The sequence below is a fragment of the Rhodnius prolixus genome, unplaced genomic scaffold (assembly GCF_049639745.1).
Source record: "Rhodnius prolixus isolate KJV_2025 unplaced genomic scaffold, Rpr scaffold_8, whole genome shotgun sequence".
Lineage (NCBI taxonomy): Eukaryota > Metazoa > Arthropoda > Insecta > Hemiptera > Reduviidae > Rhodnius > Rhodnius prolixus.
This window is the reverse complement of record NW_027411593.1, coordinates 1,811,944-2,864,419: the sequence shown is the minus strand read 5'-3', so window position 1 is coordinate 2,864,419 and position 1,052,476 is coordinate 1,811,944. Positions and strand designations below refer to the sequence as shown.

The 1,052,476-nt window shown below is 34.6% G+C and overlaps 8 protein-coding genes and 2 long non-coding RNA genes across 31 annotated transcripts; 4 read left to right on the top strand and 6 right to left on the bottom strand.

Annotated features, from left to right (window-relative positions):
• Positions 1-7,470: 7,470 nt before the first annotated feature.
• LOC141450687 (uncharacterized) lies at positions 7,471-99,253 on the bottom strand. 12 transcript variants are annotated; one of them, XM_074121347.1, is made up of 9 exons: positions 95,329-97,580; positions 52,281-52,900; positions 12,558-12,826; positions 11,673-11,871; positions 10,945-11,093; positions 10,455-10,667; positions 10,039-10,083; positions 9,609-9,693; positions 7,471-8,445 (listed from the first exon to the last, which is right to left on the bottom strand). In XM_074121347.1, the coding sequence occupies exons 2-9, from the start codon at positions 52,876-52,878 to the stop codon at positions 8,303-8,305; spliced, it is 1,701 nt and encodes a 566-aa protein (XP_073977448.1). In that variant the 5' UTR covers positions 52,879-52,900; positions 95,329-97,580; the 3' UTR covers positions 7,471-8,302. The 12 variants fall into 12 exon arrangements, with proteins under 12 accessions (XP_073977448.1, XP_073977449.1, XP_073977444.1 ...); XM_074121348.1 differs by lacking the exon at positions 95,329-97,580 and adding an exon at positions 79,393-79,592; XM_074121343.1 differs by lacking the exons at positions 52,281-52,900; positions 95,329-97,580 and adding exons at positions 31,398-31,757; positions 34,776-35,886.
• Positions 99,254-183,635: 84,382 nt separating this feature from the next.
• inaE (inactivation no afterpotential E) lies at positions 183,636-309,025 on the bottom strand. 3 transcript variants are annotated; one of them, XM_074121333.1, is made up of 15 exons: positions 308,384-309,025; positions 203,523-203,734; positions 201,550-201,651; positions 199,841-200,018; positions 199,668-199,752; positions 199,131-199,265; positions 198,463-198,665; positions 197,750-197,960; positions 197,000-197,077; positions 196,671-196,897; positions 196,287-196,428; positions 195,968-196,206; positions 194,952-194,975; positions 194,656-194,788; positions 183,636-189,143 (listed from the first exon to the last, which is right to left on the bottom strand). In XM_074121333.1, the coding sequence occupies exons 1-15, from the start codon at positions 308,476-308,478 to the stop codon at positions 187,887-187,889; spliced, it is 3,321 nt and encodes a 1,106-aa protein (XP_073977434.1). In that variant the 5' UTR covers positions 308,479-309,025; the 3' UTR covers positions 183,636-187,886. The 3 variants fall into 3 exon arrangements, with proteins under 3 accessions (XP_073977434.1, XP_073977437.1, XP_073977436.1); XM_074121336.1 differs by lacking the exon at positions 308,384-309,025 and adding an exon at positions 208,948-209,115; XM_074121335.1 differs by lacking the exon at positions 194,952-194,975 and having other exon boundaries at positions 308,384-309,024.
• An 866-nt stretch (positions 309,026-309,891) lies between these two features.
• Positions 309,892-801,210, bottom strand: Fas3 (fasciclin 3). Of its 6 annotated transcripts, XM_074121337.1 has the most exons (12): positions 800,772-801,210; positions 350,560-350,639; positions 349,720-349,954; positions 348,831-348,962; positions 348,477-348,671; positions 347,850-348,046; positions 346,856-346,997; positions 344,207-344,233; positions 334,323-334,436; positions 315,735-315,765; positions 314,695-314,839; positions 309,892-314,020 (listed from the first exon to the last, which is right to left on the bottom strand). In XM_074121337.1, the coding sequence occupies exons 1-12, from the start codon at positions 800,818-800,820 to the stop codon at positions 313,835-313,837; spliced, it is 1,533 nt and encodes a 510-aa protein (XP_073977438.1). In that variant the 5' UTR covers positions 800,821-801,210; the 3' UTR covers positions 309,892-313,834. The 6 variants fall into 6 exon arrangements, with proteins under 6 accessions (XP_073977438.1, XP_073977439.1, XP_073977440.1 ...); XM_074121338.1 differs by lacking the exon at positions 344,207-344,233 and having other exon boundaries at positions 800,772-801,208; XM_074121339.1 differs by lacking the exons at positions 309,892-314,020; positions 314,695-314,839; positions 315,735-315,765 and adding exons at positions 321,720-322,082; positions 327,991-328,029.
• LOC141450684 (uncharacterized) lies at positions 550,987-562,067 on the top strand. The gene is made up of 3 exons (XR_012456227.1): positions 550,987-551,028; positions 551,673-551,933; positions 561,879-562,067. It is a non-coding gene; the product is annotated as an uncharacterized lncRNA (long non-coding RNA).
• A 30,763-nt stretch (positions 801,211-831,973) lies between the features above and the next one.
• LOC141450683 (uncharacterized) lies at positions 831,974-842,500 on the bottom strand. The gene is made up of 3 exons (XM_074121332.1): positions 842,359-842,500; positions 833,084-840,856; positions 831,974-832,246 (listed from the first exon to the last, which is right to left on the bottom strand). Exon 2 carries the CDS (start codon positions 840,775-840,777, stop codon positions 834,010-834,012), a length of 6,768 nt encoding a protein of 2,255 aa, XP_073977433.1. The 5' UTR covers positions 840,778-840,856; positions 842,359-842,500; the 3' UTR covers positions 831,974-832,246; positions 833,084-834,009.
• A 9,830-nt stretch (positions 842,501-852,330) lies between these two features.
• Positions 852,331-853,116, bottom strand: LOC141451505 (uncharacterized). The gene is made up of 4 exons (XR_012456871.1): positions 853,030-853,116; positions 852,842-852,932; positions 852,521-852,589; positions 852,331-852,407 (listed from the first exon to the last, which is right to left on the bottom strand). It is a non-coding gene; the product is annotated as an uncharacterized lncRNA (long non-coding RNA).
• Positions 853,117-926,134: 73,018 nt separating this feature from the next.
• On the top strand, positions 926,135-943,211 carry LOC141450682 (uncharacterized). Of its 3 annotated transcripts, none has more exons than XM_074121331.1 (6): positions 926,135-926,309; positions 930,642-930,820; positions 932,053-932,199; positions 933,447-933,546; positions 934,113-935,661; positions 936,099-943,211. In XM_074121331.1, the coding sequence occupies exons 2-6, from the start codon at positions 930,650-930,652 to the stop codon at positions 936,757-936,759; spliced, it is 2,628 nt and encodes an 875-aa protein (XP_073977432.1). In that variant the 5' UTR covers positions 926,135-926,309; positions 930,642-930,649; the 3' UTR covers positions 936,760-943,211. The 3 variants fall into 3 exon arrangements, with proteins under 3 accessions (XP_073977432.1, XP_073977431.1, XP_073977430.1); XM_074121330.1 differs by lacking the exon at positions 926,135-926,309 and adding an exon at positions 927,876-928,054; XM_074121329.1 differs by lacking the exon at positions 926,135-926,309 and adding an exon at positions 928,721-928,879.
• A 6,356-nt stretch (positions 943,212-949,567) lies between these two features.
• On the top strand, positions 949,568-1,029,795 carry LOC141450681 (protein tolkin-like). The gene is made up of 19 exons (XM_074121328.1): positions 949,568-949,860; positions 994,719-994,968; positions 1,010,423-1,010,580; positions 1,011,890-1,012,013; positions 1,017,489-1,017,667; positions 1,018,240-1,018,346; positions 1,021,551-1,021,677; positions 1,023,149-1,023,373; positions 1,023,533-1,023,655; positions 1,023,986-1,024,134; positions 1,025,471-1,025,666; positions 1,026,324-1,026,446; positions 1,026,564-1,026,724; positions 1,026,810-1,026,818; positions 1,027,179-1,027,365; positions 1,027,469-1,027,722; positions 1,027,807-1,028,020; positions 1,028,803-1,029,053; positions 1,029,505-1,029,795. Exons 1-19 carry the CDS (start codon positions 949,716-949,718, stop codon positions 1,029,643-1,029,645), a joined length of 3,123 nt encoding a protein of 1,040 aa, XP_073977429.1. The 5' UTR covers positions 949,568-949,715; the 3' UTR covers positions 1,029,646-1,029,795.
• A 3,819-nt stretch (positions 1,029,796-1,033,614) lies between these two features.
• Positions 1,033,615-1,038,110, top strand: LOC141450679 (arrestin domain-containing protein 3-like). The gene is made up of 8 exons (XM_074121324.1): positions 1,033,615-1,033,960; positions 1,034,080-1,034,235; positions 1,034,444-1,034,543; positions 1,034,788-1,034,896; positions 1,035,704-1,035,886; positions 1,036,001-1,036,189; positions 1,036,504-1,036,951; positions 1,037,497-1,038,110. Exons 1-8 carry the CDS (start codon positions 1,033,846-1,033,848, stop codon positions 1,037,529-1,037,531), a joined length of 1,335 nt encoding a protein of 444 aa, XP_073977425.1. The 5' UTR covers positions 1,033,615-1,033,845; the 3' UTR covers positions 1,037,532-1,038,110.
• A 4,381-nt stretch (positions 1,038,111-1,042,491) lies between these two features.
• Pex12 (peroxisomal biogenesis factor 12) lies at positions 1,042,492-1,049,139 on the bottom strand. 2 transcript variants are annotated; one of them, XM_074121327.1, is made up of 3 exons: positions 1,049,070-1,049,139; positions 1,044,133-1,044,183; positions 1,042,492-1,044,056 (listed from the first exon to the last, which is right to left on the bottom strand). In XM_074121327.1, exon 3 carries the CDS (start codon positions 1,044,051-1,044,053, stop codon positions 1,043,079-1,043,081), a length of 975 nt encoding a protein of 324 aa, XP_073977428.1. In that variant the 5' UTR covers positions 1,044,054-1,044,056; positions 1,044,133-1,044,183; positions 1,049,070-1,049,139; the 3' UTR covers positions 1,042,492-1,043,078. The 2 variants fall into 2 exon arrangements, with proteins under 2 accessions (XP_073977428.1, XP_073977426.1); XM_074121325.1 differs by lacking the exon at positions 1,049,070-1,049,139 and adding an exon at positions 1,044,254-1,044,470.
• Between the last annotated feature and the right edge of the window lie 3,337 nt (positions 1,049,140-1,052,476).

The window sequence follows — 1,052,476 nt, the reverse complement described above, 5'->3', positions numbered from 1 at the left end:
AAAATAAACCAGCAAATAAAAAGAATTAAAAAAATAAAAGTGTATATACAAAAAACAAAAATCTTGGAGGTTAAATAATTGTGATATAGAAATTTAAGGCTTGTAGTTTTTTTGTACTAATATTTGATAGTATTAAGTTCTTTTTATTTACTTTTATTGTTTATTATTATTTCTTAGTTGTCACTTATAGTTTTGGTGTAAAATTATAATTACAGACTGTAGAGGAATTTAATAGTTTTGTATTTTGCCATATCGCATAACTTAATTCATTAAGGGTTCTTTCAAAATTAAATATTTTCTCACATTGCTTTTGGGGGTTCTGTTTTTTTTTGTAGTTTATAAAACTTATGGCCAAAAGTAGTTTTAGGTAATAATTTTTTTGTAAAGAAAATTATTATAGTTTTTATATTTGTAAAGATCTGGTATTTTTCATTTGAACATGTTCTAGATTTATTTGTTTTACAATTAATTCAACAAAATCACTTAGAAAAGAAGAAAGTGTACAATTTTTTGAAGTCTAAGGGGAATACTTTGATGATGTAGATGCAACAACCACTAACAGTTCGTGGTATACCGTGTTCTCCCAGGCAGTATTGCTCAGATATTGGGGCACTGAACAACTTAGCTTCGGGCGCCAATGTGTTCAAATCTTTAAGTGCCTTCAAATAAAATAAAAAAAAATTATATAATAATTTTTGAAAACCAGATCTTATGAAATTTCAAATAACTTTTTTTTTTTTTCAAAGATCGCAAATTTGAAAAGTGAACAAATGAATTATTTTTAATAAAAAAAAAAAATAAGAATTTTATCGAGATTATCTTTTTCTAATTAATTACGCCACTACATCTTTTAATTGTAATTTTATTTTATACAAATTGTATATATTTGAAAGGGCATATAATAGTAATTGGTATTTAATTATCCTCTTTAATAATAACTATCCAGGTACCATTTATTAGTAAGATAAACATTATACAACAAACAAAATATTTAATAATAAGTATCTTTAATCAAAACTGATATTTTTAATAAATTCTTATTGTGTACATAGACTTAAGCTAAAAAAAAAACATTTATCGTAACCAACAACAAAACGAATATTATTAGTATTATTACACTCTGTAGAACGATGTTTTTCAATTTATTATTGAATCGATATTTCATTTACCTTATCCTGGATATTTATTTTGTTTGTAAATAAAAATATTCTTTAATTTATTAAACAATTTGATTTTTTTTTTTTTTTCACCAGATTCCAAAGTTTTAAGAACAAATATGAAGCTGGAAGGAAACTACTTAGGAGTGTAAATAGAATATTTCTGTTGGTATACTAAAAATAAGTCTATAGTAACAGTGTTCCTACAGATTCGGTAATATTCATTGAACTTTGTGCAACTCCTTTTGGGAACTGAAGCAATCTATGTAAGAATAACGTCTTCGAAAAATTAATTCGTTAGTTTCTGCTTAAAAAAAAAAGAAAACCTGTGGCTGCGTCATGGACCCGGCCGTGTGTTGTACGTGAATACGTTTACGTAACGGGTTATATTTTTTATATAAAATATTTTTATTTATGTATTTAGGATGAAATCAAGGAAACAATTACTGTGTTACAATATAACTTTATTAATTATAGGTCTGTGATATGAAAAGTACGACACAAATGGCATACATACATCGAAATTTCTGGTAAACGTTAAATCAATATAGGTATTACCTAACGTTGTTGGAGAAGTTTCAATATAAGACAAATTGAACTCGCTGAGCATGAAGTCGGGCAATTAGCGGTTTTGTGAGACATCAACATTAAAGTCTCCAACTATCATAATTGGTGTAGTAAGATCAGGCTCGTAATCGGGTATAATTCTAGAGATGATTTTGGAATATTTTAACAACAATCGTAACATAAAGAGTTTAATTTCTGCTAACGCTGTACCCGGATGGATATACACACACACCCGAGTACGAATTTTGAAGATGCCATTGGCCTTTTTCGTTTACTAAACAGACATCACCAGCTTTTGCGTCTTTCATTTCCAAATAAATTTCCGAAATGTCAATGATAACTCTATTACAATCAGTGAAGCTATTGATGTTGCGATATATGGCGACTCCACCGGCTTTGCGACTTTTACCATTCGATTGTTCTTGAGAAGCCCTTTCCAACCGTATACGATCTCTGTATTTGGTTTTAGCTTTTCGACGCGTAAAGCCCGACATTATATATTTTTGATATTTTTTTTTCTAACGCCTTTATTTTATTCAATGTCACTATTTTACGCTAATGTTTTATACACAATCGATAGATTGAGACGACAGCTAACGATTAAAAATTAAACGAACATCGTAGCTTCTCCGAGTCAAAAGTTATACTAATTGCAAATCTCGATACGCAGCAAAATTATCTCAAAATGGCTATGCTTCCCCCTCCACCGTGCGCGATGCGTCACAGTCCTCGCTTACCGTAATGAATTCTTTGATCCTTTAGCTATCCAGTGGTCTAATTTAATTTTGGATGTAGGCAGATTCGAAACTATAATGCCAAACTGTATCCCCCAAATTTGTTATCATTAGATTTTTTGGATTGCCACCATATGATTCAAATTTAAAGACGCATTCACGTCAAAAAACAATCTCATGAACAATTCATTCATTTTAAATAAAATGAATTAAAACAACACCTAATTAAATCAGTAATTTATTAAGAACAGCTAAAAAGTGAATGCCAGTACTGCATTCTTGTTTTATCTAGCGGCAATATCTTGAACAACTATTCATTTTCTAAAACGCCACTAGACAGCATTACCATGCAGTTCCTATTCAAAATAAAGCAAGACATGAATGAAAGAACTTAGATCTTGAAAGTAGAAACCAACGTTGTTCTAATCCACTTGATATGAATATTTTTTTTTATCTTAAAAAAATCAACTCTACTTTAAGAGCCAAAAAGTCTTGGCAAAAGTATAGGTAAGTATAAATAAATTGTAAATTTAATAAAATATTTCAGAAACACATTTGCTACATTTAATTAATTTTTAGTTAATTTCATTTCTTTATGAATGTAAAAAAATTTAGGAACCTAGAGATGTTGTCTAAAGTAAAAAAAGACATTTGAACAAAGGTTCCATTTCCAATTAGTTACTAAATCAAAAAATCAGTATTAACACGTCTAGGATGTCTTTTATCTGGTTGTTGCCATAATGTCGACTTTTTTGGTAAGTGGTTTCAATCACTTATTATATCTATAATCTCTACAAAATCCACATACTGTAGAACAGTCGCGATTTAAACACTTACCATTACCCAGTTTTTTTAAAAAATTAGAAGTCTAATTTAGTAATCTGCATTCTGAAGGGATATATGATCTTTTTAAAATCAAAGACTGATTGATATGTAGCAAGACACGCAACTTCAGATGTTGCAACAAATATGGTAACAACATAATGGTGTCCCAGCTCATATAACTGTTGAAATATAGTGGACAGCAAATAGAACAAGATATTGTTGTTGCCAATGAAATTCGCATCAATAATGTGATGATGATATGTCCTTATGAAATTTGGGGAGTCAATGTTTAACTTTCCCCTGAAGATAAATTGACTGAGCCAAAAGCTGCAGATTACAAGTGATAAGAAAAATAATAATAGTATACTGTCGAATGTAAGGAGTCCTATTCACAGATAATTATGGTTTAACTCAATAAAATGGAATAATTATTAGGTGTATACTGTATAAAAACACAAACTGAAAGTAGTTACCTACCTTAAAATATTATTTTTACTTCCTCAAGTAACACTGCAGATGCTGCGTCTGCAATAAATAAGGCACTCAGAAAACAAATTAATTATCATATATTGCAAAACTTCTACAGCAGCATTGAACCAAAATCACTCATTGTGGTGTCCATCTCATCTTTTCACAGTCGCTTGTAAGTAGATTCGATACTACATCTATCCAATTGAGTGTTGTTCACTTTTAGGCTGATTTCATGTTTTCATCATGGTAATTAATTCGTTTAATTGCTAATTAAGTTAATGTGAATCACAAAATCTTTGAAGGGATAGCAAACTACTCTACCACTTCACTTTAACTTATGCATTCCCGGAAATCTTAACTGAAGAACGAACTATCATATCAGTCTGGGGGCACTGTCTCTATTTGTGGAAGTTCCAAGAGAAGGAGGGTGTCTATCCTTCTTACAATACTCAACCTTTTAAATTAGGACCAATGCTGGAAAATCTGGTAAGGCATGTACAGGACACTAGAGTGATCATAACTGGCTTATCGGCTCCATCTTTCTACCTAAAATTCCCCTAGAAAGCTTTGACAAGGGGATCCACACATTTAGAACACAGAGTAGCGTTTGTTCGGTGTAGCAAAAAATGGGTAGTTTTCAGGTACATCTCTAAGATCCTCTTGTTAGAAGTTTTCTTCACAAAATTTATGATAGGATGAACTGGCTCTAAGATAATGGTTACTCTAACTTCCAGCTTCTGCTTATCCTCTCCGACTATCCCTAGAGTACTGGAAAAAGTTGGTTGTTTTCATCACTGGGGGAGCGGGAAGTTGCAGCAAGGTCTTAGCTAGTTCGCACTAGTGGGAAATCTACCTGAAGATCGCAATGTAGACCTCTCAGGGGCGAAAAAAACCCTTAATAATGGTATGCGAGAGTTAGGGACGTTCATTCTACTGAGATAGCCCCCACTTCTTGTGAAGTATCCTAACCAGAAAACGTATCATGATTGTAACTGAAACGTAATATAAACTTGAAGCACTTCCTGCGTTTTTTTTTTTTATTTCAATTTTTACTCACTTCAATCACCAATCATTTCCCAAAATTAGGTTTTCGAACTCAAAACTCAAAGAACGCGTATTTCTAGCGTGAAAATTCTTTTTTTAAAAATTTATTAGTTAAGTTACACCAGCGCTAGATGCACTATTAGTAACAATGACAATAACTAACTACTACAAACTCACTGTTGAGGGGAGAAGTTACCCAGTGATAACACTCCCTAAGTCGACTCCCAGGATTAGCTACTCTCTTCAGAAGAAAGAAAATCGCGAGGCCACTGACGTTTTAATCGTCTGGGAGGATGATCTGGATGGTGATGAGATGATAAATGGCGGACAAGAGGATTGGAATGAGAGTGCAAGTTCTGATGAAAACTTTTGTAGCAAGTTCGAGCAACCTGGACCTAGAAACGGAATTTCCAAGTCTGTGTGTATGGTTAGATTTGAAACGTAAAATGTAGCGTTAACGATAGTGCGGAGAATTTTAGACTCAAGAGGTTGAATTCGTTGAAGATTAGAGCGTTTCGTTGAACCCCATAGTTCAATACCGTACGTCCAGGCGGGTTTTAGTATAGAATTGTAAATCAGTGGTTTGTTATTTAGTGAAAGATTTGATCGTTGGTCTAGTAGTCAATTTTTAATTTAAATCAAATTTTCTATTCTAATAACTTTTTTATCTAGGACTTGGATTGAACCTGGAACTTCATTCGTAAATGCCATTAGGAGTAAATTCAAAATGGAAACATTAATAAGATACAAGGGTCGTTTGAAAAGTCCGTGCAAAGTCAGAGAGATAGCACCACTGGCGCGTATCGAGGTTATGTTTAGTTAGTAGCATCTCTTGGAAGAACACACACCAAGTTTCAGCCAGATCGGTCTATTTCTTTGTGTTTGGCATTCGTTTGAATCGAGGAAGTCGAGTGATTTTCAAAAAATGGACGAAAAAGAATTTCGTGTGTTGATTAAACACTACTTTATGAAAGGCAAAACGCCTGAGGAGACTAAAGAGAAGCTTGATAAACATTATGGTGACTCTGCACCTTCGATTAGGACAGTTTATAAGTGGTTTCAAAATTTTCGGAGTGGCCATATGGGCACAAGTGACGCTGAACGTTCTGGACGCCCTGTTGAGGTTACTACTCCAGAAATCATTGATAAAATCCATTATATGTTGATGGATGACAGAAGAGTGAAGGTGCGTGAGATTGCTAGTGCTGTGGGCATCTCGAATGAACGGGTACATAATATTTTGCATCAACATTTGGACATGACAAAGATGAGTGCCGCGATCGCTCACGCTTGACCAAAAAACGAAATCGTGTGAAGTGTTGCAAGGACGGTTTGCAGCTGTTCCAGAAGAATTCGCAGGACTTTAAGCGTCGTTTCGTCACTGTGAATGAAACATGGGATACATCCACTACACTCCTGAGACCAAAGAACAATCTAAACAATGGGTTACCAAAGGGGGGAATCTGCGCCAAAAAAAAAAAAAAAGGCGAAGAGCGTTCCTTCGGCCGGAAAGATTATGGCGACTGTCTTTTTGGGATTCGCAAGGAATAATCCTCCTCATCGACTATCTGGAAAAGGGTAAAACTATTACAGGTGGCATATTATTCATCGTTATTGGACCGTTTGAAAACCGAGCTGCAAGAAAAAACGCCCACGATTGGCCCCACAAACCATCACGACAACGCACCAGCTCACACCTCAGCAGTTGTGGTCGCAAAATTAATGGGAAATAGGGTTCCCAACTCGTTTCACATCCCCCTCCCCCCCACTATTCTCCAGACTTGGCTCCCTCGGAACAACTATTTGTTCCCCAATATGAAGAAATGGCTGGAGGGGGAAAAAGATTTTATTCAAACGAGGAGGTGATTGCAGAAACGAATGGCTATTTTTTTCAGACTTGGGACAAATCCTATTATTCGGAAGGGATCAACAAACTAGAGCAGCGTTGGACGAAGTGTAATAAGCCTAAAAGGAGACTATGTTGAAAAATAAAAAAAAGGTTTACCCCAAAAAATTAAGTAGTTTCTATTTTTGCACGGACTTTTCAAACGACCCTCGTAAGTTTCTACTCAAGTAAGTGGAAGAAAAGAAAAAAATGGGTAAAAATTTTTCAAAAAGAAAAAGCAATTCTCTTTTTTAAATATAAATTATACATAGTATATTATCGATTTTTGTTTTTCATCTTTCTTTTAAGGCCAAAAATTCAAAAATTAATGAAATTTCTAAAAGTGTATCTAACTATTTAAAAAGAACGTTTGTGTTTTTTTAATTTTCATTAAAAATAAAAATAAAAAAGAATATAATACAATCTCAATTAAAAAAATTACTGATATTGCCATTCCGATATTTGTTTGGACTAAAAATAATAATAAATAATATACAAGTTGAATAATAATTAATAAAATTAAAATCCTGAGAAAGTGTAGAACTAAAAATAAAAATAATAATACTTAAAAACTATGAACAATTTTAATTTCTTACAAATCAAAAAATGTCTCCTTTGGTCTTTTCAATACTTTTCATTATTATTTTTATTTTACTTTTTTAATTAATTTATTATTTTTAAACAAATAAAATATAATTACGTGTTTTTAAAAAAAAAGAATGCCATAATCATAATAATAATCGTAATACTAAGGGTTTTTTTTAATTAAGTATCACATATTCACAGATTTTATTTTTTTTCCTTGATATTTCTTTTTATTAAAAATTGTTTTTTTTTAAATACCAATTTCCACAATTTATGTACATCATAGTGAATTACACAAATAATTAATTTATTTATTTAATTTTTTCTTCTTGGAATGGGCTTTATTAAAATTTGTTAATGAATCTATTTAATTTTATATTACAATAGTATTTTTTTTTTTTATAATTCGTTTATATTTGTTCTCTTACTATTTATATCTATATTTCTGCGTCTCTCTCTCTCTTAATTTGCATTCATGCAAAAAAATATATGTATTTATATTTTTTGAATTATTTAAATGCATTTTTAATTATTATTAGTACAAAAAAAAAAAAAAAGAAAGAAAAAGAACAAAAATAAGATTGAGAAAAACGCATTTTCATAAATTAGAAGCCCCTACCAGTCTCATAAATTTCAATTTAAAATAATATTATTAATCGTTATAATAATAAAACGAAACAAAAAAATCCATAATTAACACACTTGGAGATCAAATAAAATTAAAAAACATATAATTAAAAAATTAATTAATAAATATTAGGAGATATAGTGGCACGGATGGTATCGGCACTTGTTCGATTAAATATTTTTTTTTTCAACATTATTATATTTAAAGTAAAAAAAAAAAAATGATTACTTTAAAAATTTAAAAAAAAAAAAAACAGAAAAATCTAAAACTTAAAAAATTAAAATTTATAAGTGTAAAGCAAAAATAAAATAATTTTGCTCAATTTTTTTTTTTTAGCGTTTTAAGTTTTCTGTTCTCTTTGTTGTGTTTTCTTCTTTCTAATAGCACTCAACACTTTTGCTTTGTTTTATGCATCTGAAACATCGTCTCCAGGATCATGTTTCTGTTCTACTAACGATGCTGCATCATCGCTTTGATTACTGTGCGTAGATAGACGATCTTGATCTTCTTCATCGCTGAGTCCATTCTGCGGTTTGCCCAATGATCTGCCTGTAAACAAAAAATAATAATATTAAAAAAAATAAAAAACCACCACATAAATTTGAGCCTGCCCAGAGACTGGGTAAGATTGTAACACTAAGGCTGTGATAAAACATTTTATGTTAAAAGAAAAGACAAAAAAATTAGTATAACACTTTACTAAGAAAATGTATTACTAACTGGGAAAAGTTCCATTTTTCAGAGGGGATAGATAAGCTTTTATGGGCGCCTATTAAAATAAACCTCACTATAAACCGAAGCTGAATTTAACTCTTGTCACACAACTCACAGCACCTAAAATGGAATTTCACTTCCCAAAACATTATGTCGCAGGTATCTCCAACTTTAGCAACCAGTCTAAAGCAAACTTTCATATGGAGCTCACAAACTGAAAGCAGATTATTGTAAATATTAAGATGGTAAGCACTCCTTCACTGGCAGAGGAAACAAAACTTGTTCTGCATTTTTGGGGTCAAAATGTAAACAAAAGGAATGACGGTTAAAGTTAATACTATTGCGGAAGTGCTCGATGTATGGGAAGGTAGAAAAAGATGTGGGAAGAAGGGAAGAATTGTTGATTTTGACTTGAAACAGGAAGATACCAGCAGTGCTGATGAATTACTACTAAGAGAGGTCCTCCTAATAGGACGTTTCTGAGCGCAATCAGAACAGAATTAAAGCTGCAGTAGAACGCACTTCCAGTTGGTTGAGTAAAACGTAAGTAAAGTAAAGTAATCGCCTATTTTGTTCAGGCTGGCTTTACGTCAACTACCGAACTAGGTGTCAAGGCGAAGGCCTCTAGCAAACATTTCTTAAATTTAAATTTCTTTTAATAAAATCCAAGGCCTAAGACCGGGTATTGAACCCAGTACCACAATACATATTAGCTTTGCAGGTCTCGCCTCTTAACCGCTCGGCTACTGTGGCGCCTACCAGGTAGTTGAAAGATTGCCATAATTAGATTAGAATCGGATTAGAGACCCAAGACAGATCTTGGGCAGAAATTTTTGGTACTTTCTCACACTGTTCGGAAAATAGTAATCATCGGGATAAATTTTCTAAAAAGTGGTTTTTACTAGAAATAACCATTTTGGGCCACAAAAAAAAGTGTTAACAAGGTTTAAAAGCATTTTTTTTAAATGATCTTATTAAAAAATGATTGAAAAACTTACCAGAGTAATGTGACCGGTCGTAATTTGATGCCTGATAACTACTAGATGCGTTCGATAAGTCGTGTCCATTGTTCGAGCCAGTTTCCTGCAAAGTTACATATATTAAACAAATAGTATTAATAATAATAATATAGGGAAGGGATTAGCAATGCGGTTAGCGTACTGGACTCCCACGCGGAGGTCCCGGGTTTGAATCCAGCTGCTAAGAAGGGAAAATCTAAGGAGATTTTCTCTTCCAAGAAGCTTCTTACAGTTCACTGACCGGTGATGGACAGTGTTGTCTGTAACGAGAGAACAATGTCCGGAGGCCGGCAGTGCACTGAAAAAAGCTCCGGGCGCCAATAACCTTAGATGTTGACGCACCTTAAATCATAAAAAAAAAAAAATAATAATAATAATAATATTATTTGAAGAAATATGGTTTACTTACCATGCTATCCTTGCCGAGGTCCAGAGGTTCTTCCTTGATCAGTGCCTGCAAAAGGAAAAGAGCAAGTTTTCAAGAATTGTAATGGTGAAAACTGAAAAAGAGTATAACTTGCTGAAATGAAGCTCAAACGGAGTAGGTATCCCGTTAAGAGACCTTAATGGTCGAATATAGAAGCAGTTTTCATACTTATTTTAAGCAAATCACACCTCTTTTTTAAATCATCGATTTTAAAAAAATAAAAGATTAGGAAAATCATCCAGAACTAATCCAAGTTTTCAGGGTGAAGCATCACACATTTCAAAGCTTTCATCATACATGCTTTGCTTTATCGCTTAGAAACTCTACGGCAGTGCATAAACACGTACGTTTTTCCTCAACAAAATGATTAAAATTTTCTATACTTCTAAAATTCTTACCAATGGTGGAGTCGATTCTCTTTCCTTTTTAATTTTAACTGGAGGATGATAGGAGGAGCTTGTTGATTCCTTACGATTTGGACTGGAAGTAGGAAGTTGTGCTGCTATTCCGCTACTACTAGCACCTCCAGTCGAAGATAACGAAGGACTGGTCGAATGTTGGACGATTGGGTGCATCATTGGCATCTGCTTGGCTGATTGTGGTGGCTGTGGCTGTTGAACACAATATGAATGAAAATAACCTCTATTGCATAAGGATACATAATGTTGCAGTTTTCTAAAAAAAGAAAACATTTGGCAGAAGATGACTCAGATGGCTGGCTCCAGTGTAAAATGATTAATTTGATAGAAGATTATATTTAATGTTAGTGTAGGTGAGGCCTAACACCGTAAAGTCAGCAAATGAGGTCATCTTCTTGCAATAATTTAATTCTGTCCTCAATCAAAATTAGCACAACAGAAACCAAGAATTAAGAAAAAGAAAACTTACGGGCTGTCTAGATGGGTATGCCATTGGGTTTGTTGATTTCCGTTTACGAACTCTTTTATGGGACTGACTCATCGGAACCTCATCGCTGTCTTGTATAGGCATGTAATCACTTTCATCTTGTTGAGATGATTGGCTAGGGCCCGTTAAACCTTCAACATAAAATTTAAAAAAATCGTAGAACATAAATATCATATCTTCAGTTCCAGAAGATTATCCCATAGAATTAGTAGAAGAATAACGAAGAAAATTGGTGGCTAGTAAGGATGCAAATCAGATCTAAGTGTTTGGTTAGCGGTCGGGATAAGGAATGATAGTTTTTTTAAAGTTTAAATCTGGATTTTGCAGAAGTTGCTTGCAGCTTCATTCGCCGTTTGAACTTCTTTCACTAAATTTACAGCAATCACTAAATCCTAATCACCTTTCATTTAGTGATTGCAGTGAAACAAATGTTAAGAATTACACAAAAACCTAACCTAACACAAGGACCTTACTGCCACTTTTGGGTTTCACCATTTGATGGCATTTAGAATAATGGCAACAAGAAATTACAATTCTACAAGCGTGGATAATGGGAAAAAGACATTTTGGGAAGTCTTAAATAGAAAACCCTTATACAACTGTCCTACCGGACAGTTTTAAAAAAAACCATGAAAACCGAGAGAAGGAAAAACTTTTCCAACAAACGAGAACACTCAGAAATATTGTAAAGATAAAAAAGAAAAAATTACCTTTAATTTGTAAAGCTTCAGCTGCGGCCAATAACGAAGGAAGTTTCTCCTGTGCTACGTTCACTTCACCAGAGTACATGAATTCTACCAACGCTTGTACTTCCCAAAATTTGAGATCTCTCATGAAGACTATAGGATGTTGGCAAGGATTCTGACTTAATAATTCTTCAAAATAGGATGAACATGCAGACAGCATTACCTAAAAAAAAAAAAAAAAAAAATACATGAAAATTAAGATATACTGCTTAGCAAATGAGGATTATATGCATTGATTGCACTAAATCATTGAGAGAGATTGATTATTGCAATTTTTGTAAAATTATGTTGTTTTTTTTTATTATGTTCATAAGTTATTATGAAAAAAAGAAGAGCTCTATGGATGTCTATTGAACACAGCATCTCCAGAAGGCGGAACAATCCTGAAGGACTCTTTAAGTTCACCTCAGTGGAGGAGAGATGATCTGGCCTTCATAGTTTGATCCTTTAAGCTCACACCACTCTTAAGGCCTGAGAAGAAGTGCGCTACCCAGTCAACATAACAGACCCAGAGGTCGCGCTGGTGTAGGCTTTGCTTGACCAGAATGAGTCTTAGTGAACTTAGTATTTTTCTTATTCTTGAACAGTGTGATTAATTTTAAAAATAAATCTAGATTTACCAACAGTACTGAGCTCTCTTACTCCGGCAAGTCTCTAATTTGAAACCAATATAGCCTGAGAAGTGGGTCTCATAGTTTAAATCTGTCTATTCCATCTCCAATTCCCTTCTCTTCAATTTTTAATTTCTCAAGAAAATTCTTTGGTAAAGGCAACAGCAGAAAACCCAGAAATTCCCGATATTGGATAAGAAATTCTAAAAAAAAAAAAAAAAAAAAAAATAGAACTTACCTTGTGACATTTAATAGACCTTCCTTCACAGGCTAGTGTGACGTCTACGAACTGTTCATTATTGAGCAAAGTTGGGAATGTAGCTTGCATATTTGAATAATAAGAATTCCATCTTAGACAGACTTCCGGAGGTGGTGGCGGTACGGACGACGATGAAGGAGATGCTGTGGGTAAAGTGGTCGGCAAGGTACTAGACAGTGGGACCACTGATGAGAGCTTCTTCGGAGCGATGGGCACTGATCCCGGTGAACTGGGACTACCGCCGGGTACTGGAATTAGAGAAAGAAAGAAACATTAAAATTCGAAGGAAACTTCACTTTTCTTATCACACACATCATTAATGCCAACTAAACTGAGGATCACCGACATGACACATTTTTTGAAAAAGATAAATATACGAGTATATATATCGATAAATATATATATATATATATATCCAGCTTCGGGTAAGGAATAGTTATTTCTGGCTTATCAACGTCATAATATCGATACAACTTCTTATCAAAGGATAAATATTTGAGCAGATAAGACTGGCATTTTGAGTGCGCTGCAATCAGTCTACGCCGCTCAGGATCACCACATTTATCATTGCAAGCATTGCTTTATACAGAATACCAAACTGATTAATACCTTCTGATGTAATCACTGGACTACTCTTGGTAAAACGCAAGATGGACCAACACAGAAATATCTAGTAAAACAACAAAAGTTCTTTTGGAAGGTAGAGACATTACCAATATAGATCTAAATTCCCTTTACATTCAGTTAGGAGAGTGTGGTGAAGATTTAATTTAATAATAAATAATTCTAAACTGATGTTTGAAACTGCTGATCAGAGCATTCAAACCGGCACGCTAAAGGAAGCACGATCGTGAGCAATGCTTAAACCATGCAAATCAAAATTTGACAGTATCTTCTTTGAAAACAATGATTTCTTTAATAGCTATTTACAAACACAAACTATGAATTAATAACCTTCTCCAAAAGAAGGTTACTCTTTAAACATTTACTTATAAGATCACTAGAGGATGGCCCTGACATTGAAGACAGCGCTAATTCTTGTAACTGATGTACATCCTCTTCATCCTCCTCTTCTTCTTCGGTGATAATCTGAGCTAATTTCACCTTCATCCTGGCCTGCCGTCTTGGAGAAAATGTTTTAATAGTTTTAGCATAACCAAGGAAGATCAACTCCGTAGCGTCTAGCTCCAGACTTCTGTGTACGTTCTCATTGTATCTTTGGAACAATGTGTCTTCCATCGGTTGCACATCCAACAGTTTATATCTATCCTCTTGTTGTCGTTGTTTTTTTGGTTTACAAACTATTGGCAGGAAATCGATTTCTTGTTCGATAACTGATGACACTGATTGTAGCTGGCCATAACAATGCCGTTCCTGTTCTTGTGAATCAAACGTTGGCGCTAGTGATTCGTTAAAATCGTTACTAGCGCCGAAAACATTACTACTAGTATCGTTATCGATGTCGATGATTTCTGGTTCGTTTGTCGTTATATAGGAATATGAGAGATATGGTTTGAAATATTCCATATGGGTGGCCCATTGCCAATGTTTGTAGCTTTTCTTAACATTTGGTCCAGCGTATGGAGAAACACTTTTTAAATGCTTGCCGTAAGTGTCTCTTAAATTTCTCCATTTATTTTTTAATATGTCACCTAAAACAAAAAGAAAGAGACCATGAAGAAGACGTAAATTAGTTAGATTTTGTTTACAAGTTCAATTTAGGACAAAGATATCTTGTCGGAGCATCTTTCTACTGGAGTATTTTTAACCGAAGTGAGGCAAGTAAAAGGATAGGTTCAACTAAGATTCATAGAGAAGATGTTTGGTCAGTGAGCTCGAAACTGCTCTACGACTTGAGTTCTTCAATCTGATGCGTTGTTATTTCAAAAGATTTTTGGTCATGCCATCCACGGCATTGTCAACAACAAACAGTTGAGGGAAACTCCATCTTTAACTCCTCAGCAATCTTAGCCACTCCTAACGCTGAACAAAACTGTTAATGAACGAACGGAAATGGTATGAATACGTTGAAAACTAAAATTAGTGGGAATCAGAGCTTCAGTTTCCAAACTTCCACATTAGCAAGTTCGGTGCATTACAGGATCAGGTTGCGCCACGAGGATCTCATAACTGCTAATTAATTTTAGGGGGGCCACAGACTGCCCGCACTTCTAAATTTCAATTATGAATGAGAAAATCAGGCGACTGTCCAGGCCAGTTTCTTTGCCAATATAATGAAAAATTCTCGTCAATACAAAACTATTTTTAGACTATATTGCTTAAATAGAAAGCTAAAGGCTAGTTAGTGTTCAGATTGTTATTGGCGTTCTAAAAGTAAGCTTGAGAGAAATTTATGGTGACGTCATTCAATCTATGACACATGGAGGGTTGGGGCAAACGCCCAAACCACAGGGGAGACCTTTTTGTTATTATTGCATCATTAAATTGGGGATCTTTAGGATTTGCCTTTCTGTACTGACAGTTCCCAGAAGACAGCTATTTGAGCTACCACTACCGCCTCTAACGGACCCCGTTGGAAGGAGATACTCAGAACTAGATCACATATCCGAGGGTTCTGGAAGCCCGTAATCCAATCATGGACACTGCAGTGTTCCTTTTACTTGCCTATACTCATTCCTTGCTAATTACAGTGATATTGGGTTTTTCCTAAAATAGCTTCACACCCGCATCTTCCTCAATTCTGGACAGGGAGTACAAATAACAGGGAGAGCTTAGAATGAGACCGATAAAATAGGATTTCTTGTTGTTTTAAAGACTTTGCTCACTTAAGCATACGTACTTCCTGATGTGAACAATTTCTAGCACTAGAAATGAAACAATCGCCGGAAACTGGAACATAATATATTCTTTGCGCGCACCTCTAGGGAAACCACCTACAGGAAGTTTACCGATTGAAATCTCTCCACCGGAAATACTACTTTTTATTGAATTGACTTTTTTTTTTTAGTATTTTGGAGGAAGCGAGATTTTCTAAAAATCTCGTTCGAAACACACAATGTTCTGTGCCACCATCTTTGTTGAAACAGGTTTCGAGAGCAGGGGTCGTCGTAGAGGAAGAAAAATTGCCTTCATTGGTGGTTTCCAAGACAGTACCGAGTGGGTAAGAGCTGACAGAATTTCCTTATAACTTAATAAATTCCAGTCAGTGATGATTTATTCAAAAACTACCTGAAATAATACAATAGCGGGGATAAGAAGCTCTGAGAACAAAATAAAGAGGGAAGAACAATGGTTAAAAAGGAAAAACCTACCAAACTTGTTCCCAGGCCAGCCTTACCACATGTTCCCTTTGGCTTTAAATCATTCACAATAACTTCACACAAAAAAAAAAAATTTAATGTGAAAACTTGAAATGACCTTTGCCATTTTACAATTCAATAACTATAACTGCATTTGCAAGAAATTTTCTTGCAAATTATCCCACAATTGCAATTTCAGCACATCTATTTTTCGCATTACATTATTAAGGTGGTAAACCTGTAAAATGCAGAGAAATGTGGAAAAAAATACTGAAAATGTATTTACTTTATCAGGAAATTTATGGTACTGAATCATATTTCATTCTTTTTAATCTTTTATAAATACAGTGGAGTCTCGGTTATCCGCCATGACCGGGACCGGACACGTGACGGATAGTCGAATAGACGGATAATGGAGAAAAACAGGAAAATTTCCAGATTCTTTTGTTTAACGTGTATAAAACTTTTGTATTAACTGGTATACATATTTTATACGTTTATACGCTTAAGCCTTAAAGGTCAGCTATCTTTCATTATTCAATTCATTCTATTGGGTATTAAAATTAATGAATACAATGTCTGCGACATCTAATCGGTTTTGTGGGCGGTTTTGTTTGTGGTTGTTCTTTTTAAGAAAAAAAACCCACAAACTGTCGAATGATGGACACCAGTATGTACCTAAAAGACAAAGGGAAACATCTCAAAAGAAAATATTCACACTCTGCGTTGAACGGGGTTGTGACCGTCACTAATCTTAAATTAGAGCCAAAATTAGACAAAAGGACTCTCTTTTTTTTAAGGCTAAAGGACTCTTTAAAATTTCTGTTCACTTAAAATAAATTTTTAAAAAGTTTTCTTTTTAAAAATTTTTAAATACTGAAGACAGTGACGGTTAATTGGAATAGACGGATAAAAGGGTGACGGATAACCGAGACTCCACTGTATTACGAAAGTGAATTATTGAAAAAAAATACAAAAAACGCTTTTTAGAGAAAGGTTTTGGTAAATGTTAAAAATGAAAAAGGATGCGATTTATCAATCACGCAACCGGAAATCGTTGGAACGGTTTAGCGACAGTGGAACATTTGTAAAAATCACTGTTTTGAATCAGGAAAGCTCTTAAAAAGGGGCAAAAATGCCGCTTTCTATAAGAAACTAGTTGCTGCCAATTCAAATTTAAAAAGGTTGATAGATTTCTGGTAAGGTTTTAGTTCCTCATACTAAATATAGATGGCTAGATTGGTGGTGGGGATGGAGTTGTTGTTGCCAGCAGGCGGGGCTGCCGAGTCTTGTGAATGTGCTGGCTGGTTGTTATTGTGCATCAGTCAGCTCCGACACAAACAGTTCCCACCACGTCCACAATGCAATGCAGCAACAGATTGCCGGAGATGTGTAACGCCAATTACAAGGGGAGGCCCCCCTTAAAACTGTTCATGTGCCTTCAAAAAGTTTACGGCAAAATTCATTGGTAGATATCTTGGCGGAAACTTTAGTTTAATTCTTTTTTCTTTTTTACTTTTACCGGAAACATTCCCCTTCCCCCCAAAAACACATTTACGGTCAACTGAAAATTCAGAATTACCAAAATCTGCAAATTGTGATTGGTGAGCTATGTGATGATAACGCAAAACGTTCAAAAAAATGGCACGAGAAAAATCTTAACATTGAGCCTCACCAAGGAAACCCACTGTAATCTATTTTCTAGGAATAGATTTAATAGACCTAAAGGTATTTACGTGTTAATATTCTATGTTTAAATTATGAACTAATATTAGTTGACATTTACGTTAAAACAAAACGTTTAAAAAAGGAATTTCCGGTTGGTAAATTATGACCACTAACTTCCTATCATGATCAATTGATGTAGGAATCGCCCTAAAAATAAAATCTTATTAAAATGATAAAATTCACACGTGAACTGAGAGATTACCAAACTTTTAAAGAGAAATTTACAGTGGAACTATATAGAAAAATCAAAAACAGCTTTTACAATTCAGTCAAGAGGTTCGACTTTGAGTAAAACTCGACATATAGGGGCGCCCCCCCCCGTTGGCGGTACCTAAACTTAATTTCAAATTTTCAACTTAAGATAAACTTGTATTTCTTGTAAAAAGAAAATCTAAAATCTGTTGCTCTACTAAGGAGGAGGAGTTGAGTTTAAGATTTTCATTTCCACACCCAAACTCCACTTAAAAGAAAATAATTTCGAACAATACTGTTAGTTCTACATGTGTTAACCGTGTATACAAAAATTTAAAGAATGTTGAAACGAACTATTTCTTGTGTAAAACTTTATAAAATGATATATGAAAAAGTAAAAATAAGTCAATTCAAGGAAAATGGCATTTCCGGTTGGGGAATTTTGAACCGCTAACTTCCTGTCGCGTCCTGGGTGGGGAGAGTGAAGTTCTGAGTATCATGTTAACACTTGAAATACTCCAAATTCAAGTTAACTCCTTTTAAACAAGATATCCTGATCAAAAATTACAACTCATGCACAAACAATAAATGAACAATTTGGTACTTACCGCTAATACGTAATTCTCTGCCTAATGTTTCCCATATTTTGTCTTTTTTTCTAATGTTCTTATAATCAGGGCTGCGAGAATCATACAATATTCTATGGTGTTTAATTTTCTTAATTAATAATTCAGTTAAATTCGCTGAAGACATCACACACAATTTGTTCGCACAATAAAACTAAAAATAAAAACTTTAAAAACCTGTAAAGATACGCCACAAACTAAAAAAGGTTTTGTATTAATAACATGAGAAGTTATATAAAATGAAAGACACACTGCTGCTATCGTAGCGCTGTTCAAGGCTCAAGTGTTGGCTGCGAAACACAAAATTAAACGCAATCTTTCCCGCAGTGACGCATGCGCGATGCCCCCATCACTATGTGTGGGCATTGAACAATTCACCATAATGTTAGGAGAGTAGATTACGTCCGCCGTCACACGGACCAGGTCCCGCATCGTTTACTACATAATACAATTCTCCAATTTCTCAACGCTCTGTTCTCTTACTTGCAAACTTACTTCTTTAATAAAAACGCGCAAAACCTTTCTGGTGAATATATTTTAAATTTAAGCATTATTATTATTAAATTTAAGATACACACAACAAAAAAAAAATAGTTATATAATCCTGGTGTGAACACGCAATAATCCTTTATTTCCTACGACTTACACGATTCTAAATCGTAAATTGTCTGAATCAGACTTCGATGTTGTCGTTCGTCACGCTTATTGTGAAGAACAACCCGGAACGTGGTTCATCCAGGTTACTTTTCCCGCCTAAAAACAATCGAACCAGTTGTAAACGCTCTTCTTTTTTCCTGCTTTCGGCGCATGTTCCGGAATAGCTGGACAAACATTGCTTTTCTTCCCCAATTTGGTAAAAAAAACTTCTTCCCAAGTCTATCGCGTCTGCTGCTCCACACTTCAATTTGGACGTGTTTTTTTAAAACGACTGCCCATATCCGGGAATAATCTGCGTCGGTTTCTGGCTGGCTCTCCACTCTGCCTGCGCATGCCTGCATTTTTTATATCACACGTTGTTTTCTAAGATATATACATCCATTCACCGACTTTATAGATTCAACTTGGGTTTGAGAAGTTAAAAGAAAATCGCCGGAAGTGTTTACGAGAATTTAGAACAGAAAATACTACTTCCGGCAGCAGATTTCCTTCAAGCGAAGAGTTACAGCCATAGTGCTAGTTAATATTTACCCAGAAATAATACTGAATGTGGTATTGAAACAGCTTTTATAGAGAGAGCCTCAAAAAATATCTTACGAAAAAAAAATTACGTCATCAAAATGTAACTAACGAGAGTCAGAAGTTAAAAAAGAAAATTTTTCAAGCCGTTTATGTTGAACATTTGAAAACGAAACTGAAAAAAAAAATCGATTCATTAAAGCGACACCACTGATCGATGTCCTACAGGTTCGATTTCTTAAGACTTCCCAAACACACAAACTCAAGATTATTTCCAAAATTCCCCTAAATCTGTTGCTTAAAATAAAATTACTAAGAAGAACAAAATTAATAGAAATTTTGTAGTAACAGCTTTTGCAACGAAAAAAATTAAGTGATTTTGTTCAGAACTATAATAAACTATATTTTCTCGTATCCAGAGAGTTCAAAATTTAAAAATTTTTTGAGAAAAGCCAAACTATACGAGTTATTAAAGATAATGAAATAAACTTAATCATTTTAAAAAACTACAAAGTGAAAATATAACCTTTCATATTGTTTCAGCGTGAGGTTATTCTATTGTTACACCTATTCTAGGGCATTATTTATTTATTTATTTATTTGTTAACTTGTGTAAATTAAGACACAAAAACTGTCAAATTAAGAAAGGGGGAAAATCCAAAAAATGAAAACCTATTAAACAAAAATAATACATCCGATTCGTTAAACTTGAATTGTGTAAATAAAATAAATAACTTTGTCTGATTCAAGAGAACCCTTCTATAATTAAAACATAATTTTGCAAATTTGTAAAAATAAGATGGGCGAGTAAATCAAGAAAGTGATTGGTCTGAACGTCCATATATGTATGGTGAAAAGTAGGTCGAGAACAAAAGACTACAAAAATTACGACCTCTATTGTTATTATCAGCGAGGAACCATTACTACAGTGAAATATGGAACAATAGAATTCAGAAGTTAATCCCCGGGCACTTTTCTCAACACCGACATTTTGGGAAGTTACCGATATTATGGTAGCAAAAATGAGAAATAAGACAAACTTTTCAATTAGGCTTAAGCAGCTGATGATGCACACCTTTACGGGCAAAAGACACCTGCCTTTAAGACATCCTCTCTATGTTTATGGAGTCAAGCCAAACTACTCTGCATTGCCAAAATTCTAAACGTTTATCTGATTTTTATAAAATTTAAACATCAATTTTACACGAGTGTTTTTTTTTTTTAGAAATTGATGAATGTATACGCGTTTGTTTTTCACAAATACTCAACAGAGATTATCGGAAAACTAAAAAAATTAGATATTTTAGATTAGGTACCATCCAGGGGGGAAAAACACAAAACATTTTGCTGAGATCAGCTTCCCCGTAAAGTATGCTCTACTGAATCGATTTTTTATGTATCTTAAATGGTTTTACTGCAAAGGAAGTGTGAATCACTGCACAGATATCCTAGGTTTAAGATAACTTCGGGTTTCCAGAACTCATGTTTTGCATTGTGTTTTTAAGTCTTTAGAGCGGTTCAGAGAGTTTGCCCCATTTTTCTGGAAATTTATTTACTTTATGAATTTGAAGAAAACTGAACTTTGGAAAGGAAAAGTCGTGTTAACTCCCGATTGTTCAAAAATTTTCTTTTATTCAATTCAGAAAAGGTATAGGGGCTCTATTTACCGCACCTAACTTGTACCAAAATCAATAAGTTTGGGTCTGTAACACAAACATAACCTTACCAGAACACGATTAATCATTTTGCTGCCAATTTTTGTATAATATGGAAAAAAATATCCATAGAATTTATGGTGAAAATAAAATCATTTTTCCTTTCATATAAGTGAAGCTCTCAAGATAAAACAATGAACTGCATTAAATTTTGCCAATCCAGTGAATTCAAGGCAACGTAATAGTGTAGTGAGCTTCAAATTTCAGCCGCTAAACAGTTCGGAGCGCCACAGAGCCCAGTTAATATAACCCCACCCCGAACCAATCAAATTCCCTACAATGTGTGGGTGTGTGGATAGGATCAAATTTTTGCTAACCAACATCTTTACTTCATTTGCACCTTTTCTTAAATAGTTAACCAAAAAAGTGTGAATGAAAAAACCGCGATTCTTGGTTAATTTAACAGAATAATTTACATACCCTGCAGATAACATTCTAGAAAACTTCTCTTCCCTGGAATTTTCCTTCTTTTCACTCGGATTTTTCTCCTCTTATCGGGGATTTTTTTACATTTTCTAGCTGGCAGTTTTCTAGCCTTTGAAGGCTTTGATTTTGGCAAAGTTGGGAAAATTTGTGGAATTGCGCCAGGTCTTAGTTTCCATTTTGCTCTTTGTATAATCACTCGTTCGCCTTCAATTATAAATTCATCAGATTTTATTATGGAATCATCAGAGAAATGCACATGACATACTCTACATTTACGTGTCAATGGGAAATCTGTTCGTGCGATAGCTTTTACCCACATTAAGAATTCATGTTCATCTTGTGGTGGAGAAAAGAAATGCTTATCAGGTTTTCCACCATAACCAGATTTACAGCCTGGCACGTAACACGTTGGCATTTCCGGCAGTGCCAATAGAACGCGCCTAAAATTTAAAACACAATTTGTTGATTATACACATTAGTAATCGGAACCAATGTTTACTGTTTACATAACCTAAATACGAACAACCACAAGATTGAAACTACCATGTGTTTTCCCTACTCTTTTATTTCACTACACCGTGGCAGACAAAGGTACTAACAGCGCTGTCATCAGTTTCACAAAAAAAAAGCATTCCCCGTTTACGTGGAGGTACAGTACCTTTAAAAATAATTGAAGCAATATTTTTAGCTGTGATTGTCGTTCCGTAAATAAGTAAAATTAAATATCCTTACAATAGTTTGAATTACATTAATATGGATGATCACAACTGAGTTATTGTTGAATATAAAAAACTATTTCGATTCTAAAGCCATTTCTAATAGTAATATAAATGCAGGTTAGGTGAAGTGATAACAATACGTTTTGTAAACATAAACGGATGCAGGACAATTCGGAACTGGATAGATAGTCGAACTAACAAAGGTGTAATTGTGAGTGAAATTGGTGCCACTTTGTGGATTTTGTCTAAACACTTTGGGCGTACATAAAAGTTTTCTAAAAATAAATAAATAAAAAGATCTATCAAAGGCCCTTCTCGGAGAGTAAGAGTGGTGTGGAGCGGTAGTTAAAACTTAGCCTTAAAATTGCTAGATTGGTGTAAAGTATCCAGGAATTTGAAATATGGTTAGGGGCAACCACTATTTGATGGTAACTTTTAATTTTAATGCTCGTGGCACGCGTGATTATCGTATCCCTAACTGGTTTTAGAATTTCATCCATCATTAGAGGTGAATTTGTTCTTTTTGGTGTACAGATTTTAACATTTTTTCCTCCTAGCACTACACTTGAAGACTAATCACGTTGAAATCGGGTGAAACGTTGAAATACGATTTTGAACGTTCACCAGAAATACCCGTTTAGAAGTCGAAAAAATGGTTTTACAAATTTATTTGTTGTTGGAATGTAGGTGTATCCAACTTTACTCAAAAGCAAAAGAAATTGGTGAAAGTTCAACCTTTTTAGCGAAAATTGAGGTTCTATAGAAATCGACCAACTGCTTCATTGTAAAGTTATATTTCAGGGTAATATACGGTTTTATAAACTAGAATGTTGGTGAGAATGAATATGAATCAGATATTGTGTTAAAACGTTGATAATAGAAGCGAGAGACAGTCGTGTGAGTGGACGAGAAAATATAACTGATATCAAGTAAACAAACACACAGCCAGCTAAACGTAAGTAAGACAACCGAGGAAGGTTACAATACTGTTGCTAGCTTCAAGTACAAAACAGGATGTTAACATAAACTTTCGTAATTAAATCAGTTAAAAAATATGTACTATAAAAAACTAACCTCTTCTGAATCCATGTCTATACTGACATTTCGGACAGCCGGAAATATAAGTCATGACAATTTCAGTGGAAACATTACCATAATTTGCTTTTACAATGTTCAACACTTTTTCACGGCCACCGTGATTAGTACTCAAGTGAGCCCAATGTATTATACTAAATAGTTCATCACTTCGTGCATAATATTTCACCGTCTTATTTGGGCCAACAGTGCCTGGTACGACTAAAACTTTCTGCCCGTTCGTATCGTCCATGATATCGTAACGTTTTAAGCGTCGATACTCGGTCGGCGTTTTACCGGTGACTTTGGCTTTGGCTTGGATTACTTCGGCCAATATAGTTTCATACCTAGCAGGTGGTAAAATGATATTGTTTTGGCGTTTATCGTTAATCATTTTAGCTATGGCTGTTTCAAATTTTTGTCTCATTTGTTCCAATGGGTCATCATCCATTTTATTTATAGAAAAAAAATAGTAAGTTAAATTCAATTGAAAAGGGCCCCCAATTTTTTACGATTTAATCTCACACGAGACAGTTAGTCATTATCACAAATACACTTAACACTAAAAAAACAATTACAACAATATTTTTTTTGACCAATAAAAATTTACCATCCTACCAAAATATTACGTTGTTTTTTAGTAATTTTGTAAATAACTAAAAAGTACAGTAAACTGCAGAAGCGGGAGTAAAGGATTGCGCAGTAACCTTGTGCGCATATTACCACATTGCCTGGGCAACTAACCACTTGGGTGAATGTGAACATTGACCGGGAGGGGAAGGCATATTCTCAGTTCAAGGTCTTTTTGATCGAATAACTGGTTATTGTAATGGGAAACTATGTAACATTGATTGATTGAAATTTATAAAACGTCGAAAATTGTATTGAGAACATGACTTCCTCTTAAATATCGTTTTACTTAGTGTTAGTTTCTTCAAATATATTTTTTACATAAATTGTTCTTTATTATTAAAATTAAAATTCATAATTCTTTAATTTAAACTTAAATAAATTGTAAAATAGTACATTAAGGGAAGCAACCAACTCGAATGCCGCTATAAATATACACGGATGTAACCAGTACAAAAGGTTACAAAACCAAGAAAACTCATTTAAAGATTATATACTTCATGACCCCTTCATACACCCCCTCTTACACCTTACGGACAATTAGAATTGTGAAGCCATAAATTCTATTATCCCTCAATTGTGACGCGAATGGCCAACGACCGTCAAACAGATCAACGTCAATGACCCTAAAAACCATTAACGTCATTGCCCGCAAAACTTTCTAAAATATGTTGAAAGTAAACCTGAAAATCGATTGTTTACCCAAACGATCAGTGTAGGCAACATTGCTTCAGTAAATTTCCCAGATTGGCTTTTATAGCAGGCCTAGTTTGACTAGGAATATCCCGCCCCACTCCTATTCCACTGTTGGCTAGTTCGTGCATGCACCTCGATAAATTACCAGCGTGGTACCCGGCTATCTTAATACATTATTGAATACTTGTTTCGTATACCATAAATATTCTATTATTTCTAATTGCAATGCAACCAGAGAATTCTGACCAAATTAATTTTGAAATATGTCTAGTATAAACTCACACGACTTTCTCTCGACAGGTTCTCGAAAATATGGAAATCCACTGAGTCAACAACTTCCGGTTACAGAATCTCCTTCAACATCGCAATTTTGGCAACTCATTTAATCCTAATTATATAAAATATGAATGTTAGATACACCCTTCGATTTAGGCCGAAACGGTTCTCTAGACGGAAGTTTACCACTCCCCCCCTTAGAAGTGCCTTTTCCGGGAGAAATATTCCAAACAATAAATAATAGATCTAGGTGCTTCTAATTTAAATACTTCCGGTTAAGGACTTTAACTAGGAACTCAGAATTTTAGTAACACATTTTACTCTAATATTTAATTAATATAATTAAGTACTGTGTTGCTAAAATTCTGAGTTCGTAAATATAACTGGTAGGAAGGGGAAGAGATTATCCAATTGTGGTTAGCGTATTGGATTTTCACGCCGAAATCCCGGGTTTGAATTCTTGAATTCTCGACTGTTGGCTCTTAGATTTCCTCTTTCTAGGGGAGCTTCTTACAGCTCACTGTCTGTTGATGGGCAGTGTTGTCTGTAACGAGAGAACACTGTCCAGTGACCGTTAGTGCACTGGAAAAAATATCTCAAGGTGTAACAGGTAAGCAGTTATATAGACAGAAATCAGAAATAAATCACGAGGGAAGATAGTAAAATACTTTTAACTACAAGATCGTTTTTATTTAAAAAATCAGACAAATGAAATTCATAGGAATTACGTAAAAAGCAGTGCTGAATAATCTAAAGAGCAAGGGCTAACAGGAAGTTAAAGTGGCATTGACGTCATACCGAGCTCTGGCCAAAGTCGATTTGATCCCCACAGAACCTATCGATTTTCTCCTTCCCCCTTGCCGCCAAACTGTCCCTAAATACCACGTGGCCTAGATCTTGCCCAACATCTGATAGTGTGTGTAAAGGGCCTTTACTGTGAAGCTTTATTTTTTTTCTGTGTTCTACAATGGTGACTGTTTATGGTGTTGTAAAACCTAATTCGAACTCTTTTGCTATTAGACATCGCCGTCTGGGGTTAGCGATGGACGGACTTTGAAGACCCCTTGAACCACGGACCAATAAAGTAGATCTAGTTTCCAGTTTATTCGCACCGGAAACAGGGGTACGAGAACACGTACTTCCGGAGGGAAAATGACGCAATAGCGAGTAACGAGTAAACAATACCTGTGAACACACGGAACTTATTCGTAGTTCTGTTATTGCAATTTGATAGTTGAATTTTCATCCACCGTTCAGTTGGCAATAGTGTAATTTACTCTGCCCCTCCCCCCACATAGAATCAACATTTGCTAATTCTGCAAAAAATAAATAATGCTGAGTATGAAGAAGTGTAGGGACGTCTGTAAACAGAAGGTCAATTATTTCGACTCTTTGTGTCAGAGTTAAGTTTCTTGTGAGAAAGACGCCAATTCTATTGTTGGGTTTTCTTACCTGGGACAGGGGTCCTTTCACCTCTCCGTGCCTCCACAATAGGGATTTCTCAACTAATGTGCAGGTTCATAGAAATTACCAAATATACCCTTCATGAACTTGTAGTGGGCATAGAAGTACCTTAATTATGATATACATCTAAATCCTGGAGAAGCTAACGAACCATAATTCTTGGTGAATTGTCAGGTTGTAGTTCACACTGTTTGACGTATCTCGGTTAGACTTAACTTCAAACTGAACTTCTATCCACTCGGATAAGAAAGGCCTGAATGAATTAAATCCTTCGAGTTCCCACCGAGAAGTAGACTTCCTGTCAAAGAAGCTCTTTAGTCCAGGGCCGGGACCTTGCTATACGCGGGCCTAGGCAGCGCCCAAAGTTTCGGCATCCAGCGCCCACAAAGATGGAGAAATATTTTTGGTTGCGTGAATGGCAGCAATATTGTAACCTCCTGGTGTGACCATTACACCCATTTTTGAAATCAAATTACTCTGGAGGAAGATGTAATGAGGAAATCCCTTCAAAATGGATAAGAATTAGAATTCCAGTCAAACGTTCAGGATTGAAAGGAGATTGGTGGACTAGTACTTTAAGAAAATCAGTAAGGGACACGTGTACCTAAGGTTGTATCCCCGTCAGTTTTGCTTACGAGGGGTTAGGGTAGGATTTGGTTAAGGGTTACTGCAGGGTAATAAACGGTATCACAATTAATATCCACCTTAAAGTTCCGTCCGATCGGGAGTTGTAGGAAATGTAAAAGCTAAATCCTTGAGGATGGTAACCAGTTTCCACCGGAAGTATTCGTTTAAGAAGTGGCCTGAGTCCAAAAAAGAGGATTTTACAATCTAATCCCTTTCTCCCTGTGTGATCGGCATATTTATTTGGGTGGGCTTTCCTCTAAAGCGAAATGAACGGACTTGATCGTCTAATAAACCTAATAAGGACTGAATATGTAACAATAATACAAACTTGACGGAAGCTGGGTGCTCGGCGCGCTCTCTTAAGAGACCGTCAATAACCTTAAGGTTGGACTGTTCCGGTCTGAGAGTGTCGGGTCATGTGAGTATTTCCGGTACTATGGAATTAGGTAAAAGAAATGAACACGTTAAAAAGAAAAACAGATTCAAAACAGACTTACACTTCCCGTCTGGAAAGCTTTGAGACTCCTCAAGAATAACCTGGCCTTCTTGAAGAAGTTCATTCACGGTTATCGGTTTAGGCACAGCTGAATTAACAACCTTTTTAGTAGTTTTTCTAGTACATCCTGCACATTGGCTGATGAACGACCTTATCACAGACATGGGGATGTTACTGTACAGTTCTGCAATCTGCTTATATGTCTTCTTCTCACCTTTGTGTCCATAAAATTCATGCAAATCTTTCACAATTTGAAGCACATCAGTTTTGGTGGCTATAAGCTTATCGTCCTTGATTCGACCCACTTTGTTAACACCGGCCAGATTAATCAATTTAAAGTTGCTCTTAATGTAATAATACCGGCGATTTTTTTGGTACGTAGTATCGTTAGGATTCACTAATAATGTTTCCAAGACTTGCGATTCTTTTTCCTCTGTCCACAACGCTTCGCAGTTCTCAATTTCGCGTTCAATTTCTTCCATTTTTTTTACTTTATAAGTTTATTAGATCAGAACAAAAATAAACATTCATTAGAGAAATCTTTAAGCAAACACATACCGACAACACAACACGCTAAAGCACTACTGCGCATGTGTACAACAGTTGCAACACTCTAACTTTAGAGTGTGCTAGCAGCGTCAGTTGGATAGCAGTGGCTAAATTCATGAATTAGGCAACATCACTGATACGGCTTACAAATTATCTGTGTATGAATGTAAGCTCATCACAATATTACTGGTTAAGGAATTTCCTTTAAACTAGATATTTTAACAAATTAATGTGAATCACTTCAAATTCATGACCGTACATTATACTAAAAAAATGAAAAGGAATTTTTTTAAGGAAAATGTCCACCCTCCTCCCACCCAACTAGAACGATCTTTTTTTCAAAATTTGCTGGATATATTTTTTAATAAAATATTTAGATCAACATGGTCCAACGAAAGTACAGAGCTTAAGTGAAACAAAAAAACACTCAAACAAGTGAAAAATACAGCTGGTACAGTAGTACTTCCGGTAGAGACCGTAAGCTGTTGGTCCCAAACTTTCAGCTTTCTACGAATTTCCGTTTTGAGATACACAGGCACTTCCTCCAAAAAAAAAAAAAAAAAAATATTTCAAATTCAGGGGGCCACAAAACGAATTCATTTCCGGTGTGAATTCACTTTTTGTAAATTTGACTTGACCGCAGCACTTCCGCTAACAAAGTTCAAAGAGAGAAAGCAAAAAAAAGGTTAGTAAAAAAAATAATAATAATAATGCGTAAAACTTACCCAATAAATCACGACCTATAATACCACCTGTGTAAACATTTTTACGTTGTTCCATCAACATTGTTAAACGATGTTTATTGCGTAAATGTCGCTGGAGATTGGTCGTTGAACCTTTATAAGAAATTAATATCGGACAATATTTACATTTTGCACGATCTCTGTCGAACGTGGTAAAATAATCCCAAACTTTACTACGTTTACGATATGAAGTCATAATTATTAAATATAAAAAGTTAATAAGAATAAAAATAAAAAAAGACACAGAGAAAAAAATAAATATAAATAAAAAATTGTACAAAACACGACTTAGTGTGTACGAACCTATGGAATGAACTGAACTGCTCTTGCTTTGTACGGAACAGTTGGAATCACTTTACCGTTAGGAAAGATTCATTTAGCCATGGAAGAATTCTTTTGTTAACAGTCGCTATATAATAAAGCTGTATACTTTCAACAGCAAACTATAAAATAATGGAATAGCGTTTACGTTTATTTTAAAGTTTTGGTTTACTGTTTTTAGGCTAAAAATTATAAAAATAATAAATAATAAGAGAAAATAAATGAGAACCATATCGCTGAAATGTTACAAAAAAAAAAGAAAAAGTTTCGATTCATTTGATGAATCGATTCCTCTCTTGGTTGTCATTTATTCTCTCCACAGTAATTCCCCCTACTCAATGTTCTGTAAAAGGGGGCCCCATAGCTCTTTTGTTAGAAGAGAATTGAGAGACTAAAATTAAACCGTAAAGAGAGGAGAATAAATGTGAAGAGTAATTGTATACTGCAGTTGTTTTTAGAGTAGGGGTCACTTAGTACCTGCAGCAGTCGCCAGAGAGCATGCGCACTGTTGGGGCAGACATGTTGGATACAAACTTTTGTACCAGCGTACATTATCGCTTGGTTACTAGTTAGTAATTTTTATAAGTAGAGTGGCTATAAAATTTACTTTTGCTTAGAAACATTGTTGAGTAAATTAAATTTTTTACAGAAATTAGATGTTTTTTAAAGTCCCGTAAGTTTGACACAAAGTGATTTCTAAAATGTTTCCTGTGTAGGTTAATTAATTGTATGTGAACAGCATACCTGTCAATAACTACAAGACAAAATCTAAGGATATTGCTTAATTCACAATAAGTTTGAGTAAATCTACCTGAGATCTAACCGTAAGTTGCCTATCAAAAATCCCTACAACCTAATGTTCTGTTGCCCTAAAAATTTATTTATATAACTTATTCTCAGCATTAAATAAAAATTAAAAAGTTAATAAACAAACCTAATCTCATACAGAATGTTTTGAATCCCCCTGAGCTTATCCCAGCCTAACTAATAAACAAAAATTCCTCTATCACCCCTAACTGTTTAAAACGAAAATTCCTTCCGCGATTTTCTTGATAATTTTTAAAACCAACTCATAGCAATCATGTAAGATCTAATACTTATTCGACCCGGAAAATTCACTTCCCTCTTAACTTTTCATTTCATTGTAATATTGAGAACTGTATAATGTTAATAAAGAATAAACATATTTCTAAAATTTGAAGTTTGTTGAAAATTTATTATTTAGAACCTGGTACAACATGCACTTTCTGAACGTAAAACTGCCAAAAGTGTCCCTAAAGATCTCGTTGATTTTAAAGCAATTCCCCAGCTTCATTTGTTTTCGTAAAATTGTTTTAACTATACACTTTCGATTTCAAATTATCGAGTGTTTTTTTTTACTGTTACGTTTTGCAATTGTTTAGAAAACGCCTTTTTTTGCACAAAATAGAATAATTTTCTGTTCAGACTAGTCTCACCCATTAAATATGAAACCAACTTAAAAAAAACTAATTCGGGAAAAATATTTTGAAAATAAAAGCTAAAAATAAAAAATTCTTAGAGTAACCTTAATCGAATTTTCTAGGAATAATATTTCAAATAAAGTTGTAAATCTTCATGAGCGTAATGTGGGTACTAAGTTATTGTAAAAGGGAAATCGTTGCAGCTTATTTCCGGGTATATTACGAGTAAATATGTACCAAAAAATATTGAATTTAAAATCATTTGTCGGTCGATCATATGTTTACGTTCTATGAACACACCTTTTTTAATGAAATCTTTTTTAAACAAACTGAGCGAGCATTTTTAGTACATTTTCAAGAATGCTCAGAGTGAGGCAAGAATTGGGAGTTTCGGCTTATTCTGTTATAAATTTTGGCTTTATAAAACTAATAATGTGTTGCATCTATTGCAGCAGGTTGTCTAAATTGCTTCGGTCCATCTCTCATCTACGTTTTACTATCAATATAACAATTTAAAGTAAACGCGGAAGTAGTTGTCGAGATAAAAGCAAAGAACTGTGAAATTTCGTGTTAGTATATAGGTATTTCAGGTGGATTAAGTTTGATCAACAGTTTTAGAACAGTGCATAAAATATTTGACAATAAATACTAGAAATTACCATGACAGATGTGCCTCCGGAACTGGGAAGTACCCAGCGATCTACTCTTATAATTGAATACCATCAAACAGGCAGAACATGCTATCAAGTTCTTCAAGAAGATCTTCCTCTTGTGATCATGGACGCGTATATATCCAAATTTCTGCCAAACGCTGCTACAAATCTTGTGTCCATCTCGGCCATTGCTACGTAATAAAAGCTCTACAGAGGCTACGCCTGCTCGCAGTAGCTGGCTAGCTTCTTCTTTGATCAAAGCCACTAAGGTTAGATCACTGGGTTCAAATCTCTCATAAAGAGGTCTTAACATAGACATCCTCCTTTTGCTGATTCGTTCTCTTCCGGTTAAAGATAACTTCCAACCTTTGAGGGAACCAACAACAGTGTTTACGAGTGTTTTCTAAATTGTCATTTTAGTCATTCTTTAAAATTAGCCTCATTGCTGCATGGATTTTTTGTGAAATAGATTCAAGAACTACTACTAGATAAGAACTAACTCTTGCTGGCTGAAGCAGGAATTACTGCGATCGTGCTAACTGAATTCTCTTCTGGGTTCCTCTTTTATCAATAATAACATCTTTGTCCAATTAATTTGAAAAGTGAGTTCAACCCACCCACCCCCTTCTTAAGAACTCCCCTTATAGTTTCTTGGTTACAAGTACGTCACTTGTCAAAGTGGCCACAATTAATGTGTGCTTGCACAGACATGTTTGTGAGGGTATCTTTCAGTGGGTCTCACTTGAGGTAAATGAAATTTGGATAAATCGTGTTTTTGAGACATGTGGGTCCAAAGCAAACCCAGATCGTGTACAGGTGATCTCTGGGATAGCTCAATTTAAAAAAAAAAAAAAATAATCTTTTTATTATACAATACAGTGGTACCTCGGTTCTCGGCCACAATTCGTTCCAGAAGTGCGGTCGAGAACCGAAACAATTTATCCCATAAGAAATAATGTAAACTATGTCAGTTTATTTCGTTTCTAAGCCCCAGAAATATGTATACCGTTTTACTGGCCTAATTTTTTGTATTTTATGTAAAAACATGTATCTAAACAAGAAATAAGATCTAAAAGTGTACAAATATAAAGACAACTCGGGTGTTCGAGTTCCAAATGTTTGTTCGGATTTCAGGACAATATTTTCTCGAATTTCTAGGGTCGAATACCGATTTGTTCGAAAGTGAAGTCGTTCGAAAACCGAGGTACCACTGTACTTCCTGTTCATCTAGATAAACAAGACGAGGAATTCACATTTCCGGTCAAGCGAGTACCAGAAACCAAGTATTGAATCCCAATTCATGATAGGTCTTTAGAGGCGTTCTTAAGACTAATTCCTAACTAAACCTACCTAAAGTTAAGTTCTAGATGTTTGCTATTAGTGCATCAAGTTTGTTGGAATCAATTTTTTCTAAGGTACTAATAATGAGAACTCAAAATGTGGACTTAACACACACACTCAGACCTTACAGAATAAAAATACATACACAGTACCCATTTGATTCAAAAACTTCCATGAAGGTGCTGACTCTAAAACCAAGAATCCAAATAACATTACGGTGAGTTGCTATAAATGGTATGTAAATTTTGATGTAATTTGACTACAGTGTTTTCTAAGGGACACTTATAAAATTCAACTGCAAGTCATTTAAATTTAGGATTATCAATACAGGTAAATGGTATTTCAAGTAAAGAAGATTTTAAAGGTAACACTCTGAACTGCCATAGAATGAATTTCCTAGAGGTAGAGATAAAAAAATCAGTATAGTGGTGGCATTCCGTAAGTAAATATCAAATTTAAGCTATCTATATTGTGAACACCCATCTCTGTAAAACCTTTTAGGCAGGAGGTATTTGGGTTTCCAGAAACGAAAATTAGAAAAGAAAATTGCAAATTTTCCATACTTCTAACGAGGGGTAATGATGACTTTTAGAGGCAGTTACTAGGAAAACTTTACGATTAACTTACTTCCTGTGGAGGATTTAGAACACGATCGCAATATTTCCTCTAAGCATTTGAAGTTTAGGAATTTTTTATAATGTTTAATATTAGTTGTTGTCTGGAAAATCAATAAGAAATGAGGCAAACAACGAGAAATAATTCTATATTGTTATTACAAACAAAAATAACTGATAAGAAAATAATATTTACCAAATGGTCACTCATCTAATTGCATAAAAATAGTTTAAAAAACAAACATATACCGTTTTATCACATTTAATTCAAGTAAAAAACAAACACAATCATAGTATCCCAAATTAAGTAGAGTTTACTCTAATATAACCTGCACTCTGGCCAAGGAAATGGGTAGTACTGAAAGCCGACACAGGAGGGTTACACTAGCTATGACGCGCAACATGGCCGACCTAGCCTGAATCTATATTCAACAATTTTGTACCTCCACTTGTCTGTCGGGTTTGCTGACTGGGCCAAAAACGTTAGCATTGTTGTTGGGAAATTTTCTTTACGTACACATTACAGTTATAAATTTATTCAAAATGTTATTTAATTTTTATTATTTTAATATTCATTGAAAACGTTCTACTTTTAGTTAACACCGGAACACGTACTGACGTCCTTTGAACAAGATAAGTGTTTGGTCATCATCTGAACTGCTTATATCGTAACTCAAAATGAAATAGAATCAGAGAAAAAGATTTTGAAGTTTTTCTATAAAACAAAAAAAATGCTACAACCTGTAACTTTCATTTATTACGTTTTCCTGGGGTACTTGATTTAAGTGCCCATTTGAGGGTAAGTAGGAGGCCTAACTTCTGAAATTCTACTTCAGCATACTTTGCTTAATACGTAAAATTCATATTTTGAGAATAAGTTTAAGAGAAGTGCTAAATTTATTCGAATCACTAATTTACGATAAAAATATTTGAAAGCTGATACTAAGTTTGGGTTCCACTAAAGGAATTCAAAACGGCTATTTAAGGAAGGCATAACTTTGCTCTTAAAGAACCCCTCTTAAATGTTTCCTGCAAATACATATAAGTTAAGTCAATGAACGAAGAAAGCGGTGAACGAATCTTAAAGACCGAGTCATTTTGTCAACCACTATTTCCTAGCATTGCTGGTTATACAGATCGCGCATCTGTACAACGGTTAATTCAAACTTATTCGAGAATATTTTTAGGCAAGAAGAGAACCTTAATATAACCTGACGTAAGGTTAAAAAAGGGTGGTTTTATAAATTGCATAATAATAGCACAAATGGTAGTGGCCAGTAAAATCAGCGACTCAAGGCCAAATTGCTTAATCCCTTCCTTTTATTGTCGCTCTATTACCTCCTCCTCCTATTCAGCAGATCATGCGCAAAGGGATTCAGTGTAGAAAAAAATCGCAAAATTTAACAACGGCTGAACCATTGTTTCTTACCTAGTAAATTTGAGGATGATTCTTCTGCATGTCTATGGTTCATCCAGGCTTCATCAAGATAGATGATACGACGTGGATTATTCTCTTGCTTAAGCTTTTCAATTTTTCCGGAAATCCGGTCTTCTTCTTGTAAAGTATCTTGACTTTCCGTCCAGAAATCACTATCATCACTTTCCTTCTTGACTTCCACGAACTCGAATCCTGTCTTACAGGAAGTCTGCTTTTCCATTAGAAAATCACTATCGTCATTCATTTTTCTGAACGGTAATCCCAGTTTACTTAATATTCTTCTTAACGATGAAACGCTACCATTAAATTGAATTCTTTCTTTCAAGACATTTCTGAGTTTTTCATTGCTAGGGTAATCACCTTTATCATAAAATTCTTGTACTGTACGTTGAATTATATATTTTTCAAAATCACTTACTTCCGTCACTGGCTTTTCACGGTTAATATTTTCACGTGGAGAAGAAAAGATGGGGCTTTCACTATCCGGATTGGTAACCACACTTGCGGCAGCTTCTTTACAAATTCGCTGCAGAGTACGCATTGAAATGCCACAAACTTGTGCGGTGATTTTCTGCGCATCTCTAAAATAGATGCTAACTTTTTCCTCACAGTTTTCAAGTGATTTGAAAAATCGATAAACATCGTAAATAATTTGTTTAGACTGTTTTGTAACATCGCACTTACTTTTAACCATTTTTTTTTTTTTTTAAATACATTTACACTTTTCTTTATAAATGTATGAGAACTTGGTGGCTAGCATAAATACAACTGGGATTCCGTGATGTCACGTGAGGTACAGTCAAGGTAAAAGCCATGAGTGGGGGAATCCGAAACAAGCCGACAGTGCGGCCTTGACCCGCCAATTGTATTGGCTACTGCCATAGCAACCAACTATCTGAGAGAGAGAGAGAATGTGTAGGTTAAATTGTAAAGGTTATGATATCAGCTGCAGCTAAGTGCTGAGGGATTGCTTTACCTTCTATCCCCTCTTTTCTATAAATCTAAACATAGAGATTATAGCAGTCTTCAAGCCGAACCGTTCATATAAGTGATTCAATTCACCAAAAATCAACTCCCTAGAAAGGATCTCTTACAATGATTAGTTCGACGACTCACTTAACACTACTTAAATAAATTGAATCCCTCTCCATTGAGGATTCGGCGGAAGTCGAGCGAGTATTGCGCCCAGTTTTCTAAGTATTTAGAGTCACACACACACAAAAAAAAAAAGATTCATCAACTTCGCTCAGTCATGCGACGTGGACAGGATAAATAAACACATTCTGAAAACAAATTAATCCGGGACAATGACGTACTGCGGAAAGTTCCATTATTGAAGCAAATCGAGGAAGGGGCTGTGACATGGACCAGTGAAAATTAGCGGAATAGGCAGGGGGTGGGGTTTCAAGAGAGGTGGGCCATGTTTTAATAGTCACACGCAAACGTTCCGCTCTGACGATCCGTTTGAACGTGTGTACGAGTACTTCCGCTTTGTGCGTCGTTTTAACAAAAGACAATACTAGACGTACATATGTACAACAAAGTTCTACAATTCAAAAAAACTGGTGCGAACACTTATCAGTATAGTTGTCACTCATTTATGGGATAACTCATAAATTTTTCATTTCCTCTTTGCTGTACAAGTTAAGAGGAAGTATTTTGATTGGGTCAAATTTTGGATTTCAAGTTGACACCGGAAATATCTCTTTTGGGGCCCCAAAAGTGGTCGGATTTTTCTTATTAATAGTACCTCAAAAAGTGGGCGTACATTAAAGTCAAACTTCCAAGAAAATTTAATTACCTAAGTCAGAAAGAAATCACGTGAGTCTCCAAATCAGATTTTCCAAACTACGTCACAGTGAACTCTCACCAATCCCCCGCATCTCCCCCCAAAAAAAAGCTTGGGAGAAAATCGATGATGTCATTGTATAAAATCGAATTTCCGGTTAAGCTTGGCATTTTTTTAATTATTATTTTTTGCGACGAAATAACGGCTACACACATTTGTGGTTTTTGCGCTGTTCATCTAAGTTGAATTAGAATAGGTAAAAAAGTGCTACAGTTACGGGGCATTATCTATTTTCCCTGAATAAGAGTGTACCTGTACAGTTTTTTACTTCTCCTTGACCGAAAATTTAATATAGATATTTTTTTTGCCTCTACTCTGAATTAATGTTATTAAAAGCACGCTAGCCATTTAGAAAGTTTCGCTGTAATTCAGTCCGAACTGTTCTTATAGCGCACCATCTTATTTTGTCTGTCATCACCAAATTTATAATCACAGAGAACGTGTCTATAGAACAGGAAGCCATTGTTATCGTAAATAATAACGGAAATAAAACAAAAAAAAATGTATTAATTGCAAAAGTACACCTAGTAAACGTAGTGTTGTAATAACTTCAACGGAAGTACCCGAGGTTTCTTTTTGAAGACCTGAGCATGTGTGAGTGTTGTGACAGAGTGACGCCAAATAAACTGGACAGTCCGAATTTATGGTTTTACGTAACACACAACTGACAGCTTTTTGGCGTGATCAGTTAACGGAAAAATAAACGTTCTTGAGATTTCCTGTTAAACTTTGCGCAGCTCCTAACTGCACACTTGTAGATTTACCACACTGCAACACTTCCCGGAAAATGTATATAAGGTCGATTTCCTTTAAATACAATGTGCAGTCTCAGCACCTGTTTAATATTATTTTTACAGGACTTCTGGTCAGTTGTTACTAATTTGAAGAAAAATCACCTTTTCCTAAATGGGAAAATATAATTTTTGGGGAAAACTTGAAATCGACATCCTGTTCGATAACAGGACATGATCTCACGAAAAGCAGGAATCAGTTGAAAACAGTTTAAATAGAAAGAAAACATCTCTATAAAGGAAGAGGAATAAGTATTAAAATATATTCCGAAACTGGGACAGCAGGGCTTCTAAACACGGAACATACGCCAGCCTTAACAATTCCATTGCATTTTTTTTTGTCAGGAACAATGTAATCTGTGACACATCACAAGCGCATCGTGTGGTAGTGCCCTCAAACTAGCCTGTACAGCTGCACCGAAACACACCAATGGCGGGCCGTCTTGGCAAAGCGTCATTCAGGCGACGACTGCACCAACCTTTTAGGCCTTATATAATAAGCATTAGGTTAATTTCTGCTCTCCCAGCTGTTCACCATAAAGCAGTTTCAAAGGCCCGGGGACTTACTTCAACAAAATTTAAATAATTCCAGTTTGAAAGCAGTGAGTGAGTAATGCTTACACGATGCTTTTAGAAAGTTCTCTAGTCTTAAAGTAAATCTAAAAGAAAATGTACAAAATAAAGAAAAAGAAAATTTTCAGCAAACACCTTACTTTAGCAAACATTTAGCAGCATATAAGAGCAAGAGGAGGGAAACATCACCAAGTGCCCACTAATGGAATTCCCCCGGTACACATTTCATTAAGTGATACATCCGGTTTAGGAATTTTGATTGAAATCAGGGTTTTTTTTTTTTTTTGAGAAGGAAAAGTAACTTTTTGGGAAAAACAGTTCCTATAAAGTGGCATTTCCAATTTAGAAAGTTAATATTCCTTGAAAACTTAGAATGTTCTACGAATTTTTTCGATTTAAAGTCGTTTTTAGAGTAGTTAGTGTAGTGACATCGAAAATCAGCACACCTTTCAATACTAAAGTTTGTTTCTTAATACAAGGTCCCCGGATCTACCCTGGCAAATAAATAGAAATACAGTGGTACCTCGGGTTTTCGAACGACTTCGACTTTCGAATAAATCAGTGTTCGACCCTAGAAATTCGAGAAAATATTGTCCTTGAAATCCGAACAAACATTTGGAACTCGAACACCACCGAGATGAGCCGAGTTGTTTTTATATTTGTACACTTTTAGATCTTATTTCTTGCTTAGATACATGTATTTTACATTAAATATAAAAAATTAGGCCAGTAAAACGGTATACATATTTCTGGGGCTTAGAAACGAAATAAACTACATAGTTTACAATAGGATGAAAAAATAAATGCCATTTCAGTCGAGTAAAATTTATTTTGCCGAGCTTTCGACCTAGGGACTGAGTGTGTCAGTCCATGAACAGTAAAGGCAGAAGACACACCAACCTTGGAATGTAAAAATATTACTTTGTAAAACTAGTCCTGAAGATGACTCCTAGTCCCCAGGTCGAAAGCTCGGCAAAATAAATTTTACTCGACTGAAATGGCATTTATTTTTTCATCCTATTGGAATTATGAATCAGTCACCAAAAAGAATGAACAACAATTACATTCGGTTCTCGACCAAATTGATTCTCGACCGCACTGCCGGAACGAATTGTGGTCGAGAACCGTGGTACATAAAAATAAAAACGTTTAAATTCACTTACCGGATTCATTAGATTTATATTCATTGGTAACATACTGATAACAACCATAACCTTCTTCATACTGTTGATAACCTCCTCCTCCGCTATACTCATCATCGTATTCATCGCCATATTCTTGTTTATAATCTTTATAGGAGGTTGTTGTTGTTGTTGTTGTCGTTGATTCCTCATCATTCTTTTGTGGATATCTTCCTAAAGAGCTCATGATGATTTGTCGCCGTAATAAATTACTTTCAATTGGTAAATGATTATGATCAAAACGTGATTCCATTACAGTATTATCAGTGTTAGTCTTTACAAAAGCTTTACAACCACGTTTTGTACATTTCCAACGTTTTAAACCACCGACTAATAGTTTGTGAAAAGAGAATTTGTAACGATCGATAATTAGAATTTTTTTACCTTTTTCCGAAAGTGATTCCATAATATGAAAATAAAAGAAAAAAAATAAAGAAGCTGTTTAGAAAGAGAATTAATAGTTATTTTAAACTAAAGCTTCACATGTACACTAACAACGCACGCACTACTCCGGCCGATCTGTGGGAGCCAACTGAATGCTAGGTATTTCCCACTAAAGAACACTACCACAATGCTTTCCCCCTCCATTGGACTGCGGGTATTGAACGTGGGAGCCAACGCTCTAGGGAGCCATCACAGTGCACAAGTACATTCCTCGCCACAAAAGGTCATTTACACTTAACTACAACCGACAAAAACCTTTTTTTTTACTTAACAACCTTTTATCTACCAGTTGTACTATTTGTCTAAACAAAAACATGGCAGCTGTTTTGGTCTGTCCGTAAAATACATGATTTTATTATAATTGTATTTTCTCTTACAATAGTAAGTAAGAGGGGATGGTTAGCCATTCCTCTTAAGTGTCAATTCAGGGTAATATACAAACGGAACTCGAGACCTGCGAAGCTAATATGTATTGTGGTACTGGGTTCGATTCCCCGGTCTTAGGCCTTGGATTTTATTTAATGGTTAATAAAAGAAAATTACAGTAAAGTATGTTTGTTAGTCTCCTCCGTCCACGACACCTAATTGGATTTAGTTGGACATAAAGCCCCGCCTGAAAAAATAGGCGATTACTTTACTTTTTTTACTTTTAGTCTTAGTTGTGTGTAGACTATTTTCTTCAGATCCTCTGAATCTATTAATTATGTATGGAAAAATACCTAGACATTGCACTTTAGGGAGAAACTTAGCTATCCCAGCCCACACTCAAGAGTTCCATCCATCGAATATAGGCGTTTACTTTACTTTATACGAACGGAACGTCCTTTTTACAAATTATTTTTATTACTTTTGAAAATCTTCCATCAGTATTGGCAAAGACATTATTAGGAAAAAGGCAAGTTACAAGGCTACCTTGAACAATTTTCCAAAACACGATTCCATCGAGAACAGTTCCTTAAAGTCCCTTGAGTACGAGTTAAGTGTTTTACAAAAAAACGTTTCAAAGAAAAGAAGGCGGAAAGATGAAACTTAATACATCCGTTCAGTTTCAACAGAGGCCTCGACGAGTAAGAACATTAACTCCGACCGTTAGAAACTAGTTCACTGAACGGATTATTCTCACTATTTTCTCAGATTTTTCTCGATATTTTTCTTCTTAAATTAGATATTTTATGTATCATAAAAGTGGAGACCATTTATTACTCTTAACTACGAGAATTAGGATTCGTGGACGCAGCCAGATTAGCTAACATAAATTTACGTAGATTTCTCTCTTTTAATCACCTTAATAGAATAAATAGAATTCATAACTCATACCGGAAATCGAACCCAGCACGCATTTGCTTAATCGCTTTTATAAATTATGCGTGAAATTTAACCGTTTTTAGCCAATGATAATACTGGAACTAAATAACAACGTCTTCTCGACATTACAGAATAATTTTATCATTATCTCATAATTAAACAAAAATTATATCGAGAGAAAAAAAAATAGTAAATGCAAAATTAAAAGAATCTAAAGTTTCTATTTTATTAATTATAATTAATTTTATTAACGAAAATAATAAAACTAAATGAGAAATAATCTGCATAAATTTAAAAAATATTACATTCAATTATTATTGAATTAATATTCGCATTCACAGCGTAATATTTAATTACGCTTCCAGAAATAGCGTGCTAAAATGTTGTTTGCCCAGTTGTATAGGGAAAAAAATTAATTCTATTATTCAATTTAGATACGCTGTTTCGAGAGAAAATTATTCAAATTACGAGAAATAACTGATTTCTTGAACTATATATATGATAATTTTGGTTTTGAGATTTTGTGCGATAAACTAATTAAATTAATGAGGCTTAAAAATTTCCTTTAATTTAAATACTCACAGTCGTAAGTAATTATTTTCTGCAGATTTTTCGACTAACTTCGATTGTTTTATTCACGAATCGATACATGTGATCGATTGCATTATGAGATGTGGTTCCAGTGATGTTACCTTGATACTTGCTCATAGGGCAAGTACGTAATAATGACTGAATTAGTTCCGGATGTAAGTACAGTAAAAGCTCCTTATTCGCGCTTCCTTCATTCGCGTTTTCACTATTCGCGGATTAAAAAAATGCGACCCAATTCCTATATTCGCGGATATTCGCGGAAGTACACTATGATAATAAAAGGATTCCAATAGGTATCCAACCCAATATCCTTTGTAAATGCCGTCAAATGGACTAATAAAAAAAGTGAAATAGATCTTATTACAACTTTGCCTAAAGTATGTTGTTAATTGATATCGCCGAGGACTTTGACATAAGCCGCCTTCAGCGCGATCGGTGTTTTTCAGAATGTAAACGCACAGAATGAAAGCAACCTTATTACTCGATGAATAAAGTATATTTTTAAATGTTGCTGTTCCGTTCTATAGTAAAAGCCGCTTTGCGTGTTTTATTGTTTCGTCTTTCACATTCGTTACAAAAATTGTGATCAACACGTCTCTACCGCTCTTTTTCTAATTTATGTCAACTAAAAATAATGAGAAACGAGTTTCGACACGAAAAAAATCTGTTACCGCTAAAAGTGAAAATAGAAATGCTTGATCATTTACGCCTTGGAGAGTCATTTGCATCCATATCACGCTCATTCAATGTCAACGAATCAACTGTACGATCGATAAAAAAATCCGAAGATAAAATAAGATCATCTGTAGCTTCAACTTCACTGTCAGCGAAAATTGTTCGTGATCCAGCAATAGAAAAAATGGAAGTGGCGTTGCCATTATGGGATCGAAGATCGCAATCAAAAAAGGGTGCCCCTGAGTGGTCCAATGGTCCGGGAGAAGGCAAAGTATCTTTACGCTCATTTTAAAGAACCTGATGGTAGTTGTAGTGGCAAGTTCAAACTTTGACTGCAAACAAAAGCTTTTAAAAACTGCCAAGCAAGAGGAAATTACAAAATTCTTCAAACCATTGCCTAAGCCTTAAGATAATTAATCAAAATGTTCAAAAACTTCAATTAAATTGATTTTTTTATATATTAGGTTTTTTTTATTTTGTCAGCTAGGAACGTATCCCCTATAATCCCATATAAATTACCATTCCGTATTCACGGTTTCTGTATTCGCGGCATATTTATGGAACATATACCCCGCGAATACAGAGCTTTTACTGTAGTTAGTTTTTAGGGCACAGTTTAAATGGAAATGATACGACTACTGCGAGGTACTGGTGATTATCCATAAAAAAACCAAATAATTGATATAAGAATCTTCACTGATAAGTACGATAACAAAACTCTAAAAAAACACAAGCTAATATCCAGTTGGGGGTGGGTCTCTTGAGATTGTCGGTGGCATAAGAAGACGCTTTTGACCCATGTTTGCTCAGTGGTTAAGAATTGTTAAAGTCTTTTCTTGAATCCATTGACCTTCGATGGACTGTTGGTAACACAAAAGAGCTAATGATTAAGCAAGGATGTGGGTCAAGCATACATCATTTTGGTGGACTCGATGAGCACAGCTTAGTGATAAAATTTAGAGCAAGCTTAAAACTTTAAATTCAGAGTAAGCTTAAAACTTTAAATTTAGAGTTAGCTTAAAACTTCTTGTGTTAGTTTTTTTTTTTTTTAAACTAAGCCAGTTTAAAACTAAGAATGAAAACTTTTTAAGTAAACAAATTAAAAATTACAACGCCCAGTGATTAACAAGTTGAACATAGTAAGGAAAGAAGTGATAAGGTTTAGGTGGGACCTGTACTGCGGTAAGAGTGGGGCTAGAACCCACTCTTCTAATTATTAATAAGATCGAAGCTCTCGCAGCAGAGAAGGGGAAATGTCCATATTACGTAAGGTTGTCTGCAGTATTGGTGGTACTACAATAAATGAACGTGTAAAGAAAATAAATAGTTCAAATCACTCACAGAAAGATAAATGCAACTTTTAAAAACAGTGTAAATAGGGCAGCGTAAAAGTGAAGTAATTGATTTGGTTTGGATAACTGAAGGGACAACTTGAAACAAAAACATCAGCTGTTTAAGGTGACCACAATTTTGTTTTTAGAGAAAATAAACAAATAAGGATTTTTAAAAAGAAATAACAAAAGAGTACTGACATTCTCCCAATAATTTATTTTCTATAAAGCCGACAAAGCCAATCTACTTGTGAACACTAAAAACGCCCTAAACATGTAAAAGATGCTAAAAGTTTTCTTAAGTTGAAATATGAATGGTTTAAAAATATTGAGAAATTTTTTTAATGAGGAAGGTTACAAGTAAGGTTAAGATAAACATCAGTTTGTTAAGATTCATTATGAATTATTCACTGCGACTGCATTTTGGACTTATTTGGAGATATTTTGGGTTAATGTTACAGTTTATTTATTTTTTGTTTTAAGTTTATTGAATTGAAACTTTCGACTGTTTATGGGCAAAATTTTGTTGTTTCATTCAAAGAGGATTTTGTTTATATGTTATTATTTGAAAATGCAAACAATTACCAGTTTAGTCAGCGTAACATTGTGCAAAATGTTTACATATTTGCACAACTCTTTTGCACGAATAATCCCTATGTAAACAAAAATAAATTAAACCCACTTTAGTAATCTTATATGGTGCCCGTGATTATCAAGAGACTATGAAAGGGTAAAGGTGAGTGAGTGGCTATCGAAGGGAAGCTCTCTTATTAACGGTTCTGATGGCTAAGAAGACTGGACAGGCTTGTGTGACTGGTCAACGGTATACCACCAGAAAGGAGACAAAAGGAAGAGAGAGAGAACTGACTCACGAGAAACTCAAAACAACTATTTCCGGTAAAAAAAAAAGTCAATTTGAAAAAATTTGACAGTTAAAAAAAAGTAAGTGATAAAATTAAAAAAAAAAAAATGTTTGCCATACTCACTTAAAAAACGACGTGTAGTTACAATAGGTCGACGAAAACTCTGTTGTTGTAAACAATGTTTATTACGTAAATGACGCTGTAGATTTGTCGTCGAACCTTTATAAGAAATCAAAATTGGACAAAATTTACATTTTACACGATCTCTGTCAAATGTTGTAAAATAATCCCAAACTTTACTACGTTTACGATAGGGTCGCATAACTTCCACAATTGTTTCTTTATTTTTTTTTATTCAATTTTAATAGTTTTAACTTTCCCTGTTAGATATTCAATTTGAATAAAAAAGAAAATTAACAATTGTAAAGTAGACGAAAATTAAGAACGACTTGCATGCTACGAACTTGTGTGGTGAACTGAAATCTAATGCAGCTCTGTACTAAAAAAGAGTCGAAGAATCATTTAGGAAGAAAACGACTCATTCTTTGGTAGAGGTTAGAACATTTATAGTTAACATTATTATAGTTTTCATGTTTCAACTTTTTCATTAAACTTTTCCTACTAATAGCTTTAAATAAAAAATATTAGTTGAGGTAATATAGTACTTAGTTTGTTGTAAGCAATCAGTAAAAAAAAAAAGAATCATAAAAAACTTATTTCTACAAAACAAGGAATCTAAAGAGAATCAAGTCTGGTTAGAAAACGGCGAATCGATTCCTTTAACATCTGTTCCTACATACTCGCTCTCTATTGGTGGATTAGTCAACCAAGAGAGTGAATATGAATTGGAGTATCGAAGTAGTTGGCGGAGCTGCCGACAGTGGCGCTGTGACTTGAACTAGCTGAACTCTAAACTCATGGAGGGGGGAGTTTAGTTCTAATAAAATCCACTAGAGAGCATGTAATGACAGTTTTATGTTCTCAGCGTAAAGGTTTTACTTAGCTATACATACATCTTTAATGAAACATTAGAAAATATAACCTTTTGTTTCTGACTGTTCCGTTCTCATCTATTTTCACAGGAAGTGAACATGTTTTGAAATTACCTTCAGAACAATTACAGTTTTGCTGCCAGTAAAATAATAAATGTTTTGCTATTTCCAATTTGAAGATCACCAGTTAACCGATTTACAGTGAATATACAGAGTATTAAGGAAGGAATTTCCTTTTTAAAAACCCTACTGAATTGCTTTACTTAAAGTTGAACTGACTACTTTTATAAATAAACATTTGTCCAGTAAAAAGCAATGAATCAGTCTGTGCCAAAGTATTCAAGTAATTATGAGCGTGCCTGCCTGTTGAGACCTGTAGGGCTAAAAACCATTCCAGTTCTCTTTACCTGCAGCCCTACCTAGATATTACCTTCGGGTATTCCTGCATTTATTTGGGACAAGTAGGCCTGTAAAAAAAACTGTAGATCTCAAGGCTAAATCCTTTTAAACTTGCGTAGAATGTTGGTTGACGAGTGACGTAAAAAGAAAGCTGGTGTAAAAGATGATCCTTGGGATTTGAGGAAATTATGGTATAATGAAGCGGATCTCACCATTAATTTTGGGGATTTTTCTAATCATTTTGGATGCGGAGATTGTAACGCTTGGCAGAATCCCTCTAATCTTATCAACAATGAGTTCTTTTTTTATCAGTTGCAAGGGATTACCCTAGATCCCTAGAACTTCGAAATCCAGTTCTGAGCTGCATCATTTCTGAGATGATGATAAACGATTTATCTACTGTTTGAGCCGAAGGGTTAATTCAATCATTTTTGCTCGGCACCATTCTTCTGTAAAACGTTCCTGTAGAGTATGACGGTCTAAGTTAGATGTTAGCTGAATACAGTAGGTAAAAGCGTAGGAAACTAGAATACCGCCTTGCAGGATTCCAACAGGTCATTATGAAATGAAGACACACGGAAACACCAGAACTCATTTTTAGTTAAGTAACAGAATGGAGAATTTACACCTCTTCCACCAGTGTGAGAAATTAAACATGTCCGCTAGAGCCATAGAATTGACAATAGAGTGATGGAAATAGTTTTAGACTAAATTGAAGGTTCCAAACTATGAGCCCATAATTGGAGGGGGGATACAGAAAGAAGCATGTGAAAGATTCAGGTGTGTTTCGCTATATCCTGTGGAATTATAAACAACACCTGGTTTCCGTTCTACACTCGGCCATATGCAACTTGTAGTAACGGTCGCGTTAGATATCGGATTTTGAGAGGTTACCATTCGTAAAAATAATTTACTAATTAATATTCAAATCATGTTGAACGTTTTCTTAATTTTGAAATGAAAAAATTGTGCTGGACGTTCAGTCCTAATGAATAATTTAGAATGCTCAGGTGATACTGTACAGCTCACTTCCGGTCGCTTCATTTTGTTTTGAAACTCGTAATTTTTGCAATTCGTTCCCATTGAAGTACCCTTAATCGAACTTTTCGACAAATATGTTTCTTGTAAAACTTATCGATAAGTAAAGTAAAAAAAAAAATAATAAAGTAATCGCCTACTTTTTCAGGCGGGGTTAACGTCCAATTACAGGTGTCGTGTACGGAGTGGCAGAAGCTCATACATTACTATAAACAATTTTCTTCTAACAAATAAAAAGTAGTCTAATGCGGGATTCGAACTGGTGATCTCCAACACACAAAGCCACTCTCTTGACCACTAGACCAACGCTCGCTCCAACTTCACCGTAGATGGATCTTTATTTATTTATTTTTTTTTAGTTGAGATTTTTTTGTTTCTCTTATCCTAGATTTTATTAAATTTTCAGTGTCAAAGTTCGCCGGAAATATCTTTTTTGGTAGGTCCACTGTTTTTTAGAACTACATATGTGCTGCAGATTGGGTGTGTGGTTACGTCATCTCAGAAATGAAAAAAACGCAGGAAACTCAAACGATTGAATTTAATGTTGAAATTTCGCGTAATATTCCCCAACCGGAAGTCGCATTTATCAGAGAGGATTCACTCCTTTTGTCTCGAAATTGGTGCCGACGATTTTCTCTAAATTTCGCATCTACATTACACACACACACACACACACTTAGATCTCTATTTTTTTTTTTTGTAGGAAAATTGGTGAAGGTGAAGTGCCATTCGGGGGAAGGGGAGGAGCCAGGCTCCCCATTTCCACAGAATCGACATCCAAAATTTTGTGGACCAAAAAGTGGGAACATGAACAAAACGGTCAAGCTGGAAATCACAGGCGCTTCACTGGGAATTCACGCCCTCTACTTGAATCACGTCAGCGTACAATAAACTGTACCGAACGTGGGTCACGTACTGGAAACTGTCCTTCCAATCACAGAGGGAGATCTCATAGTATGTAGTTATTAACTTTCAAATGTTTCTCACAAAATATTCATTTGTAAATCATTCATTTCCAGTAATCTTGACTCATGACTTAATGGCAATCAAGGAAATAACGTTCAATATAAGAACAGGTTTAAACATGTCTTCTAAATAGACAAACACGATATCCCGTCCTACGACTGTGCATAGCAAGTCCATTAATCACTTCAACATATTTATCTTCTATGGCCAGAAATACAGCTAATTTCCTTTACTGCCAATCTATTCAATTAAAATGAATTTAGTAAAATTATTATTAATTACATTTTTCTAAAGATGACGTATTATTTAAAGAATTGAAATATTTCCCACAATTAGCTAATCCACAAATAAGAATGAACAAAATGAGCAACGACTTGTTGCTCTCGCCAATCACAAATACTATCTTACATATTATTCAAATTCATTTATTTAAAAACATATTCTATTGGTTCAAATATCATTCAAGATTGTAGAACAGTACACTCGACTAGAATGAAACATCAGAGTAAATCAGATCTACACACTCCCTCTAATCGAGCTGTCTTCAAGTACTGAACTTCCAAAAATGAAATTTAATAAAATTTAGAGAAAATAATATGAACCAATTTCGAGAAAAAACATTACTTCCGGTTTGGTAGATTTTGGCCGCTAAATTATGGTCAATCTCATGGGGCTTCCCAAGCTTCCTGCTATTTTTACATTTCGAGCTAGCGTCTTCACTTACACACAGAGACACAATTTTTTTTTGTAAAAACCCATTTTTGGAGGGGGGGGGTCAGAGAACCTAAATAAAAAAAGTTATTTCCGGTAATTTACGTTATCTAGGAAACAAGTTGTGAGTGTACAAATACCCAAAAACTACGACAAAATTTATTGAGAATAAGCCATGCTTCCGCTCAAAACGTATTTTCGAAAAATTTGGAATTTGCGTTACTACTACTCATTGTGTAGACAATGAAATTGCGCATTGAACTTTGGCGAAGAGCTTAACATCACCCCTTCTCCACCAGGTCACCCTAAAGATGAGGGAAATGAAGCTACTTGTGGTAGTACGAGCTTCCGTGTATTGGGGGCCCTTCCGGTGACTCTTGCTGGGTATCTTGGCGACACCGATCAGGCAAGTTATTTATACGATTTGCCGTATTTGAGTTGTGCTGCTCACTCACTAACACTGTTTCGAACTCAATATGGGCATTTCCGGTGAGACTCGAAATCGGAAATGGGTAGGATAGTGAGAGTATTTCTTTTACGCCACACTCACGTAAACAGATCATTTATTCTGAATTCAGGGGTCCCTTGAGACGCATACTTCCGCTGAAAATCCCAAATCTTAAGAATAATGGGGTGGTAGACGTAATCGGCAAAGCCTAAGTCAGATTAAACTGTTAGGAAGATCTCCGTTAAAGTGGCAAGTCTTGTCTAAGGACAGCTAACAGACGAACTGACAAAGTAGGAATGTGTGGACTAGTGGCCGAGAAAGAGGACTGATAAAGCCGACACGGAGGGCGTGGTGCGGCCTTGGCCTAGATCCGCCGGATGAAGTCCACGGTCAAGGGTTCAACATACCTTCCAGGCTCTCTCCCACCGCCCCCCACCTCCACACCCGTCGTCTCCACTTTCCCTTTTTATTTTATACATATATATATATATATACACTCGGCACTCTGATCTTATCTGTCCTCTATACATAACCTTTTAGTTACCTTACTCTCCTTGGTTCGTCACAACGAATCAGAATCACGCGGAGAACACTTTTTACAATATGGAAAACTATTACCATTTTTTCTTACTGCATGAGGAATTACTGAATAAATGATCAACTTCTGATATCTACGTAGTTTTTCACCGGAAATCAAATTAGCGGCTTTAAGATAACGACCTAGTTCTGGCTCTTAAAGCGGAATAATCACAGTAAGCTCAGTCTTTATACTTGGTTCAATCCCAAGGTTTGAGACTTTGCGGCAACCTTACGCTACCGGAAGTACCACCTTACTTCCTCCTCCTCATTGAGATTTTCGTAAAAAAATCAGCTCCAACTGATTTCATTTAAACTTGCGAATAGCACTTCTTGGTTCTAGAACTTCTAGTTAAAACTTAAGAGGCAAAAAAGTATCCATTAGTGTGCTTGATTTTTCCTGATTATAGTGGTTAGTGTATTGGGTCCCTATTGTGCCAGTGAAAGTGCATGGAGTACTGCGCTAGGAACCCGTCGGATTGCAACACCCAGGAAGCTGAGGACAACAGCGGCCCCCTGCGGGATTATATATATTTGTATCTTAATAATTATATATATTTTATTTAAGATATTTATATAATTATATATTATCTACTATGAAAATAAATAAGTTGTGTGAAATATTTATTATAACTTAAATGATTTTATAATTAAATGAATTTTTGTTCTAAATTCCCCTAGGAATGTGTGGCAAGATAGCCGCTGAAGGCTCCCATTATCCCCAAAATAGTAAAAGGTTCCCACATTAAAAAAATAAATAAATATCCCTTTCTCCTTCTTATTTTTTTACAATTAGGACAAAAAAATCTAACCGAACTAAAGTAACCATATTTATTTAAGAAAGCGAAATGGTGAGGTATACGAATCGATGAATGGACGCTGTTATATCGGGATCATATTTCCCCTATTTATTGAGAGGCCCACATTGTGCATATGGTCGCTTTTATGAGCCAGCAGATGTTATTTAAATTGTAAGGCTAGCGTTTCACATGAATATCACCAAGTATTTACTCATTATTATTTAAATTTTATTTTAAAATATATTATAGCAACTTTTAGAAAGGAAATAAGAATCTGTGGGTGATTCGATTCACACGATTCCCTCATACCAAAAAATATATGTAAATAAATAAAACGGTTTAGAATTTGTCCTAAAAAGATATGAGTGAGTCGATTCACACGATTCCCTCATACCAAAAAATATATGTAAATAAATAAAACGGTTTAGAATTTGTCCTAAAAAGATATGGGTGAGTCGATTCACACGATTCCCTCATACCAAAAAATATATGTAAATAAATAAAACGGTTTAGAATTTGTCCTAAAAAGATATGAGTGAGTCGATTCACACGATTCCCTCATACCAAAAAATATATGTAAATAAATAAAACGGTTTAGAATTTGTCCTAAAAAGATATGGGTGAGTCGATTCACACGATTCCCTCATACCAAAAAATATATGTAAATAAATAAAACGGTTTAGAATTTGTCCTAAAAAGATATGAGTGAGTCGATTCACACGATTCCCTCATACCAAAAAATATATGTAAATAAATAAAACGGTTTAGAATTTGTCCTAAAAAGATATGGGTGAGTCGATTCACACGATTCCCTCATACCAAAAAATATAAGTAAAATAAACAAAAAGGTTTAGAATTTGTCCTAGGAATGTGTTGTAAGGATAATAACCTATTATCCCCTATAACCTATTTATAACCTATTTATTAAAAAAAAAAAAAAAAAAAAAAAAAAAATTGACTTCAATATTATAAACGTTAAGTGTAAAGAACAATAGTGTAGCTTAGTTGTTTTATCTAGGTTGGCTGCGATCAAATTATGACTCATCAATTTCTTGACAGCAAAAGTAATTTTTTTGAAATCATTTTTCGAGATACATTCTTAGGATAGATGAGAGAGAGAGAGAGAGAGAAAAAAAGGCTCCCCTCTACAGAACTAATTTCGCTGCTTTTGTATGATTTGATTCCCAATCTATACGTAAATCGTTTAAACAGAATAAAGCGTACTTGATGAGATTACAAGTTAAATAAAAGAAAAAAAACTTTTATCACAGCTGCAGATCTTCACCCAAAAAAAAAATATTTCAGCGCAGGAAGTACGTCATAATTACCCCCTCCCAAAATGCAAACTCAGATGAAAATTTGACACTATTGTGAAACGTTTAGGTAAATAATTGATCATGATTAATGTGAGCTCTTTCTAATAGAAGAATGAGCAAGCGAGTGATGACGAAATTCAACTTGAATATTATAAAAATAAGTTGATTAAATAAAAATAAAAAAAACAAGGGTATCAGAGTGCACCACCTCCTGGAGAGGAACATCTGTTCCATCCATGATGGTCCTATATTTAGTAGGGAATCTAATACAACATTTAATGTATCCTACATGGGGATGGGGATCCAGCTCCATCTAGTGACCAATATTGTTACTCTAACCAAACAATTCTTATAAAACTTTTATCCAATAAGTATAAAAATCGATTAACGGCAAAAACAGTTTGAAGCGATTAATACTATCGATTCTCAGTTAATATAAGTTTTTCGATCCCCCTGAGTCCCCAAAGAAAAGTGTATTTTCATAATATTAATTAGTATTGGCTCTGAATCGATGTCGAGAAAAGAGTAAATTAATGGTGAACAAGAAATTTTTAAAACAATGCTTTGCAATATACTAATAATTCTTTTTTTACAGTTACAATTCTTACATTTTGAAGACGTTAATCAGAGAGAGGTTAATCACTTACCTAGCAGCTGTTCCAGCAAGGAGTTCGCCTGCTGTTGTCCAGCTCCTTCTCTGGAAGTGAGTATCTCCAGGACGGCTCTAGATGTTGGATCACGTCCAGGTTTACTAGTATTCTTTGCTTCCCATTTAAGATAAGTCCATTTTTTCCGCACATCACTTTCAGATCTGTGTATACCCTCCACTGAGGACACTTGTTGCGCTACCTCGTGCCACGCTCTAGCCCAGCCAATGCCACCGGCCACGCCAAATAATACTGTATCCTTACGATTGGCCACGGCCGCCAAAAGTGCTTCTACTTCGCGTGAAGTGAAATTCGTTTTTCTCTGTTTCATTGTGGACGAATTAGAGCTACCGGTGACGGCCGGCGATTGGCCACCTCCGCCTCCACCTCCTCCGCCACCGCCTCCGCCGCCACCTCCACCTCCACCGGTCGGTGTAGTCCCATTTCCGGAGGCTCCAATATTGGCAGATCCTGTCGTCACACCACTGCTTCCGTTGCCACCTGTAGCCGCGGCGTTTGCGTTGTGCCACATCATCTTGTTAAAGTTATGTGATGCTGCCGCGATCTGCAGGAAAGTAAGGTCGGGCACACATTCCATTTCGCTCCGAGCAACAGTTTTTCTAACATGGAAGAACAGAAAAATAAATTATAAAATCTATAATCATATCTTTAGAAAATAGGGGAATAAAAATATCAACAATTAGCGGGTTGAGAGAGTAGCAACTTTGCAGAGAATGTCAATCAACGCTGAGTCATCTCATGAAGGTCATGCTAAACTTGATTGAGTGATAACAAAAGGACGAAGAAGATGCAAAACGTCTGCTAATGACGTTCAATGTTTAAATAAAATCTGGAGTGTACACTCTCAAGACTATTATCTCACAAAGGTTCTAAACTCACAAATTTTATTAAAACAAAATAATTTCATTTTAAAATTTTACAAATATTACACTGAAACGTTACAGGAAACCTACCCGACAGTGACGTGTGCAATGCGAAGTTAGCGGAAAATACTGGGAGCCATTTTCAGAAAGAGGAGTAATGATGTACTTCCGATTAAGAAAAATGTTTCCCGGATCGAATTTTCCGGAAAGAGCTGAACATATACACAAATCGTTGGAGCCGTGGGAAAATCGAAAAATAATGTTCATCGAAGTACTTCCGGTAGACCGATGTGAACCAACCAATTGTAATAGGGTTCTGTAATGGCGGTACCTATGTAAGAAATCGACAAATTTTATCTTTCTGCGAGTTTTCGTTCATGAGTTATTCACACAGCAGAGATCGAGATGAAAAAAAAAAATTGTAAAAACTACTTTTTCGTCTTAAAGGAGAAATCGGGTATTTCCGGTGAAATCTCAAAATAGAAAATCTTCAAAATTAGAACTAGAAAAGAGTGAGATAAGATAAAAACTGAAGAAAATTTTATTAATTATAAAATGTGTTTATATTCACATCAAACTATGTTTAACTCAGGCAGGATCCACTATCAAATCCAGGTGCACCTAGTGTAAGGATGCTGTGAATCAAAGAGAAGTACATTACAAATTGAGCCAGCTGATTTACTTAGACATTGTATCAAACAGGCACCCTGGAACATCTAACAGCAAACTGTTGAAATAATTTTTTGCCTACAAACTCCAGGTAAAGGGGAAAAAAATGGAGTTTCTTTTTTTATCTAACAAATATTTGAGAATTCTTTTGTTACCTGGAAAATTAATATTAGCAGGAACGTCATCAGGAAGATATGTGATCTTCCTTCAAGACGGAGGGTGGAGGCAAAAAAAAAAAGGAAGATAGAATGCCTCTGAAGGTACAAAAAAGGTTATAATTTCTCGCTAAGATATTTTTACTTCAGGTAACTTTCGGACTGCCTAAGGGCTGCAAGATGTTCGACTACAAAAAAAAAAAATCGAACTGCAAATAAAAACAGAACATTCTTGGTGTGAACCGGCTCACATTATATTCCTCTTAATTCATTTCAAATAAATTGCCTATTTTTTCGGCCCGGGCTTTACGTCCAACTACCAATTAGGTGTCGTGGACGGAGGCGACTAGCAAACATACTTTACTATAAATTTCTCACATTAACCATTAAATAAAATCCAAGGCCTAGAGACAGGGAATCGAACCCACTAAACCAACAACACATCTTTGCTTTGCGGGTCTAGTATCTTAACCGCTCGGCTATCGTGGCCGCCTGATTCATATCAAATATTTTTATTATTCATATCTAATTTTTAAAGTACCCACCATTTTCGAAATAATGGTTAGATTATATTTACCTCAAAAAGGGGAAAAGATTTGCAGCAAACTGGAGACTTCAGGAGGACCCCCTGTGACGTGGGAGAAGAATTAAATGTTGCTTTAAAGGGAACCTTGAGTAATTCTGAAATGAACTAATTGTAAATAATCATAATAATAATACAGGGAAGGGATTAGCTGAGGTTAGCATACTGGACTCCCACGCGGAGGTCCCGGGTTCGAATCCAGCTGCTGACCCTTAGATTTTCTCTTCCTAGGAGCTTCTTACAGCTCACTGTCCGGTGATGGACAGTGTTGTCTGTAACGAGAGAACACTGTCCGGAGGCCGGCAGTGCACTGAAAAAAGCTCCGGGCGCCAATGACCTTAGATGTTGACGCGCCTTAAATCATAAAAAAAAAAAAAATAATAATACGTAATAATAATTACGTAAACTTCGATAAGAGAAACTCGGGGTGAGTGTTCAGATCAAATCTTTCTTTTTTTGGATTGCCAAAAGCAATGACGTGCTACAATATTTTCTTCGTGACCACTTCTCAGTCACAAAACTCTGGAATTGGAAATAGCCACAGACACAAAATTGCCGAGGCTAAATTACTAATGTCTTGGTGTACGTATATACGTACAATTCTACTATCTTTCTCAGTCACTAGTTTGGAGAAATGTGTATTGTTTCACGGATCGACATGAAGGAGAAGAAGGTGGAAGAGGTAGACAGAAACAAAAGATAAAGGGAGATAATGGATCTCCGCTAGAATGGTGAAAAATATTCAGGTATATGGTGCGAGCGATAGACAAACGGAAAAAGGAGAAGATGTATAAAGAATTATGTAGAATTATTAAAGGAGAGAGATGGACGAAGTTTGTGTGGCAGGGGGGCGAGGGTCGTTAGAAAAAGTAATAATAGGTTCTGGAATAAGCGTAATGGCTCTGAAACTCAACAGACCAAAACTTTTTTTTTTGGGGACTTGGAGAAAACTTAGCTATCGGGGAGGGGAGCGGCCCAAGGAGGGGCGAGCAGGGGGCGGAAATTGATCTGCCTCCCACTACTCAAGTCGCTCTCCTGCACAGCTGCATTTGGAAATAAAAAATATTTTTATAAAAACCCCGCTCGCGCTGGAAGTACTGGATAGCCTCATCACTCAGGGCTCTCCTATGGCCCTCACAAGTGGTGGGGGTAAGGACCAAAGTAATAACTCCTGTGCAAAGAGGCTAAACACAACAAAGGAACATCGTGCACGCACTTCCGGTCTCTACTCTTTTTCAAAGAGGAAGTAAGAGAACGAAGGGAAAGGAAAAAGACAACTACGTCATTCTTTTTTAATTTTTTCACTCTCTCTCTCTTCCCCTGCGCTGTTTGTAATTTTGTGTTTTTTATCTCGGGGTAATTTCTGCCGCTTGGGCTTAAAAAAATGGGGGGGAGATCTTCATGGACCATTGCTCTGGGGGAATTTGTAATTTTTTACTTCATTCATTTTGGGGCGACTTTTTTTAAGTCTGCGAGCCAAATTTGCTTGCCAAAGTAACCTTACACACATTCCACGGCAAATTCAATGTGTTCTTCCTCTTCACCCCTCTTTCGGAAAATGTTGCAATCGTGCAAAACGTTTTTTGATATCGAGGCATCAAAAAAAAAAAGTACGATTCGAATTCGGCTTTTTCCCCTTTAAAGGTTGAGAAAGGAAGCCGATTATTATTTTCAACCGGAAGTATCTGTTTTCAGTATGCCCTTTCAAGTCTGAAGAGGAAGTCTACGCCCACCAATAATCATTCGGCAAAAACGCGTTGCCCCGGAAGAAAAGTTTCGTAATAGAAGTTGTAGACCACCAAAAGTTAAAGCCATTTTAGAGAAATACTTTTAAATCCGGTGTAGTGGAAGTTCCGGTCCACTGGCAGGTGCCCCCCTCCCCCGTAATAGGTCACAATCCAAATATTAGGTTTCAGCTGTCCAAGAATCATAAAACACACACCACAAAAAGTAAAACTACATTTTTTGGGGGCCCCCAAAATGGTTATTTCCTGTAAAAATTTTGATACACGTAAATTTGACGTCAATATGCTTGCCTTGTCTAGATAGAGATAGCAGTAAACTAGCCGTGTGTCATACATCAAGTTGAGTTATTGAACGAATCAAAGTGGGGATAACAGCCGCCCTACCATTCTCCTCTTGATGAGGAGACTTGATGACTCTACCGAGAAAATCATTTACTATGGTGAATTTTTTCCAAGGCTTATCTTGACCATTTCCACCCCCCCACCCCATCGGCCGGCAAATAATTGTAATGGAAAAATCTATTCACCTAGCTTTTCTTTTTCTACAAAAAGAAAATAAAAAAAAATATGGAATTAAAATGTTAAATTAATGTTGACAAAGCGAATTATATATTTTTTATGCAGATTTGGAAAAAAATACATTAGTGCAAACACATAAAACTGGGAGGTCAATGATTGGATGTATGAACCTAACTGAGGACGTTTAGTAACGTGTAGGACGTCGACAGTATTTTGATGGAAAACCAAAGGCAACGTACTGGAATGTAATTTTTTTTGACGATTCATTCGTATTGTCCCACCTCACTGTTTTTTAAGGGAGATGTCCCAAAGAATTGAAAGGAGAGGTAAAAAGTTAAAGGCCTACCATTGGAAGGTAACGACGAATTGGATGTCATCTCCGAAATGCGATTCTGGAAGATGTGCAAATTATCTACATTGACTCAAAAAGCATTTTCCAATCCTGTGAATTCCTTTCAGATTTGGGAATAAGAAGGAATCAGAAGGGGGCCATATAGGACAAATACTTCAATAATTCGCGCTTAAAATCCCAAAGTCAGCTTACTGCGCTGTTGAAAGATGTTTTTTTTTTACTTTTGCTCACATCCCAGTAGCAATGGAGCATCAGGAAAGGACAGGATCCCTACTGGGCGTCTAAAATATGCTCTAGGAGGACCCATGGAGGCAAATGTTCCACCTATTTTGGCATTTAGTTGCAGAAACTTATGTCCAAGGACGGTCACAAGCCGTGTTCTGCACAAAATCTTTGCACAAGCTTCCTGGATACGATTTACAAAGTACTGTCAATTCTTCTGATGGAGAAGAGTGAATAATTGGCCGTAGAGTTTTGAGACAAAATACGTACACGTCCAAGATGGATGACATGTTTGCCTTGAGAATGCCGAGAAATGTTATCAATTCGTGACGTACCTCTTCACCATCATTGAATAGTCCTGAAGCAAACGTGGAAAACCGGATGGAATTATAACGTTAGATGCTCCCAGTTGAGATTACCCAAATTGAACGAAAATGGTCTTAGAGAATTTACAAGGCTGTGTGAAAATAGCTGGCCCGATATAAAAAAAAAGCTGCCAAATTTTCAATGCAGATTTTTCACCAGTAACTTCCGTTTACGGGGTCTCCTGGGTCCAAAGAAGTGCTTCTTATTTAAAACTGGATTTCCCCTAAACTTCATATTTACCTTCCATGTTCGTAGATCTAAAACTTTTATTGGAATAATTATTCTTGGGGGACTTCGTTTTTGGGGGCAGTTCTAGGGATGGATAGGGGTAGACTTGCCTCTAGAGACATTTCACTGTAATTGTAAGTGTACAATTTGTTTTGAAATTCCTGGTTTGATAGAAAATTTATGGGCTAGAATCTGGATTAATGCAATAGGAGAAGGTCGGCTGAGTGTTCACAAAAGATTTAATTTTCCAGGCAATCCAGACAACTTTTCCAGTATAAATCCACCCAGAAGCTGGACCAAAATCTCGCCAGTTACTGTTACTGTAAACGTGTGAACAATAATAAACACAATCTCTTTTGCATCCCAGTAAACGGTAGCCATGCCCTATCCGCTAGGTTAAATCGACTTCATCTTTTTTTTTTTTTTAGGGCCCACTTCCTTCCGTTATCGTTTTTGGCGGGAACAGTAAAGTCATATGTTAAAAACAAACAAATATTTCCGGCAAAATTCGTTTTTACAACGGGTCATGGACAGCATGTTGACGCAAGCTTCTTCCCAGTCAGTTTCACGATGTTTGACGTAGCGTTCATCTCTTGAAATGCCCACGATGTCAGCCATCTGATATCTCTCCTTAGTGGTTGCTGAATTTGGATCATCCTAGAAACCATCTGGGCACATTTTCTATACAAAGAAATGGAGAAGAAAAAAGATAGATAGGGCAAAGGACTGTTTGAAGAAGAGGACGTGGTTCTGGCTGGGCTAATCAGAATGGAAGAAAATAGTGGGAGCCAAGGAAGGAATTCTGCTGGCAGCTGAAGGTGTGCATATTTTTGGGAAGATCGACACGCGCAATGGGCGGAGTCGATGGAGTAGCCCCCTATGACATCTTGTAGCCCATTACTGCTTCAAGCAACCCAAGAGAGCGGTGGATTAGACGCCTTGACGAAGCCAACACTACACAGTTAATAGTTTTGAGGATTTTAAGTAGATAGTGGAAGAAGGAATACGCTGAAGGCAAAGTCAACAAACTGAAGAGGTCGGCACTTTATTGGCTCCGTCCAATCTCGCCCAATCCCTAAAGTCAAGGTTCTCTTCTATTTGGAAAATAATTAGCGATGTGTATTTTTTTTCCATCGATATTGCTTAATCATGAATATGTAGAGAAATAGTTTTTATAAATAGCTGATAAATAGCAAATATCAGCAAATCTAGATTAAATATTTTCACAATTAGTTAATGAGTTTTCTCACGTAAACACTTCCAAATAGGTTTTCTTCACTGTTCTTACTGCCTCAGACTGAAAGTATTACGATCACATCAAACTTCCAGGGTTTTGACAGGAAATATCCCCCATCTTTGACACCTCTTGATCAAGCAACTAGCACTCACACGACTTTTTCTTCTCTTGTCAAAGTTCAAACCTTTGATAATATTTATCCCTTTAGAAACCCCGCCAAAAGTACTTTTAGTAGAATTTTTGAGGGAAAAATTGTTTTTAGTTGTAAAGTTATGTGTTTACAAATAGTTTTTTTTTTTTTTACTTTTAAAGAAGATTTAACTTTATAAAGTTTATGTCAAAGAAGCCGACGACCAAATATTCTATCTATTCAACAAGACGGTTACTTAGGGTACGTTCACAACGGAGCTGTGAGCATAGATGATAGCGGAGATGATAGCAGTGATGCTTCAGCGCTTATAGAATAACCTAGTACATTCTTATGTGAGCGTGCACAACGAAGCTGCGACTAGTGACTCATACTCGCTGCTATAAACGAGCATAGATGATAGAATTGAATTTTTCATTTTTCTGCTAGCTGAACTCCAGTATCGGAGCTTCAAAATGGACGTCGAAAAATTGCTGTCTTTACTCATTATTTTTGGTTATTATTTTATCATTTACTTTTAAACAATATTTTGTTTTTTAAATCGTGCTTACATTTATTTTCATGTGTATTTATTTGTTTTTTTTTTCCAATAAAACCATTACTTACCTAAGAGTAATCACTAGTTTTTCTTCTATGGTTATAGGATTTCCATGACAATTTTTCCAAAGTTTTCTTAATTTTGACCTTATTTTTTCTAAAATATAGTCGAATGTGGGTGGACCCATCCTCACATATTCAAAAAAACGATCCGGATAATTTCTAAGTTCCTTATATAAATAGTGAAATTCGCCCAAAGTACTTCGTTTTTTATTTATGGTATGTACATGATATTTTCTAAAGCGTTTTTTCTTTAAAATATACCATTTCATGGCTGCTGAACATAAAAACTCTTCTTCACTTCTCGGGCATGTTGCATGTATCACAGCTTCGTTGTGCACACTAATCAGCGATTATATTTTACTCTATCAGTTATCATCTCTGCTATCATCTATACTCACAGCTCCGTTGTAAACGTACCCTACCTAAGCTGTGAGTATAGATGATATCAGAGATGATAACTGATAGAGTAAAATATAATCGCTGATTAGTGTGCACAACGGAGCTGTGATACATGCAACATGTCCGAGAAGTGAAGAAGAGTTTTTATGTTCAGCAGCAACAAAAAGGTAAATTTTAAAGAAAAAACGCTTTAGAAAATATCATGTACATACCATAAATAAAAAACGAAGTACTTTGGGCGAATTTCACTATTTATATAAGGAACTTAGAAATTATCCGGATCGTTTTTTTGAATATGTGAGGATGGGTCCACCCACATTCGACTATATTTTAGAAAAAATAAGGTCAAAATTAAGAAAACTTTGGAAGAATTGTCATGGAAATCCTATAACCATAGAAGAAAAACTAGTGATTACTCTTAGGTAAGTAATGATTTTATTGGAAAAAAAAACAAATAAATACACATGAAAATAAATGTAAGCACGATTTAAAAAAACAAAATATTGTTTAAAAGTAATTAATAAAATAATAACTAACAATAATGAGTAATGACAGCACTAATTAATTTTTCGACGTCCATTTTGAAGCTCCGATACTGGAGTTCAGCTAGCAGAAAAATGAAAAATTCAATTCTATCATCTATGCTCGTTTATAGCAGCGCGTATGAGTCACTAGTCGAAGCTTCGTTGTGCATGCTCACATAAGAAGGTACTAGGTTATTGTAAAAGCGCTGATGCATCACTGCTATCATCTCCGCTATCATCTATGCTCACCGCTCCGTTGTGAACGTACCCTTAGGGACAGCGGATTCCCTTCAAATTTAAACATTCATTCCTCCTACTTTTGATGTTTATTAATACTTGACGAGTGACCAGACCCACTAATGGCGGTTTAGAGGGAAACCTAACCTACCTCTTTCACCAAGAAATATCCTTTTAAAACTAATTTTCCCCCTGGAGCAAGGGTAACCTAATTTAGGGCAACCGTAAATCACGTTAGAAAAATAAACAAAAAATAATACACAGACATTTACAAGAATAAATCGTATAGAAACATTTGTGATAACCTGAATCCTTTAACTGATTCAAAAAAAATTAGATTCAGCTCTTTCGATGGATCGATTTTTGTGACCCCCTCCACCCAAAAAAACCAATAGGAATATGGTCGAAACAAATCGAAAATATCAAATATGAAATATCTGTGATATTCAGTGTTATGGTGATCATAAATTTCACAGATCCACTTTTTCGTACTCTGGTTACCTTAGATAGACCATTTCCGGTAGAAACAAAGCTAAATTCAGTAACGTGTTACTTTCAATTGAAGAATTTTGAGCCAAATCGAGAGTCCATTAAAAAAAATAAAATGAATAAATAAATAATAATAATAGTAATAATAAGAAGAAAAAGAATAAGAATAAGGGAACGGAATAACTATGAGGTTATTCCCACGCGGAGGTCCCGGGTTCGAATCCAGCTGCTGATCTCTTAAGACGTTCTCTACCTAGGAGCTTTTTACAGCTCACTGTCCGGTTATGGACAGTGTTGTCTGTAACGAGAGAACACTGTTCGGAGGCCGGCAGTGCACTGAAAAAAGCTCCGGGCGCCAATAACCTTAGATGTTGACGCGCCTTAAATCATTAAAAAAAAAAAAAAAAAAAAAAAAATAATAGCAGGGAAGGGATTAACTATGCGGTTAGCATACTGGACTCCCACGCGGAGGTCCCGGGTTCGAATCCAGCTGCTGACCCTTAGATTTTCTCTTCCTAGGAGCTTCTTACAGCTCACTGCCCGGTGATGGACAGTGTTGTCTGTAACGAGAGAACACTGTTCGGAGGCCGGCAGTGCACTGAAAAAAGCTCCGGGCGCCAATAACCTTAGATGTCGACGCGCCTTAAATCATTAAAAAAAAAAAATAAGAATAATAATAGCAGGGAAGGGATTAACTATGCGGTTAGCGTACTGGACTCCCACGCGGAGGTCCCGGGTTCGAATCCAGCTGCTGATCTCTTAAGACTTTCTCTTCCTAGGAGCTTCTTACAGCTCACTGTCCCCGGTGATGGACAGTGTTGTCGGTAACGAGAGAACTACTGCCCGAAGGTCGGCAGTGCATTGAAAAAAAGCACCAGGCGCTAATAACCTTAGATGTTGATGCGCCTTAAATTATTAAAAATAATAAATACGAATCCGGAAACCTCAAAATGATATCTCCTGTGAAAACTCCAATAGAAAATTTTGGAAAGCTCTCAATGCTTTTCCTTTCAAGTAAAAGAAAAATTCCAAATGCTGTTTTATTTTATTTATATTTTAGAATTAGTAGCACGATTCCAAAATATGAGTAATATCTGTTTACTTAAGTAAATTAGTTGTACGCCATTCAGTACGTATTATTCATTCGTGTACTTATGACTAAATCGAATTTAAATAAAAATAGAATATGAGGCATAATTTCGATAGTTCTACGTTGTTCGTCATCAAGCAACGGGAAAAGAAAACGTTTGCTAAAGGAAATTTAAAAAAAAAAAGATTTTTTCCAATTAGTAAAAACTCAATTAGAAAATTTTATCAGGATTACATTGCTTTTCTATCGTTAAGAGTTATTAAAGAAATTTAGCATAAATAAAAACATAAAAGCAACAAATTTCAAGAACTCTTGGGAAACAGAGAAAAAAACTCCAAGGATTAATAAATAATTGCTTTCAACGAATTAATATGTTATTAAATTAAATGGATTATTGTTTAGATAGCAACTAGTTGCTAGATTTGAGGGCAAAAATATCGAAAAAAATAAAAATAAATCAAGGTTCTAACAAACGATTAGTTCGTGAGTCAGTCAGCTAGTGTAGCGCGATAGGGAAACAATAGTGAAGTCCAAATCTTTGCACCAAACTAATTACCTCTGAGGATGGATGTAAATCCGAAAACCAGTCAGATATACAATAAATATGCGTGCTAAAAGAAAAAAAAAAATTACAATTTTACGCAGTAATAAAAAAAAAAGACGTCATTATGTCAGGTTAAACCGGACCTTACTCCTACCCCCCCTCCCAAAAAAAAACAATATTAGAAATAAATGGTTCAAAGTTTAAACTTGCTGCGGATATTCATGTTCCAGATATTCTGCGGATATTCTGTTTACTATACTTCCTCCAGATGCTGGGCAACTACAGCCTAAGTATGAAATGAAAACTATGTCCGGTTGCGTATTATGTAAATCTGAGACTGTATGATAAATATGAATGTCTGAAAAAGAGATGCTATCTAGTGGAAAACTCAGTTACAAGTTCAGTTCTCTGGTTCACCGGGGATATTCCTTGAAGGAAGATGATCGCGGGGCGGAGGGCCAGAGTCTCCTAGGTAGGTTGTAAGTGAGAAAAGGGAATGAACAGGTTGGGATGATAGAGTCAAGGATTTTTTTTTGGGTAGTGCTTTTTAATCAATTTTTTTTTTTTTGAAAAGTAAGAAAAACAAGTTTGGGGCGCTGGAAATTTCTTTGAGTACCAATTATTAGTACACTATTGTATCTTGATCATTAGTACAGGATAGTATCCTGATCATTAGTACAGGATTGTATCCTGATCATTAGTACAGGATTGTATCCTGATCATTATTAGTACAGTATTGTATCCTGATCATTAGTTCAGTATTGTATCCTGATCATTATTAGTGCAGTATTGTATCCTGATCATTAGTTCAGGATTGTATCCTGATCATTATTAGTACAGTATTGTATCCCGATCATTAGAACAGGATTGTATCCTGATAATTAGTACAGGATTCTTTCCTGATCATTAGTTCAGTATTGTATCCTGATCATTAGTACAGTATTGTATCCTGATCATTAGTATAGGATTGTATCCTGATCATTAGTACAGAATTGCATCCTGATCATTAGTACAGGATTGTATCCTGATCATTAGTACAGAATTGCATCCTGATCATTAGTACAGGATTGAACAGGATAGCTTGGTTGAACCCCAAACCTCAAATCTAAAGAGGTAGTTTTTAGTAAATATTTTTCCAATGAACTGTGTAAAATAAAGTGAAATTTAGTAAATTTTCTTTAGCTCCACACCAGTCTAAATAGGCAGTTTTCTTTTCCATATAATTTGCACGGCTCGTAACGGTCCATCGCTAAACACTACCAAAGAGTTGATAACATACATGAAATGGACAAAGCAAGCGTTACCACCATACCCAGTCTATCTATGGCTGTCGCACTCTATGGCAATAATATTGGAACGTACATGGAGTGCGGCAGACTCTATTCGCTCAATTAAGTCAGCTAAGGAAAGGAACCAGGAATAACGGTGTCCATAATATCAGTAAATAGCCCCATGTAAGGTACGTATTTGAGAGTTTAGCTAGAACACAATGTGCCGTTAAATGCTATATAGATCGGCATAGTGCTGGTGGACTATAAAAGAATGACATGCAACTATGTGTGGCTATCCAATAAATTGTCCCGTTTATTCAACCAATGAAAATAGGCTCACGTATAGATTTGCCAACTACGAGTATATTAATTTATACTCGGCAAAGTTATGATCGCTTTTCGGGAATCTTGGACGCATTTATTACTTATAGATCCACAGAAGATATCCTAAAGTTAAGATGAGAAATTTTCTTTTGAGCCATAATATTTTTAACGTAAAAATTTGCTGTAAGGACTCACACGACTAAACTATAAATCTCTCTAAATTATACGTTTTCAAATTCCGCATTTGAATACATATTTAACTATTAGTTACTATCACTATCTAGTTTGGGAAGGGTTAGCGCACTGGCCTTTTTACGACTTTGAGTCATGGTATACGAGGTGTGGCTATTAAATAACGAGACTGATGCTGCTACAGAAAAACTATGCATGCGCTAAATCTTAACGACCGGCAGCTGTGCAACGTAAAGCCTTCTCTCTTTCGATTGCAGCGTCTTACGTGTTTGTAGAGAAATCTGTCTGTCGTTTGTGTAAAGAGGTGTTAGTTTCGTTTTGCCGAAAACATGGATACTACACATGTAGTAGAGCAACGAATTGTCGTGAAATTTCTCATCAAAACTTGATAAAATCGCTACTGAAACTTATCTTTTATTAAAAGAAGTTTATGGTGATGAATGTTAATCACGTGCGCGGGATTTTTGAGTGGTTTAAGCGTTTGCAAGATGGCCGAGAAGACGTCCGGAGATGATGACCACCCGGGTCGCCCTTCCACGTCCAAAAATGGATGAAAATATCAATTATAATTAATCAACATTACTACCGGTGAGGTGCTTGCTCAACTCTGGTGAAAGAGTAAGGAAAAATACGACCCGATTTGTGGAAGAACAAGTCACGGGGTTCTCCATCAAGACAACGGCGCCGGCTCAACACTGCATTGTCTGTCGCAAGACGTTTCTAGCCAAGTACAACATCCCAGTTTTAGGCTATCCCCCTTATTCACCTGACCTGGCCCCATGTGACATTAGATCTGTTCCCGGAAAATCAAATCTGCATTAAAAGGAACACGATTTCAGTCCGTTGAAGCTGTGAAAGAAAAAGCGGCACGCATCATGCAGGAGCTCACAGAAAAAGACTTCCAGCACTGTTTCGAATAATGGTAAATTCGCATGGAGCGTTATAGGGATAGGGGAGGGGTGTATACTGAAGGTGATAATAACTAAATATGTATAAATTTAAAATAAAATGTTTTACAGCAATAGACTCGTTATTTAATAGCCACACCTCGTAGTTATGGTAACTACTTCTTCGTACTGCATTTCAGGTGAAAACTGAGCACGATTACCATACTTCTCTTCCTTGCTAAAAGAAAAGTAATAAGAGAATTTAAAATTGAATGCAAAAGAAAAAAAAAGACAAAGAGATAAACTTGGCGTATAACATTGGGGGCCAATGGAATAGACAGATGGCGGAGAGAGGCGGCCAACCACATTACCTCACGTACCTCTGATTTGAGACGGCCTGGAGAGTACAATGGAGTATGAACTAGGCCTAAACACTAGCCAACTATCAAACGCTTCTCCATATATTTTTTTTTATTTTTTATTATCAAGAGAGTAGAAAATATATAATTTATATCTCTGGGCAACTGACGTGAGAACATTTCAATAACTAGTTCGCATTAAAGTCTAATGGAATCCAAGTAGACTCACACGACTTTGCTTCATCTGGACAATCATATATGGCCATTTCAAATATTTAGTTCCATTCAAATGTAAGGGGTAATACTTCCGGTTCCCTAGATTTCCTTGGAAAGCGGAAATACCATTTTTTTTTAAATTATTATTAAAGGGGTTCTCCACAACTCGTAGTTCCCTTCAGCCATCGCGAGTAAATGCCTTCTTCCAAGCGACACGATCCTCTGCCTGTTCTTTTGTCAGACCATATCCCACCTGGTCCCTCCACCCACTTCTGGGGTCATCCTCTCTTCCACCGGGCCATCCACCTCGCTTTGTCCATCACCACCTTAGAGGCAATCTCCTCTCTGGACCCGTCCTCCTTACATGTCCTTTACCATGTGAGTGCCCTTAGTCTCTCTCTCTCTCTAATCTCCAGGACGTTTCTCGCCACTCACATCCTTTCCCTGATATCAACATTCCCCAACTTTGTCCCGCGCCTCGAACATCCTGTAGAACTCTTCCAAAAGTCCATTTCTACTGCTAGGGGGTCTCTCGGGCTGTCTTCTGTTCAAGAACCTGCGTTTCTGCGGCATACAATAGGATACTTAGGATAATCGATGTAAAGATCAGCCTCTTGGTTCTGAGTACCTAATTTCCTCTCCATAGCACTGGGTTCAATAGTCCTGATTTCCCTGATTCTCCTCTCTACTTCCTGCTGGGAGGAATCATCCTTTGCTACTATTGACCCAAGGTATTCAAAATGATCCACTCTTTTAATGCGTCTACCTTCTATTTCTAAGGTAACCTGCATTCCAAGTGTATAGGTGCTCCGTCTTATCAAAATTTACACCCAGTTCCCATTCAGCATAACTCCTCCATCAACTTCCTCAGCATATGGCACGCATCATGGAAATACCATTTTACAGACTCCTCCCCAAAAAAATAGCTGAATATTTCTGTTATCTTTCCACACGATACTCGCTAATTTCCATGGACACCTAGGCAATAACTTGCTATACTGTCACAACGCCCAGAAGGATGCATCTTAATTCATTGGAAAACGAAGACGTAAATGCAAGGAGTCATCCTGTAAAATAATACCAGAAAGAAAATATTTCCCTTTTTATAATGGTTTACCCCATATTTGAAAAGTATGTTTTATCTAAAGGTGAAAAGCTACATCGTTAAGGATGCTGCCTCTCTACACTGAATACTTCTTTCAACAAAGGCCTAACTTAGAAGAAGAATTATTTCTAGGGCCAGCCAGAAATACTTCTTGCCCGTTTTCTTATTATTACTTCACAATTTTTTGTAATTTGTTACGGATTTTTTTTTTTTTTATTTGATTTTATACTTTTTTTCTGACCATTTTTTTTTTTAATATTCCTTTTTGAAATCCTAACCTAACTAACCCCTTCTTACAAGCCCAGGCCTGACTTCATAATATATATAACTCAAGATGGCCGTTGAAGTATTGAAGAAGAAGAAGATAGACTCCACTCTTTCTTTCTAATAAATGCACTCATACACTCCACACACTCTACAACAAATACACACCAACACAGCTGATCTTTTTCAAAAGAGATGAACCTTTATTATAACCTCGCTCTAAAAGAGCTTTTTTATTATTTTATTTTCTTTAAAAGAATTTCAACGTCCTTTCACGGAGAAATATGTTCTTTGTGACGCGCCATAGACGTTCTCTGGGAACTTCAATAAGAAAGGTTTTGGAAAAACAGTTTAATAACAATAATAGGAAAAAAAATAAAACTTCAATTTATTTATTGTATTACTTTTTTTTTTGAGGAGGAGAGGCCAAAGTAGGCCTGAGAAAGGTAGTGTCTCAGGAAACTACTTCCGGCCTACCACCGTTCTCGAATTGCTGTCTCCCAGCAAAAATTTTTAATTATAAATACACCTTAAAATGCCATATATATATACGAGGGTCGTTTGAAAAGTCCGTGCAAAAATAAAAACTACTAATTTTTTGGGGGTAAACCTTTTTTATTTTTCAACATAGTCTCCTTTTAGGCTTATACACTTCGTCCAACGCTGCTCTAGTTTGTTGATCCCTTCCGAATAATAGGATTTGTCCAAGTCTGAAAAATAGCCATTCGTTTCTGCAATCACCTCCTCGTTTGAATAAAATCTTTTTCCCGCCAGCCATTTCTTCATATTGGGGAACAAAAATAGTAGTCCGAGGGAGCCAAGAGCTGGAGAATAGGGGGGGATGTGAAACGAGTTGGAACCCTATTTCCATTAATTTTGCGACCACAACTGCTGAGGTGTGAGCTGGTGCGTTGTCGTGATGGAAAAGGACTTTTTTGTGGGGCCAATCGTGGGCGTTTTTCTTGCAGCTCGGTTTTCAAACGGTCCAATAACGATGAATAATATGCACCTGTAATAGTTTTACCTTTTTCCAGATAGTCGATGAGGATTATTCCTTGCGAATCCCAAAAGACAGTCGCCATAATCTTTCCGGCCGAAGGAACGGTCTTCGCCTTTTTTTTTGGCGCAGATTCCCCCTTGGTAACCCATTGTTTAGATTGTTCTTTGGTCTCAGTAGTGTAGTGATGTATCCATGTTTCATCCACAGTGACGAAACGACGCTTAAAGTCCTGCGGATTCTTCTGGAACAGCTGCAAACCGTCCTTGCAACATTTCACACGATTTCGTTTTTGGTCAAGCGTGAGCAATCGCGGCACCCATCTTGAGGATAGCTTTGTCATGTCCAAATGTTGATGCAAAATATTATGTACCCGTTCATTCGAGATGCCCACAGCACTAGCAATCTTACGCACCTTCACTCTTCTGTCATCCATCACCATATCATGGATTTTATAAATGATTTCTGGAGTAGTAACCTCAACAGGGCGTCCAGAACGTTCAGCGTCACTTGTGCCCATATGGCCACTCCGAAAATTTTGAAACCACTTATAAACTGTTCTAGTCGAAGGTGCAGAGTCACCGTAATGTTTATCAAGCTTCTCTTTAGTCTCCTGAGGCGTTTTGCCTTTTATAAAGTAGTGTTTAATCAACACATGAAATTCTTTTTCGTCCATTTTTTGAAAATCACTCGACTTCCTCGATTCAAACGAATGCCAAACACAAAGAAATAGACCGATCTGGCTGAAACCTCGATACGCGCCAGTAGTGCTATCTCTCTGACTTTGCACGGACTTTTCAAACGACCCTCGTACATAGTATTCACCTTAAAGAAGAAAACTCTCCCTCCTCTCTCCTTCCACAATACTTCTATACCAATTTCTAACCAAGTACGATATCTCGGACTACATCTTGACAAACGACTAACATGGAACCCTCACATGAGACTCAAACGAACTGACCTCAATCTGAGGTATAAAATGATGAAAAGACTACTCGTCAAACGATCAAAGCTGACCCTGACGAACAAACGATCACTTTATACCGCTCTACTTGCCCCAATATGTACGTACGGAATACAACTTTACGGAAGTGCCAAAAAAATCGAACATCAACCGACTTCAGACCTTACAATCAAAAATTCTAAGAACCATAGTTAACGCTCCCTTCTACGTCTCCAATCATACTATACACTCTGATCTCAATATTCCTCTCGTTTCTGAAATAGCCCAAACTCGATACACAAAACTCCATTCAAATCTACACAGTCACTACAACCCTCTGATCCCACAACATGTCTACCACAACACTTCCTTCTAATCCTCAACGCAGATGGCCACGCGACCATCTCAACACAACGCCGACCTCCTAGGATGGTTGCTGTGTAAGCTTGCCAATCTGGCGAACTAACGGCTTCCATCACTCCAATCACGCCCTTGGCGCACATGCATGTGGATATACATATACGTGCATGTGTATTTGTGCCATCTCTTATGTGCATGAGTGCATCACTTTTGCTTGTTGTACTGCATACAGTTGCAAAATAAATAAACAAATAAAAAAAATGCCAAAAACGATTTTTTTTCCCACCAAATAAATACTTTTTGATACAAATACTTACTGTTACTGCAACCTATTTGGTCATACGGCATCCGAAGTATGGAGATCGACTAAAAACGTTCCAACTCTCTCTACGCCTCCAGACTTTACAGTCCAAAAAATACTTCGAAAACTTCTTAACGCTCCCTTCTATGTATCTAACCTCACTATCCATAAGGAGCCTTCAAAATCCCTTTTTCATTACAGATCTTGCTAACACTCGTTTCTCTCAAATTTCATTCCTCTCTACAGCAGCTCATCCTAACCCTCTCATAGAACATCTATCTTCCTCCCACATTACCAGGTAATCCTCTAAGGAGATTGAAGAGAAGATGGCCTCTCGTGATCTACTCCTTATCGTGAGAGCAGTATAGCAAGAGCACGTTACAAGGGTGAGACCACTGGGTGCCTTCTCCACTCGTGATTTTCACGTATTTTATGCTATCAGGTACCACACTTGCTTGTTACAACAATCGTTGCAGTAGTAAATTCCAATAAAAGATCAGGAAAAAAAAGAATTCGAAGCTTACAAAAAAATTAAATTAATTTTCCAAAATGAAATCACAGGAAACGTGAAAAAGAAAAATCCATTGCGTAATTTATGGTACTTCCGGTAGTTTTAACCTTGGTTTTCTCTTTAAAGACAAGGTCCATCATTGGACAGTGAGCTGTAAGAAGCTCCTAGGGGCGAGAAAATCTAAGGCTAGCAGCAGGATTCGAACCAGGCATTTCCGCTAATCCATTCACTCTTTTTATTGGTTAAAAACTAAAAAAGTTATGTGCTTCCGGCCCCGTGTAAAAATCAAGTCCCGCCTGAACCAATGGGCGATTATTTTACTAATTTCTAATCAAACAACTTATACTGTACTTATAGTGAGCGCCAAAATAGTACTTTACGTTTCGATCGTACAGCATTCTGATCATCATCTAGTTCGTTCGAGTTATCCATGTTCCAAAGATCCTTTTTCATAGAGGTCCCCAAAAATCTGTATTTACTATGAAACATCCGTTTCCATTGTATTCAGGAGCTTAACTTTAATTTAGACGTATGAAAGTGTTCGGCTACAGACTGAAGTAGGGCCAGACGTACTGGGTCTGAGAGTCAAAAAGGCAGCTATTATAATTGTGAAGAGCGATCGGACCGCCAGTGAGTATGCCCAGGAAGTGAGCTGGCCCCCCACCAAATCGCCTTACTTCCGGCTCATTTCCCTTCTCCTCCGGCTGCCTTAGTCATATTCCATTATCCTCTCGCTGGCTTGCCATCCAGAAGCCCCTCTCAAAATATCACTGACGCTCTTATCGATCTGTCCTCTTGTTTCGCTCATGACTTGTATACTTTCTCTTTATTCCTCTCTCTCCTCCCTCACAAGTATTCTCTACCTTTTAATTCTGGGCATTCAGTTTGACTGTTCGAACACTCACAGGATTTCCGTTTATACCCACCAATAGTCTTAATTGCGTCTAAACTATTTTCTTCAGATCCTCTGAATCTATTAATTATGTATGGAAAAATACCTAGTCATGGCTCTTTAGGCTACCCCAGCCAACTCTTAGGAGTTCCATCCATTGAAGTCAGAAAAAAATGCTTCAATTAAAAGTTACAGAATGCACGTAAATTAAAGAGGTGTCCGAATTTAGGGAAAAGCGTAGAAGTCATTTGAGAGGAAAACTCGAAATCAAAAATAACAATAAATAATAAAACTAAGCACGTGTTGATACGCGTCTGACTCGAACTGACAAAAATGACTCGACTCTTCTTTACGAATGCGTGTAGCAAAGCGTATTATTATTATTGGGACAAGTTTTAACATGCGCGGATTTATACTGATAACCGTTACGTAATAAGAATAACTATTATGCTTAATTGATAGGAAAAAATATTATGTATAAGTGGTAATAAAATAAAAGTACTAATACAAATTTAATAATAAATCGAAAAATATAAAATAAGCTTTCAGAATATATTATGAAAAAAAAATGGAATATTTTTCTACATTATTTTAATAAAATTTAAATTAATATTATATTAGTTAATAAAATTTATTAATTAAATATTTAATTATATTAGCAGTTCATTAATAATTACAATGAACTTCAAAATGAACAATTCTTTAAAAAAATTTATTCAATTAAGTTCTTTCTAGACGTTTAGTCAGAAGATAGTAGATATTAACATCAGACACCATGCGTGAATAGCAATAAAACTGTCATCGTATTTTATAACTTTCAAGACATTAAATGTTCAAGAACACTTTGAACTATTTAATGCACAAGCGGCAGTCTTGCAAGTAATGAGCAAAAGAAAAATTGCTCAGCTAAAGAAGCTACGCTACTTGAACAATCACAAGTAAACAAGTATTGAAGTGCAACAAATATTTGGAATTCCATCCGTTTCCGGGTGATAAATAAAAAAGAAATACTGAGCTCCTGTCACACTGTGCGCCTAGAGTAGAAGTGCATTTCCGGCTGATCGATTTTTTTCGGACCAAAACCCTTATGGGCACGTCCACAGAGGAAATTATCTTTTTATTACGAGTTATAATCGATAAAAAATTACATAGACTCTCCACACAATCTGTTCGGGTAATTTTTAAAAACTGATCGATCGGACTTAAAACATGTAACTTTTGGTGAGAAATCGATGCCGGAGATTTAGTCTCGATAGCAGAAGTAATTGATCTAGAGTAACCACTCACGAGGCCTACTTTAACTGAAACAAATAATGTTCAAACTAGGAATTTCCATATTTAATTCGGACTTAGTAAAAACTACACTTGACGCCAAAGCGCCCTTTTTTACGAGCAGTTTCCTGAACTGCTACAAAAACAATTTATTTTTTATAAAATTAAAGTTATAGAGCTATTTAATTGTAAAAACGGAGTATTTATTTTTGAGAAAAATCTCAGAGAAGAGAAAAATACTTTCAATACACACTTCCGGCGCTTTCCCGATGGAGTTTTCTCCAAACTAGAAATCTCAATGATATTACATTGATTTAGGTCATGTGTTAAGAAGTAGGTAGGTACATTACACTTAAGTGGGAAACCATCATTCATCCCTCTAAAGTGCCTTTCTGGATCAATTTCTGAAATAAACATTGATGATTAATGGAATACACAAACTTTGAAGAGTAACCAGCAAAGTAACCTCCAAAAAAAAATAGTAAAAAATGCATTCGCTGATAATGTTACGAAATATTGAATATAAAGACATTTAAATATTCTAAGTATGCCACTTAGAATAACAGGTTGTGCTCTTTAGGTGAATATATGAATGGAGTTACGACAAGAAACGGAAGGTTGGGAATCCCATGAAAGCTGGTAACTTCCTCCTGGCAGCCCCGCCTAGTCCTCACCAGTCTCTTATCTTTCATCCTTCTTTCCAGCAACTTTTACTTTCCTTGTGTTTCTCCCCGCTTCTAGTTACTATAGGAGCTCACTATGAGCTCCTAGCTAGATTAAATATAGTCTAATGGCCTTGAAGTTGACACACTTTTGGTGATAACATTCTAAAACATTATGAAGCTATTCCAAACCTGTTTTTAGTTCCTCTGGATTCGAATGATAAAAAATTATGCAATTTAATCTTCATGACCCTTACAATTTGGCAAAGCAGTTAACTGCAATATTGCACGTATTCATTACAATAAAAATGGACCGCATGAAGGCGGCGTGACGTAATAGCCTGTAACGGCCCACTTAACCTTCAACTTAACAATTCCTAAGTAATAGACAGGCCTAACAACTTCATCATGTTTCAATGTTCATCTTCAAATGAAACCGTTCGGGCTACTGCTTTGCAAAATTAAAGAAAAACTAAAAAAGCCGGTACAATACTAACTCAAAATTTAGGTTAAATATTTTATTTTACTATTAACTTAGTAAATTCCATACGAAGATTTAAATACTTAGTTAAATTTCCTTTTTTATCCTTGCATTTTTAAGCAATAAATATTAAATTCTAAGGAATAATTTCGTTAAAAAAAAAATACGTCGGTTTCATCCTTCGATCCAATAGGATACACCCTTTTCGTGAGCAACCCAATATCCACACCGTCCTGTGAATCCCATTGGTTCTTGGGCCTTGTCCAGTCCCACTTCCAACTTTTCCTACATCATAATCTCTTAATTCATAATTCCTGTCGAATTTCTCTCGTAGGAAGAAGCGATGATGGCCAAAGCGACCACCTGGTCGAACAATAAACAGTTAGTTTGAATTAATCGACATGATGGTCCATCGTTGGATTTTGTTAGATCGATAGATTTTTTCGAGTGATTATGTTTTATTATTATTAAGCCGCATTTATGAACAATTATCATATTTGTGGGTTAAGCTACCGTAATGCGTAGTTGCGAATAAAGGAACAAAAAATAGGATTCAGAGGTTATTCCAAGATCGTATTTTTTCGCATCCAAGATGAAAAAATGACAAAATGCCTCACGTTCTTATTTTACACTGGAGAAACGATCTAGTAAAAAATAACAAAAATGACCAACTATAGCTCCTGATACAATTAAAATAAATATTTACAGGCTCAGGATTCCAAAACGAGCTCCTAATTGTTTTGAAAAAAAAAAATAAATAAATAAAAATAATTGAACTTGTCACTCAAGATACAATAAGTGTAAAAATTTCAGAATTCTATCCTGATACATCCTGATTTTGATTTCAGTGTACTGCTTGCTTTCATCCTGATAACGATTAGGTTAATAATGTCCTGAAAGCTTTTTGTTCCGAATATTCACAGAACATGTGAAATAAACCATTATAAAAATTGTTCAACACTTTGTCAAAACAGTTTTATTTTAAACAATAATCTATTTTAGAAAGGGAAAAACTATTACTAACATATCTTGTCCTTAACAGCAAAAAAAAAACTATAATTTTCGACCAGCCCTAATGTATATATTTTTTTGCTCTCAGTTCTACCCTGTTTCACATTAAGGGAAGCAGGTGTAAACTGATGTTTGTGTTCCAGGTAAGGCATCTGCAGCCTCCCAATAATAAACTCCAGGGTTTTCATCTCTTATGATAATTGTAAAATGTGTAGGCAATTTTTTGTATTCCAACATATTTTTTTTTATAAGTCAATAATTATATGTTTGAAAATTGCTATATAAATATATGGTAAGCTGACTTTTTAATGTTTATTATTTCTCATATTTTTCTAACATAGATTGTGTTTAAATGCGATGAGGTATTTTCCAAAAAAACATTATTTCTCATGATTCAATAATTATAGTTCCCGTTACATATGTATGTTGCTCACTTTCAGCTGGCCTGAATTAGGGACAGTCTGTAACAAAAGCAAGAAAATCTATTTTGATACGAATTGTCGTTTCCGGTTCAAGGGTTTCGGAAAAAGGAAAACAAAAATCTAAAAATTTTCCAGTCGGTTTACTTCATCAGTTTATGCAAATTTAAGGAAAATGATTTGGAACCAGATTTTAGAATTTTTGAGTAGGTATATGAACTTTTCAAGGTTTAGTAAACGTTCATTGGGTTGCATCGATTTTCTTTAGACTTGGTAATTTTTAAAATGCAATGGCATCATATTTTGAAATCGCAGTAAATATTAAAAATTTTTTCGCCAGTTTGAAAATCGTTTATAAAGCATAAGATGAAACCCGCCGTGAGGAGACAGCGTTACATTAAAGAGAAATCTCATGACGCATCGAAAGCAGCGAGACATTTGTAACATTCAAAATATCATCGCTTTTATCTAGAGTACTATTTATACTAATTGCAGCCGCTCATCAACTCATCTATGTCAAAACGGTTCTAAGACATGAATGAGTCAATAAAATCATCACATCCGTCGTTATTTTAGAAAATAACTAATTCAATAATGATAGACTTCCCATCGCCTCCGAGGATTAATATAATTTCAGGGTAATTATACTTCTCGTAATCAGCACGTAAGAGGGATAAGATCGCGGCCCTGTGAATCCTTTACTTTCTCCTGCTCGTTGCAAGAGGAAGTACTGCAATCGCGTCAAAGCTTTGAGATTTTTCTGAATCCAAACTCCTGGTCATTTTAGGAAATTCGCCTGTGCAAGTGCCTAAGTTGCTGGAGGTTGTGAGTGGACTGATTGCCCAGCGACTAACAATGGCCTCCGAAACTCCACACAGGCACACAATATTTGCAGTTGTTTCTTGAGGTTGAAGAAAAGAGGTTCTTCAACCTCAAGATTGTCAGGCCAGTGGAAACTAATTTTTTTTGACAAGTTTTTCTGCAAGAGACAGCAAATATTTTGAAGACCTTTCAGATTTCTTCAATGAAAAGCTTAAAGCTGTAGAAATAGAAACTTACAAAATTTGATATCGTTTCTTAGAGACCTTCCCACTGAAATCACTTGGATCATTTCAAATTAAAATAGGTTCTCACATGGTTATAAGCTAGAATTCATTGCATAAAATTTTATTTAATTTTTCAAACATTCTCCAGGGAGAATTTAAGAATTCCTTGAGGAGGAAAAATTATTATGATGGCGTTAAAGTTGTGGGAAAATAGGGTTTTCACTAGATATACATGTTTCGAGCTTTTCTAGACTCGAAAACAATATTATCACAGAGCAAAACAATTGAAATGGCTGTGGTTTTTCATATTTACACTTCCTGTACTAAGGATACTTTTAAAGAGCCACGTCAGAAAATTATATAATAATCAAAAAAGGGTTCTGCACCCTTCCGGCTTACAGAATATTATTTCCAAATTACGAAGAATAAAAGAAAGGGAAAAAAGACAATATCCGGTGAAAAATAGGTAACGAAAAGTTGCAAAAGGACGACGTGAAGTAAAGAAAATCGAAATTAGTTGAGAATAACTTTGAGGGTGTAGTATTTGTTTTATTTAGAATTTAGACACGGCAAACTACTGAAAGACGACCTACCAACGCTATGAAGAGATTTGCCAGCGGCTCAAGCAGCGCAGTCTGCCACCTACTGGCTAGCAAACCTTGAAGTGAATTCCCATGGAAAGGTGACGCTACAATTTACCAATAAAACAGGACAGTTTTCCTTCCTATTTTTAGCTTTCCCAAGACCAGCCAACGTCTTTTTTTTTTATTATTATTATTCACTTCTATTTTACACACATTTTAGATCATGACAAATTTCCTTAAAAAATCATATTTTAAAGCGTAAATTCAATTGAAGGGCAGTTTGTGACACAAAGATAAACTGGCGTGTCCTTCATGAATAAATGTAAAAATTGAAGGAAATTATCAAATTATCTTCACTAGACATTTTGTTCCAAATAATGGTACAAGGTGATTGTGAATGGTCGCTTTCTGAACGTACTTAAGCATTTTAAGGCAAAATAATAACTTTGAACAAAATTTCCGAAGTCTAAAACGACTAAATGATAAAGGAGCAGCCGATAGAAGTCTGAGAATCCATACTAAGACAGTTAACCTAAATATTACAAACGTTCACTACACAACAAAATGATTTTAATTAAAGAAAACGTATTGTTACAGCTGCCTCAAGAAGTGACTAAATTCAAAACTACAGGCAGACTAACCTAACATACGTCATGTTCAATTAAATTGAACGTTTTTTTTTGTAATTATAGAAAAACGGTCGCACACTAAATAATGATGAAAAACTCACCAAAAATTCAAAACTCATAAAAAAAAAAATCCCTAAAACTAAAAAATATACTCAGTAAATGAGCACTTCCGGAAAGCTGATTATATCAGAAAACTTATTTTCAGGTCACATAGTCATACCTAAACCAAATTATTAAATTAAAACAGTTAACTTTTTCCGTTTTCGAATTATAGTGAAAATATACTTCCAGAAAGACCGTTTTCCCATGCGAAATTAAAACTAGAGTTTTTTTTGATAAACATTAAAAAGCTGAATGAAACAAATACTTTCACACTTTCGAGAACTAAAATAAAAACTGTTTTCTAAAGGAAAGGTTAAGGTAGTCCTGACAAAGGAAACAGACAGTAGCGCTCATTGTGGCGATGAAGAGAAAGTTGAGCGCCAGATTATTTTCAACAGTTTAAACTACTGAATGCATTTCAAATACTAATTATGAATAATTAATCAAGATAAAGTAATGAAAAGCTTTAAATGATACATGTATGCATGTATAAAAAACATTAAAATAATAAAATAATTAGTCATTTCTGTCTTATATATCTAAACAATGGACTGGGAATGAATCCCAGTTTAATCGCAACTTACATTTTAATGATGAATCATAGAAATAAATATTCAAACTTTATAAATGGGGATTTGAATAAAGAGAATACTTTTTTTATTTGAAATAACATCCCAAATTATCGTTTTATTTTACTTTCAAAATACAGTTCCATTCAACTGATTTAATTTATACGTATGATATAACATATGTATACACAAGCACCTTTTTAAAAACAACTAAAATCACGAACCATCCAAAACGACAACTCTTCCATTAACACATCGAGCCAAAAACATATCCGTAACCTAGCAACCTTAGGTAAACAAACTCCTTTAAACAATACAGTACTACTTAAATCAAAAGAACGTCTTCATCTGGTACAACTTTATAAGAACTACGTAACTCAAACGGATTTCTTACTAACATCATTTGGTGGTACTTTTCCGTTAGCCGGGCGCAAGCGAAAAACAGTATTGGGTAAAACTGTTTTCTTTACAATTCATTAATATTTGTTTATAGTTGAACTTGTTTTGCTTACTATTAATTAATATTTGTTTATAGTTGAACGTTTTCGACTTTTTTCCGTTGACTTGGCTCGCGTTTGGTTCACAATTGGCGACATTTGCGCCCGGCTAACGGAAAAGTACCCATCATTTCTTCTACCCCTTCTTCTCCTATTCTAATTATAAATAATTAATAAATTAAAAAAAAAAATAAACATAAAATTGCATTTTTTAAATCAAATCCTACCTAGCTTGAAGTTGAACATTTCAGAGATTTTGTAGTACCTTAACAGAACATCAGCCATACGCATAACTTGATTTAATCTAATTTACTAAAAATAGCACCTTAACATTTAATAATTTTGAATTTTATGCACTAAAAATAATTTAGCTACAATTAATTTAAACTATTTTTCACTTTTAAAAACGTTTTAACAAATTGAAAACAAAAGTTAACTTAGTACTGTTGAGTAGGGTAAACATGGACACGTAACTGGCCACAGCTGATCATTATAGACGTTCTAGAACGTACAAGAAACAGTGACACCAACTTAAATAATTAAGTTATTAAATAGGACTGGTAAGGTACAGTTTAGGTTGGTAGCACAATTTCACTGAATTTTTTTCAGGCGGGGCTTACAGTCCAACTGATTAGGTGTCATGGACGGGTGATTATATGAATATGTATTTATTTAAAAGATAATTATTGTCAAATAATCGTTATAATATTGTTGGTTTTGTAATTTAATTTGACATTAATTCTGCCTGCATAACGCAAACGATATAACCTATACACTGTTTAAAACCTACCAAGTAGTTACCCCTCAAAAGTTAAATTCTACTTCTCCCAGCCTGGCAGTACCATTAATAATTACAAATAAAAAGAAATTCCAGTTATGCAACCTGTACTGAAGTAAATAATCCATTTTATGGACCTCTGAGTTTGAGAAAAAAACAGGTTTAAACAAATTGTTCTGAGTGCATCTTTTTTGTTTTGTTTAAGGACAACAAATATTTCCTATTTTGTAAATTATAGCTTTTCAAAAATCGTCTCTTAATCTTAAAAAAAAAAAAATCCTAAATTAACAAATTATAACCCCACGTTACTAAAACAACAGCTCGACTACTACCAGCAAGGTGACAAATGTTTCCTTTTCAATATTAAAATAACCAAACAAAATTGATATGACTTATTCAGATGAGTGATGCTTGATATTATGACGTGTACCAATGTGAATTACAGCCTGAGGACATGAATTAAACATATGATCTTATTATAACAGTATCATCATATTATATGGAAAGTTTGATTAATCATATGTTACCGCTTATATTAAACAGAAATGACGTGGGAAACGAATTTTTACTTTTTCTAACACCAATTTAATGGGGAAGTACGGCGATCAGAGCCAATTTAAGTTTTTAAGTAAATTATTGTTAGTGATTTCTGTAAAACCTCTCTTGTATCTTTTTTCACGGAATTCCAGTGATTTCAAACTATTTGTGTTGAAACATACTAGTTCTACCTTCTCGCTCTGTAAAATTTAAAAAAACCGTGTAATGCTTTGCTATCTTATCCCCCACGATTAGCAAACCATTTGACGCGAATATGACAAGTAAATAATAAAAACTCAAGATTTACATCTAATCCTGGATTATATTAGGGAATGGAAACATTGACATGATCACAGCCTCCTAGAAGAAGAGTATTAAAAGGACTTTTCTCTAGCTAAAAAGGAATCTCCAATATAAGAGATCACGCTTTAAAGAGAATGATAGTGCTAGCTTTCACACTATAACGTGCCAGCAAGGACAGCGTTACAAGGCTGAAGTCGATTGGCGACTAAAAACAGCTGATCATGAGGAAAATTTGAAAATCTAATTATTTTTCCTTCTGCACTCATGGAAAAAACCAAACTGTAACAGCGTAGAAATATAATATTGAGATGTAGATCTGTTGAGTGGGCGTGGTAATCAGTAATTTTAAAAACTTTTACCCATTTTTATTGGCTCTAAATCTTTGGGAGGGGAATCGATTTTTGTAAACTGGCTCTTCCGCTTTGGTTATTCTAGATTCCACGTCGAATTTCATCTTTTTGCGATTTTTTTTAAATGATTATGATTGTTGTGTAGCTCTCACATTATAGACATATTTAATATGTAATAGAGAATTTCGTCTAAACTCCTAAATCTAAAAATACACCACACAGCCATTGTGAATTATAATGACTCATGGCTGTACTTCCCTCCAAATAATTTTAATAGATTCTTATGACGTAATGTGTACAGATATCTACTCGAGGATGAAAATAAAAGAAAATTCATTTGAATTTTCATAATTCAATTTGATGATTTTTTTTTTAAAAAAAAACGCTATTTCTAAACGAAACGGATAAATCAATAGACTATTTTTGATCAGAAAGACAAGCATCAGTTGGGAAATTCAAGGAAGTTGGTATTAGAGCTTTCCCGGTGGAAAGTTCCTCCTGAATTAATTAATTTAAAAAAAGATTGGGAAGGGGTAGAAGGGTGCGGCTCTTGGAATCAGCTTTTAATGAGCAATTTATCTGATTCAAACGTTGGAAAAATCAATTATAGACTCTAATTAGATAAAAGATGAAATTGGTTCAAATGACATGCACTTTAACCTTTCAACTAGCTCTGTTTTTTTTTAAATTTCTGTCACAAAAAAATTTAAAATCTGCGCGACTAATTTTTTGCGATTGAAACGCAACCTTGGGTTAAAGAACCTGCACGACAATAGGGAGACTTCCTGCACAGTGTGTAGCACAAACTGGGCCCTCTGCCCCCAAAAAATAAACAGGAAAACATGGGACACAGTTATAGCGGTGGGCTGTTGATGTCATCCACTTTTTTGAAATCCTAAGGAACCTTGAAATTCAGAGAGGCACTATCGATTTACTTCTCTAGACCGAAAATTACGCCATCAATAGCCCCGGCATTAGTCAATAATTAATGTCGAGCGATTCTTTTGCATGACCAACGATCGCCCATATGTTTCACAAATCATAGTCCAAAAAAAAAATTTTTTGAACGAGTTGGAGAACTTAAGCTAAGAGATTGGCCCAACAAATTATAACCTTTTCAAGCATCTGGATAACTGCTCCTTCACTCCTGAGATCCAGGCTAAAGCGGGTATTCGTTGAATCTCTTAAATCCTGGGGATCTTTTATCATATTTTGGCTTCTTGTATTTGCGAGTAACAAAGTTGTAAAGTAGGCCCCTCCCATAAAATCTTTTCTTCCATAAGAAGTAAGACAACACGAGGGTGGTGTGCTCAATACCAGTTTTTATTAAATCGTTTTAGATCATTGCAAGCGAGATAAAATAAAATTATCTAATAGTAATAAAATTAATTAGAAAAGTAAAATATGTCATTAAAATAGTCGAGTAAGGTTGTCAGCGATGCCGTAGACATTCGACCAATTTGACAAATCATTATTCACCCAGTCCCTGTTAGGCTATCTGTAATTAGTTTGGTCCATAAATTGAATCTTGCAGCTTCATTCTGGAATGCTGGCAGCAATTTGCTGTATTTCTCGCTTTTGTCATTATTGTAAACAGTTCTCACGACTTATTCTTATAGTTTCAAACGAATTAATTTTAACCAAAAACCTGATGTGAACTCTGCCCCAACACTCCTTGTGGGTTCGAACCTACAAATATTCTTCAGACTGGGAATCTGTAACCCACATTAACTCTCACCAACATTACACTGAAATGTACCCTTACAGAGAAGCCTAACCCAACCACTACGATGTTTTACAAAATTGCCTCCTAGGAGTTCATTTCCGGGAAGTGAACTATTCATGGAATAAAGGAGAGGGTATTTCCGGTGGAGGAATTTGCTGTAAAGTCGTTCCTTAATAACACATCCAGCCCTCCGTAACAATACCCCCAGGAATGGGGGGGCCGGATATTAAAAAAAAAGAAAGTCCCTTCAGAGGAAATCTGGTGTGACAGATTTTTAATTAGAATTTTCAACGATTACATCAATGACAAAAATATTGTACGCGTTTTCTGACAAAATCTGAAATTTTCTATCGTAATCTGTAATTCCCCATTTTACAACACATTTATTTATATGAATCATACGTAAAAATTTTATCCTCATAAATTTTAGATTTCTTAGAAGGCTTTTTTAATTCAAGTGACGAATTTCACCAACCCATTCAATGTTCTACAAAGTATTCTAAGAATTTGTGATTTGTAATTGATTCAGTTTGTCTGATTTAGGTCACGTAAGTACTTTTTAGTCAATTGTTTTATTCATGTTTTTTGACGCGCGAATCTATTTCCGGTTTCAATAGAAACTTGTTCAAAAAATTTCCATCCTACCAAAAAAAAAAAATATATATTCAACTCCACGTAAAGCTGAATATGAATTCAGGAAATTTCCACAAGAACTACAATTTGAAAACTGGTTTTCGTAAAATCTGAAAGCACGTCGAATTCCTCGGCAGAATTTTAAGACAGTAAACTGACTTTTCCTCTAGAAGACAAAGTGAACTCCGGTAAATTGAGACACGAAGATGATGATTGTACAGAACAAACTGCTCCTCCAACAAAGTGGTTGTATCAGGCCCGTTGTTACTCTACGCCTGGAGCCCCCCTGACCTGTGGTAGTACCCTCCAGAATGCCTCAGACTTGTGATTGATTCTGCTTGTGACGTTCTAGAATCGAATCCTTCCATGAGATAGACTCCATATTCCCAGCACACTCCCGATTGTCCCACCTCTCTGCTGAAACTCCTCTACACTCTATAGATTCTCATCCCTCTCTGCCGCGAAGTAGCCACCCTCCTATCATTCTGCCATTTCCCTCCAGACACCAAAAAAAAAAGGAAAAAATATCCCCATAAATATTCCCTTTTTTTCCCAGCTTATAATCTCCCAGTTCTATCCTTAAAAAAAACCTTAACAATGTAAAGTGGTTATACTCGTAATATTAGAATGTTAAAACTTCGTTCTTGATGCATGATATGAGTACATTTTAAAATAAAGTTTATTTGCATTGAAACGGTAAGCCTTATTGGAGAGTAAGCCTTATTGAAGGGTAAGCCCTACTTAACGCTCTCTTAAACCTGGAAACCCCTCTTCCCTTCCCTGGATAAATGTACCAAATTATCTGATTCAAGCTTTAAATTAAATATTTTATTCGTTAAAAAAACACAAAATTTTTAACAATTTAAAGAAGTATTTTAAAATAAGGTTTCAAGATTGGCGAGGAATCGGTCAAATAAAAAACAACGCGTCTTTTTGCCAACGTTTCGACAAATATATTGTCTTCTTCAGGGCGTGGCTATGTGGGTTGGTTGAGTTACCGATTCCTCGCCAATCTTGAATCCTTAGTTTAATAATTTACTGTCACGAAGCCTGTATATTCGTATTTTAAAATATTTTAAACATATATGCCCAACACCATTCTATTTTTTGACGTAACCAACAGAAATCTTCAATTCCCAAGAAGCTTCTGATGAAGAACACCAATGCAATTCGAAACGAAGTCTTTCTCTGGCCATTGCCGAGAACATCCTGCCTGTTCATTTTACGCGCCCACAGAAGTTATTGGCGCTCGGAGCCTTTTTACAGTGTATGGCCGGCCTCCAAACAGTGTTCTCTCGTTAGATCAGGACAGTGAGCTGGAAGAAGAGAGAAATTCTAGGGGATAGCCGCTGGATTTAAACTCGGGATATCGACGTGAGAATCCCTGTACGCTAATCACTAAGCTAATCTCTTCCCTAACCTCGCGTTTTTTTTAAATAAACGTTCTGTACCAAAGTATAAAGGAAATTGGTGAAGCCCTTCACGACAAAAATTGCAAAACAAGAATTGAAAATCAACTGCAAGATTGCTTGCTAAGGGGGATACGAGAGAAAATGATATATATATATTTTTTTTTTTTTTCAATTATTATTTTATAAAAATAATATAGTATTTTATTTCAGACGGAAACAATATTATAGGACAAGTGGGTTGGACGGAAAACGACGCTCTACATTGGGCATTCTCCCATGACGCGACCGTGATTCCGTACAAAGATAACTTGGGAGGGAAATTAGCAAAATAGAAAATACATCGTAATAACAAAAACGAAAAATAGTGTAAAAAAAAACTAGAACAATGTGCGTCTTCCTGCATCAATAAAATAAGAAAAAAAAAGCCCCAGAATGACCAACCTAAAATTACTAAACAAAAATTATCGTACGTATTATATTAATGGTTGAGTTAATATTTGGCCTGCATGGAGCGCTGTGTAACTCCCGCTCCTTGGTTCAACGGAATATTGCTCACGAGTATGGCCCATGATTCACGCCGCGGTCTGTTCCCCCGCGCCTTTCTTACATTTCTTCACTAACACAATCACAAATATTACATATATTTAAACACGCATACATAAACATTTAGATTTATAAAAAAAAGAAATAAAAAAAAAATACCTTCTTTTTTTACAAACACGTTCCCGGAATGGGGCTATGTTCTTATTGGTCTGGTATTTCCTTTAAATTACACTCTAGAGATATAATTTGAGTTGGCCTTGAAAAAGCTTTCACTTGTCAGATCCGTAGCGCCTGCTCGAAAAGTCATCTTCACTACTAATGTTAACATTCGACAGCTCCAATAATGTTGCACTATTATTGATTCTTCTCTAAATTCTCGTGCATATCTTTGTTAATTTATATAAAATAACATTAGTGCACGTAGTTTAACGGAAGACGCATATCTCCAAAAAAAATTTCACTAATATATATATTATTATTATTACTCATCGACGTAATATCAAACTTAAACTTTTCGTATCTTTTTTTGTTTTCGAGTTACGGGATGCACACACACACACATAAAAGGTTTTCGAACTCATTGGACCCGAATTCGGACGTTTTCGGCGAAAAATCCAAACCAATAATCTGCACTATTCCAATACTCTGTCTATCGAAGTGTTAGTGAAATTAAAAATATTTTTAAAACGCATTTTTGGCTCCGAATTCTGTAAAAACGGAAGTTACCAATTTTCAGAAGCGTATTTTCCATTCTTTTAATGGCGCAAACAATTTTCTTTCTGTGTTTAGACCCACAGTCATTCCTCTAATGTGCCACGACATTGTAAAATGTTTCATATATTTAACGATTGGATAGGATATACGTTCCATAAAAGTATATGGTGTAGGTAATCAATTCTTTTAAGAGACAGAAATTTATAAAATTTGTTTTCCACCCAGAAATTACTTTTTCCATTGTGGAAATATTTACGCGGTTTTATTGAATCTATTTTCCCTTAAAAAAAAATTATTTACTGTTGAATATTAGAATGATTATTGGTGTGTCTATTTAGGGCATGACGTAATGTTGCACATATTACATCTGAAGCTGCAATTCTGGAGGAAATATTGTTGGGCGGCAAAAAAATATTGCATTTTTCGATCACAAAAAACCGAGTAATCACATCCTGACCAAAGTAGAGTTCAATTACGCCCCTCTGGTAGTGTCTTCGTCTACTCGAAGCATCTGGTGCTATAGTATTCACATGCATTTTATTTTACTAAGAATAGGAATATGATTTTTAATTTTTTTTAAAGATGCAATTTTTACTAAGTGATTAGTTGTAAACTAATAATGTAGATCAGCGTTTCCCAACCTTTTTTTGGTTTACGTACCACTTGGTAGTACATCATGCTAAATTGTACCACTTCGTAAAAATGATTGTATTTCGGGAAATTTGTTATTCCGAGTCTGTTATTTTATTATTATCACCTTTATTTGTATAGAGATACAAAAAGTATCTGTTACAAAGGAGTTCCAAGTTCATCTTCACTTCATAAACTTTGTAAAGTGTAAATCTTAGTTTTAATACTTTTTTAAATTAGATTTAATGTTGCTTGGATAGAGCTTACTCATTACTATCCAGCCTCTTTAAGCAGATTTTTACATAGTTATCATTTAAGCTCTGTCACATGATAATTCTGTTAAATTTTCTTTATCTTTTATTGATAATGATGTAGCTTTTCCTAAATTTGTCTTTATAGAAAGGGGCTTTGAAATCCGATTACTATTTGTGTTTTCGGGTTTTGGAAAATACTCCATGAAAGACAATTTTAATACTGTTAAATGTGCTATTATATTTTCTCGTATATCTTGAGACAGAATAACCTTATTACTTGTTCATATTAACAACTTTACTGTATAATATTAAAGTAATTAATTAATATTAAAATAATTTTTATGTATTATAGACAAAAAAAAGGTTTTTAAGATATTTTTATGATTTATTTATTTATTTATATTTTATGTCCGCCATTATTGATTATTTTTCGCGTACCACTAACCAGCAACTCGCGTACCACCACAGGTTGGGACACGCTGATGTAGATGAAGGACTTATCTGCTATAAAATTGAATTTTCTTTAAGGAGCGTCTGCATCTAAGCACATTGGCGCCGGAAGTCTTTTTCTATCGTGGGACATTAAACTTTAAGGAGGCGGTAAGAGACAATCTCTGGGGACACAGCTGGACTGTATCCGGGATCTCCGCAAGGGAATGCGTTAACCACTGAGCTGAAGAGTTATCTGATACTAATCATTCGGTAAATATAAATCTCCATCATGTAACTCAAAAAAAAAAAAACACTCAGGGCTCATTTTACCTTTACTACGTCAAGTAGGGAACTATGCCAAAATTTTTGAAATTGAAATTCACCAAAATTATCCATTTTTGAGATCTTCGAATTTCAAAAACACAAATGATTTTTTGGAAAGCTTAATGTCCTGTGGTTTACAATAGCTCTGATGCAACAACATGCAGGAAGCTCAGAGACATTTTGGGTTTATCATTCTCCCAGGGCACCTAACTCAGGAACGAACTAGATCCAGCTGAGTAATCACTTTTTACTGAATTCTCTTATTAATTTCTTGAGATTTCCTTACCATCAGCTCCTGCGATTTTCTTTAAAATCTGGCTTACTAAAATTGGACATGCGTGGAAATCCTATCAATGGCGCTTTTCTGGGAGAGACATGAGTTGACTCTGCCCCCCCCCCAAAAAAAGTACCATTTCAATGCAATGGTCCAATCGCGTATAATATTAAGAGGAATTTGAAAAACAAATTAGTATATCGGAAGTAATACTTCGCAGAAAGTTTTTTAAGATTTTTCCGGAAAATGGCGATACCTCACACACACACCTCTCTGTAACTTTTAATCATCATGTAACTGTTAGAAAATATTTTTAGGGTTCTTTAGAGTTATGGATGATGATTACAGGTATCCGTCTAAGGCAGGGGTCGGCAACCCGCGGCTCTTTTAGCCAAATTTTGTGGCTCTTCAGCCTGCCCCAAAATAAATTGTATAATTCAATTTTATTGAAATAAATGGAAATTTCATTTATTAAAGTAAAGATATTTTCTCAAAAAGAATTTTAAATGTGATAGGTTTGAAATTGAATAGAATTATATTAAAATACAGTACGTAATATTGTATAGGACTGCCGCCATTTTCATTCAAACACTGGTTTAGTTACTATTTATTTGTTTATTTACTTTGCAATATGTGAAAATAAATATATATAAAACAATTAAATGTTATTGAATATCATATAATAATAATTTATGAATACAAATGATCTGCAGAGTTGTTTACACTCTATCATCCTTGCGGCTCTTGGTAAGATTTATTAAAATTATTTAAGGAGAAATGGCTCTCTACTTAAAATAGGTTGCCGACCCCTGGGTCTAAGGTACCGTATTATGGAGGATTTCACAAATACTATAAGAATTAAAAAAATTTCCAAACTTAGGAGTTTAAAGCTGCTGGTCAACTTTTAAGGTTTACAGTAAGAACAACGCGTCGTGCTATTATTGTTCACGCTAGCTTCTCTTGTGACGTCATTTATGCTCATACTTCCGCTTAAATAAAAAAACAAAAGCACCCAGCTGGGTGACAATGCCCGCACGTATTCCCCGCTAAAATACAAAAATTCCCGAAAGTATAACAATACAGGCTACTTGATAATGATCGTCTGACAAAGCAAAATTATCTGTACAAGAAAGTGAACAAATATAAATAAAGTAAGTGATCAAATATTTATACACATTTATAAATAGATCATTCCACTATAAACAGCGATGAATTTAATCAAAACAATTGGAGTTTTGTTTAATTTATTATTTACACAAAAACACTTCTCAAGTGAATTTTACACAACATTAATTTTTTTTTTCTTACTAATTATTGTTAAATAAGTTTGTCCAAATACTAACAATAAACAATTAGTTCTTGGAATTTCTGTGTTAATTGGGTAAATTTATGTGAAAAAAAAAAATAATATTTTGTGTGTTTAGATCAAGGTTGTTCCAATGACAAATATTGTATTTTTTTTTAAATCTATAAGAGAAGAGAAAATTAAAAAAATTTCTCACCATTTTTTATAAGACGTCAAAATAAGTTTTTTGGAAAATATTGTGAATCCACTAATGGACACACACAATAAGTTTTATAAAAAGAAAAAAACACAAACTAAGCAAAATTTTCCTTTGTAGCGGTGCCGCTATCATTTATTTTCTGACAGAATTTTGGATAAAAAAAAAAAATTATATCTCTTCAATAAGCAATTTTGGGGGGGTTTTCCTATCTGGTTTTGTAAGTCATAATGTTTGTTCGTCCGTAACTTTGGCATAATTTGAAAATAAAATTTTAAAAAACGCAAAAATTTCTAATTTTTTTTTTGTATTTTAGGTTTTTCTTGATGGGATCTAGCAATATGCTTTTAGGGGGGGAAAAAAATGCTAAAACCGGAAGTGCCCCTTTAAAAAAATGGGATTTTTTTTTTTTTTTGCTATTTCCTTTAAACTTGTTATACCAATACTAATTGTTTATAAACGATTTTTTTTCTCCGTCTTTGCCTAAAAATACAACCACCTCATCGCAAAATTTATCAAGCTTGATTATAAAATTGAAGCAGTTGTAGATCAACTGAAGCAGTTCTAGGACTAACTGAAGCAGTTCTAGGACTAACTGAAACAGTTCTAGACCAATTGAAGCAGTTTCAGACCAACTGAAGCAGTTCTAGACCAATTTAAGCAGTTCTAGGACTAACTGAAGCAGTTCTAGACCAATTGAAGCAGTTCTAGACCAACTGAAGCAGTTCTAGACCAATTTAAGCAGTTCTAGACCAACTGAAGCAGTTCTAGGACTAACTGAAGCAGTTCTAGTCCAATTGAAGCAGTTCTAGACCAACTGAAGCAGTTCTAGGACTAACTGAAGCAGTTCTAGTCCAATTGAAGCAGTTCTAGACTAACTGAAGCAGTTCTAGTCCAATTGAAGAAGTTCTAGACCAACTGAAGCAGTTCTAGGACTAACTGAAGCAGTTCTAGTCCAACTGAAGCAGTTCTAGACCAACTGAAGCAGTTCTAGACCAACTGAAGCAGTTCTAGACCAACTGAAGCAGTTCTAGACCAATTTAAGCAGTTCTAGACCAACTGAAGCAATTCTAGTCCAATTGAAGCAGTTCTAGACCAACTGAAGCAGTTCTAGACCAATTTAAGCAGTTCTAGTCCAATTGAAGCAGTTCTAGACCAATTTAAGCAGTTCTAGACCAACTGAAGCAGTTCTAGACCAATTTAAGCAGTTCTAGACCAACTGAAGCAATTCTAGTCCAATTGAAGCAGTTCTAGACCAACTGAAGCAGTTCTAGACCAATTTAAGCAGTTCTAGACCAACTGAAGCAATTCTAGTCCAATTGAAGCAGTTCTAGACCAACTGAAGCAGTTCTAGACCAATTTAAGCAGTTCTAGTCCAATTGAAGCAGTTCTAGACCAATTTAAGCAGTTCTAGACCAATTTAAGCAGTTCTAGGACTAACTGAAGCAGTTCTAGACCAACTGAAGCAGTTCTAGACCAATTTAAGCAGTTCTAGTCCAATTGAAGCAGTTCTAGACCAACTGAAGCAGTTCTAGACCAATTTAAGCAGTTCTAGACCAACTGAAGCAATTCTAGTCCAATTGAAGCAGTTCTAGACCAACTGAAGCAATTCTACTCCAATTGAAGCAGTTCTAGACCAACTGAAGCAGTTCTAGACCAATTTAAGCAGTTCTAGACCAATTATTTCTATTTATTTTTTTTCTTCCTAATATTCATTGTACTGTCATTAATTGTACTCCAACGTTTACTAGTAATATTGCATGCTTTTTTAAGTCTAAAAAAATAGAGAAGAAAAGAAGATCTGGATTTTTTTTTTTTTTTAAGAACAAAAAAGTACCAAGAAAATCACATTTTATAAAAAAATTATTTTGAAGTGAATAAAAAAGCATAATTATTAAACGAAACAGTGGGGAATCTAAGAATTCCTTGTAAGAAAATAGAATTTAAAGAATAACGTAGTTCTAGAAAATAATTCCTGCAATAAAAAAAGAAAAGAACTCTCAAGGTTGAATAAATTTGTTTGAATGGAAAAAAATTGAAAATTTAAGGCTTGAAACAATTTATGGGAATATTTTTTTCCTCACAATTTTTATATTGTAGCTATATATACATTATTTTAATAGCATTATTTTTTTGATATGAGTTTTTTGTAATGCGCTATGCGAGTATCAAGTAAAACAGATAATGTTTTACTCATTTATTTAGAAATAAATGACTGTAGAACGTGAATAATGGGTATGCTGGTGATGACCAGTAGGTCGCGCGGTCTACGGTGCCTCAGCCGTCTACGAGGATTGGATGGAAGTATGCTGCCAGAGGATTCGGTTGTTGGAGACAAGTGGTTGTGGGGATTTAGAAACTAAAGGAATGCTGAGATCTTTATGATTGAAGTTTACTAAGGAGTGAGGCGTCACGATAGCCGACCTGTTAGAAGTGGAGACAGGAGGCCTACAAAGCTTAAGATGTCTTGTGGTACTGGGTTCTACTGGGCCTTAAATTTTAATCAATGGTTCATAAAAGGAATTAGCAATAAAGTAGTTTTGCTAGTCGCCTCCGTCCAAAACACCTAATGGACTTAAAAGAGTGCTTGGAAAAAAATTGGGCATTACTTTACTTTAGTAAGGTGCGTATTCGATACGGCAGAGGATTTTAGACTGTAGAGTTTGTATTCGTGTTCGTGTATCGTATCCGGTTCAAGATGGGCCAGAATATAATCGTCTCTTATTCTGTAACTTTAGTTTTAAATGTTTGTTATATGTCGCTTTTCGCTTGAATCTCTCATTAAGTTCAATAAGTCTGGTACGGAGGTTCTTGTCTACGTAAAGCAATATCTAACGCAACATGGTCGGTTGGTTGAATAGAGGACAACTGTTCATGAACTTGGATGCAAGGATCTGTTGTTTCAGTCTAAAGACGATGTACTTAGATATGTCTGAGTTAATTTTGACTTGCCCATTGCTGTAACCAAGGTTCTAGCAAAAGGAGATGAGATAATGGAGAGCGTGCAGCGAATGCTCAGTTTGTGTGGGGGGAATCGGGAATGAGCGGTACTTCCGGTTTGAAGGATTTTTAAAGGCTAAGAGTCCTGCAGGAGTACCCAAGTGGAATAACAAGATTATTGACCATTGACATTGAAGATCGCGAAGGTCTAGGAGGATTAACTACAAAGGACCTGGAAGATAAGTTCTGGAGCTACTGAGCTCCTAGACTGACTTTCTATAAAACATGTACGAAGTGAACACTCACCGGACTTCCTCCTAACCTAATTGTTACCATTTCCTCTACATCTTCCAAACTAACAATTTTACACTCACTACTGAATTGGGGCTATTTAGTTGCCCTAAATAGCCCCAGCAAGAAGTTAACACTTCCCCTAAAGACGCCAACGGTAAATTCAAAGGTAACTTTCACAAGTTGGGATCCATTCTCCAACAATAATCGAAAATAATTATCTCAGTAAAATCGATTCAAATAAAAGCGTTTGTTTATTACACAAACAAATTTCGATCAAAATGTCATAAATAATGAAAGCCATTTTCGAGAGGAAAAATTAAAAAACTCTGAAACTAATTTTGTAATAAGACCCTTCCGGGAAACTGATTTTCATTAAATTTTAGATATAGTGCTTTCAATATTTCTAGGTGATTACGTATCTGGAAAAATCTAAATTTCTCTCCGGAGGAATGAATGCCTAAAGAGTTGGTTCCCTGAAAGCCTCCTATTAGCCAGGAAAACGCTCAGGAAAATGCGAACTATTTAGTTGGGAAAACAGAAAAACAACGTTTAAAGAAAATTGTTTCCCAAATTCCCCTCTCCCCCAAAATTTATATATTGAAAATTAACAAAATCATTTCAGTAAAATTAGGGACTTTCGGTTCAACGATTTGGGTTCTAAAAATTTGGTATCTAAAAGGAAGAAACAATGTTGCCAATTTCATTCAAAAAATTTTATTTTATGCGCCAATCTTTCGACCCAGGACTAAGTCATCTTCAGGGCTGTCATTCTCAGGAACAGATTGAAATGTACATTGATTTGGTATAAATTTTAAAAAATTGTATTTCAAGTGACAACAGTATTCCAAGTTCGGGCTATCCGCAAATTTCCGGTCTTTGAGATATTATTCTGTTTAAATAACACGCACTACATCCGGTAAAAACTTGTATTTCCGGTGGAAACTGAATAGAATTCTGGAAAGCAATACTTACTCTTTAAAGGGGAAGTAAAAGGATTCGAGGTACTTCTTATCGCGAGGAATTCTAAGGTCTGCGTGAATAGTTTGTCCGGAGATTCTGATTGCAGCTTTAACTAAGGAAGCGGAGATATTGCAAGGATAGCAGTCTCAGGAGGTTTGAAGGTTCGGTTGGACCCTACAGTTCCTTGCTATAGTCCCTGGTGGACTTTAAAATTATTTTCATAATACGAGTAGATTAACAATATAAAAATCTTTTGCCGTACAGGTGCAATTTAGTTCTGATGCAATAATCATCTTTTACGTGGCCGAAAGCTCTGTACCTCTTTTATCACCGTATATCCCAAAATAGAACTACCTGGACTAGCAGCAGAGGGTGAGTTCTGATTAGTGGGAGGCGAAGGTAATGATCAGGATTTCGCCTCGTCCAATTCATGGATCATTTATCCAGAAAATAAAAAATTAAAAGAAGAAGACGAAAAAGACATTCAAATTAAAATTTTACTTCCGGTGGAGTGATTTTTCACCGAAACTATCGTTTTTCCGCTTCCTGCTCATAATCAGCAGGAGAGATAAATTCCCTAGACACTCACACGACATATAAAGCTTTCTTTAAACTAGGAATGTTTAATATTAATTAAAATCTCGATCTTTTTTTTGTCACCACGATCTCCGGTGATAAGCAATTTCGGATTATCCTTTGTTTTTTAGCCCATATTTCCGGCCGGATATGTCCAAGTTCAAAAACTATAACAGATGGAAAGCTGAACTTTTGTTAGTTGTAGGCATCTTAACCATTGAGTCCAACAGTGATAGGTTGCAATGCCAGACTGTTTGCCCTGAAGCAGATCGCTAATCTCTGCAGAATCGTTAGCAGGAGAAAAAAAGTCAAAAAATTAACTTTATTTACGACAGATCCTCAGTGAATCTAAATTAATAACGGTATTCCATTGACAATTATTACAAAAAAATTTTTAGCACTGAGCACCCGACAACAGCGTTTCGCTTCATCTTAAACCTCGGAACAGTAAGAGTAACGTATTCGTGCAAATTTCAGATTTTTTCCCCAATTTTTAAACCGGAAATTAACCGAAAATGAGCGAAAATTAAATTTGTTAGTAGGTTAAGGATGATGCACTATTTTCATGACTGAAGGTGTCACTTCAATGTATAAAGGACGGTCTCATCACTTGAATAGCATAAAAATGATTCAAATCTTTAATTAACATGATAAATTCCAAGCAAATCAGTTACTCGGAAGTGGGCCATTTTTTTAAAAAATTAATAACATTTTTAAAGTGATTCAAAAGAGGTTTTTCTCGCAGATAAGCTTATCTCATAAAATATACTGGTTTTGTGTTCTGGGGGAATCACATGTTAATTTTTGAAAGTAAAAGTTCCATTTTTGGAGTAAAAGTATTCTTAATGCATCATCAGGTAGCTTCTTGAAGCTACCCTTTGATGATCAAAATTATCCAAAATCAATGAAATAAAAAATAAATGAAGTTGCTATCTCTCAAAACCGCACTTTTTAATATAAATAAATAAATAGTATATTTACCTTCAATAAAGAATCAAAAAATAAATTCCCTTATCAGATGAGGTGGTGGTGAAGCTGCTGCGTCCGCAATTTCGTGGCCGCAAAAATTGGAAGTCTTCAAAGAAGTCCCAAAAAATGTATATATTTTCGCACTTTTTATTAACTGTTTTTATTTGCAAAACTTTTTTAACCGATAATTCATAAAATAATTAAAATTATAATAAATAATTAATTTGAATGAAGTCATTAAGATAATAATAAATAATTTGAAATAATAAAAATAAATGCAACACCAATAATAGAAATAAAAAAAAAAAAATTAAAAAAAATTTAAACACACGTAGCTTTTGAACCAGCGACTTTACTCCTTTGCACTGTACAGTAGTATTACTGGTTTTCTGTGACGTTGACAGAAGGAAGGAAGTATAATAATGAATTAACCCGGTGTGTTTTTTGTCGCTGTGTATGTGTGCGTCCGAAGTGTAGTAGTGGGTGGGTACACTCAACTCACATGGTCTGGGGCTAGCGCACGATAATACAGCTGGCTGTGGATTGTACCAGTGTGTTGTTTGGCGGGTAGACTATTTTTTTTTTTTTTTTTTTTTTTCCTTTCTTTCGTTCTTTTTAAGCGGGAGATCGGGAGTAGGGGAAGTTTAGGGAAAAAAAGAGGCGCGCAGGCCAAGGTTTGTTTACAAACAGCGCGCTCACTCTGGTGTGGACAACCAGAAAGATTGGGTCTCAGGTGGCCCCTGCGTGTGTTGTGTTGAAAGTGAATTTGTTTTGTTTTTAAAATGGTGTTTAGGGTCAATGTAATTTTTGTTTTAAATAATTATTTACGAAAATTAAAATATTGTAATAATGTAATACTTTATTTTTTACAAAAAAGCAATAAAACATTACACATGTATCATTTTACAAAACACTATGACGTTAGCCAAAAAAAAAAAAAAACAAATCTTGCGAGCTCTTTACTGGGATTTCATAAAATGAAGGAAGAACATCACTTAGGCTTCCAAATAACTACGGATGACTCACCACAAACAAGATCCTTACACACTATGATCCACCACCGACGCTTTTAAGCTTTCCCCCACTACTTTTACACAAAAATTATTATATTATTTTTTTCTTTTTTTACAACCACGTTTCTCTCTCATCAGTCTGTTGGTGGAAATTTCTCTTTCTCTTAAAGAGGGGACCCTCTTCACAATATTCTCGCATCTACTCACACCAGTTTTAATTTTAATTTTTTTTTTTTTTTTTTTTTTTTTATCCATTTTAACAGATGAATGTAGCGAGTGTGCTTGTGTTAGTGTAAAGAAAGAGGGGAATTATTAAGTCTAAGGTAGAGGGGGAAGAGAGCAGGCTAGAGTTTAAGAGGCGCATGCGCGATATTAAAGTCAGAGAAGCCTACTCGAGGAGGGGAAACTTTATTCTCTTTTTTTTTTTTATTTCTCTCCGGCGCTCTCTCTGTCCCTCTCTCTTACTACAACAACCAACTTTGTTCGCCTCGTCTATTCTCGGTGGGTCGTTGGCTCTACTCATTCTCTTCCTCCTCCTCTACTTAGACCAGTCCATCCCTTCTCTAAAGACTCTTATTTGGTGCTGGACTGGCTATATAAAAAAAAAAGGTGGAAGGGAGAGAATAAAAATGAAATAAGAGTGGGGGGGCCGAGAGACTACGCTACGTTGCCACATCAAACTAATATCGTTATTACTGCCAATAAAAATGGGGGTGTTTCTCTTCTCATTTCTCTTCGAGGGCCCCTCTCTCTCTCTCGCTCTCCAAAAACTTTATGGGGATCCAACACACAAAAAGAAAAATTGGGGAGAAAAACCTTTCAGAGAGGAGCATCGACTGCGCTCAAGGTTTCCCTAACTGCATTAAAAAAGAAAGTAAATATGGGTACGCCTGTATTAATGTTACCAGCTCTCTCTTACAACGCTGGCAAGATCAAGTACTGCGCACTCGTCTGCATTACCAAACTTCCAGGCTACCAACTTCCGCCTCCAAAACTGGGAAGATTGTTTGCGCTATTTTAAAAAAATGATTTCCAACCAAAGAAAAATTAATGTAAGGGTAGTTTCCGGTCCGAGATGCTAACTTGATCTGACAGAGAAAACGATCGAACCACCCCTACCTAAATCAGCCAACAGGAAGTGCCAATGTATTGAGCCAATTTCCGGCCAGTTTCCATCACGCAAATGGTACCCTCGATTATCTTCTAACCTGATCAAAGAAATCTTATATTAAACCTTTATTTCGTCGAATTTGCCCCCCCCCCAAATGAGCACTTTTAGGGAAGAGCAGGCATTCCTGGTACTTGTTAACTCAGTGCGCTGTACCACCTTATCGGAGTTCTTAAAGGAAGTTGAGTACTTCCTTGCAATGTACGGTTGTGACACTTGTAACAAAATTTATGACTCGAACCAAAATACCAAGTTGAAAGAATAACAGACCTCAGGAAGTGTGCCTGCACAGAATGTCTTAGTAGAGCTTAAATTCTCTAGGCATTTGTCCGAACTGTTTACCGGAATATAGACGCACATTAATGCCAACGTTTCGGAAATATAATTGCAATTTTTAGTAAAAACATATGATGAACAAATAAATTCCAAATTTAGAAAAAACCTTCCCATTACCTAAGCTCTGAAGGAAATATTTGGTGATTACATAGTCTTTTTCCAAGGGTATACAGCGCAACGAAGCCAAGGGCCATTCGACTAACCGCAGACCTTAGATGCAAAGTGGGAAGTTTTTGCGTCTCATATGTCAGCATGGTGCACCTTTTAGGCCCTGGGTAAACTGAGTAGCCGCGAGATTGCTACTGAGTCGCAATGGTGCGCAGTGACTGGCCATCAGTTTCAGGACAATGGTGTTGTCAATAAGCTGGGAACAGTTCGACGGCCTCCTAGAAAAGTAGAGGACTTCCACTTGTTTCTTCCTTATTCTGTCCTATTTTGGTACTAGTCCTTCATTCTGTTAACCCAGAAGTCTTCCTTTACTTTGCCCAGGAACCTATCCAGGGTCGCGTAGTCTATCCATTCGCAGCTGAACTGCCAGTCTTCTTTGATTGCAAGCGTGTTTGCTTCTCCACGAAGCGATCTACTCACAGGTGTAAACATCTAAACCGAAAATCCTACGAACTCTTCTCTCTCAAGAACCCAACTATTACTGATTAGCTTATGCCAGGACGGTGTGGCTACATTGAACCGCGGAAGGCAGAATTCGTAGTGTGGGAGAAAAAGCAATAAGAAGTTCTATTTCTTCTTAAAATAATAATTGTATCCGAATATTCGCCAAATATGATGCGGATGTTGTTCTAAGATAGAACCTGACCTATAGGCCTAGATAACCCTAAACTTACCCTGGGAAGAACCCAGTTCTGGAGTCTCCGATTAGTGCAGTGTACTGGACAGACTATATAGCAGGCTTCCCTTTCTAAATGCCTAACTCAGAGAACCCATGGGCGGACAGAGCGTTTGAGGAAAGCCTTCGAGCGACCGCAAATGCTGAAGCGAAATAATTTTATTTTCTTTAAAAAAAAGGTGCTACTTACGCACATCTTCCGGGTCCATATTGCTCACAGAAATGTATTCTTCCTCGTCACTAGTTTTCTTCTTCTTCTTCTTGACTTTGTGAACTCTGTGAGCAGACTTCCGCCGGACAGTAGCCGGATCTAAGTCGCGTTTGCATTGATGTTCAGTACCGCGAAATATCGTATTATCCTGTGTAATTAATCGCCCTTTACATTTGTGACTTTTCTCTTGCAGACAAACCCACGAGACCCGACCATCTTTGCTTACACGATATTTGCGGTAAATATATCCATCGTATATTGCACGAAGTTTTCCATTCGATGTTTCGATGATTTCCATGTTTCCTCTCTCTATTTGAAAACACGAAATGAATTTTTTTGTAGTTTCGGTTAAAAAAAAAATAAAAACACCTTAAGAAAACCGCTTTTACCCATTAATATGTTATACGGACAACCGTAAAATCAGTACTGAACGCTTTGGTGTGCATGATACTTGGAGTAGGGGTAAACGAGTCGGTCTGGTTGCGGTCCCAAGGTTGCGGTCATATCGATCTTTTTATACAATGTTCAGTCTATACACTGTTGCCGGTTTGTGCACCTACACAAGGCAAACTTCTACACGATTTTGAAGGAGAAAATGACAATTAAATATTTTATTCAATTTTTTTCTTGCACAATTTTAAGAATTAAATTGTATTCAAAACACGTATCATCTCGTACTGCTTAACCATTTGTATGTATTTATTTTTACAAAATCCTTAAAATTGCAAGCAATTCTTTTAATTACGTAAGAGAAAGTATTTCGATTGTGAAAAATTTTGTTTTGATTTTTTCACCGGAAGTATGACGTATGAACAAAAGTCGGAAACTCTGGCGGAAGCTCGCACTTCCTGTTCTACAATTTCCGAGCTTCTCACCGTTAATTTTTCTTCCAGCTCCAAAATTACACACTAACTTTGATCCTCGCCCACATTGTACAGTTTTGGGGGAAATCCCGTAAAGAACAAAGGATACACTGTCCCCTCTCAACCTCATACCTGCCCAAAAAAAAGAACAGGTTCTCTTAGAAAACGTATCTAAAAATAACCAAAAGGAAGTTTGGAAAAGAAAAATCTGTTCAATTTCGAGGTATTTCCGGTTCACCGAAGTGTACTTCAAAATTTGGGGCTTTAAACCATTTTAACCCTTCTTAATAGTGCGACCATACACTGCAAATGGAACTCCAATCTCACCTAACTCGCTCCGGAAGTGCCCTTCTCAAATAGGATTTTTTAAATGAATTTTTTGAGCTGTTCCATAAGTGCAATAACTAGGCCAAGCTCAAAGTGCTGAGTAGGGGGCCACATTCCCGCGGGAATCTCCCCCCCCCAAAAAAAAGGAAGCACTTCCTGTAAAGTGCTACTTCCGGTGGAGTTATTTTGACCGCTAAGTTATAAGTGCATTCTGTGGCAGTATCCACATGAAATATGAAGTTTAAACTTGCTGCCGGTTTTTCTAGTTTGAGCTGTGGAGTGTGACTACATGCTCGAAGTTTTCTAATTTTTCCTTTCCCGCCCCGGAGGACTTCCGCTTTAAGATGAAAATGAGGTATCCAAAATGTGACTTGATCACAATACTTGCTAAGTGGAAGTAAAGGAGTTTTTCAGCTTGTCTGACGCGCGTGTCTTTGAAGATAATCTTTCAAGAATGGAAACTCCCAGAAGATTGGACTTGATATTTCCTTTAGAAACGGAAGTCGATTTTTGATATGAAGCCTTTTGGCCAGAATCCATTAACCGGAAGTAGACTGAAACGATTTTCCAGTTTTTCAAAAAATACTCGTTAGATTTCCTTTAAACTTAATAAACTGAAAATACACAGGAAAATCTAGCGCTTTCTATCAGGGAAATTAATATTTTTAGTGTTCACAAGGGAAATTAGTAACAAAAACCAAGAACCTAGGCCCTGGCGTTCGTTTAAAATATCTTAATAACACGGTATTTTCCCTATCGTCCGGTTTACAATAAAAGCTGACATTAAAAAAAATTAATAATAAAAACATTCTCCAATAATAAATGTTGATCGTTTTTAATAGTTATTGGAATATTTCTCCATAATATTGGAAACAGCCACCACGCAATGTCCACCGTAGATTTTATTGAATTCAGTGTGGTTTACCTGGAGATTTATTATCGGAGCACAATCTTGAATTTTTATTCATTCAATTTCCGGTTTCCGGTTGTTTTTTTTTTATTATTATTTTGAAATAACTCCATGAATTCCTAATACCAAAGTTTGGGCTTTAATAAAAGGATACACATATTTGTTTGTTTTTTGTAAGTGATTAATATTTTGAATTCCGGTATTTTTCGGCTATTTCGTAACTTTGGCATGAAAATGCAAATACTTCCGGTTTGTTAACAAAAAAAAAATAATAGTTTGTAAGATCACACCACTTCCAGTTCCTGAAGGGAAAGCGTCCAAAAAAGCTCGCCCCCCACCACAAATGTAATTTAAAAAAAAAAAATTTATATTTTACGCAAAAACAGAAACTGAAATTATGACGTAACGTCTAAAATTCATTCCAAACTTGTTAACCACTTATTAAGTTGTTAAAAAAGAACTTGAGATATTATAACAATAGAAGAGATTGTTTATTTAATGAAAAAACACACTTTTTATCTATTTTGTGGATGATAACATATTTTTGGGATCGTTGCCAATTATAAATAAAGTAAAAAAATAATTAAAACTTCAATATTTAGTCATGAATAATATCTAAATTATATTCTGTGAAAAACATAGACAAAAAATATGTTTTTCACACTATGAATAATTTTTATCTGAAATGATGCCCATCGTCAGTTAAAAAAAAAAAAAATTTACGTCAGTTCGACGCCATTTTTGTTGTCACAACGAGAAAATCACTGGGTTACGCTACTAATTCGCTGATCGGAAACCGGATGCGTCCAAGAATCTGCAACGAACGCAATAGTTACTCTTTTTTATTAATATGATTAACAAGAAACTATTAATAGCAATGCTAATGAGACGTGTTATTGAAACATTACGCGAGAGAGATACGGATCTAGAAGAAGGCGGTGAAGTGTAGGAACCTTCCCGTTCATAGGTACAAATAACAGTGAAGGAGGTTGCAGGTTTTTATATTCAGTTTTATAATAATAATATAGAAGGCTTATGCGCTCTAAAATGCAAACCGCTCCTTTCGGTGCCGGTACTAATGAAAAGGGAGTTACGCAGCGGGTGCCCTCTCTTTGGCTTTGTGGTGTGTGACTCATTGTGAGTTACTACTTTAAAAATAAATACTACAATCGATTATAATTAATAAATCAATACGATAACTTCTATTATAAAAACAAAATTTCCCTTTTTATTCGTGCTGCAAAAAAAAGAATAAGGGAAATATTGGTCGGGTGTAGTGGTAATCAATTCCTGGGATTATAAAAAAGTATTTTGGCCCTTTTCTGTGCTGTGAACACTCACACGACCTTTTCTTACTCAAATTTTTTGAGGTTCTAAACTTACACATCTTTCAGGCTGAGAGAGGTAGCGAGATCATTTTCTACAAAACTTCATTCTAAAAAAAAAAAAATCCAGAAATACCTCTTACTAATGTAAGAAGAAGAGAAATTTTCCTCTACAAATGAAAACTTCCTCGACCGTTTTTCTTACTACGTCGAAAATGGTTCTTAGGGAAAATTTTGTGGTTTTTTGACTTGAGTAATTATTCAAAGCGTTTTTCCGACTGAAATATATTCTCAATTCCATGCAATTTTGGGCATTTTTCTTTGATGAGTTTAAACTAGGACAAACTGCTGAAAAATTAATGGTGTTAGTGAAAGCACTATGTCCAGGGGTCGGCAACCCGCGACTTGCGAGCCGCACGCGGCTCTTTTATCCAAATTTTGTACCTCTTCTGCCTGCTCTAAAATAAATTGTATATTTCAATTTTATTGAAACAAATGAAAATTTCATTTATTAAAGTCAAGATATTTTTTCAAAAAGACTTTTAAATGTGATTGGTTTGAAATTGAATAGAATTATATTAAAATACAGTACGTAATATATAGGACTGCCGCCATTTTCATTCAAATATAGGTTTAGTTATTATTTATTCGTTTATTTACTTTGCAATATGTGAAAATAAGTATATAAAATTGTCAAAGTTGGGTGTTTTTCAACGTTACGCTTTTTCGTGCAGTTTTTGACGATCAACCCCTTATACAACTGTCCTACCGGAAACAGTTTTAAAACATTTAAATGTTATTGAATATCATAAAATAATTATTTGTGAATACAAATGATCTAGAGATGGTTTTTTACACTATCATCCTTGCGGCTCTTGGTAAGATTTATTAAAATTATTTAAGGAGAAATGGCTCTCTACTTAAAATAGGTTGCCGGCTCCTGCACTATGTTGGTCCCAGAAATTTCATTCTGGAGATTTCGGCCTTGCGTACCAGTCGATCTACGGTAATTGAAGATAAAGCTGTAAGTACGTCGTAGAAGCTAACCCACTTCAAACGGAGATTTAAAGCTCTTTGAAAAGGATGATGAAAAATGGGTACTATGAAATTGCACTATGAGGTCAGCTGTTGCATAACAGAAACGACCCATTTTTGAATGGAATCGTGGCAGTGATGGAAAATCAACCATTACGTCAATAGGAGACCAAGAATTCATCCATTGAGTACTCCTCAAAGGCTCAGAATCCTTGAGCAGTCGTGTGAGAGTCACACTAGTCTTTCAAGTTTTTTTTTTTTTTTTTTTTTTGCGCATCAACAGCTGTGGTTATTAGCGCCCGGAGCTTTTTCCAGTGCACTGCCGGCCTCCGGACAGTGTTCTCTCGTTACAGACAACACTGTCCATCACCGGACAGTGAGCTGTAAGAAGCTCCTAGGAAGAGAAAATCTAAGGGTCAGCTGCTGGATTCGAACCCGGGACCTCCGCGTGGGAGTCCAGCATGCTAACCTCATAGCTAATCCCTTCCTTCTTTCAAGAGTTATTATCCTATAGGATTGACTCAGGAACTTATATTCAAGAATTAATTTAGTTATTTTATCCGTTAGACAAGTGAAAAACCCAAGTATTTGGATGGGAAAACAAAAGTACCGTGTAATGGAGGGAGAAAGTAGAGGGGCCACGGAGCACTCAGGTGAGGAACAATGGGGCGGCAGTGAGACAGCAGGTGTTTCTGGCCGACCTCCCCTTCTACTACGTAATTTCCGGTTCGCAGTTTTTTGTTTATGGTTTAGATAAATAAGTAAAATTTTCAATTAATTTTTTTTTCCGGTTAAACATGTCCCAATTTTTTGTTTTAACGTTTTAATCATTAAGATGATTTCGAAAAATCCAGCTTCAACGTGATGAAGCCTTAAAAATTTAGTTTGTTTTTTGGGGGGCGTGTGTCAGGAAATTTTTAAATAATATTTATATAGATTTTTTTTTGCCTTCTTTTTGGCATTGGCTTTCGCCATACAGCCAGCATCGTCTATGTATACAGCCAGCATCGTCTAGGTGTTTATCACTAGAATATCTCTCACTCTCCATTCTTACTTATAAATACATTCGCTTCACACATTCATCCCTCTACTATACACAACTATTTACATACAAACTTACAACTAATGGATGGATCAGTACTCTATATTTCTGCCATCCTTATACATAGCTTAACCTGAATTAAAATCACGTAATCCTTCTCTAATCATTTTCTTCCATTCATTCTAATCGGCTATAACTTTTAAATACATTCATATTTCATTGCTAGCTCTGCCTATAGACTTAAGCACATATATGTTGGTGGAGAATATTATGTCTTCGTAGCGAAATGGTGCTTCTATATACCTGAATATGTCGTCAAACATTCGTTTCCTTTCTACCACATAACGTGGACATATCATTATTATATGTTTGAAATCCTCCTCCTCATTGCAATCTACATTGCAATTTATATAGATCATTTTTTTTTAAATAATAATTATTATTTTAATTTAAGAATCGACAATAGCGGCACCCGGAGATTCAGCACCCTGCTGATCCATCAGCGAACAGCGAGCGGTAAGAAGCTCCCAGCTAAAGATATCTGTAATGATGAATATGATGTGAATATACACAATAAATTAAAACTGTCCGGTAGGACAGTTGTATAAGGGTTGATCATCAAAAACTGCACGAAAAAGCGTAACGTTGAAAAACACCCAACTTTGACAATTTTTTTCTCTTTTTCTATAAAAGATAAAATTCCCACATTTTCTATATAATATAGGGCGAATCCTACTTTATAACTGTATTATTTTTTGCAACAACCCAAACAATAGATTTTTAATTGCAGATCATACACCATACAATAAATTTATATTGTATTTTTTCATACATTTATACAGCGAAACAATTTGTAAAAGCTAAGTTTTCCAAAGTGTGATACAAAAATAAAGTAATTTGTTACGAATTCTTAATAATATTAAAAAAAAAACTATTTTATAAATGAAATATGGTTGATGACGGTGTAGAAGATGCCGGCCGAAACGTTTCTAGTAAAAGAGAATGAAGATATAAAACTATTATCTGAGACTGATTTAGTAGAAGTAATGGGATATTCCAAACTACGTGTGATAATTTAAAATTTAATCTTAAGAGGTTATGCAGTACAGGTACTCGTTTACAGGAAATAACTCGATCCATTTCCAAGAAAATTGGTCGAAAATCACTTCCAGAACAAGTAGATTGATGGATTTCCACCAAAACTTTAGAAACATGAAAAGCGTGCCCTAAAATTGGCAAAGGTTTTTCCAAAAAATGGTTTTCTTTCACCTCTTTCAGATAATTGTTACACAGCTGTTATAAAACTTGCTTGAAAAATTTATTTCTAGTAAAACTAAAATTTTAATAACAATTTTTCTTACCTGCAGCAGTCCTGCTGGAGGTGGAAGGCATCTCTACCCAGCATCAATTCTTAACATATCATTAGCTACAGAAATTATACCGTTGGCCAGGTCCCTACTCACCCCGCACTCAACAAAATATCACAACCTTCGGACACATTTCCTTCTTTACCTGGACTTGAAATATTTTACAAAGTTTAGGTAACATTATTACCTGGGACACACACACACCTGTATTTCCTCTAGTCACACAAAACAGAATAATAGCACCAAGAAGATTTGACTGGAATAATGGGGGGAAAAAAATATAGTTATTAATTTTATCCCAAATTTTGGGAATCTGTGGCAATATTTCACATGATTTTATTTCCAAATTTAAGTTTAGATGCACACGATTCTTTTTCTTTTTTTTTTTTTAAATCACATTTTTTGACCAAGGAGATCTTTAGAACTCAAAAATCGATAATCTGAGCAATGGCCACAGCTTTTCCTTGCTAAGATTAAGAGAAATACGAGTACTTGCGAATTATTCATTTATTACCAACAATACGCAGTTAGTAAAACCATAAATTGTACTAAAATGTAACCACACAGGTTCAAAACCGGGATGGCTGCAAAAAAAATTTTTTAATTAAAAAAATAACGGCTGAACTTACCGTCCAACTACTTGCCGTGGTCGGAGGTAGAAGCACATACACTATTAACACTTTTTACAACAAATAAAGTAGTAGCTTCACGCAGAATTCGAACTGGGAATATCCCACACTGCATGTATGTATCAGGAAGAACAGAAACAGCCTTATTCCAGGATCACAGTATTGCCATGGAATGTAGAAGTTTGAAATCTTTGCCGCAAATTAAGACCAGCAAAGATCCCCACAGCAAAGTATCAAGACTGTCTGGACATTGCAAAGATCCAGAGGCTTTATCCCACAAGTATTACTTGGGTATGGAGTCCAATAAACCACTTTGAATGCCTGTGGCTTTATGAAAGACTTGTAAAAAAAAACAACACTTTTTTTGGAGTTTAGGACATTAAACAGCAAGTTCGTTTAAGTGAGAAACTCAAAAATCTCTACAATTTGGACAAGAGAATGTAAGTTTTAGATAAGTTTTATTAAAAAATACTAATAATAAATCATGAATAGTAACCTTCATAGTAATGTCAAAATAAGGCATATATTGTTCAAAAATTGAGACTACAAAATACTATTACACTAAAGCGTGACTGATTTCTCATTCGGGCCTCTCCCCCACTGGGCGAATAATTCACGTCGTCTATCAGATGAATTGTATTTACACTCGCATATGTGCGTAACATAATGACAATTCAAAACGATCTACACGGAGAGTTGCAATTGTCCTCAGTGAACAATATAACCTTACAATAAAGAAACCTGTAACAAAGCTGTCCTTAGAATTCTAAAAAGATGTAGATAGTATAAATCCGTAAGTATTATCTATCACGTATGTACAATAAGTAAATATGAGAATAGGATTTAGCTTTGAATATTTCACAATCATTGAGCTATACTATAAAAATTGAGCTAAAAAAAAACATTCTAATCAAAATCATCGGAAACACCTAGCAAAAGTTAAATAATTTGCAAATTATAAAAAATGAAACTAAAACAATATTATTAAAGTAAGAAGGTTTAAATTAAATATACTATTAGAATATACTAGTCTATAATTAGACGAAATTCCATAGAGTTCTGTGCATTACAAAGCGAAATATTTTGAGTTTAAATTTGAGGGTTATGAATTTCAACACGCTATATCTACAATTCTACTGTACCAAAAACGATATAATTTCTGTCAATTGTAGAAAATATACAAGTCTAATATTGAACGAAATTCCATAGAGTTCTGTGCATTACAAAGCAAAATATTTGGAGTTTAATTTTGAGGGTTATGAAATGTCATCGAATTTCAACACGCTATATCTCCAATTCTACTGTAGCGAAAACGATGATATTTCGCTCAATCGTAGAGAATATACCAGTCTATAATTGGACGAAATTCCATAGAGTTCTGTGCATTACAAAGCGAAATATTTTGAGTTTAATTTTGAGGGTTATGAATTTCAACACGCTATATCTACAATTCTACTGTACCAAAGACGATACAATTTCTCTCAATTGTAGAGAATATACAAGTCTAATATTGTACGAAATTCCATAGAGTTCTGTGCATTACAAAGCAAAATATTTGGAGTTTAAATTTGAGGGTTATGAAATGTCATCGAATTTCAACACGCTATATCTCCAATTCTACTGTAGCGAAAACGATAATATTTCTCTCAATTGTAGAGAATATACTAGTCTATAATTGGACGAAATTCCATTGAGTTCTGTGCATTAAAAAGCAAAATATTTGGAGTTTAAATTTGAGGGTTATGAAATGTCATCGAATTTCAACACACTATATCTCCAATTCTACTGTAGCGAAAACGATAATATTTCTCTCAATTGTAGAGAATATACCAGTCTATAATTGGACGAAATTCCATAGAGTTCTGTGCATTACAAAGCAAAATATTTGGGGTTTAAATGTGAGGGTTATAAAATGTCATTGAATTTCAACACGCTGTATCTCCAATTCTACTGTACCGAAAACGATAAAATTTCTCTCAATTGTAGAGAATATACTATTCTATAATTGTGCGAAATTCCATAGAGTTCTGTGCATTACAAAGCTAAATATTTGGAGTTTAAATTTGAGGGTTATAAAATGTGATCGAATTTCAACACACTATATCTCCAATTCTACAGTAGCGAAAACGATATAATTTTTCTCAACTGTAAAGAATATACTAGTCTATAAATGAACGAAATTCCATAGATTTCTGTGCATTACAAAGCGAAATATTTGGAGTTTAAATTTAAGGGTTATGAAATGTCATCGGATTTCAACACGCTATATCTCCAATTCTACCGTTGCAAAAACGATGATATTTCGCTCAATTGTAGAGAATATAAAATTCTATAATTGAACGAAATTCCATAGAGTTCTGTGCATTAGAAAGCGAAATATTTGGAGTTTAATTTTGAGGGTTAAGAAATGTCATCGAATTTCAACACGCTATATCTCCAATTCTACTGTAGCGAAAACGATAATATTTCTCTCAATTGTAGAGAATATACCAGTCTATAATTGGACGAAATTCCATAGAGTTCTGTGCATTACAAAGCGAAATATTTTGAGTTTAAATTTGAGGGTTATGAATTTCAACACGCTATATCTACAATTCTACTGTACCAAAAACGATATAATTTCTGTCAATTGTAGAAAATATACAAGTCTAATATTGAACGAAATTCCATAGAGTTCTGTGCATTACAAAGCAAAATATTTGGAGTTTAATTTTGAGGGTTATGAAATGTCATCGAATTTCAACACGCTATATCTCCAATTCTACTGTAGCGATAACGATGATATTTCGCTCAATTGTAGAGAATATACAAGTTGATAATTGTACAAAATTCCATAGAGTTCTGTGCATTACAAAGCGAAATATTTGGAGTTTAAATTTGAGGGTTATGAATTTCAACACGCTATATCTACAATTCTACTGTACCAAAAACGATATAATTTCTGTCAATTGTAGAGAATATACAAGTCTAATATTGAACGAAATTCCATAGAGTTCTGTGCATTACAAAGCAAAATATTTGGAGTTTAATTTTGAGGGTTATGAAATGTCATCGAATTTCAACACGCTATATCTCCAATTCTACTGCAGCGAAAACGATAATATTTCTCTCAATTGTAGAGAATATACCAGTCTATAATTGGACGAAATTCCATAGAGTTCTGTGCATTACAAAGCGAAATATTTTGAGTTTAATTTTGAGGGTTAAGAATTTCAACACGCTATATCTACAATTCTACTGTACCAAAAACGATACAATTTCTCTCAATTGTAGAGAATATACAAGTCTAATATTGTTCGAAATTCCATAGAGTTCTGTGCATTACAAAGCAAAATATTTGGAGTTTAAATTTGAGGGTTATGAAATGTCATTGAATTTCAACACGCTATATCTCCAATTTTACTGTAGCGAAAACGATAATATTTCTCTCAATTGTAGAGAATATACTAGTCTATAATTGGACGAAATTCCATTGAGTTCTGTGCATTAAAAAGCAAAATATTTGGAGTTTAAATTTGAGGGTTATGAAATGTCATCGAATTTCAACACACTATATCTCCAATTCTACTGTAGCGAAAACGATAATATTTCTCTCAATTGTAGAGAATATACCAGTCTATAATTGGACGAAATTCCATAGAGTTCTGTGCATTACAAAGCAAAATATTTGGGGTTTAAATTTGAGGGTTATAAAATGTCATTGAATTTCAACACGCTGTATCTCCAATTCTACTGTACCGAAAACGATAAAATTTCTCTCAATTGTAGAGAATATACTATTCTATAATTGTGCGAAATTCCATAGAGTTCTGTGCATTACAAAGCTAAATATTTGGAGTTTAAATTTGAGGGTTATAAAATGTGATCGAATTTCAACACACTATATCTCCAATTCTACAGTAGCGAAAACGATATAATTTTTCTCAACTGTAAAGAATATACTAGTCTATAAATGAACGAAATTCCATAGAGTTCTGTGCATTACAAAGCGAAATATTTTGAGTTTAAATTTGAGGGTTATGAATTTCAACACGCTATATCTACAATTCTACTGTACCAAAAACGATATAATTTCTGTCAATTGTAGAAAATATACAAGTCTAATATTGAACGAAATTCCATAGAGTTCTGTGCATTACAAAGCAAAATATTTGGAGTTTAATTTTGAGGGTTATGAAATGTCATCGAATTTCAACACGCTATAACTCCAATTCTACTGTAGCGAAAACGATGATATTTCGCTCAATCGTAGAGAATATACCAGTCTATAATTGGACGAAATTCCATAGAGTTCTGTGCATTACAAAGCGAAATATTTTGAGTTTAATTTTGAGGGTTATGAATTTCAACACGCTATATCTACAATTCTACTGTACCAAAAACGATACAATTTCTCTCAATTGTAGAGAATATACAAGTCTAATATTGTACGAAATTCCATAGAGTTCTGTGCATTACAAAGCAAAATATTTGGAGTTTAAATTTGAGGGTTATGAAATGTCATCGAATTTCAACACGCTATATCTCCAATTCTACTGTAGCGAAAACGATAATATTTCTCTCAATTGTAGAGAATATACTAGTCTATAATTGGACGAAATTCCATTGAGTTCTGTGCATTACAAAGCAAAATATTTGGAGTTTAAATTTGAGGGTTATGAAATGTCATCGAATTTCAACACGCTATATCTCCAATTCTACCGTTGCAAAAACGATGATATTTCGCTCAATTGTAGAGAATATACAATTCTATAATTGAACGAAATTCCATAGAGTTCTGTGCATTAGAAAGCGAAATATTTGGAGTTTAAATTTGAAGGTTATGAAATGTCATCGAATTTCAACACTCTATATCTCCAATTCTACTGTAGTAAAAACTATGATATTTCGCTCAATAGTAAAGAATATACAAGTCTATAATTGAACGAAATTCCATAGAGTTCTCTGCATTACAAAGCGAAATATTTGGAGTTTAATTTTGAGGGTTATGAAATGTCATCGAATTTCAACACGCTATATCTCCAATTCTACTGTACCAAAAACGATACAATTTCTCTCAATTGTAGAGAATATGCAAGTCTAATATTGTTCGAAATTCCATAGAGTTCTGTGCATTACAAAGCAAAATATTTGGAGTTTAAATTTGAGGGTTATGAAATGTCATCGAATTTCAACACGCTATATCTCCAATTTTACTGTAGCGAAAACGATAATATTTCTCTCAATTGTAGAGAATATACTAGTCTATAATTGGAAGAAATTCCATAGAGTTCTGTGCATTACAAAGCGAAATATTTGGAGTTTAAATTTGAGGGTTATAAAATGTCATCGAATTTCAACACGCTATATCTCCAATTCTACTGTAGCGAAAACGATAATATTTCTCTCAATTGTAGAGAATATACCAGTCTATAATTGGACGAAATTCCACAGAGTTCTCTGCATTACAAAGCGAAATATTTGGAGTTTAATTTTGAGGGTTATGAATTTCAACACGCTATATCTACAATTCTACTGTACCAAAAACGATATCATTTCTCTCAATTGTAGAGAATATACAAGTCTAATATTGAACGAAATTCCATAGAGTTCTGTGCATTACAAAGCAAAATATTTGGAGTTTAAATTTGAGGGTTATGAAATGTCATCGAATTTCAACACGCTATATCTCCAATTCTACTGTAGCGAAAACGATAATATTTCTCTCAATTGTAGAGAATATACCAGTCTATAATTGGACGAAATTCCATAGAGTTCTGTGCATTACAAAGCGAAATATTTTGAGTTTAATTTTGAGGGTTATGAATTTCAACACGCTATATCTACAATTCTACTGTACCAAAAACGATATAATTTCTCTCAATTGTAGAGAATATACTATTCTATAATTGAACGAAATTCCATAGAGTTCTGTGCATTTCAAAGCGAAATATTAGGAGTTTAAATTTGAGCGTTATGAAATGTCATTGAATTTCAACACGCTGTATCTCCAATTCTACTGTACCGAAAACGATAAAATTTCTCTCAATTGTAGAGAATATACTATTCTATAATTGTGCGAAATTCCATAGAGTTCTGTGCATTACAAAGCTAAATATTTGGAGTTTAAATTTGAGGGTTATAAAATGTGATCGAATTTCAACACACTATATCTCCAATTCTACAGTAGCGAAAACGATATAATTTTTCTCAACTGTAAAGAATATACTAGTCTATAAATGAACGAAATTCCATAGATTTCTGTGCATTACAAAGCGAAATATTTGGAGTTTAAATTTAAGGGTTATGAAATGTCATCGGATTTCAACACGCTATATCTCCAATTCTACCGTTGCAAAAACGATGATATTTCGCTCAATTGTAGAGAATATAAAATTCTATAATTGAACGAAATTCCATAGAGTTCTGTGCATTAGAAAGCGAAATATTTGGAGTTTAATTTTGAGGGTTAAGAAATGTCATCGAATTTCAACACGCTATATCTCCAATTCTACTGTAGCGAAAACGATAATATTTCTCTCAATTGTAGAGAATATACCAGTCTATAATTGGACGAAATTCCATAGAGTTCTGTGCATTACAAAGCGAAATATTTTGAGTTTAAATTTGAGGGTTATGAATTTCAACACGCTATATCTACAATTCTACTGTACCAAAAACGATATAATTTCTGTCAATTGTAGAAAATATACAAGTCTAATATTGAACGAAATTCCATAGAGTTCTGTGCATTACAAAGCAAAATATTTGGAGTTTAATTTTGAGGGTTATGAAATGTCATCGAATTTCAACACGCTATATCTCCAATTCTACTGTAGCGATAACGATGATATTTCGCTCAATTGTAGAGAATATACAAGTTGATAATTGTACAAAATTCCATAGAGTTCTGTGCATTACAAAGCGAAATATTTGGAGTTTAAATTTGAGGGTTATGAATTTCAACACGCTATATCTACAATTCTACTGTACCAAAAACGATATAATTTCTGTCAATTGTAGAGAATATACAAGTCTAATATTGAACGAAATTCCATAGAGTTCTGTGCATTACAAAGCAAAATATTTGGAGTTTAATTTTGAGGGTTATGAAATGTCATCGAATTTCAACACGCTATATCTCCAATTCTACTGTAGCGAAAACGATAATATTTCTCTCAATTGTAGAGAATATACCAGTCTATAATTGGACGAAATTCCATAGAGTTCTGTGCATTACAAAGCGAAATATTTTGAGTTTAATTTTGAGGGTTATGAATTTCAACACGCTATATCTACAATTCTACTGTACCAAAAACGATACAATTTCTCTCAATTGTAGAGAATATACAAGTCTAATATTGTTCGAAATTCCATAGAGTTCTGTGCATTACAAAGCAAAATATTTGGAGTTTAAATTTGAGGGTTATGAAATGTCATTGAATTTCAACACGCTATATCTCCAATTTTACTGTAGCGAAAACGATAATATTTCTCTCAATTGTAGAGAATATACTAGTCTATAATTGGACGAAATTCCATTGAGTTCTGTGCATTAAAAAGCAAAATATTTGGAGTTTAAATTTGAGGGTTATGAAATGTCATCGAATTTCAACACACTATATCTCCAATTCTACTGTAGCGAAAACGATAATATTTCTCTCAATTGTAGAGAATATACCAGTCTATAATTGGACGAAATTCCATAGAGTTCTGTGCATTACAAAGCAAAATATTTGGGGTTTAAATTTGAGGGTTATAAAATGTCATTGAATTTCAACACGCTGTATCTCCAATTCTACTGTACCGAAAACGATAAAATTTCTCTCAATTGTAGAGAATATACTATTCTATAATTGTGCGAAATTCCATAGAGTTCTGTGCATTACAAAGCTAAATATTTGGAGTTTAAATTTGAGGGTTATAAAATGTGATCGAATTTCAACACACTATATCTCCAATTCTACAGTAGCGAAAACGATATAATTTTTCTCAACTGTAAAGAATATACTAGTCTATAAATGAACGAAATTCCATAGAGTTCTGTGCATTACAAAGCGAAATATTTTGAGTTTAAATTTGAGGGTTATGAATTTCAACACGCTATATCTACAATTCTACTGTACCAAAAACGATATAATTTCTGTCAATTGTAGAAAATATACAAGTCTAATATTGAACGAAATTCCATAGAGTTCTGTGCATTACAAAGCAAAATATTTGGAGTTTAATTTTGAGGGTTATGAAATGTCATCGAATTTCAACACGCTATAACTCCAATTCTACTGTAGCGAAAACGATGATATTTCGCTCAATCGTAGAGAATATACCAGTCTATAATTGGACGAAATTCCATAGAGTTCTGTGCATTACAAAGCGAAATATTTTGAGTTTAATTTTGAGGGTTATGAATTTCAACACGCTATATCTACAATTCTACTGTACCAAAAACGATACAATTTCTCTCAATTGTAGAGAATATACAAGTCTAATATTGTACGAAATTCCATAGAGTTCTGTGCATTACAAAGCAAAATATTTGGAGTTTAAATTTGAGGGTTATGAAATGTCATCGAATTTCAACACGCTATATCTCCAATTCTACTGTAGCGAAAACGATAATATTTCTCTCAATTGTAGAGAATATACTAGTCTATAATTGGACGAAATTCCATTGAGTTCTGTGCATTACAAAGCAAAATATTTGGAGTTTAAATTTGAGGGTTATGAAATGTCATCGAATTTCAACACGCTATATCTCCAATTCTACCGTTGCAAAAACGATGATATTTCGCTCAATTGTAGAGAATATACAATTCTATAATTGAACGAAATTCCATAGAGTTCTGTGCATTAGAAAGCGAAATATTTGGAGTTTAAATTTGAAGGTTATGAAATGTCATCGAATTTCAACACTCTATATCTCCAATTCTACTGTAGTAAAAACTATGATATTTCGCTCAATAGTAAAGAATATACAAGTCTATAATTGAACGAAATTCCATAGAGTTCTCTGCATTACAAAGCGAAATATTTGGAGTTTAATTTTGAGGGTTATGAAATGTCATCGAATTTCAACACGCTATATCTCCAATTCTACTGTACCAAAAACGATACAATTTCTCTCAATTGTAGAGAATATACAAGTCTAATATTGTTCGAAATTCCATAGAGTTCTGTGCATTACAAAGCAAAATATTTGGAGTTTAAATTTGAGGGTTATGAAATGTCATCGAATTTCAACACGCTATATCTCCAATTCTACTGTAGCGAAAACGATAATATTTCTCTCAATTGTAGAGAATATACTAGTCTATAATTGGAAGAAATTCCATAGAGTTCTGTGCATTACAAAGCGAAATATTTGGAGTTTAAATTTGAGGGTTATAAAATGTCATCGAATTTCAACACGCTATATCTCCAATTCTACTGTAGCGAAAACGATAATATTTCTCACAATTGTAGAGAATATACCAGTCTATAATTGGACGAAATTCCACAGAGTTCTCTGCATTACAAAGCGAAACATTTTGAGTTTAATTTTGAGGGTTATGAATTTCAACACGCTATATCTACAATTCTACTGTACCAAAAACGATATCATTTCTCTCAATTGTAGAGAATATACAAGTCTAATATTGAACGAAATTCCATAGAGTTCTGTGCATTACAAAGCAAAATATTTGGAGTTTAAATTTGAGGGTTATGAAATGTCATCGAATTTCAACACGCTATATCTCCAATTCTACTGTAGCGAAAACGATAATATTTCTCTCAATTGTAGAGAATATACCAGTCTATAATTGGACGAAATTCCATAGAGTTCTGTGCATTACAAAGCGAAATATTTTGAGTTTAATTTTGAGGGTTATGAATTTCAACACGCTATATCTACAATTCTACTGTACCAAAAACGATATAATTTCTCTCAATTGTAGAGAATATACTATTCTATAATTGAACGAAATTCCATAGAGTTCTGTGCATTTCAAAGCGAAATATTAGGAGTTTAAATTTAAGGGTTATGAAATGTCATCGAATTTCAACACGCTATATCTCTAATTCTACCGTTGCAAAAACGATGATATTTCGCTCAATTGTAGAGAATATACAAGTTGATAATTGTACGAAATTCCATAGAGTTCTGTGCATTAGAAAGCGAAATATTTGGAGTTTAAATTTGAGCGTTATGAAATGTCATCGAATTTTAACATGCTATATCTCCAATTCTACTGCAGCGAAAACGATGATATTTCTCTCAATTGTAGAGAATATACTAGTCTATAATTGAACGTAATTCTATAGAGTTCTGTGCATTACATAGCGAAATATTTGGAGTTTAAATTTGAGGGTTATGAAATGTCATCGAATTTCAACACGCTATATCTCCAATCCTACTGTCGCGCAAATGATGTAATATCTCTCAATTGTAGGGAATATACTATTCTATAATTGTGCGAAATTCCATAGAGTTCTGTGCATTACAAAGCGAAATATTTTGAGTTTAAATTTGAGGGTTATGAATTTCAACACGCTATATCTACAATTCTACTGCACCAAAAACGATATAATTTCTGTCAATTGTAGAGAATATACAAGTCTAATATTGAACGAAATTCCATAGAGTTCTGTGCATTACAAAGCAAAATATTTGGAGTTTAATTTTGAGGGTTATGAAATGTCATCGAATTTCAACACGCTATATCTCCAATTCTACTGTAGCGAAAACGATGATATTTCGCTCAATCGTAGAGAATATACCAGTCTATAATTGGACGAAATTCCATAGAGTCCTGTGCATTACAAAGCGAAATATTTTGAGTTTAAATTTGAGGGTTATGAATTTCAACACGCTATATCTACAATTCTACTGTACCAAAAACGATATAATTTCTCTCAATTGTAGAGAATATACAAGTTTAATATTGAACGAAATTCCATAGAGTTCTGTGCATTACAAAGCTAAATATTTGGAGTTTAAATTTGAGGGTTATGAAATGTCATTGAATTTCAACACGCTATATCTCCAATTCTACTGCAGCGAAAACGATGATATTTCTCTCAATTGTAGAGAATATACTAGTCTATAATTGAACGAATTTCTATAGAGTTCTGTGCATTACAAAGCTAAATATTTGGAGTTTAAATTTGAGGGTTATGAAATGTCATCGAATTTCAACACGCTATATCTCCAATTCTACTGTAGCGAAAACGATGATATTTCTCTCAATTGTAGAGAAATATACTAGTCTATAATGTCATCGAATTTCAACACGCTGCATCTCCAATTCTACTGTACCGAAAACGATAAAATTTCTCTCAATTGTAGAGAATATACTAGTCTATAATTGAACGAAATTCCATAGAGTTCTGTGCATTACAAACCGAAATATTTGGAGTTTAAATTTGAAGGTTATCAAATGTCATCCTTTTTCAACACTCTATATCTCCAATTCTACTGTAGTAAAAACTATGATATTTTTCTGAATTGTAGAGAAGGTATTAGTCTAGAATTGAACGAAATTCCATAGAGGTCGGTGCATTACAAAGCGAAATATTTTGAGTTTAATTTTGAGTGTTATGAATTTCAACACGCTATATCTACAATTCTACTGTACCAAAAACGATATAATTTCTCTCAATTGTAGAGAATACATTATTCTATAATTGAACGAAATTCCATAGTGTTCTGTGCATTACAAAGCGAAATATTTGGAGTTTAAATTTGAGGGTTATGAATTTCAACACGCTATATCTACAATTCTACTGTACCAAAAACGATATAATTTCTCTCAATTGTAGAGAATATACAAGTCTAATATTGAACGAAATTCCATAGAGTTCTGTGCATTACAAAGCAAAATATTTGGAGTTTAAATTTGAGGGTTATAAAATGTCATCGAATTTCAACACGCTATATCTCCAATTCTACTGTAGCGAAAACGATGATATTTCTCTCAATTGTGGAGAAATATACTAGTCTATAATGTCATCGAATTTCAACACGCTGCATCTCCAATTCTACTGTACCGAAAACGATAAAATTTCTCTCAATTGTAGAGAATATACTAGTCTATAATTGAACGAAATTCCATAGAGTTCTGTGCATTACAAACCGAAATATTTGGAGTTTAAATTTGAAGGTTATGAAATGTCATCCTTTTTCAACACTCTATATCTCCAATTCTACTGTAGTAAAAGCTATGATATTTTTCTTAATTGTAGAGAAGGTATTAGTCTATAATTGAACGAAATTCCATAGAGGTCGGTGCATTACAAAGCGAAATATTTGGAGTTTTAATTTGTTTGTTATGAAATGTCATTGAATTTCAACACGCTATATTTCCAATTCTATTGTAGCGAAAACGGTAATATTTCTCTCACTCGTTGAGATCTTAGTTTGAAGAAAATGAATAAGTATGGTTATTTGGGTATATAGGAATAGAAAGTTTTGTAGGTGTGCTCTCTTTTTCTTAAAATTTGATCAATTTAGAATTTGGTACAAGATTAGGATAAATAAGTATTATCTGCCTAGGACAAGAGAACAATGGAAGATATAGACCTCTGGAAAGATACAAATGTTAGTAGAAGATGCCGAGAGTTGCCTCCAGAGAGAATGTAAGTCATTACAGGAAATCGTGCACTATTTACTTCCATTACGACCGCTCATTATACTAAATTGGATTCCATACTGATGATGGCCGTCCACAGTAATAATGGAATTTCGGATGGCCAGCCTCTTGAATAGGTGGAAGAAGGAGGAGAGAACAAATTTCTGACAATGAAAGAAAAAAAGGGATTCTTCCATTTTGTCTTATTTCTGTGTTCCTTCCTCCTCCAGGTACGGTGAAGAAATTGAAATTCCAAAGATTTATTGGTTCAACTATTAAGAAAGAAGTGAATTGGTAAATTTAGTCTGTGGAAAACATGGGCCAATCGCAATTTACGAATAGCAATCAAGTCGAACACTAATGATGCACAGGAAGGGAATGGATTAGATGAATGGTTAGCGAATACTGGTTTCCATTTCAAAGGTCACGGGTTCGAACCCCGCTTCTGGCCCCTTAACTTTTTTTTCCTAGGAGCTTCTTACAGCTCACTGTCCGGAGGCTGGCACTGCGCTGAAAAAAAAGCCTTGGCTCGTCAATGACTGCGTCAAAATTTCAAATTAACAGGAATTATTCACTTTGAGGCTCCTGCGTTCGGAATACTAGTTTTTAGAAAATTCTCCTTCTACAGTTAGTAGTTCGTGTGTGAAGAAAATATTTTAAAGAGAAAAAAAATCACAGGAAGTTGAAACTTCTTACATTTCCTGTGGCGAGACTCGATCGTAACTTCGCCAATGAAGTTCCTTCAACGGAAAGTGCAACTTTACAGAATGGATTTCCACTTTTCCACTTGTAAATGATTTTCTTTAAATTTTGAACATTTTACATGATGGCTAGTTACAATAACAATAACATATAAACAAAAATCTTAGAAGCTAGAAATATCTATGCCTAGAAATGGCACTTACGTTCGGCCAGGATTCTTCAAACATGGAATGTTTTACTGCACATTCCATGTTCATGAATTCATGTTCAAGTATCAAATTTGAATTTTCCAACAGATCGATTGACATACACACTCTTATCGGATTGAGTAAAACCTCTAAACATGCAGTTTACTGGGTAAAAACTGAAGATGAAAATAAGCGCTATTGATCAACACGTGTGCGGGCCGCCTAAAATGAACTTGCAACGGTTCCAACCTAATTTAAACGACCTTATTTATTTGAACTTGATGTATAGTTAGATAAGTTTATTTTTTGATTAACTGGTAAGACCATTTAAATATATTTCTACTATTTAAAGTACATAATTTAATTACATATATCCCACCAACTTATATAAATCCAATTTAGAGAACATGCTAATTCAATATCTATATTTATTTCGTCATGTTTAATTTTTCTTTTTATTTATATTATTTTAAGAGGATATTAGTTTATGTTTATTCAAGTTTATGAGAGTTGATCGTCAAAAAGACGTTGAAGTGACGTTGAAAAACACAAACATTGACAATTTTTTCTTTTTTATGTAATAGATAAAATTTCCATAAATTTTAAAATATAGGGTACATCCTCGTTTACAAGAATAATTTTTTTGCAATAACGTAGATTTAATAGATTTCAAGAAAAATGATCATAAACGACATTTTCAAAAATTGTTCTTCTTCTTGTAAAAAAAATTCCTATTTGAAATAGAATTGGCTAATACTTTCGTTTATCCAATGTAATAGAAAGTAGAAAAATGAAAAAATACAGATATTCCATTTTATTACGTGTAAAAGGGGGCGTGGTGTAGCGTACATGTAGGTAGGCGTGGTTTAATAAATAGTTCTCACTTCTGATTAGCTCTTCAACCAACCTACTTTTCACAACCTCTATTCTTTACTGGGATTGGCCAATTCTTTATTGTTAATTATTTCTACGAAAAATATAACTTTAATTTTTTTTACTAATTTTTCCTCCGTAGGTATTTGATGAAGAATCTAATTATGCAATAAAAAAAATTTCTCAATAAAAACAAAAACTAAAAGATTTTTCTTGCTTATTGCCTTGTTTTCTATACTAATAATGTAAGGGTAAAGAGAAAATTGGAAATAATGGGTATTTCCTTGGGAAGTAGATAAAAGAAAATTGTGGGTCATGTTTCACCTATAGTTACTCACCATTTTGTTTGTTTCTTTGCATATGGCTGTTACTTGAGTTAAGATTTTTAAAGATACCTTCTCAAGTCAAGTAAGGTAAATGGTGTGCTACTCTGAACTGGACAAATATTTTGTAGATGAAAATGGCCCAGCAGTATTAATGAAATGTTGGGTACTTTCTGATTTATGTACCTTTTGTCATTTAATCAACCCTTGTACTTAACTTTTTGAAACTGTAAGTTTTTTGTTAAGTTGAGATACAAACTTAATTTTGAAAAATGACATAAAATGTTTTTCTATCAATAGCCACTGCTAAACACTTTCTGTCAGTGCATCCAATAACCTTTATCCATAAATTTCCCTAAAGGAATAATTTAAGTGATCTCTTGGATTTTGTTCATCAACTTATACCAGCTAATCCTAGGATTATAGTGAAAGAAAATAGAAGATGATCACACAATCAAAGATGCTAATCATTTATCGGGGGGAAACGGAGCAGACATAAACAAGTTCCAGCATTGATTTTTTGCTCCTCAAACTGCAGGCAGACTTTTCTTGTGCACACAGGAGGAAACAGTTTTTTCAAAGTTATATTTTGAAAATAGCTTTCCTTGAAAATAATTGGCGAGAATTAAAGATGGGGGGAAAAAATTGTTGTTCTTAGAAAATTTTATAATAAATTATTCAATTTATTTAGACGACCAGACTAGGGCAACAAGCAACACTTGAAAATAAACAGCTGCAACGCCCCCCACGCCCACTTAAAATATTGTCAACGTATAAAATACGTAAAAAAACTTTGTAAATCTAATTAGTCATATTCCAGAGAATATTATAAATAAAGGATTACGTCATTGGGTGGACTGAGTAAAGAGCGAGAGAGTACTATTGGACACGTGCTGTTAGGATGTCTTTGTCTATAGCCAGTTAGAACCCTACCACATAGTCTTCCAGTAGCTGGGGACGTCCGTTCGGCTGTGAAAACATTAATTAGGGAGCCTCCCCAGCCAGTCCATGGGATTATGTTTCCTTCAATGTCCACAACACTGACTAATTTGTTTGGCCAGAATTTGATCACTGGAAAGAAATATAAAGAGTTTCAACTTTTTCGATTTTTTTGCTTTTCATTCTTATTCCAAGATGTTTTATTAATTTAAAATATAATTCTACAGTAATTTAGGGCGTTTGTTTAAAATAAAATGGTAGCTAATTAAAAGTATATTCATCCACAAGTTTTAGTACATTTCATTAACTTTTTATTGTTTTATCAGGTTATAAAAGTTTTTTTCCAGCGCACTGTCCGTCTCCAGACAGTGTTCTCGCGTTACAAACAAGTAGACAGTGAGTCTGTAAGAAGCTCCAAGGAAGAAAAAAAATCTAATAGCCAAGCTGCTGGATTCGAACCCGTGACCTACATGATGAAAACCAGTATTCGCTAACCACTCAGCTAAGATATCTTCCCTCGTTTCTATTGTTAAATTTCTGTTGTTTTTTTTGTTGTTCATCTAATCAAAATTTATCAGTCAGAATTGTTTTTTGTTTTTAAACGTTGTTAGAAATCGTTCGCTATTTTAAACTACATTAAATAATAATATTTTTTTTATGGTGGGAGAAGGTTCCTTTTGTGCAGTAAATAATTCAAAATATTGTATTATTAATGCACAATAAAGATAAAAAGCTTGTCGCGAGAGTCGTTATTTTAAAAGAAAATCACAAAAACTTCCAAATAAATTCCATTACTTCTAGTTGGTTGAATTCGTCTAAAAGCTTATTGTCAAGGTGCAAATTATGGTAGTGCCAAATTGAATGTGATACAGATCTGGTTAAGAATAAGCATACTATTTTAGGAACATTAAAAAAAATCATTGTCTCAGTTTGTATATTGATAGAGGTGTATTAATTCTTCTTTTAGATCCGTTTTCAGAAAAATTAGCACATTAGGTTTAGGTGAAAATTATACAACTTACAGAAACTCAATTCACAAAATTAGAACAATAGCACAGATCAGGTTAGCCGGCAATAATAATTTGTATATCTATCATAAAGGAAATAAATATCATCTGGATCATTTAAATTTATGTACAATCTGTAATGTGAAGAAAGAAGAAGATTTAAATCATTTCTATTTGTATTGTCCGATTCACAGCTCACTCAGAAAACATTACATTGATAAATATACAGATGGTACCAATGGTGGACTGGCTGAACTTCTTACAATGGATAATTTGGCGAAAGTTAATGATTTGTAGTATTTCACTATCGGAGCTTTTAAGTTGCGTTCATTTATTACTAATGAATAGCTCATATTATTGTAATGAACAGATTGCTTTTAACTGAATTTAATGTATAAATGTGTTGAATTTCATTTTTTATATATTCATCTCTCTTAGCCAGTAGTATTTATTTTTAGTTATTTAATGTTTGTTAAAGTTTATTCACTGATGGACAAAATTAACGCACCACCCTTATTTTTTTTTATGATTTCCAGTTTGTGCAAATTTTGGACTTTCAAAATATTGTTGGCTGAAAAAATAAGCCATTTGTTACTACGGCCATCAGGAGAATTTAGGCCTACTCTCACCTCATCTGTAAAGAGAACTCTCTTCCAGTAGTCTAAAGTCCAATTCACATGTTCACGTGCAAACTGAAGCCTGGTCATTTTGTGAACTGTGGTAAGGAGTGGGCCACGAGTAGGATGTCTGGCTCTAAGGTTACTTTCATTAAGTCTTCTTCTAACAGTCCTACTGGAGATGGAAACATTTCGGACCTGCCTTATGAGACTTTTTATCTCATTTCTCGTTATGCTCCTGTTTCGTAAAGCCAGTTGCCGGATGTACCTATCGTCTCTCTCTCTGCTGTACATCTCTTCTTGAATGACCTCTTGTCTCCCTAAGGGTACGTTCACCACGGAGCGGTGAGCATAGATGATAGCAGTGATGCATCAGCGCTTAAAGAAAAACATAATACATTCAAATGTGAGCGTGCACAACGAAGCTGCGACTAGTGCCTCATACGTGCTGCTATAAACGAGCATAGATGATAGAATTGAATTTTTCATTTTTCTAGCTAGCTGAACTCCAGTATCGGAGCTTCAAAATGGACGTCGAAAAATTATTTAGTGCTCTCTTTACTCATTATTTTTGGTTATTATTTTATTATTTACTTTTAAACAATATTTTGTTTTTTAAATCGTGCTTACATTTATTTTCATGTGTATTTATTTGTTTTTTCTCAATAAAACCATTACTAACCTAAGAGTAATCACTAGTTTTTCCTCTATGGTTATAGGATTTCCATGACAATTTTTCCAATGTTTTCTTAATTTTGACCTTATTTTTTCTAAAATATCGTTGAATGTGGGTGGACCCATCTTCACATATTCAAAAAAACGATCCGGATAATTTCTAAGTTCCTTATATAAATAGTGAAATTCGCCCAAAGTACTTCGTTTTTTATTTATGGGATGTACATGATATTTTCTAAAGCGTTTTTACTTTAAAATGTACCATTTCGTTGCTGGTGAACATAAAAACTCTTCTTCACTACTCGGACATGTTGCATGTATCACAGCTTCGTTGTGCACACTAATCAGCGATTATATTTTACTCTATCAGTTATCATCTCTGCTATCATCTATACTCACAGCTCCGTTGTAAACGTACCCTAAATCGCTTTAGACAAGTGATGTACGTCCAAAACCAAAGCGGAAAATACATTATTTAATTTTAACTAAACAAGAACTGAGTGGTGCGCTAATTTTGTCCGTAACAGTATATTTCTGTTTACTTCAATTTATACAACAGGTAGTTATTTCTGTATATTTTTGTTTTTTTCTTGTATCGAAAAGTTTAAATTGATTTACAACTATTTTTGTTTATTAAAAGAATATCAAACGCAAACTCCTTGCAAAAAGGGTCATTGTAACCTTAAATGCAATAAATATATTATTATTAAATTGGTGGCCCCTAAATTAGATATCCACAGATTGGCGCACCCGCAAATAGACCGACCATATCTTTCGGACTGTTTCGGGGAACTCCAAACAAATATTTTTTCAATGACAACTTGAAATAGCAAAATTTGACATAATTTTTTCCTCTTAGACATCAACTGATGTGTCTATCTGAAATAAAAATAGATATCTGGGTCGTCCTTATCAAACTTTAAACTATTATTTTATTTAATAATATTAGTCAGGGAAATGCTCCAATAAAATATACTTCCGGAATGAACTGTTCTAAAAGGAAATGAGGCACAAAATAATAATAATACTTTTACATCCGGTCTTTGAATGAGAATTATTAAAAAAAATAAATTATAATTATATCTTAAGAATTGTATAGAAATTATTTTTTTCCCCATTTATTAAATTATTCATAATGTAATAAAAAGATGCATAATTAAAATGCATTTTAGTATTAAACAAACAAGAAATTTTTAATTTAATATTAATTAGAAGTACTTCCTAATTATATTTAATTTCAGTTCTAAGTTTGCATTTTTAGCCCAGCTAAATATATGTAATTAATCTATGGCTAGTTGCATATTTAATAAATTAAATTTTAATTCTATGTGAACCGCAGTTTCTCCTCGCATTACTTCTCAGATCAAAAAATAAAAGAAAAGTATCTCTAATTTGACAGACATTGTTACACTAGAATACATAATGTATTAATAAAATACATATACACCTTTCTTACTATGTACACAATCATTACTTAGGTAAATCATTGCGCCATGTTAATGTAAATAGTAATAAAAAAAATATCCTAGCGTGAAAAGGTATTTTTTGTTTGTAATTAATTTAAATAATTCCATAGTTTTTTAACCGTTTTATTAAACAGCGATTTGAGCGCACTCTACGCCCAATGTTGCAAAAATTAGCTCAAATAGCCTGACTAATAGATAGCGTTGTTACTTACTACAAATAAGAAAAGTGTTACGACAAGATCAAATTTACTTTTTCCTGTTTTAACAGCAAATATAAGTTTTACGATTAATTTTCCGAGAAACATTTTTGGTAGGGAATCGTCGCCCATTTGGGGGCAGAACCCAAGTCCTAACAATTTAGATTTCTCTAAAAAAATCAAACTATAAGATCTAATAATTTAAAATTAAGATTGAGTCCATATTAGTTCACTTCTCCCATTTCTTTGATATCGCTCGTTTCAGATGAGTGGCCACAAAACTATTCACTCATAACGAAAGAAAATAGGTTCATTATTTAAAAGAAAAACAAAAATAATAATCAAAAAATCATTTTTACATAGATCGAGAGCCTGGGAAATTCTAGCCGGGAAATGGACCGAAATTTTCCATACCAACACTGATAAATTATACGAAGAAAAAAAAGAAAGAAAATAAGTAAATATATACTTTGGTGGAAAAAAATAATTTACAAAAAAGTAAAACATTCAGTTCAACCAACTTTCACCGTAATGGACTTTTTAATACGCGAAAAATGAATGATATAGATTGCGGTGGTCCAAAGGACCGAGCTGTTGATCTGTGAGCAGAATGAGGGGCAATAGTTCGAACTCTAGCTCATCAGGCTGAAACTGTTGGCTGCACTGTTAAGGACATCTACGTCATACTAGGGGGTCCTGTGCGAAATGTGGAGGCTCCTTCCCGAGTCATAATAGTAACCCCGTATGTCCCGGTTAAAAGACCTTATACTGGTTACCAATTCTTATTAGGGCTTCTAAAACGCCCTACACTATCCTGAAGCTGACTTTATAGGATTTCACGGTCTGGTTATCTGGAAGCATGTGGAATTAGTTAACCCTCTTCTTGAACCTCGGCAGCACAAAGGTAATAGGGTAAAGTCGGGTGAGATGGCCAACAGCCGAAATTTAACCGAAATGTCGTCCGACGGCGCTGCGTGACCTCTCAAGTGATGAACATTCATGTCTGACTGCAGTGAGCTTAAGTTGGTCTGCGACAAAGCGTTATTAAATTAACTCAGAGAATAAAAACATTATCGTCTCAACAAAAAATTTTATGATAGTTACATGTTGTGTGCTGCAGCGAATGCATTTGTCGAAATGTTAGTGTCGTTTTCTACATATTAGGTAAGTACAGTAAACATTAATGAATCCTAACCTCTAAAACTGTCAAAAAGTATGCGTTGAGTTATGTTTATCATGTTGGCCATCTCTCTCTAGCATTCGGGACAGATGGCCATACCAACAGTAGGGATAGATGGCCAATTATTTTTACTTTTTTATTTTTATTTTTGAATATATTGGTTTCGAGACCGTAAATTACTAAATTAAGGATTTGGAATTGGCGAGGAATCGGCCAAATAAAAACAAGAACTCGTCTTTTTCTCCAACGTTTCGACAAATATATTCCCTTCTTCAGGGCCTGGATATTACAAATACAAACAATTTAGAGAATGTGTAATATAGAAAATCAGTTAACAATATTAACAATTAACAAAAACGTTAAACACAAAACATCGGAAAAACCAAACTTCTGTGGCGGTATCTGTGTGTATTGTTTTATAGTGTTCCATTTTTTTGGGCAATTATGTTGACTACTAATTCTGTATCTATATAAGGGTTCGTATGAGGTTTCCAAAAATAATAATAAAGTAAGCCTAGCCCTTACCAAAAATTTGCAGGCACCCTCCAAATAAAATGGTGGCCATCTCACCCTACTTTAGCCTAATTCTTCTGCAAGACTAGCCAGCCTAGGTTTAATAATAATAATAATAATAATAAACTTTATTGCTTATAAGGGAATTCCTTGTAGCAAGGAGTAGGGTACAATTTCAAATAACATATAACATAATTTGTTTAAAAACAAAATACAAAATTAATTGAACTCAAATTAGTTATACAAAGCCAATTAAATATCACCAGACGAAACTAGATTGAACATAATTCTAATATTTTAAATAATAATACAAATACTTTAATTAAATAATATTTAAATCAAATATTTCAATGTTTTAAATTTAGTAGCAATTCAATAAACCCAAAATAACCTGTAGTCAATTAAGAGGTACAGTGAAAAATAGTCTGCCTCAGTCAACCCCCAAACGGAAAATCTAGCCAGAGGGCAGCTCCCAAAGTCAAAAGACACTCCACAACAGCGGCGCCAAGAAAGCAAGATCGTTCGCACCCAACGAATAACCAAAAATTAAAGTAATAAAAAATATGGAACATAAAAATAACTTCATTCGTCGAGCGCGAAGGACCTCAGCCTCATGACGCCCGCAATGTAACAGAAGATGTCATTCAACTTCCGAAGACTGTCCACCTGCAAGACATCAATTAGTGTATTACAATCAACTTCGCCTTGGATGTATTTGGATAGGTAATGGCTCCTGACAGGTGCATAAATAGGGCATTTCAAGAGGATGTGTTCTAACGTCTCCAGCTCATGTAGGTTGCAGACAGTGCACAATAATGTGGCATCGATGAAGTAAGAATGACCATTTATATAAAAATGTATTCTCTCAGTCCCGCTTAGTCGTAACTGCAAGATCACCCTAATTTTTTGAATGGGGCCATTTAATTTAAGATAATATTCCCCGGCACCCAGGTTACTAACGTGTCTGAAGACCGGGTTAAAATTAGAATTACACACTTTCTCAATGTCACTTGAGATGCTATTCGCAGCCCATCGCTCTACCAAAGCCTCCGACTCGGCATGAGATACTTTCTGTCTCTCCCAGACATCATCCGCTCCTATTCTACTAAACATGAAGTGTAATTGTGTAACCCAATTAAAGTCCACCTTATTATCTTTTAACGACTCCATATCTTTCAGTTTTAGGTACGCCTTCTTTGGCAGACGTTCAGAGTCCATATCAAGCAATTTTTTCCACCAAGCAAGCGCTCTCTTGAATATTGAAGTACTCAGCGAGTGCATCCCAAATTCCACTCTAAGGTAGTGGTTAGGAGTATTGCGAGGGAGATAAAACAGATTTTTTAAAAACTGAGTTAAAATAATTTCTAGTTTGTCAAGATAGCGAAGGGCCCAAATTTCAGCTGCATAGAAGAGGGTAGCTGACACCATAGTTTGAAAAAGTCGATAAATTGTATCCCAGCCTAGGTTTACCAATATTGCAAATACCTTGGTTGAGCCCCATGCTCCGGAGGCTTTACAGGAGTAACCTAAGGTAAGAATGTGAAAGCCCATTATATCTTCAACTAATCGTAAGAGATTTTTCCACTCTAAGCTAAGTTTGTTCAGCCGATAGAGGTAGCATCCCAAAGAGCTGCATTCCCTTAGTGATGAATTCGCACAATAGACTTTATAAAAAATGATTTTCTCACCAACCTCCTCAAGAATGAAAGTAGAAGTAAAAAATGTAAGGTTCAAAAAACTTTTATAAAATTGTTTCCTTTTTATAAATGTTAACATTACTAAACTGAAGAGGCCATTGGCTAGCCGGTTACAGGAATAGAAACATATCTGTAGTCTAGCCACCAATTGAGAATGGTGGAAATTTCTACGAATCATCATATAGATAGAGGAAGTAGAGAAGATTTGTGTCTGGCTGCGTGTCTTTGTAGTGGTAAACAGAAAGAGAAAGAAGGTGATAAACATGAAGGTGTGTCCAGTTTGTGCGTGCATGATGTCTGGCTGAGGAGGAGTCAGCGAAGAACTAACTGTAGGAAGAGTATCTGTGAATGAAGAAGAGTGGTCGAGAAAGCAAAGTAACAGAATGTTAATCAGAGAGAGAGACTTCGAAGCTATAACTAGCGTCTGTCAACTTTGCCTAGTGAACGTAGACAGGAAGTGACTATTCTGTATTCTAAGCGACTAGTCTTAAAAAACAGACAGTAAAAGAATAAACATTATTGATTTTTTTAAAAAAATATTATTATTCCTACAAGAACTAGGGAAAAAAAATATGTCTAATATCGCTGAAAAATACTACGAACTCCTGTGTCCTGTCTACTGCTGAGAGAAAGCAGTCTGGGTGGGTTCCTTGATGTCACTCAGGCGTTTGATCGGGCATCCTCAACAGAGGATCCTTACTCTTCCCTTGTTTCATCAACCACAAATCCATTCTGAAGATCCGCTGGTTCTTAATCCGTTCAAGCTGTTCCCTATCCAGAGTACAGTTTCATTAGAGGCGTTCTTGCAGATATGCCGATATGCAGAAAAAGCGGATACGCTTTACACACCGCAGATATCCCGTCAGAAACAAACATCAATCCCAATACAGATGATATCCGTGTTCAAATCACCCGATTGAGACCCTGTCACGGCAGTTCCCGCGTTCACCAAACGTGGCTCACAAGGTAGTGTAGAGAAATAAACGCCGGTCGTAAATGCCAGACGTGTTCTTCGAAAGATAACCAAAACCACGATTAAATAAACACTAAGTCCAATGATGAAGGAATAATGTGCTTTGTTTGCCAGGAATACCCGCAGGAACATCAGGATTCCTGAGGATGTGAAGAAATTGATCCATAGAAAATCTAATATATGTATGTCATTCTAAAATCTATGCAAATCCATCGGCCAGTTTTTAAACTTAAAATTCTGGCAATTTTTAAAGATTTTTAAAATTTTTTATGACAATCGTACATCATACTACTGCCTGTCTGTTCTTGTTATTACTGGTAAATCCATTGATAAAATTTTAATTGCGGTTTACCGATATAATATGAAATTTCAAGAACCATAAAATTCAATCAAAGCAATCAAATACTTCCAAGCATTCGAAAATACTCACCAAATCACTAGGGTAGCACACGTACCTGCAACAATACAAAAAGTAAAATTAGCTGAGATAACTACCTTCCAATACCGCAGGAAAACTGAGAACATTTTTAGGGATACTGTAGGGTTATTGTGAACAACTATCTCAGAAAATGTATGAACGTTTTCCAATAATATACTGTAAAACAGTGTGATTGACAAGATTAAATGGCTTAACTGCCCCTGCATCTCAGTAGCAACATGATACCATCTGTTTCCTGCATTCTAAATAATGGATATAAGTTTAGATTAGTTTCTGTCGGGGGTTGACCAATCAGCCAGTGCCACCGTGACTTAGGGGTCTCGATAGGTACACCACTCCAGTCCTGTCTGTTTGATTAGTACAGAGTTTTGGTGAGGAAGTTCCTTCTTAGAGTGTTCCTTCCCCAAACTGGCGAACTGTTGCCCACATCCAATCCTCCTTCCCAATAGAGAAAACCTAGATTTTGCGACTCCTCTGGAACCTACATTGTCACCCCAAGAAAAGGTTATTTTATTTTAAGGTAGTTTCGTTTACGAAGGTAAACAAAAATTAACAGTTCTAATTTTTACCAATTTTAATGAAATATACTTTTAAGTTTTATGTACGAGGGTCGTTTGAAAAGTCCGTGCAAAGTCAGAGAGATAGCACCACTGGCGCGTATCGAGGTTATGTTTAGTTATCTCTTGGAAGAACACACACCAAGTTTCAGCCAGATCGGTCTATTTCTTTGTGTTTGGCATTCGTTTGAATCGAGGAAGTCGAGTGATTTTCAAAAAATGGACGAAAAAGAATTTCGTGTGTTGATTAAACACTACATTATGAAAGGCAAAACGCCTCAGGAGAATAAAGATAAGCTTGATAAACATTATGGTGACTCTGCACCTTCGATTAGAACAGTTTATAAGTGGTTTCAAAATTTTCGGATTGGCCATATGGGCACAAGTGATGCTGAACGTTCTGGACGCCCTGTTGAGGTTACTACTCCAGAAATCATTGATAAAATCCATGATATGGTGATGGATGACAGAAGAGTGAAGGTGCGTGAGATTGCTAGTGCTGTGGGCATCTCGAATGAACGGGTACATAAAATTTTGCATCAACATTTGGACATGACAAAGCTATCCGCAAGATGGGTGCCGCGATTGCTCACGCTTGACCAAAAACGAAATCGTGTGAAGTGTTGCAAGGACGGCTTGCAGCTGTTCCAGAAGAATCCGCAGGACTTTAAGCGTCGTTTCGTCACTGTGGATGAAACATGGATACATCACTACACTACTGAGACCAAAGAACAATCTAAACAATGGGTTACCAAGGGGGAATCTGCGCCAAAAAAGGCGAAGACCGTTCCTTCGGCCGGAAAGATTATGGCGACTGTCTTTTGGGATTCGCAAGGAATAATCCTCATCGACTATCTGGAAAAGGGTAAAACTATTACAGGTGCATATTATTCATCGTAATTGGACCGTTTGAAAACCGAGCTGCAAGAAAAACGCCCACGATTGGCCCACAAAAAAAGTCCTTTTCCATCACGACAACGCACCAGCTCACACCTCAGCAGTAGTGGTCGCAAAATTAATGGAAATAGGGTTCCAACTCGTTTCACATCCCCCCTATTCTCCAGACTTGGCTCCCTCGGACTACTATTTGTTCCCCAATATGAAGAAATGGCTGGCGGGAAAAAGATTTTATTCAAACGAGGAGGTGATTGCGGAAACGAATGGCTATTGTTCAGACTTGGACAAATCCTATTATTCGAAAGGGATGAACAAACTAGAGCAGCGTTGGACGAAGTGTATTAGCCTAAAAGGAGACTATGTTGAAAAATAAAAAAGGTTTACCCCAAAAAATTAAGTAGTTTTTATTTTTGCACGGACTTTTCAAACGACCCTCGTATTTATTTATTTATTTGCGTAACATATTCGCCACCATTAATTCGAAATATATTTAATTTAGCATAATTTTTATGCTCAAAGAACATAACAATCAATGCCTGTGGGAATTACGTGTTTCTTTTTTTTTCAACTTGCATTTCTAATTTTTATTACAGCCTTTATTTAAACTGATTAAATATACATAAAGATGGCCAATTTACGCGTGGAAATAAAATACAAAGTTACTTTAAATAATAATAAATAGAAGTATTTTAATAAGGGCCATTGTCCTGATTAAAAACACTAAATAATTCAGTTTTAATTACATATTTGATTTAAACCCTATTAAAAATTACCATTTTTTGTTTTATATAGTAATAATTTTATGTTAATTTCTTATTAATTTTCAAGGAAGAATATCTAATGTATAATTATCGTTGAACTTTCCCGGACTTCTCCTTAAGAAGTAACCTAAGAGGTCCTCTGAGTCCAAAATAGTTGTTCTTAAAGTAGCTCAAATGCTCCTAATACAGGCATCCAGGAAACTAACTTTTGGAGAAATAAATAACTTCCTGTTCAAAGCGTAAAAGAACCCAGATATCCTTTCCAGAGTGCTATCTTATCACTAATATCATCCTTAAGGAGAACCGAACGAATTGCTAGAAATTCCTGCTTTAAAGTAAAAATTCCCCAATTGAAATTACTAATTCATTGAATGCACTTACGAGGGTCGTTTGAAAAGTCCGTGCAAAAATAAGAACTACTTAATTTTTTGGGGTAAACCTTTTTTATTTTTCAACATAGTCTCCTTTTAGGCTTATACACTTCGTCCAACGCTGCTCTAGTTTGTTGATCCCTTCCGAATAATAGGATTTGTCCAAGTCTGAAAAATAGCCATTCGTTTCTGCAATCACCTCCTCGTTTGAATAAAATCTTTTTCCCGCCAGCCATTTCTTCATATTGGGGAACAAATAGTAGTCCGAGGGAGCCAAGTCTGGAGAATAGAGGGGGGGGATGTGAAACGAGTTGGAACCCTATTTCCATTAATTTTGCGACCACAACTGCTGAGGCGTGAGCTGGTGCGTTGTCGTGATGGAAAAGGACTTTTTTTGTGGGCCAATCGTGGGCGTTTTTCTTGCAGCTCGGTTTTCAAACGGTCCAATAACGATGAATAATATGCACCTGTAATAGTTTTACCCTTTTCCAGATAGTCGATGAGGATTATTCCTTGCGAATCCCAAAAGACAGTCGCCATAATCTTTCCGGCCGAAGGAACGGTCTTCGCCTTTTTTGGCGCAGATTCCCCCTTGGTAACCCATTATTTAGATTGTTCTTTGGTCTCAGGAGTGTAGTGATGTATCCATGTTTCATCCACAGTGACGAAACGACGCTTAAAGTCCTGCGGATTCTTCTGGAACAGCTGCAAACCGTCCTTGCAACACTTCACACGATTTCGTTTTTGGTCAAGCGTGAGCAATCGCGGCACCCATCTTGCGGATAGCTTTGTCATGTCCAAATGTTCATGCAAAATATTATGTACCCGTTCATTCGAGATGCCCACAGCACTAGCAATCTCACGCACCTTCACTCTTCTGTCATCCATCACCATATCATGGATTTTATCAATGTTTCTGGAGTAATAACCTCAACAGGGCGTCCAGAACGTTCAGCGTCACTTGTGCCCATATGGCCACTCCGAAAATTTTGAAATCACTTATAAACTGTTCTAATCGAAGGTGCAGAGTCACCATAATGTTTATCAAGCTTCTCTTTAGTCTCCTGAGGCGTTTTGCCTTTCATAAAGTAGTGTTTAATCAACACAAGAAATTCTTTTTCGTCCATTTTTTGAAAATCACTCGACTTCCTCGATTCAAACGAATGCCAAACACAAAGAAACAGACCGATCTGGCTGAAACTTAGTGTGTGTTCTTCCAAGAGATGCTACTAACTAAACATAACCTCGATACGCGCCAGTAGTGCTATCTCTTTGACTTTGCACGGACTTTTCAAACGACCCTCGTATCATTACTCTAAAATTTTTCTTGAAAAACGCATTCCCCACAAACTTTCTGCTTAACAGCTTTTTCTCTTCACCTGGTTCTTCAAAAAGCAAGTTATATTACCATCTTTGCTGGTTTATTAGATCGGATGATGTTGGAATTAGCATAAGAGTAGTGTACGACATGCTTGCATAAGGAAAGCAACTAGTCGGTAAAGAGAAAATACAATTACTGTTCATTATTTTTGGTGACTGAATCATAGTTTCAATAGGATGAAAAATTAATGCCAGTTTCAGTCATGATATATTTTTGATTATATCGAGCTTTCGACCCTAGGGACTAGGTCCATCTTCAGGGCTAATTTACAATATACTGTTTTTACAATCATTAGAGAGTTGGTGTGTCCTTCTGCCTTGTCTGTTCATGGACTGTTAAATCTCTAATAATGTAAAACAGTATATTGTAAATTAGCCCTGAAGATGACCCTAGTCCCTAGTCCAGAAAGCTCGGCATAATAAAGTTTATAATGACTGAATGTTGCATTAATTTTTTTCATCCTATAGAAAATACAATGATAGAGAAAAATGATTTTGATTGCTTGTAAAGGGAGAACCCAGATGGAACAAATACAGTGTCTTGAGAGAAATGGTTAAAACCACTGTTGTCAAGAAAAGCACCCAGTTTGGTAAGAAGAAAATGCAGTCTCCTGCGGGAGGTGGTCATACACTAGTATCAAAGTGTGGTATCAAACAAAAACGAAACATTGAAACCAACTGTTCCATAGTGTAATTTACGATTTTACAAACTGTATAACTTTTGTAAGAGTTGAGTAGGATTTAAAAAAAAAATGCAAGGTTTGAAGAAAAAGTACAAGTTGGTGACCTGATGGCGATGGTAGGAGAAGTGCTCATGAACATTTTACGTATTAATAAGTTTGTATTTATTACAAAATAAATTGTAATAAATTTAAGTCCATTTTAATATGGTTTTAATATGGTTAATATTTTAATATTATTATCATTTCTAAATTTAGTGCATTCTACAGAGTACATTAATAATTACAAATCATTTAGAGATACTATTTTTCATAACTTGCACAACTTAGCTTTTCTCCTGGATGTTTGCGTAACTCCAGATTGTTACAACAGGAAATAGACTAAAGAAATTGTTTGCATACAATAGAAAAGAAATTTATTATTTTCCCAGAACCATTAGGAAGATAAAGCTTGTGATACGATTTCCTGGTTAAATGGCACCATTTTCCAAAATCCCACTCTAAAAAAAAAAATAAAAAGATTGTAAATAATGTTGAAATTATAATTACGACTCCAATGATTTTAGTAGGAATTAAAATAGTTATTAAACTCAGTTCTTACTACTTCACAAAGAAATTGTAACTCATAAATATTACTCAGAATCCCAATAATTAATTCTAACAATAATTATAAATTGGTAAAACCATTACTTTATCCAGATATCTTACAGGGAAGATCCCAATCCGGGATCTCTATGCCAACCACTTCCTGAAAACTGTACCAAAACTCAGGGAACCATAAGAGTGAGATTTGGTTAAAACTAGGCGCCACGGAGCCGAGCGGTTAAGAGACTAGACCCGCAAAGCTAAGATGTATTGTTGGTTCAGTGGATTCGATTCCCCCTGGTCTAGGCCTTGGAGTCTATTTAATGGTTAATAAAAGAAATTTACAGTAAAGTAAGTTTGCTAGTCGCCTCCGTCCACAAATTGGTAGTTGGACGTTTCAGCCCGTCTGAAAAATTAGGCAATTACTTTACTTTACAGTACTTTTACTTTGGTTAAAACTTCTTTACATGACCACAATATTCCCGCCTTTTAGAGTGATTTTTTTAAAAAATTATTAAAACTGTCCGTTAGGACAGTTGTGTGATTTGATCGTCAAAAACTGCACGCAACAGCTGTAACGTTGAAAAATTACCCAACTTTGACAATTTTTTTTCTCTTTTTTTATAAAAGTTAAAATCCCCGAATTTTTCTTAGAATATAGGGCATATCCCCGTTTACAAGAGTATATTTTTTTTTTTCGGAGCCACTTAGATTTGTTAGATTTCTAGGAAAAAGTGGCCAATTTGTGTACCTTTTGTCGTTTAATCAACCCTTATACTCAAACATTTTAAACTGTAAGTTTTTGTTAAGGAGATTATTTAGTAATTTACAATCTGTATATAAATATTTACAATACGTAAATATGATTTATGGAGATATAAATTGTGCGTGAAGAGCAGGAGGAGAGAAACTAACTACTCAATGGTGGCGGCACATTATAAATATCGATGAAGATGATCAATTTCAGATTTGAAGAAGGTCCCGAACCCACTTAGTCGGCGTGCTGGTTTCTCAGGAATGACAGCTCAAAGATGGATTTAGAGCAAGTAGATACAGCATTATGGAGCTTGTGATAATCTGTACGAATCATGAAGAGTCCAGGGCAAAAAAATATAATTTTAGAAACAAGCAAAATTAGAAATGGAAATGCAAATACAAAAACTGTTCCATGTCTTTGACAAACTTTGAATAGGAACTGTAAGCTTGGCTTGAATTTTCCTTTACTGCGTTATTATTGTTATTGTTACCCGGGATAAAACGATGCACGGCGTCCAACAGAAACAATTGTGCCACCTCATTCCGATAGATCGCAGTGCCTTCTCTCAGTATAGAGTCAAGATAAAAGTAAACTTGTGGGTTCTCACCCATTTAAGTTCACCCATCTTCGATTCCTTTGATTCCCAAACCGCAAAGCCGATCATCTAGCCTCTCTTTTCTCATTTTCATGACGAATGAATCCAGAATAATTTATCGTCCATACAAATGGATCTAATCGACATGATGCATTAATATTGTGAATAAATTCTTTTAATTTCCTGTTTCACTGGAATTGAAAGCGGAAGTTGAATACGTAAAAAAACAGAAGTACCAACTATTGTTCGAGATATTTCCCCTCATTTCGGCTATAGTTAATGAAATAAACCACAGAAACATCTGTTCAAAGAACAAAGAGCTGTAAAAGCAAAGGTCATTAACTTCGAATTTTTTTATTTTTATTTTTATAAATAATTATTTTCAAGTATTTTTTTTTTTTTTTTTGGTCTAGCTTGTAGCATGTCTGATATTCTAAGTAACGATGCCATTATGATATTTATTTTCCCCTGCTTAAGTAGAAGATTTATGGCAACCAAGCTGCTGCGAATACTGACTGAAAGTTTCTAAGAGATAAAAAGTCTTTATGAACTTAAAATCTAATTGGATTAATTAATAATACATAATGCTGTAGGTGTAACATATAACAGTAACAACATTTTGCCAAGTCCAATGGGACCCCGTCAGCAGTCCCAAGTGATGAAACAACTTTCCAGACACTAGGGAAGTCTTAGGAGGAAAGCTGGGAGCCGATAGTGAGCATGAGGCTTCTTCTAGGTAGGGTACATTTCCCTTTAGAACCTGATAACCACCCAGGCTATCCATTCACATCGTGCCCCCAACGACTAAAAGTTTTCTAAAGAGAACCAAACTCTCCCGTAAAGTTCTAGTAAAAGAGTGGAGCGGAGGTCCCATCTAGGAAGATGGATACATAAGAGATCGAGGATATTACCACCATCCCGGCTATAGAACAGCCCTATCAGTTGGCCTGCTCCTGGAAGAGACGTTAGAGATCGCATTTTGACCTACATATCATTGTTAGCAACGCCATCTCTGAGCACAGCGAAGAACAATTCAAGCCCTAGGTATTGCCCTGCTGCTGTTCAGCCCTTTAACTTCGTGTTTGTTCAATTTCAGCACCCCAGGTTGGCTAGAAACAATCCCATTTTCGTTTTAATCTCTCTAACTGTGCATGCTGTGACCTGTATCCCCTGATCTCTTCATAAATTGTTTGTTTATTCCGTTTAACACGAATCCTTTTTTTAGGATAAAAATTGTGAATTTTAAAAAGTCAAAAATGAGGCGAAATAGTGAAACTAGATTGTGCCATGAATGTAGTTATAATTTCCTTCTTAATATTTTCGCCTCTTTACTAATATTTCCAAAGAATTATTAGAGATAATAGTAGTATTAAATGTAAAAATGTATAATGTATTTATGATGTAAATATGATCCAACTATTTCTTCAGGACATGACGTAAATTCTTGGGTGTTTCCTTTATATTTTATTTTTAAAAGTTATTGAAGGTTTCCTTAGAATTAAGATGTATTCTTTGACAAGCGATTCATTGAAAGCCCCCTAAGCAAAAGTCTCAAATAATAATTAATTCAGAATTTTGTTCTATAATTTGTTGTATTCTATAAATTTTTACTTTTTCTGTATCCCACTTCTAGGCGAATTCTATTTCAAGAAAAAAGAGACTGTCCTGTAAGCGTACTCTACATAATTTCCATTGAACCAACCCTTTAGTAAGTAAGCGAAAGTATTGCGATTGAGTCAGACTTTCGATTTTGGGAAAATATATGATTTGAAGTCCTCAAGAGTCTTCTAAAATATGGTTTATACAAATTGTGTATCCATAGGTTACTAAAAAAGTGAAATATTACTCGCAGTTTAAGTTCACTAACATATTTCTCTTAGTTACCACCACGGGATGCTAAAATAAGATTTTGGTCAGGAACTACAAGTTTGCGAAATAGTTTTTTAATTTTTTTTTTCCGGAAACAGCACTGCGACTTCCTTTACACTTTGTGGACTAATTTATACAAAGTAAAGTAATCGCCTATTTTTGCCGACAGTGCTTAACATCCAACAACCAATTAGTTGGCGGGGCCGAGGGGTGGAAGCACAAACTATACTATTAACAAGTGGCTACCCGCGGGATTCGAACTGGGGATCTCTACCACCCACATCACGCCTCAAAACCACTATACCAACACCCACCCTCCATTTAGATCTATATCTTTCATTTGGAACATTTTACCCGAAAGAGGCTCTTCTCAAAACAAAAAGGTCTGGGTAGATTGCTAGTAAAGTGCCATGTTGTTTCTTGTTTGGTCATGTTGAAGAAGGTTATATAGTGGGTGGCTAAAGTCAAGATTGGAGTCAGCTGTTCTCGGGCAGATGGACTTCTCTGTAAGGTTAATTCAGTGTAAAGTATGATACTACAAACTGTGCGATGTAAAAAAAAAAATGTAAAGTAATTGCCTATTTTTTCAGGCGGGGCTTAACGTCCAACTAACAATTAGGTGTCGGTGGACGGAGGCGACTAGCAAACATACTTTACTGTAAATTTCTTTTATTAACCTCATTAAATAAAAAATCCAAGGCCTAGGACACCGGGAATCGAACCCACTAAACCAACAATACATCTCAGCTTTGCGGGTCTAGTATCTTAACCGCTCGGCTACAGTGGTGCCTAACTGTGCAGTGTTGTTAGTAATTAAATATTCTGGAGTCTGGAGTGAGTATGCCAGTATCAACCTTAAGGTGAGATGTAAGAAAAGGTCGTGTGAGTGTCCACATTTTTAATTTGAGTTCCAGTTAGTCATTCTTCTAAGCTTTCTTTTTTTTCTTTTTTTTTAATAAAAAATCGATGTTAAGTGATGGATGTACAAAAGGTTTTTCGATTTTTAGCTATAATCTTCCTATTTGACATGCAACAATGATCTCGTATTGTATCAGAATGAGTTCTGTACACTGGATATCCTCGTACAACAAACTGAAGAAGAGGGACTCCCCCTTGGACGGCAGTTGATGGCGGGGGAGAGGTTAGTTAAAAAGATATTTTCCGTGCTTGGCGCTGTACCCCAATGCCCTTGCATATACTAAAAGTATTTTCTAGGTCCTTTGTTCGAGAAATCCAATTCCAGCAATAACAACCATGACCAACTCCACTGACAGGCTTGACCGATGAAGTTTCAAAGAAGCTCCCCCTCCCCGCTCCTCCTGCTCCAGAGCTCAGCTTCCACTACCACCACCACAAGGCTGTGTACACTGTGTCTAACATTATCTACCTGCCTCCTGCTCTGGACCACAGTCTTCTAGTCCCCTGCACTTCTTATTCAATCTGATTGCATTTGACTAAAACTCCATCAAGTTGCCACGCACACATACTCACTATATACGCACACAGACACACGCATAATTTTTTTTTTATTAATTTTTTCCCCCCTACCTCGTTCCATTTTGTTTTGATGAAAGACATTCTTCTATCAAGTAGCTTGTATTGTGGTCTCATTTGATATACTATGCTGACGTTAGGACCTTCATCTTTTAGTCAAAAAGATTGTGACGTGAACACTCGCATGACTTTTTCTTACAAGCTATTCGCCACGCTTTCTCAAATATCGTATGAGAAAACATAGATTTATTTCTTTCCTCCTCTGAAGGGCCCCCCCAATCAAAATCCTAGAAATATTATTCAAATGAAAGTGACAGAACTTCTCTCAAGGTTTACGAAGTCTTTTTAAAAAAGTAGTTGCTACCATTTTCAATACTATTCAAACTAATATTCTAAACTTACGTTTACAAAGTTACTTTGTACAAAAAACTTTGCAGCGAGCCTGGATAATAGGAATTCCATAAAGCATTCCAATCTTTACTGAATCCATATCCTTACAATCCCGAAATCCTTCGAAAGATCACCTCATTAAAGTAATCGCCTACTTCTTCAGGCGGGGCTTAACGTCCAACACCAATTAGGTGTCGGTGGACGGAGGCGACTAGCAAACATACTTTACTGTAAATTTCTCATATAAACCATTGGGAATATAGACTAGTACCGCAATACATCTTAGCTGTACAGGTCTAGCCTATAACCGCTCGGCTATTATGGCGATTAGCTAACTATACTTTACTGTAAATTTCTCATATTAACCATTAAATAAAATCCAAGGCCTAGACACCGGGAATCGAACCCAGTTCCACACAATGCTCCTCATTATGTTCCCAATAAAACCCTGCTAACTATTCCCTTTCGTATGCACAATTCATTATCATAAATCCTCTTGTGCAACAACAGCTTTCAAGTCTAACACCCCCGTTAGACGACTGAAACGGCCAGTTGTTTCAAGATCATGAAGTGGTACCACTGGGTATCTTCTTCCACATGAAAAATGAAAATGGAATTTTTCCTCAAACTAGCGAGAGTTTTCTTCTGACTAAACAATGTCCTAACTAAACAAAAAACTTGGAATTTTCTGTCAGGCGTCGTTCATTTTCTAAAATCCACTATTCCAAACTCCGGAGGCCCGGAAACGGATATTTAATCCGGATGAAAGCTTTGATTTGACTGATCGCAATACAGTCAAGAGAAAGTGGAATATTGAAGAAAGAGATTTTTTTTTTAATTTTTTTGTTTTTACCTTAAAAAAACGTTGTACTGTCGGCTTTTTCTTTATCAAAGTCTCTTTGAAAAACATCATTTTCGCCGCCACCCTGGCAGTTCATCCTTCCTCTTTGAGATCACACTATTCAACTGAACAATTGCAAACATTTTTTTTTCCTTTGCGGTATTCCACTCGTATCAAAGACTCTTCTTGCTTGTCAGGGTGCCTGCATTTTATTAAATCATTTTAAAATTATTTTATTAATATTAATTATAATGATAATTTATTGCAAAAGTGCCGCTATAAAATATACGCTTCCATAAAAGTTGCATTTAATTTAAATTTAAATTTATTCACCAAGCATTTTGAAGCATTTATTCTATGCGCTCATTCACGATTATAATATTAATGAATAAGTGTAAAAAAACAGTCCGATAAAACTTAAATATGGAACTTTTATGGTAATCGTTGTTTTTGTACATAATCGCTGTTCATATTTCGAAAAGAAAAAACGCTCGACATTAGCTCTAACTATTATTATTTAGTTTCATAATTATTAATTACTTTCTTTTAATTAAGGAAAAGGGAACTGTTGGCATCTATCGAATTTTTTATATTGGGTTTCCATTGGGGAAATTTCTGTTTTTAAGTCCCTGTAGGTTTGAGAAAATGGCTGGTTTTCATGACGCAAGCTCGTAAACTAAAACTTACCAGAAGCTTAAGCTTCCCAAAACGAAGTAGCCTTTTACAGGGGTGCTTTTTTTCTTTAATTTCTGCAACCATTATCCTTAAGGTACGTTACACTCATGAAGACCTTCAAAAGCTCGATTAAGAGTAGTGAGGGGAAGGTGAGCTGTTATGCCCTAAAGTTGCCTTTATGGGCTGTTAATGAAGAATAAATGGGCGGCTGAAATTACTATTTTAAAGGAAAAGCCGAAGTACATCTTTATGGATTTTTTTTCCCTTTTTAAAATTATTTGAAAAATTATTGCTAGGGATTTCCAGTGAACGCTACATATTGTAGATCGGTCTACAACGCTTTTCTTCAATCGTTTTTCTTGGAAAATTCGTTTTAGGGCAGTTCTCGTGGAAAGGGACTTGGCTTCCCAAACACGGTTAACTCCAGTGTAATGTACCAACTGATAGTAGCAATTAAGCAAGCCCTTAAATTCAGAGTTTGATAGTTATTAGGCGTTAGAACCTTGTGTAGTAAGAGATTTTCCCGAAGTTGGTTTCATTGATTTTCTTTAAACTTTTGGGCCAAGTACTTAATTTTCCTTACAGGTGACTTCATTCTGCGGAAGTTCTTCGGCAGGGCTGAAGTAAAGTTCTTTCTAAAGGGCTACTGAAATGTGAAACCAAAACTTCGAGTAGGGAGAGTACTCCGGAAATGCGTCTGTACAGAACGAACGGCTTTTTAGTGCAATCTGCCCTTTTTCTAGGTCTCCAAATGGTTTCATTTACAGCGGATAAACCAGACCTATGACTGGCTTCAAAGATTTCCTCTTCGTATTGATTCTAGTGGGGTCCAGGGAAGCTGTGACATTACGCTTCCTAAAGAAAATTTAAGAGAAAGCCGCGTGTTTGTTCGCTCTGGATTTTTTTAGCTTTGTTTTTTAGAGTTCTAAAGAGTACGTTGACTTTTCAATAAAAAAAAAGGAAAATGCAAAAGAGTACTGACTTCCTGCGGAAAGCAGTTATTAATTTCAAATTCCACATTAATAATTAAAATAAAACAATAATCTTTTACTTTAAATTATCTTCACATCGTAGTGAAATAAAATACAGAACAGTTTTCTAAATATGTAACAACAAAGCTTTGGGGGCACTTATTTACTTTTGTTTTATACATTATTTACATAAATTAACTTCAATTCTTGCAAAATATATCATTATTTACTTTTATAGAGAGCGTTGTGTTTCGCTTATTAATTTTTTTTAAACTGATTTAAGGAGAGATTGTTAAATTGTTTAATGTAAACATTGGATACATTTTCTTAAAAATTGTCCTTGAAAAAAAAAAACATTTGATCATCTCATAATGACGTGTGCTCTTCCAGCAGGCTGGGAGTTTAGAGTTGGTAACTTCTCTGAAGTATATGGTGTAATAAGAGTGTTATACTCGTAATAGAAATAATAAAATATGGATAAGGGCGCCACAGTAGCCGAGTGGTAAAAGGCAATGACCCGCAAAGCTAAGATGTATTGCTGGTTTAGTGGGTTCGATTCCCGGGGTCTAAACCTTGAATTTTATTTAATAGTTAATAAAAGAAATTTACAGTAAAGTATGTTTGCTAGTCGCCTCCGTCCACGACACCTAATTGGTAGTTTTGGACGTAAAGCCTGCCTGAAAAATAGACATAAGTTTTCCACATGCTTTGGAAAATTTACTCATACCGTTGATTATGTACTTTAGGTTTAAAATTCCTAGTTTGGAAGGAAATTACTCAAACGGAAGCACAATGTAGTTGATTTCTTTTTTAGTTCCTCTCGGTAACAGCTCCCAGGAGTTACTGTTGGCATTTACATTACACACACTTAGATCTGTAACGTTTTCTTCCATCAGTTTTCTCGAAAAACTCGTTTGGGATAGGTTTCCCTGTTAGGTGGAATTCCAGGATAATGTGCGGTGTTATAATGTATAATGTTATTAAAGATAAAATATTATTTAAATATTACGAAGTTGATGAAAATCTGTAAGTTAGAAGTTTGAGAAAATTTGAAAGAGAAAATCATGCATTTTCACAACTTTTCACCTTATTAACTGACTTTAGTTAAAACAGTTTTTTTCAATTCAACCATTTAAATTTAAAACCATTTGATCCCAAAAATCTAAATATTTGGGAGGCTACATTTTTTCTGAAACTAGTCATGATCCTAATTGCCCTTAATTATAGAAATCCTCTTTTTTGGCGAGGGGGTCGCCATTGCTCGTTAGTAAGGAGTGCGCTGCGGGGAACTCTGATTGATAACTGACCATATCATTGTCTTCCCAGGCACTTTCCTGAGCAAAAGTAGGTAATTGAACCGGACTTAAAATTAAAAATAAAAAAAATGGAAGAATAAAAAGAATTGGAACGTCAATTTACATTTCCGCCGTTTCTATTCTTTACGGTGCTGTTTATAGTCTCTCAACCAATCTTCTTTCTTTACCGCTTTGTCTTTTAAGACGATTATTAAAAGCATAAATTGGAAAATATTTATTGTAACTGGACAATATTTTAAGTTTTAAAGAGGCAGGTGTTGGTGTAGTGGTTTGTAAGTGGAAGATTCCCAGTTCAGAATCCCGCGTTTTGCTACTTTTTATTTTGAGATTGTGGTCTACCACAGTCCCGACTATGGGACAAATCTTCCTTCTTCTAGGAGCAGTTGTGTGGGGGGCACCTAAGATCGGATTCTGCTCCCTTACCTAACTTATTTTCACAGGTCTTCTATTTGAAACTTTTTAGTCTTTCCCAAAAAATAAATAATATTTGAATAAAATCACAATATGAATGGAGTAAAAACGGAGAATCGAACTATAAGTCAGGACAAGTGGTTGTCTTTGAATTACTAATAATTGTATTATTCATACTACGTTATTCATCGTCTTTATAAAACTGACTAATACTAATATTACTGTTATTGTTATTACACACACACTAAGACTGACACAGACAAACAAACTCAAACATAAACATTAAACAATATAACCAAGGATTGTGTGTGATTCATACTTCCGGTGTGTATGTGTGCGATAAACTACGGGAAAACATAATCGTTGTGGCGATTGTCTGTTTTAGTGGAGGGGGGGCCATAACTGAGAGTGAATATCAAGCATTGAAATCGTCTGAAACCGTGGGTTTGTCTCTGGAAGGGATCCCTGGAAGAGAGACGTTTCTGGCTAAAGGGTGGGTGAAGTAAGAAAATTTGATTTCCTAAATCGAAGTAAGACAAAATCCATGAGAATTTTTGGTTTTCTTGGAATCCTCAGGGGATAATGGGATGGACCTTTCCTTCTGGTGAAGCCTCAATCTTGATCTTGTAGATCAAATGTCACGGATTAACTAGGAAGTGCTATTTATTTCGCAGAGATGACCTTTGCCTTGGCCAGCAAGGGTCACATGACTCGACCTAGTCTCGACTAGGGAAGTGCTGCGGAAAGAGAGAAGCGGCTATCTGGGAATGGCCAGCTTCCTGATATGTATATACTCTCCCTTGCATCCCTCCAGATGTTCTAAGGATGACTCGCTTTGCCAATCTTCAGTAGAATGGAGATCGAGGATTACCTCGAATCCCTGCAATAGAATAGTTCCCCCATAATGTCTCTGTTTGCTTGCTCCTAGGAGCAGTTATCGGAAGGAACTACGTGCAGGTAAAGATCAAATTCTCCCTTACTGTTAATGTAAGGTAAAGTAATCTCCTATTTTTTTAGGCAGGGTCCAACTACCAATTAGGTCGTGGACGGAGGCGACTAGCAAACATACATTACTGTAAATTTATTTTTTCTGCAACCATGTAGGAATGTTCTCATTACTCAATTAAAATCAGCTGTGTAATGCCCAACTTTACCTCACTAGTGGGGAAAAATTCCCATTAGTGTCACTTTCCTCACTAGTGAGTGGAAAAACTTTATTGTGCTTCCTTGTTATAAGAAGTTTTGTTATTAAATATTTTCTGTAAAACTTTAATAAGCTTATTTAACGTAACTAAATAATTAAAAAACGAATATTAAAAATAAAATAAAAATTGAAAGGAATATAGAAATAGAAATAATACTTTAATAAATAATTAGATATTTTTAATTATAACAGTTAAAAAGGTTATAGTGTTACCTTATAGAAATTTAAAATGGATTCTTGCGATTCCTGTTTAGTTTTTTTTTTTTTTAGTTAATAACCCTAATGGTTGCAGAAAAAATATAATATTTAACTCGAGTGTAAAGTATTTTCCTCACACTCGGCAATTTGCACTTGCACTCGCCTCGCTTCGCTCGCTCGTGCGTGCAAACCCTGTCTCGTGTGAGGAAAAGTACTACTTTCCACACTTGTTAAATAAATAACTATTAATAACCATTAAATAAAATCCAAGGCCTAGAGGCCGGGAATCGAACCCAGTACCACAATGCATATTTGCTTCGCAGGTCTGTTAAAGTTAATTGTATTTTCAGTCAAATTCTGTGTTCCTAAACAGTTAAGGTCAGAAGCGGAGTCACCAATTTGAAATTTAAAATTTGACACGATATTTCTTACCATCAACTCTAAAAGGAAATAAAAATTCTTTCTATTTAAACAAAATTTAGATTAAAAAGAAAGTCTAGCCGGAAGTGAGAGAATATTAAAGCAAATTTTTACATTGTTCCCCTCTCCCCCCTCAGTGCATCATAATAGCTATAATAAGGTCAGCCCAGTTAGGTTAGTTTTAGTGTAATCTATAAATATGATTGGTGGAGAATGGACCAGTGGTGGGGGATACGCTATTGTTTCCATTTATTTATAATATGCGTGTTATAGTGATGGGAACTATTTTAGTGTTTTGTAGTGAAAATCTAGAAAGAGAGTTCAACCTGTGGCTGGTCACTGGCGCATGAAAAATTGACGAGGAGTCATACTACGTATTTCCTCGGCCCACTACTACCACACAGGCCGCCCCCTCCACTAACCACGAAACAAAAAACTAAATACCTGAACAATCCAAAGATGTTATCTTCAAATTTATTTTATACTAATATACTCACTCACTCCACAATTTATGCTTGAAATCTTTGACTTTCTGCTGTTTTGTTCTCTTTGTTTATATTTCCTTTTGTTCCTCTGCTAGTTATACAATGTTTAATGCCTCATTTTACAAACTGTTTCTATGTTTTTTGTTCACTTTTTATTATTTATCTAGAATAAACATTTTGTTTGTTTTTTTGTTCCCTACTAAAAACAAACACCCATTGCTTTACTTCCGGTAGCTTGGAGTTCGACACTGAGTGTCTCCATGCTGACTTAAACTGATGCAGCAAAGCTCTCCACAGAGTGTCTCACAATGCGTGAGTTCAGCCCCAAACTTTCTTAGAACGCAGCTGGGGAAACCTCTTCTATAACTTAGTCAGACTGCGATTTCAGTATGCTTATTTTGTAATCATGGAGAGAGGCACCACGGTAGCCGAGCGGTTAAGAGACTAGACCCGCAATGCTAAGATGTATTGTTGGTTTAGTGGGTTCGATTCACGGTCTCTAGGCCTTGGATTTTATTTAATGGTTAATATGAGAAATTTATAGTAAAGTATGTTAGGCGGTTATAGGCTAGACCCGCAATGCTAAGATGTATTGTTGGTTTAGTGGGTTCGATTCACGGTCTCTAGGCCTTGGATTTTATTTAATGGTTAATAAAAGAAAACAGTAAAGTATGTTAGGCAGTGATAGGCTAGACCCGCAATGCTAAGATGTATTGTTGGTTTAGTGGGTTCGATTCCCGGTCTCTAGGTCTATGTATTTTATTTAATGGTTAATAAAAGAAATTTACAGTAAAGTATGTGTGTTAGTCGCCTCCGTCCACGACTCCTAATTGAGTAGTTGGACGTAAAGGCTCGCCTGGAAAAAAATAGGCAATACTTTACTTCTAGTTTCTACTAATGGAGAGGCCAAAAGAGATGATAATAAGCGGAAAAAAAAGTAAAGGCGCAAAATCCTCGGATTTTATAAAAAGGTGAAGTTATCCAGATCTGTTCAATAAGAGGCCCCTCTTCTTCAAACGAGATGAACTTGAATAGACGTAGAACCTCTCTTTGATGAACCCATTTGTTGTCTACAAATCTTATACGTAATTCTCCAATATAGAATTGGGCGTTAGTTTAGTGTAGATCTGATTCTTTGGCAGTTGTCCACAAGGTTTGTTTTATGGAGAAAAACGAAATTCAAAGATTTCTTTTCCTTTTAAATGATTGGCTAAATTATTGTTTACAGACCAATTAATTAAGAGACAATAAATTAAAATCAAATTATTATTGTGTAAAATAACCAAAGTATACTAGGAATAAATATTCCGAAACCGTAGCACGCTCTGGTGGATGGGCGTAAAACAAGCTTCCTTATTTAATTGTGGAAGTAGATTAGACATGTAAAAAGGAGATGGGAAGCAAGGTAAGCGATATAACGTGTTGATTTTGCATGTTTATATAGAATCGTTACGGCTACCTTAATCGCCGGCTACAGGCGTACTTCTATCTTAATCGTGGTTGAGTAAATCTTGTTACACATCGGAACAAGACTAGGGGGGGGATGAAATTTTGTAGGATTTTTTTTTGTCCCTCCAATGAGAAAATGAACAGATAATTGTAATGTAATGTACAGTGTATGTGTCGGACAGTTCAAAGGTGACACTGTGGCTTACCAGAGGAAATTGACCTTACTCTCCTCCTCAAGTGAGGAAATGCAAACTCCCAACACGCAAACCACTTTTCTCCTGAATCTCTAATTTTTCCTAAGCCTTTTTTTTTCTCTCTCTCAAAACTTGAATATTTCAAGGGAAAAAACCTCGAAAACTTCAAATTTTTCTATGGCCATAATCTTGAATCTTGAATGATTTTCACGACTTATCTAAGTTAGTAGTTAGTAGTTAGTGGAAAGTAAATAATAGAAGAAAGCTTACTTTTAAATTTGGGAAATCCATCTGTCGTAGTAAATGACCTTGAAATTTTTTCCAGAATCTAATTATTGTTTACAAACACACACACTCACATAATTATCTTTGAAATAAATTTAATTCAATAATAAATGAAAAATTCGATGAATAAAATAAATAAATAATACAGGAAAATACAAGATTATTTATTTTTATTTATTTTCCTTTCCCACACCAATTTAAGCGACGATAGGAATTATGGTTTAGTAAATGAAAATTATTCCATGAAATTCAAATTATCATTGGCTATTGCTATTTCCGGGGGACTTCCCCCCTCAAGGATGGCGCACTATTTCCATGGAAACCACAAACCTTTTATTTATTTAGATATATTTGGTGAATCGGTGGGAGGGGGGAAGACCAATTACAATTTCTAAGTAATGTGATAAAATTTTAAATAATCGATGGATTGTATTTAAACAAAAAAACAAGATCGATATTAATTTTAGGTTTTTTGTTTTTTTTTAATTTATTTAGTAATTTACAATCTGTATAAATATATAAAATAAGTAAATAGGATGTAAAAAAGATGAACTGGTGCGGGAAGAGCAGGAGGAGAGAAGCTACCCAGCGGTAGCACTCTCTGTAGGAGAGAGGCGAATGTGAAGAGGAGAAAATGTGTAGGAGAGAGGAGAGATTTAGTTCTTCAGACTGTAAGGAAGTCGCGGGGCCACTGGCGATTTAGTCGGCGAGTAGGATTGTTAGGGACGTCAGAGGAGACGAGAGACTGTACAAGAGGATTTGTGCAAGTAGAGAGAGCAGTATGGTATTTTTGGATATTTAGTCTTAGCGTGTTGGTCTATGAAGGGGATGTTGAGGTCGTTGAGGAAGAGTGAGGTTAGTCCACTGTAGAAAGGAGCGTCCAGCTATCTGTCGGGAGGAGTTTTGACTGAAATGTCTTGTACTGTCCGTATGTTTTGTAGGTTTGGCTGAACCTCACAGCTCTAGTCCTGTAAGTCCACCGTAGGTTTGAGGATAGTACTGTATAGTAATCGTTTGAGTTCAATGGGCAATTTGGGAGCGTCTTCCAAGAAGTCTCTTGTAAAGAAGTTTTGCACGTTTCGTCCATTGCTTGTCTTTTAAGTCTAGTGTGTGAGTTCCACGTGAGTCGTTTGTTCTATGTAGAGCCCAATGTAGCGCGATTAGATCTGTGTACAAGAAAGAGGATTGCTGTTGAAGAGGAAAGGTGGACAGTAGAGCCCCGCCGGAGAGATTAATTTTTTTTGCTATAATTTGGGTTGATAAGGGAGTTTTTCTTTTGAAAACGGGATCAACACAAATCGCGACAATCATTTCTAGTCATTTCCTCTTCTGAATGCAGTTTCACCAGAAATACTCTGTTACATGATCGCTATTCTTACCAATATGAATATATTGGTTTCGTGACCGTAAATTGTTAAACTTAGGATGGATAAGATTTGCGAGGAATCGGTCAAATAAAACAACTCGTCTTTTTGCCAAAACGTTTCGACAAATATATTGTCTTCTTTAGGGCGTGGCTCTGCGGGTTGGTTGAGTTACAGAAACTGAGTACAGAAACAGTTGTCGAAACGTTGGCAAAGAGACGAGTTGTTTTATTTGACCGATTCCTCGCAAATCTTATCCATCCTAAGCTATTCTTACCTAAATAAATTCATGAACTTAATATTTTGTTAACATTTGATGCGATCTTATTTCCAGTTTAGAATTGCCTAATAAAACAAAATTTTTTCTTTTAAATTAAAGATTCTAGCTAACAATAATCGAGCGAAACGGAACAACAGATGTGTTTGTTCAACCCTAATAATCACTCTTTATAATTTTCGAGTTCCCCCTCCCCTAACTTCTCCCTATCACAAACACACACACAGACACAGACAAACACACAGAGGACCGTTTCATAAATATGGCTACTGTGGCTTGCCAGTCTACAAAAATTAATGAAATGCATTCACTATAATTTCCAAAGAAAAGTGGGGACTTAATGGCTTCTTTTGTTTTAATGAAATATTGGCTTGGTAGCTATTGTTTATGAATTAGTTAATTTCCCCTACTTCCCCCCCTATTGGAGAAAATATTACAATCGTGCAACTTGGTGAGACTTTTCTGTTATCTGAGTGTGTAATCAATAAACCAATTAAAAAAAGTCGTGGAATCATTCAAATAATTACTGAAGCCAAGACCGAGAAAAGGAGTGTCATATATTCACAGAGTTTCCAGTCATGGAAATGGAGTATTTGAGAAAAAGACAGCTGGACAGACTCAAGGTGTCCAGTGAGGAATCAGTTCTGGGCTAGGAGTGATTCCTCTCTAGGAACTTATTAAAGGAGACCATGTACAGAGAATGAGCGATTTCTGGAATTCTAAAAGAGAGAGAGAGAGCGAGAGAGGTGAGAGATTGCTCAGCCAAGAAGTGACCAGCTAATCCTCCAGTAAGAAAAAGAAGAAGATTTTTAGATTAGATTAATAGATTTTTATTTACTAGATGAAAAAAAATACATATGTACATTTGAGTGCCAGTACGAATACTATAACCTCCAGCATAATAATTACATAAATTGTACAAAATATAAAACATAAAAGTAAATAAAGAGGCAAAAACCTCAGCTGATAGGAAAGTTCTACCTCAGGGAGTCCTTAACTCTCCTGTGCCTGTGCCCTATGTCCACACTATAGTCACCTATTTGACTGCATAGGTGAGGTTGTGACTTGATTCACACTTACTGAAAAAAAAGCCAGTAGCGAGGTACTTGATGTAGTGTTCTATATAGTCCATGTTGGTGTTGGGAGTGTAAGTCTATAATATGGTCTGTAGCGAGCGGAAGTTGTCACCAGTCTGAGGAATTTATTTTGTATGATCTGCAGCGAGGCGCGATATTGGATCGACATGTCCAGACTCCAGGAGGGACAAGCATAAAGTATCGTGGGCCTAACCACTATCTTGTACAGCAGGAGTTTATTTTCTGGGGACAGTTTAGAGTCCCTGCAGAACAGCGGGAATAGTGCCCGAATGGCTGCTTTACCTTTATTTACTCTGTCCCTTATGTGAGGGGTAAAGGTCAGCCCACGATCCAGTATTACTCCAAGATACCTGATAGTGGTAGCCCAAGGCACACAATCCGTCCCCCGAAGTGGGATATGTCGATACAAGATCGGCCTGCGTTTAGTAAGAAGAAGATTGACATTGCACCATGGAATTTATAACATAATCAAGGAACTCTGTTGGCCAGGATAAATGGGAATGATGGAAACTTTGTGATTGAAACTGATGGCATCCTTTAGTGAAGGAAGGAACACGCTCATGGTTCACCAACCATCCCATAAAACTCCAAAGAGATTACTAGAGAGTTAGATGAACATCCATCCAACCAATGGGAAGCTAGATACTTACTTGCATTGATTGGGGATACTCCCAAAATCATGGTAGGTCGAGGCTAGTTACTCCTGGCACCCCCCTGACACCATCATTCCTGTACAAACTATCGTTTGGCACGAGTCGAATGACTTCTTAGACCTTCCTCCATTTTGGTTCTACTTCTAGGTTACTTTAGCCCCAAAAAACAATCTAGTAGGGAGACAATAATTTTTGAACCCATTCTAACTTCTATTTTTCTACTTTTTTTTTAAATTCAAAAGGGGATTATCGTATTTTCTTGTCTTGTAAATAAGAGGCGCATTAACATCTTCCCAATATTAGTATTATGTACCGCTGAAGCGAGTACCCTTCAATGAACCTTGATATTGTAAGTTTGTTTGTATTTGACAGCACAGACAAGATCAATGACATTGTGTATTATGTGTTGGGTTCATTGAAGTTAAGATCTTTTATTATGAATGAATAATTAGTCAATATAAAAGTTTGCGGGTAATTAGTTAAGTTTTTCAAATGATGTGTCTAGAGGATGTCTTTTTTATAAATTGTGCTGCACTATTGGTTGTTTTTTATAGGTGTAATTTCACTATTTTTTCGTAATGTATATTATATTTTTACTATATTTTGTGAAGTCCCAAATCTCTTGTAAAACTGCTAGTTGTAACAAGTAACAAATAAATAATAAATAATTAACATCTTCGGTGCTCGGAGCCCACTCAATGCACTGGCAACAGATAGCACAGTCCATCAATAGGCTCTTCAAGACGATGTACTAATTCATTCGGCACTTCCTGCGTATAAATTATTACACTTTAAACCAAATTAGGCCTAATTTTTAATAAAATTTTCCTCTCCCTTAGCTTTTTTTTTTTGCCCCTAGGAGCTGCTTAAGCTCGTTTTAAGCCCGCTGATAAATAGGTTGTCTGAAACGATAGAGCGATGATAAAATGGATAGGCTGTCTGAAACGATAGAGCTATGATAAAATGGATAGGTTGTCTTAAACGATAGAGCGATGATAAAATGGATAGGTTGTCTGAAACGATTGATCGATGACAAATGGATAGGCTGTCTGAAACGATAGAGCGATGACAAAATGGTTAGATTGTCTGAAACGATAGAGCGATGATAAAATAGATAGGTTGTCTGAAACGATTGATCGATGACGATTGGATAGGCTGTCTGAAACGATAGATCGATGACAAATGGATAGGTTGTCTGAAACGATCTTAGGGAGAACAAAAATCGAACGGTACCCATCTGAAAGATAATTCGGGACTTCCGAATCCAATCTACTAGTTAATTCTAGGTTCCAGCTGATTCCTGGGCAATCCTACCATTTCTAACGGGAAATGAAGAGTAGCGTTTATAACGATTCCGAGTTTCGAAAGAAAATTTAATTGCGTACGTTGTGAAAGAGCTAGTTTTGGAGGGAGGGGAGTTAGATGAGAGTTTTTTATTTTTGGCGGCGGCGGGAGTAAACAACAAAAATAAAAATTATTTAAAAAAAACCCGTTTAATTTTCACTGGACAGTATATTATATATCAGACACAATGTGTGAGATAATAATTTCATAGAATGACTTCCGCACAATTTCTGCTTAGAGCGGGGCGGCCAGTTGGTTCCCAAACTCTAAAGGAAATACCACATTCCCGTCCAATTGTCTCTAATAGGAGCTATAATTTCAAATACTAAAGCGCTTCTTTCTTTTTTTAAATTAGACTCATAATTTTCAGCATGATGGTCTAATAAAAACTTATTGATGTGAATACAATGATGGAGAAAAAATATCATTATTTCCATGTTAGAGTTTTTTTTTTTTAACTCATATTTCTATTATGATTATTGATTAATCATGTACAAACTAATCATTAACAATCATGCACAACTAAACAAATTTAAAGAATCAATAAGTATTTGTGAATGAATGAGTGATCAATTTAAATTTATTGATTCCTTGCTGGGTTTTCTATTCATTGGCTTCCTCTAAATCCGCTAACGATGGCTTTCGTCGTTAAGTCTGGCCAATCACTAACAGTAAGCGATGAACTAATTCATTCGGCACTTCCTGCGTATGAATTATTACACTTTTTAAATTTTAAAACTAATTAAACAATTTTTAATAAAAGTTTCCTCTCCCTTAGCTTTTTTTTTTGCCCCTAGGTGCTTCTTAAGCTCATTTTAAGCCCGTTGATGGATAGGCTGTCTGAAACGATAGAGCGATGATAAAATGGATAGGTTGTCTGAAACGATAGAGCGATGATAAAATGGACAGATTGTCTGAAACGATAGAGCGATGACAAATGGATAGGTTGTCTGAAACGATAGAGCGATGACAAATGGATAAGTAGTCTGAAACGATAGAGCGATGACAAATGGATAAGTAGTCTCAAACGATAGTAAAATAAAGTAATCGCCTATTATACTTTACTATAAATTTCTTTTATTAACCATTAAATAAAATCCAAGGCCTAAGACCGGGAATCGGACCCAGTACCACAATACATATTAGCTTTGCAGGTCGAAACGATAGAGCGATGACAAATGGATAGGTTGTCTGAAACGATAGAGCGATGTCAAATGGATAGGTTGTCTGAAACGATAGAGCGATGACAAATGGATAGGTTGTCTGAAACGATAGAGCGATGACAGATGGATAGGTTGTCTGAAGCGACAGAGCGATGACAAATGGTTAGGTTGTCTGAAACGATAGAGCGATGACAAATAGATAGGTTGTCTGAAACGATAGAGCGATGACAAATGGATAGGTTGTCTGAAACGATAGAGCGATGACAAATGGATAGGTTGTCTGAAACGATAGAGCGATGACAAATGGATAGGTTGTCTGAAACGATAGAGCGATGACAAATGGTTAGGTTGTCTGAAACGATAGAGCGATGATAAATGGATAGGTTGTCTGAAACGATAGAACGATGATAAAGAAAGAATCCTCAATTTGATCGTTTTGAAGCCACTTTTCTCTGACATTAATCCTTCACTGAAACCACATGCATTACCAGTACATTGTATGGTTCTATCATGTATAAGCGCTTCTATTGTTTAGGCCAACTTCTGAGTTGGTAAAGTGTAAATTAACTGGAAATCCAAGTTTTTTGGTATACATTCTAAATTTCATGAAAATTCAATAAAATAAATTGCGGTGCGATAAAGTTATGTGAGTTAGTTCACAGCAGATTGTTTATATTTCACAAACAGCGCTCCTTTGATGAGGGCCGGTCGGACTTGGCCTGAGAATGTTCGAGGTACATTGTAAACTGATACGCAATAAGCAGATCTTCTACAACTACTAGAGTAGCCATTTTGCATGCTTGTGCGTTAAGCCTTGACGAAGTCCCCTAAGTCCCCCTTACTTGAAGAGAAAGTTATGTACGACCACTTTCAGCCAAGATTTTTTCCCCCTTCTAAGTTTTAATGAACTTCATTTGACTGAGTGATGGGGAGATACGCCATTACTTCCGTCTAGAAAGTATTGATTTGAGGTTATTCTAGAATTTAAACTTTCAACGTTTTTTTTCTCATTTCCTTTGCGAGTTATTGAATAATCTTTTACCATTTTCTCGTTCGTTTTGCGACGCCCTCAGTAAGAAATTGAAAGAAGTTTAAACTTTAAATATCGATTAGATCTTGCCAAAGAACTGGATCGCCAATTATCGATCTAAATCTGTCAACCGGCAGTACCATTTTACAGGCTATATTTTTCTTTTCACTTTTTGAGAGTATCCCAAAAATGGCTCCAACAAATTTTGTTAGACTAGGCATATTTATTGTACATGGGAAGGTATTGTTTGATACGTTATCCTCGATTCTGTTAGGGCAGCCTTAAAGGCCTAAGCCACCGCGACCCAAAGGATCTATTGTAGCTCTAGGTTATCCTAGAAACATTCTATTAAGGGCACATCTGGGTGGGAAGAGTGGGTAGACGACCATGTAAAGTTCATCATGTCCAAATCTGAGGTTATTGGCACCCGGAGCTTTTTCCAGTGCCTAGTGTTCTGTAGTTACAGTCAACAACGCTGTCAATCACAGAACAGTGAGCTGAAAGAAGCTCCTAAGAGAGAGAAAAATCTAAGGGCCTAGCAGCTGGGATTCGAACCTGTGATCTCTGCGTTGGAATCCAGTATTCGCTAACCACTCAGCTAAACCGTTCATGTCACTGTAGACTGTTTGAGTAAATACATATGAGGGGTTTACTATATTTTGGATTGTAAGGACTAAATACAATTGGGGTTGAATCTTTTGCTTGCAACCCCACAGTTCGATGCTGTAAATTCAGATCGATTTGATCGATGATGCATAAAGTGGAGGTTAGTTTTGTAATAAGAATCGAGATCTGTTCCTTGCAAAGATGATTTTGATAGATTATGAAGGTTATGTTCAAGAATTCAGGGTCGATTATATTGAATTGTATTAAAACATTCAAATCTTCCGCACCTACGAGTTAATCAATAATCTTTTGACCATCCGAATATTTGATTTCAATTAAAATATTGTTTTAAATCGGAGACCTGCGAAGCTAATATGTATTGTGGTACTGGGTTCGATTCCCGGTCTTAGGCCTTGGATTTTATTTAATGTTTAATATGAGAACTTTGTAGTAAAGTATGTTTTGCTCGTCGCCTCTGTCCACGACACCTAATTGGTAGTTGGACGTTAAGCCACGCCTGAAAAAATAGGCGATTACTTTACTTTACTATTGTTTTAAATCTGCCACTTCAATCTTATCAAGGAGTTTGTATCATACGGTCATTACCTTGCCCTTCCACCATTCTTGGAAAGACCTTTTTACTTCATGATTGATACCTGACACAGTCCCCAGACGGAGTCATTGAAATTCTGGGATAATTACTTTAGTCAGTAGACCTCCCGTGGCCTACAAGGTCATGTAATCATCTAACACAATAGTCTAAGAAGTATTTCCGGTTGGTAGCGATATTATGGTTAACAGATTATTTATTTTATAGCTTTTATTTATTTTCTTATAAAAATATAGAATTTTGAAAGTTATCTATTTATCAGCTGGACATATCGTAAGTTATTATCGAGAATATCTACTGATATTTACACCACAATCTGCTCTACCGTGAACTACATTTGTCTACAGAACAATTTGAATATTTTGTACGCTTGTGTGTACAACAGGGTTGAATACGTTGCTTGAATTACGAGTCAATTGTAAATTCCACAACCGGAAGTAGTACTTTCCTGAACGGATTACTTCCTTCCTTGAGATTGCATTAAATCCAGCTTCAACTAAACAGCTTTAAACTTTTAAAATTTTAAAACAATGAGATTGATGGGACTCTTGGGAGAGAGGCTGGTGGTTCTTCTTCCCTCTAAAGTGCCTTTTCAGTATAACGTACGGCTACCGGAAATGAGGTTTTTACGTTTCTGTGATTTATTTGAGTTGTGTGCTAAGCAAAAGTCGTGAGTGCAGATTTTCTTTTGTCTTAAAGAAGCGGAAGGAAGTGAAAAGATATACACATATATATATATATATATATATATATATATATATGTATATAAAAAACTGTAGTCTAGATTGAGCGTTGTAGCCACGCGGTTTTTTCTTCTTTTTTAAGAAACAAAGATTCACGCATACAGTAAAAGTGGTCTTCTTTGGAGGCGGCAAGAGAAGTTGGGTGGATGTGGCTGAAGGGGCGGTTAATGAGAGTAAAAAAAAAAAAAAAACGGAGAGAGACAGAAAGAGAGGAAGAATATTTCGGAGGGTAAAAATCAATAGAGGGATGGCTAGGCTGAAAGAACTGACGACGAGTCCAGGGGCTGTCGAGCTTCGAGGGCGGCGGATCAGCCCCGGAAGGACGAAAGCGGCATAAAAGACGATATCTGGTATCGGATAATAATAATAAAAAAAAGAAAGAAGTAAAATGGCAGGGAAAATTCATTCTCTCTTGTGCTTTCTGAGTGCCTATAGCTCGTGCTTTCAAGAGGGGGGGGTTCTCCTGCCTGGAAGAAGCAGGATGAAGAGTTAGTGTAGCAGGAGTGGAATACATTGTGGAGTAGAGAGAGAGAGAGAGAGAGAGAGAGAGAGAGAGAGAAAAAGAGAATAGAGCGGGCGGGAGTAAAAAAAAAAAATGGAAGGGCGCAATGGGTTCACCCTAATCCGAGATGTGATTCGCTCAAAAAATATTGAATTTGGCCGTCGGCTTTGCGCAAGATTATCTAATAAATGTGTGCGCTTGTTGTAGTAGTCAAAAAGTAGAGCAGGAAGTGGCAGGGGGGGCCGCTCCGGCTCAGGGGAACGGAGAGGAGAAGTTCAACTCTCGCACCAAATACGGGGCGGGGTGGAGGTTAGGAAATTTTTTGGAGGGGCGATTCGGGGGGGAATTTTTAGCTCTCAGTAATAGGGTGGGGATAGAGGAATCGGCCATCAGAGTGGAGGAGAGAGAAAGTACCAGGAACTCGTAACCAGGGGGGGTAAAAAAAGAACCCTGGGTAGGCAGGGTATAAAATTTGATGCCGAAATAAAACTTAACTTCAAGCCGGGAAAGGGTGTACGGGAATAACAGCGTACTGGGGGGCCCCGGAAGGGGGAGCTTTTATCCAACACAAGAGACACCCCTCACGGCGGAGGCGGCGGCCACCAGGAGATCCTCTCTGGAGGTGGTAGTTAAAGACGCGCGGGGGCCTGGCTCGATAAAATATTCTCCACTAGACCATTCTCTTTCATAACTGTTCGCCACCCCCCAAACTCTCGCCCGCAAAAAAAAAATTCTCTCCGGGACCAACCTCCTTTTTTTATTTTTTTTAACTCCCCCCCTTCCCAACTCAAGTTCAACGATCACAAAAAACTTTTACTAGCCGGATAGAAAGCGAACAGGAAACAAGAAAAGCGTCGAGATTTTTTGGGACAATTTTTTTTACAACGTTACATTCTGGGGAATAAATGAAAATGAAAATGATAAAACGTGGGGGGAGGGGGTTACTGGTACCTTAATTAAATTCAACCATTAAATAGGGAAACCACTAAAAGTTTAACTTCAAAATAAATCTGGCTAAATTAGAAAAAAGCGCCAGAGTAGGTTCTGGGTTAAAATGGGAAGAAAAACAAACAAAATATCCCATAGTAAACAGGGACATTCAGGAATGGAGGATTGAAGATTAGATCTCGCGACGGGGGGATTGGCCATAAAGCCAACTGTTGTAGCATCACCTCACCGACTCCTGTTGGGTTGCTTAGTCTTAAGGGGCTTCAACAAGCTCTCCTCTGCAATGTTTCATCAGCCTGCAATGACCAATCAAATAAACCCTACCAACCATATTGAAAAAAAAAAAACATCGACTAACCGAACCCATGTACTTAAACCAGCCGAGTCTTAGGAGGGCTTGTGGTCTGATGGACCAAGTGGATACGATCAGACTTCATTGATTTGGTTATCTTACTTGTCTGTAACAATAGCACCCCACAGTTGCTGTCCTTAAATCACCTAATGGATTATCAAGCACGATTATTATGGAGCAGTACTTTATAATAAAAGCAATGAGCGCAATAGGCGCCACGGTAGCCGAGCGATAAAGATACTAGACCCGCAATACTAAGATGTATGGTTGGTTAGTGGGTTCGATTCTCGGTCTCTAGGCCTTGGATTTTATTTAATGTTTAATAAAATAAATTTACAGTAAAGTATGTTAGGCGGTAAGAGACTAGACCCGCAAGCTAAGATGTATTGTTGTTTAGTGGGTTCGATTCCCGGTCTTAGGCCTTGGATTTTATTTAATGGTTAATATGAGAAATTTATAGTAAAGTAGGTTTGCTAGTCGCCTCCGTCCAAGACACCTAATTGGTAGTTGGACGTAAAGCCCGCCTGAAAAAATAGGCGATTACTTTATTTTTACTTTTTTTTTATGAAAGCAATGGCAAGCCGAGGAATGCTTGATAGTTCTTGCAGAAATGACTTTCATTAACATGAAGTACGAGGAGTGAAAGTACAAAGTATAGTTTCCATATCTTTCAATGTTTCTTGTGGCTTAAGACTAACAGATCCAGATTCAAACTCTGGTTAGATCGGACAATGGAAACGCAATTAAAACCATCCCGAATATCTAACCTATCATCTTCCTCTACCGATTTAACAGGAATTTGAACTAAGTTCAAAGCAACTTTGACCACAATTACATTGTTTAAAACATTTTATTGTTGTAAGCAAATATCCAGGAATCAAGATTAAGGCATTGGTGGTTTGAGTATGATATTTAAAAAAAAAATCCTTGGTCACAGTTGAGATAGATTATTCGACCTAAGATCAAGTGATAAGAGGCGAGCCAGGGGGAGCGGAAATGGAAATGGAAAAACTGGACTAAGAAGTATCCTCACCTGAACCCAAGACTACGGTTTCAAAGATCCTGAAGGAATTTGCCTGGTTAAAGTATTCGGTACTAGTTCACTGACAGCTAAGATCCCAACTTTGTAAGTGCATCCTCAGGTATCCCCAATTGGGCTGCTGAGTCCAATGTCTTAATTATTCCTGTTCTGCAGTACCTGAGTATTGCTCAATTTGCTCGGTAAGTTGATCTTTGTAATTTTTATTCATAATTTATTGATCATTAGTGCGGGGGGAGGGGAAATCAATGAAAGTAAAAATATATATATAAATTTATCAAATGTAGTAGATTAAACGGAATTGGATAATGTAATCACCATTCACCCACCTGTGTTTAATAGGGAACTTGAGGTAGGTGATAACACGTTACCAGGTTATCTAATCTTCATTCAATGAAGTGATGTAGCCACAAACTACACGGGCTTATCTCCGCCCAGACTGTTAGTTCATTTAAAAAAAAAAAAAAAATTATCGCTCTACTAATTATAATGAATATTTGATTGCAATTAATCGATAGGAATAACAGTCAGATATTACCTTTTCAATTCGTTTGTGTTTGTGTGTGTGAGTGTGTTTTTGTTTTTATCATAATCATCTGTTTTGCTTTCTTTTACTTCCGTTAAGGAAAAAAAGTATAGCTACCGAATTAAATTTTCAAAATTTTTTGTTTTTGTTTTTTTTTTTAATCGATAGTACACCATGTTTCGAGATATATCGATGGCGGAAATAAGAGTTAAGCAAATGGTCTCAGTGTGCACGAGTATTGGAAGATTAAAATCTCAAATTCAAAATGTTTCTTTGGTACCTTCTTCATATTGACCAAGATATTGGCCGAAAGCTGTCCAATTCGGAAGTGCGAATTTATTCTAGTGATTTATTAGTTCTTATAAATTATTATTATTTAAATGATTTAAGGCGCGTCAACATCTAAGGTTATTGGCGCCAGGAGCTTTTTTTTTTTCAGTGCACTGCCGGCCTCCTTCACCGGACAGTGAGCTGCAAGAAGCTCCTATGAAGAGAAAATCTAAGGGTCAGCAGCTGGATTCGAACCCGGGACCTCCGCCGCGTGGGAATCCAATACGCTATGGTTGTTATTATTATTGTTGGGCGCATCAACAGCCAAGGTTATTAGCGCCTCTAATATCTGTTCCTTCTCGAACACACCTGCCCACTACTTGGGAATGGCAGATTTCCCACTAACCTATGCGCATCCGACGTTGAACCTTGACCAACAAGGTTGAGGTTAGACTGAGCAGCATCCCCCTAGAGTACTCTAGGATAGTTCCGGGAGAGAGTTGAAGGAGCCTCTCCGTAAGGAAATTGCTTCTCCTTGCAGTAAACTCATCTCTTCCCTAAAAATTCCTAAAGAAAGCTCCCAAAGTGGGCTTCTAAGTCTGGAAACGTTCCCCCTCTTACAACAGAAACAGCCCAGGCTCTCCAGGAAACGTTGTTCTTCAACCAATACTACGGTGACTTCATAAAACTGTCCAGAATCACTTTAAAGCGCATGTAAGGAAGTTCTGAATCAATGTGGGAATCAGAACTTCTCAGAGACATATTTAATATTCAAGAAAAATATATAAAAAAAAAAAAACGTCCCATAATTCATTGGACAGCTGACAGTTCCCATAGTGCAAGGAGCCTTCTCTACTCGGAAACTAATTGAAAAACAAACAAACTTGAGTAGGACTAGTTTAAGAAGTGGTTTAATTTCTTTGTGATTAGATTAAAATGCATCCCGTGCACCTGCTAACAGGTATCGATTGATTGATTATATGGTGCACTTAGACACTTGTTGATTATAAATTAGTTATCTAATGATTAACTGATTCACCATTAAGCCAATGATTCTACAATTTACAAAAACCACCCAAAGATTTATTTTTATTAAAAAAAAGAATCACTTCCAATAGACTCCAGTTCTTCCAATTTGAAATTTGGACATTCACAGAAAATTAGAATCGTACAATATTCTAAAAGTTTTCCTGAACAATTCCATTCTTTAGAGCAGCTGAATTAATTATGGCAAAATTTTGCAGTTGCAATCTATAATCAAATAAATTATTATAGTTCATTATTTTTGGTGACTGAATCATAGTTTCAATAGAATGAAAAATCAACCATCCCATCAAATCATACTACGAAAAAACCAGTCCAATCAACAAACCTACAATCAAGAACAACAAACCTACAAACACAAAACGACACCAACCTATCCATAGAACCTAAAAAAAAATATGCCTCACTACCATATGTACAACCACTCACAAACAAACATTACTACAGAACTCGACAAATACAACAGTTATTACAAAAAAACACCAATAACTACAAAAAGACAATTTTTTTCGAATCTAAAAGACCGACTGAAAAAGACAAATAATCAAATCTTATATACGAAATTGAATGTAAAGACTGTCACAAAAAATATATAGGCGAAACATCACAGAACTTAAATCAAAAAGACTGTACCAACACTCTTACGACACAAAACTAAATAAGAACACCACAGCACTTTCCTTACATAGCACACAGAAAATCATCTCACTTTCGATCTTTCCCAAACACACAAAGATACTTAAATCAGAAACCAACACACAAAAAAGGGAAAGTGCTAGAAATGATATACATATCTAACATAAGACAGAAAACAGTCTACAATTTCAAAACTGACAACAACAATTTAAACAACCTAGCGGACCAGGAAAGAGGCTATTGCTGAGAAACTTATATTGCATTTTTTTTAAAATTATTTAAAGTGCACTTTTAACATTTTCTCATTCTGCACATCAGATTTAGGTTATAATTAACCTTTAAGGTTATGATCAGTTCGTCAAAACATTCTGCACTTCTGTGAGATTTGATAAAAATGGTAGATAGCTTTTTTTGTAAGCCAAACGCCTCTAGTTTTAAACTTTTTTTTCCTTAAAAATAAAATTGTAAATCACCTTAAAAGCAATGTATTTGTTACATAAATATTCACTGTGATAGAAGTAAATAAATAATATATTTACTTTTGAGTAAAATACTTAGATAAATATAGTTACACCTACATAGATTATTATATAAAAACCTAAAATGCATATTTAGGGTGGAAAAATAAATGATTATCTTATCAAATAACAAATATTAAATCAACCAGAATCGAATTAGTCTCTCTCCATTATTGATAGCAACATCTGTTTCGATAAAAATCGATAAAACGCTTCTTTTTTTTTATTACTAAAAATAATTTTAAATTTTTTGTACACTAAAAGGAAACCTAATTAAACTATTTTTTTTTATTGATTTTTATTGTTTTTAACAAATTAGTAGGAAAAGTGTAATGGGAGCTTGCTATTTGTAATGAGGGAAGTGCGTAAGAAAATTTTCGGCATCTCAAATAAGTGGAAAATCCATACTGCTTTGGCACTTTCTTTGGAAATTTGGAACTTTGGAACAACATGTTTAATCCTGTTTAATATTATTATTGTTATGGATCAGCCATTACTTTAAAGTGGCAATTTTAATGGAATCCTTGCCCTCCTCTCTTCCTGATGGTATCCCCAGGTCAGGGGGTCGGCAACCTATTTCAAGTACTAGAGAGCCATTTCTTCTTAAATAATTTTAATAAATCTTACCAAGAGCCGCGAGAATGATAGAGTAAACAAACTCTGTAGATGCATTTGTGGTCACAAATTATTGTTTTATGATACTCAATAACATTTAAATGTTTTATATATTTATTTTCACATATTGCAAAGTAAATAAACAAATAAATAATAACTAAACCTGTGTTTGAATGAAAATGGCGGCAGTCCTATATATTACGTACTGTATTTTAATATAATTCTATTCAATTTCTAACCAAATCTCAATTTAAAATTCTTTTTGAAAAAATATCTTTAATAAATGAAATTTTCATTTGTTTCAATAAAATTGAAATATACAATTTATTTTAGGGAGGCTGAAGAGCCACAAAATTTGGATAAAAGAGCCGCGGGTTGCCGATTCCTGACCTAGTCGGTGACTTCCATTGCCAAATCTTAAGATTCTAGAACCGTGAGCTCAATCGAGACATTGGGACAAGTCCTTATAGCAGCATCCAAGTTGGCTGCTCCAAAGAGAAGTGCCATTTTATGGACTCGTTCTTGCAATTTCTTTGAGATTCTTCCAAAAACGCCCACTACGGTTTTCAGTAAAATTTAGTACTTATTGCGCATAAGTAGTAATGCCAACAGTTGAGGCACACTTTTTTGGGGGGGCGAACGGGTTGGTTGGGCCCTACTTGGAAGTGTCATTTCAGTAAAAGTTTGGATTTATCATTTATTAAGTAGGTATTTATAAGAAAAAATATAGAACCACCAAAAATTACAAATTTTAGGAAAACTAGCTGACCAGAAATATAATGTATAATTTTGAGGTAACTACGTTAAGTTTTATTATGGAACAAAGTATTGAAGATCATAGAAAATTTAGTGACTTAATCTAAGCGGTAATAGAAAAGTCACGGACTATTTTTTGTCGGCAGTTGACAAGAAAGAAAGAACCGCTATTCTAAGTGAATTGAGACGGTTTAGCAATAGAAAGAGAGCATATTAAATAAAATATTCAAAAAGTTTAATGCCCGCGTATGAAGTACCGTTCCAATTACATTCTTTCCCGCTCAAAAAGGAAAACATCAGCTAATTTGATGGACAAAAACATCAGTATGTGTGAAAATAAGACAGAATTATTATTTTTTTTTTTTGTTTATTCTAATCAAGAATTGTCCATGGTGTAATCTAAGTAGTTTTGGTCGGCCAAAACAATGCCATTAAACCATAATTATTTAATTCGATGGTACTACAAAATTTCAGGTAGAACAAATAATAATAGTAACTATAAAAGTATAATTTCTAGTAAAAAATGAGTTTTTAAACTGCGCGTGCGAACAATTTCTATTGTAGTCGGATTACAGAAAAGTGGTTAATAAATTCGTTCTAAAATATTTTGGAGAACAATTGTACTCTCTTCGGCCCTTTCTCTGAATTCAAATCGACTCTGAAGTAAATCAACATTCCGGCTTAAAACACTCGAAAAGTTGTTAGAAATAGTTTTTTAATTTTTATTAGTTTCTAGACTCGAAAAGACAAGAAACTAACCAACGCTACAAAACTTCTCGCCAGACTACTTGAGACAAACGTTCGAAACTTAACCTACATAACAAAAGACCTCTTATATCTAGCTGTTACTGCTACCTATTTGGTCATACGGCATCCGAAGTATGGTGGGGATCGACTAAGCGTTCCAACTCACTACGCCTCCAGACTTTACAGTCCAAAAAATGCTTCGAAAACTTCTATATATCTAACCTCACTATCCATAATGATCCTTCAGAATCCCTTTCATTACAGGTTCTTGCTAACACTCGTTTCTTAAAATTTCATTCCTCTCTACTCATCCTAACCCTCTCATAGAACACCTATATTCCTCCCACATTACCAGATAATCCTCTAAGGAGATTGAAGAGAAGATGGCCTCCCTCATAAGAGCAGTATAGTATACAGGGGGAACCAGTAAGTATTGTCCATAGGCCTACTGTGTGTAGGTTCTTAACGCTTCGTTCTATGTATCCATAATGACCTCACAAAATCCCTTTCATTACAGATCTTGCTAACACTCGTTTTCTCAAATTTCATTCCTCTCTACAGCAGCTCATCCTAACCCTCTCATAGAACACCTATCTTCCTCCCACATTACCAGGTAATCCTCTAAGGAGATTGAAGAGAAGATAACCCTCGTGATCTTCTCTTATCGTGAGAGCAAAGCACGTTACTGGAGTGACACCACTGGGTGCCTTCTCCACTCATGATTTTCTTCTATTTCTTTTCTCTTTTACCATATTTGCTTGTTGCAACTCCTGTTGCAGTGGTAAATTGCAATAAAAGATTAAAAAATCGTGATCTTCTCTTATCGTGAGAGCAAAGCACGTTACTGGAGTGACACCACTGGGTGCCTTCTCCACTCATGATTTTCTTCTATTTCTTTTCTCTTTCACCATATTTGCTTGTTGCAACTCCTGTTGCAGTGGTAAATTGCAATAAAAGATTAAAAAATCGTGATCTTCTCTTATCGTGAGAGCAAAGCACGTTACTGGAGTGACACCACTGGGTGCCTTCTCCACTCATGATTTTCTTCTATTTCTTTTCTCTTTCACCATATTTGCTTGTTGCAACTCCTGTTGCAGTGGTAAATTGCAATAAAAGATTAAAAAATCGTGATCTTCTCTTATCGTGAGAGCAAAGCACGTTACTGGAGTGGCAGCACTGGGTGCCTTCTCCACTCATGATTTTCTTCTATTTCTTTTCTCTTTCACCATATTTGCTTGTTGCAACTCCTGTTGCAGTGGTAAATTGCAATAAAAGATTAAACAAAAAAATTGTATCACCTAAATTTTATTCCAGTTATCACTGAATGTAAATGGGCCATTGATGATTAATATTTAATCGATAACAGTAAAAACTAATCGCACACAATGCGAATAAAATTAGCGTTTTTACTATTTTTAATTAAACCAAATTTATATACATATTATCGCCTATTTATTATTGATTAATAGTTTTTTTTAAAAAAAGTTAAACGACTCATTTTTGTACTATAAATATATCAGGGCTTTTCCTGTTTTTTTTATCTGCATTTATTAATTTTTATCAATTTTGGAGATAAAAAATTGAGTTATCGATGTTTTTCTCGCTCTTTGCGAGAGGAAAAAATTGCAACAATTCCATATTTTCGTAATTGAATTTAGAGCGGAATTTATACACTTTGATATCCTCATAAGTAGTGGATAAAATGGTGGTAGTAGGTGTTTACAAAAAATATAGCAGAAACTAAATCTAATAATACGTAGATATTTCCTTACCGGAAGTTCTCAGAAATTGCTTAATCGATTTTCTAGCAACTTTATTCATTTGAAAGATTTTTTTCTAGGACTTCTTTTCACTTAAGATGGCCTCTTTGTTAAAAGGTAGCGTAGGCTCTTTTCTAAAGTAGCATTTGATTTTAATGTAAAGGCCTCCTTTGTTGAACTTAAATGTCTTGCTAAATTTTTCAACTTTGAAATTCTCACTTAACTGAATAAAGTTTTTCATTTTTTCACAAGTTTATATGGGAAAATTCTTCGATCAAAAAAATTTTTTGTTGAATCCTTACGAAGAACCAATTAGGGATTTTAATCGTTACATTTAGTTTGCGTAACATTTTGTATGTATACAAAATTGTATGTATGTTTACAAAATGTACTACTTAAGGAGTATCAAAGGTAAGAATTGATTAGATTAGATTCTAGCCTTAAAGACCTACGCCACTGCGACCAACATGGATCCATTGTGGCTCCCACCACTCTAGGAGCTCGCTCTCCTGGAATCTGGAGAGCAGCTCCTGGGTAAAGCTCCTCAGGCCTTGGTTTTTTTTTCCTCACCGAAAAGTAACTAAGAAGATTCAAATTACATACGTTTGAATGTTTCCGACTGTCCCAAAATGAGTTCCCTTGAGGTGATTTTTGCAACTTTGGGAAGAGAAAAAAAGTCACAAGGACCCAAAAGTCAGGCGAATAAGGAGGCTGGAGGAGCCACAGGAATGTTTTTACTGGTTTTTCGTTTATTGAAATTGCAAGGATGGCCGAAGTCGAAGATCAAATGCATGCTGATTTGTTTTCTTCGATATCCACGGGGAATCGTCCACAAAGAGTTTCTACCTCAAGATTCAAACGTACCATCAACACTTTTACCGAGAGGTTCTTGAAAAAAACTTCGAAAAAGGGTCATTCGTGTGAGACCAAACATCAAGAACATCAAGTGGGTGTTGTGCATCATGATAATGCTCCTTGTCACACAGCAATTTCAATAAACCAGAGTTTTTGGCCAGTAAAAACATTCCTGTGGCTCCTCCAGCCTCCTTATTCACCTGACTTGAGTTCTTGTGACTTTTTTCTCTTCCCGAAGTTGCAAAAATCACCTCAAGGGAACTCATTTTGGGACAGTCGAAAACATTCAAACGGCTGTAACCAGACCAGCTGAAGGCTATTCCAGTATCGGGGCTCGAGCACTAGCTATGAGGAGAGGAAGAAACGTCTCCAGCGCTGTGTGGCTTCAGAAGGAAGTTATTTTGAAGGTGACAATATAGAATTGTAATTCTTTTTGAATAAAAAAATCAGTCTCATTACTTAATTTTTCAGATCTCGTAGAAAGTAATGCTGGCTGCATCCTGTCGAACCTTGCAGTATTTCAGTTTCGATTCTCTAATTTTTTTTTGCAGAACTGGATGTAATATCATTAACTAAACCAGATCACTGATCCAGCTGCTAGAAGAAATCATCTCTCTGCTCTAAATGAAGTAATCCATTTTACCAAGATTTATATACTGTTTAATGATCCAGATCATAATGAACTGTGGATGTTAAAAGTGTAGTTATTACACATACTGTATGTAATAACTGTGTTGCATTTAACGTATGTAATTAGTAGAGCCTTTAATTTTCGATAATTGAAGAAAGCTATTGCATAAAATATTACATTTCCATCTTTCTTTTTATTAACGAATTGTTATTACAAATTCTTATTCTATTAACGTTTTCACTTCCGTTCGATTACTAGGTAGCCTTAAGGAAATCTGGTATTATATTTAATTTTTATAATATTACGTATGTTATGAATGTAGTGATTTGGGGGGGGGGGGGAAACAGCGTTGTCGCGGCTATCCCAGCTTAAACTAAAAAAAAACAAAAACAACGTATACAGGATGTAAGCGGAAATGATGTATTACAAGTGAATATTGACGTAATCAATAATTTTTTTTAAAGGAAAATATTTTCCATTAATTTGAAAGACTAATGACAAAGAAACGAAGGCCTTGATTACAATTAACACGAACCGACAGACAAACTGTCTCATTTCTAGTTACACACAGTACTGGGAATCATTAAATAAACAGTTCATGTTAGATAAATAATTGAAAATGCACTTACGTACATACTGATTACAAATTGTTTGTTTTATCTTTCAGATTATTGAACATAAATTAATCATAAGAAATGCTAATTTCTTTTATAAAAAAAATTTTATTACAATTTTCAGTTATTAAAAATTAAAACTTCGGTGTACGTATTTTGAGTCATTTTTAATTTCGGTTATCTTCGAAAAGAAATTTTTCTTTGTCAAACTGTTGCTCTTAGAACAAAGACAAATTTCTTTATTGCAATTATTGAAGAGAGTTATCTATTTTATTTTGATGTTTGACGCAGGTTTTAAGTAGTTTGTGATGGTTAATGAGTTCACGTGTAAAGCAAATGTTGGCAGTCATGTTTTCAACCGGAAATATATTCTTTGCGAAGTCGCTGAGAGCGGAAACTAACAGAAAGCTCCAGAAGATTTAAGTTTGAGCACCCTCAATACGAGGGTCGTTTGAAAAGTCCGTGCAAAGTCAGAGAGATAGCACCACTGGCGCGTATCGAGGTTATGTTTAGTTAGTAGCATCTCTTGGAAGAACACACACCAAGTTTCAGCCAGATCGGTCTATTTCTTTGTGTCTGGCATTCGTTTGAATCGAGGAAGTCGAGTGATTTTCCAAAAAATGGACGAAAAAGAATTTCGTGTGTTGATTAAACACTACTTTATGAAAGGCAAAACGCCTCAGGAGACTAAAGAGAAGCTTGATAAACATTATGGTGACTCTGCACCTTCGATTAGAACAGTTTATAAGTGGTTTCAAAATTTTCAGAGTGGCCATATGGGCACAAGTGACGCTGAACGTTCTGGACGCCCTGTTGAGGTTACTACTCCAGAAATCATTGATAAAATCAATGATATGGTGATGGATGACAGAAGAGTGAAAGTGCGTGAGATTGCTAGTGCTGTGGGCATCTCGAATGAACGGGTACATAATATTTTGCATCAACATTTGTACATGACAAAGCTATCCGCAAGATGGGTGCCGCGATTGCTCACGTTTGACCAAAAACGAAATCGTGTGAAGCGTTGCAAGGACGGTTTGCAGCTGTTCCAGAAGAATCCGCAGGACTTTAAGCGTCGTTTCGTCACTGTGGATGAAACATGGATACATCACTACACTCCTGAGACCAAAGAACAATCTAAACAATGGGTTACCAAGGGGGAAATCTGCGCCAAAAAAGGCGAAGACCGTTCCTTCGGCCGGAAAGATTATGGCGACTGTCTTTTGGGATTCGCAAGGAATAATCCTCATCGACTATCTGGAAAAGGGTAAAACTATTACAGGTGCATATTATTCATCGTTATTGGACCGTTTGAAAACCGAGCTGCAAGAAAAACGCCCACGATTGGCCTCACAAAAAAAGTCCTTTTCCATCACGACAACGCACCAGCTCACACCTCAGCAGTTGTGGTCGCAAAATTAATGGAAATAGGGTTCCAACTCGTTTCACATCCCCCCCTATTCTCCAGACTTGGCTCCCTCGGACTACTATTTGTTTCCCAATATGAAGAAATGGCTGGAGGGGAAAAAGATTTTATTCAAACGAGGAGGTGATTGCAGAAACGAATGGCTATTTTTCAGACTTGGACAAATCCTATTATTCGGAAGGGATCAACAAACTAGAGCAGCGTTGGACGAAGTGTATAAGCCTAAAAGGAGACTATGTTGAAAAATAAAAAAGGTTTACCCCAAAAAATTAAGTAGTTTTTATTTTTGCACGGACTTTTCAAACGACCCTCGTATGTACCTGACTTGGCCAAGAAAATATCTCAAACGGAAATACTACTTTTGATTCGAAAATGGCGCTCACGATTTTCTCCAAATTTGGTATTCTTATTGTGCGTAACCTTCTGAAACATTTTCTTGGAAAAAAATAAATAAAGTGATTAAGGACACTTCTGAGCTAGTAGTTAGTATTGGTTTTCTTCTGAAGTGTTCACTTCTGAGTAATGTAGAAACTTGAATATGTAATCAACACTCAAAATACGATAAAAATTGGTACACCGGAAGTGACAGTTCTCTTAGTTCATGTTCGTAATTATTAGCGATTACTTTCGGGAATGGTACTTTTGGAGTGACATAATACTACGCAATACTAATTGAAGGCTCCAGAAAATAGAATTAAACTGCGATTAGAGGAAGTCGTGAGAGTGTTTACAAATCAGATTTTTTTTCTAAATTTTTCTTTTTGAAAGAAATTACTTTTCTAATTTGTTTCCGCTGTTGTTTCTCATTTTCCTGTTTAATATGACGGCATTAATTAGAGACATAATCAAGTCAGCCGTTGGAACATATGTTAGTCATGGTTCAGTTAGCTCTTACTTCTGCACAATACTATTTCACTACATTTTAGGTTAGGTTCGTGTGTATTTATTTCAGACAGAATGCGTAATGTTTGTGTTTGTTTGAAATATCAAACAGTTTTATATCTCTTTTTATTGATCAATTTTTTTTCCCGTAAAATAGTTTGGTTATTAAGGCAGGGGCTGTTTATGGCATGTTGGCATGGCCACCTCCTCACACGACCAGGTGCTCCACCACCTGGCTGCCCTTATTGAATGATTTATACGTGTGCCACTCGCATATAGTATATACTTTAACAACACAATGCTTTTGTAATTATATGTAATGTGGTGTAGTGTAATTACTTTAATGATTGTGGGTGGGTTGGTTGTAAATTTTTGGAATTTATAGTTTATTTTAGCAACATTCGTATCACTATTTGTTTAATACGATTGCTGTAATTCACAATTTTCTAGGAACTTGGTATTTTTACTATAAATTTGGAAGGAAGATTTCGCGTATTTCAGAGGGGGTCACTTTAAAATCACTATGAACCAAAGTTCATTAATTCTAATCGAATCAATTACCATTAGTACCAGCACATCTTTGTCAGCATGCCACTTTGTCGATGTATCCCATCCTGTGAACATTGTGTCCTCAGATTTCAAGGGGTTCATTGAATACCGTTTTTGCCATTGTGAAGATACTGTCAGAGAGAATGTTACTAAGATCTGTACAAAAATCTTATTGCCATCATAGTTTACTATTCCCGCAGGTTAATTTTTTATTTTTAGTTTAAGGCGCTTAAACATCTGAGGTTATTGTGCAGTTTTATACAGGTCTTTGTACTCTCGTTACAGACAACACTGTCCATAACAAGATGCTAGGAACAGAAAAAACAAGGGCCAAGCAGCCTGGGATTCGAGCCTGTGACCTTCGCGTTGGAATCCAGTATTCACTAACCACTCGGCTAATCTGTTTCCTTAAAAAACAAGTAAATATTTCTTTCAGTAAACCACATCTTAAAACTTGTATAACTTTCCTAACCTAACCTAAATATCACCTTTTGACCATGCGCAGAGTAGTTTAACAATTCATCTGATGTTGGAATAGTTCAAGAGAGTTGCAATTATGTCTGCATTGATATACGAGGGTCGTTTGAAAAGTCCGTGCAAAAATAAAAACTACTTAATTTTTTGGGGTAAACCTTTTTTATTTTTCAACATAGTCTCCTTTTAGGCTTATACACTTCGTCCAACGCTGCTCTAGTTTGATGATCCCTTCCGAATAATAGAATTTGTCCAAGTCTGAAAAATAGCCATTCGTTTCTGCAATCACCTCCTCGTTTGAATAAAATCTTTTTCCCCTCCAGCCATTTCTTCATATTGGGGAACAAATAGTAGTCCGAGGGAGCCAAGTCTGGAGAATAGGGGGGATGTGAAACGAGTTGGAACCCTATTTCCATTAATTTTGCGACCACAACTGCTGAGGTGTGAGCTGGTGCGTTGTCGTGATGGAAAAGGACTTTTTTTGTGGGGCCAATCGTGGGCGTTTTTCTTGCAGCTCGGTTTTCAAACGGTCCAATAACGATGAATAATATGCACCTGTAATAGTTTTACTCTTTTCCAGATAGTCGATGAGGATTATTCCTTGCGAATCCCAAAAGACAGTCGCCATAATCTTTCCGGCCGAAGGAACGGTCTTCGCCTTTTTTTGGCGCAGATTCCCCCTTGGTAACCCATTGTTTAGATTGTTCTTTGGTCTCAGGAGTGTTGTGATGTATCCATGTTTCATCCACAGTGACGAAACGACGCTTAAAGTCCTTCTGGAACAGCTGCAAACCGTCCTTGCAATACTTCACACGATTTCGTTTTTGGTCAAACGAGAGCAATCGCGGCACCCATCTTGCGGATAGCTTTGTCATGTACAAATGTTGATGCAAAATATTATGTACCCGTTCATTCGAGATGCCCACAGCACTAGCAATCTCACGCACTTTCACTCTTCTGTCATCCATCACCATATCATGGATTTTATCAATGATTTCTGGAGTAGTAACCTGAACAGGGCGTCCAGAACGTTCAGCGTCACTTGTGCCCATATGGCCACTACGAAAATTTTGAAACCACTGATAAACTGTTCTAATCGAAGTTGCAGAGTCCACCATAATGTTTATCAAGCTTCTCTTTAGTCTCCTGAGGCGTTTTACCTTTCATAAAGTAGTGTTTAATCAACACACGAAATTCTTTTTCGTCCATTTTTTGAAAATCACTCGACTTCCTCGATTCAAACGAATGCCAAACACAAAGAAATAGACCGATCTGGCTGAAACTTGGTGTGTGTTCTTCCAAGAGATGCTTCTAACTAAACATAACCTCGATACGCGCCAGTGGTGCTATCTCTCTGACTTTGCACGGACTTTTCAAACGACCCTCGTATGATTGCAGGGGTATCGGTAACCACTTTTACTCGTCTCTTCTATTTTATTTCCTTATTTTCGTTTTTTACATCGCCTTAATTATCGACTAGTCTGGCCATCTTCAAAGGCTAGTACCAAGTTTTAAATAAGATATTATTTCTTTTAATATTTTACAGTGAAATAATTGTAATATTAACGTTAAAAATACATTTTTATCTTGAATTAGTTTTTTTAAAATTTCCCTTCTAGATAGTTCGTTTTACATAGTTACATGTTCTATTGTCCTCGTGTCTTTATTGCCCAATTTGTTGTAGTCAATTATACTTACCTGTAAATATTTTTATAACAAAGACTAAAATATTTATGGATAAGAGTATAACTGACTAAAAATACTAGAAGAAATTGGAAAATAAAAAGACAAGGTCAATAGTACATGTGACTATGTAAAACGAACTGTCATTAAGAAGGTTCAAAATAAAAAATGGCAACAAAAAAATAATATGATTCTAAAAGATAATGAGATAAAAAGATACAACTATAATTTCTCTGTAAAAAGTTATGCTAATGGCCAGAAAAATTATATTGTTAACATTATTACACTGTAAAAACAAAATTAAGTAATAATGTCCTAATTTTAAACTTTGTTATTAGCCTATAAAAGATGGCCGAAACTTAAAGGCTATAGAAAGAGAAAATATCTAAGAAAGCTGAAAAAACTTATACAAACCTTTCTTGAAATTAATAAAAACCAAATTTCTTTAATTTTGGAACTCAATCTAAAAGTTCCCATTAACATCTGTCCCCACCAGTCTTCTGAACCATAAAGATACAATCGACCAGATGCTAATCGAACATCATGGTGAAAGCGATACATTTAATGTTATGTCTATATGCCTTTATATGATATAATACGTAATAAAAAAAATTTACCCCCAACAAGTAATTATAACGAAAAATAAAGTTCAATTTTATTAATAATACCAAAAGATAAATATCTAGTTAGGGAAATTAAAATAAATTAAAAAAAAATGTATTTAAATTTAACAGCTGTTAATTTAACGAGAACCTAACAGCTGACTTTGTACACATGTCTGAATGTTTTTCATTTCCGCTTAACATTTCAAACTATTGCAACTGAAAATGGAGGGTAAATACAACAGAGGCTATTCTATGTGCACTGTGTCTATTTGAATTCTATTTTGGGCGAAATTATTTAGTACCAATTTTGCTGATGTAAACTAATTCCGCAACATTCACAACTTTAAAATGATCGTTGAAAGTTTGGTTAGCTACGTATGTATGTTTTGGTATAAAGTAGTAGTGAGTAATACAAGTGGAAATTTACTAAACCAAAGTTAATAATCAAGCTCTAATGATGGAAGAAAGTACGAACAGGCAGATAAGGTTAGCGATATTTAAAATAACCCTCTTTCGAATAGAATAATTATTAATCTACCCAGAGACTAAAGTTTCTAAAAAAAGTCGACGTTCAGCGCTGCTGTGTGCACTCAAAATGTTCGTCAGGCTTCGTTCAATGAAAGTAAATTATAATTACGGGGAACTTAACCAAACGAAGAAGAAGAAGAAGAATAGTGAGACGAACAAACATGAAGTGAAAATACCAAGTTTACAGAAAGGAACTTTACTATCTGTAAAGGGAAAATTATGCCCCCATATTTTTCATCTAAATCTTTGGAGAATACACATGATCTATGAAATTCTTAGATTCTAAAATACATGACTTCCTCCTGCTGGAGACGTTTCTTTGAATCTAATTGTCCTCTAATGGATTTCGAACTGGGATCGCTTTTCCTCGGTAATTTTATCTCTCTATTTTTTTCTGTTATTGTTATTGACAATAGCGGCGCCTCTAGGGCAGTTATCTGCCACAGCGCATGTGTAACAGTTTGATGCAGCTTAAATCAGCTTCCTTTTCCTGTTGACAACGTCTGTTCGCATCCGATTTTCCCCAATTTGCACCTTCTTGTGTATAGAAAAGAAGTACAGTGCAACATTCAATCTACAAAGGTATTTTCCTGTCCTGGCGCACACAATTAGAATGAGAAAATTGCCACACATGATGGTGTGACGTTAATCTATTTTCACTTAAAAAAGATGGAAAATACAAGAAAGAAAGTTCGGTGAAAGTTTCCCTTGTGACATCATATTAACTAAACATGTGAAATTATCTTTTTTTCGGAACGTTGTTGACGTTCCAGAATGAAATAGAGATTTTTTACTTGAACAATAAAAAAAAAAGATAAGAAAATAATGTCTAAAAATTAGTTAATTTTTTTTTTTATTCTCTTTTATACTAATGGAAACTTTTTTGTTAAACTTAGACTTTTTATTGAATGGTTAGACGCATTCTTCACAAATAATGGTGGGAAAAAACTTATACTAAAGCAAGGTTCTCGGCCTTGCTAAAAGATGGCGATGTTACCAATGGAATATTGTTTTTATAATGTATACTGGATAACAATAACGTACCTCAATGGCCGGCCAACTTAATCTCCGTCAACTAGTGTTCTCACTTCGGCGGCTTTTTAAAGTGGATGGGTCACGTGTATTTCGTGAAGATAATCGGAATGTAAAAGGTGAGCTAACCCCGCAAGAATATCAGAAGAAATAATAAGATACCAGTTTACATCGTTTGATCCAGGTTTAACGTTTAACGATTTTGGGTTACGCCGACCATACTCTTCACAGATTGACAGACCAAGCACTCATTTATTGGTAAAAACCATTTTTTTTTTGGCGGGTTGAAGATTAAACTATGAAATAGAAGGATAGAACCAATGCCACAGCAGAGGTTTCTGTGGCCCGGTGGTGTAGCTTACCTCCGTAAAATTTGATCTAAAAAACAGATCTAAAAAAAGTTGCTGCGAAATCTAAATCTCATTACAATTCTTAAGGTACAAACTTTTTTCCCCAAACTGGGAATTTTGATAATAAATTTAATTATAACTAACAGTAGCCACTTTGTAAAACTGTAAACAGCGCTGAAATGATGATTTTAAGAAGATAGCGACAAACATCCTTTAAAGTGGAACTTCCGTTTGAAGGCTTCCCTCCGCTAACTCACTGTCAGGCCCCATGAGATTGCTCACACGAAGCATTAAGTCTCAGCTGACTGCTACTTTTTGCTTTTGAATGAACTCCAAAAGGCGCACTCTGTAGCCCTTTAGCACTATAGACCCTTTTTCGGGCGTCAATGGCCCTTTAAAGGATGAATTCCCGCTGAAAACGCGATTATCAGAAAATATGACGCGATCCCCAAACACTTGTTAGAAAAAGGGAAAAAAAACATGCCGGAGCGCATTCTAGTGAACGTCGCTGTAGAGAAGTAATTTCATTGTGGCACACAGAACCCACCAGATAGCATCAGCAACTTCAATTTACACACAATTGTGATCTCCACAATTTTTACCCATTAACGTAATTTAGAGAGTTGTTGTTTGCAGTTTGCATTTAATTTACGAACACATGTACACCACTTGGTTGTACCGTACTAACGAACAAACAACTGCAATTATTTCTTGTTAGAAAAGTGAATGGGACAAGGTACACATCATGTACGATGAAGGAAACATTGCAACTAGACTGTTCTACCATTATAATCTAGATAAGAAATGTTGAACGGGCATTAATATTAAACGAATAATGCCATCAACTTGTATTCTGATGCAATATAGATAGCATTGTTAACCTTAAAATCATAACTAAAGCATAAATAAAGATAACGTTGGGCTAAATGGCATAAAATATTATTACTGTTTTGTAACAACGAAATCTGGTGTAAACACTAGTATGACTTCCTCTTAACTAACACAGAATACCCCCGTTAGTTATCCAATTTTTTCGGGAATCTGGATTTTTTGGGCCCAATTTCAGTCACCAAAATCTTCCGTTTAATAATGAATTGGATATACATCTGTGGGGATACGTACTCTGTTCATTCTCAGTTCCAATCGACGTTGAAATTTCTGTTAGGAGGTTCTTGAAGACTTACAATGTAAGGGAATTACTGCATTCTCCTTAGCCATACCAAGGGCCGCCACTAGATAAACATCTTAGTTTTTAAAGACCTGGGAAGATTGCTTTGTTGTTGGGCAGAATAAGAGGTTACTTCTTGCATTTGGATGATTCTAAACAAACTATGATGGCACACTAACAATGACAATAACAAAAAAAAAAAAAGGACTTACCAGTTCTAATGATGATCTCATCAATGACGCCTCTGGCATGTCTGGCTCGAACTTTAGCCTTGGCTTCCTTTACAGCGTTCAAATCTGGTAAATGGTTATGGTTGATGGTCATCACTGGAGGATCGTCTGCGTAAGTGGTCGTGATACTTCCTTTACAGTTCAACATCCTCTCCACACATCGCCATCTGATCCCTTTACCGCAACATTTATGTTTAGTGTACATATAGTTGTTGTACAGTACCTTAACATGACCCTTATTTGACGGGATGAACTCCATTCTAGGCTTAGAAGTTTCAGGTACTCCACGTACTGCTGAAATCAAATCAATTTTGTTAGGAGTCTACTAAATTGATTACTGAGAGCTAGAAAAATGTCCAGTCTTGATTGAATTTATTTTACAATTAACAGTGACAAATTTATTTATTTGTATCTGGGGATTTAAATCAAATCTAAATTTTACTTTAATAATGTTGATGCAGACATTTAAGAGATACATTAGTGATTCTCCCAGCTGAAACTGCAAATGCCATCACGTGCCAGACTACCGTGCTTCTTCAGTTAATGTTCTTCCTAAACTCTTCCTCTCGTCTGGACACCGAAGTGACTGCCAGGCCGACAGCCTACTCGTTTCCTTTCTCTCTTGCTCGGATCCAAGTCTTTAGAAAAGTTAATAATAATAATAATAATAAAGGAGACAGGATTCACTAAGCGGTTAGTCCTGTGGGTGCTGGGTTTGCATCCTGCTGGCTGCCTTAATTTTTTGTTCACCCCAAGGAGCTTCTACAGGAAGGCGGAAATGCACTAACAAGACCCCAAGTTCCAGTGAACTTAGGTCTCATAACACAACAAATAAAAACTAAAAACATCAGCAGCCCTTCCTGATCAGTACAACATGAATATAACCTTGCTGAAAGGGAACATTACCTGTTTGGCAGTCGTTAATAATTACAGGAATAGTTAGTGTCCTGTTCTTATAATAATAAGTAAGGATACGAAGTAATAAGTTATACTTACGTTTACTGAAACTTATCTCGGAAGATCAGCAGACCGTCTGCAAGTTAAACGTTTTGGACAAACTCATTTGATCTTAAAACTAGACACGGAACTCGAACTAATAACACTGTTAAATAATTTTTCAACTGCGGTCTGTTTGGCCGCAGAAAACGCGCTCAAGGCTGGACGTGGCCAAACACTTTCAACCCCTCAAATAAGCGAACAGCAAAACTTCACCTTCCTCCAAACACCCAATCTGGGTCCCCTCGCCAACAGGGGCTGGGGTGGGGACCTTATTTATCTTTAGGGTCCCCCTACGAGTTTGGGACCCCCGACATCGATCCAAGCCAACCCTCTGCTGGCTCTCTTACAAGCCCCGTCTAAAAAAAACCAGTAAGGGAGGATGATTTTCCTCTCCTTCATATTATAACCAAACAGAGAAGGGTGCTGCTGCACCATCCCATTTCTCCGCCTTTATATAAGGGTTGACCTCGTCGTCCTCATTGAATAGAAACAAATCTCCAGTGCATACTCACACGACTTTCTCTTACTTGGTCTCCACTTTCTTCACCTTGCGAATTTTCAGATCAATTTAATTTCTCTCTAAAATTATTCAGCCGTAAAATCATGCACTGAAATGGCCCTTTTGACGTATACCCTTCCCTAAAAGTATCCTTCATTGAATTTTTAAAATAAAACGTCAAAAAAGTGAAAATTTCATATAGTAAGTATATTGATCGCTAATGTTACAAGCGGATATTTCCTATGAGATACTTCTTATATACCAAAACACATACCATAACGTTGAAACCACCTCTTGTTTTAACTTAGAGAGCCTGGACATTTCCAGTGAAATCTTTTTCTTTTTTTTTTTTGCCTTTTTTTTGGCATTGGCTTCCGCCATACAGCCAGCATCGTCTAGGTGCTTATCACTAGAATATCGCTCACTCTCCATTCTTACTTATAAATACATTCGCTACACACATTCATCCCTCTAGTATATACAACTATTTACATACAAACTCACAACTAATGGATGGATCAGTACTCTATATTCCTGCCATCATTATAGCTTAACCGAAATTAAAATCACTGTAATCCTTCTCTAATCATTTTCTTCCATTCATTCTAATCGGCTATAATTTTTAAATACACTCATATTTCTTTGCTAGCTCTGCTATAGACTTAAGCACATATATGTTGGTGGAGAATATTATGTCTTCATAGCAATGGTGCATCTAAATACGAGGGTCGTTTGAAAAGTCCGTGCAAAGTCAGAGAGATAGCACTACTGGCGCGTATCGAGGTTATGTTTAGTTAGTAGCATCTCTTGGAAGAACACACACCAAGTTTCAGCCAGATCGGTCTATTTCTTTGTGTTTGGCATTCGTTTGAATCGAGGAAGTAGAGTGATTTTCAAAAAATGGACGAAAAAGAATTTCGTGTGTTGATTAAACACTACTTTATGAAAGGCAAAACGCCTCAGGAGACTAAAGAGAAGCTTGATAAACATTCTGGTGACTCTGCACCTTCGATTAGAACAGTTTATAAGTGGTTTCAAAATTTTCGGAGTGGCCATATGGGCACAAGTGACGCTGAACGTTCTGGACGCCCTGTTGAGGTTACTACTCCAGAAATCATTGATAGAATCCATGATATGTTGATGGATGACAGAAGAGTGAAGGTGCGTGAGATTGCTAGTGCTGTGGGCATCTCGAATGAACGGGTACATAATATTTTGCATCAACATTTGGACATGACAAAGCTATCCGCAAGATGGGTGCCGCGATTGCTCACGCTTGACCAAAAACGATATCGTGTGAAGTGTTGCAAGGACGGTTTGCAGCTGTTCCAGAAGAATCCGTAGGACTTTAAGCGTCGTTTCGTCACTGTGGATGAAACATGGATACATCACTACACTCCTGAGACCAAAGAACAATCTAAACAATGGGTTACCAAAGGGGGAAATCTGCGCCAAAAAAGGCGAAGACCGTTCCTTCGGCCGGAAAGATTATGGCGACTGTCTTTTGGGATTCGCAAGGAATAATCCTCATCGACTATCTGGACAAGGGTAAAACTATTACAGGTGCATATTATTAATCGTTAATGGACCGTTTGAAAAACCGAGCTGCAAGAAAAACGCCCACGATTGGCCCCACAAACCATCACGACAACGCACCAGCTCACACCTCAGCAGTTGTGGTCGCAAAATTAATGGAAATAGGGTTCCCAACTCGTTTCACATCGCCCCTATTCTCCAGACTTGGCTCCCTCGGACTACTATTTTTGTTCCCCAATATGAAGATAATGGCTGGCGGGGAAAAAGGTTTTTATTCAAACGAGGAGGTGATTGCAGAAACGAATGGCTATTTTTTGAGACTTGGACAAATCCTATTATTCGGAAGGGATCAACAAACTAGAGCAGCGTTGGACGAAGTGTAATAAGCCTAAAAGGAGACTATGTTGAAAAATAAAAAAAAGGTTTACCCCCAAAAAATTAAGTAGTTTTTATTTTTGCACGGACTTTTCAAACGACCCTCGTACATGTATATGTCGTCAAACATTCTTAGGAAAGGTTGACTTTTAGGTTATTGAAGTCATTCTAAAGTTCAATATTTATTTATTTAATTTATCACAGAAAGTAGTAGTGTATTTCGTAAACCATAATATAAAAAAAACAGAGAAATAAATAATAAATAATTTACAAAGAGGAACAGATTAAACATAATAATAATAATAATAATAAAAACTTACGTGGAAACTTGTGATATAAAACGTAACTGCCTATCAGATTGTTTTGTTTATAAAATTACAAAAATTAATCTATAATGAGATCTGTATCATTTATTTTATTTTTTATTCCTTTATTTTATAAAGCAAAAATGAAGTAGTAGCATAAATTAATGTTTTAAAAATAATTTAAAAAGAAGAAGAATTGTAAAAAGTAAAAAAAGAATGTGCATTATATTAGAGAAATTGTTTTTATTATTTTATTCTTAGAATCCAAGATTCCAAAATTCTGGAACGGAGGTTAAATTTCTTTGGTGTTTTCTGAATTATCATTTCATTTATTTATATAATATTAATTGTTGGTAAAATGTTTTGTTAAATATAATTTAGAATATTATATTTTAAATTCTTAAAAACAGAATAAACAAATACTTTCAATTCTCTTTTTATAAAAAGGAGAAATAAACAAAGAGAAATTTAAAGAATTGAAAAAACAAAAAAATTAGAACATTGGCATGAATGGTACATTGCATTCTTTTATTTTCACGCTTTTCTAAAAATTTCTTTTTCAACACATTTGGCATTTTATAATTGCACAAAAATGCCAGAACTATCTGCCATTTGTTCCAGCTATCACAGCGTCTATAAATTTTTTTTTTCAAAAATTAAAATAAATTAAAAAAAAGAATAAACACTTTTTATAAACAAAATTTTGAAGATTTTTTATAAATAATAAGTGTATTTACAAGGTTGATATCATAATTAAGATTTTTTTAATTTCTTTTTTTTTGTTCAGCATTGATCAACAAATAACTGAGACAGTTTAGTTTTTTTTTTTCAAATTAATATTACAGAATGGAAATTATGTAGTAATTACCGACTAGATTAATTGGAATAGTGTGGAATTGGCTGAAAGAAAGAAAGACAAACTTTTACTTTACCATCATAAGAAAGCTGTATTTTTGGAAACTTAATAAAGACGCACCAAGCAGATCAAAGTGAAGGAATTAAGTGGGATACAGTGGAACACTCCTGGACTTGAATGGGCTTGTTGGTCCGTTTTTGAAAGTGGAAACTCCGCATCATAGATGTCAATTTATATTAGATTAGGGTAGGCTGGATATATTTTGAGGCTAGAGCAAGGCCAGATACCAAGGAGAGAGAGAGAGAGAGTTCTAAAACAAGGAATAGAAGATCTGGATGGCGCTAGATGGATCAGAGAAGAAAAGCGAGCGCTGGAAAGATCTCTCCTCCAAGAGGGATCCTTGTTTGGTTTAATGCTTCTAATATTTGCCGACACACTATGGGTGCGTTCCACTAAGCGACCACAACGACCACGCTCACGACCGTGATTTTGCCCGTCCCACTTGCTTGCGAGCGTTGCGATCGAAAACCCAAGTGGAACGGACTATGGGGCGTTTTAACCGTTCATGTAAACATTACATATGGCGGCCTCGAAAATAAGTTAGAAGCTTGAAGAGGTTATTTTTTAATTTTAACCCCGTTTATAAGCAGTTATAATAAACTTTATTAATTATTGGTAAAGTTGACTTATATTAAAAGAATATATATCATTCAATTTTTTATATTACATTTTAGTGGAGTATATATAAAATTTACGTTTAAATAAAATTAAAATGTCTTTTGTGGCAACAGTTGGATATTTATTAATAATGCTTTAGAAAGTTCTTTATCTAGTTCCGATTAGAGTGGAATGTAATTTTACAAAATCGCAATGATAAAAAGCGAAAACTTAGGCCACCTATTATTAGCTATCAGAGTAATTGATCTTTATTCAGATGAAGAATTTAAAAGTTATTTCAGGTAAATGATTTTGTGTTATTCAGTGATTTAGTGTGTAAAGGGATAAGTATTTATTTATTTATTTATTTATTTTTTGTAGACTTTCGAGAAACACATTCAATTATTTACATGAAATAATACTTTCATTTAAATGAGATAATTTTTTCGGTCGCCATATTTTGTTTTAAAAATTGCGCCATATTTCTGAACGCCCACTTCGACCCAGCTCTATAGATGGGGCGTTGTGGGCTTCGCGTGAGCGAAAATAGTGACGTCATTAGTGACGTTTTCGCCACGACCACAACGACCGCGGTCGCCAAGTGGAACGCCTGTAGGTATGTTTTGGTCGTTGTGGTCGCTTAGTGGAACGCACCCTATAAGATTAAGAAGAGGTTTTAAAAAAGGTAACCAAATGTTTGAGAAGAAAATAACCATCCTAGAAATATTTTGAGATGTCCTAGGTAAACAGTCTTGGGAAGGAATAGAGGTGTTCAACTAGAGGACATCCAAGGGCCGGGTATATTAGACCTCTATTCGTTGCAGAAAAAACATACATCAATAAAAGAAAAAAAAAAAATCCGAGATAAGTAAAAGTAAGGATTTTGTGTACAGGGATTCCATGTGCAGAATATATCGCATGGAAGTTTCCTTTAAAAAGTACACACACTTGAATAGAATCTATAGCGAAGGGTGTCAAATGATCTCATCGGGAAGCTGAAGTGGAAATTAATGGCAGAATGGGCATTGTGAGCTGATGATGCCTCAGGGCTCCAGAATATGTTGAGAGGGCAATGGGGAGATTGTTAGTTTCCAGGGAATGGTTAACCCTAACTGTCGGATCTCTAAATACTAGAGAACTTTTGGCATGGTTGTATCATTAGCATGGGTGTCTCAGAGTATAATACCAAAAGAAGTCAATCCTGAATGCTAGAATTACTGACGAATGATTAAAAAGATACTTCCCTTTACAAGAAGTCACTCTATCAACGACCGGCTGATGTATTGCATACAAATTCATCATTGATTTTGAAAACCCAATTCATCACAATTGAATTAGCTCTTTCATTTCACGGATTCAATCAGTAAAGATTTCCAATTTCCAACTTACAAAATATGAATTTAAAAAAAAACACAGGCAACAAAGTGGGAAAACTTGCCTTTCTATACAAAATTGTACCGCTTAAAACGTAAACAAAAACAGTTTAAAAAATAAACTAATATTCTAGCCTTTATTGATCGCCAAAATAATAAGTTAAACATGGAAGGTATTGATTACGATATACAATTGAAAACTGTTTTAAGTTGATTCCCCATTTTACATAAACTTCTTTTATGCATTTAAAGGCATTCTTTTGTTTTCAACTTCATGAATTTATACATATTTTATACATCTTTTTTTAAAAATTATTATATATTTATCTTATTTATAAATATATATAAATAGTAATCAGGCAGTGTACTAAATTTAATAATAATGTACAAAAATTATTTAAGTACAACTTCTCCAATAGACAAAAATAAAATTCTTAAAAAAAAAAAATATTAAAGAAAATAATATTAGTAAATTAAATTAATTTTTAATTTATTAATTAATTAAAAATTAATAAATTTTTTAAATTAATTTTATTGGAATTTTATTCATTTTTGGCTGCAATTTTGATTAATTTAAAAATTAGTTAATATAAAAGAACAGATTTAGGGAACGCTTGGTATCCAGTAAATGTCTGTTCAAAGAAACTTTCATTGATGCTCTACATTTTGACAGTCGGACAGCTTCTCACCGAAGCTCATGAAGGGCTTTAATGACCCTAAACGGAGCGGAATCATAAAAGCTTTTTTAGAAACACTTCCCTCCGGGTATTCACAAACAATTCTGTCTTCATAGGCCCTTCAAAGAGACATTATCATCCCAGCGAGTATCTCGGCCCAGCGGAAATTTGATACTCATACGTGATTCATAGGGTCGTCTACAGTAATATAGGTTTTGCGAACCCTCCAATAGATTCTAGCTTAACCCAATCCAAGGTCTCATGCGACCTATCCGAAGGCTGGACTGGGTCGAGATTGGCAGCATACAAGGCACCTGGACAAAAGCAGGCTTAGAAGGGCGATGTGAATTTTTTCACAAAGTTGCCGGTGCTGGAGATTGTACGCTCTCCTCGATGATTTAAGCACCATTGTTTTGCTACTCCCAATCTGTTGGCATCCCTCTATCTCTAGAGCTGAATAAGGTGTGGAATTTTGGGTTGGGGAAATTTTTATCTCTAACTACCAGATATATTCTTCCAGGAGAGGCATTGAGGGAGAAGTACCTGGTTCCAGTGAGTGGTTATCATCCATAACTGCCAGCTCCCAGCTCCCCTGGCATTTCTCTAAAAAACCTGGGTGATCACCAGAGCTTGAAGGGTGAATATCCATTCAACTTCTTAATTTGGATGCAATCTATAGAATCGCCTGGTGTGCGTGCCCTGTCACCAGGGAGAGTTCACCTAGTTACCAGCTCCAGAGAGACTTACTGCCGACTACCTTCCCTTCCCTTCGAGAATTTAGAGAAAATGGATGGTCACTCTTCGCTTTTGACTTGATGCCTGCGGGAGTCACAATTGTTTTGACGCAGAGAATCCCAGAAATGAAAAAAACTCAATTAACTCAAGCTTTTCTTTTTAGAATAGAAATTTTAAAGAGTTGATAAATATTTATACTAGATTTTGGAAATTTTCTAATGGAATAACTTATAAATTAAAAAACAAACAATTAAATTTAAATTAATTCAAAACATTTAAAGCCATTTACAAATTTTTTAACTTTTATCTTTTCAGATCATCTATTTAAACAAATCGGTTTCATTACAAAAATCAGTTCTTCAGAAGATGCTGTACTATTATTCTTTTTCTTCTGTTATCTTATGGAATGCTGAATATGGAATAAGTTCTTTTACTTGTCTGAAATTATCCTCAATTTTTTATAATAAGAAATCGCCATTTGAAAAGCAAAAATACGCGAAGAATGTAATTGAAATTAAAATACTGTTTAACTTTTGTTTGTTCACTGCCTTAGATATCTAAATAGTTTATTAAATAGATTTCACTTAGTGATTTCCTGCTTTTCCTTTCTCTTATGCAAACTATGTTCGTATTTTGTACAATAAATATTTTGAAAACTTTTTACTAAACCGGAAGATGACTGTCCAAATTAAGAAAACTAGACACTACTCTCACCGTGACTCACATGCAGTATTGGGTACATGTACTTATTACTGTTCGTAGTCAGAGTTCCCGCAGGGTTTACCAGGTCACCCATGTCGTTGGGATCACTAATGTCTATTTCAACCTCAGTCAGCCTAGCTCCGGAACCGGTTCTTGATAGACTCGTCAGTCTGGCACTTGAACCAGTCCTAGAAAGACTAATGTTCAATGATCTTTCAATATCTTCCAGCAGACTATCTCCGCCTAATGAAGATTCAGATCTAAGGCCGGACAACATCTCTTCTGGACTGCGATGGATTTCAGCATTAACAGTTACTGAATCCGAGGATATGGTGCCCGGTACATCATGTGTAGAATCTTCACCAGAATGAAAACTAGTGGAACTAACACTATCGTTGTTTAAATCTTCTGGGTTTCCAGTGACCAACGGCCGGCCGAGTATCTCGGCCAAACGTTGATCAGTTAACAGATGTAGACTACTTAATAGCGGCGAAGATTCATTTGAGGTTAAAGAATCATCAACTTTAGGCGGTGAATTTGGTTCAGTCAAAGTTTGACTTTCTAGTTTTTGATCTACTATATCACTGGTATCAGTTGGTAATGGTTCATTTTCTGTTAAACTTTTCTCATCTTCTTTCGTACGTTTTCTCCTAAAGATTCTCGATAGTAGGTTATTCTTTGGATTCGATTCTGAGCAATATTCTTCCGAAGGCAAAGAGATATCTGTTATATCGTTTAACGTTTCGTCGAATCGAACGCTAAGACTTTCTTTAATGTTTGCGTGGCCACTTTTCTTCGCTTTTCTTCTCAAACGGCCAGAATCCGGTGTCTTCGAATGGCCAAATATCATAGAACTTGCCCTGGAACTGATGCTAGAGACCTCAGAGAATGATTCAGGCGTGGCTAACGGCGCAAGGCCAAACCAATCATCGTGTATTTGATCTGAAGAGCCGTTTTCATCGGATCGTCTCTCTTGAGACGGCGGAGAAGGTACCAGGGAGACGAACTCCCAGGGTAGATGGTTGGAATCATTGACAGCACTGTTTGCCGTTGCAGCTCCATTCGAGTCGGCAATACTGTGCGATGTAAAGCTGGTCTCTAAGCAGAGCCTATGTGGTGCCGGCGGAGGCGTGGTGCTGGTACTGGAACCTGCCAACAGTTTGCAGTGTTCCATCTCCGAGGGAGCCGCTGAACTGTTGTTGTTGTTGTTGATCATTCTTTGGGGCTTAGCAGGACCCAAACTTGTTATAACCTAGACAAAACATGCGCAAAATTATTACTAAAATTGAATTTGCTAAGACAAAATTAATATCAAGATTTAACTATCTTAAATTAGCCCAGCACTCCGTAATCTGATCGTTCTTCTGTCACCCAAGTCAATAATCTTGAAGAGGCACTAAACTCTTCCACCGTCTTCTCGTTTCCTTCGAATATCCTGAACAGAATCTGCCCCTAACTCAAGCAGACAGACAGGGAATGTATGCATTCTTTTTCTCACAAACATACACTCTATTATGGGAAGTTATCTTCCTTACTGATAGGATGAAAAAATAATTGCCATTTCAGTCGAGTAAAATTTATTTTGCCGACCTTTCGACCTAGGGACTAGGTCCATCTTCAGGGCTAGTTTAGAAAGTAATATTTTAACATTACAGGGTTGGTGTGCCTTTTGTCTTGTCTGTTCATGGACTGGAGTAGAGTTCATAGACTGGAGCAGTCCATGAACAGACAAAGACAGAAGACACACCAACCCTGTAATGTAAAAATATTACTTTCTAAACTAGCCCTGAAGATGGTCCTAATCCCTAGGTCGAAAGCTCGGCAAAATAAATTTTACTCGACTGAAATGGCAATTATTTTTTCAACCTATTGAAACTATGAATCAGTCACCAAAAAGAATGCACAACAATTCCTTACTGATAAGAAAAAACTCTTTGAATAGAATTAGTGGGAATCTTAACCACATTCCCAGAACGGCCTTCAATGTTTCTTTTAGGGATAAGGTTGCTAATAAAGGTTATGGATCTCAATGGATGTAAAAAAAAAAAAAAAAGGCTGAAAATTAAATAAAATCAAATTCAAAGGAAATAAAAGACCAAATACATTTCCATAAAACAGATATTGAATAAAACGTTATTGTTGCGTACCCTGATGGCAATTAGTCGAAATTTTTAAATTTATACATTCCAGATTTGTTTTTTCTCGAATATGTTTTTAGCATTTCTTAAAGGTCGGTAAAAACTCAAAAACAATTATTTTTATAGTGGAGTACTTTATAAGGTCTGACATTTTTGGCTAAATAAGAAAGAAAAATAAGAAACAGTGAAATAAAAGATCTCAGTCTACCAAAGAATTACTAGCGCTACTAGTGACGGAAAACCAAAGTATCTTGTTCTTCTACAGCTTGATAAAGGATAGATTTTTTGTTTTTTGTAAATGTGCACAAAAAATAAGAACAAGAAACATGTGTGCATGCAGAGAACATGAATAATTACATGCAGGAAGGTTACGTAAAAAGAAATAACAATTATTGTATTTAAATCATATTTGTTTACTTACTACTTAGAATACGATGAGGCATTGATTCAAATGGTATACAATTACTATCTAATTCTGCATCTTTTAAATTTTTTTTTTCCCAAAAAATTAAAAATAAATATTGGTGGATGGTAGTACACATTATTTAACGCAAAGAAAATAAATTATTTTAATCTATTTGGTAACATTTTTGATTGTTTTTCTTTTATCATTTCATTTAGTTCAATACCTGATATCTGTGTATCCATTTTCAACAGGCCTTTGTGAAGAATCAGAGTCAAGCCTTTTGACCAATATTTTGTTTGTTTTTTGTTGCGCATTGTGGTGGTGCATTACCTGATTAAAGAGAGAACATCGCAAAAAAAGAAAAAAAATAATAAAAAATTTATATACCAAAAAAGCTGAGAGTTATAATTTAAAAAAAATCAAAACAAAACAGCACTTAAACACTAAATACATTCTACTTATTAGCTTCAGAAAATAGAAGTGCTTTAGCGTACTTTGAAATTAGATTAAATTATTTTTTTAAATAAGTCCTGTAACAATGAAGTGCTCTAGTATGAAATGTTCCAGTTGTCCCGGTAAAATTTTTAATAACTTTTTTATCTTAAGCTATAAAGGTTTTTGTCTCGAACATTCCTTTATCTGATTGCTGAAGTCTGGTTTATGTAAGGAGAATTGTGGGAAAGTAGCTAATGTTGATGATGACCCAGATCGGTGGAGCTTATCCAGATGTAGGAGGTGGTTAAAAAAGGTTGAAGCAAAAAAAAACCGGTGGATGGACATCACACAAAGAACAATATTCTCAATGAGAAATTGAAGATTGCAAAACGACTTCATTTGGTAAAATGAATCCAGTATCTTGGATTAATGGTTAATGAAGACGATAAACATGTTTGATGGGATAAGAAATGGACAACCAGCAATTCATTTAAAGGCTCTGGGGAATAGACAGAAATAACCACGGTTCTCTGAAATTAAGAGATCCAAGCTAATTTGTCATGGAGAGGTAGATTATTACCTCTCACAATTCCTTACTGGCCACGGGTACTTCGCAGGATTCCTTAAAAAAAAAAAAAATAGGGAAAAGGCCGTCTGGGGCGTGTATTTACGGGGACTCGGACTCGGATGACGCCCTGCACACCTTTTTTTGTGTGTACACAATGGGTACAAGAAAGAAGAAGCTTGCAGGAAGTCACCGGTCCTATAGCTCCGGACAGCTTCGTCGGACGGATGCTGGAAGATAAGGAAGTTTGGGCAAAAGGTATCTTCCATTGTTAAAAAAAATATTAATAAGGAAAAAGAAGGACCTCCAATTATTGTAGGTAAGGTGGAAGGTTAAAAAAAAAAGAAGGAAAGCCAAGTATACGAGGCGCCATGCCGATGTAATGCTGTTTGGCGGTTCCGGGATGGATATTTACGCCTGAAGGGGAGGGTTTTTTTTAGTGGGTTGAGCCTCACACACCCGAAAGATTGTCGGAAGGTGCCGTTGGCATTTTTCCCCCCTCGAAGAAAGAAAAAAAAAAAGAAAAAAAGCTCTACTGGGAAGTTGTAGTTCAGGAAAAGACTGAAGCCAGGTCAAAGATAACCACACTTTTCGCCTCCTTGTTTAGCTAAAAAGTTAGGGTGTGACATCAAAGTAGAAAATTAAGCTCTTTATTTCAAGCTATTTCAAGTTTTTATGACATTTTGTTTACAATCAAATCGCAAAAAGCTTGCTTTATTGTTCTTACACTCTGTTGAGGGGGGGGGGCCGCAAAATCTAAATTAACGGTGTAAATGGCTACAATTTTTTTAAGACTCCTAATATTTACTTTTACTAAAGCAAGAGAGAGACCATTTTAAAGCTTCAGGTCATAAATCCTAAATTCATCTAATCCATTAAGAAAATAAAATAACTGATAGCTCATGCGTTTGTTTTTTGTAAGAAAAATATCTGAATTGAAAGAAAATTCTAACATCATGCAAAGATTCCATTAAAAGCTTACGTGCACATCAGAAAATTTTATTATCAATACTTAATGTGTTTTTTTCTTTGTATAAATAAGATGTAAGCCATATTATTGGAAATTCATGGAAAAAGAAAAGAAAAAAGAAAAGGGAAAACTTATTTTTATGCAAATATGAAGCACATTATTACGGAATTTCAAATTTTGTAAATTCTCCTTTTCGCTTAGAAAGAAGGATATCTAGAGGAAGCTTAGCGGTAAAAACGTGAACTATAAAACTAGAAAATCTAGGAACACTTTTAAGGTTGTCTTTTTATAGATTAATAAACGCATTGAAATCTCTGTGTGTGATAACTACAGAATCTACGCTGAGTTGAAAGCGAGGAAAGAGAGGCGTGTCTGGAATCGAAGAGGCTGACTAGAATTCCATTTAAAATGTTCCTTAATTTTTTTGGGGGAGGAACCCATTTTTTTTACTAGGCATTCCGAGTAAATTGAACTAAAGCGGTTTATTAGTTACAATCTAATTCTTTTAAAAGGAAAACTAAGTAGAATTAAGTCTCAGTATGGAATCATTTTGAAATAAATACGAGGGTCGTTTGAAAAGTCCGTGCAAAAATAAAAACTACTTAATTTTTTGGGGTAAACCTTTTTTATTTTTCAACATAGTCTCCTTTTAGGCTTATACACTTCGTCCAACGCTGCTCTAGTTTTTTGATCCCTTCCGAATGATAGGATTTGTCCAAGTCTGAAAAATAGTCATTCGTTTCTGCAATCACCTCCTCGTTTGAATAAAATCTTTTTCCCGCCAGCCATTTCTTCATATTGGGGAACAAATAGTAGTCCGAGGGAGCCAAGTCTGGAGAATAGGGGAAATGTGAAACGAGTTGGAACCCTATTTCCATTAATTTTGCGACCACAACTGCTGAGGTGTGAGCTGGTGCGTTGTCGTGATGGAAAAGGACTTTTTTGTGGGCCAATCGTGGGCGTTTTTCTTGCAGCTCGGTTTTCAAACGGTCCAATAACGATGAATAATATGCACCTTTAATAGTTTTACCCTTTTCCAGATAGTCGATGAGGATTATTCCTTGCGAATCCCAAAAGACAGTCGCCATAATCTTTCCGGCCGAAGGAACGGTCTTCGCCTATTTTGGCGCAGATTCCCCCTTGGTAACCCATTGTTTAGATTGTTCTTTGGTCTCAGGAGTGTAGTGATGTATCCATGTTTCATCCACAGTGACAAAACGACGCTTAAAGTCCTGCGGATTCTTCTGGAACAGCTGCAAACCGTCCTTGCAACACTTCACACGATTTCGTTTTTGGTCAAGTGTGAGCAATCGCGGCACCCATCTTGCGGATAGCTTTGTCATGTCCAAATGTTGATGCAAAATATTATGTACCCGTTCATTCGAGATGCCCACAGCACTAGCAATCTCACGCACCTTCACTCTTCTGTCATCCATCACCATATCATGGATTTTATCAATGATTTCTGGAGTAGTAACCTCAACAGGGCGCCCAGAACGTTCAGCGTCACTTGTGCCCATATGGCCACTACGAAAATTTTGAAACCACTTATAAACTGTTCTAATCGAAGGTGCAGAGGCACCATAATGTTTATCAAGCTTCTCTTTAGTCTCCTGAGGCGTTTTGCCTTTCATAAAGTAGTGTTTAATCAACACACGAAATTCTTTTTCGTCCATTTTTTGAAAATCACTCGACTTCCTCGATTCAAACGAATGCCAAACACAAAGTAATAGACCGATCTGGCTGAAACTTGATGTGTCCAAGAGATGCTACTAACTAAACATAACCTCGATACGCGCCAGTGGTGCTATCTCTCTGACTTTGCACGGACTTTTCAAACGACCCTCGTATAGTCTGGAAAGCGAAACATTATTTCCTTTGGGCAGAGTTAATCCTCTTGAAGCGATTCCGTGTTGTCTTGCGCAGGGATTCGCTTCAGTACTGACGGTATTGAAAAGTACATAGGATTCAGATTTGCAAGAGCCATCTACTTTCTCATGGGGTGAATTCTTTCTTAGTATTGATTCATTAAAGTTTCGGTTCAAAATCTTGAAATATATTTCATTCTTCATTTCTTTTGGGAAGAAGAATGCCAACAATTAGAATAATAAAACACAAAGAAAAGAGCTTTTTTTAAAAAAAACCTAATCAACATGGAATAATTTCCTTCCATGGTACCGGTGGAATATTCAGTTGCTTGTGAATTTTTTAAAATTTAGTTTCAATATAAATAAAAATTAAGCAATATACCTTGTTAAGTGCTTCTAGAACTTTGTCGGGCATATGATCTTGAATCATCACAGGCGAAATAAGTACTTCATCAAAATCAGTATTGTTGGCCCAGATTGCTTGATAAACAGGATCATGTTTTTTAAGTACTTGCCTGCAAAATTAAAAAAAAAAAAAAAGACGGATTATGACATCTGAAACAATAACTTCAAGGAACATTGTTGGCAACAGTTAGATTGCCGGTTCTCTTCACCTTTGAGTGCAGAAGGAAACCTCAATTTTGAGGAGTAGTGTTATTGAGCTCAAAAATAACTTACCTCCACTTCTTTTCATATTTTTGCCTATAATGTTATTGCAAGACATGTAAAAATATGGATTAGATTAATGATAGTGATAAGTAAAACCATTTCAAAATTTTCTATTCATCGAGCTCTTTTCCAAGGTGGATACTACTATCGATCTCTACTACTTCTGTTATGTAATAGTCAATTAAATCCCCGGAGTTAGAAGCAAAAAATTTATTAATATTTTATTTTAAATAAAAATGAATACAAGAAAATAGGACAAGTTGTTCAATAAAATTCCACCATTTCCTAGGTGAGGGGTCGGCAACCCGCGGCTCGCGAGCCGCAGCGGCTCTTTTATCCAAATTTTGTGGCTCTTCAGCCTGTCCAAAATAAATTGTATATTTCAATTTTATTGAAACAAATGAAAATTTCATTTATTGAAGTAAAGATATTTTTTCAAATAGAATTTTAAATGTGATTGGTTTGAAATTGAATAGAATTATATTAAAATACAGTACGTAATTATATAGGACTGCCGCCATTTTCATTCAAATACAGGTTTATTTATTTGTTTATTTACTTTGCAATATGTGAAAATAAGTGTATAAAACATTTAAATGTTATTTAATATCATAAAATAATAATTTGGGAATACAAATGATCTACAGTTTTATACACTATCATCCTTGCGGCTCTTGGTAAGATTTATCAAAATTATTTAAGGAGAAATGGCTACTTAAAATAGGTTGCCGACCCCTGTCCTAGGTTTATTTGAATATAGCTGCCAATTCATTAACCCACGGCTAATTCTCAAAGGTTCCCGAAAAAATGACCAGGAATTCAAAAATACATCCCATAAAGCGGACTGATTCACTTTTACGTACCTATTCCTTGAAGAGTATTTTAAATTTTCATCCCGACATATACGACTTTTCGCTTTCACTACTAATTATTAATTCTTTTTTAATTAAAAACCGATTATAAAAAAAACATATCAGACATATTTAAAGAGAATTTCAATCATTGAACAATCTAGTTCTACTAACTCAGTCTTGGACGGATGATGTCTAACTACGTGGATGATACTGCCTGGCGGGTAGAGAGGTTGATGCAGTGTCAACGATATGGTATTGTCATGTGGGTGTACGGCTGATGCTGCGGCTCTTGCTGATTTTTTCTCCATTTGGTAGGCTTGCATTGTTGCACAATCTGCTTTCAGTTCGACAGCGGATGTTGGCATTGGCGCACAACCACAGCATAAAACGCTGCATGTTATAGTTTTCCACTGGAATAATGCATTTCAGTTATGTAATGTTTATATAATTAAATGTTTTTTTTAGATAGATTTAAAAGGTTAGCTTTTACCTTTGGATCTCGGCTTCTTTTGATAGCATTAATTAGATCGGCCCTCAAGGATTCCATCTGATGTAATCCTATCCTGGGCACTACGTCCTTACCAAGGACAACAGATGTGATGAAACTTTTCGTGTATTGTACAGCGGGCATGCTAGCGAGGGGAGGGAACAAAATATATTAATTCCAAGAAATATCATTTTCTCTTAAAGTATCACATTAATGGATTAGATTTTTCATTTTTGGATTACTGAATGAAGTTATGCAAAGTTGCAATTGAAGAAGTACTGTAATTGCCCTGATTGCCGGAGTAAGTTTCCCAGAAATGCGTAACGCTAGCCAAGAAGTAGCTAGATAACTTTAAAAACTTCACTGACTTCAAAATCCTCACCGTACCTTAACAATCCACCTGGTGGTGAGTAAGCGAAACACTGAAGATCTGGATAGGTTTGTCTCAAAAGGATTGCTAGTATGGAAGCGGTTCCAGCTCCCAGAGAATGTCCTACCAGCACTAGACCGAACTGTTCGTCAGGTTTCTGTTTGGCCGCCAGCTGAAAAGCTTCACCCAGGATGTTCTCTTCTTCTAGTTTATCTCGTATGTATACTGCAGCGTGGACCATACCCTGTCCAGAAAACCAGGATATGATGGAAAAATGCAATTTTCATTTTTTTAAAAAAAGGTATTTAAACAACAGACAACTTTGAGGGAAATTTAAAGCTTTTACCTTGTGGCCAAGCCAATCTTCTTTAGGAGGATTTAAAGGTAACGTTTCACTTTCTGCATTTAAATCTGTGATTACATCCTGCAAAGAAAGAAATAGATTAATAAGTTTTCCAAAATACGTAACTTTTTCTTCAGTCAGAGAGCAAACTTGATTTTTTTTTAAATTAAACTTAAGTTGCATCCAAAATATTTAAGCTGTCGAAACTGCTCTACAATAAGGCATGTTTCAGTCAAAATGTTCCAAGCAAATTGGTTCTCTCCTCAACGGTTGCATGTGTAGTAGCTGTAAAAATCGAAATTTAATCCTCTCTAATTAAATTGCATTCTATTTATTCTCTTAACGAAAGAATTTCAATGCAATTTGAATGTATAATGTTTATTGAATACCGACAATTCTATATCTCTTCTCAAAAGATATCAACTGATAATTTGCATTAGGAGACAATCCACAGCGAACATCAGTATCGATGAATAGAATAACATCAGCCACCAATTCTTAACGTCTGATTGCTCAGTCATTTCCAAGTATGCTAATATTTATGTAGCTAGAAGTTGGTTCTCTCCACTTTGAACGCGTAACCTTGTTTCCGTTACAGTAAAGCAACTGTCCAATAAATGGCCAGAACCCATAAGTCCAAACCAGGTTTCAAATACTAAATTTGCATGTATTTCAATAACACGAGACTGCTACTCCATTGTTAATGGATCCTTTTGTCCTTAATTTCTAAACATCACCCTCACATAAGCTCACCTTCATTGATAAAGTACCCCGAATGCTGACAACCACTTTGCTTCTTGTAAAATCCACTGCAACAAAGAATGGTGTTTCCGCCACGTCAACATGATATGTTGCATAGACTATGCTCGCCTGGCCTTTGCTTAGCATGCCTTTCAATGCAGCATAGTTACATCCGCAACAGTTATCACCGTTTACATTCGGATTACTGCGACACAACAGGCAACTGTAAAGGAAATAAATTAACGTTCACTAAATGTATCTGGAAATGTAAGAAACTTTACAGGAAATAATGTACGTTCTTAAAAAAAATGTATCTCTTTTCAATTTGATTACGATTCAATTTTCATTTTACATTTATATTAATCACATTAATTAAATTTCATAAAAAGTGAGAGCCTGATAAATGGAGGCCAGTTTTCCTCGATTAGGCTTAATATTTGTCATAAATCGAGAATTCCCTAGATCTTCGAATGTAACATTAGTACTTGTTATTTTTGTTGATTCATTTCAATTAGTATTAAAAATGACGTATTAGTTCAGGTTGGGAACCACTGAATTACAGCCGTTTACTATAATTGGTTGTAATCAAAACAATCTAGACCCTAGTATGTACTCTATCAGAATGTACTCGGATGCCTTGCAAAGACTGCAGTGTGGCTATAATATACACTTCAATTGCAATTGAATTTTATCACATTATTATAGTTTTTAAATGAAAAGTTTACCTGAAATTAGGACAGAGTTTACAAACACTAGTTACTGGTTCGGTCATGATAAAAATTGGCCATCCATAAGCGGCCAAAGCGAATCTCATGAAGTGGATGACCGCTTGGAAGTGTTGATAGTGCTGGACATCGCCCAGTGGTAGAAACTTCGTCCTAGGAGTGACCGGCACACCACTTAGGTACTCGTATGTGTCGTTCTTACGCTGGAAAGAGGTTTAAATTTAAATTTGAAATTTATTTATTTACATAATAGTACAAGAGATGTTTCAGGCCAACTGCCTAAGCACACTAAACCAAAATAAATCCTAGAAGATGCAACTTTATTTAAATTAAAGAAAAATATGATATCCTATGGATGTTGGTTCACATAAAACGGTAATGAGATGTACAAACTTTGGCACGGACAGGTTCAGGTGTTGGAAGGGAATTCCTGTAATCCTTTGTCCTGAATTGGGGGAAGATTCTTTCAGTATATCTAGAGAGGGTATTGAAGGAAACAGGTGAGTTAACACCAGGCTGGGGTTGCTGCAGTAAGAGGGTTTCTCCTGCCACCAGAGCGCATGATAACAGGTCGCCAAATGCCCCATTAAAAGAAAACAACCTTATTTTCCTGTTACTTTCTAGAACTAATTATTTTCTAGAAAACATATTTCCCGAATAAGTTTTACCTGATTTACGTTTGCTTCTCTTTCTATTTTCTGGAATTTCCTCAGCAACACCAATCCAGCGACTACATCTGAAGGTACCACGTCTAAATCTCTAAAGAAATCTGAGAGTAATCTAGCTATATCTGTGAAGGAATTCTGTAACAAATAAAATAGAAACATATTATCAATAAATCGAGAAGTTATTGTTATTAACAAGGATTGTTGCATTTCCTTTTTATATAAAAATTTATTGTCTGAATAATGGGCCAGAAATCTCGTTTTCATTTCCTCTTCTTTAAGTTTCTTTTTTGCTTCATAGAACCTGTTCTGCCTCTTAAGTCTTCAATTGCAGTTCCTGGCCTTGCTTAATACTAGATTCAGTTTTTAGAAGAACTTACACGATTTTGACGTTGTCTAGTATCAGAGATTAAAAATAAAAAGAATAATAATCACTAAAGAGGCAGTCTTTTTTAGAAAAGCACAAAAGCGGGAAAACTACACAATTTCACAGACATAAACAAACAACCTCGCGGATAACCATGTAGTTGCTATACTAACCTTACTACGATCGCTATTTCGTATACAGCAGAACAAAAGACGACATCTATGGTCCCAACTGTCTTGGTAAGCCCGGAGTACTTTTCTGCATTCAAAATAACAATTATAGTTTGAATACAAATAACTATATAATGTACAACTCCACGAGAAATTATCAACTGAAAGATAATAACCTCTGTCTCCAGTTTCGTGCACGATTACCAGAACGCTTATATTGGAATCTGGATTCTGACTCTCTCATTGATCGTTGATATTTCTTCATTTTCACCCAGGATCTTCCTGCAGCATCGAATACACACCAGACGGTGAACATCACAGTGAGTACAACCACCCAATTGCAGATCACCATTCCTAAATAAAATAATGAACATAAAATCAGTAAATATATGTATGTACATACTTGTAATAATTACAATTGTCAAAGTTTTCTAAGTCCGAAATAGTGGTTTTTGATAAAAAAAAAAAAAAGGCCTATTAGGGTGTGTTTGTGTTTTAACCATTTCTTCGAGGATCTGGGAGTCCCTGCGTGCCTCCTAGTTACTTCTCAAAGGTTCAGCTACTTCTACAGTGATTGTTTTCCTCGATTCCCCCCTCGCAGAACAGAACTACTTTTTATCACACGCATGGGTAACTCACAAATCGTATATTTCAGATGGGAACTAAAAAAAATGTATAAAATGAAGTAATTTATGCATAATAAATAGAGAGTAATACTTCATTTACAATCCAAAATTGTTTCATAGTTCTGCGAGACTATAGCCATAATGGGAAAAACCAGGATTTAAGTCTTTATCGTAGATCAAGTTAAATTTGGCGAATGGCAACCAATTTTCCCCTTCAAACGAAACGAATATTTATGTAAATTATGCTAACTTCATTCATGGGCACAGAATGCACAGCTTGGTTCGATTGGGAGCTGAATGATTGTAACAAGGAATACAATTCGGATGGGAACAAATATCCATAACTAATGGACATAACAGAAGTGAGTCACACTCAAGTTACAGTGCTCCAGGAGAAAGCACCATCCCCCTTGTAGATCTTTTGTTAATCCTGCACGTTCAGCCAGTCACAGAGGGGTTTGCTGGTCTATCTAGCGCATGCAATATTTAATCAGTTGTAACCTTTCGGAATGTGCAGCTCTCCCCTTACACTGTTTCTAAAGTGATATTTATTTGAATGGCTCCTTCTGATAACATTCCGGTTTATATGTAAATACACATCCAAGGAGGGTAGCCAATGGAGATTAGGTAAGAATTATATGTTTGCTGAACAATTTTATGTTTTATTGGAAATGAATTTAAATATTTATTTACTCGTATTTCCATTTTGTTTACAAGCATAGTAACAACAGTTTATTGGTTGAATTAGTCTACTACTACATCCACATATAAGTTAGGGTAAAGTCCCTGTAATAAGCTGCTTAAATTTGGTGAAGAATTATGTATAAATGTTTGAAGGAAATTTCTGAGTTTCCTTGAGAGAAGCAGGAAGTCGTGAGAGTGTTCACAACCAAATTTAATTTTGGAGGGGGATAAATATCCCCCCCAAAATATTGATTATTAACGAAGTTTTCAAATAAATATTACAATAAACTAAAATTCAGAACTACTTCTGTATAGTTGAATTAAATGCCGATAGATGGCCAACAAGTCTGTTCCACTACAGAGAAATTTTTAATAAAGCGCTACATTACAGCATCCGAGGTAATCTTGCTGAGAAATGGACAAAATATGTAGCAGATATTTACTACAGCATGAGTGCGTATAATTTGCAGCGGAAATTTGAATTTAAATGAAGTATTTCATGCACGCTATAAAAAGTAAGATTAAGCAACAATTTCAGAGTAATTACTTAATTAGTGTTAACAAAAGTAGATTACCAAGTATTGCTTCTTTAACTCCTTCAACAGGACAGGTTTTATAATTGACCACCAACCAGAAAACAGCGAACGAAAGCCACGCTGTCTCCACCAGCATCACGCCTAAAACATTGTACATGGATATCAAGTAAAATGCAGATAGTTTCATTGCTGAAACAAAATTTTAATTTGAATTTAGCAACTATCTACTTCACCCACCTTTCGTCTGAGACTGTACACAAAAATCAAACAAATTTCTGGCCGGAAAAACCCATTGTTTAAGTTTAAGGAAAGACGGTTCCTGTTTATATCAGTTAATCAATAGACGTACCCTGAGAATAGCTACAAATCCGGTGCGGATGGACACAGTGCCTTTCTCTTACTACTTATTTCTAATAAGGAATCGGCGCGGGTGTTGGTGCGAGTGGTCACGAACGTGTGAGAAACCCCGGGGGTTCGAATCTCGCGTATAGCTACAAAATTTTGGAGAAATTGATTCTATAAAAATGATCCTACTGATTTTACACCAAAACTTGATTGTATGGTACTCTCTGGTTGTTGGGCGACCGAAGCGAAATCTTAAATTTCAACTTTCCACAAGTTTTAGTTTTTGAATTAAGATGGACTCACATACAGATCTGCAAGCTGATGCGCGCACACATGGACCAATTTGAAATAATCACAAGTAGACAATCTTTCATTTTATAGACTACTACTTCATTCCTTTGAAGGCCCTACAGGAAAAAAAACACGAAATACTTATAAAGGTGCTGGCCCCCCGGCCTAGAATTTGTCTTTTGGTGTTAATAGCGCATTATTGCCCAGTTGGCAGAACTGGAGAAGAGGAAGGAGTGGGGGCTCCAGCTTGTGCCTGGGAGTTCGAGCCAGTTGCCCGGGGGCTTCTCATGAGGAAAGCGCCCTTTGGGCTACTCAACGGAACTGCAGTTGGTGTCACCTTGTATGTCAGTTGCCGCCAACTCCAGCCATGATCAAGATGTCTTCCTGCTACACCGGCGTGTAGGTCCCCTGTCCTGTGTCTCCTTAAAGACCTTAATATAATTATTTAATGGCCATTAATGTCGCGAAGTCTATTTCTATTGTGTCAAGGTGTGAATTAATGTTGTAATAGCGAAGGAACATAAATTGTAATAAGAAGCCAAGCACGTGCTGATTGTAATTGTATGTCTCGTATGGTACCAAATTGTAAGTCTTTTTAATATACCTATATTTTGCATGGTCTAAACCACATTATGTGTGTTTTTGTAACATACAGCTGAATTATTTAAAAATATAAGACCATATTCTATCCAATCTCTGTTAGTATTCTGAGTGTTGTGGCGTCCCCCACCCTTCCAAACCTTATTATTAATTAGTGGTAATTCTCATTTTCCCAATTGCTCTCCCAAATTCTTTCCTTTTAATATCTTTTTATTTCTCTAATTGCCCCCCCCTTCCAATATTTTTCAGGTGCCATCAGAGCGTACTGACGACAACTCTACACAACCTGAATGTTAGGTTACAGTCTCGGAAAGTTTAGCGTCACTTTGGAGTGTTTACATTTACATAGTTCGTTAGAGTGTTTTCATAGAGTTCAGTGACGGTACATATAAACTAGTAATTTAATTATTCTTTACAGGTATTATATTGTTCTAATTATTTATGTATTATATTATATTTATTTGTAATGTTTTGTAGTACTTTATATATAAAATTGTATTCTCTTTACAGAATAATAAAATCTGTTTCAAAAACCGTCTTACATACTGCTGAACGTAAATTTGATATTTTATTAGACAGCCTTAACTGGACATAATTTTTTTTATCAGTATTTCCATTTTATTGATTATTTTTTTCAGTTTTTTGGTTTAATTCAATTTGGTTAGTTCAGGAACCTTAATACCGGATATATTTGGTGAAATGTATTTTTTATACAGCTTTATGGTTCGTATAATTGACTTATTTATTTATTCGTGATTTTATTACAAAATACTTACACAATCTGATGTAAATAATATATTTAACATGTCTCCTTGGTTCAGTGTCTAAAATACCGCCTCTCATGGCGGCCACAGACAGGACTACATCCAGCACCATGGAGGCGAGCAGTATGGCCGAATAGCAGACACAGTATTCCCAGAGTAAGGTAGCACATCGTTCCGTCGGCGAGAAGTCTCCTACAGAGAGCACTGTCACCAGGACTACAAACCTGAGAACACAAAATATATATTTCATTATTAGATAGTTTTCTAAGGGATCCACAGTACAAGATTCTCAAAATCGAAAATCTTCACGTGTTTAGAGTATCTTCTCTTAACTGCAGTAAAGTAACAGACTGTAAAAAATTGATCTAAAAAAAGCCCTCCCGATTGGCCGACTTTGGCCAATAGCTTATTGATATCAAATGAGAGCTTCTGCGTCTACTTTGTTCAAATTTGAGTCATGCTGACCAAGTTCCTTGCATACAGACCAGTACAGAGTTATTCATACAAATACTAATTTGAATTTATGTATTGTATTTTAATCTTGCCACAGCACATTCTTCTTTTGTCTGAATAACAAAAGATAACAACAGGTGGTGGCAAATCCGACAGACAAATTAATTATAATATTATTTGGGAAATTTACAAACAAGATAAAGAGGGTGAGAGAATGAAAATGAAGAACGATGAAAATTACAGATAACCTATATAGGAATGACAATGGACATGTCTGTACAGGCACCATCATCCATCCACCCCCACCACCACCAATGGTGGCCGCCATTGTGCACCCTTTATCTTAATGAATTATCTTGAATAAACAATACATGTGCTAAAAGGAATTCACTCACTATCTCCGCCATTACTTTTACATGCCCTAGTGTTGGTTGTTTCAGCATCTGACCAAACTCATAAAACTATTATAACTATTTTTAATCGTTACTATCTTTTTTTTTTGAACTCTGAACTTAGTTTTTATATTCAGTTAGAATCTGTTAGGCGGGTCGTCTACGTGAAGGTTAAATTGTGGCACTTTTGTTGTAAGTTTTTTTGTTAAATTGTGACGAGTTCTAATTTTGAGTTTTCAAAACAGCTGACTAAATTGGAGCTTAAATATTGACATGAATGTGGAAATGTGAGAAATTGCAGACATGCTGTTAGTGTTCCCTGCACTGATAGATATTAATGCTGCTGTCCCAATGACAGATTAATGGAGACAAATTTATGCACATTTTGGGCAAGTATCAGATTAGCATGTTTAAGATACATCCCACTGAATGTGGGCATTAATGGACCATTCTCTTGGCTGGAAGCATTATGCCAATATTTGGGTATTTAGAACCGCTACATGAAAGTGAAACTACATTAGCTGTAATTATTAATAGAATGGCTTTGCGCGAAGTGATAAACTGGGCGGATGTGGGCTTCTCTCCTCTTAAGAACTTCCAAGGCTAACTTTGAGTGCCCATCAGGGTCCCAACGAGGAAGTACTGTGGATTGGACTATTTGTAGAGCCTGACAGATTCTCATATCAATCAATGGATGTAGCAGTTATCACGCACACAGTTATCAGCTGTCTACCATAAAGCCGTGAGTTGTGCACGCCTAACTTTAGGAGGCCATCATCCACAAACTGGTTTGTGCATGCAAGGCCACAATTATCTGGTGGAAAACAGAAGTGATAAAGCGGATATCTTATCGCAAGTGCAGAGAGACCTGGAAACTGTCACTTGAAAGGAGATCGGGCAAGTTACCAGACAATTCGTAGCCAACAAATCAGATTCAATCCAGACCAAAAAACTGCTCGTAGATTGGTGGCCATCTTAACCCGGATATCATTATGACGACATTATAGTGTGTGTGTGTGTGTGTGAGACAGAGATGCTGGTAATAAAATCAGGCGCGGAAATGAAGATTTCCAGTCGGCATTGTTGCCCATTTGGTAATCAATTCTGCAGTGAGCACGTTTTATGCTGTCGATCGACTGCCAGACAGAGGTGCAAAACTCACCTGACCATGCAGCGAGCGCCAGACTGGCAGCCATGTGTGCGTGATTCCCGGGCACGGCCTCCATGATAAGAGCAATAAATTACAGGAGGAGAACCCACAACTATAGCTGTTTGCATTGATTTCAGCTTTACTCTTTAAATCGCCTGACGACCTTGCATTAATGTTACCCTCACTAAATTGTTTTATATTCAATAGAAAATTTATTCCAAATATTTAAAATTGAAAATTTCAAATTTTTTCTCTTTATCAGGCTGATGCTGGGTAAGAGGAACTATTTGCGATGTGCTGAATTTTGGATTTCCGGGTTTTTAGCGGAAATATCCCCATTTTAAGGCTTCTTAGGGCCAAAATGCTCTCTCTGACGCTAATTTAAATCTTATATCAACGTTTAGTAGCCACCCTACCGCTCTCCACAAATCAGCCAACCGGAAATACTACTTAAAACAATCGATTTTTTTTTCCAGTTTTTCGAGATTGTCTTCAAAATAGCTGTTAGGTTTTGGTTAACTTATTGCGCATAACTAATTCCGCAAATTATATTCTAAAACTTTTTTTCCGGAAAAATTTGGTCTAGGAATTCCGGAAAAGGGGTCGGCCTTTTAAAATATCACATCCAGTTGTAAAGTTTGAAATTATTTAATCCGTTAAATATTAATAAATAATAAAATACGTGACCAAAATTCTAGTTATCCTGAAATTTCAATTTCGCTTCTTCCCGACAATGGCAGTTTTGGGAAAGGGGATTGAATAGACTCCCGCTAAAGTATCATTTTGGAGATATATATGGTCCTATCACTCACATAATATGAATTAGAGATTGATTGTAATTGTTCTGAGTTCTGAGCTGAAGAAAATTACTCTTCCCGGAAGGACCACTTAAATTTCCGGAAGCTACTCCTTTCATATTCTTTGACTTCCTGTTATATACTTACATCTTCCTCATAAACTCAACAGTTTTAGGGGCAGCTCCTAGGAAAAGGATAAAAAAATGTTTGAAAAATCACAGTGTGAACGTTGCTATTTCAAGAAAAAGTCATGCGAGTGTTCAAGTCAGGTTTTTCTCTTACAATTGTAAGAGAAACTACTTCCTACGGTAAGCTTTTAAATAAAAAAAAAAATAGTTCTCATAGTTAAGTGAGACCTACAGCAGTAGGAATGCGTTCATAGTATTAAACTTAAAATGAACTATTCTAAATCGATAATTTAAGAGGCTAGAAGTTCAAAGGGCTGTAATACTGCCGAGTTTAATCAAGGAATAGAAGAGCTGTAACACTTAACCAGATCAAACAGGAACTCAGGACCCTAAGCCCCCTTTAAAAAGGTCCGTGAAGTTTTCCTTTTTCTTTGATAGCACCAACTTTATAAATAGATCTCATTTCTAATTTTAAGGGCATAAAGTTATGGCCGCTTTCTGTTTCGTATAATTTCACATTAACTCTTTCAAAAAAGAAAAAAAACGTCCGCAGACCGGAAGTTGCACTCAAAAGAAGCTCCGGGGCGCGAATAACTTCAGATGTTGACGAGCGCGTCATCATAAAAATCATAGATCATAAAAAAAGACAAGTTTTTTCTAGTTTCCTTTCAACGCAATGTGCAGATTTTCTATTTTTGTATTTCCACAGAATTTTCTCGTACCCATAATTCTCATCAGGGGACTTTAAAACGCGCACTTCCGGATATTAACTCTACAACGGAAATTCGATAGGATTCCCCCACTCTTCTTCTACCTTACTTTCGAGTTCTTAGGGTTTGGATACAATTTTGGTAAGATAGTTGACTTCAATGTTTATCTATTTATTTATTTTACAAAAAAATGTACGCATTAATGACCAATAGTAGAATACATTAGGGGTGCGTTCCACTAAGCGCTCACAACGATCAATTACACTTTCAGCCGTTCCAAATGACGACCGCAGTCCTAGTGGTCGTGGCGAAAACGTCACTAACGACGTCATTATTTTCGCTCACGCGAAGCTCACAACGCCCCATCTTAAGAGCTGGGTCGAAGTGGGCGTTCAGAAATTTGGCGCCGTATTTTTAAAAGAAAAGATGGCGACCGAAAAAATTATATCAGGTAAATGAAAGTATTATCTCATGTAAATAATTGAATGTGTTTCTCGAAAGTCTAAAAAAAATAATAAAATGAAAAATTACTTAACCCTTTACAGACTAAATCACTGAATAACGATCAATTACACTTTGATAGTTAATAATACGTGGCCTAAGTTTTCGCTTTTCACTATTGCGATTTTGTGAAATTGCATTCCACTCTTCATCGGAACTAGACGAAGAACTTTCTAAAGCATTATTACGTTGCATTAATAAATATCCTACTGTTGCCACAAAAGACATTTTAATTTTATTTAAACGTAAATTTTATAAATACTCCACTAAAATGTAATATAAAAATTGAATTATACATATATGTATATGTAAATATTTTTAATATAAGTCAACTTTACTAATAATTAATAAAGTTTATTGTAACTGCTTATAAAAGGGATTAAAATTAAAAAAATAACCTCTTCAAGCTCCTGACTTATCGAAGTCGAAGATCAAATGCAAGCTGATTTGTTTTCTTCGATATCCACGGAATCGTCCACAAAGAGTTTCTACCTCAAGGTCAAACAGGTCAATCAACACTTTTACCGAGAGTTTATTAAAAAGTAAATTAAAGTAAAACTTCGAAAAAGGGTCATTCGTGTGAGACCAAACATCAAGAACAAGTGGGTGTTGCATCACGATAATGCTCCTTGTCACACAGCAATTTCAATAAACCAGAGTTTTTGGCCAGTAAAAACATTCCTGTGGCTCCTCAGCCTCACTTATTCGCCTGACTTGAGTCCTTATGACTTTTTTTCTCTTCCCGAAGTTGCAAAAATCACCTCAAGAGAACTCATTTTGGGACAGCCGAAAACATTCAAACGGCTGTAACCGACCAGCTGAAGTGCTATTCCAGTATCGGAGTTCGAGCACTGCTATGAGGAGTGGAAGAAACGTCTCCAGCGCTGTGTGGCTTCAGGAGGAAGTTATTTTGAAGGTGACAATAAAGAATTGTAATTCTTTTTGAATAAAAAAAAATCAGTCTCATTACTTAATTTACAGACCTTTTATTTTCGAGGTCGCCAGTTGTAATGTTTACATGAACGGTTAAAACGCCCCGATAGTCCATTCCACTTGAGTTTTCGATTGTAACGTTCGCAAGCAAGTGGAACGGGCAAAACCGCGGTCGTTGTGAACGCTTAGTCGAACGCACCCTAAAGTGAATCTGTCATTATGAAAGCGCGACGTCACACCATTCATGAAGTCAGTATTTACTTTAATAAATCCAATTCACCAATCATCTTCTTCACCCTACATTATGAAGCAAAAATTATGGAATAGATAAATAAATTATTTCTACAGCTGGGGGGTAGGTTTTTCAACTGACCTGTAACAATATCGATCTTGAACATCAGTTATGCTGTCATAATAATATTTCACAACACTCTGCATTATAAATATTTTAATTTGTAAAGTCACTCAAACTTTTAAATGTTAAATTACCTAATTTGTCTTTCGAGTCAAAAATTATTTATATATGGAATTTATTTCATTTTCATATTCATTTGTTTGATTATATTTGGGTTCAGCTGTTGGGTTTAATTAATTACAGTTGGCCAAACTGTTTTTTCCCTAATTAGGCAAATAATAATTAAAATAACTGTTTGTTTTTTCTTTAAAACTCCTCCTGATGCAATTAACGTCACTCATCACCCCCTGCAACGCTTCCCAGATATTCTGAAGATATTTTTTACTCCTTTAAATTAGAAGTAACAAAAGACTCTCCAGGAAAGTCTGCAGGAGGAGGAGGAGGAGGAAGAAACGAAACTGAAAGTTCTGGATAACTAGTCCCTAATGGGCCAGCAGTGCAGCTTTCTCCGTAATCCAGATATTGGGTTGCAACTCCCCTGAAGAATTTAAGAAGGTAGCAAGATTCTAGGATGGGGCCCCCCCTCCAACAATCCAGATAACCACGCAGGTTCTCTTGGGAATTCCTTAGTGATGCGTGGGAGCCGCCAATTAAGGGGAAATCCATTCGCTTGGGGGGGGAAACTCCTTCTAACCAATAAGGATAAAGATTGATGAACGTTATTAAATAGTAATGTCTTATTCAATTTTCTGTCTAATAATAAATTTTTATTATTTTTTTACTACAAAATAGAAACCATTAAGAAGATCAAAAAGCATTGAAAAAATACTCTGGACTTCTCTTCTTTGGCCACGCTAGAAGCAGCCATTCACTTCCTGCGGGACCCTATTCTTCCTTCTGCTTCTAGTCCCAGCAGGAAGAATCCATTCCGTTGCCAACATAGACCACATCTTTGCACTACTTTTGATTTGATGGACGATGAGTAAGACGTCCCGAGTAAAGCCACTACCAATACGTACACATATCCGGAACGGGAATAGCAGGCTATAAATAGGGACGCTAATATAACAACAATGAACAGCAATAGTAGATCTCTAGTAGTTCACCTTGAGGGCAGCTAGCCAAACTACCCAATTAGACTATACCAGTTTTAGCACGTTCCTAAAAACGGAACCTAATACGTCACCTTAGCCTATTAGAACAATCCAGAAGCTGGCTTCCATTAAATCTTTTTTTTTGTCCCGATTACGTTTTCTTTGTTAATAAAACTGTTCGTGGGGATAGCTTATGTGGGGTACTTCCTTCCGCTTTGTTAACTGTAGGGTTTTATTATTATTATTTTTAATGATTTAAGGCGAGTCAACATTTAAGGTTATAGGCACCCGGAGCTTTTTCCAGTGCACTGCCGGCCTCCGGTCAGTGGTTCTCTCGTTACAGACAACACTGTCCATCACCGGACAGTGAGCTGTAAGAAGCTCCTAGGAAGAGAAAATCTAAGGGCCAGCAGCTGTATTCGAACCCGGGACCTCCGCGTGGGAATCCAATACGCTAACCTATTATTATTATTATTCAAAGCCGCGAGGTACTTAATACAAAGTTTAAGCTTTCCACGACCTTTCGTTTTCTTTTTATATTCACACGTACTCCATAAGCTTAATGAATTTCCTGCCAAAACTCAATTCCAGAAATTCGACACGATCAACCATGTTTCCTGTAAACAGGAATTTGTGGAAGTGAAAGTGTTTAGTTTTAGATTAAGAATAGACGAGAGAAGAGAGACAGAGCTAGTAACGAAGTAGGGAGACAGGATGATACTACCTCCTAGTTGGAGTTGGGCCAACAGCCGCTGGACACAGACAACAAACGGAAGTACACTAGACTGCACAAAAAATTTATTCTCACTCATAAGCTTATCAAGATCTCGGGGAGACGGTGCTGAGAGAGAGAGCATTGTTCGCTAAATTAGATGCAAGGAAATGAGGAAGCTGGCTCCAGAGCTTGTAATGTCCCGACTTTGCCGGATGTTTTATTAAAAAGAAAATATAATTGGCTACTTTATTTTGACCTTGAGATCATAAGTTCCTTAAACTGTCTGGCTGTTACGTGATGAGGTGGCTCATCTATCACGTAATCTACACCTATTTTTTTTCGGTTTCGAACCACCTAAGATGTTGGGTATACATCACGCGTTACTGCTAGTGACGTAATAATGACCCTTATCCTTTAGGGACAGTATCTTTAGTCACCATCGCAGCCATATTTATTTTGTGCGCATACTGAACGTTTGCTGAAAAAAAGTTCGACATTATGACTGTAACAATAGTAACTCACAGGAAGTCTTGTGAGAGGGCGCTCTTTTATTAGATTTTATTTCAATTCCATTAAAAGATGGCCTTGACAGTTATTTCAGTTTGCGTATTATTGACAATAAAATACGCTACAATAAATACTTGGTTTATTAACAATTGATGATCAATTTGTACCAATGAAAGAGTGTTTTTTTTATCATCTTTCTAATTGCATTCAAAAAAATTCTATTGATTTAAAATTTACAATTTGATCTAAAAATTAACTTCCTTCTTGAAAATTTTTACATGTTTAAGCGAGCGAAATGACAGTTCAGGGAAAAGCTTAGAGTTTCCTCTCACTGGAAAATGTTTCAAATAAAAGTACACCTACTTATCGATAACTATACCAAGCAGCTGTTTTCGATACGATCTTGAAGAACAAAAATCGATAAATAATCGATAAAAATTTGTAACTCTTATAATCGATAAATCGATAAATAATCGATAACTCTAATCGATAAATCGATGCTATAAAGCGGCTTCCCCGGTTAGCTGAATTTGTACAAAAGCTCTGATGGGTGACCCTTAAAGCAAATATCGAATTCGTTTTTGAGTTATGCTGAAACATACACACAAATTAAATTGTATTTTTTGGGGGGGATGGGACTTAGTGATACTCAAAACGGGTACTTCCGGGAAAAATTGAATTTCGAGTACCGTAAATGATCGAAATGCTTCTTACATCCGTAAGAGAAAGTAAAAAGAATATAGATGAAATCATCGACTAATGTTTATTTCTGGTCAAGAATCTGTCGTATCCAGCAAATAGTTTTGAATATGTAGAATTTTGGCTAAATTATTTGACATTATACATGGCTTGAAAACGCTTTAAATTAAGTTAACATTTACATGAGGTACAAGATAAATTCTCTGTCTCTCTCTCCAGTCAACTTGCAGGATAAACATATACTCGTAAGTGTTTTTCTGCCGCTCCAACAGTAGAAAGGGCATTCATCATCTTGGAAGATAGAATGTCAACTTGGTTTGAAGGAGACGAGCGGTTTAGTACTTCGAAGGAAAGAAGATATCTAGATGGTATAAAGAGGGCAGGCACGCACACTTTCATCTGAGAGAATCAGACAATTTTTTAGGTTGAAAGAAGAGGGCAGGAATAAGAAAATAGAACGAGAGCTAGAGAGAGAAAGAGATTTTGGAGATAAGCCGCCATCTTTGCTGATCATACGCACATGTTCAAACATGCGCCTGAACACCCTTCAGGATATCAACAGCTCCAACTCACACTCTTGTCAGTCCGCAACAAAATAAAGACAAGAAAATAAAGGATAAGCAAGAGAAAAACAGTGAGAGAAACAAGATCTTTCTTTCTCATCCAAATCGCCTACATCGATCTCTGGCGGGAATGGAAATAGCTCCTGCTTCTAACTACATCTACTCACTCTTAAATCTCTCCAGAGTTGATAGACTAAACTAAATTTACTAAGAAAATATATTTAAATAAAATACCAAGATATAAACCGTCTTCCACGACGCCCACATCCTTCGGCACTTTTCGCAGCTACCCGATTTGCTCATCAAGACTTAATATTGATCAAAATTGAGAAATGTCGTCAAAATTGGAATTCTAGCTACAAATTGCAACCCTCTTTTAAGTGGCAGCATCACTCTTAAGACACTTTTAGAGAGACGCATCCCCAATCCTATTTCCTAGAAGTGCCCTAAGTTGAAATTTTCTCAAAAAGATAAATTTTGGAGGAAATCTAAAAGTAGTAAATCCCGTCTGTAAAGTATCACTTCCGGTTTAAGGATTTGCTAGTGCTGAATGTTAAGCATCATGGCGGCTCAGTACCAAAACAATACAAAATGGTGCAAAATTTCACACAAGAGCTCCTCCATCAAGTATGTTATATCGACCAAAACTCTTGTAATTGCACGCATCCTGTTACCGTCTGCCCGTAAACTTTTCATTATTAAACCTGTTTGCCTGAAGATTGCCTTTCCGTCTTCGTGCTTCTTTCTTCCAGTCCCTAATTTTCCAAATTTTCTATCAAATTTCCAAATTGCTTCACAACGGCTGCTCTTAAATTTGAACCCAAGTAAAAAGTGTTGGTGGATTTCAGACAAAAATGTCTACTTCTTCCTCCTCATATCCCAGATGGTCCTCTACCTCCACATATCCCAGATGGTCCTCTACCTCCTCATATCCCAGATGGTCCTCTACCTCCTCATATCCCAGATGGTCCTCTACCTCCGCATATCCCAGATGGTCCTCTACCTCCGCATATCCCAGATGGTCCTCTACCTCCTCATATCCCAGATGGTCCTCTACCTCCTCATATCCCAGATGGTCCTCTACCTCCTCATATCCCAGATGGTCCTCTACCTCCTCATATCCCAGATGGTCCTCTACCTCCTCATATCCCAGATGGTCCTCTACCTCCTCATATCCCAGATGGTCCTCTACCTCCGCATATCCCAGATGGTCCTCTACCTCCTCATATCCCAGATGGTCCTCTACCTCCTCATATCCCAGATGGTCCTCTACCTCCGCATATCCCAGATGGTCCTCTACCTCCTCATATCCCAGATGGTCCTCTACCTCCGCATATCCCAGATGGTCCTCTACCTCCGCATATCCCAGATACACAGAAAGCTGGAAAGCATTTTTTTTTTTTTTTTTAATGAGTTAAGGTCACCCGGAAAGGTAAGGTTTCACCGGAAATATTGGTCTTGAGTTTCTCGGGTCCGGCAAAGGTTTTTTTTAAAAAAATATGGTCCGTGCGTTTGCCAATGCCGGAAGTTGAACTTTTATACCTCCACATGATCTAAATAACCCCCCCCCCCCACTTTAGGGACTTTCCATTTTTTTTTGGTTGAGGATTTTACGGAAGTAGCTTGAACAGACTTTCCTTGAACTTGGTGTTACTATTCTACTCCTGATGATTAGCGTTTATTTGAAACGATTTTCAAGGAACTTCTGGGATAGAGAGGCGGCAACTCATTCCTCTTAAGTGCCAGTCCCGTACAATGTACAGTTCTGTGTCTAGTAGACAACTTTATAGCCGGAAATACCTTTTCACTGAATGAATTTTGTTCACTTTCCTTGAGATTTTGTCGTCAATACCTTGATATGATTTCTTAGAAGGACTTTTCCTGGGCAAAATTGGTTTTATCCCCCACCCCCTGAGGTACAAGTTGAAATAAGTTCCCCTCTTCGAGAACTGGAATAAGAGGAATTCATTTGAGTGGAGTTTTTTTTCTGGAATCTAATCTCTCCCCAACTTGTGCGTTAAAGATATTTATTTAAAATGAGACGTTAAGGTAAATTTCTTAGACAAATATAAATTACTTCTTAAATAAATGAAAATAAATCTTGTTACATAAAACATGAAAAACCTTCCATGTTTAAAAAATATAAATTAATAAAAAAAAGTAAAAACAGATAAAAGTCAGATTACTTTTTTTAAAAAAACATCTCTAAAAGTTTTAATAAAACGGTTATGGAGGATGAGGCAGAAGTTTTAGATTAGAGCGGCGGGAATAAAGAGGAACGGGCAATATCGTAAATTGGTGTGCGTGATAACAGCGGGATGTAAGAGTGGTAGAAGAAGAAGAAGGCCGGAGCAGTCTAGTGCACCGAGCCAACCTTGGAACTATGCAGATTGTTACGATTGTCGTGACATGTATTTATTAAAGCAAGACAGCCCCGTCCAGTTTGCTCCCGGGGAGCTGCCATAGCATGGGCTCCCCTCGGCTGTCTTCCTCTTGCACTCCTTATGTCCTTGACCTGATCCTCTCAAATATTCCTCCAACCATTCTTCCCGGCTTCCACCTTTCTTATTCTTCTTGCAGTTTTACGTTAATTACCTTCATTTTAAGCAAAGCAATCATGGAATTAGAGAATTTATCTCGGAGTTAAATTTTGTTTTTCCACGTTTTAAATATTTATTAAGTATTTTAAAGTGTTGTCGCTAAACACTTCATTAATGCGTTTTAAATGTCTAATTAACTCTTTAAAGTATAATTACTTCCATCCTTTATCAACTAGCATTTTCTGACAGGACTCTAACGAAGAAAAATGAAGAAAATTCACTAAAACTCGTAACGATTACAAAAAAAGTTGCAAATCAACACTTGTGCAACAAGAATAGAAAGTTTAAAAAAATAGTCCAGGCGTCACGGTGGACGAGACGTTTCCGGTCTAGGTCTTGGATTTTATTTAATTGTTAAAAAAAAGAATTTTACAGTAAAGTATAGTTAGCTAATCGCCACGATGGCCGAGCGGTTTTAGGCTAGACCCGCACAGCTAAGATGTATTGCGGTACTAGTCTACATTCCTAATGGTTTATATGAGGAACTCACAGTAAAGTACAGTTAGCTAATCGCCACGATAGCCGAGCGGTTATAGGCTAGACCAGCACAGCTAAGGTGTATTGCGGTACTAGTCTATATTCCCAATGGTTTATATGAGAAATTCACAGTAAAGTACAGTTAGCTAATCGCCACGATAGCCGAGCGGTTATAGGCTAGACCAGCACAGCTAAGGTGTATTGCGGTACTAGTCTATATTCCCAATGGTTTATATGAGAAATTCACAGTAAAGTATAGTTAGCTAATCGCCTCCGTCCACGACACCTAATTTGGTAGTTGGACGTAAAGTGCCTGAAAAAATAGGCAATTACTTTCTTTCACTTTTTACATACAATCCTTTATGATATGTAGGACACAAAACGGGACATGATATTTAAATTGTCCTTTTAGAGAAAATTAAACAGAATAACAGCAATACGCAACTGTGCTAGGTAACATAAAAAAAAAATGAACACCATCTTGTGTTCTAAATTAAATCTTTGCCTAAAAGAAAGTTAGAGATGCGCCCTGTGTGCAAGTTGCTTTTGCAAAATGTGTTCAACTTTATAAAAGTTTATCTCAGAGATATGGAGCTTTTTTCTCGTTTAACCCACAGCAGCCATAGCTTTTTCCTAGTATTTGTCAAAAAAAAAAAAGATGGCAGCCATGTACTTATTTACTTTTCATTTCCATGTTTACCTTCTTGTGCGGCTGTGTACCTTATTATCCTGGTTCCGGGAACAGGACTAAATTGCTACAGTGAAAAGCCACTAGATATTACTGTCATACATACGTAAATTCACTTTTTTTACATTCATCAACATGAAATAAGATTTAGGAAAAATTTAATTTTCTTTCCCTTTCAAAGGGATAAATTTATGAAAAAGGGAAAGTATTTCTTCAATCAGGGATGATTCTCAAGAGAGGGAGAAAAATCGGCTGTTCATTCACATTAGAAGTTTCTCTAAAGTAATGCTTATTTTTTCAGGCGGGCTTTACGTCCAACTACCAAATTAGGTGTCGTGGACGGAGGCGTCTAGCTAGCATACTTTACTGTAAAATTTCTCATATTTAATCATTAAATAAAATTTAAGGCCAAGAGACCGGGAATCGATCCCACTAACCAACAATACATCTTAGCTTTGCGGGTCTAGTATCTTAACCACTCGGCTACCGTGGCACCTAGAAGTTTCACTATATAATATATATTTTTTAATATTGATTTGTTTACTTTCTCTTACTCTAGTAAGAGAATGAATTGCAAACGTGCTGATTTTTTATTTTGAATTTTTACCGGAAATACTGAAAATTTGACACGCCCACAATACTTTCCCTTACCTAGTACAGTTAGAGAAAATAGAAAATATTGAATTAATGAAGAAGATTATAAACTGACAGACAAATATGGAGGAGCGACTAATTCATCACGGTGAGAACAGCGACTGGCAGATTAGTGGAATGCTCGGCTGGAACTAAGAACAAGAATTATAGCTAAAGAACAGATGGGGTCCCTTTGTGTCAAGTTCTCGAAGAGTGAATCCTCTTAATGCACTGAAGGACACATACCAACCCGTTCTTAATGTCTATCCAGGATTTACGAAGCTAATTCAAGCTATTTGTGTCAGGCAATACCTAGTGACGAAATATACATTTGTATAATATATACATATTTTATGTAAGCAAGATTTATGTAGCTCATTTATTTGGTGTCAAGTACACCAGAGAAATAAGTTTAGCAAATCAAGAACACAAGGAGATTCTGGGTTCGAATCCAGCTGCTGGATCTTAGATTTTTCTCTTCCTAGGAGCTTCTTACAGTTCACTGAGCGGCGATACGGAGTGTTGCACAGAGAACACAGTCCGGAGGCCGAAAATGAACTGGAAAAAGTTAGGGGCGCCAATAACTTCAGATGTTGACACGTCTTAAATTAATAATAATTATAATTATTAATTAATAGCGGTTGAGTAGAAAAAACAATGGCACATTCTTAAAAACAGTTAATTTGCTAAAAATAATTTGCAAATCCAACCCAACACGCTATTAATAAATTTATCATCCAGGGAAAACGTTTTGAAAAGATCTCATGTCATAACTTGCAAAATACACCAAGCTGGATTAAAAAAGTAAAGTAATTGCCTATTTTTTCAGGCGGGGCTTTACGTCCAAGTACAAATTAGGTGTCGTGGTCGGAGGCGACTAGCAAACATACTTTACTGTAAATTTCTTGTATTAATCATTAAATAAAATCCAAGGCCTAAGACCGGGAATCGAACCCACTAAACCAACAATACATCTTAGCATTGCGGGTCTAGCCTATAATCGCCTAACGTACTCTACTATAAATTTCTTGTATTAATCATTAAATAAAATCCAAGGCCTACGACCGGGAATCGAACCCAGTACCACAATCAAGCTGGACTAAACTTCTATTAAATTCAGTGTTTTTGTCAGAGTAGGCAACGGAATAATGAGAACGGTTCCACATTGTATTTCCTGTTCCTCGTAGGAAAATAGGGAAATGCTTCCAGGTACGCCAAAATGTTTCGTAGACGACATCCTGGCTTCAGAGACACCCAACCGTTTTGTTCACTTAGAGGCAGCTTGCAAATACACGTTGATCGAGAACAAAAACTCCTTCATCCGCCTTGATGAAGTTCCGTTGACGATAAACCATTTAAAACGAAGAATTTTTACGACGCTACAAATTTTAAAAAAAGACCCACCATAATGAAGAATGTTCTACAGAATTAATTGACCCAATGATATAACAAAACAAAATTTGCATTGATGACAACGCCATCTCGGGGCAATGTCCAAAACTTGTCTCTATGCCCTGGTGTGCTTAACGTGAGTGAAGTTTAAATGAAAATCATCAACAACAAAATACCTACCATCAACAACTTTAGTCCCAACAGATATTGACAGCTGAAATAATGTATGGTGAAATTGGATTGTGTTAGATTCAGCAAGGGCCGATCGTGTGTGTAAACAAAAACAGCAATCAACGTAGATCTAAATTAATTTCATTCTTTGAAGGAAAATTGGGAGAGAGGATAAATGAATTTGTTCTGACATTTAGAGAATTGCTGGTGTAGTACAGATAAAAGCTCTAGTAATAAGATGGGAACAATACTAGAGAGATTTGTGCTGAAGTTAAATTACGAGGAAAGATGAAAGCGTTTTATAAAAGAGCTTAGAGAGCAGATTGTCATTGCTCGGATATGGCGTCATATTTAGAGCAATTTATTTCCTGTAGTTTTGAATTCCTCTATTTGCTGGTTAGGCAGAAGAAAGCAAGTGATTCAGTGAAAGTTTCGAAACTAGATTCTAACCTGGAAAGATGGAATTCGAGTACTCAGAGCAAGGGTATATTTGTCCGTAAGTCTGAGAGTGGTGGGTTTGTATGTGATCCTTCTCTAAAACTAAACTTCCTCGTTTAGTTCCAAGAACGCGGAGAGTCTCAAAGAATTAGGCGCCTAAGACCGGATGTCTGAATCGGCCATGATCTGGCCTCAGATCCACTGATGGGCACCATCCAACCAAGTCTTGTTTTATTCATACGCTTATTTCTTACAATAATTTAGCTCACGTTTAAACAGAAAAATGACAAAACCACTTCCTCCAAATTAATACTGGAAAATAAAAGAAAAAAGCCTAGTCCTAATCAGGTAGGTACTTTTGTACTTCTCTAGAAATAAGTTGAATTGAACTGAGCTCATAAATGTAACTTGATAATCTACTTTGTAGATTAGCGGGAATAAAGTAATGCCCTGTGCTAGGAACCCCACTTTATATCTACTTTCATTTCGCAAATAAGTAGATTTCTAAACCCGTAAACGTGTGGTAAAGGCGCTATCCTACATTACTTAGGAGCAATATTAAGCACGTGGTCTAAGTGACATAATTGCCTTTTCTTTCTTTTTTTTTGAGAAGGACGATAACGCGATTTGAAAATTTCTAACGATAATTTTTGTTTGCGCGATTGGGCATTAGAAAACAAAAAATGTGTGCACACATGCGCACATCTTTTTATTTCTGAAATTCTCCAGATTTCAACTTTTATAAGGGTTCTATTTAATCGTTCCTAACAATTTATAATTCGTAAACCCTTACACTACACTGAAATGGTACATTAGAGGGATGGAAGCCTATCCCTTTGCTCCTTTAATGAGTGTACGGAATTTAAAGAAAACTATAGGTACCACTTCAAGAAAATCTTACAAAAGTGATAAATCCCTTCTGTAAAGTGCTACTTCCGGTTTGACTTCCGGCTAACTTTTTTGTCAGCGTCCCGAAGTGGTAACCAGCCAATCAAATATCACACCCACCCACTATTTCCTAAAAACCTTCAGAACAGGTACTTCCGGTGAAAAATTCGTTGTCTAAAAATCTCAACTTGATCGCCGTACTTCCTGTTTACCTAGTAAGAGAGAGTAAATATATGTGGCAGTGCATAAACTGTTGAAGAGAAGTAATGTGAACACAGTGAACCTAAACAAACTTAACTGCCTCAAACGGGAGAAAACCATGAACATTACGGAAGAATGTCTCTTAAGGGCGTCTGAGAGCCATTAGTAGAGGAAGAAAGGTTCATCACCAAGAAAGTCTCCTTGGTTTACCCCTTTCTGTTTCTTCCCACTTCCCAGTTCAATCAGTAGCTTAATGGCAGTTAACCCACAAACTTAGCAGCAATTGTTTAGAAAAACAATTTGTGTTCCAGAAAGAAGTGAGGCTAAATATTCCTTATTATTTCTCTGGATTTCTTATTCACTTACATCTAATTAACGGAGACAATTTCATTTACGTAAAATGTTCGTTATTGGGTTTTCTCAGGATATAAATGTTTTTAAATACCAAGAAATGACTGTGATTGGCTTTTAATCCCAACTTTTGGATACAATTTATTTAACAGCTCATTGGATTTGATTTGATCTAAAATCAGCAAATCAGGGTCCTTACCTTATTTTTAAAAAAGGTATCTTAATAATGATAATAATAATAATAATAATAATAATAATAATAGTAAGTAGGGAAGGGATTAGCTATGAGGTTAGCATACTGGACTCCCACGCGGAGGTCCCGGGTTCGAATCCAGCAGCTGACCCTTAGATTTTCTCTTCCTAGGAGCTTCTTACAGCTCACTGTCCGGTGATGGACAGTGTTGTCTGTAACGAGAGAACACTGTCCGGAGGCCGGCAGTGCACTGGAAAAAGCTCCGGGCGCTAATAACCTTGGATGTTGACGCGCCTTAAATCATACAAAAAAAAAATAATAATAATAGTAATAATAATACGAGTAAATAATTAGTCTTTTTGTTATACTTATAAAACAATCAACATCCTTTCTGCAACTTTGTCAACATCCAATATCCACTTTTAGCAGTTGCAGAAAGAAAAAAACTTACAAAATAAAATCTAAATATGTAATTAAAACCATTTACTAGTCTGAGCAATGTAAAAGATTTTAAGGAACGCAGCCACTTCTATTTGAAGTGGGCGTGGTCAATTTGAGTGGGCATGGCTGGGCTAACAATTTGTAGCATCTGATTGGCCTACCACTCCGCCCATATTTTATATCTTCAATATTTCATTGTGATTGGCTAATTGTCTGTTACTAATTATTTTCATGAAAAATATCATTTATATATTTTTTTTCACATAACATAGATAATCGTTGCATTATTAAGTTATGCAATAAAAATATCATCATCAAATAACAATTGTTCAGGCGTAATACTTAGTTCCTGTTTCGCACTATAATATTAGTGAAAGTGTAAAATTGTAATATCTTAGTTAATTTAGTTACACTTAAAATCAGAGTTGGGCAAAAATTTAATCAATTAAAATATAATTGAATTAAACCGAAATTTAATTTTAATCATGATTACAATTAAAAAATTTAATCCGCCAAAATTAGTTGATTAAAATTAAATTTACTTTTAATTTAATCGGAATTTAATCAATTAAAATTTTTAATCATAACTAAAAATTAGGATTAAAATTAAAATTAAATAATCATAATTTTAATTGATTGAATTAAATTCCAGATTTAGTTTTAATCACTTTGGACGATTAAATTTTTTAATTTAATCAAAATTTGAGAGATTAAATTTTTAAAACCAAACATTGCCAATGGTTAAACCAGAATCGGACCAATGCATCTTTATTCCGCCTAGCTGGTGCTTCTTCTCTATCAATATTATCACCTTTCCTAAACTTGGCACCTTCATTCTACCATTCTGGTGTCTCATCTATACCATGTTGGTGACTCTCAAGACTTACATAGGACCACCTTACACTCACATTTAACCATGTTTACCACTCACTAGACTTAGATAGGACCACCTTACACTCACATTTAACCATGTTGGCGACTCACTAAACTTAGATAGGACCACCTTACTCTCACATTTAACCATGTTTACCACTCACTAGACTTAGATAGGACCACTTTACACTCACATTTAACCATGTTTACCACTCATAAACTTAGATAGGACCACCTTACTCTTACATTTAACCAAGTTTACCACTCACTATACTTAGATAGGACAACCTTACACTCACATTTAACCTAGTTGGCGACTCAATAGACTTATGAACAGGGTGACCAGAGTTATGTGTTCCACCCAATTTTTTTTAAACGGCGGGAAATTTCAAAAAAATAGAAAACACGTATTTAATCAAATCTAGTTTTTTTCAGTAAATGACCCATTATTTAAACCCCAATTTCCCCAGATACAGTATCTAAGTTTTTTTCAAATGGAACAAACCAGATCTAGACAGGCTAGAGCTATTCGATATTCCAGATCTTCGATTGAAGCCAAGGGATTAAGGTTACTGTACACTTTATTTTTTAGATAACCCCTCTGAAAATAGTCTATTGGGGTTAAATCCGTAGTTCGAGGTCAAAATCGAGCTCTTCTTGAACCGGATGATAACTGGAGATGAAAAGTAGATTACCTACGAAAACATCGTAAGGTAAAGGACATATTGTGAACCCGGAAAACCTAGCCCTTCCACCTGTAAACCTAATTTCACTATGAATAAGAGAATGTTGTGTATATAGTGGGACATTCGAGGACCTACACATTATGAGCTTTTAAAACCGAACGAAAAGCTACATGTAGTATTGTTAGCAAATGCATAATTTAAAAACAGCAGTCCAAGAAAAAGGCCGGCGATGTTCAATAGGAAGAACATCATACTGCATCATGATAATGCCAGGCCAAATGATGCTTTAAAGACTCGCCTAAAAATTGCAGAACAAGGCTAGAAAATTCTGTCGCATCCACCATATTCCCCGAACTTAACACCCTCCGACTATCACTTGTTTTTGTCCTTACAAAATTTCTTAAAGGGCGAAACATTTAAAAATAAAGTAGATATCAAACAAGTACTGGTTCAATTTCTCGCATCAAAAAATAATACATTTTTCAAAAATGAAATACATAAATTGCGCTCACGCTGGCGGGATATCATTAATAATAATGGCAATTATATTATTTAACAAAGTTTATTGGAAAGGAAAAATTGTATTTTGTTTTATACCAAAAACGGACAAAAATTTCCGGTAGACCGTATATAAGTCTAGTGAGTCAACAACATGGTTAAATGTTAGTACAGGGTGGTCCTATCTAACTCTAGAGAGTGGTAAACATGGTTAAATGTTGGAGTAAGGTAGTCCTATATACGTTTTGAGCAGTGGTTCTTAACCGGTGTTCCGCGAATAAGGTCCAAGTGTTCCGCGAAATTTCAATTTTAAATGTATTGAAATTCAGAAACTTAGGAAAGATACGAAAACAAAAAATTGTTCTTTTTTTTTAATTTGAATTTAATTTTAAGTTCTTGCTAAATACCGAATTTCAAATTAATTAATGTTAGTGTTCCCGAGAAAAATATATACGATATAATTGTGTTCCGCATCTATTAAAAGGTTAAGAACCACTGATATAAAGGGTTGAAAATTTTTTGGGTCATGAAATTCTGCAAAATTATGGCCGTTCTATATCTCCCACTGTGAATCACGTATTGGTATGAAATTTTTTTCCCTTATACACTTTGTTTTTCTCAATTATAAACTATAGTTATTTCGTGCACAGATCTATAAATGTAGAAGATATAAAGGGTTGAAAATGTTTTGGGTCATGAAATTCTGTAAAATTATGGCCGTTCTTTATCTCCTACTGTGAACTACGTATTGATATGGAATTTTGTTCTCATGTACACTTTGTTTTTCTCAATTTTAAACTATAGTTATTTTGTGCACAGATCTAAAAAGGTAGAAGATATAAAGAGTTGAAAATTTTATGGGTCATGAAATTCTGTAAAATTATGGCCGTTCTATATCTCCCACTGTGAACCACGTATTGGTATGGAATTTTGTTCTCATGTACACTTTGTTTTTCTCAATTTTAAACTATAGTTATTTTGTGCACAGATCTAAAAAGGTAGAAGATATAAAGAGTTGAAAATTTTATGGGTCATGAAATTCTGTAAAATTATGGCCGTTCTATATCTCCCACTGTGAACCACGTATTGGTATGGAATTTTTTTCTCTTATACACTTTGTTTTTCTCAATTATAAACTATAGTTATTTCGTGCACAGATCTATAAATGTAGAAGATATAAAGGGTTGAAAATGTTTTGGGTCATGAAATTCTGTAAAATTATGGCCGTTCTTTATCTCCTACTGTGAACTACGTATTGATATGGAATTTTGTTCTCATGTACACTTTGTTTTTCTCAATTTTAAACTATAGTTATTTTGTGCACAGATCTAAAAAGGTAGAAGATATAAAGAGTTGAAAATTTTTTGGGTCATGAAATTCTGCAAAATTATGGCCGTTCTATATCTCCCACTGTGAACCACGTATTGGTATGGAATTTTTTTCTCTTATACACTTTGTTTTTCTCAATTATAAACTATAGTTATTTCGTGCACAGATCTATAAATGTAGAAGATATAAAGAATTGAAAATGTTTTGGGTCATGAAATTCTGTAAAATTATGGCCGTTCCATATCTCCCACTGTGAACTACGTATTGGTATGGAATTTTTTTCTCTTATACACTTTGTTTTTGTCAATTATAAACTATAGTTATTTTGTGCACAGATCTATAAATGTAGAAGATATAAAGCGTTGAAAATTTTTTGGGTCATGAAATTCTGTAAAATTATGGCCGTTACATATCTCCCACTGTGAACCACGTATTGGTATGGAATTTTTTTCTCTTATACACTTTGTTTTTCTCAATTATAAACTATAGTTATTTCGTGCACAGATCTATAAATGTAAAAGATATAAAAGGCTGAAAAAATTTGGGTCATGAAATTCTGTTAAATTATGGCCATTCTATATCTCCCACTGTGAACCACGTATTGGTATGGAATTTTTTTCTCTTATACACATTGTTTTTCTCAATTATAAACTATAGTTATTTCGTGCACAGATCTATAAATGTTTTGGGTCATGAAATTCTGTAAAATTATGGCCGTTCTTTATCTCCTACTGTGAACTACGTATTGATATGGAATTTTGTTCTCATGTACACTTTGTTTTTCTCAATTTTAAACTATAGTTATTTTGTGAACAGATCTAAAAAGGTAGAAGATATAAAGAGTTGAAAATTTTATGGGTCATGAAATTCTGGAAAATTATGGCCGTTCTATATCTCCCACTATGAATCACGTATTGGTATGGAATTTTTTTCACTTATACACTTTGTTTTTCTCAATTATAAACTATAGTTATTTCGTGCACAGATCTATAAATGTTTTGGGTCATGAAATTCTGCAAAATTATGGCCTTTCTATATCTCCCACTGTGAATCACGTATTGGTATGGAATTTTTTTCTCTTATACACTTTGTTTTTCTCAATTATAAACTATAGTTATTTCGTGCACAGATCTATAAATGTAGAAGATATAAAGGGTTGAAAATGTTTTGGGTCATGAAATTCTGTAAAATTATGGCCGTTCTTTATCTCCTACTGTGAACTACGTATTGATATGGAATTTTGTTCTCATGTACACTTTGTTTTTCTCAATTTTAAACTATAGTTATTTTGTGCACAGATCTATAAATGTAGAAGATATAAAGGGTTGAAAATTTTTTGGGTCATGAAATTCTGTAAAATTGTGGCCGTTCTATATCTCCCACTGTGAATCACGTATTGGTATGGAATTTTTTTCACTTATACACTTTGTTTTTGTCAATTATAAACTATAGTTATTTTGTGCACAGATCTAAAAAATGTAGAAGATATAAACGGCTGAAAATTTTTTGGGTCATGAAATTCTGTAAAATTATGGCCGTTCTATATCTCCCACTGTGAATCACGTATTGGTATGGAATTTTTTTCACTTATACACTTTGTTTTTCTCAATTATAAACTATAGTTATTTCGTGCAGAGATCAATAAATGTAGAAGATATAAAAGGTTGAATACGTTTTGGGTCATGAAATTCTGCAAAATTATGGCCGTTCTATATCTCCCACTGTGAACCACGTATTGGTATGGAATTTTTTTCTCTTATACACTTTGTTTTTCTCAATTATAAACTATAGTTATTTCGTGCACAGATCTATAAATGTAGAAGATATAAAGGGTTGAAAATGTTTTGGGTCATGAAATTCTGTAAAATTATGGCCGTTCTTTATCTCCTACTGTGAACTACGTATTGATATGGAATTTTGTTCTCATGTACACTTTGTTTTTCTCAATTTTAAACTATAGTTATTTTGTGCACAGATCTAAAAAGGTAGAAGATATAAAGAGTTGAAAATTTTATGGGTCATGAAATTCTGTAAAATTATGGCCGTTCTATATCTCCCACTATGAATCACGTATTGGTATGGAATTTTTTTCACTTATACACTTTGTTTTTGTCAATTATAAACTATAGTTATTTTGTGCACAGATCTATAAATGTAGAAGATATAAAGCGTTGAAAATTTTTTGGGTCATGAAATTCTGTAAAATTATGGCCGTTCCATATCTCCCACTGTGAACCACGTATTGATATGGAATTTTTTTCTCTTATACACTTTGTTTTTCTCAATTATAAACTATAGTTATTTCGTGCACAGATCTATAAATGTAAAAGATATAAAAGGCTGAAAAAGTTTTGGGTCATGAAATTCTGTTAAATTATGGCCATTCTATATCTCCCACTGTGAACCACGTATTGGTATGGAATTTTTTTCTCTTATACACATTGTTTTTCTTAATTATAAACTATAGTTATTTCGTGCACAGATCTATAAATGTAGAAGATATAAAGGGTTGAAAATTTTTTGGGTCATGAAATTCTGTAAAATTGTGGCCGTTCTATATCTCCCACTGTGAATCACGTATTAGTATGGAATTTTTTTCTCTTATACACTTTGTTTTTCTCAATTATAAACTATAGTTATTTCGTGCACAGATCTATAAATGTTTTGGGTCATGAAATTCTTCAAAATTATGGCCGTTCCATATCTCCCACTGTGAACCACGTATTGGTATGGAATTTTTTTCTCTTATACACTTTGTTTTTCTCAATTATAAACTATAGTTATTTCGTGCACAGATCTATAAATGTTTTGGGTCATGAAATTCTGTAAAATTATGGCCGTTCTTTATCTCCTACTGTGAACTACGTATTGATATGGAATTTTGTTCTCATGTACACTTTGTTTTTCTCAATTTTAAACTATAGTTATTTTGTGCACAGATCTAAAAAGGTAGAAGATATAAAGAGTTGAAAATTTTATGGGTCATGAAATTCTGTAAAATTATGGCCGTTCTATATCTCCCACTGGGAACCACGAATTGGTATGGAATTTTGTTCTCTTATGCACTTTGTTTTTCTCAATTAAAAACTATAGTTATTTTGTGCACAGATCTATAAATGTAGAAGATATAAAGGGTTGAACATTTTTTGGGTCATGAAATTCTGTAAAATTATGGCCGTTCTATATCTCCCACTGTGAACCACGAATTGATATGGAATTTAGTTCTCTTGTACTCTTTGTTTTTCTCAATTATAAACTATAGTTATTTCGTGCACAGATCTATAAATGTTTTGGGTCATGAAATTCTGCAAAATTATAGCCGTTCTTTATCTCCTACTGTGAACTACGTATTGATATGGAATTTTGTTCTCATGTACACTTTGTTTTTCTCAATTTTAAACTATAGTTATTTTGTGCACAGATCTATAAATGTAGAAGATATAAAGGGTTGAAAATTTTTTGGGTCATGAAATTCTGTAAAATTGTGGCCGTTCTATATCTCCCACTGTGAATCACGTATTGGTATAGAATTTTTCTCTCTTATACACTTTGTTTTTCTCAATTATAAACTATAGTTATTTCGTGCACAGATCTATAAATGTAAAAGATATAAAAGGCTGAAAATGTTTTGGGTCATGAAATTCTGTAAAATTATGGCCGTTCCATATCTCCCACTGTAAATCACGTTATGGTATGGAATTTTTTTCCCTCATACACTTTGTTTTTCTCAATTATAAACTATAGTTATTTCGTGCACAGATCTATAAATGTAGAAGATGTAAAATGTTGAAAATGTTTTGGGTGACGAAATTCTGTAAAATTATGGCCGTTCTTTATCTCCTACTGTGAACCACGTATTGATATGGAATTTTGTTCTCATGTACACTTTGTTTTTCTCAATTTTAAACTATAGTTATTTTGTGCACAGATCTAAAAAGGTAGAAGATATAAAGAGTTTAAAATTTTATGGGTCATGAAATTCTGTAAAATTATGGCCGTTCTTTATCTCCCACTGTGAACCACGTATTGGTATGGAATTTTTATCTCTTATACACTTTGTTTTTCTCAATTATAAACTATAGTTATTTTGTGCAAAGAACTATAAATGTAGAAGATATTAAGGGTTGAAAATTTTTTGGGTCATGGAATTCTGTAAAATTATGGCCTTTCTATATCTCCCACTGTGAATCACGTATTGGTATGGAATTTTTTTCTCTTATACACTTTGTTTTTCTCAATTATAAACTATAGTTATTTTGTGCAAAGAACTATAAATGTAGAAGATATTAAGGGTTGAAAATTTTTTGGGTCATGGAATTCAGTAAAATTATGGCCTTTCTATATCTCCCACTGTGAATCACGTATTGGTATGGAATTTTTTTCTCTTATACACTTTGTTTTTCTCAATTATAAACTATAGTTATTTTGTGCAAAGAACTATAAATGTAGAAGATATTAAGGGTTGAAAATTTTTTGGGTCATGGAATTCTGTAAAATTATGGCCTTTCTATATCTCCCACTGTGAATCACGTATTGGTATGGAATTTTTTTCTCTTATACACTTTGTTTTTCTCAATTATAAACTATAGTTATTTTGTGCAAAGAACTATAAATGTAGAAGATATTAAGGGTTGAAAATTTATTGGGTCATGGAATTCTGTAAAATTATGGCCTTTCTATATCTCCCACTGTGAATCACGTATTGGTATGGAATTTTTTTCTCTTATACACTTTGTTTTTCTCAATTATAAACTATAGTTATTTCGTGCACAGATCAATAAATGTAGAAGATATAAAAGGTTGAAAACGTTTTGGGTCATGAAATTCTGTAAAACCATGGCCATTCCATATCTCCCACTGTGTACCACGTATTGGTATGGAATTTTTTTCTCTTATAAACTTTGTTTTTCTCAATTATAAACTATAGTTATTTTGTGCACAGATCTACAAATGTAGAAGATATAAAGGGTTGAAAATTTTTTGGGTCATGAAATTCTGTAAAATTATGGCCTTTCTATATCTCCCACTGTGAATCACGTATTGGTATGGAATTTTTTTCCCTCATACACTTTGTTTTTCTCAATTATGAACTATAGTTATTTCGTGCACAGATCTATAAATGTAGAAGATATAAAAGGTTGAAAACGTTTTGGGTCATGAAATTCTGCAAAATTATGGCCGTTCTATATCTCCCACTGTGAACCACGTATTGGTATGGAATTTTTTTCTCTTATACACTTTGTTTTTCTCAATTATAAACTATAGTTATTTTGTGCACAGATCTATAAATGTAGAAGATATAAAGGGTTGAAAATTTTTTGGGTCATGAAATTCTGTAAAATTATGGCCGTTCCATATCTCCCACTGTGAACCACGTATTGATATGGAATTTTTTTCTCTTATACACTTTGTTTTTCTCAATTATAAACTATAGTTATTTCGTGCACAGATCTATAAATGTAAAAGATATAAAAGGCTGAAAAAGTTTTGGGTCATGAAATTCTGTTAAATTATGGCCATTCTATATCTCCCACTGTGAACCACGTATTGGTATGGAATTTTTTTCTCTTATACACATTGTTTTTCTTAATTATAAACTATAGTTATTTCGTGCACAGATCTATAAATGTAGAAGATATAAAGGGTTGAAAATTTTTTGGGTCATGAAATTCTGTAAAATTGTGGCCGTTCTATTTCTCCCACTGTGAATCACGTATTAGTATGGAATTTTTTTCTCTTATACACTTTGTTTTTCTCAATTATAAACTATAGTTATTTCGTGCACAGATCTATAAATGTTTTGGGTAATGAAATTCTTCAAAATTATGGCCGTTCCATATCTCCCACTGTGAACCACGTATTGGTATGGAATTTTTTTCTCTTATACACTTTGTTTTTCTCAATTATAAACTATAGTTATTTCGTGCACAGATCTATAAATGTAAAAGATATAAAAGGCTGAAAATGTTTTGGGTCATGAAATTCTGTAAAATTATGGCCGTTCCATATCTCCCACTGTAAATCACGTAATGGTATGGAATTTTTTTCCCTCATACACTTTGTTTTTCTCAATTATAAACTATAGTTATTTCGTGCACAGATCTATAAATGTAGAAGATGTAAAATGTTGAAAATGTTTTGGGTGACGAAATTCTGTAAAATTATGGCCGTTCTTTATCTCCTACTGTGAACCACGTATTGATATGGAATTTTGTTCTCATGTACACTTTGTTTTTCTCAATTTTAAGCTATAGTTATTTTGTGCACAGATCTAAAAAGGTAGAAGATATAAAGAGTTTAAAATTTTATGGGTCATGAAATTCTGTAAAATTATGGCCGTTCTTTATCTCCCACTGTGAACCACGTATTGGTATGGAATTTTTATCTCTTATACACTTTGTTTTTCTCAATTATAAACTATAGTTATTTTGTGCAAAGAACTATAAATGTAGAAGATATTAAGGGTTGAAAATTTTTTGGGTCATGGAATTCTGTAAAATTATGGCCTTTCTATATCTCCCACTGTGAATCACGTATTGGTATGGAATTTTTTTCTCTTATACACTTTGTTTTTCTCAATTATAAACTATAGTTATTTTGTGCAAAGAACTATAAATGTAGAAGATATTAAGGGTTGAAAATTTTTTGGGTCATGGAATTCTGTAAAATTATGGCCTTTCTATATCTCCCACTGTGAATCACGTATTGGTATGGAATTTTTTTCTCTTATACACTTTGTTTTTCTCAATTATAAACTATAGTTATTTTGTGCAAAGAACTATAAATGTAGAAGATATTAAGGGTTGAAAATTTTTTGGGTCATGGAATTCTGTAAAATTATGGCCTTTCTATATCTCCCACTGTGAATCACGTATTGGTATGGAATTTTTTTCTCTTATACACTTTGTTTTTCTCAATTATAAACTATAGTTATTTTGTGCAAAGAACTATAAATGTAGAAGATATTAAGGGTTGAAAATTTTTTGGGTCATGGAATTCTGTAAAATTATGGCCTTTCTATATCTCCCACTGTGAATCACGTATTGGTATGGAATTTTTTTCTCTTATACACTTTGTTTTTCTCAATTATAAACTATAGTTATTTCGTGCACAGATCAATAAATGTAGAAGATATAAAAGGTTGAAAACGTTTTGGGTCATGAAATTCTGTAAAATTATGGCCATTCCATATCTCCCACTGTGTACCACGTATTGGTATGGAATTTTTTTCTCTTATAAACTTTGTTTTTCTCAATTATAAACTATAGTTATTTTGTGCACAGATCTACAAATGTAGAAGATATAAAGGGTTGAAAATTTTTTGGGTCATGAAATTCTGTAAAATTATGGCCTTTCTATATCTCCCACTGTGAATCACGTATTGGTATGGAATTTTTTTCCCTCATACACTTTGTTTTTCTCAATTATGAACTATAGTTATTTCGTGCACAGATCTATAAATGTAGAAGATATAAAAGGTTGAAAACGTTTTGGGTCATGAAATTCTGCAAAATTATGGCCGTTCTATATCTCCCACTGTGAACCACGTATTGGTATGGAATTTTTTTCTCTTATACACTTTGTTTTTCTCAATTATAAACTATAGTTATTTCGTGCACAGATCTATAAATGTAGAAGATATAAAGGGTTGAAAATGTTTTGGGTCATGAAATTCTGTAAAATTATGGCCGTTCTTTATCTCCTACTGTGAACTACGTATTGATATGGAATTTTGTTCTCATGTACACTTTGTTTTTCTCAATTTTAAACTATAGTTATTTTGTGCACAGATCTAAAAAGGTAGAAGATATAAAGAGTTGAAAATTTTATGGGTCATGAAATTCTGTAAAATTATGGCCGTTCTATATCTCCCACTGTGAACCACGTATTGATATGGAATTTTTTTCTCTTATACACTTTGTTTTTCTCAATTATAAACTATAGTTATTTCGTGCACAGATCTATAAATGTTTTGGGTCATGAAATTCTTCAAAATTATGGCCGTTCCATATCTCCCACTGTGAACCACGTATTGGTATGGAATTTTGTTCTCTTGTACACTTTGTTTTTCTCAATTATAAACTATAGTTATTTCGTGCACAGATCTATAAATGTTTTGGGTCATGAAATTCTGCAAAATTATGGCCGTTCCATATCTCCCACTGTGAACCACGAATTGATATGGAATTTAGTTCTCTTGTACTCTTTGTTTTTCTCAATTATAAACTATAGTTATTTCGTGCACAGATCTATAAATGTTTTGGGTCATGAAATTCTGCAAAATTGTGGCCGTTCTATATCTCCCACTGTGAACCACGAATTGATATGGAATTTAGTTCTCTTGTACTCTTTGTTTTTCTCAATTATAAACTATAGTTATTTCGTGCACAGATCTATAAATGTTTTGGGTCATGAAATTCTGCAAAATTGTGGCCGTTCTATATCTCCCACTGTGAACCACGAATTGATATGGAATTTAGTTCTCTTGTACTCTTTGTTTTTCTCAATTATAAACTATAGTTATTTCGTGCACAGATCTATAAATGTTTTGGGTCATGAAATTCTGCAAAATTATGGCCGTTCCATATCTCCCACTGTGAACCACGTAATGGTATGGAATTTTTTTCTCTTATACACTTTGTTTTTCTCAATTATAAACTATAGTTATTTCGTGCACTGATCTATAAATGTAGAAGATATAAAGGGTTGAAAATGTTTTGGGTCATGAAATTCTGTAAAATTATGGCCGTTCTTTATCTCCTACTGTGAACTACGTATTGATATGGAATTTTGTTCTCATGTACACTTTGTTTTTCTCAATTTTAAACTATAGTTATTTTGTGCACAGATCTATAAATGTAGAAGATATAAAGGGTTGAAAATTTTTTGGGTCATGAAATTCTGTAAAATTGTGGCCGTTCTATATCTCCCACTGTGAATCACGTATTGGTATAGAATTTTTCTCTCTTATACACTTTGTTTTTCTCAATTATAAACTATAGTTATTTCGTGCACAGATCTATAAATGTAAAAGATATAAAAGGCTGAAAATGTTTTGGGTCATGAAATTCTGTAAAATTATGGCCGTTCCATATCTCCCACTGTGAATCACGTATTGGTATGGAATTTTTTTCTCTTATACACTTTGTTTTTCTCAATTATAAACTATAGTTATTTCGTGCACAGATCAATAAATGTAGAAGATATAAAAGGTTGAAAACGTTTTGGGTCATGAAATTCTGTAAAATTATGGCCATTCCATATCTCCCACTGTGTACCACGTATTGGTATGGAATTTTTTTCTCTTATAAACTTTGTTTTTCTCAATTATAAACTATAGTTATTTTGTGCACAGATCTATAAATGTAGAAGATATAAAGGGTTGAAAATTTTTTGGGTCATGAAATTCTGTAAAATTATGGCCTTTCTATATCTCATACTGTGAATCACGTATTGGTATGGAATTTTTTTCTCTTATACACTTTGTTTTCTCAATTATAAACTATAGTTATTTCGTGCACAGATCGAGTTATTTCGTGCAAAGATCTATAAATGTAGAAGATATAAAGGGTTGAAAATTTTTTGGGTCATGAAATTCTGTAAAATTATGGCCGTTCCATATCTCCCACTGTGAACTACGTATTGGTATGGAATTTTTTTCTCTTATACACTTTCTTTTTCTCAATTATAAACTATAGTTATTTTGTGTTCAGATCTATAAATGTAGATGATATAAAGGGTTGTTAATTTTTTGGGTCATGAAATTCTGTAAAATTATGGCCTTTCTATATCTCCCACTGTGAATCACGTATTGGTATGGAATTTATTTCTCTTATACACTTTGTTTTTCTCAATTATAAACTATAGTTATTTTGTGCACTGATCTATAAATGTAGAAGATATAAAGGGTTGAAAATTTTTTGGGTCATGAAATTCTGTAAAATTATGGCCTTTCTATACCTCCCACTGTGAACCTCGTATTGATATGGAATTTAGTTCTCATGTATATTTTGTTTTTCTCAATTATAAACTATAGTTATTTTGTGCACTGATCTATAAATGTAGAAGATATAAAGGGTTGAAAATTTTTTGGGTCATGAAATTCTGTAAAATAATGGCCGTTCTTTATCTCCTACTGTGAACCACGTATTGATATGGAATTTTGTTCTCTTGTACACTTTGTTTTTGTCAATTATAAACTATAGTTATTTTGTCCACAGATCTATAAATGTAGAAGATATAATGGGTTGAAAATTTTTTGGGTCATGAAATTCTGTAAATATATAGCCGTTTTATATCTCCCACTGTGAACGACGTATTGGTATGGAATTTTTTTCTCTTATACACATTGTTTTTCTCAATTATAAACTATAGTTATTTCGTGCACAGATCTATAAATGTAGAAGATATAACGGGTTGAAAATTTTTTGGGTCATGAAATTCTGTTAAATTATGGCCATTCTATATCTCCCACTGTGAACCACGTATTGGTATGGAATTTTTTTCTCTTATACACATTGTTTTTCTTAATTATAAACTATAGTTATTTTGTGCACAGATCTATAAATGTAGAAGATATAAAGGGTTGAAAATTTTTTGGGTCATGAAATTCTGTAAAATTGTGGCCGTTCTATTTCTCCCACTGTGAATCACGTATTAGTATGGAATTTTTTTCACTTATACACTTTGTTTTTCTCAATTATAAACTATAGTTATTTCGTGCACAGATCTATAAATGTTTTGGGTCATGAAATTCTTCAAAATTATGGCCGTTCCATATCTCCCACTGTGAACCACGTATTGGTATGGAATTTTTTTCTCTTATACACTTTGTTTTTCTCAATTATAAACTATAGTTATTTCGTGCACAGATCTATAAATGTAAAAGATATAAAAGGCTGAAAATGTTTTGGGTCATGAAATTCTGTAAAATTATGGCCGTTCCATATCTCCCACTGTAAATCACGTAATGGTATGGAATTTTTTTCCCTCATACACTTTGTTTTTCTCAATTATAAACTATAGTTATTTCGTGCACAGATCTATAAATGTAGAAGATGTAAAATGTTGAAAATGTTTTGGGTGACGAAATTCTGTAAAATTATGGCCGTTCTTTATCTCCTACTGTGAACCACGTATTGATATGGAATTTTGTTCTCATGTACACTTTGTTTTTCTCAATTTTAAGCTATAGTTATTTTGTGCACAGATCTAAAAAGGTAGAAGATATAAAGAGTTTAAAATTTTATGGGTCATGAAATTCTGTAAAATTATGGCCGTTCTTTATCTCCCACTGTGAACCACGTATTGGTATGGAATTTTTATCTCTTATACACTTTGTTTTTCTCAATTATAAACTATAGTTATTTTGTGCAAAGAACTATAAATGTAGAAGATATTAAGGGTTGAAAATTTTTTGGGTCATGGAATTCTGTAAAATTATGGCCTTTCTATATCTCCCACTGTGAATCACGTATTGGTATGGAATTTTTTTCTCTTATAAGCAGTGGTTCTTAACCGGTGTTCCGCGAATATGGTCCAAGTGTTCCGCGAAATTTTAATTTTGAATGTATTGAAATTTAGAAACTTAGGTTAGATAAGAAAACAAAAAATTGTTCCTTTTTTTTTAATTTGAATTTAATTTTAAATTCTTGCTAAATAGTGAATTTCAAATTATTTGTTAGTGTTCCGCGAGGAAAATATATACATATAATCGTGTTCCGCGTCTATGAAAAGGTTAAGTACCACTGGTCTAGAGACTCGTGAAGAAGTCCAAGTCTACAAAAATTAACCGAAATGTATTTATTGAAGACGCTTAGAAAAAGGGCCTCGCCAAAACGTGGTTCGAACCATTGGTTGAAAAGCTATAAAAGTGGATGATTAAATTAGTTTGATTAACGATTGAAATTGAACTAATTCGGTGATTAAAATTAAAGTTCAATTTAATCCTCAGATTTAATCATAATTTTTTTAGTTTGATTAAATTAGTTTGATTAACGAATTAATCTGAAATTTAATTGATTAAATAATTGTTATATGATTAAAATTTCGATTAAATTCTGATTAAAATTAAAAATAAATTTAATCAATTAAATGTAGAATTTATTTATTTTTTTAATCAGTGCCCAACTCTGCTTAAAATCAAATCGGGCATTTTGTTAATTTTTTTCGTTTGATTACTAATTACTGAAATAAAACGGGCCCTAAAACCTTCCAAAAAACAGCTGTTAATAAGGTAGTAAAGTAAAGTAATTGCCTACTTTTTGAGGCGGGACTTAACGTCCAATTACCAATTAGGTGTCGTGGACGGAGGCGACTAGCAAATATACTTTACTGTAAATTTCTTTTATTAACCATTTAAGAAAATCCAAGGCCTACAGACCAGGGAATCGAACCTATTAAACCAACAATACATCTTAGCATTGCGGGTCTAGTATCTTAACCGTTCGGCTACCGTGGCGCCCCCAGTTAATAACTTATTATGGCCCAAAATACTTGTGAGTTTTATACTCGTACTTTAAAATGGTACTTTCTCCAGCCATTCTAATTTCTTCATGGAGCTGGAGCAGTGTTTTAAGTCCATTTAAATCTCGTGTTGAAATATTAAGTTGAAGTCGTAGAAGAGTTCATATTAGAGTTTGGGGTTTTTAATCGCCATAATTGCATTGAAGGAAGTTAAGGTTTACACACCCGAACATGAAGGTTAGTTATGTACCAAACATATAGGCATAAATATTAATACAGGAAATAACTAAACTAGCTACAAGAAAAGGGGGCCCTTTTGACTCAGAGTGCGGACAGCAAGGTTTCCGTTTTGTAGCATCAGTGCTTTCATTACAAACACCGAACTTAATAGCAGCCCTTCAAGGGCTTTTCATAGTCTTCAACCTTTTTCAATTTATTCAAGCTTTCAACTAGTATCCTTCGCTCCTGTTTTTTTTATCCAGCTTATTCAACGCTTATCTCTGGAACAATCCTTCCAACTTGAAAGAGCTTTTTTTTTCTTTTCAAACCGCCTTAAGTTTACTTTTAGAAGGAGACAAAAAAGGGAAGCAATAATTACTCTGGAAAAAAATAAAAAAACTATATTTCTCTCCAGCAATTCTCCAGTTCATTCAAATTTTTTCATAAATTTTCTAGATCTTGCTGGATTAAAAAAAAATATATAAATACATTCTCGTTAATATTATGTAGCTGGACACGATAGTGTATTTCTCAGAAGAAGTACTTTAGGCAAAAACCGTAACGACATGTAAAAGTGCCATCAGAGGGGGCTGACGACAACGCCACAGCCTGAATGTTAGGTTATAGTCTAGGAAGGTTTAGCGTCATTTGAGAGTGTTTACGTTACAGTTTTTCCTAGTGTTTAACGACGGTGAAATATAACTAGTAATTTAACTATTCTTTACAGGTATTTTATTGTTTTAATTATTTATGTATGTATGTATTAATGTTTTGTATTAATTTATTTATAAAATTATATTCTTTACAGAATAATAAAATCTGTTTCGAAAACCGTCTTACACACATCTTCCCTTTTATAGGACCTTAAACTTTATAAATCTCTACTGCAAGCTTAAGGAAAAACCTAGGAAAATTAATTTTCTAGAAAATATAGGGGGAAATTGTAAAATTGAATTAGTAAAATAATATTTTCGGTATGACCAATTTACCGCCGCGTCATTTTATGACATCTTAAGGCGAACCGACACATAGATGCCCCTAAGCGAAAACCAGTTTTTAAATCTATATTTCCGGGAAAAAGTTAAAAACTGAAAAATCTATCGATAACCCCCACACATTATCACACAATTTACCACGATTAAGATAAAGTAAAATTAGATTAAACCACTAGTAGAGAAAAGACAAATCAAAAGGAAACGATGTAGAAGTTACAAAAGCTGGTTAGCTGAACCGGAAGCAAATTGGGATAATGTGGGTTGGTGAACAGGATATAAGGGTCCGTGTGTGGGCGTGTGTACGTAGGATTGGCGGTAGTTGAGGTGAACTCATGGAAAACAGTAGCGAGCTGGCAGCCACGCAAGGCGTAGCTCGCACATATATATATAAAAAAGGGTTCCAATTCCTATAATGGACTTCCAAGATAGAAACGGAAGGAGGGCGCTTCTAAAGGGAGATTTTCTATACCCCTTTCCTGTATAATATTGATTTTATAATAAAAAAGGGGGATCCGCCTCTTACATTAAATACAAAACTTACCTCTTCTTCTTGTTGAAAGATATACATTGCCAATGCTTGCTCGATCTACAACTCGGAACGAAACAACAGCGAATAAGGGGATAAGGGAAGGAGGCATGTTCTGAGGGAGGTACCAAAGTTCAATGACTCACGGGAGAGTAGCACGGCTGAAGCTCCGAGCTAAGAAAGCTCTGCCCTCACGCTCCCGTTTGTGCCATTAGCTTAATTATTAATTGGAACATTTTTTTTTTTTTTCACTAAGCAAGGAAGATTTTCGTTTTTTTTTTTAGAGTTACGGTGGACACTCCTAGACACAATGCCGAAACTATCGTACCATCAGGAAGGCCTGAAAACGGATGTTTCCGGTGAAAAGCGGAAGTCTGCGCGCTTGCGATAATTAGGGAAAGCACAATAAAGCTTTGTATTAAAGTGGCTTGAAAGCAATGTGTAGCAACATCTGTAGGACTAATGGTGTACAGCATGACTTGAGCATAAATCAGAGACACGTGACTGAGCTTTTCCAATCTTTATTGGAAATATTAAAACTTTTTTCTTTATAATAATAAAAAATAAATTGAAGTAAAATAAATGTATGACTAGAGCAATTAGCGATAATATGCAAGGCGATTAAACGTTAGCAAGAAACCACTTGAATCAGAAAGTAAACACCAATGAACTGCTACATCAAAGGAGATGCGGTTACCTTGACTACAGACACATCTCTTGATTAATGGAGGGACTTGTCACTTTGTTTGCTAAATATCTTCTGTGTACTCATTGTTATTTTAATTAATACCTTCAATTAGCCTAATGCTCATACATACTGCACAGAAGGGCGTAAAGGGCTAAAACACGTACGTGATCATTGCCAAATAATCGCTTGTAAAGTACCTTAATTAGGCTAAATATTATTATTTTTTTTTTTTAATACAGAGGCGCGTCAACACCCGGAGTACATTTTTCAGATAGTGATTTCTCGTTACAGACAACCCCTGGTCTTCTATCCAGGATTTACGCAAGGGAATACTACGTTTACATTGCTAATTCCTTCCCAGAATAAATGAAAGTAATTGCCTATTTTTTCAGGCAGGCTTTATATCCAACTACCAATTAGGTGTTGTGGACGGAGGCGATTAGCTAACTATACTTTACTGTAAATTTCTCATATAAACCATTGGGAATATAGACTAGTACCGCAATACATCTTAGCTGTGCTGGTCTAGCCTATAACCGCTCGGCTATCGTGGCGATTAGCTAACTATACTTTACTATAAATTTCTCATATAAACCATTGGGAATATAGACTAGTACCGCAATACATCTTAGCTGTGCTGGTCTAGCCTATAACCGCTCGGCTACCGTGGCGATTAGCAAACATACTTTTACTTTAAATTCCTTTCAATAACCATTAAATAAAATCCAAGAGTTAGACTGGGAATCTCACCCAGTACCAAAATACATCCTAGCTAGGCGGGCCCGCCTCTATCGCCCCTTCCTGAATAAAATTACCATTATTATCCTCTCTTGTCCTTAAAAGTGGAAGATTAACCATTTCGGGTAATCGAAAATACCAAAATCCCAAGTTGGCACCGGAAGTGCGCCTAGAAAATAGCTTTTCGAGTTTTTTTAAACAATATGTAGTAGGAGAAGGGTTTTTTTACTTGAAATTGGTATTTATAGTCTCATCATTTTACTTTTTGTTTAGAAATTTACTATGGAAATAATGACGTCACATTTCTTTCACAAGAACCATTTCCTAGCACGTATAATATTTGAGCTAACTTTTTTTTCTTTTTCTCTTTTAGTACAAATCAAAAAAATTTAATTACACCCAAATTGTGGTAAGCAAAAAATGATGTGATTGACGGAAAATATTATTATAACGGTAATAAATTTCACAATGTGAAAATGATGACGTCAGGAAAATTGTAGCTGACATAGAGTTTGTAAAATCAATGTTTTTTAATTGCTCTAATTGAGTTAATTGTTCAACGGCCCTCAATCTTAATTAACCAGTGGGCTAACTTTTAACAAGCGCTCTGATAAAATCACAAAAGATAAATGCTCGCTATTAACTAATAATAAAAGAGAAAAGAATTAGAACACCACCATCGTGTTATGAGCGGAAGAACTGATCTGATTTATAGCATGTCCAAGTAGAATGAATAGTGAAGGAACTTAGCCGAAGGAAATATTGATGTGGGACGCTAATGGATGTGGAGGAAATGTAGAGCAAGATGGACACGGGTAGACGGTCTCTGGTCAAGGAACGGAAGTGAGTGGCATAATGGCGCCCCAGGAATTGTGGAGGTCAACTAAGTGGGGGTAGACGGTTAGTCTTTCTCTTCTTTCTCAACATGGAAGAGAAATCATCCAGAGTGGACACTCACACGACTTCCTCTTAGCCCAGTTTACGTAATTAGATTTTCCCGGAACTTACACTTTTCACTTAAAAGTACGTGACTTCATTACTGCTGTAAACGTTCACTTTAAAGGTAGCATTTTTTTAAAGGAAAAATCGCTGAAGTAAAGCGAAGTTATTGCCTATTTTTTTCAGGCAGACTTTACAACCAAATTAGGTGCAGTGGACGCATTGGGAATACAGACTAGTACCGCAATACATCTTAGCAGTGCTGGTCTAGCCTATAACCGCTCGGCAATCGTGGCGTCTAATCAATAATCTTCAGCGAACTATATTTCCGGCCAGCCAAGTATCTCCCAATTTAGAATCTAGATTAGTCCTTAAATTAGGCTAAAACGGCACTTTAAAGGTAAGCCTTAATTCTCGTCGCCCCCCAAAAAAGCCCTTAATTGAATCATGCCCTTGAAGTGTAAATAAAAGTTATAGAACTACGCTGTGTACGTAAAGTTTAAAGAGAATCAAAAGAATTGTTTTAGTGGAAATATTTGTAAATGTTAGAGAAGTCCTGAAATTGTCTCACTTATTTCACCAAAGTCAGTTTAATTACATTTCAAACTCTATAAAATTATTACGAGCAGGAATTCCGCTGGAGATCGCTCCATAACCAGGCGTACTCAAGAATAATTACAATTAAAAAAAGGACTTCCGTTAAGACTAAGTATTATTACCATCTGCAGCATCCATACTGCATTCTTTGTAGTAGATTATTAATTTAATGACCTCATTTAGTGCATTCATTGCATTCAATCTAGAGCCATTGTTCATCTGTTACTAGAGTTTATTAAAAATTTAATTGAAGAGTTTAGACACGATGACTGTCGCATGTACTTCCGTTCAGAAGTTTTATTTCCAAAATTTTGGTGACTCAGCAGCTAGGATAGTACAGCCATGTGTTCCAGCATGAATACGGACGTAAGACTGAACAGTCCCTGGAAGTCAGGCTGGGATGCAAACAAGATTGAGGCTTTGTAGTCCATGAACTACAGGTGTTGTTTAAACTCAATTACAACACGGGCCAATCGGTGCTACAGGCAAGATTCACGCGGGCCACATCATATTTACAAATCTTGTTAACATTATATTCTGAAGTGAGGATTCAGGAATATGGATAGAATAATTAAAACATTATATAATTGTATTTATAAAACGAAAATTATTCTTTTTTACTCCGAAACTCGGCCAGCGATTTCCCTCGTACCAAGTTTTGCTATATCTGGATTCAAAGACTGAGAACATAAGGGTACATTTTGGGGAATTCCTGCAACTTTTTGCCTTTTAAAACCAAATCATTCTGGAATTTCATTTACAGTGGCAGCTATATCGCTTTCAAACGTCGCCGGAACTGAGTCAGCGTGTTTATACACGCCCGCAGGCCTCCAGGTAAGGCATTGGGCCACGTGTATACTCAGTCTTTAGTAGCTAAAGGGAGGGAATTGTGTGTACAACATTGCCTCGACTCCCCTAAGCGCTATTTCCTTCATAGCCATTCTTTCTATTTTCATTTCATTTCAGAACAAAGTGGGCCACCAAAAAAATTACCTCGGGGGGCCACAGAGTTTGACAACTCTGATGTACAAGAATTAACTTGAAAGGTTTCTGTGGATGAGAAATACGAGGTGTGTTCAAAAAGTAACGGGAATTTTTAAATTTCGCGGGTTTGGAGAGTCTGATTGTAAAATTTTTTTTTTTATTATGTTGGTACACATGCCCCTGAAGTACGATAAAATTTTCAGTAATATTCATTGTTTACTTCTTAAGTGGCAGCCGTTAAGGTTAGACGTGTTTTTCGAGCTTGGCGATTTTTGTTTGTTAAAAAAAATGGATCAAAGAATTTGTATTAAATTTTGCGTAAAAAATGAAATAAAGTGTAATAAAGTGTGTGAAATGTTAATAAAGGCATATGGTGAGTCTGCTATGAGTAAAACAAGGATTTACGAGTGGTATAAGCGTTTCCAAGATGGCCGCGAAAACGTTGAAGATGACGAACGACCTGGACGTCCAAGCACATCAACAACCGATGAAAACGTGAAAAAAGTGAAAGAAATGGTTATGAACGATCGCCGAATCACAATCAGAGAAGTCGCTGATGATGTTGCCATATCAATTGGCTCATGCCATGAAATTTTTTCGGATGTTTTGGGTATGAAACGTGTGGCAGCAAAATTTGTTCCAAAATTGTTGAATTTCGAACAAAAACAGCGGAGAATGGAAGTTGCTCAAGAGTCACTCAATGAAGTCGACAACGATGCGGATCTACTGAAACGTGTTATAACAGGTGACGAAACATGGGTTTACGGATATGATGTCGAAACTAAGGCTCAATCGTCCCAGTGGAGGCATTCTGGATCGCCAAGACCGAAAAAGGCTCGACAAGTGCGGTCGAATGTGAAGGTTATGCTCACTGTGTTCTTCGATTTTAATGGCATAGTGCATCATGAATTCTTGCCACAAGGTCAAACAATCAATAAGGAGTACTACCTACAAGTTCAACGCCGTTTGCGTGAAGCAATCCGAAAAAAACGCCCGGATTTGTGGCAAAACAATTCATGGATTTTGCACCACGATAATGCACCTGCTCACACTTCATTGCTTGTTCGTGAATTTTTGGCCAAAAACAAAACTTTAACGATGCCTCAGCCTCCATATTCGCCAGACATGGCTCCATGTGACTTTTTTCTATTTCCAAACATAAAGAGAACATTAAAAGGCCGTCGTTTTACAAGCGTAGATGACATTAAAAGCGAATCGCTGAAAGAGCTGAAAGCTATCACAAAGATCGAGTTTCAGAAGTGTTTCGAGGATTGGAAAAAGCGCTGGCACAAGTGTATTGTATGCGAAGGGGACTACTTTGAAGGCGACAATATTAATGTAGATGAATAAATAAATATTTTTTTCAAAAAACGAAAATTCCCGTTACTTTTTGAACACACCTCGTACACTAAATTACACTTAAACGGCCTGGGGTCTTTAAAACTATGTAAGGAATTGCCTTGAAAAGACTATTTCTTCGGCCGTACAGTACAATGCAGACCGGAAATGAAAAAGTTTTTCCTTCAGTGATTGATCGGATTGGCCTAAAAAGTTGAACTATCTGTTCTTATTTTCTTATTTTATACGTGTTAAAGGTACTTCAAGCTTAATCTAATTAAGTAAATGATTGGAATCGTCTAAGAATAAAAGGAATTAGGGATTTTCCAGAACATCATCACCGAAAATTTTTAAAATGAAGAAAAATATCCATTTTTCCGATGGGGGAAAAATCATAATATTTTGAATTCTGAGCTTTGGTATATAGAAATAAGTAAGTATATATAGTAGATCAAAGTGGATTTAAAATTCTAGTTTTTTCTTGGTGTGATTTTAAATCGGTTTGGAGATCTAGACAAAGTCGAAGTTGTTCTTAGACTTCCGGAGGTAGAAGAACTATAGACTACACAATCCTCAAACAGATTTTAACACTTTATCGAGGGGACGTCAAGAAGTCTATTTCCGGTAAAAATAAAACTTAAAAATAGTAAAAAAAAATTTTTTTACGTACTTACTTCCGCTCAATTACAAATAATTGAAAAGAATAGCTTTACAAATTACAACGCTGAATTACACAATTTCTACAGACTGTGTGTAATAGTTTAAATATTAACAAACAAATAAGTTTGCCGTCGTACGTTGGATACACACTGGCATACTTTTACGTCCGGCAGTTCCAGTCGGCCAGTCTCTGGAGACTGACAGTTTGTCGGCAAACTGAAGTGCTACCTGGTGGCACTCAAGGGAAATTGCTTTTCTTAACAAAATTAAAACAAAAATTTTGCAACTTAATAAACTAGGGGTTTTTACATAACTAGGTAAGCAAATGATAATTATACAATATACATATTTATATTTATTTAATAGAAAACCTAAAATTCTAGGTAATGAAACTTTCAATCAATCGACTTCCATCAAATTTCATATTTGAGGTTCCATATTTGATTGTTAATATCGAAATAAAATGATATGGTACAGTTTACTGAAACAACACTTTATTGTTTAATGATTTAAGGCGCGTCAATATCTAAGGTCTTTGGCGCCCGGAGCTTTTTTCAGTGCACTGTCGGCCTCCGGAGAGTGTTCTCTCGTTACAGACAACACTGTACATCACCGGGGACAGTTAGCTGTAAGAAGCTCCTAGGAAGAGAAAATCTAAGAGGTCAGCAGCTGGATTCGAACCTGGGACCTCCGCGTGGGAGATACGCTAACCGCACATAGCTAATCCCTTCCCTAACAACACTTCATTAAGAAGCCGAATCAACTCCCAGGGAATCTCGAAACCACGGGTTTTAAGTTCAAATCCAAAATCTACCCGATTACAGAACTTACTTCTCACGAGGAATAAGGAGTCTGTACTACTAGTTGAAGAACTCTGTAATGAGAGTTGAAATACACTTCCGTTTTGGTTTTAGAAGGTTTTACTACCGTCGTATTCAATCACTTCCGGTCCCTAATACAGATTTAGCTACAATCGAATCTTCCCTTCTTTCAAATTTTTCTTTGTTTCTGAAAGCTTTTTTCTCTTCTGCCTTAGATTCATTGCTAATCTTGATGGTAGATTGTCAAAAGAAGTACTAGATCATTTTGGCCATTACGGCCACGGACATTTTGTCCTTTTTACTCGTAGTTATGGCTGTAGACAACTAAAACTCGAGAACTTTTACACCTTTAACGAGTTCTGTTATTGATTTATCGTGATTGTCGCTTTGAATCTCTCCCGCCAAATCACTAAATTAGATTAATACAAACACACATACACAAAACCGGTCCTCGCTTGATTCTATTGTGTTAATACGACGTAAAGTTACCTACTTAGTAATTCTAATTTTAGTTTTTCAAGTTTTTAGTTAAATCAAGTAGATATTAATATAAAGTCCCCAACTTCAGCTAATTAGCAATTTGTTCAATGCTTAATTACTTAATTTAAAAGTTTCGACCACTGTTTTTTTTTTACTTCCTAAATTAAACGGAAACGAGTTTTTTTTTGTGTGTAAGCAATATAAAATTTATCTGTTTGTTACTCTGTACCGTGTTTTAATGTTTGAAAATACTTTTTTAAACTCAAATTTTTGGGCGCCAAACACTCACAAGTCATTGCTCACGAGCAATTTACGTCATTCATTTCATTTCTTTGAAACTAATTTAGGGCGAAGAGAAACAAAAAAGGGCTCAGAAGAATCCCAAAACTCCTTCAATAAAGTGGCACTTCCGTTCGATCAAAGAGACAAAGTAGAGGAAGCGGAAATATTCGTCGTAATTCAGAAGGCCACAAAAGTGAAAAATCTTAACTTTGAGAAAAGTTCATAAATTTTCTGTCTGAAGAAAAACAAAACAGAAATTCAAAATGAACAAATAAAGATCTGTGAACATTGCTCACCACAACTCTAACGTTCCAATCCAGTGAATATGGTAGTTTATTTTACTCACACTAACGTGAAGATTAATCCACAAAAAGCGAGACTGACGAACATAACCGGAAGTTGTCGTCTCACCTTCTTAAGCAACCGTAAAGTGCTTTAGAAACTTTGTTCATTAGAAAACAGAGGTAAGTAAAGTTAGCCACAAGATTAATGTCTTTCAGCATCCTTTTCACACTAGTGACGTGTAGAGAGAGGGTGGGTGGTTCTACCAATGATAATGGTGCCCATGGAAACTGCAACGTGAAATTTCGAAACTATTTATTTTGCGGTGAAGGGGGATGTTCACTGTCTTAGAGGGAAGAAAGTAGGCAAATTAGCATTTTAAAGAATCATTTTAGGCAGAATTTTTACTTCCGCTTTCCGTTCTGGATCTATAAGCTGCACCAGATCCACGGTAGCTCTTCCTTTAGCTCTAGACATGGTGTACACATCAAAGGCTATCTACTTATAGATTCATATTCAGAACAGCTAGATCTTGACAGACACATTGTGCTTGCAGAATACGAGGGGCACTATTTATACTTTGAGCCTAATAATAAAAAAACAGTAATTTGTCATTGAAAATGACTTTATTGTTTTTCAAAATATTCTCCTTTATGATCTATAAACTTCTGCATGCGTTCGAACCACTTGTCAAAGCATTTTTTCCATTCCGCTTGAGACACCTCCAAAACATGGTTTTTGAGAGCATCAACGGCTTCCTCTGCCGACGAAAATCGTTGTCCACGTAATTTATTCTTGACGTTTTCGGAAACAAAAAGAAGTAATTTGATGCCAAATCAAGACTGTACGGCGGATGACCCATTAATTCGATTTTTTGAGTGCTCAAATAGTCGGAAAGTTAGACGAGATGTGTGCCAGCTGGCATTGTCTTGATGAAGAATGATCCGACGGCACTTGTAAAGTTTTCCTTATTTCATCGAAGACTTCCGGCAAACAAATGGTTGCGTACCATTCAGAATTGACCGTTCTACGTTCCTCTAAAGGCACTGTTGCCACATGACCAGTTTTTCCGAAAAAAACATGCGGCCATTTGTTTCGAAGTGCTTCGAGCGCGAACAACTTTGGTTGGATTTGGTTCATCTTGAAACACCCACACAGTCGACTGCTGTTTAGTTTCCGGTTCAAACGCATATATCCATGATTCGTCCACCTGTTACAATCTTATACACGTCTTTTAAAGCACCGCCATTGTATTTCTTAAGCATTTGTTAGCACCAATCGACACGAGCATCTTTTTGAGATTTTGTCAGATTACGGTGGGATCCAACGAGAACAAACCTTTTTTCACGGCTAAATGATCATGCAATATTTTATATGTATATGCTGGTGGAACTATTGGCTAAGGTTGCCTCAATCTCATAGTATTTCACATGACGAGCTTGCATTATTAGTTTTTGCACAGCATCAATGTTTTCTGACAACACTCGGTGTTGCCAAGGCTCAAAATATAAGTAGTGCCCCTCGTATCTGTTAACGATCAATGATATCTCCAAGCTCTATGCCAAGCGCGATTATTGCAATACCTCCTCTTAGAAGAGTAAGAGAAGGGGGAAAAATCCTATTTTTTGGAAGTATGGTTGGAGGAAAAGATGGCTACTACAGCCTCCAGCTGGAAAAATGTTTAACTGAGAAGCCATTTTGAAAAGAAAAAATGAAAACTCTATTTAGAAAAGTGCTACTTCCGGTTGAAGGAGTTGTTTGATCGCTCAACTTTCAGCTTCCTGCTATTTGTCGATTACAGATTCCGATCTCCAACCATGGACCATTTTCAAAATAGCCTTTTTTTCCCCAGAAACAATTCCATTTTAAAAAAAGTTAACCCTATCGTAATTCTACTTTTTACTACGTACGAGTATAAGACCAATCGCATCTATAAACTTGCATCCAAAACAAAAATAAAGTACAATTTCAAAATAAAGAAAAGCAAATTAGAACAGAATTTAAAACTATATTTATTTTCTGTCATTATAAATAGCCAGGTTTTCTTTCTAAATTGTTAACTGTAAACATTTTAGAAAAAATAAACACAAGCGTTCTCACAATAAATCAGGGGAAAAATCAAACAAATACTTTAAAAAAAATATTATTTTTAAACAATTTAAGGTGAACTCAAACAATAAACAAACTTGTTTGTACAGAACAACAAACAATGCTCACGCGAATGAACAAACAAAATTTCATGATCACTGCTGTGTTTTCTTTTGGAGAACTCTTGTACAGATTGTAAAAATGTATTCTTTATAACTTGTCTCCACTATTAATTGCTGTTTTATTTTTCTTTATTCATTAGTTTCCGGTTTCTATTAATAAATAATGATTGTATTGGTTTAGAATTTTCATTTTAAAGCTTTCGATAAAAATAGAGTAAAATATTTCTAAACTTGTTCTCTAAAAAGCGCAATTCTTGCAAACAGTTAACTGTAATTGAAGAGCTTGGTGCAATAGTTATTTATTTAACAAGTGTGGAAAGTAGTACTTTTCCTCACGCGAGGCAGGGTTTGCAAGTGCAAATTGCCGAGTGTGAGGAAAATACTTTACACTCGAGTTAAATATTATATTTTTTCTGCAACCATTTATTAACTAATAAAATTAAAAATTTCATTTTTACAGCCTACAAAAAGTAATTTATTTATTATAAACATTTATTGTTATATTACAATTATTTTTTTTTTTTTTTTTTTTTTTTTTTTTTTTTTTTTTTTTTTTTTTTTTTTTTTTTTGGCGCATCGACTGCTGAGGTCATTAGCGCCCCTAATCATTTTTATCTTCTCTCATCTTTTATCCACTCGAGCTGGGTCGGCACGCGTCACCTTCGGGCTTCCACATACTGCACCTTGCTGAGCAAGGTAGGGTGGAGCCCAGGTATATTGGAGTATATATCCCACTCATCCCCTCTTGTCCATCGATCCAGTCGACGAGGGGGAGAGTGGAACATATTCGTGCCTTCCCCTATTTACATTAACTTAAGATATTAACGCAAGACCAAAAGTGTTTTATTACCGAATATAAATAAACCTAATCTACCATAAGGAGGCTATTTCCTTAGAACTATGATAATGTGCAGTACTTTTAACAAATTTTCCTGCACATTCTAAAATAAACTTAGTCTAAAATTAACCTAGAGGGGTTGAAATACTTTTATAAAATTTCTTTCAACCCCGTACTGTGATCTATCCTAAACATTCATACAACATTCTTACTAATAAATACATTCACGCTGATAAATACATTCACGCTTAAAATACATTCACGCCAATAAATACATTCACGCCAATAAATACATTCACGCCAATAAATACATTCACGCTAATAAATACATTCACGCCAATAAATACATTCACGCTAATAAATACATTCACGCCAATAAATACATTCACACCACATTTCACACAAGGGGAAAGTACTCGATATTCCTTTCCCCTTTAAAAGAACTAAACTATAAACTAACCTAAATGCTAACCTAAATTTTACAATATAAATTAATATGTCTTAAATATGTAAATAGCCTCCTTATGTAAGGAGAACCCTCTTCAAGAATAGCGCACTTGTCATGTGGCAGGCCTGCTCTTTCTCTTTGGCTACGCAGTGCCTGACACCCTTCCAACACGTGCGACACTGTCAGCCTTTCTCGACATCGGGGGCACCTCGGCCTTCTTTCGGCAATGAGGAGGTACCCATGTGTCACACGTGTATGTCCAATCCTTAGCCTTGTCAAAATCACAGATTCGTGCCGCGGGTAGTTCTCGACTGTAGCGTTCCAAACACGTGGTTTAATTTCTTTTAATTTTTCGTTTGTGCGATCCCACTGCCCTTGCCATTTATTTCTTATTAGAAGTTTCATATATACTTTTAGGTCAGTGGGACGCACAGGGATGACTTCATCAGTAGTTGTAGAGGCGGCACGTTTGGCCGCCTCGTCCGCTTGTTCATTACCGGACACACCAATGTGGCCCGGGACCCAAGCGAACGTCACCCTTTGTCCACGTGAACGCAATTCAGATAAATAATAAAATATTCTGGAGACCAATGGGTCCGTCGAGAACTTATCCCGGAGAGCCATGACTGCACTTAGTGAGTCGGTTAACACCAACGCTTTATTATAATTTTTGTTTTTTATGAGCGTTATGGCCTGGCTAATAGCAAACAACTCGGCCGTGTACACCGATGCATAATGAGGGAGTGTCCAACTAAGGGTAACTCCCTCTGTGTACACAGCGCTACCCACACCGTTGCCCATCTTCGACCCGTCCGTAAAGACAGGTCGGAAGTCATAGTGAAAATTCATAATTTCTAATAATTTTTGTCTATAGACAACGGGGGGAGTTTCTTCTTTTTTGTGGATTGCCAGGTCCATGCGGACTTTTGCAGAGGGCAATAGCCAGGGAGGGTCAGGAGCAAAACCCCAATTCATAACTTCTCCCAACTCGATGCCCTCCGCTGCTAAAATTTCCTTTGCCCGGACCCCGAGGGGCCTCGTCCGCGTGCGTTGGTGTCGAAATTCCATATCATGTGGGCTCTCAAATATGGCGGGGTACAAGGTATGAGACCGTTTCCCCCATATTCCGGCTGCGTAGGCCAGGGTGAGTTGTTCTCTCCTGAGCTGGGGTGGCAACATCCCTGACTCTACGTAGAGGCTTTGTAACGGACTGGTTCGGAAGGCGCCTGTAAATAATCTAATTCCTTCATTATAAATTCTATCTAGTAGTTTCAGGCGTGACTTGCGCGCAGAGCTATAAACTGGGGCTCCATATTCTAATTTTGAACGGGTGAGTGTAATGAAAATTCGTTTTAAAATTTCCCGCTCCGTCCCCCACTTATAGCTTCCCAAAAATTTTATTATGTCGAGGGTTCTCCTTGATTTTTTGCTAGTGTAGTCGATGTGATCCTGCCAGGATAACTTAGTATCGAAAATGAGGCCCAGGAAACGAACGTTGGGTTTGTACTGAATGGGTGTGCCTCCTAAGTATAACGTTGGAGCATTATGCTCATGTCTTAGTCGACAAAAGTGTAGGCACACCGTTTTAGTTCTAGAGAACTTAAACCCGTTTCTATTGGCCTCATCAGCCACTCTATCTATCGCCTGTTGTAGGAGTACATTAACCTCGGCTAAGTCCTTGCCTGCTAAATAAATGGCGAGGTCATCAACATACAATGATATTTTTAGGGGATCTCCTACAACTTCGGCTAAACAGTTGACCGCTATCGTGAAGAGTGTAACACTTAGAACCGATCCCTGTGGTATTCCGTTTTCCAGATGGTACTGGTCTGAGAGTACTGACCCCAGACGAACTCGAAACCTTCGTGATTCCAAAAACCCACGAAGGAATTTTGGTAATTTCCCTCGCAGACCCCATTCGTGACACTTCCGCAGAATCGCATACCTCCACGTTGTATCATAAGCCTTCTCGAGGTCAAAAAACACGGCCAGCACGTGCTCTCTACGCATAAATGCATTTTGCACATAGGCCTCTAGGTGGCTCACTTGATCCAACGTGGAACGATGTCTGCGAAATCCCGCTTGATGCTGGCTATAAAGCCCTCTAGTTTCTAATACATATACTAATCTATAATTGATTATAGATTCGAGGACCTTACTCAAGCAAGTGGTCAATGAAATGGGTCTGTAACTGGAGGGATCGCTGGGATCTTTTCCTTCTTTAGGGATCGGTATGACAATTGCTTCCCGCCAACCATCAGGATATTGGCCGGTCTCCCATATGGTGTTGTATAACCGGAGGAGGCCTTCTTTTGCAGTTGCATTCAAATTTCGGATCATTGCATATGGGATTCCGTCCACACCTGGAGCGGAATCTCTACATTTCTTTAGAGTATTTTCTAATTCATGTATGGTTAGCGGTTCATTGTAAGCTTCGCTGATAGCGGTTTCAAAATCGAGTGGCTGTTGCTCCACGTTACCTTTTCGCCGGAGGAATTCTGCCGAGTAATTTTGTGAGCTGGAAACTTCAGCAAAGTAACCAGCCAAGGATTCGGCTACCTCTCGCGGCTCGGTAACGACGACATCATTGACTTTTAATATTGGTACCGACGGGGTTTTTCGTCCGCCAGAGAGGGTTTTTATTTTACTCCACACCTCCTTCAAAGTCGTTGACGTGGAAATTTTCGACACGTAGGAGGTGAGACTTGCCTTTTTTGATTCATTGATTATACGCCTCTCTCTGGCTCTCAGTCTTTTAAAGTTTATTAGATTTTCATCCGTCGGATACCTCTTGAATCTATTTAAGGCCTGCTTTGTAGCTGCTATGGCGCTTTTACATTCTGGGGTCCACCATGGGACGGGGGTTCGTGGGACTCTCCCGCCAGCTCTCGGAATGGAACCACCAGATGCCTCCTCCAGGGCCTTGACAAACAGCTCGCTATCCAGAGTGGTATTTCCTGTAGAGGGTGGTATTACCACTCTGGCGGCATAAGCAGGCCAATTCGCCTTGTTGATGTCGTATCTCCGTGGAGTTACAAAGTCGGATCTGGAGATGGAGCTCGATACTAGGATTGGGAAGTGGTCACTATTATACAAATGGTCTAGTGTGGTCCATTCTAGACGTACTGCTATGGTGGGAGTTGCAACACTCAGGTCAATCGCACTAAAGCCTCCCGAGTGTGCATTGAAGCGTGTTGCTTCACCACTATTGAGGAGCATCAAGTTGCTATTATCTATAATCTCCTCAAGAGCTCTGCCTCGAGCATCAGTCCCAGCTGACCCCCACCAGGTGTTGTGACAGTTGAAGTCCCCCATCAACAACACCGGCGCAGGGAGCTGCGAGAGCAGATTTTCCAGATCACTTCTACGCCAATAGATGTCTGGCAGGTATATGCTAGCTAACGTGATCTGTAGTGGTGTAGCTAGACGCACGGCAACAGCTTGTATATTAGTTTGTAGGTTGAGACGCCTGCTAGGGATATTATCCCGTACACAGACGACTACACCACCGTGCGCCCTCCCACCTGGGGCAGGTTGTACCTCATGACTGTATATTTTGTACCCAGGTATGTGAATGATATGACCTGGGCGTATCTTCGTTTCCTGGAGGCACAACCCAAAAGGACGATATTCCGCCACCATTCGGCGTAGTCCTTCTTTATTACTTGTATAGCCCCGCATGTTCCATTGTATAATTGACTCAAACATGATTTTTTCCCAATATTAAACCTGGCAGGATCTTTTTAATATCTAATGCATTTAAAATATTGAATAAAGGTAACCTACTATTCATTATGTTATAAAATAAACTCAGTGTATGGAAATAGCTGCTAAAATACATGGATGCTGTGATTTGGTTTAACTCTACAATACATTTACTCAGTGGCACACTTATCCTTGGGCTTGCCTTTAGGCCAACCCTTTTTTCTTCGTCTGGGAGGATTGTCAGAGGCATTTCCCCCCTCCGATTCTGATGCTTCAATGTCCGTCCCCATAAGAAGCCACTGCTTCCTGGGGGAGCGAACATTGGATTTGGAGGACGTTTGTCCTTCCATTAATGATTTTCTCCCCCTAGTCCTAGTAGGGTAGGGGGGTGACAGAATCGTCTTTACTTTCCGCCTCAGGGAGCGTTTAGGTGGACTGACCACTTTCCACTCCCCTTTGGAGGCGGTTACATTTTGAGGTGGGTTTAACGCCACCTTTATGGCGCCCCCACTAGTAGTGGGAGCAGTTGGTAGTAGCCCTGAGGCTACTGTCTCCCCCTGAGGGGAGTTTAGTTTTGATGGTGGGGCGGAACCCACCTTTGGGACTACTCCCCTTAAAGCAGGGGAGGTGGTTAATGGTGGGATTTCTCCCACTTTTACAATTGTCCCCTTTAAGGCAGGGGAGGGGCCTTTTATTAAGTGCCCTTGAATTTGGGCGGAGCTTGTTAAGTGTGCCACTGGTACGGGTGTCCTCAACTTTTCTGCGAAGGATATTGCACTTGAAGCATAAGCATTACTTTCTACTATTGCCCTCGCCTCATGGTAGGGCAACTGCTGCAGTGTCTTTACTTTTTGGATTTCTTTTTCCTTTATTAATGTGGGACACCCAGAGGATCTGGCAGAGTGTTCCCCACCACAGTTTACACAGCTTATTGGGGGTGTGCACTCACCATCATGCATGGGCTTTCCGCATGTGCACACCGCTTCTGGAGCTTTGCAACGCATTGAGGTGTGCCCGAATCTTTGACACTTGTAACATCTCATTGGAGATGGTATGTACGGGCGCACCTTCAGTTTATAGAATGCTGCATTTATTGACTGTGGCGGTTTAGGTCGATCGAAGGTGAGAACAAGAGAAGCGGTGTCCACTAAGGACCCATCTTGCCTTCTCTTAATCCTCCTCACCTCTACTACTCCTTCATCTGCCAAACCCTCTTTTATATCTTCTATTGTGCTATTTAAAAAGTCCCTGCAAGTAATTACGCCCTGTGAACTATTTAACCGTTTGTGGGGACCAGCTTCAAGTTCAGCATCCATGTACTTTTGCAATTTTAAGATTGCTTCTGCTTGTATACGGTTCTCAGCTTCTATACAGATAGAGCCATCACTGAGTTTTTTTACACTTTTGGTCTTGCCTACAATACTCTTTATAAATTTATTTAACTTAAACGAACACTCGTTTACAAAGGTACCCTCCTTCTTTTTAACTACGAAGAATCTTCCCCAGTTGTCCTCTTCGAGATCTATGAATTTATAACTTACCTGACTCTTGTTTTCCTGCTTGTTGCCGCCCTTGGCTTTCTTCCTTGGCGGGGAAGAGGGGCCAAATGGTTGCAGAGTGAACTGCAAACCTGATGTCGTAGGTCCTGTAGAAATGTCCATGTCCTCGCCATGTCGTTGCCTAGTTTGAACGGTCGTTTGGGGTTTAGTAGGTTGGGGAGTGAGGGAAATAATAGGAGGTTGTGGGTTCGGAATTAGGATAGGTAAAGGGAGAGGGTTATGTGGGGAGGGAGTGGGATTGGAGGTTTGGATAGGGAAAATGGGTGGGCTGAGCCCTAGGGGGTTGATTTGATTAGCCATAGTAATCAAAAGGGATTCATCAAGGTTCGTGGGCCCGCCTCCACGGACGCTCAAATGGACCCGGTTACTGTCCGGGTGGACCATCAAACCTTGATATAGTCAGGTGCCACGGAAGACAACGTTCCGGTACCAGGTACCGACCCGTGCCCCCGTGACCCCCTTCCTACCCCTAGGAACCTGTCTGAGACAGGGTTCCCTAGCCGATTTCCTGAAGTAGGGGTATCCTCCAGGTGGAGCTCTCGGGTGAAGCCGAGGCCAAAGACATGTGTTGGGATAAGAAGCCCGCAGGTCAACGTCTCCCTCAATGCCCAGGATCCTCTTTTCCACCCTAGCCCCAAAGCCTCGCCACGGCACGCGAGGGAGAGATATTTATACTCTGACTCTCGACGAGTGCGTGTCCTTGTTCGTGCAGTGTGTGTAGTCGTCTGTATAGTGTGAGTGTTATGGTGTGAGTGAGGTGTGTGGTGGGGAGCTCGAGTTTACCTGTGGGTTCGCTAAACCCAAGTAGCTGCACACAGCAACTACCTCTGCAGGTCCTAAGTGTAGTGTGTGAGTGTTAAGGAGTGTCAGTGTGTGTGTTGAAGTGTTGTTAGACTGGGATACCCGCAGGGACGCCAAGCTCCCTGAAGAAGTGGCTAGTCCACTTCCCCCTACGGGGTATTACAATTATTTACAATACTTACGTATTTACATTACTTATTACATTTTCTGCTGTTTCTTTTATTGATGGAGGAGTGTTTTCTAAACAGGCATCACTAGAATCCATTTTAAATTTCTATAAGGTAACACTATAACCTTTTTAACTGTTATAATTAAAAATATCTAATTATTTATTAAAGTATTATTTTTATTTCTATATTCCTTTCAATTTTTATTTTATTTTTTAATATTCGTTTTTTAATTATTTAGTTACGTTAAATAAGCTTATTAAAGTTTTACAGAAAATATTTAATAACAAAACTTACATCAAGGAAGCACAATAAAGTTTTTCCACTCACTAGTGAGGAAAGTGACACTAATGGGAATTTTTCCCCACTAGTGAGGTAAAGTTAGGCATTACACAGCTGATTTTAATTGAGTAATGAGAACATTCCTACATGGTTGCAGAAAAACTCTTTTTTTTTTTTTGCACCAAAATCATAATTTTCAGTAAAACTTGAGTACATATTAAGTACTTTTAGTCAACAGATTTCTAGTTTTTGAGCTTTTAAGTGGCATTTTGTGTCCTGTAGAAATGAATATTAGATATATGATTATGCCTGTCAAAAAGAAAAATAATAATATCTACCTAATATAAACATTAAATAAACCTAATATAAAATTTATTTTCTGCAACCATGTAGGAATGTTCTCATTAGTCAATTAAAATCAGCTGTGTAATGCCCAACTTCCCACACTAGTGGGGAAAGATTCCCATTAGTGTCACTTTCCGCACAAGTGAGTGGAAAAACTTTATTGTGCTTCCTTCATATAAGAAGTTTTGTTATTAAATATTTTCTGTAAAACTTTAATAAGCTTATTTAACGTAACTAAATAATTAAAAAACGAATATTAAAAAATAAAATAAAAATTGAAAGGAATATAGAAATAGAAAAAATACTTTAATAAATAATTAGATATTTACAAACAAAGTTAAGAACAAAAAATTAGGGCCCTACCCCGATTAATTTCAGTAAAGTGATTACGTAACAGAAATTCTAGCAGCTATTTCCGCTGCTCTCATAGAGCAAAAAGATAAACCTTGTAAGGAAGCTGTGCGCCTACTATTGCTCGCAGGAAGTGGCTCTATCTAGGTGTCAAAAAGTATAAAAGTAGTTTACAGTAGTTTTCTGTTGAATACACTTTCAATCGATTCCAATCGATTAGGCATGTTCTCTTTTTGTGTTGGGTCTTTTATATTTCGATTCAAGCACCTACTGACCTGTTTTTTGTGAACAATATTATCGTCTACTGTGGAATAAATCGAATTTTCGTGGGGAAAAAAGGTTGTTAATCAACATCAATACAATAAGCATACAATAGTTTAAGGAAAATAATTTCAATAATGTATAAGGATATCTTATAAAAGTGAAAAATCGATTAAATTAGTTGAATCAATCGAGAGATTTCGGTTTTTAAGTTTCCCTAGTGGGAAACCAATCGAAATACAACATATAGTACCATTTCCTGTTTTAGTTGTACGCACAAAGAGACGATATACTAAGAAAAATCACTTTTTCAGACTTAGCTGATCTTAAAACAGATGATTGCAGTCGAAACTTGGAAAACTTAAATTTAATCTTATCGTAATATTTTCCTTACTTACCAAGGGATTTTTTTTTTAATCTAAATAAATTAGTTAAAAGGAAAATTGGCGGTTACAGTGAGAGAAGGTCGTGTGAGTGGCCAATGAGTTATTCTGATCACACACACACCAGGACGCGAAGGAAATTAACAATCGATAAGTGTCGATATGTTCTAATCGAGGTGGTACAGAGTAATGAAGAGAATTATTAATCAAAAAAAGAGAGGTGGTTTAAGAGTTTGATTAAAGCTAAATATATTGGCCGTTCATCAGGGCTTAGCGAAGGCGGCTGCTTGGTCCGTTTTAGTATAGAAGGTGAAAGGGCAATAAAGGTGTTCACCAGAGGTGTTCAAACTAATATATATATATATATATGTGCAGCCCTAAAGGGGCGAGAAAGGTGAACAACCCGGTCTAGTCGATAAAGAAGATGAAACCCTACCGGCCCTAATACACAAGTAAACCAGATTAGTAACTTGCCGCCCCCGCAGGGCACAGAATCCTCTTGCGGTCCTGCCTCCAGAACTACAAACAGCTCTTCCACCTCCTTCACTGAGTAAAAATATACAACAAACCTTTTAATGATACTAGCGCTGTACACCGCCATCTTTAACTCCAGATAGATGAACAAAAAGGTTCAGTTACTGAATTCTTCCTAGCTAAGTAATACCGTACATCAGACTGAAACGGCACATTAATGGAACCGATGCCAACCCACCATTAGAACTGCCCGAAAGGTTGATTTTCAAGAAAAATTTGTTACAAAAGCTTAAAGGTATTGGCTCTTCCGGAATTCCAGAGATTGATTAAATTCTCCTTAATATCCATGGGGATACACAATAAAATGAATTTCGAACTCTACCTCTACCTTACTCTACTAGAATAAGGCGCCACGGAAGCCGAGCGGTTAGAGGCGAGACCTGTAAAGCTAATATGCATTGTGGTACTGGGTTCGATTCCCGGTCTTGGCCTTGGATTTTATTTAATGGTTAATATGAGAACTTTGTAGTAAAGTATGTTTGGGCAGTTATAGGCTAGACTCGCAAAGCTAAGATGTATTGTTGGTTTAGTGGGTTCGATTCCCGGTCTTAGGCCTTCGATTTTATTTAATGGTTAATAAAAGACATTTACAGTAAAGTATGTAAGCTAGTCGCCTCCGTCCATGACACCTAATTCGGGTAGTTGGACGTAAAGCTGGCCTGAAAAAATAGGCAATTACTTTACTTTTTTTTTTTTACTCTTCGATCTGTTGATCGAATTTTCCTTGAAAATCACAATAAACGGGGGGAAAAGTGCCACTTCCGGTGGCGAGGTTTCCTACGCTAAATTATCGAGTGGTGCTTTATTAGAACTCCTTGGAGACAGTAATTCTTAGTTTCCTGCGTTTTGTTCGGTTTTTAGATATACATACACAATAGACACACATTATATCGACCATTTTTAAGACCTCATTTTACCGTTCTCAGGGTTCTTCTGAGTATTAATGTAATAGGATCTGCAAGGAGGATGATAGAGATCTAAACACTGAGCTGAATAAATGAATTGTGGTAATTTAGGACGTTCGTAGTGAATGGAGCTTTAGATGCTAATGGAATAGGGTGGTGTTTCGTGCAAGAGTTTCGCTGTAATGTCGCTTTTCTCCCAAATTCTCCAGCCTCCTTGTTGGCTAGCCTGACCGAAGCTTGCCTATGGTAGGGATAAATATGCCCCTCTAGCCTCTAGCAGTTACCCCTACTACCATAAACTTGGATCCCCCTCCTAATTTTACCTTTAAAAGCTTCGCTCTTCATAATCACACACTAACCTCCTTCCGAAGATCATTTGTCCCGAACTCCTGGAATCTCAAATCATTTACTTTTTTGTTTTGTGTGTGTGAAATGTTCACACTGGAACATCTGGGCAAGATGGTGGTGATTACTGTCAAAGGATAACTAATCCTGCAACCTGAGCTAAGCTATTGAAGGACCCAGTAATTCTGGATCGTCCGTTGTTGAAAATGTCATCCTATCTACACACAATCGTCTCGCCAAACTTTCCATCATTGAATCACAAATTACCACAGGAGTCCTCCCACACTGAAAATCCTATTGGACTGAATGTAAAGGCACCTGGCCCTTTATTTACTTAGCTATTCCATAGGGATTGACCAAGGGACCCAGCTTCCACCTCGCGCCCTCGAGTTGTTTAACAATTCAATAGACTCGTCTGATGATTCTATACAAATTGATTCAGCATGAATAATGGGGTATTGCGTTTGTAATAAATGTGATTAGGCTATTTAGGGATGGCTATTCCCGATAGAGCTGTAATTTTAAGGTGTATCTTAGCGTGGGTATTTTAACTGGGTAGACTTAGAGAACTTCTAATAGAATCAGTTAAGTGGAAAAATCGGCCTTTTGAAGAAGTATCACTTTACTGAAATGATTTCGGTATTTTTTTTGCGATTATCGCGGAAGCGGCTTAATCGCTTTTCTTTAATTATCGATATTCATCGATATCTACAATCGATAAATTGAAGTTTACTCTTGCAAAAACTTTGGATGACCTTAATAAATAAATTGAAATTTTACATAAATAACAAAATATAAAGACAGCTGAGTTTGCAAGAAAATTAAAACAGCCAATGGTAACAAGATCGGCTACCGGAAGTAGAATTAAATAGTAATTGAATTACGTAATAGTACTTTGGAGGAGCTGCGCCACAATAAACTCCACTTGAGTATTAATGATCCAATTAGAATCATTGTATAAACAATGCAGTAGAATTAGAGACTTTTATTTTCGCTAGTGGAGAGTACTCGTCTAGGGGGCCAACATTACTTTCTCTCACCATAAACCGGAAGGAAGTACTGTAATCGGTTAGATAAGATCGATAATAACGAGCTTTTTCGGTAAATTCAAAGTTGTAAGTTATCCCTGAAAACAATGTCAGAGGGCTTGATTTTTGGGTAAGTCTCTATCCATAATCAGTTGTGGGACAACCTCATACGACCCTAATCAAGTATACTTCGCACTTTGGGCTTCCAGACTTTGTACTAATTACTGATTAATGTTAAGTTTGACTTCAATTGAATGGACATTTTTAGAACTATCAGTTTTTTTAAAGCGATAATTTTTAAATTCCCAGTAAAGTTAAGCGGACGATAGAACTGCTCACTTCCGGTAATGACCCCCCTCTCCAATCATCCTCAAAAAGCTGTGACACGGATTTCCTGGAAAACTTATTAATTAAATAAAAGCTACACAAAATTTTTGTGGTAAACAATTGTGGGTCAAAAAGGGCAGACGAAATTCATTCAGTAAATTGGGCACTTCCAGGAAGTGGAATTCTCTCAAAACCAGGAATTTGATCAATAAATTGAACTTCCTAAATAAATAAACAAGACCGTACATTATACTTGAAGAGCTATTTTAGTTGGGGTGTGGTGGGGGGTAATTTTTCAGAAAAATGTTCATCAGATCTTTTCTCCATGAAAAGTAAGAACATCCGGCATGATTTTCATCGTTTCATAAAAAAAAAAAAAAAAAAATATTTTATGACAGAGAAAAAAAATATATTGGGTCGCCCGTGGAAACTTTTTTGTTTTAAGTAAATTTTTTGTCAAACGTTACAAAAAAAAAAATGTTATAAAATGGCCGCTTTCTCGAAAACGATTTTTTCAAACGTTACAAAAAAACAAATGTTATAAAATGGCCGCTTTCTCGAAAACGATTTTTTCAAACGTTACAAAAAAAAATGTTATAAAATGGCCGCTTTTTCTGTCCTTTTTTTTTGTTCAGTTCATTTCGATGAGCAGGATACGCTCCTGGAGGAGGAGCGACACACATTCTAATCTACTCTCTGTGCATAAATCATCTTTAGATGAGAGACATTTTCCTCTAAAAGATTTAAATTACTTTTTATTTTAGTTAAGCCTGTACGCACATACGAACATACGTTTAAATTCAGTAGATCAATATGTGCGTAAGAGGCACAAATGGCTGTTAGTCGAAAAAAAAGAGTACGAACTTCCGGTATATTGGGAGTAAATGTATAAAAGCGAAGTTTAAATTGGGTAGTTAAGCTGTGTACTGCGGCAGGTGGAAGATCTGCAACTGGCAGCCTTGTCAGCTTCGATTTACACCAAACTCTAATCAGGTGAGGGTCTATTCCCCTCTCACCCGCTCCACGCGCCCTTCACACCCTTACACATATACGCACACACAGCTCGTCACGTATCACATATTTATAAAAAAAAAATTGAGCTCCCTGTAACAACTGTTTTGTATTCAGCTGATGGTAACATGGTGAAATTAAATGTGAGGTTAACGATTGTTATTTTGTGAGTCGCGATATGCAAAATAATTTTTGGGCAAAAATATCTTCAGCCTCAAGAAACAATTCTGAAACGTTTGAGTTACGTGAAGCTCAAGAATGCTTGACTTTTTACCATATTATCGAAATCCTCTCAAGTCTTTCCTAACTAATCACCTATTCTGGATCTACGAGTATTTCAGTTCCTCTAGACGCAGGGGTCGACAAACCTTTTTTTTTGATCATGGACCCCCCCTATATAATTTTTCGAAATCTCCATCGACACCCCCATAAAAGTAATTTTCAGTTAATTAAAAATAAAACTATCTATTAGAAATTAGGTACTGTGTTTGTACATTTATTTTTATTAAACATTTATTAAAGTAATTTTACATTGTGTAACAATAGTTTTATGAAAAATATCTTAATATTGAAATTTAAATATTGTAAAGTTTCACTAAAACTAGTGAATGCCACTAGTTAGGGTTCGTAAAGAATAATACTCGCTAAACTTGTAACCAAACTGATTTATTAGCACAGTAACATTATTAACATTTACTAGCAACTATAGCTATTCCCAACATTTACTATTCCCTACAGTCACAACAGTTTACTGTTACACAATTACTACATACATACACAACAAAAACTGTTCAACGATTGACTATTGGTCCGCACTGCACTGAATTGCACTAGACTCGACTGCACTAGCAAAAACTCATCTCAACTCAACTGCTTACCAACTGCTTACACACTCAGTAACTGACTAACCCGCTTACTGCTAACTCCGAAGAACACTGACTGACTGGGGCCGCTCAGTTGGTTTTTTATACAGTAGTGGAACATTCTAGAGTTAGCCAGAAACTTACAGAACAATCTAGGCCTTTCTGTCTGGCCCAGGTCAAGTCTGGACTTTTGTTAGCCCTTTCTCAGCGGCCCCTCAACGAATTATAGGCTCCATCGCCTCCCAAAAGACGGCGCCAAGGTCACTTCGTTACAATACCTTAATATTTATTAAATAATAAGTAAAGTAACTACAGTATTGCTTCTTAATTAATGAGATAGGTGTGCCTGGTGTTTCTTTGTAAGGTTCGCTATATTGGGTTCGAAATTGTTTTTCCTTCGAACCCCTGGCTCAGATTGACCCCTATTTTTTGTTTTTTATCCTTGCAGTGTCCTAGCTCTCCTTCTTTACTCCCTCTTATTGCAGACAGCCCCATCCATCCAGGAAAAATAAAAATAAACCATTTCACTTACGCATGATAGTTTTGAATTCTGATCTGTCCTCGCTTCCGGTCCCTGATTACCATAAGACCCACATGAATTCTTATGGAAGACTAGCATACAATCACTTCCCAAGAAAATGAATACATTTCGCTCAGAAAATGAATCTACAAACAGGATGCATGTCATATCCTACGTGTTCACGAAGAATTTATCGTCATTGTAGCTTCCGCCGCTACAATGGACATGTTGGCCAAGTTGCGTGAGAAATTATGAAGTAGGTTAACGTTGTTTACCATATTTTGCGTTGTGTACATACTCGTACTTTAAGCCATACAAAAAAAAACAACGTCAAACTAATTATAAGCCTTCCTGCTTTTTTTTAAATATTTAGTTTTTGTTCCGTTTTAAATGAGCAATCATTAAAAAGAGATACAACGATTCAAACACAGAAGCGAAAAGAGAGAAAGAGAAAAGATTACTACGTGAATCAATATGATGCTGATAAAATACAAGTTACGTGGGGAAAAATTTTCAGCACGCGATCTACCCATTTAGTTTAAGCGGAGGGATGGGAGAAACCAGGTAGAACTGCTGAAAAATTGTTGCTGCTTTTTTTCTACGGTGGGTTTTTCAAAGTAATGACGTGAGATGGGTTCTGTTGGAAAGCTGAAAAGAGGGAGTAAAGCATCCTTAGGTTGGGTTGGAGTGGGGAGTGTTTAACTAAACGCCCCCGCGATTGGCAGCAGTAAAACCCAATTTAAATCAGAATCTCTAAGCAAGCTTTGAGTGGTTCAAGCTTCATCATCAACCTCAATCAATATCTAATTATTATATCAGAGTTTATAATAGAGCAGGTTTGGAAAATTAGTTTATCCAAATATATAATATAATTACTGTACGAATTGTTCGCGAAGTGGAACTGGTTGTCGTGGTAACCATTGGAGATGAACTTGTTTTCACATTGTTCTGTTGTATAGAGGCACTAAATATATACCCAACACAAAGCCCACGTGTATGCCTCATTTGGCACGTGTGCACTTCACAGTGAGGTACTTCCTTTTACTGCCTAGTAAAGGTTAAAAAATAACAGTGCAACATATCGATTTATGTGGTACATCGATTTTGAGATTTCATTGGAAATTTACTTGATTTAAATTGGCCCGAAGAAGTCACACAAACACTTTTTTTTTTCGTTATTAATTTGCAATCTTAGCGCTTAAATGACGATCCTGGCCGTTGGAGGAGTAGATTTAGACAATCTTTTGATTTGGCTGTCGCTAAACTAGAAGACACTTCTTCCTACAGCTTGAATTTCCGCCTGGAAGTTGTTGGAAGATTCACTTTAAAGGCTTCGAAGTCCTTGGACAGTACATCTCCAACCCTAAACCCTTTATTCTTCTTTAATGAGTGTTCCTTGGGGAGTTCTCACCCTTGAAAGAAATACGAAGCGGACATGACAATCCTGGCTATCCTTCTATATGATCTTCTTGGTGTGCGTAATACGGGGGAAAAACTTTTTGATTACCCTAAGATGGATATCGGCTGTGATTTATCGCGATGATTTTGGTAAGTAACAACAACGGCCACTACCAACAAAAAAAGAGTAGTTGTTTAGTTCTTCAAGTTACCTCGAACAAACTAAAAGATAAAAGAAAATAAGATGTAAGAAACGAAGCGAATGTAATAAACATGACGTATCTTTTTTATCAACTGACGTAATAAACTTAGTTTCAACAAGTTTAAACTTTACTAGAGTTAAGAACAGGAGAGGGACACTTCTTTTAGAAGTTTATTCAAACACAAATACATTTAAAGAAGCAGAGCAATAAAAAGGAGAGCGCAGGAAACCAAATCACACTTTCTAGAAAAGTAGAAGAAAACAACTAAGTAAAACTTGCAAGTAAAAGAAGAGTCGATAGGTAATGGCGAGACTTAAATAGTATTTCGAGTAACTGAATAAGATGTTATTTATATACACGATTTTTTTTAAAGAAAATATAAAAAAGAAAAGTCCTTAATTTATATTTGTACATTCAGTGCACCAAGCAGAAAACTGTAGAAGCGTCTAAAAAGAAAATTCTCTATTAACTAGAAAATTCGTCCAGCAGTCTTCAGAGAAGTAGATCAGTCTAGAGTGGGGAGAATTTTAAGACAGTTTCTTTGTCTAAATTCCTTCCTCTTACTTAAAGGTGTCAGCTGAAGGGATAAGGGCTAAAGGAGGAGCATGTCATGACATGAAAGTGACGTTAGTCCGCCTCCATACGCTGCAGTCAATCAGCTACAAGTCCACCTCCATACGCTGCAGTCAATCAGCTACAAGTAAGTGAAATTCATAATTTAATATATTTTCTTAAATAACTAATAGGTTTAAATACATTATTAATTGAAGCCAGGTATTCATTTCATCTTACAGTCGAAAAAATTCTATATGCAATCGACTTTAAAAAGTGTGCATACTTCCGGTTGAAAACAAGACATCGAAAAACTTGGATCGCGGAAATTTCTTGTAACTAATGATAAGAAAAATTAGCCACAAAAACCTGTACCAACCAACAAGATTTGTTTATGGCCTGCTTCAGGTAAATGGGATAATTAGTTACTGTTCATTATTTTTACAATATTAGAGTCCATGAACAGACAAGACAGAAGACACACCAACTCTCTAATGATGTAAAACAGTATATTGTAAATTAGCCCTGAAGATGACCTACTCCCTGGGTCGAAAGCTTGGCAGAATAAAGTTTATAATGACTGAAACTGGCATTTATTTTTTTCATCCTATTGCGACAATTAGTGTTATCGTGGCTTTTAGCTCTAGATGTAGATATAGAAGCGGTTGTATGTTCAGAAGAACCTCCATGGCTGCGTTCAGCGACTAAGGCAAGGAAGCCTTAGAACGACACATGCTGCCCGCTCCGACCGGTGAGATCCTGTAAGTAAATCCTGGAGGGTTCACACTAAACTTTTGTTCCACAGCCTTTTATTTAAATATTTTACAAAGTTCTTGGCCGACTACCACTGTTGCCAACATTGTAAAAAGGTTTTTTTAGGAAACGAAAAAAAAAATTAGTCAAGGCAAGAACGTCATATACTGACAGCTTCCTCCGGCGAGATCTTCGTCTACTGGACCATCATCTGCAGAACTTAATTGTTACAGATCTACAAATCCATCTTGAGGATTAATATTAAACTTTTCCCTAGTAGCCTTTTAAATCTCTTCAAAGTTCTTGGCCGACTAACACTGTTGCCAACATTGTAATAAGGAAGTAACTCAAGAAATCAAACCAGAGGGAGAACGGAAACTAAAATAAGGGCATAAAAATGCACGCAGAAAAGAGGGAAGCAAGATAAATGGAGGGATGAAATAATGATAAAATGAAGAGGGCATCTCGTACTAATAGTTGTAGACAAGGCGAACCTCACCCGCAGCCGCCACCGCCACTTGTACAATTGTTGTGAATGTAGAGAGGATGTGGAAAGAAGATGATGAAGGAGTATTCTGGGTTGAATAGACTCACGGGTTGAGCTAGCAGCTGCGAGAAGGCGGCGAGAGCCAAACGTTCACTCGGCGGGTCCAGAGAGCCCTATCGATCACGGCGGCAGAGTGTGAGCAAGGTCCGTCGTCAAGGCAACGCTAAACCAAGCCAGCGACAACAACAAGCGGAATTAGGCAATATCAACCGCGCCTTCACAGTTTCCGGTTCCCCAGTTCTTTTTTCTTTTTTGGAATTTATTTTCTTCATAATCTGGTAATTCTTCATCAAGAAGCTTTTATCCAATTTTCTTTCCAAAGCGTACATATTTTTACAAATTTTATATTACATTGGAAAAAAAGTGCAGTGCACTTTGTAGAAGTACGAAGACAGGTAAGTGCATTTTTGTACTGATCCTGACAGCTTCCTCCGGCGAGCTCTTCGCTTCTGGACTATCATCTGCAGGACTTAATTGTTACAGATCTACAAATCCATCTTGAGAGTTAATATTAAACTTTCCCCTCGTAGCCTTTTAAATCTCTTCAAAGTTCTTGGCCGACTAACACTGTTGCCAACCTTGTAATAAGGAAGTAAGATCAATTGTTTTGTAAGACTCGTCCTTTAAAGTAAAGTAAAGTAATCGCCTATTTTTTCAGGCGGGCTTAACTCCAACTACCACAAATTAGGTGTCGTGGACGGAGGCGACTAGCAAACATTCTTTACTGTGAATTTCTTTTATTAACCATTAAATAAAATCCAAGGCCTAAAGACCGGGAATCGAACCCAGTACCACAATGCATATTAGCTTTGCAGGTCTCGCCTCTAACCGCTCGGCTACCGTGGCGCCTTTAAAGTAACCGACCTCTAACCGACTCGTCCTTTAAAGGAAATCCATAAGTTATTCTCTAGAGAACTGAGGAAGTTAAAAGTCTTCAGACTGTTGATCTCAATAAATCTCAAAAGAGTAAACGGAAGTGAAAGAAAGTAAATAGAACACATTAGCTTTTAGAAGGAGAAGGGGGTGACATTAAAGTCACTACTCTAGAACTGTAAAGGAAATGCACATCGACTACTCCGGTAATAATGACCCACAGGGTTTACTGAAGAGAACTCCCCTCTCTTCAACTTCTTAAGAGTAGTATTAATACTATACTTAGGGTCTTTTTGAAAGTCTTCTCTGAAGACGCATTTCCCTACTGGAAGCACCCTTAACCTTTTAACGAAGAGGTTTGGGGGTTATTTATTGTGTTGTTCGAAGTTTCAATCAACTTGGTGACCTCTTGATCTTTATTGTGAATGAAACCAATGTTATGGTTTTTTGAGGTAATAGAGAAAACTGAGAAACAATAAGGAAAATTCGCTTTTCAAGGTCTGTGATTTTCTTTTAAACCCAGTATATTAGCAACCATTAAGGCGCCACGATAGCCGAGCGGTTAAGAGACTAGACCCGCAAAGCTAAGATGTATTGCTAGTTTAGTGGGTTCGATTCCCGGTCTCTAAGCCTTGGATTTTATTTAATGGTTAATAAAAGAAATTTACAGTAAAGTATGTTTGCTAGTCGCCTCCGTCCTCGACACCTAATTGGTAGTTGGACGTAAAACCCGCCTGGAAAAATAGGCGATTACTTTACTTTATTAGCAAAATAACAGATACGTTTAGAAGGATGCCTAGATCATCCAACCCAAAATACCTCCTGGAAAAGCCCTAAAGGAAAATGGAAGGGCGGGTAATAAGTATATGAATTTCAGAAAAATGAATTGAAATGAAAGTATATTATGAAAAAATAATCATAATTTATAGGGAAGGGATTCTAGCTGAGAGATTAGCGATTACTGGATTCCAACGCGGAGATCACGGGTTCGAATCCAGCTGCTGGCCATCTCTTTAGATAACAATTTTTAAACGGTTAAATCGACGTGGTATCATTGTAAACATCATACGAAGCAGTTATGGCATTTTTTAGTAACCACTGTTTGGTGAATTACTGTGGTTTCCATTGATACAGTATAAAAATATTACAAATATTTGCCGCAAAATGGCGGTCCTAACTTTATGCAGAAAAGTATCCAGCTGTTAGTATTAGAGGTACAGGTTTATTGTAGCATCAGTATATGCAGTAAGCGGTACCAACGGCAGCCGAAGATCGATTGCGTTTAATGGTTCGATTCTAGGTCGTCTTTAAAATTTTATTCAGTGGTTAAAATGAGAAATTTTGTAGTAAAGTTGGCTTATCGCTTAACTAGGTAAGTTGGACAGGATGTAAAGCCCGTCTGGAAAAAGTAGCCATTACTATTACACTGCAAGCAACAAAATTAACTAATTGAGATTTAAAGATGTCCGCGTATAATCTAGTTAATTTGATTAATGAGTTAATTTCTCACCCACGCCGCGTTAATTACGTACAATATATCAACAGGAAATATGTTTGATACATCAGTATGGCCAACTATGCTGCAACAACTGTAAGCAGTGTGTGCTAATTGGAGTCAATTCAACGCATAATCTTCAATAGAGATTATAATAAATTAGTCTAAATTAACATAAACTGGACCAGCTGTCACACGTGATTATAATACGTTCCTAAACATGTGTGGCTGGCCATCACGTGACAATCACACGTTAAAATTCATTGACTGTCATAATTTTGGATCAGGAGGGGGGACATATATACAGGGTGAACCAGTAAGTATTGTCCATAGGCCTACAGTGTGTAGTACACCTAAAGTGGAGTTCAATGACGTATTGGCCAACTACGTATTTTCCTCTGTTCTTGAGTGACGTCGCTTTAATTTTTTTCTAAATTTATTACTTTTTTCCAATAAAAATGTTATTACTCAGAAAGTTTTAGTCCGAATTCGATTCTGGATGACACGGTTAGAAAGACAGATAAATTTTCTAAAAATTGATACCATTTCGAAGCATAAATTATTCTCCAAACAGCCTCAATCTTCCTCCTGGATACTGGAAAAATAAAAGTAATAGAAAATTTTTGAAGAAAACTCATTAGGCCCTTATGTGATCATTATCAGACCTGGGTGCTGGCACTTTTTATAAAAGTTTCCTTGTCTAATGGGGTTTCCAAACGGTATATCATTTTCCAGGATTCCTTTCATCTTCGTGTGAGAAATTACGTTTGTTTTTACAAGAAAACGTGTTCACGAGAGCACTCAACAGTGTTAGTTTATCAAGTTATTTAATTCATTGAAAACTCTTTTAGATGGGACCAGTAGTCAATTTTTAAAGTAGATTGTCTTAAAATAAGGAAGTCAAAGGTTACAAATTGCACTTTAAACTTTTATTTCTGCTCTCACCTGAAATATTTGAGAAAATGTTAGGAAATATTTTAAAAAAAATTAAAGTGACGTCACTCAAGAACAGTGGGAAAATATGAAGTTGGCCAATACGTCATTGAACTCCACTTTAGATGTACTACACACGGTAGGCCTATGGACATTACTTACTGGTTCACCCTGTATACACCTGTGATTGATTCACTGTGAAGCGCTCAAAAAAAAAAAAGAAACCATCATTCACAAGAAAATAGTTTTCTGTTAAACATTTAGTTGGCTTCGAATAGTCTATAAATAGAAAATTGAAAACTGAAAACACTTTGTGGAGAAAAAGCTGAAAATAGCTGCAATAGATGACGCACTTCCAGGATATTGAATTACGAAAGCGAGCTTCCGTTTTTGGTATACTCTGTTACCATCTAGTTTTACACGTTAAACATTTTTTTTTTTGTCTTTTCCGAGTTTAGGGGACCTCAAAATATGCCACTTCCGGTGGGAGCACAGTTTACAATAGATACTATCACACAATATTTATTTCTAACTGATTTATTAAAATTATTCCCGCGCTGATCCCCTGGAACAGGACAGCCAGGAGAAGGAAAAATAAATCCCACAGGAAAAATTATTTTCCCTAATTCTACTACTCTTTCCATTACCCTTTTTTTTTTGTTACTGTGTTTTTCTAGTTTTATTTTAATTTTTAAAAGTATACGTATTTCCGGATGAATAAATATTCAACATTCTTTATAAACCTTCATTAAGCTTTTCTATCGAGTACACACTGACACACACACACATGAGAGAAGGGATTTCCGCTGAACGATGAGAGAGTTTATCCATTCATGAGCTTGTGGGACACGCCCACACGTGTCTTCTAAAATATTTTCCCCAAAAGAAACTTTATCTTTTGGTTTTTAGCTTGGGAAATTTTCAAATTGTTTTTTCCAGTGTGAAATACACTTTTTTTTCTCTGGTGGGTGGGGTGTTTGTTCTCATATATATATATATATATATAAGATTAAATTTTCCATTTTTCGCAAATACATATAGCTAGTATATTAAAGGATAGTGGGCAAGGGAACGGATTAGCTGAGTGGTTAGCGAATACTGGATTCCAACGCGAAGGTCACAGGTTCGAATCCAGCTGTTTAGCCCTTAGTTTTTTTCTTCCTAGAGGCTGCTTGCAGTTCACTGTCTGGTGATGGACAATGATGTCTATAATGAGAGAAAACTTGTACGGAGGCCGGCAGTAAATTGGAAAAAGCTCTGGGCGCCAATAATAATAATAATAATAAAAAGGGAAGGGATTAGCTATGCGGTTAGCGTACTGGACTCCCCCGCGGATGTCCCGGGTACGAATTCAGCTGCTGACCCTTAGATTTTCTTTTCCTAGGAGCTTCTTACAGCTCCGCACTGTCCGGTGATGGAGAGAACACTGTACAGAAGCCGGCAGTGCACTGAAAAAAGCTCCGGGCGCCAATAACCTTAGATGTTGACGCGCCTTAAATCATTAAAAAAATAATAATGATAAAAGAGCAGTGAACATGGGGTACAAAAATGCGTCAGAGCTTTTAAAGATGGCCGCCTGAATGGTTCATGATGTCGATCGAAATGGTCGACTTTCAGCCATTACTGAAGATTTAGTGCATAAAGTTGACGAAAAAAATGAATAAGAACAGACGCTATACCCAGTGATTACCAACTTTTTCTGCATTTGAAGATGCACTTGAGTGGTCTGCACGACGACGACGATGATGAGGTCAAAAATGACCATGTTTTGCAATGGTTGTCAAATCAGGCGGAAAACTTCTGTGAGAATGGGATCCAAAAGCTGGTTCTAACGATACGATAAGTGCCTTATTGGTGGCAATTTGTAGAAAAGTAGATTAAGTTAACAGGCTTTCATGTAAACATAAAATTGTTAAGAAAAGTATACTTGTTTCCCTCTTTTCTCTCAAAACGGTACCTTCTTAGAAATCACGTCTCAAATTTATGCGATTAAAGAATTACCTCAATTCCAAGATGGGGGGAAAAAAATATTGTAGCTTTCCCAGAAATGCAATTTTCCCTTTTCACCTGTTTACCACGATTTTCCTCGTAATCGTTAAATGATTGCTAACCACTTTTTTTTATCATGTTTATTTATTTACCTTACACACACTTTCTAAGTAAAATTATAAACACTATTCGCATATAAAATCCGATTAAAATGGCTTCCAATAATAGAACAGCTGAAAAGTACGTCTTCTTGAATGCATTCAAAGGGCTTCCAATAATCCAATAGCAATAATTCTCTTATAAGCTTAGAGGTAACTGCGTAATTTTATCGTACATGTACGCATCATTCACAATAATGGTACCGGAAACGATCATTTGTGCAAATAACCGATCTAAGAATAAATAAAAGAGAGGTTAAAAAGGAATTCAAACTCTCCGGAAGTTCAAGGTATAAAGGGTGATCGTCGATAAATGCAGGAAAAGCGTACCATGGGGGGGGGGAAAAAACCAACTTTAACAATTTCTTTTTCTTTTTCTATATATTACAAAATTTTCTTTAAATTATAGGGCCAATCCCCCCTCTATAACTGTAAATCTCTGTGCAACAACACAGATTATAAGCAAAAAAGTTGCTAAAAATGAGCAAAAAGTAGCATTTTCAAAAATTGTTACTGTTCTTGTTTCTATTATTTTTTATTTGTAAACAACGTAGTGTAAACGCGTGAAATGAATCCGATGAGAACAAGAGATCATTGAATTCGGGAATTTAATGATGTGCATTTTGAAATTCTCGATACTGATACATTATGTTTAAGCCCAAGAAAAGCAGGCCAAACAATTACTTACTAACAACTCAGCAAAACATAAACCGATTTTGACCAAATTTGGCACGATAAAAGCCATAGAGCGAAACGTGAAAGCACGATCCTGCTCTTAAACGTACTAAAAGAAATAATTATCAATGTTCAAAATTATCAATGCATGACCAGATTTTCAAGAATAAAGATGATTTAATTTAAAATTATATATAGATCTACTAATAATAATAATTCAAATATAGAGGTTAAAGTAAGAAAGTTTTCAAACACATACAAATACCAAAACATTAAATAGTTATTAAAATCTCTTTAACAAAAACTTACAGTTTAAAAAGTTAAGTATAAGGGTTGATTAAACGCCAAAAGGTACACAAATCAGCAAGTACCCAACATTTCATCAATACTTCATTGATATTATTTTAAGTAATTTTACTACATTAATTTTCATTAATATTTTTTTGAATTTATTAGATGTTTCACAGACCCTTATGCTGGCCATTTTAATCTACAAAATATTTGTTCAAGTAGAACACCATTTAACTTAGATTGACTGTAATATCTAATCAACAAACTATTAATCACAGGTTAAAAAGAAAAACTTTATTAAAAAAAATAAAAAAAAATATGAGGCTAGAAAATTCAAAAACTTTTTTAAAAAAATGCTTACACCAACATTCATCAATGATTTCATTTATTTATTTTTATTTTTAAATAAAAATCGTCGGTTTAAGTTCATTCTTCGATTAAAGGAATTGTTACTTTATGTAGTAGTCAAACGTTTATAATAATAGGTAATAATTAATCTGGCTTTATAGAAAATAATATAGTTTTCTTCAATTACATTCTCAATCTAGGTATTCTTCCCACAGTATTATATATTTGGAATATAAGATAAATAAGATATGCATATTTTTATGACAGCTAACATAATTATTCCAGTATTTTACTATAAGTAAAATTAGAGGGACTACATTAAATTACAATTGAGAAATGAATAATTATTGTTGAATAATTTACTTGATATTACCTACGCGTTATTTGTGCTCACAAATACTTCGGAAAGACGAATTCTAGACTGAAATATTGTTTTAAATCCGTGATTCAAATTTAAATAGTAGCCGACTCTACCTTAGTCTTTTTCTGCTTTAACGTGCATGTACATACTCATACATACATGTGACTACTCAGAATAAAGAGCATAATAAAGATAAATCAGAAGAATAATTTGGAATAAAGCTAAAATAAAGTACCTATTTAATTATGAAGATATAATATACATTTTATCATAATTATAACAAAAAAATAAAATATTATGAATGAACAAAGGGAAGGGATTAGCTATGCGGTTAGCGTATTGGATTCCCACGTGGAGGTTCCGGGTTCGAATCCAGCTGCAGACCCTTAGATTTCCTCTTTCTAAGAGCTTCTTACAGCTCACTGTCCGGGTGATGGACAGTGTTGTCTGTAACGAGAGAACACTGTCCGGAGGCCGGCAGTGCACTGAAAAAAGCTCCGGGCGCCAATAACCTTAGATGTTGAAGTGACTTAAATCATAAAAAAAAAGAAAATGAATGAACTGGCCAGCATAAGGGTCTGTGAAACATCTAATAAATTCAAAAAAATATTAATGAAAATTAATGTAGTAAAATTACTTAAAATAATATCAATGAAGTATTGATGAAATGTTGGGTACTTGCTGATTTGTGTACCTTTTGGCGTTTAATCAACCCTTATACTTAACTTTTTAAACTGTAAGTTTTTGTTAAAGAGATTTTTGTACCTTTTGGATAGATTTTCCTTTTGTATGTTTTGCAAAGTTACATATCTGCTTTACAGATTTTTTTAAAATTGGGAATAATAAATTTTAATTTTATCATTACAACCTGAAAAGGTGTTAAGTCGGAGTTTCTACCACTGGTGAGATCTTTTTAAAGAATGATTATAGTTGCGGTCCCCCAAACCATCCTCAATAACAATTTTTTTGAGAAAGCGTTTTGAATAAAATAGGAAGGTACTTTGTACGTAAATAGCAAAATTAAACTGCGATTTCAGACCTTCCTTTTAAGAGGAGTAAGAAAAATAAACGGGCGATTACAGTACTTCTTCCTAAAAGGCAAAGAGGCAAAGATTTTGAATCGAACGACAATTCATTGATGTAAATCGGTTCACTCATTGATAATTTTAACGATTGCAGTACTTCCTCTTAGTAGGTGTAAGAGCATGATGGCACTTCACAGCAACGTAGAGGAGCTTTAACCACTTCTTCTTGCTAAATTTTATCAAAATCGGACTAAGCGTTATAGAAATATTGGTAAACATAGTTTTAGAAAGGGCCTAACTTGGGTGGGGCAAACTCCCCTCCTTATGAGGCACAGCGTCGAGACTTTAAAAGTGCAAATCTGTACAAAATTTCGATTCGAATGATACTTCATTCATGAAAATCGGTTCACGTTTCGATAATTTGAAACGATTGCTATACTTCCCCTTAACAAGTGTAAGAGCAGATCGTCGCTTTAATGTTACGTAGGGGAGCCCTAACCCTGTCATCCTACCAAATTTTATCAAAATCGGGCTAAGATTTACAGAGTAATTAATGATAATAGTTTTGGAGGGGGCCTTACATAAAGGGGGCTAACTCCTCTCCCTTTCCATGTACAGCGTCGAGACCCCCAAAAGGCACATCTACATAACATTCCGACTCGAATGATACCTCATTCATGAAAATCGGTTCACGCGTTTAGGCGCTACGTTGTTTACAAAAAAGGTAACAACAACAACAAGAAGAAGAAGAAGAAGAACAAGAACAAGAACAAGAACAAGAACAATTTTTGTAAATGCCATTTTTGCACATTTTCGGCAACTTTTTTCTTAAAATCTATCAGATCTAGGTTGTTGCAAAAAAATTACTGATATAAAGGAGGATTTGCCCTATATTATAAAGAAAATTTGGGAATTTTATCTTTTATAGAAAAAGAGAAAAAAATTGTCAAAGTTGGGTGTTTTTCAACGTTACGCTTTTTCGTGCAGTTTTTGATGATCAACCCTTATACAACTGTCCTACCGGACAGTTTTAATAACAAAGGTTAAATTTGAGAGGTTTTGCCACTAGCTGAAATTTCGAACCAGTTTTTCTCCCTTTCTACCGCACAGATTTTAATGAATTTTATACCAAATTATAGAGAATACACAGCTCTATAACAGACATAAATCGCATTGTTTCAATAGCAAAAGTTATTGAAATATAGAATGTTAAATTTTGGTGGTTTTGCAACTAGTTGAAATTTCAAACCTGTTTTTCTCCCTTTCTACTGCACAGATTTTAATGAGTTTTATACTAAATTGTAGAGAATACACAGCTCTATAACTGACATAAATCGCATTGTTTTAGTAGCAATAGTTAATGAGATACAGAAGGTTAAATTTTGCTGGTTTTACAACTAGTTGAGATTTCAAACCCTTTTTTCTCCCTCTCTACTGTAATGATTATAATGAGTTTTACACCAAATTGTAGAGAATACACAGCTCTATAACTGACATATATCGCATTGTTTTAATAGCAATAGTTAATGAGATACAGAAGGTTAAATTTTAGTGGTTTTGCAACAAGTTGAATTTTCAAACCTGTTTTTCTCCCTTTCTACTGTACAGATATTATTGATTTTTATACCAAATTGTAGAGAATACATAACTCTATAACTGACATAAGTCGCATTGTTTTAATAGCAATAGTTAATGAGATATAGGAGGTTAAATTTTGGAGCTTTCTGCCAATTGTTGAAATTTTAAACCTGTTTTTCTCCCTTTCTACTGTACAGATATTATTGATTTTTATACCAAATTGTAGAGAATACATAACTCTATAACTGACATAAGTCGCATTGTTTTAATAGCAATAGTTAATGAGATATAGAAGGTTAAATTTTGGTGCTTTTTGCCACTTGTTGAAATTTCAAACCTGTTTTTCTCCCTTTCTACTGTACAGATTTTATTAATTTTTATACCAAATAGTAGAGAATACATAACTCTATAACTGACATGAGTCGCATTGTTTTAATAGCAATAGTTAATGAGATATAGAAGGTTAAATTTTAGTGCTTTTTGCCACTTGTTGAAATTTCAAACCTGTTTTTCTCCCTTTCTACTGTACAGATATTATTGATTTTTATACCAAATTGTAGAGAATACATAACTCTATAACTGACATAAGTCGCATTGTTTTAATAGCAATAGTTAATGAGATATAGAAGATTAAATTTTGGTGCTTTTTGCCACTTGTTGAAATTTCAAACCTGTTTTTCTATCTTTCTACTGTACAGATTTTATTGATTTTTATACCAAATTGTAGAGAATACGTAGCTCTATAACTGACAAAAATCGCATTGTTTTAGTAGAAATAGTTACCGAAATATAGAAGGTTAAATTTTGGTGATTTTGCAACTAGTTGAAATTTCAAACCTGTTTTTCTCACTTTCTACCGTACAGATTTTAATGAGTTTTATACCAAATTGGTATAAAATATATAGCTTTATGTCAGTTATAGAGCTATGTATAGAATACATAGCTCTATAACTGACATAAATCGCATTGTTTTAATAGCAATAGTTAACGAGATATAGAAGGTTAAATTTTGGTGATTTTGCAACTAGTTGAAATTTCAAATCTGTTTTTCTCTCTTTCTACCGTACAGATTTTAATGAGTTTTATACCAAATTGTAGAGAATACATAGCTCTATAACTGACATAAATCGCATTGTTTTAATAGGAATAGTTAACGAGATATAGAAGGTTAAATTTTGGTGATTTTGCAACTAGTTGAAATTTCAAACCTGTTTTTCTCCCTTTCTACCGCACAGATTTTATTGAGTTTTATACCAAATTGTAGAGAATACATAGCTCTATAACTGACATAAATCGCATTGTTTTAATAGCAATAGTTAACGAGATATAGAAGGTTAAATTTTGGTGATTTTGCAACTAGTTGAAATTTCAAACCTGTTTTTCTCTCTTTCTACCGTACAGATGTTAGTGAGTTTTATACCAAATTGTAGAGAATACATAGCGCTATAACTGACATAAGTCGCATTGTTTTAGTAGCAATAGTTAACGAGATATAGAAGGTTAAATTTTGGTGCTTTTTGCCACTTGTTGAAATTTCAAACCTGTTTTTCTCCCTTTCTACTGTACAGATATTATTGATTTTTATACCAAATTGTAGAGAATACACAACTCTATAACTGACATAAGTCGCATTGTTTTAGTAGCAATAGTTACCGAGATATAGAAGGTTAAATTTTGGTGATTTTGCAACTAGTTGAAATTTCAAACCTGTTTTTCTCTCTTTCTACCGTACAGATTTTAATGAGTTTAATACCAAATTGTAGAGAATACATAGCTCTATAACTGACATAAATCGCATTGTTTCAATAGCAATAGTTAACGAGATAAAGAAGGTTAAATTTTGGTGATTTCGCAACTAGTTGAAATTTCAAACCTGTTTTTCTCTTTTTCTACCGTATAGATTTTAATGAGTTTTATACCAAATATTAGAGAATACATAGATCTATAACTGACATAAATCGCATTGTTTTAATAGGAATAGTTAACGAGATATAGAAGGTTAAATTTTGGTGATTTTGCAACTAGTTGATATTTCAAATCTGTTTTTCTCTCTTTCTACCGTACAGATTTTAATGAGTTTTATACCAAATTGTAGAGAATACATAGCTCTATAACTGACATAAATCGCATTGTTTCAATAGCAATAGTTAACGAGATATAGAAGGTTAAATTTTGGTGATTTTGCAACTAGTTGAAATTTCAAACCTGTTTTTCTCCCTTTCTTCCGCACAGATTTTATTGAGTTTTATAACAAATTGTAGAGAATACATAGCTCTATAACTGACATAAATCGCATTGTTTTAATAGCAATAGTTAACGAGATATAGAAGGTTAAATTTTGGTGATTTTGCAACTAGTTGAAATTTCAAACCTGTTTTTCTCTTTTTCTACCGTACAGATTTTAGTGAGTTTTATACCAAATTGTAGAGAATACATAGCGCTATAACTGACATAAGTCGCATTGTTTTAGTAGCAATAGTTAACGAGATATAGAAGGTTAAATTTTGGTGATTTTGCAACTAGTTGAAATTTCAAACCTGTTTTTCTCTCTTTCTACCGTACAGATTTTAATGACTTTTATACCAAATTGTAGAGAATACATAACTCTATAACTGACATAAGTCGCATTGTTTTAATAGCAATAGTTAACCAGATATAGAAGGTTAAATTTTGGTGATTTTGCAACTAGTTGAAATTTCAAACCTGTTTTTCTCTCTTACTACCGTACAGATGTTAGTGAGTTTTATACCAAATTGTAGAGAATACATAGCGCTATAACTGACATAAGTCGCATTGTTTTAGTAGCAATAGTTAACGAGATATAGAAGGTTAAATTTTGGTGCTTTTTGCCACTTGTTGAAATTTCAAACCTGTTTTTCTCCCTTTCTACTGTACAGATATTATTGATTTTTATACCAAATTGTAGAGAATACATAACTCTATAACTGACATAAATCGCATTGTTTTAATAGCAATAGTTAACGAGATATAGAAGGTTAAATTTTGGTGATTTTGCAACTAGTTGAAATTTCAAACCTGTTTTTCTCCCTTTCTACCGTACAGATTTTAATGAGTTTTATACCAAATTGTAGAGAATACACAGCTCTATAACAGACATAAATCGCATTGTTTCAATAGCAAAAGTTATTGAAATATAGAATGTTAAATTTTGGTGGTTTTGCAACTAGTTGAAATTTCAAACCTGTTTTTCTCCCTTTCTACTGCACAGATTTTAATGAGTTTTATACTAAATTGTAGAGAATACACAGCTCTATAACTGACATAAATCGCATTGTTTTAGTAGCAATAGTTAATGAGATACAGAAGGTTAAATTTTGCTGGTTTTACAACTAGTTGAGATTTCAAACCCTTTTTTCTCCCTCTCTACTGTAATGATTATAATGAGTTTTACACCAAATTGTAGAGAATACACAGCTCTATAACTGACATATATCGCATTGTTTTAATAGCAATAGTTAATGAGATACAGAAGGTTAAATTTTAGTGGTTTTGCAACAAGTTGAATTTTCAAACCTGTTTTTCTCCCTTTCTACTGTACAGATATTATTGATTTTTATACCAAATTGTAGAGAATACATAACTCTATAACTGACATAAGTCGCATTGTTTTAATAGCAATAGTTAATGAGATATAGGAGGTTAAATTTTGGAGCTTTCTGCCAATTGTTGAAATTTTAAACCTGTTTTTCTCCCTTTCTACTGTACAGATATTATTGATTTTTATACCAAATTGTAGAGAATACATAACTCTATAACTGACATAAGTCGCATTGTTTTAATAGCAATAGTTAATGAGATATAGAAGGTTAAATTTTGGTGCTTTTTGCCACTTGTTGAAATTTCAAACCTGTTTTTCTCCCTTTCTACTGTACAGATTTTATTAATTTTTATACCAAATAGTAGAGAATACATAACTCTATAACTGACATGAGTCGCATTGTTTTAATAGCAATAGTTAATGAGATATAGAAGGTTAAATTTTAGTGCTTTTTGCCACTTGTTGAAATTTCAAACCTGTTTTTCTCCCTTTCTACTGTACAGATATTATTGATTTTTATACCAAATTGTAGAGAATACATAACTCTATAACTGACATAAGTCGCATTGTTTTAATAGCAATAGTTAATGAGATATAGAAGATTAAATTTTGGTGCTTTTTGCCACTTGTTGAAATTTCAAACCTGTTTTTCTATCTTTCTACTGTACAGATTTTATTGATTTTTATACCAAATTGTAGAGAATACGTAGCTCTATAACTGACAAAAATCGCATTGTTTTAGTAGAAATAGTTACCGAAATATAGAAGGTTAAATTTTGGTGATTTTGCAACTAGTTGAAATTTCAAACCTGTTTTTCTCACTTTCTACCGTACAGATTTTAATGAGTTTTATACCAAATTGGTATAAAATATATAGCTTTATGTCAGTTATAGAGCTATGTATAGAATACATAGCTCTATAACTGACATAAATCGCATTGTTTTAATAGCAATAGTTAACGAGATATAGAAGGTTAAATTTTGGTGATTTTGCAACTAGTTGAAATTTCAAATCTGTTTTTCTCTCTTTCTACCGTACAGATTTTAATGAGTTTTATACCAAATTGTAGAGAATACATAGCTCTATAACTGACATAAATCGCATTGTTTTAATAGGAATAGTTAACGAGATATAGAAGGTTAAATTTTGGTGATTTTGCAACTAGTTGAAATTTCAAACCTGTTTTTCTCCCTTTCTACCGCACAGATTTTATTGAGTTTTATACCAAATTGTAGAGAATACATAGCTCTATAACTGACATAAATCGCATTGTTTTAATAGCAATAGTTAACGAGATATAGAAAGTTAAATTTTGGTGATTTTGCAACTAGTTGAAATTTCAAACCTGTTTTTCTCTCTTTCTACCGTACAGATGTTAGTGAGTTTTATACCAAATTGTAGAGAATACATAGCGCTATAACTGACATAAGTCGCATTGTTTTAGTAGCAATAGTTAACGAGATATAGAAGGTTAAATTTTGGTGCTTTTTGCCACTTGTTGAAATTTCAAACCTGTTTTTCTCCCTTTCTACTGTACAGATATTATTGATTTTTATACCAAATTGTAGAGAATACACAACTCTATAACTGACATAAGTCGCATTGTTTTAGTAGCAATAGTTACCGAGATATAGAAGGTTAAATTTTGGTGATTTTGCAACTAGTTGAAATTTCAAACCTGTTTTTCTCTCTTTCTACCGTACAGATTTTAATGAGTTTAATACCAAATTGTAGAGAATACATAGCTCTATAACTGACATAAATCGCATTGTTTCAATAGCAATAGTTAACGAGATAAAGAAGGTTAAATTTTGGTGATTTCGCAACTAGTTGAAATTTCAAACCTGTTTTTCTCTTTTTCTACCGTATAGATTTTAATGAGTTTTATACCAAATATTAGAGAATACATAGATCTATAACTGACATAAATCGCATTGTTTTAATAGGAATAGTTAACGAGATATAGAAGGTTAAATTTTGGTGATTTTGCAACTAGTTGATATTTCAAATCTGTTTTTCTCTCTTTCTACCGTACAGATTTTAATGAGTTTTATACCAAATTGTAGAGAATACATAGCTCTATAACTGACATAAATCGCATTGTTTCAATAGCAATAGTTAACGAGATATAGAAGGTTAAATTTTGGTGATTTTGCAACTAGTTGAAATTTCAAACCTGTTTTTCTCCCTTTCTTCCGCACAGATTTTATTGAGTTTTATACCAAATTGTAGAGAATACATAGCTCTATAACTGACATAAATCGCATTGTTTTAATAGCAATAGTTAACGAGATATAGAAGGTTAAATTTTGGTGATTTTGCAACTAGTTGAAATTTCAAACCTGTTTTTCTCTTTTTCTACCGTACAGATTTTAGTGAGTTTTATACCAAATTGTAGAGAATACATAGCGCTATAACTGACATAAGTCGCATTGTTTTAGTAGCAATAGTTAACGAGATATAGAAGGTTAAATTTTGGTGATTTTGCAACTAGTTGAAATTTCAAACCTGTTTTTCTCTCTTTCTACCGTACAGATTTTAATGAGTTTTATACCAAATTGTAGAGAATACATAGCTCTATAACTGACATAAGTCGCATTGTTTTAATAGCAATAGTTAACCAGATATAGAAGGTTAAATTTTGGTGATTTCGCAACTAGTTGAAATTTCAAACCTGTTTTTCTCTCTTACTACCGTACAGATTTTAATGAGTTTTATACCAAATTGTAGAGAATACATAGCTCTATAACTGACATAAATCGCATTGTTTCAATAGCAATAGTTAACGAGATATAGAAGGTTAAATTTTGGTGATTTTGCAACTAGTTGAAATTTCAAACTTGTTTTTCTCTCTTTCTACAGTACAGATTTTAATGAGTTTTATACCAAATTGTAGAGAATACATAGCTCTATAACTGACATAAATCGCATTGTTTTAATAGGAATAGTTAACGAGATATAGAAGGTTAAATTTTGGTGATTTTGCAACTAGTTGAAATTTCAAACCTGTTTTTCTCCCATTCTACCGCACAGATTTTCTTGAGTTTTATACCAAATTGTAGAGAATACATAGCTCTATAACTGACATAAATCGCATTGTTTTAATAGCAATAGTTAACGAGATATAGAAGGTTAAATTTTGGTGATTTTGCAACTAGTTGAAATTTCAAACCTGTTTTTCTCTCTTTCTACCGTACAGATGTTAGTGAGTTTTATACCAAATTGTAGAGAATACATAGCGCTATAACTGACATAAGTCGCATTGTTTTAGTAGCAATAGTTAACGAGATATAGAAGGTTAAATTTTGGTGCTTTTTGCCACTTGTTGAAATTTCAAACCTGTTTTTCTCCCTTTCTACTGTACAGATATTATTGATTTTTATACCAAATTGTAGAGAATACATAACTCTATAACTGACATAAATCGCATTGTTTTAATAGCAATAGTTAACGAGATATAGAAGGTTAAATTTTGGTGATTTTGCAACTAGTTGAAATTTCAAACCTGTTTTTCTCCCTTTCTACCGTACAGATTTTAATGAGTTTTATACCAAATTGTAGAGAATACACAGCTCTATAACAGACATAAATCGCATTGTTTCAATAGCAAAAGTTATTGAAATATAGAATGTTAAATTTTGGTGGTTTTGCAACTAGTTGAAATTTCAAACCAGTTTTTCTCCCTTTCTACTGCACAGATTTTAATGAGTTTTATACTAAATTGTAGAGAATACACAGCTCTATAACTGACATAAATCGCATTGTTTTAGTAGCAATAGTTAATGAGATACAGAAGGTTAAATTTTGCTGGTTTTACAACTAGTTGAGATTTCAAACCCTTTTTTCTCCCTCTCTACTGTAATGATTATAATGAGTTTTACACCAAATTGTAGAGAATACACAGCTCTATAACTGACATATATCGCATTGTTTTAATAGCAATAGTTAATGAGATACAGAAGGTTAAATTTTAGTGGTTTTGCAACAAGTTGAATTTTCAAACCTGTTTTTCTCCCTTTCTACCGTACAGATATTATTGATTTTTATACCAAATTGTAGAGAATACATAACTCTATAACTGACATAAGTCGCATTGTTTTAATAGCAATAGTTAATGAGATATAGAAGGTTAAATTTTGGTGCTTTTTGCCACTTGTTGAAATTTCAAACCTGTTTTTCTCCCTTTCTACTGTACAGATTTTATTAATTTTTATACCAAATAGTAGAGAATACATAACTCTATAACTGACATGAGTCGCATTGTTTTAATAGCAATAGTTAATGAGATATAGAAGGTTAAATTTTAGTGTTTTTTGCCACTTGTTGAAATTTCAAACCTGTTTTTCTCCCTTTCTACTGTACAGATATTATTGATTTTTATACCAAATTGTAGAGAATACATAACTCTATAACTGACATAAGTCGCATTGTTTTAATAGCAATAGTTAATGAGATATAGAAGATTAAATTTTGGTGCTTTTTGCCACTTGTTGAAATTTCAAACCTGTTTTTCTATCTTTCTACTGTACAGATTTTATTGATTTTTATACCAAATTGTAGAGAATACGTAGCTCTATAACTGACAAAAATCGCATTGTTTTAGTAGAAATAGTTACCGAAATATAGAAGGTTAAATTTTGGTGATTTTGCAACTAGTTGAAATTTCAAACCTGTTTTTCTCTCTTTCTACCGTACAGATTTTAATGAGTTTAATACCAAATTGTAGAGAATACATAGCTCTATAACTGACATAAATCGCATTGTTTCAATAGCAATAGTTAACGAGATAAAGAAGGTTAAATTTTGGTGATTTCGCAACTAGTTGAAATTTCAAACCTGTTTTTCTCTTTTTCTACCGTATAGATTTTAATGAGTTTTATACCAAATATTAGAGAATACATAGATCTATAACTGACATAAATCGCATTGTTTTAATAGGAATAGTTAACGAGATATAGAAGGTTAAATTTTGGTGATTTTGCAACTAGTTGATATTTCAAATCTGTTTTTCTCTCTTTCTACCGTACAGATTTTAATGAGTTTTATACCAAATTGTAGAGAATACATAGCTCTATAACTGACATAAATCGCATTGTTTCAATAGCAATAGTTAACGAGATATAGAAGGTTAAATTTTGATGATTTTGCAACTAGTTGAAATTTCAAACTTGTTTTTCTCTCTTTCTACCGTACAGATTTTAATGAGTTTTATACCAAATTGTAGAGAATACATAGCTCTATAACTGACATAAATCGCATTATTTTAATAGGAATAGTTAACGAGATATAGAAGGTTAAATTTTGGTGATTTTGCAACTAGTTGAAATTTCAAACCTGTTTTTCTCCCTTTCTTCCGCACAGATTTTATTGAGTTTTATACCAAATTGTAGAGAATACATAGCTCTATAACTGACATAAATCGCATTGTTTTAATAGCAATAGTTAACGAGATATAGAAGGTTAAATTTTGGTGATTTTGCAACTAGTTGAAATTTCAAACCTGTTTTTCTCTGTTTCTACCGTACAGATTTTAGTGAGTTTTATACCAAATTGTAGAGAATACATAGCGCTATAACTGACATAAGTCGCATTGTTTTAGTAGCAATAGTTAACGAGATATAGAAGGTTAAATTTTGGTGATTTTGCAACTAGTTGAAATTTCAAACCTGTTTTTCTCTCTTTCTACCGTACAGATTTTAATGACTTTTATACCAAATTGTAGAGAATACATAACTCTATAACTGACATAAGTCGCATTGTTTTAATAGCAATAGTTAACCAGATATAGAAGGTTAAATTTTGGTGATTTTGCAACTAGTTGAAATTTCAAACCTGTTTTTCTCTCTTACTACCGTACAGATTTTAATGAGTTTTATACCAAATTGTAGAGAATACATAGCTCTATAACTGACATAAATCGCATTGTTTCAATAGCAATAGTTAACGAGATATAGAAGGTTAAATTTTGGTGATTTTGCAACTAGTTGAAATTTCAAACTTGTTTTTCTCTCTTTCTACAGTACAGATTTTAATGAGTTTTATACCAAATTGTAGAGAATACATAGCTCTATAACTGACATAAATCGCATTGTTTTAATAGGAATAGTTAACGAGATATAGAAGGTTAAATTTTGGTGATTTTGCAACTAGTTGAAATTTCAAACCTGTTTTTCTCCCTTTCTACCGCACAGATTTTATTGAGTTTTATACCAAATTGTAGAGAATACATAGCTCTATAACTGACATAAATCGCATTGTTTTAGTAGCAATAGTTAACGAGATATAGAAGGTTAAATTTTGGTGATTTTGCAACTAGTTGAAATTTCAAACCTGTTTTTCTCTCTTTCTACCGTACAGATTTTAATGAGTTTTATACCAAATTGTAGAGAATACATAGCTCTATAACTGACATAAATTGCATTGTTTCAATAGCAATAGTTAACCAGATATAGAAGGTTAAATTTTGGTGATTTTGCAACTAGTTGAAATTTCAAACCTGTTTTTCTCTCTTTCTACCGTACAGATTTTAATGAGTTTTATACCAAATTGTAGAGAATACATAGCTCTATAACTGACATATATCGCATTGTTTTAATAGCAATAGTTAATGAGATACAGAAGGTTAAATTTTAGTGGTTTTGCAACTAGTTGAAATTTCAAACCTGTTTTTCTCCCTTTCTACTGTACAGATTTTATTGATTTTTATACCAAATTGTAGAGAATACATAACTCTATAACCGAGAGAAATCGCATTGTTTTAATAGCAATAGTTAATGAGGTATTGAAGGTCCAAGAATATTTATGTTTTTTTTATGTTTTTGGGACAGTATTTTGTTTGCTCATGTATGTTATGATGTTATATTGAGGATACTTTTTGGTTTTTGTTTGTTTGTGATAAAATAAACAATAAAAACACGTGAATTCAGTGAAGTGTTATACTATCGTTTGGCTGGTGGAACGTAAACGATTGAACTTTAAATTTTCAGAATGTTTTTTATTTTATTGGTGGGGTTCACCCCACACATACAAATCATTGTCTAAAAGAGCAGTTTTTCGTCCCTTGAAACGTTGTCACAGAGAAATCGATATCTGGGATTTGAATTGACTGAAATAATTTTCCTAAGCAATATTAAGCGAAAAGTATAAATACAAATAATTTAACCAAATCATTTATTTGTCGATAGATGAAAGAGGCGATCCAAATAAAGTCAATTAAACAAAACTGTTTATTTATTAAATCAAGAACTTAAACGATGAATTGAGTGTATTACAAGCTTCATTTGCTAAAAGAAAACATCTAGATAGCAACTACTACAGTATCAGTGTGTTTGAACGTATGGTAGATAAAGTGCCAATTTACCTAATCGATATCACTTAAAAACTCATTTCGATTCAAAAAACGGTTCGATTAAACTTGTATCGGAAAAGAGGTAAAGTCCAAATTACATGATAAATTACACAAGTGTATGTCACCTGAGTTAGAAATACCTGAATATTTTAAGAGAAAATTTTTCGTTAAAGGTAAGTTATAGCTTGCTATTTCTTTTATTTTAAGCAGTGTAAGTTAAGTAATTAATTCGTAGTATACGTAACAATATTTACTCAGGTAATGATTAGTGAGAAAACTAATTTTTGGAAACTAACAAGGTTACCACAATTAATTAGAATTACATAGAATGATATGTAGAATAATTGGGTCACTTTAAAGGTATTTCAGGAAAAAAATAGTTAGCATAGCCTATTTCACTGAAATGGTTTACCACAAAGGGAAGCTGAACTGGCCACGCTTTGGGCTTCCCGTGATTCTGCAGCTATCCCAGTTTTCATCATGCCGCATACTAATTTTCTTATACTCATCACAATTCTCCGTAAATCTCCGTCAAAGAAAACATCTAGATAACAACTACAGTATTAGTGTGTTAGGACGTACGTATGTAGATAAGGTGCCAATTTACCTAATCGATATCACTTAAAAACTTATTTCGATTCAGCCCTCTTCAAGTAGTCAAAAATCATCAATCATTCTGAATCAATCCATCTGATAAATTAAACGCAATTCATGGCCTATTTATAGCCGCGATAACAACGAATGGATTCGCAACTATGGCCATAGAGGTCTGTCCACCTTTTATATCCTAAAATCCTGGCGGTTCAGGCAATGAGGTTTCCAAAATTTAACATATTGAAGTTAATGCTTCTTCAATTCACGTTTAACACAATGTCTCCCAGTTTCTTTCGGACTAGATTAACGTTTAGAACGTTTATTATCATTAGAATTGCACCAACAAGAAGTAAGAAACGAGTATTGATGGCTCGGACAGTTTTGAATCACGTGACTGTTAAGAAGCATCAATTAATCAAATTCTTGGCCAAAAAAACTTGGTGTAAAGTGTATGCTTTCTCAAGAAACGTACAGAATCTGCCAGTAAAGAAGAACATAGGTTTCAAGCGCACCAAGGTCTTCGAGGAAGGAAAGGCCAAAAGAAGACAGAAGGTGGAATTGAAAGTAACAGGAATGAGCAGTGCTAAGGATGGTAACAGATGGAGTTCGGGTTACCAGGGAACATGGAGACCTATTCTGCAAGGATTAGATTTAGGGTGTTCAGAAGATTTCAGGGAAATATCTGGAGGGGTTGAAAGGTCGAAGTAAGAAGAGAAAATTCGACTAAGATATTGTTACAATAAACTTGTTGCAAAGAAAAGCATGCTACGTGGAGTTTCACTCATCAGACAATTTTTCCAGCTTCCATGTAAAGAGCAGAACTAGCTGGAGTAGCGGTTATTGATTTGTTGTGTACGAAGAAGCTAGCTGGTTTGGTAACAAACATACTGCCTTGTTTGTGTCATCCGCGGGACAGTCACACCCATGTTGTTGCCCTAGATATCCTTCCGGAGAATCAAAATCCTATTCTTTCGACTTTATTGCTTTCGTTAACAGACGAGTAAATGGAATGACTTAAAAAAAAGTCATTCAGTCACAAAGGACTAGTCTTCACATTAATAATTAACACTAACTATAACAATACTCTGCTGTGAAGACTCCCACGACTTCCTCTAACTAATATTCCCAAAGTTCTAACTCATTAACATCCTTTAAACTCGGGAGTATTTGTCCTACGTAATATTAATTCCCACCAACATTACATTAAAATTTACCCTTATAGAGAGTAGCCTAGCCAGGGGTCGGCAACCCGCGGCTCGCGAGCCGCATGCGGCTCTTTTATCCGAAGTGTATGGCTCTTCAGCCTGTCCAAAATAAATTGTATATTTCAATTTTATTGAAACAAATGAAAATTTCATTTATTAAAGTAAAGATATTTTTTCAAAAAGAATTTCAAATGTGATAGGTTTGAAATTGAATAGAATTATATTAAAATACAGTACGAAATATTGTATATGACTGCCGCCATTTTCATTCAAACACAGGTTTAGTTATTATTTATTTGTTTATTTACTTTGCAATATGTGAAAATAAATATATAAAACATTTAAATGTTATTGCGAATACAAATGATCTACAAAGTTTGTTTACACTATCATCCTTGCGGCTCTTGGTAAGATTTATTAAAATTATTTTAGGAGAAATGGCTCGCTACTTAAAATAGGTTGCCGACCCCTGGCCTAGCCCAACCATCAGGAAGTTTAAAGAATAGCATAGGAGCCATTTCCGGGAAGTGAACTATCCATGGAATAAAGGGCTACTTCCGGCTAAGGAATTTCCTTCAAAGTCGATTTTAAAAAGACCCTGGACCCTCCTTAAACCCTGTGAAGTACCATTGCCGTAGTTTTCGTTATGTCTTAACCTACTGAATAATGCTAATCAGAATCAAAACTGCAACTAAATTTCCAAATATGAAAGAAAATCTACTAATCTAAAGTAACCATTTAATCGCTGATTTCATCCAATCATGGCGCACGTTTTGTATCGCTGACCGATTTAGCAATTGCAATTCATCATCACAGTTTGATTAAGAAATTATTCAACAAGTTGTGATACAAGTTGGAAACAGTAGTGTAGTACGCGATCTCTACATCAAACAGATTAATCTACCCACTGATGTTGGATGGAAGTTCGAAACCGATCAGGGATACAATAAACGTGCATGCTACGACAGGTTAAAGGTCAAAGATATTATCCAGCACTGCCAGACTTTACCAGATCTTCAACATTTGATGAAGTTCAGAGTAAGTTAAATCAACTACATTAACTTGATGAATCAATCTCTGATTTGATTAAATTAAAAACTGCCTTCTTTTAGAACTAATAGATCGGTTAGCAAAGACAGATGAAATAAAAATAATCAATGCGACAAGTACTTTTAGTAGATTTAAGAAAAAGGTACTTTACGACTAGCCACTGATCAGACATCTTGGCAATATCTTATTTTACAATGTGCTTTCTATTTACTGTATTTAATAGGTTCCAGGACCTAAAAAGGGAATCGAATACTGGAATTACAGTATCTTAGCCTGGGCTCTGAACGCTCTATCCATCAATAAAGATGAATTATAAAGGGAAAAAAACAACATTATTTTAATTAAAAGTTAAAAAAGAATCAAAATATATGAATATTTTAAAATAATCGATTTTTATAAGGGAACAATATTAAACATTAACTCAACAATGATCGCTGCAAAAGAATTCCACCTGAACAATCGATAAACTGTTGTTGTTGCTTACATCGAATTGTTACGTAAAATTTTCTGCGAACGTTTCAGTGATCTTTTTTTTACTGCATCAATTTAACTGAAATAAACAATAATAAATCTTTACGGCAATATTTTCACACCTCGTCAGAACAATAGTTTAAATAAACAAGTATAATTTGTTAACATACATTTTTATTGTTTGAATATTCAAATATAAAAATTTCCAAATCAAAATATACGATGTTCTGAATATAATTTTGGAGGGGAGGGGAGTGAATTCCATTTCTGGCTAAGGGCTGCCAACACCTCTACATCAGAATATCGTATATTCTTCATAAATATGCATGAACGCGGATTTAACTTTTTTTTTTTTTTTGCGGCAACCATTTTGAAATATTTAAAACTTTTGAAAAAAGATATGAGAGACAGCTGTGTGTGGTAAATATGCTGCAACATAGGTTGATTCAGTTTTCACTTGTAATGTTCTACAGGAGCTCTGTTCGGCAAAGCAGGAGCTTGCATTGCTGTTCTCCTTGTCCATTGCTCATGTTTGCCTGGGATTTCATTTTTCCATAAGCTTACTGATTGCACAATTCCAGTTCTAAGTTTATTTGGGGGGAAAAAAAATCCAGCAAAAATTAGAAATCGAGCCTGGGCGAACGGGAAAGGTCAGCCTTCCCTTCTTAAGCTATAATTTCTATAATAATCCTGAGCCTTGTTTCCTTTAAAGGACTTGTACCAGGAATAGATTAGATTTGACTAGGGCGGCCTCAAGGCCTACGCCACTGCGAACCCTTTAGATCTATTGTGGCTCCCCTCATTCTAAAGCTCACCCTCCAGACCTGTCCTTTTATTCAGACTCTTAATTCTGGAGAGCGACTCTGGGGTAAAGCTCCTCAGGCCTTGGTTTTTCCTCCCCGAGGAGTAACATCCTTAGCCGTTTGCTCCTCTTCCTGACAGAACCTACAAAGGCTATCATGCGATGCATATGTTTTCTGAGCCTGCAATGGGGCCAGTGAATAGGCCTACAATCATCCTTACAGCCCCTCGCGGCCTTGACGGATTAATTCTGCAGTCAGCCTCGGCGAATAGCCTTCTAATAAACTCCTTCGCCTGTCTCTGCCCAATGGTGGCAAGCCACCACTCCTGAGACCTACTCTGCACCCATAAGTCTTAACACACTTCAGAACCCCAAAACAGGGCTCCAGGCCAACGAAGTGTCCCGCAGAGCCTTTCCGGGCCAATAAATCTGCCGCTTCGTTACCCCTTAATGTCCTGAATGACCAGGTACCCAAACCAGAAAGACCTTATTCTGGTCACTAATTTCCTTCAGAGCACCCAGACAGTCCTAAACCAGCCTTGAGTTGACCTGGTAGGAACTAAACAGCTCATAGAACAGCCTGACTATCCGAGAAAATTACGACCTTAGAATTAATAATTCCTCGCCCGCTAATCTCGGTAGCACAGAACCTAATTGCAGCTAGCTCAGCCTGAAAAACTGTAGCTAGTTTTCCTAGGCTTACCGAAAAGCTACATTTCGGCTTCACCCCGTACACTCCCGCTCCCACACCCTCCTCCGTCTTTTGGAGTCATCAGTGTACCACATCGAATCTCCCACCACTGGGGGGGGGGGGGGGTCCACGTCTCCAAGCCTCCCGGTCTCCAATACAGACTTTGAAAGGCTTGTCGAAGTTATATTTGGAAGTCAAAAAATCCGAAGGCAGGCCCAGAATAGGGTTGGCCTCCAGCTCCTCGTATAACTCTTGATACGCTCCTCCATGCCTGACGGTAATAGGAGCTTGTCCTTTTATAAGCCTAATGACAACGGCCCTTGCAACGTCCTGAATATATGTATATGTGCAATGGGGGCATGTACTCAGAAATAACACTCTTCTGAATGGATTTTCAGGGATTATCTTTTTTACAGCATTCTGAAGGGCAGATGAGGAACGCTCAGGGGGATACAATTACCGGGCTACTGGATGGATAAAATCCAAGATATTCTCCAGCACTGGGAGAGTACCATAACCATATTCATCCACTAACAAATATTTTTGAAGGTCATAATTTTACAAAGTAAGTAGTTAAAAAGTTATTTTAGCAACAGATGGCCCAGGTGATCTAGAAGAGATCTCTCATTTCCATTCAGGCGGAGTAATTTCCATTTCTGTCGGGTCTATATCCAGAGTTTCTTTATTCTACCACTGGTATCCTACACTACTGGTATTAACAGACCGACTTCTGGAAGGAGGAATACCTTTCTAGTGGTCCCTTAGCACGAAATTTCCCCATTAACAGCCTTATCATTTTTTCCTTGATTCGCTCTAGATTTATTTTGTTATTTTTTTCTGCCCCTTTCGTGTGCACCCTGCTTTATTTATAAAAATAAATTCTTTCTTTCTTCCTTTATTTAATTATTTAGCCTTGGATTAATTACGTCATACCTTTATTTCATTTTATTTTTTTACAACCAATCACTTTTCTATTACCACAGATGTGGGTCACAAATTACGTGACATATTTCGCAAAATATTTTTATTAGCGATTCACACCTTAAGATACCAAACAATAAGATCGACCTATTTGAATTATATTTTTATATAAAAAAAAAGTTTTAACTCTTAAATATTTTTAGAGCATTCTATTGGCTGATTAGATCCCCTCCCTTACTGGAACAGGAAGTTCAAAACAGAGTACGGTTTGAATTTTGAATATTCAACTTTAATTTTGAATATTTAGTCTTAATTATTTTGCTAGGATTGTTCTACTTTTAGGGCATTTCTCGGGGCTAGGATTCCCTGTAAGTTACATTTCACTGTAGTTTCCGGTTAAATAACTGTATAGTGTATAGAGTTCGAACAATATTAATGTGCTTGAACTTTGGGAATGGTAGCCAGCGGAAGTCTTTTAGGTGTTCACATTTGGATTTCCTGTTTTTTTATTTTGGTAATTAAATAATTAGGGTTCAACCAAACGCTCAAATCTGCAAAGGATCCAGAGTCCTTGCAGTCTAAAATACTTCACTCTACAGGGTGAACCAGTAAGTATTGTCCATAGGCCTACTGTGTGTTGTACATCTAAAGTGGAGTTCAATGACGTATTCGGCCGACTACATATTTTCCACTGTTCTTGAGTGACGTCACTTTAATTTTTTTTTTTCTAAAATCATTACTTTTTTTCCAATAAAAATGTTATTACTCAAAAAGTTTTAGTCCGAGTTCGATTCTTGTTGACACGGTTAGAAAGACAGAGAAATTTCCTAAAAATTGATACCATTTCGAAGCATAAGTTATTCTCCAAACAGCCTCAATCTTCCTCCTGAATACTGGGAAAATGAAAGTAATAGAAATTTTTGAAGAAAACTCATTAGGCCCTTATGTGATCATTATCAGACCTAGATGCTGGCACTTTTTAGTAAAAGTTCCCTTGTCTAATGTGGGCTTTCAAACGGTATATCATTTTCCAGGATTCCTTTCATCTTCGTGTGAGAAATTACGTTTGTTTTACAAGAAAACGTGTTTACGAGCACTCAACAGTATTAGTTTATCAAGTTGTTTAATTCATTGAAAACTCTTTTTGGATGGACCAGTAGTCAATTTTTAGATAGTAGATTGTCTTAAAATAAGGAAGTCAAAGGTTACAAATTGCACTTTGAAAGAAAAAAAAAAAAATTACTTCTGATCTCTCTGAAATATTTGAGAAAATGTTAAGGAAATATTTTAAACAAGTACTATTTTTATAAACAAAAATTCATAAGTACTTACTCCAAATTACAATTTCACACACAACTACCTGTTGGAAAAGAAAAGGATGTGAATAAACCTTCTTTTTTTTTTAAGTGCAATTTGAAAATTCCATCTTAATCTTCAATCACATCACAATCCACTTGTACAACATCTACCTTCCAGAACATTTCCAAGACAACACTTCTAGACGTCTTAAAAGATAGGTAGCCTCGCGATCTCTTCTCTGATGAAGAGAGTCAGTAGAATGTAGCATGTTATTGGAGTGTTACCGCTGGGTAACTTCTCCACTCTGATATGTGTGATATGTTGCTTATTGTTAGCCTTGTTGCTTATAACGCAAAATGCGTTGATTGTAACTAAATAAATGATTAAAAAAAAGAAAAATAAAATAAAATAATTAATTTTCTTATAATTGAAGCAGTACAAGGTGAAAATAAGCCCCGGAAACTGAGGAAATACCCCGACCCAATAACCTCACAGGTAGACGGTTTTACCTTACGAAAAACCATAATTGAAATGCTGATGAAATTTTGCATAGAAGAAATCACAGTTGGGAAATGCTATGCACTCAGAAGGGTGGCAGGAAGCAGTGGAGGAATAGAGAGGAAAGAGGAGTCAGCCTAGATCTTGAGGGGCAGAAGAGGGTGGATATGTTGAGGCAAGGAGAGCAGAGGGTTGATTCTGCAGGAAGTTCTGGAAGAGCAGCTCCAGGGCTGCAGTACGTATTACTGGAATTAACTTAGACTCGGCTACAATTTTCTCTCCGTGATCTTAGATTTGATTAGAAGAGCTAAAACCCCTAACAGGAATTATATTCTGAATTGTAGAGGATTCTATTTCAGGCTTAATTTACTGTTTCAGAATGAACAGCGAACATCTGTTCTAAAATACGTATATTTATTACCTATTGATTGTAGGTAGGGTTTGGGGGTGCTGTGACGACACGCTTCCTTTAACAGAACCTCTTTCATTATTTAGCGGAAGTTATCGAACGTGTATAATACGGAAGTCATCTTTTTAGTACTAACTCCATGTTTCATGAAAATTTAATTTACCAGATTTTTTTCCTTTCTCTTACTTGTACTACGTCAGCGGAAGTATTTATATTGCGTCAAATTTTCGATGTCGAGTATTCTCCGGAAGTATCAATTTGGATGTCTCTTGAGGCTAAATACATTTGTCTGAACATATATAAATAATAAATATATATGAGTAGATGTATTTTTGTAGTTATGTGTTTATACTCGTATCTATCTAGGGAGAGTAATGTCAACATAATTCGAACAAAAAATCGAAGTACTAATTCGATATCAAGTTTAGGTACTAGATATCGATAGCTACTATCGGAACTCGACAATAAGCATTTAGAAAAAATTAGCCACCCGAAAGAACCACTATAATTAATCGATATTCCGTTTTTTTTTATGAGTTTCTAGAAAACAGTTACGAAGATTTTCTTAAAACTCGGTACTCTTATTAGGAAAACGTAATTGTACAATTTTTTTTTTTCAATTAGAAACAAGTTTCCTGAGAAAAATTCTGGACAATTCTGGAGTGGTTGGGACTTTTCTCTAAAGTGCTATTCCAAAGAAATGAAAGGGTTTATCACCTATTAAGGAATAAGTAAGTCAATTTTAAATGTATAGAATATAAAAATATCTTGCCAAGGCGCCACGGTAGCCGAGCGGTTAAGAGACTAGACCCGCAAAGCTAATATGTATTGCTGGTTAGTGGGTTCGATTCCTGGTCTCAAGACCTTGGATTTTTATTTAATGGTTAATATAAGAAATTTATAGTCAAGTACGAGTTTGTATACGTATGTTTGCTAGTCGCCTTCGTCCACGACACCTAATTTGGTAGTTGGACGTTACACCTGAAAAAAATAGGCAATTACTTTACTTTACTAAAAATATCTAGCCTAAATTCCAAATGTGAATAAAATCAGCCAACCTTCATAAAATGGACCTTTTCCCCAGGGAACTCAGTAGCCCAGTTTTTGATGCATTCAATCTTCTAAAAAGTAACATTCACAACGTTGTTCCTGGTGACCTTATGACTCATGGAACCTTGTTGACCACCCCATTTTTACATAATATCGATTTCTTCACTGAGCCTACCATTTTATTTTAATCGCTATTTTATAGTATATCGATCGGGCCACAAGCTTATCATTAGTGAAAAATTATCGCTAGTTATCATTAATGCCGCTCGTTTTATCTATTTATCAAAGAGCAATTGTGAGTTTAGTAATGTACCTAGTTTTAGTAAAATTTATGTTAAATCGTATGAATTTATCGGTAGGAATTATCACACTAAATTGCCTAAATAATGTCTACGAAAGATTCAAGATTTGCTGATAAGTCATTTAAAGAAAAAACGCTAAATGCGTATGTGTTAGTAAATATGGTGAAGGATGGCTCTTGAACAAAAACGTTGCTATCTGGGAAATTTTGTTTAATATTAAATTGGTAACAGCGCGGCATTATCGTTAGCCAATCGACAATTTGATCTACCTAAAAGTTTCTTTACTTAAAGTAAGAAATATACGGTGGTTAGTTCGATGAAATGGATACACAAAGTGGGGACGTCGTGTCGATATAACGACGCCGAGATATAACGTTTTTTGTTCTAGCCGGTTATAATCGCTGGTGGTTTTTAGTTAATTCAGTTCATTGATCGATTCAATTGCCAAGATGGTAAGGCGAAAATAAGCTTTTCTAACAATCAGCACCTCCCGGAAGTACCACATCACTGAAATTTATTGACTTCCTTTAAATTTTTGGAATTTCCGCAACATTTAATTGAAGCATTTTATTTAGGACGAAGTACTTTAGGGTGCAATGACTTTTCACTTAAGTGCCATTTCAGTGTTTTGTGACCCACCTGGGTCGAGTGTGAATGAGAGTATTTATGATCACGAATGTCTAACCAAAATTTCCTAATTGGAAGTATATCAGGTGACCGGAAGTGTGACTGTATAGAACAACAGTTTCGAGTTTTATTTGACCTTTAGAGACATGATCTACGCTTTAGGCCCATCACCGTAATCTGAAACTTTTTTTTTCCGATATACCAAAGTTGGACAGATGAAGTACTGCAGCATCACTCAGCTGAAGCATTTTACTGCAGTAAACACTTGTTAGATTTAAGCCACGTTTTTAGACAAAATTTTAAGTTTCAAGAAAATCTAATGACGTAAACTGAGGAAAGCTAAAATCATGGAGGGTTTCCCAATTCAAACAACTAGCTGATTACTCCTTGCTGCCTCACAGATTCTCCAAGCTCGAATTTCCAGCGAAATTTCAAGTACTTCCTGATTTTCCTTGATAAGAGAAAGTTATAAATATTTGAATTCTCCCAAAATAAGACTAACCACACTGGTTCCGTTGCCAAGAGACGATAAAAAACACAGTTTCCAATCTCTAATCTTATCTTGAGAATGACTTTCAATTAGTTGCTGATCACATCAACTATTATCAACATAACTATTTCCTAATGATTCATCTTAAACAGATAGTTGCTCCCATTTAATTAAAATCTCTTCTCCATCTTGCTCTCAACGCTGCAGTCCACTTTTAGTTGTATAGTTGCAACAATTCCAGCATCAATGTCGTTACATCAAGCCAGCAATCATAGCGTAAATCAGCAATCTACAAACTTCATTTTTTAAATCGTAGAACACGTCAATAAATTACGAAACCCTAACTACTTACACAGAGTGTTCAGCATAAGACTATATAGTTCTTAAATTAATTAATTATTAAATTACACGTTTGCAAAAAATGGTACTGGATTTGATGTTTCTGATCAATTATATCCTTACGGTAGGTGAATTCCTTTCTCAATGCCGACGTTGTTTTGACCCCTATTTTTTGCAATTAATAAGCAATTTCTGCATCAATTTTTAAAATAACCACTATTCATCGAACATCTTTCAAAAGGTGTTTGTATGTAGATGTTTTTTATGAGTAGTGCACGGTTTAAACTCATATAATATTTTTGAGAAAAATGATGCCAAAGTTTTTGGGAAAAAATTAGAAACTTGCTATTCCTTATGTTTGGGCCACCAAATGAAATACTTGATATAATTATTTTGGAATCCAAATTAGCTTATTTATAAGGAAATTTAACCTTCTTTCTAATGAGCTTATTGAAATTGCTCTAGCTTTAGTAGTTTGAGAAATATAGACAAATGTTTGCTAAAAAGTAGTAATACTTTGAAAAAAACATAAAATTAAAAATATCTATAAGACGGAGCCGAATCGAGCCATAGTTTATATAGAATTTCTTTTTGCAGATAATGCCCAGAATCACCTCCCGAAGTATCGGTAGTCTTTTGCTGAACACCCTGTATACAGGAAAGTCTTCCATAAACCCGGACAGTGGACTATTCAGCGATAGTATATGAAAAATTTAAGTAGAATTTTGAGTAAAATGGGCATAACTCATTTCCAAAACAAATATTTGAACCCATCGAAATACTTGTATTACTAGTATATTTCACAGCTTCAGCAAGAAATTAGCATTTTCATTGGAGATATTCTGTGCAGAACTATATATACTATATATAGTTATCTACATAACACGCGATTAACGCTCTTTATTTCGTCTTTAAGGAACTACAAATTATTTACTTCCGGTAAAAAAATGTAATTCCAAAAATTATTCTCGATCACAGTACTTCCTCTTACGTAGGAGAAAGTAAATATATAAATATATGTATATTTAAATAAATTAAGGGGGTCTTATATTTAAACAATTAAAAATTAGTGGGTCAACCTATCTCGCCAGAAGTTCTGATAACATTTTACACAACTGACCGCATTTGTTACCATAAATAATCAGTAATTAAAAATTAAGTATAACCAAACTTAAAAGTTTTAGATATTTGTATTAATTAATTATAATTACCTTCTTTTATGGAATATATTGAAGAGAGGAAAAAGATAGGGATGATTTAGGGATAAATAGTTAATCATTTATCATTTTCTAGGATAAGAGCATGATGATGATGCTGGCACAGACGGGCTGCCCGTTTTCCCAGCCTCTCGCTCATTTGATAAATGATTCCCGTCACTTTAGAACAATCCAATTCTAAAAGCTCTGTAGAACAATTATCTACTCAATTCCCATCTATAAATACTTAATATAGAACTATTTTTCAAGTCAATGACTCTATTATCTATTTATAGCTAAATACACTCTAAATTCTTTTGTGAATACAACTATACAGTTTCTCTAAAACTATACCACTTTTTTTAAAAAAAGCTAATCTTTCTTCCGGTAATAATGACGGAAATATCAGCTAGATCTGTAGAGCAGGAAGCAGGATACTGAAGAATGAAATATAGGCACCAATGTTTGTCTCAAGATGAGAAAATCGAACCCACTAAACCAGCAATACATCTTAGCATTGCGGGTCTAGCCTAAAACTGCCCAAACATACTTTACTGTAAATTTCTTGTATTAATCATTAAATAAAATCCAAGGCCTAGGAACAGGGGAATCAAACCTACTAAACCAACAATACATCTTAGCATTGCGGGTCTAGCCTAAAACTGCCCAAACATACTTAACTGTAAATTTCTTGTATTAATCATTAAATAAAATCCAAGGCCTAGGAACAGGGGAATCAAACCTACTAAACCAACAATACATCTTAGCATTGCGGGTCTAGCCTAAAACTGCCCAAACATACTTAACTGTAAATTTCTTGTATTAATCATTAAATAAAATCCAAGGCCTAGGAACAGGGGAATCAAACCTACTAAACCAACAATACATCTTAGCATTGCGGGTCTAGCCTAAAACTGCCCAAACATACTTAACTGTAAATTTCTTGTATTAATCATTAAATAAAATCCAAGGCCTAGACACTGGGGAATCGAACCCACTAAACCAGCAATACATCTTAGCATTGCGGGTCTAGTCTCTTAACCGCTCGGCTATCGTGGCGCCGTGAAGGTTTGGGCTGAATAGTTTTACTTCCTTTGGTACATCCTGATTCTAAATTAAATTAGATTTGTGCAGCCATTGTGATTTCTAGATTAAGAGATGAGAAGGCCACCTTGAATGAACTTATCTAAATTAGATAAAACTAGAATACATAAATAAATCTTAGGGCTAAACGAGTGGTTGGTTAGTTAGGATACGGCAAGGAGAGCTTTCCATTGAAAAACTATGTTAAAGTTAGTAAATGGGTATATAAAAGTAAAGGTTAGGTTGCCGTTGATATCTACCAATGAGAAGAACTAGACAATATCGTCCTACAATATTCTAAAAGGTTACTAGGGCAGAGTCCATTAAGGAGAGTGTAATAGAACAAGGTGGGCATTATTAAGCAATGAGGCGAACCGCCCTTATGGGCCACACCGTAACTTCATATTTGGAACTTTACTTACAAATAAAATTCCAGTTAGTACTTTAAAGGTAATGAGACCGTACATTATACTTAAATGGCCCTTAAGTAGGAACTATTTGTTCCCCCCCACCCACTTTCAGAAGTGCCCTAGTAATAGATTTATATGTTTGCAATCACTTTACTAAGTGCCCTTGGCGAGAAAATCTTCAAATACTGGCAAACCTATCTTGCAAGTTAATCCCAAAATTGATTTGTAAAACAATTTTAAATGAAGGGCGAGGGTTGGTCTAGTGGTCAAGAGCGTGGCTTTGTGTGAGAAAGATCGCCGGTTCGAATCCCGCGTATGACTACTTTTTATTTGTTAGAAAAAATTGTTTAGAGTAAAGCATAAGCTTGCGCCCCCGTCCGCGATATCTAATTGGTTGTTGGACGTTAAGCCTCGCCTGAAAAAATAGGCGATACTTTACTTCACAATTTTACGTGTGGTAGGATAGGACAATATATAGCAATGGCTCTTTTAGAGGAAAGCCTACCAATTCCTTTCTGAGAAGTTTCTTTAATTGAATTTTCCTGAAAATCAAAGTTATAGATCAACAAATATCCTGTACAAGTTAAAAGAAAATCGCTGGAACCGTTTTAGGGAAAACTCGAAACAGATTTTCAACAAAATCTGCAGCTTCCTTTGGATGGACCAAAGCGTAAGATCAAATTTGAGGTTCCTGCAATTTATCGTTCTCCATTTTTCCGTAAAACTCAAATCCGGATGAAAAATCAACTTTGAAAATCTGTTCGATAATAATACTTCCTTTCTTAAGAGAGAGAGAGATTCCAGGAAGTGCAAACGTCTATATTATTACAAACTATAAATAAAAATCTAAAATATCTGGTCAATTTATTTTAAAGTGTTGTTTCACAACAGCTGTTAAAAACAATCACAAAAAAATAATCAATATATTTTAGCAACTTGGCAAATTTGATGCTCTTCAGATTGACTGCCAATCTCAAAACAGGTTCTTTAGACAAGTAAACAAATAAAGAAATATAAACAGTCTTAAATTACAAAAAAAGTGATAATAAAAATAACTAAATTATAGACTATATAGTTATTGATAGTTTAATTCCTGGAGATGGGGAACACATTACATTGTTGGCTACACTTCAAATCAGTTTTAAGGATGATAAGTTTACGTTTAGAGATGTGTGTTTACGGAAATGTATTATCGATCGGCTACGTAATCGATCGACCATCTAATTTTTTTAAATGTTTGCCGGAAATAATGGTGGAATGAAAAAGGATATGGAGCCACAAATATAGCGTCGATTACCTTACCTGGGGTAGGCCGCGTCTCGGATTTTCTAACTGTTATTCCCGAAAACTTCTACAAAGGAACTCCTTTAAATAACCGGTATTAATTTCTCTTATTATGGCATGGCGATCATCTCAAATTTTCTAAGTAAAGTAAAGTTAAGCCTATTTCTTCAGGCCGACTTTACGACCAACTACCAATTAGGTGTCGTGGACGGGGGCGACTAGCAAACATACTTTACTATAGTTTCTCATATTAACCAATAAATAAAATCTAAGACCTAGACTGGGGGAATCGAACCCCCTAAACCAACAATACATCTTAGCTTTGCGGGTCTAGCCTAGAACCACCTAACATACTTTACTGTAAATTTCTTTTATTAACCATTAAATAAAATCCAAGGCCTAAAGACCGGGAATCGAACCTACTAACCAACAATACATCTTAGCATTGCGGGTCTAGTATCTTAACCGCTCGGCTATCGTGGCGCCTTCAAATTTTCTATTTCCATTCTTCATTGGAAAAAAAAGTGGAGTCAAGCGAAATTGTCTTTTTCTGGGTGAGGAAAAACTTTAGCTCAAAAAGGAACAGGAAATATTGAACAGGAAAATTTCCAATTTGGCTCCACCAGGTGGACCGTAACTTAGCACTCAAAATCTCGGCTCTGCCGGAAGTAGCGCTCTTCCTGATTGGCTCCCACCATTTCCTTTGCTTGTCCAATATACTCACGATGAATAATAACATTTATTTGACACATGTTACCAGGAAAATAGATTAAATTCTTCAGGAAAATATAGTGTATGTTAGCTTCTCTCTAAAGTACTATTTCGATACTTTGTACTAAGTCCTGTTTCTTTGTACATTATCAAGGAGAGTGCTGCTGAAAACCGGAAGTCTCTCGCTCTTCTGGAAATGGATTTTTCCACTTTAGTGAGACTGTTTCTTGAAAACAGCTTCTACAATTTTCTCTGAACTGTCTAAGTACTACATTTCTTGTAGATCTGTAATTTTCATTTGAGTAATTTTTCAAAGGAAAATTCATTTTTGGGAAACCTGAAAAGTTAAGAATTTTGTTTAAAGGTTTCCAGTTAACCTTGAAAATAGTGAGAGCTCAACATCTGACGGAAATGGACGCCCAGAATTTTCCCACAGTCTGCACGGACAGTGTCTTCTTGTTACTGACCGCATTTCCCGTCATCGAACACTGGAGTTGTAGCGGAAAACTCAACACTCAAGAATAATGAAGTCTTTTCGATCCTTCAAGACATCAATAAAACTTTGAAACTCCTTTTCTCTAGACGACGTCCTCTTAAACAGCTAGAGGGTGAATTACCTTGTCACCAGAATGAGGTAAAGGTTGGCATGAATGTTTACAAAAAATAAATACGGGCACTGAATGATTAATAGATCTAGCTGGCACTTGGACAACTCAGTATAATAGAGAATGTCGTAAGCTTTCGCCTAGATATTGTCAAGAATACGGGCTCCTACATCACTTACTGAACTCTGCCCATGGGCAATCGCAAGAGCCAAGGTGTTTAAACAGAAATGTGGAGTTCCTACCTCCAATCACTTTTTCACAAATTACCTCCTTTTAAATGCTTTACTGAAATAGTCGCGAAATTAAAATCACATTTTTTTTTTTTTTTTAAATTTCAGCTTATTTGTTTACGTAAGTCTAAAAATAATGTTTATCGTAAAACAGGCGCAAGACTTCTCCTACAATAATTTTCAAGGTTCAAACTTACATTGGCATCCATGTTTATGGTATCCCTGATAAAGTCCGGTTCAGGGGTAGAATAATCAGTTTGGTGTTGAAATTTCGACTTCACTCATGTTTCCGTCCAGCCAACTACACATGACTGAGTGAGAGACATGAGATACATCATATCATACGTCACAGTTACACGAAGGTAACATCATATACTGTGTAACCTCCCTCACACAATCAACAAGTATAATGTGAGACGAAAACATAAGGTGAAGTTGAAATCTCTACCTTCAAACTAATTATTCTACCTCTCTGATGATGGTTGAAAGTCTGAAAGAAGAAGAAAAAAAAATCGTTCAGAGATACGATAAACATGCGTGCTACGGCGGGGTATATCTTTCTTGAGAACCTACGTTATTCTAAAAAATCTCAATACAGAATCAAATCTTTATTCTTCCCATCGAAAAATTTGTCAAAAAAGGAATTTAAAGAAAATCACCATTTTGAGGAAATCTCGAGGAAAGTGAAAAAATCCATTCAATAATATGGATGCTGTGAAATGATTTAGGAGATCTTGATTGGTACGTCTGGTGATGAAACCCAATCACAATGTTAACTGACATATTTTTTTTAAACCAATAATTGAACCCCAAAAAACACCATTTTCTAAAATAAAAACCTAGCAACCTCAACAGTGGATTATACTCTTTATAAAAAAAAAGAAGAAGTTTTTCGTGGTCTACTACATTTTCCTGCAGTCCTATAATAATGGAAAAGTAAAAAAGAAAAAGGTGGAAATAAAGGTAGACAATAAAGTCGGTGGAAAGTGCAGCTTTTCTTTCTTTCTTTCTCTTTGGCTCATAAAATAAATTCTACTTACAAACAGAAGGCTCCAGGAAAGGCATTCTAATGTCCCTTGTGGTCTATTCAGCCCTTCTGAGAGCGGGCTTCCCCCGCCAGATAAGCGGTTTACCGTCACAAAGAGCGGTCTCAAGTATTCACCAAGAGGAGCAACGCTATTCTCCCATCCCTTCCTTTATTATCACTTCCTGTCTCGTATAAGGCATAAACTTTATATTAGATTTCATCATAATTAATATATATATATTATGTATTCATGTAAAAGTTAATTTCCTTCCGCTCTCAATCAATATTATATCCACTTTTTCTCTTTTTTTTTTTAGAAATTTTTAACTTTTTCTAATACCAAGTAATGCGATCGAGTCCAAAGGCGCCACAATAGCCGAGCGGTTAAGAGACTAGACCCGCAATGCTAAGATGTATTGTTGGTTTAGTGGGTTCGATTCCCCGGTCTCTAAGCCTTGGATTTTATTTAATGGTTAATATGAGAAATTTACAGTAAAGTATGTTAGGCGGTTATAGGCTAGACCCGCAATGCTAAGATGTATTGTTGGTTTGGTGGGTTCGATTCCCGGTCTCTAGGCCTTGGATTTTATTTAATGGTTAATAAAAGAAATTTACAGTAAAGTACAGTTCGCTAGTCGCCTCCGTCCACGATACCTAATTTGGTAGTTGGACGTAAAGCCCGCCTGAAAAAAATAGGCAAATAATTTACTTTACTTACTTTGACGATCGAGTCCAATTCCTAGACCTGGCTTTCTACTGAAACTGAAATTTTGAAGGTCTTCCGAGTCAATAAAAGTGTTTTCTAGTGCATAACTGCAACTCTTGAGTATGTGCTACTATTATGGTTTTGTTGTCTCTTTAAACTCTTAAGTTTGGATCTAAATCCGTTAACCGTACGTTAGTTTGACTTTACTGTTGCGAATTTCTGTTTATAATGGCTCCTATGAGTTATTTTCAGTATGACGTAGTCTAAGAAAGAAAAATAAAGGAATGATCGCCAATCACTAGTGACGTAACGCGCTATTAAAATTCTTCAACCCATTTCCAGACACTGGAAATAAAACATTTCCCACACGATTTCAATCTCAAGACGTTTTGCTCCCTTTAATTTGACTTAGAAACACAATCTAGGAAAAACTCTTAGAGGGTTAACTCCAAATTAGTAAATTCACAAATACTAATATTCTAATACACTGTACAACTAATATAATGTAAGAACCATCTTTATTTTTGGTGTTTTCGATAAAAAAAAATATTAAAAGTATTTTTCATAGAAATAATTAATATTGAAGAATTGACCAATCACAGTTGGCGTATTACAAGTGTGAAATGGAGGCGGTCTCCATATGGTCAATAGAAAGCCGTGATTTTTAGGTAGTGACACATCCAATCAAATAGGCCACGCCCCAACCAATAAAAATTTAGAGCAGCTAGAAAACAAAATGGTAGTGATTTACATTCATTTTTCTTATTGGTAGTATTATATTTTCCCCACACTGTGGGACGTTAGATCATTATAAATGAAGTTAAACATATTTCAACATTGATTAAAAAATTATGATTCTTGTATTGTTCTGGGGTTCCATAGAATCATTTAGGTATTAGGTTGGAAGGTGATATTGAAGATGATCTTTTATAGTAAGAATTTAACTGCATGACAAAAAAAAGGAAGAAATGTCCTGTGAGTGTTCAAATCAGATGTTCATTTCAATCCTGTTGTCGTTCTTTCTTCGAAACTTAGAAGTACGTCTTGATTAAATTTGAAATTAGAGCACCCGACGCAATTTTATTGGGTGAATGCTTGTCGGGCAAAAAGACAATAGTAACCTTGTAGGTGGATTAAGTTTGTGCTCATTAATATATGTGCTTATCGATTCACTTTAGAGATCAAAGCGGACGAACACTTTGAAGAGACGACACGCTTCAATGACAATCAGCTGGCAAACTCTGGACAGAGTATTCCAATGTTTACCACATGAATTGCCGGCAAACATCCAAGGCAATCAGGTGACTTCCGTTCGCTGGTATTTTGTTTATTTAACTTTCGTTAAAAATAAAGGAAAAAAGATCTAAGGAAGTCCATAAAATATGGTTGGGAAGCAAGACTCTTTACCTAAGCACAAACTTTCCGGAACTTCATTTGAAAATGGTACTCTAATGATGACATCATAATAACCACGTTCAGTATTACCCCACCACAACCCTCGCAAAAAAAAAGTCCTTAGTTAAGTGGCACACAATAACGGTACAGCTTTAGCTTTACATTTTCCACGTTGAGGCAGAAGAAAGTTTCGCACTATGCAGATACAATGGGAAAAGCCTTGATGGGAGAGTGGCTTTTCAAGTTCCGACGTATTCTTTCCAACGTGAAAATAGAAAATCAATTTCATGAAAGAAAATCAAAATTTAAAATACACCCAACAATTCTGCTGACGCAACCGCTCACTTGATTTTTCCCTTTAACGCTTTTAAATTTCCGTCTTAGTATCAATTTTTCTTCTTAATATTGTCTATGACGTCATCGCTCCTCCAGAAGTTTTTTTTTTTGAGTTAGGCTAACCAAATCTCTTAACAGACAGAAGCGCGCACAAGGAACTGTAAAATCTTGGGTTGGCGAAAATAAAATCCTATTTCTAATGAAAATGTTGATTTTTCTCTTATTTTCAGGTACAGGAAGTATTGAGCTTATGTTTTTAAATTTTCCATACCAACTTTTCACCGGAAATATCCGATTTAAGCGTCCGCCGAGTCCGGGAAGAAATGGTGTTCAGAAAAAAAACTATGAAAATGACTGAACACATCACAAATATCACAAAAACTAAAAAAAATTGCAGGATGGTATAACTTCACATTTTGATTGGGTCACACCCTAGAAGCCGACTGTGACTCTACGATCAAACTCCCTAGACCGGAAGTACCATTTAGAGATTTTGAGACATTCTCGAAAACGACTCCCACCGTTTTACCACTAACTTGAAACATTTACTCAGGAAAATTCAATTAAAAGGGTATCTCTGGGAGAGGAATGGTGATTAGACATCCCTCTAATGTACCATTTAGGTATAAAGTACAGCCCTGTACTTATTATGCAACAAAAGACGGATAAATGTGTTGCTAATTTCTGAGTTTGAAGTAATTTCCAACCAGTGTGGCCATTTTACAGAACGGTTTATTCAATTTTCTGAGATATTGTGCACTAAAAGTTTATTTCGGTGTAATGTGCAGTTTTATAATATAGGTAATGTTAATAACAATTAGATATGTTCTAAAATAAGAAATTTGAAACCTCTGAAAACTTAGAACTTATCGAGAATTGCAGAAACTAAAAGAGTCGTGTGAGGTGGTCACCTCCAGATTATTTTTATCCAATTGAAATTTTATTTAAAATAAATAATTGCTGATTCCAAGTTTTTTTTTTTGAAGCAGATTAAATACAAACAAGAATTATGCTGACGGTGGTGGCACACTATAAGCACGGCATAACCAAACAAAACCTCTGGTGGAGTTTGCTCCAAAGAAAACTGGGTTACCATAATCACAACAAAGCCAACTAACATGGGGATCCAATTATGGTAACCAGTGGGTATAATACGAGTAATGGGTTTTGAAAAGTAATTGAATTAATTTTGATTTAACTGGGTATTGAATCAAAAAAACTACAAAACAAGTAGGTATGTCCAACAACAACACAATTAAATAATTAATTACTAAATAAAATTTTTTAAAAAATCCCACTGACCATGAAAGATGAATAATGAAAAGGAATACTCCAGGAACGACAAGGTCATCGCTCCCGACACTCCAGCGTCTCCTGAAAGCTACTAGACCAGGCATCTTCCAAAATGCTTTTCTTGAGATTCAACCAGTTGCTATAATTTTTCTTCTTGTACTTTTCTTTTTTTTTTTAAAGCACACTTACAAAAACTTGCAACAGAGGCACATAAACAACTTCTCCACGGACAGCTGTAATTCTTCTTATAATCATCGTTTTCAAGTTCTCCTCAGAATAATCTGACATAATCACTGAGATTTAACTAAACAAATAAAACAGCCGCGATCTTGGATTAATGCTTATCAACTAATCAAACTATCAAAACACTTGAAGCTTTTTAGAGTAGTTTTGCTTTTATTTAATTCTTATAAAATTCTTTTTTACTTTTATTTTATCGAAATATGATACTGATCTCTTCTTTTTTTAAAAAAATAAGTCTTTATATAGAAGCCCTATTAATGATGGCGTAACACGATAAAGATAAAAACTAACTAAAAATAAAAGAACCTGATAAAAAAAAATATAACAATACTTCCAAAGAAGGCAAAACGCCAACTGCCCCTCACTTTTAAGTGATCAACCGAAAGACCGGTTGGATACTGAAGCTAAACCATTACAACCAGGCAAGGTTTTACCATTAAGAACCGAACATCTCCGAAGATTTACGGAGTACAACAACAGTACATGTTGCCCTACCTTTTGGCAGCTTTAGGAATTTAAATTCAAAGACTCTTTCTACTGTTATCTTAGAAGTTTTTTTCAGTGTTACTTTTGTTGACAATCGGTGGGAAACTCTTTTGCACAAGACTACTCCTTACTGCAACTGTGTAATATTTTTCTGCAAACTGTGCTATTTTTCTAAGTGTAATTCTGCTTCATTCCCCAGGTTCATCCACATTAAAAACGGATTCATGAGAAACCTTGTCCATCCCCTGGATACCCTTCGGTTTAAAATCCATTTTCATGGGGCCATCCCCCGAGATCTGCGACAAAAGTGAAAGGAGGGCCTCCTTTTATGTCAACCTTCACTTATTTTTAAGAAACTTTGTATAATAGTTTGAGAGATTGTTTTATAAAAGTGAATTTAAGCGTGCATTGACTCCTGAGCGTAAATATTACTTGAGCTCTTTTGCTTTCTTTCCATTAGATAGAGGTATCCTGGATGGAATTTTAATGTTTCGAATGGTTCGGCATTTCATCTTCGGAGGTATTATTTATTGTTATTTTTATTATTGTTTAAAGTGAAGGAACCCTAAAAATATTGACCCAGATTACAAATGGAAATCTTTCAACATAAACCACAGTATTGCTATATAAGAAATCATTTTATTTACAACTTTAAGAAAAATAAAAATACAGTTACAACCTTTATAAATCAATCTTGAACATAAAATTAATATAGCAAAAATATACAAATATATAAAACAATAAGAGAGTTTAAAGATGAGACAAAAAAAAGTAAGTATTCTAGCCAATTATATTAACAAAGAAAATAATTCTCTTTTCAAAGAGATTGTTCTTTTATAAAAATAGTATTTATTTGTACTTTCAAAATTCGTAAACTGTTCTTAGAATAACATTGTTCTATTTGACCAATATAAAAATAAAACTTGTTACACAGTAATGCTGGAAACTAATCAAGCAAAGTCACTTTGCACATGCCGTTTGGTGGTTGCTTTTTTTAAGATTTTAGAATTTTAAAAAGAATAATAAAAAAGAGGTTTAATTAAATTAAATTAACTGTAAGTAAGTAAGTAAGTAAAGTAAGAAGAACAAAAGCGACTTACAGGTTAACACATTTAAGAAAGTTCGAGAGAAAACCCAGACGGGTCAGGAACGAAACATTCGATTGCCACTAACGAAAGATTGAAATGAAATGCTACAAAAAAGTTCTGACTGGTCGAAAAGAGAGGAAATATTCATCGAGTGAAAGAAAAGTGAGGATAGAAGTAGAACATAAAAGAAAGAGAGTCTTCACATCGCTAGGTCCTAAATTATGATGATGCAAAAGTCAAAGTGAAAGAGCTAACTGAAATCGTAAGGGAATTAATTATTCATCCTTTCGCAGCTGGAGCAAACTGAAACTCCGATTAGTCCAATCGTTTGAAATGTCGAGATAGAATGTCCGTATGGCTAGAAATTGCAACTTCAAAAAAGGATTTGTACTTTCTTGGATTGACAGGCTACGCTGAAGGCCAGTATATTCTAGGACAGGGATGGCGAACCTTTTTTTGAGACATGGGTCAAATTTTGTTCACTTTTTTTTTAGTACTAGCTCTTGGGTCACTAATGCCCATTTGCATAAGAGTTAAGTTTAAAAATTTTAAACTGAATATTTTCAAAACTAAACATCTTGAAAATTCAGTTGGCTTAACGGGTAAAACGGGACGAAACAAGTGCAGTGGAAGTCTCTTTTTTTACAAACATAACTGAACAAAACCTGAACAAAAGTGTGTTTTATCTGAAGAAAAATCTAAATATGGTGTTATTAGCTTTGGGTTATCGATTTTTTTAACAAACAAAATATGAGTAAAATTATACATTTTATTTGATATTTTGTAAACACTTTTGCTTTATTTCAAATACTACAAAAGCATTTGTCATTATTTGCGTTTTAGAACTGAAATGATCAAACTAAAGGTTATAGATAGCATTTAAATTGCTTTTTTGTCAATGCGTGATTGAAAAAAAAATACAGATAGAATATAAATTATCCACACAATTAGAAAATCTAAATCAACCCGCTTAAACCAACAAATGGTTGCCTAGCAATTGTGGGTCAGTGTCTGACCCGCGGGTCATAGGTTCGCCATCAATGTTCTAGGGTATTCATCACCAAGTTAATGCTATTGATGTTACAGGAGACTGGAAGAAAGTTTTCTACAGAAAAAGTACATAAATTCTAGTCTGGGTAACGAGGCATTAGGATATACATATCTAAATGTTTTATTGCAGACAGAAGATGGACTCAGGATGAGCCTAAGATGGACCATTTTAGTTAAACATACAATCCTGGCGTTTATTACATTCTAAAAAAGAGATAAATCTTTAGCTAAAATTCCAAACTGAAGAAAATTCCAGGAGAATCACTTTATTGAATGAATTTTACACTTTTTTTTTTGAGACTCTGCGAACTATGGCTCCCAACAACGGTTTTCTCTAAATCTTTGTTTTGAGGTTAATTACACATAGATATACGTACATATAACTTTTATCTCTACCATTTTATTCAAGGATAATTCTTTTAAGGGGTTATAGGCAGTCAGAGGCGCCAAAAAAGTCATTTTTTCAAATTTTTTTTGGGGGAAAATGTGTTTATTTTTTTATTCGGGAACTTTTGCGTCATATCAGTCCATGTTTAAAGAACTTATTGTAATTTTTTCGTTACAAAATAATAATAACTGTACTAATGGCGAATATTTTAATGCAACACGTCAAAAAAATGCAACCCTCTCGTGGACATATCTTGAGACTGGGTCATCTGAAATCAAAATTTCGAAAAGATTTCGTTAGTAGATGGACTTTATCTCGTACTTGACCGATGGATTTAGAAAAAAAAATGAATTTTTAAATTTTTGGGACAACTTTAAAGTTTGATTCACGATTTTCACTAAAAAAATTGACCATTTTATGTTTGTAAAACAAGTTCTATTCATTGAAAAAAAAAAAATCCTTCGTCCAAGTACGATTTTAATATGTGTAAAAGAAATACGTAAAATTTCAAAAAGATCGGTGCAGTAGATTCTGAGATATCGGGTCCACCGACTTTGAAAACGTAGTTTTGAGAAAAACGCGTTTAAAGTTTTCAGCGGTTAAAGGTTTGCCTGGGTAATCTTTTTTTCAACTTACACAGTGTCATCGATTCCAGGCCCATAAAATAAGTTCTCCATATCTTCCAAAATGTCCAAGTTTTCCGATTTCTGCTGTCTGCGTAGGATTCTTGCCTCCCGCTTAGCAAGTTGAGCTCTGTGCTCAGCGATGGTAATTCGAACGGTCGGGGCTTGTAAACACTTTCACTCTTACAATTTTGCTCGGATCGACTTGAAATTTTAGGACAACATTCCTGAGATACTATACTTTAATATAAATTTTTTTTTTTAAAAAAAAATCGATTTTTTTCAGATTTCTGACTGCCTATAACCCCTTAAAGGCATTTCTTTGTGGGATTGGCGGGGGGGGGACTTTGCTTTTCTCTAAAGTATCTTTTCAGTGTAATGTACGGTTTTACAAAGTGCACATTGTCAACCAAAAAGCGAATATGTTTTCATAGTTTGAAAAAAAAATATACCAGTAAGAACCATGGGCACTTACTAAAGTAAGAGAAAATCATGTAAGTAAACACGCTGCAATTTTTCTATTTACTTTGTAACATTTTTCTTTTACTTCATTTTCTTTTTCTTATTATTTTAAAATTGAATAAAAATATGTATCTTAAAAAATAAATCAAATTTTTAAATTGAACATTTAAGAGAGTATCCAATTGTAAAGAAAATGACTTCACTAAGTAGCCCCTCTTATATATTTATTTACATTTTAAAGAAAATATTTTACAGAAACTAAATCTTAATGATTTAAAATGCAAAAATAAATTTGAAAGTAAATAATATCAAACGATTACATGAAATGAACCACTAATGGAACTTTAATTTTACTTTATTTTTTTTGAAGAAAAATTATATTTAAATCTATAAATTTAAGCAGAATTTAAAACAATAATATCACATATTATATCATAATAATTCAATTAGTTTAAATTATTTATTGTTACTAATCATAAAATATACCTTCATCTTCTTATAATTAATTAAGTATATTTTAAAAAAAATGTTAAGTTATACTTTTGTTATATTTATTTTGTTCAGTAAGAGTTCATGTTTTTTTTTTTCCTATTAACACAAAGAGATCTAGACTCTTACGAGAAATTAATAGTATTTATAAAGAAACTAATTTCGAAGCTAGTTTTTCAATTAAAAAAAATGAAATTCTTTTATGTAACTATAAATAAGAATTTTTAAATTATATATAAAACATTTATTTACTTTAAATGATAATTGTAATTAGGTATATTAACCTGATTAAATGTTAACTAAAAGAAACATCCTTATAATAATAAAATTGATTTTTGTAATAATTTGATGCAGTTTATACGATATTCATTAATATTTTGTAAAGTTTTTATATTTAAGTAAATTTCAATTCATCTGATTCAATGGCCATAAGCAGTTTCAATCTTCAATCTGAAAATTGAAATAGGGGAGGTGTTTGCTCTGGGACATCAAGAAATAAAGTCAATAAATGGAACCGCATCAGATGGACCAAAATAAAAATAAAATGAAACTGAACCTAATCTCTGGGAAGCGTGAGAATTACACACAAGCCCCTACTTGGTGATTATTAAAAAAAAAAAAAAAATTCAAATTATTTGTTATTATTCTGTGTATGTATAATTTCCGCATATTCTGTTTTATCATCTTCCGGTCTGACCAATACACCTCTGGTTGGTGCCGGATGTTGTTGTAGATCTAATTCAGCGTACACTACACCTTCATCATTTTTGGAATTTTCAATTTTGGCTGGTTCTTCAGTTTGTGCAGCACCCACGTTCTGTAACAGGTAAATGATGTAAGTTGATTTAAAAGGAAAAAGTAATAGTTTTATTTTGTGGCAGTTGCAGCCGGCAGATAGTGCATATTTCCAAGTAGTTGGGCCAATAAATGCGTAACTCAATCTATCTTGAGATTTACTGCTCTGACAATAATTAAGAGGTTTTCCTAATGAGATAAACTACCCTCTTAAGATAAGTTTTTAATTTTTAGTGCATCTTTACTGCCATTCCGAGGCGCCACGGTAGCCGAGCGGTTAGAGGCGACACCTGCGAAGCTAATATGCATTGTGGTACTGGGTTCGATTCCCGGATTTTATTTAATGGTTAATAAAAAGAAATTTACAGTAAAGTATGTTTGCTATTCGCCTCCGTCCGCGACACCTAATTGGTAGTTGGACGTTAAGCCCCGTCTGAAAAAATAGGCAATTACTTTTTACTTTACTTACTGCCATACCGAGGGAGATAAATATTTATTCCATCCCTTCTAAGACCTTGTTTGCTATGGTTCATGACATGTTTCATGTTTTGTCTGCTCCATTGCAAAGTATATTGTTCACCCTAATTTGTGGAGTTACTGTTTGCAGTCTCTTGCATAACTGCAGTAGGCTAATTAGGGGAAGGAAAAACAATGATGGAAAAATTACAACATGCATATCACAATTAACATTCTTACCTTTTCATCCAATACAGTCACATCTTTAATCTCTTCCTCATCGGCTCCAACTTTATCACTTTTCTTCTTGAAAACTTTGGTAAACGTCATCTTGGCTTTAGGTCCAGGTGTTGGATGGTGATGTTCAGCTGATTCGGTGTCACTCCTTTAAAAAATAAGTTTTTTTGTTTTTTTTAAAGTAAGAAGCCATTTTGAGTGTGGGGCACTTAGAGCTCCGACTACGCGACAATAGTACAGCTGTTCATACCATGTCAGGCTCCATTTTGGAGAAATGATCAGGAAAGATTGAAGTCGACCATTCAATCAATCATCTTACTCGTTTACTACTTGCGAGTTATTTCATAATTCTTTCATCAAGGAAACTGAAGCGATCTTCAAAATCTAATTCTGTGGCTTGGTGCAAGAAGTGCCAATGTACAAAAAAAAAGATTACGAGTGTACGTCCTCTTTGGTTTACCTGGAGGGGGAGAAATATTGATGCTAAATTTTGACATTGGCACTAGTAAGTTTTAGTAACTCAGTTACTACTTTGAAATTGACTTCGGCACTCCTTGCTAGAAATATTCTTGCATGGTTAATATATCAAAACAGATTTTTTACTCATTTTTACCAAAAATCTGACATTGGCACTTCTTGCACCAAGTCACAGAATTAACAGATTCCCTTCTGGATGCTCATTTAATGTTCAATTTTTTTATTTGTGGCCCTCAAACTCATCAAATTTTCAAAAAAAAGCAGTAAAATTGTAACCAGTTTTTGCGTGAAGTTCATTTTTTCTTCTTTTTTTCTTTAGCGGAATTGCTAAATATTCTGAATGAAGTCTAGTTTCGTGACAAGCATGAAACAATCAACTTCTAAGCCAATATTTCATTTTACGTGGGAATCAGCACTTGATCACACTGAAAAAAATATACTTTTCTTCTGGGAGATATACGAATAGGTGTAAAGCCCAATCCCAGCACTAGGACAGACTTATAGACTTATTACTAAATTATACACTAATTACCAAATTAGGACTAAAATCTTAATTAAAAACTTACGTTTCTGGTACCAAGCGAGGTCTAGCTTTGCCTAGAAAGAAAGAGAGAAAATAAAATAAATTATATAAATATACTCTCTCAAGAAATTCAAATAAATAAAACAAATCTTTACAGTAAATTATGAATAATTTATTTGCAACATGCTATTACACCTTATTTTTAACAATGATCTTTTTCAAATAACGAGTTGACAAAAAATAAAGGAACAAAAGAGAGATTAAAAACAAAATTATCCAAATTAAAGCTTACAAAATACATAATAAAAAAAAAAACTACATTTATTTATAATATTTTTGTATACATTGTATTACTGGAGGTTTAAAAAAAAAAAAACGAATAAAAAAGCAGAAAATATGAATTTGACACATATAATACAAAAATTTATACTTTAAATTATGATTTTTTTTTGTAATTATTTTTTATATTTTTATATTTATTTTTTTTTTGGTTTGCTTTGTTTTAAACTTAAATTAGAAAAATAAAAAATTTAATACTCTATTCAAATGTGCAGAAAGCCTTTCTTTTGTAATAAGTAAAGAAATTTTAATTATAAATGTAAATTTTTAGAGCTTTAAAACTGATTTGAAAACGTTCTTTAAAAATTAGTTCAAAATCTAGAGGGCCAGTTTCATGGAACTGAAAAAGAAACATGCAGTTAACCTTAAAGGTTAACATCACTTTTATATTTTTAGGGAAAAAAAGGGTTTTGGATCCTCAAGGAAAATGTTTTGAAACAGAAAATACGATGAAGAAGGCAGAACGACAATCAAACTTGGTTAATCTTGTCGCTTTCAAATTTTCATCCATCTTCAGTGATTTGACAACAATCAACGACGATTGATGAAACTCTGTTAACCAAGAAGAAAGCATGATAGTAGTATTGCTCAGCAAACTGGGAATCATCCCAGTAAAAAGACTGAATGTCAAGAGGAGGAATTCTCCAGCAAAGAAGATTAACCATAATCCACACCATTTCCTCCAAGATGATCATAGTTTGAAAAAAAAAAAAAAATGTACCAGTAATAACCTTGAAAATTACTATAAGGAAAAAGTTGTGTGAATACGACTCGCTGGATTTTTCTAATTTAACATTTTACACAGCCTATCTTCAAACAAATCTTCAAGATAAAAGGGAATCCCTATATTCAAAAAATATTAAAGGAACTAAGATCAGATAATTTTTTTCCTCTCTAACGAAACCTGGCCTTAGATTTGCTTCTGTTTTCAAATTTAAATTTAAGGATTTTTTAAAAAAATAAACGCACCAATAACTGGTAATAAATAAATAGAATGAATTTATATGGAATAAAATAATAATCGTTAAAATTAGAAATATTTCAATATTAAAATTTGTCATTTATTTATTATTTCCAAATTGAATTAATTCATTTTTTAATTTTTTTATTTATTTAGTTAATTCTATTAAAATTTAGATAAACATAACTTATTCTTTAACGTTTTTCTTTATTATTTATTTGTGTTTTTTTTTTTGCAGAAAAATATAACTGACGCCTTTATTTTTATTTACTTATTTCTCCCAATTCAATTTTATTAATTTATTTTTTTCATTCAGAAGGAGAAATTGTGAAGAAGAAGGAATTGGCAAAAAGTGCCAAATAAATTTTTTAATAAGGCGATAAGCTTTTTTTGTCTTTCAATATTTTTTCTTAAAAAACTCTGAGAAATACCAACTTATTTTATTTAAATATTTTTATTTTACACATTTAAAATTTAATCTAAGCAAAAATTAAGCATTCACAATCGTTTAACGTGAGCCTGAACTTGTATTTATCAATTATTTATTAAATTAATTTAGTCAATTTGATGTCATTTATTTTTCATAGTGTAATTTATTTATATTAAAAAATACATACATTTTTTTTTTTAATTTTCATAAATAAAAATTTATTCCAAAAATAAATCGGGAATAAAATAAATACATCAAATTGACTATAATTTATCTTTACTTTTAACTTTATTATTACATTTACAAAATATTTAAAAAAAAAACTTATGTAAGCTTTATAAATATATTTATATATATAAGATTCATTTTTCCTAATTAAAAAAAAAAGCTTATAAAATAAGAAAGAAATTAGCTAATAGTTAAGAAAAGGTGCTATTTACAGAAATTAAGATATAAAAAGAAACACACAATGAGATTTTGTATATTTATACGCCTGAGATTTGTTTGAAAAAGTTTGGACTTTTATCTTTTTTTATATCAGGTGTGCAAGATTGTATACAGTTATTGTAAAATTATTTGTTTAAACAAAAAAGGCAGATGAATTCTTTAGATCGAAAGGAGTTTCTTCAAAACTGCACTAATGTTTCCAGAGATAAACTTTCTAAAATCTATACGCAGCAAAAGACGATATACATCCAGGAATAGCTAAATTTTTGTATGAATCTTATTTGGATCTTACAGAATTAGCCCGTCTATAGAAACCAAGTCTTTAGTCTACAGTTTATGTGGTCAGATCAAATGAAGAATGGCTAGCCATATAAGAAAGCAACAAGATGAATGAACAAGAAAGCAATAAAAAATGATCGAACAAGAAAGCAACAATTCGGAAGAACAAGAAAGAAATAAGATGAATGTGACACGAACCCTGTGTTGAAAAGGTGTCTCTCCGTCAACCACCGATCTACCCAGGTGATAGACACAAAATCATCTTATCTTAGCCAGGCACCTAACATTTATCGGTTGCTGACAAAAAAAAAAAAAATTGTTCCAGATCATCCAAATGAATAAGGTGAGTATGAAAGTATTCTCGGATGATTCTCTAATCAGTTAATTAACCTAGCATACCATGTTATTATGATTCCAAACTTCCATTATTTACTGGTAACAGCACATTATGTGTAACTAGCCACTAAAACAAAGTTTAGCAAACCTTTATTAACCACAATAATCTGAACTAAAATTCAATACGTGAAAACTGTTATCCAAGGGCTAACCTTACCAAAATCTTTTACACAGATACAGGCAATTATTTTTACACAAATATCGATTATCGATTTTCTTAATAAAATTAAAAAAAAAAAAGCAAAACAATTTATGATTGTCAACAGAGGGTTTTTGTTTTATAATTTTGTTTTTAACAAGCACTTTTATTACAAAATATTAATCATTCTAATAAACTAGCAAGTAATTATTAGAAAACCAAAACAGTTCAGACTATAGTCAGCAGAGTTTGAGCAATAACTGTATACAACCTGATCGATAAATATCTAGATAAATCAAAGTAAAAAAGTATTAAGACAAAAACAATTCCACATTCAATCGATAAAAACATTGAAATTACATCAAAATTTCTTTTTATTTGTTTTCTTTTCGGGGGATTTTTAAGGAATGATTAAAACATTTATTTAATTTACATCTTATCATACTTTAATTTTTCACATTTCATTACAAATATTTTTTTTATTGGAATGATTAAATTTTGTTTCCACTTAATTCAATTAAGTACCATTAAGCTAAAATGGGTGGAGGGGGGGAAATTAAATAAAATCTTTCTTTGGTCATTTCGGATAAAATGTATATCAGAAGTGACTATGAAACAAAATTATACAATTTTACGACCGAATTCGGCAGTGGCATTATTCCTTCAGAAAAAAAAAATCACATTTCTGTATTCTTTATTCATTAAAAGGAAAAATAAAATTTAAATAAATCACACAAATCATTCATTCATTCAAAATTCAAACAAATTTTATCATCATGTTCACACTAAAGTAAGGATTTTTATTTCTCTGATTATGTATTTATTTATTTTCATTTTAAAATACACTTTAGAAAACACCCTCAACATATATTTATTTTTCTAATTTAAATAAACACTTCTTAAAGATGGACGAAAGAAAAAAAACAAAAATTGGATTACTTAAAATTAAGTATGCAATTACAGATATAAAAATAAAATGCAATATAAATAAATGTTCTTTCTTTTAAAAAAAATAAAAATTCATTAAAAATAAGTAATTAAAACTAATTGGAATGCCCTAATTATACAATTTGGAATGTAAGGTTGGAAAAAAAAAAATACAAAACAATAAAAGACATCTCAAAAGTTTTACAAAAATCTAAATTACCGTTCAGTTTTTTTTTTATCAGACATTCAAATTTTCAAAGAAGTTTTTCTTGCAGCAATGAGCAAATGATTGGAAAAGAATTTTCATTGTTACTCTGTAACGTTCAGGCAATATTTCTTTTATCGGAAACTCTTTTATGGTAATGGAAAGCTGTTGCAAGGAAGGTCTCTAGGATGTTATTTGTTCTGTGGTGAGAGTCGTTAAGTGTTGTTTTATGGTTAGATTATTTAACAATTATTACGAAAATTGTTAATAATCTAGAATAATTGGAATATGCTTTATCGATGGTTATTTTTGTAATAATTATTGTTTGTAATGGTTCTTTTCATTTACTTGGACTATTTAACCATGGTTTATAGAAAGAAGGTTGGCAGAAACACAGTGGTAATGGCGGCCAAATCGGAAGAAAACTCTGCGGACTCCCAGGTGGGCTTGAACCCATATTTGCGAGAGTTCTTCATCAAAAGCGCTGTAAAATGGTTCACTTGGAAGTGTACACTCTTTTTTTTTAGGAAGGAGCTACGAGTGACTTAAGCTAGATTATCTGTCCTAGAATGACAAAGATGGGATGATATTCGTATAGCTCTTACCAGCTCCCAGGATGGAGTCCTTCCAGATTAACAAATACATCTTACGACTTACTCAGCTGAGCGGTCAGGTTTAAAGAGAAACTTTGGTTTTGGATTGCTCATTGAAGAGCTTTTTTTTTTTGGCTTTACCCAGAAGTTGTTGTCCCGCAGTTGCAGCGAGCATTGATGCTGCTCTTAATGGAATTGCAACAGAAAAAGGAAACTGGACTCAAAGCTATCTACTTGGTAGAATTAAGTTAGAGAGAGATTACCTGCCCCCCCCCCCAGAGAGGAGGAAACAGGTATTTACAGAGCTGTCCTGTACCTGTCCAAGATGAACGCTTAGCTATGAAACCACTTTGTGGCCGATGCAAAGCTGGAAAAATCTCCACTTTTCCAATCCCTTAAAGGGTGAAAGCTTGCCTTAAAATAAGTTTGTGACCGGATTGAAGCCTCACATACTTCACTGTACTCTCTTTTAAGTAGATGAAAAATTTCAGTAATCCTCTAACTCTTACAGGAAACAAAAATAAATAATTGTTCTCATTGCTCAAGAAAACTTTCCCCATAAAAAAAAAATTATATTGAAATTTACAAAATCTAATATTGTAATATTTTTTCCTTTTCCCTTTTCTTAATATTTTTATATTTTACAGGTCAAATATTTTATTTATTTATTTACATGAGTTCATGCATAAATTTTCTTTTCACAATACATTAATCTGTTAACCAAGAAATTGGAATGTTATGGGATGAGTTCACACACATATGGATTATTATTAAATAGCATTTAAATATTAAATTGTCTAAATTATTTGGTCAATAAAACAAAGATTGGCCAGAATAGTACTAAGAAAAACGGATAGATAGCGCAGGACTACACTATTCAAGGACAATTTGTTAAGGAAATTTTATTGCCTTTTTATGGTTACTTTAAAAACATCTCGCCAACTATTTAGAATTAATTTTAAGAATTTAATTTAGAACTTAGTTAACAGAATAAATTTATTTCAGTTCCCCAAAGATTTTTTTGTTAGTTAAAAGACTTATTTCTGAAATTTTTTTTAATATTTAAAGAAAGCTTAAGTTTATTATATCGTTTTAAAATAACTTAATTTTTATTTAGTTTATTGTAATTAGTAAATAATTAAACACATAAACAAAAATATGTCTTCTTTGGGATGTTTTCTATGGTAGGTTCTCCAACAGGTTTATATTTATAAAGAAACTAATTTCAGTTATTCTCCCCCAATTTTATTCTGTAAAGAATAAACGTAATATATTATAATTATTATTTCTTTTCTTTTTTCCTTTTTCTTTAGTTATAATAAACATTCAATTTACTTTGTTATTGTTCCATATTATTCTATATGGTTCAGGGAGAATAATTAGAAATTAGGTCATACAATTGATGTTTTACAATATTCTGGTTTGTGAATATTATTGTTTATAATATTATTTCGAGTCTTCACAGTAATTGTGTTTTTATGGTTGTTGTTATGGTAATTATAATGGATTATTGGTTAGACTGGTGTATGTTCCTTGGGTTTCTTTAAATCTGGATCATGATCGGTAATGTATTCTGTGCTGTTATTATGGATGGCCGGGTTTACGTTGCCGCCTCCGTTGTCGTTTGGTTGAGTTTTCTCCGGATCTTCTACATCATCCGCGCTCACCACACCTCCTAAAAAATTTGGGAAAGAAAAAGAATGTTTTTTTTGTTTTTGTATTTTGTTTTTGTTTTGTCTAAATAGTTTGATTTTTTTTGTTTTTAAAAACCAAAAAAAATGGGACTAAAATTATACGTAGAATACAGTGATGGGTCTGGAGGAGAGGTTGACGATTTCTTCTTGGGCTCCTAGGATGGTTGCAGGCGTCATGGTTACCCAAAGATTTCAAGACACAGATTTAAAATTATGATGGAATAAGTTTAAAAATTTGGACTTTTAAAACTGATGGTTGGAAAATGGAAAAGATCTCGGGGTGATTAATCGCACTCGACTTTTCCTTTTACTCAAACTCCGAACCTTTGAGTCATACCTAAATTCTGATCACTATGGAAAGAATTTAGCTGCCTCTCTATCACTTATTCAAATTTTCAAGGAAAAATCTTCCGGCCTAATCTCTAGCCAAAGACCTGAAATTTCCTTAACAGTACACTTATTATAAGACTACTCTTGGATCAAATCTGCTCACAGATATACATACCTACAAAAATAATCGATCAAGGTACAGAATAAGAGAAAATAAATAAAATTTAATCCAGATTTAACTCTTTAAACAATGATTTTAAGAATATTGGTGTAATCCATCTTTTACTGGACAAAACTGTAGCTGTATGCTACCTAGCGGAAATCTCTTGAACTTGAAAGCAGAGAATTCAAGATTCTAAGATACTTTTTGTTTTTCTTATTTTACTGTTATCGGTTTAACTTCCAAAAAATATAAAAAGACTTAATACGAATAAACATATTTCTTAATCAAATTAAATTAATAAATTCTAGCTCTATACTGTGAAATATAGTATAATCCAGCGTTTCCCAAACTTTTTTGACCGCGGCCCGGTACGAGATTTTAAATGTTTTCGCGCCCCACCTTATAAAAAAAATATTTATTTACAAAACAAATCTTATTTTTTTAATAAAAATCAAAATTCAAGTTATTTGTTTGTTTATTTCGTACACAAAAATTGCAAAATAATTTATATAACAAAAACATAAGTAATTAAAGACAATCCATTATCTTCATTTAAAACTTAAAGTAAATAAAGTAAATTTTGTTTAACATATTTTGACCTTAGTGCGAAGGATGATGTTGTTTTCCATCACACAGTAATTTCAAATTAGGACTTAATGGTGTTAATTTTATTCTCAAATTAGGTTCGACATCCAATCTGTTTCGATACTTATTTTTTAAGTACACCAAGGCTGAGAACGCAGTTTCACTCGTATAAGTGGTGACAAAAGGCACTAAAAATTGTATCGCTTTTTCGCTTACGCTTACCTTTTGACAGCGCAACCAAAAATTAACTAGTGGTACAGTTTCAAACACTTTTTTAAGATCGGTGTCGCATGAAATTTCAATTAAATTATCAACTTCTTGTTCACTAAGATTAAGCATTTCTTCCTTTTCAATATCGACAGAAGGCACTGGAATGACGAATCGAAATCAGCCAATCAGAGCATCCGAATTTAAACGGTCCGGTAGGAAACGGTGGTAAAAGGGTTGCGCCACCTGCAGTACTTGAAAAAAGTTTCGAAAAATATTAAACTTAGTGCAAAATATTTTAAATATTTTGTGTTTTTACAATTTTTGTCCACGACCCAGCTGAATTTTTTTGCGACCCGGTGCCGGGTCGCGACCCACACTTTGGGAAACGCTGGTATAATCTATTAAGTTGAAACTTATCTATTACAAAGATTGAAATGTTTCTAGTTCGTCGAGAACAGATAAAAGAGCAACGGCTTGATCTAAATCTATAATTAGTATAACCCTCTTCCTTCGTGAAACCTCCGTGAAACAAAACTGAGCAAAGTTGAAGAATGCTTTCAAGAACAAAAGCAGGGCCTCCTACATGTCTAAATGTATCCCCTTATGTATATAATTAATTTTTGCAGAGTTAAGGGGAAGTACTGATAATAAAGGAAGTTGTAAATCTTCATTTCAAAATAGTTTCCGGTCCAAAAAAACGATCATATCAAACATTAATTGTTGCTTTCAATTTACCAAAATAATAAACAATAAAAAAAACCTTTATATAAAAGGGCAAATCGTTTTGAAATAAAAAGGAACAAACCAAAACACTAACCTAAATTGGATATAAGGAATAATGAAGTAAGAAAATGACCTATTAATTTGTTTAATGGGACTGACAGAATTAATAATATATTTAAGACCGGAGGCTGCAATAAAGCAAGGAAAGCAATTTAATTGGGACTTAATGGCCCTGAATAATCCACGCGGTCTTTTATTATCCTTCTTTCTGAAATCTAATAACACAAGTTTTATTCCATTTGATAAATAGTTTTGTTCGTTAGAGAATGTGAGAATTATCATTATCAAATAGTTTGTTCTAAAAGGCTGTTGTTCTCTCTGGTTTATCAAAAAACCAGAATGGGAAAACTAAAGCTGAATTTACCACCTGTTGGAGCTGTGAATTTTATCACTTAAAAAAAAATAATGGAGAAGTGCCGTAATGGGATGAAAGTAGGGATATACAGAGGGGAGTAACTTAGGGGAGTGCACAACAACAAGCCCCGCTTCCTAAACTGCTTAAAATTCTTTCTAATAAAAGTGATGGTAACGGCGCACAATCCCAAATTTAATAAATATCTTTAGGGCCAATTGCGAAAACCTTTTTTTTTTTTTAAAGATCATCTTGAACCAAACTCCTGCACCAACTGTGGACAAAAAGTACGCTACCTTGGACTGTACCTTGAAGCAAACGGTTGGCATGGAATCCCCCCATACTAGACTGGAAAAGACAAGAAACTAGCCCAAAACTTCTCGCCAGACTACTCTTGACAAACGTTCGAAACTTAACCTACATATCAAAGACTCTTATATCTAGCTGTTACTGCGACCTATTTGGTCATACGGCATCGAAGTATGGGGGATCGACTAAGCGTTCCAACTCTCTCTACGCCTCCCCAGACATTACATTCAAAAATACTTCAGAAAACTTCTTAACGCTCCGTTCTATTGTATCTAACCTCACTATCCATAATGATCCTTCAAAAATCCCTTTCATTACAGATCTTGCTAACACTCGTTTTCTCAAATTCATTATTCCTCTACAGCAGCTCATCCTAACCCTCTCATAGAACACCTCTCTACCAGGTAATCCTCTCTAAGGAGATTGAAGAGAAGATGGCCCCGCGATCTTCTCTTATCGTGAGAGCAAAGCACGTTACTGGAGTGGCACCACTGGGTGCCTTCTCCACTCATGATTTTCTTCTATTTCTTTTCTCTTTCACCATATTTGCTTGTAGCAACAACTATTGCAGTGGTAAATTACAATAAAAGATTTTTAAAAAAAGAAAAATAAACTACTGTGAAAAGTCGGTGAACAGATTTGATTCAGAGTTGAAATTTTCCAGCAGCCCTTAATATTACTTGATTACTTTATAGATGTTAAAAAATATAAAAATTTTACTTTAAAAAAAAAGAAAAGTAAAGAAAACAAAATTCTCGATGTAAATTGCGGCGAGGGAAAGTTGAGTGGAAGTAGCAGTTTTTCATTTAGTTTTTCTTCCAGGAAAATTGGTTTAAAAAGGGCTCCATAAAGGGAAGCTGTCACTTTAGGTTTATTGCCACTTCAATGCCTTCAGTACCTTCAACTTCTCTTATAGATCTTATTCTATGTAACGTTTTCTTATAACAGGAAAATATGTGTTGCGAAAAAAAAAATTCTAGTTTGTTTATAAATAGTCGGAAGTTAAACAGTGTAACAAACAATTAAAAGTAAAGAGTTCCCAGTATTTATTTATTTATTATTTAAAGGGATCAGCTCCCCATGTTCGTCAATAGATGTCGTGATGATCGCAAAGCCCCAAAACGGGTCTGTTTATATTTATACTATCTATAGTACGTATTTACAGTCATTCAAACATGGCGGTCAGCAAATTCTAAACAAACTCGATTGACAAAGAAAGAGAGATATGTATAAACTTTGACCTTTTCCTTCTTTTATTACTAACTAATCGGGCAAGAAGTATTATACATACATTTTTGTGAGAATCGTTTGTCAGCAAATTGTATAAATAGACTTCAATAATAAAAAAAAAATATTCATCCAGCAAAATTGTTGTGATAAAAAATTAAATAAAGAATACAAACTGCAGAAAAGGTGCAGCAGAATTATTATAAATGCAATTTGGTGTAGGGGGGGAGAGGAAAACAGACAGCGGAAGTGAAAAGCATTTCCTCATGAAAACGGAAAGTATTCTAGTCATTTATTTGCAATTAATTGGTAGAACAATTCGCTGTAGATGATTTCAGAGGCACAGAGAGAGCATATCAGTCGCTTTAATCCCCAGGAACACGTTAATCTCAAACTGGGATTACCCACATTTCCTTGGGTAACTCAATTTTCCTCCATTTAACATGCCCTAATCTTAGTCAACCACTGTCACTACGACAGCTTTAATCAGGGAACTCCTGTAATTGGTTGGAGTCTCAAAGCGGAAATTATAATCAAAAGTAGAAGAACAAGATATGCGAAATGGATGTAGTAGACACATTCCACTGCACCAAGAAGAACGACATTCCAAATACAACATTTTCACAGAAAGACAATTAAGGAAACTCTTAACATAAAAAATATTCGAAACCCCAACAGAACTAGGGAACTTTTACATCTTGCAACAAGGTTTTTCAGAATGTCCAAGGTGATGATGATGCTCCACTATTCCTCCATGACCTTGAGATCGATCAGGAGGAGTCTCCTCGCTTTACCGCTTTGAGTTCGATCAGGAGTACAGGAAATGGTCGGACAGACAAGAGGCTACTTACTCCTAGTCTAGCTTAGTGGAACACTCCTTGATTATGGAACATTCAACGAGCAAGTCGCCTAAAAGCAAAACAGGTAATTCATGGCTAGAACATTGAACATGCTTCTGACGATCGCTTCTGAGTTTTACTTCGTTGGTAGTCGTAGAACATATCTTTGATTTCATCCATTACTGCGAACCTACATTTTCAGTGGTATAAGATAAGTTACTGGGATGGTTGAGTTCTTATAACCAAATGGTAGAGGGGGAAAATTAACTTAAATCATAGAACTTACAGCTGATAGCAAGAAAAAGCGGCCTAACTTTAAATAAACTCACACCGATCCTTACCGAAACATTTCTTAATAGTTTTTCTTTTTCTTTCTAAGACATCCAACAAAAAGTGTATTCAAAATATTATCTAGAAATTTTAATTTAATTTGAAAACAAAGAAGATTAAAGCGACTTGGCTGGAAAATTTGTAAACATAATAAAGTAATTTACAAGAAATGTAGAAAAATAAATATATGACGTGTAAACACATGCAAAGGGGGGGAAAAAATATTGTGCAAAAAGCCAAAGAAATAAACAAAGCATGCAATTTACAATTAGGATGCCTAAAATTTCGGATGTATAATTAAAATTAAAAGCTATTATAAATTAATGAAATTAATAAAGTACCTATTTATTTAATTAATATTTATTAATTATGTGCCTACTTAAGAATGGTTTAATTAATTTTGTATTTATTCTAATTAAATATTTTTCTGATTGTAGGTGCTTATTTAGCGTCAAAACTTTTAGCAAAAACAATTACGTATGAAATACTAGTGCGTTCAAAAAAAAAAAACTCATTAATTGTGTACAAATGAAAGCGATTTTATTTAAAAAATAATTAAATGAATCCTAAAATTAATTAATTAAATTAATTAAAACAAAATAAAAAAATTAAAAAATAATATGGCGGTGTTTAATGGCGGCAACAATACACAAATTGTGCACTCTGAATGGTTTTAATGAAAAAAACCCATTAAAAAAACAAAAAAAAAATCCAAACAAATTTTTTAAAAAAAAGACAAAAATGATAATTTTTTGATATACCTGCGACACAGGTGTATTTCGTGTTACACCTACTGTTTGCTATTGAGCAGAAAACATTATTGATTAGAATAACAAACATTTTTTTGGTTTATTTTATAAATTTGTATTATCAACAAAAATAAAAATTCAAATAAATAAACTAAAGCAAATAATAAAATTCAAATAAATAAACTAAAGCAAATAATAAAATTCAAATAAATAAACTAAAATTGAAAATATAGTTAAATAAAGAAAAAGCCACTTTTATTTTGAAACGATTTATTTTTTCAGGTGATGATAGATTTAGTAGTGGATGAACCCAATTGTAAGTGTCCCAAAATCTGAACTGCGGACAGCAAGCAGGGAATTATGAAGTAAGAGAGAGAATGGCAAGCAAACCAAATAGAGGAGCTCCATTTTATTTTACAAGAAGTAAAAACCTGCTGAAGATGGAAGGAAAAGCGGTAAGAATGGTACCAGCACGATCTATTGGCTTTTTGATGCACTATTAGATTAGATTAGACTAGGGCGGCCTCAGGGCCTACGCCACTGCGACCCCTTTGGGTCTATTGTGGCTCCCCTAACTTTAAAGCTCACCCTCCAGACCTGTCCTTTTAATTAGACTCTTAATGCTGGAGAGCGACTCTTGGGTAAAGCTCACAGGCCTTGGTTTTTCCTCCCCGAGAAGTAACATCCTTAGCCACACGAGCCCCTCACACTGACACAACACATGTAGTGCCGTTTCCTCCTCTTCCTGACAGAACCTACAGAGGCTATCATCTGCCAGGCCCATGCGATGCATGTGTTTTCTGAGTCTGCAGTGGTCAGTTAATAGGCCTACAATCATTCTGATAGCCCCACCGCCTTGACGGATTAATTCTGCAGTCAGCCTCGGCGAATAGCCTTTAATAAACTCCTTCGCCTGTCTCTGCCCAGTGGTGGCTTGCCATCATTGGAAATCTTTCGATAATGAGAACAAAAGTTATTGGAGAGGTGGAACCATCTGAGATGAATTTGTCATCCTTTCTTAGTAATAACACACCAGAAATTTATTCCCTATCTTGCAGAATTGTCGAAACTTAAGTTTTTGCATGGAAAACAAACATCCTGTTGCACGGCCTCGCAAGGGAGTTTGAAAATTCAAGTAGTTCCGGGTTACGTACAAATGTCGATTCCAAAGTTTTCGATCATGGATGCAATCAGAGGATAGAAACTGAGAAACTGATGTTGCACTTGCAGAAATCAGCAACTAAACTTACGGTTACAAAAACTTGCTAGAGCTTACGATTGTAAGAGTGACATTTGATAACCTTGAAATTTAATTTAACCTTGTTAAATACTATGTATTTATATATAACCCTAATTTCCTTTTTCTTTTACTAGGCCAAATCATGTCGAATTTTCTACATCTAATTTCCACCAGATTTTGAGGTCCTTTGAGTCCTTGAAAGTGGTCTGTGTGTGTGTGTGTATTTGGAAACCCTAAGCATTGCGGGAAACCGGAAATTCTTTTTAGATTGGACTATAACCAGGTGGTTGCAAGTTAGCGATCTGCCAGCAACCTAGCGACATATAAATCTCTTGGGGAAATTTTGCCCAAGGAAGAATTTTGGATTAAAGGGATTCTTGGGAGAACGTGTGTGGGGGTATTCTTCCCTCTAAAGTACCATTTCAGTATAATGTACGACTCGGCGTATTTTATAGTATAAAAAAAGGGAGGCTAAATGTTTTGATCAAATTCTGAAGTAGGAAATACCAAAAAGTATCTCAGATTTTTTCAATTTTCTGAGATTTTATTTTATTTTTTTTGGGGGGGGGCGGAAATGCCTTCTTAATTGAATAATTGTATGAGAATATTCGTTTTGGGGCATTTTGAGGTGGTACTATGAAGATGGTCGTGTGAGTGGTTCACTGCACAGTTTAGTTTCTTGTAAACAATTTCAGAAGGTTGGATTGAGAGGGGGGCGCAACAAACACGTGCAGACAGACGGCTAGAGTTACACCTGGGCGTTCCCTCGCTCGTAAAATACTGTCCACAAAGTTGGACGCCGTAGTCTGTGCTCACATTAATTAATTTATTTTTGGAATTGCGAGAACAAAGTAAATACAAAGAACAAACAAAAAGAACAAAAAATAAAATAACGTCTCACTACTGAAAATGGAGATAAAAAATTATTTATTCGAGGTTGTCACAAAAAAAAAAAAAAAATCCATGAATAATTCATTAAGAGTTGAAGGTGGATAAATACAATAGATGGATTCACTGGCCGGATGAATGGATATCCCAGGGATAATAATGGATGGTAATAAATTCACTGGAATCAATTATTTATTTTGAACCTAATTAACGACCAAAAAGGTAAATAAAAGAGAGGTCAATATAAAACGGTTTCACAGACAGATCTGGTCGAATATTCAGTGACGTATTAAACACCTTCCGGCATAATTCGTTCATTAGGTCATCAATGAAAGAGAGGCTATTTGTCAAACACTTAATAGTCTATTTTCTCATTTTCTCAAAATTAAGAGAAAACCCAATCCAAATGAAGGAGACGGACGTTTCATCGATTTTAAAGAAACTTGGTGTCCCATCAATGCTATGAATGTTTCTTCCCATGGTGGTGAAAATGATTCGGAAGTATGAGGAAAACTTTTTTTTTCCCCGAAGCCATTGGGAAAAACTAAGAAAGTGATTCGGGGTCCTAACTGCATCTAAAGGGGGCGAGTAGTAGGAAGTTGTACGTTCTGGGCCACTTTTCAAAAACTAAGTCCAAATCATTTATTATGGTTGTACGTTCTAGGCCACTTTTCAAAAACTAAGTCCAGCCATTCCATCTGTTTAGCATCGACTTGGATCCGTTGTTTGATGCGTTGGATCCGGGACTGTTCTATAAAACCGGAACTGGAATAACTTTTCCGCTGCATCGATGTATCGACGACCAAAGACAAGGGCAGGATCATGAGGTAATGCAGATTATGCAGGTTACTGAGGAAATGCAAACAAAATACTGCCGGCTGAGAAGAGACTAGGTCTTAGCTTATTTCATTATTTCAAGTTTAATGTTTGATTAAAGATGACAAAACGCTATAGAACTCCAGCATCCTCTGTCTTCAAGTTGAAACGGCCCCGACAATGAGCAATAAGCGGCTTTGGGTGGCTTGCTCACGAGCACTGGGTCCGCTAATGAGATGTAAGCTATTCCGAAGGAGTTACAATAGAACTTGACCGTCGCACCGATCGGCTCAATTCTCTTCCGGTACGATTTACCATTTTATAGTCGCACTTCCGCTAGATGGGTTTCGACCTTAACCTTACAAGCTCAAGTCACAGTACTAAGAGAAACAATCGTGTGCACCTTTCACATTTTGGTTTAAGATGTTCAATTAAATATTTATTCTGAGCGAAATAAAAAATAAATACAAGGTTCAAACAAATCGATTCTTCTGTCATCGAATTTCAATAGAAAAACAATATTAAAAACATGGCTGTGCAGACGGGACGGGGGTGTATGGCAATCTCAGCTGAGTGGACAGTTTCCCGCCTGCGATGAAGAAAAAGTCCTAGATGTAACCAACCTCTCCGACACAAAGTAAATATGGAGAAAAGTCAAGTTTTTCCTTAAATAAATAAAAAAGTCATGAAAGTGAATTGAATGAATGATGAAAGAGGAAAAACTAAACGAAAGAAATACAGGGTTACGAAAGGGAAATTAATTATAAATGAGATGCTGCTTGATTTGAAGAAGGGTTCCCTCTCAAGTTGTGGGCACTAACAGGCCCGTAACACTTGAAAAAGTCCGGATTCTGAAGCTCATAGATTCCTCAGGGTTTTCCTTTAAAGATCTTTTCCCGGTAAAACGTTTTAAAAAGGTATGAAAAGCGTTTAGGTGGTCAAAGCCGTTGATGGAAATAGCGAAAAACTGAAAACCCATTAATCTGTTCCTCCGCTTTTCAATTTTACTGACATGCGCACACTGACGACACACCTAATTTTGTAAAAAAAAACCTTTTTCATCTTATATTTCCTGTGAAAACACGAAAAAGGAAATTTGCACGAATCCTCTCTTTCTGGCGGGGAAAGTGAAAGTAGAAAGAACTCCCCTAGGATGTCCTTGCCCTATTCCTAGAGGGCGGCCGATATACAGTTGACTGGATCGTACAGTCTTCATCGCAGAAGTATGGTAACACACAACTCAAGACACGTCAGATTGCTGGATGGTCTGGTCCCGGCAATCTAGATCTGGTCAACAGAGTTTATTGTCTTCTATCATCAACAGATCAAAGCCTCTTACCTATGACCTACAAAATTGTAAGAGCTGAAAAATTCATTTAGAAGGGGATATAAGGTAGTGATACAACCAGCTGCCCGCCGTCTAGTGTGGGATAAGAAGTAGAATCGCCTAGCCAGGAACAGCAGCGAAGAAGACAAGACTGCACCATCGCGTCTAACCACCCACTCGAAGACACTATCGTCCGTCTTCCACTATTCATGTTTAACTTATAGTAATAATTTAGTCTTCAATTTAGTTCGCCCGGTATTTGTAATAATGCATCAGAATATGGTCTAATGACGTTAGCTTTACAAGCGTAGTTAATCATCCCTTTTCTAAGGTTAATAACCTTAACACAATCATTTCCGCTCAATACAGAGGAAATCCACCCCAGAAACAACGCCATTCAATAGAATCAATCCAATCCAAAATTACGGTTGTATAAACTCTACTATGGCAACCAAAAATTAAGAAATTACCAAGAACTGGTGACAAAACTTAAAAAAAAACTGTACCTCCTTAACATTGCAAAGATGTGACGCCATTAGAGTAACAATATGACAACTTCTCGTAGTAACGAGAACAGTTAAATAACCAGTAAAAGTTGATTAAAGACGGCCTAACACTCGAAATGATTTTGTGGTGGAGGCTGTAAGAAAAATAAATATTAAATATTCCCTAAAATAACAGAACCTCTCGTGATTTGGTTATCTTTTAAGAGTATTATTATATTACTGGAGAAGAAGAAAGAATCAGGAACTACAGCATCTATTCCAGGAAGCAGAGATCGTAAAGGTAATTAGACTTTGGCAGGCCATGTGGCAAGGATGTCTGATTTGGAAAACACTCAAAACGGCTTCTGCAAGAAGATGTACATAGGATCAGGAGAGTGGGGCTGACCTAAATTGAGAGAATGATGGGGTAGGCGTGGATGTCAGAGACCTGCTAGGTGTGAGGTGAGTTGGAAGGATGCCGCAATGGATAGGGAGGACTGGCGGAAGCGGATTGAGGAGGCCAAGGCTGTAGCGCCAATAGTAGTAGTAGTAATAAGAGTATTATTATATTAATAATAATAAAAGTCCTATTATTTTAAAAGAACTAGTGACTCAGCAAATTACTACATTAAAATACTATCTAAATATAGTTTTAAACTATTTACAAGAATGATAAAAACTAAGAGAAGATTTGCATTCAAAAGGGAAAGCAAAGAAATATAGTAACTACAGATGATAACAAACTACAACAAAACTTTAATACTGTTCGTTTTAAATTTAATAATAATAATATTTATTTATAGAAGTGCATATGGGGAGCAAGATTCAAATGTAAACAAACAAAGGAGATACAATAAAATTAAATGTAAAAGATAAAACTGAAAAATAAAAGAAAACTATTCTAGCACTAGACTATCTTTTAAGGGAGCAGAAAATGTTTGCCATTTTGTAACATAGGGTTTTCTAAAAAATCTTTATTATATTTATAATAAATAAAAAAGAAGAGGTATGTAATTATTTAAATAAAAAATTTAAAATGAAACATTCAGAATTCTAAAATCTTTTTTAAAAAATGCTTTTTATTTATTTATTTTTTTTTCTGGGTATCTAAACTTGCCTTTTTAGTCTCTTTGGGTAGTTGTGGTGCCTTTGTTGCCTGATGCAATAAAACAACATACAATATATTAATTTATTTTCAAAGAAAAAAAATAATAAATTGTAATAATAAATAAAAAAATAAATAAAAAGAACCCTGTTACTAATGGCGAAATAAAATAAAAATAAATAAATTAAAAGGCAGGCTTTAAGGATAAAAGGACATCACCAAAGAAGACAATTTTTACAAAAATAAATAAATAAATATAAAAACAAATATCACACCAAATTTTAACCACTTATTAAGTAGTAAAAAAAATACTTAAAGTACCAATAATAAATCAAAAATAAAATCAATAGCATGCACAAAATTATATTTATAAAAATCAATAACTTATTTATTTATTGATTTCAGATAATTTATTCTTTTTATAAAAAGATAATTTTAATGAGATAATTTATTATAATTTTAATTTAAATCAAAAGTACTAACCTGCAAAACACCATCGTCCTTTGGCTCTTGCAAAAACCAGTATCGACGTTATGATCAATATGAGTAGTATGGCCACGACAATACCAACTATCGTGCCTGCACCTAATTCCAACACTGAAAATATACAATATAAGTTATAGTTAATAAATCCATTACTGGTATGCGTAAGTTAGCATTTTTGAAACCAAACTACTTGGTAAGTGTTTCAGTATATAATGAAAAAAAAAAAAAAAAACGAACTTTTAAAAGTGGATTTAATATCTTTTAGATATTAATCTAATCTGATGTAAAGATCTACAGGGGGCCACCACCACTGATACAGCTCATCCTCACCAAAAGTCTGGAAGTAGAGCAGGACTTTCTTGGAATATGGTATAGTTGGACAACGGGGAAAATGATAGCAAAAGATTACAGACGCCACGGTAGCCGAGTGGTTGTAGAGGTGAGGCACGCAAAACTATAAGAAGTAGCAATAGGTTCGATTCCCCGGTCCTAGGTCTTGGATGGCTTTTTAATGTTAAATATGAGAATTTATAAGATTTATATGTTTTCTAGTCGCCACCATCCTCGACACCTAATTTCATAGTTGGACTTATAAACAGTATTTTACTTTACAAAATCAGCTGGGACATTACCCAGTTGTTATCTCTGGAAACAGCTTAGTGCTAGTGGCTTTTATTTGTAAACCCAAAAGCATGGTAGATTGCAATGAAGCAATAAAAATATTCACTACAAAAATTAAGGTAATTTTTAACTCAACTGTTTCATTCTTTATGAAAAAATAGTGAAAAAATTCTAGAGTATTTTTTTGATAAGAATTGGAGGCCTAAAAAGTCATAATGGAAGTGGTATGTGGGCGTGTAGCTGAGCGTGGTTTACTCCCACCTACCTACGATTCTATTGGCCAGTATACACGCCCACTAGACCCTTGTTCGTCCCGCCATTAGGATTTTCAAAGTCATTTTTGTCTACTAAAACAACAGTTTAGAATTTTTTCACTATTTTTTCCTCCGTAGGTATTTCATAAAGACACAGTTTATGTAATAAAAATTTACACTACAAAAATTAATTAAATTTTTAACTTAACTGTTTTATTCAGGCCAAATTCTTCAACCAAACCATAATTAGGCAGATCATAATTAAAATATAACATATTCTACAATCATTCTTAAACCGTAGTTGGTGGTGAACCGTAATATAAATCCTCAAAATGAATTATTCTTTTTTTTGCATAATTTCATTCTTTATGAAATACCTATGGAGGAAAAAATAGTGAAAAAATTCTAGAGTATTTTTTTGATAAGAATTGGAGGCCTAAAATGTCATAATGGAAGTGGTATGTGGGCGTGTAGCTGAGCGTGGTTTACTCCCACCTACCTACGATTCTATTGGCCAGTATACACGCCCACTAGACCCTTGTTCGTTCCGCCATTAGGATTTTCAAAGTTATTTTTGTCTACTAAAACAACAGTTTAGAATTTTTTCACTATTTTTTCCTCTGTAGGTATTTCATAAAGAATCAGTTTATGTAATAAAAATTTACACTACAAAAATTAATTAAATTTTTAACTTAACTGTTTTATTCAGGCCAAATTCTTCAACCAAACCATAATTAGGCAGATCATAATTAAAATATAACATATTCTACAATCATTCTTAAACCGTAGTTGGTGGTGAACCGTAATATAAATCCTCAAAATGAATTATTCTTTTTTTTGCATAATTTCATTCTTTATGAAATACCTATGGAGGAAAAAATAGTGAAAAAATTCTAGAGTATTTTTTTGATAAGAATTGGAGGCCTAAAATGTCATAATGGAAGTGGTATGTGGGCGTGTAGCTGAGCGTGGTTTACTCCCACCTACCTACGATTCTATTGGCCAGTATACACGCCCACTAGACCCTTGTTCGTTCCGCCATTAGGATTTTCAAAGTTATTTTTGTCTACTAAAACAACAGTTTAGAATTTTTTCACTATTTTTTCCTCTGTAGGTATTTCATAAAGAATCAGTTTATGTAATAAAAATTTACACTACAAAAATTAATTAAATTTTTAACTTAACTGTTTTATTCAGGCCAAATTCTTCAACCAAACCATAATTAGGCAGATCATAATTAAAATATAACATATTCTACAATCATTCTTAAACCGTAGTTGGTGGTGAACCGTAATATAAATCCTCAAAATGAATTATTCTTTTTTTTGCATAATTTCATTCTTTATGAAATACCTATGGAGGAAAAAATAGTGAAAAAATTCTAGAGTATTTTTTTGATAAGAATTGGAGGCCTAAAATGTCATAATGGAAGTGGTATGTGGGCGTGTAGCTGAGCGTGGTTTACTCCCACCTACCTACGATTCTATTGGCCAGTATACACGCCCACTAGACCCTTGTTCGTTCCGCCATTAGGATTTTCAAAGTTATTTTTGTCTACTAAAACAACAGTTTAGAATTTTTTCACTATTTTTTCCTCTGTAGGTATTTCATAAAGAATCAGTTTATGTAATAAAAATTTACACTACAAAAATTAATTAAATTTTTAACTTAACTGTTTTATTCAGGCCAAATTCTTCAACCAAACCATAATTAGGCAGATCATAATTAAAATATAACATATTCTACAATCATTCTTAAACCGTAGTTGGTGGTGAACCGTAATATAGGGTGAAGGGACCAGTAATTGACTGCTTAAGAAAAAATTCGAGTTTAAGATAGAATAACTTCCGTTATTTTGGCTCCAGGTGTAGGTTGTAAAATTGTACCGCTCCAGTAGGATGTATTTTATTTTATTAATATTTTAAAAGCAGTAAATTCGATCTTTATGTCAACCAAAAATAATTTTTTTTGAAAATATGTCAATGACCCAGTAATTGACATACCGAATTTTCGGTGGAACCAGTGTTTGACATGGGGTGGGACCAGTAATTGACATACAAATATATTCATGAAACGACATAAGGTATGCATTCAAAATCACTTTTAAATCTAAATAAATCACTTAAATCACCTAAATCAATTGGATTTATAACAAAAATCGGTCTTATTCATAATTAATTACAATCAGTTTTTAAATAGGCAAACCTAAATAATCTAATATTTTTTCAACGTTACTCTTTTTTATGCAGTTTTTGACGATCAACCCTTACACAACTGTCCTACCGGACAGTTTTAATTAAGTCCAATCCAAGACAGGTAATTTGAAGAACAGCCCTTTCTTTCAATAGTACCAAGCAGATATTAGCTAACATACTTGTTAGATCGTACACAATGTCTGTCGGCTCGCTTTTATCTCTTTCTCTCAACCCTTCCGCTCTCTTATCCTTTCAAGTTTCCGCTAAATATTTTGTTACTTAAACCTTTTTTTTTGGGAACTTTTTTGGTTCTCACTTTACCAAACTCTACTTCCGATTAGACTATGTGGTCACATCCTTGTTTTATTCATTCCGCCTATAACGCTGCTACCGATCGCAACTACGCGACTTTGTGTTCGAGTTGTTGGTGCTTTCTAGTGAACCAAATTTCTCCTACGCTTCCCTTCTTTTGGAGCGCTTCGCTAATATTTTCCACAATCTGTGCTGCCAGTGTCATTTGCTTCGAAACCAAACTATCTGAATGTAATCCATTCTTACTTTCTGCATCTATTCAGTATTTTATTGTTTATTATTACTGAGTTACCTCTTGGGCACATGTATATTATACATTGTGTGCACGTTCATCGCGTCCCGCCACAGGTTGTAAGCATTCGCACTTATAACAGTAATAAATAAATGAAACGTCAATGAAAAAAAAACTAGATTAAAAAATATATATCTGTTATTGACTCTTTAACTTGGAAAGGATAGGTATTAAAATACACATGCCTACAAATAAACCACTGATATTCACATAACTAGGTAACCAATTGACAAAAATATGTGTTACTAAAATAGGCACACCATAAAAGAAAAAATGAATGAAAAAACAAAACATTCTTTCGGAATACATAGGAAATGAACATCATAATATATCTTACGTAATTGATAATTAGCCACTTGAAATCACAAGCCATTTGAAAACCTCACAAATCAACGGTTTTATTAAATTGGTAACGTTCTCCATAAAGTAGTACAGGGCGATCCAACCTTCATGTCTTTGGGGATTAAAAATGGTTTTCATACCGATTTCATTTTTTTTTAATACAGTTTAGCCTATTTAGCCTATGGGATGCTATATATTCGTCTTCGGTCAACATGTCTGTCAATTAGTAAGTACAATAGATCTTACAATCTTTTTTATGTTATTATTGTGTAACATCACAAAGTCACCAACTCTCCACGTACTCGTATGTTTGATTTCGCACCTGGTACTTCTCTTGAGGGAGCTTCATTTTTCCTCTGGCCGTTTCCTTTGATGGAATTCTATGGTTTAGCCATTTCCTCGCTTTCTTCTTTGTCATGTGGCTAGGACCCAAAACTGAGGGAGAATGAGAGATTTTCCAACTCCGATAAGTGGGCGTCGTTTTTATTAGTCACGTAGGCCTCGTGAAGCTGTTCGGCGATCACGATTATTCCAGTTTGTTGTTCATACATTGTTGTTCTCTACAGAATAATCATTCTGCATGCCCTCTTGAAATAAGGCGTACATTTGCTAATTCATTAATTTAAACATATTTTGTTGGAAGTTTTACTATTTATTTTGCCGATTTTTATCAATGATTTTATTTTACAATGATTGAATTTTTAATTATAATAAAATTTATCAACCTATCTTACCATTTTCCCAGGAAGTCAATCACTGGTCTCAAACAAAAAAGCTGTAGAACTAGTAATTGACATGTATGTCAATTACTGGGCAGATTGCCGTTTCAAGGACCAGTGATTGACAGCCCCATTTTAAACCTCAATGCTTCTTATAATTAAGAAAAAAACTACATAAATGAAATCTACAAGTAATACTAATTATAACAGAACATTGATAACCACACGAATATATGAACTAATAAACGAAAAATAAGAAAAAAGGAAAATTATTTTCTTATCAATCCTCCTTAGCAACGGCTTGTTTTTTACCTTGATTTTGAACTTTTAACACAAATAACTTTCCACTGATACCAAGGAACCTTCCAATAATTAATATTTTTCTGGAACTGCTGCCCAAAGGCTTCTCAATAACGAAATTGAAAGAATCACCACTGAAAACGGCTCATATCCCTTATAATACAAGTTTATTTCTGGTATGTCAATTACTGGTGCCCAGTCAATTACTGGTCCCTTCACCCTAAATCCTCAAAATGAATTATTCTTTTTTTTGCATAATTTCATTCTTTATGAAATACCTATGGAGGAAAAAATAGTGAAAAAATTCTAGAGTATTTTTTTGATAAGAATTGGAGGCCTAAAATGTCATAATGGAAGTGGTATGTGGGCGTGTAGCTGAGCGTGGTTTACTCCCACCTACCTACGATTCTATTGGCCAGTATACACGCCCACTAGACCCTTGTTCGTTCCGCCATTAGGATTTTCAAAGTTATTTTTGTCTACTAAAACAACAGTTTAGAATTTTTTCACTATTTTTTCCTCTGTAGGTATTTCATAAAGAATCAGTTTATGTAATAAAAATTTACACTACAAAAATTAATTAAATTTTTAACTTAACTGTTTTATTCAGGCCAAATTCTTCAACCAAACCATAATTAGGCAGATCATAATTAAAATATAACATATTCTACAATCATTCTTAAACCGTAGTTGGTGGTGAGCAGTAATATAAATCCTCAAAATAAATTATTCTTTTTTTTGCATAATTTCATTCTTTATGAAATACCTATGGAGGAAAAAATAGTGAAAAAATTCTAGAGTATTTTTTTGATAAGAATTGGAGGCCTAAAAAGTCATAATGGAAGTGGTATGTGGGCGTGTAGCTGAGCGTGGTTTACTCCCACCTACCTACGATTCTATTGGCCAGTATACACGCCCACTAGACCCTTGTTCGTTCCGCCATTAGGATTTTTAATGCCATTTTTGTCTACTAAAACAACAGTTTAGAATTTTTTCACTATTTTTTCCTCCGTAGGTATTTCATAAAGACACAGTTTATGTAATAAAAATTTACACTACAAAAATTAATTAAATTTTTAACTTAACTGTTTTATTCAGGCCAAATTCTTCAACCAAACCATAATTAGGCAGATCATAATTAAAATATAACATATTCTACAATCATTCTTAAACCGTAGTTGGTGGTGAGCAGTAATATAAATCCTCAAAATAAATTATTCTTTTTTTTGCATAATTTCATTCTTTATGAAATACCTATGGAGGAAAAAATAGTGAAAAAATTCTAGAGTATTTTTTTGATAAGAATTGGAGGCCTAAAATGTCATAATGGAAGTGGTATGTGGGCGTGTAGCTGAGCGTGGTTTACTCCCACCTACCTACGATTCTATTGGCCAGTATACACGCCCACTAGACCCTTGTTCGTTCCGCCATTAGGATTTTCAAAGTTATTTTTGTCTACTAAAACAACAGTTTAGAATTTTTTCACTATTTTTTCCTCTGTAGGTATTTCATAAAGAATCAGTTTATGTAATAAAAATTTACACTACAAAAATTAATTAAATTTTTAACTTAACTGTTTTATTCAGGCCAAATTCTTCAACCAAACCATAATTAGGCAGATCATAATTAAAATATAACATATTCTACAATCATTCTTAAACCGTAGTTGGTGGTGAGCAGTAATATAAATCCTCAAAATAAATTATTCTTTTTTTTGCATAATTTCATTCTTTATGAAATACCTATGGAGGAAAAAATAGTGAAAAAATTCTAGAGTATTTTTTTGATAAGAATTGGAGGCCTAAAAAGTCATAATGGAAGTGGTATGTGGGCGTGTAGCTGAGCGTGGTTTACTCCCACCTACCTACGATTCTATTGGCCAGTATACACGCCCACTAGACCCTTGTTCGTTCCGCCATTAGGATTTTTAATGCCATTTTTGTCTACTAAAACAACAGTTTAGAATTTTTTCACTATTTTTTCCTCCGTAGGTATTTCATAAAGACACAGTTTATGTAATAAAAATTTACACTACAAAAATTAATTAAATTTTTAACTTAACTGTTTTATTCAGGCCAAATTCTTCAACCAAACCATAATTAGGCAGATCATAATTAAAATATAACATATTCTACAATCATTCTTAAACCGTAGTTGGTGGTGAACCGTAATATAAATCCTCAAAATGAATTATTCTTTTTTTTGCATAATTTCATTCTTTATGAAATACCTATGGAGGAAAAAATAGTGAAAAAATTCTAGAGTATTTTTTTGATAAGAATTGGAGGCCTAAAATGTCATAATGGAAGTGGTATGTGGGCGTGTAGCTGAGCGTGGTTTACTCCCACCTACCTACGATTCTATTGGCCAGTATACACGCCCACTAGACCCTTGTTCGTTCCACCATTAGGATTTTTAATGCCATTTTTTTTCTACATAAACAAAAGTTTAGAATTTTTTCACTATTTTTTCATCTGTAGGTATTTCATAAAGAATCAGTTTATGCAATAAAAATTTACACTACACACTCACTAATTTGGCTCATCATAATTAAAATATAACATATTCTACAATCATTCATAAATTTCCAAAATAATTCATTTTTGTTTTTGATGACCTACGGTCTAGGTCATCTTAAGGGCTAAATTACAATGTAATATTTTACATTATTAATGGGTTGGTGTGTTGTCTGTCTTGTCTGTTTATGGACAAGAATATTTATCCCAGATTTAATTTATTGTGCAAAGGTAAACATGCAAATCTTTCTCATTAAAAATAATTGAATGATTTCAATATGAAACATATTTTATGGTTTTCTAGTTTTACAATAAACGTTTATTTGTTAGAATTTAAAATTAAATTTACATTTCCCCGCGATCTACTCTCCTCATAAGAGCTGTATAGTACGATATATAATAAATTCACGATAATGAAGTGGCACTACTGGCTGCCTTCTCCGATCCATATTCCTGATACTCGTATTAATATCACATTCGCTTGTTGCAACTATTGTTGCAGATGCGAATTTTAATAAAAGGTTTTTAAACAAAAATTACATCTATGTTTTTTATTTTTAAAAAGTGGTGATATTGATTTGATGTTTTAATTGCTTTCATAATTTAAAATCCTAAAATTAATATACGGTTTTTCATTTTTACAAACTTCAATTTTTTTTTGGTTTAAAAAAATCGAGGATAAATTTAGCGTTGTTACAGCCTGATCTTTTCATATATAAGCTTTTATATATAAGCTACAATCAAATCCAAATATGACCTTAAATCGATTTATAGCCTAATCATTAGGTGTTAGGATATAAAGAGGTCGACAAGAAATTTTTACTTTAAAAAGTGGGGTCGCGGTTGAGAAAAGTTTACGAAGCACTGAACTAAGTGATTAGTGCGGTAGATTCCTACAGGGATGGAGCCAAGGATACTTCCCAGTAGCTTCTATCCCTGCTATGGCTTCCAGCGCCCTTAATATAATTATACATTGTCTATATTACTTAAACTAAATATTTATTTTTATAAAATCTTAAATAGTTAGTAATTTCAAAGAAGTTATTTATAATTTATTTAGCATAAGAGAAAAAAAAAACAATAATTTATATTCAAATTTATGGATAATGATGCTGACTGGTGACGGCATGCGAATCTGTGATTTGCGTGAGAGAACGGCAGACATTTCTATTAAACACACATGAAGAAAGAAAACTCCAAACGTCATGGTGGAAAACTTTTTAAATAAAAGCTTTCCATCAAAAACAGAAATATATGTATGTGATTTTCATTTATACGTTCGCTGAATATATTGTGTAGATTATTTTCAGCAAAACCCATTTATTTCACAAAAATAAACGATCCAATTTCAACATTTATTAAATTTATGTATCCAGGGTGTAAGTACTAGATTGAAATGGCTCTACGAAGGGGGGGAAGGGTTCCACACCTGAAAGGCTGGTGGAAAAATCATATTCTACCTTCAGATTTTTTTACCATTTTCGAAAAGTTAAAGCTTCATTACTTTTTTTTTTGTATCCATAAAAATGGTCTGAAGTCATGGAAGCAATGAAATGTAATTATTCCTTCTAACATCTAAAACAGATTAACAAAGACACCATAACATTTTCTAAACGGAAACCACATTAAAAAATGGTGATCCAATTTCTCAGGAGTTATTTCCATTCAAGGAGTTCTTTTCCGCTAAATTTTTGAAAATCAATAAAAAAAAAATAGAAACACCAGGGGGATGCTGATCAACTTGAAGCCCATAGGTAAGAGAATCACAAGATGGACGATGGTGGATCTTGATATGATACTGACTCGACAGATTTCACCTACGGTCCAGAAACCTGGACAACTAGAAAGCTGACAAAAGAAGCTCCTTTTTCCTGGCTTTTTTTTTTAAAGGAAACTATTTACTCACTATTTCATAAGGCCCCGCACAGGGCAGGTAAATATCGAGAATCTGTACACACTGCCTATATGTGGAAATGGATTCGGTAAGGTTAATTAAGCTGGGACAGTTGGGATGGGTGGAGCCAAGAATGGAAGAGAAGACAGCCGAACGGGTGTTGAAAGAGGCCGAAGTCAAGATGCGCCAATAATGTGGACACTGATGTACGAGACCTACTTGGAACTACAAACTGGATGGATGAACGCTGCACAGATGTCTGAAGGATGTACATTGAGCAGTCCTGGTACATCCAGTGGGTTTTTGCGCCAGTTAATTCAGGTGAAATTTTCAAATTTATTGCAACAGTAATTTTTCACAATTTTCAGAACAATAAATTTAATTTCAACTAGCATCGAGCTAATCTACATGTTAAAGAAAGATGGCTGACACTTACTGAACTTAATCATACGCTCCATGAGAACTAGAAACAGAATTAATTAACTGGGTTAATTAAAATTATAGATCTTCAGATAGACCTAAATTTGTCTAAAAACACAAAAACACAGTTCTTGCAAACATGGAACAAGGCAAATACAAGGCAAATTAAAAATTAACTAAATAAGAAAGAAGACATGAAATAGAAAATGGTAATTCTAAAAGAATCAAAAATACAGATTAGAGAAACTTTTAGAATATTCACCGTGCATCACCCTGTCCAAAATGTAGAGAGGGATCTGAAGGATTTTGGCACGGAAAGTGGGACGCTAGTTCAGTAATCTAAGGGGATTTCTGAAAACGTTGAGGTAGTCAGACAGGTTGGCCTAATTAGGCGTTTATCCTCCATCATTATTGTAGCTATGTTAGCGGGGTCTCTGGACTTGATTTCTAGCAGTAACTGGCTTCACAGCATTGACATTCATGGCTAAGCTCAGGGGGGGGGGGGGTCGGCAATCTAAAAATCTCCGATGAATGTTTGTATAAATACGGATAATATGATGATACTGTTGTTCATTCTTTTTGGTGACTGATTCATAGTTTCAATGGGATTGAAAAAATAACTGCCATTTCAGTCTAGAAAAATTTATTTTGCCGAGCTTTCGACCTAGGGACTATGAAGATGCCCCTGGGCTATGATAGGTCCCCTGAAGATGACCTAGTCTCTAGGTCGAAAGCTCGGCAAAATAAATTTTTCTAGACTGAAATGGCAGTTTTTTTTTTTTCATTCCCATTGAATGATGATACTATATTCCCCACGAACTTGTCTTAGACTCTGGGGTTAAGGAGACAACTTCACGTGGTGGGTCTCACATCGGATCCATGCTGCAGTGTTCCTGAGAAAGGGAAGGAAACTCAGGACAGATTTAGATCTTTGCTCGCTTGTGTAGACTGAACGTGGCTTTGGTCCACATAGGGATGTTTGTCCTAGACTCGGTCTGTGGTTTTTGTTTTGGTGTGTTTTAAAGTGCCCAAAGGGACTTCCTCCATTCCACAAGGAAATAATAACATGACTGCAAAGTATGGGATGGTACTGAAATATCATGGGAGGTAGATTGATCTGCAACACGTTTCCATCACGATTTAACACTTCAATACTTAAAAAAAATGTTTCCAGGATGGCTCACAAGGAAGGTTACGTCAGCAAATGTAAACGTAATAACCTGCTGCCGAATAATAATAATAATAAAATTGAACCAAACTAACAAAATCTAAGGTAATTCTACTGCATTAATTCGTCGCGTGACACAACTTTTGTCACGATTCATTATGGCGTAGCGAACTAATTTATGGCACGTTAAACGCTCGATATAACACGTAATCGTTGTTTTTTTTTGCCGCTATATTCCTTGAAATTTATATCTTATTTTAGTCAGAACGATTAAAGCTGATGTGACGGGCGAACAATAAAACCAACAATGTGAACTTTTAAGAGATAAGCGTTGAAGAAACATTAAATGCAAAGCCAATGTTGGAAACAGTTTCAAAGAAGCGGGTCATGCAATCTAGTGAGCGAGAGAGTAACTATGACAGATAAGTTCAGGATCTTGCTAGAATATATGCAGAATAATATAAATAATAAAGAAATTAAATAAAATAGAAAGCAATGATGAAGGGAGACTGCTGCCGGTACTGTCAAATTTATGACTTAAAGTGTTTTTAAAGAGATCTTGCTTGTCTATCTAGAGTGGATTTTATTTATAATTTTTAATGAAGAAAAAATAAAGTTTTTTATTATTTAAACTGTTCCCAATTACCTAGTTGATTTAAGGGAGATCTTGCGATAAGAAATGGCGGATGCAAAAGGAGATTTATTTATTAATAAAGGATTAATTATACATTATTTATTAATAAAGGAAAGAATTCATTTATTAATTTAGGCTTCGGCATGTCTTTCGTAATTTGTCTCTCTTTTCGAGCTGACTTCCTCTGACCGATAACTATAGTGGAGGATATACCCTCTGTTGGCATCGGGAAAGTTTTAATACCAAACTGCCGACTGCCCGCCCTTTCTCTGGCTTCCTTTGAAGATGGGCATTCTTCAGAATATCGTGAAGGGCATTAGGCATAACGAGTGATCATCCAGATTGCCGGTTCCCATCGCACTTTATGGAATTCCCCCTAGTGAGCGTAATTCCTAAGGCTCAATAGCCTGCATTATGTTAACACTGCACCAGAAGACTGTCTTTATCTCAGTCTTCTGGAGGACAGGGAAATAAGCATAGATTCGCCTCGAATAAGAAAATTCTTTTTATTTTTTTTAACTGACTAAAGTTGGTAATTACTTTTGCGGCAGCTCCCGAAACAGTGTTGAATAAGAAGCGTTTAAATATTAGTTAATTGTTCTCAATAAGCACGTATTTTTTTAAATTCCCAATTTTCTCGCTAATTTGTACCCTTTTTCCTTACATTAAAGTTTGAGATCAATTTAATATTTAAAAAAAAAAACCTACTATAGCGATAATGTAAGATGGCTATTCCTGCAAGAATGTCAACCCACTCGACATAAGCAGCCTTGCTTTTAAATTATAAGCGTACAAGCAGAGCAATAGAATGCTTCTTATTTGCAATGCACATGTTTCAAATTTAATCTAAACCTGCTACTTACTCCTTGGTTCTGGATTTGTAGAAATGGCCACCTTGTAGGTTTGCTCACCGTAGGTATTGGTTGCTGTCAACACATACTCCCTTTCCACGTCTTCTTTTTCTAAAGGATTTATTATCAGCACTGATTCCCAATAGCCGGAGCCCTGAAACAACATTCTCTTTAAAATTTAGTCAAGTTCTATTCAAGACGGAGAGTGATGATTGTAAGGTAAGGCGAAGAATGAGGCTGCGTGATATTTGGATTAGCAGAGGAACTTTTAGGTACAAAAGATGTAATTCCATAGATTTTTAGAAAGCCTACATTGTAAGATAGAAGGAACTATAGTCTGGTATACTGCTCCTTTATTACAAACAGATCGATTTTTTGATTTTACTTGGTCAATATCGATATATCTATTTCTATACACAAATGAATCAAGTCATATTACAGCCATAACTGAATATTTTAAATTTATTTTTAGGAATTCTATTATTTGTATCAAGGAAACTATGTGAAATTAGGCCCTACTGGTGATTGAAACAGACTTTGAAAAAGAAAAACATTAATGATGCGTTGGGAAACCTCTTCTGAGCCATGAAGATACACTTAGGTGTTTTCATCTGCATGACACAGGTCGTTTCTTCAGAAGAAGATAAACGGATTTTTCTGCGGGTACTTGCTGCGGATACTGTAGGGGAAAGTCTACTCCTTAGCAAAGAGTTAAGGGGAAATTTTGTTTCTTCGATGGAGGACTTGCTGAAGAGATTTTAACCATGAATTCTCTCTTCAAGAAGTGTGTCTAAAAGTGGCACTACTTTCAATGAGACAGTTCGAAACCTCCGCATAGTCTTTCCTCGGGCGGAGACCTGGAGAGAAAATCATTTTGATCACAAGTTACGATTTTCCATACGGTTTTGAGACTGTAGAATTAGTCCCTAATACTGTTTGCTCATGATGTAAATGAAGGCAATTCAGTCATAACGTCAGAACATGTTGAGTAAAACGTCACACTTACCTTAAGTTGATTTTCAGCAGCTCGAAGCACCTTGAAACGCCCACTTTCGTCCGTCTCGCCTTCATGTATCCTCAAGTCACCGACCATCCAAGTCAACGAAGGCTTTGGAAAAGCGATCACTGTCACAGTGACTTTTCCTTCCTCACCTTCGACCAAGCCAAAATGTTCCAGTGGTTCCGGCGATGGTTTTGGCCCGACTGTTTTGGCAAAGATTAAGAATTAAGTTCTAACGTCAAAAAAAAAAGAAAAAAAAAGTGTCCCTATGATGTAATTACGTTAAATCGAAAGAGGGAGAATATTTTGAAAAGTACATTTCCGACCGCCTTTGTGACATTGCTGTAACAAGTTAAAATCAAAAGTACGTCTTAAGGATTTAGACGCTAGAATGTAATCCGAGCCAGTATCGGATATCATGAAAAGCGTCTCCACAATGAACTTTTTGTTTAGTGATTTGCTTTTCAACGATGAAATTTGCCTGGACCCGGGTGGCTTTTCAGAAGTTTAGAAACAGTTTTTTGGATTCCAATCCACTTGCGCCTTGTTTCAAGTGAGAGAAGTGTTTTGAAACCACATTAATGGTCATTACTCGCCGGAACTAAACGAATAAAAACGAATATAGGTACTCACAAAAGACAGCCAGCTGCCTTATAGTAGTGTCTTCCTTACTAGACAGCAACATGTGTCCGGCCACACACTTTAACGCCTTATTATTGTCAGACGCTCTCAGCTTCCTGGTCAGGGTCTGTTTTATGGTGTACAGAGAGTCTTTGGGCGACACTTCTTCAGATGGTGAAGACAAACCGTCCGTTATCTTTGATTCTCCTACAACAATTATTTTCAATCTTTAAAAGTTACTTTCCATAGTTTTCAACATTAAAAATCATACAAAGCAATGCCAACCATTATTTATTCTTACTGCCAATGTATGCAGATATAATGGTCCTTGTATTGAAGAATTTTTAACAGAAAAAATGAACTTACCGATGTACCAAGTAATATTGGCAACTGGACGTCCATTTCTGATGGTACAAGTGGCGGCGACTTGCTCATTCTCCAGGTAGGCCGTTCCTTTCTGCGGCTTGGAAATCGACAATTCAGGTGAACTGGGTTTTCCTAAATTTAAATCAGGTATAAACAATAGGAAATTGCGTTTTCGTGTAAGAATGGTAACGAATTTTTATATGTCTTCATGTTTTTTTTTTTAATTTATTCAAATATTTGCAATACAAATTTCTTCTTAAAATTTAATTCTTAGAGACTTTTTAGTTAAACAACAAATCAGTTATTATGTCGTTTCTAACCTTCGTTTCGTCCGATAATTGTTCGTAAAAAAGTAATGACACTGGCAACGCAACGGATGTTAATAAAGTAGAATTTGGGCTAAGTATTGAAACTCAGGTAAGGGGCTCAAAAATTCTCTACCAGAGGAAGGCCTGAATCCAACGATCCGACTTCAAAAGAGACCATAAAAACCTAGTACCTACAATTGTAATACCTATTCCTAAATAATGGACTGGCAAACAATTTATGAAGCTTGAATAAGAAGGCAGAATTTATAGGCTAACTCACATAAAAAAAGGTTAGATATTAAATTATTCTGATCGTTTGAAATTTTGAAATGAACAGACCACCTTAAATAGAATCGCGTGAATTTGGAGCTTCATCAACAAAGCTTGTGGCACAGGTTGGATGCTTTTATTTCTTTCAGTACACAAACCAACAAATACTTAATAAGAAAAAAGGCCTTTAATAAAGGTGCAGTGTTAGTTTTTAAGAAACTTACTTTGACTATCTGCGCGATGTTTTCACAACAGCGAATGACTAGACTGTGAAAGTTTTAAGAGATCTATATTACTAGTATTGTACTCACTGGCGACAATCAACGTCATGTTCTGCTTAGAAGTGAGCGACTCTCCTCGCGGGGTCACCGTACAAGTGATCAGACCATTGTGCTTGTTCTGCACGACCATCTCCATACCGCAGAACCCACGCTCCAAACCTTCTCCAAAATACTTTATTCCCATGTAGGCCGGTTTTGACGGACTCAAGCTTAACGTCGGCTCACTTGGTATATCAAAATAACATGTTTCTAATGGTTCAGCCACCTGTTTAATAAAACAAAGTAACACACATACATTGCATCATCACTATTTTGTAAAGGTTATAAACTGGTTATGATTAAGGTTATGATTTTGCAAGGACTTTGTAACCAAGTAGAATATCAGATTACTTATTAAACTTAATTCAGAGTTATTAATAACAATTGCAAAATAAATAAACAAAATTTAGAATACCAGCCGTTACAAAACACTCTTTTCGTTTAAAAAATTTTAACACAGCCCTTTAGAGCTGGCTCATTGGTTAGATTCAGTCATTTAGTCATTTCTCTCAATCAGTGTTTTCCATTGTTTTTTCACAGTTAAACCCTGATACAATTCCTGATTACAACAAATTTATAAAATGATGTTCAAGTTATAAGGATTATTGGTATTTTGAGCTCAACAGATCTTCCGATATTTAGAGCTGGGCTCGGCTCTCCAAGGCTCATCAAAAGAACAATGAAAGCTCCATTATGAAAGAAGGATGTTTAAGAATTTTCAATCCTCATCAGATAACCCAACAGGTTAACCTTACTTCACGAAGACATTATTTAGAATAAGAAGCAGTGAATAAACAAATAGAACTTCATATCAGATTTAAGTTAATTTACCCGGCAAAGTGCTGTTATTTTCTCTCCTTCCTTTGCGATCTGCAACTGTGGCTGTACTGATACGCTCACTTCAGCATCGCCTGCAACAGAAAGTTAGAAGAATGTTTGAACAAACTATAATCCATATAAGTAAACAGAATTTTACAACAAAAAAGAATTGTGCATATATCAAATATCTATATCGTTGAAAATGCGGTTGTCCGCAGTGATGGATAATATTTAGCAGAGTATGGGAAGAATAGCTGTCTTCTATTAAGTGCACCACGTTCTCAAAATTAAGTATCTACATATATGTATAATATTTATTTGTTTATATATGTATATAGGTTATAACCTATTACAAAGAAGTTGTTTTTTGTTTTTGTTTTTTATGCATATAAAAGTTCCCAAAATAACTAAAAAACAATACTACAATAGAAATAAAACTAGCACTTCAATCACTGATGTACAAAACTACGGAAATGAAAGAACAAAATAATTATAACAATAATAAAAACAAAACTGGAATAAAGATTGAAAACCATCATAGTTACTCGTATCAACTGAACTTCCTGTACTATTCATTTAATAAAAATGATCAGAGCTTTAAAACATTTTTTAAATACTTAAAGACTCTATAGATATTATTCAGATCAAAATTATTCGCTATTCCTTCCATTTCCTTATTTACCTCTTGATTGTTGACATTTAAATCTTGCCTGAAAACATCATACACGGGGCATTCTAGAAACAATAGAGCTACTTATGTATGTATATTCTCATGTTTTTCATCGTTACAAAGGGTACAAATTTTTTTTAGAGTCAATTCTATATGTAAATTTTATTAAAATGAGAACCTGCTATTCTAAATTTTCTAATATAAATCTAACTGCTTGAAATAAAAATTGGTTGTATGGGATTGGCTTATTTGATGATTTAAATAAGAAGAGCGCTTAGTAAAAGTAACGAAATTAGAACCCATCATATGTTCGAAATCAGAGCTGATTAAATGCTTTTTCTATTTTTCTAATATCAAGTTAATGGATGATTTTTTCTTTTAAGTATGATATTTATCAAAATTCATTTGGAAACTTTTTCCATGAAGACTGATTTTATAGAAGGAGGTTACATCTAAAGTATCATTTTTTTTTGTGAATTCTACAGGTTTTATATCTTCATTTATCGGTACTGCTAATTAAATATGATACTAAAGTTCTATGATTGCGGGATAATTCATGGAATAATGTCCCGTAAAACTAGGAATTTTTTTGTTTTGTTTTATTTCTTTGGCATTGGCTTCCGCCATACAGCCAGCATCGTCTAGATGCTTATCACTAGAATATCACTCACTCTCCATTCTTACTTATAAATACATTCGCTTCATACATTCATCCCTCTACTATATACAACTATTTACATACAAACTTACAACTAATGGTTGGATCAGTACTCTATATTCCTGCCTTCCTTATAGCTTAACCGAAATTAAAATCACCGTAATCTTTCTCTAATCATTTTCTTCCATTCATTCTAATCGGCTATAACTTCTAAATACACTCATATTTCTTTGCTAGCTCTGCTATAGACTTAAGCACATAGATGTTGGTGGAGAATACTATATCTTCGTAGCGAAATAGTGCATCTAAATACCTGTATAAGTCGTCAAACATTCGTTTCCTTTCTACCACATAACGTGGACATATCCATTATTATATGTTTGAAATCCTCCTCCTCATTGCAATCTACGCAAAGAGGAGAGGGAGGACCTTTTGTTGATCCTGTGAAGATACGATCCGCACACCGCGTGGTTCGCTCTCACTCTGCTTATTGTCGTAACAACCCATTTATTAGTGACAGTTCCCTTAAACCATGGTTGTCTAGGTAACTGATCTACACCTAGTTTTATAGAATCTTCCTTTATTACCATTACTGTAATCTGTCTGGCCATTTTTGTAGTGCTGCTTTTGCAAGTATACACTTGATATCGGTTGTGGTAATTTATAGTTAGCCATTTCCCTTCTAGGAAAATTGGCAATAACTAAACATTGTAGGAACGCTTACGAATTTATTTATTTTTTTAAAATAAGTTTGAAAGTTGTAAGTAAAGGAACAATTAGTTTGACTGTGGAAGTTCATGTAATGCACGTGTCTGCTCATGCTGTGTACTGCAAGGATCATGCAGTGGCCCATCTCCCCACTCTTCTCACATGATTATGACGAAAGTGACACATGTTTCAGTTAACACATACTGTAGTCATGCATTACGCCTTTTTTATTTTACACTAACACGGTTTCCACGTGTGGGCGTTGTGTTTTTGTGTGTTTCTAAGCGAGCAAAGAACTCCTTTTATAAATTTCACGGCCTGTTGAAGTTTACTCACTTGAATAGTTCCGGTTTGCCGCACTGGACACGCAGACCACTTCCTAAGACCCAACCAGGGCTTCAACATACGCACATGCACGTACGCACGAACATCTCTCCCACCTTATTTACGACCCATCCCCCAAACTCTTTAATATAGTTTACTTCAATCACTAACACAAACACAACCATTATATTTATTACTTTACCTCTCTCTACGTGACGTCACACGGCCTTACCACGTTCACCGCAGATAAATGACTAGGCCTTACTATCACCAGCAGCAGCAAGTTAAAGCGCGCGGTCCGCCAACTCATTCAGTCTTCTTCCTTCCGGAAGCCGCTGCCACCACCACCACCATCACACAGGAGTAATTCTCATTTTCTGACTACAGCCAAGGGGTTTAATGTACTCCAAGGGCTTGTTTTAAATGATGTGGCAAGCAGCCCTGGAGCACCCCCACTTAATGGCTGTATTACATGGTCTCCTTTTTAAAAAAGGGACCCAACTTCAAATGAAGGTTTTTTCTCCCGCCCTTCCTGGCTTCTTCTCTCTTTCACAACCCTTGTAGCCCTTCCTTGAACATTTTCTCTGCTAGTTATTACTTTCACTTGAGGCTCTTCTTAATTACTAACAACACTCACGAGTTTTTCCTCTCTATTTTTCTTCTAAAACCGAGAGATCCTGGTATATTTTTAATGTGCATTAAATTAAAACCAAACTGCAGTTCACTTTTAATTACTTTATATTCTGAATGCTCACATCATTTAAATGACCACCACCATACCTACACTAATGACGTCTTTCTCTTCTTGAAAGCATTTTCACAATAACCAAATAATTTGGTGTGTATACACTCGCATGACTTTCTCACAGTCAGAATTTTCTTCCTACAATTTTCCAGAACGCCCCCCCAAATCCATTTTGTGAAATTATGGATGTAGACTTCTTTTTTTTTTTTTGAATCTTTTATTGGAATTTACTACTGCAAAAGGTTGTTGCAACAAGCAAGTGTGGTACCTGATAGCAAAAAATACGTGAAAATCACGAGTGGAGAAGGCACCCAGTGGTGTCTCCCTTGTAACGTGCTCTTGCTATACTGCTCTCACGATAAGGAGTAGATCACGAGGCCATCTTCTCTTCAATCTCCTTAGAGGATTACCTGGTAATGTGGTGGAAGATAGGTGTTCAATGAGAGGGTTAGGATGAGCTGCTGTAGAGAGGAATGAAATTTGAGAAAACGAGCGATAGCAAGATCTTTAATGAAATGGATTTTGAAGGATCATCATGGATATTGAGGTTAGATACAATAGAGCGGAGCGTTAAGAAGTTTTCGAAGTATTTTTGGACTGTATAATGTCTGGAGGCGTAGTGAGTTGGAACGCTTTGTCGATCCCCCATACTATGGATGCCGTATGACCAAATGGGTCGCAGTAACAGTAGATATAAGAGTCTTTTGTTATGTAGGTTAAGTTTCGAACGTTTGTCAAGTAGTCTGGCGAGAAGTTTTGTAGCGTTGGTTAGTTTCTTGTCTTTTCAGTCTAGTATGGGGATTCCATGTCAATCGTTTGTTTAGGTGCAGTCCAAGGTAGCGTACTTTGAGGCAGGTTGCAATAGTGTCCTTATCTCGAAGCACCTATGAGGTGTTGCTGGTGGAAACCTGATGATCTGATGTCTAATTTTTTGTGCCATCCAAGGATACAATCCTTTAGCTTCTGTAAGATTTTAGAAAGTAATGGGGGATAAGAAGATCTGGCGGAAGGAAGTTAAATGTTGTTGTTATTGTGATCAAAATGAATGTCTTTAAAACACGTTGCAACTAGAAGCTTTGTAAGATTACATCAAAGACGAATATAATATTATGAAGTTTTGCACTGGTTTCCGGAAGATAAAATAGGTGCCATTACACAGGAAGTTAGCTAGTATCGGAGAACATTTATTCTATTGGCTGTGGCATTTGTTATCTCTTTTGCACTCACTAACTCTCATCCTCTAAAAGTATATTTATATAGAAGCAGCTGACCAGCCAGATACTACGTGATAAAGGAAGCAGAGAGGAAATGTGATAGTCTGTGAGAGACAAAACAGCAGGTTAGCCAACTGTTGTTATTAAAAGAAGAGATTGCTTCACCTACTTCTAAATATATCCAAACAGACCTGATATTATATCCTCTTGAACAACTCTCCTAGCTGACAGTTTTAATTGCATTTTTATTACTGCAATGAAGGTGACACTAATTGAACAAAATAAAAATCTTTTGTGGACACTCACATGACATTCTCTACGCACCCCCCCGTAGTTTAGTAAATTAAATTTTGTATATACTTGGAATTTGTACGTTTGAACAAATAGAGCACTGCAATGGTATGTGCGTTAACATTAAAGGAAACTTCTACGAACTGTTCGCTAAAAACCGAAATAGCACTTCATGTTAGCCAGTGTCCTTCAAATTTGGATTTTTTGGTTGCATATTTAATTCTTATAAATATTTAACAGTTGTTGAGAGTACTTTAAACGGAAATGGAACATTAGAGGAACGTACAATCACCCCCTGTGTAGAGAGAAGTACACTAGAAGGGGATTACGAGAAGAAAATGCTTCAAATAAGTAATGCGTAATAAAAATACCAAGTCAGAAGAAAAATAGTAGCAGCCATTTTGAAGAAAATCCCGGGAAACTGGAAAATCGATACAGTTAAGTGGCACTTCCGCATGGCTGGTAGTCAAATACCTAAACCGGATATAAAATTAAAACTTTCGGGGAGTTTTTCTTTTCGGAAACGGTGCACACACCTAACCGTTCACACTAATTCGTGAAAACCACTATTTTCTTTTTGGAACTCATGAGATACCACAAAACGGTTATTTCCGGTGAAAAACTTGATACAGGAAATTCGCCACGATCACTCCCCCTTACCTAGAACTGAATGGAAAACAACAATAACATGCAGCAACAAAAACAAATCAGCATGTAACCTGTTTTCGAGGAGTTGCCAACATAACTCGTGGGGGGGAAAAAATTACTGAATGGGAAATTTTTGTTTTAAAGTTAACAACTGCCCAAACTGATTGTATTTACTACATACACAAAAAAATGAATATATCTTTCTAAAAAAAAATGTTGTGTATTGTCGGCGGGGGTCAAGAAGCGTTTGCACAGATCGACAAAATGATGGTATAATTTACTGGGAATAATTTATTTTTCCATTTGTATAGAAATGACACGGCTGACAGATCTGGTGAATGGCTGAAATAAAATTGAAAACCTACTACAAGGCTGAACTGAATGGCTGCTACAGGGGAGCTCTCTACAGGGCGATTCTAACACTTTCTTGTTATTCCCTCTTAAGAAAGAAATTTCTTGTATAGGTCGTACACAGTTGGGGATATGTGTTAAAGGGGGGCCCCCGACCCTTTTGTACGATAAAATGGTTTTTACAAATTATACCCGGAAGTAGGGCTTTTTTTTTTCTTTTTTTTAAAAAAAATTATATTATGATTTAAGACGCGTCAACATCTGAGCTTATTGGCACTGCCTACCTACGGACAGGGTTCTCTCGTTAATAACAACACTGTCCATCACCGGAGCTGTAAGAAACTGCCTAGGAAGAGCCAGCAACTGGATTCAAACCCGGGACCTCCGCGACCGGGAATCCAATACGCTAACCGCAGAGCTAATCCCTTCCCTGCAGTAGGGTTTTTTTTTGGTGGAAAAATGGGGCCACCCCATTAAGTATGGCCCTCACTTTCTAAGATTTGGTGGAACAAAGGAGATAGCGCCTCCTTCATGACTCATGACGGATTGTGCGAGATTCTTTGCAGGTTCAAGGGGGTAGGTTAATGGCCGTAGGGCTTGGAAAGAATTTCCTTTCTTTCCTTTAAAGGTTATAATATTCGAGCCGCGGGTCGGACACTGACCCGCGCAAGCTTTTTCACTGACCCACAATTGCTAGGCAACCATTTGTTTGTTTACGCGGGTTGATTTAGATTTTTCCTAATTGTGGTGGATAATTTATATTCTATCTGTATTTTTTTCAATCACGCGTTGACACAAAAGCAATTTAAATGCTATCTATAAACCTTTAGTTTGATCATTACAGTTCTAAAAACGCAAATGACGACAAATGCTTTTGTAGTATTTGAAATAAAGCAAAAGTGTTTACAAAATATGTCAAATAAAATGTATAATTTTACTCATATTTTGTTGGTTAAAAAAATCGACAAACCAAAGCAAATAACCATATTTAGATTTTTCTTCAGATAAAACACACTTTTGTTCAGGTTTGGTTCAGTTATGTTTTGTAAAAAAGAGACTTCCATAGCCACTTGTTTCGTCCTCGTTTTACCCAGTTAAGCCAACTGAATTTTAAAGATTTTTAGTTTTGAAAATATTCAGTTTAAAATTTTTAAACTTAACTCTTGTGCAAATGGGCATTAGTGTGACCCAAGAGCTAGTACTAAAAAAAAAAAAAAATGAACAAAATTTGACCCACGTCTCAAAAATGTTCGCCACCCCTGCCCTAAGGCATAGGACCTAGGGCCACGTACTCAATAGCAAACCCACTCATCCTAATCTTGCATTCAGCGTTCACAATGACCGTCTCATCAGTCTTTTTACTGCCCCTTCTCTTAGATTCTACAAAGACAGGCACAGGAACTTGTCCCTTTTAAGGGACACACAGTGTGAACATTCCTCAAGGTTAAGGTTCATTTTGTTTTTTGGACTGAAGGGAATGGATTATTATCTTTTTAAATTTTTCTAGTATTTAAGGGGCGCCAACAACTGAGGTAGTTGGCGCCCGAAGCTTTTGTCAGTGCACTACCGGCCTCCGGACAGTGGTTCTCTCGTTTTACAGACAACACTGTCCATCACCGGACAGTGAGCTGTAAGAAGTTTCTAGGAAAAGAAAAATCTAAGGGCCAGCAGCTGGATTCGAACCCGTGACGTCCCTCCTAACCACTCAGCTAATCTCTTCCCTTATTATTATTATTTATAATACGTACAGTAAAACTCAAATCGAGTATTTCCGGTGGACCATCAATTTCAAAAACCTGACACAATCAAAATTTTCCCGCTTATCTCCATAGTAACTGTATGTAATTAAATGTTTGCCCTACCACAGCACAGAATCTAAAGTAAATATATACAAACAAAATAGATTATAAAATAAATAAAGAAATGTAAGAAACAAATAAATATTTAATTTATTTTGAGTAAATAAATTGAGAAGCTTAATGGAGGGCAAATAAGGCAAATAAACTTCATGTGTTTGTAAATGGAACCGAGTATATCAGAACGAAATTTTATATGTATATATGTATATTTAAAACATTATTCGAGAGTTTTACTTGAGTTATATTTCGACGGGCGAACACTCCATTTGCATAATTACCAATTTGGAGAAACAAACTACAGACACCAGCACGCTCTACCGCCGGAAAAGCCGTTCGTAATCTCTACGTCACACCGTGTTTACTTTAATTTGTACAAACTTTGTAATGTATCAGATTTTTTGGGTTTTGTTTTGTTTTTTTTCCATTTTCTCTTTTTTGTAATCTTTTTTTCTTTATAATCGCAATACTTACATGACCTTCTCCCAGCCTTTCTCTAATTTATTTTAATTTTTCATAGTGATGAAAATAAATTTTATCACAATTCAGAATCTGTAATTAAAGATAGTTGATTTCAACGTTATAATAAAAAGTAATGATGAAGAATGCGTGACCTTTTCAGCTTCCTTACAGAAAGAGTAAAAGTGATACCTTCTAATTAGCTTAGAGAAGTGAAAGGCCCGGTAGGGGTCAGTCCAAGTACAAGAACTACATAGAAAGTTATCATTTGTCTGTGGAGAGGGTAAACAACTATAACCACTCTAGGTCCTTTAGCTACCACTATAGAACAACTACAGCTTCTGCAGTTTAGGGCAGAAGAAATCGGTGGGAATATCAAGAGTTTTGAAGAAACCAGAAAGAATCGAATAAAAAAACTGGAACTGCTTCAACTTCCAACCTGCTATTCCCACCAAAGATCCAAAAGTTAACCTCTTCACTGAGACGTCACAAGATGGACGGGTGTTTCTTCCTCCGTTTTTACAAACTCTGCAGAGAACCCAGAATTTGTTTAGAGATGAGACCAACTTTAACAACAATGTCCAGAGGAGTGAACCTCCACGGGTACACCACCAGCATCTCCCTCTGACCTCTCTGGATGCTTGCTCTTCAATCTTGCCCTTGAGATTTGGGCGGCATAGTTACATTATTCTTCAGTAAAATTGGATAAAGAGCATTGGACGAGAACAAGCATTCGAAACCAACGAGTGAAACCTGGTGGCAATATCAAGAGACAACTCATCACCTCTTCAGTATACCTCTTCATAGCTCGTATGGCTGCTAAGGATGTTCGCTTCTCGGGGAGGAAAAACCAAGGACTGTGAGTTTTACCCAAGAGTCGCTCTCCAAAATGAAGAGTCTGATTAAAAGGACAGGTCTGGAGGGTGAGCTTTAGAGTGAGGGGAGCCACAATAGATCCAAAGTGGTCGCAGTGGTGTAGGCCTAGAGGCCGCCCTAGTCTAATCTAATACCTGGGTAAATGCGGTCTCGAAACATCCATGAAGAGAAATTGGATTTCTAAGTGTCTATATTCAATTCTACCCGCTTTTGCCCCGCCCGATGTCAACTGGGCAATAGTTAAGATCAAAGCATCTGCCGTGATTGGGAAGCCATTTTGTTCTTCCATCATCAGTGATTTGAACGACATGTGCAGTACAGTTAGTAATGAGTTTTAACAGTAATTTGAATAGCACACAGCTTAATAAGCTCTGAAAAATCCTCATTCAGAGCTTTCTGAGAGTGAATTTGGTCTCAGCCTCTTTGGTAACATTTAATATTACCCAGACCTGCGTGGATAAAAGAAGAACAAAAACAGGAAGTGAGCAAGCAAACAAAAGAAAGAAGATGCTTGTTTAATTTCCGGTGATATTCACACAGAAGTTCCCCCTCCCCGGGGTATGCAATGCTTTCTTTAACTCGCTTTATTCCGCTTATACATTTTCCAAAAAATACATTACTTCCGGTCGGTGCTTTTTAACAAACAAAAAAAAGACGTATTTTAACGTATATGTTCTCTTACTAAACTGTTTATTTTCCTCCGCGTATCGAAATGGGAAAATAATGTGACGTCAGAATTGGGCTTTCACCAGACAGAAAAAAATGACTTCATTAAAGTTTTCTCTGAACTTGGAAAAAACTATGATATTCCCCCATTATTCAGTTAAGATATTGAAGCGTCAGAGGAACTAGACGTTGTTGGAGCAGACTCAGCTGGGACTGGATAGCTGATGGAGCAGACTCAGCTGGGACTTCTATTTCCTTAACAAACCCACGCCTTCCTCTACTCCAGAGAATATTTATGGTTCCGCAAGTAGTTTTTACAACAAAGTATCTCCTTACTTCCCCTTGGCAAGATTCGCTCTGTTTTAGTGTAAGATTGTCTGAGAGGAGAGTTGGTTAGCGTGGTGCCCGTGTTCTTTCATCTTATAAGAGGAAAAAGGCACATATATGTGTAAGTGGGCTTCGCTTTTCCTTTTTCCTTATGTCCACAAGTGAAGGTACACAGCAAAGTTTACGAACAGTGGAAAGCACATCATAACATATACCTCCGTGGTGACCACTTCCAGCTAAACTTTATACTACTACTTCCACAAAAGTTTTCCCTTTTTTTTACATTAAACTTTTTTCCTTACAAAAGCTCTCCTTTTGAAGAGAAAAAGCTCTCTCTCTCTTTCCCAAACTTTACTGGAAAAAAGTTTGAAGTCACACAAATTACTTTGTTAATGTTTGCTTTTTTCTTATGTTCACAACAGATCTCTAGAATTATGAAATGTAAATGTTTCAACCATTTGGCAGTGTAGCCGCATACAGATGGAGTTGCAGAGGTTCTTAGCTACTTGACAACCAAGCTTCTTCTAGGAGAAAGTCGTGGGATCACGTTGGTCACTATTACATTTCCATAATCATCTGCTACAAAACATTTTTCGCCACAAAATTTAACAGGTGCATTCCAAAATCATGATTTTGCATCAGACTGAGACTCAATTACAGAGAAATTCGCACCTATCCACGTATCCTCGGGAGAGGGAGCTTTACCGCAAGAGTCGCCCTCCAGAATTAAGAGTCTGATTAAACGGACGGGCCTAGAGGGCAAGCTTTAGAGTGGTGGGAGCCACAATAGATTCCAAAGGGGTGTCGCAGTGGTCTTAGGCCTTGGGGCGGCCGCCCTAGTCGAATCTAAATCTAATCCTCATCTCTAGTAACCATCTGTGACCACTAGCTAGGTCAACCTCTCGGTTTTAATTTAAATGGAACTCTCATTGTAATAAATAATTACAAGGACTTGATTTAAGTGAAGTATAATTACCTACCTTAGAGCGGAAGAAGACTTGAAAAATGGTAAACAAAAAAACAGGAAGATATTAATGAAATAAATTAAAAAATAACCAAGAAAGAAGATAGAATGTTGATAAAAGTAAAGTTGAGCAAAATAAACGACTTAAAACTTCCAGCGACAAAAAGAGACTTTTTGTAATAGTGATCCCTTCTGTTTTTAAATTAACTCAGGAGTACTTTTGTCCTTTGATCTTTTTTTTTTACAATTTGTGCGTTGAGACTAGATGAGTTGGGAAATGGGAAACATGAGAAGAAAGGAGGTCGATAAAGAGAATGGGAGAAGTGAGAGGGGGCAGATTATGTGACACTATTCACCCAATTATTACTGACCAAAGTTTTGAGCTATCTCTTTTTTGCAAAGGAGCTGAAATTTTCTAAGATAGGGCAAGATGAAAAGTTCATGGACTTGACCACTGAAGTCACTGTTATCAATGAAATTCTGTTTTTGTCCAAAGTCTTAAAGTATACAAGGATTTCTTCTTTTTTTTAAAAAAAGTAGACACTTTGTATTTCGTTGAAATAGATAAACTGTAAGGGATATCGTGCCGACAAAGAATTCTTCATTTTTGATGGTTCAACGACAACAGGTTTTTTTTTAAAGATTTAGATGGAGAGTCTGTGTGCTTCTTCGATTGGACGGCATTAAACATGGTCCACATAAAAAAAGAGGTGTCCATAATGATGGAAAACTTAAACAGGAGCAAGCTCCGAACTTGGAAGATCTGCCATTAAAGGTTTATCAAAATGGTGGGACACCTTACATTTAAAAATGAATATATGTAGGTAAATTTAAAATTATTTTTGATATATAGCTGTGGCAACACTGATAAGTGTTTGAAGAGAGGGGATGATAGTTTTTGATGGGGTGAGTAGTCTTTGCGTGAACAGCTGGTGCTTTATGTTGTTTATGTATTTTTAAGTGAATAAACCTAACCTAACTTTAACTTGTGTTTGATTCAACCATTTAAGAAAAAGTAATAAAACTTTAAACTTTTCTCTTTCACGTAAACAAATAAATTGTAAATAAAAAATGGATAAGTAAATAAATTAGTAAAATAATTAAATAAAATAACGTATTAATAATGCGAAATTACTGTGCGTGCACAAACTGATAGATTCAAAAAAATAAATCCCAACAGATTTTCGATCATGATTTTGAGGAATAAAAAAAACGTGGGCCCAGAATTGAAACATCAATCAAAGCAACAGGTGGAAAGCTCGTGGCTCTGACAAAGCTTGTGGTGGCCAGTGGTTTCTGGGATGCACAAGTGGTTCTTTTCATTGATTAGTATTGCAATATGGTGAGTGTGTTTTATACTAAAGCAAAGCTTTTTAGACTAACCAGTTCACAGAACACGCTAGAAGAGCCAGTGATTACTAAAGAAAATTGTAAAAACTTTTGGAGAATCTGATTTCAGTTCATTCCATTTCAGCAGCTCTGATGCTTTGCAATGTGATTATAATTGAATATTCGAAGGTTTATAAAATTCTGCTGGAAAAATATTTTCATAAAAATTCATTTAGGGTACTTTTTGGATGGGAAATGGGAAAAGATAGATTTTAGTTTCCTCAATTTTCTTTTTAACTTTGAAGCCCACTATTACTCTATGTACTTGTATTTAACACTATTCCGGAAAACTTTGCTCAATTGGGTTTAACTGAAGGGTTTTTAATATTGAGAACAACCTTTAATAACCTTATAAATAACCTAACCTAACTGTAAACGCGTGAGGCTTACACCCAGATGCAGAGAGGGGAAGATGACGTAAACGTAATTTAAATCGATACGTGCTCAGGGGGGGGATAAATAAATACAAAGAAAATATTTAGTAATGAAAATGGTCAAGAAAACACTTACCTTTAACGCACCGGAAGCGAGCGCACACAGTATCCGCCAGGCGGTGAAGGATCTCTAATTAAGCGGTAGAAGAGAATAGGAACTATTAAAGAGCTTAGGTAAACAAGTGTGTAAAGATGTGTGTGTGTGTAATGTGTAGCTGAGCTCCTAGAAGCGTAAGAAATATTGGGGTTCAAGCCCAAAGAGGCGTATTAGAATTGGAAGTGAGGTAAGCGGAAGAGGGAAGGGTAATAGTGCACCAAGTGCACTAGATGCGGATGAAGCGAAGTGCTAGATATCAGCGGAAGTGACTCTTAGCAGGCTGAGATGAAGTAAGAAGTACACCAGCAGGCAGGCAGACTCGAGTGACGTAGGGCCGGAAGCCGCCGATGATGAAGTGTTGCGGAAGTATGAAAAGCTGTACTTGAAGCGGTGGTCCAGCGGACGCGTACTATATCTGATGCAGAGCAGGGCCAGACGTCGACTCGTTATGAAGCGGTATGGAATTGAGGAGCACTAACTTGTTTGCACAGAGTCAGCGGCGTACTGAACTACAGCAGACGGAAAAACCCCACGGGTAAGAGAGGATAGAGAAGGGGAAGGTTGAAACCATGGGAACTGAGAAATAAACAAAACCACAAAATAGCAGAAAAATAAGATATTGGCGGCGACAACAAAGGAAAAGATTAACGAAAAATAGCGCGTACTACGAAAATTGGAATAAGGAGAGAGGGAGAGAAATAGAAAAAGGCGAGATGGAGAACTGTCAAACGGTACCGCCAAGAAAGGATGGTACGCGGCTTAACACTAACCTTAAAATTACCTTAATAACCTTATAAATAACCTAAACTAATAACCTTATAAATAACCTAATAAATATTTATTTTAATTACTCTTTTGTTGTAATTAGTCTATTGTACGTATCTGTCCCATTGTAATTACCAAAATTCCCGTGTAAGTCCCGCTATATCTGAATATATACGAGTATATCTGCTTCTCCAGTTCTGGCTCTTAGTTTTCTGTAACTCAACCAACCCGCATAGCCACGTAAGTTTTCAATAATTGTAAAGAATTTCTTGTATTTTACTGTTTATTTTTTGTATTACTGATTTTCTATGTTACTGACTCTGTAAATTTGTTTTGTATTTGTAATATCCAGGCCCCCTGAAGAAGACAATATATCTGTCGAAACGTTGGCAAAAAAGACGAGTTTGTTTTTTATTTGACCGATTCCTCGCCAATCTTGAATCCTAAACTTATAAATAACCTTAAAATTACCTTAATAACCTTAAAATTACCCTTGATACGATTAGACTAATTTTGTAATTGGGTTCAAACCAAAAAACGTTTTAGTTACGGTGCATTCATTTAAAAAAAAAGAACCATTAGTTAAATTCACTTTTTCAAAACAGTATTTCAAGTGAATAATCGAAATCTAGCCCAGATTCGAGCCCTTCCTCTGAGGAAAGTAGAAAATAAACATGGCAAAATTTTGTAGTTACAAAAAAAACGAGAGAATCGTGTGGTCGATTTTATCTCCACTAAAATGTTAACGAAGAGAGAGAGAGGGAGTGTGTGTGAGAGAGAGAATTCATATAAGTTTAAAATTAATGCAAATTTTATGCGATATTATTATACTAACAAAACAATCTTTTGTATTAAATTAAAAATTACAACTTAGGAGATAAACTTTGTCTCTAAAATAAAGTAGGGGCTTTAAAATAAAAAATAAAAAAAGAAAAGTTAAGGGAAACCTGAAGTTTGACGGCTAAACAATCAGAAGCTAATTTCCCTTCACTGCTTCAAGTAAGGGATGAAAAACAAAGGGGAAAAACCTGCACATTTAATGGAAATTTATAGCCTTGACTTATTTTTGTAAAAAAAAAAAAAAAATATGATAAAAAGTATTATGCAAACAAAATAAACCATGAGAATGTTATAAATAACAAAAACATCTGGTGCAACCAACTCACAAGACTTATTACGTAATTTATCTTTCAGGAAACTTGGAATTTTTTACTAAAATAATTGATGACGTCAATACCATAAAACGAAATGGATCAATGGAAATGGTTTTGGGTGCGTTCCACTAAGCGTTCACAACGACCGCGGTTTTGGCCGCGTTCCACTTGCTTGCGAACGTTACAATCGAAAACCCAAGTGGAATGGGGACTATGGGGCGTTTTAATCGTTCATGTAAACATTACAAATGGCGACCTCGAAAATAAGTCAGAAGCTTGAAGAGGTTGTTTTTTTAATTTTAACCCCGTTTATATGCAGTTACAATAAACTTTATTAATTATTGGTAAAGTTGACTTGTATTAAAAATATATATATAATTCAATATTTTATATTACATTTTAATGGAGTATTTATAAAATTTACGTTTAAATAAAATTAAAATGTCTTTTGTGGCAACAATTGGATATTTATTAATAATGCTTTAGAAAGTTCTTTATCTAGTTCCGACGAAGAGTGGAATGCAATTTCACAAAATCGCAATGATGAAAAGCGAAAACTTAGGCCACGTATTATTAACTATCAAAGTGTAATTGATCGTTATTCAGTGATTTAGTATGTAAAGGGATAAGTAATTTTTCATTTTATTATTATTTTTTGCAGACTTTCGAGAAACAAATTCTATTATTTACATGAGATAATACTTTCATTTACTACATGATATAATTTTTTTCGGTCGCCATCTTTCCTTTTAAAAATAAGGCGCCAAATTTCTGAACGCCCACTTCGACCCAGCACCTTAAGGTGGGGGGCGTTGCGGGCTTCGCGTGAGCGAAAATAGTGACGTCATTAGTGACGTTTTCGCCACGACCAATATGATCACGGTCGTCAATTGGAACGGCTGAAGGTACATTTTGATCGTTGTGAGCGCTTAGTGGAGCGTACCCTTAGTAGAGTGGCGTGTGCCAGACAGGTGGAGAACCTAAATCCAGGCTTTTTTACGTCACAAGATGGCGACTGCATTCAAGTAAAAAGCTCAGTTACGATCCCCCCAAAAAAACTTTTTTAAATGTTAAGTTCAAACAAGACAGAATGTTAATGACGTAAAATTAAGAAAAAAAAAAAAGAAATAAATAAGTGATATCATTCTCCAGGCACAGCTTCTTCAAAGAACTGCCTCAATTAAACATTTAATGACAATTGGCAACTGCCCACACTGAGCATGTAGGCACATGTTCAAATATTCCGACACCCACTAAGTGGATCTTCTAACCAAGCATCTGCTGAACAAGCCACTTCCGTCACTTAATATTCTTAGTATTTATTTTATTTTTCTTTTACTTTAGAATAACTTTTTTTGCCTTCACCTGAAGAATGCCCCGTTATGTTGAAAAGAATGCGCGTAGATTTTTTTGTCAGTTCCAGAATCTCATCTACAAGCCAAGCTACTTGGTGAGAGTTAATGAGTTATAGTTCTTGAAAAGAAACTTTAATATCTGCTTGGAAATATCGGGAGCCTGGTACTTCCAGAGGAAGGACTAGAAGGTACATTGTTTAGGGTCTGGACGACGTAGGTCCTTTTGCTTTGGGCTGCACAATCGCACCTCTTAGACTGCATGCAAGCAGTAAGTTGCAGGTGAGCTCTAAAAGCCCATTTCCACGAATAAGGGGAGCCAATGGGCTTCTTTCCCTTTTTCCACTCCCCAATTCCAAGGTTACAGAATCATTTAAAGTTACCCTTAATCTTATTATTACCATCAACATTATCAACAATTACTACATGACCAAAAAACATAAATTTTAAGGTTTATACGCCTCTCCCTGCCTCCCTTCCTTCCTGGCACACAGATAAACAGGGAATTTATAGCCACAGCTCTTGAGGAAAAGCAAGGCAAGGACCACATGCATGTGGGTAATCTTCTTCCTCAGTAGCTTCACTAACTCCACACTGGTTCTTCCACTTCTACAGCCCTGGAATAAAACTCTTTAGGAGCCATAAAGGTGGCTTAATACCCAATATGGGGGCCCCCAAACTTTTATACCATGTTAGTAAAGACCGACATCATATGTTGAGGGGTTTATGTTATTAGGCCTTTGGGTTTTTAATAGTTCTTAAAGTAAGTTTCTCAAGTCTTGTTATTTATTTTTTGTTCTTTTCTACTTTTACAGGAACTTGATACTTTCTACTCAGCAGGAAGGAAGTGTGACGGATCTTTTTATACGTTGGTTCCAAAAAGGTTATTTTTAGGTCTGATGATAGCAGCTGAACCAGATTTTGCCTGTTTGAACTTGCTGCAATTTTTGGTGTGCACACTCCACAGACTTACGCACATAAACACGCTATTTTTGTAAAAGAAAAAAACCTTTTCTTATTTTTTTTTTGCGGTGGGGGGAGTTTCAAAACTCCTATTTCCGGTAGAAACTCGTAATCGACATTTTGTCATGATTTAAAGACTTCCTCTAACCTAGAAAATCATAAATTATTTGTATTGTTCAAATTCGCAGAGTTCATTCATTGCCAAGCTTTCTGATATTGAATGAAACAATATCGCAAGTTCAGACCATTAAATGATCTCTCATTCAAAGACCATTGAATCAATCTGCCAGGATTACCTTAGTTTATTAAGTTACATTAATTTAAACATCTCCAGGTGATGTGAGAATCAATTAATAGAAATTATGGAGCATTTCTAATTAGAATGTCCTCTAAAGACAATTGAATAATTTATAAGAGACCGTTCTGGTTAGTACATAAATGATTCAATTTAATGATACAGTAATAGAGACGATGTTATAAAGTTATTCTGGTTGGAACAATGCCCCTTATTGATGGGCATTTACTGGATCAGATAAGCCATCATGTTTTATCCAGAAGCACCGTTATAGCTGCATGTTGGGGGATATAATAACCCAGTCAGTACTTTCCTAGCTGAATAGTCTAGATCTAAATCTAGACTATTCTCAACAGCTAGAGAAACGATAACGAGGAGGACTAACTACCTTAGTCTGCACTCGAACTAAGGAATTGAAATCGTCACTAGACTTTACTATAACTACAGCACGCTAGGGAGGTTATCAAAACCTTCGCTGAACTACCGAGGCGCCTCAAAATGCTGTAGTTTGTTGTGTACGTCATAAACGGAAGACAATAACTTAACGTAAATTTAGTTGTTTCTAATTACTGTTACGAATAATTGGGAGACAATCTAAGCTACCACTGGAACATAAAAGACTAATATACAACAGCATATTCAAACCGATCTGGACTTACGGACTTGAACTGAGGGGGTTCAACCAAACTTTCCAATTTACAATAGATCCAGTCCTTCCAATCAAAAATTCTCCGACAGATTACGAATTCTCCATTTTATCTCTCTAACTCCACCCTCCAAAACGACTTCTAAATCTCATACGTAACTGACGAATCTAAATCTAAATATAGAAAATTCTTTGACTCTCTCTTCCATTCTGTACCAATCCTCTTGTTCATAAGTCTTGCCTCCAAAACGATTCCAGATCGTCCTCCACGACTATTGAAACGCTGTTGGCCTCGTGACCAGCTCCAGTGATGTAAGAAACTCCAGCGAGAGTGTTGCCGCAGCTTCTTCTCTCCTCAAGCTGATCTAGTCATGAAATCTTCTTTTATCATATTCACTGATTACATTTCATTCTTTTTGTAGATTGTGAATAGCAAATAAATAAAAAAAAGGAAAAGAAAAGTTGTTTCTAATATAAACCAACCTTACAGATGATATAGCCATCTTAATTACAGCTTCCTGATAAAGTACCCTAATCTTTGATTTTACAAGTATCTTTAACCCGTTTTTGGATTTCCATCCATTTATCAGAGGCAAAAAAAAAAATCTGTTTGGTGAAGTGATTTCGACTTCATTAAAGTTCCCCCGTCTGTGCACTACACTTACTGACAGTACTAAGAAGGTTACACAGTGTTTATAACCTTCATATAGCTGTGACGTGTCCAAGCAACCTCCCTCATTCTTTCATCAAGGGTAATTGTTAGCCAGAAACATTGATGAAGTGGAAATCTCTAGATTATATCGATTAATCTACCTCTGATAATTGATGACAATCCAAGAACCGATCAGGGCTACAACAAACATGTGCACCACGGCCGAATAAAATCAAAGCTGTTATCCAGCTTTTCATCTCTAACCTCATTTTCTCTGCCCAGGAGCTGTTAGATGACTTTTCCAAAAAAGTCGACTGTAATTGAGGGACTTTAATGTTATAAAATTATTGCTGAGCCATTGTTACCCAACTTCAAAAGCTATAAAGTTGAATATTATTAATGATTATTACTTTAATCTCAACAATGAGCTTTAGGATTGTTTTTTTAAAATAAAGATTCCTAGTTTTAAAATCCTTCATCTCAATTCTATTTTCCTGTGACTTACAGATTAACTATAATGAACATCAAAACATTTTTTCCTTTATCTATCTCTCTCAGCTGGAAAATGGAAATTAGAAATGCGTTATTGCAGAACATGGCGGTATTGAAAAGAGAATAGTAGAAAAGAAAATTATAAATCTTGGAAATTGGAAATGGTTTGGAAGAGAAATGTGCTGAATGAATGCTGAAAGGGATGAAAATAAGTAAGTAGAGAAAAAAGGAAGAAGAAGGGAGTTTAGGGTGAAGACGGAAGTAATCTAGGAAGGAAGTTGGAAGAGCAATATGTCTGACTAAACGCACACATTGGAGTTTAAGGAAGCCGCCATTCTGGTAGGGGGAGGTATTACTCGAGATCCTTAAGTATGGTAAGAGCTGCTTGTTCGGCTGAATTTAATGCCAACACACACATTATTTTAAATAATAATCAGCTGACTTCTTCATAATGGAGAAAACTACCCAGCATTACCTACCCAGTCTCATATAATATGGGGAATTACTTTTAATAGAGCACCAACCGTTTTATGTATCTCTTTAAACTAGATAAATGGACCGTTTTATAACGATATGGAGGGGGACGAGGGAACCAAATTATAATGCTCATACTTGAAGCCAACTGAACAAAATTCGCACATTCCTGAGACTCGACTTCTGCTGAGAACGCTCAGACGACTTCCTCAGATTGCTACCCTCGAGTTTGATGACGGACTTATTGGTACTTTTTTGGTAATATCAATTTTTATGACCTTAGGATGACCTTAAAATGAGACGATCGCAATTAGCTAGCAGAAGCAAGTAGAACTTGCACAGGATTCCACTCGTCCCTGCCCAAAGCTCGGAGTCTCCCATCTTATGACTCCCAAATGCCAGAAGGCTGGGGCCACAGCAGCCATTTGCCCCCAATTTATAAGAAAGGAGATAAGCTGGAATTTGTATAGGTATTGCCCTATTGGGATCTGTCTATAACAGTGATGGCGAACCTATGACCCGCGCAAGATTTTTCACTGACCCACAATTGCTAGGCAACCATTTGTTTGTTTACGCGGGTTGATTTAGATTTTCTAATTGTGGTGGATAATTTATATTCTATCTGTATTTTTCTTTTCCTTTAGTTTGATCATTACAATTCTAAAACGCAAATGACGACAAATGCTTTTGTAGTATTTGAAATAAAGCAAAAGTGTTTACAAAACATCAAATAAAATGTATAATTTTACTCATATTTTGTTGGTTAAAAAAAAAATCGACAACCCAAAGCAAATAACCCATATTTAGATTTTTCTTCAGATGAAACACACTCTTTTGTAAGGTTTTGTTCAGTTATGTTTGTAAAAAAGAGACTTCCATAGCACTTGTTTCGCCCCGTTTTACCCAGTTAAGCCAACTGAATTTTAAAGATGTTTAGTTTTGAAATTATTCAGTTTAAAATTTTTAAACTTAACTTTTGTGCAAATGGGCATTAGTGACCCAAGAGCTAGTACTAAAAAAAAAGTGAACAAAATTTGACCCATGTCTCAAAAAGGTTCACCATCCCTGGTCTATAAGGTACTAACAATACTGCTGAATCGTAGACTATCATTATGGTCTGAGGATATATTTGAGGCGAATATCAATGTGGTTTCCGGAGTAATCGATCAACGATTGATTATATTTTCTCCTTGAGGCAAACCCTAAAAAAAAACGTATGAATATGATTATAGATCTACATCATCTCTTCATAGATATTAAGCAGGCATACGACTCGGTCGATAGGAATGAACTAATGAAAGTTCTGGTTAATCTGGGGCATTCCTAAAAAGTTAGTACGACTCCGTAAGGATGACGCTAAATAGTAGTAAGTGGAAAGTTAAGATACAAGGGAGTCTGTCTGAAAAGTTCGCCTAAGACAAGGAGATCTACTGTCACCTATACTTTTCAATCTTGTATTGGAGACTGCGGTAAGAGCCATTCGTACCAATCCGAATGGTACGATTCTACAAATAGATTGACACAATATTTAGCCTACGCGGATGATGTTGTGATCACAGCAAGGAGTAAAGCGGCATTAGCAGGAGATCCTTTCAGGAATTTGAAAGAGTAGCCCTAAAAACTGGGACTTAATTTCGAAAAAAACTTTGTACATGAAGTCATCTAGATCCCCATTAAATAGGGAGAATATCCAACTGGGAGATTATTCCTTTAGAACAGCAACTCATTTCAAATATAAAGTAAAGTAATCGCCTATTTTTTCAGGTGGGGCTTAACTTCCAACTACCAATTAAGTGTCGTGGACGGAGGCGACTAGCAAACATACTTTACTGTAAACTTCTTTTATTAACCATTAAATAAAATCCAAGGCCTAAGACCGGGAATCGAACACAGTACCACAATATACATATTAGCTTCGCAGGTCTCGCCTCTAACCGCTCGGCTACCGTGGCGCCAAATATTTGGGGACCATTTTGACTGAAAAAAAAATGAAATAGAAGATGATATAAAGGCTAGAATTTCTGCAGGAAATAAGATGTTATTTCTCCCTACGGAAAATCATCTTGTCCAAAATGATGCCACGAAAAGCTAAATTGCTAGTTTACAAGACCATTAATTCGACCCTTTAGTTACCTATGGCTGTGAAGCATGGGTATTCACCAAGGATAATGAGCGTCTTCTAAATACTTATTTGGGAAAGAAAGATTTTTAAGAAGCAAGTAGAAATCCATGAAACAGCCTCGCTCTCTTCAGAATCGCCTGTGGGACTGATCAAGAAGTGGGTGGCAACTTAGGGGAGTAACTTAAAGAAAAAATTAGGTCGTGATGTCGTAAAAGTGAGTTTGTAATTCCCCCGAATTCCAAAGGAGTTATAATAAGTCTTTAAGCCTAAACCTCCTCGCCATCTTATTAAAAAAGAGTTTCTTTAAAATGGATAAAACGAAAAAATAAATAAAAAAATTAAGCAGCGATCCCGGAATATAAAATAAAATTACAAGTTGGGAAAATTTTATTAAATTAAAAATAATAATAAAGAAAATGAATGCTAAAAGAAAATGGAGGAACAAGGAGAACAGAACAGAGTGATAAACAGTTTTATTAAATTTTGTTTTATTAAAAAAATTCTTAGGGTAGGGGGAGGGGAGAGGCTTGCCAGGAGACGGGTAAGACCTCATGCTGGGACAGTCTCTCTTTATTATATGGGGAAGAATATCTCTTCTCGAAGGATGCTGCCAACTGTTGGGTAAAACATGTGCACTCAATATGTTAACACGTGTTTTGCTGGTTGTATTAGAGATTTATCTATGTGGAATATCCATCGGTGATTCTTTCATCGGGTTCTTTTTTCTTTGAAGATCGGGGAGTGCCAGGTAATCTTTTAGGGATATGTGGGAAGGGGGGAGAGCGTCTCCCCCGCTGAACCAGTGAACAGACTGGACATGGGAGACTATCTCAATAGAAGGAGCATCTAAAGTCCACTGTCAAGGTGCTACTCACGCGGGAACACTTCCCCCTAGATAAGTAGCTTCTCCCAGTTATACCTCAACAGATGTGATTTCACAGCTTCTCGGAGCAGTTTGTCTAGTTGGATAGTTGGCAATGCTGTCACAAAACAGTTCAGCACCACAAACGGCACGCAGTTCTTGCATGCGTTTATTATGAAGAATTTGTAATTTACTCATTCTCTAAATTGTTTGTATTTGTAATATCCAGGCCCTGAAGAAGGCAATATATTTGTCGAAACGTTGGCGAAAAAGACGAGTTCTTGTTTTTATTTGACCGATTCCACGCCAATTCAAAATCCTTAATTTAGTAATTTACGGTCTCGAAACCAATATATTCAAAAAAATAAAAATAAAAAAAGTAAAAATAATTGGCCATCTATCCCTACTGTTTGATGGCCATCTGTCCTGAATGCTAGAGGGAGAGATGGCCAACATGATAAACATAACTCAACGCGTACTTTTTGACAGTTTCAGAAGTTAGGATTCATTAATGTATACTGTACTTACCTAATATGTAGAAAACAACACTAAAATTTCAACACATACATTCGCTGCAGCACGCAGTACGTAACTATCATAAAATTTTTTGTTGAGACGATAATGTTTTTATTCTCTGAGTTAATTAATAACGCTTTGACGCAGACCAAAATAAGCTCACTGTAGTCAGACATGAAGGTTCATCACTTGAGAGGTCACGCAGCGCCGTCGGACGACATTTCGGTTAAATTTAGGCTGTTGGCCATCTCTCCCGATAGGCCATCTTACCCGACTTTACCCTACTAATAATAAGAGCGCTAATGACCATAGACGTCAATGCGACGGAAATAAGTAAACGTCAACAGCATCAAAAATTCCAAATGAAAAACCAACTTCCGTTCGTTCTCATTGGTTGATAAAACAATTGCAAAGGAAAATTTACATTTGTCTTCTGCATTTAAATTGCTTCTAACATCTAAATTATACTTGTAAATCTCCATTTCGACTTTTACTCTCCCTCCTCGCCCTCACCCTCTCCCAAAACACACGCTTTGAACTTCCCTATTACTTTTGGGATAAAAAAAAGGGAAAAATCGTCCATCTTTATTTTAATTTATTTTTCTTACTTTGTGGAACAAATTAGTTACTTTAATACCTCTTCTTCTTCCTCGTTCCTTGTTGCCAAGGTTAAAACAGCTTCCAAAGAGCTTTTCGCTTTTTTATCAGTGCTCACTTGCTTGGAAAATTTAAGCTCTCTACTAAAGTAAAATGTTCCTTCATCTCCTTCTCCTGGATCAATTAACATTAAAAGGGATTCCAGAAATTCCACGTTCGAAAATCAACTTACTAGAAGGAGGGTTGATTTTCATCCAAAAACCTGAATCAATGTCTCAAAATCTGGCAAGAACACTAAACACGAGTTTTTTTTTTTTTTGTATACACCTTAAGAAAAAAGGATCGATCCATTTTCTTTCTTAGATGCGAATTTTCCGGAAGGCCATGTTTGAATTTCAACCTTCAATTAAATTCCTTCTAATTACACTCAGCATTTTAAAATTGTAACCAAAATACAATACACACTTTACAAAGAACAACTTAGTTATAGTTTAACTTAGTTTTAGGCTTAGTTGAAGTAACAAACTACTTAAAAAAATTGTGAAAATATCTGGAATTCCAAGTAGCACTGGAAATATAGAAAGATGAAATTTACAGTTTTTTATAAAAACCCTCAATTTTTCACCACTTGTTTTATTTCATCACTTTGCAGATTTATTGGCCAGGGAGGGCTCTGCGGGACACTTAGTTATCCCGGAGCCCTATTTTGCGGTCTTCAAGTGTCTTAAGACTGCGGCCATTAAACTATGGGTTACAGACCATAGGTCTCAGGAGTGGTGGCTTGCCACCAAAGGGCAGAGACAGGCGAAGGAGTTCATCACGGGCTGTTCGCCAAGGCTGACTGCAGAATTATTCCGTCAAGGTCGCGTGGGGCTATAAGAATAATTGTAGGCCTATTAACTGGGCCACTGCAGGCTCAGGAAACACTTGCATCGCATAGGTTCTGTCAGAAAGAGAAGGAGGAAATGGCACTGCACGTGTTGTGTCAGTGTGATGGGCTTGTCTTGGCTAAGGATGTTACTTCACGGGGAGGGAAAACCAAGGACTGAGGAGCCGCTCTCCAGAATTAAGAGCCTGATTAAACGGACGGGGTCTGGAGGGTGAGCTTTAGAGTGAGGGGAGCCACAATAGATCCATAATAGTAGTGGCGTAGGCCTCGGGCTGCCCCATTATAATTTTATCTTATCTTATCACTTGTAACTCGAATCGCAAGACTCCAAATTCAATGAAATTTTGCTCAAATGAAGACTAAAACTTACTTAAAAAATTGACGAAAATCTCAACGCTAATATTATACGAAATTTAGAAGGCTGAAATTTACAGGAAGTTAATTTTTTTTTGCGCATTAACAGCTGAGGTTATTAGCGCCCGGAGCTTTTTCCAGTGCACTGCCGGCCTCCGGACAGTGTTCTCTCGTTACAGACAACACTGTCCATCACCGGACAGAGAGCTGTAAGAAGCTCCTAGGAAGAGAAAATCTAAGGGTCAGCTGCTAGATTCGAACCCGGGACCTCCGCGTGGGAGTCCAGTATGCTAACCTCATAGCTAATCCCTTCCCTACAGGAAGTTAATGTTTGATGTTTTGTCTAAAAACAACCAGCGGTTTTGTGTCGAAGAGGTTAGATAGAGTGCTACGCATCCGAAATATACTTTTTTTTGTAAGACGTATGTGTTGCATTGTGGGTTTCTAAAATCAAATTTGACGTAAATTCCTCAACCGGAAGTCCTCTTTACTTAATTAATTATTCATTAACTCGAAACATCATTTTCGGGCAACTTGGTCAAAGAGAAAAAAATAACCTTCTCTGAAAGGTTATGCTTCAGCGCATTTTACGGTTGTTACAAACTGTATAATGTTGGTAAGACTGAAACATGACTAAAAACTTCCGAGTTTGAGGAAAATTTATGAGTTATAATGTGTATACGTATTAAAACTGTCCGGTAGGACAGTTGTATAAGGATTGATCGTCAAAAAGTGTACGAAAAAGCGTAACGTTAAAAAACACCCAACTTTGACAATTTTTTTCTCTTTTTCTATAAAAGATAAAATTCCCAAATTTTCTTTAAAATATAGGGCAAACCCTCCTTTATAACTGTAATTTTTTTGCAACCCCCCAGACCTAATAGATTTTGAGAAAAAAGTCGCCGAAAATGAGCAAAAACGGCATTTTCAGAAATTGTTGTTGTTCTTGTTCTTCTTCTTCTTCTTCTTCTTCTTCTTCTTCTTCTTGTTACCTTTTTTGTAAACTACGTAGCGCCTAAACGCAAGAACCGATTTTCATGAATGAGGTGACATTCGATTCGGAATTTTATGTAGATGTGCCTTTTGGGGGTCTCGACGCTGTACACCGAATTAGAGAGGAGTTAGCCCCCTGTATGTAAGGCCCCCTTCAAAATTATTATTACTAATTACTCTGTAAATCTTAGCCCGATTTTGATAAAATTTGGTAGGATGATAGAGTTAGGGCTCCCCTACGTAACATTAAAGCGGCGATCTGTTCTTACACTAGTTAAGGGGAAGTATAGCAATCGTTTCAAATTATCGACAAGTGAACTGATTTTCATGAATGAAGTGTCATTCGAATCGAAATTTTGTACAGATTTGCACTTTAAAAGTCTCGTCGCTACGCCTTATATGGAGGGGAGTTTGCCCCACCCAAGTAAGGCCGTTTCTAAAACTATTATTACCAATATTTCTATAACGCTTTGTCCCATTTTGATAAAATTTAGCAAGAAGAAGTGGTTAAAGCTCCTCTACGTGGCTGTGAAGTGCTATCATGCTCTTGTACCTACTAAGAGGAAGTACTGCAATCGTTAAAATTATCAATGAGTGAACCGATTTACATCAATGAATTGTCGTTCGATTCAAAATCTTTGCCTCTTCGCCTTTTAGGGAGAAGTACTGTAATCGCAGTTTATTTTTCTTACTCCTCTTAAAGGGAAGTACTGAAATCGCAGTTTAATTTTGCTATTTACGTACAAATTACCTTCTTATTTTATTCAAAACGCTTTCTCAAAAAAATTGTTATTGAGGATGGTTTGGGGGACCGCAACTATAATCATTCTTTAAAAAGATCTCACCAGTGGTAGTAACTCCGACTCTACACCTTTTCAGGTTATAATGATAAAATTAAAATTTATTATTCCCAATTTTAAAAAATCTGTAAAGCAGATATGTAACTTTGCAAAACATACAAAAGGAAAATCTATCCAAAAGGTACAAAAATCTCTTTAACAAAAACTTACAGTTTAAAAAGTTAAGTATAAGGGTTGATTAAACGCCAAAAGCTACACAAATCAGCAAGTACCCAACATTTCATTAATACTTCATTAATATTTAAGTAATTCTACTGCATTAATTTTCATTAATATTTTTTTGAATTTATTAGATGTCACAGACCCTTATGCTGGCCAGTTCATTCATTTTCTTTTTCTTTTTTTTATGATTTAAGTCGCTTCAACATCTAAGGTTATTGGCGCCCGGAGCTTTTTTCAGTGCACTGCCGGCCTCCGGACAGTGTTCTCTCGTTACAGACAACACTGTCCATCACCCGGACAGTGAGCTGTAAGAAGCTCTTAGAAAGAGAAAATCTAAGGGTCAGCAGCTGGATTCGAACCCGGAACCTCCACGTGGGAATCCAATATGCTAACCGCATAGCTAATCCCTTCCCTTTGTTCATTCATAATATTTTATTTTTTTGTTATGATAAAATGTACATTATATTTTCGTAATTAAATAGGTACTTTATTTTAGCTTTATTCCAAATTATTCTTCTGATTTATCTTTATTATGCTCTTTATTCTGAATAGTCACATATATCGTATGTATGTACATGCACGTTAAAGTAAAAAAAGACAAAGGCAGAGTCGGCTTCTATTTAAATTTGAATCACGGATTTAAAACAATATTTCAGTCTAGAATTCGTCTTTCCGAAGTATTTGTGAGCACAAATAACGCGTAGGTAATATCAAGTAAATTATTCAACAATAATTATTCATTTCTCAATTGTAATTTAATGTAGTCCCTCTAATTTTACTTATAGTAAAATACTGGAATAATTATGTTAGCTGTCATAAAAATATGCATATCTTATTTATCTTATATTCCAAATATATAATACTGTGGGAAGACCTAGATTGAGAATGTAATTGAAGAAAACTATATTATTTTCTATAAAGCCAGATAATTGTTACCTATTATTATAAACGTTTGACTACTACATAAAGTAACAATTACTTTAATCGAAGAATGAACTTAAACCGACGATTTTTATTTAAAAATAAATAAATAAATAAATGAAATCATTGATGAATGTTGGTGTAAGCATTTTTTTAAAAAAGTTTTTGAATTTTCTAGCCTCATATTTTTTTTTTATATTTTCAATAAAGTTTTTCTTTTTAACCTGTGATTAATAGTTTGTTGATTAGATATTACAGTCAATCTAAGTTAAATGGTGTTCTACTTGAACAAATATTTTGTAGATTAAAATGGCCAGCATAAGGGTCTGTGACATCTAATAAATTCAAAAAAATATTAATGAAAATTAATGCAGTAGAATTACTTAAATATTAATGAAGTATTAATGAAATGTTGGGTACTTGCTGATTTGTGTACTAATAATAGAGGAAGCGATGAGAGTAGCCATATCAGATTTTTTATACACGAGTTTAGCAATTGAACAAAAAACGGAGCAACTGCACTCTGTATTAAATTCCCTTAACTAAACGTAATGGTTGCCTTTATGGGCGACATTCTGTCACTAGTGATTAAAAGTATAAATGGGTCACGGAAAAAAAATAAAATAAAATAACTCGTTTATATACAACCTTTTCAGCAACATAAATTTCTAATGTTTGGCATGATTTAGGAACAAAAAAGTTGATATCAATAAGTCCATTATCACTAATGGATCTGATACTAATTGATATCGTTTGGACCCAGTATTATCCACTTAAAATATTGAGAGTTCGCCGTAAAATTTAAAATATGTGAATGTGTTTTAGCAGAATTAAATCAACGGTTTATGAAATCAATTTTAAAAAAACCAAATCAGCATTAGGTGGATAGTGATTAGGTGATTGCTAGCTGGTAGTCAGATCGCCCTGGTGAAGCCAAATCTAAGATATAAAGATTCAGCATCCCGCAATTTTTTTAAATTTTTTAGAACTTTTTTTTCACAAGCACCACACACACACACGGAATAAGGTAAAATAATCGCCTATTTTTTCAGGCAGCCTTTAAGTCCAACTACCAAATTAGGTGTCGTGGACGGAGGCGACTAGCAAACATACTTTACAATAAATTCTTTTTATTAACCATTAAATAAAATCCAAGGCCTAAGACCGGGAATCGAACCCACTAAACCAACAATACATCTTAGCATTGCGGGTCTAGTATCTTAACCGCTCGGCCTTTACAAACACGGAATATTTCTTTTACAATAAACTATTTTGACCTTAGGGAATTTAGAAAAGGAAATTTTTCACTGAAAATTTAGCACTTTTCACCATACTTTTCTTCACTGCAGAAGTGAAAGTGAAAACTGGAAAAAAAAATCGATTAAGTAAAGTATCATCATTTCTGGTATGCTGATTTTATCGATAAACGCCTAACATGTTCCGGTCCTATATTATTACACGCAATCAAAATATCCCTTTTCCAACAAAAGAAAGTTGCATTGTTGCTAAATTCCAGCCGGAAATCAGTGACTGGTTTGGCTTTGAATATCCATGAACATGCAAGGACATGCAATGTTCATAAAATATAACCTCTATTCTATTAAATATTATTTTCTATTTTATAGTTTTATTTACCCTAGCATTTTATATATTTCTGATTTACGACCAATTCGATCTGTGACAGCTGGGTAAATACCGTGACGTGGTACGACCCCCTCTAACAGCAATAAATTTATTGTTTTTACTTTTAACCATTTCTTTAATCTGTTTTATTTTTCCACGTCACGTGTTCTAATTTACAATATTTTTTCAAATTTTCTTATTCTCCGTAAAAAGAAAGATAGCATTGCATCAATCGTGTCCATTTCCGGTCTTGAGTTTAAAACGGAAATGTACGTCTGTTTGTAGTTGGTATAATTAAATAAATAAATAATCCTAAACTGAGGAAATCCGGCTAACCGATATCCGGAATAAATCGTTTCCATTAAATTTGTAAGTGTGAATGTAATATTTCTGAAATTCTGATGTAACGCAGCTTGAGATGTTACCTGGACACATTTACTGAACCACTTTGTGCTTAAAGGTAGTTTTCCGGCAGGAAGTCAGTATTAATAAAAAAAAAAAAGTTGCTAATTTGACTTGAAATCAATGCTGTAACAGTTCGCTTTTTATTTCAACCGAAGTTTCTTAATTATTAGCAACTTTTAAGCAATTATTATAGAAACTTCTTTTTTCGGTCCATTTAAGGGCTAGCGGAACTTAAAAACTGTACTTCACTGAACTTCCGTTAAAGTTAGAATGTTTGATTTAGATCGTCACTCCGATGTTTAATCGATATCAAAATTACAACACAGTAGATAAAGAAGGCAATTCAATGTTTCAATATTGATAGAACGACTGTTCCTTAAGGTCCCATTTGCCAACCCATGAGGGCCCTGGAGGCTGACTGGGAGATACAAGGGGCTTGCTGTATTTGTAAAGGAAGGATTGGAAAGGGCTAGTTGAAGATATCGCCACAAGGCAGGATCCGGAAATAGTACCTTCTCCCTTCTTTCCTGGTCGCACTAGGGCTAGCCTAGTTCTGTGGAGCGGTTGAAGAGGATTGTAAAACTGTCTAAGATAGCAAGAAGAGTGATAGCCTTTCATGATATCGAATCTCCAAGATTGATCTTGACTCGTCGGGAAACGGGGAAGTGAAGGATAGTTGCTGAGTTAGCCGGGGCCTCACAGACACCATTATCCTATTCTCTCCTAATTTTCATTTCTCTGGTTCTCCGTAACAGGAAGTAACAATCGCGGAGATTCCCAATTTTAGGTTTTCACCGGAAATATTAATTCTGAGGCTGACTACGGAAAAGTGGATGTCACCAATTGGTCTGTATTTGTTGCGTCCGTGTAAATAAATGTGTATAAGTTTGAAACATCGTGAAAGAATTCACAACGGATGTGACGTAAAGCCTTATCAGCTATATAATTGGTAGGATAGGTTAATTAGTAACATTCAGTACGGAAGGTGAGAGTATGGACTAGCCACTTCTAGCCAGGAACCTTACCGTTCCTGTGTTTATCCCAATCAACACGTAGGGTCTGCAGAGATAGTTAATATGTCCCACTATTTGGGTTTTACGAACCCACAGGAAGAGAAGAACTAAAGCTCCCACTTATATCAACCACATTCACGTAAATCTTCACATTCGAAAAGTTAGATTAGACTAGGATTCAACTAGGGCGGCCTCCAGGCCTACGCCATTGCGACCCCCTTTGGATCTATTGTGGCTCGCCTTCCACACCCGTCCGTTTAATCAGACTCTTTAATTCTGGAGAGCGGCTCCTCAGGCCTTGGTTTTTTTCCTCCCCGAGGAGTAACATTCTTAGCCAGACAAGCCCCTTACATACGTGCAGTGCCGTTTCCTCCTTTTCCTAACAGAACCCCTACAAAGGCTATCATCTGCGATGCAAGTGTTTTCTGAGCCTGCAGTGGCTCAGTTAATAGGCCTACAATCATCCTTATAGCCCCAAGCAGCCTTGCGACGGATTAATTCTGCAGTCTTAGCCTTGGCGAATAGCCTGGGATAAACTCCTTCGCCTGTCTCTGCCCAGTGGTGGCAAGCCACCACTCTTGAGACCTACTCTGCACCCATACGTTAACTTAATATACTTGGAAACCCCGAAACAGGGCTACGGGCCAACAAAGTGTCCCGAAGAGCCTTCTTTCGAAAAGTTATATGACCCCCAATTGGGGCTATGCCTCTTTCACCGATACTATTTATATTTTTACTTAAAACTAAAATTTTAATTGATAATACGTAGTTTTGAAGATACATTTAGTAAGTTACAAGTTTCAGAATTGTATTATTTTTTTATCCTACTTCTTTCCAGCAAAAAGAAATAATATTGAATCAGCTACACATATCGTGAGTTGCCATATTGAGCTGAACGAGACGGGGCTGTTTTGGGGATGAGTACAGATAAGAATACATGGGAATATACGAACAAACATACTAACTCTAACCTATACCACTCTCTCTGGGCTTTGTTGTTTGCTAGTTGCTTAGCAACCGAACTTGTAAACATTGTTACTTATACTGAACGATATGTTTGTATAAAGGAAATGGCTAGACTCTGTATTATAATACTCTTTAAGGGGTTTTTGGGCGATCAGAGTGGATGTATAATATATACCTATATTCTATATAATGTACATGCTAGATATATATATATATCGTATATAAGGCCGCTGATATTAATCTACACGAACGGCCAGTTGGTGTCGCGACTGGACACATTTTGCTGTTAGACTTGAATAATACTGAACTGGCTTGAATAATACTAATCTCGATAAATATATTCTATGCATGAAATATAAGCCCACGCCACTAATATAGATAGATCGGACACCATTATGAAGGCTTAATTATTAATTTCTATTAAGGCAAAAAGTTTTTATCTTACAAATTACTTAATTAATTAAAAATAATTTTAAAAAAGTGGGAGAAAAGATCTCACGATAAGCCCAATGATTTATTAATTCAAATTTAATTTTAATTCTACTCTCTAGATAAAGCTGAAACTTACATTTAAATTGAGCCTCAGCAGAGACGTCTAACTGTAACATAGCGATTAAATTCCTAAAAAATTTGATTCTGTGAAAAGGTTTGGTTGGCTTCCCACTAAAGTGAAATTTAAGCGTAATGTAATTGGTCAAATTTTGTAGCTGGAACTTGCGAGCTTTTGACGAAAATTCCACAAACCGGAACTACCATTTTCCTAATTGGACTTCACACTCTTCTTAAGTTTTTTTAAAAATAGTTAACATGATCCCCCCCCTCCACCGAAAAACTATCGCATCCTGAGAGGGGGGGGAGAACTTCGATGTCGAAAAAATGTGTAAGGACTTCGAAAAATTGAGATAAGTGGAGTCCGAGATTGATTTTTGGTTACTTTAGTTACAACATATTCTGTGTTGAGAACATAAAACAGGGCATAGTTATGGTTAGGTTATAGTTAGGTTATCAACAGCTTTCAAAGTGTGTTTAAAATTAAAAAAAAAAAAAAAACATTGGTGCCATTTTCTACAAAAAGGATAATAATCTATAAATGAATTTTGATAGTTTAAAACTGTTAATTAGCTATAATGGTTGTTTATACAGTACAACTAGCCGCCATTGCCCTCCGATAGAAGTGGGCGTGGTCGCCATCAAAACTACCAGCTGGTGATTGGCCAATCTAACCGCCCATATTTGACACCTCTACCTCTGCATCCTGATTGGTTGATTATTCAACATTAATTATTTCATAGTAAAATTTAGTTTAGAATTTTTTTATTAATTCCCCCCCCCCGTAGGTATTTGATATAATATCTAATTATGCAATAAAATTTCTACAAGAAAATATCTGCTCTAAAGTAATCATATTTCTTTGCTTAATGACGCTATCTAGCTAAAGGGTGGAAAAATGAGATAAATTTGTCTGAATTAAGGGGAAAATAAAGGAAAACCTCTCATCTGCTGAGATATGGCTCAGGAAAAGATAGTCCGCCATGTTGTAATATTAATATATGGTGGATTACCTTTAAATGAAACTGGGTTTCGAAATATTATTGAATAAACATGTAATTGAAGAGGTAATTCAATGGTGGATAACATCCAAACCAAGTAATAATAATCTAATGAGACAGTAGCCCAGTGGGGAAACAGATATCTAACCAGAGACCTTGGATTCTGATCTCCTGAGATCCCAAGCAGTCAGAATGGTCACCTCACAGAACTCTTTAAAAAAAATGGTTCTGGTAAAAGCTACCTTGTGTGGAGATTTCTTTAAAATCCATTAAAACCAAGAAATCCAAAGAGGAATCAAAAAAGATGCCAGTGAAACACACAACGTCTCCTCCTATCAAAACAGCATTTCGATCGTATCTAAAACCAATGAACGCAACGGACATACACGCATGATGTAGTCGTCTACCTACTAAATCCGGTGAAATCTTTATTTGGAACGAGTTTTTGCTAGGAAGAGAAAGACTTCTTGACTCTTCTTAGTAAATCTTTGGTTAGCGATATCAGATCCGGAAAATGAAGCGGCCGGCTGCAAAGGCCGTTGGTTGCGAACAGCTGTTAAGAATTGTGTGGATTGACTAGGGGCACTTCAGAATTTCCATCACCTCCATTATCCAATCATGAACAAAGATGACATCATAACAGAAGAATTATGGAAGTGATTGTTCATTTATAATTGGGAGCCTACTGGCAATGAAGAGATGCCGCTTGATTATTCTACAGCCTCCAAGTCTAATAGCAGCAGCGCTTCTGCAATTGGACAAGGCTTCATTTCATTTCCTGTCAAGAAATGACTAATGATATTTCCTCCTTCGTCATCCCCCTTTGCCAAACAAAAGCAACGCTTTGTCTCAATATTTAGTGAAAATGAATGTAATCAGTGACGAAATAATCAAAACGGAAACTGCTTCCACAAATTGATGAATTTTTACTCTCTGCTACTATTTGTAGTCTGCAGAAATTAGATTTTGAGATGCTACCGGAAGTATACGCTTCAAAACAAAACTTGGTCTGTGAGTTTGTGTTGTCAGTCTGAGGACAGCATAAATAGATAAACAGGAAACCCAGATTATCCAACTAAACAGACAGCCTGCGTACTGTAGAGCCCAATAGAGGAGGTTTCTGCTCTGTTTAGGTGGGGGTGTATAAGCTTTAGGGAATGTTTAACCTGATCTGTCGGCTTCCTGATTCTAGCGCTTCCTGAGAAAGCCTGGCTTGGGTGTACGGATGTATATACTCATTTCAATTTTCAATTCTTTAATTTGGGACGCACATCCTCCTTCAAAAGTCTAGTACTACAACTTAAAATCAAGGAATCTTGAATGTGTTTCTGGGATTTAGTTTTGAATTAAAGAGCTCGACCGGAAGTACCAATGTGACGTAAGATTTCAAAGCTATGTACAGTTTCACGTTTTAAAAAATAGAACTTTTGAGTAAACTATAAAAGATAGAATCTTGGGAATAGCAGTAAGAGATAGTCATGCGAGTGTTCAGAGCTGGAAGTGTAAAGGTTCTCCAGGCTGGACTCCAGCTGCGCAATTACAATGTTCGTGATTATAATACCCGGTTTATGTAGTGGAATCGCTATAGCAAATTTACGTTCAACAACCCGTTTAATAATGCAAATCCATTTCTCTACAGGACGATGGACCAATTGAAAACAATGGAACCATTTTTTAATTAATATATTCCAGTATATTAAATGTCCCCCCCCACTCCCAAAGCTGGAGGGGACAATACGTTGCACGCACTACACATACGAACATACACGGTGACAAATTAATGAGGTCCCCGGCTACATTTACCGCCCACATTAAAAACTTCCCGCATTTTATGTTAATCATAAATTCATAATTTACGTGCGCAAAAACACCCGCCCGTTTTTCGCATTCAGTTCATTACCATATTGATTTTCTTGTCAACTAAATACAATAACAAACTAGATCATGCAAATATTTTATTATTTATTTAAATTAGAATAATGTGAAGCCGTTGATTCATTTATAAAATTAATTGTAATATTTTAGATGTTAAATTAGAATAGAGAGAATTATAAAAATCCATCGATAATTTTGCCATAATAATAATAATAATATGTTAGGCGCCACGGTAAGCCGAGCGGTTAAGAGACTAGACCCGCAATGCTAAGATGTATTGTTGGTTTAGTGGGTTCAATTCCCGGTCCCTAGGCCTTGGATTTTATTTAATGGTTAATAAAAGAAATTTACAGTAAAGTATGTTAGGCGGTTATAGGCTAGACCCGCAATGCTAAGATGTATTGTTGGTTAGTGGGTTCAATTCCCGGTCTAGGCCTTGGATTTTATTTAATGGTTAATTTAAGAAATTTATAGTAAAGTATGTTGGGCGGTTATAGGCTAGACCTGCAAAGCTAAGATTTATTGTTGGTTAGTGGGTTCAATTCCCGGTCTAGGCCTTGGATTTTATTTAATGGTTAATTTGAGAAATTTACAGTAAAGTATGTTTGCTAGTTGCCTCCGTCCACGGCACCTAATTTAGTTATTAGACGTAAAGCTCGCTTGAAAAAAAATAGGCTTTACTTTATCCAGCGCTGTGGTCCTAACCACATTTTCGCCGGAAATAAGATATTCTAATAAAATGAACAGGAAGAAGAAAATGCAACCTCCTGAAGGAGAACAGATTGTAAGATAGAAAGTTAAATAAATAAATAAAAAAGCAAAACAACAAACTGTGCAAAGACAAGATGTCGCATTACATTATTGCAGCGAAAGGACGTCCAAGCTTGCCATTCCCTTTTAGCTGCTGTTTTCCTAGACAGCCGGGGAGAATTCAGTCAATAGATGAAGAAAGAAGGGCGTACCTTATTTTATTTTTATTTTCTTCTATATGCGCATCACTGAACAGATTGGGTCAGACAGAAGGTATGTGTCCAGCTGAGACAAAAAAAAGTCGACTGAAACGATTCGCGGCACTGGCGGAATGTCAATTGGATTCAAGGCTGTAAATGTGAGCAAGCAAAACAAATAGCTGGACTGTATTGGCTAAGAGAATGCTGGAAATAGTTTCCTCTGACATGGTCTTGGGCGTTAACTCCAGCTGCTGCACTCACACGACTTCCTCTTCGCTTCAAATTTACTTTAAGCGTTCCTTAAATGGTATTTGGGCAATGGTATCCTGGAACCAAAGCAAGTAGTCAAACTCTGAACAAGATTTTCGTACCCAAATTTTGGTTATTCTACAGTTTTTTTTTATTTAAAAAAAAATAGAACAGGATATGCGCGAATTGCCACTTATTTTAATCGCGATCTCTTCTCGATGAAATGAGAAACTACCTCCCGGTGCGCTAAGCTCGGCAAATAAGTGCCGAAGGAGCTGTCAGAAGGAGCTGTTTTTAATGAGGGGGGGAAAAAATGAATGAATATGAAATATAATGCAAACAGAAAACATCTTATCCTCCACACAGAGGCGATTCGGAATGATTTATCGATTTATTGATCGATTGTGGCCACTGTATCCATTAATAGAGTGAATTATTGTAGAGATGTAGCCAGCTATCCACTCTAGAGAGGGAGAACTAGTGGGGGATACTGACATTCCCCATCGTTAAAGGAGAGACTTTAGAGTTACGGTCAACAGTATACGAGACCACTTACGAGTAGTGAGCGTGCGTAGTTCGCGATGAACGTCACCAAATGCTATACGTCACTCTCCTATTGCTTAATCCATTATTACATCCACATCGGTTAAATCCACAAGGTTAAAGAATTAATGTGTTAAGTAAAAGTAGAAAGTGCCAGTAAAGCGGCACTTCTGTGCCAAAAGTTTAAGCACCAATTCTAAATATAATATTTGAGCTTTCTTTGATTTTAAATTTGAAAAATCCCTTTTTTTACGAACCCAGGAAGCCTAAACAAAGTTGTTGCCAGCGAGAACTCTAAATCTGTACGATTGGCAATACCTCTTCCCTTACAAGGAAGATTACAAAAATAATCAAAACGTTAGCATCAAAACAAATTATTAACTTTTGACTAAGTGTTTAGAGAATTTCCAAATTCGAAGGCTATTATTTAGACTTCACATTTAGATGACTATTATATAGCCTAAAGATTAATATATAGCAATAAATGGCTAAAATGGTTATAGCCAATCAAATGTATTTTTCACCAAACAAAAATATCTCCACGAAGAGAAAGAATATAATAATAAAGTGAGAGAGAGAATTAAAGCTGGCCAAGGGAAAACAAACAAAAGGAACCTGGACTATCGGCCTGGCTGGGCAAGTAATGTGGGAGAGACAAAGTGGAATTCAGGGCAAACAATAAGAACTGCTAAATAAGGATGTGACTCAGACTGAAGCGTGAAACAAAAAGACTGTCCAGGCAATTTCAAATAATATTGTCTTTTATTGTTATTATTAAAGGCAATGAGGAAATATTTTTAAGAAACAAAATTTTAAATTGTTGGTTTCAATTTAGGTTAATTGAAATTATTTATCTAAAAATATTTTATGCTAATTCAATTTAAATATATCAGCTGGACGAAGATGACATTGTTAATAATAATAATAATCCCTTTGCGGCTTCAGGGGGTAGAATAGGGTCTCCAGTGCCTTCCGCTTGGCGTAAGAGTAGCCTAAAGGGGCAACTGTCCGTTAACCTAAACAACCCTTTAGCTCCTTTCCTTTCCTGGCTTCCCAATCTCATCCATCCCCTTCTCTTACCCTGCTCACAGCATGGCATGGAGAGAAGATTAAGGAGTAGAATTGGTAAGGACATAGTCTTGGGGATCATCAGGATATGCCTGGAGCCAAAGATCGTGTAAGTGATGGCATACTGAGCAGGCGAGTTGGTACAACCGAAAAGGTAAGCAGGTCATCACCATCTCCTGAACCTTCAACTCTAGCCTGACATAGGAGAAGAGATACTTCTCTGCTACCAGACCTTAATAAGAGGAGTCGTGTAAGGATTCTTGCCAGATTTTTCCGATGAATGAATTTCAAAGAAACAGTCTGCGGTGAAAATGTTTCACTTATTCCAAGTAAGTAGTAGTAATTGTCTATTTTTTCAGGCGGGCTTACCGTCCAGCTACTGAATTAGGTGCCGTGGACGCAGGCGACTAGCAAACATACTTTATTGAAAATTTCTTGTATTAACCATTAAAAAAAAAATCCAAAGCCTAGACCGGGAGTCGAATCTACTAACCAACAATACAGATTAGCATTGCGGGTCTAGTCTCTTAACCGCCTAACATACTTTACTGTAAATTTCTCATATTAAACATTAAATAAAAAATCCAAGGCTTAGACCACGGGAATCGAACCCACTAAACCAACAATACATCTTAGCATTGCGGGTCTAGCCTATAACCGCCAAACATACTTTACTGTAAATTTCTCATATTAAACTTTAAATAATAAATCCAAGGCCTAAGGCCGGGGAGAATCGAACCCACTAAACCAACAATACATCTTAGCATTGCGGGTATAGCCTATAACCGCCTAACATACTTTACTGTAAATTTCTTTTATTAACCATTAATTAAAAAATCCAAGGCCTAAGACCGGGGAATCGAACCCACTAAACCAGCAATACATGTAAGCATTGCGGGTCTAGCCTCTTAACCGCTCGGCTACCGTGGCGCCTCACTTATTCCAAGTATTTTGTTCTATAACAATATCCTAGCGCCATATCCAGTCAGCCTTCTGTTCAGAGTCATTCGCTAACTTGAGAATGAGCAATAAAATCGTCGCGAGTCATCTATACAGAATAGTAGCTGTTCATTATTTTTGGTGACTGATTCATAGTTTCAATAGGTTGAAAAAAATAAATGCCAGTTTTCAGTCTGTGGACAGACCGATCACACTCAGTCCATGAACAGACAAGACAAAAGACACACCAACCCTGTAATGTAAAAATATTACTTTGTAAACTAGCCCTGAAGATGACCTAGTCCCTTGGTCGAGAAAGCTCGGCAGTATAACTGTATCACGTCTGAAAACTGGCATTTATTTTTTCACCCAATTTATACAGAATAGGTTTTCCTTGAAAAGCCGAAAAAAGGAAACTTCACGCTAGATCAAAATGGCCACCTACGTTGCTGCGCATGCGTAGCAAAAAATAAATTTTCAAAGCAGCGCCATCTTTGCGGACGGCCGAGTCAAAAACTATTCACCTTGCCCTAATTTGCGTAAGCAATTTTATCTCTTACAGTTACTGGAGGAAGTGAAGGTAATGTAAGTGTTTGCGAAGTTTCGATACCTGCGGTTAACGCTGTCGGGATAGACCCAGTTACCCACTGTGAGCTCATGGAATGATGTGTATTCATTATGAATGCAAGCTGGAAAGCAATACCCACATCAACTGGCGGGTACAGCCCTATTTACAATAATATACTATACAAAACAACCCTCATCATGTCGGCCCAGTGAATGTGAATTCCTGCTTCTTTCTACAAGTACCTTCCCGTCGAAAATGACCTACATACCGCAACACAAATATAAACACACAAAAACTCCAAAACATACAAACGTTGTAGAATTTTAAATTAGGCCACCACAAAAGTAGCGAGGTTACAAGAGCGCAACGGAAAAAACAACACATATATACATATATGAACGGCCGTAGAGGGTTGCCTGCTGCCGTAGAACAGGCTAGCCACACACACACACACACACATCTAACCCAGAACGTACCCACCACCAAACCTACACAACTAACCGCTCCTCCACACCGGCTCCCCTTGGATGATGCTACCATGTATGGGTCTGCGTTTCCATCCTACACCCACTCGTTATTATGCATTCAAAATACAAAGATATAGTGTACGTCTGGAGGAGGTTGGCTGGGCTGTTGCACAGGTATGGTGGGTTAATAAGGGCTTGTGTGTTAGGGGAAGCCGCATCGTACTGGCTGCCGACATTCAATAGAGTCGGTAAGACTTGGGTTTACAATAAAGGAGGCTGTGGGTTACATTCGTGTGTGGACCCACAGACCATAACAATACCCAAAAGTTCCCCATTCTGTCTCTTACATACTTTTTGTATTTCTTTATCTCTCCCTACACATATATATATACTTATATATGTACATAAAACCATTTACTCAATATAGGAAAGAGTTTTCTAATAATAATAATATCAACATGACCGTAAATATATACTGAATATTGATATCCAATGGAAAACCGATCGTTTAAAATACAATATTTTATAAAAATCGATGGATGATGACCAGGAGCGAGTCTTTAATCTAATAAAGACTATCAATATAAATAGAAAATACGATGTGGTCATTCCGCAACTTTCATTTCCCGCAATTTACATAAAAAAATTAAAAATCCGTAAAGTGTCACTTCCGCTAGACCGATTTTCTTCGAATTCGGAATTTAACTTCCGTAAAAAAATTTCTATTATACTATACAGGAAATTAAGTCCGTACACGTCACTGAATTGACATTTTGTTCAATCCTCTCTACATTAGAGTTTCGATTATTTAGTTACAAATAATCGATGTACTTCTAAGTCGCGTTAAATCATTCGGAAAAATAGTTTAAAACTTTCTCATTAATAAATACCCTTTAATAAGATGTTGTATTTATTGAAAATTGAATGTTGTAGTTGCTTTTGTATAAAACTCAGGGAAAATTAAAAAAAAAAAAATTTGAGACTTACTATGTATGTAATTAAAAGAATATCGACAATTTTTTGGATTACGTTAAGTATTAAAAAGTGCAAAGAAAGAACACTTTAGAGACGAAAAAAATAAATGACAGAAAAGCAACGTAAGCAGAATAATGAAGAAGATTAACAGCAAAAACTGTTTTATCCTCGTCAAGCGGACAGACTTTGCAGCATTTGGAAGAAAATAATGTTACAACAGTGACATTACCAGTAACAGGATGGAAATTATAGCCTCAGCCTTCAACTTCGCAACATAGGCTTAGTACCAACTATCCTGGATTACGGACGAAGATTTATTAATCACAGCACATGGTCAAGTTGATTCAATTAGTTACAGATCAGGCTAGAATTACTGAAACTGAATATAAAGTAAAGAAATCGCCTATTTTTGTCTGGCGAGGCTTAACGTCCAACTACCAAATTAGGGTGTCGTGGACGGTGGAGCGGAAGCTCATACTTTGCTATAAACAATTTTTTTCTAGAAAATAAAAAGTAGTCATACGCGGGATTCGAACCGGCGATCACCCACACACAAAGCCATTCTCTTGACCACTAGACCAACACCCGTCCCGTGAACTGAATAATATAATCATACGTATAATAGAGTGCAGGAACAACAGCAGCCAACTAATTGTAAATAGCAGCAGAGTACAAACTCTAGTATGGAGGAAACAGTTCACTTGTACCAACCTCCATATCAGCAACTGATGACGGCACTCAATGTCGAAAAGTGTTTGGCTCATACAAGATAACCGAGGTTGCACTTGGTTGTATATACCTGTAAAACCAATGCTACCATCAATATCCGGGTAGGGCTCGCAAAGCCCCTTCCAAACGGAAGTTCAGTTCTGGATCAGCCATTGACGAAAAAGGTGTACAAAAGCAGGAGCTCAGTATCTTATTCACAACCTAATCCCTAATATCCAAGTTTTTTCCCGCTGTCGGCTATTTTCCCTTTCATCATCTGGTCCTAATTGATGTTTAATTGTTGGCCCTACTTTATATTCTGATAAGCTCCTGCCAGCAGTAATTCTATTCTTGGTTATCTTTTTCTTTTTTTCTAAATTTTTTACGTAGTCTTTAAGCAATTTTTTCCCTGGCAAATAAGACGTAATGGGCAAATATTTTCACTGGACTGAGAAAAAAAAAAGCGGCAGGAAAATGGGTTTCACATAGACCTCTGGACCATAAATCTTTTGTTGTAGCCATTCTGAATAGAAATGGGTTCTAGGCAGAGTAGCGGAGAGAAGAGGATGACATGCTGCGTTCTTTCAACATCCCCTTAATAGAGCTCTATTTTGATTAAGGTATAGAAGCTTTTCTACAGGTTTTTCCTTATAAATTTCCCACAGTTTTCCTGATTTTCTTAATGAACGTTGAAGCATAATTATAGGAATTCATTTCATTACATTCCAACTATCTTAATGAACCTCCAGTCTGGTGTAGAAACCTCCCCCCTTCCACAGCCCCCTCAATTTAGCTAACAAAGTTTTCTCATTGAATTTTCACCGCATTTTCTTCTTTTTTTTTTGGTAACTTTTAATTAATGGAGGTGGTGCTTAACCACCAATTAGATTAAATTAAAAAACATGGGGCGGGTCTTGTACTACAGGTGAAGGTAATGATGGCCACTAGAGAAGGACAGTAGTAAGGGGGCGTGACGACAGCATATAAGGGCTGGAATATTGCGACAGTGTACACTCTAAATGGTAGTTCTTCACGGCAGAGCCCCATTCAGTGCTACCTAATAAGATCTAGTATGGCTGCCTGATAAGTCATTAGTGATGGTGCAGAAATATAGGCACTGGTTAAAATGTTGTATGTGTAAGCCTGAGTATGTCCATGTGTGTGTGTGTGTGGTGGTGAGCTCGAGTTTGCCCGTGGGTTCGCTAAACCCAAATCAGCTGCACCAATCAACTACCCCTTCAGGACCCAATATTCGCCTAATACAATCAATATTTACCTTACCCTTTGGTTCGTGTTGTCAGGCTGGGATACCTACAGGGACGCCTAGATCCCTGAAGAAGTGATTGGTCCACTTTCCCCCTACTACTACTAACCACTAAAATCAAAGTTGCGACGGGTAGTTACGTCACAGGAGAGGGAACAGAAAAAAAAAATTCACCATTTTTTTTGCAAGGAAGACACTCAAAAACCCAATTTTTAGATGCCGGGGATATAAAATTCCCAAAAAAGACTCAAAATATTGGCTATGAAATAATGAAAATAATAAATCAGATGAAAATAATTCAATAAATAAGCTCTTAACTGACATCACATGATTCTAGCGTATCCCAAAACCATATATAGATGGCATTGCATACATACATCTGACAAAAATCAGGAGCTACCATTAACCTGACTTCCTCTTTATGCAATTTACGTAATAATATTTACGTAATTGAAACTTGGATTTTGTAGGAGGAAATCGCCGGAAGCTACAAACATGATAAAAGTAGCACTTCCGTCCAACTGGTTTTTTAAAAATTTGAATTCACTTATTGATTAATTACTTACATAAGGAATTCCTACCGATATTTTTGTTGTTATGAGGTCACAGAAATCAACTTAGGTAACACTCTTAAGACAGCTAAGTTCCAGCTGTTGATCTTCATGGATGCATCAAGAAGCAAAATCAAGGTTAAAGAAGAGCACCCGACTTAACCACCTGTAAGCCTGGGCAAGGATGCAACAGTAGTTCCTGATTGAATGAGTAGGTCTAGGTGATATTGCTAAAGAGATAGCACCTATATTATAAAGTCGAGGATAAAGAAAACAAGAAGACTTCCCCATGGTTCTTTAATTACAAGGAGTCATTAAACTATTAACTTAGATGAATATGGACGGGAAGGTGCAGAAAGGGTGGGCCGCTTAATGACGTAGTCAGGACGCCATGTTGGCTAACAAGTCTTAACTTGTTTGTATAATAGCCCTAATTAGCATTACACTTTACTATAACAGCTCTAACTACAAACAACTAACTTATTTCAAATAACTTGGGATATTTTAGTTGTAATGTTGTGTCCTAAGGCCACCTTCTACGTGCTCAACAACATCCCACTAAAGAGCTCCTTAAGGAGAGTGAAAATGAAAACAGGAATAAGGAAAAAAGTTTTTTTTTCTTTCTCCCCTTTTATCTTATACAATTTAATAAGGTTCCCTGTTCGTTGGGTTTCTCTTAAAATACCTGTATCACAGGAACAGATACTTCTCTCTCAGTAGAGTCTTCAGTTTCCAGAGTTTTTCTTTTATTCTTCCCTTTCTATTACACTTTTGCCTTCCCTAATACTAAGTTACGGATCTTATAATGTCCGAAACTCCTTTCTTTTTTCTTTAGGGGATCATTGTTTCGGATTGTGCTCAAAGAAAATTTTCTTTTCCGTTGTCGATGTAGAAGCGATTTCATCATCCACTTGCATAATTTCAACCGCCCCAGCTGTAGATGTACTGACACCGTCGTTACTCAGTCTTTTACGTTCCCGGCCCAGCTTGACTCGGTCATATGGTGTTTTATTATTACCATTCGATAGTTCTTGAGAAGCCCTTTCCAACCGTATACGATCTCTGTATTTGGTTTTGGCTTTTCGACGCGTATAGGCCGACATTATATATTTTTGATAATATTTTTTTACTCTAACATCTTATTATATTCACTGTCACTATTTTCACTAATGTTTTATATACAATCGATAGATTGTGACGACAGCTGACGATTAAAACTTAAACGAACATCGTAGCTTCTCCGAGTCAAATGTTATACTAATTGCAAAACTCGATCCGCAGCAAAATTATCTCAAAATGGCGGCGCTTCCCCCTCCACCGCGCGCGATGCGTCACAGTCCTCGCTTATCGTAATGAATTCTTTGATCCTTTAGCTATCCAGTGGTCTAATTTAATTTTGGATATAGACGATAGATTCGAAACTATAACGCCAAACTGTATCCCCCGATTTTGTTATCATTAGATTTTTTGGTTTGCCTCCATATGATAGCAAATTTAAAGACATTCACGTCAAAAGAGCCGGATATAAGCAATTAGTTTACCAAATCCAATAATAATAAAAGTAAAAATGCAGAAACTGTAAAAACCAATTTTTTCTAGCTCAGGGGAGACCCCCCGCAAAGCAGTTATTTCCGGCGGAAAGTCTGCAACATATTCTCTTACAACAATAAATAATCGATTTAATACAATGGTTCACCCAGTTAACGAGATATTTCCGGACCGATAATATCCCGCTCCATGTGCTCACAAGAGGTAGCTTCTTCCCAGTTTGTCCTGCACGATCATCCGTCCGGCGAAAACCACTCACTCATTAAAACAGGAATCACAGTGAAGGGGAAGAAAAAGTAAATAAAAGATAAATTACGAAAAATTAGAGGCAAAAATTAAATATGTATTTATTTTTTAAAAAAATAGACCATTTCATGTAACATAAAACATGGTCCCTAATTAAAAAATGTTGCCGTGTTTTCATTAGGACGTAATTAAAGAAAAATATTCAAGCTTTTGATCAGCTGTTTTGGAGAGTTAATAAAAACAGGAGACATTAATGAATCCAATTGGAAGTTGGACGTTAAGCCCCGCCTGAAAAAAATAGGCGATTACTTTACCTTTACTTTACATTAATGAATCATCATAATTATTTCATAAATTATATAAAATGAAAGAAGATAATAAGATCTGTTGGGTATTATAGCGGGTAACATTCCAACTCTCAGACCTGGATAGTCGATAGTTCAAGAAGTAGAAAGGAAAAATGAGCAAAAGGTAGATCTCTCTCTCGATCTAAGCACCAGAAAAAGTGGAGGAGTCGCAAAAACGCTTATCTCAGCCTACAATGGTGTTATCACTTCAAGCAAACGACATCAGCCATAACCCCCTCGTTGCCACAGCTTCATAAGCTGATATCCTAATCGTAATGTCCAACTTGATCCATGGAATATAGGTGAAGGCTACGTTGAAAAAGGATTACCTGGAATGACGTGGCATATAGAAATTCATGATTTTCCCGCGTATTTCCCATTCAGAACTATGAGAAAATTGAATAGGATAAAAAGAATAATTGCCATTTCAGTCGTGATACATTTATTATGCCGCGAGCTTTCGACCTAGGGACTAGGTCATCATCTTCAGGGCTAGTTTACAAAGTAATGTTTTTACATTACAGGGATGGTGTGTCTTCTGTCTTGTGTCTGTTCATGGACCTAGAAGATGACCTTGTCCCTAGGTCGAAAGCTCGGCAGAATATCAATGTATCACGACTGAAATGGCAATTATTTTTTCATCCTTTTGAAACTATGAATCAGTCACTAAAATGAATGAACAACAATTACGAGAAAATTGAAGTTACTCTAGGCAATCGTGGAAAAGCGGAAAAATCTTTCTCAATCTACAAGTTTAAATCTTTAAACTACAAGTTTAAAGAGGTTAGCGCAAGCCCGGTGTACCCTGGCAGCAGGCATCATCACTGGAACAATCTTTTATGAATTTATATCAGCTTTTAGTGATGACCGTAAAATATTTATATTTAAGATTCAATTAGGCAGGAATCGGTCCAGAACAAACTGGCTCGTTTTCTCGCTAATTGAATCTTTAATATAAATCTTTATTTTGGAAACGCCGTTTCCTTGGCAAGTTCTCACCTAACAGGAGATTCTAGTCTAGCACTCCTAGTACGACATATCATTGCGAATTAAACACTTTGGTCATAACAGTTTTGGTCTTGCGACCGGTTGTTAATTGATGATTTTTGGGAAATATTGAGGTGCGGTCAATAAAAAAATTCACAAACACAAATTTTGTTTCTTCATAGCAACGTTTCGGTAAATATATTGCCTTCATCAGGGTAGGTATTGGTAACCTAACCTAACCTAACCTAACCTAACCTAACCTAACCTAACCTAACCTAAACTAACCTAACCTAACATAACCTTACCTAACCTAACCTAACCTAACCTAACCTAACCTTACCAAGAGGATCGTTTACCCGAGTTTAATGTTAAGCTACATCATCATAACAGTTATCATCGTCAACAACAGTTATGATGATGTAGCTTAACATTAAACTCGGGTAAACGATCCTCTTGTATGGTTAGGTTAGGTTAGGTTAGGTAAGGTTAGGTTAGGTAAGGTTAGGTTAGGTTAGGTTAGGTTAGGTTAGGTTAGGTTACCAATACCTACCCTGAAGAAGGCAATATATTTACCGAAACGTTGATATGAAGAATGAAATGTTTTTATGAAATTTTTGACTGCACTTCAATATTCCCTAAAATCACTGGTCCATAACGTCTAGCCCAGATTCTTTTAATCTTACAATTGTATTAGTTAGTTCCCGCTAGTTCAGTTATCTCTCATTTTAATTTAGTGTTAATCCCAGCCCAAGAAAACAATTAAATATTCAAATCTATCTTTATTTTTATTAGCCTTAAGCTCTTTTAGCCCTTTCTATTCGCTTAATACCCATACTTTACCGTTCAGAAAAAACTCCTTCGTGGAAACAACTACCAACACACCATTCCTTCACACAGTGAAACAAGAGGACTTGTCTAATTTTGATGTCATCTACTTTTTAATAAAAAATTCTAAAAGAAAAAGTGAAAGGAAACAATATTAAATTACACGTAATTTTGTTAGCGGAAGTCATGTGTATTTTCACAACAGGATATTGTATAAGTTATTTGACAAGAACTCGTAAATAAGAGAATCGGACAACCAATGAAAAAAGTTTTTTAACGGAAGAAAAAAAGAAAAACAATGTAAGGTGGAATTTCCTGTTTGTCCAACTAGTGGAGTCACTTTTTAATACTTTATACCGTGTTCGGGCACCAATACGATACCCCTTTCTGCCAAACCCTTAAGTGAAACTTTGGTGACAAATTGGCACTTTGAATATTTTCCATCAACTTAAACTTTGGTGGCCATGAAGGGAAGGATGGGTGGTAAAAAGTATTAATACTTCCCTTTTTTAATAATAAAAAAAAAAACGCTTGCGAAGGTTTGAAAGGAGTACGATATTACTTTTGACCGAAGGGAAATTATAGCCGGCCAATATTCCCTGCAACCCTGTGCGTCACCTGTAACAATGTCTCTGCAACGCTTTTCAGACGACGGCCGCCCTTTATAGTGTTGACAAACGACCGTAGAAGGTTTGTGGACGGGATATTAAAGGAGCAGGGTGATGCTGACATACCTAAAACTTGGGAGACAACTTGGTTCTAAGTAAAGACCTGTATCCCCTTCCCACCACTTCTCCAAACCAATGATCCCCCTTCTTCCGGGCTGTAAGTTTATGCGCTCGTTCCACTTCCTGGTCCAGTAATAGAGGTGAGAGAAAAAAAAAAGAACATCTGGCGTTTTACCCGAACGTTTTAGGCTCCTAAAGCTTGTGACCCTTAATGTAGCGGTGGAAAAGTTTAGGCTGGGGATGGTATTTACGGTCAATGCTTGCTGCCCCGTATTGCCGCCACTGATGACTTGGTAATTCGCTTGGCTAAGCATAAAGTGCTTCCTCTGCTCGTTCACTCTTCAATCTTCAAACCATTTTCTTATCGGAAAAACTCTACAGGGATTTTCTTTCCTTTTATTAAGACTTTCCTTTTTTTATATTTTATGCACTGCACGTTGAAAGCATTTTCCTAAACATATTGGGGGCACTCCTTTAACTTCTATTCTAAATTCTACTGAAGATTAGAAAGTCGTTAGTTTTCCGCTATGAAGGTCAACTCTAAAGTTTGCTAATAATAAGCAAAAGCAACGAGGTCGTGTCGATTTTTGTTTTTTAAATAAGCTTTTCTACTGTTACTGCGACCTATTTGGTCATACGGCATTCGAAGTATGGGGGGATCGACTAAGCGTTCCAACTCAACGCCTCCAGACATTACAGTCAAAAATACTTCGAAAACTTCTTAACGCTCCGTTCTATGTATCCATAATGACCTCAAAATCCCTTTCATTACAGATCTTGCTAAAACTCGTTTTCTCAAATTTCATTCCTCTCTACAGCAGCTCATCCTAACCCTCTCATAGAACACCTATCTTCCACCACCATTACCAGGTAATCCTCCAAGGAGATTGAAGAGAAGATGGCCTCGTGATCTACTCCTTATCTTGAGAGTAAAGCCCGTTACTGGAGTGGCACCACTGGGTGCCTTCTCCACGTATTTTTTTATCAGGTACCACATTTGCTTGTTGCAACTCCTGTTGCAGTTGTAAATTATAATAAAAGGTTAAAAAAGAAGAAGAAAAAAATAAGCTTTTGCCGATTCCCAGAAGTAAGCGCAGGTCTACCTAAGTTTAAAGTGCCATTATAACTCTAAGCTCTTGCCGCCTTGATTAAGAGTCCTCCTGATAAACTCCTTCTCATGTCTTTGCTTAGTGAGTGATTCCAACCAGTCGACTGATCGAACAATTGTCTTCGACAATTTTTTAAACAAGATTTGTGTTGATTTGGTCAAGCAAGCTGAACGTAATTTCGGAATCTGTGATGGAAACAGAAGGAAATACTCGTATCTTCTACCAACTCAGTAAGAAAACTGGACCAGCCACTTCTTCACGGATTCTGGTCTCTGACCCATCTTCAAACTGACATCAAACTACACCGCACGAACCGATGACATCAAAGTGCCATGAAGCTTTCTTTCTGGAATTATAGAGGACTCACAAACTAACTCACTTTGTGTTGAAAAGTTTCTAGATTTAAAGACTTTCATTAAATGTTTTCAATTTTGTTTCGAAACATCTCAAACATTTCAAAAACACCTTCAACAGGACAACTGTTCATCGCAGTTACGAGAAAGCAGTAGTTGTCTAAAGTTAGATTACTACGTAAATGGTTTTCCTTCCAAAAATCTTTTATAACCGAGGGGGGCGTGGCGCAGCTAAATTAAAGAAGATAGCCCAGATAATATACTGAAATGGGGGTCCAAAGCCTTAGTTCAGGAACATTCATGCTAATTGGATCTTTATACTCCGATCAGATAAGATCCTTTTGTCTTGAAGATAATTGCAAAGCAGGTTGTGAACAGCCCCATTCTTGGGGCTACCAACGCTAAGTTCAAAGAAACTGCCCCAATTAGTAATTAGCTTTAATTCACTAATGGAAGAAGCATGAACATTGTACTTTGGTTTTGTTCATTTTTGTTATTTAGTTTAAAACCGTTTAGCAAAAAATGGGGCCAAAAATGATTTGTATTTTTCATTTTATATTTTTATTTTGACGAGAAACTGCAATTGTTCACTTCCGCTAGCTGATTGTAAACGGAAGTACTCAACGATAGCGTTTAATTCATATTGTTTGCGATTTCCTTGAACTTGTTAATACTAGCACGAATTCTTTCTATAATATCAAGGGAAATCATTGAGTTAAAAACAAATTTTAATAGAAAATTCCGGAAATGGACACTGCTGAATGGATTCCTCCGATTTTAGCCATTAATTTAGAAAAAAAAAATTAAATTCTGTACAATTATAGTTATATTCAAGTACATTAAACATTTTCCTAAACTCCAATTAAGCAACAACCTTAAATGGGAAACAGACGAAACTCCTCTACAGACAACCTGCAGCCACCAAAGATTCTAAAGCTATCGTCCTGATACCTGTAAATAATACGTCATACGATGAAGACGTGTTTCCTGCAGCGTATCTTAAACTTATACAAAAAAAAAGGATAGCGTTTGAACTTGCCCAATGTGGACAATGTGGAAGCAACTTCTTTAGCGTAAGTTTTAATCGTAGTTGAATTTACTGAAATTACGCACTATAAAAATTACTCAAATTTCAATACAACCAAATCCAATTGAATATCTGTCTTAATATGTATATATATAGGTTTCGTGACCGTAAGTTGTCAAACTTAGGAGCGAGGAATCGGTCAAATAAAACAACTCGTCTCTTTGCCAAACTGATATTACAAATACAAAACAATTTACAGAGTCAGTTACATAGAAAAACAGTAATACAAAAATAAACAGTAAAATACAATAAATTCTTTATAATTATTGAAACTTACGTCGCTATGAGGGTTGGTTGAGTTACAGAAACTAAGATCTGTAATCTGTCTTAATTCTAATTTAAGCAGATTTAAGTTGGCGTAAGTTTAATTGTACTAAGTTCTACGACATGGAAGTAGTATTTATTTAATAAATATATATATTGTTTAGTGCTAAGAATAAAGTACAGCTACAATTGAAAAATTTCTTTTGTTACTGAATTGCTTTCAAGTGTTTATGTGAATATCAGTATTAAAAACGGAAGTATTAGTCACATGACGGAGCAGGTGGGACAAAGAGATAGCCTCTTTCCGGTTCGCGCGATGGAAGTCTGCAATAAAAGGAACAGAGCAAAGTGAACGTAACCAACACACTTACAAACTGGCCGTTACAATGAACACAACAGGTGGTACCAAACTGCCTTGCGTTATGAACCTCCCCTACGCTAGCCGTTATGTCCGGCTTGACAACTAACGCCTACTACTCTCTATAGCACTAATAAGGGTGCAACTAGAAATAATGACCAATATAATGGTCTTGAGTAAAGTGTGTTTATTGGAACCAGCTCTGTTTTCATTTAATGGCGGAATTCTTTCTTTTTTTTATTATTACTTTTCACTTCCAGTTGTAACCGGAAGTTATGAGCTGATGGTTTTAGTTTTATTAGAATTTTTTTTTTTTCTTTCCGCCGGAAACGCAATCAATGAGATCACCAAAAGCTTTTCCTACTTTCTCAGACTCCTTTTAAAGATTGCTCTGCGTTCGTGTCAAATTTTCAATCTTTCCCCCCCCTCCCAACAGTGTGCGGAATTAAAATCAAGACAATGACGTGTCGAACGCAGGGCAAAAACAACCAAAAGTTTACAATAGTCGTAATAGTCACTGTGCAAGCGACTTTTTCTGCAATCTCTCTGGTGGGGGGGGGGCTTACAGATTACCAGAGCATTCTGTGCTCATTCAAAAAATCTTGCCCCGCTTCACGTTATTCATTGCTCTAATTACCTAGGGAAGAGCAAGAGCTTTGCTCAAGGAAGAAAAGAGCTTTTTGAATTCTGTGCAAAATGAAATCATGCTCGTACTGAGGTAAAAACAGCATTCAACTAGGGGTTGAGAGCTTCTATTTGTGTCAGGTAATTCCCCAATCTCTAATGCGGAGACCAAACATGTACCAACCACTTATCATTTGGCTGGCTCCCTCCACCTCCCTCTGTATAAAATACTTGGCAGTTCTATTGGTAAGATAAAGGAAACATCCCACCAAATAATATTCTTATTGTATTTTTATTAAAATTTCGAGTTTTTTTGTAGTTAATATGGCAATTTTATATTTTTCACAACGAGTATACACGTCGAACGCACCGTAATAGAGATTTGGCTAGAAGTGTATACACGTCATACACGCTTAACTGGTTAAGTGCTCCTCCAGCAGTGACTTAATGAATTGATGCAGTGATTGCAATACTTCCTCATTCGCGAATAAGAGGAAATGAAACAATCTGAAATAAATATTTAATGAAGATTACTTGCTTATTCTGTAGAGAATTAAAGTCAAAAAGTTGACTAATCAAAACATTTTTCAACAAAAGCGCGGCAATAAATGGAAAAAATTGATTAAATTAATTAAAGACCCGCCAAACTTCTTGATGACAGAACTCAGCTTCTAGTTTACAGATGTAAGACAGACGGACACTTTGAAAACTTTTTAGTTCACTTACTTGTAAAATGGTCAAACACACCTTGGAGCAATGTGGCACGTAAGAAAATTTTCTTTCTTTCAAAAAAAACTTACCTGTAAGAAAATAGAAAAACAAAATTAATGCTTTTTTACTTTAGGAATTATTTTAAATACAAATAAAAATTTAAAATCAACTCAGTTTTTCAGGCTGGGCTTACGTCCAACTACCAAATTAGGTGTCGTGGACGGAGGGGACTAGCGTAACATACTTTACTGTAAATTTCTCATATTAACTATTAAATAAAATCCAACGCCAAGACCGGGAATTGAACCCACTAAACCAACAATACTTCTTAGCTTTGCGGGTCTAGTCTCTTACCGCCTAACATACTTTACTGTAAATTTCTTTTATTAAACCATTAAATAAAATCCAACGCCAAGACCGGGAAATGAACCCACTAAACCAACAATACTTCTTAGCTTTGCGGGTCTAGTCTCTTACCGCCTAACATACTTTACTGTAAATTTCTTTTATTAACCATTAAATAAAATCCAAGGCCTAGACCAGGGGGATCGAACCCACTAAACCAACAAATACTTCTTAGCATTGCGAGTCTAGTCTCTTAACCGCTCGGCTATCGTGGCGCTTAAAACAACTCTGTTAAATTAATTTTAATTACATTTTTTGTAACCGACCACGCTAGCGGTTACGGAGCCGAGGGCTTTCAATAAAACAGTACTTCTATAGCAGTTGGTTTATTTACATTAGTTACCAAATAATACTTAAACTTACAAGTTAATCATTCACCAACACACTGCCCTAACCGACAAACCGACAAACAGACACACACTCATCCACACCGCGGCCTAACTAACCTACGTACTTTTACTTAACTAATAATATATACTAACAAATAGATTTAATAACTAATACGGCTAATCGCTTTATTTACATAACATAAATTCAATGCTAACTAAAGACCAAACTCTAAATATAGTACAATACTTAATTAATAACTACAATAACGAATACTGAAATACGCGAAAAGTCCAAATCACTCGCCAGTCCTCCACCACCACACAGAACTCACCCACCGCAGCCGATATCGCCTCCTCAAGCCGGATGCCAGTGCGGGACTTCCTCTTTCTATCTCTCTTAACCTTTTATCTTTTTAGAGCGTCTAGGGACAAATAGACATGTGCACGTCTCTCTGGCCTAGGCCTTTCTGACCAGCACCTCGTTGTCCCCACTCTCTCGCCATATGCATGTGCCCCCACTACTCCTCTATTTGCTACATATAACCATTACATCACTCCTCCCTTACAGAGAAGTGGAACAATTAGGTTCCACTTAGCAAATTTTCCTCCGCTGACCAGGACGTCACCATTTTGCGGGTGTTCTTGGCATGGTCTTCTTTGGTATTCCGTGCCATTCCGACGTCCAACCTCCTGTGTAGTCGTGTTGATGTTCCCTGACCGCTGAGGGCCTAAGTTAGGTTACCCGCTGAGCTGTTATTAGTATCGATGAACATCTATTCTTTCTTCCATTCCAATTCCTCCGGACACAGCTGTGGTGTAGGATTGGGTCGTACGAATTGAGCATTTTTTCCAGAAAACTTCGAAAATTTCCTCACTGATAAGATAATAACAAAAAAATAATGGATTCTCCTTTATAACAATTACATAACTTTATCCTTGATTTACTTATTACGAAATTGCCTATTTAAATATTTAGCATAGAACTTATTACTATAATTATAAAAGGAACATAATAATACTTGTTTTATTTTAGATAAAACTAAAAAAATGAAACTGATTTATTTTTCCCAAGTCAAAAGTAGAGTTGCTTAAGCTATGTTGTCGGTTAAGGTAGCGTTAAACCAAAATTAGAGGGTGGCGCTCCCTGGGTGTTAGATTTTATCTACGACGGCGAGGCCGCGTGTTGACCCCCGAATTTGGCGAACCCCTTCGCGGGTATTCTCCTGTACCCCGAAGTTCATAAGGTGACCGAAACCTTGGCGAACAGGCGGTGGTCTCCCCAGGATCAGGCCTCCAAGTGCTATCCCTACAACCCTCCTCCTCCTCCGAGGAGTCCTGCAGTTCTTCAACCCCCAGTGGCTCGTCGCCAGTTGTCTGAGGAGCTTCAGCGTATGTTTGGGACTGGCTTCTAAATCTTATTTGTTCTGCGGTCGGCCCGTCATTCCCGTCTTCTTCGCTACTCGTCATCGAATGGTCCGCACCATTCGTAAATGGCTCCCATACTTTTGCACTTTCTGCAGAAGAGTCTTCGTCTCCTTCCCTACCAAAGGCTTCTTTGAGCCGATTGGCATGAACCACCGCAAATCCCCCTTTGCTCAGGGATAGTTGATAATTCCACGGAGAAGTCCGGGCCACCACTGTATGCGGACCGGTCCAGGGCCTTCGAAATTTCCGGGCGTGCCCGGGTGGAACCGTTGACTCGCGCATGTACACGCGTTGGCCCACCGCAAATTCTCGCTCTTTCTTCCCTCGGTTGTAAGAAGCTGTCCATTTCCCACGTGCCTTTATAGCTGCCTCCCGCGCCCCCTGATGTGCCTCCGTCAATTTCAGCTGCAATGCCTGGACATATTCTTCCACCCCGGAAGGCACGCTAGCTAGCGAGAGCGAGCAACTCAACGGAAGTTGCCATTCCTTGCCATACAAAAGGAAATGAGGACTGTAGCCCGTGGACGCATGTGTAGTCGATCGGTACGCCATTAGAGCAAAAGGGATCCATGCGTCCCAATCCCGACCATCCCTACGCACAAAAAATGATATGTGATCCACCACTGTCCTGTGGAATCGTTCGATCATCCCATTGCACTGAGGATGGTAGGCTGTAGTCTGAATCTTGTCAATACAGAGGAGTTTGCAGGTGGCTTTGAATAACTCTGAGGTAAAATTTGCTCCTCGATCGGTGAGCAGCCGCTTCGGAGCGCCATGCCTAAGCACTATCTCCTTCACAAATGCCTGTGCCATTTCCTCGGCCGTCAGCGTCCTCATCGGCACGGCCTCGGCATATCTTGTAAAATTGTCGATGAAAGTCAGGAGATACTTGAAGCCATTTCTACTGGTTGGGAATGGTCCTACGACATCTAGGGACACTTGTTCGAATGCCTCCACCGCTTCATACGACTGTCCCAGCGGTATTTCTAACCCATTTGGGGTCTTCCGTTCATTGCAGAGTCGACACTCCTTAACGTACACCTCTACATCTTTGTCCAGGCCAGGCCAGTAAAACCATTTCTTGGTTCGAGCGGTTGTTCGTTCGGCTCCCGGATGGCCTGACCAGGGTGTGTCGTGGCACATGTAAAGGACATGGGACCGAAGTGATACCGGTACCATTATTCTCCACTTTTCACAATCTGTATGTCCCGCGGACCAATACCATAGCCCATTCGGTCCTTTATTCACTTTCGCCTGACTACCACGCGAAACCTCGGTGCACCACTCATCTTGTTCCTGTTCCTGCAAGAATTTTTTTTCGCTTGGAAATTTGGATTTGGCCTCAATTCTACCGACTGCTCGACTGAGGGCATCTGCATTTAAGTGCTTATTTCCTGGTCGATGAATGACTTCATAGTCATACTCCATCAACCTTAGGGACCACTTAGTCAAACGCGCCGAAGGGTCTTTGATTCGGAGCATCCACTGCAGGGCCGCATGATCGGTTACCAGAGTAAACCGTCTCCCCAACAAATAACACCTAAATTGTGCGGTAGCCCAGACAACAGCTAGAACTTCCCTCTCCGTAGCTGAATAGTTTTGCTCAGCTTTATTTAGCTGGCGACTTGCATAGGCTATTGGTCTTTCTGCGCCATTGTGCCTCTGAGCCAAAACTGCCCCTAACGCCACACTAGAAGCATCTGTTGCAAGTATGAAGGGCTTTGTAAAGTCCGGATATACCAAAACCATTTCTGAGCATAACGTATCCCGAAGAACTTCAAAGGCTTTCTGCTGCTCTATTCCCCACCGAAACGTGACTCCCTTTCTTAACAAAGATGTCAAGGGCTTCGCTAGGTCCGAAAAGCTGGCAATAAAACGGCGGTAGTATCCCGCCAGCCCCAGGAATCCCTTAACCTCTTTACAATTACCAGGAATTTTATATCCTCTCATAGCCTCTACCTTCTCAGGATCAGGCTTTACGCCGGATGCTGTAACTAAATGCCCCAGATACTTTACTTCAGGCTGTGCGAAATGACATTTTTCCAACCGAAGTTTCAAGTTGGCACCCCGCAAGCGTTCCAGGACCTTTCTCATTCGGGAACAATGCTCCTCCAGACTAGCCGAGAAGATGATAATATCGTCCAGGTAAATGAAACATTCCTCCCCAATCATGTGGGCGAGCAATTGATCCATTAACCTTTGGAACGTCCCAGGTGCATTCATCAATCCAAACGCCATTTTTTGGTATTCATAATGCCCCCCAATGGTAGAAAACGCTGTTTTTTCCCGGTCCTCTGCGCGAACAGGAATCTGATGGTATCCACAAGCAAGATCCAAGGTTGTAAAATACTTACTATTCCCTAACGCTTCCAGTGTTTCTGAGATTAATGGCAACGGGTAAGCATCGGGCTTGGTTATCTTATTTAGTCCCCGGAAATCCGTGCAAAACCTATATTGCACGCTCCCATCCGTTGTTTTCTTCGGGACTAGGATGACCGGCGCCGACCAAGGGCTGCTTGAGGGAGCAATTACGCCCTTATTCAACATCTGATTTATATGTTCCGCCATAATTCCCCGTTGATGGAAGGGGACCCGATAGGGAGACTTGGTGACTGGTCCGCCTTGGGTTTCAATGCGATGGAAAACTGGTAAGCGACACCCCTCGCTATCAGGCTCCTCAAACAGCAAGCTATATTCTTCAAGTACCCCCTTCACCTTCTCCTGCTCCATCGGTGATAAGTGCCCGAGTCGCTGGAGAAGTTCTCTACTTATATCCCGTTTCCCCGGTTCTTCATCTTTCTCCGTACCCGTTAGCATCACCCTTTTGTCCAGTGAAGCTCCCGGAGAACCTGGCGATTCCCATTTGCTTAACGTACCTAAAATTTGCCCCTTATTTATCCTGACTTTTCCCCCCGTTAAATTAACTACTCTCACCCACACCTTCCTGTCTACCGGTCGATCCAGACTTCTGGCCACTCTTATCCCACTCTGAGGTAACTCCTCGGGTTCAATTAACACGTCTCCCTCTGTATGGCGGGGAATTTTCCCTTCAATTATTCGTTCCACATACGGATCGATGGTCTCTTGGTGCCCTGCTTTGACAGCGTAGTTCTTTGGACACCCTTCCCGAACATTTTCTCCCTTAGTGGATGCGATGTGCGTAGGGTGCTCATTTAGAGCGTTTACTAACTGCCTTTCATCGCTGTGCAAGTCTCTATTTCTCACAAGGACCTGACCTCCTGCTGCGTCCAATACTACCCCTGCCTTAGCCATTAAATCCCATCCCAATATACCATCCCCTCTGGAGGCAATGGATGCAATCAGAAACATATGTCGCATAACTTTCCCCTTTAATTGGCACTCTACTTCCTGTTCCCCTTGAACAGGCACCGATGAGCCAGTTACGCTCGTCGCTCGGACGCTAGCTGGTTTCACATGAACTCCAGGAATGGCTTTCTTTAGGATAGAGATTTCCGAACCACTATCTAGCAGTAGTTCTCTCTTTTGCCCCTCTACTTCCAGCGTTATCGTTAACCCAAGAGGTACTCTAGATCCGCCAATATGGGGAATTAGGCAGGGGGCCCCAACTAACTCGTGCTCGGCGGTGGGGCTTACACCGAGCTCTTCCCTTTTGGGGAAAACTCGTTAGATGTTTGGGTATTTAAATATTTCCCACCCGCTCGCGCTTCCTTGGCGCGAAATGTACAATTGCGAGCGAAATGTTTTGGGTCGCCGCAAACAAAACAAAACCCCCCTTTTGATGCTCCTGCTAGAGGTGTTTCGCCACATTGCTTGCGTTCTTGGCTTCTTTCTCTCCTGCCTTCTCTTCCCCTCCGTTGAACACATTCACGTGCAAAATGTCCGTATTGGTTGCATCGAAAGCACTTAGTCTGGCGCCCCTTTTCCCATTGCGGTAGCGTTGCTGCGGCTACTTGTAGAGTTGTCTGCTCGTTAATGCCCCTAACTTCACGAACGGAAGACCCTTGACTCTGATATAATTCTACTCTTGCAGCTCTATTAACGGCCTCTTGAAATTTGCTCGGTGGGTTATAATGCAGCTGTGCTGCTGCTTCCCCCCTCAGACCTTTCATAAAGGCGGCTAGAATTAGACTATCCACTTGTTCTTTCTCCCATTTAATCGAACCGTCCTGCTGACCTCGTGACACCGTGCGTTCTCCTAATCTTTGCACTCTGTCTGCAAATTCTAGCGCACTCTCCCCTTGACGCTGTTCTACTAAATTTAGTTCTAATAGTCGTTGTGCAGGAGAAGATCGTTCACCAAAACGCTCTCTAAGAACGTTTTTATACATCTCAAAAGTAGTAGTGACTTCCCGGAGCTCCGGATGAGCTGAAATGGAGGCTGCAGCAGAACCCGTTAGTTTGAGACGGCACACGAGTTTAAGGTCAGCTTCGGACCAACCACCACTTTGTGCCACCGCCTCTAAATCTCCTAAAAATTCTTCCACCGGTACTTCATTATCATTACCTCCCCAAGGCCTAATCATGCTTTGTAAGCTAAGGTCCCTTTTTATTTTTGATGTGGCGTCCCCATCAGTAGAACGCTGCAGTAATGTCCGGGCTTGTTCTAATTCTCGCCGAGTATCTTCTAGTTCTGCTTTTAAATTTTGCAGTTCTTTTGCCATCTTTAATCGTTAGAAATTTCAATCTCGATAATTTGTTTATTTTAGGTAATTTTTTTTTTCTACATATATCTATATATATTTCAAGTTCCACTGAACTCGTCTTGCCAAGAGAATTCCAACGATATGTAACACTCTATGGTCCGACCAATAGGCACGATTTTTATTGCAAAAAAACCCGACCGAAAGAAAAAAAAAAATTTTCCTAATTTCCCGAGTTACCAATTAGACTTCTGAGCCCAGAAAAACTCTTAAATTTTGTAAAAAAGGTCGCGTTCGCGAGATACCGCACGAACGTAATTTTAAGTGGCGCCTACTGGGAGAATACGCTCCACACTAGGCCCCCACTCCTGACACCAGTTGTAACCGACCACGCTAGCGGTTACGGAGCCGAGGGCTTTCAATAAAACAGTACTTCTATAGCAGTTGGTTTATTTACATTAGTTACCAAATAATACTTAAACTTACAAGTTAATCATTCACCAACACACTGCCCTAACCGACAAACCGACAAACAGACACACACTCATCCACACCGCGGCCTAACTAACCTACGTACTTTTACTTAACTAATAATATATACTAACAAATAGATTTAATAACTAATACGGCTAATCGCTTTATTTACATAACATAAATTCAATGCTAACTAAAGACCAAACTCTAAATATAGTACAATACTTAATTAATAACTACAATAACGAATACTGAAATACGCGAAAAGTCCAAATCACTCGCCAGTCCTCCACCACCACACAGAACTCACCCACCGCAGCCGATATCGCCTCCTCAAGCCGGATGCCAGTGCGGGACTTCCTCTTTCTATCTCTCTTAACCTTTTATCTTTTTAGAGCGTCTAGGGACAAATATACATGTGCACGTCTCTCTGGCCTAGGCCTTTCTGACCAGCACCTCGTTGTCCCCACTCTCTCGCCATATGCATGTGCCCCCACTACTCCTCTATTTGCTACATATAACCATTACATTTTTATTTCTATATTAGGGCTTTCCGGCATGTTCCATGTCCGCTTCCGCTTCAAAACAGCAAAACTAACAAACAATACTTCTAAGTATCATTATTGTAATAATAATAATAATAATAGAACATTATAGATATAATGACAAAAAACTCCGCATACATTTGAAAGTCACATGATATGTAGATCTGCTACAAAATTTTTCGCAGTGATTGTTTTGCTAAAATCGAGTATGAAGAATCGATGTAACGAAAGTACCTCTTTACTCAAATAGATAGTTCATCGGAAATGGATTGTTCACTCGGAAATGGATTGCTCAATCGGAAATGGCTCCTAGGCTTTGTGGTATGTAGATTACGCACACGTAGATTTATAGCTTTTATGGCATCCTAAGAGAAGTATTTATTTTAGAGCTGTACTCGAGGAAGGATTGGGGTAGGCTCCCTCCACTGTAAGCGTAATTTTAGGTTACTAACTTGTTGCTAAGAATTAGAAATGTCTCAAATGTTCGGAAATTCAAGATATTTTGTAAGTTGTGATCTTTAGAAAAGTAGTATGAGAGATTTCGCGTGAGTTTTCCCGCAAGAAAGGGAAAAAAAGGAAAATGAGTTGTAGACCAATTTCTCAAATTTCCTGAATAAGTTGCAATAAGTGCATAATAGTCCATACTCAGTTTATTGGTTGCATGTTTTGGTTAGTGTAAATATTAAATTTAACAGAATTATGTCAGATATCAGATTTACATGGTCCATACAGCAGCAATGTAATATAAATTGATTGTGCTTGGTGAATATTCTACCAGCGCTGAGAGAGAGCGCTGATTTATGGTACGATTTGTTACTATAAATAGGACAGAACTAGGGTGTTATCAAGTATCATCTGATCAACAATTTGCATTGAGCTTCAGAGTCAAACATTTTAGCCCAAATTTGCTGGAAATTTGTGGTAAATAATTCTAAAACCGTCGCGTTTTGTCAGAGTTTTATTTGAACTAAAACGCGAATAATAACAGCTGTTAGATGTTATCATGATTTAAATAATCACCGAGGAATAATTATGCTGTCAAAGATTCCATAAATCTACGATCAAAGCCAGCCAAAAGCAACGTCTTGAATGGTCGATTTCATAACTTTGTACGGTCTTATCTCTTACATACTTTTTTCTGGAGGGTTAAATTAGTTCGTGGGAAATTCCACGTTTTGAAGAAAAGTCCTCAGCCTTGACCACTTTTTAAGGAATGGATTTTCCGCTTTTCTTTGAGATTCTTTGATTTTTTATTTCGCTGCAGATTTTTCCTCTCCTTTTTTCCCTGCATTCCAATTCTTCTCACCTAACTTTTCTCTTTCTTCACTAGATAAGAAGGTTAAAATATATAATAAATTTATACTTCTGTATTTATTTTATGTATACATTTATAGTAATAAATATTTATTCATTCATTCATTGATTTTTCATTCCATAAATCTGTAACGTTTATTTGGAAGATCCTTTCCAGGAAAATCAGTATTACAGGACTTCCAGGAGAAGTCCAGGTGGGCCGCGTGCTCTTAACCCAACTGGTGGCATAATACTTCTTTATTCATACATGCTTTAAACTCGGGACCCTGGGAAGGTTGGAGAGGGATAAGCTTCCCTCCCTAAAGAGCCATTACCGGCTAAATGCACGTAGAATAAGAGCAGCGGGAATCGAATATCTTTTAGAGAAAAATTAAAAAGTATTAACTTTATAAAAATATTGCAAAAAGCGGCCATCTGGTCTATCGATAAAATGCGTAACCCAAAACGGCTGACTAAGTGACCCCCAGACGTAGCCCCACCAAATTCACGTAGCAAGTACAGTGGATACTCGGTTATCCGTCATGACCGGGACCGGACACGTGACGGATAGTCGAATAGACGGATAATGGAGAAAAACAGGAAAATTTCCAGATTCTTTTGTTTAACGTGTATAAAACTTTTGTATTAACTGGTATACATATTTTATACGTTTATACGCTTAAGCCTTAAAGGTCAGCTATCTTTCATTATTCAATTCATTCTATTGGGTATTAAAATTAATGAATACAATGTCTGCGACATCTAATCGGTTTTGTGGGCGGTTTTGTTTGTGGTTGATCTTTTCAGGAAAAAAACCCACAAACTGTCGAATGATGGACACGAGTATGTACCTAAAAGGCAAAGGAAAAAATCCCAAAAGAAAATATTCACACTCTGCGTTGAACGGGGGGTTGTGACCGTCAATAATCTTAAATTAAAATTTAAAGAAATAAAGTTTTCTTTTTAAAATAATTTTTTAGGTTTTATTTTAATTTTTAAATACTGAGGAGAGTGGCGGTTAACTGGAATAGACGGATAAAAGGGTGACGGATAACCGAGACTCCACTGTATCCTCCAGACTATAGAACTAACTTAAAAAAAACTCTCTAAAACTTGTTTCTGCTAGCTTTTCGTACTGCTATAGTCAACAGAAATGTCAAAGAGAAACACCAGCTTAAAGAGAGAAAGAGAGTAGATACTTCCCTCCTTTATGAAAATACAGAGGAAGTAAAAAAAGCGGAAGTAAAATTAGAATGTATTGCCGCAACTTCTCTGGCGGGAATAAAAGTTCTTGGAGAAGATGTATATATCCTACTATTTCATTCCACATATTTTTATAATAATGAAACTCAAAAAGTGGAGAATAAAATATGCGAAGGAAAAAAAACAAAAAAACAAATCCTTGGAGGACTAATTATCCCGGGAGGGACTGGGACTGGCAGACAGTATTTGCGGGACTCCCGCGCTACTCTGATCAAATCCCTGGCCACGCTTCACTCTTCCCAGAGCAAAAAAAAAAAAAATAAAAGGATATTCCCAGCTGTTCATTAAATGAAACAAATTCCTGTTTTGTTAAAAAAGCGCAGGTGTACATCCGCTACAGGAACATCTGCAGCTATACCTTTTTAGATTATAAAGAAATGTATTATTTAATAATTTATAGATGAATTTTAAGTTCAATTAAATTTTTTTGGATCAATTTTTTTAAATCACTGCAGATTCTAAAATCTACCTTTATATTATTTTACTAGGTAAGGGAAGTATTGAAATCATGTCAAATTTTCGATGACGTAATTTTTACCGGAAGTGTACGCTTTGAGGCCCCCTGAGAACCAAAAAAAGAGGTTTCTAGAAAATGTTCTGAGTGTGAGTATAATATTCCAAAAACTGAAAATTGCCGGAAGCGGAAACGTGATATTTACACTGTGCCTTACTAGGTGACCTGACTGCAGCCTACGATATTTACTTCCTCTGTCTTTTCATAAAGGAGGGAAGTATCTACTCTCTCTCTTTAAGCTGGTGTTTCTCTTTGACATTTCTAAACCGGAAGTACCGCTCTTCTAATTTACTTTTTTTTTTGCGTGAGAATTTCGTGAAAATGGCCCCAAAGATTTTCTTTGAAATGAAATACTTGAACTTTGACCTCTTTCCGGCGCTTGAGTTGGGTTATCCATCCAGCGCCAGAAAAAGTTTTGCAGGCTTCCTTGAGGAAGATAACGTACTCCTTGTTTGGGCGAATTCACTGCCTTTTCTTGTTCACCTCAATGGCTAAAGAACCATGTAAAACTGCTCGCCAACCTTGGGCTTTCAAGAAAACAGTATACTCCTTGGATAGAAGCAATTTCCTTTCCTCTAATCGCCATGACGGCGTAGTCTGCAGCGGCTATTTCCAGGACTAAGTTCGAACAGAAGGGGTTTAGGGTTGCGAGTATGAGTTTTAGCTAGAATTTATCCGCTGCCTGCCCTTAAAAACAGTAGATTGCCCACTATCAGCGGGGTCAACCCCAGTGACCTTCTCCCACTCTTATAAAGGGAAAGTGTTCAGTGTAGTTGAGTTTTCATTGGAATACAGAAAGATCGCAGAACTTCCGCTACCAGCTGGACCAGCGGAAAGAGTGTGAATTGGCACATTAAGATCATCATCTTGGACAGGGAATAAAAAAAAGAAAAACGCTGATCATGAAGGCTGTAAATAACCACATCAAACAGGAATCCAGCAAAAAGTAGAACGAAGCTGTGGGGAGTGGGGAATAATATGATATCGTAGATTAGACGGAATGAGATGTGGGAACACTGAAGTAGGTCAGCTTACTGCAGATCTCATATCTATGTCCACCGCGGAACTGATTTAGTTTCATCACTGTCCTCATGGTTGTCAGAAAGTAAGAAACAGCTGTTATGTTAAATAATATGTCCAGGGAACAGACAGACAGACATATCTTCTTCAGGCACCGCACAAAACAGGATGTCTGATGGATTTTCTTGCACTTTACCTGAGAACGTGAGTTTTTACAGTTCAACAAATTTGAGTACACATTGAACCCTCAACGGAAATGGTGGTTCCTGGGTCCCTGAGTGAGGGGGGGTGGAAATCAGAATTTTCCTGATCAGGGTTGATTACCACGGAAAGCGGTAAACCATGTGGCATCTCTCTAATGTACCATTTCACTAAATTATACACCGGAATTACCACTATTTAGTCGGTTGCTAAAATTATCAAGTTTAAGGGAAAGCGATTCACCGGAAGTAAGAACTTCCCTTATCAATGGTGCGAGAAAGTGTTGGTAACACTGCAGATCTTCCTAGCAATCCTAGTGAGTTCATTGGTTTAAAAGGTCTCTCCATCACTAATTTCATTTAATCTTGTTTTTTTTAGGGAACTGAATCCTTCAACTTAAAAGAAAACTACTAAAACTCTGTTTGTTGGGGCATCAAGTAAAGTTGGTCTGATTATTTTCATCCATCTTGGTAATATCAGTTTCCGGTTACCACAAACAGATCCCAAATACTCGTACCATCTTTCACTTTCCCAGCAATATTTATTAGAGAGCAGAAATGAACTAAGCTCTACAAAATAACTACTGAGCAACAAAAAAGAAATATTTAAAATTTAATATTTAATTCAAGCGACTTCGTAAGGAAAATAAAAAAAAAAGGGAAACTTAATTAAAAATGCCACTTTTAAATAATTAATAGAAGCTAAATCTAATAATTACAGTTCGTTAAATCTGTTTAAAAATTTAGACATAATTTCTCAGTTCGTCAATTTTAATATCCAGGGCCAAAGTTGAGGTTTAATTTTAATTTAGGTTTCATCTGTAAACCAAAGCAGGAAAGGTCCACCTCTCCTCTTTGCGTAGATTGCAATGAGGAGGAGGATTTCAAACATATAATAATGATATGTCCACGTTATGTGGTAGAAAGGAAACGAATGTTTGACGACTTATACAGGTAATTTAGATGCACTATTTCGCTACGTCTTCGTATATATCTTTATAGTATTCTCCACCAACATCTATGTGCTTAAATCTGTAGCAGAGCTAGCAAAGAAATATGTATGTATTTAAAAGTTATAGCCGAATAGAATGAATGAAAGAAAATGATTAGAGAAGGATTACGGTGATTTTAATTCAGGTTAAGCTATAAGGATGGCAGGAATATATAGAGTACTGATCCAACCATTAGTTGTAAGTTTGTATGTAAATAGTTGTAGATAGTAGAGGGATGAATGTGTGAAGCGAATTTATTTATAAGTAAGAATGGAGAGAGTGATATTCTAGTGATGAGCACCTAGACGATGCTGGCTGTGTACATAACCGATGCTGGCTGTAAAAGTAAAGTAATGCCTATTTTTTCAGGCGGGGCTTAACGTCCAACTACCAAATTAGGAGTCGTGGACGGAGGCGACTAGCAAACATACTTTACGATAAATTTCTTTTATTAACCATTAAATAAAATCCAAGGCCTAAGACCGGGAATCGAACCCAGTACCACAATACATATTAGCTTCGCAGGTCTCGCCTCTAACCGCTCGGATACCGTGGCGCCCCGATGATGGCGGTATGGCGAAAGCCAATGTCAAAAAAAACAGGATATTGTATTCTTCAACCGAATGGATCTAATAAGGCCCCTTTAGTGTCAGGTGAGACCCAGCTCTTCCCGGTAGATCACTCTTCTCAGGTTCTCTATGGAATTTCACGGAAGAGCGCCGAGAATTAGAGGATAGCGGTGAGCAGTTAAGGGTGATCTTCTTGTCCAATCAACGCTATCCAGAAGGTTCTAAGAATGGTCCCCTTAAATTAAAGCAACTTCTCCAAGGGGTGAGAGAGGAACCGGAAGCCAAAAGAGCCATTCCTTGTGGTCCTGTCTAACCATCCTCCGCATTCGCATTGATAATGGTCCAGATTGGGACATCCTGAATATGCTCATGATACAGGACTCAGTAGCGAAGTGCTGGGGGTCTTACATTTGTACTCTTTTCTTAGGGAACAACCTTACACCCTACGGCCCTTCTGGGAACAAGGCCAGAGAGAGGAAGACAGTAAACTATGAGCCAGAACGCCACAAAGCCCGTCATTACGTCATTCCTGGGCACGCCCCATAACTTTCACTCTATTTTAGGAATGAACAAATTCCATTATAGCGCGAGTTCACAAGTCTTTTCCTGTAGGGAAACGGAAGGAGAAAAAAATCAGTACCTGGCGACCATCTAGTATTTATAGGCTACACACATTGTGCACCATGTAGCACTAAATAACGTATGCACAAAGTGCCAATGGACATAAACATGGAGGATAGCTGGAGAATTCAGAAAAAGGGCTCCATGTATAAAAGGGTCAAAGTTTGCTTCAATAACTTGCCCTATTTTTTCTTATTCTATTTTCTTTCCAAACCTTTTCTGCTTACGAATACCCTGCTTCTGGCTTGTATTTATATCTTACATTCCAGCTTCCACCCTTCTATCCTTCGACTTAAGAGCTCCTCATTCCAGCGCATCCATTTCTTTCTTTTAGAACTGCTTCTGCCACTTTGACAGATGTTACATTAAATAAGATTAGAAACTAGTGTGAACTCATGTTTATTGTGAAATTCTATTAGTTTAAGAAAAGCTGAACTTTGTAAGTAAAAGGCACCTTTTCGTATTTCACTTTTTTCCTGCTTAAACTCATCTTAAATTCATGGATAAACACTTAAGTACTTCTAAAATTTTCAAAAAATCTTTTTCGTCCATAAAACTTTAATTCAAAACATTTCCCCAAAAGTTTGGCGACTTCTGGGAGTGGGAAATCTGTAGATTTTCCTCTATGACCTATGACCTTTACACTAAATTGATTTTTCCACTTTTCTCAGGTTGTTTTCCGAAAGAAAAATGCCTTCCCACGACTTTTCTCTTCACTTCTGAAATGAAAGTAATTGGCTATTTTTTCAGGCAGGCTTTACGTCCAAGTACCAAGTCGTGGACAAAGGCGACTAGCAAACATACTTTACTGTAAATTTCTCATATTAACCATTAAATAAAATCCAAGGCCTAAGATCGGGGAATCGAATCCACTAAACCAACAATACATCTTAGCATTGCGAGTCTAGTATCTTAACCTCTCGGCTACTGTGGCGCCTCACTTCTGGTGTAATAAACCTTGGATTTGAATATTTTTTTAGAGCATTCTGAGGATGAATTTAGAGATCTCTGCTGCAATGGCTTAAATGTACAGCATCTACAATTCACGTTAGTTTGCATAACAATCAGATTCTTCTATATTTTAAAGAATGTAATCGGAAAAGGTGGCACGATTACGAAACTCCCTCTTCTGCGCAGTAGGAGGAAACCATGTAGTATCTTTACGCAAATTTGGAATCAATTAGTGTATCTTTTGGAAGGACTGAAGTACTATTAATGAGGAAGAACGAGGAGATACACGTGTCACACGTGCGATGTTCACGTATAAAGGGATTACAGCTTTTTACAAAATGAGCCTTAAAATGGAAATGAGGCATGAAGGGAAAGACTTGCCTTCATTCAGGGTGGAGAACAAAGGAGAAATCCAGTTGACCAAAGGGCTTTAACCCTGCACCAACCCAGTCAGCCCTCGGGTCTGCTTTAATCCTTCTTTGACAAAGTATCTTCCCGAATTGGGGCCTCGTTCACAATCAATACCCACAGCAAAATCAATTTGACTAATTGATCTGAAGAACTACCTGCTTTAAGGACTTACTCATCAAATTGGATTTCAACGCCAGCTCATCAACATTATGACGAGAGACAGAGAGAGAGAGAACCACTCCAGTTGGTTGCGCATTGTACTGGAAAACTCCAGGATCTAATTCCTAAAGAAGCGAGGATTTAACCGTAATAAAACCTAACATAACCTGTACAAGAATATAAATTAGTGAAACCATCTTCAAGGGGGAAACTAAGTCAGTGGTTACAATGTAAAGACATTAAAGCGTTCCTGAATGATCTTCATTCTTGCTGCTATAAATTCTTCTTCAAATTAATCAGTATAATGGAAATATACACGCATGCGCACTAAACATATGTTATACACACACCAAACCATATGTTGGATGGAATGTGCTAAACTAGACTCTAGAATGTAAACACATTCACAGAGTCTAAAGAATTACAGCCATTATATTGTTAGCAAACAATTAAGTAATTGCCTGCAACTTTAAATCATAATATAACTAACGTGAATTCCCCCACATTCACTTACAATATTAAAATTCTGGAAGTAGTTACTTACATTAACTCAGAAATTTACATTAAATTTTATTTTAATTAACATCTCACATCGTGAAACTGCTTATTTCACTTAAATAACTGAAAATTAATAAAAACTAGTTCAATATTTCTAGGGTTGTGTGTTTGTCATTTTAAGTTTCTAAAACATCACATGTACAGAAAAACATACAGGACCCTTAAATACATAATACATTTTCATTAACATTATTTTGTTATATTTCAAACACATTTTACGTTTATTATCATTAACACAGATAAAAACCATGTAATTTCTCTCACTCAGTCGGCGCCACGGTAGCCGAGCGGTTAAGATGCTAGACCCGCAATACTAAGATGTATTGTTGGTTTAGTGGGTTCGATTCCCGGTGTCCTAGGCCTTGGATTTTATTTAATGGTTAATATGAGAAATTTACAGTAAAGTATGTTTGCTAGTCGTCTCTGTCCACGACACCTAATTGGTAGTTGGACGTTAAGCCCTGCCTGAAAAAAATAGACAATTACTTTACTTTTTTCACTCACTCAGTAATCGAGTTTTCTGCATGAATCAACCACTAATGATGGATGAAAATTCGAAACCGATCATAAAACAAAAAAACCCTTCCTGCTACAACTGATAAAATGAACTATATTAATTAGCTCTGCGGACCCAATCATATTTTCAACGTTGAACGTTCTTTAATAATATAAGATTGATTGGTACAATTATCGTGAAATGGAGCTATAAAGAGGGAACCGTAGCCATTTCTTCCTCAAAACAGCCTAATCTGAAGTAGAAAAAGAATTTCTATTAAGATTTCTTCAGAAAATCAGGAAGTGGGACCCGGTAATTGAGAATAACCGTGCCCTGATACCAAGACAGCTCCTCCATTCAATGTCTATCAAAGGAATTCAAGCCGGCAAGGTGGTGATCAACTTGAAAAGAGTTCTGATACTTCTGGAATCTTAGAAATGACAATCTTTGACCAAAAAGTGACACTACAAAACACCATGGTATACCGGTTGCCAAAACTCTGGCTTATACTAAGTACCGCGAACAGCCACACGCTTGAACCAAGTCTACGTTCAACTTTCGGGGCTACATTACTTTAGAAAGAGTTAAAAATGAACTTCTGATCAAACACAAACTACAAAGTGGGTAACTAGGAGTCGCTAGCGACAAGACGATAGGATATATATATATTGCTGAAAATGAGGAGTCAGCATTGGTTAATCAACAAAGAAATATTTCGTTTGAATAGAGAAATCTAATAAATCCAGATATTTACCCAGCGAGGGAGGATCAGGGAATCTAGAGAGAGAGGAAGGAATAATCTGTTTGGCGTGTCAGACAGAGATGAAAAGTATATCTTCTGTGAAATTTGCCTCTCTCTTATCTCTTTCCGTTTCTGCGAAGAACGCTGTATCCAGGAGGAAAAGAGAGAGAAAAAAAACAAAGGTAAAATAATCCAATTTCTTTTCCAGCAAAAAAACAGGACGACTGGAACTGGAGCTGGAGGAAAGAGATGTTGACATAGGGAAAGGAACAAGCAGCAGAGGGAAATGTACACAACACCTTATCTGGCTGAAAGGTACCTCCCTCCCAGCCTCCAAGTCTTCTATCATGCCCTTCTCAGACCCTTCTCCTTTCTTTTCGACCAATACTAACATTCTCTTAGAGGACCCTGTAGGATAGGCATTAGGCCAGCTTATTGCTCTTTTAAAGTGAGATAAAAGAAACTATAAAGGGAAGGGATTAGATGAGTGGTTAGCGCATAAAAGGGAGATCTCGGGTTCGAAACCTACTGATGGCCCTTAGATTTCCTCTAGGAGCTTCTTGCAGCTCACTGACTGGTGATGGAGTACTATCTAGAGGCCGGCAGTGCGCTGGAAAAAAGCTCCGGGCGCCAATGACATCAGAGTTGTTGACGTGCCGGAAATTACATACACATAAAACTATAAATTAGCCAGTAATAAACGAGACCTGCAAAGCTAATATGCATTGTGGTACTGGGTTCGATTCCCCGGTGTCTAGGCCTTGGATTTTATTTAATGGTTAATAAAAGAAATTTAGAGTAAAGTATAGTTTGCTAGTCGCCTCCATCCACGACACCTAATTTGTGGTAGTTGGACGTAAAGACCGCCTGTGAGAAAATAGGCATTACTTTACTTTTTACTTTAGCCAGTAATAATGCCCAACAAATACAATTAATCAACGAGATCTGTTGTGTCCAAGAAGCCAAAAGCTGAAGACCATCCACAACCCTCTGCCACAACCCTCTGCCACAACCGCCCTGAAGAAGCTTTGAACACAAAGGAAAAGGCCTCTAAGATTCTTGAATTGTAGAAGAAGGTTCTAAAACTTTAACCCGATTTTCGATTAAGCCAATTTGTAATAATCGATTTTTCTCGAATTTAATAGATTTAAATTTGTCACCATAATAAATATGATGTGTTTTTCTGTAAGCAGATAGAATATATCGTAAATAATATTCCACTGGAGATGTTTTTCCCTATCACGTAAATTTTTTTAAAAAAATGTTCACATTAAAAAACAATTGTAAAGATTACTTTTATCATTAATAAATAAAGCTGGGAAAAGCTCTGCGCTTCAAGCTTCGCTTTCATAAATATTTTAACAGAATAAAGTTGGTACAAAACTTTTTGGACTATAAATTGAAATGGTTTTTGTTTTTTAATTTTTTTTTTTTTGCTTTTTATCCCTAATCTGCTTAGGGAGCCCAATATTTTTTTGTTTTAATTAAATACAAAAGAATTTCTGTAAAATTTTTCATTTTTGAAAAGTTATATTTCATCAAATTTTATTTGTACATGACAGCACAGTTAACGGAAGTGAATGAATGAAGGAATGATGTATATTTATAAAATATATGAAAATACATAAACAGAAAAGTAATACTTATTACAAAATGAAATCCAACTACAAATAAATTCAATTATAAACAATGTAAAACAATTAAATAAATAAAAGTAAACTATTCAAAAATAACTTTTCAAATAAAATAAGATTTCGCATCTTAGACAATGGCTCGCAGGCCGTCTGTCGAGTAGTGCCATTTAAGTTTAAAAATATAAGTTTGAAAGTGGATGATATATGTAACTTATAACCTTTATTTAGATATTTACAACTGCACAGAAATCAATGCAACAAGCAAAACAGATGGTCGATAATAGAGTGTGCTGATAGGCTAGGCCGACAAGCACACATTGACATGACTGACATGAACGACGGCCATCCAGCGATAGCAGTCGTAATATGCAATAATACGTAGCAGGAGAATCACGACTGTCACACTAGACAGCCGACGCTACATTCGCAGATGGTCGCGAGGCCACCGACGCCTCAACCGTCGTGGAGGATTAGTTGGGAGGGTGGAGGTTGAGAGGGCTTGGACTAAAGGATTCATGTGAGAGGATAGTTGGGAAATGGATTTGGCGAGGACAGAGACGAAGGGAATTTTAAGGTCATTGTGGATAGTATGGTTAGTGACGTAGAAAGGAGCATTGACAAGGGTACGAAGGATTTTGGATTTTGAAGGGATTGGATACGATGAAGGTTCGAGTGTTTGGCTGTCCCGTACAGTTCTATTCCATACGAGTATGTCCATATAGGGGCTAGTAATGTGTAGTACAGCTGTCTTTTGTTACGTAGCGTCAGTTTTGAACGTTTTAGTAATTTTTTTAATATTTTATATCTGTTATTTAACTCAGTTCGTTTTAGTCGAGTATGAGGATTCCAGGTTAGTCGCTTGTCGAGGTGAAGTCCAAGGTAACGTACTTTTGTAACGGTAGGAAGAGCAATATGGTCGAAATATATGGAAGGGAGGGTTTTCCGGTTTAGTGTGAAGATTATATGTTTGGATTTTTGTTGATTTACCTTAATTCTCCACTTTCGCAGCCAGGGTTCTAGGATATTAATATGGGATTGAAGATGGCGAGTTGCCATGACAGTATCATTGTCAGACGATAAAATGGCCGTGTCGTCAGCGAAGGTAAAGGTAGCAGTATTTGGATGCAGTGGAAGGTCAGCAGTGTAAATTGTATAGAGGAGGGGTGCGAGAATATGTAAACTAAAAGAGTAATAATGTGCACAACAAACGATGAGGGGCTAAACAATACAATAATAATAATATAATTGCGTATTATTAATTTATTTTCATTTTTATTTGTATATTAATTATTATAATTAAATTCAGGGCATAACATTTTCCTATAACGATATGCGTCGCGGACAAATTTATATAAATTATATAAGCTATTGACATCATTATTTCCATTTAATGTATCAACATATTCCTGCCACTCCAATCTCTTTTTCCCAAAAAAAACCGTAACCTGAACTCATTAAGTGCAGGGCATACTGATATAAAATGGTAGGTATCCTCGTTCACATTCATGTTACAGAGGGAGCACATGAAGGTTCTGTCTCTTTTCCAAGGTTGGTAATTTAATTCTAATACTCTGGAAAATAGTCTGGATCAGATGGAAATTATTAGTGTCGTTAATATACCTGTTACCACTTTCCACATTTAAACATTTATTCTGTTGGTGGAATTCGCTGTTTATAACTTTCTCCTGTAATATTGTTGCCTGTTGTTCACATAATTTGCCAATAAAATCCTTCAACCATCTCAAATGCCGGTCCATTAGAAGTGAAACAGATATTTCCAAATTATATTTTCCTGCTTGTACCAATAAAGCTTTATACCAGGACAACTTGTTAACGGGAGTGTGTCCTAATAAAAAAAAAAAAGAGGACTTAAACCACCCACAACTTTATTGCTTAAAAGCTCCATGTTTTAAAGATTTTTGGGCCCAGAAGAATGGGTGAAAAATCACTACCTGTGAGTATAAAAGAAACCGGTTATACTGGGTTTGGGAGAACCCAACTGCTAGTACATGAAAACGTAAACCATCTCTGGTTTATCCTGAATAAGTACGGTTTCTAGTTGGCGCATTAAGCAGGTATATTGGAGAGGTTCTGCTTAGGAAATGAAAGCAGAGGGTAGCTTTCAAGCGCAGCAGCAGAAGAACAGGTTTATAATCCTTCAGATTTCAATCGTAGAAAGGTTTGTACAAGTTTTAAACAGGAAAGTGTAGGAATGGATATTACCCGGGTGAATTGTAGAGAAGGCGCGGCCACCAGGAGGAGGTTCAGGGGTTGAAGTTCAATGAAGCAAGAACAAGAAGTGGTGCAAAGTAAGCGGCAAGTAGAATTAATGGAGGTCGTGTCATTAAACTGGGATTTGGAATGGCAATTCCCTTTCCTAGGAGACTAAGTGGGGGACTTGCCACCACATACAAAGCTTGGGGGAATATGTCACACAAAGCGCGCTATAGACTTCTAGGGTACTAATTACTTCGTCCCATTACGACTCATTTTCTGATAACACTTGTACAAAGATGTCCTCACTGTAGATATTCGAAATTACCGGAATTAACCCTGATGTCTCACATCAATAACCAGAAAAAATAATGGCGTGAACAATTTTCAAGGATCAAACTATTTCTTTGTCAAAACCAAATTTTTTGAAACATTTACGCCTTACTAACTATCACCGGGCCCTAATCGGATTTCACAGGGCCTTAATCGAATCTCACAACGCTCTAATCGGATCTCACAGGGCCCTAATGGAATCTCACAATGCTCTAATCGGATCTCGCAGGACCCTAATGGAATCTCACAATGCTCTAATCGGATCCCACAGGGCCCTAATCGAATCTCAAGGCCCTAATCGAATCTCAGAATGTTCTAATCGAATCTCACAGGGCCCTAATCGAATCTCACAATGCTCTAATCAGATCTCACAGGGCCCTAAATAGAATTATTTTGCGAAAATATTTCAAATACCAGTCGCGTTATTTGCAATCATGTTACGAGGGTGCCAGAAGTTTACAGAATTTTTTTGGAACGATTTTCTAGGAAATCATAAAAACGGAAATTATCAGTGTGAACTTCCGGCTGATACACTTATTGTTCCTTCTCAAACTGGGCTACTCAAACGCGAAATATTACGAGTCTGGAACATTCTGCAATATTTTCAAAACTAGTCCCCCACCCACCAATGAGCATTTCCGGGTCTGCTGATTCTCTTTAAATTTTGGAGATAAAGTCCCTAATTTGACTTCTTTTAATATTATATATGTGGTATGTCAGTACAATTAACAGTAATGGCACATTAGAGGTAAGTCTAAGTGCCCAACCTCCCTAAAAGTACCTTTAATCGAATTTTCCTTGAAGAATTGTGTTAATTAAAAGTAATCGATCCGCAACTAAGATCGACATCTAGTTTAGGGAAAATACTGGAAAAACAATAGAAAATTGTTTCAGTAAGGTGTTACTTCCAACTTGAGCTAGGTTCATCAAACTCTTATTGTGGTAACCCTCTTCGGGGTAACTAGACCAAAATTTAAACTTATTACGATTCTCGTTTTTTCACTTCCGGTATGATACATACGCACACGTAAACACAAAATTACAAGAAAAATTTGTAAAATTTAATTTTCCAGGACAAAACGGATATTTCCCAAAAATGAAAACCTACGCGATCGCAATACTTCCTTTTGATAAATATTGATAAAAAAAAAGGCATTAAATTTAGGAGAACAAAGGAGGGGGGGAAGCAATTGTTTGGAAATGAGAAAGAAAAAGAAGTACCATTATACAGGAAAATTGGACGAGCAGCAAGAGTTAGTGATGAAAAGTTAGAATTAGTTATCCAAAAAGACTGTAGGAAAACTGGTACAAGTGACAAGTTTGTTTTTGGAGGAGGAGGAGGGGCGGACAAGAAAAAGGAAAAACCTTTGACGTATTGACAAACGACTTTGGGGACTACTTAGATCGGGAAATTGGAAAGCGACTGGCGGAGCATGAAAATAGAAACGAATCGACCAAATGCTTGGGGAAACCAAAAAGGAAAAACACAAACTACAAATGGAAGATTCTCTTGCACTTATTTGTAAATTTACTTTATTCCTTTTTTTGCTATCCTTCATGAAAAGAACAGTCAATTACTGGGAGACGTTTTCTTGGCGTTCAACTTAAATGTAAAACTCATTTGGTGTGGAATCAGTAGTTTTTTATCTGTTCCTTCTCCGGGTCTCAAGTTTTAAGAATTGAGTTTTCCACGTGGTTTCTATTAAAAAACAAAACAGAACAAAACAAAAAATGGACAGAAAGCTCAAATTGATTAGAAAACCAAGCTTTTACAAGAATAACTAGCTTCCTGTACCAATGCAGAACTGCACCAATCAATTTTAGCGATCGGAGGTGAGAATCACTTAACGATTCTCTCTAACGGCAGTTTTCCTAATTAAATTCGCTCGACTGTTTCAGCTTTACACAGTTCATAGAAAATTATGGAAGACATTGTCAGGAAAATCTCACAAAAAGGAGAAATATTATTTATATTCAATCTTGAAACATTTAACCATCCAAGTGATGGGGACCGTAAATTGCACTGAAATGGCACGTTAGAGAGAATCAGTAGAGAACTAGTTACTCCTGTTGAAACGTACGAAGTCAACAGAAAATCGTAGGAACCAATTTCATAAAAGTCTCAAACAGAGGGGAAAATCGAATCCTATTGAGTGACACTTCCTGATAGGTGTTAGCACCTAAAACGGATATATATTTTGAAAGAAGTTTGTAAAGTACACCAAAAACGGAGTTTCATCTGTAAAAAATCGGAATCGAAAAGTTGAACATGATTTCAATTAAAGTAATGCCTAGTAAAGACGTGCTTTACTTCTCCAACTACCCATCAAGTTTGATGGATGGAGGCGACTAGCAAACATACTGTACTATAAATTTCTTATATTAACAATTAAATAAAATCCAAGGCCTAGACCGGAGTAACGAACCCACTAAACCAACAATACATCTTAGCATTGCGGGTCTAGCCTAAAACTGCCCAAACATTTTTTAATATAAATTTCTTTTATTAACGATTAAATAAAATCTAAGGCCTAAAGACCGGGAATCGAACCCACTAACCAACAATACATCTAAGCTTTGCGGGTCTAGTATCTTAACCGCTCGGCTATGGTGGCGACCTATGATTACAATTATTTCTTTTAACTAACTAGTTAACTTGATAAGAGGGAGTGTTTCCTCTGCAGTGTTTCTCCTGGGCAACATTTTCTGATTAAAACTGGGTCGATATTGATGGTAGTGGCTTAAAAATAGAGAGAGAAAAAAAAAAAAAACGTCGCAGAGTGTTTAGGTGTCATCCTTGAAGTATCACCAAGAAGGGAAGTAATGAAAGAAAAGCGACCACCGCCGTCTAGATCATTTATCCTCCACCATTTCCGTATTAATTTTCATTTAGAAATTTGCTAACTGGAAAATACTAAATTGGACGTATTCACCCAGAGTGTGGTGAAATGTGGAAATGAAAAGCTCCGCCCTACACGAACACACATGGCTTTTTTCTGCTTTTTTTCTTATTAAAATTTTCTAAAGCATCAAAAGCTTTTACCCTAATGAAAATCCAGCTTAGATACCATGGGCCTCACTTGAACCATACTATCGCTTACACTGTGAAAAAGTTTTGGTAGTGGAAAGAGGGGTCGGCCATTCTTTCAACATGATGTGCCTCAGAGATCCCACCGGAACAATGAGATGGTACCATTTAGACAGAGATAGAGTGATAGGGTTTAAATTAATTTGGGGGGAAAATCTGCTTTGAAGACTCACACGACTTATTCCCAAAGTTCTGGACTCATTAATTATTCTTCAAAACTCAGAAAATTGTGAGCCATACTTAAAATATTACCACAACTATTCACTTTGTAAAAAATTTGGGCTACCTCAGCCCCTTCCCCTCCTCCAAAAAAACTCCCGTAAAATCAAATCTTTCCAGGAATGCAAAGCTTTCAAAACAGTCATAGCAGCCATTTTCAAGGACTTTTCGAAACAACCACAATTAAGTCGAGACGTTCTATATTTATATTCACAATAACTTATGCACCATAAGTACGCGAAGTTTACAGGAGATATATTTATTTATTTATTAAACACTGTTTCGATACAAATATGTAAGTGGGATTCGAACCCATATTTACATTTGCAAACATACTTATGAAAGTTCCAAATCATAGTACAAAATTAAAATTAACTAAAAACCATTCTCATAACCAAAAATTAAAATAACTTTCCTGTAAATAAATTAAAAAGAAATAATACTTGGGAAGGGATTAGCTATGCGGTTAGCGTACTGGACTCCCACGCGGAGGTCCCGGGTTCGAATCCAGCTGCTGACCCTTAGATTTTCTCTTCCTAGGAGGATGGACAGGGTTGTCTGAAACGTGAGAACACTGTCCGGAGGCCAGCAGTGCACTGAAAAAAGCTCCGGGCGCCAATAACCTTAAAACCAATAACCGGTTTCGGCACTGAGTGAAACTCCACGAACAGTTAGCAGTGTTTGAGCTGTTTCAGAAGCAGTTGATGTACGATTTCTTAGAGTGTGAATTCTGATAAATCGGTCATCAAGTGCTTCTGTGGCTCTTGGTCGACCCGAACCTTGTCTGCGAGTGCAGAGGCCTGTCTCCTGGTAACAATGGATGGCTCTACGGACGGTGGTCTCAGGCAACCCTAACGTTCGAGCTGCGTACCGCTGACTCTGTCCATCCACAACTAATGCAATAATACGGGCCACTTGCTCTGCTGTAATTCAGAGTTTGCAATGCTTTCAGCTTGAAAAAAGTCGAAACGCAACTAAAGAGGCCAATAAATTTATTTACTGTTGAGGTAAAGTTCATGTTGTTGTTTACACAAAAAGACCGAAGGGGATTAAACGAGGAATTGCTTCTCTATTTACGTGAAACTTAGGACCTTGATTCGATTAATTGTTCCCTGACAGTTTATGAAAATAATTAAAACTAATAATCTTTCCCCAAAATGTGATAAAACAAAAAATAAACGCTTTTTTCAAAGTGCGCCACTTTTTTTGTGGAGTAGTTTATTTTTGAGCGAATTAAAAAAATATGAACCAACTAAAAACAACCCATTACCAAACGGAAATATCCGTAGTATTTCACTCCGATACTTCCGGTGGAAGTTCAAAGTAGGAAATCTACACGATTGCCAACTGCTACAAGTTACGCGCAGAAAAAAACGAAATGAGCAGAACTCACACCTTCATTAATTCACCTGTCTTTATTAAAATGAAACTAAATCTCCCAATTTAAAGCAGGAATGCCTTTATTATGAAATTTAATTTCCCAACAAATTTAAGGAATTCCTTCTTTATAACTGGGAGTAAATCCAATTGGAATTTATATAAATATTCTTAAAATGTTAAATTAAATTAGGCACGCTGAGTGTGACTGCTGTTACACTTCGCTGCCGGATATTACATTTCTGTTTTCTTGTTTGGTAGGTGGGGGGAGCGCCCGCCTTTTTTTTTTTAATTCTTCCAAGAACAGCCTTATTAATAATCCTATTGGGCCAACATTACGAATTTTTTAGTAGACTGAATTCTATTGGTTAATTAAACAGTTCTTTTATTCCTTCACTCACAGCTGATTAAGGAACGTGAAATATTTGTTTGTTTAACAAATTTTGTTTGCTAGTAATTTCAATGTTGATTTAAATTATTATTTGTGGGGAGAATTGGACTTACACTGAAATCTTGGTGTTCTTGCGTGTATCCCAGCCTAACAACACAAACTACACTCACAATGAATGTTCCAGCACTTACAAAATACCCACAGACTAAACTCACCACGAAGAACACCCACTCAGGAACCCTTAATCCTAAGAAGGGCTCGCGGCCCTTTGTTTTTCGTCAATTATTTAAAAACTCAATTATCCTTTAAACTTCATCCAATAACTAAAATCCACTAATACTGCGCACTCCAAATTTGGACTTCAAACATTGCTACCATTTTAGGAAGGAATCTACTTCCAATCCTTCTCAAGGAAGTAAATGTTCCTAGGGGAAGTTGTAGATATGTGTGTCTGTAATAATCACTCTACACCAGGGGTCGCCAAACTTTTTACACAAGGGGCCAGTTCAGTGTCCCTCAGACCGTTGGAAAGCCAGAGTATAAAAAAAAAACTATTTTAAAGTAAAAAAAGAAACAAAACGGGAACAAATAGAAGATTTAAAATAAAGAACAAGTAAATTTAAATCACCAAACTGCCCAGTATTGCTGTGGGAATTATGGACCTGCTTTTGGCTAATGAGATGGTCCAATGTCCCCGGTTTAGGTATAGTGCTTTGCCTTTCTTCCTACTTCTGCTGTTCATCGGAAGTAGTACTGTACATGAGCGACGCAGCGCTTTGCGGCACCGCCACATATAGTGCTGCTCCTCTCACTGACCACCTAGTGAAAGAGATGCCCTTTCCGGAAGTGCGGCGAGGGCCGGATAAATGTTCTCAGGGGGCCGCATGCGGTCCGTAGTTTGGGAGACCCCTGCTCCTACACAATTTAGATAAAATCAGAGGAACCGTTTGCGTGAAAATCTTAAAATCAGGGCAATTCCATTGGGTAAAGTAACCCCAATTTCCGGTCGGCCGATTTACCTCAAATTTAGAAATTCAGTCCCATATTTGATAACTGATTATTATCCAAAACCGATTTGGGATATAGAAAACATGCGTGTTTTGACAGATAAATTCAACGACTTGTTATAAGTTGGTGTTTTAGGGATTTCCAACCTTTTCTGGGAGAAATTCTATTCCGGTCCAGGAAGTTATGGATCCCAAGGAAGACGTATGCCGAAATTTGGACGATACAGCGGTGTAGGTGTCTTATTTACTCATTAAGCGTTTCTGTTAATCCGCATAACATTATGTAATACGTTCCAGTCTATAAATAGAACAACATGATGCGTGATTGTTGCATTTCTACATTGTGCAATGACATTGCAGCTTGCATATAATTTACCCTAACAAGAAGTGAATGATATCTTGAAATGTTACCAGGTATGTTTTTTCTTTACAAGTGTAATAATGAAGTCAATTAAAGATTTATTAGAAATTCCCTAAATTAAAAGAAATTTACATAAATACTTGAGAGCATTCAACGTCTATTTTAGTTCTCTTCCTTTTTTTCCAAGTATGCATAGAGACGAGCAGTCAGAGAATGCAAAGTAAAAAATAGAGTAAAAAGAAATCAAGGTAAAAATTAGAGAAAGAAGCAAAATGAATTAAATATGCAAAATAAAGGAGAAGGGCACATCCTGAGGGATTAAAAATTTAAGCAGTCTGTGCTTAAATAGTGAAAACTTCCGCAGTCGTGGTGGTGAATCTGCTACAGTTCAACCCCACACCCCACCACGCAAAGTTTGCATCTTGGAAATTTCAAGTTTTAAAGTTGAAGGCCATGTTGAATACGTTTACCAGTACAGGAAAACTGGGCGGTTTTCCTGTTGGGAGTTTTCTTCCTTTTTTCTTTTTTAGGACAAAACATGGGAGAAGCGGGACAACTTTTAAGGCAAAGGATGTTAACAATAGAAAAAGTACGACTAGTATGTCCGTGTGCAGCAGGAGCGACTAGTGTTCACAAGCCTGTCTTGTCTTAAGTGAACTCCCTGGTCTTTCCTTAGCTGAATGAAATGGGAAGAAAGGTGAAAGGATGTAGAAGCTAAAAGCGAAGGAAAGAGGATATAAATATGGGAGAACACAGGAACTCTAACTGGGAGAACACAAGCCAAACTGGGGCAAACAACCAACGGTGGTAGGATACAAAAGCTAAAGTTTTTGAAACAGGATTAATAATTAATTCCATAGCCAAACCTAAGAACTGGGACAAGAACTTGAATATGTCTCTTCTAATAATATATATTTATGGATAAATTCAGACGTAAAAAGACCAGTAAATGGCTCAAAATATAAATAATGAGAATCATAACTAAAATTTAGATGGATCATGACAATTATGCTATAATAAACCGAGTCATCACTAATATTACAATAAATGAGACAAGATAAAAATGTTGAATTAAAACTGTCCAGTAGAATTTTTCTCACATGTCCCAAGAAACGATAGAATTCCAAAATTTTCTTTTAAATATAGGGCAAATCTACCATGATAATTGTTAAAGTTCTGTTGAACAGCCCAGATAGAAAAAATTTCAAAAATAAAGTTGCCGAAAATGAGCAAAAACAGCATATTCAGAAACGGTTTTGTTCATGCTGCATTTACCTTTTTTGTAAAGAATGTAGCAGCGCTTCATTCCCTTCAAAACCTTTTTTTTTTTCTCCCTTCCTACTGTACAGATTTTAATGAATTTTACACCAAATTGTAGAGAATACTTTGCCCTATAACAGACATTAATGGCATTGTCTTAGTGGCAATAGTTAACGAGATTTGAAATATAAGCAAAATCTATCAACTAGTTTACAAGATATTTGATGTTAAAGTTTACACTCTGTAAAAAGAAAGCCAAAATGTAACTCTAACTATCTTGTTGCCTGCACGACAGATTTCTACGAAATATTATACAAATATAGACAAAAGTTGTCTCCATATACAGATAAAAAAATAAGCAAAATCTATCGAGTAGTTATCCAAATATTTGAAGATAAAGATTTCAATGTTTCAAAAGAAAAGAAAATTTAACTCTAAAGATTCCATTTCCCGCACGACAGATTTCTACAAAATTTTATGTAAATACGGACAAAAGTTGTCTCCAAATACAGATAAAACATAAACCAAACCTATCGAGTAGTTTACGAGATATTTGATGTTAAATATTTCACTATATCAAAAGAAAAGAAAACTGTGTAAATTTTAGTGAAAATCTATCGAGCAGAAAACGAGATATTTAGGGTTAAAGTTTGTTTCTGTTCTCCAAAAAGTGAAACATTTAACTTCAAATATCTCAAAAACTACTCAATAGATTTTATTTATATATTACCTATATATAGAGACTACTATTGTCTACAATTATGTAAATTTTAGTAAAAATCTATCGAGCAGAAAACGAGATATTTAGGGTTAAAGTTTGTTTCTGTTCTCCAAAAAGTGAAACATTTAACTTCAAATATCTCAAAAACTACTCAATAGATTTTATTTATATATTACCTGTATATAGAGACTACTATTTTTTACAATTATGTAAATTTTAGTAAAAATCTATCGAGCAGAAAACGAGATATTTAGGGTTAAAGTTTGTTTCTGTTCTCCAAAAAGTGAAACATTTAACTTCAAATATCTCAAAAACTACTCAATAGATTTTATTTATATATTACCTGTATATAGAGACTACTATTGTTTACAATTATGTAAATTTTAGTAAAAATCTATCGAGCAGAAAACGAGATATTTAGGGTTAAAGTTTGTTTCTGTTCTCCAAAAAGTGAAACATTTAACTTCAAATATCTCAAAAACTACTCGATAGATTTTATTTATATTTTACCTGAATATAGAGTCTACTATTGTGTATAACTGTATAAATTTTAATAAAAATCTGTCGAGCAGAAAACGAGATATTTAGGGTTAAAGTTTGTTTCTGTTTTACAAAAAGTGAAACATTTAACTTTAAATATCTCGAAAACTACTCGATAGTTTTAATCTTACTACGTTATTTAATTTAAACTATTACTTTTGATTACTTAAAATCATATACTTTCTATTTCATTAAATGAAAACGTTTTAATAGATCGCTAAGTTGTAGGAAATATTGAGCGAATTTCTTCTGCTAGAACTGTTGAGAAGGTTATCCCAGAGAAGGTTATGATGGCATTTCACACCAGTTTTTCGTGATGTGATAGAAAAAACTGTTTTGGGCTAAGAAAATGGGTTTTTAATGTTAGGGACATTTCAGTTAAGCTAAAATGAAAAATCTAATCTATTTTGGCCGTAGTTTGAAACAACAAAAATCCGTTATAAAATGTACGACATTAGAATAACCCCTTGGTAAAGTTCGTGGGCGGAAACAACAAAGAGCGGAAGCGAGAGAGAGAAGGAGATTAAAGGAAACAAAGTTAGGTTTTTGAAATTGAGAAAGTTTTTTCATGAAATGATATTTTTTAAAGTGTGGGGGTGAGGAGGAAGTCCGGTCTCGTCCAATAATGGGAGCAGACGGTTACTCTACTTTGTTTTTTAATGTAAAACCCGCCATTGCTCAATTTATAGATGAATATTGCAGGGAATGACCAGTTCTTCTGCATTTATGAGTGGTTTCTCACAGCTCAAAAAGAAGCATTATATTCGTACCGGATTTTTTTTTTTAAATCGACCTTTGGCCAGAATATCCGGTTTTTACAGTCGAAAGAAAGAAAAGAACAAGATTCTTAGAAACTTCTCTTAATTTAAAAGTAAAATTCTCAAAGTATCTAGGGATGGTTTTGGGAAGGAAACAGAGATTAGAAGGTGGAATGGAGCCTGAAGAAATCCCGTATAGAATGATGGCTTCTTAGGCCTGCAAGTGCAAATAGCTGGAGGAATCCTGATGTTGGTGACGATGCTGAGGGCAATCTGAGGACGAACGGCATGGGATGCTGGAGAAGAGAAGCGAATGATCGATCGAGAAGTGGGGTAAGAGATAATCAAACAGCCCAGCTTCTAATTGGACCTTGTTTCTGTAGAACATGAAGAAGATGTAAAGGGCAAAATCAATGTTGAAAGTCAAGTATATGAAAAAAAGAAGTAATAACTTCAAACAATACAAGGGCAGTCCCTCACCCATTTTCACAAAGGGAAACAGAAAATAAACAGAAAAGTGGAAAGTAGAATGAAAAGAAATAATAATAAGCATAAATTTAACCACTAAACATGATGACGTCATTAAATGGCAATCGTAAGAAGGGCGAAGAAGGAATGCCCAAACAATATTGCCGAACAATGAATGGAAACAGGGAAAAGAAGAAGCTTCCAGCTGGGTAACAATGGGATTCCTTATAAAATCCACTGGACTCTGAATGAATCCCAAGATCTATACACAGAAGAGTAAACCCAACAAGGGCACAAAGTATGGCCCTCCCTCCCTTCCACACCCTGGGTTTACCACACTTCCCAAATCTTCAAGCATTCAGGTTACCTCTCTAAACAAGGTTATAGCACTAGAATATATATTTCCCCATTCTTGGATCTCTCACAGCATAAATTGCAAGTAGGAAAGTAAAGCGACAATAGCAGACTAAGCACATGGAGTACCCCCACCTCACCTCACACTAGAGAATTTTTTTTTTAAGAGTTCCCGCACCCGCCCTTGCGCGCGCGTGCTAAGAGATATGAGCGGGAGAATTTAGGGTCACCACCACTACTTACCCATGCGACTGTTAAGCCACCGCCTTTCTGATATATTATCTGCTTCTCTGCCTCCATTTCCCCACCCGCCATTCGCTCGTTTTTTCCGCTTTATAGCCGTGCTAACTTCTTATTAAAAAGTCACTTCCGTGCTGCTTTAAAGAAAGAAAAAAAAAATTACACATAACTAGGAAATGATTGTGATAAAAGAGGGTCCCAACTCTTTATCAAATTATCAACTTTATTTTCAAGCAATCGATCTTTTTTTTTTGCTATTACCGTGGATGAGCAATGTTTTTTGATTAACTGATAATCGATGTTCACTAAAGATCAGAATTCCATTTTATTCGTGTGATCCATCGTCTATTTATCGATCCATAGATCAGCCATCCCGCCGCTAGATTGCAGATGATCCTCCCCTACACCTTGGCCAGGGATCGGCAACCCGCGGCTCTTTTATCCAAATTTTGTACCTCTTCAGCCTGTCCAAAATTTATTGTATATTTCAATTTTTTATTGAAACAAATGAAAATTTCATTTATTAAAGTAAAGATATTACCACCTAAATGTGTCTATGCATATCTCTATTCCGTAAGTAAGTTAAATATTAAGTGGCCTTAATTTTAATTATGATTTTTTATATAAAACTTCGTTTACTATTTAAGAACATTTTGTTTCTTTATATTTTATTTTTTGCCACTGTGGTGTGATTATCAAGCCTTATTTTTATTTATTTATTTATTTTTATCTTTGTTTCTTTTGTTGTTTCTGTTTTTCTTTGTTTTGTTGTATTTATTTAATTGTTCATTATAAGCTTTCATCATGTAGAAGGGTAAAAATAAGTAGGGACAACTCTCAGACGGTTCTTGGACCATGAGTATTTGTCTGTTACGAATTAAATAAACAAATATGTAATTCTGTAAAAGTTCGAATAAAGACACTTTACTATTATTATTATTATTATTAAAGTAAAGATATTTTATCAAAAAGAATTTAAATTGTGATAGGTTTGAAATTGAATAGAATTATATTAAAATACAGTACGTAATATTGTATAGGACTGCCGCCATTTTCATTCAAACACAGGTTTAGCTATTATTTGTATTTGTTTATTTACTTTGCAATATGTGAAAATAAATATATAAAACATTTAAATGTTATTGAATATCATAAAATAATAATTTGTGAACACAAATGATCTACAGAGTTGTTTATACTATCATCCTTGCGGCTCTTGGTAAGATTTATTAAAATTATTTAAGGAGAAATGGTTCCCTACTTAAAATAGGTTGCCGACCCCCTGACCTAGGCTCAACAGAAGAGATGCTGCAGTTCAAGGAGCATAGACGATAATAACACTCCTAATTATTGGCTTTTTTTTTTTATTGTCTTCACTGTTCATTGGATGATATTAATCTTATGTTATTTCTTTATTTTCTTGATGTTACATCATGTGAAGTTATTTTTATAACTGTTATTCCAAATATTTTTTAATAAAGTTTGCTCTCGTTCTTGTTATTCTTTATGTTTGTTATTTTCATTTTTAAAATTTAATTTCCCTCTCCCAATATGAAAATTTTCAAAGAAATTCCCTGTCAAATAGCAAATAACAAAATACCTTTAACGCTAATTAGCTCATTTTAATATAAATTATAATAAATATAAAGTAATCTTTGATCTTTAAAGATAATATAACATTAATCAACTAAAGGATGTCACAATATTGTTATTTGGGAGCAAATAATCAAAAAACTACTAAAAAGGATGTAAGGTGAGAAAACAGAGTATGGAAAATGCAAATAATGTTGGAAAAACATCAGAATTATTGAGTTGACCTCATCATAGGTTCAGGTTAAGCTATCTGCCCACAAAGAGCGCGCTCCTATGATGTACTGATTGTAAAACATGAGGTAAATTATTCATCATCATTCCACTACATGATTGGATAATAATAACAGGAGATAAGCCTGGATATTTTCTATTGAAAAGCATACTCCTCCTGCCTTTCCTTGGTAAAGTAAAAATTTTCTACGGAAAATTCATTCATTCAATAAGGTGTAATGATCGATTTCCAATCACCACCGTATGGTGGCGTCCTTGGTTCGTGTCTATACATCGAATCTCGGAAATTTTTGTACGATTTCTTGGAGGTTTTTTTTTTTTTTTAGAGTTTACGACTGACCAATGAACACATTCCTGACGATACACACACACACACACACACACACACACAAATTTGTAAAAAACACTTTTTTGGGGGGACTCCGAGGACCCAAGCAACGGATACTTCCGTTACGAAAATCTGCACGATTACAAAAATACCTTCTCTTAATAGCAGGAAGTTTGAAAACACAGTTTTATTTAAATTTTATTACCTAGGGCGGCCTCTCTAGCTACCATAAACGTTTACAACCCCACTCTCGGTTAGATAACTAAATACTGGCAGATTTCTTTTTAAGAGAATAATCTTATGATTTATGAGTGATTAAAAAATATTATGTGCCCTTAATTGTAGGCTTCCAAGATACGGAAGTATCACCCGCAATTACAGGTTTAAATTTTTTTTTTTTTTTATGATATTGTAAAACATTAACTGATAAGTTACTTAAAGAAATGATAAGCGATAATGATGGTAATTATCCGCTTCAAGGATAGAAACCAACAAAACAAGACGTTATTTGTTTGCGTGACAGACTTTTTTTTGGTTTCAATTGTGTTCAAAAGATTTCGAAATCTTTGAAGATTCAAAAGTACTAGCGTCTCCCGCAAGCTCAAACCCAGCTAAGTTCAACATTCTTCTTCTGGATATACTTAAGATGAAATCCTTGATTCTCGTTAAACATTTAAGATCTTAAACTTTGTTTTTATCAGTCGAAGCCACGCATGTTAGCGGTAATCTTAACCGTTTTTGGAGTTACAGTGATCATCAGCAGTTTATTGTAACCAAAATTTTCTGGATCAAATCTTAACACAGTCTAAAAGAAGCTCCTTGCAAATATTTGTTACACCACCTTTATCTGACAAAGTTCATCCCATGTTTTTCTAACAGTGTTCCTAAATCCTTTATAACGATTCTGACCAACAAAAAAAAGTTTTTTCTAAAAACGATTTTTTTACTGTCTCAGAGGTAGGCGCCACGATAGCCGAGCGGTTAAAGAGACTAGACCCGCATTGCTAAGATGTATTGCTGGTTTAGTGGGTTCGATTCCCGGTCTCTTAGGCCTTGTATTTTATTTAATGGTTAATATGAGAAATTTACAGTAAAGTATGTTTGCTAGTCGTCTCTGTCCACGACCCCTAATTTGGTAGTTAGACGTTAAGCCCCGCCTGAAAAAATAGGCAATTACTTTACTGTCTCAGAGCTCTCAATACGGATATTTATAGTGAAAAAAACCCAATTAGAAAACTCGGCATGATCGCTTTTCTTCTTACCTAGTTTGAGAACTAAGTATGAATTGTCTTCAAATAGATCTGTAACGTTTTCCCAAGAAAATAGGTTTAGGGAACTTCTGCTGAAGGTGAAAGCATGATTTTTCTCGGAATTGTTATTTCTGTGGAAAAGTCCAATTTAACAAAATGCCTACTTCTAAAGGATCTTACAGTAGTAATATTATAAACATAAAATAAGTAAAAGAAAATATGAGTCAAATTTTAAAGAAACAAAGTCACAAATTAGAATTCTTTAAACCAAGCAGACGAGAATAAATTTAAATGTCAAATCGGTTGTTTTTCACGATTTAAAGAGAGAGAGAGAAAGTGAGGAGTTGGAGGGGGAAAGATGAAGAAAATTTATGAGAAAGCGGTAAGTTACTTTCATTTCCCTACAGTCCTGTTTGAATCACGCTCTGTTTCCACTTCCGGCGGTCTTCTTTTATTACATAATTAAATTATGAGAGAAAGAAGCTTAGAGGAGAAGTTACGAGAAGATGAAGGAGAAGAGATTCCTTTCCAGGAGAAAATTTATTTTTCCACCTTCCTCCAGGATTGGAGGGAGGGATAGGTTATCCTTTATTCCTAAACACAACACTCTAGCTCCCGTTGATACATACAGGATTTAGACGTAGCCTTATTCTTTATCCTCTACGGGCGATATGATTACACTAAGGAAATGCTGTAATCATTTTTTAAACCAGCTGCTGTTTCCTACATTATTTTCTCTCTTTCCGCTAAGGGAAGTAGAACATTGTAAACATGTGCGGATGACACAAATTATTTTACACTGTAAGACGTCAGTAGTTGAAGATTGGTGTCAATGGACACAGTGTCTATTTTCTTTTCATTCAATATCTCAAAACCAATGATAACTAGCGGAAATAGATAAGCACGTAAACTAGGTTTAATTCGTGAAGTCTATGATAACAGTCGAAGTCTTAGCATTTCCGGATGGCTTATTTTTGAATAAAACTTATTTCCGTTTTTGAGTTGGATGCTAACACACACACAAAAATGACTAGGATTTATCTGCAAGAAGAGTGTACATTAGTGTTAGTCTCTTGTCGGCACCTTTGATCCTTCCCTCTCACTTCTCCCTGTTTCTCTCTCTTTCTCATTTCTCCCGTTCTCGCATTACGCGTTATCTCGCGTTATGACGTTTCTTTTCTTTTCTAAATGCTCTATTAATCTTCTCATTGCTATTATATATATCATCTATATATTTTCTTTGCCTTATTTACTATTATAATCGATGCTCTCGGGCTCATATCGCTTTGGAATTTGCGTTTGCGTCATCTTTCACCCCTCGTTTCAGGGTGTATACCTTACGCGCTTACTGTTAGTAAATACTTGGTCTAGAGCGGCGGAAGTACATGTGAGGTGTGACTATTAAATAACGAGACTATTGCTGTAAAACATTTTATTTTAAATTTATACATAATTTAGTTACTGTCACCTTCTATATATACCCCTCCCCTAACCCTACAACGCTCCAAGCGAATTTACCATTGTTCGAAACAGTGCTGAAAGTCTTTTTCTGTGAGCTCCTGCATGACGCGTGCTGCTTTTTCTTTCACCGCTTCAACGAACTGAAATCGTGTTCCTTTTAAGGCAGATTTGACTTTAGAGAACAGATAAAAGTCAGATGGGGTCAGGTCAGGCGAATAAGGCGGATGGTCTAAAACTGGGATGTTGTACTTGGCCTAGAAACGTCGTCTTGACAGACAATGCAGTGTGAGCCGGCGCCGGTTGTCTTGATGGAGAGAACCCGTGACTTGTTCATCCACAAATCGGGTCGTTTCTTCCTTACTCTTTCACCAGAGTTGAGCAAGCACCTCACCGGTAGTAATGTTGATTAATTATAATCGATATTTTCATCCGTTTTAGACGTGGAAGGGCGACCCGGGCGGTCATCATCTCGGACGTCTTCTTGGCCGTCTTGGAAACGCTTGAACCACTCAAACAATTTTGCGCACGTGGCGAACATTCATCGCCATAAACTTCTTTTAATAAAAGATAAGTTTCAGTAGCGGTTTTATCAAGTTTTGATGTGAAATTTCACGACAATTCGTTGCTCTACTACATGTGTAGTATCATGTTTTTAGGCAAAACGAAACTAACACACAAACGACGATTCCGGTCGCAGACAGATTTCTCTACAAACACGTGAGATGCTGCAATCGAAAGAGAAGGCTTTACGCTGCACAGCTGTCGGTCTTTAAGATTTGGCGCATGCATAAGTTCTTCTGTAGCAGCATCAGTCTCGTTATTTAATAGCCACACCTCGTACAAGATCTGTGGCTGGGAAACGAAGCCGTAGTATTTCCATTCTACAAAGAAGCAGCACCATAAATCAGCATCACACAGTTAAATTTCTTTTAAATAAAACTTGAGTTACGAACTATCAAAGTTATATGAATAAAAGAGTCCCATTACTATACCAGGATCACAAAATACATGGAGTCTCTTTTAAAGGAAAACTCCCCCCATCCCTCTGTGTAAAGGATGTAGTTCTTAAAACAAGAGTAATGAAGCGGAAGTTATGATGAGCTGAGATCCCTTTCTTCAGCGTCTTTTCCCAAAGTTCTAGAATATTGCTTACAACATCCTCTTCTCTGTAGCTTATACATAAAACATTTCATGTCGCAAGTAAACCAATAGAGGTGAAAATATTTCATTGCCAGTCGGATCGAAACTGTAAGCACTTTCATTCTTTGCAGGAGCAAAGGAGGAATATATTGGAAGGAAAATCGCTAGGTGCGTGTATTAAAGGAAATCAACCGTGAAAATTGACACGAATTTCATTTTCTCTACAATCTTCAGTTTAATATTATATTCCAATAAATTTTACTGTTTAACTATTTAGAGATTAGTGTCTAAATTTTTATTTTTTGGTTCAGCCATAAGTCACTAAGATTTGAGGTCCTCTGAAGTCGAAAAGATCTGCCCTCTAAATATATGAACCTTCCCCTGTTACAGTAATTACAATCTTTATATCACTTCTTCTTCTTCTTTCATGGCGCTACAGCCCAGCGATGTGGGTCTTGGCCTCCTCAATATGCTTCCGCCAGTCGTCCCTATCTTTAGCAACCGCCATCCAGTTACGAACTCGAAGAAGGATGCTCTTGGCATCTTGCCACCGTAACCTGGGCCTTACAATTCTTCTGGTTTCCTGTATGGTGTCTTGCGGTAGAAGTTTAGAGGGAATTTCGTCAGCATCCATTCTCGCTATATGGCCAGCCCATCTCAATTTGCTCAACTTGATCCAATTTACTATCGGGAGCAAATATTGGAGAGTAAATGTATGTGCCCAATTCTAAAGTTGAGAAGAACTAATTTTGTGCAACCCAAGTGTAATTATTGCCACAAAATGATTTTATATATATATATATAAAAGTAATTATAAATCTTTTTCTTTCATTTCTATTTTCTTCTTTAGTTTTTCTCCTATAGAAAAGAAAATGGAAAGTTAGTTTAGATAGTGTGGCGACGCCATCTGGATTTACTTTCAGCAAACTAAACCAATCGAGTGAAGGGTCTATCTGCGAGAAGAAGAAGTAAATCTCTTTTCCACAATTAGTGGATCAGCGGTTGGAAGATTCAATCAACGGCAATCTACAGTTAGCACCACCATTGCGGCTTTAGATTAAAAGCTAGTATTACAGTGTGAGTAAGAAGCCCCACGGCCTGGCACAACAATCAATGCTCTCTACTCGTCATCTCAAGAGTGTAATGATGCTCTCTCGCATCTCTCACAATAATTGCTATTCAGCCAGAAGAGAAGGAAAGAGATTATATTTCCCAAGGAAATATTCACGACGCAGAGAATTCAACAGGGGAGTGAATTTAATTGTGATTAAAATAGAGACACTTCATCATCGCCAGAGCAAAATGAAATTAGAGCAAACAATCGCGAGATTTTCCTGTTATTTTCCTGTAAATTTACGTAAAGAAATATCCTTGAAATTCTTTTCTGTATAAAAAAGAAAAAAAGAAAAAACAAATTCTGGAAACCACGCCTACTTTTTCCAGGCGGGGCTTAACGTCCAACTTGGGCTATGGCAGAAATCAGATTACCCTGGTTACTGGCTTATTCACGGGGCACGGAAGGTTCAGAAAGCACCTGCACAAGGTGAGGGCTTATTAGCTCGGAACCATTGTGTGCAGGCTGTGTCAGGAAGAGGAGGAAACGGCCTCATACTTGTTGTTCGAGTGTGTTGCAATCGAGAGACTGCGCTACAGATATCTTTGGAACTTTGAGACCAAAGGAGATAGTAGCGCAAAAAGAACTAGTAGGGAAAGCCCTCAAACTTTTTAGAAGGGGAGGTTTCATCTATTATACTCAAAAAGGGGAAGGCACAATAAGCCTCTTGTGGCTGCGGTGCCGTGGGGCGCGTAGGTCCCGTCCCACCATTCCAAAATCTAAAATACACCCTCTGATGGTAGATGAAGGTCCGAAACAGGTAAAGGATACTATAAACATGCAACGACACATACAATCAAAGAGATTATACAGAGTACTTAATACGAGTAATTTGTGGCAGTTATTACAACTATCGCAGGCAAAAAATGTAAATATTTTATGTTTGTTCATTAGTTTTACGTTTATTTATTTGTTATTGAAATGGTATGTCCAGGAAATGAGGGTTACTTTGGGTTCTTCCCCTTAAATACCATTTAAGTATAATGTACGGTCTTGTTTTATTTATTTTTTTAAAGGAAGCGGAGTGAATTTATTGCTAATATTACCAACTTCCAATTAGGTGTCTTGGACAGGGGACGGAAGCTCATACTTTACTATAAAAAAAATTTTCTAACAAATAAATAAGTAGTCATATGCCGGGGGATTCGAACTGGCGATCTCCCACTTATAAAGCCACGCTCTTGACCACTATAACCAACATCCGCCCCAAATTTATACCAATAAAGTGGCAACTATGATCAGCCGGATTTTCAACCAACTTTTTCTTTATTTTCAATTTATTTAGTAATTTGTAGTGCAGGTATTAAATTGGTGCGTGAAAAACAAGAGGGGAAAAGCAGTTACACTCTGTACCGGATATCGATGACCATGATGATCTTCAATCCTCAAGGAAGTCCCGGGGGGGCCACTGGCACAGGAATGACAGGTCAGTGATGAAAACTGTGCTGGACTGGACTGGATTTAGAGCAAGAAGAAACAGCATTACGGAAAGAACCCAGCAGTTACACTCTGTACCGGATATCGATGACCATGATGATCTTCAATCCTCAAGGAAGTCCCGGGGGGGCCACTGGCACAGGAATGACAGGTCAGTGATGAAAACTGTACTGGACTGGACTGGATTTAGAGCAAGAAGATACAGCATTACGGAAAGAACCCAGCAGTTACACTCTGTACCGGATATCGATGACCATGATGATCTTCAGTCCTCAAGGAAGCCCCGGGGGGCCACTGGCACAGGAATGACAGGTCAGTGATGAAAACTGTACTGTACTGGACTGGATTTAGAGCAAGAAGATACAGCATTACGGAAAGAACCCAGCAGTTACACTCTGTACCGGATATCGATGACCATGATGATCTTCAATCCTCAAGGAAGTCCCGGGGGGGCCACTGGCACAGGAATGACAGGTCAGTGATGAAAACTGTGCTGGACTGGACTGGATTTAGAGCAAGAAGAAACAGCATTACGGAAAGAACCCAGCAGTTACACTCTGTACCGGATATCGATGACCATGATGATCTTCAATCCTCAAGGAAGTCCCGGGGGGGCCACTGGCACAGGAATGACAGGTCAGTGATGAAAACTGTACTGGACTGGACTGGATTTAGAGCAAGAAGAAACAGCATTACGGAAAGAACCCAGCAGTTACACTCTGTACCGGATATCGATGACCATGATGATCTTCAGTCCTCAAGGAAGCCCCGGGAGGCCACTGGCACAGGAATGACAGCTCACTGATGAGATCTGGACTGGACTGAACTGGATTCAGAGGAAGTAGGTACAGTATTATGGAGCTTGTGATAATCTGAATTGCGAAGTACGAATGGGATGTTGAGGTCGTTGAGGAAGATTGAGGTTAGTCACCGTAGAAAGGAGAGTCAACTATCGTGGCGGCAGTAGTTTTGATTAGAATGTCTGGAGTATCCGTAAGTTTGTATGTCTTCAAAATATGTTCATTTACGTAATGAATACTGACTAGTTCTTTTAGTGTTCATATTGTTTACTAGCTACTGCAAATGTTTAAAAACATTAAAAATAAAAAATGAAAATTTCAATTGCAAACGCAATGTAAACAGTTGCAAACTGAAAAGTTATTTTTACTAAAAATTAATATTAAAATATACATTCTGGGAAAAAAAAATTTTTGTTTTCAATGCTACGTCTTTTTCATTTTCCAAAGAAGGAACTCCAGGAGAAGAGAAGAAGAAGAAAAGAAGGGGGGAGAAAGGAGAACAGTGAAAGAAAGCGGAATTGCGGGCCAGGAAGAGGCTGCCGAACAAGAAGCCAGAGTGGCTGTTTATGCAATGAACAAAGCGTAAAAAGAAAGAGAGAAATGCTAAGAAGGTTTCGCGTAGTAATATTGTCTGAACGAGATTGTAACTGAACGAGGAGAGTCCTGGAGAGGCTGCCTCACTTGATCCAGCGAGAGGAGGTTGCTGGACTCGCGGGGAATGGAGAGCAGGAGGTTTCTACAAGATTTTTTTATTCATGTATGTAAAGTTATATCGACATTTTGATAAACTCTCGGCTGAGGAGAAGTGCGGCAGGTTTGTTACTTTAAACAACCGTCTGCCGGCTGCTGCGAGATAATCCATCTCACACCCACGCACCACTACTAACATCCCCCTCCGCCACACACCGCTTTTCCACCAATAATGTATTCACATTTTATTTTATTTGCTTCTTTACTGCCTACGTGAAAATAAAAGAAAATTTGTACAAAAATGTTCGTGTCAAAATTCCTCTCAGCCTCCACCTGCACAATTTTCCCGTTAAAAGGAAAAATCACTGCACTCCCGATGAACTCATAAACTTCAAATCTGAAATTTCACTTAACACACTTAATTTCCAATGATATTATAAATACTTTAAGGCGCCACGGTAGCCGAGCGGTTAAGACACTAGACCCACAAAGCTAATATGTATTGCTGGTTTAGTAGGTTCGATTCCCGGTCTTAGGCCTTGGATTTTATTTAATGGTTAATAAAAGAAATTTACAGTAAAGTATGTTTGCTAGTCGCCTCCGTCCACGACACCTAATTTGGTAGTTGGACGTAAAGCTCGTTTTTAATAGGCAATTACTTTACTTTAACTTTAGAGGGAAACTTAAAAACCCCACTTCTTCCCCAACCCAGAAGTGCCTCTTAAGAAACGATTTCCTAAGATGTAGTCATTTTTCCACTAGGCAGGCTTTGTTCTAATCCTGATTGTGGCGAGTCCTAAGTACACCTAAGTATGTGTGTGAACGCTATAGTACAAAAAAGAAGACTATCAAAAAATTTTAACTTTATATTTCGATTGAGCTATTTCACGAGACCTTTCAGACAGGAAGTAAGCCATTAAGCAGTTAGCGATTTATTAATTTTAGAACACACTTTTCCGTTTAAGTAGTAGTACTACGTTTTGAAACAATAATGGAACAATTTGAATAGTTAAATTTCTGTAAAAGGGAGGGAGACTTCCATCTGAATAGGTAACTTCAGTTTAAGTGCGGTCTTTCACTTTAGAAAGTTTAACTGGGCAACTACAATACTTCAGTTTGAAGGTTAAAATTTTTTCTACCGGAAATAGCATTTCACTCAATAAAACAAAAAAGTTCCGATGAAATTGCAGAAAGCTTAAGCTTGATGTACATTTCCGGTTTTGATTCCAAATCCTTGCAAATTTGAGTGCTCTAGTATCCAGTGTCCGTTACACCCACCAAAGACGACTTTAATTGAAGCAGATTTTTTTCCCCTCCAGCCTTTCCAGGAGAGCCTAGAAAGTTGCCATATATCCTGACCAGAATCCTGGAATAAATAGAAATCCCCAATTCCCTCTTTTTTCCAGGATGTGCACGTTTATATCCCCTTTTTTTTGTATAAAAAAAAATCTTAATTACATTTTTACTGGCAGGGAGAGAATCATGCGTAGGAGTTAACATCAGATGCTTTTGGGTTATCCAATCAATACGAACAAAAGGAACATCTGTAAATTACATTTTGTATAACATACTTTTTGTTACTGACATTCAAATTATTTCAGACAATAGGTAAGTGTTATCGGATATAATTTTTTATTTTATTTTTTATTAACCACCCAATAAGAAATACTGTATGTAACATTGCGGTGTGTCTGTGAGAACTGGATTGGAGGGGTAGATACTGTAATTGAAATTGGAATATAAAGCCGACCGCAGTACGCAATAATATCTCTCAATAAAATCGCTCGGTAGCACAGCAACCAATAAATGAATATGGAATTGAAGTGGGTGGAGAAACCTCAGCTGACAGAAAGATGGTTGGCTAGATGGAAATAAAAGTGGGAAAAATGTATTTACCAATTCATATTTGGAAATTATATATTTATTTAAATTTTCCATTACACGCACCCTTTTCTTTTTATATTGTAGGTAAATTTAAATGTATTTGGTATAGTAGTGGCAACACTGTTGAGGGTGTGTGAGAGGGGATGATTGTTTGGGTTGGTAAGTGTGTTTATGTAGCAAGTGACGCACCTTATGTTAGGTTATGTTGCTTTATGTTAGCGTTTATGTATTATGTTATGTGCTAAGTGAATAAACCAAACTTATGTTTAATTCAACCCTTTAAGAAAAGTATTTAAACGTAAAAATTTTGTTTTTACTCTCATTTTTATAATATATTGTTTAAAATATTTTGTTAACATTTTCTCAAATATTTCAGTGAGATCAGAAGTAAATTTTAAAGTGCAATTTGTAACCCTTGACTTCCTTATTTCAAGACAATCTACTTTAAAAATTGACTACTGGCCGATCTAAAAGAATTTTCAATCACTTAAACAACTTGATAACTAACCTCTTGAGTGCTCGTAAACACGTTTTCTTGCAAAGCAAACGTAATTTCTCATAAAAGAATCCTGGAAAATGATACACCGCGTTAGAAAGCCCATTAAACAAGGAAACTTTTATAGAAAAGTGGCCAGCACCTAGGTCTGATAATGATCTCCATAAGGGCCTAATGAGTTTTCTTCAAAAATTTTCGATTACTTTTATTTTTCCATTATCCAGAAGGAAGATTGAGGCTCTTTGGAAAATAACTTATGCTTCAAAATGGTGTCAATTTTTAGAAAATTTCTCTGTCTTTCTAACCGTGTCATCAGAATCAGAATTCGGACTAAAAACTTTCTGAGTAATAACATTTTTATTGGAAAAAAGTAATGATTTTAGAAAAAAAAAATTAAAGTGACGTCACTGAAGAACAGGGGAAAATATGAAGTTGGCCAATACGTCATTGAAGTCCACTTTAAATGCTCTACACACAGTAGGCCTATGGACTGTCGACTCCTTTCGACCTACCCCCTCCCATAAAAGTAATTTTCAGTTAATTAAAATAAAACTATCTGCTAGTACATTTTATGATTTTAAACATTTATTAATGTAATTCTAAATTGTGTAACAAAAATTTTATGAAAAATATATTAACGTTGACATTTAAATACCTTAATATTTATTAAATAATAAGTAAAGTAACTACAGTATTGCTTCTTAATTAATGAGATGGGTGTGCATGGTGTTTCTTTGCAAGGTTCACTATATTAGGTTCGAAATTGTTTTTCCTTTGACCCCCCCCCCGGCTCAGATCGACTTCTACTTTTGTTAAATATATTTAACAAAAGTATTTTAGTATTTAATAGTATTTTAATGAGCAATCAAAAATTGACTAATCAAAATTGAGAATGGAAAGTGTAAAAAAATGTAGGCGGTTGAAGGGCCAATAGGACTGGCCCCACCAGTTTAGCTGGCCACGCCCCATTAAACAGGCCACACCTATTCCAATAAACTCGTCACTGGACGTTCCACCCCAAAAATGGCGATCTATATTTTATTTTTCTTTTATAACTTTTTTTTTCTTTAAATTATTTTTTCTTTGGCAGGAAGTTTATCAAGAGTGATCTATTGTTGTTACATTATTTTTTATTCTGGGGGCCTATATAGGCCACTTTGACGACCTCTGGTCTAGAGCAAGGTAAGTTATAAGCTAAAAATCTTGTCCATGTCCTGTTAACGAATTGACTTGAAAACAAAACTCAAAGACATACCTTAATCATCTTGCCGTTCAAGAGAGTATCTATAAATAATCATGCGGAGCAAGGTAATTTCTGCTACTTACATACCTGCGAACGAAACAAAAACAAAATAAATACATACGAACAAACAAACATGGCTTATAATTATTATAGTTATAAGTAAAAGGAGGATAAGCCCTACGCTACCCAGACGCCTAAACCCACGCTTAGGCAATGACAGGTTGAACCTCTGAATGCGGGAGATGATAAGTTAGTTTTCACCAATGAATACGCTAGGACCTAAATAATTGTACCAATCAGATCTTTCGGTATCGTATTTCTAGGTTCACGGTTCACGTTAGATTGAAGAGGAAGTGTGGCTTAATGAACGAAAACAAGTCAACCGGAAACCCAATTTTGCTAAGAGGTTTCTCGAGTTTTTTGTGAATCGTAATTCGCTCCAACGATTTCCTGAAAATATTTAATATACACTCATTAAAGACATCTAAAGATCTACAAAAAATTTTATTCCGAACATTGTTCCCAGTAATATCATCCTCCTTAAGACAGTTCTGGAGAATCAGCTTCCATTAAAGTGTGTGTGGGCGGACACATTTCCGGTTCAGTCATTAAAGGAATTACATTTATCTGGAGTAAATCGGCTTAGCAGAAGTAACGCTTTTTCCTAAAGAATTTTCGCACTTTTAGCCGATTTTCACGTAAAAACTCCAAATCTAAAAAAATAAAATAAAAGATCATTGGATTAATTGTGATACGGGAAAGAGTCGACAAGTGAAAGTGACTTTATGATCGATCAATGTTAGGAGAACTTAATGAATACCGGCTACAGCCTACCCACATGAAGTAAATAGGTTATGAAATGGGTGTCACGTTGCCTTGATGAGGATTGAGTGACGTGGACGTCGCTTAAAACTAAATTGAGGTACAAGATGGTGAGGTTCATGAGCTTTAAATCCGCAAAAGTGTGACGCCATTAAAGAGTTATCCCGCCTATTATTGGCGGAATACAGTTATCCCGCGCGCGGTACATACCTGCACGCACATGTTTTGAATAACTGTAAAAAAAAAAATTACGTAATTCAAACACAAAACTATAATTAGTCACAGTAATCAAGAAATTAGCAATAATATCGTTAAGAAAGAAGAGTTAGACAGAGTGGACGAAGTATTTCTTTCAACAAATGAAAATGACAGCAAAGGTGTCTGTTTGTCTGCTGAAGTAACTACAAGGTGCAGGTAACTATCGTGTGAACCGTCCAAAGAATAGAATTACATTGGTGGGATCCAATTAGGCTCTAGAAAGGAAGACAACTGAACTGATGAGGGTAAAAAGAAGTATAAAGTTCTTTCGTTCATTTATTCTCTGGAAGAGGCAAAACGAAAACCCGGGATTATCCCTCACATGGCTTCCCATGATCCCCAATTTTGGTTTATAAATTTTCTTAAAAACAGAATTTGGCAGCCCCAGGACTCTTCATTGGTAAACGTCCAACCTGGGGAATCCACCAGACTTAAACGGCAAATACTGAACAGGGATTCCAACTTCTCTATAGACTTCTTGGCATACGATCGAAACTTACGCTAAACAACCAACGACTTAGCTACACAATGAGATAGTGAATCTCCAGTCTGGACATGCTAAATGGAACTTTAGGGCCAAAGCCAAAGCTTCCTATATCTACAAAATCCAATCCTTTCGATGAAAATTGCTAACGCTCCTTTTTTTTTTTTTTTTTTTTGTTTTCTTTTTTTGGCATTGGCTTCCGCCATACAGCCAGCATCGTCTAGGTGCTTATCACTAGAATATCACTTACTCTCCATTCTTACCTACAAATACATTCGCTTCACACATTCATCATTCTACTATATACCGCTATTTACATAAACTACTGCTAATGGATGGAGCAGCACTCTGTGCTCCTGCCATCCTTCTCGCTTAACCAAAATTAAAATCACGTAATCCTTCTCTAAGCATTTTGTTCCATTCATTCTAATTCGGCTATAGCTTCTAAATACATTCATATTTCATTGCTAGCTCTGCTATCGACTTAAGCACATAACTGTTGGTGGAGAATATAATGTCTTCGTAGCGAAATGGTGCATCTAAATACCTGTATATATCGTCAAACATTCGTTTCCTTTCTACCACATAACGTGGACATATTATTATATGTTTGAAATCCTTCTCCTCATTGCAATCCACGCAAAGAGGAGAGAGGACCTTTTGTTGATCCTGTGTAGATACGATCCGCACACCGCGTGGTTCGCTCTCAGCCTGCTTATTGTCGTAACAACCCATTTATTAGTGACAGTTCCCTTAAACCATGGTTGTCTAGGTAACTGATCTGCCATAGTTTTATAGAATCTACCTTTATCACCATTATTGTAATCTGTCTGCCATTTTTGTAGTGCTGCTTTTTTGCAATTATACCCTTGATATCGGTGTGTGGTAATTTATAATTAGCCATTTCCCCACTATTGGTGGCTTCCTTTGCAAGTGTATCAACAATTTCATTCTCTTTTATACCACAATGACCTCTTACCCACAAAAAATTAATGCAGACTCCCTTCTCTTTAAAAATGGCAATAGTTTCTACAATCTCTGCGATAATGTGATTCATTCCTGCAGACTGGTTGTGTATATGTGATAATTTACACAACGCACTCTGGCTGTCACTAATAATGGTATATTTTTCCTCCGACAACGAATAAATATATTTTAAAACCGTTAAAATAGCAATTAGCTCCGCTGTATAGATGGACGCCTCATCTTCTAATTTAATTATCGTAAAATAGTTCCGAACCGGATCATACACAGCACTTCCGACTTTATTATTGATTTTGGACCCATCTGTAAATAAACGATATGAGCCCGGATAATGGGAAGAAATGTAATCTTCGAAGGCCGCAGTTCTCATCTTTTCCGGTACCTTTATCAAGTCGAAGGAAGTGTTAACACTTAATTCGCTCAATAAATGTTCGTATTTTAAGTTGTACACATCTACTCCTTACTTTGATTCTAAATCCACATTACGCCGATGTTTCAGTACCAATGATTTCCGATGTTACTGATGCTGCAAATATTTATGAATATACAACAAAACTCTGGTGGGAAACTTGCTCGAATTTCTCTAACCAATTCAATTTATTACGCAATGAAAGTTTTTGAAACTTGAATTTAAAAAAGAGCTTGAATCTTGAATTTCTTTTGTATAAAAAAAGCAATATCCATATCAATGATGAAAATGAAAATTTTTGAAGTTTAAATTTGCTTACGTATTGAATTCCTGGGTAATGAGTCCGTACATTACACTGAATCAACACCTTAGACAAAAAGTTGAACCTTTTCAAAAATCCTCGGAACTTCACTAATGAAACATGCTCTAAAAGTTTTAGATCTACATAGAAGCACAACCAAATTCGCTTCACTTCCGGTTAGTCTGCGTCTCTTCAAAAGTTGGCACACCTGTACACTCATGTTGGCATCAAGTCGAAGTAACATATTCTGCATTAAGTTCAATTTTTGAACTTTGAGTTACGTAAAAAATCCATTTCTTTTTTGGCATTGTAAAATGGGGATTTCCGGTGTAAAATCGAAACGGAACACTAAACGATAAAAGAAGAGTAAATAGTAGGATTTCCTTTCCTGTTTACACCATTTTGGGAAACCATTCAGGTTGTACAAATATTAGGGTATTAGCATGATGTTAGGCGCCATTTGCTAGCAAGTGACAAGGAGGCTTGTCAATACGCGTTGGGTAATTTAAGACCATGTAGTTCCTTCCTGTGCTAGGTTCCCCATTCTTTCTACTCCAGCTGACTTCATCAATCCCGCTCCTCCTTGCTCCCTCAATCCTCTACTACACACTCACACTCACTCACACACAAGCCCCAATCTCCAAAGAAAGATTTTGCCTTATCTTTCCTTATCTATCTTCACAACGTTACATCAATCTCTTTGGATTACCACTTTTCATTTCACTAGGTCAATTTATTAGCCAATTCTTCAGACAGTGAGAGTGTGAATTGGGTTACTCGCCGGTACTTTATCAGTGTCCCCCCCATAGTTAACAATTTACAACTCTGTAACTTATAGCTAGAAAGTTTTTTTAATGGACTTTAACAGAGAATCTGATGCTTCATCTTTGCACGACATTCCCTCAAGTTCTTTTTCACAGTGGTAACCGTCTAACGCTGGGTTCTAGGAAAATTCATACACCTGAGGACTTACTGGGTGCTGGGAAAGAACATACGTTCTCCAATCCTAGGATTTCTGGGATACTGGAACTGGAAGGGATGCTGTAGGGACTCACCTACTACTGTTAGCAAACACAGCAGATCTTAAAATTCTGAGAACTTTAGAGCAGGATCAAAGTTTGAGCCAAAATTTATTTACGGGATGTGCAAGGATCCGCCCTCTTTGGTATTAAGAATAAGTTGATTGGTTGGTATTGAGAAGGTACCAGTATACGAAACCCATGAAGAAGTTTCTATTCCTATCATTTTCAAGTTGAAAGTTCACGCAAGAGATGGGCACCATTTAACCTTAAAAACAGGAGGAATTGTTCTTCCTAAAAGCTTGGTTTTCATCCAAACGCTGAACCCAAGGATGGTAAAAATCTAAAAAGATTCCATTAAACGAACTCAACGACCGTGAAGCCATAGCGAGACAAAGCCTTTTAAAACGCCTTTTATGGGGCTTGAAGCTGTATTTCTAAAGGTACGCGATTTCTTCAGGAAAAGAGAGAGAGAGAGGAGAGAGAGAGAGAATTAAAGGAAGTCTGCAGAGGTACGGCTCTGGACGTCGCTCCCTGACTTGCTACTGGGCTTGCCTAGAGCTGTGTAAACATAAATTCCACAAACTTACAGGTTTCTTCACGAGAGGCATTGTCGCCTAAAGAAGCTAAAACTGTAACAAGATGACATTTGCAGATTGTGTGGGGATGTTAGAGGAAACTGCAATACACCTTTTATTAAACGTTGGGTTCTAGGAAAATTCAGACACCTGAGGACTTACTGGGTGCTGGAAAAGAACATATCTTCTCCCATTCTGGGATTTCTGGGATACTGGAACTGGAAGGGGAGGCTGTAGGGACTCACCTACTACTGTTAGCAGACACAGCAGATCTTAATAGTAACACAAAACCTTCAAAATTCTCAGAGATGGTATTTGAGGATATCTCAAAACACCCCTTCCTGCTAAGCCTCCGAAAACAGTTGTTACGTAGAACAAAAGCCTGATGTCCATACTTGAGAGACTGCTAATCCTCCGTCTCCTTTAACCAGTACCAAGAGGAGATGGTAAGCACTCCTAATGACCTCCTAAGAGGGCTTTACGGCTTTTCCACATCCTGACTTCCTCTTTGTTTCTTCTCCTTTTCCAGTTTTCCCTATCCTTCCCTGACTACTTTCTCCTAGCTCTAAGTTTCTCGCTCCTCTTTCTTCTCCGCACATCTTACCGTATCTCTTAATGGACATCGCTAAAAGTGCTTTTTAACATGTTAACTGCTTACCTTCAATTGCCAATTAGAAGTACGTGTAATTGTTCAGAATAATCTTAAGTGTACATATTTTCATATAATATATTTCATACCCATGTATTTTAGTCTGTTTGCAATTAGTATGGAGTTGTCCCAGTAAATAATAATTCTCACAGAACAAAATTTTGTTTTGGAAGTTTAATAGAATCAGTGGAAGGAAAGTTGGGCATGCGCGTACGCACGCCCTACCAAGGGCTTTACATCAAGCCCTTTACCTACTAAATATTTACATGGGAGTTTTGTTTAAATTCAACCCTCCCCCTCCACCACCCCCCGAGCCGGCTCTTATTTCCATTTACCAAGTCGGACATTTCAATTAGAAACTAAGTCTTTAAGAACTGAATATATTTATTAATAATATTTTAAGTCTGGAAGAAATAATACATTTCTGTCAAATTAATTTAAATAAATGGGTAAGTTTTAAAACTTTCGTATAATCCTAAATTAGAAAATAATTTTCCTTTAATATGGGAATGTTTCATGATAAAAGACTTGGGTTAGCTTAGGTTAGGTTAGGTTGGGTTAGGTTAGGTTAGGTTGGGTTGGGTTAGGTTAACCTAGGTTAGGTTAGGTTAGGTTAGGTTAGGTTAGGTTGGGTTAGGTTGGATTAGGTTAGGATAGGTTAGGTTGGGTTAGGTTGGATTAGGTTAGGTTAGGTTTGGTTAGGCCTGGCTACTGGGAACTATAACTATCGCCTGATTCTGGTATTTTCTGTCAAGTAATACTGAATTTATATTCCTATTGCTTGCATTTCCGTCAGGAAGATGACTGGTTACGAGTACCTGACCTAATCACTCCATGTGTGGACCCCTTCGGGATTCATTCTTCTGCGGGGTTCTTGACATAGCTACATCTCCTGAATCAATCAATTAATTTACTTACCAATTAATTTGATGACTCGTATTTTATTAAGATCCAAATTCCAAAGAAAACCAAATTTACCAGAAGTTTGCCAGCTTTTATTATTATTATTTTTTTTTTCAAAAAAAAAAAATACATCAACATCTCCAAGAGTGTAGGTGAAAAAGTTAAAATCGAAGGTAGAACCAAAAACCCTAAATCAATAAAAGATAACTGGTAGAAAATAGAGTTCGCTAAAGATCATGTCTGAAGATAAACTTATAAATAGATTTAGGGGAGATAAAAATCAATTGATTTATGGCTGAAAGATATCCTAGGGAGGAGTGAGAGGAGGGGATAAAGGACGATCTTCTCTCTCCCTACTCCCGATAAACTGACAGTTTTAATTTAATATCATCTTCCTTAGACTTTATAAAAATAAATAAAGAAGGGCCTGGTTGTCTTTTGTCTTTAAAATCAACAAAAGTCTTTCTTTAAATAAAACATTTTTTGTGTTGCAGAAATACGTAATGGAGAAATTTAATTCTGTCTGGATTTGAGAATTTTACAGCTTCACGGGAATCGGGTTAAAAATTTTAAAGATTCAGGGAATCAGTTTAAAATATTGTTGAAAGACCTGAGCCAAATGAGTCCCTTTTTGAAGCCTCATTCCCAGCTTCCGCCTAATGACTTCCGGTCAGAAGAAATTAAGATCGTGTACCGGAAATGCATTTTTTCAAATTTTTCTTTCTTGGCTTAGGGGTTTTTCATCATTAGAGTTTTGGTAAAGAGAATTTTTACTTCAACTAGGTAACCAACACGATGATGGCGCCTGATTCATTGATTAATCAACCTGTGATGAAATTTCTAGACTGGAAAATAAATAGGAAAAACTTGCGTGCTACGACTGATAAAATTAGTGACATCCGGCACTATGGACCTGGCCAATTTTCCATCAAGTCAATTAATTAATTAGTTTGATGACTTTAATAACCAAAAAAGAAAAGCTGTTCAAAGAAATAAAATAAAGAGTTCAGTAAATAAACACATTAGCATAATTAAAACAGAGTTTTCTGAAAAGTAGAGCAGTGTTGAAGCATTAACAGAAAATTGGCTTGGAAAGCTCGGGGAAAAATTACGAGAGTTTTCCATTAGTTCTTAATCATTTTTTTTTTTTTTGTTTAATACGTAATTATGCATGTTTGTATGTGCATGATTATTTGCCCAGTGTAAATGCAGCATGTACTTGGAGTTAGCGAATGAAATAAACGTGTTCGAGATGTTGGCGCGTAAATAGAAGGAATGTGAGGTTTCAACCACGCCGCCCTTTTACACTAAAAAGGACCAAAAGTGGTATGCCTACTGTTGCATGCAAAGTTAGCTAGTGGGTGCTGCATGAACTACATGGATATGAATGTGCATTGTATGTATAATAAATACATCTAGCTATGATATATATTTTGTATGGAAATTATAGGCAGCCTAGTTTTGAGGTTAAATAGAAATTGCATGTTTATGTGTGAGCATAGTTTATGCTACATAGAACATGTAACTATATTGCACCATGCACACGGTTTAGTGTACATCTCCTTCCTTACAGACAACATAGATCACCATGTTTATCTCTGTCTGTCAGTTCATATTTCCTGTTTAAAAAAGTTATACTTGATACTCACGCGTGAATCATTGAAGGCATTCACTGTAATGACGCTGCTCTTTCAGCTGTTGCAATCTTACTGGAGGAAGGTTATTATGTTTTTACTTAATTAATCAATCTTACACTTGTGAATGTGTGAAAGAAGATTGTACATCATGCATACATCATGCACGCAAGCACACTGACGCTATTCATCTTTCAATGCTCATATAACTGAACATTAAAATGTGCAGTTGAGCATAATGGTAACCGTCTCTCGGCTACAGCATCACAAATAACTCAATTCTAAACTGTTCCACTTAAAACTCTTCTAAACACAAATCGTAATTTGATTATTCTTTAAATACCTACGGTGAAAAAATTAATTTAAAAAAACATCTAAAACGTATTATTCTTTAAAATAATCAGCAATAAATAATTGACTAATCACAATGAAGGTCTAAAATAAAGGAGGTACATTTGGGCCAATCCAAATAAAGAAAAGTTTAGTAGCCCACGCCCACATCAAGAAACACCACGCCCACATGTAGAAAACCTTCAAGGTTTCAATGATTTTCTTTAAACTCTACATAATAATGGCCCAAATATAGTTCTAACATTTGACTATGGAAATTTCTTAGTCAAGTAAATCAACTATGAGTACAATTGAATATAAAAAATTTTTTAAAAAAGTAAAAAAATTAATTTAGTAAAGTTGAACTTCCGGTTGCGATGTTTTTTGTATCGCTAAGATACAGGTTGTTTCCGCTTCCTGTGATTTCCAGTTTTTGTGATTTTTCCGCTCATAGTCAGACAGACATACACTCAAGACTATTTTCGAACTCAGAAGGACCTTAAAAACGATGCCAACTTGCTTTCAAAATAATTTATCAAGACCTCAAAAACTTTACTTATCAGTAGTTTGGTAAGAGATAAGAAAAAAATATTGAAGCAATATAGGCGCCACGATAGCCGAGCGGTTAAGAGACTAGACCCGCAAAGCTAAAATGTATTGTTGGTTTAGTGGGTTCGATTCCCCGGTTTTAGGACTTGGATTTTATTTAATGGTTAATAAAAGAAATTTACAGTAAAGTATGTTTGTTAGTCGACTTCATCCACGACACCTACTTGGTAGTTGGACGTTAAGCCCCGCATGAAAAAATTGGCGATTACTTTACTTTACTTTTTTTACTTATTCAAACAATAAGGGTTGGGGGAATGTTGTAAAATTGACATCGATCCTAAAAAAACAGAGTCTGACTCGATTGTAAGTAGGCTAGGGATAGTCAGAAGTGCGTTATCTTTGACAATCCAAAGTTCACACCTGTGTAAATTATTTTCACATGCAAATCTCTCCAGAGAGGCTGCTTTAATTCTGCTAATATTTAATGTATATCCATCCATCATTCTAAAACACTTGATGCTGGGAAAGTTTCAGTCATTAATTACTTTTACAGTTAATGTTCTTCTATCAAACAGTCAAAGTGACTAAAATAGAGATCATCAAGAGATTATCTTTGTGTTACCCGCTAACTGATTAAATGTAGAGCAAAGAGACAAGGTGAAATTGTGGAACTTTTAGAAAGTAACAGAGAGAGAGATGCTGTGCAGCTTTCCATTTCCATTTATGTCATCTTTACAACTTTTTTTTTCAAAAAAAAGAGTGAATGTTTATGTTTGTCAGTTTGTCTATGAACTTTGTGGTCAGTAACGCAGCTGAAAAACGAGATATTACAGGAAATAGTGTCTAAACCTTGGATTTTATTTAATGATTAATATGAGAAATTTACAGTAAAGTATGTTTGTTAGTCGCCTCCGTCCGCGACACCTAATTGGAAAAAATAGGCAATTACTTTACTTTTTACTTTTTTACAGGAAGTACGAACAGTAATTAGCCTCCACCATCGGGCCGGAATTAGCCAACCGAAAGTTCCTCTATTTTCCAGTTGTTTTTGTTTGGAGATTTTCTATAAAAGCGTTTCTACGTTTAAGATATTTTCCGAAAAAAGATACTGAAAAGAGAAAAAAAAGAAAAGAAAACCATTCAATGAATTGATACTTCCGATGCGATTCCCCCCCCCCCAAGCCCCTTGGCTGGTACCAAGGATGATATAGTACAATGAAATATCTACTACAACCGCAATGAAATTCCCTGGGAAAAACGGTTTTCCATAAAAGTTGTCGATGAGTGAATGCAATTGAAGCACAAAGTTCAAAGAAAATCGCTGGAGCTACGTGGGTCGTTTGAAAAGTCCGTGCAAAGTCAGAGAGATAGCACCAAGCGTATCGAGGTTATGTTTAGTTAGTAGCATCTCTTGGAAGAACACACACCAAGTTTCAGCCAGATCGGTCTATTTCTTTGTGTTTGGCATTCGTTTGAATCGAGGAAGTCGAGTGATTTTCAAAAAATGGACGAAAAAGAATTTCGTGTGTTGATTAAACACTATTTTATGAAAGGCAAAACGCCTCAGGAGACTAAAGAGAAGCTTGATAAACATTATAATGACTCTGCACCTTCTATTAGAACAGTTTATAAGTGGTTTCAAAATTTTCGGAGTGGCCATATGGGCACAAGTGACGCTGAACGTGTTCTGGACGCCCTGTTGAGGTTACTACTCCAGAAATCATTGATAAAATCCATGACATGGTGATGGATGACAGAAGAGTGAAGGTGCGTGAGATTGCTAGTGCTGTGGGCATCTCGAATGAACGGGTACATAATATTTTGCATCAACATTTGGACATGACAAAGCTATCCGCAAGATGGGTGCCGCGATTGCTCACGCTTGACCAAAAACGAAATCGTGTGAAGTGTTGCAAGGACGGTTTGCAGTTGTTCCAGAAGAATCCGCAGGACTTTAAGCGTCGTTTCGTCACTGTGGATGAAACATGAATACATCACTACACTCCTGAGACCAAAGAACAATCTAAACAATGGGTTACCAAGGGGGGAATCTGCGCCAAAAAAAGGCGAAGACCGTTCCTTCGGCCGGAAATATTATGGCGACTGTCTTTTGGGATTCGCAAGGAATAATCCTCATCGACTATCTGGAAAAGGGTAAAACTATTACAGGTGCATATTATTCATCGTTATTGGACCGTTTGAAAACCGAGCTGCAAGAAAAACGCCCACGATTGGCCCACAAAAAAGTCCTTTTCCATCACGACAACGCACCAGCTCACACCTCAGCAGTTGTGGTCGCAAAATTAATGGAAATAGGGTTCCAACTAGTTTCACATCCCCCCTATTCTCCAGACTTGGCTCCCTCGGACTACTATTTGTTCCCCAATATGAAGAAATGGCTGGCGGGAAAAAGATTTTATTCAAACGAGGAGGTGATTGCAGAAACGAATGGCTATTTTTCAGACTTGGACAAATCCTATTATTCGGAAGAGATCAACAAACTAGAGCAGCGTTGGACGGAGTGTATAAGCCTAAAAGGAGACTATGTTGAAAAATAAAAAAGGTTTACCCCAAAAAATTAAGTAATTTTTATTTTTGCACGGACTTTTCAAACGACCCTCGTATTTCCGAGAAAATTTCAAAATAACCGGAAAAACAGATTTAACTAGCACTTCCGGCAGGCCGGCTTTGAAAACCTCATTGTTGCATCCGCTGTTAGTAACTAATAGGAAAATGGAAAATTAAATTTAAATTTTCTACGAATATTTTTTTGCAATAAATTTTCTGGGTACACCGGATGTCGATCAGACCAACCATTCGACGACAGAACAACTTGTAAAACCATTCACTTTTTCCCAAATCCATGGAACCTCAATTATTTACAGTGAAAACTCCAAAATTTGATAATCTGCACATTTTTTCTTTTAGTAAGAAGTAGTTGAAGATGTTTCTAATTTGTAAAATCTCTTTAAAGAGGAGACATCTACTAATGGCCACAGGAGATGAATGTGATTTCTAGAGAAGTGAAACTGGGTCATCTTCCAGTGAATGCTTCAATCAACAGAAGATATAACCTCATCGATATAAAATGGATAGAAATATGGGGATGGGGGAAAAAAATAAAAATAAATAAAAGAAGTGAATTCTCTTAAATAAAAGATGAACTCTAAAAAGTATTTTGGAGTGTAACAAAGTCCATCCAATCGATGAGAGCTTTTAACAGATGAAGGTTGGAATATTACAGTTTAAAGGAGTTCAGCGTACATCTCTTGGCAAGTTGCTACCTGAGTTCTACTGGGGGGATTCCTTCAACTCCCGAGGGAGGTGCCCCACATAGCCTCACTTACTTAATGTTTTCTACATTTCCAACAAAAAACTAAAAAAGAGATAAGTATCATCACGTGGTTAGAAGATGTTCAGCAACTTGCTGGGTAACTACTAAAAAGCATCGCTTTTAAAGCTCAGCAAAAGCTCAAGATCGCTGTGAAGTGCCCTGTCATGCTTGATAAGCACCGCTAAGGGCTTAAGGAAATCTGGTGTGATCACTCAGACGACTTCCTCCTACTCTCAAAGCTCTAACTTCCGGTTTCTCCACACTCCAAACGTTTAAGCTACAATTATCTATTATTCACTTTAGAAGGAATCTAACAATTCTCCCACTCAGCAGTATTTTGTGGGGCAGTGTGAGTGTGATAACGAAATATTGTCAACTCATAAATAAATCGTAAATGTCGGATGTTATATGGACCTCTTTTGGAAGAGGTTCTTTTAAAAAAATCTGCTCACCGGAAACACAACTAATATACTTCTCAATACAAATTCAGAGTCAAATTTAATTCCGTAACTTGCGGTAAGAGAAAGAGAATGAGTGAGTAATAACGTATTTTATTTTTGGCATGTCATTTACTCCTGAAATTTTTGGCATGTCATTTACTCCTGAAATTTTTGGCAAGTCATTTACTCCATCTGGAATTTTTGGCACGTCTTTCAACTCCTTTTGGAATTTTTGGCATGCCATTTACTCCTTTTGAAATTTTTGGCATGCCATTTACTCCATCTGGAATTTTTTGGCACGTCTTTCAACTCCTTTTGGAATTTTTGGCATGCCATTTACTCCTTTTGAAATTTTTGGCATGCCATTTACTCCATCTGGAATTTTTGGCACGTCTTTCAACTCCTTTTGGAATTTTTGGCATGTCATTTACTCCTTTTGAAATTTTTGGCATGCCATTTACTCCATCTGGAATTTTTTGGCACGTCTTTCAACTCCTTTTGGAATTTTTGGCATGCCATTTACTCCTTCTGGATTATTTTTTTTTTTTAAACGCCTCTCACATCATCTCATTTCTATTTCTCTCACCACACTAAGTAGAGCCTCAAATAATGATGATTTCATTCACGTTTACAGTTCATCCACAACGACACACCAAAGCTTTGGCGCTGCCAAAGACAACCTCCTCCATGAAGCTATCCCTCCTTCCATTCACGTTGTTTACACCAATTAATTTGAGCACTAGTCTAGAAATTAATTATACGTTAGTCACATCATTTCTACATTCCATCCTCTTTGTGGACAAAGTTGTGCGACGGAATGGCTGGCTGGCTGGCGTTCCCCAGACATTTCAATAACCATAGCGATTAGGTCAGGTTAGGGAAGACATAAAAGAGATTTGCTTGCTTACCCAAACAATTCCATTGGGATAACTGTTGTATGTGACTCAAATTTACAGTGGAAGACTAAACACTGATTATAGGGAAGAAGGGAGAAAGACGATCAAAGTGAGTTCTCTGCAGTTGAGCTGGGGCTAAAGGAACTTCAGCATTGAGGGTAAGTGCCTTTGGTGCTGATCATTACTTGTCTATTTCCTCTGTCTATGTCTGCTGTTCCGTTCAACTTGATCGTTATTCTGAATTATTACTCTTAGAAGATAATATCAAACATTGACCCGTTTTGGTGAAGTTAACTGGTCTTCTCAACGATTACTGATTCAAACTACCCCATAACTGCCTTATTATAGTCTCGAATGCTTTTGGTATACTTTAAGTTAATGTTTCATTCGAAGAAGTAAATTCTGAATTTTTAATCAAAGAATACTCTTATACCTGTAAGTTCTTTTGTGGGGGCCAAAAAAGTGCCGACAATCAAAACTACATACGAGTAGAAAAGGAAGTGTCGGGATGGATGAATTAAATGAATCTAATATGGCGGAAAGAAAAACATCTTATCCACAAAACTGAGCCGATTCGGAACGTTTTATCGAATTTTACTGATCGATTGCGCCTACTTAATTCAATATTTGCTGTAAATTATGAATGATCAATACTGCAAAGAAAAAGCAACAACTAACAAGATGTCCATTCATACAACTTCAAGAGTCTAGTTCAGAAATGTATTCGCTCTTCGCCTAAAATATATCTAGAACAAAATATCACATACCTAGTCAGGAAATGAATAAGAAAACTCCGGAAAATAATCAAACTTCAACAGTGCCATCTACACGTAAACGACAAAAGCCGGAAAGAGGTTAGAATTTGGAGAAGAGAAAATCTAAAGGCCTCAATGAAGACGCTGAATTTCCCTCGAGCCATTTCCCACCAAATTTTCCATTTCCTTGTAAAGAAAACTTTCAATTTAATTTTGTGACCATAAAGAAATTATTTTAATTAAAAGTAACGTAATTTTGTGAGATAAAGCGGAGCTTTGGTCCATATATAGATATACTTTTGCATTTGCATCTCTTTCTGTAGGTGAATCCCCGGGTTAGAATAAGGTAGTGGGCCACCTTGTAAGCTGACACTAGGGATAATCATGGATTCTGAAAAGGAGACTTCCAAGAGTAGGAGATCTTATGATAAGGAAGGGAGAGAACAGGAACGTAATGTTAGAGGGAGATAAACTGTGTGAAGAGGTATCTAGACTGTAAAAGAGATAAGGTAAGCACTAGGAGGTTAGTGGAGGCCGGGTAAAGTGGAAGATCACAGCATGACTTCGGAGTGAACCTTGCCGAACTTCCGGCCGCACTCAGCCATCTGGGATAGAAGAGAGTCATTCTCCTCGCCATACACGGTCTCTTGGTGGAAGGGAATTCACCGCTAAGGCCTTGGGGGAGGTCTTAGGAGAAGACGGGCCGGAGGGATTTTGTTCAATCGACCGTTCACATAGTATGTGTGCTACACTGTTCCCATTATGGAGGATGTCGCCTGTACGTGAACTTCACCACGGGTGAGTGTGTCTGTAACAGGTATGTGGGTGCCTGATATCTGAACTATCCCTCTGGGGGTTAAAACCGGGTTTCCACTAAAATCTAGTATTGCGCAGAGTATCCAGGCATTGCCAAACCTTCCTCCTTTACAGTTCCTTCGCTTCCTAACGTCGAGGAATACTGGTCCCTTCATCATCTCGAACCGTGAATGAGAGAAAACCATCGAAAATATTTCTGTGACGGAAATGGTCTTTCGCGAACCTGAGGAAGTGGGTAACCTCAGTCTTTTTTTTGGGAAGGACTGATCCCTACGCTGTCCAAACTCCTCTGGAACCATAAAAGCAATAAATCAATTTGCGCAGGCTGTGGGAGCTCCCCAATGAGACTGTGCGGCACTTTGTAGAGGTATGTCCAGTTTATTCTAAATAAAACTAGATAGGTTCCTCATCTTCGGGAGGTTAAATGTCTCCCTACCGGAGATTGTAGCATCTGGTAATCTTTACCAGAACTTTCTAGGTTTATTCCAGTGCACTGGGCGATTTGAGTCGCCATGCGCCTTAGTGTCCTGTTGCTACTTTATAGTTTATTGTATTGACAACTGGCAAACTTTAGCCGGATTTTTGGTCTTGAAGCCCCGGTGTCTCTCATAAGATGAGTGGTGGGGCGGGGAACAGTGGCCATTTTGGATTGCCTGCGTTCCTTCCCCTTTTTGGTGGAGCCGCCCTTTTAATACAATCTACAATCTCTACGTAATGTGTATACGAGAGTTAACAGAAATCCCGGAACCGAATTTCGAATCCCGAAAATCTCAAAAACGTGAACAATCTGGAAATAGCGGCTTACTTCCGGTTTTGGAATTTCAGCAACATTTTTAACCCTAAAAAAGTACCCAAGACATAGCACCGTACATTGTTACACAAATGGCACTTTAACTACACTCTTGTTCGAACTCACGTTTTCTCAGAACGGCTACTTCCGGTGATATCGCGAACTCTGAACTCTGTTTGTTACTAAGGTAGGGAATCAATGGTTCGCTAGAGAGAAGATTAATCTAGGTATTTAATATTTATTATTTAATGTTTATTTTGGCGTAGCTTAAAAATACTTATGGTGTAACTTTTTACAGAAGTGGGAACCGGATAAGACTTTAAATGTTAACCTCAAATAAGACTCTAAACATCGTAATCCTCAGATTTAAGGGCGGAAACCAAATCTCTAGAAATTACGGAAGTCCGTCAGCTAAAAAAGGGTTTAATTCAACAGAACATTACATTAACTAAATGGTTAGAAACCAACAACTTATTCTGAATTCAATGGGTCCATAATAACAGTTTTACGGACATTTTCTATTTCTTAAAAATTAATGTTAAAAAAAGAAAATATAATCTGGTGTTTTAGGGAAAACTCACACGACTTTGAGTGATTTCAGCGTTTCCAAAAAAGGAAATGTGGAAAAACTGGTGGAATTTATAGTATGTCGTGAGAGTGTATAGTGGATAATTTTGGTAGCAATCAATTGTTGCATAAACCGGAAACTGTATTTACAGAGTAAATTGTAGCAATGATATTTGCTGAGTAAGTAAAGGGAGTAAAATATTCACCAAGGTGAAGCTGACAATGAATCAGATGAATCAGAAACATAATTAGCTGTACGATATGCGTCATCTGGTGTAAAAATAGGTCATTTGAAACTTTCTAAATGAGTAATCAATGTGATCATCATTTACAAGTTAATAAAAAAACAAAATATTCAGATTTATAATAAATAATAATTTTAAAAGGGTGGGGGCCTTAATTTTACGTAGGGTGTAAACAAGCCTTCTAAACTAGGCACAATTCGAATCGAATGACAACTTCTTTCATGAAAAATGCAACCAAAACTAGATGCGCTGGATATAATTTTGACAGTTCGAAGGTAAAAGGTTAAGAACATGTATTACCTTGTCATCAAATGTTTAGAGATTAGGAAAAAAAAAAAAATTGAAACAGTTGTAATTCAGAAATTAAACAGATAAACAAGAATAACTTTAAGTTGAAATTTTCCGTCTTACAAAATAAATAAATAAGTAATAATAATTAGTATATTAAATAATACAATAGTGCTAACTGTACAAAAGGTCAAAGTTCATATATATTTCTAAGAAGTCATTGTTTTATTTGTTTATATTTTGTTCTCTTGCCAATGTTCTGTTACACTTATTGTTTGTATGTTTTTGCCATTAAAAGAAAAGAAGAATATATATATATATATATATATATATATATATATATTTATATTTACATATATATATATTTTTTTATTTTATTTTATTTCTTACTGTGTTTTTTGTTCATTGACGAAAATTACTATTATCTTTAGGTTTACACAAAAAGCTGTGCGTTAACTATGTTGAACTGTTTGCTGTAAAATTTAATATTTTTGGAAGCAATAAAATTTGATTTGATTTAATTTCATTCTTGTAAAAAAATCGATTCAAGTGTCGATAATTTGTATCGACTGCAATACTTCCTCATAGGGTGCGTTCCACTAAGCGCTTACAACGATCAAAATAATATCTTCAGCCGTTCCACATGATGACCACGGTCCATAGTGGCGGTCGTGCCGAAAACGTCACTAATGACGTCATTATTTTCTGCTCACGCGAAGCTCACAACCTTTAAGAGCTGGGTCGAAGTGGGCGTTCAGAAATTTGGCGCCATATTTTTAAAAGCAAACATGGCGACGGAAAAAAAAATTATATCAGGTAAATGAAAGTATTATCTCATGTGAATAATTGAATGTGTTTCTCGAAAGTCTAAAAAAAAATAATAAAATGAAAAATTACTTATCCCTTTACATACTAAATCACTGAATAACGACCAATTACACTTTGATAGTTGAATAATACGTGACTGACTTTTCACTATTGCGATTTTGTAAAATTGCATTCCACTCTTCGTCGGAACTAGATAAAGAACTTTCTAAAGCATTATTACGTTGCATTAATAAATATCCTACTGTTGCCACAAAAGACATTTTAATTTTTGTTTAAACGTATTAAAACTGTCCGGTAGGACAGTTGTATAAGGGTTGATCGTCAAAAACTGCACGAAAAAGCGTAACGTTGAAAAACACCCAACTTTGACAATTTTATTCTCTTTTTCTATAAAAGATAAAATTCCCAAATTTTCTTTAAATTATAGGGCAAACCCTCCTTTATCACTGTATTTGTTTTGTAACGACCCAGATTTAATAGGTTTCGAGAAAAAAGTTGCCGAAAATGAGCAAAAACGGCTTTTTCAAAAAATGTTCTTGTTCTTGTTCTTGTTCTTCTTGTTCTTCTTCTTCTTGTTACCTTTTTTGTAAACAACGTAGCGCCTAAACGCGTGAACCGATTTTTATGAATGAGGTGTCATTCGATTCGGAATTTTATGTAGATGTGCCTTTTGGGGGTCTCGATCCTATACATGGAATGGGAGAGGAGTTAGCCCCCTTTATGTAAGGCCCCCTCCAAAATTATTATTACTAATTACTCTGTAAATCTTGGCCCGATTTTGATAAAATTTGGTAGGATGATAGGGTTAGGGCTCCCCTACGCAACATTAAAGCGGCGATCAGCTCTTACACTTGTTAAGGGGAAGTATAGCAATCGTTTCAAATTATCGACACGTGAACCGACCGAAGTGTCATTCGAATCGAAATTTTGTACAGATTTGCACTTTAAAAGTCTCGACGCCGTGCCTCATAAGGAGGGGAGTTCGCCCCACCCAAATAAGGCCCTTTCTAAAACTATTATTACCAATATTTCTATAACGCTTAGTACGATTTTGATAAAATTCAGCTCGAATAAGTGGTTAAAGCTCCTCTACGTTGCTGATGCTCTTTCACCTACTAAGAGGAAGTACTGCAATCGTTTAAATTATCAATGAGTGAACCGATTTAAATCAATGAATTGTCGTTCGATTAAAAAATCTTTGCCTCTTTGCCTTTTAGGGAGAAGTACTGCAATCGTAGTTTATTTTTCTTACTCCTCTTAAAAGGAAGTACTGAAATCGCAGTTTAATTTTGCTATTTACGTACAAATACCTTCCTATGTTATTCAAAACGCTTTTTCAAAAACATTGTTATTGGGGATGGTTTGGGGGACCGCAACTATAATCATTCTTTAAAAAGATCTCTCCAGTGGTAGTTACGGTTCCGACTTAACACCTTATCAGGTTATAATTATAGAATTGCTTATTCCAAATTTTAAAAAAATCTGTAAAGCAGATATGTAACTTTGTAAAATAGACAAAAAGGAAAATCTATCCAAAAGGTACAAAAATCTCCTTAACAAAAACTTACAGTTTAAAAAGTTAAGTATAAGGGTTGATTAAACGCCAAAAGGTACACAAATCAGCGAGTATCCAACATTTCATTAATACTTCATTAATATTTAAATAATTCTACTGCATTAATTTTCATTAATAAGTTATTTTTTAGAATTTATTAGATGTCACAGACCCTTATGCTGGCCACTTCATTTATAATATTTTTTTGTTATAATTATGATAAATCACATATATGTACATGCATGTTAAAGTAGAAAAAGACAAAGTTAGAGTAGGCTACTGTTTAAATTTGAATCACGGAGGATTTAAAACAATATTTCAGTCTTGAATTCGTCTTACCGAAATATTCGAGAGCACAAATAACACACAGTTATAACAAGTAGATTATTAAACATTCATTTCTCGATTGTAATTTAATTTAGTCCCCCTAATTTTACTTATAGTAAAATACTGGAATAATTAGCTGTCCTAAAAATATGCATATCTTATTCACTTTATTACATATATACAACATTGTGGGATGAATACCTACATTGAGAATGTAATTGAAGAAAACTATGTTACTTGCGATAAAGCCAGATAATTATTACCTATTATTATAAACGTTTGACTACTTCATAAAATAACAATTACTTTAATCGAAGAATGAACTTAAACCGACGATTTTTGAAAATCATTGATGTATGTTGGTGAAGTTTCTTTTAAAAGAAAGTTTTGAATTTTTTAGCCTCATAATTTTTTTTTATTTTTTGTAACGTTTTTCTTTTTAACCTGTAATTAATAGTTTCATTATTATAGATAACTAGATATTACAGTCAATCTACAGTGCTACTTGAACATATATTTTGTAGACGAAAATGGCCAGTATAAGGGTCTGTGACATCTAATAAATTCTAAAAAATAACTTATTAATGAAAATTAATGCAGTAGAATTATTTAAATATTAATGAAGTATTAATGAAATGTTGGATACTCGCTGATTTGTGTACCTTTTGGCGTTTAATCAACCCTTATACTTAACTTTTTAAACTGTAAGTTTTTGTTAAGGAGATATAAATACTCCACTAAAATGTAATATAAAAAATTGAATTATATATATATTTTTAATATAAGTCAACTTTACCAATAATTAATAAAGTTTATTGTAACTGCTTTTAAACGGGGTTAAAATTAAAAAATAACCACTTAAAGCTTCTGACTTATTTTCGAGGTCGCCATTTGTAATGTTTACATGAACGGTTAAAACGCCCCATAGTCCCCATTTCACTTGAGTTTTTGATTGTAACGGTCGCAAGTGCAAGTGGAACGGGCAAAACCGCGGTCGTTGTGAACGCTTAGTGGAACGCACCCTTAGTAGATATGAGACTAGAGTGATGACGTAGCAGAGCTCTATTCCCTTCATCCTCTTAAATTTTGTTCAAAATCAGGCTGAGATTGTTTACAGAGTTATTTCCTTTAAATCTAAATTTAAAGGAAGAACTTTTCCTTCATTTTATAATCCATTAAAGCGACAGTGAACATGAAACCATCAAAAAATGATCGATGACTTTTGAAATAAATGATTGATCGATGCTTTCATCGATTGGCTGCCAAAAAAAAAAGCAAGAAAAAAAGCTATGCTGAAATCCAAACATTTCTAAACTCTTAAACGAATTTAAAAAAAAAAATAATCAGCACCACATGATACCTCTACTTCCTGTTTTCAACTCACACGACTTCCTTAATGTAGTTTGCGTAATTATATTTTCTCGAAATCTTTTTTGTTTCCGAGTAAAAAGAGAGTTAAAAAAATCAATGTCCAACAATTTCACTGAGATAAAAATCATGGTTAAAGAAAGCGTGAATGGGTAGGGATTAGTTCAGTGGTTAGGATTCCCACGAGGAGATTCGAGCTTTAGAATCCCTGTGGGAACGTCTCACAGCACACTGACCAGCGTTGGACAGTGTTCTCTCGAGATAACCTCCCCAAAAAAAATGATATATTGTTAAATTAAAGAGATTTCCCTAACTTAAACGAGTTTGAAAATCTGTCGGCGGAGGAAATGTGTAACGCTTTGATTCAAAATATTAAACAGGCGGCTGATAACTTAAATCTGGTGAAAACAAAAACAAGCTATAATAAAGGGTTCCAGAAAAATCGGTATAATAAAGTGTGGTTTAATTCAGAATGTCAAAAGGCTAAACTGCGAATGAAACGGTCACTAAAATTATTCAAAAAAAATAAATTTGATAACAACGTTAAATCGGCATTTTTGCAAAATAAAAGGGAATTTAAGTTGATAATCGCAGAAACAAAAAAAAAATATTATTATGATCTGAATTTAAAATTACTAAATACAAATAATAGTAAAGAATTCTGGACTGTAGTATCGAAACATAAATATTCAAACAGGGCAAATAATAATAAAATAGAACTGAGTGATTGGAATAAATACTTTCGGAGTTTGTACCCAGATAAACATATAGCCGATTTCAGGGTTTTGGATGTAACACACCCATTTTTCGATGTACATTCCAGTAAAAATGAAATAATAAATGGTTTGAAACAATTTAAAGACAAAAAAACGCCTGGCCCGGACGGGATACCTATAGAATTCTTAAAGAATTTGCCGTTACACTGTATAATTTTTATTAGGAATTTGTTTAATAAAATTTTAGATACCGAGAAAATCCCTGAAACGTGGGGTAATAGTTATAGAATTCAATTATTTAAAAAGGGAGACCCTGAAAACCCAGAAAATTATAGAGGAATTACACTAATGAACAATCTGACTAAATTATTTACACGAGCTCTAAGTAATCGATTGGTCGATTGGTTAGAATACGGAAATCCGCTCACACAGACTCAAAATGGTTTTCGAAGGGGAAGGAGTTGTAGGGATAGCATTTTTTCTTTGTCGTCATTAATTTGTATTAATCTGAGGCATAAAAAGAGAAAATTATATTGTACGTTCGTCGACTTTGAGAAGGCTTTCGATTCGCTAGAAAGAAATATTCTGTGGCGAAAACTATATAATTACGGCGTCAGTAGAAAATTTATTCAAATTCTGGTTAGTCTTTATAATAATATGCACACTAAGATTAGAAGGGAAAACGAATTCAGTGAGTCATTCTTTATAAGTAAAGGAGTTTTACAAGGCGACACAATATCACCGTATTTATTCTCGATATTTATCAGCGATCTCGAGGTCTTTTTCGGAGAAAACGGATGTGCAGGCGTTAATATCGATAACAAGAATAGTATCTCAGTCTTATTTTATGCTGACGATATTGTGCTTCTATCAGATACGCCTATAGAGGCTCAAAGAAAAATTAACGTACTAACAAAGTATTGTGTAATTAACTCACTTAAAGTTAATATTAAAAAAACCAAAATGATAATTTTTCAGAAAAAAGGAAGAAAAAAAGATGAGCAATTTATTTATGACAAGAATGCTAAAATAGAAATTGTGAAGTCCTTCTCTTATCTGGGTGTTAAATTCAGTAATTCGGGGGTATTTCTAAATGCATGTAAAATGGCGTCTAACAAATGTTTAGCCGCGATTGCATCTGTCAGACAAATTTTAATAAGCACAAAATGCACTTCTTGGGAAGCTAAGATGCTCTTATATAATAACATTGTAAAAAACAACCTACTTTATGGTAGTGAAATTTGGGCGCTTAGATATTTTGATTGTATAGAACAAACGCAAGTAAAATTCCTTAAACAGCTGTTAGGTGTTCCTTTAACAACCCCAGGGTATATGCTGCGTACAGAGTGTAATGTATTGAAACTAAGTGCTAGTGTACTTAAGAGAGCTATCGACTGGTGGTGTACTTTGTTATCAATGCCTAATTATAGAATAGAAAAGCAATGTTATAGCAGATTGGTGGAGTTAGACTCATCTGTTAATAACGATGTAAATTATAATTGGGTCAGCCAAATTAAGCATATTCTTGGTGATTTGGGATGTGAGTGGTTGTGGATGGAACAGTGCCCACAAACAGTTAAACAATTCAGGCAGCAATTAATAGAAAAGTTTAATGAAACAATCAGGCAAGATGATCGGGATAGGGTTCAAACTTCCTCCTATAACGGAACATTTAAAAATATTAAATTAAACATTAATAGGCCCAGTGACTATTTGCTTTTCAACGGTGTACCATTTGTAAAAATTTCACTAATTTGTCAATTAAGAATGATTAACGAAAAAAGAATTAGTTTATATTATAACCATAATGACACTGTTGGAACGCAGACGATATTTGTATAATATGTAATACACTGGAGGAAGAGAGTTTAGGACACTTTCTGTTCAATTGTCCGCTTTATAGCGCTCTAAGGAAGCTGTATGTTGACAAATATACACAGAATGGCGATAAAAGTGTTCAACTTACACACCTACTCACAATTAAAAATGCCCAACAGGTAAACGACATTTTCAGTTACTGTTCAGCTGCACTTAAGTTAAGAGCTTTTATTTTCAACGAGTAATATTACGAATTATTATCAAAAAAACGAAAAAAAAAAAAAAAAAAAATTTGGTTTGTTTATTTCAATATATAGTTTTATTTTTATACCTAATAAAAAGAAGAGATTGTTTTCATTTTTATTCTTTATATTTTTTTGTATACTTATTATGTCTCGTTTATTCAGATTGATCAAGTGTAATTGTACGTGCAACTCCCACTGTATACCGAATGGTTGTAACAGTTGTATATAAATAAATAAATAAAATAAAAAATTAAAGAGATTTAATCCGGTTAAAAAAATCTATTCCGAAAGCTTATTTCCAGTGCTTATGGGAGAGATGCTTTAGCTAGATGTAACAGCTTATTTCTAACGGAAATAGCGAATGGGGTAAACTGGCCTTGATTATGACTCTATCTTAACCAATTCTACGAATAGCGGAAGGCTGCAATTTCTCATGAAAATTCTACAGGAAGTCTAATTAATTATTAACAACTGTAAGCTACCCCAGTAATTGCCATCATTTTTTCCACCCATTCGAAATCATTTACTACTTAAGTCCGTGTAAATTAAGGTAAATGTTACAAGCCTGCATTTCTGGCCTTCTTGGGTGGTGCACTTTATAAAACAGGACTGCTTTGTAATTTAGGGATATTTTCCAGATCTGCGTAGTCATCCAGGCGTTTCTTTACCTCTCCTTAGGCCCCAAATTGTAGATAACCAACCTGAAAGCTATACTAGATTCTGTACAAGCCTCAGTTGATTCTACAGTTTACATTATCTACGAGCTGTGGGCATAGATGGGAGAGAAAAGTCACGCACACAATCTATTTCAATTAAGGCCATTGACCTAGAGTAACCAGTCTGACATTTTCACAATAAACCCTGTGTACAGTGTGTGTGTATGATACTAAAACTGGCTGGCTATGTTCTGTTTGTATGTTATACCAGTATCACAACTTTAATAATGTTCCCACCAACTTTCACCGGAGCGGGCAAGCAGGATCCTTGCGGGCAAACTGTCACCCCCAGCAGGTCATCATTTCACCAAAAGGCCGTTATGGTTTTGTAGCACCACATTCTATAAATCTAAGTTTTACTATGAAACTATCTTTACCCATTATTAGATAGTTTTTACTTTATTTATATCGTATTTTAATTTAGATTTCCTTTTCAGTTATACGTAGAGGAAGTGGGTATTAGAATAAATACCTTGCCGATTTATAGTTTCGAGCTTCAGAGTACCGATGTCCAAATTAGAGACTAAGGAACGCAAATCAAAATCGATCAAATCGGAAGTACTAATTTACGATACGAATGACTGTTTAAAAAACTTCAACAATTATTGCATAAAGTAAAGTAATCGCCTATTTTTTGAGGTGGTGCTCAACGTCCAACTACCAAATTAGGTGTCGTGGACGGAGGCGACTAGCAAACATACTTTACTGTAAATTTCTTTTATTAACTAATAAATAAAATCCAAGGCCTAAAGACCGGGAATCGAACCCACTAAACCAACAATACATCTAAGCTTTGCGGGTCTAGTATCTTAACCGTTCGGCTACCGTGGCGCCCAATTATTGCATAAATGTACAACTATTATTTGGCAGAGGGGAGGGACCAAATACCCCCTGTACATTCATGAAGAGTGCGAAGTGTAACTATAACTGTGTGTGTGGTGGTGATGAGCTCAAGTTTGCCTGTGGGTACGCTAAACCCAAATAGTTGCACACATCAACTATCTCTGCAAACCTAATATTTTGCCCTACAGCAGAGCTGGCATCAGCACTGAGTCTAGCCTGGGTTTTTAGTCTGGACCCCTCCCCTACGTGGAGACGTCAAGTTCCCGGAAGATGAGGATAATCGAGTTTCCTTTCCTTTCCGTGGGATCCGACAATATCTACGAGGCTTTTCTTTATAATCCTAATTCATGTTGCTATCTTGTCTGTACGCATTATATTAAAGCTCCTAAGAAGAGAAAAGCTAAAGGCAGCCAGCTGGACAGGTAGCTGCGATCTCCGCGCGGAAGTAACTCCACTAACCCTCTTAGCTGATCCCTTTCCTATCATCAGCTGATAATGTGAAAGAAAACAGCTTTTGCAGACAATCGATTGAACGGAAGTACCGAAACCAGTGATATCTTATTCTTTTCCGACTTTTTTTAAAATAATGGTTCCGGTTAGTTTGTAGAAAATTTTGGATACCTCTTGAATCTAGATTCTAAGATAATTAGATGGTTTTATCCACAGACAAATTGGAGACCAATTTCTTCTTTAAATCTTTACGTTTATGAAAAAAGTATATGAAATGTATGAAAAGGGGTATCGAAAAACAGGTGTACTCTGATGAAGGGCATCAATGGAAACCGAAACGTGGAAGTACCGAAAAGAAACTGGTCTTTGAAAAAGTTTGATAAAAAAAAAAAAAAATAGGGATTTTTGTTTTACCCTTAGTTAGTTGAGGGGCAACACTGTTTTTTTTTTTAATCAAAATTGACTCGCGCATTAATTAATGCTATCCTAGTTTAAAAAAAAAAACAGTGTTGCCCCTCAACTAACTATGGGTAAAACAAAAATCCCTATTTTTTTTTTTATCAAAATTGACTCGCGCATTAATTAATGCTATCCTAGTTTAAAAAAAAAAACAGTGTTGCCCCTCAACTAACTAAGGGTAAAACAAAAATCCCTATTTTTTTTTTTATCAAAATTGACTCGCGCATTAATTAATGCTACCCTAGTTTTAAAAAAAAAAAACAGTGTTGCCCCTCAACTAACTAAGGGTAAAACAAAAATCCCTATTTTTTTTTTTTTATCAAAATTGACTTGCGCATTAATTAATGCTATCCTAGTTTGTTTGCTAGAGTTATGAAAACCTGGAAGTAGACACGACTTTCCAATTTGTTCCCCCTCAGCTTCTTTGAGGTTGGTGGAGCATGGGTTGAAATTCATATTGTAAATTGCAGCCATTTGTAAGGAATAGAATGGAGGTTGTACAAGGGTATGAGGAGCAGGGTAACGAGCCAGATAAGAGACCAGCCAAGGGCTAAAGTGCCTTGCAGGCTCTGTGACAAGATGAAGAAGGCAGGATGCTGTACAATAGAGAGAGAGAGAGAGAGAGAGATGAGATTCATTTAGAACTAAGCCTAGGCTACCTCTACAGGATAATGCGGAAAGCCAAAACACTATCCCTGATCCTTCTCCACTCTGGCGTACCGCATCCACAATAGTCCTGTTAGCATTCGGGGAAGGGGATACTCTCCCAGCGCCTGCTTTCCCTGCGGGTCCTCAGGACTAAGTCTAAACCACATTCTACTGTAATGCTGTTTAGCGGCAGGAGAAATTTCCTGAAGAAATGGACAATCATCTTAATGGAAGACCTCCTTGCTGCCGCACTTACAATCCGTTCGCTAGACACAAAGCACTCTGTCTTTTGTCTGTAAATTGTAACGAATTCCCGAGAAAATTATTCAAATAGTAGTTACAGTAAGTACTATATACGCACGAAAGCTACGTTAGAATAAAAGAATCTATTTTGCTCTTAACTATGTTGTGAGAAAACCCGTGGACAAAGTGGAAGATAACTTCAGTAAAGCCACATATCCGGCTGACGAAACATTGTAATGGCGGAAGTATGATTCTTTTGAGAGATTCTGTTTTGGAACTATTCTACGCATAAACACACAAAACAACACTTAGAAACATTGTTCTTTGATAATTTCAACTACTTTTAGCGAGCATTTCTAATTGTTTCCCGTCTCACACTATACTTACTGGCTCCAGTCGTGAGAGACAACACAGTTACAGCCGAATCCTCTACACTAAGACGATGAATCTACCTCTGGTAATGAATAAAAATTCGAAAACAGCCTGACCAATCACAGCGATCTAAGCTCATTTTCAATAACTTTTCTTCCTTAGTCTTCCATTTTCCAGATGGAAATTCCCATTTGAATTTTTTAACACGTTCAGAACCCTTTCATTTGACCAACAATAAGACTGAGTATTCACTTCCATAAAGTTCGCTCATCAAAGTTCCGATTCCCTCTTCTCTCCCTCTCCAGTCCGAACTCCCACAAGAATCCTTCCAAAACTATTTGTTAAGAATCCCCTCCCCCTCCCGCCATAGGGATCACCTTGTCTGCTGAAGCCTTTCCCCTGCTAGTAAACCCAGCAGCATTTCTATGGCAAGACCATCTCTTTAGTAGGATTCCCTCCTGTGAACTATCGAATTCCAATTTAGTTGTTAGTCAGGACATTGGCTGGCTTCATCTGATAGCATTGCCCACTATTTCTATTTAACGCTTAACTATTTCTGTGTAAAAAAAGTTCCTTGTTCTGAAGTCCAGGAGTAACTGATGGTTTCTATTTAATTTCTCTTTTTTTATAGTAAGAACATCTATTTTTTCAGGCGGGGCTTAACGTCCATCTACCAATTAGGTGTCATGGACGGGGGTGGGGGGTGGAAGCCCATACTTGACTATAAACAATTTTTTCCTAACAAATAAAAAGTAGCCGTACGTGGGATTCGATCTGGCGATCTCAAACACATAAAGCCACGCTCTTGACCACTAGACCAACACTTGCGTACATCTTTTTTATTTATTTTAACCCTTTCCCGTAAGAAAATAAATGAATCTTCTTCTTCACAGAGCCTTTTAAATTATTGATAGAATTGCCAATTTAAAGAAAAGCTATTTTAACCGGAAGTACGACCTTGAAGAACTGGTTTCCTTATTATTTTTTTTTGCTATTATTTTCCTGAACAAATTATTTTCACGTAATAGATAGAACCTGCAAGAAAGACTTCCGCCGAATTTGATGATGACGCAGTTAGTTTGGAAGGTAGTGCTAACTACCGGTTTACTTATCAGCTAGTAATTTACGACAGACCCAATCGATACTAGAGATTACTATCAGTTGTGCAGTAAAATTCAGTACTAGTATAACATTTAATCGATTAGAAGATACAATTAGAATTGTTATAATTGGAGTAGAAGGAAGTCGTGCCAGTTCCCTTCTGATTCCCTTCTGTTATTTTTAGAAAAACTAAAAGTATGTAGGGCTAACATGTGTAAATATTCCTAGTTTATGAATAATGCAAGCAGAACTGTAAGGATATAAAAACACTGTAAAGTCGTCTGATAATTTTGTCCTGTACAGGAACTAGGGAGTCACAACACATCCTGAATCCCAGGTAGTTTTTTTTTTGGCTATTTTTACAGTTAATTCATCAACAATTCACTTCACAAACTACTAGTAGACAATATCTTACCCACAAACTATTTGTGAAGAGTGTCGTTGGTCTTCTACATACAAAATGTTGTCACAATGTTGACCTTATTTTATATAAACGCACTTAACTGTTAAAAGTCAAGTAAAAAAATCGTATTGTCAGTTGAAATCGTGTTCCCCTTTAAACTGTTAAATGTTGTGGTTGAGAAACACAAAAAAAATCTGCCTTAGAAATGAAAATTTCTTAGAATTTGGGAGGGGGGGAAATGGCGAAAAACTGGAAAAAAAATGGTTCATTTAAGTCGCATTTCCGGTTGGATTCCACTGTTCCAAAGCTGAATACCAAGTAGCGGTAATTACCAGAGGGTTACCTTAGTTCAACTGCAAAACAGTAATTAGTTTATTTAAGTTTTAAAAAACATTCTGACTTTAAAATCCATCCAATACAATCAATTATCCTACTAAATAATCCCGTTCAAGCTGCAAATCATTTCTTCCGCTTAATCCTACCTGAGCTTAATCATCGATTAATCCATTTCCAGTTAAGCTTTCTTGCACTTCCAATGATCCATCTCTGTCTTGAGTTCTTTCTACCTTCCCCTTTCTGAAAATCTTTTACGGGAAATCTTCCAGGTTTCCATATCTCTTAAGAAATAGATTACTTTTCAATTAAATCCTGCGTGATTTTCTTTCCTGACTAGTCAGTTCCTTTCTTTTATTCTTCCAGCAATCAATTTTCACTTAATCTTCAGACCTTACATTTTTTTTTAGTGATCCTAGAGCTTGAAGGACAAATCTCATGGAGGTGCTTGGTCATCCTTGGACTCGTAATTTCTGTCTTAATGGTGGGGGCTAAATGTATTCTACTTCTTATTGCCTACACGCTATCTAGATCCTGGCATCTAGCGACAAGGAAGGCATACGTATTGAGTAAAACTGAATATTAACCCCCCCCCATCAGTTGAGGCCGTGGGAACACAGATAGCGGTCTGTCGCGGCGGTCTGCCGGATATGGGGACGTCACACAGGACGCGATTCTTTTGTTAGAGCGGTCCACAGTTTGGCAGCTTTCTTCTTGAGAAGTAGTAGTGCGTTTTCTTGTTCTTTGTTTTAATTTTTATATATTGAGTATGAGCTCGGACGAAGAACAACTCCTTCTGCTATTAGCTTTGCCAAGCAAAAAGAAGAAAAGACAAAGTTGGGTGCATAAGAAGATAGAACAATTAGGGGAATACCACCGCTTATGTATTGGACTGGAGTCACATGAAGATAGGTTCTTCTAGTATTTTCGTATGTCGCGAGAATGAAATAAAAAATGAGTATTCAAGTTTCTTAAGATTGGAATCTTTATTTCGTACTTACTAGGTGGCTCTGGCGGTCACGTTGAAATCTTGTAATTTTAGTACTACCAGATCGCTTGTCGTCGCGACAAAGACTAACCGCCGCGTGCTGTTTGACAGAGATGATGCAACATTGTGTAATACACCTAGACCGCCTCGGTCGGAGATCGTTGCCCGCCGCGACAGACCGCTTTCTGTGTGCCCAACGCCTGAGAGTTGGTTGTAGGTATTCAGGACTATAATAGCCTGAATTCCTTCATTGCTATCACACTAAATAACAATCCTGCATCCCTGAAGATTCCGTCTTGGAAATCTCCTTGGGTAAGCTCAAGGTAAGCTTCAATTAAATTTGGGAATACGGGGAATTTCAGAGCAACATTGAACTCCTTATTTAATTCTTCATTTTAAACAAATATAATTTAAATTTCGCCTAATCTCCCCCTCCACACCAATTTAAGAAGCTCTGAAGTAGTTTATTAAAGAGAATTCAGAGAACAATAGAGAGAGCTTTTAATAACCAAAGTTGGTAAAGTATATTAAGGAAATGGTTACATTTTATCACCCGGTTTATTATGTATGTTGCGAATGTAGGAAATCTTACAGAAATGTAATATTACAGTTGAGATGCGAAGTAATTCCCAGTGTAATGTGGACCGTAATGGAGAGCAGCGAGAAGATAGAGGAGGTGGGGCGAGGATTCTGCACGCTCACTTTATGCAAACTAATGGTCTACTCTAAATGTGTTCTGCTCTGCGTTTCATTTCCTTAGGGTTTTTCTTTGGTTTCATTTTGGCTAATTTTTCCAATTACTTTTAGAATATCGGAACCCCTAAAAAATATGCAACGCTCCCAAAAATTAATTTCATACAACAAAATTGATCGCCACAAAGTTTGCACAACCTTGGGATAGGGGTAGAATCAAATCGTAGGGTGCACAAGCAGATTGGCTATCAGGGTACGAAGAGAACGGACTAGATTAAAGGGCGGGAGTGCCCTCAGGCATCAGCATCTCTACTTGTTGATCTCTTTTAGCGGGGGTTCACCGGAGTTAGTGACGATCGTCTTCGCAACATCACTGTTCCGATCTTAAAAGCGCAATACAGTGGACTCAATACTTAGGCGCCACGGTAGCCGAGCGGTTAAAAGACTAGACCCGCAATGCTAAGATGTATTGTTGGTTTAGTAGGTTCGATTCCCGGTCTTTAGGCCTTGGATCTTATTTAATGGTTAATAAAAGAAATTTGCAGTAAAGTATGTTAGGCGGTTAAAGGCTAGACCCGCAATGCTATGATGTATTGTTGGTTAGTAGGTTCAATTCCTCTGGTCTAGGCCTTGGTTTTATTTAATGGTTAATATGAGAAATAGTAAAGTATGTTTGCTAGTCGCCTCCGTCCACGACACCTAATTGGTAGCTGGACGTTAAGCCCCGTCTGAAAAAATAGGCGATTACATCACTTTACTTTACTTTTACAGTGACTGTAACTTAATCAAAGACTGGGATACAGAGACCATCTTGCTCCATTCTCTCTCTCTCATTGCAAAGGGTCTCAGAGTTGGGTAACTGCTCCCTGAAGACCAGGATCTAGTCCAGTTTAGTTAAACATACTGCTTTCCGGTTTCCATTCAATGCTTACGTCATTCCCCCAATATGTAGAAACTTTTTCCCTGCCTCATATCCTGTAGAAGAATCAAGATTTTAGTCTAGAGCAGTGGTTCTTAACCTATTCATAGACGCGGAACACAATTATATGTATATATTTTTCTCGCGGAACACTAAAATTAAATAATTTGAAATTCGGTATTTAGCAAGAACTTAAAATTAAATTCAAATTAAAAAAAAAGGAACAATTTTTTATTTTCGTATCTTACCTAAGTTTCTTAATTTCAATACATTTAAAATTGAAATTTCGCGGAACACTTGGACCATATTCGCGGAACACCGGTTAAGAACCACTGCTTTATATCTTATAAAATTATAGATCTGTGCCAAATATAACTATAGTTTATAATTGAGAAAAACAAAGTGTACAAGAGAACAAAATTTCATACGAATACGTGGTTCACAGTGGGAGATATAGAACGGCCATAATTTTACAGAATTTCATGACCCAAAAAATTTTCAACCCTTTATATCTTCTACCTTTTTAGATCTGTGCACAAAATAACTATAGTTTATAATTAAGGAAAACAATATGTACAAGAGAAAAAAATTTCATACGAATACCTGGTTCACAGTGGGAGATATAAAACAGCCATAATTTTACAGAATTTCATGACCCAAAAAATTTTCAACCCTTCATATCTTCTACATTTATAGATCTGTGCACAAAATAACTATAGTTTATAATTGAGAAAAACAAAGTGTACAAGCGAACAAAATTTCATACGAATACGTGGTTCACAGTGGGAGATTTAGAACGGCCATAATTTTACAGAATTTCATGACCCAAAAAATTTTCAACCCTTCATATCTTCTACATTTATAGATCTGTTCACAAAATAACTATAGTTTATAATTGAGAAAAACAAAGTGTACAAGCGAACAAAATTTCATACGAATACGTGGTTCACAGTGGGAGATATAGAACGGCCATAATTTTACAAAATTTCATGACCCAAAAAACTTTCAACCCTTCATATCTTCTACATTTATAGATCTGTGCACAAAATAACTATAGTTTATAATTGAGAAAAACAAAGTGTACAAGCGAACAAAATTTCATACGAATACGTGGTTCACAGTGGGAGATATAGAACGGCCATAATTTTACAGAATTTCATGACCCAAAAAATTTTCAACCCTTTATATCTTCTACATTTATAGACTGTGCACAAAATAACTATAGTTTATACTTGAGAAAAACAAAGTGTATAAGAGAAAAAATTCCATACCAATACGTGGTTCACGGGGGGAGATATAGAACGGCCATAATTTTACAGAATTTCATGACCCAAAAAATTTTCAACCCTTCATATCTTCTACATTTATAGATCTGTGCACAAAATAACTATAGTTTATAATTAAGAAAAACAAAGTGTACAAGCGAACAAAATTTCATACGAATACGTGGTTCAGGGTGGGAGATATAGAACGGCCATAATTTTACAGAATTTCATGACCCAAAAAATTTTCAACCCTTTATATCTTCTACCTTTTTAGATCTGTGCACAAAATAACTATAGTTTATAATTAAGGAAAACAATATGTACAAGAGAAAAAAATTTCATACGAATACCTGGTTCACAGTGGGAGATATAGAACGGCCATAATTTTACAGAATTTGATGACCCAAAAAATTTTCAACCCTTCATATCTTCTACATTTATAGATCTGGGCACAAAATAACTGTAGTTTATAATTGAGAAAAACAAAGTGTACAAGCGAACAAAATTTCATACGAATACGTGGTTCACAGTGGGAGATATAGAACGGCCATAATTTTACACAATTTCATGACCCAAAAATTTTTCAACCCTTCATATCTTCTACATTTATAGATCTGTGCACAAAATAACTATAGTTTATAATTGAGAAAAACAAAGTGTAGAAGCGAACAAAATTTCATACGAATACCTGGTTCACAGTGGGAGATATAGAACGGCCATAATATTACACAATTTCATGACCCAAAAAATTTTCAACCCTTTATATCTTCTACATTTATAGATCTGTGCACAAAATAACTATAGTTTATAATTGAGAAAAACAAAGTGTACAAGCGAACAAAATTTCATACGAATACGTGGTTCACAGTGGGAGATATAGAACGGCCATAATTTTACAGAATTTCATGACCCAAAAAACTTTCAACCCTTCATATCTTCTACATTTATAGATCTGTGCACAAAATAACTATAGTTTATAATTGAGAAAAACAAAGTGTATAAGAGAAAAAATTCCATACCAATACGTGGTTCACGGTGGGAGATATAGAACGGCCATAATTTTACAGAATTTCATGACCCAAAAAATTTTCAACCCTTCATATCTTCTACATTTATAGATCTGAGCACAAAATAACTATAGTTTATAATTGAGAAAAACAAAGTGTACAAGCGAACAAAATTTCATACGAATACGTGGTTCACAGTGGGAGATATAGAACGGCCATAATTTTACACAATTTCATGACCCAAAAATTTTTCAACCCTTCATATCTTCTACATTTATAGATCTGTGCACAAAATAACTATAGTTTATAATTGAGAAAAACAAAGTGTACAAGCGAACAAAATTTCATACGAATACGTGGTTCACAGTGGGAGATATAGAACGGCCATAATTTTACAGAATTTCATGACCCAAAAAATTTTCAACCCTTCATATCTTCTACATTTATAGATCTGTTCACAAAATAACTATAGTTTATAATTGAGAAAAACAAAGTGTACAAGCGAACAAAATTTCATACGAATACGTGGTTCACAGTGGGAGATATAGAACGGCCATAATTTTACACAATTTCATGACCCAAAAAACTTTCAACCCTTCATATCTTCTACATTTATAGATCTGTGCACAAAATAACTATAGTTTATAATTGAGAAAAACAAAGTGTATAAGAGAAAAAATTCCATACCAATACGTGGTTCACGGTGGGAGATATAGAACGGCCATAATTTTACAGAATTTCATGACCCAAAAAATTTTCAACCCTTTATATCTTCTACATTTATAGATCTGTGCACAAAATAACTATAGTATATAATTGAGAAAAACAAAGTGTACAAGCGAACAAAATTTCATACGAATACGTGGTTCACAGTGGGAGATATAGAACGGCCATAATTTTACAGAATTTCATGACCCAAAAAATTTTCAACCCTTTATATCTTCTACATTTATAGATCTGTGCACAAAATAACTATAGTATATAATTGAGAAAAACAAAGTGTACAAGCGAACAAAATTTCATACGAATACGTGGTTCACAGTGGGAGATTTAGAACGGCCATAATTTTACAGAATTCTATGACCCAAAAAATTTTCAACCCTTCATATCTTCTAGATTTATAGATCTGTGCACAAAATAACTATAGTTTATAATTGAGAAAAACAAAGTGTACAAGCGAAAAAAATTTCATACGAATACGTGGTTAAGAGTGGGAGGTATAGAACAGCCATAATTTTACAGAATTTCATGACCCAAAAAATTTTCAACCCTTCATATCTTCTACATTTATAGATCTGTGCACAAAATAACTATAGTTTATAATTGAGAAAAACAAAGTGTACAAGCGAACAAAATTTCATACGAATACGTGGTTCACAGTGGGAGATATAGAACGGCCATAATTTTACAGAATTTCATGACCCAAAAAATTTTCAACTCTTCATATCTTCTACATTTATAGATCTGTGCACAAAATAACTATATTTATAATTGAGAAAAACAAAGTGTACAAGCGAACAAAATTTCATACGAATACGTGGTTCACAGTGGGAGATATAGAACGGCCATTATTTTACAGAATTTCATGACCCAAAAAATTTTCTACCCTTCATATCTTCTACATTTATAGATCTGTGCACAAAATAACTATAGTTTATAATTGAGAAAAACAATGTGTAGGAGCGAACAAAATTTTATACGAATACGTGGTTCACAGTGGGAGATATAGAACGGCCATAATTTTACAGAATTTCATGACCCAAAAAATTTTCAACCCTTCATATCTTCTACATTTATAGATCTGTGCACAAAATAACTATAGTTTATAATTGAGAAAAACAAAGTGTACAAGCGAACAAAATTTCATACGAATACGTGGTTCACAGTGGGAGATATAGAACGGCCATAATTTTACAGAATTTCATGACCCAAAAAATTTTCTACCCTTCATATCTTCTACATTTATAGATCTGTGCCAAATATAACTATAGTTTATAATTGAGAAAAACAAAGTGTACAAGAGAACAAAATTTCATACGAATACGTGGTTCAGGGTGGGAGATATAGAACGGCCATAATTTTACAGAATTTCATGACCCAAAAAATTGTCAACCCTTCATATCTTCTACATTTATAGATCTGTGCACAAAATAACTATAGTTTATAATTGAGAAAAACAAAGTGTACATGCGAACAAAATTTCATACGAATACGTGGTTCACAGTGGGAGATATAGAACGGCCATAATTTTACTGAATTTCATGACCCAAAAAATTTTCAACCCTTTATATCTTCTACCTTTTTAGATCTGTGCACAAAATAACTATAGTTTATAATTAAGGAATACAATATGTACAAGAGAAAAAAATTTCATACGAATACCTGGTTCACAGTGGGAGATATAGAACGGCCATAATTTTTCAGAATTTCATGACCCAAAAAATTTTCAACCCTTCATATCTTCTACATTTATAGATCTGTTCACAAAATAACTATAGTTTATAATTGAGAAAAACAAAGTGTACAAGCGAACAAAATTTCATACGAATACGTGGTTCACAGTGGGAGATATAGAACGGCCATAATTTTACTGAATTTCATGACCCAAAAAATTTTTAACCCTTCATATCTTCTACATTTATAGATCTTTGCACAAAATAACTATAGCTTATAATTGAGAAAAACAAAGTGTACAAGCGAACAAAATTTCATACGAATACGTGGTTCACAGTGGGAGATATAGAACGGCCATAGTTTTACAGAATTCTATGACCCAAAAAATTTTCAACCCTTCATATCTTCTACATTTATAGATCTGTGCACAAAATAACTATAGTTTATAATTGAGAAAAACAAAGTGTACAAGCGAACAAAATTTCATACGAATACGTGGTTCACAGTGGGAGATATAGAACGGCCATAATTTTACAGATTTTCATGACCCAAAAAGTTTTCAACCCTTCATATCTTCTACATTTATAGATCTGAAGGAGAGGAAGGAAAAGGAAATTTATCTTTCTCTGAAGGTGTAAGCTGTTAATATACGTCACGAGCATCCGCCTGATTTAGCTCTATTTAGAGTGGTGACTTCTCTGATCACTGCAGACCCAGCTCCGAAAGATGATTCACCAAATATAACTGGATTTGTGTACGATGTTCACTAAGAACGAAAAATGCGGTCTGGTTTGGTTACACACGAGGTCAAGAAGAGGAAGTGGTTCTTAACCTTTTCATAGACACGGAACACAAATATATGTATATATTTTTCTCGCGGAACACTAACATTAAATAATTTGAAATTCGGTATTTAGCTAGAACCTAAAATTAAATTCAAATTAATAAGAAAAAGAACAATTTTTTGTTTTCGTATCTTTCCTAAGTTTCTAAATTTCAATACATTTAAAATTGAAATTTCGCGGAACACTGGGACCATATTCGCGGAACAAGAAAATTTGTACCCCCAATGGAGATATGAACGGGGGGCTTTAAGATATTGACCGCACCCAGTTCCAATCAATTCTTGGTAAATCTTTTCTTGTTTTACGTATATTGTCAAAGTTGGTCCCAGCTTTGGACACAAACTCTACTTTAAACTCTTAGCTTTTTATTTGATCATTACATTTCAAAATAAAATAAATTAGAGTAATAAAACAAGGGAAAGGATAATAAGTTATAAATAGAATATTATTATTCCTGAAAAGTAAGGAGAGAAGCTTTAAAAGCCTGGAAGTTGAAATACTAAGTTCCTCTTGTTCATCTTGGCTACTAAGCCCTGATGATGGGAAACAATTAGAACTTTGTTTTAAAGCTCAAAAAAAAAAAAAGGACAGAGAAAAAGAGAAGGGAATAAAAATGAAATCCAAACTGGAGGAGAATGATTGAAGTTTGTAAAGTTGGTCGCCAGTGTTTAAATAGACGGAAATAAGGTCGGCTTGTCAAATGAAAAATAAAGTACGGAAAGGAACAGACTTGAGACTTGTTCAGAGCAGCTTTATTTCCCCTCCTCTGCTCGCAAGCCTCTCTCCCCCTCTCTCTCACTCTAAGCACATTTTATTTGTGGGGGGCCATTTTCTTTGACAGCTCTGACACTTCATCTCGACGAAAGACCTCTGTCCAGGTCGTCTTACGTATAAGTGTAATAATGCTATTATAAACTGTACATCTCTCTCACTCACACACTGGTTTTGTAAAGGAGAACAATCACAATAGCAAGGAGTAGATCTTCAATTACAAGTAACGAAGAAGGACGTAGGGGAGGAAGCATGAGGCGGAGAAGAAGAATGACGTGGGAGCTAGAATGACGTAGGGAGGAAGAATAACGTGGGGACAAAGAATTACGTGGGGAGCTAGAATGACGTAGGGAGGAAGAATAACGTGGGGAGCAAGAATGACGTAGGGAGGAAGAATGACGTGGGGACGAAGAATGACCTAGGGAGGAAGAATGACATGGGGACGAAGAATGACGTAGGGAGGAAGAATGACGTAGGGAGGAAGAATAACGTGGGGAGCAAGAATGACCTAGGGAGGAAGAATGACGTGGGGACGAAGAATGACCTGGGGAGAAAGAATGACGTGGGGACGAAGAATAACGTAGGGAGGAAGAATGACGTAGGGAGGAAGAATAACGTGGGGAGCAAGAATGACCTAGGGAGGAAGAATGACGTGGGGAGGAAGAATGACGTTGGGACGAAGAATGACCTGGGGAGAAAGAATGACGTGGGGACGAAGAATGACCTAGGGAGGAAGAATGACGTGGGGAGCTAGAATGACGTAGGGCGGAAGATGATGTGGGGAGCTAGATTGACGTAGGGCTGAAGATGATGTGGGGAGCTAGAATGACGTGGGGACGAAGAATGACCTGGGGAGGAAGAATGACGTGGGGACGAAGAATGACCTAGGGAGGAAGAATGACGTGGGGAGCAAGAATGACGTAGGGAGGAAGGATGATGTGGGGAGCTAGATTGACGTAGGGCTGAAGATGATGTGGGGAGCTAGAATGACGTGGGGACGAAGAATGACCTGGGGAGGAAGAATGACGTGGGGACGAAGAATGACCTAGGGAGGAAGAATGACGTGGGGAGCAAGAATGACGTAGGGAGGAAGGATGACGTGGGGACGAAGAATGACCTAGGGAGGAAGAATAACGTGGGGACGAAGAATGACCTAAGAAGGAAGAATGACGTAGGGAGCTAGAATGGCGTGGGGAGCAAGAATGACGTGGAGAGCAAGAATGGCGACTGGGTGCAACCTCACCAGTCTATGCCTGGCATTCCTGAATGATACTGACGTGCCGACTGTTCAGAAGCAAGATTCGTTCTCATCTTAGCCTACCCACGAAGGTGTCCCTTGAAAAAAAAACAAGTACCCGTAAAAGTTATTCAATAAGATTCAAGATTCTTTGAAGCAAGCTTCACAAAAGAAGTAGGATTCAAGCTCAGTATAAAACTATGAGCATTCACTGAACGTTTTAAGTTTCACGCTCAAAAATCACAGATGAACACCCAAATCAAGCATGAAAATAGTGCAGACAAAAAAAGAGACTATTTAAGTTGAAGAGTTTTTTAACCAGGTCAGGTCAACATCCTCTTCTCAAGAACTGAACTTCCAACGAGATTTCTTGGACACACTTCATAGTTAAGTGATTTTTAATTCTAAAAAAACAACGATCTAGAACAATCGATTAGTACGCACTATTGATTATCAACCAAATTAAGTTTAGTTCCTTTATAAACATCAGCGTACTCTGAAGCGATGTTTATGTCGAGAAAAAAAAATTATAAAATTAACTCTTTCTTGAAAACTATTGAGAATCAGGAACACAATATAAATGAACATTTTGGTGTAGTTCGATGTGAAGATTATATTTAAATATATGCAGTTGGAGGGGGACAAAAATGGAGCTGTAATCGAGAAAAAACAAAAGTTACTAAAAATGTATTCAGCATAGCATTTCCGGTCGGCTGAAAATATCAGGTTCCGGTCTGGCTCCTAAACTAAGAAGCACACCCGTAATTTCTGCGTATTTCCGCTTTCGAGTCACGCTGACCACAGACAGACAAGAAAATGTACTTCCTGTACAAGATTAAATCCAAAAAATCGGTACGAAAATGATTCCTATTTTTCCTTACTAAAAGGAAAGTGGAAAAAAAGAGAGAAATATTCTGTTTCTAGAGGCAATTTAATGTGTGGAAAATTCTCATCTAATTCAGCAGCTTTGCGAGATCTCTTCAGCCTGGAAACCTAAACCTCACTCTGTCCAAGTGAATCTCCAGCCCTTCCACAAAATAATCTCTGCAGATCCTATTGAGTGAGCAGCCATGCCACTCAGTTTTAAAGGATGGTATTAATCTATAATCGATATCTCAGGGCAATTATTTTTTTTTTTATGATAGTATCTATGTATAATATTTTTTGCTTTAATTGGAATAAATGTAGATTTTAATTAAGGCTAATCTAAATAATATGACTGATATTCATTAGATTTTCCATTTCCCAGATCAATTTTTCACGAAAAATTAAAAAAAAGGAATTCAATTAAAGGGAAATCTTCATCCAGCTGGTTAGATTGAGGATTATACTGGAAAATAGGAAAATAATATCCCTTGAAAAACAAAAAAAAAACCTGTGCCGATTTCCTTTCTTTTGGGAAATTTCTATGTTATTTTTCATTATAATCTGTTCAGATTTCTACCGGAAGTACTGGTTTTGCAAGGCGCCACGGTAGCCGAGACTATAACCTCTCGGTAAAATTAATAAAAACTAGTTCAATATTTCTAGGATTGTATGTTCGTCAGTAAGTGTACATAACATTACGGTTATAAAACATCGCATGTACAGAAAAACATACAGGACCCTTAAATACGTACATAATACATTTTCATTAACATTATTTTGTTATATTTCAAACACATTTTACGTTTATTATCAATAACACAGATAAAAACCATGTAATTTCACTCACTCAGTCGGCGCCAGGATAGCCGAGCGGTTAAGATACTAGACCCGCAAAGCTAAGATGTATTGTTGGTTAGTGGGTTCGATTCCCCCAGTCTAGGCCTTAGATTTTATTTAATAGTTAATAAAGTATAGTTAGCTAATCGCCTCCGCCCACGACACTTAATTTGGTAGTTGGACATAAAGCCCGCCTGAAAAAATAGGCAATTACTTTACTTTCTTCACTTTTACTGGTTTTACAGCATAATCGCATAAAGATTAAACTTTATATTTCGAATAGATGCTGCCAAATAAACTCTTGGGCGAAATCAGTCTACCCGCAATGATCGAAACACGACTCCAACGAATTTCTTAAAACTTTGCATGTTTATTGCGTACACGTTGATGTACAACTTTTATTTCTAACCTTTTTCTCCGAGGAAAATGTTTTTTAAGGGCCGTCCCAGGGATCCGGTGAGTTAAACTTGCCGCTAGAATTACGAATCTCTCACCATAAAAAAAGGGTAATATATTTCAATAAAATAAAAATGGAGCATGCAGTGATTTATGGTTGGAAAAGCAAGCAAGATAGAGGAAGCAGGTTGAATTATGTGGAATGGATGGACCACATTTTGAAAGGAGAGGTTCTAAGACAGAAATATGTTTCTACCACTAAAGCTGGAGATGTATCCTCATTCTGGAGTAACGTGGCCGCTGTAATCTATGGGGAACACCTTTTTGCAACTACACTTAGCTAAATTACCTCCATCTTCCAGGAGAGTGTAACTTTTAAATCACATAGGAGGAGATTCTGCGGGCAGAGCAAGTCAGGAACTCCCTTTAATGGTCATCAATAAAATGTTATTTCTCTTTTATTTTCAGTAAAAACTTCTGAATAGAAGCCTTTAAGCGTTAAAACCGAAGTACAAGGTGCTTAGTATCAAAATACTAAGAAGAACCGTTAGTAAAGTAACAGAAAGTAGTAACAATTTTAGCTCAGGGGGGGGGGGGAAATTGCAATTTAATTTCTAATTAAAGCAGGTATCTAAGTCGTGAATTGAAAGTATATATTTCCGGTATTAGAGCTGGCAATACGTAACTAGTACATGTTGGCATCACTGCAGATGATGGCCTTACTAAATGTTACAACACTTACACTTCTCGCGATTCTGATATCTTAAGAATCCTTCGGTTTTTCGCAGGATACCTTAAAATCGAAAGAAAGCACCCAAAATTAATTCAACAACGAGGATCTTCCGCCACAACCGATTTCCTACCAAATTTAGAATTTTAGTAAACATATTTAATCCCAAATAATAGTATACTAGGAAATGTGATCGCACATTACACTTTAGAGGGAGCTAATGCTCGGCTTTGCCTCAGGTAGTATTGGAAAAATAATTATAGTTCTACACGTGAACATTCGTTGGAGTTGTATTCGAGACAATCCTGTAAAATCCAGGTGGGAAACTATGGACAGCCACATCATAAACTACAGGATGAAACTAAAATGAAGAACCTAGAACAAAGCAGATGGGGAACAAAATTAGAACGGTCAAGAATGCTGATTTATTTAAGCATTTTGTTCTATTTTGAGACCCTCAAATATGAATATTCGTAAACGAACAATACATATTATAAAAGATAATAAAATTATAGGATGGTTGGTACCAAAAAATACTACCCAAAAAAAGTGCACTGACCAATGGGAATAATTAGTGATTGCAGCAGCATTGTTTATAAGTGCGTTATTTACTGGCGCACAGGTGGTAACGAATGCAATCAATTAAAAGCGGTGTATACATGCATGCGTGCATGCACAGGGGACCTACTACATTATGTATGCTTTTATTAGAAGCATGAATAAACAGTAAAAGGAAGCATTAGGAAACCCGGATGTAGCCAGCCAACCCACCACCCCGCACCCATAGTAGAATGAAGGTGGATGTAGTTTGGAACAAGTTTTGAACGATATGGAAAATATCTTTATAGATAATGAAGCCCCTGGGTAGAAGGGGCCGCCTATACCATACCAGTACCAGTGTCTGGCTTTTAGCAAAACTTCATTATCGTAGGATAATACGTGGCGTGTTTTTTAAAAGTAAGGTACCAGTTTTGAAATTTGGCCGCGCTGCAGTGCTGCGGTCGGCATTTGGCGCATGCGCGCTGTGTACCTATATCAGGTTAGAAAGAAACTAGACGCTGTTATGGAAACATTCAACCGCGTTTAAGTGAATTTGTGAGTATTTTAAATTGCTTCAGCCGACTTAAGGGCTTAAACGCTTAAGTTGTGAAAGCGGCTTAAATTCATCGTGAGATCAGTGAAGTTTACAGTGAAAACATTATCGTACATGCGCTTATAAATCAGAACTGGTGAAGCAATGGTTTAAAATTCACTCCAATTATTTGGACGTCATCGATTTAAAGTAATTTTCAATTTAAAAGAGATTAACTTAAAGAGAAGCTTAATAGGGCTCCACCGGAAGGACCAGATTCTCAGGAGAAGAAAATCTACTGCGACCACTCACACGACTTCCTCTCAAACTTCTAACTCACAAATTTACTCCTAACTCAGATTATTTGAGTAATATTTAGAATCCTTACATACATTATCGAGTTTTATTTACTTACTTGTTATATAAGAAAATTTAAACCAAAGGTTGGTAAACAAAAAATAATAATAAACACGAACACATGCTATCTAGGCGGCCATGCAAAAAAAAGAGAATAATTATTCTTTTCCTTTCTCTGCTTTTTTTTAAACAAATATATTTCATGAATCTGACAGAGTAAAAATATCAGATAATATTACCAAACTCGATCTAGGTCAAACTGGAGAGGGGGCCCCTTTTTTTTATATTGTATATTGTTTTCCAAACTTTACCAATTTTTTTATTTAATCTTGATAAATTAAATCGACGGCGCCCTCCCAATCTTCAGCATTTTTTCTTCTTTTTGGTCTGGCCATAATCCTTTGCTAACATAATTAAATCCGATGGGAGATAATGATTGGTTGTGATATTTAATAAAGCCACGCCTTGAACCCCCCCCCAAAAGTAAATGTTTTTTTAAATTAAAATCCTATTTAATTATAAAAAAAAAAATACAGTGGCTGTGTCATGGACACGGCCGTGTGTTTTACGTGAATACGTTTACGTAACATTTTTTTACATAAAATATTTTTATTTATGTATTTAGGATGAAATCAGCGGTAAGTGTTTTTCTGGATTGTTGACAAACGACGTAATGAAACGCGCACTAGCTGCTGTCCAATGTGTCTTCATAATCGACGATCAAACACAATCTATGCCTATACAGTACATCGTCGATGTAGAAGCGATTTCATCATCCACTTGCATAATTTCAACCGCCCCAGCTGCAGATGTAACTGGACACCGTCGTTGATCCGCTCGGCCGCATTCATTCTTTTACGTTCCTAGGCACAGCTTGACTCGGTCATATGGTGTTTTATTATTACCATTCGATAGTTCTTGAGAAGCCCTTTCCAACCGTATACGATCTCTGTATTTGGTTTTGGCTTTTCGACGCGTATAGGCTGACATTATATATTTTTTTTATTCTAACACCTTATTATATTCACTGTCACCATTTTACACTAATGTTTTATATGCAATCGATAGATTGTGACGACAGCTGACGATTAAAACTTAAACGAACATCGTAGCTTCTCCGAATCAAAAGTTATACTAATTGCAAATCTCGTTATGCAGCAAAATGATCTTAAAATGGCGGCGCTTAACCCTCCACCACGCGCGATGCGTCACAGTCCTTGCTTATCGTAATTGAATTCTTTGATCCTTTAGCTATCCAGTGGTCTAATTTAATTTTAGATGTTGACGATAGATTCAAAACTATAATGGCAAACTGTATCCCCCCCGATTTTGTTATCATTAGTTTTCTTTGGACTGCCTCCATATGATAGCAAATTTAAAGACGTATTCACGTCAAAATATGAATACATCTGATGGGGCACACTCACATGACCTTTTGGTTTCTCTTTCTAGTGTAAGAAAAAAGGAGGGTATTTGTGAAGTTGTTGCGCCTTGAATTCAAAAAGAAAAAGATGGTATTAATCCCAATTGTATTGAATTTCGTGGAAAGCTTGAGCCTAAACCAGTGAAAGGGGGGCGTGGTCTGATTAATAGAGAGCCAAAAATGAGTCCTACTGCTACAAACTACTGAACAGCTGGCCGACCACAACAAACAATCCACATCATTATACTGCCGGCAGTCTACTGGCCGCCAAGCGTTCATTAGCCTCTCTTTCTCCCCCTACAGGGAATCTGGCCACGCTACTGACACAAACTTCTTCTTTTTTTTTATAACTTTCGAAAGAATTGAATTATTGATTTTTTTTTTGTATATTTCTCAAAACTTGAAAATGAAATACCTTCACAGAAACAGGGAGAGAATGAAATCAAAATTAATTCCCGAAGCAAAGCGGGGAATTAAAAACAATCCGCGAGGACCCTTCCCAACCAGGGGACCAAAACATTTTGTTGACAATAAAGGAAATACAAATATTAATTTTTAACAAATCGGCCGATAGCAATAAAGAAAAACCGTTTTTTATTAAACATGAAAAACAGTTGATAACCATTCTTACATTTTATAGCGGCCATTAAACTTGCAGCCAGAGGGGTGGTGGAGGTATATTGAAATTACAAAAACAGTCGTAAAACATTAGTTACGGGTTAAAAATAGATAAAAGAATATGGCTAAAACTAGGTTTATGTATGAAGAGTCAATAAAATAATAGAAAATACCATATTGTCCACCATGATAGCATAATAATCCGCATAATCTGACATAAACATAAGAAAAATAAGGTAAAAACAGTTTAGTCGCAATAACTCGAAGAACACATTCACTGACGCTAATAGTTTGCCCAGTTCTGTGTTCTAGTTTTGCATCAATAAACTGGTACTAACTTAGTCACACCTCACGGTTTTTTTTATTATTATAAGAATTTTTATTACCCCATAAATATTTTTTTTAATTAAATAATTTTAATTCTTGGGGCTTAAGAGGCAATTTCCTGTCACGTGTTTATTGCTTTAGCGATAATAAAGAGCGAAAATCAATTATGACAAGAAAACTCAATTTAGGATCTAGAAAGTCAAGCAGTTTATAATATTGCCGATCTAATCGACAAGGCCTACTCAACAGGTGTAAAGCTGAGACGTGGCGGATATAGTGGGCAATGGAGACAGTGGACCATTAGCGTGGTTATTTTTTGACGTGAATACGTCTTTAAATTTGCAATTCAAAAAACCTAATGAAACCAAAATCGAGGGGATACAGTTTTGAATCTATCGTCTACATCCAAAATTAAATTAGACCACTGGGATAGCTAAAGGATCAAAGAATTCAATTACGATAAGCAAGGACTGTGACGCATCGCGCGCGGTGGAGGGGGAAGCGACGCCATTTTGAGATCATTTTGCTGCGTATCGAGATTTGCAATTAGTATAACTTTTTGACTTGGAGAAGCTACGATGTTTGTTTAAGTTTTAATCGTCAGCTGTCGTCACAATCTATCGATTTTATATAAAACATTAGTGTAAAATAGTGACAGTGAATAAAATAAGGTGTTAGAATAAAAAAAATATTATCAAAAATATATAATGTCGGCCTATATGCGTCGAAAAGCCAAAACCAAATACAGAGATCGTATACGGTTAGAAAGGGCTTCTTCTCAAGAACAATCGGATGGTAATAATAAATCACCGTATGACCGAGTCAAGATGTGCCGGGAACGTAAAAGAATGAATGCGGCCGAGCGGATCAACGATGGTGTCCAGTTACATCTGCAGCTGGGGCGGTTGAAATTATGCAAGTGGATGATGAAATCGCTTCTACATCGACAACGGACTGTATAGGCATAGATTGTGTTCGATTATCGATTTGTTTCCTTGATTTCATCCTAAATGCATAAATAAAAATATTTTATATAAAAAATATTACCCGTTACGTAAACGTATTCACGTACAACACACGACCGTGTCCATGACACAACCACAGTAACTTTGTAATAAGTTTTTAAACATCTACTAAAGAACATCTCTGGAACAGCGGATACCACAAAAATAACATTTATCTATTTCTTGTCAGAGATACACAGACGCAAACTTAGCCAAATCGATTGTTCTCCACTTATAAAGCTTCAGTTGAAAACCCCACTGGCTATGGCGAAGAAATTAAAATCAGAATTCTTTTTAAAATAAAGAAAGTAGTTTTTATGAGAGAGAAAAACCCAATGATTTTAGCGCTCAAAAAATTATTAGGGCACCCAAGTTCACTATTATTACACCGGAAACTGTGTAATAATCATTTTCTCGTTCGGGCAAGCGAAAAACGCTCATTTCCGGTGACGTAAAGTAAATATAGAACATTGTGAAACAACCGCCGGCGGACTTTCTTTTCAGACCAAAAACGAAAGTAGAAATAAAAAGATTAGAATGAAAGGACATTAATGTCTAGGGTTTGTCCTAAAACCCTGTTGCTGATCACCAACAAATATTAGGGAATGGTCTGACCCAGTTTGATAATGAGGAAGAAGAACCATGGATATAAAGGTAACAATAAGGGCGAAGAGATACCGGGAAATCCTAGGATGGGGAATTTATTTTTTTTGTGTGTGTCTAGCAGTGGATAAAACAGAATCCCTTGTCTCCAGGAAGAATGAAAAGGATACACCAGATTCCTTGAGCGCAGACTAACAAGGTGTACAGTAGGGTAATAAAAGGGACGTGGTTTCTCTCTTCAGCTACTTGAAGAGTAACAGTGGCTGAAGAGGGTAATTGTCCGTGTTGTACCGCCAGACAAAATGGTGTCCCTCTATCCAGCTGGCCAATAGCCTGCTACTCTTGTTCATATATCTTCACTTCCCCCACACCATCTCTCTTTACATCATACCTTTCCTCTTCAAGACACACTCACAGCATCCACACACTCTGCAGCTTCTTCAGCCACAAACTACTAGCACAATCTTTACAGCTTACTTCCTCCTTCACCCGCAGGGCAAAACGGTTTCCTGCCCAACTATCTACAGTATTCCACTGGAATTATTCCTTTGTTTCTTACGTCTATTTCCTTCCATTTCCTCACAGAAGGATACATAAAAACTGGTTAATATTACACGTAAACTTATCAAAACAAAGCAAGAAAAGGATTTGGAGTAAATATAAGGAAGTTAATGGACCAGAGAATGTGCATGCCAAAAGGAGGAAGGATGGGAAAAGAAGGAAACAGGTTCAAGTACTGGAGAAAACTGCTGGAAGAAAAGGGGCGTGGCATTCTGGAAGCGGGAACGAGTAAATGCTTTTTGACTGGCCAGTGTTCGGTTCGTTCGCCGATCCAGGGCAAGCTTTCTTGCAACATCATGACAGAGATCTTAGCGTCCATTGAAAACGAAAATTTAACGGATACCGGCCACAGAACTTCCGCCTTCTTTTATTTACTACGAAAAATCTGCTAATAATCTATTTTTATGAAATTTACACGTTATTTCCAAACAATATCCTGCATCTTCGAGTTTATTCATCGGAGCACGTTCACAGTATTCCTGGACCGGTTTCCATCAATAAGAGATTAACTAGGTGGTAGTGATCTCGACTACACTTATTTCCGTCTCGCACGGACTGTTGCTGACTACACTTTCAACAATTTAGGCGCCACGGTAGCCGAGAGGGTTAAGAGACTAGACCCGCAATGCTAAGATGTATTGTTGGTTTAGTGGGTTCAATTTCCGGTCTCTAAGCCTTGGATTTTATTTAAAGGTTAATAAAAGAAATTTACAGTAAAGTATGTTAGGCGGTTATAGGCTAGACCCGCAAAGCTAAGATGTATTGTTGGTTTAGTGGGTTCAATTTCCGGTCTCTAAGCCTTGGATTTTATTTAATGGTTAATAAAAGAAATTTACAGTAAAGTATGTTAGGCGGTTATAGGCTAGACCCGCAAAGCTAAGATGTATTGTTGGTTTAGTGGGTTCGATTCCCGGTCTCTAGGCCTTGGATTTTATTTAATGGTTAATATGAGAAATTTATAGTACGAGTAAAGTAAGTTTGCTAGTCGCCTCCGTCCACGACACCTAACTGGTAGTTGGACGTTAAGCCCCGCTGGAAAAAAATGGGCATTACTTTACTTTATTTTCAACAATTTCCTGCATCTCAAGAAATTGGAAAAAAAAAGGAGCGTTTAAATTTTTCTTTGCTAAATTGCAATTAGACAAGGAAATCCTGCACAGCACAGCATCTCCCAAAGTGTCTTCAAGATCTTTACTTTAAGACTAGTCATTTTTTTCGGAGAAGTACGCTTGCAGAAGGTTGTTTTTTTTGTTTTTTTTAAATTAAAGATTCATTGCGTACAGCCTCCGCACTTTATGGTTTACTGCATGATACTTTGCAAGACATCCAGTTCCAGACACTGGGTAGAAACTAATTAGGGATGGTAAATTGTCTTTGGTGGGGGTGAGTGGAGGAACACCGAAAGCGTGAAATTCCTGTCATAAGACAGACATATCCCATTACAGCTTTCTAGGTCTCCTGGAGATTTGTGTCCCATTACACGAGTAACCCATTAAATGGGTCTGGAGCCTGGGAGGATCGATGTATATCAGGATGTTATTACATTGTCTTTGTTATATCATAGGTATCGGCCATAATACTACCAGATTAGTACGAGTACTAAAAGCCTACAAACCAAGTAATCTGTAATTACTTGCCGCCATATTACGCTCCTAATTAAACGATTTACATTATTATTTGTATTAATGTTTATCGACTGTTTTGAAAGCGCTACTTAAAATAACTCCAACTAAACGATTTTATCGATTTTTTGTTTTTAGGACAAAACACAAAATCTGCTACAATCACTCACACGACTTGGTTTCCGCTATTCTCAAGGTTTGAACTCATTAATGTTCTTTAATTTCCGGAATAATTGACCCATATTTAATTCTCACCAACAATTACACTTTGTATAACCGATCATTACTTTACAGAGAAGCCTCCACCAACCAACAAGAAGTTTACAGAATAGCCTTTGGAGCCATTTCCGGGAAAGTGTAGTGTCCATCGAATAAAGAGGTACTTCCGGTTGCAGAACTAACTCTCCTTAACAGTATAAAAGGTGACAGGATCGTATTCTATAGGAAAATAGCATTTTAGTGGGGAGTAAAGGTTAAAGGAATACAAAAATGAACATTCAGGAAGAAAGAAAACACACTTCCTGTTATGCGTTTTTTCTCAAATTCCGTAAATTAGTTACCTGTGCAATGCAAAGCAGTTAATTGCATTAAAAAATCCCTAAATAGTTAACTGCATAAGAATATTTAAACTACAACAAAGAGCGCTAATTTATAACGGTTGTTGAATGGAATAGAGTTATCCGAAATGCATTTAGTGAGCTGGAATGAAGGAGCCTTAGCTATGAGGAAGTGAGCCAGTTAACTAGTTTAATGCGCCCATCAGCTCTGTAGGTCTGTCAGTAATATATGAGATCAATACAGCCTCCATTATACATGGTGACAGTTGTATTTAGCAGCGCTCTATGCTCCTATGAGAGAGATGGTAAATAGATCTTATGATATGGGACTTGTCTCCCAACTAAATTGCAACTAGCAATGCATGCTACAATAATATCAAGTTTATGATTTAGATCATTATGAAATTTCCAGTCTGTAGTTTAATCAGATAACTTAATTAAAGTGATTTAATTAGGATTAGTACTTTTTAAGATGAGATGTTCTCCGACAGTGAGGATTATTGAGTCCCCATGGGGTGCAGGTGATGCTATTCACAATGCAGCATCACCAGGTATGTAGGAACTCACTCAGACTCCCCAGGGATGTTCTAGGAAGAAAGGGAACAATGACCTCTACGCGTATCCTTTAGGTTCTTTAGATGGCACACTAAGTTGGGAGTGATGTGACCGCTCCAATCCTGGCCAACATCCAGGCGCTCCAAGGAAGTCCCGTGAAGGAAGCTAATCGATTAGATTGCCCCCAAAATTAGGCATTTAGGGAGTGTTGAAGTGGAGGTTATAAGCACCCAGAACTCTGCTAACCATCCAGATTATCCAGGGAAGTGGCTGGAAATAAGGGATGGTACCCAGCTAAATCACACCTTTGGTGCTTCGTGCAACCACCAAAAAACAAAGATTGAGGGTGTTCTGCGAAGGTTAACCACCATTTTTCATACCACATGGTACTACCCAAAATTAGGTAGTTTTCTAAGTACAGTATTCTTTGTTCCAATCCTGATAACCTCCTGGGCTCTCTAAGAAGGTGCACGACATCGAAGGTCCTTTGCACCTGAAATATACCGGAAAATAGACACTTTACTCGTATTACTTGATTTACTTTAACATCTAATCTTGTCGAAACTAACCTATTGGTTGCCCTAACTCTTTCCTTCTAACCTAACTAACTAATGTTGGGGTGGAGTACTCGATATTCCTCGCACCCCATAGCGATCTAACCTAAATTTTAAAGTCACCTATTTGCATAAAATTTATATACACACTCATACACTCATCCTAATAAATACATTCATCCTGATAAATCTACATATACATTGTTATATTGAATTAAAAACCTTAATTTCTTTAAGGAATTGTAGAGTGTTTTGTACGCTGTTTTCATTGTCTCGTTCAATACTTCTTCCAGTTGTGAGGGAATGTTGAAACTTTTGCCTAGCTCTGGAATACTTGGAACATTCAAGCAGGATGTGGCGTACAGTTAAAGGAACGATACACCCAGAGAGCAAATAGGTGGTTTCTTCTCTTCTGAAGATATGAACCATGGGTATAATAACGTGTGGCCAATCCTCATCCTGGCTAACACAACCTCCTCACGGCGAGTGTTTCGGACATGATGTTAACCATTCCATTGGTGTGGACTTAAAACTGAAACTCTCCTAAACATCATACTATGGATACATATTCTTCCCCACTAAACAGGACTTCTGCAGAAGTCAAATGTTCTTCTAACTAAGCCTAAAGGTTGAATCTATCTAATAGGCAAATGTTTTGCCCCTTAATTTGAAGAGAATAAGATGGAACAAAAAGGAGAGGAAACTTAAGTAGATTAGTCATGAAATGTTAATTCATTTACAGGACCCATAAGATTGAGGCTAGGGAAGACACATAAATCATCCGACCCTGCTCAAAAAAAAAAGAACTCGAGTTAAGGTTAATCACCTCGATGAATCGTCATTGAACAAGAAATAAAATTAAGAATCCCCCCTCTCCGCCCCCCAAAAAATCAATTGTTTTACGAAATGCCAATTGAATTAAAAGTGCGCTGCCATTTTGTTTATTTACAACTCAAGGGGGACCCTCTACTTGTCATGCGCGATACGCAAGAACATAAAAAAAACATTTTTATTAATTTCATTTTGCATGGCAATAATGTACATTTACGCACGTACACCTGTTAGAGGTATGAATGATGGGTTTTGTCCTGTTCCATCAATATTAATTAATCTTTGAATTAATTAAAATTCTAGTGTTTTTTTTTGGTTAAAGGTAATTATTTAATCAAATTTCCCAGGTGTTTAAAATTAGATGGAGTTTCCATGAAATTAATAAGGGATTCTCAAGGAGACAGGTATGGGAGTGGCTAGAACTTAAGGAGGGATACAGGAGGGAACGAGGCCCTACCAACTGTTTTCTAAAACGGGGATCTCGTCCCTGGTGTGAGAATCTGAAAGATTTATAACATACCCATTTCCACACGATAGGACCATTCGCGGACCTATTAATTCAGAATAAATTACGTAATTAATAGCTGGATATGGCTGTCAAGGAATTTGGTTTAGAGGTTAACAGCGGAAAAAACCAAGTATATGGTCAATACGAGGAAAAGAAGAATATTCCGGAACCTATGGGTGGGGGAATACTCTTTTGAAGGGGTGAAAGAATTTAAATACTTGGGGGCAGTTTTAACCTCTAGTGACAGTGTTAGGGGAGATCTGTGTGAGAGAATCGCAGCCGGTAATAGATGTCTCTGGGCACTGCAGCCTGGTTTTTAAAAGGAAATGCTTGTCCCGACATATAAAGATAAGAATATACCAGACTATACCTGCGTCCAATAGTTACCTAGGGTTTGGAAGCATGGGTATTAACCAAAGCGAACAAACAAAGGTTGTGCAGGTGGGAACGAAAAAGTATTAAGAAGGATTTTCGGACCTATTAGGAGCAGGATGGCTATAGAATCAGGAAGAATCGAGAAGTCGTTGAACTGTTCGGTGAGCCAAATATAGGTAGCCACAGTAAAGTCTGGTAGACTAAGATGGCTGAGACATTTGCACCGAATGGAGGAGACGAGAGAGGTCCCAGGAAAGCACTGTTTGGACACCCTGGTAGAAAAAGGCCGAGGGGTAGGCCAAGGTACAGGACGATTTGGTCAGCAGAGATGGGAGAACGTCGGCAAGAGACAGAGATAGGTGGAGAGCTGTTGTGGCTCGGGTACTTCATGGTCCGTTATAGCCCTTGAGTAAGAGTAGTGTAAAAAGGAGGCTTCTGGCTCAGTAAACATGGCGGACTATGATGAAGTAGTGTGGGCGGGTGCAGTTTATCCTCGTTTTTACAAATTTTAAAGCAACTTTTCAAACGGAAGTCCATTTTACTGATAATAGAAGTTTGAGGAAGTCTTAATTTTAGAAATAGCACTTCAACGACAGCGTGGCTGAGAGAGGTACTCTACATTATTTACTCGGTCAATCGTTATGTGTATGTACACAACGGTGAATGTTCACATTTCTGTGCCACAGATCGATCTGAGTTAGGGAACAGGTTTCAACTTGCAAAATTAATTCTAGCGGAACAGTAAATGATTATTAGTAATGGACTTTTGTGTTCTTTTCCAGAGTTTTCCCCAAATTCTTATATTTCTCACACCTTCTTCTTTTTTGGGCCAGCAAAATTGTGATTGTTAACGTTTGTGTGTAAACATAGTGTTACAAACAAAGCAAACCAAAATTTTCCAATCAGAAGCAAACAAGAAAAGTCATTTTGTTTGCACAAGCCTCTCTCTCTGTTTTAGGTGGAGGAAAAACATTGATCTTGCACCGTAGCCTGATAAACTGGGGAAATCAAGTGGACTATAAATTTTAGCCGAGCATAAATGCAAAATTTAATGGCCAAAGGAGATATTTTACCATAAAAAGCGGGTACTCGTTTTACAAAGAGTAATAAATAACTATTTCTACCCCCACCCACCCACCCCCCACCGCAACTAGATTGCCATTAAAATTACAGCAATGAACTCTCAAGTTACCGTGGAAACCGAATAGCAACCAACTATAGCAATTAATAACAAAGGAACTTCAACATTGATCACGTTCTACAAGCTCGTTATTTGCGCCACTTCGGTAAATAAAGAACAGTTTTTCCTGTCAAGTCAAATTTTCGTAATTGAGTTTTCATCATGAAAAAACACACAAACACACTTTATGAAAACTTATTTACTTTAAACATACAACTTGGAAAATAAAATGAAGTTAGGTTGGAGCAACGGTTTCAACGCAGTGAATTTGATTTCAGGTAAGCAATAGTGTATTTCAGGTGTGGATTCCAGTGTAGGTAGTGTGTGATGTAAAAATAAGTTAAACCGAATTATTCTGATGATGGATTAAAGTGCGAAGCCGGTCAGAGATACAATAAACATGCCGTGCTACGATTGATGTAAACAAAAGGTTACAACTTGTACTTGAAAACCAGCTGACCAATGTGTAAAGTCAATAAAAGAAAAAGAAAAAGGACAAAATGGTACCTTAAATCAGCTGATTTTATTCAATTCGAAGTTTCATTAGAGAGGTGATCCTTATTTAACAGGTTGATAAGTTCATACATTACACAGACTTGGGAACTTTAGAGCAAAGCACACCCCCTTTATTCGCTTTTCCCTCACAGAAAACTGTTTCAGAGAAAAGAAAACTTGTAGACCGTCATACGCGAATAAGACCAAGTTAAAAGAAAATCATTGATCGAGAAAATGGTAAACCTTTTTCCAATAAAAAAAAAAAATGTGAATTATTCTGCAGTCAGCCTCGGCGAATAGCCTTTAATAAACTCCTTCGCCTGTTTCTGACCAGTGGTAGCAAGCCACCACTCCTGAGATCTACTCTGCACCCATAAGTTAATGGTCGCAGTCTTAACACACTTCGGAACCCCAAAACAGGGCTCCAGGCCAATGAAGTGTCCCGTAGAGCCTTCCCGAGCCAATAAATCTGCCGCTTCGTTTCCCTTATGTCCTGAATGACCAGGTGCCCAAACCAGAAAGACCTTATTTTGGTCACTAATTTCCTTTAGGGCACCAAGACAGTCCCAAACCAGCCTGGTAGGAACTAATAGCTCGTAGAGCAGCCTGGCTGTCCGAGAAAATTACGACCTTAGAATTAATAATTCCTCGCCCGCTAATCTCGGCAGCAAAGAACCTAATTGCAGCTAGCTCAGCCTGAAAAACTATAGCTAGTTTTCCTAGGCTAACCGAAAACCTACATTTCGGCTTCGCCCCGTACACTCCCGTTCCCACGCCCTCCTCCATCTTGGAGCCATCCGTGTACCTCCTCTTCGACTAGTGAGGTAGGAGAAATGGCGCAAGAACAGGATGAACACCGTGTTGTTGAAATGGATATTCTTACCACACTCTAGTGTGGAAATCCAGTTTCCAATGCCAATACAGGACTTAATTGAAGGATGTCCATGGTCCCCGAAGTACCACCAGCCATGGGAGAAACACACTCTATACTCTCCCCTAGATCCGCGCCTGGTATTTTGATCACCGGGAGATCCTGAGCCCTTTTAATTTGAGGGAGAAAGCCTGTCGTAAGCAAGTAGTCAGTCTGGTCGGAGATGTGATAGGTTCGAAGGACTTAAGCTCATCTACTTCATTGCTCCTGCGATTTGTTCCAATTGACCTCTCGGAGCCGTAATTAACCAACTACATTCTGCAATACGATTCATTGACAGTTTTACCTTGATTTAAAATGAAATTGAATATTTTATTTATCCCTTGTGACTCCAATTCTACCCGATTATTAATCATGCATTCCGCATCCGAGCGCATTTACTTATTTAGCTTCAATGTTAACAAATTAATAATATTAACAATATAAATAATTAGTGAATCAAATAAATATTTGTAATTTTTAATGACTATTTCGGAGAAAGAGTGTATTATTTGAATTTCATTGACGAAGATTGGGCAGCTAAATATTCGCTAATTAAAACCACACGATACCATATACATACCATATACCATATACCATATATGCCATATACCATTTACATATTGGTATCTTAATTAAATTTCTATGTTTTAGCAAACTAATTTCAATGGAAATGTGCACAAGTACCAGCAATTTCATTTATAATACTACTTACATATAAATTGTAAATTCGATATTCAGATAGACGCTTCCCCTCCTCCTCATCAACCCCATTCACACTAAATTTAACGGATTTTGTTTTTACTAATAAAATTCCAAAAATTTTATTAGTAAATTTTTGCGCAAATGTGCGCAGACTATTTTGGATTAACTTTTTTTTTTTTAAGCATAAAGATTATGAACTAAGCTCTGCAGGAGAGCTTTGCAGATATGGCATAAAAACAATTGAAAAATAGTTATTTTATTGCACAAGTGAGAGGGAAAAAGACTTCTATAAAATAATGGCTGCAATAAAAGAAATTATGGTTTGTTTTTTTTTCCTCATTTAGTCGATAATGTAGTTCGATCTATGATTAATGATACTTAGGTAATGTATTTCGATTACTTAGGTAATTTATTTCGATTTCTGAACTCTATTTTCCTAAATTATAGGTGCAATAACGTAGTCAACGAATCTTTAAAATGAACTTTACTCGTGCTTTCGAATTTGTGCTTAATTCAAATTCTGTTTTTTAGTTACACTTCGTAAGAAAAAAAAAAGAAGAACGATATTTCAGTGATACCAACTTAAAATGTGCGAAACACTATTCAGTGAAGTGGGCACTTCCGGTTTGTTTTTTTGGTCCAAAGACTCTCATTTACTCACCTGAGGTCGCCTAAACTAAATATCAAATTTGGTCTTTCAGTAAATTTTCTTAGTTTCTGAATTATACTGACCAATTCAGACACCGGAAATAGACCAAATTGTAACAAAAAATAAAATAAAAAACACTTTCCGGTCTAGGGCGCTTCATAACGGTTATTTCCGGAGAAACGCTAGATTGGTAAACTGCCCAAACTTACCCAAGTTATCTCAACTAAGTAAGTAAAGTAAAGTACGAGTAATTGTGTATTTTTTCAGGCGGGCTTTAAGTCCAACTACCAAATTAGGTAGACGTGGACGAAGGCGACTAGCAAACATACTTTACTGTAAATTTCTCATATTAACTATTAAATAAAATCCAAGGCCTAAAGACCGGGAATCGAACCCACTAACCAACAATACATCTTAGCATTGCGGGTCTAGTCTCTTACCGCCTAACTATACTTCACTGTAAATTTCTTTTATTAACTATTAAATAAAATCCAAGGCCTCTAGACACGGAATCGAACCTACTAAACCAACAATACATCTTAGCATTGCGGGTCTAACCCCTTAACCGCTCGGCCTTTCTCAACTAAATAAAATAAACTTTATTGCAAAAAACTATTCCAAATCTAAATTATTTTAATCAGAGAGTTTTTTAAATATTTAATTTAATTACAAGTTTCGTGTTGTTATTTGAATAAATCATGAATCCCATTTCGCTCAACACTTCTTAACAAAGTTCTATGTACTTCTGGTAACTTTATTGGTGGTAAAGCTTTATAGCTTTACAAATTCATAAATCTTTTTGGGGGAGCTTTCCTTTTCTTTGTATTGTATCGCCCAAACTTTTTACGCTTAGAGTAAAGAAAAGCTTACTTCCCGGAAACGGAACTGTCTTAGTAATAACAATTAAATCCTGTGTTGCTACTCACACGACTATCTCTTGATTTTTGCCCAACTTGCTATGAGTTTGGGGGGATAAAAGAAACAATCTTTTAGTAACCTTTATATCCTTGTTATACCGGTTAATTAATAAGGTTACTGCATTTCATTGGATCGGAAAGAAAATCATAGCTGCCGTTTTCCAAAAAAAAAAAACAACAACTCGAAACAATGAAAAATCTAGTTAGTAATGTGTTACTTCCGTTTCACCACTTCCGGCCAATAATTAAAACTTCGTAAGCAAAAAAAAAAAAGTTGCCAAACTACGTAAAGTGTAGTAAAGTTGCCCTGGTTAAATAAAGAAATAAGGGACACGCCCTCTGCTTCCGTCTGAGGAAGTACGAGAAATGATTACTGGCAACCAATAAATTAATAAGAAAATATTTAATTAAGTAAAACGGATCTTAGCTAAGATTAAAGGGCCTACAAAGATGAGTGATGCTGTTAGACAGTTCGCTTCGTCGCTTAAACGTCAAGCCTACTGAGGAGTAACTCTATTACAGGGTAACCTAATAGCGGCGATCTATCTATCGCCTGAAATACTGCGGGGGGGGTTGATGAAATTCACCTCCCTTACATTCAAAATCAGCTTACCAGAGCTGCTAAAAGCAGCCTCCACTGTCTGCTGTCTAAATGGCATTAACTAAATTTCAAACTACATCATCATAAAATTTATAACCATATTAACAACAATAAAGTTGTTAATTAAGCGTACGGTATTGATTTCGTCATAGTTATTAGCTACTTTTTACTTCCTCCGTACCATTCAAGGCCACAGGAACTGATGTCACGCAGATAGTTGAATTTAACAAGCTAACTTGAAAAATAATTCTTTTTTTGTCACCAAACCGTAAATAACTTGAGAAAACTTACGCAATGCCAATAATCCCTCCTACGATCAACAAGAGAAGGTGAAAGAGAGAGAGAGAGAGAGAGAAACCACTGAGACGTAAGGAAGCTTTCAAGTGGGACTTGGTAAAAGGGATTGGGAAGGGCTGTGTACGACTCCTACGCGCTGCAATGGAATTGATTATGTGTAGGACGACATCGGAAAGCTGGGCGAACAGATTTGATTGAGGAGGCTCTTGCAGGAGCTGTGGAGGGAGAGAAAGAAACAGAGCGCCATTTCTAAGCGGAAGTATGTCTTGTGAAAGTGCAGATTCCTGTAACATTCAGGAAAAAAATCGAATTCTGAAAAAGAAAAATAAAAGAAAACATTTAGATTGCCATATTTCCTATTTACGCGAAAAGAAAAGCTTACAAAGTGAAATCTTTATGGATTATTCGCATCACCACAGGTGGGAGAACCAAGTTAAAGAATTACAGTCACGAAATTCCATGTCTTTATTAGATAGAGTCCTTTCCCTACATATAATATAGGGGGAACACAGTATTATGCAAAGCAATGGCATACGAGGTTATTACCTCATATTAGAGGGCGTAAGTATTCGCGCTTAAAGTAAAGAAATGATGGGGTGAGGAGTGAACCTCACACTCGCAACTTCCTTTTTATCGCAGATTATGGTAATTGAATTTCTTAAAACTTAGTATTCTTACTGAAAAGCAGTTCACTTTAATAATATAAATGTTCTGTTGAAAGTAGCCAATTTTCTTTTTTGAAAAATCGCTCAAATTTTTTAAAAAAACTATTCAGATGGTATTTCCAGGCACATAATTCTCTTCAAAATTTGGAATTTTTGTTATATACTCGTATTTAGTTGGCAATACTGAAGTAGCTTTACAAGAAAGTGGAAGTCCATTCTCTGCCTAATCAATTAGACACAGAATAATTTATTAATAATAGGAGGCGCCACGATAGCCGAGCGATTAAGATACTAGACCCGCAATGCTAAGATGTATTGTTGGTTTAGTGGGTTCGATTCCCCGGTCTTTACACCTTGGATTTAATGGTTAATATGAGAAATTTACAGTAAAGTATGTTAGGCGGTAAGAGACTAGACCCGCAATGCTAATATGTATTGTTGGTTAGTGGGTTCGATTCCCGGTCTAGACCTTGTATTTTATTTAATGGTTAATATGAGAAATTTACAGTAAAGTATGTTAGGCGGTAAGAGACTAGACCCGCAATGCTAATATGTATTGTTGGTTAGTGGGTTCGATTCCCGGTCTAGACCTTGTATTTTATTTAATGAGGTTAATAAAAGAAATTTACAGTAAAGTATGTTTGCTAGTCGCCTTCGACCACGACACCTAGTAAATGGTAGTTGGACGTAAAGCCTCGCCTGAAAAAAATAGGCGATTACTTTACCTTTTTTTTTACTTTTAATTAATTAATAACATTAGAGAGCGTAAAAGTATTTTTTTGAGAAAAAATATTTTTTTAGTAAAACCAAAAAGTGCGAGGTACAGAATATAAAAGACACGTTAAGATCTACAAGTATTAACCAAAAAACTTTTCAATATTTTTAGCGTCTTGGTTTTCTTATTTTCGACTTCCTCTCCTCTCCATTGGAAAGATTGAAACCGGATGTTTCTTTGGATTTACCGGGTTACCAGTACTTTGCAAACAGTGGTAGTTCAAAATACTGATTTCAAGTAACAGATTTGCGGATACTTTATTTTTATATTAATAAGAAACCAAAAATATGTAATTATCTCTGGTTAATGGAATTAATTAAACAAAAACAACAAAATGTAAACCAATATTGGTTAACAACAATTAGTTATTAGCTAACCATGCCTAGGCTAACCTTAATATTTAGTATGGAAGGGAATCAATAGGTGATCAGGAATATGGTTACGCCACCGCACACACACCTGATGATTACGCTATGCATAATGATTAAAACACGTAATATCCTGGTTATCGGACAGCGCCAGCTGGTCTCATCCGGTGCAGCTCGAATTTCCGTACAAAATCAGGTCGAGAAGTTTTTTTTTTTAAGACGTTAATTTCTTATGTCAGATAAGGGGAAGTAAATAATTTTATAATAAGTTGAATTTGACTAGCTGAAAGGTAACCAGTGATGTAGCCATCAGAGACCGCGAAGGTTATCTAAAGACAGTTACTCCTTCTGGAAAATTCCTTGGGAAAATGATCCAAATAAAAGTTATAGTTTTGTGCGTCTGTTGTAAGAACGCTAAGTTAGAAAAACAAAGAAGTATCAATTTTTAGAAACTATGTAAAGTGGCACTTCCGGCTTGCTAATTTTGTCTTACTAACCGGATGCCATGGGCCGCCACCGATTTGAAAAATCAAATTTGAACGATTGATAATAATTTGATAAAAGAAAACCACTGTTTCGAAACTACCTCAAACCGGATGCACCTATCTGAGGAAAAAGGTAAATCGAAAAAAAAAAAACTACAGAGATTGTGGACACACAATTCCATGGCCTTATCAAGATAAATGATAGAACGGTAAGGCTTCGCTTTACTATGGATAAAGTTCTGACGTCATGTTACCTTTCTCCATGGTTAACGAAGCGTAAGGTTTTGTATTTCCATGCAAATAGAAACTGTGGACAACACTCTAAACAAAATCCATTGAAGTGAACAGATCCCCCCCCTCCGCTGATCCCTTACATTGATTCAGGTCAAAGAGCAATGCTGCAGTTAACTGGCAGTATGGGATATTTACATTTCATTTGTTATTGAATGTAACTCACCAAGAGAAGAAGACTACGTAGTATTGGAGAGATTAAATTAATGAGCATAATGAGCTGGAGCACCGCAAGTATTACCTCTCCTGGGCTGTAATTGCGGTTTAAAGCTAAGAAATTTAGGTTCCGTGGAAAACCCAATTTTCATCGACGTTCTCTTTTCATCATCATTCACCAGCGGAAGCATCATTTATCACCGCTTTAGTTCGCGCGGGAGAAGGCAATTTCAAGGCGCCACTCTGGGAGAGTGACATTACATCTGGAAGAAACGGCAGTCCCCCCCACACACCAGTTCGTTCAACGAAGTAACACATTTCAGCTCTTCGCCAAACAGCACTGCAGAGAGTATCCGGTCTCTGCTAACCACATTAGTTAGTTTTTAAAAATGATCTTATCTTTATAAAAACTATAGAATTAGCTCTGTAACTGTTAGCCTCAGTTGTAAGGAAGATGTACTTACGAAGTTGAAGTTGAACAGTCTTTCAGCTTAAAGATCTCATCTGAACTTACCTGAAACAAAGAGATTCAATATTCAATAATTTATATTAGTAGAATTAAGAGGATGAACTAGCTCTGGGTGCTTTGCAGAATCTTGGTGTTCAGGCCCTGAATTCGAAACCATCTGGCTGCTCAGGATCTCCCGCACTTCAAATTAAACAACAAAATATGGGCATTCCTACGACGTTTTCTCAGTAATTTTCAAGTTTCGAACTCACCAATTACGTCTTTCCTTTTTTTATTAACCCACACTTTGATCCTCTCAATATATGAAATGACGCTTTACAAGGAAGTGTCACTCTCTCAGTCCCCCAAAAGCCACGACTAGTAAAGTAAGTAAAGTAAAGTAATCGCCTATTTTTTCAGGCGGGGCTTAACGTCCAACTACCAATTAGGTGTCGTGGACGGAACCAACTAGCAAACATACTTTACTATAAATTTCTTTTATTAACCTTTAAATAAAATGCAAGGCCTAGAGACCGGGAATCGAACCCGCTAACCAACAATGCATCTTAGCTTTGCGGGTCTAGTATCTTAACCGCTCGGCTATCGTGGCGCCTAAAAACCACGACTAAATTAAACTTATATATTAAAAAAAAAAAAAAGAAGACAGTTCCTCTACTTAGTTCTTTCTACTTTAGTTACGCACTGCTTTCGGTTAATCTTTAATTGGTAGACCTATGGAAAACTCTAGAATGACCCTTAAAAGAGGAATGTCTTAGGACGACCATCTTCTCTTGAAGGTTCTCCTTAATTATTCCCCGTCCCCAAAGAACAGCCATGATGTAGAGGCGTGTAGGGAGTGCTGATGCTGACAGAAGATGTAATTACCAAGTCTCACAACACTCACAATATTTCCTAACAATAAAATCAGATAACTTATTATTTCCTTCCTTTCTCAGATCATTTCCCAACTAGATAACAAACTTAAATGAATGGATTTCTCTATTTTGTTAAAATTTTCCTGTGTTCTTCACAAAAATTACGTAATGAAATTACCAAAAGTATTCATTGTTTAAAAAAAATGTCACAAGTCAATTTTAGTTGTTTGTCTTTTATTATTAATTACAGTTGAATAGTTTTTGTTACTTAATTCACATTTAAAGTAACTGAGGCCCCAAAATCATCCTATGGATGGACAGTGTTCTCTGTTAAAATCTATACGGCAAAGAATAGCCTAGCTTTGGTTTTACCAGACTGCAGGACTGTGGCATGTGTGCCTAAACTCTAGTACTCTGGCATGTACTTCCAGACTCCAGGACTGCGGCCTGTGTTTCCAGACTCCAAGACTGTGTGGCGTGCGCTTCCCAGACTCCAAAACTGTGGCCAGTGTTTCCAGATTCCTGGAATTTGTGTTTCCAGACTCCAGGGCTGTGGTGTGTGCTTCCCAGACTCCAGGACTGTGTCTTGGGCAGTTGTGAAAAAAAGAATCGGCCTCATTCTTCCTCGGCCAAAAACGATCGGTGGAAAATACGGATGATTTCCAAAAAAATAACTCGTTTTCCTACTGGCCTACATATCATAGACCTTCATCTCCATCACATTGATTTTTCATCTGCTTCTCGCTGAGCTACACAATCCTGTCAACTTTATGGTCGTCTGAATCCTGAGGCCAACAAATATTAGAGAAAAATAACGTAGAATGCAACTGTGGAAATTGCATTACATAAAGACCGGTGATGATGTCAAAACAGCTGTTATTTAGTTTCTATTGAAATCTTACTTATTTCTTTGATTGGCAGCCATACAAAATTCGTAATCTCTGATTACAATCAAGTTAACAGCGTTGATAATTAACATTTTTATTTTTTTAAGCGTTAACATTAGCGACCGGAAATCAATGAGTTTCGTTTTTGTTATCATTACGCAATTAGTGAGAAGCCAAACAAATAAATGCTACTGTAATTATTATTCGATTATTCACCAGTTACTTAATGGTCAATATTCTGTATTGTTAGTTAATTATATTGTTATGCTGAAATTTTGTTCTCTTATTCCTTTTTTCCAATATTGTTTTATTGGGTTTAATTGGAAAAGCTAATAAACAGGAAATCTTTTTCTTTAACGCTCTTTTTTTGGGGGCTTTCATTTTCACCGGAAGTATAACTGAACCGTGTTTAGAAAAGTGCATGAAAGAGTGAATAAATATATCTCGAAAAAATTACGGAGGTATGCTTCACTCTCTAAGGTGTCATTTGAGTACAATGTACGGTTTTACAAAGTAAATTATTTTGACATTTACGAGTACTGTAAAATGTAATCTAAATTCTTAGAATCAACGATCTGCAATGGAATAAAAGATAATGTATTAATTATAATGCAATTGAAATCAAAAGAAATTGAAGGCTAATGCCACTATTAGAGATCAGAAATCAGGCCGGAAACTGACCAGGTCCTATAATATGACTTAAGAAAGTTTTTTAAATTCTTCTCTACAGGAACTTATCTACACATCATTAAGATCGTCCTCGTTAGATTCACTATCAAAGGAAATCTTATTTTGTAAAGTAGAAATAGGGAACCACAAATAAATGGAAATATGCATTATAATAATTCCAAGAGAATGAATGTTATCTAGATTTATTTTTGCAATATTGTGGTTTACAATAGAAATGGAACCAAGGACAGTAGCCGGATATCCGCAAGGTATGCCATGATTCATAGTAATGAATCTACTACTACTACTGTTACTAAGACGTAGTATTCATTTTCTTCATTTTGTTAGCAAGTTTGTGTGACTTCTTAATTTCTTTTAACGGCCTTTGACTGATTAAAATGAAATTATCCAAATGATTAATGATTCAAATCATGGGGGGTAAAAAACAACAGTCGTGAACACTCATACGTCTTTTAGGTACTTGTAATTTATGTAGGTAAATTTAAAATTATTTTTGATATATAGCCGTGGCAACACTGATAAGGGTGTGTAGAGAGGGGATGATAGTTTTTGTTGGGGTGAGTAGTCTTTATGTAACAGCTGGTGCTTTATGTTAGTGTTTATGTATTTTTAAGTGAATAAACCTAACCTAACTTTAACTTGTGTTTTAATTCAACCATTTAAGAAAAAGTAATAAATCGATTATTTTTGTTGTTTTTGTTTTTTCTTATTTTTACATTTACAATTTTTTTTTTCGTATTCTTCAAGCAATAATACACCTTTATTTATAATAATAATAAGAGTTGAGATAGTAGTCACATTCTGTCCACTGAAGGAAGCGGCCATTTTGACTTCGCCTCGCTCTGAACTTATACAAACATCGATTTAGCGGAAGTATGGTCTCACTGAATAAATCGATTTATTCTTAATTCTAAATTTCATAATCGATTGCGTTAAGAGACAGTCCAGTAAATAATTAAATTAATAAATTCGATTAATGACAATTAAGAAGCTGAGAAATAATCTAGCAACAACAAAATACAAATAAACGGGCATAAAATGCGGGCTGCTGGATATCTTATTTGGGGGTAACATTCAACCAGGAATAGCCCCCGGCGTTGGCGGAGCTACATATTGCACATCCAGAATCTCTACTAATACCTTTTACCCCCAGCGCTGGAACCATAATACAGACTCTAGATTTATAAAGGCCATTTCTATGGCACCATTAAATCTATATTAATTTAAAATTGATTAAACGAGTTCCCAGGGATTAAAGTTTCGATATCCCTGGAGGATTAAGGAGGGGATTTATTTATTTCTCTTCAATGGCCACAACTAATCCTTAACCTTGGGGTCATTCGTTTAACCCAATAATTTAGCTTCTGGGATCTAATGCAATGTTCGACTAAAAAAAATCGTGGCCATCTTCTTCTTTCATTTTCTCTCTATTAACGCGATCCTCAGACTCTTGTATCTACTGCGACCTATTTGGTCATACGGCATCCGAAGTATGGGGGATCGACTAAGCGTTCCAACTCACTACGCCTCCAGAGATTATACAGTCCAAAAATACTTCGAAAACTTCTTAACTCTCCATTCTATTGTATCTAACCTCACTATCCAAAATGATCCTTCAAAATCCCTTTCATTACAGATCTTGCGCGTTTTCTCAAATTTCATTCCTCTCTACAGCAGCTCATCCTAACTCTCTCATAGAACACCTATCTTCCTCCCACATTACCAGGTAATCCTCTAAGGAGATTGAAGAGAAATGGCCTCGTGATCTACTCCTTATTGTGAGAGCAGTATAGCAAGAGGACGTTACTAGAGTGACACCACTGGGTGCCTTCTCTACTCGTGATTTTCACGTAGTCTTTTCATCAGGTACCATATTTGCTTGTTGCAACAATCGTTTATAAAATCTTCATATTTCCCGAAATCCCCTTAAAATTAATTTTTTTAAGGAAATGTTTGAGGGAAAAAAACTACAAGATAGTCAAGTTTAGGGCAAAGTGGAAGGCTTCCTCCATAAAAGGAATTTTGCCCACAAAAGACGAACTTTCGGTGTAATTTCCCTTCAATTTGGTGTTTTCCATTTATGTTTGCCTTAGCTTTAGTAGCGCTCTGCTGGAAAATTGATTTTCTTGGGAAGAAGTAACAGCTAACAGTGACATTTCCTCATGCACAAAGTTTTGAAAGAAAATTAACAGAAAATCGAGAAAACATGAAAGACGCAAGAGGTTGGATAATACGAGATTTAAAAGGTGAAAATCTTGCTTTAATCAGGTAGAGTGTTTAGTTGCTTTAAATTTCTGCAAAAGGCGGAAATGAATGGAAAAAAAGAGAGAAAACTTTTTTCTTTTTTTTTTTTTTAAAAAAAAACACTGCATACTTACGTATTCACCGGATGTGGTCGTAAAATTAGCGGAAGCAATGTGTAGCTAGAGCTAGATGCGCCCCAATTGGTGAAATTGTGGGTACGCGGGCGCTTTGTTTGCCTGTGCTAACAAGCTACCAGAGGGAGAAGGAGGTATTCTGATGGTTATACCCGCACACGGGCGCAGCCTAGTGGCCTTTCCCATTAACATTCATTATCCCAGTTACCTCATTCCCCTTAATCCTTCTTCCCTTTAAACGTTTTTCTTTCTATCTCATTCTGAGTTTTCCCAATTAATGTGCTTATGAGGAAAACAAGGTGGTGAAGGTGAAAAAAACCGCTCTCACACCGGAAGTTAGTGTAAATGAGCAGGATGTAGCATGCTTGTTAAATATAAGGGATGTTAACATTATGCTAACAAACAGCCGCCACGCGGTCGGTGGTGCAACGCTTCCTTCCGCTATAGTTGGAGAAAAAAACGGTGAGAAATACTCTGTAAAATATGATCATCCTCTAGCAGCGCTTATTAAAATGTTCATTGACAAGTTTAATGTTTTACACAAAAAGAAAATTCATCACAAAACGTGAAAATTCATCACAAAACGTGAAAATTCATCACAAAACGTGAAAATTCATCACTAAACAAGTTTTGGGTCTTTTTTTTTAAAGATCAAACGAAAATCTGCTCAAATTTGAAGTAAATCAAATAATCTTCGGCACATTTCTTTACGTTAAACTCTTCATTACAGAGCAATCATCGGGATGCTCAGATGGACCACTTAGTAGGGCAACAGGTACAGATTGTAGGCGTTTAGTGAAGCTCAGCCATGTCCAATCACTGTCCAAGATAGATTCCTGTAGTCGCATAGAATCCTCTTCCACTCATAAGTTAAGGGAATGTTGCAGTTAAGAAACGAATGTCCAAGAACGATTCCTATAGTCGCACCAGAATCCTCTTCCACTCATAAGTTAAGGGAATGTTGCAGTTAAGAAACGGATGTCCAAGAACGATTCCTATAGTCGCACCAGAATCCTCTTCCACTCATAAGTTAAGGGAATGTTGCAGTTAAGAAACGAATGTCCAAGAACGATTCCTATAGTCGCACCAGAATCCTCTTCCACTCATAAGTTAAGGGAATGTTGCAGTTAAGAAACGAATGTCCAAGAACGATTCCTATAGTTGCACCAGAATCATCTTCCACTCATAAGTTAAGGGAATGATGCAGTTATGAAGGAATCCTCCCCAAAGTGGTAATATTTACCGATCGATATGGCCAATCGCTCAAAACCTCTTCACAAAAGCGATAAGGTTGATTAATTGTGTGAACTCCAGAACAATTTGAGATAGGTCAGTGCCATTGATTTGGATATCCAAAATCAATAGGGATTTATTTACGCTGTTTTGGGGTGAATTGTGAAGTTCGACTGAAGAGAAAAGTTTTAAATAAAGTAAAGTAATAAGAAGTCCTCTTTGAAGACGATAAGGAAATACCCTGGGGCTGGAACACAACGTCCGGATCCATATCTATTACCGAACACAAAGAAATCTGAATATCTTCTTAAAAGCTCGTTAGCAAGTTATTTTCATTATTCCACTTGGAGCTTTCTACAGAAGAGTTCTATTAGCCTTCCTTTACTTAAGCCTCCCTTTAAGCAGAGGAAAGCTCTACATCCGAAGAAGAGTCGAATTATCATGGTGGCTTTCTAATAAGGTCCAACTGGTATGTGATTATCTCACAGGGTGATTTTGTAGACGAACAGTATGACCTGTGATTTTTGTGTACGAACAGTATGACCAGTGATTTTGTGTACGAACAGTATGACCTGTGATTTTTGTGTACGAACAGTATGACCTGTGATTTTGTGTACGAACAGTATGTCCTGTGTTTTTTGTATACGAACAGAATGATCTGTGATTTTTGTGTACGAACAATATGACCTGTGATTTAACCGCATTCAAATCTTACGTTACTTTTAGAGAAAATTTTTGGGAAACAGTTTTATGAATATCTCAAAATAAAAAATTGATTGAAGAATTCAGAGAATGTACGTAAATGAATAACTATTACTTCCGTTTGAGGAATTTTAATCGCTAAGAGAGTTGGGGACTCATGATAGAACTTAGCGAAAACTCAAATCGTCCATTAACGGAAAAAAGTATAGAAATTTTTATATTATATTTTATAATTTAAATCGAATTTAATGCTAACATCCAAATCCCTTTTTAAAAAGTCGATTTAATCGAATCCAAATTGTCTTGGAAAGCAGCATTTCCAAAGGAAGAAGGTAAATTCGAAAAAAAACTGTACAAAAGCAACACTTCCTCTTTTAATGGGCGCACCAATCTTTTGAACGAATTGAATCTATTATCGAATCTACTGAAAATTTTAGTAAAACGAGAATTAGGTCACTTAATAACAACTAGCTATCTTGTGAAAAGAATCGAATGCAGTAATCGATCGATCGAATATAATTTGCAAGCTACCGGTGTCCTATTTCTAAACGAGAAGTACGTGCTTCAAGTAGCCTTGCGCTCTATCTAGGAGAATCTAGCTTAAATACAATCGTCTCCTAAAAAAACATTCAGAATGGAGATAAAAATTTAGAAAAGAACTACTAAGATGAAGAACAAAAAGAATGGAATAAATTCCCCAAAGTTTGTGGATAGAGTGGTGGAGGAAATCGATGAAACATCGATCGAGTTCATGATCACCAATGGCGATACTCATGTTGTCCATTATAACAGCAAGAAACCTTGAACTCCAACTTGTAATTTGGACTTCCTTTCAGAGATCCTGGTTGTAAAAAATAAGGGGAGGTTATAATGGTTTCAGCTTCCTGTGTGTTTTTTTGGGAAGAGTTCAGTTAGAGTTTGAACCCAAACAATTTGTGAAAATGAACGCAAAATTTTCCTTACCTAAATTGAAAAAAAGGAAAATAAGACCACAGAATTTATAAATATATAAATACTGTATATAATCCAATTTAAACAGATGATACAACTTACAATATTAATGATATTGATAATAATTATATTAATGGTAACAATTCCACCATTAGTAACAATATGGGGGCACGCCTACATAATTATTTATGTGCCATTCATAAATGTCAATTTAAATTATTGTTAAATAGCAGCAATTCTGTGGAGAACGTGCTTTACATTGCTCTAGAGCATCTATATTTAGTAGCACTAGCTCGCCTCTTTCTATCAGTTCGTACTCATTAAAAATAGTTGAGAGCAACAGGTCGTTTATAGAGCTATGACGTAGTTAAAAGAATTGTGTTTGGAACAAAAAAATGTGCGTATGGTTTTCCAGAATTGAATTAATCGAGTTAAGAAGTTGAGAAATAATTTTTGTTAAAAAATTCTGTTTATATCTGTTGAATAAGACGCAATCATGTTCTGAAATAATCAAAAGATATCGTCTCTGGGTTACAAGAATCATTTTGTCAGCAATTTTACAACCTTTAAAACCTTGAGGTTTGCCGCAATAACTTGGAAGTTAGATACGAGGTGTGGCTGCTACAAAAGAACTAAACTTGCGCCAAATCTTAACGGCCGACAGCTGTGCAGCGTAAAGCCTTCTCTTTCGATTGCAGCGTCTCATGTGTTTGTAAAGAAATCTGTCTGACCGGAATCGTCGTTTGTGTAAGAGGTGTTAGTTTCGTTTTGTCGAAAACATGGATACTACACATGTAGTAGAGCTACGAATTGTCGTGAAATTCACATCAAAACTTGATAAAACCGCTACTGAAACTTATCTTTTATTAAAATGAATGTTTATCACGTGCGCAAGTTTTTTGAGTGGTTCAAGCGTTTCCAAGATGGCCGCCGAGAAGACGTCGGAGATGATGACGGCCCGGGTCGCCCTTCCACGTCCAAAACGGATGAAAATATCGTTTATAATTAATCAACATTACTACCGGCGAGGTGCTTGCTCAACTCTGGTGAAAGAGTAAGGAAAAAAAAAACGACCCGATTTGTGGAAGTCATGGGTTCTCCATCAAGACAACGCGCCGGCTAAACAGTGCATTGTCTGTCAAGACGACGTTTCTAGCCAAGTGTACAAGGCTATCCACCTTATTCGCCTGACCTGGCCCCATGTGACTTTAGATCTGTTCCCCAAAGTCAAATCAACATTAAAAAGGAACACGATTTCAGTCCGTTGAAGCTGTGAAAGAAAAAGCAGCACGCGTCATGCAGGAGCTCAGACAGAAAAAGACTTCCAGCACTGTTTCGAACAATGGTAAATTCGCGTGGAGCTGTTGTAGGGATAGGGGAGGGGTGTTTATTGAAGGTGGTAATAACTAAATATGTATAAATTTAAAATAAAATGTTTTACAGCAATAGTCTCGTTATTTAATAGCCACATCTCGTTTGTTCAAAACCATGTTCAATTCGTGCGGGCGCGTTTTTCCGGAGATATTGACTCACCACCGGAAATCGGAAGAATACTGCCCCCCTTACGAAGTAGTGGACGGAAATGTTTTTTTTTTGTAAATTTAGCAAATACCCATTTTATCAAATTAAAAAACCCAGGAATAAATCCATGTAGCGAAGTTTATCCTTTGAACACGTAACGAAATTCATCCAGGAGAGGAGGAGGGGGCGGAAATAAAATAATCACATTACTCGGGGACAAAGAGATCCATACTGGCGGGCAGAGGAGATGGTAGGAGTGAAGTCGTTCGGCTGCCGAAGGTCATTGGCCCGCAGGAGTAGGGCCTTCCAAGGTCACAAGCTATTCAGATCATCAACCTTGTCCAAATAATTTTATCTTTTATGTACTATTTGTTAATATACATCTCTATTAAGAACTTTATCGATCAATTTCAATTTTTTCCATACTTATTATTAAAAATTTCCAATCCTAGTCACAGAATCTTGATTCCTAAAGAAATACGGTTGGAACAACACCAAGTTTGGAGAAAATAATTGTTGCCGTTGTGTGGGGTAAACTGCGAAGAATGGTAAACTTCCGGTTTACCCATTTCAACTTAAACTTATTCTGACATCCTCTGATTTCGAAATATCAAATTTAAACTTCCTATTATATTTTGAGATACAATGGACAAACGCACAAAGTTAAACATTTGTGCTTACTCACGGAACCAACCTTTAAACGCGGATATATCCGGTGAATCTTGAAAAAAAAAAAAAACGGAAGTCTGCCCGATTACAATATCTTCTCTTACTTAGTAAGAGTAAAAGAAAGTGAAAGATTGGTGTTTGTCTGTCTGTATCCAGCAGCATCACTCAAAACCGAAAAAAAACCTTGGAAAGCTCAAATTTGATACTTTATTTAGGTTCCCAAATAGGGAACATTATCGATTAGATTTAGGTCAAAATCGATCAATCGGAAGTAAGTAATACGTTGCGGAATCGATTTGGATTGATTTTTTTTTTTTTTAATTCTAGAACTTTCTTGGAACCCCCACACTAGACTTAAAAGAACAGAACTAAATAGACGGCTATCGACTACTTAAAAGACTCTTAGACGATAGATCAAAACTCTCTCTGGACAACAAAAGATTGATTTATACTTCTATTTTAAAATCCATCTGGGCTTAAGGAATACAGCTGTAGGGTTCAACCAAACGTTCCAATCTCCAAAGGATTCAATCTCCTTCAATCCAAAATACTTCGAACTATCGTAAACGCTCCATTTTATGTCTCCAACCTGACTATACACACTGACCTTAACATTCCTTTTATCATCCAAGTTGCTAAAACACGACACAGAGAACTCCATTTCATCCTGCAATCTCATATAAATCCTCTAGCTCAAAATCTTTCTTCTAGAACTCTTCCTGACAACCCGACAAGACGTCTTAAAAGACAGTGTGGCTTCGTGATCTCCTCTCCAGTGAAGAGAGTAACTATCTAATATCTACCACTGCGGTAACTTCTCCACTCGTTACTTATCATTTGTTACTCGGTTATCGCTGTTATTTATAGCGCTAACGCGCTGATTGTAGCATAAATAAAAGTAAAACAAATAAAACAATTCTGGAAAGAACTAATAGCGTTCTCTCTAAACTTTCGCGCATGCTCGTTACCCAAAATTATTACTGTCTATAACTTTTAAATGGTAAACTTCATTTCAGGAAAATTTGGACGAGGGAGAGGGAGGAAGACATTCAATTTCAGTGTGACGTAAAACCTCTTCTTGTAAGTGAAATTCCAAATTGGGAAGATTTTTTTTTTTGTGAAAATTGTTCCAATGATTTTTGGATTACACTTTGTAATCATGAAAATTGTTTCCAGGAAACGTGATTTACGTGATCATCACTTGAAGGGGCAAAGTTCTTGATTACGTGAGAAGCTTGGCCACTAAGTTCCAATGTATCGTGATATTTCGTGTTTCGTGTTCATTGGAACAAAATTCAAACCAGATAGTGTTCACTGGAAGACATAATTTCCCAAAATTCTAATACGATCACAATACTTCTTGATGCCAGTAGTAAGAGAATATGAGAGAAGGAATTTTTGTTTTTGTTAAACGTTATTTCAGATAATGGGTTTTTTACAATAATCATTTAAACATTCCTCGAGTTAAGCACGTTCAGGGTCCGGTAATAAGAGAGCAGCTTTCATTTATAAAGCTTCCCTTTAGAATACAAGCTGAACTTGCACTTTAGACAAGCACTTAGTTCTTTCTGCCTCTCCGTCCACCATTAAAAAGCTTCCATATTAAGTTACAAGGCAACCATCCTGTTAGCCTTTACTAATTTAAAAATTATTTCTAAAATTTACGCTTTACTTCCGGTCGAACACGATTGTCGTCCAAATATTTACAATATTTTGAAACCGCATAACTGCGAATCTCACCAACCAAAACCTGGCTTCCGTTTTACTTTCTCTCTTTCTGCATAAGGAAAAGTATTACGAACATGAAAAAGAAAATTTTTTTTAAATTCATTTTTCGCCAGATATCCGTTCTGAGATCCTCCGAGTTTGAAAACTCGCCGGAAGTTGACATTTTTTATTTTGATTATCACCAGAGTAGAAAATCATCGAACCGGAAATGGCTAGTTTACACAATGAATAAAGTATACTAACTTAAAACCTATTTTCTTATTTTCAACTTTTCCCCCGGGAAAATATTGATAGGGGGAATGAGTTAGGGGGGTGGGTAGGTTTTCCTTTAAAGTACCATTTAGGTATAATGTACGCTCTTACATATTATAAAGGAAGGAAAAATGTGCAGTCAGATTTCCCAGTTTGGAGAACACTTCACTCCGGCAAATTCCACTTTAAGGAAGTGAATTTTCCATTTTCCTTAGATTGTTTAGTGAAAATGCCTTCTATGATTGCTTTAGACTTTGCACGTACATACACACACACATTCGTTTTAAGCTTCCTTGAGTGAGGTAATTGTCTTCCATAATCCCTCGCCCTCTGATTTCCAGGGGATTTCATCTCAGAAGTTTACTCTCTCTATTTTTAATCCCAAAGATTCATTTAATAATCCAGGGATAAACATTCCAAATAAGAGGCTTATTTAATAGTTATTTATAATATAATAATAGTTATTTAATTTGAAATAATATTGTTATTTGTTTGTTGTATTTAATGTAATGTATCGCACACAGATTTATACCCAGTTTTGTTCAGAGAGCTTATTCTGTGCTAATTAAAATGCATGGATAAATTTTACGACATCCTCAAGAGATATTGTTCCAGAACAAAATAAGCAAGTCTCTCCCTGAGTACTGAGACTGTAAGCCTCTGTACTGCGCATACTACCTATGTGGGTGTGTGGTGGTGAGCTCGAGTTTGCCTCTGTGGGTTTGCTAAACTCTAATACCCTACAGCAGACCCTGTACTAGTTGGGTCCAATACCTCGGGTAGAGGCAGTGAAGAAGTGCTTGTTTGCGGTGTCAGTCGAGAATAATGGTAGTATCTTCCCGGAAGTGGCTAGCCCATTTCCCTGGAGGAAGGGTAATTCTAAGCTATTCTAATTACTTTTCTCTCTTTATTTTTTTTAATTTTTCTTTTTAACATTTTTTAAGGAAAAATTGGAAGTATGGTTTGGGAGTAATGATTACGAGCGGTGACCACTAAGAGCCAGAATTCTGGTTGGAGAACCGTTTTGTTTATTGGAACAATGTTAATGGTAAACTTTAAGCCATATTAGCTTCTAGTACACATCCTACATCAGCTTCATACCAATTACAGACACACTTACATAAAAAATAGAATCATGGGCAAAGAAGTGGCGGATTAAAATGAACCCACAGAAATGCCAGCTTGCCACGTTTACTCTCCGGCGGGGCTCCTGTCCACCTGTCCTCTTCAACAGCAATCCTCTTCCTTGTACAGATCTGGTGCTAGCTACCTTGGGCTCTACATAGAACAAACGACACACGTGGAACCCACATACTAGACCTTAAAAGACAAGCAATGATGAAACGTGCGAAACTGCTTCACAGACTTCTTGGACGACGCTCCAAATTACCCATTGAACTCAAACGATTAATATACAGTACTATTCTCAAAACTATGTGGACATACAGGACTAGAGCTGTGGGGTTCAGACAAACCTACAAAACATACAGACAGGACAGGACATTTCAATCAAAACTACTGCCGACAGATAGCTGACGCTTCTTTCTACGGTGACTAACCACACTCTTCACAACGACCTCAACATTCCCTTCATAGACCAACTCGCCAAGACTAAATATCAAAAATTCCATACTGCTCTCTCCACTTGTTCAAATCCTCTTGTACAGTCTCTCGCCTCCTCTGACATTCCTGACAATCCTCCTCGCCGACTGAATCGCCAGTGGCCCCGCGACTTCCTCGCAGTCTGAAGGCCTAAAAATCATATCCTGTAGAAAGTGCTACCACTGGACAGTTTCTTTCCTACTGCCTTTCACGCCTCCATACTTCAATCTCCCTATTTACTTGTTGTACAGATCTTAAACTATCTGAAGAAAAAAGGAACATTTCTTTTATTTGGAATACTTCCTGAAGAAAATTAGAAGACTTCCGCTCGGTATTCAACAGATAATAATCGGGGTTTGCTAGTACTACAACTTTCCACCTTAGATATGTCAATATAATATTGTTATTCTGGGATACCTTCAGGGACGCCAAGGTCACTGTAAGATTTTGATAATTTTACGTAGGTACAGTATTTGTGGGTGATCGAGTCACAACGTTTGGCCCAATATGTGTGCATTAATTTCCATTGAAAATACATAAATTCAAAAGGGAACATTGTATTAAGGTTGGACAAAATTATTATATAATTTAGAGGGAGAGAATTTTGGCGGTGAACTCGCCCAAGTCTGTGTGTGAGACGAGTGTTGCCCAGTGTGTGTGTAGACTGGGCGAGCTCCGGGTAAATGAGGAGGAAACACAGCCCTGGGCACTAGCTCATCCTTTGTACTGGTAGCACAGTTCACTCTCATCCCAGGTTTTGGGGACTGGGAATATGGCACTATCCCACCACACACATATACACCAACAAATTGTGACCAACTGTCCCAACAGGGATTAGAACTTGCCACAAACGGGAAATTAATTGCACATTCTGCTCTTCGCAGCATCACCATTAGTGGACCCTTCTACCACTACGTAAGCGAGGAGCCATAACTTTACTTCGCAGCCCATTCCAACCCCCCCGCTGATTCCCGCTAAACACTCTAACCTCCTCCCACCAGCTTGGCATTCCACTCTATATTAATATGTTATTACTGTATTTAATTATTTATTAAAGTTATGTGACCTTTAAATAAATAAATAAATAATCTGGTGTGAACCGTTCACACAACTTCCTCTTCCTGCGAGTGACGTAACGAAAAGCGAAGGAAATTCAGTAGAATGGTACTTCCGTTCCGACGTTTTTGCGTCAAATTTGGAATTTTACTTAAATATAAAATTGTAAATATAAATAATATAAATAAAAAATATTTTTAATATGATGTAAATAAGATGAACTGGAGCGGGAAGAGCAGGAGGAGAGAAGCTCCAGCGTTTAGTTCTTCAGGCTGCGAGGAAGTCGCGGGGCCACTGGCGATTCAGTCGTCAAGGAGTATTGTTAGGGATGTCAGAGGAGGCGAGAGACTGTCTAAGAAGATTTGAGCAAGTAGAGAGAGCAGTATGGAATTTTTGGATATTTAGTCTTGGCGAGTTGGTCTATGAAGGGAATGTTTAGGTCGCTGTGAAGGGTGAGGTTAGTCAACGTAGAAATGGAGCGTCAGCTATCTGTCGGCAGTAGTTTTGACTGAAATGTCTTGAACTGTCCGTATGTTTTGTAGGTTTTACTGAACCCCACAGCTCTAGTCCTGTATGTCCTCACATAGGTTTGAGAATAGTGTTTTATATTAAACGTTTGAGTTCAATGGGCAATTTAGAGCGTCGTCCAAGAAGTCTGTGAAGCAGTTTCGCACGTTTCATCATTGCTTGTCTTTTACGAGTAAGTCTAGTGTGTGATAAATAAAAAATAAAAAATTGTAAGTGCTCCCTATTAAGTCACTAACCTTATCCTTCACAAAGACCTAAATATCCCCCTTTGTCACTGAAACAATCCACTCACGATTCCTCAATTCCCAACAACAGCCTATCTCCTGCCATCCCAATTCAACAGCTCAACAGCTCTTTTCTCAACATCCCACATCCTGATAATCCCCCAACGACGTCTAAAAAAACGTTAGCCTCGTGATCTCCTAACCTAGACTTTTCCAGCAACTAAAATTCCCCGAGAGTGTCCATCACTGGCTGATTTCTCTCTTCCTGTGTCCGTACAGGTTGCGGTGTGCCTCGGCTATGCCGAACAGCTTTCGCATCATGTATTGGTATTCACACTCTCCCGGGTGTGAATGTATTTTGATAAAGTTAGCAAATAAATAAATTTAAATATAGACAGCAGAACCTGGATTAACCGGGCTATACCCACCCCGGAAAACTGAAATCCCGATTAAACCGAATACACAGTATTACATAGTACATTTGTATCTATGAATGTACATATGAATATAAGTATGTATGTATTATACGGGTGCATAAGTAGACTCATCAGTAAGATGCCTATATGAAAATTCAGTAGTTTTTGTCCCAGAGATCAACTCCAATCCCAAGAAATTCAGTACTAATTGCACCATATTTTGGGTTTTTACATACATACATAATGACCCTTCAAGAAAATCAGGTCATAAAAGAGTTGCTGCCAATTATGTTACATCGGAAGACAACAAAAATTTTCATGTCGCCACCGAAAATTAACTTTTGTTTCGGCGCCGATCTGAGATGTTCTTATGATGACTCAACATGATCCTGGTTAATCTGAATCCCGGTTAATCGAGGTTGTACTGTATATATAAAATTGCTATCAATTTAATAAAGTTAAAGGAGTCCCTGTTTTTCATTTAAACGACACTTAAGACTTAAACCTATCTCTCCTCCAAAACTCTATCCTGTGCGTTCCTGGAAAATTTTTCGCAAACAAAAATTTCTGGATCTAGGCAACATGTGCAAAACGAACGAATGAGAAAACTCCAGCCCCCCCCCAAAAAAAATATTGGGAAAACTAAAATTAAAATGATCTAATTTTTCCTGAAGCTTAGGAGCATTGTTTCGAAACATCAAATTTGAACTTAGCAATTCTCCGATTTTTGTAGTTATGCTGGCTGACTACAAACTAACAAACAAAATACAAGGCTCAGATATTTGTAATTAAAATACAAAATTGAAAATAAATTCGATAGCAATATATTCGATAGTTACCAATAGTGTTGGAGATTGTAAATACATTCCGATTAATTTAAATTCAACTGAATCAAAATTAATTAAAATATTGAAATAATTTTCAATAGAAAATTCACAAATCATTAATAATTTAATCAAGGTATAATAAATAATATCTACGCAGGTATATTATCATTTAAACAAACAGATTTCATTTTGAATTCAGACACAAAATATGGGATAGAATGAAATTAAGATTTATTGGAAGATGAATATTGGATATTAGAATATGTAAATAAAGGATTTAGTCACGTTCAATAGGGTATATAAGGGTTTGAAGAGAGATGAGCAGCTATAAAGGGCAGAAGGTTTTAAAGAAGATGAGGAATGAGGGAGAGGTAGTGACCCTAAAAATCGCGTACGGGTCACACTATTCTACCCTCTCTGCCCTAGATACTAATCGCGATGATACTAATTGCCAAAACGCTGGGTGCAAATCTACTGTTGTAAAGCTGTGTCAAAAAAGAAAAATCCCGCGGGTGTGATGTCTAGAGAGATAAGCGCTCTCTAGAATAAGAGAGAGACGGATTTCACAGTCTAATGCCTCTCCCAGTGGTTGCTTGGTAACAGATCTCCCGCATCCCAAGGGATTATCTAATGTTTCAAGGTGTAAGTGGATAACCAATTGTTGTCATAAAAAAAAAAAAATCGATGACCTAAAACAAACAAAAAAAGGGATATGAAGGGATAATCAAGTTTTATGATTTCAACAAAAAATCTATCCTCTAAATGTCCCTTGATTTCCATTTTCCACTATTTGGCGGGGGGGGGGGGAAGATTCTGGTGGGGAAGTGAAAGAGGATTATAGCGGAAAATAAAAAGGGATTAGTAACGATTTCCCTCCCTCTTTTGGAACTCGAGGGCGCTGTGAAAAGCTCATGGCATTCATTTCTGCGGGTTTTCGGAAAACACTTTTCCCAACGGTTTTTCCTTTTAAATGAATGACACACCTAAAGAGGAAAATAGACAACTCCAGCTTTCATCGCCTCTCAATTGGCCTCAAAACGTTTTCGTGGCACAAATTTCTTGGGAATAGATTTAAATCATGGTAAATTTAAGGCTATTCACGGAGGCTTACCGCAGAATTAATCCGTCAAGGCCGTGGATAATTGTAGGCCTATTAACTGGCCACTGCAGGCTCAGAAAACACATGCATCGCATGTGTTGTGTCAGTGTGAGAGGCTTGTATGGCTAAGGATGTTTCTTCTCAGGGAGGAAAAACCAAGGCCTGAGCGCTTTACCCAGGAGCCACTCTCCAGAATTAAAAGTCAGTTTAAGCGGACGGGTCTGGAGGGCGAACTCTAAAGCCGGGGAGCTGCAATAGATCCAAAGGGGTCGCGGTGGCTTAGGCCTTGAGGCCACCCTAATTTAATCTAATCTAATCTAATGGTGGATGTTCCAATAATTTGTACATCGTATCCATTTAAGGACTGGAGCATTGTTCCTGATGAAAAAGCTAGTATTTTCTTCGGTGATCCAGGGCCCCCCCACAGGAATTTCGTTCATTCCGTCCAACAGAGAGGCGTGCCTATGATTGTTTTCCTATTTTTGGCAGGTTAATCAATAAACAGCATTCTTTTCAGGCAGAATAGATCGCGTTGGCCTTTTCCGGTACAAACCCATCGACTTCCATCTACTTTAAAAAAAAAAAACTGTTTCAGGCCCTCGGCTTATCCACAGGAAAAGAAAATCAGTTAAATAAGACCCAAACTTTTTTGCGAAATTCATTTTATTTTTGTCAGAACTTAACAAAACCAGCCTCAATCGTGCACAGAAACATTCTCATATTTAATTAGATGAAATTTACCAAACTCCAGTATCGTTTTTGTCAACCACCTTCTAGTTTTGGTTCAACCTTCACCGTCTTCAAGAAAATGGACCACCTTTTAAATTCAACCATCCGTTTCTTCAATGAGCACACCTCCAACTTTTAGATGAATTTCCGGTGGCGATAAAAATCGTCAAATAAATGCAACACGATAACCACAAAAAGCTTTATAAACGTAAGCTAATCAACGGATTGGGTTTATATAAAAATAAACTACTAAAACTTCATCAGATTTTACGCGGTTATAGTGGAGAAGCATTTCCGCCAATAAGTGTAGTCGTTTTATGGGATAAAATGATGAATCCTGGGTAGAGAGTTAGACTTATTACTTAATACGATTATGTAGGATTTATAGTACGTATAGGATTATGTAGCTTTTAGAAGAATGAGTGAGATATTTATTAAAATCCGCAAATCTGATGAGTTTCTTGTTCGAGATCGTACAGGTTATATAACCACGTATAAGGTAACTATTAGAAGCAATAATGGTAACCAAACCAAATACAAAATCTGGGCTTCTTGGGCGGCGCAGGTTTCGAGATCTTCTGTTACACTCACACACACGCATGCGCAAAAAACAAGAGAGATTTTCAGGTCTTCCGCTAAAATATTTTTTTTTTTATCCAGTATTTACTGGAGAACTCAATTTCGTCAATTTAAAACGCTCGAATGCATTCTATCTTCTCATTCAAATTACAAAAAAATAAACATTTTACATCATGGATATCAAATTTAAAATTAAATTGAATAAAATTGTATATATGCTCCAAATTGTTCAGGTAAGCTCGAGTGAATGATGACGAAAGAGGTGTAAATTTAATTAACCTGTATTGTTTATTCAGACAAGAGATAAAGGTGAAGTAAGTTCACCATTGGGGCTAAAATTTGACACCTTTAATCGGACTTATTTCGCCGCAAATTAGTTAATTGCTTCTTCTAGATTATATATATGCTAGCTAACTAACTTTAATTACATTTAGTGCTTTATAATTTGTCTGTAAATTCATAGCCGTTGATCTGGAAAAGGGACTCCTTGAGTTGTCTGTAAAAAGATACAAGTAAAAGCTCAACTTTTCGTTAAAATAAACATAAAAAAATTCAATTGAACATGATTATCACAAAAAAGTTCGAAAGAAAAAGTCCGATTGGCACGGGACAGCTGGTAAATCTTCGGATACGAGCTCCAAGGAGTTGCTGACAGTGGAAAACATAAAACCAACCCTGCACATGGCTGTCAAGTTCCCAAAAAGACGTAGCAACTTGTCTGCGAGCTAAAAGACGATAAAGTGGAAAAAAACAAAAGCCTACAACAACGAACTGTCAAATACAAGTTGCAGGATTTCCGGTAAATTAACCAGTTAAGCGTGTATACACGTCAAACCAAATTTCTGTTACGGTGCGTTCGACTTGTATACTCGTTTTGAAAAAATATAAAATTGCCATTAACTACAAAAAAACTCGAAATTTTAATAAAAATACAATAAGAATATTATTTGGTGGGATGTTTCCTTTATCTTACCAATAGAACTGCCAAGTATTTTATACAGAGGGGGATGGTGGTAGTCAGCCAAATGACAAGTGGTTGGTACATGTTTGGTCTGCGCATTAGAGATTGGGGAATTACCTCACACAAATAGAAGCTCTTAACCCTAGACCAGGGGTCGGTAACCTGCGGCTCTTTTATCCAAATTTTGTGGCTCTTCAGCCTGTCCAAAATATATTATATATTATAATTTTATTGAAACAGATGAAAATTTCATTTATTAAAGTAAAGATGCTTTTTCAAAAAGAATTTTAAATGCGATAGGTTTGAAATTTGAATAGAATTATATTAAAATACAGTACGTAATATATAGGACTGCCGCCATTTTCATTCAAATAAAGGTTTAGTTATTATTTATTCGTTTATTTACTTTGCAATATGTGAAAATAAATATATATGAAACATTTAAATGTTATTAAATATCATAAAATAATAATTTGCGAATACAAATGATCTACTAGAGCTTTTTACACTATCATCCTTGCGGCTCTTGGTAAGATTTATTAAAATTATTTAAGAAGAAATGGTTCTCTACTTGAAATAGGTTGCCGACCCCTGAGCTAGTGGAATGCCCGTTTTTACCTTAGATAGAGGTTCAGACCTCAGTCTCAGAGCATGACTTCATTTTGCACAGCATTCAAAAAAGCTCTTTTCTTCCTCCTTGTAAAAGCTCTTGCGCGTCCCCTAGTTAACTAGGAGCAATGCATACGTGAAGCGGTGCAAGATTTTTGGAATGAGCACAGAATACTCCTATGTAATCTCAAGCCCCAGAGAGAGAGATTGCAGAAAAAGTCGCTTGCAGTGACTACTATGAGGTTGTTTTGCCCTGCGTTCGATGAGTATACACGTGTCATTGTCTGATTTTAATTCCGCACACTGTGGGGGGGGGGGTTAAAACTAAATTCCGCGCTCAACTGGTTAAGGATCCGGATTCATGAAAGAGGATGAAATTTGCGGAAATGGGCTGTAGAGCTTTTCTTCATGGCAAAAGCGTCGAAAGCACAAAAGCTCACCAGTCTATATAACCCACACAAACCGCTCTTAACAGACGGAAGTACCCCGGCTCAAAACCCCTTTTCCAGCATGGAGAGGGGGGAAAATTCTTTCTTTCCGCCCAAAATTAATCTCAATTTACTCGCAACACAGCAGATGGAAAGTCATATTTCATTAATTTTCTTAATAATTGCTAACATTAATATCAAAGCATCAGAGATATATTTTTTTTTTTATCTTTTTTTCCTTTTAAGAAGAAAAACGATCTCTACTTCCGTCTTTTTAAGAGGGTTCCATTTTTCTTGTTTATTGACAACGGACTTGCTGTTTGTTCATGATTTGCTCTGGAAAATTAACGTCCTTGACAACAACTTCTGCTAACAAAGTGGAAGTTAGACAAAACAAAAGAAAAGTGTATGACAATAGAAAAAGTCGGACATTTTTCCGCCAGAAAATTGTTAGAAAAGGTGACATGGGCTAGAACGGCCATAGGGAAAACTTCTAGGAATACAAATATGCGTCAGAATATAAAGGTGGGACCCAAGCGATAACTCAATAACGGGTTCAGTTATAAAGAGGAGGGGGGCGACTGTGTTATCGAACACCGAGGAGACTTTTATTGATTTACAACCCCATCTCACAGCCCACCCAAGGTGTGATGTTTGTCGTCCAGTCGGTTCTGTCCAGCCATCCTAACCATTTACACAGAGAGAGAGATCGGAAATGTACAAGTTGGAGGCGAAAACTGACAACTTTACCCCTCAAGTGCAATGTTTACTATATTCTAATTTAGGGATTTCCTCGCAGATGAATGATTACTTCAAGCTGGTGACGTCTTACAGCAAGATACGTCAAGATTTAGGTGGAAATTTGATTTTGGCCAGCTCGTACTTCTGGTTCAACAACAAACGAAACCGGAAGATCCCCAAATCCCTTTATACTACGATTTTTGTTTACAAAAAATTAATTATTAAAATAAACATTATTTGATAAACAGTGGACAATGAATTTGAATAATTTTTTTGAGATACACTTCTACGTTATTTATTAATTCGCTTTTTTGTTCAATTTCCTAACATGAAATCACAAAAGGCCCAAAGGCTTACAAGTTGGTTAGGGCTGCTCTGTGCTGTATCAATATTTGTATAACAGATTGAAAATACAAGGATTAAAGTCCAACTTTACAAAACCCTGTCTGTCTGCGCTTAACCCGCATCATCCAATCACCTTGCATCAAGCTGTACATGTATTTACATGCTATGGAATGGAACACATCAAAAATCACTTGATCATGAAGGCATTTGTATTTTAATTTAATGTTGAAATAAGAGAATTTTTCAATTTCCTCTTATTTCATGTTTTCTCTGAATTATTTTTTATTTGATTTATTTATTTATTTTTAGATTCCCTCACAAAATGGCTCCTATGATTTCATCTAAACTTTATTTAGTGAATACAAATACATGAATGAACTTATATTTGAAACGTTTATCACGGGGAAAAGTAGGAGAGGGTAAATTCCCTTTAGACTACCATATTGTTCTACAATTGATAGTCCTGTCTCGTGTTTACTGTTTAAATTGAGTTCAGAGAATATTCCTTCAACTGGAAGTAAAAAAATTCCCCCTATTGAGGGAATTTTAGGAAGACGTTAGGTTAGGCTTTCCTGTAAGGTTGTGCAATTCAGTGTAAAGTATGGCTTTACAATGTAATTACTGTTCATTCAGGCACCACGGTAGCCGAGCGGTTAAGAGACTAGACCCGCAATGCTAAGATGTATTGTTGGTTTAGTGGGTTCGATTCCTGGTCTTTGACGTTGAATTTTATTTAATGGTTAATAAAAGAAATTTATAGTAAAGTATAGTTAGTTAATCACCTCCGTCCACGACACCTAATTTGGTAGTTGGACGTAAAGTCGGCCTGAAAAAATAGGCATTACTTTACTTTACTTACTGTTCATTATTTTTGGTAACCGATTCATGGCTAATTTACAATGTACTGTTTTACATCATTAAAGTCCATGAACAGACAAGACAGAAGACACACCAATCCTTTGATGATGGTAAAATATTACATTATCAATTAACCCTGAAGATGACCTAGTCTCTAGGTCGAAAACTCGGCATAATTAAAAGAAATATATCAAGACAGAAACTGGCATTAATTTTTCATCCTATTGAAACAGTGTAATATTGGTGAGAATTAATATGGCTCTAATATTCCGGAAATTGGATAATATTAATGAGTTCGAACTTTGAGAATAGTAGTAGGAGGAGGTCGTGTGAATAAAAGTATCGATTTCAAATAGAACGGCATCTTCCGTTTCAATCGATTATTGCTAGAATAATTGCAGACAGACAGACAACTATGACAACGTATGTTGTTGAGTGTGTACAGCAGATATGTGGCCCAGATTTCTGTTGTCATGGTTGTTGGGTAGGGAAACGTGTCAATATGTGCAACATTCATACACATAGTCGTCCGGAGAGAGCTCAAAACCAAAGATTCCCTACAATGAGGGAAACAAATCAAATTACAGGACCCGGATTGCACTACTCATACAAGAAGTGAACAAAAGATTTGGTGGCCTGTAACACATATCGACATTTCTCCAATTCCAATTGACGTTCTTCGTCCGTTTTTATTTTGTTTATATCCTGCCAAAGTTCTCGAAGAGTGTGAGGAAACGTGACTTCATGGAGACACTTTTTCTCCAGCAACTAATTGACGTCAAAATCTGGATTCCAAGCTCTCGTTACAGTTTAACACCTGCAGACATCTTGTTTTCCTCCAATAACAATCAACACTTTTTACCAAGCAGCAATAGTTGCTAATTATAATATTACTAATATTCACTAACTACAAATTTGAGTTACTTTCACTCAATTAGTAAGAAATAGTACCGGAAATTGAGTAGAAATACACCGAAATGTAGAGAATAGTTTGCTCTATAACTGACATAAATTGCGATGTTCTATTCATTGCAGTTATCGAGATATAGAAGGTTAAATTTTGAGAGTTTTCGTTTTCATCCAAATTTCAAACCTTTATATCTCTCTTTCTATTGTTTAGATTCTAATGATCTTACTGCCGAAATGTAGAGAATAGATCGCACTATAACTGACATAAATTGCGATTCATTGTAGTAATTGAGATACAGAAGGTTATATTTTGAAAGGTTTCGTTATCATCCAAATTTCAAACCTTTATATCTCTCTTTCTATTGTTTAGATTCTAATAATCTTACTACCGAAATGTAGAGAATAGTTTGCTCTATAACTGACATAAATTGCGATGTTCAATTCATTGCAGTTATCGAGATATAGAAGGTTAAATTTTGAGAGTTTTCGTATTCATCCAAATTTCAAACCTTTATATCTCTCTTTCTATTGTTTAGATTCTAATGATCTTACTACCGGAATGTAGAGAATAGTTTGCTCTATGACTGACATAAATTGCAATGTTCTATTTATTGTAGTTATTGAGATAGAGAAGGTTATATTTTGAAGGGTTTCGTTTTCATCCAAATTTCAAAGCTTTATATCTCTCTTTCTATTGTTTAGATTTTAATGATCTTACTACCGAAATGTAGAGAATAGTTTGCTCTATAACTGACATAAATTGCAATGTTCTATTTATTGTAGTTATTGAGATAGAGAAGGTTATATTTTGAAGGGTTTCGTTTTCATCCAAATTTCAAAGCTTTATATCTCTCTTTCTATTGTTTAGATTCTAATGATCTTACTACCGGAATGTAGAGAATAGTTTGCTCTATGACTGACATAAATTGCAATGTTCTATTTATTGTAGTTATTGAGATAGAGAAGGTTATATTTTGAAGGGTTTCGTTTTCATCCAAATTTCAAAGCTTTATATCTCTCTTTCTATTGTTTAGATTTTAATGATCTTACTACCGAAATGTAGAGAATAGTTTGCTCTATACCCTTATCAAACTCAGGGCACCTACACTCCGGTATTTCTAGTAAAAAACCATGGTTTTGAAAACCAAGCATTATTCTTAACAAATAAAAGAATAAATAATAAAGAGTAGCAGCAAACTTGACCTAAGTTATGCACATAATAATAATAGGGCATTATTATTTCGACCCTTTGCATGACAAGTAACGCTGTGTTCATTGCTCGAGGTTACTTTTTTCTTTACTGGAAAAGGGAAAACTGGTACTTTGCTGCTTGTTTCATGCAGAATAACAAGTACTCGCTGCTTGGTGGTACTACTTATGGTCTGCCGGATTGTACGATACACAAAGTCTGTTTTATATAATAATACTCGTGTATCATAGCTTGTAGTGTAGTGGTGATGCGGCGTGTCTCCATATACTACCAAGAAATAATCCTCCTCTGTACGGAGTTTGTATAATGCTGGGATGTATATTTGCAAGTCGGCTTTCAGGCGAAAAGTGTAACAAAGCGACAAAAAAGTTCCATTTCTCTGTCACTCTCTCTCTCTCTCTCTCTCACTCCCCCATGTTGTTTGCTTCCTGCACTATACTCTGACGATGGAGCAACAAGTGTCTGCGCCGCTGCTTTGTAGAAATGTGTAACAAACAGAACTTAAACTGGGCGCCGAAAGTCTTCCAAATTCCACTTACTGAATCTATTTAACATTAACACATGAGTAACAAATTGGTCCTAATTCAACCTCTTTTGCCCACAAAAGCTGTTCCTTAATAAAAACAACGAGTCCACCCAGTACAAGTAAAGTCCTAGGACCAATGTCTAGAAGTGGAACTTCAGCCTACAACTCAAGAATGTCAACTGCTAAAATAAAGCCTGAACATCGCCTCCGTATGGATGTACATATATGATATAATTAAAGTCCCTGTGGGTGGGTCCAAAGATCGGAGAACCTAGACAAACCCGTCACTTTTTTAGTCGAAAACGATCCAAGGAATACCAAGGATTCCAAGGAATATCAAGGATTCCAAGGAATATCGAGGATTCCAAGGAATATCAAGGATTCCAAGGAATATCGAGGATTCCAAGGAATACCAAGGATTCCAAGGAATACCAAGGATACCAAGGATTCCAAGGAATATCAAGGATTCCAAGGAGTACCAAGGATTCTGAGAAATACCAAGGATTCTAAGGAATACCAAGGATTCCAAGGAATTCCATTCCAGGTTAATAATTTAAATTTACAAACCAAAAAGCTTATGTCTCTCTAATCCCTTTCTAAAAAGAAACACTTGAACATCTATTTCTGTGAAAGGGGATATAAATGAAAAGGAAATAGGAGTTAGTAAATTTTGAGTAGAACAAGGTGTCCATGAGGAAAATTTACGAGTAGCCAAGTTTTGAAGTTGTAAGTTCTTGAGGGAGGGGGGAAAAAAAGTTAGTCCACCAAGATTTAGGTAACACGGGTGGAGACGGCTCTGGAAGATCGAGTGAGATGGAGAGTTTGGTAGTTAATTCTGGCGGCTGTACAGAAGTGAAGGAGTTGTGCGTGTGTGAAGAAAGAAGTTACAAAGAACTAGGGAAGAGGTGGCCCCTTCGGTAAGGCCTATCAAAACTTCTAACCCACGTTCCGTTTGTGGTCCAAGTAAACTGTTACCAGTAATGTGATATTAAGTGAGGTAGTAATTTATTTTTCCAACCTTACTTTTAAGTAAAAGAAAACAACTTTTTCCTTTTTTTTGTTTTTCTATTTTCAATTTTTCACTCAAGAGAAACTATTTGTGGCCAGAGTAAAATTTACGATATTTCAATCATAGACAAAACGAAAATGATAATGAGTTTTTATTAAATGATAAATCTTAATTTACAAAAAAAAAAATTGAGTTAGGTCAATCAAAACTGTTATGCGAACCCCCACGATATTCTGGTATCCCGATCAACAGAAGATAGCTTAGTATCAATGGCAGTGGTTGGAAATATCAGTTCTTCTCTTCAGGAGACCTAGAAAAGGATCATTAAACTGTAAGAGAGGATGATAAATATCTTTTTATGGATTAAATATTATTACAGAACTTAGGCGCCACGATAGCCGAGCGGTTATAGACTAGACCCGCAAAGCTAAGATGTATTGCGGTACTAGTATAAGCCTTGGATTTTATTTAATGGTTAATAAAAGAAATTTACAGTAGTAAAGTATGTTAGGCGGCTGTAGGGTAGACCCGCATTGCTAAGATGTATTGTTGGTTAGTGGGTTCGATTCCCGGTCTTAGGCCTTGGATTTTATTTAATGGTTAATAAAAGAAATTTACAGTAAAGTAAGTTAGGCGGTTATAGGCTAGACCAGCAAAGCTAATATGTATTGTTGGTTAGTGGGTTCGATTCCCGGTCTTAGGTCTTGGATTTTATTTAATGGTTAATAAAAGAAATTTATAGTAAAGTATGTTTGCTAATCGCCTCCGTCCACGACACCTAATTGGTAGTTGGACGTTACGCCCCGCCTGAAAAAATAGGCGGTTACTTTACTTTACTTACTTACTTTTGCTGCAGAACTAAAATAATGATTTTATTTAAAGAAAAGTTTTGTAAATTGGTTTGGAAAATAGTTATTGACTTCATGAAACGGGACGTTTCAGTATTGTAGTTAGGAAAATGGAAAATAGAAAGTAAATAACCATAAATAATGCTAATCACAAAGTTTCAGCCGCTTTCCATTCTGTGTGGAAACTTTATTTAATAAAGGATATTTAAGAGTTTATAATACAGGAAACACCAGCAAAAACAGAATATAGATTATTATAGGTTGAGGACACAGATGTTCCAGATGTAATAGGAGGAGTTAGCTTCCAGCTAATAATTGCTACGGCCAATACGGACTCAACTAAAGTACCAAGGAAAACCAACGGGAGTAGCGGCGGAACTAAACAACAACTTCCTTTAATACAGCAACAGAAAAGTAATTAAGATCAAGAAGGATGCTGTAAAAGGAGGTCTTGCAAACTTGCTGGTCCAAGGAAGTGAGTGCAGAAGAAAATGTTTGTTGTGGGTGGGGGGGCGGCGAGATGAGGTAAAGTGGGTCCCCCTGCATTAGGGCGCTAACTCTACCTAGTTTTCCGAACACTAAACACAAACAATCCCCCAAACCGCCTCCACACAAAGAAGAAACAAACTGTCCCGCCTCCAAACTCTGTTGACAAAAGAGGAAAGTTGCAAAAAAAACTTCAATTAAGTGAAGTTCTTTCTTCACTCAATGATACCAAGTTTAAATAAAAAAAAAGGAAAACAAAAGAAAAGCAAGAGTTTTCTTAAAGTAGTATTCACTAGAATAAATGGTTAATAGGAATCGATGGATATCGTATCCCTAGACATTAGGCGGACGAATATCTAGTAAGCGTCCCACGTTTTTTATTTATTTTGTAGATACTATGTGGAAATAGAAGAGTAGCAATGTTGGTAAGTACTTTGACTTATGAAGAATAGGAAAAAGAATAGTGGTGAAACCGCCAAAAAGCGAAATAGCGGCAGCTGACATATTCTGAAGAGAAAAGCAGAAGGAAAAAAAAAGAGGCATTTTTGGCAAGCAGTAAATAAAAGGAAACCTCCATTAATGGTGGGGTAACGGACTCCAGACGAGAGAGAGCCTTTCTAGAGTATACACTCTGCCAAAAAATTAGGGGAAGTGGTGGTGATAAGGAGGATGCAGAGGGTCCCCGGGCCAGGAGACCGTATGGTGGATATACCACTTCAAGGCGACGTACGGAAGAGAAACGAGAAATGAAAAATGATGCTGGCCAATGTTTTGATGGGTGTAGGGGTTTTTTCCCCCTTCCGCTGTGTTTTGTGGCCACAAGAAGAAGGCGAAGACCTTTATACCACTATATTCCCCACTGGCACCGTCACAGGGGAGTTCCGGCAAGGGGGAAGTGGGTATAAATCATTCAGGCTAGATTCCATCTAACGTAACCCGGTCCATGATCCTGTTTGACCTATTAGGCGAGCTAGTCATTCCCAAGACTAAGTCTCTAGTTCCGGTAGGAACATTTTGAAACTCTAAACTTTATTATAACCGGTCCAATTAAGGGAATACAGCTTAAGATGCTGTGATCTGAGACGCAATGATTGGTCACTAGTCTCCTTTAGCGATAATTACAACAGGTACTAACCTGGTGTGAATCTTCCTAAAAACACTACATCATCACTGATACGGTACATCAGGTAGTGGACTAGAGATGTGCCTTTAACCCCCCACCGCTCAATGGTTACTTCCGATGGCAACTGGACATTGCAAAAGAAAAAATTTTGTAACTTAGCAAGGTGAAAAGTAAGAATACATTTAAAAGAAAAATTAAGTATCTACCAGGTAAATAATAACCGCGTTTAAAGTCTTTAAATAATTCAAGAGAAAAGATAAGCGAAGTGTTTAAATAATTTAGGGCCCAGTAAATCATGATAACGGAAGTCACTGCCGGGCTGATAGGCAAGAAGTAATAAATTGACCCTCGTTCACATGGATATATATATATATGAACTTTACACTTTATACAAACCAAAGTAAAAGTCTGGGAGGTGAAAACTGCAAGGGCTTTCCCTTATCGCGTTTTAAGTCCTTAAATTTTTCTACCAACTTAGTAATTTACTAAAAATATAGTTCATTTCATTCTTATACAGTTCCCTTAAAATAGAAAACATACTGATGAAGGAAGTTGCCCTTAAACTTTACTAGATTAAGAGTTCCTGAGAGCAAATCGCAGACTGAATAGGACTAAAGTACAAACTTTATGTCCAAGTACAAATGAATCCCTTTTAGGTAACTATCGGGAAAAATCACGGAAAACTTGAAGAAAAAAAAAGGGTGTTATCGAGCGTCGCATTTCCAGCACTTTTGGCAACACATAACTATTATTATGTAGGCGTTTGGTGCTACGGTAGCCGAGTGGTTAAGATACTAGACCCGCAATGCTAAGATGTATAACAATACCAACAGGTTTAGTGGGTTCGATTCCTCCTGGTCTAGGCCTTGGATTTTATTTAATAGTTAATATGAGAAATTTACAGTAAAGTGTGTTAGGCGGTTATAGGCTAGACCCGCAATGCTAAGATGTATTGTTGGTTTAGTAGGTTCGATTCCCGGTCTTAGGCCTTGGATTTTATTTAATGGTTAATAAATGAAATTTACAGTAAAGTATGCTTGCTAGTCGCCTCCGTCCACGACACCTAAATGATAGTTGGACGTAAAGCCCCGCCTGAAAAAATAGGCAATTACTTTACTTATCTAGGTGTTACACAATACTGTAAACCACAATAGATCCAAAGTGGTCGCAGTGGCGTAGACATTGAGCTGCCTCCCTACTAGAATCTTACAGAATACTGTAATGGCCACCCTTTTGAAGTGAAGTTGCTTTTAATTCGCCCCTTTCCAAAGAAACAAACTTAAAGTTAAGTTTCCAAGAAGTATGTTTCTGTCTGGAGAAGCTTCAAAGTCTGGGTCTCGTGGCGCCTAAAGCAAATACAGGGTGTTTAAAGTTGTTACTCCAGCCCCTAGTTTGGTGCGATGCTGAACACATGTACTCACAGACACACATAAACAGGCTAATTTGTTTCATTTCAGTCTAATTTTCGAAACTAGGTATTTCCGGTTGAACCCTAAACTAGAAACTCCGCATAATTACAATACTTCCTCTTTAGCAAGTTAAGGAGGGAAGTAATAAATTAATTTCATTTGGTCAATAAGATGTAATTAAGACTTGATGAAGTTAGCCACTTCAGTTCGAAACTTACATCACTCCTTACGTCCACTAATTTGTTCTCTGTAATATTCCAAAACCACTTGTCTGACAAGTAAATTATGATATCCAGAGACTTGAAGTTCAACCAGGTACCAAAATTTCCCTCATGCTTCTGGGGGAAAGTTAACTCGGTTTCCTGCTGCAGGTAATCTGCCCACAGGAGCATGAGCCAGCCCACAGGAGATCACCATTAAAAGTTTGGACCATAGTGTGCGTCTCTAGAGTAAAAGGAAAACTGTGCTCGAAACTTTCTTGATCGTACAGCAACCGCAACAATTCAATTTGATATGAACCCCCGGCACCGCGGAAGAAGGTGTATTGCGGCGCCTACTTGGAACTTTACAAGATCGCCTCCTTAAGTCAAACTTCTTCAAGCAGTTGAATTGAACTCATTGACAGCTTCTGCGCTTTATTTCTGTCGCCTTAGGAAAATTGAAAACGATTTGACTTTTGTAGATTTTCACTTTTTTGTTTTCCCTTCTTTTTGGGTAATTCCGGTTTTCCAAGGTGTATTGCAGCCTCTACTGATGTCAAGAACGTCCCGGAGAAAAGCTTTTCCAATTCAAAAAACCTTAGGATTCACCTTCAATGTCTAGTAACTTCATAGGTTCCTAAATCTAATCTGGATAATAGCGATGCAAACAGAATCAGCAGTGCAATCTCGTTCTAGTCCTAACTTCATCTGAGGCCCAAAATTGCGAATAACCGCCATTTATTGTTTATTCTGACCGAGGCACGCTTCAGTTCTGTTCTGGTATATTTTCTTGACTAACAAAGACAAAAACTTTGCCTACTCCATACCAGAGCGATGGCTCCAGTGGTTAGCACTGAGGAATTACTCTTCCCTCTGCAACACCTACTGAAAAAAAAAACATTCCATCTCATTTTCTTTCACCCAGCATATTCTAGATGCCTAGATCATTGAGTTTGCCAAGACCTCCTGGTATTAATAATGCAGGAAATTCAGTGCATTGATGGCAGCCTCGAAAGACACACTTGAGGTAGGAGGTATGACCTTATATTCTTTGTAGAGGTGTGTCCACTTTATTCTAAAAACTAGATTTCTCGTCTTGCAGGAGATTAAATGGTTCCCAATCCGGCGATTGTGGCATCTGGTAATCTTTACCAGAACTTTCTAGGTTTATTCCAGGGGCCGATTAAGTCGCCATGCTCCCTAGTGTCCTGTCACTACTTTATCAGTTTATTGTACTGCTATCCGGAAACTCTTAGGCGGATCTATTGGTCTTGAAGCCCCGGTATCTCTGATGAGATGATGTGTGGGCGGGGAACAATGGGAACCATTTTGGATTGCCTACGTTCCATCTCCCTTTTTGGTGGAACCACCCTTCTAATACAATCTACAATGATCTTATGTATGACGAATCTTATTTCCAAAACTTCTTTTTATCCCTGACTGCCTTTCGATTTCATGAAATCTGCGCAATCAAGACTTATCACTAGAAAGGTAAACCAATGTGAACTCGGTGGTCGTAAAAAAGATGATTCTTTACAAGAAGTTAATTTGAAAGGAAACAGTAAATCGGAAGTGCCATTTGATAGGATAAATCGATTTTTTTCGATTTTTCAAGTTACAAAAAAAAAAAAATTCATCACGTACATTAAGTTTAGAAAGATTCGAGCGAGAATTCGCTCTAGATTTCTCTGAAAGGAGAAAGTTAAGGTTTATTAACGCTTCAAAATTCGTCCACGTGTGATAAACATTATGTCGCCACGTGTTTGAACAGAACAGTAAATAATAAATAAAAAAACAGTAACTAAGTAATGGTTACAATTTAAAAATAAAAAAGACTGACAACAAAAAGTCTTAAATAAACATAACCTAAACATAAACAAACACATTTACAATAATTATACACATTAGAATTATAGTAACGGCAACCTCATTTGTTTTTATTTGAAACGTAATGGCGCCATAAAAAAAAAAATAATCTAAATACTAACACAATTTACGTCATCAAATTTACTGTTTAATTCAGAATTTGTTTTCTGCAAAATAGATGGGCATCCCACGTAATACATAAGTATGCACCAATATTTTTATTAATATGACGTCATAGCTCCTCCAGAACCTCCGCTATACTCGTATTATCTGAGAAATTATCTGAAATCCTATAACTCTATTGAATCCTTTCTAAAGTAAAGTAATTGCCTCTTTTTTCAGGCAGCTTTAAAGTACAACTACGAAGGTCGTTTGAAAAGTCCGTGCAAAGTCAGAGAGATAGCACTACTGGCGCGGATCGAGGTTATGTTTAGTTAGTAGCATCTCTTGGAAGAATACACACCAAGTTTCAGCCAGATCGGTCTATTTCTTTGTGTTTGGCATTCGTTTGAATCGAGGAAGTCGAGTGATTTTCAAAAAATGGACGAAAAAGAATTTCGTGTGTTGATTAAACACTACGTTATGAAAGGCAAAACGCCTCAGGAGACTAAAGAGAAGCTTGATAAACATTATGGTGACTCTGCACCTTCGATTAGAACAGTTTAAAATTTTCGGAGTGGCCATATGGGCACAAGTGACGCTGAACGTTCTGGACGCCCTGTTGAGGTTACTACTCCAGAAATCATTGATAAAATCCATGATATGGTGATGGATGACAGAAAAGTGAAGGTGCGTGAGATTGCTAGTGCTGTGGGCATCTCGAATGAACGGGTACATAATATTTTGCATCAACATTTGGGACATGACAAAGCTATCCGCAAGATGGGTGCCGCGATTGCTCACGCTTGACCAAAAACGAAATCGTATGAAGTGTTGCAAAGACGGTCTGCAGCTGTTCCAGAAGAATCCACAGGACTTTAAGCGTCGTTTCGTCACTGTGGATGAAACATGGATACATCACTACACTCCTGAGACCAAAGAACAATCTAAACAATGGGTTACCAAGGGGGAATCTGCGCCAAAAAAAAGGCGAAGACCGTTCCTTTGGCCGGAAAGATTATGGCGACTGTCTTTTGGGATTCGCAAGGAATAATCCTCATCGACTATCTGGCAAAGGGTAAAACTATTACAGGTGCATATTATTCATCGTTATTGGACCGTTTGAAAACCGAGCTGCAAGAAAAACGCCCACGATTGGCCCACAAAAAAGTCCTTTTCCATCACTACAACGCACCAGCTCACACCTCAGCAGTTGTGGTCGCAAAATTAATGGAAATATGGTTCCAACTCGTTTCACATCCCCCCTATTCTCCAGACTTGGCTCCCTCGGACTACTATTTGTTCCCCAATATGAAGAAATGGCTGGCGGGAAAAAGATTTTATTCAAACGAGGAGGTGATTGCAGAAACGAATGGTTATTTTTCAGACTTGGACAAATCCTATTATTCGGAAGGGATCAACAAACTAGAGCAGCGTTGGACGAAGTGTATAAGCCTAAAAGGAGACTATGTTGAAAAATAAAAAAGGTTTACCCCAAAAAATTAAGTAGTTTTTATTTTTGCACGGTCTTTTCAAACGACCCTCGTACTTCATTTATCTGGAGAGAATTTCTTGGCTTATCTAGGATTTTATTTACATCCCTTTGTAGCTATTGGGATCCACTTTTTGGGATTTATTCCTTCTATACTCTTCATTCTGGATTATTATTTGGCACATTTTATTTTTTTGATTAAAAATAACACCAAAAATAGCCATTTATTTAGAATTCAGTTTACTTTATAAAACGTTTTGAGTCTGTGATATTCAAGACTATTGTTCATCGTTTTTTGGAGTTAATAGTGTAACGTTAATCGTGAGTTAATAGTACAAAGTTAATCGTGTTGAGTTAATTGTAAAAAGTCGTGTGAGTGTTCATTGCTGACGTTTTTCTCTTCCATTTATTTAACTTATTTTTCTGCAGTTGATTTATTTTCAATTTCACTCAGTAAGAGATAATTTTATTGGCAGAATAATTAATGCGATTCAGTTACCGAATGGTGTTACCATAGTTGCCAGTTACTGTTATTGTGTTTACATAAACTGTTACCTTACCCCCGCCTCGTGTACAGTTTACAGGCCCGAGGGTAATGAACTTGTACCGAGAACTGTATCGAATGGTGACGAGTTCTCTCTCAGTTATAACGGATTATTCTACTGTAAACTTAGAAAGAAGAACAAAAAAAAGACATTCTATGGTATGAATCACAAATACGGACTCATTTTCATTATTGTGAATTAGTAAACTACAATATCGTTCCCTGTCCTGAGTAATTAGACTGTTTTGATTGGTTCAAACAACTTTCTCTAAAGAGCGAGGGAAGGGGCAGTTACATACAATTTATCCCCAGACTCCAATACAATCATAATAGATCTTACTCTGATTCAAAAAACTTATTATGCAGGCCAGATCAGAATTACAAACCTCACCCTCCCAGATGCTCTGTGTGCAGCCCTTTTTGCAATCTAAAAGAAACCCGAAGACATTTTGTGCACTTTGTCGGGAGTATGCACGATACTAGCCCCTCTTGCAGGGGAAAAAATTGTGCTCTCAGTAGATGAAATTTGGTAAATATCTTTGATGGTAAGTACCTAAAAGGTGCCCTACATTTTAGAAGATTGTTGCTCGTAGAGTTTACATGATCAACTTCCGTCTTCACCTCCTTATAGGAATAAATTTGTTTTCATTCTATTTCTTTTTTACCTTTTGTTAATTTCTATTTGTACATTTGTTTGTAATTAAACATATGTTAGCAACTCGGCAGACAGTTCAAGCTGTTAAGTGCCACAGATTTATGTTTAATATTTCTGCATAATGTATTCTTTTTCTGAATAAATGCGCTACTATCATCATTATTATTAATATTATTACAACTTTTTCCGTCACAAAAAAACACCCCCCTTATATACTTTAAAGGGAAGGCGCCACGGTAGCCGAGCGGTTAAGAGACTAGACCCGCAATGCAAAGATATATTGTTGGTTTAGTGGGTTCGATTCCCCTGGTCTCTCTAAGGCTTTAGGTTTTATTTAATGGTTAATATGAGAAATTTTCTTGTAAAGTATAGTTAGCTAATCGCCTCCGTCACCTAAGGTACGAGCGTCGTTTGAAAAGTCCGTGCAAAAATAAAAACTACTTAATTTTTTGGGGTAAACCTTTTTTATTTTTCAACATAGTCTCCTTTTAGGCTTATACACTTCGTCCAACGCTGCTCTAGTTTGTTGATCCCTTCCGAATAATAGGATTTGTCCAAGTCTGAAAAATAGCCATTCGTTTCTGCAATCACCTCCTCGTTTGAATAAAATCTTTTTCCCGCCAGCCATTTCTTCATATTGGGGAACAAATAGTAGTCCGAGGGAGCCAAGTCTGGAGAATAGGGGGGATGTGAAACGAGTTGGAACCCTATTTCCATTAATTTTGCGACCACAACTGCTGAGGTGTGAGCTGGTGCGTTGTCGTGATGGAAAAGGACTTTTTTGTGGGCCAATCGTGGGCGTTTTTCTTGCAGCTCGGTTTTCAAACGGTCCAATAACGATGAATAATATGCACCTGTAATAGTTTTACCCTTTGCCAGATAGTCGATGAGGATTATTCCTTGCGAATCCCAAAAGACAGTTGCCATAACCTTTCCGGCCAAAGGAACGGTCTTCGCCTTTTTTGGCGCAGATTCCCCCTTGGTAACCCATTGTTTAGATTGTTCTTTGGTCTCAGGAGTGTAGTGATGTATCCATGTTTCATCCACAGTGACGAAACGACGCTTAAAGTCCTGCGTCGTTCTTCTGGAACAGCTGCAAACCGTCCTTGCAACACTTCACACGATTTCGTTTTTGGTCAAGCGTGAGCAATCGCGGCACCCATCTTGCGGATAGCTTTGTCATGTCCAAATGTTGATGCAAAATATTATGTACCCGTTCATTCGAGATGCCCACAGCACTAGTAATCTCACGCACCTTCACTCTTCTGTCATCCATCACCATATCATGGATTTTATCAATGATTTCTGGAGTAGTAACCTCAACAGGGCGTCCAGAACGTTCAGCGTCACTTGTGCCTATATGGCCACTCCGAAAATTTTGAAACCACTTATAAACTGTTCTAATCGAAGGTGCAGAGTCACCATAATGTTTATCAAGCTTCTCTTTAGTCTCCTGAGGCGTTTTGCCTTTCATAAAGTAGTGTTTAATCAACACACGAAATTCTTTTTCGTCCTTTTTTTTTGAAAATCACTCGACTTCCTCGATTCAAACGAATGCCAAACACAAAGAAATAGACCGATCTGGCTGAAACTTGGTGTGTGTTCTTCCAAGAGATGCTACTAACTAAACATAACCTCGATACGCGCCAGTGGTGCTATCTCTCTGACTTTTCAAACGACCCTCGTATTTATCAACAATGTATTTAAATAAAATTTATTATATTTTCTTTTTAGTGCCGGCTATACAGTTTTCACTGCAAATATTATAGTTTCATCCAAACTTTATTGTTGTTAGTAACAGGGAAATATGTCCCGGTAATTTGGGGAGTTTTTGAAGATGAGCTGGATCTGCAGAAGGAGAAGACCACATGTGAATGAATGACCATCCCAGAATCCTCTTTATTCCCCGTAGTTTAAGAGGAAGAATTCCATTGAATCCAAGAATTTTTTCGTAGTCAAATGACTTCTAGCAGGAGATTTAATTACATCCGGTAAAAAAAAGAATTAAGAATCAAATGATTCGTTCTTTTTGCCTTTTTTTTTTCTCTCTTAACGCCATTCTCTTCCGTTTCCTCCCTTACGCCAGTAAATACTTTTCATTGGAAATCAGCTAATTTGAAAAGGAACAGTTCAGACTGGGGGGAAGATAATTAGCTCCCAATTTGAACTCCCTTCAATGTACAGGAAAGGACTCTTCTTTAATTTTCTTCAGTTTCCTTTCTTCAGAAGTTCGCCTTCAGGGCACCTTGTCTAGACCAGCCTGCAAGATGCCTGCCCTTTTTCCTTCCATCCCACATCTTTTCTAAAAGAGCACATTCCCCCAACAAAATTTGGAGAAGGAGGTCTAGAAAAGTGGCCGACTTTTAATTGGGTTACAAGACACTGGCAGTGCGAGAGGAGACAGTACTCTGCCGAACTCAGCTACTGATGAAGAAAGTAAAACACCCTTACTAGGGACAACTCCACCACCCCTTAGCACCTTCAACTAATTTATAAGGTAAGCTTAACACGAGCACACGGAGCCATGCAAAATTCAAGCACTCTTAAAGGATGGCCACCTGAGCCCTTTTTAAAGGTAATATCGACTTTGCTTGGGCAGTGGCTCCTCTCCCCCCACCACCCGCCTAGCCCTAGAAGACTATCAGCCAGCCCTACTCCTCTCATGCTGACTACAAAAGGAGGAACAGCATGCTCTTTTGCATGCTGTTCCTTTGTAAGTGACGTTACAACCTTACCATTCCACTCGAAGCTCTTCTACTTTCAAGTTAATTAGGTTTTTACCAACGTGCTTAAATAACTAAGCACCATTTTAACTAGGGCCATTCCCTATTTTCACAACTTCTTTCAAAGTCATGATTAAAAGAAAGGAACAGGAAGCCTTGGAGAGGGAAGAATAAAATAAAATAGAAAATGAACGCAAATAAGGTCTTTTAAAAGGTATAGGTATCTATTTATTGTAAATTTAACATTTGTCCCCATTTCATAAATAGAAAGATACAGGAGCGTAGACAAGGTCTTCTTGATCCTAGGGGAGATAGAGATTTCTTACACGCGAACTACAACCGATAGAATCAAAGATATTAGCTATACATTGTACATCGAGCATTTTCCAAGCCAGATGTTTCTTTGGCAGTTCTTAGAGGAGAGGTGGGATTAAGCGTCCCTCAAAATCGTAATGTACGGTCTCACTATCAGTACAATACTAACAGGAACTCAAAATGTAAGTGAAATTCCAAAACTAAAAAAGGAAATCGGTTGGGCGGAAGTACCATTTTACCCAATAAATAATTGCAAAAGATTTGATTCCATAAATTACGGCGGAAGTAAGCATCTGTGAGTTCGCATCAAACTTTTTCCGGTTTAAATTAGTTTTAGGTAGTTCTAGAGAAATCCATTATTTTTGAACAATTTTTTTTGTCATACAATCGACTCTCGATAATTCGAATTTTTCGATCATTCAAACTCTACTAGCTGTTAACTTCGGTAAATCGAAAAAATGCAGTGTATTTCGTGTACGCTCGATAACTAGAAATCCTTTTCCCTTAACAACAGGGGGAGAGAAGGCTCTATAATTCGAAAGAGGCCGCTTCAAACCTCTTTATGATTCTGATTTTCCCTAGTAATGTTTACTTCTCATTTTCCGCTTATTGATCATTTCCTGCGAAATGTTTCCCTCCTTTCAGCCCGGTTTAACTTTCCAATTCTCTATCTTAGTTTGTCACGAAGGGGAAGTACGTCTCCCTTACTGTGTCCGACAACAAAAAAATGGTTCGAAAAAAAGAAAGATATCGCCAAAACTTTCAATATTCCACCATCAACGCTTTCTACAATTCTAAGTCACTGACTAAGTCAAGCCACATTGTAACAAAAAACTGTTCTTCATTTTTTTAATTAGGTACATATGTATATTATTATTTATTGGAATGTTATATTACATATGTAATTTTTTTGTTCTTTTTTGTCGTTTTCATTATTTTTACTTTTTTACTTGAGGCTATATATGTCTAAAACTTAGGTAAGCTCATACGTATTTTCAATATATATACATATTTTATATACATAATAAAAACTCTTAATAATTCGAATTTTTTTCCCCCTCTTGATAATTCGAAGTTTCGATAATTCGAATTGTTCTTGTAATCCCTTGGATTTCGATTTATCGAGAGTCGACTGTACTAAGAACTCTTGATTTCACAGAACATGCTGTATTTTAAATATTTTTCATGTAAAACATCAAAAAACTATATATATATATACCTAACTGGTTATTTACCTTAATGTAAATTTGATTTTGCAAGGCATTATCTACAGTAATTTACATAATAATGAAATGGAACATGTGTTGAAATTGATTACGCAAGCCAAGTAGAGATGGAAATAAGCACTTGCGGCGTAAAAATCCAGCAAAATGTCAACAGTTTGGCGGCGAATAATTTAGTTTCAAAGAAGTTACTGTTCATTGAATTTAAACGTGAAAGCTTAACAAAACTCTCAGCATTACAATAAGTTTTCTTTTTGTTGATATAACACTATTATTATTGCTTGACTGCACTGGATGGAGGAACAACTGACTGGATGAACGCGTCTATCCGTCTCACCAGGATAGTTTTCTTCTTCCATTCTAGGAGCTTTCCATTTTCATCCCCTTTTTTTCCAAAGATTGCCTCACAAGATTTGCTTGAAGAATTTTTTAGTTAAATCAGACTAAATCAGTTTGCTGGAAAAAGAGGTGAACAATGATGGCCCTAAAAGAAAACTCTTCAGAATGAAGAAGGAAATTTGGACTGTAAATTTTCAAGGAAAACCTGATTGTATGAACACTTGAAATCCAGTAAAAACTAAATGTGCTTTAATCGTCTCTCGACAGCAATGAGGATAACGAAGAGGTGCTATGCCAGGGATGGCGAACATTTTTGAGACGTGGGTCAAATTTTGTTCATTTTTTTTTTTTTTAGTACTAGCTCTTGGGTCACTAATGCCCATTTGCACATGAGTTAAGTTTAAAAATTTTTAAACTGAATATTTTCAAAACTAAACATCTTTAAAATGGCTTAATGGGTATAACGGGACGAAACAAGTGGCTATGGAAGTCTCTTTTTTACAAAACATAACTGATCAAAACCTGAACAAAAGTGTGTTTTATCTGAAGAAAAATCTATATATGGTTATTTGCTTTGGGTTGTCGATTTTTTTAACAAACAAAATATGAGTAAAATTATACATTTTATTTGATATTTTGTAAACACTTTTGCTTTATTTCAAATACTACAAAAGCATTTGTCATCATTTGCGTTTTAGAACTGTAATGATCAAACTAAAGGTTATAGATAGCATTTAAAAAGGCTTTTGGGTCAATGCGTGATTGAAAAAAATACAGATAGAGTATAAATTATCCACCACAATTAGAAAATCTAAATCAAACCGCGTAAACAAACAAATGGTTGCCTAGCAATTGTGGGTCATAGGTTCGCCATCACTGTGCTACGCTATCATGCGAATCGTTTGAGATGGACCAAGATTCCTCGGATGGACCATCGTAGGTCAAATCTTCCCCATTGATATCTACAGACCAAAATTTCTAGAATCACATTGCCTAGTACTTTTGCCCCCGTAAATGCATTTTTATTTTGTTTTGAGCCCTTTCAGCAGCCCTTTTTCCCTAGTTTAAACCCAGAAAAAATAATAATCGTCCCTAACCGCTTCCCGAAAAAAGCGGAAATGGTTGGGAAAAATGTTAAGGCAAAGAAAGAAGCAATGACGTGTACTTGAAAAGCATTTGCTATAAAATAGCAACCAAGTGGTATTAAGTAAATATTTCATTCTGAAAAAAATGGTTTAAAAGCAGTTTTTGGACACTCACCTTAATTCCAGCCCAAAGTCGGGTTATTTACTCGCTCTCAGTAGTACACTTCAAATACATAAATAAATTCCAGCGAAAAACCGGAAAATCTTTTATAAAAATGTATAATACTACAGAACCCAATAAGCGATGAACAATTCACGCTTGATAGCATTATTTGTCTGATGAAATATTAAAAAGGAAATATAAAGAGCGCAAAAGGGAAAAAGAATCCAGCCTGCTGTAATAAGAGAAGACTCCAGGACCCGAGGGCAAGTAGGGGACACTGAACACCAACTTTCCTGGCATTATGGGATGACAATCCAGTCTCGCAAGTCCACAGACAGACTAGGAAACTATTCAGATGTTAAATGGAGTGGAAACTAATATTCTACGTCATCCTTAGATTTGTCCAGAACTACCATTCAGGAGTAATTTAATTTTCTTAAGTACTTTTCTTTTTGGTTGGAGCATTATTATTGTTATTGTAATTGGAAAACTTCACGTACCATAACTGTGCGCTTTTCCGAGCGCCGGTAGTAACCTCATGGTAAGGGAGACGTAACTTTTGGTTGTGCAGGAAGTCAGGTAATCAGGAAGTCTATCACATTTTTAACAATAAAAAATTATTAGAACAGAAAATGGTTTTCTGTTAACGATTAACTGGCCAACAATTGACTTAAATATTCACATTGGTAACATGTGATATTGGGCGACTTTCTAAACTGCAATCTGCACGAGATGCTGCAGTTGTCTCTTCAAACTTACGAGGGTCGTTTGAAAAGTCCGTGCAAAGTCAGAGAGATAGCACTACTGGCGCGTATCGATGTTATGTTTAGTTAGTAGCATCTCTTGGAAGAACACACACCAAGTTTCAGCCAGATCGGTCTATTTCTTTGTGTTTGGCATTCGTTTGAATCGATGAAGTCGAGTGATTTTCAAAAAATGGACGAAAAAGAATTTCGTGTGTTGATTAAACACTACTTTATGAAAGGCAAAACGCCTCAGGAGACTAAAGAGAAGCTTGATAAACATTATGGTGACTCTGCACCTTCGATTAGAACAGTTTATAAGTGGTTTCAAAATTTTCGGAGTGGCCATATGGGCACAAGTGACGCTGAACGTTCTGGACGCCCTGTTGAGGTTACTACTCCAGAAATCATTGATAAAATCCATGTTATGGTGATGGATGACAGAAGAGTGAAGGTGCGTGAGATTGCTAGTGCTGTGGGCATCTCGAATGAACGGGTACATAATATTTTGCATCAACATTTGGACCATGACAAAGCTATCCGCAAGATGGGTGCCGCGATTGCTCACGCTTGACCAAAAACGAAATCGTGTGAAGTGTTGCAAGGACGGTTTGCAGCTGTTCCAGAAGAATCCGCAGGACTTTAAGCGTCGTTTCGTCACTGTAGATGAAACATGGATACATCACTACACTCCTGAGACCAAAGAACAATCTAAACAATGGATTACCAAGGAGGAATCTGCGCCAAAAAAGGCGAAGACCGTTCCTTCGGCCGGGAAGATTATGGCGACTGTCTTTTGGGATTCGCAAGGAATAATCCTCATCGACTATCTGGAAAAGGGTAAAACTATTACAAGTGCATATCATTCATCGTTATTGGACTGTTTGAAAACCGAGCTGCAAGAAAAACGCCCACGATTGGCCCACAAAAAAGTCCTTTTCCAACACGACAACGCACCAGCTCACACTTCAGCAGTTGTGGTCGCAAAATTAATGGAAATAGGGTTCCAACTCGTTTCACATCCCCCCTATTCTCCAGACTTGGCTCCCTCGGACTACTATTTGTTCCCCAATATGAAGAAATGGCTGGCGGGAAAAAGATTTTATTCAAACGAGGAGGCGATTGCAGAAACGAATGGCTATTTTTCAGACTTGGACAAATCCTATTATTCGGAAGGGATCAACAAACTAGAGCAGCGTTGGACGAAGTGTATAAGCCTAAAAGGAGACTATGTTGAAAAATAAAAAAGGTTTACCCCAAAAAATTAAGTAGTTTTTATTTTTGCACGGACTTTTCAAACGACCCTCGTACCTTAGGTGACGTGGAAGGACACATTCAGTGAAAGGACACTTCTGCTCAAACGACTGGTCTCAAATGTGGAATTCTATTTAAACTGTACATTATACTTTCGAGTACGCGAAGTTCAGAGTTCAAAAGAAGCTAACTCCTACCTCTTTCCCCCAGAGAGAGGCCATGAGAGGGGGGGTCTTCCTGGGTGGGGGGGAATTTGTAGAATTAACACGTGTCCGCACTGAGAGCTCACCCAAGTTGTCTAAAAACGAAAAAGTCTTTGGAACTGCTTTACAGCAGCTGTGTTTATTCCTACTTCCTTAACATTTCCATCACTTCCGGTCACTTTCCTATTCCTTGACTCCTCCCTGAACACATTCAGTGAAATCTTTACTACCGATTGGCCGATTTTTTTACATACAACTTCATTGTGGCATCCTCTTTGGTGGTGCTCAAACGAAGTATGTTTTCATTTCAGCGAATTTGAGTGTTAGAGTTGCTGTGACAAACATCGCACAAATTTGTAAAAACTATTCTTTCTCTTTTTTTTGCCATTCAGTGCACTTTAAAACGGAAATTGGCACTACTACAATATTATTAAATGAAAACGTATTCTTGATTGAGCAGGATTGCAGACATTTTACTACAAGCCGGAAATGTGGAATTGAAATGGATTTGAAGGTTGTTGTTTCTTGGTGAGCAGCGTCATCACCTTACCGGGCAGCACCTTACCTCATGAGTTGGGCTATAGATTTTCATATAAACCTCTAAAATAGAGCCTACTGCTTCCCATTGGTATGTTACGTACGCATTCCCCCCACACACAATTCTGGGTCAAATAGGTGCCCCCTTCAGACTGCAATAATTCTTCATTTATATGTTGATCCAATCTTCGGGACTGAAAATCACACAGTCCCTTCCGGTGTTCTCTGTGAGATCGTGTCTTAATGTTTAGTTTTTGCCTGAAATACGGCGGTTTCTCACTTCCTTTTAGTTCAATATATCGTATATGTGCTAGAAGAGTTGACTGGATCTTCCCAGTCGAAATGTTAACTAATCAAAATCATTTACCATACTATCGTGAACTCTCTAACGAAACAGCTGTTAGATCGGCGGCTATCTATATTTCGTTCTCTCAAGTATCATTTTAAAGAAGTGCAAAAATCATGTGACCCGAGAAAATGTTTCATTTAAAAAGTAATTGAAAGTGTAATGAAAAAGGCTACAGGAAGTTTGAAGAAAATCGATGGAGGCCACTTTCGACCAAAAAAAAAATTCAAGTGCTCACACATTTCGGATCGTCTGATTTTAACCATAACCGGAAGTGGCGCGATAATCGTGCCAAAACTAAATAACAAGTTTTCGTTTTTGAGAAAATTCTGTTCACACACACCCACACAGAAAGAAAACTGAAGATTTTCTCCAGTGGAAATCTCATTTTGAAATGTGTAACGAACGCAATGTATTTTCTTTACCTCGTGAAAGAGAGTAAATTGGAAACGCTGCGGCCATTGTAATGAGTTTCCTAGCTCCAAATCGCGTAATACCAGAAATACTAACTTCTATCTAAGAGAGGAACTGATTGCACTCAGAGTGGTCGTCACTAATGATAAAAAAAAATGTGACGTCATGGAGGAGAACTGGAGGAGTGAACTTGCTCCTTAAAACTGTGCTCCAGCTTCCTCAGTTAACCTTCTTTTTATCTAAAACTTTGAATTTATGCAAGAGTTACTCTTTTTTTTATCTAATGATCCTTAATTCTATGTCGGCCTGGCGGAAGTTGGCCGCCTCTTGAAGTTCTAATTAAAATTACACCGTCTCCACCGTCAGGTAGTCTCCTCTTCACTAGGCCCAGCAATAAACTTCCTTTATCCAATTAAGGGAAGTCAGCGACACACACACACACACACACACACAAAGGTTGAGCCGAGATCTGTGCTTAAAATTGAGTTTTGTTTTAGAGTTCAAAAGTGGAAAGGTGTTAGAATCGTGTTTGAACTCGAAAAGTTGGCTATTTACAATTAGTCTACGACCAGCGACAAGGTTTTTGATACAAATAGTCATTCAGATGTATCCCTTTACTGGACAGTCTACAGTTTTCAACAGGCATAATTGGTTGCTTAAATAAAACCATCCGACAGTGTCTGGAGAAGCAGAACCCGTAGCCAGGGATTGCTACTTCTTTTGTCAACCATTCCCAGGTACAAGATTCCTCTTCAAGGGTAATTTCTTGCTCCTCCACTACCTGATATCTTCCCAACTTACTTGTGAACAGCCCTTACCAGTCAGTTAATCAAGGAAGACTACCTACAGTCAAGAGAGGGCACACAGTAACTAGAAAGCCTCCATTCTCAACTCAGTGCCAACCACAGATAAGAAACCGTTGATTGGAGTAGGACAACTTATCTGATAAACGTCCTCCCCAGATGTTATACGTGGCTAGAGCCTTTGACCATCTCCCAAACCCGAAGGTGAATAGAGGTGATGCAATTGCCGATTAGCTAAATTCCGGCTTTGGAACAAGTTCTCATTCCTTCCGTTTTTGGTCCACTGCTATAAGGAGCACTTGCCCAGAGGGGTATCAAGCAGAGGTAAGAGATATGATTGATGCCCCCAAGCCTAGTACTTTTATGGTAAACTTCTTTTTTTATGAATGAAAGTTCGTTTTGGGCCCTTCTGAGGGTTTATTGGGACTAAACATTCCTCGTAAAGGAGTTAAGGCGAACCTTTTTGAGCTCGGCGAGTCAAAATTTTTGAAAAACCCTAACTTTTTAATATTTGCAATCACATTAGAAAAAAAATTAAATGACCCCACTTTATGATCATTGATCTGAGGAAAGTTTGCCAGATCCATTATTCACAATAAATACCTCAATATACTCCACTTTAATCGCTGTATTATTTAAAATTATATAATACATTTTCATCTCCCTAAAATGCGTGTTTCCCTAAAATGATTTCGCTTGTCACCCTAAAATGAGTTCGTAATCACCTCTGATTATGGACTTACTAAGTGTTTAGTAAAAGTATAAAATTATAGGTTTCAAATTATACAGAGTTCGAAGAATGTTTCAGAAAATTCGAGACTAAAAATAAATAGAATGTTGACGCCATATTTTTTTTTTTTAAAGGCTAACAGTTGGCAGCACTGTTTGCTTTCAAAGTTAGAAAGAGTTGCTGTTAAAGTACAATCTCTTTTTAAAAGTTATTAGATAATGTTTTTAAACACGAAGTTTCTGCACAAAGAACTCTTACATAATCGCAAAATAAATCGAAAATACTTAAAAATAAAAGTCAAAATAAACTATAAAAAATAATAACTAATAATAATTGTCAACAACAATAAAGGCAGCTGTTATTGTAGTAGTTATATCTCTCACCGCAGATAAAGTATTAACTTCCTTTCAAGAATACCTACAAGTAGTAGTGCACAGCCTGGGGGACGGACAGTTAAGCGGATAACTTCCGTAAATTCACTTTTTTATTATCTAGATAACAGTTGGCTTGGAGTTGGCGCAATGGTCGACAGAATTGGCGGGGATTATCTCATTAAATCCTGTTTCCATTTCCGCTTTCTCTTATGTTTTCCGTTACTGTTTTTTTTTTTAAATGTTTGCTGTCCTGGAATGAGGATTATTTTTTAAAAAATTTTTTTGTATCAGCTGTTGTAAATTTTGTGAAAAACAAACTGAAAATTTGTGTTATTATCCGGAGGTAGTTTATATTTTTTCCAAATTTCCGGAGTTTTCCACGGTTTAGCCTTTTTTTTTTCTATCCAAGCCGATTTTCGAACTGTTCTTCGATTAGATTAGTATAAGCCTAAACAGGCTTATTGAGTGAGGCAAGCAAGTATCAGCCTGAGATTTTCTCTCCAGTCATTTTGTGGGATGTTCTCAGATTCCGTGGTGGCAAAAAAAAAAAAGCACGAGAATATCGCAAACTAAGGATTTGCTTCGTGGTAATGAAGACCCTTGAAGAAACTAAGTTATAATTTTGGCTACGTAAGTTAGTCCAGCTGATCAGATAGAACCGTTTTAGTCTTTCCCATTCTTTTTTTTAAAGCGCAAAAAACTTCCGTTTCAAATAATAGAACAGAAAATGTGCGTATCCTTTAATAACTAGCAACATGACGTATAAATGTTTACGTCACTACAATTAAGTGATTCTTTTCTAGCGCGCTGGTGAATCCTGGTAATAAAACAGTCGCAGTAATTAAATAACAGGACAAGCTTAGCTCCATTCTCCGCGTCCCTCGTCTCCCTTCCCTTGAGCTTCGTTAACTAGAATTTATGCAGCTCCATTATAATGGTGACTGTGTTCTGAGGATGGAGCATCCGTAAAGGGAGTTTCCCTCTACCGAAAATCACCTAATCCAATCCAAAACCAATCAACCAAGAACACGCTAGATGTATAACTTCTATCTGACTCAGTTTCCCAGGTAAGTAGCAATGGTGGAGGGGGATACGAGATAAAGTCGGGTGGGACTTCAGCTGTATTCAACAGGGTTTTTCTTCTTCGACTTCTTACTCATCTTTTGCGTCTTCTCCAAAGCTTTCCAAAAGGACTGCTGATTTTCGGGGGATATGAGGGACTAGCCCGTAGTACCTTAGCGTAGTGGTGGGGCTGTGCCCTTTAGGTCTTTTTTGCTGCCTTTAAAGTTTTTCTGGAAGGATCGCTTCCAAGGCTGTGATACTAATTGTGCCCTTAAGGGTGTACTGTTCTGGTGAGTTGTGCATGGTGTAGCTATGGTAACCCTTGGGGTCGTTACTCCCCAAGTGCCTTCAATGCAACAGAGACACTCCATTTTTCCAAACTATATATTGTTGGACAAGAATTAAATACAGTCTGAAAATTGCCCTTGTTTGAGTCAGATTAAGTCTTGCGAGTGGTTACAAAAGATTTGTTAATTAAATGACGCACAAAAGAGAAGCTAAATTGTTCCGTTTCAAAATAATGGATACTCTGATATATATATAAGAACACAAAGCTTTTAAATAGATAGTTTAAGCTCTTTTTAATCACAAAAGGACTTACGACAATAATGGAGCAGTAAAATCCACCACCACCACCGAGACGACGGTTACTCCCTCCTTTTTGTTTTATGATGACGTATAAATGCCTTTTCCGGCATTGCGTCACCCATTCCCCCAAACAGACAGAAACAATAGAATATCGCCGTTCCACTCTCTCTCTCTCTCTCTCTCTCTCCAAAATGGCTACGGTAAAGCAAACTTTAACATTAAATCGCGGTGTCACTTTGCATTATTCCAACCTAATGTAGCCTCCAACCAATTCACTGGTGAATGTATTGTAGTTTCAAAATTCTGAATATTTAAAGATTAGTAATGGATTTTAAGAAGGGAACTTTTGCAGAGTTATGATATTTTACACAGAAAAGGTTATACTCTTAAAGATTGGCACCACTGTAATTGTTTAACCAGTAATTCATTCCTAAATCTCAGAATATAAAATTTTATTAAGCAATTAAACTTTGATTACTTTCCCTGGAAGTATTGCGATCGAGTCTAATTTAACGATATCGACTTTTCACCGGGAAATATACGTTTTGATTTCCTCCATGAGTACGAGAAAATAATTTTTAAAAAACTGTACGTGTTTGTTTTTAACATTTTATTTGAAGTGGGTGTCGTCAGCACATCCGGTTGCAACGTAGCGATCATATACCACTTGACTGAAGTTTTCTTTCCCAGATTTTCCGGAAAATCGCTTCATAAATTCTCTTTAAACTTTATAATTACATAAATTTTATCTGTAAAATTAGGCGAGGGAAATTCGTTTTAGGTTTCCGGGAAGGTTCCTTCTGGAGTCTAAGTTGGAAGCTTGGGTATTGCGGGAAGAGAAAAACATGGGGGTTGTGCCATGTTTTCCGGATTGATGACACCTTTATAACGAATTGGGGAACATAATTAGCGCACTTCACAACATTATGAGCATTTCAATCCGCAAATGAACTGGAAAAAAAAGATCCAGTATCGTCTAGGGTTAGTGGTTTTTTTAAAAGAAGAATTGCTACGAAGAACAACAGTGTTGGATCTGCGCCAAACCAATAGTCCTGTAGGACTTGTGCTTCACTGGGAGCGGGAGGAACACTCACATTTCGTAAAACTGACAGGACTACAATACTTTCTTGATTTTAGGGAAACTGTGACATTAGCCAGGAAACCTTGTGCCATATTGATCGCGTAAGGTAGGCCATGAATAATAACCCAGTTCCAGATTGTTTATCCCGTTTGAGGCCAAAAAAATATTCAGTTTTATTCAATTATTAGATTTTAATATCACCTCTATTTTAGGAAAAAAAGAACCTTATACTTCTCTTATCAGAAGTAACAGGATCAATCAGATCTCCGGTTTTGAATATACACCAGAAATAGTCGTCTTCAGGCTCACTGAACATTGAAAAAATCTCTAGTAATTGCAGTAATTAAATGACAGAAAATTTAATTGTCTTAATATTGTATGGATAATGAAAAAAAACTATAACGAAGTGACTTTGGCGCCATCTCTTGGTAGGAGATGGAACCTCTGGTTCGTTAGGGAACCACTAGGAAGAGCTAGCATAAGCCAGAAATCTAGACTTGACCAGGGACAGACAGAAATGCCTTAGATTAGACTGTAAGCTTCTAGCAGATTCCTAGGCATTCTAGAACTGTATAAAATCCAAGAGAACGGCTCCAGTAGACAGTATTTGTGAATTTATGAAATAAGTGTTTAAAGATGAACCGTTGTGACTTCAGTAAATTAGTTCAGTAAATAGTTGTGTTGTTAGTTAGATGTTATTTACTGTGCTGTGTAATAAATCAGTTTTGTTACAAGTTTAGCGTGTTTTATCATTTACGAACCTATTTATTAACTAGTGGCAGTCACTAATTGTAGTTTGTAATTCTCAAATTACAAAGGAGAAAATTTTACAATACATTACAGGAATGTAACTAATACTACTTTTTAAATTTGTTTGTAAAGTTTTGAGAATACGATATTTGACCCTATCATCGTGGGTACACCAGCTCAGATCAGGGCTACGACTTCCTCTTAGATGGTTCTTAAAGTGGATGGTCCTATAAGGAAACAGAAGGACGGCAAGTCCGCCGAGAAGTTGTGGATACTGGCAGAAATGGAGGTTTTCTCTTGGTCGGTAAATCGATGACTAAGTAAGGAAAAAAGACTAAAGTATGTTTAGATGAAAAAATAAATTTCTAATAAAAATAATAATGATTTCTAGTAATTGCCAAGACACTCCTCACTCCTCCTAGCATGTGTCACGATTGAGATGAATAATACAGCTTCCACGTCACTGTTTGAGTAGTTTTGCTATTTTTAGCACTACTAATGGAAGATAAATAGAAGAATCATTTTTTGTTTTAGAAGTTTTGTTACAATGAGAGAAGGCTGAAAAATTTTACAGCTGATTACAGAAAGTGGTATAATCAGCTGTAACATTTTCACCGGAAATATAGTCTTGAAGACTCCAGAGTTCGTAAAACTGGTCAATTACGACTTGTGTGGGTTCTTCTACTACGTAAATTACAGTAAGAAAAAGAAAAGTTAATGTTTCACGCTGGACACCTGTAATTATTTCTAAGAAAATCGTTTTTCAGCATCATCTTCCCTCTGATTACAGCTGACCCTGCTGGTCTGGTGGGTGCCAACTAATATTTAGCTTCAAGGAACGAAATTTTCCATGTTTCAAGGAAATGAAAGTCACAATTAACACCAAGTCCTGGGAGTGTTCAAATCGAATTCTTTTATCCCTAATTGTAAACACATTGACTGGACCAAGTCTATTTTTAGTTAAAGCTAGATCTAAGCCACGTGTTTATCTTATATTAATAAGTATTTAGGAGTTAATAGAGACTTCCGGTCACAACTAGATTAGCCTTGTTAGGCTTGTTAATTTTAGTGTGTATCATCATCAGGGGCCTCAAGAGAGCAATGAAAAAAAAAAATAATAATAAGAACAGTCACTTAATTTTTCTCTTAATTAAATTTTCTTGGATGATAGAGTGAGGGCAATGACCTTAATCATCATTGAATTGAAGAAAGATAGGTCACAGCATCCCCAGAGCTCTACAAGAGTCAATGTACCAGAACCCTTAGGAAAACTTTTTTTTTTAACAAAAAACAGGTTAAAAACATTTGGTTGAATGGCTCTTCAGGTGAGCAGATGATCTGGCTAACAATGACGGTGTTCCCAAAATTTGACTCTATCGTAATGCTTCCGCTAATCTAAGAAGCAATAGTTTCTTGGATTGTTTCCTCATGTACTGAGGAGTAAAGTAAAAGTACTCCTAAAGTAAATGCCTATTTTTTCAGGCGGGCTTCCAACTACCAAATTAGGTGCCGTGGACGGAGGCGATTAGCTAACTATACTTTACTGTAAATTTCTTTTATTAACCATTAAATAAAATCCAAGGCTTAGAGACCGGGAATCGAACCTACTAAACCAACAATACATCTTAGCTTTGCGGGCCTAGTCTATAAACCGCCTAACCTACTTTACTGTAAATTTCTTTTATTAACCATTAGATAAATTCCAAGGCCTAAAGACCGGGAATCGAACCTACTAACCAACAATACAAATTAGCTTTGCAGGTCTTGTCTCTTAACCGCTCGGCTATCGTGACACATTGCTTCCATTGCTGCTGGTCATCCAAAATAACTTAAAAGGGTTTGCGGGCGCATTGATTGAAACTTAGCTTGAAGAGCAGTTCAGCCAACTATTTAGCATAGTACACAGAAACTTCCGGCGAGAGCCTATGTAATATTCATCATCGCCTACTGGACCAATTTTCTAAGCCGTTTACCTTTCCCTTTTACCAAAACTTCCATCAACTATTTGAGAATCCAAGGACTACTGTGAATTCGATTAAGTGTTGACAAACTTATATAGCCTGATTTCCCAAACTTGTTCGGAACAAGAATTGTCGTCAATTCATTGATCCCACTTCAAAAAGAAAACAAGCGGAAACACTTCCACCCTTTTACTCGCAACTATAGTGCTCGAGATTTAAACTTGAATCTCATTTGAAACTACGGTGTTCCAAACATATTTATTTCTTGCTTACAGTATCAGGTTGGTAAAACTGAGCTCTACACTTTTTTTTTTGTTTTTTAATCTTTTATTGGAATTTACCACGGCAACAGGTTGTTGCAACAAGCCAATGAGGTACCTGATAAAAAGAAATACGTGAAAATCTAGAGTGGAGAAGACACCTAGTGGCGACACTCCAGTAACGTGCTCTTGCTATACTGCTCTAACAATAAGGAGTAGATCACGAGGACATCTTCTCTTCAATCTCCTTAGAGGATTACCTGGTAATGTGGGAGGAAGATAGGTGTTCTATGAGAGAGTTAGGATGAGCTGCTGTAGAGAGGAATGAAATTTGAGAAAACGAGTGTTAGCAAGATCTGTAATGAAAGGTTTTTGAGGTCATTATGGATAGGAGCTCTACGCTTAAATGACAATTTTCACAAATCTCACCTCAGAATGCTCTAAATTTCTTTAAAAAAATTATTCAAATAGAAATTACTGATCAATATTACAAATCAATACAATAGAAATTTTATAAAAGCCTCTAGGTTAATTTTTTAGACTAAGTTTATTTTAGAATGTGCAGGAAAATTTGTTAAAAGTACTGCACATTACCATAGTTCTAAGGAAAATAGCCTCCTTATGGTAGGTTAGGTTTAGTACTTAGTTATATTCGATAATAATAACACTTTTGGTCTTGCTTCGATATCTTTGGTTTGTGTAGATAGGGGAAGGCACAAATATGTTCCACTCTCCCCCTCGTCGACTGGTTCGATGAGATAAGAGGGGATGAGTGGGATATATACTCAAACATACCTGGGCTCCACCCTACCTTGCTGGGCAAGGTGCCGTATGTGGAAGCCCGAAGGAACCGCGTGCCGACCCAGCTCGAGTGGCTAAAAGAAGAGAGAAGGTTAAAATGATGAGGAGCGCTAATGACCTCAGCAGTCGATGCGCCAAAAAAAAAAAAAAAAATAAGGTTTTCTATTTGGCCAACTCGTGGCCCTAAGGTTCTAAGCCCTTAGGGCACCCATCTCGAATAGTAAATCATTTCAGTAATTTGACACGTACGATTGAACAAATATGAGTATATACAAAATTTAAGACGTGGAATTCAACTTATTGAATCCCAATTACTATTACCCAGATAATGAGATCGTACATTATACTTAATGGCCCCTTCAGAACCAAAGCTGGACCCAAGTTTCCCCTCCAACTTGAAAAAAAGAAGAAAAATCGATCCGAAGTTTCCTTTTATTGCTCCCTTTAATGGAAAATTAACAACAACTACATTTTAAACAAAACTTTAAAAGAAAAACAGAAACTTTGGACAGGGCATAATTTCAAAGTTTTAATCACTCGTTAAGTTTTTTAACTTCCTTCCTGTAAAACTATTTAATAGAAATACTTTTTTTTTATTCTACTTCTATGGCGAACGTTTTCATTATGGATGAGATAGTTTTAGAAAACTGTTTTTCTTTTCATTGTTCAACGGTTAAGGTTTAATTACTGTTTAATCAATTTAATGGAAATCATTTTTCCTCGTTTTCTTTAAACAATGTAACAACTTTTCCAACTTTTCCAAGACTCATGTTGTTCCACAAAACTTTTATTTGAAACATTTTTATAGGAAAATTTTGATTTTAACATTTTCTCTGGATAATTCTAAAAGCGGAAGTTCACATTAATGGACAAGCTTTGTCGATTTTCCAAAAATTTTCACGAAAATTACGCCAAAGGTATTTTCTGGACTCTTTATATACAGGTTACAAACACGTAGGTATAGTTCAATAATTTTTATATGAATATTTTTTCAGGTAAAAACTCCTTTTAAGGAAATTTGAAGTCAGGGTTCTCAATTCGAAGTGACTTCCGGTTTTACAATTTGGACGATGTTAGCAAGGATTAAATATGAAACTTCCTTAAATTCAAGTTCTTACGAAATGGTGAAAAATTCAGCTTTCATATAAGGCGTCGTTTCCGTACGATTCTCTACAGTTCTAACTAATACCAACACAATATTGTACGCGTAATCAAAAATTCAGTGTTGTGGGAGGGGGGCGAAATGAACAGTCCACCGGAAGCTAGACAGCTCAAAAACTTGCCTTTTTTTCTGTCGACCTTTCTGGGAAGATTCTAACCAGTCACTTAGCAGCTTAATGATAAGCCTATCTCTTAGTGCATCTTTTATTTAAGGGGATTGTTAATTCCACAGAGATTTCGGGGAAGCTATCATGTCTCACTATTTTCAACACACTACGAGGGTCGTTTGAAAAGTCCGTGCAAAGTCAGAGAGATAGCACCACTGGCGCGTATCGAGGTTATGTTTAGTTAGTAGCATCTCTTGGAAGAACACACACCAAGTTTCAGCCAGATCGGTCTATTTCTTTGTGTTTGGCATTCGTTTGAATCGAGGAAGTCGAGTGATTTTCAAAAAATGGACGAAAAAGAATTTCGTGTGTTGTTGATTAAACACTACTTTATGAAAGGCAAAACGCCTCAGGAGACTAAAGTGAAGCTTGATAAACATTATGGTGACTCTGCACCTTCGATTAGAACAGTTTATAAGTGGTTTCAAAATTTTCGGAGTGGCCATATGGGCACAAGTGACGCTGAACGTGTTCTGGACGCCCTGTTGAGGTTACTACTCCAGAAATCATTGATAAAATCCATGATATGGTGATGGATGACAGAAGAGTGAAGGTGCGTGAGATTGCTAGAGCTGTGGGCATCTCGAATGAACGGGTACATAATATTTTGCATCAACATTTGGACCATGACAAAGCTATCCGCAAGATGGGTGCCGCGATTGCTCACGCTTGACCAAAAACGAAATCGTGTGAAGTGTTGCAAGGACGGTTTGCAGCTGTTCCAGAAGAATCCGCAGGACTTTAAGCGTCGTTTCGTCACTGTGGATGAAACATGGATATATCACTACACTCCTGAGACCAAAGAACAATCTAAACAATGGGTTACCAAGGGGGAATCTGCGCCAAAAAAGGCGAAGACCGTTCCTTCGGCCGGAAAGATTATGGCGACTGTCTTTTGGGATTCGCAAGAAATAATCCTCATCGACTATCTGGAAAAAGGTAAAACTATTACAGGTGCATATTATTCATCGTTATTTGACCGTTTGAAAACCGAGCTGCAAGAAAAACGCCCACGATTGGCCCACAAAAAAGTCCTTTTCCATCATGACAACGCACCAGCTCACACCTCAGCAGTTGTGCTCGCAAAATTAATGGAAATAGGGTTCCAACTCGTTTCACATCCCCTCTATTCACCAGACTTGGCTCCCTCGGACTACTATTTGTTCCCCAATATGAAGAAATGGCTGGCGGGAAAAAGATTTTATTCAAACGAGGAGGTGATTGCAGAAACGAATGGCTATTTTTCAGACTTGGACAAATCCTATTATTCGGAAGGGATCAACAAACTAGAGCAGCGTTGGACGAAGTGTATAAGCCTAAAAGGAGACTATGTTGAAAAATAAAAAAGGTCTACCCCAAAAAATTTAGTTTTTATTTTTGCACGGACTTTTCAAACGACCCTCGTATTGTTGCGGTGAAGATAGACGTTGTGCCAACCAGTAGTAGTGTACAAATTTACCAGTTTCAAGTACAATTTAATCATGTAAACTACGTAATTAGGAAAAGCGGAAGTGGTCAGAACAGATTACAAAGTAATAGAAATAAAACATTCAAATGTTGATTTGTTTCAGTATAAATTATCTGATTCAATTTAGATGTAATTCTAATTATTAATTTACACGGTAACCTGTTGAGGTTTTTTTTTAATTTTAGGGCTAAATTTAATAAATGGAAAAAGTAATTAAATTTACTTGAAACTTAATTAAGCATAATTACATTTAAAATTACATGTGAAACTAAAATCAAATAAGAACCATCTGTCTGTGTGTAAATGAAGAACACTTTTTTTAAATTAATTAATTCTTTTAAAAACTATTAATTAATTATTTTAATAAAGAAATTAATTTATTTATTTTAAAAAGTATCGATTAAAATAAATTAAATTTAGGTCAAATGTACTTATAACTCTTTGTAAAATCTATATAATTCTTCAAATAATATTTCATATTGGAATGAGTGAATAAAAGGGTTGTCTAGAAGGGATAGAGCTTTAAGGGGCTGGATAAAAAACATCGAATCCCTTGGGTTATCATTAATTGATTTTTGGTATACCTTGGAAATTAACTTGGAAGAACAAAACTCTTTAAATTGGCATTTCCAAAAAGGAATTATATCTACTTAATGAACCCCTTCAAATTTCATAAGTGGGAAAATGAAAATTTAGAAGAGGGAAGAATAATTACCTCTACCCCCCCCCTCCCACAAAGTGCCCTTTCTCAGAAAATAGTTTAAGTTTAAGTTATAAATTCACGAACATTTTTATTTTGACCGGAACTTTAAGAGAGAGGTCTCTTGGTAGCTGGAAGTTTTTAAATCTGAACATTTAGCGTCTTCCTAGACCTAGGTAACTGCTACAAGGTGTTTAGGGCCTAGGACAGATCGTAGCCATAATCCTTCTTCTAGAAGGCGCCACGATAGCCGAGCAGGTTAAGAGGCAAGATCTGCAAAGCTAATATGCATTGTAGTGCTGGGTTCAATTCCCGGTCTTGGTCTTGGATTTTATTTAATGGTTAAATGAGAAATAGTAAAGTACGTTTGCTAGCCGCCTCCGTCCACGACACCTAGTAAATGGTAGTTGTACGTTAAGTCCCGCCTGAAAAAATAGGCGATTACTTTACTTCACATTACTCCTTATTCTAGGATAGATCGTAGCCACAAAGCTTCTAGAACAGATCGTAGGCCACAAACCTTCTTCTAGGACAGATCGTAGCCACAAACCTTCTTCTAGGGCAAATCGTAGCCAAAAACCTTCTTCTAGGATAGATCGTAGCCAAAAACCTTCTTCTAGGGCAAATCGTAGCCACAAACTTTCTTCTAGGATAGATCGTAGCCAAAAACCTTCTTCTAGGACAGATCGTGGGCCACAAACCTTCTTCTAGGGCAAATCGTAGCCACAAACCTTCTTCTAGGGCAAATCGTAGCCACAAACCTTCTTCTAGGATAGATCGTAGCCAAAAACCTCCTTCTAGGGCAAATCGTAGGCCACAAACCTCCTTCTAGGACAGATCGTAGGCCACAAACCTTCTTCTAGGACAGATCGTAGCCCACAAACCTTCTTCTAGCACAGATCGTAGGCCACAAACCTTCTTCTAGAACAGATCGTAGCCACAAACCTTCTTCTAGGACCGATCGTAGTCCATAAACTTTCTTCTAGGACCGATCGTAGGCCACAAACTTTCTTCTAGGGCAGATCGTAGGCCACAAAACTTCTTCTAGGACAGATCGTAGGCCACAAACCTTCTTCTAGGACAGATCGTAGCCACAGACCTTCTTCTAGAACAGCGTTTCCGAGCCGCCATTTTGCCCGGTGAAAACTCAAAACTGAATATCTCCATGATCGCAAAACATTCTTTGTTTTTCCATTTTTATTGGCCGGAAATGAAAGGGAAAAAAACATAAACGAAAAGCTATTTTATGGCTATTGACATAAAATCACTGTGAAAGTGAATTAATTAATAAATTAATAACCTCGGCAATGAATGAATCAGTATTCATTCTAAAATTGAACAGCTTTTGATTATATGTCAACACGCTTTATGTACCCCAATCGCCACTTCAAAGCCATAATAAATTAATTCATTAGGCGATTGGCCGGCAATAATTAGTAAATGAAATATGGACTGTTCCTGTCCAAATATTCTCTCAACTTAATATCACAAAACGAGCGGATATTTACAATTCACCCCTCCATACGTTAAGAAAGGAGAGGGGATATTAGAACAATAAATTATGACGTTTAATTACCCCTTCCTAATTAATGTATTAATTTCGTTAAAATTTACCTCCAGTAATAATAATTTGATTACACGAATTTGAATTTTGGGGCAACTTAATTGAATAATATCCAGAGCTCTCAGTTTTGGGTTAGATTAAGTTTTGTGAAGGAAGTGAACTAGCAAAAGCTAATTCTTGAGGCGTCATTAACCTTTGGCGTCAAAATGAAGCTGTCCCAGCTTAACAGCAACACTGAATGCTTAACTCTCTTGAGGAGGTTAATGTGCGTAACTGCAGCAATTTAACGAATACTGGAATAAATATAAAGAAATAATACTTTATTGTACCAAGAGGGTGATAGGTTTAGCAGAGTATATTAATTTAACAGTCATCATTACCCTTAGTAAATTACCTACACGTAAAGTATCCAATTTTAACTTCCGGTAATATTCAAATTTTCAATTATGTGGTTAAAATGTTTGCTTACTTAGTGAGTCCTCAAAATTTTCCCGATTTGCAACAGTTCCTCTTACAAGGAGTGAGGGAAAGTAGAAATCTTCCATCATTTAATGATACAAAACAGTTTTTCAAGAAAATAGATGGAAAAGCGGAAAAAAAGGAAATAGGCCAAGACTTCTGTGATATGTGGCGTGTTTTTAAGTTAAAAGCCGTTTTGAAAAAAAAGAAAAACAAGTATACTTTTCTTAACAATTTTATGTTTGCATGAAGGCCTTACTCTATTTTTCTACATAATTAGAGCACTAATATTAAGGCATTTATCGTTTCGTACAACCATTTTACGTGCTCATATCGTATCTGTACATGAATTTTAAATACTCACAAACAAAAACGTAAAAACGGTCGAATGTTTCCCTAATAGCGTCTGGTTTCTAACTGACAGATGTAGGTACACAGCACGCATGCGCCCAATGCCGACCGCAGCACTGCAGCGGCCAAATTTCAAAACGGTACTTACTTTAAAAAAAAAAACACGCCTCCTATATACTACTTTAAGGTGAGGACGCCACGATAGCCGAGCGGTTAAGAGACTAGACCCGCAAAACTGAGATGTATTGTTGGTTTAGTAGGTTCGATTCCCGGTCTCTAGATCTTTGTTTTTAACTTAAATGGTTAATATAAGAAATTTATAGTAAAATATGTTTGCTAGTCGCCTCCGTTGGACGTAAAGCCCGCCTGAAAAAATAGGCATTACTTTAAACGAGTACTTAAGGTGGAAATTTCAAATAGATATTATGAAAGGTACTAATTAAAAGTAATAGTGATAAAGTAGAGTAGTTAGTCATGAAGAGGTGTAAGGGCAGTACGCCAGGTGTCAAGGTGATGTTACCTGGATCTCAGAAAATAATTAATCAAGAAGTCAGGCCAAGCAGGAGACTTCTCTAATGAGTTTAGTTGTATCAAGTTACTCAGTGAAGGCGTTTCTGAGCTACAGATTTCCCAATCATCCAGCCAAATTGATGCACATCATCAGTAACTATATTATTCAAATTAGGTAATTAAGCTCTCGTTAGGGGGGAAGAGGAGGAGGAGAGGCAGCTTCTATTTAGTATTTATGAAGTTTTTTAGGATACTCTAAAAAGGTGTAGCTATAGGAGTATTCTCCTATAGTCCTAGAAAAATGGCGATCAATAGTTTGGTAATAGAGTTCGTCTCTGCACTCTTTTCCAAAAGTGGCTTCAAGATGGATACATCGACCTAGACAGGAGATGACCATATGAAGATCTGATTAGGTTGGAGTCTAGTAGGGCAGATTCTGCACTTCCACAGATACTACAGCCACCAAAATCTTAGTATCTTGAGAGAACAATTAGAGCCAAGTTATCCGAGACATTAAGAATCAAAGATGCACGCACAGACTCCAGGGAACTTCGCACAAAATAAAAATAAATAAATAAAAAGTTGTTCTTAAAAATTACATTATCCCAACGTTGTGAGCGTATGAAAATTGGAAAGCCCTAGATACTACATGAGGGAAAAATACTTGTATTATTTTCCATCTAGAAGTGTGCCCAAGAAAAGTAAGATGTAAGGGAAAAAGAGACAATTTTCTCGGTCCAGTGAGAGTTGGAAGCTGCGACAACGTGAGGGGCTGGAAGGAGAAAGAAAAAGGTTTACGAACTTTATTTCAAAGTTTGGACATGTCCTCTTTCTTGAACTTATCAACAGATAAACTTCTATCACAAGTTCCGGGCGATCCGGCTTATATATACCGTCAAGAAGAGATTGGAGGCGGAGTTACACATACAACTAACTGAAAAAGAATATTAGTAAGTCGTAAGAACTGGATGATACTGTACGGTGAGAGGGGAAAGAAATGTTTAGTGGAGTCTTCTAAGAAGAAAATCTTTATCAACTACGTTCCGTGCCTGGGCTTACTGGACCACGATATGGACACAAGTTCAGTGTGCGTGGTGTAAGAACATCTGCCAAGACTCGCAAGACTTGCTCTTACGAAATTAGAAACTTACAATTTGTACTTCCTGCCCAGCAATACCGTCCTACAGGCTTCCTCTCAGGTTCGTGATCTAGGGCTCTACCTAGACAGCCGTCTAACCTGGAACCTTCCACACATGACTTAGAAGACAAGAACTAAACAGACGTTACGGACTACTTAAGGAGACGCCTTGGACCGAAATCCTCCATGATCGTACAAAACAAACTTACAGCCAATTACGACCAATATGGACATACGGAGCAGAATTTTGGGGCTCCACCAAATCATCCAATCAATCCAATCTTTTCAGTCCAAAGTCCACCGCCGAATCCTTAACTACATCTCCAATCGTACCCACCATCACGAACTCAACATTCCCAAGGTAGATGAGTTAATCCACACCCGGGATTCCTAAATTTCCCCAGAAAACTCTCTGATCAAATTCCCAAATCACCCTGGCTCAATCACAATAACCACATCATCGTCCCATCCTGACAATCCTCTACGTCGCTTAAAACACTTCGTTGGCCGCCGTGACCTTGTTGCTTTCCAACCACCAACAAGTTCCTAGAGAGTTCCAGCACTGGCTGGTTTCCTCTCATCAGGTCATCCCGGTTGGGGCGCTGAGCTCTTTGACAAAATCATGTGTTCATGTAAAAAAAAATTGTACTTATTCAGTAATAGTTTAAGAAAATCAAATATCTTCAATGTGTATATTTGGCTCGTGCAAAAGGACGCATTTATTAAGCTATACATAGATTTGTTAATCTAAGTACAATGCTAGGAAAGCAGCTGGGAAGTTAGCTGTGGTAGGAGCTCCAAGTTCTGTTAAACTTCTATTTACTCCGGACTATACAATAGCTGAGATTCTATTTTTTCTTATACCATCTCATATGTATGTAAAAGTTGGGAGTAGCTACGGTGGCTCGTATTACACAATTCTCTTCTATGTAAGGCTCTGACAGTTGACATTTCCTACATCCAACCAGCTTATATAAAGCTCCTGTTTAGTAGAGCAGCGCTTTAGGACAAGGCAGGGGGGGGGGTGCCTGGGTGTAACCCAAGCAGTTCTATACAACTAAAAAGTTAGAAGAGCTACACTTTCATGATAACAGCAGGAGGTCTCTGCTCCGGGTCTCTTGTTATTCCCTTTTCTTTTGCTACATATTACCAATTTTTTTGGTTACGCCCCCTTCCCCTCAGAAAAGTGCTTTATTCAATTGTATACAAAAGGCAATAATGTTAATAATGTAAAGTGTCGTAGGCGAAGCTCTATTGACAATTGTAACGCTTATTAAAATTATAACAGAGGGTACTTCACAAAACAGCATGGCCCCCCCTACTACAATAAAATATTACCCCCTCCACCCCACTTTAGGCACCCTTATCCCTTCAGCCACACTTTAAGGGCCCTTAATCGTGGCCCTACTTTAAAAAAAAACACACACACACTAAAACCTAGTAACTTACTGTATGACTAATAGATTTATATTAATGCGACTAAAACACCATAATATAACCTCCCCTTGCCCCCTTCCGCCGCGGCTTCAGCCCTTCTTATATCCCACTTTATGGTTTAAGGGGCTAGGGAAAGGGCAGCCGCTACCCCAGCCCTGGTAGTGTGAATCTGTTCACAGTAGGGCGACTTCCACGCTTATCTATAATCCCAATACGCTCCATTAATATTACTGGCACGACTGCCGTGATCCAACAGTTCCAGATGACTTCCAAAATAAACAATTAAGAGCCCATGGCGCTGCTGTCCTGACATTTCCTATTTATTAGTGCACTACCACACGAGAGAGCCTGTTCCGTCCATGTTTGCCTCTCATAATTCAATTTGATTTGTAGGATTTCATTTAATTCCCCCTCCCCCTCCGCCCCACCAATATCTGTCTCCTTTTTAATGGTTTCAAACAATGCTCTGATTTCTTCCCCCACTCCAAGTACTGTACATGTGCGAGCATAGTTTCAAATCATATTGCTTTTAATTTTTTCATTAATGAAATGTAAGAAACTATTATTTAAAAAAAAAACCTTTAAAATGCCCATTATTCCTCTTAGAAATGGCACTTTAGAGGCATGCCAATGAGTTCGGAAAGTGCACACAGATTTGTGAAATACTTACCATTATTATCTAAATTTTTTTGAAAATTTATAACACATTGTCGGCATTTAAAAAAAATCTGAAACAAGATCTGAAGATGGTTTAAACGTAACCGGAAGTGAAAAGAATAATTCAGAGAAATGCCCGATCATTTCTTTCGCCCAGAATAAATGTACTTAGTATGAAGGAAATACCAGGAAGTCAAGAAATAATAGTTAATTTCCTTATCTAGTCAGAGGAAGTGAAATGAAACATAAGCTATTTACGACGAAAAATCCGGCGGCCGGAAATGATATCATACGACTTACTTTTTTAAATTCATACTTGTAGCATGATACTTGTAATGTAATACGTGAATATCTTCAAGAGAACTAGATTGGAGCAAGAAGTCCTGAATTCCAAGAATAGTGGGACTTAGAATGTGTCAATTTTGTATCTCACTTTCAAACTGGTTAGCGAGCAGGGCACGCCTCTTGAAAAAACGGGACTGCTCCCAGAATCCGTAGCAACTTTTACAACAAAAAAATCAAATAATGAAAGATTTTTGAGATAATGTCAAGCAATTAAATGTTTTTTTTAAAAATTTATTAGCTGTGATACGAGCTCGCACATTCACCTGGATGCTCCCTGGAAAAAAAAATCTTATTCGAGAAGGTCTAGATTACGAACGGAAGTGATTCGTTATTTGTATAGGGCTTATTTCAATTATCGATCTAAATGCGCATTTGGGTTTTGAAAAATAGTTTATTTCTACAATTTTCCGTTTGTAAGTTAGTCTGACCACAACAAATATATGAATATACTCACAAATTTCTAAAAATCAAGTTATCGCACATGATGTAAGCTGAAAAAAAGCGTACTTCCGTAACGTAATTTAGAGCCAAAAAAAAACTCTAATACGCTTTTAACAAAATACGAGCGTAGTATTGTGAAGTAGGGAAAGGGAACAAAAGTAGGAATCCCAGGGGAGTTCATATTCGGGGGAAGGGAGTTTATCCCCGCCTTCAAGCTTATTTGTCTTGGTCCTACCTGAGAGCTAAGGCAAACATCTAGGGACCCGTATATTACAACTTACAAGACCATTCCCGCACGAAGTACGCATGCTAACCAACCCCAGTCTCTACGCACCTAACATACGGCGAACATCCTTAATTTCTCTCCATATATATGAAAATATACAATATTTATGATTAATTAGTTTTTTTTGACAATTATTAATGGCCAAATGTTTAAAAAAGATCGTTAAGAACTACAAAATTAATTTAATAAAAATACCACTTCCGCACAATCCTTTAACGATTTCCTTTACGATTTTAAAGTTAACGACTCTTCAGAGAAGAGGTTCTTAATCTTGCTCTGGTCATGTCTCTCCCCTATGATTGCTGATTTTTCGGAGAATACACTGTAATCGATCAGATTTTCGATTTTGTGATTTCATCGGAAGTACGATCCAATTTCAGGTCCTTTCCGTCCGAGGAAAAAAAGGGGGTTTTCACAAATCGATATGTGTTAACTCGATAAACTAATTATCGCATAAAGATTTGATATTTCGTTTAGATGCTAACAAAAAAAAAGTGCAAAAATAAGGTTTCAATTTAAAATCGATCAACCCTGAAATATCTATTAACAGAATTTTTATCGATAAACGGCTCCTATGATTATTTTTTTAAGTCTTGAGAAGGATTTTTCTGGATAAAAGATATTTAAAATATAACTTCCAGATTTACTTAAGAACAAACGATATTTAAAGAAAATCTATTTTTTCCAAAAGCTGCAAATACCAGATCCCATTTTGGTACTGAAACGAAATATCAAAAAATCTCATCTATCTGCGACTTGGTGACTTTGGAAAAATTTTTGAAAACACTTTCCTCACTGAGGTGACTTCAAAAACTGCAGATCATAAAACTATCTCTTGATAATTTGGTAATAGTTTTTCCTTATCTAGCCAGAGGAAGTGAAATGAAACATAAGCCATTTACGACGTAAAATCCGGCGGCCGGAAATGATATCATACGGCTTACTTTTAAAATTCATATTTGTAGCATGATATTTGAAATGTAATACGTGAATATCTGGTTAAGAGTACGACAGAACTAGATTGGAACACGGGGCAAGGAGTCCTGAATTCCAAGAATAGTAGGACTTAAATTGTGTCGTTTCTTAATTTACATCTATCATCTGACCTGATTCAGTGGATTCATGGTAAGTAGTTTGTCTTCTACTAATCCATCTGTTGACATATATATGAGATGCTGCCATAAATGGACGACAAACTATACACGTAATCTCCAAAACCAAACCCGATTGGAATGGATAACAATATTCATGATTTTTCTTTTGTGCTGGAAATCGAATTATAATTGGACAAAGAGGCTTTTCCAGGAATATCAGAGGCCGTATTTAATTTTTCCTCTCTCATTTAAATCGGAAAATAAGCGATAACAAGATTCCTGGAATTATTATATCCCAGGATCCACGAGGAAAACTGGGTATTAGGCGATCCCAATGGAGAGTTTTCCTCGAACAAAAGCGGCCATTTTATCATTTTTTGTTTTTTGAAAAGCTCCCCCTTTCCTTAAAACTTTGTAAGCTCACTGCACACCTGTTGAACTACAACGTTTATTTGAAACACAGAAATATATTACTCCAGCTTCTCTCTAAACTGTCATTTAATGAAAGGGCTCATTTCCTGTTTAATTTTAATACGAAACAAATAGGTAAGTAAAATTCCTAATTTGAAGTAATACCACTGAGCGGAAGTGCCACGTCACGAACAAATTTAAAGACTTTTTCTTTTTAGCGATGTTTTCGCATAAATTTTAAATTTAAACAAAGAAAATTCATTACGTAAATTCTAGCTGTAAAAGAAAATTCGTATGAATATTTAGTGTTTTAGTTTATTCTAAAGATTAAAATGTTTTATGTGGAAAAAAGAAAAACCAGAAAATAAAAGATTAGTAGAAGGAAAAGTTAGTATATTTTAATTTAGCTGGAAGCTGAGGAGATAATCCGAAAGGGAAAACATCTAACTTTTATGATCTTGAGGAAAAATCATTAATTACTTACCTGAGGTGAGGTAACTTCTTGCAAGGATTAAATCAAAACTTTAACTCTTCTGGGTCCAGAAGGTGCTACACCCTAGTGGGGGCGTCACGCAAGAACTATCGCTTCGATTTATTCTCTAGGGTGCTAAGGAAATCTGACGTGGACACTCTCACGACTCGGTTTACCGCATTTCATCATTACGAGGTGTGGCTATTAAATAAGGAGACTGATGCTGCTACAGAAGAACTATGCATGCGCCAAATCTTAACGACCGACAGTTGTGCAGCGTAAAGCCTTCTCTTTTGATTGTAGCGTCTCACGTGTTTGTAGAGAAATCTGACTGACCGGAACTGTCGCTTGTGTAAGAGGTGTTAGTTTCGTTTTGCCGAAAACATGATACTAAACAAGTAGTAGAGCAACGAAATGTCGTTAAATTTCACATAAAAAACTTGGTAAAACCGCTACTGAAACTTATCTGTTATTAAAAGAAGTTTATGGCGATGAATGTTAATCACGTGCGCGAGTTTTTGAGTGGTTCAAGCGTTTCCAAGATGGCCGAGAAGACGTCGGAGATGATGACCGCCAAAACGGATGAAAATATCGATTATAATTAATCAACATTACTACCGGTGAGGTGCTTGCTCAACTCCGGTGAAAGTGTAACGAAAAAACGACCCGATTTGTGGAAGAACAAGTCACGGGGTTCTCCATCAAGACAACGCGCCGGCTCACACTGCATTGTCTGTCAAGACGACGTTTCTAGCCAAGTGTACAAGGGCTATCCGCCTTATTCGCCTGACCTGGTAGCCCCATGTGACATTTATCTGTTCCCCAAAGACAAATCTGCATTAAAAGTAACATTTCAGTCCTTTGAAGCTGTGAAAGAAAAAGCGGCACGCGTCATGCAGGAGCTCAGACAGAAAAAGACTTCCAGCACTGTTTTGAACAATGGTAAATTTTGCATGGAGCGTTGTAGGGATAGGGGAGGGGTTTATATTGAAGGTGATAACAACCAAATATGTATAAATGTAAAATTAAATATTTTACAGCAATAGTCTCGTTATTTAATAGCCACACCTCGTATATAGTACATGTTCATCTTAATAGAAGGATGCTGCCAAACCAAAGAGATAGGTAGGGCCTAACTTCAAGATAAATAGCAAGTGAAAATGCCCCAAAAGGAGAAAGCACGAAGTAGTCTGCAGTGCTGCGGAACTAGAGTCGCATTTTCAGTGATTGATTTACCACACTTTGGGAAAAGGGACTTCAATTAAGGACTTCTTTTTACAATTTCCAGGAAACATGTTGCAAGCAATAAAGCTCTAATAGGGAAGTGTTGAGCTGAAAGTTTAGCTTAGTGAGTACTCTCGGAGACGCTGAGTTCGAATCCAGCTGCTGGCCCTTAGAGCTCAGTGCCTGGTGACGGTGATATCTAAGATGAGCGAACAGGATCCGGAGGCGGGAAGTTTAATGGAAAAAGCACCGGATGCCTCAACTTCAAGTCTTCAAATAAAATAAAAAAATCAAAGATAGACCCGCGTGCTTCACAGCAAACTATGGTGCAACTAAAAATACCTTTTTGCAACTAATTACCCCCACCCAATTTTGAAATTAAATTACGACAAATTAATTGCTGGAGGGGTTAAAAAATGATCTACTAAAAAATCAGCATCAATTAATTAAAAAAACAATTATTCATGAAATATTCTAGTGAATGGCTCTAAAATCATTGTTCATTATAATTCATTCAATGAATGAAAAGGAAGCTGATAGCACATGAACAACGCTGATAAGCTTCTGAAGACGTGCTTAGATGACGTAATCGAAGACAATGATTCTGTAGAATTACCTAGGGGAGTCATAAAACAAATTGTACGCCATTAACTTCATCTTTTGTGTGGTTTTCATTTTCTATTTAGAAATATTTGCGCTAGTTGAGTTTTAAAAATAGAGATCAGCTTTTGATGAGATAATATTTTGTTTTGTATTTTGAAAACGGAAATGAAATTAACCATCTTTGTGACGACGTCTTTTAAATCTACTACTAAAAATTCAAGTCGATTAAAATGCAGATTATTATTTGAATTCTTGGATATTTTTTTTTGTTTCTCAAACCGGATGTTCTGATCTGGGGCCAGCTTCCCGGACACCCATTCTGCCTGGACCGAACTCAAGGGAATCTCACCCACGAGGCCGTTCCTTTTTTTGCACTATCAAGATGTCGTCTTTCTTGTATGATTTCTCAAATAGTCCACAAACTGTTTAGTAAACGGAGATCAAATGTTTTTCCCAAGATCTTCCTGTTCCACAATGGAAACAGCCCTTTTGTCCCTGCAAACGGGTAGTACCTTGTCTCACTAGTATATAAGGAACAACTAAACCTTATTATGGTTTTATTAATCTAGTCTAAAAAACCGATAAGTATCTGTTACCAGCAACTATTCGCTTAAACTGTTTCCTCTTACGTATTCCTTCATTCTTCACTTCCGTTTCCAAGTATTTACAGCTTTCCTGCACTCCAACTGGGGTTCTGCGCAGGTTCCCAGCTTACAGCTCTCTGCAGTCTGAAGAAGCTAACGGAAATTATCTGTGCAGGAATCGGAATCAAGAAGAAGAAGAAGAAAAAAAAAAAACAGCCCGGAAGTATGCGTCAGCGCCGAACTTGCTTGAGTCAAGAGTTCCGTTCTTCTGCCTCTTTCAAGGATTACTGATTCCCAGCCGGAAAAGGGCAAAAAAATTCCTTCAGTAATAGTGGAAGCTCTATAAGTTTCGCTTAGCCGAGGCTAACTGGTCAAATCTTGTGAAAACCAAATGCTTATGTTACACTCGGAAAATTAGCCACTAACTACTAAATAAATTTAAAAACAAAATTACTACTAACTCATGTAGAAAACTTCGGAAAACTCCAGAGAAAACTCTTACCTGAAACAAAGAAAATTCACAAATTAAATCTGGATAACTTTTATAAGGCGTAGTAGCAGTATGCACATATTTAAGAACTCATTTCTGGAAACTCCGCACTTCCGGCCGGGTATTTCCGCTGAAAACTCTTAAGTACAAAATCTGCGAGTAGAGAAAATAGAAAAAAAAATTCCCCCCCTGAAATTTTCTCACGAGTAAAACTGATGTTACTGAAAAGGAAGTACATCCTCACGAGTATTTACTTATTCTAATAACAATACTGTTCCTACTTAAAATTTGACAAAACTATGGTCTAGTGTAAATTACCTACTGTTAATTAGATTTTTAACCAAAATTTCGTTAGAAATACGAGGTTAAAATGAAGTGATAAGAGAGACTGGAGCGGCAAGTTAGATTGTAAAGGCGAGCAGGGAAGTGAAGGGAGATAAAAGGGCCAAAAGCAAGGGAAGTGGGGCGATAGGGCGCCGAACCAAATCAACGGATTCCACCCCCATCCAGGACGCTTCCCTAATTAACTGGCTGTGCAAAGCTGGAGCAATGCCCTTTACCTCAAAATTCCCGCATTGCCTTGATTCTCTCCCACTTCCCGCAACTAAATCTTACCCCAGCGCTTCTTCAATGTGGCTTCATTCACCAAAATAGGGCCGCTGCATTCAATGGTTTTTCGGTGGCGGAAGTAGAGTTTGTCTTTAGTTCCAGTCTTTATCAATGGTCCAGGGTTTAAGCAAATTAACTGGCTTATCGCCACAACCAAGTCACAACCGTGCGGGCTGTGAGGGTGCTGCTGGTCGTTGTGATTACAGAGTAATGAAGAATCAGTGGAGGGAAAACCGAGTCAAAGAAGAGAGAAAATTCACTTCCGCTTTTCTTCTCCAAGAGAGAGAGAGAAAACTTTATATTTCTTTTGATCAGAATTCAATTCTCTCTTTTTCTTTTTCCATTCCTTTTTAAGAAAAACTGACAGAAGAACATCTGTTGCTTAAGATAAAGCGCAGAAGTTAAATGTATTTTTCTTTATTACATTTGTCTTACTACTGATAAGAGGAAGTATTGAGATCGTGACGAACCTTCTGTAATGAAGTACATACTTGGTATTCTCTATCCGGCTATTTTGGATCGTACATATCTGTTATCGTGGACATGTCATGAGACCACAGAATGCCCCACCAATTTGGAAAATCTCACACAGAAATTGGGGAAATCGTTTGTACACATGGGGAAAACTGTTTTAGGAAATGACGAGTGAATTTCTTCCATCAAACTTCCTTCAAGAGAGAGAGAGATTATCAATGGATCTTTCAGTACGCATGTTTATTGTATCCCTGTATCCGGTTTTGGACATTCATCCTGACTTCCGTCAGGGGTAGGTTAATCAGTTTGGTGCAGAGATTCAGACTTCACTTCCGTTTCCGTCTCGAACTACGAATCGTAAAATATTTTGTAAAAATAATGAAATGAAAATTAACTTAACTAACTTAATTTGGTAGCTGGACGTAAAGGCTGCCAGTAAAAGTAAGCATTTGTTCAGATGAGAGAGAGAGAGAGATGTTGGTTGTAGACGTTGATGGATAAATAACACTTTTATTATCGGTATAAGACTTTGTATATTTATATGACTGACTGCCAAGGACTCTATACTTTACACTACAAGAACAGAACAGACTGACTGACGTGGCTAAACGCTGTGTACAACTGAAGTGTAAGACTTTGAACAGAATTACAGAATCTCCGAATCTCCGAATTGAATATGTATCTCACTGAATTGAATATAATAATTGAATATGTATTTTTGAATCTGAATATGATTATGATCTTTGACTTTCCTCTTGTTCTTATATACCTTCGCCGAGCCTCCCTTCTCTGTGTGCCAAGGGGGCTCTCTCCCTCTGGCTAGAGTGGATGAGTGGTGGGGTTTCACTACCCCTACGCTAGAGTGGATGAGTTGTGGGGGGTTCACTACCCCTACACATTACTTTACTTAGGGCACTTCAAGACGGGGAAGCCCGAGAACACCCCTTCCTCTTCAGGAAAAATTTCCAAACTTTTCTTTAAGAAAATTTTTATAATGGTAAATTTTACTCACAATAAATGTAATTCAGCGATAAATCAAGAAAAACAAGTTGAACATCTGTTTTTCTATTCGGCCGGCAGAAAAACCTCCTCGATGGTACCAAGAAGATTAGTTTTGGACTGAATCCAAACTAACTTCCGTTATAATTGAACTGCCTAGGATGCCCAGTCGTACTAAAGAAATTGAATTAAGATCTGTCTCAGTTATTGGTGATAATTTCATTATTTTGTAGAAAAATATTCTTTTCTTTTTTCACTATCTCATACTTGCAGTAAGAAGAGAATTTAGGAAAGTTTCAACCGGAAATCAGTGATTTATGGCTCCGCCCCCGGAACATGGACAGTGTCACCCAACTTCCTCTTACTTAGGCCACCATACTTTATGTTCGAACTTCAAATTTCCGCTGCAATATCAGCGTCCTGAAACCCACTTTCCTAAAAATTTGTTACATACAAATGTAAGGTACGAGAAGTTAAGTGAAAAATCAAAGAAAAGCCACATTCAAGAAAATCGAGAAAAATGAAAAGTTCAATGAGTAAATAGCGACAATTCAGAGTGAGCAGTTTCCTGGCAATTTTAGAGAAGCATTTAATAATATATAAGTAGTAGGATTGTACTTTGTACTGAAATGGTGTACTTTCGACGGAAGTCTATACTCGCAAAATATCCCAGAAGGGCTTGCCAAGTATCCCAGAAGGACTCTCAACAGATTTTCTTAGAAAACTGTTTCTAATAAACGTTAAAGAAAACACGAGTACAATGGAGTTTCCTCATGAAAACTCTCAGGAGGTTATTAACTAGCCAAAATTTCCACACCGGAAATGGCAGTTCACTGAAGGGAGTTTTCCTTCCCTTTTTTTTTTTTTAAAGGGTTTTCCCTCAAAATGGTTGCCGCCATTTTCTTACCCGCTACACTCCTCTGACTAAGTCTACAACTTCTAGTTGAAAATAGTTCTCGTTACTAATGGGCAATTCTTCTGGGTTGAGAAAGATAGAGCCATACCTCTAAAGTACCATTACATGGTTTTGTACGGTCCTATCACTTGAACATAATACTGAGAATATGTTTTCCTTGAATTTCCATTCAATTCTTCACTCGGGAGTTCTCAGAGGTTAGTCTTTTCATGACGACTTGACATTTTTTTATTTGGAAGTAATAATAATAATAATGTGTATATTTTCAATTCACAATAAACGTAATGAAGAAAAATTACAATATATAACACAAATGCATGGACTTGGTCCATCAGCGGAGAAGCACGTAACTAAAATTCCAATTTGATACAAAAAAAACAAAAAATAAAATAAAACAAAAATACATAAAATTTAAGAGAAGAAACTAAAAATTAAACTGTTCTATCATAAACTTCCTGTATCTACCTGCGCATATACAATACATATTAAGCTGTGCCCAGTCCTTACCATTCAAATACTCTAAAAATTGGGGTTCACCTAATTGTTTTGTCCCAAAACATTTAATTCTGAACTCCCTTAAAACAGGACAAACGGCAATGTAGTGGTAGACATCTTCCACTTGACCCAGATTGCACAAACTGCATAAATGCTCTTGCTCACTTCTCCCAATTCTAAAATTCAGTCCTAAGAGCTGACCTCTTACCTTAAAAACATTTTTCATTAAAATAAAATTGTTATCATCTGCTATATAAGGATTTTGTAAACTCAATGACTTTGAATTTTTGAATTTGAAAATGTTTATTTACAATTTAAATTTTTTTATACAAATATATATAAAAGGAGGTTTCAGGCTGCATGCCTATATCCTCTCCACAACATATCAACATTTACATTGGGTACAAGTCCAACTTAATGCTAAGGCAAAAAATTAAAAAAAAAACCTTACTACATAAGATTAATTAAAGCAAGATATGCTTTAGCCTTTTGTGTTTGTATTTTCTATAATTAAGAGAACTTAAGTTATAGTCCATAATACTTTTTATATGCGGGTAGGGACTATGTGTACAGGAAGTTACAAAGTTTTCCGTAGCGTTGTAGATAAATGTGGACACGCTGGCAACATCAAGTGCTGCATGCATGTAATCTATGGGTGTCCACCGGGGATATGACCCAACTAACCTTAAGCATTTGTTTTGGACTCTTTGTAACTTCCCGAAATTGGTGCAACAAGTATTGGACCACACAGGGGCTGCATATAGTAGTACGGAGCGGATATAGAGATAGTAGATAAGTTTTTTATTAAGAAAATCTAAGTTAGAGTTGCGGTTCAAAAGAGGAAAGAGACTGCACATAATTCCTACCGCTTTATCGCACACTGAGTTTATGTGTTTGGTGAAAGTTAATTTGGAGTCTAACACCAACCCGAGGTATTTAACTTCCTTGCTCCACGGAAGGGAGTCGCCATTAATTTGGACAAATCTATTCACAGCCGGTCTGCGGCGTGTAAACAAAGTAATTTGTGTCTTGGCATGGTTTGGCCTTATTTTCCATTTTACAAAGTATTTGAAACATTTTTCAAGGGCGATCGATAATTGTCTGGCTATTGTGTCAACTCTGAAGGAAGAAATAAAGAAGGCAGTATCATCAGCAAATAGGGAGCAACTGGATTTGAGTTTCAGCTTGGTGACGTCATTAATAAAAATGTTGAAAAGTGTAGGCCCCAGGACTGAGCCTTGGGGAACACCAGCTTTAATTAACCTCACACCTGAAACTGTGGTACCGAGTGCAACGCTGAATTTTCTTTTAGTTAAATAGCTTTGAACAAAGTAAATTAAATATCTCGGAAAGCCATTCTCAATTAATTTAAAGATAAGGCCATTGTGCCAAACACAATCAAAGGCTTTTTCCACATCAATCAAAGCCATTCCCGTATGCTTGTTCAGATTAAAGTTGTGCTCTACCAAGTCTGTTACTCTGGCTAACTGGGCAGTAGTCGAATGCCTTGGACGGAAACCAAACTGGCAGGATGATAATAGGCTATTACTGTCAATGAATGAAGTGAAACTCAATGACAAATCCTTATATATATTATGATAAACTGCATTTAAATTCATGTTTAATTTTATCTAATAAATTAACTATATTAGTTGAATTACTATAATTTACCTCACAATCATATTTTTTGCATAAATTTATAAAATTCTCGTGCCAAAACAGTTTTTTATTAATGATTTCTTGAGCAAGTAACTTGGTCAACCTGGAATTATCTAATGACAATACTTTATGAATATAGTTGATATGCAGAGATAAAGTAAAGATATATAACGGACTAGCCCCTGTTTCCAAATATATTATATAGTCCGGCGAATTTCGTGGAAGAGAGAATATTTTTTTGATGAAAAAGGTGAATACTCTTTCAATAGAAACAAACCGCCTAAAACCCCAAACTTGCGCAGCATAACAAATAACTGCTCTTGAAACAGCGTTGAAAACTTCCAATTTCGCTGATATGGGGACACCATAATTTTTCAATAAGCTGCTATAGGTCGAATTTATTCCAAATTTAGCAGTAGATACTTTTTCTAAGAAATGCTGTCTAAAAGAAAGCCTTGGCGACACTCGAATCCCCAGATACTTATAGTCATTTACTATTTCTAGATTTTCTCCAAGATATGACCAATGTTCATTTCGCGCTAACCTCCCACCATTTCTGAAAACCATTATTTTCGACTTGGTAAGGTTCACTGATAAATTCCAGCAATCACAATACCGAGACAAATTATTTAACATTCTTTGAAGTATGGAGGGGTGATCAGCCATTATAACAATATCATCGGCGTATAATAAACATCTAATATTTATACCCGCAATACGAATGCCACCTTCTAGGGCCTCATGTATATCATTTATATATAACGAGAACAACAGTGGTGATAACAAGCATCCCTGTATTTGGAAGTAAATTTGTTTTACGGCAGTTCTAAAGAAATTGTAGAATACAGTCAGACATCCTTCTAAAAAGTGTCATTTCCGTATGCTGGATGCGATTACAATTTTTATCATTGCTAGCATAGGAAATAACTATGATTACAAGTATTCAGAATCTGAGTTTTTTAGATTACTAGTATTGCTAATAATGAAGACCCCAAATCAAGTATTAGCAGAAACTTGACGACTTCAGAATTTTGATATTTGATAGAGTTCTGTAACCCGTAGATTGTGATGAAGATGAAAACCAAACAGAATATAATTTTAACTGTAATAACTCTGAAAATAAGAGATACTTTGTTGGAATAGATTTTCAAGATATACTAATTATTTATAATTTTTCACCCACACTCCATTCCATTTTCTTTAATTAAAGTTAGAACAGTTTCCAGAATCAGCTTGAGCTGATTTCATAACAACTGAGATTGCAGGAAAATTAAGCTCTTTTAATTACAGCTGACAACTGTTACATCTGTCTGATGAAAGATGAAAGCATCGCTTATTCCCTAAAGAGCTTTCCCCTTAAAATGCCAAATATAAATTTCCAGCTTTTCCAAGGCAAGATGGGCGACAAAAGGAAAAAGTGAAAAATAAAACATTATGCGAGGAATTGCTAAAGAAGCTTTCGAAGAAGTTTACAACGTACTGTGGAAGAGAATATACCTTCTTTGTGAGATATTGATGGTGAAGTCTGTCAGTCAACTGGAAGTAGACTAACTGCCTGGCCTACCTGGAGCTTCCTGGAGAAGCTGGGTCGATACTAATTGTTGGCAAGAACACAAAACACTCCTGGAGAGGCCTTCTTACAAATATTCAGTAGTTATCTCCTAGTAACTCCCACTTCTCCATCTAAAGACTGTCCCAGAAAACCTCAGCTAGTTGTTTCATCGCCTGGAATTTCCGCACTAAAAGTGGTAAGAACTGATTAGGTGATTGGTGATTACCAATAGAAGGTCGCTGAGCAGAGTACCCGCTATTTTCTCAGAAGAAGGTTTCTTAGTTTAAGCAACGATTTTCCTTTCAAATTGGTAGGAAGAAGTTAAGCTCTTCTCTGAGGTGAACTCTTCAGCACAAATTGTACAATCCTTAACCTGTTGTAGAACATCAGTGAAACCCTCAAAGAACACAAGGGAAATGAAGCGGCAGATTTATTGGCCAGGGAAGGCTCTGCGGGACACTTCGTTGACCCGGAGCCCTATTTTGGGGACTCCAAGTATGTTAAGCCTGCAGCCATTAAACTATGGGTGTAGAGAAGGTCTCAGGAGTGGTAGCTGCAATCTGGGGATCACCTTGAGATAGACAAGGTCTTGTTTTTAAGTACCAATTTACACGTCATTGTTCATGAAGTATGCTGCCAGTATATAGAAGAGAAATCTGTTGCAGAAAGCAATGATGGTAAGGTGCAAGGTTAACTAAAAGGAAGCTGCGGGGCGGGAACAAAAATATCCGCCCAGAGATGGCCTTGACTTGTGACTGGATGTAGAACTCACTGTTGTGTCAGGGTGGCATGAAGGACGATGCCATGATATATTAATATTAAGTGTTTCAACAGGTCAAGGAAATGAACATCTAACATTTTATTCATAGAATATAAATTATGAATCATTGAACACTTCGGCTGAAAGAGTATCTCATTCAATCACAATACGAACCCAGGAAGGGTCGCAAGCAGCAAGCAGTCTGATGATCGTGGCAGACACAAAATCATCTTACGAACAGCACTTCAAATTCAACGAACTGATAGGCATTTAAGCTGCAGTACTGCCCATTTCCGGAATCAAAACAGTCATGAATCCAAGATACTCGCTAACAACAGTTTCCGATAAAGGGTAGCGTGGCGACTAATTCTTGCCAATCTATCTTCAGATCACGATACTCCCTTATTAGCAGAAACTTAGACCAGAAGAATAACTTGTCCTTTCTGGAAGAAAAACATACTGGCGACCTTCAACCACCAATTTTGCAGATGAAGACATAAGAATTTAAAGACTTTATAGCACAGCAGACTATATCCGATCTGATGCACTTCCTTTTTGAAGTCAAATTCCGTATCCGGTCACATCCGAAACTCACACACACACAAATTATAGACGTCAGAGTTGAATTCCGTAAGGACTTGGCCAATTGCTCTACGTTTCTATAAATACCAGAGTTCCGGTCCACTTACACGTACCAAACGCTACTCAAAACGAGTATTTCCGGTAAGAACTTTAAAAAAAGAAAATCGTTGAACACTTCCGCTTTAGGAGGAAGTAAAAAAAAAAAAAACGCAGGAAGCCTCCATCTTGAAGTAATAATTGCCAGCAGAGAGTTTTTCCGTCTTTTGGGAGCTCTTTCAAGCTCAGTCGGATTAGCTCTCAATCTACACCCCTGCCAATGGAATCCTTGCAAAAGTTTTGTTCAGATACTATAGGATGTTTCTACTTTTTTACGGCTGTTAATCCTTATCCATCCACCAGAAGTAAGCCAGCTGCCAATCCTGTATTTCCTGTATTGATTGCTCCTTAACTCCTACGCAATTTTCGTGTTTTACTTTCAAGGTTATTTATTTATTATTTTTCTTTAATTTACCGGCCGTGCTCTTTTTTACAGCTTCTTTAAAAATCAATCTCGCTTACAAAACCAAGGAATTCGAGAATTTGGTGGATGAGTCTGGGGGGGTAATTTAAGCGATCAGCATAATTAAAAAAAAAGAAATAGGCAAATCGCAAAAAGTTTAAGATGGATAAACTAAACTTAAGCACAAAGTAAGCCAACCGGAAGTGACTGCTGAAATGATTTATCAGTTTTTTTTGGCGCCTCTAGCGGAAATGCTATGATTTTTGTTAAATTCTATCTTTATCTCTCTCTGGCAGGATTCTCAGAGTGGGGTGGATGAATTTATTCTGCTCTACTCTAAAGTATTGTTTCAGTACATTGTACGCTCTTAATGGTAGTATAAGAATAGAAAGGGTTTATTTACTAATTTAAGAAGATTTTTGCTGAGGTTTCTCTCCCTTCATAGACAGTCGCCAAGGGGATGTATTTGATATAACGTTCGTTAGCCCTTCTATCACTGGTTTTTAAACATTTTCTCAGGAAATATAGATTTAGTAAGGTTATGTGATGACGCACTTCCTTCCACACTTCCTCTTAATTATTATTTAATTATTTTTTAATTTTTTAATAATTTAAGGCTCGTCAACATCTAAGGTTATTGGCGCCCTGAGCTTTTTTCAGTGCACTGCCGGCCACCGGACAGCGTTCTCTCGTTACACTGTCCATCATCGGACAGTATGAGCTGTAAGAAGCTCCTAGGAAGAGAAAATCTAAGAGAAAAATCGAACCCAGGATCTCCGCGTGGGAATCCAATACGCTGACCGCATAGCTTCTCCTTTTTAAGTATTATTTATTTATATTATATATACTTAATGTGCAACATCATTTTAAAAGTCAGTTACTCTCCAGGTCGACTAAGATAAGGCTTTATAAGATCCTTATCCGACCCGTCTTAACATACGCCTCAAAGTGCTGAGTGAAACCACCAAAAATGACGAGCTTGTTCTTCTCCTTAGGTTCGAAAGAAAAAAATTCTTCGAAGGCTCTATGGAGCCATTTTAGATGGCGAAGAAACATGGAGACGGAGAAATAACACGCAGAACTAAGGAGTTTGTATAGGGACGTCACACGTGGTGAGTGTTAGTGAAGCTTGGACGTTTCTGCAGGACACGTAGGCGCAGAATGAATCCTGGAGGAAATATCACACAAGATAATTAATGAAAATATATATAGCAGTGGGCAGACCGAGGTCGCGATGGAGGTGATGGTGTTTCGAAGGTGATGCAAGAACTCTCCTTGGTGTCCGAAACTGGATGGTGGTGGCAGCATTGGACCGGGAAAACTGGCAAACTTTGATAGAGGAGGCCAAGATTCGCGGAAGCGAGTTGTAGCGCCAGTTAAGAAGAAGATATATTTAATGCATCTTTGTTTATTACAGGAAATCAATATCTAAATAAAAAATGCATTTACGAATAGACAACCAAGATCAAAGAACGTTTGATGGAGTCGCAAAATAAATAAAATCTTCAGTTTGAAGAACTAAAAGTAATAGATAAAATACTAAGTATAAAATAACCAACTTAAAATTCTTTTTAAAATAAAGTAATGCAGAATAAATGGTGTAATCAATTGAAACAATTCTGAAAAGTATATTTTTCCAAACATAATCCATAAAAGAAAGCACTAAAAATAATACTAATAGAAAAAGGAATAACAAAAGCATTAGAATAACAATAGAAAAACAAACAATCGATAGCAAGGACTGATCAAATAAAGGAAATAAAATTGTAATTCTCTTTTAATTACAGAGAGCGCGTTTAATATTGAAATCAATTAAATTTTAATATAAATGCTAAATTCCGAGAATATTCAATCATTAAAAATGCTATTAGAGAAAATCGATTTGTTTTCTCACCGGATTTTCCTATTCATCAAATTGATTCATCTCCAAAATTGATTTCAAGGCTAATTCCCCGAGATAGGGAACGCCAGTCAGTGCGTTCCTTATTCGAAACTGGTGCGCAAATAATACTGAATAAATACGCGTATTAAATGGCTAAATATATAAAGACTGAGATCACAATTAATGGGATGGTTGTTATATAGTTCTTACTAATCATCAGTACATAGAGATATTGGTCTGGAGATATTGACGGAGCGTTTCTATTTCTTCTCACGCTATCAAGGTCAACCTGATCGAGTTGGCCAGTGAAACTGATAATTATATATGATCGAAGGTAGAGTAAGGTATGCATTGTTACATATATTTATTACATCAAATTACTATGGACCATCAAAAACAGAGAGTGAGAGACAGTATTTTCGTGATTTGAGACTTGAGTCTGGGTTCGAAATTTCCTGGAGCTAATGGTAATCAAATTATCGTAGTCTTACTAATATCGAAGTCTTAATTTTCATGATATCTAATTGAAAGCAGCATTAAAATACATAAAATGATCTCTCTGATATGACACGATCACTGAATCTTAGTACAGTAAGACAAAGATGGCCGACATGGTGGCAAGACACAGCATCCGGTTATGATGTTAGGTGACTCTAGAAGGAGCGTAAGAGCCCCAAGGTTGGTGGTGTGTACCAAACTTGACCCACAACAACTCGTTTTGATTTAATAAACACTTTACATCCTAAATGTTAATCCTCACATGGCATTTTGACACTGGCTGAAAAAGCTGTGCCTACAACTTGAACGACTCCTGCAGGAGTTTGTGGAAAGGCAAAGTTAGACTACAGGATTTTCATTGGAAGTTTTACTAGACTGGTCGGACACCCAATAAGCTAATACCATCACTCGTATTCTGAGATTTCCATGATCTTAATATCATAATGTTGGGGAAGCTGCTGAAAGTGTGGGAGGTCCACATCCGGCACCCGGAGAGGTGCGTCCGTGCAATACAACCCAGCAGGGGAACGACTTCCGGGCTAGTATTTGTAGAATTTCTTATTATAAACAGGATTCTGTGAGGTTGCACCATTTCGGTGCCTCAGAAAACCTAATATTTTATTCAAATCTAAAAAAATCGGTTATTTAAGAGGCAATAGTTATTCAGGATGGGCTATGTCGAGTAACGATGTATTTTTCCTATGAAATGTTCCGCACGGAAGTGAGATTCTATTCAGTAAATCACTTCCTGAGAGTTTATTTCCTATTTATAGAACTCTGGAAAAAAATAAATGTCGAATTGGCAAAAAAATGGATGTCTAGGCACATTTAAAGACAAGAGGTTCATGAAAAACTTCTATAATGTTGCGGAAAATTGGTTTTCTAGTGAACTTGATTCTTCTTTGAGTACTTGACAAAAATCAAGACTGCATCATCAAGATCGCTTGCTTATATGTTGGGATATAAATACACAACATTGTTATTGATGCATTACAAATGGTAATAACAAAGCTAAACAATGCAAGGAAATATGAGATGCAATATCCATGACGCACAATAACAATTATGTGACAAAGATGTGCTACAAGAGCGTAGAATGCGCACAGAGTCAATTTACTCCACAAGAAATGACCTTTCTATTGTTCTAATTAATTGCCCTAATTGCCGGCCGACTGGTGTCGCACCCGAGAATCAATATGACCCAAATTAGGCGCTGCCATCTATAATTGAAATGGGCGTTAATTAAGGCAAAGAACTTCTTCTTTCTATGCTCTCTGTTCCTGTTTCAACACGACAGGAAGCAATCGATTGACTACCTGATGTGAAGCCATGGGTATTTTGATTTTGTTTCCATGGTGAAACATGCTGACGAGAACATAACTATAGCATATCCTGTCTTGCCAATCAACTTGCCATCCCAACAAATCACTCCTTCACAGATAACTCATATGAAAATTGTTAGGAATGATGGGGGGGGGGAAATTGACAATAGATTTAAAACAGGAATTACTCACAAAAAATCGTCACAGACGATCCAAGCGTACTAGCGTCCATTGTCCAATCAATCAATACTTCTGAAACCCCTAAGCGATGGTGGAAATTTTTTAAATGGCGAGGTTTCCAGATTATGTTCCATGAAAACGGATTAAAATCATTGGGTGAGAAAAAACAAAAGAAAAAGAAAATAGCCTTCCTTTCGCCAGGAACAAAAAAGAAAGTTCAAAAATCGATTTAGTAAAACGATTAATCTGCTTTTTATCGATTCGGACTAAAACCATATCACGAAGTGTCTAGGGAATGTCTAGCACCATTTTTTAAGATACGCGGACTAAATTTAGACAATGCCAGCTCAGAGACCAACCAAAGGAAACAGTAAAATAAATTGTTTCCGGTAATAAAACGGAACTTACTTCCTACATTGAGAAGTAAGCGAACAAAAAAATAAAATTACAAAAAGCCCCCCCAAAAAAAATTAAAAGCCTCCCTTTTGGAAAATATGAAAGAAACAATGCACATAAAAAGTAAAACCATAAAAGGGAAGTTCGTAAAAAGGAAAAATTCCAGGAATACAGGAAAAGATAAAAAAATAAAAGGGATAATAATCAAAAGAATGATGCGTTAGAGGTTCTAAATTTTATGAGCTCAGAGCTCTCTACATAATGTAGGGTAGTTTAGATTTAGAAAATGGTCCAAACGACCAGAAACTGGAAATCGTTATGTGAGTTATAGATAGACAATAAATATAGAATACAAAAGCGATAAAAACTACGGAAATTGGGCGAAGAGGGAAGTGAATAGCTGTAATTTCTCCATCAATGAACGACCGCAACAGAAATGGTCTCCAACTAGTCCATCTACATAAATGAGAGTGACAACCTAAGAACATTGCTGGGAACCATGAACCAATAAGCTCTCATATTTTATTCAATTCACACGCAATACGAAGTAGAGCTATATATACAAAGAGCAAAACAAAAAAACGATAGAATGTAGCGCAAATTTAGTCTAAAAGCAAATGCAATAAAAATACAGGCTAAAGTGGTGATTAGATAGGACCAAGCTGACTCTAAACAAACTGGGAACAAATGGTTTCCTAAGCCCACAACTAGAGCGCATCACTGTAGGGTGGATGAGCTCCCCCTTCATTATGAAAAGGCTGAATGTTAAATGAGGTTGAACTGAATTGTTGTTATCAACTGTAGCAGCAAGATAGAAGTTCGGTACAGCAAACAGTGAAGCTGCGATCTCTTATATCCCCTCTAAATCCTCTTTAAAAAAAAAGAAAAAAAATTGTCAATTTAAAATTTGCGCCAGAAATAGCCAGCTTTTCAAGAAGAAAACAAATCACTGTATGTATTTGGGGAAAAATTATAATTAACCGGAAATAGAATTTTTCATGAAAACTTCGATTAAGGGCATTTCCCTGGGAAAACCCTCAGGACGCAGTTTCCACGTTATGTACGCTTCTTAAAAACCTATTTACTAATCAATAATGTTTCTATGTGTGGCTAAAACGAGTTTTAATTAATAATAATCTTCTATAATAATAAATAAAATAAAATAAATAATAAAAAAAAAAATCTTCTATTGATTTTTCACGAAAAGTACTTCATTTGACTTTCACGGAAATTTTGGTAGAAAAAAATCGTTTAAAGGCATTAAATGGTGGGAAGAATCAAAAAGTTTAAAATTGTAGTTTGAAACAAAAATAAAAAAGTATAAGACAAGAATTTGGTCTCGCTCAAAAAAAAAACGTATTTATTGTCAAGGTCACAGAACTATACATACTCGTAGATTACAATTTATAACAATTTGAAGTCACTGACAATGAACAATATCGATATCTCTAAAAACTATAAATCGCCTTACTTATTAAGTTATTTCTGAATTATTTAACGATGTTTAAGATTCATTCGTAACAAAATTCCTGTGTTATGAATGACTCACTGTAATTGAATTACATTGTATATAAACACTATAGGGTACACACGATTATCTGCAATGTATAATTCCCATCCATTGATATAGTGAGCAGATAGAAAGAAAGACCTTTTACAGCGTAGAAGATTAAATGTTGCGTCAGTAAAATGCTAAACTCATTACAAGCAACTTTATTGCTCCGTGTGCGAAAACAAATGCAACTCTTCACGCACCATTAAAACCTTTCTATTTTAACTTTCTAACTTGCCCCCACACTGGTTTAAAAACAACTTAAGAAAAGCTAACTCTAAAACAAAGATTGAAAAAACAAACTAAAAATTACACCAACATAAAGTTAAAAAGTGTTTTTGTTTAACGTAGTACATAAGTTTTGTAACCACCATTTAGGTTCCGTTACTAGGCAAGGGCAACGGTTGGTTGTCATGGTGACTAATCAACAAAACAGAGTAAGGTCGGTGAATAAAATATGGAGATAGAATCGCAGTAATTGGGGCTAACTATTAAGGCGAATGCAGAGCATTCTGTCTGCACACCTAGTAACTACAACAGTGAAGACGATGTTTTCTCTTTCTTTATGAAGTTCTCTGTGAAGAAACAAATGCTGCAAACACGATGTAAACATATTAATTAGATAAACATTGTTTTTTAAAGTTTACTTCAACCATTTTCTGGGAAAGATTTGTTCTAGAGCAGTTCTCAGGGAGATGTTTGGGGGGAGCTTCCCTGTAGGAGTGACGGTAAATAAATTAGGCAAATATTAAGTAATTAACGAACTGAGTTCGAAATTTAAGAATATTAGTAAGGGAAATTGGTATGCTTACTCCAAATTGTTTATTTTGCTCCTGGATTTACTGGAAAAGACAATAAATCACTGTGTAAGAGAGTTCAGCCAATCTGATGGTAAAGAAAGGAGAAAGGACTACTGTTGAAGGTAGAAGAACCAATGAAACTGTAGATGTAGCATTGATGGGATGCAAGAAAGACTTAAACCGCTATTGAGAGTAGAAGCCAGCTGGGTGGGACTTCACTAAGCAGATAAAGGCCAGCTGTGGGTAAATGCAAAGAATTATTCAAAGAGAATACTATATCAAAGAGACCATTCTTCACGATGTCGACCAGCTTGCGGTTTGGGAGGGCCCTGACTACCATATAACCACTGCAAAGCTCTTGATGGTCTCACAAGTCTTGTCTTCTTCCTACAATCTAAGACTATTTCTTCTTTCCCATCAATTCCAGTAACGGTTTTCTTTAGTCTGTTCGTCTTAAATTGATTTAATGTTAAACGTGATTTCTATTTTATTTTTCATTAAATAGAAAATATAAACCTAGAGAGCAAAACTTGTAGACGTTATAAGTTAGGCCAAAATGGGATGTTTCAAATCCCTTTCATTAAGTCGCGATTAGGGAAGTATTTCAAAAAAGATCGATAGGCATTCATTTAGCCTAGAATTACCACGTGTAGTCGATCTTAAGTAAAAAAGTTCCTCTTTATAGAATCGATTGCTCACTGCCTCTAAAATGGTTCCACGTTTTATTGCTTCGCGTATACATAACATGTACACAGTTTACTATTACTTGTTCATTTTTACGGAAAGATTCGTTTTGGAGCACTTCTCAAGATAGAGTAGCTTCCTTAATAAGGTTACTTATCAACCTAATGTACGATCACCAACTTTATAAAGATGGTATGAATTAAAATGGCTCAAATGTTCAGAATTTGTGGAAATCCATGAGTTCGAACCTTCAGAAAGTCATGTGAGTGGTCACAGCAGTTATTCCGTACAGACGCGTCTCAAGAAGTACCCAGAATCCTGAATAAAACACACCTCGGAATATAAGCTCAGGAATAAACATCGATTCAATATAATCAATAAAATTAATCGAATCAATAAAAACATCGATTAAGACTGAAAACTAATTTTTGATATTTCCGTTTTTTCTTCTGATAATTGGGATTATCGCAAATGTGTGAGTAAATAGTGTGTAAAATATAAAAATTCAATTATATATGAAACAAAAAACAAAAAAAAGCCTATCAGAACAGCATTAGGCGAGGAGGATGGCCGTGATACGAAGTTGAAACCAACCATTACAGGCATGTTAATCCATGAAATAGGTGACCAATGAAATCCGCGATATTTCTGCCACACGGGGACGTGATTTAGCATGAAAATACATGCATCTCCTTCATAACCTCTACAGGGGGCTGGGCGGCTCTGACAGTATGTGGTGTTTTTTTTTTTTGGCGCTTTTTGCTTTGTTCATGCATTTATTCCGATGTGTCAGGTTTCCAGCGCTTCAGTATCACTTTTTTGCACATATCGAACTTGTTTTTTTTTGGGAGGCTGAATCTCTGGGCTTTAGACAGCTTTACCCATCCTTATTTCCAACATATCCATCAAGTAGAATGAACTCTAATGACTTTTTTTTTTTTAGTCACCTCGCAAATCAAACCTTTCCTACATTTAGTAGAATTCAAAAAAGAAATTTAAATTTAAAGACATTCTTGACATACTTTAATTTACGATTACCTTTAATTCACTTACAGCGCCTGAAGGGACTTTAAAAAACAGTTCAGTTCAGCTTTACAACGCTTGCGTCAGAAAAAGTGGTTCATACAAAAAAACAAGTAAAAAATAGTTCTTTTACCTGTAAAACTGAAATGGAAATAGTTTTAAAACTAACAATAAAGCTCACTAAAAAAAAAGGCACAGCAGATTAATTAAGCCAAAGTTAAAATGGTAATTGAAGCGTACTAATTAAATGTTGAACAAGTATGCAAGGTTGGTTGGTTGGTGATGGTGTTGTAAATTATATTTGTTTGTTGAATAGTGAATACTGTGGGTAATACTGCAAACTACAGCAGTAGTTTAATTTAGTTACAGTTAGTTCTGCTCGGCTCTTGGTAATTATTTACGTACGTATGACGGAAATAGTATGGTTTGAAAATGATTGCGAACAATTTAACAGGGATTTCCGGTTTTTAAAAAAAGTTTTTAATCTCCATTGGAAAAAAAAACTGGAGTAATCACAGACGATTTTCTCTCAAAGTTCCAACTCACCATTTCGCTTTCAACTCCGGAAAAATTCAATAATCTTCAGTTCTCGCCCATTATGTAGTTGGTAACCGTACATTATTAAGCAACAATATGCCACAAGATAGCCCTACAGATAATCGCTACTCAAGAACTAGCCCTAAAACGAATTTCAAGAGAGTAGGCGGACTGTAGCAGATGACGTAGTGACACCGTAAGCCACTCCCTCACCAATATAAGCACAGTTATCCAGCACAAAAAATGGTGCTCTTCAACTTACATTCAATGATCTAGATTGTACTTTCTTTTACTTCAGGAAGGTATTTCGTTAACTATTTTGTTTCTGCATTACATTAGAAGTATGAAACCGTAAATATAATGTTGAAAAGAAGTTTATTTTTGACAATTTTAAGATGTCAATTTTTATGGCATTATTCAATACTTTATCAAATACCTATGGGGGAAAAATTAGTAAAAAAAATTTAAACAGTGTTTTTCCTAGAAATAATTCACAAAAACAGTTGGCTAATCTCATTGGCGAATGGGATGTGTAAGTAGGCGGGTTATAACTGATGACGTAGTGACAGCATGAGCCACTCCCTCACCAATAAAAGCACAGTTATCCAGCACAAAAAATGGTGCTCTTTCACTTACATTCAATGATCTAGATTGTACTTTCTTTTACTTCAGGAAGGTATTTCGTTAAATATTTTGTTTCTGCAGTACATTAGAAGTATGAAACCGTAAATATAATGCTGAAAACATGTTTATTTATTATATTTTTACGATATCAATTTTTATGGCTTTATTCGATACTTTATCAAATACCTATGGGGGAAAAATTAGTAAAAAAAATTTAAACAGTGTTTTTCCTAGAAATAATTGACAAAAACAGTTGGCTAATCTCATTGGCGAATGGGAAGTGTAAGTAGGCGGGTTATAACTGATGACGTAGGGACAGCATGAGCCACTCCCTCACCAATAAAAGCACAGTTATCCAGCACAAAAAATGGTGCTGTTCAACTTACATTCAATGATCTAGATTGTACTTTCTTTTACTTCAGGAAGGTATTTCGTTAACTATTTTGTTTCTGCATTACATTAGAAGTATGAAACCGTAAATATAATGTTGAAAACATGTTTATTTTTGATATTTTTACGATATCAATTTTTATGGCATTATTCAATACTTTATCAAATACCTATTGGGGAAAAATTAGTAAAAAAAATTTAAACAGTGTTTTTCCTAGAAATAATTCACAAAAACAGTTGGCTAATCTCATTGGCGAATGGGAAGTGTAAGTAGGCGGGTTATAACTGATGACGTAGGGACAGCATGAGCCACTCCCTCACCAATAAAAGCACAGTTATCCAGCACAAAAAATGGTGCTGTTCAACTTACATTCAATGATCTAGATTGTACTTTCTTTTACTTCAGGAAGGTATTTCGTTAACTATTTTGTTTCTGCATTACATTAGAAGTATGAAACCGTAAATATAATGTTGAAAACATGTTTATTTTTGATATTTTTACGATATCAATTTTTATGGCATTATTCAATACTTTATCAAATACCTATGGGGGAAAAATTAGTAAAAAAAATTTAAACAGTGTTTTTCCTAGAAATAATTCACAAAAACAGTTGGCTAATCTCATTGGCGAATGGGATGTGTAAGTAGGCGGGTTATAACTGATGACGTAGGGACAGCATGAGCCACTCCCTCACCAATAAAAGCACAGTTATCCAACACAAAAAATGGTGCTCTTCCACTTACATTCAATGATCTAGATTGTACTTTCTTTTACTTCAGGAAGGTATTTCGTTAAATATTTTGTTTCTGCAGTACATTAGAAGTATGAAACAGTAAATATAATGTTGAAAAGAAGTTTATTTTTGACATTTTTAAGATATCAATTTTTATGGCTTTATTCGATACTTTATCAAATACCTATGGGGGAAAAATTAGTAAAAAAAATTTAAACAGTGTTTTTCCTAGAAATAATTCACAAAAACAGTTGGCTAATCTCATTGGCGAATGGGATGTGTAAGTAGGCGGGTTATAACTGATGACGTAGGGACAGCATGAGCCACTCCCTCACCAATAAAAGCACAGTTATCCAACACAAAAAATGGTGCTCTTTCACTTACATTCAATGATCTAGATTGTACTTTCTTTTACTTCAGGAAGGTATTTCGTTAAATATTTTGATTCTGCAGTACATTAGAAGTATGAAACAGTAAATATAATGTTGAAAACATGTTTATTTTTTATATTTTTACGATATCAATTTTTATGGCTTTATTCGATACTTTATCAAATACCTATGGAGGAAAAATTAGTAAAAAAAATTTAAACAGTGTTTTTCCTAGAAATAATTCACAAAAACAGTTGGCTAATCTCATTGGCGAATGGGATGTGTAAGTAGGCGGGTTATAACTGATGACGTAGGGACAGCATGAGCCACTCCCTCACCAATAAAAGCACAGTTATCCAGCACAAAAAAATGGTGCTCTTTCACTTACATTCAATGATCTAGATTGTACTTTCTTTTACTTCAGGAAGGTATTTCGTTAAATATTTTGTTTCTGCAGTACATTAGAAGTATGAAACCGTAAATATAATGTTGAAAACATGTTTATTTTTTATATTTTTACGATATCAATTTTTATGGCTTTATTCGATACTTCATCAAATACCTATGGGGGAAAAATTAGTAAAAAAAATTTAAACAGTGTTTTTCCTAGAAATAATTCACAAAAACAGTTGGCTAATCTCATTGGCGAATGGGATGTGTAAGTAGGCGGGTTATAACTGATGACGTAGGGACAGCATGAGCCACTCCCTCACCAATAAAAGCACAGTTATCCAGCACAAAAAATGGTTCTCTTCAACTTACATTCAATGATCTGGATTTTACTTTCTTTTAGTTCAGGAAGGTATTTCGTTAACTATTTTGTTTCTGCAGTACATTAGAAGTATGAAACCGTAAATATAATGTTGAAAAGAAGTTTATTTTTGACATTTTTAAGATATCAATTTTTATGGCTTTATTCGATACTTTATCAAATACCTATGGGGGAAAAATTAGTAAAAAAAATTTAAACAGTGTTTTTCCTAGAAATAATTCACAAAAAAAGTTGGCTAATCTCATTGGCGAATGGGATGTATAAGTAGGCGGGTTATAACTGATGACGTAGGGACAGCATGAGCCACTCCCTCACCAATAAAAGCACAGTTATCCAGCACAAAAAAATGGTGCTCTTTCACTTACATTCAATGATCTAGATTGTACTTTCTTTTACTTCAGGAAGGTATTTCGTTAAATATTTTGTTTCTGCATTACATTAGAAGTATGAAACCGTAAATATAATGTTGAAAAGAAGTTTATTTTTGACATTTTTAAGATATCAATTTTTATGGCATTATTCAATACTTTATCAAATACCTATGGGGGAAATATTAGTAAAAAAAATTTAAACAGTGTTTTTCCTAGAAATAATTGACAAAAACAGTTGGCTAATCTCATTGGCGAATGGGAAGTGTAAGTAGGCGGGTTATAACTGATGACGTAGGGACAGCATGAGCCACTCCCTCACCAATAAAAGCACAGTTATCCAGCACAAAAAATGGTGCTGTTCAACTTACATTCAATGATCTAGATTGTACTTTCTTTTACTTCAGGAAGGTATTTCGTTAACTATTTTGTTTCTGCATTACATTAGAAGTATGAAACCGTAAATATAATGTTGAAAACATGTTTATTTTTGATATTTTTACGATATCAATTTTTATGGCATTATTCAATACTTTATCAAATACCTATGGGGGAAAAATTAGTAAAAAAAATTTAAACAGTGTTTTTCCTAGAAATAATTCACAAAAACAGTTGGCTAATCTCATTGGCGAATGGGATGTGTAAGTAGGCGGGTTATAACTGATGACGTAGGGACAGCATGAGCCACTCCCTCACCAATAAAAGCACAGTTATCCAACACAAAAAATGGTGCTCTTCCACTTACATTCAATGATCTAGATTGTACTTTCTTTTACTTCAGGAAGGTATTTCGTTAAATATTTTGTTTCTGCAGTACATTAGAAGTATGAAACAGTAAATATAATGTTGAAAAGAAGTTTATTTTTGACATTTTTAAGATATCAATTTTTATGGCTTTATTCGATACTTTATCAAATACCTATGGGGGAAAAATTAGTAAAAAAAATTTAAACAGTGTTTTTCCTAGAAATAATTCACAAAAACAGTTGGCTAATCTCATTGGCGAATGGGATGTGTAAGTAGGCGGGTTATAACTGATGACGTAGGGACAGCATGAGCCACTCCCTCACCAATAAAAGCACAGTTATCCAACACAAAAAATGGTGCTCTTTCACTTACATTCAATGATCTAGATTGTACTTTCTTTTACTTCAGGAAGGTATTTCGTTAAATATTTTGTTTCTGCAGTACATTAGAAGTATGAAACAGTAAAAATAATGTTGAAAACATGTTTATTTTTTATGTTTTTACGATATCAATTTTTATGGCTTTATTCGATACTTTATCAAATACCTATGGTGGAAAAATTAGTAAAAAAAATTTAAACAGTGTTTTTCCTAGAAATAATTCACAAAAACAGTTGGCTAATCTCATTGGCGAATGGGATGTGTAAGTAGGCGGGTTATAACTGATGACGTAGAGACAGCATGAGCCACTCCCTCACCAATAAAAGCACAGTTATCCAGCACAAAAAAATGGTGCTCTTTCACTTACATTCAATGATCTAGATTGTACTTTCTTTTACTTCAGGTAGGTATTTCGTTAAATATTTTGTTTCTGCAGTACATTAGAAGTATGAAACAGTAAATATAATGTTGAAAACATGTTTATTTTTGACATTTTTAAGATATCAATTTTTATGGCTTTATTCGACACTTTATCAAATACCTATGGGGGAAAAATTAGTAAAAAAAATTTAAACAGTGTTTTTCCTAGAAATAATTCACAAAAACAGTTGGCTAATCTCATTGGCGAATGGGATGTGTAAGTAGGCGGGTTATAACTGATGACGTAGTGACAGCATGAGCCACTCCCTCACCAATAAAAGCACAGTTATCCAGCACAAAAAATGGTGCTCTTCCACTTACATTCAATGATCTGGATTTTACTTTCTTTTACTTCAGGAAGGTATTTCGTTAAATATTTTGTTTCTGCATTACATTAGAAGTATGGAACCGCAAATATAATGTTGAAAAGAAGTTTATTTTTGACATTTTTAAGATATCAATTTTTATGGCATTATTCAATACTTTATCAAATACCTATGGGGGAAAAATTAGTAAAAAAAATTTAAACAGTGTTTTTCCTAGAAATAATTCACAAAAACAGTTGGCTAATCTCATTGGCGAATGGGATGTGTAAGTAGGCGGGTTATAACTGATGACGTAGTGACACCGTAAGCCACTCCCTCACCAATAAAAGCACAGTTAACCAGTACAAAAAATTGAGCTCTTCAACTTACATTCAATGATCTGGATTTTACTTTCTTTTACTTCAGGAAGGTATTTCGTTAAATATTTTGTTTCTGCATTACATTAGAAGTATGGAACCGTAAATATAATGTTGAAAAGAAGTTTATTTTTGACATTTTTAAGATATCAATTTTTATGGCATTATTCAATACTTTATCAAATACCTATGGGGGGAAAATTAGTAAAAAAAATTTAAACAGTGTTTTTCCTAGAAATAATTCACAAAAACAGTTGGCTAATCGCATTGGCGAATAGGATGTGTAAGTAGGCGGGTTATAACTGATGACGTAGTGACACCGTAAGCCACTCCCTCACCAATAAAAGCACAGTTAACCAGTACAAAAAATGGAGCTCTTCAACTTACATTCAATGATCTGGATTTTACTTTCTTTTACTTCAGGAAGTTATTTCATTAACAATTTTGTTTCTGCTGTACATTAGAAGTATGAAACCGTAAATATAATGTTGAAAACATGTTTATTTTTTATATTTTTACGATATCAATTTTTATGGCTTTATTCGATACTTTATCAAATACCTATGGGGGAAAAATTAGTAAAAAAAATTTAAACAGTGTTTTTCCTAGAAATAATTCACAAAAACAGTTGGCTAATCTCATTGGCGAATGGGATGTGTAAGTAGGCGGGTTATAACTGATGACGTAGTGACACCGTAAGCCACTCCCTCACCAATAAAAGCACAGTTATCCAGTACAAAAAATGGTGCTCTTCAACTTACATTCAATGATCTGGATTTTACTTTCTTTTACTTCAGGAATGTATTTCGTTAAATATTTTGTTTCTGCTGTACATTAGAAGTATGAAACCGTAAATATAATGTTGAAAACATGTTTATTTTTGATATTTTTAAGATATCAATTTTTATGGCTTTATTCAATACTTTATCAAATACCTATTGGGGAAAAATTAGTAAAAAAAATTTAAACAGTGTTTTTCCTAGAAATAATTCACAAAAACAGTTGGCTAATCTCATTGGCGAATGGGATGTGTAAGTAGGCGGGTTATAACTGATGACGTAGGGACAGCATGAGCCACTCCCTCACCAATAAAAGCACAGTTATCCAGCACAAAAAAATGGTGCTCTTTCACTTACATTCAATGATCTAGATTGTACTTTCTTTTACTTCAGGAAGGTATTTCGTTAACAATTTTGTTTCTGCTGTACATTAGAAGTATGAATCCGTAAATATAATGTTGAAAACATGTTTATTTTTTATATTTTTACGATATCAATTTTTATGGCTTTATTCGATACTTTATCAAATACCTATGGGGGAAAAATTAGTAAAAAAAATTTAAACAGTGTTTTTCCTAGAAATAATTCACAAAAACAGTTGGCTAATCTCATTGGCGAATGGGATGTGTATGTAGGCGGGTTATAACTGATGACGTAGGGACAGCATGAGCCACTCCCTCACCAATAAAAGCACAGTTATCCAGCACAAAAAATGGTTCTCTTCAACTTACATTCAAGTATCGTGATTTTACTTTCTTTTACTTCAGGAAGGTATTTCGTTAAATATTTTGTTTCTGCTGTACATTAGAAGTATGAAACCGTAAATATAATGTTGAAAATATGTTTATTTTTTATATTTTTACGATATCAATTTTTATGGCTTTATTCGATACTTTATCAAATACCTATGGGGGAAAAATTAGTAAAAAAAATTTTAATAGTATTTTTCAGTATAGCAGAATCGCCCCCTCGTGTCGATATAACACCATCAGGGATGTATAGAGATTTCTCGATAGGCAATTTGATGGGCGTGTTATATCGACTCAGAAGAGCGATTCAGTAGCCACCTCTCTCACAGGACTTGACACCTACGGACTATTTCCTTTGGGGACACCTGAAAAACAAGGTGATTATTCATAACTTTTTTCTTTCTTTTCTTATTTCTGCTTATCTAAAAGCATTTCTAAATCTAGGTGTATCAGAATCAAGCCGGGATTGCATCTGTGGATGAACTAAAGTAGAGAATAATAGATGCCTGTAACTCGGTTAAAGCCGAATCTATTTCTTTGGCAGTAAGGGACAATTGGTAGGAATGAGCATGTCTATGCATCTCTAATGGTGGAGGCCATTTCGAGCATGATCTGTAATGTTAAGGAGGAGTAAAATTTATAATAAAATAGTACTTTTCTTCTTATTCAATCAAAAAACCGTATAACAATATCATTTTGAAATTTCTTATAAGAATCATGTTTTCATTCATAACTTGTAAAATATCGCTCACAGAAAAAAAGTAGTAAATTTTTATGTAAATTTTTCTTAAAAAAATAGTGGAATCTATTTCTTAAATAAAAACCACACCTCCCTATTTGAAAGAATGAAGTTGGTGCCTGTATCTCGCTTCTGGAAGCACAAAAAAAAATTACAAATTAAATTTGGATTTGTAACAAAAAACTAAGAGGGCACATATTTTTTAGTTTTTTTCTAGCTACCTTAGTTTCCGAGAAAAAGTCGTTATCCATATAGCTTGGGACACCCTGTATATTGAAAGTGTGAAGAAAATAATCGATTGAAAATTCTAATTGGAGAAAGATCACGTGGCTTTACACCAGGATGTTAGTTTATGTGATGGTACAATTCATAATTTACAGTAGCAGAACTAGCAGGAGCTCTATAGTTCTAAGAGTACTGTACTAAGAGTTAAGTCAGCAAATAATATAACAAAGGAAACAGAAATCAGTGAGCTCCTAATAAGTATCTCACTACCAGGAGCAGAAACTTGTATTTTCATTCCTTTTGTTTACTTTCCATGCTTTTTTTTTTTCTTCTTTATAAAGCCGATAAAGGAAAGAGCTTTAAGATACAGTAAAGGACATTTCTTGCCCGGAAAGGAAGTAAAAAAAAAAAAGGGTCCACTACTTGGTGAACACCAAACATTACTTCAGTTGGCAGCACTGGAGGATTGACGAGATACTTTCTTTTTTTTTTTTTTTTAGCGGATATATAGTTGTGCATTTCACTTCACCCAACTAAGCTCAGAATGCTCTGAAGAATACTGCCTTTTTTATTTTTTTTATTTGAATGCCATAATATTTATTTTATTTTTTATACATCACTTCGTTTTATCCCCTAACGCAGCGGAATGCAGTAAAAAGGGTTCCGATGGTAATATAGCGTTTTCATATATCGCCTAACACATAAAATATTTCCTCCCTTATGTCGCCGTTTACGTTTTCTGTCAGCTGTTATTCCATGTCGATCAAACGCTGGTCATTTTAATCCCCTTAGCACTCTCATTTTCTTTAGTTGGTTCTTTAGTTAGTAGGTTTTTGGTAAATTTTATTAAATGCTTACGCCTTTACTAACAAAATACTTAGGAGTGTATTTCTGTATGTGAACTGATTATGTCAAGAACAAAATTTATTGATAGGGCACAAAGCTGAGGACCCCCGCTGAATAGAGGATGATTTTCCCGAACCAATCTGACGGTGTGGTATCATGTAGATGACGGAAAATCCCAGGTCTATATTAGCAGAACATTAGCCAGGAAAAGGATGTATTTTCCGGTAAAGTTAAATAAACTTAGTTTCAGTGAAAACTGGCCATGTGAAAGTTACATCCTCCTTGTTTCCGATTTAAGTAAAGCGCACCTCTACGTTTTCTCACTTCCGTTCAAATGATGCCACTTTATGAGAGGGATAATTTTGGGCCAGTACTGTCGCTTTCTATTGTTCACTGCTTTCTAGATTTATGAACGTATCTCGTGGAAGCGGTGTGGGTGTGTTTTGTGCTTGACAGAGATGGAGAGAGGGGAAACTATAGCCCATCCTGCAGGATAAACAAAGTGACGCTCGGGAATATTCCCAACTCAATACTCTCTGACTGTAGACATCTTCTCTCTTCCTTTGGATGTAAATCATGACCAAAACACCAAACCAACTGTCCGCTGTATGGTCGCTATGATGCAGCAGGCAGTCCATCTTTCGCCTGCCTGTGTAGGCTCCAATATCCTGCAGAGCTCTCCCTGCCAAGCCAATCTATTTTCTCCCACTTGCTGGCTAACTTACCCCCAAGAAAACTGTTCCTCCCACAAACATTGACAATACCCTGTAAGATCACGTTTCAAACATTGTAATCTGCTAATTCAGTAAACATTCTTCTCTAATCGACATTATAAGCACGATGTTGGCCGACTTTAACCTCTGCAAGGAGACATTATTACCACCATTTACAAAATATCATTGATTTACAAATTATTAATTTCCACAAAGAATATATATTATACAACTTCTTTTACAATACAGGACTCCCACGACTTTGTCTTTCTGCTTTTCACAAAGTTTTATTTCAACTCTGAATGTTTACTTAATATCTGATTCAACATTTGTTTGTTACAAGCAAAAAGAAAATTCAGCAGGACGATGTATAAAGAAGGGTTTGGAAAAACCTCAGACCAAACTTTAGTTCAGCCCTTTGCCGAACAACAGACACAAGGAAGAAGGGTCTAAAGCGGAAGTACTCGCCCAAAGATGGGCACAGTGATTAATAACTTTTGGATTTTCCTTTTCTAAGACGACAAGAGATTAATCGGATCTTAAAACGCATTAACCTCGAATAGAGGAACTAGAAATTTGGTTACGTAAGCTCCGGAATTTAAACAAAAAATAAAAATAAATAGGTTTTTAACTGAAAGCATCAGTTTCCTTTTTATACTAATGCGTGTTTATTATTACGTCACCATGAAGGGTATTTTAAAAAAAAAGTTGGCCGCAATCCAAACAATGTGATGTCATATAAATTTTCTTTTTTATTAGTTTTCCTCACGCAAAAGACCAACTTCCGCCATTCTCATATTTTGTCGAGGTTTTTTTTTCCTTTTTTTCCCCTTCCGGAACTTTGTTTTAAAGCGCCTAAAGTTTCGTTAAAAATAAAAATAAAATGAAACAATTTGAAGATTAACTTACTTTAGACGGCAGAAAACTTAGAGACCAAATGTATCTCCCTGTTTTCAACTCCTCATTTTGATTTTGAGTTACGGTGGTATACAAAGCTCGGAATCGTGGACGTTGAGGCATGCAGACGAATCGAAATTAAAACCGCTGGGAAAGATAGGTATTGGAGGGCGGTCTATGGAACAGTGTGCCAAGATGCGAGTCTGGAGATGCCGGGAAAAAAACGCGGAGTTAAGAGAGTTGTACGGGGAAGAGGATTTAGTAGTCCGTCGTCAAGCAGGGAAGGTTGTGCGTTGGGTGGGGAGGATGTGCAGAGGATGGAGCGTGGAGAGAGAGCACCACGAAGAGCGCTGGAGGGTCACCCTGGAGGCAGTAGACCAAGGGGCGGAGACCTAGGCTGCGTTGGATGTGTGATGTGGAAGAAGATCTCTCCGGGAACTGAATGTGAGAGTGGAGAAGGAAGGCTTTGGATAGAGGGGTTTGGGAACAGGCGGAGGCCAAGGTCCTACACGGGCCTTAGTGCCTCAGTTGAGTTGAGAGAGTGGCATACAAAGGAACACGTAACTTTATAAAAAAAAATAAAAAACACATTTTTTTAGGGACTCAGAGTAGCTGAAAATGGTCATTTCCGGTCAAATCATCAAATCGAAAATCTGTATTCTTACAATACCTCCTTTTACCAGAGAGTTAAAACAATAATAAAATTCATACCATTCCTTGTCTAATAAAAAATAAACATAAAAGGAAGTTGTTCCCTAGACAAAATGCATTAATCCGGTCAAACAACGCACAGGAACAATAGAACTCCTTTAAAAAAGTATTCAAGGTTAACAAGGTCATCCGATTATAAATATAAAAAAAAAAATTGCATTACCTCATCTTCCGACGATTGGCAATAAATAATACGAGAGGAGAGAACCAATGTAATCGCAATTCTAAAAATAAAAAATTTCTATTTATTTCAAGTGAAAAATGGACGAAAGATCACCATTATTCAATAAATAATGAACTAGACCATTCAAGTGTGAATATTACAAGTCGAACTAAATTGACAGTCGAACAATGGGACTGACTGGAGAAAATTTAAAACCTAGAATAATCATAATACTGGGTATATTTACCATATTGGGTTCTAACTTTTGTTATTATTTTTGGAACCTAACATTCTGACGTACACTCTGAAAAGAGATAAAACTGCCATCATCTCTATTTTTATTATATTTACTGTAATTAAAATCGCTAAATAGTTAACACATTTGCTTGTTGCAACAATCGTTGCAGTTGTCAATTTTAATAAAAGATTAAAAAAATAAATAATCCTATTTGTGAAGAGCTTTACTTCCGTCTATAGCAGCGGTTCTCAACCTGTGGGACACCACCCCGGCGGGGGTCGAACGACCAAAACACAGGCGTCGCCTAAAGCCATTGGAAAATACATATTTCCGATGGCTTTAGCCGCTGAGAAGCCGCGCTACCGTCCGCAGCAGCGCTATTCAGCTGGGACGCACGCCGTTATGGACGTTAATGTGATTTATTGGAATTAGTAATAAATATTTCTCAATATATAATTAAATATGGTTTTTGTGATTAATAACTATGTTTAAATTACGAGTGTCGTTTGAAAAGTCCGTGCAAAAATAAAAACTACTTAATTTTTTGGGGTAAACCTTTTTTATTTTTCAACATAGTCTCCTTTTAGGCTTATACACTTCGTCCAACGCTGCTCTAGTTTGTTGATCCCTTCCGAATGATAGGATTTGTCCAAGTCTGAAAAATAGCCATTCGTTTCTGCAATCACCTCCTCGTTTGAATAAAATCTTTTTCCCGCCAGCCATTTCTTTATATTGGGGAACAAATAGTAGTCCGAGGGAGCCTAGTCTGGAGAATAGGGGGGATGTGAAACGAGTTGGAACCCTATTGCCATTAATTTTGCGACCACAACTGCTGAGGTGAGAGCTGGTCGTAATGGAAAAGGACTTTTTTGTGGGCCAATCGTGGGCGTTTTTCTTGCAGCTCGGTTTTCAAACGGTCCAATAACGATGAATAATATGCACCTATAATAGTTTTACCCTTTTCCAGATAGTCGATGAGGATTATTCCTTGCGAATCCCAAAAGACAGTCGCCATAATCTTTCCGGCCGAAGGAACGGTCTTCGCCTTTTTTTTGGCGCAGATTCCCCCTTGGTAACCCATTGTTTAGATTGTTCTTTGGTCTCAGGAGTGTAGTGATGTATCCATGTTTCATCCACAGTGACGAAACGACGCTTAAAGTCCTGCGGATTCTTCTGGAACAGCTGCAAACCGTCCTTGCAACACTTCACACGATTTCGTTTTTGGTCAAGCGTGAGCAATCGCGGCACCCATCTTGCGGATAGCTTTGTCATGTCCAAATGTTGATGCAAAATATTATGTACCCGTTCATTCGAGATGCCCACAGTACTAGCAATCTCACGCACCTTCACTCTTCTGTCATCCATCACCATATCATGGATTTTATCAATGATTTCTGGAGTAGTAACCTCAACAGGGCGTCCAGAACGTTCAGCGTCACTTGTGCCCATATGGCCACTCCGAAAATTTTGAAACCACTTATAAACTGTTCTAATCGAAGGTGCAGAGTCACCATAATGTTTATCAAGCTTCTCTTTAGTCTCCTGAGGCGTTTTGCCTTTCATAAAGTAGTGTTTAATCAACAACACACGAAATTCTTTTTCGTCCATTTTTTGAAAATCACTCGACTTCCTCGATTCAAACGAATGCCAAACACAAAGAAATAGACCGATCTGGCTGAAACCTGGTGTGTGTTCTCCCAAGAGATGCTACTAACTAAACATAACCTCGATACGCGCCAGTAGTGCTATCTCTCTGACTTGGCACGGACTTTTCAAACGACCCTCGTATGTTTGATTTGTAGCAATGAGAATACATAATTCATATCCGGTATCTATCAGATCTGGGTCGTTGCAAAAAATTGAAGTCATAAAGGAGGATTTACCCTATATTTTAAAGAAAATTTGGGAATTTTATCTTTTATAGAAAAAGAGAAAAAAATTGTCAAAGTTGGGTGTTTTTCTATGTTACAGCTTTTTCGTGCAGTTTTTGACGATCATCCCTTATACAACTGTCCTACCGGAACAGTTTTAATTTACATTCCGAATCATAACTGTAGCAAAATTATAGTATTATGAAGTAGCGAACAAAATTATTTTTTGGTTTGGGGGGGTCACCGCAACATGAGGAACTGTATTGCGGGGTCACGGCATTAGAAAGGTTGAGAACCACTGGTCTATAGATAGATTTCCTCTCTGTTTTGGCGACACAGAACGTAGAAGGATGTTACAAAACTGTAATTACAGAAAAGTTATTTTATAGGAAAACCCAATGAATTCATTTCCTCTATAAATCAAATACAACTGTATACGTATTGAACTTGCCCAATATGAAAACCTCTCTTTGTTACAGGGCAGATAAGGCTGTTTTTCTTTACCTGATTAAAACTTTTCCACTCCATATCAAAACCCTAAAAAACATTTCTTTCTACTGAAACAAAGCATATAATAGAGTTCTTTCAGATCTCTTCTTCAAGCTCCTGAAGAACAATGCGTGGCAACCGTCCGTAGAATTCATAGTCAAAGCTGTAGTCAAAAAACAAGAGGGGGTAATAACAATTCTATAGTCCGATTATAGGGGTATGAAACCCTTGGGGAAAACAAAAGAAAATATCGGACAATAGTGGTGGGTATAATGCTAGCAATGGTGTGTGTATTTGATTTAGATAGGTAGCGGAGGGGTTTAAATGTTTGTCCATCCGTTCTGTCTATTATTTAGAGTATTGCTGGCAAAGCTTCAAGAGGGAGGCCGACTGGGGAAACTGCTGCGAAAACTCCAGTGTAACTGTGGCTTCAGAAGAAAAGTGGATCAAATATCTGGAAGGAAAATAATGCAACGAAAGAAATTCAGTCTGAAAATTCCTGAAACTTCTTTTTTCCGCCCGAACTACTAGATCTAGACACTGACCTCCATGTTGATGACCTTACACAAGTCTACACTCAGTGATGGTCCAGGAGCAGATGTTTGGCCAAACTCCAAATAATTCATTAGGCCCCCCAGTTCTTCCTTACTGGGCCATTGGAGTTTTTCACTTTATAGCCAGGTTAAGGGAGGCGGGAAGCTTGCACGATCTCTCTGCTGCTAATAGACTACGTAACCGGAAACGAACCAAAATGAATTAACTACCGGTCGACTTTCCTTTACTACAATTCTTACGATTGAAGAAGAAAAATTCAGAATTTTAACAAAATATTGAAACATCCTTGAGCACATGCCCTACACCCAGAATGGAGGTGATGCCCTCCTTGATGTATGAAGAGAGTCATGCTCAGAAACTCTAGGCAGGGCTAGCTAGCTCCTGGCTATAGAACTGTCACTGAGTCGAAATGAGTGAATATAACTTTTTAGGAAGTTATACTTCGATAACCTGGACGAAGCCAAGCAGTGGATCCACTAGTTCCGGTGTAAATATTTGCGTTTGAGAATCCATTAAAGAAATGGAGATGGGATGTTTGGTCCAAAGAGATAAAGTTATCCCACTTAATATACCAGGCATGTCTGGCGTGATGTGGATTGAGGATGCCTCTCACAGAGGAGGAGACTAGCTCCTTTAAGAGGGGAGCCTGCCCAGCTAAGTCCCAGAGCGAGCTCTCTAGACTGACGGCAGGAAAAGAACTGATTGGCCAATTACAACCGCAAATGTTCTGAGTGTTTCCACGGTATGAGTAAAAAAAGAGGCTGAGGATTGCTCACGTTATCATCTGAGAGTGACGAACTGTAAAGATGTTCTCAGAAAATGCTGATGATGCGTGAGCAGCTGGGAAAGCACTGAATGCCTTGCTCTGCAGTTTGGCCAAAATTTTGTTAGCAGAAACATTCCACGGATGGCTCGTTCCATCCACTCTCTATCTCATCAAGCTCGAGGATTAACACCATGCCAGCTGTGAGACAAGTTCCCAATGGAATTTAGGGATGCTACTAAAATTCCGAGTTTGTGGAAATTCTAAATAAAGGTTCAAAATTTTGGTTTTTTTCCTGTTAAATGTAAAACAAAAACTAATCCCTGCTGTCTGCACTTTGAAACCACTTCCGTTCACGGAAATAACTGAAGAAATATGGGCCCAACTTCGTGGATGAGATCAGAAGAATCAGCCTGATGTAAACCAGGAAATCAGTGTCCCAGAAGACAAAAATTCCAACTTTGAGAATAATCCCCAGAAATATTAAAACAATTTGATCTCTATAACAGAAGTTCATTTTACGACACGGTCTGGTTTTGCTCCGAAGTTCCAGCTGCAAATATAATTTCTAGGAAAAAGTTTACAATTTCCAGGACTGCCAGGTGGGAGAGGTTTTGTAAGTCAGTGGAAATGAAAGTATCCTTCAACTTGGTTTTCCTTGTCTAAATCATACTTCCTACAGCTGTAACAGCTCAACTTCATAACTTTTCTTTAAGTTTCACTAATTCAAAGTTTTTCGCCAAATTTCTATCCCATGTAAGTAGCTGTGTACGTGTAGCTTTATCCCTGGTATTTGTTAATTTAATTACATCCTGTCTGGAAGTACGTAGGGAGTATTAATTTTTTTAGATGGTTTTTCAGGGATGGTAAAACTTAAAAATCATTTAAAATGAGATACTTTAACATAATTTCCATCAGAAAATCCATTTTACGGCAGAGCTGGAAAAGTGGTAGAGGTTGGGGTTTTCCGGTGTTTGGAAAAATTCTCTTAGCCTCAATTTCGAATTTACTGAAGTTTTCACCCATTCATTGTCCCGACGATTTGCTCGAAATTAGTTGTAAACATCTTTAACGCTTGAGCGAGCTTGAAGGCTGGAATTTTCGTCCAAAAAAAAAACTTTACGAAGAAAAGCTCCTGAAAATGAGACGACTCTAATGTGCCATTTCAGTGAACTGTACTGTTTAACTAATGATTCGAGATTGGCGAGGAATCGGTCAAATAAAAAACAAATACGTTTTTTTCCGAACGTTTCGACAAATACATTGTCTTCTTCAGGGATATTACAAATACATTTAACAATTTACAGAGTCAGTAACATAGAAAATCAGTAGAAATCAGTAATACAAAAATACAATAAATTCTTTATAATTATTGAAATAATTCAATCTTGAGTCCTTAGTTTAACAATTTACGGTCAGGAAACCTATATGTTCGTTCATAGTTGTACTGTTTAACTTCCTTTACAACAGTAGCATAAATTAAGTAGGTAAGTAGCTTGGGCTTAATTACGAAACTACTTCAACTTATTTATTTACTTTTCTTACCCATCATGATAGGAAGTACTGTTCTTGCCGATTTTGATTATGGGTATTGGCAGGAAGATGTACATTTTTAGTACCGCTGGACATCGCAAATTGTTCAAATTGATGAAATCGTTCAACCGGAAGTGACTTCTTGTTTAAATGATTGACAACAATTTGTAACAACTTCGTAAACTCAAAAAATACGTATGGAAAATCTGTTGGTTTCCTGTGAAACAGGAAGTGGCAAAGCTTTTTTTCCTCTAATAAGCCATTTTAATGTAATATGTGGTTATATAACTTTTATAATATTGACGGGACTAAAAATCCCATGTTTGAGGAAAATGACAAGAGCAGAAGTTCATTTTTTCCGGAAGAGTTCACACAGTTAAGAAAACTTCTCAACCGGAAATAGCACCTTAAATAGAACTTTTCCCAGAATTTTATGAGATTTTTTTTTTCTTTAAATTAAATTGGGATATACAGAACGTCTTGTACGATATGCTGCAAACATGTAAACTTAACAAGTTTTACGTGGATAATTTCCCTAGGAAGACTAGTCTGGAGGCGTTCCTGGGATTTTTCACTTAAGTGTCACTTCAGTGTAACATACAGGTTTTGCGGCCCAGCATAATGTTATTAAAACTTGAGAATGTATCTTGAGATTCTGGAAAATGTGAATTAGAATCTAGAAAATTGTAAAGGAAAAACTTGATCTCATCTTTTTTTTTAATTGTACCCCAAAAAAGGATAAATTCATGACGTAATACCCAGCCAATCAGAACCATATTTGTAATTAAGGGAAATAATTAAGATGCTCATTGGTTTTAATTTAAATATAAATAAATTAAGATATTCATGACCAATTTCCTCTACCTATATCACTCAACCAGCGCAAATAGATGCAAACGGTTTAAACACACGGAGAAAATGCAATTTTCCAGCCATAAATTACCAGTAGTGCCAACTGTTTACTGACCACCTGTGGTCTCGATTACGGATGATTTTGCATTAAACGTTGCCGTTTGACGTGGCATACCTCCAATGAATAGCCAATTAACTAAAGTTCATAATCTGTTTAGGGGGTAGTTTTGATCAACAAATCCACCAGAGGTCCATGGCACGGTGAGGAAGTTGGATTTAAGGACTTTCGTAACACATTTCCGTAAGAACATTCTTAGAATTATCTTAAATTAATTAAATTCTTATTAATAATATTATTTAAGAAGAGTAGCAAGCAAATTTGAAATGGAGATATTATGATTTTTGTAGGATGAAAATGGCAAAAAGCGGATGAGGAACGGATTTCCTTCAGGGTGCACTAACGGACCAAGGGGAGTTTCGATCCAGATTATAGATTGACCAAAATGGTCTACATTGTTCTAGGCAACATCTACTCTATCCATTAGTTGTAGGGTTTATGTAAATAGTTGTATATAGTAGAGGGATGAATGTGCGAAGCGAATATATTTATAAGTAAGAATGGAGAGTGAGTGATATTCTAGTGATAAGCACCTAGACGACGCTGGCTGTATACATAGACGAAGCTGGCTGTACACGTAGACGATGCTGGCTGTACACGTAGACGATGCTGGCTATATGGCGAAAGCTAATGCCAAAAAAAAGGCAAAAAGAAACATCTACTCTAGGGTTGTTCGCGTTCAACTTATGGTGGAATACCCTCAAGCTTTGATCAAAGATTTTAAGATAAAACTGAGCAACCAAAAAGTTGCGCAACATCTTCTATTTTACGAAAAAAAAAAAAGGTCTGTGTGGGGCTATCTTCGAGGTTCACAAAGTGTGCTAATTAAAATCTGTAGCCCCATATGTTTCACAGTCCCTTTTCTGCAGCACTTAATTGGACAAGGGAACTTGGACTAAGTGCATCATCTTAGATACGTATTATGGGCCTGGCAGATGATAGCCTCTGTAGGTTCTGTCAGGAAGAGGAGGAGGAAACGGCACTGCAGGTGTTGTGTCAGCGTGAGGGTATTGTATGGCTAAGGATGTTACTTCTCGGGGAGGAAAAACTAAGGCCATGGGAGCTTTACCCCAAGAGTCGCTCCCTACAGAATTAAGAGTCTTGGTTAAACGGACGGGTCTGGAGGGTGAGCTTTAGAGTGAGGGGAGCCACAATAGATCTAAAGGGGTCGCAGTGGCGTAGGCCTTGAGGCCGCCCTAATTTAATCTATTCTATTTTAGATAAATATTCCTTGTCCGCAATCCTAGGGTTGTTCCTGTTAAACCCGAGGTGATCCGTAAAGCTGAGGATGTAATTTCCTTTTTAGTTATTCAGTTATTCTCTCTTGTGTTTTCCGCGTTCTTTTCTCCAGAAGCTACGAAGTCTGCCCCCAATGTACGGAGGGAGCTAAGGCAGACGTTGAAGAAAAACTTTAGCCTCAGGTGAAAGTGGAGTTCTTGTTTAGAACTGATTATTTATTAGTTTAGTTCTGGGTAAAATATGTTACGAAACAAAAAAGTTGAGAAGTATGATGAAGAGGAAACAAAGTAGAGTCATCTCTAGCGCCTTAAACTTCACCGTGTAACTCAAAGTTCAGTCATAAAGACTTAACAAGAAGTAAAAAAGAGGTAAAAGAAATATAATAAGCACTAAAAAATGAAAAAAAAGTACAAAATATTTTGTCAAAGTATGGAGAAGCGTCTCACGGAAAGAAATGTATCTGTCGTCATGTGTAATACATTTGTCAACAATAATTTACTCTTTGTGTATTTGACTTTGTATGTGTTCATCTGAGTTTTTGGTGTATTTACTCATTATTATACTGTAAGACAGTTTCTTTTTTTGTGTGTCGCATTGTGTGTGTAAAGAATGTAGCATAAAGAGCGGCAAAGATAGGACGGAATAAAAAGCTACAAAAGAAAAGCATCATAACAACTTTTGTGCAAAAAAGAATATGCATAATATAAAGAAATAAAGTAAAACATGATAATTTCTTTATGGTGTAACAAATAAGAATAGCAACAATATAACGGTTGATCATTAAATTATTTTGAACAATTTAACAATTTGTTAGGAGCGGGTAGGACTCTCTCCGCCTCTACTTTCTCCCACCAATTCCAGGTGTTTCCAGAAGGGTTAGCGAGGACTTCTGCGAAGAGGTCAGGTTTCTAGTCTGCTACCTTAACTTTAGGCCAACGTCGAATCTATTGAGCACTAAGCAATGGACACGCTTCAGCAATTGACCTCGCGGAGGTTTCGTAGGTTGGAGAAGGAGCAGTTAATGTGTCCATTTCATTCTCGTGGTCAAAGCAATGGGTGGGCACAACTCTTAGCGTGCTCAGAGCGAAATGGCCGGCTGGTCTTGGGTGCCCGAACCAGCTGAGTGCCCATGCCTACTTTATCTGTTCTTATGCCTTATTTTGTTTCTTTTAGCACACGATGGGCTCAGTGAATATGTGAGACAAAGAGGAAGAGGAAACGCTCTTCTTCTAACTGGCCTGTTTGGATTTCAACCACCATTTGCTTAAAAATGCCTGCACCAACCTAAAACTGGAGTTTTCATGCCCAAGATTATAAAAAATAAAGACTTTGTTCAGTCGAACTCATCTTTTCGCGGCGCCCCTTCTTTTAAATTTCCCGCGTTTTGGTTCCCGCCAAACTTCTGTAGCCTCGCATCTTGTAGCCTTCATTGTGTTTTCACTTCTCTTCTTTCCTGGCTACCAGTGCACCTCATTCATCGGCAAGAAGAAGGAGCAACAACCGCCTTCCTGTATCCTTTACATTATACTTCTCTTCAGCATCAGTTTTTTTCCATCTTCAACTGCAGGGTTATCTCGGTGTCTTTAAGGCCCTGGCCCTTCAGGCTTTGACCCCACTTGGTGTCCAACCTTGTCGAGGTGGTGGGGCTTACGCACCTCTAAGGACACTAGAGGTTAACCCTCTCTAAAACTCTCGCGTTTTCCCCTTCTGGGTGTAGGCGTCTTCGCGCGCCTACATAATGGGGACAGAGTACGACTGTTAAGCACCACTGACCGGGTCGTCTTCCTTGAAATACAAGTTACTTCCCCTGAAAGAAATAAAGATAGCGAAATAGATGCGAAGAAAGAGCAAGAGAAGTATTCAATCAACCGCGCGACCTGAGATGAAGCGCCGGAAGTACATCCGACCCGGAGGACCAGAAGCGGAAAACGCCAGAGTTTTAGAGAGGGTTAATCTCTAGTGCCCCTTAGTGCGTAAGCCCCACCACCTCGACAAAGTTGGACAGCAAGTGGGGTCAAAGCCTGAAGGGCCAGGGCCATAAAGAGGGCACAAACAAAAGATACCGAGATAACCCTGCAGTTGAAGATGGAAAAAAACTGATGCTGAAGAGAAGTATAATGTAAAGGATACAGGAAGACAGTTGTTGCTCCTTCTTCTTGCCCTTTGAACAAGATGCACTGTAGCCTGGAAAGAAGAGAAATGAAAACACCATGAAGGTTACAAGATGCAAGGCTACAGAAGTTTGGCGGGAACCAAAACGCGGTAAAAGCATGGTGCGAAAATTTAAAAGAAGGGGGCGCCGCGAAAAGATGAGTTCGACTAAACAGACTTAAAACTAGATTTTTTAAGTCCGCATGCGCACTCAGCCCGGATATGGGTCAAGATATGTGGGCGTACTTACTACAATTTAGTTACTTAGTTCGATTCGCCTGTAGCAACGGGCTAATGGACTTGGCCTGCTCCCTCAGGGGTAGCTGGAATACCCATGCAAGACTATCAGAGATTGCTTTCAGCTGGATTGATGTTCCAGAGCACTCCCACCATCCCAGATTAGAATCCTATTCTAACAATTATCGCCCAACATTTTAGGATGGGGGAAATGGTCGTTTAAGAAAGACATATTTTATTGTAAGGTAGGAAAAATTTTTCCCTAAGTAGTTAATTCTAAAAGTTTTTCCTCATGATTAAATTATAAGAGTTGGAAAAACAAAAAAACAAAATTGATGTTTTTCATTTTGTTTTCATTAACGTGAAAATGAAAATTCAGAATTAAATTTACCTTTAGGGAAAATGAAAAAGGAAACGAAAAGAAATTAAATAAGAAAACCCCAGGTGTAAGTGAAATGTATTTATTTATTAATATTAAAGGTGAACAGACATTTTATTTTTCCTTTTTCTTTTTTTTAAACTTTGGGAAATTAGAAATGAAAATACTAAAAGAAAAATTAAATTGAATAATTCAGAAGTTTGTCACCAGGTTTTTGTACGTTATGAGAAAGAAAATTCGATAAAAGTTTAAGGTCGTTGTTGCATAACGATAAGGTCAACAGAGGAAGGTTACAAATTCATTTGCGCCTTATGAAAACAACATTTCACAAAAGTGGAATTTATCGTCGGCTTGAAATCGATTTGTTTTTTTTGTTTTTTTTTGGTTACATCCTCTCACTCCTAGTGGCGCTGCCATCGTAGAAATAATCGACATATTGTATACTGACCACAACAATAAAATGTCCTTTACGGGAATTTTATAAACAGTACCACCCAAGTTTTAGGGGGAAATTGAATAATTTTTCCAAACATTTTCTCCATTTGTAAACAGGAAACTCACATGGCTAAAACAAAAGCTGTAATCAAATCATGGTTGCCAACCTACTGAGATAAATGTGGTTGGTACAGCTATTTGAAAGTTTAACTGGGACAGTTATTGTCAACAGTATATCACTTACAAGATTCACTAAGGACAAAATATACTTGAGCGCTTAACTAGGGGCCCGATTTAGTGACCTAGCGATCTTTTCAGCGCAACTAAGTACTTAACTGTAATTAAATAATACGGTGTGATTTCGTCTCCTTTAACAAATTTTTGGGTTCTTTTGTAAAGATTAGATTATTCTAGAAAATTTAAATAGCCGAATCTAAATTAAGACAAAGATAGAATTCACTTCTCTTTGCAAAACAGTGCGAAACTAAATTTCATTTGTATAGTCAAATTGAGTTCTTTTTACAAGTAAGATAGTTTGGCCAAAGAGAGAGAGATTTGATTTGATTAAATGGGGAACTATTGTTCCGTAAACCTCTTTCTGATTGGATCCTGGTTAAGGATGTTCAAACCACAATTTGGTATTGGAATTCCTATACAACTCCAGGCTATTTTCCCCCTTTTAAGTCAAAGAAATGAAAACAAACTAACTAAGTTTACAATTACTTGTGCTTGTGTACGTTGTAGGTAATAAATTAAAACTTGGAACTTTTAGTCTAAATCCTATTTGTCCTGTTATTCCATGGAATATAGTAAATTGAATCTGGAATTATTATTATTATTATGGAATTTATTTAAGTAATTATTGAACCAATATAATAAGAATTAATTTATTTCAGAGCAGACTAAAACCCAAAAAAAATTGATGCACAATTTTTGACCAAGGAAAATGTACGATTTCCTATTTTCTTGAGAATCATCCAGGAGTCCGGGAAAAGTGATTCTGTGTTTGTGTCTCCAAAACTAAAACATCACAGGAAGTTGTGATGACCCGAATTTTAGCGGAATTAGCGGCCAAAAATCCCTCTACAGTTTATACGTAATCATTTGCGGAAGTTGTTATATACAGGGTGACCAGAGTTATAGGCTCCACCCACATTTTTTTTTAACGGCGGGAAATTTCGAAAAAATAAAAAACACGTATTTAATCATTTTTAGTCTAGTTTATTTTCAGTGATTGACCCATTTTTTTAATCCCCTGTATCTCGAGATACAGCATCCAACTTTTGTTTTTCAAATGGAACGTTATATTTTTTGTTGCACATTTTTATAGTATTTGAGCTCCTAAAAAAAACAAAAAAAATTTTTGAAATTGGTTAGGTTTTTCAAAAGTTATGGTAATTTAAACTATGTAAAACAAATTTCCGTTTATTGTCAAAATTACGTTATTTTTTTTAAAGAATCTGTTCCAACTGGGCACAATCAACGGAGAGGCAAGCCAAAACTCTGGGATTCCCACGCTTTGCTTGTAGCAGCAGTTATGGTGGCGAAGTCAAGATCTAGCCAGGCAAGAGTTATTCGACGTTCAGGTTGTTTTTTCTACAAACGTTTGGTGTGGAGTTTTAGGAAATCAACTAATCGGCCCATACTCCTACAGAGAGAACTTAACTGGTGAAAGGTATCTAACTTTTTTTTAAGAGACATTTTGCCAGTTCTGCTTGAAGATGTTCATCTACAACGTCGGCTAGATATGTATTTTCAACAAGATGGTTGCCCGGCACATAATGCGAGAGTGGTTCGAGGTTACCTGGACAGAAATTTCCATGAAAAGTACTTAGGGACTCATTGTCCCATCCAATGGCCACCTCGATCTCCGGACTTAACCCAAATGGACTATTTTTTGTGGGGATACCTAAAAAATAAAGTGTACAGTATCCTTAATCCCGTGGCTTCAATCGATGATCTGAAACGTCGAATAACTCTAGTCTGCCTAGATCTTGACTTCGCTACCATAAGCGCTGCTACAAACAGAGCGTGGGAGTCCAGAGTTTTGGCTTGCCTATCCGTTGATTGTGCCCAGTTTGAACAGATTCTTTAAAAAAAATAACGTAATTTTGACAGTAAACTGAAATTTGTTTTTCATATTTTAAATTACCATAACTTTTGAAAAACCTAACCGATTTCAAAATTTTTTTTTGTTTTCTTTAGGAGCTCAAATACTACAAAAATATGCAACAAAAAATATAACGTTCCATTTGAAAAACAAAAGTTGGATGCTGTATCTCGAGATACAGAGGTTTAAAAAACATGGGTCAATCATTGAAAATAAACTAGACTAAAAATGATTAAATACGTGTTTTTTATTTTTTCGAAATTTCCCGCCGTTTAAAAGAAAAGTGGGTGGAGCATATAACTCTGGTCACCCTGTATAATATAAGTTTCAGTAGGTAAAAATTTCAGATAGCTCAGCGAAACGAGTCTGAGAACGGCGTGATAATAAATTCATGAACATCTGTACAGACAGACGGAAAGAGAACTCTAAAAATGGCCTCCAACGAAACCCTATTATTATTTCGAACACGCTCCATCAGGCCCTCTTTGTCTCTCTCGCTTGTTTTCCGATCATTCCATCTCTTTTTCTACCTTATATTTGATTCTCCAAAATGAAGGACCTAACCTGCATCCATACCCCCCCCCCCACCAAATCCATGGATTTGCCCTTGATCTCTTTATTTCTTACTGTACTAAGTAAGAGTACCTTACAGTTTTTCGATTTTTTTTTTTTGATGTTCAAAAATATCGAATCGAAATAATCGAAAAATCGTTCTAAACCTTTACACATTCTGACAAAGTAATATTTCGCAAACTGCTCAATTCAAGGGAACGATAAAAATGACAGTAACAGAGTTCAGAAAAGTACCTAAAAATACAACAACGAAACGAACTAATCAATCATTGTAATAATTATTGAACCACGAATAATGGGAACTCCAAGGGACGATGAGTGTGGCATTAAAATTCAACCAAGTGATCAATCTCATTAAATATGAACACTTTATCGATTGATGCCATCGATACTCAACTGAATTTTTTTTTAGAGGAATTTCGCTGTAACATCGTCTAAATACAACGATATTTATTAATGATTGATTTGTAAATTATGTATTAATTAGTTTTTCAGATGTCTAGATGAAAAATAGAAAATAGAGAATGCACCATATCCTTAAAGTTGGAAAAGTCCTTCCCTTTCTGTATCCAGTACACTTCACTGAATCCTAGCAGCAGCTTGCGTAAACCCTAACGTCTTAGCTTTCTCCCAATTTTTAGGTTTTCAGGTACCAGGTTTTCCCGGTCTAAAGCACTAGGGATTTCCACCTTTAAGGGGTGTTGTGTTTGTAGGATCTCCTAAAAGCCTTGCAGGAGATTTAATGGATTCCAAAAATTTAGCCTATCTGGGATCTTGAACTTCCCGCCACGAGCTGTAACGTCAGCTTTCATTTCATTCTCATAAACGTACTTATTTAAAATATTGAAATCAATTAATCCAAAAAGGAAGAAACAATGTTGCCAATTTCCGTTGTAATTTGGTAGATTGCAATGAGAAGGAGGATTTCAAACATATAATAATGATATGTCCACGTTATGCAGTAGAAAGGAAACGGATGTTTGACGACTTATACAGGTATTTAGATGCACCATTTCGCTACGAAGACATAATATTCTCCACCAACATCTGTGTGCTTAAAAATCTGTAGCAGAGCTAGCAAAGAAATATGAGTGTATTTAAAAGTTATAACCGATTAGAGTGAATGGAAGAAAATGATTAGAGAAGGATTACGGTGATTTTAATTTCGGTTAAGCTATAATGATGGCAGGAATATAGAGTCCTGATCCATCCGTTAGTTGTAAGGTTTATGTAAATAGTTGTATATAGTAGAGGGATGAATGTGTGAAGCGAATGTATTTATAAGTGAGAATGGAGAGTGTGTGATATTCTAGTGATAAGCACCTAGACGATGCTGACTGTATGGCGGAAGCCAATGCCAAAAAAATCCAAAAAAAAAATCCTGTACTATTTTTTATTAATTATTTTTCGCCAACCTTTCGCTCTAGCGACTAGGTCATCTTCAGAGGTTAGGTTAGTTGGTATTTTTAACATCTAAGGTTGGTATGCATGTCTACTTTCCTGACTCAAAGTTCGTGAACAGTTAGAACAGAACACACAATGACCTTTGATGTTAAAAAATATTATAATAATTCTTAATAAGCTGAAGCTCTGAAGATGACCTAGAAAGGTCAAAGGTCGAAAGATTGGCAAAAAATAATACAAAATTATAACAGAAATTGGCAATAACCATTCTTCCTTTTTTTAAATGATTGAATCAGACACCAAAAACGATTGTACTTATTCTATATACTTAGTATGAATTCCAAGTTTCAAAAACTCTTAATGCCACATCTAAATTGTTGTTAAAAAAAGAGAGGCATTCTCGTGCTTTCATTAAATTATAAGTTTTATATTAAAGAAATCAAGAGATTAAAACTTTAAAAAAAATGTTCCAATATTTGGTGAAAGTGAGTCAATTTTGGAAATTACAATTTAAAAAGAAGGGGGGAGATTTCTAAGTTTAAAGTATTTACTATTACTGAATCTGTGTCAAGTTAATTCTGTATCTTTTTTTTTTTTAAATTTTTACATATTTTTTCTAATATTCTAAGTAGGTCAAAGTATCGATCTGTTAGAGAAAAGAAAGTTAGTCTGTAAAGGGAATTTTTCTCCTTTTAATCACCACTTATTTTAAGATCAAAATCGCCATAGTACTACTTAGAGGTTAACTTGATGTAATGGTTCAATGGTTTATTTCTTTGATTGTATTTAGGAGTCCTTCTTTGTTTAAAGAAATATGTTAACAATTAATAGAATGCCTGAATAAGGTGCCACGATAGGCGAGTGGTTAAGATACTAGACCCGCAATGCTAAGGTGTATTGTTGGTTAATGGGTTCGATTCCCGGTCTCTAGGCTTTGAATTTTATTTAGTGGTTAATAAAAGAAATTTAAAGTAAAGTATGTTAGGCGGTTATAGGCTAGACCCGCAAAGCTTAGTTGTATTGTTGGTTTAGTGGGTTCGATTCCCGTTGTCTAGGCCTTGGATTCTATTTAATGGTTAATAAAAGAAATTTACAGTAAAGTATGTTTGCTAGTCGCCTCCAACCACGCTACCTAATTGTAAAGCCCACCAGAAAAAATAGGCAATTAACAAACTTTACTTTACTTTAGAACAGTGGTTCTTAACCTTTTCATAGACGCGGAACAAAATTATATCGTATATATTTTTCTCGCGGAACACATTAAATAATTTGAAATTCGGTATTTAGCAAGAACATAAAATTAAATTCAATTTAAAAAAAAAGAACAATTTTTTGTTTTCGTATCTTTCCTAAGTTTCTAAATTTCAATAGATTTAAAATTGAAATTTCAAGGAGCACTCGGACCATATTCGCGGAACACCGGTTAAGAACCACTGCTATATATCTTCTAAAATTATAGATCTGTGCACAAAGGAACTACAGTTTATAATTGAGAAAAACAAAGTGTACAAGAGAAAAAATATCCATACAAATACGTGGTTCACAGTGGGAGATATAGAACGGCCATAATTTTACAGAATTTCATGACCCAAAAAAATTTCAACTCTTTATATCTTCTACATTTCCAGATCTGTGCACAAAATAACTATAGTTTATAATTGAGAAAAACAAAGTGTACAAGAGAACAAATATCCATACCAATACGTGGTTCACAGTGGGAGATATAGAACGGCCATAATTTTACAAAATTTCATGACCCAAAAAAATTTCAACTCTTTATATCTTCTACATTTATAGATCTGTGCACAAAATAACTATAGTTTGTAATTGAGAAAAACAAAGTGTATAAGAGAACAAAATTCCCTACCAATACGTGGTACACGGTGGGAGATATAGAACGGCCATAATTTTACAGAACTTCATGACCCAAAAAATTTTCAACCCTTTATATCTTCTACATTTATAGATCTGTGCGCAAAATAACTATAGTTTATAATTGAGAAAAACAAAATGTATACAAAATTCCCTACCAATACGTGGTTCATAGTGGGAGGTATAGAACGGCCATAATTTTACAGAATTTCATGACCCAAAAAATTTTCAACCCTTTATATCTTCTACATTTATTGATCTGTGCACAAAATAACTATAGTTTATAATTGCGAAAAACAAAATGTTTAAGAGAACAAAATTCCCTACCAATACGTGGTTCACAGTAGGAGGTATACAACGGCCATAATTTTACAGAATTTCATGACCCAAAAAATTTTCAACCCTTTATATCATCTACATTCATAGATCTGTGCACAAAATAACTATAGTTTATAATTAAGGAAAACAATGTGTACAAGAGAACAAAATTTCATACGAATACGTGGCTCACAGTGGGAGATATAGAACGGCCATAATTTTACAGAATTTCATGACCCAAAAAAGTTTCAACCCTTTATATCTTCTACATTTATAGATCTGTGCACAAAATAACTATAGTTTATAATTAAGGAAAAGAAAATGTATAAGAGAACAAAATTCCCTACCAATACGTGGTTCACAATGGGAGGTATAGAACGACCATAATTTTACAGAATTTCATGACCCAAAAAATTGTCAACCCTTTATATCTTCTACATTCATAGATCTGTGCACAAAATAACTATAGTTTATAATTGAGAAAAATAAAATGTATAAGAGAACAAAATTTCATACGAATACGTGGCTCACAGTGGGAGATATAGAACGGCCATAATTTTACAGAATTTCATGACCCAAAAAAGTTTCAACCCTTTATATCTTCTACATTTATAGATCTGTGCACAAAATAACTATAGTTTATAATTAAGGAAAAGAAAATGTATAAGAGAACAAAATTCCCTACCAATACGTGGTTCACAATGGGAGGTATAGAACGACCATAATTTTACAGAATTTCATGACCCAAAAAATTGTCAACCCTTTATATCTTCTACATTCATAGATCTGTGCACAAAATAACTATAGTTTATAATTGAGAAAAATAAAATGTATAAGAGAACAAAATTCCTCATCAATACGTGGTTCACAGTGGCAGGTATAGAACGGCCATAATTTTACAGAATTTCATGACCCAAAAAATTTTCAACCCTTTATATCTTCTACATTTATAGATCTGTGCACAAAATAACTATAGTTTATAATTAAGGAAAACAATGTGTACATGAGAACAAAATTTCATACGAATACGTGGCTCACAGTGGGAGGTATAGAACGGGCATAATTTTACAGAATTTCGTGACCCAAAAATTTTTCAACCCTTTATATCTTCTACATTTATAGATCTGTGCACAAAATAACTATAGTTTATAATTAAGGAAAACAAAATGTATAAGAGAACAAAATTCTCTACCAATGCGTGGTTCACAGTGGGAGATATAGAACGGCCATAATTTTAGAGAATTTCATGACCCAAAAAATTTTCAACCCTTTATATCTTCTACATTTATAGATCTGTGCAAAAAATAACTATAGTTTATAATTGAGAAAAACAAAATGTATAAGAGAACAAAATTCCCTACCAATACGTGCTTCACAGTGGGAGGTATGGAACGGCCATAATTTTACAGAACTTCATGACCCAAAAAATTTTCAAGCCTTTATATCTTCTACATTTATAGATCTGTGCACAAAATAACTATAGTTTATAATTGAGAAAAACAAAATGTATAAGAGAACAAAATTTAATATCAATACGTGGCTCACCGTGAGAGGTATAGAACGGCCATAAGTTTACAGAATTTCATGACCCAAAAAATTTTAAACCCTTTATATCTTCTACATTTATAGATCTGTGCACAAAATAACTATAGTTTATAATTAAGGAAAACAATGTGTACAAGAGAACTAAATTCCCTACCAATACGTGGTTCACAGTGGGAGGTATAGAACGGCCATAATTTTACAGAATTTCATGACCCAAAAAATTTTCAACCCTTTATATCTTCTACATTTATAGATCTGTGCAAAAAATAACTATAGTTTATAATTGACAAAAACAAAATGTATAAGAGAACAAAATTCCCTAACAATACGTGGTTTACAGTGGGAGATATAGAACGGCCATAATTTTACAGAATTTCATGACCCAAAAAATTTTCAACCCTTTATATCTTCTACATTTATAGATCTGTGCAAAAAATAACTGTAGTTTATAATTGAGAAAAACAAAATGTATAAGAGAAGAAAATTCCATATCAATACGTGATTCACAGTGGGAGATATAGAACGGCCATAATTTTACAGAATTTCATGACCCAAAAAATTTTCAACCCTTTATATCTTCTACATTTATAGATCTGTGCACAAAATAACTATAGTTTATAATTAAGGAAAACAAAATGTATAAGAGAACAAAATTCCCTACCAATACGTGGTTCACAGTGGGAGGTATAGAACGGCCATAATTTTACAGAATTTCATGACCCAAAAAATTTTCAACCCTTTATATCTTCTACATTTATAGATCTGTGCACAAAATAACTATAGTTTATAATTAAGGAAAACAAAATGTATAAGAGAACAAAATTCCCTACCAATGCGTGGTTCACAGTGGGAGATATAGAACGGCCATAATTTTACAGAATTTCATGACCCAAAAAATTTTCAACCATTTATATCTTCTACATTTATAGATCTGTGCACAAAATAACTATAGTTTATAATTGAGAAAAACAAAGTGTATAAGTGAACAAAATTCCATATCAATACGTGGTTCACAGTGGGAGGTATAGAACGGCCATAGTTTTACAGAATTTCATGACCCAAAAAATTTTCAACCCTTTATATCTTCTACATTTATAGATCTGTGCACAAAATAACTATAGTTTATAATTGAGAAAAACAAAATGTATAAGAGAACAAAATTTCATATCTATACGTGGTTCACAGTGGGAGGTATAGAACGGCCATAATTTTACAGTATTTCCTGACCCAAAAAATTTTCAACCCTTTATATCTTCTACATTTATAGATCTGTGCAAAAAATAACTATAGTTTATAATTAAGGAAAACAATGTGTACAAGAGAACAAAATTCCATATCAATACGTGGTTCACAGTGGGAGGTATAGAACGGCCATAATTTTGTAGAATTTCATGACCCAAAAAATTTTCAAACCTTTATATCTTCTACATTTATAGATCTGTGCACAAAATAACTATAGTTTATAATTACGGAAAACAATGTGTACAAGAGAACAAAATTTCATACGAATACGTGGCTCACAGTGGGAGATATATAACGGCCATAATTTTAAAGAATTTCATGACCCAAAAAATTTTCAACCCTTTATATCTTCTACATTTATAGATCTGTGCACAAAATAACTATAGTCTATAATTGAGAAAAACTAAATGTATAAGAGAACAAAATTCCATATCAATATGTTGTTCACAGTGGGAGGTATAGAACGGCCATAATTTTACAGAATTTCATGACCCAAAAAATTTTCAACCCTTTATATCTTCTACATTTATAGATCTGTGCACAAAATAACTATAGTTTATAATTGAGAAAAACAAAATGTATAAGAGAATAAAATTCCCTATCAATACGTGGTTCACAGTGGGAGATATAGAACGGCCATAATTTTACAGAATTTCATGACCCAAAAAATTTTCAACCCTTTATATCTACTACATTTATAGATCTGTGCACAAAATAACTATAGTTTATAATTACGGAAAACAATGTGTACAAGAGAACAAAATTTCATACGAATACGTGGCTCACAGTGGGAGATATATAACGGCCATAATTTTAAAGAATTTCATGACCCAAAAAATTTTCAACCCTTTATATCTTCTACATTTATAGATCTGTGCACAAAATAACTATAGTTTATAATTAAGGAAAAGAAAATGTATAAGAGAACAAAATTCCCTACCAATACGTGGTTCACAATGGGAGGTATAGAACGACCATAATTTTACAGAATTTCATGACCCAAAAAATTGTCAACCCTTTATATCTTCTACATTCATAGATCTGTGCACAAAATAACTATAGTTTATAATTGAGAAAAATAAAATGTATAAGAGAACAAAATTCCTCATCAATACGTGGTTCACAGTGGCAGGTATAGAACGGCCATAATTTTACAGAATTTCATGACCCAAAAAATTTTCAACCCTTTATATCTTCTACATTTATAGATCTGTGCACAAAATAACTATAGTTTATAATTAAGGAAAACAATGTGTACATGAGAACAAAATTTCATACGAATACGTGGCTCACAGTGGGAGGTATAGAACGGGCATAATTTTACAGAATTTCATGACCCAAAAATTTTTCAACCCTTTATATCTTCTACATTTATAGATCTGTGCACAAAATAACTATAGTTTATAATTAAGGAAAACAAAATGTATAAGAGAACAAAATTCTCTACCAATGCGTGGTTCACAGTGGGAGATATAGAACGGCCATAATTTTAGAGAATTTCATGACCCAAAAAATTTTCAACCCTTTATATCTTCTACATTTATAGATCTGTGCAAAAAATAACTATAGTTTATAATTGAGAAAAACAAAATGTATAAGAGAACAAAATTCCCTACCAATACGTGCTTCACAGTGGGAGGTATAGAACGGCCATAATTTTACAGAACTTCATGCCCCAAAAAATTTTCAAGCCTTTATATCTTCTACATTTATAGATCTGTGCACAAAATAACTATAGTTTATAATTGAGAAAAACAAAATGTATAAGAGAACAAAATTTAATATCAATACGTGGTTCACCGTGAGAGGTATAGAACGGCCATAATTTTACAGAATTTCATGACCCAAAAAATTTTAAACCCTTTATATCTTCTACATTTATAGATCTGTGCACAAAATAACTATAGTTTATAATTGAGAAAAACAAAATGTATAAGAGAAGAAAATTCCATATCAATACGTGATTCACAGTGGGAGATATAGAACGGCCATAATTTTACAGAATTTCATGACCCAAAAAATTTTCAACCCTTTATATCTTCTACATTTATAGATCTGTGCACAAAACAACTATAGTTTATAATTAAGGAAAACAAAATGTATAAGAGAACAAAATTCCCTACCAATACGTGGTTCACAGTGGGAGGTATAGAACGGCCATAGTTTTACAGAATTTCATGACCCAAAAAATTTTCAACCCTTTATATCTTCTACATTTATAGATCTGTGCACAAAATAACTATAGTTTATAATTAAGGAAAACCAAATGTATAAGAGAACAAAATTCCCTACCAATGCGTGGTTCACAGTGGGAGATATAGAACGGCCATAATTTTACAGAATTTCATGACCCAAAAAATTTTCAACCATTTATATCTTCTACATTTATAGATCTGTGCACAAAATAACTATAGTTTATAATTGAGAAAAACAAAGTGTATAAGAGAACAAAATTCCATATCAATACGTGGTTCACAGTGGGAGGTATAGAACGGCCATAATTTTACAGAATTTCATGACCCAAAAAATTTTCAACCCTTTATATCTTCTACATTTATAGATCTGTGCACAAAATAACTATAGTTTATAATTGAGAAAAACAAAATGTATAAGAGAACAAAATTTCATATCTATACGTGGTTCACAGTGGGAGGTATAGAACGTCCATAATTTTACAGAATTTCATGACCCAAAAAATTTTCAACCCTTTATATCTTCTACATTTATAGATCTGTGCAAAAAATAACTATAGTTTATAATTAAGGAAAACAATGTGTACAAGAGAACAAAATTCCATATCAATACGTGGTTCACAGTGGGAGGTATAGAACGGCCATAATTTTGTAGAATTTCATGACCCAAAAAATTTTCAAACCTTCATATCTTCTACATTTATAGATCTGTGCACAAAATAACTATAGTTTATAATTACGGAAAACAATGTGTACAAGAGAACAAAATTTCATACGAATACGTGGCTCACAGTGGGAGATATATAACGGCCATAATTTTAAAGAATTTCATGACCCAAAAAATTTTCAACCCTTTATATCTTCTACATTTATAGATCTGTGCACAAAATAACTATAGTCTATAATTGAGAAAAACTAAATGTATAAGAGAACAAAATTCCATATCAATATGTTGTTCACAGTGGGAGGTATAGAACGGCCATAATTTTACAGAATTTCATGACCCAAAAAATTTTCAACCCTTTATATCTTCTACATTCATAGATCTGTGCAATAAATAACTATAGTTTATAATTGAGAAAAACAAATTGTATAAGAGAACAAAATTCCCTACCAATACGTGGTTCACAGTGGGAGGTATAGAACGGCCATAATTTTACAGAATTTCATGACCCAAAAAATTTTCAACCCTTTATATCTTCTACATTTATAGATCTGTGCACAAAATAACTATAGTTTATAATTGAGAAAAACAAAATGTATAAGAGAATAAAATTCCCTATCAATACGTGGTTCACAGTGGGAGATATAGAACGGCCATAATTTTACAGAATTTCATGACCCAAAAAATTTTCAACCCTTTATATCTACTACATTTATAGATCTGTGCACAAAATAACTATAGTTTATAATTACGGAAAACAATGTGTACAAGAGAACAAAATTTCATACGAATACGTGGCTCACAGTGGGAGATATATAACGGCCATAATTTTAAAGAATTTCATGACCCAAAAAATTTTCAACCCTTTATATCTTCTACATTTATAGATCTGTGCACAAAATAACTATAGTTTATAATTAAGGAAAACAATGTGTACAAGAGAACTAAATTCCCTACCAATACGTGGTTCACAGTGGGAGGTATAGAACGGCCATAATTTTACAGAATTTCATGACCCAAAAAATTTTCAACCCTTTATATCTTCTACATTTATAGATCTGTGCAAAAAATAACTATAGTTTATAATTGACAAAAACAAAATGTATAAGAGAACAAAATTCCATATCAATACGTGGTTTACAGTGGGAGATATAGAACGGCCATAATTTTACAGAATTTCATGACCCAAAAAATTTTCAACCCTTTATATCTTCTACATTTATAGATCTGTGCACAAAATAACTATAGTTTATAATTAAGGAAAACAATGTGTACAAGAGAACAAAATTTCATACGAATACGTGGTTCTCAGTGGGAGATATAGAACGGCCATAATTTTACAGAATTTCATGACCCAAAAAATTTTCAACCCTTTATATCTTCTACATTTATAGATCTGTGCACAAAATAACCATAGTTTATAATTGAGAAAAAGAAAGTGTATAAAAGAACAAAATTCCATATCAATACGTGGTTCATAGTGGGAGATATAGAACGGCCACAATTTTACAGAATTTCATGACCCAAAAAATTTTCAACCCTTTATATCTTCTACTTTTTTAGATCTGTGCACAAAATAACTATAGTTTATAATTGAGAAAAACAAATTGTATAAGAGAACAAAATTCCCTACCAATACGTGGTTCACAGTGGGAGGTATAGAACGGCCATAATTTTACAGAATTTCATGACCCAAAAAATTTTCAACCCTTTATATCTTCTACATTTATAGATCTGTGCACAAAATAACTATAGTTTATAATTGAGAAAAACAAAATGTATAAGAGAATAAAATTCCCTATCAATACGTGGTTCACAGTGGGAGATATAGAACGGCCATAATTTTACAGAATTTCATGACCCAAAAAATTTTCAACCCTTTATATCTACTTCATTTATAGATCTGTGCACAAAATAACTATAGTTTATAATTACGGAAAACAATGTGTACAAGAGAACAAAATTTCATACGAATACGTGGCTCACAGTGGGAGATATATAACGGCCATAATTTTAAAGAATTTCATGACCCAAAAAATTTTCAACCCTTTATATCTTCTACATTTATAGATCTGTGCACAAAATAACTATAGTTTATAATTAAGGAAAACAATGTGTACAAGAGAACTAAATTCCCTACCAATACGTGGTTCACAGTGGGAGGTATAGATCGGCCATAATTTTACAGAATTTCATGACCCAAAAAATTTTCAACCCTTTATATCTTCTACATTTATAGATCTGTGCAAAAAATAACTATAGTTTATAATTGACAAAAACAAAATGTATAAGAGAACAAAATTCCATATCAATACGTGGTTTACAGTGGGAGATATAGAACGGCCATAATTTTACAGAATTTCATGACCCAAAAAATTTTCAACCCTTTAATCTTCTACATTTATAGATCTGTGCACAAAATAACTATAGTTTATAATGAAGGAAAACAATGTGTACAAGAGAACAAAATTTCATACGAATACGTGGTTCTCAGTGGGAGATATAGAACGGCCATAATGTTACAGAATTTCATGACCCAAAAAATTTTCAACCCTTTATATCTACTACATTTATAGATCTGTGCACAAAATACTATAGTTTATAATTACGGAAAACAATGTGTACAAGAGAACAAAATTTCATACGAATACGTGGCTCACAGTGGGAGATATATAACGGCCATAATTTTAAAGAATTTCATGACCCAAAAAATTTTCAACCCTTTATATCTTCTACATTTATAGATCTGTGCACAAAATAACTATAGTTTATAATTAAGGAAAACAATGTGTACAAGAGAACTAAATTCCCTACCAATACGTGGTTCACAGTGGGAGGTATAGAACGGCCATAATTTTACAGAATTTCATGACCCAAAAAATTTTCAACCCTTTATATCTTCTACATTTATAGATCTGTGCAAAAAATAACTATAGTTTATAATTGACAAAAACAAAATGTATAAGAGAACAAAATTCCATATCAATACGTGGTTTACAGTGGGAGATATAGAACGGCCATAATTTTACAGAATTTCATGACCCAAAAAATTTTCAACCCTTTATACCTTCTACATTTATAGATCTGTGCACAAAATAACTATAGTTTATAATTAAGGAAAACAATGTGTACAAGAGAACAAAATTTCATACGAATACGTGGTTCTCAGTGGGAGATATAGAACGGCCATAATTTTACAGAATTTCATGACCCAAAAAATTTTCAACCCTTTATATCTTCTACATTTATAGATCTGTGCACAAAATAACTATAGTTTATAATTGAGAAAAAGAAAGTGTATAAAAGAACAAAATTCCATATCAATACGTGGTTCATAGTGGGAGATATAGAACGGCCACAATTTTACAGAATTTCATGACCCAAAAAATTTTCAACCCTTTATATCTTCTACTTTTTTAGATCTGTGCACAAAATAACTATAGTTTATAATTGAGAAAAACAAATTGTATAAGAGAACAAAATTCCCTACCAATACGTGGTTCACAGTGGGAGGTATAGAACGGCCATAATTTTACAGAATTTCATGACCCAAAAAATTTTCAACCCTTTATATCTTCTACATTTATAGATCTGTGCACAAAATAACTATAGTTTATAATTGAGAAAAACAAAATGTATAAGAGAATAAAATTCCCTATCAATACGTGGTTCACAGTGGGAGATATAGAACGGCCATAATTTTACAGAATTTCATGACCCAAAAAATTTTCAACCCTTTATATCTACTTCATTTATAGATCTGTGCACAAAATAACTATAGTTTATAATTACGGAAAACAATGTGTACAAGAGAACAAAATTTCATACGAATACGTGGCTCACAGTGGGAGATATATAACGGCCATAATTTTAAAGAATTTCATGACCCAAAAAATTTTCAACCCTTTATATCTTCTACATTTATAGATCTGTGCACAAAATAACTATAGTTTATAATTAAGGAAAACAATGTGTACAAGAGAACTAAATTCCCTACCAATACGTGGTTCACAGTGGGAGGTATAGAACGGCCATAATTTTACAGAATTTCATGACCCAAAAAATTTTCAACCCTTTATATCTTCTACATTTATAGATCTGTGCAAAAAATAACTATAGTTTATAATTGACAAAAACAAAATGTATAAGAGAACAAAATTCCATATCAATACGTGGTTTACAGTGGGAGATATAGAACGGCCATAATTTTACAGAATTTCATGACCCAAAAAATTTTCAACCCTTTAATCTTCTACATTTATAGATCTGTGCACAAAATAACTATAGTTTATAATGAAGGAAAACAATGTGTACAAGAGAACAAAATTTCATACGAATACGTGGTTCTCAGTGGGAGATATAGAACGGCCATAATGTTACAGAATTTCATGACCCAAAAAATTTTCAACCCTTTATATCTTCTACATTTATAGATCTGTGCACAAAATAACTATAGTTTATAATTAAGGAAAACAATGTGTACAAGAGAACAAAATTTCATACGAATACGTGGTTCTCAGTGGGAGATATAGAACGGCCATAATTTTACAGAATTTCATGACCCAAAAAATTTTCAACCCTTTATATCTTCTACATTTATAGATCTGTGCACAAAATAACTATAGTTTATAATTGAGAAAAAGAAAGTGTATAAAAGAACAAAATTCCATATCAATACGTGGTTCATAGTGGGAGATATAGAACGGCCACAATTTTACAGAATTTCATGACCCAAAAAATTTTCAACCCTTTATATCTTCTACATTTATAGATCTGTGCAAAAAATAACTATAGTTTATAATTGACAAAAACAAAATGTATAAGAGAACAAAATTCCATATCAATACGTGGTTTACAGTGGGAGATATAGAACGGCCATAATTTTACAGAATTTCATGACCCAAAAAATTTTCAACCCTTTATATCTTCTACATTTATAGATCTGTGCACAAAATAACTATAGTTTATAATTAAGGAAAACAATGTGTACAAGAGAACAAAATTTCATACGAATACGTGGTTCTCAGTGGGAGATATAGAACGGCCATAATTTTACAGAATTTCATGACCCAAAAAATTTTCAACCCTTTATATCTTCTACATTTATAGATCGGTGCACAAAATAACTATAGTTTATAATTGAGAAAAAGAAAGTGTATAAAAGAACAAAATTCCATATCAATACGTGGTTCATAGTGGGAGATATAGAACGGCCACAATTTTACAGAATTTCATGACCCAAAAAATTTTCAACCCTTTATATCTTCTACTTTTTTAGATCTGTGCACAAAATAACTATAGTTTATAATTGAGAAAAACAACTTCTTGAGTATGATTGCCCAATCAGTTTAACTGCAAAAAAGTGCAATGACATAATGTGCTGATATTTATTCGAGGACGAGAAATATTTATTTAAAATTTAATTCTGAAAGAGAATATTCACAATTTTTGTACGACAAAATCGTGCAAGCGTTTTTTTGTAAACTCAAAAGACCTTAAACATGGAAATAATAATTGATAAAGAAAAAAACAAAGACTGTGTTAGGGGACTACTCGCAGCGTACCGAGTGTGCATAATACAGTATAAACCCAGAAATCTGTAATTCACTTCCGCTTTACGCTCAGCTGAGTCCACTAATTATACATTTCCGCCCCCACCCCCACCCCACCCATAGGCTCCCTGATATATTTATATGAATTTCCCCCGTCTCTCATTCTCACACCGGCAAACAACGGTACAAGCAATGGGAGGAGAATGTGTGGGGCTATGGGGCTACTTGGGGAGCGGAGGGGGCGCAGCCAGCCGCTTCGGACCGTTGAACAGGAAACCGTATGGGTGAGACTAACTTCATATATTCCCTAGGCCACTCTCGCTGAACTGTCAGCCGATGTACATTCTAGATGTATATCACTGCGCTCCTTAAAAGAAAGAGGGAGCCACCATTCCAGGTACAGCCCTTAAAAACGAATTTCCCTTCAAAAAGAATGGTTACGAGTATAGTTATACATCTATCCCTGTGCAATACGTAAGAAGTCTACAGGAATTCCTAGCAGCCATTCCATTTTGAAAAAAAATCCATTTGATTGTGGGATTCCTTCAATTTCGATGATTTAGTAACAAATTTAATCCTTCTGGATAGTACTTAAACGCCAGGATCATACATTTGTGACCGCTTGGAAGAACGAAATCAAAATTTAAAGTTTCTCAAATTTCTTATCTTCGATATATTTTTAGGTTCAAGCAAGTATAAATCACCAAAGGATTCAATCTCTTCAATCTAAAATACTTCGAACTATAAGTAAACGCTCCATTTTATGTTTCAAAACCTGGACTATACACTCTGTGACCTTAACATTCCTTTTCTGTCGCACAAGTCGCTGAAAACAAGATACAGAAAACTCTACTTCAGCCTGCAATCTCATATAAATCCTCTAGCTCAAAATCTTTCTTCAAGGACTCTTCCTGATAACCCGGACAAGAAGCCTTAAGAGACAGTCTGGCCTCGTGATCTCCTCTCTAGTGAAGAGAGTGGACTAACAGTCTAAATGTCATATAAATCCTCTAGCTCAAAAATCTTTCTTCAAGAACTCTTCCTGATAACTCGGACAAGAAGCCTTAAGAGACAGTGGGCATTGGAATCTCCTCTCCAGTAAAGAGAGTGGGACTAACAGTCTAATGTTTTGGGAGTGTCACCACTGCGGTAACTTCTCCAATCTTTATCGTTGTTACTAACGCGCTGATTGTTTGCACAAATAAACACAAAACAAAAATCGATATATTTTTAACCCATAGAATCACGCGATAATGTTTCTAAAAAACAAATTTTTGTTCAGAGACTCAAGGGATATCAAAACAACAAAAATCGATTTCAAAAATTATTGATCAAAGTCTGAAGGGAACAATATGAAAATGATAATAATGATGATATTTACGTATAAATTTAACATATTATCGACTAAAAAATTATCTGTTGCGAGAGTGTCACTTATGAATGAATGTATTAGTGAAGTTCAACCGAGAGATAAGCGGGAACAAAAGGACCGCCCCTATGAGATGAAATCGTGTTCGCTAATACAAAAATTCTATCAGCCATATCAGGGGACACATGTATGTACAGAGCACAGATAGATATATCCGTCCAAACGTATCCGTTTTAGATTTACCATTAAATCATTATATACAATCACTATTTACTCTAAACCAACAAACGCCCCCCCCCCCAGTTTTAGACAAATAAATTCGTAGCCAAATATTTATTTTTGTGGCTGGTATTTGTTTGGCAGTAATTAAATCCTGGAAAAGAACGTCCAGAGTTTTATAGATTCCCTAGTTACCCTAAATGTCTAGATTCACTTACCTTGCCATCAGGCAAACGGCAACTAACCCAAAAAAACAGGAAATGAAGTTTGAGCTCTCTGCTAGTTCTCCTGTTTATGAGAGATATATGCACTTCCGTACAAACGGACAAACCAATAAATAAAGAAACCTAAAAAGGTTCGTTAGTTTATCCGTAGTAGGACGCATATTTATTGTATTGTCTGACCGATTTGGAATATTCATCCATCACCAGAATAATAAGTTTGGTGAAGATATTTCGCCGTATCAGCAGGTGTAGCAGCGATTAAAAACACCCTCTAAGCACCAGCACAAAGATAGGGCTTATTAGCTTCAGAACCGTTATGCAGACTGTTGACCAGGAAGTGGAGGATGAAACGGCCTCTCACCTGTTATTCGATTGCCTTGTAATCGAGCGGTTGCGCTATGAAATCTTGGAATCTTTGAGACCAAAGGAGATTGTAGCGCAGAAGTAACTAGTAGGGAAAGCCCTCAACCTTTTTAGTAGGGGAGGTTTCTTCTATTAAAGGTAAGGCACAATAAGCCTCTTGTGGCTGCGGTGCCGTGGGGCATGAGTTTCGTCCCATCATTCCAAAATCTAAAACACACCCTCTGATGGTAGATGAAGGTCCGAAACAGGTTAAGGATACTATAAACATTCAACTACACATAAAATCAAAGAGATTACACAGAGTAACTACTATAACTATACTCGTAACAACTAACGCAGGCAAAAAAATGTAAATATTTTATGTTTGTTCATTAGTTTTACGTTTATTTATTTGTTATTGAAATGGTATGTCCAGGAAATGAGGGTTACTTTGGGTTCTTCCCCCTTAAATACCATTTAAGTATAATGTACGGTCCTGTTTTATTTATTTATTTTAAAGGAAGCGGAGTGAATTTATTGCTAATATTACGACGATTTAGAAGGCTGTTCAACAAACCGGAAGCCCGAAAGATATACTTCCGCTTTTCTCCAAGATTTTCATGGAAATAACTCCTTACAATTAATTGGCACTAAACTTTGTGCATACATTTAGATTATTAACATGTATTTGAATAATTTTCTCAGAGAAAATTTTTTGTAGCGGAAAAATTTGAATAAAATTTGGAGTTTGGAGAAAATGTAAAAAAAAGTGGTGGGTGGGGGTAGAACCTTGAGAATTTGTAATTAGAGGAAGTCATGTGAGTGGTAACACAAGGCTGCTTTATTCGCCTTCAAGGGGCGAGACTTAATTGCATGAATCTGGCACGTTTGCTGCTTAAACGCCCTTTAAAAGTACTTCTAGGGAATTGACAATTTGGAGACAGCTACTTCGGGCTCGTGTTACCGGGAAGATGTTACCAGCAACTCAAGCGAATATCTCTGATAACGTTACAAAGATTCTTTTCTATTTTTTTTTTTCCATTCTACGGTAGAAAGGAGGAGGGTTCCATATCGTACACTGTTCAAGATCTAGATACTAGCAGCTTGTTTCCGGTTCTAGTATTATCTACGTGTGTGAAAATGCATACTTCACAGTTCCGTGGTGCAACCATCACCATACTCCTCTGTTCTGTTAGATCGTTTGAATGGGCGAAGCAGATAGCCCTAACGAAGCACATGGTAAAGCCCTCATCTAAGCAGTTTTCTCCCCTGACTGACAATCGATGAAAGACGAGCTAGTAAATATGATATTCATACGATTATCGCTTATCGTTCAATGCAGAGAAAGGGCGAAACAAGTTTTACATTTCAATGGTGTTCCATAAATCATTTTCAGCTCTTAGCTCCAGTTAAAGGAAGTATTGTTATCATATAAGAGCATATATATTGTAAACTAATACTTAAATTCGATATTTTAACTTGTAACTACACTTTTTACAACTTAAATATTCAAGTACTTCGACAAGTTACTGAATAAGTTATATAATACTAATCAATCCCTTCATCCTTTGACAAATCCTTCCTAATACACGCTACCTCCCTCTGGAACTCCTTATTATCATCTGTCCATCATGCTCCTACCCTTTCCATCTTTTCATCTCTTCTGTTCAATTATCTCCTTTCTATCCAGCTTCCTCCGAAATAATAATTGAATTTCATTTATTTCCCTTAATTTTTGTAAATGCTTGCCTATTTTTTGTATATAAAAATCTAAAATACAGGCCAAACCAATAGGGCCCCCAAACTGTACTTTTATTTTTTTAATGATTTAAGGCGCGTCAACATCTAAGGTTACTGGCGCCCGGAGATTTTTTCAGTACACTGCCGTCCTCCGGACAGTGTTCTCTCGTTACACACAACACTGTCCATCACCGGACCTTGAGCTGTAAGAAGCTCCTAGGAAAAGAAAATCTAAGGGTCAGCAGCTGGATTCGAACCCGGGACCTCCGCGTGGAGTCCAGTACGCTAACCGCATAGCTAATCCCTTCTCTTTTGTACTTATTATTAGGGGATAATAGTCCCAGGATAATAAATTTATTTTTATTCATTCATTCATTCATTCAATTATTTTATAGATTATAACAGCTATCATTAAATTTTATTTTCATTATAAATTATACTTTTACTATTATTACAGAGGATGTATTCCTCTGTAAAACAAAAACGGAGAATCACAGGAAGTTCAAATTCGATGGAGGAAGCTTTTTGGGCCGGAATCGGACCACCGGAATTATCTCTTTGCTGAAGAGCTGTTTCCAGCTTTCCAGGTCTTTTTCAAATAAAGGCTCCTGCGGTTTTCCCTCAACTATAGCACTTACGTACGTAGATCTGTCTAACTTTTGTTTGATGCAATTTTCCAAGGGCACTTCTTGCTCAGCGGTGAAAGGGAGGTGAGGCAGAATTTCCAAATTTAATGAAAATTGACTGACCGGAAGTATTTATTAAAATTTTCCGTATTTTTGAAATTTTCTCGCAAATGGATGCTACGATTTTATTTCTTTACTCTGTGAGGTACTTTAACTTTTTAGTACTTTAAATATGACTTAAACGTTCCGTCTTTGCAAAAAAAAGTCATAAGTTTAGCATCTTCGGGATAGTAGTCTCTGCAGATTCTCATTTTAATGCAGCATCCTTGTCAGATTTTATCGTTAACTCTTTCACTTAAAGCTCAACTCTAAAAAGTCCAATCTTTGATAAATATGCAAATTGTAAAGTTTCTTTAGAGCTGAGCGGAAGTAGCTATAAGATAGGATGAAATTAAGGCGCAGAGAGCAAATCTACTTAAGATATTTCTTTGAAGGAATATCGTAGATTCTTCAAAAATAAATAATTCATTAAAACTTTTAAATATCTAAAATTCTAAAGTGAATAAATAAGCTGCCCCCCTCCCCAACTCATTGGCTTTTAGATTATATTCCGGTTGATACGGTTTCCTCTAATTTTCCAATATCACAATTAAGATCCAACAAATATTCAGCTGATTTTCGGGGTGGGTAACGAACGTGGATTTGTAAGTGGTAGAGATCGCTGGTTCGAATCCAGCGTTTGGCTACTTTTTTATTTATTAGACAAAAAAAATATTAATAGTAAACATTTGGTTTCTGCCCCCGGCCACGATACCTTAATCGGTTCCGACTGAATAAATAGGGCCAATTACATTGCTTCTATGTATTCTGCGGATTTACATCTTTTTTTTGCGTTTATTTGTGCTACAATCAGCGCGTTAGAACTATAAGTAACAGTGATAACCGAGTAACAAATGATTAGGTAAAGAGTGGAGAAGTAACACTCCCAAAACATTAGACGGTCACTCTCTTCACTTGAGAGGAGATCACGAAGCCACACTGTCTTTTAAGGCGTCTTGTCCGGGTTATCAGGAAGAGTTCTTGAAGTAAGATTTTGAGCTAGAGGATTTATATGAGATTGCAGATTGAAGTGGAGTTTTCTGTATCGTGTTTTCAGCAACTTGTGCGATAAAAGGATTGTTAAGGTCACAGTGTGTACAGTCCAGGTTGGGAGACATAAAATGGAGCGTTTAATTATAGTTCGAAGTATTTTAGATTGTAGCGATTGAATCCTTTCGGAGTTTGGAGCGTTTGGTTGAACCCTACAGCTCTATTCCATACGCCAATAGATGGGATTCAAAATAGAAGTATAAATCAGTCTTTGTTGCCAGATACCTTGGGCTTTACAAGACTTTCTTGGAACCACCCACACTAGACTTGAAAGAACAAAACGAAAAACAGACGCTATCGACTACTTAAAAGACTCTTAGACGATAGATCAAAACTCCTCTCTGGTCAACAAAAGACATTTTAGTAGCATATTTTCCTTCACACTAGTAATGGTAGTGAAATTGTGAAAATTCCCCCTGGAAAATCTACCTAAATTAAATTTTAGGGAAATGATACGTTTGTAATATGATAATATTTAGTACGGCCATTTTAAAAAGTTCACTTCAAATTGGCCAACACATAAGCACTCCATAATACTTCCCTCACTCAGTTAGCAGGTGTAGTTCTAGACGCTAACGGAAGTGAAGTGGAAACCTCTACCCCAGAACTACCTCTGATGATGGATTTAAGTCCGAAACCGGTCAGGGATACAATAAAAATGCTTTCTAGGGTGGATAAAATCAACCAGCACATGGACTTAACCAAATTTTCCTAAAGAATATGTTGTTAAGCCCAACCGGAAATAACTTGTTTTGCGGAAAACCCTACCAAAAATTGAATATTGTAGTCGGTGTTGTGGAAATTAAATTCTCGATTTTTCCAGCTTTCCTTTTCTACTCAATTTCTCTTGTATTTTAAATTTTCTTTCTGAGTGAGTATTAAATATTCACAAATACATTATTTACTTTTTAAGTGTTTTAAAGGTAAAATAATATATAGTATATAATTTGTGAGATATATATTTAAAATAAAGAAGCTATAGAAGACAATGATTTGGTGTGCGTAGTGTTATGGAAGAGCAAAAGCGCGCAGATAGTAAATTAGAAGTAAGATAGAGGGCGTCCTCAGGGAGAGATATGACAAAAAGGGATGACAGATGTTGTGACGATGACATGTTCAGTTAGGCTGGAGAACAAAAGGGAACAGCACAGGATACTCTGTTTGTACGTTAGTAGGCACATAGCTGACAAAAGCAACCCACCAATAGCTCTGTCTCGCTTACATCCACAATTCCACTCTCTGTCTCTGTTCTCCGCTATTTCACAAGCAAAACGACCCACACAGAAAACCCAGCACCCAGCGCACAATATTCACAAGCCCCTGTGGGTCTCACTCGCTATACAACCCTCCTTCTTACCCTAGATGCCTAGTTATGTCCCATTAGCGATAGTTACTCCCTAACATAACGTATCCAGAGATTCCTTTTCTTCTCTTTATTATTTCATTTTTGCTGAAACTTCCAGCCATTTAGGACACATTTCCTCGAACAATAAATGCTCTTAAATATTACACCAAAGTAAATAAAAACAAAAATTAACATGTGTCTGTGTCATGGACACGACCGTGTGTTGTACGTGAATACGTTTACGTAACGGGTTATATTTTTTATATAAAATATTTTTATTTATGTATTTAGGATGAAATCAAGGAAACAAATCGACGATCGAACACAATCTATGCCTATACAGTCCGTTATCGATGTAGAAGCGATTTCATCATCCACTTGCATAATTTCAACCGCCCCAGCTACAGATGTACTGACACCGTCGTTGAACCGCTCGGCAGCATTCATTCTTTTACGTTCCTAGGCACAGCTTGACTCGGTCATATGGTGTTTTATTATTACCATTCGATTGTTCTTGAGAAGCCCTTTCCAACCGTATACGATCTCTGTAATTCGTTTTGGCTTTTCGACGCGAATAGGCCGACATTATATATTTTTGATGATATTTTTTTATTCTAACACCTTATTATATTCACTGTCACTATTTTACACTAATGTTTTATATACAATCGATAGATTGTGACGACAGCTGACGATTAAAACTTAAACGAACATCGTGGCTTCTCCGAGTCACAAGTTATACTAATTGCAAATCTCGATACGCAGCAAAATGATCTCAAAATGGCGGCGCTTCCCCCTCCACAGTCCTCGCTTATCGTACTGAATTCTTTGATCCTTTAGCTTTCCAGTGGTCTAATTTAATTTTGGATGTAGAGGATAGATTCGAAACTATAATGCCAAACTGTATCCCCCGATTTTGTTACCATTAGTTTTTTTGGATTGCCTCCATATGATAGCAAATTTAAAGACGTATTCACGTCAAAAAGGGTTGCTAAAAATTTCAAGTTCGAATTTTCCTATCAGTTTACTGATTGAACTTTTCTCTTTTCTTTTCTTTTTTTTGGAGATTTTCATGAAAATTTTAATTACGATTTTCTTTTAAGAGAAACTTTGTAAAGGAATGGGGCGCATTAACGTGTCCATTTTATGTATAAATATAATGTTACGAGCATTTATTGTGTCCGCAGAAACAAAACGAAAAAAAACTTCTTAGCAGAAATGACTGCTTTGTGTACATCAGCTGTTAAATTTTTTGAATAAATAGAAGCGAGGATTCTTTCTATCTTTAGGGATTAAAAAAATGTACATATTTAGCCTCTTACTTTTGCTGTGTTTCGGGGTTAATTGTCGTATTATAAGATAGTTGCAAAAAATGAAATAATGAATATTCTAATAGTTTTAATAAAAGAGATCTTAACGGACGTGTAATTCCGTTATTATTATTGTTTTCCTCTTATGAATATATTTCCGGTTTAGACAGTTTTTTCGCCATTTGTACGTAAAATCTTAGACATTTTTATAGAAACTACTGTGAGAAAAATCAATTTATAAAAAAAACAAAACGATCGTATAATTAAATACAGAAAAATTAAACCAATTCTACTTCTTCTAATCCTTGGCATTTCATCCCCAAAAAAAGTGCCCTAGTCTCCGCCAATTCTCTAATTGCCGTTTCGGGACGTGGTTAAAGTTTTGCAGGGATAGAATTGTCAAAATTCAAATATTAAATTGTTAAAATTGTCAAACAGAAGAGTCAAAAAACACATGACTGGCTCTCTCTCGCCAAATCCTTTGTTCTGCTCGGAGTCAATCAGCTTTGTCAGTCTTATGCAAGCTTTGATAACGCGAACAACGTTTTCTTAATTTTTTTTTTCCGATACCCTAATTTATACTAAATGGATACTGCAGTAAATCGTGATCTTTTTCTTGAAAAGTTAAATGCATTAATTGCGGGTAAACGAGAAGACAATTGTTTTTATTTTTCTCAAGAAAAGTATTCTAGAATACTTTCTGAAGTGGTTTTTGCTAAAATCAAATGCAACACACCTTTGGATTACAGACGATTAAAACGTTTAAATGTTTTAAAAATTAATGATGAAGAGAAGTTAATTGTACCACGTTAATTGTGGCGTTTTATAGTGACTGAATTACGGAGAAGAAAATATAAATCTCCAACATGTTCAACATTCACCATTAGTGCATGGTGAATGTCAACATTTACCGGTGTAAGTCAGAAATAAGGGTATTTAGCAAATATTTCGGACATACACCAAGCGACTAGGTGAATGTTGACATTCACCGGTGAAAGTCGACATTCTCCAGATTTCGGTGTTTCACTGTAACATACATACTTTTTGTTGTCCTTACGGGACTAATGTCCCAGGACATTAATAAACGTATTTCTTTCTTTCTTTTCAACAACCCGATAGCTTGGATTTAAAAGGTCTACTCATACTGTCGACGAAATCAACAAGGAAGGAAGGTGACCCTTGGGTGTGTAGTATATTGTGACCCCTTATAAAGGTCACTGCCTAAAATAAGCTTTAAATGATAATAATAATCCAATTGACCATTGCTCCTAACTGGCAATTTATAAAAGAAAATCTGGCAATTACATATAAAAAGCCTTTATGTTGTCATGACCAATTGCTTGGCCGCAAAATTGTATTTAAAACAAAACATTCATCATTTATTCCAAACAAATATTCGGATATGAAGAGCTTGACAAATTTCCTAAATTGTGGGTTAAAATCGGGATCCGCATGAAATAAATCACAACCAATTGAGATCGAATTAGAGATTGGAATGGGCATAAACGAGCAATCAGTGAATATTAATGATGCAGAATTACCCAGGAGAGAGAGAGGTTTTTATCTTCCTGAAATTTCGGAAATGGACAAAGTGCCCCCTCCACACTTCAAACGAAAACAAAAAAATTAATGACGGTTCCGTTTGTACTTATTATTCATGAATAAGTCTTGCTATAATTTGATCAATGGATCGGCCTAGGCGATTACAGATTTATTAATTGTGTGGGAGTACGAAATAAATATCGAGTGAATGAGTTGATGTGAGGTAAAGTTATTGATGAGTTTTCTATTTACCAGCTCTGTATGTGTAGAGGGGGGGCCTGATTTGTGTTTGTGGGGGGAGCCCAAAATATTTCCTCGCGGCGCCCCTTGCACCACTTTCCAGCAATGCTGAATTTTATTGGTCGCATTTATGAACCAGTCGGAAGTATTTTTCTTGTAGTTTTATCTAATTAGCCTCCAAAATATGTGAAAATAATTTATTCCAGGAAAATTCAGGAGATAAGGAGTTATTCATCCCTCTGGAAGGCCACAACTGTAAATTCATGATGTCTTACCATTAAATAATGCTAATCGCATTATGTAGTTTCAATTATTGAGACTGTAATTTAAACACAATTAAAGTACACATTTACTTCTACTATTCACAGTCCCTTCATTGCTTACAAAAGTATCATGATTACAATTAAAAACAAATATTTATCACCTGATAGGTGTTGTTGGATTTTTTTTTTTAAATAATTTATTAAGTTATCTACATATTTATCTGTATATACATATATTTACAATAAGTAAATCAGGAGCGCCACAGTAGCCGACCGGTTAGAGGCGAGATCTGCGAAACTAATATGTATTGTGGTACTGGGTTCGATTCCCCGGTCTTAGGCCTTGGATTTTATTTAATGGTTAATAAAAGAAATTTACAGTAAAGTATGTTTGCTAGTTGCTTCCGTCCACGACACCTAATTGGTAGTTGGACGTTAAGCCCCGCCTGAAAAAAATAGGCGATTACTTTACTTTACTAAGTAAATCAGGAAGTACAAGATTAATTGGTAAGAGCAGGGGGAGAGAAACTACCCAGTGGTAGCACTCTCTACGGGATATAATGATCTTTAGGTCTTCAGACCTCAAGAAAGACGCGGGGCCACTGGCAATTCAGTCTGCGAGGTGGATTGTCAGGAATGTCAGAGAAGGCGAGAGACTGTACAAGAGGATTGGAGCAAGTAGAGAGAGCAGTACGGAATTTTTGGATATTTAGTCTTGGCGAGTTGGTGTACGAAGGGGATGTTGAGGTCGTTGTAAAGAGAATGCGGTTAGTCACCGTAGAAATGGAGCGTCAGCTATCTGTCGGAGGAGTTTTGATTGGAATGTCTGTACTGTCCGTATGTTTGTAGGTTTGGCTGAACCCCACAGCTCTAGTCCGTAACTCTCACATAGGTTTGAGGATAGTACCTGTATATTAAGCGTTTGAGTTCAATGGGTAATTTGAAGCGTAGTCCAAGAAGTCTGTAAAACGTTTCGACCATTGCTTGTCTTTTAAGGTCTAGTATGTGGGTTCCACGTGAGTCGTTTGTCTATGTACAGCTCAAGATAGCGCACCAGATCTGTACAAGGAAGATGATTGCTGTTGAAGAGGACAGGTGGACAGGAGCCCCGCCGGAGAGTAAACGTGGCATGCTAGGCATTTCTGTGGGTTCATTTTAATCCGCCACTTCTTTGCCCAGGATTCTATTTTATGTAAGTGTGTCTATAACTTGTATGAAGCTGATGAAGGATGTGTACTTGTGGCTAATATGGCTGTATCGTCTGCATATGTACAGAGTAGTGTAGAGGGTTGTACAGTTACAGTCTGATGTGTATGCTGTGTAGAGAGCTAGATTTTTAAAATGTAATTTATGATAATGGTACTATAAGAGCAGGTTGTGTAGATTTTTACAGTTAATTTATTCAAATCAGGAGAACAATGGTCCTGGTCCAAATAAAACCATTAACAGATAAAAATCACTGACAATATGTATGTTACTGCTAATTGTAGTATAGCAGGGACTGTGCTGAGGACTCGATCTGATTTAATATTGATGAACATACAACTGTACGTTCATCAATATTATTTAACTGGGTAATTCATTCCGCAATGGCTGTCTTTTTGTTTTCATAAATTTACCTTATATTTCCGCTATTCTATTTCATTTCCGGTGGGTAATTTAAACAAAACTGTCACAAATGTCATATTTTAGCACTGACGGCTTTTCGCCGGTGATCGTGCTTTGTTAAAAGCTTTTTAATAATTTAAAAAATTCGTTTTCAAATTTGCATATTGGTTTGCAGTGATGCTGACAAAGACAGAATGTAGATGGACAAATTTAGCACAATTCGTTTATTTAAAATAAAATAAATCTCAATATCTTCTAATTCTAATTCAATATCTTGCTGTAATACCCAAAATGGAGACAACCGCTCAGAAGCGGATATCACTAAGTGTAGATTGTAAAGGGAAATAGGTATAAACCAAATCTAATGTGGCCTTAATACGAGGGTCGTTTGAAAAGTCCGTGCAAAAATAAAAACTACTTAATTTTTTGGGGTAAACCTTTTTTATTTTTCAACATAGTCTCCTTTTAGGCTTATACACTTCGTCCAACGCTGCTCTAGTTTGTTGATCCCTTCCGAATAATAGGATTTGTCCAAGTCTGAAAAATAGCCATTCGTTTCTGCAATCATTCCTCGTTTGAATAAAATCTTTTTCCCGCCAGCCATTTCTTCATATTGGGGAACAAATAGTAGTCCGAGGGAGCTAAGTCTGGAGAATAGGGGGATGTGAAACGAGTTGGAACCCTATTTCCATTAATTTTGCGACCACAACTGCTGAGGTGTGAGCTGGTGCGTTGTCGTGATGGAAAAGGACTTTTTTGTGGGCCAATCGTGGGCGTTTTTCTTGCAGCTCGGTTATCAAACGGTCCAATAACGATGAATAATATGCACCTGTAATAGTTTTACCCTTTTCCAAATAGTCGATGAAGATTATTCCTTGCGAATCCCAAAAGACAGTCGCCATAATCTTTCCGGCCGAAGGAACGGTCTTCGCCTTTTTTGGCGCAGATTCCCCCTTGGTAACCCATTGTTTAGATTGTTCTTTGGTCTCAGGAGTGTACTGATATATCCATGTTTCATCCACAGTGACGAAACGACGCTTAAAGTCCTGCGGATTCTTCTGGAACAGCTGCAAACCGTCCTTGCAACACTTCACACGATTTCGTTTTTGGTCAAGCGTGAGCAATCGCGCCACCCATCTTGCGGATAGCTTTGTCATGTCCAAATGTTGATGCAAAATATTATGTACCCGTTCATTCGAGATGCCCACAGCACTAGCAATCTCACGCACCTTCACTCTTCTGTCATCCATCACCATATCATGGATTTTATCAATGATTTCTGGAGTAGTAACCTCAACAGGGCGTCCAGAACGTTCAGCGTCACTTGTGCCCATATGGCCACTCCGAAAATTTTGAAACCACTTATAAACTGTTCTAATCGAAGGTGCAGAGTCACCCTAATGTTTATCAAGCTTCTCTTTAGTCTCCTGAGGCGTTTTGCCTTTCATAAAGTAGTGTTTAATCAACACACGAAATTCTTTTTCGTCCATTTTTTGAAAATCACTCGACTTCCTCGATCCAAACGAATGCCAAACACAAAGAAATAGACCGATCTGGCTGAAACTTGGTGTGTGTTCTTCCAAGAGATGCTACTAACTAAACATAACCTCGATACGCGCCAGTGGTGCTATCTCTCTGACTTTGCACGGACTTTTCAAACGACCCTCGTACATTCCATTTGGCCCTCTAAAGGGTAGCGTTTTTACCCAAAATGTGTGGCGTCTGTCAAGAGTTAAAGTAAGGGCGTAAATGTGTTGAAGAGCCAGAATTGGGGCTATGGATCTGACAAACCCAAATAGGCCCTGTACGAAGATCGAATATTTGAAGGTCAGCGTAAATGTTGTCCGTGTTTTTTTTTTAGACTTAGTGATAATCACCAAGATCTTTTCTAGAAGTGGCTAGTCCATGGCCATCTTATCCTAACAGCCGGCTAGCTCCCCCAAGTGGGCACAAAGATTGAAGGATTTGTTCACCTTTTTCGAAAACCGTTCCAAAATTCCTAAATTTTTTGTGCGACATCCGCGGATCACATCTGACACATACACGGCATGCATCAGTGTAAGCGTACCGCAAGTACCAGAAATGTTAATGAAATCGAAATCTCTTCACCAAATTGATTAAACTGGAGATTGATGGAAGCCGGAAACCGGACTGAAGAACCATCCGTGCTACGATGGACCAAATCTCATTTTCGCTCTGAAGATGGCTTTGAAGGGTAGAAAACCTTACAAAGACCTACATCACTCCTGCATCCTGCATTTACACTTTTATTTATTTATTTTTTAATTTCTACTTTTAAAATTACAAACAGGAAGTCGAGTGATTTTGTATCTATCTATTTATTTATTATCGAAATTTGGTATGATTGTAATTCAACTTCTTAACAGATTTCTCTGAACCTGGGAGAAAAATTGAAATTTTATTTCCCCCGTCAGCGCGACCCCATACAATTCAATCCTGCCATTATCGATAAAATGGAAATAGAAAATCTTTTACATTTCTAACGAATGCAATTTCCAAGACCACCTTATGAATAATCCAAACGTCTCGGATTTCCGCAGCTTCTCTTTCTTCCCCACATTATTATTTGAGGGGGAGTCAGGTTTTGTTGAATAACGATCTTAAAAAGAGAGAGAGAGAGAGACAGAGATGCTGCGAGGAGATTTACTCTGGATTGAGACATCCTTAAAATACCTCCAAGCCCTTTAAGGGTGTTCCTTTCACAGATTACGGAGAACCGTTTTTTGCCGTAATGAGATTCACCATTCTCTGTTTGAGTTTTATTTCTTCTTGCTGCTACCTTCTTTTAGCCTTCTTACTAATTGTTCCTTTACTTCTTAGATGCAGTGAAATTTGATAGATCAGTTCTATTACTATTATTGATCCTATCACTGAAGAACAAAAACCCCCCAAAACAATTAAACGGATAAAATGAGTTTTAAAACTTTTGGCACGTGGCACGGAAGCGGTTCGGATTAGCCAGCGTTCCTGTTACTCAGATTCATTTGCTGGCCTGGAGAACTGGAGAAGAAGAACCATCCCTGCTAAGAGATGATGCACTTATTTGTGGTCAGAAGAAGCCATGAAGACTTGGGCGTATGGATTAGAAGCTGCAAATAAAGGAACGCATAAGAAGGGTACAAAGGTTATCACTTATCACAAAGGTAGATCCTATTCTTTTATAGGATAAACCGTCAGAATTTCGTCTAAGGTGGACCGGAAGTTGACCTCTAAACACCTCTGTACGAACTTGATCTTCTTTACGGACAGATCAAAGAAAGTGCTTGTTTCCCTGGAGCCGGTGTAAGAATGCCAAGTAAGAATGGGAAGCTATTAGCCCCGTTGCTAGGGTAGATACATATCGTCTTTAAAACACAACTTCCGGAAGGTTCTACAGAGATGGTGCTAACTCCTGGCAGGCGGTGTGATCATCTACAATGGTGACATTTTCTTATTACCTGGATGGTACTTTTTTTAAAGACTCTCCACACTCCTAGATGTGAAAGAATTCCAGCACCAAAATTTATTGATGGAAGAAAACTTTGCTTCAAATTCAGGCCTCGAAATATGCATTTCCGGTTGGCAACTCAATCCTTTTTAGCATCCAATACAGCCTCCATGATCATGTATTCATAGAACTCAAAAGCCTAAAAACTCATGTCCAAGTATACTGAAGTTTCCTAACGCTTTAATGTAATACAAAATAATATTTCATAAAAGATGCAAGCAGATGTAAATACAGTTCAACAGTATTGTTAGCTACAACAACAGCATCAGTAATCTACATTGTAACTAGTTTTCCTGGAATATAATGGAAATCAGAGTATCCATAGTAACCGGGACTGTGGAAGAGTAAACTAGAACTATCATCTGCTCTGCGGGAACCAAATGTGAGAGGTAGATATAACGTATCCCGTTATATTGCCAGGATAGACTGGCGAGTCAACCTTAATGCTGCTATCGCCACATTCACTGTAGATGGTAAATGAAAAAATTCACTTCATAAAGTTCAGCAACATTGCAACAAAAAAAGAATTAACTACAAAACTAAAAAAAAAAAATTAGTTTTGTTGATTAATCCAGAGGAGATGATATCGCCCTGATTTCTCAACGGTGGCTGATTATTGTCGTAACTATTACAATTTGCCAATATGGCCACAGGAAGTACATGAAGCATGGCAACAACAATACCTCGGAGCTATCATGCAGAACTGTTTCTCTATAAGTAACTATATTATAATTGTGAACTCTCCTCTGGTTGTTTGGTAGTTACAACAACAGTTTATTGCTCAAATTGTTGCAAACAAGAACAATAATAATATCCGGCTGATGGATGTTGTTAGCTGCAACGACAGAACACTGCTCGGAGGTGGGTAATGGGACCTAGATGGTGTCTACAAGATAGATAAGAACTGTTTGTATCTGAGAATCCCGTTTCGGTTGCTTGGTCCTCTAGTCACTCCTGGATTCCGGTTAACGAACTTGCTGATGAAACAGCAAAGGAGCTGCGATGATAACAATGACACCTTAGCCCATTCCTATCGACGTTGTAGAACAGAGGTGGAGCAGTGGATTTTGGAAGGAACATCGGAAACGGTGGAGATCCCGAGCTGACTGCCGTCAGGCTGAAGAAATTCTTGGCCTGTCAAAAACGGTTATAGTTGGTTTTAGCAGGTGCCGGATCCGCCAGTTCAGGTTGGTTGAGTGGACAAGCGATTTTAGCGTCCTTACCCAGTCTCGCCAATTTGGGCTGGCTGTGGTGAGTCCAATGAGACTGTGCGGCACTTTGTAGAGGTGTGCCCCGTTTATTCTAAAACTAGATTTCTCGTCTTCGGAAGATCAAATGTCTCACTACCAGAGATTGTGGCATCTGGTAATCTTTACCAGAACTTTCTAGGTTTATTCCAGTGTACTGGGCGATTGAGTCGCCATGCTCCCTAGTGTCCTGTTACTACTTTATTAGTTTATTGCATTGGCATCTGGCAACCTTTAGCCGGATTTGTTGTTTTAAAGCCCCGGTATCTCTGATGAGATGGCGGGTGGGCGGGGAACAATGGGAACCATTTTGAATTGCCTGCGTTCCTTCCCCTTTTTGGCGGAACCATCCTTCTAATACAATCTACAATCTACAATCTGAGAATCCCCGTTGAAGAAGAAGAGCTAATCAGGGAAAGATCTGCGCAGCTTTCCACTAAATTATATAGCATTACCGTAGTGCGCAATAATAGCTATCATTTGGTAAAAACTCCATGTTTAAAGAAAAGCTCTTGACCGGAAGTGCGATACTTCTTTTTAAAGTTCATCGCCTACTCAGATACTCGCTTGGTTTTGTCTGAAATTCCTTTCATTTCGATGAACTTATATTAAACTTAAGTCACAATAAAATAGGGACCAACTTTGAAGTAAATTTTGAGAAATGGACTAAAAGAAGGGGATGTATCAGTGTGAAGACTGTGTACACAGATATATTACTTTCTGGAATAAATCCTTTGGGATACACCTGTGATCTACCAAGAGCTGGGAAAAGACAGGAACGAAAAGTGAAATCAAAGCCATCGTTCTAAAGTGAGCTGCCTACCACAGATAGGCTTTAACAGAGAGGCGAGTTTAACTTGGTTTGCTTTTTCTCTCATGAAACGCCTTTGAATGAGAATTTCAAAGACATTTATCTTTTATTCTTCATACGGCTTTTTTAAAGCAAGGATGTGCTTTGTGGTATTTCCTTTAAAATGGATAAACTGGCACAGCTAGCTGAAATAGAAATCCATCGTTTACAGTCAGCTGTAAGCAAATCAAAGCTATTGGACTAGGAATCTGCACAGGAAGGTGAATTTAGTTGAGATGGTCCAGCTGAAGCTCAGTAAAAACAGGTGAGATAACTGACACTGTTTCACTGTAGGTAACTCAAACAAAACGAGTTTTTTGGTCCATTTTAGTCTGAGTAAGCTTTATGCAAGATGGATGCTGCATTTGTGAAAAGGTGCCCAAAAATAAATGCAAAAACAAATTTCGGAGCAATGCATTTGTAAAGAATCCCCAACTGATTTTGTGCTAAGATTAAGGTATGGAATTCCGAAGCTCTTGTAAATCTGAAAAATCAAGGAAAGAATATTAAATTTTGGTTGGTGCAAAGCTCATTGTGGTATTTGTAATAAATTTAAACTGTAGATTTACTTGCTAAGGAGGTGAGTACTTAGCGATCCCTCTTCCACCATCAGATTTAAAGGACTGGATAAAAAAGAAAAAATCATGGAAAAATGGCAGCGGAAATTCGAAAATTGTGATAAGGGCTTATTTTACGAAAACCATGGTACCACCGGTTAACCATAAAGTATGGTTTAAAGATGGTTATTTTTAGCAAAAGAATTGTTAACATAATAAATAGAATGCGAGCAAAATTGTAGGTCATATTTGTTTAGAATAGGTAAATTGGCCTCTCCTCTGTGTAGGAGATGTAATGAGACGGAGGATTTTGAACACGTAGTTATGGTTTGCCCTAATTATAGTAAAGAAAGGGAAAAGTTTTTTAACGAAATCCCAAGATATTGCACTGTTCCCCTCTATTTTAAGGAGATAATATTCTCAAATAATATCTACGTGTATGTGTTTGGTAGAATTTATTAAAAATTACAATATTTAAAAACCTACCAGCCAGATATTACTAAAAACAAATACAAGTGGTTGATTGGTTAATAGTGTAAGCACTGATTCCTCAAAGAAATAAGGGATGGAATCCATTCATTGAGATGAGATCACAAAACTAAATAAATTGTGACGTAAAAAACTGTAGCTTTTAATTTAAATACCTGAGTTTTCCATTTCCGAGACAACAATAAGTGAAATTAAAACTCGATGAATGCAGGAGAAACCTGGAATTGCTGGTAAAAGAAGTCCTGTAATTTTATTTAGGTCAGAAAAGAAATCAATTTACAGCCGCAGAAAAGAGAGCGCCGACTTCTTCATCAATAATAGATTGCATCTACTTAAAAAATCACTTGGCTCTTTCTTACAGGTCCAGGAGGACCAGTCTCATCAACAATTCTAGTAAGGTGAACTACTTTCAACCAGTGCAAGATGCAAAATGTGCAATCAACTGCAGCAAAGATATCCCTACAATTTTGTAGCCAATAGAATTGTCAGCGGTCTTGCCAACAGAGAGATTACCAGAGAATAACTGATGGAAACCGTTGATTAACTATGAACTTATCTTTTTAGTGACCGTAAATGATTAACATTTAGGATTAAACTAGCGAGGATTTGGTCAAGAAATAAATAAAAAACAGTAATTCGGTCTTTACGCCAACGTTTCGAATAAATTTATCGCCTTCATCAGGGAGTTGTTACGCAAGTTAGTTGTGAGTTACACAAAATAAACTGATAATTTAAAGGAAATATTCAGACGCACTCACCAAACTTATTTTATTTTATTTTTTTTAGAATAACTTTTTAGATTAAAAAAAAAACCTTAAAACTTGTATTTCCGGTGATAATTCAAAAATCGAAAATCTGCACGATTACAAAACGTACTTCCGTTTAAGAGCGATAATGTAAAGTTCAATATAAAAAAGATCAATACTCGTGTAATCAAGTTTTCTTATGGAGAATTTAAATTGGATATTTTGTTTTTAAGAAAAAAACACGTTTCATTAAAACCCGTCAAAGATAATGTATTCAAAAAAAATGTGGAGGGGGAAATGAAGGGGAGGGAGAGAGAACAGCTGTTAGCACAGAAGTGCCAACTAAGCTACAGGATTCATGTCATCATGACCCATTTCTGTTTGTCTGTACAAGTCTATTTAAAATGCAACTCTGTAAAAAAAAAAAATAAATAAATAAATAAAATACGTAACTCTTAATTAAACCGACGGCTGTTGTAATTAGCACAGACTGCTCCTGTGAAACTAAAAATAAATTCCTATTAATGATCAAAAAATTACGCTCCCGCAGGACAATTTCTTATTTAATATTTTTCCTGGATGAAAAGGACAAATGTTCTTTTTTCAATACTAATTTTCAGGATAAATTTAATGCTTCCATACATTTTACAGTGGGCCGGAAGTGCTACTTTCCGTACTTCCGTTTTTACAAATAGTGGTGCTCGAGAAGTCTCGCTTTCATCATCTCCATCAATTTTGACAAAGCGTCGAGACTTCCCAAAAGGCACATCTACATAGACTTCCGAATCGAAAGACACCTCTTTCATGAAAATCGGTTCGCGCGTTTAGGCGCTACGCAGTTGCAAAAAAAGGTAACAATAACAAGAAGAACAACAAGAACAATTTTTGAAAATGCCGTTTTTGCTCATTTTCGGCAACTCTTTTCTCGAAAACTATTAGATCTGGGTTGTTGCAAAAAAAATTACAGCTATAAAGGAGGGTTTGCCCTATATTTTAAAGAAAATTTGGGAATTTTATCTTTTATAGAAAAAGAGAAAAAAATTGTCAAAGTTGGGTGTTTTTCAACGTTACGCTTTTTCGTGCAGTTTTTGACGATCAACCCTTATACAACTGTCCTACCGGAAACAGTTTTAATATAGTGAACATGTATTAATATAATTAATTTGAAATAATTTAACTTTTTTTTATCACAAATTCTAAATTTTGTAGAAAATTTAATCACTTAAATCGTGATAAGGGAAAGTCGAGAGCTAGTTCCGTTTTAAAATTGCCATACTTCCTGTTACATGAAATTAACGGAAATAACTTTTCATTTTGTTTGTAACTTTATTTTATTTTATTTTTTGTGCAAAAAACATTGATTTAGTATCGCTCAGCAGGAGTTATTGCGTGCACTTGCAATATTGTTCAAAATTATTGTCTACGGGGTCAAGCCCCCCAAACAAAATTTTCACAATGAGTGTAGTTCTAATGAAAAAAGTAGAGTAAAAAAATAAATTGAAAGTTCAGCTTAAAAGAGAAAAATCTAAAAATAAATCTTGTTTTTAAGGAAAAATAATATTAAAAATAATAGTTTAAACCTTTGATTTATAAATAATAATTTTTTAGAATAATAAATTTGTATGAATACAATGTTATGATAAAGGCGCCACGATAGCCGAGCGGTTAAAATATTAGACCCGCAATGCTAAGATGTATTATTGGTTTAGTGGTTTTGATTCCCGCTGTCTAGGCCTTGGATTTTATTTAATGGTTAATATGAGAAATTTACAGTAAAGTATGTTTGCTAGTCGCCTCCGTCCACGACACCTAATTTGTGGTAGTTGGACGTAAAGACCGCCTGTGAGAAAATAGGCATTACTTTACAATGTAATATTAGATTTGTTGAAATTTTGTCCCACACTCCTAGACAAATCTAGATAAATTCTGTTAGCTGAAAGAGTGAGAAAGAAAATGTTCGAGATCGGTTTATGCTTTACTATTTTCTAGGTTTTATTATTTATTATTTGATAAATAAATATTTATTATTGTTAGTTTAATTCTTACATTTAGGTAATTAAGTTAATCCATGAAGAATTACAGCTCTTAATTTGAGTACATTACTCACATACGTACAAATTAATTTTAGAACAGTTTGAGTTTTAGGTTAGGATTAAGCAACATGTCCGTCCAATTCTCCTCGTTGTTAAAGTTATAAAATAATTCTATCATTGGTTTGTCCAAAAGGGGCGTGTCACAAAAATAAGATTAAAGTCTTCGTTTCCGCATTTAACTGGCAAAGTTTACACTGCATCTGAGGATTAATATTATAAACAGTATCCTTTTAATAAAATACTTGCTAGAAGTGCGTAGTTGAGCTATTAATCTGGTGGAGGAGGCAGAGAGGTTGGTTGAGAGCTCAAAAATGGTTGAATCGTCAGACCAGAATTAAGTAATAAACGGTAATATGGGCTAAAAGTGGAATTGAATACAAATTTTTTGGTCTATTGCAGTTAAGTAGTTCTGGAATCTGTCTAAAATTTGGGGTATGATAGTTTTTAGATGAACTCGCGTAGAGTTGACACCCATTCAATGGAAAAATCCAAGAATTGAAACCTATAAAAGAAATACTGAAGAAAAAAAATTTGACGGCAAAAAATGTAGTAAACAGGAACATCCATAAGGCAAATAATAAATACTAAATGTCAATATCAGACTCCCAGATTTAAGAGACCAAGTCAATATCCTTTAAGTGGTACATTACTCTTCAAAGGGCAGCTTGACCCAGCCCACTCGCCGCCCTCTACAGTATCCTTGGACGAATTTCCCAGGAAAAATCTTTCAAATACATTAAGACCTACCTACTTCAGCGCAATGAGCGTAACAAAGTTTACTGTGGAAATTCTTTGTAGCTGTTTTCAAGAGAAATTCTCTTAAAAAATGGAAAAACTTAAATAAAATTGGACAACATGGTACAACTTACTGTTTTAGGGATTTAGATCGCTAACTTTGTACGAGGACTTTCCTGCAACTTTTCTATTGGGAGACACGAAAACCATTGCTGAAAAACTTCCGGATATGTTTCAATTAAGGATATCCGGAACAATATGCCCACGGACCCACACACACACAAAAAAAAATAAAAATTATATTGGGCTGCCAGACGTCGTATGGCCCAAATAACCATTGACCGTAAAGGCGTAGGTTGAAAAACAAAATGTTTCAATTAAGGGCAGAATTAGATTTTTTTTAAAAAAATAAATCGTAGATGCCATTTTAAATCTACAGTTTCTCTGAATACAAATAGATTTGTCTGTCCATGGCAGTAAGTTTAGAAGTTAGCTTAATTCCATTAAAACAAATCAAATCAAATTTTATTGTTTTTGAGTAATACAACTCATAACAAGAGTTAGGCACAATATAGAAAAATTAACTAAATTATTAACTAAATACAAATCTGTTCAAAATGTACAATACAAAAATAAATTAACCACATAATATCAATATAATGAAAATTAAATCACTGTTAATAAAACTAAATCAAAAATAAAAGTAATACCATAAAAGTCAAGAAAAAACTAAATCAATGTGTTTGTCGTGTTCTGTGGTAATGCTACAGAACTGCAGAACACGACAAACACAATGATCACTACAAAAAAACACCAACAACTCAAAAAGACAATTTTTTTTCGAAGTTAAAAGACCAGACTGGAAAGGACAAACAATCAAATCTTATATACGAAATTGAATGCAAAGACTGCCACAAAAAATATATAGGCGAAACATCACAGAACTTAAATCAAAAAGACTGTACCAACACTCTTACGACACAAAACTAAATAAGAACACCACAGCACTTTCCTTACACAGCACAGAAAATCATCACACTTTCGATTTCACAAACACAAAGATACTTAAATCAGAAACCAACACACAAAAAAGGAAAGTGCTAGAAATGATATACATATGTATCTAAGACAGAAAGTCTAAATTTCAAAACTGATACCAACAATTTAAACAACATACGTATACGCCAACTTACTGCAAAATACTTGGACTATTGGCAACACTGACTTCCACACAACCAAACGCATATCACCACACAGACCGATCACACTCAGTCCATGAACAGACAAGACAGAAGACACACCAACCCTGAAATGTAAAAGTATTACTTTGTAAACTAGGTAAATAATTTTTGTAAATTTCGTTTTATTATACATATTTATTTCAATTGTTAACAAACTGTAAATATGTTCCACAGCCCTGAAGATGACCTAGTCCTCTAGGTCGAAAGCTCGGCAAAATAAATTTTACTCGACTGAAATGGCAATTATTTTTTCATCCTATTGAAACTATAAATCAGTCACCAAAAAGAATGAACAACAATTAAAATAAATATGTTGATTGATTTAACACAGCTATCTCATCCTCAGAAAAATAAGTAAACAAAATAGTAATTTTCTTAGTAGAAAAAAAGATAAAAACTGAAAAAAATAAGTCAAAGACAACAAACTAGATATGGATTTGTTACCAGAAATACTAAAATAATAACTAGAAAAACAAACAAGAAAACTAGTCTTCTTTACTCTACGCACGTGAAATATGGGCTTATAATAGATACACCGACGACCTGGAGGCAGTGTAGGTGCAATTCTTAAGACAAATTCTATAAAAACAGGAAATAACCAAAGTAACATATGTGGCATTAAAATCATCACAGGAAGACGGAAATAAAATTTCAGACACCACAAGCGCCACAAAGGCTGAATTGGTTTTTCCCTATTTTTTGGGATTTCCTATAAACCCAGGATACTCAATGAACTCATGCAGACTTTATTAATGTTAAGCAGGAAAATGCCTCTAAAGACCCTTTCAGTGGTCAGATTTTGGGTTTTCTCTGTAAAGTGCCATCCAAAAATATGTTGTTGTAAATGGTTGATTATAAGAGAGGGTATCTTCAAAACTGGCCTTGAAGACATTAGAAGATGATCAACCAATTTGTAGATGATCATCGTCAACTGTTGATGATCAAGCCAAAAAACAGGTGAGCTCTCTTGAGCATGCAAATCTACAACTATAGTCTACTCTATATTCAAAGAATTAACACCAGAATGTAGCATCTCTGGTGAGGTCAACACATGACATTTGGATTGAACTTTGAATTCTGCAGTCCTGGTTTGTTGTGAAGGACAAAGTGTGTTAGAACACTCAATGTATATATTTTTTGTCGGAAAATAAGTCTACCTATCTACTTTCATCGACCCGGGAAATTCTTTTCTTTTTATGGTTAATCTTTTCTTTTTATTTGAACTAAAGATCGATATTAACTCTCTTACATTTCCAAATGGTTTACAAAGTTTAGACTTTGTAAAACGAAAACTAACTTTAACCCCAAATATCTCGTATTCTGCTCGATAGAATTTTACTAAAATTTATACAATTATAGACAATAGATGTCTCCATATACAAGTGAAATATTATCAAATTCTAACAAGTAGTTTACGAGATATGTGAAGTTAAAGTTTAGACTTTGTAAAACGAAAGCTAACTTTAACCCCAAATATCTCGTATTCTGCTCGATAGAATTTTACTAAAATTTATACAATTATAGACAATAGATGTCTCCATATACAGGTGAAATATTATCAAATTCTATCGAGTAGTTTACGAGATATGTGAAGTTAAAGTTTAGACTTTGAAAAAGGAAAGCTAACTATAACCCCATATATCTCGTTTTCTGCTCGATAGATTTTTACTAAAAATACAATTAGACAATAGATGTCTCCATATACAGGTAAAATGTAAACAAAATCTTTCGAGTAATTTACGAGATATGTGAAGTTAAAGTTTAGACTTTGTAAAACGAAAGCTAACTTTAACCCCAAATATCTCCTATTCTGCTCGATAGATTTTTACTAAACTTTATACAATTATAGACAATACATGACTCCATATACATGTAAAATGTAAACAAAATCTATCGAGCAGTTTAGGAGATATTCAAAGTTAAAGTTTAGACTTTGTAAAACGAAAGCTAACATTATCCCCAAATATCTCGTATTCTGCTTGATAGATTTTTACTAAAATTTATACAATTATAGACAATAGATGTCTCCATATACAGGTAAAATGTAAACAAAATCTATCGAGCAGTTTACGAGATATTCAAAGTTAAAGTTTAGACTTTGTAACACGAAAGCAAACTTTAACCCCAAATATCTCGTATTCTGCTTGATAGATTTTTACTAAAATTTATTCAATTATAGACAATAGATGTCTCCATATACAGGTGAAATATAATCAAAATCTATTGAGCAGTTTATGAGATATTTGAAGTTAAAGTAATCACTCTGTAAAAGGAAAGCAAACTTTAACCCTAAATATCTCGTATTTTGCTCGATAGATTTTTACTAAAATTTATACAATTATAGACAATAGATGTCTCCATATACAGGTAAAATGTAAACAAAATCTATCGAGCAGTTTACGTGATATTCAAAGTTAAAGTTTAGACTTTGTAAAACGAAAGCAAACTTTAACCCCAAATATCTCGTATTCTGCTTGATAGATTTTTACTAAAATTTATCGAATTATAGACAATAGATGTCTCCATATACAGGTGAAATATAATCAAAATCTATCGAGCAGTTTATGAGATATTTGAAGTTAAAGTATTCACTCTGTAAAAGGAAAGCAAACTTTAACCCTAAATATCTCGTATTCTGCTTGATAGATTTTTACTAAAATTTATACAATTATATACAATAGATGTCTCCATATACAGGTAAAATGTAAACAAAATCTATCGAGCAGTTAACGAGATATTCAAAGTTAAAGTTTAGACTTTGTAAAACGAAAGCAAACTTTAACCCGAAATATCTCGTATTCTGCTTGATAGATTTTTACTAAAATTTATTCAATTATAGACAATAGATGTCTCCATATACAGGTGAAATATAATCAAAATCTATTGAGCAGTTTATGAGATATTTGAAGTTAAAGTAATCACTCTGTAAAAGGAAAGCAAACTTTAACCCTAAATATCTCGTATTTTGCTCGATAGATTTTTACTAAAATTTATACAATTATAGACAATAGATGTCTCCATATACAGGTAAAATGTAAACAAAATCTATCGAGCAGTTTACGTGATATTCAAAGTTAAAGTTTAGACTTTGTAAAACGAAAGCAAACTTTAACCCCAAATATCTCGTATTCTGCTTGATAGATTTTTACTAAAATTTATCGAATTATAGACAATAGATGTCTCCATATACAGGTGAAATATAATCAAAATCTATCGAGCAGTTTATGAGATATTTGAAGTTAAAGTATTCACTCTGTAAAAGGAAAGCAAACTTTAACCCTAAATATCTCGTATTCTGCTTGATAGATTTTTACTAAAATTTATACAATTATATACAATAGATGTCACCATATACAGGTAAAATGTAAACAAAATCTATCGAGCAGTTAACGAGATATTCAAAGTTAAAGTTTAGACTTTGTAAAACGAAAGCAAACTTTAACCCGAAATATCTCGTATTCTGCTTGATAGATTTTTACTAAAATTTATTCAATTATAGACAATAGATGTCTCCATATACATGTGAAATATAATCAAAATCTATCGAGCAGTTTATGAGATATTTGAAGTTAAAGTATTCACTCTGTAAAAAGAAAGCAAACTTTAACCCTAAAATCTCGTATTCTGCTCGATAGATTTTTGCTAAAATTTATACAATTATAGACAATAGATGTCTCCATATACAGGTAAAATGTAAACAAAATCTATCGAGCAGTTTACGAGATATTTAAAGTTAATGTTTAGACTTTGTAAAACGAAAGCCAACTTTAACCCCAAATATCTCGTATTCTGCTTAAAAGATTTTTACTAAAATTTATTCAATTATAGACAATAGATATCTCCATATACAGGTGAAATATAATCAAAATCTATCGAGCAGTCTATGAGATATTCAAAGTTAAAGTTTAGACTTTGTAAAACGAAAGCTAACATTATCCCCAAATATCTCGTATTCTGCTTGATAGATTTTTACTAAAATTTATACAATTATAGACAATAGATGTCTCAATATACAGGTAAAGTTCAATCAAAATCTATCGAGCATTTTACGAGATTTTTGAAGTTAAATTTTTCACTCTGTAAAAGGAAAGCAAACTTTAACCCTAAACATCTCGTATACTGCTCGATAGATTTTTACTAAAACTTATACAATTATAGACAATAGATTTCACCATATACAGGTAAAATGTAAACAAAATCTATCGAGCAGTTTACGAGATATTCAAAGTTAAAGTTTAGACTTTGTAAAACGAAAGCAAACTTTAACCCCAAATATCTCGTATTCTGCTTGATAGATTTTTACTAAAATTTATTCAATTATAGACAATAGATGTCTCCATATACAGGTGAAATATAATCAAAATCTATCGAGCAGTTTATGAGATATTTGAAGTTAAAGTATTCACTCTGTAAAAGGAAAGCAAACTTTAACCCTAAATATCTCGTATTCTGCTCGATAGATTTTTACTAAAATTTATACAATTATAGACAATAGATGTCTCCATTTACAAGTAAAGTTCAATCAAAATCTATCGAGCATTTTACGAAATTTTTGAAGTTAAATTTTTCACTCTGTAAAAGGAAAGCAAACTTTAACCCTAAAAATCTCGTATTCTGCTTGATAGATTTTTACTAAAATTTATACAATTATAGACAATAGATGTCTCCATATACAGGTAAAATGTAAACAAAATCTATCGAGCAGTTTACGAGATATTCAAAGTTAAAGTTTAGACTTTGTAAAACGAAAGCAAACTTTAACCCCAAATATCTCGTATTCTGCTGGATAGATTTTTACTAAAATTTATTCAATTATAGACAATAGATGTCTCCATATACAGGTGAAATATAATCAAAATCTATCGAGCAGTCTATGAGATATTTGAAGTTAAAGTATTCACTCTGTAAAAGGAAAGCAAATTTTAACCCTAAATATCTCGTATTCTGCTCGATAGATTTTTGCTAAAATTTATACAATTATAGACAATAGATGTCCCCATATACAGGTAAAATGTAAACAAATTCTATCGAGCAGTTTACGAGATATTCAAAGTTAAAGTTTAGACTTTGTAAAACGAAAGCAAACTTTCACCCCAAATATCTCGTATTCTGCTCGATAGATTTTTCTAAAATTTATTCAATTATAGACAATAGATGTCTCCATATACAGGTGAAATATAATCAAAATCTATCGAGCAGTCTATGAGATATTTGAAGTTAAAGTATTCACTCTGTAAAAGGAAAGCAAACTTTAACCCTAAATATTTCGTATTCTGCTCGATAGATTTTTACTAAAATTTAGTCAATTATAGACAATAGATGTCTCCATTTACAGGTAAAATGTAAACAAAATCTATCGAGCAGTTTACGAGATATTCAAAGTTAAAGTTTAGACTTTGTAAAAGGAAAGCAAACTTTAACCCTAAATATCTCGTATTCTGCTCGATAGATTTTTACTAAAATTTATACAATTATAGACAATAGATGTCTCCATATACAGGTAAAATGAAAACAAAATCTATCGAGCAGTTTACGAGATATTCAAAGTTAAAGTTTAGACTTTGTAAAACGAAAGCAAACTTTAACCCCAAATATCTCGTATTCTGCTTGATAGATTTTTACTAAAATTTATTCAATTATAGACAATAGATGTCTCCATATACAGGTGAAATATAATCAAAATCTATCGAGCAGTCTATGAGATATTTGAAGTTAAAGTATTCACTCTGTAAAAGGAAAGCAAACTTTAACCCTAAATATCTCGTATTCTGCTCGATAGATTTTTGCTAAAATTTATACAATTATAGACAATAGATGTCCCCATATACAGGTAAAATGTAAACAAATTCTATCGAGCAGTTTACGAGATATTCAAAGTTAAAGTTTAGACTTTGTAAAACGAAAGCAAACTTTAACCCCAAATATCTCGTATTCTGCCTGATAGATTTTTACTAAAATTTATTCAATTATAGACAATAGATGTCTCCATATACAGGTAAAATGTAAACAAAATCTATCAAGCAGTTTACGAGATATTCAAAGTTAAAGTTTAGACTTTGTAAAACGAAAGCAAACTTTAACCCCAAATATCTCGTATTCTGCTTGAAAGATTTTTACTAAAATTTATTCAATTATAGACAATAGATATCTCCATATACAGGTGAAATATAATCAAAATCTATCGAGCAGTCTATGAGATATTCAAAGTTAAAGTTTAGACTTTGTAAAACGAAAGCTAACATTATCCCCAAATATCTCGTATTCTGCTTGATAGATTTTTACTAAAATTTATACAATTATAGAAAATAGATGTCTCAATATACAGGTAAAGTTCAATCAAAATCTATCGAGCATTTTACGAGATTTTTGAAGTTAAATTTTTCACTCTGTAAAAGGAAAGCAAACTTTAACCCTAAACATCTCGTATTCTGTTCGATAGATTTTTACTAAAACTTATACAATTATAGACAATAGATTTCACCATATACAGGTAAAATGTAAACAAAATCTATCGAGCAGTTTACGAGATATTTAAAGTTAAAGTTTAGACTTTGTAAAACGAAAGCAAACTTTAACCCCAAATATCTCGTATTCTGCTTGATAGATTTTTACTAAAATTTATTCAATTATAGACAATAGATGTCTCCATATACAGGTGAAATATAATCAAAATCTATCGAGCAGTTTATGAGATATTTGAAGTTAAAGTATTCACTCTGTAAAAGAAAAGCAAACTTTAACCCTAAAATATCTCGTATTCTGCTCGATAGATTTTTACTAAAATTTATACAATTATAGACAATAGATGTCTCCATTTACAAGTAAAGTTCAATCAAAATCTATCGAGCATTTTACGAAATTTTTGAAGTTAAATTTTTCACTCTGTAAAAGGAAAGCAAATTTTAACCCTAAATATCTCGTATTCTGCTTGATAGATTTTTACTAAAATTTATACAATTATTGACAATAGATGTCTCCATATACAGGTGAAATATAATCAAAATCTATCGAGCAGTCTATGAGATATTTGAAGTTAAAGTATTCACTCTGGAAAAGGAAAGCAAACTTTAACCCTAAATATCTCGTTTTCTGCTCGATAGATTTTTGCTAAAATTTATACAATTATAGACAATAGATGTCCCCATATACAGGTAAAATGTAAACAAATTCTATCGAGCAGTTTACGAGATATTCAAAGTTAAAGTTTAGACTTTGTAAAACGAAAGCAAACTTTAACCCCAAATATCTCGTATTCTGCTTGATAGATTTTTACTAAAATTTATTCAATTATAGACAATAGATGCCTCCATATACAGGTGAAATATAATCAAAATCTATCGAGCAGTCTATGAGATATTTGAAGTTAAAGTATTCACTCTGTAAAAGGAAAGCAAACTTTAACCCTAAATATCTCGTATTCTGCTCGATAGATTTTTGCTAAAATTTATACAATTATAGACAATAGATGTCCCCATATACAGGTAAAATGTAAACAAATTCTATCGAGCAGTTTACGAGATATTCAAAGTTAAAGTTTAGACTTTGTAAAAAGAAAGCAAACTTTCACCCCACATATCTCGTATTCTGCTTGATAGATTTTTACTAAAATTTATACAATTATAGAAAATAGATGTCTCAATATACAGGTAAAGTTCAATCAAAATCTATCGAGCATTTTACGAGATTTTTGAAGTTAAATTTTTCACTCTGTAAAAGGAAAGCAAACTTTAACCCTAAACATCTCGTATTCTGTTCGATAGATTTTTACTAAAACTTATACAATTATAGACAATAGATTTCACCATATACAGGTAAAATGTAAACAAAATCTATCGAGCAGTTTACGAGATATTTAAAGTTAAAGTTTAGACTTTGTAAAACGAAAGCAAACTTTAACCCCAAATATCTCGTATTCTGCTTGATAGATTTTTACTAAAATTTATTCAATTATAGACAATAGATGTCTCCATATACAGGTGAAATATAATCAGAATCTATCGAGCAGTTTATGAGATATTTGAAGTTAAAGTATTCACTCTGTAAAAGGAAAGCAAACTTTAACCCTAAATATCTCGTATTCTGCTCGATAGATTTTTACTAAAATTTATACAATTATATACAATAGATGTCTCCATATACAGGTAAAATGTAAACAAAATCTATCGAGCAGTTAACGAGATATTCAAAGTTAAAGTTTAGACTTTGTAAAACGAAAGCAAACTTTAACCCGAAATATCTCGTATTCTGCTTGATAGATTTTTACTAAAATTTATTCAATTATAGACAATAGATGTCTCCATATACAGGTGAAATATAATCAAAATCTATTGAGCAGTTTATGAGATATTTGAAGTTAAAGTAATCACTCTGTAAAAGGAAAGCAAACTTTAACCCTAAATATCTCGTATTTTGCTCGATAGATTTTTACTAAAATTTATACAATTATAGACAATAGATGTCTCCATATACAGGTAAAATGTAAACAAAATCTATCGAGCAGTTTACGTGATATTCAAAGTTAAAGTTTAGACTTTGTAAAACGAAAGCAAACTTTAACCCCAAATATCTCGTATTCTGCTTGATAGATTTTTACTAAAATTTATCGAATTATAGACAATAGATGTCTCCATATACAGGTGAAATATAATCAAAATCTATCGAGCAGTTTATGAGATATTTGAAGTTAAAGTATTCACTCTGTAAAAGGAAAGCAAACTTTAACCCTAAATATCTCGTATTCTGCTTGATAGATTTTTACTAAAATTTATACAATTATATACAATAGATGTCTCCATATACAGGTAAAATGTAAACAAAATCTATCGAGCAGTTAACGAGATATTCAAAGTTAAAGTTTAGACTTTGTAAAACGAAAGCAAACTTTAACCCGAAATATCTCGTATTCTGCTTGATAGATTTTTACTAAAATTTATTCAATTATAGACAATAGATGTCTCCATATACATGTGAAATATAATCAAAATCTATCGAGCAGTTTATGAGATATTTGAAGTTAAAGTATTCACTCTGTAAAAAGAAAGCAAACTTTAACCCTAAAATCTCGTATTCTGCTCGATAGATTTTTGCTAAAATTTATACAATTATAGACAATAGATGTCTCCATATACAGGTAAAATGTAAACAAAATCTATCGAGCAGTTTACGAGATATTTAAAGTTAAAGTTTAGACTTTGTAAAACGAAAGCCAACTTTAACCCCAAATATCTCGTATTCTGCTTAAAAGATTTTTACTAAAATTTATTCAATTATAGACAATAGATATCTCCATATACAGGTGAAATATAATCAAAATCTATCGAGCAGTCTATGAGATATTCAAAGTTAAAGTTTAGACTTTGTAAAACGAAAGCTAACAATATCCCCAAATATCTCGTATTCTGCTTGATAGATTTTTACTAAAATTTATACAATTATAGACAATAGATGTCTCAATATACAGGTAAAGTTCAATCAAAATCTATCGAGCATTTTACGAGATTTTTGAAGTTAAATTTTTCACTCTGTAAAAGGAAAGCAAACTTTAACCCTAAACATCTCGTATACTGCTCGATAGATTTTTACTAAAACTTATACAATTATAGACAATAGATTTCACCATATACAGGTAAAATGTAAACAAAATCTATCGAGCAGTTTACGAGATATTCAAAGTTAAAGTTTAGACTTTGTAAAACGAAAGCAAACTTTAACCCCAAATATCTCGTATTCTGCTTGATAGATTTTTACTAAAATTTATTCAATTATAGACAATAGATGTCTCCATATACAGGTGAAATATAATCAAAATCTATCGAGCAGTTTATGAGATATTTGAAGTTAAAGTATTCACTCTGTAAAAGGAAAGCAAACTTTAACCATAAATATCTCGTATTCTGCTCGATAGATTTTTACTAAAATTTATACAATTATAGACAATAGATGTCTCCATTTACAAGTAAAGTTCAATCAAAATCTATCGAGCATTTTACGAAATTTTTGAAGTTAAATTTTTCACTCTGTAAAAGGAAAGCAAACTTTAACCCTAAAAATCTCGTATTCTGCTTGATAGATTTTTACTAAAATTTATACAATTATAGACAATAGATGTCTCCATATACAGGTAAAATGTAAACAAAATCTATCGAGCAGTTTACGAGATATTCAAAGTTAAAGTTTAGACTTTGTAAAACGAAAGCAAACTTTAACCCCAAATATCTCGTATTCTGCTTGATAGATTTTTACTAAAATTTATTCAATTATAGACAATAGATGTCTCCATATACAGGTGAAATATAATCAAAATCTATCGAGCAGTCTATGAGATATTTGAAGTTAAAGTATTCACTCTGTAAAAGGAAAGCAAACTTTAACCCTAAATATCTCGTATTCTGCTCGATAGATTTTTGCTAAAATTTATACAATTATAGACAATAGATGTCCCCATATACAGGTAAAATGTAAACAAATTCTATCGAGCAGTTTACGAGATATTCAAAGTTAAAGTTTAGACTTTGTAAAACGAAAGCAAACTTTCACCCCAAATATCTCGTATTCTGCTCGATAGATTTTTCTAAAATTTATTCAATTATAGACAATAGATGTCTCCATATACAGGTGAAATATAATCAAAATCTATCGAGCAGTCTATGAGATATTTGAAGTTAAAGTATTCACTCTGTAAAAGGAAAGCAAACTTTAACCCTAAATATTTCGTATTCTGCTCGATAGATTTTTACTAAAATTTAGTCAATTATAGACAATAGATGTCTCCATTTACAGGTAAAATGTAAACAAAATCTATCGAGCAGTTTACGAGATATTCAAAGTTAAAGTTTAGACTTTGTAAAAGGAAAGCAAACTTTAACCCTAAATATCTCGTATTCTGCTCGATAGATTTTTACTAAAATTTATACAATTATAGACAATAGATGTCTCCATATACAGGTAAAATGAAAACAAAATCTATCGAGCAGTTTACGAGATATTCAAAGTTAAAGTTTAGACTTTGTAAAACGAAAGCAAACTTTAACCCCAAATATCTCGTATTCTGCTTGATAGATTTTTACTAAAATTTATTCAATTATAGACAATAGATGTCTCCATATACAGGTGAAATATAATCAAAATCTATCGAGCAGTCTATGAGATATTTGAAGTTAAAGTATTCACTCTGTAAAAGGAAAGCAAACTTTAACCCTAAATATCTCGTATTCTGCTCGATAGATTTTTGTTAAAATTTATACAATTATAGACAATAGATGTCCCCATATACAGGTAAAATGTAAACAAATTCTATCGAGCAGTTTACGAGATATTCAAAGTTAAAGTTTAGACTTTGTAAAACGAAAGCAAACTTTAACCCCAAATATCTCGTATTCTGCCTGATAGATTTTTACTAAAATTTATTCAATTATAGACAATAGATGTCTCCATATACAGGTAAAATGTAAACAAAATCTATCAAGCAGTTTACGAGATATTCAAAGTTAAAGTTTAGACTTTGTAAAACGAAAGCAAACTTTAACCCCAAATATCTCGTATTCTGCTTGAAAGATTTTTACTAAAATTTATTCAATTATAGACAATAGATATCTCCATATACAGGTGAAATATAATCAAAATCTATCGAGCAGTCTATGAGATATTCAAAGTTAAAGTTTAGACTTTGTAAAACGAAAGCTAACATTATCCCCAAATATCTCGTATTCTGCTTGATAGATTTTTACTAAAATTTATACAATTATAGAAAATAGATGTCTCAATATACAGGTAAAGTTCAATCAAAATCTATCGAGCATTTTACGAGATTTTTGAAGTTAAATTTTTCACTCTGTAAAAGGAAAGCAAACTTTAACCCTAAACATCTCGTATTCTGTTCGATAGATTTTTACTAAAACTTATACAATTATAGACAATAGATTTCACCATATACAGGTAAAATGTAAACAAAATCTATCGAGCAGTTTACGAGATATTTAAAGTTAAAGTTTAGACTTTGTAAAACGAAAGCAAACTTTAACCCCAAATATCTCGTATTCTGCTTGATAGATTTTTACTAAAATTTATTCAATTATAGACAATAGATGTCTCCATATACAGGTGAAATATAATCAAAATCTATCGAGCAGTTTATGAGATATTTGAAGTTAAAGTATTCACTCTGTAAAAGAAAAGCAAACTTTAACCCTAAAATATCTCGTATTCTGCTCGATAGATTTTTACTAAAATTTATACAATTATAGACAATAGATGTCTCCATTTACAAGTAAAGTTCAATCAAAATCTATCGAGCATTTTACGAAATTTTTGAAGTTAAATTTTTCACTCTGTAAAAGGAAAGCAAATTTTAACCCTAAATATCTCGTATTCTGCTTGATAGATTTTTACTAAAATTTATACAATTATTGACAATAGATGTCTCCATATACAGGTGAAATATAATCAAAATCTATCGAGCAGTCTATGAGATATTTGAAGTTAAAGTATTCACTCTGGAAAAGGAAAGCAAACTTTAACCCTAAATATCTCGTTTTCTGCTCGATAGATTTTTGCTAAAATTTATACAATTATAGACAATAGATGTCTCCATATACAGGTAAAATGTAAACAAAATCTATCGAGCAGTTAACGAGATATTCAAAGTTAAAGTTTAGACTTTGTAAAACGAAAGCAAACTTTAACCCGAAATATCTCGTATTCTGCTTGATAGATTTTTACTAAAATTTATTCAATTATAGACAATAGATGTCTCCATATACAGGTGAAATATAATCAAAATCTATTGAGCAGTTTATGAGATATTTGAAGTTAAAGTAATCACTCTGTAAAAGGAAAGCAAACTTTAACCCTAAATATCTCGTATTTTGCTCGATAGATTTTTACTAAAATTTATACAATTATAGACAATAGATGTCTCCATATACAGGTAAAATGTAAACAAAATCTATCGAGCAGTTTACGTGATATTCAAAGTTAAAGTTTAGACTTTGTAAAACGAAAGCAAACTTTAACCCCAAATATCTCGTATTCTGCTTGATAGATTTTTACTAAAATTTATCGAATTATAGACAATAGATGTCTCCATATACAGGTGAAATATAATCAAAATCTATCGAGCAGTTTATGAGATATTTGAAGTTAAAGTATTCACTCTGTAAAAGGAAAGCAAACTTTAACCCTAAATATCTCGTATTCTGCTTGATAGATTTTTACTAAAATTTATACAATTATATACAATAGATGTCTCCATATACAGGTAAAATGTAAACAAAATCTATCGAGCAGTTAACGAGATATTCAAAGTTAAAGTTTAGACTTTGTAAAACGAAAGCAAACTTTAACCCGAAATATCTCGTATTCTGCTTGATAGATTTTTACTAAAATTTATTCAATTATAGACAATAGATGTCTCCATATACATGTGAAATATAATCAAAATCTATCGAGCAGTTTATGAGATATTTGAAGTTAAAGTATTCACTCTGTAAAAAGAAAGCAAACTTTAACCCTAAAATCTCGTATTCTGCTCGATAGATTTTTGCTAAAATTTATACAATTATAGACAATAGATGTCTCCATATACAGGTAAAATGTAAACAAAATCTATCGAGCAGTTTACGAGATATTTAAAGTTAAAGTTTAGACTTTGTAAAACGAAAGCCAACTTTAACCCCAAATATCTCGTATTCTGCTTAAAAGATTTTTACTAAAATTTATTCAATTATAGACAATAGATATCTCCATATACAGGTGAAATATAATCAAAATCTATCGAGCAGTCTATGAGATATTCAAAGATAAAGTTTAGACTTTGTAAAACGAAAGCTAACAATATCCCCAAATATCTCGTATTCTGCTTGATAGATTTTTACTAAAATTTATACAATTATAGACAATAGATGTCTCAATATACAGGTAAAGTTCAATCAAAATCTATCGAGCATTTTACGAGATTTTTGAAGTTAAATTTTTCACTCTGTAAAAGGAAAGCAAACTTTAACCCTAAACATCTCGTATACTGCTCGATAGATTTTTACTAAAACTTATACAATTATAGACAATAGATTTCACCATATACAGGTAAAATGTAAACAAAATCTATCGAGCAGTTTACGAGATATTCAAAGTTAAAGTTTAGACTTTGTAAAACGAAAGCAAACTTTAACCCCAAATATCTCGTATTCTGCTTGATAGATTTTTACTAAAATTTATTCAATTATAGACAATAGATGTCTCCATATACAGGTGAAATATAATCAAAATCTATCGAGCAGTTTATGAGATATTTGAAGTTAAAGTATTCACTCTGTAAAAGGAAAGCAAACTTTAACCCTAAATATCTCGTATTCTGCTCGATAGATTTTTACTAAAATTTATACAATTATAGACAATAGATGTCTCCATTTACAAGTAAAGTTCAATCAAAATCTATCGAGCATTTTACGAAATTTTTGAAGTTAAATTTTTCACTCTGTAAAAGGAAAGCAAACTTTAACCCTAAAAATCTCGTATTCTGCTTGATAGATTTTTACTAAAATTTATACAATTATAGACAATAGATGTCTCCATATACAGGTAAAATGTAAACAAAATCTATCGAGCAGTTTACGAGATATTCAAAGTTAAAGTTTAGACTTTGTAAAACGAAAGCAAACTTTAACCCCAAATATCTCGTATTCTGCTTGATAGATTTTTACTAAAATTTATTCAATTATAGACAATAGATGTCTCCATATACAGGTGAAATATAATCAAAATCTATCGAGCAGTCTATGAGATATTTGAAGTTAAAGTATTCACTCTGTAAAAGGAAAGCAAACTTTAACCCTAAATATCTCGTATTCTGCTCGATAGATTTTTGCTAAAATTTATACAATTATAGACAATAGATGTCCCCATATACAGGTAAAATGTAAACAAATTCTATCGAGCAGTTTACGAGATATTCAAAGTTAAAGTTTAGACTTTGTAAAACGAAAGCAAACTTTCACCCCAAATATCTCGTATTCTGCTCGATAGATTTTTCTAAAATTTATTCAATTATAGACAATAGATGTCTCCATATACAGGTGAAATATAATCAAAATCTATCGAGCAGTCTATGAGATATTTGAAGTTAAAGTATTCACTCTGTAAAAGGAAAGCAAACTTTAACCCTAAATATTTCGTATTCTGCTCGATAGATTTTTACTAAAATTTAGTCAATTATAGACAATAGATGTCTCCATTTACAGGTAAAATGTAAACAAAATCTATCGAGCAGTTTACGAGATATTCAAAGTTAAAGTTTAGACTTTGTAAAAGGAAAGCAAACTTTAACCCTAAATATCTCGTATTCTGCTCGATAGATTTTTACTAAAATTTATACAATTATAGACAATAGATGTCTCCATATACAGGTAAAATGAAAACAAAATCTATCGAGCAGTTTACGAGATATTCAAAGTTAAAGTTTAGACTTTGTAAAACGAAAGCAAACTTTAACCCCAAATATCTCGTATTCTGCTTGATAGATTTTTACTAAAATTTATTCAATTATAGACAATAGATGTCTCCATATACAGGTGAAATATAATCAAAATCTATCGAGCAGTCTATGAGATATTTGAAGTTAAAGTATTCACTCTGTAAAAGGAAAGCAAACTTTAACCCTAAATATCTCGTATTCTGCTCGATAGATTTTTGTTAAAATTTATACAATTATAGACAATAGATGTCCCCATATACAGGTAAAATGTAAACAAATTCTATCGAGCAGTTTACGAGATATTCAAAGTTAAAGTTTAGACTTTGTAAAACGAAAGCAAACTTTAACCCCAAATATCTCGTATTCTGCCTGATAGATTTTTACTAAAATTTATTCAATTATAGACAATAGATGTCTCCATATACAGGTAAAATGTAAACAAAATCTATCAAGCAGTTTACGAGATATTCAAAGTTAAAGTTTAGACTTTGTAAAACGAAAGCAAACTTTAACCCCAAATATCTCGTATTCTGCTTGAAAGATTTTTACTAAAATTTATTCAATTATAGACAATAGATATCTCCATATACAGGTGAAATATAATCAAAATCTATCGAGCAGTCTATGAGATATTCAAAGTTAAAGTTTAGACTTTGTAAAACGAAAGCTAACATTATCCCCAAATATCTCGTATTCTGCTTGATAGATTTTTACTAAAATTTATACAATTATAGAAAATAGATGTCTCAATATACAGGTAAAGTTCAATCAAAATCTATCGAGCATTTTACGAGATTTTTGAAGTTAAATTTTTCACTCTGTAAAAGGAAAGCAAACTTTAACCCTAAACATCTCGTATTCTGTTCGATAGATTTTTACTAAAACTTATACAATTATAGACAATAGATTTCACCATATACAGGTAAAATGTAAACAAAATCTATCGAGCAGTTTACGAGATATTTAAAGTTAAAGTTTAGACTTTGTAAAACGAAAGCAAACTTTAACCCCAAATATCTCGTATTCTGCTTGATAGATTTTTACTAAAATTTATTCAATTATAGACAATAGATGTCTCCATATACAGGTGAAATATAATCAAAATCTATCGAGCAGTTTATGAGATATTTGAAGTTAAAGTATTCACTCTGTAAAAGAAAAGCAAACTTTAACCCTAAAATATCTCGTATTCTGCTCGATAGATTTTTACTAAAATTTATACAATTATAGACAATAGATGTCTCCATTTACAAGTAAAGTTCAATCAAAATCTATCGAGCATTTTACGAAATTTTTGAAGTTAAATTTTTCACTCTGTAAAAGGAAAGCAAATTTTAACCCTAAATATCTCGTATTCTGCTTGATAGATTTTTACTAAAATTTATACAATTATTGACAATAGATGTCTCCATATACAGGTGAAATATAATCAAAATCTATCGAGCAGTCTATGAGATATTTGAAGTTAAAGTATTCACTCTGGAAAAGGAAAGCAAACTTTAACCCTAAATATCTCGTTTTCTGCTCGATAGATTTTTGCTAAAATTTATACAATTATAGACAATAGATGTCCCCATATACAGGTAAAATGTAAACAAAATCTATCGAGCAGTTTACGAGATATTCAAAGTTAAAGTTTAGACTTTGTAAAACGAAAGCAAACTTTAACCCCAAATATCTCGTATTCTGCTTGATAGATTTTTACTAAAATTTATTCAATTATAGACAATAGATGCCTCCATATACAGGTGAAATATAATCAAAATCTATCGAGCAGTCTATGAGATATTTGAAGTTAAAGTATTCACTCTGTAAAAGGAAAGCAAACTTTAACCCTAAATATCTCGTATTCTGCTCGATAGATTTTTGCTAAAATTTATACAATTATAGACAATAGATGTCCCCATATACAGGTAAAATGTAAACAAATTCTATCGAGCAGTTTACGAGATATTCAAAGTTAAAGTTTAGACTTTGTAAAAAGAAAGCCAACTTTAACCCCAAATATCTCGTATTCTGCTCGATAGATTTTTACTAAAATTTATACAATTATAGACAATAGATGTCTCCATATACAGGTAAAATGAAAACAAAATCTATCGAGCAGTTTACGAGATATTCAAAGTTAAAGTTTAGACTTTGTAAAACGAAAGCAAACTTTAACCCCAAATATCTCGTATTCTGCTTGATAGATTTTTACTAAAATTTATTCAATTATAGACAATAGATGTCTCCATATACAGGTGAAATATAATCAAAATCTATCGAGCAGTCTATGAGATATTTGAAGTTAAAGTATTCACTCTGTAAAAGGAAAGCAAACTTTAACCCTAAATATCTCGTATTCTGCTCGATAGATTTTTGCTAAAATTTATACAATTATAGACAATAGATGTCCCCATATACAGGTAAAATGTAAACAAATTCTATCGAGCAGTTTACGAGATATTCAAAGTTAAAGTTTAGACTTTGTAAAACGAAAGCAAACTTTAACCCCAAATATCTCGTATTCTGCCTGATAGATTTTTACTAAAATTTATTCAATTATAGACAATAGATGTCTCCATATACAGGTAAAATGTAAACAAAATCTATCAAGCAGTTTACGAGATATTCAAAGTTAAAGTTTAGACTTTGTAAAACGAAAGCAAACTTTAACCCCAAATATCTCGTATTCTGCTTGAAAGATTTTTACTAAAATTTATTCAATTATAGACAATAGATATCTCCATATACAGGTGAAATATAATCAAAATCTATCGAGCAGTCTATGAGATATTCAAAGTTAAAGTTTAGACTTTGTAAAACGAAAGCTAACATTATCCCCAAATATCTCGTATTCTGCTTGATAGATTTTTACTAAAATTTATACAATTATAGAAAATAGATGTCTCAATATACAGGTAAAGTTCAATCAAAATCTATCGAGCATTTTACGAGATTTTTGAAGTTAAATTTTTCACTCTGTAAAAGGAAAGCAAACTTTAACCCTAAACATCTCGTATTCTGTTCGATAGATTTTTACTAAAACTTATACAATTATAGACAATAGATTTCACCATATACAGGTAAAATGTAAACAAAATCTATCGAGCAGTTTACGAGATATTTAAAGTTAAAGTTTAGACTTTGTAAAACGAAAGCAAACTTTAACCCCAAATATCTCGTATTCTGCTTGATAGATTTTTACTAAAATTTATTCAATTATAGACAATAGATGTCTCCATATACAGGTGAAATATAATCAAAATCTATCGAGCAGTTTATGAGATATTTGAAGTTAAAGTATTCACTCTGTAAAAGAAAAGCAAACTTTAACCCTAAAATATCTCGTATTCTGCTCGATAGATTTTTACTAAAATTTATACAATTATAGACAATAGATGTCTCCATTTACAAGTAAAGTTCAATCAAAATCTATCGAGCATTTTACGAAATTTTTGAAGTTAAATTTTTCACTCTGTAAAAGGAAAGCAAATTTTAACCCTAAATATCTCGTATTCTGCTTGATAGATTTTTACTAAAATTTATACAATTATTGACAATAGATGTCTCCATATACAGGTGAAATATAATCAAAATCTATCGAGCAGTCTATGAGATATTTGAAGTTAAAGTATTCACTCTGGAAAAGGAAAGCAAACTTTAACCCTAAATATCTCGTTTTCTGCTCGATAGATTTTTGCTAAAATTTATACAATTATAGACAATAGATGTCCCCATATACAGGTAAAATGTAAACAAATTCTATCGAGCAGTTTACGAGATATTCAAAGTTAAAGTTTAGACTTTGTAAAACGAAAGCAAACTTTAACCCCAAATATCTCGTATTCTGCTTGATAGATTTTTACTAAAATTTATTCAATTATAGACAATAGATGCCTCCATATACAGGTGAAATATAATCAAAATCTATCGAGCAGTCTATGAGATATTTGAAGTTAAATTATTCACTCTGTAAAAGGAAAGCAAACTTTAACCCTAAATATCTCGTATTCTGCTCGATAGATTTTTGCTAAAATTTATACAATTATAGACAATAGATGTCCCCATATACAGGTAAAATGTAAACAAATTCTATCGAGCAGTTTACGAGATATTCAAAGTTAAAGTTTAGACTTTGTAAAAAGAAAGCAAACTTTCACCCCACATATCTCGTATTCTGCTTGATAGATTTTTACTAAAATTTATACAATTATAGAAAATAGATGTCTCAATATACAGGTAAAGTTCAATCAAAATCTATCGAGCATTTTACGAGATTTTTGAAGTTAAATTTTTCACTCTGTAAAAGGAAAGCAAACTTTAACCCTAAACATCTCGTATTCTGTTCGATAGATTTTTACTAAAACTTATACAATTATAGACAATAGATTTCACCATATACAGGTAAAATGTAAACAAAATCTATCGAGCAGTTTACGAGATATTTAAAGTTAAAGTTTAGACTTTGTAAAACGAAAGCAAACTTTAACCCCAAATATCTCGTATTCTGCTTGATAGATTTTTACTAAAATTTATTCAATTATAGACAATAGATGTCTCCATATACAGGTGAAATATAATCAAAATCTATCGAGCAGTTTATGAGATATTTGAAGTTAAAGTATTCACTCTGTAAAAGGAAAGCAAACTTTAACCCTAAATATCTCGTATTCTGCTCGATAGATTTTTACTAAAATTTATACAATTATAGACAATAGATGTCTCCATTTACAAGTAAAGTTCAATCAAAATCTATCGAGCATTTTACGAAATTTTTGAAGTTAAATTTTTCACTCTGTAAAAGGAAAGCAAACTTTAACCCTAAAAATCTCGTATTCTGCTTGATAGATTTTTACTAAAATTTATACAATTATAGACAATAGATGTCTCCATATACAGGTAAAATGTAAACAAAATCTATCGAGCAGTTTACGAGATATTCAAAGTTAAAGTTTAGACTTTGTAAAACGAAAGCAAACTTTAACCCCAAATATCTCGTATTCTGCTTGATAGATTTTTACTAAAATTTATTCAATTATAGACAATAGATGTCTCCATATACAGGTGAAATATAATCAAAATCTATCGAGCAGTCTATGAGATATTTGAAGTTAAAGTATTCACTCTGTAAAAGGAAAGCAAACTTTAACCCTAAATATCTCGTATTCTGCTCGATAGATTTTTGCTAAAATTTATACAATTATAGACAATAGATGTCCCCATATACAGGTAAAATGTAAACAAATTCTATCGAGCAGTTTACGAGATATTCAAAGTTAAAGTTTAGACTTTGTAAAACGAAAGCAAACTTTCACCCCAAATATCTCGTATTCTGCTCGATAGATTTTTCTAAAATTTATTCAATTATAGACAATAGATGTCTCCATATACAGGTGAAATATAATCAAAATCTATCGAGCAGTCTATGAGATATTTGAAGTTAAAGTATTCACTCTGTAAAAGGAAAGCAAACTTTAACCCTAAATATTTCGTATTCTGCTCGATAGATTTTTACTAAAATTTAGTCAATTATAGACAATAGATGTCTCCATTTACAGGTAAAATGTAAACAAAATCTATCGAGCAGTTTACGAGATATTCAAAGTTAAAGTTTAGACTTTGTAAAAGGAAAGCAAACTTTAACCCTAAATATCTCGTATTCTGCTCGATAGATTTTTACTAAAATTTATACAATTATAGACAATAGATGTCTCCATATACAGGTAAAATGAAAACAAAATCTTTTGAGCAGTTTACGAGATATTCAAAGTTAAAGTTTAGACTTTGTAAAACGAAAGCAAACTTTAACCCCAAATATCTCGTATTCTGCTTGATAGATTTTTACTAAAATTTATTCAATTATAGACAATAGATGTCTCCATATACAGGTGAAATATAATCAAAATCTATCGAGCAGTCTATGAGATATTTGAAGTTAAAGTATTCACTCTGTAAAAGGAAAGCAAACTTTAACCCTAAATATCTCGTATTCTGCTCGATAGATTTTTGTTAAAATTTATACAATTATAGACAATAGATGTCCCCATATACAGGTAAAATGTAAACAAATTCTATCGAGCAGTTTACGAGATATTCAAAGTTAAAGTTTAGACTTTGTAAAACGAAAGCAAACTTTAACCCCAAATATCTCGTATTCTGCCTGATAGATTTTTACTAAAATTTATTCAATTATAGACAATAGATGTCTCCATATACAGGTAAAATGTAAACAAAATCTATCAAGCAGTTTACGAGATATTCAAAGTTAAAGTTTAGACTTTGTAAAACGAAAGCAAACTTTAACCCCAAATATCTCGTATTCTGCTTGAAAGATTTTTACTAAAATTTATTCAATTATAGACAATAGATATCTCCATATACAGGTGAAATATAATCAAAATCTATCGAGCAGTCTATGAGATATTCAAAGTTAAAGTTTAGACTTTGTAAAACGAAAGCTAACATTATCCCCAAATATCTCGTATTCTGCTTGATAGATTTTTACTAAAATTTATACAATTATAGAAAATAGATGTCTCAATATACAGGTAAAGTTCAATCAAAATCTATCGAGCATTTTACGAGATTTTTGAAGTTAAATTTTTCACTCTGTAAAAGGAAAGCAAACTTTAACCCTAAACATCTCGTATTCTGTTCGATAGATTTTTACTAAAACTTATACAATTATAGACAATAGATTTCACCATATACAGGTAAAATGTAAACAAAATCTATCAAGCAGTTTACGAGATATTTAAAGTTAAAGTTTAGACTTTGTAAAACGAAAGCAAACTTTAACCCCAAATATCTCGTATTCTGCTTGATAGATTTTTACTAAAATTTATTCAATTATAGACAATAGATGTCTCCATATACAGGTGAAATATAATCAAAATCTATCGAGCAGTTTATGAGATATTTGAAGTTAAAGTATTCACTCTGTAAAAGAAAAGCAAACTTTAACCCTAAAATATCTCGTATTCTGCTCGATAGATTTTTACTAAAATTTATACAATTATAGACAATAGATGTCCCCATATACAGGTAAAATGTAAACAAATTCTATCGAGCAGTTTACGAGATATTCAAAGTTAAAGTTTAGACTTTGTAAAACGAAAGCAAACTTTAACCCCAAATATCTCGTATTCTGCCTGATAGATTTTTACTAAAATTTATTCAATTATAGACAATAGATGTCTCCATATACAGGTAAAATGTAAACAAAATCTATCAAGCAGTTTACGAGATATTCAAAGTTAAAGTTTAGACTTTGTAAAACGAAAGCAAACTTTAACCCCAAATATCTCGTATTCTGCTTGAAAGATTTTTACTAAAATTTATTCAATTATAGACAATAGATATCTCCATATACAGGTGAAATATAATCAAAATCTATCGAGCAGTCTATGAGATATTCAAAGTTAAAGTTTAGACTTTGTAAAACGAAAGCTAACATTATCCCCAAATATCTCGTATTCTGCTTGATAGATTTTTACTAAAATTTATACAATTATAGAAAATAGATGTCTCAATATACAGGTAAAGTTCAATCAAAATCTATCGAGCATTTTACGAGATTTTTGAAGTTAAATTTTTCACTCTGTAAAAGGAAAGCAAACTTTCACCCCACATATCTCGTATTCTGCTTGATAGATTTTTACTAAAATTTATACAATTATAGAAAATAGATGTCTCAATATACAGGTAAAGTTCAATCAAAATCTATCGAGCATTTTACGAGATTTTTGAAGTTAAATTTTTCACTCTGTAAAAGGAAAGCAAACTTTAACCCTAAACATCTCGTATTCTGTTCGATAGATTTTTACTAAAACTTATACAATTATAGACAATAGATTTCACCATATACAGGTAAAATGTAAACAAAATCTATCGAGCAGTTTACGAGATATTTAAAGTTAAAGTTTAGACTTTGTAAAACGAAAGCAAACTTTAACCCCAAATATCTCGTATTCTGCTTGATAGATTTTTACTAAAATTTATTCAATTATAGACAATAGATGTCTCCATATACAGGTGAAATATAATCAAAATCTATCGAGCAGTTTATGAGATATTTGAAGTTAAAGTATTCACTCTGTAAAAGGAAAGCAAACTTTAACCCTAAATATCTCGTATTCTGCTCGATAGATTTTTACTAAAATTTATACAATTATAGACAATAGATGTCTCCATTTACAAGTAAAGTTCAATCAAAATCTATCGAGCATTTTACGAAATTTTTGAAGTTAAAGTATTCACTCTGTAAAAGGAAAGCAAACTTTAACCCTAAATATCTCGTTTTCTGCTCGATAGATTTTTGCTAAAATTTATACAATTATAGACAATAGATGTCCCCATATACAGGTAAAATGTAAACAAATTCTATCGAGCAGTTTACGAGATATTCAAAGTTAAAGTTTAGACTTTGTAAAACGAAAGCAAACTTTAACCCCAAATATCTCGTATTCTGCTTGATAGATTTTTACTAAAATTTATTCAATTATAGACAATAGATGCCTCCATATACAGGTGAAATATAATCAAAATCTATCGAGCAGTCTATGAGATATTTGAAGTTAAAGTATTCACTCTGTAAAAGGAAAGCAAACTTTAACCCTAAATATTTCGTATTCTGCTCGATAGATTTTTGCTAAAATTTATACAATTATAGACAATAGATGTCCCCATATACAGGTAAAATGTAAACAAATTCTATCGAGCAGTTTACGAGATATTCAAAGTTAAAGTTTAGACTTTGTAAAAAGAAAGCAAACTTTCACCCCACATATCTCGTATTCTGCTTGATAGATTTTTACTAAAATTTATACAATTATAGAAAATAGATGTCTCAATATACAGGTAAAGTTCAATCAAAATCTATCGAGCATTTTACGAGATTTTTGAAGTTAAATTTTTCACTCTGTAAAAGGAAAGCAAACTTTAACCCTAAACATCTCGTATTCTGTTCGATAGATTTTTACTAAAACTTATACAATTATAGACAATAGATTTCACCATATACAGGTAAAATGTAAACAAAATCTATCGAGCAGTTTACGAGATATTTAAAGTTAAAGTTTAGACTTTGTAAAACGAAAGCAAACTTTAACCCCAAATATCTCGTATTCTGCTTGATAGATTTTTACTAAAATTTATTCAATTATAGACAATAGATGTCTCCATATACAGGTGAAATATAATCAAAATCTATCGAGCAGTTTATGAGATATTTGAAGTTAAAGTATTCACTCTGTAAAAGGAAAGCAAACTTTAACCCCAAATATCTCGTATTCTGCTCGATAGATTTTTACTAAAATTTATACAATTATAGACAATAGATGTCTCCATTTACAAGTAAAGTTCAATCAAAATCTATCGAGCATTTTACGAAATTTTTGAAGTTAAATTTTTCACTCTGTAAAAGGAAAGCAAATTTTAACCCTAAATATCTCGTATTCTGCTTGATAGATTTTTACTAAAATTTATACAATTATTGACAATAGATGTCTCCATATACAGGTAAAATGTAAACAAAATCTATCGAGCAGTTTACGAGATATTTAAAGTTAAAGTTTAGACTTTGTAAAACGAAAGCCAACTTTAACCCCAAATATCTCGTATTCTGCTTGAAAGATTTTTACTAAAATTTATTCAATTATAGACAATAGATATCTCCATATACAGGTGAAATATAATCAAAATCTATCGAGCAGTATATGAGATATTCAAAGTTAAAGTTTAGACTTTGTAAAACGAAAGCTAACATTATCCCCAAATATCTCGTATTCTGCTTGATAGATTTTTACTAAAATTTATACAATTATAGACAATAGATGTCTCAATATACAGGTAAAGTTCAATCAAAATCTATCGAGCATTTTACGAGATTTTTGAAGTTAAATTTTTCACTCTGTAAAAGGAAAGCAAACTTTAACCCTAAACATCTCGTATTCTGCTCGATAGATTTTTACTAAAACTTATACAATTATAGACAATAGATTTCACCATATACAGGTAAAATGTAAACAAAATCTATCGAGCAGTTTACGAGATATTCAAAGTTAAAGTTTAGACTTTGTAAAACGAAAGCAAACTTTAACCCCAAATATCTCGTATTCTGCTTGATAGATTTTTACTAAAATTTATTCAATTATAGACAATAGATGTCTCCATATACAGGTGAAATATAATCAAAATCTATCGAGCAGTTTATGAGATATTTGAAGTTAAAGTATTCACTCTGTAAAAGGAAAGCAAACTTTAACCCTAAATATCTCGTATTCTGCTCGATAGATTTTTACTTAAATTTATACAATTATAGACAATAGATGTCTCCATTTACAAGTAAAGTTCAATCAAAATCTATCGAGCATTTTACGAAATTTTTGAAGTTAAATTTTTCACTCTGTAAAAGGAAAGCAAACTTTAACCCTAAATATCTCGTATTCTGCTTGATAGATTTTTACTAAAATTTATACAATTATAGACAATAGATGTCTCCATATACAGGTAAAATGTAAACAAAATCTATCGAGCAGTTTACGAGATATTCAAAGTTAAAGTTTAGACTTTGTAAAACGAAAGCAAACTTTAACCCCAAATATCTCGTATTCTGCTTGATAGATTTTTACTAAAATTTATTCAATTATAGACAATAGATGTCTCCATATACAGGTGAAATATAATCAAAATCTATCGAGCGGTCTATGAGATATTTGAAGTTAAAGTATTCACTCTGGAAAAGGAAAGCAAACTTTAACCCTAAATATCTCGTATTCTGCTCGATAGATTTTTGCTAAAATTTATACAATTATAGACAATAGATGTCCCCATATACAGGTAAAATGTAAACAAATTCTATCGAGCAGTTTACGAGATATTCAAAGTTAAAGTATTGACTTTGTAAAACGAAAGCAAACTTTAACCCCAAATATCTCGTATTCTGCTTGATAGATTTTTACTAAAATTTATTCAATTATAGACAATAGATGTCTCCATATACAGGTGAAATATAATCAAAATCTATCGAGCAGTCTATGAGATATTTGAAGTTAAAGTATTCACTCTGTAAAAGGAAAGCAAACTTTAACCCTAAATATCTCGTATTCTGCTCGATAGATTTTTGCTAAAATTTATACAATTATAGACAATAGATGTCCCCATATACAGGTAAAATGTAAACAAATTCTATCGAGCAGTTTACGAGATATTCAAAGTTAAAGTTTAGACTTTGTAAAACGAAAGCAAACTTTAACCCCAAATATCTCGTATTCTGCCTGATAGATTTTTACTAAAATTTATTCAATTATAGACAATAGATGTCTCCATATACAGGTGAAATATAATCAAAATCTATCGAGCAGTCTATGAGATATTTGAAGTTAAATTTTTCACTCTGTAAAAGGAAAGCAAACTTTAACCCTAAATATCTCGTATTCTGCACGATAGATTTTTACTAAAATTTATACAATTATAGACAATAGATGTCTCCACATACAGGTAAAATGTAAACAAAATCTATCAAGCAGTTTACGAGATATTCAAAGTTAAAGTTTAGACTTTGTAAAACGAAAGCAAACTTTAACCCCAAATATCTCGTATTCTGCTTGAAAGATTTTTACTAAAATTTATTCAATTATAGACAATAGATATCTCCATATACAGGTGAAATATAATCAAAATCTATCGAGCAGTCTATGAGATATTCAAAGTTAAAGTTTAGACTTTGTAAAACGAAAGCTAACATTATCCCCAAATATCTCGTATTCTGCTTGATAGATTTTTACTAAAATTTATACAATTATAGAAAATAGATGTCTCAATATACAGGTAAAGTTCAATCAAAATCTATCGAGCATTTTACGAGATTTTTCAAGTTAAATTTTTCACTCTGTAAAAGGAAAGCAAACTTTAACCCTAAATATCTCGTATTCTGTTCGATAGATTTTTACTAAAACTTATACAATTATAGACAATAGATTTCACCATATACAGGTAAAATGTAAACAAAATCTATCGAGCAGTTTACGAGATATTTAAAGTTAAAGTTTAGACTTTGTAAAACGAAAGCAAACTTTAACCCCAAATATCTCGTATTCTGCTTGATAGATTTTTACTAAAATTTATTCAATTATAGACAATAGATGTCTCCATATACAGGTGAAATATAATCAAAAGCTATCGAGCAGTTTATGAGATATTTGAAGTTAAAGTATTCACTCTGTAAAAGGAAAGCAAACTTTAACCCTAAATATCTCGTATTCTGCTCGATAGATTTTTACTAAAATTTATACAATTATAGACAATAGATGTCTCCATTTACAAGTAAAGTTCAATCAAAATCTATCGAGCATTTTACGAAATTTTTGAAGTTAAATTTTTCACTCTGTAAAAGGAAAGCAAATTTTAACCCTAAATATCTCGTATTCTGCTTGATAGATTTTTACTAAAATTTATACAATTATTGACAATAGATGTCTCCATATACAGGTAAAATGTAAACAAAATCTATCGAGCAGTTTACGAGATATTTAAAGTTAAAGTTTAGACTTTGTAAAACGAAAGCCAACTTTAACCCCAAATATCTCCTATTCTGCTTGAAAGATTTTTACTAAAATTTATTCAATTATAGACAATAGATATCTCCATATACAGGTGAAATATAATCAAAATCTATCGAGCAGTCTATGAGATATTCAAAGTTAAAGTTTAGACTTTGTAAAACGAAAGCTAACATTATCCCCAAATATCTCGTATTCTGCTTGATAGATTTTTACTAAAATTTATACAATTATAGACAATAGATGTCTCAATATACAGGTAAAGTTCAATCAAAATCTATCGAGCATTTTACGAGATTTTTGAAGTTAAATTTTTCACTCTGTAAAAGGAAAGCGAACTTTAACCCTAAACATCTCGTATTCTGCTCGATAGATTTTTACTAAAACTTATACAATTATAGACAATAGATTTCACCATATACAGGTAAAGTGTAAACAAAATCTATCGAGCAGTTTACGAGATATTCAAAGTTAAAGTTTAGACTTTGTAAAACGAAAGCAAACTTTAACCCCAAATATCTCGTATTCTGCTTGATAGATTTTTACTAAAATTTATTCAATTATAGACAATAGATGTCTCCATATACAGGTGAAATATAATCAAAATCTATCGAGCAGTTTATGAGATATTTGAAGTTAAAGTATTCACTCTGTAAAAGGAAAGCAAACTTTAACCCTAAATATCTCGTATTCTGCTAGATAGATTTTTACTAAAATTTATACAATTATAGACAATAGATGTCTCCATTTACAAGTAAAGTTCAATCAAAATCTATCGAGCATTTTACGAAATTTTTGAAGTTAAATTTTTCACTCTGTAAAAGGAAAGCAAACTTTAACCCTAAATATCTCGTATTCTGCTTGATAGATTTTTACTAAAATTTATACAATTATAGACAATAGATGTCTCCATATACAGGTAAAATGTAAACAAAATCTATCGAGCAGTTTACGAGATATTCAAAGTTAAAGTTTAGACTTTGTAAAACGAAAGCAAACTTTAACCCCAAATATCTCGTATTCTGCTTGATAGATTTTTACTAAAATTTATTCAATTATAGACAATAGATGTCTCCATATACAGGTGAAATATAATCAAAATCTATCGAGCAGTCTATGAGATATTTGAAGTTAAAGTATTCACTCTGGAAAAGGAAAGCAAACTTTAACCCTAAATATCTCGTATTCTGCTCGATAGATTTTTGCTAAAATTTATACAATTATAGACAATAGATGTCCCCATATACAGGTAAAATGTAAACAAATTCTATCGAGCAGTTTACGAGATATTCAAAGTTAAAGTTTAGACTTTGTAAAACGAAAGCAAACTTTAACCCCAAATATCTCGTATTCTGCCTGATAGATTTTTACTAAAATTTATTCAATTATAGACAATAGATGTCTCCATATACAGGTGAAATATAATCAAAATCTATCGAGCAGTCTATGAGATATTTGAAGTTAAATTTTTCACTCTGTAAAAGGAAAGCAAACTTTAACCCTAAATATCTCGTATTCTGCACGATAGATTTTTACTAAAATTTATACAATTATAGACAATAGATGTCTCCACATACAGGTAAAATGTAAACAAAATCTATCAAGCAGTTTACGAGATATTCAAAGTTAAAGTTTAGACTTTGTAAAACGAAAGCAAACTTTAACCCCAAATATCTCGTATTCTGCTTGAAAGATTTTTACTAAAATTTATTCAATTATAGACAATAGATATCTCCATATACAGGTGAAATATAATCAAAATCTATCGAGCAGTCTATGAGATATTCAAAGTTAAAGTTTAGACTTTGTAAAACGAAAGCTAACATTATCCCCAAATATCTCGTATTCTGCTTGATAGATTTTTACTAAAATTTATACAATTATAGAAAATAGATGTCTCAATATACAGGTAAAGTTCAATCAAAATCTATCGAGCATTTTACGAGATTTTTGAAGTTAAATTTTTCACTCTGTAAAAGGAAAGCAAACTTTAACCCTAAATATCTCGTATTCTGCTTGATAGATTTTTACTAAAATTTATACAATTATTGACAATAGATGTCACCATATACAGGTAAAATGTAAACAAAATCTATCGAGCAGTTTACGAGATATTTAAAGTTAAAGTTTAGACTTTGTAAAACGAAAGCCAACTTTAACCCCAAATATCTCGTATTCTGCTTGAAAGATTTTTACTAAAATTTATTCAATTATAGACAATAGATATCTCCATATACAGGTGAAATATAATCAAAATCTATCGAGCAGTCTATGAGATATTCAAAGTTAAAGTTTAGACTTTGTAAAACGAAAGCTAACATTATCCCCAAATATCTCGTATTCTGCTTGATAGATTTTTACTAAAATTTATACAATTATAGACAATAGATGTCTCAATATACAGGTAAAGTTCAATCAAAATCTATCGAGCATTTTACGAGATTTTTGAAGTTAAATTTTTCACTCTGTAAAAGGAAAGCAAACTTTAACCCTAAACATCTCGTATTCTGCTCGATAGATTTTTACTAAAATTTATTCAATTATAGACAATAGATGTCTCCATATACAGGTGAAATATAATCAAAATCTATCGAGCAGTCTATGAGATATTTGAAGTTAAAGTATTCACTCTGGAAAAGGAAAGCAAACTTTAACCCTAAATATCTCGTATTCTGCTCGATAGATTTTTGCTAAAATTTATACAATTATAGACAATAGATGTCCCCATATACAGGTAAAATGTAAACAAATTCTATCGAGCAGTTTACGAGATATTCAAAGTTAAAGTTTAGACTTTGTAAAACGAAAGCAAACTTTAACCCCAAATATCTCGTATTCTGCCTGATAGATTTTTACTAAAATTTATTCAATTATAGACAATAGATGTCTCCATATACAGGTGAAATATAATCAAAATCTATCGAGCAGTCTATGAGATATTTGAAGTTAAATTTTTCACTCTGTAAAAGGAAAGCAAACTTTAACCCTAAATATCTCGTATTCTGCACGATAGATTTTTACTAAAATTTATACAATTATAGACAATAGATGTCTCCACATACAGGTAAAATGTAAACAAAATCTATCAAGCAGTTTACGAGATATTCAAAGTTAAAGTTTAGACTTTGTAAAACGAAAGCAAACTTTAACCCCAAATATCTCGTATTCTGCTTGAAAGATTTTTACTAAAATTTATTCAATTATAGACAATAGATATCTCCATATACAGGTGAAATATAATCAAAATCTATCGAGCAGTCTATGAGATATTCAAAGTTAAAGTTTAGACTTTGTAAAACGAAAGCTAACATTATCCCCAAATATCTCGTATTCTGCTTGATAGATTTTTACTAAAATTTATACAATTATAGAAAATAGATGTCTCAATATACAGGTAAAGTTCAATCAAAATCTATCGAGCATTTTACGAGATTTTTGAAGTTAAATTTTTCACTCTGTAAAAGGAAAGCAAACTTTAACCCTAAATATCTCGTATTCTGCTTGATAGATTTTTACTAAAATTTATACAATTATTGACAATAGATGTCACCATATACAGGTAAAATGTAAACAAAATCTATCGAGCAGTTTACGAGATATTTAAAGTTAAAGTTTAGACTTTGTAAAACGAAAGCCAACTTTAACCCCAAATATCTCGTATTCTGCTTGAAAGATTTTTACTAAAATTTATTCAATTATAGACAATAGATATCTCCATATACAGGTGAAATATAATCAAAATCTATCGAGCAGTCTATGAGATATTCAAAGTTAAAGTTTAGACTTTGTAAAACGAAAGCTAACATTATCCCCAAATATCTCGTATTCTGCTTGATAGATTTTTACTAAAATTTATACAATTATAGACAATAGATGTCTCAATATACAGGTAAAGTTCAATCAAAATCTATCGAGCATTTTACGAGATTTTTGAAGTTAAATTTTTCACTCTGTAAAAGGAAAGCAAACTTTAACCCTAAACATCTCGTATTCTGCTCGATAGATTTTTACTAAAACTTATACAATTATAGACAATAGATTTCACCATATACAGGTGAAATATAATCAAAATCTATCGAGCAGTTTATGAGATATTTGAAGTTAAAGTATTCACTCTGTAAAAGGAAAGCAAACTTTAACCCTAAATATCTCGTATTCTGCTTGATAGATTTTTACTAAAATTTATACAATTATAGACAATAGATGTCTCCATATACAGGTAAAATGTAAACAAAATCTATCGAGCAGTTTACGAGATATTCAAAGTTAAAGTTTAGACTTTGTAAAACGAAAGCAAACTTTAACCCCAAATATCTCGTATTCTGCTCGATAGATTTTTGCTAAAATTTATACAATTATAGACAATAGATGTCCCCATATACAGGTAAAATGTAAACAAATTCTATCGAGCAGTTTACGAGATATTCAAAGTTAAAGTTTAGACTTTGTAAAACGAAAGCAAACTTTCACCCCAAATATCTCGTATTCTGCTCGATAGATTTTTCTAAAATTTATTCAATTATAGACAATAGATGTCTCCATATACAGGTGAAATATAATCAAAATCTATCGAGCAGTCTATGAGATATTTGAAGTTAAATTTTTCACTCTGTAAAAGGAAAGCAAACTTTAACCCTAAATATTTCGTATTCTGCTCGATAGATTTTTACTAAAATTTAGTCAATTATAGACAATAGATGTCTCCATTTACAGGTAAAATGTAAACAAAATCTATCGAGCAGTTTACGAGATATTCAAAGTTAAAGTTTAGACTTTGTAAAAGGAAAGCAAACTTTAACCCTAAATATCTCGTATTCTGCTTGGTAGATTTTTACTAAAATTTATACAATTATAGACAATAGATGTCTCCATATACAGGTAAAATGAAAACAAAATCTATCGAGCAGTTTACGAGATATTCAAAGTTAAAGTTTAGACTTTGTAAAACGAAAGCAAACTTTAACCCCAAATATCTCGTATTCTGCTTGATAGATTTTTACTAAAATTTATTCAATTATAGACAATAGATGTCTCCATATACAGGTGAAATATAATCAAAATCTATCGAGCAGTCTATGAGATATTTGAAGTTAAAGTATTCACTCTGTAAAAGGAAAGCAAACTTTAACCCTAAATATCTCGTATTCTGCTCGATAGATTTTTGCTAAAATTTATACAATTATAGACAATAGATGTCCCCATATACAGGTAAAATGTAAACAAATTCTATCGAGCAGTTTACGAGATATTCAAAGTTAAAGTTTAGACTTTGTAAAACGAAAGCAAACTTTAACCCCAAATATCTCGTATTCTGCCTGATAGATTTTTACTAAAATTTATTCAATTATAGACAATAGATGTCTCCATATACAGGTGAAATATAATCAAAATCTATCGAGCAGTCTATGAGATATTTGAAGTTAAAGTATTCACTCTGTAAAAGGAAAGCAAACTTTAACCCTAAATATCTCGTATTCTGCTCGATAGATTTTTGCTAAAATTTATACAATTATAGACAATAGATGTCCCCATATACAGGTAAAATGTAAACAAATTCTATCGAGCAGTTTACGAGATATTCAAAGTTAAAGTTTAGACTTTGTAAAACGAAAGTAAACTTTAACCCCAAATATCTCGTATTCTGCTTGATAGATTTTTACTAAAATTTATTCAATTATAGACAATAGATGTCTCCATATACAGGTGAAATATAATCAAAATCTATCGGGCAGTTTATGAGATATTTGAAGTTAAAGTATTCACTCTGTAAAAGGAAAGCAAACTTTAACCCTAAATATTTCGTATTCTGCTCGATAGATTTTTACTAAAATTTAGACAATTATAGACAATAGGTGTCTCCATATACAGGTAAAATGTAAACAAAATCTATCGAGCAGTTTACGAGATATTCAAAGTTAAATTTTAGACTTTGTAAAACGAAAGCTAAATTTATCCCCAAATATCTCGTATTCTGCTTGATAGATTTTTACTAAAATTTATACAATTATAGACAATAGATGTCTCCATATACAGGTAAAGTTCAATCAAAATCTATCGAGAATTTTACGAGATTTTTGAAGTTAAATTTTTCACTCTGCAAAAGGAAAGCAAACTTTAACCCTAAATATCTCGTATTCTGCTCGATAGATTTTTGCTAAAATTTATACAATTATAGACAATAGATGTCTCCATATACAGGTAAAGTTCAATCAAAATCTATCGAGCATTTTACGAGATTTTTGAAGTTAAATTTTTCACTCTGTAAAAGGAAAGCAAACTTTAACGCTAAATATCTCGTATTCTGCATGATAGATTTTTACTAAAATTTATACAATTATAGACAATAGATGTCTCCATATACAGGTAAAGTTCAATCAAAATCTATCGAGCATTTTACGAGATTTTTGATGTTAAATTTTTCACTCTGTAAAAGGAAAGCAAACTTTAACCCTAAATATCTCGTATTCTGCTCGATAGATTTTTACTAAAATTTATACAATTATAGACAATAGATGTCTCCATATACAGGTAAAATGTAAACAAAATCTATCGAGCAGTTTACGAGATATTCAAAGTTAAAGTTTAGACTTTGTAAAACGAAAGCAAACTTTAACCCCAAATATCTCGTATTCTGCTTGAAAGATTTTTACTAAAATTTATTCAATTATAGACAATAGATATCTCCATATACAGGTGAAATATAATCAAAATCTATCGAGCAGTCTATGAGATATTCAAAGTTAAAGTTTAGACTTTGTAAAACGAAAGCTAACATTATCCCCAAATATCTCGTATTCTGCTTGATAGATTTTTACTAAAATTTATACAATTATAGACAATAGATGTCTCAATATACAGGTAAAGTTCAATCAAAATCTATCGAGCATTTTACGAGATTTTTGAAGTTAAATTTTTCACTCTGTAAAAGGAAAGCAAACTTTAACCCTAAACATCTCGTATTCTGCTCGATAGATTTTTACTAAAACTTATACAATTATAGACAATAGATTTCACCATATACAGGTAAAATGTAAACAAAATCTATCGAGCAGTTTACGAGATATTCAAAGTTAAAGTTTAGACTTTGTAAAACGAAAGCAAACTTTAACCCCAAATATCTCGTATTCTGCTTGATAGATTTTTACTAAAATTTATTCAATTATAGACAATAGATGTCTCCATATACAGGTGAAATATAATCAAAATCTATCGAGCAGTTTATGAGATATTTGAAGTTAAAGTATTCACTCTGTAAAAGGAAAGCAAACTTTAACCCTAAATATCTCGTATTCTGCTCGATAGATTTTTACTAAAATTTATACAATTATAGACAATAGATGTCTCCATTTACAAGTAAAGTTCAATCAAAATCTATCGAGCATTTTACGAAATTTTTGAAGTTAAATTTTTCACTCTGTAAAAGGAAAGCAAACTTTAACCCTAAATATCTCGTATTCTGCTTGATAGATTTTTACTAAAATTTATACAATTATAGACAATAGATGTCTCCATATACAGGTAAAATATAACAAAATCTTTAGAGCAGTTTACGAGATATTCTAAGTTAAAGTTTAGACTTTGTAAAACGAAAGCAAACTTTAACCCCAAATATCTCGTATTCTGCTTGATAGATTTTTACTAAAATTTATTCAATTATAGACAATAGATGTCTCCATATACAGGTGAAATATAATCAAAATCTATCGAGCAGTCTATGAGATATTTGAAGTTAAAGTATTCACTCTGGAAAAGGAAAGCAAACTTTAACCCTAAATATCTCGTATTCTGCTCGATAGATTTTTGCTAAAATTTATACAATTATAGACAATAGATGTCCCCATATACAGGTAAAATGTAAACAAATTCTATCGAGCAGTTTACGAGATATTCAAAGTTAAAGTTTAGACTTTGTAAAACGAAAGCAAACTTTAACCCCAAATATCTCGTATTCTGCTTGATAGATTTTTACTAAAATTTATTCAATTATAGACAATAGATGCCTCCATATACAGGTGAAATATAATCAAAATCTATCGAGCAGTTTATGAGATATTTGAAGTTAAAGTATTCACTCTGTAAAAGGAAAGCAAACTTTAACCCTAAATATCTCGTATTCTGCTCGATAGATTTTTGCTAAAATTTATACAATTATAGACAATAGATGTCCCCATATACAGGTAAAATGTAAACAAATTCTATCGAGCAGTTTACGAGATATTCAAAGTTAAAGTTTAGACTTTGTAAAAAGAAAGCAAACTTTCACCCCACATATCTCGTATTGTGCTCGATAGATTTTTACTAAAATTTATTCAATTATAGACAATAGATGTTTCCATATACCGGTGAAATATAATCAAAATCTATCGAGCAGTCTATGAGATATTTGAAGTTAAAGTATTCACTCTGTAAAAGGAAAGCAAACTTTAACCCTAAATATTTCGTATTCTGCTCGATAGATTTTTACTAAAATTTAGACAATTATAGACAATAAATGTCTCCATATACAGGTATAATGTAAACAAAATCTATCGAGCAGTTTACGAGATATTCAAAGTTAAAGTTTAGACTTTGTAAAAGGAAAGCAAACTTTAACCCTAAATATCTCGTATTCTGCTTGATAGATTTTTACTAAAATTTATACAATTATAGACAATAGATGTCTCCATATACAGGTAAAGTTCAATCAAAATCTATCGAGCATTTTACGAGATTTTTGAAGTTAAATTTTTCACTCTGTAAAAGGAAAGCAAACTTTAACGCTAAATATCTCGTATTCTGCATGATAGATTTTTACTAAAATTTATACAATTATAGACAATAGATGTCTCCATATACAGGTAAAGTTCAATCAAAATCTATCGAGCATTTTACGAGATATTCCAAGTTAAAGTTTAGACTTTGTAAAACGAAAGCAAACTTTAACCCTAAACATCTCGTATTCTGCACGATAGATTTTTACTAAAACTTATACAATTATAGACAATAGATTTCACCATATACAGGTAAAATGTAAACAAAATCTATCGAGCAGTTTACGAGATATTCAAAGTTAAAGTTTAGACTTTGTAAAACGAAAGCAAACTTTAACCCCAAATAGCTCGTATTCTGCTTGATAGATTTTTACTAAAATTTATTCAACTATAGACAATAGATGTCTCCATATACAGGTAAAATGTAAACAAAATCTATCGAGCAGTTTACGAGATATTCAAAGTTAAAGTTTAGACTTTGTAAAAAGAAAGCAAACTTTCACCCCACATATCTCGTATTGTGCTCGATAGATTTTTACTAAAATTTATTCAATTATAGACAATAGATGTTTCCATATACCGGTGAAATATAATCAAAATCTATCGAGCAGTCTATGAGATATTTGAAGTTAAAGTATTCACTCTGTAAAAGGAAAGCAAACTTTAACCCTAAATATTTCGTATTCTGCTCGATAGATTTTTACTAAAATTTAGACAATTATAGACAATAAATGTCTCCATATACAGGTATAATGTAAACAAAATCTATCGAGCAGTTTACGAGATATTCAAAGTTAAAGTTTAGACTTTGTAAAAGGAAAGCAAACTTTAACCCTAAATATCTCGTATTCTGCTTGATAGATTTTTACTAAAATTTATACAATTATAGACAATAGATGTCTCCATATACAGGTAAAGTTCAATCAAAATCTATCGAGCATTTTACGAGATTTTTGAAGTTAAATTTTTCACTCTGTAAAAGGAAAGCAAACTTTAACGCTAAATATCTCGTATTCTGCATGATAGATTTTTACTAAAATTTATACAATTATAGACAATAGATGTCTCCATATACAGGTAAAGTTCAATCAAAATCTATCGAGCATTTTACGAGATATTCCAAGTTAAAGTTTAGACTTTGTAAAACGAAAGCAAACTTTAACCCTAAACATCTCGTATTCTGCACGATAGATTTTTACTAAAACTTATACAATTATAGACAATAGATTTCACCATATACAGGTAAAATGTAAACAAAATCTATCGAGCAGTTTACGAGATATTCAAAGTTAAAGTTTAGACTTTGTAAAACGAAAGCAAACTTTAACCCCAAATAGCTCGTATTCTGCTTGATAGATTTTTACTAAAATTTATTCAACTATAGACAATAGATGTCTCCATATACAGGTAAAATGTAAACAAAATCTATCGAGCAGTTTACGAGACATTCAAAGTTAAAGTTTAGACTTTGTAAAACGAAAGCAAACTTTAACCCCAAATATCTCGTATTCTGCTCGATAGATTTTTGCTAAAATTTATAAAATTATAGACAATAGATGTCCCCATATACAAATAATATGTAAACAAATTCTATCGAGCAGTTTACGAGATATTCAAAGTTAAAGTTTAGACTTTGTAAAACGAAAGCAAACTTTAACCCCAAATATCTCGTATTCTGCTTGATAGATTTTTACTAAAATTTATTCAATTATAGACAATAGATGTCTCGATATACATGTGAAATATAATCAAAATCTATCGAGCAGTTTATGAGATATTTGAAGTTAAAGTATTCACTCTGTAAAAGGAAAGCAAACTTTAACCCCAAATATCTCGTATTCTGCTTGATAGATTTTTGCTAAAATTTATACAATTATAGACAATAGATGTCTCAATATACAGGTAAAGTTCAATCAAAATCTATCGAGCATTTTACGAGATTTTTGAAGTTAAATTTTTCACTCTGTAAAAGGAAAGCAAACTTTAACCCTAAACATCTCGTATTCTGCTCGATAGATTTTTACTAAAACTTATACAATTATAGACAATAGATTTCACCATATACAGGTAAAATGTAAACAAAATCTATCGAGCAGTTTACGAGATATTCAAAGTTAAAGTTTAGACTTTGTAAAACGAAAGCAAACTTTAACCCCAAATATCTCGTATTCTGCTTGATAGATTTTTACTAAAATTTATTCAATTATAGACAATAGATGTCTCCATATACAGGTGAAATATAATCAAAATCTATCGAGCAGTTTATGAGATATTTGAAGTTAAAGTATTCACTCTGTAAAAGGAAAGCAAACTTTAACCCTAAATATCTCGTATTCTGCTCGATAGATTTTTACTAAAATTTATACAATTATAGACAATAGATGTCTCCATTTACAAGTAAAGTTCAATCAAAATCTATCGAGCATTTTACGAAATTTTTGAAGTTAAATTTTTCACTCTGTAAAAGGAAAGCAAACTTTAACCCTAAATATCTCGTATTCTGCTTGATAGATTTTTACTAAAATTTATACAATTATAGACAATAGATGTCTCCATATACAGGTAAAATATAACAAAATCTTTAGAGCAGTTTACGAGATATTCTAAGTTAAAGTTTAGACTTTGTAAAACGAAAGCAAACTTTAACCCCAAATATCTCGTATTCTGCTTGATAGATTTTTACTAAAATTTATTCAATTATAGACAATAGATGTCTCCATATACAGGTGAAATATAATCAAAATCTATCGAGCAGTCTATGAGATATTTGAAGTTAAAGTATTCACTCTGGAAAAGGAAAGCAAACTTTAACCCTAAATATCTCGTATTCTGCTCGATAGATTTTTGCTAAAATTTATACAATTATAGACAATAGATGTCCCCATATACAGGTAAAATGTAAACAAATTCTATCGAGCAGTTTACGAGATATTCAAAGTTAAAGTTTAGACTTTGTAAAACGAAAGCAAACTTTAACCCCAAATATCTCGTATTCTGCTTGATAGATTTTTACTAAAATTTATTCAATTATAGACAATAGATGCCTCCATATACAGGTGAAATATAATCAAAATCTATCGAGCAGTCTATGAGATATTTGAAGTTAAAGTATTCACTCTGTAAAAGGAAAGCAAACTTTAACCCTAAATATCTCGTATTCTGCTCGATAGATTTTTGCTAAAATTTATACAATTATAGACAATAGATGTCCCCATATACAGGTAAAATGTAAACAAATTCTATCGAGCAGTTTACGAGATATTCAAAGTTAAAGTTTAGACTTTGTAAAAAGAAAGCAAACTTTCACCCCACATATCTCGTATTCTGCTCGATAGATTTTTACTAAAATTTATTCAATTATAGACAATAGATGTTTCCATATACCGGTGAAATATAATCAAAATCTATCGAGCAGTCTATGAGATATTTGAAGTTAAAGTATTCACTCTGTAAAAGGAAAGCAAACTTTAACCCTAAATATTTCGTATTCTGCTCGATAGATTTTTACTAAAATTTAGACAATTATAGACAATAAATGTCTCCATATACAGGTATAATGTAAACAAAATCTATCGAGCAGTTTACGAGATATTCAAAGTTAAAGTTTAGACTTTGTAAAAGGAAAGCAAACTTTAACCCTAAATATCTCGTATTCTGCTTGATAGATTTTTACTAAAATTTATACAATTATAGACAATAGATGTCTCCATATACAGGTAAAGTTCAATCAAAATCTATCGAGCATTTTACGAGATTTTTGAAGTTAAATTTTTCACTCTGTAAAAGGAAAGCAAACTTTAACGCTAAATATCTCGTATTCTGCATGATAGATTTTTACTAAAATTTATACAATTATAGACAATAGATGTCTCCATATACAGGTAAAGTTCAATCAAAATCTATCGAGCATTTTACGAGATATTCCAAGTTAAAGTTTAGACTTTGTAAAACGAAAGCAAACTTTAACCCTAAACATCTCGTATTCTGCACGATAGATTTTTACTAAAACTTATACAATTATAGACAATAGATTTCACCATATACAGGTAAAATGTAAACAAAATCTATCGAGCAGTTTACGAGATATTCAAAGTTAAAGTTTAGACTTTGTAAAACGAAAGCAAACTTTAACCCCAAATAGCTCGTATTCTGCTTGATAGATTTTTACTAAAATTTATTCAACTATAGACAATAGATGTCTCCATATACAGGTAAAATGTAAACAAAATCTATCGAGCAGTTTACGAGACATTCAAAGTTAAAGTTTAGACTTTGTAAAACGAAAGCAAACTTTAACCCCAAATATCTCGTATTCTGCTCGATAGATTTTTGCTAAAATTTATAAAATTATAGACAATAGATGTCCCCATATACAAATAATATGTAAACAAATTCTATCGAGCAGTTTACGAGATATTCAAAGTTAAAGTTTAGACTTTGTAAAACGAAAGCAAACTTTAACCCCAAATATCTCGTATTCTGCTTGATAGATTTTTACTAAAATTTATTCAATTATAGACAATAGATGTCTCGATATACATGTGAAATATAATCAAAATCTATCGAGCAGTTTATGAGATATTTGAAGTTAAAGTATTCACTCTGTAAAAGGAAAGCAAACTTTAACCCCAAATATCTCGTATTCTGCTTGATAGATTTTTGCTAAAATTTATACAATTATAGACAATAGATGTCTCCATATACAGGTAAAATGTAAACAAAATCTATCGAGCAGTTTACGAGATATTCAAAGTTAAAGTTTAGACTTTGTAAAAGGAAAACAAACTTTAACCCTAAATATCTCGTATTCTGCTTGATAGATTTTTACTAAAACTTATACAATTATAGACAATAGATGTCTCCATATACAGGTAAAATGTAAACAAAATCTATCGAGCAGTTTACGAGATATTCAAAGTTAAAGTTTAGACTTTGTAAAACGAAAGCAAACTTTAACCCCAAATATCTCGTATTCTGCTTGATAGATTTTTACTAAAATTTATTCAATTATAGACAATAGATGTCTCCATATACATGTGAAATATAATCAAAATCTATCGAGCAGTTTATGAGATATTTGAAGTTAAAGTATTCACTCTGTAAAAGGAAAGCAAACTTTAACCCTAAATATCTCGTATTCTGCATGATAGATTTTTACTAAAATTTATACAATTATAGACAATAGATGTCTCCATATACAGGTAAAGTTCAATCAAAATCTATCGAGCATTTTACGAGATATTCCAAGTTAAAGTTTAGACTTTGTAAAACGAAAGCAAACTTTAACCCTAAACATCTCGTATTCTGCTCGATAGATTTTTACTAAAACTTATACAATTATAGACAATAGATTTCACCATATACAGGTAAAATGTAAACAAAATCTATCGAACAGTTTACGAGATATTCAAAGTTAAAGTTTAGACTTTGTAAAACGAAAGCAAACTTTAACCCCAAATAGCTCGTATTCTGCTTGATAGATTTTTACTAAAATTTATTCAACTATAGACAATAGATGTCTCCATATACAGGTAAAATGTAAACAAAATCTATCGAGCAGTTTACGAGACATTCAAAGTTAAAGTTTAGACTTTGTAAAACGAAAGCAAACTTTAACCCCAAATATCTCGTATTCTGCTCGATAGATTTTTGCTAAAATTTATACAATTATAGACAATAGATGTCCCCATATACAAATAAAATGTAAACAAATTCTATCGAGCAGTTTACGAGATATTCAAAGTTAAAGTTTAGACTTTGTAAAACGAAAGCAAACTTTAACCCCAAATATCTCGTATTCTGCTTGATAGATTTTTACTAAAATTTATTCAATTATAGACAATAGATGTCTCCATATACAGGTGAAATATAATCAAAATCTATCAAACAGTTTATGAGATATTTGAAGTTAAAGTATTCACTCTGTAAAAGGAAAGCAAACTTTAACCCTAAATATCTCGTATTCTGCTTGATAGATTTTTACTAAAATTTATACAATTATAGACAATAGATGTCTCCATATACAGGTAAAATGTAAACAAAATCTATCGAGCAGTTTACGAGATATTCAAAGTTAAAGTTTAGACTTTGTAAAACGAAAGCAAACTTTAACCCCAAATATCTCGTATTCTGCTTGATAGATTTTTACTAAAATTTATTCAATTATAGACAATAGATGTCTCAATATACAGGTGAAATATAATCAAAATCTATCGAGCCGTTTATGAGATATTTGAAGTTAAAGTATTCACTCTGTAAAAGGAAAGCAAACTTTAACCCTAAATATCTCGTATTCTGCTTGATAGATTTTTACTAAAATTTATACAATTATAGACAATAGATGTCTCCATATACAGGTAAAATGTAAACAAAATCTATCGAGCAGTTTACGAGATATTCAAAGTTAAAGTTTAGACTTTGTAAAACGAAAGCAAACTTTAACCCCAAATATCTCGTATTCTGCTTGATAGATTTTTACTAAAATTTATTCAATTATAGACAATAGATGTCTCCATACACAGGTAAAGTTCAATCATAATCTATCGAGCATTTTACGAGATTTTTGAAGTTAAATTTTTCACTCTGTAAAAGGAAAGCAAACTTTAACCCTAAATATTTCGTATTCTGCTCGATAGATTTTTACTAAAATTTATACAATTTTAGACAATAGATGTCTCCATATACAGGTAAAATGTAAACAAAATCTATCGAGCAGTTTACGAGATATTCAAAGTTAAAGTTTAGACTTTGTAAAACGAAAGCTAACTTTATCCCCAAATATCTCGTATTCTGCTTGATAGATTTTTACTAAAATTTATACAATTATAGACAATAGATGTCTCCATATACAGGTAAAGTTCAATTAAAATCTATCGAGCATTTTACGAGATTTTTGAAGTTAAATTTTTCACTCTGTAAAAGGAAAGCAAACTTTAACCCTAAATATCTCGTATTCTGCTTGATAGATTTTTACTAAAATTTATACAATTATAGACAATAGATGTCTCCATATACAGGTAAAGTTCAATAAAAATCTATTGAGCATTTTACGAGATTTTTGAAGTTAAATTTTTCACTCTGTAAAAGGAAAGCAAACTTTAACCCTAAATATCTCGTATTCTGCACGATAGATTTTTACTAAAATTTATACAATTATAGACAATTGATGTCTCCATATACAGGTAAAATGTAAACAAAATCTATCGAGCAGTTTACGAGATATTCAAAGTTAAAGTTTTGACTTTGTAAAACGAAAGCAAACTTTAACCCCAAATATCTCGTATTCTGCTTGATAGATTTTTACTAAAATTTATTTCAATTATAGACAATAGATGTCTCCATATACAGGTGAAATATAATCAAAATCTATTGAGCAGTCTATGAGATATTTGAAGTTAAAGTATTCACTCTGTAAAAGGAAAGCAAACTTTAACCCGAAATATCTCGTATTCTGCTTGATAGATTTTTGCTAAAATTTATACAATTATAGACAATAGATGTCCCCATATACAGGTAAAATGTAAACAAATTCTATCGAGCAGTTTACGAGATATTCAAAGTTAAAGTTTAGACTTTGTAAAACGAAAGCAAACTTTAACCCCAAATATCTCGTATTCTGCTTGATAGATTTTTACTAAAATTTATTCAATTATAGACAATAGATGTCTCCATATACAGGTGAAATATAATCAAAATCTATCGAGCAGTTTATGAGATATTTGAAGTTAAAGTATTCACTCTGTAAAAGGAAAGCAAACTTTAACCCCAAATATCTCGTATTCTGCTTGATAGATTTTTACTAAAATTTATACAATTATAGACAATAGATGTCTCCATATCAAAATAAAATACAATCAAAATCTATCGAGGAGTTTACAAGTTAATAGAAGTTAAAATTTTCACTATGTAAAACGAAAACAAACTTTAACTCCAAAGATCTCGTATTCTGCTTGATAGATTTTTACTAAAATTTATTCAATTATAGACAATAGATGTCTCCATATACAGGTGAAATATAATCAAAATCTATCGAGCAGTTTATGAGATATTTGAAGTTAAAGTATTCACTCTGTAAAAGGAAAGCAAACTTTAACCCCAAATATCTCGTATTCTGCTTGATAGATTTTTACTAAAATTTATACAATTATAGACAATAGATGTCTCCATATCCAAATAAAATACAATCAAAATCTATCGAGGAGTTTACAAGTTAATAGAAGTTAAAATTTTCACTATGTAAAACGAAAGCAAACTTTAACTCCAAAGATCTCGTATTCTGCTTGATAGATTTTTACTAAAATTTATTCAATTATAGACAATAGATGTCTCCATATACAGGTGAAATATAATCAAAATCTATCGAGCAGTTTATGAGATATTTGAAGTTAAAGTATTCACTCTGTAAAAGGAAAGCAAACTTTAATCCTAAATATCTCGTATTCTGCTCGATAGATTTTTGCTAAAATTTATACAATTATAGACAATAGATGTCCCCATATACAAATAAAATGTAAACAAATTCTATCGAGCAGTTTACGAGATATTCAAAGTTAAAGTTTAGACTTTGTAAAACGAAAGCAAACTTTAACCCCAAATATCTCGTATTCTGCTTGATAGATTTTTACTAAAATTTATTCAATTATAGACAATAGATGTCTCGATATACATGTGAAATATAATCAAAATCTATGGAGCAGTTTATGAGATATTTGAAGTTAACGTTTTCACTCTGTAAAATAGTTAATGTGAAATAGGAAGGTTAAATTTTGGAGGTTTACGTACTTATTTAAATTTCAAACCTTTATATCTCCCTTTTTTGTAAGGTTGAGATTTCAAAGATATGTTTATCGAATTGTAGAGAAAAGTTAGCTCTATATCTAATATTAATTGAATTCTGACTATTTTAGAATATAAATTAAAAAAGGTTATGTTATATTTGGTATAAAAATATTTAATCTCTATTAAAAGTTGATAAAAGTGATTTGCAACAATTATTTTATTCACAGGTTGATTCCATAAATAGGATTTTGTTTGAGTTTTGCACGCAAAGTTTAAAAGGGGGGCCGCGCTTTGATGGAAACAAACATGGATATTAAATAAACTTCTTTTATTATTTTATTTATTTCTTTTTTAGAATAAATTTGAAAATATGGATTTCTTTTTGAAATCACGTGATGAGATTAAATGAAAAGCCGATATAAATACTCTACATGACTTCCTGTTACAGCACTTTACGTCATTAGATTTATCTTGAAACTACGAATTTGTAAAAAAAACTATTTGACTTTAAATGTTACTGATAAATACTAAATTGCTTTAAAAGTATCATTTATATAATAATAATAATAATAATAATAATAATAATAATAATAATAATAATAATAATAATAATAATGGGTATTACAAAGATTAATCAGGCGCCACGATAGCCGAGCGGTTAAGATACTAGACCCGCAATGGTAAGATGTATTGTTGTTTTTGGGTTCGATTCTCGGTCTGTAGGTCTTGGATTTTATTTAATGGTTAATAAAAGAAATTTACAGTAAAGTATGTTTGCTAGTCGCCTCCGTCCACGACACCTAATTGAGTAGTTGGATGTAAAGCCCCGCCTGTAAAAATAGGCAGTTACTTTACTCAATTTAATAAGTAATAATTCTGAACACCTCTATGAAATGGCACTTAAGAGGATAGTATTTTTTCTTTTTTCTAATGTACATCAAGTTAAAAAAAAAATTTGAGAAAAATTCTTCCGCCTCCCCCCTCCCAAAATTGAATGAAAATTGTTTCAATAATGTGGCACTTCCTGTTGGCTGATTTTTCATCCAAATCACTTTTCCTGATACCAAATTTGAATTTTCTGCGACTTCTTTGGGTAAATGCTTTTCCACTCGTATTCTGCGGACTGAAAGACCTCATTTTGTACAAAAATATTTATTTCCGGCGCGGACTCAGAATGCAATAATTCCTTTTACCGGAAGTGTATGGAGAAGCAAGCCAGTTTCAAAGATATCATTAGTAAACGTCTAAAAATAATTCAATTACTTACAAATCTGCATATTGGCCATTGTTCTATGTATACTAGGAATTCAGTCTGCACTGACTCACCTGAAACAATTTTAATGACAAAATTTAGTTACATGACAGATTTGTGTTATTGTGGTACATCCGGTTGGGAAAAAATTCCTTTAAAAACACGGTTTCTATAGTAACACTAGCCCCGCCTCCTTAAAGGTATGGCCCAATATTACTACACAGAATTTCTAACCGGAAGTTCCGGCCCGGAAGTTCAATTAATGGGATTATTCTGGGATAGTGTTTCAAATATAATATGAAAATTGTAGAAACCTATGGATACTGTGGAAACTCCTCGTAATAAGGAAAATATTTTCGGTGAAAAGGCCGCTTTTCTTTTTGTGGTTAGTCTTCTCACATTGATTCTTAATTATAATAGTACAACTGGTAAGGTAGTGGAATTTACGTTAAAGGCACTTCAGAGAGGAACCCAACGATTTCTCCAGTATCAGAAGTGCCCTTAATCGAAATTTCATAGACAAAGTTTCAAAAACCTGTTGTGAGGGGGGGTGCCATTTACGAGTGAATATCGGACCAACCGGAAATCAATCCATGTCACATCTTCCGGTAATAATAATAGCAGCGTAATTTTGGATTTGAACTTGCCTGCGTTATTTCCGTTTTGGAAAAACATGGATAGATCACTCTCAATTTGTACAGGTACTTTTTTTTTGCCTTTTTTTACCTTTTGTGGCATTGGCTTCCGCCATACAGCCAGCATCGTCTAGGTGCTTTCCACTAGAATATCACTCACTCTCCATTCTTACTTATAAATACATTCGCTTCACATATTCATCCCTCTACTATATACAACTATTTACATACAAACTTACAGCTAATGGATGGACCAGTACTCTATATTCCTGCCATCCTTATAGTTTAACCGAAATTAAAATCACGTAATCCTTCTCTAATCATTTTCTAACATTCATTCTATAACTTTTAAATACATTCATATTTCATTGCTAGCTCTGCTACAGATTTAAGCATATAGATGTTGGTGGAGAATATTATGTCTTTGTAGCGAAATGGTGCATCTAAAGCACCTGTATATGACGTCAAACATTCGTTTCCTTTCTACTACATAACGTGGACATATCCATTATTATATTGTCCTGAAATCCTCCTCCTCCTCATTGCAATCTACGCAGAGAGGAGAGGACCTTACAGGTACTTTATCCTGCTCAGGATGTTCTTAGAGAAAACCCAGCTCGATTCCAATACTTTGCAAAGAAGTAACAAGAAAGCGCAATAAACCAAGATTAGCATCATTTCTTCAACCAAAAAAAAGGAAGTCAGTAATTTATAATCGTCAGAATGACTTCCTCTAACTCTGGAGTACATAAACCAGAGGTTTCCCAAGAAGAGGGAAAAAGAGCAAAACATTCAAAGCAATTTCCCTTTAGCCCTGGAAATGACCGAATTATATTCCCTGAATAATATCATCAAACTAGTGAATATATATTACTTTTATTCGAATTTCAAAACAGCTCAGGGGGGGGCCGGGCCCTCCTAATTCAGGAGGAGTTAGGTAAGAGGAGATTGCGTCATACTTCTTGTTATCTGCCTCCGCCATTTCCAGACTTAGAATCATGCCTTTAGCGACAGGATAAATATCTCTGGATATTACTTTCTCTCTCTCTCTGATTCTTCGGGGCATTGTGACTGCGTCATCTTTTTTGAAACTGAATATAAAAACCGGAAATAATGTCTTCTCGTCTCCCTGAATAAGAAAATGTTTTTTTTTATATAGATTTCACAAAGATCAGTGTCCTATCTTATAAATTTTCTTCGAACTAGCAGTTAGTAAAACCGTACATTACACGTACAGGAAGGAAGCTTATAGAAGAGGAAGCTACCCTCTGATCTGGAAATCTTACAGCAAGTAGAAGAAACATAGTAATGCGTTAATTCACAAGACAGAGATGTAAATGTTGTTGCTGAAAGTCAATATATATATATATATATATATAATTACCACTAATTAAGAGTTGGATAGAATTACAATTTAGTACAGGGGATGTTCATTTCGGGTAAAAGGGTCTTGTAACAGTTGGAGGTTGGTTTCAGACATTACAGAGAGAGAGACACTACCCGGGGGAAGTTAAGGCCGTCTATTCATTATCATGAAGGTGAATACTCTCCGCGGAATTGGTGCTGCCAGTTGGTGGTTGGAAAATTGGTACATCGGCAGCAGAATGGCTGGAAACTTTAGGAAGTTGAAGGCGTTCCAAGACAAGATGGAGAGAGTATTGGGGAACTGTCTGGGAATAGAAATAGGCATGACTACAGTGAACAGCGCAGGGTGGGTGCCTTAAGTAGAGTAATGTATTAATTAGGTGCTGGATACTCCAGAACTAGTCGGCTGGAATATCTTGGCTGTTTATGGATACATCCAGTAACAGTAGCTTCGTGCTTCTCAGGAGAGTTCCTTGAATAAGGACATATTTCCTGGATAAGGTTACTTGGGAGTGTAGGTCTTTTAATTTATATATACGTACATAAATAGAGTATAAATAACCATAAATAACTTGGCCTCGAAAGCAATAACTAAGTTAAAGTAATTTGAACGCTAAGATAGTACCATAACAAAATATTAAGACGTTGGCTTATTCATTTCCAATGACTTAGGGGCTTCTAAACGTTTTATTTAGACTCCAAATTTCTGCAACACGATTTACTTGCCTTTAAGTAAGGCAAATTGCTGATTGATGTAGGAAAAGAGCTGCGATCAATTTCAGCCTCTCAGCTGTTGCAAATTGGAACTTACGATACAGTAGCAATAAGTATTTCGATTGATACTGTGTTAGCGAGAACAGCAGGAAGCTAGAAAGGGCCAAAACAAATGGAGAACGGAAGTAGATTTTATTGTTTAAAATGGTTACAGTTGGTACGAGTATTTTTTTTTTTTTATGATGATGATTTAAGGCGCGTCAACATCTAAGGTTATTGGCGCCCGAAGCTTTTTTCAGTGCACTGCCGGCCTCCGGACAGTGTTCTCTCGTTACAGACAACACTGTCCATCACTGGACAGTGAGCTGTAAGAAGCTGCCTAGGAAGAGAAAATCCTAAGGGTCAGCTGCTGGATTCGAACCCGGGACCTCCGCGTGGGAATCCAATACGCTAACATCCCTTAGGGAAGGGATTAGCTATGAGGGGTACGAGTATTGCCAAAAAAAAAAAAAAAATGTTTTCAATGAAGTCTCTGGGATGTTAACAGTTTATGGTCAAATAAAAAGGGCTTAGTAAATTACGGTTATTGTCACTATGGGTTTAGGATACTCCAGAGCTTGCCAGTTTTGAAATGTACGAGGGTCGTTTGAAAAGTCCGTGCAAAGTCAGAGAGATAGCACTACTGGCGCGTATCGAGGTTATGTTTAGTTAGTAGCATCTCTTGGAAGAACACACACCAAGTTTCAGCCAGATCGGTCTATTTCTTTGTGTTTGGCATTCGTTTGAATCGAGGAAGTCGAGTGATTTTCTCACGCTTGACCATAAACGAAATCGTGTGAAGTGTTGCAAGGACGGTTTGCAGCTGTTCCAGAAGAATCCGCATGACTTTAAGCGTCGTTTCGTTACTGTGGATGAAACATCGATACATCACTACACTCCTGAGACCAAAGAACAATCTAAAAACAATGGTTACCAAGGGGGAATCTGCGCTAAAAAAGGCGAAGACCGTTCCTTCGGCCGGAAAGATTATGGCGACTGTCTTTTGGGATTCGCAAGGAATAATCCTCATCGACTATCTGGAAAAGGGTAAAACTATTACAGGTGCATATTATTCATCGTTATTGGACTGTTTGAAAACCGAGCTGCAAGAAAAACGCCCACGATTGGCCCACAAAAACGTCCTTTTCCATCACGACAACGCACCAGCTCACACCTCAGCAGTTGTGGTCGCAAAATTAATGGAAATAGGGTTCCAACTCGTTTCACATCCCCCCCCCCCCTATTCTCCAGACTTGGCTCCCTCGGACTACTATTTGTTCCCCAATATGAAGAAATGGCTGGCGGGAAAAAGATTTTATTCAAACGAGGAGGTGATTGCAGAAACGAATGGCTATTTTTCAGACTTGGACAAATCCTATTATTCGGAAGGGATCAACAAACTAGAGCAGCGTTGGACGAAGTGTATAAGCCTAAAAGGAGACTATGTTGAAAAATAAAAAAGGTTTACCCCAAAAAAATTAAGTAGTTTTTATTTTTGCACGGACTTTTCAAACGACCCTCGTATTTCGAAACTTTAGCTCGATCACAATGCGTGTTCTCTTACCAGGAAGTAAGAGTTACTAGAAAACGCTGTATTTTTTTGTTTGTTTGTCACAAGCCAGTAGAAAGTATTAAATACTACAAATAAATAAAAGCCTTGGAATATTATTTTTAAAAAACCATGTCCGCCATAGTAGGAGTTTTTAAAGCACCAAGCTCCGGTGCCCTCCGGCTGCTAAAAAATTGAATACACCTAAATGACTTCTATTGTAAAGGAAGTGCTTTTTTAAAAATGTATAATCCGGAACAATGCAGATCTTAATCAAATATTCATTCACTTATTCAACAAAAAAATATTAACTAATTCATGGACTCTAAGCAATTTTTGTTTAAGGTTTTTATCTATATTTAAATAAAGTTTATGTGTCGAGGCTGCATTTTTAAAAGCTTTACTTTAAAGAGCTTCCCAGTTTTGCACCTAAGGAGGTTCTACGTAGATCTAGATGTAGGAAGGAGATCTGCTGTACCACTTAAGACTGTAATGAAGAAGTAGATTTCCAGCATTCTTCCGGTACAAACACATCGTCATCTCCATCAAAAATGTGCTCCAATTTCCAGAAGCTTAAACAGGCTCCAACCAGAATGCAGATAGTTTAAAAGAAAATCGCAGGAACCGTTTTCGGGAAAACCTCCCCTCCACAGAAAAGTGGAAACTCTATTCAGTACAAAAGGATAAGATAGTGGTTGAACAGGTTTTATATTTTTTTGTTTCCTTTAGACAGCATCTATAAATATTATTTTTCTGCAACCATGTAGGGAAGTTCTCATTACTCAATTAAAATCAGCTGTGTAATGCCCAACTTCCCACACTAGTGGAGGGAAATTCCCATTAGTGTCACTTTCCGCACAAGTGAGTGGAAAAACTTTATTGTGCTTCCTTGATATAAGAAGTTTTGTTATTAACATAAATATTTTCTGTAAAACTTTAATAAGCTTATTTAAATAATTAAAAAACGAATATAAAAAAATAAAATAAAAATTGAAAGGAATATAGAAATAAAAATAATACTTTAATAAATAATTAGATATTTTTAATTATAACAGTTAAAAAGGTTATAGTGTTACCTTATAGAAATTTAAAATGGATTCTAGTGATTCCTGTTTAGAAAACACTCCTCCATCAATAAAAGAAACAGCAGAAAATGTAATAAGTAATGTGAATACGTAAGTAATGTAAATAATTGTAATATAACAATAAATGTTTATAATAAATAAATTACTTTTAGTAGACTGTAAAAATGAAATTTTTAATTTTATTAGTTAATAAATGGTTGCAGAAAAAATATAATATTTAACTCTAGTGTAAAGTATTTTCCTCACACTCGGCAATTTGCACTTGCACTCGCATCGCTTCGCTCGCTCGTCCGTGCAAACCCTGCCTCGCGTGAGGAAAAGTACTACTTTCCACACTTGTTAAATAAATAACTATTTACTATTTTTATTACTTTTTGTTTCTTTGTTTTAATTTCATTAATGATATTGTTTTTCTTTTACTTTTATCAAGTTTTATCATTTAATTTAATTATGATATTATGTATGTAATTTGTTTATGGAAACTCTGTTTGTAAAAGGCTCAGGCCTTAAGGACAAATGAATAAATAAATAAATAATAAAAAAAATAATATACCCAATATACTACTTACATTCACCAAGAAAGAGAAGGCCAATTAATAAAACCCATATTTGCGATCTCATACGACCTCATCAAAGAACGTTATTTCTGGAGAGCACAAAAACCGAAATCAACACGATTACCAGTGAGCATAGCTGAGTAAGAGAAATCTATTTAAAACTGTGAAACAAAACTTATTGAGTGGTCAGTAAATTGTGTACATTTTTGGTGGAAAGCTCCTCACCAAAATTTGAAAAAATGCAATACTGCATGTTACTAGGATTACAAACAAGAACAAAAATTTGACAAAATGCAATACTGCTTGTTACTAGGATTACAAACAAGAACAAAAATTTGACAAAATGCAATACTGCCCAATAATAGGATTACAAACAAGAACAAAAATTTGACAAAATGCAATACTGCTTGTTACTAGGATTACAAACAAGAACAAAAATTTGACAAAATGCAATACTGCCCAATAATAGGATTACAAACAAGAACAAAAATTTGACAAAATGCAATACTGCCCATTAATAGGATTACTAACAAGAACAAATTTGACAAATACGCCTATTACTAGGATTACGAACCAAAACAAAATTTGACAAATACCGCCTATTACTAGGATTACGAACCAAAACAAAATTTGACAAATACCGCCTATTACTAGGATTACGAACCAGAACAAAATTTTTTGTCAAAATGCAATACTGTCTATTAATACTAGGATTACTAACCAGAACAAAACTTTGTAGAGACATTGTAAATTTAAAATAGTTCGATAATTTTTCCCCCATAAAGTACTTTAGTTTTCTTGACTATACCCCACGAAGATAAAAGAATATACTGTAATAGGTTAAAAGGAAAAGGAGAAGAAAAGAAGTTAAATATTATTATCTAAGCGGAAGGAAGTGGAGCAGTCTTAAAGTTGGTACTAAAATACATCGATAAAATACATGAGTGTAATATATATATATAGCGGGGTGAATTTTTAAGGAGAAGACGAAATAAAGGAGCCCGCCTTGGACGAGGCACGGAAAAGTAAGAAAGCACTAGTTGTAAAATATTAGGCGGTATATTTCCCTTTAGAGGATGCCAACACAGGCTGACGTCGTAAGTCATACTAAAGGGTTTAGGTCTTAGAGGTTTTCGAGGGAGTAAAAGAATTGAAGCAGTGGAGGTGAGGGTTAGCAGAGTAAAACCACGTGACCTTTCACGTGTCTGGAAATGCCCTTGAAGTAGCGCAAAGAAAATGTAAGTATTTTTTCTTATTTTCCACAGAAAATTTTGTAATACAATATGACAGGAAAACTTCTTTTGTGGCTCATAACTTTATGCGGAAGTAGGATTATTTAGAATAAGGGGATCATAGATTTTTTTTATTTTTAATAGTTCCGCATAATGCTCTAGCACAGTGATGGCGAACCTTTTGAGCTCGGTGTGTCCAAATTTTGAAAAATCGATTCATAATTTTCGTGGCGTGTCACACATCACAAAAGTAAAGGCTTGAAAAAAATAGAAATATTTATAATTTTTTTAAGTTTTTCAGTTTTGGGTACTTCGCGACAGAAACCATATACTTGGGAGTCAAATTCTCTGAAACAAACTGTCGAATCAACCTCTGATGGTGCATAAAAACCTGAAACCCATCAAAAAAAAGGAAAAATAAGTGTGCTTATGATTGATCAAATCAATTTTGCAAAGTGATTGTTCGGTGTGTGTCTTACGCGAACAAAATACCATATTCGCTTGTGGAAAACATCATTAGTGAAAGCAATCAATCTGAGCAATCAATCAATTATTCCGACCGAAAATAAACCGCTGTGATGTTAATTACATAAAACTTCTGTTCCCAATAATCTTCCAACAATGTTACGTAACAAAAATAGGAAGTGAATTTTTGTTTTTGAGGTGTGAGAAGGGGGAGAGAGAAGGAACTAACACAGAATAATGGAAGCTAACATTTCCTCAGCAGTGGAATGATGGGAATAAACAATGAAATTAAAACAGCTGGGCTACAAATACAGAATAAATGTTTCATTAAATATGACCAATCGTTCGTCTTTCCAATCTTGGAATGGGGGAGAGACGCCCACGTCTTTAAAATAAAGATAAAATTAAATTTAGGACCAAAAATTTAAATGTTGCCCTATTTCTGGGATCTAATCGGAAATAGAGGAAACAGCGTGTATGTTCAAGGATTGTGGAAACTCAAAAGATAAAAACACGTATTTCCGGATGCAATATAAATATGCCTGTGACTTAAACATAAATAAATACTTGAAGAGATAGAAAATGGGTAGTAAAGTGGACTTAAAATAACCAGAGAAGAGCCATGGAGATGGGGAGAGCAAAAAAAGGTTTATTATATACCTGGTAAGGTATTTTGGGAGTAGGAGCTCTATTTCCGATTCGACCTGCATAGTTACCTTTCCGCACCTCCACCGCAAGGTATCAGGATAGCTCTCTCTCTCTTTCTTCAGCCTCCACTTGTTTCTAACAAAGGAAATCCTATTTTTTTTTATTTTATTCTCTCCACTTCTTGTAGGACCGTCCATGACCACACGGCTCCATCAGGCTATGTCCTTGCAAGACCCTCCCGTTACCACCACTCGAACCACTTTCTTAAAGGTCCACTGGACACAGTATACCCGTCTCCAGCTGTATTATCCACTTCATTTACTAGTAAAAACCATTACCAGTATATATATGCTGGAAATATCCCCTTTTTTTCCCATCCATTCACCTCCGCCTCCAGCCCGGATAGGGGACCCTCTCGCTCTCCACCCAAACAAAAAAAAAGCGTTGAGACGTCACAAACTACAGGACATGAGGAAAGGAGGGATTCTTAGTGCTTAGTGATCACGTAGTAACACGTTGCCTTCAAACAGTGTACTATCTTCAACATTATTTCTTCTTCTTCCTCTACTTCTTCGACGACGTTCCTTTCTTGGTAGTTTGAGAAATTAGGGGTTCATGTAATATATTATGTACATAATATATATAGTTAAACCAACCGACCAAAGGCTTTCCACCATTTATTAAACCCTCTGTCGTTTGCAGCTGTCTTAAACCACCATACTCCGGACAAAATTTATTCCAATACAGATCCGGTGAACTTTGTCTATCATCATCGGTTGAACCCTGTTTTACACTTTGCCTCTATTGTTGACCTCTCAGTTATACTCTCTTTTTTTTTCACTGTAACACTTGCGCTTTCAGGTTTGGTTTTTCTAATGGGTTTTCGGCGGGGGTCAACGCTCCTGATTTCCGCTAAGGGACAAAATACTTGCATTACCCAGCAAAGCTAATATGTATTGTTGGTTAGTGGGTTCGATTCCAGGTCTTAGGCCTTGGATATTTTATTTAATGGTTAATAAAAGAAATTTACAGTAAAGCATGTTTGCTAGTCGCCTCCGTCCACGACACCTAATTGGTAGTTGGACGTTAAGCCCCGCCTGAAAAAATAGGCGATTACTTTAATTTACTTACTTGCATCACCCAACACCCAAATAGTTCTGGCGGAGCAATGACGTCAAGCTTCCAGCAACTTCCTTTTTAGTAAGAACTGCAATATTCAAGTAAATTTAATTACGTAAATTGCTGTGGAAGGAAATCTTGTGAGGATGTTCAATCCAGATTTGAGGAACTTTAAAAAACGTGTTTCCGGTACAAACTTTGTCACGACTACAGTGCATCCTTGGCACGATTTTAATGTTAGTAAACTGTGTTTCCATGTCTGGAAATGCATGCGGGAGATAACGCGGGAGAATTGAAGGAAGTCATGAGAGTCATGCGCTGCCAGATGTTCCCAAATAGTCCTTAATAATGTCAAAAAGTAGGCCCTTAAAGGGAGAGAGAGAGAGAGAAAAAAGGAAGGGAAAAAGTTATGAAGGAGATGACGTCTTCTGCCGAAATGTCTTGTAACAAGTTATAAAAGTGACTAACTTGCCCGCACGCCCGCCCGCCACGGTGAGTTGTGTGAAAAACGTCAGGTGAGGTTGTCAAAGAACTTACAGCTGACGTCCCTTTATGTCTGTTTCAGTTAAACTCCTCTTCCACAGGGAACCAGAGGCACCAAAGGTGGTAGGAGAATAGGGCAGCCATACTGTGAATAACTTAACATAATGTTACCACTGTATGAATAATATTCAAGCATTTCCTTCAACACGGCGATGTTTTTCTTTTTTGGAGAAAATAAGTTTGAAAAAAATATTACTTTCCAAGAACGGAAAAACTATGCATATTACGCAGGTTTTCTCAGCGCTAAACAACACAACTTGAGGTTTTCAGTTTTCAGGTTAAAAGTAATAATGATAAAAAGTTCTCTGGACATGATTTCCGGAAAAGTGTCAGCCAACTAGATTTTAAATTATACAGTTAATAAAAGGATCTAATTGGCCACGCCCCCCCGGTCACTATTCTGAAGATTAGGCGTCGTCTTCTTTGGAAGTCTTTCTGTTTTTTTTAAAAAAAACATGCTTTGTTGATTCTATTTCTTGATTTGCTTTAATCGCTCCTTCTACTCCGAGGGGGCAGAGGGCAAGGCCCGGAGGCCCTAGAAGCGATGTGGGACCACGGCACTTGCACGGTTAAGCCGGGTGCTCAAATTCGCCCTGTGGGTTTTTGTGATTGTGACTTTGTGCGTACTATCCATGTCTGGCAGACTTATTAATTAACCGAAGCCGAATGATCTCGAATCTTTTACAGTGAAACAAAACGAGGGTTTCTTATTTTTTTCCATTAATTTGGCAATCCTAACTCAAAATTCAGAAAACCCTGGGTATATCGTACATTCCATCTCTGGCTTAGTTATTAATACACTGAAGCCAAAATCCTAGGCTTCTCGTCGTTCCATGCATATCCTAAAGCAGTTTAATAGTTCCCGTCACCTTTTCCCAATTAAGACCCGGCAACTCCTAGTTTCCTCTCTTATATTCCCCCATTTCGACTATGGTTGCTTAGTGTATGGCGGTCTTTCTGGTGATATTGAAGCTAAGCTTCAAAGCGCCTCCATGAACTGCTTCATAAGATTTATTTTCAGCATTCCCAGAGACTTTCGCATTTCGCACTGCTACGATGAGTTGAAGTGGCTTTTTCCTGTCTATCGCCGCCAATATCTTTTGGCTTCTTTCTTTTTTCAAGTCATCCAGTCTCAAAGGCTGGATTTTTCAACTCCTTAAGTTTAAATCCTCCATCCATTACCGTAACACTAGATCTCGCTCATTTGATCTCTATATTCCCTCTCACCGTACCTCATCCTTTGACAAGTCCTTCCTAATATGTGCTACCTCTCTCTGGAACTCCTAGCCATCATCTGTCCGCCATGCTCCTACCCTATCTATCTTTAAATCCCTTCTATTCAGTAATATCCTTTCTATTCAGCTTCCTCCGAAATTCTAATTGTTTTAATTTATTTCCTTAATTTTTACTGTCATTTTGATCTTCCTTTTTGTAAATACCTATTTATTTATTTATTTTCTTTCAATCACAGGCCAAACTATTAAGGCCTCTATTTGTACCTGGGTTTATTCTTAGGGGACAATTGTCCAAGAATAATGAATTTATTTTCTATTTCTATTCTATTTTAAAATCTCAATCTGGAGTAAAACTGGACGGAATTTCTTATTTTGCAATCGTAACTTCAAAATTCGCGAGTACCCTGTTTATACAATCCACGCATGAATTGCGAATCACCATTTCAAAATAATTTGAAAAGTAAGTAATTCTCCTCTACTTTGACTGGAATGATTTCTGCTTCATTGCAATAATTATTACGACAAAGATAGATTGTAAACATAGGGTAGCCATTAATTGAAAGTTATGATTTCAGATTTAAAGAAAAAGTAAGAAATTCTCGTCTAGTTTGACCGGAAATTAGGATTTCTGCTTCAGTGAATTAACAATTAAAGCCAGTGGTGGACTTTATTATTTACACAGTGTTGCCCGAAACTGAAGTTAGGAGTTGCAAAATAAATGGAAAAAATGAGGAATTTGGGACTAATTTTACTGGAAAGATTTGAGTTTTTTGCTAACGTGTTATTTCAGTATAATGTACAGTTTTACAATCTAGATAATGAGAGTAACAATACATATGTTTTAAAAATTTACTGCTTGTAAAGTTTATAAGTTAAAACCGAGAGAATATTAGAGAACAGGATGTCGTGTGAGTGTTTGAAAGCGATATTTTGCTCACTCACGCACAAACTGACCATTTCCTATAAAAGTCCTTCTTCCCAACTTCTCTAAACAGATATTTCCGGTAAAAAAAAAATTAAATTTCCAACATATGGGCATCATCATCATCACCAAACTTGTACTAACCACTAAGCAAGAGGAAGTACAAATTCTGTTTGTCTGTAAATCTGTCTGCAGCCATAGAATTGTTTTGGTTACCTATTGCTGTTTAATTTATTCTAAACAAATATTACAGGTGTAAATAATTACAGGTGTGCCTTTCTGGTTATAATAACACCGTATTGTACCTAATTTCTTTCTTATCACCACTCTGATAAGCAAGATATCTTATCAAATACTAGCTAATCGAGGTGGGCCTTCAATAAAAAAAAACCAGATTATTTTAAAAACATTTCGATATAATAATCAGATGACTAATGACGCCGAGTTTTCTCTAGTTTCGTAATTTGGAAAATCGCTTGAAATGGAAACTCCCACAAAAGAAAAACATGTAATTCAGAATTAATGTATGGTTTGCCAAATTTGTAACACACTTTGTAATGTAAACAAATTAAATATAATTCTGTATTTAGTAGCGTCTAGTTTACAGCTGTACCAGAGTGTAATTCAAGTAGATTACTTAAACAACACGTTAGAGGCACACTCACATGACTCTCTCTCTCTCTTCCTGAATTCCCACTATGAATGAGAAAGGATGGCGTCTCCCTAGTTGATCCAGGGTATGGAGAATGACTGCCTGATGAGAAATGATTACCAAAGCAAAGTGTTACTCGCATTGGGGATGCTCAGACTTTGGGCGATTCAGGGGACGATTTAGTAAAGATTTGCTGCCCTTGCAAGTTCCCTCAATTAGACGTAAAAGTTGTTGTAGCCTCAACTATTCGCCCCATTTTGTCACGCAGTATTGTCTCCAATGAGGCCATTGGTCAGCCATTTTGTATAATCGACGGCCTCATAATGAGCCACTGCAAACTGAGGATGCTTATGCATTCGTAAGAGCTATCGTCGAGAGGTGTAGCTGATGTCACCAATCTGCCATCATTGATTCTTAACATTTCAAGATTTGTGTTCTGAATTTGTATTTACAAAATAAATATCTCCACCATTCTAAAATTCTAATATAATAATGTTATTAGCCACCATGGTTGTAAGTAAAAAAGATCCAAACTCTTCACAGAAATATTTACTTTGAGAAAATGCTTTGTGATCGTGCCGATTTCCGGTTTTCGGTTTTTCAACGGAAAAAATCATTTTAGTGAGCTTTAGAAATCTCAGAAAGTTCGAATTTATTTTGAATCAGGAGGAATCAGTTCGAACCACAGAAATACAAATAAGCTTTTCGACACATTTATCAAAACGGAAGTGCCATTGTAACAAAAAGATTTTTTTGTTTTAGTTTTTTTCGTAATTTCTGGAAAAGCGGCGTATGTTCATTACACCCATGTAGACCCACAACTTTTACGTCAGTTCTGGGGTGGTGACGTAGGGTAAGCATCCCTCCACAGTAATAGTCACTAATAGTAAATCGATATTTAATTAAAGTTCTCAATTTCTAGAAAATGCGTTTGAGCGGAAGTGTCATTCTACTAAATGAATATTAAAGGTACCAGCTGATTTTTTTTTTATTAAACCCCAAATAGTATCAAGTAAATTTTATCACGATAATTGCGTTAAGTGGGGGGTATTCGTGTCAGATTTGTTGTTTTATTAACAGTTTCATGTTGCCCCAAAATGTGTACGTAAAAAAAGAAATTTGATAAACTTCAATTAAATAATAACGTTAATAAAATAGGTCATTAAAAGCCCCTCTGTAATTTTTTAAAATAATACACACACACACACGCTAAAAATTACCTAGAAATTACGATCGGACATGTTGATAGTAAAGAAAAAAATCGTGAAAGGCGAGGTGGAGGTGGAGGTGGTTGGTAAAAACGTTAGCCCAATTTAGTATAACGTTAGCGTGTCTATTACCAGCGAAGAAGTAATAGAAGGCGACCCGACCTCTGTTACGACCTGGTTTAAAACCTTGACATGAGTAGTTAGGACCGCAACTAGATCGTTACTACCGCCGCCCGATATTATTATGGTGCAGAACAGCCAGCCGGCAGGTGGGGCCTAAATCCAATATAACAACTGCAATAACTCTGAACGGCTTAAGTTTTTTTACTTAAAAACCTTAAGATTTCTATTGTAAATGTTATATCAGATTATTATCAGAGCAACTGTTATCGCACGCGGTACGATAAGAGGTAATCTCAACATGCCTGAAAGGTAAAAAGTGAGTAACATTGGTTGGGCGAGGTTCGATATTTAGGAGATAACAATTAAATTAGAACTAGGCAGTATTTTGGTGAGGTGATAAGTTGTCGATCGAGCACTTAAGGCGTTGCTATCAAGGTACGTCCACAGGCCAACTTGATCTGTGGAATAGATTTGAGATTTCGTGGAAATTGGACAAATTAGAATTTCTAGCAGTCATAAAATTCTTCGAGTTAGACGGTACAGTCCAAAAGTTTAAGGAATATCGATAAAGAATCTACTCTTTTATTTTCAGACTCACGTGGAACCCACATACTAGACCTTAAAAGACAAGCAATGACGAAACTACTTTACAGACTACTTGGACGACGCTCAAAATTGCCCATTGAACTCAAACGATTACTATACAGGTACTTTCCTCAAACCTATGTGGACTTACAGGACTAGAGCAGTGGGGTTCAGCCAAACCTACAAAACATACTGGACAGGACATAATGGACTGTACAGGACATTTAAGTCAAAACTGCTTCGACAGATAGCTGACGCTCCTTTCTACGGTGACTAACCTTACTCTTCACAACAACCTCAACATTCCCTTTATACGAGTACACCAACTCGCCAAGACTAAATATCCAAAAATTCCATACTGCTCTCTCCACTTGCTCCAATCCTCTTGTACTATCTCTCGCCTCCTCTAACAATCCTCCTAGCAATCCACCTCGCAGACTGAATCGCCAGTGGCCCCGCGACTTCCTTACTATCTGAAGAACTAAATCTCTCCTCCTCATATTCTCCTCTTTACATTCCCCTATCTCATCTAGAGAGTGCTACCACTGGGTAGCTTCTCTCCTCCTGCTCTTCCCGCACCAGTTCATCTTATTTACCTCCTATTTACTTATTGTATATACTTATACAGATTGTAAATTACAAAATAAATTTTAAAAAAAACTTTTATTTTCAAACAGTTAGGAAATAGGAGGATGAATTTAAAACTTCTAAAGATAATGGTACTTCCGGCATTAAGATGTGAATAAGAAAAAAAAAGCTTTGCGCTTCTTCTCCGGCGAAATCTTATTGTGAATGAGACTGCCGAAAAAAAAAAACAGCCATCAAAGGAAGGAAGTCAATGGCCATCGACATGATCGCCTGTTACTTTTTGCACAATATCCAATCACAAACACATTTCGTTTTCTTGTACTCCGATTCGTTCTAGTTCTAATATCAGGATTAGCAGCAAAAAAAAAATTGCAGATCTAACGATTTAGTGTTAAAATTCAATTAGTGCAAAAGTACTAATTAGTTAGTGTTGGAATTCTTAATTTTAACACTAATTGCGCAGAATGAGGAGAGATTTTTTAGTTTAGTTTAAAACTAAAATCTTATAATTAAAAATAACAAAAAAAACTATTAACGATGTTTATATCAAAATTTTGAACTGTTAAATTAATGACGTCAATATCTCTCTCTCGCTTTTTTATTCTCCTTTTCTTTTTTGTTCTTTGAAATGAAAGAAAGTTCCCCCTCCCTAGTGTGCTAAAGTTTATTTTAAAAACTGAACCACCAAAATATATATATATATTTTTTTTTATAAAAAGAAGATCCAATTAAAACAATCTCGCTTGCGTAAAGATGAAAAAACAAAAAACATAAAAAACATGAAGTGAATTATTTTAATAGCAGATGTTCTTTAAAAACTCAACGTTTACTCATTATCAGTTAAGTGTGAAATTCTAAGCGTAAAAAAACGAAAAAGAAAAAAACAAAATGGTTGAATTCGTTTAGGTTATAATTGTATGTAGAGCTCCTTTTTTTCCCCTACTTTGGACTGCTCGTTAGAAGAATCTTGCATGGAAACTCGCTGGAAAAACCCTCATTTGGGACCTCTCCCCCCCAAAAAAATAGAAAACTAAAAGAAAATTTTCATTTACGATTTTTTTTGTAAAATGGATCCCATGGTTTCCATTAATCTTTTTATTTAAGTAGCTCCTGTAACTTTTTTTTTTTTTTTTTTTAAATAATTTTCCTAATAAGGGCAATTCTGGGTTAAGGGTTGTGTTGTTTGGCTTCTTGCACAAGTACCATTTACTGTATTTAGTACCGATCTCTTTTGTATAAAAGTTAAACAGGATTAAAATTGCCAATGAAGCTCCTACTTCTTAATACAGAGCATCAGGATGTAATAATGTCAATATAGGAACTAGAAAGGAGTTTAAAAGAATATAAGTGAGAATTGACTGCATAGTTCTTTCAGTATAAAAGTTAAACCTGTTTAACTTTTAATCCTGATTAAAATTGCCAATGAAGCTCCTACTTCTTAATACAGAGCATCAGGATGTAATAATGTCAATATAGGAACTAGAAAGGAGTTTAAAAGAATATAAGTGAGAATTGACTGCATAGTTCTTTCAGTATAAAAGTTAAACTTGTTTAACTTTTAATCCTGATTAAAATTGCCAATGAAGCTCCTACTTCTTAACACAGAGTATATCAGGATGTAATAATGTCAATATAGGAACGAAAAAATACCTCGGAAGGAGTTTAAAAAAATATGAGTAAGAATTTGACCGAACAGTTCTTTCAGTTTTCTTTGATTTTGTCCGGAAACCACTTAAAGGTTATAATACCTTAGTGTGGCTAATCATGCAAATAGCAGGAAATTTTCATTCCAGGGTAGATTTAAGGGATTCCACTGATGTGATACTTTTGGTTAGAATTCAATACGTTGCTGAAACGAGTTTGAAGAACCGGAAATGTGGGAACCTCTTATAGGAGCTCAGTTTTTACTTTCTCATACTCACAAGCTCTGTTTTGAAATTGATTTTTTACCGGAAGTACAAGTTTTTGGGTTCCTGAACATGATTCCTCCCCTCCCCCAAACAAATAGTTAATGTATGTGTGTTTGTTAACAGAATATCTCAAAAAGGAAATGTGGCAAATTACGACCGAGATCCTTTAAAAGCGGAAGTGTAGCTTTACTGAGGTCCTTTTTCCAGTTCTTTCGAGATCTTTTTTTTTTTTTTGTAGCTCCGTGGCTTCGCCCATGACTCATATTTAAAGTGGAAAAAAGCGGTATTCTTGAGAAAACAGATTTTCAAGAAAAATCAGTCATCCAAGAGTTCGAGATATCAAAACCTGACGCTATCGCAATACACAACTTAACACAGAGTATCAGGAAGTAATAATGTCAAGAATAAGGACGAAGAAATACCGCCGGAAGGAAGTATTTGACTCCTATTGAACTACATACATCTCTGGCAACATTATCCGTTCAAGCTATTAAACGAGTAAAAAAAGCTTTACATTCGGGAAAACACACCACTACACATTCAATGTGAGCTTTGGTAAATTTAATAAAGCTCAGGGTGACTATAACTTTGTTTATATAGTAGATTTAAACTGTTTATAGAGATTTATCTCATACAATGGAAGCGGAGGCTGAGAAGAGCAAATCTTGTATATGTGGAGACAAACAGAGGAATGGAAGCGGTTTGCTTTGTTTCTAACACCCCAGGATCTGGTTAAAGTTATAATTTAAGGAGAAAGATGGAATAATGTTAATATTTCCACACTGTTTGCGACCGAGTGCGAGAAATTTTACAACAAATATAAAGTTGACAATTTTAATTGTAAACAATGGAAAACTTTACTACGTAAGAAAAGATTTAATTTTCTTCAACAATTCCCCCTCCTCCCACTTCTAGATCTTACTTCTTCACTATGATCCTAATTTACTTAATTTTCTAAAAACAGTATGTTCAAACTTAGTCCGCACTCTTGTTCCCTTACAATGGACTAAGTTGGAAGCGACCTACATTCCTGGCGAGAGTTCGTATTGTTAAGTTGTTTTAAAGTAATCTCAAGGATTAAGGAAATTGTCACTGCAGTAGTCTACCAACGTGCACTTCCGTTCTGTTAATTACAACAAAAAAACTGGTGTTCACACTCTAATGACGTTCCAAATTATAAATTCTTATCAAACAACGAATGTGGGAACATATTAATGCTAATATTACAAAGTTTGATAATTGGGAGAAAAGCAAATTTCATCTCAGAAATGCCCTAAAAAAAGGACATTTCTTTGCAAAGTTACAGATCTAGGGAGTAAGTAATCCCAAAACGAAAAACTAAACAAAGGCGTAAGAGGCAATTCCGCCAAAAATAAGAGGAACAGTAAAAGTCAAAAATTCATTCAGTAAACTACATTCGGTTACAGAATTCATTCCATATTTCGTACTTCTTAAAATAGGACGGAATTTAACGTCAAAGGAGCACTTTAAGGAGAAGCGTCCCAATTCACCGCCTCCAGATGTGACCTTAAACCAATAAAAGTGGCAGATCAATTTGGAAACAATCTGTGAACGAAGTTTAAAGGCCATTTCCGGGTAAGCCAAGAAATACGTAACAAAACATTGACTAAGTTAACACTTCCGGATGGGAAATTCTCTTCAAACTCTAAAAATTTTAGCAACTCAGGAATTAGAACCGTACATGATGATACATGATAAAAGGGTACCCCTCTAAAGAGAAATAGAAACAATTTCGAAAACGCAATGCACTGAAAAAAGCTCCGGGCGCCAATAACCTTAGATGTTGACGCGCCTTAAATCATTAAAAAAAAAAAAAAAAAAAAAAAATTCGAAAACGGAAAGTAATTAATTTGATTCTTTTTCATTTCCTGTTTTGTGAATCAAAGCAATAATACTTGGCCCCACATAAATATTCAGTTATTATTAATTTCAGTACGTACGAGGTCTGTAAATTAAGTAATGAGACTGATTTTTTTATTCAAAAAGAATTACAATTCTATATTGTCACCTTCAAAATAACTTCCTTCTGAAGCCACACAGCGCTGGAGACGTTTCTTCCACTCCTCATAGCTCGAACTCCGATACTGGGATAGCCTTCAGCTGGTCTCGGTTACAGCCGTTTGAATGTTTTCCGACTGTCCCAAATGAGTTTCCTTGTGGTGATTTTTGCAACTTCGGGAAGAGAAAAAAGTCACAAGGACTCAAGTCAGGCGAATAAGGAGGCTGTGAGGAGCCACAGGAATGTTTTTACAGGCCAAAAACTCGTTTATTGAAATTGCAAGGATGGCGAAGTCGAAGATCAAATGCATGCTGATTTGTTTTTTCGATATCCACGGGGAATCGTCCACAAAGAGTTTCTACCTCAAGATTCAAACGGACAATCAACACTTTTACCGAGAGGTTCTTGAAAAAACTTCAAAAAAGGGTCATTCGTGTGAGACTAAACGTCAAGAACAAGTGGGTGTTGTTGCATCACGATAATGCTCCTTGTCACACAGCAATTTCAATATTCCTGAGGAGGAGCATTCCTGTGGCTCCTCAGCCTTCTTATTCGCCTGACTTGAGTCCTTGTGACTTTTTTCTCTTGCCGAAGTTGAAGTTGAGGGAACTCATTTTGGGACAGTCGAAAACATTCAAACGGTTGTAACCGACCAGCTGAAGGCTATTCCAATATCGGAGTTCGAGCGCTGCTTTGAGGAGTGGAAGAAACGTCTCCAGCGCTGTGTGGCTTCAGAAGGAAGTTATTTTGAAGGTGACAATATAGAATTGTAATTCTTTTTGAATAAAAAAAAATGTAAAAAAATCAGTCTCATTACTTAATTTAAAGACCTTGTAAGACAGTATTAATACAGCTGAGATTAATATCAGCTGATTAGTGTCGGCTGAGTATCGATTACAAAAGAAATTTTCGATAATCATTTATTTTTTTTTTGTAATCTTTACATCATCATCATCAAATACATCAAAACATGTACTTCCGGTGTAAAATTAATTTCGAAACTGTGACTCGAACGCAATACTTCCTTTAATCAGCATTTTTATTTTTATTGAAAACTACTTTTACTTAATTTGAAATACAAGAGAAAAATTACAATCGGCCAAGAAGTTTCTGTTCAATTAGTTCCATCCCACGAAACATCACCAGCACTTTGATACAGCTGTTGGACTTCTGATTGAATAGTCATTATTTATAGCTTAGCCAATCACAATCCTTTCAAGCAATAAATGGGCCAACTGTGAAAAAGCAATACTCGGCATCGCCGGAGGCTTTTTTTTTACTTTCCCTTAATGCTGTAACCGGAAGTATTGCGTTTGGTTTAAAAATTTAGTTTTCACCGGAAATACATGGTCTGGGTTATAAAAAACGAAGAGGGAAAAGGAAAATACAGGACTGTTTGGTCATTAGAAGGCCGTGGCGCTCTGTTCTCAATGAACTGATCATTCTTAGTTGATTTATTCCAATAGATCTCACAGGATTTCTTGTCTTTAGTTAAGTGATGTACCAATTAGGAATTTATCAATCCATAATAACTATAAATATTGAATAGAATCATCGAAAGTTAAACAAAACATTTTAAGTTAACATTAATAAGTAACTCAAATTCCTAGTTTGTAAGAAATCGTTGGACCGCAAATGGCAATCCGGAAGTAAGATATTGGCACCAATATTTAGTAAGAATTCCATCTTTCAAGAAAACCAAACAAAACACTATTACGACCAATATGGACATACGGAGCAGAATTGTGGGGCTTCGCCAAACCATCCAACATCCAATCTTTCCAGTCTAAAGTCCTCCGCCGAATCGTTAACGCACCATTCTATATGTCTCCAACCGCACCCTCCATCATGATCTCAATATTCCCTATGTAAATGAGTTAATCCGTTACCCGAATCCTAAATTTCCACAGCAAACTCTCTCTGATCACCCAAATCCTCTGGCTCAATCACTATCCACATAGTCCCATCCTGACAATCCTCCCACGTCGTCTAAAACGGCGTTGGCCACGTGACCTCATTGCTTCCTAACCCCCAATAAGTTCTTAGAGAGTTCCAGCGCTGGCTGGTTTCTCTCATCCCGACATCCTGGTTGTGGCAAGTAATCCAAGGGAATTTTTAGTGAGCGATAAACGTGTCAGTATACTCGACGTAAATAAGTAGCAGGTGTTTACAAATGTTAATTACGCAATTATCCAGGTGATAAGGAGAGCCGAGATAAAGAACAGCATCCTCATAAATCATGAATGTTTTAAAAACAGTAAACCCACCATCTGCGTGTAAACAAATCAACGAGAGGCGAGTTTATGAAAATCCAGTAGAAATATGAAGTGTTTTATCTCTTTGGCGTCGCCATTACTGTGGTACTGTGGAGCTCACCAGCAGAAAATCAGTACCATTTTCACCGCACAGGTTGTCAGCTACACAGTTCCATCCCCTCTATAACCTGTAATACCTAGTAGGTACTGGGGAACGCTCCGTTATTTTTTTTTTTATGCCAGTCTCCTAACAGAGAGGCGGAGTCATCTCTGCAAATACTGACCATTATTAGTGTTGGATGTAGTAAAGTGGGTCCTTGGTGTCCATGTCCACTTTATTGAAGGGTGCTCTTTAGGTTTTGGAAATGGGATGATAATAGGGCCAAAATGGAGGGAGTCAAAAACATGCAGAAGGGTACACGGGTTATTACAACTCTACTTCTAGCAGGGTGACGTAACGAAGGGGGACACTGTGTTCGGGGAGACACTGGACCAGCTATTTCACCTCTGGAAGGGATTTCATGATTAGATAATCATATAGTTTTTATATGATCGATTTATTATATTATTACATTATACATTTACATTATACATTGATCGTATATATCGATCAATTCTGCTTATGAAATGGGCTCTACACATTCTCGATTACTAATGGAATTGAAATTTTATATTAAATATTCGATATATATATAAAATTGAATAGATTAGTTTGTCGTGGTAATTTGGGTAGTGCACATTTCGCAAATACGTTTTGGCTTCATCACATCCTGGAGGTCAAGCCATGAGAGAAGGTACGAGCAGAAAAACATAATGTAAGGCTCTAATGACTTAAGATGTCGTAAAGGAGAAGCGGTTCGAACTTTCGATCTATCCTTAAAGCGACCTGGATTAGTGGGATGAGATGAGACCAACAACAAAATGGCGCCTCAAAGAATGCACCTTTCACTAATTATGGTCTTGAGCAATGGAATTAGAAATTCTTTCTTTGGCGTAATAATTTCTATTTTCAGCTTTCCCTCCTGATACAGAAATATTTGTAGAGGAGCTCTTTTCTTTTTTATACATAATTTCTAAATGGGTCATTTATTATTGGTGATTACAGGTTCGATTAAAAGAATCCTATCAAATAATCGATATTTATTTTTTTACATTATAATACATGCTTTGTAGGCCCCTGGGACCGGAAAATTGATTTCTTGAACAAAATATCTCCAAAAAACAAAAACAAAAAAATGGTTTCATATTTCGTTTAGGTACCACCACTCGTAATTACGATCAAAATTCCTAAATCGGAAGTAATACCTCAATTGAATCAATTTTTTTTTTTTGCAGTTTTCCTTCTCACGAATGATTTTCTTGTCTCTCACTAATAGCAAACACAGAAAAACATTTTCCCTGGGAAATTCGGTCAAGGTTCAGCACTTACTACTTACGACTACAGATAGTGGCTCCGTAAAGCCTCAGTGTTTGTTCTTGGAATGTAATCGTCAAGCGTGCAATGCACATCATTCAAGTGTACATGTGATCCTGATTGTAATAGGTGATAGTTCTGTTTCCCTGGTAAAAATAGTAATAATAATACTTTTCTTTAACTTAATTTTATTTTCCATAAACAAAACTCTGACGTCTGATATTAAATCTATAAATAAATAGAATGAATTAAAAGTGACAGTTAGGAAAATATATACTATATATACATATATTGAATGATACGTAACAAATTATATAAATATTTTTCATACGTAACATCTTTGGCATTTTTCCAATATCCAATAATAATTCAGCTGGAGAAAAATACAAAATACATCGTCAACAAAATATTAAGAACGAAAAGCAACGAAGTTCAGGAGTGAAATGTTTAGTTTCTGTTTCTAAGATTTCAGCGAAGTTCGTCAACCGGATGTAGGGATTTACAAGTTTCCCCCCCCCCCCCACAATATTTCTTGTTACCTACGAATTGTAGAACCGTACATTACACGGAAATGACCACATATTGGTGGGATAATCGTAACCCTACTTCTCGCCGTAAGTACTTTATGAAAACACATTTTCCTAGAAAATTTATTTATTATCAAAATTTCACGCCAAATGGAGAATCTGCACGATCAAATTCTCCTATTGTAAGTCCTTCTAATACGTAAAATAATACTTTGAACTTGTGGCTATAACAAAGAAGTTTCAGTAGCAAGAAATGAACAAAGTAGGCCTATGGCCGAGACAAAGCGGCGAGCAGATCACTTATCTTGTTCTCCAGAGCGTTACGACAGCTGGCCAGACCAAACGCATTGTCTTCCTCCACCCCCGGTCACTGTAGTAATTTTGTTTACATCAAACACAACTGCTACTGTTGTATTGATGTTGTCTAAAACAATCAAAAACTAGGCTGTACACTTCAATAGAAAACTATACTACTACGTAGACCTGGGACCTATTGATGTTACACGTTTCGCCGGAAATACCCGTTTTGAGGTACCACTGGGTTCGAAAAAATGATTTTTCGGGGATTGGTACACCTTGGTGTACAAAAAAAGCAGTCTCAAAAGCGGAAAAGGAAGCTGAAACAATAAATCTCAATTGGATCCACCAGGGATGCTTCCGTTACTACTATTGTCTATCCTAAATGATCTTAAGTTGCATGATTGTGATCAAAATATTGTCTCTTATCTGGGGCTGAAGAGGGGAAAGTTTCGCCTCTAACCGCCTACTCCTGAAGGTGTAAAACAAGGGATTAAAGCCGAAGATTCTGCTGTGAGGAAATCCTGAAAGTGGAATGATCCTCATTGGAAGGAGGTAATTTTCTGAAGAGGTCTTAACGCTCTGTTGAGATATGGAAAGCATTATCTATTGGGTTAGATTGGTTAACAATCAGACCATTGGGTTAGATTGGTTAACATTCAGACCATTGGGTTAGACTGCATAAGAATCAGACCATTTGGTTAGACTGCATAACAATCAGACCATTGGGTTAGACTGCATATGAATCAGACCATTGGGTTAGACTGCTTAAGAATCAGACCATAGGGTTAGGCTGCAAAAGAATCAGGCCATAAGGTTAGATTGCAAATGAATCAGACCATAGGGTTAGATTGCAAAAGAATCAGACCATAGGGTTAGATTGCAAAAGAATCAGGCTATAAGGGTAGATTGCAAAAGAATCAGACCATAGGGTTAGATTGCAAAAGAATCAGACCATAGGGTTAGATTGCAAAAGAATCAGACCATAGGGTTAGATTGCAAAAGAATCAGACCATAGGGTTAGATTGCAAAAGAATCAGACCATAGGGTTAGATTGCAAAAGAATCAGACCATAGGGTTAGATTGCAAAAGAAACAAAAGAAAGAAGAACAAAGAAGGAAGTGTACTACTGAACATAGATCGCTAGTCTAATTTGTGTCCGGCAGATCTGCTCAGTTGTCTTGTTGACCCCACGTGGGTTAGATTGCAAAAGAATCAGACCATTAGGTTAGACTGCAGGGGAGCAGAGACCATTGGGTTAGACTGCAAGAAGAGTCAGACCATTGGGTTAGACTGCAGGGGAGCAGAAACCATTGGGTTAGACTGCAGAGGAGCACAGACCATTGGGTTAGACTGCACGAAGAGTCAGACCATTAACGCCAATGTAATGGCGCGCCAGTGTTGGGTATCAAATAAATTTTGGTCAATTCTGGTGCATGAAACCCCATTTTTCAGGAAACAGGAGATGTGATCAGAAGATGCATTGAAACCACTATCCTAGGTGACAAAATCTCCTGGAATCAGAGGGATTGCCCTTCAGAATTCACTTAAAGAGAAGTTCCAGGAAAGGAACTTCAGATCTCCGAAATCGTTGGCCACCAGCCAAAGAGAATATGCAGTTCATTAGTTCTGTGTCTATTCTAAAATTAAAAAAATTATTGTTCTATGGTAGAAAACGTGGCAATTTACCCATAAACCCATAAATAATTCCACAAAAATTTGTAAAATGGACTCCATTTTACGTATTTACAAATTCAATTAAACGTGTAGAAATTGTTTTTTACTGAATCGAAGTAGAAAATAAATAAATCTAGTGAAATAACATGTATTGCGCGGATACAAAAACAGAACTATTTGGTTAGCTTTGTTGGCGTCGAACGTTTCACTCCAATAAACCACCTAATATCTAGATTGTTGTAGAAACTATCGAACGAAATAAAACTAGTTTGTTCTCACTGTATTCATGATTTTCCCAGTTTTGGCCAATTTAGATTTTCTAGAAGAAAAACCGGATGTGAAAACTCACTAGACTTTGTGTTACCATAATTTGATAATTCTTTTTTTCCCGACTTTAAAATTTGTTCTAAAAAGGACCTAATATTATCCAATATAAAGACTAATATTATCCAATATTAGTGAATCATCATAATATTTCCTTATTAACGGTAGAAGGAAAGAACCTCCACAATTATCCAATGATGAAAAAAAGGTTCTAATCTAACTGACAGGTAGACCTAACACACGTGGAGTCCACGTATTCAAATAAATCCCTTCGGCAAAACGATCAAGAGAATCACAGAAAAACATGATAAATCCTTTCTGTAGAGTCGCGATTTCGTTAGTTAAAGCACACTTCTAATTTAAAGCGCCAGCAGCCCACTGAAGCCATAGGAGCTTTTTTTTTTTTGCATCGCCGGACAGTGAGCAGTAACAACAAGCTCCTAGCAGGAGAAAATCTAAATACCGCTAGCTGGATTCAAACCTAGAATCTTCGCGTGGGAATCCAGTATGCTAACCACTGAGTCCCAACCCCCACTCCTGCTCTAAAACACACACACTCACACTATTCACATTTTGGACCGCCCAATACCTCAAATCTATATATTCGGTGAACTAAATATTCGAAATTTGGTCAAGATCGCGAACCCTAATTACAGAAAGTTTAAAAAATTTCCTCTATGTCCACTCACATGACTTTTCTAACCGGAGGGAGGGGGCTTCAAATAAAAAGACCCCTGATGATACGCAAAATTTAAATAAAATCATGGTCACAGTTTTTGAGAAAATTCTTCCTTCCAAAGACTGAAAACATCGTAAATAACATTAAACATTAAAATGTATTAAAGAAAAAAATAATTCTGAAATTTATGTTACGAAAATATGTAAATATGTTCCATTAGAAAGTCTAAATATTTAAATTTATGAGAAGAAAGTGTAAAGGTATGTTTCTTTAATAATGTTTTATTTATCAGGAGCAGGAGTTAGTCAAAGAAAACTCCTGTTACTTAAAGTGGCTGATACCGGTGATTAAACTAATGCTTGGAGAGCTCTGTTTGATCATAAATTAATTTTCAATTCACATATTGACCTTAGAAAAAGCTTCTGTGACCACTCACACGACTTCCTGTTGCTACCATTCACAAGGGGTTCGAACTCACAAAATTGGCTTCAAATTCTGGAATATTTGAGCCATATTTAACAGTCACCAATATTATAGTTTGGAAAATTGTACTTTACACTGAAATATAACTTTACAGAGTGGCATTATTTCCAGGAAAATATGAGGAAAACTGGAAGTGCCGCCACCTTTTCGAATTGATTTTCCCTTATTTTAAGATTTTCTCGCAAATGGCTCTTATGATTTTATTTAAATTTTTTCTATGATAACAAAACACATTGATTTACATCTTCAACATTTTTCCGGAAAATTATCAAAAATAAAACCTGAGAACTATACTAAGGAAAATTGGTGCGAATATTGGGGACCAGATATTTCGTTTTTGAGTTATAATACGCTGAGAGACAGGAATCGTTTTATTCCGCTGTTAGGAGAGGAAGTAATGGACTAAACTTACGGAAGTTATGTTAGTTTTGTTAGTCCACACGAGTAGATAGTGACCCCGGATGTCCCCAGTGTTTACAGCACTAGTAAGAGCAGTTTTTTTCTCCGTGGAAAGCACTAGGGGGATCTTATTTTAAATATTTTATCCCCTAGTACAGGACCGGGGAGAACGACCACTTCTCCACCGTCACCCGTTAAACTGAATCTGTGAATTTATCTTTTAGGACAAGTGCCTAGAAAAGATGACATTTCGAGGACTAGTTTTTTTTTTTTTTGTTTTCGTTTGCCCTTTTCTGTCCATCCACTGGGAGCTCCTAGCTGTCCTTGGTCCTCCTCTCTACACATATACAGACAAGTACTTCCAAGTCTCTTTACGGGAACCAAACTCATCTCTCTTCTCATCCTGCACAATTTAATGCTCTTGGCTAAAGAATTATTAAAAGACAAGGAACAAAGTCCCACTTTATCATCACTTTGTTGCCAGAAAAAAAAGGATCAAAGTCCCAATCTTTTTTGCATTTCTTAAATTAGAAAAGTTACTATAAAAATTTTCTTTTGTTAAGCACGGGTACTCAATTTATTAAATAGAGAACTTCAGAAAATCTGGCGTATTACCGATTCCTGCGAGAAGACGTTTCACAAAAGGAATGAGGGTTCCTTTTATGAGATCTTTTTATATCCCTCTCCCCAACAAAAAAGGAGATATTTGTCTGGATTAACTGTATTACGATAAACGGTAAGAAAATGGAGAGAAACTGCATTTTTCTTTTTCCAACTTCCAGATTTTCTTACGGATAATTATTATTTAATGTTTTTTTTTCTTATTTTTCACGATCTCTTACTCTACTCAAAATAGGGTTTCATTAGTTATTAGGGCTTTTGGCTGGAAACCCTATGTGCACCGCGACCCATAAGGGTTTACGAGGAACCCTCTTAGTTAAAGGGCATCTTTCAGTCCTGTCTGTTTACTTAGCTTAGGGTAACCCATGGCAAACTTTAGACGCTTGAGTTTGCCTCCACCAAAGGACCCCCCCCCCAAACAAAAGGGTCGATTTCTCTTCTTCTTCCTGGGCTATGACCCTCTGTCAGGCCCCCTTTGTGGTTGTTGGTCAAAATCCACAAATATCTTGTAAAGAGGACTTATGCTCTGTCATCCTAAATGGTCGCACCGGTTACCGCTAGGTTGCAGTAAACGTTTAGGGACGATTGGCAACTGTGGAAACTACTTTTTTTGGCTGACTTCTGCCAATCATAGCTACAGTTTACTGCGGTACGTAATTCTTAGATGGCAGCATTAATAAGGAGCCACAAATCGCTCCTTTCCAATCACCAATCCACAGGATTCTTTGAAGGACGCGTGATCTATCGCTTTTCTTTGTCCCTATCTAAATTTTCCATTTTGAGTTTTCACAGGAAATCTCCGTTTTTTTGTTTTTTTTTTAGGTTCTTTGAGCACGGAAAAATGGTTTATCCGGAAATGTTCTCGAGGTGTGTGGTCAGCATAACCACCACAGAGATTTCTTGGTTACTTCGATTTGGTTCTATCAAGCCTGAATACGGATACGGTTGAATTTATCCAATGTAAATTAATCAGTTTGGTGATAAAGATTTCGACATCACTTCCGTTACCGTCGCCTCCGTCCAGGACACCTAATTTTTGATTAAAATTCTCCCTATCAGTAAGATTTAAGAACAGTAAAACCAAACAAGGAAATAATTGAGGATAGAATACCTTTCATTGATCACTATACTGATGCAGAACTATTAAAAGAAACGTCTACAGAGAGAGACATCTAGGTAAAGCTGTGACGTCACATCGAACAGTACCGTTACTCAGCCCTCCCCCAACCAGATGTAAGACGTACGTCACTCACCACAGTAATGTCGTACATTACCAATTATGGTCGTGTTACATTTACATAACAATAAGTGACAAAACGGTTTGTACCAAGCAGAACACCGTTCATTTCCCTTAAATAAAACTACGTAAAAGGAACAGCCTAAAAAACAACTTGTAATTCCGTTTCGTCAGCTAGAATAACTTCGTTAAACTAACTCATAAACCTACGCGAAATGATTTTACACGAATTTTATTAATAATTTACATTACACGATTCTCTCGTGATGTTGTGGTCTAATGATTTATGAAGCATGGCATTGTAATAGTCGGAGATCCCAAGTTCGAATCCCGTGTCCAGCTATTTTTTTTTTTTTTTTTTTTTTTAGAAAAATATGGTTACATAATTGGTAGTTGGATATTAAGCCCCACCTGAAAAACTAGGCGATTACATTAATTTTAGTTTTTTTTTTCTTTTAGTCCTAAGCGATAAGTATTCACGATCTCGTTCTCAGTTATAAGGCCCCAAAATGATTGGCCAACCTCATATTTTGACCAGCCATTAACAATGCTTATTTGGTAGTTCTATTCTGTTAAATGACAGCCATATGCAAATAATCATAGACAAAGGCAGATTTATAAGTGAAGAACATGGCACAATTCTATTTCTCAATAAAATAATCAATATTTTCTAATTTTTTGTATTTCCGCTTACATTAGTAACATAAAACCGGAAATATTACGTAAGGAAAATCTGAATTTTTCGGGTATTTCTCATGAATTTTTTTTTTTTATTGCATATTTTGAAAATACATCAAATACCTACGGGGGGAAATTGTTTAAAAAATTTTTTAAATGTATTTTAATGAGAAATAATGAGCAATTGAAAATTGACTAATCAGAATAGAGAATGGAATGGTGTAAAAATGTAGGCGAATGAGGAGCCAATAGAACGCCACGCCAGTTAGTATAATGGCCACGCCCCATTATACAGGCCACACCTATACCAATAAACACGTCACTGGACGTACCACCCCAAAAATGGTGATCTATATTTTATTTTTCTTTTGTAATTTTTTAGTTTTTTCATTATTTTTTCTTCGCCAGGAAGTTTATCAAGCGTGATCTATTGCTGTTTAATAATTCTTTATTCATTTAGATCATTCATTTGGAGGGAGTAAAATAAAAAATGGTTACAAAAAATAATAAATAAATATAAAATTTAAAAAATGGTTACAAAAAATAATAAATAAATATAAAATTTAAAGATTGGTTACAAAAGTGAATCAATTTAAATGGCAAGCGCTCAAAAGGATAAGATAAGAAGATCGATTGAGATTAATGGTGATTTCCTCAAAATAAAAAGAAATCTCTTTTGGGTGCTCACACAAAAAAAACTTGGTTCTATGCGAGAGTTTTCTTTATTTGGCAGAATAAATTTTCTATTTTCAGAAAATTCTAACTTCAATAAGTAGATTGAGTGGGAAGGGGGTATGAAAACCAGACAGTTTAAGTTACAGGTTACTTAATCTGGGCCACCTAACTTAATTAGAACATCACTAAGCACAAAGATTACGCTTAAAGTAAAGCTCTGAAACTGAAACAACCAACAGCAGTTAATGAATGTTCGACATAACCAATTAAAAACTTAGAAACTTTCTCTTCAATACAACTTAAGATGAAAGATGTTAAAAGATTATGGGTTTAGCGAGTCTCTGAATACAGTTTTGCTCCGAAAGAAAATAGATCTTAATTTCCGATTAAACATCTTCTACGCGCCACCTTCCCAGCCTCGCTCAGCTCATTGAAAGACATTTAATTTTCTGAGTATATTTGCCACAGTAGTACCACCACCACTTCCTTATCTCAAATGGCACCCAGTTCTCCATACTTCCGCTTTTCTCTTCTACTATAGCTTCTTTGGATTTCGATTTTCTTTGCTTTTTTTTTTAAATTTTCTTTCCCTCAAAGAGATCGTATCGTTTTCCTGGAAATACATGTTTTGAGTTTAGTAAAAACGCTCCGAAAATAAGGAAATTATTCATGAAAAAATATAAACGTGATATTTCTTTTTATTTTTTTATCTTGGTGCTCAATCAGCTGTCAATAACTACAGCTTTCAAAAGAAATCCATCAACCTGGAAATTCTAATTTTTCTAAAGGTTCTTTTTTCCCCCCCACAATTTTGTGGGAATGGTTTTTCAACAGTTTTTCCTTTATTCTGCTTGCAGTTAATCAAGGTTTTGGTCGCCAAAACACTTTTATTTAAAGCTTTTTTAAGTCTTCCACTTCTTTAGAGTGAGCTTGAACACTTATTTTTTCGAAACTAAATTAAAATACTTCGTTATAACGTTTAGAAGGTTATTGGAGAAGTAAAAACAGTTTGTTTTAGCTGCAAGAAGGTGGTTGTAAATTGAAATGGTACCCTAAGAAGGAGATGTTCTGACTAAAAATTTAAATTTAAAGAATTTGGCAGTAACTGAATCTTTTCAGAGCATCCTGTCCAGTAACTGATATTCCGGTGATGAATTTTACTTCAACTTGAAGCTGATGTTACGTCAAGATGCAGCTGTAGTAAAGGGAGAACTGAGTAACTTTATCTTACTAATACTAGTGAGAAATACTGTGATTTTTTTTCCCCCAAATTTTTCATTGTCAAAAATTTTCATCAGTTTTAGAGTTTCCGTTTAGTCCAAATAAGGAAGGTAATAACAGGAAGTTCTGAAGAAAATGAAGAAGCTGACTCCTTTAAACTTCGCCAACACTGAATGAATTTCCGTTTACCACAAAAACCATCCCCAAGAATGCAGTATTTTATAACAGTGTAATTGTCTGTAACGAGAGAACACTGTCCGGGCCGCACTGAAAAAAGCTCCGGGCGCCAATAACCCCAGATGTTGACGCGCCTTAAATCATAAAAAATAAATAAATAAATAAAACAGCACACATATTCGAGTTTATCGAATGAAATACTCAAAAAAATCTTCCTTAAAAAGTCGAATAAAGATGAAAAGAAACGAATAAGCTGATACGAGGGTCGTTTGAAAAGTCCGTGCAAAGTCAGAGAGATAGCACTACTGGCGCGTATCGAGGTTATGTTTAGTTAGTAGCATCTCTTGGAAGAACACACACCAAGTTTCAGCCAGATCGGTCTATTTTTTTGTGTTTGGCATTCGTTTGAATCGAGGAAGTCGAGTGATTTTCTCACGCTTGACCATAAACGAAATCGTGTGAAGTGTTGCAAGGACGGTTTGCAGCTGTTCCAGAAGAATCCGCATGACTTTAAGCGTCGTTTCGTTACTGTGGATGAAACATCGATACATCACTACACTCCTGAGACCAAAGAACAATCTAAAAACAATGGGTTAACAAGGGGGAATCTGCGCCAAAAAAGGCGAAGACCGTTCCTTCGGCCGGAAAGATTATGGCGACTGTCTTTTAGGATTCGCGAGGAATAATCCTCATCGACTACCTGGAAAAGGGTAAAACTATTACAGGTGCATATTATTCATCGTTATTGGACCGTTTGAAAACCGAGCTGCAAGAAAAACGCCCACGATTGGCCCACAAAAAAGTCCTTTTCCATCACTACAACGCACCAGCTCACACCTCAGCAGTTGTGGTCGCAAAATTAATGGAAATAGGGTTCCAACTCGTTTCACATCCCTCCTATTCTCCAGACTTGGCTCCCTCGGACTACTATTTTTGTTCCCCAATATGAAGAAATGGCTGGCGGGAAAAAGATTTTATTCAAACGAGGAGGTGATTGCAGAAACGAATGGCTATTTTTCAGACTTGGACAAATCCTATTATTCGGAAGGGATCAACAAACTAGAGCAGCGTTGGACGAAGTGTATAAGCCTAAAAGGAGACTATGTTGAAAAATAAAAAAAGTTTACCCTAAAAAATTAAGTAGTTTTTATTTTTGCACGGACTTTTCAAACGACCCTCGTATAAGAAAAAAACGAAATAAAGTTTGACCACTGACGGAAGTTCGTTTACGTGTGTAACAATATGATAAAACTTGGGACGGGTGTTGGTCTAGTGGTCAAGAGAGTGGCTTTGTGTGTTGGAGATCGCCAGATCGAATCCCGAGTATGAACTACTTTTTATTTGTTAGAAAAAAATTGTTTATAGTAATGTATGAGCTTCCGCCCCCATCTACGTCACCTAAATTGGTAGTTGGACGTTAAGCCCTGCCTGAAAAAATACGCGATTACTTGATTTTATAATAAAACTAAGAATTTATTGATGGCCACGTCATATCTCTCGCGAAAAGTTTTCATCTTATAACACAATATTTAGTACCAAAAAAAGTATAATCTCCATTAATATAATCAGTATTAGTGGCAATATAATCAATAGAATGGCCGCCATTTCTTGAAGGAAAATATCAATGAAAATTTTTTTCACACGGGCCTACAGGAAAGTCCCTCTAGTTACCAACATACAAACAAAAACAAAAAAAAAAAAATGAAATGAAAACTAGCAGACACTTAAAACATTGCGTGTTCAACAAGAAAATTAGAAGGAACTGCTGACTCAATGCTGACTTTATCGCAATGTTCAATCAATCGATAACACACTAATGAATCATCCAGATGTTTTATTACGTGCCTCAATGTTCTAGTCACTAAGTTTGTGGCCATACTTCCTATATAATTTAATATTAAATTCAATATTACTACCGCCAACCAATACCAATGCCAGATGACACACGAACTGTCTTTCTCCAAAAAAAAAACGCTGTGAATCGTTCTTCACTTTGAAAAAATAAAATATATCAAGAGATCTTTTTAAAGATGCGCTATCCTTCAATAATTCTTCCCTCTCTCCATGGCGTTATGGTCTGAAATGGGCTTAGTTCTGCCACAGCCAAAGTATCGGGATCTTCTAGGCCACTACTTAATTTCATCACCCATCTCTCCTCTTCACTCCTTAAAGCGAAGAGAAAGGGAAAAACGTGAGAACAAGAACTGTTCAAATTAACAATAACACAAAATCAATAAATGTAATAAAATGTGGAAACAAAATAAATTAGCATTTCAACAACAACAACAACAACAACAACAACTCACGGATTCAATAAAAATATTTCAAAATAGAAGAGATTACTATTAAATTCACTAGTGAATGAACTTGCATAATAACAATAATAATAATAACAATAACAATAATCCATGAAATCGTTTCAGGAAATCACGATTACGAACCAAATCCGAAATAAAAGCTAAACTGGAATCAATCAAAAATAACTTTCAAAATAACTAGATGACAAATTGTGCAATTTTGCTACAAAAAAAATGGCGTTCACAAAATTGTTGCATAGCTTTTTTTAGTTTTTTACATAATTTAGAGAGATTTTATTTATTTTCATATTCTATGAAAAACTAGATGAAGACAGTGATCTCATGGGCACGATTTTAGAGACAGGCTCTCAAGGTTGTACCAGCTTGAGAAGTGCCAAAAAAAATAAAGAATTCAGAAAAGCAGATGTTTCCGATCTTCGTCGAAAATCTGCACGTTTCCAATACTTTACTTCCTCACCACAAATCTGCAAGCAGCACTTTGGACTTAAAGAAGGCTTGTTGCTATAAGCTCTGGACACAAAGCTTCCCAAAGCAGGAGCCTAAATCTTTTAGAAATTGAAAAAAAAAAACTCAAAATACAAAAAAAAGTATGTTTGCTAGTCGCCACGATAGCCGAGCGGTTAAGATACTAGACCCGCAAAGCTAATATGTAATTGTTGGTTAGTGGGTTCGATTCCCGGTCTTAGGCCTTGGATTTTATTTAATGGTTAATATGAGAAATTTATAGTAAAGTATGTTTGGCGATTAAGAGGCTAGACCCGCAAAGCTAATATGTAATTGTTGGTTAGTGGGTTCGATTCCCGGTCTTAGGCCTTGGATTTTATTTAATGGTTAATAAAAGAAATTTATAGTAAAGTATGTTTGGCGATTAAGAGGCTAGACCCGCAAAGCTAATATGTAATTGTTGGTTAGTGGGTTCGATTCCCGGTCTTAGGCCTTGGATTTTATTTAATGGTTAATAAAAGAAATTTACAGTAAAGTATGTTTGGCGATTAAGAGGCTAGACCCGCAAAGCTAATATGTATTGTTGATTTAGTGGGTTCGATTCCCCGGTCTTAGGCCTTGGATTTTATTTAATGGTTAATAAAAGAAATTTATAGTAAAGTATGTTTGGCGATTAAGAGGCTAGACCCGCAAAGCTAAGATGTATTGTTGGTTTAGTGGGTTCGATTCCCCGGCCATGGATTTTATTTAATGGTTTATTTGAGAAATTTACAGTAAAGTATGTTAGGCGGTAAGAGACTAGACCCGCAAAGCTAATATGTATTGTTGGTTTAGTGGGTTCGATTCCCCGGTCTTAGGCCTTGGATTTTATTTAATGGTTAATGAAAGAAATTTACAGTAAAGTATATTTGGCGATTAAGAGGCTAGACCCGCAAAGCTAATATGTATTGTTGGTTTAGTGGGTTCGATTCCCCGGTCTTAGGCCTTGGATTTTATTTAATGGTTAATAAAAGAAATTTACAGTAAAGTATGTTTGCTAGTCGCCTCCGTCCACGACACCTAATTTGGTAGTTGGACGTAAAGCCCCGCCTGAAAAAATAGGCGATTACTTTACTTTTTTTTTACTTTTTACTTAGCTTTTAACTAGATATTATTATATATATATTTTTTTTTTAATCTTTTATTGAAATTTGCGACTGCAACGGTTGTTGCAACAAGCAAATGTGATATAATATAACAATGTCGTGAATGAAGATTGGAGAAGGCACCCAGTGGCGACTCTCCGTTACCGTGAATAGGATGCACTATACTGCTCTTATGAGGGAGAGTAGATCGCGGCGCCATCTTCTCTTCCAATCTCCTTGGAGGATTACCTCGAAGAAGATAAGTGTTCAATTAAACATAACAAATTTGAAAAAATGATTTTTTGCATAATCTGCTCTATGAATGAACGAAGCCTGAATGTTCAAGAATCAAATGTCAAAGGCCATTTCCGGTTTTTTTTTTTCTTAAGCTACACTTCCGGCAGTTCTTAGCTCGAAGAGATGCGCGTTTTGTTTCCCCCTTCCCCCGTTGATTTTGAACTGGAAAAATCTTCCTGTGCGATACAATGACTAGTCAGAAAATTCGTTCGTGATTCACAACGGCTACAGCCTACCCAAATACAAAACCACGCTAGGCTTACTGTGGTTAGCAATACAAGCTGTGAGCCTTTGGTTATTATTGTTCTTTTTTCAGGAATGCCTTCTTGGCAGCCAACGGATAGGCTGCCTCTTCCTAATCCGTTCCGTTGGCGCAAGCTCACCTGTGGCCCAAATTAATTAATCCATTCTCCAACTACCTGGACCAACGCCCTCGAATCCATTGGCCCTAATTAGGGCCAATATTATTAAGTTTTCAATTTCCCCCTCCAGTTATTAACTAAATTAAAATACGGCCACCTCTGTTTACAGTATTGATCTCCTGCTAATGGAGTAAAGCTAACCAGTTGTTATTCAACTCTTTCCAGACATAAATAACAAAGTTATCTCCTGGAATGTTTTATAATGTTTTCTTTAACTAACCAATGAATGGATACGTTCAAATGAAAATAAAAAACAAAAATCCATTAAAAAAACATAGGAGGATGGCTCACTTCCGGTCAGCAGAGCGCACTCTAGCGAGAGAGGTTGTTGTCCTTATTCCTCCAAATGTACCCTACTAAATCTTTCATAACATCTGCTCGTCTATATTCAAGACTTTTTCTCTCTGTCTCTGTCTTTTTTTTAATCATTTATTTACTGTATATATTATACACACGTCATAAATATATGAGTTGTTAACTAAAATACATGATTTATTATAAATTGAATACGTCATATATGTTTGTTTTTTTTTAAATATATATATAACAGTTGCCGTGATTGTAGAAATAATGATCAACGATGCTGTGAGTAATCTAAATTATATGTACAAACTGTTGTTGCCTAGTAACGCCTACAATCTTCGCCTACAATGTTAGTTTCCCACCCCCTCACTTCTCTGGAGATAAAAAATAACAGTTAACTTATAATCTACCATCAAAGTAAAGTAAATTTTCAAATGTAAATAATTTGGAAAAGAATAAACAATGATTTTTAACAGGGATGTCTGCCTTCTTCAATAACACGATTTGTGGTATATTTATGTGCTGAGGTTATAAAATCAAACAGTCTGCTGCCATCTTGATTCAGTTTTACGATATGATAGATTTTTTGGTTAAGTTATCTGGAATCAGAGTACACTACACAGGGTGACCAGAGTTATATGCTCCACCCACTTTTTTTTTTAACGGCGGGAAATTTCGAAAAAATAAAAAACACGTATTTAATCATTTTTAGTCTAGTCTATTTTCAGTGATTGACCCATTTTATTTAAACCCCTGTATCTCGGGATACAGCATCCAACTTTTGTTTTTCAAATGGAACGTTATATTTTTTTGTTGCATATTTATGTAGTATTTGAGCTCCTAAAAACAAAAACAAAAAATTTTTTTGAAATCGGTTAGGTTTTTCAAAAGTTATAGTAATTTAAAATATGAAAAACAAATTTCAATTTATTATCAAAATTACGTTATTTTTTTTAAAAGAATCTGTTCGAGCTGGGCACAACCAGCGGATAGGCAAGCCAAAACTCTGGACTCCCACGCTCTGTTTGTAGCAGCACTTATGGTGGCGAAGTCAAGATCTAGGCAGGCTAGAGTTATTCGACGTTTAAGATCATCGACTGAAGCCACGGGATTAAGGATACTGTACACTTTATTTTTTAGGTATCCCCACAAAAAATAGTCCATTTGGGTTAAGTCCGGAGATCAAGGTGGCCATTGGGTGGAACAATGAGTCCCTAAGCACTTTTCATGGAAATTTCTGTCCAGGTAACCTCGAACCACTCTCGCATTGTGTGCTGGGCAACCATCTTGTGAAAATACATATCTAGCTGACGTTGTAGATGAACATCTTCAAGCAAAACTGCCAAAATGTCTCTTAAAAAAACTTAAGGCAAAATACCTTGCACCAGTTAAGTTCTCTCTGTAGAAGTATGGGCCAATTAGTTGATTTCCTAAAACTCCACACCAAACGTTTATATAAAAAACAACCTGAACGTCGAATAACTCTAGCCTGCCTAGATCTTGACTTCGCCACCATAAGTGCTGCTACAAGTAAAGCGTGGGAGTCCAGAGTTTTGGCTTGCCTATCCGTTGATTGTGCCCAGTTTGAACAGATTCTTTTTAAAAAAATAACGTAATTTTGACAATAAACTGAAATTTGTTTTACATATTTTAAATTCCCATAACTTTTGAAAAACCTAACCGATTTCAAAAAATTTTTTTTTGTTTTTTTAGAAGCTCAAATACTATAAAAATATGCAACAAAAAATATAACGTTCCATTTGAAAAACAAAAGTTGGATGCTGTATCTCGAGATACAGGGGTTTAAAAAAATAGGCCAACCACTAAAAATAAACTAGACTAAATATGATTAAATAGGTGTTTTTTATTTTTTCGAAATTTCCCGCCGTTAAAAAAAAAAGTGGGTGGAGCATATAACTCTGGTCACCCTGTATATTAGTATAGTTAACATCTTACACTATTTTTTATAGTGTTATAATTTTTCAAGCCCTTGGTCAGTGTATGGAATCAAGTTTTATCTGTACACAAACTTCAAAATAAGTTCTCTTAAGAAAATGTTTAAAATTAAAACTGATATGCCTATCATTATTAAAATAATCCTTAAGAAAAACTTACAGTTTAAAACGTTAAGTATAAGGGTTGATTAAACGCCAAAAAGTACATAAATCAGCAAGTAACTGACATTTCATTAATACTAATTTTTTTAAATGATTTAAGGCGCGTCACCATCCAAGGTTATTGGCGCCCGGAGCTTTTTTTAGTGCACTACCTCTCGTTACAGACAACACTGTCCATCCCCGGACAGTGAGCTGTAAGAAGCTCCTAGGAAGAGAAAATCTAAGGGTTAGCAGGTGGATTCGAACCCGGGACCTCCGCGTGGGAGTCCAGTACGCTAACCGCATAGCTAATCCCTTCCCTCATTAATACTAATAATAATATTAATATAATTTATATTATTACATTAATTATATAATGGTATTGTATTATATTATTATTATTATAATCATAATAAAATAGAGTAATTTTACTGCATTAACTTTTCATTAATATTTTTTAGAATTTATTAGAGGTCACAGTTCGTTATGCCGGCCATTTCATTCATAATTGTTTTGTTGGAATAATGATAAAATGTATATTATATTTTCATAAATAAATAGGCACTTTATTTTAACTCTATTCTATGTTTTTCTCCTGATTAATCTTTATTAAATTAAATAAAATACAGTAATCGCCTATTTTTTCAGGCAAGCTTTACGTCCAACTACCAATTAGGTGCCGTGGACGAAGGCGACTAGCAAACATACTTTACTGCAAAATTCCTCATATTAACCATTAAATAAAATCCAAGGCCTACAGACCAGGGAATCGAACCCACTAAACCAACAACACATCTTAGCATTGCGGGTCTCGCCTCTAACCGCTCGGCTACCGTGGCGCCTGATTAATCTTTATAATACCCATTATTATCATTATCATTATTATTATTATCATTATTATTATTATTATTATTATTACTATTATTATTATTATTACTTGTGCGTCCTTAGAACATTACGTTAAATGAAAATCTTAGAAAACATGTCCAACTTGGTCTTGAACTTGCGATTTGGTTCACATGCGGTTCGTTGAAAACACCGTCTTCGAATTCGTGACATCAACAAAACAAGAGAATGTAATCAGGAAAGTTATAATTACGCATTAAAAGAAAGCGCTCAAAGTGTTGTACTATTAATTACCTTAATTAGAAACTTTGAAGTATCGTTTTAATGGAACTTTGCACTTTATACTTAAGTAATAACACTTTTCTGTGTAGCTGCTTGATATTAAGATGGGAGGTACTTATATTATAAAGTGCCATATTTCATAAAAAGATTCGTTTAAATTGTTAATCTGGGATATATTAAGTGTATGTACAGGATAAATCTACTAAAACAAGTAATCTAAGGAACACGATTAATGGTGTGGGTAAATTTGAAGTTTGAAGGATGTTAGCTGAAGAGAATTAAGTAAAAAGCAAGAGGATATCCTGGGGCTTTAAGGAAGGTACGAGGAAGAAGAAGCAGACTGGCAAGGACAGCGTCTAGAGAGAAGAGACACAAGTTTGTGACACAACCATTTCATGTCTTTGATGTGAACAGACATTCCACTTTCGTTCCTCGTGGCGTCTCCATTACTCCGCCGCTCGCTCCAGAGACTCTAGAAGTAGGGGCCGTCTTCTATCGGTTGTCTACTATTACAAAGTGATGGAGAAGCAGAACATGGAGAATCTTTTAGCGTTCAACTTTTTCTTTTTTACTTCCTCCAGCGTTTTAAAGAATCAGCAGTTTTTGGAGAAAGTGGAAAATCATTTCAATACTAAATATTTCACTACTGGAAGGTTCTCCATAGCTTGGAGTTAGTATTAATCCAAACTTTTCCCTCTTACAGTTCGCACAATAATAAATTAATAAGTTAGAAAATATGATTAGGCCCGCTGTAGTGGTAATATAGTAGCATTTATGTGCAGTAGCTCGCACATGACGTCATATTTCTGACTGGAAAAACTTTTTCATCTATTGGTGGTTAGTTCATTAATTTATTTTTAGTTAAGAAAATTTCGCTTTCTATTAATAATGACCTATTTTCTTTCTATTAATAACAGTCATCGAATGGTTCCAAGCGGTATCTATCTTCTTGTAATCGAGCGGTAAATTTACAAGAAACAGAGGATAGCAGAAATAATGCAGATATGAATATTATCTAGTTTAATGACTTTACATTAAACTAGAGATAATTACAGAAGCTGGGAAACCAATTAATAGAATTTAGTTCACACATTCCACCAAAGAAACCTTACAAGCAGACCAACCTGTAAAATACCACTTTTCATTGAATCCGCAAACCACAAAATGGAGATTTTCTGTGAAAAAGTTAAAAAAATAGAAAATTTAACACGATCGCACTCCTCAGAATCAACGATAATCACTTCCTGTAAAAGGTGTCCAATTTTTATCAAATTCAGTTTTCAACGAGAAATATGTTTCCTGTTCACCTGATTAGAAGCATGATTTTTCCCCCATCCCGGGTTCAGGACAATTAAAAACTTACTCCCGGTGAAAACTATTTCCAAAAATTTGGCCAATACTTTTCCTTTTCCCAAACAAATAAATTTTTGCTGGCGATCTTCCTGACTTGGAACGGAAATACTGCTATACCTTGAACGGTTAAACTATAGTCAAAAGATCTACCAAGTGTTTTTAACTTCAGACAATCTACTGAAGGTGAACGTCCGGAAAACAGCTGGTCGCTGACCACAAAATGAAGCAAGGCTAACATGGAAAAACTTCCACGTCTTTTTTTTTCTGGGAAACAATTTTTCCTTTTCTTTTCTTTTTTCTCTTTTTTCCTGAAGGAAATTGATTTTTTCAGGCTGTAGCTAGGAATGTTAAGTGCTATATTTTATCAGTACATTGCACGGTTCTACAAGTGTTTTTTGGTATTAAGGATCACGTATGTGGGTTTTTGAAAAAGGTATGTTTTGACTAAAACATGACAAATGGGATTTTTATTTATTTATTTTTTTTTTTTTTTGCTTTCACTTGCAGCTTTCTAGCGGAAAACTTACTCCCTGGGAAATTGATTTTTCACCAGGAATGATTTTATGAATTCCAGTTTTTTTGTTAATAAAAAAAAAGCGATGTCGAACACACTGCCTCAGGCTTTATTCTGTGAAGAAAATTGGTTAAAAAAGAATTAATAAACTAATAATTTTTTTGTACAATTATTTTTATTTTCTTCTTATTGCGTAAGGAAAAGTGTTGCGAAAATGGGAAATTTTTGATTTTCCACCGGAAATATACGTTCTGTAGCCTCCAGAGTCCAAAAAAAAAGAAAGGATTTTCTTTAATAAACTGAATAATATAAAAATTAAATATGGCAACAATCTGATACTTTATATTTTGATAGGGTCCCCCCCAGGGGCCTGGCAATTAAGTTGTTATCGAAGCCCCTCAGAACCGTATCACTCTATTGTATGGATTGATTATTCCCCTTTTTTCCCCCCCAAAAATGGCACCAACGGCTTTAAAAATCCTCGTCGCCGTAGTGTTAGTTAGCAACGTTTTTTGTTTCCAAAACAATTCTATTTTAACAGGATAATGGAAAGAGAAGGAGGGATATTATTCCCTCCTTAAAAGCAATGTCCCTACAGTGTACAGTTCTGCATGTTATCAAAATAACAGAAACTGGGGTGGTCTAATACCCCGGGCTAAGATTCCAAAAACAGGGATAATCGCATTGCTAAATGGATTTTTCTCCCTTTGCTTGGAAATGCCTACTTTGCTTTCCTTCTCCCCCACCTAGCCCCCAAAGAAAAAAAGGTTTTTCTTGAAATTAAGTTTTTATTCGAATTTTTTTCTTTTTCTGGGGAAAATTCGTTCTCGGCCATTTTGGCAATGTAGGTTCATGGCCTGTAAAGCTGAGGAGGCAGCATCTCCAACAACCAACCAGCTAAAGGAAGTCCTGCGAGGCTACACAACAGATTTTTAATGTCAATGCCTAAGTACCAAGAGTTCTTTATTCCTTATTCTTTATGGGATTTAATTTATTCCCGATATAAATTTTAAATTTGCAAAATCGCGATTTAGAAACACCTAATTTTTTGTATTAATTTTACTGGTTAGATGCATTATTTATTGCATCATGAGACCATATTACGAAGTCTGGTACTTCGTAAAGTATCGGTACGTAGATTGTTCGTTTATTAAATCAGATAGTAATTTTAGAATAGAAGCTCTTTTAAATAAGACATGTAAACACATAAAATATTTCATAAATATATATTATAAAAAAATCAATAATATATTTGATAATTTATTCAACATGGCTTCCTATTACAACCGTCACCTAACCGAACAACTACGTAACAAAGTCGTTTGTACCACTCTCTAGTGGTATATATATATTAGAAGTTTACAAACTTACCTTCTCATAGCGAGCTTATTTACTTTAGCCAAGAAACAACTGAAAGTGCCACAATTTCTGTTACTTTACTAGTTTAGCACACACCATTTGGTTTGAATACGCAATGTACACGGCACAATGAGACGGGGTAATTTCTCATAAAATTATGATCCTATTTGTTTGGTCGAGTCTTGTTAGCACTTCCGCTCATAGTTTTTTTAAAGCTCGAAACAGGAAGTAAGGAGAATTGAAATCGTGAAGATACGCATGACGCACTTTTTACAGGGGAATGACATATTTGCCAAAGCACGACTTCAGCAGCACTACAGTAAGGTGAAGAAATATCTGAAATGAGGACCAGTTTTAAATTATGTCTACAGGTACTAAGTGGGAGAAATTCACAGGAAGTGATGGAAATAGAAGAGAACGAGTTCCGACAGCATCCACTTTATCTGTTGGATACCCAAGATCAATTTTTAGATAATAAAGAAGGCAATCATGAGGGGGGAAGTGGAACAAACCCAGGCAAAGGGAAATGTCTCATTCAGTCTTCCGGAATGTTCACGCTGTCACTGGAAAATATGAAAAGATTTCCACCACAAAATTGTGTGGAATCCATTATAGCAGCACAACTGGATAATGAAGAAGTAACTGCAAAAGAAAATCGAAGTGGTGGGAAATGGCTTTTCTTTTTTCTTTTCTCTTGAAGAAAATGTGTTAGAAAGAGATCAGATAAGGAGCAGAAGTGGTAAGATTGATGGAGATTGAGGGAAGAGAACTGGAAGAGAAAGCAAGCTGCCAAGAAGGAGGATAACAGGACACTGAGAGAAGTGGGATTACCCCAATCGAGTGAGGGATTAGGGCAACACCAGTGCTTAGACTACGAAACCAGTGAGCTGACAGTTCTGGACAGGAGATTACCGGAAGAGGCCGGATGTTGTCTAGCTAGAGAGGCAGAAACCTCGAATAACAAACTCTTACGATTTTTATCATAACTATACTTCAAAACTTCGTTTACTAACTTACTGTACTTTGTATAGTATTTATAGATATATAACATATATTATCTTAAAACCAAAACCAAACTCAAGAAAAGTGAGATTATTCTCTATTAGAATGGCCTTGATTGTAGCAAGCTGCATTAGTATACGAGTACAACAGGGGTGGTATTGTGGTACTGGGTTCGATTCCCGGTCTTTAGGCCTTAGATTTTATTTAATGGTTAATATGAGGAATTGAATAGTAAAGTATGTTTGCTAGTCGCCTCCGTCCACGACACCTAATTGAGTAGTTGGATGTAAAGCCCCGCCTGAAAAAATAGGCGATTACTTTACTTTACTTTACTTTTACCTTCTACTACAGAGGTGGCCAACTTTTCTGTATATAAGATCTACTTTTTATCTTAAAAGTGTGTCGCGATCGACTTGTTGACATAGGCGTAGTCTAAGGGGTTGAGAAGGGGTTTGAAATGCATACTATGTTTATACACTGTGTTTCAGTATAAGGTGCATTCCAGCGAGGTATGGGTAGATAAGTAAAATGTATTATTTTTTAAATCACTTATTAAGTTTTCAAGACTCATGAAGAAAATAAATAGTTTTTTATCAACTGCAGTGTATAAGTTGATGCACTATTTGTTCGTAAATATGAAAAAGTTGTTATAAAAATGCACAATATGGCTGATAATTTGATTTCAATATTTCATATTAGCGTTTTTTTAGGGCCAGGAAAATTTATCATGAAAGAATAATATGACTTACTTTTTGCTAATCTATCAATAGCTCGCTGAGTACACCTCGTACTGAAATATAGATATAGACGGCTTATCTACCTACGTAAAAAAACAACAACAATAATTATTTAAAGGGCCAAAAAACTCACTTCCAGGGGAATTAAAAGAATATGGATAATTATTATTTATTAATTAATTATCCATCCCTGACATTGCGAGCGATCGACGATCGACCAAAACTGGCCTCGTGATCGACCGGTCGCCACTCCTGGTATACAATATCAGCTTGGAATTTTAATATTTAATACTAAAATAATATGTTTAGTTCCGAAGTTTAGTAAATGTAATGTTGATTAGAGTCAATTTGGCAGCAGACGGACTAAGTCCATGCCGGAGGTGTGTTTCGTTGTTAATTAAAGAAGTGTTTGGTTATTTTGTTTATTTAGTTAGGGTAAATATTTTGCTTTGGTACGCTGTTGTTCCAAAATAAACACATTTATTATTATTTTTTATTATTTAAGGCACGTCAACAGCTGAGGTTATTAGCGCTCGGAGCTTTTTCCAGTGCACTGCCGGCCTCCGGACAGTGTTTTCTCGTTACAGACAACACTGCCCATCACCGGGGACAATGAGATGTAAGAAGCTCCTAGGAAAAGAAAATATAAGGGTCAGCAGCTGGATTCGAACCCGGGACATCCGCGTGGGAGTCCAGTACGCTAACCGCATACCTAATCTCTTCCCTGCTATTATTATTATTACTATTATTATTATTTATTTTTTTTTTTTATGATTTAAGGCACGTCAACATCTAAGGTTATTGGCGCCCGGAGCTTTTTTTAGTGCACTACCGGCCTCTGGACAGTCCATCACCGGACAGTGTTGTCTGTAAGAAGCTTCTAGGAAGAGAAAATCTAAGGGACAGCAGCTGGATTGGAAGCCGGCCTTATTATTATTATTATTAATAATATTATTACTAACTTAAAACCTAGGACAATACCAGTGCTAGTAAAGGACATACCCTTCCTCGCAGAGAGGCTATAGGTTTCCTTGAAGGGGGCTTAAAGATTTGTTTTTGTCACCAATCAGGGCCACACAATAGATCTTCAAGAACTTTGTCATAGCTCGCCGAGTGGGGGGAAGAAACAGATACAATCGATTGTGCAATTAAATCGACACAATGTGCAAATGATGTAAAACAAAAAAACCTACAAGGGAAGTCCATTAGGCGAGTATTTCCGTTTTAATAAACTACTGTCTCCGCTCTATTAATAAAGAAATGAAAATTACATTATTTTTCTCTGATGAATGACAACAATGGTGAATTAATAATGGAACAATTAACTAGATGAAGCTAATTGTTTACAAATCATTACTCTAAGATGTAAGAGAAAGATTGAGTAAACAATAGAATTTAAGATGAAATATACGACTGGATGGGAGGCTGTATATTCACTTTCTCGGCACTTTTTTAAAAAAGCTTTTATTTTCTCGCTGAATGAAAAATAAAGCTGAAATGAGCGGTGAGAAAACAGCCCAGCAGGTCGTTATGGTGGGGGTATGTTGAACCTGGGCATCTTCGCTTCCCCTTCCGGTGTCGGGCGGAGGGGCTAATAAATTTCAAACACTTTTAACAAGTGTTTACTTCGTTTTTTTTGTTTTTTTATTTTCTTCTCTCTGGCGCGCGCGCGCGTTTCTATTATCGCCAACTTCCGCCCACTCATACACAAGCACAATTACACTACACCATCCTCTCAGGTCACTCACAAGACTTCTATTCCGATTCGCAGCCATGAGAGCCGATAGTTGTTCTGTCTCGTGTGTAAAAAGGGAAAATTTCTCCTTGGAGATTGCGAGAAAATATGAATAAAACTGCCTTGGTTTCGTTGCACTTCCTCTAGCACAGCGGTTCCCAAACTGGGGTACGCGAAAGATTGTTTAGGGGTACGCAAAAAGAAAGTTATTATGGCGGAAGATATAAAAATTATACAGATATATTATTAATGAGAAAAAAATTATATAATAAATGATTCCTACAACTTAATTACAAAATTATTATAATAAAACTGAATAACATATCTCTTTAACAAAAACTTACAGTTTAAAAAGTTAAGTATAAGGGTTGATTAAACGCCAAAAGGTACACAAATCAGCAAGTACCCAACATTTCATTAATACTTCATTAATATTTAAGTAATTCTACTGCATTAATTTTCATTAATATTTTTTTGAATTTATTAGATGTCACAGACCCTTATGCTGGCCATTTTAATCTACAAAATATTTGTTCAAGTAGAACACCATTTAACTTAGATTGACTGTAATATCTAATCAACAAACTATTAATCACAGGTTAAAAAGAAAAACTTTATTGAAAATATAAAAAAAAAATATGAGGCTAGAAAATTCAAAAACTTTTTTAAAAAAATGCTTACACCAACATTCATCAATGATTTCATTTATTTATTTATTTATTTTTAAATAAAAATCGTCGGTTTAAGTTCATTCTTCGATTAAAGTAATTGTTATTTTATGTAGTAGTCAAACGTTTATAATAATAGGTAACAATTATCTGGCTTTATCACAAATAATATAGTTTTCTTCAATTACATTCTCAATCTAGGTCTTCCCACAGTATTATATATTTGGAATATAAGATAAATAAGATATGCATATTTTTATGACAGCTAACATAATTATTCCAGTATTTTACTATAAGTAAAATTAGAGGGACTACATTAAATTACAATTGAGAAATGAATAATTATTGTTGAATAATTTACTTGATATTACCTACGCGTTATTTGTGCTCACAAATACTTCGGAAAGACGAATTCTAGACTGAAATATTGTTTTAAATCCGTGATTCAAATTTAAATAGAAGCCGACTCTGCCTTTATCTTTTTTTACTTTAACGTGCATGTACATACATACGATATATGTGACTATTCAGAATAAAGAGCATAATAAAGATAAATCAGAAGAATAATTTGGAATAAAGCTAAAATAAAGTACCTATTTAATTACGAAAATATAATGTACATTTTATCATAACAAAAAAATAAAATATTATGAATGAACAAAGGGAAGGGATTAGCTATGCGGTTAGCATATTGGATTCCCACGTGGAGGTTCCGGGTTCGAATCCAGCTGCTGACCCTTAGATTTTCTCTTTCTAAGAGCTTCTTACAGCTCACTGTCCGGGTGATGGACAGTGTTGTCTGTAACGAGAGAACACTGTCCGGAGGCCGGCAGTGCACTGAAAAAAGCTCCGGGCGCCAATAACCTTAGATGTTGAAGCGACTTAAATCATAAAAAAAAGAAAAAGAAAATGAATGAAGTGGCCAGCATAAGGGTCTGTGAAACATCTAATAAATTCAAAAAAATATTAATGAAAATTAATGCAGTAGAATTACTTAAATATTAATGAAGTATTAATGAAATGTTGGGTACTTGCTGATTTGTGTACCTTTTGGCGTTTAATCAACCCTTATACTTAACTTTTTAAACTGTAAGTTTTTGTTAAAGAGATTTTTGTACCTTTTGGATAGATTTTCCTTTTGTATGTTTTGCAAAGTTACATATCTGCTTTACAGATTTTTTTAAAATTGGGAATAATAAATTTTAATTTTATCATTATAACCTGAAAAGGTGTAGAGTCGGAGTTACTACCACTGGTGAGATCTTTTTAAAGAATGATTATAGTTGCGGTCCCCCAAACCATCCTCAATAACAATTTTTTTGAGAAAGCGTTTTGAATAAAATAAGAAGGTAATTTGTACGTAAATAGCAAAATTAAACTGCGATTTCAGTACTTCCCTTTAAGAGGAGTAAGAAAAATAAACTGCGATTACAGTACTTCTCCCTAAAAGGCGAAGAGGCAAAGATTTTGAATCGAACGACAATTCATTGATGTAAATCGGTTCACTCATTGATAATTTTAACGATTGCAGTACTTCCTCTTAGTAGGTACAAGAGCATGATAGCACTTCACAGCCACGTAGAGGAGCTTTAACCACTTCTTCTTGCTAAATTTTATCAAAATGGGACAAAGCGTTATAGAAATATTGGTAATAATAGTTTTAGAAACGGCCTTACTTGGGTGGGGCAAACTCCCCTCCATATAAGGCGTAGCGACGAGACTTTTAAAGTGCAAATCTGTACAAAATTTCGATTCGAATGACACTTCATTCATGAAAATCAGTTCACTTGTCGATAATTTGAAACGATTGCTATACTTCCCCTTAACTAGTGTAAGAACAGATCGCCGCTTTAATGTTACGTAGGGGAGCCCTAACTCTATCATCCTACCAAATTTTATCAAAATCGGGCTAAGATTTACAGAGTAATTAGTAATAATAATTTTGAAGGGGGCCTTACATACAGGGGGCTAACTCCTCTCTAATTCGGTGTACAGCGTCGAGACCCCCAAAAGGCACATCTACATAAAATTCCGAATCGAATGTCACCTCATTCATGAAAATCGGTTCTTGCGTTTAGGCGCTACGTAGTTTACAAAAAAGGTAACAACAACAAGAAGAAGAAGAAGAAGAAGAAGAAGAAGAACAAGAACAACAACAATTTCTGAAAATGCCGTTTTTGCTCATTTTCGGCGACTTTTTTCTCAAAATCTATTAGGTCTGGGGGGTTGCAAAAAAATTACAGTTATAAAGGAGGGTTTGCCCTATATTTTAAAGAAAATTTGGGAATTTTATCTTTTATAGAAAAAGAGAAAAAAATTGTCAAAGTTGGGTGTTTTTTAACGTTACGCTTTTTCGTACACTTTTTGACGATCAATCCTTATACAACTGTCCTACCGGACAGTTTTAATATTGTAAATTGACAAGAATTAAGTACTCATTCGATACTGCAGCAGTTTTTTGTTTAAAAGTAAATAGATTTGTATATCGAAAATCATTAAATGATTTCTCGAAAATGTAAAAATTGCGAAAAAATGCTGCTTTAGTTTTGACTAATATTACATATGGCCCGCATATAATTTACTTCTCCTTTATTAACGCTTTGCTGTTTCAATTTACGACCCCCGCAATAGTTATTGGTTTGAAATGTTCACCTATTCATAGATGATTTTTTTTAATAGGAACATATCATATGTACTCGATATGTTCTTTACAAGGCACATTATATTCAGATTGTTTTGCTGTTGATTTAAAGTTACAATACGTAAAAATCAAGAATACGATTATTTATTTTATATACAGTAGAGTCTCGGTTATCCGTCACCCTTTTATCCGTCTATTCCAATTAACCGTCACTCTCCTCAGTATTTAAAATTAAAAAAAAAAAAAAAAAAAAAAAATTATGTCGCAGACATTGTATTCATTAATTTTAATACCCAATAGAATGAATTGAATAATGAAAGATAGCTGACCTTTAAGGCTTAAGCGTATAAAATATGTATACCAGTTAATACAAAGTTTTATACACGTTAAACAAAAGAATCTGGAAATTTTCCTGCTTTTTTCCATTATCCGTCTATTCGACTATCCGTCACGTGTCCGGTCCCGGTCATGATGTATAACCGAGACTCCACTGTATATATATATATGTACACACTAAGGAAACAATCAGGTAAAGGGGTACACTAATGAAAAAAGATTGGGAACCGCTGGTCTAGAATCATTTTTGTTTAAAATTCAGTACCGGAAACGATGATTTCATTCAAAAGGAAGTACTAAATTGAAGTAATTTGCGATTTTTTTAATTTTTTTTTTTTGATGAATGCATAATGTGTTTTGGGTTTTGAAAGAGTAATTTATCTCCTCTAATAATAGTCTAAATTCACCACAGAATTTAGGATTAAAGTGACACGATATTTGTAGTACCAGAAGTTGGTAGAACTGTTTCACACACCGGGAGGAAGAGAGATAGCGTGAGAATGAATGGAGTCAGTGGTAGTAATGAGAGGAGGAGGGAGGGGATATTTATGCCCGCTTGGTGATGTCATTAAAACGCATTTCTCACAACCACCAACGCAACCAGTAAACATGCCATGTATATGTATATATTTCAATTTCAGTCTGCATGAGCCATTAAATGTGCAAAACTGGCCCCGACCCGAGGAGCTTCCTGCACGGCTTAATGTTCTGAAAATACCCGCTTTTTTTTTGTTCTTTGTTCTTTTTCAAATCATTTGTATTTATTTTTGGTTAATTTTCTGTTCTCATGTCGAACAAAAAGTAACAGTTATGTACTGAAAATGAAAACAGTGTTCCCAACAGAAATGTTTTTAGTAAAAAAAATCATGGTTTCCAATTTGTTACTTTTTCTTTTTACTTTGTCTAGCGTAACTTCAGAATAAAAACGTTGAATAACAGAAAATTAAATTACTTAATTTTTATTGTTGACACCAGGAACGCCAAAACTTAGTAAATCTGCAAATACCACTTTGCTAAATCCAATTTTCCATTTATTCAACACTTTCTTGAAAAGTGCCTCTTGAATTTCCCTAAACTTGGTTTATTTATTGCGCTAAAGTAGTTCTAAAACTTATATTTGGAATATTAATCTAGGGAATTTGATTAGGCGCTCTGGGAGGGGGCTAACTGATTTAAGTGCTACGATCTCCCTATGTACAAGTTAAGTAATTGCCTACTTTTTCAGATGGGCTTTACGTCCAACTACCAAATTAGGTATCGCGGACGGAGGCGGCTTACTTTACAAACATACTTTACTGTAAATTTCTCATATTTACCATTAAATAAAATCCAAGGCCTAAGACCGGGGAATCGAACCCACTAACCAGCAATACATCTTAGCTTTGCGGGACTAGTATCTTAACCGCTCGGCTACCGTGGCGCCTCTCGCTATTTATGTCTTAAGTGGACGCTTTTAGACAACTTCAAATAAAATTCCTGCCACTCTGATTCCTTTTTTACACACACATACACAAAAAAAAAACTAGCATTAGTAAAACTGCCAAGTTTCAAGAAAACAGTTTTAAAATTAGTTCAATGAAAATTGCTGCGACAGAAGTTGTGTGGTTTCACATAATTTATTTATATATGTGGAAACTCACTTCTAGGTAAGAACAGAACAGAACACTGTAATAACAAACATTTTGAATAGGATTGCACAATAGGGATGATTACGTCATGGGAACCTATTTTTCTGGGACTGCTTATATGCCATTAACTGGTAACCGCATTGTGTCAGAGTGTTCCAGTAGTAGTAGATGTTTAAATTCTATTAGCTACTTAGATTTTTTTTTGTTTAAATTACTTTTTAATTTCCGGAAATGAGTTTTCATCTGAAAATTCCTGTTTTGAGCTTCCCTCGCAGAATATTCGAACTAGAAATCCAACCTAACGAACAATAGCCCTAAGAAGATAACAACAGAGCTCTAACCACGCCCACCTAACTCCTCACGGGAGGAACAGGTGTTTCTTTATCTTCCTTGGAAAGTTCTAGAAAAGTGGTCCAGTCAAGTGAGGCAGGTGGCCAGACACAGAATCTATTATTTATAATCTAAACGGAATCTGACAAATAAAAATATAATAAATACACTAGGGGAAAACATATATATCAACTAATTATGTTCATCATCACAAGATACACGCGATTGAATTACAAAAGGTGCACTAATTACCAACATTTCATTCATACTTCTGCTCGTAATTTCAGCCAATTAGAAACATTCGAAAAAGTTTGTGATGATTTAACTGAAATTTTATAAGAATAGGATCATTCAAGTAATTTTACTGCAATAAATTTTTATTAATATTGTTTAATATTAAAATTTATTTAAGGCGCCACGATAGCCGAGCCGGTTAAGAGACTAGACCCGCAAAGCTTAGACGTATTGTTGGTTTAGGGGGTTCGATTCCCCTGGTCTATGCCTTGGATTTTATTTAATGGTTAATAAAAGAAATTTACAGTAAAGTATGTCAGGCGGTTATAGGCTAGACCCGCAAAGCTTAGACGTATTGTTGGTTTAGGGGGTTCGATTCCCCTGGTCTATGCCTTGGATTTTATTTAATGGTTAATAAAAGAAATTTACAGTAAAGTATGTCAGGCGGTTATAGGCTAGACCCGCCAAGCTTAGACGTATTGTTGGTTTAGTAGGTTCGATTCGCGGTCTCTAAGCATTGGATTTTATTTAATGGTTAATAAAAGAAATTTACAGTAAAGTATGTTTGCTAGTCGCCACCGTCCACGACACCTAATTGGTAGTTGTACGTTAAGCCCCGCCTGAAAAAAGTAGGCGATTACTTCACTTTTTCTTTACTTTACTCAGTTAAATTGCACCTTACTATGGACTGTTTTTGGCCAGAAACTTACTTCAGATGATGGCAAGGAATTTACAAAGAAAAAAAATCCAATTGTAACTTCCAGTGATACAATAGGATGAAAAATTCATAACAGTTTCAGTCATGGTATATTTTTATTCTGCCGAGCTTTCGACCTAGGGACTAGGTCATCTTCAGGGCTGTGGAACAATATTTACAGTGTGTTATTAATTATATTAAAATGAATATGTATAATGTAACGAAAATTTACAAAAATATTTACCTAATTTACAATATATTGTTTTACATCATTAGAGGGTTGGTGTGTCCTCTGTTCATGGACTGAGTGTGATCGGTCGGTGTGTGATTGTGTTTGGTTGTAAGGAAGTCTGTGTTGCCAATTGTCAAGTATTTTTGTAGTAAGTTGGCGTATATGTTGTTTAAATTATTCGTGTCAGTTTTTGGAATTTAGACTGTTTTCTGCCTTAGATATGTTTATCATTTCTACATATTCATTGTAATATAATTAATTGGTAATATAAATGTTAACACACTGTAAATATTGTTCCACAGCCCTGAAGATGGACCTAGTCCCCTAGGTCGGAAAGCTCGCGGCATAATAAAAATATATCATGACTGAAACTGGCAGTTATTATTTTTTCATCCTATTTTGAAACTATGATTCAGTCACCAAAAATAATGAACAGTAATTTCAGTGATACATTATTACAAACATGAAACGTAAAATAGAAATCTTCATGAATTTAATAATAAAGGGTTTTGGTTTAAGGAGCTTTGACGTCATGCTGTCCTCAAAATAACCGTTTTATTAAACGGAAGTAAACTATACGCCATTTTAGCTGAAAACAACGGAAATAACGAGTTTATCCAACGAGTGCATCCAACATGTGTATAATTACCCAATTTTGCCCACAAAGGGAAAGCTAGGAGTTATACTATATGGGAAACAACCTTTCTAATTTAGATTAAATAGTATATTTCTAAAAAAAAAATAAAAACTAAATACGCATTAAGTTCTACAAGGATATATAATTTTCGCAACTGTAATTACTTACAAGAAATAACAACTAACGTTATAATATTAAGGTAGTGAATATGTAACGTTATAATACATAGTAGAAATAGTTGAAAAACATCGCCTGTCATGTTAACTGCAGACCAGCAGCATTCAACCAAGAAGAGCCATATTTTACTCGGATGGGAAAGCGGAAAAACAGTGGTGAGTAGCTGCTATTTATGTAGGCCGCCAAGAGAGTGGTGGTGGTGGAGGCTACTTTGCGTGAAATCCGTTCGGCTAACTTCAACACAACCGCTCCGCCTTCCGGTTCTATGTTCTTCTTTTTATGTTTTATATACAATTTTATAGGGAAACTGGCCATTTTATTGGCTAGCTTGGGCATTGTACAGTGACTACTTATAGCCTAAACAAGGCGTCTTGCGCCTGCGCTAAATTCACAAGAAAATTTCCGGTGAAGACACTCAAAACGACTTCCTTTTACTGCGGAAATTAAGTAATATTTACAAATTACCACCAAGTAACACAGAAAAGTGTTAACACTAGATTTTCCCGTATTAACGAATCACAATATTCTATTTTTAATGACCTCTTAATGGTTATTTCGAACAATAAGAAAATGGAAAATTCCCAACAATAAAAATGGCGAGAAGGTAAAAGCTATGGAATGGTAAAACATGCAAATAAGGAAGTTGTAGTTGGAAAGCGCTAATACAGACAATGTGGCTAACTATGTGTTCAGCTATTTGTAGAGTTCTCCTCAAAATAGCTCTTAATTTTCTATGTAGAGCTTGATTAGAGCTTTTAATCAAGCTCTACCTTTTTGGACGTGTGAGTATAGCTTTCTATTTTATTGGAGATTCATTGAAAATATTCTTAACTTGCATGTTATTAACGAGCCTTTGTTTCCGTCTGCGGACTTCTACTGAATGTCCTATACTACATTAAGTTGCTTCTTGTTTAAAGTAAAGCAATAAATTAATTCAAAGTAAATTAATATAATGTGCAATTGTCAAAAAAAAAAAGTGACCATTCGTATTTAGAAATGACGTTCGCAAGTTTATAAGATTATGTTATTAAAGAGCCTCAACAGTTATGCGGATATTGGCGAGGATTGCAAAGCTTAGATGCATTGCGGTAAAACGTTCGATTTCCTACTTTCAACTTAGTATTTGTTGAGCTATCTGCCTTCGTCTCTGCCTTTATAAATATTGGTATCTGCGGAAAAAAAGCTAGGGTATCTGCGGAAGTAAAGCCAGGGTAACCGCGGAAGTAAAGGCAGGAAACTGTGGAAGTAAAGCTCGAGTATCTGTGCGGAAGTAAAGCCAGGGTATCCGCGAAAGTAAAGGCAGGAAACTGTGGAAGTAAAGCTCGAGTGTCTGTGCGGAAGTAAAGGCCGTGTACCTGTGGAAGTAAAGGCAGGAAACTGTGGAAGTAAAGGCAGGAAACTGTGGAAGTAAAGCCAGGTTATCTGCGGAAGTAAAGGCAGGAAACTGTGGAAGTAAAGCTCGAGTGTCTGTGCGGAAGTAAAGCCAGGGTATCTGTGGAAGTAAACCTTGAGCGTCTGTGCGGAAGTAAAGCCAGGATATCTGCGGAAGTAAAGCTCGCCTGATGATTCTACAATGAAATACTCGCACTACTTTCTAGTACTTTAAACTTCAACATGAGTTCATCAGTCAGTTGCTTGCCATTGGTTTCGAAACTCACTCATCAGCTTCCTGGCTGAATACTGTAAACTTGCATTCAAATTTAGGACTTTACTTTTCTGCATTTCTGCTAAATAAAGTTTTCGAATAAAGCTTTGCTAGACTGTGATAAGCATGACTGGCAATTCAAATCCTCTGGAGTACTTTAAGGAATTCAGACTTCTTTTCCTGAATTATCGATCAAAAGTTGGGCTGGAATTATTTCTGATGGGCTCAGTGTTGGACTTTAATAGACCACCTGCGATCCAGGCCAATGATGATAGATCTACGTGATAAAGAAAACCGTAAAAATTCAACTTGCCATGACGTCAGATGGAGATAACATAAAATATAATATTTACCAAACTTTATCATTGTATTATGATTATACAAAATAAGGAAGGGCTCAAAGTGATTTTACTTGCACTAAAGGAGAAAGAGGGATGGATAGTAAAAGAGAGAGCAGATCCCGCCGGGGGTCAGAGAGTCGGCCAGACCAGGCCAACAGCGGTTCACTTCAGAGGGGAGTTCATCAAGCAAGTCTGTTAACTCTGTTATTGTTGACGCTGTTATTGGACGTCTGGAGCCTCCAAACAATCTGGCTGACATGGAGCCGTAATAACCCCCCTCCAGACACCCTTCCACACACATACGAGCCTCTACAAAAAACCTCCATCAAACTCTTCATCTTGTTTTACCTAACAAACATCTTTTTACTTCTCTTTATTAAAGATTACATTTTCCATTAATTCATTACAAAATAATGTCAAACATTTTTTATCACCTTCATTACTATTTTATAACTTATTACATAATTACATTAGCGTGTATTTTAGAAAATTCTTTCTAGGTAACGAAGTTAAGAAACCAATTAAGATACTAAAAGTATAATTTATTGAAAAATAAATTTCTATAGACACCTATAATCACGAGTGCTCATTATTATAATTAAGCAAACACGGCATTTTTAATGAAAACTGTCAAGCATTATTAGGGAAAAATTAAAAGGAAAAAAAGTTAGTAACTTATTCTGCAAAGTCGCACTTCCGGTTGGAGCAATTTTTTGTTTAATTTTGGGGAAAACCCCAGTAAAAGGGTGCTTCAAATTGGAAATTAATTTTCCGGGGAGAATACTTCGAACAAAAAACGGGAAGAAGTAGAAGGAAAACTAGGACTTCCTTCTAGCTTGGTAATGTAGAGGACATTAGTAGTTCAACGGTAAATTTTTGGAAACGTTTTCTTGGGAAATCCGATTAAGGACGGAAGGGGGGTCGGGCTTTCCTTTAAAGGGCCATTTCCACGAAAAGTATCGATAAGTCACATTAAATTAAAACTGTCTGGTAGGACAGTTGTAATAAGGGTTGATCGTCAAAAACTGCACGAAAAAGCGTAACGTTGAAAAACACCCAACTTTGACAATTTTTTTCTCTTTTTCTATAAAAGATAAAATTCTCAAACATACTTTAAAATATAGGGCAAATCCTCCTTTATAGCTGTAATTTTCTGCAACTTCCCAGATCTTATAGATTTCGAGAAAAAAGTTGCTGAAAATGAGCAAAAACGACATTTTCAGAAAATTGGTCTTGTTCTTGTTGTTTTTGTTACCTATTATGTAACATTAAAGCGAAGTTCTGTTCTTACACTTATAAAGGGGAAGTATGGCAATCGTTTCAAATTATTGACGCATGAACCAATTTTCATGAATGAAGTGTCATTCGAACCGAAATTTTGTACAGATTTGCACTGTAGTTGCGCCTCTTAAAGAGGGGAGTTTGCCCCACGCCAGTAAGACCCTCTCTAAAATAATTATTACTAATTTTTCTATAACGATCAGTCTGATTTTGATAAAATATTAATGAGCATTAAACAGGAAACCTAAAATTCCAAATATGGCTGATCGGAAATGCTATTTCACTAAATAAACTGTCGTCAGTTTTTAGCGCTTTTCTTTTTTTTCCCCTCCTAATAGTAATTTTAAAGTTCACAACTTAGAAGTGAAGTACTCTCAGTACAAACAAGTATTGTAAGTCCTAAGAAAGTTTAAACACGTGAATTGTGCTTAGAGAGAGAGTCTTGTGAGTGTGCCCATCAAATTTTGTTTGCTCGAGATAGAATTTTCTCACACATTTTCTTTTAAAAAAATTTCATGTATTTTGGAACTAAGAGGACTTCAAAACCCTTTATTTCCGGGAAATAGCTGGTATACACGAGAACACTTCCTGTTAGCGTCACTAAGAGGAAGTAGGAGTGCAGGACAGCAGAATCCATTCCAAATGTTCAGTTTAATCCTTAGTGGATATTTCATGTGTTCAAAGATACAACAATGGGAGAGTTTTGTACTTGTCCTGAGGTAAGTAGAGTCCTAGAGGAGAAATAAAAAATTGAGTTTGTGTGTTACTGGCGGCGGGTAAGCGGGGATCCAGGTAACAGAAAGTTCGGACCTTCAGGAGTTCACTGTCCCACTCCAGCCTCTCTCGCGGTACACCTGTACAGACCTCCGGCCATCTCTCTATCTCACAGCATCACCACCACAGGCAGCCAGCCAACCGGTCTATTTACTATCCTAACTGAAAACATTTATTCACTTCTTCCAGTTCACCACTATCAGTTTAAGAGACTCTCGTCTCTTAGCTCTCAGTATTTAGTGGACTAAATACCCAAAAATGTAGCATTATCTTTAGAGTGCAACGCCAACGCCATGTATCCCGTTCCCCGTTGTCGTTAAACGCCAGGTAACCTAGAATCTGTACCACACACCAAAAAAAAGAGAGTAGATTTCAATGTTAAATCTTTTCATCACAGGAAATGGTGATGCATTTTTACGCTAATTTCCAGCACATTAAAAAGACGGTTTCCGTTGCGTAATAATAGCAAAGATATGCACGAAATATGGTTATATAAACTACCAAATATTGGACCAAGGTTAATCGACAAAGTCTGTCCGAAAAAGCGAAAAAAAAACCCTAAGTTGGTCAATTTTTTCTAAGAAAAATTAAGTTTCCCAAATTTAACTTTAAAATATAGGTCACATCCCCGTTTATGAGAGCAATGTTTTTGCAATAAACACAGATCAAGTTGTTGGATCGGTTTTCACCTTTCATCCAGCATCATCTCTCACTGAGATGAATAGCACCATCTAAATTACACTTTCATCTTAGTAACTCCTACATTCAGAATCTAGTTACCATACAGGAAACAGTCTCCAACTTTATAGCCAGCCATAAGGTGTCAATGCTCAATATTCTTTCACTGATGACCATTTTATCTCATTCGTCCCTTCTAATTTAACACCGATTTAAGTACAGACGTAAAGTCCACCTTGGATTGAAGTTGGTGGAGATATCCTCTAAATGAAAGCTCTGTTTGAAGATCTCTTATTGATTCTGTGCAGATTTGAGCCACAGTGTGGTTATATCTTAAGCGCGTTCTTGCCGTAACTCCATTACTGATATGAACCTGCCTTATGAACCATAGTGGCTTCTTTGAATTTTTCCCATTTCCCCGCTTAATTTTTTATGATAGCTTAATCAGCTCCGGCTCCAGCTCCAGAAGGGCTTAGATTTTCCAGAGAATCCTTGTAAATAAAAGTTCTATAACTGCAAATGTGCAACTAGAACATCAAATTAAAAGAAAACTGTTCGAGAAACTCTGGAAAATGTGGAAAATCCATTCATAAAAGTGGTACTTCCGGTGAAGCATTTTTGATGTCGCTACTTGTAAGCTCAAGGAAAATGAATTAAGCTTTAGTTCCACCAATTCTCTTCTAACTTGGAGCTTTAACCACTGATGAATCTATTCAGCACTTAAACTATTCAGCAAAGAAGGTTTTCTGGTTGACCGATATTTTGGTATCTCTTTGTGGTATCTGAGCAAAATATCAAATTTCCAAATCATGAGATTTTTACGTCTTAGTTATGGTGGATACTCACAAAAAGAGAGAGACCACTTTGTGAATACCACTTTTTGTACCTCCCGAAATCTCAAAAGACCTCAAAACGGATATCCGGTGAACTCTTGAAAAATCGAAAATCTGCACAATACTCTTACTAAGTAGAGTAAGTGAAAGTATTAAGTAGGGTGAATAACGGCCCTTATGTTTTGTAGGACAAGATATTACGAGTTAAAGATCTTTTCAGACGTTGATTTAAAACGATTTCTAACAGTATACAGGTAGGGAAAAAAAAGAACATTTCCTAGTTGAATGGCAGAGTGACATCTTTATAATGAGCGTAAGGCTGAAATCTAGAACTCACGGCTAGGCAGTCAATAATGGAATCACATTGCAGCAACAAAAAGAGCTTTAGTGTCGTCACTGATGGAAAAATGTATATAGAAGAATCTGGACTGTGGGGGATTGTGGCCTAGTTTAGAGGTTTTCTTCAGGATCCATGTTGTAAGTGGAAAGGAGAAGAGGGAAGGCCTTTCAGTGGAGCGGGCTGATTCATCAGGATATTGATGACCTAGAAGTGGGAAGAGATTGTCAACACTGTGCGCGATACAGCAGGAGTATTGAATAGTAGACCAGCAGGAGGAGGAGCTTTTGCTGTCATCGTTTGGCCATTCAAGTTGTCCCGCTCAAAGCGAGGAGGTCGCCATTTTCGACAATTCTCGACATGCCAGGAAACTAATAATGCTCTCTGCCTTAATGGGCAAACTAAAACATTTCCTGGTCAATCTAGAGCGGGCCATTTCCGGTCCTTATCGGAATAGAATCTGTGTATACACGAGCCAATGTTAATCTTTTGCACAATACTGACAGACTGAGCAGCGATGCACCACTAATTCTCCTTCTCTGAATACCACACAGTAACTAGAACGTAAAATCTGAATTTACGATAATAGCCTTGCTAGCTAGCTGTTAAACTACATTGATTGCTATTGTAATCACTTTGTAATACATCAAGTTAGCTCCAGCTATCCGCGATCATGTGGAACTCTCCTCTCTCTATCTCTCTCTAACAGAGTTTATACTCATCACATCATTCTTGACGAACATGATGAGCATCATTTTGTTCATTAAAATTGAGCACTATCTCACCACAGGTGTAGCTGAATGTGCTAGCTACAACACACTGTGGTTAAATTCTGAATTGTGATTAGCACAGGCGTGTATTAGTGTCACAGGTGTTGTTGACAAGTTTATTATCAACCAAAATTTCTATCATGCGTTGGGGAGAAAGAAAACCCAAAGCCATAATTGTATCACAATCACTGGATCAGTCAGTGACAGTAAACTGTAAACTAAGGCTTGTCTTGATCGGTTGGATTTTGACCCAGTTATCAATTTACTGTATTGAACAACACAAAGGATCTATATTTCCGGTGCAAAACTCTACTCCAGAGAATTTGGCGTGGTCACAACAGGACTTCCGTTTTCATGCAAAAAAATAAAATAAATAAACAGTTACCATTTTATGTTTATTCTGTCAAAGTAGTGTACCTATCTCTTAGGCGCCACGATAGCCGAGCGGTTAAGAGACTAGACCCGCAAAGCTAAGATGTATTGTTGGTTTAGTGGGTTCGATTCCCGGGGTCTAGGCCTTGGATTTTATTTAATGGTTAATATGAGAAATTTACAGTAAAGTATGTTAGGCGGGGTTATAGGCTAGACCCGCAAAGCTAAGATGTATTGTTGGTTAGTGGGTTCGATTCCCCGGTCTTGGGCCTTGGATTTTATTTAATGGTTAATATGAGAAATTTACAGTAAAGTATGTTAGCTAGTCGCCTCCGTCCACGACACCTAATTGAGTAGTTGGACGTAAAGCCTGCCTGAAAAAATAGGTAATTACTTTACTTTACTAGTGTACCTATCTCCATTGTATAATTTACGAGTATATGATAAATATATATTTTTTCCGCGCTGTCTCTCTCTCTAAGTTATATTTACATCAAAGCTTATCATCAGAAAATGACAAATTTATGAAAAATGCCAACATGATATATTTAACTGTACATGTATATTTACATTATTCATGACATGAGTAAGACACATTTCGCGATAAATATAATTTCATGATTATGACATCACAATTAATACGTACATAAATATATAAATAAAATTTTGTAAATAATCAATGAACACAGATTGAAAATTCACCAAATCCAATACAGATTATTATTGAATAATCAGTGAAACTAGATCAGTACACGTATTTGTGATGAAATTAATCTATTTTGGGGCCCCGAATGTATTATTATGTATTCTACGAAGGCTTGATTATGTATGAAATAATATATATATGTATATATACATATACTGAGAACGGAAATTTACAGCTGTATATTATTAATACTAATAACTTATATGACAATTAAGACTTGCATTAAATGTATTTCCCGACTTGTGGCCACTTTACCATTGGTGATCCTGTTAGTATTCGCTAATTTTCATGTTTTTCATTAGCATCACTATAACAACTCGCTACAGGAAGTAATGGATTTTTCATTTTAAATTTTCACCGAAAATACACATGTTTTTAGGTCACCTGACTACAAGAGAGTGCATTTTTCTGGAATGAAAGCTCATCAAACGTACGTCAATAGAAATCCATTTTACTGAAACAATTTTTCCCTAAACCGATTTACATGTTTTGGTGACGATAATTTGTAAACAAACTTTGACGGTGGCGAAGTTAGGTGTCAGATAGTGGAACTATCGGTTCAATTAGTTGCTTTCAATGTATGGTAGATACCACAAATGTATCACCGATAACCTTAACATGTACAGTAAATTCGGTGATAATGGATATCGTAATAGACAGGAAGGAAGATACAATTAGTACTGTAAAGGCAAGTCGTGCGAGTGTTCACACCAGATAAGTGATCCAAGGCATCCGGCGCCTCACAGCGCTCAACAAATTCTAGTACGAAAAATACACACATTTCCGGCCAAAGATGTAACTTCTACCGCCATTTCTTCCAAGATCCGGATTTCACTATTTTCTTTGCCGCAACTCATGGCCTTTTTTACTTTTCCACAATAAAATCTAATTCCCCTCTTTGTTTTAAAACACAAACTGTGGGGCGTAACCCACACAACAATGGGTACCAATAACAAACAGTCACATTACCCAAGGGACCGCTAAACTGCAGAGGAAGTTTTGTCGTAAGTACTGCACGGCTCATACCAGCAACTCTATATCCCCGCCTAACAGCGCTCATTTCCAGCTGCTAGGGAAACCGCGAATAGATCTTCCGGTTTCCCAATGGGTATGCCAAAATGCCAAACTATCTGCAGATGCGGAAATGTAGAATACAAATACAATCCCACAAAACATACTTACCTATTGCACCCATTAAACTAATTCTCTTTTCTCCTTAAGTGACAATTACGATTCCTCCACGATTTCAGGAGGCACAACCAACATGATCCGGCTTACAAATCTTCTTAAAAGAAATTTTATCGATCTAAAAATATGCCTTACTATTTAAATGATGCTACTTAATACTAACTAATCTAGGCGCCACGGTAGCCGTGCGGTTAAGATACTAGACCTGCAAAGCTTAGATGTATTGTTGGTTAGTGGGTTCGATTCCCGGTCTTTAGGCCTTGAATTTTATTTTTAATGGTTAATAAAAGAAATTTACAGTAAAGTATGTTTGCTAGCCGCCTCCGTCCACGACACTTAATTTGGGTAGTTGGACGTTAAGCCCCGCCTGAAAAAAATAGGCGATTACTTTACCTTAATACTAACTAACCTTGATCAACTTGTAAATCTGTACATTACGCGGAAATAACACGTCACAGCGAATCCAACCAATCTCCTCTCAGAATTTTTTAAAGATACTTTATTCAAATTAATGTTATCAAAATATATATCATGAACTTAAGAAATATACCTGTAGTTACGAAGTTCAGAGAGAATCCTGTAGATGGCATTGCCTTCCTTCCTTCCTTCAGGAAAAATCACACTTCGGGTTGTAGAATTTTCTTTAAGCTCATAATTTTAACAACACACTGAACCCTCCATTAAAGTATATACGACACAGGAAGTATACTCTCGTAGAAAAGCCTCTAATCGAATTTTCCAATATATAGACAGTTTAAAAAAAATATATAGAAAAACTACAGCTTCCTTTATTGAAATATTTTCTAGTTTTCTTTTCATTAAGTACATTTTTTCAAATTGAAATGGATTTTGAATATTCTGTCAATGAAAATTACATAGTTTTCCTTTATTCTTTTTTTTAATTTTTGAAAAAAAGAAATAGACAACTTCTTTGCTAAATATTTTCCTCCAAGCTGAGATGAAAACTTGACACGCTCGTGCTTTGAGCTTTATTTTCTTTTTTTTTCATTTTCACTCCTCCCTCTTCCGTTTTATAAAGCGCTTCTTCGAACACAATGAAAGACAATGGAAAACCAATATTTAGCCAAGAATGGCGGGCAAGTGGGAAGACTGAATGAGTATTTCCATCGTAGTAGAGTTTCCCATTGTGATGGGGAAAGTGCATCATTAAAAATACTTTTTAAAAAAACAAAAACAAGAAGGAAAGTAAAGCAGCCTTCGGCACGGACTACTTCTCGCTGTAATTTTCCTGGACTGGTCCTCAAACAGTACATGATTTACATATTTCATACATTGTTATTTTCATATATTATAATTTATGCATTCTCTGTCGTCAGGTTATTTATTTACTTTACGGCGAATGATTTTTTTTTTTTTTTTAATCTCAATACATTGCATTGAATATATTATTTTTTTAATTGAAATAAATGTAGACACAGTAGATAATCCATATCGACCAACGTCCCAGGTTAAAAACGAATTATTAAGATATTCAAATTGATGGAATTATTGATTATCGATAAGGGAAAGATAATCTTTGATGACGCTTAGTTACGAGTGCATAATACTCCGTCAGCTGAGAAGGAAAGAGGATCCAATATGTTCACGTACACCTTATATAAGTGTCCTAATGGCCGAAATCTTATGAATTGGAATTCATTTACACTTTTGGAAGCAAATAATTTTAGTTAGTAGAAATAATGTGGCGTTTCTGGCACACTTTAAATCATTAAACCGCCACCACCATTCACAGAAAGTTCACTAATTTCTGGGTAATTAGCAATGTTAGTTAATTATATACAACAATATCTGGCGGATAGATCATTGAGAGGAAGAGAGAGGGAGAAGAACATCTTCATGTAATATCATCACATAGTATTGTGGATGGGGGTTGATTGTACTACAATATATGTGTCACTTGCAACCCTGTCTGGTATATATACATGCGATCCTGTTAACGTCACTAATCGCTTTGTGTGCATCGTCATGTGCCACCGCTACACGCCACGCGCGTGAACATGATTTGAATAGAAATTATATGATCAAATAATAATAGGGCGTGGTAAAACAATCACACTACCCCCACCACTCTTTTACCGCCATTAATATTTCTATAACTGATAAATTTTTCTTCAAACCAGGAATTTTTAAATCAAGGTATTTCTGTCCCTAAGAACACCACAAAATGGTGATGGTTGAACAGGATACACGTCAGCGTACAACAGCTGAATGTGACAACAATTGTTTACCAATCTGTCCTTCAATTAATATCAACAATACTTGAAATCTGATGTCTACTGCAGATCCCTCTTCCTCCTTCTACGGGTTCCCCTCTCGCATATATCCCTAATCTAAATCTTTCCTGGCAAATTTTTTGAAATAAAATTGTTGGACTTCTTAATGTTTAGCCATATAAATAAGGATACAAAAATTCTAGGAACATAAAGATTACTTTCATTTCAACTGTAATACTTCCGACTTTATTATAGAAGTTTTAAAATATTATTAAACCTTCGTTTTTGCATAATAAAGATACCTTAAGTTAGGCACCAATCTAAGCCCTGAAGGTGAACTAAATATAGTTCAAAACAATGATGTAAAGATTATTCTTTATTTATAAACTGACCAAAACTCAAGATTCCTTATTATCTACAGGACCTTATCAACTAAAACTGCTACCAAAATCTTCCTAAAGGTATTCCCCAAAAAATTAAACCTGGTGTGTACCCCCCCCCCCCCACAGGATGGACTTTTCTAGCAGTGCTAACTTGAAACCTATTATTTTCCACAAAAAAAACTACTCGTTTCGGATTCAGGAGGCCCGAAAACTACAAGTAAAAAAAAGCAAGGTCGAAATACTCTTCTTACCTAGTAAGTATATATAAATATATGTAAATATAAAGTAAAAAAAAAAAGAAAAAAAGTAACTCCTGAAGTAAAGACGAGAGCTCCTTTGATAATTTATCAGGATATAGTTGCAAGTAAAAACTCAAAGCAGATTTAGCAAGGTTACTTTTCTAACCTAGTACTAAGTACAAAAAAAAAAGTAACTCCTATTGAAAAGCCGAGAGCTCCTTTGATAATGTATCAGGATAAATAACGCTATCAATAATTCAAACATCTGAAAAGAGCATTTTATATAATTATTTTTTTATTGTAGTAATCCTCTCCAATTAAATGTAATCACCATTTAGCTTATGGCTTACAAAAAAGGAGTCTTACAAAAAGGGTTATGTCGATTCAATGGGGCCCTTTCTTCAACCTAGTAGCCCTTTACTCCCTTTCTGAACTATGTATCCCTCCCCTTCTATGTTCCCTTATCCAGTCTTTCTAATTGATTAGAACTGTAACTCGTTGGCACAATTTGCTTTCACTTCATACATTCTTTTATTCAACACTCTCTAATCAATTTACTTTAATCAATTTAAATGAAAATATATTCAATAATTCCTAAAAGAAACTACAATCACCTGGCAATCATTCATATTAGTTAAAAATATTGCTGTATAACATTAAAATAAAATAAAATTTGTAAACTTGGACTTTTTACTATTTTTACACGTTTAAAATGAATAGATTTTCTATTTTCCTTCAATAATTCACGATAAAATTTCATTTTTCCTTATTTTGATATATAATATAAAATATTTTCTGCAAGATTTACAATATAACACAGCTTTGATGAGAAGGAAAATGTGAAAATGAATTGGAAAGCGTGGAGTAGATGTTTTCCGAGCACTGTCAATACAATTCGACACGTCATGAACAGTTTTATTTTTTTTTTTTTTGAGCTAAATGCCAGTTTATTTAGATATTTTTTTTTTCTTTGGACAGAGCATGACATCACTTCCGATCGCTTTTGTCATCATCATTTCCACAATAATTTGAAAACCACTTTCCTTTCCTCTGAATAACAATAACAATAATAATGTTTCTCCCAATACAGTACAGTTTTCACTTTAGTTGGAAAAAAAAGTACTATACATTTTTTTATAATACACTTTCTCATGCTAGTTATTACCGGAAGTATTACAGCCTGACGTTTCTTCCGGATGAAATATTTATTTATTTAGCAAGTGACTAAAGAAGCGCATTTTTTTTCGAAAATGTTCGTGTCCGAAGTTACGTTTGACGGAGGGCACACGTAAAGGAAGGGTTGCAGGCAGGGCTACCCACTGTTCCCAGTCCATCCCTCACCGATTAAGGCTCCGGTGCGTTAGTTAGGTATCCAGCTAACAGAGGAAGATGGATAAACCTCATACTAGCGTACCTAGCGGTGGGTACACTAATTAAGGATTTTGAACTCTAATTTTCAAGTAGAAACCCTGGGTTTTGAATTCACAATCATCGATTACATATTTGTTATGTTATTTGCGTTGCGTAGAAGTGTTGCCAGAAAGAACCTCCCACTAATAACTCACGAAAAACGTCTTTTTTTTAAAAAAAGAATTCTTTGTATATATTACCTATAGAGATGGTTAATGAGGCCAGCGTTCAGTGTATACAAAATATCTACACTTCCTGTTTGTAACTTCTTGCACACACAGTCTGACGTGTGGTAAAACACAATATACATTCATAAAGGAAGGAAGAAGCCCACAATAGATCTTGCAAGCTGTCATGGGATAACAGCATCGTAAACATGCCCCTCTATAGAATTTCCACAACGGGAGCTTAAAATTGATTTTCTCGTGGTAAAAAAAGAAAAAAGAAATAAAAAGAAAACTACTGAATGCTTAGAAAACACATTCCGTCCCTGTCGCCCACGTACACATTGTTTTATACACGATCCTACATCAATAATTTAGAAACAAATTATATTTCACGTTCTTGGAATTTATTATTGTCCTTTTTTCCGGTCCGATTTCCGCAAGGCTCACTTTATCCCGCGCGCAGGTGAGGGGGGATTCTAAGAAACCCAATTCATGAACCCAATTTCCTTGTTGGCTGTGCCTAGAGCTGTAATAGAATAGATTAAATTAGGGCGGCCTCAAGGACTACGCCACTGCAACACCCCATTGGATCTATTGTGGCTCCCCCAGCTTTAGAGCTCGCCCTCCAGACCCGTCCGTTTAATGAGACACTCAATTCTGGAGAGCGACTCCTAGGTAAAGCTCTCAGGGGCTAGGTCTTTCCTTCCCGAGAAGTAACATCCTTAGCCCCCCCAGACAAGCTCCTCACTCTGACACAACACGTAGTGCAGTGCCGTTTCCTCTTCTTCCTGGCAGAACCTACAAAGGCTAGCCATCTGCCAGGCCCATGCGATGTATGTGTTTTCTCAGCCTGCAGTGGCTAGTAACTCTAGAGCTGTGATACACCGAGAATCTCTGGTTAACTCGTTTCGCAATCCTTGAAGAACTGAGCAAACTCTGGCCAAATGTTCTCGACAGAGTTGCTTCTATAAGTAGACTGCTGGGGAATCATGAGATGACTTCTAGCCGACGGAGATTATTTGCCGGTCTGGCTTGATTGAGGAAGAAGTACAGCTTCGAGTCTTCTGCTATGCAGAAACGCCCTTCCAGTAACTTAGAAGCATCTTTGTGATAATTCGGCTTATGCCAAGTGCTATGGACCAATGGCAGGTCTTGGCTTATTACACTCTTCTGTTATTCGACTCTGCCATCCTCTTTAATACATGTACACCCTCAAAGTAACCACAATAAACTTCGCTAACATTGATGAGCTACAGGAAACGAATGAATATGATTTACTGTATTAAATTGTGACTACGTAGGATATTGATGATTAATGATTCTGTGCCATATATTTATTAAAATGTCCAACAGTTGAATGTATTCAATACATTATTCAAATAATAAATCATATGATAGCACCCTCTTAAAAGTATAATTTATAACATATAAATCTACATTGTGTGATACTAAACTGAATACATAAATGTGACCGCCATATTTTACAAAATTATTAAATTATTAACAGCAATAAAGGAAAAACACACAGGTTGTGCAAAAACAAACCATTAATTGTTACAGAGATAAAAATATCGTATAGAGTACCCATATTTCTGAATAATTAATATTGCATATCAATTTTATTGGACAGAACCTATTTTTTTAATTTTTTTTAATTAAGAGTATAAAAATCAATTCGGCCAATTCTAGTGAGAAAAATATTTCCCCATTCTTATATACTTTTCGAATTTTCCTCATAATATGAATGTTTAGATTTAGTTTGTTCGAAAACTAATCGTTAAATAGCTTCAACAAAAGTTGACTTTAATGACCGAACTTTGTAGGAAAGACTGCCTATACGAAAATCTATTCTCAACAAATCTTTATTTGAGCTAATTGTGTTTAATCTCAAATTAATGACAATATTTAAAATATACATACCCAAACCCAAGAACGGGAAGATCAATATTGTGACTTACCTGAAAAAAGAATAATTAATTGTTTACAATTATTAAGAATAACAAAAGTATAATTTCCACAATCACGTCTAATTTTCATTTTCATTGGTAAATTTACGTTTGGGTCTTCAGAGTGTTTATTTTTTATGAGCAGAATCATTACAGCATCAGGTTGTGGACCAACAAAGAGAAGCGAGAGAGTGGAGGGAGTATAATTTGACCACCCTGGTTGCTCTGGATCCCAGGACGCGCTCCTGGAAAGTGTATCATTTCATTATTAGGGACCCTGCATATTTAATAATAAATTTCATATCCATTGAAAGGCAGGGGGAAAAACCAACTTCAATAAAATAAAGTAATCCGTAATTCTTTAAATCCCTTTCCTATAATATATATATATCCAAAAAGTAGAGACGGATGATTGAAGAAATGAAAGGAAAGCGCTCAGGGGAAGGAAGTGCGCTAGGAGGAAGAGGAAAGAAGGGAAAATGAAATTTATTGGTAAGTTTTTTATGTTCTGAATACTCATACCAACTTCCACTTTTACTTCAGTCAGGAAAAATTGGTTCTGTCAAGCTATATCCTGGCGCCTGCTGGCTGTGACGTCAATATTTCATGTCAAGGTGCTTTACTATGTGCTGGTTTTTGACTCGTGTCTACATGTTCGTCAATAATAATAATATAATATAATAATAATAATAATAATAATAGTAATAATAATACTGTTATTATTATTAACTATTACGACAAGTAAAACTAAAAAATGGTGTGGAAACTGATCAAATTATTTTCAATGACTTCTCTATCCTCTCTAACAAAAATTAATAACCTTCTCTAAATGGCTCCCACAAACTATGGTAACCAAGAACAATCTAGAGAAAGATTGGAGCTAGAAGTCTGAGATTCCCTGGTGCGTAATTCATTCCCTCTGTCCAGAGAATTCTCTCTCTATCTCTCTCTGCATATACCAAAGATGATATCCAATATTAATAAAGGTTCTAAGGAGGCTGTTACAAACTCCCAATCCTGTCACTCCAGGATCAGTAGGAAAATCCGCAAAAATCTTCCATTAGGGATACTCATTCCCTGGGAGTCGCATTTCTTTCAACCAATTTTTTGGTTTCCCAAGAAGGATATAATCCTTTTCACAACCACTGATCTGGGTTACCCAAAACTATCTAGGGAAATCCAGGGGGCAGCCCAGGGTTCTAAATTGTGGTATTTTTTTCAATGCACTGCCAGCCTACGGACAGTGTTCTCTCGTTACAGACAACACTGCCCATCAACGGACAGTGAGCTGTAAGAAGCTCCTAGGAAGAGAAAAACTAAGGGTTAGCAGCTGGATTCGAATCCGGGACCTCCGCATGGGAGTCCAGTACGCTAACCGCATAGCTAATCCCTTACCTATGCAATTTATTAATATTTAAATGCTTATTGTACTAAATATTTAGTGTGACTTCTATTTAATAAAAGAAATATTTGTTACGCAACTGAAACGAACGTAATTAGACATTTATATTAATGAAAGTCATTTATATTTCAAGGACATTGAGAATCTATTTCACCTTTTAAAAGCAAATCTTTCTCTAAATTTATTCCTGTATTTGTAATTTATTACAAAAAGACCTCGCCTATTTTAGACACGGAAATACAGTTTGAAAAAGAAGTCTGTCTTCCAGGATATCTCCACGGAAATATTCACTTTGAGGTACTTCGACATCCGGTTTTTTAGAAAATGATTTGGTATGTCTGTATGTATAAACTCAAAAATAAAAAAAAATAAAAATCGCGGGAAACTTTGGTACCCACCTGGAATCCCAGAACAGGAAATAGCAACTTCAATGAAAGGAGTTTTTCACTTCTTTTTCCCCTCAAATTTCCCCTTCAAATTTTGTACCCATTTCCCTCACGTGAGTCTACAATGAAACGAATATTTGGGAAACATTTTAAGGGAAGAATGGAGTCCAGTGATTCAGTGGATTGCACACGATAAGATCCCAGATTCGAAACCAGCTGCCGATCCCTAGAATTCCTCTACCTCGTAGAAGCAGTGTCACCCAGTGACTGACTGTGTGTTTGCCTCGAGAGAGCACTTCCGGAGGTTGTCAGCGCACTAGAACAGGCTCCGGGTGTAAATGACCATAGATGTTAAATAAAGTAACCATCAATTTGAGGTGGTTCTTTGAGGTGCAGTCATCACTAGCTGGAATGAAATCTATGTGGACATAAAAGCGCGAATAACAGCCAGTAAGAAGTGCGCTTCAACCAGCTGTCCAGGAAAGTCAATATTAAGGACGGTTTTGATCTAAGACGGTAGCAAAATGTGGACAATGACTTGAAAGTTGAAAGTATCAGTGACTTCTCACTGTTCGTGAAAGAAAAGCATCAGAGGAGTAACTAGGATGAGCTCAAATCAAGAATTAAAAGCATTATATGATGAACAGTACCTGGTAAGAAGTGGTGAAACGTGAGAGGATGAGAGGATTGGAAAGAAAGGAGCAGAATGGAGTGCAGAAGAAGAAGTGGAGTCACGAATGCGATGGATAGATGACGTGCCACAGGCGCCTCAGGATGTTGTGTCTGGGAGAGAAGGAGGAGACGACTAGCAAGAAAGAGAGAGAGAATGAAGTTAAGGGTCCTCCATGGGCTATAATGCCAACCAATAAGAAGACAAGTAAAAACCATTTCCCCAGCAGAAATTGTATTAAGACACTTCTGAGCGAAAAGGATGGAGACTGCCCTCTCTTTCTAAAGCGCCATTTCGGCCCTCAAGTTCCTCCTCGACTAGCTGGACTGAAGATTCGCCCAAAATGTCAAGTTTACAGAGAACTAAAGAAAAAAACAGAAAAATTACTTCACTGATTTTCTAATTTTCCCTAATTTCGTCTAAATCTTGTGTATAACATAATGTAAGATTATGTAAACTGTATATTGTTATCAGAAAGTAAATACGTTCCATAAGAATTCCAAATTAGGAGAATAATGTTATGAGCTAGAAGCGTGTGAATTATAAAGTCATGTCTGAGTAGACACTGGAATTTCTTGAAGTAGACTATCTGTCTGATTGCAATACATCCTGTTGCGGGTACGGAGAGATTATAAGTTATCCAATTGAATAAAAAAAAAAAGATAGGCTTCTGAAGTAAAAAGCTCAGGAAGCCTAAGAGGAAATCGTCCGTGATCATTTGCCAAGAAAATCACGAAGAAATAATCCTCTTTCCGCTTAGCTTCGTAAATCTTTCCGGATAAAGATATAGTTACGAGTAAAATCTTCGACGTTTTGACTTTTGAAGGTATTTTCCTCTTTCTGAGGGAAATAAAACCCGAGCGAAGCAACACACTGATTAAGTCACAAAGTACGTGAAAGAGAATTTTTTTTTTGCGTTTATTTTTGCTACACTCAGCGCGTTAGCGCTATAAGTAACAGTGATAACAGAGTAACATTGAATAACAGAAGTATGCGAGTGGAGAAGTTACTCCAGTGGTAACACTCCCAAAACATTAGACTGTTAGTAACTCTCTTCACTGGAGAGGAGATCACGAGGGCCACTGTCTTTTAAGACGTCTTGTCCGGGTTATCAGCGTAGAGTTCTTGAAGAAAGATTTTGAACAAGAGGATTTATATGAGATTGCTGGCTGAAGTGGTGTTTTCTGTATCGTTTTTTCAGTGACTTGTGTGACAAAAAGGAATGTTAAGGTCACAGTGTGTATAGTCCAGGTTGGGAGACATAAAATGGAGATAGATTACGATAGTTCGAAGTATTGAAAAAGTTTTAAGTTCGAAAAACAATCAACTGTAACAATTTTTTTCTCGTCTTTCTTTAAAATATATGGGGGGTGCATATATTTCTCGTTCCTGGGTATAATTTTGTACAGCATCACAGATTTTATAGATAAGGTAGATGTGATGTTACATACACGATGAAGCGAAAAGTTGCCAGCGATTACTGCATAGTAATATCCAATGTTTGTTATTAGATTGGCTGGCCACAGTATGCAATATTACATTGTTCTACCATTAATACAACGCGAGAGCCTGAACATCATAATTGCAACAGCCTGCAAGTCCATGTACTACCCCCCACCACCAAGTTAACTAACCTGCCAGTCTACTTGTAGTATGGAAAACTTAAAAAAAAAAAATATATCGAATACAGGCTGGTTGATGCATGTAGCCGATACTACAATGTAATTACAAAGATATAATTGGCTAGCGAGCTTGTTATCCATGTACATGGAATGTGGGTTTTAATAATAATAAAAAAAAAAAAAACACCCACCCAAACCTTCCAGGTATATAACCATGATGTGCACGTTGTGAAGAAAGAATCTAGAATCAATACCCTCATGACTTCCTGTAACTAGAATCCTGAACATTCTAACTTTATGGTGAAATTTACTTCAACTGCAAACTTTAGAGACGTAAAAAAACTTAATGTGTACTTCAAATAAATAATATCCTCAGTAGTATTATTCAACTAAGACTAACAGCTCCATGAATACGATAAGATAAGAGAGGAAATCGGCAGGATCAGTTGTGAGGAAAATGAGGAAAATTCCATTCAGTTAAGTGCTACTTCCTGTTAGGGATTTAAAATAAAAGACTTTAACCGTTAACATACCACTTAATCCTCCTTAATGGAAGATAGTGGGGGCCGTAGAGGGGGATTATCTCCTCTTTCTGGAGAAAAAAAATGATACCTTTAAAGTGAACATGTACTGAACTCCAGAATTTGTTTTCAATACAAATCGTAAGATTTAATTTCACGTAAACCGCGTTAAGGAAATGTCGTGTGAGTTGTACACCAGTTTTCTTGAGCAAATAAAGTATTATTAAGTTCAATTTGTTAAGTAATAATAAAAATACGTAGAATGAAACTGGAGCATTATTTGTTTTATGAATTCAAGAACCCCCACACTAGACTTAAAAGAACAGAACTGAACAGACTGCTATCGACTACTTAAAAGACTCTTAGACCAGCGTTTCCCAAACTTTTTTGACCGCGGCCCGGTACGAGATTTTAAATTTTTTCGCGACCCTGTCTTATAAAAAAAACATTTATTTACAAAACAAATCTTATTTTTTTAATAAAAATCAAAATTCAAGTTATTTGTTTGTTTATTTCAAACACAAAAATTGCAAAATAATTATATAACAAAAACATAAGTAATTAAAGACAATCCATTATCTTCATTTAAAACTTAAAGTAAATTTTGTTTTACATATTTTGACCTTAATGCGAAGGATGATGTTGTTTTTCATCACATAGTAATTTCAAATTAGGACTTAATGATGTTAATTTTATTCTCAAATTAGGTTCGACATCCAATCTGTTTCGATACTTATTTTTTAAGTACACCAAGGCTGAGAACGCAGTTTCACACGTATAAGTGGTGACAAAAGGCATTAAAAATTGTATCGCTTTTTCGCTTACGCTTGGATGTTCCTTTTGACAGCGCGACCAAAAATTAATTAGTGGTACAGTTTCAAACACTTTTTTAAGATCGGTGTCGCATGAAATTTCAATTAAATTATCAACTTCTAGTTCACTAAGATTAAGCATTTCTTCCTTTTCAATATCGTCAGAAGGCATTGAATGACGAATCGAAATCAGCCAATCAGAGCATCCGAATTTAAACGGTCCGGTAGGGTTGCCACCTGCAGTACTTGAAAAAAGTTTCGAAAAATATTAAATTTAGAGCAAAATTTTATAGATTTTTTTTGTGTTTTTACAATTTTTGCCACGACCCAGCTGAATTTTTCTGCGACCCGGTGCCTGCTGGGTCGCGACCCACACTTTGGGAAACGCTGTCTTAGACAATATATCAAAACTCTCTCTGGACAACAATAGACTGATTTACACTTCTATTTTGAAACCCATCTGGGCGTATGTAATAGAGGCTGTGGGGTTCAACCAAACGCTCCAATCTCCAAAGGATTCAATCTCCTTCAGTCTAAAATACTTCAAACGTAAACACTCCATTTCATGTCCCCAACCTGGACTATACATACTAACCTTAACATTCCTTTTGTCACACAAGTCGCTGAAAACAAGATACAGAAAACTCCACTTCAACCTGCAAATCTCATATTAATCCTCTTCCTCAAAATCTTTCTTCTAGAACTCTTCCTGATAACCTGGACAAGACGTCTTAAAAGACAGTGGGCCTTGGGATCTTCTCTCAAGTGAAGAGAGTGGACTAACAGTCTAATGTTTTGGGAGTATTACCACTGCGGTAACTTCTCCACTCGTTACTTATCATTTGTTACTCGGTTATCGCTGTTACATATAGCGCTAACGCGCTGATTGTAGCACGAATAACCCCCCCCCCAAAAAAAAGAATTCAAAAAGACTTAAAGACAACTATTAGCGAAATTAACGATAATCCTATTGCAATGTTTTACATTCCAAAGCACAAAATCAGTGCTAAGTAGTTTCCGGCGCTTGGAAAAGGAATTCATACATTCAGAGTCAGCTGAAAAAAGAAGCACAACTGTTGCTGAAGCGCCCCCCCCAAAAAAAAACTGTTGCTAAACACAACACTGATTAAGAACACTATAAACAAATGACTTTAAATTTATCTCAGTCAGTGAAATTCTCTTTTCCAATGTTCGGACTTCTCCAGTATTCATGAATCCACTCATACTGGCACATTATTACAAAATAAGAATTGAATCATTTTTTTTTTAAAAGTCAGTCAGGGGCAATTTATTATAAAAGTATTTAAGAGAACAAATTTTAATTAAAAAATAATGTTTCCCCTTGCTAGAACCAGAGGGAAAAAGAGGAGCTCTCCTGGTTAGAAATAAAGATTTAAAAGACAAAGCACTTAATGACAAAGCAGGAAAAACTTCGGCACAATCAAGACTTAACCTCCACCCACCTCTTGTCGTCTGATATTTTTTAATTAATAAATCTGTTCAGATTTTTTTGTTCCTTTCAACGTTCTTTTTACTTTTCGTTAAAAATATTTTTCCGAAACTCGAGCAGAAAATTTGCACTTTTCCAAATGGTTACCGAGTTTTGTAAAGTATTTCTATACATCGTGAACTTATTCTCTACTCTGAGTAAAGTGAGAACTTTCTGCAGGCTGAAATAATATATATACACGAGGTCTTTAAATTAAGTAATGATACTGATTTTTTTAAAATTTGTTTATTCAAAATGAATTACAATTCTATATTGTCACCTTCAAACTAACTCCCTTCTGAAGCCACACAGCGCTGGAGACGTTTCTTCCACTCCTCATAGCAGTGCTCGAACTCCGATACTGGAATAGCTTTCAGCTGGTCGGTTACAGCCGTCAAGAATGTTTTCGACTGTGCACAAAATGAGTTCCATTGAGGTGATTTTTGCAACTTCGGGAAGAGAAAAAAAGTCACAAGGACTCAAGTCAGGCGCTTTAAGGAGGCTGGAGGAGCCACAGGAATGTTTTTACTGGCCAAAAACTCTGTTTATTGAAAAATTGCTGTGTGTGACAAGGAGCATTATCGTGATACAACAACACCCACTTGTTTCTTGATGTTTGATCTCACACGAATGGACCCTTTTTCGAAAGTTTTTCCAAGAACCTCTCAGTAAAAGTGTTGATTGACCGTTTTTGACCTTGAGGTAAAAACTCTTTGTGGACGATTCCGTGGATATCCAAAAAACAAAACAGCATGCATTTGTTCTTCGACTTCGATAATGCTTCTTGTCACACAGCAATTTCAATAAACCAGAGTTTTTGGCCAGTAAAAACATTCCTGTGGCTCCTCCAGCCCCCTTAAAGCGCCTGACTTGAGTCCTTGTGACTTTTTTTCTCTTACCGAAGTTGCAAAAATCACCTCAAGGGAAGTCATTTTGTGCACAGTCGAAAACATCCAGCTGAAGGCTATTCCAGTATCAGAGTACGAGCACTGTTATGAGGAGTGGAAGAAACGTCTCCAGCGCTGTGTGGCTTCAGAAGGAAGTTATTTTGAAGGTGACAATATAGAATTGTAATTCTTTTTTAATAAAATTTTTTTAAAAAATCAGTATCATTACTTAATTTAAAGACCTCGTATATTTTCTTATCAAACAATGTATTTCTGGGTGAAAAAAAGTGAAAAGCTAAAAATCTGCACGATACCAAAATTCTCAAGGAAATAATTGTTAGAAAATTCAGAAAAAAATACAATAAAATACAATTTGACAAAGAATAAACAAACAAATAATGTGGGCGGAGCTAAAGTCGAAGACAATTGTAAAACTAATATGCTTTGGTTTTAATTTTGTAAAAGCAATATGGCTGAATGAATATGATTGCGAGAGTGACTATGTAGGCAGGGGATAATAATGGAACAAAAGCTACGCTAATGTCTAAGGAGTTCCTCTGAGATAGAGAGCTTCAAAGCTCTAACCACGTTTAGCCTTCATTTAATGTAATTTCTTTAAGAGAACAACTTCTTCTTTCCAACATTTACCATCGTATTAATTTTTTAACTACATTACGGCAACAATGAGGTATGGCCGGCCGGAAGTAACTTGAAAAAAAAGAAAAGAAAAATATTGTTGGAATAGATTTTTTTAAAAAAATTGTTCCATCTTAGCACAGTTAATCAAATTGTAATTCTTAAATTTGTTTAAAACTTAGGCCTTTTATTAACCTTTTCCTTTTAATTACCTTGGCTATAAATAGACAGAGTGGGGCAACCTCGCACTCTCTCACTCTCAGATGGGGCAAAGGGGGGGGGGGCAACGAAAGTTATAAATACGACTTTATTGATTTATTGGTTGTAGATTGGATTAATATTTGTGTTTGCTTCCTTTTTACAGTCAAATAATGGGCCCATTTTAAAACTAAATTTAGGGAATAAAGTTCAACTTTTAACAACAAGAGATTTAACAGCTGTTCCATGGGTGCCTAAATCACACGACTGCTTTTGTTTTACTACAAAATCTGCAATTGTTAACCTATACATCTCCTTCTAATTTAGAATTTCAATGCACATGGTAATTTTGTTTCCGGCGCCTGAACTGCGATGTTTATCCGGCGCCATTGATTTTGGCCAAGAAAAAGGCAAAACATTTCCTGTTCTTTAGCGCGAAATCTACATTTATTAGAATTTTAGCAACAAAATTTAACCTATCTTAACCAGTTAAGCGTGGACTTTAGTTTAAAAAAAAAAAAAAAAAAAAACTCCCACAGTGTGCGGAAATTAAAATCAAGACAATGACGTGTATACACGTGTTGAACGCAGGGCAAAAACAACCAAAAGTTTACAATAGTCCGTAATAGTTATTGTGCAAGCGACTTTTTCTGCAATCTCTCTGGGGGGGGGCTTACAGATTACCAGAGCATTCTGTGCTCATTCAAAAATCTTGCACCGCTTCACGTATGAATTGCCCCTAGTTAACTAGGGACGCACAAGAGCTTTGCACAAGGAAGAAAAGAGCTTTTTGAATTCTGTGCAAAATGAAATCATGCTCTGAGACTGAGGTCTGAACCTCTATCTAAGGTAAAAAAACGGGCATTGCACAAGGGTTGAGAGCTTCTATTTGTGTGCGTAATTCCCCAATCTCTAATGCGGGAGACCAAACATGTACCAACCACTTATCATTTGGCTGGCTCCCTCCACCTCCCTCCGTATAAAATACTTGGCAGTTCTATTGGGTAAGATGAAGGAAACTTCCCAACAAATAATATTCTTATTGTATTTTTATTAAAATTTCGAGTTTTTTTGTAGTTAATGGCAATTTTATATTTTTGTCACAACGAGTATACACGTCGAACGCGCTTAACTCGGTTAATGGTGTAACTTTCAGACTAAACTTAACATTTAAAGGGCAGAAACACTTCAGAGGATATCTTGGAACTAGCTAGCCTCAGACCCATGCTGACTGAATCTGCCCTTAAGTTTTCTTATGTTTTAAAAGGGCAAAAATCATCAACCCAGGGGTTTTTCATTGCAGGCTAAATGAAAAATTGTGTCTGCAAAGGCCACGCTATTTGTCGGCTTAGCGATTGATTTGGGTACGTTAAGACCAGGGAGAGTTAATAAAACGAAGACGCCCTAAAAATATAAAAACTTTGGACCACGTACAGAGGGAAAGGTTTAAGGGTTGAACACGTAACACGCAGGGATGGTACAATAAGTCTCTATGGTTACAATGCCTAGTGAATCAGTACTGGTCACCTAATAAACATAAGCCGTAGAACAGTAAATTGTCAAAAAAGACTTTTAGAGATGGGCCATAACCAGGACAATTCCACGAAAACTCCGGAATTCCGAAAACGGAATACCATAAAAAAAAAAAATCATTTACTTCCTGCAGAAAAAACAATAAAGGAAATTTGGCACGATCACATCACTTCCACAAAAACCAGTGGTGGGAGAAAGCCACATGTTGGCACGTACCTAATTTGCATATAGAAAGTCTGGAAACAATGGAATTAGGTCAGAAATGTTAGAGCCAATCACTGTTAATTGTATTAAAAAAATAAAATAAATATTAAAAAATGCATATTGGTGCATTCTGTTGAAATTGAACAATAAGCTAAAGTAGGTTATTATCAAGTGGTAGGAATGGTAAAGGCAACAAACGCTATAGGCTAAAGAACCACCCATAGAAAAGTGGTAAAAAAATTACCCCACGAAGGCAATGTTAAGAGGAGCCCCTCCAACATTTTAGTGAAAATTTTCTTTTACCTCAGTAATTCCATTCAAACGGTAGAATCATGTTAAAAAGAAAATGGCAAGCTTCTAAAGGGAAAATGTATTCTGATAAGATTTAGCTTTTCTTTTTTTTCCACCACTTCTATAAAAGTAAATTGTAGAAGTGATCACCACTGTTCACAATAAAAGTTGGAAAAATCAATGTAAACACGTTGGAAAAATAGTTCAGACTCTGTCCTTAAATGTGACAAAATAGGACATTGAATGCTTTCCCATTTTCTTCTAGTTTTCACTATTGGAACGGAAAAATAAATGTTTTGATGTTGTTTACACGTTGTTGTGAACATCTAGACTTTAACTTACAACACTAGATATCCTAACTTATACCATATTAAATTCTATTTCAAAAAACACATTGAATTCTTACTAGCATTACCCAAATTTTTTTTAACACTGCAAAATTATTCTCCTTTATAAAAGAGTAAAGTAATCGCCTATTTTTTCAGGCAGGCTTTACGTCCAACTACCAATTAGGTGTCTTGAACGGAGGCGACTAGCTAAATATACTCTACTATAAATTTCTTGTATTAATCATTAAATAAAATCCAAGGCCTAAGACCGGGAACCGAACTCACTAAACCAACAATACATCTTAGCATTGCGGGTCTAGCCTATAATCGCCTAACATATTTTACTGTAAATTTCTCATATTAACTATTAAATAAAATCCAAGGCCTAATCTAAGACCGGGGAATCGAACCCACTAACCAACAATACATCTAAGCATTGCGGGTCTAGTCTATTAACCGCTCGGCTATCGTGGCGCCTTATTCTCGTTTAATCTACCATCCGTTCTCGGGATGCCCTAAAAGACGAACTTTCCAAATAGAAGCTATTGATCTAAAATGCATGTAGAGCATTTGTCTAAGAAAAGCCAATCGCAGGAAAGTGGAAAACCCATTGAGAGAGAAGTACTCCGAGCGGGGAGGAGGGGAATTACATCGAATTCCCTGGTGATACCAAATCGAAATATAAAGTTTTAGTTTCCTGCTTCTTGTTGTTAACACACTGAGACACACACAAAGAGAGAGCGGAAGTAGAAGAAGACTGGCTTCCTGTGACCCATGGATCCGTGAAAACGGGTTTTCCAGGGGGAGAAATAAAGGAAAGCTAGTTTTTTTTTTCTTTTTGGTCATGCAGATAGTTCGTGCAAAACTAGGGGGAATGGAAATTTCAAAAATATTGATTTTCTTTCTGCTGTTTCATTCCATGTACATACACACGAAAGTATGAAGTACGAAGTACTGGGGTTGCGTGGAAAGTGAACATAGGGCCAAGTCCGCTCAGGGACTTCACTAATGCCTGCATACACGCGGCTTATAACCTCGCTCCCAATACTTCCAAGGCTGAAGGAAAAATTTATTACCTTGGGGGTTTTTCCCCAGATGATTTAAAGATTGCTAAAACTAATCCATAATAAAACTTACGGCGCATTTATGTTTACGAGTGTGTGTGTGTGTGTGAAGGTAGTTTTTTCACGTACTAAGACATGGGTACTTCCGTCCTTTATTAAGATGGGAACAGGAACCATTTGGAGACGATCCTTACATGCATGAGTGTGAGCAAGCAAGAATACTAAGTAAAACATGGGACAATCGTAGGCGCCACGGTAGCCGAGCGTTTAAGAGACTAGACCCGCAATGCAAAGATGTATTGTTGGTTAGTGGGTTCGATACCCCGGTCTTAGGCCTTGGATTTTATTTAATGGTTAATAAACGAAATTTACAGTAAATTATGATTGCTAGTCGCCTCCGTCCACGAGTAGCATCTAACGGAGGCGACTAGCAATCATAATTGAGCAAAACACATAATTGAGTAGTTGGACGTAAGGCCTGCCTAAAAAATAAAAAACGATGTAAATGAAGTTCAACTACCAGTGCGGACTAATTTTAACTTCCTCTTGCTACTATTCTCACAGCTTACGGCCAGCTAATTTACAAATTCACTTTCAAATTCTATTCCTAGCAACACTATACAGTTGGCAATGGAAAGGCACGTCAGAGGAAAGCCTAATTAACCTCTTACGGAAGTACTAAAGCGCATAGATAATCCAATATTCCCGGAACAATGTTTTAAATACAAATTACAGATCCCAGTTTATGCAAAAAGCTTAAAATTCTTGCAGATGTTTTAGAGGAAACCTTAAAATCGATTCGGTAACGTGATGCTTCCGGTTGATCGATATTTAAATAAAACCTAATTTTTAAGGGGAAAATATTAATAAACACTGGAATATAATTTTCTGTGAGTTTTCGTTTTTGAATACACACACACAATAATTAGTAAAAACTACTTTTCCGGGCCTGGGAAATTTTACGTCCATAAAAGTTAATTCCGGTAAAACTGCAAATAGGAAATCAACACGATTACTAAGAGAGAGACAGAGAGAGAGAGTAGTGAAAATTAAATGCGGAAATTGAGTTCACTCTGGACTGGGATTATTCATGAGTGAATACAATGAAAAGCAGAGGAGAATGGCCGCTGTATTTAGTGCGAGAGGAGGGATGTATGATCTGTGATCCTTACCAGCTAACGGGATGTGCTCTACCTTCACCGGCCTGTCCCACATAACGGGCCACTTTATTACCCTCTCTCGCTACCACCAAATCTCTCAGAAATCATCTCTTATTTATACTATAACTAATCTCTCTCCAGTGCATTCTCTTACAATTGCTCTTACAACAATACCTTTACCTTTACGATTGCTCTTACAACAATAAGTCACTTATTTACTTCTAATATTTGTTTCTTTGTTATTTTATTTCTCATAAAAAAGTTTGGACGACGGAAATTTCTTATTAAAAACACGCAGCTATCACAAAATTGCCGAGGACAGAGACTTCCCGTAATTGATGATTCACTGATGATTCAATTGATGATATTGATGATTTCACTTGCACACAACCTGGTGTATGATGGACAAACAGATTGGCAATCGGAAAAGATTTCAAAGTAATTTGGGGGAAAAAAAAGGTAAGCGTCAAGAGCTTTAATTGCTCAGCTTCCGTTTTAAAGAGGAAGGAGATATGTGTTGGAGAGTAGCCAATAGACTCGGAAGCCAGTGCCAATGATGTACCATCCTTTACGACAATCCCTAAAAGAAATAAAAAAGGGAATGTTCAACTCATTCAGGGTTCTAGAAACCTAATTGTGGAAGCCTAAACTACGAACCCAGGAGAAACCCCTCAAAGATAAAGGTTGTAGATGGATTGGTAAGCATCAGTTAGTCAAGAGATGACCAAAGAAAACCATCTTGGACATGTTATTCTTTCGTACTGGTACCAAGTGAGTGCACTCAGCCGATCAGTATTCTGGAATAAAATATCAGTTTCAGAAACTAAAAGGGTCTATGGAGGATATTATATTCTCCTCTAGCCTAGCATTATCCAGGAATTCTAGTTCTTCATTTATGGTCTGCCAGAAAGTTGCTGAGGAAGACGATAGGGGAAAAAAACCACAAAACTACAACTCATTGTTGTAGTATTCAATCGATTGAATCGATAGCAAGAAGTACGTATTTATCTCCACTTGATTGATCTTTGCAAAAGAATCGACCCTTTTTTTCCTTTTTGCGTTCTCAGTATTTTTTTTTTAGTGTCTTCTGAATCGATAGTATATTTAAGGGTAATACATACAAGAGAGCGCCTTTATCGATTTAATTTCTTTAGGGGGGCCCAACTGAATGCGGAATTACCATAAGTCATGTGAGTGATTCTCTCTCCAGACTGTTTACCAATTCCACGAATTGGAAACGTGAACTTTCAGCATTTTTACTTAAGTAATACAACACTTATTACATAATGTAATGTTATATAATAAATTCTAAACTCTACAGAAATTGTTTTAGTTAGAAAGATTAATAAAACTCACTCCCTAACTTTTATTATTAGTATAAATAATAATGTTCTACATATATACAAGGAAGTTATAACTTAAATATACAAAGTTATGTGTAACTTCTAACTTCCCATCAGAATCAACAGTTTAAGTTGAAATTATGTTTGGCGAAAGTCTAACGTTATTACGTTCCACATGGATCGGAGTCTTTGGAGTGAATATAAATATGTATATGGTGAAGCTGATGTGGTTTCCATGCACACGTTATCTGATAAGGAGAAAGGTAAACCACCCCGCACGACTTTCTCTAATTCTAATTACTGGATTTCTGAATGTATCTTTCATACTAATACTGAACTATGCTCCTGGACATGTTTAAGTTGAATCTGCGCAAAGTTTAAAAAGAATCTTGAATTTACTTTCGATGAATTACAGTCGAGTTTCGAAGCAAGAATTTTTTCAAATCTAGATAGAGAAAAATGGAGAAAGTACAAGAATGATCAAGAACTGGTATTTCAATTAGGTAAATCAATGTATTTGTAATGGACGGAACATTAAGAAAACAAAGAAAAACAGAAAACAAAAGACATTAGAACAATTAAGGTAAAACAATGAATTCAGTTTAATTGGTAAAATGAGTTTTAAGAAATAAAAGCAACCAAAACAACGCTGTGAATAAAGAAGATAGATCTCGAAAACACAACAGCAAAAAACTTCTTTTAAATCACTACCAGGTTCGAACGATCAATACAATTAAACTGGACGGAAACCCCTCTCATGACTTCCTTTTACTACATCCTGTTAGCTTCTAACTTTACCATTTTTTACGCAACGACTTCCGGATTGCCAAAAAAAAACATATTTACTCTTCTTTACTAACAATATCCAGATTCTTTCCACGTAGTATTGCACGCAACAACACTAGATAGAGGGACAGTACTCAGAACCATCCTCAGCATTGCCCCAACAAGGTTAGCCCCAGGGGAAACAAAATCAAATACAAATTATAGATTTAAGTGTATGCGATGTATTTATGAAGTTTAGGCAAAAAATCGTAGGCACTATTTCCGGTAAGGAACTTCTAGCTACAATCGGAATTCCGGAAATTCGTTAAATATTTTTTAATACCAAGTGGCAGTTCCATAATTCCAGTAAATTAGCACTTTAGATGAACTTCTATCCAATCCTCTGCTCCTCGAATATGAATGCTATGAGTATTAGCTTGGAAGAAAAGTGGTAGGACAATTTTCCGAGATTTTTTAAAGAGGAAAATCCGTTTAAAGTACCACTTCCGGTAGGGCGATCTTGGCGGCTAGTCGGGGCACGAGGTGGGAAACTAACGAAATATGAGCTTCCTGTAATGTTTTCCTTTTCCAGTATCGGACACAAAGTTTTCCGGATGGAAATCACAATACTTCGTTTCAGAGAAAAAAAAAACAGATACACATTTCCCGGACCACTGGAATGTTTTTATTTTAATTTATTTTTTCAGACTCTAGCTCACCATACGTAAAACAAACATTCTCTCTTTACACAAAGCCATGTTCAGCTGACACTGAAAAGAATGCTATTAAAAGATATTTTAAATCACGTTAATTGGTTTGTAAGCACTTGCCTCAAAAGCACCTAGAACGCGTGGTAACAGTCCAATTCTGTTTTAAGACCATACTCCTTGAACTAACTTAACAGAATTCCTACCTGTAACCACAAAACCAATTATGCTCTGGCTAAATAGTCAGCACATACCTTCCTGTCATCCAGGGAAACTCTGCGCAATGACTAATTCCAGGTAATAAAAACCTGTAGGCGAGTTAGTTATTAATGGCAGGACTGAGTGACGTCATACCTAGCATTCCTCCCTTTATGACGTTGAAATGGAATGCACACTAAATAGTTTGGGACATTTCTGAAGCCGGAAAAGCTGTGCTAGCTTGGAGTTAACAATGAAAATAACGTGGTTTTTTTTTAAAAAAAAAACGTTTGGAGGGAAATACACGATGTTCTCTTTTCGATCCTGTTTCGAGTTTCTCTTTCGAGATTAAATTATTATTATTATTTTTTTTTGGCGCATCAACAGCTGAGGTTATTAGCGCTCGGAGCTTTTTTTCAGTGCACTGCCGGCCTCCGGACAGTGAGCTGTAAGAAGCTCCTAGGAAGAGAAAATCTAAGGGTCACCAGCTGGATTCGAACCCGGGACCTCCGCGTGGGAATCGAGTATGCTAACCACATAGCTAATCTCTCCCCTCCAGATTAAAACTTACAAATTTTGATTTATGATCTGAATTTGAAACATATTGAAATCTCATTAACTATTTTATTACCTGTTTTTCTCGAGATAGTTCCTTTTTTTTAGCTACTTCCGCTTATAATTTTTATAAAAGTAAAGTAATCGCCTATTTTTTCACGCGGGGCTTAACGTCCAACTACCAATTAGGTGTCGTGGACGGAAGCGACTAGCAAACATACTTTACTATAAATTTCTTTTGATTAACCATTAAATAAAAATCCAAGGCCTAGAGACCAAGAATCGAACCCACTAAACCAACAATACATCGTAGCTTTGCAGGTCTAGTATCTTAACCGCTCGGCTACCGTGCGCCTATATAATTTTTAATAATAATAGGGCTTATGACTGTGAGATTTACATTAAAACAAAGTAATAAGGTACTCAACAATGTAACATTGTAGGATACAGAACCGTAATTACTTTACAAATGATTCTTCGGAAGATAACCTATCTATTTCCGCCAGAATTACCCGTACTAGAAAGGTTTCTAGACTGAACATGGGTTCAATAAGAAAGCAAGACTGGGTTTAAAAGAGATATTTATACTTTTTTTGGGGGCCAAAAATCAGAAAACATTTTTGACAATGTGAGCCCAAAAAAAATCATAATCAAATTGTTGATGTAAGCAGAAGTGAAGGAAAATGTCCTAGAAAAAGGTTTAATAATAATAATAAAAAGAATACTACTACTAATAGTAATAATAGTGTTGTATTGAAACAAAAAGAACATATTTACAATACGAACAGATTACAAACACAGGCGTAGACTCCAGAGTCCGTCCGCCAAGTTGACCAAGTTGTCTAGTGCAAAAATAAAAGTTAATAACTAAAGATGTTTACTTTTTTTACTTCAAATAAATTTACAAAATATAAATATAATAAACTAAAATTGTACTTTTAAACCCTATACTTCCATACTTGCCGCTACTTAATATACAAAACAAATAAAAGCGAAAATATATTTTAAAATAAAACTTAAAACTGAGTTGTTACTTTAAAAGGAAAGCAATTAAATTATAATACTTTCATTCAACTAAAGATTAAACTCGTTCATCAGAAAACTTCTATATTTCCAGGCATACTCGGTGTATTTATATAAATTTTCCCAACTATAATCACCATTCAGATATTTTATGACTTCATCAACACTTATAAATTTATTACCTATAACCACCTCACTGCTGCAAAATTGGAGAAAGTCCTAAAAAGTGTACCAAATTTTCTATTTGCATTTAGATTTTACTCAATGCGCATCTATGAGCTCCCTCTTCTCTACTGAGATGTTATAATTTAAGTACATCGCCTCGTCCCTCAACTTCAAGATTGTCGTGACATCATCCGAACACTGTTTACATCATTGATACAAATGATTTTCAAGTAAATTAGTTTATTAAACGTTTATACAGAGTATGAGATCTCGACTGATTAGCGTTGCACATGTAAGTTTTGTCTAAATTCTAGATTTACCCCTTCTAAAAAGTTTTCAAATGAATCTAGATTATTACTATTTATATTATAACTAGCTGTACCCGTTCACACGTTGCTGTGTTTGAACAAAAAGGCAGTTTTGATACCTCAAACATAATTTATTAATGACCAAATGTATACAATACATCGAAATGAAAATTAACAATAAAATTATCCCTACTTCAGAGTACAGTAGTGTCCGTGCAAAGGTATCATTTCTACATAATGTGAAAAATGCAGTTAATGTTGTTGGCGGTGGTGACATTGCTCTTGCAGGTACATTTTCTGATGTAAAATACACACGCTGTCCATTTTCAAGATGTACTGCTAAATGAACAACCGTTGAATATCGTTCATGAATGGAAAATGATATTCAGGTAATACGCCATACAGCCTCATTGCTACATATGAAGCGTCCCAGTTGATATTGGGTGACTACATCGTTAGATGCAGTTGTATTTTTCACTCCAAACACTGCCACATCGCTTCCTTTGTTCACATATTTGCAAATATATTTTATAGCTTTCACTGAATTGCAGTACCCAACATTTATGTGTGCGTAATACGTTTTTAGTAGTAATGGAGAATATGGTACTACCCAACGATTATCAACGTCAATAGTATTGTTGAGTTCTTTTAGTTTAATGGATTTTCCACCATGTACGGTATAATTTATTCTCGTATTAATAATTGCAAAAAACTGTTTTTCATGGTTTTCATGGTTACACTTTTAACAAATATTACTAATTAAATGTTATTTTGATATTTTCGGGATATTTGTTTGGGTGCACCTAGAACCCCAACTATGATTTTAAAAAAACTTTGCAAAAACCTTCCCGGGGATATACCTAATAATTTCCCAAATTTTCACGGCGATTGGATGTATGGTTTTTGAATCTATCGAGTACAGACAGATAGACACACATTCATTTTTATATATATAGATTAAACATTGACAATCCATATTGATAACATAACTCAGTCCAAGAAAAAGTTTAAGGTAGAATGCCGCAGCAACTAACAAGAGTAGGAATCGATTTTTGGGGGGACAAGACTAGCCAGTAATTAGTAGAAATGTTTTATTTCATCAGAAGAATATAAAACTCACCAGTAACCTCAAAACAGCGAAACTACTTCTGACATTTAAAATACCTATTAGGACATGAGATAAATAAATTTATCATTTAAAAAAAAGAAGTAAAATTCTCCAGTTTGAGTAAAAAATAAATTAAAAAAAAAAACTTTACATCACCAGTATTTGAACTCTAAACTTTTGCATGACAAAGGTCACGAAGGTGAATTGTGGTTTTAGTCACGAAAGTTTTGGTTTCTAATAAAAAATAAATAATAGAAAGTATTTTAGGCTTTGTTTAACTGCAAAAAAGAGACAAACAGACAGACGGACTAAAAGAGAAAGATCCCTCCATTTTTCAATTTATTCCGTTCTTTTAATTATTTTTTAATTTATTTAAATAGACAGAAGCAAAAATAGTTCTTCGTGATCACTAAGTTTAAAAAATAAAATTTCCTTTTGCTTTAAAATTACTTTTTAAAAGAACAAAAAACAGGCTTTTAAACAGATTTATTACTTTAATTACAGCAATAAACAATTTATAGATAATTTATTAATTGACACTATTTGGGTAGCAGATTTATAAAAGCAAATTGTCACTTAAAATACTTGACATCAAACATTTAATATAACTACTACAATATTGGCTAGTAAGTAAAGTAATCGTCTAGATTCCAGGCTGGGGCTTTAAGTCCAACTACCAATTAGATATCATGGACAAATAAAAAGTGCGCGGGATTCGAACTGGGGGATCTCCCACTTAGAAAGTCACGCTCATAAGCACTAGAACAACGTCGCCCTCTATATTATGTGGAACTGTAAGAGATAGAAAGTCACGCTCATAACCACTAGAACAACGTCGCCCCTATATTAGGTGGAACTGTAAGAGATAGAAAGTCACGCTCATAACCACTAGAACAACGTCGCCCCTATATTAGGTGGAACTGCAAGAGATAGAAAGTCACGCTCATAACCACTAGAACAATGTCGCCCCTATATTAGGTGGAACTGTAAGAGATAGAAAGTCACGCTCATAACCACTAGAACAACGTCGCCCCTATATTAGGTGGAACTGTAAGAGATAGAAAGTCACGCTCATAACCACTAGAACAAAGTCGCCCCTATATTAGGTGGCACTGTAAGAGAAAGTAAACAATCTGATGTATTGGACTCGGACTTTTTGAATTAGGCTAAGCACACGTTAAGTATAAAGCATGGATGCCCGGTGCTAATAGATCTGCAAAAGAAATTCTGGAGTCTGGCAATGAATCTCCCTCACTATCGCCCAAAATCGATACACTTCTAAAGGGAAGCCCTTAATAAACTCTGTCTTATCTTCCCAGTCTCAGCGGGCGTACCTGAAGGCTCTGCATTCTTAGTCCTGCATTACCTATGTTAATCTCATTCATAAAAACTCGCCTTACACCTTTAACGACCTCAAACAGGACTGATACAATCGAGCCAATCGGCTCAATAAAGGGAAATTCCAAAACAAGACCACAAATTGGGGGAGAGCACATACAAACTGAAGCCATCATGTTCACCAAAGATCGACCGCACATTACACGGACGTTATGCCAGAACTTCAGTACCCTAGGACAACTAACTATTTAACCATACTAAACTTAGGCAACAGCACGCATAAATGGCACCTGCTCGCCAGTAATAGGGTTCCTGGTTTCCAGCCACACCTGGAATTCCAATAAGCACTCCAGAGATTAACTCTTTAGTTTTGGCAAACTGTGAACTGACCGTCAATCCGCCAGAAGTTGTAAACAGGTGGTGGGGATGCATTTTAGGTTCAGCTACCTGGCTGAATACTTCAACTCTATTTTAGTACTTGTGAAGTTGAAGGAATCAATTCTTAAAGGTGCATTGCCCACCTGAACGACCTCAGACCTGTTGTTGGGGTTACCTAATCCTCACTACCTGCTCCTTTCTCTAGCAACCCACTACTAGCAAGTGAAGGCAGTTGGACCGAGCAAATATTCAATTCTCAATTTTCACAATGGAAGTATCTGTTTTTTGTGGGTTTTCCTCAGAGAAAGTTGTTTCTACAAATTCATCCTCAAAAAATCGCAGAAAGTTCCACTTCGATATTTCGCTTAAGGGAAAGAAAAACCACAATAAAATTTTCATCAAAATCCAGTAAAGTGGAAGTGCCACTTTACGATTTTCAGTGTTTCAGAATTTTCTCGGAAACTGCCCGAATGATTTTAGCTCTAGTTGCGAATACAGAGTCTAGAAACTTAATTCATTTGCCCAGGGAAACTCGATTAAGGGCGCGAAAGGGTAAGGGAAATTAATTAACGTCTAAAAATAATCTGCCGATAGTTTTTTTTCTTTTATTGTGGAAAGCCAAAGACCAAAACAATTGAATAAAAGAAATTCGTGAAAAAGACTGGAGCTCATCCTTTGTTTTTTCTATTTTGCCGACAAAGCAGCACAACTGCAGCATTTCCGTTCTGAGAGGGAGTAAAAAGTTATATCAAAGGATTTACAGTAGAAATAAAACAGGAAATGATTCAAACCACAACCAACTCTGGTGGATTTTATTGAAAGTGCTGATCTCAAACTATGGCTCTCTAAGATGATTGGATGATTCAGTAATAAACATCCGCTGAGCCGTCCAGAGATTAGCTAATAATAGCATCATCTAAAGTACTTCTGTCTTACAGGAATCTTGTCTCATCTAAATTAAAAGCACTTCTTTCCGTGTCGCTGACATCATCAAATTCCAAGACAAGGAACAAACACCACCAGAACCTCAAATGACACTCAGCTAGCAAAGAGTCTTCATGCGATACAGATGAAGTATAATCAACAAATATAAACAAAAATCTCAAATAAATCTACACAAAACCAGAAAAATCGAAAACAGCCTCCAAGCTTGTGAAAGTGAAAGAAATAAACTCAAATAAACCAGCCAAACCGGTTTATCTAGAGTTAAAGAATATTTCGTGCAAACGACTAAACTGGATGCGTTGTATCTACATTAGTGTCTATCTGGATGTTAATCTTCCCGTGGGTATTCGTCTAACCGCACTTGTTCGGTCCCGAGGGAATTCCAAACCTCTTTCTCTCGCAAACACCTAATTACCGAGTGTGAGAATAGCAACCAAAAGAAGGACTATTTTTACGTCAATCGAACTTATTCGACAATCAACTTTAAAATCAAAGTCACAGATTCAACTTTTTTTTTAAACATTTCATAAATGTACATTTACTAGTAAAATGGTTCAAAGAAAAGCTATAAAGCATTTTCCAAAACCTTTCCATTGTTTGGGCTTCTTTTAACAATGTTTGTAATCCCCGGAAAAACCCAAGGAAAACTACTGGTAAAAAAAAGTAACTTCCGCATGTAATAATTTTTCTTTTTAGAAACTTGCAATAAACGAATAAATTCATTAAATGGCGTTTTATTTCGAGAATTTCAAATTTTTACTGAAACATTAGCGTCAATTTGTAAAAACTGTTGAAAGACAGTGCTAAATTTTCCAACAGTAAGGACATTGACTACATCAATGTAAAGAGGAGATCAACAGCGACTTTTCATTAAGGAAATCCTCCGAGAAGCAGGAAAAAAGAAATGAAAAGAAAATTCCACATTTACCACTAAATTATAAATTTTTTCAATCCTTATAATGTGTATTTAATGGCGTTTAGACGCACGCTAAACTGGGCCCTTTTAGAGAGACTTGACCCAATAACCCATCACAAAGGATCGCCAGGATATTGCCGAAGAAAAATTTTTGCAACCGCAACTGATAATGTTAAATGTAAGTTACTTAGCTTACTTTAGTCGAATTCCACCCACAAAATGTTTCATATTCAATCTCTGATGATGGCTGTAAACCTGAATTCGGCCGGCCATAAATGCAAAGAACATGCGTACTAAAGTAGGATAAAATTAGGGATATTTAAGAAAATCATTGGATTGCGACCTATTTGATAAAATCAAATTTAATCTTACGATAATTTTTTGGGTTTTAGATAGTGTACTGCCTGTTTATAGTAAGATTCCTATTTCTTTAAGGGGCGGACCCAAAGCAACATGATCTCTGAACTCACTTCTTGCAAGAACCTCAAAAGTAATGCACTCGTACTGCCCCCTCCAAAAAATAAAAAATATTTGGCAATCAAAAGTCATCTTAATTTTTTTTTTATTTCCCTTTTTACCTTTAGTAAAACATCGATGTTATTAAAGTAAAGACACATACCTTTCACTAGAAGAGATGCGAACAGCACCACATAAAAACTCCCTGACATTGTTAATAGTTTTTCTTTTCTTCTCCAAAACTATAGAAAAAGCGCACAAATAAGTTTTCACCTCTTTTTTCGGTGTTTAAAGAGAAAAATCACTTTTATTTAACACACAGAATTTAAAATTTTAAAAACAAAACATGAAAACTGTCACAATAAATTTTTTTCAAATTTTGATCTCACTCACTAAAAATGTAGTCAATATTTTCTTTTTTGGGTAAAAACGAAAACTGACATTAAAAGCTGTTTAAAAAAAAATAAAAAAACATTTAAAAACAAAACAAAGAAATTAAAATGTTAAAACACGTAAATACGACAAACTGTAAGGTTACGGTCTTATAACCAACGAACCCAGTGTTGCTCGTAGCAACGTTGAATTCCAACTGATTTGAGAAGTAGAGCCGCGCCCAAGGTAGTACTTCAGTGGACCACAGTAGAGCGCTAGTCTCGCCACTAGCTGATCCCACCACCCACTCTCCTGGTGGCTCACCTTTTATTTATTTATTTTTTTTTTTTAAATTGGGAATTTGAAGAAAATGTAGAAGGTCCAGGAATTAGAAAGTTTTAAGTACTTTTACTAATTATGTAGTGGAATTTCATATTAGTGGGATGGAGTACAAACCTCTGTGTGCTTGTCGTTAACATTGATACAAACAAACTTTGTAATCGCTTTCGTAAAAAAACAAACAAATGCACATATTAGCCAATCAAAACGTCCCACTATACCACTAACTCGAGTAACCAGCTAGAAAACAATATGAATTCATTTGCTTAAAAAAGTAGTTCAATGAAGGGCGCAAATCAAATGAGGAGAAATGTTAAAATTTATCCCAAGGGAAATAATGATCGATCATTATTTTTATGTTTTAGCTTTTCATTTTGAGGAATATAATTAATCTTATAAATGTCAACATTAATATGACACATAAAGGTACAAAAACGGAAAATTCTATGTAAATAAATTTCTACTAAGTAAGAAAATTTATTTGGATCAGGAAAAATTTTTAGAAATTTTACATTTCACAGAATTAATAGAAATAAATACTCTTATTTCTCTGGAAAATGCTTATTAAGGCAATTCTATATGAGCGAGGGGGTCAGTTTTCATTAATAGGATGACTTAAATATAATGTACGGCGTCATTATCTGAATAATAGTAATAGAAAATTAATTTTGCAAGTTAATATATTTTTGTTGCTACTGGCGGTTTGTTTCTGACGAATGCTGTTTCATTAAGTAAAACAGTCATGCGAGTATTGATCTAAGATTTCTTTTTTTTAAAAGTAAATTTATTTAAAATACGTAAAAATCAAAATTACATTTACACAGAAGTTCAAGTTATAATCTAGGTGCCACGGTAGCCGAGCGGGTTAAAGCGTAACCTGCTAAGCAAAAAAAAATGTGTTGGTTAGTGGGTTCGATTCCCGGACTAGACCTTGGTATTTTATTTAATGATTTATAATAGAAATGTATAGTAAAGTATGTTCACGACACCTAAGTTGGTTGTTTGGACGTTAAGGCCGCCTGAAAGAAAAATATTTAATACTTTACGCGACTTACTTTTTTAAGCAAGTAACTACTTTGAATATACTTCTTATCTCAAATTGACTTAAATAAACTCCCATTAATTCAGTAAAATTTTCTAGTTGAAAATAACACTCTCAGTGACAAATTAGTCAAATATTTTTAAGTTATGCAGAAATCGTTAAAGGTTTTATCTTAATGGACTCGTAAGAGATATTTCTGGCCCCGTTTAAATGGAAGGAAATGGTTGGAAAGCTAGTTTTCACAATAAAGGTGTCAAGTTTTTCCCCAGGGAAATCGTCTAATTGCATTCTTTCTGTTGAATAAAAAGGTTTATACTGTTCATGCTTCCCGTAGGTATGTCAGTGTGAAATCATTGGTGAGTTACTTATTCCATTTGGTAACTTCATTATGAGTAACTTTATTCTTTAAAAAATAAATCTGATTCTACCTCTCACACGACTTACTTTCATCCAAACTCTTGTTTACTTATAATTTATAAATAGTGTTCCAAACAAAGAAAAGTTTTTCATTCTCTTTTTCACAATTTTCTGCAATACCCACCTCCCATTGGCTCTTCCATTGATATTCTCTGCTTTATTGATTTATAGATTCAAGGATTTGCCACAAATGGAGCTACTAAGGATAAATTAGTTCCAGAAATAGTAAATCGATGGATGTACCATGTTTCTGTAAGAGGAAACTAGAAAGGAAAAACCTAGAGTACATCTTTTACCTTATTAAAAAGTATTCAAAATTCGATGTTAGATAATCGTCTTGATTCGAAACAAGGAATTTATGTTTTAAATATCGAATGGAAGTTCTTACAAGGTATTTACCAAATCTTATCAGTTTATCTTTCCCTTAATTATTCAACATAAGTGTATAGGTTGGTCTTATTAATTCCACTTTTTGGGACCTTGTAAGAGTGAAAATGGCCCCTTATCTTTTGAAAAGGTCTCCCTCAAGAAACGATACGTCCAAGGGTGAATCACTTGGAAATCGTTTCTTTCTAATGTAAATCCGTACTTGACTAGAAGTTTCTACCTAATCGTCGACAAAGCTTTCATTTCTCTGAATTAAGTAATCAAGATTTAAAAAAAAAAGAGAAACGTTTCTTAAAGTTAATAAATATTTTCATGGTTAATTTTCCGGCTTTCCAAAGAAAGTATTTGGCAGAACATGTGTTTCCTCGGTGAAATTGATGTGTTTAATGTTGTTCTTTCTCTTTTTTTCTTTATATCTGAGTAAATAATGGAACTAGATGTTGAGGACTGGGGCGGAAGGGTGGCCGTAACCGATTCAACAATCTACTTGGTGGTAGAGAAAGTGGCATCATTGGAAATGATTCAAATTCAGCTGGTAACGCGCAGAATGAGATACTGGAGCGATCCACTACTGGTTTATGTAATGTTCTAGTTGGCCATTTCCTTTCACCACGATGTCAAACTGCAATTGCACTTCCTGTATGATGGCTGTTGAAGAAATATGCACTTTGAATATGCTTGAATATGATGGACTCGGTTGTTATTATTTATTATTGATGATGGTTTTGGTTTTCTCTCGACCGTTGTTGATAGATGATTTTTGGGGAATATCGTGATGTGGTCATCAATAAATACAACTTTTTTACTTTATACCAACGTTTCGGTAATTTTTACTACCTTCTTCAGGGTATTATAAAAAAAAAAGTTTGTGAAGTTTAATGTAGAGCTACGAGTATATCATCATAACTGTTGATGTGAAGTTTAATGTAGAGCTACGAGTACATCATCATAACTGTTACTACCCTGAAGAAGGTAGTAAAAATTACCGAAACGTTGGTATAAAGCAAAAAAGTTGTTTTTATTTAAGACCGCACCTCGATATTCCCCAAAAATCATTATTTATTATTGTGTTCTAGCCACTTCTGCAGAAATCTTGCCGCACCTAAGGGAATCCCAGCCTAACACAAACATCGCTCAATACTAAATTTCAATAAAAAATATTTCATTCTTATAAACACCATCCAGTTTTTTGTAAACTACTTTTCACTGTAATTAAACTGTGGAGGGAAGAATAACCCTCTAATACGTGTACTTATTCGAATCTTCTTAAGATCATGTTTTAAACATAAGTTTTGAGGTGATGTCTCCATAGGTATTCCAGGTTCTCAGGACTCCAAAAGGGATATTTCCAGTAAAAGTATCCAGAGAAAGTAAAAACTCCTGTGAGGACCAAGAAAAACACTTTTCCAAGGCACCAAATCGATTATTCGGATGAAAACTAAAACTAAGTGCTCGTTCACCGTATCTTAAGCAGTAATCACATCGAATTAATAACGCTTCTGTGGGAAGTTTTAAATTTTACTGAATGTCCAAGACATCTGTCATTTCTTATTAAATTTTAAACAAGCTCAAGATGTAAGTTGGCCCATTAAAAAGCAGAATTATATTTATTCATAAAATACCTATTCATCTCGATTAATTAACACTTTTTGAGGAAATTCCTTGAGATGTTCTCGTTAGAAGTACGCCGTATTGCGACTCCAGAGTGTTGATAACAAAGTTGAACTGGAGTATCGGGTAAGTAACTCCAACAGTTAGCAAAGGGTGAGACAGCCATTATTAATTCGTGGAAAATATAATATCTTGATTTGAAGCGTTATTGAAGGGGAGTTTTGTTAGAGTTACCTCTTGAATGGTATCTCAAGTTTAATACACTAGTGATGCTTTATCGCGGATAGCATCTCATCATTTACTCTCTGTCAAAATATCTCTCGACGTTTTGCTGGAATATCGTCGTGTCAAGGAAGTGATAACAGGGCGGGTTGTTTTTAGAGATAGTTTATAGAATTTCTGTTCATCTTTTTCTTTTTGTTCTGGTCCAACTTTTGTGCATATTCAGAACGTGCTAATGCGCGTAAGGATGAAGTGATTTTATAAATCCAAAGACGTCACGCTAGCCGAGCAGCGGTAACCACCGCAGAACCTTTTACTGGGAACGAGAGAGGTTGAACTGAAGACAAAAAAAGAATTCTTCAGTAAAAAAACAAGAAATAGTGTGGATCTGTTTTTTTGAAAGTAATCAAAATTCATTTAAATGAGCCCCCCATGTTGCCACATTGAACAATACGTGCAAATTCCATGTACCGGAAGTAAACAGTACAGTGTTGCCGCTTGTCTCTACATTTACTTAAAATTGCTTATATTTATGCAATTGTATGAAAGCAAACACATTCAAAGTTAAATATTAAATACATTAGATTGGTGGGATATTTTTGACTTCAAAATTTTAGTAGATAGAATAGGAAACAAAGATCGGTTTACTTGGTATACTCGTACAATGGCCAATGAAAGGAAGTCGAATGTAGACAATTTATTGGACCTTTCCTGGTCATGGATGCGCGTAATAACCAATAAGATCATTGACTCATGGATATAAGAAGTTGAGACAAGACATTAGACACACCAAAGTAAGTAAAGTAATCGCCTATTTTTTCAGGCGGGCTTTACGTCCAACTACCAAATTAGGTGTCGTGGACGGAGGCGACTAGCAAACATACTTTACTGTAAATTTCTCTTATTAACCATTAAATAAAATCCAAGGCCAAGAGACCGGGAATCGAACCCACTAACCAACAATACATATTAGCTTTGCGGGTCTAGTATCTTAACCGCTCGGCTAACGTGGCGCCTGACACACCAAACCTTTAATGATGTAAAATATTACATTGTAAATTAGCCCTGAAGATGACCTAATTCCTAGGTCTAAAGCTCGGCATAATAAAATTATATCATGACTGAAACTGGCAGTTATTTTTTTCATCCTACTGAAACTATGAATCAGCCACCAAAAATAACATAACAGTAATTTATTTTTACTTTTTCACTGCCCTTGGCTGGTACATAAATATAGTTTTCTATTTGATTTTATGTAGAGAACTTAGATTTCCAGTTAAAGTGTCGTTTCCATGTATTGTGCAGTCTGGAATACGATTTAAACTTAGCGAATTTAATTTTTCTAAAGTTGGAACCTCGTAAATTACGTAATGGAAAAAGGAAGTGGTCTAAGAGTGTTCACAGCGGATATTTCGTTAATAATTAGTTGGTTAAAAACGAAGGAAGTTTTCTTTTAATAATCCAGCGGAAGTGGTGCTCAAGTCAGATCTACTTTCCTCAGCAGGTTATTTCCTTTGTCCGTGAACACCTTTGAAAAAAAAGGGCATTAATGAATGTTTATCCTTTTTATCCTGCCAATAATAAATAATAAATTACAATTTTCCCTCTATCCTGGGTCTTACAAGTTATTCTCTTTCTTTGCGCCCTTATTAGGGTGAAGATTGTGAAGGGAGTGGTTTTGAAGGAAGTTGAAGGAAGACTCTCTTTGACCTCCTGAAAAACAATTAGTTTTTGTTAATTTTCCACTTTTCTTTAAAAAGTCCCGCTTTTCTCTCACTCTCTCTCTCTCTCTCTCTCTCGTCAATATTCTCTCCTTTATTATATTTTTAATTTTCTCAACAATGTTTTTATTTTGAAAAAGCTGGTACTCTGATCATGTTGATTATTCCAAAATCATTGGGTACACCAATTAAATAGATGGAAAAACCATTGTTCTAGCAATGCTGCAAGATGTCTGTAAGAGTAAAGTGTCTATGGCTAGGAAGGTCTGGTGTGTACAAAGTGAAGGGTAGATCTCTACCGATAGAATACTGCCCTAAGGGTATGGCCATTGATATTTGGCAGAGTGGTTACCTCCTTCATAAACCAAAATAAGAATTATAGATAATAGAATAATATAGATAATACAGATAACAGATATAATTGAATTATAAGATTATTAAAAGAAGACTAAGAAATACCCCTGCAAACCGTATTCACCAAAGTGAACTCAATGGATTGGTTACAGAACGGCACCAATTAACTCATATTACGGGAAATTGTATTCATAATGGTAGACGCATTGCTAGTTTAGCATAATGATATTGACACCAAACCAAATCTGCCTAAAGTGATGTGTATATAATATAATATACCAGCATATTACTAAGCTTATCAATTAAGCTTAAATTCAATATTCATGAAGCCGATCAGATTGTGTCACCAGGTAACAATCCCAACATCAATATCATTACACTAAATATTTTTACCCATCATTCCATCATCATCAACAACAATGGTGTGCCCACTCACACGACCTTCTAACTCATCCACTTCCTGTATTGCAACCTGTATCCGGTTACGGACTTTCATCCATCACCAGAATCAGTTTAGTGTAGAGCTTTCGACTTCACTCCCATTTCCGTCCCGCACTATACTTGCTGAGTCAGCCGGATGAAAGTTTGAAGTGAAGTCAGCCGAGCACTTGGAGAACCCTGTCCTGCGATTCATGAAATTAGATTTAAAAGAATTTTAGATCTGAAGATGGCATTTACTCCAATTAGCAATTTTTCATTGGACTACCAGGGCGCGCCAAACTGGCCAGCAATGCGTAAATTGGTCTTGCTCTTTAGCGTCATTTTCGACTTTCTCCAAGATGATTGAGGATGACTTCCTTGGCCACACTGTAAAAAGGTGATAGACTGAAGATTAACTGAGGCCCGGCTGTGGGACAAGTTCTCATAACTATCTCTGTTAGTCTCCTCCTAAGCAATTTGTTCAGGAAGTACCACGAGGAAATGGAGATTGGCGAGTCTGGACCAGCGCCAATAATAGTCTCTCGCTTACAGTAAACTTTGGAGGATGACAAAAGAAATGCGAGTGTTTCCCTCCAAAGCTTACAGCAGTTACAGTAAACTTTCAGAATCTGAATTCAGCGACGATCCTAGATTTTGTTTTTAACATCTAATCTATTCTGCTAGATCGCGTCTGTATAGTTCGTGTTGATCCTATGAAATAAAACTAAATGAAGCAGAAATATTGTATTGTCATAATTTATGTTTTGGAATTTTCTTTCCATTGTTCTAGGCAGCTCTCGGCGTGGTCGTGGAACAAAAAGAGAGGAAAGTACTCGTAGTAGTCGCCCTGCTATCGACCCGTAGTTCCTTCGCCGTCGGTTCACGGTTCAACACTGGCCTTGATGTTTTCCTTCCTCTATCATAAGAAACAGATGGTCATTTGCTACCTTTGTAGCCACCTGGTTTTCTAAACTTCTCCTCCTTTATCTCTACAGTCTTATTCTATCCACTTCATTACAGCTACTTGTTTGTAACCCTGGTTTTCTTCTCTTTTTTGGGGAAATTACTTTCCTTTTATATTACGTGAAACTTGTTAATCAAAACATTTTTCCGCTTGAAATTAGAGTAATAAACGTAAAAAGGGAAAGTAGAAAAACTAATGGAAATAAACACTGACTCTACTTCCTCCTGATTTTCACAAACTCCTGTACTTTTGATATTCTTAATTTATTTCAGTTGAAATCCTTGAGAAAAAAAAAAAAATTTGTTAATCAAGAAGCGGATTCTGTTACCCTGGGCACTGCAGCAAGAAGAGGGAAACTATGACGTCCTAGGGAACCTTTCCTCTTTATCGGATCCAGGATTATTTATCTGCGTATTACTTCCTCTGGTTTCCAGGTGCTAGAAGTCTCACACCACAACTCAAACAGACAGGATAGCTGAATCCGTTTTCACTCATATCCCAAACATTATAAAGGACGCTGAAATTTTTTACTAAATTATTGATTTTGAGAACGTTTCAGGGGGATGTTTTATTTATTTTTTTAAAGAATTTTCCGGAATATAACGATTTCCTCTCAACATTTTCCGCACAACGTACTTCTAGATCTAAAGCTTTTCCAAATAATGTTACATGGTAAATTTGTTTTACGTCATTCTGAGACTGTTTAAGAAGCTAATTCCCGGTGTAATGTACTGTTTTAAAATCTAAATATATAGAAACTTCGAGAATTGCAATGTAACAGAAGGACAGTGCTTAGTCTTAATTTAATAAGAAAATACTTAATAATGAGGTTAATTCTTAGCTGTGTTTACTAGTACAAGATGAAAGTAGTTGCATCTACTAATTTCTTACTTGAATGCAGGACTTTGAAGTAGCCACTACGAAGTAATCCAAGTCCTCAAGTCCCACTTTCCGATTCCTCTAAGAGTTTAAGTCTCCCTTTAACTGCATTCCCTATTTTCCCTCAAAAAGAAAAAAAATAAACTGTAATCCTACAGAATATTAACCACTAGAAAGTGGTATGTAAATTTACCAGATTCTTTAGAATTACTGTAGTTAGCCGACGACTACCAAAAACCATAATTTATTGTTACGGTTACAGCCAAGCTAAACTTTATTATATAAAGGTAGATATGCTAAATATTTATACTTTACCAGCAACAAACTGTTAACAATAAGTTTTAATAAAACATGAACTTTTACTGGAAAACAGAATTTCAAAATACGGATTATACATTGAGGATTTTGTTTAGCTGTAATATTTCTAGAATAATTTAGGAATTAGCTTATTTTATAAAATTTTAATTCGTCTAAAAAACTAGATTAGTAAAATGTGGCTGTGCTTTGATTTTACCTCGCAGCACACATGTCTGAGCGGTTTTGGACATTCAAGCATCGTCAGTGATTGATTAACCTTGAAAGTTACTGAGATAGGTATCATTCAAAAAGGGGAGGATCGACGGGTGGTGGACGCCACCAACACTCAGAATACCAAATCTTGACAAAAATAGTTTTATTTGTTATTAACATAGAAAGGACCAACAGAAAAATTCGGGTCCAGATATAAAGTTATTGACCCGACTTACATTAATTTTCGGCTCACTCATGAAGTTACCACAGTAATGGCTGGCACTGTAAACAGATGTGGTGTCCACTATTTTCGACGAAGGGACCAAGCACAAACATACCTATTAGATTCTCTAGGGCAAAACTCAAGACGAAAAAAAGTACGCCAACGTTCAAGTAATGGCGGACACACAGACAAAGCGAGACATAGACCCCCTCCTCTTTTGAGATGCCCAAGGGCAACTGGTGAAATCCTCAGCACAAGCTGGTAGCTCCCCTCCTTCATACTTTTCAGTTCTGCCAACTGTGAATGGAATAAGCGCCAACCTGTCAATTTTTTATAAGCAGGGGGGGGGGGCGAACCTACTCATTCGGAGATCGAACAAATCTGTTTGGTGTAGAACCGATCTCGACTTCACTTTAAGTTAGAAATTCTTTGAAAGTCTGGAAAATGGAGTGAAAAGTCTGGAAAAGTCAGAGTTTTTCTTTTTTAATCCAAATCCAGAACAATCTGTCTATTTTATACAATAGACGATACAAAAAAAAAATATATACAACTTTTACAATGAATCTTCAGGTGATATTTAAAAGTTAAAATAAATGATTTAATCTTCTGTCTTGACTTTGAAAATCAACAGAAACCTCTAAAACGGAGGTCTCAGACAGTTGTAGTTCCACCCCAGTTAGTTTTGTGTATGTTGGAAGGGGGCTCTCTAGTTTTGGTGCAAAGTTCAAGTTCGCAAAGTCCATAATCCAGAATACCAGAAGAGATGTTTAGTTCTCGATTGTGCAGAGCTAGTTTCTGAGCTTTGTCAAGTACTTTGGAGAAAGTACTTATTGTACTTCTGTTGTTTACTGTGGTAAGTTTAAATCGATTTGGCTGGTGTGCTCAGGTAGATCTCTTCGAGTCATATACATACTCCTTTAATGTCTAAAACATTCCAACATGGGACAGTTGCTTACATTTAAACAAAAATCTAGCGTTAACGCCCGTATGACTTTCTTTTCTACAATTATCGATCTTTTAATTTCCACAGTTTTTGAAAAATCAGTATTTTTAATTCTTCCAAACTCTATCCAGACAGTATAATTGTAAAGTACAATAAAATGACACTTAGGAGGTAACCAAGTACCATGACTTCTCTGATTGGCTAAATAAGAATGTTGATATACAAATTATCCAATTAAAATTGACTGGTCTGTAATTATGCAACAAGTTTAAAGGGAAAACTTATAAAAAGAATTTCCCAAAAAAGTCTCAGGGCAGTGAAAAATCTATTCTACTTTTTCTGGAATTTTCCTCATAATTAATATAACACATTTAACCCTTCTTTTTATAAGGCACAGGAGTGTGCATTGTTCTGGAATGCTATCTCTCCCACTTTCTCGCCAAAAGTGTCCTTTTTGTTTTAATCGATTTCCTCACAAACTTGTGGACTTCCCCAGTATGGGTAGCTTCGACCTGAAACTAACTTCCGCCCAGTATTACGATATTCCAAGAGCAGTGGCAAACCCAAAAAAGTGTGATAAAAATTTTAAAACTTAATTTAACGTCATCTATCCGCAACTTATCATCTAAGTAAACAGTTGCAGGCAAATTGTTTGAGAATATGATTCTTTTTAATGGTTGACATCTTCATTCTCCGACTAATTAATAAGGAAGTCAAGGTAAAATAAGGTAAGTGGCTCGGGGATTTTAAGAGAATGGAGAGATTAAGTTGGCTTTGTTATACAGAGTGGGGCCGTGGCTGTATTAATTATTTGTGGCGAAAGGAAGAGGCTAAACTGCTTTTTCCTCCAACTTCCTGTGGCCCAGTGGTGGTGGCTGGTCCAAAATCCAGACTCTCGCGCTCATCGCTTCCCGCCTCTCCCGTACATTAATGAGCCCACTCTGAGTCTGGCTAATAAACGCAGTTTTAAGTCCTTATCAAGTTGTAAACCTTGTCGTAAGTTTTCCGTCCTTTATTTCACCTCGAGGAATCAAGTAACTCACTCCATGCTCGCCTGGATATTTCCTACCTTCCAGAATTTCTGATTATTATAAATCTGAGGTCAGTATTCACACCACATATCCTTTATCTTAACTCTCATCTTACACATTTCCATAAAACGTAAACAGTAAACAAGAAACAGCTGTTATAACCGCAATGCTTCTTCTAAGAGAGTAAAAATGGGCAACAAGAAACATTACTGAATTAGAAGACTAGCTTTACGATGCCTCTAAAGCATGCTGACTTTAAATCGTTTAAAGTACAGTATCAAAGAATTGATTTTCCTTTATTATTTATTGTTACAGTTTACATTTTACTGATATACAGGGTGAACCAGTAAGTATTGTCCATAGGCCTACTTTAGTACATCTAAAGTGGTGTTCTATGACGTATAGGCCAACTTCATGTTTTCCACTGTTCTTGAGTGGCGTCACTTTAAATTTTTTTTCTAAAATCATTACTTTTTCCCAACAAAAAATGTTATCACTCAGAAAGTTTTAGTCCGAATTCGATTCTGATTACACGGTTAGAAAGACAGACAAATTTTCTAAAAATTGACACCATTTCGAAGCAAAGTCTTACTCCAAACAGCCTCAATCTTCCTCCGGAAATAGGGAAAATAAAAGTAATCGAAATTTTTGAAGAAAACTCATTAGGCCCTTATGGGGATCATTATCAGACCTAGGTGCTGGCCACTTTTTATATAAGTTTCCTTGTCTAATGGGCTTTCAAACGGTATATCATTTGCCCAGGATTCCTTTTATCTTCGTATGAGAAATTACGTTTGTTTTTGCAAGAAAACGTGTTCACGAGCACTCAAGAGTGTTAGTTTATCAAGTTGTTTAATTCATTGAAAACTCTTTTAGATGGACCAGCAGTCAGTTTTTAAAGTAGATTGTGTTAAAATAAGGAATTCAAAGGTTAAAAATTGCACTTCCAAAAAAGAAAAACAGTCTACTTGGCCAATACGACATTGAATTCCACTTTAGATGTACTAAAGTAGGTCTAAAGTAAGTATTATATGGACAATACTTACTGGTTCACCCTGTATAGAGACTGATTCCAGTTCCCTTAATGATCTACGATCGTAGAATGCCATTATCTCCTGAACTTATTCATCTTTGGGTTTATAATTTAATCGTTTTTAGAGACGGATATTTACGATGAAGGTTTAAGTTACCCATAATCTTCATTACTATCAGATTGTAAAGTGTCATATTTAATAGCATTTAGATAACCGTTAATATTCCAAGTTTAATCAGTTTTTGAAGAAAATTAGCCAAAATAGGAAATGTGGAAATTCAATTTGGACCAGAACCTTGTATCGTGACACATTGAAATATCAAATTTCAATAATATGGGTTTTTCTGATTATTTAATGCAGACAGAAAACAAAGAGAGCTTTTCTTTTATAATATAGAAAAAAGTTTTCCTATTTAAGAGACTTTCAAACATGTATTTCCGGTAAAAAATTCATAATCGAAAAAGTTTTCGAAGGCAGTACCAGCTTTTTTTTACAAGAAGTGAACAGTTCAACATTCATGGTAAAATGAAAAGAAAAGAAAGCAATTCGTAGAAGTTGAGTGTCTTTTTTGGTGAGAAAAAATGATGTTGATTCTGATTTTCCAGAAATCTTCTTTTTGGTTTTGTTTTAGAATAGGCAATTTCCCATTTCACTACTTCTATTATCAACAAGTAAATTATCTTCTCCCCACTCTAGTTTTTCCATTTTGTCATGGATAGTTTTCTGTCCAATTTGACATAATAATAAAGGTGAAAACTTCTCCTTCATTACTGAAATATATTTTCCACTTTTCCTTTTATTTATTTCATTTTCTTAAAAGAAACTGACCGGAAAGTCTCTCACGGCTTTCTCTTACCACATTTTACGTAATTCAGTTTACTTGTAACTAGACCTTTTTACTAAAATTATAATAAAAACTGAATCTTGTAAATCATATTTACCCCGAACATAACTAGAAATTTAATATACTCTGACTAGACATTTCTCTCTAGTAAAAATTAGAGATGCGATAGAACCGTACAATTTATAGAAACCGCACTTTAGATGCTTGAACTTGGTTACAAGGAAAATGTTTTAACTTGTAGGTAAATTTGAATAGTTGTAGGTAAATTTAAAATTATTTTTGATATATAGCCGTGGCAACACTGATAAGTGTGTGTAGAGAGGGGATGATAGTTTTTGATGGGTTGAGTAGTCTTCATGTAACTGCTGGTACTTGTTTATGTATTTATAAGTGAATAAACCTAACCTATGTTTAACTTGTGTTTGATTCAACCATTTAAGAAAAAGTAATAATTTATATTTTTTCTCTTTACACACCAAAACTAGTAGATCGAGGTGATACTAAGTTTTGTCTAAGTTAAGTTTTATTGAATTTACTGATTGACAAATACTAACTAATAAACAGACTTATTTCTATTTCTAAAAACATTATTTTTCTCATTCAAAAGCCATAAAATAGATTTGGTCGAATATGTTCGGTGTTTTCAAGTGATAGTTAAGGTAAGAAAAAAAATTCTAGTTTTACCCATCGTTTTCCACCGATTACTTCAGTCTGTTTCTTAATCCCGATGCGTGTGTAGCCACTAAATGCTATCTCCCTAACATGAACGTTAACGTTAGATTGCCTAACTTAATAGATAAGCATCTGTTTGCGCTTACTACATAGCCTGTAATTAGTTAAGTGAAAGCACGAAAAACATGCAAACGTCAGCTGAATCTATTATTCATTGGTTACTAGAATAAAGATTTCTATTTTGGAATTATTTATTCCCAAAGATTTATTCCTGAAATTCTGATTTTGAAGAAAAATTTCTGTAACGTCTACTTTCACTTTAGTTGGGATGGGAGATTTTCTTGAAAGTAACAGAATTGTCTTTAAACTTCTTATATGTGCTAACACTTTTCTAGAAAAATTCGTATCAGGATCTTTCCCGAGGAGAGGCTGAGATAGGCTTCCCCGTGAGGTTTCATTCCAGTGCAATGCACGGGATAATGATGGTTATAAATGGGAATCAAATGTTCAGAGTTCGAAGAAAATTCGTAAGTTAGACTAGTGGTTACAGGAAGTTACAACGTCTTTGACAAGTTTTCGAAAGTGTATTTTTACATCCTTTATAGCGACATAAACACTCTGTAAATATACATATATTAATTTCCGCAGAAATATGTTATACACATATTAGTGTTAACACGAGTGTATTTGTAACATGGGAACAGGGGTAGGCAAGAAGGCTTCAGCAGGAGGATGTATGATGACGCCCCCGCAGGTTTGTGTGTTCAGTGAAGATGGCAAACTGTAGAGCACAGAATCCCATTTAGAAGTTTATGTGTACAAGTTGTGTGAAGGGGTGCGTGCGCCCATATATGTGCCATGTTTATTTGCACTCTGGGGGCATATTAAGTCATGCGAAGAGCGAGCTTTGCGGCGGCTCGGTGAGGGAGACAAGGATGGTTTAGTCCGTGGCCCCAGGGTCAAATACTCTGCTTTGAGAGAAACCTCTCACTAACACGCACGCCAACTTGTATAAAAGATCATACATAGCGGTTACTTTAATTAGATTTATGGCGTTCAGTAACCTTAAGTTATATGGGTCGCCTCAAGTAAAAAAATGAAATGGTTTCGAATTAATCTCGCCTGACTTCCTCTAACTACTATACTGGAGGTCCTAAGTTACACATTCTTTTTCAAAGATCATTAAAACATACTACCACTAAGATTACCAAAAGAATCCAGTCCACAGAAAAAAAAAATACAACAAAATGGGTTGCTCCAGCATTCTGTCTGCAGAGACCGAGAGGGATACTGGGATGCGCGGTTTCTAACGCAGTGGAAGCTGCATAATGAAGGATACATCTAATTAAGACAGGAGGAATCACGTCAGATGAATAATTACGTGACTAAACAATCATTCTGTACAGATAAGTGTGAAATAGTAATGTCATATACAATGTTATACACTATGTACAATAATTAGATACAGATATGCATATTTTTTACAAAAGTACAATACATTACTAATTATTTGGTTATAAAACTTCTTTACAAGTACTCACTTACAGGGACTGTATTAAATTGTAATTTAAAAGTAAAATTATGATTACAAGTAGTTATTTGTTATTTTCTGTGAATAATTTGTGCTCTCGTAATCTTCTGTAGCAAAAAAAAAAATTCCTAATTTAAATTAAATTGGTTAATACCTTCGTTTATCAAAAGCAATAGAAAGTAGAAAAATGAAAAAAAAAATACAGATATTCCATTTTATTACGGGCAAAAGGGGGCGTGCTGTGACGTATATGGAGGTAGGCGTGGTTTGATAAACAGTTCTCGCTTCTGATTGGCTCTTCAACCAGCCTACTTTTCACACTTCCATTCTTCACTGTGATTGGCCAATTTTTTATTGTTAATTATTTCTATGAAAAATAATAGTTTAATTTTTTTTACTAATTTTTCCACCGTAGGTATTCGATGAAGAATCTAATTATGCAGTAAAATATTTTCTCAATAAAAACATGAAAAATAAAAGATTTTTCTTGCTTATTGCCTTGTTTTCTATACTAAAAATGTAAGGGTAAAGAGAAAATTAGGAACAATGGGTATTTCCTTGCGAAGCAGATAAAAAAGAAAATTGTTGCATCACGTTTCACCTATAGTTTCCCACCATTTTGTTTGTTTCTTTGCATATGGCTGTTATCTAATGATTTAAAAAGATTTAATGATTAATAGTTTTTGATACCTTCTATTGCAATCACTCTAAGTTAAGTGGGGTGATACATTCTGCTAAACAAATATTTTGTGTATGAAAATGGCATGAGAGTTTGTGACACCTAATTAATTCTAAACCATTTTAATAAAAATTAATAAATTACTTAAATAATATCAATGAAGTATTAATGAAATGTTGGGTACTTGCTGAATTGTGTACCTTTTGGCGTTTAATCAACCTTTATTCTTAACTTTTTAACTGCAACGAGATATTTAATAGTACTAACTATGATTTTCAATAAAATATAATATTTTAGGAGAACATTCTCTTTATTCAGCTGATATTCCATAAATAACAACTTTTTGTTGACTAAACAAAAATAAAAATTAGGTTCCAGATTGCAGGTCACGTAAGTGTTACAAAATAACCTGAAAGAAAGAAACGACATAGATTCTTATAAAAAGAAACTTTAGATGGAAAAGTAAAATGTTGATCGTAAATAATAGTAGCACATAGATTTCCATAAAGATGGAAAAAGAACACGCGGTTGAAAAGCAGTGCTGCTGCAGCTGAGCAAAGTAGAAAGGACGGCCTAGATTGGAAATTATTTCTAACCTTACAAACTAGTGAGAAGGAAACTTTCAGGTTATAATTTCAAATTAACTCTTCAAACAAAACTTCCAGCGGAAATAGATGAATGAGATGGACGTTTACAAATGGAAGTGTTGGAGCAGTGCGCTCTGTGTGGCCATTCATTCAACTCTGTCTCGATCATCCACCACCAGGGTTACACTTATTTAATAGTTGTTGCAGTCCTACCAACCCTTTAAACATAATTATCGTATAAAAATAAGGGCAAATCACGTGAGGGTCTAGATAATTTTTATTCAGTTTGTGAATAATTTATTGATTAAACGGTATTTCTTTTTTACTTTTTTTTTTAAGCCAGATAATCTCTATTTCTTCTATCAAACGATCGTGTAAGATTAAGAGAGAGGCTGGCGAACAGTTTAATTTGGAGGCGGCCAGAACGAAGGTGGATCTAATGAAATTGCCAGAAGAGAAGAGAGCCCGCTGAACCACTTCTACTTCTACTCCAGCGCCGATCTGGAGTTCCCCTGGGGAGTTAAGTGGCACGGCAATATTGTGTGCACCTCCCCGTGCGCTGGTTCCTCACCCTAGCCCCCCCCCCCACAAACCCTCATTCTTTTCGGTGTTCTTTGTTTCGGTCCTTAACCCCACCATGAAAACAGGGATAATGAAGCAATTTGTGCTCCACAAAAGAGGCACAAAGTATTGCATATTGATTCACTTCTATAGATTCTATTTTAGAGTAGATACTAAATTCATTAAGTTTTACTATCAAGTACTTTATTATCCTTAATATATTATAATACTAGGTGTATTTAGGCTTTATATATTATATTAAAATTACAAGCTATTGCGGAATATTGCAGCAAAAGCCAAACAACAGTTGCCATGGTAACAATGGCAAACAATTGTAACAACAAACACGAAACTTAAAAATGAAACATCTCATCTACTTAAATGAGACCAACTTGACTATATTACGTATTAACAACCCAAAATTGCTCAATTTGTAAACAGATAAGAATAATTTACATTAACTTTAATGGTTAAAGTATTTCATTGTTATTGTTGATATTAAATCAATCTTAAATCTAATTTGTGCTTGTGTGTGTGTGTATTTAAAAATAAACAAACCAAATTTAGTTAACCAGAAAAACGTAAAATATAACTTTACAACACGAATTAAGAATGTAATGTTTTCTGCACTTAGCAGGAAAAATAAATTAATAGAACCACCTAATGCGTTTTATTAAAATTTATATTGATCTCAAGCAATTTATATATTTAAATAGAATATTTAGGGAATTAAAGTTACGTTTAAGTTCACCAACTGGGAACAACAAGCGAATGGGAAGTCATAGATCACCCGTGCTACCCAGAGAGAACTAAGTTACCCTAACTTAACTATAACCTATCTGCAACATAATTCAGCTAGAAATTTATGTATTCAATTGTAACTAACCGGAGATTTATTTGAATGTGCATGTATCTGATAAAAGATTCTATTAATGTATCGTAATTGTACACGTTAATAGCATCTCCATTGATATGGTCTTGTCAATGTATTTAAAAAGTAAATAGACCCGGGAAAAAGAGTGTAGTGAGAAAACTCTGTTACTACCACCACTCAAAGGTCTAACTTTCAAATTTGCATTTTTACTTCCTTTTGAGGTGCCTTGAGTGCAAAAAAAAGAAACGGTTTCTACAATTGGAATGCATCATTTTTCACTTGACTGTCTGAGGAGTTTTGTGGTTACCATAACTTCAATAAATAGTAGAAACTTGAGACGAATAAAGTGATGACAGCTTCCATAAATGGCAAACCATACTGTTTGATACTCGAAAAGATGTGAGGCCCCTCGCATATAATTTTGTCAGTTGGCTCTGGTTGCGTCTACAGTTGGCAGAACTGGTGAAGAGGAAGGAGTGGGGGCTGCAGCTTGTCAGCCTGGGAGTTTTGAGCCAGTTGCCCCGGGGCTTTTCAAAGGAGCAGCGGTAAAGTTTGAATTTGTCTGTGTGTCCGCAATTACCAGGTTTTTAGCATCGGTCTAGCTGGAACTGTTTTCGCCAGGGACTGGACAACCCTTTTGCCGCCCAGTTCAACGATGACTTTGTTTTCATTTGTTGCCTTGTGTTATGTGTATTACAATAAGTCTAATTAAGTCAGAATACCTGTAAGTCTAACTAAGCCCAGTTTTATGTATTTGGATCTTGATTCGTTTTGTATGTGAGTTCAAAATTGTAAAATAAATTTTTTATTTTCTATTTGTCTAAATCGGCGGAAGTATTCTGAGTGTCCCCTACACCTGATCCTCCCTTGTCCTTTAGTCATCATTAAGGAACGGATTTTTATGTATTTAAAAATGCCAAATATTTAACTAAAATATGCATTTATTTTCATCAATTATGTGGAAAATATGTGATTTTCTTAAAATATTTTCTGGAATATTTAAGTAAAATGGACATTTTTTTTATGAAAATGGATTTTTTTTTGGAGGGGGGCAAGTTATAATTATTTATACAAGAAAAGAACATTTTTACAATTTATAATAATTTATTAGGAACAAAATAATTTGTTTTTACAAGTTATACCTAATGATTTATACAACAAAGAACATTTTTACTATTTATAAAAAGATGTGTTAAATTTTCAATTTTGAAAACTTCACTCTTCGAAATTGTTTGCAACCACATGAAATTTCAAATGTTGGAACGTAAAGTGACGACGATCTGGGCGTAAGATGGACTTGTAACGACTAAAAGATCGTTCAACATCTACAGATGTTATAGGTGCCTTGCTGAAAGAAGTTATCTCGTTGGTTGTAAAGGGTACACGATGTTCTGAGGTGACTTCTGTTCCACTGATAATATCAGAAATCTGGCAGATGGTCTCCCACCCTTTGTTCTTGCTCAGTACTTCTACTAGTTTTGATCTGATCAGATCTCCCTAACTCCCAGGTATTCCTTCCACCTTTTCGAAGACTTTTTTAACGTTGGACACGTTTTCTGTCAGTCGAACATTTTGGGACTCAAGTTGGGTAATGGCTGCATGAAATGAATGCAAGGTCGTTCCTTAAATTAGGTTTCTCGAATAAAGACTTGGCTGTATTTATCGCTACTGCTTCGTCTTCGAGATGTGAAAGGACATTCTTGATTTTATCGTAGTTTTCATAGTAATACTGAGCTGAATAGGGAAGGGATTAGCTATGAGGTTAGCATACTGGACTCCGACGCGGAGGTCCCGGGTTCGAATCCAGCAGCTGACCCTTAGATTTTCTCTTCCTAGGAGCTTCTTACAGCTCACTGTCCGGTGATGGACAGTGTTGTCTGTAACGAGAGAACACTGTCCGGAGGCCGGCAGTGCACTGGAAAAAGCTCCGGGCGCTAATGACCTGAGCTGTTAATGCGCCAAAAAAAAAAAAAAAATACTGAGCTGCTTCCAGCCAAGTACCCCATCTTGTCAATATCGGTTCTGGTGGAAGACACAAGTCTGGATAGAGATCTTTCAGCATTTTAATGCGACTTGGTGCTTTTAAGAACACTTTTTTAATCACTGTGATTCACAGCCCTACAGTCTGTGGTTCACAGTTCCTGCCAACCACCTCCCAATTATGAAAATATGCCAAAAATGAAAAATATGTACATATTTTGATTAAATATGTAGAAATATTTATTTATTTTAATCAAATATGTATAAATATGCGATAACATCCAAATATGTGGAAATAAAAGTAGGCTCAAACGGCTTAAAGAGTGTCAGTATGAATACTTCTAGTTGAAAAACGTCTGTAAATTGCCTAGAAAAAAATATGTAAATACATACGAATCCGTTCCCTAGTTATCATTCAGTTTGCTTTAAAAATTATCTTCAGCTCTCCCAATTCATTTCCAGCTAATATCTCTTCAATTTGTCCTCTTAGCCCTCTTAGCTGTTACAGTATTTTTCACATCCTGAATCGCATTTCAAAGATGGAATCTATTCATTAAAAATCTTTTGGATAAAAGTGCATTTAAATAAAACGGGTCTACATAGAAAACTAATTGCATTTTTTAACTTTAAAAAAACAAATCACAGCTCTTCAGTCTTTGCCAGGATTATAAATAAAAATGTATTCAACCTTTTCCAGTATTATATTGTAAACAAAATTGCATTTCCGCTTCTGTACACAATTCAATACCAAAATTTAACATGATTTCATTACTTCCGCAAGTAATAATTAAAAAAAAAACAATGAATTTTAGTTCGTGCAAAGCCCAACATGGCTGCCGAATTGAGCCGAGTAAATTATGCATTTTTATTACTGAGTCCCGTACCGTGTATATACTATGTATATATATATATATATATATATTTTTTTTTACTTTTCTTCCGTTTTATCCTGCTTATTAACATTTCATTCGAGTAAATCTCGTTTATTACTGCCGCTGGCATGACGAATACATTAAGAATAATTTAAAGATTAGCAAGCCAGTAAACTTACGTTACAAAAAAAAGAAAAATCAATTTTCTTCCTAAAGAAAAATTACTGCGTTAGATTGGAAGTATTCGGAACGTTTACGGCCCTAGGGCACGCACATCCGAATTAATGAAATAGCTGAATACCAGATAACGCGAACTATACTTGAGTGGAAAACACGATAGATTTTTCTAAAAAAGGAAAAAGAAAAGGTTGCTTGGAAGTAGAACTAGGTTATAGATAAGTGTTATTTTTTTCTAATTGCAAAAAGTTTCGAGACTGATGTTCGTCGTGTTCAGTGGCTTTGAAGTAATGTAATAATAAGGCATGCGCAACAAAGTTGTAATTGAAAAATAAAATCGATCTCAGTTATCGCTAGATTACTGATGGTAAGACTGTAGATTACACTGAAGGACACTTTAGAGTAAATTCTATAAACAAAAACTTTCATGTGAATGTTTACTGTATAATGCTTCAATAAAAACTTAAAGAAATTCATTAGCATTTAGCGATGATGACGGAAAAAACAGAGAAAAGCCCGAAAAAACGGGAAAATCGATTAAATAAAGTTCCGGTTACTAACAACAGCTGTTTTTGTAGAAACGCGTTTTGTAGGCACCCAATTGTGGTCCGTAATTTGAGTATCCAATTTCGTTTTTTGAGTGTTGCTGACCACATTTTCGCCAGGCTATCAGTATTTGGGAGCCCTCTGAGAGAAGACAGCGCGGTTGATGAACAGATAAGGGGTACAAATTTGAAGGAATAGAGTCGATAAGGGGTTCAAGATGTCGTAACTTTGGCCGGCCAATGTTTCTACACATATTCTCGTTTTCATCTGAGTTTTGGGCACTAAATAAGAAAGCTAAAAGCCAGTTAAATACTACAGTGATATTTGAGTAAGTTTTAAAGGAAAAGCTGGACCCTGACAGGACAATAAGGGAAGACCTGATGGTGCAGCCAGCGAATTGAAAGATTGAATAGAAATTGTTTAGGCTAGTTCGGACATCATTCATAGATATGGTTGCGGCAAGGGAACCATACAAAGCATTGGTTGATGAGCAGTGAAGGGAAAGTTCTGCCGAGGTAAAGATGGGATCAAGCATGCAAAAAGAGAGCGGCTTCCTGAAAGCAGCAAACTGAAAGCATTACTAGAGTAAGCTGTGTAGAAAGGAAGCCCACAGACTGGGAGAAGAGATCATGATTAGGATCAAGATAAAACCTCGTGATCAACAGTTCGGATTGATGGATTTTGGAGGCTGCGTTTGCCGAATAACGCAATCTGTTAGAATGCAATTCTTGCAAAGTTTACGTGCTTTGCGTTCAGCCGAAAAGTCAAAAAGAAATTCCCATTCTTAGCTTTATTGCTTGTTGATCTTTTGTTCTGATATTTGCTCGAACATTCGCTCGTCGGTTTGCCACTCATGATATTAAGACAATTAGGAAGTTGAATTGAAATACTCTGCTCATGAGACATTGATCGATTCAATTAATTCAACTATAGAGAAGACAGTTTTGTTTTAGCGAATCACTATCAACTCTGTTAGAATTAGAATTATTAGAACGATATAGACAAAGCTTGGCGTGTGGAGTTAATATCCAATATATGCCTAACAATAGGCAATGTACAGTCATCCTAGACAGAGAGAAATGAATTATTAGGCAGTATATAAAGTCCATATAACCATATAGTTGAATAATCCAGCCCATAAATAATCCTTATATTTAACTCCCAACATACCAGCTAAATATATGGCCGATTGTCTATATATTTATCCATTGACTGCAGTTCATTTTCGTGCCTTTAATTAGTTATTAATACTGCCGATAGTATCGCATGCAAATTACTTTTACTACTAAAATAACTTTAGTATTGTGCACAGCCTCATAGATAACAACTTTGATGGCACTTTTAAGGGGAGCTGAACTCTATTCCTTCCGCCTAACCTAACTGCTTTAAGAAGCATATTTTAGGAGAAATATTTGAAATAAAAAGTAAACTTCCTTAATTGCGTAAAGAAACACCAAAAAAAAAAAAACTAAAAAGTGGGTTTAATCGATTTTGCCCTTTCCGGTCGATTAATTGATTGTCCACGATACCAACTAATCGATATATTTAAATATAAATAATCTGTGACTTTCCGTTTTTGAATTACTGTGCTTACACAGAGCAGTTTGTAAAAATCTCGTTTTCCGACCTCCAAACAGATATGTATTTTCGGTCCACTACCATAATCTGCACGATCAAATTCATGAATTTTGTTTTATTAAATATTCAGTCTAGAATTCGATTGGTTGAATAGAGGCTTTTAGGATCAGTGCTGTTTAGCACCAAGTATATCTTTAAGGAAAAACTAAGTGGGTTTTCCAGTAAAAGAGTAGATAAAATAACCTCGTGATAAAAGAGAAAAACAACCACAGGAAACTCTTAACATAAATCGTGGGGAAATAGATCGCTTAAACCGGAAGTAGACAAGCGCATAATGGATAAGGTTGTTGAGAAGAAACTCCAGTAGTATTACTGGAGCTTGAGGTCCTACCCTCTGCTGGAACTAGGTAAAGATAGGCGAACTGCTATTGCGCGTTACTCCATAGTTGTAATCAGCCACGTCACGGGCACAATAAGGAAAATTGTGGGCCTTCTGCCAGGACCTTAATTGAGTGGCTCAAAGCTTAAATTTTCTTTATCCATCTCATCTAAGTGACTGCTGCAGCGTCATTGGTAAATATTACAAAAAGAGAGAGAAGATTACAAAAGAAATGATTTTAGTTTGAAACAAAATAATGTGTAGATATAGTGACTGTGGGTAGAATTTTGGAGAGCGTGTGTAAAGACAGAGCCAAAACTAGGGATAGGTAAAAGAGCAAATAGTGGTGTGAATTTAGTGCGGAACATGTTATAGACTGGAAAAATACAATAAAAGTGGTGAAGACTTTCTTCAATATTTTTACAAAATGGACATAAATTTAGTGGATACAAATAATAGGTATTACTAGCCTTACCAGAAAATTTAAAAATACGAGGGTCGTGTGAAAAGTCCGTGCAAAGTCAGAGAGATAGCACCACTGGCGCGTATCGAGGTTATGTTTAGTTAGTAGCATCTCTTGGAAGAACACACTCCAAGTTTCAGCCAGATCGGTCTATTTCTTTGTGTTTGGCATTCGTTTGAATCGAGGAAGTCGAGTGATTTTCAAAAAATGGACGAAAAAGAATTTCGTGTGTTGATTAAACACTACTTTATGAAAGGCAAAACGCCTCAGGAGACTAAAGAGAAGCTTGATAAACATTATGGTGACTCTGCACCTTCGATTAGAACAGTTTATAAGTGGTTTCAAAATTTTCGGAGTGGCCTTATGGGCACACAAGTGACGCTGAACATTCTGGAGGCCCTGTTGAGGTTACTACTCCAGAAATCATTGATAAAATCCATGATATGGTGATGGATGACAGAAGAGTGAAGGTGCGTGAGATTGCTAGTGCTGTGGGCATCTCGAATGAACGGGTACATAATATTTTGCATCAACATTTCGACATGACAAAGCTATCCGCAAGATGGGTGCCGCGATTGCTCACGCTTGACCAAAAACGAAATCGTGTGAAGTGTTGCAAGGACGGTTTGCAGCTGTTCCAGAAGAATCCGCAGGACTTTAAGCGTCGTTTCGTCATTGTGGATGAAACATGGATACATCACTACACTCCTGAGACCAAAGAACAATCTAAACAATGTGTTACCAAGGGGGGAATCTGCGCCAAAAAAGGCAAAGACCGTTCCTTCGGCCGGAAAGTTTATGGCGACTGTCTTTTGGGATTCGCAAGGAATAATCCTCATCGACTATCTGAAAAAGGGTAAAACTATTACAGGTGCATATTATTCATCGTTATTGGACCGTTTGAAATCCGAGCTGCGAGAAAAACGACCACGATTGGCCCACAAAAAAGTCCTTTTCCATCACGACAACGCACCAGCTCACACCTCAGCAGTTGTGGTCGCAAAATTAATGGAAATAGGGTTCCAACTCGTTTCACATCCCCCCTATTCTCTAGACTTGGCTCTCTCGGACTACTATTTGTTCCCCAATATGAAGAAATGGCTGGCGGGAAAAAGATTTTATTCAAACGAGGAGGTGATTGCAGAAACGAATGGCTATTTTTCAGACTTGGACAAATCCTATTATTCGGAAGGGATCAACAAACTAGAGCAGCGTTGGACGAACTGTATAAGCCTAAAAGGAGACTATGTTGAAAAATAAAAAAGGTTTACCCCAAAAAATTAAGTAGTTTTTATTTTTGCACGGACTTTTCAAACGACCCTCGTATGCTTGCCTGAGAGTCTAACTTGAAACATAAAGCGTTTTAAATAGAAGTTGATTTTAGCATTGTGACAGGCTTCACGATCAGAAAACAAGAGGTCTCTATATAGAGTATTATATATTGATTATTAATAAATCACGTTATTTAACTGCCCCCCCCAAAAAAAAAGAAAAGTAATATCCGGTTTGAGGGCTCCTGCGTTCGAAAACGGATTTTTGGTAAATGTTTTCAAAAGAAAAAAAAAAAAAAAATCAAACACCACAATTTCAGGAAGCGGAAATCTCATATTACAATGGCGGTCCTCAATCAAGATCTTAGCTTCAACAATGCGATATAAATCATATACAATAAAGATTTTTCACTTCTTGGAGAATTTCCCGGAAATTGATTGCTCTTAAAGACTCTTCTTTAATACACATTCTGTTTATTCCAGTTATATAGCTAGTTATAACGTAATTGGATTAAAACATTTCGAAAGCCTGCAAAAATAATTCATACATATTGTCTGGAGTAAATAAACATTTGTATAAAGTTAGGTTAGTTTAGGGTAGGTTAGGTTAGGTTAAAAATGCTATCTATTATGTAAACATTGTAAAAAAAAAGAACAACTTAATAGTTCCTATTGGCCATAGAATTTAGTCTGCGGATGAATCTGTCAGACATGTTGGCAGATAAATTGCGTTCAGTTAGTGAAGAATCCAAACTAACTATCCCGATGTTCACATCAGTGCCAACTAAATAGTAAACAAGCTTCTTTCTTTATTTCCCGCCTTTATATCTTCCAAAGTGACGAAGTTTAATAGCAAAACTTCCTGTTTGAATGAACTTCCTTTTTTGACATATCTGTTGATAAATATTTCTGGATAAAAAGGAACAAAAACAAAATCGAAGGAAGTAAGAAAATAAAAACAATATATAGTCAGCCTAGACTGAGTTATGACTTCCTATCTGATACGTTGTGCTATGGTCTATCTAGCTTCTTTGTTTCAATTCATTTCTATGGACTACAACGCGCTTGCGTAATAGTTTAGATTAATCATTTAGAAAACATTGATTGCTTTTGTATCGGTACCAGTTTGTCGTCACGGGTACTAGTCTCCTGTGGATACTGGTGCCAAAAGGGATTTACACTGTTGACCTCTTGCAGGTCTTATAGAAGAATTATCCTCTTATCGCAAGGTCCAGGGCTTTTTCCCGCCAAATAACGATCAAACAGGATGTTACAGGCGATAACATTAAATCGCGCCACATAATACCCGAAGTGAGAGGCTATTTACAAGACATTTTTTTTTTTTTTTTTTTTTAAATTTACACCTGTACCTACAGGGTACAATAAGTAAATGGGATAGGTATAAATCAATAGCGTGTCAGACGTGAATGACGGTCATCCAGTGTTGGCCGCCATTAGTCACCCAGTTGGTCACGGGGCTAACGGCGCCTCAGCCGTCTTCGAGGATTGGAGACCAGTTTGCAGCTAAAGGGTTGGGATGATGAAATGAGAGTTTTTGGATGGCAAGTTCTCGGAGATGAGTGGAATTTGGAGATCTGTATGTTGCTAACATAGAATGGAGCGTCTACTATTTTGGATTGGAGTGTTTTTGCAGTCTATTGATGTTTGATTTTTTAGCTGTTCCGTAAAGTTCAAGTCCGTAAGTCCATATTGGTGTGAGAAGAGCTGTATAGAGTCGTCTTTGGTTCTGTAGTGAGAGTTTTGAGACACAAAACTTAATACACAAGATTAACTACAACGGCCAATGGTGTACTGGGGACAGACTGAACAACGTTTAGAGAAGAGAATGCAACAATATGAGAGAGAGGTAATAATATACCGCCATAGCTTCCTTCCTCGCCACATTCCACCGTAGGGGTAACTCAGTAAACTTAGGATTATGGGCAAAGAAATGATTTATGCATTGGAGATGGATGTTCCAAACAGCCAAAGACGAGAAGTAGACACCAATAACTCAAAAACGTAAGTATGCATGTTATAAAAACTCAATGAAGGAGGCCACCATTACATTCATCTGACCGCAACAAAGAACGATCTACAATAGAGCAAGACGGATTTTCAAGCCAAAAAGAGCTTAAAACCAAAAAAAAATAAAGGAAGAAAGGAAGAAAGTCGGGGATCTTGAGGCCGTTCCTTTCTGCACCTGTCCCCATCTTCCCCCAGGACTCAGAGTTAGAAGAAGACCCTGGAGTTATTTTCAAAACTCACCTTGCCACCCTCTCGATAAAATCCTTGGAAATTGAAGTAAAAGAATTTAATGGGAGTTCAGCAGTTTATTTTTTCTTGTTTTTCAACCTGCACTTTTCCTGGCTCAATTAAAGAAAATTTAATAAGAAAAAACACAATACTTTGCCACACCACAATAAGAAAAATGAAAAAAAGTTCCCTCTAATGAAATCAACGGAGTGATTTTATTTCTTTAAGCAGAAACCGGAAACTTTTACCCTTGAACTCTGCAGGAAAACTTCCATTCCAACCGGATGCTGGTTTTCCCAAACAAAAATAATAGATATTTTCCAACTCTTCCGCTACGTCTCAATAAAGGAGTCTCTCTCCCTCTCTCCTCTTGTTCAAGTTCTCCATTAATTATGGAATAATCGGAACATTCCAGCTGGAGAATTTTCTCTCCAGTTGGATATACTTTTAACTCCCAGAGGTATAATTATGCGGAAAATGGATGAATGAGAGGGTTTGCTAGAATTTTCTTTGTCGGTAGATTATTCAAACAGTGCTTTTGATGAATAAACTAGGCATTTTCAAATGGAATTAGTGCTGCCAGAAAAGCGTGCTGGAAAACTTCACTGAGGAATAATTCATGAAGAAAACATTTTTCCTACACAATTACAATATTCATTTTACCTAATATTGAACCTAATAATATTAACTTCGCTGAAAATGCTTTTCAGAATTTCCCTTGATTGTAGGATTTTATTTGTAAAATTAAGAAAAGATTAGCACTCGGCTTATTCTTACTTCAAGTAGCTTCCGTTGTTGCGTATGTTGTTACATCCTGTTCAAAAAACTTGCTAGGAGTACCAACTTTCATCTACTTTTACCAAATCTCCATTCCATTCCGCGGGTCTAGATCGCCGGACTCACCTGGAATCCTCATCCCAGACAAGACAAGACGAATCTCGTCCTAATGATACAAATTATTGGCTAAACATTCTAATTTTAACATTATAGACTGCAAACACTCCATTCCAAAATACTCCGCCGCATAGTAGACGCTCCACTCTATTGGTTAGCAACCACACACAATACATACAGATCTCCAAATTCCACTCATCTCCGAGAACTTGCCAAAATCCGATATAAAAATTTTCACCAAAAACTCTCACTTCATTCCCCAACCCTTTAGCTGCAAACTTGTCTTTAACTGCGGCTACCCTCCAATCCTGCTCGAAGACGGCTGAGGCGCCGTTGGCCCCGTGACCAACTGGGTGACTGAATCACTGGATGACCGTCATTCACGTCTGCCACGCTATTTAATTATACACTTATCGCATTTACTTATTGTACCCTGTAGTTACAGGTGTAAATTTCATTAAAATGATAAATAAAACAAACATTACAGACCTGAAGAATGTTTTACGAACGATCCACAATTAAGTAGTTGGAAAACTGTGGGTTTTAAACCTTCCGATTCAGCCGCAAGCAGTCATCCCAATTAGACGCTACCTTTTATGTCTCCAATCTTACCCACTGCCATCACCTTTCGTCTATGAAAGTTAAAGCTAAGCTCGGACAGGAAGAATCGAATATATTACTTACATACAGGAAGTAATTTGTAACAACCACCAAAGATGATCTAAAAACCGGTATTTCCGGTGGACATTCAAAATGGCGGATCTTCATGAATGCAACACTTTCGTCTGTTCCTCCACTCTGTTGAGATAACTAATTGACGTCATTAATTTTTGTTTACATTTAAAATGAAGTAATAAATAGCTAGAGCAGCGTTAGTAGTAGGGATAGAAGGGACCAAGAAGTGAGTTTAAGGACTGCAACTGCCCATGAGTAGAGTGTTGGCTCCAAATTACTGAACAGCCTGCAAACTAGCTGCTCCTCCAGTGTCGCCCTCTAGCGGCTGATTTACCGCCCTCTGGGATCACCTTCCCACCTTCACAGCGGCGTCCAGATAAGGCTGCACAGTTTGCCAATCCCACCCAGGTCCTACTTGGAGATTTTTCGGAGAATGTTGAGGAAATTCAACAAAGACTGTGATCACAGTCTTTAGGTTTAGAAGTTTCAATAAAAGATTTACTAATTTCAGCGATAATTTGGTTCCACGTGGATTTTCGGTGAAATCTCCTCATAAAAAAGTCCCTATATTACTACGAAGTTCAAGTGTTAGTAAATTCTGGCCATTGTTAAAAGATTCATAAACTATTTTAACAGATTATGTTTACATTTTACCAGATCACATTGGCATCGTCCTGAGATAGCCAGTTAATTGCCTGTGAACGTTTTGCAGCGTGTGGAAAGGGCCGAACGATTGTAATGGAGTGGGATGCGAGGCGGTATAAATTGAGTTAACAAGTTGAGCCGAAGTTGACACCCCCTCCCTCCCACTCTTGTCACTTTGGCAGCCATGTACTTGGTCGGTATTAATGTATTAGGGAGTTTGTGGAATGTACGTAGTCTCTCTCTCTATAGACAGAGATTGGCTGAACCTCTATTAGTACTGGGAGGAGATGGGATGTGGCCAGGAATTGTTAAAGGGGGACTCCCAACTACTGGAACAGTTTGAGCCAGTTGGCAAGTTAGGACCCTGAGAAAGGGGGTAAACTAATAGGCAATAACTGGCTATAAAATCTCCAGATACTCTAGAGGAGACGCTCAAGAAATTGTCCACATTTTAGCTGAATCAGTTCCAAGCTAGGATAGAGTCCATGAATTCCCTAAAAACTGTAATTATAAAAAAACAAATTGTTTTTACAAAATCTTACTCCTTTTCATACTCTTATAAATAGGTAATAGGAAATCACGAAGATTTTTTTTAAGTTTTTATCAAAATACATTTTTTTGAGGTCCCACGAGAGAACATCACGATAAGATTACGGTCAAAATCGATTTATTACAAATAAATATCTCCTTAACAAAAACTTACAGTTTAAAAAGTTAAGTATAAGGGTTGATTAAACGACAAAAGGTACACAAATCAGCAAGTACCTATCATTTCAATCATACTACAGCTCGTATAATTTCAGCCATTTAGAAACATTTTCTAAAAGCTTATTTTATTTAAATTGGTTTCTAATTTTTCGCGATTTTTATAAAAGATTTCTCTTACTATTAAGTTTTCCGAGAACATTCCCCTGTGAACAGTGTCTTAATGTATCCTTACAGAAGATATTAGAAAAAGAATCCATTGTACTTTCGAAACAATTGATATCATTTAAGTATAACTTTACTGCATTAAATTTTCATTAATATTTTTTACATTCTATTACACGTCACAGACCCTTATGCTGGCCAAATTTTATCAATAAAATATTTTTGCTCAGGGAAGAGTAGCACCCCTCTAGCTCATATTGATTGTAATAGGAGTTATTAAACGATTAATGCATAGGTTTTTAATGAGACGCTATTCTATTAAACAATTCAAAAAATCATAAAACGTTTTTAAGAAAATTCACCTTACCAACATATATTTACGCAATTATTGTTATTATTACTTTTACTTGTTTATATTTAAGTGCAATTTAGGAAATTATACATCGTCGGTTTAAGTTCATCCTTTGATTAAACGGATTGGCACTATACTGTACCAAATGGTCAAATGTTAATTAAAAATAAGAGTTAATTAATTACAAATATTTATAGTAATACAATATATTAATGTATACAGCTTCCTTTAAATCTGTCCTCATCTGATTATACATATGAATTTTCTTATTTGTTTTTTAGTGCAACAGTCTGCATAGGACGTTAATCTCCACAGTAATGGTTCTCAAAGCATTTTTGTCCAGAACTTTTTTTCCATTGCCTGATTCCCAGCTTTCTGAGATGCTCCTTCAGTTCCCCTCCTTTTAGGTCTGCCTATTATCCGTCTACTCTCCTGTCACTCCTTCTACAGCTTTTTGATTCCTCTGTAAAATGGATTAAGATAACGTATATTTTTAGATCAGGACATTACTGTTACTTTTACTAATTATTTGATTATTAAAATTCTATATAAGTATTTAATTAAAGGGACTTCATTTGTTTATAATTTAGAATGGATTATTATTACAAATAGGTATATATTGGCTATTAGCCATTCAAGAGTGGAATTCCTTTTAACTCCGTGATTCAATTTTTAACAGTTATAGAAAAACTCTAGCTTTATCTTTTTCTATTTCATTGTGCGTGTGATTTGAGTAGGGTTTGCCAGGTCGAGTGATGATTATTCAAAATAAAGAGCGTAGTAAAGATAAAACAAAAATAATTGGGAACGGAGTTAAATTAAAATGCCTGTTTACTAACATTTATTAAGCCGTAATATAAACTGCATTTTTATATTAGCAGAAAATATTTTATTGATAAAATTTGGCCAGCATAAGGGTCTGTGACGTGTAATAGAATGTAAAAAATATTAATGAAAATTTAATGCAGTAAAGTTATACTTAAATGATATCAATTGTTTCGAAAGTACAATGGATTCTTTTTCTAATATCTTCTGTAAGGATACATTAAGACACTGTTCACAGGGGAATGTTCTCGGAAAACTTAATAGTAAGAGAAATCTTTTATAAAAATCGCGAAAAATTAGAAACCAATTTAAATAAAATAAGCTTTTAGAAAATGTTTCTAAATGGCTGAAATTATACGAGCTGTAGTATGATTGAAATGATAGGTACTTGCTGATTTGTGTACCTTTTGTCGTTTAATCAACCCTTATACTTAACTTTTTAAACTGTAAGTTTTTGTTAAGGAGATTTTTGTACCTTTTAGAAAGTGTTAATTATAGTTTCATAGTCCTATGGCGAACAATATTTAAACTTCATAGACATCTCTGAATAAGATCTCTCTGCGTACAGTTTGCCTTTAATCTGCAACATAATGTAACGGACCCCTCATCCTTTTACAACCTGGGCTTGGGACCGGCTTCGGCGGACTTAGTCCGTCAGTTAGTTTTAGTCACACATAACAAAAAAGTACAATTGATGTAAAAAAAATAATTATATAGAACAAACCATTCACAGTGAGGAGTATTTATTAAACAATATGTATTTAGCTTCCTCTGAATTAGGTATGTAATCCTTCTGACAACTGCATCAAACAGAAAATTAATTTTGGTTGGGCAATTTAAACTTTTCTGCATTATTAAAAAAAAACAAAAAACGAGCGTAAGATTTAAAAAAATCGGAAAAGAAGTTGAACAAGAACTTTTTAATTTAATGTTTATAGTCATCAGCTGTGAAAGATTCATCTATAGGTACGTAGAATTTCAAAAATTTATAAATATAGACTAAAATTGTTCAAAATATGCAAATTAATAAAATGAAGAAATTAACTTATAAATATCGTTGAATATGACATAGAATTTGTTTTAATCGCAAATATAAATGTAAATTACAATGAAATATATTTCTTCTTTGAAAAGGATGGACCATTTCTTACAATAAAACAAAATAACATTAATGTATTTTCATTCACATCGATGAAAAAAAATATTTCGGGACAAAAAGATTCATTGCGAAAAACAAATTTTATATCAATGATTTTTTTAACAGAAACATGCACAAACAGATTAATAATATCATTAAATAAAAATCACATGCAGTCAGTCCAAATGTCCGTTACCTGCTGGCTCTCTAACGACCGAAATTAAAGATTTTAAATTTAAAATACATCGGGTTTGTTTTTGTTTTCACATTGTTTTTGTTTTTAACATTAAAATGTACGCGTCTTTCAATCCCGGATTAAATTTAAAATTATAATTAATAATCTCGTCATTTAGCAAAGTCCACGAATTATTTTGACTTTTTATCGCGCAAACATAGTGACCGGAATTAAGGCCCGAACCGTAGTGATAAATCACGGACGCCAGTGAGAAATTAAAACCGTCAATTTTAACATTATTTTCATCGAAAGAACGGATTTCATTTAAAACACGATTTTCTTGATAACGCTTTAATATTACAATGAGATAATCCGATACCGAATTTAATTTACTTCGAATATAAATTTTATTTTCACCGCATTCTGAACACGTGATATCCGATAATTTATAGTCCAATAACGTTTGAAAACTAACCGGCTCGTTATTTTGGACAACCCCGAATTCTAGGAAGTACATTACTTCAGGATTAGTGGGAACGTCATCCCAATAACTATTGCAATTGAAACATTTTCGAACGAATTTAACTGTACAATCAAATAACTTGCTCGGAATGTTATTTTCTGTAACTAAAGCGTTTATTACGAACGATAGAAATTCTTGCGCGTCTTGCTGAATATTAGCGTTGAAGTTTATGTCGCTATCGTGAGCAATTAATTCGCGGAGTCGTTTAGTATTTGATTTGTTAGTACCAAGAGTTATTCCGGTTGTTAAAATATTTAATAATTCGCAAGTTACGCTCACTGTTTGGTAGTTCTCGCGAGTTTTTGGATCCGGAAATCTTATTTTTATATTATTGGACAGGTTATTTTTTAGGTTAAATTTAACGAGATCTATATTAATCAAACACTGTGCAACAACATTCGCGTAACATGAAACGCCGTCAGAGTTGGTTAAGCCAAATATTTCCGTTTTCGAACAAATTTCGCGATTATCATATGATTGAGGAAGGCATTTTGTTTTTGTTAACTTGATGGTGGGGGAAACGCAAATATTATTATTCGCAGTATGCAAACATGGTGATTGGATCATTTTATTTAAACGACGGTATTCATTTATCGCGTCCGTATCTGCTTTTATTTTTGACGAATCGAAATCAATTAAATACAAACCGTTTAAATTAGTGACCCGCGAGAGAGCTACATAGTGCATGCCCGGTGCAAACACTTCTTTACCTAAACTCGTGAACAAACAATCCAAGGTTAAGCCTTGAGATTTGTGGATGGTTACCGCGTACGAAAGAGACACCGGAAATTGTTTCCTGTGCACGTAAATATTTTTTATTAATTGAAATCGCGCTTGTACCCTTTCTAAAGTAAAGGGTTTATTATTTACGACGACAATTAATGATTCAACGAATTTTCCTTTATAAACAAACCGTTCCACTACACCAATTGTTCCGTTTACAATTCCGTTAGCAATATCAATGTTTCTTTTAATCATTATTTTAGCGCCCACAAATAAATTTATAGTTTTAGATAAATTAGCTGTGCGAGAGACGTCTTCCGAAATTTTAGAAATTAACAAGTTCAAATCTTTTATTTTTTTATTTGACAATTTGGAATTATAATCAATTTCATCGATACTATCAATTGTAACTATTTCTTTCGCGAATTTATCAGAATAAAGTTTATTAAAAGTTATACATTGAGCTTTAGTCGCGAAAAGACATAACGGATTTTTACCGGAATCGACTAATTCTTTATAGCTTTGAATTACATTATTTAAATCGTTATTTGGCAGAACACGTGAGTTTAATAGTGAGATGTCTTCTTCGCAGATATTACCCGACCGAATATTGAGCAAGGTATTTATAAATCCGCTTTTATCATTTTTTTGTCTTACGTTAATTTTTAATTCGTCATATTCGAACATCGACCAAAGATCAACTGAACCGATGGATCCGAGTTTGGATTTACATTCGATGCGGGTTAACTTTTTAAAAACTTGATTACCTTTAACGGGCTGCAATTGTAACAAATCTCCGAAAAGTAAGATATTAAAATTACCGAAAGGTTCATTATTTTTGGCAATTTCCGTCAACCGAAGATGAATATAAGCAAAAACGAGACTCGAAACTAAACTAATTTCATCGATTATCAATAATTTCATATCTTTAAGTACGTGCCTAATCGCCCGACAACTTTCAACGTTTAATTTATTATATTCGGCGGTTTGTTGGTGCTCAACCGGGAGCGACAAAAGCCGGTAAATGGTGACGCCATTTACATTATATGCAGCCAGGCCGGTCGGAGCCGTTATAGCCACTGAAACAGTGTCTTTCTTAGGCGGAAATGTATTGTTAATCCAAACTTTTAACGCTTTTAAGAGGTACGATTTACCCGTACCGCCTACACCAGAAACGAATAATTTTATTTGACTATTGCATTTATTATTACTTTGGTCGATAAGTGTCTGAGTTATTTTATTAAAAATCCGGCTTTGATCTTCGTTTAAATTAAATTTATTATCGCGATCGTCAATACTGGTATACATCGCCGCGCAAACTTCCAACATCGCCACGTCTGCATCCTGCACTTCTCGGATAATATTATCCTCTTCTAAATTAATGAAATTCTCTTCTTTGAATTCCGCAATTTTACTCTGAAGTTCTTTGATTCCTTCTTCAATCATAATTAATTTATCGTGATAAGTCATGGCCTGTTTTAATTCCGCGGAATAATGGTCAAACGCTTCTTGGTACGTCCGAAAACCTTTTAAAATATCCGATTCATTTCGCCACGGTTTAAAAAGAAGTAAAAGGGAATGATAATATTTATTTCGGTCTTGTTCTGTATTTAACGTTTTGTACATCGGATGTTGAATCACGTAAGGTTTGCCGCGCTTTCTTAAAATAACATTATTTTTTAATTTTATTCGGTTTACGGCTTCTAATTGATCGCGGGAAAGATCGTAATAACGACAGAAGTCGTATAAGTTTAAATTTTCTAGATCGTCGGGTCGATTCGGATAGTAGTCGTCTAGCCATGACTTCAAATATACTTCCGTGGAATTAGCCGGCATATTTTGTAGTTGGTTATACGGTTTTAAACATCGTTTTCTATTCTCGCGAAACGTGGTGCTGACATATCTCATATCTTCCGATTTACCGTACAAATGATGCCCGAGTAACCGATCCACTGTTTCGTATAACCCGATCTGCCGATGCGTTAATTTTTTTAATCCTAAACTCCACAACGCTTTTTTATTCGATTCTTTACATATATCAGCCCACAAATCTTCTAATTCCGTTTTTTCATTTTTCGATATATAACTAGTTACGTAAATAACTAATCTCAAATCTCCGTCTTTAACAAATTGCACGTCAACGTTAAACCCGCCGGAAGCTAATAAAAGGACAGGGTTGTAGTCGTTAATGCGTACCTCACTTCTCTGTCTGGGCAAGTCATAAACACGTTTCGGACCGAAACCTTTAACTCTAGACGCGATTGTGGAAATTATGTCATTAATTATCAATTCGTCGGTAACTTTACGCGGAAATCCAAACCGACATTTAGTATACATTTTTTGATTAACGCGATATTTACGTTGACAGTACGAGTTACACTTATGCAATTGATATTTCCGGACAAACGAGTGCAAGACAGGTGACTCTAAAGGATCCGGTAACCGAGCACAAATATATGTGTTAATAAAATCGGCAACCTTTTTAAAGCAATCGTTATTAATTTCCGGACTATCCCGAATCCACAATAACATGTGGTAATGCGGCGCCCCCCTTTCTTGATATTCTACGCGCCAAAAATAGTGTTCCACGAAACCTAATACCGGATTTATTTTATCGTTTATTAGGAACTTGAACATATTTCGGATGAGACGGTGATAATATCTGCATACGCTAGTCGGATCTAATGCACATAACTCCCCGGCGGACATTTTCTCCACGTTAGGTACGTCTTTATTAATTTTGACAAGGTACTGCAATAATTCGGAATGATCATATTCTGCACACGACAATGTTACAAAAAAAGTCGGCGCCCCAAAATCGCGTGTCATGGCATTGAGTTCTTGACGTCGACGTTGCCAATACTCTTTAGTACCTCGCAACGAACTAAATAGATTGATTAATTGTTGTTCTAATAATTCATCGTTAACGGAAACTTTGGTCAAAATATCATTCACCGTGTACGGTTTGTAAGCGCGAACGTTTAACAAGTGAGCAATCGCCCCGCCTAGGTATTTAAATTCACTATCGTTTAACAAGTGAAATAAATAACAAGGATCCCGCCGAAACCGCCCGTCTTTATTTAATATTCGCGTTTTACGGTACTCAGCGTCCGACAGAGGAATATTTCTATTTACATCAAATTTTCCGAACCTGCCTTTAGGAAATAGATGAGGAAATGTTAGGTAATCTAAATTTTTATCGAAAACCGACACGTACTCTCCCTTCATTTGTTGCATTTGATAAGATTCGATTTCGCTCGATTCAACAGCGTTCATATTTATCGGATGAAGGGAGTGAAAAGTATAAAATCCGGTTTTGTAAAAAGTTGTACTGTCTACTTTCTTTATGGAAGCCCCGGATACATCCTTAAAAGTACATTTATTATCTATATTTCCGTTAATATTCGGTAACAATTTTACATTTAGATTTACGTTCGCGTATAACGGGTTAATTTCTTTTAAAGCGGCAATCGCTTTGTAAATTTTATTCGCGCTCACTAAATCTTGCCATATGACTCGGTTTTGTGTAGGTACGCCATTAACCAGTACAACCACTTCATGATTTTGGGGCAGTTCGTTCGGAAGAAGGTCCACGTTTTTCTGCAAAGGGAGGGGTAAATAAGTGACGCGACCCTTTAACCCTTTAAGTTTTTCACTGACCGCAATTTTCCCTTTCTTCGGCTGGAGACGAATAACACATTGAAACGATTTAACTAATTGGGTCAGCATCGTTTCGAAAATATTCAGCTTACCAACTTCTTCTGGCACGGGATCTACTTCTAAACAGTTGTACGCGGCGCGTCCGGGAATACAATTTTGATTCAATTTTCGAGCACAGTATGTACAAATTTTAAGACCGTCACGGTGAATATTATCATACTTTTTATTAACATAATCAATTATAGCCCGCCATGATTTGTTATTATACTGAAAATTAATGAAATCTTTTAGCTCCTCATCGTAAATTAACATATCGCAACAAGCGCAGAATTTTTCCGGAAAAGAAGTTACTTTACTTTTTAACGAAGACAAGTTTTTCTTATATTTATTCAAAATGTATATTTCGTTAGTGTCGCAACTAGTGGAAGGTACATATTTTTTAAATTTGTTGGTGTCGATTTTAAGATTCCCGAGGAACTTTTTTAAATCATTAACCGACTGTAAAATAGATTCGACATTATTCGCTTTATTTATACACGATGTTACACGATTAATTTTGAAACAAAGATTACGCATAGTGTAAATCTGTCTTTTAATGTTCCTAAACGCGGTGTAATGTACCGATAATTCCGATAGAAGCTGTAAAAGTGTACTGCATTTGAAAATGCTATTGTGTGAAGCGCAGTGAATGGTGTGTCCTTTTTTATTGAGATGTCTGTATTTACATGTGTTCGCAAGCTTTTTGATTGACATTGCATTCATATTGCTTTTTACAAATTCTACTAATTTATTTAAAATAGTGCTCATACTTGGTTTTGAAAATTTACATGTGATACCGCAAGGCCATTCTACAATATTATCACCTTTAGTAATGTACTTTTTAAAATTGTGTCCGTTCACGAAAACGTTCTGATTATCAGCGAGTAATATATGTCCGGGAGGAATTACGCTGTAAGAAGTTTCGTAGAAATACGGTTCAGAATGTATAGTGTGTTTTTGTTTACCGCCGAAAACTTTTACGATATTTTTAGGGGTTAGAGTTTTAATTTTATTTATTTCAAACTTATTAGCGGCCTCGTCAACAACGGCTTTTAATTTTTTATTTAGATACCTGAAGAAAGAGCGAGCGATTCCGACTAAATGACTACAATGTTTTATCAGGTAATAAAACTCGGTGCGTTTGGTTTTATTTCTTACACTCCGATGTTTATTAAACTTACGATTCCGTTTTAATGTTACAAACAATTTGTTTATTAGCGCGCATTCGGCTTGAAATGTATTTATTTTCTTTCGCGTCTGCATCCGTTTTTTTAATAAAGTTGCGAATGAAGCTGAGGGTTTATTTACGTTTTGACGAGTCAAAAAGTACCGAATATTTTTTTTCAAATTAATAACAGCCCGATTCTTTTTATCATACTCTTTTTGTCTAGAGTTGACTTTGATTCTTTTCATTTCATTATATTCTTTTTGTGTTTTAATTTTTTTCTTGCTGTTTGTTCTGTCTTTTATTTTTTGTTTCCTAGCTATACCAACTTTATGGGCAACATTATATATTCTTTGTTGTTCCTTTATTTCTTCTTTATGAGCTAAATTATACCCACTCTGTTTTTTCTTTATTTCTTCTTTATGAGCTAAATTATATTCACTCTGTTTCTTCTGTACTTCCTCTTTATGAGATGAATCATACTCTCTCTGTTTCTTTTTTTTATCATCTTTATGAGCTAAATCATACAGCCTCTGTTTTTCTTTTATTTCTAATTTTTGTCTTAAATTATACTGACTCTGTTTTCGTACGATTCCCTCGCGATTTTTAGCGTAGTACCGTTGTTGCTTAGTTGTGGCGAGCGTCACAATAGTGTTTTCGAGCTCAGCAGTGCTGTCAATTGTCTGTCTAATACCCGTTACTAAATTTTTAATTATTTGCTTTCTATTTCGGTATTTAGAAGGCATTATTGTAAATAAGTATAATAATAAATGATTAATAATTAGTATAAAATATATATACTTAACGTATTTTTTTTCTTATACTCTGAAAACAAAAACGAACAAAATTAATTCTTAGGTTCACAAAGAAAAGTAAATTTTGCTAGATACAATAAAAATTATAAAACCTCTATATAGAAGTAATATTGGGAATATTATAATTTCATGTATGAACAAAAAAGTAACTTTTAGAACATTAATTGTCTACACAACAAACAGTTATGGGGGAATAGCAATTTTTAGTATTCCAAACTTAATAAGCGTTATGGGGTAAAACAGATTTGTGACTTACAAAAATCATTAAAAACCCTAGAGGAAAATTACAATGTGAATAAAAAATCTGCAATTCATAAAAACGAGAATGAGGTACAGTGACAGAGAAAAGACCAAGTTTATTGAACTTGTCAGTAATGAAAATAAAAGAAGCTATTTCCAAATAGTAAAATAAGTTCTGCATAGAATGTAATCCATCATTGATATAAGCGACTATTCAAAGACTAGCTAAAAAGTTAGGAAAGTTAGCTGTTTAAAATAAATAATATGAACCCCGACTTCTTTTCTTAACGCAAATGTTTAGAAATTGTGTAAAAAAAGAGTTTATTCAGCGTTAAGTATGTTCACTGCAACCAAATAATACTTTTGAAGTATGCCGCGTGTCAGATCTTTCTCGACATTGCCTACGTGTTGGTAAATGTTCAAATAAACATTGTTAATCTACATGAGTACATGAATTTTTCTAAAGAAGCGAGAAAACAAAACAGAAAAAGAGGGAAATCCTTTCAGTTAAGTAGTGTACCAGGAACCTTCCAGTTGAGAGATTTCATTTGCTAAGTAACAGTTGGGGTTACCTAACAGAATTATAATATGCCTGCTTCTTGCGATTTTCGTGCAGTAAAAAAAGTAAAATTGAGGCAAGCCTACCTAGCACCCTCTTCATATTCATTTTTTAATAATTTTTTTAAAGACTATTTCCAATAAAATCTGTATATTTAATGTATGTTTTCTAGAAAGTACCTAAAAATGAACAACATTTAATTAAGTTGGTACTTTTGGAGGAGATAAATAATATATACAATAAATACAAACAATAAAAAAAGGTTTCAATGCAAATTTACGTTCTAACCTTCATTGCAAGTTGATTATCAACTAATATGATTTGTGTCAAAAATTTAAAACTATCGGAAAACTTTCCTCACCACTAGCAGGCAAACATAATGTTGCAAGTTATTAAAAAAAAAAAAAATCCAAAAAAAGATAAATAAATAAAACGTTAATTAGAAGATGTGCATCACAAATCTTCAACAAGCAGATAATTACTTTCTTTTGATCTAGCTACGAAAGCAATCCAAGAAATATTACTTGATCTAGGCAACATAATAACTTATCGAAACAAGAAGTTGTTTGAATCTTAAAATCAATCAGAACTATGCTCTCTTTTTGACGAGGCATCAGCAAATAAAGAATAATCAATCGTACTAAAAACCTCTTAAGTCGGCTAATTTTAAAATTATTAATATTTAACTAAATAATTTCAAAACATATACTTACAAAATTAGCAAGGACGTGTGAATATCTGTGTAAACTATATCTTCAACAAAGTTTTCTAATAAGTAATAAAATTACAAAAATTGCTAGCACTTATTTCAACAATTGTTAAAAGACGTTTGAACTAGGTCAGGTTATATCTTTACTTCAATCAATTCTATACAGTGTGTCCAAACAATAAAAGAGAGGGAAATCACGCTACTAGTACCTTTCTTTTTATTAAAAACCATTTTTATTGCTTTCACATTCAAGTAAAAAATTAAAGTCGTAGAATATATTATGTTATTAATAATTTAGTTAGGGATTAGTTGTAAATATTGTTTAAAAAAAAAATGTGGAAGTATGTCGTTACTGTGGGGTGCGCTAGTTGTTGGAGGTACTATACGGTTTAAAGACACAAAAGGTTACGTTACACAAAAATTATAATACGTTGGCTGTGCGGCTTTTCAAACACGTCCATTTAAAATTAATGTTTATAATAATTAAAAAGATTTTCAGATAACCATTAATAATAAAATTGTTGTTGGTTTGTTTTAATTTTAAACTTAATTTTGTGATTTTAATTGTTCATCCTACACTATTTTAGCCTCCTTTTTAGTCGACAAAAAAAAATACCCATTTTTTTTTAAGAAATACCCTTAACAATTTTCCTGGAAAAATATTCGAATAAAAGCTATGCAAAATTAGTTCAATAACCTAAAAATAATCGTAATAGCAGTTTTCGAAGGAATCCTTGCAAAGTGAGAAATTAATTAAAGCTTTATATCAGTTACAACTTTTGCGGGCTCGAGGGACCTCAAACAGATTTGTCTGTTGAAAGGTTAAATTGTAAAACTAAAAGGCAAATCTACTTAAAATATCGAATATAATAACAATAATAACCACAATACATTATTATCAGTTGGAGCGTCGATAATTTGAACAATTAATGTACTTCCCTTAGGAGCGTAAGAGCAGTATGGAACATTAAAGTCACGTTGAGAAGCTCTAACCACTTCTTCCTGGCAAACTTTATCAAAATCGGGTAAAGATTTACACAGCAAATAGTATTAATAGTTTTTGGGCATACATACTTGTCTTTTCCGTTGTTCAGCGTCGAGACCGACAACATATGTCTACATAAAATTTCAAATTAAACGATACTACATTCATGAAAATCGGTTCACGCGTCGATAATTTGAAACGATTACCAACTTCCCCTAAATAGGTGTAAGAGCAGAACGCAGAATGTTATGTAGGGGAGCCCTAACCCTTTCATCCTGCCAAATTTTATCCAAATCGAGCTGAGATTTACTGAGTTGTTAGTAATTCATAATTTTGGAAGGGGCCTAACTTAAATGGAGCTAACTCCTCTCCTATTCGATGTACAGCATCGAGACCCCCAAAAGGCACATCTACATAACATTCCGAAACGAATGACACCTCATTCATGAAAATCGGTTCACGCGTTTAGGCGCTACGTTGTTTACAAAAAAGGTAACAACAAGAAGAACAACAACAAGAACAAGACCAATTTTTGAAAATGCCGTTTTTGCTCATTTTCAGTAACTTTTTTCTCGTAATATATTAAATCTGGGTTTTGACAAAAAAATTACAGTTATAAAGGAGGACTTGCCCTATAATTTAAAGAAAATTTGGGAATTTTATCTTTTATAGAAAAATAGAAAAAAATTGTCAAAGTTGGGTGTTTTTCAACGTTACACTTTTTCGTGCAGTTTTTGATGATCAACCCTTATACAACTGTCCTACCGGACAGTTTTAATCAAATTCCCAACATTTTTTTAAAATTTATTTTGTAATTTACAATCTATATTCATTGTATACAATAAGTAAATAGGAGGAGAGAGTGATGAACTGGTGCGGGAGGAGAGCAGGAGAAGAGAAACTACCCAGCGGTAGCACTCTCTATAGGAGAGAGGAGAATGTGAGGAGGAAAATGTGAGGAGGAGAATGTGAGGAGGAAAATGTGAGGAGGAAAATGTGAGAAGGAGAATGTGTGGAGGAAAATGTGAGGAGGAAAATGTGAGGAGGAAAATGTGAGGAGGAAAATGTGAGGAGGAAAATGTGAGGAGGAGAATGTGAGGAGGAAAATGTGAGGAGGAAAATGTGAGGAGGAAAATGTGAGAAGGAGAATGTGTGGAGGAAAATGTGAGGAGGAAAATGTGAGGAGGAAAATGTGAGAAGGAGAATGTGAGGAGGAAAATGTGAGGAGGAAAATGTGAGGAGGAGAATGTGAGGAGGAAAATGTGAGGAGGAGAATGTGAGGAGGAAAATGTGAGGAGGAGAATACGAGGAGGAGAGAGAAGAGATAGGAGAATAATGATTCCAGCCTACAAGGAAGTCGCGGGGCCACTGGCGATTCAGACGGCGAGGAGTATTAGGGATGTCAGAGGAAGCGAGAGACAGTAAAAGAGGATTAGAGTCAGTCGGGAGAGTAGTATGGAATTTAACATTAAATTATAACCAAAATTATATATTTTCAAAACTGTACATTTCACTGAAATGGGACCTCATAGGAAAGGCTATCCCATTCTTTCATCAGGAACTACCCAATAACGATTCTTTTCTAGGAAAGTGATAGCTCTATGTGACAAACATAGACAATCCAGATTTCCGGTGAAAACGTAAATATCGATTATCATTATGAACACAATACTTCCAGGTTTTTGGAAAAAATAAGAAAAGCAAATTTAGATTGATATTAAAAGAAATGAAAAACAAATGGAAAATTTAAAAAAAAAAAACCTGCAGTTATACTTGGTAATTGCTATTTCCTATTCTTAAAATTGGTTTTGTGAGATTCAGCGTGGAAAAGAATGGGAAATCGGTTGGAAAATAGCCTGTCCTCGAAGGAGAGAGAGAGAGGCTTTTGGCTAATTCATAGAGGCTTTTGGCAGTAGATGAAAAGCGACAGACTGGGGTGCCCCAACCCTAATCAAATAACTTTACCAGACGGAGTAGAGAAATACCGGGAGGAAGGACTTGGTCGCAGAAGATGGAGGCAAGAAGAGGATTACAGCTCACCTCACTGTTACCGGATTATTTCTACCCCTCTGCTTACCATTCCAGTAAAGCCGAGCTTTTCTCACTTATTCCTGAGATACAGCCCAACAGAGGAGCTTTTATAGAATTGTCGAGGAGACCTTTTTTTTTTGTGCTAAATTAAGAGAGAAAGAATTGATTAAGATGAATGATCTCTCGTAGGGGGGGAAATATTTTCAGGGTAAGTGGGAGTAAATCTAGCGCTCCGGATTTTCCTCAATAAGGTGCGCACGTTTTCCTTTCAAAAGGGAGAAATAAAATGAGACTCCATTGCTCCTTTGATGAAGCCGCCTCTTACCAATCAAAAGCGGTATTTTAATCCTGTAGGATTTTAACTTTCCATCACAAAATAGGCTGAGCTCTCAAAATACGAAAATGTAGTTATTACCGTGTAATCAGGCACAAACGGAAGTGTAATATCATTGATTTTATCGCATTTTTATTTGATAACTTCTATTCAGCGATGAGTCTACTTCCTTCAAAGTATCACTTTGCGTGATATTTTTTTCATCGTTTAAAAAAAAAACTTTTCCAAAAAATCACTTGAACGATTCATTTTTAATAAGTATTATATCGTTTACACACACACGCCAATTTGTGTAAAATCCCCTAATTAGGATTTAAAGGTTCTCAATACGGTTATTTCCGGTGATATGTCAAAATCAAAAATCCACGCGACCATATCAGATAACTTCCTTTACTAACCGGAAAAGAGAAAGTAACATAATTTTTTTTACATGAATTTGGAATAATGTTTTAGTATTTGCACAATATTTTTGATTTAACTGAGAGCTTTATTGTTCAAATCGAAATTTATCGATATAATGCCATATTATTGGACCATATCTGAACTGAACATCAATACTTGATAAGTAGCCCAATTATAAGAGAGAATTAATTTTAAAAGTTGCTCTGTCTACATCATTACCGTAATTAGCTTATTATTTGCTGCGATAATTGATTTATAATTGGTTACGTCTATCTCTCTGCAATGCTAATGCTTAAATGCAGTATTAAAATAAATAAATTGGCTAATGTGGCCATTTGATTTAGGTGCTTACAGGATAAGCTGATCCAAATTGATCATTCTGAAGTGATGCTTGGAAAGAATTTTTTAATTTTCGGAATTTTCTCGAAATTCGCTTCAATATTATGTAATTATTCTTTCGGCACGAATTCAAGTTTAAAGAAAATGTAATTAAGTAAGCAGTGGTCAGAGGAAGTCCTGTTAGTGCTCATAACAGGTCCCTATTAGGTTATTGAATTAGTCAAAATAATGAATCTGCAGGCGCCACGGTAGCCGTGCGGTTAAGAGACTAGACCCGCAAAGCTTAGATGTATTGTTGGTTTAGTGGGTTCGATTCCCGGTCTAGAGGTCTTGGATTTTATTTAATGGTTAATAAAAGAAATTTACAGTAAAGTATGTTTGCTAGTTTTGCCTCTGTCCATGGCACCTAATTTGGTAGTTGGACGTAAAGCCAGCATGAAAAAATAGTCAATTACTTTACTTTTACTTTAATGAATGTGCACTGAAATTGCAATTGCGTCTACTCACTTGATCGCTGTACTTCCTCTTAAGACAGGAAGAGAAGGAGATGTTATACCATTCAATATTCATAGCAAATAAATAAATAAATATGAATACATTATGAGCCCAAATAGTCCGCGTGTAAAAACCAAAATAAAAGAATTAAACATTTCTTTGTTCACAAATTGACCATGGCAGTGAACATTAAAGTAAGGCAGCAATTTACCATGATATATCTGCTGTCAGTGCCAGGAATCTGCTGGTAATGGCCGAGAGAAGGTGGTGGTAATACGAAGGACAATTCATGAGAGTGATATTCCAGAGATACGGGAAGGATATTGCCACTGTTTTCCACCGCTCTGGAAGAGAATCACAGTTGGCATTCAGCTAGCTGACGGTAATTACAGTTGATCTATTTGTAGCAATCTACTTCCGTTAGTTATAACTCGTTCTGTCTGTGTTCTTAGTTTCAATTATACTGCGAGAGAGGAACTAGATGCTGTAATAGACTTTCAATTTCGATTTTTCACCGCAAGAAAACTTTTTTGAGTGGCATACGCAATGACGATGACGTTGGCTTTCCCGACAAACTTTCCCGAAAAACCCCGTTCCCATTAGCCCAGTAAAGGGGCTCCCATCTTTGATCCCACACCACAGACGCCAGCACCCTCTGGATTGTCATAAATTATTAATCACTCCTCACCCCTGACGTAACTAATCTAATTAAGACCTCCCTAAACATCTTTACTTTCATCCAACCGTTTTGGAAACTTTTCAGCAAAATGCAACAGGTTCTCCTAAAAAAAACTGGGAGGTTTCACTGCAGGTTGTTTCAGAGCTTTGGTTAGTGTTAAGCATTCCTTTAGAGTACCACTTTTAGGAGAAATTGACCGCTTCCAACATCTGAATATTATTTCTGAGTACTGAAATGTCAAATCGAAATCCCGCTTGCGAAGAACACCAGTAGCCTACCAGAGTGAACTGACTGCGAGTTTTCTTTAATTTCCTCGCCATAGGGTTCACCACTTGACCATGGACCTAACTTATATCGGGCCTACAATATTCAGGATTTATATTTTGCTTGGGGAATATTGAATTTAAGGGAACTTGTATCGTCCCGATAATCCGTATCATTTTTTTGCAGAGATCATGTACAATGAAGGCGAGTACCTTTTCTGTACAAATACCACGTTTTCAGAAAATTGAATTGCGTTTCCCATGAACATGTGCGCTTATGTTTCACAGGTCCTGAATTAAATTAATTACTTTTTTGTAGCCCTTGTGTTTGCAGGTGGTTTAATTTAAACGTCATTCAACTTTATTAAACCGAAATTCTTTTCTCATTTGTGGACACAATCCGCTATTGATTTTTGTTGGACATGCAAAGCCATTTAATAAAAAAGGGATTAGGGGAGGGATTAGCTATGTGGTTAGCGTACTCGATTCCCACGCGGAGGTCCCGAGTTCGAATCCAGCTGCTAACCCTTAGATTTTCTCTTCCTAGGAGCTTCTTACAGCTCACTGTCCGGTGATGGACAGTGTTGTCTGTAACGAGAGAACACTGTCCGGAGGCCGGCAGTGCACTGAAAAAAGCTCCGAGCGCTAATAACCCCTAATATCTTTTCGTATCATTCTCGGACATTTCCGGTAAAAACCAGAAAAGAATTCTAAATTTGGTACGACCACAATATTTCTCTTATCAAGGAAACATGAACGTAGAAGCCACACAAGTGATAAGATGATGTAAAATAACAACGGCCATGATGACTCATAGCTTAATATAAAAATGGTGGTATTGTTATCTATTAAAGGAAGAGGTTAGGGTAACAAGAGTCACAGGAGTAACAGTATTGGTTATTCAATTATTAACTTGCAATAAAAGTTACGTCTGGGGAGTAACCACAGGGAATTTATAGTGTTTTTTGGGGGGAGGCTGGGTATACAAGGAACAAGGTAATAATGTGTACGCCAAAGCTTACTTGGGGTGGAATTGGAACTTCACGTATTCCTCGTAGTGAATTATTAGCAGCGTCACTCCCAGAGTGCAGCACCAGTAATGTGGCTACTTCGCCTATCAGGAGCACTCAACCCCTCTTACTTTACGATCTCCCACATTAATAAACTAGTGCTCCTACTATTTTTTTTCAACCCCTCCAACTTGCAACACTATTAAAATGAATGATAAAATACGGTAAAATTGTTATATACTTTCGTAAACCTATTGTTTTATATTCATTTTATTTTCTCTTACTGTACTAGGTCTGAGGAAATACTGAGATCGATTCTCCATTTCGATTCTATCGATTCTAATCGTACGGGTAATAAGCTTTTGGTTATAAATCAATCAAATGTGCTATTTTATAGTATATTTTTACTTTATTTTGATTTTCTAGAAAATGGATCCTCACGAACTTCGTGTGTTCGTAGCACACATGTAGATCTAGAACTGTTATTCGATACATTTCCTAGGGAAATGTTTTTTAAGACGGTTCTGGAAAAGAGCCGGGCAAGGTTTTCCTCTAAAGAATTCCATGCAGAATCTCTCTATCACTAGCTACCATCCACCAACTCCAGACAATTAAGTGACTTATCGCGACACTAACCAAGCCTTCTCATTTTTCGCCTTTTCTCAATGTTTCCTCCTAGATCACCGACAAGCACTCTTCTTGGGAATGGCAGTTTCTTTGCCAACTGGATACAATTGGACAATAACCACTTCCGATTATAACCTAGCCAATTTCTCGTTGCGACTTATCCTGTATTGTTCCATTTTCCTTAACTGGATCATATATTCTTCTTGATATCTTTCTTTTTAATGGCTTTACCTCCGACGTTTTGGTCAGGTTCGAACAGAGCAGTATTCTTAGCACTTTGTTCATTTTTGAGGTCCTGGATAGATTTCGCTTTTCATATACCTCCTCTAAAGTGTCAATTAAGTATAATTTACGGCCTCATTAACTGTTAGGCATAAAATATGAAAGTCAAATTTGAGATTTACGGAAAATTGGTTGGGTTCAAGTAAATTTTGTTATTTTAGCTGATTTCCCCCCCCCCCCAAATATTTTCAAGGAAATTTTACTATTTAAGTTCCGGTCTGAAAAAAAAAAAATCATCTGAGGGGCTCGCACCAACAGAGAATTTATTAAAAATGAAATTTTCACATTAACCACCTGCCAAGCTAACCACGTCCTCTATATTCTGGAGGGTATTCCCATTTTGGAAATTCCAGTAAGTGATCTCCAAACAGTAAGAGCAAGTACCTAACTAGGTCCAGGGGTTGGTACTTTAATTTAAACCGGTGGTACTTGGCGATGGTGAGTTGGTCCTAGATACTATATCTCTACTACTTGCACAGCGCGAAATTGTGTGTCGCCTAGCCAGCAAAACTAATTATTGTGAACAGAGCGCCGCTGCCATGTTGGGCGGTTATTGTGTAATCACAATGCACATTTGTCAGCCAAGACAGAATCCTCCTGATGGCCTAACTTCTAATCTACACTCATTGTCTGGCCAATTCAAATAACCCTCTAATGTTGGTACTTTGCTCCTATTATTTATATATATTTGTTCGCCTAATAAATCCATTAAATGTTTATAATTACTGTTTTTTTTTACAAAAATTAATTTTCTCAAAATAATTTAATTATTTATTTTTTTTTTATGATTTAAGGCGCGTCAACATCTAAGGTTATTGGCGCCCGGAGTTTTTTTCAGTGCACTGCCTGCCGGACAGTGTTCTCTCGTTACAGACAACCCTGTCCATCACCGGACAGTGAGCTGTAAGAAGCTCCTAGGAAGAGAAAATCTAAGGGTCAGCAGCTGGATTCATACCCGGGACCTCCGCTAACTGCATAGCTAATCCCTTCCCTTTCTCAAAATAATTATTTGTTTTTTTCTAATTAATTATTTAGAGCAACGTGTACAATAATATAAATATTCCAGCAACCTGTTGGTTATGCATTCGAGGAAGCAAGTTCCTTCTTCTAAATAACATTTCAATATAATGTACGGTTCTGCGTGTACTAGTAAAGTCAAAAGTAAAGTAATCGCCTATTTTTTTCAGGCGTGGCTTAACGTCCAACTACCAATTAGGTGTCGTGGACGGAGGCGACTATCAAACATACTTTACTGTAAATTTCTTTTAATAAACCATTAAATAAAATCCAAGGCCTAGGACAACGGGAATCGAACCCACTAAACCAACAATACATCTTAGCATTGCGGGTCAAGTCTCTTAACCGCTCGGCTACCGTGACGTGTGTACTATATGTTATTATGTAGAAGAGTTAAATATTTGACTTAAATTCCTAAATTGAAAATACCAATTTTGCTGAATAGATTTTTCACTTTTTTCCTTGAAGATGCCTCCTAAATTTTCATTTGTAGTTCCAATTTAGACCAAAAGTTTTTAATTTGACTAATTTTTCTGGGTCAATTAGTTTTGGGCATTTTTTCAGATCTAAGTTAAAATGTTCCTCCAAGTTCAAAACCACTACTTGAATAGCAGTAAGAGATAGTCGTGTGAGTGGTTCACAGTAGAAATAAACTTTGTGTTAATAAGCTCAGTAAATAAAGTTAAATGGAGGCGATTTCTCCTTCTGCCGAGTGAGCTTTGAGCAGTCCATTTTGCAAGCTCTGCTGGTTTGTACACTCGTAGATTCTAAATTCAATTTCGCTAAATTATATTATGGTACTTCCTTCTCTAGCAGTAAACAGGAAATAGCCAATTTCTTTTCCTTCAACCAATTTTTCTGTTTGCCCTCACTTCCAGGAGGGCATTTCCAATCCAGTACTTGGCGACAAACACAATTTCAATCTTCTCAAACGAGGTTTCACATGAAGTGTGGCGTTCTAACAGATGTCATGTGGCATATTATAGCAGCCGGATATAACCAAGCCCCTAACAGCAAATCAGATGAGAAATAGCGGAAGGAAAATGCTGAAATCAACCACTAAAATATTCTCTACAATTTCGTAAAGAATTCATTAAAATCGGAACCATACGAAGTGAGATATAAACGTTTAAAATTTGAAGTAATTGGAAAACCAGCAATATTTAACCTTCTATATCTCCACAATCATTATTAGTAAAACATTCCAATTCATATCACCTATAGAACATTCTATTCTCTACTATTGGGTAAAGAAATCATTAAAATCGGATCAGCAGAAAAAGAGATATAGATGTTTAAAATTTGTATGTATAGGAAACTTACATAGAAACAATGAAAACTTTAACCTTCCATATTTCAGTACGTATCTTCACTAGAATATTGCCGTTTAGAGTGTTGATAGAACTATCTATTCTCTACAATTTCGTAAAGAATTCATTAAAATCAGAAAATTACAAAAAGAGATATAAACATTTAAAATTTGAAGTAATTGGAAAAGCAGCAATTTTGTACCTTCTATATCTCAACAATTTTCATCAGTAAAACATTGCGATTCATACAACATGTAGAGCTTTCTATTCTCTACTATTCTGTAAAGAAATCATTTAAATCGGATCAGTAGAAAAAGAGATATATGTAAAGAGAGATATGTTTGAAATTTGAATGTATAGGAAACTTATATAGAAACATCGAAAATATTAACCTTCCATATTTCAGTACGTATCTTCACTAGAATATTGCCGTTTTGGGTGTTGAAAGAACTATCTACTCTCTACAATTTCGTAAAGAATTCATTAAAATCAGAACATTACAAAAAGAGATATAAACATTTAAAATTTGAAGTAATTGGAAAAGCAGCAATTTTGTACCTTCTATATCTCAACAATTCTTATTAGTAAAACATTGCGATACATACCACTTGTAGAGCATTCTATTCTCTACTATTGGGTAAAGAAATCATTAAAATTGGAACTGTAGAAAAAGAGATAAAGATGTTTGAAATTTGAATGTATAGGAAACTTACATAGAAACCATGAAAACTTTAACTTCCATATTTCAGTACGTATCTTCACTAAAGAATTGCCGTTTTAGGAGTTGATAGAACTATCTATTCTCTACAATTTCGTAAAGAACTCATTAAAATCAGAACATTACAAAAAGAGATATAAACGTTTAAAATTTGAAGTAATTGGAAAACCTGCAATATTGTACCTTCTATATCTCAACAGTTTTCATCAGTAAAACATTCCGATTCATAACACTTGTAGAGCTTTCTATTCTCTACTATTCTGTAAAGAAATCATTAAAATCGGATCAGTAGAAAAAGAGATATTGATGTTTGAAATTTGAATTTATAGGAAACTTACATAGAAACAATGAAAAGATTAACCTTCCATATTTCAATACGTATCTTCACTAGAATATTGCCGTTTTGGGTGTTGATAGAACTATCTATTCTCCACAATTTCGTAAAGAATTCATTAAAATCAGAACATTACAAAAAGAGATATAAACATTTAAAATTTGAAGTAATTGGAAAAGCAGCAAGTTTGTACCTTCTATATCTCAACAATTTCAATCAGTAAAACATAGCGATTAATACCACTTGTAGAGCTTTCTATTCTCTACTATTCTGTAAAGAAATCATTAAAATCGGATTAGCAGAAAAAGAGATATAGATGTTTGAAATTTGAATGTATAGGAAACTTTCATAGAAACCATGAAAACTTTAACCTTCTATATTTAAAAACGTATCTTCACTAGAATATTGCCGTTTTCGGTGTTGATAGAACTATCTATTCCCTACAATTTCGTAAAGAATTCATTAAAATCAGAACATTACAAAAAGAGATATAAACATTTTAAATTTGATGTAATTGGAAAAGCAGCAATTTTGTACCTTCTATATCTCAACAATTCTTATTAGTAAAACATTGCGTTACATACCACTTGTAGAGCTTTCTATTCTCTACTATTGGGTAAATAAATCATTAAAATTGGAACAGTAGAAAAAGAGATATATATGTTTGAAATTTGAATGTATAGGAAACTTACATAGAAACATCGAAAATATTAACCTTCCATATTTCAGTACGTATCTTCACTAGAATATTGCCGTTTTCGGTGTTGATAGAACTATCTATTCTCTACAATTTCGTAAAAAATTCATTAAAATCAGAACATTACAAAAAGAGATATAAACGTTTAAAATTTGAAGTAATTGGAAATGCAGCAATATTGTACCTTCTATATCTCAACAATTTTCATGAGTAAAACATTGCGATACATACCACTTGTAGAGCTTTCTATTCTCTACTATTCTGTAAAGAAATCATTAAAATCGGATCAGTAGAAAAAGAGATATAGATGTTTGAAATTTGAATGTATAGGAAACTTACATAGAAACAATGAAAACTTTAACCTTCCATATTTCAGTACGTATCTTCACTAAAATATTGCCGTTCTCGGTGTTGATAAAACTATCTATTCTCTACAATTTCGTAAAAAATTCATTAAAATCAGAACATTACAAAATGAGATATAAACATTTAAAATTTGAAGTAATTGGAAAAGCAGCAATATTGTACCTTCTATATCTCAACAATTTTCATCAGTAAAACATAGCGATTAATACCACATGTAGAGCTCTCTATTCTCTACTATTCTGTAAAGAAATCATTAAAATCGGATCAGCAGAAAAAGAGATATAGATATTTGAAATTTGAATGTATAGGAAACTTTCATAGAAACAATGAAAACTTTAACCTTCCATATTTCAGTACGTATCTTCACTAAAGAATTGCCGTTTTAGGAGTTGATAGAACTATCTATTCTCTACAATTTCGTAAAGAATTCATTAAAATCAGAAAATTACAAAAAGAGATATAAACATTTTAAATTGGATGTAATTGGAAAAGCAGCAATTTTGTACCTTCTATATCTTAACAATTTTCATCAGTAAAACATTGCGATTCATACCACTTGTAGAGCTTTCTATTCTCTACTATTCTGTAAAGAAATCATTAAAATCGGATCAGTAGAAAAAGAGATATAGATGTTTGAAATTTGAATGTATAGGAAACTTACATAGAAACAATGAAAACTTTAACCTTCCAAAATTAAGTACGTATTTTCACTAGAATATTGCCGTTTTGGGTGTTGATAGAACATTCTATTCTCTACAATTTCGTAAAGAATTCATTAAAATCAGAACATTACAAAAAGAGATATAAACGTTTAAAATTTGAAATAATTGGAAAACCAGCAATTTTGTACCTTCTATATCTCAACAATTTTCATCAGTAAAACATTGCGATTCATACCACTTGTAGAGCATTCTATTCTCTACTATTCCGTAAAGAAATCATTAAAATCGGATCAGCAGAAAAAGAGATATAGAGGTTAGAAATTTGAATGTATAGGAAACTTACATAGAAACAATGAAAACATTAACCTTCCATATTTCAGTACGTATCTTTACTAGAATATTGCCGTTACGGGTGTTGATAGAACTATCTATTCTCTACAATTTCGTAAAGTATTCATTAAAATCAGAAAATTACAAAAAGAGATATAAACCTTTTAAATTTGATGTAATTGGAAAAGCAGCAATTTTGTACATTCTATATCTCAACAATTCTTATTAGTAAAACATTGCGATACATACCACTTGTAGAGCTTTCTATTCTCTACTATTGGGTAAATAAATCATTAAAATTGGAACAGTAGAAAAAGAGATATAGATGTTTGAAATTTGAATGTATAGGAAACTTACATAGAAACATCGAAAATATTAACCTTCCATATTTCAGTACGTATCTTCACTAGAATATTGCCGTTTTCGGTGTTGATAGAACTATCTATTCTCTACAATTTCGTAAAAAATTCATTAAAATCAGAACATTACAAAAAGAGATATAAACGTTTAAAATTTGAAGTAATTGGAAAAGCAGCAATTTTGTACCTTCTATATCTCAACAATTTTCATGAGTAAAACATTGCGATTAATACCACATGTAGAGCTCTCTATTCTCTACTACTCTGTAAAGAAATCATTAAAATCGGATCAGCAGAAAAAGAGATATAGATGTTTGAAATTTGAATGTATAGGAAAGTTTCATAGAAACAATGAAAACGTTAACCTTCCATATTTCAGTACGCATCTTCACTAAAGAATTGCCGTTTTAGGAGTTGATAGAACTATCTATTCTCTACAATTTCGTAAAGAATTCATTAAAATTTAGAAAATTACAAAAAGAGATATAAACATTTTAAATTGGATGTAATTGGAAAAGCAGCAATTTTGTACCTTCTATATCTCAACAATTTTCATCATTAAAACATTGCGATTCATACCACTTGTAGAGCTTTCTATTCTCTACTATTCTGTAAAGAAATCATTAAAATCGGATCAGTAGAAAAAGAGATATAGATGTTTGAAATTTGAATGTATAGGAAACTTACATAGAAACAATGAAATCTGTAACCTTCCATATTTCAGTACGTATCTTCACTAGAATATTGCCGTTTTGGGTGTTGAAAGAACTATCTATTCTCTACAATTTCGTAAAGAATTCATTAAAATCAGAACATTACAAAAAGAGATATAAACATTTAAAATTTGAAGTAATTGGAAAAGCAGCAATTTTGTACCTTCTATATCTCAACAATTTTCATCAGTAAAACATAGCGATTCATACCACTTGTAGAGCTTTCTATTCTCTACTATTTCGTAAAGAAATCATTAAAATTGGAACAGTAGAAAAAGAGATAATGATGTTTGAAATTTGAATGTATAGGAAACTTACATAGAAACAATGAAAACTTTAACCTTCCATATTTCAGTACGTATCATCACTAGAATATTGCCGTTTTGGGTGTTGATAGAACAATCTATTCTCTACAATTTCGTAAAAAATTCATTAAAATCAGAACATTACAAAATGAGATATAAACATTTAAAATTTGAAGTAATTGGAAAAGCAGCAATATTGTACCTTCTATATCTCAACAATTTTCATCAGTAAAACATTGCGATTCATACCACTTGTAGAGCTTTCTATTCTCTACTATTTCGTAAAGAAATCATTAAAATTGGAACAGTAGAAAAAGAGATAATGATGTTTGAAATTTGAATGTATAGGAAACTTACATAGAAACAATGAAAACTTTAACCTTCCATATTTCAGTACGTATCTTTACTAAAATATTGCCGTTCTCGGTGTTGATAAAACTAACTATTCTCTACAATTTCGTAAAAAATTCATTAAAATCAGAACATTACAAAATGAGATATAAACATTTAAAATTTGAAGTAATTGGAAAAGCAGCAATATTGTACCTTCTATATCTCAACAATTTTCATCAGTAAAACATTGCGATTCATACCACTTGTAGAGCTTTCTATTCTCTACTATTCCGTAAAGAAATCATTAAAATCGGATCAGCAGAAAAAGAGATATAGAGGTTTGAAATTTGAATGTATAGGAAACTTACATAGAAACAATGAAAACTTTAACCTTCCATATTTCAGTACGTATCTTTACTAGAATATTGCCGTTTTGGGTGTTGATAGAACTATCTAATCTCTACAATTTCGTAAAGAATTCATTAAAATCAGAACATTACAAAAAGAGATATAAACGTTTAAAATTTGAAGTAATTGGAAAACCAGCAATTTTGTACCTTCTATATCTCAACAATTTTCATCAGTAAAACATTGAGATTCAATCCACTTGTAGAGCTTTCTATTCTCTATTATTCCGTAAAGAAATCATTAAAATCGGATCAGTAGAAAAAGAAATATAGATGTTTGAAATTTGAATGTATAGGAAACTTACATAGAAACAATGAAAACTTTAACCTTCCATATTTCAGTACGTATCTTCACTAGAATATTGCCGTTTTGGGTGTAGATAGAACTATCTATTCTCTACAATTTCGTAAAGAATTCATTAAAATCAGAACATTACAAAAAGAGATATAAACGTTTAAAATTTGAAGTAATTGGAAAAGCAGCAATTTTGTACCTTCTATATCTCAACAATTTTCATGAGTAAAACATTGCGATACATACCACTTGTAGAGCTTTCTATTCTCTACTATTCTGTAAAGAAATCATTAAAATCGGATCAGTAGAAAAAGAGATATAGATGTTTGAAATTTGAATGTATTTGAACAAGGAAAACTTTAACCTTCCATATTTCAGTACGTATCTTCACTAGAATATTGCCGTTTTGGGTGTTGATAGAATTATCTATTCTCTACAATTTCGTAAAGAATTCATTAAAATCAGAACATTAAAAAAAGAGATATAAACCTTTAAAATTTGAAGTAATTGGAAAACCAGCAATTTTGTACCTTCTATATCTCAACAATTTTCATGAGTAAAACATTGCGATTCATACCACTTGTAGAGCTTTCTATTCTCTACTATTCTGTAAAGAAATCATTAAAATCGGATCAGTAGAAAAAGAGATATAGATGTTTGAAATTTGAATGTATAGGAAACTTACATAGAAACATCGAAAATATTAACCTTCCATATTTCAGTACGTATCATCACTAAAATATTGCCGTTTCGGTTGTTGATAGAACTATCTATTCTCTACAATTTCGTAAAGAATTCATTAAAATCAGAAAATTACAAAAAGAGATATAAACATTTTAAATTTGATGTAATTGGAAAAGCAGCAATTTTGTACCTTCTATATCTCAAAAATTTTCTTTAGTAAAACATTGCGATTCATACCACATGTAGAGCTTTCTATTCTCTACTATTCTGTAAAGAAATCATTAAAATCGGATCAGTAGAAAAAGAGATATTGATGTTTGAAATTTGAATTTATAGGAAACTTACATAGAAACAATGAAAACTTTAACCTTCCATATTTACATACGTATTTTCACTAGAATATTGCCGTTTTGGGTGTTGATAGAACTATCTATTCTCCACAATTTCGTAAAGAATTCATTAAAATCAGAACAATACAAGCTGAGTTATAAACATTTAAAATTTGAAGTAATTGGAAAACCAGCAATTTTGTACCTTCTATATCTCAACAAATTTCATCAGTAAAACATTGCGATTCATACCACTTGTAGAGCTTTCTATTCTCTACTATTCTGTAAAGAAATCATTAAAATCGGATCAGTAGAAAAAGAGATATTGATGTTTGAAATTTGAATTTATAGGAAACTTACATAGAAACAATGAAAACTTTAACCTTCCATATTTCAATACGTATCTTCACTAGAACATTGCCGTTTTAGGTGTTGATAGAACTATCTATTCTCCACAATTTCGTAAAAAATTCATTAAAATCAGGACATTACAAAATGAGATATAAACATTTAAAATTTGAAGTAATTGGAAAAGCAGCAATATTGTACCTTCTATATCTCAACAATTTTCTTCAGTAAAACATAGCGATTAATACCACATGTAGAGCTCTCTATTCTCTACTACTCTGTAAAGAAATCATTAAAATCGGATCAGCAGAAAAAGAGATATAGATGTTTGAAATTTGAATGTATAGGAAACTTTCATAGAAACAATGAAAACGTTAACCTTCCATATTTCAGTACGCATCTTCACTAAAGAATTGCCGTTTTAGGAGTTGATAGAACTATCTATTCTCTACAATTTCGTAAAGAATTCATTAAAATTTAGAAAATTACAAAAAGAGATATAAACATTTTAAATTGGATGTAATTGGAAAAGCAGCAATTTTGTACCTTCTATATCTCAACAATTTTCATCATTAAAACATTGCGATTCTCACCACTTGTAGAGCTTTCTATTCTCTACTATTGGGTAAATAAATCATTAAAATTGGAACAGTAGAAAAAGAGATATAGATGTTTGAAATTTGAATGTATAGGAAACTTACATAGAAACATCGAAAATATTAACCTTCCATATTTCAGTACGTATCATCACGTATATTGCCGTTTCGGTTGTTGATAGAACTATCTATTCTCTACAATTTCGTAAAGAATTCATTAAAATCAGAAAATTACAAAAAGAGATATAAACATTTTAAATTTGATGTAATTGGAAAAGCAGCAATTTTGTACCTTCTATATCTCAAAAATTTTCTTTAGTAAAACATTGCGATTCATACCACATGTAGAGCTTTCTATTCTCTACTATTCTGTAAAGAAATCATTAAAATCGGATCAGTAGAAAAAGAGATATTGATGTTTGAAATTTGAATTTATAGGAAACTTACATAGAAACAATGAAAACTTTAACCTTCCATATTTACATACGTATTTTCACTAGAATATTGCCGTTTTGGGTGTTGATAGAACTATCTATTCTCCACAATTTCGTAAAGAATTCATTTAAATCAGAACAATACAAGCTGAGTTATAAACATTTAAAATTTGAAGTAATTGGAAAACCAGCAATTTTGTACCTTCTATATCTCAACAAATTTCATCAGTAAAACATTGCGATTCATACCACTTGTAGAGCTTTCTATTCTCTACTATTCTGTAAAGAAATCATTAAAATCGGATCAGTAGAAAAAGAGATATTGATGTTTGAAATTTGAATTTATAGGAAACTTACATAGAAACAATGAAAACTTTAACCTTCCATATTTCAATACTTATCTTCACTAGAACATTGCCGTTTTAGGTGTTGATAGAACTATCTATTCTCCACAATTTCGTAAAAAATTCATTAAAATCAGGACATTACAAAATGAGATATAAACATTTAAAATTTGAAGTAATTGGAAAAGCAGCAATATTGTACCTTCTATATCTCAACAATTTTCATCAGTAAAACATAGCGATTAATACCACATGTAGAGCTCTCTATTCTCTACTACTCTGTAAAGAAATCATTAAAATCGGATCAGCAGAAAAAGAGATATAGATGTTTGAAATTTGAATGTATAGGAAACTTTCATAGAAACAATGAAAACGTTAACCTTCCATATTTCAGTACGCATCTTCACTAAAGAATTGCCGTTTTAGGAGTTGATAGAACTATCTATTCTCTACAATTTCGTAAAGAATTCATTAAAATTTAGAAAATTACAAAAAGAGATATAAACATTTTAAATTGGATGTAATTGGAAAAGCAGCAATTTTGTACCTTCTATATCTCAACAATTTTCATCATTAAAACATTGCGATTTTCACCACTTGTAGAGCTTTCTATTCTCTACTATTGGGTAAATAAAACATTAAAATTGGAACAGTAGAAAAAGAGATATAGATGTTTGAAATTTGAATGTATAGGAAACTTACATAGAAACATCGAAAACATTAACCTTCCATATTTCAGTACGTATCATCACGTATATTGCCGTTTCGGTTGTTGATAGAACTATCTATTCTCTACAATTTCGTAAAGAATTCATTAAAATCAGAAAATTACAAAAAGAGATATAAACATTTTAAATTTGATGTAATTGGAAAAGCAGCAATTTGTACCTTCTATATCTCAAAAATTTTCTTTAGTAAAACATTGCGATTCATACCACATGTAGAGCTTTCTATTCTCTACTATTCTGTAAAGAAATCATTAAAATCGGATCAGTAGAAAAAGAGATATTGATGTTTGAAATTTGAATTTATAGGAAACTTACATAGAAACAATGAAAACTTTAACCTTCCATATTTCAATACGTATTTTCACTAGAATATTGCCGTTTTGGGTGTTGATAGAACTATCTATTCTCCACCATTTCGTAAAGAATTCATTAAAATCAGAACATTACAAAAAGAGATATAAACGTTTAAAGTTTGAAGTAATTGGAAAACCAGCAATTTTGTACCTTCAAAGCTCAACAATTTTCATCAGTAAAACATTGAGATTCAATCCACTTGTAGAGCTTTCTATTCTCTATTATTCCGTAAAGAAATCATTAAAATCGGATCAGTAGAAAAAGGGATATAGATGTTTGAAATTTGAATGTATAGGAAACTTACATAGAAACAATGAAAACTTTAACCTTCCATATTTCAATACGTATCTTTACTAGAATATTGCCGTTTTGGGTGTTGATAGAGCTATCTATTCTCCACAATATCGTAAAGAATTCATTAAAATCAGAACATTACAAAAAGAGATATAAACGTTTAAAATTTGAAGTAATTGGAAAACCAGCAATTTTGTACCTTCTATATCTCAACAATTTTCATCAGTAAAACATTGCGATTCACACCACTTGTAGAGCTTTCTATTCTCTACTATTCCGTAAAGAAATCATTAAAATCGGATCAGCAGAAAAAGAGATATAGAGGTTTGAAATTTGAATGTATAGGAAACTTACATAGAAACAATGAAAACTTTAACCTTCCTTATTTCAGTACGTATCTTTACTAGAATATTGCCGTTTTGGGTGTTGAAAGAACTATCTATTCTCTACAATTTCGTAAAGAATTCATTAAAATCAGAACATTACAAAAAGAGATATAAACGTTTAAAATTTGAAGTAATTGGAAAACCAGCAATTTTGTACCTTCTATATCTCAACAATTCTTATTAGTAAAACATTGCGATACATACCACTTGTAGAGCATTCTATTCTCTACTATTGGGTAAAGAAATCATTAAAATTGGAACAGTAGAAAAAGAGATAAAGATGTTTGAAATTTGAATCTATAGGAAACGTACATAGAAACAATGAAAACTTTAACCTTCCATATTTCAGTACGTATCTTCACTAAAATATTGCCGTTCTCGGTGTTGATAAATCTATCTATTCTCTACAATTTCGTAAAAAATTCATTAAAATCAGGACATTACAAAATGAGATATAAACATTTAAAATTTGAAGTAATTGGAAAAGCAGCAATATTGTACCTTCTATATCTCAACAATTTTTATCAGTAAAACATAGCGATTAATACCACATGTAGAGCTCTCTATTCTCTACTACTCTGTAAAGAAATCATTAAAATCGGATCAGCAGAAAAAGAGATATAGATGTTTGAAATTTGAATGTATAGGAAACTTACATAGAAACAATGAAAATTTTTACCTTCCATATTTCAATACGTATCTTCACTAGAATATTGCCGTTTTAGGTGTTGATAGAACTATCTATTCTTCACTATTTCGTAAAGAATTCATTAAAATCAGAACATTACAAAAAGAGATATAAACGTTTAAAATTTGAAGTAATTGGAAAACCAGCAATTTTGTACCTTCTATATCTCAACAATTTTCATCAGTAAAACAGTGCGATTCATACCACTTGTAGAGCATTCTATTCTCTACTATTCTGTAAAGAAATCATTAAAATCGGATCAGTAGAAAAAGAGATATTGATGTTTGAAATTTGAATTTATAGGAAACTTACATAGAAACAATGAAAACTTTAACCTTCCATATTTCAGTACGTATTTTCACTAGAATATTGCCGTTTTGGGTGTTGATAGAACTATCTATTCTCCACAATTTCGTAAAGAATTCATTAAAATCAGAACAATACAAGCTGAGTTATAAACATTTAAAATTTGAAGTAATTGGAAAACCAGCAATTTTGTACCTTCTATATCTCAACAAATTTTATCAGTAAAACATTGCGATTCATACCACTTGTAGAGCTTTCTATTCTCTACTATTCTGTAAAGAAATCATTAAAATCGGATCAGTAGAAAAAGAGATATTGATGTTTGAAATTTGAATTTATAGGAAACTTACATAGAAACAATGAAAACTTTAACCTTCCATATTTCAATACGTATCTTCACTAGAATATTGCCGTTTTGGGTGTTGATAGAACTATCTATTCTCCACAATTTCGTAAAGAATTCATTAAAATCAGAACATTACAAAAAGAGATATAAATGTTTAAAGTTTGAAGTAATTGGAAAACCAGCAATTTTGTACCTTCAAAGCTCAACAATTTTCATCAGTAAAACATTGAGATTCAATCCACTTGTAGAGCTTTCTATTCTCTATTATTCCGTAAAGAAATCATTAAAATCGGATCAGTAGAAAAAGGGATATAGATGTTTGAAATTTGAATGTATAGGAAACTTACATAGAAACAATGAAAACTTTAACCTTCCATATTTCAATACGTATCTTTACTAGAATATTGCCGTTTTGGGTGTTGATAGAACTATCTATTCTCCACAATATCGTAAAGAATTCATTAAAATCAGAACATTACAAAAAGAGATATAAACGTTTAAAATTTGAAGTAATTGGAAAACCAGCAATTTTGTACCTTCTATATCTCAACAATTTTATCAGTAGAACATTGCGATTCATACCACTTGTAGAGCTTTCTATTCTCTACTATTCCGTAAAGAAATCATTAAAATCGGATCAGCATAAAAAGAGATATAGAGGTTTGAAATTTGAATGTATAGGAAAGTTACATAGAAATAATGAAAACTTTAACCTTCCATATTTCAGTACGTATCTTTACTAGAATATTGCCGTTTTGGGTGTTGATAGAACTATCTAATCTCTACAATTTCGTAAAGAATTCATTAAAATCAGAACATTACAAAAAGAGATATAAACGTTTAAAATTTGAAGTAATTGGAAAACCAGCAATTTTGTACCTTCTATATCTCAACAATTCTTATTAGTAAAACATTGCGATACATACCACTTGTAGAGCATTCTATTCTCTACTATTGGGTAAAGAAATCATTAAAATTTGAACAGTAGAAAAAGAGATATAGATGTTTGAAATTTGAATGTATAGGAAACTTACATAGAAACAATGAAAACTTTAACCTTCCATATTTCAGCACTTATCTTCACTAGAATATTGCCGTTTTCGGTGTTGATAGAGCTATCTATTCTCTACAATTTCGTAAAGAATTCATTAAAATCAGAACATTACAAAAAGAGATATAAACATTTAAAATTTGAAGTATTTGGAAAAGCCGCAATTTTGTACTTTTTATATCTCAACAATTTTCATCAGTAAAACATAGCGATTAATACCACTTGTAGAGCTTTCTATTCTCTACTATTCTGTAAAGAAATCATTAAAATCGGATCAGCAGAAAATGAGATATAGATGTTTGAAATTTGAATGTATAGGAAACTTTCATAGAAACCATGAAAACTTTAACCTTCCATATTTCAGTACGTATCTTCACTAGAATATTGCCGTTTTGGGTGTTGATAGAACTATCTAGTCTCTACAATTTCGTAAAAAATTCATTAAAATCAGAACATTACAAAAAGAGATCTAAACTTTTAAATTTGATGTAATTGGAAAAGCAGCAATTTTGTACCTTCTATATCTCAACAATTTTCATCAGTAAAACATTGCGATTCATACCACTTGTAGAGCTTTCTATTCTCTACTATTCTGTAAAGAAATCATTAAAATCGGATTAGTAGAAAAAGAGATATTGATGTTTGAAATTTTAGTTTATAGGAAACTTACATAGAAACAATGAAAATTTTTACCTTCCATATTTCAATACGTATCTTCACTAGAATATTGCCGTTTTGGGTGTTGATAGAACTATCTATTCTTCACTATTTCGTAAAGAATTCATTAAAATCAGAACATTACAAAAAGAGATATAAACGTTTAAAATTTGAAGTAATTGGAAAACCAGCAATTTTGTACCTTCTATATCTCAACAATTTTCATCAGTAAAACAGTGCGATTCATACCACTTGTAGAGCATTCTATTCTCTACTATTCTGTAAAGAAATCATTAAAATCGGATCAGTAGAAAAAGAGATATTGATGTTTGAAATTTGAATTTATAGGAAACTTACATAGAAACAATGAAAACTTTAACCTTCCATATTTCAGTACGTATCTTCACTAGAATATTGCCGTTTTGGGTGTTGATAGAATTATCTATTCTCTACAATTTCGTAAAGAATTCATTAAAATCAGAACATTACAAAAAGAGATATAAACGTTTAAAATTTGAAGTAATTGGAAAACCAGCAATTTTGTACCTTCTATATCTCAACAATTTTCATCAGTAAAACATTGAGATTCAATCCACTTGTAGAGCTTTCTATTCTCTATTATTCCGTAAAGAAATCATTAAAATCGGATCAGTAGAAAAAGAAATATAGATGTTTGAAATTTGAATGTATAGGAAACTTACATAGAAACAATGAAAACTTTAACCTTCCATATTTCAGTACGTATCTTCACTAGAATATTGCCGTTTTGGGTGTAGATAGAACTATCTATTCTCTACAATTTCGTAAAGAATTCATTAAAATCAGAACATTACAAAAAGAGATATAAACGTTTAAAATTTGAAGTAATTAGAAAAGCAGCAATTTTGTACCTTCTATATCTCAACAATTTTCATGAGTAAAACATTGCGATACATACCACTTGTAGAGCTTTCTATTCTCTACTATTCTGTAAAGAAATCATTAAAATCGGATCAGTAGAAAAAGAGATATAGATGTTTGAAATTTGAATGTATTTGAACAAGGAAAACTTTAACCTTCCATATTTCAGTACGTATCTTCACTAGAATATTGCCGTTTTGGGTGTTGATAGAATTATCTATTCTCTACAATATCGTAAAGAATTCATTAAAATCAGAACATTACAAAAAGAGATATAAACGTTTAAAATTTGAAGTAATTGGAAAACCAGCAATTTTGTACCTTCTATATCTCAACAATTTTCATCAGTAAAACATTGCGATTCATACCACTTGTAGAGCTTTCTATTCTCTACTATTCTGTAATGAAATCATTAAAATCGGATCAGTAGAAATAGAGATATAGATGTTTGAAATTTGAATGTATAGGAAACTTACATAGAAACATCGAAAACATTAACCTTCCATATTTCAGTACGTATCTTCACTAGAATATTGCCGTTTTCGGTGTTGATAGAACTATCTATTCTCTACAATTTCGTAAAGAATTCATTAAAATCAGAAAATTACAAAAAGAGATATAAACATTTTAAATTTGATGTAATTGGAAAAGCAGCAATTTTTTACCTTCTATATCTCAACAATTTTCATCATTAAAACATTGCGATTCATACCGCTTGTAGAGCTTTCTATTCTCTACTATTCTGTAAAGAAATCATTAAAATCGGATCAGTAGAATAAGAGATATTGATGTTTGAAATTTGAATTTATAGGAAACTTACATAGAAACAATGAAAACTTTAACATTCCATATTTCAGTACGTATCTTCACTAGAATATTGCCGTTTTGGGTGTTGATAGAATTATCTATTCTCTACAATTTCGTAAAGAATTCATTAAAATCAGAACATTACAAAAAGAGATATAAACGTTTAAAATTTGAAGTAATTAGAAAAGCAGCAATTTTGTACCTTCTATATCTCAACAATTTTCATGAGTAAAACATTGCGATACATACCACTTGTAGAGCTTTCTATTCTCTACTATTCTGTAAAGAAATCATTAAAATCGGATCAGTAGAAAAAGAGATATAGATGTTTGAAATTTGAATGTATTTGAACAAGGAAAACTTTAACCTTCCATATTTCAGTACGTATCTTCACTAGAATATTGCCGTTTTGGGTGTAGATAGAACTATCTATTCTCTACAATTTCGTAAAGAATTCATTAAAATCAGAACATTTCAAAAAGAGATATAAACGTTTAAAATTTGAAGTAATTGGAAAAGCAGCAATTTTGTACCTTCTATATCTCAACAATTTTCATGAGTAAAACATTGCGATACATACCACTTGTAGAGCTTTCTATTCTCTACTATTCTGTAAAGAAATCATTAAAATCGGATCAGTAGAAAAAGAGATATAGATGTTTGAAATTTGAATGTATTTGAACAAGGAAAACTTTAACCTTCCATATTTCAGTACGTATCTTCACTAGAATATTGCCGTTTTGGGTGTTGATAGAATTATCTATTCTCTACAATTTCGTAAAGAATTCATTAAAATCAGAACATTACAAAAAGAGATATAAACGTTTAAAATTTGAAGTAATTGGAAAACCAGCAATTTTGTACCTTCTATATCTCAACAATTTTCATGAGTAAAACATTGCGATTCATACCACTTGTAGATCTTTCTTTTCTCTACTATTCTGTAAAGAAATCATTAAAATCGTATCAGTAGAAAAAGAGATATAGATGTTTGAAATTTGAATGTATAGGAAACTTACATAGAAACAATAAAAACTTTAACCTTCCATAATTAAGTACGTATCTTCACTAGAATATTGCCGTTTTGGGTGTTGATAGAACTATCTATTCTCTACAATTTCGTAAAGAATTCATTAAAATCAGAACATTACAAAAAGAGATATAAACGTTTAAATTTTGAAGTAATTGGAAAACCAGCAATTTTGTACCTTCTATATCTCAACAATTTTCATCAGTAAAACATTGCGATTCATACCACTTGTAGAGCTTTCTATTCTCTACTATTCTGTAAAGAAATCATTAAAATCGGATTAGTAGAAAAAGAGATATTGATGTTTGAAATTTTAGTTTATAGGAAACTTACATAGAAACAATGAAAATTTTTACCTTCCATATTTCAATACGTATCTTCACTAGAATATTGCCGTTTTAGGTGTTGATAGAACTATCTATTCTTCACTATTTCGTAAAGAATTCATTAAAATCAGAACATTACAAAAAGAGATATAAACGTTTAAAATTTGAAGTAATTGGAAAACCAGCAATTTTGTACCTTCTATATCTCAACAATTTTCATCAGTAAAACAGTGCGATTCATACCACTTGTAGAGCATTCTATTCTCTACTATTCTGTAAAGAAATCATTAAAATCGGATCAGTAGAAAAAGAGATATTGATGTTTGAAATTTGAATTTATAGGAAACTTACATAGAAACAATGAAAACTTTAACATTCCATATTTCAGTACGTATCTTCACTAGAATATTGCCGTTTTGGGTGTTGATAGAATTATCTATTCTCTACAATTTCGTAAAGAATTCATTAAAATCAGAACATTACAAAAAGAGATATAAACGTTTAAAATTTGAAGTAATTGGAAAACCAGCAATTTTGTACCTTCTATATCTCAACAATTTTCATGAGTAAAACATTGCGATACATACCACTTGTAGAGCTTTCTATTCTCTACTATTCTGTAAAGAAATCATTAAAATCGGATCAGTAGAAAAAGAGACATAGATGTTTGAAATTTGAATGTATTTGAACAAGGAAAACTTTAACCTTCCATATTTCAGTACGTATCTTCACTAGAATATTGCCGTTTTGGGTGTTGATAGAATTATCTATTCTCTACAATTTCGTAAAGAATTCATTAAAATCAGAACATTACAAAAAGAGATATAAACGTTTAAAATTTGAAGTAATTGGAAAACCAGCAATTTTGTACCTTCTATATCTCAACAATTTTCATGAGTAAAACATTGCGATTCATACCACTTGTAGAGCTTTCTTTTCTCTACTATTCTGTAAAGAAATCATTAAAATCGTATCAGTAGAAAAAGAGATATAGATGTTTGAAATTTGAATGTATAGGAAACTTACATAGAAACAATAAAAACTTTAACCTTCCATAATTAAGTACGTATCTTCACTAGAATATTGCCGTTTTGGGTGTTGATAGAACTATCTATTCTCTACAATTTCGTAAAGAATTCATTAAAATCAGAACATTACAAAAAGAGATATAAACGTTTAAATTTTGAAGTAATTGGAAAACCAGCAATTTTGTACCTTCTATATCTCAACAATTTTCATCAGTAAAACATTGCGATTCATACCACTTGTAGAGCTTTCTTTTCTCTACTATTCTGTAAAGAAATCATTAAAATCGTATCAGTAGAAAAAGAGATATAGATGTTTGAAATTTGAATGTATAGGAAACTTACATAGAAACAATGAAAATTTTTACCTTCCATATTTCAATACGTATCTTCACTAGAATATTGCCGTTTTAGGTGTTGATAGAACTATCTATTCTTCACTATTTCGTAAAGAATTCATTAAAATCAGAACATTACAAAAAGAGATATAAACGTTTAAAATTTGAAGTAATTGGAAAACCAGCAATTTTGTACCTTCTATATCTCAACAATTTTCATCAGTAAAACAGTGCGATTCATACCACTTGTAGAGCATTCTATTCTCTACTATTCTGTAAAGAAATCATTAAAATCGGATCAGTAGAAAAAGAGATATTGATGTTTGAAATTTGAATTTATAGGAAACTTACATAGAAACAATGAAAACTTTAACATTCCATATTTCAGTACGTATCTTCACTAGAATATTGCCGTTTTGGGTGTTGATAGAATTATCTATTCTCTACAATTTCGTAAAGAATTCATTAAAATCAGAACATTACAAAAAGAGATATAAACGTTTAAAATTTGAAGTAATTGGAAAACCAGCAATTTTGTACCTTCTATATCTCAACAATTTTCATGAGTAAAACATTGCGATACATACCACTTGTAGAGCTTTCTATTCTCTACTATTCTGTAAAGAAATCATTAAAATCGGATCAGTAGAAAAAGAGACATAGATGTTTGAAATTTGAATGTATTTGAACAAGGAAAACTTTAACCTTCCATATTTCAGTACGTATCTTCACTAGAATATTGCCGTTTTGGGTGTTGATAGAATTATTTATTCTCTACAATTTCGTAAAGAATTCATTAAAATCAGAACATTACAAAAAGAGATATAAACGTTTAAAATTTGAAGTAATTGGAAAACCAGCAATTTTGTACCTTCTATATCTCAACAATTTTCATGAGTAAAACATTGCGATTCATACCACTTGTAGAGCTTTCTTTTCTCTACTATTCTGTAAAGAAATCATTAAAATCGTATCAGTAGAAAAAGAGATATAGATGTTTGAAATTTGAATGTATAGGAAACTTACATAGAAACAATAAAAACTTTAACCTTCCATAATTAAGTACGTATCTTCACTAGAATATTGCCGTTTTGGGTGTTGATAGAACTATCTATTCTCTACAATTTCGTAAAGAATTCATTAAAATCAGAACATTACAAAAAGAGATATAAACGTTTAAATTTTGAAGTAATTGGAAAACCAGCAATTTTGTACCTTCTATATCTCAACAATTTTCATCAGTAAAACATTGCGATTCATACCACTTGTAGAGCTTTCTATTCTCTACTATTCTGTAAAGAAATCATTAAAATCGGATTAGTAGAAAAAGAGATATTGATGTTTGAAATTTTAGTTTATAGGAAACTTACATAGAAACAATGAAAATTTTTACCTTCCATATTTCAATACGTATCTTCACTAGAATATTGCCGTTTTGGGTGTTGATAGAACTATCTATTCTTCACTATTTCGTAAAGAATTCATTAAAATCAGAACATTACAAAAAGAGATATAAACGTTTAAAATTTGAAGTAATTGGAAAACCAGCAATTTTGTACCTTCTATATCTCAACAATTTTCATCAGTAAAACATTGCGATTCATACCACTTGTAGAGCATTCTATTCTCTACTATTCTGTAAAGAAATCATTAAAATCGGATCAGTAGAAAAAGAGATATTGATGTTTGAAATTTGAATGTATTTGAACAAGGAAAACTTTAACCTTCCATATTTCAGTACGTATCTTCACTAGAATATGGCCGTTTTAGGTGTAGATAGAACTATCTATTCTCTACAATTTCGTAAAGAATTCATTAAAATCAGAACATTACAAAAAGAGATATAAACGTTTAAAATTTGAAGTAATTGGAAAAGCAGCAATTTTGTACCTTCTATATCTCAACAATTTTCATGAGTAAAACATTGCGATACATACCACTTGTAGAGCTTTCTATTCTCTACTATTCTGTAAAGAAATCATTAAAATCGGATCAGTAGAAAAAGAGTTATAGATGTTTGAAATTTGAATGTATTTGAACAAGGAAAACTTTAACCTTCCATATTTCAGTACGTATCTTCACTAGAATATTGCCGTTTTGGGTGTTGATAGAATTATCTATTCTCTACAATTTCGTAAAGAATTCATTAAAATCAGAACATTACAAAAAGAGATATAAACGTTTAAAATTTGAAGTAATTGGAAAACCAGCAATTTTGTACCTTCTATATCTCAACAATTTTCACGAGTAAAACATTGCGATTCATACCACTTGTAGAGCTTTCTTTTCTCTACTATTCTGTAAAGAAATCATTAAAATCGTATCAGTAGAAAAAGAGATATAGATGTTTGAAATTTGAATGTATAGGAAACTTACATAGAAACAATAAAAACTTTAACCTTCCATAATTAAGTACGTATCTTCACTAGAATATTGCCGTTTTGGGTGTTGATAGAATTATCTATTCTCTACAATTTCGTAAAGAATTCATTAAAATCAGAACATTACAAAAAGAGATATAAACGTTTAAAATTTGAAGTAATTGGAAAACCAGCAATTTTGTACCTTCTATATCGCAACAATTTTCATCAGTAAAACATTGAGATTCAATCCACTTGTAGAGCTTTCTATTCTCTATTATTCCGTAAAGAAATCATTAAAATCGGATCAGTAGAAAAAGAAATATAGATGTTTGAAATTTGAATGTATTTGAACAAGGAAAACTTTAACCTTCCATATTTCAGTACGTATCTTCACTAGAATATTGCCGTTTTGGGTGTAGATAGAACTATCTATTCTCTACAATTTCGTAAAGAATTCATTAAAATCAGAACATTACAAAAAGAGATATAAACGTTTAAAATTTGAAGTAATTGGAAAACCAGCAATTTTGTACCTTCTATATCGCAACAATTTTCATCAGTAAAACATTGAGATTCAATCCACTTGTAGAGCTTTCTATTCTCTATTATTCCGTAAAGAAATCATTAAAATCGGATCAGTAGAAAAAGAAATATAGATGTTTGAAATTTGAATGTATTTGAACAAGGAAAACTTTAACCTTCCATATTTCAGTACGTATCTTCACTAGAATATTGCCGTTTTGGGTGTTGATAGAACTATCTATTCTCTACAATTTCGTAATGAATTCATTAAAATCAGAACATTACAAGAAGAGATATAAACGTTTAAAATTTGAAGTAATTGGAAAAGCAGCAATTTTGTACCTTCTATATCTCAACAATTTTCATGAGTAAAACATTGCGATACATACCACTTGTAGAGCTTTCTATTCTCTACTATTCTGTAAAGAAATCATTAAAATCGGATTAGTAGAAAAAGAGATATAGATGTTTGAAATTTGAATGTATTTGAACAAGGAAAACTTTAACCTTCCATATTTCAGTACGTATCTTCACTAGAATATTGCCGTTTTGGGTGTTGATAGAATTATCTATTCTCTACAATTTCGTAAAGAATTCATTAAAATCAGAACATTACAAAAAGGGATATAAACGTTTAAAATTTGAAGTAATTGGAAAACCAGCAATTTTGTACCTTCTATATCTCAACAATTTTCATGAGTAAAACATTGCGATTCATACCGCTTGTAGAGCTTTCTTTTCTCTACTATTCTGTAAAGAAATCATTAAAATCGTATCAGTAGAAAAAGAGATATAGATGTTTGAAATTTGAATGTATAGGAAACTTACATAGAAACAATAAAAACTTTAACCTTCCATAATTAAGTACGTATCTTCACTAGAATATTGCCGTTTTGGGTGTTGATAGAACTATCTATTCTCTACAATTTCGTAAAGAATTCATTAAAATCAGAACATTACAAAAAGAGATATAAACGTTTAAATTTTGAAGTAATTGGAAAACCAGCAATTTTGTACCTTCTATATCTCAACAATTTTCATCAGTAAAACATTGCGATTCATACCACTTGTAGAGCTTTCTTTTCTCTACTATTCTGTAAAGAAATCATTAAAATCGTATCAGTAGAAAAAGAGATATAGATGTTTGAAATTTGAATGTATAGGAAACTTACATAGAAACAATGAAAATTTTTACCTTCCATATTTCAATACGTATCTTCACTAGAATATTGCCGTTTTAGGTGTTGATAGAACTATCTATTCTTCACTATTTCGTAAAGAATTCATTAAAATCAGAACATTACAAAAAGAGATATAAACGTTTAAAATTTGAAGTAATTGGAAAACCAGCAATTTTGTACCTTCTATATCTCAACAATTTTCATCAGTAAAACAGTGCGATTCATACCACTTGTAGAGCATTCTATTCTCTACTATTCTGTAAAGAAATCATTAAAATCGGATCAGTAGAAAAAGAGATATTGATGTTTGAAATTTGAATTTATAGGAAACTTACATAGAAACAATGAAAACTTTAACATTCCATATTTCAGTACGTATCTTCACTAGAATATTGCCGTTTTGGGTGTTGATAGAATTATCTATTCTCTACAATTTCGTAAAGAATTCATTAAAATCAGAACATTACAAAAAGAGATATAAACGTTTAAAATTTGAAGTAATTGGAAAACCAGCAATTTTGTACCTTCTATATCTCAACAATTTTCATGAGTAAAACATTGCGATACATACCACTTGTAGAGCTTTCTATTCTCTACTATTCTGTAAAGAAATCATTAAAATCGGATCAGTAGAAAAAGAGACATAGATGTTTGAAATTTGAATGTATTTGAACAAGGAAAACTTTAACCTTCCATATTTCAGTACGTATCTTCACTAGAATATTGCCGTTTTGGGTGTTGATAGAATTATCTATTCTCTACAATTTCGTAAAGAATTCATTAAAATCAGAACATTACAAAAAGAGATATAAACGTTTAAAATTTGAAGTAATTGGAAAACCAGCAATTTTGTACCTTCTATATCTCAACAATTTTCATGAGTAAAACATTGCGATTCATACCACTTGTAGAGCTTTCTTTTCTCTACTATTCTGTAAAGAAATCATTAAAATCGTATCAGTAGAAAAAGAGATATAGATGTTTGAAATTTGAATGTATAGGAAACTTACATAGAAACAATAAAAACTTTAACCTTCCATAATTAAGTACGTATCTTCACTAGAATATTGCCGTTTTGGGTGTTGATAGAACTATCTATTCTCTACAATTTCGTAAAGAATTCATTAAAATCAGAACATTACAAAAAGAGATATAAACGTTTAAATTTTGAAGTAATTGGAAAACCAGCAATTTTGTACCTTCTATATCTCAACAATTTTCATCAGTAAAACATTGCGATTCATACCACTTGTAGAGCTTTCTATTCTCTACTATTCTGTAAAGAAATCATTAAAATCGGATTAGTAGAAAAAGAGATATTGATGTTTGAAATTTTAGTTTATAGGAAACTTACATAGAAACAATGAAAATTTTTACCTTCCATATTTCAATACGTATCTTCACTAGAATATTGCCGTTTTGGGTGTTGATAGAACTATCTATTCTTCACTATTTCGTAAAGAATTCATTAAAATCAGAACATTACAAAAAGAGATATAAACGTTTAAAATTTAAAGTAATTGGAAAACCAGCAATTTTGTACCTTCTATATCTCAACAATTTTCATGAGTAAAACATTGCGATACATACCACTTGTAGAGCTTTCTATTCTCTACTATTCTGTAAAGAAATCATTAAAATCGGATCAGTAGAAAAAGAGATATAGATGTTTGAAATTTGAATGTATTTGAACAAGGAAAACTTTAACCTTCCATATTTCAGTACGTATCTTCACTAGAATATGGCCGTTTTAGGTGTAGATAGAACTATCTATTCTCTACAATTTCGTAAAGAATTCATTAAAATCAGAACATTACAAAAAGAGATATAAACGTTTAAAATTTGAAGTAATTGGAAAAGCAGCAATATTGTACCTTCTATATCTCAACAATTTTCATGAGTAAAACATTGCGATACATACCACTTGTAGAGCTTTCTATTCTCTACTATTCTGTAAAGAAATCATTAAAATCGGATCAGTAGAAAAAGAGATATAGATGTTTGAAATTTGAATGTATTTGAACAAGGAAAACTTTAACCTTCCATATTTCAGTACGTATCTTCACTAGAATATTGCCGTTTTGGGTGTTGATAGAATTATCTATTCTCTACAATTTCGTAAAGAATTCATTAAAATCAGAACATTACAAAAAGAGATATAAACGTTTAAAATTTGAAGTAATTGGAAAACCAGCAATTTTGTACCTTCTATATCTCAACAATTTTCATGAGTAAAACATTGCGATTCATACCACTTGTAGAGCTTTCTTTTCTCTACTATTCTGTAAAGAAATCATTAAAATCGTATCAGTAGAAAAAGAGATATAGATGTTTGAAATTTGAATGTATAGGAAACTTACATAGAAACAATAAAAACTTTAACCTTCCATAATTAAGTACGTATCTTCACTAGAATATTGCCGTTTTGGGTGTTGATAGAACTATCTATTCTCTACAATTTCGTAAAGAATTCATTAAAATCAGAACATTACAAAAAGAGATATAAACGTTTAAATTTTGAAGTAATTGGAAAACCAGCAATTTTGTACCTTCTATATCTCAACAATTTTCATCAGTAAAACATTGCGATTCATACCACTTGTAGAGCATTCTATTCTCTACTATTCTGTAAAGAAATCATTAAAATCGGATTAGTAGAAAAAGAGATATTGATGTTTGAAATTTTAGTTTATAGGAAACTTACATAGAAACAATGAAAACTTTAACCTTCCATAATTAAGTACGTATCTTCACTAGAATATTGCCGTTTTGGGTGTTGATAGAATTATCTATTCTCTACAATTTCGTAAAGAATTCATTAAAATCAGAACATTACAAAAAGAGATATAAACGTTTAAAATTTGAAGTAATTGGAAAACCAGCAATTTTTACCTTCTATATCGCAACAATTTTCATCAGTAAAACATTGAGATTCAATCCACTTGTAGAGCTTTCTATTCTCTATTATTCCGTAAAGAAATCATTAAAATCGGATCAGTAGAAAAAGAAATATAGATGTTTGAAATTTGAATGTATTTGAACAAGGAAAACTTTAACCTTCCATATTTCAGTACGTATCTTCACTAGAATATTGCCGTTTTGGGTGTTGATAGAACTATCTATTCTCTACAATTTCGTAAAGAATTCATTAAAATCAGAACATTACAAAAAGAGATATAAACGTTTAAAATTTGAAGTAATTGGAAAACCAGCAATTTTGTACCTTCTATATCTCAACAATTTTCATGAGTAAAACATTGCGATTCATACCACTTGTAGAGCTTTCTATTCTCTACTATTCTGTAAAGAAATCATTAAAATCGGATCAGTAGAAAAAGAGATATTGATGTTTGAAATTTGAATTTTTAGGAAACTTACATAGAAACAATGAAAACTTTAACCTTCCATAATTTCAATACGTATCTTTACTAGAATATTGCCGTTTTGGGTGTTGATAGAATTATCTATTCTCTACAATTTCGTAAAGAATTCATTAAAATCAGAACATTACAAAAAGAGATTAAACGTTTAAAATTTGAAGTAATTGGAAAAGCAGCAATTTTGTACCTTCTATATCTCAACAATTTTCATGAGTAAAACATTGCGATTCATACCACTTGTAGAGCTTTCTATTCTCTACTATTCTGTAAAGAAATCATTAAAATCGTATCAGTAGAAAAAGAGATATTGATGTTTGAAATTTTAGTTTATAGGAAACTTACATAGAAACAATGAAAACTTTAACCTTCCATATTTCAATACTAATCTTCACTAGAATATTGCCGTTTTGGGTGTTGATAGGACTATCTATTCTCCACAATTTCGTAAAGAATTCATTAAAATCAGAACATTACAAAAAGAGATATAAACGTTTAAAATTTGAAGTAATTGGAAAACCAGCAATTTTGTACCTTTTATATCTCAACAATTTTCATCAGTAAAACATTGCAATTCATACCGCTTGTAGAGCTTTCTATTCTCTACTATTCTGTAAAGAAATCATTAAAATCGGATCAGTAGAAAAAGAGATATAGATGTTTGAAATTTGAATGTATAGGAAACTTACATAGAAACAATGAAAACTTTAACCTTCCATATTTCAGTACGTATCTTCACTAGAATATTGCCGTTTTGGGTGTTGATAGAATTATCTATTCTCTACAATTTCGTAAAGAATTCATTAAAATCAGAACATTACAAAAAGAGATATAAACGTTTAAAATTTGAAGTAATTGGAAAACCAGCAATTTTGTACCTTCTATATCTCAACAATTTTCATCAGTAAAACATTGAGATTCAATCCACTTGTAGAGCTTTCTATTCACTATTCCGTAAAGAAATCATTAAAATCGGATCAGTAGAAAAAGAAATATAGATGTTTGAAATTTGAATGTATAGGAAACTTACATAGAAACAATGAAAACTTTAACCTTCCATATTTCAGTACGTATCTTCACTAGAATATTGCCGTTTTGGGTGTAGATAGAACTATCTATTCTCTACAATTTCGTAAAGAATTCATTAAAATCAGAACATTACAAAAAGAGATATAAACGTTTAAAATTTGAAGTAATTGGAAAACCAGCAATTTTGTACCTTCTATATCGCAACAATTTTCATCAGTAAAACATTGAGATTCAATCCACTTGTAGAGCTTTCTATTCTCTATTATTCCGTAAAGAAATCATTAAAATCGGATCAGTAGAAAAAGAAATATAGATGTTTGAAATTTGAATGTATTTGAACAAGGAAAACTTTAACCTTCCATATTTCAGTACGTATCTTCACTAGAATATTGCCGTTTTGGGTGTTGATAGAATTATCTATTCTCTACAATTTCGTAAAGAATTCATTAAAATCAGAACATTACAAAAAGGGATATAAACGTTTAAAATTTGAAGTAATTGGAAAACCAGCAATTTTGTACCTTCTATATCTCAACAATTTTCATGAGTAAAACATTGCGATTCATACCGCTTGTAGAGCTTTCTTTTCTCTACTATTCTGTAAAGAAATCATTAAAATCGTATCAGTAGAAAAAGAGATATAGATGTTTGAAATTTGAATGTATAGGAAACTTACATAGAAACAATAAAAACTTTAACCTTCCATAATTAAGTACGTATCTTCACTAGAATATTGCCGTTTTGGGTGTTGATAGAACTATCTATTCTCTACAATTTCGAAAAGAATTCATTAAAATCAGAACATTACAAAAAGAGATATAAACGTTTAAATTTTGAAGTAATTGGAAAACCAGCAATTTTGTACCTTCTATATCTCAACAATTTTCATCAGTAAAACATTGCGATTCATACCACTTGTAGAGCTCTCTATTCTCTACTATTCTGTAAAGAAATCATTAAAATCGGATTAGTAGAAAAAGAGATATTGATGTTTGAAATTTTAGTTTATAGGAAACTTACATAGAAACAATGAAAACTTTAACATTCCATATTTCAGTACGTATCTTCACTAGAATATTGCCGTTTTGGGTGTTGATAGAATTATCTATTCTCTACAATTTCGTAAAGAATTCATTAAAATCAGAACATTACAAAAAGAGATATAAACGTTTAAAATTTGAAGTAATTGGAAAACCAGCAATTTTGTACCTTCTATATCGCAACAATTTTCATCAGTAAAACATTGAGATTCAATCCACTTGTAGAGCTTTCTATTCTCTATTATTCCGTAAAGAAATCATTAAAATCGGATCAGTAGAAAAAGAAATATAGATGTTTGAAATTTGAATGTATAGGAAACTTACATAGAAACAATGAAAACTTTAACCTTCCATATTTCAGTACGTATCTTCACTAGAATATTGCCGTTTTGGGTGTTGATAGAACTATCTATTCTTCACTATTTCGTAAAGAATTCATTAAAATCAGAACATTAAAAAAAGAGATGTAAACGTTTAAAATTTGAAGTAATTGGAAAACCAGCAATTTTGTACCTTCTATATCTCAACAATTTTCATCAGTAAAACATTGCGATTCATACCACTTGTAGAGCTTTCTATTCTCTACTATTCTGTAAAGAAATCATTAAAATCGGATCAGTAGAAAAAGAGATATAGATGTTTGAAATTTGAATGTATAGGAAACTTACATAGAAACAATGAAAACTTTAACCTTCCATATTTCAGTACGTATCTTCACTAGAATATTGCCGTTTTGGGTGTTGATAGAATTATCTATTCTCTACAATTTCGTAAAGAATTCATTAAAATCAGAACATTACAAAAAGAGATATAAACGTTTAAAATTTGAAGTAATTGGAAAACCAGCAATTTTGTACCTTCTATATCTCAACAATTTTCATCAGTAAAACATTGCGATTCATACCACTTGTAGAGCATTCTATTCTCTACTATTCTGTAAAGAAATCATTAAAATCGGATCAGTAGAAAAAGAAATATAGATGTTTGAAATTTGAATGTATAGGAAACTTACATAGAAACAATGAAAACTTTAACCTTCCATATTTCAGTACGTATCTTCACTAGAATATTGCCGTTTTGGGTGTAGATAGAACTATCTATTCTCTACAATTTCGTAAAGAATTCATTAAAATCAGAACATTACAAAAAGAGATATAAACGTTTAAAATTTGAAGTAATTGGAAAAGCAGCAATTTTGTACCTTCTATATCTCAACAATTTTCATGAGTAAAACATTGCGATACATACCACTTGTAGAGCTTTCTATTCTCTACTATTCTGTAAAGAAATCATTAAAATCGGATCAGTAGAAAAAGAGATATAGATGTTTGAAATTTGAATGTATTTGAACAAGGAAAACTTTAACCTTCCATATTTCAGTACGTATCTTCACTAGAATATTGCCGTTTTGAGTGTTGATAGAATTATCTATTCTCTACAATTTCGTAAAGAATTCATTAAAATCAGAACATTACAAAAAGAGATATAAACGTTTAAAATTTGAAGTAATTGGAAAAGCAGCAATTTTGTACCTTCTATATCTCAACAATTTTCATGAGTAAAACATTGCGATACATACCACTTGTAGAGCTTTCTATTCTCTACTATTCTGTAAAGAAATCATTAAAATCGGATCAGTAGAAAAAGAGATATAGATTTTTGAAATTTGAATGTATTTGAACAAGGAAAACTTTAACCTTCCATATTTCAGTACGTATCTTCACTAGAATATTGCCGTTTTGGGTGTTGATAGAATTATCTATTCTCTACAATTTCGTAAAGAATTCATTAAAATCAGAACATTACAAAAAGAGATATAAACGTTTAAAATTTGAAGTAATTGGAAAACCAGCAATTTTGTACCTTCTATATCTCAACAATTTTCATGAGTAAAACATTGCGATTCATACCACTTGTAGAGCTTTCTATTCTCTACTATTCTGTAAAGAAATTATTAAAATCGTATCAGTAGAAAAAGAGATATTGATGTTTGAAATTTTAATTTATAGGAAACTTACATAGAAACAATGAAAACTTTAACCTTCCATATTTCAGTACGTATCTTTACTAGAATATTGCCGTTTTGGGTATTGATAGAACTATCTATTCTCCACAATATCGTAGAGAATTCATTAAAATCAGAACATTACAAAAAGAGATATAAACGTTTAAAATTTGAAGTAATTGGAAAACCAGCAATTTTGTACCTTCTATATCTCAACAATTTTCATCAGTAAAACATTGCAATTCATACCGCTTGTAGAGCTTTCTATTCTCTACTATTCTGTAAAGAAATCATTAAAATCGGATTAGTAGAAAAAGAGATATTGATGTTTGAAATTTGAATTTATAGGAAACTTACATAGAAACAATGAAAATTTTAACCTTCCATATTTCAATACGTATCTTCACTAGAATATTGCCGTTTTGGGTGTTGATAGAACTATCTATTCTTCACTATTTCGTAAAGAATTCATTAAAATCAGAACATTAAAAAAAGAGATGTAAACGTTTAAAATTTGAAGTAATTGGAAAACCAGCAATTTTGTACCTTCTATATCTCAACAATTTTCATCAGTAAAACATTGCGATTCATACCACTTGTAGAGCTTTCTATTCTCTACTATTCTGTAAAGAAATCATTAAAATCGGATCAGTAGAAAAAGAGATATAGATGTTTGAAATTTGAATGTATAGGAAACTTACATAGAAACAATGAAAACTTTAACCTTCCATATTTCAGTACGTATCTTCACTAGAATATTGCCGTTTTGGGTGTTGATAGAATTATCTATTCTCTACAATTTCGTAAAGAATTCATTAAAATCAGAACATTACAAAAAGAGATATAAACGTTTAAAATTTGAAGTAATTGGAAAACCAGCAATTTTGTACCTTCTATATCTCAACAATTTTCATGAGTAAAACATTGCGATACATACCACTTGTAGAGCTTTCTATTCTCTACTATTCTGTAAAGAAATCATTAAATCGGATCAGTAGAAAAAGAGATATAGATGTTTGAAATTTGAATGTATTTGAACAAGGAAAACTTTAACCTTCCATATTTCAGTACGTATCTTCACTAGAATATTGCCGTTTTGGGTGTTGATAGAATTATCTATTCTCTACAATTTCGTAAAGAATTCATTAAAATCAGAACATTACAAAAAGAGATATAAACGTTTAAAGTTTGAAGTAATTGGAAAACCAGCAATTTTGTACCTTCTATATCTCAACAATTTTCATCAGTAAAACATTGCGATTCATACCACTTGTAGAGCTTTCTATTCTGTACTATTCTGTAAAGAAATCATTAAAATCGGATCAGTAGAAAAAAAGATATTGATGTTTGAAATTTGAATTTATAGGAAACTTACATAGAAACAATGAAAACTTTAACATTCCATATTTCAGTACGTATCTTCACTAGAATATTGCCGTTTTGGGTGTTGATAGAATTATCTATTCTCTACAATTTCGTAAAGAATTCATTAAAATCAGAACATTACAAAAAGAGATATAAACGTTTAAAATTTGAAGTAATTGGAAAACCAGCAATTTTGTACCTTCTATATCTCAACAATTTTCATGAGTAAAACATTGCGATTCATACCACTTGTAGAGCTTTCTATTCTCTACTATTCTGTAAAGAAATTATTAAAATCGTATCAGTAGAAAAAGAGATATTGATGTTTGAAATTTTAATTTATAGGAAACTTACATAGAAACAATGAAAACTTTAACCTTCCATATTTCAGTACGTATCTTTACTAGAATATTGCCGTTTTGGGTATTGATAGAACTATCTATTCTCCACAATATCGTAAAGAATTCATTAAAATCAGAACATTACAAAAAGAGATATAAACGTTTAAAATTTGAAGTAATTGGAAAACCAGCAATTTTGTACCTTCTATATCTCAACAATTTTCATCAGTAAAACATTGCAATTCATACCGCTTGTAGAGCTTTCTATTCTCTACTATTCTGTAAAGAAATCATTAAAATCGGATTAGTAGAAAAAGAGATATTGATGTTTGAAATTTGAATTTATAGGAAACTTACATAGAAACAATGAAAATTTTAACCTTCCATATTTCAATACGTATCTTCACTAGAATATTGCCGTTTTGGGTGTTGATAGAACTATCTATTCTTCACTATTTCGTAAAGAATTCATTAAAATCAGAACATTAAAAAAAGAGATGTAAACGTTTAAAATTTGAAGTAATTGGAAAACCAGCAATTTTGTACCTTCTATATCTCAACAATTTTCATCAGTAAAACATTGCGATTCATACCACTTGTAGAGCATTCTATTCTCTACTATTCTGTAAAGAAATCATTAAAATCGGATCAGTAGAAAAAGAGATATTGATGTTTGAAATTTGAATTTATAGGAAACTTACATAGAAACAATGAAAACTTTAACCTTCCATATTTCAGTACGTATCTTCACTAGAATATTGCCGTTTTGGGTGTAGATAGAACGATCTATTCTCTACAATTTCGTAAAGAATTCATTAAAATCAGAACATTACAAAAAGAGATATAAACGTTTAAAATTTGAAGTAATTGGAAAAGCAGCAATTTTGTACCTTCTATATCTCAACAATTTTCATGAGTAAAACATTGCGATACATACCACTTGTAGAGCTTTCTATTCTCTACTATTCTGTAAAGAAATCATTAAATCGGATCAGTAGAAAAAGAGATATAGATGTTTGAAATTTGAATGTATTTGAACAAGGAAAACTTTAACCTTCCATATTTCAGTACGTATCTTCACTAGAATATTGCCGTTTTGGGTGTTGATAGAATTATCTATTCTCTACAATTTCGTAAAGAATTCATTAAAATCAGAACATTACAAAAAGAGATATAAACGTTTAAAATTTGAAGTAATTGGAAAACCAGCAATTTTGTACCTTCTATATCTCAACAATTTTCATGAGTAAAACATTGCGATTCATACCACTTGTAGAGCTTTCTATTCTCTACTATTCTGTAAAGAAATCATTAAAATCGTATCAGTAGAAAAAGAGATATTGATGTTTGAAATTTTAATTTATAGGAAACTTACATAGAAACAATGAAAACTTTAACCTTCCATATTTCAATACTTATCTTCACTAGAATATTGCCGTTTTGGGTGTTGATAGAACTATCTATTCTCCACAATTTCGTAAAGAATTCATTAAAATCAGAACATTACAAAAAGAGATATAAACGTTTAAAATTTGAAGGAATTGGAAAACCAGCAATTTTGTACCTTCTATATCTCAACAATTTTCATCAGTAAAACATTGCGATTCATACCACTTGTAGAGCTTTCTATTCTGTACTATTCTGTAAAGAAATCATTAAAATCGGATCAGTAGAAAAAAAGATATTGATGTTTGAAATTTGAATTTATAGGAAACTTACATAGAAACAATGAAAACTTTAACCTTCCATATTTCAATACGTATCTTCACTAGAATATTGCCGTTTTGGGTGTTGATAGAACTATCTATTCTCCACAATTTCGTAAAGAATTCATTAAAATCAGAACATTACAAAAAGAGATATAAACGTTTAAAATTTGAAGTAATTGGAAAACCAGCAATTTTCTACCTTCTATATCTCAAGAATTTTCATCAGTAAAACATTGCAATTCTTACCGCTTGTAGAGCTTTCTATTCTCTACTATTCTGTAAAGAAATCATTAAAATCGGATTAGTAGAAAATGAGATATTGATGTTTTAAATTTGAATTTATAGGAAACTTACATAGAAACAATGAAAATTTTAACCTTCCATATTTCAATACGTATCTTCACTAGAATATTGCCGTTTTGGGTGTTGATAGAACTATCTATTCTTCACTATTTCGTAAAGAATTCATTAAAATCAGAACATTAAAAAAAGAGATATAAACGTTTAAAATTTGAAGTAATTGGAAAACCAGCAATTTTGTACCTTCTATATCTCAACAATTTTCATCAGTAAAACATTGCGATTCAAACCACTTGTAGAGCATTCTATTCTCTACTATTCTGTAAAGAAGTCATTAAAATCGGATCAGTAGAAAAAGAGATATAGATGTTTGAAATTTGAATGTATTTGAACAAGGAAAACTTTAACCTTCCATATTTCAGTACGTATCTTCACTAGAATATTGCCGTTTTGGGTGTTGATAGAATTATCTATTCTCTACAATTTCGTAAAGAATTCATTAAAATCAGAACATTACAAAAAGAGATATAAACGTTTAAAATTTGAAGTAATTGGAAAACCAGCAATTTTGTACCTTCTATATCTCAACAATTTTCATGAGTAAAACATTGCGATTCATACCACTTGTAGAGCTTTCAATTCTCTACTATTCTGTAAAGAAATCATTAAAATCGGATTAGTAGAAAAAGAGATATTGATGTTTGAAATTTGAATTTATAGGAAACTTACATAGAAACAATGAAAATTTTAACCTTCCATATTTCAATACGTATCTTCACTAGAATATTGCCGTTTTGGGTGTTGATAGAACTATCTATTCTTCACTATTTCGTAAAGAATTCATTAAAATCAGAACATTAAAAAAAGAGATGTAAACGTTTAAAATTTGAAGTAATTGGAAAACCAGCAATTTTGTACCTTCTATATCTCAACAATTTTCATCAGTAAAACATTGCGATTCATACCACTTGTAGAGCTTTCTATTCTCTACTATTCTGTAAAGAAATCATTATAATCGGATCAGTAGAAAAAGAGATATAGATGTTTGAAATTTGAATGTATAGGAAACTTACATAGAAACAATGAAAACTTTAACCTTCCATATTTCAGTACGTATCTTCACTAGAATATTGCCGTTTTGGGTGTTGATAGAATTATCTATTCTCTACAATTTCGTAAAGAATTCATTAAAATCAGAACATTACAAAAAGAGATATAAACGTTTAAAATTTGAAGTAATTGGAAAACCAGCAATTTTGTACCTTCTATATCTCAACAATTTTCATCAGTAAAACATTGCGATTCATACCACTTGTAGAGCATTCTATTCTCTACTATTCTGTAAAGAAATCATTAAAATCGGATCAGTAGAAAAAGAGATATTGATGTTTGAAATTTGAATTTATAGGAAACTTACATAGAAACAATGAAAACTTTAACCTTCCATATTTCAGTACGTATCTTCACTAGAATATTGCCGTTTTGGGTGTAGATAGAACGATCTATTCTCTACAATTTCGTAAAGAATTCATTAAAATCAGAACATTACAAAAAGAGATATAAACGTTTAAAATTTGAAGTAATTGGAAAAGCAGCAATTTTGTACCTTCTATATCTCAACAATTTTCATGAGTAAAACATTGCGATACATACCACTTGTAGAGCTTTCTATTCTCTACTATTCTGTAAAGAAATCATTAAATCGGATCAGTAGAAAAAGAGATATAGATGTTTGAAATTTGAATGTATTTGAACAAGGAAAACTTTAACCTTCCATATTTCAGTACGTATCTTCACTAGAATATTGCCGTTATGTGTGTTGATAGAATTATCTATTCTCTACAATTTCGTAAAGAATTCATTAAAATCAGAACATTACAAAAAGAGATATTAACGTTTAAAATTTGAAGTAATTGGAAAACCAGCAATTTTGTACCTTCTATATCTCAACAATTTTCATCAGTAAAACCTTGCGATTCATACCACTTGTAGAGCTTTCTATTCTCTACTATTCTGTAAAGAAATCATTAAAATCGTATCAGTAGAAAAAGAGATATTGATGTTTGAAATTTGAATTTATAGGAAACTTACATAGAAACAATGAAAACTTTAACCTTCCATATTTCAATACGTATCTTCACTAGAATATTGCCGTTTTGGGTGTTGATAGAACTATCTATTCTCCACAATTTCGTAAAGAATTCATTAAAATCAGAACATTACAAAAAGAGATATAAACGTTTAAAATTTGAAGTAATTGGAAAACCAGCAATTTTGTACCTTCTATATCTCAACAATTTTCATCAGTAAAACATTGCAATTCATACCGCTTGTAGAGCTTTCTATTCTCTACTATTCTGTAAAGAAATCATTAAAATCGGATCAGTAGAAATAGAGATATAGATGTTTGAAATTTGAATGTATAGGAAACTTACATAGAAACATCGAAAACATTAACCTTCCATATTTCAGTACGTATCTTCACTAGAATATTGCCGTTTTGGGTGTTGATAGAACAATCTATTCTCTACAATTTCGTAAAGAATTCATTAAAATCAGAAAATTACAAAAAGAGATATAAACATTTTAATTTTGATGTAATTGGAAAAGCAGCAATTTTGTACCTTCAATATCTCAAAAATTTTCATCAGTAAAACATTGCGATTCATACCACATGTAGAGCTTTCTATTCTCTACTATTCTGTAAAGAAATCATTAAAATCGGATCAGTAGAAAAAGAGATATAGATGATTGAAATTTGAGTGTATAAGAAACTTACATAGAAACAATGAAAACTTTAACCTTCCATATTTCAATACGTATCTTTACTAGAATATTGCCGTTTTGGGTGTTGATAGAACTATCTATTCTCCACAATATCGTAAAGAATTCATTAAAATCAGAACATTACAAAAAGAGATATAAACGTTTAAAATTTGAAGTAATTGGAAAACCAGCAATTTTGTACCTTCTATATCTCAACAATTTTCATCAGTAAAACAGTGCGATTCATACCACTTGTAGAGCTTTCTATTCTCTACTATTCTGTAAAGAAATCATTAAAATCGGATCAGTAGAAATAGAGATATAGATGTTTGAAATTTGAATGTATAGGAAACTTACATAGAAACATCGAAAACATTAACCTTCCATATTTCAGTACGTATCTTCACTAGAATATTGCCGTTTTCGGTGTTGATAGAACTATCTATTCTCTACAATTTCGTAAAGAATTCATTAAAATCAGAAAATTACAAAAAAAGATATAAACATTTTAAATTTGATGTAATTGGAAAAGCAGCAATTTTTTACCTTCTATATCTCAACAATTTTCATCAGTAAAACATTGCGATTCATACCACATGTAGAGTTTTCTATTCTCTACTATTCTGTAAAGAAATCATTAAAATCGGATCAGTAGAAAAAGAGATATAGATGTTTGAAATTTGAATGTATAGGAAACTTACATAGAAACAATGAAAACTTTAACCTTCCATAATTAAGTACGTATCTTCACTAGAATATTGCCGTTTTGGGTGTTGATAGAACTATCTATTCTCTACAATTTCGTAAAGAATTCATTAAAATCAGAACATTACAAAAAGAGATATAAACGTTTAAAATTTGAAGTAATTGGAAAACCAGCAAATTTGTACCTTCTATATCTCAACAATTTTCATCAGTAAAACATTGCGATTCATACCACTTGTAGAGCTTTCTATTCTCTACTATTCTGTAAAGAAATCATTAAAATCGGATCAGTAGAAAAAGAGATATTAATGTTTGAAATTTGAATTTATAGGAAACTTACATAGAAGCAATGAAAACTTTAACCTTCCATATTTCAATACGTATCTTTACTAGAATATTGCCGTTTTGGGTGTTGATAGAACTATCTATTCTCCACAATATCGTAAAGAATTCATTAAAATCAGAACATTACAAAAAGAGATATAAACGTTTAAAATTTGAAGTAATTGGAAAACCAGCTATTTTGTACCTTCTATATCTCAACAATTTTCATCAGTAAAACATTGCGATTCATACCACTTGTAGAGCTTCCTATTCTCTACTATTCTGTAAAGAAATCATTAAAATCGTATCAGTAGAAAAAGAGATATTGATGTTTGAAATTTTAGTTTATAGGAAACTTACATAGAAACAATGAAAACTTTAACCTTCCATATTTCAATACTAATCTTCACTAGAATATTGCCGTTTTGGGTGTTGATAGGACTATCTATTCTCCACAATTTCGTAAAGAATTCATTAAAATCAGAACATTACAAAAAGAGATATAAACGTTTAAAATTTGAAGTAATTGGAAAACCAGCAATTTTGTACCTTTTATATCTCAACAATTTTCATCAGTAAAACAGTGCGATTCATACCACTTGTAGAGCTTTCTATTCTCTACTATTCTGTAAAGAAATCATTAAAATCGGATCAGTTGAAATAGAGATATAGATGTTTGAAATTTGAATGTATAGGAAACTTACATAGAAACATCGAAAACATTAACCTTCCATATTTCAGTACGTATCTTCACTAGAATATTGCCGTTTTCGGTGTTGATAGAACTATCTATTCTCTACAATTTCGTAAAGAATTCATTAAAATCAGAAAATTACAAAAAAAGATATAAACATTTTAAATTTGATGTAATTGGAAAAGCAGCAATTTTATACCTTCTATATCTCAACAATTTTCATCAGTAAAACATTGCGATTCATACCAAATGTAGAGTATTCTATTCTCTACTATTCTGTAAAGAAATCATTAAAATCGGATCAGTAGAAAAAGAGATATAGATGTTTGAAATTTGAATGTATAGGAAACTTACATAGAAACAATGAAAACTTTAACCTTCCATAATTAAGTACGTATCTTCACTAGAATATTGCCGTTTTAGGTGTTGATAGAACTATCTATTCTCTACAATTTCGTAAAGAATTCATTAAAATCAGAACATTACAAAAAGAGATATAAACGTTTAAAATTTGAAGTAATTGGAAAACCAGCAATTTTGTACCTTCTATATCTCAACAATTTTCATGAGTAAAACATTGCGATTCATACCACTTGTAGAGCTTTCTATTCTCTACTATTCTGTAAAGAAATCATTAAAATCGGATCAGTAGAAAAAGAGATATTGATGTTTGAAATTTGAATTTTTAGGAAACTTACATAGAAACAATGAAAACTTTAACCTTCCATAATTTCAATACGTATCTTTACTAGAATATTGCCGTTTTGGGTGTTGATAGAATTATCTATTCTCTACAATTTCGTAAAGAATTCATTAAAATCAGAACATTACAAAAAGAGATATAAACGTTTAAAATTTGAAGTAATTGGAAAAGCAGCAATTTTGTACCTTCTATATCTCAACAATTTTCATGAGTAAAACATTGCGATTCATACCACTTGTAGAGCTTTCTATTCTCTACTATTCTGTAAAGAAATCATTAAAATCGTATCAGTAGAAAAAGAGATATTGATGTTTGAAATTTTAGTTTATAGGAAACTTACATAGAAACAATGAAAACTTTAACCTTCCATATTTCAATACTAATCTTCACTAGAATATTGCCGTTTTGGGTGTTGATAGGACTATCTATTCTCCACAATTTCGTAAAGAATTCATTAAAATCAGAACATTACAAAAAGAGATATAAACGTTTAAAATTTGAAGTAATTGGAAAACCAGCAATTTTGTACCTTTTATATCTCAACAATTTTCATCAGTAAAACATTGCAATTCATACCGCTTGTAGAGCTTTCTATTCTCTACTATTCTGTAAAGAAATCATTAAAATCGGATCAGTAGAAAAAGAGATATAGATGTTTGAAATTTGAATGTATAGCAAACTTACATAGAAACAATGAAAACTTTAACCTTCCATATTTCAGTACGTATCTTCACTAGAATATTGCCGTTTTGGGTGTTGATAGAATTATCTATTCTCTACAATTTCGTAAAGAATTCATTAAAATCAGAACATTACAAAAAGAGATATAAACGTTTAAAATTTGAAGTAATTGGAAAACCAGCAATTTTGTACCTTCTATATCTCAACAATTTTCATCAGTAAAACATTGAGATTCAATCCACTTGTAGAGCTTTCTATTCTCTATTATTCCGTAAAGAAATCATTAAAATCGGATCAGTAGAAAAAGAAATATAGATGTTTGAAATTTGAATGTATAGGAAACTTACATAGAAACAATGAAAACTTTAACCTTCCATATTTCAGTACGTATCTTCACTAGAATATTGCCGTTTTGGGTGTTGATAGAATTATCTATTCTCTACAATTTCGTAAAGAATTCATTAAAATCAGAACATTACAAAAAGAGATATTAACGTTTAAAATTTAAAGTAATTGGAAAACCAGCAATTTTGTACCTTCTATATCTCAACAATTTTCACCAGTAAAACATTGCGATTCATACCACTTGTAGAGCTTTCTATTCTCTACTATTCTGTAAAGAAATCATTAAAATCGGATCAGTAGAAAAAGAGATATTGATGTTTGAAATTTGAATTTATAGGAAACTTACATAGAAACAATGAAAACTTTAACCTTCCATATTTCAATACGTATCTTTACTAGAATATTGCCGTTTTGGGTGTTGATAGAACTATCTATTCTCCACAATATCGTAAAGAATTCATTAAAATCAGAACATTACAAAAAGAGATATAAACGTTTAAAATTTGAAGTAATTGGAAAACCAGCAATTTTGTACCTTCTATATCTCAACAATTTTCATCAGTAAAACATTGCGATTCATACCACTTGTAGAGCTTTCTATTCTCTACTATTCTGTAAAGAAATCATTAAAATCGTATCAGTAGAAAAAGAGATATTGATGTTTGAAATTTGAATTTATAGGAAACTTACATAGAAACAATGAAAACTTTAACATTCCATATTTCAGTACGTATCTTCACTAGAATATTGCCGTTTTGGGTGTTGATAGAATTATCTATTCTCTACAATTTCGTAAAGAATTCATTAAAATCAGAACATTACAAAAAGAGATATAAACGTTTAAAATTTGAAGTAATTGGAAAAGCAGCAATTTTGTACCTTCTATATCTCAACAATTTTCATCAGTAAAACATTGCGATTCATACCACTTGTAGAGCTTTCTATTCTCTACTATTCTGTAAAGAAATCATTAAAATCGGATCAGTAGAAATAGAGATATAGATGTTTGAAATTTGAATGTATAGGAAACTTACATAGAAACATCGAAAACATTAACCTTCCATATTTCAGTACGTATCTTCACTAGAATATTGCCGTTTTGGGTGTTGATAGAACAATCTATTCTCTACAATTTCGTAAAGAATTCATTAAAATCAGAAAATTACAAAAAGAGATATAAACATTTTAATTTTGATGTAATTGGAAAAGCAGCAATTTTGTACCTTCTATATCTCAAAAATTTTCATCAGTAAAACATTGCGATTCATACCACATGTAGAGCTTTCTATTCTCTACTATTCTGTAAAGAAATCATTAAAATCGGATCAGTAGAAAAAGAGATATAGATGTTTGAAATTTGAATGTATAAGAAACTTACATAGAAACAATGAAAACTTTAACCTTCCATATTTCAATACGTATCTTTACTAGAATATTGCCGTTTTGGGTGTTGATAGAACTATCTATTCTCCACAATATCGTAAAGAATTCATTAAAATCAGAACATTACAAAAAGAGATATAAACGTTTAAAATTTGAAGTAATTGGAAAACCAGCAATTTTGTACCTTCTATATCTCAACAATTTTTATCAGTAAAACAGTGCGATTCATACCACTTGTAGAGCTTTCTATTCTCTACTATTCTGTAAAGAAATCATTAAAATCGGATCAGTTGAAATAGAGATATAGATGTTTGAAATTTGAATGTATAGGAAACTTACATAGAAACATCGAAAACATTAACCTTCCATATTTCAGTACGTATCTTCACTAGAATATTGCCGTTTTCGGTGTTGATAGAACTATCTATTCTCTACAATTTCGTAAAGAATTCATTAAAATCAGAAAATTACAAAAAAAGATATAAACATTTTAAATTTGATGTAATTGGAAAAGCAGCAATTTTTTACCTTCTATATCTCAACAATTTTCATCAGTAAAACATTGCGATTCATACCACATGTAGAGTTTTCTATTCTCTACTATTCTGTAAAGAAATCATTAAAATCGGATCAGTAGAAAAAGAGATATAGATGTTTGAAATTTGAATGTATAGGAAACTTACATAGAAACAATGAAAACTTTAACCTACCATAATTAAGTACGTATCTTCACTAGAATATTGCCGTTTTGGGTGTTGATAGAACTATCTATTCTCTACAATTTCGTAAAGAATTCATTAAAATCAGAACATTACAAAAAGAGATATAAACGTTTAAAATTTGAAGTAATTGGAAAACCAGCAATTTTGTACCTTCTATATCTCAACAATTTTCATGAGTAAAACATTGCGATTCATACCACTTGTAGAGCTTTCTATTCTCTACTATTCTGTAAAGAAATCATTAAAATCGGATCAGTAGAAAAAGAGATATTGATGTTTGAAATTTGAATTTTTAGGAAACTTACATAGAAACAATGAAAACTTTAACCTTCCATAATTTCAATACGTATCTTTACTAGAATATTGCCGTTTTGGGTGTTGATAGAATTATCTATTCTCTACAATTTCGTAAAGAATTCATTAAAATCAGAACATTACAAAAAGAGATTAAACGTTTAAAATTTGAAGTAATTGGAAAAGCAGCAATTTTGTACCTTCTATATCTCAAGAATTTTCATCAGTAAAACATTGCGATTCATACCACTTGTAGAGCTTTCTATTCTCTACTATTCTGTAAAGAAATCATTAAAATCGTATCAGTAGAAAAAGAGATATTGATGTTTGAAATTTTAGTTTATAGGAAACTTACATAGAAACAATGAAAACTTTAACCTTCCATATTTCAATACTAATCTTCACTAGAATATTGCCGTTTTGGGTGTTGATAGGACTATCTATTCTCCACAATTTCGTAAAGAATTCATTAAAATCAGAACATTACAAAAAGAGATATAAACGTTTAAAATTTGAAGTAATTGGAAAACCAGCAATTTTGTACCTTTTATATCTCAACAATTTTCATCAGTAAAACATTGCAATTCATACCGCTTGTAGAGCTTTCTATTCTCTACTATTCTGTAAAGAAATCATTAAAATCGGATCAGTAGAAAAAGAGATATAGATGTTTGAAATTTGAATGTATAGGAAACTTACATAGAAACAATGAAAACTTTAACCTTCCATATTTCAGTACGTATCTTCACTAGAATATTGCCGTTTTGGGTGTTGATAGAACTATCTATTCTCTACAATTTCGTAAAGAATTCATTAAAATCAGAACATTACAAAAAGAGATATAAACGTTTAAAATTTGAAGTAATTGGAAAACCAGCAATTTTGTACCTTCTATATCTCAACAATTTTCATGAGTAAAACATTGAGATTCAATCCACTTGTAGAGCTTTCTATTCACTATTCCGTAAAGAAATCATTAAAATCGGATCAGTAGAAAAAGAAATATAGATGTTTGAAATTTGAATGTATAGGAAACTTACATAGAAACAATGAAAACTTTAACCTTCCATATTTCAGTACGTATCTTCACTAGAATATTGCCGTTTTGGGTGTAGATAGAACTATCTATTCTCTACAATTTCGTAAAGAATTCATTAAAATCAGAACATTACAAAAAGAGATATAAACGTTTAAAATTTGAAGTAATTGGAAAACCAGCAATTTTGTACCTTCTATATCTCAACAATTTTCATGAGTAAAACATTGCGATTCATACCACTTGTAGAGCTTTCTATTCTCTACTATTCTGTAAAGAAATCATTAAAATCGGATCAGTAGAAAAAGAGATATTGATGTTTGAAATTTGAATTTTTAGGAAACTTACATAGAAACAATGAAAACTTTAACCTTCCATAATTTCAATACGTATCTTTACTAGAATATTGCCGTTTTGGGTGTTGATAGAATTATCTATTCTCTACAATTTCGTAAAGAATTCATTAAAATCAGAACATTACAAAAAGAGATTAAACGTTTAAAATTTGAAGTAATTGGAAAAGCAGCAATTTTGTACCTTCTATATCTCAACAATTTTCATGAGTAAAACATTGCGATTCATACCACTTGTAGAGCTTTCTATTCTCTACTATTCTGTAAAGAAATCATTAAAATCGTATCAGTAGAAAAAGAGATATTGATGTTTGAAATTTTAGTTTATAGGAAACTTACATAGAAACAATGAAAACTTTAACCTTCCATATTTCAATACTAATCTTCACTAGAATATTGCCGTTTTGGGTGTTGATAGGACTATCTATTCTCCACAATTTCGTAAAGAATTCATTAAAATCAGAACATTACAAAAAGAGATATAAACGTTTAAAATTTGAAGTAATTGGAAAACCAGCAATTTTGTACCTTTTATATCTCAACAATTTCCATCAGTAAAACATTGCAATTCATACCGCTTGTAGAGCTTTCTATTCTCTACTATTCTGTAAAGAAATCATTAAAATCGGATCAGTAGAAAAAGAGATATAGATGTTTGAAATTTGAATGTATAGGAAACTTACATAGAAACAATGAAAACTTTAACCTTCCATATTTCAGTACGTATCTTCACTAGAATATTGCCGTTTTGGGTGTTGATAGAATTATCTATTCTCTACAATTTCGTAAAGAATTCATTAAAATCAGAACATTACAAAAAGAGATATAAACGTTTAAAATTTGAAGTAATTGGAAAACCAGCAATTTTGTACCTTCTATATCTCAACAATTTTCATCAGTAAAACATTGAGATTCAATCCACTTGTAGAGCTTTCTATTCACTATTCCGTAAAGAAATCATTAAAATCGGATCAGTAGAAAAAGAAATATAGATGTTTGAAATTTGAATGTATAGGAAACTTACATAGAAACAATGAAAACTTTAACCTTCCATATTTCAGTACGTATCTTCACTAGAATATTGCCGTTTTGGGTGTAGATAGAACTATCTATTCTCTACAATTTCGTAAAGAATTCATTAAAATCAGAACATTACAAAAAGAGATATAAACGTTTAAAATTTGAAGTAATTGGAAAACCAGCAATTTTGTACCTTCTATATCTCAACAATTTTCGTGAGTAAAAAATTGCGATACATACCACTTGTAGAGCTTTCTATTCTCTACTATTCTGTAAAGAAATCATTAAAATCGGATCAGTAGAAAAAGAGATATTGATGTTTGAAATTTTATTTTATAGGAAACTTACATAGAAACAATGAAAACTTTAACCTTCCATATTTCAATACTTATCTTCACTAGAATATTGCCGTTTTGGGTGTTGATAGAACTATCTGTTCTCCACAATTTCGTAAAGAATTCATTAAAATCAGAACATTACAAAAAGAGATATAAACGTTTAAAATTTGAAGTAATTGGAAAACCAGCAATTTTGTACCTTCTATATCTCAAGAATTTTCATCAGTAAAACATTGCAATTCTTACCGCTTGTAGAGCTTTCTATTCTCTACTATTCTGTAAAGAAATCATTAAAATCGGATTAGTAGAAAAAGAGATATTGATGTTTGAAATTTGAATTTATAGGAAACTTACATAGAAACAATGAAAACTTTAACATTCCATATTTCAGTACGTATCTTCACTAGAATATTGCCGTTTTGGGCGTTGATAGAATTATCTATTCTCTACAATTTCGTAAAGAATTCATTAAAATCAGAACATTACAAAAAGAGATATAAACGTTTAAAATTTGAAGTAATTGGAAAACCAGCAATTTTGTACCTTTTATATCTCAACAATTTTCATGAGTAAAACATTGCGATACATACCACTTGTAGAGCTTTCTATTCTCTACTATTCTGTAAAGAAATCATTAAAATCGTATCAGTAGAAAAAGAGATATTGATGTTTGAAATTTTAGTTTATAGGAAACTTACATAGAAACAATGAAAACTTTAACCTTCCATATTTCAATACTAATCTTCACTAGAATATTGCCGTTTTGGGTGTTGATAGGACTATCTATTCTCCACAATTTCGTAAAGAATTCATTAAAATCAGAACATTACAAAAAGAGATATAAACGTTTAAAATTTGAAGTAATTGGAAAACCAGCAATTTTGTACCTTTTATATCTCAACAATTTTCATCAGTAAAACATTGCAATTCATACCGCTTGTAGAGCTTTCTATTCTCTACTATTCTGTAAAGAAATCATTAAAATCGGATCAGTAGAAAAAGAGATATAGATGTTTGAAATTTGAATGTATAGGAAACTTACATAGAAACAATGAAAACTTTAACCTTCCATATTTCAGTACGTATCTTCACTAGAATATTGCCGTTTTGGGTGTTGATAGAATTATCTATTCTCTACAATTTCGTAAAGAATTCATTAAAATCAGAACATTACAAAAAGAGATATAAACGTTTAAAATTTGAAGTAATTGGAAAACCAGCAATTTTGTACCTTCTATATCTCAACAATTTTCATCAGTAAAACATTGAGATTCAATCCACTTGTAGAGCTTTCTATTCACTATTCCGTAAAGAAATCATTAAAATCGGATCAGTAGAAAAAGAAATATAGATGTTTGAAATTTGAATGTATAGGAAACTTACATAGAAACAATGAAAACTTTAACCTTCCATATTTCAGTACGTATCTTCACTAGAATATTGCCGTTTTGGGTGTAGATAGAACTATCTATTCTCTACAATTTCGTAAAGAATTCATTAAAATCAGAACATTACAAAAAGAGATATAAACGTTTAAAATTTGAAGTAATTGGAAAACCAGCAATTTTGTACCTTCTATATCTCAACAATTTTCGTGAGTAAAAAATTGCGATACATACCACTTGTAGAGCTTTCTATTCTCTACTATTCTGTAAAGAAATCATTAAAATCGGATCAGTAGAAAAAGAGATATTGATGTTTGAAATTTTATTTTATAGGAAACTTACATAGAAACAATGAAAACTTTAACCTTCCATATTTCAATACTTATCTTCACTAGAATATTGCCGTTTTGGGTGTTGATAGAACTATCTGTTCTCCACAATTTCGTAAAGAATTCATTAAAATCAGAACATTACAAAAAGAGATATAAACGTTTAAAATTTGAAGTAATTGGAAAACCAGCAATTTTGTACCTTCTATATCTCAAGAATTTTCATCAGTAAAACATTGCAATTCTTACCGCTTGTAGAGCTTTCTATTCTCTACTATTCTGTAAAGAAATCATTAAAATCGGATTAGTAGAAAAAGAGATATTGATGTTTGAAATTTGAATTTATAGGAAACTTACATAGAAACAATGAAAACTTTAACATTCCATATTTCAGTACGTATCTTCACTAGAATATTGCCGTTTTGGGCGTTGATAGAATTATCTATTCTCTACAATTTCGTAAAGAATTCATTAAAATCAGAACATTACAAAAAGAGATATAAACGTTTAAAATTTGAAGTAATTGGAAAACCAGCAATTTTGTACCTTTTATATCTCAACAATTTTCATGAGTAAAACATTGCGATACATACCACTTGTAGAGCTTTCTATTCTCTACTATTCTGTAAAGAAATCATTAAAATCGGATCAGTAGAAAAAGAGATATAGATATTTGAAATTTGAATGTATTTGAACAAGGAAAACTTTAACCTTCCATATTTCAGTACGTATCTTCACTAGAATATTGCCGTTTTGGGTGTTGATAGAATTATCTATTCTCTACACTTTCGTAAAGAATTCATTAAAATCAGAACATTACAAAAAGAGATATTAACGTTTAAAATTTGAAGTAATTGGAAAACCAGCAATTTTGTACCTTCTATATCTCAACAATTTTCATCAGTAAAACATTGCGATTCATACCACTTGTAGAGCTTTCTATTCTCTACTATTCTGTAAAGAAATCATTAAAATCGGATCAGTAGAAAAAGAGATATTGATGTTTGAACTTTGAATTTATATGAAACTTACATAGAAACAATGAAAACTTTAACCTTCCATATTTCAGTACGTATCTTCACTAGAATATTGCCGTTTTGGGTGTTGATAGAATTATCTATTCTCTACAATTTCGTAAAGAATTCATTAAAATCAGAACATTACAAAAAGAGATATAAACGTTTAAAATTTGAAGTAATTGGAAAACCAACAATTTTGTACCTTCTATATCTCAACAATTTTCATCAGTAAAACATTGCGATTCATACCACTTGTAGAGCTTTCTATTCTCTATTATTCCGTAAAGAAATCATTAAAATCGTATCAGTAGAAAAAGAGATATTGATGTTTGAAATTTGAATTTATAGGAAACTTACATAGAAACAATGAAAACTTTAACCTTCCATATTTCAATACGTATCTTCACTAGAATATTGCCGTTTTGGGTGTTGATAGAACTATCTATTCTCCACAATTTCGTAAAGAATTCATTAAAATCAGAACATTACAAAAAGAGATATAAACGTTTAAAATTTGAAGTAATTGGAAAACCAGCAATTTTGTACCTTCTATATCTCAACAATTTTCATCAGTAAAACATTGCGATTCATACCACTTGTAGAGCATTCTATTCTCTACTATTCTGTAAAGAAATCATTAAAATCGGATCAGTAGAAAAAGAGATATTGATGTTTGAAATTTGAATTTATAGGAAACTTACATAGAAACAATGAAAACTTTAACATTCCATATTTCAGTACGTATCTTCACTAGAATATTGCCGTTTTGGGTGTTGATAGAATTATCTATTCTCTACAATTTCGTAAAGAATTCATTAAAATCAGAACATTACAAAAAGAGATATAAACGTTTAAAATTTGAAGTAATTGGAAAAGCAGCAATTTTGTACCTTCTATATCTCAACAATTTTCATGAGTAAAACATTGCGATACATACCACTTGTAGAGCTTTCTATTCTCTACTATTCTGTAAAGAAATCATTAAAATCGGATCAGTAGAAAAAGAGATATAGATGTTTGAAATTTGAATGTATTTGAACAAGGAAAACTTTAACCTTCCATATTTCAGTATGTATCTTCACTAGAATATTGCCGTTTTGGGTGTTGATAGAATTATCTATTCTCTACAATTTCGTAAAGAATTCATTAAAATCAGAACATTACAAAAAGAGATATAAACGTTTAAAATTTGAAGTAATTGGAAAACCAGCAATTTTGTACCTTCTATATCTCAACAATTTTCATCAGTAAAACATTGCGATTCATACCACTTGTAGAGCTTTTTATTCTCTACTATTCTGTAAAGAAATCATTAAAATCGGATCAGTAGAAAATGAGATATTGATGTTTGAAATTTGAATTTATAGGAAACTTACATAGAAACAATGAAAACTTTAACCTTCCATATTTCAATACGTATCTTTACTAGGATATTGCCGTTTTGGGTGTTGATAGAACTATCTATTCTCCACAATATCGTAAAGAATTCATTAAAATCAGAACATTACAAAAAGAGATATAAACGTTTAAAATTTGAAGTAATTGGAAAACCAGCAATTTTGTACCTTCTATATCTCAACAATTTTCATGAGTAAAACATTGCGATTCATACCACTTGTAGAGCTTTCTATTCTCTACTATTCTGTAAAGAAATCATTAAAATCGTATCAGTAGAAAAAGAGATATTGATGTTTGAAATTTTAATTTATAGGAAACTTACATAGAAACAATGAAAACTTTAACCTTCCATATTTCAATACTTATCTTCACTAGAATATTGCCGTTTTGGGTGTTGATAGAACTATCTATTCTCCACAATTTCGTAAAGAATTCATTAAAATCAGAACATTACAAAAAGAGATATTAACGTTTAAAATTTAAAGTAATTGGAAAACCAGCAATTTTGTACCTTCTATATCTCAACAATTTTCATCAGTAAAACATTGCGATTCATACCACTTGTAGAGCTTTCTATTCTCTACTATTCTGTAAAGAAATCATTAAAATCGTATCAGTAGAAAAAGAGATATTGATGTTTGAAATTTTAGTTTATAGGAAACTTACATAGAAACAATGAAAACTTTAACCTTCCATATTTCAATACTAATCTTCACTAGAATATTGCCGTTTTGGGTGTTGATAGGACTATCTATTCTCCACAATTTCGTAAAGAATTCATTAAAATCAGAACATTACAAAAAGAGATATAAACGTTTAAAATTTGAAGTAATTGGAAAACCAGCAATTTTGTACCTTTTATATCTCAACAATTTTCATCAGTAAAACATTGCAATTCATACCGCTTGTAGAGCTTTCTATTCTCTACTATTCTGTAAAGAAATCATTAAAATCGGATCAGTAGAAAAAGAGATATAGATGTTTGAAATTTGAATGTATAGGAAACTTACATAGAAACAATGAAAACTTTAACCTTCCATATTTCAGTACGTATCTTCACTAGAATATTGCCGTTTTGGGTGTTGATAGAATTATCTATTCTCTACAATTTCGTAAAGAATTCATTAAAATCAGAACATTACAAAAAGAGATATAAACGTTTAAAATTTGAAGTAATTGGAAAAGCAGCAATTTTGTACCTTCTATATCTCAACAATTTTCATGAGTAAAACATTGCGATACATACCACTTGTAGAGCTTTCTATTCTCTACTATTCTGTAAAGAAATCATTAAAATCGGATCAGTAGAAAAAGAGATATAGATGTTTGAAATTTGAATGTATTTGAACAAGGAAAACTTTAACCTTCCATATTTCAGTACGTATCTTCACTAGAATATTGCCGTTTTGGGTGTTGATAGAATTATCTATTCTCTACAATTTCGTAAAGAATTCATTAAAATCAGAACATTACAAAAAGAGATATTAACGTTTAAAATTTAAAGTAATTGGAAAACCAGCAATTTTGTACCTTCTATATCTCAACAATTTTCATCAGTAAAACATTGCGATTCATACCACTTGTAGAGCTTTCTATTCTCTACTATTCTGTAAAGAAATCATTAAAATCGGATCAGTAGAAAAAGAGATATTGATGTTTGAAATTTGAATTTATAGGAAACTTACATAGAAACAATGAAAACTTTAACCTTCCATATTTCAATACGTATCTTTACTAGAATATTGCCGTTTTGGGTGTTGATAGAACTATCTATTCTCCACAATATCGTAAAGAATTCATTAAAATCAGAACATTACAAAAAGAGATATAAACGTTTAAAATTTGAAGTAATTGGAAAACCAGCAATTTTGTACCTTCTATATCTCAACAATTTTCATCAGTAAAACATTGCGATTCATACCACTTGTAGAGCTTTCTATTCTCTACTATTCTGTAAAGAAATCATTAAAATCGTATCAGTAGAAAAAGAGATATTGATGTTTGAAATTTGAATTTATAGGAAACTTACATAGAAACAATGAAAACTTTAACATTCCATATTTCAGTACGTATCTTCACTAGAATATTGCCGTTTTGGGTGTTGATAGAATTATCTATTCTCTACAATTTCGTAAAGAATTCATTAAAATCAGAACATTACAAAAAGAGATATAAACGTTTAAAATTTGAAGTAATTGGAAAAGCAGCAATTTTGTACCTTCTATATCTCAACAATTTTCATCAGTAAAACATTGCGATACATACCACTTGTAGAGCTTTCTATTCTCTACTATTCTGTAAAGAAATCATTAAAATCGGATCAGTAGAAATAGAGATATAGATGTTTGAAATTTGAATGTATAGGAAACTTACATAGAAACATCGAAAACATTAACCTTCCATATTTCAGTACGTATCTTCACTAGAATATTGCCGTTTTGGGTGTTGATAGAACAATCTATTCTCTACAATTTCGTAAAGAATTCATTAAAATCAGAAAATTACAAAAAGAGATATAAACATTTTAATTTTGATGTAATTGGAAAAGCAGCAATTTTGTACCTTCTATATCTCAAAAATTTTCATCAGTAAAACATTGCGATTCATACCACATGTAGAGCTTTCTATTCTCTACTATTCTGTAAAGAAATCATTAAAATCGGATCAGTAGAAAAAGAGATATAGATGTTTGAAATTTGAATGTATAAGAAACTTACATAGAAACAATGAAAACTTTAACCTTCCATATTTCAATACGTATCTTTACTAGAATATTGCCGTTTTGGGTGTTGATAGAACTATCTATTCTCCACAATATCGTAAAGAATTCATTAAAATCAGAACATTACAAAAAGAGATATAAACGTTTAAAATTTGAAGTAATTGGAAAACCAGCAATTTTGTACCTTCTATATCTCAACAATTTTTATCAGTAAAACAGTGCGATTCATACCACTTGTAGAGCTTTCTATTCTCTACTATTCTGTAAAGAAATCATTAAAATCGGATCAGTTGAAATAGAGATATAGATGTTTGAAATTTGAATGTATAGGAAACTTACATAGAAACATCGAAAACATTAACCTTCCATATTTCAGTACGTATCTTCACTAGAATATTGCCGTTTTCGGTGTTGATAGAACTATCTATTCTCTACAATTTCGTAAAGAATTCATTAAAATCAGAAAATTACAAAAAAAGATATAAACATTTTAAATTTGATGTAATTGGAAAAGCAGCAATTTTTTACCTTCTATATCTCAACAATTTTCATCAGTAAAACATTGCGATTCATACCACATGTAGAGTTTTCTATTCTCTACTATTCTGTAAAGAAATCATTAAAATCGGATCAGTAGAAAAAGAGATATAGATGTTTGAAATTTGAATGTATAGGAAACTTACATAGAAACAATGAAAACTTTAACCTACCATAATTAAGTACGTATCTTCACTAGAATATTGCCGTTTTGGGTGTTGATAGAACTATCTATTCTCTACAATTTCGTAAAGAATTCATTAAAATCAGAACATTACAAAAAGAGATATAAACGTTTAAAATTTGAAGTAATTGGAAAACCAGCAATTTTGTACCTTCTATATCTCAACAATTTTCATGAGTAAAACATTGCGATTCATACCACTTGTAGAGCTTTCTATTCTCTACTATTCTGTAAAGAAATCATTAAAATCGGATCAGTAGAAAAAGAGATATTGATGTTTGAAATTTGAATTTTTAGGAAACTTACATAGAAACAATGAAAACTTTAACCTTCCATAATTTCAATACGTATCTTTACTAGAATATTGCCGTTTTGGGTGTTGATAGAATTATCTATTCTCTACAATTTCGTAAAGAATTCATTAAAATCAGAACATTACAAAAAGAGATTAAACGTTTAAAATTTGAAGTAATTGGAAAAGCAGCAATTTTGTACCTTCTATATCTCAACAATTTTCATGAGTAAAACATTGCGATTCATACCACTTGTAGAGCTTTCTATTCTCTACTATTCTGTAAAGAAATCATTAAAATCGTATCAGTAGAAAAAGAGATATTGATGTTTGAAATTTTAGTTTATAGGAAACTTACATAGAAACAATGAAAACTTTAACCTTCCATATTTCAATACTAATCTTCACTAGAATATTGCCGTTTTGGGTGTTGATAGGACTATCTATTCTCCACAATTTCGTAAAGAATTCATTAAAATCAGAACATTACAAAAAGAGATATAAACGTTTAAAATTTGAAGTAATTGGAAAACCAGCAATTTTGTACCTTTTATATCTCAACAATTTTCATCAGTAAAACATTGCAATTCATACCGCTTGTAGAGCTTTCTATTCTCTACTATTCTGTAAAGAAATCATTAAAATCGGATCAGTAGAAAAAGAGATATAGATGTTTGAAATTTGAATGTATAGGAAACTTACATAGAAACAATGAAAACTTTAACCTTCCATATTTCAGTACGTATCTTCACTAGAATATTGCCGTTTTGGGTGTTGATAGAATTATCTATTCTCTACAATTTCGTAAAGAATTCATTAAAATCAGAACATTACAAAAAGAGATATAAACGTTTAAAATTTGAAGTAATTGGAAAACCAGCAATTTTGTACCTTCTATATCTCAACAATTTTCATCAGTAAAACATTGAGATTCAATCCACTTGTAGAGCTTTCTATTCACTATTCCGTAAAGAAATCATTAAAATCGGATCAGTAGAAAAAGAAATATAGATGTTTGAAATTTGAATGTATAGGAAACTTACATAGAAACAATGAAAACTTTAACCTTCCATATTTCAGTACGTATCTTCACTAGAATATTGCCGTTTTGGGTGTAGATAGAACTATCTATTCTCTACAATTTCGTAAAGAATTCATTAAAATCAGAACATTACAAAAAGAGATATAAACGTTTAAAATTTGAAGTAATTGGAAAACCAGCAATTTTGTACCTTCTATATCTCAACAATTTTCGTGAGTAAAAAATTGCGATACATACCACTTGTAGAGCTTTCTATTCTCTACTATTCTGTAAAGAAATCATTAAAATCGGATCAGTAGAAAAAGAGATATTGATGTTTGAAATTTTATTTTATAGGAAACTTACATAGAAACAATGAAAACTTTAACCTTCCATATTTCAATACTTATCTTCACTAGAATATTGCCGTTTTGGGTGTTGATAGAACTATCTGTTCTCCACAATTTCGTAAAGAATTCATTAAAATCAGAACATTACAAAAAGAGATATAAACGTTTAAAATTTGAAGTAATTGGAAAACCAGCAATTTTGTACCTTCTATATCTCAAGAATTTTCATCAGTAAAACATTGCAATTCTTACCGCTTGTAGAGCTTTCTATTCTCTACTATTCTGTAAAGAAATCATTAAAATCGGATTAGTAGAAAAAGAGATATTGATGTTTGAAATTTGAATTTATAGGAAACTTACATAGAAACAATGAAAACTTTAACATTCCATATTTCAGTACGTATCTTCACTAGAATATTGCCGTTTTGGGCGTTGATAGAATTATCTATTCTCTACAATTTCGTAAAGAATTCATTAAAATCAGAACATTACAAAAAGAGATATAAACGTTTAAAATTTGAAGTAATTGGAAAACCAGCAATTTTGTACCTTTTATATCTCAACAATTTTCATGAGTAAAACATTGCGATACATACCACTTGTAGAGCTTTCTATTCTCTACTATTCTGTAAAGAAATCATTAAAATCGGATCAGTAGAAAAAGAGATATAGATATTTGAAATTTGAATGTATTTGAACAAGGAAAACTTTAACCTTCCATATTTCAGTACGTATCTTCACTAGAATATTGCCGTTTTGGGTGTTGATAGAATTATCTATTCTCTACACTTTCGTAAAGAATTCATTAAAATCAGAACATTACAAAAAGAGATATTAACGTTTAAAATTTGAAGTAATTGGAAAACCAGCAATTTTGTACTTTCTATATCTCAACAATTTTCATCAGTAAAACATTGCGATTCATACCACTTGTAGAGCTTTCTATTCTCTACTATTCTGTAAAGAAATCATTAAAATCGGATCAGTAGAAAAAGAGATATTGATGTTTGAACTTTGAATTTATATGAAACTTACATAGAAACAATGAAAACTTTAACCTTCCATATTTCAGTACGTATCTTCACTAGAATATTGCCGTTTTGGGTGTTGATAGAATTATCTATTCTCTACAATTTCGTAAAGAATTCATTAAAATCAGAACATTACAAAAAGAGATATAAACGTTTAAAATTTGAAGTAATTGGAAAACCAACAATTTTGTACCTTCTATATCTCAACAATTTTCATCAGTAAAACATTGCGATTCATACCACTTGTAGAGCTTTCTATTCTCTATTATTCCGTAAAGAAATCATTAAAATCGTATCAGTAGAAAAAGAGATATTGATGTTTGAAATTTGAATTTATAGGAAACTTACATAGAAACAATGAAAACTTTAACCTTCCATATTTCAATACGTATCTTCACTAGAATATTGCCGTTTTGGGTGTTGATAGAACTATCTATTCTCCACAATTTCGTAAAGAATTCATTAAAATCAGAACATTACAAAAAGAGATATAAACGTTTAAAATTTGAAGTAATTGGAAAACCAGCAATTTTGTACCTTCTATATCTCAACAATTTTCATCAGTAAAACATTGCGATTCATACCACTTGTAGAGCATTCTATTCTCTACTATTCTGTAAAGAAATCATTAAAATCGGATCAGTAGAAAAAGAGATATTGATGTTTGAAATTTGAATTTATAGGAAACTTACATAGAAACAATGAAAACTTTAACATTCCATATTTCAGTACGTATCTTCACTAGAATATTGCCGTTTTGGGTGTTGATAGAATTATCTATTCTCTACAATTTCGTAAAGAATTCATTAAAATCAGAACATTACAAAAAGAGATATAAACGTTTAAAATTTGAAGTAATTGGAAAAGCAGCAATTTTGTACCTTCTATATCTCAACAATTTTCATGAGTAAAACATTGCGATACATACCACTTGTAGAGCTTTCTATTCTCTACTATTCTGTAAAGAAATCATTAAAATCGGATCAGTAGAAAAAGAGATATAGATGTTTGAAATTTGAATGTATTTGAACAAGGAAAACTTTAACCTTCCATATTTCAGTATGTATCTTCACTAGAATATTGCCGTTTTGGGTGTTGATAGAATTATCTATTCTCTACAATTTCGTAAAGAATTCATTAAAATCAGAACATTACAAAAAGAGATATAAACGTTTAAAATTTGAAGTAATTGGAAAACCAGCAATTTTGTACCTTCTATATCTCAACAATTTTCATCAGTAAAACATTGCGATTCATACCACTTGTAGAGCTTTTTATTCTCTACTATTCTGTAAAGAAATCATTAAAATCGGATCAGTAGAAAATGAGATATTGATGTTTGAAATTTGAATTTATAGGAAACTTACATAGAAACAATGAAAACTTTAACCTTCCATATTTCAATACGTATCTTTACTAGGATATTGCCGTTTTGGGTGTTGATAGAACTATCTATTCTCCACAATATCGTAAAGAATTCATTAAAATCAGAACATTACAAAAAGAGATATAAACGTTTAAAATTTGAAGTAATTGGAAAACCAGCAATTTTGTACCTTCTATATCTCAACAATTTTCATGAGTAAAACATTGCGATTCATACCACTTGTAGAGCTTTCTATTCTCTACTATTCTGTAAAGAAATCATTAAAATCGTATCAGTAGAAAAAGAGATATTGATGTTTGAAATTTTAATTTATAGGAAACTTACATAGAAACAATGAAAACTTTAACCTTCCATATTTCAATACTTATCTTCACTAGAATATTGCCGTTTTGGGTGTTGATAGAACTATCTATTCTCCACAATTTCGTAAAGAATTCATTAAAATCAGAACATTACAAAAAGAGATATTAACGTTTAAAATTTAAAGTAATTGGAAAACCAGCAATTTTGTACCTTCTATATCTCAACAATTTTCATCAGTAAAACATTGCGATTCATACCACTTGTAGAGCTTTCTATTCTCTACTATTCTGTAAAGAAATCATTAAAATCGTATCAGTAGAAAAAGAGATATTGATGTTTGAAATTTTAGTTTATAGGAAACTTACATAGAAACAATGAAAACTTTAACCTTCCATATTTCAATACTAATCTTCACTAGAATATTGCCGTTTTGGGTGTTGATAGGACTATCTATTCTCCACAATTTCGTAAAGAATTCATTAAAATCAGAACATTACAAAAAGAGATATAAACGTTTAAAATTTGAAGTAATTGGAAAACCAGCAATTTTGTACCTTTTATATCTCAACAATTTTCATCAGTAAAACATTGCAATTCATACCGCTTGTAGAGCTTTCTATTCTCTACTATTCTGTAAAGAAATCATTAAAATCGGATCAGTAGAAAAAGAGATATAGATGTTTGAAATTTGAATGTATAGGAAACTTACATAGAAACAATGAAAACTTTAACCTTCCATATTTCAGTACGTATCTTCACTAGAATATTGCCGTTTTGGGTGTTGATAGAATTATCTATTCTCTACAATTTCGTAAAGAATTCATTAAAATCAGAACATTACAAAAAGAGATATAAACGTTTAAAATTTGAAGTAATTGGAAAAGCAGCAATTTTGTACCTTCTATATCTCAACAATTTTCATGAGTAAAACATTGCGATACATACCACTTGTAGAGCTTTCTATTCTCTACTATTCTGTAAAGAAATCATTAAAATCGGATCAGTAGAAAAAGAGATATAGATGTTTGAAATTTGAATGTATTTGAACAAGGAAAACTTTAACCTTCCATATTTCAGTACGTATCTTCACTAGAATATTGCCGTTTTGGGTGTTGATAGAATTATCTATTCTCTACAATTTCGTAAAGAATTCATTAAAATCAGAACATTACAAAAAGAGATATTAACGTTTAAAATTTAAAGTAATTGGAAAACCAGCAATTTTGTACCTTCTATATCTCAACAATTTTCATCAGTAAAACATTGCGATTCATACCACTTGTAGAGCTTTCTATTCTCTACTATTCTGTAAAGAAATCATTAAAATCGGATCAGTAGAAAAAGAGATATTGATGTTTGAAATTTGAATTTATAGGAAACTTACATAGAAACAATGAAAACTTTAACCTTCCATATTTCAATACGTATCTTTACTAGAATATTGCCGTTTTGGGTGTTGATAGAACTATCTATTCTCCACAATATCGTAAAGAATTCATTAAAATCAGAACATTACAAAAAGAGATATAAACGTTTAAAATTTGAAGTAATTGGAAAACCAGCAATTTTGTACCTTCTATATCTCAACAATTTTCATCAGTAAAACATTGCGATTCATACCACTTGTAGAGCTTTCTATTCTCTACTATTCTGTAAAGAAATCATTAAAATCGTATCAGTAGAAAAAGAGATATTGATGTTTGAAATTTGAATTTATAGGAAACTTACATAGAAACAATGAAAACTTTAACATTCCATATTTCAGTACGTATCTTCACTAGAATATTGCCGTTTTGGGTGTTGATAGAATTATCTATTCTCTACAATTTCGTAAAGAATTCATTAAAATCAGAACATTACAAAAAGAGATATAAACGTTTAAAATTTGAAGTAATTGGAAAAGCAGCAATTTTGTACCTTCTATATCTCAACAATTTTCATCAGTAAAACATTGCGATACATACCACTTGTAGAGCTTTCTATTCTCTACTATTCTGTAAAGAAATCATTAAAATCGGATCAGTAGAAATAGAGATATAGATGTTTGAAATTTGAATGTATAGGAAACTTACATAGAAACATCGAAAACATTAACCTTCCATATTTCAGTACGTATCTTCACTAGAATATTGCCGTTTTGGGTGTTGATAGAACAATCTATTCTCTACAATTTCGTAAAGAATTCATTAAAATCAGAAAATTACAAAAAGAGATATAAACATTTTAATTTTGATGTAATTGGAAAAGCAGCAATTTTGTACCTTCTATATCTCAAAAATTTTCATCAGTAAAACATTGCGATTCATACCACATGTAGAGCTTTCTATTCTCTACTATTCTGTAAAGAAATCATTAAAATCGGATCAGTAGAAAAAGAGATATAGATGTTTGAAATTTGAATGTATAAGAAACTTACATAGAAACAATGAAAACTTTAACCTTCCATATTTCAATACGTATCTTTACTAGAATATTGCCGTTTTGGGTGTTGATAGAACTATCTATTCTCCACAATATCGTAAAGAATTCATTAAAATCAGAACATTACAAAAAGAGATATAAACGTTTAAAATTTGAAGTAATTGGAAAACCAGCAATTTTGTACCTTCTATATCTCAACAATTTTTATCAGTAAAACAGTGCGATTCATACCACTTGTAGAGCTTTCTATTCTCTACTATTCTGTAAAGAAATCATTAAAATCGGATCAGTTGAAATAGAGATATAGATGTTTGAAATTTGAATGTATAGGAAACTTACATAGAAACATCGAAAACATTAACCTTCCATATTTCAGTACGTATCTTCACTAGAATATTGCCGTTTTCGGTGTTGATAGAACTATCTATTCTCTACAATTTCGTAAAGAATTCATTAAAATCAGAAAATTACAAAAAAAGATATAAACATTTTAAATTTGATGTAATTGGAAAAGCAGCAATTTTTTACCTTCTATATCTCAACAATTTTCATCAGTAAAACATTGCGATTCATACCACATGTAGAGTTTTCTATTCTCTACTATTCTGTAAAGAAATCATTAAAATCGGATCAGTAGAAAAAGAGATATAGATGTTTGAAATTTGAATGTATAGGAAACTTACATAGAAACAATGAAAACTTTAACCTACCATAATTAAGTACGTATCTTCACTAGAATATTGCCGTTTTGGGTGTTGATAGAACTATCTATTCTCTACAATTTCGTAAAGAATTCATTAAAATCAGAACATTACAAAAAGAGATATAAACGTTTAAAATTTGAAGTAATTGGAAAACCAGCAATTTTGTACCTTCTATATCTCAACAATTTTCATGAGTAAAACATTGCGATTCATACCACTTGTAGAGCTTTCTATTCTCTACTATTCTGTAAAGAAATCATTAAAATCGGATCAGTAGAAAAAGAGATATTGATGTTTGAAATTTGAATTTTTAGGAAACTTACATAGAAACAATGAAAACTTTAACCTTCCATAATTTCAATACGTATCTTTACTAGAATATTGCCGTTTTGGGTGTTGATAGAATTATCTATTCTCTACAATTTCGTAAAGAATTCATTAAAATCAGAACATTACAAAAAGAGATTAAACGTTTAAAATTTGAAGTAATTGGAAAAGCAGCAATTTTGTACCTTCTATATCTCAACAATTTTCATGAGTAAAACATTGCGATTCATACCACTTGTAGAGCTTTCTATTCTCTACTATTCTGTAAAGAAATCATTAAAATCGTATCAGTAGAAAAAGAGATATTGATGTTTGAAATTTTAGTTTATAGGAAACTTACATAGAAACAATGAAAACTTTAACCTTCCATATTTCAATACTAATCTTCACTAGAATATTGCCGTTTTGGGTGTTGATAGGACTATCTATTCTCCACAATTTCGTAAAGAATTCATTAAAATCAGAACATTACAAAAAGAGATATAAACGTTTAAAATTTGAAGTAATTGGAAAACCAGCAATTTTGTACCTTTTATATCTCAACAATTTTCATCAGTAAAACATTGCAATTCATACCGCTTGTAGAGCTTTCTATTCTCTACTATTCTGTAAAGAAATCATTAAAATCGGATCAGTAGAAAAAGAGATATAGATGTTTGAAATTTGAATGTATAGGAAACTTACATAGAAACAATGAAAACTTTAACCTTCCATATTTCAGTACGTATCTTCACTAGAATATTGCCGTTTTGGGTGTTGATAGAATTATCTATTCTCTACAATTTCGTAAAGAATTCATTAAAATCAGAACATTACAAAAAGAGATATAAACGTTTAAAATTTGAAGTAATTGGAAAACCAGCAATTTTGTACCTTCTATATCTCAACAATTTTCATCAGTAAAACATTGAGATTCAATCCACTTGTAGAGCTTTCTATTCACTATTCCGTAAAGAAATCATTAAAATCGGATCAGTAGAAAAAGAAATATAGATGTTTGAAATTTGAATGTATAGGAAACTTACATAGAAACAATGAAAACTTTAACCTTCCATATTTCAGTACGTATCTTCACTAGAATATTGCCGTTTTGGGTGTAGATAGAACTATCTATTCTCTACAATTTCGTAAAGAATTCATTAAAATCAGAACATTACAAAAAGAGATATAAACGTTTAAAATTTGAAGTAATTGGAAAACCAGCAATTTTGTACCTTCTATATCTCAACAATTTTCGTGAGTAAAAAATTGCGATACATACCACTTGTAGAGCTTTCTATTCTCTACTATTCTGTAAAGAAATCATTAAAATCGGATCAGTAGAAAAAGAGATATTGATGTTTGAAATTTTATTTTATAGGAAACTTACATAGAAACAATGAAAACTTTAACCTTCCATATTTCAATACTTATCTTCACTAGAATATTGCCGTTTTGGGTGTTGATAGAACTATCTGTTCTCCACAATTTCGTAAAGAATTCATTAAAATCAGAACATTACAAAAAGAGATATAAACGTTTAAAATTTGAAGTAATTGGAAAACCAGCAATTTTGTACCTTCTATATCTCAAGAATTTTCATCAGTAAAACATTGCAATTCTTACCGCTTGTAGAGCTTTCTATTCTCTACTATTCTGTAAAGAAATCATTAAAATCGGATTAGTAGAAAAAGAGATATTGATGTTTGAAATTTGAATTTATAGGAAACTTACATAGAAACAATGAAAACTTTAACATTCCATATTTCAGTACGTATCTTCACTAGAATATTGCCGTTTTGGGCGTTGATAGAATTATCTATTCTCTACAATTTCGTAAAGAATTCATTAAAATCAGAACATTACAAAAAGAGATATAAACGTTTAAAATTTGAAGTAATTGGAAAACCAGCAATTTTGTACCTTTTATATCTCAACAATTTTCATGAGTAAAACATTGCGATACATACCACTTGTAGAGCTTTCTATTCTCTACTATTCTGTAAAGAAATCATTAAAATCGTATCAGTAGAAAAAGAGATATTGATGTTTGAAATTTTAGTTTATAGGAAACTTACATAGAAACAATGAAAACTTTAACCTTCCATATTTCAATACTAATCTTCACTAGAATATTGCCGTTTTGGGTGTTGATAGGACTATCTATTCTCCACAATTTCGTAAAGAATTCATTAAAATCAGAACATTACAAAAAGAGATATAAACGTTTAAAATTTGAAGTAATTGGAAAACCAGCAATTTTGTACCTTTTATATCTCAACAATTTTCATCAGTAAAACATTGCAATTCATACCGCTTGTAGAGCTTTCTATTCTCTACTATTCTGTAAAGAAATCATTAAAATCGGATCAGTAGAAAAAGAGATATAGATGTTTGAAATTTGAATGTATAGGAAACTTACATAGAAACAATGAAAACTTTAACCTTCCATATTTCAGTACGTATCTTCACTAGAATATTGCCGTTTTGGGTGTTGATAGAATTATCTATTCTCTACAATTTCGTAAAGAATTCATTAAAATCAGAACATTACAAAAAGAGATATAAACGTTTAAAATTTGAAGTAATTGGAAAACCAGCAATTTTGTACCTTCTATATCTCAACAATTTTCATCAGTAAAACATTGAGATTCAATCCACTTGTAGAGCTTTCTATTCACTATTCCGTAAAGAAATCATTAAAATCGGATCAGTAGAAAAAGAAATATAGATGTTTGAAATTTGAATGTATAGGAAACTTACATAGAAACAATGAAAACTTTAACCTTCCATATTTCAGTACGTATCTTCACTAGAATATTGCCGTTTTGGGTGTAGATAGAACTATCTATTCTCTACAATTTCGTAAAGAATTCATTAAAATCAGAACATTACAAAAAGAGATATAAACGTTTAAAATTTGAAGTAATTGGAAAACCAGCAATTTTGTACCTTCTATATCTCAACAATTTTCGTGAGTAAAAAATTGCGATACATACCACTTGTAGAGCTTTCTATTCTCTACTATTCTGTAAAGAAATCATTAAAATCGGATCAGTAGAAAAAGAGATATTGATGTTTGAAATTTTATTTTATAGGAAACTTACATAGAAACAATGAAAACTTTAACCTTCCATATTTCAATACTTATCTTCACTAGAATATTGCCGTTTTGGGTGTTGATAGAACTATCTGTTCTCCACAATTTCGTAAAGAATTCATTAAAATCAGAACATTACAAAAAGAGATATAAACGTTTAAAATTTGAAGTAATTGGAAAACCAGCAATTTTGTACCTTTTATATCTCAACAATTTTCATGAGTAAAACATTGCGATACATACCACTTGTAGAGCTTTCTATTCTCTACTATTCTGTAAAGAAATCATTAAAATCGGATCAGTAGAAAAAGAGATATAGATATTTGAAATTTGAATGTATTTGAACAAGGAAAACTTTAACCTTCCATATTTCAGTACGTATCTTCACTAGAATATTGCCGTTTTGGGTGTTGATAGAATTATCTATTCTCTACACTTTCGTAAAGAATTCATTAAAATCAGAACATTACAAAAAGAGATATTAACGTTTAAAATTTGAAGTAATTGGAAAACCAGCAATTTTGTACCTTCTATATCTCAACAATTTTCATCAGTAAAACATTGCGATTCATACCACTTGTAGAGCTTTCTATTCTCTACTATTCTGTAAAGAAATCATTAAAATCGGATCAGTAGAAAAAGAGATATTGATGTTTGAACTTTGAATTTATAGGAAACTTACATAGAAACAATGAAAACTTTAACCTTCCATATTTCAGTACGTATCTTCACTAGAATATTGCCGTTTTGGGTGTTGATAGAATTATCTATTCTCTACAATTTCGTAAAGAATTCATTAAAATCAGAACATTACAAAAAGAGATATAAACGTTTAAAATTTGAAGTAATTGGAAAACCAGCAATTTTGTACCTTCTATATCTCAACAATTTTCATCAGTAAAACATTGCGATTCATACCACTTGTAGAGCTTTCTATTCTCTATTATTCCGTAAAGAAATCATTAAAATCGTATCAGTAGAAAAAGAGATATTGATGTTTGAAATTTGAATTTATAGGAAACTTACATAGAAACAATGAAAACTTTAACCTTCCATATTTCAATACGTATCTTCACTAGAATATTGCCGTTTTGGGTGTTGATAGAACTATCTATTCTCCACAATTTCGTAAAGAATTCATTAAAATCAGAACATTACAAAAAGAGATATAAACGTTTAAAATTTGAAGTAATTGGAAAACCAGCAATTTTGTACCTTCTATATCTCAACAATTTTCATCAGTAAAACATTGCGATTCATACCACTTGTAGAGCATTCTATTCTCTACTATTCTGTAAAGAAATCATTAAAATCGGATCAGTAGAAAAAGAGATATTGATGTTTGAAATTTGAATTTATAGGAAACTTACATAGAAACAATGAAAACTTTAACATTCCATATTTCAGTACGTATCTTCACTAGAATATTGCCGTTTTGGGTGTTGATAGAATTATCTATTCTCTACAATTTCGTAAAGAATTCATTAAAATCAGAACATTACAAAAAGAGATATAAACGTTTAAAATTTGAAGTAATTGGAAAAGCAGCAATTTTGTACCTTCTATATCTCAACAATTTTCATGAGTAAAACATTGCGATACATACCACTTGTAGAGCTTTCTATTCTCTACTATTCTGTAAAGAAATCATTAAAATCGGATCAGTAGAAAAAGAGATATAGATGTTTGAAATTTGAATGTATTTGAACAAGGAAAACTTTAACCTTCCATATTTCAGTATGTATCTTCACTAGAATATTGCCGTTTTGGGTGTTGATAGAATTATCTATTCTCTACAATTTCGTAAAGAATTCATTAAAATCAGAACATTACAAAAAGAGATATAAACGTTTAAAATTTGAAGTAATTGGAAAACCAGCAATTTTGTACCTTCTATATCTCAACAATTTTCATCAGTAAAACATTGCGATTCATACCACTTGTAGAGCTTTTTATTCTCTACTATTCTGTAAAGAAATCATTAAAATCGGATCAGTAGAAAATGAGATATTGATGTTTGAAATTTGAATTTATAGGAAACTTACATAGAAACAATGAAAACTTTAACCTTCCATATTTCAATACGTATCTTTACTAGAATATTGCCGTTTTGGGTGTTGATAGAACTATCTATTCTCCACAATATCGTAAAGAATTCATTAAAATCAGAACATTACAAAAAGAGATATAAACGTTTAAAATTTGAAGTAATTGGAAAACCAGCAATTTTGTACCTTCTATATCTCAACAATTTTCATGAGTAAAACATTGCGATTCATACCACTTGTAGAGCTTTCTATTCTCTACTATTCTGTAAAGAAATCATTAAAATCGTATCAGTAGAAAAAGAGATATTGATGTTTGAAATTTTAATTTATAGGAAACTTACATAGAAACAATGAAAACTTTAACCTTCCATATTTCAATACTTATCTTCACTAGAATATTGCCGTTTTGGGTGTTGATAGAACTATCTATTCTCCACAATTTCGTAAAGAATTCATTAAAATCAGAACATTACAAAAAGAGATATTAACGTTTAAAATTTAAAGTAATTGGAAAACCAGCAATTTTGTACCTTCTATATCTCAACAATTTTCATCAGTAAAACATTGCGATTCATACCACTTGTAGAGCTTTCTATTCTCTACTATTCTGTAAAGAAATCATTAAAATCGGATCAGTAGAAAAAGAGATATTGATGTTTGAAATTTGAATTTATAGGAAACTTACATAGAAACAATGAAAACTTTAACCTTCCATATTTCAATACGTATCTTTACTAGAATATTGCCGTTTTGGGTGTTGATAGAACTATCTATTCTCCACAATATCGTAAAGAATTCATTAAAATCAGAACATTACAAAAAGAGATATAAACGTTTAAAATTTGAAGTAATTGGAAAACCAGCAATTTTGTACCTTCTATATCTCAACAATTTTCATGAGTAAAACATTGCGATTCATACCACTTGTAGAGCTTTCTATTCTCTACTATTCTGTAAAGAAATCATTAAAATCGTATCAGTAGAAAAAGAGATATTGATGTTTGAAATTTTAATTTATAGGAAACTTACATAGAAACAATGAAAACTTTAACCTTCCATATTTCAATACTTATCTTCACTAGAATATTGCCGTTTTGGGTGTTGATAGAACTATCTATTCTCCACAATTTCGTAAAGAATTCATTAAAATCAGAACATTACAAAAAGAGATATTAACGTTTAAAATTTAAAGTAATTGGAAAACCAGCAATTTTGTACCTTCTATATCTCAACAATTTTCATCAGTAAAACATTGCGATTCATACCACTTGTAGAGCTTTCTATTCTCTACTATTCTGTAAAGAAATCATTAAAATCGGATCAGTAGAAAAAGAGATATTGATGTTTGAAATTTGAATTTATAGGAAACTTACATAGAAACAATGAAAACTTTAACCTTCCATATTTCAATACGTATCTTTACTAGAATATTGCCGTTTTGGGTGTTGATAGAACTATCTATTCTCCACAATTTCGTAAAGAATTCATTAAAATCAGAACATTACAAAAAGAGATATAAACGTTTAAAATTTGAAGTAATTGGAAAACCAGCAATTTTGTACCTTCTATATCTCAACAATTTTCATCAGTAAAACATTGCGATTCATACCACTTGTAGAGCATTCTATTCTCTACTATTCTGTAAAGAAATCATTAAAATCGGATCAGTAGAAAAAGAGATATTGATGTTTGAAATTTGAATTTATAGGAAACTTACATAGAAACAATGAAAACTTTAACATTCCATATTTCAGTACGTATCTTCACTAGAATATTGCCGTTTTGGGTGTTGATAGAATTATCTATTCTCTACAATTTCGTAAAGAATTCATTAAAATCAGAACATTACAAAAAGAGATATAAACGTTTAAAATTTGAAGTAATTGGAAAAGCAGCAATTTTGTACCTTCTATATCTCAACAATTTTCATCAGTAAAACATTGCGATACATACCACTTGTAGAGCTTTCTATTCTCTACTATTCTGTAAAGAAATCATTAAAATCGGATCAGTAGAAATAGAGATATAGATGTTTGAAATTTGAATGTATAGGAAACTTACATAGAAACATCGAAAACATTAACCTTCCATATTTCAGTACGTATCTTCACTAGAATATTGCCGTTTTGGGTGTTGATAGAACAATCTATTCTCTACAATTTCGTAAAGAATTCATTAAAATCAGAAAATTACAAAAAGAGATATAAACATTTTAATTTTGATGTAATTGGAAAAGCAGCAATTTTGTACCTTCTATATCTCAAAAATTTTCATCAGTAAAACATTGCGATTCATACCACATGTAGAGCTTTCTATTCTCTACTATTCTGTAAAGAAATCATTAAAATCGGATCAGTAGAAAAAGAGATATAGATGTTTGAAATTTGAATGTATAAGAAACTTACATAGAAACAATGAAAACTTTAACCTTCCATATTTCAATACGTATCTTTACTAGAATATTGCCGTTTTGGGTGTTGATAGAACTATCTATTCTCCACAATATCGTAAAGAATTCATTAAAATCAGAACATTACAAAAAGAGATATAAACGTTTAAAATTTGAAGTAATTGGAAAAGCAGCAATTTTGTACCTTCTATATCTCAACAATTTTCATGAGTAAAACATTGCGATACATACCACTTGTAGAGCTTTCTATTCTCTACTATTCTGTAAAGAAATCATTAAAATCGGATCAGTAGAAAAAGAGATATAGATGTTTGAAATTTGAATGTATTTGAACAAGGAAAACTTTAACCTTCCATATTTCAGTACGTATCTTCACTGGAATATGGCCGTTTTAGGTGTAGATAGAACTATCTATTCTCTACAATTTCGTAAAGAATTCATTAAAATCAGAACATTACAAAAAGAGATATAAACGTTTAAAATTTGAAGTAATTGGAAAAGCAGCAATTTTGTACCTTCTATATCTCAACAATTTTCATGAGTAAAACATTGCGATACATACCACTTGTAGAGCTTTCTATTCTCTACTATTCTGTAAAGAAATCATTAAAATCGGATCAGTAGAAAAAGAGATATAGATGTTTGAAATTTGAATGTATTTGAACAAGGAAAACTTTAACCTTCCATATTTCAGTACGTATCTTCACTAGAATATTGCCGTTTTGGGTGTTGATAGAATTATCTATTCTCTACAATTTCGTAAAGAATTCATTAAAATCAGAACATTACAAAAAGAGATATAAACGTTTAAAATTTGAAGTAATTGGAAAACCAGCAATTTTGTACCTTCTATATCTCAACAATTTTCATGAGTAAAACATTGCGATTCATACCACTTGTAGAGCTTTCTTTTCTCTACTATTCTGTAAAGAAATCATTAAAATCGTATCAGTAGAAAAAGAGATATAGATGTTTGAAATTTGAATGTATAGGAAACTTACATAGAAACAATAAAAACTTTAACCTTCCATAATTAAGTACGTATCTTCACTAGAATATTGCCGTTTTGGGTGTTGATAGAACTATCTATTCTCTACAATTTCGTAAAGAATTCATTAAAATCAGAACATTACAAAAAGAGATATAAACGTTTAAATTTTGAAGTAATTGGAAAACCAGCAATTTTGTACCTTCTATATCTCAACAATTCTTATTAGTAAAACATTGCGATTCATATCATCTGTAGAGCTATCTATTCTCTACTATTCTGTAAAGAAATCATTAAAATCGGATCAGTAGAAAAAGAGATATTGATGTTTGAAATTTGAATTTATAGGAAACTTACATAGAAACAATGAAAACTTTAACCTTCCATATTTCAATACGTATCTTTACTAGAATATTGCCGTTTTGGGTGTTGATAGAACTATCTATTCTCCACAATATCGTAAAGAATTCATTAAAATCAGAACATTACAAAAAGAGATATAAACGTTTAAAATTTGAAGTAATTGGAAAACCAGCAATTTTGTACCTTCTATATCTCAACAATTTTCATGAGTAAAACATTGCGATTCATACCACTTGTAGAGCTTTCTATTCTCTACTATTCTGTAAAGAAATCATTAAAATCGTATCAGTAGAAAAAGAGATATTGATGTTTGAAATTTTAATTTATAGGAAACTTACATAGAAACAATGAAAACTTTAACCTTCCATATTTCAATACTTATCTTCACTAGAATATTGCCGTTTTGGGTGTTGATAGAACTATCTATTCTCCACAATTTCGTAAAGAATTCATTAAAATCAGAACATTACAAAAAGAGATATTAACGTTTAAAATTTAAAGTAATTGGAAAACCAGCAATTTTGTACCTTCTATATCTCAACAATTTTCATCAGTAAAACATTGCGATTCATACCACTTGTAGAGCTTTCTATTCTCTACTATTCTGTAAAGAAATCATTAAAATCGGATCAGTAGAAAAAGAGATATTGATGTTTGAAATTTGAATTTATAGGAAACTTACATAGAAACAATGAAAACTTTAACCTTCCATATTTCAATACGTATCTTTACTAGAATATTGCCGTTTTGGGTGTTGATAGAACTATCTATTCTCCACAATTTCGTAAAGAATTCATTAAAATCAGAACATTACAAAAAGAGATATAAACGTTTAAAATTTGAAGTAATTGGAAAACCAGCAATTTTGTACCTTCTATATCTCAACAATTTTCATCAGTAAAACATTGCGATTCATACCACTTGTAGAGCATTCTATTCTCTACTATTCTGTAAAGAAATCATTAAAATCGGATCAGTAGAAAAAGAGATATTGATGTTTGAAATTTGAATTTATAGGAAACTTACATAGAAACAATGAAAACTTTAACATTCCATATTTCAGTACGTATCTTCACTAGAATATTGCCGTTTTGGGTGTTGATAGAATTATCTATTCTCTACAATTTCGTAAAGAATTCATTAAAATCAGAACATTACAAAAAGAGATATAAACGTTTAAAATTTGAAGTAATTGGAAAAGCAGCAATTTTGTACCTTCTATATCTCAACAATTTTCATCAGTAAAACATTGCGATACATACCACTTGTAGAGCTTTCTATTCTCTACTATTCTGTAAAGAAATCATTAAAATCGGATCAGTAGAAATAGAGATATAGATGTTTGAAATTTGAATGTATAGGAAACTTACATAGAAACATCGAAAACATTAACCTTCCATATTTCAGTACGTATCTTCACTAGAATATTGCCGTTTTGGGTGTTGATAGAACAATCTATTCTCTACAATTTCGTAAAGAATTCATTAAAATCAGAAAATTACAAAAAGAGATATAAACATTTTAATTTTGATGTAATTGGAAAAGCAGCAATTTTGTACCTTCTATATCTCAAAAATTTTCATCAGTAAAACATTGCGATTCATACCACATGTAGAGCTTTCTATTCTCTACTATTCTGTAAAGAAATCATTAAAATCGGATCAGTAGAAAAAGAGATATAGATGTTTGAAATTTGAATGTATTTGAACAAGGAAAACTTTAACCTTCCATATTTCAGTACGTATCTTCACTGGAATATGGCCGTTTTAGGTGTAGATAGAACTATCTATTCTCTACAATTTCGTAAAGAATTCATTAAAATCAGAACATTACAAAAAGAGATATAAACGTTTAAAATTTGAAGTAATTGGAAAAGCAGCAATTTTGTACCTTCTATATCTCAACAATTTTCATGAGTAAAACATTGCGATACATACCACTTGTAGAGCTTTCTATTCTCTACTATTCTGTAAAGAAATCATTAAAATCGGATCAGTAGAAAAAGAGATATAGATGTTTGAAATTTGAATGTATTTGAACAAGGAAAACTTTAACCTTCCATATTTCAGTACGTATCTTCACTAGAATATTGCCGTTTTGGGTGTTGATAGAATTATCTATTCTCTACAATTTCGTAAAGAATTCATTAAAATCAGAACATTACAAAAAGAGATATAAACGTTTAAAATTTGAAGTAATTGGAAAACCAGCAATTTTGTACCTTCTATATCTCAACAATTTTCATGAGTAAAACATTGCGATTCATACCACTTGTAGAGCTTTCTTTTCTCTACTATTCTGTAAAGAAATCATTAAAATCGTATCAGTAGAAAAAGAGATATAGATGTTTGAAATTTGAATGTATAGGAAACTTACATAGAAACAATAAAAACTTTAACCTTCCATAATTAAGTACGTATCTTCACTAGAATATTGCCGTTTTGGGTGTTGATAGAACTATCTATTCTCTACAATTTCGTAAAGAATTCATTAAAATCAGAACATTACAAAAAGAGATATAAACGTTTAAATTTTGAAGTAATTGGAAAACCAGCAATTTTGTACCTTCTATATCTCAACAATTCTTATTAGTAAAACATTGCGATTCATATCATCTGTAGAGCTATCTATTCTCTACTATTCTGTAAAGAAATAATTAAAATCGGATCAGTAGAAAAAGAGGAGTAGATGTCTGAAATTTGAACGTATTGGAAACTTACATAGAAACAATGAAAATTTTAACCTTCCATATTTCAGTACGTATCATCACTAGAATATTGCCATTTTGGGCGGTGATAGAACTAAAACTATTCTCTTCAATTTCGTAAAGAATTCATTAAAATCAGAACAATACAAGCTGAGATATAACCTTTTAAAATTTGAAGTAATTGGAAAACCAGCAATTTTGTACCTTCTATATCTCAACAATTTTCATGAGTAAAACATTGCGATTCATACCACTTGTAGAGCTTTCTATTCTCTACTATTCTGTAAAGAAATCATTAAAATCGGATCAGTAGAAAAAGAGATATTGATGTTTGAAATTTGAATTTATAGGAAACTTACATAGAAACAATGAAAACTTTAACCTTCCATATTTGAATACGTATCTTCACTAGAATATTGCCGTTTTGGGTGTTGATAGAACTATCTATTCTCCACAATTTCGTAAATAATTCATTAAAATCAGAACAATACAATGTGATATATATACGTTTAAAATTTGTAGTAATTGGAAAACCAGAAAATTTTCACCTTCAATATCTCAACAATTTTTAGACTTAAAACATTGCGATTTATGTAGGTTATGGAGCAAATTTTTTTCTACAATTTGGTATAGAATTCATTAAAATCTAAACAATAGAAATCGAAAAAAAAGTTCGTAATTTCAACTCGTTGCAAAACCTCAAAAATTTAACCTTCTATATCTCATTAACTATTGCTACTAAAAGAATTCGATTTATGTCATTTTTTGAGCAATGTTTTCTCTACAGTTCGGTGAAGAATTCATTGAATTCTAATGAATACCTATGGGGATATAAATGTTTGAAGTTTTAAGGTATTTGCTTAACTCCAAAATTTAACCTTCTATATTTCATTATCTATTTGCACCGAAATATTAAGATCTACAAAAGCGGTATCTTTATAATTCATAGGCTTAAATCGATACATGATTAGATAATTTGAACGATAGCAGTACTTTCTTTTAGTGGGTGCAAGAGTATGATGGGACTTTTGAGGTTGGTGGGGAAAATTTAACAACTTTTCTGCCTAAATATTTTCAATATCGTATTGAAAATATCATAATATAATCATCATTCAAACTTATAACAATAATTATTTTTTCTAATATATTTACTGCAAGGTTTGATGTTATTTAAATTGTGTTAATTAAATAAAAGTGGTGTAGCCTAAATTGTTGATACTGAAAATGGACCGATTGGCAGTGCCTCTTTACTTAATAGATCGTTCACTTTTCCGAACATGGTTCTAAACTTCGTATTTTCCTATAATAAATATAAGTTAATATTTTTCCATTTAAATTAGTTTTAAATCACTTTTGATGAACTAGTTGGCTAGGCTTCATTGTGAGGGGCCATTTCAGTGTTATGTTCAGCATAATTAATAGTAACTGAATAAAATAATAACTATATTGGTAAAAATATGGCCAAAAGTTCGGAAGAAATCTATCGAGTCACAACCTTGTGAATAGTGGTAAGAAAGTTCATTCAAGATTATTTACTCTTTGTTATCCGAAGACAGTATGGTTATTCCATTACTAGAAAACAATCACCTAAGCTGGCTAAAAATTCTAGTAGAATCAATAAACAATTTATGAAGTCACATTAATTCAGAAATTATGACTTAACTAAATTAAGTCAAAAATCTGAAAGATGAATGCAAACGAAAACTATTTATAAAATATTTATTAAATGAGAAAGAATTATGTTTTATTACATTTTAACATAAAAAGTTACTCACGTTAGTGCAAAAATTGGCCGCAAGGTTGTAGCTCCTATCAAGTAGTTAATTATCATTAGAATGTTGATGTTCCTAAATTATCTTTATGGCCAGTTTTCTCAGTTTGAATATTGCCTCCTGAGTTTTATTATTTATATTATTACTATTACATTATTTTCAACATTGTTGTATTAAGGGTGAGGGGGGGGGTTGGTAGTTAACCAAGTAAGAACTGTAAACCTTATTTCTCTGATCTTCTTCTTTGATCCCTACATTTTGTTCCAAAATTATAAACGCTCTTTAAGGCCGTTCCAATATTTATGGATATATATCTCGCCTTATATTTATTTTTATTTTATTAATTAATTAATTTTTTTTTTAGCTTTCAAAATAAACAAGTTCATCTATTGCTGTCTAAGCAAGTGGGTTTATTGGCTCTGAGAACATTAAAAAAATCATTTAGCGCACATTATTACAAAGAAAAACAAGTTTTTTAGATTTTGTAGGACTAGCTTTTTGTTTTAATATCGCATATTAAATAAAACAATTTAATATTTAATAAGCCATGAAATATCTGTGTATATTTTTCCCAGTAGCAACAAATTTATCCACATTTTGTACAAATAGAAAGCCTGCTCTTCAAGGTTGAGGTCTAAAAGTATTTACGTTTTAAATTGTTTTTTTATAAATTATTTTTATAACTAATAAATTTTCAATTAATTTTTTTTGAACAAAACGCCATTAATTTCGCCCACGAAAAGAGCTAGTTAAAATGCATAACAAACGATCAATATTTAGAGTGGTTCAAAAATTACTGGAAAAATAAATAAGAGATTTGAAACAGAATTTTTTTTTTTAATCTATCCAATACTTTCTTTTGCCCTTCTTAAGAGAAAGTTTTACGCTCTCGTAAATTTTTCAAGTTAAAACATTAGTGTTTTTCACAGAAAATATTTGACAAAGGTTACCCGAATCGGGAAAAATGTGTGTTTGAAAATGGTCGGGCAAAAAGGATTTCTGTTCTCTTTGTTTTTATTTTATTTTTTTACTTTTTGAAATTGTATTCAATTTTGAAATTGCCGCTAAAACAAGCCACCATTTACAAATACCTGATGATAACCACAACAGTGAAGTATAACCAGTAAAACCTTCCCAATCAACAATCAAACACAGCGACACGCTGCCATATCAGAAAGCCAAAAGAGCTGCTACCACCGTTAATCTGTGCAAAAAAAATTTAGCTTTTCATAAAAAAAACTAAGTTTTCAAGCTCTACATCCGACCAAACTAACTTCCAAATTGGAAAAAAAAACATTCAATCTGAAGAAATTTGTAGGTATGTAAAAATATAAAAATTGCAATAAATTTTAAATCTGTGTTGCACAAGAAATTTTTTAATTTTGCTACTGCCGAGAAACAAATTATTTTTAGTTCCAGAGTCAGAAGAATGTGTTTTTTTAGAAACATTCTGAATGTGGAAAGTGAAATATCGCAGGTAGAAATACTGATAGCGACTTATTGATGATTTTTCAATTGATATATTTTCTCAAAAAACAACTAAGATTTTTCTTAAAAGTTGGTGTATAGATTGCATCCATATCGAAGTTTAATTTTTACTTGAAATTGTTTTCTTAAGGCACTTCAGTTAGGTTACATCTTGAAAAATGAGTTCACCACCTACATATTCAAATATTCCTTTTCCCGTAAAAATCATTCATGTAATGTATGTGATATTTTTTGTTTTATTACTCGTTGTTAAGGGTAATTCTTTGTCTGAACGACGGAAGTACGTTTGATCGTGCTTTATTTTTTTTAATTATTTAATGTTTCGTCACAAAACAAAGGTTAGTATCATTAAATTTATTAAAGCTTTTATAGTTAACTGTACAAATTTTGACTGAGGGCGGAGCATTTGACCTGCTTGCTCAACCTAAACATGGGCCCTACCTGTATGGGAAATGGACCATACTTTTTTAAGGTTTTTGGTTCTTATGTGGTTTGATACCTGTGATCAGCTTATCACCATGCTAATAGACACATGCATCTTCTTCGGTTCAAGTACCCACCAGCAAGGTGTGAAACATTCTCTATCGAATGAATACTCAAAAGAGAAAATATTAACGATTTCAACATATCTTCTTACAAAGGAGAAGAGCAGTACAAATTTTGCATTAAGCTATTAATAGGATCAACGTTTTTGCTCTTTGTAATGTGATTAGTATCCTTATTGTTTTAGCTTTGTTCAAATAGCTAAATTAACAATTCTAACTTCTCTTCAATATTTTGTCAAATTGAAAGAACTTCAGCTTCTATACTAATAAATTGTACCCACCTCTCCAAACTATCATTTGGATCCGCTCCTAGCACATTTAACAACTCCGTTATTTTACAATTCATAATTAGGGAAATATTTTAAGGTCTCAGAGGATTTGGTAGATCAACCCTTTTTCAATCTACAGTTGACTGTAGGAACAATTGCAACCGCTTTCATTGAAAACACCATGTCCTAAAGGATTGATATCAGCCAATATTTAGCTTGGGAAACCTCCAAAAACCTTTATTTGGGATTGATATCAGCCAAAACTACGAAGTTGCTAGAAAACCTTGTGAATGTAATTAGTGAAAGCCGTGTTAAGGTTCCTCACCCCATTTGTTTATTTTTAAAAAAAGATAAAAGCCTCACTAGTATTAATATTTTCTAATCTGGGAGTGGGGTGCGAATAAATAATCTGTTTTCTGAGTTGGAATGAGACAAGTAAAAAAAAAAAGATATTTATTATTTAAATGTAACCAATGATTTGTGAATGAGGCCAGTTATTTCTTAAAAGCAGTTTGAAGTGGTAAAGAAGAATTTGAATTTAGTTGAGATGTTTGGATGGACAGTATGTAAGGAAGTCAGCACTATTTAGCGGCCGCTCAGCGAACTAGCTAGCTGCTTAGTTCCCCTCCCCTGCTGCAAACTGCAACATTGGTTGGCAATGGCAATTACCTTCTAAAATGGTGGACATTTTCTGTGCTACGCTAATGGCTAGGGGCAAATAATATTATTTATTTGCCTTTGGGTAAATTCAGCATTTTCAGGTATGTTTTCTTAATTAATTTCTTCTCTTATTGAAAAATGCTTTTAGTATGTTTTCCCTTATTTTCTTTTAGTTTTCCAGTTCCAGGGTAGCCTTGAAAACCATATCATCTGGGTAAATAGGGAATAAGATCGGCTGATCAGTTGAATCATATGTGCTTATTTGTAGCGCGATTTATTAATTTTTATAAATATTAATTAATTATAAATATATACATTTTATAAAATTAAGTCTTAGTTGAAGTAACCACTTTAAAACCTGCAAGCTTTCAAATACCAATTGTGTTAAGTTTATTAATTGAAAATTTTAATTATCTTCACTTTTTGTTTACTATTCATTAAATGGGTAAACAGTTTTAGTGCTCGTTTTTTTAAGAAACCTTGCATTTAATTGTGTGCTCCAATAAAATAAAATAAAGCTTAACAGCTCTGGGATCTGCGGGATAAATAACCCTCATTTGTTTACTAAAGCAAATGCTCCACACAATTTACATTATTAGCCCAAAGTAATATTCTAAATGTTCATATTCTTTTCAATAAAAACTTTTTTTTACTAAGGGACATAATTGCTGCTTAGTGTTCTTTAAAAAGCGTAAAATTGAAATGAGCTTAGTTCAATCTAAACAGGCGGAAATATTAATAATTATGTCAGATATCAAGTTATCATTTGTGACAAAAAAATTGTCAACTGTCAGTAAATTAGAAGTAGTTTAAGGTGTACTCAAAATCATTCTATTTTATTTATTGCCTGTTTAAAGAATTATTGATTACCACTCCAGTAGTTTACCATTTCAAATGATATTGGCAATTGCATTGTTAAATTAATTGTAAGTACCACTTTGTATATTAATTAGAAAAAAACGAACATGATAGGAATTAATAATAAAAAAAAAAAGTTTGTCTGCTTTGAAACAAATCCTAGACTTATTCGGTATTATGAAAGTGTGTTGAAATTTTTGTTGAGCGTTTGGCTTGAATTGAAGAGTAAATTTAATTTCAGAACATTGCCGTAAATAATTTAAGCAATCAAGTAAATATTTAACCTCTTTAAAGTTGAATCTCCCACCATTAGCATTCAACGAAGAAATTACTACAATAACCGTGTTTTATGATAGGGTTTTACTTAATTTTCACCAAATCAATAAGAGAAAAAAAGTTTTTTATTTTTTTATGTTATCGAAAAATAAAATTCAACTTTTAAAGAAATTGAAAATGTAAACTAATAACTTCTATTTTATGATGTTTTTTCGCCTCTTAAATTTGTGTTTTATGAGAGCTGAAATTATGATTCTGTTCTTGTTTCTCTATTTTGTTCTAATTTAATTGTTTTCTATGAAGTAAAAAAGATTTACTATGATTTTTAAACTGTTATAAAACAGAACCAACCATTAATTTTACATTAGTGGCATTTCATTGATCCGAAAATAAAACCACCTAAGCTTGAAGCGAGTGAGGTTTCTTTCTTTTCCTTTATTCTGGAATTTAATGTATGAAATGATTTTTTCTTTTTATTGATTTGGGTGCAAGCTTAATAACGTTCTCGATTAATATTTACTTCTTTTTTTTTTTAATTAGACTTAATTGTTTTGTTGAGCGTCAGGTTATTCTAAACTATAATTATTTTAAGCTAGGTGTGTGTATGTAAAGGTTGTATTGATTGTTTAAAACAGTACAAACACCAATCGAAAAAAAACATATAGAACGTTACCATTGTTTCATATAATCATAATTATAAAATAACCAGCAGAGTAAAAATATTTACATTATCAGTTTTATCTCTTTTGTCACATGATAAGGCTACGAAGCTTGAAATTGTAGGTCAGGGAAATATTTAGTTAAGACATTATTAAGCGCTCTTTAAAAAATTAAATTGGATTTAATAAAAATTTGGCATAAGAAATTAAAGTATTTACTCTAAACAGAAGCTGACCAGTATAACTAGCTAGAAATATTTTTGCTTATTCCCAGATTATAATGCAGCTAAAAAATAAGTAACTGTAATTTACTTTATAAAATCCTGACATATTAACTTTTTTGTGTTTCGTTTATAATCCTGATGTATTTTCCAGCCATTTAATTTGTGTACATGTGAATTCCTAGTGTAGCCGTACATTTTACAAAGGGCTATCTTGAGTGTTCATTTTCTTCTTTGTTTCTTACCAACGATTTTATTACAAGGAATGATGAACATCAGTTCAATAGTGCTGTCAACGTTCTGTCAAACAATACCTGGGCATACCTAGGCATCTGAGCTTATGATGAAATTTGAATTGGAGATAAGTTCACACTTGCATGAACTAGCCCAGATTCCTGTCTAGTCTTTGATGAATACTTTTGGCCACCTGGTTGGCAATAATAGACTGCGTTAACCGAACTCTCGAGCTTATTATCTGCTGTTTATTTCCTGGCGCAGTCTACATTTATGATCCTATGTTCCAGGTACCTTAACAATGTACCCCCTATAATTCTTGATGAGGATAAATTGGTCCTATATAGAACTTCCATCCAGTCACTAACAATTTTGCTGATTTCTTTCCCTTTCCCCTTTCCAGTGACTTATAGATTCTATTTTTTTATTTTATTTTCTAGGAGGAGGAATGGACGGAACGCAGTTTTTAGTGCAGTGGGATGAACACCCTTCACATTTGGCCACAAGGCTTGGCTATTTACTTGAACATCAATCATTGGTAGATGTTACACTCATGTGCAATACCCATACCCTTAAAGTTCATCGGGCAGTCCTGGCTGCATGCAGCCCATATTTTGAGGTAATTTATTTTTTAATTTTAATTAAAGCGCATTGACAGCTGAGGACATTGGCGTTGTGCGCCATTTCTCCCTGTCTCAGGGTATTACACTCTCACTTCAGGCAATCCTGCCCGTTACTGGCCATTTAGTTGTCCTTGGACTCTAGAAGAAAACAACTAAGACCAAAAGCAGCTGGTCTCGAACTCGGGAACCGTGTGGGAGTTTTCAGAGCTTTTTACAAATAACCTGCCTCCAGACGGAAGGGTTTTATACCTTTATACCATTTTATACCTAATTTATACCTCCCTTCCCTAAAATTTTCACAGCAATCCTGTGTATCACGAGTTGACAAAGCAATTTACAACTCACTTTTATTTGAGCTGCTGTTAATGATGTCAAGTCTTTAAAAAAATAATGCTTAGAATCGTGAATTTCAAGATATAATTCATCCATTTTATAACTTTTTTAAAAAAATATATGCTATACAGATGAAATTGGTAATTAGTACTGATATTGTGAAAATTGATTGTCAATTAATTAGTATTAAGAGACCAAAGTACAGTATTAACGTTGTACAATTTATAAACAGTTCATTAACCAAATTTAAGAAAGAAAACGTAGACTTTTTGTCCCCATTATTTCGAAAACTCTTGTTCCAATATTTTGCCCAATTCCATATTTTAACAAATATGGAAACTAAATATTGCAAAAGAATTAAATGCGATGCGGGTGGACAAGATAAAGAAGAGGACCATATCAATATGGTGCGGGCTACCTTAAAAACTGATCCATACAAAAAATATTTGGAATCCTCAATAAAATGCAAACAGGCAAATCACAAGAAATGTTGATTTATCCTTCAGCTTTCCATTCTTGTGATTGATTTTGGATTTTCATATATCTTCAGATTTACATTCGGATTTAGAATTTTACTATAATTTACACCACTTATCTCTCGCCTTGAAAGAAAAGTTTATACTGCAAAAAAAGGTTGGTATATTTCTCTCTTCGTATGATCACCTTTAATTTCAGATAAATCTATTTGGTTAATTCATAAATTTTTCTAGATTTTTAAAGATGTTTCTAGGAATAAATCGTTTTATAAATCTAGCGTTGGTTCTTAAGTAAACTCGAAAAATTTCTGTCGAATTTCCCATCTACAAACAAAACTTCAACGAAAAAATTGTAGATATTCTTCAAAAATGATACATTTAATGAATAACAATATAATGTTTGTTTTTTGAAATTTCAGAGACAGCTTGGCAGCCATCCATTAATAGTCCTAAAAGATATGAAATTTTCCGTGCTCAAATCCTTAGTAGAATTCATGTACTGTGGAGAAACCAGTGTATCTGAAGAAAATCTTACTCCACTCTTGGAGGCGGCCAAATTCTTTGAGGTATGATTTTTACATGTTTTACATAAATTCTTAATTCCATAAACATACATATTATTTTTTTTTAATAGAATGTATTTAACCCATAAAATTTTAACAGTATTTAAAAAATGGATTGTCTATAACGCCGAATATCTTCAAGCAGTCGACTGTATTTTTTTTTTCTCTCCATCTACTTTTGGTGGCTTGTTAGATAGGGATGGAATTAATCGGCTGTAGGGTCATAGTTAACTTTTTGAGGGAAATGTAAGGGCTAGAAACTTTAGAATTGCGGTAAAAGAAAGTCGGGTAAGTGTCTACACCAGATTTTTGAATGTTTGTATTGGTTGAACTATTTATCTTGACGCTGTCTAATTATCATTTGAACAACCCTTAAGAAGGCAATCAATTAGCCGAAATGTCGATAAAAAGTCTAGGTTCTTTTTCTGACCGTTTCTTGATATCTTTCTAAATTTAATTATAACATACAGAATTAACATTTATATCAAAAACCTTTTATTCCTGTTTTATTAATACCAATGTAAGAGTGGGAGAAACTGAGTTTAGAAGTTGGGAAAAGCAGTGGGCTTTTTTGTTTAAAACAAAATCTTATTTACATATTTTAAATGTGTGTTATTTTAAAAAGCTTTTTTTTTTTCTAAATGTTGGCATGTATTCAAATCGTATTCGGGGGAATTATTTAGCGAAGTAACATAAATAACATAACAATAAACAAAATCAAATTAAAAAAAAAATTCTATTTGGCGTGTTGAAATTCTTAATTAAAAAATTACGGTGCTATTGAAAATTAGATTCAAACGTTTAATTGCAAAAAATAGGGCATTACTTTATTTTTATTTTTAAATTAGGTTTAAAATCAAATTTAAGTCTGAATGGTTAACAAATGTTAATTATATGTGTGTATTAGTGATATCTCTCTGAGCATATAATTTAATTTTAAATTTTTACAATTAAAATTATATTTATTATTAACCTAGTTATTTATTATTATTAACAACTTCATAAGATAGCCGCGATATTTGTGCATACCTAATTAGTTACTATCATGTAATGTTAAACAAAAGGGTGCTTTTAGATGGAAACGCATCTCAATCAAAGTGTTAAATGAAGTGATAAACTTCATACAAGGTACTTAACCTAGGGACATAAATTGCCAACATTTTAAATATATGTATATAGATTATTTCTTCACAATTAAGTTATTATTCAGGAAATAAATGTGGAATTTTTTTTGTTTTATTTTTTTTCAGGTTAAAGGCCTCTCTTCAATGACCAAAGAGACAGTATGCTCACCGAACACCACAAATCCAACAAAAACATTTAATGGCACTGTAGCTACGCCCACTACATGTGAGTATTATCTTTTGCTTCCTTCTTCAGCTTCTTTAATACAAGGGCAATAATGGTAATGGGTAAATATGGGCAATAATTATTTTAAAAACAAAAATGTTTCTATATTAAATGCAGTTAAAGGCAGTCGTATTCGTGAAGGGAAACCAAGCAATAAAGTTCTTATACTTTCCTCAAAATGTTAATTCATATTTGAATTTACTTCAATAGCCGTCTGAGAACTTTTTGAAAGGGTCTGAAGACCAGAATTTTTACTCAAGAGTTGATGGGGAGGGCCGCAACATCCCTTTCACCAACTGTCCAAAATGGCCCTCATGATATTAACAGCCTATTATTCTTATTTATTTATTCCATGTAGTTAGGGAATTTCGCTGAGCAAAGGGACAATTCCACACAACTGTAACCTCTGCACAGGGTTTTTTAAAATCCTACATAAACAGAAAAACAGAAAGTTTTGGTAAAATTCATGAACGGCGAATGAGTATATCCAGATTTCGTGTAAATATATTTAATTAAATATTGAAAATTTAGTTTGTACATTATCTGATATTATTCTCATATTTCAGCTGGTTATGGTCGAGGAGGTTGCGGCAATCGCGGTCGTGGGAGGGGGAGAGGGAGGCCTCCATTAAACACCACCACCAAGATCGGAAGTCCTACTGAGTCTGCACAAATTCTACTCTCTCTATCGGGGAACACGAATTCACCACACCTGTACACAACGAGTAAGAACGTTAAAATAGACCCGTCAGTTGTACAAGGAGGAGTTGAAAATAAGATCTCGCCCAAGCTGGGGTTTGAACCTCGAAGAAGAGGCAGAAAGAGAGGCGCTCTGAATACAGCTTTCCGTGATCGTCTCATGAGAGACGCAGATACCCAAATGGCGATAGAAAATCTAAAAAGGGATCTCTCTGATGACGGTGATTTGGTGGGATCACCGCTTTTATCTTCATTGTTATCAAAACAAGAAGCCGATGATAAAACTTACATGAACGCAATCAAGAACATCGGGCTACCCACTAATGTGCCTATCCTTGTTGATAATGGTCAAGGGAAACTTGTCACTCTGTCTGAAGATGTCCTGAAAACAGTCATAGACAATGGTGACGGTAGTGTACAACTTCATCTAGGTCCTACACCAAAAACTGCAAGGAATCAATCAGAAGAAGAAATTGTTACTGGTATTGGATCATCTATAGACATCAAGACGGACCATGAAGACACCATTAATGAGGAAATGCTGCAAAGTTTGAAGAAAGGGGCAGTTTCAGAAGCGGAAAACGAACCAGAAGCTGTTGTATTATTTGAGGTTACGGATAACAAGAAAGTGGAAAAATATGTTGTGTCCGCCAAAGAAGTAAGTCTACTTAAAGCACTCAATGAGCAGCTGACTAAACAGAAAAAAGAATTAGCCGATATAACGCGAAATAACAATCTTTCCACAATTGATGTTGCTGGTACAAATACAAAAGTTGCAGAACTTAAACTGAAAATTGGCAAAACAAAATCCATACTTTCTGAAGTTGTAGGATACGCACAAGGCCTTAGGGAGAAGTTGAAAAGTATAGAAACATCACAGGACAACAAGTCACAGATGGTTCAGTTAGAATTTATAGATGGCAATGGTGAGAAAATTGAAGGCTATCAAGTAACTGGAACGTTAGTTGATAAGAAAGATGGAGGCAAGGATGAATTTTTAGGTTTCTTTGATATGGGATGTGAAAGCAATAATGAGGGACCTCTGTTGACAGAAGGGGCCAAAGAAGAGGAAGATCAGCCCGAAGAAGGAAGAATACCATATGAAATTGAGGCAATGATTAATGATGACAATTCGAATAATATTGTTATTGAAGACAAGAACCAAGAATATAAGTATATCATAGACAATGATGGCAACGTGATGAATCAAGAGGAGAATAATTATGTTGTCTACGAGGAAGGTGAAGGAGTTATGTACGATGATGGAACTGAAGAATCTGTTCTGCCAAACATTGGAGATGATACGGGTGCAGATTTTGTAGTGAGTGAACCGCAGACCGAGTACATAGTCTACGATGATAAAGGACATGAGTTGACGGATGACAGTATGAAGTCGATGGGCGTGGATGGTGCTAGGTAAGTTCATTATTTCTTTTAATTTTAGTATCCTTCCTTGACACTATAAACTAACGGCCTTCTGTGTTAAAAAAAAGAGTGGTTTTTAGAAATAGGTTTAAGGTCTATCTATCGATAGATTCGATCTTCTGCGAATATTACCTCTTTTGCTCTCTCTTTCTAATGAATTATGCGACTGGGCCTTCCCATAGTGGAAATGGGGACTAGAATTTTCCTGTTGCATATTTTGCAGTAAAACCATGGCTAAATGGGTTCGGAGTGGATAGCGTAGGATTTCCTTCTCCAATGAAGAATAATTTTAAAGAGATTATGATTATGTAATTGTTGCCCTAAGTTTTAAAGATTGTACGAAATTTTTGAAAGATTAATGTTGATTGTACTGATGACATTTTGTATGCAGAGCGTAAATAAGAGAATTTTTTCCCCTGTCACTCTAGGTACATCGTTGAAACATACAATCCAGCTCAAAGCGACGAAGAAGTTGAAAAAGAAGACAGTGAAGAAGTGGTGGCCAGCATGCAAGGATTGACTGGTGAAGTTGAAGAAGAAGATGAAGAACATCATCACGGTCAGTTAGTGACTTCACACCACGTTAGACATGAAGATGAGGAAATAGTGGTCAGGGATACGTCATCGCATCATGATGATGAATCATCATCATTTGTCATATATCCGGAAAGTGGTGAAGTGGTGCATCATGTTGTTACCGATGTAAAGGAAGTGGTGGGCGATTGTTGTGATGATGATTTACAAAATGCTACGGACAGTTTATGTCCGATAACATCAAGTACGGCCAGTACTCCGCACGATCTAGTTGAAGAAGACATAGATAGCAATATAACGACGACTACTCATTTGTTACAGAACAGCCACCACCACCATCAGCAGCAGCATCATCATCATCATCAGCAACAACATCATCATCATCCTCATGCAAATCAAATCACCAGAAGGACTAGATCATCGTCTAGTTCGTTGAACGGCGAAACGTTGGGTTGTAGTGTAAAAAGACGAGATTCAACTGAATCGGACAATTCGGATAGGTTAATCGATAAAAAGAGAAGGATCGATCCAACATTGACTGATGAAAGTTTATAATAGGGGGCAAAACCCGCGTCCACCCGTGGCTGGTTCAAAAAGTGGTGAACTAAGAAATACAAAAAATTAGATCTCATACTTTTGCACACCTGTCATTATTAATTATTTTCTCCCGAGGACTTATTTTGTGGTCCTTACTTTTTTTTAGGAATGGTTATATAATAGATTTAAATAAATATATATATATAGTCCAGGTACCTACCTAGCCAGAGAATACAGGGTGTTTTTCTTTTTTCTGTTTTGATTTTTGATTTTTTTTTTTTAAATTATTAGATTGTAAACTGCACTCAATTTTTTTTTTGTATTTCATATATTTTAAAAAATTAATTGTTAATTTATTAAAACAAAAAGAAAGTTGTCTCATTAAAGTTTTTAAAATTATTCATCTCTGTATTAACTATAACAAATAAATAAAATTTTCAATTTTATTTTCAATTATTTAGGTTGTTATAACGTTAATTTCTTCTGTTTGAAGTGAATAACTTAAAAAATAAACATAAGAACCGTTTGAAACAAAGAAAAAGGAATGTAAATAATTTATTTTTACTGTTTTATAAAAGAATACATTTACCGGATGTATATACATAACAGATTTTAAAAAGTTATAAAAAAAAAAATTTAGATCTATATATATATAAAGATTGCTGTTGTATATATTTGATATTTATAATACAAAGGGAAATAATTAGTAAAAAATTTAGATATTGTGTGCATTAAACACCCTTTACATAAAATAAAATGTTAAATCCAGTCATATTTTGAGTATTTGTTGGTTGTGGGTATAAAACATCAGAGGAGAGCTAAATCTGGTGATGGTTAAATGTTACTTCATTTTTTTAAATGATCGTATTGATCTTGAGCATGCCCTGGTTATTTTCTGGATGATATCCTTGAAAAAGATGGGCGAAATATCTAGTAAAACTGGTCGTTCAACAAAAATCATTTAATCAGTCTCTGTGTAGGCCCTGTAAAATAATAGTGATTATAATAAACTAACTCGTGGATTTACTTAGTCCGTCATTAAGTTTGTAAACGTATTTAAAAATACAAAGGTTTGCATCCTATTGCTTCTTATGTCTAACCAATTTGAGCTGTGTGGATAATGCACTCTTTCGTGTAAATCTTAGCTTCTTTCCTCTTATAAATTGCCCAAATTACAAGCTTCCATTTTGGATTGTTTGTTGATGATCTCACTTTTTTTTTTCTTTTTTTTTTTTTAGAAGATCTAGAGAATCAATCTCCTCTTACTGACAGAGCTGCGATTTCGTCGAAGAGGGACAAAAATTGCCCCAGCTCGATTAGCCCAATAATAAAAATTCGCCTTAAATTTTTTAATTATTATTATTGGAATACTAAAAATAGAATTAACTTTATCAAAATTTCCATTTTCTTGACCACTTTCTTTGAGGAACAGCGGCAAATCTGTTTAAAAAAAAGATTTCTACTAAAGCTACATCCATTGGCCCCTTAGTTAAAGAAAAAAGTAAAAGATCAATTTCTGCCTGAGCTTAAAGTTTGTTAAGAATTGTTTGTTTTTTTTAAAAAAAAAAAAAAAAAATGTTAACAGCTTTACATAGAAAGATGTCATTGGGAAAGCTCTCCCTGATGGTGCCCAGGTAGATTTAAAGAACCATTTTCAAGTTACCTGTTTAGTTAATTTTTCTATATATATATTTTTTTTCTTCATAATGCTTTCTCATAAGTTTTTTTTACTTTAAGAAAAAAAAAAATAGCATTAAACATAGCAAGTATTAAAAATAAATAGAAATATAATTGTACTCCACAACTTTTAATATCTTTATTATTTATTCTGTGTCAACTTAAAAGTTTTATTTTCATATATTATTTATAATAAATTCAAATAAAATCGGGAAATAGAATTGAGAGTGTTAAAATTCATTTTTAGTTTTCTGTGTATATTATTATTTTAATGAACTTATTGTAAAGATAAGGAGGGGAAAAAGTGAAAATTAATTTCACAAGGAAAATGCCTTAAGAAGGTTATTTTTCTTAATTAAACCTTTTTTTTCCTCCAAAAAAAAAACATAAAGAAGAAAGAAAAAGCTATATAATTTGTAAATACTTAAAATTTTGCCAAAAAATTAAATTACAAACAAAATTGAACCTGAATTTTCAACATTTTGTACATATAATTTATTTTATAAGAAAAAAAAAAAAAAAAAGATTAATTCTTTTTGAATGAAAGCTTCGAGCTTTCTTTTTTTCTTTTTAGAAAGCACAAAACAAGTTTGAAGAAAAAGTGACAGAATTAATTAAATATTGTAAATACATTTATTAAAAAAAAAAAAAAAAAAAAATTTAATACAAATTGTAAATATTGTAAAAAAAAATTAATATAGGAAGATTATTTTTTTTGATTTTTTGTTTTTTAGTGGGATAGTTATTTGTGCTTTAACAAATACACAAACTATATATATATATATATGTAAGATAAAATAAAAAATTGTTATACCATAAAGTCATAAAAAGTAAAGTCATTTAATTGATAAAAAAATTTCATTTTCTTAAAATTATTTGAAAACACAAGATTATTTTATCTTAATTTTATTTTTTTCTCTTTCTTTTTCTCAAAAAAAGGCTTTTAAAATTATGGGTGACTTGACTCACTGAGCGAGGCAGTATCTAATATGGAACAATTAATCATCAAGAAATATGTTTTACAAATGTGCAATTCTTATTCTGCAGAAAGAATTAAAAAAAAAAAAAAAAATCAGTAAATCTTAAAATTCCATGTACTATAAAAATCAAAAAAATAAGTAAATGGAAATTTTGGATGTACAATTTTTAATTTTATTACATTTATTATTCATTAATGTTACAAATTTTGGTGTCTAAGCACTCTTGCAAAGGTTGAATTGCATTTTGTGCTATTTTATTAGATTTTCAGCTATAACGAATCAGTCATTGTAACGAGTTTATAGTTTTTAACTATATAGAGTATTTAACTATGGGTTTACTCTAAAATGCAGTTTCATTATACCTGCACTATATTGTATTTGAACTAAATTGGGTTAAAACAGTATTAAAAACACATGGAACTTAAATTATCATTAATGCTGACTTGCTATTTATACATTTTTTTTTGTAATTTTCCAACTAAAGTTGGCTGCAGAAAAGGATGAATTGAAAAAAAATATTTTTTGCTGATTAATTTGTTACCAGTATACGGCCCATATTTTCGTGTAATCTCTTAAAACGGAGTTATTATTTTATTTTTCCTTAAACTTCTTACCGATCAAGGTTAAAATGTCAAACAACATGTTTTTTTTCCCCTTAAATTTAAAGATGTTCTTCACTTTTAGATGCGTCCTAGTAAAGTTCTTCTTTTTAGTACAGTTTTTAATGCACATTATAATGAAATTGGGGCTATAAATCAGATCTTATAGGGGTGCCTCAGTTTTCAAACTAAATATTCTATTGGAAGTGTTTAAATAGTTTCTTAAATTTTGTTGATAATTTTCTACCTTAACGCTTTCATACAATAAGTAATACCGAATTTTAATTAAACATTATTCGTTGGGTACCTACTAATAAAACAAAATCAAGGAAACCGTGGTTTTGTTCAATTAAAGACAAAGCGGTCGTATAACCTTTTTAATGCAGTTTTTGTCAAATAACCTTCATGATACTGTCCCGCCAATCGTTTTTATTCCATTTTTTAAGAACAATTTTCGAATTCAGGGAAACGCGCATTTTTCCAAATGAAAATTTGGTTTTCATTTCAATACTTAATCCCACTACCGTTCAGTGAGCAAGTTCCTGTCATCAGTTTATCTCTATTTATTGATTTTATTTTTATTTTTTGTTTAAATTTAATTCGTTTTGTTTTATAAAAACAATTTTTGAATTTAAGAATTGTAAAATTGTGTACAAATTCTAAAAAAAAAGAAGGTAATTTCTTCCTTATCTTTTTTTGTTCATTTCATTTCATTTCAGTGAATGTATGTATTTATTTAAAGATGTTTGAAACCACGATACATCATTATCACTCTTTTCATTGCTTCAATTTTTCATTGTTTGGTTTATTTAACTGAAAACTTTGCTTTCCATTTGACTTCAATGTAGTCTGTACTTCAATAAGTAATAATTACTTTTACTTAAGCTCTTTTCAAAGCTTTTCCGTACCTTTTTCCTGCCGGAATTCTCCTGGAGCAAAGTGCTTTACTTTTCTGCTTTCATCCTACTAATGTGAAGACTTCAAAAACCAAATTCTCACTTCTTTACAATCACCAAGTCACTCTTTCAGTAAAGTTGCAACCGTAAGTGATTCCAATGATCTTAGCTTGCCAAAAATAAAGAATAAAACGTGGCTATGATAATTGTGTTTATGTCACAGGCTATGGTTATTTTAGAAAAGGGAACTTTCACCTAGACGGATAGGAGGATCTAACTAGGTTCTTTGTCAAAATTAATTGCTAAAAGATTTGGCCTAATTATTTTTCAGGGCATTTAATCTCTCTCTCTCTCTCAGAAAAGTAAGTGAATTTAGCTTGATATCTGAAAGCTATTTAATCTGAAGGCTGAGAAACTCAAGGCTGAAGGTGATACAGTCCGATTTTTTTAGATGTTTTTGCCAACAAACTCTGATTCTTTATCTCAAACCAGGTCTTACCCAAGGCTCACGTGTTGATCCTGTGCCAATCATTAAGTTCTCTTTCTGCTTGCCTCTTCCCACCTGTGTGGAGGTTTACTTATTTTTCTTCATTCAGGAGGAATTTTTTTTTTTTCTTGGCCATTTTTGCTGTTCGAGCATTTGGGATATTTCCAGTTTTTTGTTTTTCGAACAGCTAGCCCTTCATTCAGCTACACCAGAAATCCATCTCAACTACCTTCACCTTTGAGAATTTTTTTTGTTTTGTTCTGAGGTTGTCCATGTTTCTGAATCGCGAGTAAAGAGCACCTTCTATAAACAGAAAATTCACCCAATTTCCATTCTTAATCGCAACTTCTCTTTCTACACCGCCCAGCGTGCCCACACGTTTTTTTTCCATGCTTTTTTCCTAGAAGTATTCTCGCTCTATTGAAGCGATACTGAAATCTGGATGCTGGTCCATTAATGGCAAACATGATTTGAGTCATTTCACTTTCTTTTGAGTAAATGAGTACCATATTAAGGCGCATCTTGTAAACTCGGGACCGTTTCTCAAACCTTAATCTCATTTTTTTTTCTCACGGCCATAAAGGGTTCGTTCAATTTGTTTTGTTTTTTTCTAGCCTCTAATACCCTTAGCTTCCATAAAGCCGACCCAGAAAGCAGCTAAATGAGCGAAGCAAAAAAAAAATCATTGCACCACCAAACGTTTGCCCAATTATTACATGTATACTAAATATTTTTCAAGACCTATATACACAAAACAGTTACCTAATCTACATTACAGTATTCTTCTCGTATTGATTGCTCTCCTAGATTTTTGGAGCTTAATAGTAATCTGCTCCAAATTTTCCATAATTTACCCACAAAATTTTCTGTCATTTTTCAAGCTCATATTTTCATTTTAAGTTCAAAAATTGTAATATATAAAAAATACAAAATAGTAATTAAACTGTATAATTGTGAAGTATATAAAAGTATTACAAAAAAAAATAATAATCGATTAATTGACCATAAGAGTTGTAAATTATTGTAATTTATTTTTTATTGAGTCAATAAAATATTTTCTATACAAAATGATTGAAAAAAAAAATTAATACTAATAACAAATTTGAGGCCTTTATCTTTAAGCCTATTTGGAAAATAAAAAAAAATTAGTTACTTAAAGTTTTTAATTATAAGAAATTTTTTCTCCATTTCAAAAAGAAAATTTTTTTGATCGATTGTGAAATTGTCCAATTTTTTGCTGTGTTAGCAAAAGAAAATGCACAGAATTAACACCTTTTCTATTTTTTTTTTGTTTTTTGTTTTAATAATTACACGTATGACAAAAATTTATTTTATATACGAAAAAGTAAAGCAAAAATAAAGTATTTTTTATGCTAATCTTTAAATGTTGGGGCATGAATTAATGTCGCTATTGTTTTGTTAAAAAAAAGAAAAAAAAAAAGCACTTTTTCCTGAAAAATGAAAAGCGTGCTGGAAAAAAAATAATTTTTCATTGTGTAAATTTAAAAGTTTCAATAAAGAAGATGTACAATTTGTAAAATATTTATAATAATGTATGTATAGTTTATATTAAATATAGAGTTGTATTTTCCATAGTACAATTTGATATGAACTCAAGAATTTTAATTATTAAATAAAAAAAATATCTCGAGATTTAAAAGTAAGTAAAATGAAATGAAATTACCAATTTACATAGTTCTTGATAAACACATAATTTAAAACATTATAAAAAAACAAATTTAAGTTCAAATCAAGGATTTTTATTGGTTAATTCACAAAAAAAAACCACAGCGATGTTATCAAATACAAAATATATTTATTAGAACATTTTGTTCAGTATTAATTCTGATTTTATTAAAACTACCTGTTGGACTAATTCTTTTGTTTAACTTGTCTGTAGGTAGGGTTACCAACTGCCCTTTTTTGGAAAGGACAGTCCTTTTTTGAAACCTGGTTGTCCTTGTCCTTTCTTAAATTAGGAAAGGACGCTTTTTGTCCTTTTTTTCCAGATATTGTTCACACAAATCTAATTTATTTTATTGTATTTTTGATTTAAGTTCTGACTCCCGAGACTTCTTCAATTGGCGTGTTGTGTTTTTCTGTTCTAACTGTACTGAATAGGTCAAGAGGTAATTGATGTATCGATGAACAAAATGGTACTGGATTTGATGATTCTGATTAATTATATTCTTATGGTAGGTGAATTCCTTTCTCAATGCCGACGTTGTTTTGAGGCCTACTTTTTTTGCAATTAATCACAGATTTCTGCATCAATTTTTAAAATAACCACTATTCATGGGCTATCTTTCGAAGGGTGTTTGTACGTGATGTTTTTTATGAATAGTGCACGTTTTAAACTTATATAATATTTTTGAGAAAAATGAAGTCGAAAGTTTTTGGAAAAAAATTAGAAACTTGCTATTTCCTATGTTTGGGCCACAAAGTGAAATACTTAATATTATTATTTTGGAATACAAATTAGCTTATTTAAAAGGAAATTTAACCTTCTTTCTAATGAGCTTATTGGAATTGCTGTAGCTTTAATAGTTTGAGAAATATAGACAAATGTTTGCTAAAAAGTACAGAAAACATAAAATTAAAAATATCTATAAAACGGAGCCGAATCGTGCCATAGTGTATATAGAATTTTTTGTTGCAAATGATGCCCAGAATCGCCTCCCGAAGTAACGATAGTCTTATGCTGAACACCCTGTATATCCCCTGGCCCCAAAATCCTGTCGACGGCCCTGTAGGTTGTCCTTTTTAGGAACTTTATAGAGTTGGCAACCCTATCTATAAGTGACAAGCAGGATGTAGGGATCTCAGGAAACTAACTCCCCTTTTTTTGGAGTCGAATTGTCGCTTTTGATAATAAGCCTTCATCCAAAGTTTGGGCTACAGTTTTATCTGTCAAGTATTTATGAAATTTGAATGTGGTTGAATGTTAATACATTCGAAGGGCGATAAAATAGTAAGGTCAGGGCCGGATTTTCCTATAGGCTAACTAGACTTCAGCCTAGGGCCTCAAGATCAAGAGGGGCCTACAATCAAATTGTTAGCAAAATTAAAATTACACTATTGTAAAAACAGTACCAATAACAACATGTTTCATTTAACATATTGATATACATATATCACTGTAGTGATGTATTTTATTATCTCTCATGTAATTTACAAACTTAAAAATGGGAGGTGAAAGGGCCTCCAAAAGTGGAATAGCCTAGGACCTCTTTACATCTAAATCAAGGCCCTGATTAAGGTTTTTTAATTTCTTTACAATTTTGGCCGTCCAAAGGTTCTATTTAATCTGGGTATTTCAAAACAAGTTTGTCCTCTTTCCACCTCTTTTATTTGAAACTTATTCTCTGAGAATAGGGTACCTGGTGGTGAGTTCTGTAACAGCTGTGAACATCACGTTTACTTCAATAGAAACAATCTACACTTCCCAAGTAATACTCCGTGTACGCATATTCGTTCAGAAAATGGTAGGCCACATTTGAAGACGGTGGTTTTCAATTTATAATAATAAAAAAAGGTAATTAAAGAACACCACCTTCTAAAGCAATTTTATCCACGAAAAATCATAACTTTATCCCGTACAACTGGGTTTGCTGACTATAGGATTTTGGATGTTAAGAATTCACCGGATCAAGGCCGGATTTAGATGAAAAGAGCCCCCTAGGCTATTCCACTTAAGAGGCCCTTTCGCCTCCCATTTTTAAGTTTGTAAATTACATGAGAGATAATAAAATACATCACTACTGTATCACTCGTATATCAATATGTTAAATGAAACATGTTGTTATAGGTACTAACCTTTATAGAATAGTGGTAATTTTAATTTTGCTAACAATTAGAATGTAGGCCCCTCTTGATCTTCAGGCCCTAGGCTTAAGCCTAGTTAGCCTATAGGAAAATCCGGCCCTGCACCGGATATTCACTTCGTTCAAAAACACAATCTACCCAAAATGGGAGAAATTTACAGATTTCGTAACTTCAAGACAACTTTCGATAGGGCTACAATTCTTAGATTATAAAAATAATCGTAGAAATATTCACTTCCTAGGAGTTTCTTTACAGCTCACCCTTCTGGTGTTGTGACAGTATGGTCTGTAACGAGAAAACACTGTCTGGAGGCCGGCAATGGACTGAAAAAAGTTAACTGAAAAAAGTTACGGGCGCCAATAACCTCAGATGTTGATGCGCCTTAAATAACCAAAAAATACTCCTTGCACCCAGGAAAAATTAAATGTTATTTCCACTTATTTTTCTTCCTTTTCTCTGATTTCTGTGATCATAATAAGGATTATGAATAATTTTAGTTTTGTTTCTCTTGCTTCACGTTATTATTATTTCTGTACTTGGCATTGTTTAGCTATCTTCACACTTCGTTGGTAAGTATAAACAAATCTACAAAAAATATTTCTAAGTTTTTAACGACATATTACCTACCTACCTAAGTTTATCGGCTTACTAATCCCAGTCTGTGTTTACAAATTGTTAGGTACCCTATCACCTAGCGCTTTCTATTGTGCATTTTTATAAGTTCTTCGTTTACTTATTAATAATTTCATTTTTCTCTTAATTTTAGCAAGTATTTTAAAATTTATTTTTAATTCTTAAATGATCGACAATTCTAACTTCTGAAATTTTTTTTAACAAAATATGAAATCTCGTTATTTAGCTGTAAATTTTATGAAAATCAAAAGCACCTTCACCACTACCTTATAAATAAGTCCTGCAAAATATTAGATTCCCAGTAGAATTCTAAACTTGTTTCATACGGTAGCAAGATGCTTTCAAGAAGTTTTAAAGTTCTCTTAGAAGTGTCTTAGTTTTGAAAAAAAGGTTTTTGAGTTTAAGGCCCATCAGGGAAATCAAACGGATTTGATTTTTTTGTCTTTCTTTTAACAAAAAACATATTGTACTTATTAAATAATTTTAAAATTGCTTTTTCAAACTTTAAAAGACAATGGCTTGTATTTATACCAACCGCCTAGTACTGCCCATTGTTAGGAGATCTATTAAAAGGTGACCAAGGCAGAAGGGCGACTCCCCTTGACAGGCGCCGTCCTCAGACAGTAGAACAATCGGAACGTTGAAGGCATCCCATTCTTAGGTCTTTAATCCCACCATTAAATGTAATTGTCCATTATTTTCTGAAAATTAGTGGATTGGTCGCTAGATTTTTTTTTTGTTTAAGGTCATATTTTTCTATTGGAAGACCTCTTTCCGATTGTTTGGTGTACTGGACGACATAATGGGTTTCTTAAAGGGTCTAGACATCATTCTAATCTGGCTAAAACATTAATTATTCTCAAAGAAAAAGGGTATTGACAGAATGGAACAATTGCTAGTCAGAATGAACCGTTTAATATTCACACACCTTGTTAGGGCGTCTGCCATTCAAAAATTTAGAACTAAAGAGGTTGAATTTGATACATAGTTAGAACTGAACATTTTCTGGATGAGAAATCATGTCTTCATCAGATGGTCTCTTGCAGCTCTAAAGAGGAATTAATGTAATCGTGCAGATTTTAGATTTTCAGTTTCACTGGAAGTTCACGATTCAGGGCACTTAGTGTAGGGAAAATTTTTGAAAATCGATCGAGTCGCAGAGCATACAGTTTTTCTATGAGTTGGGATCGGAAAATTAGCTTTTCCGAAAAAAAAAATGCTTAGAAAGGTACTTACTGCCATTACACTGAACCAAATTTTCAGTTTTTCTTTATTCTAGAAAATGGCACTAACCATTTTCTTTTCATGAAGCGTTTGGTTTACAGGATATTAGACGTGAACAATATTTCCATTTAACACAATTGCTGACACAGTATGTGATGTAAGACGGAAACATAAGTGAAGTTGAAATTTCTATTTGTAAAATTGATCATTGTTCGTGCTTCTGATGAAGGACAAATGTGTGTATCCGGTCAGAGATTCTGCGGCGGATGAACTCGGAAGATATCATCCAGCACTGAGAACCTGACCACATTTTTAATTGGAAATGTTTTGAATTTTCTTGTTCGAAGAAAATGTATAGTTATTTTGTACGTTCAAACCCAGTTTTATTTTTATTTTTTAAGGTTAGATTGGTGAATATCGATTGGGTTAGACTGATGAATATTGATTGATCAATGCCAGGGCACATTTTGTCTCTCCAATGTTTGACTAAAACTTCCTTCAAGTACTCTGTAAATACCTGTTGGTTTGGATATGCAAAAACCCAGTAGATTTGAAGTAGGTGCCGCCCACTTGTCTCCAGTAGATTGGCCAATACGCCAATCCGCTCTCTGCTACAATGTTATGTTGCCATTTTTTTTTTTTTATCCTGTTATAAAGTTTTTGTTGATAAAATACGGAAGGGTGTACAACTTGATTGGTTACCATGCTTACAGAGATACGGCCATGTTAAGCGGCCATCCTGGTACAGTGAACGCCCGCATTTTATGCAGATTGTCCTAGTATTGTAACAAACAGAGTTTGCGTCTCGTGTTCGGAATCCTAATGGAATTTGTGTGCGAGAGAGAGAGGGATATAAACCCTACCCCTCCTCACCACTCTTCTCCCCACCCAGAGATCAGAGTTACGTAAATTGTTTTTGGTTCCCTTTTGCACGTGTTTGAGTATAATTAGCGGTTCCATCCGATTGAAAACAAACAATTTAAAAATAAAAATTACGAAAAGTAATGCCTACTTTTCAGGTGGACTTTACCAAAGTAGTGGACGAAGGAGACTAGAGAACTTACTTTAAAATCAATTCTCACATTAATCATTAAATACAATTCTTGGCCATGACCGGAAATCAAACCTAGAAGCACAATACATCACAGCTTTGCGGGCATCGATTGAAAAGAAATATTATAAAAAAAAAAATTGTAATTTCTCTTACTTGTAGAAAGGGTAAGTATTGCGATCGTGTCCAATTTTTTTTGTACCAAATTTCCACCGGAAATATCTATTTTATGGCCTTCCTGGAGGTAAGAAAATCTGACGTATTTCCCTTTTAACTTGGAATTTATGCTGAAATGTTTTTGGTTGAAATTCCATTTTCTCCAAATATGGAATTTTTTTTAGTACCTGCCTTAATTTTTATAAGATGATAATTCTGGTCTCTAACATTTTAGAGGGAAACCAACCATCTCACTTGCTCCTTAATTGAATTTTTTCCGGGAAACTATTTCAAATAACTGTTAACAGAACTAGTTGAGCGCAATAAGAATGCCAAGTTTAGTGAAAGTGATTTTGCTCCATTTTCTGGAGAATCTCAAGAATATGATCTAAACCATTGAGAACAAAGAAGCACTTCCGGTTGAGCGTGATTTTTTTTCCCTTAAGTTTCGAGTGCTCAAACTGAATGTCTGAACTGACGAACATACGTACGAACACAGCGTTTTCTCAAGCACACGTTATTCATTAAGATTTATCGAAAAGTTCCAAAAAGAAAATTTTGTTGGGGGGAAAATTTGAAATAATCGCAATGTTTTCTTTAATATGGAAAGGGAAAATTCCCCAACCGGAAGTACCACTGTACTGAGTGCTGTTTTTGTTCGCCTTTCTTAGATTTCCTAATCGTAGGTTCGTAGATCAGTAACTTCACTACGACACTATTTTGCTTGTATGAGAATTCGTTTTTAGGGATGGTAATTCTGTGTAATCAACGTTTCCTTAATATGTACGCGAAGTGTTGCTATTAAATATCTAAATTTTTGAATTTCAGAGATTCAACCTTGAACATTTTTTTACAAAAAGAAATTCATGTGAAAATCTTCCCTCCAGTTTTTTGTTCCATTATTTTTAATCAGAGAAAAATATTTAACGGGGAAAGGAGTACGTAAGCGTCGCAACGTAGCGGTAAGTTTGGTAACTAAATTACGGCCAGTGGGGGCGGACAGAATTGACGGCCGATTCTCCTCAAGCACCCTGAAACTAGAGTGCGCGCCACATTTCGGTACGTCCCGCCGATTTGACAGTCCACAACAGTACGTACTCCATAGAATTTCTTGTACTATATACAGAAGTCAGGAAAATTCTTGTCAGTCGGCGAGCAACCACGTTGGCGTATACATCGGTTTTCTCAGTTTTTGTTTACATTTTTTTTTTCGTTTTATATATTATAAATTATTCAATTTTTTTTTAAATATTTAATTTTAAGAAATGTAAATGGTGTCCATTTATCGCGGTGCGTGTTTTTCTATTCTCCATTTACAAACATGTGCGATCTAGTTCAGAATTTAGTGTTGTTACTTATTAGAAATTAGGTTACGATTTTTTCAGCGATTTTCAATTTTTTTTTTAGTGAATCTTTTAGTGTCATTTTGTTATTGTTCAAACAACGATGCAGTGTTGGCTGATTTATTTAAATCTAATACTTATCAGTGCTATAGGAACGTCGCAGCTGAAATTCTCAGTTGATCAGCTGCTGAACACTGTATTTCCAAGGAAACTTTCAATGGATATCGATGTAGATCCGTGTAAAGCAGGTAAACTTTTGCTGCTGATTTTATTTTTTTATGTGTGTGTGTGTGTCTATGTGTGTGTGTGTGTGTGGCGGAAGAGGAAGTTAAAATTGAAGAGAATTTTGTGCAGGATTTTTTTGTATTTTATTTTGAAATTTTAAAAAGCTCTGTAAAGTTATCCGCCATCAGCAACGAACCGGAAGTGCTTCGTAACTGAATTTCTCTCACGTCTGCTCTTCCAACCTCTAACAAATTTTTCCTGGATTTACTCATTCTCTATTACAAATTTTTTTTTTTCTTAAAGAAGTATTCGCAAATTAGCGATATTTTCGAAATTTAGTTGGGGGTTTATACCGGAAATGCAATGCCTGTTTCGTATTGTAATTCGAACTCATACACTTTATTTAAACTTGGGATCTTCGAAATATAGTTACTTCCTAAAGTTCGTCACTTCCTTACAACTGAAATGAGACTCAGACGAAAGCATTTCCACCCTCACCTTCCCACTTCCCCCAGAATTGCACTACAAAGAATTTTCCCAGAAAAATGAAAAGTTTAAAGTAAACCCTAGGAGCCATTTCCGCCAGATTTTGGGCGTCTAATTACCTATGAGAGTACCTAAATGTAAAATATAAATTTTTTTGGGGCTTGCAGCGATTTGCCGCTGGTTGAGCTAGAGTCAGCAAATTTTCATGAATCAAGGGACCTAAAAAAAAAAAAAAATAGAAATTTTCAGGGAAAACCGGAAATTGATATAAATGCTATACTTTCTCTTAATTGATGCGAGAAAATCAAAATAAAGTTAGGAAATTTTTTTGAGACCATAAACAGTTTTTTCATTGTGGAAAATTATTTACAGGTCTTTCTGCGCATATAAAATGCCATACATTTCCTTCAATTCTGATTTTTCCTGAGCCTATTCCAATCTTATTAACATTATTCAGTTATTTAAACTTTAAATCACACGAAAACAGCCACCTCCAGAAAGCAGTTCCTCACCTTCTATACAGAACTACCGTCAAACATTGTAGCTACCTTAACTTCCCCAATAGAAATGATTCAAATAAAACGTTATTAATGTACGAATATGCAAATGTATACAGGAAGTAGGGAGAAATCTGTAGGAGGTGGAAGATGATCTCTGCTGGCTAAGGTTCCTGCTGTAGGGGTTCTGTGTAGGGTAAGCAGAGCTGGAGCTTACTGAGGTTTTCCGCCCTTTCATAGAGGAACCTTGAATAGGATATTTCCTAGTGTAAAATTGGTCACGATCACGATGCTTCCTCTTCAAAATATGGAGCATTCATTAATTCTAAACAGCATTTTCAACACACAGTTTCAACAGGTTTTTTTTTGTCATTAAGATCATTTCTCTAAATGCATCTGTACGGCGCCTTCTTCTTCAAGTGTATCTGTTCGCATAAACATCGTCTCAGTCTTAAAACAAAAATAATACAAATAAATAAATCAAAGACTCCACAATTATATTTTTAAAAAACTTTAAATCAAAACCTATTTTGGAAAAACCATGTTTCCCAAATCTCTCGTCGTTCCATCCATATCCTTAAGCAGTTTAATAGATCCCGTCACCTTTTTTCCCAATTAAGACCCGGCAACTCCTAGTTTCCTCTCTTATATTCCCCCCATTTCGACTATGGTTGCTTAGTGTATGGCCGGTCTTTCTGGTGATATTGAAGCTAAGCTCAAGCGCCTCCATGAACTGCTTCATAAGATTTATTTTCAGCATTGCCCAGAGACTCTCGCATTTTGCACTGCTACGATGAGTTGAAGTGGCTTTTTCCTGGTCTATCGCCGCCAATATTTTTTGGCTTCTTTCCTTTTTCAAGTCATCCAGTCTCAAAGGCCTTCCTATATTTTTCAACTCCTTAAGTTTAAATCCTCGATACATTCCCGTAATACTAGATCTCGCTCGTCTGATCTCTATATTCCCTCTCACCGTACCTCATCCTTTGACAAGTCCTTCCTAATACGTGCTACCTCTCTCTGGAACTCCTCCGCCATCATCTGTCCGCCATGCTCCTACCCTATCCATCTTTAAATCCCGTCTATTCAGTTATCTCCTTTCTATTCAGCTTCCTCCGAAATTCTTATTGTTTTAATTTATTTCCTTAATTTCTGCTGTTATTTTTATTTTCACTTTTTGTAAATACTTATTTATTTATTTAATTTCTGTTTAATCACAGGCCAAACTGCTAAGGCCTCTATTTGTTCCTGTATTTATTCTTAGGGGACAATTGTCCCAGAATAATAAATTTATTTTCTATTTCTATTTCTAAATATATATTAGAAGCAAAAAAAGCTTTAAAATAACAATTTACATAAATGTTTTGAACTCAATATACAAAAATTTCAAAAGTTTAACAATATATAGGTACAGGTGGAAATTGAAATCAAGGTAAAAATAACTGTTACCAAGTGGTGGAAATTTAAATAAATATTATAAAAGGGAAAAGTGACAAGTCCAATACATTTACATAAATAAAATATATACTTCAAAACAGTATTTTAATTAAAGGAACATTTATAATTACAAATAAATAATTATTATTTATAAATGTATTCACTTTGCAGGCAAAATGTTTTTCTGTCTTCTAATAAGAGAGGTGATAAATTATATATATATATTTTTCTTCATTTATATTCAGTCAAGTTTAATAAAACTGTCAAGTTTTTTGAAAATGAATTCGACTACATTTCATAAACTTTTTTAATTAGACGTAATTAAAACTGTGAGAAACATAATTCTTTCTTCTCCATTTTCTTGGAAACGTCATTCTGTTGTGCTGCGGGAATTCTCTTCTTGCTCTCCGGCGGCTCTCTTGATTAATTATCATTTATTTCATTTTGCTTTCTCTCCATTCTTAGTGAGTGAAGAAGCTCTACGATCTTTCTGGATATTGGGAGATGTCTAGTTTTCACTGTAAATACTGGTTTTCAGAACTTGCCGGCCATGGGCGAATCCTAGCCTAACAATACAAACATGTCACGACTTGTAATAGTTAATCTGAACGAGTTCTTAGAGAGCAAGCAGATATAATTGATGTGTGCAAACAATAACTATTTGGGTACAGTGAATCTCCAGGTACTTCCGCAAGGTATGTCTGTGGCATGCAGACACTTGGAGAGTATCGACCCTACGGGTTACCACAGCCTCAGTTCACCATGCGCACCCACCAGAACAGAACACATCTTTCACACAATATACAAAAGGGCACAAATAGTACCACAGCCTTGGAAGCGATCCTTCTAGGACGTGGCAGTCAATCCCTCATATCCCTGAAAATTAAAAGATTAAAAGTAATCAAAGGAAAGTCGGGAACGGTAGATGACGCGGTCGACAAAAAGAGACCAGACCACTAAAGAACTTGTGCCGCAGGATGAATGGTACCAAGGTGGTATCTCCTGATAAAAATAGAGGCCATTTCTGCCTTCTATATAAACATTCCAAGTTTTACGAAAATCACTGAAGCCATTTCCGGGGAGGGGGAATTCAGAAACCCATTCCAAAAAGTTGCATTTCCGGTTGGCAGATTACATTCCACTTTGTAACACCATGGATACATTTAAGCCCTTTACTGTATTATACAGCTGATGTAACCTATACATTGTTCTGACCTGGCACATTAGAGAACTGTTCGTGGTTGCACTTCCTTGAGAACTTGACACGATTGCAATACTCCCGCTTACTACGTGAACAGCAAAAAAAAAAAAAAACGAAATCTGGTGTGAATTTCCAATATTATATTCACATATATATAAATGTATTCCCTTTAATGAGGATTCTTTAATCTACGTATTATGGTGGCAGATGGTACAAAAATATATATAAGTAAAGTAAAAAAAAGTAAAGTAATTGCCTATTTTTTAGGCGGGGCTTCACGTCCAACTACCAATTAGGTGTCGTGAACGGAGGCGACTAGCAAACATACTTTACTGTAAATTTCTCATATTAAACATTAAATAAAATCCAAGGCCTAGACTGGGAATCGAACCCACTAAACCAACAATACATCTTAGCATTGCGGGTCTAGTATCTTAACCGCTAGGCTACCGTGGCGCCCAATATATATTTCATTTAATTCTCTCTAATCGCTGTAGACGTAACTAATAATGCTCTTCAAGTGAATGAATTTACGATAATTTTAAGAAAATTGATGGTTTATTTTCAAAATAGTGAAAAATTATTAGAGAAAAAGTGGTCTATCAGGTGAAAGCAAGAATTTTTTTCAAAATATTAAAAATATGAAATTTTAATTATTTTTGTTTTACGTAATTGGCACTTTTGAAGAAAGGCGACCCCTCCCTTTCCGAGAAGGGGGGCCCCTTAAGCCGAAACGGAAGTTTTAGTTCTCAGTACTTCCTGTAGAAATGTATAGAAGTCTTTAATGCTGAAAGATTCGAATTTTCATTCAACTTTATAATTCGGTTCAAAAGAGAACTTATAGAGTCGTCCTAATTGTTCTTGAAGTGTTTCCATCGCACTGGCACTAAAATCAGTCTTTACAGCAAGATGTACGCTGAGACGTATACAAAACTCGGATAAAAAAGTTTTAAAAAAATTGAAGTTATAATTCAGCGCCATCTCTGAGCCACCTGTTTGCACTTGGCTAGGCAAACCAACCTGACATTCTTGTATTGCATGAAAGTAGCTCCAACTTCAATTATACGGCGAACTTATAAATTGCTGAGTTAAATTTTAATTGAAGTCAAATTTATCTCTTTTTGAGGCTTCTGAGTTCGAAAACACCTAAATTAATAAATAAATAGTAAAAAACAATAGATTTTTTTTTTTTTAATTTTGACTGTAAACGTTTATTAGAAAAATTCCTCGAATTTATTTTCTTAACTTTAATTAATTTAAATTAGTAAATGAGCACATTTTTGGATTCTGCGAACCACAAAATCATACTTTCGGTGAAAATGTGACACGATCAACAATTCTTCCTAGCATTCAAACATTTCCGGTAATGAAGGATCTAGCCAATCAACACCCTGGTATAATCAATTTATTGCCTCTATTTGTATAAAATGTATCTGTATTTAACGTGACGTTCAGTCTATTGATGACTTCTATTCAGAAATATGCTTCTATTCAGAATTATTACCATTTACTGGAAACTTTTAATGAAGGCTAATCTATGCAATAACAGGCCACAGTACTGAACTTATCAATTATCTGTTTACCATATTGATCATTATTCTATGTAAACCTGGTCATCAAATTTCATCCTATTTACTAATTGTAAAAGCAAACTCTATTCTAGAGAATATCGCGGAACGCTGGAATGGTTACTCTTCATTTTAATCCTGTTTAAGCTTGATTCTCAGCAAAGCGTATGAAGCTCCTAATAAACTCGTTCGTGCGAGTGTTTATATGAGTTTTTTTTTTTTAATAAAATTTTTATTTGTAATAAATAATAAATAAAATTAATTTTGTTGGGAATTTAAAAAGAAAGGAAAACTTCCGTAGATATCAGGAGTGTATAAACAGTGAGGAGCTCAGAAGGCTGGGAAGTATGTCTGTACTATAGTACTTGCTTGATTGCTTGACCATTGCATAGTTGATTGGTCCATGATATTGCCCGTTGATTAATACTTTCTTAACGCTCCATTTGGTTGAACTATTTTTTTTTTTGGTAAGTGTTTGCTAAGAATCTAACAAAGATTTCTGCAATGGCCATAATTCATTGAAATATTGCAAAGTAATTGTTACCGTTTATTATTAAACTTTTTCATTGGTGCTCTTAAGCACCAATGAAATAATCGAAACAGATTTTCGTAATTGAGTGTAGGTACATGATATGAGGCCGTTGGCTGCAGAAGATAATGGTTCTTATCGTAGATAATTTTGATGTAGTGATTTGGACTCTTTTCTTTTAAAAGTCAAATCCAACACAACAAGCTGCCAATTTAGCTCCTAATGATGGTTGAATATCTGAAATCAAGATAACCTAACCTACAATGAACGAATGTCTGTTCTGTCATTTAAAGTGACAATTTTAATCGCGAATATTCCAAATTTGGGATGAAATGCTTGGATGCAGGCATTGTAGCGTGGAGATAAAAAATCTACTCTACAAAATAAATTGCTATTTATTTTACCGAATATACGTCATTCAATGTCAGCCATGTCATTCATTATGCAATGATAGATTCTAATATAATTGTAAAATTTTCATTGAAAAATCTTCGCTTCGTAAAAATTTAAAAACTAAAAATGAATCAGATCGTTCCATTAATAAATCTTTAACCATTAATTTGATTTAATAAAAACCTTTAATTGAAAAACATTAGTATCAATGAGAGGTTATTAATTTAATGAGGCGCCATTAATATTTTGTATTTTATGAATGGGTTCAAAAGTTTATCAATTTTTAATGTTGGCCTTTTTTATGATAGTTTTCTTCTCTGTCCGCCTTAGCATAGTTATTCTATAGTTTATTCCGTTATTCCAGGTCGTTAGGAATCTAAGAGAAGCTTCTTTTTTTAAATTCTATTTCCGTTTAAAATAAGAATGTAGTTGTTTATTTCCGCTATTACTCGAAGACGGAAGTTGCGATCTTCAAAAAAAAATTTTTTGTTTTTCGTTTTGATGCCACAATAAGTTTTTAGAGAAAATTTTAGGAAAATGGCAATCGGAAGTGCCATTTTTACAGCGTAATGAATCGATTTTCCTATTTCCTAAGTTTTTCTACTGATTTCCTTGATTCTCGCACTTCACATTCATATTGAGTAAATACTTTATTTGATACAATTTTTTTTTTTTCTGGATATCTCCCATTGAAGCGGGATAATTTTTTTGTTCGCCAGGTGAGATTGTTTACCCTTCGATATCCCCAATTGATGTAGTAGCTCACCCTGGTTCTCCTAGGAACTTCTAGGAAGAAAAGTGAGGACTAGCGATTTGAGGTAACTGCTCCCTGGGAGCAACTCATCTCTCTCTCTCTCTCTCTCTCTCTTCATTCCGAAGAAAGCTTTCCCGGAAGGATACCTTCCTCTAAAACCCTTCTTCAAGAAGCCTCAGATAGAAGAGGAGTCCGCAGTTGGGTATAATCACTCCTTAGTATAACTCAAGCAATTCCCTCCTAACAGTCTTCTAAGTTTCCGAGAATGGCTCTCCTGAATCAAGGGTAATAGATTCACTAGGGAAGTCCTAGGAAGATGTGGGAGTCAGTAGTCAAGGTAAACAGTCCAATGTCTCGGTGCTTCCCTACAGATTGTCCCAAAATAGCACACCAAATTAGGAAATTAGAGACTACTCAAAGGAGTTATACACTTCGCCCCTGTGGTAACCATCTTGGCTCTCTAGGGCAACACTGGGATCAAGGAGGGGCGCAAAAAGTTGGGATAACCAATGCTAATTGAGCCTAATCATGAAGTTTAGAAAACTGTAACTCCAATGCTTAAAACTTTCTACAAGTTTACGACTAGTTTTACGGATTAGACTTTGTAATTGCAGAATTGTAATAATTACAGACATTTGAGAGTTACTTCAGCTTGCATTCGCGGTGCTTAACGAATGGTAATTGTGGGCTACCTAAAGCAGACGACATCGATCCATCAGCATCAGTTTGCTACTTCTTTCTCTCTTCTCTTCTCCTCTCTCTCATACACACTAACTCTCACAAAACGTAATCTAAGCTCGGCTTAGTAATACATATATATATATCACTGTACTCATTGGATTGCAATGCTTGTATTTCTATTGGGCCTTAGCAATGCTGGATTTGGATTTCATTCAATCTGTCCCAAGACTTCCGAGATGAACAAAAACAACAAATTGGAAGACTGAAATGGGAGGATAACGAGCCGCCGAACGAAGATAAATGAATAGGGGGATACAGAAAAGACAGATTACCCAAACTGTTTATGTAATTAGAGAGCGGTTTCTATGGAAACTAGATTAACTCTGTTTACGCGAACGACTTGAGTTTTAGCATCTTCTTCTCTCACAGCCAGTTTTGTCATCATCCAATTGGATACAATCAGCTTCTATTCTCGTTTATAAGACTTTTAAATAATCCTCTAGATTCGAACTTATAAATTTTCTTTAAACTCCAGAGAAAAAGTCTCTGGAGCCGTATTTGAAAAAAAAGGAAGAATTTATTAAGCTGAATTTTAGCCAGAAATTTAATTCCCCTTCTTAATAAGAGAACATTTTAAAAAATAGACCGTTGAGTAAATATTTCCGAAATGTTTAGTTTCAAATGGAAATTCGTCTACTTTAGGTTTCATGAATCAAGTAAAAAAACGCCACCAGAGGACGGGGGGAGTGCTACTTCCTGTCCCTTGAAAAGGTTCCCCTACGTCATCCGTCCTGCAGCAAAGGTCACATATATCCACTTTGGATGGGGCCCCAAGCCCCATGTATATTGTACTATTGTATTGGTCGTGGAGATGACGAGGTATTATGACGTAAATGTATGTACCTGTAGAGCCATAAAAATAAATTGGCCTATATCACAAAATATATTGACGTCAATTTGAGATTGGCCACAAAGCCAGTCCAATTTCCATAACAAGCAACTAAAAAATGTACAGGTATAAAGATTTATCAGCATTAATTGAAATGAAATCAATGCTATTGAAAGATAAGTAAGAACAGCTTCAGCAGGGTTCTTATTTTTGAGTGCCACTTTTGTGTAGGGACGTGAATGGACATTGATTAGAGGGACTAAGTAGGAGCCCGGAAGTAGGGATCAGAGGTTATTTCCTCAGTGTACTGACGCACACACACACACATCCTGGCCCAGACGAGGAAGTATCCTGGCTCTAATCACGGTGCTCCTGTTAGCGCTTGACAAGATACATCTTACCACAAACTGTGATAACAGCCTTATCTCTCTCTCTTTGTGTTGCTCTCCCTTTTTTTTCTGTCGTCTTATCAGTGAGCTTGTTGTTTGTTATTATTACAAGATCATGTTTTACTGTCCTTCAGACTACCCAGTCCTACCCAGGTTCATCTGGGCAAATTGGGGACGGGTTGAAGGAAGTTCATTATTTCTTACTACTTCCCCTGACTTCTCGAGATCAGCTCCAATTTCCGTTTTTAGGTTCGCCTCCACTCCCTTGAAGCAGAAAAAGTGGGTTTTTATAAAATGCTCCTTGTATGTTTGTGCGTAAATACGAAAACGGAAGCTCAAAAGAAAATACACAAAAATCGTTTATATTTCGATTATCCCCAATAGGACCTGACAGGAAGTCTTTGGTAGCTACTTAATTTTGTATTTCAATAACTTCCTTTATTTAAAACATTTTATCCTTCTTCTTTGTCTAAAATGCTCTTATGCCTTTCTTCGTCCAGCTTTAGATAACTTAGGCCACTTTAACCAACGGATGTACTCTTCTCTGTTATTTGCCAATTTTCGGATTAGAAGACCTAGTCTGACCTCGCTTTGGTGCCAATCGTTCGATGTAAATCCAAATAGCCCAATCTTGGTCTGTGGCCTTCAGATTTGGCGTCCATCAAGCATCTGATCTTCTCCTCTCCACTTCTCCTGAAGATGTGGCCAAACCACCCCAACTGCCGGTTCTCCAACTTGGTTACGAAGAGTTCAGTACCTCTAAGCTGCTCCTCATTGTTTCATTTCTAATTTTATCACGCTTAGTTTTCCCTTCGTCCCGGCGGAGAAATCTCATTTCGGCAGCTGTAATCCGGCTTGCATGCATAATCCTCGATTCTGGCCCCATACTGAAGAAGACGTAAGTAGACGGTCTTGAAGACGGTCATTTTCACTTTTTTGCTGACCTCTCTTTTACCGACCACAGTTTAAAACATTTGACGAGGGAAAATTTAGCCTAAGGCCACTTCCGGTGTGAGGGTATTGGGTAGACTACTTCTCCAAGTCCTCAATAAATTAGGATCTCGAGTTCAGGAAGTAACAGATAATCAAATGAGTGTTAAGACTTCCTTTTCTCCCCGCCATTTCCGTGTCCCACATTCACCGGAAGTATTTGTTTTAATATCCGCTGTCCTTGAAGGACGAATTAGTGTTTCGCGTATTTTTCATATATCTGAACTCGAGAGATAAAAAATATCAACTTTCGAAATGTAATCGATTATTTGTAAATTATTGCTGCGTAAAATGTCCAGTTTAATTTCAATTAACTTCCTGTGATAAAACCTTTCTCATCATCACTCAGACATTCTTCCAATTTAATTAAATTCAAAACAATAAAAGTTTCAACATCCCCGATGATTGTTTACAATTTTTTAATTAAATCATTGAGAAAATTCATCAACAGAACATTCATATATCTGTTATTCAGTAAATTATTCAGCATATATTATCATCTGATTCTGTAATTTAGGCTATTTAAAAAAAAGTACTCTTATCCTCTTGTGAAGGAGGGAAAAGTACGTCATAATTAGACCGTCATAAACAAAATTATTTTTACGACTGTCGATAAAATTACAGAAAAGTCGAAAAAAAAAGCTTTTCTGAAGTCACACTTCCGGTGGATTCTTTCAATCAGAAATTACGGTTGGAAACTTCATACTCAGGTCCTCTCCTCTTTGCGCAGATTGCAATGAGGTGGAGGATTTCAAACATATAATAATTATATGTCCACGTTATGTGGTAGAAAGGAAACGAATGTTTCGACGACTTATACAGGTTTTTAGCTATTTCGCTACGAAGACATAATATTCTTCCACCAACATCTATCTGCTTAAATCTGTAGCAGAGCTAGCAAAGAAATATATATGAATGTATTTAAAAGTTATAGCCGATTAGAATGAATGCAAGAAAATGATTAGAGAAGGATTACGGTGATTTTAATTTCGGTTAAGCTGTAAGGATGACAGGAATGTAGAGTACTGATCCATCCATTAGTTGTCAGTTTGTAAGTAAATAGTTGTATATAGTAGAATGATGAATGTGTGAAGTGAATGTATTTATAAGTAAGAATGGAGAGTGAGTGATATTCTAGTGATAAGCACCGAGACGATGCTGGCTGTATGGCGGAAGCTAATGCCAAAGAAAAGCAAAAAAACAAAAAAAAAACTTCACACTTCTAGTTAATAAGCAGCTGTTAAAGCCGTAAACGGCCTTTTTAGAGGAAAACATCAATTTACTCGGAAAATCGCTTAAAACTAAAAGAAAAACCTGTTCTGTAAAATGGAATTGCCGATCGTTGAATTTTTCATCCAGTTCCTCATTAATTAGATTATAAGTGTTGGGAATTGTACTAAAACTGAAATAGCACTTTAGAGGCAAGTCTTAAATGTTGTCTACAACGATCTCTTGTGTAATCGATCTATTGTGGCTTGGTGCAAAAAGTGCCGATGTCAAAAAAAGGATTACAAGTGTACGTCCTTTTTGGTTTACCTGGAGGGGGGAAATATTGATGCTAAATTTTGACATTGGCACTAGTAAGTTTTAGTAACTCAGTTACTACTTTGAACTTGACTTTGCCACTCCTTGCAAGAAAAATTCTTGCATGGTTAATATATCAAAACAGATTTTTTTTACTCATTTTTACCAAAACCTGACATTGGCACTTCTTGCACCAAGCTCCAGAATATTCAAGGAGCTTAAAGAAAAGCGTTTCTGCTATTTGTGGAAAAATCTAAAAAATTGTAGGGGAGGAAAAATTGGAAATCGATACTTTCGGAAGAGAGATTTTAATTGCTGGTTTATCAGGGTCCCTGGAAGATTAATCTAGAACTAAGCGCGATTTTTTTTTTCATTTTGCAGTTATGGAAGATAAATATTACCAAAAAAAAGCTTTTGTAATAGCTTTGTTGAAAGCGCTCTTTCTTTTAACAACGTAAAAGAAAGGAGAAAGCTCTCTTTGTCATTTTGTTTGTTAACATTTTATAACACAATCCTGGATATTGGATTGACAGCTTTAGGTAGGAAATACAGTTTAAAGTCTGCCGATAAGGGAAGATCTGTGATGTACCTCTCGTGCTCACTAGGGCTGGAATTAATTTTACCGCCAGTACTGCTGGAAAAGCAGGACTCCCTTGCTTTATAGCTTTGTCCTGAGGGCCGATATAAAAGAAAGTGATCAAATCTTCCCCTCTGCCTTGTTGAAACAGTCTTCAACTCCTCACCTCCTTTTTATCTCCTTTTCTTTTATTCCTTGAACTCCTTTTAATGATTTTTCCCAAAAATAAAAAAACTTTTCTTAGAGTATTTTCATTTTAATCTTTATTCTCAGCTCTCTTTAGTCGATTTATTGTTGTGCGGAGTTTTTAACTAAATTGGAATTACTGTTTTTTACTGGTTCATCTAGGTGAAAGTGGATTGGCCACTTCTTACGGGGATCTTGTCGGTACTGTGCGTATCCCAGGCTAACTACACAAACATCAATCAATTTACTGTGACATCCCTTAACACTCATCTACACTAATCTAAGGTCCCTATAGAGTTGGAATATACCTGTTGGGTTCAGTAAATCCAATTTAACCCAGTCCTAGGTGTCACGCAGCTTGCGCTGAAGCATGGATAGCATAGCACTATCTGTGTTAAGAACAGAGCCTCCAAGACTCCAGACACTCCATGGGAATCAATAGCCTTCCTAGATAAAACGCGTACAACTCAGAATCTCTGTTAACAATTCTTCACGAAAACAATTCTTGCTTTTGAGAAAGGAGGAGGTCAGAGAAAATTCTAATGAAGTTTTAGCAAAAATTTTAATTTCAACAGCAATCATAATAATGATGATGATGATGATAATGATGCTGGATTAAAGTGCTACTGTTTCCCCTAGAAGGAGAGCATCATCACTGTGTGGAAGACCGTCTTAACGGGGAATGTCTAACTGGCGACGCCCTAATGCGGATTTCTATGATAATTTATTAAGAGATTTTTAATTAAAGAGAAGTCAAATGATGCTGCGAAACGTCCAAACCCCCTAATTCTAGACCCATCCTGCTCCCAGAGCTGGGCATTGTTCTGGGCCGGTCGGTGGGCGCAACGACTTCAGAACAGACTTGTCCCTATTTCCGTCTTTGTATGTGAGTTCACATGATTCACTTCCTCCGGATGCCGATCAGGTCGAATTTTCCCCATTTCCAGTTTTCATCCGGAAATACCGGTTTGGAGCTCCGGAAAAGTGATTTTTAGAAAAGGTCTATGTTTTGGGTGGGGGAACAAAATATCTCAACCGACTAGAAATTGCAGGACGCTGAAACATTATAACCAGATTGGACCAGGGGACCAGTATTTCGGAAGTGCTCCTCCACATTTCTCCTAAATACAGGACTAAAGTTTGTATTTGGATAATATTTCGGGGACACTTCGTTTTGGGCCTTTTAAGGTGGTTCCTTCCGGTAAGTCTGCTACTTTCTACTTTCTCTTACACTCGTAAGCGGAAATACTGCGTTCTAGCTCGATTATCTGTAAAAAAAGAAAAAGAGATGCAAATTAATGAATTTTATATTCAGGGTATAAAAACTTTTAATTGGAGCAATTACGATCTTAGCCGAATGTGAAAAGTTTGAAAACCGTAATGAAAAGTTTGCCATCTTTAATTACAGCTTTCCAATTTTCTTTAAGCATAGAAATTAAAGTTCAGTGGAGGGGGGGGGGGCTTTCAAATTTTGCATATAATTTAAGGGGATCAAGCGACACTTTATTTTATTAATTGGTTCTCACAGGTCCAAAATTTAACCAGTAGGACCAATCTGTAGGCCATCAGCAGTACCAACTACCAACTACCAAATTAGGTGTAGTGGACTGAGGCGATTAGCTAACTATACTTCACTATAAATTTCTCATACAAAACATTGTGAATATAGACTAGTACCGCAATACATCTTAGCTGTGCGGGTCTAGCCTATAACCGCTCGGCTATCGTGGCGATTAGCTAACTATACTTTACTGTAAACTTCTCATATAAACCATTGGGAATATAGACTAGTACCGCAATACATCTTAGCAGTGCGGGTCTAGCCTATAACCGCTCAGCTATCGTGGCGATTAGCTAACTATACTTTACTGTAAATTTCTCATATAAACCATTGGGAATATAGACTAGTACCGCAATACATCTTAGCAGTGCGGGTCTAGTATCTTAACCGCTCGGCTACCGTGGCGATTAGCTAACTACACTTTACTGTAAACTTCTCATATAAACCATTTGGAATATAGACTAGTACCGCAATACATCTTAGCTGTGCGGGTCAAGCCTATAACCGCTCGGCTATCGTGGCGATTAGCTAACTATACTTTACTGTAAATTTCTCACATAAACCATTTGGAATATAGACTAGTACCGCAATACATCTTAGCTGTGCAGCTCTAGCCTATAACTGCTCGGCTATCGTGGCGATTAGCTAACTATACTTTACTGTAAATTTCTCATATAAACCATTTTGAATATAGACTAGTACCGCAATACATCTTAGCTGTGCGGGTCAAGCCTATAACCGCTCGGCTATCGTGGCGATTAGCTAACTATACTTTACTGTAAATTTCTCATATAAACCATTTTGAATATAGACTAGAACCGCAATACATCTTAGCTGTGCGGGTCAAGCCTATAACTGCTCGGCTATCGTGGCGATTAGCTAACTATACTTTACTGTAAATTTCTCACATAAACCATTTGGAATATAGACTAGTACCGCAATACATCTTAGCAGTGCGGGTCTAGCCTATAACCGCTCAGCTACCGTGGAGATTAGCTAACTATACTTTACTGTAAATTTCTCACATAAACCATTTGGAATATAGACTAGTACCGCAATACATCTTAGCTGTGCGGGTCAAGCCTATAACCGCTCGGCTATCGTGGCGATTAGCTAACTATACTTTACTGTAAATTTCTCATATTAACCATTGGGAATATAGACTAGTACCGCAATACATCTTAGCTGTGCAGGTCTAGCCTATAACTGCTCGGCTATCGTGGCGATTAGCTAACTATACTTTACTGTAAATTTCTCATATAAACCATTTTGAATATAGACTAGTACCGCAATACATCTTAGCTGTGCGGATCTAGCCTATAACCGCTCGGCTATCGTGCCTATTTCAGATAATTATACGGACTTATCACCTGTTTAATATTGGCAAGGATTAAATATTTAACCAAAAGTAAAGATTTTTACAATTTGCAGACAATTACTTTTTATTACAAAGTGTAAGTTTCAAGATAGAAATGTAATTACGTAAACTGAGGTATGAAAAAGACTTGTGTTGGTTCACTTTACATTTCTTTTATCTTACAATGGTTTAAGAGATTGTTTAATAATTCGCTATTTTTTTTGCTCTGATCCATTCACTATAAGCTTTAAACGATTGCAAAATACTTGTAACTCTTTGCATACTTGTATTCAACGTAAACCCATTAGCCTGTAATTTATGCACTAAATCCCACAAAACAGAACGGGAGCATTAACGCAACTTTGATCTTCTTCAATTGCCTAATAATTCTATTAATTAAATCATATTTTTAAATTATTTTTAATTAACTCTCTTTTTTTCTCTTGTTTTCTCCATGGTTTACGTAATAATACCTGAAAATAAAAGCAAACAAAGGTAAAATGGAGGAATGCTGGTGAATTAAAAATAAACAGCACAAGTTTAATGAATCGCTAAATAGCCAGTAATTAGGGTTTTACTTTGTTACCCACTTTGTAATACCACATTACATACTGATCGTATAAACAGAACAAAAATAGCGAGCATTCATTAAAGTTTATTTCTCCGATAAGTGAACCGCAAAATAAATACATCTGGTTCGGACATTCACGCGAGTAAATCGCCTGTTTTTTTTTCAGACGGAGCTTAACGTCCACCTACCAATTAGGTGTCGTGGACGGAGGCGACAGGCAAACATACTTTACCGTAAATATTTCTTTTCTAACAAATAAAAAGTAGCTTATACACAGGATTGGAACGGGAGATCTCCAACTTACAAAGCCACGCTCATAACCACTAGACCGACACTTGCCCCCCCCACACACACAACACGTGTAAGAGATACTACTATCTCGAGATTCTATCTCATACATTGAATTTAAATTCCTAATATTTTGAATCATATTTAATTCTTTTAAAAACTTAACACAGTTTTAATAACCGTGTGCATTAATCTGGGGGAAAAAAGGACGCCTAACTGGAAACTCTATCCCGAACCCACTTCCCGAGAGCTGTCCTAAAACTAAGAATGGTAGAACTGGAACCTACAAGATTTACGTGCATGTAAAGCCCAAAATTACAGGAAAACCTAAGAACCATTCGCCAGGAAATTTGGAAAAGTGAAAACTTGATTGAGTAAAGAAAGGTACTTCTGCGGTAGAGGATTGGCTACTAACTCGGAACTCTAGCCATCAATCATCCTTAATAATGTACCATCAAATAGGGCGGCCATTATGTGAGTGTACACATTGCACAGGAATGGCACCTTCAGAGATAGTTCTAATTATCCCTGCTCCTAGTACAGCCTCCCTTAAGGGAATTTTCCCTGAACAACCGTATCATGTAAAGAACTTCCAGAACTGCTTACACTCAATCAGCACCCGAATTTGGAAAGAAAAACGCCGGTGCCAGTTTGAGAAACACTCACCAAAAAAAACCTGTAGTTCTGCCGCCAGAAGTAAGTAAAGTATTTGCCTATTTTTTTCAGGCGGGCTTTACGTCTAACCACCAATTAGGTGTCGTGGACGGAGGCGACTAACAAACATACTTTACTGTAAATTTCTTTTATTAACCATTAAATAAAATCCAAGGCCTAGACTGGGAGAATCGAACCCACTAACCAACAATACATCTTAGCTTTGCGGGTCTAGTCTCTTAACCGCTCGGCTACCGTGGCGCCTTGCTGCCAGAATGTTTACGATACCAAGGAAATAACTCGAGCCCTTAAAAGCAGGCACTAAGTACTCCGTCTCCTTTTTAAAGTATTTGTTTCTGGTGTATGCACGTATAAGCGCCCAGTAAGTACCATCATTAATGTACAGTCATGCTCCTCTTCTGTAATGCATTCCAATAGGTAGTATCCCTTCCAATTAAAATGGATTCAATGTCTTCGCATTCAATCAACTCAATTTGTTTTTTTTTTAATTCAAATTTATTTTTAAAAAATGGCTACTTCCGGTTAATCGACTTAAACCAAAAGCTTTTTTTCAGATCCATTAATCCATAACTCCTTATTCTTTAGATCACTAATCTATAGTACGAAATCTAAAATTCGAATAATCTACAATTTACCCATTTATGATTAAATTTTTCGATTAAAAATATACTGGTTTACGAACAAATTGTTTTTTACAGGCAGGAAATCGATCCAATACAAATCAGTTGAGAGATTTACATTTAATTATAATTGTAAAAGTATTTCTCTTACCGATGTAAGTTTTACTTACAATTAAATGGGAAAACTGATTTCTAAACTTATGAATCAACATCTGATGATCGTTGAAAATCCGAATATTTGTTGTCTACTTTTCGATTAAAGTACTGATAAAGATAGCGGGTACTTTTCGATCCTCTTCGATTGATGCCAATTCCTGATCTGGGAAAACTAGTATGGATTTCTACAGCAAAGAATCCCATCCTTTTGAAAGCTGGAGGAAATTATGAAAGAGGACGGTGATAGTCGAAAGCCCTTTCCTAAATCGTTCCTTTCGTACACCGAAAGATGAGTAATACTAAACAATTAGTGTCCGTCACATCTGCTTTGAAGGTTTTTTAGTTCGCGTGTCTTAAAATTTACAGCACTAGCAAGCTCAGTGACTTATTACTTTTACAAAACAATGGCAGAACTTCTATTTCACACACGTAACTTAATATCAACATTTATTTTACGCAACAGTTTGTTATAAAAAGTTTTAATAGTTTTATTATAAGTTTGTGATGAACATAATAATGTCAATTGAAGATGTCTCTCAAAACAGTTCACGGTCTGATGAGTATATTTAACGAGCCAACTGGCAGTACTGCTATGGTAAAATATTGCTCTACACTATGTTATTGTTACGCGGTGAAACAATAAAGTTATTACGATGAAGTGTGTATAACAAGGAATAACATCAAGTTAATTTTCATTAATAATCATTATTATTAAGATACACAATTAATTTTAATGTGATTTATGATCTTCTTGAAGTTTTTCACAGAAAATGCTAATTTTATTTAGTTTTTCCGAAAATTTTTCCAGTATGGTTTTTAAAAATTTGCAAAATGACATCTAAATATCAGTATTTGGTGCCGGAAATTAATTTTGGGAGCGGATGCGTTTACAGCAAAACTGACTGTGTTCAAATTGAAGAGGGCTACTTAAATAGAGAAAATAAATTTTCATGAAATTTTCTCGGGAAAGCCGAGAACTGTTTTCTCTCTAGCGAGAAAGCTGGCAGTATTTTTTCATCAGTATTTTATTTCTCATCCAAGAAAATGGCTTTTCATTCAACGTACAAATCTAATTAAGACTGGCTTTAAAGTATAAGTAGTAGTAATCGCCTATTTTTTTCAGAGGGGCTTAACGTCCAACTACCATTTACTAGGTGTCGTGGATGGAGGCGACTAGCAAACTTACTTTACTGTAAATTTCTTTTATTAACCTCTAAATAAAATCCAAGGCCTAAGGACCGGGAATCGAACCCAGTACCACAATGCATATTAGCTTTGCTGGTCTCGTCTCTTAACCCGCTCGGCTACCGTGGCGTCTTTAAAGTATACCCGCTCCTCGTATGATACTCCTACTGACAGCTCTAGACATAAACTAATGGATCTGCCGATCGGAAGCAGGACATGGTAGTTGTGGCAGGCATTTTTGCAAGGGTGTCTTTGGGGAGAGAGACGAGCGTTTCGAAACCGATCTACCAATTTTGATGTGGAGATTTGAGACTGTTAGATCAGCTATATTGAAACTGCAGACTTATTGCTGAAATAAGATCGAAGCGGACTACTTGATAGTCTCTCAGACGACTAATTTAGGCCCTGGATGCTGCTTCCCTAGACTCATGTCCCAAGTAAAAGGGGTTACCAAAAAAAAAAATTGGAAACAAACACTGTTACTTGCGACACGGTGGGCAGTTTTCTGTCCAGCGGTTTCCAAGATACTGTATAATGAAAGGGAAACACTGACCGACAGAACAGCGAAAGAAGAGGGTCATCAATCGCAGCCCTAGGAACCCATTAGATACCTTCCAGCCAAAGATAAGATAAAGGGAAGAATAATGCGAGCAGGGAAGGAGAAGTAGCAGAACAAAGCAGAGAGGAGTAGGCGCCGCATATTCTCATCTTCGGTTGGCAACGAAGGAAATAACTAATTGCAACTATCTGCGACTATTCTTGGATTAGGGCGCCACGGTAGCCTAGCGGTTAAGAGGCGAGACCTGCGAAGCTAATATGCATTGTGGTACTGGGTTCGATTCCCGGTCTTGGTCTTGGATTTTATTTAATGGTTAAATGAGAAATAGTCAAGTATGTTTGTTAGTCGGCTTCGTCCACGACACCTAGTAAATGGTAGTTGGACGTTAAGCCCGCCTGAAAAAATTGGCAATTACTTTACTTTACTATTCTTGAGTTGCGATGTGGATACACACAGACTGACAGACAGACTATATCATAAAAACCACTCTTTCTGGGCTTACGGAGCCTCAAAAAGGGATCATTTCCGGTTAAATCTCCAAACCGGAAATATGCACGATACTATATGCCTCTTAGATAGAGAAAAAAGGGGTCTGCGTAACGGAGGACCGAATATAGTTAGAGGCATATCCGTGTAATATTTAAACAGAAAATATCTCAAATTTCCATTATGCTGGCCATTAGATTTTGAATATTGCATGAGAAGGAAGTCGTCTCTTTCTCTTTTTCCAGCAAGAAGTATGAATAATTTTAATAAATAAAACGTATAAAGTAAGGAAGGGTTGAATTTTTTAAAATATTCTCTTTGAAGAAAGGAAATGGTCTTAAAAGGAAATCTAGATGAAGGTATTGTCAGGGACAAAGAGGATTGCCTAAATTAATTTATATGGAAGTATTGAAAATAAATCTAGGAGCCAGCTCAATTCGGAAGTGACGTAGCAACAAGGACGCACTTAGAAGTACTGCCGGAAGTACTGTTTATTGAATGACTTTTCTCTCTTTTTTAGAGATTCGTTCAAAAACACCCCTCTTACACTAGACTCCTAAATTTCGTATTTAAATCCAAAATTCAGCTACTCGGAAATTGTATTTAGGAAATCGGGTGTTTATAATTAAATTTACTCAAGTTCAGATCTTCTAAACTAAAGAACTACGAAGTGATTGAAGGTGACGTAAATTACTGAACGTCGATTGGAACACCCGATTTCCTAAATACAATTTCCGAGTAGCTGAATTTTGGATTTAAATACGAAATTTAGGAGTCTAGTGTAAGAGGGGTGTTTTTGAACGAATCTCTAAAAAAGAGAGAAAAGTCATTCAATAAACAGTACTTCCGGCAGTACTTCTAAGTGCGTCCTTGTTGCTACGTCACTTCCGAATTGAGCTGGCTCCTAGATTGACATTGGAACTGTTACCTAGAGAGCGTCAATTTCGGAGTAATTACCCGAGAACAAATTTTGCACAAACTTCTAAACCCATTTCCTTAAATACGGTATTTCCAGGCGGCAGACTTTATTTCTAATTTGAAATCATAATCTGTAGATAATAAAACTGTACATTGTACTGATGAGGAACTTTGGAAGGACGCCTACGAATATAAGTATTTAGTTAGTTGGAAAAACTGCCCAAATGCATCCCCCATATTTTCACTTCGAAAAACTACCACAAAGTTATGGTAAACATAACGGGCTTTCCGCGTGATAGAAAAAAAAATAGTTTATCCCAGTGAGAGGGATGAAATAAGTATTTCATGGGATATCCTGATTCCTTAGATAAGACAAAGTAAGAAATAGCAAATAGAGGATTCAACCACAGGATAATGGTGAAAAGATGTGAGAGTAAGGATAATCTACTTAAAGTGGGTCAGCCAGGAAACAATGTCCTGGAGTAGACCCCCCTTCACCATCCAACCACCGCCTTGTTAATATGTAGATGACCTCGTAAATTATACAAGACAAGGATTAAAGCATCTCATGTCTGTATGCTGGTCGAACATGAAGGTTAAACCTCAGTTGGATCTATAATCCTCATGATGTTCCCCAAGGATATTCCTGTAGCCAAGCACCACCAAACACAGTCCAAAAATATGATGTATTATATTAGCTGGAATGGTGGAACTCCTCTCAATAGTGGAATTAGCTGTTATCTCTAATTAATTGAAAAAACTCCGTACAGTTCTGAGAAATACCAACAGAAATATTTAAATTAGAATATATTGTGAAACGTAAAATAAATGAATTAATTTTTACTCCAAAAATTATGTACTTTTTAACTTGTCTGTTTTATTCCAAAATAATTCTTCATTAGGCACTTCATAATTAAAATAAAACATATTCTGCAATCTTTCATAAACCTTAGTTGATGGCGAGCAGTAATAAAAATCTTTAAAATAAATTATTCTTACTTTTGCATAATTTTATTCTTTAATAAAGGCCTAAGGAGGAAAAAATAGTGAAAAAATTCTAGAGTACATTTTTGATAAGAATTGAAGGCCTAAAAAGTCTTAATGGTGGAACTTGAAAGTGGAATGTGGGCGTGTAATTGAGCGTGGTCTAGTCCCCACCTACCTACGGTTCTATTGGCCAGAATACACGCCCACTAGACCCTTGACGATCCGCCATTAGGATTTTTAATGCCATTTTTTTCTACTAAATCAACAGTTTAGAATTTTTTTACTATTTTTTCCTCCGTAGGTATTTCATAAAGAATCAGTTTATGCAATAAAAATGTTCACTACAAAAATTAATGTAATTTTTAACTTAACTGTTTCATTCAGACCAAATTCCTCAATCAAACCATAATTAGGCACATCATGATTAAAATAAAACATATTCTGCAAGCTTTCATAAACCTTAGTTGATGGTGAGCAGTAATAAAAATCTTTAAAATAAATTATTCTTACTTTTGCATAATTTTATTCTTTAATAAAGGCCTATGGAGGAAAAAATAGTGAAAAAATTCTAGAGTACATTTTTGATAAGAATTGAAGGCCTAAAAAGTCTTAATGGTGGAACTTGGAAGTGGAATGTGGGCGTGTAATTGAGCGTGGTCTAGTCCCCACCTACCTACGGTTCTATTGGCCAGAATACACGCCTACTTGACCCTTGTACGATCCGCCATTAGGATTTTTAATGCCATTTTTTTCTACTAAATCAACAGTTTAGAATTTTTTTACTATTTTTTCCTCCGTAGGTATTTCATAAAGAATCAGTTTATGCAATAAAAATGTTCACTACAAAAATTAATGTAATTTTTAACTTATCTGTTTCATTCAGACCAAATTCCTCAATCAAACCATAATTAGGCACATCATAATTAAAATATAACATATTCTGCAATCATTCATAAACCTTAGTTGATGGTGAGCAGTATTAAAAATCTTTAAAATAAATTATTCTTACTTTTGCATAATTTTATTCTTTAATAAAGGCCTATGGAGGAAAAAATAGTGAAAAAATTCTAGAGTACATTTTTGATAAGAATTGAAGGCCTAAAAAGTCTTAATGGTGGAACTTGAAAGTGGAATGTGGGCGTGTAATTGAGCGTGGTCTAGTCCCCACCTACCTACGGTTCTATTGGCCAGAATACACGCCCACTAGACCCTTGACGATCCGCCATTAGGATTTTTAATGCCATTTTTTTCTACTAAATCAACAGTTTAGAATTTTTTTACTATTTTTTCCTCCGTAGGTATTTCATAAAGAATCAGTTTATGCAATAAAAATATTCACTACAAAAATTAATGTAATTTTTAACTTATCTGTTTCATTCAGACCAAATTCCTCAATCAAACCATAATTAGGCACATCATAATTAAAATATAACATATTCTGCAATCATTCATAAATATTAGTTGATGGTGAGCAGTATTAAAAATCTTTAAAATAAATTATTCTTACTTTTGCATAATTTTATTCTTTAATAAAGGCCTAAGGAGGAAAAAATAGTGAAAAAATTCTAGAGTACATTTTTGATAAGAATTGAAGGCCTAAAAAGTCTTAATGGTGGAACTTGAAAGTGGAATGTGGGCGTGTAATTGAGCGTGGTCTAGTCGCCACCTACCTACGGTTCTATTGGCCAGAATACACGCCCACTAGACCCTTGTACGATCCGCCATTAGGATTTTTAATGCCATTTTTTTCTACTAAATCAACAGTTTAGAATTTTTTTACTATTTTTTCCTCCGTAGGTATTTCATAAAGAATCAGTTTATGCAATAAAAATGTTCACTACAAAAATTAAGGTAATTTTTAACTTAACTGTTTCATTCAGACCAAATTCCTCAATCAAACAATAATTAGGCACAACATAATTAAAATAAAACATATTCTGCAATCATTCATAAACCTTAGTTGATGGTGAGCAGTATTAAAAATCTTTAAAATAAATTATTCTTACTTTTGCATAATTTTATTCTTTAAGAAAGGCCTATGGAGGAAAAAATAGTGAAAAAATTCTAGAGTACATTTTTGATAAGAATTGAAGGCCTAAAAAGTCTTAATGGTGGAACTTGAAAGTGGAATGTGGGCGTGTAATTGAGCGTGGTCTAGTCCCCACCTACCTACGGTTCTATTGGCCAGAATACACGCCCACTAGACCCTTGTACAATCCGCCATTAGGATTTTTAATGCCATTTTTTTCTACTAAATCAACAGTTTAGAATTTTTTTACTATTTTTTCCTCCGTAGGTATTTCATAAAGAATCAGTTTATGCAATAAAAATGTTCACTACAAAAATTAATGTAATTTTTAACTTATCTGTTTCATTCAGACCAAATTCCTCAATCAAACCATAATTAGGCACATCATAATTAAAATATAACATATTCTGCAATCATTCATAAATATTAGTTGATGGTGAGCAGTATTAAAAATCTTTAAAATAAATTATTCTTACTTTTGCATAATTTTATTCTTTAATAAAGGCCTATGGAGGAAAAAATAGTGAAAAAATTCTAGAGTACATTTTTGATAAGAATTGAAGGCCTAAAAAGTCTTAATGGTGGAACTTGAAAGTGGAATGTGGGCGTGTAATTGAGCGTGGTCTAGTCCCCACCTACCTACGGTTCTATTGGCCAGAATACACGCCCACTAGACCCTTGACGATCCGCCATTAGGATTTTTAATGCCATTTTTTTCTACTAAATCAACAGTTTAGAATTTTTTTACTATTTTTTCCTCCGTAGGTATTTCATAAAGAATCAGTTTATGCAATAAAAATATTCACTACAAAAATTAATGTAATTTTTAACTTATCTGTTTCATTCAGACCAAATTCCTCAATCAAACCATAATTAGGCACATCATAATTAAAATATAACATATTCTGCAATCATTCATAAACCTTAGTTGATGGTGAGCAGTATTAAAAATCTTTAAAATAAATTATTCTTACTTTTGCATAATTTTATTCTTTAATAAAGGCCTATGGAGGAAAAAATAGTGAAAAAATTCTAGAGTACATTTTTGATAAGAATTGAAGGCCTAAAAAGTCTTAATGGTGGAACTTGAAAGTGGAATGTGGGCGTGTAATTGAGCGTGGTCTAGTCCCCACCTACCTACGGTTCTATTGGCCAGAATACACGCCCACTAGACCCTTGACGATCCGCCATTAGGATTTTTAATGCCATTTTTTTCTACTAAATCAACAGTTTAGAATTTTTTTACTATTTTTTCCTCCGTAGGTATTTCATAAAGAATCAGTTTATGCAATAAAAATATTCACTACAAAAATTAATGTAATTTTTAACTTATCTGTTTCATTCAGACCAAATTCCTCAATCAAACCATAATTAGGCACATCATAATTAAAATATAACATATTCTGCAATCATTCATAAATATTAGTTGATGGTGAGCAGTATTAAAAATCTTTAAAATAAATTATTCTTACTTTTGCATAATTTTATTCTTTAATAAAGGCCTAAGGAGGAAAAAATAGTGAAAAAATTCTAGAGTACATTTTTGATAAGAATTGAAGGCCTAAAAAGTCTTAATGGTGGAACTTGAAAGTGGAATGTGGGCGTGTAATTGAGCGTGGTCTAGTCGCCACCTACCTACGGTTCTATTGGCCAGAATACACGCCCACTAGACCCTTGTACGATCCGCCATTAGGATTTTTAATGCCATTTTTTTCTACTAAATCAACAGTTTAGAATTTTTTTACTATTTTTTCCTCCGTAGGTATTTCATAAAGAATCAGTTTATGCAATAAAAATGTTCACTACAAAAATTAAGGTAATTTTTAACTTAACTGTTTCATTCAGACCAAATTCCTCAATCAAACAATAATTAGGCACAACATAATTAAAATAAAACATATTCTGCAATCATTCATAAACCTTAGTTGATGGTGAGCAGTATTAAAAATCTTTAAAATAAATTATTCTTACTTTTGCATAATTTTATTCTTTAAGAAAGGCCTATGGAGGAAAAAATAGTGAAAAAATTCTAGAGTACATTTTTGATAAGAATTGAAGGCCTAAAAAGTCTTAATGGTGGAACTTGAAAGTGGAATGTGGGCGTGTAATTGAGCGTGGTCTAGTCCCCACCTACCTACGGTTCTATTGGCCAGAATACACGCCCACTAGACCCTTGTACAATCCGCCATTAGGATTTTTAATGCCATTTTTTTCTACTAAATCAACAGTTTAGAATTTTTTTACTATTTTTTCCTCCGTAGGTATTTCATAAAGAATCAGTTTATGCAATAAAAATGTTCACTACAAAAATTAATGTAATTTTTAACTTATCTGTTTCATTCAGACCAAATTCCTCAATCAAACCATAATTAGGCACATCATAATTAAAATATAACATATTCTGCAATCATTCATAAATATTAGTTGATGGTGAGCAGTATTAAAAATCTTTAAAATAAATTATTCTTACTTTTGCATAATTTTATTCTTTAATAAAGGCCTATGGAGGAAAAAATAGTGAAAAAATTCTAGAGTACATTTTTGATAAGAATTGAAGGCCTAAAAAGTCTTAATGGTGGAACTTGAAAGTGGAATGTGGGCGTGTAATTGAGCGTGGTCTAGTCCCCACCTACCTACGGTTCTATTGGCCAGAATACACGCCCACTAGACCCTTGACGATCCGCCATTAGGATTTTTAATGCCATTTTTTTCTACTAAATCAACAGTTTAGAATTTTTTTACTATTTTTTCCTCCGTAGGTATTTCATAAAGAATCAGTTTATGCAATAAAAATGTTCACTACAAAAATTAATGTAATTTTTAACTTATCTGTTTCATTCAGACCAAATTCCTCAATCAAACCATAATTAGGCACATCATAATTAAAATATAACATATTCTGCAATCATTCATAAACCGTATTTGGTGGTGAGCACTAATATAAATCTTTAAAATAAATTATTCTTACTTTTGCATAATTTTATTCTTTATTAAATACCTATGGAGGAATAGTACATACAATAGTAAATAATACATTTACTAATACAGTGTTTCTATTGAGATCCAAAATGATCTTGGAATTGGTCGCTAAGAATTGTGTGTAATTTGGCACAAATTTTACCCAAACTCGTTAATAGATGATGATATCACCGAGTTTCTAGCCTTGAACAGAATGTCAAATCTGGTATTTAGATTTTAGTTCCTAAACTATTTTAATGAAGCAAAAGATCGCTGTGTTTGGTTACTCAATATCTACTTCCTGGTCGATTAAAATACCGGAAACATCTGTTCATGTACTTAGTCTATATACTGGAACTAATTAACGGATCATCGTTTTTTACTCAGCCTCCGGGTTGACCTTGTATGATGATGGCGTTGTTCTGAATCTAGATATATGTCCGTTTAAGATTGCTAATTATATAAGATCGTGATGGCCAAAGAATATAATCGATTTTTAAAGGTTCGCATGACTCTTGATTCTTAAAATATGAACTAATTTTTACTAATCTTCTTTGAGCCTTGAATATTTTCTAGCTGTTAGTTCCGATCTTTAGAGTCTAGATCAGCGTTTTCCAACCTTTTTTGGCTCACCGTACCACTTGGTTACTAAATGCTAAATTGTATCACTTCGTAAAAATGATTGTATTTCGTGAAATTTGTTATTCCGAGTGTGCTATTTTATTATAACCATCTTTATTTGTATCGAGATACAATGTATCTGTTACAAAGGAGTTCAAAGTTCATGTACACTTTATAAACTTTGTAAAGTGTAAGATCTTAGTTTTAAATCTTTTTTGTGAAATTAAATTTAATGTTGCTTGGATAGAGCTAAATCATTACAATCCAGTCTCTTTAAGCAGATTTTTACATAGTTATCATTTAAGTTCTGTCAAATGAAAATTCCATTAAATTTTCTTTATCTTTTATGGATAATGATGTAGCTTTTCCTAAATTTTCTTCATAGAAGGGGTTTGAAATCCCAATTATCATTTGTGTTTTCAGGTTTTGGAAAATACTCCATGAAAGACAATTTTAAACCTGTTAAATGTGCTAATATATTTTCTAGCATATCTTGAGACAGACTAACTTATTATTGTACTTACTACATATTTACAACTTTACAGTATAATTTATTAATTAAAATAATTTTTATGAATTATATGTTCCACCATCGTAATGCTTTTTAGAAGTGCTGAAACTTTCAGTGAAATTCAATTGCAAAGTTTTCAGTTTTTCGTTTTCAAATTTCATAACATGTACGTATTCCGGCAAATACTCAAAAATCGAAGTACGAGGTGTGTTCAAAAAGTAACGGGAATTTTTAAATTTCGCGGGTTTGGAGAGTCTGATTGTAAAAATTTTTTTTTTATTATGTTGGTACACATGCCCCTGAAGTACGATAAAATTTTCAGTAATATTCATTGTTTACTTCTTAAGTGGCAGCCGTTAAGGTTAGACGTGTTTTTCGAGCTTGGCGATTTTTGTTTGTTAAAAAAATGGATCAAAGAATTTGTATTAAATTTTGCGTAAAAAATGAAATAAAGTGTAATAAAGTGTGTGAAATGTTAATAAAGGCATATGGTGAGTCTGCTATGAGTAAAACAAGGATTTACGAGTGGTATAAGCGTTTCCAAGATGGCCGCGAAAACGTTGAAGATGACGAACGACCTGGACGTCCAAGCACATCAACAACCGATGAAAACGTGAAAAAAGTGAAAGAAATGGTTATGAACGATCGCCGAATCACAATCAGAGAAGTCGTTGATGATGTTGCCATATCAATTGGTTCATGCCATGAAATTTTTTCGGATGTTTTGGGTATGAAACGTGTGGCAGCAAAATTTGTTCCAAAATTGTTGAATTTCGAACAAAAACAGCGGAGAATGGAGTTGCTCAAGAGTCACTCAATGAAGTCGACAACGATGCGGATCTACTGAAACGTGTTATAACAGGTGACGAAACATGGGTTTACGGATATGATGTGGAAACTAAGGCTCAATCGTCCCAGTGGAGGCATTCTGTATCGCCAAGACCGAAAAAGGCTCGACAAGTGCGGTCGAATGTGAAGGTTATGCTCACTGTGTTCTTCGATTTTAATGGCATAGTGCATCATGAATTCTTGCCACAAGGTCAAACAATCAATAAGGAGTACTACCTACAAGTTCAACGCCGTTTGCGTGAAGCAATCCGAAAAAAACGCCCGGATTTGTGGCAAAACAATTCATGGATTTTGCACCACGATAATGCACCTGCTCACACTTCATTGCTTGTTCGTGAATTTTTGGCCAAAAACAAAACTTTAACGATGCCCCAGCCTCCATATTCGCCAGACATGGCTCCATGTGACTTTTTTCTATTTCCAAACATAAAGAGAACATTAAAAGGCCGTCGTTTTACAAGCATAGATGACATTAAAAGCGAATCGCTGAAAGAGCTGAAAGCTATCACAAAGATCGAGTTTCAGAAGTGTTTCGAGGATTGGAAAAAGCGCTGGCACAAGTGTATTGTATGCGAGGGGGACTACTTTGAAGGCGACAATATTAATGTAGATGAATAAATAAATATTTTTTTCAAAAAACGAAAATTCCCGTTACTTTTTGAACACACCTCGTATTTCCTTTTCGCTCATAACAGTAAGTTATTTAACACACACACACACACAGATATAGGTGGCCTAGTTTTAGCCGCGAATTAATCATACAAGCATTGTGAAAAATGTCACATGATGTTCAGATGAAAATACGTCTGCAATTATAAGTGTTACATTACTTAATCGATTACGTAATAATGATTTAAGTTTATTAATTTAGTTTTCTGGAGAAACTGTGTTAATTATATACTTCATTAATGTTGTAGAGAACTAATTAATCTGAGAGAAGTTTTTTAATTAATCCAAGAATCGATGTATTAGACTGGTTTATTAATAGTAAGCAGAAATGGTGATATTTGTGTGGCAGTGGTTTGGCATGGTGATTTTCCCACGTGTGGCAGTGATGATCCTGCATTCCAGGTTTTCTTTTTTTTGTTTTTGACAGGATGACAGAGATGTTCGTTTTTTTGTTTTTTTTTTTATTGTTACAGGTGACAAGTTTTTCTTTAAAGAAAAACCGGTGACGATAGGTTCTAGAATTTTCTAGATCAGCGGTCTTTTTTGTGAATGGAGCTGCAATTGACATTTTTGGGTTTTTTTGATATTTATCTGCTCTTTGAAGTACTTGCAATGAACGAGTTCTGGATTTTGAGCTTTGAGTTTTCTCGGAGATAGCCCTGCTGTTCGTACTATTTTCTCTTACTGGAAAACGGGAAAATTTTTAAAAGATATTTAATTTCATTTTAAATTTTACCCTAATTGAATGTATTCAGTCTAAAAGTGTGGTAACTTGAAACTTATTACGAACTTCCGCCAAAGAGGAGCTTTAATTAAAAAAAAACAACGTAAAACAGTGGAACAGGAAGACAGGAATTAATTATTTTGGGGGAAAGGTCACTGGAAATAATTGCGCCCAGGATGTACAGGAGAGGTAATTTTAGATATCCATTCCTGTATTCCTTTTTTTGGCCAATTTTTGTTCTCTCTCTCACTCTGGGTGGTGGTCTTGCTAATCATATTTTTACCGGAAGTTAGCTGTTCCACCAAAGGGGTGTTCTCCATATCCCTCCTTCACAACTATTTTACAGCATTGTTGCTTAGATTTATCTCATCAAATTACAGCTTTTTTTTTTTTCCTCTAAAGTCATGAAGTTTATAACAATGTAAGGGAAAATAAATAGAAATAAATAAAGACGGTCTGTATGTTTATATGTACTCGGTACACGTGTGAAGCCTAAGTAATACAATTTTCTACTATTTATTTATTACCATTTTTATGATCTGTCCTAGTGTGACCTGAGATATAAATACGAGAGCTGGCCAATAAAAACTCTCCTTGCTACCGGTACGAAAATTAAGGCCCCACCCCGCAGAATTTATTTCTGTTTATACATATATACTTATTTACAAAGATTGGGTAATAAAATTGGAAGCTAGAAGGAGATTGGCTGGCTGAATTTATGTTTTAAAGAATTTGTTATTCGTTGTTAAAATCTCTGTCTGAGGTTTTTTGTAAAGTTCATCTGTTTGGACACTCTCTCACCGCAGTTTATCCAATTCGGAATTTTCTTTAAAGTTGGTACGTTTACTAAAAAAAAAAAGATAGCTTCAATGTTATAACAAGTTCACCATAATAATGGCTACAGAAGGAAGTGTCACGTCCCAGCTTCTTTAAACTTTACTACAATTAATTTCGAAAATAGCAGACTCTAGATTCGTAGTCAATTTCCCAGTTGGTTACATGACTGACGAGGTTCTCTGAAGACAATGTGGGGATAAGATGAGTTAGCATCTGGGAGCCATTATTCTTGCCCGCTCCTTCTTGTGGCTCCCCTGGAAACTGGATTTTTGTATCAGCATCCAAACTGTCCTCTTTTAATTTGGGGGGAAATCTTCTTTAGTGCCGCGGATAGAAAAGGGTTGCGGAACCCTGCAACATACTGCTGAACCATAAGTCTTGTATCTGCAACCTTGAAAATGGAAAATTGTTGCAATTAGCCTTTTGTAGAAAGATCTTATATCGTTTAACCAAGGCAAACCAATGATGCTACTTAGTTCCTCGCTTAATCAGAATAGCATAAAATACGTAATAATGAATCTAAATATTATTGTGCTGACTTCAAATCTTACAGTCTAATTGGGTGAAAAAATAAATGCCAGTTTTCGGTCGTGATACATTTATTCTGCCGAGCTTTCTCGACCAAGGGACTAGGTCATCTTCAGGACTAGTTTATAAAGTAATATTTTTACATTACAGGGTTGGTGTGTCTTTTGTCTTGTCTGTTCATGGACTGAGTGTGATCGGTCTGACCACACACCAACCCTGTAATATAAAGTATTACTTTATAAACTAACCCTGAAGATGACATAGTCCCTAGGTCGAAAGCTCAGCAGAATAAATGTATCACGACTGAAACGGCAATTATTTTTTCAACCTTTAGAAACTATGAATCAGTCACCAAAAATAATGAACAGTTCTTACAGTCTAAAATTCTCAGAACAATAGTTAACGCTCCCTTCTACGTCTCCAATCACACAATACACTCTGACCCTAAATATTCCTCTCGTTACTGAAATAGCCCCAATCTCGGATACACAAAACTCCACTCAAATCTACACAGTCATTACAACCCTATGATCTACACAACATGTCTACTACAACACTACCTTCAAATCCACTTCGCAGACTAAAGCGGCGGTGGCTGCGCGACCATCTCAACACCTTACGCTGATCTACTAGGATGTTTGCTGCTTAAGCTTGCCAATCTGGCAAACTAACGGCTTCTCCATCACTGGATGGTCGTCGTTCACTCCACTCACGCCTCATGGCGCACATGCATGTATGTACACACATTATATATATATATATATATATACACGTGCATGTGTATTTGCTCTATCCTTATCTCTCATCTCTTTTGTTGTTGTATTGGATACAACAAGCAAAATAAACAAATTAAAATAAATAAATAAATAAAATAGAAATAGAAAAGAAATTTATTATTCTGGGACAATTGTCCCCTAAGAATAAACACAGGTACAATTAGAGGCCTTAATAGTTTGGCCTGTGATTAAACAGAAAATAAATAAATAAGTATTTATAAAAAGTGAAAATTAAAATAACAGCAGAAATTTAGGAAATAAATTAAAACAATTAAAATTTCGGAGGAAGCTGAATGGAAGGGAATAGGAAGCTGGAGATAACTGAATGGAAGGGATTTAAAGATAGATAGGGTAGGAGCATGGCGGACAGATGATGGCAAGGAGTTCCAGAGAGAGGTAGCACGTATTAGGAAGGACTTGTCAAAAGATGAGGTACGGTGAGAGGTAATATAGAGATCAGATGAGCGAGATCTAGTGTTACGGGAATGGATGGAGTATTTAAACTTAAGAAGTTGAAAAATTATTATGAAAATTCAAATAGATTTAGAGGACATTATTTGGTACATTCCAGATGATAGGAGAAAAAAACAGCCTTGTGTATAAAATTAAACTCTGATATCTTGTGATGTAGCGACCTCCTCCTAGACATGTATATTTAGTGTTATTAATGAACTGTTATCTGCTGGCCGTTTGGTTGGAAATAACAGTGTCGTGACCATGTCGTCAGATAGTGTGGTGTCTTCAATCTGTCAGATGCTGATAACAGAGATATGGTGTTCCTCTACTCTCTGTACTGTTACAATAAGATATCGCTCTTGCAGCTCATTGTCATCATCACCACAGAGTGTGTGTGTGTGTCCATCTTGTATTGTTCCTTTGGTGCTTCGGAGCTTTTATCCTAGTCCTCCTTACATCTTCGGACTTGGAATGAAACTAAAAAGAGAGGCTCCCCCCTCTCCAACAAAGAAAACTATCTTTTTTTCTTATTTTCTTTTTATTGTTTACTGTAAGAGCGCTTATCTCTGGCAAGTGGAAGTGTTGCAATCGCTCTATTTAGCATTTTCATTTGAGAAAATTCCCTTAAATGGGACTCTATCTGGGATGAGCATTACTTCATAACTGGAAATAATGGGTCAAAGGGAAAATATTCACAATTCTGGATAGATGCAGAAGGCAGGTAATGAAAACAGTAAAAATTGATATCTGCTGTTTTATGGCATCAGCGCCACCTTTATTTAGCTGGGGCCTTGGCTAATCGCCTTGGCATTGACGAATATAGATTCATCTTTGATATTGGCCATGTTTGTTGTATACCTCACCAGGTTTCGGATTTACAACCATCATCAGAGATAGACTAAACAGTTTGGTGTACAGAATTCCACTTCACATAATGTACTCGTCTCGCTAAACTATCGTTTACTGACTTCCTGAAGGCAGATCGATGCACTATTTCGTATTCAGTGGACATCAAAATTGTGAAAATTCCAGTGATGATAAAAAAAATAATAAGTCCTCTTATGAGGTGAAAAAAAATGTGAAAAAATTGATTCTGTTCATCACTTTAACCCAGACATTGAATGAATGAACTTTGAACTTCTGTCAATTTTCGAACAAGTATTACAGTAAAGAGTCAAAAACATCAGATTTCACACATTAATACTTGAATAATATATTCAATTTATTTATATAAAGATTATTTACGTACAATCTGTATTCTGTTTAAACAATAATCATAATCTTTATAGGACGATAATTACATTATGTTATCTTTATCTTTATAATAAATGGAATAGACTATTTATCTCAAATCATTTTAAAAAGAAAACTGAATGATATAAATCAATATGGTAACTGCATAAAGGTGGGTTGGCTCTTTGTGCAGTTTTACCGGAAGACAGTTTCCTCAGACGCTTCGGCACTCTGGATAATATCAGGACACTCTACGAGGCAAAAACGGATGCCTTTAATTGTGGTTTCAAAGAATCGATTACCTTGTCTCATTAATTGCAGAAAGATCGATATAGATGTTTCGATTTGTTGCCACCAGAGGGGGATCCGGTAATTAGCTAATTAAACAACAACAGGTAACCGGAAGTGTTGATTATACAGTTATTTGGAGGGGGGGCGTTTTCTAGAAAACTATTGATTTTTCTTTCAACTATTTCCACAAGCGGATCTAGAACTTTTATGAGGAAAACATTCTCTGAGGAAAAACGCTTTTATAAGACAGTTCTGGGGGTGGGAGAGGCTTTCCACCTAAGTGTCGTTTAAGTGTAATTAACGACCTCAACATCTACGCGATATTATTACGCGACATTAAATACAGGAAGTGAAATTCCAATTTTAAAGAAACTCTGTTTAGCGGAAGTGCCATTTTAATATTTTTGATTTTTTAGCGATTTTGTCGCTTAAATTAGTTCTACATTGAGGAAATTCCGGAAAACATAGAAATATCGATTATAAAGATTTTCTCACAATTACAAGGCTTTTCTTTTCCACCTTTTTTTTGTACTGAAAGTTTAATTAATTTTCCTCTGGAAAAAATGGTATTTTCTTTCTTTTTTGTTTTCTTTCCGTTTTTTTCACTTCTAATTTCGGTATCTTACAAGACCGTCATTTCTCTTAATTGACGGAAGGACCACTGAGGAAATGCAGGCCGCTTTCTAGTTAAATTCCCTTCATTAGGTAGAGTTAATGGTTGGGCTACTGGGTCTGTTCGGAAGTCAGTTCGTAAAGGTAGACATCAAGAAATCTGATGTAGGGTTTTTCTTAACGTCCTCTAATTCCTAAAATTCACTCCATTTTTTTTTTTACTTTCCCTCACCCCTAGTAACAGGAAGTGAAAGAATCATACTGATTTTAGAGTTTCAGGTCACACCGGAAGTACAAATTTAGTAGTCTGATTAGTACGAACAAGTGGGATGCTAAAAGTCTTTACCCTTTACAAGAACACTTGGATATCTATCTCCGCAAAGATTTGCTAGTTGTTCCACATCCACTAGGAACTCCTAATCTGGCTCCTAAACAACATGCAGCCATAAATAGTAAACGGGAATTGCTATTAAAGTTAATAAAATGTTATCTGCAGACACATTCACCATAATAAGATGCATGGCTGGCAATATAAAGGACAGATCTTCGCTGTAAAGATTTATATCTGTAACAAGCAGTCAAGATTTATAGCAAAACTTATTTCTTTATGTCATCCGCCCCGGGCCAATGTTACAGTTTTCCGGGTTTTTACTTTTATCTGTTTCCTGTAAACATATTGAAGCGTCACTAGTTTGGACCAATAAGAAATTTTGGTTTGAACACTCACACGACTTAATCGCGCCGTATTTTGGATAATTAAATTTTCTTTAAAGCTCCTGTTTGTCGGCATAATTTTATAAAAATGGCTTTTAAGAATTATACTAGACTTAAAAACCTGTGCTACTCGCTTTTTCAAGCAACATGGTAATGTTACAAAGGCGGCCACGGTAGCCGAGCGGTTAAGAGACTAGACCCGCAATGCTAAGATGTATTGTTGGTTTAGTGGGTTCGATTCCTGGTCTTAGGCCTTGGATTTTATTTAATGGTTAATAAAAGAAATTTATAGTAAAGTATGTTAGGCGGTTATAGGCTAGACCCGCAATGCTAAGATGTATTGTTGGTTTAGTGGGTTCAATTCCCCGGTCTTAGGCCTTGGATTTTATTTAATGGTTAATATGAGAAATTTACAGTAAAGTATATCAGGCGGTTATAGTCTAGACCCGCAAATCTAAGGTGTATTGTTGGTTTAGTGGGTTCGATTCCCCTGGTCTTAAGCCTTGGATTTTATTTAATGGTTAATCAAAGAAATTTATAGTATGTTTGCTAGTCGCCTCAGTCCACGACTCCTAATTTGGTAGTTGGACGTAAAGCCCCGCCTGAAAAAATAGGCACTTTATTTATTTTTTTTTTTTTTTTTTTTTTTTTTTTTGCGCATCGACTGCTAAGGTCATTAGCGCCCCTAATCGTTTTTAGCTTCTCTTTACTTTAATCCACTCGAGCTGGGTCGGCACGCGTCACCTTCGGGCTTCCACATACTGCACCTTGCATAGCAAGGTAGGGTGGAGCCCGGGTATGTTGGAGTATATATCCCACCCATCCCCTCTTGACCATCGATCCAGTCGACGAGGGGGAGAGTGGGATATATTCGTGCCTTCCCTTATCTACACAAACTAAAGATATCAAAGCAAGACCAAAAGTGTTTTATTAACAAATGTAACTAATTACTAGACCTAATCTACCATAAGGAGGCTATTTCCTTAGAACTATGATAATGTGCAGTACTTTTAACAAATTTTCCTGCACATTCTAAAATAAACTTAGTCTAAAATTAACCTAGAGGGGTTGAAATACTTTTATAAAATTTCTTTCAACCCCGGACTATGATCTATCCTAAACGTTCATACAACTTTCTTGCTAATAAATACTTTTACTCAAATAAATACATTCATGCCAATAAATACATTCACGCCAATAAATACATTCACGCCAATAAATACATTCACGCCAATAAATACATTCATGCCAATAAATACATTCACGCTAATAAATACATTCACGCCACACTTTATTTTTTTTTTTTTTTAGTAAGGTTAAAAACAAAATTCAAGAAGCTGCCACATCGATTTGTGCTAGTGAGATACAAGCAATACTTCCGATTGCATCAAATGGATACGTGGCTTAAAGCTCCTTCAACAATATCAGCATACATTGATGTAAACTATATTTACAGCAAACATTCAAAGCTCCGAGGAAATCTAATTATGTAAAGTAAGCGAAAACAATAAGTCTGTCGCGTTTTACACCAATCAGGTAACAAAACCGCGGCCTTTACCAGAGTATAGTTTAATTTCCTAAGAGAATAAATAATAAATAGCCAAAATAATAAATAATATAAAGGTTTATTCTACTTGGAAATTCTATTTCCGTAACGTAAAACACCTGGATAGGCTTGAGGTCTATTCACCATCGTGGGTTTGTGTTATTGAGTACCCAATTTCCTGTCTATACTTAGTAGAGCTTTGAAGTATAGAACCTAATTCCAAAAATTTATTTAAAAAATAGACAACTTTAAAGACTTCAAGCATCAATACGTAGAATAAGTATCAGGGAGATAAAGAAATTTTTTTTTTTAAGATTTTCATCTTATTTTGATGAATGCATCAACTCTTGCATTAATATTGCACTGGTGGTTAATCTCTTGATAATCATTTCCGTCAGGTGTGGTTGAATTTGGAAATTCGAGCGAAAATGAAGCTTAAAAAAAAAAGAAGCTACTGCAAAAGCTTTATCTCGAGAAATTTACAAATTAGAGGGAGCTAAAGCTTGGTAAGCTCTTGCTGCACGGAATCACTTTGCGTGCGGATTCTTTTTTTGGGCTCTGGGAGCCTAGAACCTCTCTCCTCCAACTACCGCGATCCACGGCTCGTTTTAAGTATAGTAACAACCAAATTAGGTGTCGTGGACGGAGGGAGGCGACTAGCTAATATACTTTACTATTTAAATACTCATATTAACCATTAAATAAAAACCAAAAGCCTGGACCAAGAATCGAACCCAGTACCATAATGCTTTTCAACTTTGCGGGCCTCGCCACTAACATCTACGGAGATGAAAAGCCGGGAAGTTTACATCTTTGCTTTCAAAGAATTTTGATGGTGCCCAAGAGGGGAAGTTTGAGGGGGGAAAAACAATCACTTGACCGGAAATGTCATTTCTTCACTACCACTCTTACCACTAGTTAGAAGATGTACATAAATAGCAAAATTAAACTGCGATTTTAGTACTTCCTTTTAAGAGGAGTAAGAAAAATAAACTGCGATTGCAGTACTTCTCCCTAAAAGGCAAAGAGACAAAGATTTTGAATCGAACGACAATTCATTGATGTAAATCGGTTCACTCATTGATAATTTAAACGATTGCAGTACTTCCTCTTAGTAGGAGCAAGAGAATCAGCAACGTAGAGGAGCTTTAACCACTTATTCGAGCTGAATTTTATCAAAATCGGACTAAGCGTTATAGAAATATTGGTAATAATAGTTTTAGAAAGGGCCTTATGTGGGTGGAGCGAACTTCCCTCCTTATGGAGGTACAGCGTTCAGACTTTTAAAGTGCAAATCTGTACAAAATTCCGAATCGAATGACACCTCATTCATGAAAATCGGTTCGCGCGTTTAGGCGCTACGTTGTTTACAAAAAAGGTAACAAGAAGAACAAGAACAAGAACAAGAACATTATTTGAAAAAGCCGTTTTTGCTCATTTTTGGCAACTTTTTTCTCGAAACCTATTAGATCTGGGTGGTTGCAAAAAAATTACAGCTATAAAGGAGGGATTGACCTTTATTTTAAAGAAAATTTGGGAATTTTATCTTTTATAGAAAAAGAGAAAAAAATTGTCAAAGTTGGGTGTTTTTCAACGTTACGCTCTTTCGTGCAGTTTTTGAAGATCAACCCTTATACAACTGTCCTACCGGACAGTTTTAATGCGCAGCAAATCCAAAAATTTTGTTGCATTTATTTTGTAGAAAACACATCTTACAAGAACTGTACCGCACTGCGAACATAATTACGGTTTTTTTACTCCCCCCTTATCTTTCGTATGATGCGGACAGCCAATCATTTTGACTTAGTCTTCTTTGGCACAGATATACAAAAATTTGTAACTACAGCCAGATGTCAACTATTTCTTTAAACTATTTTTATTGGTCCGTTTTTTATTTAAAAATAAAGTAGAAGCTTTTTCATGTTTTCTCTGAAGCAAATAACATCAGAAAATATATTTCTCAAAATGTGCCACCTAAAAAGAAAATACTTAATGTGGTTTCTTTCTTTTAAATAGTAATGACGTCATATTAGAAAGTACATTTCCATGAAAGCGGCCCCCTTTCCACAGCGGCCCCTTTCTACAGCTGCCCCTTTCCACAGCCACCCCTTTCCACAGTTCGCCCCTTTCCACAGCCACTCCTGGGCAAAACATGTTTTTCCAGGTGGATTTAAATTTTGAAATTAACAAACGATCACAATGATCTCTCTCTCTCTTAAGTGTGTAAGAGAGAGATCCAGATTTCCACTCTCAAGAGAAAATAAAAGAGCTAACGGTTTTTTTATTTGTATTTTCCATTTGGAAAACTCAGTGTACTGAGTTTAGAGTCATAAATTCTCTTTCCGCTCTCTTGAATCCAGAGAGCCACATTTTTCATACGCTTTTTCCAACTATAATATATATATATATATATATATATATATATATATATATATATATATACACTGTACATACAACTGTAGATGTGGATGTTGTTTATATACATACATTTACCTTGCTAACTTTACCATCAGCGTAAGTCCAATTATGTTTTGACTGAACTGATTACTCTTGTACGATAATTTAGTCCTACCAGGAACGGAGGCGTAAGCAGTGGGTGGTTGTGCATATATATATAATAGGAAAATACATCCTGGAAAATCGCAAATAAAAAAAAGAAGGAAAAACTCCACCGTTTTCCCCCCCATTTGAGTACCCTTGACCCAAAAGTTAAAGGAAGGTTTTCTCCCTTCAAACCACTACTAGAACACCATCACTGGAGATGGTGGAAATCTGCTGAAGCGTTGGTTAAGGCCATGGGGGAGATCTATTTATTTTAGGGCTGAAATGGGAAAGCGGGGACTGCTCTTTTTGCTACCGTCTGAAAGCACGGGGTATCCCTTCACCTGCATGTTGCTGAGTTGGGGTTCCCCTTCCTGACTACATTGAGGTTGTTTATTTTCTTCCAACAAGGGAAAGGGCTTCAAACTAAAACCTACACAATTTTTTTATTTTATTTACTTTTCTTCTAAAAATGATTTTTTTCAAAAAATTAAAGTATTTTTGAGATTTAGGAAAATTTTATCTAATTTAGAAATGATTTATGTGAGTTACTTAAGACTTTTTTGAAATATTTATAATAAAATCTAAAAAAATGAATCGAATCAAAGTGATGTTGACTGTTCAGAGATTTAGAACGCAAAGTTACATTCGGGTCACTCCAAGATATCTTGGAGAAGTTTTCCCCCATATTAAGAAAAACAAAAAAGTATTATTACTCCTTCACTTAATGAAACGCCTTAATCGATTATTTTTTCCTGTAAAAATATGTATTATATATCGAATATAGATGTTGCCGATCTGTGCATTTGCAGTCAGTCTTACCAAGTTTCAATCGCAGAAGCCATTGTCAAGAAAATTATTCCATTGCATTTCCGGTTTTTGCAATTTCACATCAACTTCCTGTTGGATCCCATGAGAATTCGTAAAAAATAAAATATAAAGTTTGAATATCATTTTTAAGCTCGATTGTTTTAGAAAAGACCTAGTGGCCATTTAAAAAAAAAAACACTTGTTCGAATACAGAACATGTCCTAGGAAAAGCCACAACTCCTAAAATTTGACTCGATCGTAATAATTCCTACTTCCGTTTGCAGAAAGAAGTCAAAATAATAGATTTAAATCTTTGATTTCGGTTCTTCAAGCAAATAGAAACTTTTAGACAAGATCTGAAAGGCCCCTTCAATTTTATCAATCAATTTTAGAAAAATGCTTGAATTTCCCTAGAAAACGACCGATTTCCTATTAAACATGACGTACTTATTACGTAGGGTTTTTTTTTTCTTTTACTTTTAATAAAGGGAAAATCCGATTAAGGGTACTTCTAGGTGAGAAGGTTAGTTGGGCTTGGCTCTAAAGCGCTATTTCAGTATACAGTATGGGCTAATCATTTATTAAATATAAATAATGAGTAAGGCGCCACGGTAGCCGAGCGGTTAAGAGTCTAGACCCGCAATGCTAAGATGTATTGTTGGTTTAGTGGGTTCGATTCCCGGTGTCTAGGCCTTGTATTTTATTTAATGGTTAATATGAGAAATTTACAGTAAAGTAAGTCAGGCGATTATAGGCTAGACCCGCAAAGCTAAGATGTATTGTTGGTTTAGTGGGTTCGATTCCCGGTGTCTAGGCCTTGGATTTTATTTAATGTTTAATAAAAGAAATTTACAGTAAAGTATGTTTGCTAGTCGCCTCCGTGTACGACATCTAATTGGTAGTTGGACGTAAAGCCCGCCTGAACAAAATAGGCAAACAAAAATAAATAAATAAGGAGTAAATATGTAACCGTCATTCCAAATTTAAAGCAAGATGGCTGACATTTTGCTGAATACACGTACATATAATCAGTGAATCGGTTTTTGTAGTTTTTTATGAAAAAGTATTGTGTTCGCATCAAGGTTTTTAGTTGAGTTTTGATATGTTAGATGCTGACAGACAGATAGAAAGGAATTTCTGTGAGTTTCAAAACGATGTCGCAGTTAATGGATTGAGTTAATGGATTTACCATAATGATTTAACTTTTAACAAGTCTAATAATAAAAGCTCCAACTTTAGAAAATGAAATATTAAGGGTGACCAGTAACACATGTTTGGCCTCAACATTAAATATGGATTCGGTAGAATTATTAATAATTTAATATCTAAATGGTTACCTAGAATGTGTATCAAATCCATGGCAGAAACCACAGTTATGTTTGTATCAAATTAAATACATTAAAATGGAATGTGGTACATAAATTAAGAATTAAATATCAGAATGTAATAATTTTGATAAAATTATCAGCATCTATAAGGAAATGGCGTAAAATTTACATTCTAATTGAGATTTGGATTATTTATTTTTGCCAGATGAAGAAATGTCGCGATAACTGATCGTAATCATATTCATAATCGTAATCGTAAAAAAAAATTCATTTGAAAATAAATTTAAATTTTCTACTAACGAAGCATTCCAACTGGTTTATCAAATTTAATATCCCCTTTTACAAACGGAAAACACAGCCATTCTCAGCCAAATCAGACAATAGATCACTTCCGTTCAGCACGATCACCTTATTTACCCAACCCCTCCATGGGTGACGCTTCAATGACGTTTCCGCACAACATAATCTACTGCCCCATTTTCCAAGTGATAACCTACACTGTCTCATTTTCCAGCTAGGAGGTATCATTTACTTGAATCGATATCCATTCTCCCCAGATGTGCTCCATGTTCCTCATACCATTTACATTCGCTAGATAATAAGCTCGGAGGTTTCCAAGACTCCACAGCGAAAACAACCATCATTTACTAAGCTAATATTAAAATCATTTGACTATTTACCTGTTACCAGCCTGGAGACTCCATACAAAAACTTCTTTCTCTAAAAAGTAAAAAAAAGGGAACTTTGAACCGTTTGAACGGTTTCCAGGTCCAGTAGATCGATCATCTTCCAACTTAATCGTGGAAACCACCGACTAAAAATCGCTGCTTACGATTTCCATGCGCAGAGGCTGGTACAAAATTCCCCCATAGTTTTGCACTTATAAATTTACCTAATAGGGATTTTAACTAGTGAGAGATCGACTTTTATAAAACCTTGAATTGAATTCAGGTAAAAAAAGCCACACATAGTCATTGCTTAGGTCGTACGATTCTTGTAGTCCTTATATATCACAATGTCTTTTCTGTTATACTCAAGTTCAGAGTCATTGATGTTATACCTGCAAAGCAATGTGGGCAACCTCCTAGGCAATTTAGCTACCGGAAGTGTCACTGACAGGATGTATGAGATTTGGAGATTTTCCCCGGAAATGACTCCACCGATTTCCTGTAAACTTGGTATGTTTACTGCACACCTGTAGATCTACCACTTTCCTATAAAACAGTTCCCTGGGGAAGTCCTTCTTAAGGTGTCCAAGGAATGTTGAAACTGTAAAATTTTCTCTGACGGATAATGCACTTACCAGCTCGTTCGGGATGCAACAAAAACAATTACTACGAAGCACCAGGTCAAATTTAGAAGTTATAGGAGATAAAATTATTTTCAATAATAAGTGATTATTTTTCCTCTGTCTGTCTGTCAGTCAATTGCTTTTCTCCTGAAGTGGTAAATGGCATTTATTTTGGAGTTTTCCTTGTCACCTTGTCACTCAAACTCGACTGACTGTGATATAATATTTTAGCAAATAAATTGTAAACTTGGAAATCTACGTCCATTATATTTGAAATCATATCTCAATTGGCCATGATTCTATTTAGATTTATTGAAATAATATCCCTAACTATAATTAATTCTAGGGTAAATAATCCTAGAGTAGCTCATTGGTAAAAAAAGAGGGGGCGGACTTTTCTTTAATGTGCCATTTCAAGCTCGTTTACAGAATTATCACTTAACCTAGATTAATTTGATAACAGGACTTGAAAAGTCGCCATATGTTCTCTACTGGGCCCAATGCAGGTCTCTCTAATCTTCCTCACTAATTCCCGCTTCTTTCTAGGCCTTCTTGATTTCATCAAAAACGCGGAAATGAAGGAAGGAAGTTGAGCACAGAGTCGGACATTTCCACCAACCGGAAGTAACTTTCCACTGATAGATTCTACATTTCCTCTTCGCTAAATTTTCTCGAAAATGAGCCTCATAATTTGTGTATTAAACTTCCCACCCTCATGTCGGGCCTACGACGTTTATTTCGAACATTCTTCCAGCAAAATTCGCCAAAGGGTACTTCCGGGAGAGTAAGTAAAGGAGAATTTTTTTTTTTTTAAATTTTTGTACACCAGCTGTTGCATCTGAATAACTTTAAAATATGCTTTGTATGATCTACATTATCTGTCACAATCAATCTAGCGATTACCCAACTGGTTGGGCGGAATACGTAGCGTACTTGGATTGATCACTGTTCAGAGGTATCTCTGCTAGCAGACACCTGTTCAGCATCACAGACTAATCAGATAATCCATACCTTTTCGCTTCACTGCCACTTCATACAAAGTTCGTATTTCCCTCTCTTTTCACAAGATAAAAAAATCTTTCTATTGGGCTCTATTTTCATCTTATTGGTTATTAGCGGAGCTCTTCTACCTTTAATAATAATAAGGTAATAGAGGTGGTCTGTTTAGATGCTGTTTGAAGATGCTACCATAATAAGAGATAAGGATAGTTTAGTTATATTTCTTTTTTCATACCATGAGCTCCTACAACGTTCTGATATTACTCTATTAGCCACCATAGCCAAAAACGGCTACCATTTTAGATAAGGTAAAATAGATAAGAGAAATTACATTGCCTATTTGCAATATGCACCTGAACCAACGTGCTGTCAATATATCACAAATAAATAGACGTTATATTATCCCCAGGGATATAACCCAGTCATAATACTGCCATCCCTTCCTTTTAAATAGTGCAGCGGCATTAAGAGCCGACCACTGTGCCGACCCACAGACAGAAGTCGCAGCTGACGGTGTTTGTGGAGAGAAGCTACACCGCAGAAGCTATAATATCCAGCTCATATAAAGTTAATTACAGGAGAGCTCTTGGCCATGGTTAGAGCTGCGTTCACCATGTTTATGTTCACTGTTGTAAACATGTTCTCCAGTTGTGTAACAAGTGCACCATGGAAATAAAACACATCTCACTAATTAGCTTATCTCGTGTGCTGGACCATCAATGAACATGCTTTTAATGAAAGATTCCAGAGCAAAAAAAAAGGTCTGGCGTGAACTGCCTCTCAATTCAGTCCTAAGTAATTAAATTTACTTCAGATTAGAAGTTCGAAACCATAGCTAGGTCAAACCCCAAGATGTGTTTGGCATCTGGCTAGTGATCTTGCGCATACCTTGGTAATAGGAGTAAGGGACGTCGTGTGAGTGTGTTCCGCCAGATATTTCTTTAACTTCCTCATCAAGTGTTTTCATTCCCTCTGCAAAATTCTCTAAAGTTTGAAGTCAGACACGTTTAGACTTTTGTAGACCATCTTCTTTGGTCTTCATCAATCACCAATAGAAATTAATTAATTTTTCTTTTTCTCTCATTTCTTTTGTGCAGATGCTTACTACGGAGATATTGCCATACCGACCACACTCTACGATGAAGAACTACCAGCGGCAAAGGAAAAAGCGTTGGCCGCTGAAAAGGAGAAAATACGTAAAGAAGCCTTGCTAGAGGGTTTACAAATCGAAGAGGAAGGTATGAAATTTTCAAACAAGAGAAAAACCACCAGCGGCCGACGACACAGAGGTGGTGGCTCTTCGCGTCGTAGAAGACATCATCGTAGGAAGGGACGACACCATAGTAGGTAAGTCTTATGCTCTTGATTGATTGATTGACCCAATACCACAGTAATATCCTGTGAATAAAAGTTACAAACGGAATTGGTGGCCATTTTGGACATGATACCAATTTGATCAAATGAACTCTTTGGCTGTAATAGAATACACTTCTCTGGATACTTACAAAACTCTTAGTTAGAAGATATAGGAACACTCAGAAGATAGGAGTCATAGACTAAACCCACTTGATGGTAAAATATATAGGCTGGTCTTAAATATGGAACCTTCTTTTGTTAATAATAAACCTCTCCCTTTATTTTGGAAACAGAATTAACAAAAACGATGTAGTTTAATATTTAATTAATTTTCCTCATTAACATAAAACCCCATTAATCACCTGAGCGAAACAGCGGAAATCAAATAGATTTTCCGTGTGAGAACATCCTGCCCCTCCAGAAAAAGCAGGGAGAACCCTTCCCAGAGCTAAATAGAGGCAATCTAAGGGGACGTGCTCAACGGTGAGCCTGAAGACTTTGCAGACCCTCTGGCTAATTTATCTTCCAGATGTTTGCAAAACATCAGCCTCTCCCTCCCAAATATTAATTAGCTAACAAATAATTTAGTGTGTTTACCATTTTAAGACAAACTTTTACGATGTAGTCAAAAATGTTTTACTCGATTTTCGAGGGACGAGATTATGATCCAGTTGTACAGCGGGGCGCTCCTAGTGGTGACTCTCCCTACTTCCTCCCCTTCGCTTACTGCAAACCCACATTTCCATATTTTCCAAGATTTCCTCCAAAGTCCGCTCTTCTGTTGTACATTTGTTATATACGCTATGTACAAAAGTAGAGGGAAAATGGCGGTTCTGGCGCACCTAAATAGTGCCAAATCCAAACACCTCCAAATTGGACCGGGTAATCATCGAGTTCAACGAAGCTGTAAGCCATACCCATCAGCACCAATCTACCCCCACCTATCATCGGATTTAATGAAGCTGAAATCCGCATCATCACAAAAAAAAAGAAAAATCGTTTTAAAAGATCTAAAGATTTAAAAGATTTAAATCGGTATAGATATGTATTCTCAGATCTCAGAACTGTTAAATAATAATTTTATTCAGAATAATGTTTGAAATAAAAAGGCTTATAACAGAGAAGTTTAAAATAAACAACAGAATAAAGGGTTTTTATAAGCGTGTGCTTATTTTTTTCGAAAAATGCGTTTAAAAAAGCACTCACACAAAACAAATAGGCTGAAGGGACCAGTAATTAAGAGCACAAAATTTCATACGAATAATCTGTTGTTTACTGTGGAAGTTATAAGGGCCCAGTTCACAGCAAAACCATGACCCAAAAAAATTTCAACTGTCAATATCTTTTCAACTAATCGATCTGTACTCAAGAAAACTATAGCATACTACTCAGTAAAACAGAGTGTGTAAGAGCACAAAATATCATACGAATAATCTATTGGTTACTGTGGGAATTATAAGGGCCCCATTTCACAGCAAAACCATGACCCAAAAAAATTTCAACTGTCAATATCTTTTCAACTAATCAATCTGTACTCAAGAAAACTATAGCATACTACTCAGTAAAACAGAGTGTGTAAGAGCACAAAATATCATACGAATAATCTGTTGTTTACTGTGGGAATTATTAGGGCCCACATTTCACAGCAAAACCATGACCCAAAAAAAATTCAACTCTCAATATCTTCTCAAATAATGGATCAGTACTCAAGAAAACTATAGCATACTACTCAGTAAAACCGAGTGTGTAAGAGCACAAAATTTCATACGAATAATCTATTGTTTACTGTGGGAATTATAAGGGCCCCATTTCACAGCAAAACCATGACCCAAAAAAATTTCAACTGTCAATATCTTTTCAACTAATCGATCTGTACTGAAGAAAACTATAGCATACTACTCAGTAAAACCGAGTGTGTAAGAGCACAAAAAAATCATACGAATAATCTGTTGTTTACTGAGGGAATTATAAGGGCCCAATTTCACAAACCATGACCCAAAAAAATTTCAACTCTCAATATCTTCACAACTAATAGATCTGTACTCACGAAAACTATAGCATACTACTCAGCAAAACAGAGTGTGTAAGAGCACACAATTTCATACGATCATTCTGTTGTTTACTGTGGGAATTATAAGGGCCCCATTTCTCAGCAAAACCATGACCCAAAAAAATTTCAACTCTCAATATCTTCACAACTAATAGATCTGTACTCACGAAAACTATAGCATACTACTCAGCAAAACAGAGTGTGTAAGAGCACACAATTTCATACGATCATTCTGTTGTTTACTGTGGGAATTATAAGGTCCCCATTTCACAGCAAAACCATGACCCAAAAAAATTTCAACTGTCAATATCTTTTCAACTAATCGATCTGTACTCAAGAAAACTATAGCATACTACTCAGCAAAACAGAGTGTGTAAGAGCACAAAATTTCATACGATCATTCTGTTGTTTACTGTGGGAATTATAAGGTCCCCATTTCACAGCAAAACCATGACCCAAAAAAATTTCAACTCTCAATATCTTCACAACTAATAGATCTGTACTCACGAAAACTATAGAATACTACTCAGCAAAACAGAGTGTGTAAGAGCACAAAATATCATACGATCATTCTGTTGTTTACTGTGGGAACTATAAGGGTCCCATTTCACAGCACAACCATGACCCAAAAAAAATTCAACTCTCAATATCTTCTCAAATAATGGATCAGTACTCTAGAAAACTATAGCATACTACTCAGTAAAACCGAGTGTGTAAGAGCACAAAATTTCATGCGAATAATCTATTGTTTACTGTGGGAATTATAAGGGCCCCATTTCACAGCAAAACCATGACCCAAAAAAATTTCAACTGTCAATATCTATTCAACTAATCGATCTGTACTCAAGAAAACTATAGCATACTACTCAGTAAAACAGAGTGTGTAAGAGCACAAAAAAATCATACGAATAATCTGTTGTTTACTGAGGGAATTATAAGGGCCCAATTTCACAAACAATGACCCAAAAAAATTTCAACTCTCAATATCTTCACAACTAATAGATCTGTACTCACGAAAACTATAGCATACTACTCAGCAAAACAGAGTGTGTAAGAGCACAAAATTTCATACGATCATTCTGTTGTTTACTGTGGGAATTATAAGGGCCCTATTTCACAGCAAAACCATGACCCAAAAAAATTTCAACTGTCAATATCTTTTCAACTAATCGATCTGTACTCAAGAAAACTATAGCATACTACTCAGTAAAACCGAGTGTGTAAGAGCACAAAATTACATACGAATAATCTATTGTTTACTGTGGGAATTATAAGGGCCCCATTTCACAGCAAAACCATGACCCAAAGAAATTTCAACTGCCAATATCTTCTCAACTAATCGATCTGTACTCAAGAAAACTATAGCATACTACTCAGTAAAACAGAGTGTGTAAGAGCACAAAAAATCATACGAATAATCTGTTGTTTACTGTGGGAATTATAAGGGCCCAATTTCACAGCAAAACCATGACCCGAAAAAATTTCAACTCTCAATATCTTCTCAACTAATAGATCTGTACTCAAGAAAACTATAGAATACTACTCAGCGAAACAGAGTGTGTAAGAGCACAAAATTTCATACGATCATTCTGTTGTTTACTGTGGGAATTATAAGGTCCCCATTTCACAGCAAAACCATGACCCAAAAAAATTTCAACTGTCAATATCTTTTCAACTAATCGATCTGTACTCAAGAAAACTATAGCATACTACTCAGCAAAACAGAGTGTGTAAGAGCATAAAATATCATACGATCATTCTGTTGTTTACTGTGGGAACTATAAGGGCCCCATTTCACAGCAAAACCATGACCCAAAAAAATTTCAACTCTCAATATCTTCACAACTAATAGATCTGTACTCAAGAAAACTATAGCATACTACTCAGTAAAACCGAGTGTGTAAGGGCACAAAATTTCATAGGAATAATCTGTTGTTTACTGTGGGAATTATAAGGGCCCCATTTCACAGCAAAACCATGACCCAAAAAAATTTCAACTGTCAATATCTTTTCAACTAATCGATCTGTACTCAAGAAAACTATAGCATACTACTCAGTAAAACCGAGTGTGTTAGAGCACAAAATTTCATACGAATAATCTATTGTTTACTGTGGGAATTATGAGGACCCCATTTCACAGCAAAAACATTACCCAAAAAAATTTCAACTGTCAATATCTTCTCAACTAATCGATCTGTACTCAAGAAAACTATAGCATACTACTCAGTAAAACAGAGTGTGTAAGAGCACAAAATATCATACGAATAATCTGTTGTTTACTGAGGGAATTATAAGGGCCCAATTTCACAAACCATGACCCAAAAAAATTTCAACTGTCAATATCTTTTCAACTAATCGATCTGTACTCAAGAAAACTATAGAATACTACTCAGCGAAACAGAGTGTGTAAGAGCACAAAATTTCATACGATCATTCTGTTGTTTACTGTGGGAATTATAAGGGCCCCATTTCACAGCAAAACCATGACCCAAAAAAATTTCAACTGTCAATATCTTTTCAACTAATCGATCTGTACTCAAGAAAACTATAGCATACTACTCAGCAAAACAGAGTGTGTAAGAGCACAAAATATCCTACGATCATTCTGTTGTTTACTGTGGGAATTATAAGGGCCCTATTTCACAGCAAAACCATGACCCAAAAAAATTTCAACTGTCAATATCTTTTCAACTAATCGATCTGTACTCAAGAAAACTATAGCATACTACTCAGCAAAACAGAATGTGTAAGAGCACAAAATTTCATACGATCATTCTGTTGTTTACTGTGGGAATTATAAGGGCCCCATTTCACAGCAAAACCATGACCCAAAAAAATTTCAACTGTCAATATCTTTTCAACTAATCGATCTGTACTCAAGAAAACTATAGCATACTACTCAGCAAAACAGAATGTGTAAGAGCACAAAATTTCATACGATCATTCTGTTGTTTACTGTGGGAACTATAAGGGCCCCATTTCACAGCAAAACCATGACCCAAAAAAATTTCAACTCTCAATTTCTTCACAACTAATAGATCTGTACTCAAGAAAACTATAGCATACTACTCAGTAAAACCGAGTGTGTAAGAGCACAAAATTTCATAGGAATAATCTGTTGTTTACTGTGGGAATTATAAGGGCCCCATTTCACAGCAAAACAATGACCCAAAAAAATTTCAACTGTCAATATCTTCTCAACTAATCGATCTGTATTCAAGAAAACTATAGCATACTACTCAGTAAAACAGAGTGTGTAAGAGCACAAAATATCATACGAATAATCTGTTGTTTACTGAGGGAATTATAAGGGCCCAATTTCACAAACCATGACCCAAAAAAATTTCAACTGTCAATATCTTTTCAACTAATCGATCTGTACTCAAGAAAACTATAGCATACTACTCAGCAAAACAGACTGTGTAAGAGCACAAAATTTCATACGATCATTCTGTTGTTTACTGTGGGAATTATAAGGGCCCAATTTCACAGCAAAACCATGACCCGAAAAAATGTCAACTCTCAATATCTTCTCAACTAATAGATCTGTACTCAAGAAAACTATAGAATACTACTCAGCGAAACAGAGTGTGTAAGAGCACAAAATTTCATACGATCATTCTGTTGTTTACTGTGGGAATTATAAGGGCCCCATTTCACAGCAAAACCATGACCCAAAAAAATTTCAACTATCAATATCTTTCCAACTAATCGATCTGTACTCAAGAAAACTATAGCATACTACTCAGCAAAACAGAGTGTGTAAGAGCACAAAATTTCATACGATCATTCTGTTGTTTACTGTGGGAATTATAAGGGCCCCATTTCACAGCAAAACCATGACCCAAAAAAATTTCAACTGTCAATATCTTTTCAACTAATCGATCTGTACTCAAGAAAACTATAGCATACTACTCAGTAAAACCGAGTGTGTTAGAGCACAAAATTTCATACGAATAATCTATTGTTTACTGTGGGAATTATGAGGACCCCATTTCACAGCAAAAACATTACCCAAAAAAATTTCAACTGTCAATATCTTCTCAACTAATCGATCTGTACTCAAGAAAACTATAGCATACTACTCAGTAAAACAGAGTGTGTAAGAGCACAAAATATCATACGAATAATCTGTTGTTTACTGAGGGAATTATAAGGGCCCAATTTCACAAACCATGACCCAAAAAAATTTCAACTGTCAATATCTTTTCAACTAATCGATCTGTACTCAAGAAAACTATAGAATACTACTCAGCGAAACAGAGTGTGTAAGAGCACAAAATTTCATACGATCATTCTGTTGTTTACTGTGGGAATTATAAGGGCCCCATTTCACAGCAAAACCATGACCCAAAAAAATTTCAACTGTCAATATCTTTTCAACTAATCGATCTGTACTCAAGAAAACTATAGCATACTACTCAGCAAAACAGAGTGTGTAAGAGCACAAAATATCCTACGATCATTCTGTTGTTTACTGTGGGAATTATAAGGGCCCTATTTCACAGCAAAACCATGACCCAAAAAAATTTCAACTGTCAATATCTTTTCAACTAATCGATCTGTACTCAAGAAAACTATAGCATACTACTCAGCAAAACAGAATGTGTAAGAGCACAAAATTTCATACGATCATTCTGTTGTTTACTGTGGGAATTATAAGGGCCCCATTTCACAGCAAAACCATGACCCAAAAAAATTTCAACTGTCAATATCTTTTCAACTAATCGATCTGTACTCAAGAAAACTATAGCATACTACTCAGCAAAACAGAATGTGTAAGAGCACAAAATTTCATACGATCATTCTGTTGTTTACTGTGGGAATTATAAGGGCCCCATTTCACAGCAAAACCATAACCCAAAAAATTTCAACTGTCAATATCTTCTCAACTAATCGATCTGTACTCAAGAAAACTATAGCATACTACTCAGTAAAACAGAGTGTGTAAGAGCACAAAATATCATACGAATAATCTATTGTTTACTGTGGGAATTGTAAGGGCCCCATTTCACAGCAAAACCATGACCCAAAAAAATTTCAACTGTCAATATCTTTTCAACTAATCGATCTGTACTCAAGAAAACTATAGCATACTACTCAGTAAAATTTCGTATGAAATCCTGTGCTCTTACACAGTCTGTTTTGCTGAGTAGTATGCTATAGTTTTCTTGAGTACAGATCGATTAGTTGAAAAGATATTGACAGTTGAAATTTTTTTGGGTCATGGTTTTGCTGTGAAATGGGGCCCTTATAACTCCCACAGTAAACTACAGATTATTCGTATGAAATCTTGTGTCCTTACACACTCTTTTTTACTGAGTAGTATGCTATGGTTTTCTTGAGTACAGGTCCATTAGTTCAGAAGATATTGAGAGTTAAAATTTTTTTGGGTCATGGTTTTGCTGTGAAATCGGGCCCTTATAACTCCCACAGTAAACAACAGATTATTCGTATGAAATTTTGTTCTCTTACACACTCTGTTTTACTGAGTAGTATGTTATAGTTTTCTTGAGTTCAGATCCATTAGTTCAGAAGATATTGAGAGTTGAAATTTTTTTGGGTCATGGTTTTGCTGTGAAATGGGGCCCTTATAACTCTCACAGTAAACTACAGATTATTCGTATGAAATCTTGTGCTCTTACACACTCTGTTTTACTGAGTAGTATGCTATAGTTTTCTTGAGTACAGGTCCATTAGTTCAGAAGATATTGAGAGTTGAAATTTTTTGGGTCATGGTTTTGCTGTGAAATGTGGGCCTTATAACTCTCACAGTAAACTACAGATTATTCGTATGAAATCTTGTGCTCTTACACACTCTGTTTTACTGAGTAGTATGCTATAGTTTTCTTGAGTACAGGTCCATTAGTTCAGAAGACATTGAGAGTAGATATTTTTTTTGGGTCATGGTTTTGCTGTGAAATGTGGGCCTTATAACTCTCACAGTAAACTACAGATTATTCGTATGAAATCTTGTGCTGTTACACACTCTGTTTTACTGAGTAGTATGCTATAGTTTTCTTGAGTACAGGTCCATTATTTCAGAAGATATTGATAGTTGAAATTTTTTTGGGTCATGGTTTTGCTGTGAAATGGGGCCCTTATAACTCCCACAGTAAACTACAGATTATTCGTATGAAATCTTGTTCTCTTACACACTCTGTTTTACTGAGTAGTATGTTATAGTTTTCTTGAGTTCAGATCCATTAGTTCAGAAGATATTGAGAGTTGAAATTTTTTTGGTCATGGTTTTGCTGTGAGATTGGGACCTCATAATTCCTGGTCATAATCACTGGTCCCACCCCATGTCAAACACTGGTACCACCGAAAATTCGGTATGTCAATCACCGGGGCATTGAAATACTTAAAAAAAGTAATAATTTTTGGTTGGCATAAAAATCGAATTTACTGAATACATAATACAATCTAATGGAGCGGCACAATTGTACCAACCAACACCTGGAGCCAAAATAACAGAAGATATTCTAAACGAAACTCGAATTTTTTTTTAATCTCCAAATTACCGGTCTCTTCACTCTATTTGTTTTGTGTGAGTGCTTTTTTAAACTCATTTTTCGTAAAAAATAAGCGTACGTTGAAAAAAGAAACCCTTTAGTCTGTTGTTTATTTTAAACTTCTCTGTCATAAACCTTTTTATTTCAAACATTATTCTGAACAAAATTATTATTTAACAGTTCTGAGATCTGAGTATATCTATACCGATTTAAGTCTTTTAAATCTTTAGATCTTTTAAAACGATTCCTCTTTTTTTTGTGTTGGTGCGAATTTCAGCTCGTCAAATTCGATGATCGATGATAGGTGGGGGTAGAATGGTGCTGATCGTATGGCTTACAGCTTCGTAGAACTCGATGATTACCCGGTCAGATTTGAAGGTGTTTGGATCTGGCGCACAATTTAGGTGCGCCAAAACCGCCATTTTCCCTCTACTTACAAATAACTTTAAAGGTGCCACGGTAGCCGAGCGGTTAAGAAAGTAGACCCTCAAAGCAAAGATGTATTGTTGGTTTAGTGGGTTCGATTCCCCTGGCCCTAGGCCTTGGATTTTATTTAATGGTTAATATGAGAAATTTGTAGTAAAGTATGTTAGGCGGTAAGAGACTAGACCCGCAATGCTAAGATGTATTGTCGGTTAGTGGATTCGATTGCCCCGGTCTAGGTCTTGGATTTTATTTAATGGTTAATATGAGAAATTTGTAGTAAAGTATGTTAGGCGGTTAAGAGACTAGACCCGCAAAGCTAAGCTGTATTGTTGGTTAGTGGATTCGATTCCCCTGGCCCTAGGCCTTGGATTTTATTTAATGGTTAATAAAAGAAATTTACAGTAAAGTATGTTAGGCGGTTATAGGCTAGACCCGCAATACTAAGATGTATAACAATACAGGTTTAGTGGGTTCGATTCCCCTGGCCCTAGGCCTTGGATTTTATTTAATGGTTAATAAAAGAAATTTACAGTAAAGTAAGTTTGCTAGTCGCCTGTGTCCGTAGTTGGACGTAAAGTCTGCCTGAAAAAATAAGCAATTACTTTACTTTACTACTTTTGCACATAACTATAAAACTTTTCTAGTAATTAATGTAAAATTTCTCTAGAAACTATTCTCCAAATTCTTCAACTTTAAACTGCTGTTCGTCTAACAACGACATATTTTTTTCTAGTATGATTTCTGGATCACTTCAACTGTATAAATGGTGGAAGAATTAACATTCAAAAACGTTTGGAGTTTGAACGATACGGCCAAGTGACTGTTCACATCGGATTTCTTTTTTTCACTTAAACAGTTGCGATCACATAAATTTACGATTTGGGGAGATTGACCGAAAATAATCCGTTTTAAGGTTCACTGAATCAGAAAAAGGGATTTTTTGGTACTAATTTGGCTTTGTCCGTTTGTGCGTGAGCAGTTTTTGGCTTTTTTTTTTGGACAAAATTAGTGAAGCGGAAGTGCCCGCTTTATTGGAATCAGTTTTTTTTTTTTTTTTTTTCAGATTTCCTTTAAACTTTGTGAGCTCCTCCTGGGGGCTAGCTTCCCTCTTTAATGGCGCCAAAGAGAGAGAGAGAGACAATGCTAATCAGTCGGTCCTTCTCATAGGCCTTCCCCACACCATATTTTCCAGTTTCTACGTATGATCAGTGAATTCATCTCTGCTATTCCAGCCTACATTTCAAAAGATAAACTTCATATTCACCTAGCGTGTAATTGTGTAATTGAGTAATTACTGGTGTAGTTACTCATATTCGATTAACATTGCTAAAAGTAACATTGCAAGGATTCTACCACGTCCAGCTTTTCGCCGGAAATGTAAAAGGACCACATTTTCCACGAAAATAGGAAGCCTCTTAAACCCAGTTTCGAAAAATTTGTCTCAACCACACTGTACTTCCTTCCTGAGATTTGCTAAAAATACATCCAACATTATTTATAAATAATAACGGACCATCACTACATTTACTAACTATAGACGACCGCAAGTTTCATCTGCTCATAGCTAAGAAGCATCCCTAATATTGGTTAAGCGGATCTAACTGGATGATCATCCCCATCCTGCCGCCTGTAGGGTTTAAGTAGCCCTGCCATTATAGAAGACAGATCGTGTGTCGCTCCGCCTGCGCTCATAGGTAATCCCAGTATTTCCTAGTATCACATGTGGCTCTCCAATATTGATACACCCACACATACGTACACATATATGTATATTAATACAACTCCACCAATAGCACTATCGAATACAGGTCTCTCCGAGCTTAAATCCAGCCGATTCAGTATTTGATTCCCATTCCCAGGAACCACTGGAAACATAATTATTCCTCTTATCTGCTTCCACTTCCCAGCATACTTTATGAGCCGACGCTTGTAGTGACAATCCACTGCAATTATTCTGTTACATTCTTGTAAATTATGCAGTCTGCAACAACCTGCAACATAAGTTGTGCTTTAGTTTTTTAGATGAGGTCGTTTGTTTCGATAAATTCTAAAAACATTTTAGTTGATTTTTATTAAGAAACTCTCTCTTATTGATTGATCCACAATAAGCTAACTTTCGTATAAAATTACACAATCAATTCGTGAATTCACAATTGACTTCGGTACATTCACGTCAAAAATTGATTACGAAAAAGGTTTGTGCAAGATGGCTGCAGCCAGCTTGGAAAAATAAATCAATCGATTGTTAGCTGAACACAATAAGTGGCAGAATCTCTAGTTAGTTCATTAAGCAAAATGGATGCCACTTAGAAATTTAAGTGTTAGTTGTAATCGCAATGTGCTTCAGACTCCAGTTAGTTGAGCTTGTACAATTTAAGCACGTGCTTAGCTACTTCTTATTGTAATTGAGTTAACATATAAGATGTATTGTAAAGATAATTATATATGCATTTATTTATTTACAGATGATAAATTCTAAAACAGTTGTCATATTATCTGAAAGATTCTAAAACTGACTTGAATTATTAAAAAGATACTTGTCTCGCCAAGTGACAAATTCGGTTAAATAATAAATTTAGTTAAGTACAATAGATCTAAAATTACTTCTATGTTACAGATAAATATTTAAATACATGTAAATCTATTACCACAACAGTAAAATTATTCATTATCCAATACATTGTAAGTACGAGTACATTGATACAGATTTTGTAATCGATCCCAAAAAAATTGATTGCTAACAATCGGATGCTGGGTTTAAAAATTCTTTTTTCTATCTTTAATAATGAACACCCACACTCTTTCTCCTACCACAGTTAATTAAATTTTCTTAAAAGTCGGAGTTTGTACTAAAAATATTGTTGACTTCAATATCACAGAGTCTCCCAGAGCCTCACTAATATTGTAATATTTTTTTTTGGATTAAGTTTCAAAATGGCGAAAAGTTTAAGCGATTGTTGACGAGAAATTTGAAAAACCCATGTGCAACGTGCTAAAAGTACGTTATTTACACCATTTTTTACTCACCCGGAAGTGTAAACGGAAGTGTTGCGTAATATTCAAATTTTCGATGTCGTGATTTAAAAAAAATGATTCATCCGTTAGTAGTTTCTCATCCCCCATTTTCTGGGGAAAAGAAGCTTTTAAAAACCGTGAAAGTCTGTATCCATGGCAACTCAAAAATCAAAAAGTTGGAATTGAATCTTTCGCTCAGGCAGCGCTAAATGGGTAGCCCAATAAGGTGTTTAATCGACCGAAAGTATCACTCCTACTGCCGAGGATTTTCCCCAAAAACCGCTGCTAACATTTTCTTTGAATCAATGGATTGACCAATTTTCCGAAAATGGCTTCCAGGCTTTTCAGTAAACTACTTATCTACATCATATACAAAGTAGATGATGATGAATTTTTATCGGGAAATTCGTTTGGAGCAGTTCTCAATAAGAGGTTTAAGTAAGGTTTTCCTGATTTAGTTACATTTCAGGGTGAGGTACATATTTATAAACGCCAAAATAAGAATTGAATATGGCTTTAAGAACCGTAAGTCGAATAAAATTGTGAATTAAGGAGGTCATGAGAGTGTTCGCTCCAGATATTTTTATTCAGATTTGTTTCTATGGCAACATGGAATATATGCCATCCTATTGGCTACATCTGTTATCAATTGTGCCATAGTTACACGTATAAACTGTGTGTATTTTACCAACATCATCAGCTCCAATACTAACCGATGTTCGGAGGGATTAAATGAGTCCAGACTAAGAGGGAAGAGAGGATCTCAGACGATGATGGAGTGTGGTGTACAAGAGCTGGGATTATTACACTAGTTACACTGGAGAATTACACGACCCCTTCATCCTCACAAGATGTTGGTCTTCCCATTTCCCTCCCCCATGTAAACCAGGATCTCTGCTTGCTTGTACTACACCCCATCCAACTAAGAGTACAATCCTCCCCTGTGTCCACACAGCGATACTGCTGCCATCTACATTAGAGCCTTTGCAAAAGGTTAAAGGAAGGACCTGAAATCTTCTAGGAGATAAAGTACAACGGGGATAGCCTTAAGGCTACCACAGCCTAATACCCCAAGCCTAACACACACACACACACCTAAGTATCTGCTTTACCCCAGTTTATCCTGGATAGTATTTCTTCCCAGTTTCTTTATCCTTCTCCTATTCCCCAAAATAACCTCGCAGGAAATTATCAAAGTATATTTGTTTAAAAGATATTTCTCTGCAATCGCTAAAATAATGGGTGCATGGTATTATACCACACATTTACAGAAAGAAGTTCAAATTTCAGTCACTAGAGTTTGGTACTATGTCTGCTCAGTAAGTTTTGATTTTGAAGTAATTTAAACAAACAAAATGACCAATATTATAAATTAAATTTTAAATTCAGTTTTAATAAATTCAAAAGATAATTGTTAGTGGCTTATTCGAGTAACTTGCTAAGTTTTACCAGCTCACGGAATTCACTGATTAGATGAAGAATAAAACACATCCTCTCCATCAGCATTGAGTAACCAAGTCGGTTCAAAAAGATGAAAAAGAAGGTTACAATAAAGTAGTATTCGCCTACTTTATAAGTGGCAAGTCAATCCAAGGTTGGTTCAACGTAACATAGAGTGAGAATTACTGTAATTTATGCATAAGTCTAAAACAATCACTCACAAATTAACTGAGTAATGTAGCCTTACATGAGATCTTTCTAATCCAGGAACATCCTACAAAAACGAGGTCCTACTAGAGTGGAATAGCAAAAGTGAAGATGAAGTAGCTCACATTACTTACTTCACTAACATGGAGATGTGTAGTAGTTACGTAGATTGGCAAAATAATGGACTAATACATAAATAGGTTTCATGTAATGCGGTGAAAATTAAGTTAAATTTGAGTATAGGATGGTACAACATAAGTCTAGTCAACATAGTTACATATGAGTGTTAGATGGTTTTATATAAGTCTAGTGAGTTGTCAACATGGTTAAATGTGAGTTTAAGATAGTCCTATACAAGTCTGGTGGATGACCAACATGGTTAAATGTGAATTTAGAAACTTCATTTATGTTTACAGAAATTGCCGCTAGAGTTCTCCACCGAATGGAGTATAAAGTAAGCTTACCGCCCATTTAATGGCGGCTTACAAGTCTATGATGTGCCTATTCCTCTTTTATCTATTTCACGATTAAACAATACAAATTTTCAACTTTTTTTTGTCTCTGTTAACGATAATTGTGTAAAACATGAAGTATTATTCCAAAAGAAATATTAATTATCGTATTTTTAATGGGAAATTTATTTTGTTGCTTAAATCGAAAGTTTATCAAATACCTATGGGAGAAATGTTGGAAAAAAAATTCTAAATTAATTATTTCATTGAAATTATTAAGTTCAAAGTAGTGGCCAATCACAGTGCAGTAGGGTTGCAGGCTGTGGGCGGGTCCACGCCCACATCTAGTGTAGTCACGCCCCAACCAATGAAAGCGAATCAGGGCTGATCAAAGTGTATTTAGTTATTTTTCTAAATCTTTTATTATTTTCTTATATTTTATTAACTTTTTTGTGATTTTAGAGTATATTATTAATCTTACGTAGATACTGAGAAATAATACTAACAAATTATTAGGAAAAAAAATCTTTCTCAATTTTCATGAAATTTTTCTTAAGTTAAGATCGTTTTCGAATAGTTTTCGCCAATATTCGACAGTTTCACTTCACTTTCTCATGAAAAAGAATCTCGTATGGAACACTCACATGACTTTTTCATACCATAATTTACGAATATAATTGAATTTTCTTGTAACTTAGACTTGCATTAGAAAAAAAAGAGATCAATTTAATAACAATGCTGGTAGAATGCGACACTTTTCCTCTGAACCAAAGTATTAATTAAGAAACAATTACAAGCCAAATTGACATTTAAGCTTTAGTACGCCATTAGATCAGCTTCAAATGAATCCATTTGGCAAATTCATAGTAAATTACAGGAAAAGCTTTTCTTAAAAATCGCTTTTCCGGAGTATTGATTTTCTTTCTTCTTGGAAGTTTGACTAGAAATTTAATAATAAAATGTTTAGAGGTAGTAAAACCTTAAAGTATCTGAATGATAATTTAGAAAACCTTATTTAACCTCTCTTTAAATGAGAGTACAAGATTTATGATTAAATTGTATTTTTAATTAGTGTCCATTTCTGGATGTTTGGAGCAGCATCCCCAAACTTCTTTTGTGCAAAATTCCAGTATCTTCGCGAATTTCTCTCACTGTGGTAAAAGAGTGTTAAAGTTTACCAACACTGTACTGAGGAGGATTAAAATCTTTGATTCAGCTAAATATATTTAGCAAATGTGTAAGAAGAAGTCATGCGAGTTATAGAATAAGTTTTTTTAAAGTCAGTTTTCTTGGGAGGGCGGGGGTAGTGGAAATATAAAGTTTTCTTTTTGTGTGCGCAGGGTGATAGTGAGCGACAGCGGTGAAATCCGCAGGAGTCTGACCGTGAAGGAGAAACTGGCCAGAAGGGCTAGCCGAGTGAACAGGGCGGCCACGGCCAGATCTGATCGGATCTGGGAGTATGGAGTCATCCCTTACGAAATAGACGGCAACTTCTCTGGTAATCTTTTGCCTGATTTATTTATTGACATGTATTTTACTTAGTTGTGAGATGAATCTAACATAAGGTTCTACCTTGCAAGATGAGATATTTGCCGAATCCTTAGTGGACAAAGAGACGCCATTGGTCCAACAGGGGGAAGCCCCAGAAAATTTCACACCTGAGTGCTGATAACACACTTAGTTTGAACTTAAATTTTACAAAATGAAGTAACAACTTATTTGTCAAAATAATATTTCCAGTTGGAAATCCTCCACAAAGAAGAGCAAATATAACTTAACGAAGTTTTAAATGAAGAAGCCGCGAGTTAAGTTGCGCACACCTCGGTGAGATCGCATTAACACATACATAACTCTGGTTTATGTTTTCGCTTGAATACTTCTTTGTTAATTTTGTTCAACCTTAATTAAAAGCAACACCTTTAAAATGTTTTTCCACGAAAGCCCACACTCGAAAACATAGAAATTCATTAATAAAGCTAAATTGTGATACATTTTGCTTGGTTGCTATAACAACGAAAGTACTTGAATTTGCAGATTTAAATTCTACTTGCTTTCTTAAATTTTCACACACTTATTAATTATTTAATTAATATCTGAGTATAATTACTGCTTTCAGTAGTTGGCTGGAAATAGCCAGCATGTCTGAAACTAAGATGCGATTGGTTTAATGTCGGCAGAGAGCTGTCCAGATAGGAAGATTGTCAGCCTCTCTCTCTGGTAGCAAATCGCTGAACTGCTGTGTGTTCAGCTCCAAAGGTAGTCTGGGAATAATTCACCGATATAAAGAGATGGAGATGACACAGTCATGCTACTTTGGTGCCAGGGTATGGTCCCCGTGGAGCGGATTGAGATGGCTGACGCCTTGTCTCACTAAGGCGCAAAAAAAAAAGACCTGAGTAGGGGATCGCGGAAGTTATCTCCGTGAGGAGTTCAAAAGTGAATTCTTAAACACCACCTTTTCGTAAAGTCATCAAACTTGATCATATTTTGAACTGAAATAGCTGCAGTCAGCATAACTCTTGTGAGAGTATTTCTTGTGAGACCGATGAACGCCCTTAAACTGGAGCTAACTTCAAAAAAAAAAAAAATAGTTTCAAAGAAGCGTTGGGACTTGGCTTAAAACTTAGAAGTGCTTTAAGTGCATTAAAATTCCACAGCGTCCTTAATTTCCCTCGGGCTTCAAGGTTTAACCATTCGCAGCCAATGATGGACACGGCCTTCTCTGCCAAAGAAGCGTTCCTTCCGGAAACCCAGCGGCTCTATGGCTAATTCTGGTATAAAAATAAAATAAAACAATATTGTTACAGGCATGCACAAAGCACTGTTCAAGCAGGCGATGCGACATTGGGAGAATTTCACTTGCGTCAAATTTGTGGAAAGATCTCCGTCGGAACACTCTAACTTCATCCTGTTCACTGAGCGCTCCTGTGGGTAAGTTTTCTCAATTTGGATTTTTCTTTCAGTAACTATAGGATACCCTCTTTGGAGTTACAAAAACCTGGATCTGGAAAAGGGATACCTCCTAGCAGCAACAGGTATTCGATTTTTCGTAGAAAGCTTTCTGAAATGTCGGATCTTGGGAGAAGGATGTACCTTCACCAGAACCTTCTCGATTTCTGTAGTTTCTTACATGTCTTTAACTGGTAGGTCTGCTGTATGGTCCTGCCTAGCACGAGCAAGGGGCGCCACTGAACCCCCTTAAAAAAGAAAGTCCAAAGACACTCACACGACTTCCTCTTAGCCCAGTTTAGGTAATTAGATTTTCCCGGAAACTTACAGTTTTCACTAGAAAGTACGTGACTTCATTAATGCTGTACACGTTCACGTAAAGGTAGCATTTTTTTAAATTTATTTTAATTTTAATTATTTTAAAATCATCACAACTAAATGTGGGAGGATTAAAAAAGAAAAAAAACTTTGTGTACTGTCAAAAACAAAAAAAAGTATGTTATAATGAAATAAAAAGTGTAAGCCTTTAATTACGCCGCCTCCGGGGGACCCCACAACTTCAAACAAACCGAGCTTTTGCCCAAGAGAGTACAGCCCAAGTTAAGCTCTAATACTTTGCTGTTTGAAGTTTCATGAAAGCGCCAAAGAAAGGAATTCCTGAATTTAGGCCATCCAACTTACCTCTGCTTGCGTCCGGTTAGACGTTCTAAAACAACGCTGCCGGAAGTTGAGTTCTGTCCCTCTTCAACTTTTTGTTTGTTTTACGTAGCTTTATTACTACTATTATTTATTAATGCCATTAAAATCGATAAAAAAAAAAATGGTTTCCATAAAGTGTTACTTGTAGTAATAAGATTTTGACCGCTGAGCTACAATCAAGGTCGCATTTGGTACCCACATGAAATATGGAGTTCAATCTTTCTGTTATTTGTTAGTTTTCGAACTCGATTGATTTATTTTGGTCTAAGGAGTCCTCAAAACTGATGAAAACTTCATATGGAATTCCTTACACTTTCCTAATCGCTGGTAGTAGAATATAAATTAGCACTCTTTTATTCACAGGCGCCACAGTAGCCGAGCGGTTAAGATACTAGACCCGCAATGCTAAGATGTATTGTTGGTTTAGTGGGTTCGATTCCCGGTGTCTAGGTCTTGGATTTTATTTAATGGTTAATAAAAGAAATTTACAGTAAAGTATGATTTGCTAGTCGCCTCCGTCCACGGCACCTAATTGATAGTTGGACGTTAAGCCCCGCCTGAAAAAATAGGCAATTACTTTACTTACTCTTTTATCCTCTTGTCAGATAAATATCTTTCTTCCCAATATTGTCTATGACGTGCCGGAAACTGTGATCCAAATTGTTTTTCTTCAGAAATATATTTATCAAAGGTTGTCAGTGCTTTCAGTGTATATATGATTTCACATTATTGCTTTTATCTTTCATATTTGTGATTAAACTTTTTCCACGAAGTACGAGTACAGCGCTCAAGAATGGAAAGCAATAAAATAAAAAAAAAAATGGTAAAAGAAAATCATGTTCACATTTTTGTTTTTTTTGAAGAAAAGGAAATTGTAGTGTAATTTAGGGCAGACTTTTTTCCAGAAAGAAAACTCATTTATCTCCACCTTGATATTCTTTATAACAAGAATTTGTATGCAAATTGAAAGCCCCTGTGCCCCTACATACTCATCTTTTGTCACTTTCAGCCCTATTTGATCGCGCATATCCTCTGGTGTGCATAACAAATCTTTTTCCCCTCTCTTCTAAAAGTAACAACAAAATGATGAATCTCTAAATATATTTAAATTGTGCTTTACCGGTGAGGTAGAAAATTATATTGTAGATTCAATATCGTTCATTGCCTTGGAAATGTAATACAATTATACAGGTGTGGGTGTGTGTGTGGGCCAAGTGAATGTCATCCGGTTGTACGGTTTCCGTTTTCTTCGATCTGTGTTCATTCGTTATAAGTTCCGCTCAATATGGAGAAGTTATACTAAAGTTTAGCTTATCTCTATTTCTTTCAATATTAATACTTACAAACAGAGTATCTGTTGTGAATACACAAACGACTAACTCTTACTGTAATAACCAAAGTTCCATCCTATAGATTTTATTCAAACTTATTTCACAACAAAGCACATTGACTACCACTATTAAATTTGTGAATTGGAATTTGATAATGGCGCTATCTACTAGACGGAAATCTAGCTCAATTTCTTCTTAGGACTATCCTAAATCGAATTCTATAAAAAAATATTCTAATATAAAGTTATATGAAGCGTGAAATGTAAACATGAAGTTTGGAACCAATCGTAGAATCCATTTTTGTGAAAAATTCAATAAAGTGGAAAAATCAACGCAAACAGTTGATTGGTTGTTCTGGTTGAAGGATTCTATTTGTAATGTGGAATTTTATTTGCATAATTAATGCCGATTAATATTTCATTTAAGGACGTCCATTGCGCTAAAAGGGCAATTTAGTGGGAATTTCCTCTGCTAAAAGTTTCCCTTCACTTTTCATGGGGAAATGTTTCAAATAAATATTATTGATTAAATGTTAATGTAATGTATGAGGAGGCATGTTTTTTAAGTAAGTACCGTTTTGAAATTTGACCGCTGCAGTGCTGCGGTCGGATTTTGGCGCATGCGCGCTGTGTTCCTACAACTGTCAACAAGAAACCAGACGCTATTACGGAAACATTCGTCCGTGTTTACGTTTTTGTTTTTTGAATATTTAATGTGTCTCCCGCCGACAGTAGAACACGCGCTGTGATTCGTTTTCTTATTGCTAAAGGTGTGAAAGCGGTTGAAATTCATCGTGAGATCAGTGCAGTTTATGGAGAAAACATTACGAGCAGTGGCAATGGGTACGCAATTGGGTTAGAGCTTTTAAAGATGGCCGCACGAATGTTCATGGTGTGGAACGAATTGGGGCGACCTTTCTGCCATTACTGAAGATTTGGTGGAAAAAGCTTATTGTTGACTTCTCACCTTTTTTTTTGCATTTGAAGATGCATCTGAGTGGCTAAGCATCATGACGAAGATGATGAAGTCAAAACGACCGTGTTGAAGTGGCAGTTTTGCTGATCAACTCTTACTCAGCTGCCCTACTTGACCCTTTAATCAATAAGTACCTTGAGTTTAATGAGAATCATTGGAGCTCTTTAATGATTAGTGATTGGCTAGTTTTATTTGATCCAAAAGTTTATAATCAAGTGAGTTAGTAGAACCTATTCTAAATATTATATTTCAAGTTTATGCCATATGTATTTCTTTTTAGAGTCACGCGCTCTTTTAAGACTAATTTATTATATAAAAACTGTTGTTTTGGAATCTCTAAACCTGACAATTTCTGAGTGAAATCTCATTTGAATTTGAATTTGGAAATTTCAACCAGATCTTAATACTTCCTTTTTAACTAGTCCAACGAGAAGAAGTAATAAACCTCTTGCGAAAACAGACACGACTAACTCTAATTAAAATTCTCAAAGTACTCTTATATTTTCTTTGAATTCCCCAATTTCAAAAAAACTTCTCCTTCTTAACATTAAACAGATTCCTAGAAATGTGTTTCAAATTAAACAAGCAATGAGAAGATTGTAACGATCGCTTCACTTCCGGTTGCTCGCAGTGAGATGAAGTAGAACCAGAATTAAAGTCAGCCAACGCCTGGGCTGTATCCGGTGATTATGCTAGGCCTGTAGAGAGTTCCTGTACAAATGCTACAGTTATTTATTGCCGTCCAGGGAGTTCCGCTTTAATATATATGTATATATATTTGTTCCCAAAAATTGAATCAACAATATATGACTCCCAGAGGAATAGAAATATTGGTAAATAGGTAGATCTGAAGCCGTACTCTAGTATTTTAATTACTGAATTAAACTTCTATTATTCTTGTAAATATTTCGTACATTATTCTATTTAGTTAATCTAAACGGAAATATAGCGCAGTTCATAAAAAAACAGTTGGAATATGAACACCCACACGACTTTTACTGTAATTGTGCACAACTTCGACTTTAGAAACAGGTCCTTCTAATTAACTTTTTACAATTTGAGAAAAACCTTGATCTGGCTTAAAACAAAACTCTCCTTTACTTAATGTACATACGAAGTTAGCGGAAAATCTTACGGGCCATTTTCCAGGGAAATCTCAAAATAATAAGAACAAATTTACGTGTATGAACGCAATGATTGATTTGGTCAGCCAATTTCCTTCACATTTGGATATTTAGTCCCAGAAATTGGGAACTTCCTAATATTATACTGGAAGCTAGACAGTGTAAGCGACAAAAGTGGCCCTCTAGTGGAAAGCCCCTCTCCCAGTTATGTCCTTCTTCGATTTTTCCAGGGAAAGTGTTACAGTTACTATAATTATAAAGTTCATTTTTACTCAGGAGATTCTTAAAAATAAATAATAATAAAAGCGATTAAAATTATCATAAATCTATTTTAAAAGTGTTCGTGTCCGTCGTGATTTTCTTGGTCCTCGCTGAAATTGCACAAATAATTAGGTGTACCGTAATAACTGGGAAATTGTCGGAAATACTTACGAAAAATGCATTCATTGGCGGGGCGAAAAATCTGAACTGATAAGCAAAATGACAAACTAAGTTACTTTAATTCACAATATATTACTTAAACACGCAACCATTTTTTGCTGTTGCTTTTATGCTTAAAATGGCGTGTAAATCACGATCTACCTCATGTTAAGCCCTTAAGTTGATTAATGATTAAGGTAATCCACCCTATTTAACTTCCGGTAGACAGATATTCTTCCAATTGAGTACTTCATTAAGTCGTTTCCTACACAGCTGTTCAAATAATACAATAGAAGGGATTAGTTCAGTGGTTAGCGTATTGGATTACTGCCGGTCCTGGGGAATTCCTCTTACTAGGAGCTTCCTTACAGACTGTCTAGTGATCGACCATATAGCGAGAGAATATTATCTGGAGATCGACAGTCCATGAAAACTGGGCGCCAATGATCTCAGGTGACGCATTATTTAAAAAAAAACAAAAATCAAAAATAACCCTTTCGATATGAGCTTAACTTCGCTCCACGCTAAGAATTCCGCTTAAATGAAATCTCCTGGAAAATGGAAAACAAGGTGATAGGCAAGAAACTATAAACAGTTTAATAATATTGCCTTCAACATTAAGCCGATTAGCCTAATCAATATTCTCAAGAGAGAGAGAGAAATAAAAACCCATGGTGGATTCAGCCTTTGCTGGTGAGAAAAAGGAGAAAGTTAAGTTGGACTTTAAATCTCCTGCTCGCTCAACTTGTCCTTCAATTAAACTTCTGAAGATGAAGCGACCCTCTCCAGGCTGCATCCATTTCCTTCCACCTCTAATTTAGTCACCAGTTCTTAAATCGGATTTTATTTTCATTTCGAAACTAAAGAATCTATTCATATAAATATCTTCTTTCTTTTTTTCTAAACAGGTGCTGTTCATTTGTTGGCAAAAGAGGCAATGGTGCTCAAGCGATATCTATTGGTAAAAACTGTGATAAATTTGGCATTGTTGTCCATGAATTAGGACATGTGGTCGGATTCTGGCATGAACATACCCGACCCGATCGAGATAACCATGTCATCATTGTTAGAGATAACATTATGAGCGGTAATTATAAACTAGATTTTCAATTTAAAAGTTTATTTATTAATCTGTTTTTTGATTGGTTATTATTAAAATTTTTGTTAATAAATATTGATTTTAATTAAAAATGTGAATGCTTTCTTTTATTTAATTAGATTTAAGAATAATTTGGAAACAGCTACGCAAATATGCGATTTAATGAAATATTAATGCAGTCAACAGCAACATATTATTATATTTTGCGTTTCGCTTCTGTTCAATAACAAACTTTCTCAACATGGGGCTAGTGATGGTCTAGTGGTCAGGAGTGTGGCTTTGTGAGATGTAGATCCCCAGTTCGAATCCCGTGTTTGACTACTTTTTATTTGTAGTTTATTTAAAAAGAAACAGAAATAACCCCCTCGATTATCTCTTGCTTCAACTCACGACTGTCTTAGGCGTAGAAAACCGCCTCTGACCAACTCATAAAATATAAGATCAACATGCTCTCTGTTTGAAACATTTCCTGTTAAATCCCTTTTTAGAATTCTTTTAATAAACGTTTTCCTCTCTGGTGGTCATTATTCCACTTATATGACTTTTTTTGTTTTTTTTAGGCCAAGAGTACAATTTCAATAAGTTGACTGACGAAGAAGTAAATAGTTTAGGACTTCCATATGATTATGATTCAATCATGCATTATGCTCGAAACACATTCTCTAAGGTAAGTTATTGATGGTTATTATGGTAGTGAGAGGAGCATGATTGATTGATGAATAGCATGAGATCAGCAATTAATGTGAGAATGAGTGGTAAACCCGGTCTGATCAATCTAAGACACTGATACCATATTTTATATGGCATCTTGCATGAACAAAGCATAGATTGCGTAAACTATGAAAGGATGCTGAGACTGTGGTCTCAGGAGATTCAAGTTGTACACTCCTGGAAAGTGAATACCCAAATGCAAGGCAATATCCTCGTCAGTTTCCAGCCAGAAGCTCCCATTCCGAGGAAACAGGATTAGAAGGGTTATTCCAGAATGAAGCTCTCTCTCCTCTTCAATTCAAAAAACAGAACTTTCAAATCCTATAGATTCTAATTCTTTTTTTTTTTAATCCAAAAAAAAATGTAATAATGTCCAATTCCAGAATTTAATTGATTGGATTCAGCAAATAATTGACATAGCAAACAATCTGTTCGGAACTCATTCCACATTCTTCAGCAAATATGCGGCAAAACCAAATATTGCTCTCACATCCACCACATCCACCGAAGAAAAACAATATGTTACCTTATTGTATATATTTTTTACTTTCTCTTTGATTTTTATCTTTATTTTTTTACTTACTCCTCGTCAGAAGGAAGTATTGCAATCGGACAAAATTTTCCATTTTAAGTTTATACCGGTAATATTCGTTTTTATGTCGAAGCCGATATACCGGAAGTACCACTTTACCGAATAACTTTTTCTTCTTTTAAAAATTTTCTCGAAAAATAACTTCCAAGATTCTCTGAAAACTTAAATACATTTTACAGGTCAAAAAACTTTATAAAAAAGAGTTTTAATTGATTCTGGAGTAGATTGAACAGTAGAGGAACTCTTCCCTCTAAAGTGTTGTTTCAGTAAGATGTACTGTTTTACAAGGCCTATATTCCTAGAGCACCGGAAGTGAAGCTGTTCGAAATAATGCTTCTTAGTATACTGCAATCGTCCAGAAAATGGCTAGAGTTTCATTTGAACTTGGTCACAGCTTGCTTCCGTTAGGTCTAGCACTTTGAGTGGAAATTTTGTTAGGGTGCAATAATTTTAGTGCAGTTCAACGGCATTTGTATAACATTAGAAACTATCTTTTAGTACAAAGTCCAAGTTTTAAAAAAGTTTAGTTACGTGAATGTCGTGAGAGGTTCCCCCACTATTTTTTGAAATTATTTTCTTTCTCTGTCAGTCCTGACTGAAAGTTAGAGAATTACTGCTAACTCTGTAACTTTAAGCTGGTGCTGTTAACACAACGTCACGATCAGATATGTCGTAACATCTTCAAGGTTGGATGCTTAAGCAAGCCTCATTCTTTGAACAGACATACAAAAAAAAAAAAAAACTAGTAATTTTGAAAATTAGGGTTCGTGGACCGAAGAATTAATGAATATCGTTAGTTTCCCTAATATCGTTAGTTTCACTATTATCGAACCCGTTTACTAAAGACGGTAACCTTTGTTTCATATCTTTTATAAAGGCTATTTTGGAGATAGGATCGCCTCTAAGGTACTGTCCCATAGAATCGTTCGTTATTACTGACCATGCACAATGTTTCAGCATTAAGTGCGTCTTTTTCCACAAATTCCGAGAGATAGGAAATGTGTTGCTAAAATTCCCAGTTTTTACTGAAAATTCCTCTACCGGAAGTAGCCACTTCCGGAGATTATTCACTTTCAAGGAATTCTCTCCAAGATGGCTCCAGCGAGCATTCTCTTTAAACACGCATTGCATTCACGGTGGCCTAAACTTTGATTTGAGTAATTAATCTTGGAAAAATGCTTTTCGAACGTTTTGAGGTGAAGGCTGCAATGTTAAGTCAACAATACGCAAAATTGCAGTCACCAAAAATCACGTGAATATTGGTACCAAATTAGTTTTGATTGTAATTTACTGAATCAATTATTTTAATGGTAGACACTCAAAGAAGGCGCTCTCCACGCTTGGAAACAAAGAACCTAAACCGCCCTCTATTCAGATTTATCGCCAACAACCCGATCACCCCATAATACCTCTATTCATATAGAACCGTCATAAATCTATATTCTGAAAAGGATTAGTAATGCCAGACCCCAATGTCGCTTTTACAATAACTAAATTTTGAATCACTACAATAAATTGCCAGTGTTACATAGATAGATTCGGTTAAATTGGATACTGACTTAATAGTTCAATATTGAATTCTAGCCTAACCTATTTCTCTATAACCTCTCGCAAATCAAACTGTTCGAGAGAGAGCCTCTAGATTCAATTAGATTATATGACCGGCTGTTATTGTGACAATTAAATCCCACCTGGTACCGGAAATAAATTAAGAGCTTCTGGGCAATGTTGGACCGAGGTCTATAAAATATTGGAGGCAATCACTCACTCAATAGCAGCTCCTCAGCATGAGACAATCGTGATAAGTCATTTCCAAAAAACTTTCAATCGCACTATGAGTTTTGAAATGATCTTCATAGTCTTACAGGCACAGATACTCGGAGAAATCGTACGGGAAACAAAATGCAAACTTCCGCAAATCAGTAAATTTAAAAGTAAATATTCAGTTTAAAATAATGCTACTGACATGCAGCAATCGCCACATGGTTCTAAAATTAATACGTAAATTTTTTTTTTTTCTCTTTATACAGAGTCATCTCTCTATCCAAATGTCATACGAGTTAACTAATTATCAAAATGTGTCGATAAACAACGGAACTAATTGGGCCCCGGGGGGATGGGGTTCTTATCGATTATCGAAAGTTCCGATTACCGAAACGTAATCTTAATTAAAACTGAGCACTCAAATGCGTTGTATTAATTAATAACATATGTACGTGTTTAGTCACAGTTAAATATGCAGCACGATAAGTCTGGTGCTTACTCATTTTCTTCTTCCACAACTTACATAGTCTTGAAACTTAGATTTGTACGAAAAAAAAGAAAGAAAATCACCATCACCAGTAATGAAAGATTATATAGAAAAATGTCATTACCGGTAGTCCGATTTTGATACAAATTTTATCGTCGAATACTCTGACAGATTACTGAGGCTAAGGCCAAAAATTAAAATTAATAACGGAGAAAAAAAATCATTTACATTAAGCTTGTAATTTTAGCTGTCCTTATTTATTTTCCTACTAGTAAACACTTTATACTAATCAATAATGGCAGTAAATGCTGTTTCAGGGCACGTACTTAGACACTATACAACCCATGGACCAAGGGAAAGGAAAACGAAGGCCGGAAATAGGACAGCGAGTACGATTAAGCGAAGGCGATATTGCACAGACAAACTTACTCTATCGATGTCATCGTCAGTATTTATAACCTTAACTTTTTTTAAAACTTTATTCATTCTAGAAATAAGTTTGCCATTCACATTGAATTTATTAATTTTATGTTGATTATTAAAATGGTTAATAGAACAAAATTCATTAGTTAAATCAAAATGGAAATGTTCGCGAAGGTTTTTACTAAAATAGTCCCCGAATTGTAATAAATCTGATTAGAGGATTGATTAATTTGCAGTTTGTGAAATCAAGGGAATTGATAATTCTGATTGATTATCTAGCTATCCGCTTTAACATTTACAATCAATCAGGTCAGCTAAATATATATGCCGTTTAATTTGTAAAATTTTATCAAACAAAATCGCTATCTAATGCACAAATAAACGTTTTAAAACAACTGGTGTGAAACAATCACACGATACCTAGAATTTTGTTCGCAAATTGGGATAAAACGATAAATTTCTTCTCCACAACATTTCTAACCAATGAAACTCCGCATCATCACTCAGAAATGGTATTTTAAAGGAAGGCCCACAACTTGCCCACCAGGAATTCTCCTGAAATTAATTTTCAAGTAAAAGAATTTTTTGATTAACCTTCAGGACTTTGTATGAGCAGTAATTGTTCAAGAGAAAATCGCAGAAAACTGAAAAAAAAAAAAAAAAACACATGAAATTCTCTCTACACGCCATTTTCATCAAATTTGGAATTTGGGCAGCTCAATTAAATTGCGGTAATAAAAAAAAAAGTGCAATTTTTGGAATAATTCTCCCCTTTCCCAAGAAAACTAACACAGGAACTCCTAAAAAAAAACTCAGAATAGGAACTCATTATCTCACAGAGCCTGATGCGGAGTAAAAAGTAAGTTTCTTACCACTTGTGACTTTAGAGTTGAATTTTCCATTGTTTTCCTCAGTTGAAAAATAATTTTTAAAAAATGTAACTTCTTCAGTTTTTTGCTTGTTTGTTTTTTCAGTATCTCGTGTCAGGGTTGACAATTTAAGCAGGGAATCTAGACAGGGAGAAATTTTTTGTAATTTGGTTGGTAATCATTAGTGTTGGCTGTGGAAGTATGTTACCTTCCTTATTTGCTGGACCGCCCGGGGCTAATCTCAGTACTCTGGTAATGGCAAGCACTTGACACAATCTCATCACCTACCCAACCTACCATTTACATCTTGCACTCTTAACATGAAGATAAATAAGTCGTGTTTTATTATTTTTCGGGTATTTCTTGGCTATTTAATTTTGGAATTTAATAACTGGGTCTTCACACTCACAAGATGTTTCTCTTACTGAACGAAATACATGAGTTAGAATCTTGAGCAGCGTAGTAAGAGAAAGTGTTATTCATTTAATTGGAAGTTAGTTGAAATTAATTGTAAATTATTGGGTATAGCATTACATTACGTTAAACAAATGATCCCTTTGCCTTGACATGCTTTCTTTTGGGCCAAATTAACTGCATTACTGTTACAACATCTTTATTTCTAGGCTGTGGGCGAACATATCAAGAGAATTCAGCTACCATGGTGTCTCCTTCGTATGTGAAAGCGAACATACCCGTCGAAGGAGAACGTTGTGAATGGAGGATAACGGCCACACATGGTGAAAAAATTGTACTGAATATCACACAACTGGATGTGTACAAAAGTGAATCCTGCAGGAGTGATTACCTGGAGATTAGAGACGGATATTGGCACAAATCAACTTTATTAGGTCTACTTTATTAAGTTTTTTATCTACTGATTATTTCACAGATTATCTTAGATAATTATTATTATCTTATGGGTACACTTTTGATTACTGACATGATCCTGAAAGGCTGTTACCAATATATTTATTTAATTATTATTTCTACCTTGACTTTGTTTTCAGGCAGATTCTGCGGCAGTGGTCGGGTTACAGAACTGATTGTGTCCACAGGATCTAGGATGTTGATTACTCTACAGGTTTCGCCGAAACAACAAGGTCATAGAGGATTCACGGCTCATTATGAAGGTTTGTAGATTGTAGATTTTGAGTTGTTATAAAACCAAAATTCATTGCAATCTAACTGATGTATTGCGTCTCCCTTAAGTGTCGGAGTTTTTCTTAGAATGAATGAAGTCTGTAAAGTGTACATAATTATGAATAAGAGTGTGTGATCACTAGCTAGAGTTGGTTGAATGGTGTGAGCTTCGGGCAGTACACTATTAGTGTTTTTATATTAGACTGGGATGCCCAAAGAGACTCCAAATTCCTGAAAAAGTGGGTTACAAACTTCCTTCTACTGAGATGCTTATTATCTTACCAACTTCACTGTTCGCTAAGACTTTTTTTTATTTCCAGCGGTTTGTGGCGGAAATCTAGACGTAGATGAAGGCGGACATCTTGAATCACCAAATTTTCCTGAAGACTACCAGCACAACAAAGAATGTGTATGGAAATTTACGGCGCCTGAAAACTTTCAAGTAGCCCTTAAATTTCAGAGTTTCGAGGTTTGTTTTTTGTGATTTTATAATAGAACTTATAAATATAGTTTTACCATTGATAATATTTGATCAGGTAAATACAGACAGTCAGTTATTAATTAGCCACGCAGTCAGTTTTTCGGTGGTCAATCAACGGTTCAGTCAACATTGATCGCTCAATAAATCGGTTAGTTTTTCAATTAGTAGCGAGTTCATTAATTTATGTTGACACAATCAGTCGTTCAGTTGATCATCAATCAGTTAGTCAAATCTTAAAAAAAAGTAAGGGGAGAATTGCAGAGGTGAATCATGACTCGCAGCTAATCAAACTTTCGAAATGGCAAACGTCAATTAATCAGTCAGTTATTGAACTTTCGACAACTTCACCTGCATTCCTTGCCTGCGCTACTACCCTGAGATACGGAATTTGGGCTCCTTTCTGCTTATTAGTAGTTTTAAGCAAGCTCATAGTGAAGGCGGAGAATACCCTTAACTTCGTCTTGAATTACTCCTAATATCGCAACGAGGCTATCCAATTCTTCTTTCTTAATTAAGTGTCTTTAAAGAAATTTAGAAAAATCAAGTCCGTTTTATTAGTTAGGTGTCGAGAATTTATCTTTCTTTTATACAACTTTTGGCAGAATTTGTGGTATAGAATTCAAATAATATATTCTTAATCAAACTAATGAAACATTCTCTGTTGAGAGAATGAAGATTCGAAACTGGTCAGGAATTAAGAAAACTAGTATTTTGTGATGCATAAATTAAAAGAAAAGTAGGTACATTCACCAGCGTTTATTCTAATTCAGTTATGTACATTTGTATCGACCCCGGCTGACGGAGTAATCATGCTGTATAGAATGGTTTTTGTATTCTGTATTTTGTACATAAATGTATGAATAAAACACTATTTAAAAAAAAAGTAGGTACATTTTACATAAAGTTAAAACTTCGGTTGGTAGTTGAACACCATACGCATTCTAGTGTCTTTTGCGCAAGTTATTCCGCTGCAGATCTGAATAAATGGCGAGTAATCCATAACTTTCCGTTGTATGACTTTCTTTACCCACTAAGCGAAGCTAGAAAAAATGGAAATAAGTTTTGTACACAAATGTATGAATAAAACACTATTTAAAAAAAAAGTAGGTACATTCTACATAAAGTTAAAACTTCGGTTGGTAGTTGAACACCATACGCATTCTATAACAGAAAATAAAAGGCGTTTATCCACATTTGAAGACATTACAAAAGGGTTCCTAATTATATAGCTTATTGAGAGGCTACGCCTCTAGGCAATGCTAGTTGCTTAAATCCCAAAGCCTTTCATGGAGTTCTATTTGTTATATTATTGATTTTGTTTCAGGTGGAAAAGCATGACAGTTGTGTTTATGATTACGTGGAAATATTGGACGGTCATTATCCAGATTCACCTGTAATTGGAAAATTCTGCGGTTACTCCTTACCACCGGATATTCACTCTACTGGCAATAAGTTGTTGGTGAAATTTGTATCCGATGGTTCAGTACAAAAACCTGGATTTTCAGCAGCTTATATGAAAGGTTATTGTTGTGAAATTATTAATATTATTTCCATTAGTTATTTCTGTTAAGTACGTCCTTTGCCGTTCTGTACTGAAAGACCTGGGACTCGTAAATGATGTTTCTGATTCTAGCCTTCGTTGTACAGAATCTAATCCTAAAGGCTGCATGGTCTCAATTACGTCTCATACCGATTGCAGTGGAGCTTTTTCTTTTTTGATTGAAATCTCTCAAGTTCCCACTCTTATCTTTTACGTGATCATGCCGCATTGCATACGTTTCCGCCAAGTCTTTAAAGTGTCGATCTGCAGGCAATGTCCTCATTTGCAAAAAAAAATATGTAGTTTTTACGAATTAATATGGTTGTGCCCGTCTGTTCGTTCAGTGTGAAGTAATGTTTTGTTTCAAGAAAAATTAAGTACTGCGATAATAGAAAGTCGTGTGATCCTCATTCGAATCAGAGTTTTTCGGGTGAGAAATAGAACAAAAGAGAAAGTTTCGAAACTTTACTGATGTATAATAAGAAGTGCGTGGAAAAAGGAATTTTACTCTCATGATAAAACATATAGGTGATGATATATTTCAATATGCCATAATTTAGAGTTATCCCTTAATGATGTTCCCGAACTGTATATATTGACTAAATTGTTCACTTTCTTTTCAATTTTATTTTTCTAGAATTTGACGAATGTAATTTAACAGAACATGGCTGTGAACAGAATTGTATTAACACTTTAGGAGGTTACGAATGCGGTTGTGAAATAGGATATGAATTGCATTCAGATGGGAAACATTGTGAAGGTTTGTTTCAGACATTCAGACATTGTCAACATGTCAACACTGTAGTATTCCTGTTCTCGGTTTATGTAATATTATTCAAAGATCAGTTTATATAGTAAAATGTTATTAAAATTATAGATGCTTGTGGTGGAATACTGGACGCATCAAATGGCACTGTTACTAGTCCATCATTTCCTGAACTATATCCAAGCGATAAGAATTGTGTATGGGAGATCGTTGCACCGCCGCAGTATCGTATTACTCTTAATTTTACACATTTCGACCTTGAAGGAAATAATGTAAGTTTCAAGTTGTTTTATTAACATTTGCAAATATTTACTTTGTTTTATTAATTTTTAATTTTTATTTTTGTCTCTTTCTCAGGTGTTCCAGGTGAGTGTTAACTTGTTTACTTGGATCGTAAGAAAGTAACTTTTAAATAAGACGTACACTTACATCCTTTACCAGATAGCTTACAGTTGTTACAACTTAGAATTTTAGCCAAACTTCAATTCCTCAGATATAATATAAAGGTGGTAAAACGTAATAAAAAGTGTAACTTCTATTTGAAACATTTACCGAGGAAAATGATTCTTAAAGTGGTTCTTATTCACAAATTATTTCTGGGAAATTACGATCACAGAACCTGTGACGACTCGCACAAGATTTTTGGATAAAAAGAAAATGGTGTCTTTCATGATTAAAGTTTGAAGTTTACTAAAAGAATCTGTATTTATTTCTTTTATGGGACAGCAAGAATGTGAATATGACAGCGTAGTGATACATAGCAAACTAAATTCAGAAGTATTGCATAAACACGGCATATATTGTGGTACCCGTTTACCGCCGTTGATTACATCTGAAGGAAACGCCCTAAGGATAGAATTTTCTTCAGACAGTTCTGTCCAGAAATCGGGTTTTGCTGCTGTATTTTTCACAGGTAACTGTGTGGTTCCATTGTTTTTATTGGTTTATCTTTTCTTCTTTTTTTTTTTTTTTGAAGATCTAAAGATCATTACTGATACAAAGTCCCGTTAATATAGATATGGACGAATGTGCTATAAATAATGGCGGCTGCCAGCATGAATGTAGAAATACTGTAGGATCTTACACTTGTTGGTGTCATAATGGCTTCACCTTGCACGATAACGGTCACGATTGTAAAGAAGGTGGATGCAAGCATGATGTTCGAGCGCCCAACGGTCAAGTATCTTCTCCTAATTATCCAGAATATTATCCCAGTCGAAAGGATTGTGTCTGGCATTTTACTACGACTCCAGGGCATAGAATAAAATTGGTATTTATAATTATTTATCAATAGCGATGGATTCTGTTAAGTTTCTCAGATTTACGATATTTTTTTTTTTTTTTTTTTTTTAAGGTCTTCTCTGAATTTGAACTGGAGCCCCACCAAGAGTGCGCCTACGACCATATTGCACTGTACGATGGTGATTCACAAGATGCACATTCACTTGGGAGATTTTGTGGCTCTAAAGCGCCACATCCAATTATCGCTTCCTCTAATCAGATGTTTATGATTTTCAAATCTGATGCTAGCGTACAACGCAAAGGATTTCTAGCCACGCATTCTACAGGTAATTATTATAATTTACATTTCTATTAAGAAATTGTTAAAAAGATGATTTGGTCCGCCATATTGCATGGGGAGATAAGAGATTTATTCCGTGATATTCTCTACCGTCGACTACAATTTTCAGGGTACACTGTTTTCCTTTATTTGGAGATTTTCCCCAAAATGTTTCCTAGGATTTTCTGTAATTTTCGAATGGGTTAGATAAATGTAGATCTACAAATTTTACTTTTATCTGTGTTCTAAACATTTTTTTAGAGCAGTAGATGGAGGTAGATTCCCAGCTGTATTAGTATTATGTAACATTTCAGTATTAGGTTCGGTATTGCAAACTTTATAATGGTGGTAAGAATTAATTATGACACAAATATTCGGCGTTTAAAGAAAAATTTGAGAATACTTAGAAGAGATCATGCGATGGTTAGACCAGTTCATAACTAAATGACATTCTACAGCTAAAGCGTGAGCGATGTTAGCGTCGATAAAATAGGCAAAAGCCTACGATACATAATATGTTACTGTAAAAATGCAAAATGTTGTACCCACCAACTTAGTCATAAGGCTCAAGCATATAGAAATGTATTATAAATTCTAAAACTGAATATTTTTTAATGGCAAAACTGCTAAAATTACAGAAGTGAAAGATGTTTCAAGAAGTATTCAACAAGGATTATTTTATTTTTAGTTATAAGTAACAACTACAATGAAATATTTGAAAAATCTTATTAACTTAAAATTGCAAATTAATTAAAACTTTGCTAATTTTTTTTTTTTTTATTTGTACAGCTTGTGGAGGCCACTTGAAAGCTACAACTCGTGTAAAGCACTTGTATTCACATTCCAAATATGGTGATCATAACTATGATAATCGGGCAGACTGTGATTGGACGATAGAAGCTGAACCGGGACAGCTTGTAAATTTAGTGTTTTTAACATTTGAAATTGAAGACGAACCAGATTGTAGTTACGATTATGTTGAAGTTTTCTCTGGACTAGACGCTAGTGGGCCTCCACATGGAAAATTTTGTGGAATCACTGTGAGTGCGCTTATTTTTCTTTTGTTTCTTTATTTAAAATAGATTTTGGAAATTCGACTCCTTATTCTCTAAGATCCGGCTACATTAGTTGGCTAACAGTGTAATTTGTTTTTGAAGAAATATTCCAAAGTATTGTCCTTCTTTAGACATACATGAACTCACACCCTTAGTCTAGCTCAGCTGAAATTGTAACATGTATACGTAAAAGCAGACGTCAAAGCCTCAAAATATTACCACCAAATCCTGATTCTTTCACAGAAACAATGATAAACTTTTAATAGGAGATGATGTTATTGTCACTTTTAAAACAAGATTATTCTTTTAACTACGGAATCCTCAAAAATTCTTTTTATGATATCCATAGTTGAAACTAGAATTTTGTTTAACAATTTGAATATTTGTTGCATTTCTTCTAATTTATGGATTTTTTTTCTTTTTTTTGCTTTCCTAGAATCCAATGGAGATAACATCAGTATCTGAAGCATTGTTAGTAAGGTTTAGAACAGATGACACTATAGTCAGTAAAGGATTCTCAGCTTCCTATGTGGTGGTCGATCAAATCAATAGTGAAGAGCAAGTGATCAAAGAATAAATCGTATAACTTGCTTCATTCGTATTGTTTTCTTTTTTAGAAATGTGAACGAGAAAAGCACACAAAACGTTGTTGTTTTACGGTTAGCTTTTCTTTTCATTTATGACTGATTTTTGTACTGCTCAAATATAATTTTAGATTATTTACTCTTTTTTTTTTCATAATTTATATGATAAAATTACGCATTTCTTTCTCGGTTAGATTTGTAAATACAGTAGAATTTGCAAAACAAGAGTAAAAATATTTCTGCATTGACTAGTCAAAAATAGGATTATTTTTTATTGGAATTTAGCATTTTTCAGTCAATATGAAACCTTTTTCACTTTGTACTTTTTAAAAACTGAAAAAAAAAATGAAATCAAATTATTAACTTGGCCAAAATAAAAGGCGAATGTGAAGTCGAATTTCATTCACTAAATTTCATCTTTTTCACACAATTATTTCAAAAAATTTGAGCAGAACTATTTTGAACTATTGTTATTTAAGTTTTTTTGTGCCAAGTCCTGTATGATCTCAGAACGCATTGAAGTTTTTAAAGAAAAATTAAGAAGAAAAAGTCTTATTTTTCTAAAAATTTAAATTACCTTAACACAAAGTTTGTACAAAATGAAAGAACATAAATGAATGTCTTCTAGTTAGTTTGTATAAATTAAATTTGTAAGATTTTTTTTTTATTTTAAAAGTTAAGGGAGGCTAAGAAGTAATATAACCTTCTCTCAAGCATTTATTTATCGTAAAAGGTTATAAGGTGATATAGTCAATGTGGATCTTAAACTGTCATCAGTTTGCTGAAACTAACTGGTCTGGTATCTTTATAGTGGTTTACCTCTCTATTTTGAGAATTTTCTGACCAATAAAGAAAGCCTCCCGGCCCTGTTGGAGTAATACCCAGGTACTGATTACCAGAATGGCTATCAACGAACCATTTCGCACGTCTCTGATTTGAGGTTTTCATCCACCATTGCTTGTTTGTGTGTTCACTGTTATGGCGTCACTACTGCGGCATTTTGCCTCCGTTGAGATCCTTTGAGGGCTGCCATCACATTATCCTTAGTCCAGAATGTTCGATCACTCAGACAATATGTAAATAAATTAATCAGAAATGCCCAGGCAGTCTTTCACTATCTTGAATTAATTCGTAAGACCAGAAAGAGACTGTTTGGATGTCTTAAGAAAATTAAGACTGTGGAATTGATTAGACTTCTCTAATAATCTCAGCAGTGCAAATATTTTGGTCTAAAAGACTATGACTAGTTTTCCTCGCCTTAACGAGATATCTTGCTTCAGATTAGTGCAGTACACCTCGGATCCCACTCCTTCCATCTCTTTCCGCAAACTACGCAGAGTCGTATGTTTAAAATAATAACATTGATTGTTAATTATTGACGTTTTGCTTTATACCTTGAAGAGGAGTCTTGCCAAAATTATTTTGGGAACATATTCTCAGAAATAATCTCATTAAGAAAGTGAATTGAGTAGTTTCCTAAAAAGTTTCTCATTTACTTCACCCACTAATTCTTTTCAGGTCGCCACTGAGCACGAGAATACAAATTAATGTAATTTGTTACCTATAAACTTCCTAATTTAGATTAAGTGATGACCCAAGGGCAGTTTTTTCTTATTATTATTACCATTTCGTGTGATAAACGCCTGTTAAACAAATAAAAATTTGTGTATTCTATACATAAATATTCGTGAGGTTTTATTGCTTAAAACAGAAATATTTTTATTGTGTTCGTTGTACGGTTTTAATAATTGTAGGTGTAAAAAGATAATCTGGTGTGAAACCACTTTCTCTTACTGCAATAATTGGGAGGCAGTGCAGCGATCGTTTTCAAAGTTTCGAAAAATTGTTGTCAACTATTATTAAATCAGTTAATCATTTTAAGTACCGGTAGAGTGCCAAAACTGGATTGATCCCAAAACGAATAATACTAATAAGTATGTTAACTTCGTAGTAAAATTGAGCAGGTAGTAATCTCGGAATAACCAGTTTTTTTACCACAGCTTCAAGTAAAAAATATTTTGCAGAAAAGTGTTTTTAAATCTACAAGTAAACTTGTGATATAAATACGCAAAGAGTTGTATATTTACTTGCCACTTGTTTATGCTCCTGGACTTCAAAAGTTGCCCTAGAAGTGAAAACTTAATTTCGGAAAATTAACTTAATTTTTTTTTTACACAACCAGTAAGAAAAAGTAAAACAAAAAGAAGGAAAATTTAATTAGAATGTATTTTAATGTATAATTTGAGTGTTTGTACGTATGGACTTGTGTTCGTTAAAATATATAAATAAGATATAGTAAAACAAATTATAAATACGTTTAGACAATAACTTTATTTTCTATTAATAATGTGTTATCAAGTAATTTATTGTAAATTAGTCCTGATATATATATAAATTCATGCAGATGTGAAGATGTTAGTTTTTTTATTATTATTATTAAGAAGTAATATGTTTCACATACAATCGTATTTGTGTAATGTATAAACTTCTTTTGTCTTAACAATTACTGTTTGTGTTCATTTTGTAAATTTATTAACAACTTCATACATTTACAGGAAAAAAAAAATCTTTATTAAATTTACCAAAATCTAATGTAGTAATCGAAACATAACAAAAGTTTAAACCAATAATTAGTTGTAAATAAAACTAATTCATTAATATGAATTGTATTAATTTCATTTACCAGAAATCTTAAATCTGATCTTTCCTGACAGGAGGTATTTTACCATTATGGACCTGGAACTTGGTTTGAATTAAGTTGTACTTGCCTACGGATCATTGGAAAACGAGATTTTGTGCTTGATTCGTATTGGAAAAGAGTGAATGCTAAAAAGAATTAGGATTTAAAGAAAGACTACATCCAATTTTGTAGAGTAAAAAAATAATAGAATACAATAGAGTCAAAAAGAAGAGAACCATGTTTTTTTCTAGGCTAATGTACTGGCTCCATGAATGCTAAATTTTTAGGACATCGTGAAATTCCATTTGTGTTGATGAATTTCTGGAGGAGATATATACTTCCAGAAAACCAAAGTAGAGAAAGTGAGAGATGGCACCATAAAGAATGAGTAACTGCTTCTTGAACTGAGTTATCTGTAAATGTTAAAATGGGTGGGCACTTACAGAAATTGACAAAGTGAAGGATGGACCAAATACTGTTTTCACGTACATCAGTGGAAAAAGATGTGGGCTTTGCGTGCAGTGAAGAGAGAATGGAAGAATTAAAAGAGGAGTCAGGGCTTGTCACTAGAATAAGAATATCGGATTTTACCGTCTATCTGAAGCAGCCCCTGAGCAAAAGACAGGCCTACAAAAAAAACGAAAAAAAAAATTATAATAAAAATATTTTTATATAAAATTTTTTTTTAAAAAACAAATGTAAATTTAATTTAAGCTGAACTCAGTTATAATTTCATTTTTTGAATTCTTCGCCGGACACTTAATGGGGCGGTGCCTGAATGTATCAGAAATGCGAAGAAGGTTCCACTGCCGAGGTAAACAATCACTTTTCGCAATTCCATTCTTGGAATAAACTCAAGTGCGAAAATTCTAATTAGTCTTGAGTTGAAACTAAAATTACATGAAATAAAAAAAAAAAATTCAGAGTTTGCCGCCAGCTTTCTTAATAAACTTGGACAATTGGCGCTAAATTTTGAAATTATACACAAATTTACTAAATTTATTTCATTGGGAAGTGCTATCAGAGTAAAATATTTGTAGTGTATATCTTCAGCTTTAAATTCTGTTGTCATGATGGGGTTCAAGTCTAAGGAGAGTGAAAGTTAGTAAAAACTATTTTGTTAGTTTGTAAAGAACGGTAAAAAAAAAATCATTTTGTCCAAATACTGTTTTTTTAAATTTATTTGTAAGTTATTGAATTGGTAGAACTCGCAAAGAGAAGGTTAGTCTATTATTTATAACAGTGATGGTAAAAGTCTAAGTGAAGTTAGTGGGGACAGGTTATAAGTTAGGTAGGGATTGCTGCGGAAACGTCCTTCTCTTTTTTAGGCGTAGTCACTAGTTATATTTAGATACATTCCTAATTTCTATTCATCTTCGTGTGTATGTGTGGATGATGGTGTCATCTATCCACATATCATTTAATCGTCGGATCCAACATTTCATTTAGTGATGTTTCTTAGTTGAGAAACTCGTTTTTTCGCTGTGTCTAGTTTACTTTTTTCATCAGAAGTATGGGAATTCCTAAGTTTACCATAGTTCTTGACAGTCCTACTGGATCTTATTATGCAGGTACTAATGTTACTGGAAGGGTGCTTTTGACACTTGATAAACAGAAGAAGTTTAGAGGTATGTTATACCGGCTAGAATTTATTTTTACACAACCAAAACATTTCATAATATTTTCATGGTACTTAAAAGATCTAATTTCTTTTTTCTTTCTTTTTTTTTTTTTTTTAAAAAAAAAGGACTTAAAATAAGATTTGAGGGCAAAGCTCATGTAGCTTGGAGTGAAAGAGAAAGTGTTAGAAAGAATGACGGGGACACAACGCAAGAAACGATTGATTATTCTGCCGATGAAGAGTATTTTTCTAATAAATATTATCTTGCTGGAAGTGCTAGCAGTGAGTTTATACAGTTTTTCTTATCTTTATCACCCGAGTTCTTGGTAATTAGTTGTTGATAGTAAAATCATGTTCACACTCTTATTCGCCATTAGCTTCTACAAAAATTGGCTTTAAATTTCAATGAATAAGTAATCGTTAGTTTAAACAAATAAATATTTATTATTATTATTTTTCGATCTGGAAGTAATTGATTTATATTTCACAGATGACATAGAAATACCAGCTGGTGAACATGTTTATCCATTTACTACAACTTTACCACCGCAACTTCCCACTTCGTTTGAAGGAGAACATGGTTATGTCAGGTACAATTAATATTTAAACAAAGCATTAGTGTTTATAAGTAATTTTTATTTGTTATTTGTTTAAAAAATTTATGTTAGCTTTTTGTCCTACATCTAAGTACTGCATTTTGGAGAGCTCAGGTTCATATCCTGCTCTTTGATTTCTTCTTTCTTTGAAGTCGTCTAACATAACAGAGGGCTCTAAATGCCCAAATAAAATGTTAGTTACTAATTGCTAGCAGAATTAAATTGATTTAACTTGTAGGTATACGATCGTCGCAACACTTGACAGACCCTGGAAGATGGACGTAGAGGCAAAGACCATTTTTCAAGTGGTCACCCCTCTGGATTTAAACTATCATGCTTTAGCAAAGGTATGTGCTGAAACAAAAAACTCAATTGACATAGTATTTAAAAATATAGTATATATAAATACGCTTATATATGATCATTTTTTTTTCAGCATCCCTTAAATTTTTAGCCAAGATCATTGGAAAATAGGCTTTCTTAGCATATTTTACGACATTCGTTTCTGATTCAACAGAGAACATGTCTTTTTGACATCGCGGTTTTATTTTCTGCCAAAGCATTTTAAAGGGACAGACCTGACAAACAAGTAGCAGACAATCTAGCTCCAAAAAATGTTCAGCTCGATCCAAGTGACATTTTTCTCTAATATGTGCGAGTGAGGCATAACAGGTGTTTGTGATAATGATATAGTTATAAACTACATCAATCCGCCGTTGAAAAAACGCAAGCTTTGCTGCTAGAAATTGTTTCTACCCTTTAGTCCAGAGTTTCAGGTTTCAAATTTAAGGAGTCGGTCTATGAAGAGGAATTTGTAGCTGAACGCACATTTTTCAATAAATTGAATAAGATCCATATTCCCAAAGAGGTTTTGGTCTATTATCTTTTTAATATCGTGTGTTATGTTTCATAATGACCGATACCATTTCAATTCTGCGACAGCTCTATTTAGGAGATGCGACAGAAGAGATCAGGGCAGTTCACAACTTTTTAATTTCCTCTCTAAACAGTTTGTCCACGTTTTCATTACCTCTGTATTTCTTGAAATGAAAATATAAACCTGAATTACCAATTTTATTGAACGTGTAATTTATTTTGAATTAACTATATTCTTATTATTTATCAATAATAAAATTCTTTTAATCCTTTTAAAGGAGCCGGTCAAAAAGGAAGAGTCCAAAACCTTCTGTTGCTGTTGCTGCAAATCTGGACCGTTGACGGTTGTGGCTTGTGTTCCTCACACTGGATATGTCCCAGGACAAGAAATACCCGTTACCGTTGAAGTAGATAATGCTAGTAATACTGCTGTCCAATCTGTCGAACTTAAAATTATGAAGGTAACAATGTTTAGTGTTTTTTTCATCTTAATTTCCAAGTACAAAATCTTAGTGGTAAAGAATTATTTTAGAACTTATTTAATACTCTTTTTCTCTTTGAAACTATTTTTATAGTATCTACAATGGACAGTTCGTACACCTAAGCAAAATACAAAAAAAGATAAAATAGAACTTTCGAAAATGTCACTTGAAGGTGTGGAACAAAATGGTTCCAAGTCGTTTACCCAGAACATTGGAATTCCGCAGATGCCATTCGTCAATCTGGATGCTTGCTCTATCATCAATGTATCTTTTATTCTCAAGGTAAAAAAAAAAAATTGCATGAACACTTAATCAATTTTTTCTTACTACAACTCGTACATTTTTTTTCCAACTTTGAAAAGCGAGTGTTCTTTCCCAAATTACCAAAATAAGAACATTCCTAGAAAAATTATGAGAAGTTATTTATCCTTTTAATCTGTAAACGTAGTTTATAAAAGTCATTGTCATTCCCCTCCAAAAAATCTGTAATCTCAAAAAAAGTGAAAAATCAGTTCAGTTAAATTTGTTTCCGTTAAGGAATTTATACTATAGATTTTAAATAAATTAACATTATAATTTAAATATGTATTTTACAGGTAACTGCATGTGTGACTGGAATGTTTAACAAGAACCTGACTGCTGAAATTCCACTGGTACTGGGAACTGTTCCTCTCTACAATCCCCTACAAGCGGGTACCATGGTCCCATCTCCTTCAAGTACTACACCCACACCAGGAAGCATGAACGTTTTACCACCTTCCGGTTCGATAGCAGCAGGTTATGGACAGCCTGGATTTCCAGCACAACCGCCCACACTTGGATTCAATCCTGACGGACCAATACCAATGGCAGATGGAACTTATACAGGACCTAGTCCTCAAAATGGTGGCGGATATGCTCCTCAGCCGACACAACCAGGTGCTTTTGGCGGTCCGGTACCACAACCCATGTACCCACAGCCGGTCTATCCAGATTTGAGCTTAGAAAAGCTTGGTCCTGGATTTAACGTTGTGGGTGGCTTAAGCCCGACTGCACCGCCACAAGGTTTGTATTAAATCATTCGTGTCCTTTGATTAATCGTATTTATTTGCAAAAAAAAAAAAATCGAGTTTTACAAATCCTAAGATTCAAGCTTCAGTTTTAGGTCAGTGGTAGATTACTTCTTAATTCCATGAGGAGTTCTTTTAGTTGTATTGGCTTCATATTTCGCTCGCGAGAACTATATCACAGAAATAGCAATGCGGCTTTTGAATTTCATTGTCTGCCGCCTAAGTTTTTCTTTCATGATCGTTGAGCATCCCTCTGATTTGGACCAGTGGCTGTTCCGAAGGATATCTCGTACTTTGGTAGTGGAGAGATAGTTCCTTAGGCCGAGCACCTAAAGCGAAATTTCAAATTTCTGCGCTTTTTCGATTTGGAGTTACCACTTTTTCGAACTTAAAGATGAATATTTTCGAAGAAATGGAAAGATCTGTACGATTACAATTCCGTCTCTCACCACTAGTAGAGTTAGAGAAACTAAAAAATATTAATCATAGAAATTTTTTAACACTAATTTATCACTGTTATCTGTTTTTCTGTTGTTAAAGATTCCGAATCAGCTCCATTGATGACCCAAAACTGAAAAAAATCAGAATGATTCTACGATTTGCTGACTCTTAAGTATTACTTCTATAAAAACTGAAATGTATAATATTTTTTGTCTTATCAAAATGTATCGCAGAAATCAAGATAATTTAGATAACAAGTCAAGCAAGCACAAACATTGAGAAAGCACAAGCTTTGAATTGTTAAGTGCTATAAAGATGATTATCTAGCTTTATTAAACAAAACAAATTAATGAAATTCTAATATTATTGTAATTTATTATCTAGAGGAAATATTATGATCAATTAGATCGATTGTTGGGGCAAACTATCAATATTGCATCTATCTAAAGCACCTTGATATTATCTAAAGCAGGGGTGTCCAAATTTTTGGTTTTTCTTTTTTGACCGTATTGAAAGAAAGAAAATTATAGTTTCTGTTTAGTTGAGAAGTTAAAAGAAAAGAATAATGCGCACAATTTACGCGCAGTTACTACATTTGATCAAATCGTCAGAATTGTAATCATACATTGATATTTTCAGTCCTAATCTGCTTTTGTGAATACTAACATGGAATAAATAAATTAAACCATACTTTTTGAAAAAAAAAAAAAAAATTAGAACAAAATAGCTTTGTAGGGAGAGATTAGAATATTTTTCAATGTAATGTTTCCGGATTGCTTCGACAGCGGAAATCCATCTTTGCCTCCTGCTGTGGTCTGTGGTTCTTGGATTGGACACCTCTGATTTTCATCAGAAATTTTTGCAAGCTTTTTTAATTTTCAAAGTTAAAGAAGCTTACGTAAAATTCTTATAGTTTCTTAAGATAATTAGGAGAGTTATATTTATAATTATATGTTTTTTTTTATTAATTAAATGAATATAATACATTTTTACAAGATACTAATCATTTATTCGTCATGTAAACGTGTATTGGTTTTTATTAATGTTGTTCATTTTTATAATTTATAATTTTATTTTTATAATTTTGTTTTTATGTAACGTACTTCTTTTTAAAAAAAATTATAGACTGAAATTGTTGTTAATTGTGCTAACGTAGGCCACTTTATCAAAATAGTATTTACCTTTAGAAGTGCTTCCCTTAATTGACTGAAAAGAGAAGTTCCTTCAAGGTTTGCTTTTGAATGCAAAATTTTACTCATGAAAATCAATTTTCAAATTGAAAAAAAATACCCTAATGTGATAAAAAAAATATATGGAGATGTTTAGAGGAAAGTTAATAAGTTTTGCATATCACTTTAGATAACATATTTAGTATCGCCGAAAAATTTGTTTATTTCTATCGTTATTCAACATGATTTTTTACTTTGGATAGTTTTTATTTTCTCTTACATGGTTTGAGAAAATATTTTTAAATAATTTCTTTTCTAGGATTTTATTCCGTCCTCTTTCTTAATTTTTTTTTTAAGATCTGATATTACAGTGGCAAAATATAAGGTGATAAATTGAAATGTTTTTTTAACTAATAAAATAAACAACTAAATACTTTTTTTTATTAAAGGTGATTAAGGGACGTTCATATAGACCTCGCAGCCCAAGATAAGCTGTATTTTCCTGAAAAATATAACACAAACATACTTCCAAACGTACATCCAGAAATGCTTATGTACTAAAGACTAAGGTAAACGTCAAGGAGGGTAGCGACTTATCGGAGTAAATGACGACACAACTCTCTGATACAAATGCTCTGTACGCATATACTTTCTATTTGCTTAACAAGTTATGGTAACTGATCCTAAAGTAAACTGACTCTCTTAAAGATTTCCCAAAGTTTCGCTTCAGTCTTGGGTTGACTTTCTCCAGCTTAGAAATGATAAAATCGCATTTTTATTTTCCCCGCCCAGAAGGGGAGCAAATGGTTTTCCCACGTTAATTAGAAGCTTTTCCACAGATGATTTACCATAAAGCTTTCAATTTTCAAAAGTAAATTTCATATCAATTTAAGATATTTGAAATCTTAATTATAGTTTCTAGCCCTTCAACTTTCTGGGTGACACTCTTACTTGTTGTTGGTAGGTAAATTTAAACTTCATTAATATTTTATGGGTAGTTTTCAATATATTGAAATATTAAAATAGTTATGTTGCTTATCTTAATATTTGTTAAAATTTGCTTCTATTATTATACGTATAACATATATATATTTAAAGAAAACTTTATTAGAGAACATAAGTTACATCTATCCCAGTGTTAAAATATTGAAATTCTTAAGATGATTTAAAACAAATATGGTAATAAGTTGTGATTGCTCTGTTAAATTCGCGCAATGATGCATATTGTTTCCTAATAATGACATTTTATGATGTAATTTTATTTCAGTTTAAAAAAAGTTCTCGATTAAGCTTAAAAAAGTTAATGTAACTGGACGCCAAAAAGCTTCTCTCTCTCTCTCTCTCTCTAAATAGCAAATTAACTGCCACTAAAAATGTTTATATTTTATAAATTTTTATAATAAAGCCTTTCTATAAACCTAATTGTAAGTTTTTCCTGTTTACAGTTCTGATATTAATGGATTCTTGAAAGAGAGCTTAGAGTGATGAATTGTTTGTTATTGCTGAACTACTTAGGAATATTGATGGTTAAAGACAGTTTTTTTTGGAGCGCCGATAAAGCAAATTAATGGTTTAATAAGGCTTTGCTTTCTTATACAGCTTTATAACTCAATATTTCTTTGAAGATGGGAAACAATATTTATATAGCTAAACTTGAATCTTTTTTTTCACACGACTTAATAACCGAATCTTACTGATTTCATTTAATTACTAAAGAAATATTCAACTCGCTGATATAAAAGATTTCTTTAATCAGTGTTTCATTCTATTTATTTTTCTTCAATTAAAAATTGATTGCAAAATTGAGAATGATTCACTTACACTTACTCTTTGACCATCACATCCCGTGAAGGACTCAGCCACTCTAAGTTTGGCAGTTCCGTTACAATAGATTTTTTTTTTTAGCATGGAGAAGTTGTAAGCCCCTCGCAGAACACTCAACCTGGAAGAGCAGGATATTCTGTAGGGGTAATGATAATTACATAAATTTAAACCCCAAGTCCTCGTTCACCTTATTTGAATCCGTCATATGTAAAGGGGAACTTTTTATTGGCAAAACTTCTTGGAGTAGAAGATACGATGCCAAAAAATAGTGATGGGCTCTGGTTCTTGAAGGCTGTGAGATAAATAATATCTAGAAAGCGGAAAAAGCTATTATCTAAACTTAACACTTCGATCTAATCGTTAAACAAAAGTCTCTCTATTCAAGTTTCTTTAGTCTTTCAACACTTCATAGTTCATCCTATACTTTCGGGACCACTAAATACATGACACTTACACATTCTGCAAATTTATTAGTTAGTTTTTGAAGGCTTTTTTTGTTTTGTTTTTGCAAGGTTCAAGGATCAAAACAATTGAAAATATTAACATAAAAAACTTTGATTAAAAAAAATGTTAGGAGTGTGATCTACATATTGATTGACTGTGTGCCAAATTTGTAAAGTTGTATTCGTTTTTTTTAATCAAAATAACCATGTTGAAGTTGTTTCCTACAATTGAAGGATTTGTTGACAAATTTCCAAAAAATTTGATTATTAAAGGATTATTTTTCAAAAATGAATGATGCTATAATGTATTGTACTAATAATTTTGAGTGGTTTAATGTAATCATTAACAAAATTTAAATTTTCAATTTGTAAGTATATGCTTGGTAGCTTCATAAAATTGTATATTATTTATGTTCACTATAGAAGTTTGCAAAAAAAAGTGCCTTTTATATTTATTTATTAAAGCTGTCATTAATTTAAAAAAAATAAAAGTTGCTTATATTAACAATAAAATTTAATGCTTAGTGTGGTGTCCTTTTGTAAAAGTATTCTTTTAAGAAATTAATTAATTGTGGTGAGTATATTGTTAACATTTTCATAACTCATATATTTAAAGAAAAAAAAAAAAAACGAAATGAACTCGGTTTAGAAATAAGTTGATTTCTCTGCGAGCAAAGGACTTAATTCTTTATATTAGAGTGCCTGGTTGTCAAGGAATTAAGTATGAACACTGCAGAGGAATTAGGAAAGTGGCGATGATTTTCGGGTATGCACCAGTGGTTCTGTGGATGGACCAGGCTGAGTACTCACGGTCACTTTGCCTCTCTAGATAGGTTCAGAATACTTTACAACTGGATGTTCTTCAGTGAGTGAGACAATTTGTTGTTTCAGCCTCAATGCATATGGTTGAGAGCAGCGAAAAATGTCTGATCCGCGTTGCAATCGCTACTTTGCGATGATACTTCTGGTGCTTGGCGATCAGAGAAGAAAGTACCCCACCACTTCTGGTGGGAAAAAGCCTATGCACCATAGGATCGGTTTTCTACTACTGGAATTACACCACAACAGCTTTTTTCCGACTGCAGGCTCCACTCCTACCACTTCTAAACGAATCTGGAGCTAATAGGAAAACGTTGATTTTAAATTAATTTCTATATCTGAATGAGACAGCAAATGATGTGATTTATGGATTTAAGAAACATTTGGGCTAAAGAATTCAAACATTTGTTGAAGATTTATTATTTTATTTAAAAATAAATAAATATAAAAAACAACAGTCAAATTTGCTTTTAATTTTAATAACTAAGGGATCAATTATTCACATTTTAAATGGAAGACCTTATTCCCAGTCTTAAGATTGAAAATATTTCTGGAGTTTCTTCACAACCTTATATATTAGTTAAAAAACTAACAGAAGTTGTTATTCTTTCCGTTTTTAAACCACTAATTATTAACAATGTTCGCAAATTCATTAGGATATTCAGTATAGAACTTATTAACAGCTTACTCAAAACTTAACGCCACCAAGCTCTAAACGCATTAAACGTCCACTCGAATTGGCTAAGCGTTTCTGCTGAATTCTGGCGATTGAAGATGATAATTAACAGCTTAGCCTAGAATACGTTTGGCCATTTGAATTCGATGATTTATTACAATGCAAAAAAAACAAAACAAAAAAAAACGATCTGTCTGCTTTACCTTCGACTTAACTTCCAGTAGATTTTCTGGATTCCATCAATTTTTTCGACGATTTCTGGTACCCCGAGTGACTGATGACGCTTCCATTTCTTCGTTACTGTTCAAATCCCATTTTCACAGGCGCAGGTGTAAATCATCTGTAAAGTACTTTTCTTTCCTAGTATTGAGAAGTTTTTTACAAGCCTCAATTTCACACATCTTTAAATTAGCTTATAATTCTAAGGCAATGGTTTCCAAAGCTCCCAGCGGTATCCACTTCTCCAGAACTCCTAAAGCTTCATAAAGGGAACTCAAAGAGTCCATGTCATTTATATGCAGTAACAGCTTGCTTTCTGCAACCTCGATCTCATCAGAAACTCCAGCTAGCGTTGAGATGATGAATAAATCATAATGAGTTTCTTGATGATGGAAACATTTTTCCAAGTTTTCAAATCTTCTCTTTCTTAAATACTAGTTTTCTATTCTTGGTTGCACATCCACATTCTTGGTTATCTTTCTACTTGCCAGTTAGAAAATTTATCCCAATATTCCCAACAAATCTGATTTATCATTTATCAGTATAAATTCTAATCAAATGTTCGGGTCCTGCGGGAAGATTTGTAACAGGACATTTACCAGTTTTCTGTAATTCTTCTGTAATACAACGATAACAATAAATGTAGCCAGAACATTGAAGCACTACTTCTACTTTAATCTTAGAGTTACAAATAGGGCAAAGCATTTTGTTACTACTATTTCCGGGCACAGATAAAGGTGGAGGAACTGGTAAAGAATTCAATTTTGTTTTCACTTCATCTGAATGCCACCAATTTAAAAACTGAACAGTAAATGCGCTAATTTCTATGAATTGTGAAAAGATTTTCAAAGAAAATGGCAAAATAACACTTGAAATTCTTTGTTTATTTTTGAAATAGTCTGTAATTAACTCTTTCCAGGATGGCACTTCAACACTATGGTAAACTAATTTTACGCCTGACACTTTCAGCAATGGTGAATGATTCTCCAAATGTCCGCTCATGTAACCGATCAAGTAATAAAGTTTTGTAATTTCATAAGCGACATTCAGACTTTTATAAGTAAATAGTAAGCGTCGAATTTTCATCTTTTCTTCCGGTGATGTACCATCTGTAGCAAGTTGCAACTGGTACGATTCAACCTTCTTTTTAATCTTCAACGAAATATAAGGAAATCCAACTAGACAAAATAATGACATAATTTTGGAAAATTTAGAGAGTTTTGAAGGTTTTAAAGGAACACGCCTAAGGCCGTAAAAAGCTTCAGAAAATGAGCCTTTAAATAGACGTAAATAATGATTTTGAAGAAGAAAATTGAAGAATAAATACCATTCATCTTGAAAGTTAAAAAACCAATTAAATTTATCTTTGCACTGAATTTTCAGAACTTTACATAATAATGTGAACGATGGTTGCAGGGTTGACATTAAAGATTCTTGGGCAATCACCTCGAAGATAGTAGGTTTGGCATGTTCTACGGGCGAAATATAAACTGCATTTTCAGCCATGTTCTAAAAAAAATAAAATAAATTACTTCATTCTCCTTTTGACACAGACAAAGTAGGTATAAACATGAAAACACTGTACCTCTGTGTTATGTATAAATCAGTTGTTAACAGGAAATGTGCTGATTATTATCTAAAAACATGAAAACTGCTTATAATACCTTAATTTATGGGGACGAAGAGAAAATAATTGGAATACTTACATTCAAATACATACAAACATCTTCATATTAATTTCATTCAAAACACCGACGCTTTTTAAAGCTTGAATTAACATTCACTTGAAGGGTTAATAAAATTTATTTACAGTAAATATTTTAGTAATATTTAAACAATCTAAATAAGAACTTTTAGTGATGCATGTCTTTTCGTTTTTTATCTTCCAGTCATTCTTGTTCGATAATGCAACAATTAACTAACCTGCCATAATATAACCTCTACCTCACACAATCATTCTAGAAATCTCTACGCTTTCTGTAGGACATTTCTGAAAGCTTTGCTATCTTTTTATTTATTTATTGATAATAATTATTAATAATAGTAGTTGGAGAAAAAAATATTTGTAGAATATAAAATCATCTGTATATCAATCCAACCCAATATCTTTTGAAAAACAAATAGAGTTCAAGAAGCATATTTTCTTAGTGTATTAATAGTAGTAATTATTATTGACTTCTAATAAATTGTAAACAATATTAATGAAACTTTTTCATCGTGAATTTGCACATCTAAATTCCAATAAGTGTGTTCCTCTTTGTATTATACAACACTGGACTTGTTTGGGTACTTTAAAGACGGAAATAACCCTAACTAGGCATGAATGCTCGTTTTTTTCACGAGCATTTGCACTTTCACCTTCAAATAAGGGAGATTCTTTTTTGGACTATCCAACACTTCTTGTTGCGACTATCTCTCTCTCTGCGGTTCTCTAAAAGCGATGTTTATTCATCACAGAAATAATATCACCAACATAAACCTAATCAATTAGAAAATAAAACATCCCTGGAATGCTTGCCGTAAACTTTTGGCCTTATCAGATTAAAGCATTGGATGTTTAGCATTGTTACAATTTGTAATGGTAGGCTGAGGCCAACTTACCGAATTGCTTCCTACGATTTTGAGGAACAGTAGAGATAAATTAAAAGTGCCAAATCAGCATAATGTGCTGATAATTCAATGTATTTGACAATTCAGAGATTAGGTAAGGTATAAATTAGAAGCAGGAAGAAGTGTAATAAGAGATAATCGTGAGAGTGGTACATCTTTTCTAAAATAGATTTTCTTTTAGATTTTAGAATTTTAAAGGTAAAATCTTATCGTTTCAATTTGTTGGTTGTTAAAACATATTCTCCTAAATTCTGATAATATTGGACGATTTATAATATAATTGTGGCCATGCTCCATAACAGAAAGATTGCAGAATGAAGATTCCAACGTTCTTCAGATCTAGTAATGGCATAAATCAGACGCCGAGTCTCCCCTCGCTAAACTAAAATAAAGGGTTGTTTATTTCCTTACTATGTGTTATTTATATTTTAAAATCTAGAAATTTAGTTGTTTTTATGTTAGAGAAAAAAATATGATGTGAACACTTTGAATAGTAAACTATCGGTGGGTTTCCGGTCTTTATAATGTGAAGAAGGACGATTTAGTTGCTAGCTGGTGAAGGAAGCTTTGCAACTTACCGTAGCTCAAACAACCTGCCTTTCCAAGCTAAAACCGAGAAAAAGGGAGGATTTCGAGGGCAGTAGAGGAGAAAGGGAAGAAGGCAGTAGGAGTTATGGGTGATCCTCCTGCTGGTGGACATGCCAAACTCTCGCTCTGAAAAACAGGTGGTTCATCAATGTGAGTTAAGTACTCAACATGACAACTTGTCTGAGTTTGCCCCAGAATGTGGGTAACGCAGGTGCTATAAAAATGGAATTGATTCGAACTTAAAGAACTGGAGTAGTGCGAAAAAAAAATACAAAATATTACAAGTTAAGAGTTCTGGAGAAAGTCAAAGTGCTGACGTTGTTCAGAATTTGGTCCTTCTTATGTAGAGCTTATAGATGAGGGTATCTTGTTCTTACCACAGGTAGGTAAGGAGAAAGTAGAATAAGTTGTACCCACTTGGGACCAACTTATCAGATCACTCTGAGACCACAAGTCCCAAATGGCCATTCACCACCCATCTATCTGTCCAACAACCTCCTAACCAGTGGACCTACTCTGTCAACTCGTCCAAAAGATGGATTGGCTGAACAAGACTTTCTAAAATTAACTAATTTTTTTTATTTCCGTTTCTGCTGTAAAAGGATTTATTAGAGTTCGTGATTTGCTATTCGAATTGATATTCCAAAGATAAATGCAGGTTTTGATTTGCTGGACAATATGGCTGCAACTGTTTACTTCGTCATAATTACTGTTTTCTCAGCATTTTCTCTGAAAAAATGCAATTTTGAACAGTTTTAGAGGATGTGGGGCGGTTATGCTTCTCTCTTTAGTGCCATTTTAGACTGATTGAGTAGCAAAAGATCTGAATTCGATTTTTTGAAAAAAATCAATGAAATTTTCTTGAAACTCGATTTGTGCGGAAAAATCGCTAAAAAAACACAAAAATTTATTGAGTGAAGTGGCATTTCTGACACACTGAAAACATTCTTAAAACTTAAATACAATGAAGGGAAGCTTAAATTCCAGTTTCCCCTGGAGATACTGCTTTAAGGCAGGGTTTCGCTGGTAAATTGTCTCTTACATCAGCTACAGTCACGTATTATCGCTCTAAGTTTAAAAGCCTTGAAGCGCTTTAGAGAAATCTGCAACAGACACGGTTCTGACGAAGTGGGACTTGCGGCTGAATTGCTCGATTAGTTGTTAGCCAGGTCGCAGGTTAGACTCCTAAACCAAACACAAGTTTGAATTCTCTGGTATTTTTCGCTTTTGAAACGCTGACTATACTTTCCTCAGACAGAAAACACTTAATTTGAAAAACATAAAAACACCTTTTTTACGCATTACGTCAGGTGGACTTCTATTTTAAAGTACATTAGCATAGCTCACTGTATAGTTGCAGACAATTTTTTTTTTTACTTTATTTGTAATTATTTATTTCGTCTGGAAAAACAGAACAATACTGGAGTCAGAGGGTGAGTCTAAGGGACTGCTCCGCTCTCTTAGCATTATTTATATAGCTGGCGGGCGGCCAAAATAACTAAAATAAATGTTAGATAAACCACTTTGGCCGGTGACTCCCAGAATGCACCACTATTCGTTCTACTTTCCGCTATGGTGAAAGCAAAAGGCAAAACTGCTCGAGGACTTTTGGATCTAGCTTTATGGTGTAGTAAATTAGAGCATAGATCCTAGTTCTGCATTGTTGGTGTGTGCCTAATGGCGGAGAAGTGAGAACCAGGGACTAGATGAATGGTGAAGGAATTAAACCTAGAAAGTCCTCTGCAGAGCCACGTGGTGCAGCGTTATACCCCCTCATACCACTTGCGATTGCGATAGTGCAGATTTCCCATTCTGATTAATATCCGGTTGAGCCACTCCGTGTAAAGCGATGTGAACACTCCCATAGAATTCTCTTACCCCAAATAGTAATTGCCAATTGAACTACAGAAATCGCTCATAAATCAATCATTTCCCAAAATCTTGTGCTCCTATCAAGAGCGAGAGGAGTAGGTAATTACTTTGAAAGGGAGTCCTGGGGATAGGAGAATACATCCAGAGTATCCTCCCTGCAGGCAACACCCACACATCATGGAGGTCACAAAAACACTACCCACTACCCACAATAACCCAAGACGGCATGTCCAGCGCACAGGCTCCCTTCTAGGGCTTTCCATGAACCAGCAAGTCTAGGTGCTCCCCTTCACAGTCTCGGATGCTGTGGCCTTATCACCCACACATCTTTAAGAATCTATTTCTGATTCATTTTTTTAAAAAAAAACTCTCTGAAGTAGGTGCCAGATTATTAAAATTCAAGCACTTATTCACTTCAATTAACTTTACTAACGAAAATCAAGTACATTATCTTGTGGGAAAAACATTCAAAATTCAGTCCAACTACCACACTAATAAATTATATGCCAATTCTATTCAAATTTTAATAAATATGAATTCATAAATTTAAAAAGGAATTCGCTTCAGAACTGATTAATTTTTAAACTTGTGACCTTGATTTATAAGAGCAAAGCAAAGGTCAAATTATTATATTATGGCCGACGCGAACTCCGGGAAATTAAGTGAGAGAATTAGATAAATTAGGGAGAATATAATAAATTAAAAACACAGAATATTGGAAAAAATCTATAATTAAATTAAAAATAATTTCATAAATTGATAATATCATCATATTGATTGCCCTTTATAGTTTGGTGGTATTCTTCGATTTCAATTCGATTGAAGTAAATTTAACGTTGTTATTATCATTGTACTGAATTATTCAAAAGAACACCACAAGAATTCATTAACAATAAAATAAAAGCAAAAATAAATAAAAGGAAATAGGACGTGCCATTCAATAAAAGTAATTAAAAACTCAAATGGAAAATAAAATTGACTTTATTGTGGAAATTGAAATATGCGTTATATTATTTATTAATCATTAAGATAGTTATCAAAAATAAGTAAGCTACAAAAGTTCGGGTAAATATAAGGCTTTATTAGATTTTATTAAAGAAAAATTTATTATTTTAATTGTGGATTTGCTTGGTGAGAGTATTTTATAATGAAGACTTTTCGATTACACGCTAATTTAATATTGTAATTGAAAGTTGAGTTCTAATAAATTACCAGAATTATTTTGTTATAATTATTAAGGTTAGTTTTATTTTTTCCCCACAAAATGATGAAGCTAAAAACATTTGCTTAATTACTTCACTAATTTAGAAATATGTAGTTTATTTTAAACTTCTGTGCAAAAAAAAAAAATTCATACAGAATGTTTAATGTACATGCGAAGTTTAGAGAGAGAATCGAAACACGCATTTTTGAAAAACTTGAAACATCCATTTAGTAAAGTTTGGTACTTACGGTTCTGAAATGTTCTCTTAAAGTAGCACTTTAATAACAAAATAAACCTCTTTTATAATAAATTTGTAGGCCACAGAAGGTTATATTATTTAGTGAAGCTGTCTTAGAAACAAGCTTACCCTATCTCCTTGTCCAATAAGAACCCTTAATCGAGTTTGCTTTGAAATTAACATGTGTTCAATGTTATCATAAGTTCAATCATGGCTTCCAGTTGATGATGGATAAAATCCAAAGTTATTTTTTTTTTTTTGCAGAATTGATTGCAAAAAAGGGGTAAAATTAATTAAAATTCAATATAACTAATATGTGGAAGTAGCTTGAATTTGTAACTTTTCCTTATGCTTTCCTTGTAATTTCCAACTTCAGAATAATATGAGAAAGAGATTAATATTAGCAGCGACCTATTTTCTTAAAAATATGGCCGACATTTAGCGTGGGAATAATAATATTTCATGGAAAAGTAAACAGAAATGAATCACTTACAATACCTGGAGGTTTGCCCACAGGTTATAGAATATAACCTGCACAAACTCCCCCAGGCCTATCTGCCATTTTGATATCATTATCTTATTTTTATGATTTATTTCTTTACTATACTAGTAAGAGGAAGTGTCGCGTCTCAAAGTGCCCAAAATTAAAACTGTTACTATACTAGTAAGAGGAAGTGTCGCGTCTCAAAGTGCCCAAAAATTGAATTATTCACCGGAAATATTTCGTATTTTGGAAAGATTTTTTAAAACCGGAAAAGTAATAAGAGAATAAAGTTAGCAGGCCACCCACTCCAACTGAGGGGGATGAAAGAGGATGGTCTAATCAGTCTGATGTGTGACGCATCGCTGAACATCAGCTGTGTAATGTGCGTAACAGCGGATTTAATCTGTTTATGAGTTATTCAGAGGTAGTACGTAACGCATGAAAACTAGTCACAAAGTTCGTGACAATATTTGATAAATTTCCACGTACAATATTTTATAACTTTCTCGTTAAATACTTTTAAACCTTTTTAACTTTTATACTACTTAAATTTACAGCATACTTAGTGTAAAACACAAAATGGAAAATATGCTCTTTTTTATGAGGGTTAATACAAAAACGGATAAAACTAATACGAACATTCACCTGACTTACTTTTAACTCAAAACAACAATTTTATTTTCTGAATAAACGGAAAAATCGTTCAAGAAAGTCGTACTTCTGTAGATGGATGTTCGGACGAAATCTTAGATATCTAAAGCGACTCTAGTAGCGAAACGAAACACTAAAATTTGGAGTTAAATGCGCGACGTTCCGTTCTTAAAGTAATCTGTCACAAAAACGTAGAGACAATCAAACAGTGAGAGGGTAATCAAACGTAAAACTGTTTTTAGCGTGCTTTAGCGATCTCCTCATATTTCCGGTGAGAAGTCATCGTCTAAAGTTTGACATAATCATTACACTTCCTCTTAATAAGCGTAGTGAGAATTAGACGAAGAGGAACAAGACATTGCAAAGAGAGAACTGTAATGTTTCAAAATAATTGCAGTCCGTTTTGAGGCAAAAGAATTTCTATTTCTCCCATATAGGCAGTAAATTAAGTAAAAATCTAGGAGGCAGTAAAGGTCGGTTTGATTTATATTTAAGTATGCAATACATCGTGGCTGTCAGGAGCACTGCAAAGCATCTGTCTCCCCACTCTGGTGGTAGAGCTTCCCGCCCAACTTGCTCTGTTTCCGCTTTATAATTATTCAAGGTGGAATTTATTTCCACTTTCATTTTTTTTTCGATTTTGGAAAAATATTTTTCCAAAATGGCGAGAGGGTGCTTCTGCCGCCCCCAAAAAAAGTTATCAGTGAAATGGTACTTTCGGTTGACAAATTTTTGAGCGAAACCTTAAGCCCATCATTCTACAGTTACAATTGAAAGAGTATTACATCATCGTTGCACATCATTCACTAAAGCAAAATCAGTGCAGCAGCCGCTTGTCTTGATTTGTCCGGATTTGCCCTCAAAGACAACAATTCTATTTCCTTCAGCTATTAGTGAAATGGCAGAGGAAAGAGTTTCAACATTTATAGTGCAGTGTAATCAATAGAAACGGCAGTAGGCCGTTTGTGGAAACATCGTTTACAACATTAGGAAGACAGACTATGGTCAGTTAGCGGTATCACATGGCAATGTTCTCAACTAAACTACTCCGCCGTACTACTTTTATTGGAACTATCAACTATTGGAAAAAGTAAAAAAAAAACTGATTTAGTTGAGGCTTACCATCTTTAGAAGATTAATTGGAAGATAATTTTGTCGAGAAATCAGTTAAAAGTCAATCCTTTGTTTTTGAACTTCCATTTCCAAATTTTAGAGATCCATTATGTTTAATTTAGATCTATTACAAATATTTTTAGAATGAGCAAAAAAAAAACCTAATTTGCTGGACATTTTAGACATATCTCCTAACTTTTTCTTCATTTATAAATTTCTCTTCCCAAATTAGCGCGACCTAATGTGCATTATTATAGCTCAGCTACAAATGTCAGCGGTTAGATTAAAAATTAGTAATTTGCTGTCAGTTTAACTTATATTTCCTAATTTTTTCTTCTATTTCTAAATAAGGACGACAAGCTAACATTACTGGGCATACTAATTGTATTTTCCCATTATTTCTTCGGAAAAGAGAAAAAATGTGTCAGATTTAGAGTTTTTCCAACATTATGTTTTTTTTTCGCGCAAATCTTGACAATCAATCTGCTTACAACTGTCCTTCCAGGCAGTTTCAATTCCCGGAAGTTCAGTCGGAAAAGTTGAGATCAATTGATTTTGTCGAGAAAATTGCTTTCAATTAAACTGAAAGGAAAAACTTGTAAGAAATTCAATTTTCCAGTAATACTGTTAACATAGCATTATAGAAATAAATTTTCCCGACTCGAGGTAACTGAAAACGAACAATTTTTGGTAAATAAATCACGATCGCTAAACTAGAAGGGAAAGTAAACATGCAGGAAGTTATAATAAAAATTTGTTGCTCCCCATTGGTCAGTTATTACTTGAAAATAAATGCGAACAAAGTATGGCTAATTAAGCAGCCCAGTGATGCTGTGTCTAAGATACTGGAATAATATTGCACGATAAGACGAGTTGGATCAGTCCCGGGTCACTAACTAGTACTACATTATGCATTAAGGAAGTTAATAGCCACATTACGATGTACAGGATGTTAATCAGCTGCCGCAGGTTTACCGTCATAGCGGCATTATCATGCAGTGCTTGCGGTTTTTTTTCCTTTCTGTACTAATCCTTGTTTTAATCAGTCTAATTTCTAATTAAAAGACCTGCTCTAATAACTATTTATAATTATGGAAGTCCTCATTAAATGATTTTTTTTGAAAAGAAATTCACTAATAGACCATTTAGTAGACCATTTAATGGTCATT

Excerpts from the sequence above, each read along its gene's own strand:
- inaE (XM_074121333.1), bottom strand. The coding sequence starts at position 308,478 with ATGCCTGGTCTAGTAGCTTTCAGGAGACGCTGGAGTGTCGGGAGCGAT. Across the intron at positions 197,078-197,749 it reads GGGGTACTTTATCAATGAAG|GATGTAATCACAGATTTAAA; the intron begins GTGAGCTTATGT and ends CTTTCTTTGCAG. Across the intron at positions 194,789-194,951 it reads AAATATGAAAAGAAGTGGAG|GCAAGTACTTAAAAAACATG; the intron begins GTAAGTTATTTT and ends TTAATTTTGCAG.
- Pex12 (XM_074121327.1), bottom strand. The coding sequence starts at position 1,044,053 with ATGGCTGAAAATGCAGTTTATATTTCGCCCGTAGAACATGCCAAACCT.
- Fas3 (XM_074121337.1), bottom strand. The coding sequence starts at position 800,820 with ATGTCAGGGAGTTTTTATGTGGTGCTGTTCGCATCTCTTCTAGTGAAA. Across the intron at positions 348,963-349,719 it reads CATGACGTTGATTGTCGCCA|GAAAACCCAGTTCACCTGAA; the intron begins GTGAGTACAATA and ends ATTTAAATTTAG. Across the intron at positions 348,047-348,476 it reads AAGGCAGCTGGCTGTCTTTT|TCGGGCCAAAACCATCGCCG; the intron begins GTGAGTACCTAT and ends TTGCCAAAACAG.
- LOC141450683 (XM_074121332.1), bottom strand. The coding sequence starts at position 840,777 with ATGCCTTCTAAATACCGAAATAGAAAGCAAATAATTAAAAATTTAGTA.
- LOC141450679 (XM_074121324.1), top strand. The coding sequence starts at position 1,033,846 with ATGGGAATTCCTAAGTTTACCATAGTTCTTGACAGTCCTACTGGATCT. Across the intron at positions 1,034,236-1,034,443 it reads TCTTGCTGGAAGTGCTAGCA|ATGACATAGAAATACCAGCT; the intron begins GTGAGTTTATAC and ends TATATTTCACAG. Across the intron at positions 1,034,544-1,034,787 it reads GGAGAACATGGTTATGTCAG|GTATACGATCGTCGCAACAC; the intron begins GTACAATTAATA and ends TTTAACTTGTAG.
- LOC141450687 (XM_074121343.1), bottom strand. The coding sequence starts at position 35,478 with ATGGTTAAAAGTAAGTGCGATGTTACAAAACAGTCTAAACAAATTATT. Across the intron at positions 31,758-34,775 it reads ATCATCCTCAAATTTACTAG|GTTGGAAGTTATCTTTAACC; the intron begins GTAAGAAACAAT and ends GTTCCCTCAAAG. Across the intron at positions 8,446-9,608 it reads CGACCGGTCACATTACTCTG|GCAGATCATTGGGCAAACCG; the intron begins GTAAGTTTTTCA and ends TTTTGTTTACAG.
- LOC141450682 (XM_074121331.1), top strand. The coding sequence starts at position 930,650 with ATGGACGGAACGCAGTTTTTAGTGCAGTGGGATGAACACCCTTCACAT. Across the intron at positions 932,200-933,446 it reads AGGCGGCCAAATTCTTTGAG|GTTAAAGGCCTCTCTTCAAT; the intron begins GTATGATTTTTA and ends ATTTTTTTTCAG. Across the intron at positions 935,662-936,098 it reads ATGGGCGTGGATGGTGCTAG|GTACATCGTTGAAACATACA; the intron begins GTAAGTTCATTA and ends CTGTCACTCTAG.
- LOC141450681 (XM_074121328.1), top strand. The coding sequence starts at position 949,716 with ATGCAGTGTTGGCTGATTTATTTAAATCTAATACTTATCAGTGCTATA. Across the intron at positions 1,012,014-1,017,488 it reads TTCACTGAGCGCTCCTGTGG|GTGCTGTTCATTTGTTGGCA; the intron begins GTAAGTTTTCTC and ends TTTTCTAAACAG. Across the intron at positions 1,028,021-1,028,802 it reads TCTAGCCACGCATTCTACAG|CTTGTGGAGGCCACTTGAAA; the intron begins GTAATTATTATA and ends TTATTTGTACAG.